The sequence below is a fragment of the Dama dama genome, chromosome 28, assembly GCF_033118175.1.
Source record: "Dama dama isolate Ldn47 chromosome 28, ASM3311817v1, whole genome shotgun sequence".
Lineage (NCBI taxonomy): Eukaryota > Metazoa > Chordata > Mammalia > Artiodactyla > Cervidae > Dama > Dama dama.
Window position 1 is genome coordinate 4,392,454 of NC_083708.1, and position 1,153,433 is coordinate 5,545,886.

The 1,153,433-nt window shown below is 36.8% G+C and overlaps 3 pseudogenes; 1 reads left to right on the forward strand and 2 right to left on the reverse strand.

Annotated features, from left to right (window-relative positions):
- Nucleotides 1-4,389: 4,389 nt before the first annotated feature.
- On the reverse strand, nucleotides 4,390-4,892 carry LOC133048007 (protein Abitram-like; annotated as a pseudogene).
- A 318,059-nt stretch (nucleotides 4,893-322,951) lies between these two features.
- On the forward strand, nucleotides 322,952-333,352 carry LOC133048054 (serine/arginine-rich splicing factor 3-like; annotated as a pseudogene).
- A 791,258-nt stretch (nucleotides 333,353-1,124,610) lies between these two features.
- On the reverse strand, nucleotides 1,124,611-1,126,042 carry LOC133048290 (eukaryotic translation initiation factor 3 subunit E-like; annotated as a pseudogene).
- Nucleotides 1,126,043-1,153,433: the final 27,391 nt, after the last annotated feature.

A 1,153,433-nucleotide genomic window follows, 5' to 3' on the forward strand; every position in this document is an offset into this window, starting at 1 on the left:
TTTTTGGGGCTCCAAAATCACTGCAGATGGTGATTGCAGCCATGAAGTTAATAGACGCTTAATCCTTGGAAGGAAAGTTATGAACAACCTAGTAGCATATTAAAAAATAGACATTACTTTGCCAACAAAGGTCCACCTAGTCAAGGCTATGGTTTTTCCAGTGGTCATGTATGGATGTGAGAGTTGAACTGTGAAGAAGGCTGAGCACAAAAGAATTGGTGCTTTTGAACTGTTGTGTTGGAGAAGACTTTTGAAAGTCACTTGGACTGCAAGGAGATCCAACCAGTCCATCCTAAAGGAGGTCAGTCCTTGGTGTTCATTGGAAGGACTGATGCTGAAGCTGAAACTCAACTACTTTGCCACCTGATGCCAAGAGTTGACTCATTGGAAAAGACCCTGATGTTAGGAGGGACTGGGGGCAGGAGGAGAAGGGGACGACAGAGGATGAGATGGCTGGATGGCATTACCTACTCGATGAACATGAGTTTGAGTAAACTCTGGGAGTTGGTGATGGACAGGGAGGCCTGGCGTGCTGTGATTCATGGGGTTGCAAAGAGTCAGACACGACTGAGTGACTGAACTGAAGTGAACTGAACTGAATCTTAAAGTATTGTCAGAAAATCTGCCTGATATATGCCCTAGAGTGAGAGGAATACAATACATTTATTATCCTTGTCTAGTGATGAACCTGTCCTCTGACACAGAAGGAAATTCTATCTCTATCTGCTAAGGCTGTTTTCTATCCCAACATGTACCTGATAGGCAATTTTATATAGAAGCAATAATGTGATGCATATCAACAACAGCTAATTCATTTGGTATACAATCATTTGAAAGTACTAAAATATATTCATTTTATATGAAAGTAATTTTACAATTTATTATTAAATCTACTTGTTTATTAAATATATCAAAATTTGATAGCCTAATATGTGTCATATACTCTGAATAAAAATTAAGAGATTAAAATACAGCGAGTTTATATTCTCCAGGAGCTCTGACATAGTAAATAGATAACTTATGAAGTATGTACCACATTTAAGGAAGTGAGTGACAGAGTGACAAAAACAGACCCAGGATTTAGAGGAATTATTTTAAGTTTGTCAGACAAAGAGGGGGAAAGGACATATCTATAGGAAAAAACAAAGGGAAAAAGAAATGTAGAATAACCTTGGTATGGAGTATTTGGCAGAACACCAAATACTATGTGGGAGTGGTTGTGTTTACCTGGAAAGTAATCAGGGTGATATCAGGAAGGGAAATTGGGGTTACCGTAAGAAATTTAGGGCTTTATTTGTAGATGATAGGATACCATTTAAGCATTTTAGGTAAGGGAGTACTATAGCCAGATTTTAATTTCAGAAAGCCTACACAACTGTGAGAAAGATCCACTGGAAAAGGAAACGGCAACCCACTGCAGTGTTCTTGCCTGGAAAAGTCCATGGACAGAGGAGCCTGGCAGGCTACCGTCCATATAGTCACAAAGAGTTGGACATGACTGAACACAGCACGGACACACTTAAGGATTGAAGAGTTTATTCCCTCAGCTGCTAGAAGTGTTGCAACAGGTAATTCTCAGTTGCTACTGAACTTTAGGAATTATTGCAACTGAAGACTGTTGCCTTGACAAAGACTGCTGCTTTCCCTGGCAGCAGCCTGCATCTAATGACAGGTGAATGTAGATGTAGGAAATATCCTGTTCTCCTCTACTCTACTTAACCAATCTGACATTTTGAGGGGTCATTATTCAAACTCTATCAGAGCTCATCTACTCTGTACAGTCAATTCGATTTCTTTACCTGACCTTCTACTGGTGTTGATCCCAACAGCCCTTAATTGGTACCAACATTCACTTCTGCCTCTTGAATCCAACCTGTGACAGAAAAGATTTATATTATATCCTCCTGTAAGATAAGTAGCAATTTATCACAATACTCTGTATTGAGTAGTAGTTATCATCTCTGTAGTTCTAATGGTCCTGTGATCAAACAGTAAGGAAGTGTATGTAATGGCGTCAATGTGGTTACATGATTGTATAGGTGCCTGTACACACACACACACACACACACACACACACAAATGGGAGGATAGCAGAACACATGTGTTTGTTAAAGAAACTAGAAAATATTATAATAGACGAATCTACATGATAAACTCTGTGTCATTCAAGGGATTTTAACTTATCCTTTAGGTAACACAGCATTTTTAAAGAATGAAAGTGTAACATCCAACATTCTTTAATAGGAATTTTGCAGCCTTGTAGTATATACATAAACAGGGTTAGTGTAGAGGTTATTTTAGTAGATGAAATAAAAGATGACTATCTGAAGTAGGATGTTGACACTGATAAACATGAGAGACCAATTTGAAACAGTTGCAAAGCTGAAATTGATAGGATTGGTGACAAAATGGAAAACTGAGAGAGATCTTTTATTAATGTCATAAACAGTTTAACATTTTAATAGAATCAATGATACTTTACATTTAAAGTATCAGAAGTATATTTATTTTATTGAAATAAAGGGGATAATTTATTTTTTAGTCACACATTTACACATTTATACTTAGGCCAGTAACATAGATGAGTGATAAATGATGCAGTAACTATATGAAATTTGTTCTTGTGTTTTTGAAGCCAAGAAATATTCAGATTTAAATTTACACATCTTTAAAGCATAAAATTTTCACCTGAATAATTCATGAGCAGTAGCACTGAGACTATTAAAAAAACAAAAAAAACTACAGTAAAATTTTAAAAAGTAACTTCCTAAAAAATTTGCAAGGTTATGTAGGCAAGGAAAAGATAAACTCAAGATAATATTTCAGGATTTATAAAACTAACAGTTCGTTTGAAAATGTCAAGCATGTGCTGAAATGAATCACAATGGGAAAATGTTAGTAACATAGGTAAGTATCAAGGTTAAAGGCTCCACAACTTTGAAACTTTTAAAAATTAATTGATAGATAACTTAATTAATCAATTAATGTATTAATCAATTTCCCAGCACTAAACAAACCTGTTTCTGGGAAAAATCTAAATGTATAAAGCTTTTTTAAGAAAATTAAGTGAAATTTAAAAGTAGGAAAGCAATCATCATATTTTTACTTTGGTTTGCTTTGATATATATACATATATGTATGCATATTATGTATATATATACACATATGCATGTGTATATCTTTTATTTATTTATTTATTTTTTTAACAAGTTTATTTTACAGGACATATAAAAATTGTGACTGTAATTGGCTCATATATCCTACCAAAGTACACATGGAACATTTATAAAAATTAGACACATAATAGATCATAAAACAACCTCAGGGCTTCCCTGGTTGCTCAGTGGTAAAGAATCTGCCTGCCAATGCAGGCGACATGGGTACAAGCTCTGGCATGGGAAGATCCCACATGCCACCAGACAACTAAGCCCAGACAATGCCAAACATGTGCCAGAAAACATGTGTTACAACTTCTGAGCCCATGTGCTGCAACTCCTGAAGCCTGTGCACCTAAAGCTGGTGCTCTGCAACAAGAGAAACCATTGCAGTGAGAGGTCTGTGCAACACAACTGGAGAAGTCCATATAGCAATGAAAAAATTCTAAAAATGGCATCTGTCAGATCGTTATCTCAGACCATAATGAAAAGTGTTATAAATCAAAACCAAAAAGATAAAAAGAAATTATAATATATCTGGAATTTTATAATCATGCTTCTAAACAGCATGTTATTCAGAAAAGAAATTATATTTAAAATATTATTCAAAACTATACTTGAATAAATTCTGCAAATTAAACTTGTGGAATATTGAAATGCCATCTTATAGAGTTGATTGCCTATAATTAAATTGCTAAAATTTAATGTTAAGCTTTCAACTAGTTTTTTTTTTTTTTTTTTTCCAGTGGGTTTTGTCATACATTGATATGAATGTATGTGTATATCTTTTAGTGATAACAAGTGTTTTATTATCTCATCCTGATTCCAACTTTTTGTTGTTGCTTTGTTCAAAAGGTAGTATTTACTAGTGGGTAAATTATCTACTAGTGGGTAAATTACTAGTGGATGATGGGTAAATTATTTTTACTTTCTGTCTTTTCAAATTTTCCTCAACATGCATTTTTTTTTTCCATTTATAATCAGAAAAACATCTTTCACTTGCCAGTTGTCAGAGTAAAGCAAGAGAACAGATCTGGGAGGTTGAAGACAAAATGGAATCAAGGCTTGTTATGTAAGACAAAGAAGGAAAACTAGGTTAGCTTTTAAGAGCGGGTCGCCCTGCAGATGGTCAGGTGTGAAGAATGCTTCACCCATGCTTGTTCTCCCTTAGCGCACTGACTGTTAGGCCAGGTTAGGATGCGGAGGCTTCTTACTCCATCTCAGTCCTCGCCCCTCATGAGGTAGATGCTGTGGCTTTGATGACTTCATACTGCTTTTGTGTCAGTAACCCTTCTGTTATGCTTTTACTGTCTTCAAATTTGGGCAACACAATTGAAAAGTAGCCTTCAGTGGGTGGCTTCTCTTGAAGAATAGGTGGTTTATGGAGAACATTTTCCCTCACTTCCACCAACTCTAACACAGCTAGGCATGGTATATTCTTCTTCATCTGAGCAGTAAATCTGACAAAGAGGTGCCAGTTCTGTTAGAAACTTGCCTCTGGCTTACATTTCCCAGACTTTGTTTTGAAGTTTGCACAGATTTGATAAGAAATGCTTTTCATTGTTTATCCACATTGAAGAACTGGGTGAGACCCTGCAACGTGATGACACGTATTCAGTTCCACTGCTGTTGTATGCAGTGGGCCTCCCCGGGCTTTCTTTGACATCCGCCTTGGACCAGCAAGTAAAGTGACAATCTTTAACACAGTGGCTCAACAGTCTGGGGCTCGGTTGTCATGGCGACCTGGGGTGCGGCAAACCCCGCCCTCCTGGACCTGACACTTCCTTCTCTTTCCAGGGGGGATTCCTGGTGGCTCAGACGGTAAAGCGTCTGCCTGCAATGCGGGAGACCTGGGTTTGATCCCTGGGTCAGGAAGATCCCCTGGAGAAGGAAACGGCAACCCACTCCAGTACTCTTGCCTGGAAAATTCCATGGATGGAGGTGCCTGGTGGGCTATAGTTCATGGGGCCGCAAAAAGTCGACATGACTGAGTGACTTCACTCTTTCTGTTTCCAACTTTACATAAACTGTTAATAATCTTTCTTCAGGAAATCAATTTCTAAAAATAATGAATATGGAAAAATTAAAAAAAAAATTATTCAGTGTGTATTAGAGGCACTTACTTTGTTAAGCAAAGATCCTATCAAACCTGTGTCCTACTTGCAAGTGAAAGTGGGTATTTTTTTTTTTTTTTGTCATATTGTTGTGAGATGTCAATGTAATGAGACATGTACAAACAAATGCATTCATTTCAATTACTCATAGGAATTTCATTACCCATAGGAATTTTCTTCCATACAGAACTACAAAAGAACTAAAAGCATTTGATTATTCATTGCTAACAAAACCTAGAATAAGTATAATCACGTAGAAATGTCCAGTTTTGGTGATACACAAAGCTTTTTCTTTAAAATAAGTCGGCAAACTGCTGCAAGCTTTTATTATTTTTTTTCCATTTATTTTTATTAGTTGGAGGCTAATTACTTTACAATATTGTAGTGGATTTTTGCCATACATTGACATGAATCAGCCATGGATTTACACGTGTTCCCCATCCCGATCCCCTCTCCCACCTCCCTTTCCATCCCATCCCTCTGGGTCTTCCCAGTGCACCAGCCCTGAGCACTTGTCTCATGCATCCAACATGGGCTGGTGATCTGTTTCACCCTTGATAGTATACTTGTTTCAATGCTGTTCTCTCAGAACATCCCACCCATGCCTTCTCCCACAGAGTCCAAAAGTCTGTTCTGTACATCTGTGTCTTTTTTTCTGTTTTGCATATAGGGTTATCATTACCATCTTTTTAAATTCCATATATATGTGTTAGTATACTGTATTAGTCTTTATCTTTCTGGCTTACTTCACTCTGTATAATGGGCTCCAGTTTCATCCACCTCATTAGAACTGGTTCAAATGCATTATTTTTAATAGCTGAGTAATATTCCATGGTGTATATGTACCACAGCTTCCTTATCCATTCGTCCACTGATGGGCATCTAGGTTGCTTCCATGTCCTGACTATTATAAATAGTGCTGCGATGAACATTGAGGTGCTACAAGCTTTTAAAAAATAAGTGGGGAAACTATTTTCAATTCTTTGCATGATGGTAAGTGTTTAAAAGCTATACAATCCAAACTAATATTCAACCACAGTCAAGAGTTTTATGTTTTACTTTTAGGATTTTAGATACATCATACTGTTGAAGGTAAGTTTTCCCTCCTTTTATCTGAGTCTCGACTTCTAAGATAATTAGAGTCTCAGCAAATCTATTAAATAATTGCAATGGAGACCAAGAGCGATTGTACATATTAGCAGAATAGATAGTTTTGTCAAATTATTTATTCCCTATGAGGAATACCATAGAAGAGAAGACCTCATTTTCCAACAGTAATAATTCAAAAAGTATGCTTACTTCCTCCATCCTTTTCTTCACTCTTTTCTTCCTCAACACTGCTTTCCTTTTTTTCCTTAATTATATTTCTATGATGGATATATGCTTGTGTAAGTTTGAGGTTTTATGTAACCCTTTAACGTTACGAAATTAAGGAAGATATGTTGGAATTGAAACTTTGTTTGAGGCATAGACCTCAAACATTAGCCCCTTTCTGATTTTCCTTCTCTTTCCTTCTTCTCCTTCCTCTCCTCCTCCTTTGACTTTACATCCTCCTCCTTCTTTCTCCTTCTTCCCCTTCTTCTCCTTCTTCCTTGTCATCTCTCTTAAGACTTGAGACATAGCTTAAAAAAAAAAAAAAAAAAAAAAAAAAAAACAGAACTGTAGCAGTTACGATTTACACAATGCTGAAGAAAACAGGTGATATGGCTTTTGAGGGGCATTTTTCCTAGTACCATTTTGATTTTTAAAATAAGGTTCTATAAAAATTATAGTAAAATCTGAAGTAACACGTGTGATAATTACTATTAGAGAAGTATTGAGATTGGGAAAAAATGTGGATTTTTAAGTACAAAGATAGAGATAAAATTAGGAAAGAATAATAGGGATTGTAAAAACTTGCTTTTCAGCATTTGAGTTTAGATTTCACTTTTAAAAAGTGGCACTAAATAAATGCAATGAGATTTGGGAGGATTCATGCATATGTAGTCACAACTCATGAGAAATTGCGTAAGGTGACCACTTAGCCCAGCTTACCCAGTGTAATGCTTGTTAATACCAGTTGTCCTACAAATTTGTCTTTGTTTTATTTGCTTTAGTGTTTATTGCTTTCAAGAATGTTCTTATATGGATGCTCTTGCCATGGACCAACATGGAACACCACCGGGAAGATAAAGAAAGAAGACAATATCTAAGATCAACACAAGGATTGCACCATTATTCTATAATAAAAAGGATTATCTAAAAAACATGGAAAATAAAACATTCAATTTGCATACATTGGAAGTTAAGCACTTTTAAATTTAGTAAACACTTTTGAAGTCTAACTACAGTGTGTTTGGCTCTTACAATTTATTTTTTCCTTTGAAGTTGTGATATAAATTTAATGTCTGGTTATTGTTCAAAGAAACCTACCTATTCAGGTATTTTTATTTTTTAAAGATAGATGTTTTCAGAGAAGCAGAGACTAGAATTGTCATTGCCAGGGGCTTGGGTACAAGGGAAAATGAGGAGGTAATAATCCAAAGATAGAGAGTTTTAGTCATGCAGGAAGAATAATTGCTAGAGATCTATTGTACATCACAGCCCCTGGAGTAAACAACCCTATACTATCTAACTAAAATTTTGCCAAGGATGCTGTATTCTTATCACCAAAATAACTGATTTAAAAAAGAGGTTAGAGGGGCCTTTTAAGGGTTTATGACATTGATTGCTTGATAGTTTTATCTCTGTACTTATCTCCAGACTCATCAAGTTTTATGGATGGGTTTTTGTGTGCTATTCAAACCTCAGTAAAGTAATTTTAAAAAGAGAGATAATATTTGCACTTAGACAAACTAAAGTATCCCTATCCCTACATAATCTTAATTTCTAGATTGAGAAGATTGCCTTTGAGTAATCAGCAGTGTTGAGACTCAGGTAACCTTAATTCTAAATATCATTGAGTTATACTCTGAAGTCAGCCTATCTGACTTGGAATCTCAGTTCCAATATTGACTTGTTTATTAAACTTCTGCAGATTGATGAACTTGTACAGAAAGATGTTAACTCAGTTAGATAAGTCGTTGGTTGCTATGAAATTTAAAAAAAAAAAACTGTGTAAAGCTTTTAGACATTAATCATTTATCTATATTTTGTCCTCTTATGTCAGTTTGGGAATATAAAGAATAAAATAAGCATACCCTCCTCTCAACGTATTTTTAATCTCGGAAAGAAATACTTACATGAGAAAATTGATAATGAAGCATAAAATTTGCTATAATGACTAGAATTCACTAAATTATATGACAGGAAAATTCCTCAAACTCCCTGGTAAACTCTGAGAAGATTTCAGATTGAAGGAGAATTAAAGGTGAAATCTGAAAGGTTAGAAGGAATTGAAATAGCAGACAAAATAATACGATCAAAATCTACACTTTAAAGAAAAGTTACTTTTCTTCAGTGATACTGGAGTGTTGCTGGAATAAGCATCCTCTTCAAAGGTAAAGGGGGCTTCACTGATGGCCCAGTGATAAAGAATTAGCCTGCAGTGCAGGAGTCACAGGAGACAGAAGTTCAGTCCCTGAGTTGGGAAGATTGGTGTGGCATGGCAGCCCACTCCAGTATTCATGCTGGGAATACCATGGACAGAGGGGCCTGGCAGGCTAGGGTCCATAGGGTCACAAAAAAACTGGGGCATGACTGAAACTACTTAGCATACATGTACACATGCAAAGGCAAAGGAGTGGGCCAGCTGCTTAGAAATAAGTGTATGTTCTGCTCCTTGGAAGATGGAACAACACTGAGGAGTTTTCATTGAAAGAGTTATGTGTGTATTTTTTAAATATCATCTTCATAAAAATGTTAAGTATAAATTGGAAAATGAGAAGATAAAACTCATGGTATTCACCATTTTTTTTGGTGAGATTTTGTGACAGATAATTTTAGAGTAGCATTAATTATATTTCCTGAAAATCTCAGAAGATATATAGCTAACAAGGAATGGTGTTAGACCACGATTCTGTACTTTTATTTTATTTATTTATTTATTTTATTATTTTTATTTTTTTTTTCCAGTGGGTTTTGTCATACATTGATATGAATATATAAAACTCCTAGAGGAGAACATAGGCAAAACACTCTCCGACATAAATCAAAGCAAGATCCTCTATGACCCACCTCCCAGAATATTGGAAATAAAAGCAAAACTAAACAAATGGGACCTAATGAAACTTAAAAGCTTTTGCACTACAAAGGAAACTATAAGCAAGCTGAAAAGACAGCCCTCAGATTGGGAGAAAATAATAGCAAATGAAGAAACAGACAAAGGATTAATCTCAAAAATATACAAGCAACTCCTGCAGCTCAATTCCAGAAAAATAAATGACCCAATCAAAAAATGGGGCAAAGAACTAAACAGACATTTCTCCAAAGAAGACATACAGATGGCTAACAAACACATGAAAAGATGCTCAACATCACTCATTATCAGAGAAATGCAGATCAAAACCACAATGAGGTACCATTACACGCCAGTCAGGATAGCTGCTATCCAAAAGTCTACAAGCAATAAATGCTGGAGAGGGTGTGGAGAAAAGGGAACCCTCTTACACTGTTGGTGGGAATGCAAACTAGTACAGCCGCTATGGAAAACAGTGTGGAGATTTCTTAAAAAACTGGAAATAGAACTGCCATATGACCCAGCAATCCCTCTTCTGGGCATACACACTGAGGAAACCAGATCTGAAAGAGACACGTGCACCCCAATGTTCATCGCAGCACTGTTTATAATAGCCAGGACATGGAAGCAACCTAGATGCCCATCAGCAGATGAATGGATAAGGAAGCTGTGGTACATATACACCATGGAATATTACTCAGCCATTAAAAAGATTCTGTACTTTTAAAGACAGTTCTCTTGTTACTTTTTTTTCTATCACTTCATAAAGTCACTTCAATTTAAATATTATAAGAAATATTATTTCATTTGCATGATATAATTCAGATCCAATGTATTATTTACATTTTTGTTCATGTATTGAGATAATAAACTTTTCAGTGTAAAAACAGGAAAGTGACAGAAGGCAGTGAGAAAGTTGAGTAATAATCATACTTCAGTTCAGTTCAGTTGAGTCACTCAGTCGTGTCCAAGTCTTTGTGACCCCATGAACCACAGCATGCCAAGCCTCCCTGCCCATCACCAACTCCAAGACTCCACCCAAATCCATTTCCATCGAGTCGGTGATGCCATCCAACCATATCACCCTCTGTCATCCCCTTCTCCTCCTGCCCCCAACCCCTCCCAGCATCAGGGTCTTTTAAATGAGTCAGCTCTTCGCATCAGGTGGTCAAAGTTTTAGAGCTTCAGATTCAACATCAGTCCTTCCAATGAACAACTAGGTCTGAACTTCTTTAGGATGGGCTGATTGGATCTCCTTGCAGTCCAAGGGACTCTCAAGAGTCTTCTCCAATACCACAGTTCAAAAGAAGCAATTCTTCGGTGCTCAGCTTTCTTTATAGTCCAACTCTCACATCCATACGTGACTACTGGAAAAACCATAGCCTTGACTAGATGGACCTTTGTTGGCAAAGTAATGTCTCTGATTTTTAATATGCTGTCTAGGTTGGTCATAACTTTCCTTCCAATGAGTAAGTGTCTTTTACTTTCATGGCGGCAATCACCATCTGCAGTGATTTTGGAGCCCAAAAAAATAAAGTCTGCCACTGTTTCCACTGTTTCCCCATCTATTTGCCATGAAGTGATGGGACCAGATGCCATGACCTTAGCTTTCTGAATGTTGAGCTTTAAGCCAACTTTTTCACTCTCCTCTTTCACTTTCATCAAGAGGCTCTTCAGTTCTTCTTCACTTTCTGCCATAAGGGTGGTGTCTCTTGACAAAATTCTGTTAGTGTTTGCCCTGCTTCATTCTATACTCTAAAGCTAAATTTGCCTGTTACTCCAGGTGTTTCTTGACTTCCTACGTTTGCGTTCCAGTCCCGTATAATGAAAAGAACATCTTTTTTGGGTGTTAGTTCTAAAAGGTCTTGTAGGTCATCATAAGGAGATAAGTCCTGGGTGTTCACTGGAAGGACTGATGCTGAAACTGAAACTCCAATACTTTGGCCACCTCATGTGAAGAGTTGACTCATTGGAAAAGACCTTGATGCTGGGAGGGATTGGGGGCAGGAGGAGAAGGGGAAGACAGAGGATGAGATGGCTGGATGACATCACCAACTCGATGGACCTGAGTTTGAGCAAACTCCGGGAGTTGGTGATGGACAGGGAGGCCTGGCGTGCTGCAATTCATGGGGTCGCAAAAAGTGAGACACGACTGAGTGACTGAACTGAACTGAACTGAATATACATGTTTCAATGCTATTCTGTCAAATCATCCCACCTTTGCCTTCTCCCACAGAGTCCAAAAGTCTGTTCTTTATACTTGTGTCTCTTTTGTTGGAAGACATATTTTAGATGTGACTACATTTAAATCCATAGATTCTGAATAAAGTGCTTTATCCCTGCCTAATGTTGATGGGTCACACACAATCATTTAAAAGCCTTAAGAGAAAAATCCTGAGATGCCTCACAGAAGGAGAAATCCTGCATTCAAACTGCTTGAAGACTCAGAGCTCCCTCATTACCTGTCCCATACATCTCCAGCCTGCTATATAGCAGCCAGCTATATACTGACCAAGATATACATGCATACACACACACACACACACACACACACATATATATATATATATATGTGCACACATATGTGAAAGTGTTAGTTGCTCAGCCGTGTCTGACTCTGTGACCCCATGGTCTGTAGTTCCTCAGGCTCCTCTGTCCGTGGAATTCTCCAAGCAAGTATACTAGAGTGGTAACCATTTCCTTTTCAAGGGGATCTTCCCAACCCAGTAATTGAATCTTGGTCTCCTGAATTGCAGGTATATTCTTTACCATCTGAGCCACTAGGAAAGCCTATATGTAAATATTTATATAAAAAATTATTATTATATTATTATTTACTTGTGGAAATTTTTACCAAATTAAATTATATTAGATGACTTCAAAATTTATATCTTAAAGTTTGAATGAAGCATTTCATAAATTGTTTTAATACTATCTATTAATAATTGTCAATACTGTCTATTTAATACTATCTACTAACATTTAAAGAAGTCATAGTAATATTAAATTTACACTACAAATATATCCCATTCAACAATTTGAAAAAGCAAAATGTATTGATTTCATATCTATTTATTTTCTCCAAATAAAAATTGAGTTTCTATTCATATTTAAAAGCAGGAAAATGATCCATTTATTGCATACATTCTATTTAACATATAATGCTAGGGATGCCAAATTATTACTTTAACAGTAATGAAAGAAAGTTCTTTGAGATCTGATAAATGTGCTGACCTAAAACTGTGAACTGGCATATTCTTGAGTAAAGTATATTATTGATATGTGGAAAGTGTAAATGATGTTCTACCCAAGGTTTGGGGAGAAACAAATGAATTGCCTTCTGAGCAGTTAGTATAAATGTATCATGTCCTAGGTTAGCATGGAGCTATGGGGTCACTTTAAAGATGCCTTCCTAGATGGTCAGATCCAGCTTTAATTTCATAAGGGCAAAGTGGTCGCATCTGGAGAAAGACTGAGTGGAGTGGAAATGGGGATCCTTGAGAAGGAAGTGGAAAAGAAGCCAGAAAGGCGAAAAGTAATTTGTTTAAAATTGCAAAGCTAATGAGTGACGAAGTAAGAGTTTCCATCCAGTTATGTCCGACTTCAGAGCACATACTCAACTACATGGTAAATTAATATTTCCCTTTTTTGCATTCTAAATTAAATAAGTACAGTTATGATCGCAATTCAGGTGTACATTTCTTTCTCACAGGAAGAGTATGTGTGTTATATGATGATGCCATTCTATTTCTTGTTTTTAAATAGGAAGATGACACAAATTTATAATTTACTCTTCAATTATATTTGATTTCTGGACAGCTTTCCAGAATAGGTTAAGTGTAAAGCCAAAAGATGGACACAGTCTGATTCTTTATCACAAATTTAGTAAGTACTTCTTTATTCCTCCATATCAGAAAATGTACTTCGTTAGAATGAGTATGACCTGGAAAATGGGATCCACCAAGGTATGAATTCAAATCAGTTTTCTGCGAGCACAAAGAAGCTGATCAACTCTTCAAGGTGATGATGCCATTCTTGCCTGGAAAATCCCATGGATAGAGGAGGCTGGTAGGCTACAGCTCATGGGGTTGCAAAGAGTCGGACACGACTGGGCGACTTCACTTTTTCTAAGTTCTCTTTAAGCCAAACTCAATATTATCGCCTGAATCATAATTAAATAATCCCTTTTTCTTTTGTTTATTCAAAGATAAGGATTGGTTCTTCAGCATTATTTTCAAGAAAACCTTCATAAATGTTTTTATTACATTTTAAGAATTTCCGTTGGGAACACATACATTTTTTGTGAAATGGTATGCTATTATTTTCACTTTTTGAATTTCATTACATAGAGATAGAATTTAAATAACACATGTACTTTTATCAGTTGGGAAAGAAAGTAGCCAAAATATTTAAATTTGATTAGATTGCCTCTTTCAAGGATTTATGGACACCAATGAAAATTTCATATATTCCAAGAAATGAAGTGCACATGCTTTTTATTGAAATTATTAAGTGATTAGCCTCCCACCAACTTAGAAAACACATGGAGAGCAATGAACACTTTGCATGCTGATTTTTACAGCAAGAACCTGGCAGAAATCTAAGCATGTGGGTCACATAATGTGAAAATGTAAGCCTGGAATTGCTGAGGGCAAGCCTAACTTGCTCAACAACACTCCTATGGGACTCTCCACCAGGAATATTTCCCTTCCTTTGTTGATTTCTTCTTCTCTCTCTCTTTTTTCTTTGCCTAATTAACTTAGTACTTCTTTAAATTGAAGTATATAAAAGAATGAAATAATGTCATTTGAAGCAACATAAATGCACCAGAGATTATCATTCTTAGATTCTAAGTGAAATAAGTCATAAAGAGAAAGACAAATGACATATAAAATCATTTAGATGTGGAATCTAAAACATGACATAAACGAACTTATCTATGAAGTAGAAACAGACTCACAGACAGAGACAGCTTACTTGGGATTGCTGAGGGAGGGGATGGGGGAAGCAGGGGAGGGAAGGATTGTGAGTTTGGGAATAGCAGATGCAAACTATCATATATAAATTGAATATACCACAGAGTCATAACTGAATAGTACAGAGAACTTTATTCAATGTCTTAAGATAAACTTAGTATTGTTTTAGAACAGCAGTAGAAGTGGAAATTGGAACCGAGTTTCTCAATATAGTTTTTTTTTTTAATATGATAACTCAATATTTCTTCAATCCCTCCAAATGACAGTTTTGGTGTCAAGTTGTGAGTTTTCACTGATAACAGGGGACCTGTGGTTGTTCTGTGGCCTCACAAACATTATTATCCAGTTGGTTATAATGCACAAAATCTTACAAATTTGCCCTTTTGTTTTATATATATATATATATATATATGTATATAGTTTATATATAATATAAATATTATATATATATTATAATATATACAGTTTATACTATATATATATATATAGTAAAGTTTATCATTACTAATTATAAAACAGTTTTACTGAAAATTATATCAAGACTGACTTTTTCATTTCTAAATAGACATAAAGTGATCTAAACATCTCTTTAGTTTACAGTTCAGCTCAGTTCAGTTGTTCAGTTGAGACTGACTCTTTGCAAACCCTTGGACTGCAGCACACTAGGCTTCCCTGTCCATCATCAACTCCCAGAGCTTGCTCAAACTCACGTCCATCGAGTCAGTGATGCCATCCAACTATCTCATACTCTGTCTTCCTCTTCTCCTCCTGCCTTCCATCTTTCCCAGCATCAGGGTCTTCTCAAATGAGTCAGTTCTTCACATCAGGTGGCCAAAGTGTTGGAGTTTCAGCTTCAACATCAGTTCTTCCAAAGAACACCCAGGACTGATCTCATTTAGGATGGACTGGTTGGATCTCCTTGCAGTCCAAGGGACTCTCAAGAGTCTTCTCCAACATCACAGTTCAAAAGCATCAATTCTTTGGTGCTCAGCTTTCTTTATAGTCCAGCTCTCACATACACACATGACTACTGGAAAAATCATAGCTTTTAATAGATGGAATTTTATTAGCAAAGTAATGTCTCTGCTTTTTAATATGCTGTCTAGGATGGTCATAACGTTTCTTCCAAGGAGCAAGTGTCTTTTAATTTCGTGGCTGCACTCATCATCTGCAGTGATTTTGGAGCCCCCCAAAAGTAAAGTCTCTCACTGTTTCCATTGTTTCCCCACCTATTTGCCATGAAGTGATGGGACCAGATGCCATGATCTTTGTTTTCTGAATGTTGAGTATTAAGCCAACTTTTTAACTCTCCTTTTTCACTTTTGTCAAGAGGCTCTTTAATTCTTCTTTGGTTTCTGCCATAAGGGTGGTTATTGATATTTCTGCATACCTGGAGTTATTGATATTTCTCCCAGCAATCTTGATTCCAGCTTGTGCTTCATCCAGCCCAGCATTTCACATGATGTACTCTGCATATAAGTTAAATAAGCAGGGTGATGATATACTGCCTTGATGTACTCCCTTCCCAATTTGGAACCAGTCTGTTGTTTCATGAACAGTTCTAACTTTTGCTTCTTCACCTGCATACAGATTTCTCAGGAGGCATATCAGGTGGTCTGGCATTACCATCTCCTTAAGAATTTTCCACAGTTGGTTTTGATCAACACAGCCAAAGGCTCTGGCATAGTCAATAAAAAGAAGTAGATTTTTTTCTGGAACTCTCTTGCTTTTTTGATGATCCAACAGATGCTGACAATTTAACCTCTGGTTCCTCTGCCTTTTCTAAATCCATCTTGAAAATTTAGAAGTTCATGGTTCACATACTGTTGAAGCCTGGCTTGGAGAATTTTGAACATTACTTTGCTAGTATGTAAGATGGGTATAATTGTGCAGTAGTTTGAATATTCCTTGGTAAGATCACAAAGAAAGGCAATGCCAAAGAATACTCAAACCACTGCACAATTGCACTCATCTGACACGCTAGTAAAGTAATGCTCAAAATTCTCCAATCTGGGCTTCAGCAATACATGAACCATGAACTTCCAGATGTTCAAGCTGGTTTTAGAAAAGGCAGAGGAACCAGAGATAAAATTGCCAACATCTGCTGGATCACCGAAAAAGCAAGAGAGTTCCAGAAAAACATCTATTTCTGCTTTATTGACTATGCCAAAGCCTTTGACTGTGTGGATCACAACAAACTGTGGAAAATTCTGAAAGAAATGGGAATACCGACCACCTGACCTGCCTCTTCAGAAACATATATGCAGGTCAGGAAGCAACAGTTAGAACTGGACATAGAACAACAGACTGGTTCCAAATAGGAAAAGGAGTACATCAAGGCTGTATATTGTCAACCTGCTTATTTGACTTATATACAGAGTACATCATGAGAAACACTGGGCTGGAAGAAGCACAAGCTGGAATCAAGATTGCTGGGAGAAATATCAATAACCCCAAATATGCAGATGACATCACCGTTATGGCAGAAAGTGAAGAGGAACTAAAAAGCCTCTTGATGACAGTGAAAGAGGAGAGTGAAAAACTTGGCTTAAAGCTCAACATTCAGAAAACTAAGATCATGGTATCTGGTCCCATCACCTCATGGCAAATAAAAGGGGAAACAGTTGAAACAGTGTCTGACTTTATTTTTTGGACTCCAAAATCACTGCAGACGGTGATCGCAGCCATGAAATTAAAAGACAGTTACTCCTTAGAAGGAATGTTATGACCAACCTAGATAGCATATTAAAAAGCAGAGAAATTACTTTGCCAACAAAAGTTCCTCTATTCAAGGCTATGGTTTTTCCAGTGGTCATATATGTATGTGAGAGTTGAACTGTGAAGAAAGCTGAGTGCCGAAAAATTGATGCTTTTGAACTGCGGTGTTGAAGACTCTTGAGAGTCCGTTGGACTGCAAGGAGATCCAACCAGTCCATCCTAAAAGAGATCAGTCCTGAATGTTCATTGGAAGGACTGATGCTGAAACTGAAACTCCAATACTTTGGCCACCTCATGTGAAGAGTTGACTCATTGGAAAAGACCCTGATGCTGGGAGGCATTGGGGGCAGGAGGAGAAGGGAAAGACAGAGGATGAGAAGGCTGGATGGCATCACTGACTCGATGAACTTGAGTTTGAGTAAACTCCGGGACTTGGTGATGGACAGGGAGGCCTGGCGTGCTGCGATTCATGGGGTTGCAAAGAGTCAGACATGACTGAGTGACTGAACCGAAGGTCCATTTTAAACCAATTAGAATTATAATTGTAAATTCGCATCCCAGAAAGGTAAAGTCTGGAATAATCTGTTAATAATTTCCAAACATCTGCGTTATTAACAACCGCATTTTTTCTTGCGAACATAAAGATACTTAATCCACTAGTAATATTGTATTACCTGAATCTTATTAATAATATAAAGTGACATTATCATTATCTGAATATTAAATGTTAAATAATATCTATTAGAGATGATAACATAGAACAGCACTACATTACAAGATTTATATGCATATATAAATAGTTAGCATCATGTATATCTTATGAAGTTCAACATATAGTCAACTTTAAGCAGAATAATGGATGATATTTAAATGAATCCCTGTGACAATATTTTATAATTTGATTAATTTGTAAAATAAAATTCACACTTATTTTAAGAAGCAGTGTTGTCCTTTTAATATCATATGTGAAGTCATTATTAATGGGTCAAAATACATGATTTCTTGAATGTTTCAATTATTAAGCAAAAATTTTAAGTTAATTAAATTCTTGAGTTTATTAAAGCTGATGATTCCTATTGAACCACAAATCACTTAAATAATAAAATGAGATCAGTAGAGTATTAATAAAGTAAGAGTGTTTGACATTTGGTATGTTTTTGCATTTTCTTTTTAAAAATAAATATTTGATCCTTTATGGGAAAGTTAAATTAATAACAGCATCAAAAAGAAAAACTATCTCTAGAGTATCATCAAGGAAGGAAAACTAGAGAGCATTAACATGAGAATTAAAGGCACTTACTAAACACTGGTTTAAGTATTTCAAGTTTTATAATTAACATTGTAATCAAGGTCTGAAAACTATACAATTTATTTTGAAATTGACATTTTACAGTACTATGTATGCTGGTAGACAATGGGAGACATCTTTAAAAAATTCAAGCAATCATAAGCACTTTAAAGACTCTCTGGCAATCCCCCAGATTCCATTCCTCAGAGGAGATGAGAATTATACTCTTTGTTTGCAGACTTAAAAAATACAAAGCAAAAAAAAAAAAAAAAAAAAGAATACAAAGCATTTTTTTTTCTTGACTTAAATAGAATGAATATCCTTAAGCATATGACAAAGAAGATTTTACAAAAAAGTTTTGTAGATAACAGGTGAAAATAGTTGGTTTAAGAAAAAAAACTTTTAATGACTATTAGAGATCTTTCTGGTTCTATTTAGCTAAGCAGTTTTGCTATCTTGTAATAGGATAGTAATTTCTAGGTGGACTCAAATACAACTTATCCTTGATTTTCAACCATTAACAAAGGAAATTTGCCACCCTGGGATTCTTCTGATTATCGTTAATGTCTGCACATGCCCAGGCTGTATCACTTTGTTTCTCAGCACCCTAATCAAATAAGGTTTCTATATGTGGCTTCTGAACTGGAGCACTAAAAGCTCTATCCTGTAGCAGTATAAGGGTAAACTCATTAAAACTATGTGCAGTATGACATAAGACTTGGCCTTTATTTAGCTAATCTGAAGATGAATACAGAAAGCCACCATCTGGAGCTTTCTGTAAATCCATAAGCAAAATATTCCTCTACAATTTAATTATTTCTAATTGCATTTGTAACTCACTATTTTCATTGCAGACTTCATATGTCTGACTGAATGTTTTCTTGTGTTTTTAAGGATTATTACAAATTGAATTTTTTTCTTAATTCAGATAGAGACAATGAGAGAAAGAAAAAGGTCTTGTGTTACTAGGGAAACCTGATGCTGAAGGTTTAGTGACAACCTCAGGTGGTGTTGTACAGCAAAGTCTGTCAGGATGAGAGAATAGAAAGGGAGCCTGCTAATGCAAAGAATAAATTTAGAATGTTACTTATTGATTCTCCAATGATCTTTATAAAATAAGTAATGCAGACTCTATCTCTTTTTAAAGAAGAATTATGGAACTATAATAAAGAAGGTCTCAAGGAATTTATATCCTTGTAAGACAGAATGAATGGGATCTCACCACTATCTATGAGCTTACAGAAAGAACAGGAAATACTGGATGCTTTAGAATTTTGTCAAATTAAAGTTGCATTTGTATAGCTGAACTTGCAGTGCTGTTTGCATACTTGCTTCACTTTTCTTTTTATATTTTAAAATTACTGAATTCAGCATGAATCATTTTATATTGATCCTACAGTATGTGAAAAATATATTTTTACTTGTCTTCTAATGAAAGTAATTCAATTTTAAATAGGAAAACTGGCTATTATAAACAATGCTGCGATGAACATTCCTGCAACTCTATATACAAGACAGAAAAAGAGACACAGATGTATAGAACAGACTTTTGGACTCTATGGGAGAAGACGAGGGTGGGATGATCTGAGAGAACAGCATCGAAACATGTATATTATCAAGTGTGAAACAGATCGCCAGTCCAGGTTGGATGCATGAGACAAGTGCTCAGGGCTGGTGCACTGGGATGAACCAGAGAAATGGAATGTGGAGGGAGGTGGGAGGAGGGTTCAGGATGGGAAGCACATGTAAATCCATGGCTGATTCATGTCAATGTATGGCAAAAACCACTACAATATTGTAAAGTAATTAGCCTCCAACTAATAAAAATAAATGAAAAAATAAATAAATAAAATTATATCTTTAAAAAATAGGCAAACTATACTTTAGAAGAAAGTTTATTTCTGTTTGCAGCAATAAATCAAAGTATAGCTATATTTGTGTTTTTTTTTTTTTTGAAGGACTAGGTGTATTTTTTAAATTTTTTTAAATTAATTTACTTATTTTAACTGGAGCCTAATTACTTTACAATATTGTAGTGGTTTTTATTCTTTATATAGCTTTTATATTGTTATATTCATGCATTTTTGATGAATTAAGGGACTATTAAAATTTTACAATCCAAAGAACAAAACTGTTAGGTGTTGACTCAGGAAATTGAGTTACTCATAACTGCATGGAGGTCTCCCTAGACACTGAGCCATTTATAAATATCACATAATATTATGATGCACATATCCATTAATACCCATGTTAGGTAGTTAGAATAGAAAACAGGAGTCCAGAATGGCAGTGGTTAAAAGAAAAGGAAGGGAAAAGCCTGCAAAAATAAAATAAAGGAAGGTCTGAGGACCAGAGTGAGGACCTCAGGTAGAACAAACAGCACTCCTGGCTAGCCCAATTTACATATACCAGGCCCAGGAGGAGGAAAAACATATAGAAAGAGGAGCCAAAGGGCTCTCTCTCTCTCTCCTGTGTGCTGGCATGCTCTCCCACTCTCTTCTCTCCACGTCTTTGGATCAGCATGCCCACACACCTCGAGGATGGATTCTCCTGCTATTTTCTAAATAAACCAGAGCTGTAACATGGAGCTGTAACACTGATTTGTCTAAGAGCTATTACACGATCTGTTCAAGAGCAGAAGAGCTGTGACACACTGAGGGCTTTAATGTCTGTCACTCCAAATCTTTGTTGTGATGAGACAGAACCGAGGAGAATACATTTGCCTGACATCTAGAAGAATTTTCAGCTGTAAATCTTACTTTTAATATGTAGAAAACATTTCAGTAAATCTCACTTTTCATAAAGCTAGTAGTAATTTAGTTCAAATTCCCTTGATAAAGAAGTGTGCCTTTTACTCTTTTATTTTTCCTTCTTCCCCTTTTCCCTTCCTCTTTCTTTCTCCCTCTCCCTCTTTTCTTTCTCCCCCTCTTCCTGCTCCCTTCCTTCTCCTTTGCTCCCTTTCTTTTAGATGACTTGTTAAGTCTTCTCTGATAAGATGATATCGGATCAAAAATAAAGGGGAACATGAGAAGAATTCAGCCATACAGACATCTATGGATGAGATACCTAAGCCGAAGGATTAGTGAGTACACATATCTTAGAGTGGGCTAGAGAAGAATGAAGAAGAAACAATTGGGAGAGAAACAAAGAGACAAAGGAGATTTGCCTAAATATGTTAAGCCTAAATGGTTAAGGTGGTTAAACATGGTTAAGCCTAAATGGTTAAGGTGGTTAAACATTGTTAAGCCTAAATATGTTTTTTTCTTGAGCATTTTGTGGATGTCAGCTTTTATTCTAAATATAAAGGAAAGCTCCTGGAAATTTTTAAAAGAAGCCATGACTGACTTATATGTTAAGGAATCACTGCAATTTTTGCATGGTGACTGGAGTGAAGGGTGTGTGGGAAGGACTAGAGCCATGTAAGAGGCACAAGTTAAACATGATCTTTGATGAAGAAGGTGGTAGAGAAAATGATGAACAAAAAAATCAACTCTGGATATGATTTAATACAGAATTGACAGATGATTTGAAAGGGTTTTCTATGGGTCATGAGAGAAATGTATTCCAAATCTAGCCACTTCATATCACTTCTACCACCACCACCCTGGTCAGAACCATCTTCACCAAAGCTGTTCCAGGTTTATTCTCAGGAGAGTACACAGAGTGATCCTTTTAAACTTAAGACATAAGGGTCAGACATCTACTCAAATTTTATATTACTTTCCATTTCACCTAAACAGCCCTGGTAGTTGCAATGATCCTCAAAGGCCTTTCAGAGTCTGTCTGCTGCATTGCCAACTTTCTTTTCTTGATGACTCTATGTTAGACACAATGCCTTCCTTCTATTTTTCAAAAATGTCAAGCATGTCATTTCCTTAGTTTTCTTCTCATCATCCCTTTTCTTAGAATACTCCTCTCCCCAGTTATCGTAATCACTTTGGGTGAACTGTCTCACCACCAAGTATTTGAGTAACTCTCACCTTTTCAATGAGGGCTATTAACCTTCCATTTAATATTACAACAAATTTTCCTCCTCCAAATCTACCTCAACCTACTCTACTTTTTTTTTTTATATATATATTTTTTTCTTGTACTCATTATCTTTTGAGATACTGTATTATCTGCTTATTATTATGTGTGCTGTTTGTTGTCATCCTGGGTTGTGTTAGCCTGAAACAAATAGACTGCCAGATATTTCCCCGGAGAAGATGAGTGTATTCAGTATCAGCAGAGAATTGCAACTGAGGAGAATGGTTAATGGAGATGAAGATGAAATTGAGGGGCTGTGGTAAGCAAACAGTCCATGGCTTTCTATTGTATAAGTCTTTACCAGGAAAGAAATCTCCCTTCTGCATGTTAGGTTTTGCAAAGTTTGAAGTCTATGAAAGCTTGCCATGCTGGTATCCCAACTATTTAATTGAGGCTTCTATTTTAATTGTTTTTACATTTTTTTCCCTTTTGATCAATCTCTTTCTCTGAAAGTCTCAGTGATAAAAAGCCAGGTTTTCTAGTTTCATCAGCTTTTACTTCCTCTGTATCAGGAGGAACCTTTACTAGGTATACTGTCTCCCATCAGATAAACAGTTCACATATTAGAAATATCTTTAGGTCACATTTGAGTAAGGAGAAGGGGTAGGATGGAGACTTCTGAGACACTTTTTATCTAAAGTCTGTGAAGGACATGCATTCATCTTCTCCTGTGAGAACACCAAAATCACAACTAGCTGCTGAACAAACATGGACAAGAGAGTGTTGGATCTCACCAAAAAAGATACCCTATGTTCATGGGCAAAGGAGAAGCATCAAAAAGATGGTAGGAGGAGTGCAATCACATTTAGAATCAAATCTCCTATCATGAGAGATGCTCAGGGTCACAAACAAAAATCGTGCACACCAGGACCCGAGGAAAGGAGCAGTAACCTCCACAAGAGACTGAGTCAGACCTGCCTTGAGTGTTTGAGTGTCTCCTACAGAGGCATGGATCAGCAGTGGCCTGCCATGGAGTCAGGTGCTCTGACTGCAGCAGACCTGGGAGGTGCAATGTGTAGCATAAGTCCTCTTAGAGGAGGTTGCCACTAGCCCCACCATAGAACCGCTGAGCAAACGACCCACAAGCTGGAGAAGAGTTATACCAAAGAAGTTCTCACACTGTTGCAAAAGCTCTAGAGCCCACAACAGAGTCCCCAACCTAGAGATCTGGCAAAGGGACTGAGAACCTCCAGAGAACTTGACTTTGAAGGACAGTGGAATTGGATCATAGAACTTCCACAGGACTGGGGTAACAGACTTGGAGGGCACAATCAAAACCCTATACACACCAAGACACAGGAGAAAGAGGCAGTGACCCCATATGACACTGAACCAGACTTGCCTATGAGTGACAGGAGTCTCTGGAGGAGACGTGGGTCAACAGTGGCCTGCCACAGGGTCAGGGATACTGACTACACCAGCCCTGGGAGCTGCAACTTGCTGGTATAAGTTCTTTTGAAGGAGGTCACCATTACCATTACCACAGTTTATCCTCAGGACAAATTACAGGGAGTGAATATATCCCCACTCATCAGCAGAAAAATGGATTAAAGATTTACTAAGCATGGCCTTGCCCAATAGAGCAAGACCCAGTTTTCCCTACAGCCAGTCCCTCTCATCAGGAAGTTTCCACAAGCCTCTTATTCTTATCCATCAGAGGGCAGAGAGAATGAAAACCACAGTCACAGGAAGCTAACCAAACCAATCACATGGATCACAGCTTTGTCTTATTCAATGAAATTATGAGCCATGCTGTATAGGGCCACCCAAGACAGACAGGTTATGGTGAAGAGTTCTGACAAAAACTGGTCCAACTGGAGAAGAGTGACAAAGCACTTCAGCATTCTTCCCTTGAGAACCCTATGAGCAGCATGAAAAGGCAAAAATATAAGACACTGAAAGATGAACTCCCAGATCTGTAGGTGGCCAATATGCTACTGGAGAAGAGTGGAGAAATAGCTTCACAAGGAATGAAGAGACTGAGCCAAAGTGGAAACAAAAGCCCAGCTGTGAATCTGTCTGGTGGTGAAAGAAAAGTCCAGTGCTATATAGAACAACGTTTTATAGGAATCTTGTATGTTCAGTCCATGAATCAAGGAAAATTAGAAGTGGTCAAACCGGAGATGACAAAAGTGAGCATCAACGTTTTAAGAATCAGTGAAATAAAATGGACTTGACTGTGTGAATTTAATTCAGATGACCATTATAGCTGCTACTGTGGGCAATAATCCCTTAGGAGAAATGGCATAGATCATAGTCAACAAAAGAGTCAAAATTGCAGTACTTGGTGGCAGCCTCAAAAAGGACAGAATGATCTCTGTTCATTTCCAAGACAAACCATTCAATATCACCAAGTAAGCCAAGTCTAAGTCCCAACCACTAATGACAAAGAAGCTGAAGTTGAATGGTTCTATGATGACCTACAAGCCTTCTAGAACTAACATTAAAAAAAAAAAAAAAAAAATGTCCTTTTCATCACAGAGGACTGGCTTGCAAAAGTATGAAGTCAAGAGATACCTGGGTTAGCAGGCAAGTTTGTCCTTGGTGTACAAAATGCAGCAGGGAAAAAGCTAACAGAGTTTTGCCAAGAGAATACAATGGTTGTAGCAAATACCCTCTTCCTACAACACAAAAGACAACTCTACACATGGATATCACCAGATGGTTAATATTGAAATAAGATTTATTATACTCTTTGCATCTGAAGATGAAGAAGCTCTATATAGTCAGCAAAAAAAAAAAAAAAAAAAAAAACAGGAGCTGGCTGTGGCTCAGATCATCATTTCCTTATTGCAAAATTCAGACATAAATTGAAGAAAGTAGGGAAAACCACTATATCATTCAACTATGACCTAAATGAAATCCCTTATGATTACACAGTGGAAAGTGACAAAGAGATTCAAGAGATTAGATCTGATAGATACAGTGACTGAGGAATAATGGACAGAATTTCATAACATTGTACAGGAGTCGGTGACCAAAATCATCCTTAGAAGAAGAAATGCAAAAAGGCAAAAAGGTTGTCTGAGGAGGCCTTACAAATAGCTGAGAAAAGAAGAGAAGCAAAAGGCAAAGGAGAAAAATGAAAGCTATACCCATCTGAATGCAAGTTTCAAAGAATAACAAAGAGAGATAAGAAAGCCTTCCTAAGAGAACAGTGCAAAGAAATAGAGGAAAATTAGAGAATGAGAAAGACTAGAGATTTCTGCAAAAATTAGAGATATCAAGGGAATATTTCATGCAAAGATGGTCACAATAAAGGACATAAACAGTATGGACCTAATAGGAACAAAATATATCAAGAAAATGTAGCAAGAATACACAGAAGAACTATACAAAAAAGACTTCAATGACCTAGATAACCATGATGGTGTGATCACCCATCTAGAGCCAGACATCCAAATTTGACTTGGAATGTAAAGTCAAGTGGGCCTTAAGAAGTATTACTATGGATAAAGCTAGTGAAGGTGATGGAATTCCAGTTGAGCTATTTTAAGTTCTAAAAGATTATCCTGTTAAAGGGCTGCTGCCTGCAATGCAGGAGACCTGGATTTGATCCCTGGGTCAGGAAAATCCTCTGGAGAAGGAAATGGCAACCCACTCCAGTACTCTTGCCTGGAAAATTCCATGGATGGAGCAACCTGGTAGGCTACAGTCCATGGGATGACAAAGAGTCAGACATGACTGAGGAACTTCACTGGTTAAAGGGCTGCACTCAATATGCCTGCAAATTTGGAAAGCTCAGCAGTTGCTATAAGACTGAAAAAGGTCAGATTGCATTCCCATCCCAAAGAAGGGCAATACCAAAAAATGTTCAAACCACCACATGATTGCACTCATTTTACATGATAGGAAAGTAATGCTCAAAATTCTTCAAGCTAGTGAGAGAGTCAATTCCTAAGTAGCTTGGTAAGAAGTCTCGGGTCCCCAAGGAGGATAAAGTGGTCTGGAGCTCTCAAGGAAGAGATAGGGGCCTGGGGTTCTGAAGGAACAGAAAAGGACAAAGGTTTTGTTTGTTTGTTTGGTTTTCTACATTGCTTTGTTTTAGTCAATATTACAACGTATCTTGCCCAAGGACATGTTTCTCCTTAACAAGAACCTTCTGACTAATCTTGTTATCTTGTTCTGTTGTGGGAGTGGGTCTGGTAAAAGCATATAAGGCTTTGATAAGACTAACAAGTGGGGCACTCTTCATCCTCCTTCTGATATCTATGTCAGAAGCTTTCTCTCTCCCTTTTTATACTTTAATAAAATACTGCTACACACAAGCTCTTGTGTGATCAAGCCTGGTCCCTGGTCCCAAATCTAAATCTTTGGAGATCACGAATCCAACATCCCTCACCATAAGCTATCACTAGGCTTCAGCAGTACATGAACTGAAAGATTCTAGATGTTCAAGCTGAATTTAGAAAAGGTAGGGGAATCAGAGATCAAATTGCCAACATCTATTGGATCATAGAAAAAGGAAGAGAATTCCAGAAGAACGTCTATTTCTGCTTCATTGACTACACTAAAGCCTTTGAGTATGTGGAACACAACAACGTGTGGAAAATTCTTCAAGAGATGGGAATATCAGACTGCCTTACCCACCTCCTGAGGAATCTGTATGCAGGTCAAGAAGCAACAGTTAGAACCAGGAATGAAACAATGGACTGGTTCAAGTTGGGAAAGGAGAATGTCAAGGCTGTAAATTGTCATCCTGTGTATTTAACTTTTATGAAGAGTACATCATGTGAAATGCTGGGCTTGATGAAGCACAAGCTGGAATCAAGATTGCTGGGAGAATTATCAATAACTTCAGATATGCAGATGTACTACCTTTATGGCGGAAAATGAAAAGGATCTAAAGACCCTTTTGATGAAGCTGAAAGAGAAGAATGAAAAAGCTGGCCTAAAACTCAATATTTAAAAAAATCTAAGATCATGGTATCTGTTCCCATCACTTCATGACAAACAGATTGGGAAACAGTGAAAGACTTTATTTTCTTGGGCTCAAAAATCACTGCAGATGGTGACTGCAGCTGTAAAATTAAAAGATGCTTACTCCTTGTAAGAAAAGCTATGACAAACTTAGTGTATTAAAAAGCAGGGATATTACTTTCTCAATAAAGGTAAAAAAAAAAAAAAAAAAAATCAGAGCTATTGTTTTTCCAGTAGTCATGTATGGATATGAGATTTGGACCATTAAGAAGGCTGACCACTGAAGAATCGATGCTTTTGAACTGTGGTGTTGGAGAAGACTTTTGAGAGTCCCTTGGACTGCAAGGAGATCAAACCAGTCAATCTTAAAGGGAATAAACTCTTTCTTTGGAAGGACTAATGCTGAAGCTTAAGCTCCAATACTTTGCCCACCTGATGAGAAAAGCTGACTCATTAGAAGAAACCCTGATGCTGGGAAAGATTGAAGGCAGGAGGAGAAGGGAAAAACAGAGGACTAGATGGTTGGATGGCATCACTGACTCAATGGAATGAGTTTGGGCAAGCTCCAGGAGATGGTAAAGGACAGGACATCTGTCATGCTGTAGTCCATGGGGTCACAAAGAGTCAGGCATGACTAAGTGACTGGACAACATCAACAATGTTTCTAAAATCACAGACATTAGTGATTATCTGCTATATAATCATGCAAGGTTTGGAACCAAAATTCCAACAGACCTCTTTCAGATATCTTGGAAAATCTGTCTCATTAAATGACATCTAATTCAGGGAATCTTTATTTTCAAGCCATCAGGTGAAGTGTTGGTCCAGTCAGAGCTGCATACTTTCTTTACATGTGTCACATGAATCTATGAATGTATTTCTTGGAGTATAGTGGCACAGGCATTGGTTAGAAGAACTTGATAGGAGGTTTTCTGATAAGAATGAAAAAGCATTTTCTAGAGATGTCTAATTCAAAAGACAAATCTCCAGGTTATATGGTGCTTATGTAAGGTCTTTATCTCCCAAGAGGATACTGTGAAAAGATACCTCTACTAAACTATGATTATTTTTAATAGAAGGAGTTAAAACTTTGCAATAGTGGAACATCTCTCCTTTTATCAGTTGTAGATCAAAAGAGGCATGAACCAAGGGCATTGAGTGTCTTGTGACTATCTCATAGGGTGAAGTTTTATGAGGTCCAGGAGTTTTATATCTGAAATTGAGAAGGACCAACGGCAACATTTTGGCCAAAGTAGGTCCTCTTTCACTTTTGCCAATTGAGTCTCAACAATGTTGCTACTGTGTTTAGTGAAAATAGGGGATTCAGGCTGCGAAGCTCAGATAAAGTATAGTAAAACAAGCCAAATAGAAGAGACTTATCAAAGCACTTAGCCAGTTAGATGGTTTCCTCCATCATCATGAAGTTCAAGAGGCCTTCTCCAACTTAAGGTAGTGTTTTCCAAAAGGAATTTATTCACAGATGAAGCAGTAGCCTGGCTACAAGGAAAGGCTTTAGCCCTACGAAAAAACACAGATTATGACTAAAATATATGTATGTCCACTAGGAAGAGGATATTATATAAAATTTATTTCCCAGGCCTCAATCGGCCCGTTCAGTAGTTTAAAATATCTGGAGCAATATGAGTTTACATGGATTGTATTTGGAGAAGTGGGACAAGTGAAGGAAGTGCTTTTTATGGCCTGGTTACTTTTTCCCACCTATATTGATTGATGGAGGTTATACTTTTCTCAATAAGCCAGTAGTTTAATGCATGTATAATGTTGAGGAGTGGGAGTTTTAGAGTCTCTGGTATTTGGTCAGAGTGGTTATTTGGTCCAGGCCAGAGCTTTCTCTCTTTTTTAATCACACCAAGAGTTGAAAATCTTATTTTTTCTTTTTCTGTGGCAAACTGTTGGACTTTTCTAACCAGTTTTCCTAAATTATTATTTGAAGAAAAAGCCCTTTGCACCACAATAGAAGTTTGGCTGCAGTTTGTCTCTGTAAGGGCAGCATTCCCTGTAGATATATCAGTAATTTTCCTTAGCTTTCAGAAAATCAAGTTTAGTGTGTCTAGAATCTTAATAGCTAAAGTGTCTGGTAAAAGTACCACCTTTGGTAATTTCTGAGCATAGGAGCCATTCAACATTTTATTTTCACTGGAAGTTAAAATTCAAGTTGCTTCCACAAATTCTGAAATTATGAGCTACTCTGAAAGTTTATCTACCATCAGCATAAATATTTGTAGCTTTGTTCTTGTCTAAAGAACAAACTCATGTAAAAGTGTGTGCTTTAGACTGGTTGGCTGAGGAATCCATTACTAAAGATGCTGTCCTGACAAAATCAAAAGAATATTTTAATAGCACATCCAGCATGGCATCTGCTATTGTTGCCTTTTAAATAAGAATCCCCAGTGAGCCATGAGAAGTTAGTGTTACCCAGTGGACTTTCCTGTAGATCCCCACAAGGAGTCAGGAGGTGGTTCATTAGCACGAAGAAGTCATGAAAGGACTTTGTGTGTAATGGAAGAGAGAAGAGTAGCCACATGAAGGTGCTTGTAATACAAAATAATTATGTGAAAAGCAATCAGCAGAACTTCACAGGAGGTGAGGCAGCTGGCTGAGAAGCATTGAGTGTTATGTGAATTCAGGAGGGCTCTGCTTTGTTAGGTACAGGAATGATTAAAAAGGCTACCACAACAATATTCTTGGTGACCTTAACCAAAAAAGCAGTGGCTGTAATGACTCTAAGGCAAGACAGTGCCCCTGTGCCACATAATCCAGCTACTGGCTAAAGGCTCTTTTGGATAAGGAAACATATTCCTTGTATAAGGGAATACACTTATTCATTCCCCTGTTATGAATAAGCAGCCCAATGGCATTCCCTTCCTTTTTATTTACAAAAAAGAAAAAGGGAATCTGATAATTAGGAAGGCCAATAACAGGTAGGTTCATTAAACTCTTCTTTAAGACCATGAATTTTGTGCTATCCAGCTTTTCTCATTAAATTGGGTTGGATTTTATATTGTTGAGTAAAACACAGAGAGGTTTTTCATAAGAAAGAGTTTTGAAACACATTTTAGGCAATAACCAGATAACAAAAGAAAACTTCTCAGTTGGCACTTAATTTTGGGTTTTGGAAAACTTAAGACAGTGTATAATCTACATGGACCTAGGGGTAGTCTTTGTTTTGGTATAAGATATCCTAAATTTAAAACCAGGGTTTGGGCAATTGCAATTTTCTTTGCCAACCTTATGTCCCTTTAAGGCTAAAAATTTTTAGCAAGTGAATGCTGTCTTCATGTGAAGGGGCTTGAGAATGGGAGCAAAGAAGCAAATCATCCATCCACACATTGGTAATTACCATCTACACAGAGGTGGCAAAGAACCTTTAGGGAATTTTATGTCATCCAGATCAAACCTCAAGATTTGGGAGAAATAAGAATTCTCAGTATAACTCTGAGGTGTTTCCACATGAACTGTTTTTCTTCCCAAGTGAAGGCAAAAAACAGTTGAATATCTTCATCAACTGCAATACTAAAGAGCACACACCAAAAATCAATTACAGTGAAGAATTTGCTTCTTCAAATGGGAATAGAGGTAATATATGAGGTTAGAAACAACTAGGTGTCAAAGGAGGACAATGTTGTTTCTTTCTCAGAGCTCTTGGACAAATCTTCAGGCTTGGCTCTTAGATCTCCTAGCAAGCATAATGGGAGTATTGCACAGGCTAGTACCGGAGATGGAGCCTTGTGATCTCCTGTTATGGGTTTCATGCACTGAAGGACATCTTTAGCTATGGGAATTGATTAATTCTGGAAAGATGCTTTGTCATGCCCACTTGAATCGTAATGGGAGATGCACTGTGAATTTTCTCAAATCAATTTGAGATTTTGTTCAAGAAAATTGAAAGCTGAGTCAATAAGGCCAAAGATCAGTGCTTCCAGAAGCAGTTCTAGTCCTGTCAGAGATAGAATAAAAGGTGTGAAAGAGTCATTTAATTCATCTGGTGAGTTATGTTGATGACTACTATAAAATTCTAGGATTAATTACCTCTTTTGAGAGAAGGAGATGCAAGCATGGTTGTTCTCTAAGAAGTTCTAGCCTGATAAAAGTTTATGGTTGATAAACTAGAAAGAATGTGTCTCTCACAAGAACTTGGAAAAAAAAAAAAAAGAGAGAGAGAGAGACAAAATAGATTCAGAAACAGGAACCTCTTGAGGTTCATTAAAGATCAATCCCCATGATTTGAGCAGTTTTAATAATCTGAGGCGAAGCTCTTTCATAGTAGTGAGATTAAGCACTGTGTGTGGCTTCAGTCAGTTAGGACTGGAAGAGAATTACCCTGAAATGTTTCTCCAAGCTGTCTAAGGGTAAATATTGGGAAAAGCACCTAGATTACCTCCAAGTCCCATCATTGGCAGTTGAGAAGACTTTAATAGCCTGGCTAGAAGGCTGAAGGTGTCCAAACCATTTAAATTTGTTAAAAATCACTTTTGCAGTGACCTGGCTCTTTGTAACCATAGCAGAAACATAGCAGAAACAAGAAGGGTTCTTGTTTCACTTAGGAGACTTCATCTGATGGTGTTGAATATTAAGAAGTTTGATGGCTTTCAGTGGAGGTGGCTTATCTAGAGTGTGAGAGAAATCTGGAGTGGACAGTTTCCCATTCTGCTCTGGTTTTGTTTACCAAAAGGGGGAAGGCCATAGTTCAGCCCATTAATAAACATAGAGTTAAAAGCTACATAAACAGAATCGACATCTAAAGGAAGACAAGGAAGACCAGAATTTTCTTTCTCTCTCTTTTTTTTTTTTTTAATTTGGTTTGGTCTTGCCATGTTTGACTTGTTCCCTGACCAGCGACTGAATGCACACCTTGGCAGTGAAAGTGTGGGGCCCTAACCTCTGGACCACCAAGGAATTCCCCCCAAATTTTCTTTCAAAACAATCTGAAGTCAATTTTAATAGTTGTGAACTAGTTTATCAAATTTTTGTGTGAAAGCTTGAATCAAAATAATTTGGAAGAGCCCTAGATATCAGCCTGATAATATCCTTGTTGACCATTGCTCAAGCCTTATTATACAATAAATTAGTAGACTGATTCTAGAGACTATCCCAGTTAGTAGTTTTTATTTAATGTTGTGTCTGGCCTTCACTGATAACTTCTGTGGCTCAGTCGCTCAGTTTTGTCCTAACTTTGCAACCCCATGGACTGTAGCCCCAGGCTCATCTGTTCATGGCATTCTCCAGGCCAGAATACTGGAGTGGGTAGCCGTTCCCTTCTCCAGGGGATCTTCCCAATCCAGGGATTGAACCCAGGTCTCCCTCATTGCAGGCAGATTCTTTACCATCTAAGTCACCAGGGAGGCCCAGAGAATCAGCATGGGGTTGGGGGGAGGGGGGTTGCTAAGGCTATATTGCAAGTGTCTGTAATGCAGAAAGGAAGGAAGAGTATATGGTTCCAGAGGTGAGTCTGACCATAAGGATCCTGGGGAGAGGAAGATGGTGCCAGATGGGAAGCCTGAGATGAAAATCCAAAGAAGAAGAGCCCGAGACTTTGGGAACCATTTCATCTTTTGCTAATTACTTGTCTGCCTTCGTTAGTCTTAAAATCTTGTTTTTCAGAAAGGCAACGTTAGACTCCTGATAATTTTGGGAAGGTTCAAAGTATCAATTAAAATAAGCATTCCACTCAGTTCTGGAAATTTTTCATCTATTTTAGTCCATTTCAGTTTTAAGAGAATTAAATTTGAAGATTTCAAAAGTTTCCCATGGTGGCCACTGATATTCTAAATTGCTTTTGCTCAGGTCAGTCTAACTAAAGTTAGAAATGTGAATAAAAACAAATGCAATTTTAAGCTTAAAATCAAACAGAGTTCCTGTGTGGGGTGGGGGATTGAGGGCTTCAAAATATTTAGATAACTGGGATTCCACTTCTTAGAGTCTTTTCCTCCAGAGTAAAGAAGAATTTTCAAACAGCCTACAGAACACATGGTTTAATTCAAACAGCTGGCAAGCAAATCCCCCCAAGTCCAAAGGAAAGATCTTGGTCCCAGTGGAGTCAGGCTGAAAGCTTTCCTTTTCTTTCCTTCCTTTTTTTTTGGCCAGTCTCCAGAAGACAGCCTTTCCAAAAGAATCAGCTGAAAGCTGAAAAAACCGGCACTGTTTCAGAGAAACAACATCTTCCCACAGGAATCTGTTGAAGGCTAGCCAGTTTCGGGATAAGCAGCTCGTGTTCTGAAGGAAATGGGATGAAGGTTAGCCAGCTTCAGTGAAACAGTCTGGTCTCAAATCAGACCAAAGTGCCAAATGAGTACTCACATGGAGAACAAGGTTTTAACCAAAAAGAAGGAACTCTTAAATAGATCTTGAATAAAACTTGGAGAGCTTCAAAAAGCAAAGGGAATGTGAGCTTGGTTGTATTAGACATATTCAAGCTCCAGGGTTGACAAGAAAAGCAGTAAATAACAATGGGCTCCATTGTGGAGATCACACCCGTTTGCTCACCAAAGCAGGAGATGTCCAGGCTCCTCTCTGGTCCTAGTGCAGGCCAGAAAAATACTGACCTGAAATGAACAGACTGACACATTTCTCCAGCAAGATGGACTTATTCAGAATCAGCAGAGAGTGGCAAGTTGAGATCTGGAATCATGGTGAACCACATGTTAAGTCTCAAATGGCAAAGGGAAGGAGAAGGCTTTATGGAGAGAAAAGGAAGGTGGTGTGAGAGTTCTAGTACACAAAGAATCTGTGGTTTGTCCCTGGCTGACTCCTCGCCAGGAATGCTTTTCATTGACTTAGCTATCATCACAAGGCATGAGAGCTCCCCTTGCTGGTCTCTCAACTCTACTTAACTGATATTTCTGTTTTGTTTTTTTTTTTAATTATAATCATCAAGAAGATAAGGATCTTTGTTTTCTTCACTGTTGTGCGATTGTTTAGCACAGTGTGTGGAACTTAGTAGGTGCTCGATATATATATTTCTGTGGAGACGGACATGGCAACCCACTCCAGTATTCTTGCTTGGAGAATCACATGGGCAGAGGAGCCTGGCGGGCTACAGTCCATGGGGTTGCAAGAATAGGATACGACTTCGTGACTAAATGACCACCACCATATATTACTGAATAAGTAAATGAAAGAATGATGATTGTAAGTTTTATAAACTGAAATATGGAGAAATTGAGTTATTTATTGGTGGGGAAGAACATGGGAAAATCAATTTTGAGATGCAGAAGGAAAAGGGCTCAAACATTAGTTCTTGGCATTTTAAGTTTGATAAAACTTGCTAAACTGTCAAGTGATGAAGCTGTGAAAACAAATATTCTCGTTTGGAGGTCAGAGAATGGATTCAAGCTAGTGATATAAATTTAGGAGTTATTTTAATGGAGATCATCTATGAAGCTCTGAGAATAAGTGAAATTTTAATTTATACATTATGGCAACATTTTAAGGTGATGAAAATAAAGAATCAGAAAATGAAAATACAAAGAAGTGGGAGGGAGAAGGAGTGGAGTCCCAGAAGGCAGGATAAGAAGGTGTTTTAAGAAGGAGAATTTGTGACATATGCTGCAAATAGATGTGACAACACTGGACAACAGTCATTGTGACCATCCCACAGAGCTGCAGAAATGGGACAGAATCCTATCCTGGCCCAGCAGTCCAAGGAAGCGCAATTCAGTACTTCAAGGCTGCTCCATTCCTTATATCCATGGGACTCTCTCTACTTTATGCATATGTGGTAAAGTGTGGTAAGGAAGACAAGTCTTAAAATTCTTATTTATTTATCTGGTTGTGCCAGGTCTAGTTGAGGTATGAGGAATCTTCAGTCTTTATTGTGGCATATGGGATCTTTAGTTGCAGCATAAAATTTTTGATGAGAGTAAGATCAGAGTGGCTTTCTATTCTCTGTCCCCTAAGTTTGAAAAGGAAACTATTTTCTTTCTCATCTCTTTCAGTCTGAAAGTCAGGGAAAATATTCTTCCTCAATATAACTCTTTCCAAGTATTATTCATAAGTTGGGCTTTTTGAACTCAAAAGCCCAAGGTAACTCCATTAATTACTTAGTTTCCCTGGATATTCCATGTAAGAGAGATTGGGACTGGTACTGTCACATTTTTACATCTTGTTAATATATTATCTGCGAAACCTAAACCATCTTGCCACAATCATGTGGTTCACAGAGCTGTCATTTGGAAGGCAGATCCAAAACCTATTTTTTTCACCCCAATGTTATCCTCTTCCCAGATCATCCTGAATAATCATATCTGAAAAAAATCTCTCACACATTGGGAGTTTTCATGGCTGCCCAGAATAATAATCATCAGATTGTGACTTCTCCTCACAGTGTCTGTTTTACAAAAGCAATAGGGCAGAGTCATTAAGAACTTGGCTTTGGAGCTGTAAGTCCAAAAGTCAAGCCTGGCTCTTGCAAATACTATTTTGTGATCTCAGGCAAATTATAGATTTTTCATTTCTGCAAATTTGATATCATAATAATACCTAGATTTGAGGACTGTGAAGAGGATTAAACATGCAAAAGCATAGAAAAGGCACTTAGCACATAGCCAGGATTTGATGTATGTTAACTGGGATACAAGTCAGATAATTTTATGGTTTCTTGACAGTGTGAGATGAAGGAACGTCTCTATGGTCTCTATGGTTTTTTGTGTCCTCATCTACTCTTTCAGCCTGTATTTCTGCAAATATTGCCTGAAAAAAGCAAAGCGCAGCCCCCCCGCCCCCCACAACATACACACACATTTATTTATTTTTTTTTTTTTTTATTTATTTTTTTTTTGATTTTTTTTTTTATTATTATTATTTTTTTTTTCCCAGTGGGTTTTGTCATACATTGATATGAATCAGCCATGGATTTACATGTATTCCCAATCCCGATCCCCCCTCCCACCTCCCTCTCCACCCGATTCCTCTGGGTCTTCCCAGTGCACCAGGCCGGAGCACTTGTCTCGTGCATCCCACCTGGGCTGGTGATCTGTTTCACCATAGATAGTATACATGCTGTTCTTTTGAAATATCCCACCCTCACATTCTCCCACAAAGTTCAAAAGTCTGTTCTGTATTTCTGTGTCTCTTTTTCTGTTCTGCATATAGGGTTATCGTTATCACCTTTCTAAATTCCATATACATGTGTCAGTATGCTGTAATGTTCTTTATCTTTCTGGCTTACTTCACTCTGTATAAGGGGCTCCAGCTTCATCCATCTCATTAGGACTGGTTCAAATGAATTCTTTTTAATGGCTGAGTAATATTCCATGGTGTATATGTACCACAGCTTCCTTATCCATTCATCTGCTGATGGGCATCTAGGTTGCTTCCATGTCCTGGCTATTATAAACAGTGCTGCGATGAACATTGGGGTGCACGTGTCTCTTTCAGATCTGGTTTCCTCAGTGTGTATGCCCAGAAGTGGGATTGCTGGGTCATATGGCAGTTCTATGTCCAGTTTTTTAAGAAATCTCCACACTGTTTTCCAAAGCGGCTGTACTAGTTTGCATTCCCACCAACAGTGTAAGAGGGTTCCCTTTTCTCCACACCCTCTCCAGCATTTATTGCTTGTAGACTTTTGGATAGCAGCCATCCTGGCTGGCGTGTAATGGTACCTCATTGTGGTTTTGATTTGCATTTCTCTAATAATGAGTGATGTTGAGCATCTTTTCATGTGTTTGTTAGCCATCTGTATGTCTTCTTTGGAGAAATGTCTGTTTAGTTCTTTGGCCCATTTTTTGATTGGGTCATTTATTTTTCTGGAATTGAGCTTCAGGAGTTGCTTGTATATTTTTGAGATTAATCCTTTGTCTGTTTCTTCATTTGCTATTATTTTCTCCCAATCTGAGGGCTGTCTTTTCACCTTACTTATAGTTTCCTTTGTAGTGCAAAAGCTTTTAAGTTTCATTAGGTCCCATTTGTTTAGTTTTGCTTTTATTTCCAATATTCTGGGAGGTGGGTCATAGAGGATCTTGCTGTGATTTATGTCGGAGAGGGTTTTGCCTATGTTCTCCTCTAGGAGTTTTATAGTTTCTGGTCTTACATTTAGATCTTTAATCCATTTTGAGTTTATTTTTGTGTATGGTGTTAGACAGTGTTCTAGTTTCATTCTTTTACAAGTGGTTGACCAGTTTTCCCAGCACCACTTGTTAAAGAGGTTGTCTTTTTTCCATTGTATATCCTTGCCTCCTTTGTCAAAGATAAGGTGTCCATAGGTTCGTGGATTTATCTCTGGGCTTTCTATTCTGTTCCATTGATCTATATTTCTGTCTTTGTGCCAGTACCATACTGTCTTGATGACTGTGGCTTTGTAGTAGAGTCTGAAGTCAGGCAGGTTGATTCCTCCAGTTCCATTCTTCTTTCTCAAGATTACTTTGGCTATTCGAGGTTTTTTGTATTTCCATACAAATTGTGAAATTCTTTGGTCTAGTTCTGTGAAAAATACCGTTGGTAGCTTGATAGGGATTGCATTGAATCTATAGACTGCTTTGGGGAGAATAGCCATTTTGACAATATTAATTCTTCCAATCCATGAACACGGTATGTTTCTCCATCTGTTTGTGTCCTCTTTGATTTCTTTCATCAGTGTTTTATAGTTTTCTATGTATAGGTCCTTTGTTTCTTTAGGTAGATATACTCCTAAGTATTTTATTCTTTTTGTTGCAATGGTGAATGGTATTGTTTCCTTAATTTCTCTGTCTGTTTTTTCATTGTTAGTATATAGAAATGCAAGGGATTTCTGTGTGTTAATTTTATATCCTGCAACTTTACTATATTCATTGATTAGCTCTAGTAATTTTCTGGTAGAATCTTTAGGGTTTTCTATGTAGAGGATCATGTCATCTGCAAACAGTGAGAGTTTTACTTCTTCTTTTCCTATCTGGATTCCTTTTACTTCTTTTTCTGCTCTGATTGCTGTGGCCAGCACTTCCAACACTATGTTGAATAGTAGTGGTGAGAGTGGGCACCCTTGTCTTGTTCCTGATTTCAGGGGAAATGCCTTCAATTTTTCACCATTGAGGGTGATGCTTGCTGTGGGTTTGTCATATATAGCTTTTATTATGTTGAGGTATGTTCCTTCTATTCCTGCTTTTTGGAGAGTTTTAATCATAAATGAGTGTTGAATTTTGTCAAAGGCTTTCTCTGCATCTATTGAGATAATCATATGGTTTTTATCTTTCAATTTGTTAATGTGGCATACACACACATTTAAAATACAGGCAAACATTTGTCAAACAGACACAGGGGAAACACAAGAAATAGGACTCCACCCACAACAAAATAAGTGTTTTACAACATTAGGGATCCCTTTCCTTTCTTATGGGGCTTCCCAAATGGTTCAGTGGTTAAAAATTCCTCCTGTCAGTGCAAGAGATGCAAAAGCTATGGTTTTGATCTGTGGGTCAGGAAGATGCCCTGGAGTAGGAAATAATATCCTACTTCTGTATTTTTGCCTGGAAAATTTCATGGACTGGGGAGCCCGGTGTGCTATAGCCCATGGGGTGGCAGAGTTGGACATGACTGAGTGACTGAGCAAACATAGCTCTTTCTTATATGTGTCAAACAATGCTAAGAGCTAAAACAATAGAGCTTCCCCTTGTTTAAAGGTCTCAAAAACATTTAAATACGTATATTTCAATTATCACCCATAGAAATGCATTTCAGAAAGTGATGATATTTGATTGCTCTGAAAGTTTTATTCTCTGAAACCTTTTGACTAGCAATTATAATTCGATCTACCCCTGGAGATCTCCCCTTTGACACTGTTAATCCCTTGATTTAACTATTTTGGTCTCCTCTTTTTTAACACTCAAAAGATCATTTTCTCACTATCTGTTCACTTTTTACTTTTTTTTAAATCTGCCTTATGCTTCCACACTCCTCCTAAAATGACTTTTTAAAAGATATCCAGCATTCTCCTTATGACCACTTCAAAAGGCCCTATATGTCTCTCTTTCTCTAATATCTAGGATTGAATTTCAGTTCTCCATTTTATTAGTTGTATGACTTTGGTCAACCTATTACAATTTTGTGAATCTCAGATTTTTACTTCTCAGAATTGTTTCAAAATATATCTGAAAACACCCAATATAATAAAACACCAATAAAAATGATATTCCTTTTTCAATATGTTCATCCTGCCTTCCTTCCTTTGACTCAAATCTTCTGGCTCTGAATCCCTCCTTGAAAATCTATTCCTTTGGCTTCTCAGACTCTACACCCTCCAACTACCTCCCTTGTCTTTCACTGCTCCGGCCTTGTTTTTGTATCTAAAGTGAAGTGAATTCATATTTAATGGCACCATGTGACTAACCATCAGTTCTTCCCAGTCTCTCTCCCATTGACCTATTCCACTGTATTAAGAATCTAGGTTTGTAATTTCAAATTGTATCTGGCTCAAATGAATATCTTCATCTTGTTAAAAAATTAACTCTTCATTTTTATTTCCATACAAGCCTTAATCAAGTCTCTTTCGGCTCCTCTCTTGCCATGAATCCAAGCATAACTATGACAAAGCATGTCATTATTTGATCAGTATTAAATATTGAAGAACGTTTTTGAACTGGTTATTGTTCCAATATCTTAGCATCAAATTAATTTTACATTAAAGAATAGCTCTGATCAGGTCACTTTCCACATCAAAAACATTAATTGTCTCATACAATCTAACACTGCCTGTGGTATTACTTAATCATCTTCTTAATATTTTCTATTCTATTAAACAATTAAAGTGAAAGTGAAGTCTCTCAGTTGTGTCTGACTCTTTGCGACCTCATGGACTGTAGCCTACCATGTTCCTGCATTGCAGACAGACTCTTTACATCTGAGCCACTATAGTACTTCCTATTAAACAATAGATAGATGCTATCTTGCTTATAGATTATGACAGTCTAGTGAAGTGAGTGTTGGTCCTTTATTGGACCGGAACCTGAGAGAGAGAAAGACATGGGGACCCAAGCTCTGATGGAGCAAAGGTGCTTTATTGAATTCTGTAAGAGTATATATACCAGTAGCTTCTTTAGATAAACATCAAGAGACCAGACTTTACAAGTTTACTAAGGAAGCAAGGAGCAATAGAGGTCATAAGTCCAAGAGGCGATCCATATGAAAAGAGGGGTCATAAATAACCCCTTTTACCAAATGGAAAAGATAATGAAGGATGCAAGCATCCCATCTCTTTGATCTCCGTCCTGGGATAGGCTTGCCTGCTCCTCTTACACCTGACAGGGACTGATAAGGAACAGAGGGCTCAAGAGAGACAGGAAAGAGCACACAGGAATCTTACAGTTAAATGCTTCCTGACAAGTGAGGATTTCCTCTCATTTCTGAAATGAATGTCAGGAAGATTAAGCAGACTATGTAAGAATATAGGATTTTTCAGTCATTCTTTGGAATTACATGCTTTAAAATCTGTGCTCTCTCTATAGTATTATACCACTTCAAAGACAAAATTGGCCTCTGCTTCCAGGGTCCATAAATTGTAACTACCTTGTCATCCATCTTTGAATCTTGTTTCAGTTATATTGTCCACTCATCCTCAAATATTATTACTATACCAACCTGTGTAAACAACTTTTTGGAAAAAGAAAAAAAAAAAAAAAAACTTGTAGAGGCAGACACAGAAACAAAGACATGCACAGGAATGCATGTCTCTTTTGTAGACTTGGGAATTTATGGATGTAAATTATAACTTGATAAATATGGCTTTTCAAAAACTACCTAAAACATCATTTTATAAGTGAGGTTCTCCAGAGAAACAGAATCACTAAGAGATCATATTTTTTTGTTGTTCAGTCATTAAGTCATGTCTGACTCTTGTGACCCCATGGGCTGTAGCCTGCCAGGCTCCTCTGTCCATGATCATATACATATATGATTCTGATTTAGTATAAGGAATTGGTTCCTTCCACTTATAGATGGTGACAAATTCCAGGATGTGCACAGTAAATTGGCAAGCTGGAAATCAGGAAGCTGAGAGCGTACGTCCATTCAGAATCCAAAGGCCTAAGCAGCAGGAGAGCTGATGGAGTGGTTTCAGTCTGAAGAATGGCAGACGATAGACCCAGAAGAGCAATTATTTCAGTTTGGGTCCAAATTCAGGAGAAAGTCATTGGCCCAATTCAGAGGCAGTCAGGCAGAATTCTTTTACTCAGCAGAGGGTAGGCCTTTTGGTTTATTCAGGCCATCAGATGATTGGATTATCCCCAACCTCATTGGGGAGAACAAATCTGCTTTACTCAGTCTACCTGTTTAAATGTTAATCTCACCTGAAAACATCAAGAACAATGTTTGACTAAAGATATGGGCATTCTGTGGCCCAATCAAGTTGACACATAAAATTAACCATCACAACCTTTCACACTTATATCCCTTAATATTTGTGTTCCTGACTTCAACATGTAAAAATACAATACTTATCCATATATCAATAATCATGTCATTCAGGAAGAAAATTTCAATGAAGATATGATTATTTAAACATTCTCATTAATATTAGAAAGAGGTTTGGAAACATTTGTGTATTTTAAAATAAAAAAAAAGCAAATTGCTGGAAGAAGAACAAATAAAAATGAATAATTTCAAATATGTGATTTTTATCATGCTTGATGCTAACATTTTTACAAGATATACCATTTTATCCTCAAAACAACCTTACAAAGTAAGTATTAATAATAGCATTATAAATTAATAATCAGGTAATTGACACTAAATAATTTGACATAGTTAAAATTGTAACTACTCATTGGACAATAATAACCCAGCTTCATAATATGAGTTGTATCTAATTCTCTTGTTGGTAATAACAATGTTATTTGGAGGAGGTTAAACATTGAAGAGTCACTCAGATATTTTTCCCTATATTCCAACATATATTTAGTGAGATTTACTGGTTATCATGACTCATATTTGTCAGTTTTTTAATAGAATATTCAAGCTTTATTAGTATTATTAGTAACACACTAATTATTAGATTATTAGTAACACAAATAACAGACATATGTGTGTTTTAGCTTAGAGATAAATACAATTCAGCTAAAAAAGGGTTGTCTATACAATAAGTAGATACTGTTTAGAGATTACAGATTTTTAAAATTACTTTTGTTCAGGAAATTGGTGACTGTAATGGTAATTACTGCATTCTTTGCTTTTTTAGTAGAAGGATTATGAAACCTTGATAACCTGAGTGTTCCTCCATGGAAAGTGAATGCCAGAGACAAATCTATGTATGCTGCCAGGTAAGAAACCTGTTTTATTAATTTTAAAAATGCCAACACAAAAGAAACAAGTATGAAAAATTAAAGAAAAATATATCTGATATTATTCTTTGATCACATGGACACACCAATGCCTGAAGTTAGCTTTATTTTTTTATAAAGTGATAAATATCCTTTTTGGCTTAAAACAAGCAAGCAAAAAAATAAAATGCCAATTGTGATTTAAGGCAGACTTTGAAGGTTAGTTAATTGGAAATAAACTGTAAAATGATATGTATAAACAATTATTTAAATTGGAATTGAGCCAGAGTCAAAGGATTAGCAAATATAGTTAAAAAATGGTTGACCAGTGTTTTTTAACTGCAAATTGCCACTTAATTTTATATTACTATTGTGTTCCATTTAAAAATTTCACACACACTGAAATGTATATTACAATGTGTAAAATAGCCAGTTGGTCAGAAGCTGATACATAGCACAGGGAGTTGATGGGGGCATGGGGGTGGGAAGGAAGTTCAAGTGGGAGGGGATATGTGTATATTTTATGGCTGGTTCACATTGTTGTACTGAAGAAACCAACACAATATTGTAAAGAAATCATTCTCCAATTAAAAATAATAAATTAGATTTTAAAAATCCATAATAAAATACCAATATCATTCTTATAAAGAAGTTGATAGTTGATTATATTCATTTCCTACAAAATGTGAAGATTATATTTTTATTATATTTAGGGAAAGTATATAGGCATATCTATATTTTTTAAAACAGATGATATTCAACACTTAAAATGACTCTAACACTGAGTATTATTCATTTAAATATTATCTTATTAATTTATTGTTTTGTACGTAACAAATAAGTATTATGATCTTGGAATAGCAAGAACTAATTTTTAACAATCTGTAATATTTTCAATAAGTCCGTGCTATTGTAGCAATCTCTGTACATATGAATAATGAATACCATAATCTTTTCTGCTGATTTAGAATTCATCTGTTTTTGTGATATGTAAATTTACACTAAGCCTTTGAAATACTTTTTATTTCAAAACCAAATGCTAAAATCAAGGTTATTTGCATTTTTAATATGAAAGTGTGAATTAATTGCTTAGTTAAAAAAGCAGTAAAAAAAAAAGTTTGGAAAATTTTTCTCACAGCATGTAATATAAATGTTGGCATAAAAGTGAGTATTTAAGCAGACAGATGACTATTTCAAGTGAAATCATTAAAGTTTTAAATAAACAATTGATATTTGAAAAGATCCTTATAAGTTTCACTGGGATAAACATATAAAATGATTTCCAAGTTTAATTCCTTGTATATTTTAATTGATAAATTTAGAAAGATTAGCTTATTTTTAGAAAAATTTTCTTTCTATAAGGATATTGTTATTCTCCAACTCTCCATCTCTACATAGGAAGAGCTGTGGCTAATAACCATTGGATAATGACTAGGCTTCAGTAAAACTTTTAAGTTTATATTCTTGACCTAGATATTGAGCAGTCACTCATTCTTCCTATTGTAATAGGTTACGGGTGCTTGCCAAGTCACTTCAGTCATGTCTGACTCTTTGTGACCCTTTGGACTGTAACCTGCCAGGCTCCTGTGTCTTTGGGATTCTCCAGGCAAGAATACTGGGTTGCCATGCCCTCCTCCAGTGGATTTACCTGACCCAGGGATCAAGCTCATTTGACATTTCATGTTTTGGGAAAGCAAGAATATTGCATAAAGCTTTTCTTGGATTGTTGAGAATGGGAATTATTATGTTTCCTGATGTTTTACCCTTGAGACTCCCCCCAGCTCTGTTTTCTGTTTGTTCATTTGCTTTTACTTCCACTAAATTCTCCATCCATGTCTTGATCCTTATTGTTGCTAGGTTTTCATACCAAGTTGATCACCAGTGGACATTATTTTCAATCCTAACTTTTCAAAATATCTTTGAAACAAGACTGTGGACCGACATTTCACTGAAGATTTTAGGAAAATGATGAAAATTAACAGCATAGTGCTGTATAAGCACCAATTAAAAACTGAATGTAAGCCTTATACTGCATTTTACTGACCATTTGTCACTTAGAAGTTTTCCTCTTGGCTCTCTTCCACAGTCTGAATTTGATGTAACTGCTCATATCTCATGCTTTGTCATTTTACCACCTTTTTCCAGTTGTCAAGAGAAGCCACATTTTTTATTATGTTACTATGAAAAATAATTATCTTATTTGGTTTTATTTATTCTCATCTAGATTAAGCCCCTTACTATCTATTAAATTTACCAACAAGCAGGGTTTTTCTTTTTAATTAAAAGGTAATTTAATAGTCTAATTATGCCACTTCCCTTGATAATACGGGCTGTGTTTTTCTTAAATAGCATATTTCCTCATATATTTGTGTAATAAAAACTTTATGAACTATATGAAATGTACTTCACTATGAATGAGCTAGCCTTTCTAGGATATATTTTGAAGAGTCAACATTCAAGGCAATGATATTAAATGTTTGATCTTATTAACCCAGAATCTTAAAAAAAAAATAAAAGAATTACTCAACTGAGTGAATCATGTTTTCTCATTCAGGTAATGGAAAGTGAAGAAAAAAGTAATAACATGAGCTTTACTGATATAACAGCATTGACAAGGATAAACAACTTAGGAAAAATTAAATAAGGAGGTGAAAGAACTATCTGATGAAAGCTATGAGACATTGATGAAAGAAATTGAAAATGCCAATAAATGAGAAGATATCCTGTATTCATGGATTAGAAGATTTAATAATATTAAAATATCCATACTGCCCATAGAAACCTAAAGAGTCATTGCAATCTGCAACCCCTATCAAAATTCCAGTAGCATTTTTGACAGAAATAGATAAAATAATCCCAAAATATGTTTGGATATGCAAAGGCCCCAAATGGCTTAAGATATCCTGGGGAAGGAGAACAAAACTGGAGGCATCATGCTTCTTGATTTCAAATTACATTGCAAAGTTATGGTAACCAAAACAGTATGATACTAGCTAAGAAAGTGGTACGTAAATCAATGAAACAGAACAGTGGGACTATATCAACCTAAAGAGCTCTGCACAGCAAAGGAAGCAATCAACAAAGCAATAATACAGACCACGGATTGGGAGAAACTATTTGCTAGCCATATATCTCATTCAGCGATAACATACAAAATATACAAGGAATTCATATAATTCAAGAGCAAAAAACAAAACAAAACAATTAAAATATGAACAAGAACCTGAATAGACATTGTTCCAAAGAAGAAATAAGAATGCCCAACTGGTATGTAAAAAGGTGTTCATTATCATTAATAATTCAAGAAATGCAAATCAAAACCTCAATGAGATATCACTTCACGCTTGATAGAATGGCTACCATCAAAGATAAAAGAGATATATGTTGTTGAAGATAAGAAGAAAAGGGCAAATTTTTATACTGTTGGTAGGAATGTACATTGGTATAGTCACTGTTAAAGATATTTAGTGGATTCTCAAAAACAATTAAAAATAGAGCTACCATATGAACCAGCAAACCCACACCTTTGTATATATCCAAAGGAAAAGAAATCACTATCTCAAAGAGCTAACTGTATTCCCATGTTCACTGAAGCATTAGGCATAATAGTCAAGCTATGGACACAAATGTCCAATGACAAATTCAGCCGTAAAAAGAAAAGAAAATCCTTCCATTTGCAACATTATAGGTGAATATAGAGGAAATTATTCTAACTGAAATAAACTAGACAAAGAAAGACAAATTGATGTCACTTTATTAGTAGAATCTAAAAAGGTGTAACTCATAGTAACAGGGAGAAGGCAATGGCACCGCACTCCAGTACTCTTGCCTGGAGAATCCCATGGATGGAGGAGCCCGGTAGGCTGCAGTCCATGGGGTCGCTGGGTCAGACCTGACTGAGCGGCTTCCCTTTGGCTTTTCACTTTCATGCATTGGAGAAGGAAATGGCAACCCACTCCAGTGTTCTTGCCTGGAGAATCCCAGGGACAGCGGAGCCTGGTGGGCTGCCGTCTATGGGGTCACACCGAGTTGGACACGACTGAAGAGACTTAGCAGCAGCAGCAGCATAATAACAGAGAGTAGAATGGTGACTTCTAAGGGCTTGGTGGGAGGGGTTAGGGTGAATTGGGAGATGCTTATCAAAGTGGCTGATCAGCATCTCCTAATTGGAGATGAAAGTTATGACCAACCTAGACAGCATATTAAGACACAGAGACATCACTTTGTCAACAAAGGTCTGTCTAGTCAAGGCTATGGTTTTACCAGTAGTCATGTATGGATGTGAGAGTTGGACTGTAAAGAAAGCTGATAAAAGTCCAGCTATACAAAGCTTGTGTTTTTGTTTTCTTTTCCTTTCTCTTTTGTAAAAACCTCTAGCTGCTTTTTAAAACAAAAAGCCTCAAACTAAAACTGCCCTGCTGCCAGACCAAGGTGCCCCGGGGACCGGAGGCAGGGAGGGGAGGAAGCGGGGGAGGGCGGGGTTAGTCTGCACGGCCTGACGCTCAGTCACTCCACGCTCGGTCACTCCGCAGTCATGGTGGAAAGGAGATGGGAATGGAGTCGTTTGCTTGTTCGTTTCGTATTAAAGCGAGCAGGTCAATGCCAGAGATCCACAGGTGCAAGCCGGTTGGATAACGGAGCTTTCGGGAATGGAGGAGAGAAGGGAGACCTCGAAGTCCGGGCCAGGTGAGTGGATGGGGGATTCCTGGGCGAGACTCCCCGGCGACGGGCAGCAGCGAGGCCAAGGGCAGAGTCCTCCCGGGTAGGCCGGGCCCAGCCCCTCAGGCCTTGCTCTCCTCCAGCTTGACCGCCCGGGGCTTGATCGCTCCGGTTCGCTTCAGCGGGGAAGCGGCTGAGGGTGGCTCCTGCAGCTTCACGACTCCCAGGCCGGGCTTTGCATCCACTCGCTGCTTTGCCTGTTGAACGTAGTGTCCCTGCACAGAGCCCATGTTAACTGCTGATCCAGAGGGCTTCCCACTGGGGCTAGCAGAGCTAGGCCTGTAGGTCTGCGGCGACGGCACAGAGCCTCCTGAAGGAACATTCTGTTTACTGTCGGCAAAGTGGAAGCCCTTCATCTCCATCTGAGAGGACTCTCTGCTGGTGTTGAGGACCGAAGGCTGGGACCCAGGGGCGAGGATCCTGCGGGGGGCCCCCACCGAGAGGCTCTGCGCCTGGGGCAGCTGGATGGACTGTGGAAGGAGCAGGGGCTGCTGCCCGGAGCCAGGCAGGGGCATCGTCAGCTGCGGGAGCTGGGAGTTCAACATCTGGGAGGCGCCGAGCCCAGCCGCCTGGCTGAGCGGGTCCTCATAGACCAGGGCCTGGCTTCCACTCATGGGCTGGTAGGGCGAGCCGGACTGGGGCTTCACCATCTCCAGGGGCTGCATGCCTGGGAACGCCGAGTAGGGGGCCTTCAAGGCTGTGCCTCCGGAGAGGATCATGGTGCTGGGCGGTGACAGGCTGGGGTGCATGTACACTTGAGACCTGAAGGGCTGTAAGGAGCTGAAGATCTCCTGAGACTGGGAGACGGGCAGCCCGCCCCGCAGTCCCAGCTGGGCTTGAGCTTGCAGAGATGTGTGAAGGGAAATTGGGATCTGCTGGGCAGCGGCAGCCTGTTGGTAACTCTGCTGCTGAGGTATGGTCTGAGGAACCAGCCGGGGTTGACTTGCAAACACATGGCCATCCAGGTAGAGAGGTGGCAGGTGACTGCCTGGAAGGGATGCAGAAGGTGCGACTGAGGCCACAGGCACGGGGGGCATGGAAGCGCCGCCAAAGGAGCTATAGCTGACCCCTCTGGAGGCCCCCCCGGAGGATGGGGGCTGCAGGCCTGAGCCGGCGCCTCCTGGCGAGCTCTGCTCCGGCAAGCTGGGTGAGTTTTCCCAAGCCTTGCGTGCAGACTCCATCTTCAGAGTGAGGTCGGCGGTGGGGAAGGACATGTGGGAGAGACCGATGGCCCTCTGCATGTGGTGGTCCCGCTGTAGGATGGGGATGCTGGGGGCCAGCCCGGTGTTACTGGCCAACGCGTCCTGAAGTTTGACAACTGGGTTCCCCACGGGGCCAGAGGCAGAGCCGGGCTGCAAGCTGAAATCAGAGTCCTTCGGATTGACTCTAAATTCAATGATGCTTGGGAGCACGCCTCTCCTGCTCTCTCTCTGCTGGTTACTTGCAGAAAGAAGTGGTTTCAGACACTGCTCCTGAGCTTGGGAAGCGGTGACTTGTGGGGGTGGGGAGTGGGCAGGTGGACTGGCATTTCAATGGCTTCCAGCCTCTGGGCTGATGACCACAGGGAGCTTATGGTCAGTCCATTGACGGTGATGATGTTTTTAGCCTAAGAATGACACAGAACTTCTGTCTCAGACTCTCCCTAAAGCTGGTGGGGACACTGCTGGGAACGTGAGGTGAATCATGGAAATAAAAGGCAGTGGTGTGTTCCCATCTTGACCGGGGCGGTGCAAGCTGACAGCACCAACACCACCCCCCACCCCCCCATCAGTGCCGGCTGCACCCACAGGGCCTGATGTTTTCTCATGCTCCCTCTTCTCCGAGCTGCCTTGTCTCTCTGGGTCCTCTGGTCCATCCACCTCTCCTGCAGCTCGGCACTGGAAACCCTGCTGTCCTCTGGCGACAGGCGCCTGGACCATTGTCACTAGAGATGACGGGTGTGGTCGGGTCTGTTGCTGCGGCCCGAGCTCTGGGAGGAGGCAGGAGGGCTTGCTTCTCTCCCTTTCTCCCCTCCCAGCTACAGGCCCAGGCTGTGGGGCCAGAGAGGCCTGAGCGGGGCAGTGGGGTCTCTGGTCTTTCCAGAGGCCAGAGCAGGGCCCAAGGGGAGGTGGGCGACTGCAGGGCTGGCAATGCTGCCAAAACAGCCTGCCTAGCCTTTTAACGTGTGCAGAGCTATTGCTGTCCAAATGTGGGGGCATTTATGCTAAGTCTCTGTTTGCTTTTAAAATAAGTACTAGAAGGAAATCATCCTAAACTCCAAGGAAAGGCGAGGGGAAATGTGAAGTTTTGCCTATGCTCTTGAGAGAACTAAGCTGCCATCAACCTGCTGTTGCTGGCAGATCTGGGGGAGACTTGGCTCGAAGGATGGGAGGCAGGGAGACGGCACGGCCCACAGAGTCCACCTGCAGTGTCGCCCCAGGTGGTGACAGCTACTCGGGCTGGGACTTTAGGCTCTGGCTAGTGTGGAACACGGAAAGAAGGGCCTTAGTCACTCGTTGCTCTTCGCTGCTTTAAGGAAGCATGGGAACAACAGCCTCTGGCAAAAGGTGCAGGGTTTCAATGTTTAATCAGTGGTGTCCAGCACTCCCCTCCTTGCCTCCACCCTCAGACCTTACTTCTCACTGGCGTGTGTTTTTGCTTTTTCTTCTCTTTCATCCCCTGGATCTTTACTCTGAAGCCCTTTCTTGCAGGGCTGCCACTGGACAGAGCTCTCTGCGTGCTCACCTGCCCTTGTCCCCCTCCCGCTGTGAGCGCCTGGCTACTGTCCCCACTGACGGGGCTCCCTTCCCCTCCGGTGGCCCCTTCAGGGCCTCACACTCTCAGATAGAAACGTGGCCAGACCCCTCACACCTGATTCCAGTGCATATTATCAAAAGGAAAAAAGGCTTTCTCGTTTTGAAATTCAGCAGGACAGGCCTGGATGCTGTTACAAACTCTTATAAGATGTGTCCCTTCAGGTGAACCTGCCCTCAGAGTGACAGTACTTCCTGTTGGAGAAAAAACAAAAAATGAAAGGATCACCTGTTCTTCCTTTTCTCTACCTACCCCTGTATTCCCCCCACCCCCAATAAAAACAGAAAACACTAGAATTTATTTATATGTATTGATGTCATAGGTCTAGGTGGAAAAAGAAGTAAATGTTTCACTGCTCTATTTATATATAATGTCTGAATTATTCTGTGCAGGAAAGCCCAGGAAAATTGCATGTGAAGTTCAGTGCATTTACCACCTTCGTGTGCCCAGACTGCAGTCTCTTTCCGGATAAGACAGGTTTTACAATGAACTCTGGAGGCAGAGGGTGGGCCCTGGGCCCACCCAGCACCCCATCCCTTCCTTGGTCTGATGAAATGCAGTAATTACTGCAGAGATGTCTTGGGGGGCAGTCTCTCTCCTTTCATGTGGTTTTGGAGCCAATCTCCAGGTAATAGGACTTGGGGACATATTTTGCCTTCATATCCCCATCCTCAGAGTGCAAATCCACACAGAGGCCTCTGCCAGAAAGCCTTGGGTCAACCAGTGGGAGGGAACACGTAAAGACTAGCACTCAACAATTTTCTGCTCCTGGGCAGGGGCAGGGGTCAGAGCCCTCTCACTTTGCCTTCAGCTACTCAGCTTACCCTTCTTTGCCATGCTGGCTGCTCCACCCTGGCCGTTGATGATGCATCCTGTTCCTCGGCAGCCAGTGACCCTGTAGTTACTGTGTGTCATCCAGCATCAATTCCTCTGTGGGGTAAAACCCAAGAGTGTGAGCTCATGTACCCGTGAGGCCTCGTCCACCCCCTGAAGGCTTCTTTGCCAGCTGTATTTGGTCTGGTTTTGGTTTCCTGTTTTGAATTAATGTTACTGTTTTCAAACTTGGAATTCCTACACTTTGGGCTCCAGGTTCCTTCATGGAGAAAACTAAAGAATGACTGTTACCCAGAAAAATCGGTCGGTCCGGTCCAAAGCCATGGTCATTGCAGCGACTTTTGGGGACACGGGTATCTTGTTACATACTGACATCAGTTCTCTCCAGCTCTGCCCTCACCCTCCTGTCTTGTAGATCTTCCTTCTGGATGGTTGATGAGGTTTGTCAAGGGCTGTGGAGGCTCAGAGTGTGCACTCACAGGCATGGTCTCACTCAGAACTGGCCCGCTGAGGCAGCGTGGGGTCAGCAGCTGAAGCCCCCTCCCTCCTGTGTGGTTCCCCTCCGCTGAGTAGCTGCATGTTACCTCTCAAATCTGTATTTGTCCCATTTTTCTTGCAGAGCTAGCCTGGGTTAGAAGGTCTGTTGGAAATGGCCTTTGAGCACCAAGGACACTAGGGTACTTGAATTTAGTACTATTCTGTGATGACTGGGAGATGCAGACTTCAGAAAGCTGGCTCTTCCAGTTTGAAAAGTGAACCGGGCCTAAGACATCACCAGGACAGGAGCAGCTCAGTGTTGGGGTCGGACACTGTTGTCCAGCCATGTCCTCCACCGGGATCACCAGTGCATATCTGGCCAGTGATCTTCCAGGCATATCCAACCTGCAGTTCACCATTTCTCCCCCCCAGTTAGGTGACCTCCAAGAGGGAGCAGTGTCCCCGAGGCCCTGCCTTCAGCATGTTACAATGCCTCAGTGCGGAACTTTCTGTTGAGGCTTTCTGTGGACAACCTTCTGTTGTGAAAAGGGGGTCCTGCACACCAAGCTTTTGACCTCATGCCTCGCATAGTAAAAAGCGTTCGGGTTTTTGTTGAGAGGGTTGTGGTTTTTGGGTTTTTTTAATCTTATTTTGGCCTTTCCTCTCTTTGTCTTTTCATGTAGACCAGATATTTGAAAGGGCAGACGATGGCTAAAAGGTGTAACGTGCAGCTTGTTTCTACGTTGTTTGGGGTAGCTTTTACCTTAGATGGGAAAATGGAACCCTGGATTCACCAGGCCATGGTGGCACCCTCCTCCTTCACCCTTCCCTCCGGTTCAGTACCTGTTGTTTCTCCTTTCATATATGTGATTGTACTAGCTCTTTCCATATGAAAGAATTCTCCTTATTTAAATATAAAAAAAGTTTAAAAAAAAAGACCCACTGAAACCAAAAAAAAAAAAGAAAGCTGAGCGCCAAAGAATTGATGCTTTTGAACTGTGGTGTTGGAGAAGACTCTTGAGAGTTCCTTGGACTGCAAGGAGATCCAACCATTCCATCTTAAAGGAGATCAGTCCTGGGTGTTCACTGGAAGGACTGATGTTGAAGCCGAAACTCCAATACTTTGGCCACCTGATGCAAAGAACTGACTCATTTGAAAAGACCCTGACATGTTTTCATGTGCCTCTTTGGCATCTGTATGTCTTCTTTGGAGAGATATTTAGTTCTTCTTTCCAGTTTTAGATTGGATTGCTTGGTTTTTTGATATTGAGTTCCATGAGCTATTTGTGTATTTCGAAGTTTAATCTTTTGTCCGTTGCTTCATTTGCAAATATCTTCATGAAAACATACTCGGGCTCACTAATTATTAGAGAAATGCAAATAAAGTCTACAATGAAGTATCCCCTTACACTGGTGAGAAAGACCATCATCATAAAATTTAGAAACAATAAGTGCTGTAGAGAATGTGGAATAAAGAGTACCTTCTTGTACTGTTGGAGGGATTATAAATTGATATAGCCACTGTGGAGAACAATATGGAGTTCCCTTAAAAAGCTAAAAACTACCATATGACCTGGAAATCCCTCTACTGGACGTACACCTGAGAAAAATATAATTCAAAAAGTCACATGCACCCCAGTGTTGATTGAGGCACAATTTACATTACCCAGGACATGGAAACAACCCAAATGTACAATGACAGATGAATGGAATAAAATGTTTGTGTGTGCTCAAAAAAAAAAAAAAAAGGAAAAGACCCGGACACTGGGAGGAGAAGGGGATGACAGAGGATGAGATGGTTGGATGGCATCACTAACTGAATGGACATGGGTTTGCGTGGACTCTGGGAGTTTTTGATGGACAGGGAGGCCTGGCATGCTGTGGTTCATGGGGTTGCAAAGAGTCAGACATGACTGAGCAACTGAACTGAACTGAACTGACTGATCAAAATGTACATCTTTCAGTTATAAGATGTTCATGAGATACATTGCCCAGCATGGTGAATAAACTTAATAATATTGTACTGTACACTTGAAGTGTGCTAAAAGTGTAAATGTAAAATTTCCTCACCATACATTAAGAAAAAGATAAGTATATGAGGTGATGGATGTAATAATTAACTTGATTGTGGTAACCATTTTACACTGTATATGTATATTAAATTATCATGTTGGAGAAGGAAGCGGCAGCCCACTCCAGTATTCTTGCCTGGAGAAGCCCATGGACAATGGAGCCTGGTGGGCTACAGTCCATGTGGTCACAAAGAGTCGGACATGACTGAGCAACTAACACACACATTCCTTTAAAATGTATATATGTATATCTCACAACAGAGTGCCGTTTCTTTAACTATGTTTTTACTTATGCAATTTTAGGAAAATGATCAGAGTTAACTATTTTTATTAGAACAGCTTATACATTTTAAATGAGAAGTGTTTTATGTGATTTTATCTATGTTTGAAATCTCTCAAGAATGCATCTATCTGGGATTTCCTAGCCATGCAGATAATGATCACAATATTTACAAGCTCCTGGGGAAGACAATTTTATCCTAATACTGCCTTTATTTAAAAAATGAAGGGAACTTCTAACCTTCTGGAAAAGGAAATGGCAACTCACTCCAGTATTCTTGCCTGGAGAATCCCATGGACAAAGGAGCCTGGTGGGCCACAGTCCATGGGATCACAAAGAGTCGGATACGACTGAGTGACTTCATTTTCACTTTCTTTCTTTCTAACCTTCGTGTTAATGATTATGGAATTTATATTTTTCCCATTGTATCAGAAAGGCACAAATTACACAGCCAGGTATTCTTAATCTGTTTGATAAACTATATATTCTTTCCCAAGACAAATGCACAAACATAAAGAAAAACGTTAAAAATTATTTAGCTAGATACTAATCTTGGGAAAATGATTAAGCATTTTTAGTGAATCATGTTCATCTGTAAAGCCCTCCTTCACCATCCACCCCACCAAGAGTCAATTCCATTTTCCCAAACCATCTCCCCCTTCTGTTCTGCCCCCTACAACTAGGTTGTTCCCACAGAAGCACATGCATCCACAGTGACTCTCCATGCTATATACCTGTCCTCCTCTCTTCCACATTGAAAGCAAGGTGGCGAACACTAGATCAGCTAACAATGTCTAGCTTGTGAGCTTCTTATGTCTAGGAAATTTTTTTTTTGAATAATGCAATTCAGAGCCAATTTTATGGTTATGGATTAATATTTGAGGGAGATGTTTTGATAGTTTTAAAAAGTATTGTAGACAATGCACAATGGAAGATCTTTATGACTGGTCTCCTTCTTAGTAGATTTTAATTTAAACGAAACATACAACAAATAGACAAACTCTAGCAAAATACCAATATTAAGAAATGTAATGCAGCAATGGAACATCACTAATAAGCTCTAATTTTCACATCTACACATATTTAGTTTTGCCTCATCATGAGAAGATCTGTTAAAATTTATTTTTAGTTTGCTTTGATGATTTATTTAGGATATCATGAATACTTTCTTCCCTTTAATAAGTGTCCAATCTGATTTTGATGTACATTTAAATGCTATTTAAACACCAGGTTACAAAATATTTAAGATACAAACATTTGAACAACATTTTGCGAATACAATTTAATTCAAAGAATTCCTCAGAAAAGAACCCAGTTGAATTAATATGCCACATTTATGGACATATTCATGTAAATAAGTGTCTAATTTTAGTTTCCACCAGATCTTTCTACTCTTGTTATAGATGCAGAAATTGAATTGTAGTTATCACTGTCATGCAGATATAATGTTTATTTACTTTTCCACTCCTCAGTGATAGATGAGATAAATCACTAGCACTACAGAAATATCTGTTAGGTATTAAATCACTAATGTCACCTGCCAAGTCATCTCACTTAGAAGGAGGAAAACTTAGTTCCTTGATCTTTCTGTATATGTTTGCTTATTTAACTAATTCCAACTGAATCTGAACAACCTAACCTGGTTGTGCAAGACAATGGATAATATTTCATGGTTTGGATTCTTTTTCATGTAACACTGAAGTTTATTTACCCATTATCATTCATGCTATAATTTATGGATGTGCATTTATTTATTTATTTTTTCTTTTTCAACTTAAAAAGTTATATCCTGAAATTCTCTTCCAAAGCACAAATTAATGTACCTTTTGTCTACCATGTGAACAGGGTCTAATATATATGGAAATTTGACTCAGAGTACTACATAGACTTCATTTTAAGATATGATAATAAGCATGAATTTAATTGTGATTAAATTTCCCCATTGGCTACTTGTTGGACAAATGCATTGATTTAAAATTACTCTCATTACCTGGAGATATTTTATCCCCATGCTAGCATAATCTAGATAGCACACTTTCAGGATGCTTTGATGTACATTGACATCTGGAGACATAATTTAAAAAAAATAAAAAAGTCCTCATAAATAGCAACTTATCTTTATATATACATTTTTCTTAGTTTTCATTTTTGACAGATATTATCAAGTGAAGTTTTAAATAATTCTTGGAATTTTTTCATCTTATTTTAAGCAATAAAGACTCCTTTTAATTTTGATTAAACTTTAATTTTTCTCCAGAAAATTCAGATATCAACTAATTATTTCTCCTATCAATGCACCTTGATCATGTTTTACACACTCACATATCCCCGCACACACATAAATATATACACACGTTTTCCCCAGATCCCATGTTTAGTTAATTGCATTAACTTCAACAAAATTGCATTTCCTCTTTCATCTGTAAATTGTGCTAAAGCTTTATGTAAGTATGTCAAGGCAAAAGTTGCACCAGATAAATTTAAATTGGTAAGCAAGTCTTTATAAGGCTACAGAAATATAGAAGAGAGAGCAGAACCCCTATCAATCCACCTCAGTTGGGGCAAAAGTAGAAAGGTTTAATTGCTGGGAACTAGTGATAAAATTCTTGAAAGAAGTTGATTAATGATATGTATATCTCACATTGATACATTCCTGCACTTGCAAACACTCTTCTCTGTGCTAAGACCACCAGTGTTTGCTGGTCAAAATCAAGGCTCCCACCCTTCACACAGTGTCACAGTCTTCCTTGATGATTACATTTCAAAGAAAAGGCTTCTAGGTTCAAGAGAGAGAGGCATACATGGGTCAAAAAATTATCAAAATGGCTCTTAAGATTTGCATCTAAAAGGGGCAGAGAAGAATATTAAATTTACAAGTTTTCTAAAGGAAATGTCTTAAGAAAAGAGAGTTCAGTGTTCAGACTCAGGAAAAAGTCCATCTAAATTTTATCAAGATGAGTGAAATATTAATACTGCACTAAATAAAAGTAATATTTATACATTGAGCTACTATCTCTCAGGTATTGAATTTTCAACTATGTCAGCTCACTGCTTTGCTTGCCAAAGATAATATAAAGTTCATAAGGCAGACTTGTGTTTGCTCAACATTCTAAACACCTAGAAGATTGTCTGACATATTTAATATAATTAGTTTTCAATAAATATATGCTGAATAAATGAATTAATTAGGAGTGATTTTGCTCCCAATATTTTCATTTTAATAAAACAAATACTAGTCTGTACAGTCATTCTTATAGAGCTGACAAAGCCATTCAAAATATTTTTGTCACTACATTATTTCTATGACATTATCAAATATTCAAGCAAATTAAAAGTATTTAAAGAGTAAGAGGAAAAAAGGGAGACTGTGAACTAGAGTATATTGTATAATTATTGAATGACATTTGATGTCAAAACACTTTATTAAGACACTGCAATCATATTTTTACCCTTTTCATGTCAATTCTTCATTTTCCTATCCATTATCACTCAACAAGCAAGGTTCTGCCTTTAAAACACAACTCTGATCCTATCACTCGCCTCATTAAAACCTTTGAGTCTCTGTCTCTCCTTCTCTCTCTCTCTCAGAAACACACACACACACACACACACACACACACGGAATGAAAAACACACTAATCTAAGCATTTTGCATTTATTAACTCAAATTTTGCTCAAATCAACTCTATGAAGTAGTTGCTATTGTTACTAAAAGTTTATGTGTCATAGGTCTGGGTCCTCACCACTCAAAAGCCAGTAAACAGGCCAGAAGGTGGAAAGGAAAGTTTCCTTCATTTTAGATAATGGCAACTGGTGGGGGGGCAGTAGCAGATATCCATCCAAAGGCTGCCTCCCACCCCCCGCCCCACTTTCCCCACCCTGCCCAACAAGCAGGGGCAAGAGCATTTATGGACAGAATCAGGGGACAGGAGGCACTACATGCCAAAACATAGTCATCTCTAACAGTCGTCTTCAAACTGGCATCGGTGGTCTGACCAGAATCATCTTAACAGCTAATCTTCAGTTCCGTGGTGCACCCATTTCTTTGTGGTCAGTTCTCGGAATTACGGCAGCTTATCTCCTGGGAACAGTCTGGTCCTCATGTAGATAACTTCTCTACCTGGTGTTTTGGTAGCTATAAGACAGCTCACATAACATGGCTCAGAATATTATCTATAGCACTTGAGAAAGAACTAAAGGTCCTTGACTATGTTTAATGACCACAGTATTATTATTTAGTCTCCTTAAACTTATTTTCCTTTGTTTCAGCATTTCTCATTTCTCTGATTAAAGTTATTCTTTGATTGAAGCTTTCCACAGGCAAAAGACAGGAAGACATGAAGGGGGAAGGGGTGATGAGTGGTGGCAAGGATCACAGAGTCCTGCTTCATTTCACTCTTACTATTCTCACATTTAAAAGTGAAAAATCTGAAGTACAGAAAAGTTAAGTAACTTTCTACAAGTTACACAGCTAATCAGTGGTGGGCTCTCCTTGCAATGTCTGGTGTCAGCGTGTGCCCTCAGCTCCTTCCCCGCTGAATCTAGCATCCTTATTCTGGCCCTCTGGGCCCTGCGTCACCCAGCGCCACTTGCGCTCCATCCTCACCTCCTTGGGCTCTTCTCCCTGCAAGCATCCTTCCTCTCCTCAGAGGCACAATGCCCCATCCTGCCCCAGCCCCTTCATTTAACCTAGTCCTGCCTAGGATGCTTGACTCCAAAGCCACCATTCTCAGCCTAAAGGCCACATCCTTATGTCCATATTCAAGTACCTCCTACCTTCTCTCTTCATCACTGCTCCCGCTTCTCCTACTGAGGTCTTCACGTCATCTTATCACAATTTGTGATTATATTTCGCCTTGTGTATGTACTTACACTGATCGTTTTCTAGACTTTAAGCTCAATAAAAACAGGAAACATGTAACTACTGTGTACCTAGTTATTGCATGGTAGGACTTCAATAAATGCTTTCTGAGCAAATAAATGAAATATGGTTATGACTTCCACAAAATTTACAAAACACATAAATGGATGCATAAATGCATTCAGAATGTGCATGAACTTCATTAGCAGCAATAACAAGGATTTTTGTTTGCTTGTTTTCTATCAGCCTCTGCCAGGTAGAAGGTGAAACTGAGGTGGAAAATTGTAACAAAATGCATTTTTCTACCATAGCACAGTATCAGCTAGACCCAGTCTCGTCCAAATCCAGAATCCTTGGCATCCCCAGAGTCTCTGCCTGGAGCTCCAGGTTACCTGGAGGCCTCCCGCCCCGATGCTGCCACCGCTGAGGACGGTGTTGCCCTGCAGAGACACTGGACCTCCATACTGATTCTGCTCTCAGGCTGCTGTTCTCATAAGTGCTGCTGATTCACTATCGCTGTCTTTGTGTACTGGCCCAGGTCCTGGGGTTTCACTTTCATTCCTTTTGTACCCTGGACTCTACAGAAAACCTTGACCAAACTGTCTTGACCACTGAAAAAATTCAGGCTGGGCAGTATCTCACTGCAGTCTAAGGTTGCTTCTGGAGCTTCTTTTTTACCTGGCTTCTTTTATCCCAGTGGGATTGACAGGAAGCAGACTGCTCCTCTTACTTTTGTTTCCCAGTCGCGGGGGTGGGGGTGCAAGTGGGGGTGGGGGTGTATTCCCAGCGGCTTAGCAGGTCTGCAGGTAAAGAATCCTCCTGCCACTGAGGGAGCCTGCAGTGCAGGAGACCTGGGTTTGATCCCTGGGTTGGGAAGATAGATCCCCTGGAGGAGGGCATGGCAACCCACTCCACTAGGCTTGCTTAGAGAGTACCATGGACAGAGGAGCCTGGGAGGTCACAGTCCATCGGGTCCCAAAGAGTCAGCACGGAGGACCACAGAGGGAGCTCTGAGGCAGGAGCAGGGATGGGGCAGCGCTCCCCTGCTGGAAGTCTGTCTTCCTACCTCTTTCTTCTGATTGGCTCCTTGATGCTGCATTTGATTGCACATTAAAATGATTGCTTTCTGTCATCTCTTTAAATATTTTCCTTCACAACCATAAGGTAAATGTTCTGGGATTTTGAAAATAGTGAGAACCTGGAATTTTTAAAACTTCCAAAAGAGATAAGATTTAAGAGGGAGAAAGGTAAAAAAAAAAAAAAAAAAAAAAAGAAGAAGAAGAAGAAAAAAGTATGTGATTTAGAGTGTTTTTCAATTAAAAAAGCAAAACACAACAATGAGCAAATGTGAGTGCCTGTTATATTCACATTATTAGAGCTGTGGTGGAAAAACAATGAGATAAGCATCATGGGAGAAAATGAAGCAGGTGCATTTACAGGAAATAGTAAGAAGTTTGAATTTATAGATACAGTTTCATGAAAGTTAAAGGTAGACTTTTTGTGTCAAACAACTTGAGTTTGAATTTTGGCTCAGTGCTTAACTAGATTTGTGATTTTGGCAAGAAATACTCAGTAAGGTTCTGTATGCTCATGTCAGAAATTTATTTTTTCGTATTAATGGAAATCCATATACATACATGCCAAAGCACTTGAGTTTCTCACCATTGCTGTCTTTTTTAGTGTTATTTTATCCAAAAGTTGACTGAATAGGACAGATGCTCATGATGAAGTCTCCAGGTATTTGTTATGTCATGTCATGAATAGTATAACAGGTATTCACTAAGCAAGAAAGGTTGCAACATATAGACTACTGGAGGGATATTTTGTTAAGACAGCTATCACATAATACACAGTGTTTTTTAAAAATGCACAGGATGTTATGTGCATTACATAACATAGCAATGAGATTAAATAGACATTTATAAGACTGCCCATTTTATCCCTTCAATGGAGGAGAGAGGGACTAAGATTTGAAAATGACTGGAAACAGTCATTGCTGGCTGTTTATTGTTCCCATGTTGTCCAAAAGATGTAAAAAAAAGAGTTTAATGTTAAAGCATTGTCCTAAGAAGCCAAAAAAAATTACCATCATCTCACATACAACAAGCCAGTATTTTCAGTAAGATAACTGAATCATTTTTTAAATGAAGAAAAACCTTATGGGATTCACATTTCCCAGAGTCAGCGTGAAGGAACTAAAGGATACTTCTCTTAAATTTTAAGGTTTGAAAATCACTGAGAAGGGCTTCCTTTGTTCTTTGATTTCAATTAAACTGTAGAGGAAATAGCCTCTGACACTGAAAGGGATGTTCTGTAGCACTTAGGCTAGTGATGATTGGTCTCTTCCTCAGCTCTGCCACAGCCAGGGATCTTTAGCTGGAAGTCTGACACGTGGAGTGGCAAGGACCTTTGAACTATCCCAGAGCATCCCAGTCTCACTGTTTTTAGAGCCCTTTGACTCTCTATAAGCAGGTAATTTTGCCGGTTTCTGCCTAGGGGATAAGATTCACAGATGTTATTAGGCTTTGTGACCTGCAATAAAGTTTCTTTGAATGAACATAAGAATTACCTGACACAAAGAGTATGACTTTTACCTTTTTTTTTTCTTTTTTTAAACTCTAAACTGAATATGAATTTTCTGACCTCTATATTTTGCCTTTTGGTTCCTAGGAAGTTGGAGTGTTTTATATCAGGTAGCAGAAAATGTCTGTTGAAAGAGGGAAAAGTAATTTTTTTTCCCCTAAAGGAGATCAAGTTCCTAGAAACTCAAAGGAATCCCTGTGTAAAATTGATTTAAAACCATAATAACTTTCATAATGAAAAGATTACACTGGATCTGGGATACTGTAGGGAGAATACCCATACATGCCAATATATAATGCAAGCCTGGTCTCCCATGCCTAAGACTTTTCAGAGCTACTTTTAAATTCCCTCGGACCACCTGCTTTCCCATCCGCCTCTTTTTTTTTTTTAAATCACTGAACCTTCCAGACTTGTATCTTCTTGTCCTGGATTCCCCTCATGCATATCTTATAACAGCTTATGCTAGATAACATGCTGCTTTAACAATAATGAAATGTAAGAATATTATTGAAATGCCAACTCTGTTGGGATGCTGCCTCTGAATAACCATTTGAACCCTTAATGCTTGTTGTTAGACACTCACCACCTGATACTATTATCGCAAATTCAGGTTAAATATTACCATTGCTCTATCTTAATGTGAAGTTATTGCTCTATTTTTCAGTATTACTCTTGAGATACAGATATGAATTGCTTGATCTAGGTTTATCACTCATTTTGAACTCTAAGTAAGTGTATAAAAGTACTATGTCTGTATGTTCAGTCACTCAGTCATATTTGACTATTTGTGACCTCATGGACTGTAGCCCACCAGATTCCTCTGTCCACGGGATTATCCTGGCAGAAATACTGCAATGTGTTGCCATTCCTTCCTCCAGAGGATCTTCCTGACCCAGGGATCGAACTCACATCTCCTTCACTAGGAGGCAGATTCTTTACCACTGAGCTGCTTGGGAAATCCCAAAACAAATAGATTTTCTTTTAATCTCTCTCCAGAAAGTTGAAAGTGAAAGTCCAACATGTGAGAATAGGTTAGGGGTTGAAAACAGTATTGGATTAGGCTCAGATTTTGAAATCAGTCTCCATCACTTCTTAACTCTGTGTTCCCTAGTTCTCTCAGCTGAGACAGTAGGCATAATAAAGATAAATATTTTTCAGAGATAATTCAAGTGAAAAAATTAGAACATCCTGTCTAATATTAGATAGTAGATACTCGAGAACTATTAACTATTTAATATTAGCCATCAAATTATCTTCCCCGGCGACTCAGTGGTAAAGAGTTTGCCTGGAATGCAAGAGACCCAGGCTTGATCCCTGGGTCAGCCATTCCAGTCCATTTAGTTCACTGATCCTTAAAATGTCAATGTTCACTCTTGCCATCTCCTGTTTGATCACTTCCAATTTGCCTTGATTCATGGACCTAACATTCCAGGTTCCTATGCAGTATTGCTCTTTACAGCATTGGACCTTGCTTCCATCACCAGTCCACAACTGGATGTCATTTTTGCTTTGGCTCCATCTCTTCATTCTTTCCAGAGTTATTTCTCTACTGATCTACAGTAGCATATTGGGTACCTACTGACCTGGGTAGTTCATCTTTCAGTGTCCTGTCTTTTTGCCTTTTCATACTGTCCATCAGGTTCTCAAGGCAGGGATACTGAAGTGGTTTGCCATTCCCTTCTCCAGTGGACCACATTTTGTCAGAACTCTCCACCATGACCTGTCCTTCTTGGGTGGCCCTGCAGGGCATGGCTCATAGTTTCATTGAGTTTGACAAGGCTGTGGTCTATGTGATCAGATTTGTTAGTTTTCTGTGATTGTGGTTTTCAGTCTGTCTGCCCTCTGATAAGGATAAGGGGCTTAAGAAAGCTTCCTGCTGGGATAGACTGACTGTGGGGGATACTGGGTCTTATTCTGATGGACGGGGCCATGTTCCCTCCCTTCTGTTTACCTGGGAGCAAACTATGGTGGGCTTCCCTTGTAGCTCAGTTGGTAAAGAATCTGCCTGCAATTCATGAAACCCAGGTTCGATTCCTGGGTTGGGAAAATTGTCTGGAGAAGGAAATGTCAACCCACTTAAGTATTCTTGCCTGGAGAATTCCATGGGAAGAGGAGCCTGGCAGGCTATAGTCCATGGGGGCCACAAGAGTCAGACACAACTTAGCAACCAAACCACCACCAAACTGTGGTGGAGGTAATGAAGATAATGGTGACCTCCCTCAAAAGATCCCAGGCATGTACTACTACAGTCTGTGCCCCCCAATCCTTCAGCAGGCCACCAGTGACCCATGCCTATGCCAGAGACTCCCAGACACCCCACAGGCATGTCTCCTGTGGGGTCAAAATTCCTTTCTCCTGGGTCCTGGTGCAAAGGTTCTGTTGTGCCCTCCAAGAATCTATTTCCCAGTCCTATGTAAGTTCTGGCAGCTCTATGGTGGGCTTAATGGTGATCTCCTCCAAGAGGACTTATGCCATGCCCACACCCAGAGCCCCTGTCCCTATTCAACCTCAAAAACTGTAAGATGATTTTTGTATTCTGTTATATTTTCTACTATATTTAGAGCATTTTCTCTGAATAAAATTGTCTGTGGGTGTTGGTGTGGGTGAGAGGCAGAGTGAAAGAGAGGAGAGATATAAAGAGGCTCTGAGAATGACTTCTTGTTTCTAGGTAGTTTATTCTCACAGTCTTCAGAAATCAAGTCTTAGAAATATAAATGTCACCTGATGAAATAATTTTCACTTTACCTTAGAGGAGAGATTGTGAAGACAAAGAATTGTGTGGTTGGGAGAGGAAAATGATTGATGTTATAACTGACCACACATTTTATGAGCATTTTAAAGCTGGAATGCATATGTGCACACACAAACAAAAATATATATCAGTTCAGTTCAGTTCAGTCACTCAGTCATGTTCGACTCTTTGTGACCCCATGGACTGCAGCACGTCAGGCCTCCCTGTCCATCACCCAACTCCCGGAGTTTACTCAAACTCATGTCCATTGAGTCGGTGATACCATCCAATCATCTTATCCTCCGTCATCCCCTTCTCCAATACATATACGATAGGAAATATATATATATATATATATATATATACACACATGTATGTGTATATATACACTCTTCAAGGTATGTGCACACACACAGCTACACACCCAGCACCATAAGTACATGGGCAGTGAAATGGGGTTTGTTTTCACTAACTGTATCTTCAAAGTAAAATAAGAAGTGAAAGTTTGTTTCTTAAGTGTATATTTGTTGTTGTTGTTGTTTGTTTTTTAATGGGTTATAGTTGCTTTAAAATGTTGAGTTAGTTTCTGCAGTATAAAATGAATCAGATATATATACACACACATATATGCACACAGATATCTCCTCTCTTAGATTCCCCTCTCACTTTTTCCTATCCCTTCCAATAATGGCATTGCAGAGCAGTGAGTTGAGCTCCCTGTGCTACACAGCAGGTTCCCACTAGCAATTTATTTTACACATGACAATGTACACCTGTCAATCCCAATCTCCCAATTCATCCTTCTTCCCCTTCAGCCCACCCTCTGTGTCCACGCATCTGTTCTCTATAGTTCAGTTCAGTTCAGTCACTCAGTCATGTCCAACTCTTTGCGACCCCATGAAATGCAGCACGCCAAGCCTCCCTGTCCACACCAACTTCTGGAGTCCACCCAAACCCATGTCCATTGAGTCAATGATACAATCCAACCATCTCATCCTTTGTTGTACCCTTCTCCTCCTGCCCTCAATCTTTCTCATCATCAGGGTCTTTCAAATGAGTCAGCTCTTCGCATCAGGTAGCCAAAGTATTGGAGTTTCATCTTCAACATCAGTCCTTCCAATGAACACCCAGGACTGATCTCCTTTAGGATGGCCTGGTTGAATCTCCTTGCAGTCCAAGAGACTCTCAAGAGTCTTCTCCAACACCACAGTTCAAAAGCATCAATTCTTTTGCTTTCTTTATAGTCCAACTCTCACATCCATACATGACCACTGGAAAAACCATAGCCGTGACTAGACGGACCTTTGTGGACAAAGTTCTCTATATCTGCTTCTCTATTCCTGCCCTGAACATAGGTTCATCTGTACCATTTTTCTAGATTCCATATATATGTGTTAATAAACAATATTTGTTTTTTATAACATAATCTTGATATACACATCATATGTGTCAGTTTTATGTTGGTCTTCAAGGACTGAGCAAGATCTAATCAAGTTAAAGGCCGTACCAAGCCTCTCATTATGTTATGATAACCTGAAAACATGAGGAAGTATAAGCTGTGTGAGGCAGGACAGGCAAACAGGCAGCACTATGGATTTAAGGAGAGGAGAGTAAGAATGTACTGAGGGATTTATTGGCTGAAGAAAAAGGAGAGTAGTGTGGGAGATGCTATAGGCCCAGGACTAGAGGTGGTGCATATATTTTCTCCTCAACCACTATTAGTCAAATTTTATTCAAATGACCCTATCCAGATGCAAAGTTTAGAGATACAACCAATGTTCAACAAGCATTTCTCAGTACCACTCTATACTATGGGAAAAGCTACTTTTCTACCATAGTATGGACACATCCTGGGATCCCACAGGGTAGAAGGGGACTTCAGAGATGTAAATGTTAGGTTATGTACTGTTTGCCCAACAGTCAAATTTTCCAGAAGCATTTGCTGTTCATTATTTGCTAACATTCAATAAGCGGTTCACTCAGCCTGATGTCAGAAGTGGTTTGGGGATTTTGATGGAAGTTGCCCCTTGTTCAAGAGTGCTCAGTGAAGTAGAGCATGCCTACCTAATCAGCATTGCAATCAAAACATTAATTAGTTAATGATGGCAAAATAGGAGAATTTTGATGCGCCATAGACCAAGCTCCAGCTCCTTCTTCCTATACTGAGACCATGTTTGTTTATAAAATGTATCTTAAATGACCTAGTGTTCAAAAATATTTAACAGAAAGTGGCTATATATTCTCACACAATGATTTTTGTTACTAAATTTAGAAAAATACATGAGGGAATATTTGGACTATAAAACAAATCATGATATACATTTTTAGTCCAGTATTACACATGTTTTATTATTATTATTAGAATCTTAATATTAATGAAGTGGATATTCTACATTGACTCCAAAAGTTAGAAAAGTAAATAGATATGTAAGTAAAGAAAATAATTGCCTACTCAAAGGTCATGGAAAAATGTCTCTTAATGACTTTCTCTTCATTTTTAAACAGTGTTGCACAAATCACTGACCATATTAAAGAGGTTTCTGAATTCCCGTTTTCAATTAAAGCTAATAGGTTTTCATTTTCCCTTTTACAAATAATTTAAAAGTTTCTTGCCTAGTTTTATTTTTTTAAATAAACTGCAGAAACAGTCATATTTAAACAGAATGCAGTCTACTTGGATACAGATTAAAGAATATTTATCTTTAATATTGGGTTTTAAAAATATTACAGGAGTCAAGATGATGGAATAAGAGGACACAGAATCCATCCTTCCTCACAACTACATCAAGAATACATCTGCAAATGGACCAATTCTCACAGAGCACCTGCTGAACATTAACTGAAGTCTTTGGACACCTAAAAGGACAAGAAAAATCCCCTTGCAGCCAGGTAGGATGAAAGAAAGAAAGAAAAAAAAAAATCAGAAAAAGCAAGGTGTGTAACTGTGGGTAAGAAGGGGAAAAATGCCCTCACAGTGGGGTAATCAGCTGGAGCAGAAAGAGACCTTTGGAAATTCAAAGGAGACCTTCTGCAGAAGGTCTGCAGAAGGTAGGACAGAGTAAGTGCTGTGTGCATGGTCTGTGCTACAGCCCAGTGCACCCCAGCCTGAGTCACGGCTCTCCTATTGTGGAAGGGGGCTAGGTGCTAGAAAGTGGCTTTGGAGCACAGACCCAGGGAGGGGACAGCTGTTGGCTGTGAAAAGACAGCCTGAGGGGTCAGGAGTAAGGAACTTCACAACTGGGAAAGTTTGCAGAAAAAGTCAGGATACCACAGCAGCATGATGTTATTGTTGATCTGTATGCAAGGGATGAGGCCAGCCACCACTCTAATGCCCTTCCCCATTCACTGACTTCTGCCTCCAAGAGCATTGTGAGGGGCACCCATCTGACAAGGCTCACCTGTTCCTCAAGGCAAGGCCTCTCCCACCTATGTAGTCTCTGGGGTCTTATGCACTGCCCATCCCAAAGCCTCTTTGGGAATCAGCCTTCTTGGGAATCCTGCCTGTGGACAGGAATGCCAGTTGTGGCAGAGGCTGAGTGTTAAAGCATGGGGTTGAGAGAGCAGATTTGGGGAGAAAGCCACTGTTGGCTGCTCAGATAAAACAGAAGGAACAGGAGTGAGGGGCTCCACCAGGCCTGAAATACCCTTGGAGGCAGTGTGGTCTGCCTGGGAAACAAGGTGTCAGTATTGAGTGGTGTGCAGGGGTTGAGGCCACCACCACTCCCACACCCAAGTCCCTGTCTCTACAAGCACTGTGAGGAAATCCCACCAGAACAAGCAAACCCCAGACTATTGCAACTGCCTACCAGTTTACACTGCTGCAGAAGCCTCCCACACACTCCAGCTGTGACCACCATAATCCTCCCCAGCCTGAGTGAGGCCCAATCAGCTGTTACTTTTCTTCTCTCTTGCCTGGGTGGGGAACAGATATCTGAGGGTGACCCAAATGCAGAGATGGGACAAAAAACCAAATCTGAGCCCCACTGGCAATACAATTAAGGAAAGGAACAGAAATTTCTTCATGCAGCTGCACAAGCCATGGATTAAGTTCCACCTACCAGATTGCTAAATCCTGCATCTGTGGGATATCTAAATAGAAAATAAGTGTTCCCACAACTGAGACCAGTCTAGGTTTAGCAGCAGTGGATTTTGGGAGCAAATACATGTGGGAGTTAGGCCAAGTCAGAGTGCCAGCTGATGCCACAGAGCCCACAGCAGGTCCAGAGACCTCTATAGAGGAAATGGAGAGCCGGGGAGATAGGGATTGGATGTGGGTCACTATGGGAGTTAGGACACTGATAGATGAGAGAGCAGGAAAATCTTATCAGTATCATACTTTTCCTATTTGTTTCATTTTGCTCAGTTGTTGATGTTGTTGCATTTTTAAAATTTTTATTAAATATAGATATCAATTTATATGTTGCTGCTGTTGTTTTGCATTTTTCCTTAATTTTCATTCTTTATCATATTTATGTTTTTTTTTTTAAATTTTTGCTTTCTCTTTTTTAAAGTTTGCTTTCTGCTTTTGTTCCTTTTTTTCATTTTTTTGTTTTTATAAGTATAGTATTTATTGATTGTTTTCATTTGTAGTTTCTTTGGTTTGTTTCCTTGTTTGTTTTATTTATTTATTTTTCTGTCTGCTTCTTTGTTTCTGCTTGACCTTTTTTCATTTGTCTAGGGGTTGGTTTGTCTGTTTGGTGTGTGTGTGTGTGTGTGTTGCTATTGTTGCTGTTTGTTTTGGTTTTGAATTTTGTTTATATGTTTCATTTCTTTTCTTTTATTTATTATCTTTTTCTTTTTAAAAAAGAATTTTTCTTTTCATTTCTCTTTTCTCTGACCTTGTTACATGACTCTTTGTTCCCCAGTCAGGAGTCAGACCTTGGCCTCTGAGGTGGGACTGCCAGGTACAGGATGCAAGACTGCCAGGGGATCCATGTGCCCAGGGAATATTAATTGAAGTGTGCTTTTCTGGAGGTATGCATCTCAACACCAAGGCCCTAATTGTGTGCAGGTTTCAGCACTGGACATCTCATGACAAACCCAGAAAAATAAGAATATGGCCCCATGCATCAACAGACAGGGAGCCTAAAGTCATACTAAGCTCATGGAAACCCTAAACAAAACACCTGATGTGGCCCTACCCATCAGAGGGAAAAGACTTAGCCCCACCTACGAGAGCACAGCACTGTTCCCACTCATCAGAAAGTCTACACCAGCCTCTTGACCAAACTCACCCACCAAGGGGCAGGCAGCAAACACAAGAAGAACTATGACCCTGTAGCCTGCAGAGAGAAAAGCATGAATACAGTAAGTAAGACAAAATGAAGTGACAGAGAAATATGTTACAGATGAAGAAGCAAGATAAAAATTCACAAGACCAAATAAATGAAGAGGAAATAGGCAATCTACTCAAAAAAAAATATGGAGTGCTAATAATAAAGATGATCCAAGATCTTGGAAGTAAAATGGAAGCGTGGATTAGAAGATATAAGAAATGTTTAACAAGGACAGAAGAATTAAAGAACAAAACAATCAGTGGTGACTGCACAGTAACTGAAATGAAAAGTTTACTAGGAGGAATTGAGAGGAGAATAACTGAAGCAGATGAATAGATAAGTGAGCTAGAATGGTGGAAATAACTGCCACAGAATAAAATTAAAAGAAAAAAAAAAAAAGAAAGAAAGAAAGAAATGAGGACAGTCTCAGAAGCCTCTGAGACAACACTAAAAGCACCAGTACTCAAGTTTTAGGAATCTCAGAAGAAGAAGAGAAAGAGAAAGTGTCTGAGAAAATATGCAAAGAGATTATAGTTGAAAATTCCCTAACATAAGAAAGAAAATAGCCATCAAGTACACAAAGCACAGAAAGTCCCACTCAAGATAAACCCAGAGAAACACCTGAGACAAATATTAATCAAACTAACAAAAATTAAAAATAAAAACTATTAAAAGAAGAAAAGTAAAAGCAACAAATAATATCCAAAGAAACTCCCATCCTGTTATCAGTTGATATTTCAGCAGAAACTCTGCAGGCCAGAGAGGAATGGTAGGGTATATTTAAAGTTAAGAAAGGAAAAACCCACAATCAAGATTACTCTAACCAGCAAGAATCTCATTCAAATTCAGTGGAGAAACCAAAAGCTTCACAGAAAACCAAAAGCAAAGAGAAGTCAACAGCACCAAACAAGCTGCACAACAGATTCTAAAGGAACTTCTTTAGATGAGAAAGAAGAGAAGAGAAAAGACCTGCAAAAACAAACCCCAAACAATTGAGAGAATGCTAATAGGAACATACATATTAATAATCAACTTACAGGTAAAGGTATTAAATGCTCCAATCTAAAGGCACAAACTGGCTGAATGGATACAAAAACATGACTCATATATATGCTGTCTTATCACAGACGTATTTCAGACTTAGGGACACATATAGACTGAAAGTGAGCAGATGGGGAAAATATTTCATGAAATGGAAATTAAAAGAAAGCTGAAGTAACAATATTTATATCAGACAAAATAGACTTTAAAGACTTTTACAAGAGACAGAGAAAGACACTGTCTAATAATCAAAGTAACAATCCAAAAAGAAGATATATAACAATTGAAAATATTAACACACCAGAATAGGAGCATCTCAATATATAAGGCAAATGTTAAAAGTCATAAAAGGGGAAATCAACATTAACACAATAATAGTAAAGGGCTTAAACACTTCACATAAACCAATGAGTAGACTATAGAGACAAAAATTAATAAGGAAACATAAGCATTAAAAGATACATTAGATCCAATAGACTTAATATTTATAGGATATTTCATCTAAAAGCAGCAGAATACACTTTCTTCTCAAGTTCATATGCAACATTCTCCAGGGTTGATCACACATTTGGTCAAAAATCATGCCTTGGTAAATTTAAGAAAATTGACATTATATCAAGCATCTTTTCTGAGCACAATGCTAAGGGATTAGATATCAATTGCAGAGAAGAAAAGCAGTAAAAACACAAGCACCTGAAGGCTAAACAATATGCTACTAAATAGCTAAGAGATCCCTGAATAAATCAAAGAAGAACCCAAAGCATACCAAGAAACAAATGACAATGAAAATTCGGCAATGGAAAACCTATGGGACACCACAAAAGCAGATCTAAAAGTAACATTTGTAGGAATACAATCTTATCTCAAGAAACAAGAAAAAGCTCAAATAAACTAACATCACACCCAAAGCAACTAGAGAAACAATTTTAAAAAAATACTAATAGAAGAAAAGAAATCATAAAGATCAAAGCAGAAATAAATGCAATAGAGATGAAGAAAAAATTAGCAAATACTGGTGAAAATAAAAGCATGGTTAAGAAGATAAACAAAATAGACAAACCTTTAGATGGACTCATCAAGAAAAATAGGGAGACAATTCAAATAAATAAAATTAGGAATAAAAAAGAAGTCACAACTGACACCACAGAAATACAAAAGATCATTAAAAACTACTACAAACATCTTTATTCCAATACAATGGACAACCTGGAAGAAATGGACAAATTCTTAAAGAGGTACAATCTTCCAAGACTGAACCAGGAAGACATAGAAAATATGGAAATACCAATCACAATTACTGAAATTGAAATGTGATTAAAAATATTCCAACAAGGAAAAACCCAGCACCAGAGGGCTTCACAGGTGAATTCTGCAAACATTTAGAGAGGAGCTAACCCCTGTATTTCTGAAAATCTTCCCTAAAATTGAAGAGGAAACTTCATTTCTTTAGGAAGGAAAGCTCCCAAGCTCATTCTATGATATCACCATCAATCTGATACCAAAACCAGAAGAAGATATCACAAAAAAAGAAAATTTAAGACTGATATCACAGATGAACATAGACACAAAAATTCTCAACAAAATACTTGCAAGCAGAATCTGACAACACATTGAAAGGATCATACACCAGATTTATCCCAAGAATGCAAGGATTCCTCAATAGATGCAAATCAATAAATCTGATGCACCATATTACAAAGTAGAGAATAAAAAGCACATGGTTATTCCAATAGATGTATGAAAAACATCAGTTAACACTGACAAAATTTAACATCCGTTTATCATTAAAAAAAAAAAAAAAATAGTTGACAATGGCTATAGAGGAAAACTACCTCAACTTAATAAAGGCCACACACGACAAATCCAGAACAAACATTATTCTCAATGGTGAAAAACTGAAGCATTTCCTCTAAGATCAGAAACAATACAAAGGTGTCCAGTCTAGTCATTATTATTCAACATAGATTTGGAAGTCCTAGCAATGATAATCAGAGAAGAAAATTAAATTAAAGGAATATAAATTAGAAAAGAAGAAAAACTGCCACTGTTTGCAGATGACCCTATCAGGTTTCCCTGTTCATGGGACTTTTTAGGCAAGAATACTGGAGTAGGTTGCCATTTCCTCCTCCAGGGTATCTTTTGGACCCAGTAATCAAACCAGCATGTCCTACATATCCTGCTTTTCAGGTGGAATCTTTACCTGTTTAGCCATTAGGGAAGCCCCCTAAATTGGAAAAGAGAAGTAAAATTGCCACTGTTTACAGATGTCATGATGCATAAAAAATCCAAACATGTCACCAGAAAGCTATCAGAGTTAATCAGTTAATTTAGCAAAGTTGCAGGATACAAAAATAATACACAGAAATCTATCATTTCTATATAGTAACAAGGAAATATCACAAAGAGAAATTAATAAAATAGGAATTTTAAACAGTCACATTTACCACTGTCACGAAAAGAGTAAAGTTCCTAGGTGTAAGCCTACCTAAGAAGGCAAAAGACATCTACTCAGAAAGCTATAATATACTGATCAGAGACAATGGAAATGGAAGTATATACCATGTTCTTGGATTGGAAGAATCAATCTACAGATTCAATGCAATCTCTTTAAAATTACTGATGGCATTTTTCACAGAATTAGAACCAAATATTTTACAATTTGTATGGAACCACAAAAGACGCTGAATAGCCAAAACAGTCTTATGATAAACAATAACAACAGTTGGAGGAATCGGACTCCCTGACCTCAGACTATTCTATAAAGCTACAGTAATAAAGAGAGTATTATACTGACACAAAAAGAGAAATATCAATAAATGAAACAGGATACAAAGATCAGAGAGAGACCCACACACCTATGGTCACCTAATCTATGAAAAAGGAGGCAAGGTAGCTCAGTGGAGAAAAGACACACTCCTCAATAACTGGTGCTGTGAAAACTGGACAGCTACATGTAAAAGTATGAAATTAGAACACTCCTTAACACCATACACAAAAATAAACTCAAAACACGTTGAACACTGAGATGTGGTGCCAGACACTATTAAGCCCTTGGAAGAAAACATGAGCAGCACACTCCTTGATAAGTGTTCTGTGAGATATTTTTTATGTCTCAAAAATAGCTAGAATGAGATATTTTTGATCCACCTCCTAGAGCAATGAAAATAAAAACTAAAATAAACAAATGGGACCTAATTAAACTTAAAAGCTTTTGCATAACAAAGGAAACCATAAACAAGGTGGAAAATAACCCTCTGAATCAGATAAAATATTTGCAAATGGAGCAACTGAAAAAAGATTAATATCCAAAGTATATAAACAGCTCCTGGAGCTCAATATCAAAACATAAACAATCCAATTAAAAAGTGGGTAGAAGACCTAACATTTCTTTGAAAAAGATGTACAAATAGTCAACAAACACATGGAAGGATGCTAAACATCACTATATTATTGGAATTGCAAATCAAAACTATAATGAAGCATCACTTCACACTGGTCAGAATGACTATCATCAAAAAATCTAGAAACAATAAAAGCTGGAAAGGGTGTGGAGAAAAGAGAATCCTCCTACATTGGTGGGAATGTAAATTGTAAATTGATACAGCTACTATGAAGAACAATATGGAGGTTAATAAAACTAAAAATGAAACGTTATGACCCAGAAATCTAACTCTTGGGCATATACCAAGAGAAAATTATAGTAAAAATTATACATGCACCCTAAGGTTAATTTTAACACTATTTAATATAACCAGAACATGGAAGCAACCTAAATGTTCAAATATAGTAAAGTTGCAGGATATAAAATCAACACACAGGAATCCCTTTAATTGCTATACACTAACAATTAGAAAATAGAAATATAAATTAAGTAAATAGTTCCATTCACCATTGCAACAAAAAGAGTAAAATACTTAGGAATATATCTACCTAAAGAAACAAAAGACCTATGTATAGAAAACTATAAAACACTGATGAAAGAAATCAAAGAGGACACAAATAGATGGAAAAATATACACTGTTCATTGGCACAAAATATACACTGGCACAAAGACAGAAATATAGATCAATGGAACAGAATAGAAAGCCCATAGATAAATCCACGCACCCATGGACACCTTATCTTCGAGAAAGGAACCAAGAATGTACAATGGAGAAAAGACAATCTCTTTACCAAGTGGTGCTGGGAAAAGTGGTCAGTCAGTCAGTCAGTTCAGTCATGCAGTTGTGTCTGACTCTTTGCGACCCCATGAATCGCAGCACGCCAGGCCTTCCTGTCAATCACCAACTCCCAGAGTTTACTCAAACCAATGTCCATTGAGTCGGTGATGCCATCCAGCCATCTCATCCTCTGTTGTCCCCTTCTCCTAACCCCCAATCCGTCCCAGCATCAGGGTCTTTTCCATGAGTCAACACTTTGCATGAGGTGGCCAAGGTATTGGAGTTTCAGCTTCAGCATCAGTCCTTCCAATGAATACCCAGGACTGATCTCCTTTAGGATGGACTGGTTGGATCTACTTGCAGTCAAAGAGACTCTCAAGAGTCTTCTCCAACACCATAATTCAAAAGCATCAATTTTTCGGCACTCAGCTTTCTTCATAGTCCAACTCTTACATCCATACATGACCACTGGAAAAACCATAGCCTTGACCAGACAGCCCTTTGTTGGCAAAGTAATGTCTTTCCTTTCTAACATGCTATCTAGGTTGGTCATAACTTTCCTTCCAAGGAGTAACTGTCTTTCAATTTCATGGCTGCAATCATCATCTCTAGTGATTTTGGAGCCCAAAAAATTAAAGTCTGACACTGTTTCCACTGTCTCCCTATCTATTTCCCATGAAGTGATTGGACCAGATGCCATGATCTTAGTTTTCTGAATGTTGAGCTTTAAGCCAAGTTTTTCACTCTCCTCTTTCACTTTCATCAAGAGGCTCTTTAGTTCCTCTTCACTTTCTGCTATAAGGGTGGTGTCATCTGCATATCTGAGGTTATTGATATTTCTTCCGGCAATCTTAATTCCAGCTTGTGCTTCTTCCAGCCCAGCGTTTCTCATGACGAATGCTGCATATAAGTTAAATAACCAGGGTGACAATATATAGACTTGATGTACTCCCTTTCCTATTGGGAACCAGTCTGTTGTTCCAAGTGCAGTTCTAACTGTTGCTTCCTGACCTGCATAAGAGGCAGGCCAGGTGACGTGGTATTCCCATCTCTTGAAGAATTTTCCACAGTTTATTGTGATCCACACAGTCGAAGGCTTTGGCACAGTCAATAAAACAGAAATAGATGTTTTTCTGGAACTCTCTTGCTTTTTTGATGATCCAGCAGATGTTGGCAATTTGCTCTCTGGTTCCTCTGCCTTTTCTAAAACCACCTTGAACATCTGGAGTTTCACGGTTCACATATTGCTGAAGCCTGTCTTGGAGAATTTTGAGCATTTCTTTACTAGCATGTGAGATGAGCACAATTGTGTGGTAGTTTGAGAATTCTTTGGCATTGCCTTTCTTAGGGATTGGAATGAAAACTGACCTTTTCCAGTCCTGTGGCCACTGCTTAGTTTTCCAAATTTGCTGGCATATTGTGTGCAGCACTTTCACAGCATCGTCTTTCAGGATTTGAAATAGCTCAACTGGAATTCCATCACATCCACTAGCTTTGTTCATAGTGATGCTTTCTAAGGCCCACTTGACTTCACATTCCAGGATGTCTGGCTCCAGGTGAGTGATCACACCATTGTGATTATCTGGGTCATGAAGATCTTTTTTGTACAGTTGTTCTGTGTATTCTTGCCACCTCTTCTTAATATCTTCTGCTTCTGTTAGATCCACACCATTTCTCTCCTTTATCGATCCCATCGTTGCATGAAATGTTATCTTGGTACCACTAGTTTTCTTGAGGAGATCTCTAGTCTTTCCCATTCTGTTGTTTTCCTCTATTTCTTTGCATTGATCGCTGAGGAAGGCTTTCTTATCTCTCCTGACTATTCTTTGGAAATTTGCATTCAAATGGGAATATCTTTCCTTTTCTCCTTTGCTTTTTGATTCTCTTCGTTTCACAGCTATTTTTAAGGCCTCCTCAGACAACCATTTTGCCTTTTTGCATTTCTCTTCCATGGGGATGGTCTTGATCCCTGTCTCCTGTACAATGTCATGAACCTCCGTCCATAGTTCATCAAGCTCTCTGTCTATCAGATCTAGTCCCTTAAATCTACTTCTCACTTCCACTGTATAGTCATAAGGGATTTGATTTAGGTCATACCTGAATGATCTAGTGGTTATCCCTACTTTCTTCAGTTTAAGTCTGAATTTGGCAATAAGGAGTTCATGATCTGAGCCACAGTCAGCTCCCAGTCTTGTTTTTGCTGACTGTATAGAGCTTCTCCATCTTTGGTTGCAAACAATATAATCAGTCTGATTTTAGTGTTGACCATCTGGTGATGTCCATTTGTAGAATCTTCTCTTGTGTTGTTGGAAGAGGGTTTTTGTTATGACCAGTGTGTTCTCCTGGCAAAACTCTATTAGCATTTGCCCTGCTTCATTCTGTATGCCAAGGCCAAATTTGCCTGTTACTCCAGGTGTTTTTTGAGTTCGTACTTTTGCATTCCAATCCCCTAAAATGAAAAGGACAGCTTTTTTGGGGTGTTAGTTCTAAAAGGTCTTGTAGGTCTTCATAGAACCATTAAACTTCAGTTTCTTCAGCATTACTGGTTGGGGCATGCGCTTGGATTACCATGATATTGAATGGTTTGCCTTCGAAATGAACAAAGATCATTCTGTCATTTTTGAGATTGCATCCGAGTACTTCATTTCGGACTCTTTTGTTGACCGTGATGTCTGCTCCACCTCTTCTAAGGGATTCCTGCCCACACTAGTAGATATAATGGTCACCTGAATTAAATTCATCCATTCCAGTCCATTTTAGTTCGTTGACTCCTAGAATGTCAATGTTCACTCTTGTCATCTCCTGTTTGACCACTTCCAATTTGCCTTGATTCATGGACCTAACATTCCAGGTTCCTATGCAATATTGCTCTTTACAGCATCGGACCTTGCTTCTATCACCAGTCCCATCCACAATTGGGTGTTGTTTTTGCTTTCGCTCCATCCCTTCATTCTTTCTGGAGTTATTTCTCCACTGATCTCCAGTAGCATATTGGGCACCTACAGACCTGGGGAGTTCCTCTTTCAGTATCCTATCATTTTGCCTTTTCATACTGTTCATGGGTTTCTCAAGGCAAGAATACTGAAGTGATTTGCCATTCTCTTCTCCAGTGGACCACATTCTGTCAGGCCTCTCCACCATAACCCGACCGTCTTGGGTGGCCCTACACGGCATGGCTTAATTTCATTGAGTTAGACAAGACTGTGGTCCTGTGATCAGATTGGCTAGTTTTCTGTGATTATGGTTTTATTTTGTCTTCCCTCTGATGACCTCTCACAACACCTACTGTCTTACTTGGGTTTCTCTTACCTTGGACGTGGGATATTTCTTCACGGCTGCTCTAGCAAAGTGCAGCTGCTGCTCTTTACCTTGGACGAGGAGATATCTTCTTATGGCCAACCAGTTGTAAAAGAATGAAATAGAAAACTTTCTAACAACATACTCAAAAATAAACTCAAAATAGATTAAAGATCTAAACGTAAGACCAGAAACTATAAAACTCTTAGAGGAAAACATGGGTAAAACACTCTCTGACATAAATCACAGCAGAATCCTCTATGACCCACCTCCCAGAATATTGGAAATAAAAGCAAACATAAATAAATGGAACCTAATTAAAATTAAAACTTTTGCAGGACAAAGGAAACTATAAGCAAGGTGTAAAGACATCCTTCAGAATGGGAGAAAATAATAGCAAATGAAGCAACTGACAAAGAATTAATCTCAAAAATATATAAGTGACATCTGCAGCTCAATTCCAGAAAAATAAATCACCCAATCAAAAAATGGGCCAAAGAACTAAACAGACATTTCTCCAAAGAAGACATACGGATGGCTAACAAACACATGAAAAGACGTTCAACATCACTCAGAGAAATGCAAATCAAAACCACAATGAGGTACCATTTCACGCCAGTCAGAATGGCTGCTATCCCAAAATTTACAAGCAATAAATGCTGCAGAGGGTACGGAGAAAACAGAACTCTCTTACACTGCTGGTGGGAATGCAAACTAGTACAGCCGCTATGGGGAACAACGTGGAGACTCCTTAAAAAACTGGAAATAGAACTGCCATATGACCCAGCAATCCCACTGCTGGCATACACACCTAGGAAACCAGAATTGAAAGAGACACATGTACCCAAATGTTCATCACAGCACTGTTTATAATAGCCAGGACATGGAAGCAACCTAGATGCCCATCAGCAGATGAATGGATAAGTAAGCTGTGGTACATATACACAATGGAATATTACGAATCTGTTCTAATGAGGTGGATGAAACTGGAGATTATTTTATAGAGTGAATTAAACCAGAAAGAAAAACACCAATACAGTATACTAACGCATATATATGAAATTTAGAAAGATGGTAACGATAACCTTGTATGTGAGAGAGCAAAAGAGACACAAATGTATAAAACAGTCTTTTGGACTCTGTGGGAGAGGATGAGGGTGGGATGATTTGGGAGAATGGCATTGAAACATGTATATTATCATGTGTGAAACAAATCTCCAGTCCAGGTTCGATCCATGAGACAGGGTGCTCAGTGCTGGTGCATTGGGATGACCCAGAGGGGTAGGATGGGGAGGGAGCTGCGAAGGGGGTTCAGGATGGGGAACACATGTACACCTGGGGGGATTCATGTCAATGTATGGCAAAACCAATACAATACTGTAAAGTAATTAGCCTCCAATTAAAATAAATAAATTTATATTAAAATAAACAAAGGAACAGATAAATATGTACATATATACAACAGAATATTACTTAGCCAAATGGAATAAAATTGTGCCATTTGAAGAAACATGGATGGATCTAGAGACTGTCAAAAAGAGTGAAGTAAGTCAGAAAGAGAAAGAACAATATCGTGTATTAAGGCATGTATGTGGAAATCTAGAAAAAGATGAAGATGATACTATTTGCAAATAAGAAACAGAGATAGAGACATAGAGAACAAATGTATGAATACCAATGGAAAAAGGGGGGGGTGAAATTCATTGGGAGACTGGGATTGATATATATCAATATATATATATATGTATATATATCTCCCAGGTTACACTAGTGATAAACGACCTGCCTGCCAATGCAGAAGACATGAGATGTGGGTTCAGTCTCTGGGTGGGAAAGATCCCCCTGGAGTAGGAAATAGCAACCCATTCCAGTATTCTTGCCTGGAGAATCCATGGACAGAGGAGCCTGCCAGGTTACAGCCCATAGGGTCGCACAGAGTCAGACATGGCTGAAGTGAACCAGCATGCACAATATTCTGTATAAATTATGTAACTAATAAGAACCTACTGTATAGCACAGGGATCTTTACTCGGTGCTCTGTAGTGATCTAAATGGGAAGGGAATCCGAAAAGAGGGGAGATGTGTATATGTATGGCTGATTCACTTTGCTGTATAGCAGAAATTAACACAAGAGTGTAAAACAGCTATATTCTGATAAACAAAAATTAATACAAAATAAAGGTTCTGAGAAGTCCTGCCTGAAAACAGCCCTTTTAAATTCATATTTATTTTCATGCTATACTTAAGTACATCCTTACAAACATAATGTTACATGGAATAAATCTTGGTACTGCTAAATGAAAAACATTTTTTAAAAATACAGGAATACCAGAAGCATCCCATAGCATAGTTCCGTATGGAACACAGACAGTGTTGCATGGTGTTTAATATTTCTGTAGGTATTTGTAGCTTCCATACATTTTAAATCAGTCAAGAGAACTCACACAGAAAAAAAAAAAAAAAAAAAAAAGGAAGCAGAAAATGATACAATTCAAGACAAGAGAGAGCACAAATATCACATTGCAAGTTTGGCTTTGAAAATCTGTCAGCTATTTCCTCATAGTGTGTTAACTGAAGGAGAAAAATGGAGCTCCAGGACATTTGGCCATGCAACACTTCAGCTGGAGTTTTCAATTTGTAAAGGTTGAAAAGTCATTTTTCCTTTCCAGCTCATAAAAAGTGAAGCTTTATGGCCAGAAGGCATTTTTCTCAGATCTCAGATCCCAGTCTTCTTTGCCTCATGTGTGATTACATTACCCTGGTTTCACAGTTGCTTCTAATTTCTATTTATCTGGAAGAATAAAGTAACAATTTTTTCTCAACAATGAATGTTTCAAAATATGAATATTTGTAGCAATTCTTCTTATAGTTTTTATTTTACTTAACTTTTTTTTTTTTTTTTTTTTAATTCTGTGTAACTAGAGATATATATCTGAAGATTTCATATAGGCAGTACCAGAGAGGTTGGAAATACGGTACTTATTTGACTCAGGTAAATTAAAACTATGCAATAAATTTAAATTTTCTGGTAAATTAAATGCTAAAGAAAGGAGTAGGGAAAGCAATTTAAGGTTTCAAAATGATTTGTGTATAATAATGATAACTATCATGACAAATATTTGAATATTTATTTTAATATTTCAAAATTCAAATAGAATATGAGTATTGTAAGAATTACTTTCTAAAAGACTGAAATATATTTGGTATTGCAAATAAGTGGGATAAACTAATCAAGCGAACATTTCCAAAAAAACATATATCCTTAATTTTTTTTTTAACATTTTAGCACTTAGGCCTTTTATTTTAGTTTAGTTTTATATTTTGCATCATTCCTAAAGGATATTAACCCTGAATATTCATTGGAAGGACTGATGCTGAAGCTGAAGCTCAAATACTTTGGCCGCCTGATGCAAAGAACCTACCATGATTCTGGAAAGATTGAGGGCAAGAAGAGAAGAGGGCAACAAGGGCTAAGATGGTTGGATGGCATCACTGATTCAATGGACATGAGTTTGAGTAAACTTGAGACAGTGAGGGACAGAGAAGCCTGGTATGCTGCAGTTCATGGGGGTCTCAGAGACTCTGACATGACTTGGCGACTGAAGAGTAAAAGTTTTGGATCATAAATTGTATTCAAATTTTCTAGAAGAAGCTGAAATATTCTACAAATTTTGTCATATACTTTTAATTTCTGCTGTGAATAAGATGTAACTGAAAACATATAAAATGTTTTGGGTGTTTTTGCTATAGAGATGACTCATTCAATGTTTTTACAAAGAACCAAAGAAGGTATGTGTCCATGTTCTGAATCACATACAGTTTTAGACTTAAATTTGTTTAATGCACTGAAAATTATTCTGGAAACAATTGCTGCTAAAGATGTATAACTGTTATATAAAAATATAACTGTTTTAAATCTTGCAACGTTTATCAATTTTGTTGGCTTTTCAAAGAACCACTTTTTTTTTGTTTTATTTTACTCATTTTCTCTGTTTTCCATTTTTATTAATGATTTGTGCTCTTATCTTTATGATTTCCTTCCTTCTTTCTTTCTTGTAGATATATCTTGCTTTACTATTACTAGTTTCTAGTTTCCTGAAGTATTTATTTGAAATATCTCCTCATTCCTAGTATAAGCATTTTAATACTATACATTTCCTTCTCAGTACTACTTTAGCTGTACTCTGTATCTGTTGATATGTTTTATTTTAATCTTCTTTCTATTTTTATTGTTGCTGTTCAGTCTCTCAGTCATGTCTAAATCTTAGCAACACTATGGACTACAGGACACCAGGCTCCTCTGTCCTTCACTATCTCCCAGAGTTTGCTCAAATTCATGTCCCTTGAGTCAGTGATGCTATCTAACCATCTCATCCTCTGCCGCCCCCTTCTCCTTTTGAATTCAGGTTTTCCTATCATTGAAGATTTTTCCAATGAGTTTGCTGTTCCCATCAGGTGGCCAAAGTCTTGGAGCTTCAGCTTCAGTAACAGTCTTTCCAATGAACATCCAAGGTTGATTTCCTTTAGTAATGGCTGGTTTGATCTCCTTGCAGTCCAAGGGACTCTCAAGAGTCATCTCAGGTACCATAATTTAAAAGCATAAGTTCTCAAGGGTGAAACAGATCACCAGCCCAGGTTGGATGCATGAGACAAGTGCTCAGGGCTGATGCACTGGAAAGACCCAGAGGGATGGGATGGGGAGGGAGGCGGGAGGGGGGATCAGGATGGGGAACACATGTAAATCCATGGCTGATTCATGTCAATGTATGGCAAAAAACACTACAATATTGTAAAGTAATTAGCCTCCAACTAATAAAAATAAATGAAAAAAATTAAAATTAAAAAAATAAAAAATAAAAATAAATTAAAAATTAAAAATAAATAAATAAATAAAACATAAGTTCTTCAGCATTCAGTCTTTTTTATGAACCAGCTCTCACATCAGTACCATAGCTTTGACCTTTATTGGCATATTGGTCCATAGCTATTGGCATATTGGTCCATATTGGTCCATATTGGCTATTGGTCCATAGCATGGACCTTTATTGGCAATGAGATGTCTTTGCTTTAATGCACTGTCTAGTTTTCTGATAGCTTTTCTTCCAAGGAGCAAGTGTATTTTAATTTCATGGCTGCAGTCAGCATCCACAGTGATTTTAGAGCACAAGACAAGAATATCACTGCTTCCACTTTTCCCCTTCTTTTTGCCATGAAGTGATATAACCAGATGCCATGATCTTAGTTGTTTTTTGTTTTTGTTTTAATTTAACGTTGAGTTTCAAGCCAGCTTTTTTATTCTCCTTTTTCACTCTAATCAAGAGGCCCTTTAGTTCCTCACACTGTCTGCCATTAGAGTGGTATCATCTGCATATCTGAGGTTGTTGATATTTCTCCCAGCAGTCTTGATTCTAACCTGTGATTCATCCATCCTGGCATTTCAGATGACATACTCTGCATAGAAATTAAATAACCTGGGTGAAAATATACAATCTTGGCATACTTCTTTTGCAATTTGTAATCAGTCAGTTGATCTATGTCCATTTCTAACTGTTCTTCAAGACCTGAATGCAGTTTTCTCAGGAGACAGATAATGTAGTTTGATCCTCCCATCACTTTAAGAATTTTCCACAATTTGTTGTTATCCATACAGTCAAAGGGAATAGCATATTCAATGAAGCAGAAGAAGATATTTTTCTGGAATTCCCTTGCTTTCTCCATGATCTGACAAATATTGGCAACTGGTCTCTGGTTCCTCCGCCTCTGTGAAATGCAGTTTGTATAACTGGAAGTTCTCAGTTCAAATACTGATGAAGCCTAGTTTGAAGGATTTTGAGCATAATTGTATTAGCATGCAAAATGAGTGTAATAGTTGAAACATTCTTTGGAATTGCCTTTTTGGGATTGGAAAGAAAACTGACATTTTCCAGTTCTGTGGCCACTGCTGAGTTTTTCAAATTTGCTGACATATTGAGTGTCACACTTTCACAGCATCATCTTTTAGAATTTGAAATATCTCAGCTGCAATTCCATCATCTTCCCTAGCTTTGTTCATAGTAATGCTTCCTAAGGCCTACTCGACTTCACACTCCAGGATGTCTGTCTCTAGGTGAGTGATCACACTGTCATGGTTATCTGGGTTATTAAGACCTTTCTTGTATAGTTTTCCTGTGTATTTTTGCTACCATTTCTTAATTTCTTCTATTTCTTTTCTTTGCATAAAATGTTCCCTGGGTATCTTCAATTTTCTTGAAGTGATCTGTAGTCTTTCCTATTGCATCAGTTATCTCTATTTCTTTGCACTATACATTTAAGAAGTCTTTCTTCTCTCTCCTTGCTCATTTCTGGAAGTCTGCATTCAGCTGGATTTCCCTTTCCCCTTCCCCCTTGCTCTTCTCTTCTCATCAGTCCTCAACTATTTGTTAAGACTCCTAAGAGAACCACTTTACCTTCTCGCATTTCTTTTTCTTTTGGATGGTTTTGGTCGCTGCCTCTTGAACAATGCTACAGACCTCTGTCCATTGTTTTTCAAACACTCTGTCTACCAGATCTAATCCCTTGACTCTGTTTGTCACCTCAGTGTACAATCATAATGGACTTAGTTTAGATCATGCCTGAATGGCAGGAATTCAGACACAGACTCAATTACATCAATTCTCTTTTTCTTCAGAGAACTCTGACTGACCAATACACAGACTCCCAGAGTTCTCTTGTGGTTGTCTCTTTTGATAGTTTCAGACTTTATTGTTATAGTTAGTGTAAAAGAGAACAAAGGGACCAGTCTAAATCATCTTGTCCTAAAATATATATTTTGGTAAAGCTCATGATCATAAGAAAATTGTTTCAAGCACTTTCTTATATGAATCTCTAGAAAACCTCTTTCATTCTCTCCTTTATTTTAGATACTGTGACTTTCAGGGGATAACTTGTCACAGCATCAAAGACACTCAGTACAAACAAGTCATCTCTGAGGACTCACTGCTAACAGTCATTAGTCAACTGTAATGGCCTCTGTGTTGCATTTGCCACATCTGTTACCTAAGATCTTCCTTCTTTTCTCAGATATGTAATCATACCCCTGAAGCTGACACTCTTATCTGTAGAAGGTAGCTCTTTTTATTATGAAATTTCAAGTCATTTGATCTAAAATCCCAGTGTAGTCTTCTTCTTTTATCCAAAATCTACCCTTTCCCTTAGAAGCTGTAGATACCTAATATAATAAAGTATTGCAAGAACTAAAGGGAAACTGTCTTGAAATGAAGAGCTGGAGAGTAGAGGTAGCATATTATTGTGTCTTCAAACCTTTGATCTTGTTTCAAAGGAAAGAGGAAGAAGACATTTTCTATATTTTCCAAAGGACAATGTCAGGACTCACTGAAAAAGCTCTAAAAAGAGCCAGATATTGGCACTATGGGAGTAAAAGTAAATAAAAAGTAATAAAAAGTGCATACACACACACACACACACACACACACACACACACACATATTTAAATTCAGCAATGTTAAAAGATGAAGTAAGTTCTTTCAGGGAGTTTTGAGTTACTAACTCATCAGTGGAGTTACTCTTATGATTTGAGTCCATAACAAGACTGGGCAATATTCCTACAAAGATAGTGAAAAAGGATTATAATATCAAAGGAACTTTAGATCTGATGTCCTCTAATGCCCTTTCCAAGCTTGGGACTATAAAATCTAAACTTTACCATTTCTCAAGAAGAGAATGGACCATTTACACTTAAAACCAAAGGGTCTTAAGCACTATACTTAAGTACTGGAAATATCTAGTACTCATAAAAAACATTGGAAGAAATGTTTTAAAATAATTTACAGAACTACAGATAGATAATAAATATAAAACAAATATATATGATTTATTATTACCGAACTACTAAAATAGAAAGTTTTTATTCTACACATATTTTATCATCTTTGTGTGAATATAATAAGCATTTTTATAGTCTAGTGGTCTAATTTAACCACTTTGCACTTTCCAAAGGAATCAGATTGAATTTGACATTAATTTCTATCTCTTTCTACAAGTCAACTTTTCCTTCATTAAAGGTACAATTATTTGCCTTACCTACACTATTTAAAGATATGCATAACATTTCTTTTAAAGTTAATAAGATATAGACCTATGTTTAGTGAAGTTTTCTGATTTTAGACTTTCATGTGAAGGAATGTTGGGTTTCCCTGGTGGCTCAGATGATGGGGAATTGGCCTGCAATGCGGGAGAACTGGGTTCGATTCCTGCCTTGGGAAGATCTCTTGGAAGAGGGAATGGCAACCCACTCCAGTATTTTTGTCTAGAGAATTTCTGTGGACAGAGGAACCTGGAAGGCTACAGTCCATGGGGTCACAAAGAGTCGAACATGACTGAGTGACTAAGCACACACACAAAAAGGAATGTTAAAGAAGGTCATTTATAGCTTTGCTAGCAAGGTTAGTTAATTCAGAAATATTTTAAAAACTTTATTTGCTAACAAATAAAACCACTAGCAGATTTCTTTAATTGTGGTTTTTCATTTTCAACCTTTTTAGTAAGAAAATTCAGTCTTAATAATAGCAATTTCATAATACCTTCAGGAAAAAGATGATCATCAATTTCAGTGGTGTGGAAAAAAAAAAAAAAAAGACAGCAAACTATTGTATAACTGGTGGAAAGGGCACTGTAATATTCCTACCTATGACTGTCAGTAAAATGATCAGGATTTCAGTATACTTTAAAGTGTGTTACTTAAATTAGCCACTTCAAGAATTATGTAGGAAACCTGTTAATGAACACAGTACTAGGCTTTTAGAATCAAACTTCTGAGAACCGACTTGAAGATTTGTATATATCATAAAGACACATTTAAGTCTCATGACAGCAACAATTAAATAAATAGATAATAAAATAATGACTAAAATAAAATAAAACTCTTAATGAAGTAAGAAAACTAATTTTTAATGATTTTGAAGAGCTATGAACTTATGTATAAAACTTAATACTTTGCCTTGCTTTAAAGAACACCTTTATCTCCATCAGATTAATTCTCTCATGGGCTATTTAGTCGATGGAAACTACTTTAAAATTTTTTATTATTTGTACAAGTAAAGCAGGCTGGAACATATGTAGCACTAAATATTTGGGAATAGTATTTTCACAAATTGAAAAGTTGTAAGGATTTAGCTCTGACAGTTAGTTCCTAAGTGTCATCCAAAAAGGAAGAAAAGGCTTTGTTCTCAGTGTTTTAATCTGTTTGAGGAATTACTGAGCAAATAACAAGGTGGGAAGACTCCAGGTAGAATGGATGAAGGAGCATCCACCAAACTGGCCACAAGAAGTGCAGTTCATCAGGCAGAGGTTCTGTGGTGATGTTGTTGTGTCCATAGTTGGATCTTTTCTCCTGGTTTTTGTACTCTTCTGTCTGAAGGTTGTCGCAGATTTTATGTGTGTGTCATCCAGACCCAAAGTTGGTTTTCTCTTTGGTTTTCATAACAACAAATCTGCACACATAGAAACCTTTCTTGACTTCTGTACGTTATTCTGTCTTGAAGGAGTTCTAAGAATAATAAAGCAGACAGACTTCTGCAAAAACCTGTTTCCCTCATTTCTTCCTTTCTGTTCACAAAACTTGTATATATATATATATATATATATGCAATAAATCTTCTACTCTAAAAGAATCTTCAAAGATACTTTTTAAAATATAAATAATTCTATTTGTGAAAGAACTCCTGAAGACATGTCTACTCACATGAGAATGAAAAATTTTTTATCAGATGTGAACTGTTGTTTATTTATTTTTGTTGCTTTTTATCAAATCCCCAGGGACTTTGTCAAGTGCCTGGAACATAGTTCCAGACTCTCAACAACTAATTTCTGTTGGCTAAATAAGTGAGATGCTTTGTCTACTGATAATTTTCTTTTCTTATTTTTTTTCAGTTGGAATATAATTGTTTTTCAATTGCTTTGTGTTAGTTTCTGCTGTACGACAAATTGAATCAGCTATAGCATGTATATGTGTGTGTGTGTGTGTGTGTGTGTGTGTGCATATATATATAGCAAGAACCCACTTGCCAATGCAGGAGACATGAGAGATGCAGGTTCAACCTCTGGGTCTGGGAGATCCCCTGGGGAAGGTCATGGGAATCCACTCCAGTATTCTTGCCTGAAGAATCCCATGGACCAGTAGCCTGGTGGACTATAGTACATAGGGTTTCCAAGAGTCGGACCCGACTGAAGTGACTTAGCACACACACACACACACACACACACACACACACACACACACACACACAATTATATATTTATCCCCTCCATCACAGAGCTCACTCCCATTCCACTCCCATCCTATCCCTCTAGGTCATCAATGAGCACCAAATTGAGCTTCCTGTGCTATACAGCACATTACCGCTATCTATTTTACACATAGTTGTGTATATATGGGCTTCCCTGGTAGTGCTGATGGTGAAGAGTCTGCCTGCAGTTTGGGAGACCTGGTTTGATCCCTGGGTCAGGAAGATCCACTGGAGAAAGTAATGACAACCCACTCCAGTATTCTTGTCTGGAAAATACCATGGACAGAAGAGCCTGCCTGGCTACGGTCTATGGGGTTACAAAGAGTCAGGCAAGACTGAGTGACTAACATTTAGTTTATATATGTCAATCCCAATTTCTCAGTTCATCTCACTCTCCTCTTCTGCCCCTGTGTCCATGTATCCATTTTCTATGTCTGAGTCTCTCTTCCTGACAAATGAGATCATCATTGGCTTTTCTTTTTTTTTATTCCAAATATATGTATTCATATACTATATTTATATTTCTCTTTCTGTCTTCACTTTGTATGACAGACCCTAGGTTCATCCACATCTCTACAAATGATCCAATTTTGATTTCCTATGGCTGAGCAATACTTTATATATATATATCCCACATCTTTTTTGTCCACTGCTCCTTTAATGGACATCTAGGTTGCTTCCATATCCAGGTTATTGTAAGTAGTGCTGCAATGAACACTGGAGTGCATGTGTCTTTTTGAATTAGGATTTTCTAAGGGTATATGGTTTTCTCAAAATATATTTCTAGGGATTGCTGGGTAAAATGGTAGTTATATTTTTACTCTTTTATAAAACCTCCATACTGTTCTCCATAGTGACTATATCAATTTACATATCTACCAGCAGGGCTAGAGGGTTCCCCTTTCTCCACATTCTCTCCACCATTTGTGATTTCTAGATTTTCTGATGATGGCTATTCTGACCAGTGTGAGGTGATACCTCATTGTAGTTTTGATTGCATGTCTCTAATAATTGGCAATGTTGAGTGTCTTTCCACTTGTTTATTGGTCATCTGTTTAACTTCTTTGGAAAAATGTCTATTTAGGTATTCTGCTCATTTTTTTTTAATTGGATTGTTTATTTATTTACATTTATATTGAACTCCATGAGTTGTTTGTATACTCATGATATTAATCCTTTGTCAGTTGCTTGAATTGCAAATATTTTCTCCCATTCTGAATGTTGCCTTTCATTTTGTTTATGGTTTCCTTTGCTATGCAAAAACTTTGTAAAATTAGGTCTCATTTGTTTAGTTGTATTTTTACTACTCTAGGAGGTGAGTCAAAAAAGATCTTGCTCTAACTTATTTATGTCAAAGAATGTTCTGCCTATGTTTTCCTCTAAACATTTAATAGTGCCTGGCCTTACATTTAAGTCTTTAATGCATTTTGAGTTTATGTTTGTGTATGGTGTTTGGGAATGTTCTAATTTCATTCTTTTACATGTAGCTGTCCAGTTTTCCCAGAACCACTTATTGAAAAGGCTGTCTTTTCTCTATTGTGTAGTCTTGCCTCCTTTTTCACAGATTACAATCTATGAACCTCCATACATAGGTGCATGGGTTTACTTCTGGGTTTTCTATCCTGTACCATTGATCTTTCTTTTTGTGCCAGTACAATATTGTAGTGATTAGTGTAGTAATCAATTGTAGTGATTACTATAGCTTTGTAGCATAATCTGAAGATGCAGAACCTGATTCCTTCAGCTGTTTTTCTGTCTCAAGATTGTGGTATTTGGGGTCTTTGATGTTTCCACACAAATTGGAAAATATTGGGCTCTAATTCTGTGGAAAAAAATGGTAATTTGAAAGGATTTTCACTGAATCTATAGATTGCTTTGGGTAATAAAATAATTTTCACCATATTGATTCTTCCAATTCAAGGACATGGTATATCTGACTGTGTTGTCTTCAATCATTATCTTACAGTTTTCTGAGTAGAGGTCTTTTGCCTACTTAGGTAGGTTTATTCCTAGGAATTTTATTCATTTTTTTGCAATGGCAAATGGGATTGCTTTATTAATTTCTCTTTGTGATCTTTCCTTGTTAGGGTATAGGAATGCAAAATTATGTATTAATATTGTATCCTATAACTTTACTAAATTAAGTGATTAGCTCTAGTATTTTTCTGGGTGTATGTTAGGATTCTCTATGTATCATGGCATCTGTAAATAGTGACAGTTTAACTTCATTTCCAATTTAGATTCTTTTACTTCATTTTATTCTCTCATTACCATTGCTAGGACTTCCAAAACTATTTTGAACAAGAGTAGCTAGAGTGGACATCCTTATTTTATTCCTGATTTCAGAGGAAATGCTTTCAGTTTTTCAGTGTTGAGAGCGATGTTTATTGCTTTTATTACGTTGAAGTAAGTTTCCTCTATATCCACTTTCTAGAGAGTTTTTTTCATAAATGGGTGTTGAACATTATCAAAAGCTATGCCTGCATCTACTGAGATGAGCTTTTATTTTATTTTATTTATTTTATTTTTCATTTATTTTTATTAGTTAGAGGCTAATTATGTTACAATCTTGTAGTGGTTTTTGTCATACATTGACATGAATCAGCCATGGATTTACATGTGTTCCCCACCCTAATCCCCTCTCACACCTCCCTCCCCATCCCATCCCTCTGGGTCTTCCCAGTGCACCAGGCCTGAGCACTTGTCTCATGCATCCAACCTGGACTGGTGATCTGTTTCACCCTTGTTAAGTATACTTGTTTCAATGCTATTCTCTCAGAACATCCCACCCTCACCTTCTCCCACAGAGTCCCAAAGTCTGTTCTATACATCTGTGTCTCTTTTTCTGTTTTGCATATAGGGTTATCATTACCATCTTTTTTAAATTCCATATATATGCGTAAGTATACTGTATTGGTCTTTAACTTTCTGGCTTACTTCACTCTGTATAATGGGCTCCAGTTTCATCCATCTCATTAGAACTGATTCAAATGAATTCATTTTAATGACTGAGTAATATTACATTGTGTATATGTACCTTATCTTCCTTATCCATTCGTCTGCTGATGGGCATCTAGGTTGCTTTCATGCCCTGGCAATTATAAACAGTGCTGTGATGAACATTGGGGTGCACGTGTCTCTTTCAGATCTAGTTTCCTCAGTGTGTATGCCCAGGAGTGGGATTGCTAAGTCATATGGAAGTTCTATTTTCAGCTTTTTAAGGAATCTTCACACTGTTCTCCATAGTGGCTGTACTAGTTTGCATTCCCACCAACAGTGTAAGAGGGTTTCCTTTTCTCCACACCTTCTCCAGCATTTATTGCTTGTAGACTTTTGGATAGCAGCCATCCTGACTGGCATGTAGCAGTACCTCATTGTGGTTTTGATTTGCATTTCTCTGAGAATGAGTGATGATGAGCATCTTTTCATGTGTTTGTTAGCCATCCGTATGTCTTCTTTGGAGAAATGTCTGTTTAGTTCTTTGCGCCATTTTTTGATTGGGTCATTTATTTTTCTGAAGTTGAGCTGCAGGAGTTGCTTGTATATTTTTGAGATCAATCCTTTGTTTCTTCTTTTGCTATTATTTTCTCCCATTCTGAGGGCTGTCGTTTCACCTTGTTTATAGTTTCCTTCGCTCTGCAAAAGCTTTTAAGTTTCATTAGGTCCCATTTGTTTATTTTTGCTTTTATTTCCAATATTCTGGGAGGTGGGTCAGAGAGGATCCTGCTGTGATTCATGTCGGAGAGTGTTTTGCCTATGTTCTCCTCTAGGAGTTTTATAGTTTCTGGTCTTACGTTTAGATCTTTAATCCATTTTGAGTTTATTTTTGTGTATGATGTTAGAAAGTGTTTCAGTTTCATTCTTTTATAAGTGGTTGACCAGTTTTCCCAGCACCACTTGTTAAAGAGTTTGTCTTTTTTCCATTGTATATCCTTGCCTCCTTTGTCAAAGATAAGGTGTCCATAGGTATGTGGATTTATCTCTGGGCTTTCTATTCTGTTCCATTGATCTATATTCCTGTCTTTGTGCCAGTACCATACTGTCTTGATGACTGTGGCTTTGTAGTAGAGACTGAAGTCAGGCAGGTTGATTCATCCATTCCTCAATTGAAAGAAGAGTTCCATTCTTCTTTTTCAAGATTGCTTTGGCTATTTGAGTTTTTTTGTAGCTCCATACAAATTGTGAAATTATTTGTTCTAGTTTTGTGAAAAATACCATTGGTAGCTTGATAGGGATTGCATTGAATCTATAGATTGCTTTGGGTAGTATAGCCATTTTCACCATATTGATTTTTCCAATCCATGAACATGGTATATTTCTCCATCTATTTTTGTCCTCTTTGATTTCTTTCATCAGTGTTTTATAGTTTTCTATATGTAGGTCTTTCGTTTCTTTGGGTAGATATACTTCTAAGTATTTTATTCTTTTTGTTGAAATGGTGAATGGAATTGTTTCCTTAATTTCTCTTTCTGTTTTCTCCTTGTTAGTGTATAGGAATGCAAGGGATTTCTGTGTGTTAATTTTATATCCTGCAACATTACTGTATTCTTTGATTAGCTCTAGTAATTTCCTAGTAGAATCTTTAGGGTTTTCTATGTAGAGGATCATGTCATCTGAAAACAGTCAGAGTTTTACTTCTTCTTTTCCTATCTGGATTCCTTTTATTTCTTTTCCTGCTCTGATTGCTGTGACCAACACTTCCAAAACTATGTTGAATAGTAGTGGTGAGAGTGGGCACCCTTGTCTTGTTCCTGACTTTAAGGGAAATACTTTCAATTTTTCACCATTGAGGATAATGGTTGCTGTGGGTTTGTCATATATAGCTTTTACTATATTGAGGTATGTTCCTTCTATGCCTGCTTTCTGGAGAGATGTTATCATAAATGGATGTTGAATTTTATCAAAGGCTTTTTCTGTGTCTATTGAGATAATCATATGGTTTTACTCTTTCAATTTGTTAATGTGGTGTATTCCATTGTTTGATTTGTGAATATTAAAGAATCCTTGCATTCCTGGGATAAAGCCCACTTGGTCATGATGTATGATCTTTTTAGTATGTTGTTGGATCCTGCTTGCTAGAATTTTGTTAAGAATTTTTGCATCTAGTTTCATCAGTGATATTGGCCTGTAGTTTTCTTTCTTTTTCTTCTTTTTTTTTTTTTTTTTTTTTGTGGCATCTTTGTCTGGTTTTGGTATTAGGGTGATGGTGGCCTTGTAGAATGAGTTTGGAAGTTTGCCTTCTTCTGCAATTTTCTGGAAGAGTTTGAGTAAGATAGGTGTTTGCTCTTCTCTAAATTTTTGGTAGAATTCAGCTGTGAATCTATCTGGTTCTGGGCTTTTGTTTGCTGGAAGATTTCTGATTGCAGTTTCGATTTCCGTACTTGTGATGGGTCTGTTAAGATCTTCTATTTCTTCCTGTTTCAGTTTTGGAAAGTTATACGTTTCTAAGAATTTGTCCATTTCTTCCCAAGTTGTCCATTTTATTGGCATAGAGCTGCTGGTAGTAGCCTCTTATGATCCTTTGTAGTTCAATGTTGTCTGTTGTGATCTCTCCATTTTCATTTCTAATTTTGTTAATTTGGTTCTTCTCTCTTTGTTTCTTAATGAGTCTTGCTAATGTTTTGTCAATTTTGTTTATTTTTTCAAAAAAACAGCTTTTAGTTTTGTTGATTTTTGCTATGGTCTCTTTAGTTTCTTTTGCATTTATTTCTGCCCTAATTTTTAAGATTTCTTTCCTTCTACTAACCCTGGGTTTCTTCATTTCTTCCTTCTCTAATTGCTTTAGGTGTAGAGTTAGGTTATTTATTTGGCTTTTTTCTTGTTTCTTGATGTAAACCTATAACGCTATGAACCTTCCCCTTAGCACTGCTTTTACAGTGTCCCATAGGTTTTGGGTTGTTGTGTTTATGTCCCTGCTTTTTAATATACTAAGTTTATCATAGCTTTTCTTCCAAAGAACAAGGGTCTTTTAATTTTATGGCTGCAGTCACCATCTGCAGTGATTTTGGAGCCCAAGAAAATAAAGTCTGTCACTGTTTCCACTGTTTTCCCCTCTATTTGCCATGAAGTGATGGAACTGTATGCCATGATCTTACTTTTTTGAATGTTGAGTTTTAAGCCAGCTTTTTCACCCTCCTCTTTCACATTCATTAAGAGCCTCTTTATTTCTTCACTTTCTGCCATTAAACTGGTATCATCTGTATGTCTGAGGTTGTTGATATTTCTCCCAGCAATTTTGATTCCAGCTTGTCCTTCATCCAGACTGGCATTCCATATGATGTATTCTGCATATAAGTTAAATAAGCAGGGTGACAATATGCGGCCTTGACACACTCCTTTCCCAATTTTGAACCAGTCTGTTGTTCCATGTCTGGTTCAGTTGTTGCTTCTTGTCCTGCATACAAGTTTCTCAGAAGGCAAATAAGGTAGTCAGCTATCCTCATCTCTTTAAGAATTTTCCACAGTTTGTTGCGATCCACACAAAGCTTTTAGCATAGTCAATGAAGCAGATATTTTTTTCTTTAATTTCCTTGATTTTTCTATGATCCAGAAGATGCTAAAAATTTAATCTCTGGTTCCTCTGCCTTTTCTAAATCTAGCTTCTACTTCTGGAAGTTCTTGATTCACATAGTGCTGAAGTGTGGTTTGAAGGATTTTGAGCATAATCTTGCTAGCATGTGAAATGAGTGCAGTTGTGTAGTAGTTTGAACACTGTTTGGCATTCCCTTTCCTTGGGATTGGAATGAAAACTGACCTTTTCTAGACCTGTGGCCATTGCTAAGCTTTCCAGATTTGATGGCATATTAAGTGTAGCACTTTAACAGCATCATATTTTGGTTCAGCTGGAATTCCATCTCCTCCATTAGCTTTGTTTGTAGTGATGCTTTCTAAGGCCCATTTGACTTCACAGTCTAGGATGTTTGACTCCAGGTGAGTGACCAGACTATCATGGTTATCAGGGTCATTAAGAATTGTTTTGTATATTTCTGTGTAATTGTGCCACCTCTTCTTAAGTTCTTCTGCTTCTGTTAGGTCCTTGCTATTTCTGTCCTTTATTATGGCCATCTTTGAATGAAATGTTCTTTTGGTATTCTAATTTTCCTGATGCCATCTTTAGTTTCCCCCCTTCTATTGTTTTCCTCTATTTCTTTGTATTGTTCACCTAAGAAAGCTTTATTATCTCTCCTTGCTATTCTAGGGAACTCTGCATTCAGTCAGGTATACCTTTCCCTTTTCCTTTAGCTTTCACTTCTCTTCTTTTCTCAGCTATTTGTAAAGGCCCCCTCAGACAACCACTTTGCCTTATTGTATTTCATTTCTAAGTGATGGTTTCAGTCACTGTATAATGTTCTGAACTTCCATCCATAATTCTTCAGACATTCTGTCAGCCAGATCTAATCCCTTGAGTCTATTCATCACCTTCACTGTAAATTAATAAAAGGATTTTATTTAGATCTTACCTGAATGGCCTAGTGGTTTTTCCTACTTTCTTCAATTTGAGCCTGAAATTTGCAATACAGAGCTGATGGTCTGAACCAGGGAGCTCCAGACTTTGTTTTTTCTGACTATATAGAGCTTCTCCATCTTTGGCTGCAAGGAATATAATCAACCTAATTTTGGTATTGACCATCTGGTGATATCCATGTATAGAGTTGTCTCTCGTGTTGTTGGAAGAGGATGTTTTCTATGACCAGTGTGTTCTCTTGGCAAAACTCTATTAGCTTTTTCCCTGCTTCATTCTGTACTCCAAGGCCAAACTTTCCTGTTACTCCAGTTATCTCTTGCCTTCCTACTTTTGCATTACAGTCTTCTTTGATGAAAAGGACACCTTTTATGGTTTTAGTTCTAGAAGGTCTTGTAGGTTTTCATAGAATCATTCACGCTCATCTTCTTTGGCATTAATAATTGGTGCACAGACTTGAATTATTTTGATGTCGAATGGTTTGCCTAGGAATGAACTGATATCATTCTGTCATTTTTGAGATTGTAGCTAAGTACTGTATTTTAGAGTCCTTTGTTGATTATGAGGGCTACTCCATTTCACCTAAGGGATTCTTTTCCAAGGTAGTAAATACAATGGTTATCTGAATTCAATTCACCCATGCCCATCCACTTTAGTTCACTGATTTCTAAAATGGCAATGTTCACTTTCGGCAACCCCTGTTTGACCACATCAAATTTGCCTTGATTCATGGACCTAACATTTCAGGTTCCTATGCAATATTGTTCTTCATAGCTTCAAAGTTTACTTTCACCACCAGAGACATCACTGGGTGTCCTTTCCGCTTTGGTTCAGCTTCTTCATTCTTTCTAGAACTATTTCTCTGATCTTCCCCAGTAATTTATTGGACCACTACCGAACTGGGAGGCTCACCTTTCAGTGTCATATATTTTTGTCTTTTCATATTGTTCATGGGGTTTTCAAGGCAGGAATACTGATCTGGCTTGCCATTCCCTTCTCCACTGAACCACATTTTATCAGGCCCTGACCAGCAGGGACATGCCCTTCAGCTGCTTCTTGTATCCAGAGGACATGCCTGGTGCCCTAGTTGTCCCACAGCTGGTCCTCTTGAGTGTATAAACCTTCACTGGCCACTGTGTCTTGGTCAATGTGCTGCCTGGAGGCCTGGGCAAAGGTCCTGCTGGGGTTGTTGGCTGCTGCCAATTGAGGTTGGAGAATGCCCAGGAGGGGAGTGCTTTCTGGCCTAACCGTTGCCATTGGCCACCCTGGGGCAATGTAAGAGGCTGAAATTTACAGTGTTTTGTTCCCAGGAGATGAGAAAGAAGTGTATGCATTTAGTTGGGAGGTTACCCCAACCCCAATAAGTCTCATTATGAGAATCGGTGTCCAGCACATTGGCATTACTTTGTCAATCTGATGTACTTTTTAATTAAAAAAAAAAAAAGTGCTGTCTTAAACTGTCTTTCATTTGTAAGTTTTAGACAACTTCTTAAAATTTATGCCCAAGGTGAGTAAGTCACGTGTCTCCCTATAATCCTTCCTTCTGAGTGTCAAAGATGAGTTGTATTCATTTGAATTGTTATCAGTGGCCAGCCCTGGATCACTGTGCTGACGAAATCCTTTTCCAAGTCTTCTTCTTCTTGTGCCTCAGGACTCCTTGACTCCAAAGAATCAAGCGGTTAGCCACTAGTTATAGACCCAGTTAAATCAATAGATACATATCTTGCATTTTGTTATTTTTTTAGTAACATCATTTTTATGTGAAATGTGTTTAAAGTTTCAAGTAATTATTTTTAATAATTTTGTTTTGGAGAATATGAAAGGGAGAGATTGATGCTTAAAGCACACACATTCTACCAGACTCTCCCCTAAAGAACCAAAAGTAGTTTTGTTTAATTTTGCAGAAAGCTTCAAATGCATGGTCTACAAGGTGATGTTCCCTCAAGTATTTCACATGAGGATGCCTAATCTGGGCCCATCTCTTTCTGTCTGTAATGTTCATCTCAGTTAGATTAAGGAAAATAATGATTAATTCTGGTCAAAGTTGTTTAGTTAAAGATGGTAGACCCAGCAACCTGTTAAATTTAAAGATCTTGCAGTGATTTGGGAGGGCTGCACAAGGGTATTCTCCTTTATAGGATGATTGCAAAAGACAAAGGTTATCAATACTTCCTCACTCTCCTGTAACTCCAGGAGGTATTCCATCTCCAGGAATCAGAACTGTTGCTTTTCTTCTATTGACCACAAATCCTCAAGCCCCAATAGCTTCAATCTGCATTTACTGGAAATGAGTTCTTTTATACAAAACCATCTCTGGAAGGGAAAAATGCTTTTTATAACATGAAAAATATCTGCTTGTCCCTTTTCTGTGCGGGCCACTTTTTGAGGGGGTAGCAATCATTGTACATGATCAAGTGTTCCTTTTCCTTTTGCTCTATTATTACATCAAGTCATCATGAGAATCCAGGTGGCTTAATCAACATTTTTGCCACTGTCTAGCTGAGCTGTCTGTTGGAACAGTTACAAACCAGTTCGACCTAGGGATGCAATTGAGGGAGAGAAAGAATCTGCCCAAAATTGAGCAGAGAAAAATCCCAGACTTTCAAAATATGTATATATGAAATCCCACACCTTTCATTCTTACCGTTGTCTAGAAAGTCACTGAGCAGAGATGGCCCTTCTCTGAGGACAGTTCCATTCTTGACCAAACTGCCCTACTAAGGCATGTAGACTAGGAGCAAGTGAGGGAGACATAGTCATAAATCATTATGAATTTTGAAGAAGATGCTTCAATAATCAATGATGTCAGTGCTATTAGGGTATATGAAAAGTTTATTGACAACGTTGATTACCAGACCATTGCTCATAAGTTTCTGTGAAAAAGTGTGATTCATTAGCACATGAGATTGTTAGGAAACTGAAAACATAAACGTTTCAAAAGCGGTGATCATATGGCCAAAGTCAGCTGATCACATAGGAACAGCAGTGCCATGACTTGAATAAGTGCCCTTTTTGGTGTGACCTCACCAGTCATGAGGGTGATCAGATTCTGGTAGTTAGGAGTGAGCAGGGCCACAATCTACCAATAAGGAGCCACACATCTGGCAGGAGCCACACGTCTGGCAGGCAGTGCTGGCCTCTGCATCAGACACATAGATCTGTTTACTTTGTGCCTAGTCTTGAAGAGCAGTTTTGTTGCCATATCTGGCACAATTATGAGCATAAGGCAATAGTGGCAACAATCTGAATTTTAAATCTTTTGATCAGGAGCTTGACTCCATTTGGCCTCTTCAGTTAAGCAGCCCTTAGTGTGGCCATTCTGTGATGATCCAGAAACTCTGACATTTATCTCAGATGTGGAATTTCATCTTTTGGAAGATGGCCAGGTGCATCTTCCAAAAGTGGTGTCTTTAATCCCCCAATCTGTAGTTTTCTGAGTGTGAGACTAAACTGGAGCCCAACCTCTTAGGAAATAGCTCAAGCACACTGAACATGTAATAGTCTAATCAAGGGTAGAATTGGCCAGATAAATAAGAACAGCCTTAGGCTGTGCCCATTAAATAGAGATCATGCCTTTCTCAACTGTGTAGCATAAAAGAGTGCAGCAGCCTAGTGGATGCCATCAAGTTCTGCCTTGGCCAAAACACAATGAAGCTCTGTGAGTTAAGAGCTTTGTTGAGGACCAGCTTTGCGTCAGTAAATGGAATGGGGATGAACTTTTTCTTCATGAGATAGTTGCCACTTTTTTACAAAAATATTGAGGAGTCACTGGGGCCAAATAAACAGTGTTTTTGAATATAACTTTTCTGTTTGACTAGCTAAGTTCTTGGCCCTATTTTCTTTGTTAGTCATTGAGCCTGAGTTGATCTACCCTGAGAAAGGAATATCATCTAAGCAGTCGCAAGACCATGGTACATGTGCTCAGGTTACTCTGTGCTGTGCTCAGTAACTTGGCTGTGTACAACTCTTTGAGACCTCAGGGACTGGAGACCATCAGGTTGCTCTGCACATGGAATTTCTCAGGCAAGAATACTGGAGCAGGTTGCCATTTCCTACTCCAGAAGATCTTCCAGACCCAGGGATTGAACCAGCATCTCTTGCATCTACTGGATTGGCAGGTGGATTCTTTACCAATGCACCACCTGGGAAGCATGCTCCATTTATACAAAAGTTTAATAATAAGCTAACGGGTGCCTTTGAAAATACATGTGTCCATTTGTCATGCCAGGGATATAATGAGCTCAAATCCTCAAGGCAGGGGCTCCTTCCCATTCCTTGAGGTACCTATTATCAACATCATCAAGCACAGAGACTCAACAGCTCTAAGGATTGTTAGAGCGGTGGGACCAAAAGAAGACATCTATTGTCTTCATTTAATGATGTAAATCCCAAAGTTCCCAGCAATTGTCTATATGTGCCTTTTTTTTTTTTTTTCATTTGGGGAATTCCTCTGATACTAATGGGAAGCAGAAACAAAAACATTTAACATGTTAATTCAGATGTAGAATCAACAACCACATGCATAGTATTGACTATAGAGGCTTCAGATCATCTTCCACAGTAGGGCGTACACTTTCTAAGATGGGGTAGATAGGGTGGGGGCCAATCAAGGCACTCTAAAAGGGGATGGACTCAGAGCACTGTCTTTTCCCCAAATCCACAGATGGGTCCTGCTATGATCCTTGCTCCCCACCATCAAATTCATATGTGAAAAACCTACTTTCCAAGATAATAGTCTTAGGAGGTGGGGCCTTTAGAAGGTGATTAGGTCATGAGAGGAACCCTTCATGAATAGGGTTTCCTTATTGTCTTGTTCAGTCGCCAAGTCATATCCAACTCTGTGACCCCATGGACAGTTACTTTCATTTCTAATGTTTTTTAAAGTGCTTTTTTTTCTTTTCCAATGTGTTCTTCTCTTTTCTATTTACTGCAGTAAGAAATCTTGGCCTGCCAAGACATAATCCATTACATTTCCATTCTGTTTTAAGGTGAATATCCCTTTTGCTCCCTGTAGCCATTTCAAACTTGATTTTTCCTTTACTTCTGTCACTATTTAAGACAACACACACACATATAATACCCTGATAATATCCACAATACTGATGAATAAGTATCTAGGATTTTTGAATTGAAAATAGTAATAGACATTTCATTTCTTCTTTTGAATGATAGATACTTTATGTTTTATTTTTTTCTAAAAATTCCATAGGCATGGCTTTGAGGGTGGTGATGCTGGTACTGAAATGAGTCAGGGACTCCAGGTCCAAGCAAGGTCTCTGTCCAACCAGGCCTCCTCGGGATGCAGCATTTTGGGGTCCACCATGCAGGTGCAGGATGAGTGGACAGTGATGGGAGGAACTTGAAGAACTTAATTTAAGCAATAGTTTCAGAACCTTATAAACACAAGTTTTTGGATTCAGAGAGAGTAAATTATAAATATGAAAGTGGTACTTGCAGCAAGATTATTGATAATGAGACTATAGTCAGGGCTTAGAGTTCATCTTGGCAGCCTTCATTTCAAGATATTTCAGGATTCTTCAAAGAATTCAATATTGTCAAAGGAAGGGCAACAAGTTAAAATCCCAGGGTTAAAGGAGTAGAGATGTTCTAGCTAGATGTTTGAGTGAAGAGTTCAGAGACCTGGCATTGCACAGCCATAGATATTATGTGGGGTGATGAGTTTACAATAGGGTTTATGATACAAGCAGGTGAAGAATTTCTTGAAGAAATACTTCAATTTCCCTTGCAGGGAAAGTGAAGTCATTGCCTGCATGTGGGGCTCCCTCCCATGGACACACCTGAGAAAGGAAAGCAAGTCCTGATCACTGGAGAGAAGGATTGCATCCTGTTTTTTACCTACCCAGATGGCAGGCCAGCAGGGGAAGCTTGTATCTTCTTTGCTGAGCCCAGAACACATTGAGGAGGCACAAGGACTTGTTAGATAAAAGATACATTGAGCTTCTCAGGAGCACAGAAGCTAACCTTAAGAAAGTGGGTTGGGCTGCCACCCTCCTGGCACATGGATGTCTTCAATAACCCTGAAGTTCTCTGAACCTCATACTATTGGGATTTTATTGAGGCTTCATAACAGAGGCATGACCAATTACTATTTTCATGTATAATCCCTCTCCTCTCTTTAGGGAGTGAAAGATGTGGCTGAAAGTCCCAAATTTTTAATTATAGCTTGGTCTTTCTGTTGACCATCCCCCATCCAGAAACCCAGGAAGAGTCACTTCATTACAACAAAAGACAGTCCAGGAAGCTCCAAGGGGTTTAGGAGCATGGTGTCAGATGTTCTTATCACTAAGGAAATCTCAAGAGTGTCATGAGTTCTGTACCAGCAATTGGGATCAAGGACTTTTGTTAGAACAAAAGATTCTCCTGTCAGCCTTCTTTACAAGGAGTTTAAGAGCTCTGTATCAAGAACCATGTCAAGAGACCAATACATACACATATATTTTGTTTGTTTGTTTTTATTTCACACCAGAGTAACTAGCCTGGTTTTCTGTTTTGTTTTTTTTTTTCTCCTTATACCTCACCTTCACTCCCTCCCCTGCCACATGGTTTATCTGGTTGAACCAAAATCCTAGACCATTGAAATTTTCTTAGATGAAGCCATAGCTGGAATGTTAAGAGACAATTTGTATTAGTTTCAATTACTGCCTAACACATTATCAACAACTTGGTGTCTTAAACACCCATTCTGTAGGTCAGAAACTGGGTGGGCTTGATATGCTCCCTGTATATGGCCTCATGAGATCAAAATTAAATGTTGGCCAGGCTGAGCTCTTACACAGACGTTCTGGAAAAGAATCCAAACTTCCAGGCTTATTCAGGTTGTTGGTAGATTTTGATCGGTGTGGTTGCCGACTGAGGTTCTGTCTTCTTGCCTTGGGCTGAGGATCAGTCTCAGTACCCAGAGACCACCCTCTTTTTTCATGTGGCCTCCTCCTTCTTCAAGCCGGAAATGGCTTATGGGCATCCACACACATCCATTACTGGGCTCCAGCATCTCACTGTGCATCCAGTCAGGAGAGGGGGCTCTCTAAAGTGCAGCCTCTTTTCCCAAATTGTCAAAGCCACTGGATCCTGGCAGCTTCCTGACAGCTCTCTTGACAGTTTTGGGACCCCCCTGCTGAGGTTCCCTGGACAAGAGGGAAATTTACCATCAGGGGCCTTGTCTGGTCCACCCATTTGAGGATGGCCAATATTTTTTTAAGCTATAAATCTCAATATTTACAAGAATAATTCCATTCTTGTTTCTAAGAATACTGGCCACATAAGGAACTGTTTACTTCTGATAACAAGAGAAGCCTAGGCATGTGCCTTCTATTTAAAAAATAGAATAGCAAATACAATTTAAAACTAAAAAAAAAAAAAAATGCATCCCTTATTGCATAATGCTTTTTCTCCTTTTAGAAACAGCATGTAAATTTTGTCAGGGGGCCTTCCTGCCAACTACTCTGACCCCCAGCTATGACTCAGTGCCTTTAAACCTGCCTGAGGTTGTCATTATCACACTGGTCAAAGAAAGGCAGAATGTGGGCCTGGTGAATCCCCAGACCAAAACTGCTTACAGCCTTCTCATCCCTCTTTGGGAGAGGTAAGTCCTGAAGTAAGTGCATAAGGGTTTAGGAGTCTGGCAGGCTGTAGTTCATGGGGTTACAAAGAGCTGGGTGTGGCTGAACATGCACATACACACCTCAAAAGAAAAATACGGGAGCAAAAAATGATTTGCTAAATGTCAATTTTAAAGAAGGAACTAGATTTAAAGATTGGATTTTAACATAAAAAGATATTCTCAGTCTTCATAATATACTGCATAGTTCTGTGGGGTCATAATTGAAAAAAATAAAATAAAAGAGCTTAAATTGTATTTTTGTATTTGTTTCATCCAATGTAGTCTATTGTGCCCTGTATATTTAGTGAACTGTCTTTCCTAAACAAGATTATGCCACACTGAGTAAAGGCTGTGGAGTGATTGCGGTGGTATAATTCTGATATCATCTAAACTTTTAAGAGTTCCTAGAACAAGAAAAAAAAGAAAAAAAAGAGCAATGGAAAAACACATTTTGCCTATTTGGGGCAGCACTGTGTGGATGTTATTTTAAACAATGCTCCCTTGTTTTGCCCAAGTTCAGTTGACCCATCCAGCCCAGAGTTCATACTTGAGCATCGACTGAGTGAGAGAAGAGGGTCAAGGAGAGCTTAAATTCTTCCATGCATCACGCAGACTCTGGGACAGGAGTGGTGAGGAATGTCTATTCTTCTTCTGTATGCTTTCCTTTCCCGTTCATTGTGAAAACTAACACCCCGCACCTTCAAAAAAAAGAAAAAATAAATAAAATAAAAGCACCTACACTGGACGTGTTCCCTTCTGAGACAGGATCACGGGTTTCTTTGTCACATCTGTGTTGGGGCTTGATATGGCATGGTGGTAGTGGTTTACTAGGTAAATTATATCCAGTTCTTATGACCCCATGAACTGTAGCTTGCCAGACTCCTCTGCCCATGGAATTTTATATGGAATCTAGAAAGATGGTACTGATGATCCTATGTGTAGGGCAGCAATGAAGATGTAGCTATAAAGACAGATTCTGGACACAGCAGGTGAAGGAAAGGGTGAGATGATTTGAGAGAGTAGCTGTGAAACATATACATTACCATATGTCAAATAGATAGCCAGTGGGAATTTGATGTATAATGTAGGAAATCCAAAACTGGTGCTCTGTGACAACTTAGAGAGGTGGGACGTGGAGGTTCAAGAAGGAAGGGGCATATGTATGCCTATGGCTGATTGATGTTGATGTATGGCAGAAACGATAACAATATTGAAAAGTAATCATACTCCAATTGCAAGCAAAATAAATTTTGAAAAAAGGATAATGGAGTGGGTTACCATGTCCTTCTCCAGGGGATCTTCCCAAACCAGGTCTCCTGCATTGCTGGCTGTCTTCTGTATCACTTGTGGTCTCCTGCCTTTCTTTTCCAACTGAGCCAGTAAGGGAGGCCCAATGTGGTGTAGACATAGTTGTAAAATAAAGTAGATGGTTGTCTATATAAAAAAGGTCACATTATATTATAAGGGTCCTAATATACCCTTTGCTTGGGACAAGAAAATTGTTAACCCCAAGTAATTGCTAGTAATTTTAAACTTGAATTTCATGAATATATTATGTAGCTTTGCCCTTAATTGGGAAAATTAACAAGTGTAAGTGCTTAGTTTTCTAAGTTCTTTAATCTAAGGATTATTGATATTTGTAGCTATGCTAAAAATGTTTATACCCAGAATAGTGCTAACATTAAAAGAATTTTAACCCAGATTTCTCACTGCCAGAGAATGAAATTAAAAATAAACAAGGGAGGAGTGCTGGAAGGAAGTTATGGTGTTGAATCAAACATAGGTAGATAGATAAATAGAAAGATACACACAGAAATGAAATCCAGATGAGCATTTATACCTGGGAAAGCTTTCTGTATTCAGCTCTTCTTGGGTCACTTTTTAAGTGACTGATGCTGCAATAATGTTCTGGTTGTTCATTATGCTGTAAGAAGAACAAAGTTATATTTTTTATACTTGTGCCTCTTGATATCACTAGAAACATATGTATCTCAAAAATTATATATATCTATATATGCATATCAGAACCTTAACTTATGATTTTGGAACATATGTAGTGCCAAAAAGTGGGGAGTTCTTTAAGAAAGGATGGAGGCTTGTCTACAGAAAATAAGATCCAAACTCAAAGTGCTTCTAAAGGTCTTAAATGTAACTGTCTAAGTGGTAGTAGCAATAGTAGTCATGATAATAATAATGATAATGAAAATGATATAATATTACCACTGGATTATAACTTTATTCAAGTGATTAAGATTGCCAGTAATATGACTTGTTATCTTACGCTCATGAACTCTATGGCATTCTTGGCCAAAATGGAAAGCTTCAATCTAATTTCAAGGAAACATCAGACAAAATCAAATTGAGGCACCTTCTGTAAAAGAACTGACTAAAGTTTTTTTCAAAAGTATTAAGTTCTTAAAAGTCAAAGACTAACAGAGTGTAAAAAACTGTGGGATATCCATTCCCCCAAACCCCCCTCCCATACACACTGCTACATAATGTTTAACAGAGATGTATATGCACAGCTGGGTCCCTTTGCTGTTCACCCAAAACTATCACAACATTACTTGTTACAAACAATATAAAATAGAAGTTTAGAAAAAATTATAGCAGACCAAAACACATAGCAACTTAATGCAATGTTGGATTCTTAGGTTCAGCAATAGAAAAAAGGCATTAGTGGAAAAACTGGTGAAATTAGAATAAAATTTAGAACTATGGTTATATAAAATTTTTACATTACATAATTTGAGTAGGGGTATACAGGAGCTCTGTATTATTTTTACAAATATGCTGCAATTTAAAAATTATTTTAAAGTTAAAATTTATGCAAATGACTAGGAAACAGCATTATAAGTTAATAAACTAAAAATATGTTTCTTATACATATTATTCGGAATAACCAATAATTTCTATAATTGATATTTATTAGCATTTTTATAACTCAAAAGTTTAAGTGAATATATATGATGACATGATAACAAAAATATTTGAAATATAAACAAGGAGAAAAACTGGATTGAATATGCAAAAGCATTAGCAGTCATCATGTGTTCAGCTATACTTCAAAAACTAGTGAGAATTGGGACTTCCCTGGTAGTTCAGTGGTCAAGACTCCAGCCTTTGCTGCAGGGGTCACAGGTTCAATCACTGTTCTGGGAACTAAGATTCAGGTCCTGCATACCATGAGATGTGGCCAAAAAAACAAATAAATAAATAAACAAAGCAAACAAAAAATCTAGTGAGCATCTACAGAGTGAATAAGACAGAAACAATCTTTGCTTTCAGGGAACTTACATTATATTTTGGGAGACATACTAAAATAATCATATAATGTAGTATTTAGTAATTAAAGGAAAAATGCTACAAAGGAAACAAAACATGAGCAATTCAGAATGTGTATTTGGTCTTTATTTCTGGAGCTAAATGGGAAGATACTTTAAGTGTAGGCAGGGAAATACAGTTTTATATGAAGGAGATGAGAGGTGCAGACTCCTGGAAGGGGTTTCCTTTCCAAGTTCAGGTATGAGATTCTGTTTTCCTGGGCTAGGGGCTTGCACTGGGAGTGTGGAAAACCAGACAGCTTGATCTAAGTTTGGGAGAGAGAATAAACAGGAGTTATGGTGACCTGGATAAGGAAGGTGAAGAGAAGGAAGACATGGAGACTGACTCTGAGATTCTTGTATTGAATAATATTGTGAGAAGGAGAAAACAGACAAACAAACAAACAAACAAACAAACAAAAAGAGGTTTACTCTTTGAGGACGTGGGGGCTCACTCTCTAAGAATTGTTTTGGGTTAGGTGGAGATGGACAGTTTGGGGTCAAGAATGAGCAAGACTCAGCAGGAGACAGAATTTTGAAACTTGGATGTTCTGCCTCTAATTGCTGAAACACAGCACCGTTTCACTATGGCAATGCTGATACAACTTAAGTAGCTGTTAGTGTGGCAAACTTTCTGGTTAAGAGGTAGGGAAGAGGAGAAGATTATTTCTGGGAAGCTAAGTTAGTTTTTTTCTACTTAGGTTTTTTTTCCATCCTAATTTAAAATCTTTCATAAAGTAATCATGTTAATTTACAACTTAAAGTAATAGTAGTTATAATGTCTAAAGAAGGTGTTTCAAAGTGTATTGGTTTGATGGAAAGAATAAACTATGCTTGGTGGTTATAGTTTATTAACCAGTTGAATACTGATTGATTTCAGAATCAAATATAGACATTTTTTTCTTTGCAAGGAAATTAGTGCGTTAAATATGAAAGCAAATGGATATTAGCACTCACAAGAATTATAGACAGAAATTTTGTTTTGAATTGTCATTTTTTGAAGTAAGATGTTTTCAGTAATTCAAAAAAGTCACATTTTATAAAAACTATTATTCTTCTATATTGTTGAAGTACATATAAATCTTAGAATTTTTCTGTTTTACTTATTAAATAACGATAAATCTTTAAATGTAGTTACTGTAAAACTGAACTTTGTGTGTGTGTGTATACTCTGAGTGTACATGGTATAGATAATTCACATCAGTGGTTGGTGTTGATTTGGCTTAAAGGAGCCACATGAAACATTTGTACTTAAAAAAAAAAAAATCTGTTGAGAAGAATTCCAAGCTCTTAAAGTGTTTTGAATTATATATTAATGATATCTAAATTTCAAAATCATATGATTCATTTTTGTAGTCACTTCTCCCTAAAACATGAAAAAACAATATATCCTAATGATGGTAGTGATTTAGTCACTTTTACAAACCATGGACTGCAGTCCACCAGACTCTTCTGTCTGTAGGAATTTCCCAGCAAGAATACTGGAGTGGGTTGTCATTCCCTTCTCCAGGTTATCTTCCCAGTCTAGGGATAGAATCTGATTCTCCCACATTGAAGGCAAATTCTTTACCACTTGAGCTACCAGGAAAGTTCATGGATACAGATAGGGTTCCTTTATCACCATTTCTTTCAAGCACCCCTATAAATCTGATGATAATGGAATAATATCATACTTTGGAAGTAGTGCTTTTTTTAACAAACTTTCTGTTCTCCCTAGAGCTCTGAGAATGCTAATCAACTAGGTGGTTCACTGAAAATATATGATATAGATAATTATTCAGACTGCTTATACAACCCCAGGCATGGAATACTTTTGATGTCCTACAGTCTTTGGTGATTCAATGAGTCATTTCATTTATCTGTTGATTCCACCACAAGACCTGGTCCTATCTTTTGGGATGAATCCAAGTAATTCTAATCACTTTCCTACAAGGAGTTCTCCTCTATTCTCGTTCCCAAGTGTCTCCTTCCTTGAAAATGTCCCAAAATGGGCAGTTTAAATCCCTCTTCCATCTGAGTGGTCCAGTGGTTTGTTAATAACCCTCAGGTTTAAGCAGTTTCCCATGTGCTTTGAGGTATGGAAAGAGCAGTTTGATTTTATTTCATCATTCAACTACTTTATATCCATTAATGTAGTGATTCAGAAAAATCCTAGAAAGATTGCTATATAAATGGTGGTTAAACACATGAAAGTTGGTAGGAGACAGAAACAGATTTGGATTTTGGCTCTGTTATTTAATATTCAAAATTTCACAAGATTGTTACATATGCAAGAGTGGTAGATAATTTTTAATTCATATTCTTTTCACAATGATAAAAATAATAGAAAATGTGTTAATATGATACTTGAATTAAAAAAAAAATAGTTTGTATACTCTAAGTCATTTTCCCTGGAGGAAAATTTCAAAAAGGAAAACAAATGAGAAATATAATTGTGACTGTTTGGTAAATTGGTAGCTGTACAGATTCTATGATTAGATCCTTATTCCAAATTGAACTACGCACAGTTAACACTGCAGACATAATCTTTTCTGGAGCCAGTGATCCCATTGCCAAAATGTCCTGCTTGCTCAGATCTATCAACAAGCTGGCACCCCTGCTGGGTCACTGACGTTGCCTCTGGCCAGCCTCCTGACATTCAGAGCCTGGGCTCCACACCAAGTGACCCAGTCTCCCTCACCCCATCCTGCAGGCTCAATTTTTTTATTTTCCCCTTAGCATCTATTCTGAATTGTCTAATTACTGTCCTTAATCCTTAGGACAGAAACTGAATTTTCCTATTCTTTATCGATTCTCATCTTCTTCCTCACCAACAGAAAGTTAATTTTGTTGGGGTTAGAATATGTCTGGCAAAAGAAACTTCATTTACTAGTCTCCCATACAAATAGGGCTGACCTGGATGTAACTAAGTCCTGGCTGATGAGATTTATCAATAGTTTCTGGTCATGTACATTGGGAATTCAAAAGAGGAGGAGATTTAAGTCAACTCTCATATGTCTCTTTGTGTTTCCTCTTTCTTACTGCCTGAAAAGCAAATGGGATGATGAGAATACTGGTTTACATCCTGTAAGCCCAAGGTTACTTTGAGAATGGGACTTGAGGATGCACTCACATAGAAGCAAGCAAAACATTGTTGAGTTGACTTAACAGCCCAACTGTATGTTTCATTATTTGTGAGATTTATGAGCCCCTATTTTAAGAATCAGTTTTTGTCTTCTCTTACTCCAAGTCTAGCAAATTGATGCATCATCATTCTGAAAGAGGTGACACAGGTAAAAAATGGTTATAATAATCATTTTATAAAAAAAACAAACAAACTGTAATTTTCCAAAGGAACCAATCTGAAATGTAATTTATTTTTTCATTTCAACTACAGAAGGGTTATTAGGAAAGAAGGTGTTGCCAGTTATTTCAGTTTCCAAAAGTTTAGAGGAAATTAAATCCTAAACCAAATGTTTATTACTTGTTTATGAAAAGTGTTAGTGAATAATAAATAGCTATAAAATTTTTGAAGAACCCAGTAAGCAAGCATGTATGGCAAAATGCATGCAAAATACAAGCATGGCACAATACATTCTATACAAGTTCTAATCCATGAAATAGTCACACTGTTTAAAATTTGTTATAAAAAATATATATATTGGCTTTGAAGTATTATTGGGACTTTGGGGAGACAGTAATTTGCAGTTAGGAGTTACCTATGGGCTTCCCAGGTGGTGATAGTGGTAAAGAATCTACCTGTCAAAGCAGCAGACATGAGAGACATAGGTTCGATCCCTGGGTTGTAAAGATCCCTTGCAGTAGGAAATGGAAACACATCGTAGTATTTTTGCTTGGAAAACTCCAAGGAAAAAGGAGCCTGGCAGGCTACAGTTCATGGGGCTGCAAAGAGTCAGCCATGACTGAGCAACCAAGCAAAGAAGAAGGGGTGCAAAGCTGCCTATACATTGCAGAAAATTTCATTTCTAGGCTCCACTCACTAAAATAACATTTTACCCTCATTCTTTGCTAAGGTTAAATAATTCATTCTGAGAAGATTTCACCTTTTGTATTTCCTGCTCTCACCTCTTCCTTCATCACCTCCTGGTTAAAAACTGCTGGAATCTGATAGAATCTAGTAAATCCTGCCTTGAGAGCATATTTCATTTATCCCTCTACTTATTTCACCCATTCCACATTTAAATCTGTATTTATCTCTGTTGATTTAAAATATTGAAGTCAGGTAAGCTTTATTTTTCTCTATTAATGAAATTATGTTCACACAACCTCTCTTGATTACCATGAAGTATGCTGGAAGATAGTAATTAGGATAAATGTTAAAAAGTATAAGCTATTTAGGGATCTATAATGGAAAAGACAGGGGATTTTAGTCTAGATCTACTGCTAACATGGTGCAAGTCTCTTTTGTGTCTCTTTATTCATCAATAAAGCATGGTTAATGATAACTTTAATTACTATCACATGATAATGCTATTAGAATCATATGGAATAATGTGTGTATAGTAATCATTTTACATGAAACACTGGGATAATGATATTTACTTGAAATGTGAAACACTTTTTTCTTGTTTTTAAATGTATTTATTTTTAATTGAAGGATAATTGCGTTATAGTACTGTGTTGGTTTCTGCCAAACGTCAACATGATTCGGCCACAGGTGTATTCTACATACATCTGGTCCCTCTTGAAACCCCTCCAGCCTCCCTTTTCCTTCCCACCCCTCTAGGTTTTTGCAGAGCCCTCATTTGAATTCTCTGAGACATACAGCAAATTCACATTCACTATCTATTTTACATATGGTAGTGTATGTTTCCATGTTACTCTCTCGACAGAGCCCACCCTTTCCTCCCCCACACCACACTGTGAACTTAACTCTGTCCTCTCTGTCTGGATCTCCATCGCGGCCCTGCAAATATTTTCATCAGTACCCTCTTTCCAGATTCCATATATATGCATTAGTATATGATTTTTTTTTTCTTTTTTTGACTAACTTCACTCTGTATAATAGGTCTAAGTCCATCCACCTCATTAGAACTGACACAAATGTGTTCCATTTTGTGGCTGAATAATATTCCATTTTATTGTACCACATTATTGTACCACAGTTTCTTTAGCCATTCTTCTGTCGATGGACATCTAGATTGCTTCAATGTCCTAGCTATTGCAAATAGTGGTGCAATGAACATTGGGATACATGTGTCTTTTCCAATTTTGGTTTCCTCAGAGTATATGCCTAGTAGTGGGATTTCTGAGCCACGTGGTGATTTTATTTCTATTTTTAAGGAATCTCCATACTGTCTTCCATAGTGGCTGCATCAATTTACATTATCCCACCAACAGTGCAAGAGGGTTCCATTTTCTCCATACTCTCTCCAGCATTTTTTGTTTGTAGACTTTTTGTTGATGGCCATTCTGAAAGATGTAGGTGATATCTCATGGTAGTTTTGATTTGCATTTTTCTAATAATCAGTGATGTTTAGCATCTTTACATGTGTTTATTAGCCATCTGTATGTCTTCTTTACCAGCTGAGCCACATCCTGAAAGATGATGCTGTGAAGGTGCTACACTCAATATGCCAGCAAATTTGGAAAACTCAGCTGTGGCCACAGGACTGGAAAATGTCAGTTTTCATTCTAATCCCTAAGAAAGGCAATCCCAAAGAATGCTCAAACAACGACACAATTGCACTCATCTCGCCCGCTAGTAAAGTAATGCTCAAAATTCTCCAAGCCAGGCTTCAGCAATACATGAACCATGAACTTCCAGATGTTCAAGCTGGTTTTAGAAAAGGCAGAGGAACCAGAGATCAAATTGCCAACATCCACTGCATCATCGAAAAAGCAAGAGAGTTCCAGGAAAAAACATACATCTCTGCTTTATTAACTATGCCAAAGCCTTTGACTGTGTGGATCAGTCAGAGATGGGAATACCAGACCACCTGACCTGCCTCTTGAGAAACCTGTATGCAGGTCAGGAAGCAATAGTTAGAACTGGACATGGAACAGCAGACTGGTTCCAAATAAGCAAAGGAGTATGTCAAGGCAGTATATTATCACCCTGCTTGTTTAACTTATATGCAGAGTACATCATGAGAAACGCTGGGCTGGAAGAAACACAAGCTTGAATCAAGATTGCCAGGAGAAATATCAATTACCTCAGATATGCAGATGACACCACCCTTATGTCAGAAAGTAAAGAAAAACTAAAGAGCCTCTTGATGAAAGTGAAAGAAAAAATTGAAAACGTTGGTTTAAAGCTCAACATTCAGAAAACTAAGATCATGGCATCTGGTCCCATCACTTCATGGGAAATAGATGGGGAGACAGTGGAAACAGTGTCAGAGTTTATTTTTGGGGGCTCCAAAATCACTGCAGATGGTGATTGCAGCCATGAAATTAAAAGACACTTACTCCTTGGAAGGAAAGTTATGACCAACCTAGATAGCATATTAAAAATCAGAGACATTACTTTGCTAACAAAGATCCATCTGGTCAAGGCTATGGTTTTTCCAGTGGTCATGTATGGATGTGAGAGTTGGACTGTGAAGAAAGCTGAGCACCAAAGAATTGATGCTTTTGAACTGTGGTGTTGGAGAAGACTCTTGAGAGTCCCTTGGAATGCAAGGATATCCAATCAGTTCATCCTAAAGGACATCAGTCCTGGGTGTTCATTGGAAGGACTGATGCTGAACCTGATACTCCAATACTTTGATCACCTCATTCGAAGAGTTGACTCACTGGAAAAGACCCTGATGCTGGGGGGTGGGGGAGTTGGGGGCAGGAGGAGAAGGGGACGACAGAGGATGAGATGGCTGGATGGCATCACCGACTCGATGGACCTGAGTTTGAGCAAACTCCGGGAGTTGGTGATGGACAGGGAGGCCTGGTATGCTGTTATTCATGGGATTGCAAAGAGTCGGACACGACTGAGCGACTGAATTGAACTGATGTCTTCTTTGGAGGAACGTCTGTTTAGGTTTTGACTAAAAACAACCCACTTTTTGACTGGGTTGTTTGTTTTTCTGGTATTGGCTTATTTTTCTGGTATTTGCTGCTTATAAATTTTGGAAATTAAACCTTTGTCACTTGTTTCATTTTGCTATTGTTTTCTCAGAATCTCTGGGTTGTCTTTTTGTGTTGCTTTACTATGCAAAAGCTTTTAAGTTTAATTAGCTTTCACTTGTTTATTTTGCTTTTATTTCCATTACTCTAGTAAGTGGATCATAGAGAATCATGTGATTTATGTTGCAGACTGTTTTGCTGATATTTTCTTCTAAGGGTTTTATAGTGTGTAGTCTTACATTTAGGTCTTTAATACATTTTGAGTTTATCTTTGTGTATGGTGCTAGGAAGTGTTCTAATTTCATTCTTTTGTACATAACTGTCCAGTTATTCCAGCACCACTTATTGAAGACAGTATCTTTGCTCTATTGTATATTCTTGCCTCCTTGGTTAAAAATAAGGAACCCATGGGTGTGTGTGTTTATCTCTGGAATTTCTATCTTGCTCCATTGGTCTATATTTCTGTTTTTGATCCAGTACCATACTGTCTTGATGACTGTAGCTTTGTAGCATAATCCGAAGTCAGGGAAGGTTGATTCCCCAGGTCCAAGATTTCTTGGCTATTCAGAATCTTTTTTTTCTGTTTCTATAAGAATTGTGAGATTTTTTGTTGTTGTTGTTCTAATTTTGTAAAAATGCCATTGGTAATTTGATAGGGATCACAGTGAATCTGTAGATTGCATTTGGTAGTATATTTATTTTTACAATATTGATTCTTCTAATCAGGAACATGGAGTATCTCTCTATCTGTTTAGTTTGTCTTTGATCTTTTGTCATCAGTGTCTTATACTTTTCTATACACAGCACTTTTGTCTTCTTAGACAGGTTTATTCCTAGGAATTTTTTTTGCTTTGTTGCAATGGTGAATGGGATTGATTCCTTAATTTCTCATGATTCTTCATTGTTAGTGTATATGAATGCAAGTGTTTTCTGTGTACTGAGTTTTCTAAATTCACTGATTAGCCCTAGTAATTTTCTGATAGTATCTTTAGGGTGTTCTGTGTATAGCATGTCATCTGCAAACAGTGAGAGTCTTATGCCTTCTTTTCAAAAAGAATTCCTTTTATTTATTTATTTTTCTTCTCTGATTGCCATAGCTAGGATTTCCAAAATTATGCTGAACAATACTGGTGAGAGTGGGCACCCTTTTCTTACTCCTGATCTTAGAGGGAATGCTTTCAGTTTTTCACCATTGAGATGAATGTTTGCTGTAGGTTTATCATATATACTGATTACTGTGTTTAGTTTGGTTCCTCCTGTGCCCATTTTTGATGTGTTTTTTTATCATAAATGTGTTCTGAATTTTGTCAAAGACATTTTCTGTATCTATTTAGATTATCATATTTTATATTTAATATTTTAATTTGGTAATATAATCTATCACATTGATTTGTGTATATTGAAGAATCCTTGCATTCCTGGGATAAATCCAATTTAATCATGGTGTATGATCTTTTTATTGTGTTGTTGAATTCTGTTTGCTAGAATTTTGTTGTTTCCTTCATTTATTTTTCATTTATGTATGCTCTGTATTTTTTATCTCCTTTTGCTAGCTTTGGGTGCTTTGTTGTCATTATTCTTCACTTTTTTCCAGTTGTTCCAGGTATAAAGTTCGATTGTATATTTTATGCTTGTCTTGTTTCTTGAGGTAGGACTTTATTGCTATACACTTCCCTCTGAGTACTGCTTTTGCTGCATTCATTTTTTGAGTTGTCTTGTCATTTGTTTCTAGGATTTTTTTTTTTTTTAATTTCTTCTGTAACCTGTTTGTTATTTAGAAACATACTATTTAATCTTTATGTGTTTGTGTTTCTTTGCAGTGTTTTCCTGCCATTGATATCTAGTCTCATAGTGTTGTAGTCAGGAAAGATGCTTGGTATGATTTCAGCTTTATTAAATTTACTGAGGTTTGATTTGTGATCCAAGATGTGGCTTTTCCTAGACAATGTTCTATGTGCACTTGAGAAGAAAGTGTATTCTTCTGTATTTAGATGTAATGTTCTGAAATGTCAATGAGATCCATCTAATCTAGTGTATCATTTAATGCTTATGTTTCTTTATTAACTTTCTCTTTTAATGATCTGTCCAAAGTTTGTTAAAATCCCTTACTATTATTGTGTTACTGTCGATTTCTCTTCTTAACGTCTGTTAGTATTTGTCTTATGTGTTAAGATGTTCCTATGTTGGGGACATAGATATTCACAATTATTATCTCTTCCTGTTGGATTTATCCCTTGATCATTGTGTAGTGTCCTTCCTTATCTCTTGAAACATTCTTTATTTTAGAGATTATTTTGTCTGATATAAAGTTTTTCTTTTGATTTTCATTTGCATGGAATATCTTTTCCATCCTCTCACTTTCAGTCTGTATGTGTCTCTAGGTCTGAAATGGGTCTATTTTAGACAGCATTTATGTGGATATTGTTTTTGTATGCATTCAGCCAGTCTGTGTCTTTTGGTTGGAACATTTAACCCATTTACATTTAAAGTAATTATTGATATATGTTCTTATTGCCATTTTCTTAATTGAGGTTTATTTCTTTAGCTCTTTTTCTTCTCCTGTGTTTCCTATCTATATAAGTCCCTTTAACACTTTTTGTAAAGCTGGTTTGGTGGTACTAAATTCTCTTAACTAATGCTTGTCTGTAAAGCTTTTGATTTTGCCATCAATTTTCAATGAGATCCTTGCTGGGTACAGTAATCTTGGTTGTGGGTTTCTGCTTTTCAGTAGTATAAATATAGTCTGTCATTCTCTTGTGGGTTGCAAAGTTTTTACTAAAATATCAGCTGTGGTTCAGTGGGTGAAGAATCTGCCTGCAGTGCAGGAGATACAGGTGATACAGGTTTAATCCCTGGTTTGGGAAGATCCCCTGGAAGAGGGCATGGCAACCCACTCCAGTATTTTGCCTGGATAATTCAATGGACTGTGGACCCTGGCAAGCTACAGCCCATAGGGTCACAAAGAGTTAGACATGGCTGAAACAAATGAACATGCACATCTATATTTATATTTATGGCTGGAAGAGTCATAGCTTTTTTATTCCCATTCTTCATGACTCTCAACGACTGAATTGATACAGCTGAAGTATATTGTGCATGGTTTCAATTTTCCAAAATAATAATACATATATTTAACAAACACTTCTTAAATAGCCTATACTTTGTGCCAAACTTTGTTTACCAGTTTTAAATAAATTAATCCACTTAACAAATTTAAAAGATAGATAGTATTGCTATTTCCTTTTAAAGATGAAAAAAACTAAGGCATAGAGAGTCTAAAGGACGTGCAAAATGTCATGTGGCACAGAAAAGACACAAGTTGAAACAACAAACAGAAATACAACCATATTGCACAAATTTACAAAATATCAGCCCTGGTATTTCACATTATTGTTGTTGTACAGTCACCCAGTCTCCCAGTCATGTCCAACTCTCCACAACTCCATAGATTGCATCATGCCAGGCCTCCCTATCCCTCACCATCTTCCAGAGTTTGCCCAAGTTCATGTCCATTGTATTGGTGATGCCATCCAACCAACTCATCCTCTGTTACTCTCTTCTCTTTCTGCCTTCAATCTTTCCCAGCATCTGGGTCTTTTCCAATGAGTCAGCTGTTTGCATCAGGTGACCAGAGTATCAGAGCTTTAGCTTCAGTCTCAGTCCTTCTAATGAGTATTTAAGGTTGATTTCCTTTATGTTTAACTGGTTTGATTTCCTTGCTGTCCAAGGGACACTCAAGAGACTTCTCCAGCACCACCATCAAAACCATTGATTCTATGGTGCTCTGCCTTCTTTTCCATCCAGCTCTCACTACCATACATGATTACTGGGAAGACCATAGTCTTGACTATGCAGGCCTTCCTTGGCAAAGTGATGTTTGCTTTTTAACTCACTGTCTAGTTTTGTCATCACTTTCCTGCCAAGAAGCAATTGTTTTCTAATTTCATGGCTGCAGTCACAATCCACAATGATTTAGAGTCCAAGAAGAGGAATTCTGTCACTGCTTGCACCTTTCCCCTTCTATTTGCCATGAAGTAATGGGGCCGGATGCCAGATCTTAGCTTTTTTAATGTTTAGTTTTAAGCTGGCTTTTTTCACTCTCTTCCGTCACCCTCATCAAGAGGTTCCTTAGTTTTTCTCTGCTTTCTGCCATCATCCACATATCTGAGGTTATTGATGTTTCTCCTACCTATCTTGATTCCAGCTTGTAACTCAATCAGCCAGGCATTTCTCATGATGTCCACAGCGTATAAGTTAAATAAACGCGTTGAGAACAGACAGCCTTGTTGTACTTCTTTCTTAGCCCTGAACTAGTCATTTGTTCCATACAGGGGTCTAAGGTTGCTTCTTGATCCACATACAGGTTTCTAGGGAGATAGGTAAGATGGTCTGGTATTCCCATCTCTTTAACAATTTTTCAGTTTGTTATGATCCACACACTCAAAGAATGAAACAATGAAACAGAGTCAAGTGCTTCCCCTCACCCATCCCCCTGCCCCTGAAATCCCCTTGCTTTCTCTATGATCCAGCAGATGTTGGCAATTTTATCTTTGCCTTTACTAAACCCAGTTTGGACATCTGAAATTTCTCAGTTAATGTAATGCTGAAGCCTAGCATGCAAGATATTGAATATAACTTTACCAGCATGGAAGATGAATGCAATTGTCTGATGGTTTGAACATTCTTTAGTACTGCTCTTCTTGGAAATTGGGATGAGGATTGACCTCTTCTAATGCTGTGGTCACTTCTGGGTTTTCCAGATTTCCTGATATATTGATTGAAACATTTTTACAGCATCATCTTTTAGTATTTTAAATAGCTCTACTGGAGTTCCACTGCTTCCACTAGCTTTATTGACATATGTGCTTCCTAAAGCCCACTTAACTTCACACCTAGAATATCTGGCTCTGGGTGAATGACCACACCATCATGGTTATCCGGGTCACTAAGAACTTTTTGGTACAGCTCTTCTGTACAAAATACACAGTTCTTCTGTGTGTTCTTTACATCTTTTCTTGAAGTCTTCCACTTCCTGTAGGTCTTTATCATTTCTGTCCTTATTGTGCCTATCTTTAGAAGAAACGTTCATTTGATATTTCCAATTTTTTTGAAGAAACCTTTAGTCTTTCCCCTTCTGCTGTTTTCCTCCATATATTTGCATTGTTTGTTGAAGAAGGCCTTTTTGTCTCTCCTTGCCATTCTCTGGAACACTGTGTTCATTTAAGTTTACCTTTCCCTTTCTCCCTTGCTTTTCAGTTCTTCTTCTTCTTCTTTTTTTTTTTTTTTCCAGCTATTTGTAAAGCTTCCTCAGATAACTACTCTGCCTTCTTGCTTTTCTTTTGCTTTGAAGTGGATTTGTTCATTGCCTCCTGTACAATATCACAGACCTCTGTCCATAGCTTTACAGACAGTTTACTAGATCTAATCTCTTGAATCTATTTGTCACCTCCAATGTATATTAATAGGGGATTTGATTTAAGTCATAGCTAGCTGGGCTAGTGGTTTCCCCATTTTATTTAGTTTAAGCCTGACTGTTGCTATGATAAACTGTCAGCCCCAGGTCTTGTTTCTGATGATTGTACACAACTGCTCCATTGTCAGATACAAAGAATGTAGTTAATCCGACTTTGTTATTGACCATTTGGTAATGTCCATGTGTAAAGTCATCTGCTGTGTTGTTGAAAAATGGTGTTTTCTAGGACCAGTTCATTCTCTTGGAAGAATTCTGTTAGCCTTTGCCCTGCTTCATTTTACACTCTAACGCCAAACTTGCCTATTACTCCAGGTATCTCTTGACTTCCTACTTTGCATTCCAATACCCAGGGATGAATAGAACATCTTTTATGGGCGTTAGTTCTAGGAGGTTTTCTAGGTCTTCATAGAACTGATCAACTTCAGCTTCTTCGACTCTGGTGGTTGGGACATAGACTTGAATTACTCTGATGTTGAATGGGTTGCCTTAGAAACTGAGATCATTCTGTCATTTCTGAGGTTGCACCCAAGTACTGCATTTCAGACTCATTTGTTGATTATGAGAACTATTTCATTTCTTCTATGGGATCCTTGCTCACAGTAGTAGATATAATGGTCAGATTAATTACATTCACTGATTCTTGTCCATTTTAGTTCACTGATTTAACATTTCAGCTTACTAATTAACATTTTTTTTGCACTTGTCCTTTGCTCTCTGGACCATTCTTCTTTTGGATGTCCAAATGATTTACACCCTGACCTTTTTTTTTTTTTTTTTAATCTGTTCAAATAGCACATTCAAGGCGAGCATTACTTGGCCACTTTATTTAAAATTGCATACACACTCCCTAGTACTCTTGTCCTACCTAATTTTTCTCTACACGCTATTACTTATTCGTAAGTAAGATTCTATTGGCACATAGCAACGTTTACTTATTTATGTATTGTTTCTAGTTGCTTTGCCCTTACAGTGACAGGTTTGTGTAGTTAAAAGACATGCCATATGACCAACGAAGTGTTTACTATTTGGCCCTTTACAGAAAAGATGAGTGCCAGCTTAGGCCCTAAACAATTCACTTATTTCTTGTGTATCACATATTGCTACAGATTATAAATGTGGAGGAAACAGAGACTTTTTTTTTCTTTAGTTTTATTTTTTCCACTTTATTACTTCTATAGCCTCAAATCCTCTGATAGCATGTAGAACATAGAATGCACTTATTAAATATTGATATATAAAGAGTGAATAAATTTTAAAAATTAGTCAAAAGTTGATCATTTTATTAATGTGTTTATACACATTAATAAGTAAATATTTATTAATATAAAACACATTTATATGTGTTTGTTCTTCATTAATCCTTCAATGCTTTTTAAGACAGTTTTGCACTTCAAAAAAAAAAATAGCAGTCATGTATAAACTTGAGGGATTGAAATGAAACCAAATATAAAATTATTTATAGCAAGTTTTACATATATAGCAAATTGACTACAGCAAGAATGAAAATAATAAATTATCAAATTATTTATTACATGGCTTTTTTAAAGTATAAATAACTTGTCTATTTAAATTTTTGTTAACCAGGCAAAATCCATCGTCAGAGAGTAAGACAGAAATACTGTCATCTCTTTGAAAGTAGAAGTGACAATAATGTTGCTCTTTTGGTTTTAATAAGACCAAATATGAAAAACAAGCTTATGATATGAAAGAAGCTTAAAAGGAACAAGCTGCTTCATTTTAGTGTTTATAATAAACAATGAAAGTAATGTGAAGAACCTTCATAATTGAACAAAAGATATTAGGAAAGGAGATTTTAAAAAAAGATCATGAGAAATAAAATATACAATTTCAACAGCCTGTAGCTGTTACCATAGCTTAAAATTAATGGAAAAAATGTGTTAAAAGAATTTCTGATGAAACAGTATGAGGCAATATCAATGAGGAAGAAAAGGAAGAAATACTTAGGAAATCTGAGTAGTTGCTTAAGATATTGCTATGCTGAAAGCTTATGTACATAAAATTAACATTTTTAATTAGGTAATCCTGATTGAAGCTGAGCTGGGACTTAAAAAGGATAAAGAACAGAAAAATGCATTATTTCTAAGACTCACTTTATGAAAAGGAAAGAATTGTGCCCACTGATGGGAGAAAATAGCTTAATGTTCTACAATGAAAATGAGAAAAAAATAATTCCTCACCTGACTGGAAAGTTGGGTTCCCAGGTACTAGAAAACAGATTCTGAAACAGAGATTAGCCTGAAGAATATTTATTCTTAAGTTCTCGTGAGACCAATGCCCATGAAAGGGAGAGAAATAAAAACTGGGCAGAGGGAGGAGATGAGTTACACTCTCAACAAAAAAAGGAGTCTCGGGTGCTGTGTGGTATGATGGCCCCCCAGAATTGCCCCAAGTTAGAAACAGAATGAGGTCATGTTGATCAGCTACTGTGTGAGGCAGCCACTAGAAGGATTAATAATGTGGGTCTGGCAAATTTTTCCAAAGTAGCAATTTTCAAATAGAACTTAAATGTCTTCCAATGGACCTTTCTTGCTGAGATATTTAGAAAATGAAGGTTAGTGGAATAACTGTGGGTCCTTGCTTCTGCAGCTAATATCAGGACCACAGCAAGACAGTCATCATCTTCATCCTCTGCTACCCATTCTAAATCCCCCTTGCCTTCTTGGGATTTATTTCATCTTATAAACCACATCTTATGCCTGAGGGTTTTAAGACATCAGTTGCCATGTCCTTCTCAGGCTGGAGTTGCTTCACTAGTTCATTTCTTCTACATCTTTGTTGAATTTCAGTCTAGTAAATTTATCCATCTTTGATATCTCTAACCATTACCATTGCTTTGATTATTTCTCCCTTCAACTCCCTTAATATCTGCTCTCTATATTTTGAGCTTTGCATTTGCTTTTATGTGTATTTACAATTTCTGTATCTTCATAATAATGAACACTTTTGTTTTTATAAAATATATCTCTTTGTATCTAGCAGCATGTTTTGTTTAAAGACCCACTTTAATGAGATTAATTTAATCATTTCAACTCTTTTATGCTTTCTTCTTACATAATATTTTTCTCTTTTCTCCTTTATTTGCATTCCAGTCCACTATAATGAAATGGACATCTTTTTGTGGTGTTAGTACTAGAAGGTCTTATAAGTCTTCATAGAACCATTCAACTTCAGCCTCTTCAGCATTACTGGTCGGGGTATAGATTTGGATTCCATGATATTGAATGGTTTGCCTTGGAAACAAACAGAGATCATTCTGTCATTTTTGAGATTGTATCCAAGTACTGCATTTTGGACTCTTGTTAAAGATGATGGCTACTCCATTTCTTCTAAGGGATTCCTGCCCACAGTAGTAAATATAATAGTCATCTGAGTTAAATTCATCCATTCCAGTGCATCTTAGTTCGTTGATTCCTAGAATGTCGAAGTTGACTCTTGCCATCTACTACTTGACCACTTCCAATCTGCCTTGATTTATGGACCCATCATCCCAGGTTCCTATACAGTATTGTTCTTTACAGCATCGAACCTTGCTTCTATCACCAGTCACATCCAAATCTGGGTGTTGTTTTTGTTTTGGCTCCAACCCTTCATTCTTTCTGAAGTTATTTCTCCACTGATCCCTAGTAGCATATTGGGCACCTACCAACCTGAGGAGTTCATCTTTCAGTGTCCTATCTTTTTGCCTTTTCATATTGTTCCTTGCAGCCAAAGATGGAGAAGCTCTATACAGTCAGCAAATAAAGACCAGGAGCTGACTGTGGCTCAGATAATGAACTCCATATTGCCAAATTCAGACTTAAATTGAAGAAAGTGGGGAAAACCACTAGACCATTCAGGTATGACCTAGATCAAATCCCTTATGACTATACAGTGGAAGTGAGAAATCAATTTAAGGGACTAGATCTGATAGACAGAGTGCCTGATGAACTATGGACGGAGGTTCATGACATTGTACAGCAGACAGAAATCAAGACCATCCCCAAGAAAAAGAAATGCATAAAAGCAAAATGACTGTCTGAGGAGGCCTTAAAAATAGCTGTGGAAGGAAGAGAAGTGAAAAGCAAAGGAGAAAAGGAAAGATATACCCATTTGAATGCAGAGTTCCAAAGAATAGCCAGGAGAGATAAGAAAGCACTCCTCAGGGATCATTGCAAACAAATAGAGGAAAACAATAGAATGGGAAAGACCAGAGATCTCTTCAAGAAAATTAGAGATACCAAGGGAAAGTTTCATGCAAAATGGGCTCAATAAAAGACAGAAATGGTATGGACCTAACAGAAGCAGGTATTAAGAGGTGGCAAGAATACACAGAAGAACTGTACAAAAAAGATCTTCACGACCCAGATAATCACGATGATGTGATCACTCACCTAGAGCCAGATATCCTGGAATGTGAACTCAAGTGGGCCTTAGAAAACATCATTACGAACAAAGCTAGTGGAGCTGATGGAATTCCGGTTGAGCTATTTCATATCCTGAAAGATGATGCTGTGAAACTGCTGCACTCAATATGTTAGTAAATTTGGAAAACTAAGCAGTGGCCACAGGACTGGGAAATGTCAGTTTTCATTCCAATCCCAAAGAAAAGCAATGCCAAAGAATGCTCAAACTACCACACAATTACACTCATCTCACACACTAGAAAAGTAATGCTCAAAAGTCTCCAAGCCAGGCTTCAGCAATACGTGAACCATGAACTTCCAGATATTCAAGCTGGTTTTAGAAAAGGCAGAGGAGCCAGAGGTCAAATTGCCAACATCTGATGGATCATTGAAAAAGCAAAGGAGTTTCAGAAAAACATATATTTCCGCTTTATTGACTATGCCAAAGCCTTTGGCTTTGGATCACAATAAACTGGAAAATTCTGAAAGAGATGGGAATACCAGACCACCTGGCCTGCCTCTTGAGAAACATGTATGCAGATTGGGAAGCAACAGTTGGAACTGAACGTGGATCAACAGACTGTTTCCAAATAGGGAAAGGAGTACATCAAGGCTGTATATTGTCACCCTGCTTATTTAGCTTCTATGCAGAATACATCATGAAAAATGGTGAGCTGAATGAAGCACAAGCTGGAATCAAGATTGCCAGGAGAAACATCAGTAACCTCAGATATTCAGATGACACCACCCTTATGGCAGAAAGTGAAGAAGAACCAAAGAGCTTCTTGATGAAACTGAAAGAAGAGAGTGAAAAAGTTGGCTTTAAGCTCAACATTCAGAAAACTAAGATCATGGCATCCAGTCCCATCAGTTCATGGCAAATAGATGGGGAAACAATGGAAACAGTGGCTTACTTTATTTTTTGGGGCTCCAAAAATCACTGCAGATGGTGACTGCAGCCATGTAATTAAAATATGTTTACTCCTTAGAAGGAAAGTGATGACCAGCCTAGACAGCATAATAAAAAGCAGAGACATTATTTTGTTACAAACGTCCATCTAGTCAAGGCTATGGTGTTTCTAGTAGTCATGTATGGATGTGAGAGTTGGACTGTGATGAAAGCTGAGCACCAAAGAATTGATGCTTTGGAACTGTGGGGTTGGAGAAGACTCTTGAGAGTCCCTTGGACTGTAAGGAGATCCAATCAGTCCATTCTAAAGAAGATCAGTCCTGGGTGTTCATTGGAATGTCTGATGTTGAAGCTAAAACTCCAATACTTTAGCCACCTGATGTGGAGAGCTGACTCCTTTGAAAAGACCTTGATGCTGGCAAAGATTGAGGGCAAGAGGAGGAGAAGGAGATGACAGAGGATGAGATGATTGGATGGCATCACCGACTCAGTGGAAATGGTTTGGATAGACTCTGGCAGCTGGTCATGAATAGGGAGGCCTGGTGTGCTGCACTTCATGGGGTCTCAACGAGTCAGACATGACTGAGCCACTGAACTTAACTGATCCTTTATTGTCAGCACATTTCTGTGTAGATGATGATAGAATTTGGGGCTATGGCTTTAAAGACTGTATTCCCCTTTTATCAATTTATTGATATTATTGTCCTCTCACTTGGGCAGTTTCACTCTAGATGCCTTTTAATTTCTTATTTTTTCCTCTATGTATAGTGTTTCTTTTTGTTGGTTTCCTTCAAGAATTTCCTTCATCTTGTATAGATTTCCTTATCTTTGAATATGATATATCTAGATGATATTTCTCCTTCTGGGGATATATTCTGCCTGTGTTAGTTTACTCTGATATATATATATATTTAAATCTATGGCTTGCTCTTTGTCATTAATTTTGGAATATCTTATAGTATTATGTTTTGAAATAAGGTTTATTTTCCTTTTGATATTCAAACATGTATATTACAATATGTGACATTGATTTATAGCTATTTTTGATTTTTTTTAATTGTCTTTCCTCTTCCTCCTTTTATCCCCAGTGAGTCTCACAGTAATGTTTCAGGATAATTTTTAATGACTTATTTTCAGGTTCATTGGTTATTTCCTTGGATATAATCAGCCTACTAATGTGCATACCAAAAAGATTTGTTTTGTGGTTTAAAAAAAAATGCCATTTTCATTTGATTTTTTCTTTTGATTGTCATCTTAACAACAACAACAAAAAAAAGTCCTATCTGACCTGACACCTCTTTCATTAACACTGCTAAAATATTAATTACAGTTATTGTACATTCTGTTAGATAATTGATCATCAGTGTCATGCCTTTGTGTGATTCTTTTATCTTTGGGTGACCTTTTTCTTGTCATTCATTGTGTGTCTTTGTTGTTGTTGCTAGGCATCTTGTGCACAAGCATCTTGTGCAGGTCATTAGAGACAGAGGTTAAGAGGTGTCTGCCTGGAAACAGACACTGCTTTTCTTCTGCTGAGCATTTAAAGCAAGATATTAAATTAATATAATCAGAGTAGGATTGAATTTGTTTGTTTGTTTGTTTTTTCCTCTCTCCTCTCTGTTTTACTTTTTGGCTGCTATAACTTGAACAACTGGGTTCAGATTTCTATAGATATATCTAGTGTTTAAGGTGTAAATTGATTCTTCATAGCCATTGGGTTGAAATGTGAAATTCAGGCTTCCCTTTGTGCTACGCTTCACAGAAGTTTTCTCGTATTCTCTCCTTCCTTTCCTGTCCTTCCAGGAGTCCTCTGGTATTGCTTATTAGTCCAATTTTGATAGTTGGACAGTGAGAAGGGCGGTTGGAGGAATTAATTTTCTGGTTTTCTAACTAGATCTCACCCTTAAGTATCCACTGCATTTCTAGGTCTCAAGAATGCATCCTTATCTCTCCTCACCCTCCAGGGACTGTATTTTTGGGTTGATTTGTATTCTTTCCCTTCCCTTAGGAGAAATTTTGTTTCCACTTTTCTCATTCCACCAGGTGCAATGAGTTTGCAAGAGCAGCAATACCTAGTGTCTGTAAAACCAGAGTAAAGCTTTGTTTCACGGCAGAGGATGAGGAGAAAGATCTAGGTGAAATTCTTTGCCTTTCTGTACAGCTACTATTCCCACATCTTAGGTTTACACCTTAGTGAACCCTTCTTAGATCTCTTTCTGATCTTTCTGACAGTGCCTGGTAGAGTTTACAGAGAAATAGCCTTCAAAATAATAGACTTAGTTTCTGTAGCCCCAGGCCACAGAATTATTCTTTCTATATATAAATATTTAAAAGTCACAGTCAGCCTTTATCTATTTTCAACCACTCTATTGAAGCTCTTCTTACTGATATTCACTTGCTTCCACTCCCATTGAGCAAGTATTCACATCTTTTCTTTCCTAAAAGAAATCATCTATCCTTAGATTTTGGTTAGTTTGTTGTTTGTTTTCCTTCAAATTCAGCTATGAAATGATTTGGAAAAGACATCCTGAATTTGAAATTAATTGGACTCTTCATTCATCAGTAAGTAATTATCTTCAGCTTTTTATTCTTTTTCCATATTGTATTAACAATAAATACAGTTATGGCCACTGTTTTTGCTGCCACTGTTTCTCTTTAATTATACTTCTCATTTACATATTTCATATTGTGTGTTAATGAATATGTTCCCTCTACAATATGTTGCATTTATTTATCACCACTGAAAGTTTTATAAATTGCATAGTTACTTTTTGTCAGGTACTATTTATGCTTCAACTATCTCCAATGACAGACTTCTCATTGTTGTCACTATAGTAAGTGTTTTGGCTGCAAAATTCCCTCATAAAATTACTTTTTGACCATTTCTTCCTCCACACATTCAAGTAGGATTCCACAGGAGGAGGAATCCAAGCTACCACCTGTGAATGACACTTATGGGGTAGTGCTCTTGGAATCAGGATTCCCAGGTGGCTCAGAGGCTAAAAATAATAATAATAATCTGCCTGCTAATACAGGAGATGCAGAATGTACAAAGTAGGCCCCTGAATTTGGAACATCCCCTGGAGGAGGAAATGACAACCCACTCCAGTATTCTTGCCTGGAAAATTCCATGGACAGGGGAGCCTGGTGGGCTACAGTCCATAGGATCATGAAGAGTTGGACACAACTGAACTTGCAGGTGGATGCTCTTGGGATCAACATCCTTAGAAGGGAAGAAAAGGAAGGAAGTTGGGATGTATGGAAAAGTTGAGCCAATGCATCCCCAATAAAGGTTTCATCTGACATCACAGATATTTCTGGAATAAAAATGGCACACGAGAGTAGTCCCGAGTTGAGAGGAGAGCCTTTATATTTCTTTACGATGTGTCATTGGAGGGGGCTTCCCATAGAAAGAAGGTGATATTGAGAAAAGTAATTTCCCTCTGTATAGGCTCATAGACAGGATTTGCCAGTTGTTAGCACTCAGTAGGTGGGGGAATATTATCTTCATTCCAGAACAGAGATGTGTGTTGCACATCACACAACCCATTATATTTACCACTTACTTATCCTTTTTTTTTCTATCAAATAAACCTGTGGGTTGGTCAAAAAGTTCATGTGGGTTTTTCTGTAACATCCTATGGAAAAACCTGAAGGAACTTTTTAGCCAATCCAATATCTTAAACAACCATAATTATCAGGGATCTGAAAATATTCACATTTTTGTTTCCACAGAGTCCATTGACTAGTTGAGAAGGTGAAGATCTGTGTCCTTAATTAGCACTTTTTTTTTTTTTTTTCTCTGAAATATTCACTTGCCTCCTGCTACTTCAAAAATAGGAGACTCATGTCAGTGTAACTTGAATATTTGCTTGAAGAAATCCTCACCCAGGAAGTTGAGACTGAAAACCAATAAATAATTTCATTGTTTGTTTCAGGAAATTGCTGCAACAGAAGTGTTTGAGTAAACAGTTCTATCATCTGAGAAAACAGCTGTCATAAACTTTTCATACCTGGAGAAGCAGCTCATTTATCATGACAGCAGTTGTTTCAAAACTTACCTCAAAATTTTCACCACAAGGGTCTACTGATCCTACACTATATGTGTATACTATGTGTGTATACACGTATATATGTGTGTGTGTGTATATATATATATATGTTCAGTGTTAAAAAGTTCCCCACATGAAAAGACACAATTTAAATCTCTTGAACTGAGTTTTAATTCAATAAATAATCTTCCCTGACTTGGTCTTTTGGTGATACTGCTACCAATGGGTCAAGGCAGCATTATCTGTTCTTGCAACAAAGAAAAACACATTAGGTTGACTTAGTCAATAGCCTTTTTTTGGGCGTTTTGGTGTGTGTGTTTAGTCACTCAGTCGTGTCTGACATTTTGTGACCCCATGGACTGTAGCCTGACAGGCTCCTCTGTTCTTGTGATTCTCCAGGCAAGAATACTGGAGTGGGTAGACATTCCCTTCTCCAGGGCATCTCCCTGACCCAGGGATCGAACCCAGGTCTCCTCCACTGCAAGGGGATTCTTTACTATCTGAGCTACCAAGGAAGCCCCTCTGATTTGTGGGGTATAGTAGAATTGTCCATTCTGAAGATCACCGCAAGGACCTCCTAATATCTTCTTGCTGGCATGATTTAAGTCTCTCTACTTTGAAACAAGATCTTCTGCTCAGGCCTTATAACTACCCTGTCTACAGATCTCTCTGCAAAAGGGTAAATCACGCCCTATATTTAGTCTGAGTTCCGATCTCTGTTTGTCTAGATTAGAAACTGTCAAACTATGACCTGCAGGTGGTAATTTTTTGTATCTATCTGTGAGGTCGTCCATGAAACACAGCAGAGTTTGATAAAGGAACTGAGAAAGTAGGATCCACATAATCTAGAATATTTGCTGTCTTATCTTTCATAGAAAAGTTCTCTGACTTTTGCTTAGATCCTCAATACTGGGTTCATTTTGTCTTCTAAGAATGGGGATCCCTTGTTTCAGTTCAGTTCAGTTCAGTTCAGTCGCTCAGTCGTGTCTGACTCTTTGCGACCCCATGAATTGTAGCACTCCAGGCCTCCCTGTCCATCACCAACTCCCGGAGTTTACTAAAACTCATGTCCATGGAGTCGGTGATGCCATCCAGCCATTTCATCTTCTGTTGTCCCCTTCTCCTCCTGCCCCCAATCCCTCCCAGCATCAGGGTCTTTTCCAATGAGTCAACTCTTTACATCAGGTGGCCAAAGTATTGGAGTTTCAGCTTCAGCATCAGTCCTTCCAATGAATACCCAGGACTGGTCTCCTTTAGGATGGACTGACTGGACCTCCTTGCAGTCCAAGGAACTCTCAAGAGTCTTCTCCAACACCGCAGTTCAAAAGCATCAATTCTTTGGCTCTCAGTTTTCATCACAGTTCAACTCTCACATCCATATATGACCACTGGAAAAGCCATAGCCTTGAATAGACGGACCTTTGTTGGCAACTAATGTCTCTACTTTTTAATATGCAATCTAGGTTGGTCATAACTTTCCTTCCAAGGAGTAAGTGTCTTTTAATTTCATGGCTGCAATCACCATCTGCAGTGATTTTGGAGCCCAAACAAATAAAGTCTGACACTATTTCCACTGTCTCCCCATCTATTTCCCATGAAGTGATGGGACCAGATGCCATGATCTTAGTTTTCTGAATGTTGAGCTTTATGCCAACTTTTTCACTCTCTTCTTTCACTTTCATCAAGAGGCTATTTAGTTCTTCTTCACTTTCTGCCATAAGGATGGCGTCATCTGAATATCTGAGGTTATTGATATTTCTTCCCAAATATGGAAATAATTTTAAAACTCTACTTTTAGTTTATTTAAAGGAAGGCAGTCTTCAATGGCTAATTTTCAATGCAATAATTTCTTTGTAAAGATATCTGACCTCTGGGTTTATTTTATGCTTAGCAAAGGAGTTAAGGATTCAGTTAGCTCAGTCACTCAACCCTGTCTGACATTTTGCCACCCCATGGACTGCAGAACACCATACTTCCCTGTCCTTTACCAACTCTCAATTAAGGACTGGCAGCCCCAAATACACCACTTTGGCATATTGATTATTTTGAGCTAAAGATATTTGAGAAACAGTAAGTGTAAGAAGGACACTGTGACCTCCTCTTTTCTTTGTGAATGTAGGAAATGAAACTCCCATGTGTAAGATGCCTTCTCTATGCCAGGAGGAAAAAAATATTTTTTATCACCAGAGAAAGGGGTGCAGAGAATGAGAACTCTGTAGAAACAGACTTTTGCAAGTGGTTCTCACCTTCTTGAGATTGCCCTGCACCTTTCAGTTACATTTCCACAGTTGCCACTTCGCTTACCCTGGCATTTGGGGCCCTTGCCTTAGCCTCCTTTCAGTCCTCATTTTCCTGTGGTAACTCCTATGTGTATGTAGGATTTGTTAAATAAAATGGGTGTGCTTTTCTCACATTAATTATCGTATTGTAACAGGTAGTTCATTTACCATGTTAGTTCAGACACAGAACTCAGGAGGTAGAAGGAATTATTTTTCCTTTCCTACATCACTTTTGACATTGTTTTCTTATGGGGAGTTCCCAGATGCTGTATCCTGAAACATCTTCCGTTAGAATACATGGATGACTCTTTAGAAATTTATGGAAGTATTTTTCTCTTAAAATATTTGTTTCAAAATTTTTCATGTTTTTAAAAGTTTGTGTGAATGGTCAAAACTTAGGTCAAAAATTTTAGTGACCCACAAATCTATGAAATATGGTGCTATTTAATTTATAATGTTCATACATACTGTTAAAAAAGAATTGTCTTATAGTTCTGAAAGAAATCTAGAAAAAAAAAATTATACATTATACTGTTATAACCCAAGTCTGGGGTCTCTCTGTATTAACTTAATAAGAAAGAATTATGTCTCATAAAAATATTTCATTAAATTCCTCCTGTCCAATCCTAAATTTACTTAGACAATGGTCTCTGCAGAATTTATGACAGGATAGTCTGAATATCAAGGCTGCCTTGTACCATGCTAATTTCAAAAGATATATAGTTCAAATATAAGGATCCTATTGTATTCCAGATGAAAATTGGCAGGAAAGTGCAGAGATATTTAATAAGCTGTATAAACCTCCAGTACAACTCACTGCAACCATAAAAATGGAAAAGAATGTTTTACTGCTGTTTGCCTACTCTTTTCATCCTACAAATGTCCAACCATCCAAGACCATTAAAAATGAAGGGGGAGGGGGGAGCTTTTATGGATTCCTAACCTCTGAAAATTAAATATATATCTAAGGTTTTGCATTCTTTTGAGCATCTTACCTATTCCTTTATTGAATTATGAGGCCACCATTTCAGCTAACATTTAACATAGTTGGAAGATAGATTTGTGATATTTCATTTTGTCTATTTCACTGACTGACCCTACTGCCATATCCAGACCCATTAATCTTGCTTGCCTCAAGAATGAGTTTGTTTGTTTTTTTTCCTTTCTGAGTTTATGAATGAGGATGATCCAGAGATACATAGGGAATTTTCTGTAACATTTGAAACACTCACAGAAATCTATCACTTACTAGACCTCAAATGTATCTTTAAACAATTCTAAAGAATTAAAATTGTACTGTACAATTTATCTTATACATACCCAAAATATACAAAATTATAAATGAATGTCCAAAAGAATACAATTTTAAATCACTTATGTCTTTAAACGAATAAAGTACTTGAAGATAGAAAGTTCCTGTATAAAGAAGATAAAGAGTAAATGATAAAATACTTAGAGTTAAGTGACAATGAAACAATGCATAATGTGTGAGAAATACATTTTTTAAAACCCATAGATAAGAAAAAAAGACCAAAAACATGAGCTAAACATCCAACATAAAATCTAGAAATAAAGAGCACAAAGTCACATGCTTCCAGCACTATGACAGCCCGGATAAATAGCTCATTTGCCTTAAAATGCACAAATTCTAGATAATTGATAACAAATTTATTTCAAATACGTTTCTGAATGTACACGACAGTACAGGAAACTCCCAAGGGCTAAGAATGGCAAAGGGTCTGAGATCACAGGGGCAGCTGCATGAGAAGTTGCAAATCCATATTTCACTAGAATCTAAATCAGCATTCAGAAGTCAGAATTTGGGGTATTATTCCATCTTAAAATAATAAGACTCAAATCTTTAGGTCCTGTCAGTGTGTTTGTTAGATGCTGACCCCCAAATAAGGATCCTTGTGCAGGAAAATGAGGAAGTACTGTTAGAAGGAGCCAGTAAAGTTTGGAGAAAATAAAAGAAGAAAGAGAAGGAAGCCAAGCAAAGGTATAATCTGAGGCAAAGTCCTGTTAAGGTAACTTCAACCTGATCTCACAGAATAATTCTAATATTATTATTTATTTACTGTACATTATTATTTGTATTTTTATATAATATATAACTTATTGCTATAATTAATATTATCATAATATTGAGATTAATTACCATTATCATAAAAATAATATTATGTTAAATAATTTATTTTGACCTGAGGAAAGAATACTGGATTTTCAAAATCCTGTGCCTATCTGTAATTAGCTAGGGGCTTGTGGGGGAAAGTTAAGGAGATAACACCTAGGAGCTTCTAGTTCTGTGGGAAGACTCAATACATTGGATTTGGAAGTTCAAAACTTGTCCTCTTGAGAGGGTAAAAAGCAGGAAGGCCAGAGGTCCCCAAATGGAAGAAATAGGCTGTAAGTGTGGGCTATTTTTTATCTCTCTCTTTAGCTGCAGAGGAAACAAACTCCAAGTTTCAGATTTTCTTTTTCCCCTTCTCTATACAAAATGAAAAGGAGGTTTCCTTTAAAATTCTGAGTTGCCATAACAACACGTGGTTCCATCTGAACTAAACTTTTCTCAAACCCTGAGCTAACCCCTGCATTTTTCTTATGGAAATGTTTTTCTTAAGCTATGTTAATGAACTATGTATTTACCTTAGACTGTCTTTCTTCAAGTCAGTTTGCCTAAGACTCAAAAATGACTTGACAAGCCAGTATGTTTTACTTGACAAACCAGTTTGTTTTACTCAACAAACCAGTAAGTTTTACTCATGTAAATGTTCTGTTAAACTATGTTAATGAGATTATGCATTTGCTTGGAAATCTGCCTTTCTTCAAGATTCGTGTCAATCATTTTATGGCCTGGGGTGATGCGCCTTGTGCCAATGTTATCTCAGAATGCATGTTGTGGGTGAGGGGCCTGGTGCCACTCTCTGTTTTAAGACAACTCCTTTGTCTAATTAGCAACCTGCTGGTAGGTATATATATTTCCTGCTAAAGATTAGCTGGTGGGCACTCTTTCTGCCCACTTCTGATGTCTATGTCAGAAGGTTTCTCTATCTCATTTATACTTTAATAAACTTTATTACACAAAAGTTCTGAGTGATCAAGCCTCATCACTGGCCCTGGATTGAATTAATCTCCTCTGTAGACCAAGAATCCCAGTATCTTTCACAGTTCAGCAACAACCTTTCACTCTGAAGATCCTCTTTAAGTTACAATGGATTGGAAGGAATCTGAGCACATCACTAACATTGTCTGCTAGAGAGAGGGAACAGAAATGGAGAGACCTAATATCCCTGGACACTCAAAAAAGGACAATTCCCATGAAAATGTGGTCAACGGGATACCATTCTACTTAGAAACTGAAGCAATGAAAGAGACAACTTATTTCTGCCTCTGTAACATGGGAATACTTTTAACAAAAGTCAGCAATGGTTCTTTAAAATTTCTGGCTATAGGTTATGTTCTCATACACAACTTCTGTAAACTATCCTCAGGACCAGTCACAATAAGACCCAATGCAAAATAAAAATGTGAGATCTTTTGCTTAGAAAATACTATGGATTTTAAGATGATGACAACAGAGCATTAAGCCAAGTATTATGGTCTTCCCAGTGCAGGGCTCTTTGTGGCTGCACAGGTCACACACCATGAAGTTGACCTTAACTATCTTCTTAATAAAGTAGTCACTTTGTCAACATACGTACATACACACAAGAATGAATTTTGTTTCATGTTGCTAGTATTTGAAACATGCCATAGAAACAAATCAAAATTTTATCTTCATTAAAACATGCACAATCTTTGTCCCTTAGGATTTCCACAGAATAAATATTTAAAAAACACATTGGAAACATCTCCAAGAGAGAAAGCAACAGAAATTGCATACAGAAGAGTTATACACCCAAAAACATCAGATACTAGAATTATCATATAGAGAGTAAAATAAATAAAAAATTATAATTCAAAATGTATAAGAATTAAGAGGCTATAAAAAGTAAGCAGAACTGTTTTGTTTTGTTTTTAAGTAGCAACACAGGAATTCTATCCCTGGGTCTAGAAGATCCCCAGGAAAATGAAAAGACAACCTACTCCAGTATTCTTGCCTGGGAAATCCCATGGACAGAGGAGCCTGGCAGTCTACAGCCCATGGGGTCACAAGAACAGAACATGACTTATTGATTAAACCATGGGAATTCTAAAAATGAAAGATATAATTATTGGAATACAAATCACTATAGACGAGTTTTGATTTCACGTATGAATAACAAATATATATCCAATTCAGGATTTTGCTTCTGGGTATATATAAACCTTGGAGAAATTCCACACAGGAACATACAGGCACATGCACAGGAGTATAATTTCAGCACTGTTTTTTCACAAAGAACTGAAATGTCCTCAGGGGAAAAATTTAAGTGAACTATAATCCATGGTCAGGTGGGGGTACTGTGTAATGGCCAGATTAAATGAGCTATATCTGCAAGGAGAGTATTCTAGAGTAATGATATTTAAAAAGGGAAAACAGAATGTAATTTAAAGCTTAATAATATTTACTCAAATTTTAAACATGAACTTTCATGCATAATTCAATTCATAAAACATGAACTTCACATATTAATAGATCTGTCAGGGAAGTGTATACTTTTCTTGGTTCTGTCTCGCCACAGCAAAGATTTGAAACAGCAGACCAGTTTTACAACTCGGTTACAGATCAGAGTTTCATTCAGCAAGCAAAGAAAAGTACACCTTCGAGGAGTGAGGGTTGACTGGCCCCAAAGGAGAGACACAATCTTGGCTCCCCTTTCTGTGTACTTTGTCTCCTCTCCCTGAGCCTGCCCTGTGTAAATCTGGCTATCCAGGAGGGCTGCTTGTTTCATCTGAAGTTCTCACTAAGGTTCTTGGATTTTCTTTTGTTCCATTTGTGTGGGCTTTTTTTCTTCTTTGTCTTTTAGCCACTGCCATTTTGGACTCCTTTTTCCTATTCTAAGTATCTAATATTCCTCTCTCAAGAGGTGGCAGGCCCAACTGTTTGGAAATAGGGGCATTGAGGTCTCTGGATACTTCCTGCTGAGCTGAGATGACAAAGGGCATTGGGTTCCCTCCTCTTGCTAGTCTCAAGCCTCAGAGTCCTTATAGCGATGTCCATCTAAGGGTGAGTGATATTTTCCATGGTCAGTTGCAGTTTTTTATATCCTTGTTGAACTGGCACTGCGTGTTATAGCTTGTTGACCTGGGCAAAGACAAAATGGGTTAAACAATTGATAACATATGGAGCAATCACAAGCAATATCAATACAATGGTAACAGGGATTAGTAGGGGCATTAGCCAACTCCAAACTCCCCCACACCAGGAGAAGGATCCCTCAAAGAGAGATTGTCACTATCCTTAGAACTCTCCAGTTCATTCTTAGAGATCCCATAAAATCTGAATGTTTTTCCTGAAGACTATGAAACTTTCTTTAACTTAGCTGGAGGTATTTAGAAGCAACATGTCTCATTCAAGATGGCTCAAGTCTGCTTGTTCAGGGATCAGGAGATCCATCTCCTGTCTATTTTGGAGTGCAACACTTGCCAAGCTGTACTGACTCTTTAGAGCTACCCTGAGAAATCTTATCTCCAGAAACTTAATTTTCAGGGTGTTCATTAGAATGGCACTCATTTGTAGTCCTAAATAGGTATCTGAGATCTCCAAGGCGCTCACAGGTGTACTGAGTGTCCTCCTCTGTTTTCTTCTACAGCTTGACTCGTGAATCCAGGAGCAGTGCCCTGTTACCTTGACTGCTTTGAGGGTAGAAAGTCCTACAGGGTGGGGGCCCTTCCATGTGGGCTGGAGTTGAACCTTTGGAGACCCATCTTTCCAGAATTTAGTTAAGACTTGAGTCCCTGGAGCATATAGTGGTGGCTCGTTAGAATCTTGTGGGTCCTGGTCCTGGTTCACACCCCACAAGTGTATATCTTGTTGGAACTGCCCAGCAGCCATGGTACAAGGCTGGAGGGTCTGAGTCCTCGGATCTAGGAAGAGGTCATTGACATAAACAAAAGGTCTCCCATATAGCATCTCATAAGAACTAAGACCAAGCTGCTCCTTAGAGGCAATATGGGTGTAGAGGACAGGTATTGGTAAAGTCTCCTTCCATCCCAGGGAGGTCTCCTGAGTTATCTTTTTTATCAGTGATTTTAAGAATTGGTTGACTCTTTCTACTTTTCCTGAAGACTGAGGCCTCCAGGCACAATGAAGGTAATAAGTAAGGCTGAAAGTTTTAGATACCCCTTGGGTGACCTTAGGAGTAAATGATATCCCATTCTCACTTTGTAATGGCCTGGGCAAGCCAAATCTCACAATGATTTGATGGTGCAGATTTTTACCACCTCCTCAGCCTTCTCAGTCTGGGTGGGAAAACTTTTAATCCATCCTGTGAATGTATCCATCATGACTGGTAGGTATTTATACCCTCGAGAAGCTGGCATCTGGGTGAAATCCATCTGCCAGTCCTCTCCTGGTTGGGTCCCAGGCTGTTGGGCCCTCTGGGCCAGCTGGGGACTTTGAGAGCCTTGGGGGTTGTTTAACTGGCAAGTGGGACAAGAGGAGACCACTTACCTTGTAGTTGTTTGGAGACCTGTTCCTCTGAAGGACCTTTCTAGTAATCTTTGGAGGTCTTCTCCCCTAAATGAGTGGTGGCCTGTAAGGAGTTAACCAACTTTCACGGGAAGTTCCAAGGCAGAAAAGGGAGCCCCTCCTTTTGGAAGCACCCCATATGATCTTCTTGAAAGCCCTTACTCTTAGCTTTAAGAGTCTCACTTTCAGTATATGAAGGAGTTTCTGATAAATTAGTCTGCGGAACTAAGGTGACAGCCCCTATTAGGTCATTGCTCTGTAATGCTGCTCTCTTAGCTTCCTGATCAGCTGCTTGGCTCCCTCGTGCCACTTTCGTGCTCTCTGTTGGTATCCTTTACAATGGGAGACTGAAACCTTAGGGGGAAGATGATCTGCCTCCAAGAGCCTAAGGATTTGATCCCCATATTTGATTGGGGACTCTCGGGTGGTCAAGTGGCTTCTTTCTTTCCAAATGGCAGCATGTGCAACTAGCACCAAAAAGGCATACTTCGAGTCAGTGTAAATGGTACTCTTTTTCCTTTTCCCAGCTCTAAAGCTCAAGTCAGAGCTATGAGCTCAGTCAATTGGGATGAAGTACCTGGTGGCAAAGGTTTAGCTTCTATGGTCTTGAAATTGGAGACTACTGCATATCCGCCTCCACTTTTTCCATCTAAGACAAAGCTGCTCCCTTCAGTGTACCAGATTTCCTCAGGATTCATCCGAGGCTTTTCTGACAATCCCTCTTGGAGTTTTACCCAATGGTCCAAGTTTCTAAACAAGAGTGAAAGGAGAGAGATCCCTTGGGGGTAGCCTTGAGGGTAGCTGATGTAGGAACTTCACAAGGGGATATAGTCAGGCCTGGATTTTCCATCAGCACTCTGCTTGATATCTGAGGATCCTTTGATCAAATATCCATAAATGGCCTCTCCCATTCAGGAGTTGTTTCATTGGTGACTGGTAAAAACAGTTAGTTTGCCCCCCCATGAAAGAATTTTAAAGCATCTTCTCTCAGGACTGAAACAGTTGCAAAGCAGGGAAATATCCCATCACAATAAGGGAATAGGATACTAAGGGACCACCAGAAACTGGTGGGAAAATATTTGTCCATCCCGGCAACAAAGCACTCAGGTGAATCTTTTTGTAATTGTTTTCCCTGTAGCACCCAAAATGGTACAGTTTTGGGAGGAGAAAGCTCTAGAATAGGTGGTCAGGACAGAGGAGGTAGCCCCTGTGTCAACCAAGAAATTCTTGGACCTATCTTCCAAATCCAGGGGCACCCTTGGCTCCTGCCCCATGATGGTTATCTGTGACAGGTGGGCTGACAGTGACTGGAGCAGGCTACTTCAGTCCTGTTGAACCATTATGATGGAAGGCTTGGTGCTTGACCTTGAGGCTAGTGGACCCTGAGGGCAGAGTGCTACCCAATGTCAAAGTTGATGGGATTTGTATCAAGCCATTTTAGGAGACTTGCCACAGTTTGGAAATTCTTTGGTTCAATATCCTGCCTGTCTACAGGTTAGGATTGCCTCGTGCCTTGTCCTTCAAGGACTCGGGGTTTGCCATAGGGCTTCCCTGAAGGGCAGCCAGCATCTGGGCATGCCTTGTCTCTTTCCTTTTCTTCCTTTCCTGTGCCTTGGCCTCCCTCTCCTGTTCTCTATTAGAAAAGATATCCTTGGCTGTCTGGACCGTCTCGTCTAAAGAGGCAACAGAGTCCTGCTGCTGTAGCTATTTTAACTTTATCCTGATGTCTGGTTTACATTGGGACAGGAATTTGTCCTTTAAAAATCACCTACCCCTTGTAAGAGTCTAAATCCAGATCGGTAAACATTTGGAGGGCCTCTTTTAGACTTTCTGGAAAGGCAATGTGTTTCTCGTCGGGCTCCTGAGTTGTTGCTGAGACTGGGCACAGTGCCACAACTAATAGGCATCCTTCTATTTCCATGTGTGGACTTCCTTAGATGGGCTTTCTGAAGATTATCCTACCCATTAGAGTTGCAACCTAACAGCCAGGCATCCCCGGGTCAGGGTGCAGATCCCCAGGCAGGTTGAGGTGTGACAGCCCCTTGGGGATCAGATCCCTAGGTAGGTCGAGGCAGGTTGATCTCCTGGGATGCCCAGACTGGAGTCAGATGTCCCCAAGATCTCCAGCGTGACTAGTTCTGGGTAGGATTAAGGGGTTATAATCTTAACTCATTGCTGGTTTGCTCACTGCAGAGGCGAATAGATACCATGATGTAAAGCAATCCAAGCCTGTGAACTCACACTGTGAACCTGGAGAAATAGTCATAAGCCTTATCCTCTTATTGTTCTGAGAGAATGTAAGTCACTGATTTCTTCCCCTAGTCCTCCATAAGAGCAGGTTAGGGTGTTTCCAATGGTAAGCATTTCATTGTCAAAAATCCATTTTAGGTAATAACAGAAGTAATGACAAAGGAGTGGGCTATCTGGTCCCGTTAGGGGCATTAAGAGTACTTTAATAATAAACTGAGTGGAGAGATGTTGCCTACAAGGGGGCAGATTCCTGGTTGTAAGAGTTAGTAAATGGCTTATGAACAAATTGATAAGAGGCAACAGACCAGATGTTCCACATAAGTGGAGTGGAGATATGATTTGATTTGGGTGTATGTTTGTAACTTTAGGAAAAGTGTGGTAAGGGTTTGGTGGTAAGGGTTTGCAGGCCCAAATGGCCTGCAGGGCTAACTCTCAAAGTGGCAAACATTGTTCCTGGAAGCCCAGTTGCCCTTGAAGGGATGCCACCATCAGATGGATTTTAGAAGGCACTGTGTGCCTGTGCCCTGCTCTAGTGGGTTCACTGAGGGATCCTGTTGCTGCCCATATTGTAGGAAATATGGAAGGTGAAGGCCTGAATCTCTAGAGGGATTGGATGTTATACAGTATTCCCCTCCCAAGGGCTAGATATTTTCTGGTTGTCCCCCCATAATATTGTACAGGCAACATTGTGGGACTGGATGGGGCTCAGGAAAAGAGCATGAAATAGGAGGGAAGGGGGCAGGGCTCAACTTTTGAAAGAATGACATAGCCCAATGGTACAACATAAACATAAACACATTAAAATCGAATGGGCCCGATATGGCAGACAAGTCAAATTCAACTAAACCTTGATCCTCAATTTGCAAGCTAAATGACACACCCAGAGGTGTGTCATGACAGTTCCGAGGAACTATCAAAAGACCAAGGAGTGGGTGGCTCCCCAATTGTTGGAATGATTCTCCCACTAATTAGCATACTAGATCACCCAGCTCGGTAATGAATGAAACCCCACGTTTCATGGCCGCCACACTCACTCTCTGTGAGGGCACACACTCTGTAGACTGTACTTCTCTCTGAATCAGAACAAATCTATCTCTCACCTATTGCTATGTCTCTCACTGAATTCTTTTTGCAATGAGATACCAAGAGCCTGAGTTTCACTAGGTCCTGAAACCAGGCACCTTGGGTTTTGGCTGGGCTCAAGTCTCAGTTGGACAAGACTGAGTGATTAAGCATAGCACAGAGTCCCTGCCATGTGGGTTTAAGTTACAATCTTAGGTAAGCAGTTTCAAGCACAACTTTTAGAAATGGAAAGATGATGACCTGCCCAATCAAACAGTGGCATAGATGGAGACAGGAGCTGAAGGATGGCAGGAAAAAACAGTGGGCAGAATGTGCCAAGGAACCCCTTTCACAACTTGCTGGGAAATCTGTTAAATGCCTGATCTGTGCCCGATTTCCATTGTTCTGATCCTTGGCACAAAAGAGGTTAAGGACAGAAGAACCCTTACCGGCTTGGGCAACAGTTACCAGGGCGCAGTAGACAGTGGAGCCTTCAGGACACATTGGGGGTAGCCTCTGCCAGAGTCCCTCAATTGCATCCACTGCCACTCTCTTGTTCACTGGGGGTTCAAGGAAGCAAGAAACAAAAGATTGTAAAGGAATTAAGATTTTGTTAGCCATATGTCCTTCCATCCACACGGGCGAGGACCTCCTACCTTAACTGGAGGTTTTCTGGAATCTGAGACTGAGTGGTGTGCTTTCTGCAGAGTTCGTTTTTGCTAACCTGGTTTCCAGCACGATGGGCTTTTCATCACGTCCACTGCACTGGGTTTCCACCTCATTCAGCTTTCACCAGGAGAGCTTTCACCAAATTGGACTTCTGCTATGCTTGGTCTCCACCTCACTGGGGCTGAGCTGAGGTTGTTTCAGCCAGGTTAAATCTGAATCACGGCTCCCGATGTTAAGGGAGTGTGTAATTTCCTCATGTCTGTCTCACTGCAGCAAAGGTTTGAAACAGCGGACCGGTGTTAAAATTCGGTTACAGCTCAGGGTTTTATTTGGCAAGCAAAGGAAAGTACACCTTCAAGGTGTGAGGGCAGGCTGACCCCAAAGGAGAGGCTCAATCTTGGCCCCTCTTTTTACATGTTTTTCCTGCTCCTCCTCGGCCTGCTCTATGTAAATTGGGCTAGCCAGGAGGGCTGTTTGTTTCACCTGAGGTTCTCACTCAAGTCCTCAGATTTTCTTTTCTTCCATTTACACCGTCCCCACCCCCCCTTCTTTGTCTTTTAGCCACCTCCATTTAGGTCTCTTTTTTTCCTATTTGGTTTCAATACCTAGGTTGGGAAGATCCCCTGGAGAAAGGAAAGGCTACCCACTCCAGTATTCTGACCTGGAAAACTTCATGGACTGTACAGTCCATGGGGTCGCAAAGAGTCAGACATGAGTGAGCTACTTTCACTTTTGCTATTCTAACTACCTAACAGATATAGTTATACCATATATGTATTATATGTATATAAACATATATGGGAAAGATACATTCTTATACAAGATTATGTGTTCATAAAAGTGTGAACTGAGTTTGGGTTATAGGCATTAGGGTTGCTAGATTCAGCGAACTACAGAGCATATGGTTATATTTAACTTTCAAATAAAACATAAATAAATAATTTTTAATTATACATACTTAAAATTGTATTGAAAAGATATATCCATCCTTAGTAATTTCAAGCTGAGGGATCTACATGGAAAAGTGGAAGTAGTAGAGATGCTGTACAACTTCTTCCCCATAATCTCTATTTAAATGTGTCTTTTTGAAAACAATCTGAACTATTTCAAAGCTGGACTTTTGTGTTACTACAGTAACACATGGGAAAACGAGGGCTTTGGTAATGTGATCATAGTTAAATGTTTATCTTCAAAATAAAAGTAAATGACATTATAAAGCATGGAAGGCAATGAATAAATTGCAAGTAATTAAGAAATGGACTTCCCTGGTGGCTCAGTTGGTAAAGAATCTGCCTTCAATGCAAGAGACCTGGGTTCAGTCCCTGGGTTGGGAAGATCTCCTGGAGGAGGGCATAGCAACCCACTCTAGTATTCTTGCCTGGAGAATCCCCATGAACAAGGGAGCCTGGTGGGCTATAGTCCATGAGGTCGCAAAGAGTTGGACACGACAGAGTGACTAAGCACAAATTAAGAAATACAGTCTGCCCTGGGGAACAAAATAAGGTGATATAGTAAAAAACTATATTTAAATTAAAATTATAGTAGCAAAATTTTGAAACATTGCATCAGTCAGTGTGCAATTAGTTAACAAGTGAAAATCACCGGACAGTGATAACTTGCTGAGTTCAATGGAGATAGATAGCTCTAGGCACTAAATAGTTTTGGAATGAATTCATAGAAAATGGTGAGAATTGACTTAGGCCTGGAAAGATCTACAGGGTTTGAAGGATGAAAGTGAATGTTTGCAACATGATATTCAAAAGGGAGTCAAAGAGCAGAATGGAAAAGTTAAAGTGTGCAATATATGTTGAGGGTTCCAAAAAAAGAGATTTACTAAATCAGATATTTTGTAGGAGAGCCGTAGAGGATATTTTTAAAAGATAAGTTGGGAGAAAATTGCATTGCTTTGAATAATTAACTCATTTAGACATAGTATTAGACACACAGTGGGGGGTGGGAATCTTAAATTTTGCTTTGTTTTTAAACTTTTTATTTTATATTGGAATATAGCTTACTAGCAAAGTTTCAGGTGAATAGCGAATGGATTCAGCCATACATATACATGTAAACTTGAAGGTTTTTTTTGTGTGTGTGTAGATGAGTGGATGATTAAAATATATATAAATATATATTGCTTTAATGAGCAAGCCAACCTGATAAAGTTTTTTCTAGTGATCATTGTCACACTATCATCTTGGGGGGAATTCTACTAAAAACAAAGTGAGAGAGTTTGCATTTGCTATTGTACATAAAGCCTGTTTCATATACTTTACACATATACATACACAAAAAAAATAAATAAAATCAAATATATATATATATATATATAGCTTTAGGAGGATTACCTAAAAATCAGTTGCATAGGAAGAATTTAGTATTGAAATCATCATGTGCTGTTTTTCTATATATTATATTCTACCATATTTATCATTACACTCCAGAGATGTGGCTAAATATTTATTTTTGAATATCATGTACAAACCAAAGTTGGTATGTTTCATATCCTAAGAATATGAAACTTGGCAAAAATCTGACATGATTAATTAGTTAACTTCATAGTTTTCACTCCATCTTATTCTAAAAATTTTTTGAAAGTACAAAAATGAACTTGGGGTGAAATTCTCAGTCCCTCAGCTGTATGGAGAACAGAGTGACATTGACTGGAGAAATGTGGAAGCAACTCAATGTAGGGATAAATATAGTGTTCATTAGCTTCATGGTAGGAATAGATGAAGAGTAAATAACTGAAATATATTTTGGTGACAAAAAGGACAGAGTTTGAATTAAATTAAATGGGTGTGAGAAGAAAGGGAGAAAAATGAGTGAGCTTTAAGCCCAAGTATTCCAGCTTGAGCAGTAGATTGAAAGGCTGTACCATCAAATGAGGGGTCAACTATGGAAAGACTAGTAATTTTAGGAGAAATAAATATTTTTTGAATGTCAGGTTTGGAAAGAATTATATTGAGAAGAAAGTGCTGGGAACCCTCAACTGTTAGGAGATGATTAGAATAAATCATGAGGAAGATGGAAGAGCAAAGGTCAGATGATGTGAGGAGAAGCAAGGCCAAGATGTCATATAAGCTGAAAGAGGGGGGTTTTGAAGAGGAAAAATGTGGGTCAGAGATGCCCCATAACATAACACTTGCTAAGATAATGAAACATTCAAGTCAAATAATAGCCTAATGAGGCCCTCAGGTACAACTTATAAGAAATTAGTGACTGTTTTTCTTTGAGAGAGAAAAAAAAAAAAGAAAAGAAAAAAAAAATCCTTGATTTATATTCACTACAATGCACTGCAAGGAAAATGATGCTCTATTTATTGCAATAAATTGTCCCTAGAGCACATTGAATTTCCCCATTAATTAAATGATGCCATAATTTACTTCTACTTGTGTCTTATTATTTTTCCCTGATGGAATCTAAAATAGTCTTAATAATTTCAGTCAGAATATATAGTACATTTTTTGTAGCTACAGTAACTCTTTCCTCTTCATTCAGTGGATTGAAGACAAGATTGTACTGGGTATTCCCATGCCATGTAGGCAAATTGGCTTCATTCATCTCTGTGATGAGGGAATGTTTCATATTTATCCTGGAAATGATCTCATAGTGTAGTCAGTTCTCTGAAGCATAAATTAATTCCTGTGAGAACTGAATAATTTTTGAGTCAACACTAATGTTTGCAGGTCATGATTTGTTACTGACATAGGCCAAGTTTACATAACAGCCACAAAGAAGAATTTTGAAAAGGAAAAAATTCTGGATCTTTAATTTATGCAGACACATAAACATATATAAGTCCACATTCACATAGATGGAATCAGAATATAAGATAACAACTTTCTAATTTGTATCATTATTTTTTTCTCAAGAAGTACATTTGCTCATCAGCTGATTGAGTATTAAATAAATTAATTTTATGAATATTCACTGATTGTGTAATTTGAGCCAAAACTATTCTAGGGATAGCTAGAGATATAGTAAGAAACATAGTATATATATTCCTTTTTGTAATGAGCCTTAAAATTAATAGAGGTGCAAAAGATAAAATAAATCATGCATAAAGATACTATTAATAAAGAAATTTGAAAGAAAGTGACAAGTTAGGGGTGTCTAATGTAAATTGGATGATAGTTTTTGGTTGCCCATCCAACATTCATTCTTCTCTCATTCCATCTCATTGTTGCTTGGTTACCCAGTTGTGTTCAACTCGTTGCGACCCCATGGATAGCACACCAGGCTTCTCTGTCCCTCATCACCTCCCGAAGTTTGCCCAAATTCATGGCATTGCATCGGTGAAAGCTAAATGGTATCTTCTTTAACACTCATTAGGAATTTACTTGGCACAGTGTCCCTGGTGTTCCATGTTCTCTGATGATTTATTTTGGTTATAAGAGTAACTATGGTTAGGGTGACTTTCCAGATGGTGCTAGTGGTAAAGAACCAGCCTGCCAATGCAGGATATGTGAGAGACATGGGGTTTTGATCCCTGGGTCGAGAAGATCCCCTGAAGGAGGGCATGGCAACCCATTCTAGTATCCCGTGGATAAAGTAACCTGGCGGGTCACAGTCCATATGGTCACAAAGAGTCAGACAGGACTGTAGCGACTTAGCAGGCATGGCTAGGGTGATGTACCCCTGATATCTGGGAAGGTGGTTATAAGTTGGTCCAATTTGAAGGAACAGTCTCTCCAGTCTCACCGTGACTAAGGCAAGTTTGCACCCACATGCCTGAGGGTTGTGCCCATATATGCTGCAATTAAGGGAATGTAACTTCAGGTGCTATTTATGTGAAGGATTTCCAAGCTGCTGAGCTCCTGGCAGCTGCTCAAGCAGGAATACTCGTACTTGGGAAGGAACAGTAGCTCTTGGTAAGCTCAGGACCTATAGTTGGGAACTTTAACACTTTGTAATCTGACTGTTGGCTCTCACAACCTCAGGCAAATGGTTGCCTGCCCCTTGTAACTGAAAAGGACACAGGGGCATGAGACACATGCAGTATTTATTTAGCATAAGTGCTTGATGAAGTTCTGCATTGCCATCTAAGATACCAAAGGGTATCATCAGATACCATTTCATCTCAACCACAATCATTATGTGTCCAACCATGAGGCAAAAAGTGATCACAGGGAAGATGATTCCATTCAGAGCTCCAGCATGAGTCTTACTTCACCATAGTCAATTAGCAAATATTCCTCTGGTGACTTTGCAGGTCCCGTAGTGGTTACATGACCTATGTTTGTCCAATTAGAAAGAAAGGAAGGATTTTGTTTCATGGATGAGTGAAAGATTAATAGGTTCTTTGTCTCAAACATATTGATGTGAACAGAAAAACATATTACTTGGAGCCATTCTATAACAACAAATTAAAGAAGTCAGGAACAAGTTAATTGCTTGATGTAGTGCAGAGGAAGATTAAATGTAGATTTCTCCTATACCATTAAGCCACTCCATCAATCAATTCTGAAATTTTATCTGTACCTGCAGATTTCCTTTTATATAAAATAAAATTTAAATTATTTAAAATAATCTGGTTTGAAGTGACTGCTACTTGATCCCACGCATACTAACACTAACTAATACATGTTAACATACTAACCACCAATATTACGATACATATCCCTTCTGAGAAAGATATATTTAATTTGAACACTAAGCTCTGCAAGAAGACAGTTATGCAAGTATCAGCTGAAAGAATATTCCAGGTAGTGATAGCAGTACAAAGTCTTTTGAAAAAATGAATGCAAAATGTTTGAATGCAACAGAAAAATGGGTGGAATTAATCTAATGTGGCTAACAGAACTTCAAAGATGTTGTGAAAGTAAATAGGGCCAGACAAGTAGAATCTTATATGGGAATCGTGGATATGCATACTGGCAACCCTCTCCAGTATTCTTGCCTGGAGAATTCTGTGGACAGACAAGCCTGGCAGGGCTCCACAGGGTCACAAGAGTTGGACATGACTTAGCAACTAAACCACCACCACCACTACCCAGAGTATTGAATAGTATACATTTTATATAAAATTCTCAGGCAAGAGGAACAAAGCCTCAAGCATCCTGTGAGAGTTTGCTTTATTTTCCTTTTAACTAAAAAGCATTATATAAAAAATGAAACCACTGGCTTCCAGTTCAAGGTGGTGGAGTAGAAGGACATGCACTCACCTCCTCCCATGAGAGCACCAAAATCATAACTAACCATTGAACAACCATCAACAGGAGCATACTGCAACCCACAAAAAAGACACCCCACATCCAAAAACAAAGGAGAAGCCACAACAAGGTGGTAAGAGGGGCACAAACACAGTAAAATCAAATCCTATACTCTCTGGGTGGGCGACCCACAATCTGGAGAACAATAATACCAAAAAGGTTCCCCCAGTGTTGTGAAGGTTCTGATCTTCATGTCAGGCTTCCCATTTTGGGGATTCAGCAAAGGGACTGGGAATCCCCAGGGAATTTGACTTTTAAGTCCAGTAGTATTTGATTACAGGACTTCCACAAGACTGGAGGAAACAGAGAGTACACTCTTAGAGGGAACAGAATCTTGTGCATGCCAAGAGCCAGGGGGAAGGAGCAGTGACACCACAGGAGACTGAACCAGACCTCCTTACTAGTGCTAGAGGATCTTCTGTGAAGGTGTGAGGAAGCAGTGGCCTGCTGTGGGTACGGGGACACTGGCGGCAGCAGTCCTGGAAGGGGCTCCTTGGCTTAAGTCCTCTTGAAGTTCCTTGAAGGTCGCCATTGCCCCTACCATAGAGCCCACAGACCCCAAGGCTGGGTCGCCTCTGTGGGAAAACTAACAGGGAGGGAGAGCAACCCCGCCCATCAGTGGATAATTGGATTAAAGTTTTACTGAGCAAGTTCCTGCCCCCTAGAGCAAGACTGTTTTTCTAACCATCGGCCTCTCTTGTACCAGGAAACTTACACAAGCCTCTTAGCCTCATCCACCAGAGAGCAGACAGAAGGAGAACCGTAATCCTTCAGCAGCTGGAAGGAAAACCACATCACAGAAAATTAATCTCCAATTAAAAAGCAGAGGGTTTTGTCTCAAATGAAGGGACAAGGTAAAACCCCAGAAAAACAACCAAAATGAAATGGAGATAGGCAATCTTCCAGGAAAAGAATTCAGAATAATAATAGCGAAGATTATTTAGGATCTTGGAAAAAATAATAGAGGCAAATATTGTGAAGATAAAAGAAATGTTTACCAAAGACTTAAAAGAACTAAAGAACAAACAGTGATGAAAAATACACCAGGAGGAATCATTAGCAAAATAACTGATGCAAAAGAATACATAAGTGACCTGCAGGACAGAACAGTGAAAATTACTGTCACAGAACAAAATATGGGAAAAAAAGAATGGAAAATAAAAAAATGAAGACAGCTTAAAAGTCCTCTGGGACAACATTAAATGCACCAACATTCACATTATAGGGTTACTAGGAAGAGAGAAAGGACCCAAGAAAATATTTGAAGAAATAATAGCTGAAAACTTCCCTAACATCTGAAGAAAATAGTTGACAAAGTCCAGGAAGTGTGGAGAGTGCCATATAGAACAAACCTAAGGAGGAATGCACCAAGATACATAGTAATCAAAATGACAAAATACAAAAATAAAACGTTAAAAGCAACAATGGAAAATAACATACAAGGGAACCCCTATAAGGCTGTTGTTGTATGTACTTCCACTTACCACATCATTCTACTTAACTTTCAAATTGTATGTAATTATTTATATCATTAAGTTACTCATGTTTCTATTATGACTGGAAATTGTAATTGTCTTTTATTTTTTAATCTCGCTATTGATTGTGAAAACTGATAAACATCTTTTACTATTGTATTTATGTAACTATTACTTGTTTAATACCTCTGTATCATGATTAATCAAAACAAAACAATAGAATTCTATATCACTAAAACTACCATTTAATAGAAAAGTTTGTAATCACTTTTAAAATCCAGATGCATTACAGAATTATCTTGGAATTCTTTGAAAAATACAAATGCTATGTTTACAAAAACTGGACTACATGATGATCTTTTCTATAGCTTGTTTCACTTTTTCTATTTAATATTCAGTGCTCCCATTTCATTTAGCTTATGTTTTCCAATTTCTCAATCTCTTTTTTGTTGTTGTATTGTTGCAGTTCTTTATCAAGCATTTATCAAGCATCATAGAAAAGCTTTTGTATACCTATATTATATTTATAATATAATATATATATATATTTTAGAAAATTATGAATTTCTGCCTAGCTAAAAAAATTATGACATTTTGCTTCCACTTCTTTGACTTAGTATGAATATAATAGTAGATTTCTAATTTATATTTACTCAAAACCTTGATATAGTTCTGTGTATTTTGACATCAAATATTATTTTTAAAAGTCTAGAAAATTTATCTTAGTGATTTGAAAAAATAAAGAAGGCTTAAAATTTCTAATTCAATTCTGAGAATATAAAGAAATACTATCTTGCAAAAAGAAAAAAAAACCACAAAAACAGAAATTTAACAAGTGATACAGTATAAACCGAAGTAAAGATTGTGTTCAAATTTCACAAAATTTTATGCTAGTGTCCAGTATTTATTTTCTCTTTTTTTTTTCAGTATTTATTTTCATTCATCATTCACATTGTATTTAATTGCATTAAACAGTTTCAGCTGCATGCAACAAATTCGGGCAAATTCTTCATTCATTTTTATCCTACTACAGATATTCTCTAATTTTCCTTGTTATGGTTTCTTAGATACACCCATCATTTAAAAGTGGACATTCAAGTGCCACTGGGTAAGCCCAACTTGTAAGATAATAAAACTTGTAAGTAATTGTTTTATTTAATGAATGAGACCACTTTTGCCGTTTTTAGTTTTGAATCATTGAAAGCCATTGAGCTATTTGCATAGGAAAAATTGTATGCAATCCTACAAAGAGAGGAAAAGTCCTGATTATGTCATCTTTACTATATGCTTCATTTATAAATTCATAAACGCATAGTAGGAAATTATCACTAAGAGCCTTTTACAATTGATTACATATCTTTCTGAGAATAAGCTATGTACAACTTTTTGTTTTTTTCCTGCAAAATAGGGGTTAACTTTTTTTTCCCTCTCTTTGCTTCACTTTCAATATGAAAATTCATATTAATAATAATAATGCTTAATTGTTTCTATCGTTTATTTTAATGTATCAGATACTTTCCAAGCTCCATCTTAAATGCTTTGCCCTCACAGAAATCCTGTGGATAGATACCCTCATTATCTATACATATGACAAATGAGACACTAAATCACAAAGAAATTATATAGCTTATGTGCTTCTACAAAGTGAGTAAGTGTTAGAAGAGTGAAATGAACCAGGCTGCCCAGCTCTAGAGTTCCTACTGTTAACTAGCATTTTATTTCTGACTGGGCTATTGATAACAATACATTTATTAATAGTCTATAATAATTTAGCAACAATAATTGAAGGGGTTCCTTTGCTTTTGGTATCACAAAATATAACAAACTAATTGCGTATTTAAAACTAATGATAACCCTATATGCAAAACAGAAAAAGAGACACAGATGTACAGAACAGACTTTTGGACTCTGTGGGAGAAGGCGAGGGTGGGATATTTTAAGAGAACAGCATCAAAACATGTATATTATCTATAGTGAAACAGATCACCAGTCCAGGTTGGATGCATGAGACAAGTGCTCGGGCCTGGTGCACTGGGAAGACCCAGAGGGATCGGGTAGAGGGAGGTGGGAGGGGAGATCGGGATGGGGAATACGTGTAAATCCATGGCTGATTCATGTCAATGTGTGACAAAACCCACTACAAGATTGTAAAGTAATTAGCCTCCAACTAATAAAAATAAATGGAAAAAAAAAAAAAAAGAAATCCTAAAAAAAGAATAAATAAATAAAACTAATGAGAACTGTAAACTTTTTATGATCATGTTCCTTAAGAATATATATAGATGTATGTATATTTGAAAGGCAGGATTATACAATAGGAGCTGAAGTTAAGGCTGACTCCTGTAAGTTGACAAACTCTAGGACTTATTTCTCTGTATACTCTCAATGGTTTATTGATACCTGTATGTTCATCCCACTCTTCTGTCCTCTTACATTTCTGTTTTAGGTTCATTTCCCTGTGTCAAGCCTTTACTATTACCATTTTAAGAATATTCTCTCTGCTTTCTGTATTTTTTGAGTAAATATTTATTGAGTCCTATTTTCCACCTATAGAAATAATGAGGTCACAATTGATTAAAATTCATTCTATCGAATTGTTACATGGAGTTTTTCTGCCTGTTAAAGGATGGTAAAAGTACAATTAATGGCTAAGGAATAGCGCTTTTCTCCCTTTGGGGGATTGGACAGCTTCCACCTATTTTCTTATTCATCTGTATTCTCTGCAAGCCCTGCAGCAGAAGAATAGTTTATGCTACTCTTCTTTCAGTGAGAAAAGTCACTTCCAGTTTGAATTAGCTGGATAGATATATGAACCTTCGGGCACTTTCTGGGTAATGTATTTAGTATTCTCTCTGCCTGCAGCAGACTGTGTGCCTGTTGTTTACTCATTTCTAATACCACAGAGTATACTCTAAGCTCAAGGAAAAAGGGGGAAACTTGAGAGCTGGCACTTGCGGACCTCTGCACATGTAATCAGTGAAAGTATGTCTCTTTAAATAGTTCATATGTCTGTTCTTAAAGCCGTCTACAAAAGTAACAGTCTTTCTTTTATGTTTAAACACATGATCTGGTATAATACTAATACCAATTAATATTATCTCTCCAAGTTCTCCTTCTTTCTATCTTCTGATAACAGACTCTACTCCCAAGACCACAGGCATGAGCACAGATCTCAGTGGAAACAGTTATTTTATTCCGTGGTTGATGGCATTGCTAGCTCCAGCTTTCCACTCCTCCCTAATCTGTACTGTTTGCTTTGTGATCTATGGTACCTCTGCAAGAGAAATCTTGAAGAATCTCTTGACACTGGGCTTGGCTATATGAATTGCTGTAAGCAATAAGATAGGACAGAAGGGAACTTGTACTAGATCTAAGCCCAGACTCAAGGAAACCCTGCATATTTCTTCCTGTCATCCTGTGCCTCTGCCAGGATCATGAAAAGAGCCTGCCTAGACTGAAAGGAAAACAAGAGATGCAGGGAGCAGAGTTAACCTGACCAACAAGATGGGTGGGCTTTCAGACTTGCAGGCTAAATACAAGGTTATGGTTTACTAAGATTTTGTGTTTTTATTTATGCAGGACTATTTGGGCTACAGTTAATTTAGATATAGGTGGAGTTAATAGGTATAAGTATAGATCTAGCTTTCATGTACCAGATCTCAATGATAAATTAAGGTATGAACAAATTGAGTTCTTTCCAGGCAATTTATATATGCAAGACATGGAAAAATATTCTCTTATCATCTAAGATCACTACAATATATTAATAAAATTCAGAACTGCTTGTTTGCTGGGGTGAAAATAAGGGTACCCACAGTAGGAGGAAATGACGCTGACATGGTCAATGATGCTGCTAAATGGTTAAGCAGCATTAAAGGAAGAGAAAAAAGAGAGTGTTAACAATGGGCTTCCCTGGTAGCGCAACTGGTCAAAAATCTGCCTGCAATGCAGGAGGCCCCAGTTTGATTCCTGAATCAGGAAGTTTCCTTGGAGAAGGGAAAGGCTACACATTCCAGTATTCTTGGACTTCCCTGGTGGCACAGATGGTAAAGAATCAGCTCACAATACAGGAAACCTGGATTCTATCCCTGGGTTGGGAAGATCTCCTGGAGAAGGCCGTGTAACCCACCCCACTATTCTTGCCTGGAGAATCCCCATGGACAGAAAAGCCTAGCAGGCTACAGTCCATGCAGTTGCAAAGTCGGACACCACTGAGCTACTAAGCGTAGCACAACATAGCACAACGCTGCTTCATTAACAGGAGCTTTTTATTCTTAATATCATCTCCACCCTTTCTTAAACTGGTGCAAAAGCCTGTGCAGTATTGTAAGAGACAGACTCTGAAAAGTGAAACTGGTTGACTTGAGGCACTAAGAGGGGCAAGATCCTGAGTTAGAAAGTTTCCTTGCTATGCACTAGCAAGTGTTTTGGTTTTTTCTAAGGGGCTCGAACTAATGAGTACACAGGATTAACACTTGTCCCATTCTTTTATATGATTTTAAATAAGGGCTTCCTTTGTGGCTCAGTTGTAAAGAATCCTCCTGCAATGCAGGAGACCTGGGTTTGATCTCTAAGTAGGGCAGATCCCCTGGAGGAGGGCAAGGCAACCCACTCTAGTAGTCCTGCCTGCAGCAAACATATTTATGTCTTTTGTTTGTTTGTTTAGCTTCTTTTTATTTATCTCTTTGCCTTGCCTTCAAATAATGACAACTGTTTTAATTACTGTGTATTTTAATTTGATATATATGCTTATGCTGCTGCTGCTGCTGCTAAGTCGCTTCATTTGTGTCCGACTCTGTGCGATCCTATAGATGGCTCCCCCATCCCTGGGATTCTCCAGGCAAGAACACTGGAGTGGGTTGCCATTTCCTTCTCCAATGTATGAAAGTGAAAAGTGAAAGTGAAGTCACTCAATCATGCCTGACTCTTCGCGGCCCCATGGACTGCAGTCTACCAGACTCCTCCATCCATGGGATTTTCCAAGCAAGAGTACTGGAGTGGGTTGTCATTGCCTTCTCAGATATATGCTTATACATGTTACATACATATTCATGTGTATGTGTTAATCATTCAGTCGTGTTGGACTTCACCAAGATTGAACCTGGGTCTCCTGCATTGCAGGTGGCCTCTTTACCATCTGAGCCACAAGGGAAGCCTAAACAGGTATTTCCCTGACCGGGAATCAAACCCAGGTCATGGCGGTGAGAGTGCTGAATCTTAATCTCTAGACCACCAGGGAACTTAAATATTCATACCTGGTATAATTCTTTCTCACCATTCTTTTTCATGGCTTTTTGGATACTTGTAGTGTTTTATCTTTCAGTTGAATTTTGGAGTTAGTTTGACAATTTCCTTAAAATTTGTTAAATTTATAAATTACTTTGGGGAAAATAGGTAACATTATATCTTCTCATCCAGGAATACAGCTTTTCTTTCTATCTCTTTAGTTCATCTTTTATTTCCTTTGGTAGAATTTTATAGATTTATTTGCATCATTATTACACAGTTTTTAAAGGATATGTGCCTAAAAGAGATAGTAGGAAAAGATCTGGTTATTGAATTTTGTTTGCTACTTTTTGTGAGCTGCAGTACTACAGGAATACAACAGACTACAACAAAAGGAAGTCATCTGAAAACAAAAATAAGAGAGTTACATAGTTTTCTAATAAGGATTCTTTATGCCTCTGGTCAATGCTTCCAGACAGCTGACAAGTAGATGAGGAACAGTGATATTTGAGAAAGCTGCAGGGATGGAGGGCCTTCCAGAATAATTTTTAAACCTTCTCCTTGTAAATTTCTCTCCCAATAAGGAAAATCCATGTACAGGTGTCCTGGTGTCAGAAAGCCAAGTAGTTCTGCTTCTTAAGGGAGTATGTTATTTCATGTTGATCCAGGGAAGGGACTAACTAAGGTGGAAGCCACAGATTGGAGGTCTGATGATTGGTTGGAAATAGGAAACCACAAGTCTGACATGCAGATTCAACTATCACTTCCTTGACAAGAAATCTAACACTGACTGTGAGGCAATGGAGTCCTTCAGACTGAAATGACAAATGGCCACATAAGGTGTTAAGGGTCTGTTACTGTGAAATTCTCAATTCTGGCAAGAAAGAAGCACAATATTTCTCAACATTTAAAGCACCTCCTAAATGCCTATAACCAGTCCAACAGGAAATAGGCTTCCAAATAGTATCACTTTCAAAATAAGAATCTGCTGCTGTATTTAATGTCCTTTGGTCACTGCATAAAAAAGCACTCTAGATAGAAAGGGCAAGGTAAATCAGCATACGGGTTCTCTCTACCTCCACAAAAACAACAACAAAATGTACTCTTGTTGCCAATAATAAGTTTCTTGCTAGTGACCATTGTTTATTGCTTTCTATTTCTACATTTTATATATATAGAAATTTTTTTGTGGTTGCATTTGGTGGTGAGGTAGACAATTTTGCAATTTACTAAATAGTCAGCTATGTCAAAAGAAAGTAAAGACTGAAGGGATAAAGATAGAATGCTGAGAAAAAGTTTCACTATCAGGCAGAAAATATTATGCTATGTAAAATAAGGGTTATGCTATGTAAAATAAGGGAGAGGCTTGGAAAAGGCAGGTTTGTTGTTGTTGTTGTTGTTTGTTTGTTTTTAAGCAGAAAAAGGAAATTTCGGTCCCATGTTTAGAAAGCAAAGTCTAAGTGATGTTGACTGGTTGGTGATATCTGGATCAAATTCTAAGCATTCGATATATTCTTACTTGATTGTGAAAGTTCCAGGAAGTGGGCTTCACTGCTTACACGAAGCAAACAATCCTGGTTTATGTAACTGAGCTCACACAGAGTCAGACATGACTGAAGCAACTTGGCATCCATACAGCTGCCATTTTAGCAGAAGTCAGGGTTGTACTGTTGTCAGCAGATTAGACAGCCAGGTCAAGGTTCACTGAATATATGACAAGGTGACACATCTAAATCTCACTACATGCTAGGTTCTTCATCCAGAGGGTTTCTCTTCAGATTTACACAGTTACTGTGTACGTGTGTGTGTGTGTGTGTGTGTGTGTGTGTGTGTGTGTGTGTGTGTGTGTGTGTGTGTGTGTGTGTGTGTGTGTGCATGCTTAGTCCATCAGTCATGTTCAATCTTTGAGACCCCATGGTCTGGAGCCCACTAGGCGCCTCTGTCTATGGGATTTTCAGGCAAGAATACTGGAACAGTATCCCCTGCTCCAGGGGATCTTCCAGACCCAGGGAATGGATCTGCTGCTCTTGTGTCGCCTGCATTGGTAGGTGGATTCTTTAACAAAAGTGCCACCTGGGAAACCCCAACACACCATATCTAGACATGAGCATATCCTTTGGGGAGAGCAGGGAAATATTTGCAGTTTTATATGGAGCTATTATTTTACATGAGATACTGATGTATTTTTTTGAAATATATAAAAATTCTATTTATGACATTCATTAATTAGAGGGGCTTTCCTGGTAGCTCAGTTGGTAAAGAATCTGTCTGCAATACAAGAGACCTGGTTTGGTTCCTGGGTTGGGAAGGTCCCCTGGAGAAGAGATAGGCTACTCCCATCCCTATCACTCCAGTACTCATGGGTTTTCTGGTGGCTCAGATGGTAAAGAATCTGCCTGTAATGTGGGAGACCTGGGTTCAATCCCTGGGTTAGGAAGATCCCCTAGAGGAGGGCATGGCAACCCACTCCAGTATTCTTGCCTGGAAAATCCCATGGACGGAGAGGCCTGGTAGGCTACAGTCCACGGGGTCTCCAAGAGTCGGACACAACTGAGCGACTTCACTTTCACTTTCACATTTTAAAAATAATTTAATTATATAATTAAATACATAACTGTTCAGTGTAAGTCTTACTACTTTCATCACAATTTAGGTGATCTCAAATTCTACAGAAAAAGCAACTTCACATTATAGTCAACTCTCTTTAGGTACATTAATTTAATAAATAGTATCTTTCTTATATTGTCCAAATAGGAACAATCTAACATATTTTCTTTTAATTTTTAACAGACCTTGGTTATGATATTAAGGAACACTTAAAATATCAAATGGGAGTAGAGTGAAACTGAATTCTTCAAAGCCAATTATATCCTGATTTTCATATAGAAGGTTCATGGACATCATTATAAGGGGCTTTGCTAAACACATATATTGTACAATTCTAGCCAAACTACCTGGTTTAAAATCTAAACTGTGAAATTTACTGCCTTATGGACTGAGACAGTTCATTTAACTTCTCTGTTCCTCTATTTCTGATATATGATATTATCTTCTTCCAGTGGCTGGCTGCTCTAGGGAATACAAGAGTGGTTTTTGTCTGTTTGTTTTCCATAAGTCAGAGAAGAACTTGGCACACGGAAATGATGTAACAAGTTAGAGCTGTAATTCTCATATTTATTCCCATCTCCTTGTGACCACATGCATTTATCTATAAGATGGTTGGCTGCAGTTATGTTACAGTGAACGGGTGTTGTAAGCTTACTCTGGGAATAGCTAAGTAGCCCATATGGAAATCAAACACACATTCATTTTATTTGAACCAGGCTCAAACCAGATGAGCAAATTGGCCTGGATACAGAGTTGGCTGCAGTGATTAGGTCATAAAATAAGGGAATTCATTTAGAAACTGCAGTTTCATATATTATAGAACTCAAAGTAAACCATGAGTAGAGCTCTGTGTCATTGTCCTACATCAGGTGTTTCTATGTGGAATTATTAATATTCTAGGGAGGCCTTTTCTGTGTGGAAACATTTACATCACAGAGATAATGGGCCTATGATGAGAAGAGTGATGTAGATCTGTGCTGAGGGCACGGGGTTGTGGTTCTGGTGGCTTGTTAAAATCAGTGGGTGCACACAGAGACAACAGCACAAAGAAAATGATGAGATGATTATTATGTTTTTTTAAATTATTTTTTGATTATTTTATGATTATTAATTACACAAATTATGCATATTGAGTGAACAAGAATTAACCACTCATTTTGTATATGCCTATTTGTAACAAAGGTGGCCTGATGGATATAAGAAAACAAGAAATTAGAAGAATATTCATTCTCTCCAAAATATCACATGAACCAGAACAATATTGTTTGCTCCAGTTTCACTGTAAAAATGGAAGAAAAAAAAAAAAGTTGCATATAAAACACAACAAGCTAAAAATTAGTTAATATAAAGTGTCACACACACATATACACACAGTAGTTCTTTTTCAAGTATTATTAAGTCTCAGAACTTAATACTATACTGAGTGAATCATTCTCACATTTGTAAATGCTAATAAAACATTTCTAGAAGTTAAATTCTGAACTCTACAGCCTATTGATACCAAGAGTTAAAGTACTGAAAAAATAATGAAAAGTTTCAAAATCTGAATAAGAATATATAGGGAGATAAGTAAAAAGAATTTTGACTTCTTAGCCAGGAGATAAAAAAGGATTTGTTAACACATTTCAATGATGTAAACTATTATTTTCCATGCACCTTTTCTGTACCTAATGGCATACACATTTTTTTAAGATGTTAGACTAACTACCATTTTTGGTAATTATTATTATTATTATTATTTTTATTATTTTTAATTTGGAATCACCTGTCACATGTGTACTAGGTAGACACTCTAATAATAGATACTGTGCAGCCATTTTTTAAATTTCAAAAGTTTCTTATACCTTGTGAATCAGCAAACTTTTTTCATGGATTCCATGAGAATAAGACCTTGGACTCAAGAAAGCTAGAGATTGTCCACAAATGAGCGCCATGGAGATATAATCCTAGGATTTTCAAGAGGGTGATTGTGCATTAACTTAATTGACCTGTACTTTAAGACTAATTTTCTCTGTGTCCTGGGTTAGAGACTCTTTCCGTTTGGGTTGAGCGGGGCTGTGTGTCTCTCCCTCAGCTATGCCAGTCATCTCTTCCAAGATGGCGCCATGGAGGAAATAGTTATCCTTTCAAAGGATAAAGCAGGTCTTGTCTTGACTCTACTCAAAATCATCCAGTCTTCTCATTTAGGTCTATGGGGAGGTTGCAGTTTTGAATTATCTCTGAGGACCTGTGTAGTCAGGTGCAATTATACTTCTGAGCCCAGCTTTCAGTAACCCAATTCTCAGTGCTCTCACGCCAGAGGTTTTCTCGCTATTCTGAAAACAAGCCTAGCTCATCTTTGCACATTCTTCTCAATACCTAGAATGCTGCTCCCTCCCAAGTCCACTTAGTTCCTTTTTCCTCATTTCCTTCTTTTGGCTCCTGCTCAACGTCCCCCTTAGTGAGACCTTCCCAGACCAGCCCACAGAATGTAAGAAGCTTTTCTCTGCATGTTCTATCACTTTACCTGTTACACATTTCTCCATGGCACTTATCACCATTTGAGTTATGTATTTATTTTCTGTTTTTCTCTGCTGCAAGATAAGTCACAGTAAGACAGATATTTTGTATGTTTTGTTTACCAGCACTTAGAACAATGCTGGACACAGGGCATGCCTTCAATATTTATCTGTTTCATGAATGAAAAACTGGAAGCATGAATAAATGGTATTGTCATTTTTATGTACTTGCCCCATTTCCCTTACTAAAATTTAACTCCGAGAGGGCAATTCCTTCTGAAGTTAGCTCAACTAGATAATCACTGTACAAGCAGTGACTAAAATGTGTTTGTTGACATTTGAATAGGAAATGGTGACAATTTATTAAGGAACAGCATGAAAGAAGAAATGGTTTAATTGTAATTCAAGTTGTTTCAGATGAGAATTGCTCTGGTTCTAATAAATTAACCAAAGGGCACAATGATTAAGATTGTTGGGGGTCAGTGTTTGCAACATAATATAACCATTTGATAATTAGCAAATAATTATTGTGTGTCCATATTATGCTAGAAACTGTGTCAAGGCCTGAGGATACAATGGGAAGAAAGAAACTGTTTCTATACTTCATGGGTTTGAAATCAACTGGGGACAAGAAAGGTATAACCAGGTGGCTGATACAGTCTGATAAAGATATCAGGTAGCAGGAGAACTGATTCAGTTATAGGAATGAGAGGATGTTCCCAAAAAACATTATATGCATTACCACATAATTTAAGAATGGATAGCATGACTATAAAGATATATATGTATATACATACATAGCATTACTAAGATGAAGTTTAGAGTAAATCAATGTGATGGGAGGACACAGTCAAAAGAATGTCGAACAATTACACAGCTAGACAAGGGGAAATTAACTAAACAGATTAGAAAAACCTAAACATTAAGGTGGAAGTTGAGAGAAATTCTCAGACAGACTAACTTCAGCAACAGAACCCCGTAAAGAATCAGGTATTAAAAGCAACAAGCATCTCTCAAAGTAACAGTGCAGTTAAGGTGGAAAACAGTAGTAGAAGTTTCTATACAACTGCAGTTAGTATGACTCATTCTCATTCCAGCCTGAAAAGGTAGAAAACTTCATCTCCCCAACTCAAAAGAATGAGATATGTTTGGAACTCAGGAAAACTAAGCTTAGCTGAAGAAGTAGAAGTACTATACTAAAATTAGGTATTCAGTGAAATTCTATTTAATAAGTGGTGAGACTAACCTTTTCCTCAATTTGACACTGAGAACACTAGCAACTTGCCCTATACATCCTATGCAGGAATTTGGGAGATTTTTCTTTGGGAAGAATCTATGTGGCAAAAGGAAAAAAGAAAAAAAAAACATATAGAGTATAGATATGACATAAAGTTATGAAGTGACCAACAGTAAAGCCATTGGCTTAGAAAGGCTTTCCTAAAAACAAGATGACAACTGTGAGAATGACCTAAAAATTTAAAGTAGAACTATTTTCACATAAAAATATACCAGGATAAACCATTACTCATGGGTGAGATTAGAAAGGCCTCTTCAGGCAGGGCTGTAAGAAACTGATAGGACGTGAGACTACGGGTGTGTTGCACCAAAGTGAGAGTCTGATGACAAGGAAGACCCATCACCCGCCAGAAAACAGGACATAGGCTGCAGTTGTCTTTAATCAGTAGGAGGCACCAGAAAAGACAGGCTGCAGAAGAGGCATTCAGCTGAGCCTAATCAACTCAAAGATTGTAAAAGAAAATAAAGGTGCTTTAGCCTTAAAATTATGTTTGTTTATTGCACAGTAATATACATCTGAAACCACTCCAACTGTTCTGTTGGGGACATTCTAAAGCCTTTTCTGCATTATTTCTCAGTTTCCCAGGAGGATTAAGCTCCAACTACTTTCAAGGGCAATGAATCTGTTAACATAACCATTGTTATGTTTACCTCACTTCCTTGTCTTTACTCTCCAGCCCCTTTCATCTATTTCTTGGGATAATCTCCCAAATAAGCTATTGGCATATAAATTCTTGTTTCAGGTTGTGCTTTTGGAGGAATCTAAAGTAAGGCTTGGGCTTCCCAGGTGGCTCAAGTGGTAAAGAATCCACCCACCAATGCAGAGGATACAGAACACTCAGGGTTTAATGTCTGGGTCAGGAAGGTCCCCTGGAGTAGAAAATGGCAACCCACTCCGGTATTCTTACCTGGGAAATTCCATGGACAGACAAGCCTGGCAGGCCACAGTCCATAGGGTCGCATAAAGTTGGACACAACTAAGCACGCATGCAAAGCAAAAGTAAGGCATAGAGAGCTATTGAAACATTATGTTAGGACAGAATCAGAATTTGTTTTATAAAAGGCACTCTCTAATATGGGAAAAAAAAATGTTTGAAAGAGATGTTTGGAGGTGGCAACCAAATAGAAAGCTGTTTTAATATCCAAATGAGAAAGTAAACTGTGTTGAAATAAAATAATGACATCATGCAAGGAGGCAGGTAGATGAATAGGAAAGCTAAGTCAGAGGTACAATCTGAAGAAATTAACATTTGTTTTGGATGTTAGGGGTAAAAAAAAAAAAGTGAGAAAAAAAGGGATTCTTTCTGCCTTAGGCAACTGGATGGATGGGTAGGGAAAACAAAAAAAAAAGGTCAGATTTAGGGAGTTATTTCATAAACCTTTTTTCAGAATTGAATATGCTCAGTTGAACTACTTGTGTGATGCCTAGTAGGTAGACGTAAACAAGTGATATTTGGGATTGGAGTTACAGAATGTGATCTTAATGGGTTAGAAATTTAAAAATAAAATGAAATTGCCAGTACTTAAATGATAATTAGATACTTATTTTGTATAAGAAATATCAGTGTAGTAATAATGATTCATATCATATAGTGATTTATACATAGTATTTTCACACATCAATTTTGATTGCAAATCACTGAATATAAAGCAAATAAATAGAACTAGAATTCCCTTTAGATTGTACGGTAAAATGTCAACAAGTAACCTTATTAGACTACAGAAACATCCCATGATAAGCCTGAATTATCTCAATAACCCTGCTGCTTCTGGTTCGGTTCAAAGTGACATTTTGTTGTTGTTGTTGTTTGTTTGTTTTGCTTTTTAATAAAGCTGAGAAAACAAAGGCTATATATTAGTTCATGGGAAAATATGCAAATTAAAAAAAATCACAGGAGTAGATAACTAAATTGTAACTTCAGAAATACCTGAGATGCCCCAGGGTTATGAATTTGAAAACTGAAGCCTTAAGTGTTATATTTATGGCTGTTTGGTGATCTGGTTTAGGTGTGCTGTTTCAATTTGGAGGTAGCTAGAAACTATCTAAGGAAATTCACATTCTTTTGGAAAACTGATTAGGGTTCGTGTTATACCACTTTCAACTATGAATCCCTCTAAAAGAAGCCTTTACTGAGGATGAAAGTCACCCATGGAAGCAGAGATCCCTGAACTGCCATCCTCCACTCCTGTATCCTAAATCAGCAAATCAGGACACTTCTCTGGAGCAGGTGTAGCCAGCTCAAATTAATTCAGATAGAGACTGATTCTGTAGATCATGACCCTAATTTGTGTAGTCACTTTGAGAATGATGGACACTCTCTGAATTTGACTGAGCAGCTTCTTTTCCTTGAGCTGCTTTGGAAGCTACTTCTGTATATCACACATTTTCCAAAGTAGAAATTCAAGGATCTTCTCTATCTCAGTACTGGCAGCTCAAATGAGTTCAAGCAGTTGTAGTTCTGCCATCTGTAAGAGATGAATTTGTTCAATCAAGTTAAATCACTCTGCCAGTTCTGTCACTGCACCGAAAAACACTCTAGTTTTATCTGACTGTTCTTATTTTAAGGTTCAATTAATGTCTGTACTTCCACATTTTGCCCAAACTCATTACTTACATTTTTATAATGTTTGTGAGAAATCATTTAACTAGTTTAAGAAGTGACATGGAATAAAATCAGTGTTTGTGGTTGTTGTTTGGTTGCTAAGTCATATCTCTTTTGTGACCCCATGGACTGGAGCCCACCAGACTCCTCCATCTATGAGATTCCCAGGCAAAAATATTGGAGTGGTTTGCCATTTCCTTCTCCAAGGGATCTTCTGGACTCAGGGATTGAACCCATGTCTCCTTCATTGCAGGTGGATTCTTTACCACTGAGCCACCAGGGAAGCCCCCATATCAGTGTTTGAGTTCTACTAAAAACATGTTTTAAGATTAATTTGTAATTAAGAGAATACTTTCCGCATTGTATTAGCTGAATTTCAGCCAACATTCCTTATATGTTTAGATATAAGTTAAGTACTCTAGATGCAAACCTTCACATTGCAAACTTTCGAATGTGTGAACATGCATGCATTCATGTAAGTTAGTTCACTTGTCTGAGGCACATTGTCATGTGTGTGCATCCGCTATACAAGTGATTGAGCTTTTGTGTAGTTTGATGTATAGTACTGTACTCTATAGAGTACAATAGTACAGTATCTTTATTTCAAGCTCAGGTTGGGTTTTCTGCAAGGAAGTATAAAAGCAGCAGTATACAGCTGCTTCTGTTAACTGAGCACCTAGGCTAAATTTGGGGCTTCCCTGGTGGCTCAGATGGTAAAGAGTCTGCCTGCAATGCAGGAGACCCGGGTTCTATCCCTGGAAAGATTCCCTGGAGAAGGAAATGGCAACCCACTCCAGTATTCTTGCCTGAAAAACCCCATGGATGGAGGAGCATGGCAGGCTACAGTTCATGGGGTTGCAAAGAGGCTGGTACAACTGAGTGATTTCACTTTCTTTCTTTCTCTTGGCTAACTTTGTTGGAGTTATGAATGTACTCCTGGAATGAAAATCTTTTGTCTGTGGGGAAGTTACTGTAGTGTATTTTACATTCTTAACCTGTGTATACACATATATAAGCACACCTTATAGAAGCCTCCAGTTCAGCTGACATTTAAAATTTCTGATCTTCTGACCATTTTACATCAAATCTTTACACATCCAACTTTCTTCATCTTCATTTTCTTTACTCACCTACAACTACCACCTACAACTAAGAGTGCTGTCTGAACTCTTAACTAAAGATAGGAGCTCATTTCTCTTTCCTTATTTGATCTTTCTAAACATTTTCTCAGGAAGGCTACCATAATTTCTTCCCCAAGGACTGATAGGAAGCCATATTCTAAAATTGGAGGACAAAGTATTTAAAGTGGCTACTAGGAATGTGTGTGTGTGTGTGTGTGTGTGTGTGTGTGTGTGTGCACGCGTCCCTAGGTATGCATGCACACTGGCTTTTCCTAGGCCCTCACTTCTGGTCCAGCTCATCCTCATGCTCTCCTTTTCCTTCAGTCCTCTGCATGTGCTCCTCCCACCCAGCTGCTGTCAGTCTTCTTTATTCTCCCTCCATTCCCTGACTTACTTCTAAATAGGCTTCTGTTCTCAGTTTGGAAATTGCTTTCTTTTTCTTAGAATATCTAAGCTGGTTAAATGGCAACATTGTGGGATTTCATAGCATCCTTATCACAGAACTAGGGATAAATGACAACTTCAGTTTTTCTCATGCTTCTTCTTGAATATTTTGCCATAATTCTTATTACTTTCTTTCATTATTTTTAAATATTATAATTTTAATTTATTTTAATTATAAGAGTAAAATACATTCATTGTACAAAGTTTGGAACGTTATGGAAAGGAACATAACCTACTTCTAGAAAAATTTGTTTTTTTAGACTCAATGAACTTGTGATCAGTATGCACTGATATATATATATATAGATAGATAGATAGATAGATATAGAGATAACCGAAACAATTTTGAAAGGTTAATTTGTCTAACATTTCAAAATTACAAAATATGTTCCCAGGTACTACCTGCTTTGGACTTCAGAGATCTCCAGTGGGGTGACCAGGGTAGACAGTGTAAAATGTAAATCCAGGTGGTATAGTGGTAAAGAATCTGCCTGATAAAAAAGGAGACTCAAGAGACCTAGGTTCTATCCCTGATTTAGAAAGATTCCCTGAAGTAGGTAATGGCAACCCTCTCTAGTGTTCTTGCCTGGAAAATTCCAAGGGCAGAGGAGACTGCTAGGCTCAATCTGTGGGGTCTCAAAGAGTCTGACACTACTAAGTGACTGAGAACTCACACATGCACAAACTCTGATACAAGAACAAAGTAATTTGCCTCAGTCATCATATTGTCTATGGGAATTTTAGCTAATCCCAATGAATTTCCCAGCTAAAGCTGCCCACTTGAGAAAAAAATAACACAAGTTTGACCAGTCTGTGAAAAGTTTTGTTCCCATTTTACATATGAGGGAATTATGATGGAGACACATTCAATATTTCACAGTTAATGAGATTCAGTAATACAACTCCAGTTTTCACATTCAGATTCCTAAATTATTTAGTTTAATTGCTAAGTGTTATAATAAATGGAAAACAGAACCCGTATCTGGTAGCAAGTGTTCATTTACTGTTAGCACTGTTATTAGTTGTCCATATTTTAAAAAGTGAAAGAGGCTTTGTACTGTTCCTAAAATTTCTCTGTAAGATGGATATTATATTAAAATAAAAGTTTACCCAAAATATCCTTACTTAAAAATATTTGTAAGCATAAAATAAGTAAAATGTTATAATGTCTGTATTTGCTTTAAGATACTCCAGAGAAATAATGCAACCACAACAGCAACAAAAGAGGGGGTTAGAGAAAACAAAAAATGACAAGATTTGATTAAGTATCAGGCTGAGGAATGGTTACTTGGAGGTACCTTATACTTTCTACTATGTGTATGTTAGAAATTTCCAAAATAAAACTTGAAGATTAAATATAGGTACATATGTATGTGAGAATCGCCTATGCATATTGTCAAGTTACAGAATAAAAATATATGTGCTAACATGTGAAAATAGAAGAAGAAAATGCAGGTACTAACAAACATCTGCATGTAAATATGTAGAATATCTATAATGCAACTACCAGAAACCAATAATAAAAGTTGTCTCCTGATAGGAAAACTGAGTGGCTGAGGACCTGGCATGAGCTATTCATTGTGACAAATAAAATATTTGCAACAATGTAAAAATGGATAAATTTTTCCTGGGGATGGTCTTGATCACTGCAATTTTTGCACTTTTACCTGCAAAAAGGTAAAATGGTTGTCTGGAGAGGCCTTACAAATAGCTATGGAAAGAAGAGAAGTGAAAGGCAAAGGAGAAAAGGAAAGATACCCATTTAAATTCAGAGTTCCAAAGAATAGCAAGGAGAGACAAGTAAGCCTTACTCAGGGATCAATGCAAAGAAACAGAGGAAAACACCAGAATGGGAAAGACTAGTGATTTCTTCAAGAAAATTAGACATATCAAGGGAAATTTTCATACAAAGATGGGCACAATAAAGGACAGAAATGGTATGGACCTAACAGAAGCAGAGGATATTAAGAAGTAGTGGCAAGAATACACAGAAGAACTGACAAAAAAGATCTTCATGGCCCAGATCATCACAATGGTGTGATCACTCACCTAGAGCCAGACATCCTGGTATGCGAAGTCAAGTGGACCTTAGGAAGCATCACTATGAACAAAGCTAGTGGATGTGATAGAATTCCAGTTGAGCTATTTCAAATCCTACAAATGATGCTGTGAAAGTGCTGCACACAATATGCCAGCAAATTTGGAAAACTCAGCAGTGGCCACAGGACTGGAAAAAGTCAGTTTTCATTCCAATTCCAAAGAAAGGCAATGCCAAAGAATGTTCAAACTAGTGCACAATTGCACTCATCTCACACACAACAAAGTAATGCTCAAAAGTCTCCAAGCCAGGTTTCAGCAGTACCTGAAACATGAATTTCCAGATGTTCAAGCTGAATTTAGAAAAGGCAGAGGAACCAGAGATCAAATTGCCAACATCTTTTGGATCATCCAAAAAGCAAGAGAGCTCCATAAAAACATCTATTTCTGCTTTATTGACTCCACCAAAGCCTTTGACTATGTGGATCACAACAAACTGTGGAAAATTCTTTAAGAGATGGGAATACCAGAACACCTGACCTGCCTCCTGAGAAATCTGTATGCAGGTCAAGAAACAGTTAGAGCTGGATATGGAACAACAGATTAGTTCCAAATTGGGAAAGGAGTACTTCAAGGCTGGATATTGTCACCCTACTTATTTATCTTATATGCAGTATACATCATGTGAAATGCTGGACTGGTTGAAGCACAAGCTGGAATCAAGATTGCCAGGAGAAATGAGAAATATCTACAGCATCAGATATGCAGATGACAAACTTTGTTTCCAACAAGCAAGCATCTTATAATTTCATGACTGCAGTGATTTTGGAGCCCCAAAAATAAAGTCTGTCATTGTTTCCACTGTTTCCCCATCTATTTGTCATGAAGTGATGGGACCAGATGCCATGATCTTATTTTTGGGCTCCAAAATCACTGCAGCCATGAAATTATAAGATGCTTGCTCATTGGAAGCAAAGTTATGACCAACCTAGACAGTATATTAAAAAGTAGAGTCATTACTTTGCCAACAAAGTCTGTCTAGTCAAAGCTATGTTTTTGTTTTTTTTTTCCCAGTAGTCATATATGCATCTGAAATTTGGACTATAAAGAAAGCTGAGCACCAAAGAATTGATGCTTTTGAACTGTGGTGTTGGAGAAGACTCTTGAGAGTCCCTTGGACATCAAGTAAGTCCAACCAGTCCATCCTAAAGGAAATCAGTCCTGAATATTCATTGGAAGGACTGATGTTGAAGCTGAAACTCCAATACTTTGGCCACCTGATGCAAAGACTGACCAATTTGAAAGAACCATGAAACTGAGGAGGAGAAGGGGACGACAGAGGATAAGATGGTTAGATGGCATTACTGACTCAATGGACATGAGTTTGAGTAAACCCCGGGAGGTGGTGATGGACATGGAGGCCTGGCATGTGGCAGTCCATGGTGTCCCAAAGAGTCAGACATGACTGAGCCACTGAACTGAACTGAACTGAAATGGATAACTTATTGCAAAAAAAACATTAAAATAGAAAGTTACTTGTAAAGCAAGTGTAGAGAATTTTTTAATTGAGTGACGCATTCATGAAAGTCTGTTCCTTAAAGTACTGAGGATATTGAGCTTAAATAGAAATCTTAGGTATAAAGTTATAGATTGGACTGGGGCCTTTATTTGATTGTAGTTGTACAACACTAAACAAAACACTTGAAAAGTTTTGGCTCATTTACACAATAAATGCTTTCCTTGTTTCTTGGATATATTGTAGATACACAGTTTTTAATTAATAACATACTTTCCCTGTCTACATTGGTCTTATTATCTATTTGTGAGTAAAGGTGTTTAATCATTAAAACAGAAAATTAAGTCCATAATTATTAAATCTTAGTACTTACTATATCACTTAAAAATGTGATTCTGAAGGAAAATTATAATAAAAGAGTGTGAACTGGCAAAGATCCCATTGGGGAAATTGCATTTGGTTTCAAAAGGATTAGACAAAGAGAGTGGTAAAGAGTGTTCAATAACCAATAGAAGAGGCAAGCATGGAAATGCAGGTGAAAGCTAATGATTCAGGATCTGGTAAATTAGGCTATAGATTATCTGCTGTCTATTTTCTTAAAGGCAGAAGAAATCCCTACAGGTGTTTCAGTAGCCAACTAATATAGACAGATATCCACTTAAATAACCCCCCCCCCCCCCGACAGCCCAGCAGTAAGAAAATTCAGCTCTCTTCAAGATGTATTAAGACAGTTATCTAAGATCTATATTAGAGGGCAGAAACGAGACAGAACAAGGTTTGAATGATAGAGAGGTAAAATCTGAAGGGCTAGTAATTAACTGATTTAACAGGATGTTAAAAGAGTAGAGTTGGGTGGCTAGGCAGTGACTCAGCTTCGTGGCCTGAGCAGCGGGTTATTATTAGGAGCAGAGAAAATTTGAAGAGGATCAGCTTTTGGGAGAGGGAAAGCTCAAATTATAAGACGTTTTTAAGAGTGTTGTCATCAGTTTGGGTGTTTTGGTATCAGAAAAGCAGCCTATGTTTAACTCCAGGAACCAGTCCAAGAGCAAAAGATGTTCCTGTTCTCCTTCCCTCCTGCAGGAGCAGTAGATCTCTGTTTCATTACTGTCTGGCACAGACCTCTCTCATCATTTAGAGTTATCTGACATGAAAATGAGCTTAGTGCACTGAAGGACAGATTCAGACTAGGAAAACTGCCTCCCATATGGCAGGGTAGTGAATACTGTTAAAGAAAAAATGAGGAATATTATCACCTTTATCAGAAAATGACACAAAATGTCTCGAACTCCCAACGTCAATTAACCTGTTTGTTCAATGTCATTAGCAAGGATCATTTACTCAGCCATTCTCATTGTTCATTTGAAACATTTCTTTATTTAGTCAATTTTGAATTGGCATGTCACTTTGCCCCAGTAGACACCATGGAAACCAGGAGAGTCTGGCTACAAGATTATTTAAAAAATACCTCTAAACATAATTCTGTTTTATAAAATTGTGTATATATTTTTCTCCTTTACGAAGCTGCTGGCTCTTTTCTAAATTAGCCTATGAAAATAGCTTTTTTTTTTTATTTCAAATGACTTTAACACTTAAATAAAGTCACTTAAGAAATTTGTGGTAATGATAGCGCATTAATATTTAAATAGGTTTTAGCTCACATCAATTTCTGGCTCATGCTTTTTTTTTTAATGATATAAACTTTAACTTATTCTCATAGTTTTTATTTCAATTTATCTTTAGATCCTCTGTTTCAAAAACCACTCAAAGAGGGGAGAGACATTTCAATGTCACCAAGTCTTGAGCTAAATGGCAGGATTTTAACAGCACTGTTTGCATGTCTCAGACATCAATAAATGAATCATCCCAGGGCTAAGTTGCTGCACAGAGACGATTCCCTTCACACATCACCAGGTGGTGTTAGTAGGATCCAACCACTATCTATAGAGATATCACCAGCTTTTATAAATGCTGGGTTTATCTGCAGAATAAAGCTTGTTATGAATAACCATTGACATGAATGCTGAGACAGTTCTTCAGATTTGGAAAATGTGTTGTGTTACATAGTGGCAAATGAGTTGTCTGGATCAAAGCTTTGTTCATCAAATTGAAATACTCAAATCATTCTGTTATTTCCATATGTCTCCACCTATACATATTTCATTAATACAAATATAAACCACTTTTTAACGAGATATGTACTGTGTGATATGTGTTTCTCCTTTTCCATTAAAGGATGGAGATAGTGGATGTTAAGGCCAGATGTTCCAGTCCAACTGTGGGATACTTTAGAACAATGTGTTATTAATTTAGGTAAGTCTCTCACACTTTGCTTCTCCAGGCTGATAGGTGGTGATCCTGTGTATCTCATTTTAGCTGCCTCTTTTTATAAGAAAATCTCCTTAAGTACACACTGAATTGGAATGCATACTTACAGTGGGTACAAAACTTACTGTTGTTACTATTACTTTGTATTATAGCTGCCTGTTTTTTTTTTGTTGTTGTTGTTCACTCTTTCATTCCCATTAAGACTATTATAATTTTGAAACCAAGAAGCATATCTCCTTTCCATTCAAAACACTCACAGTGCTATGGAGGCAACAATACTTACTCTATATTCACTTCCTTGACACACAAATGATATAGTTCTTATGTTGTAAAATGCAGCCAAATGTCTATTTCTGGACAAAGATATCTCAGTATCTCAATAATCTGTGTTGAATCAGCAAATGCTTCTCTTCCTTCCTGGAAGGTCTACCATGGGGTAGACATGTATTGAGGTGCTTGAGGTTCAATTTGTTTACCAGAGCTCATTTTTATCTACTTTGAGTATTATAGTGTTCTAAGAGCCTAGGCGCTTGCTTGGCTTACAATGTGTCAAAAATATGAATTGTGTAAAAGAATGAACATATATCTCCTCCTCAGTTGAAACTTTAAATGTCACTAATTTTGAAGATAGATATTTATGTTGCTGTGTTCCTGTGACAAAGGAAGCAGCTTTTTAATTCATATTCTTTATGATTTACTACACTGTTATTATTGATGTCAAGAACCTTGAGGATCTGGGATGTTACCCTGTCAACAAGGTAATGTCTTAGATTGATACAGTTTCATGGATGCCTACAGAAGACAGGAAACTCCTGGGTTCAGAGACAAATGACTTCACCAATGACATCAAGCAGGGCATTCTTCATACTTGCCTTGGTCTACTTACTGGCCAAATACCACAGAGGAATGCAAAGTGGTTCAGTGAATGCTGCACAAGCAGTGAATTTACTTCACAGTTGAGGAACCCTGATCTAACAGTGAATAACAACCTAATCTTTTAAAGTGACTGTAAGCATATCTGCTTGAGCATTGCCCTGGTCAGTAAATAAAGCTCTCCTCTGTTTTGAAGGGAGACACTGTATCTATCTTCCAAGGATACATGTTATACAAGAATCCTTGCAAACATAGCTTGGAACAAGAGTTATTAAAATCCACAGAAAACATATGTAAACATAAGGTATCCCTAGAAATAATCTCCCAGGAGTTGAGAAAACAGGTATTTAGGGAGTTGACCTTTTCTAAGGATTGTTGGGCTATGAATTCCCACCAAAAAATATTTCACATTCTTATTTTCTAATTGAACAATTTTTTATTGAGATACCTTTACAGAATAAGAATGGAGCTTGGTGCTTCACACGTTTAACTGCTCGAAGTATGTATTACTTTCATAGATGATATCCATAGAAGAAACTTTGAGAATTCCAAATGTGCAAGATATAGAACAGGCAAGATTGAGAAAGTGATAAAAAGAATAGCAAAAACAATAGTAATACCTAATATTTTTTGATACTTTTGGCCCCATATGTATTTAAATAGAGGATGACATTTGAAAACAGCAGTTTATTTGAGAAGAGTTTAAGTGTGTGACTTGAAGCTTAATTTAAGATGAGATGAGTGAGGCAGGGTCAGCAAGAACAGGTCTGGATTCTGTCTATAATTTTAAAACTTGATATTTTGTTCATCTTGGGTGCTTGATGTTGGTGCTATTTTGTCATGGGTCAGAGAAACATATTTGGTTGAGACTTACAATTACTTATTTGGATTCTGATAGAGGAGGTATCTGACCAACACTCTACCAATATCCATTGTATTCTAAGCTTATGTAATGTATAGTAATATACATAATTGGGTTTTGCCAATGACAAAATAAAATGTGTTTGAGAATGTTTACTGTATTTAAATTTCTACTAAATATTTAATTTCCAATCTCCCCTATGTTGGTGTATATATATATATATATATATTTTTTTTTTTTTTTTTTTTTCACAAGAAGAGTTGAGGATATTTTCTTTGCTAAGCAAGAAATTGCTGCAGAAAAAAAGCAGCCAGATGCTTTAGACAGCTACCTGGAAGACAATAGAATCATGCTAGTATTCAGGATTTATTGTATATTTTATTATATTCCTTTGTTAAGGAAATACCCTATTTTCTTAATTTTACAAAATACTTAACATCCCAACTGCTGCCAAAGTGTACCAAAGTGGACCTCTCTCCCAAGATGTAGGGAAACACCTATTTCTAATGCCAATTAGTGCTTAGGTTTGAGGAGTTAAGTGTCAGGTTTATGCAGCTTCTGATTCTATGAAGTAAGAAAATGAGGGAATCTTGGAGAAAAGCTCATACCATTTTACATATTCTCTATTTCTCCAGGCTACTCACACCCCTAGCAAGTTTTTCTATTCTGATCCAGTTCTAGGTCAATTATTAAAGATGAGAGGCAGGAGTAGAAACACAGAGCAAGAGAAAGGCCGGGGCTTGGGAGATGCTGAAGAACAAGCAGAGGTCAGTACAAGGGCAGAAATAAAGCAAGAGCTTAAGAAAACAAAAACAATTGTAGTGTTCTTTGTTCACTTATAATTTTATTTGAGTACTCTTTTTCTTGGTAAGTCTAGCAAAACATTTTCAATGTTCTCTTTTTAAAAATTAACTCAGTTTCATTCATATTTTCTATTGGTTTTCTACTGCCTCTTTAATTTACTTCTGCTCCTTTTTGTTTGTTTGTTTTGTTTTGTTATCTCCTCTCTCTTGTTACTTTGGGCTTAGTTGTTTATTTTACTTTACTTTTTACCTTCTTGAAATTTAAAGCTAAATTGTTAAACAAGGGGGACCTAATTAAGCTTAAAAGGTTTTGCACAGCATGAGAAACCATGAACAAAACAAAATAAAACAAACAAACCATAAAAATAACCCTCAGGATGGTAGGAAATATTTGCAAATGATGCAAACAACAAGGGATTAATCTCCAAAATATACAAATTGATCATTATATATATATATATATATATATATATATACACACAGACATATATATTTTATATATATATATATGATTTCAGTTTGTTTAATTTTTGAAAGATTTGTTTTTTGACCTAACATATGTTTTGTCCTGGAAAATATTTGTATGCTTTGAGAAGGCTGTATATTCTACTGTATTGGATGTAGAGTTCTGTATAACTCTACTAGGTTTGTTAGGTCCATTGGGTCTGAAGTCTAGGTCAAATCTAATATTTTAAAACTGATACCACTTAAATATAAAAGACCATAAGAGATTACTATGAACAACTATATGCCAACACGCTGGACTATATAGAAGAGGCTATATTCCAAGGAACAGAAAATTTACCAAGACTACTCATGAAGAAATAATAATAGAAAATAACAACAAAAGTGATTAAGCAGTAATCAAAAATCTCCCAGCAAAGAAAATCCCATCAACCGATGGCTTCACAGGTGATTTCTATCAAATATTTAAAGAAAAATTAATACCAATCCTTTTCAAGCTCTTCTAAAAAATTTGCAACTATCTCCAAATCATTTTATGAGGCCTGCATTGCTCTGATCCCAAAACCAGATAAGGGCACTAAAAGAAAAGAAAATTATAGGTAAATATCTCTAATGTATATAGATGAAAAACTCTTAAAATTAATAAAATACTAGTAGACCAAATTCAACATCATTTTAGAATGATCATACACCTGATCAAGTGGAATTTATCCCTGGGATGCAAAGATGGTTCAGCATATGCAACTCAATAAATGTGATATACTGTACTAATTGAATAAAAGAGAAAAAGTTAGGTGACCATCTCAATACATGCAGACAAAGCAATTGACAAAATTCAGCATTCCTTCATGATAAAAACACTCCATAAATGTGTATTAAAGGAACATACCTCTACATAATAGAAGATATATGTATGTATATATACATACATACATATATATACACATATGTGATAGATACCCCATAGTTAACATCATACCCAAAGCTGAAAACTTGTAAACTTTTCCTCTAAGATCAGAAAAAAGACAAAGCCATCCATTCTCACCATTTATATTCAATATAATACTGCAAATCCTAGTCATAGAAATCCATCAAGAAAAAGAAAAAAATATTAACATTGGAAATTAAAATTGTCTCTGAATGTCACTGTCATGATCTTGTAAATGGAAAATCACAAAGAGTGCACAAAAAAATGGTTAGAACTAGTCAGCAAATTCAGTAAAGTTGCATTATACAAAATTAACATACAAAAATTGAGGTATAAATGACATATAACTTCATATTAATCTTCTGGTATGCAATATAATAATATAGGGAATTTCTCCATATGATATTCTTTTACTATTTTACTGCCAGTGACAGTTTGTGTTTCTATTTATTTTTGTTTGTTTTTATTTCTCTGGATTTACTGTGACTTTGTTTTTAGCAGTACTTTATTGTGTTTATTAGGCAGTGTCCCTTTTTATTTTTGAACAATGTGACTTAGTATGGAGTTGATAAAATTTTAAAAAAAGGCTTGAATGAGAAAATACTACTTAAGTATTATTTCTTGTGTATTTTACTATGCTATGCGTTTTTAAAAACTTTTGTTTATTTTTTGGCTGCAAAGGGTCTTTGTTGCTGTGCATGGGCTTTCTCTAGGTGTGGTGAGCAGAGGTTACTCTCTCGTTGTAGTTCTCATTGTGGTGAGCTCCTCGTTGTGACTTCTCATTAGGGTGGCTTCTCTTGCTGTAGAGCATGGGCTCTAGGGCACATGAGTTTCAGTAATTGTGGCACGCGGGCTCAGTAGTTGCAGCTCTTGGGCTTTAGATAGAAGTCTCAGTGATTGTGGCACACAGGCTTAATCGTTCCATGGCATGTGCAATCTTCCCTGAGCAGGGATAGAACCTGTGTCCTCTGCATTACAAGCAGGATTCTTAACCACTGGACCAGCAGGGAAACCTTATGATTTATCTTTTCATGGGAAAATATCAACATTATATATATATTATATATATATATAATATATATATATATATATAAGAAAACTTTAGCAATACAAAAACTGAGATAATCAAAAGATACATACAAGATACTTAATGCTGACAGTAAGTCAATTCAAAAAATGATTAAGTAGCATTTATTTGCCCCATGTCCTGTCTTTGTGACTATATTGTTTACTATTTTAGTATTTGGTGAGAATTTTTTTAGTCAACTTTATCATTTCTTTTTAATAAGTTATTCCTATGTGATGTTAAGACTTTAGTTTGACTTCACATTGTCTCAGTGAATTATCCAGAAAATATGACTCCCTTCTAAAGTAGTGGGCTGTCCATTTCTTTCCACATTTTTTTTTTCCAGGGTATAATATTTAGTTGAAATTTTATTAAAGAGAGGATTTCATTGTTCTCAAAACCCTAAGAAACTCATGTTTTCTGTGGATATGCTGCTCCAAATATCAGTGTTAAAACATTTTTTTTCTACTTTCATATTTCACTATCTATATTTTGTTGTTTATATTTCATCACAACAAGATGACCTAACATAGAAGTTAAGAAAATCTATGAGTCCATATGTGCAATTTAAAGGGTAAATTAATCATTAACATTTTGCAGTGTTTCTGTGCATGTATATGTTGGTAAGAACATATCTTTTTTTTTTTTTTCCTCTGCTTGGGGAAGCATCTAATGGCCTGTGCTAGTTCTAGGAGTATGCAACTGAATGACAGTTTAAGAAAACATTCAGATTTAAAAGTATTTCAGAAATATTTAGGTTAATTACCAGTTGGGCACATCAGTTATGTCATCTAAAATTTCATGTAAAGTGAACTTTTCATTTTGTCCCATTCTTGAAGGGTTTTCTTCTTTTTTTCTTTCTTGCCACAGTATTTGCAAATACCATGAAATGACATAAAATACTGCTGACCAGGTTAACATTCAAGCAAATACAAGGCAAGCTCAATTTCCAATGATATCTACTTGAACTTGGCTGACCTTTCATGTAAGTTTGGTTCCATATTTATTTATTTATTTTTACTTTGGTTTGTACTTAATGGAAGTATTTACAGTATTATTCATGTAAACTTAAAACAAACCATTGTTATTGTTCAGTTGCTTAGTCGTGTCTGACTTTTTGCAGTCCATGGACTGCAGACTGTCAGGTTTCCCGGTCCTTAACCATCTCCAAGAGTTTGCTCAGACTCATGCCATTCAACCATCTTATTCCTTGTCATCATCTTCTTCTCCTGCCTTCAATCTTTCCCAGCATCAGGGTCTTTTCCAGTGAGTTGTTTCTTTGTCTCTGGTGGCCAAAATACTGGGACTTCAGCATCAGTCCTTCCAATGAATATTCAAGGTTAATTTCTTTCAGGATTTACTGGTTGGATCTCCTTTCTGTCCAAGGAACTCTCAAGAGTCTCTCCAGTACCACAGTATAAAGGCCTCAATTATTCAATGCTCAGCTTTTTTGTTGTCCAGCTCCCACATCCATACGTGACTACTGGAAAAACTATAGCTTTGACTATACAGACAATTGTAGGAAAAGTAATGTCTCCGCTTTTTAGTATGCTGTCTTGGTTTGTCATAGCTTTTCTTCCAGGGAGTAAGTGTCTTTTATTTTCATGGCTGCAGTCATCACCCACAGTGATTTCAGAGCCCAAGAAAATAGCCTGTCATTGTTTCCATTCTTTCCCCTTGCATTTACCATGAAGTGATAGAGCAGAATGGCATGATCTTCATTTATTGAATGTTGAGTTTTCAGCCAGTTTTTTTCCACTCTCATCTTTCGCTTTGATCAGGAGGCTCTTTAGTTCCTCTTTGCTTTCTTCCATAAGGGTGATGTCATCTGCATATCTGAGGTTATTGATGTTTCTTCCATCAATCTTGAATCCAACTTGTGACTCATCCATTCTTGCATTTCACATGATATACTCTGCCTATAAGTTAAATAAGCAAGGTGACAATATACAGCCTTGACATATTCTTTTCCCAAGTTTGAACCAGTCTGTTGTTCCATGTCTGGTTCTGTTGCTTCTTGACTTGCATATAGGTTTAGCAGGAGGGAGATAGGTGATCTGGTATTCCCATCTCTTTAAGAATTTTCTAAAGAACAAATGATTACAAAAATGTAATTGTCATAACTATGGACATATTAAGGCCAAGAAAGAGCAGTATATGTTTCTATGAAAACATTTTACTCTAAAAGTAGGCACAATTTACAAAAGTAATTATATTTCCCATTTAACTTAATTGACAATAAAACTGGTAAATTGAAGCTCATACTGGGCCATTCTCCATTCTCTCCAACTCTGGATAACAAAGGACTTCTCTCTGAGCACTTGAGTCAGAATAGGTGTCCATCTTTCATACAGAATAATAGCTCTTTAAAAAAATAACTTGTTATATTATATTCTTTATATTCATTAAGAATGTGATAGTTTCTTGGGCTTCAAAATCACTATCAATTGTGACAGTAGCTACCAAATTAAAAGACACTTGCTCCTTGGAAGAAAAGCTTTGACAAACCAAGACATTGCATTAAAAAGCAAAGATGTCACTTTGCTGACAAAGTTCCCTATGGTCAAAACTTTGACTTTTCCAGTATTCATGTATGGATGTAAGAGTTGGATTGTAAAGAAGGCTAAGTACTGAAGAATTGATGCTTTTGAATTGTGGTTCTGGAGTAGACTCTTGAGGGTCTCTTGGACAGCAGGGACATCAAATAAATCAGTCTTAAAAAAATCAACCATGAATATTCATTGGAAGGACTGATGCTGAAACTGAAGCTCCAATACTTTGGTCACTTGGCATGAAGAGCCAACTCATTGGAAAAGACCCTGAAACTGGGAAAGATTGAAGGCAGGAAGAGAAGAGGGTGGCAGGGTATGAGATGGTTAGATAGCTTCATGGACTCAATGGACATGAACTTGAGTAAACTCCAGGAGATAGTGAAGGACAGGAAAGCCTGGTATGCTTCAGTCCATGGGGTTCAGACTGCATGAAAGATGCTTGCAGTTCAAAGAATTGACACAACCTAGTGACTGAAGAACAATTGTTTCCTTTTCTGTGCAAAGGCTTTTGAATTTAAGTGGGTTCCATTTGTTTATTTATGTTTATCATTTCCATTATTCCGAGTGGTGGAACAGAAAAAAATATTGTTGCAATTTATGGCAGAGTGTGTTCCACGTTTTCCTCTCAGAGTTTTATAGTATTTGGTATCACATTTAGGTCTTTAATCCATTTTGAGCTTCTTTTGTGTATGGTGCTAAAAAATGATCTAATTTCATTTTTTTTTTTTAACATATAGCTGCCCAGTTTTCCCAGCACTGTTTGTTAGAAACTGTACAATAACAACTCTTGGCCAATAAAATCTAAGGCAGAAAGGATAATATAAAAACTCCTAGTCCAAATAATTGAAAACCTTACAAAGACATTTTAAGAGATAACTTGCCAGAAGAAGGGGATGACAGCCTTATTCATTGTCTATTATTTTTTAAAGTAGTTCAAATTTTTCTGTAGGACAAACAGATTAAACAGTGCACATATTAATTTTATAGTTCCTTGTGTTTGATAATATGAAATTGATAAAATTCTATCCTCTGTGGGCTTCTCTGCCCCAAATTAGTTTAATCTGTAATTGCAAAAACATTTTCATGCTTACAAGAGAAATACATATTTGCTAGATTACTTCAAAATGCTATCAGCTTCTACTCCTTAAAATTTGTTCCAAATCTTATCTTTTAAATTGTTAGATATAACATTTTATAGAATTTGGAAAAGGAAATGTACAGTCCTTTGTCCACTTTTTATTTGCCTGTCTCTATATAGTGAAACTAGAGAGTGAAGAATTCTAAGGGCAACTGGATGCAGGATGCTCTGACAGTGGATGCCACTCTGCATTTCAGGGCACATGCTCCTTATTTGGAGTTTATTATCTAGTTTATGTTTTTTCTCTTTAATCTGCATCTATTTAACCATCCATGTTGCATTACAAGTGCATCATTTAATATATTACACAAAACAGCCATTTAAAAATATGATTTTTATCAGCAAATATAAAAAACTATTTTACAGAGAATAATTTCCCATTTTTTAGATTGATAAATGATCAATATAAAGCTATTGTATCATATGATTTTATTAACTTAAATTTCTATTACTGAAATTATTAAAGGAGAAAGAAACTGAAAAATTTTAAAGGAAATAGCTTGACTAGTATTTGATTATTTGGTTAAGGATGTTTTTAAATATTTTATTATACATATCAACTATAATGAATATAATACAAATGTTAGTTATATATTTACAGTAGATTTTAAAGTTATTAAAATTTATCTCAATATTTGTTACTAGTCAGATAATAGAAATAAGCTAAAATAAATAGATCTTCAAGAAATAATGTTGAATTGTAAACAATTCTTGTTCCAAGTGAATAATAACAGGTATAAAGTAATATAAAATTTTATAAAAAGATATTTTAAGAGTAACAGTCATTGTATCCTTCCAAATAAAATAAATATTCATGATACGAATACATTGTACACATTGACACAAATGAATAATGATTTTATATATATATATATGTATATATATATATATATATATATATATAAATGGTGGTAAGTACAACCATTATTTATAGAAAATTTCCAACAAATGAATATATAAGTAAGGAGAAAAATGGATCACCATTAAAAAACTAATGCTGCAATAATTGCTATAGGCAAGATCCACTGATGAATGTTAAAAATCAGTGGACACACTTTAGTGAGAAGCAAGATATTTGCATAATCTAAAGCATCAGGCCCCAAAACATTTATTAAATTCAGAGGATATTTTAATATGCCTCAAGAATTCCATAGACAGAGGACCCTGGCAGGCTATAGTCCATCAGATTGCAAAGAGCCAGACATGACTGAGTGACTGAACTGAAATGAACATGAGGTGAAGCTGAATTTCCTTCTCCTTGTTTCAGTGTACCAGCTTGCCTCTAAGGAATGAAGTGTGGAAAAGAAAAAGTGGCAAATTTGCACTGCAGCAGTGATAGACACTAATTTAAGTGATCAAAATCAGCATCGCCTGCAACAAGATGTATTGATATCATATAGCCTCACATATGATGTCATGAAAAGGGCATATCACGTCACTGTTATTTTTTTCCAAAATCTATAACTTCATTATAACAATGAAAAGTTTTAAAAAAATATTGAGATACATTGTTAAAAAAATATCTGACCAGTATTCTTTGATAGTGTTCTGATGATGATGTGCAAGGAAAGACTCCCAATCTTTCTCACAGATTGAAGGAAACTAAAGTGACGTGACAGCTCAATGCAGTGTGGGCTCCTGGATTAGATCCTGGAGATAAATTGATTATGAAAGCTAGAGAGGTCCTGGAGCCCTGTTGCTTAACAAAGCACACATAGCTAATGATGCTTTATTATACTTAGTCTTGGACAAGAGGGTGGATCTCATGTTCAGTCATTTTACCAAACATATGAATAGTAATAATAATACAGGAGAATACTTTAAAAGTTAATAGATAGGTTTATAGCCTCATGGTGGGGTGGTGATGGTTCCATGAATGTATATTATGTGTGAACTCTTGAACTGTATGCAGTAAGGATGTACAGTTTTTACATGTCAATCTAGCTCAATAAGGTGGTTTGTAAAAGAAAAAAAAATCTGAAGAAATCTGAATAAAGTATGTAATTTAGTTGATAGTACTGTGCCAATATGAATCTCCTCATTTTGTTTACTGTTGTTCAGTCACCCAGTTGTGTCTGACTCTTTGAGATCCCGAGGAGCACACCAGAACTCCTTGTCCCTCACCATCTCCTGGAAATTACCCAAGTTCATGTCCTTTGCATCAGTGATTCCATCCAGCCATCTCATCCTCTGAGGCTCTCTTCTCCTTCTGCCCTCAATCTTTCTGAACATCAGGGACTTTTCCATTGAGTTGGCTGTTTGCATTGGATGACCAAAATACTGGAGTTTCAGATTCAGCATTAGTCCTTCCAATGAATATTCAGGGTTTATTTCCTTTATGGTTGACTGGTTTGATCTTTTTCACTTTCCAAGTGACTCTCAGAAGTCTTCTCCAGCACCCTGGTTCAAAGGCATCAGTTCTTTAGCACTGTGCTTCCTTTCCAGTCCAGCTGTCACAACCATTCATGACAACTGGGAAGATCATAGCCTTGACTATAGGGACCTTTGTTGGCAGAGTGATGTCTCTGCTTTTCAAAACACTGTCTAGGATTGTCATCACTTTCCTATCAAGAAGCAATCATCTTCTAATTTCATGGCTGCAGCCACCATCTGCAGTGATTTTGAAACCCAAGAGGAGGAAATCTGTTATTAATTCCACTTTTTCCCCTTCTATTTGCTGTGAAATAATGGGGCCAGATGCTGGGATCTGAGTTTTTTTTTTTTTTTTTTTTAACATTTACTTTTAAGTCGGCTTTTTCACTCTCTTCTTTCACCCTCATCAAGTGGTTCTTTAGTTCCTCTTCACTTCCTGCAATTAGAGTGGTATCATATATCATTCGCATATCTGAGGTTGTTGATTTTTCTCCCACATATCTTGATTTCAGCCTGTCACTAATCCAGCCCAGCATTTCTGATGATGAGCTCAGCATATAAGTTAAATAAACAGGGTGACAGCAGACAGCCCTGTGGTACTCCTTTCTCAATCCTGAACCAATATGCTGTTCCATACAGGTTTCTAACTATTGTTTCTTGACTGACATACAGGTTTCTCAGGAGACAAGTAAGATGGTCTGATATTCCCATCTCTTTAAGAGATTTCCACAGTTTGTTATGATCCACACAGCCAAAGACTTAGTTGATGAAAAATAAATAGAATTTTTTCCCCTAAAATTCCCTTGCTTTCTCTGTGATTCAGTTAATGTTGGCAATTTGATCTCTGGTTCCTCTACCTTTTCTAAACCCAGATTGGGCACCTGGAAATTCTTGATTTGTGTACTGCTGAAACCTAGCATTCAAGATTTTAAGTGTGACCTTACTAGAATGGGAGATGAGTGCAATTATCTGATAGTTTGAACTTTTTTTAGTACTGACCTTCTTGATTATTGGGATGAATATTAACCTTTTCCAGGCCTGTGGCCATTTTGTTTGTTAACCATGGTTATGTAAAACTTTAACATTAGGGGAATCTGAATGTAGAATACCTGTAACTCTGTTGCTACTAATGCTAGTCTTCTGTAAGATTAACATTATTTCACTGATGATTTCACTGACTCCCTCTTCTCATCTTACACCTGGGAGAGATCCCCTACTGTATGTCTCTGGTCCTATCTGTTTCCTTCATCACAGTATTCATGATTGTTTGTTATATGTCTTCTTCATGGTGGTATGTAGTATCCGCACAATTCTTGATTCATGAAGCTGCACAAATTTATATAATAAATTTATATATGAATATCTGAAACCCATTTCTAAGTACTTAGAAAGAGCATGTATTAGACTTTGAGTTTCCTATGGCATGCTCAATATCCAAATCCTTCTTATTTTGTTCAAATAAATATAAGAATTATGTCAAAATCAAAATGACTCCTTTAGATTACTAAATAGGCTCAGATCAATCCTTCACACAGTAATTTACATACAAAACAATTTGAGAAAGATTTTTCTTGTAAGACCTGCATTCTTCACTATCTCCAGTAATTTTATTGAAGAATTTCATTACACAATTTACATATTAAACTTGTTCAGTCTTGTTTCAACAATACAGTAAACTTTTATACGTATATCTTTTTCCCCCAGTTTCAGGAAAATAATCACAGTCTTTTAATATGAATCCTGAATATTCTAAGCATTTCTAACTCATTATATTGTAACATAGAAATAATGGAATAATTTAAATTATTTTTGAATCTACTAAGTATTATTGCAATTACTTTTAAATAAGTCACATTCCAGTGTAACAGTCATCCTGAGAAATGGAGGCTCATTGGTTTGAGTGAATAAAATCGTTTAACAGTGGATTCATTTTTACCTCACACAAATCTCAGGAAGTAACTACAGAAATATACATAGGTTCCAGTAGTAGTCATAGAAATTTATGTGATTATACTAAAATATTGAAGCATGCTTTGTAAATATTAAATAATAAACATCACCACACTCTAGAGATTTAGTTTATATATTTCTAAGTACAAATAATTTCCTCATAATTTCTTCTAGATATTTTGATGTTTAGGAAATAGAGTTCAGTCATGCATTTTTGTGTTAATTATATTTATTCTTTATGATATATATCTTGCTTATTTATAGTAGAAATAGTCTTCCACATAATGTAAAGTATCTAATATGAAAACAATGTTTCATTTTAAGTTGTAGGAAATACAGAGAAGAAAATTTACTAGAAACAAAGTGATAAGAATTTTTCAGTATTTATAAAACACACTTTAAGTTGCTAGTGATGAAAATGACAATGTTCTTGAAGAAGATGATAATGAGTGTTTTATATAACACCTCATTTTGGATAATTTTCCATCCTAGTAATGTGATGTACTCCTCTAGTACAGAATGTGTATACAATAAACATTTGCTGTTGAATTAATAATATAGTGACTATTGAGCAGAGAAGTGCAATTTTGAATTTTCAAATTAATATTAGTTTTATGGAATTATTTTTCTTATGCTAATTGGATCAAATTCTAGAAGAGGTTTTTAAGAAATGATGCCTTTTTTAAATGGTTTTTTGTTGTTGAAGTACAATTGGTTTAAAATGTGTTAGTTTCATATGTATATCCATATATATAAATATGTATTCAGATCCATTACCCTTACAGGTCATCAGAAAATATTGAGTATAATTCCCTGTGCTTTACAGTAGGCCCTAGAGTGTTACTTATTATATATATAGGGTGTATATGTTAATCTCAACCTTCTGAAAGATGGTTCTTGATGACAGACACAAATTTCAATGTTGGAATCTGTTTTTAAGACTGCAGATGAGAATCTAGATTTGACTTTCATCATCCCATGGCAGAGGAATGTATTTAATAATATCTTCATTCTGGAAAGAATTATCTGTGTAACAAAAACAATAAACAAAATAAAAGCAGGAGAGTGTTCTGAACAGAATTTTTTTTTTTAACCAGATTTAATTACTGTTTTATTATGCTCAGGACTTTACTTTCTTCCTAATTAAATCAAATATTAATTAAGTACCTATTTTTTTATGAGGAATTACATAAGGAATTTTAGATGCTTTATCTTTAGGTCAAGAAAGAGATTTTGTTTATATCAAACACTCATGACCTAGTGAAGCCATGTCAGCACTATGCCCTGTCCCAGGTTGGCTACCTCCATATTTTCTAAAGATCTCGAGACTTTTTGTTAACTTTTTCACTTTTGGTAAGACGTTCTTGGTAAATATCCTAAAAAGTATATTTAGTAAATTTTCAGAAATTAGGATCATTGTACTTACCTGTCTATTCCTTTAAAAAGTTTCCCCAGCATATTTCCTACTTTGACTTTAACATAATGTAGCAACTTAAAAAAAAAGCTTGTGTAATTTTAAAACATGAGAATACTAATTAAACGAAGTTTAATAAATGTGATGAAGAAGAGAAAGTGTATGACAGTAGAATTGTTAGAAATCAAATGTTTTTTTAAAAAGATTATGTAAAAACAAATTCGTAGGAACAAGATTATAAATTCTGACCCATCGTTTCTTTATTACATATTGCAGACAATTTCTCTGACACAAGAGTCTCCTGTAATTCTGTCTTCTTGTCCTCTCTTCAGGAGCAGTGAGCCCAGGAGAAACAGAGGAGAGAAGAGTAAGTTCAGTTCCCTTTTGTCTCCTTCAGTGTGAAGAGGCAGTAGGATTCAATGCAAAGAGCACATGCTCTGGAATCAGATACACTTGTCTCTGAATCTCAAGTTATTTCCTTAAACAAGATTCTTAACCATAAGCTCCAGAATGATATTTCAAACTATTCTAATTATGCAAGCAAACATTGAGGGTAAATTCATGGAAAGGACACTGAAGTACCAAAAACTGCTAAAACCTGCAGATCATGAGGAGGTAATAATTTTTTGTGTTTGAACTTGCTTAGTATTAGGGTGCTTTTTGTATAGTGTAAGTCGACTGATTGAAAAATTAGAAGTTTGATTTTGCACAACAAAATTCTCTAAAATAAGAGTCATTCCATAGCAATGGGGTATTTGGATGAACATATCCATGTATCACATATATATAATATATAATGTATATGCCTATATATGTATATAAAATATATACAAAATGTATATAAAATATGTATATAAAATATATAATGTATATGTATATAAAGTATATGTATAATATATAATGTATTATCTATACATGTAATATGTAACATATGTAATGTGTAATATATACATGTAATATGAATTATATAGAGGAAAGAGAAAAGATAGATGATAGGCAAGATAGATGATAGAAGGTTAGATGACGCAGCTATAAAGATTCTCACTTTATTTTTTAAATTAATTTATTTATTTTAATTGGAGAATAATTACTTTATGATACTGAGATGGTTTTGTAATAAATCATCATAAATGAATCACAGGTGCACATGTGTTCCCCCATCCTGAACTCCCCTCCCACCTCATTCCTCTGGGTTGTCCCAGAGCACCAACTTTGAGGGCCCTGCTTCATGCATCAAACTTGCACTGGTCATCTATTTTACATATGGTAATATACATGTTTCAATGCTATTCTCTCAAACCACCCCACTCTTGTCTCCTCCTATACAGTCCAAAAGTCTGTTCTTTACATCTGTGTCTCTTTTTCTGCCTTGCATATAAGAACATTGTTACTGTCTTTCTAAATTCCATATATATGTGTTAATATATAGTATTGGTGTTTCTCTTTCTGACTTACTTCACTCTGTATAATACACCCCAGTTTCATCCACCTCATTAAAACTGATTCAAATGTGTTCTTTTTATAGCTGAGTACTATTCCATCATGTATATGTACTACAACTTCCTCATCCATTTGTCTGCTGATGGACATCTAGGTTGCTTCCACATCATAGTCATTGTAAACAATGTTGCAACAAACATTGAGGTATATGTGTCTCTTTCAATTCTTATTTCCTTGGTGTGTATGCCCAACAGTAGGATTTCTGAGTCGTATAGAAAACTATAAAACACTAATGAAAGAGATCAAAGATGACACAAATAGATGGAGAAATATACTACGTATATGGATTGGAAGAATCAATATAGTGAAAATGAATATACTACTCAAAGCAATGTATAGATTTAACACACTCCGTATCAAGCTATCAACAGTGTTTTTCAAAGAACTAGAACAAATGATTTCACAATTTGTATGGAAACACACACAAAAACAAACCTTGAATAGCCAAAGAAATATTAAGAAAGAAGAGTGGAACTGGAGGAATCAAGCTTCCTGACTTTAGACTATATTACAAAGCTACAGTCATCAAGACAGTATGGTACAGGTACAAAGACAGATATATAGATCAGTGGAACAAAATAGAAAGCTCAGAGATAAATCCATGCACCTGTGTACACCTTATCTTTGACAAAGGAAGAAATAATATCCAGTGGAGAAAAGACAGTCTCTTTAACAAGTGGTGCTGGGAAAACTGGTCAACCAGGTGTAAAAGAATGAAAATAGGGCACTTTCTAACATCATAAACAAAAATAAACTCAAAATGGATAAAAGATCCAAATGTTAGACCAGAAACTATAAAACTCTTAGAGGAAAACATAGGCAGAACACTCTCTGACATAAATCACAGCAAGATTTTCACGTTTATAGGAAGGAAAGTAAAATGGAAAAATGATAATGATTAAAACCTAGGATAACTCTAGAGGAATTATTAAATACAGAGCATATATCAGCTATATTTTGCTAGCTAGCAAATTACTCTAAAATCTAGAAATTTAAAACAATCATTTCATTTAGATCAGCATTCTGTGGAACAGAGTTCTTATTTAGAGTCCCACACAGTTAAACCCAGATGTCAGCTGTGATATAAATTCAGCATGGTCTGGACATCCATGGTGGAACTCACATTCACAGTTCACTATGACTTTCATAAGGGATCAGCCAGAGTTGTTAGCTGAAGCACCTACATGCAACTCGTCCAATATGGCAGGTTCAGGGGCATTAGACATGTTACATAGACATTCAATAATTTGAAATGCACTGCTAGAAAAGAAGTAGGGAGAATATGAAAGACTTTTTGTGGCCCATTCTCATTAGAAAGTACTTTACTGTCACAACATGAGTTCTTGTGCTATGGGGCAGCTAATAATGATCAGGTAAGAATGAGATGACTGGATGGCATCACCGACTCGATGGACATGAGTTTGAGTAAACTCCAGAAGTTGGTGATGGACAGGGATGCCTGGCGTGCTGTGATTCATGGGGTCTCAAAGAGTCAGACACGACTGAGTGACTGAACTGAACTGAACTGAAGGAAAAAGTGTCCAGGTCAGAGGTACTATTCTTGTGTATCCTCTGGGAGTGATTGACCACATATATGTCAATTCCAGGACTCTATTGCACTCCAGTGACCATTAACTAAATTTTTACACAATATCACATTGTCTTGAGTAATTTAGTCTTATTGAAATTGATTTTTCTTAAATTCAGAAAGTGCAAGTCATGTAATTTTGTTGTTTTCACAATTGTTTTAGTATTTCTGTATAGATATTTAAATCAACATGTCAATATCTACCAAAAAAAAAAAAAAAAAAAGCCATTTCAAATTTTATTGAGGTTGTGTCAGATTCATAGGCTACTTTTCAGAGGACCAAAAAATTTTCCCCTCATTTTTCAATGTTTTATTTCCTCCCAAAAGTATTCCATAGTATTTACTTTTTACAATTTTTATGGGAGTTTGGTTGATTTATGATGTTATGCTAATTTATGCTGTGCAACAAAGTGAATTAGCCATACATGTACACACATCCACTCTCTTCTAGACTCCATTCCCATACAGGTCATTAAAGAGCTGAGTTATTTACAAGATTGAGTCTAATTAATGAATAGAGTATTTCTTCATTTACTTAGATCTTCCTAAAAATTTGTCTCAACAATAATTGTGTGCTAAAGCACACAGATAGTGCATATATTGAGTCTGTTTATCTGTAAGTATTTCATATTTTAAATAGTTTCTAAATATTTTCATTCTGAGTATTTATTGCTGGCAAGTAAAAATACAATTGAATTTTTATCCTGGCCTAATTTATTGCAGGTCTTCCCTGGTGGCTCCGTGGTAAAGAATCTGCCTGCCAGTGCAGCAAACACTGGTTTGATCCCTGGGTCAGGAAGATCCCCTGTATCTTGCCTTAGAAATCCCATGGACAGTAGAGCCTGGCAGACTAGAGTCCATGGGGTCATATAAGAGTCAGAAACAACCTAGCAACTAAATAAAAAATAACAATATACTTCCACTTTGCTAAATGCAGATTTATTAGTTTTAATAACTGTTTTGTAGATTCTGTGTAGGATTTTCTTCATAAATTATCCCCACAGAAACAATTTTAATTTTTCATTTTTACTCTAGATATTTTTGTTTCTTTTCTTTAACATATTGCACTAGCTAGACCCCCTAGGATAATGCTAAATAGAAGCAGTGGAAGGAGATATTTCACACCTAATATTAGACAGAAGTGTTTAGTCTTTCACCATTAAGTATCTTGCTAGTTATTTATATTACATAAATGCACATGAAAATGAAAGAATTCTGTTCTATTCCTAATTTGCTAAGGTTTTAGTATTATATAAAATATTTCTACATTTTTGGTAGGATATTTTTTGTCTTCTGGTTGTTTGTGTAGTGAATTATATTTATTGGATTTTGAATACTAAAATGATTTTGCATTTTAGGGGTGCAAAACATTTAGGGATGTAACTCCACTTAGTTACAATTTATTATTCTTTTTCTATATTGTTAGGTTTGATTAGCATGAATTTTGTTGAAAAATTTATATTTCTACTCATGATGGATTTTTCTTTCCTCTTTTTTTTTCCTTTTCTTGTCATATCATTTTATTATTTTGATATTAGGGTAATTCTGCTTTGTAAAATGAGGGTGAATTATTTTCCCTTCTTTAAACTTCTGGAAGTGTTTGTGCACAATTAGCATTAGTTTATCCTTGTGGATTTGATTGTGTTTATCCTGGAAGCCATCTGGCCCTGACATTTTTTAAGTGGGAGAAGTTTAACTAAGAATTCTATTTCTTTAATATGTGTATTTCTATTTAGGTCATCTTTTCTTATTGAGTTGGCTTTGGTAGTTTTAGTCTTTTGAAGTATTTCCTTATCTTATCTAAGTTGTTGAATTTATTGGCAGAAAATTGGGCATAATATTTTCATTATCTATTTCGTATCCACAGACTTTTTTTTTTAAAGCCCTCTTTCTTACAACTGGTAATCTATGAATCATTATTTGTTTTATTATTTTTTATAGAAGCATAGTGGATACATGATTTTGTGCTGATTGTGCAGTGTACAGCAAAGTTATTCAGATATACATCATATATATATATATATATATATATATATATATATATATATACACACATATATAGTTGTTGTTCAGTCACCCAGTCGTGTCCAACCCTTTGCAATCCCATGGATTGCAGTTTGCCAGGCTTCCCTGTCCCTCATCATCTCCCAGAGTTTGCCCAATTCATGTTCATTGCATTGGTGATTCCATCCAGTCATCTGATCCTCTGATGCCTTCTTCTCCTCCTGCCCTCAATCTTTCTGAGGATCAGGGACTTTTCCGGTGAGTCATCTGTTTGCATGAGATGACCAAAATACCAGAGCTTCAGCTTTAGTATTAGTCCTTCCAGTGAATATTCAGGGTTTATCTCCCTTAAGATTACTGGTTTAATCTCCTTGCTGTCCAAGGGATTCTCAGAAGTCTTCTCCAGCAACACAGTTTGTAGTCATCCATTCTTTGGCATTCTGCCTTCTTTATGGTCCAGCTCTCAAAACTGAATGTGACCACTGGGAAGACCATAGCCTTGACCATACACACCTTTGTCAGCAGAGAAATGTCTCTTCTTTTCAATACACTGTCTAGGTTTGTCATCACTTTCCTGACAGGAAGCAAATGTCTTCTGATTTCATGGCTGAAGTCACCATCTGCAGTGATTTTGGAGCCCAAGAAGAGTAAATCTGTCCCTGCTTCCACCTTTTACCCTACTATTTACAGTAATGGGGCTGGATGCCATGATATTAGCTTTTTTCTATAATATTTAGTCTTAAGCCAGCTCTTTCATTCCCCTCCACCCTCATGAAGAGACTCTTTAGTTTCTCTTCCTTTTCTGCCATTAGAGTGGTATCATCCACATATCTGAGATTGTTGATATTTTTCCCACTTATCTTAATTCCAGGCTGTAACTCATCCAGCCCAGTGTTTCTCATGATGTACTCTGCATAGAAGTTAAATAAGCAGGGTGACAATATACAGCCTTGATGTACTCTTTTTCCTATTTGGAACCAGTCTGCTGTTCCCAGTCCAGTTCTAACTGTTGCTTCCTGACCTGTATACAGATTTCTCAAAAGGCAGGTCAGGTGGTCTGGTATTCCCAACTCTTTCAGAATTTTCCACTGTTTATTGTGATCCACACAGTCAAAGGTTTTGGCATAGTCAATAAAGCAAAAAATATATATATATTTTTTTAATCTGGAACTCTCTTGACTTTTTGATGATCCAGCTGATGTTGGCAATTTGTTCTCTTGTTCCTCTGCCTTTTCTAAAACCAACTTGAACATCTGAAGTTCACAGTTCACGTATTACTGAAGTCTGGCTTGGAGAATTTTGAGCATTACTTTACCAGCCTGTGAGATGAGTGCAACTGTGCGGTAGTTTGAGCATTATTTGGCATTGCCTTCTTTGGGATTGGAATGAAAACTGGAGGGGTGTTTGTATATGTATCCAATGGACTGTAGTTTGCCAAGCTCCTCTATCTATGGGGATTCTCCAGGCAAGGATACTGGAATGGGTTGCTCCAGGGGATCTTGCCAACCCAGGGATTGAACCCAGGTCTCCTGCATTGCAGGTGGGCCCTTTACCACTTGAACCACCAGGGAAGCCCTTTCCCTTATAGGTTATTGTAAAACTACAATTCCATGTGCTATACAGTATAGTTCCTTGTGCTATGTAGTAGATTATTGTTGTTTATCTATTCTGTACACAGTAGTGTGTATAGGCTAATCTCAACCTCTGGAAAGATCGTATTCTTTGACACATGGGAATGTATTCAGGTATTATTACCACAAAGCAGAGGAACATGAGATACCACCATCCTCCTAGCTATTGTTATACTGAGGTCGGTAGCCCATTCCAGCCATTTTTTTCTTGAAAATCCTCCTCCTTGTTAGACTTGACTACAAGTCTAATGGTCATTCTTTTTTTCTTTTTTACATTGGCAGATAATTGTTATGTTGGTTTCTGCTGTACAGTAATGTGAATCAGCTATAAGTATACATATATTCCCTCCCTCATAAACCTCCCTCTCACCCCCCACACCTACCATCCCACCCTTCTAGGTCATCACAGAGCACTGTGTTGAGATCCTTTTGTTATACAGAAACTTCCCAATAACAATGTATTTTACATATGATAGTGTATATATTTAAAGGCTACTCTCTAAACTCCTCTCACCATCTGCTTCCCTCCTTATGTCCACAAGTCTGTTCTTTATGTCTGTGTGTCTATTCCTGCCCTGAAAATACATTCATCAGTACCATTTTTCTAGATTTGATACATATGCATTAATATACGATATTTGTTTTTCTCTTTCTGGCTTACCTCACCCCTATAACAGGTTAACAGGCTCTGTGTTTATCCACCTCAGTTAAACTGACTCAAATGTGTTCCTTTTTATGGCTGAGTAATATTCTATTGGGTATTTTATGCACCCACCCACACACACACTCACACACATACACAACTTCATTATCCATTTATCTGTCAGGGCATCTAGGTTGCTCCCATGTTCTGGCTATTGCAAACAGTGCTGAATTGAACATTGCAGTACATGTGTCTTTTAGAATTATGGTTTTCTCAGGGTACTTCTCAATGGAGGTAACAAAATGGTGGAGTAGAAGGATGTGAGCTCATCTTCTGTGTGAACTCCAAAATTACAACTCACTGCTGAACAACCATCGAAATGAGAATGTTGGGTCCCACCAAAAAAAAAAAAAAAAAAAAATACACTACATCCAAGAGCAAAGGAGAAGCCCCAGCAAGATGGTTGGAAGGGCAAAATCACATTTAGAATCAAACTCCATGCCCTCCAGAGATGCTCGGAGGGCTCAAACAAACCTCATGTGCACCAGGACCCAGAGAACCCACAGAGACTGAGCCAGAACTGTTTTTGAATGTCTCCTCTGGAGGTATGGGTCAACAGTGGCCTGCTACAGGGGCAGGAGTTCTGGGTGCTGCAGACCTGGGTTTGGCATAAGCCCTCTTGGAGGAGGTCACCATTAACCCTATCACACAACTGCCAGAACTTACACAAGACTGGGGAAATGGGCTCTTGGGGGGCACAAGGACCTTGTGCACACCAAGACACAGGAGAAAGGAGCAGTGAACAAACAGGAGACTGACCCAGACTTGCTCGTGAGGGTCCAGGATTGTCTGGGTGAGGTGTGGGTTGGCGGTGGCCTGCCTCACAAGCTGGGACACTGAGTCCACCAGTGCATGTTTGGGACCTTTTGAAGGAGTTTGCCATTATCTTCATTGCCTCCACCATAGTTCGGACTTAGGTCACACAACAGAGAAGGAACACAGCCCTGCCCATCAACAGAAAATTGAATTAAAGATTTACTGAGCATCAAAACAAGACCCAGTTTCCCCCTCAGTCAGTTTCTCCCATCAGGAAGCTTCCATAAGCCTCTTACCCTATTCATCAGAGGGCAGACAGAATGAAAACCACAGTCACAAAAAACAAACCAAACTGATCACATGGACCACAGCCTTGTCTAACTCAATGAAAGTATGAGCCATGCTGTGCAGGGCCACCCAAGATGGACAGGTCATGGTGGAAAGTTCTGACAAAACGTGGTCCACTGGAGAAGGGAATGGCAAACCACTTCAGTATTCTTGCCTTGAGAACCCCATGAGCAGCATGAAAAGGCAAAAAGATAGGACACTGAGAGATGAATTCCTCAAGTTAGTAGGTGCCCAATATGCTACGGGAGATTAGTGGAGAAATAATCTCGAAAGAATAAAGAGATGGAGCCAAAGCAGAAACAACTCCCAATTGTAGATGTGACTGGTGATAGAAGTCAAGTCCAATGCTGTAAGAGCAATATTGCATAGGAACCTGGAATGTCAGGTCCATGAATCAAGGCAAATTGGAAGTGGTAGAACAGGAGATGGCAAGAGTGAACATTGACATTTTAGGTACCAGTGAACTAAAACAGACTGGAATGGGTGAATTTACCTTAGATGACTATTGTATCTACTACTGTGGGCAATAATCCCTTAGAAGAAATGGAGTAACCATCATAGTAAATGAAAGAGTTGCTCCTTGGTAGAAAAGCTATGAGCAACCTAGACAGCATATTAAAAAGCAGAGACATTGCTTTGTCAACAAAGGTCCGTCTAGTCAAAGCTATGGTTTATCCAGCAATCATGTATGGATGTGACAGTTGGACCTTAAAGAAAGTTGAGAGCAAAAGAATTGATACTTTTGAACTGTGGTGTTGGAGAAGACTCTTGAGAGTCCCTTGAACTACGAGGAGATCCAACCAGTTCATCCTAAAGGAAATTAGTCCTGCACATTCATTGGAAAGACTGATGCTGAAACTGGAAGTCCAATACTTTGGCCACCTGATGCGAAGAACTGACTCATCTGAAAAGACCCTGATGCTGGGAAAGATTGAAGGTGGGAGGAGAAGGGGATGACAGAGGCTGAGATGGTTGGATGGCATCACCAACTCAATTGACATGAATTTGAGTATGTTCTGGGAGTTGGTGATGGGACAGGGAAGCATGGCATGCTGCAATCCATGCGGTTGCAAACAATCAGACACGACTTAAGTGACTGAATTGACTGACCTAACTGAAGGGCATATACCCAGTAGTGGGATTGTTGGGTCATATAGTTTTATTCCTTGTATTTTTTAAAGTAATCTCCAAACTGTTCTCCATAGTAACTGTGTCAATTTACATTCCCACCAACAGTACAAGTGGGTTCCCTTTTCTCCATATCTTCTCCAGCATTTGTCATCTGCACACTTTTTTTATGATGACCAGTCTGACCCGTGTGAGGTGATATTTCGTTGTAGTTTTGATTTGCATTTATCTAATAAGAAGCGATGTTGAGCATCTTGTGTGTGTGTGTGTGTGTGTGTGTGTGTGTGTGTGTGTTTTCTCATCTGTATGTCTTCTTTTGAGAAATGTCTGTGTAGGTGTTCTACTCATTTCTAAAGAGCTTCCCTGGTGGCTCAGCTGGTAAAGAATCGGTGTGCAATAAGGGAGATCTGGGCTCGATGACTGAGTTTGGAAGATCCCTTGGAGGAGCGCATGGCAACCCACTCCCGTTTTCTTGCTTGGAGAATATCCATGGACAGAGGAGCCTGGCAGGCTACATTCCATGGGGTCTCAAAGAGTCAGAAACAACTGAGTGACTAAGCATAGCACTCATTTCTAAAAAATTATTCTTATTGAAAGATACAAATCTCAATGCTGGAATCTGTTGTTGAGACTGGAAAAATTAATCTAGAACCAAATTTCATCATACCGTGACAGGGGAATGTATTCAATAATATCTTCATATATATTCTCATTGAGTATAGTTTCCTGTGCCTGTACGGTAGGTCCTTGTTTATGATCTATTCTGTATATAGTGTGTATATGTTAAGCATTCTTTCTCAATCTCTCCAGCTAGAGGTTTGTCAGACTTCTTGTTCTCTAGAAACTATCTTTTGACTTCTTTGATTATCTACTTGTTTGATTTCTGCTCTCATATTCATCATTTCTTGTCTTCTTACTTTGATATTTTAAGATGTTTCTTTATTTTCTGATTTGGTTTCCTGAGACCAAAATGCTTGAAAATCATGGCTCCAGACAACCCTTCCAAACCAACACTAAGTCAGTTTAGAAAGTAATACATGTCTTATTAACAAAATCTCTTTTCCAACTTCTTTGTCCCTAATGTTGTAGAAACATATAGAGCACAAGTGTGCATCATTTTGATTCTGCCTCAGAACTACATATATCAAATTGATTACATACTGGGAAAGTTCTCACTAAAATTACAGCTCTTTCAATAATATTTTTGACTATTTAATTCTTGATAAAAAAGAGCATAAATATTTCATATCCATATCACTTCTTAAAAATAGGAAAATGTATTTTGTTGAATATTTTTACAGAATATGAAGATACTATTTTATTTGTTCTAGCACAACAGTATGCACCCAGTACAAGCTTTATGTTAGTGTGGCAGAGTGCTTTAGGAGAGAACTATCCACTATAAGTTAAGAACAATGAGTTTTATTTTTTGATCATCAGCCACCTAGATACTTGAACAAATAAACTTTTAGTAGCTGAATGATTTAACCTATCTATATTCTCCTACTGAAAAGGTATATTATTTGTTTAACTTAATTATAACAATTATACAAATGCTTAATTGTGTAATAATAATTATTATTACAATTAATTGTGTAAATAATATAATATTGAATATATTAATTAATACTATCCAAATTTCAGGGTTATTTTAAACAAATGAGTAAATTATGTTATAGAAAAACACTCCGAAAAAATTTTAAAAAATAACACATTATATATATATAACATTTTAAAAATACAGTGGAAAAGTAGAAATTATGTAAATGTAAATTATGTAAATGTATCTTTAGGGAACTATCACATCAGTATTATTCAAAACACTTCATTAATGCATAAAAATTTATTGTTTTATAAATATAAGATTTACTTAGTAGCATGAAACTCTTCTTTTTCTTTGAAACAAAAGTAAAAATATTATTAATATTTTCTACTTCATTAAAAAAGCACTAAAATGTAAGTGATTACATAGCCCTCTGTATTTACAGATGTTTATAAAATTAACTTACAGACATGTACATATTTCTAAATATATTCTTAGTTTGAATTTTTTTCATTACTAAAGTAGAGTTAGGATACAATTGAAATCAGATTGTCCTTATTATGTATGCTAATACATAATTTTAAAATATTTTTAAGTTTAGACATATAGACTAGAATTTGAAATGTTCTTTGAAACTAATAAATTTGTATTTTCAGAAGCTATCACAGTGATGGGAAATTGTAGATTCAGTAAATATTTGTCCAACTTAGGAATGAATCTAATTATACTCCTGTATTATCATTTTTAAAGTGAGTATTTTGAAGCATAGAAATTTTATATTTTGAGGATGCCAAATGCACATGTATTTTTAAATGGCAAGCTAAGGTTTACAACACTTTCCCTAATAAAACTAATTTTTCACAGGATGGCAGGGGAGGAAATTGAAATCCTCTTCTCATTTTATAGGTGAGCAAACTTCTCAGAGGCAAACATATTCACTTGTTTCACATGATTTCCTTTGTAAATAACTTGTTTAGAATCCATGGGATTTAGCAATCTGCATCAATGAACATGCATCACTTATGAAGTGAAATATATTTATTGTGACCCACTTACATATTTCTTAACTTTAAAATCTGCTTCCTGTTTCAGCCCACCACTTTTCTATTATAGCTCATTTAGTTTATTTTCTTAGAAACTGTAGATATTTATACCTAGAGAAAACTTAAAAATACCATCAAAAGTATTGCTCCAAATATAAATTATCAAACATGAGATACAAAACCTATCTTCAATTGCATTATAAATGTATCCCAGTGGAAAAAACAATGTACATTGATAATCTTTGTACTCTAATCCTTTATCTTTGGCATTTATTTTCCTATGATAATGAATTTAATTTGCAAAATATTGCAATTAAAATATATATGGATTTCCCATTTTTGTAAGTCAAAATAACGCTTTAGAAACAATTCAACTTAATCATGTGTGTGTGTTACTTACCACACACTTTTGAAAGTGTATTATTTCAAAAAGTTGCCAGGGAAGCCAATAAAAATGTATATTCCTACACATATGTATATACAAATACACATATAGTACAAATTTGTACTAAAATTATAAAAAAAAACCCACTATAGTTGTTTACTTGCATTTCATTGCAAATTATAAAAATGATAGATTTCCCAAATCAGGCATTAATATAAGATGTTAGCAATATTATGTTTTATTGATAATATTTAAATTATTAAGAATCATTGATTATAATAAAACAAATAATGCAAAGAGTGTGAAAATAATGCAAAGAAATAGAGGAAAACAATGAAATGGAAAAGACTAGAAATCTTGTCAAGAAAATTAGAGATGCCAAGGAACTATTTCATGTAAAGATGGGTTCAATAAAGGGAAAAAATGGTATGGACCTAACAAAAGCACAAGATATTAAGAAGAGGTGGCAAGAATATACAAAAGTACTATACAAAAAAGATCTTCATGACCCAGATAATCACATTAGTGTGATCACTCACCTAGAGTCAGACATCCTGGAGTCCAAAGTCAAGCAAGCCTTAGGAAGCATTGCTACAAAAAAATCTAGTGAAGGTGATGGAATTCCAGTTGAGCTATTTCAAATCTTAAAAGCTGATGCTGTGAAAGTGCTGCACTCAATTGCCAGAAAATTTGGAAAACTCAGCAGTGGCCACAGAACTGGAAAAGGTCAGTTTTCATTCCAATCCCAAAGAAAGACAATGCCAAAGAATATTTGAACTACCACACCATTGCACTCATCTCACATGCTAATAAAGTAAAGCTCAAAATTCTCCAAGTCAGGCTTCAACAGTATGTAAAGAGTAAACTTCCAGATATTCAAGATGGATTTAGAAAAGGCAGAGGGAGCAGAGATCAAATTGCCAACATCTGTTGGCTCACTGAAAAAGCAAGAGAGTTCCAGAAAAGCATCTACTTCTGCTTTATTATCTATGCAAAAGTCTTTGTGTGGATTACAACAAACTGTGGAAAATTCTTAAAGAGATGGGAATACCAGACCATCTGACCTGCCTCCTGAGAAATCTGTATGCAGGTCAAGAAGCAATAGTTAGAACAGTACATGGAACAACAGACTGTTTCCAAATTGAGAAAGGAGTATGTCAAGGCTGTATATTGTCACCCTGCTTATTTAACTTATATGCAGAATGCATTATGCAAAATGTTGGGCTGAATGAAGAACAAGCTGGAATCGAGACTGCTGGGAGAAATATCAATAGCATCATATACAGAGATGGCTCCACCTTTATGGCACAAAGTGAAGAACTAAAGAGCCTCTTGTTGAAAGTGAAAGAGGAGAGTGAAAAAGTTGGCTTAAAACTCAGTATTCAAAAAACTAAGACCATGGCATCCAGCCCCATCACTTCATGGCAAATAGATGGGGAAACAACAGATTTTATTTTCTTGGGCTCCAGAATCACTGTAGATGGTGACTGCAGCCCTGAAATTAAATGACACTTGATTCTTGAAAGGAAAGCTATGACCAACCTAGACAGCATGTAAAAATGCAGAGGCATTACTTTGCTAACAAAGGTCCATCCAGTCAAAGCTATGGTTTTTTCAGTAGTCATGTATGGATGTGAGAGTTGGACCATAAAGAAAGCTAATAAGTAAGTAAGTAAAGTCACTCAGTTGTGTCCAACTCTTTGTGACCCCATGGACCGTAGCCTACCAGGCTCCTCCAATGGGATTTTCCAGGCAATAATGAATACTGGAGTGGGTTGCCATTTCCTTCTCCAGAGGATCTTCCCCATCCAGGGATCGAACCTGGGTCTCCCTCATTGTAGGCAGACGCTTTACCGTCTGAGCCACTAGGGAAGTCTAAAGAAAGCTAAGCACTGTATGAAGAAAGCTGAGCACTGAATAATTGATACTTTTGAACTGTGGTGTTGGAGAAGACTCTTTAGAGTCTCATAGACTGCAAGGAGATCAAACCAGTCAATCCTGAAAGAAATCAGTCCTGAATATTCATTGGAAGGACTAATGCTGCAGTTGCTACCTCAATACTTTGGCCACCTGAAGTGAAGAACTGACTCTGTAAAAGATCATGATGCTGGGAAAGTTTAAGACAGGAGAAGCAGGAGACAGCAGAGGATGAGATGGTTGGATGACATCACCGACTCAATGGACCTGAGTTTGAGCAAGCTCTGGGAGTTGGTGATGGACAGGGAAGCCTGGCATGCTGTGGAGTTGCAAATAGTCAGACAAGAACTGAGTGACTGAAATGAACTGATAATAACAAATGAACTACAACTTTTCACAAGTGGTCTACATTTTACTGCCCATATTATTAATTGAATCAGACTTTCAAAAATAATTATTGTAATAGTCAAAAGATTTTCTTGAAAGCGTCCAGCTGTGCTTGCCCCTCTGCATTCTTGTTATTTTATCAGAGTTTTATAGTTATTATTGTTTATCCTACTTAATTGAAACCTCCATCCTGCAACATTGGTGTTGTCAGTTATGCCTGCACTTCAGTTTACTCATTAGTCTGATCAACCCATCTATCTCCCCTTCACCCTTCTATTCAGTGCTATTCTGTGGAGTGCATGTAAGTAATCTTTCCACTTTATAGACTGTATATCATAATGTTACTTTCTGTTGTTCTTAATGATTCAGCTGAGTAAATGGAGTGAAACAAATCTATTAAAATTACTGAGCATAGATTTATCTGATTTTTCTAAGCTCAAATAATACAAAACACCAGTAATTCTACCTTTGAGTTTATGTTTCAGTATTTTCCAAGTGTATGAAATGTGCAGATCTTATAGAATTTTTTTTTTTTAAGTATGCGTTCAGATCTAGACTTGTTCAATTTCTTAGTGTCTGGTCCTGGACAAATTAAGCTCTATAAAGCAGAGTATGTGTGTGACTGTACCCCTTTCTAACATTTGGATTCAATAATGTCATTTATTTCCCATTGCTGTTGTTCAGGCGCCAAGTCATGTCTGACTTTTTGTGATTCCATGGACTTCAAAACACTAGACTTCCCTGTCCTTCACTATCTCCTGGAGTTTGCCCGAAATCATGTCCATTGAGTCAGTGATGTCATCCAGCTGCCTCATCCCTTATCCTCCTGCCCTCAGTCATTCCCAGCATCAGGGTCTTTTCCAACGAGTCAGCTCTTCTAATCAGGTGGCCTAAGTATTGGAGATTTAGCTTCAGCATCAGTACTTCCATTGTATATTCATGGTCAAATTCCTTTAGGATTGACTGGCTTGATCTTCTTGAAGTCCAAGAGACTCTTAAGAGTCTTCTCCAACACCACACTTCAAAAACATTAATTCTTCTGTGCTCAGCCTTCTTTATGGTCCATTTTTCACATCCTTACATGAGTACTGGAAAAACCACAGCTTTGACTACATGAATCTTTGTCAGCAAACTGATGTCTCTGCTTTTTAATATGCTGTCTAGGTTTATCATAGCTTTTCTTCCAAGGAGCAAGTGTCTTTTTATTTCATGGCTGCAGTCACCTTTTGCAGTGATTTTAAATCCCAAGAAAATAAAATCTGCCATGCCCCCCATCCCTGCCATCTATTTGCCATGAAATGATGGGAGCAAATGTCGTAATCTTTTTTTTGAATGTTGAGTTTTAAGCCAGCTTTTTCACTCTCCTCTTTCAGTTTAATCAAGAGGAGCTTTAGTTCCTTTCAGTTTCTGCCATTAGGGTAGTATCTGCATATATGAGTTTGTTACTTCTCCCAGCAGTCTTTATTACAACTTGTGATTTATCCAGTCTGGCATTCTGCATGATGTACTCTGCATAGAAGTCAAATAATTAGCATGATGATATACCTATTTCCCTGTTTTGAACCAGTTCACTATTCCATGTCCTATTCTAACTGTTGCTTCTTAACCAGCATATATGTTTTTCAGGAGGCAGTTAAGGTGGTCTGGCATTCTGATCTCTTTAAGAATTTTCCCACAGTTTGTTGTGATCCAGATAGCCAAAGGCTTTTGGGTAGTCAATGAAACAGAAGTAGATGCTTTTCTGAATTCCCTTGCTTTTTCCATGATCCAATGAATTTCACTGTATTTAATTCAAGGTGTAGAACTGGATGTGGAACAATAGACTGTTTCCAAATCAGGAAAGGAATACATCAAGGCTGTACATTGTCACCCTGCTTATTTAACTTATATGCAGAGTACATCATGAGAAATGCTGGGCTGGATGAAGCACTAGCTGAAATCAAGATTGCAGGGAGAAATATCAATAACCTCAGATATACAAATGACACCACACTTATGGCAGAAAGCGAAGAAGAACTAAAGAATCTCTTGATGAAGGTGAAAAAGGAGAGTGAAAAGGTTGGCTTAAAACTCAGCGTTCAGAAAACTAAGATCATGGCATCTGATCCCATCACTTCATGGCAAGTAGATGCGGAAACAGTGGAAAGAATGGCTGATTTTATTTTCTTGGGCTCCAAAATCACTGCAATGGTGACTGTAGTCATGAAATTAAAAGGTGCTTGCTCCTTGGGAGAAAGGGTATGACCAACTCAGACAGCGTATTAGAAAACGTAGTCATTACTTTGTCAACAAAAATCTGTCTAATCAAAGCTATGGTTTTTCCAGTGGTCTTGAATGATTGTCAGAGCAGGACTATAAAGAAAGCTGAGCACCAAAGAATTGATACTTTTGAACTGTGGTGTTGGAGAAGGCTCTTGAGAGTCCCAGGGACTACAAGGAGATTCAACCAGTCCATCTTAAAGGAAATCAGTCCTGAATATTCATTGGAAGGACTGATGTTGAAGCTGAAACGCCAATACTCTGGCCACCTGATGTGAAGAACTGACTCATTTGAAAAGACCCTGATGCTGGGCAAGATTGAGGGTGGAAGGACAAGGGGAAGACAGAGGATGAGATGGTTGGATGGCATTACCGATTCTGTGGACATGAGTTTGAGTAAGCACTGGGAGTTGGTGATGGACAGGGAAGCCTGGCGTGCTGCAGTCCATGTGGTCGCAAAAAGTGGGACACAACTGAGCCACTGACCTGAACTGAATTTATTAAAAACTTTACTCTCTAGAGTGGCAAAATTCATTTTGAAAACATGGTATTATTTATTTTTACTAAAAATGTAGTATTAAAAAAAAAAACACAAGTTTCAAAACCTATGTAATAAAATGCAATACCTTTAGCTCTTTTTATATGATTTGACATGCCTGCATGGCTAACACACATGATTCAATAAGTTATTTGATAAAATGTCTAAAGAAAATTTCTTTCCTAGATTAGAAATTTAAAATGTCTTTACTAAATTAGAAAATCAAATAAATGAAGTAACAGTGAACCTAATCTTTATGCATTGATTAACTTATTAATTTTAAAAATAGTTACTGATTTCCTACCATTTGTCAGATGTTACACTTGCACAGATGAAGACTGAAAAATGTTTTTGAGCTTAACGTCAACTGGAGCATTTATTATATAGCGAGATAACACATTCCTTCTCATAAAAATTTTCTGTATAAATCAGAATTGACTATTAATGCAATGAGAGTGTTTGCCACCTAGAACAATAAGAATCATCTGTAGATATTCCCTTTTTCTTACACATCAACTTTTTGTACAAATGAAATTATTTATGGAAGTAAAAAATATGTAAAACATTATTATGCTATGATTGGTTTTACATCTGAGGAAATGTGTACTGGAAATGTGTACTAGAAATGGTTCTCACATATCATCACTTAAATTTTTTCGCTGTTATACAGTAACAAATAAATTCTGCACTAACATCCTGTTAATAATTTCACACTTAAAATATCTTGTTTTTATTTTGCAAATAGTTATATTCAATATAACCACCCTGAAATATATGTGAAGTAAGTTAGAAAATAACACAATGTATTGTCCTCTATACACTAGTGAACTTCACATGAGCTATATCATTCAGATGCTCTCATTTATTTATTTTACAAATGAGAACATTGAGGTAAATAGAGTAAGAAAGGAAAAAAGAAATGTAATGAAACAAGAAAGAATGTGATTCTGAGGTATGTTGCAAGGAAAATTTTTAACTCAGCTTTGAGAGTCCAGGACTAGAAAGAGAAATGAGACAATTAAACATTTTTGACACCACAAAAGAAACTTCTGGGATTTCAGTCATGAGAAACAGTCCTTTTCAAAAAGATATTTACAAATTAGTATGGATAAGAGACATTGAAAATCTATTTAAACAGTAAGATTTAAATGTGTCATATAGAATATACACAAATATTTTGAAGGAAGATGGCAAAGAAAGAAGCAATTAAATATAAATATTAGTTCAAAGGAAAGCACGCATGGTAACTGTCCTGTTTTCCTTTGTGTGGGCAATTACATATTTATTTTTCTCTCGTCTCTCTTCTCAGGTGATCAGTTTGACATTCTCAGAGACTTGAAATTGTCCAACTAGCAAGACAAAAATGAAAATACTTTTATGTTTTATTTCCGTAATTTTAGTAATAGAGAGACACTGTGTATTTCTCTTCTTTCTTATATCTAATACTCTTCATTGTCTTTTTTTTCACCCCTTAGGAACCTGGGGGGAAATTCACAGCAGCTAACAGCAACAATATTCCATCTTTATAAAAGACATGCTTTGGCTCTTATGCCCTTTGGGCTTGAGGAGACAGGTCAGTGCTATTCTACATACCACGTGGCATTCTTGTAATGAAATTTGAATATGGGAACCCATAAAACATTTTTTTCCAGCCACATATAAATTAACTTATTTTCATTTTAAGTTTATTTTAATAATTTTAAAGGTAACTTATCATTTGCAGTTATTACAAAATATTATCTATATTCCTCATGCTGTACAATAGATCCTAGAGCCTATCTATAACCTCAGATACATATCACATCTTCTTTTCCCATTCATTTGTTGGTGGACACTTAACTTGTTTCCGTATCTTGGAGATTATAAATAATGCTGCTATGAACAGGGTGCATGTAACTTTTTGAATTAGTGTTTCTTTCAGATATATATCCAAAAGTGGAGTCGCTGGGTTATATGATATTTCTATTTTTTTGTTTGTTTGTTTTTTAGAAACTCCCATACTGTTTTCCACAGTGGCAACACCAATTTGCACTCCCACCAATAGTGTAGGAGTTTCCATTTTCCCCACATCTTCACTTCATTCGAGTTCTTTTTGATAATAGCCATTCTGACAGTTGTAAGGTGATGTCTCATTGTGGTTTTTATTTGCATTTCCCTGATATTTAACAATGTTGAGCATTTTTTCATGTGCTTTTTGGCCATCTGCATTTCCCCTTTGAAAAAGTGTTTATTCAGTTCTACTCATTTGATGATAGTAGAAAGAAAATTTAGTAGTAAGAAAAACTTCCATTGATTTACTAACATTTTAAATAAATGATCACATAAACAGCATTGTCATGCACCTAAAAAAGAAACAGCCAAAAAACAGCATTGGTACTTAAAACGAAAGATATCAGTGTCTGACAAGCATATACACAGCAACCATCTAGTAGTAGCTACACAGAACTCCAAAACATTTCTGACAAAGGTAGACCTCAGACCCATTTCTTTCCAAGTGGGAGTGGAAGGAAATGCATACTTATTTATAACACTAGGGCTGTTTTAAGTGCACAAAGTACATACTATGTTGTATGGAGTTTTATTATTATTAATTTTCTAACTTCAATAAATAAGTTCATTGAAGTCAGATTTAAGGAGCATTGGACTTGCCTTGTAACCTTGCAGTTCAGTCGCTTGTCTGTGTCTGACCCTTTGTGACCCCATGGACTGCAGCATCCAAGGCCTTTCTGTCCATCACCAACTCCCAGAGCTTGCTCAAACTCATGTCCATCAAGTTGGTGATGCCATCCAACTATCTTATCCTCTGGCATTCCATTCTCCTCCTGCCTTCAATCTTTCCCAGCATCAGGGTTTTTTTTTTCCAGTGAGTCAGTTCTGCGCATCAGGTGGCCAAAGAATTGGAGTTTCAGCTTCAGCATTAGTCCTTTCAATGAATATTCAGAACTGATTTCCTTTAGGATTGACTGATTCGATCTGCTTGCAATCCATGGGACTCTCAAGAGTCATCAACATCACAGTTCAAAAGTATCAGTGTAATCTTTAGTGCCTTTTATTTAGTATATGGCTCTATGTGTCCTAGGTCTAGTGGCTCTGAGTTAATAATGCATAGACAGTTATGGTGTTAGTGAGCAAGAAATAACATTTGTGAACATAACATGGAGAGCAGCTTAATTTCAGTTTTTTGAACAGACGGAAGTTTGTATCTCTAAGAAAATGGCAGAGGGACATGTAAACCCTTTCTCCATAGCACACAGATCAAGGCATAAATCTGGAGTCCCTGAGTAACCAGAAAAGCACAGAAGAAAAGTTATTCTAAATAAAATAGAACTTGTCAGGCACACATACAAAAAAAAGAATAAAAATGCATATGTTCCAAGAGTTAGATGGATCTCTGTATTAGTAAATTGGGAACAAGAGTTGTACAGATAAAAAAATTGTATTCCTTAAGTATGAAATCAGATTCAAAAAGCACTCCGAGGGATATATTTTATTGCACACTGCATGAAACATAGAAAAATATTGAATATGAAAAACAAAACATAGTGAGAGAAGACTAATTTTATAATTATATTTCCTCCTAAAAAGTCTTCAGAAAGGTATCTGTAATTACCTAGTAAAATCTGGAAGTTAGTGGCTGATTGAAACTTATAGTATTTATGCTCAGGTGGTAAAGAACCTGCCTCCTATGCAGGGGACCCAGGTTCAGTCCCTGGGTTGGGAAGATACCCTGGAGAGGGGAATGGCAACCCAGTGCAGCATTCTTGCCTGGAAAAGTTAATGGACAGAGGAGCCTGGTGCTCTATGGAGTCCATGGAGTCTCAAAGAATCAGACACAACTAAATGACTAACACACATGTATGTGTTTACACACCCCACATACACAGGGATAATTTACTGTTTTAAAATTCACACTTAAATAACAATATTTTATATTTACATTTCACTTTGGAAAATAAGTTTGCCTAAAATCAACTCAAATGTGATTCTGGGAAATGTAAAAGATGATTTCTTAAAAAGAGTTATTACTAGCTGAGTATTCTACATATATACTTTGTTTTAAAGTCATGGCAAAATATATTTAATCAAGTAAACAATGAAAAGTGTTTGATGAGTTGACAGTTAAATAAATGAAAAAAAAACTTATTTTGACATAACAAAAATCACTGTATTGATTTAATTTATTATTTCCTTGTATTGCTTACATTCATTATACTTTTATATACTTTTAAAAAGTATATTTAAAAACAGTTTATTTTTATATACTTTTAGAAAATCAACCTCAATGTTTTTGTTAAAGGTAAAGTGAACATTTTAATAATGAATGTAAAAGTAATAATTGTTCAAAGGAAACTCTGGCTAAAGAGAAAATTTTTAAAAAGAGATGCTTGGGACACCTCTCTGCTGATACCTGATTTTATAAACATATTTCCACATATAAAAACATCACTGGAGACAAAATTTTAGCTCTTTAAAAAATGTGTACTGATTGATAATTTATAATGTATTTATTAAAAAAATGTGAGCATACTATATCTTTCTTTAAACAAGGTTAATTTTTAAATGGATGGAAACTTGCCAGCTAAATTACAGCATAACTTTTCCATTATTGGTACATATAATTGTAAATGTTTATTATGACATTTACAGGTAACAAACTCTTTTGCATGCCCTATATGACGTTTTCAATCATAGCATCCATTAAAATTATATATTTAGATCAACTTAATAAAATTATTGTTCTTTCTGTAATTATTATTTCAGCTACAAATATTTGTTTCTATGAGCGAAAACAGAAATCTTGAATTATAAAAATATTTTGAAAATGCATTTATTATTTATCCTTTATCTTCATTTAGTTTTTAGATATGTTGTACAGTGTACATTATATTTGTGTATATTTACATATATAAAAATTAAGTCAATAAATGTATTTTGGTTTTGTGTTAGGAAATTAACTTACTGAATGTAATTAGGAAACAAATTTGGAGACTACTGGACTAATATGAAACCCATGTTGTAAACTGTATATTAATTTATACCATGAAAAAGTGGAATGATTTGACAAGTAAATATTCTATGTTTCTATGATAAACTAATTGAGGAAATGGACTAAGAAGGCTAAATTAAATGAATGCTTCAAGAAGAATTTGTCAGCCAACCTGAAGCCTTGAGATATCAGAGTAACTGACAGGACTGGCTGGCACTTAACAACAAGGAAAATAAGGCTTTACACATTTTAAGGAACAAACGAACTGAAAGTATTATCACAGAGAGCAAAGGAAAGGCATGTAAGGCAAGGTTTGACCTTTAATGATGGCTCACTGAGTAATGTTAGTACACAAAACACAGTGAAACATTACAAATTGCACAGCTTCAGTTTTTGCGTTTTAAACTCAGTTTAAAGAAGAACCTATGATATATAACTATTGTTTTAATTTACTTGCAGTAGGAGAGAAGTTGTTAATAGTTTCTTATAAATAATATTAAACTATAAATAAAATGTAGTTTAAATAAAAGTTTCCTTTGTTTACTTTTCATGAAAGTAGAGATCAATTTCCCATAGTTGTTACATTCAATATAGCTTATAGAAATCCATTTTGATTAAAAATCAGTAACCACAAAACCACATGAACAAATATTTCCATCTTCTTTATCTTATGTAGTGTGGTATGTTGAGAAAATATTTCAGATGTTTCCTTAATCTAGGATATGGATTACCTAAAACTAAACAAATGCAAACATATGATAATCTGATGTAATAAAAGCAGTTCAGTTCAAATCAGTCAACTCAGTTATGTCCGACTCTTTGCAACCCCATGGACTGCAGCACTGCAGGCCTCCCTGTCCATCACCAACTCTTAGAGTTTATCCAAACTCATGTCCATGGGTTGGTGATGCCATCCAACCATCTCATCCTCTGTTATCCCCTTCTCCTCCTGCCTTCAATCTTTCCCATCATCAGGGTCTTGTCAAACGAGTCAGTTCTTCCTATCAGGTGACCAAAGTACTGGAGATTCAGCTTCAACATCAGTCCTTCCAATGAATATTCAGGACTGATTTCCTTTGGGATGGACTGGTTGGATCTTTTTGCAGTCCAAGGGATTCTCAAGTGTCTTCTCCAACACCACAGTTCAAAAGCACCGATTCTTCAGTGCTCAGCTTTCTTTATAGTCCAACTTTCATATCCATGCATGACTACTGGAAAAACCATAGCTTTAATTAGATGGACCTTTGTTGACAAAGTAATGTTTCTGCTGTCTAGGTTGATAGAAGTAGTGCTAGATGCTAAACTCTGTGATCTCAATAGATTAAAACAATAAAGTTTCTGTCCATGCACAGGAGAGTCCACCCTGGACATTCCTGTTTGCTGGTTCCCCTGAAAGTTGGGGGACTAGGAACCCAGGCAGCAGACATCCTGGACTTCCAGTCTTCAACATACATCTACAAATATTATTCCAAGAAGGGTGACCCAGAGTGAGTCAGATAGAAGTGAAAAAAATGGAGAATTGTGTTCTGGAATGCCTCTGGACCATCTTGAAGTGAAGCTCATTCCTTCCACTCATATTTCTTTGACTAGGAATTGATCATCTGCCCTAACTAAACTGTGGGTGACTGAAAAATACTTCCTTTATGCACAGGGGAAAATGAGCTTGTCAATCAGTTAACTCTCTTTCTTTCAAGTTTTTAGAATTTTCTCCTTAAAACAGGTTTTGTTTTTTTTTTTGTTTTTTTTTCATTTATTTTTATTAGTTGGAGGCTAATTACTTTACAATATTGTAGTGGTTTTTGTCATACATATATTTTGATTCTTCAGTTCAGTCAGTTCAGTCACTCAGTCGTGTCCGACTCTTTGCGACCCCATGAATCGCAGCACGCCAGGCCTCCCTGTCTATCACCAACTCCCGGAGTTCACTCAAACTCATGTCCATTGAGTCGGTGATGCCATCCAGCCATCTGATCCTCTGTCGTCCCCTTCTCCTCCTGTCCCCAATCCCTCCCAGCATCAGGGTCTTTTCCAATGAGTTAACTCTTCGCATGAGGTGGCCAAAGTACTGGAGTTTCAACTTCAGCATCAGTCCTTCCAGTGAACACCCAGGGCTGATCTCCTTTAGGATGGACTGGTTGGATCTCTTTGCAGTCCAAGGGACTCTCAAGAGTCTCTTCCAACACCACAGTTCAAAAGCATCAATTTTTCAGCGCTCAACTTTCTTAACAGTCCAACTCTCACATCCATACATGACCACTGGAAAAATCATAGCCTTGACCAGACAGACCTTTGTTGGCAAAGTAATGTCTCTGCTTTTTAATATGCTATGCTTGATTCTTACTAACAATCAAATCTACTATAAGACTGAAAATTCTTGGTTTTCTTACCAAGTTAGTCTTAACTTAAAATTTTTGAATTGATGTACTCTATTATCAGAACTACAGATTCATCTAATTTTTTCACTCAATGAACTTCTTTTTTAATTTACATAATATATATATTTTAATCACCTCTGAATGTTTGCTTCTGCATAATTTTTATACTAAAATAGTGTATGTGACCTTGACTCCTACAAAACTCAGAAGTCTTTGTATAAATCTGCTTGTGTTGCCATATCAAAATACCACGGACTGAGTGGCTTAAATGTCAGAAATTTATTTTATCACAGTTCTGATCAAATTTCTGGTCAGTTTGGTCTCTGAGATAGGGTTCTTGTGAACTTGTAGACAGCTGCTTTCTGTCCTTATTTGACCTTTCTTGGTGCACAGAGGTCAGTGAGACAGAGACAGAGTGGGCATTTACACTCTGACATGTCTTCCTGTTGGATCCAGGTCCCACCTTCATGACCTCATTTAACATTAATTACTCCCTCACACCAAATTCAGCCACACTAGGAGTTAAGGAGTCAAAATATGAATTTTGGGAAGAAATAAATATTCAGCCCATAACAGTCCTGAATTCATATAAAAAAAAACTTGAAATATCTATGGATATTCTTCTTTCTTTCCTTTAATGTAATTTATTTTTCTGTTCACACTTATAACACCAATCTACATTCCCATCCCACAGAAACATATCTTAATTTAATATATTTTTATATTTGAATGTGTTTTAGGGGCTTTTTATGTTCGTTGTTGTTTTTTTTTTTTTTCTTTTTAATTGGCATATAGTTGAAGCATGTTATATAAGTTACAGATGTGCAATACAGCAATTTTCAATTTTTATGTTATATTCCATTTACGGTTATAATAAAACATTGCCTCTCTTCCCTGTGTTGAATAATATATCCTCATAGCTTATTTATTTTATACATAGTATATTTTATGTCTTAATCCCCTACCCTTTTGTGCCTCTCCTCACCCCCCTTTCCCCACTGGTAACAACTAGTTTGTGCTCTATATCTTTTTTGTTGTATTCACTAGTTTGTTATATTTTTTAGATTCCACACATAAGTGATACCATACAGTACTTGTTTTTCTCAATTTGATTTATTTCACTTAGCACGATACTCTCCAAGTCCATCCATGCTTTTACAAATGGCAGTATTTCTTTCTCTTTTTTTTAATGGCTAAGTAATGTGTACCATGACATTTTATCCATTCATCTGTTAATGGATACTTAAGATGCTTACATATTGTGAGTACATGCATGTGTGTGTGTGTGTGCATGTGCACGTATTTGTGCTTAATAGTGTCTGAAACTGAGACTCCATGGACTGTAGCCCTCCAGGCTCCTCTGTCTATGGAATTTTCCAGGCAGGAATACTGGAGTGGGTTGTCATTACCATATCCAGGGTATCTTCCTGACACAGGGATCGAACTCTCATCTCTTGCATCTTCTCCACTGGCAGGCAGATTCTTTAAAATTTACCACAAGCGCTGCCTAGGAAGCCCCTTACATACCTTGGCTATCGTAAATAGTGATGCTATGAACATTGAGGTGCATATATCTTTTTGGATTAATGTCTTTGTCTCTTTTGAATATATACCCAGGAATTAAATTGCTGGGTAATATGATAGTTCTATTTTTAGTTTTTTGAGAAGCCTCTATACTGTTTCCAAAGTGGCTGCACCAGTTTATGTCCCCTGTTGCTCTCAGGACAGGGCCTGGCCTGCATTGGGAAGGCTGGGTCCACAGATTGCAGAATTGTGATTTTCTAGAGTGTTGTCTGCCCCTTTGCAGGTGAGGTTAGTCCAGTGGCCACAGCAGGCTTCCTGGAGGGCAGGGCTGTGGCACAGGAGATTCTGGAACTTGTGCAAGCTGTGTATGGTCACTCTGGTGTTTAGGACCTTATCTAGAATGTGTTTAGAGTTAGCTGTGAGCTCAAAAAGTTTTTAGACAGCCTGTCCATTGATGGGTGGAACTATGCCCTGACCAGTTGGATGCTTGGCCTAAGAAGTCCAAATACTGGCACCTACAAGCTGTTGAGTGGGGCCAGGTCACGGCACTATGAATCTGTAGGGATGAACCCACGATGGTGCCCACCACCACCAGCATCCTCATAGTAGAATGAAACCCTAAGAATCGTTGCCATCAGTGTATCTGTCCCTAGGGTGAGCTACAGCCACCAATACTTCTCCAGGAGGTGCTCCAAGACCAGTAGATAGGTCTGGCCCAGGCTCCTATCAAATTATTGCATTTGCACTGGGTTTCGGTGTGTGTGAAATTTTGTATGCATTTTTTTTAAGGGCAAAGTCTCTATTTCTCCCAGTCCTCTGAGGTCCCTCAAATTAAATTACACTGACCCTCAAAGCCAAATGATCTGGGGCTTATCTCCCTGGTACAAGGCCCCCTAGGCTGGTAAGCACAGAGTGGGACTCAAAACTCTCACTCCTGTTGGAGAACCTCTGTAATATAATTATCCTCCAGTTTGTGGGTTGCCCACCTAGAAGGGAGCAAGGGTTATATCAGACTTGTTGCTATCCAAAGTTCCTTCTTTGCATCTTTATGATTTTAGTTAGAGAAGATATTTCTTGGTAGTCTTTATCATTGATTGTTGTTTCGCAGATAGCTGTGATTTGTGTGTGCTCCTGAGAGGAGGTGAACTCAGGGTCTTTCTACTTTGCCATCTTGGCCAATTTCTCCTTAATCTTCTTATATGGAGACAACACTGAGAAACAATTCTGGATCTCACTCATAGTGTGAATTACTGGACATTTTAAAATGAGCAAAGTACATTTTTTTCTAGATACCTTCATATCATTTACCTTAATATGTGTCATTATTTTCACTACAGCCTAATAATTCCCTGCATATAAAGATGTATAAAGGACCTCCATTTCTCTAGAAATTTTGTTGCTGTTGTTGTTGTTCAGTCGTCAAGTTGTGTCTGACTCTTTGCAATTCCACGGATCGCAGCACGCCACACCCTGACCCTCACCATCTCCCTGAGTTTGCTCAAGTTCATGTCCATCTCATCCTCTGTTGGCCTCTTCTCCTTTGGCCTTCAATCTTTCCCAGCATTAAGGTCTTTTCCAATGAGTTGATTGTTCACATCAGGTGGCCAAAGTATTGGAGCTTCAGCATCAGCCCTTCCAACGGCTATTCAGGGTTGATTTCCTTTAAGATTGACTGGTTTTATATCCTTACTGTCCAAGGGACTCTCAAGAGTCTTCTCCAGCACCACAGTTAGAAAGCATCAATTCTTCAGCACTCTGCCTTCTTTATGGTCCAGCTCTCACAATCATACATAACTACTGGAAAGACCATAGACTTGATTAACAGACCTTTGTGAGCAAAGTGATGTCTTTGCTTTTTAACACACTGTTTAGGATTGTCATAGATTCCCTGCCAAGAACTATTCATCTTCTAATTTCGTGGCTGAAGTCACCATCCACAGTGATTTTAGAGCTAGTACCTATGTGCTATTGAATAGTCGTTAAAGGGATTTTTAAAAGAACAGCAAATATTCACTCATTGATTCTACTATTATCATTACTAAACCTTATTTAATTGTCCAGGCCTGCCTTGTATTTTATTATTCTAAAATCGGGACATTGACTACAATGTCTCCATTGCTACCCCAGGTCAAAAAATTCTTAAGAGCCCTGCTCTTTGCAATCAATATTAAATCAATATTAGAATTAAAATTAAAATGAGCATTTTATCAGCAAAGTACTTAAAAGATATGCAAAGAGAGACAGAAACTTTCAAAATAATTCATTTTACTATTTAGCTTCTAAATAAAATTTTGAAAGATTAGATTAGAGACTAGTATTAATGTATTGGCCAGAATAATTTTTTCTCAATGCAGGGAATATGCATCTTTCCAAACAGGAGAGAGGCAGACTTGATAAAAGGGTCTGGGTATGCTTGTGTGGTATTCTTCAAGGATATCTTCTCAGACTTTCTAGCAGACTGTGATCACCACAAAAATCCATTGTTCATCTCTCAATATTAAAGTATGGTATCAGAGTTTTTGTTTTCTTTTTGTCACCTGTACCTAGCCATCCCCCTAAAAGTGATACCTGTGTCATTCTCTATAGAAATTAAAAGTAATACAAGTATTTTGTTTAAAATTAACTTTCTTTTATAATGAATAAATTCCAAGGTAAAATAAGAAACATCAAAACTTATAAGCAATCAAAAAAAAAAAAAAAAAAAAGCTTTAATGCAAAATAATAGAGAATTTAAACTAATGGCAACAAAACTGCAAACAATGGCCAGAAATATACCACATAGGAAAATATGTTTAGCTTTTCAGTATGACTGAAAAATCAAGTGAAGAAAGTTTAAAATAATTGCTTTGTGACATGATGTCTAGTTTACTTAGAATCATTTAATCACTAAAACCAAAGCTTTGATCAATAACAAGACTTTTACCATGAATTTACTCAACTCTTCATTTCACTTGTTTATGAAAACTAAAAAAAATGAATGATAATTTTGTGTATATATATATATATATTGATGTCAAATTTGGTTGCATGGGGAGGAAGTATACAGGGCCACATTGTTCTCAACTGAACTGTCTTTCTGTCTATTTTTAGGCAATTTTAGATTCAGAGTGAAAGCTTATTCAATATGAGCATTTCAGGCAAAAATGATATTATGTGTGAGCATTTTGGTGAGCTTTGCTAATTGATCTTCAAGAGACTTAGCAACTCTGGCTGATAGCAGTCCTGGCTCTTATGATAGTGATAAAAAGCACATGGATCTTTAGAGAACTGTTAGCAAAGCAGAATCCACAAAACAGTATCTGTGCCTGTTAATTAAGTCTTCAGGGATATCAAGGTGCCGGTACTTGCTAACTATATGCATGAAGGCATGCACCTACTTTGGTAGTTTTGTCCAGGATATGTGCTGCTATCTTGTGATACTTAAAACAAGAAGAAAGATAAAAAATACACAAAGCTTAAAATTAAATGCAGATTAGACCAAATAAATATCTAAGTTATTTAATGATGGGGCTCTATCAACAGGCAAATGACAAAAATACTTGAACAAACAGGTATACTTATTTTAGAATCTGGTGTGTAACTATGTGGATTCTGGTTCCTAAATCTAAATATTGCCACATAGTTTCACTATCAAGCTGAAAAGGAAATTGTCACATCTTCATCTCTCTACCACATCCAAGGACGAAATTTTTTCTTATAGCAAGTTCTAATTCACTATCTCATACACCTATATATATATATATATATATATATATATATACTGCTCTTTAGACATATTATCATTTGATTTTTTTAAGATGCTTATTAGCTTCAAGCTTATAAATCATGGTCTTTCATCCAACTAAAGGCTTTCTTTTCCAAATGTAAATAATAAGACTGAACTAGAGACAAAGGGTCATTGCAATAATATAAAAATTGTAATCATGTGCAAAATATTTAATAGAGGTTAAAGTTTAATTTAAAAAAATAATTAATCACCTGAGCTTAGAGAAATATTCTATTCTGTTTGGAATAGTGTGATTTACTTTGTATTTATTTGTTGTTATTGTTATTTTCATCATTGACATCTTCATCATCATGCTAACCATCAAATATTTTACTTTGCCCTTCCTATGCAATCATCACTAAGCCAAGTACTTTGTGTACAGTGAGTCATGAATCTTTCCAACCACAGGTAAATGGTATTATTGTTCCCATGGTGCTGTGCTGTACTTAGTCACTCAGTTGTGTCTGACTCTGAAAACCCATGGACTATAGATCACCAGGCTCCTCTGTCCATGGGCACTCTCCAGGCAAGGATACTTGATCGGATTGCCATGCCTTCCTCCAGGGGATCTTCCCAACCCAGGAATCAAATCCAGGTTTCCTGCATTGTAGGTGGATTCTTAACCATCTGAGCCACCAGCGAAACCCTAAAGGCCAGGTTTGCAAAATAATACTCATTAAATATGGGTAATATGATAATTCAAGGATGATCTTGTATTTAAACTATTCTTTTAAATCCAATGCCAAATTACTTTCTTCTGCATCATGCTGTAAGTAAAGGATGATACTGATCTCTATTACTATTCAGAATTCTAAAAGCATGTTGCCTGTTGAAAACTAAACTCAATGCATTTGTTTATGTAATTTTTAATCTCTATCAATGCTATTGACATCTTCTTCATCTTTTGATTCTATTTCATGCCATAATGTACTTTTCAATCCTATTTGCCATACATATTATCTGACTTAATTGTTGATAGGCAGGAAGATAGACGGGGGTAACCCTACTGGTAAATAAGCCACCTGCCAGTGCAGGAGACATGAGAGACACAGGTTCAATCCCTGGGTCAGGAAGATCCCCTACAGGAGGGCACATCAACCCACTCCAGTATTTTTGCCTGGAGAATCCCATGGACTGAAGAGCCTGGAAGACTCTAGTCCATAGGCTTGCAAAGACTCGAATGTGACTGAACACATACACAGACAAGAAGGTCTAAAGTTAAGCATCTTCTGCACACTAATAATAGAAAAGTTCCCAGGTGCCATTAAGAAAATCATTGAGGATAAATGATATCTACCTGAACAGATTTGAAATGCAAACAGTTCTCTAGTCTGGAAAAAAAAATGTTACAAAAGACATCTATTAATAAGAAATAGAAGTGATGAGTTAATACAAAAAGCATAGACTAACTCTACTGTTTTGTGAAAATGCAGTCAGGTTCATGGTCAGGAATGCCCTTATCTATAAAACTGCTAACCCTCAGTACTGAAGGGACAAGACAACCAGTAACTGTCAGTCTTTTGGTTGTACAACCGTAAGGCCTGGAAATGAGAACATTTTTCCTGGATTTATTCCACTGATGCTTTGTCCTTGAAGACAGAAAGTACCTTGCCAGTAAGGGACTGTCTTTTCAAGCCCTTTCAATATTGAACAGTGATTCTGGACACTCAGTACCCCTCATGAGTTCAAACACGAAGGTATTGGGGGACTACTTACTTCTAAACACCATGTCTCTAATTCAGCCTCTAGATCAAGAGGTCATAGGAAACTTTAAGGCTCATTATACATGGTCCTTATAGAAAGGATTACTAATGTTGTGGAAGAGAACTCCAACAGAAAGAACATGAAAGTCTGGGAGGGTTACATCATTGAAGATGCCATCACTGTGACAGAAAAAGCAGTGAAAGCTGCCAGGACCCCAGTATAAATTTCTGCCGGAGGAAACTGTCCAGATGTTTTGTATGACTTCACAGGATTTACAAAAGAGCCAATCAAAGAAATAGGATGGAGATTGTGGATAAGGGACAAAAAAAAAAAATAGGTGGTGGGTGAAGTGCTTCAAGATATAAATATTTGAGAAAGTCAAGAATTACATCACACCAGAGGAATTAATAGAATATTACTTTAAAGAGATAAGTGATTCTAAACCAAGGCAAAAAGATGAGGAAGAAGACGTAGAAGAAGCAGTGCCAGAACATGAATGACATCAGACAATCCGGCAGAAGGCTTCTGAATATTCAGGACTGCTTTTGATTTATTTTATGATGTGGACCCTTCACTGATATGGACATCTAAACCAAAGTAAACAGTGGAAGAAGTATGGCACTGTATGGAAACATCTTTAGAGAAAGGTAAAAGTGAAAAAGCCAGATGGATACCTGTAATTGCTTTTCAGTAAAGCTATGCTGAGTGTATCTGCCTCCCTGCCTCCCTCCCCACCTCCTCCACCTCTGTCACCCCTGAGACAAGAGGACCAAACCCTCCTCCCTCCTTTTCCTCAACTTACTCAGCATGAAGACAAGGGTGAAGACTTTATGATGATCCATTTCCATTTAAAGATTATTGAGTAAATAATCATCATGCTGCACAGTTAATAAAGTCATCTGTGGGTATGTGTATGTCTGTGTTCTGTGAAAATCTAATAACTGTACAGTGAGGACTAAATGAGATGCTTTTGCATCACCATCATTATCGTTGATTTGTAGCACATAATATGCAGGACTTGTGTTGAAGTGGATAGCCTATTCTTACATAGGCATAAGAGGAGTATAACTTATTATAAAAGTAATAATGTGCTAGTTTTCTGACTCTTTTAATAATTCTGCTTTCAAAGAATCTCATTACATTACAGTATGCCCCCATCCTCTCTAATAATTCAAGAAACTCCATATCAGCATATCAACACAAGTAGGTGTTTTCTCTAAAGTTTCCAATACTGTGTTATGAATATGACAGTAAGTCTTTATGGCATAGAATTTTATAATGACTTATTCATTAGTGAATAGGCTAGGCTATTGTGAAGCAATCATATCGATTTCACTAGGCTATCATAAAGCAGTAGTATTGCTGCTTCCTCATTATCATTGCATGAATTGCTGTGCCTGTTAATAAATATGAATTTATTTTTTACATTATCTTTTCACTTTATGATACCAGTGTTAGCAATGCTTATAGCACTTATAATGTTGTGTTTCAGAGAACAAAATATTGATGTAAGCACTGACAGATGACTCTTTTTAAGCAGGTGATATAAACATGGTATTTATACAATACAGTACAACAAACATGTTTTTCTCTTGCTATTTGCTTAACATTTTCTTTCTTCTTGTTCACTTTATTGCAAGAACACCATATATAATGCATGCATATGTACTTGCTCGGTCATTCAGTCATGTCTGACTCTTTGTGACTCTATGGACTGTAGCCCACCAGGCTCCTTTGTCCATAGGATTTTATAGGCAAGAATACTGGAATGCATTGCCATTTCCTTCTCCAGGGGATCTTCCTGACCCAGGGATTGAACTTGTGTCCCTGCATTTCCTGCATTAGTAGGTGAATTGTTTGCCAATGAGTCACTTGCTTATTTATCATAAGAATGCCATATATAATATTAATACCAATAACATACAAAACATGTGTTAATCTACTATTTATTTTATCGTTAAGGCTTCCAGTCAATAGTAGGCTATTAACAGTTATGTTTTGGGATAATCAGAAGTTATACATGAAGTTTCTACTTTACAAGTGGTTGACATTCCAACCTCAATATTATTCAAGTTTTAACTGTTGTTGTTCAATTGTAAAGTCGTATCTGACTCTGCATCTCCGTGGACTATAGCACACCAGGCTCCTCTGTCCTTCACTATCTCCCAGAGTTTGCTCAAATTCATGTCCATTGAGTCAGTAATGTTATCTAACCATCTCATCCTCTGCCTTCTTCACTTTTTGCCTTCAATCTTTCCCAGCATCAGGAGTCAGCTCTTCCAATGAGTCGGCTCTTCTCATCAGGTTGCCAAAGTATTGAAGCTTCAGCTTCAACATCTTTCCTGCCAATGAACATTCAGTGTTGATCTCCTTTAGGACTGACCAGTTTGATCTCCTTGTGGCCCAAGGGACTCTAAGGAGCCTTCTCCAGCACCCCAAGTCAAAAGCATCAATTCTTCAGCACTCAGCCTTCTTTATGTTCCAGCTTTCATTCATACATGACTACTGGAAAAGGCATAGCTTTGACAATACAAACCTTGTTGGCAAAGTGATGTCTCTGCTTTTTAATATGCTGTCTAGGTTTTTTACAACTTTCCTTCCAAGGAACAAGCCCAAGAAAATAGAATCTGTGAGTGCTTCCACTTTTTACCCTTCTTTTTGCCATGAACTGATGGAACCAGATGCCTATAATATGTACTATTATATATTAAAATAATCAGTATTATATAATGCATTATATTATATAATATAGATTATATATTATCAGTTATATATTTTGATTTATCTTTAATATATATAATATTTAATTTTCATAACATTCCTTTTTAATTTTTATTTTTTAAATTATTTATTTATTTTACTTTACAACATTGTATTGGTTTTGCCATACATTGACTTGAATCTGCCATGGGTGTACATATGTTCCCCATCCTGAATCCCCCTCCCAACTCCCTCCCCATCCCATCCTTCTGGGTCATCCCAGTGCACTGGCCCCGAGCATCCTGTATCATGCATCAAGCCTGGACTGGTGATTCATTTCACATATGATAATTTACATGTTTCAAATCCATTCTCCCATATCATCCCGCCCTCGATCTCTCCCACAGAGTCCAAAAGACTGTTCAATACATCTGTGTCTTTCTTGCTGTCTCGCATACCGGGTTATCATTACCATCTTTCTAAATTCTATACATATGCATTAGCATTCTGTATTGGTGTTTTTCTTTCTGGCTTACTTACTCCTTATCACACACAGTTAATAGTACTATGTCTTTACTGTACTAGAACTTGGAAGATATACATTCCTTAGCTGGGTTTGGAGATGATACACTAAAATTTTCATCAGTCCAATTCCACTGTGGTAAATTATTTTTTCAAATGTGCCACAATTATAAATTGTTTTAAAATAAAATGTAAAACATATATTTTAAAAAATAGTTCAAGACTATAATGTACATCAACCAAAAATTCAGACATTTAGAGAAGTCTGGGGGAAAAAGAAAATTAAATTAAAGTGTGGTATAGGTTTAGAATTTATTGATAAGGACCCCAGGCACAAAATCGGCTAATGGCTTTACGTGCATGCCCTGTCCATCTTGTAAATGGACTAGACACTTATATTTATAATGTTTTTCATAGTGGTCCCAATATTTTACATTCTCACCAACAGTGCACAGAGGTCTAGTTTCTTTGTTTCCTTATCAACACTTGTCATATTTTAAATTTAATTAATTAATTTATTTTACAATACACACACTAGTACATTTGAGATAATATTTCATTGTGGTTTTCATTTGAATTTCTTTGATGATTAATGACATAGAGCATCTTTCCACACACCTCTTTGCCTCTGGTATGTCTTTTTTTGGGGGGAAGCACCTATTTGAATTCTTTGTTCATTTTTAATTGAATTATTCTTTTCCTTGATGTTGATTTTTGGAATTTCTTTGCATATTGTGATGTATTCCTGTCCTAGTCCATTTGGGTTGCTGTAACAGAATAGCATAGACTGGGTGGATTACAAACCACATAAACTTATTTCTCACAGATCTAAAGGCTAGACATTTAAGATCAGGATGACAGTATTGTATAGTTCTGGTGAAGGCCCTCTTCAACTTTGGCAGAGAATAGGGAGAAGCAGCAAACTCTCTCTGAACATATACAAGGACATTAATCCCATTTATAAGGGCCCTATCTTCATCAGCTCATCTAATCCTCATTGCTTACTAAAGACTCTGTCTTCTAATACCATCGTACTGAGGGTAGAATATGACTCTTAAGTGACACTTAAAAGTGTCAGCATTTCTGCAACATGAATCCCATCTTCAGTTTTAGAGAGAGTACAACTTCAGCATATGACTTTTATGGAGACACACTCAGTCCATACACATTTTCTTAGCAGATACATACTTGTAATATATTCTCTCATTCTATAGGTTGTTTTTAACCTCAGTTGATTGTTTTCTTTGCTGTGCAGAATATTTCCAGTTTAACAAAGTTCTATTTTCTTCTAATTTTGCTTTTGCTGCATGTATTTTCAGTATAGAATCTAAAAATTCATTGCTAAGTCCAGTGTCATGAAAATTTTCCCTGTCTTTTCCTCTATCCTCTAGAATTTTAACAGTTTCAGCCTTATATTTTAGTATTTAATCCATCTTAAATTGACTTTTGCATATGGTATATGTTAGATATCTAATTTTTATTATTTTGCATGTGGATATCCAGTTTTCCAACACCATGTGTTGAAGAGACTGTCCTTTCCCTATTGTGTTTTATTGGTGCTTTTGTCAACAATCCATTGAATGTATATATGTGTGTGTGTTTTTTTTTTTTTTTTTTAATGTTCTCTGTTCTATTCTATTGGCCTATATATCCAGTTTTGTGGCAGATTGCATTGACCCTAGATTGCTTTGGGGAGTATGTGCATTTTAACAATATTGTCTTCCAATCCATGAACATGAGATGCCTTTCAATTCATTTGTTTATTTTTTAAATTTTCGTTATTGATTTATAGCTTTCAGTGTGCAAGTCTTTCATCTCCTTGTTTAAATTTTTTCTTAGGTGTTTTATTTTTCTGACGTTGCCATAAATGAGATTGCTTTCTTATTTTCTTTTTAAATAGTCCATTGTTAGTGTATAGAAATTTAGCTGATTTTTGAGTCCTGTAACTTTACAATATTCCTTTATTAATTTTAATAGCTTTGTGTGTGTGTATTTGCAAGGTAATCTTGCATTGTAAAAACTTCCTGGATGAAATGGATTTGGTTTCATCCAATTGTGTTTTTCAAGTTGATTTCCTTGTGAAAGAAAAGGATGTTTCCATGTCTTCTAAACTGCATCATTTTCTAAAGTCAATTTTTTGTTTTGCTTTGTTGACTGATTAACACAACTGGGCTTTCACTACAGTGATCCAGTTGAATTTCAGGTCTAAATCATAGCCATTCAATTCAAAGTTGGAGCTCATTTTCTTAGAGTGTTAATTTATGAACTCAGCCTCCCAGGTGGTTCAGTGCTAAAGAGTCTGTCTACCAAAGCCACAGATGCAAGAAATTTGGGTTCAATCTCGGGATGGGAAAATCCCTTGCAGTAGAAAATGGCAACCCATTCCAGTAATTTTGCATGGAAATCCTATGGACAGAAGAGCCCGGTTGACTACAGTCCACAGGGTCACAAGATGTCAAACATGACTGAAGGACTGAACACACACACACAAAATTTATGTGCTAGACCTTTACAATACCCCCTTCACTGACTTCAGTCTTGTTCTATATGGATAAGTGTTACACAAACAATATCTGGTGATCTGTCTGCAGTGAATACCCATCATTGTCTGGAAGTTCCTTTTTGGGAACTCCATCTATTGAACATGAAATTTGTGCTTGAACACTGACATTGGGTCTGTTCCTCCTCCATTGTACACACTTAAGTGTCAGCATTTCTGCAACATGAATCCCATCTTCAGTTTCCTTGCCCACTCATGTTTTGCTGCATCACAATTTATTTCGTGTTTGAGTGTGAACACTCTAGCTGCATATGTACAAAATAATTATCTTTTCATATTATATTCATTCTCATACTATACTCATACTATGTATCTCATTTATGAGAATATATAAAAGAGATCAACACAATTTTAATATAACACTGAAATACTTCTATTTTGGTTTTTATTGAACATATTTAGAGATAGCACAAATATTACTTTATCTAATTTTGAATATTTTAAAACAATTTTTTAATGGGCATCACGAGCAATAATTTCCTATAAGAGAACCACAGCAATTTGAGCAAGTTATGTGTCCCTTATGGTATGAATAATTTTTATCCTTGTTCTGAGAAGCCAACTATTAAGATTGGGAAATGCTGCTGCTGCTGCTAATTTGCTTCAGTCATATCTGACTCTGTGTGACCTCATAGACGGCAGCCCACCAGGCTCCCCCATCCATAGGATTCTCCAGGCAAGAACACTGGAGTGGGTTGCCATTTCCTTCTCCAGTGCATGAAAGTGAAAAGTGAAAGTGAAGTCGCTCAGTCGTGTCCGACTCTTCGTGACCCCATGGACTGCAGCCCACCAGGCTCCTCCATCCGTGGGATTCTCCAGGCAAGAGGACTGAGGTGGATTGCATTGCCTTCTCTGAGATTAGGAAATAGTAGCTACAATTTGGGCTTACATCTTGCCAATAAATATTTCACTTGAGTAACATCAAATTGAAGTCACTATTTTATTATGCCTATTCTGTCAAGCTTTTTCTCCCGCAAAGACTATTCTATGTAAAACATTAGGCTAGGCAATACTGGAAACAAAGGCACAAAAGGGATAAACACATCAGACTTGTTTAACTAAGTTCGTGCATGATACAGCATAAAACTACAAGTTCAAAACTGAAACATGGAAAAAGTGCATTAGGAAATAGGCATTCAAAGAAGGGTCAGTTCCTTGAAGACATACTGAGAAGCATTCTGAGAAGCAGATGGGGTCTGATTGGACGATGGCACAGGCAATTTCCTCATAAAGAACAGACAAGCAAAGAGAACCTGTAAGGTGTAAGATAAGTGTATAGAAAACAATTCATTCCAGCAGAAGGATGATATGAAAAGTAATTCTGTTGTAGTATTTTGTATTATTTTAGTAGGTAAAATAATTTGAAGCCATAATATAGAGAACTTTTGATGTGAGCCTCTACAGATTATATTTTGTATGAGCAATCATAGATATAAAGGATTTGTGACTAATTCTGCTTTTTAGTCATAGTGTACAAATGGTAGGTTATTACAATTTTTGGATATATTCTTTTGCTTACACCTTTTTAGCTTCTCCCTTCAGTGCTACCCCACTCCTGACAGCCCAGTTCTACTTTCTAGTTTGCTCATTTCCTGGTCTCAGTGGCTGAGCCAGGGTCTGTCAAAGCTTTTGTGCGATTCCCTGGTGGAGGCAAGTGCATCTCCGTCAGCTGTGAACGTGGCAAGAAAAGAGCAACAGTGAAGAAAATAAGATGTGATAAAAGTAACCATCTGCAACTGGTGTGTATTCTTAGGGCAAGGCAGTAAAGGAGAGGGTAATTTTCCAGGAGCACTTTGTGGGGCAGCAAGGGCATGTGCTTGTGTCAGCAAAGCTTCAGATGTGGTTTCCTAATCCCTCCTCATGCAAAGAGGGAAAGCTTGAGAGCAATCACTCTAAAGTTAAGAGCCTATGTGTTACAGCCTGCGCACAAACTTGAGGACATTTGCAAGGGATACGGTACATACAGTTGTACATGCAATTTTAGGACACAAGGGGGACCCAGTGGTGGGAAGAACAGTCATGTGAAAGAAGATAAGGGTGATGTCATATAAACAAACGCAGAGACAGCAGCATATAGAAGCCGTGGGGTGCGACGTATGTACCGTAATTCTTCTAAACACATAAGCATAAGACAATGCATAAAGCAAAGAGAAAGCCCAATAAGAACTTAGAAGTCTTAAATGAATTTATTATCAGAGAAATATAAATCCAGCCATGGAACATAATAACTAAACATTGAATGTATACAATAATCATGTGGCCCACTTAAACACAGTTTGTCTATGTTTATCCATCTATCATCTGCCTATCATCTATCTATCTAATAATGTGGGTAAGGACTGGAAATTAAAGAAGTATTACACAATTCTCTGATTCCTGCTTTCTTTTTGTTTCTTGAAATATTAATTGGGATCAATACTAAAATCAAATACACATGGGTCTTAGTTACATTTAACGTAGTAAATATAGTTTAAAGTAATAATTATATTAGAAGATGAGACTGGGAGTGGTCCTACCTTACATTTCTGTAGTAGATACCAATTTATTGCCTTCCAGATTTCTAAGTTCTATAATAATTATTTACACAATATATTTGTTTTCACAGGTACATAATGTAAACAAAGAGTCATTATCATTCCCATTGTTCAGATGAAATTCAAGGGTAGCATCCAAATGTATGCACTTAGTATTCCTATGCTGACAGTATACTTAAAATTTATGATTAGATTTTTCTTTTAAAAAATCAATATATTTTGATTCTGTTAAAACTCTAAGTCCTCTGAGTCATTTGACAAGGAACCTAGTCAGAAACGGATAATTCCATGGCGATCTACCTGGACTTCCTTTGGAAGAGCTTATAGAGAGAAAAATACTTTGGAATCAATGGATAATGTCTGAGCTGCTTTATTTTATTGGTAGTTATTATCAGTGCATAAAAGTAACTGATGCAATTTGGATCTTTTGCCAGTTTTATGAGACAAATTAAAGGTAAAAGAAAATGGGACTATTAGTTAACAAAAGGATTCAGATGTGTAATCAAAATTTTAAATTTAAATGAAATATATTTTTAATTTTAATGTCAGCAATAGTTACACAAATTGTCAGAAGAATAGAAAACATATCAAAATATTTCTCTACTTCTAATTTTTTTCAGGTGGAATAATTTGTTTCTGATTTTAAAGTTGGTAATAAAATTAAACTGTGTATTAGACAAAATTATTTGAAAATATTTTTCAGTACAATTATAATTGTTGTTGTTCAGTACCTAAGTCATGTCAGACTCTTTCACTCTCCTCTTTCACCATCACTAAGAGGCTCTTTAATTCCCTTTTCCTTTCTGCCATCAGGGTGGTATCATCTGCATATATGAAGTTGTTGATATATCTCCTAGCAATCTTGATTCCACCTTTTTATTCATCCAGTCTGGCATTTCACATGACATGCGCTGCATATAAATTAAACAAGCAGAGTGACAATATACAGCCTTGATATATTATTTTTCCCAATTTTAAACCAGTCTGTTGTTCCATGTCCATTTCTAACTTGCTGCTGGACCTGCATACAGATTTCTCAGGAGACAGGTAAGGTGGTCTGGTATTCCCATCTCCTCAGAAAAATTTCCATAGTTTGTATGTAATCCACACAGTCAAAGGCTTTAGCATAGTCAATGAACCAGAAATAGAGGTATGGAATGGAATAGAGGAATGGAATTATCTTGCTTTTTTGATGATCCAGAGATGTTGGCAATTTGATTTCATGTTCCTCTGCCTTTTCTAAATCCAGCTTATACATCCAGAAGTTCTCTGTTCATGTACTGTTGAAACCTAACTTGAAGGATTTTTAATATTACCTCACTATCATGGGAAATGAGTGCAATTGCATGGTAGTTTGATTACTAATTCTTTAGTATTCTCTTTCTTTGGGATTGGAATGAAAACTGACCTTTTCTAGTCCTTTGGCCACTGTTGAGTTTACAAATTTGCTGACATATTGAGTGCATCACTTTCATAGCATCATATTTTAGGATTTGAAATAAGTCAGCTAGAATTCTATCACCTCCAATAGCTTTGTTTGAAGTAATGCTTCATAAGACCCACTTGATTTCACACACCAGGATGTCTGGCTCTAGGTGAATGACCACATTACTGTGGTTATCCAGATCATTAAGACCTGTTTTGTACAGATCTTCTGTGTGTTCTTGCCATGTCTTCTAAATTTCTCTGCTTCTGTTAGGACCTTACAATTACTGTCCTTTATTGTGCCCATTTTGCCTGAAATGTTCCTTTGATATCTCTAATTTTCTTGAAGAGATTTCTAGTTTTCCTCATTCTACTTTTTACCTCTATTTCTTTACACTGTTCACTTAAGGTTTTCTTATCTCTCTTATCTTTCTTATCTTATCTTTCTTATCTCTTATTCTTTGGAACTTTGCATTCAGTTGGATATATCTTTCTTTTAGCTTTTGTTTTTTGCTTATTTTCTTTTCTCAGCAATTTGTAAGTCTTCCTCAGACAACCATTTTGCCTTTTTGCATTTCTTTTCTTGGGGATGGTTTTGGTCACTGCCTCCTGTACAATGTTATGAACCTCTGTCCATGATTCTTCAAGCACTCTGTCTATCAGATCTAATCCCTTGAATCTATATACTACTTCTACTGCATAATAAGTGATTCTATACAGATCATACCTGAATGGGATGGTGGTTTTCCCTACTTTCTTTTTTCAGTTTATGTCTGAATCTTGCAAAAAGGAGCTCATGATCTGAGCCACTGTCAGCTCCAGGTATTGATTTTGCTGACCACATAGAGCTTTTTCATCTTCAACTGTAAAGAATATAATCAATCTGATTTTGGTATTTTCCATTTAGTGATGTCCATGTGTAGAGTCGTCTCTTGTGTTGTTGGGAAAAGGTGTTTATTATGACCAGTGTGTTCTATTGGCAAAACTCTGTCAGCCTTTGCCCTGCATTATTTTGTACTAAAAGGCCAAATTCGCCTGTTATTTTGTGTATCTCTTGACGTCCTATTTTGCATTCCAACTTCCTATGATGAAAAGGACATTTTTGCTATTAGAAGGTCTTGGGGGTCTTCATGGAACCAGACAACTTCAATTTCTTTGGCATTAGTATTTGGGGAATAGGCATGGATTACTCTGATGTTGAATTACTTGCCTTGGAAAAAGATCAAGATTATTCTACTGTTTTTGAGGTTGCACCAAAGCATTGCATTTCACACTTTTTGTTGACTGTGAGGGCTACTTGATTTCTTGGGGATTCTTGCCCACAGTAGTAGATATATCAGTCATCTGAACTAAATTCACCCATTCCTGTCAACTTTAGTTCATTGATTTAGTTCATTCATCATTCCTAAAGTATCACTCTCGCCATATCCTATTTGATCATGTCCAGTTTACCATCCCCTTAGGATTATACAGTAGAACTGAAAAATAGATTCAGGGATTTGATCTGATAGACAGAGTGCCTAAAGAACTATGGATGGAAGTTCGTGACATTGTACAGGAAGCAGTGATCAAGATCATCCCCAAGAAAAACAAATGCAAAAAGGCAAAATGGTGGTCTGAGGAAGCCTTACAAATAGCTGTGAAAAGAAGAGAAGCTAAGGAAAAGGAGAAAAGGAAAGATATACACATTTGAATGCAGAGTTCCAAAGAATAGAAAGGAGAGATAAGAAAGCCTTCCTCAGGGACCAATGCAAAGAAATAGAGGAAAACAATAGAATGGGAAAGACTAGAGATCTGTTCAAGAAAATTAAAGATACCAAGGGAACATTTCATGCAAAGATGGGCACAATAAAGGACAGAAATGGTATAGATGTAACAGAAGCAGAAGATATTAAGAAGAGGTGGCAAGAATACACAAAAGAGCTGTACAAAAAAGATATTCATGACCCAACTAAACACGATGGTATAATCACTCACCTAGAGCCACACATCCTGGAGTGGGAAGTCAATTGGGCCTTAGGAATCATCATTATGAACAAAGATAGTGGAGGTGATGGAATTCCAGTTAAGCTATTTCATGTCATAAAAGATGGTGCTGTTAAAGTGCTGCACTCAATATGCCAGCAAATTTGGAAAACTCAGCAGTGGCCACAAGACTGGGAAAGGTCAGTTTTCATTCCAATCTTAAAGAAAGTCAATGCCAAAAAATGTTCAAACTACCACACAATTGCACCCATCTCAAATGCTAGCCTAGTAATGATTAAAATTCTCCAAGTAAGGCTTCAACAGTACATGAAGCATGAACTTCCAGATGTTCAAGCTGGATCTAGAAGAGGCAGATGAACCAGAGATCAAATACCCAACATCCACTGGATCATCAAAAAAGCAAGAGATTCCAGAAAAACCTCTACTTCTGCTTTATTGACTGTGCCAGATACTTTGACTGTGTGGATCACAACAAACTGTGGAAATTCTTAAAGAGATGGGAATACCAGACCACCTGACCTGCCTCTTGAGAAATCTGTGTGCAAGTCAGGAATCAACAGTTAGAAGTGGACATGGAACAACAGACTGCTTCCAAATAGGGAAAGGTATACGTCAAGGCTGTATACTGTCACCCTGCATGCATTAACTTATATGCAGAGTACATCATGTGAAATGCACAGCTGAATGAAGCACAAGTTGGAATCAAGATTGCTGGGAGAAATATCAATAACCTCAGATGTGCAGATGACACCACCCTTATGGCAGAAAGCAAAGAAGAACTAAATAACCTCTTTATGAAAGTGAAAGGGGAGAGTGAGTCTCTTGATGAATGTGAAAGAGGAGAGTGAAAAATTTGGCTTAAAACTCAACATTCAGAAAACTAAAATCATGGCATCCAGTACCATCACTTCATGGCAAATACATGGGGAAACAATGGAAACAGTGGCAGACTTTATTTTAGGGGACTCCAAAATCACTGCAGATGGTGACTGCAACCATGAAATTAAAAGACTTTTGCTCCTTGGAAGAAAAGCTATAACCAAACTAAACAGCATATTAAAAAGCAGAGACATAATTTTGCAAGTAAAGTTTTACCTAGTCAAAGCTCTGATTTTTCCAGTAGTCATGTATGGATGTGAGAGTTGGACTATAAAGAAAGCTAAGCGTCCAAGAAATAATGCTTTTGAACTGTGGTGTTGGAGAAGTCTCTTCAGAATCCCTTGGCCACAGGGAAATCAAACCAGTCAATCCTAAAGCAAGTCAGTCCTAAATATCCATTGGAAAGATTGATGCTGAAGCTGCAGCTGCAATACTTTGGCCACCTAATGGGAAGAACTGACTCAATGGGAAGGACCCTGACACTGGGAAAAGTAGAAGGCAGGAGGAGAAGGGGACGGCAGAGGATTAGGTGGTTGTATGGCATCACAAACTCGATAGACACGAGTTTGAGCAAACTCCGAGAGTTGGTGAAGGACAGGGAAGCCTGGTGTGCTGCAGTCCACGAGGTCACAAAGAGTCAGATACGACTGAGTGACTGAACTGAACTGAGTTGAATTTACCTTGATTCATGAACTTCCCATTCTAGATTACTATTGTTCTCCATAGCATCAGACTTAATTTTCACCATCGTTAAGAGTTGGGCATCATTTTGGCCTTGACTCAGCCTCCTCATTCTTTCTGGAGCTATTTATCTGCTCTTTCCCAGTAGCATATTGTACACCTACTGAGCTGGGTGGGGGTGCTCATCTTCCAGTCTCATATTTTTTTGCCTTCTCATACTTTTCATGGAGTTCTCAAGTCAGGAATACTGAAGTGATTTGCCATTCCCATCTCTAGTGGACCATATTTTATCATAACTGTCCTGTTTAACCTGCCTGTCTTGGGTGGCCCTGCATAGCATGGCTCATTGTTTCATTGAGTTACACAAGGCTAGTTGATTCTATTTAACCAATTGGAGAAATAAGTTTTCATAGGTTCTTAATTGTAAAATGTAAACTAGTGTCAGATGTACTTCAAATTTGATTTAGCTCTTCAATAAGAGAAAAGCTACATTAAATGCACATATCCACTTTAAATACATATAGTGATTTAAGAAATGCTAAAATGTGAACAAGTTGGCATCTAATATTGGAAGAAATAATTTCCTAAAATGACTTCTTTTAAAAAATTCAAATTAATGAGACTACATAGTTTTGTTTGATTTTGTTAAGAATTTGGACTCTGAATATAGGCTTCTCTGTTTTAATATTCACTTTTACCACTTCTTGTTTTGAAGCCCTTGAGGTTACTTAATCACTCTCTACCTTAGATTCTTTATATATCAAGTGAAAATGATATTTCTTTCAAATAATTGGGGAAGAATTGAATTAATACCTATTAAGTTATGAAAAAAGGCTTAACATATAATAAGAATTCAATTGGTGCTAATCAGCTTCCATGTTTATTATGTTTGTTATGATTTTATATTTTTCAATTACTGTATTTTAAAATAAAATAAAATATTAATTGAAATTGTAAGCAGTTTCTTAATTTAATCTAATATTCTAAATTTGAAAAGAACAGATGTGTTGTAAAAAAAAAAAATCTTCCTATATGGTTAAATTTTCAAATTTGGATTTTTACCAATCTTGCTGTCTTTGAACTGAATTTTACTGCTTAAGAAACTTGTTTTTCTCCTAATATTCTATTACTTTTCTTTAAGGTCATTTCAGCCTAAGGCTTTACTTGTGACTGGAAAAATGAGACCTTGCTCTTGAAAACTATTCTTCCTTTGCTCAAAAAAAAGAAAAAAAAAAGTCATGTAAGTTTGCTATTTCTTTTCTTCTTTCTCAGTTCTCTATTAAAAAAAAAAAAAGAAGAAGAAAGAAAGAAAGAAAGAAAAAGAAATGATACATTTCTATTTTTGGAAACTATTTTCTTAACCATTAATAAGAAACAATTTTTAATCTCATAATGAATACTTTGTACTTATTTTAAGAAATGTTATTGCAAAAAGATGTGAACTTTAGGTTTGGTGCAAAAAAAAAAAATCTTATTTTACTTACAAGTAACGTTTAATCCACAGCTAAATCTTAAAAATTCTAACTCTGACATGTAGTAGAAGCCAGACCTTCCTTTTCTCCTCTGCACCACTTTTATGTACATCTTATGCTTCATGTTTCATCCTAGCTACTTCAGTAACACTCCTTGGTTTTCTCCCCTTCTCTTTTTTTCTCATTTACTTAACTCTTTATACTGCTGTCAAATTGTGTATTTTAAAATGCAAATCAATCATGACATTACACTTGTTAAATTATTCCAATAAAATCTTATTACAAGAACAAACTTTTAAAAATTATGAAATCAAACATCTTTTAGGAAGTTATACAAAAGAAAGAAAATTGTAGTAAAACTGATCATCATACAGCATGTCAGCTAATTATTAGAATGTTAAATAATATTGAAACAAAAATATTGGTTATAGAGTTAGCAGACTCAAGGGAAAGATTGAAACAGCATTTTGATTCAAGAAGCATGTGTGGAAGGAGATCTTGGGGCACAGAAACAAGGTGACAGGAAGAGTGAATAAGAAAGGAGAAAAAGCCAGAGTGATTGCTTCTGTGAAAAAAATCACAATTTCCATTCCGGAATGGTTTCTGTAGTTATCTTTTGCAAAGATGGAGGTGGTTTTCATCCCATCATTGGATAATTACTAGAGAAGAATGAAGATTCCTACTGGTAACAGAAGGCTTTTGCCTTCAAGAATTACTGAAATCTTTGGAGAACACTGAACTGAGGCATTCCCAGTTTTGGTTCCTGCTCACATGCATTGAAATGCATTGAAGGACAGTTAGTAGTAGTCAAAGTAAGTGATTCTGGGCAGCCAAAATCATTAACTACAATGCATCCCTTTTGTCACTCAGATTTTCTTGTGCCCCAAGTTAAATCCACAATGCAGGAAATTTTGAAGCATTGAGCCACAATTCCTGCTAATTATTCAGGAGGTTTATTGAAACAGTGTCCTTGGATAAAAACTGTTTTTATTATCTCTTTTATTTACTGCCTTCACCAGCTCCCTTCACCTGATGGAGAATGCTCATCACTGGGTGCCCCAGCCCCTCTTTCCTGAGCAATTGAAGGCTTTGGCAGCAGGGTACCTTTGTCTGTCTTGTTGTTACAGATGTATATTCCATATTTATCACTGAAGGTTCATCTTTGATGCTGTTAGCAGGCACATACTGCTGAGGGCATTCAATACATTACTCCATTTCTTATCCTCCAGCAATGAGTAACATTGTATCATCAATTAGGAACAATGAAAAAGTCTAAGGAATACTACTATCAACATGCCTGGGACTGTATTATGTCAGAGAACAGAGAAGTCACCACGGTCTTCAGTGCGCACTGCAGTTTATTCCACATAAAAGTGAATTGTTCTTAATTTTCTTTAATGATAAAGATTGAAAAAAAAATACATTTTCTGTTTCAATAGCTGCATACTAAATGCTAGAACACTTGATCTGTTTCACTGAGGATGACTCACAGGCACAAGTTTAAGGAGCACATCTCATTCCTCACAATGCATTGGATTGTACAGAGATTATGCATTTGAATTAACTGTGGGAATGACGGAATCATATCTCCTGTGTCCTTTATCTTTGAAGAAAATGTTTATGTATATAATTCTAAACAGGGATGTTGTACTGTTTGCAATTTATAATCTTGGCTGCGGACAGAGAAGGGCTTTTACTTGACCTTTTCCACATAATGCAAATTATTTACAGGTCAAAGAGCCATTGTGTGGGCTCTGCCAGCTGCCTCTGCCAGCTGCCACGCATCTCATTCCAACTGAGGTTCAGGGAACTGACAAAGAGTACAACCACAAATAGACCAGGGCCAGGATTTAGTCTCACTAAGCTTATATACTAACCAAGTGGCCACGTGGAAATATCAGGTAAGCAAAGCTATGTATTTTACAGTCCTCAGAATGCCTGGGTGTAGCTTTTTCTCTAGAGTACAATGAATTTGGTAAATAACTGTTATTTTAAAATAGTTGGGTGCATATCTCCTGTATTCTTTGAGACAGTTTTGCAGTGTCCGTTCTCAATGAGATCAATCTCCGTTTCAATGGAAAGATTCTGGGTCTCAGAAGTTCTTAAACACAGAAAATGTGAGAAAACACCATTTCAAATTACAGAAACTGATGTAAGGCTTCTATTTCTATTTGGCTGCTTTACAGGTCCTTGAAAAAAAAAAATATATATATATACCTATTTGACTTGCTCTTATACTAAGAATCCAATTTCTTTGCTGAACAAGCAAGTCAATTAATTATATAAATTTGATAGAACAAGTTAGTTGAAACCTGAATGAGATCTATAAATTAAGCTATGTAGGAAAATTCTGTAATTCATAAGGAGCACTTAATATAGATTCAAGGTCATGCTAAGCACCCATACAAATGTATGTTATCCTCATCTAAGTTTCTGGTAGGATTAGATTTGATAAAAATTAAGCATAATTTTAAGATATATAAGACATTTATTCAAGTAGTATTATAGAATTATGCAATACTTGTCAGCCTAACCTTAAAGAGATAAATAGGATAAAGTATCAGCATTCTCCCTTATTAGATTTTGCAGAGTTCAGTCTCTCTCTAATGTACTCATAGGGATTGACAACAGTATGAATTAATATTTCACTAGTCTGGGTTTTCTCAAGTAAGGATTGAGAAAAACCAAGCATATCTGAGTTTAGACACTCCATCCTTGTATGCACATGGACACACATAAGACCCATTACGAATTACTCTACAATCCACTTACTTTCATGACTAATATATCAACTCTACCCGGAATGCATTTTCCCTTATTGTTCTACAAATTTTCAACTTAAATTGAAATTTATCTCCTCTTACACATTATTTTCTGAAATCTCATCAGAGTACTCAATTTATTCCAGTTTCTCTTATAGCTTATTATTTGCAAATATTTTAGTTCTATTATGCTTCACCTTTCTGGTATTAACTTTGTGTTCACAGTTCTTAGCACAGGGTTTTATTCATAACATATATCTGGTGATAGCCCTCAAATTACTGCCAGGAATGGCATATGGTAAGTGAAACAATATTGCTTGATTTTGACTCACTAACTTGCAAAATTACATATTTCTGTCAACATAAAATTTGATAGTGAAGAATAATAAAATGATCTAGTCAGATTTTAAGAAACTCTATCCTTTTTTCAGAACTAAGACAAAAATCTTAGACACCATTTTTATTACAGTGCAAGTTATATATTAGAATTCCAACATATGCTTCTTGAGTAAATGAATGTTAATATAATAAAGGAAGCAGAGGGACACACTGTGATCTTATTTAACATTTGCATAGTCCCTATAATAAGATGTGGGTAGAGACAGAGGCTTAGGAATCCTTTATTCTTCTACATAAATTGAAAAATGGAATTGTATTGAGAATATTTTACTATATATGTATAAAAGTCAGATTCCAGTATCTAAGGATGTGTCTATCTACATATGTAAATCTGTAGAAGAATATATGAAAATCTGTATCGTAGCATCAAACCTTTTTAATTTTATATGAGGCTGTATTTCTCATTCTATACCACTTATAAGTTCAACAGTAATGCCTAAAAAAATGTTTCACACAAAGAAGTCACCCTTAGATGTTTGGTATTTTAATTATTTCCTTTTTATACTATACTTGTAAGTGCAAAATCACTGTTTTTTCATGCTTGTGATATTTAGAATAAAAGTTACTATCCAGGTAACATTTTAGGTGGCTTTATAGCAAAGTAGACTTTATTTCAGTTATAAAATAAGAACAGGTGCTATCAAAACATTTTATATCTTAGCATGAGAGGAAAGCTAGATTCTGAATAAAACCATAGATTTTCTTTAAATAGTCAAATGTTGGAGAACTGTTAGAATGATATTTTCAAGGTTTAAAGGGACATGACACTTTACTAGAAAATTGGAGGTGAAACTTACCATCAGTGCTACATGGGACATTACAATTAGGGAATCACTTCAGTAAGTTGACTATCTTGAAATATATACTAAAATATATATTATTAATTAATATGTATATTAATATATATTGATATATATTAAAAGCTATTCCAAGGATGACATCAACAGGATACCACACTGAGTTTCATAATTACAGTTAAAATGCCACTCTGAGGTCTAAAATTAGCTTAGAAAAAACTAACATATATCATATATATTATACAATTTGAGCTAAACTCTGATATATCCCTTTCCTTAAGCTTGGCTATTAGATTCCTGCTTTAATAAAGGATTTGTGAGAGTCATGTGATTAAGCACCTAGTATGAATTCAAATTACCAAACATATTTCTTTCAAACTCTGACTAGATTGTAAGGATGATGTGGTTTACGTTTGACTACAAGTAGTGTTCACCATTACAAAGAACACTATTGATTAATTAAATAGTTTATAACCTAAAAATAGCTATATAAATGAGCAACTATTGCTGATGGTAAATTTCCTTTGAGAATTTTCATTTCAAATTTGGGACACTTTATAATAGAATACTATTTTAAGAGTTCTAGAACTTTTTTTAAAAATATGAAAACAATCAAGCAAATAAAACACAATCAGTCCATAGAAATATATAGCCAAATAGTGGCTTAGTTGAAGGCAGGGGGCAGCTTCGCCCCTATAGTATCAACCTTGTATCTTTGCTAAGCTTCAATCTAATCTAGCTATTGTCATACTGGAGATCCCTCAGTTTTATTTACTATTTCCAAAATTTAAACAGCTTCTGTCATCCTTTGCATTCCATTTACAGCCCTCTACTTCTCAAGGCATGTGTTTAAGGGGTTAGGATCTTATGGTAAAGAGAAACTGTTCAAAGACAAGTGCTTTACTGTACAGCAGAAGTAACCATGGGCAGAAGCTCACAAGGTTCATTTCATATCTGGGTCATTTTAACTTTAAACATCTGAGGAACAGAAATCTCTTTACACAGAGGTCTTTGTGTCGAAACGTCTATATTCTCAAGCCTGCAGGATTTTCTCCTAATGGAGTTGAAATTACAGCTCTGCAAACCATTTTGAGTTTGCATTATATGGAAACTACTTTTTTTGTTTGTTAGTTTGTGTTCTGCAACAAAGAAACGGGTGAGAAATATAAACAAATGGCACCCCACTCCAGTATTCTTGCCTGGAAAATCCCATGGAAGGAGGAGCCTGGTAGGCTACAGTCCACGAGGTCGCAAAGAGCTGGACACAACTAAGCGACTTCACTTCCATTCCTTTCTGTTTCTTTCTCTTAAGAATTGGGCTGTATGATTCAGCTAGGCACACATACTCAGAGTGTATTATCAACAATAACAAAGGGTGACATTCACCCTTGAATAAGAAAACCACTCAGTTCAGTTCAGTTCAGTCTCTCAGTCGTGTCTGACTCTTTGCGACCCCATGAATCGCAGCACGCCAGGCCTCCCTGTCCATCACCAACTCCCGGAGTTTACTCAAACTCATGTCCATCGAGTCGGTGATGCCATCCAGCCATCTCATCCTCTGTGGTCCCCTTCTCCTCCTGCCTCCAATCCCTTCCAGCATCAGGGTCTTTTCCAATGAGTCAACTCTTCGCATGAGGTGGCTAAAGTGTTGGAGTTTCAGCTTCAGCATCAGTCCTTCCAATGAACACCCAGGACTGATCTCCTTTAGGATGGACTGGTTGGATCTCCCTGCAGAAAACCATTATTAAATGACCAAATAGAATTGTGAGTTTACTGACTTGGAATTTTAATTCCATAAGAGTCCACAATAAATTTGCAAGCTCTGAAATAAATAAATAAAAGTAAAAATGAAGTACAATATATCTTCCCTATTACAAAATTGATTGTAGGTAGCTTAAATCATAAAAAAAGATTCATTTGAGATCCAACAAAATTAAAAATCAGCTAAAATAGTGAGAAAGAAAGACATGAAAAAAAAAAAAAAGAAAAACATGCGCAAAAGCAGGATGTGTCTACCAAAATCAAACTAATTCAAATACATGCTTTCAAGCACTTTATAATATTTATTTATGTTTGGGAAGGTTTTGTTTTGTTTTCATTATGCTTACTGTTAACCTTCTAAGGAGGGAAATAAAATTGCAGATTTCATAAGTCTCATAAGACAACAAAACAGATGCTCAAGAGAATAATTATTCCCAAAATTGAGGCAAAGTGATATTTCATTTGAATGTCCTAAACATGAAGATACTATATAATGTAATAAATAGATCTCCTCAAAATAACTCTTCTAGAAAATACGAGGAGATCTCTTGTTATAATGAATATGATTTGACCTCCAGTATATGGGGTGAATACTCCTCAAGAGTTTAGGTTATTTTTAGTTTGTTTGGGGTTAAGTATCTGTTAGAACAGTGTTTCTCACCTCTCTTTTTGATTATTAACACTTTAAGGAGGGAATTGCATATTTTTCTAAATTTTTTTAATTGGCCCTTCTATGAATTTTTAATAACACAGATATAGTGTGTATCTATTTATGTACTATATACATTGACTTTCCAGTTGGTGCTGGAGGTTAAAGAACCCCCCAGCCAATGCAGGAGAATTAAGAGACACAGGTTTGATCCCCGGGTTGGGAAGAACTCCTGGAGGAGGAAATGGCAACCCAGTCTAATATTGTTGCCTAGAAAATCCAATGGACAGAGGAGCTTGACAGTCTATGATTTATAGGGTCTCAAAGAGTCAGATACAACTCAAGTGACCTAGGGCACTGTGTGTATAATTTCTGATTTATGTATATAGTAGCAAGTTTTGTTTTCCCTCTTCTCTTCAAGAAACAATCAATGTTCAACACTTTTGGGGACAATGCCACTTTTATTGAATAATTGTGTATTAGAGAAATAGACTTTTTTTCTTGCCAATATTAATCATTTCAGTCATTATAATTTCCACACTTTATTAGTTCCATCCAGCAAATCTCTTTGCCCAAAGTGTAAAGAAGGAAGGAGGCAAAAACACTGCTTTTCCCGTATCTGAGGCAACTTTCTAAAACATAGTTTGGTAAAGATCATCTAGCATCCAACCAATAAAGTACAGATTTTTCACATATGCAGTTCTCTGATTTAGTCCAGAGGAAATTTTAGAATATGCAAAGAAACTCTATTTTCTTCTCAGATGACTTTTGCAACATATTAGCAATTGTAAATTCATTATTATGCTAGCAAGTTATTAGTGTGCTGCTATACTTCACTACAGTAAAATGCAAAAGATGGACTGTGAAGAAAGCTGAGCGCCGAAAAATTGATGCTTTGGAACTGTGGTGTTGAAGGCTTCTGAGAGTCCTTTGGACTGCAAGGAGATCCAACCAGTCCATCCTAAAGGAAATAAGTCCTGGGTGTTCATTGGAAGGACTGATGCTGAAGCTGAAATTCCAATACTTTGGCCACCTCATGTGAAGAGTTGACTCGTTGGAAAAGACCCTGATGCTGGGAAGAATTGGGGGCAGGAGGAGAAGGGGATGACAGAGGATGAGATGGCTGGATGGCATCACCAACTCGATGGGCATGAGTTTGAGTAAACTCCGGGAGGCCTGGCATGCTGTGATTCATGGGGTCTCAAAGAGTCAGACATGACTAAGCAACTGAACTGAACTAAAGGCAAGGCAGCACCTGTTTTTTTGTTTGTTTGTTTGTTTTTAGTAAAACCTTAGAGTGTGGGTAGATAGTGATTACAATCTAATGGAAACTAAAAAAGTTATGTGTATAAATATCACACATTGGTTTCTTTGATATAAATCTGTATTTTTATTATAAAACTACTAAGAGCTAGCATTTATTGAGTGCTTACTTAATACCCCAGATAAATTCCAAGTGCAATCTGTGTATAAATTTTATTTAATTCTCCACCATCTTGCAGTAGGTATTGTGTCCTTCACTTTACTGATGACATTGCTGAGGCTTAAAGAGCTTCAGACTGTCTCTCCCCAAAGTCCGTATTCTACACTCAACAAATGGCAGCAGTATTTATTGTTATTTTCTAATAATGAGATTACTGTTGATTTCAATTTCTTCTTTGTATCTTTCTAAGTTTTCTACAATGGAAAAAAAAAAAAAAAAGAAACCTTAGAGTATAACAGTGGACTCATGGAAGGAACTCAGAGACCCTGGCCAAACCTTCTTGCATCCTGAGTTGTGAAACATCTGAAAGTGAAAGTTTTACTGAAGTCAATCATTTCTTGCACAATGAAGTGAAGTGAAGTCGCTCAGTGTCTGACTCTTCGCAACCCCATGGACTGTAGCCTATCAGGCTCCTCCATCCATCGGATTTTGCAGGCAAGAGTACTGGAGTGGGGTGCCATTTTCTTCTCCAGGGATCTTCCTGACCCAGGGATTGAACCCAGGTCTCCCGCATTGTGGGTAGACGCTTTACCGTCTGAGCCACCAGGGAAGTTCTTGCACAATGAATGTACTCTTAAAATGAAACAGTGGGGCAGTCCATTTTATACTCTCCAATATCCCATATAAATGTTTCTTTGAAATAAAGGACAAACACTAAGACATACCTGGCATACAGACATATAGCTCTGCATATTTTCTCTTTTATTGCTTAATTCTGTATATATTGAATTCAAAGAGACAATGCAAACCAATTTTTTTTCAAAATTAATTTTGTGTCAGACTTCCACTTCTGTAAATTTTGTATTTTACTGCTTAATTCTGTGGGCTAAAGTCTAGCCCTCATAAAGTCAACTTTAGGGTAACTACCTGTTCTTGATGATGGGCATGAGGAAGATGGCCATTTGCTCATCTAAGTTCTTCCATAAATTTTCAATATATGAAAAGTTCCAGGAACTGAATTCGATGAGAAATTTGCAGGAAGTAAACTGATATGTTCCAAAAATTCAAAAAATTAGTATTTCTCTGGGTAATTGCATTTTGCCCAATGGTGCGGGGGGGGGGGGGGGGAGGGAAGGGGGGAAGTTCTAACTTTGTTTGTTTAACTTTTCCTCTAGGAAGAAAAAAGTTCAACAAGATTTAGAGATGGAGAAATGCATTGCACTATGTGATTTGGTCTACAAAAGTCTCTGACAACAGAGTGGTCAAAACAAATTTGAAGCTGTTATGAGATTTTTAACTGTTTGAAGTGAAGTGAAAGTCACTCAGTTGTGTCCAACTCTTTGCGACTGCATGGACTATACAGTCCATGAAGTTCTCTAGGCCAGGATACTGGAGTAGGTAACCTTTCCTGTCTCCAGGGGATCTTCCCAACCCATGTCTCTTGCATTGCAGGCAGGTTCTTTACCAGCTGAGCCACAAGGGAAGCCCTTAAGCTGTTTGAATTGGTTTAAATGTTAGCTATCTCCATTTCACCCATGTCATGAAGTTTGTCAGATATTCAAAGCTGTTTAGTGGTCTGAATTTCAAACCCATGAGATGATTCATAAATTGAAATCATTTAATCAAAATGAAAACTGAAAATCAGAGATGGGCAAGGTAAATTGATCTTCTTCAATACTCAAAAGCATTGGACTAGAAGTTTGTGTTATCTTGAAAGTGAAAGTGAAGTCCCTTAGTCGTGTCTGACCCTTTGCAACCCCATGGATTGTAGCCCATGGAATTTTCCAGGCAAGAGTACTGGAGTGGGTTGACATTTCCTTCTCTATGTGTTATCTTGCTATCCTAAATAGCAAGGTGAGACATAGTTTAGCGTATGCACTAAATATAAATAAAGAGTCATATATCTGATAAAATCCATCAAGAGTTCTTTTTGGTGCTACCTCAAAACTTTCTCAGTTATATTCCCATTTCTTTATCCAACCATTTATCTCCAACCACCATCCACTCTCACTGAATGGTTACTGTAACCACCTTCCATCTTATAATTATTTTTCTAAAATCTAAAAGATCATACCAATTGCTTTGCAGGAAATCATCCAATTGTTTTTCACAGAATTTAGAATAAAATCTAAGCACTATGACCCTGCACACTACGATGCTTGCCTGTATCTCTGACCCATCTTCCATTTACATGAACTTTTCTTATTTTCAGGGTTCTAACTATACTGCTGTCCAATCCTACTAAGCTGGTTTCTGCTCTGTTCTTTCTTTTGGAAAGAAGGGGCTTCCTCAAGGATATTCTAGCCAGTTGTCTATCTTCTCTTAGCTTCTTGCCCAGATCTACTCTAAACCATTTGGTGCTCATTAGTTACTGTAGGTACCTGTAGTTACTACTCTTAGTACTACCACTATTACTCATTAGTTACTACTCTTTCAATTTTATTTTTCTTTACTCTATGTTTTACATTTCTGTATGTAAGTTTATTCTATCCCCACCTTCTGAAGCACATGAATCTTCACTGTCCTATTTGACATCCTATTCTATGACTTAGGAATTTTTTGGCTCCTACAGGCCATTAAGATAAAAATAATTAATCAATAAAAAAAGATATTTCTGGTAATATAGATTCTATGTAAGAATATTTTTGTTCTAGTCTACTTGTATCAAAGCTGTAATTCTTGGAGAGCATGCATCTAAATTTAAGTTCATAGCATTGATTCTTTATGGAGACCTGTTTCTGATTTTTTAAAAAGGCAAATGTATCTGATGAACTCTAGAATTTATAAGACAACTGAGTGTAAAATCGAGAGTCAAAGAAATTTTATTTGTCTCATAATTCTAACCCTAAAAAAAACCAGAAAATATTTGGTATATCATTTTTCTTCTTAGACTTTTATTTTTCTACCTGGAAATAAGATGATACGATTTCATGAGTTATTTCTCAAACATGTTTTTAAGTATTAAAGTTTGTTTTCCTCCCAAATCATATCTGTGAACCTCTTCAAAACGTAGGATTGGGTTCTCTTATGTTGAAGCAGTGGTGAGGAACAAAGTCAGCTCTGCTTGTTTCATTCTTCAGATTTGACAAACCCAGACACACACAGATTAAAATGACTGAATTTAGACATCAGAAGGAGCCTTTCTACATTACTATTTTTCCATTTAAGTTTTGATTTAAGTAAGTTTTGCCAAAAGGCAGAGGGGTGCTTGGATGAATTTTACAAATCCAAGGAGCATGTATAGCTCATTTTTCACATACATATAAAATTATTTGTGTTGTGTTCATTAAATTTTGAAAGGTGGGAATGTTGATATGTAGCTTACTTGATAAAAGTAGAGATACAGCTGAATTACTTCTTCATTTGTTACATGATGATCTGAAAATGTAATGATGTGTTTTACTAATGTAAATGTCTCACAGTAAACACCTCACATAGTTTTCAAGGACCAGTAGGTCTGACTCCTTCAGCAAATCTAATATTAAACATATCATGTTGACAAGCCATCACTGCAAATTCATTCTATGAGCATATAATCCATGATTAAGTATATGATGGACCTGAAGGAAAAAAAGAAAAAACTTTTTTTTAAAAATTTGTATCTAGGGAGCAACTTATCTCAGTTTACAGCTATATCTCAAAGTATAACAAATGCATCATTCCTACGACTCTATAAATACTGAGGAGAAAGAGGGAAATTGTTTTATTATATTAAAATACAAACTAAGAAAACAGTGTTTAAATATTTTAGATTCATGGGAAGTTAGGTGAATGTGTGAAGTATATTTGCACTTTTAATTTTGACATAGCTTGTTTTACAAGAACTGAAAAAAAACTGGGCTATTATCACTCCTTAAGCTTGTTTTGTGTGTGCCTGCATTCACTAATAAATGTAAAGTTCAATTCTATATATGTATGCTCCTATCCCTGCTTTGTCTGTTTGCTCTAGGCCTTCTAGTTTATTCTTTCTTTCTTCTTGCCTCCTCCCTTCCTTCTGTCCTTCATTTCTTTTTTCATCTTGCATACTCTGATACAATTATCATAACTAACAATTAATATCCCATCCCTGGGTTGGGAAGTTACCTTGGATGAAGGCATGATGACCCACTGCAGTATTCTTGCCTGGAGAATCCCCGTGGACAGAGGAGCCTGGTGGGCTACAGTCCATGGGGTCACAACGTGTCAGACAGGACAGAACAACAAAGCACAGAACAGCACATGATGCTACTAACTACATTATAAATTATATTTGGATATTTCCAAATATTTTTTTTTTCTTTTTTATTCTAGTATCCATTAGAGGTTACCACATTGAATTTAGTTATTATATCTCTTTAGTCTCCTTCAATCTGTGACAATTTCACAGTCTTTCCTTGTTTTTCATAACCTTCATACTTTGGAAGAATATCCATCAAATGTTGAACAGAATGTCTCTACAAGGCAGGCTTAGCTGATGTGTCCTTCTGATTAGATTATAATTTTGTCAGGAAAAGAAGAAGAAAAAAAGAAGAAGAAAAAGTGATCAACCCATTTATTTGTGCATATTATTGGGAGTACAAATAAGACATATCAACATAACTTATTATCTAACTACTAATAGATATTATTGAGTAAGAGAGTTACTCTAGTAACATTGTTACAAGTTGTAATCTTGTAACATTGTTAACATGATATTATCCTGTTGCAGACTTGTTTAATGTAAAATGATTCAGTTCAGTTCAGGTCAGTTCAGTCACTCTGTTGTGTCCGACTCTGCGACCCCATGAATCGCAGCACGCCAGGCCTCCTTGTCCATCACCAACTCCCGGAGTTTATTCAAACTCATGTTCATCGAGTCGGTGATGCCATCCAGCCATCTCATCCTCTGTCATCCCCTTCTCCTCCTTCCCCCAATCCCTCCAAGCATCAGGGTCTTTTCCAATGAGTCAACTCTTCACATGAGGTGGCCAAAGTATTGGAGTTTCAGCATCAGCATCAGTCCTTCCAATGAACACCCAGGACTGATCTCCTTTAGGATGGACTGGTTGGATCTCCTTGCAGTCCAAGGGACTCTCAAGAGTGTTCTCCAACATCATAATTCAAAAGCATCAATTTTTTGGCACTTAGCTTTCTTCACAGTCCAACTCTCACATCTATCCATGACCACTGGAAAAACCATAGCCTTGACTAAATGGAGCTTTGTTGACAAAGTAATGTCTCTGCTTTTTAATGTGCTATCTAGGTTGGTCATAACTTTCCTTCCAAGGAGTAAGTGTCTTTTAATTTCATGGCTGAAGTCAGAATCTGCAGTGATTTTGGAGCCCCCCAAAATAATGTCTGACACTGTTTCCACTGTTTCCCCATCTATTTGCCATGAAGTGATGGGACCAGATGCCATGATCTTAGCTTTCTGAGTTTCAAGCCAACTTTTTCACTCTCCTCTTTCACTTTCATCAAGAGGCTTTTTAGTTCCTCTTCACTTTCTGCCATAAGGGTGGTGTCATCTGCATAGCTGAGGTTATTGATATTTCTCCTGGCAATCTTGATTCAAGCTTGTGCTTCTTTCAGCCCAACGTTTCTCACGATGTATTCTGCTTCTAAGTTAAATAAGCAGGGTGACAATATACAGCCTTGACATACTCCTTTTCCTATTTGGAACCAGTCTGCTGTTCCATGTCCAGTTCTAACTGTTGCTTCCTGACCTGCATACAGGTTTCTCAAGAGGCAGGTCAGGTGGTCTGGTGTGTCCATCTCTTTCAGAATTTTCCACAGTTTATTGTGATCTACACAGTCAAAGGCTTTGGCATAGTCAATAAAGCAGAAATATATGTTTTCCTGGAATTCTCTTGCTTTTTCGATGATGCAGCGGATGTTGGCAATTTGATCTCTGGTTCCTCTGCTTTTTCTAAAACCAGCTTGAATATCTGGAAGTTCACAGTTCACGTATTGCTGAAGCCTGGCTTGGAGAATTTTGAGCATTACTTTACTAGCGGGTGAGATGAGTGCAATCGTGCAGTAGTTTGAACATTTTTGGCATTGCCTTTCTTTGGGATTGGAATGAAAAATGACCTTTTCCAATATATTATTTTACGTGAATTTCTTAATAATAAAAGTTTTAGTATATTACTAGCAAACTATTTTTTTTTTTTTGTAGCTTCTTAATAACCCAACTTAAACTGAGTTGTACACCCAGACTGTCAAGGCCTTTCCTGATTTTAAGAATATAGTTTTGGTGGTTAAATTTTCTGAAACTGTTGAATATGTGTTCACTTTATAATTCACTTAACACATAAATAAAAATCAACTAAATTGCCATCATCCTAATACAGACCATAGAAATACACTGATTTTAAAATAATGCTAGATAAATAATGGATTCATATAGAATCATTTTTTATCTCATTATAATTCATCATCACTATGGACTGCATCTTTGTTTTTTGACCCATTACAAAAGTACTTAAAAACCAAATTTTTTTTTTTTTTTTTTTTTCCAGTGGGTTTTGTCATACATTGATATGAATCAGCCATGGATTTACATGTATTCCCAATCCCGATCCCCCCTCCCACCTCCCTCTCCACCCGATTCCTCTGGGTCTTCCCAGTGCACCAGGCCGGAGCACTTGTCTCGTGCATCCCACCTGGGCTGGTGATCTGTTTCACCATAGATAGTATACATGCTGTTCTTTTGAAATATCCCACCCTCACATTCTCCCACAAAGTTCAAAAGTCTGTTCTGTATTTCTGTGTCTCTTTTTCTGTTCTGCATATAGGGTTATCGTTATCACCTTTCTAAATTCCATATACATGTGTCAGTATGCTGTAATGTTCTTTATCTTTCTGGCTTACTTCACTCTGTAAAATGGGCTCCAGCTTCATCCATCTCATTAGGACTGGTTCAAATGAATTCTTTTTAATGGCTGAGTAATATTCCATGGTGTATATGTACCACAGCTTCCTTATCCATTCATCTGCTGATGGGCATCTAGGTTGCTTCCATGTCCTGGCTATTATAAACAGTGCTGCGATGAACATTGGGGTGCACGTGTCTCTTTCAGATCTGGTTTCCTCAGTGTGTATGCCCAGAAGTGGGATTGCTGGGTCATATGGCAGTTCTATTTCCAGTTTTTTAAGAAATCTCCACACTGTTTTCCATAGTGGCTGTACTAGTTTGCATTGCCACCAACAGTGTAAGAGGGTTCCCTTTTCTCCACACCCTCTCCTGCATTTATTGCTTATAGACTTTTGGATAGCAGCTATCCTGACTGGCGTGTAATGGTACCTCATTGTGGTTTTGATTTGCATTTCTCTAATAATGAGTGATGTTGAGCATCTTTTCATGTGTTTGTTAGCCATCTGTATGTCTTCTTTGGAGAAATGTCTGTTTAGTTCTTTGGCCCATTTTTTGATTGGGTCATTTATTTTTCTGGCATTGAGCTGCAGGAGTTGCTTGTATATTTTTGAGATTAATCCTTTGTCTGTTTCTTCATTTGCTATTATTTTCTCCCAATCTGAGGGCTGTCTTTTCACCTTACTTATAGTTTCCTTTGTAGTGCAAAAGCTTTTAAGTTTCATTAGGTCCCATTTGTTTAGTTTTGCTTTTATTTCCAATATTCTGGGAGGTGGGTCATAGAGGATCTTGCTGTGATTTATGTCAGAGAGTGTTTTGCCTATGTTCTCCTCTAGGAGTTTTATAGTTTCTGGTCTTACATTTAGATCTTTAATCCATTTTGAGTTTATTTTGGTGTATGGTGTTAGAAAGTGTTCTAGTTTCATTCTTTTACAAGTGGTTGACCAGTTTTCCCAGCACCACTTGTTAAAGAGGTTGTCTTTTTTCCATTGTATATCCTTGCCTCCTTTGTCAAAGATAAGGTGTCCATAGGTTCGTGGATTTATCTCTGGGCTTTCTATTCTGTTCCATTGATCTATATTTCTGTCTTTGTGCCAGTACCATACTGTCTTGATGACTGTGGCTTTGTAGTAGAGTCTGAAGTCAGGCAGGTTGATTCCTCCAGCTCCATTCTTCTTTCTCAAGATTACTTTGGCTATTCGAGGTTTTTTGTATTTCCATACAAATTGTGAAATTCTTTGGTCTAGTTCTGTGAAAAATACCGTTGGTAGCTTGATAGGGATTGCATTGAATCTATAGACAGCTTTGGGTAGAATAGCCATTTTGACAATATTAATTCTTCCAATTCATGAACACGGTATGTTTCTCCATCTGTTTGTGTCCTCTTTGATTTCTTTCATCAGTGTTTTATAGTTTTCTATGTATAGGTCCTCTGTTTCTTTAGGTAGATATACTCCTAAGTATTTTATTCTTTTTGTTGCAATGGTAATGGTATTGTTTCCTTAATTTCTCTGTCTGTTTTTTCATTGTTAGTATATAGGAATGCAAGGGATTTCTGTGTGTTAATTTTATATCCTGCAACTTTACTATATTCATTGATTAGCTCTAGCAATTTTCTGGTAGAGTCTTTAGGGTTTTCTATGTAGAGGATCATGTCATCTGCAAACAGTGAGAGTTTTACTTCTTCTTTTCCTATCTGGATTCCTTTTACTTCTTTTTCTGCTCTGATTGCTGTGGCCAGAACTTCCAACACTATGTTGAATAGTAGTGGTGAGAGTGGGCACCCTTGTCTTGTTCCTGATTTCAGGGGAAATGTCTTCAATTTTTCACCATTGAGGGTGATGCTTGCTGTGGGTTTGTCATATATAGCTTTTATTATGTTGAGGTATGTTCCTTCTATTCCTGCTTTTTGGAGAGTTTTAATCATAAATGAGTGTTGAATTTTGTCAAAGGCTTTCTCTGCATGTATTGAGATAATCATATGGTTTTTTTTCTTTCAATTTGTTAATGTGGTGTATTACATTGATTGATTTGCGGATATTAAAGAATCCTTGCATTCCTGGGATAAAGCCCACTTGGTCATGGTGTATGATTTTTTTAATATGTTGTTGGATTCTGTTTGCTAGAATTTTGTTAAGGATTTTTGCATCTATGTTCATCAGTGATATTGGCCTGTACAATTATAAATATATATGCACCCAACATAGGAGCACCGCAATATGTACGGCAAATGCTAACGAGTATGAAAGAGGAAATTAATAGTAACACAATAATAGTGGGAGACTTTAATACCCCACTCACAACTATGGATAGATCAACTAAACAGAAAATTAACAAGGAAACACAAACCTTAAATGACACAATGGACCAGCTAGACCTAATTGATATCTATAGGACATTTCACCCCAAAACAATCAACTTCACCTTTTTCTCAAGTGCACACGGAACATTCTCCAGAATAGATCACATCCTGGGCCATAAATCTGGTCTTGGAAAATTCAAAAAAATTGAAATCATTCCAGTCATCTTTTCTGACCACAGTGCAGTAAGATTAGATCTCAATTACAGGGAAAAAATTGTTAAAACTTCAAACATATGGAGGCTAAATAACACGCTTCTGAATAACCAACAAATCATAGAAGAAATCAAAAAAGAAATCAAAATATGTATAGAAATGAATGAAAATGAAAACACAACAACCCAAAACCTATGGGACACTGTAAAAGCAGTGCTAAGGGGAAGGTTCATAGCATTACAGGCTTACATCAAGAAACAGGAAAAAAACCAATTAAATAACCTAACTCTACACCTAAAGCAATTAGAGAAGGAAGAAATGAAGAACCCCAGGGTAGGCAGAAGGAAAGAAATCTTAAAAATCAGGGCAGAAATAAATGCAAAAGAAACTAAAGAGACCATAGCAAAAATCAACAAAGCTAAAAGCTGGTTTTTTGAAAAAATAAACAAAATTGACAAACCATTAGCAAGACTCATTAAGAAGCAAAGAGAGAAAAACCAAATTAACAAAATTAGAAATGAAAATGGAGAGATCACAACAGACAACACTGAAATACAAAGGATCATAAGAGACTACTACCAGCAGCTCTATGCCAATAAAATGGACAACTTGGATGAAATGGACAAATTCTTAGAAAAGTATAACTTTCCAAAACTGAACCAGGAAGAAATAGAAGATCTTAACAGACCCATCACAAGCAAGGAAATCGAAACTGTCATCAAAAATCTTCCAGCAAACAAAAGCCCAGGACCAGATGGCTTCACAGCTGAATTCTACCAAAAATTTAGAGAAGAGCTAACACCTATCTTACTCAAACTCTTCCAGAAAATTGCAGATGAAGGTAAGCTTCCAAACTCATTCTATGAGGCCACCATCACCCTAATTCCAAAACCAGACAAAGATGCCACCAAAAAAGAAAACTACAGGCCAATATCACTGATGAACATAGATGCAAAAATCCTTAAAATCCAAATTTTAACATAGCTTGCTTTATAGTCACTGCTACATAAATATCAAAAACCCTTAGCAATGGAAACTGCTTCAGATTTCAAATCAGGAAATTTTGAAAGAAATTGTACATATTTTTCAACTACACTTGTTTTAGTTGCTTGTTGGGGAGTATTTATTTACTTTTTGCCTATTAAAATTAATCAAAATTGCTTGCAGACCGAACAATTCCACATATAGAAATTTAGTTATTTGTTGTAATGGAATATATCACTGAAGAGAATGCACTAGCATCTGAAAAAGTAAGCTTACCTGAAAACATGAAGTGGACATTGGGACTAACAGGAAGCAGAGATAAATTACATATTTGCTCTTTGAGTGGAAGAGGAAAACTTTATAATTTTCATAAATTGGGAATAAAGTATTTTCTGCTCTTTAACAATATTACATTCTTTGCAGCCAAAGGTGGTAAAGCTATATACTGTCAGCAAAAACAAGACCAGGAGCTGGCTGTGGCTCAGATCATGAACTTCTTATTGCCAAACTGAGACTTAAATTGAAGAAAGTGGGGAAAACCACTAGACCATACAGGTATTACCTAAATCAAATCCCTTAAAATTATACAGTTGAAGTGAGAAATAGATTAAGGGAATAGATCTGATAGACAGAGTGCCCGATGAACTATGGATGGAGGTTTGTGACACTGTACAGGAGAAAGGGATCAAGACCATCCCTAAGCAAAGGAAATGCAGAAAACCAAAAAGACTGTCTGAGGAGGCCTTAAAAATAGCTGTAAAAGAAGAGAAGCAAAAACTAAAGAAGAAAAGGAAATGTATACCCATTTGAATGCAGGGATCGAAAGAATAGCAAGGAGAGATAAGAAAACCTTCCTCAGTGATCGGTGCAAAGAAATAGAGGGAAACAAAGAATGGGAAAGACTAGAAATCTTGTTAAGAAAATTAGAGGTATCAAGGGAACATTTCATGCAAAGATGGGCTCAATAAAGGAAAGAAATGGTATGGACCTAACAGAAGCAGAAGATATTAAGAAGAGGTGGCAAGAATATACAGAACTGTACGAAAAAAGATCTTCATGACCCAGATAATCACGATGGTGTGATCACTCACTTAGAGCCAGACATCCTGGAATGTGAAGTCAAGTGGACTTTAGGAAGCATCACTATGAGCAAAACTAGTGGAGGTGATGGAGTTCCAGTTGAGTTATTTCAAATTCTAAAAGATGATGCTGTGAACGTGCTGCACTCAATATGCCACCAAAAATGGAAAACTCAGCAGTGGCCACAGGACTGAAAAAGGTCAGTTTTCATTCCAGTCCCAAAGAAAGGCAATGCCAAAGAATGCTCAAACTACTGCACAATTGCACTTATCTCACATGCTAGTAAAGTAATGCTCAAAAGTCTCCAAAGCAGGCTTCAACAATACATGAACCGTGAACTTCAAGATATTCAAGCTGGTTTTAGAAAAGGAAGAGGAACCAGAGGTCAATTTGCCAACATCTCCTGGATCACTGAAAAAGTAAGAGTGCCAGAAAAACATCTACTTTTGCTTTATTGACTATGTCAAATACTTTGACTGTGTGGATCACAATAAACTGTGGAGAATTCTGAAAGATATGGAAATACCAGATCACCTGCCCTGCCTCTTGAGAAATCTATATGTAGGTCAGGAAGCAACAGTTAGAATTGGACATGGAACAACAGACTGGTTCCAAATAGGCAGAGGAGTATGTCAAGGCTGTATATTATCATCCTGCTTATTTAACTTATCTGCAGAATACATCATGAGAAACGTTGGGCTGGATGAAGCACAAGCTGGAATCAAGATTGCTGGGAGAAATATCGATAACCTCAGATATGCAGATGACACCAACCTTATGGCAGAAAGTGAAGAAGAACCAAAGAGCCTTTTGATGCAAGTGAAAGAGGAGAGTGAAAAAGTTGGCTTGAAACTCAACATTCAGAAAACTAAGATCATGGCTTCTGGTCCTATCGCTTCATGGCAAATAGATGGGAAAACAGTGGAAACAGTGGCTGAAATTTTTCTGGGCTCCAAAATCACTGCCGATGGTGACTGCAGCCATGAAATTAAAAGACACTTATTCCTTGGAAGGAAAGTTATGACCAACCCAGACAATGTATTAAAAAGCAGAGATATTACTTTACCAACAAAGGTCCATTTGGTCAAGGCTATGGTTTTTCCAGTAGTCATGTATGGATGTAAGAGTTGGACTATAAAGAAAACTTAGTGCCAAAGAATTGATGTTTTTGAACTGTGGTGTTGGACAAGGCTCTTGAGAGTCCCTTGGACTGCAAGGAGATCCAACCAGTCCATCCTAAAGGAGATCAGTCCTGAGTGTTCATTGGAAGGACTGCTGTTGAAGCTGAAACTCCAATACTGTGGCCACCTGATGAGACGAGCTGACTCATTTGAAAAGACCCTGATGCTGGGAAAGATTGAAGGCAGGAGAAGAAGGGGAATACAGAGGATGAGATGGTTTTATGGTATCACTGACTTAATGAGTTTGAGTAAACTCTGGGAGTTGGTGATGGACAGGGAGGTCTGGCATGCTGCAGTCCATGGAGTCAGAAGGAGTCGGATGTAACTGAATGACTAATCTAAACTGAAATGAACTGCACAACATGGGCAATGCTATGAGAAACCTGAAGTATGAAAAATCCTCACTGACTTTTATGCAGGGAATGGTCAGAACTGGAGTCCACCAACAGATGTAATGCTCATCAGCCTAGCTCCCTTTCAATACAGTTGAGAATGACTTCAGTTCTGCCCATGCTGTGATATGGAAACACTGCAATATTGACTGGAATACATTAAAATTATTCTAAGTGAATTATGAGCCCCCTATTCTACATATGAGCTCCCTATTCTGATTCTACATGATCAGAAATGTGAAGGCTTCCAATGTTGAATTTAATCCACTAATTCAAATATAGTAATTCCCCTATATACGAACCTTAAATTGTGGACATACATTCACACTTCTAGTCGCTTAAGTCAAATCGTATGTCTGGTGTACATTTTCAGGTGAGTTCACCCTCTATAAGTGATTGTGCTTTTTTGTATAAGCTGGAGCTAGATTTGCAAGAGACAACTTCACTGACTTATACCTATGCCACACAAGGAACTTACTAATGAAGACCTGTTGGAATTTGAAGTCCAGAGAATGGATCAATAGAGACAAGAGGCTAGAAGTAATTGAAGAACTGAAGAGATTCACAATATAGGAAATGACAACGGGATTTTCTTTCTTTGAAGAGGCACTGTTAGTTTTTCAGGCACAGGATCCAAACATAGAATGGTACGTGAAGATTGCAGTAGCCATTTAGAATGCAACCCAGTGCTACATGTCATCTAAGATGAGGAAAAAAAAAAAAAAAAAAAAGCTGCGACCTAGAAATCACTGGATCATTTTCCCAAGACGGCAGATAGAATTGAATTTGGCAAGGAACCAGACCCTGTGCCACCAATGTTAGATGTGAGTGAAATCGCAGCTCGCCCTCCTTTTCATATTGCTGATGATCCTTCCGCTCTACCATCTTCTACCTCCTCTGGCTCTTCCAGGCAGTAATTCTTGCCTGTTCACTTGATGCCAGACCCTGTATGTGAGTTGCTGTGTCATTGTTATTGCTCTTTCATTGCTAAGCTGCGTCGGACTCTTTTGCAACCCCACAGACTGCAGCCCCTGCCAGACTCCTAAGTACATGGGATGTCCCAGTCAATAATACCACAGTGGGTTGCCATTACCTTCTCCAGGAGATCTTCTTGACCCACAGATCAAACCTGCATCTCCTGCATTGCAGGCAGATTCTTTACCCCTGAGCAACCAGGGAATATCCTGTTGTACTGTATTACTGTACTTTTCAAGGCATGGTACTGTAAGATTAAAAATGTATTCTTTATTTTTTGTGTTTGTTTTTTTATGTCTTATTTGGGTGAAAACTGCCATAAATCTGTGACAATACAGCACTAGGCTATTGTGTTAGGTACCTAAGCTAACTTTTTTGATTTACAAATTGGACTCATAAATGTACTCTCAGAAAAGAACTCATTCATATTTAGAAGACATACGGTAATATATATATATATATATATATATATATATATATATATATATATATATATTGCTTTTTGAAAGAAACATAAATTCCATCTATATCCTCTAACAGATCCCAATCACGCTACCAAGAATCATACACATTTTGGTATATGGGTGGGAAATAGAGTTAGAGAAATATGATATAATTGAAGAGAAAAAAATGAAGATACAAAATTAATATTAGAAATTCTCCAAAGGAGATTGAAATGACATTTTGTCCATCTTGATAACAAAAAAGTATTAAAACTATTAGTAAAAAATTCAGTGTACTCTGAATTTGAATTAATTCAAAGCCTCAAATCAATTTGTCCATTCACTTCCTTTAATAATGTGTTTATGTATTAATTCACTGTTTAATTATCTCTCTCATTCTTACTCAATAGTGAGTTATGAAATTCCTGATTTTTAATGGGTCATAAGAAGCCCATACCCCTGAACATGAAGGCTGTCATGCAAGGACCTGGTCACAAATGCCAGTGGAACAGCCAGGGCTGATCTTACAAGATATGTTAAAGAACTTCTCTTAGCAGAAAAGAAAAGGACAAACTTAGAAATCAGAACATTATGAAAAGAAAAATCTTACTGATTAAAGGCAGATATATAGGATCAGTAGAAGGTCAACCGTATATAAAGCTAGCAGGAACATTAAAGATAGAAATAAAATATATTCATCAAAAGCAATTAAAGAATACATAAAACAAGATGATGCCAAAATTAAGTCAAGGTCATATTGTTAGGAATAGTAGCACCATTACTGAGTATACCTTGTCATAGTAATTAAAGTAGAAAACTTGGGTTTATTGCAGTCATTCCGGATAATGAATTAAAGATATACTAGTTTGGAGACACTCAAGATGGTGGAGGAATGAGACAAGGAGATCACTCTCCACCCCCCCACCCCCACCACAAATACATCAAGAACTCAATTCCATGTGGAAAACTCCCACAGAACATCTTCTGAACACTGGCAGAGTACTCCAGACTTCCAAAAGGTAAACCAATCTCCTCAGAATGAGGTAGGGCAAAAGATAATGATAAAGATGGAAACAAAGAATTTGGGGATGGGGACCTTGACCCTAGGAAGGCAGTCATGAAGGGGGAAAGTTTCCACACACTAGGAAACTCCCTCACAGGTAAGGTGAGGAGTGAGCTTCAGGATTTCAGAGGGAAGTGTAGTGGCAGGTGCTCTGAAAACAAAATGGAGAACATTCCCCACAGAGATCTTGTCAAATGGCAAATCCCAGTGGAGAAGTGATTCACACACTTGTGTCCACCACACTGACTGGGGGCGGGGTGCTGAGACTCAGGCTTTGGGGGTCGAACCTCAGGGAGAGGACTGTGAAGATAATCTGAGGGGGCTAGTGCGACACAGTGGAGAGAGTCCAAGGAAAAGCATGGGCCCGCCAGGGGGCAGATTATTCCCACAGAAAAGCTCTAATGACGTGTGCTCACAGAACAAAAGACTGCACCTTAGCAAATACAAAAGCAGAGCAAGCCAGCCACTGCCTGTGGCTCCAGAGATGTAGAGGCCAGCTCAAGTGACAGAGGTGGAATGCAGGGGGCTGCTATGGTCTTAGTCCTGGGGATTATATTTACCACCAAGCTGTGAGCAGCCACGGGTGATTGCCCATATCTTCCTGTGAGCCTGAGTGAATTAGCTCTGCCAATGGTGCCACAAAACTTGGAGCTTACTCCCCTGTGGTAGTGCACAATCCCCCTCAGACTGTGGTGACTTCTCACAGGTTCCAGACATGGTGGGAACTCCCCATACACACCAGCTGTGACTGCTGTACCCCAGTCTCTCCCCAGTCCAACTTAGCAAATGAACCCATAATAAGCAGCTAGTTTTGCACCCCCCCCCCCACCCCATGTCTATACAGAGAACAGGAAAGCAACAACAAGTAGAGGTGGGCCCAAAACCAAAGTGGGAACACTAGGGGTTTCATGAAGAAAGGAAAGAAGGGTAAGTCACCCATGCAGTTGAAGGTTGTTGTCATTCAGTCACTAAGTTGTTTCCAACTCTTTGCAACTCCATGAACTGAAGCACACCAGGCTTCCCTGTCCTTCATTATATCCCAAACTTTGCTTAAAGTCATATCAACTGAGTTAGTGATACCATCCAATCATCTCATCCTCTGTTGCTCCCTTCTCCTCCTGCCCTCAATCTTTCCTAGCATCAGAGTCTTTTCCAATTAGTTGTCTCTTCACATCTGGTGGCCAAAATACTGGAGTTTCAGCTTCAGCATCAGTACTTCTAATGAATATTCAGGGTTCATTTCCTTTAAGATTGACTGGTTTTCACTAAAATATTGTAAAGTAATTAGCCTCCAACTAATAAAAATAAATGGAAAAAAATAATAATAAATCCTAAAAAAAAAAAAAAAAAGATTGACTGGTTTTCTCTCCTTGCTGCCCAAGTGACTCTCAAGAGTCTTCTCTAACACCACAATTCGAAAGCATCAATTCTTCAGTGTTCAGCCTTCTTTATGATCTAACTTTCACATTCATACATGACTGCTAGAAAAGTCGTGTGTTTGTGTTGCAAGTACAGTAGCTTAAATCCAGCAATTAGCCTAAAGCTGTGGACTTTAGAGGCAACTATAGAGTTTTAGAGCAAGTAAAGATGGATCAAGGCAAGATCTGAGTCTGAGCTGACCCCACACTGCCCACAACAGGCCTAGAGATCATCCTAGAAATATTGGAAGACTTTCTGAGGAAGCAAATCGACTGGGGTAGGAAAATAGAGGAATCACATGGACAATTTTCTCACTACCATTCTAGATGTATATATATATATATATATATATATATATATATATACACCCCTTTTTTCATATTGGTCTAAAATTGTTCCTTATTACTCCTTTAACTTTTATTTTTATATTCTATGTTTTCCTTTTTTAAAACATCTTATTTTTACATAAATTTATTTTATTTTCTCCTATTTTTTCTGCATAGTATTGCTCAGTTATATTGGAATTTTTTTCATGTTTTTTATTTTTATTTTTGATGGTTGTTTTTTATTTTGCATTTTTGAAAGTCTAATTTTTAGTATCAATTTTCACTTAGAGGTTTGTTTATTGGGTTGATTGTGGGCTCCTATTTTGACTCTTGTTTTTACCCTTTTTGAAAATTCTTCTCCCTTCTTTTCTGTTTGTAAGTTTATGACTCTCTTTGGATGTACTTGGCTATTGAGTGCTATATCATCATTTGTCTTGGGGTTCTTTCTTCTGTGCTATGTGGCCTATGGTGTCCTGGGTTTACAGTAAGGGATTGGGACTGAAAACCAGAGGTGGGAGACCAGAATCCAGGACTTTGAACCACCACAGAATTCCCAACCCCATGGATTGTTAACAGGTGAGAGGCCTACCAAAGGCCTCCATCAGAAAACAAAGGCCAGGCCCCATCCAAAAGCCTGCAAGCTCCAATGACAGATACCTTATGCCAAACTGTTAGCAAAACAGGAAGACAAATCTTCCTATTAACATAAATGTTTCCCAAAGCCACAACAAACCCTTAAACACCCAAAAACACTACTACTGTCTGCCTTTCAGAGAGAAAAAATCCAGCTCCATTCACCAGAAAACAGGCACAAACATCCCAGTGAGGAAATCTTCACTAGGTACTGGTTCAACCCCACCCACAGGGGATAGACACCAAAATTAATAGGAGCAATGACCTTCCAGCCTGCAGAAAGGAGACCACAAACAGAGTAAATTAAACAAACAACAACAAAAACAGAGAAACATGCAGCAGAGAAGGAACAAGATAAAAACCCACAAGACCAAACAAATGAAGAGGCATTAAGCAGTCTGCCTGAAAAACAATTTAGAGTAATTATAGTAAAGATGATTCAAAATCTTGAAATTAAAGTGGAGGCACAGATAAATAGACGAGTCATGGATCGAGAGGACACAAAAAATGTTTACCAAGGGCTTAGAAACACTAAGTAATTACCAATTAATAATGAACAACAAGATAATTGAGATTAAAAATAAATCAGAGGAAAACAACTGCAGAATAACTGAAGCAAAAGAATGGATAAGTGTATCGGAATATAAAATGATGTAAATAACCAAAGCAGAGCAGAATAAAGAAAAAAAGGAATGAAAAGTAATGAGGTCAGTCTCTGAGACTTCTGAGGCAACATTAAGCACCCCTAAAATTCTAATCATAGAGGTCCCAGAAGAAGCAGACCAAAAGAAAGGGTATGAGAAAATATTTAAGGATATTATAATCAAAAACTTTCTCAAAATGAGAAAGGAAATAACCACTAATCTCAGAAGCCCAGAGAGTCTCATACATGATAAACCCAAGGAGAAACATGTCAAGACACATATTAATAGAACTAACAAAACTTAAACACATAGAACAGATATTAAACACAGCAAGGGAAAAGCAATAAATAACACACAAGGGAATCCCCATAAGGCTAACAGCTTATTTTTCAACAGAAACTCCACTGGCCAGAATGGAGTGGACTGATATACTTAAAATGATAAAAGGAAAAAAAAAAAATACTACAATCAAGATTATTCAGCAAGGATCTCATTCACATTCAAAGGAGAAATCAAAACCTTTACAGATAAGCAAAATTTAAGAGAATTCAACACCACAAAACCAATTTTACAACAAATACTAAAGGCACTTCTCTAGATAGAAACACAAGTCAAAGAAATGGCCTATAAAAACAAGCCCAAAACAAAGTAAATGCAATAGGATCATATATATTAATAATTACCTTATATGTAAATGGACTAAATGCTCCAACCAAAAGACACAGATTGGCTAAAAGGATATAAATATAAGGCTCCTATATATGCTATCTACATGAGACCCACCTCAAACCTAGGGGCATATACAGACTGAAAATGAGGAACTGGAAAATGATATTCTATGCAAACATAAATCAAAAGAAATCAGGAATAGAAATAGTCATATCACACAAAATAGACTTTCAAATAAAGATTTTAACAAAAGATAAGGAAGGATACCATATAATGATGAAGGGATCAATCCAAAAAGAACTATAAATATATATGTACCTAACACTGGATTACCTCAATACATAAGGAAAATGCTAACAGCTATGAAGGGGAAATAGATAGCAACAAAGTAGTAGAAGGGGATTTTAATACTCCACTGACACTAATGGAGAGATAATCCAGACAGGAAATTAACAAGGAAACACAGCTTTAAGCAATGCATTGAACCAGCTGGACTTACTTGATACCTACTGGGCATTTCATTCAAAAATAATAGATTTCACCATTTTTCTCAAGTGCATATGGAATAATCTCCAGGTTTGTCACATCTTAGGTCACAAATCAAGTCTTGGTAAGTTAAAAAAAAAAAAAGAAAGCATTTCAAGCAATCCTTTCTGACAGTAGTGATGTAAGTTTAGATAATGACTGCAGAAAAAAAAAAATTTAAACTAAAAAAACTAGATAAATATATGGAGGCTAAACAATATACTTCTGAATAAGCAAAAGATCCCTAAAAAATCAAATAGGAAATTAAAATATGCTTAGAAACAAATGATATTGAAAACGTGACAACTCGACCTTCCAATTCAAGATGGTGAAGTAGAAGGACGTGTGGTCATCACCTCCTATGAGTTTGCAACTAGCTGTTGAAAAACCCTTGACAGGAGGACACTGCAACCCACCAAAAAGATACCCCGTCTCCAAAGACAAAGAAGAAGCCACAGCAAGATGGTAGGAGGGGCACAGTTCTGATAAAATGAAATCCCATACCCGCTCAGTGAGTGACCCACAAACTGGAGGACAATAATACTGAAGAAACTCTCCCACTATTGTGATGTTTCTGAACCCCACATCAGGCTTCCCAGTCTGGAGACTGAACAAAGGAACTAGGAATCCCCAGGAACTTTGACCTGGAAGGCCAGCAGGATTTGATTGTAGGACTTCCATAGTCCTGAGGGATACAGAGACTACAGACACGGAGGGCACAAACAAAATCTTGCAAGCACCAAGATCCAGAGGGAATGGCTTAATATGCTTAAAGTGATGAAAGGGAAGAGCCCACAACCAAGAATATTCTACCCAGCAAGACTCTCCTTCAGATTTGATGGAGAAATCAAAAGCTTTCCAGACAAGCAAAAGTTAAGATAATTCAGCACCACCAAACCAGCTTTACAAATGCTAAATGAAATACTCCAGGCAGGAAGCACAAGACAAACTAGAGATGGACAGAAAATAAACCTAAAGCAATTAAGAAAACCTTAATAGGATCATACATACGGATGATTACTTTAAATGTAAATGGATTAAATGTACCAAACAAAAGAAATAGACTGGCAGGGAAGGTGAAAACAAATGCATATATCTACTTCTAATTACCACATCACTCTGTTTAACACTAAGAAACTATATGCAGTTATTTTATATTATTAGATTAATCATGTTATCATTTGGGCTTGCAACTGTAATTATCTTTTATTTTTTGTCTGAGGATTGATTATGAAAACTGATAAACACCTTTTTCTATTGTTATTGTGTAACTATTACTTAATATCATGATCAATCAACTGAAATAAAATAGAATTCTTTATCACCAAAACTACAATTTAATAGAAAAGTCTGTAACAACTTTTCAAAATTCAGATGCATATCAGAATTATCTTGAAATTTTCTGAAAAATATCAATTTTCTAATATTGTTTTTTTTGTTTTTTTTTTTTCCTGCAAAGCTGCAGATATGTTTCTAAAGAGCAGCCATGTTTAGAAATAACTGGACTGTACAATAATCTTTTATCTAGTTTATTTTGCTTTTTCTATTTCATATTCAGCACTAACATTTCATTTCAATGTATGTTTTCCAATTTCTCCATCTCTTCATTTTTTTTTTTTTTTGTTTATGATGTTATTTCTCAACAGTTTATCAAGCATAGTAGAAAGTCATTTGTGTGTGTGTGTGTGTGTGTGTGTGTATATAAAATCTTAGAAAACTTATGAATCTTTGCATAAGTAAAATTTTATAACATTTGACCCCACTTGTTTGACTTAGTATGAAGAGAATGCTAGATTTCTAACTATAAAAAAAAAAAAAAATATGCTTCATTAGAACTGACTCATTGGAAAAGACCTTGATGTTGAGAAAGATTGAAGGCAGGAGGAGGAGGGAATGACAGAGCATGAGATGGTTGGATGGCATCACCTACTCAATGGACATGAGTTTGAGCAAGCTCCGGGGGTTGGTGATGAACAGGGAAGCCTGGCCTGCTGCAGTCCATGGGGTCACAAAGAGTTGGACATGACTGAGTGACTGAAATGACTGACTAGATATGCCTCAAGGCACAAAGATTTAATTATAGCACAGGGAACTATAGCCACTATCTTGCAATAACCTATAATGGAAAATCATCTGAAAAATAATACGTGTATATGTACAACTGAATCACCTTGTTGTACACCTGAAACTTTGTAAGGTGATGATGTCTGACTTACACACACACATACAAACACACACATGCACAGATTATACATATATATATATATATATATGTATATATACATATATATATACACAAATGTATACAGATACATATACAAATATATATACAATGTGTATATATATATAATGTAATACAATGTAATATATATATATATATATACAAGTGAAAAAACAAAACAAAACACAACACAAAACCTATGGGATGCAGTAGAAGCAGTGCTAAGAGGGAAGTCTATGGCAATACAACCTACCTCAAGAAAGAAGATAAGCAACAGATAAACACCTAACCTTACAGTTAAAGCTACTAGAGAAGAAAAATAGGCACATTTAAAAAAAAAAGTTAGTAGAAGGGAAGTCATAAAGATCAGAGTAGAAGTATGTGATAGAGAAATGAAGGAGACAATAGCAAAGATGAGTGAAACTAAAAGTTGGTTCTTTGAGAAGATAAACAAAATTGACAAATTGTTAACCAGGCTAATCAAGGAAAAAAGAGAGAAGACTCAATAAAATTAGAAATGAAAAAGGAGAAGTCACAATAGACAATTCAGAAATACAAAAGATCATAAAGGACTACTGTCAGCAACTATATGCTAATAAAATGGACAATCTTGAAGAAACAGATAAATTCTAGAAAAGCATAACCATCAAAAACTGAACGAGGAAGAAACAGAAAACGTGAGCAAACCAATCAAAAACAGAAATATAAACCGTAATAAAAAAAAAAATCTTCCAATGAACAAAACCGCAAGGCTAGATTGCTTCACAAGTGAATTCTACCAAAAGTTTAGAGAAAATCTAACACCTATCCTGTTCAAATTCCTCCAGGAAATTGCAGAGGAAGGAAGACTCCCAAAATCATTCTATGAGTCCATCATCACTCTGATACCAAAACCAGAGAAAGCTGCCACAAAAAGAGAAAATTAAAGGTCAATAACATTGATTAACATAGATGCAAAATTCCTCATTATGATCCTATGAAACAACACATTAAAAAGACCATACATCATGGCCAAGTGGGCTTTATCCCAGAGATGTAAATCTTCTTCAATATATGTAAGTCAATCTGTGTGATATACTATATTAAGAAATTGAAAGAAAAAAGCATATCTCAATAGATGCAGAGAAAACTTTGACAAAATTCATACCCACTATGATAAAAATGTCTCCAGAAAGTAAGCATATAAGCAATATGCCTCTATGTAATAATGGCCATATATGACAAAGTCACAGCAAACATTGTCCTCAGTGGTGGAAATCAATCAGGAACAAGACAAGGGTACCTATATATTCCTATACACTAACGATGAACACTCAGAAAGAGAAGTTAAGGAAACAATTCCATTAGCCACTAAAGAAAAAAAAAAGAGAGAGAGAGAGAAAAGAAAATAAAAAAAGAATAAAATATTAGGAATAAATATGCCCAAAGAAACAAAAGATCTGTATGCAGAAAACTATGACACTGATGAAAAAAGTCAAATATGACACAAACAGATGTAGAGAAATATCATGTTTTTGAATTGGAACAATCAATATTGTGAAAATTATATGAGCCAAAGAAATCTATGAATAAAATGAAATTTTCATCAACCTATCAATTGTATTTTTCACAGATTAGAAAAAAAAAAAAAACTTGTATGGAAACACAAACGACCCCACATAGCCAAAACAACCTTGAGAAAGAAGAATGGAGCTGGAGGAATCAACCTTCCTGACTTGAAATGATATTACAAAGCTACGGTCATCAAGATGTTATGATACTGGCACAAAACACAGAAATGTAGAAAAATTGAATAAGGTAAAAAACCTAGCGATAAATCCAAACACATATGGGCACCTCATTTTTGACCAAGGAGGCAAGAATATAAAAAAGAGAAAAGATTTTCCCTTCAATAAGTGGAGCTGGGAAAACTGGCCAGCTATATGTAAAAGAAGGAAACCAGAACATTTCTTAGCACTATACACAACAATAGGCAAAGTGGATAAAAGACCTAAATTTAAGACCAGAGTCTTAAAACAGAGGCAGAACACTCTCTGTCATAAAGTACATAAAGATCATCTATGACCAACTTCCTACAGTAATGGAAGTAAAAACAAACAAACAAACAAACAAAAATACAAATGGGACTTAACTTATAATCTTGCGCACAATAAAAGTGAAAGTGAATTTGCTCAGTCATGTCCGACTCTTTGCGACCCCATGGACTGTAGCCTAACACGCTCCTCCATTCATGGGATTTTCCAGGCAAGAGTACTGGAGTGGGTTGCCATTTCCTTCTCCAGAGGATCTTCCTGACTCAGGGCTTAACTCTTGTCTCCCGCATTGTAGGCAGATGCTTTATCATCTGAGCCACCTGGGAAGTCCCTTGCCCAATAAAGGAAGCTATAAACAGGGTGAAGAGACATCTCTCAAAATGGGTAAAATAATGGCAGATGAAACAAAAGGATTAGTTTCCAAAATGTGCAAGCAGTTCATGAAGCTCAATACCAGAAAAACAAAGAAACCAATCAAAAAGGTGGCAGAACATCTAAACAGACATTTTTCTTTTCTTTTTTTTTTTTTCAAAGAAGACACATATATAACTAAACACATGAAAAGATGCTCAACAGCACTAAGTGTTCAGTTCAGTCTCTTAGTTGTGTCCAACTGTTTGTGACCCCATGGACTGCAGCTTGCTAGACTTCTCTGTCCATCACCAACTCCTGAAGCTTACTCAAACTCATGTCCATCGAGTAGGTGATGCCATCCAACCATCTCATCCTCTGTCATCCCCTTCTCCTCCCACCGTCAACCTCTCCCAGCATCAGGGTCTTTTCTAGTGAGTCAGTTCTTCACATCAGTTGGTCAAAGTATTGGAGTTTCAGCCTCAGCATCAATCCTTCCAATGAATATCTAGGACTGATTTCCTTTAGGATTGACTGGTTGGATCTCATTGCAGTCCAAGGGACTCTAAAGAGTCTTCTCCAACACAACAGTTCAAAAGCATCAATTTTTCTGTGCTCAGCTTTCTTTATAGTCCAACTTTCACACCCATATATGACTACCGGAAAAACCATATCTTTGACGAGACAGACCTTTGTGAGCAAAATAATGTCTCTGCTTTTTAATATGCTGTCTAGGTTGAACATAGCTTTTCTTCCAAAGAGCAAGCATCTTTTAATTTCATGGCTGCAGTCACCATCTGCAGTGATTTTGTAGCCCCCCAAAATAAAGTCAGCCACTGTTTCCTTTGTTTCCCCATCTATTTGCCATGGAGTGTTGGGAACAGATGCCATGATTTTAGTTTTCTTAACGTTGAGCTTTAAGCCAATTTTTTCACTTTCCTATTTCACTGTCATCAAGAGGCTCTTTAGTTCCTCTTCACTTTCTGCCATAAGGGTGGTGTCATCTGCTTATCTGAGGTTATTGATGTTTCTCCCAGCAAACTTGATTCCAGCTTGTGCTTCATCCAGCCCAGCATTTTGCATGATGTACTCTACATATAAGTTAAATAAGCACGGTGACAATATACAGCCTTGACATACTCCTTTCCTGATTTATAGTGGAGAGTTCTGACCAAACATGGTCCACTGGAGAAGGAATGGCAAACCACTTTAATATTCTTGCCCTGAGAACCCTATGAACAGTATGAAAAGGCAAAAAGATAGGACAGTGAAAGATGAACTCCCCAGATTGGTAGGTGCCCAGTATGCTACTGGAGATCAATGGCAAAATAATTCCAGAAAGAATGAAGAGAGGGACCCAAAGCAAAAACAACACCCAGTTGTGAATGTGACTGGTAATGGAAGCAAAGTCCGATGCTGTAAAGAACAATATTGCATAGGAACCTGGAATGTTGGGTCCATGAATCCAGGTAAATTGGAATTTGTCAAACAGGAGATGGGAAGTGTGGACATAGACATTTTAGGAATTAGTGAACTGAAATGTACTGTGATGGGTGAATTTAACTCAGATAACTGTTATATCTACTATTGTGGACAAGAATTCCTTAGAAGAAATGGAGTAACCATCATAGTGAACAGAAATCCGTATATGACTACTGGAAGAAAACCATAGCTTTGACTAGACAGTCCTTTGTTGGCTAAGTAATGTCTCTGCTTTTTAATATGCAGTCTAGGTTGATCATAGCTTTTCTTCCAAGGAGCAAGTGTCTTTTAATTTCGCCGCTGCAGTCACCATCTGCAGTGATTTTGGAGCCCCCCAAAATAAAGTCACTCACTGTTTCCATTGTTTCTCCATCCATTTGGATGGGCCCATCCAAATGGATGCAGTCTCACAAACGACAGAATGATCTGTTTGTTTCCAAGGCAAAACATTCAATATCACAGTAATCCAAGTCTATGCCCCGACCAGCAATGCTGAAGAAGCTGAAGTTGAACAATTCTGTACAGACTATAAAACTTTCTAGAACTAACACCCAAAAAATGTCCTTTTCATTATAAGGGTCTGGGATGTAAAAGTAGGAATTCAAGGGATACCTGGAGTAACAGGGAGATTTGACCTCAGAGTACAAAATGAAGCAGGGCAGAGGCTAACAGACTTTTGCCAAGAGAACATTCAGTGTTAGAGAATTAAAAATCAAAACTACAATGAAGTATCACCTCACACCAGTCAGAATGGCCATCATTAAAAATGTACAAATAATAAATCCTGGAGAAGGTATGGAGACTAGGGAACACTTTTGCACTTTTGGTGGGTATATAAATTGATACAACCACTATGAAGAACAGTATGGAGATTCCTTAAAAAAAAAAATAGGAATAAACTACCATGTGACCCAGTAATTCAACCTCTATGCATATACCCCTTGGAAACCATAACTGAAGAGGACATGTTTACCCTAATATTCATCGTATCACTATTTGCAACAGCCAGAACATGGAAGCAACCTAGACGTCCAGTGACAGATGAGTGGAAAAAGATGCTGTACATATATACCATGGAATATTACTCAGATATTAAAAAAGTACAAATTTGAGTCAGTTCTAGTGAGGTGGATGAACCTACAATCTATTGTATAGAGTGGAGTAATTCAGAAAGAGAAAAACTTATATTGTCTATTATTGCATATATATGGAATCTAGAAAATAGTACTGATGAATCAATTTTCAGAGCAGCAAAGGAGATGTAAACATAAAGAACAGACTTTTGGACAGGGTGGAGGAAGCAGAAGGTGGGATAATTTGAGAGAGTATCATGAAGCATATACATTGCCATAGTAAAATAGATAGGCAGTGGGAATTTGCTTTGTGATGCAGGGAACCTAAATCTGGTGCTCTGTGAAAACCTAGAGAAATGGGATGGGGTAGGAGGTGGCAGGGAGGTTCAACATGGTGTGGGCTTAGGTATACTTATGGCTGATTCATGTTGATGTATTACAGAAACTAATATAATATTGTAAATTAATTATCATCTTATTAAAAATAAAATAATTTTAAAAAACATACTTATCTGATTAGAATAAAGTTGGTAAAAACAGTGAATGTATTATTAGGAATACTCTTTGAAGCTAGCAGGTAAAAATACTTCAGAGATATCAGAAACTAGTGCTTAAGTATTTGTTTATGATCATATTGATAGAAAGCTAGTGATTTATTTTAATCAATCAATAATATAAAGAAATATTTTACAAAGTTTGAAATATCTTAAACTTTGTAAATAGATGTTGCAATGTACCAATGGAGATGAGACCATTGAATTCCAGAAAGAAAAAAAAAAAAAAAAGAAAGAAATACTAATTAAAAGAAAACATTCCAGTAAAATCAAAAATAAAGAAAGAAAAGAAACTGAAAAATAAATAATAGAACACAACCATAGAACTTTCAATCCAACTTAATAAAAATGCATGTAGTTTTTAAAAGAACACTATCCATTTATTATCTTAATGAACTGGAAGTTACTGTGTCAATATTTACCTTTCTGAATATTTTTATTTTTTATAAAGTGAACATTTCTCTCAACTAATATTACATTTTAACATTGTATTCTGATCTTATGTATATATTCATGTATTTTATGCAGATATGTATTTGCTATCTAAATTAAATAATTGTTCAACATTAAAGGATTGTTCAACATTAATCCATTATCACATTAATGTTCAACATTAAAACATTATCACATCAGCAATTAAAAAAGTAATATCACATTTTCATATAAATAGATACAAGATATATTTGAACAAAGTCCAATACTCATTCATGGTCAAAGGATTTCAAGTAGCAGTACAGAGAGGAACATCTTCAAAGTGATAAATAATAACTACAAAAATTCCTACAGGTAACATGATACTTAACGGTGATAAACTCAAACCTTTGAAACTAATGTCAAGTACAAGGCAAGGATTTCCCCTCTCACCACTCCTTTTCAATATTGTACTAGAAGTACTAACTAATTAGATATGACAAGAAAGGGAAATAAAATATTTACAGATTGGAAATGAGAAAAAAATAAAATAAAAGGTCTGCAGAGATGGTATCAGTTCAGTTCAATCACTCAGTTGTGTCCAGCTCTTTGGGACCCCATGGACTGCAGCACCCCAGGCTCCCCTGTCTGTCACCAACTCCAGAGATTGCTCAAACTCATGTCCATCGAGTCGATGATGCCATCCAACCATTTGATCCTCTGTCGTCCCCTTCTCATATTTCTCTAAATACAAAATCCAGAAGAATAGACAAACTCCCAGAACTAATAAGCAATTTTAGCAAGGTTTCAGAATGCAAAGTTAATATGCAAGTGCCACTTTCTTATGTAACAATTATGAACTAGTGAGACTTGATATTAAAAACACTGTCATTTACATTATCACCTATTTAACAAAATATGTATAGGATCTACTTGTGGAAAGCTACAGAATTCTGAAGAATGGCATTAAAGAACTTAATAAGTGGAGAGAAATTTTGTATCCATGGGGAAGAAAACTCAACATTGTGAAGATATCAGTTCTTCTCAAATTAGCCTATAGAGTCAAAGAAATTCCAATAAAAATTACTGCAAGATTATTTCATGGATCTCAACAAACTGATTCTACAGTTTATATGAAGAACCCCCAAATCCAGAAGAGTCAACACATTACTGAAGGAGAAGAACAAATTTAGAGGACTAATGCTACCCAGCTTCAAAACAGACATGCTATAAAGATATAGTAACCAAGACACTGTGTTATTGACAAATTAATAAATGAAACAGAACAAAGAGCCCAGAAATGAGCCTTCTTGCTGTTGTTGCTCAGTCACCAAGTCATATCTGACTCTTTGTGACCCCATGAAATGCAACAGGTCAGGCTTCCTTGTTCTTCACCATCTTCTTGAGTTTGCTGAAACTCATGTCCATTGAGTCATTGTTGCCATCCAACCATCTTATCGTCTGTTGTCCCCTTCTCCTTTTGCCCTCAATGTTTCCCAGCCCAGCATCAGGATATTTTCCAGTGAATTGACTCTTCACACTCAGCTGGCCAAAGTATTGGAGTTTCCGTTTCAGCATCAGCCCTTCCACTGAGTATTCAGAGTTGATATCCTTTAAGATTGACTGGTTTGATCCCCTTGCTGTCCAAGAGACTTCTAAGAGTCTTCTCCAGTACCACAGTTTGAAAACATCAATTCTTTGTGGCTCAGTTTTCTTTATGGTCCAGCTCCCACATCCATACCTGACTGCCGGAGCCTGCCGGCAAACGAACTGATCAAGAATGCAATTACCAGAGTACCTAGGAAAAGAAGACTCGGAAAGATGGGGTTGAGAGGGACGGAGTCCGCTTGCGTCTGACTCCACCAACTTTATTGAAGAATACCACGCCTATACATACGCTAACAGGAGTTACTAAGAATAGATCGAGGGTTTTGCATACGTGCAGAGCTACAGATGTTTTAAATTCCCACACTTAAGATCAGTAAAGCATTAATTACCCTAGTGCCCAACATGATTAAGATCAATAGAACTAGATAGAAAACAGGCTTCATCAATAGAACATTAACTAGATAGAAAACAGGTTTCGAGCATGATGAGTTTATCAGCACCAGAAAAACAGGCAAAAGGTCACCGGTGTGTTTTTTCCCTGAAGGAGACAAATGCCAGTCTATACTTTAACAAGAAGGGGTGCAGGACAAAGAGAGACCTTTTGTTCTCCCTTAGGGCCGTAAGGGGCCTGTATGTTCAGGCCGGCTCCCTGCACCTGACTACTGGAAAAACTATAGCTTTGACTATATGGACCTTTGATGTTAAAGTGATGTCTCTGCTTTTTAATATGCTGTCTAAGTTTGTCATAGCTTTTTCCTCCAAGGAGCAAACATATTTTAATTTCATGGTTGTTGTTACCATCCACAGTGATTTTGGAGCCCAAGAAAATAAAATCTGTCACTGTTTCCACTTTTTCTCCATCTATTTGTCATGAAATGATGAACCAGATGCCATAATCTTAGTTTTCTGAATGAGTTTTAAGCCAGCTTTTCCATTCTCTTTTTTCACCTTCTTCAAGATGCTCTTTCTTTCCTCTTTGCTTTCTGCCATTGAAGTGGTATCATCTGCATATCTGAGGTTGTTGATATTTCTCCTGGCAGTCTTGATTCCAGATTGTGATTCATCCAGCCTGGCATTTCACATGACATACCCTGCATATAAGTTAAATAAGCAAGATGACAATACACAATCTTGATATACTCCTTTCCCAATTTTGAATCAGTCCATTGTTCCATGTCCAGAAGTAACGGCTGCTTCTTGTCCTGCATACAGGTTTCTCAGGGGGCAGGTAAGGTGGCTGGGTGTTCCCAACTCTTTAAGAATTTTCCCAATTTGCTGTGATCCACAGTCAAAGGTTTAGTGTTGTCAATGAAGCTGAGGCATATATGTATATATATTTAATTCCCTTTCTTTTCCTATGATGCAGCAGATGTTGGCAATTAATGATCTTTGACAAAAGAGCAAAGAAAATTCATGAAGTAAACATACTCTTTTCAAACTGATCATGCAGTATCTGACATCCAAAAAAAAAAAAAAGAGAGAGAGAGAGAGAATTACACACTTCACAACAATTAACTAAAAATGTAGATTTAAATATAAAACACAAAGCTATAAAACTCCTAAACATAACATAAAGTTGACAAGGCCTTGGGTATGGGGGTTATTTTTATCAAAGGTCTGATACAAGAAACAAATGTGGATAAACTAGAGTTAATCAAATTTCAAAACTTCTGTTCTGTGAAAGAGAATATCAAGAGAATTAGGAAACAGTCTACAGACTTGGTGAAAATATTCATAAAAGAAACATCTAATAAAAGGCTCCTGTCCAAAATATACAAATAAGTCTTAACCATCAACAATAAGGAAACAAATAAAAATATCAAAAATGGGTCAGGTAATTCCCTGGTTGCTCAATGGTTAGGGAGCCATGTTTTCACTGCAAAGGGCACAGGTTCAATCTCTGCTCAGGGAACTAAAATCCTGCATGCCACACCATGTGGGGGAAAAAGGTCAAAAATCTTAAGAGACTCTTTGTAAAAAAAAAAAAAAAAAAGAAGATAAAAAAGTAGAAAGTAAACACATGAAAAGGTGTTCCACATTCTATGTCATCTGTGAAAAACAAAATTTTAACAATGAGACACCATTACATACCTATTAGAATGGCCAAAATCTGGAACACTGACAGTACCAAGTGCTGTTGAGGATGTGAAGCAACAGAGATTTATAGATTAAAGTGATCTATACACCAATGATAGGAAGCAAAATTGCATGGCCATTCCAGAGGACAATTTGTTGTTACTTACAAAATGAAAAGCACTCTTAACTACGTAATCCAGCAATGATGTTCCTGATATTTACCCAAAAAGGATTGAAATCTTATATCCATGTAAAAACCTGCATTCTGATGTTTACTGCAGTTTTATCCATATTTACCAAACTTGGAAGCAACCAAGATGTCCATAAATAGATAAATAAATAATGTGATTTATATTGACATTTGACAACTGTTTAGTATAAAAAAGAAGTTAGCTATCTAGCCATTTAAAGGACATGGAGGTATATTAAATTCATATTACCACGTGAAAAATAAAGTCAATATGGAAAGCCTATATACTGTATGGCTTGAACAATACGACCTTCTGCAAAAGCCAAAAGTATGGAGACAGATATATGGTTGTCAGAGGTGATCATGGGAAATAAAAAGGCAGAACACTGAAGACTTCTAGGTCAGTGAAAATATTCTGTATGATATTATAATGATGGATATGTCAGTATGTATTTGCCAAACTCATGGAATACAATAACAAGAGGGAGCCCTAAGATTGCTATTGTTGTTTAGTTGCTCAGTCATGTCCAACTCTTTGAGACCCTCTTGCAGCACCGTTTACAATAGCTAGGACATGGAAGCAACCTAGATAGCCACCAGCAGATGAATGTATAAGGAAGCTGTCTTACATATACACAATGGAATATTATTCAGCTATAAAAAGAACGCATTTGAGTCAGTTCTAATAAGATGGATGAAACTGGAGCCTATTATGCAGAGTGAAGTAAGTCAGACAGAGAAACACCAATACAGTATATTAACACACATATATAGAATTTAGGAAGATGGTAATGATGACCCTATATACAAGACAGCAAAAGAGACACAGATGTAAAGAACAGACCTTTGGTCTCTGTGGGAGAAGGTGAGGGTGAGATGATTTGAGAGAATAGCATTGAGACATGTATATTACCGTGTGTAAAATAGATGACCAGTGCAAGTTCAATGCATGAAGCAGGGCACTCAAAGCGGGTGTTCTGGGACAGCCCAGAGGGATGGGGTGGGGAGGGAGGAGAAAGGGGGTTTAGCATGGGGGGACACATGTACACCCATGGCTGTTCATGTAGATATGGCAAAACCACCACAATATTGTAAAGTGATTAATCTCCAATTAAAATAAATTAATAATTTAAAAAAATCACTCACCAGATTGTATATTATTTTAGTGAAAATAGACCTACGTTGATGCATCATAAACATGTACTTTGGGTAATTATGTTGCATCAATGCAGGTTTCTTTTCAGTGAAAATTATACAATCTGGTGAATAATTTTTATAATGGGGGTGGGTATGTAGTTTTGGAGGCACTGGGTATTCAGGAAGACTATTTCTTCTTATTTTTATTATAAAACTAAAACTCATTTAAAAATCTATTGATATATGTAAGTGATTAAATAATGAGGAAAAATATAAATAGTATTTTATATATAAAGGCAAATCTCTAAACATAAAGAAAATACTTCAGAAAATGTGACGAATCTGTGTTTTCCATAACGCTATTTTAGACTCTTTTATTTGAAGTTTTATAAATATTCTGATCTAACACATCATTTGTAAAAGAGGAGTAGCAATCGTGAGTGAACTGAGGTGAGTGAGAAGCCAGGATCTGAGCCTTATTCCCTGAACAAAAATTCTGAGCCAGTTTTGCTTCCAATTTTCTGTGAATTAAATGAAGTAGAAAGAGCAAAAAGAGAATTTAAAATTTTTAGAATTGCATCTGCTTTTAGTTCTCTAGTTAATCCATCAGTAATAAAATTAAAAATAAAAAGTGTATCTCACAGGCTTTCAGAACTGCCTGGAGCAATAATTGTTGTGTGCCTTCCATTCTCCCTGTTTTGAATGGAAGTATTTATTATGGTTATGCTATCTCTTTAGAGGTAAGAATATTTGTATTTTTAGTTCAAAAATCTATGAATTAAGACAATCTGAATTTTAGGTTTTGCTCAACCAGATATTTTACCAGAATCTAGGACTTTAAGCATTATGGCAACCTTACTCGAGTCCTTCAGGCTCCTCAGTGTAGCTGAGAGTATTTTGCATATAGAAGTAATAAGACTAATTGTGGCAGACTGAAGACTCCTGTAGACTTTGTATAAATGACTTGAACATTTCCTCTCTACATATAGGTAACTATATATAACTATATATATATATATATATATATAGTTTAGTCTCCCAGTCATTGTGACTCTCCCACTCTTTGTGACTTCATGGACTGCAGCATGTCAGGCCTCCCTTTCTCTTACCATCTCCTGGAGTTTGCCCAAGTTCATGTCCATTGCATCAGTGATGCCATCCAATTGTCTCATTCTCTGAATGCCCTCTTCTCCTGCCCTCAATCTTACCTAGAATTAGGGACTTTTCCAATGAATTGGCTCTTCACATGAGGTGACCAAATTACTGGAACTTTAGCTTCAGTCCTTTCAACGAGTATTCAGGGTTGATTTTGCTTAAGATTGACTGGTTTTATCTCCTTGCTGTCCAAACGACTTTCAAGAGTCTTCTCTAGCACCACGGTTTGAAGCCATCAATTCTTTGGTGCTCTGTAGATGGTCCAGCTTTCTCAACCATATGTGACTACTGGGAAGACCATTGCCTTGACTGTATGGCCCTTTATTGGCAGAGTAATGTCTCTGTTTTTCAACACACTGCCTGGGTTTGTCATCACTTTTCTATCAAGAAGCAATCATCTTCTGACTTCATGACTGCGGTCATCATCCACAGTGATTTTAGATTCCAAGAAGAGGAAATCTGTCACTGCTTCTACCTTTTCACCTTATATTTGCCATAAAGTAATGGGGCCGGTTGCCATGATTTTAGTTTTTTATAACATTTAGCCTTAAGCCAGTACTTTCATTCCCCTTCTTCACTGTCATCTAGAGGTTCTTTAGTTCCTCTTCATTGTCTGCCATTAGAATGATATCATCCAAATATCTGAGGTTGTTGACTTTGATTCCAGCATGTAACTCATCCATCCTGGAATTTCTCATGTTGGGCTCAGCATTTGGTTAAACAAATAGGGTGAGAGCAGATAGTCCTGTGGTACTCCTTTCTCAACCTTGAACCAATCAGTTCTATACAGGATTCTAACTGTTGCTTCTTGATATGCATCAAGGTTTATCAGGAGACAGGTAAGATGGTCTGGTATTCCTATCTCTTTAAGAACTTTCCACAGTTGGTTAGTCAAAGGATTTAGCTTAGCTGATGAAACAGAGGTAGATTTTTTTTCTGGCATTCCCTGGCTTTCTCTATGATCCAGGAATGTTGACAATTTTATCTCTGGTTCTTCTGCCTTTTCTAAACTGAACTTGGACATCCGAAGGTGCTTGATTCTCATAATGCTGAAGCCTAGCATGCAAGATTTTAAGCATGACCTTACTGGCAAGGGAGATGAATGCAATTGTCCGATGGCTAGAACATTCTTTAGTACTATCTTTCTTGTAAAATTGGCTGATAATAGATCTTGTCCCACCTTGTAGCCACTGCTGGGTCTTCCAGATTCGCTGACATAGTGAATGCAACACCTGATAGCATCATCGTTTATGTTTTGATTAGCTTTACTGGAATTCCATCACATCCACTAGCTTTATTAACAGTAGTTATTCCTAAGGCCAGCTTCCCTGATAGATCAGTTGGTAAAGAATCTGAATGCAAAGCAGGAGACCCCAGTTCGATTCCTGGGTCAGTAAGAGCTGCTGGAGAAGGAATAGGCTACCCACTCCAGTATTCTTGGGCTTCCCTGGTTGCTCAGCTGATAAAGAATCTGCCTGCAATGTGGGAGACTTGAGTTTGATCACTGGGTTGGGAAGATCCCCTGGAGAAGGGAAAGGCTACCCACTCCAGTATTCTGGCCTGGAGAATTCAGGGCTGTATAGTCCATGGGGCTGCAAAGAGTTGGACACAGCTGAATGACTTTTACTTTCACTTTCACTTCCTAAGGCCCACTTGACTTCACACTCCAGAATGTCTGGTTCTGGGTGGCTGACACATAATTTCAACATAACTTTGTAGCTCCTTTCATCATCAAAAGATGATGATCTGGGGCCTTCTGATACACTTTGATCAATAAATTTATGTGGATATGACCTTTAGCCCACTTCCAAATCAAAGCCTCAAATACCTTGATTTTTTCCACTGTGGCTTTTGAAAACCTTCTTAGATAACACTCACAGAAGCTCAGACTGACCTACTGGTAGATGAAAGATACATAGTTCAGTAATTTTCTTCATCCCAGACGTTAGCCAGAGTATCTGAATAAGGAGAAAATTACTGTTTTGCTGCTGACTGAAGACTATGAAGGGACAGAGCTGAGAACAGAAGATTCTAGCTGAGCCTTGCCTAAATTTAAATCCTACATAGTCTTAAAATAACAAAATGATAATTTTAAGTCACTGAAGTTTTAGTTGATTTTGTTTGTAGCAATATTATCTTATGCTGACCATTTTTTCCTTATTTGTAAAATGAGCACAGTAAGGTGTTCAACTCTTATTTTCCATCTACAGATTTTCTTTGATGAGATGTATGTTAGGATCTTTGGCTCATATTTTAAGGTAGTCTGTTTCTCCTTGAATTCTTATTTAAGAGTTCTTTGTATATTCTGGATAATATATTTTTTTATTAGATTTTTCACAAATACTTTTTTCCCCCCCAATCTGGGGCTTGTGTTATCATTCTCTTTACACTGAATTTAGTTTAAAAGAAGTTTTTAATTGTGATGAAATACAACTTATCTATTATTTTTTATTTGGATCATGGCTTTGGTGTTGTAGCTAGAAAATCATTGCAGTACCCAAGGTCATCAACGTTTTCCTCTTACGTTGTGTTCTAGAAGTCTTGTAGTCTTGCAGTTTATTGATATGTTTAGGTCTATAGCCCATTTTCAGATAATTTTTTGTGACACATATGAGATCCATTTGCATTAGAAAGAGAAACAAGCCTAACCTGCATTAGAACCAGGTTTTCAATGCCAGTAATCTGATTCCACAAACTACACTCTTAGGCTCATCTATTCTATGAAATGCAATACCAAAAATTAAAAAAAAAAAAAAATCTGCAAAGAAAAAACACACACCTTAGATGATTATTCAGTGTTTTGAGTATCAAATGTGTAGACGCCATCTGACTGACAAAGCAGGGTATTCGTGTGCTCAGTTTCCTTGTACAGGTGACTTTTACACACAATATCGTCTAAGATTTTAGGACCAAAATATCACTTGCAACTGAGTCGTTTTGCTATGTTTTTACCAATTTGTTTTAAAAGACATTTCTGAAAATTGCACATTCAAAGCTGTGATCCTTCCAAAACCACTTAACATATCTACACTAAATTTTACCAATGAGTAAAGCCTAAAAATCAAATAGTTTCATTCATGACAAAAAGCATCACTTCACTTTGGTTGCTCAGTTGTGTCTTACTCTTTGCGACCCCATGGACAGCAGCACGCCAGGCTTCCGTGTCCATCACCAAATCGCGAGATTGCTCAAACTCATGTCAATTGAGGCAGTGATGCCATTAAATCATCCCATCCTCTGTCGTACCCTTCTCCTCCTGCCTGCAATCATCCCCATAATCAGAGTCTTTTCTAATGAGTCAGTTCTTCGCATCAGGTGGCCAAAGTATTGGAGCTTCAGCTTCAGCATCATTTCTGTCAAATGAATATTCAGAACTGATTTCCTTTAGGATTCACTGGTTTTACCTCCTTGCAGTCCAAGGGACACTCAAGAGTCTTCTTCAACACCACACTTCAAAAGCATCAATTTTTTGGTGCTCAGCTTTCTTTATGGTCCAACTCTCACATCCATACATGACTACTGGAAACACCATAGCTTTTAAGATATGGACCTTTGTTGGCAAAGTAATGTCTCTGTTTTTAAAATGCTATCTAGGTTGGTCATAACTTTTCATCCAAGGAGCAAGTGTTTTAATTTTATGGCTGCAGTCATCATCTGAAGTGATTTTGGAGCTCAAGAAAATATAGTCTCTGACTGTTTCCATTGTTTCCCCATCTATTTTCCATGAAATGATTGGCCCAAATGCCATGATCTTAGTTTTATGAATGTTGAGTTTTAAGCCAACTTTTTCACTCTCTTCTTTCACTTTCATCAAGAGGCCCTTTAGTTTCTCTTTGCTTTCTGCAATTAGAGTGGTGTCATCTGTATATCTGAGGTTATTGATATTTCTCCCGGCAGTCTTGATTCCAGCTTGTGTTTCATCCAGACTGGCACTTTTTCATGATGTAGTATTAGTTCAGTTCAGTTCAGTCTCCCAGTCGTGTCCAACACTTTGCTACCCCATGAATCACAGCACACCAGGCCTCCCTCTCCATCACCAACTCCTGGAGTTTACACAAACTCATGTCCATCGAGTAGGTGATGCCATCCTGCCATCTCATCCTCTGTCGTGCCCTTCTCCTCCTGCCTGCAATCCCTCCCACCATCAGGGTCTTTTCCAATGAGTCAGCTCTTCACATGAGGTGGCCAAACTGTTGGAGTTTCAGCTTCAGTATCAGTCCTTCCAATGAACACCCAGGACTGATCTCCTTCAGGATGGACTGGTTGGATCTCCTTGCAGTCCAAGGGACTCTCAAAAGTCTTCTCCAACACCACAGTTCAAAAGCATCAATTCTTCGACGCTCAGCTTTCTTCATAGTCCAACTCTCACATGCATACACGACCACTGAAAAAACCATAGCCTTGACTAGACGAAACTTTGTTGGCAGAGTAATGTCTCTGCTTTTTAATATGCTATCTAGGTTGGTCATAGCTTTCCTTCCAAGGAGTAAGCATCTTTTAATTTCATTGCTGCAATCACCATCTGCCTTGAATTTGGAGCCCCCCCAAAATAAAATCTGACACTGTTTCCACTGTCTCCCCATCTATTTCCCATGAAGTGATGGGACCAGATGCCATGATCTTAGTTTTCTGAATGTTGAGCTTTAAGCCAACTTTTTCACTCTCCTCTTTCACTTTCATCAAGAGGCTTTTTTTTTTTTTTTTTTTTTCAGTTCCTCTTCATTTTCTGCCATAAGGTTGGTTTCATCTGCATATCCGAGGTTATTGCTATTTCTCCTGGTAATCTTGATTCCAGCTTGTGCTTCTTCCAACACGTTTCTCATGATGTACTTTGCATATAAGTTAAATAAGCAGGGTGACAATATACAGCCTTGACATACTCCTTTTCCTATTTGGAACCAGTCTGTTGTTCCATGTCCAGTTCTAACTGTTGCTTTCTGCCCTGCCTGTAGGTTTCTCAAGAGGCAGGTCAGGTGATCCATTATTCCTATCTCTTTCAGAATTTTCCACAGTTTATTGTGATCCACACAGTCAAAGGCTTTGGCATAGTCAGTAAAGCAGAAATAGATGTTTTTCTGGAACTCCCTTGCTTTTTTGATGATCCACCAGATGTTAGCAATTTGATCTCTGGTTTCTCTGACTTTTCTAAATCCAACTTAACATCCGGAAGTTCATGGTTCACATATTGCTAAAGCTTGGCTTGGAGAATTTTGAGCATTACTTTACTAGCAAGTGAGATGAGTGTAATTGTGCTGTAGTTTGAACATTCTTTGGCATTGCCTTTCTTTGGGATTAGAATGAAAACTGACCTTTTCCAGTCCTGTGGCCACTGCTGTTTTCCAAATTTGCTGGCAGATTGAGTGCAGCACTTTCATAGCATCGTCTTTCAGGATTTGAAATAGCTCAACTGGAGTTCCATCACCTCCACTAGCTTTGTTCGTAGTGATGCTTTCTAAGGCCCACTTGACTTCATATTCCAGAATGTCTGGCTCTAGGTGAATGATCACCCCATTGTGATTATCTAGGTCATGAAGAACTTTTTTGTACAGTTCTTCTGTGTATTCTTGCCACTTCTTCTTAATATCCTCTTCTTAATGGAGTAGCCATGATGATCAACAGAAGAGTCTGAAATGCAGTCCTTGGATACAACCTCAAAAATGACAAAATGATCTCTGTTCATTTCCAAGGCAAACCTTTCAATATCATGATAATCCAAGCCTATGCCCCAACTAGTAACACTGAAGAAGTTGAAGTTTAATGGTTCTATGAAGATCTGCAAGACCTTTTTTAGAACTAACACAAAAAAAAAAAAAAAAAATGACGTAATATGCATATAAGCTAAATAAGTAGTGTTACCATATACAGCCTCGATGTACTCCTTTTCCAATTTGGAATCATTCCACTGTTCCATGTTGGGTTCTAACTGTTGCTTCTTGACCTGCATGCAGATTCCTCAGGAGGCAGGTAAGGTGGTCTGATATTCCCATCTCTTTCAGAATTTTCCAGTTTGTTGTGACCCACACAGTCAATGGCTTTCACATAGTCAATGAAACAGAAGTAATCCCCCCCACGACCCCCACCCTCTGGAATTCTATTTTTTATATGATCAAATGGATGTTGACAATTTGATTTCTGGTTCTTCTACCTTTTCAAAATCCAGCTTGAACATCTGGAATTTTTCATTTCACATACTGTTTAAGCAATGCTTGGAGAATTCTTAGCATGACTTGCTAGTGTGAAATGAGTGCAGTTGTGCATTTTTTCACATTGCCTTTCTTTCAAATTGGAATGAAAACTGACCTTTTCCAGTTCTGTGTCCACTTCTGAGTTTTCCAACTTTGATGGCATATTGAGTGCAGCATTTAAAGTGGAATTCCATCACCTCCACTTGCTTTGTTTGTAGTGGTGCTTCCTAAGGCCCACTTGATTTTGTATCAAGGATGTCTGCTCTAGGTGAGTGATCACAATACCATGGTTAATCTGGGTCATTAAGATCATTTTTGTATAGTTCTTCTGTGTATTCTTTCCACCTCTTCTTAATATTGTCTGCTTCTTCTATATCCATACCTTTCTGTCCTTGATTATGCCCACCTTTGCATGAAATACCCCCTTGGTATCTCTAATTTTCTGTAAGAGATCTCTTGTCTTTCCTATTCTGTTGTTCTATTGTCCAAAAAAATGTACCTACAATCAAATGGACTTTCATTTACTGAATATTGCTGCAGTAGTAACAGAAGCCAGGAATAAAGTATACTTTAACAAACAGCCCTATTGCTTTAGAAGGGCTATTTAATGTGATGATTCTTGTGTTTTATTTTACTGTTTATTTATTTGGATGTGTCAGGTCTTCACTGAAGCACACAGGGTCTTCATTGTGCTTTGAGAGATCTTTTGTTACAGTAGACACACTCACTAGTTAGGGCATTCGGGTTCAGTAGTCGTGGCATGTGGGCTTAGTTGTTCCGTAGCACACAGGATCTTAGTTCCCCCTTGTTGTTGTTCAGCTGCCCAGTCATGTCTGAATCTTTCTGACCCCATGGACTGCAGCACCCCAAGCCTTGCTGTCCCTTACCATCTTCCGAAGTTTGCTTAAATTGATGTCCATGGCATCAATGATGCCATCCAGCCATCTCATCCTCTGATGCCCCCTTTTTTTCTGCTCTCAATCTTTCATAGCATCAGGGACATTTCCAATGAGTCAGCTGTTTGCTTCAGGTGACCAAAATACTGGAGCTTCAGCTTCAGCATCAGTCCCTCCAATGAGTATTCAGGGGTCATTTCCCTTAAGATTGATTGGTTTGATGTCTTTGCTGTCCAGGGGAGTTTCAGGAGTCTTTTCCAGCACCTCAGTTCAAAAGCATCAGTTCTTTGATGCTCTGCCTTCTTTATGGTCCAATTCTCACAATCTAATGTGACCATTGGGAAGACCATAGCCTTGACTATTTCTTCTACCAGGGATGAAACTCACGTCCCCTGCATTGCAAGGTGGATTCTTAACCGTTGAACCACCAGAGGAGTTCACAATGACAATTTTTGTTTAGATAAACCTTTGAAATTAGACAATAAAATTCTTCCAACATTTTTATCAATTAAAAAAAATGCTGTCATTTCACATTTACATATATATTTTTAAAAACAAATTGTCAGTTTCTACAAAATTATTTTTATTTATAATTTGATTAACCTTAATATCATATTGGATTTATAGTCAATCTGGGGAAAACTGAAATATCAATACAAGCATTCCAATTCACAAAATAGTGTCATAACAGTTTTAAATTGCTCTCAGCAATGTCTTCTGATTTTTTATTTTAGAGGTTTAGCATGTTTTTTGATAAATGCCATCTAGGAGTTTTGGTGTTCTATATGGTGTTTTAATTGCATTTTTCCCCAAAATTTTTGCTCATCCTACAGAAGGATAATTTGACTCTCTAGGCAGCTTCCAGGAAACCAGTCTTTGGGTTCAGGTGTGGGGTTGATGGTGGTGGTAAGTTTGCAAAGCTGAAACTTAAAGGAATCGACAGAAGGGCATCATCAGGAGTGGAGCCTGTGGCTTAATTTGCTGATAATATATAGAAATACAATGAAATTTTATATATTTATCTTATTTCCTGCCTGCAGTAATTATTTATCTTACTCACTAAAGGTTACTCTTGCAAATTTTTTAAAGTATTTCTAAATGCATAATCATGTCACCTACAAATAAATACAGTTCTTCTCTTTCTCTCCAACTATGTTCTTTGTTACTTATTTTTATTACCTATTGTAGAGGTCAAGACCTCTAGTGAACTGGTAAATAGAAAGGAGGAAAAACACTCTTGCTTTGCTGTGAATCTTTGGGATAAAGTTTAGTATTTTATGATTCAGTTCAGTTCAGTTCAGTTGTTCAGTCATGTCCGACTCTTTGCGACCCCATGGACCGCAGCAAAACAGGCCTCCCAGTCCATCACCAACTCCCGGAATTTACCCAAACTCATGTCCCTTGAGTCGGTGATGCCATCCAGCCATCTTATCCTCTGTCATCCCCTTTCAGAATAATGTTAATTAGAGGACGATATGTTGTTATTTTTGTTGTTTAATTACTAAGCCATGTCTGACTCTTTTGCAGTCTCATGGAATGTAGCCTGCCAGGGCCCTCTGTCCAGTAGGACTCCCCAGGCAAGAATACTATAGTAGGTTGTCATTTTCTTCTCCAGTGTATCTTCCCAACCCAGGGATTTTACACAAGTCTCTTGCATTTAAAGGTGGATTCTTTACCACTGAGCCGCCAGGGAAGTCCAGAGGATGATTTACAACTCATTCAGGAGATTCAATAAGTTCTCTTCTATAAATTAGTTGTTATAATTGCTTCTCATGAATATATGTTGTTTTAATGTTTTATTCTGGTGGCGCTTGTCATGGTGGTGTATGTGTGAATGCTTACCTCTAATGAGATGATCATATTGTTAGAACAGGGTGATAGCTAGATATGTGCAAAGGAGAGGACACAGACCAGGTAGCAGGAAAATACACATTTTGTGAATAACAAGGGACCTTGGTTAGACAAGCCTCTAGGCTGACAGAAAATAATGCATACCATGTATCTTATAGCAACAGGGGTCCTGAGACAGATCAAAAACAAACAAAACAAAAAAGCAAGAAAAAGCAGGATTCTCCAGCACTCAAATGTAACATCTTTCTCATTATGCCCTCATTACAATAAAATTAGCCTTGCAAGATGGAAGTACCCACCATGCACCAATGCCATGACACTTCCAATAAAGTGCAAAAATCCCTCCTTCTTTCAGGAAGCTGAATCTAGGATGAAAACTAGGACATATGACCCCAAACTCCTCCTTCCTCAGTGACTAATCTGCCCAATCATTTTCACATAACCAGCTTGCCAGGAGGAACTCAGCGCAACTGCTCATCTGAGCCTGCCAAATCTCCCTCCTGAGAAAATACTGTCAAATAATTTTCTCTCTCATCCTCTGTGTCTCATTTCGGAATACTTTCTGCAATGAGGCAAGAACCTACTCTCCAGTAATATCATTGGTGAGCCAACCAGGAGAGTTCCAGTAAGCCTCAGCTTCTCACCTCGCTTGTACTTGAGAGGTGTTGCCTGACTTCCTACCACTACTCTCTCTTTCTTTCTTTGTTCATCTTTTGGACATATTTACACGTAAAAACCACTAGAGACTTGCCCTTAGAAGACTCCTGTATGAGGGTAAGTGGGTCATGGAACAAACTAGTTAGATTCTTGATCTGTTTGCTCACTTTAAGACAACTTCCACTCACCATCTCTAGGCACACAGTTTAAAGCATACCAGCACCTTCCCTGTGGATACTCTTACAGACTTATTGTTGCTCCACCTGTGTCTGACTATTCTTGTCTCATTTCTGCAACCCTGTCTCACTCATACTTTCTTGTCTTACTCTGTTGGAAATGGCGGAAACAAATTTGCCAGGCATCTTCCAACCTTGCCACTAGATCTTGCACAGCTCATTGTCATATATGTGCAGAACATCATGTCAGGAAAAGTTTCCAGCCATTCTCACAGACAGCTAGCGTCTCAAACCATAGGATCTTTGTCCTTGGTTTGCTTTATTTACCAGTTGATTAACTGCTATCAAGTTCAACTTTGTGGAAATATAAAATTCTTGAATAGACAGTAATCTGAAGTAAATTGAAACTTTCTTGGATAATAGAGTTTTAACACAACTCCACACAAAAATTCCCTTAGTGACCAGTGCCTCTCTTCAGATACTCGCCACGTTTTTAGAGAAATGGAAATGAGACCCAAATAGGTCCTGGAACTATGAAGATGTCCATTACAGGGGAATGTTCCCTAGAACACAGAGATTAATCATTCATCATAAAATCTATAGAGGAGATCAGAAGAATGTCACTCATCCTGGGTACTGTGGATGCCAGGATAGGACACAGGTCAGAGGATGCTGGGGCCCTCGGGGTTGCCATTTATCAGAATTGCTATACCCAGACTGACCAAGGTAGGCTGGACTAGGTGGTGGTGGATAGGTGTGAAGTCTAGGTCTAATAGCCACGATATTTACTTTTTTATTTTTCTATTTGGTCTTCATATTTTTAATTGCCTAGTTAAATTTTTATCATCTAGAATGCAACAACTCCAACTTCCAATGGTGTTCCAACAAGGATTTCAGTTCATCTCACCTGAAGATGAAGATTATTTATATCCATTGGGCAAGGCTGCATACTCCTTCTCCCAGTCTTCAGACCCACGACTGTAAACAATCCTGAGAACCCTATCTCGAATAGATGTCAAGGGGATCTGGAACCCCCAGGGGCAATGCCCCTGCTCACATTGAAGCAGCCACAGAATAGAGACTGTCAAAATTTTAAGGGCCCAACTCCTTAAAGGAGAATGTTAGAGAAGGCAATTAGCTAAATATGAGCAGAGAAATGGGGTGGAACATGGGATGAATGATAGGAAATTGTATATCTTGTGAATTCTGCAATCCTTGGGCAAAGAAAAGCAGAAACCTCCACACTAACAGAAAACCATACTTATAATACATCTTGCAGCAACTGGGGTCCTAGAGGCAGACAAAGAAAGATAAAAAGAGGTGATAATCTCCATCATCCCAAAGTGCCTCATTGCAATGAAATGAGTCTTGCAAATAAGAAATACTCATCTATACCGATGCCATACCACTTCCTATAAAGACAAAAATAAGGACAGAAATCTCTCTCCTCTTTGGGAAGGTGGAGCTGGGATAAAAATCAGGAAATACAATTTTGAACCCCTCCCTCCTCAAAGAAATAGTTAATAGAAAATCAAAAGTTAGTTCTCGGAAAATGCTACAGAAAAGAGAGCCCTTTTGCACCGTTGGTGGGAATGTAATGGATACAGCCACTCTGGATAACATTATGGAGGTTCTTCAAAAGGCTAAAAATAGAACTACTGTATGATTCAAAAATCCCAATATTGGGCATATACCCTGATAAAACCATAATTCAAAAAGATTCATGTACTCCAATGTTTGTTACAGCACTATTTACAATTGTCAGGATATGGAAACAACCTAAATGTTCATCAAGAGATGAATGGATAAAAAATACATAGTACCTATAAACAATGGAATATTATGCAGCCATGAAAAGCAATGAAATTGGGTCATTTGTAGTGATGTGGATGAACCCTTAGTCTGTCATATCAAGTAAAGTAACTCAGAAAGAGAAAAACAAATATCATATATCAATGCATATATATTTAGAATCTGGAAAAATGGTACCGATTAACTTATTTGTATGGCAGGGATAGAGATACAGATATAGAGAATGGACTTGTGGACACAGAGGGGAAAGAGGAGGGTTGGATGAGTTGAAAGAGTAGCAATGACATATATGCACTCAGTCCAGTTCAGTTCAGTTGCTTGGTCGTGTCCGACTTTGTGACACCATGAATCGCAGCACGCCAGGCCTCCCTGTCCATCACCAACTCCCAGAGTTTACTCAAACTCATGCCCATCGAGTCGGTGATGCCATCCAGCCACCTCATCCTCTGTCGTGCCCTTCTCCTCCTGCCCCCAATCTCTCCAAGCATCAGGGTCTTTTCCAACGAGTCAACTTTTTGCATGAGGTGGCCAAAGTACTGGAGTTTCAGTATCAGCATCAGTCCTTCCAATGAACACTCAGGACTGATCTCCTTTAGGATGGACTGGTTGGATCTCCTTGCAGTCCAAGGGACTCTCAAGAGTCTTCTTCAACACCGCAGTTCAAAAGCATCAATTTTTCTACACTCAGCTTTCTTCACAGTCCAACTCTCACATCCACACATGACCACTGGAAAAACCATAGCCTTAACCAGATGGACCTTTGTTGGCAAAGTAATGTCTTTCCTTACTAATATGCTATCTAGGCTGATCATAACTTTCCTTCCAAGGAGTAAGCGTCTTTTAATTTCATGGCTACAATCATCATCTCTAGTGATTTTGGAGCCCAAAATAATAAAATCTGACACTTTTCCCACTGTCTCCCCATCTATTTCCCATGAAACAATGGGACCAGAAGCCATGATCTTAGTTTTCTGAATGTTGAGCTTTAAGCCAACTTTTTCACTCTCCTCTTTCACTTTCATCAAGAGGTTTTTTAGTTCCTCTTCACTTTCTACCACAAGGGTGGTGTCATCTGCATATCTGAGGTTATTGCTATTTCTCCCGGCAATCTTAATTCCAGCTTGTGCTTCTTCCAGCCCAATGTTTCTCATGATGTACTCTGCATAGAAGTTAAATAAGCAGGGTGACAATATACAGCCTTGACATACTCCTTTTCCTATTGGGAACCAGTCTGTTGTTCCATGTCTAGTTCTAACTGTTGCTTTCTGCCCTGCATACAGGTTTCTCAAGAGGCAGGTCAGATGGTCTGGTATTCCCATCTCCTTCAGAATTTTCCACAGTTTATTGTGATCCACACAGTCGAAGGCTTTGGCATAGTCAATAAAGCAGAAATAGATGTTTTTCTGGAACTGTGTTGCTTTTTCAATGATCCAGTGGATATTGGCAAGTTGATCTCTGGTTCCTCTGACTTTTTTAAAACCAGCTTGAACATCTGGAAGTTCTCGGTTCACATATTGCTGAAGCCTGGCTTGGAGAATTTTGAGCATTACTTTACTAGCGTGTGAGATGAGTGCAATTGTGCAATAGTTTGATCATTCTCTGGCATTGACTTTCTTAGGGATTGGAATGAAAACAGACCTTTTCCAGTCCTGTGGCCACTGCTGAGTTTTCCAAATTTGCTGGCAGATTGAGTGCAGCACTTTCACAGCATCATCTTTCAGGATTTGAAATAGCTCAACTTGAATTCCATCACATCCACTAGCTTTGTTCATAGTGACGCTTTCTAAGGCCCACTTGACTTCACATTCCAGGATGTCTGGCTCTAGGTGAGTGATCACACCATTGTGATTATCTGGGTCATGAAGTTCTTTTTTGTACAGTTCTTCTGCGTATTCTTTCCACCTCTTCTTAATATCTTCTGCTTCTGTTAGGTCCATACCATTTCTGTCCTTTATTGAGCCCATTTTTGCATGAAATATTCCCTTGGTATCTCTAATTTTCTTGAAGAGATCTCTAGTCTTTCCCATTCTGTTGTTTTCCTCTATTTCTTTGCATTGATCACTGAGGAAGGCTTTCTTATCTCTCCTGGCTATATACACTACTATGTGTAAAATAATAATAGATATCTAGTGGTAGTGGGGTGGAAAAAGCAGTGGCACCCCACTCCAGTACTCTTGCCTGGAAAGTCCCATGGATGGAGGAGTCTGATGGGCTATGGTCCATGGGGTTGCTGTGAGTCAGGCATGACTGAGTGACTTCACTTTCACACATTGGAGAAGGAAATGGCAACCCACTCCAGTGTTCTTGCCTGGAGAATCCCGGGGACGGGGGAGTCTGGTAGGCTGCCGTCTGTGGGGTTGCACAGAGACAGACACGACTGAAGTGACTTAGCAGCAGTAGCAGTGGTAGTGGGAAGCCTCTGTATAGCACAGGGAACTCAGCTCAGCACTCTGTGGTGACCTAGAGGTGTGGGGTGGGAGGGAGGCTCACGAGGGAGGGGATGCACGTATGCATAAAGCTGATTCACTTTGTTGTACAGAGAAAAACTAGCACACCATTGTAAATCAATTATACTCGAAAAGAAAAGAAAAAGCTGGTTCTTCAAAGATCAATAAAACTAACAAACCCTTATCTACACTGTTAAAGAAAAATACAAAGAACACAGATGATTCATTCAAATGTAAGTGCCTAACATTAAGCTTTGGATAGCCAAGTCAAGCATTTCAAAGACATCCATTCTAAACAAACATATTGCCAGTTGCATGACACAGTTACTATTAAGACAATCAGATAAGAAACGAGGCTACCCCACCCTTGATATTTTCCTTTTAAGATGCCCTGGATAACTTTAGTAAGTGACCACCTGAGCGACCAACTTTTCCCTTCCTTTGCTCTAATGCTCACTCTCATGTTTTAAATTCCTAGGCACCTGGCCCTGCCCTAATGAAGGTAGTCCCTTGTTCACTCTCCTTCCCTCTCTCGACCTGGAGATTTCCCTAAATGTCTTTTGGGCTAATCCTCCAGAATCTGTGAATAGTAAGTCTTGTTTTGTTTTTGTTTTTGTTTTCAAATTTCCCTAATGGATGTTGCTGAGGTACATCATGAAACCATACTATAAGCCACAAAAGCTGATCTAGACACAGAAAGGGCTCTCATTTGGGAGATATCTGTTGGGGGTAACCACAGGTGGGATGGGTCCAAGTGGATTCCTTGGGCATTTATTGCTGATAGCATCACTGTCAATAGACTGAGACTAACATTATACCCATGTGCACACACATGTGTCAAAAATAAGGAATAAAATAGGTGGAATGACTTCTGAAATTGCAGATGAAAAAACAGATTATAAGCAGAGACTATGCACAATTGTATGCCAATAAATTAGGTAGCCTTTTTAGAAGAAAAAGACAGATTACTATTGTCATTTGTTACCAAGACTCAGTTCAAAAGGACATGTGTGTATGTTAATCACTCAGTCATGTCTAATTCTTTGTGACCTCCTGGACCATAGCCCAACAGGCTCCTCAGTCCATGGGATTTTCCAGGCAAGAATACTGGAGTAGGTTGTCATTTTCTTCTCCCTCAAGAGGACATAGTAAGTCTGAATAAATCTAAACAAGTAAAAAGATTGAATTAATATATATTTTTAATTCTTCAAATAAAAGTCTAACATTAGGTGGCTTTACTGGTAAATTCTACCAAATACTTAAAGAAAAATTACAGCAATCCTTCAAAAACTCTTCCAGTCAAAAGATGAAGAAATATTTCTTAACTTACTCTATTAAGACAGGCTTACTCTGTCACCAAAACCAGACAGACATTACACACACACATAAATTATCTATTTATCTATCTACCTATCATCTATATGTCTACCCATGTATCATTATCTCTTTGGAATATAGATGCCAAAAATTCTCAAAATATGCTACTTTGGAAAACATGATTATATATCAATTAATGATCCATGTGAAAAACAATGAAATTACTCATAGTTCACATCAAACATGGGAATAAATTTCAGGGAATTGAAGATTTAAATGTGAAAAGTATAACAATAATATAGGGGAATATCTTCCTGAATTTGTGGTGGTATATATATATATATATATATATACCACACACACACATATATATATATATGTTCAACATGACTGAAAATCAGAGCATAAAGGAAATTGTTAATAGATCATACTGTATAAAATTAAGTGCTCCTTTTCAACAAAAGGAACTTCCCAGGTGGTTCAGTGGTAAAGAATCCACATGCCAATGCAGGTGATGCAAAAAACACAGGTTTTATCCCTGGATAGGGAAGATTCCCTTGAGGAAGAAATGGCAACCCACTTTTGTATTCTTGCCAGGATAATCCCATGGACAGAGGAGCCAGGTGGGCTACATTCTGTGGGGTCACAGAGTTGGACATGACTGAGAGACAGAGCCCGCATGCATGTTCAACAAAAACACTACTAAGAAGGTCAAATATAAAGCGGCAGTGTGCAAGAATATATTTGCAACAAAAACTGATAAACATATTTCATCCAGAATACATAAAGAATTTTTAGTAAGTGCACATACCAACAAGGCCCTATGTGAGTTTTGGGGTCATAGATGGAAAAAAGAAAAACAAAAACATAAATGTGGTCCAAATCTTGAAAGAGCTTAATTCAAGCGGGAAGATAAACGCAACCGTTTATTGAATCATTTTAAAACATGTTCATTATTTGTAGAGATTAAGAGGACTTTGTTCCTCACCTAAACAGAAGAATCTTTGTTTTCTTGAAGGGCTCTTGTTTGTCAACATGTGAATCATCATGTAATTTATGCTTTCACCAACTACTTATTGAGTACCTTTTGTATGCCAGCACTGTGCTAGGAATTTGGGGTACATGATGACTAAAAGACACTTCAATCCTTTTCCTATAAAAGACTCAACATTTCATAAGCACATGAATGCATGCATGCCTACAGATATGCTTAAAATTAAAAATAATGTTCTATGAGAGAAAAAAAAAAACACTTTCATGTATTTTTTAATAACCTTTTCAACTGGCACTTTTGGATTCCCATTCTTCTGTTAATCTATATCTTCCACCTTCTTAGTAAATCCCTGAATTTAGATGGGATGTTACCCTAACCACAGGCTTCAATAGCATTGACACTATCTCAAATCTGAAGGTAAAATCCTAATAAATATAATTTAATCAATACAATCATTTAAATTCCATTCTCTTGTCAGTGAATGATATATACATGACTTCTCAACATGATTCTGTTCATTAAGATGATTATAGAAATTTTCAAGTTTATTTATTGGCTTTGGGGAAATGTTTTTGTTTGTTGGTTGGTTTGATTAGTCTCTTCTGTTTATAAAAATATTAACATAAAGAAAATACCTCTTTCCTTTTGTGAACTTTGTATCTCTGGGTGACTCTCAAAAGTGAGTAAATTTCCGGGGAGATAGGAGGGGTAAGATGGGGAAGATATAGGAATTGAGGAATCAACCATTGTGTTGCTGGACTTAGCAACTCTGATAAATGCTGAAGTCAGTTTCTTTTTAAAGAAATAATGTTTTTTCTTTAATGTTTATGTTGATTCAGTTGATTTCTTACAATATTTTCAAACAAAAGGATCTACAATGATACACAGTCAAATAAAAATATGAATGGTATCATTTTATTAAATGAAGGTGATTATTCTTAAACAGTTCATCCACAAGTATAAACTCTCAAATTAATTTTTGTGGAATAAAAATTTATGGCAAATATTACAATAATTTAGTAAAGATAAATTTAGTAGTAAAAATTAGAGTGCTGCTAGAAATGAAAAAGTGGCAAAAAAAACCCAATATTTTGTTCACTTTTTAAAAAATACAAACATTTGTAAAAAACAACAGATAGACAAGCAGCACTTGCAATGCATTTAATATGCCAAATATTTTAATAAGTTCAGAATGCCATCATATGAATTAAGATATACAACAGTTTCATTACTCTGAAACTTCACTCATTTCTCTTTACAATCAATATGTCAATTAAGACCCCAACAGCTAAGTCAACAAAGCCAAATGGCTGCCAATTACATCACTGTGTTTAAAAAAAAGGAGGCCCAGGGAGCTCTTCCCAGTCTCATGTGGCAGGCTGGATGGGAGAGGAGCTCCATGGAGAATGGATACATGCATACAAATACCTGAGTCATTTTGCAGTGCACCTGAAAATATCACGACTTTGTTAATCTGCTAATCTCCAATATAAAATAAAAAGTCAAAAACAAAATTTAGGAGGGCATTTAAACCTAATATCATTATAAATGCCAGGTGAAAACATGGATGTCCATTTTTTGTTAATTTTGATTAAGTACTCAGGTGTGTGGAGACAACTTCACATACAAACATAATGTGGGGAAAAAATACATAGGCTTGAAATTCATAGACACTTGGATGGTCTCCAGTTTGGTGCTGCCATGAATAAAGTCTCTATGAATATTTTTGAGCTAGTATTTTTTCCATGAATCATTTTGTTTTGTTTGTTTGTTGTCTTTGGATGTATTACAGATGTATATTTAATTTTACAAAAAAGCTGACAATTCCAAAATGATTCTGCCTTTACTTTGAAAACCTCTACAACTTCTCAAATACTTGCTTGCAGCATTGTCAAATTTGACAATTCTTGTGAGCATGTAGTACTTTTTATTTGCATATTCCTGAAGAATAAAAGTATTTCATATCTTTTTGTATGCTCATAGTCATTCTAACATCTATGCAGTATCGAAGTCCTATGTTCCTTGTCCAATTATATTTTTTATCCTACTGTTGTTAATTAAAGTATTTTATAAATGCTAATTAAGTTAAATAGATTCAAAGTATTGCTTAAGCCTTCACAGAGAGGAGAGTGGTAAAATTTCTAAATATAATTTCCAAATATTTCTTTCCATATTTCTGTCAAATTGAAGCTTTGTTATAAAATGTGTATACACTTAGAACTTTTACATCTTCTTGATGAATTGAAACTTTTTATTATAAAAAGTTAATAGTGTTCTAGCTTTCAAGAAATGTCTTTAAAATCTCCTTTTTGATTTGAACATACCAACTCACCTTTCCATGTATTATTCTTTTCTTAAAATATATTTTTCCATCTTAGGTTTATCTATACACTTAAAGTGTATTAAAGCATATCTGTTTTAAACAGCAGATGTTTGAACCTTGCTTTTCTATTCAATCTGATTGTTTCTGCCTTTTAAAAATAATCAAATCATATTTAATTGATTTATTGATAATAATAGATTTAATTCCATCTCCTCATGTTTTCTAATTTTCCCATGTGTTGTTTTGCCTTTCTCTTATTAAACCATTTCTTTTCTTTTTTTGTTTTTCTTGCTTATTTATATATAAAAAATATTTTATCTTCACTACTATTCTTATTTTTAAATATGTATATATGTTTAAGTTTTTGATTATTGTGATAGGACTATAAGAAACTTTCTAATATTATTGCTCTTCATTTCTTCCTAAAGTTTGCATACTTATTTAGCTTAAGAAAATTAAAGCATTTTCTTGTAATGGAAATCTGCTCTTGATAAATTCAATCATTCTAATTTATGATTCATTTATTTAATTCATTATTGAAGTACACTGCTTTAGGAAGAAGCTTCTAGGTTGTTGGTTTGGTGGTTTTCCAGTTCACTGATATTTGCTTCACTGTGTTCATTCTGTTTATAAGTTTTATGTTTGTATTTTTTTAAATTATAGCATCTCCATTTGATTCTTATAAATCCTGTTTCTCTGGCAAAATTCATTATTTTCTAAAGATATTTTTCTTAAAAATTTAGCACAGTAGTTTTCACTTTTGTCAAAAATCTGAATTACTTATAATAGTTTTATTTCTGTTGTAATATTTTATGATTCCAACAGTTGGTTTAATATTCTGATAAGTTTAGTAATTTATTTTTAATATATGTAAGACTTTGTGTGTGATAAATTATAAAAAATACTTTGGATAAAGTCACTTTCCTTTAGAAAAGATTTAATTCCATTAGCAGGGAGTTAAAACAGTATGAGAAGATTACTTTGAGGCTATTATTAATTTTTCCTTTACTTATAGGGCACCTTTCATTACTCAGACATCTCAAATTAAAGCCTGAAGTATTTACTTCAGCCCTTGCTACTTGAAAAGCTTGAGATCAAATTGTTGTCTTCTCAGTACTGTATGCTGAAATCTGTGCTTATGTTATATCTGACTAGCAAATGAATTCTGCTTGTTTTCTCGTAGGCTAGTCCCTTTGTGTGTAACATATTATTTGCCATATGCCTCAGGAAAAAAAAAAAATTATTGAAGAATGTTGGGTTCATTTCTCAGTGGCCTTTTTCCACCCTGAGATTCTTCTTTCTGGAATTTTTGCTGCCTTAAAAAATTCAAACTTCAGTTTTTTTCACCCCAAGTCCACTGAAAGTGTAGAAAATATTAGGCAGATTTTTTTTTTTCCCCCTGTTACATCTCTTTGTCCCTAGGTGTGAACCAGCAAATACTCTGAGGACAAAGAGATTCAGAGAAGTTTGCCTTGGATGAATATACTACCCTTATTCCCAAGATCTTTGCCCCTTAAGTTCTGACTGCTCTTGAAGTGTATTTGAAGTTTTCAAACATTGTTTTATGTTTTTTTCCCAAATTTTTTATATGTTTTTTGTGGAGAGATCTAAGCACTAGTGATGGAGTTCTACATACAGACCTATGTATAAATAAATTCATTCTTCCAAGAAACAGCAAAGACATTTACCTTATTTACATTTTTTGTCTTCTCTAAAAATAACAGAAAAATTTATCTGCACAGAATTTATACAGTTTATAAAATGTCACTTTTCTATGAGATCTATGTGTTCTATAAATTTATTGAAGATGGAATTATAAATATATTTTCTTTTAAAGCTATATTTTAAAAATGTTTTCATGAAACACTTTCAACTAATGCTTTGCTGTATATCTATTATCATTGCTTGTTCCTCAATCCAGGAGAGGGCTTTTCAGGGGGCTCAGTGATAAGGGATCCACTTGACAGTGCAGGAGATGCAAGAGACCTGGGGTGATCCATAGGTCAGGAAGATCCCACTCCAGTAGGAGTAGGAAACGGCAACCTACTTCAGTATTCCTGCCTGGGAAATTCCATGGACTGAGAACCCTGGCAGGCTATAGTCCATGGGGTCCCACATAACTGAACAAGCACACTCCAGGGGAATATTGATATTTGTATTTTCAGGAATGATGCTGGCTTCCTTTTTATATTTAACTTTTAATCCACTGGAATACATATTGACATTTGGCATAAAGAAGGGGGTGACCTTTACTTTTTCCAAATTAATTTTTTCTTGCATATTTTTTTCTTTAGATGATATTAAAATTACACCTGTGGATAAGTTAAAGAAAATTACATAGCAAATATTTAGAGTTTTATTTAATGAGTTATATCCCTTGGTGTCATATTTATTCATAGCTATGTGTTTATTCTTATGGGTGATTTAATAGTTTGTAACTAGATGTTAGGGGTTTAAAAAACCTTTAACAATTTTTTTATTTTGTACCGTGTAATACAGTACAATATGCTTACTTCCAATAGTGGTCTGCATTTTTGGCACAATAAATGCCTCATTGGTTCTTTTTTTTTTTTTTTTTTAAGATATTTAATGCTAGACGTTTAGCACATTCAGTTTTACTACTCTTTTATTGTCATTTTGTTTCAGGAAGGGGGACCCCTTCTAGGGCCTGAAACTGGGCTCTTGTCTAACACTTGGAAGTGAATTGTCCGAGGAGACACGTGCTGACAAAGTAAGAGACTTTATTGGGAAAGGGCACCCGGGTGGAGAGCAGGAGGGTGAGGGAACCCAGGAGAGCTGCTCTGCCACGTGGCTCACAGTCTCAGGTTTTATGGTGATGGGATTAGTTTCCGGGTGGTCTTTGGCCAATCATTCTAATTCAGAGTCTTTCCTGGTGGCGCACGCATCGCTCAGCCAAGATGGATGCTAGCGAGAGGGATTCTGGGAAGTGGACGGACAGGTAGTGTCTCCTCTCGATCTTTCCCGAACTCTTCTGGCTAGTGGTGGCTTATTTGCTCCGTATTCCTTATCAGGATCTCCTGTCATAAAACAACTCATGCAAATGGTTGCTATGGTGCCTGGCCAGGGTGGGCGGTTTCAATCAGTCTGCTTCCCTTAACACTTTGGGTTGTGTTTAGCAATAGAAAAGTACAGTTAATTTTCTATTCTGTTTTCTTGCTTTGTTTTTCTACATTTGTTTCTCCTTTCCCTGATGATACTGTCACAAACCTTTTTTTTTTTTTTTTTTTTTTTTTTTTTACTTTTTTCTTGATACATAATTTCTCATCATTTCTATTTATTTTTGTGTACATGATTGCTTATTCATGGTATTTTGAGCATGTTGTTTGCAAACAATATTTGTTATAAGTCAAATATGTACATCATATAGACTGTCAGGAAGCATTTAACAGGAGGGGTTCCTGTGTGCTGTTTTGGATCTGTCAGAAATCCTTTGGTCCTTATTAATTCCTGAATATTCAGAAATTAAGAGGAGAGGCATGCCTTTCCTGGGGCTGAGGAATCCAGGCATTTCCTTTGTTAGTTTCTCATTATGGTGCTAAGTACCCTCTTCTCTCTTTAACAGGCATCGCCTTGTGTTTTGTAAGTCTGGAATTTTAATCTTTATCTTTGTTGAGAATAACTACCTTGTAAAACTGTATATATGCCCACACCATGTTGATTAAAACACCTTTGCTCCATCAGAGCTTGGGTCCCCATGTCTTTCTTTCTTTCCTTCTCTCTCTATCTCTATCTATCTATTTCTGGCTGATTCCCTGGAGCGCAAAAGCCGGCTGCCTAACCCAGGGAATATTAGCCTCTGTCCTTCTTTCACTCTCTCATCGTTGACTCCGGACCACCAGGCTCCAGTAAGTAATTAGCCTCCAACTATTTTTATTAATAAAAATAAATGGGGAAAAAAAAATGCTTCCTGGGGGGAGGGGGAGAAAGGACCAACAATACACTTGAAGTTTAACCCAGGTCCTACCGAATAAACTTAATTGTGCATGGTCAATTGTTTCATCACTTTCTTTATTTAATGTTTCATTGTTGTTTTCCTTAGTTTCCATATCTTACAATAAGCAGAAAAATGTATGTTTTTAAAATGCATGTAGTATAATTTAAAGGTCAAAAAGAAAGTGATGAGCAGATACTGTAAAGAAAATGAAACATTTTTAGTGTTTAAAACTAAAATAAAAACACTTTTATTTGCACATTAATAAATTCCATAAGGGAAGTCTACATTTTTACATTTTAGATTATAACTCATTAACTGAAAAGTAATTAATATCTCTTATAAACATATTTACATGGAAAATATACCTTAAATTTTTCTTGTCAGGGAAACTGGTATTTTTCATGGCACTAATACTTATTTCTTGGCTTAATATGACTTAATTGAAAGGAGGACTTTAATAAGTTTTCATATTGTACAAAGCCTTAGTTATAATGTTGAGGAAGATAAAACTAATGGATCATATCCTTAAATGTATAATAAAATTATTGGGAAAAATAATGTTTAAAATAAGACTTTAACACTTTAAAGCAGTTTGCATCAGATTGGGGATACAGACTAGGCATAAAGTTAGATTTCAGAGAAGAAAGAACATAACCATAAGGAGTAAATTCAACTAAGGTCAGACTTTGAAGTATCAGAGTAGGAGCTTATTTTAGAATGTCATTAAGCTATTTCATCCACTCTTGAAGGAACAGCTTGTTCTTACCTCCATGAGCTCCTTTGATGCCATAAAGGACAATCTATTACCCTTGCATGCTATGAAGACACAATAATGTTGAAAGAACAAATGTATCAATACTAAATATTAAGTACTAAAAAAATATTAAGCATTAAATATTTTCTATAATATATTTGTAACCACCAAGAACTATGACATTAAGACTATGCCCAAGCCTTTGACTGGGTGGACCACAACAAACTCTGGAAAATTCTGAAAGAGATGGAAATACCAGACCACGTGACCTGCCTCTTGAGAAACCTGTATGAAGGTCAGGAAGCAACAGTTAGAACTGGACATGGAACAACAGACTGGTTCCAAATAGGGAAAGGAGTATGTCAAGGCTGTATATTGTCACCTTGCTTATTTAACTTATATGCAGAGTACATCATGAGAAACGATGGGCTGAATGAAACACAAGCTGGAATCAAGATTGCCGGGGGAGAAATAGCAATAACCTCAGATATGTAGATGACACCACTCTTATGGAGGAAAGTGAAGAAGAACTAAAGAGCCTTTTAATGAAAGTGAAAGAAGAGAGTGAAAAAGTTGGCTTAAAGCTCAACATTCAGAAAACTAAGATCATGGCCTCTTGTCCCATCACTTCATGGCAAATAGATGGAGAAACAGTGGAAATGGTGTTTCCAAAATCACTGCAGATGATGACTGCAGCCATGAAATTAAAAGACGCTTGCTCCTTGGAAGAAAAGTTATGACCAGCCTAACCAGCATACTAAAAACCGAGACATTACTTTGCCAGTGTAGGTCCGTCTAGTCAAAGTTATGATTTTTCCAGTAGTCATGTATGGATGTGAGAGTTGGGCTATAAAGAAAGCTGAGGGTCAAAGAATTGATGCCTTTGAACTGTGGTGCTGGAGAAGACTCTTGAGAGTCCCTTGGACTGCAAGAAGATCCAACCAGTCCATTCTAAAGGAAAACAGTCCTTAATATTCTTTGTAAGTATCAATGCTGAAGCTGAAGCTCCAATATTTTGTCCACCTGATGCAAAGAACTGACTCACTGAAAAGACCTGATGCTGGGAAAGATTGAAGGCAGGAGGAGAAGGGGATGACAGAGGACGAGGTGATTGGTTGGCATCACTAACTCAATGGACATGAGTAAATTCCAGGAGTTGGTGATGGATAGGGGGGCCTGGTGTGTTGCAGTCCATGGGGTTGCAAACAGTCAGACATGACTGAGTGACTGGACTGAATTGAACTGAGCCACCAAGAATATTATACTCTAAAATGCCACAAAAAGAGTTGCCAGTAACATATCTTGACCTTTTTTATATTAATAGTCATTTCCTTCAGTAAAAGTATACCCATCTTGATGAGAAACTGTTTCTTGACATTGTTATAAAAATTCACACATATCATAGTTTAAAATATCACAGCAATATACTCTGCTTATTGGCCGTATGGTTGTGGGGAAGTCAGATGAACATGATCATCTGTTACCCTTTCAAAAATATGAAAACAGTAAAGCACACATCTGATGTGGAAGGGAAAAAATGCATTTTCAATCAGTGTCTTGTGAAAGTAATTAGATGTTCTGTCAGAGAAAGCAAATCAATGAAAGCTGCATGTTATATCCTGTTTACAACACCTGCTTCTCTGAGAATTTATCTCTATTTTTGCATCAGCAGAAAATTTGGAAATAATAAATACAATTCTAAGAGGAAAGGCACTGATTTGTTTCTTAAATTTAAATACTCTTCAAAGTAAATTTTACATAGAACAAAAAATGTATCATGATGTTTCAACTTGCATGGGTTACTTTTATCTTCCCATACTTTTCTGTGTTTCGGATTTGTTGCTCATTAGCAGTCTTTAAAATTTTACTGAACTGAGAATAAATACATATTAGCAATAATCTATTAAAATATTCCCATTTTGTAACTAAATTGCTATAATTCCTGGACAACCAGATGATATTATTATAGAACTGAAATGAGTGAAACCTGATAATTGAACAGTTTTATCTCCTTGGTTTTTCATTCATAATCTGACTTAATTCAATTTCAGTGACAGTAACTTACAGAAAATATAGCTAAAAAATAGAAATAAATATGCTACCAAGATTGTGGGAGTACAAGTATAGGAGAAACTCATTTCAAGACTTAGCGTACTATTGTCCATAGTATTATTTTAATTAAAACTTAAAGAAATCTACTTGTTTTTCTCTATATCATTGATTGATGAATAAATACTTATGCACTAATTTTATCTGCAACATGGAACTCTCTAACCAATGATTGCTGTTATGTATCACTAAATATTTTCAAATTCTATTTTGTAGTATGCTACCACAAAACCTGAAACTTCAAACTCAATTTGGACCTATTAACTAGATCCATGAAAGTTTAACAATATAGTTTATTTTTATGTGTATTTATCAAATTTTGAAATAATGAAGAAAATGGAGAGTACACTACCAAAAAAATGAGAGAATGATCTGAAAGTCTCATACTTAGTAATCAATTGATTTACATAGAAACAGACCCTTAATTTTAATTATAAATTCTCTAATTTTTCAGTACCTAATTAGTTCTATAAGAATATGGAAAATATTCCTGCAAGCAGACTAAGTGTCAATGAAAAAGATGTAATATGGGGGAAATATGAGGATTTATAATTAAAATTAAGAATTTGTTTCTGTGGAAATCAATTGGTTACTAAATATGAACCTTTCAGATCATTTTTTGAGAGTTGGGCTATAAAGAAAGCTGAGCACTGAAGAATTGATTCTTTTGAACTGTGGTGTTGGAGAAGACTCTTGAGAGTCCCTTGGACCACAAGGAGATTCAACCAGTCAATTTGAAAGGAAATCAGTCCTGAATATTCATTGGAAGGACTGAGGTTGAAGCTGAAGCTCCAATACCTTGGCCACCTGATGCAAAGAATTGACTCATTGGAAAAGATCTTGATGCTGGGAAAGATTGAAGGCAGGAGAAGGGGATGACAGAGGGTGAGATGGTTGGATGGCATCACCAGCTCAATGAACATGAATTTGAGCAAGCTCCAGGAGTTTGTGATGGACAAGGAAGCCTGGCATGCTGCAGTCCATGGGGTTACAAAGAGTTGGACACAACTGAGTGACTGAACTGAGCTGAAGATTTGGTGATGTAATCTTAAGCATATATTTTAATATGAGAGAAGAAACCTTATATAATCTGATATATTTGAAATTCTATATTTTTAAATAGAATTTATCTTTCAGAAAAGTTTTAAATTCATAACAAAATTGAGGGGAATACCAAAATTACTCTAATAGCCCTTGCTCCCACATATGCACATATTCCCCCCATCAAAATCCTGCACTAGAGTGGTACATGGGCTATAATCAATTAATTAAAATCAAAATAAGCCTACATTGATATGTCATTATCACCCAAAGCCCAGAGATTACTTTAGAGTTTGCTTGAATTTGTACATGTTATGTTCTGTGCTTAGTCGTTCAGCCCTGTCTGATTCTTTGCAACCCCATGGACTGTAGCCCACCAATCTTGTCTGTCCATGGGGATTCTCCAAGGTCAGAATATTGGAGTGGGCTGCCAAGCTCTCCTCCAGGGGATCTTCCCAACCCTGGGATCAAACCCAGGTCTCCTGCACTGCAAGTGCATTCTTTACCAGATGAAGCCTCTGTACATCTTACGGATTTTGATAATAATGATATTTGTCCTTCTTTATAGTACCATACATAGTAGTTTCACTGCCCCAAAATTCCTCTGCGCTCTGCTTATGTATAACTTCCTCCAATCCAACCTCTGACAAAAACTAATCCATTCACTTTCTCCACAGTTTTGCCTTTTCCAGAAGTCATATAGTTTGAATCACACAGTGTATAACATTTTCAGACTTGCTTCCTTTACTTACTAATAGACATTTGTGTTCCGTCCATGTCTTTTCATGGCTTGATAACTCATTTCTTTTTTGCACTGGATAATATTCTAAGGTCTGGCTGTTCTATCATTTATTTGTTCATTTACTGATTAAAAGACATCATAATTGCTTCCAGGTTTTGCCAATTGTTTATAAGGATATTATAAATATTTTTGTGCAGAATTTTGTGGAGACATAATTTTTCAATTCCCTTGTGTAAATACCAATAATGCACAAGAGTTGTATTATATGATAAGAGTATGTTTATTTTTTAGGAAACCTCCACACTGTCTTCTGACATGACTGTGCCACTCTACATTCTCACCAGGAATGAAGAGAGTTCCCGTTGCTCCACCTTCTCATCACCATTTGGTTTGTCAAGTGTTCCAGAATTTGGCTACTAATGGTCTGTAGTGTTATTTCATTGTTTTAATTTGAATTATCCTCATGGAATAGGATGTAGAGTATCTTTCCAAATGGCTATGTGTCACCTATATATCTTCTTTGGTGACGTGTATCTCCAGATTGTTGGCCTAGTTTTTAATGAGGTTATTTGTTTTCTTCATTTAAGTTTTAAGATATTTTTGCATATTTTGAATAATAATTATTTGTCACATGTCTTTTTCAAATGTTTTCCCCCAGTTTGTGGCTTGTATTCTCATTCACTTGATATTGTCTTTTACAGAGTAGAAACTTTTAATTTTAATGGAATACAGGTTATCCATTATTTCTTTTATGCATTGTGTCTTTGGTGTTTTATTGATCATATATTTATACGTAATTCACATATATGAAAGCAAAAGTCACTCAGTCGTGTCTGACTCTCCAGAATACCAGAGTGGATAGCTGTTCCCTTCCCCAGGGGATCTTCCCAAACCAGGATTGAGCCCAGGTCTCCCACATTGCAGGCAGACTCTTTACCAGCTGAGCCACCCAGAGAAGGTAAAAACTATAAGAGTGGGTAGACTATCCCTTCTCCAGTGGATCTTTCTTTCCCAGAAATTGAATTGGGGGCTTCTGCATTGCAGACAGATTCTTTACCAGGTAAACTACCCATATATTTTACATTTATAAAATCTCTTTTACATTTATGTTTTATAGAATACTAAAGGCACAATAATATATACTAATATAAAGCATAATTTAGGATGCATTATGAATAGAAAAAAATATACAAAAGTGTATATTACATACATTCTATGTAATTTACTATAGAACACAAAATGTGTTATGTAATGAATAGAAGTATAGTAAAATGATGCAAGTCAAAAAATATATAAATGTAAGATGATGTAAAATTAAATACATTGTTTAAAATGTAATCAACATACTGTCAATTAACATAAACACTGTAATGTAATTAATCAACAGTTAATTTATAAGACATAAAATATCTAACAAAGTTTCCACAGAATTAAAGCTTGGCACAAATCTAAAGGACATAGTACATAGTATCCTGATAATCCACTTTACCCAGCCATCATTATTTAAAATTGGCTGACTATGACATAGAGTACCTATCTGCTCTAGAAAGACTTTCCGTATGTTTCCATAGATTGCTTAAACACATACTTTCCTATGTTTAAGTTTCTATATTCCTAAGCACTGGTAAAATTTTTTTCCATGTGTCATTATAGGATTAATAATAGTACAAAATATTAAAATAGTGCTGTAAAAGTTTAACACTTCATTATTTAGTAATAAAATCAGTTGCAAATTTTTCATACCGATTTGAGTATTGAGTAAAAGATGCCTTGCTCACTTTAAGATTCCCACCAATAAGAGGAATGCTTGACTTTGAAAAGGTGCTGAATAATGAATCAATACATTACATTTGCCTTAATGAATTAATATATTATTTTTTGTGTGAAGTAGTTGTAAGTAATTAACTGTCATGTTGCACATGCAGTTGTTCTGTTCCATTTCTTATCTCCTATTCTTATACCTATGGCCAGTTTCTTCTCTTCCTTAATATTCTCTCTCTCACTCAAAACATATAATATTCTTATACCTCAATTAATAATTATTAACTAAGCTTCTTGGTTTAAAACCACTTTCTATGGAGAAGTATGCTGTCTGTATGAATTCCTTTATACCAACTACTTATTGATGGAAGATCTCAGTGGATCTTCTGACTATGGAAAAACCTGGAAAAAGATTTGTTGCTGATAAAACTATAAAGTAATATTTGTAACAGAAAAAAGGACATGAAAAAGAAAAAGAGAGTAAGCTGTAGTGATATAATTATTCAGGCCCTCAAGCATCTCTATTTTAGAAGGAACACTTGCTATCACATTTTTAGAGTGTACATTTTAAGAAAATGATAAGCAACATCTAAGAACAATGTTTACTATGTCACTAATTGTTTGATTTGTATCCTGCTCTCTGTGGTAGGCATATTTTGGGAAGCATGCCAAAATGTCAGTACGCTAATTTTAGAAACAAACAAAAAAATATGTGGTTTTGATTATTAATGTGAATATTTACACTCTTTCCCTTCAGTTTTAAAAGCATTCATTTAGCTCCACAAAATATCTCCACCACAAAATGGTACCTTCAATCTTCCAAACAAAAGCTTCTATTTTCTGTCTCAGCACTGTTCCTTGATTTCATGGTGATCTAGGATTCATTCCAACTCTCTTTTCCATAACTCTGCTAGCCTCACACAACTGCTATTTTCCAATAAGTTCCCAATATTAATCACTTTTACTCTCTTGAGATATGTATGTCATAAGCCCTCTTAGAGGAGGAAGCATCACTAAGAACAAGCTAGTGGAGGAGATGGAATTCCAGTTGAGATATTTCAAATCCTAAAAGATAAGGCTGTTAAAGTGATGAACTCAGTAAGCCAAAAATTTTGGAAAACTCATCAGGGGCCACAGACTGAAAAGTTCAGTTTTCATCCTAATCCCAAAGAAAGGCAATGCAAAAGAATGTTCAAATTACCATACAATTGCACTCAGCCCACATACTAGCAAAGTAATGCTCAACATTCTCCAAGCCAGGCTTCAGCAATATGTGAACCATGAAATTCCAGATGTTCAAGCTGCATTTAGAAAAGAAAGAGGAACCAGAGACCAAATTGCCGACATCCACTAGCTCAATGAAAAAGCAAGAGATTCCAGAAAAACATCTACTTCTGCTTTATTGACTATGCCAAAGCCTTTGACTGTGTGGATCACAGCAAACTGTGGAAAATTCTTAAAGAGATGGGAATACCAGACCTGCCTCCTGAGAAATCTGTATGCAGTTCAAGAAGCAACAGTTGGAAATGGAAATGGAACAACAAACTGGTTCCAAATCAAGAAAAGAGTACGTCAAGGCTGTATATTGTTACCCTGCTTATTTAACTTATACGCAGAGTACATCATGAGAAACGCTGGGCTGGAAGAAGCACAAGCTGCAATCAAGATTGTTGGGAGAAATATCAATAACCTCAGATATGCAGATGACACCACCCTTATGGCAGAAAGTGAAGAAGAACTAAAGAGCCTCTTGATGAAAGTGAAAGAAGAGAGTGAAAAAAATGGCTTAAAGCTCAGCATTCAGAAAAGTTAAGATCATGGCATCTGGTCCCATCACTATATGGCAAATAGATGGAGAAACAAAGAGTGACTTTTTTTTAACTTTTTGAGCTCCAAAATCACTGCAGATGGTGACTTCAGCCATGAAATTAAAAGGCCTTTGCTCCTTGGATAAAAGCTATGGCCAACCTAGGCAGCATATTAAAAAGCAGAGATCACTTTACCAACAAATTTCTGTCTAGTCAAGGCTTTGGTTTTTCCAATAGTCATGTATGGATGTGAAAGTTGGACTATAAGGAAAGCTGAACGCCACGGAATTGATGCTTTTGAACTGTGGTGTTGGAGAAGACTCTCGAGAATCCCTTGGACTGCAAGGAGATCCCAATAGTCCATCATAAAGGAAACCAGTCCTGAATATCCATTGGAAAGACTGGTGCTGAAACTGAAGCTCCAATACTTTGGCCACCCAATGCGAAGCACTGACTCATTTGAAAAGACCCTGATGCTGGGAAAGATTGAAGGTGGAAGGAGATGGGGCCACAAAGGATGGTTGGATGGCATCACTGACTCGATGAACATGAATTTGAGTAAGCTTCATGAATTGGTGATGGACATGAGTTTGAGTAAGCTTCGTGAGTTGGCTGATGGACTGTTGGTGATGGACTGGCATGCTGCAGTCCATGGGGTTGCAAGGAGTAGGACATGACTGTGAGACTGAACTGAACTCTCTTGAGACAATTTCCCTTTTTCTGGCTTTTTGACACCAGTCAAACAAAGGCATAACCCTGATTTAATCCTCTCCCACACTCAAAACTGGCACTGTAAAGCCATTTGTTTTCTCATGATCTGTGCCTATGTAAATCGATCTTCTTCTATAATTTCTAAGTGCTTCAGAAAATTTCTATGTGTCTTTTTTGCTTCCTTGCTTATTATCCACAGAAGAACATGTGAAGATTGGCCATATCTTCCTCATATATTCTCTGCTATTTGTTACCGCTCATCCAGAAAATATCTTGTAATGGGATACATTGTAGAATCATAAACATTAAAAAAATATATCTATATTAAGGGAGTAGAAACAGAAACAAAATATCCAAGTACCCCTTAGGTCCACTTGGGCTTTAGTTATGACTATCCACAATATTTATTATATTTAATATTTTGTTACATTGTGATACATAAAAAATAACAAATTTAGATTATCAAATTGAGGAAGATATTATGTAAGGCCTGAATTTAATTCTTGTAAATATTTTAAGTGAAGTAGCCACAAGTAATGATCTATGGCAATTTTACAGTTAAGAATTACATATGGAACTGCATGAGATAAGTGCTCGGGGCTGGTGCACTGGGAAGACCCAGAGAGATCGGGTGGAGAGGGAGGTGGGAAGGGGGATTGGGATGGGGAATACATGTAAATCCATGGCTGATTCATGTCAATGTATGGCAAAAAACACTACAATATTCTAAAATAATTATTCTCCAACTAATAGAAATAAATGGGAAAAAAAAGAAAAATTAAGGCAAATAATTACATATGGAACCAATTTTATTAAAAATATTTAATATATAATTCTTGTTTTCATAAAGCTTACTCTGAAGTTACCTCAGATTTCCTGTGATAAATTGAATTTGACTATTTTACATAAGTAGAGAATTTGAAGCGTTTATTGACACAAAGATGTTAGCTATTCAAAAATACCATATGTAAAATTGATAGCCAATGGGAATTTCCTGTATGGCTCAGAAAACTCAAACAGGGGCACTTCAATCAATCTAGAAGGGTAGGATGGGGAGGGAGATAGGAGGGAGTTTCAAAAAGGAGGGGATATATGTATACCTGTGGCTGATTCATGTTGAGGTTTAACAGAAAACAGCAAAATTTTGTAAAACAATTATTCTTCAATACAAGATGAATAAATTAAAAACAAATACAGTTGACTTGATCATAATAAGACTCCAAAGAAATTTATGATAGCTTAAGATGGACAGGGGGGCCTGGCGTGCTGTGATTCATGGTGTTGCAAAGAGTCGGACACAACTGAGCAACTGAACTGAACTGAATTTTAAAAATGTGCAGCTGTATCAAAAGTAAAAGAAGAAGAAACCAATACATAAGGTGTTGAACTGGAACATTGGTAAGTGTGATATTTTCTAATAGAAATGCTGTAATTTTGTAAATGTTGAGTGTTAAAGGAAATTCATGGAGATGGTTTTGATGTGTAAGCATTTTGTAAATGTGGTCCAAATCAGTGCTCTATAAAATTTTTTGATTTTCCAGCTTGATAGGAAAGTAAAAAGGTGTCAGTTGAGTTCAGTCACCCAGTAGTGTCCGACTCTTTGTGACCCCATGGACTGCAGCATACCAGGCTTCCCTGTCCATCACCAACTCCCGGGGCTTGCTCAAACTCATGTCAATCACGTCAGTGATGCCATCCAACCATTTTATCCTCTGCCGTCCCCTTCTCCTCCCACCTTCAATCTTTCCCAGCATCATTGGTCTTTTCCAATGAGTCAGTTCTTCACATCAGGTGTCCAAAGTATTGGAGCTTCAGCTTCAGAACTAGTCCTTCCAACGATTATTCAGGACTGATTTCCTTTAGGATGGACTGGTGGGATCTCCTTGCAGTCCAAGGGATTCTCAAGAGTCTCCTCTAATACCACAGTTCAAAAGCATCACTTCTTCAGTGCTCTACTTTCTTTATGGTCAAACTCTCACATCCATGCATGACTGCATGACTACTGGAAAAACCATAGATTTGACTAGATGGACCTTTGTTGGTAAAGTGATAGCTCTGATTTTTAATATGCTGTCTAGGTTGGTCATAGCTTTTCTTCCAAGGAACGAGTGTCCTTTAATTTCATGGTTGTGGTCACCATCTGCAGTGATTTTGGAGACCAATAAATAAATAAATAAACAAATAAATAAAAAGTCTCTCACTGTTTCCATTGTTCCCCTATCTGTCTTCCATGAAGTGATTGGAACAGATGCCATGATCTTAGTTTTTTGAATGTTGAGTTTTAAGCCATCTTTTTCACTCTCCTCTTTCACTTTCATCAAGAAATTCTTTAGTTCTCCTTCACTTTCTCCCATAAGGGTGGTGTCATCTAGGTATATGAGGTTATTGATATTTTTCCCAACGAACTTAATTCCAACTTGTGCTTCATCCAGTCCAGCATTTTGCATTATGTATTCTGCATATAAGTTAAATAACCAGGGTGACAATATATATACCCTTGACATACCCTTTCCTAATTTGGAACCAGTCCATTGTTCCATGCCCGGTTCTAACTGTTCCTTCTTGACCTGCATACAGATTTCTCAGGAGGCAGGTAAGGTGGTCTGGTGTTCCCATCTCTTGAAGAATTTTCCACCATTTGTTGTGATCCACATAGTCACAGGCTTTGGCGAAATCAATAAAGCAGAAGTGGATGTTTTTCTTGAACTCTCTTGCTTTTTCTGTGATCCAATGGGACATTTTGATTTTCCAGTTTCATGGGAGAGTAAAAGGGTTTATTGCTATTCAAAAAACTACTACTATTCAACTTTACCAAGAATTGTGCATAATGGAAATGAAATTTAAACAAATCTTGGAGGCACCATAATTCTTGTCTGCTTCATTTGTTTGGGCAAAATCTTTCAATATTTTTGTGATTACTTTTCATGATCAATAAAATAAGAACAGAATGATGTTATCTGGATCTTCTTGAATGTCTCATGATACTGACATGCAAAATACTGAAGATGATTTGAGCTTTAGGAAAACCAAGAGTTTGCTTTCTTTCCATAGTTTAAACTTTTTGGAAAATTTGTTACATTGAAATATTGAAAATATGATAGTATTCTCAATGCACATACATCAAAATTTGTTTTATTTCAATACACCTTAAATCTTTTCTTTGTCACATCGAAGTTTTGGGGAATTTCTTTAGAAACTGTCAATAACAGATACTAAAATTGCTAAAAGATCTGTGAACATCATCACAATGCTTGTGGAAAAGTGAAGTTTTTTTTTTTTTTTGTTTTTAACTACAAAATTCTTCTCATCTCCCATCTGGTGGTGTAACTTGTTTATGCAAAGTATCATCAGTGCCACAATTGGCATAGCCTAAAATTATTCTGAAATCATTCTTGAATGAAAAGACAAGGTCAGTAAGTGAGTAAACAGAGGGAGAGAGCAAGAAAGAGAGCAAGCTAGCCAGCTATTGCTGAATAACAAATAATTTCCAAACTTACCAACTTAAAAGGCAAGCATCTTGCTCACAGGTCTTCAAATCAAAGGGGCTTGTCATACGCAGGCTTTCCTTGTATGAGCTCAGCGTGTCTTTGTCCTTCTTCTGAGGAATTTTTCCACTAGTTCTTAACTACTAGCTAAAGTGTGAACTAGATATATCCTTCCCCCAGATTCAGGTAAACAGTAGTTTATTAAGCTATGTATTCAGTCAGTTCAGTTCAGTTCAGTCACTCAGTCATGTCCGACTCTTTGCGACCCCATGGATTGCAGCACGCCAGGCTTCCCTGTCCATCATCAGCTCCCGGAATTTACTCAAAATCATGTCCACTGAGTCGGTGATGCCATCCAACCATCTCATCCTCAGTCATCCCCTTCTTCTCCCAACTTCAATCTTTCCCTGCATCAGGGTCTTTTCTAATGAGTCAGTTCTTCACATCAGATGGCCAAAGTATTGCAGTTTCAGCTTCAGTATTAGTCCTACCAGTGAACATTCAGGACTGATTTCCTTTAGGATGGACTGCTTGGATCTCCTTGCAGTCCAAGGGACTCTCAAGAGTCTTCTCCAACACCACATAAGTTTAGTATTAAAATGGAAAACCAAGAAAATCTTGGCACACTTTCTGCAGCTACTGATCATCCATCTAGATTTTTACGCTCTTCAAGGTTCAATACTATATAGATCCCCTTCTCTTCTGTGACATACTACATTATATATTCAAAGGTTATTTCATTTTCTATTAAATTTTTCTTGTTTTTTTTTTTTTTTTGAAATAACTAAATGTTTAAATTGTTTGTGCTTATTCAGATGAACAGATATGCTGTTACTTATGTAGTAGGTATATTTTACTTGGATAAACATAAATGAATGCACTTTAAATGAATAGACTTATTAAATGAATAGACTGTTACTTATAAAGAAAGCATCTCATTGGATAACTTCTCCTTCAATTCCCTGAAACTATTCTTATCTAAGTGATTATCTGCATGAAGCTAAGCTGGGACTGTTTAATGCCAATAGACTGTTTTGTTCCACATATCTACCTAGATTTAATTCTTCCTATGAACAAGTCCCCTTCACAATCACAGCCTTGTCTGGCAAAGGTTTTATAACTCAATGAAGTTATGATACATGATATGCAAGGCCATGAATGAGACATGGTGAAGAGTTCTGATAAAACATGGTACTCAGGAGAAGAAAAGACAATTCACTTCAGTGTTCTTGTCTCAAGAACCCCACGAACAGTATGAAAAGGCAAAAAGATATGATACTAGAAGATAAAACCTCCTGGCTGGAATATGCCCAATAAGCTACTGAGGAAGAATGAAAGACAATTACTAACAGCTCCAGAAAGAATGAAGTGGCTGGGCCAAAGCAAAAATGATGCTCAGTTGTGGATGTGTGTGGTGGTGAAAGTAAAGTCTGATGCTATAAAGAACAATGTTGCATTGAAACATGGAAAGTTAGGTGCATGAGTTAAGGTAAATAGTAACGGGCAAACAGGAGATGGTGAAATTGAATTTCATTATAGAAATCAGTAAATTAAAATAGATTGGGATAGGAAAATTTAATTAATATGACCATTTTATCTATTACTGTGAGTAAGAGTCCCTTAGAAAGAATGGAATAGCTCTCAAAGTCAGCAAGAGTCCAAAATGCAGTACTTGGGTGCTCTCTCAAAAATGATAGTGTTATCTCTGCTGATTTCCAGGGCAAACCATTAAACATCACAGTAATCCAAGTCTGTGCCCCAACAACTGATGCCCAAGGAGCTGAAGCTGACTGATTCTATGAAGACGTACAACACCTTATAGACTAACACCAAAAACAGATGCCCTTTTCATCAAAGGGGATTGGAATGCAAAAGCAGGAATTCAAGAGTCACCCAGAATAGCAGTCAAGTTTGTCCTTGGAGAGGACTAATTGAAGCAGGCCAAATGCTAACAGATTTATGTCAAGAGAACAAGCTGATCATAGCAAACACAATTTTACAGCAACCAAATAGATGACTCTACACATGAACATCATAGATGGTTAATATTGAAATCACATTGATTATGTTCTTTGAAGACAAAGATGGAAAAGCTCTATACAGTTAATACAAACAATACCTGGCACTGACTGTGGCTTAGGTCATGAACTCCCTATTGCAAAATTCAGGCTGCAATTGAAGACAGTATGGAAAACCACTAGGCCATTCAGATATGACCTAAAGCAAATCCTTTATAATTATATGGTGGAAGTGACAAATAGATTCAAGGGATTAGATCTGGTAGACAGAGTACATGAAGAACTATGGACAGCAATTTATAACATTGTTCAGCAGACCAAAACCATTCCCAAGAAAAAGAAATGCAAGAAGGCAAAGTGACTGTCTAAGGAGGCATTACAAAAAGCTGACATAAGAAAAGACATGAAAGGCAAAGGAGAAGGGAAAGATACATTCAGCTGAATTAAGAATTCCAGAGAATAGCAAGGAGAAATAAGAAGGCCTTCTTAAATGAACAGTGCAAAGAAACAGGCTAGTGATAAAGAAACTGCTTGTCAATGTAGGGGACTCAGGGATGTGGGTTCAATCCCTGGGTCGGGAAGATCCCCTGGAGTAGGAAATGGTAACCCACTGAAGTATTGTTGCCTGGAAAATTCCATGGACAGAAAGGATCCTGGCAAGATGCAGTCCATCGGGTCTCAAGAACTGGACATGACTGAGTGACTGAGTGCACACACACACACATACACACACATACACACGTAAAGAAATAGAGGAAAACAATAGAATGAGAAGGACTAGAGTTCTCTTCAAGAAAACTGGAGATACCAAGGGAAAACTTCATTCAAGAATGGGGATGATATAGGATAGAACCAGTAAGAAGGTAAAAATGCAGAAGAGGTTAGTTAAGAAGAGGTGGGTAGAATACACAGAAGAACTATACAGAAAAGGTCTTAAAGACCTGGATAACCACAATGGTATGGTCATTCACCCAGAGCTCAACATCCTGGAATGTGCAGTTAAGTGGGCCTTAGGAATTATTGCTATGAACAAAGCTAGTGGAGGTGATGGGATTCCAGCTGAATTATAAAATCCTAAAAGATGATGCTGTTAAAGTGATGCACTCAAAATGTCAGCAAATATAAAAAATTCAGCAGTGGCCACAGAACTGAAAAAGGTCAGTTTTCATTCCAGTCCCAGATAAGGATAATGCCAAAGAATGTTCAAACTATGGCACAATCGCACTCATTTAACATGCCAGAAAAATTATGATCAAAATCTTTCAATCTATCTTCAGAAGTATGTGAACTGAGAAATTCCAGATTTACAAGCTGAGTTTAGAAAAGACAGAGGAGCCAGAGATGAAATTGCCAACAATTGTCAATCATGGAGAAAGCAAGGGAATTCCAGAAAAAAAAAAAAAAAAATCTACTTCTGTTTCATTGACTATGTTAAAGTCTTTGTCTGTGTTGATCACAGCAAACTATGGAAAATTCTTAAGTTGGAAATATCAGGCCATCTTACCTTTCTCCTGAGCAACCTATATGAACCTGCTTCTTGCAGTCAAGAAGCAACAGTTAGAACCAGACATGGAACAGTAGACTGATTCAAAATTGGGGAAAACATAATGACAAGGCTGTTTATTATGACCCTGCTTATTTAACTTCTATGCAGGGTACATCATACAAAACGCTGCGCTGGATGAATCGCAAGCTGTACTCCAGATTGCAGGGAGAAATATTAACCTCAGATATGCAGATTATACTACTCTAATGCAGAAAGCAAAGAGGTACTAAAGACCCTCTTGAGGGTAGAAGAGGAGAGTGAAAAAGCTGGCTTGAAAGTCAGCATTCAAAAAACTAAGATCATGATACGAAGTCCCATAAGCTTCATAGCAAATCAATGGGGAAAAAGTGGAAACAGTGACAGACTTTATTTTCTTGATCCCCAAAATCAGTGTGGATCATGACTGTAGCCATAAAATTAAAAGATGCTTGATTTTTTAAAGGAAACCTATGGCAAAACTAGACAGCATGTTAAAAGTAGGGGCATCACTTTGCTGACAAGGGTCTGTGTTTTCAAAGCTACAGTTTTCCAGTAGTCATGTACAGATGTGAGAGTTAGACCATAATGAAGACTGAGCGCCGAAGAACTGATGCTTCTGAGCACTGAAGAATTGATGTTTTTGAATTGCGGTGCTGGAGAAGACTCTCTACAGTCCCTTGGACAGGAAGGAGATCAAAACAGTCTATCCCAAAGGAAATGATCCCTGAATATTCATTGGAAGGACTGATGTTGAAGTGGAAGCGCCAATATTTTGGCCACTTGATGCAAAGAATTGACTCACTGGAAAAGATCATGATGCTGGGAATGATTGAAGGCAAAAGCAAAAGGGGGCAGCAGCGTATTGGATGGTTTGATATCATCACCAATTCAGTGGAGATAAATTGTTCTAACTCCAGGAGAAAGTGGAGAACAGAGGAGCCTGGCATGTTGCAGTCCATGGGGTCACAACAAGTTGGATACAACTTAGAGACTGAACAACCACCACAACAGCAATTGAACAATTGTTGATAAAGCAGCTTTTGCCCTTTGAATACCTTGTCTACTGGATTCAAAAGCTACGTTGATCTAATAAACAGTAAGTGGGCAATACCCAGCAACATTTGCCATATTTATGCCTGCTCATAGAACACCTGTAACAAAATAGTGGCATGAACATCTAATATTTGAATTAGCCATGTTCTTCTGGAGCATCCCTATCTTAATTTATCCCTAGATAAATTCAACACACAGCAAAAATACTTCCTATTCTTTTTCAGGAAAAAAAAAAAAATTAGTGTATTTCTTCAGAGCACATTTAATCATTTCCTCTGCATCAATGTAGTAAGTCCAAAATAAACAAAATATTCAAATTCTAGTTAAATTAAGTGATTATTAGGATTTTGGAGGAGGAAAACTCAGTGTTGTTTTTCCTCACTGTATGAACTGCTTAGACTAATAAGTTTGATTGATAATGCAAGTGTGAAGTTATATCTTTCAAGTTATTTTAGCAAAGAAACAAAAGAGAGCTCACTTTTTAAAGAGGGGTAGAAATTGTGGCAGATTTTCCCCTGTGGCTCTTAGTTCTTACTTTGAAGTAATACTGCCTCTATTTAAGATTCTAAGTTTTTTGAAGAATAATAACTTTACTCTCAAAAATAATATTTGTATAAGGGGATAGTCAAAACAAATTTGATATTTTTTATCTTTCTTTGGCAATTGGCCTGAACTGCAATCATTCATTTCAAAATAGAGATAGTAGAGATAGTAGGTAATATTTGATGCTTTATTTTGGAAAAATAAAAGCTTAAGGAATTGAGTCCTGTGTTCAAATCATAATTCATTTCACATATTAGTTGAAACCTATGCAGCTTGTGGTGGGAACCCTATTATATCTTGCCTGCCTCCCACCAACCACTGGAATAAAGTAATCATGTTCCATGGCCACACATGAATAATATTTAGGAAACCTACTGAAGCATAGTTTCAAACTACATATAGTAGAGATTAATTCATTTGGCACCTACCTACAAGAGCATACATTTGTTCTTTAAATGTTCTTATCAGAAAAATCAAAACAGAAACGCCTGAGAAAAAACTGAGCATGGCAGGAATTTTTTAATAACAGTCCTGACTGACTTAACTATCACGTTAACTACTGAATTAAATTGCAAATCTTGACTAGTTAGCAAGTCAAAGCACTATTTCAAACACAAGGATATACAGAAAATCCATTTTGCTACATATTAAGTCACAGCAGAGGAAAAAAAGACACTTAATAATGTTAAAAATTCCAATTATAAGCCAAAAAGACAAATTTCATACTATATTCTGACACTGAGTACATAATCATTATGTGCCTGCAAGCTTAGTCATGTCTGACTCCTTGCAAAATTTTAGACTGTAGCCTGCCAGGCTCCTCTGTCCATGGGAATTTCCAGATAAGAAGACTGGAGTGGGTTGCCATTTCCTTCTGCAGTAGAGCTTCCTGACCCAGTGGTTGAACTTGCATCTCCTGTGTCTCTTGCATTGTGGGCAGATTCTTTACCCACTGAGTCATCAGGGAAGCCAATGATTATTGTAAGATAATGAAAATAAAAGGCATGAAGGGACCATTTGCTGAGTTCAATCCATTGACTCATTAAAAAAAATCTAAAAGTGGATCAAATATACTCAACTATTCAAATATGATTTACATATATGTCATCTATCATCAGATTATCAGTACTGCTAGTTATATGACTTAGAGGTAGAGAGAGGTGGGGGGGGGGGTGCTATATATCCATACCTGGTCTATAATTGCTTTAAGTATAATTTCAAGTTAATCTGTTTCATAAGCAAGTATGTTTATTTGCAAAAGCCTTCATAGAATTCAAAAGAATTTAGTGTTATATTTGAAAAATATTCTTAAATTAACTTCCAAAGATTAAACCTAGTTTGCTGTTGTTGTTGTTCACTTGCTAAGTTGTGCCCGACTTTTTGTGACCGTATGAACAGCAGCACACCAGGTTTCCCTGTCCTTCACTGTCTCCTGGAGTTTGCTCAGACTGATGTCCATTGAGTCAGTGATGCCATCCAACCCTCTCATCCTCTGTTGCCCCTTCTCCTCTTCCCCTCAGTCTTTCCCAGTATCAGGGTATTTTCAAACAAGTAAGCTCTTCCCATTAGGTGGCCTAATATTGAGTCTTCCTTATAAGCACCAGTTCTTCCAATGAATAATCAGGGTTACTTTCCTTTAGGATTGGTTGATTTGATTTTCTTGCTATCCAAAGGATTCCCAAGAGTCCTCTTCAGCACCACAGTTCAAAAGCAAAAATTCTTCAAGGCTCAGCCTTCTTTATGGTCCAACTCTCATATCTGTACATGACTACTGGAAAAACCATTGCTTTGACTATATGGACCTCTGTTGGCAGTGATGTCTTTTTTAATACACTATGTTTGTCATTGGCCTTCCTTCCAAGCAGCAAGCGTCTTTTAATTTTGTGGCTCCAGTCACCATCCACAGTGATTCTGGAGCCCAGGAAAATAAAAACCTATTTTAGATAATCCTAATAATATATCTTTGCACACATAATGTACATATGTATAGCTCTCTTCTTCTTTGGTAATTACTGTACTATTTTTCATATTATGTTATTAAGGATTGAGTTTAATCTCTAATAACACAAAACCTATCTCAAATGACTTTAAAAAAATTGATCATGAATCTCAGGAAATGAAAAAATTCAGAGTTTTAAAGTCCAGTGTTATTATCATAAAAACAAGCCATTCACATAACTCTTTCTATTTACCAGGTATTATTTTAAAATTTCTTTACATGTTAATTCTCAGTACCAACCAAATACTTACTAACATTATCTCCATTTTGTCAATGAAAATATACAAACAAACAAAAAAAAAGAGTGTTAGTATCTTGCTTAACTTCCTACAACTAGTTAGCACTGGGGTTTGGTCTTGAGTACAGGCATCCCTGTGCTGGGATCTGCGGTCTTGACAACTATAGTTAATAGTGGTATCAAGACTTCAGGATCCCACCAGCCTCTGGCGTCTTCCCCTTTTGTAGATGACTTTCCTCTTCACGGTCTTAAGACCACCATGCAAGACATTGCACACCTGAACACCAGACCTGTGTTCCAGGCAGGAAGTAGAGAGCAGAGACGAGCACAAACTAGTCAAGACGGCTTGATAGGGCTCTCTTGGCTCCGCGGCCTCTTTCTCTCGTCCCACGTTTAAAAAAAAAAAAAGTTTGTGTGACAGCTGAGATCACTCACAGCACTGCGCATGCGCTGTCATGAGTTACTTGCTTGGTCATGGTTTGTGTGTGGTATTCATATGTGAGCGCCACCTAGAGAGCAGCGGCAGTACTGCGGCATCTTGGCTGTATCTATCGGCTCAGACATGAGAAGAGAGGATATAGCACTTCTGCTAGGGATGCTGTGTCAGCCAGGAGGTAATATTCTTATGGCCATAAGCCAGCCAGGAGACAGGTTGTGTTGTATTAGGTTATGCTACGGCTCTTGACAGGGAAAAACAACAACAAAAAACAAACGTGACTGCACTTCCTATAGCTCCTCCAGTCTTCTCCCAGCCTCTTAGCTCGCACCTTGCCTACCCTGGGTTCAGCGAACAGTGCAGACCGTGAGCTACAGTGAGACAATTGATGCTGTGAACAGGATCAGTGATACAGTTGTGATGCTATCAAGTGTTCCAAATTCTCCCTTATTCCAGGGGCTCTCTGTCAATGAAAGGGGGTCAGCTCTGTCATAATAACGTAGTTAGATCTCTGTTCACCTGAACTAGACATTTTTTTCCCCAGTTTTATAAATCAAGTATGAATTTGGTAGACATCAATTCTTTTTATCTGAGAAACCTCAGTATTTATTAGCCACCATTAAGGATTCCTCCAAGTCCTTGAAGGAATGATTATCACTCTCATCTTGTTTTTTATTAGGATATCAATGTTCATTCAGCCAAGCAACAATGCTTTTCTTATCTTTTGCTTCTAATTAGCTACATTGAAAAAGAAAAGAGTTTTACTGAAGTAACAGCTACTCTAGGTCTCTTCTGCTTATGGATAATAGAAGTCGGCATTTTCTCTGATGCTTATGCTCCTCTTATTAATGATTTTCAACACCTTGAAGAAATGAATATTTCTGGCAAGTCCTGAGGGATGTAGTTTGGTGTAGATAATCAAGGACATATGATGCAACTGCCCCCAAATTACTTTCTTCATAATTCTTAGGATTCAAACTCTTTCAGAATGACAACTTTGGTGCCTCTCCACACAATCTTAAAAAATTTCATGATGCAGAGAATGGGCATCAGTCATTCTTTTTTTTTTCCTCCAAATAGCACTTAAAATGACTTTTTTGCTCATCTAAATTTTTGAGAGTGTGACAACATTGTACCCATTGCAACTATTTTGTAGGGTCAATAACCACATCTACTTCATATCTTCTAGAATTAGTGAAAGTGAAATTCACTTAGTCATGCCCAACTCTTTGTGACCCCATGAACTATACAGTACATAGAATTCTTCAGGCCAGAATACTCAAGTGAGTAGCCTTTCCCTTCTCCAGTGGATCTTCCCAACTCAGGGATCAAACCTAGGTCTCCCACAATGCAGGTAAATTTTTATCAGCTGAGCCACAGGAACCTTTATTCAAAACCATCTGTTGAGAGTGGATAATATACTACTCTTTACTATTCTTAGGATATATTACCAATAAAAAGCCATAATGTGGAAGTTTGCAGAGGCAATCCAGAATTCCTGATAATTGAACATTAGAGAGAAACTCAGCTATTCTAATTTTTTTTTTTTTCCTATATTCTTGGTTTAGGATCCTTGAAACCATTTCCACAACTCTTTCCTGTTTTCATCCTTTATAACTGAGCAATCTCCTAGTTCATTTGGTAGGAAGTTCTAAGATGTGCTGGGTATTTACAACAGGTGTATATGTGGAGACTTTCCATTACAGTGTGGTGAATGGAGTGAAAGCTGGCTATTCCTTGTGGGAAAATGAGCTCAATCAGGACCCTGTGGTAATTTAAGAGCTGAAAACAATTAAGTCATATTCTAGTTTGATAATTATCTTTTCTGTCACTGTCATTGCATGTGTGGTTTTTAAAACATACCTGTAGATTTTTAAAAATCTTTCTTTGCCTTTGTCTGAGAAATTAGGGATTTTTTGTTGTTGCTGGATTGTTTATTGGTTGGTTTTGTTATTATTTTTCCTTTCATGCTCAGGGCACTCAGAATCAATCAAGCTGACCTCAAAATCCTTGATTACCTCTTGCTATTCATTTTGTTCTGTGCCAAATGTTCATTAGTTTGCAAAATACTTAGACATTACTTTTTTGATCACAACAGAAAATGTATCCATTTCCCCACCATAGGCTATGAGTTGGCAAGAGTTCTATTATTAATTTTGAAGATTTCACATCTGTCATCCTCAACTAGGCCACATAACCAATTTTAGAATATTTCAATTTCTGTCAAGTTTTTTGGTTGACAGCCTATTTTAGAACAAATTTCTATCTTAATTAGGGTTTTTAGTTGCATACAGAAGAAATTAACTCTTGCTGACTAAGCAGGTTAAAAAAAAAATGTAAAGGATATTGAGGATAGATATGTTTAGAGTTGAAAAACCAAGCTCAAAACTAAGCTACCAGAAAAAGTCTAAAAATGTAATTCTATAGCACTGGCCAAAAAATTCTCAAACTGCTACAGATGTCCTGTTGTCTGGACTTGGAATTGTTGTCTGAACTTGGATTTACTAATTATGCTAGCAAAAATGCCTCCTCTGTCCCTGAAACTTGGCTTTGTCACCATTAATAACCTTAGATTTGAAAATCTTTTGCTACAAACACCAGTCACATGGAATCCATAAGAAATCTCCTTCCTAGTTGGATCCTTCTACTTTACAGCTTGAGCAAGTGATAGAGATTTAAATTATCTAGCTTACACGACCCAACTAGCTTCGGTTACAGCTAGTAAAAATCCCCCATTTTTTGTGGCTTCCTTTTTAAGAAATAGGATTCATAACTATGGAAACATGACAAACAGAGAAAGAATGTTTTAAAATGAATAATGTAGGTCCTCTGCACCTCTGAAGACTTGGATTAGTGACAACTTTCCTGAAATCTCTAGAAAAGAAAACTGCGACCTTGCATGGTCTTCACACAGCTACCTGCCTGGGCTCCTACACCAAGAGTCCACCACACTGCATGCTCTGAAGGTCTCCTGTCTGCTGACACTGGGCCTCCCACTCACACACATTACTAGAGCATGAACTGCTGCATGCGGGCAACATGAGACAAGCTCCAACCTGACAGGATCGATTATATTGTCTGCTATCATGTGGGTCAAACCAAATCTTCTCCCCTGAATCTCTTCTAAGTTTCTCTTTCCATGTAGACTCCTTTATATCTTATGGTTGCTTTTTAATTATAATTTGTACTTTTTATATTACTTTTTCAGATTAAATTCTGTGATTTCTATGTCCCAATTATTATCAGTCTGGAAGAGTAGGAGTCCAGCAGGAGATTGGGCTGAAGTCATAAACATTGCACACAAGAATGTACATTTGGTTCATTTATTCATTCATTACCAAAAAACAACCTCCATGGGATTTAAAAAATACAAATTACAAAACAATTTCCTGTTTTGAATCTCTCTTTGCTGTCCAATACAGTTACAACTAGCCACATGTAGCTATTAAAATTTGAATTAATATTAAATAAAATTTAAAATTCAGTTCCTAGCTCACTCTAGTAGCATTTCAAGTGTTCAGCAGCCACATGTAGTCATATATTGGATTTAAAATATTTCCATCTTTGTAGATATCTCTATGGAAAGTAGCTGACTTATAGCTGGCAGATTTTTTTTTTTTAAATTAGAGGATAATTACTTTACAATATTGTGATTGTTTCAGCCACACATCAACATGAATTAGCCATAGATATACATATATATTTATATATACCCCCTCCCTCCTGAACCTCCGTCCCAACTCCTACTCTATCCCATCCCCTTTAGGTTGTCATTGAGCACCAGATTTGGGTTCCCTGCGTCATACAACAAGTTTCCACTGACTATCTATTTTACATATAGTAACGTAAAGTTTTCAATACTATTCTCTCAAATCATCCCATCTTCTGCTTACCCCACTATGTCCTAAAGTCTGTTCTTTATGTCTGTGTCTCCTTTGCTTCCCTGCAATATCAGTACTATCTTTCTAGATTCCATGTATATGCATTAATATATGGTTTTTGTCTGTATCTTTCTGACTTACCTCACTCTGTATAATAAGCTCTAGGTTCATCCACCTTATTAGAACTGACCCAAATGTGTTTCTTTTTATAGCTGAGTAATAAAATTCTGAAAGAGATGGGAATACCAGACCACCTGACCTGCCTCTTGAGAAACCTGTATGCAGGTCAGGAAGCAACAGTTTGAACTGGACATGGAACAACAGACTGGTTCCCAATAGGCAAAGGAGTATGTCAAGGCTATATATTGTCACCCTGCTTATTTAACTTCTAAGCAGAGTACATCATGAGAAATGCTGGGCTGGAGGAAGCACAAACTGGAATCAAGATTGCCAGGAGAAATATCAATAACCTCAGCTATGCAGATGACACCACTCTTATGGCAGAAAGTGAAGAGGAACTAAAAAGTCTCTTGATGAAAGTGAAAAAGGAGAGTGAAAAAGTTGGCTTAAAGCTCAACATTCAGAAAACTAAGATCATGGCATCTGGTCCCCTCACTTCATGGGAAATAGATGGAGAAACAGTGTCAGAGTTCATTTTTTGGAGGCTCCAAAATCACCACAGCTGGTGATTGCAGCCATGAAACTAATGGACACTTACCCCTTGGAAGGAAAATGATGACCAACCTAGACAGCATATTAAAAAGCAGAGACATCACTTTGCCAAGAAAGGTCCATCTAATCAAGGCTATGGTTTTTCCAGTGGTCATGTATGGACTGTGAAGAAGGCTGCGGGCTGAAAAATTGATGGTTTTGAACTGTGGTGTTGGAGAAGACTCTTGAGAGTCCCTTGGACTGCAATGAGATCCAACCAGTCCATCCTAAAGGAGGTCAGTCCTGGGTGTTCATAGGAAGGACTGATGCTGAAGCTGAAACTCCAATACTTTGGCCACCTCATGCGAAGAGTTGACTCATTGGAAAAGACCCTGATGCTGGGAGAGATTAGGGACAGAAGGAGAAGGGGATGACAGAGGATGAGATGGCTGGATGGCATCACCGATTCAATGGACATGAGTTTGGATAAACTCCAGGAATTGGTGATGGACAGGGAGGCCTGGCAGGCTGCGATTCATGGGGTCACAGAGTCGGACACGACTGAGCAACTGAACTGAACTGAACTGATTTCTTTCATTAATGTCTTATGCTTTTTCTGCAAACAGATATTTGTGTCTCTTTAGGGAAAAGTTTTCCTTATTCCTAAGTATTTTATTCTTTTTGTTGCAATGATGAATGGGATTGTTTTCTTAATTTCTCTTATTGATTTGTTTTGTTATTGTATAGGGATGCAAAGGCTTCTGTATATTAATTTTCCATGCTGTGACTTTACTATATTCACTGATTAGTTCTACTAATTTTTTGATGCCATCTGTATGGATTTCTATATAGATTACCATGCCATCTCTCAACAGTGAGAGTTCTACTTCTTTTCCAATTAGGATTCCTTTTATTTCTTATTCTTCTCTGACTGCTTTGGCTAGGACTTCCAAAACTATGTTGAACTATAGTGGCACAAGTGGACACCCTTGTCATATTCCTAATTGTAGAGGTAACACTTTCAGTTTTTCACCACTGAGGATAATATTTGTTGTGGGTTTTTCATATATGGCCTCTATTCTGTAGAGTTATGTAGAGTTATGTTCCTACTTTCTGGAGAGTTTTTGTCATAACTGTGTATTGAATCTTGCCACAGGCATTCTCTGCATGTATGAAATGATTATATGATTTTTATCTTTCAACTAGTGAGTTTGGTGTATCACACTGATTTGATATTGAAGAATCCTTGCATCCCTGGGATAAAGACCACTTGATCTTGATGCATGATCTTTTTAATGTTTTGTTGGATTCAGTTTGCTAAATTTTTCTTGAGGATTTTTGCATCTAAATTGGTCAGTGATATTGGCCTATACTTTTATTTATTTTTGTGGCATCTTTATCTAGTTTTGGTATCAGGATGATGATGGTCTCATAGATGAGTTTGGAAATTTTCCTTCCTTGCTAAACAATTTTGTAGAAGAGTTTGAGCATGATAGATGTTAGCTCATTTCTTGTGGACTCTAAAGTTTTCTGTAGAATTTGCCTGTGAAGTCATTTGGCCCTTGGCTTTCCTTTGAGGGAAGATTTTTGATTATAGTGTCCCAACTGCATATGAAACATTCTCTAGGATAGATTACATCTTGGGCCCACAATATAAGCCTCAGTAATTTTTTTTTAATTGAAATAATTTTAAGAATATTTTCTGAACACAGCACTGCAAGATTAGATAACAACTATATGAATTAAAAAACTATTTAAAAAAAAAGAATACAAACACATGGAGACTAAATAACATGATTCTGAATAACCAACAGGTCATTAAGGAAATTAAAATATGCCTAGGAACAAATGACAGTGAAGGGATGACAACTCAAAACCTACGGGATCCGCCATTTTGTGGACGCCAGTTATGCGAGAGCATCTGGGGGTGTCAGGAGGGAGAGGACCAGGAAGACCTAGCCTTGGTTCTATGGATTTGAACCTCCACATTTCTAACCCAAGATTTCAAAATGCATCTTGATTCCTGTCCTTCGGACTGTAAAGTTTATGTAGGTAATCTTGGAAACAATGGTAACAAAGGCCAAATTAGAATGAGATTTTGGCTATTCTGGACCACTCTGAAGTGTGTGCATTGCTAGACACCCTCCCAGGTTTGCTTTTGTTGAATTTGAAGATCCCTGAGATGTAGCTGATACTGTCCGAGAGCTAAATGGCAGAATCCTAGGTGGCTGCCAAGTAAGAGTGGAACTGTCGAATGGTGAAAAGAGAAGTCAAAGTTGTGGCCTACCTCCTTCTTGGGGCCATCGCCCTCCATTGGAGGAGGAGTCCCCAACCTCCATGCAGATCTCTGAGTTAGAGAGCAGGAGTAGGTCTCTTTCTAGAGATAGGAGAAGAGAGAGATCACTGTCTCAGGAGAGAAATCACAAGCCCTCCTGATCTTTCTCTAGGTCTCGGTAGGTCAAAGGAAAGGTAATAGAAGACCAGTATGCAAGAGGAGTGGTGTATAGGGAATAAATTCATTTGACAGAAGTATGTACTGAAAATTCAATTTTTCTTTTTTTTCTTGAGACTTCATAAGCTTGATACATTTTCAAAATGTTTTAGCTGTTCACATTTGTTTGTTGGAACAGTGACACATAAAGGTATAATTCTCTATGGCTTGAAATGGATCATATGAAGCATGTAATATCAAAAATTGTTACTTTACAATGTTCCCTCAAGTAAAACTGAATTTGTTTTGACTTTTAGTCTTGCATAGACTAATAATAAACCTCTAACTCCTGACCAGTTACAATTGATGTTTAACATTATGGAAACAAAAACTGGCAAAAATTGGAAGATTTTTTCAACATAGCTGGGATATGGTATGTAGCTGTAGTTAAGCAATTTTTAAAGGCTGCCGTGAACACAAAGCCAGCCAGAAAAATTAAAGCTGCACACTTAAGCTAGATTAGAGGTTTTAAAGTTCCACTAGTCTTCACACAAGACAAAAGATTGTATAGTTTGTGTAGAATGTAAGAAGTTTAAAGGAAGTTAGTTTACCTTTGCTTTAGATTTTAAGCTCCTTTTGTGATTGCTGTATATGAATGCATAGCTCTTTGTAACATTCTTTATTTGGAAATTTGAAACTACTTAAGATACCAAATGTCCTTCCATTTTAAGGGTGCATTGTAGAGCTGGACTGAGTTACTGTGCAAGATTATTTTTTCATGCTGTCATTTGTAATATATTTTGTGAGAATCCTTGGTATTAAAGTTTTGGTTACAAATTGTTGTTTAACCTGAAAGCCTGTTTTTCCTTGCAAAACTAAAATCTGAGCTTGATACCAAGTCCAGGTGTAACTTTCCTATTGGAAGTCACACTTATATTTTCATTTAAAGTGCTTTTGAAAGTAAAATATAAGCATAATTTGAATAACTGAACCCACTATTATCATAGTTCTTGTCCCATAGAAGGCAGCTGGTTACACAAATCTTATTTTTTTAAGAAACATATTTGAGACTTTTAAAGTGAAGGAACTCTCTGCTGTCCATCTAAGTGATGATATGCTTTTAGAATCCAAAGCCAGTTTAAAGTCCATGATATTCAGTGACCAACATTTTATAGTATAGCCACCTGATATATTATAATCCAAAGTTGCCAGTAAAAAAAAAAAAAAAAAAAGAAAAGAAAAAGAAAGAAGAAAAAGAAAAGTTTTATCATTAGCATGAAAATATTTCACAGAATTTTAAAACTTGGTTCTATTTTATATAATTTGAGGTGTTGCATGGAGATTCTAAATTGATCCATCATTATGTGAAATTCACTATATCAGTTCAAATGTAACAGTGCAGAATTGAAATATGGAGGCATGCATAATCTTCCTCTTAGATATTTAGAGGAGCTGCAATTTCAAATTTCTGTGCAATTGGATTAAATCACAAGGCTACATCAAAAAAAAAAAAAAAGAAAGCAAAACAACAAACAATGGAATACCATAAAAGCAGTGCTAAGAAGGAAGTTTATAGCAATACAAGCCTACCTCAAGAAACAAGACAGACGTCAAATAAACCACCTAACCTTACACTTAAAGCAACTAGAAAAAAAGAACAAAAAATAGCCAAAGTTTGTAGAAGGAAAGTAAGCATGAAGATCAGAGAAGAAATAAATGAAAAAGAAATGAAGGAGAAACTAGCAAAGATAAATAAAACTAAAAGCTGGTTCTTTGAGAAGATAAACAAAATTGACAAACTGTTAGCCAGACTCATCAAGAAACAAGGGAGAAAAGAGAAGTTGAAACAGACAACACAGAAATACAAAGGATTATAAAAGCCTATGAGCAACTATATGCCAATACATTGAGCAACATGGAAGAAATGGATAAATTTTTAGAAAAATATAACCTTCCAAAACTGAACCAGGAAGAAACAGAAAATATGAACAGACCAATCACAAGCATGGCAGTTATTTATTTATTTTTTAAGTATTATTTCCACTGTTAGATTAAGGCTGTTGTTCTTTAGTTGCTATGTTACATCCAACTCTTTTGTGATCCCATTGTCTGTAGCCCACCAGGCTCCTCTCTCCATGGGTTTTCCCAAGCAAGAATCCTAGGTTAGTTTGTCATTTTCTTCTCCAGGGCATCTTCTGGACTCAGTAATCGAACCTGTGTCTCCTACAGTGGCCAGCGGGTTCTTAACCACTGAGCCACCAGGGAAACCCTAGAGGACATTTTATTTTAAAATTCTACTTTAAAAATATTCATATATTTTAATTCAATTTTTCCACTACCATGAAAAAGAGAACATTTTTGAATTGTGCATGGAAATATGTTTTCAAATATATATTATTTTATAATATATACAAACATAATGTAAAAATCTAAATGAATCTGAATGGAAGACTGCTTTAAAAAATTATGGTCAAATAGAGTTGGTTAAGTTATGAAGTTATTAATCAGTTTAATTACATATTTGATTATAATATGGATTATACTTATGGCATATAAATATGAAAAGTACATGTGGTTAAATAGTATTATAAAAATTAATATACAGAAACCTCAACTTAATGGAATCTGGAGACCAGCATGGGGAGTTCTCACACTGTGATGATAACAGAGACCCAGTAGGAAGAAGAAAGATGCCTCTCCTTTCCTGGCAAACTTTCAGCCAATGAAAACCATGGACTCTTTGTTACTATGACTTCCCATCTCACTTTTCCCTGATAAAATAATTTTCTTTCTCTTGCCATGCAGGAACTTGTATGTGGCTTACCATGGTTGCAGACCCCAAAATGAAAGTCTCTGCTCATCCCAAATAAACCTACCTTTGCTGGAGAAATATCTGAGAGCCTCTTTGTTTTTAGTCAACATTTTAGTGGTCTGTACAGGGACCAGAAAGGACTTTCAAAGGATCCAAGGCTGGTGTGTAAACAGATGTAGTACCCACAACTGAGTCTATTAAGCTTATTGCTTTTCTCACAGATCCTGGAGTTTGGAATTGCATCTTTCTCTAGGATCCAAGCTCACAACTTCTGCATTTGAAATTCTCCAGTCTTTATTCAAGATTTTTCTTAAGGTTTTGTCTTTCAGGTTAAAATCTTCTCTGTATGTGCTACTCATTTGGCACACTGGTCTGATTTTGAAACTAGATTATTTTACTCGAAACTGACTGAGGTGCCCTGTTCCTATGGGGACAGGAGTTGCTTCAGTAAAACTGTGCTGCTTTTGCAGACTATTTATTCCCTAGGAGTCCTGAGGAAAATGGCTGGGAAGCCTTTGGACAGGCTCCTTCATGACCAAACTATTTCCTTAGAACTGATCGGCATGAGGTGTGCAGGCTGAGTTGCAAGCTGTTTGAATTGAGCACTTTGCATTGTAAGCTATTTGAGCTGAAAAAATAATGTTTTACTCTACTTAAAAAAAAAAAATCTCTTAGAAATGGAGTTCCAGTCATCTAAATATTTTGAAGGTGGTGCACATACATATACAGATACTCCAACATCTTTTGCATTTAAAAACCATGGTTCTTCCTCATGTGCCCTTCTAACTAAATGGAGCCATCTGACCAAAAGTAATTTATAATGTAAATGACCATTATGAGGAACTTTTAAAATTCCCAAACTTAATTTTCTTAAAACCAAATTCAACTACAACAGCTCAAAAATTTCAAGAACTGAGTGGAATGCTTACTTACATTGGCATTTTTGAAACTTTCGAATGCAGTCAGGCGTTTAAAATCATTTATCTATGAAATGCAATTTTAAGATTAACTGAGCCAAATGAGCAATTGAGAAAGATAAAATGAGTCTAAAGGCCCCAGCTACCCTTCCTTGGCTTCTACGTGTCATTTCCTGGCTCTCACACCATTTCCTCCTTCCCTTCTGTTCTGCCTGCACGTCCTCTACACCCTTAGCACCCGTTGTCCTTGCTGGATCTTTTTCCTCTGAAACTCTCTCCATTCCCTTTTCCTCTGAGTTTATCACAATCTGTCCATTTAAAAATTAAGCCTTCTGAGGAACTAGAGATAAACACTTAATTTCTTATCTTCCCTGGACTAAAGCTGAACTGGGAACCATAGTCAATGATTTTCTGCAAGTAACCGACAATAGCCATAGATTTGCTGGGAAATGAAACATAGCCATTCAAATATATCAATCATAATTCTCTGGCATATATCAGAAAATTCACATGCTTGTCAGTGAAAACCAGGCTCAACAGTGGAAAAGAGACATTAATTGGGAAAATCCTGAAAGATCTGTGGAACTATAACTTGGAAATAAGCCTGTTAACTACTTACCACATGATCAGACTCAAACAACTGGTAGGTGATTTCATAGGGCAATTCTTAGGCTTTTTCCAAAGCCTGTCTATTTTAACAAAATTCAGGCTTGCCAATGAAGATCTGATGAACTTGTTCATAAATATTACAATCAGCTTCAGATTGTTTTTAAGAAAAATTCCCATTTTTCTTCAGAAATTCCTTTCACTCAAGTGGCTTTGAACTCTTATGTTTAGTAATGGTTGAATCAGGACATTTCCCTTCTAGCAAAAAGGATTTGGATAAAGTGAGAAACTACTTTTACTTCAGATTTAGTTTGGCAAATCGTATTTCTCCACCTCCAAGGAAAACTTCCAAAATCCTGATCTTCAACTCCAGCAAATCAAAGTTCTTAAACAAAATCTAAACTGTCCTAGTCTCTGCTATGATTGTAAGGAGTCAGGACATTGAAAAGAGATTGTTACAAATTCAAGCATTATAGGCACCTTCAGCCCTTTAACAAGCCTTTCTAGTGTTCTTCCAATTCTCAGTTATGAGCTTCAAAGAGATACAGGGGGTCTTCCCAACCTTCCCTCTTAATCAGCTTGGAGAAACATTTCTCCAGACTGGGGATGAATGTCTAATTGACAGTAAAGCTACAGTCTTGGTGTTCAACCCTACTGCTATAAAACAGCCCCCGCCTCAAAGTTCAAATAGTATGGATCTCTAATTAACCCAAGAGGATTCTGTCTCTGAAACTATCCCATTTTGATTAGACCCTTTAGAACTATACATACTTTTCTTCTTAGTTCTTCCATTCCTACCCTCTTACTAGACTGAGATTTCTTAGAGAAATATCATGTTTGAATTTCTTTCTACCAAAAATGGAAATGATTCTAGAATTTGAAAGTAATCATCAGAATAAGCAACCAGGTGGATTAAATGATCTTTTGACAACTTTCATTTGTTCCATCTCTGACTATATTAGAACAAATTCTGGAAACATTGATCTTTTGTTCCTACTGAATCAGCTACTGCCCTCCTTACAGGAAAAATCTCCAGCTGATATTGGCAAAATTCACAATATACCTCCCATCAAGATTCAACTAGATCTGTCAAAATCTCTTGCCAGAATTAATCAATATTTTAGAACTAAAGAAGCCCTTCAAGTCATAAAGCCCACAATAGAAGATCACAAGGCTCAAAGCCTCATTATATCCCATACACTTCCTTGAAATACTTCTATTTTACCAGTGAGAAAAAAAAATAATAAAAAAATAAGGGCCAAAGGTGGAGGTTTGTCCAGAATCTCTGAGAAATTAACATTGATAATCCTCAAAGCCCTATTGTTCCTAAGCATAATGCATTCCTAACATCCATTACTGTCTGAAGCAAATTCCTTACTGTAATTAATTTATGCATTTATTATTACTATTATTTCAGTTGATAAACCTGACTTTCTCTTGGAAAGAAAAACAATTCATCTGGACCTCCCAAATACTGAAGGCTGATCTCTAAGTTATAAAGTTCCCTCATTTTTATAATTTGTTGTGATATGTAGAGAATTTGGTTCTTTGCTTTCATTCTCACAAGAAAAATCCTCCTCACAGGAAGATAGTATACACTTGACAAAGTTTTTAGTCTTAAAGGGACAGAGGTTGAGAAAAGAAGATTGCACTTTGGCCAAAAACAGATTTGATATCTAGGGCATCTGATATTAGAACAAGGACTACTCCTAGATCTGGATAGATAGCATAGTCCCTAGGTTTCCCAAAACCCAAAACTAAGTGTCAACCACAAAGTTTTCTTGGGCTAATTGGCCCCTGCCAAAATTGGATTCCAGATTTTTCTTTTATGGCCAAATCTTTGTATGTTTTACTAAAAAATGCCCAACAACTCCAACCCAATTTTAAGGGACTAATTGAACGACAAAATCTTAGGGGAAACTTTGATGAAACCATCTGCCCTCAGACATCCCATGGTCAGGTTCGCTTTTCGGCTTAGTTATACCAAAGGAGAGAATGTCCTTGGGGGTAGTCACCCAAAAATACACATGGACTACCATCAACCCATAGGATACTATAGCCAGCAGCTGAACCCTGTGGCATGGGGATTCTCCTTTACCTTAGAACCATTATGACCACTGACCTTACTGTTAGGCTATCAAAAAAAAAAAAAAAAAAAAAGAAAGAAAAAGAAAATCATTGTGGGAACCTCTTTAAATATCTTTGTACCTTATGTAGCAGAAGTTCCTGAATTCTCATTGCACTGAACATTTCTCATCCACCTGCCTTTCCTCCTATGATGCCATTTTGCTAACTGCTCCTTGAATAACCCTTTTATATTATAAAAACCTTAACCTTACTACTTGTCTCTATTCAGCCACCAACAAAGTTTGCCATAACTGCTGAATGCAGATGGATCACCTCCTGACTTCTGATGATGATATACAGGAAATTCCTCTTGTTAGCAGTGACTTCTTGTGGATCACTGATGTCTCTTATTTAAAAGCTGCTAATGGTAAATATTGTGCTAGGTATGTCATTGCAGCTCCTTTTGGTGTTGTTGAGAAAGCACCTTTACCTATGGCTATTTCATCCCAATAGACTGAATTTTATATTCTTACTTGGGACTTGTACTTTAGCCAAGGACAAAACTACCAGTATTTATGCTGATAGTAGATATGCTTTTGGAGTAGTTCATGTAATGTTGTATTAATTAAAGCAACATAGCTGTTTTTCCTTCCAGAGGAAATAATATTTAAAATGTCTGCTATGTTCAGGAATTATTGAATACAGTACTTTTATTTGCCACTTTCACTGTTAATAACATTCTGATACATTTTAGACTCTTGACCCTGGAAGCTAAGACTACTGAGCTTGCTGACACTTCCACAGATAGAGGCCTTAAAGAGACAAACAGTAGATCAACTTCTATCATAGTCCAAAGGGCTGATTCCCCAAACTGTAATTAAGAAAAACTCTCTAGAGAAACCCAATAATTGGCCTCAGGAAAGAGAAAACAAGATTGAAAATTCAAAAATTGTTGATTTGATAAAAAGTGAAAGCTGTAGCTTGAATCAAATAACAACCCATTTATACCAGAAACTCCAAAATTACCACTCTTCACAATTGTACATGCATTAAACTGCTGTTCTACTGACAAACAATAGCTTTCATAGATCAATGTTGGTAGGGAAACATTAACAAAGTGCCTACCTCTTTGTTCTGTTTGTCTAAATTACAGCCCAGGGAAGCTTGTTCACACTGCTTCTGGAAAGTTTAAACAGTCTAATGGGCAATTTGAGGTCTGCCAAGTGGATTTCATACAATTTCCTTTTCATGTGGATATAAATATGTTTAGTCATCATCTGTACGTTTTCACATTGGACTGAAGCTTCTGCTTGCAGACAAACTCCTTCCTCTTCTGTAGATAAAGCCCTTTTACCAAATATTATCCATCCTTGGGGAACTCCTCTTGAACTTCATAGTGATGAAGGAAGTCATTTTTTTGGCCAGATGCTTTAACAAATCTGTGCTGTTTAGCTAGTTTTACACAATTTTGCTGATCTTCCCATCCTCAAACCTCTGGCTTTTTTGAACACATTAACAGCATTATTAAAGACTCAATTGACAAAAAGTGTAGAGATCTTCCTAATACTTTGGCCAAAAGCATGGCCATATAATCTCTCTTATAATCTTATAAGAGAATTTGTAATCTCTCACTCTTTGAGCTAGTCACAGAACACAAAATGACCTTGGCTTCTGCTTCTGTTGATCCACAACTGATAAAAGGAAACCTACTTCATTACTGCAAAGGGCTAAATGGTTCTATTATAAATAACCATGCTTTAGTAGAGCTATCTTTTCAGGGTACACCCTCAGGAAAGGAAGATCTTAACCATCACACTTGGCAACCTGGAGATTTCTCCTATTAGAAAAGACACTCCCAGAAAAAGTTTCTTCAGTATTGCTGGAAAGGCTCTGATTAGGTACTGCTAGCTAATCCCTGTGACATGAGATCCAGGGAATAGACTTTTGGATTCTCAAGACTCACCTAAAGAAAGTGCAAAACCCCATCTGAACCTGCACATCATCTGTTGATCTGAAAGTAAAGGTTTCCTGGAACTGAATCAGATGCATCTGATTATAGTTTCCCCAGGGCCGTTCAAAGTTTGTCACCAAATTTTCATGGTGCTGTAATGCTTCAGTGATCTCCAGGGTCTATGCACTGGATAACATATCAATTTAAGATGAAAAGTGCTGAGAGCTCTCCCTCTATACTTGCTACTCCCATGTGACTTCAATAGGTTTCCAATATTTGCGCTTCCTACATGAAACACTACATGAAGGATAAAAAGTGTCTGAAATCAAAAAAGATGGCTCTTGATCAGTGATGTTTTCAGAGAAACATCTCAATCAAAAGGGGAAAATGTAAAATATTTAATAAAAATCTCAAATACAACCAGAAGACTAGCAGGGGTAGCTTTCATGCCCTCATGTTCTTTCAACTGTAAGAACTCTCCTCTTTTTTTTTTTTTTTTTTCATTTATTTTTATTAGTTGGAGGTTAATTACTTTACAATATTGTAGTGGTTTTTTGCCATACATTGACATGAATCAGCTATGGAGTTACATATATTCCCCATCCCGATCCCCCCTCCACCTCCCTCTCCACCTGATCCCTCTGGGTCTTCCCAGTGCACCAGTCCCAAGCACTTGTCTGATGCATCCAACCTGGGCTGGTGATCTGTTTCACCCTTGATAATATACATGTTTCGATGCTGTTCTGGCGAGGGTGGGATGTTTAGAGAGAACAGCATCGAAAGAACTCTCCTCTTTGCAAAGATTCGGTCAAAGAAAAGTATTCAGTGCTGTTTACTGAAGCCCTCCTCTAAAAGTGTTCTGAACCCACCACATAGGAACTTGTAGGTGGCTTAGTATGGTTGAAGATCCTGAATGATGATGCTCTGGTGACACCAGATAAAGCCATCTTTCCAGGATAACTATCTGGCTGTCTCTTTGTCTTACATCAGCAGTACGGACATGACACTATATGTATGTACTAGTGCTGGGGCTCAGTCGCTGTAGTCTTATCCAGCTCTTTACGACCCCATTGACTGTAGCCAACCAGTCTCCCCTGTCCATGGGATTTTCCAGGCAAGAATCCTGGAGTGGGTTGCCATGTCTGCATTCAGGGGATCTTCTTGATCCAGGACTTGAACCCTTGTCTGCTATATCTCCTGCATCACAGGCAGATTCTTTACTGCTGAGCCATGGGGGAAACCCATATGTACACACTAGAGTATATGTTACAAAATATTGTGCTGAACATAATAATAATTTTAACTAAGTATCTATCTATCTCCTTAGATGAGAGGCCAGAAGGATAAGCATTACAATATTTAGAATGCCTCTATGGTTGAATTAAGTATAATTTTTAAAGGTTTTTTAATTGCACATTTAAAGTGTTTTCCCATTAAACATGCACTACTTCTGAAATAATTATATATTTTTCTAAAATACAGTTATTCTAATGGAATTGACTTTTAAATTATAAACTCTAAATGCTTGTTTTCCCACTGAGGAGAAATGCTCATGAACTATTTTATTTGTTTGCACTTATTCCAGTTAATTTTAGCTTCAGAAGTAAATCCTCCTCACAAAGGTAGGTGTCACCTACAGAGAGTCCCCTGGGTAAAATAGTAACTTGTAAATTACAATAAAATTTAGTGAAGAGAAACTTATTACAGTTTATTAACTCACAAATCACAAACAAAACATAGTGCTTTATGGACTATTGTAATGTATTTTATGATATTTTAGGCATAACCTTGGATTAATAGCTGTTCCTTTTTCTTAAGAGATGTGAGTTTACCCTTCTGGGTTGAATTTCTCTTGCAATACATCCTTTGAAAACTCTCTAGACCAGTCTGACCACTTCTTTCATTTAAGCTGCCTTGTCTTCTTATATCCACACAATTAAACTCTTTGTTCCTTTTATCCTTTCCATTATTGTCATTAATAACACTGGAAACTCCCATTTTCATTTTCTCAGATAATTGAATTGGTGAATTATTTTCACATTAATCTCAATTCTTTTAATGACCCTTCCCTTTAATGCAGCTTTCAACCTCAATGCCTTTTATCTCTTTCCACAATTAAAGTGGACATGATTTCTTAGAATCTTGAGAGTGGAGGTTTGGAAAAGTACCATTGCCTCCCACGAGGTCAGTGAAGCTTAGTGCACTTTATTTTTGCTAGTAAATTTCTAATTGTTTTATACTTTCTTAAGAGCCTGAAATTAACAAATAAAAAGATATTTTTTTCAGCTCTTTCTTTGCACACTTATGTCATCCTGCAGCAATCTGTGGTAAATTAACATATAACTGAAAAAAAAATAAATAAATGAGACTATGTGATTCAGAAAATTGTACATTTTATAAGAGTTTTAAAATGATTAAGTTGCTGTAGGTATTTTTGAATTTTCTTAATATGCAAATATATTAACTTCAAATTATTGTATTTTATTCCCTACACATTCATCAATATTTTCATTTTACATGCATGCCTCTGATATATTTCTGTTTCTGTTAAGACCACTGCATGAAAGCAAATATCACAATTATTATTATTATTATTTCCCAGTGCATATAATATTTCCTCTTCATAAATCACAGCCTTGTCGTATTGAAGGGACTTGTGCAACTCAATGAAGCTATGAGCCATGCCGTGCAGAGCAACCCAAGATGGACAGGTCATAGTGAAGAGTTCTGAAAAATCATGGTCGCTGGAGGAGGAAATGGGAACCCACTCCAACATTCTTTCCAGGAAAACACCATGAACAGTATGAAAAGTCAAAAATACATGACATCGGAAGATAACCTCCCCCCCACCCCCAAGTTAGAATATGTCCAATATACTACTGGGGAAGAGTAGAGGGCAATGACTAGTAGCTCCAGAAAGAATAAAGTCGCTGGGCCAAAGAAGAAATGATGCTAGATTGTGTATGTCTTGTGGTGAAAGCAAAGTCTGATGCTGTAAAGAGCAATATTGCACAGGATAGTTAGATAGCATTACTGACTCAATGATCATGAATCTAAGCAAACTCCAGGAGACAGTGAAGGACAGGGGAGCCTAGCATGCAGTAGCCCATGGAGTCACAAAGAGTTGGACACAACTGAAAAACAGCAACATAAAAAGTTTTCTTCGTACTAAACTGTAGTCAACGGAGTGTGCACTAACATCATGCCCAAAAAGGAGGCGGGGGAGGGGGGGGAGTGCTGAAAGCAATTCACTTACCTTAATGAAATAATGTTTTATTGCTAAAACTTTCTAACCATCACCTGCAACTTCAGCAAGCTGTAATCTTTTTGCTGATAAATGGTTTTGCCTCAATATGTTGGCTTTTGACTGATCAGGATGGTGATTTCTGAAGGTTGAGGTGGCTTTGGTATTTCTTATAATAAGCAACAATGAAGTTTTTTGCATGCATTGACTATTTCTACTGTGAACAATTTCTCTATATTGCTGCTTGCTAGCACTTTACCCACAGTACAACTTCTTTTGTAATTGAAGTCAATCCCCTTAAACCCTGTTTTATCAACTAAGTATATGTAATATGGGCTTCCCAGATGACACTAGTGATAGAGAACTCACCCACCAATGAAGAAGATTAAGGGGTGCAAGTTAAATGGAGAAGGGCATGGCAACCCACTCCAGCATTCTTGCCTGGAGAATTCCATGGACAAAGGAGCCTGGCCTGCTATGGTCCATTGGGTTGCAAACAGTCGGACACAACTGAAGTGACTTAGCATACATATGTAATATTGTCAATCTTTTGTTGTCATTTCAACAATCTTCACAGCATCTTCACTAGAATTAGATTCCAACTCAAGAACCACTTTTTTTTTTTTTTTAGTTCATCTGAATAAAGCAATTCTTGATCCATTCAAATTTTGTCATGATGTATACTAATTCAGTCACGTTTTCAGGCTCCACTTTTAATTCTAGTTCTTTTGCTATTTCCACCTCACTTATAATTATTTCTTCCACTGAAGTATTGAACTCTTCAAAGTCTTCCAGGAGAGTTGTAGTCAACTTTGTCCAAATTCCTTTTAATGTTGATATTTTGACTTCTTCTCAAGAATCAAGAATGTTTTTAATGGTGTCTAGAATAATGAATCCTTTTTGGAAAAATTTCAATAGACTTTGCCTAGATCTATCATAGGGGTCACTATCTATGGCAGCTATAACCTTATAAAATATATCCTTCAAATAATGACTTGAAATTACTTTGTGTCCTATGGCCTGCAGTATGGATTTATGCAAACAGGCATGAAAACAATCAAAATTTTGTTATGCATCTCCATCAGAGCTCTATGGTGACCAGGCACATTGACAAATGAGCAGTATTATTTAAAAATAAATCATTTTTTTCTATTAACAGTATATTTAAACTATTCAGTAAAATAAGTTGCAAATAGATAAACTGTCATCCAAGCTTTCCTGTTACATTTATAGAGCATAGGCAGAGTAGATTATCATAATTCTTATGAGTCCTGGGATTTTCAGATGGTAAATGAGCACTGGCTTCAACTTATTATTACTAGCTGCATTAACTCCTAACAAGAGACTCAACTTGTCCCTTGAAGCTTTGAAACCAGGCACTGACCTCTTCTTTAGCTCTGAATATCCTAGATGATATCTTCTAATTTAAGGTTGCTTTATCTACATTGAAAATCTGTTGTTTAGTGTAGCCACCTTCGAGATTTATTTTATCTGGATCTTTACAGTATGCTGTCTCTTTTACATCAGCACTTCTGCTTCACCTTGCACTCCTATGTTATGGAGATGATGATTTTTCTTAAATCTCATGAACCAAAATCTGCTGGCTTCAAACTTTTCTTCTGCAACTTCCTCACTTTTCTCAGCCTTCATAGAATGGAAGAAAATTAAGGTCTTGCTCTGAATTGGTCTTTGGTCTAAGGGAATGTTGTGATTGGTCTGATCGCTCAAGACACATGAATCTTTCTCCATATCAACAATAAGCCTATTTCACTTTCTTACCATTTGTATGTTCGCTGAAGTTACACTTTTAACTTCCTTCAAGAACTTTTCATTTGCATTTATAATGTGTCTGTTTGGTACAAGTGTCCTAATCTTTCAGCCAACTCAGCTTTTGACATGTCATCCTCACAAAGCTTAATCATTTCTAACATTTGATTTAAATGAAGAGATGTGTAACTCTTTCTTTCTCTTGGACACTTAGAGGTCTTTGTAGGGTCATTAACTAGCTTAATTTCAGTGTTGTGTCTCAGTGGGTAGGGAGGTCCAAGGAGAAGGAGACAGACCGGGGAACAGCCAGGAGATGGAACAATCAGAATGCATGCTTAATTTATTCTTTGCCATCTTACAGGGATATGTTTTGTAGTGTCCCAAAATATTGACAATAATAACATTAAAGATCACTGATTGCAGACCACATAACAAGTATAATAGTGATAAAACTTTGAAATATGCTAAGAATTATCAAAATGTGACACAGACACTGGAAGTGAACAATTGGTGGTGGTAAAAGGTTGCCAATAGACTTTATCAAGGCAGGATTGCCATATACCTTCAATGTGTAAAATATGTAGTTCATTCAAAGTGTAATAAAGAGCAGCACACACACACACACACACACACACACACACACAACAAGATCTGCCTGAATATAAATGCTAATTTGAATAATTCTCAGTAAATAGTTGGCTTTCAACATGTAGATTTCAGGTATTGGGTCATTAAGCATTAGGTTTGTTTAAGGCAGTTTTTGGTGCAGCTACTGCTTTCAACCTCTGTCTGCCACATATATCCTAGTTTGAGCAGTTGATTCAAAATAAATAATGATAGCTCATCATGTGAAAATAAAAAATAAAAATACGGAACTCAAGTTACTTTCATTATACATGAGCATTTAAAATTTTTAAATATGTTTGCAAACTAGATTATTGAAAAAGAACACAAAATGTGATTTGTAATTTTTAAAATAAATGCAAATTATGCTAATACAATAAGTATCTAGTTCTATTTGAGCAAAATCTATCATTGAAATACATTTTATTTTAAATTCTAATTGCTTAAAATAAAGGAATATTGCAATAGAATAATGATTATCCATAGTTATTATGTATTTTAAATTATCATATAAAAGAGACAGGTATTAAAAATGATTTGCTCAAGCTGTCATGTTTACTAGGGAGGCACTAAGGCATAGCTCATTCAGAAGTTTGATGTAAGTAATGTAAGTAAAATGGTGTGGCTGAAATGTGGGATGAATATCCCAGTTTAGTAGGAAATGAGATTGTTAAAGTAGACAGAGGGTATAAATTGATATTGCATCCAGCCCATAACTTAGCAAGTCTTTTCATTGACTGATTGGCTGTTTCATTTACTTATTCATTCCTTCAGTGGTTATTTACTGAGTCTGTATTATAGTTCTAGGCTTTTGCCTCAGAACTGAGAATATAGATATGAGCAAAAAATAGGCAGGGCCTAGGTGCACAATTCATGAAGCTTAATTTTCAAAATTATACATAAGAGAATTTGATAAACCACATAGTTGAAACTACTAACTACATAGATATCCAGTGCAACTGATAAAAGCACCACTATTGATCCACAAGTAAGCTTAAAGCATATATATAGAGATTGCATTGAATCTATAGACTGCTTTGGGTAGAATAGCCATTTTGACAATATTAATTCTTCCAATCCATGAACACGGTATGTTTCTCCATCTGTTTGTGTCCTCTTTGATTTCTTTCATCAGTGTTTTATAGTTTTCTATGTATAGGTCCTTTGTTTCTTTAGGTAGATATACTCCTAAGTATTTTATTCTTTTTGTTGCAATGGTGAATGGTATTGTTTCCTTAATTTCTCTGTCTGTTTTTTCATTGTTAGTATATAGGAATGCAAGGGATTTCTGTGTGTTAATTTTATATCCTGCAACTTTACTATATTCATTGATTAGCTCTAGTAATTTTCTGGTAGAGTCTTTAGGGTTTTCTATGTAGAGGATCATGTCATCTGCAAACAGTGAGAGTTTTACTTCTTCTTTTCCTATCTGGATTCCTTTTACTTCTTTTTCTGCTCTGATTGCTGTGGCCAGAACTTCCAACACTATGTTGAATAGTAGTGGTGAGAGTGGGCACCCTTGTCTTGTTACCAAGCTACCAACGGTATTTTTCACAGAACTAGACCAAAGAATTTCACAATTTGTATGGAAATACAAAAAACCTCGAATAGCCAAAGTAATCTTGAGAAAGAAGAATGGAGCTGGAGGAATCAACCTGCCTGACTTCAGACTCTACTACAAAGCCACAGTCATCAAGACAGTATGGTACTGGCACAAAGACAGACATATAGATCAATGGAACAGAATAGAAAGCCCAGAGATAAATCCACGAACCTATGGACACCTTATCTTTGACAAAGGAGGCAAGGATATACAATGGAAAAAAGACAACCTCTTTAACAAGTGGTGCTGGGAAAACTGGTCAACCACTTGTAAAAGAATGAAACTAGAACACTTTCTAACACCATACACAAAAATAAACTCAAAATGGATTAAAGATCTAAATGTAAGACCAGAAACTATAAAACTCCTAGAGGAGAACATAGGCAAAACACTCTCAGACATAAATCACAGCAAGATCCTCTATGACCCACCTCCCAGAATATTGGAAATAAAAGCAAAACTAAACAAATGGGACCTAATGAAACTTAAAAGCTTTTGCACTACAAAGGAAACTATAAGTAAGGTGAAAAGACAGCGCTCAGATTGGGAGAAAATAATAGCAAATGAAGAAACAGACAAAGGATTAATCTCAAAAATATACAAGCAACTCCTGCAGCTCAATGCCAGAAAAATAAATGACCCAATCAAAAAATGGGCCAAAGAACTAAACAGACATTTCTCCAAAGAAGACATACAAATGGCTAACAAACACATGAAAAGATGCTCAACATCACTCATTATTAGAGAAATGCAAATCAAAACCACAGTGAGGTACCATTACACAGCAGTCAGGATGGCTGCTATCCAAAAGTCTACAAGCAATAAATGCTGGAGAGGGTGTGGAGAAAAGGGAACCCTCTTACACTGTTGGTGGGAATGCAAACTAGTACAGCCGCTATGGAAAACAGTGTGGAGATTTCTTAAAAAACTGGAAATAGAACTGCCATATGACCCAGCAATCCCACTTCTGGGCATACACATCGAGGAAACCAGATCTGAAAGAGACACGTGCACCCCAATGTTCATCGCAGCACTGTTTATAATAGCCAGGACATGGAAGCAACCTAGATGCCCATCAGCAGATGAATGGATAAGGAAGCTGTGGTACATATACACCATGGAATATTACTCAGCCATTAAAAAGAATTCATTTGAACCAGTCCTAATGAGATGGATGAAGCTGGAGCCCCTTATACAGAGTGAAGTAAGCCAGAAAGATAAAGAACATTACAGCATACTGACACATGTATATGGAATTTAGAAAGGTGATAACGATAACCCTATATGCAAAACAGAAAAAGAGACACAGAAATACAGAACAGACTTTTGAACTTTGTGGGAGAATGTGAGGGTGGGATATTTCAAAAGAACAGCATGTATACTATCTATGGTGAAACAGATCACCAGCCCAGGTGGGATGCACGAGACAAGTGCTCGGGCCTGGTGCACTGGGAAGACCCAGAGGAATCGGGTGGAGAGGGAGGTGGGAGGGGGGATCGGGATGGGGAATACATGTAAATCCATGGCTGACTCATATCAATGTATGACAAAACCCACTGGAAAAAAAAATAATAATAATAATAAAAAAAAATTAAAAAAAAATAAAATTCATTTAATAACTTTGCTACTCAAAAAAATAAATAAATAAATAAAGTCAACTGAAACATAAAAAAAAAAAAAGCATATATATACATTTTAAGCTTAAAAAGTATATATATGTAACTTTTTGTAAAATATGGCTCCATGTAAGATCAAGACAACATAGGTAACTTTTAGTAATCACAGAGTAGCAGCACATCTACCGTAAGTATATGGTTAGTAGTTTTTACCCCAGGTCAATTGTTCAAAGGCAAAACACAATGAATTAAGTTCTCAGTTCAGTTCAGTCCCTCAGTTGTGTCCGAGTCTTTGAGACCCAATGGGCTGCGTTGTCTAAATTAGAATATTTTTCACATCTAAATATCTAGGTTGACTATGCCCTCTGACTTGTCCTTAGTGAAACTGGTTTGTAACTTTACTTGTCAAATCACCTCAGTGATATAATTAAATTTGGGACATTGTTTCTGTCTCATTAAGCTTTCTCATAGCTATGGTATTGAAACATTGAATCATTTATACACAAATTTTCTAAAATGATGTCACATTAAATTGTGTGACTCTGTTTTTTAAAGTTTATATAAAATATTTCAAACTTGAAATTTCTGGGCAAAGTAATTATTTTCATTTTCACTGAATTGCCATAACTAACCTTAAATATTAAGTCTTAATTGAGATAAAGTTTGGGCAACTACCTGGGTCACCACTCTATTATGATGACTTCTGTGCTCAGTCACTTCAGTCATATCCAACTCTCTGCGATCCCATGGCCTGCAGACCACCAGGCTTCCCTGTCCATGGAATTCTCCAGGCAATTGAAGTGGGCTTCCGTTTCCTTCTCCATGATGACTTCTAGAGAACAGCTTTTCCTAGTCATAATTTATTTCATCATTTCTGTAAACTGATCCTGAACCCTTACACAGTCTTCCCAGTAAAACAATATCTTCTGTAACTATTCTGACACTAATAGAGAAAGCACATCATGATTGTGCATAATGGGAAAAGGGCAAGCACATTTTTAAATTTATGTGACTACTTATGAGAAAAATTGATTTTTTTTTTTTTTTTTTTTTTTTTTTTTGCCAAATAATGATGTGCGCATAACACAAATTGTCTAAACTTAGATTATCTGACTATGGATTTCTTCAGATTCATGTGTCCCTAGCTGTACCTTCATATGGACTAATGTCTTTCATATATAGGAACATTGTCTGTTCCAATAAAGGACAGAAACAGTAAAGAGCTAATAGAAACAGAAGAGATCAAGAAGATATGAAAAGCATACACAGAAGAACTGTTCAAAAAATATCTTATTTACCCAGATAACAATGATGATGTGGTCACTCACCCAGAGCAAAACTCTCTGGAGTGTGAAGTCAAGTGGGCCTTAGGAAGCACCACTGTCAATAAGGCTAGTGGAAGTGATGGGATTCCAGTAGAGCTATTTAAAATTCCAAAAGATGATGCTATCAAAGTTCTGCTCTCATTGTGTCAGCGAATCTGGAAAATACAGCAGTGCCCACAGGACTAGAAAAGATCAAACCTCAACTGAATTGCCAAGAAGGGATGTACTAAAGAATGTTCAAACCACTGGACAATTGCCCTCGTCCCCCATGCTAGTAAAGTTATGCTTAAAATCCTGCATGCTAGGCTTCAGCATTATGTGAACCAAGAATTTCCCAATGTCCGAGCTGGGTTTAGAAAAGGCTGAGGAACCAGAGATCAAATTGTCAACTTCCGTTGGACCATAGAGAAAGCAAAGGAATTCCAGAAAAAAACAAACAAAACATTTATCTCTATTTCACTGACTACGCTAAAGCCTTTGACAGTGTGGGTCATAACAAACTGTGGAAAACTCTTAAAGAAGTTGGAAAACTCTTAAAGAAGTGGGTATACCAGATTATCTTACCTGTCTCCTGAGAAATCTATATGCAGGTCAAGAAGCAACAGTTAGAACCCTGCATGGAACAACTGACTCGTTCAGGATTGAGAAAGGAGTACAACAAGGCTATTTATCATCACCTTATTTATTTGACTTATCCACTGGGCACATCATGAGAAATGCCAGGCTTGATACAAGCTGGAATAAAGATTGGCAGGAGAAATATCAACAACCTCAAATCTGTGGATGATACCACTCTAATGAGAGAAAGTGAAGAGGAACTAAAGAACCTCTTGATGAGGGTAAAGGAGGAGAGTGAAAAAGTCAGTTTAAAAATAATATATTAAAAAAAAAAAAATCAAGGTGTCTGGCCTCATCACTTCATGACAAACAGAAGGAGAAAAGGTGGAAGCAGTGACAGATTTCCTCTTCATGGACTCTAAAATTACTGCAGATGGTGACTACAGCCACGTAATAAGAAGACGATTGCTTCTTGGCAGGAAAGTTGTGATGAACTTAGACATTGTGTTAAACAGCAGACATCACTTTTCAGACAAAGGTCCTTATAGTAAAGGCTGTGGTCTTTCCAGTAGTCATGTATGGCTGAGAGAGATGGACTGTAAAGAAGGCACAGTGCTGAAGCACTGATGCTTTCAAACTGTGGTGTTGGAGAAGTCTCATGAAATTTCCTTGGACAGCAAGGAGTCAAAACCAGTTAATCTTAAAGGAAATCAACCCTGAATACTCATTGGAAGAACTGATGTTGAATCTGAAGTTCCAATACTTTGATCACCTGATGTGAACAGACTACTCATTGGAAATGACCCTGATGCTGGGAAAGATTGAAGGCAGAAGAAGGGGATGACAGAGAATGATGATTGGATGCCATCACCAATGCAAAGGATGTGAATTTGGGCAAAGTTTGCTACATGGTGATGGACAGGAAGACCTGCAGCCCATGGGGTCGCAAAGAGTCAGGCAAAACTGGGTGACTGAACAACAACTGCTCCAACACCTAGCTTATTTGAAATTTCAGACCAAGCCCTGTACACATTAAATTTAGGAACATCTCTGTGAAACTAAGACTAAAAGCAGTCTCCAAAGTTCTCTAAGTATTCCCTAATGATTCCCATTAGAGACATGAGTAAGAAGCAGTCAAGTTGATTCTCCTCTTTCTCAATCAAGTCAGCTTCGTTTGGTAAATGAATTTCCCAGACTGACTTTGTATGATGGCTTGAGGTGGGGATAGGGCTTTATTGTTGAATTTAATCTTTGAGAAAAGCAGTAATTGACTTACTGTGTGTCAGACACTTTAGCCAAACCTGGAATTAAAGAAACTTCAATCCAAAGTACTCTCAAGCATCTGTTTTCTTACTCCCTCCATGATATGAGCCTGAATAAACACTCAATTTGTAGTTGAAGTCCACTACATACCTTTGCACCATCTGAACTACACATTATGAAATTGCTGGAGAAATTAAGAAAAATGAACTGACAATTTGTGAATTAAAATCCATAAAAGTCAGCTGCACAAACAAACTACCCAGAAACCCTGCTACTATGGCCCAGTAAGTTGCTTTCTTATTTTATTTCATGGTGCATATCTTCCCTCCAAATCTTCCAAATCTTACTTTCCCTTATTCTCACTGAAGACTTTATCTTTTTACTGAGAGAATAGACGCACTTGACTGGAAATCATCACTCTTCCCGTGAAAATAATCTTTCAAATCATCTGTTTGTAAATTGCATTTCTGTCTGTGACCCTGTGAAAAATGGCCAGCTCCTTACAAAGTCCCCAAGCAAGTGATGCCAAGACAAATTAAATGTCTGATGAAATATTTGTTTCTAAAATGCTTGTTTTAGGATAACTGTTTTTGGCATGAAGCTTATGTATTGCTTTCTTTGTCTAACTCATTTTTAGATGTTGGACTCTGTATAATTACTGAGAAAGATAAGCTAACAATTTGTTTTAATATGAATTTGAATGAATTTTGCCTAAACTTTAAAAAACAATTGACTGAAAAAGGAGGGACAAAATCTAAAATTTTAGTGCCTTGTTTCTGCTGTTGTTTAGTTGCTAAGTCATGTCAGACTCTTTGGGTGTCCCATGGACTGTAGTCTACCAAGGCTCCTCTGTCCATAGTATTTCCCAGGCAAGAATTGAGTAGGTTGCCATTTCCTTCTCGAGCAGATCTTTCTGACCCAGGGATTGAACCTGCCTCTCCTCCTTGACAGGTGGAGTCTTTACCATTGAGCCACCAGGGAAATATAAATTTTAGGGCATAACCTTGCACTTTTAGGAAAGTACATCATATATGTCACATTGAACATTAGATTATCCAATTCAAAAATGTTCACTTTAGAAGTTTATGTTAATATTCATGCTGTTTAATTGGTAATAATGATATGAAAGGTTGAGCATTGTTCATTTTACCACAAGTCATCTATTTTAGTTAAGATTAAATTAATGCTTAAGAGTAAGGAGTTTCTCAAAGTGAATTTATAATGTTCCTTTGTCAGTTATAAACTGAAAGTTTTCTAGTCTTGGGTTGCTACTTTAAGGTATGTTCCTTTGGAATTTTCGCTTATAAAATTGCATCTCTTCCACACTCTGAATTTTGTGTGTATATATTTGCTTATTGGCATATATGAATATATACATACACAGGTATTTTTATAAAATAAACCAAAACAATTAACTTACAGACTTGCTCTAAGGCTTTGGTCTTAAAAGAAATTAAGCCAGAGACCCAAAATAAGTGCTATTAACTCTATTAAAGAATTTGGTAAACCACAGTGTGGGGACCAGTGGAGGGACTGAGAACCCCCCGGGGAATTTGACTTGAAAGCCAGTGGGATTTGATTACAGAACTTCACAGGACTGGGGAAACAGATTCTTGAAGGGCACAACAAAACCGTGTGTGCACCAGGACCCAGGAAAGGAAAAAGGATCTCACAGCAGATTGAGTCAGACTTGCTGGTGAGTGTCCCCGAGTTTCCCACAGAGCCATAGGTTGACAGTGGCCTGCGGCAGGGTCATGGGCACTGACTATTACAGCTCTGGAAGCCACAGAGTGCTGACATAAGTTCTTTTGAAGGAGGTTGTCTTTACTGCCCATTCCAGTCCATTTCAGTTCGTTGATTCCTAGAATGTCAACATTCACTCTTGCCATCTCCTGTTTGACCACTTCCAATTTGCCTTGATTCATGGACCTAACATTCCAGGTTCCTATGCAATATTGCCCTTTACAGCATCGGACCTCGCTTCTATCACCAGTCACATCCACAACTGAGTATTGTTTTTGCTTTTGCTCCATAGCTTCATTCTTTCTGGAATTATTTCTCCATGATCTCCAGCAGCATACGGGGCACCTACCGACCTGGGAAGTTCCTCTTTCAGTATCCTATCATTTTGCCTTTTCATACTGTTCATGGGGTTCTCAAGGCAAAAACACTGTAGTGGTTTGCCATTCCCTTCTCCAGTGGACCAGTGATTTTTAACTCAGATGACCATTATATCTATGACTGTGGGCAGGGATCCCTTAGAAGAAAAGGAGTAGCCATCATGGTCAACAAAAGAGTCTGAAATGGAGTACTTGGACACAATCTCAAAAATGACAGAATGATCTCTGTTCATTTCCAAGGCAAACCATTCAATATCATGGTAATCCAATCCTATGCCCCAAACAGTAACGCTGAAGAAGCTGAAGTTGAATGGTTCTATGAAGACCTACAAGATCTTTTAGAACTAACACCCCCAAAAGATGTCCTTTTCATTATAGGGGACTGGAATGCAAAAGTAGGAAGTCAAGAAACACCTGGAGTAAAAGGCAAATTTGGCCTTGAAGTACGGAATGAAGCAGGGCAAAGGCTAATAGGTTTTACCAAGAGAACACACTGGTCATAGCAAACACCCTCTTCCAACAACACAAGAGAAGACTTCTACACATAGACATCACCAGATGGTCAACACTGAAATCAGATTGATTATATTATTTGCCGCCAAAGATGGAGAAGCTCTATACCATCAGTAAAAATAAGACCAGGAGCTGACTGTGGCTCAGATCATGAACTCCTTATTGCCAAATTCAGACTTAAACTGAAGAAGTAGGGAAAACCACTAGACCACTTAGGTATGACCTAAATCAAATCCCTTATGACTATACAGTGGAAGTGAGAAATAGATTTAAGGGACTGGATCTGATAGACAGAGAACCTGATGAACTATGGATAGAGGTTCATGACATTGTACAGGAGACAGGGATCAAGACCATCCCCATGGAAAAGAAAGGCAAAAAGGCAAAACGGTTGCCTGAGGAGGCCTTACAAATAGCTGTGAAAAGAAGAGAAGTGAAAAGCAAATGAGAAAAGGAAAGATATTCTCATTTGAATGCAGAGTTCCAAAGAATAGCAAGGAAAAATAAGAAAGCCTTCCTCAGTGATCAATGCAAAGAAATACAGAAAAACAATAGAATGGGAAAGACTAGAGATCTCTCAAGAAAATTAGAGATACCAAGTGAACATTTCATGCAAAGATGGGTTTGATAAAAGACAGAAATGATATGGACCTAACAGAAGCAGATTATATTAAGAAGAGGTGGCAAGAATACACAGAAGAACTGTACAAAAAAGATCTTCACGACCCAGATAATCACGATGGTGTGATCACTCACCTAGAGTCAGACACCCTGGAATGTGAACTCAAGTGGGCCTTAGAAAGCATCACTACAAACAAAGCTAGTGGAGGTGATGGAATTCCAGTTGAGCTATTTCAAATCCTGAAAGATGATGTTGTGAAAGTGCTGCACTCAATATGCTAGCAAATTTGGAAAACTCATCAGTGGCCACAGGACTGGAAAGTTCAGTTTCCATTCCAATCTCTGAGAAAGGCAATCCCAAAGAATGCTCAAACTACCGCACAACTGCACTCATCTCACATGGTAGTGAGATGAACTCACAAAGTTCTCCAAGCCAGGCTTCAGCAATACGTGAATCGTGAACTTTCAGATGGTCAAGCAGGTTTTAGAAAAGGCAGAGGAACCAGAGATCAAGTTGCCAACATCTGCTGGATCATTGGTAAAGCAAGAGAGTTCCAGAAAAACATCTATCTCTGCTTTATTGACTATGACAATGCCTTCGACTGTGTGGATCACAATAAACTGTGGAAAATTCTGAAAGAGATGGGAATACCAGACCACCTGACCTGCCTCTTGAGAAACCTGTATGCAGGTCAGGAAGCAACAGTTAGAACTGGACATGGAACAACAGACTGGTTCCCTATAGGAAAAGGAGTACATCAAGGCTGTATATTGTCACTCTGCTTATTTAACTTATATGCAGTGTACATCATCAGAAACTCTAGGCTGGGTGAAGCACTAGCTGAAATCAAGATTGCTGGGAGAAATATCAATAACCTCAGCTATGCAGATGACACCACCCTTATGGCAGAAAGTGAAGATGAACTAAAAAGTCTCTTGATGAAAGTGAAAGAGGAGAGTGAAAAAGTTGGCTTTAAGCTTAATCTTCAGACAACTAAGATGGCATCTGGTCCCATCACCTCATGGGAAATAGATGGGGAGAGAGTGGAAACTGTGACAGACTTTATTTTTTTGGGCTCCAAAATCACTGCAGGTGGTGACTGCAGCCATGACTGCAGAAATTAAAAGATGCTTACTCCTTGGAAGGAAAGTTATGACCAACTGAGATAGCCTATTAAAAAGCAGAGACATTACTTTGCCATCAAAGGTCTGTCTGGTCAAGGCTATGGTTTTTCCAGTGGTCATGTATGGATGTGAGTGTTGGACCGTGAAGAAAGCTGAGCACCGAAAAATTGATGCTTATGAACTACGGTGTTGGAGAAGACTCTTGAGAGTCCCTTGGACTGCAAGGAGATCCAACCAGTCCATCCTAAAGGGGATCAGTCCTGGGTGTTCTTTGGAAGGACTGACGCTGAAGCTGAAACTCTAGTACTTGGGCCACCTGATGCGAAAGTTGACTCATTGGAAAAGACCCTGATGCTTGGAGGGATTGGGGGCAGGCAGAGAAGGGGACGACAGAGGATGAGATGGTTGGATGGCATCACTGACTCGATTGACATGGTTTGAGTAAACTCTGGGAGTTGATGATGGACAGGAAGGCCTGGCGTGCTGCAATTCATGGGGTAGCAAAGAGTCAGACTCGATGAGCAACTGAACTGACTGCCTTTACTGACATTACCCCTGCTATAGTTAGGCCTCAGGTCAAACTACAGGGAGGGAACACGGTCCTACCCATCAGCAGAAAATTGGATTAAAGACTTACTGAGCATGGCCTTGGCACCCCACTCCAGTACTCTTGCCTGGAAAATCCCATGGACGGAGGAGCCTGGTGGGCTGCAGTCCATGGGGTCGTGAAGAGTCAGACACGACTGAGCGACTTCACTTTCACTTTTCCATTCCATGCATTGGAGAAGGAAATGGCATCCCACTCTATTATTCTTGCCTGGAGAATCCCAGGGATGGCAGAGCCTGGTGGGCTGCCGTCTATGGGGTCACATAGAGTCGGACACGACTGAAGTGACCTAGCAGCAGCAGAGCGTGGCCTAGTTTTCTGCACAGTCAGTCCCTCCCATCAGGAAGCTTCTTTGTGGAAGCTTCTTATCCTCATCCATCAAAGGGCAGTCAGTTCAGTTGTTCACCCGTGTCTGACTTTGCATTTCCATGGATTACAGCACACCAGGCTTCACTGTCCATCACCAGCTCCTGGAGCTTGCTCAAACTCATGTCCATCGAGTCGGTGATGCCATCCAACCATCTCATCCTCTGTCGCCCCCTTTTCCTTCTGCCTTCAATCTTTCCTAGCATCAGGGTCTTTTCCAACGACTCAGGTCTTCACATTAGGTGGCCAAAGAATTGGAATTTCAGCTTCAGCATCAGTCCTCCCAATGAATATTTAGGACTGATTTCCTTTAGGATTGACTGGTTGGATCTCCTTGCAGTCCAAGGGACTCTCAAGAGTCTTCTGCAACACCACAGTTCAAAAGCATCAATTCTTTGGCACTCAGCTTTCTTTATGGTCCAACTCTCACATCCATTTATGACTACTGGAAAAAATATAGCCTTGACAAGATGGATCTTTGTTGGCAAAGTAACGTCTCTGCTTTTTAATATGCTGTCTAGTGGTCATAGCTTTTCTTCCAAGAAGCAAGTATGTTTTAATTTCATGGCTGCAGTCACCATCTGCAGTGATTTTGGAGCCCCCCAAAATAAAATTTGTCACTGTTTTCCCATCTATTTGCCATGAAGTGATGGGACTGGATGCCATGATCTTCATTTTTTGAATGTTGAGTTTTAAGCCAGCTTTTTCATGCTCCTCTTTCACTTTCATCAAGAGTTCTTGACTTTCTACCATAAGGGTGGTGTCATCTTCATATCTGAGGTTATTGGCATTTCTCCCTACAATCTTGATCCCAGCTTGTACTTCATCCAGCCTGGCATTTCCCATTATGTACTCCACATATAAGTTAAATAAGCAGGATGACAATATACAGCTTTGATGTACTCCTTTCTCAATTTGGTACTAGTCTGTTGTTCCATGTCTGGTTCTAACTTTTGATTCTTGATCTGCGTACAGATTTCTCAGGAGGCAAGTAAAATGCGGTCCACTGGAGAAGGGAATGGGCAACCACTTCAGATTTCTTGCCTTGAGAGCTCCATGAACAGTATGAAAACGCATCAGAGTGCAGCTGGAATGAAAACCACAGTCACAGAAAACTAACCAAAGTGATCACATGGATCACAGCCTTGTTTAACTCAATGAAACTCTGAGCCATGCCATGCCATGTAGCCACACCCAAGACAAAGGGGTAATGGATGAAAGTTCTGAACAAACGTGGTCCACGGAAAAAGGGAATGGCAAACCACTTAGTATTCTTGTCTTGAGAACCCACGAACAGTACTGCGTCACAATTGTTAAAATGTTTATCCTTGAGACTTCAGTTTCCAATAGATAGAGATCATGTATCCCTAAGCCATAAATCCAATTTAGCAAAAAATAATTGATGGTCACTGAAAGACTTCAAATTTGATTTATTGGTCATATTTCTCAAGCTCAATTCCCTTCTTATGTACTTTATGTAAAATGCTTTAGTTGTTTTATTATAATCATATAATAATCAATAAGGAAATATATAACAGTGAAACCTTTAAAAAGTAATGAATTTGGTTTTATACTAATAAAAATTAGAATTTGTGATTTTGAACAATGTAGGGTCAAGAACTTTTCATTAGAAGTGCATTAGAAATAGGGTTACCTCAAAATTTATTTGATGAATATGACAATATTTATCATATTTCATCATGAAAACTGGTAAATATAGAAAACCAACTGAAATATACCACATTTATTTTGAATTGGCCATCATAATGATGAATAACAAATGAATAAACACTTGTTAATGTATATATTTTTTATACAGCGGATTTTAAGAATTATGTTTGACATTGTCTCATTAAAAAGAAAAAAAAGGAAACATTTTATAATGAATTTGATCAAAAAATACTAGAAATTAGAAGTGGTCAGTGTTATTAACAGTATATACCATAGGGCTATGCATTAAATGCCTGGGCTATGCATTTTATGTTTTCTCATTAGTTAAGTAATTTTAAATCAGTAAAAGTAATGTCTGAAGTAGTAAATTTCCACAGTGTGTTATGATAATCCAGCAGGAAAGAGTTCTGAGTGCAACCCTGACTGCCCATACAAGCATCTGGATGCTTTACTTAAGTCTTTGCCAGGTAGAGACAAGAGAGACTGTCTACTTTAAAACCTGCTGATGCTGTTACATCCTGGATGGAGGAGTAATGTCTTTGATCATGTTTTCTGGCAGAGGAATAAGGGTAAATTTGAAGGAGCCACCCTAATGAGTCAAGGACCTTGTGGTGATGCCAAATTGAAAGCTTTGGCAAGGTTTTTCTCATAATATGTCAGAGCAAAGATCCATAAAACAAACAAACAACAACAACAAAAACAGGAAAATTACACAAACGTGGCAACATATAATTCTATGTATAATTTTAGAATCAGCCAGAGAAATGGCACTGAAGTAAAGTACTATTTGGATTGAACAATTTCTCCAAAAACCTTGTAACTGGATTAAATATATATATATATATATATATATATATATATATATATATCATACATGGTTCCAGTGTTATATTTTAATCTCTTTCTTAAGGAATGCTTACTGGCTTTGAAATAATTTTTCTTCAACTATATAACACTAAAGCATGCTAATTTTAAGAATTCATATGTTTTCATGAAAGATATTAAAATCTGGGTTGTCCTGTGAAAGCATTTCATGTTTTTGTTTGTTTGTTTTAATTACATGGAGTGAGATGAGAGGAAACAATTTTGTTTAGGAAAAGACAAAATGTACATTTTTTATATAGATATCATTGACATACAATTTTGCATTTAGAACATATATGATGGCAAAGCAGCTATTAGTTTTCTGAGATAGGATTATTTATTTAAGGTAAAGAAATCCCTAGCTATTTAAGCACTATTTATAGTAACAGGAATTGTATAAATCACAGTAGATTAGCGATAAGTGGGCTACCAGGGTATAAAAACATTAACACTATAAGTAACATTGTCTCCAATCTCCAATAACATATTAAAGCACATTTGGAAAGTGGATGATTATGTTTGGCAATATATCTCCCTTTAAGATTTTGTGACAAATTCAATCATATACTTCCAACTCTGAAAATTTTAATGGCATATAAAATTATGAACCGTAACCTAAAGATTTTAGTTAAGAATCAGAATATACCAAAGTAAAACTCAATTGTACACTTGTGTCAGATCATTTATTTCATGACCTGCTTCTGTGCCAGTAAACAATGTAAATATTAGCCTGAAACATAAAAATAATGATAGCTATGGGACAACAACTCTATTTTCTAAGTGAGGAAATTGTAGTTATATGATGAGAACATCATGTTTTTAGAGGTATAAGAATACAGCCTAAAGCTATTGTTTATGTCATATCAGAAAACAACAATTCTATCACAAATATGATTAAGGTCTTTATTCTTCACATGGGATCCTGAGGCCCAGTGACTCAGAGAGTCAAACCCATCATCTGCAATTGATTTAACAAGGACAATATCAATAAAGGACTTACATTCATACTGCTCACTTTAAATACATGTCTCCAGAGGAACTCACAGGCAGAACTGGGTTGATAAATATTTCAAATAGCCTTTATCTAGCAGTTCTGAGAGTTTCTTATTGACAATATCAAAGGCTTTAGAGAGGTGCTCTGAATAATATATGTGCAAATACAGTTATAGAAAGGTCTTTGAAGGATAATGCTTTTTAATTTAATAGATGGGTTATAGGACCAAGTAGTGAGCAGTTTGCCAGGGAATCTAACTCTGATGAAAGAGTGCCAACTCTGACTCAGAATGTTATTTAATAAGTTATTCAGAATATTCTGAGAAGTGATCCAAACATAGAAATACCTGAAACATCAACGTTGAATTCATTTACATAAATCATATGCCAGGAGTCTCCAGATCTTAATGCATACTCCGGCAACACATATGCTGAGACCATCTGGAGGGGATAGACACTAGCATCTGATTAAAAGGATATAATTTCACATAGTTGGATGCTCATTTTAACAAAACTTGATGCATTGGCCCTGAAAGGCTTTACGAAAAGCAGGAGAAAATATAATAAAATCGAATTAACTTACAACGCTTATTAGCAACATATTGCAAAATAGTGGTATAAGTTTGGGGAAAAAAATCCCTCTCATTACTTAATCTTCCAACTTTATTTAATCAGCCAACTGTCAATTCAAACCGGCTTATGGAATTCTTCATGACAAGGCTCTGTGTTTGGAAATGAATGAAGAGTTTGGTGATGACCAGCTACTGAAGACAAATGGGAAGATTTCAGGCTACCACCTAAGTTTTGCAAATAAAAAAAGCTGCTTTACTTGATAAAGCCACATTCTGTGCTTTCCTTTGAAATGTGTGCTTGAATGTGTGTTTCACCAGCTTTTTTTAACAGGAAACATTTTATGAGATAAATACAGTTGAACTTTGAACAACTCACTGATCTCTGCACAGTAAAAAATCCACATGTAATGTGTAGTTGGTCCTTCATATCTGTGTCTCTGTATTTGAGTATTCAAACAATTGTGGACCATTAATATCTATTAATGAAATAATAATATAAATATGAATAATAAATATAATATAAATGTAATTGCTTTAATCAAGGCAAGACTGGAAACTTATTCTCTTAACATAAAACAGATCAAATTACATCTACAAGCAGGCTGGGCATTTTTATTTGGGAAAAAAATCTGCTATCATTCTAAAAGGCAATGGACCATTTCCAATGTAGTCTCTAGTCCTTTCCAATGTACTCTAGTCCATCAGCTCTACTGATAGTTATATGGGGCTAGTCTCCTAACAATTCCAATATACCTCAGGTCTTGAAAAATCCACACTTGCTAATTTTTAATGTTAATGAATGTCAATATTAATCATGCATTTTGTTGACTAATCCATTCTCGAGACATTATTTTCTCAGTCATTGTCTAAAGTACTTGGGGACACAGGATAATGGTTTTGAGCAAGACCTTAAATGGTTTTGAGCAAGACCTTAGTTCTCCCAAGGGGCACCGACTGAGTTTTCCAATACCCAATACTTCCAGGACTCAAGTGCCATCAAACCCATGTTGAAACCTTGATCAATCAAAATGGCATCAGAGTTCTGAGCTCCTGAATGACAAGTACTTGTGTACTGAGGTTAAGATGATGACTAACACACCTCTGTATCCACATTTGTTGCTTGAACCTCAAAGTGATGTTAGTTGTGCCCACAAAGGTGCAAGCAAAATTCTTAGCTATTTCATTCTCTCTCTCTCTCTCTCTCTGTATATATATGTCATATATATATGACTAATAGAGTTTTGCCAAGAGAACACACTGGTCATAGCAAACACCCTCTTCCAATAACACAAGAGAAGACTCTAACATGGACATCACCAGATGGCTAACAACAAAATCAGATTGATTATATTCTTTGCAGGCAAAGAGGGAGAGGCTCTATACAGTCAGCAACAACAAGACTGGGAGAGAACTGTGGCTCAGACCATGAATTCCTTATTGCCAAATTCAGACTTAAATTGAAGAAAGTAAGGAAAACCACTAGACCATTTAGGTATGACCTAAATCAAATTCCTTATAGATTATACAGTGGAAGTGAGAAATAGATTTAAGGGACTAGACCTGATAGACAGTACCTGATGAACTATGGACAGAGGCTCATGAATTGTATAGGAGACAGGGGTCAAGACCATCCCCAAGAAGAACTGCAAAAAAGCAAAATGGCTGTCTGAGGAGGCCTTACAAACAGCTGTGAAAAGAAGAGAAGCAAAAAGCAAAGGAGAAAAGGAAAGATATACCCATTTGAATGCAGAGTTCCAAAGAATAGCTAGGAGAGATAAGAAAGCCTTCCTCAGTGATCGGTGCAAACAAATAGACTAAAACAATAGAATGGGAAAAACTAGAGATCTCTTCAAGAAAATTAGAGATACCAGGGAAACATTTCATGCAAAGATGAGTTCAATAAAGGACAAAAATGGTATGGACCTAACAGAAGCAGAAGACATAAAGAAGAGGTGGCAAGAATACACAGAAGAACTGTAGAAAAAAATCTTCACGACCCAGATAATCACGAAGGTGTGATCACTCACCTAGAGCCAGACATCCTGGAATGTGAAGTCAAGTGGGCCTTAGGAAGCATCACTATGAACAAAGCTAGTGGAGGTGATGGAATTCCAGTTGAGTTATTTCAAATCCTGAAACAGGATGTGAAAATGCTGCACTCAATATGCCAGCAAATTTGGAAAACTCAGCAGTGGCCACAGGACTGGAAAAGGTCAGTTTCCATTCCAGTCCCAAAGAAAGGCAATGCCAAAGAATGCTCAAACTACTGCACAATTGCACTCATCTCACACACTAGTAAAGTAATGTTTCAAATTCTCCAAACCAGGCTTCAGCAGTATATGAATCGTGAACTTCCAGATGTTCAAGCTGGTTTTAGAAAAGGCAGAGGAACCAGAGGTCAAATTGCCTATATCCGCTGGATCATCAGTAAAGCAAGAGAGTTCCAGAAAAACATCTGTTTCTTCTTTATTGACTATGCCGAAGCCAAAACAAACTTATTGTTACCAAAGAGGAAAAATGGAGGGAGAGGGATAAATTAGCAGTTTGGAATTAATATGCACACTAGTATATATAATATAGGTAATTAATAAGGATTTATTATGCAACATAGTGAATTCTATTCAATATTCTATGATAATCTAAATGGGAAGATATCTGATAAAGAATAGGTACATGTATATGTATAACTGAATCACTTTGTTGTACACCTGAAACTAAACAACATTGTAAATCAACTCACAATACTGTGTGGCTATACACCATTGTATATATATATATATATATATATATATATATATATATATATATATAGCCTAAGGGAAAAAAAGAAAGAATGCTCAGTTGACCTTTATAATCACATCTCTCTCTAGGCCATGAGACAAGTGGGTCAGGGACCCCTATTATAGACAATCACAATTCAGTTCAGTTCAGTTGCTCAGTCGTGTCCAACTCTTTGCAACCCCATGGTCTGCAGCATGCCAGGCCTCCCTGTCCATCTCCAACTCCTGGAGTTTACTCAAACTAATGTCCATTGAGTCAGTGATGCCATCCAACCATCTCATCCTCTGTCGTCCCCTTCTCCTGCCCTCAATCTTTCCCAGCATCAGGGTCTTTTCAAATGAGTCAGTTCTTCACATCAGGTGGCCAAAGTATTGGAGTGTCAGCTTCAGCATTAGTCCTTCCAATGAATATTCAGGACTGATTTCCTGTAGTATGGACTGGTTGGATCTCCTTGCAGTCCAAGGGACTCTCAAGAATTTTCTCCAACACCACAGTTCAAAAGCATCAATTTTTCATCACTCAGCTTTCTTCAGGGTCGAACTCACATCCATACATGATCACTGGAAAAACCATAGCTTTGACTATCTAAAACTTTGTTGGCAAATTAATGTCTCTGCTTTTTAGTATGCTGTCTAGGTTGGTCACAACTTTTTTTCCAAGGAGTAAGCATCTCTTAATTTTATGGCTGCAGTCACCATCTGCAGTGATTTTGGAGACAAATAAATAAATAAGTCTATCACTGTTTCCCCATCTATTTGCCATGAAGTGATGGGACCAGATGCCGTGATCTTAGTTTTCTGAATGTTGACAAACAAACTCCAAGTACTCAATTCACATATCTGGGCAACAAGAACATGCATCTCTCTTACACAAAAGCTTTCTGAAAATTAACTTGTTTCAAAACCTACCGTCTCCCAGAATAGTAAACAGGAATAACCATATTTGAATCCCAGCCAAGTATTTGACTGAAGTTGGACATTATTTCTCCCAGTATATTGCTACTTGGAGCATAAGAATGTATGTCTTAATATTGGAAATGTAGTTCATCATTCAGTGAAATAATAGTTCACACATCAACCAAACACACTGTAATTGTATAGTAGTTCAGTGCTTTAGGTCAGAGCCCTTACATTTGATTCCCAGTAAAGTAACTTTGGGGAAGTTATTTAAACTTTCTTGCTTTCAGTTTCTTTATCCTGAGAATGACGTTAATAATCAAAACATAACTTAGAGAAATTTTTGTTAGTAGAAACAGCTCAAGGTAAATACTCAGTAAGCTATAATTATTATTTAAAAAGTTGTAACAAAATCATTTTGTTGCATTATTAACAAATTTCTGTCCTCTAAAAACTGCATGCATTTTAAGGCAGTTTGCAATTTTAACTCACCTGTCTTAAAAGATAGACAGTAAATCATAAATTACATAAACAAATACACTCGTAAGCTACGGCACATAATTCATAATTTTTTTTGTGACTTAGTAGAATAGTGCATACATGTATTAACCCACAAATATATCCATATTGATATTAAATCAGACAAATTACTTTGTCTTTCAAAGACAAATTACTTAAGAACAAATGTTTTTTTAATTTGATTTTGTAGCAGTAAAAAAGCATATATGTGTCTATAAATATTCTCTCTCTCTCTCTCTCTCTCTCTCTCTCTCTATATATATATATATATATATAAAATTATATAGCAGTGGTAGCATCTGCTAAAAGGGTTTCTTGATTGTTTTTATTTTCTAGCCTCTCTTTATTGACAGAATTCTTCAGTCAATGATTCAGGTAATTAAAAATAATAAAGCTATTATAAAAAACTTTATTTTATTATAAAAAGATATCTAACAATATTTTAGAGCTGAAAAAATTTTGTATTAGCTTTTTCATTTTAATTTTTAAATGCGTGTGAAGAAAGAAATCATTTTTTTATAGTTAACATTTCAGTCAAATAGGAATAAAGTTATTTAAATAGCAAATTTACATTTTACATTAAATATGGTAATATAGGCTGCACCTGTAGTTTGAGTTTTTTAAAAGTGAGATGTTGAGTTATTTTTAAATGTATAAAGTGAAAATGTAAGCTCTCATAAATGTATTTATGGTTTTGTAATTCACATTTACAGTAATTTGTTATGCTTTTAAATAGCAGGACCTCTTATTTTTTTGTATTTCATATGTTTCATATTAAGTGATTTATGCCTTCTCTAAACATATATGAGTGGGGGTAATTTTTAACCTACAACTAAACTTACTTATTACTAAATATCCTTTTTAAAAAATGATAATGATTATCTTCTTAGATCTTTAAGAAGCTCTCAAAAATACCAACACTTATTGAGAAACAATTTAGGGTAATGTTTTTAATTTTGAGAGGATAAACATATTGTTTGATTTCCTCTGGATCATAAAATAAAGAGCCTGACTTTCACACTGAAGTGTTTGACAATTTCTATAGTCATCTTTTAATAGATTTTTAAACACGTACAAAAGGGGTATAAGATCATAAAAATACAACACTCACTACTTTTATTCTTAGTTGAAATGAGAGCAATAGTAAAGAATGATTGCAGATTTACTTTGCAATAATGTCTTTGAAAAGATTTTATAAGAACTACCAAGAGAAATAACTTATATCATAGTGCACTACTGTTTGTGGGGATAGTTTTCTACCATTGTTTCATATGTGACTCATTTCCAGAATCAGGTCTTCATATTTTCAATAATTATCCTCTTCAAATAAGGGATGAGAAATGGCCCTGAAATATCATCTGAAATAGCCCTCTACTTCCTTTCTGTGATTATTTTATTCTTTTATTTTAATCTAAATTTATTTAAATTAAACAGTAACTCATTTATCCCACCCTCCATTCCCTACCTCTGGCAACCACCAATCTACTCTCTGTATCCATGAGCTGGGTTATCTATTCATTTATTTTCAAGATTTCACATATAACGAGATCATTTCATTTAGCATAATGCCTACATGGTCCCCCGCTACTGTTGTTGTTTCTTTATAATTTGTTCCCAGGATGACATTCTCAAATGTTCAAGAAATCATACAATCTCCTTGCTTAAAATCCTTCAATAGCTCACTCTGAGCAATCACATTTAGAATAAAATCTAAACCACAGTCATCTCTTTTATGTCCCTCCTCTCTCTAGCCCATTGCTCTCTGCCTCTGAAAAGTTGGAATTTGTAGTTCCTATTACTCAGATCAGTCTGTCAGGTTGATTTATTTCTTTTCCTCAGTTCTTGTTTCATCACAACAAAATTTTGGAGCGATGGACTAAACAGTGTCGAACAATAGACAAATTACAGCTCAGTTCAGCTCAAGTAGACAGATAGATCTTTTAATAGTCAGATACTACCAAAGGAGTCCTCCTCATACTTCCTATCCATCCCTCTTGGCTTCCCCCATTTATACTTTCAGTCTCCTCCTTTTGGTTATGCCCAGTGCACTGACTCTTTGGGATCCCATGGACTGTAGCCTGCCAGGCTCCTCTGTGCATGGAATTTTCCAGGCAAGATTACTGGAGTGGGTTGCCACTTCCTCCTCCAGGGTATCTTCCCAACCCAGGGTTCAAACCTGAGTCTCCTGCTTGGCAGGCAGATTCTTTACCACTGAGCCACCAGGAAAGCCCAATACATACATATCCCAACTCTTGAAACATCCATCCTCAGCTATAGTGGACTGATGGCCCATCTTAACTAGCCACCCTGATCCTGTGCCTTCTTTTTTTTTCCTTCACCAACCAGGAAATTGTCAGCCCAGATTATCTTCAGCATTTTTGTCATCCTTAAGCAGGAGAAAAATTCAGAAACAAGACAGACACCATTTTTGTATTTTCACCAGTCCACTGTGGTCTCTCCTTACTTGCTATTTAAATTTCTATGGTTTTAGTTATCCTTAGCCAACTGCAGTCTGAAAAATATTAAATTGAAAATTCTAGAAATAAGCAATTCATGAACTTTGAATTGTGCACCATTCTAAGTAATGTGATGACATCTCATGCTATTCCACTCTGTCTTTCCTGGGGTCCTCAACCATCAGCAATGTCCCGGCTCAATGATCCAGGATCCCATGAAGCAGATGGTTCTTCTGGTGTGTGATCAGAAGGCCAGTAGTAGCCTAATGCTACCTCATAATGCCTGCATCGTTCACCTAACTTCATCTCATCATATGTTTTACCACCTCACACCATCACAAGTAGGGTGAATTAAGTACAACAAAATATTTTAAGAGAGAGAGAGAAAGAGACCACATTCACAAAGCTTTAATTACAGTATATTGCTAGAATTGCTCTAATTTATTATTTATTTTTGTTGTTCATCTCTTACTGTTCTTAATTTATAAATTAAACTTTATCATATTTATATACGTATAGAAAAAAAAAACTATATATAAATTTCCATACTAAATGTGGTTTCAGGTATCCACTAGCATCTTGAAACTTCATGGAAAAAGGGATCAACTGTATATGCCAAATGCTTCAGTCAGTCAGTTGGTTGCTCAGTTGTGTCCGACTCTTTGCCACCCCATGGACTGCGGCACGCCAGGCTTCCCTGTCATCACCAGCTCTCGGAGTTTGCTCAAACTCATGTCCATCAAGTCGGTGATGCCATCCAACCATCTCATCCCCTATCATCCCCTTCTCCTCCTGCCCTCAATCTTTCCCGGCATCAGGGTCTTTTCCAATGAGTCAGTTCTTCATATCAGGTGACCAAAGTATTGTAGTTTCAGCTTCAGCATCAGTCCTTTCAATCCATATTCAGGACTGATTTCCTTTAGGATTGACTAGTTTGATCTTGAAGTCCAAGGGCCTCTCAAGAGTCTTCTTCAACACCACAATTCAAAAGTATCAATCTTTGGTGCTCAGTTTTCGTTATTGCCCAACTCTCACATCCATACATGACTACTGGAAAAACTATAGGGGAAAAAAAAAAAAAAAAACTAGACGGACTTTAGTCAGCAAAGTAATGTCTCTGCTTTTTAATATGCTGTCTAGGTTGGTCACAGCTTTTCTTCCAAGAAGCAAGTGTGCTTTAACTTCATGGCTAGCACATGACTAACACATGTGCTATGTGATGCTGTGTGATGTACTACCTGGATCTGTGGACCATGAGCAGACATTTAAGGGCTGGTGAATACAGAAGACCCAAGTGCAGTTCTCATGATCAAAAACTAGATTTCAAACATAATGGATCTTTAATTTTCCAAAAAAATCCAAAGTGGATTTAAAATTTAAGAAGCCCTCTTTTTTTTTTAATGATGTTTTACACAAAAAGTGCTATATCTTGTAAATAGTTTTAATTCAATTATTTGAAGTCATTAATGAGTAACTTTTTACATGATGGATCAAATGTTGCTCATCAAGAAAAGGAAAAATTTTAGTACTAAGGGCAGGATACTACATTTTCCTTTGGGTTGATTATTTATATTTATATTTTATCAGTATACACACTAAGACATGCAGAATGTGTGTAACATAGTTTTACAGAGTCTACTTTAACATATCTGGGGAGAACATTTTGTCTTTAATAAGAGAAGAATTATTGTTAATGAGATTTAGAGCAAAAAAAATTATTGTAAGTAGAGAGTGCTATCAAACTTTAACCCTCCATCCATATCCTTTAGAAAACTGCAATATTATCCCTAAAACCACCCTCCACTCCTTTCTGCTGCACATTTTCATCTGTGTCTCCTTATTGTTTTAACCTTAAGAAATAATTACCCTTAGGTTTGTTAAATATTTCACTCCACTACTATATTTTGTTTTGTTATACTTTTATATCTTCTAGAGCCAAAAGATTATATATTTTAAATTTACTTATATTGTGTTCTAATCTTATATTCCACAGATTTTTCTAACCTAACACTAATATTGTGGCTTATTTCTATTGAATTTCTAAAATTACCAAGATGTGGAGATTTGGGGTGGAGTATAATTTAATTATCATTTATCTCATTATATATTGCATTTTTATGTAGTATGAGAATATGTAAAACATTTTATGTATCTACTGGTTAAAACGACATTCTGTCTTGAGTTGGATTCTTCTTAATGCCTGATTATAAGACAATTGCTAAATATGTTCTACTGACATTTGAAAAACATGTACATATTTTGATGACAATAAAGTTATCAATATCCATACATATATATTTTAAATAGATTTGTACTATATGTACCTAAGTATATCCATATTATTTGTCATATCAAATATGGAATATTCAGTTTTGCTATTGTAGAATATATAGTGCTGTTGCACAGGTCTTATGTGGAGCGTTACCCATTAATTTTCTTTGCTGGACTTAAGTAAGACTCACAAACCATGATTCTCTTGCCTCACTTCTCTTGTCCACTGAGTGTGTATCAACAAAAAAGATGCTGGGCACTTAGAAGATGCATAGTTTGGGTCACACACTGTAGTCATTCCCAGTGCAGTGAACTGCACCTGGCTTTACTCTGGAGTTACAGGCAGGCATCAGCTCTTTCAAGAGAACTGAGCCTTTATTGGCCTTTAATCATCATTCTTCCATCCACCTTTAACTAAAACTAAACTAACAAAGCAAAAATCTCCTTGTCTTTTCTGAGATCTTTTCTTTTGCTGAGGGAGCTTATGCATTTCTTGTTATTAACTGTTTTCAGAGTCAAGTTGATTGCATCTATTGCATATTTTCCAAAATTTCTGTATGACTAAAGTGTTGTTTTGGTCCTTTTCTAGTGCTAGTGCTTCTCCAGGGACTTTGTAGTATGTGCATTCCTTCTTTCATTCTAATAGAATGTTGATTTAGAAATGAGGTAGCTGTATGCTTTCCATCAGCCAATCAGACCTGCATCAAAGGTGTCAAATCCTATGGGGAAATTTTGGTTACAAGATAATCTATCTCCTCATGTCATTCTCCAAGTCCTTACAAGAAATGTCCTCTTTGACATCATCCACCACTAATCTTGGGGTTCCCTGGGACCTCAGCAATAAAGAATCCACCTGCCAATACAGGGGTTACAGGAGACGCACGTTTGATCCCTGGGTCTGGAAGATCCCCTGGAAGAGGGTGCGGCAACCCACTCTAGTATTCTTGCCTGGAAGAATCCCATGGACAGAGGAACCTGACAGGTACAGTCCATAGGGTCGCAGAGAGTCGGACACACCTGAAGTTACTCAGCACGAGCACCCAGGAGTGCACCAATAATCTCATTGCTGCTTCACCCTGCTCTTCCAATGATAATGACACTGGCCTTCCACTAGCTCCCAGAAAGCAGTTCTCTACTTTGTTTCAAGGCTTTGCATTGGCTACCCTCCACACGAAATGCTGTTAACTGCTATCTGCATTGTTTATCTTCAACTTTCTGTAGACTTATCATTTCTTAGTTTCACAGTAAGGCTTACACTGAACCCACAATCCATCTCCACCAATAGTCTGGCTCATTCACGGTCAATATGGGACACAAATGCCAGAAACTTAGAGTTTTCAGGAGGAAATTTCCTGGAGATAGGCTTTAGTAAGCTGAAAAATAATGAAAATAATATAGTTCTAAAAAAATCTGATAATATTTCCAAAAATTCTTATCTGAAATAAAATTGTTCAATTAGAACTACAAGGTTTTAAGTGTAAAGAAATGATCAGACTATACATAAAATATAGTGATTTTTTTTTAATTTGAAAATACCAGAAAGAGAAGGAAAGTGTTAAATATGGTAGAAAATAAAATACATATTCCACTTGTTTGAACACATTTACATGATAAGACAAAGATGCAACATGTATGTGAAGAGAGCAGGATTTATATAAATGCAGCAAATTATATTGCTAACTATCACACATAGACAGAGTCTATCATATTTCCAAGTTGAAGAAGCAAACCCAAGTTCATATTATGCAGGGAAGCATCCTTATTTTTAACTTTATTAATAAATTATATTGATTTAAATTATCTCATTTCAGACAAAAGATCTCCAGTTATAACAGAAACATGGACTTTAAGGAAAATAAGACATATTTTTCAATCTAGTTTTCAAGCAAGGACATAACTGTATTTTATATTCTAAATGATTCCAACTTCTTCTTCATGAAATACCAGTTTATTTGACAAAAGGTGCAGATAAAATGATTTCATCAGATTTCTAGACTTCCAAAGAGAGTTAGTACTGTAAGAAAGCTATAAACTCTGCGTTGCGTGTTAGCAGTTCAAATATTACTTTGGATTACAACATTTTCAAAAGCTGACAAAAATCTAATACAGTTTCTTTGAACTAGAGTCACTCTAGTTATTCTCACCAATATTTCCTGGAGGGCAGATGATGTAGTGTGGTTAAAAATTTTGGACCAAGGACATAATGATTCCTCCCTGGCATTCAGGTATTAAACATTAATTATAGAAAGTGATTATCCTTGTCACCTTGCCTGAAGTAATGATCTTCTGCTCTTTACAGAGCTATCAAAAACCTGCTGTGTCAGAAATGAGTATGATTTCAAGTTATCAAGCATACAAATGTAAGGTCTTGATTCAAATCATACACTTTGAAGATTACTGAAAACATGCAAAGCTAATTTACAAATTTTATACCACATGCTTTACATTTGACATAAAAATAAGCCTTTATCTTTTAGATGTTTTATATAATCTAGGGTTATTTTAGACAATACCCAAGCAAGTAAAACCACTGGTGTGAGCCTAAGAAAAAAAAAAAAAAAAAAAAGGAAAACTATCTTAACTAAATTACTTAAATCATTCAAGCAATAGAAAAAAGAATCCTTCAGGTTATTTAAGAAGGTTCATGATAAACAGATGTAGGAAATATAACAAAACCCAGATATACTATATTTTATAAATTTATTTCCCTGTTTCTGAGCAATTGACTAATGAAAGTAGTGTGTGCATATAGTAGCATTTAACAGTTTTAAAGCAAGTCTATAAAGGTTTGTGACTTGCTAATAAAACTGCTTCAAACTATTTTTGAACATGCAATTGGTATGGCATTTCAAATTTTTATCTTATCTTACTTTCAACATTTAATTATTTTGCAATATTATTTGGATATTTTATTGTATGATTCTGTTAAAATTATATTCAAATATGTTTCAAAATATTCTCTGGGAGAAAAAAGGCAAATATAATTTTAATAAAATCAATAAATATGTGATCATTTCTTTCTATGAAGAAGTAACTTTGCCTTCACCCTCAGAAAAAAATATTTTATAAAATGTCACAGTTAAGATTGTAATATATGGTTGAACACAAGAATTCAGTGATCTAGATGTAATACATTGCTGAGTTGTGGAATGATGAGGGACTATCAAGGGAAAAAATAAACATGCAATGATTCCAAAATCTTTCATTTTTTTTTAATCTTTCAAATGGAAATACAATTTAAGATATGAAAATTTAGAGTCATTGCCAGGTATTTTCTTTCTTCCCTCTTTTTTTTTTTTTTTTCACCTTTGAGAAACTAGTTGTTTTTATGGTTCAAATGAAAGTTCAAGAGAGTTAGTACAAACAAGAAATGTTCCTTTTGAAACAGGACAATTAATCAGGAAAATGTTTCTTTTTGATAAAGGATTCCATTTAATTGAAAGCCCATCTTTTGAAGTGAATATTGCCTTATATTCTACACAAATGATGCTATAAAGTTAAAACTCTTTAGGGAAAGAGGTTATCCTGGATTATCTAGGTGGGCACTTAATATATTCATATGTGTCCTTATAAGAGAGAGGCACAAGGAATTGTAGAAATATTACATAAAAGAGAAGACATGGATGTCCCCACCAGTACAGTAGATAAAACTGCCTGCCAGTGTAGGGGACATGGGTTCAATCCCTGATCTGGGAAGATTCCACATGCCTCAGGGCAACAAAGCCCATGTCCCATGACTACTGAACCCTCACACCTAGAACCTCTGCTCTGCAAAAAGAGAAGCCACAGCAGTGAGAAGCCCATACACCATAGTGAAGAGTAGCCCCTTCTTACCACAACCAGAGAAAGTCCAACCACAGCAACAAGGACCCGGCTCAATCAAAAGGCAAATATTTTCCTGCAATTAAAAAAAAAAAAAAAAAAGGTGAGGGAAGAACAAGAAAGGTCAGGATATAATAAATACAAAATGTAATCTTTAAACTAATTTACTTTTTGTTGCACCAGCTAAAGTCAATGAAAATAAACATGTATTCCATTATGTCAAAGAAAGAAAAGACACATAGAAGACAAGATTACAGAGGGACCAGGAAAACAGAGGACCTGAGGTCAACAGAAAGTGGAAGAAGTGAGGAATGAAACCTCCCCTAGAGCCTGATGACAGAGTGCAGGCCTGCTAACATGGTGATTTTGCACTTCTGGTCTTCAGAACTTAGAGAGAGCATATTTCTATTATGTTAAGCTGCTCAATGGTAGTGATTTTTTTTTTTTTTTTTTTTAAGGGCAGGTCTGGAAAACTGATTCAGATTTTGGTACAAGAAGTGGGTTGCTACTGTATGACAAATACCTGAAAATATGGAAGTGGTTTTGGAATTAGATAAGAGGTCAGGGATCAAAAAGAAGTGAAGAGTATTGTCCATTAATGTCTATCATCTGAGGGAATGTTTGTATAGTCATAAACAAAATGTTGCTAAAAATAGAAATGGAAAGTCTCTTTGGTATTTGGTAGAAGCTCAAAAGGAAATGAGAAACATGCTATTGGAAATGGAAGGAAAGGTGATCCTTGTCATGTGGAGGTAGAAAACTTACCTGAATTGTGTTTCTACTTGTAGGGAAAGCAGAACTTATAGTGATGAACTTAGATGTTTAACTGAGACAGTTTCTAGTCAACAATTAAGATGCAGCTTGGTTTATTATTGCTGTGTATGGTGAAATGTGGGCTCTCCTGGGGCCTCAGATAAATCTGCCTGCAATGCAGGAAACTCAGGTTCAATCCCTGGGAGTGAAGAGTCTCTGGAGAGGGGATACCTACTCCAGTATCCTTGCCTGGAAAATTTCATGGACAGAGGAGCCTGGCAGGCCACAGTCCGGTGGGTCACAAGGAGACATGACCGAGTGACTAAGCACAGCAGAGCACTACACTGCCACCCCAAAGGCAGTATGAAAGACGCTAAGGACAGAACACTGGGTCTAGAGAGGTGAGCTACAGGCTGAGAGAATCAAGTCATAGGACCAGAGGGCAGAGCCACAAGACACACAGGACTATTTCTAGGCCTGGAAGCCTAGTGGATTTGTCTGCTGCATTTTGAAACAGGTTGGAACTTGTAACTCCTCTCTGCCTTTCATTTTTGCTTTTGAAACAGAAATGTCTGTTTATAACAGGTCTATTCACCATTGTATCTCAAGAATACATAATTTATTTTCTAGTTTCATGGGTCCAGAAAAGGAGAGAACTTTTCCTACAAGATGAAAAATAAGCAGAGTCTCACTCATACCTGCTTTAAATGATTTAGATGTTGAGATTTGAGACATTTAAATAGATGATGCTTAGATGGCATGATAAGATGAAATATATATTGTGTTCATTTGAGACTTTGGGTACTTGGGGTGGAGTAAATACATTTTGCATGTGTGATAGATGTGAATCTTATGGAGTCAAAGGACAGACTGTGGTAGGCAACATGTTCTGCCCCTCCTAATTTTGCATTCTAATTTCCAGAAACTGAATATTACCTTATATAGAAAAATAGTGAATATTAACTTACATGTCAAGGGGTGTGATATTGTTAAAGATATTTAGCAGAGGAGCTTATCCTGGATTATCCCCACCCCATGGGCAGTATATTCAATCAAAGGTGTTTTTACAAGAGGGAAGCAGAGGGGATTTTGAGATGACACACACAGAAGACAGGGGAGAGGAGCAGACAGTGGAATGATAGAGGCAGAGAATGGGCTAATGTGGCCACAAGCCAAAGGGCACCTGCAGCCATCAGAGCTGGAGGGGAATAGGAACAGCCTCTGAAGGGATAGCCATCCCTTTGACATCTTGATCTCTGGCCTTTAAACTATGAAAGGACACATTTCTGTTGTCATGAGCCACAATTTTATCATAATTTGTTAAGGCACTCCCAGAAAACTGACACAGATTTGGTTGCTTTAAGTGCCTATGGGCCCAGCTAGGCAAGTGTGAATTTTTTAGGGTAGGCCGTTGGGAAGTGTGAACTGGAAATTTAAGGGCATAAGTGGATGCTGGAGTCAACAAGTGGATTTCTTTCTCCCAGAAACCTCAACTCTGCTCATAAGGCCTTTCAGAAGATTGGATCAGATCTACAAGATTATTGAGGATACTCTCTATTACTTAAATTCACTTGATTGTAGATATTAATCACATTTGCAAAGTATCTTTATGACAACTCCTAGGTAAGTTTTTATTTGTTTAACTGGGTGCTATGGGTACTATGCTGTTGGTCCTTTAATGGACTGGAACCTGGTGATCCGGAGTCGACGATACGAAAATAAGAGAGAGAAAGAGGCTGATAGCACTTGTTGGTCCTTTAATGGGCCGGAACCTGGTGGTCCGGAGAGTAAGAGAGAGAAAGAGGCTGATGTCCCCTGATTTACGCGGAAAGCCAATAGAGCCCTGTTCTTGGGGCTCGCGCTGCTGCACGGAGGCACCGGGCGCCCTCTCGAGTGGGTGAAGGCACGGTGCACCTTCTCGAGAGGGTCTTAGAAGCCTGGGCAAGAGAGTGAGCTCAGCGGGCCTCCACGCTCCAAGGAATTAGCCAGAAATAGAGAGATAGAGAGAGAAAGACAGAAGAATAGAAAGAAAGAAAGACACGGGGGCCAAAGCTCTGATGGAGCAAAGATGTCTTAATCAACATGGCGTGGGCATGTATACTGTCTTACAAGATGGTTATTCTCAGCAAAGATAAAGATTAAAATTCCAGACTTACAAAACATAAGACAATCCCTATCAAAGAGAGAATTGCAAACAATCACCTTTTACCATATGGCTCATAAAAAGGAAGAGGGTACTTATCACCATAATGAGAAATGCCTGGATTCCTCAGCCCCAGGAAATGCATGCCTCTCCTCTTAATTCCTGAATATTCAGGAATTAATAAGGGCCAGAGGGTTCCTGACAGATCCAAAACAGCACACAGGAAGCCTTTTGTTAAATGCTTCTTTTCACTATGCCAAGCTAAGAACCATCAAACTGACCATCACACTGACAGAACAGGTATAAGCAGAAAGAGGATATTACAGATGGACAATGTTCCAGAATTTAGTAATGCTGGAAATATAAATGAAAGTGTTTCTTCCTAAAACTCAAGGGAAAAGGAGTAATGTTATTCTGTAAGAGGTAACAGAAGAAGCATACTGTAGAAAGGTTGCCTAAAGTATATTTTGATGGCTTTCTCCATTTCTATCTCAAGCTTTGGTGGCCTCCTACAAAGAAGTACATAGTTTGAGTGTGTGAGAGAGAAATTATAGTGGTGGTCTGCAGGAAGTATATGCAAAAATATTTACTTCTTTCACTTTCACAGAAGGAAAGTATGCAAATGGGACCTAGAAAAAGCATGGAAAAATGAGAGTTTACACAAAGTTCTGACTTACTATATAGAATGGTAAAAATGAAGAATGAATAAGGATGCACTTATTACTAGAGAAGTGTTATTTCCAGCTGTTTTTTAAACATGGATAAAGCAAAGAGTCTATGAGCCTCTTCAGTGTTTATTTGCAGTGTTCCATCCATTGCTATCATGGGGCTCTCTTACAAGTGTTATATTCTTAATAAATGGTTGACGGGTAGAAGAGGAATGTTTTCCTTTACTTTTGCTGCACCATTTTGCAATATACCTGAAACACAAATATCCAGAAACAAGTGAGGATAGTTCATTTATAGTGTCATATTTTGCCCTTAACACAAAATGTATAAAACAGGAAAAGGCAAGAAATCCTAAAAATAAGCTCAGATGCCTTGATTAATAAGGACTCACCAACAGAATATTTCAGTTTTGTACTCTGCCTTTGTTTAATACCATGAGATTTTATTAACAACCCAGAGCAACACACAATAGTGAGACTTAGGATGAATAGAAACAAGATTTCTGTTGTAGAATATGAGAAGTGTGATTATGAAAGAGCAAGGGGGAAAAAAAAGAATCTGCATGATGGCCTGACAACAGGAAAATGCTGAAACAGTTCAAGTTCAGGAGAGACTACAAATGAAAACTAGAAATGAAAGCTGAGGATCTAGAGATTTATTTTCTTAAAGTTCTGTTTCCCAGTATGTCTCTTGAAATTACCCTAAAGTGTATGTACACTCAGTTCAAGCTACTGTCACAGAGGATAGCAGGCGCAGAATTCAAGCAAAATGCAAAGAAGGAACAAATTAAATAGACCCATTTAGACAAGAGGCAGAAAGATGGGCAGATTTCTGAGTTAAGGAGGCAATTGCAAATGAGCCTAGCAAAAGAGTTTGGATGGAACAGGGCTTTGCCATAATTCCCTCCTTTTTTAGGAGGGAGCCAAAGTCATCTAGAGGAAGGAGATCTGACAAAGTTCTGAAGACAACATAATTTTCTACAACTTGGTATCTACCTTTCTCCCTAACCCCCTTTATTTTTAAAGTGAGTGGTAGACTAGAGTCCTTGAGGAGGAACAAGGATGATTCCTGATGGTTCGCAGGATACTTTCTTGCCTTTCTCTCTCTCTATATATATGCACCATAATCACTGACCTCAAGGAAGGGAGACAGCTACCCCTTTGCTTTGATTGAAACCCACTCTGACCCTTCATAAGTTAACTAGGCACACCAAGAAAAAGCAGAGGCTTTCCAAATTTCTGTCTGACTCCTCCACCCTCAATAGGATCCAGGATTCTGTACTGCTCTTTCTGAAACTATTTCCCAAGGGAATTAGTCAGACTTAAGTAAAATGTACTAAGTAAGCAGATAGAATAGCTACCTATGCTACTTTAGAGATACATAGATATTACCTGTGATGGATAGGTACACTGCGAAAAGGTGCTTTGAAGATGCAGCTCAGGAAAATAAACATTAAAATAACCTGAAAGTACAGTTTTCCAGCAGAAATTTGACACTCCAACTTACACTTAATGAAATGAGCTCCATGAAGGCAGATATAAAGAAATACCAGAGGCATAAACCCTTTTGATACTAGAAGCACTGAAAGGAATGCATGCATTGTCTTGCCTAGAACTTGCTTGCCACTCCTGGTATGATTTTAATGGGTAAATATGACACTTTGTGGGCTACAGATCTAGCTAAAATCCAGATCTGTCTGGTGTAACTTTGTTAGTCTGTAACTATCTCATGTCATTAAATGCTTCCACAGAAGATGACCATAACCCTTTAAAAACTTAGAATGCATTTCACAGGCATTGTTGTTAACTGACAACTAACAAGATTCTTGACTAGGTTACACACGTGAGTAACTAGCCACAGATCAAGAGCAAGTTCAGGACACATTAACAATTGTCAAAATTAATGCCAGCACATCCTGAACATTCTTCAAAACAGACCACTTCTCACCTGCAGAATTCAAGAAAAGCTAGTGTCTGATCATAAACTCTGAAACATTATACCGAGGTGAGAAGCAAAATAACTTTGAAGAGGTTCTTTTCTGTTCTTCATGCTCACTCTCCCTTTTCTTTGACACATTTGACACAAAGTGTCTACCTTGTTCCAGATTTTGGTCTAGAGCCTGGCAACGTAGCAATTAAGAAAAGACAAAAATCCTTCATCTAAAGAAGGTTATATTCTATTTCATGTGTGATAATGTACAAAATAAATGTTATATTTTATAGCAGATGATGATACTTGTTACATGCTATACAGAGCACAACCAAGCAAGGAAGTGGGTAAAAATTGCATTTCAAAAGATTGCAATATAAAGTATGTTCAGTGCCTCAAATTTTTTAAACAAAATTTAATGTTTGGATGGATAGTTCTTCACTATATTGAAATTGAGCCTTATATTTGTTGTCTAAGCTATCACATTGATTTAAAGAACATCAAACCATGAAGGCATCCTGTGTAGACAGGAAGCTATTTGGGCCATGGACTAACTTGTCTATGAGAATTCTTATATAATTCTAATATTAGACTCAAAACGTGAACAGATCTGTGCAAAGAAAACCTTAGGTCTGCCTTAAGTACCAATTGAAAATCTTGTTCGTAGATAGTCAGCTAGTTTTAGGTCATCTGACACTAAAAGTAAAGAATCTTAGAGATAAATGTCATCTATTGAAGACTAATTGTTGTTCCAGGATAAATGGGGTTTTGCTCAATTTTTTTACTGTGTCTTAGCACATTTTTTTGTTTGTTTGTTTATTTTGTTCTGTTCTGTTTATGTGCAGCTTGTACAATTTCTTACTCTATAGGTTAGGTTAGATTAACCTACTCTGTAGGTTAACCCTACTGTATAGGTTAAAAGTATTTCAGGAAACTTACATCCTTATAATAGTAATTTTTTCTGCTATATGCCATATGATTTCCATTTTACACATAAGTCCTCCCAATGTCAAAGCTGTCCTTGAAATGTAGGGCATCTTATTATTAGAGACACAACCGGCTAACTTCAGTGTTGGAGAGTAATTATACCATGTCTCTCCTTAACTATTCTATGTCCAAATCATCTTTTCCTGGAAGAACACAGTTTAAATGAACATTGTTGGCCACTCTGAAAATAATGCTTCATAAAAATAGTGTCAAAAGTACCACCTCTTTTGTTTCAGATGTAGTGTCTTAGGAATAGTGTCATGAAACAGAAATATTTTCAATCTGTGTTTGATTTCAAGTGGGTTTTGTATTATTATTGTTTGCTTTTTAAGTTAATTTTTTCTCCAAAAATGTAAGTAAAACTTTCCTTATGCTTGAAGTACCTCTCTTCAAGATGGAGAGCAACTATATCAATAGATAAGCTAAAGGTCATAATTTTGGGAACCTGATCTTTAAAATCATTGCCTTACCTTCTCTATTTCAACCCTCAATAGCAACAAACTGATGAAAATAAAATTGATTAAGAACTGTACTGATATTGAGAGAACTTTCATGCATTTATACTATTCTAATTTTTAGTTTACAACACAAATTTAAAGTTATAATCATTGCAATTTCTAGCACATTAATTTAAAAGTGCACTAAAGACTAAATGTTTTAAAAATGCCATTCAGTTTAGTTCAGCCGCACAGTCATGTCTGACTATTTGCGACCCCTTGGACTGCAACACGCCAGTATTTCCTGTCCATCACCAACTCCCAGAGTTTACTCAAACTCATGTCTATCACATCGGTGATGCCATCCAACCATCTTATCCTCTGTCATCCCCTTCTACTCCTGCCTTCAATCTTTCCCAGCATCAGGGTCTTTTCTAGTGAGTCAGTTCTTCTCATCAGGTGGCCAAAGTATTGGAGTGTCAGCTTCAGCATCAGTCCACCCAATGAATATTCAGGACTGATTTCCTTTAGGATGGACTGATTGGATCTCCTTGCAGTCCAAGGGACTCTCAAGAGTCTTCTCCAACACCACAGTTCAAAAGCATCAATTCTTTGGTGCTCAGCTTTCTTTATAGTCCAACTCTCACATCCATACATGACTACTGGAACAACCATAGCTTTGACTAGATGGACCTTTCTTAGTAAAATAATGTCTCTGCTTTTTAATATGCTGTCTAGGTTGGTCACAACATTAGATTAGTTTTAAGTATATGTAGATATTGTCTATTGGTTAAAATAGTTTGTTAGAAATAAAACACTGAATGATGTAAAGCATATATTGTTTTACACTAAGGCTTGAGATAAGATATCATAGTGAATATTCAGTTTAGACAAGCAGAGCTTCCATTTATTTCTTGACTGTAATTGCATATCATAATAAGTTGTATTATCACAAGAATTGTTTAAAAATATAATGAAACTATTTTCTCCTTTGTTTCAAAAACAGGGAATTAAATGCTACACAGTGGTTAGATGTAGATAGCTGAGGTTACATCTGAGTAGTAGAATCTTGGCTTATGATTAATTGAGAAAAATATGGGGTGCTATTGAGGAAGAAATGATTATTCCAGAAAAATCTCTATGAATCACAATTTTAGAGTGTAAAGTAAGGAGAATTTAACTTGTATCACATTTTTGCCTTTCAAAGCTTGATAAAATCATACAAAATCAATTCTATGTGAATATAAATGTATTTCAAAAGATTGGGGGATTTTCTTTAAAATTCTGTGTGGATGCTTATTTTTGTGCAGATAAAACTTTGAGAGCAGATTTACTCAAGTAGTTGTTTACTCTTTTAAACAAGCAAAATTCATCTCAAATATATTTGATCATTGCCAGATGTTTGAATAGTTTATGTATTAAGAAATACTGTAAATACCACCTCTAGGTCCTCTCTGGCTATTAGGATATATCCAATTTCCTTGGTCCAGTGTTTTTAGAGATTTGTATTGCTTACAAATTCAGCATAAAAAAAATTACTTCAGCCATATGCCTTTGGAATCATACATTTTTTGTCTCTGGGGAACTGAAACACAGTCTAATTATTTTTGTCTCCACAACTAAAAGTAAAAGTAAAAAGAAGATATATATGTTTGTATATATGTTTGTATATATGTATGTTTGTTTCCTATCTCAAAAGATTGTGATCTTCCTTGTTCCACATTAGTGATGATGCTTAACTGGTAAACTGTACATTCAAATTGTAGAGAATAAACAATTATCTGGATAACAGAAGCAATGGGTTTTCTTTATCTCGATTTCATGAACATACAAATGAAAGCAAGTTTCTATGATATGAGTTATCCACTCTAGAGGTCACATTCTCCAATTATCTCTGCTCATCATTTAGTTGGTATTATGTTAATTAGTAGCCTCATGATAATGTTTTGGTGAATTCTAATGATATCGCTTCACCAAATGCAGGGAGTTTCTTTAATTCTTTTCTGTCTCATCAGGTTCTTTTCTGTTTGCACAGCCCTTTCACTAGCTCTTTAGTGTTGAGTGAGAATCTCCCCTGGTAGAATTATTCCCCGAGGGGCAATTTAATCCCTGACTATTTCTGTTGAGCAGGACACTTTCTGGCTCATTTCTATTCGAGAGAGAACTTCCTGGATGGAAGTGTTCATGGTTCTTTTAACTGGAGATTTACTCCCTGACTGAAGCAGAAGTATTCCATTCTTTTGTGAGTTTTTTTCTAATTTTTCTTCCTCCTTATCCACGGATTGCTCTGAGCGAGTCCTGCAGCTTCTCAACATGAACTGGTGAGAGACAGAGAGAGACATCTTTTTCCTTCCTGGCTCCTTTCCCTACCTGATGCTGCTCTCTCATAGGTAACTCTCAGGGACTGAATGCCTTTCTTCCACCTTTCAGAAGACAATATGTCACCACCACGGTGCTAATTCTGTTCCAAACCTTCAAAATAGCAAGGATAATTTAAAGTTGCAAAGGTCACTTTTGGACTTTTGCGATCTCCCAAAGCTTCCATGTTTCAAGAGCCCTTGAATTTCAGGGGCCCAGAAACCCCTGCAAATAAAAGCCTGCTTTTTTTTTTTTTTTTTTTTTTTACTTGATATGATGAAACAAGCAAACAAAAAATTGTTCTCCCTATCAAATATCAAATATCAAGCAGGCCCTTCCGCAACCTCCACAAACCTTATCTGAAGTTGCCTAGTCACTTAAAGGCCACATCTGTCTTCCTCCACTGCTCTTTAACCCTCAAATCTGACATTTGGACCCACAATATTTTCCCTCTAGCTCCTGCAAATGGGACTCTGTCTCCCCCACCTTTTGTACCTAATGAGCTTTACATTGTCTCAATACTATTTTTTTTTTTTTTCCTTCCCCTCACACAAGCTGTTCCTCCTTTAATAATTCCCCCATCCCTTCAAAAGCCCTGGACACTATGGCATCTCTTCACTTAAGTTATAGCACAATCTCACAGCCCTGATTTAATTGCTGATTATGTGCTCACTTTCTTTTAGAAGTACCAGGCTTACCCCAAATTCATGATTCTTTGTTTATCACTAGAGAATCATTTCAGACTTCTCTACTGACTCAGATGGTAGAATTTGCCTGCAGTTCAGGAGACTTGGATTCAGTCCCTTAGTCAAGAAGATCCCCTGAAGAAGGAAATGGCAACCCACTCCAGTATTCTTGCCTGGAGAGTTTCATGGACAGAGGAGCCTGGAGGCTGCAGTCCATGGGACACAACTGAGCAACTCACATTTTCACTTCACTTACTTTTTCATAGAGGTCCACCAGAACATAAATGAGGGCTGTTTCATAGGCCTCATATTTGCATTCACATGTACTTTCCACCAATGCAAATACCTATCCTCTTATCATGGACACACAAGTACCTATCTCTTGCCTTATTATATGAATCTAACAAACCAAATGATTCCAAACAGAATTTTGACTAGTACACTTGGGATTGGCATCCTATAAGCAATAATTGATCATTTTCCTCTTCCTGACTGAATAGGGCATCTCTATCAAAATAGTCCATATGAATACCACTATGCAAATTCATGAAACAATTATTTCTGTGACCATGGAGAGCCCCAAATGAGACATACTTTATTTGTGGCAGCTATGCCTATTTATATCTATTGTCTGATTTGACTGGACCTTGTTGTCTAGCTAATTTAATTAACCCTCACTAAATTTTTAGCCAGATTGCTTTCTATTCTCACCTTAAACACTCTATTACCTCTGATTTAATTTTTCAGGCACCAGATGAACCCAAAAGTCAACTAAAACATGTTATAACAAGCTTAGGCACAGAATCTAGCTCTGGACCTTCCATTGTCACCAGTTTTTCAAGATGAGAGTGGAAATAAGGGAGGATAATGACTACGTAGGCAAAAGCCGAAATAAAATGAATGAAACAGTGTTTAGATGTTTAGAAATATTAAAATTAAGAAAATATCACTCCTTATATCATTAATAAACCTATTTTAAAGGGACATAGAATAACAATATGCAAAAGTCACTTCCTTCCATAAAATAGTAGTACATCTTTGTACTTTAAAGGAAGCAAAAGTTTTAGTTGAAATTAAGATAATATTTTGCTTTGATCTTCCATAACTGAAGTATTACTAACTCATGAAGAGAATTTTAAAGTTTCTTACATTTTTAAATTTAATGTTTTATTTCTCTAAAATGTTTATGATTATTTTTAGAATGCTTTACTCTTGTTAAGGGGACTTCAATTATATTTGAGTGACTTTTATTTGAAGGATACATCTTAAGTTTTATAGTGAGAATTAATAAACTTAAGAGATTTCATATAAAATATTTGAATTTCCAGTAAAATGACTAGTATAAAGCATTTGGTGCTTTAAAAGAAGCTGCTCTACTTCAATCTATTGATATTCTGCCATGTTTTCATATATGGGAATTGCTATCTTTTTTTTTTTTTTCCCAAATATCTTTTTCTTATGTACCAGCAGACAGCATAAAATGAGAGCAAGCTTCTCTGGAGAGTTACTAAGCTGAGAACATTACTTTCTTCACTTTATGATGAACTGCAGAGTTCACAGTAAGAGGCAAATCCTTCATTTTAAAACATTAGCCCATATAGTACTTAATAATTGAAGCCTATGTGATTTAGAGTTCAGAAATGAATTAAGCATAAAAATAGATTCTGTCTCTACTTCCTTTGGTGATGCCCTGGATTGATTGTTCTTCATTTTAGAATCTTGCCTTTTAGGACTTTTTTTCCAAGAGAGCCAAAGAAATATCAATAATTACTGAATCCAATAGCATCTTCTTGCTACTTAAATTGCTATTTGTCAATTAATATGTTACTAATATGTTTGCATTTTACATCTATTAGAAAATGTTAGTGACTATTTTTATTCCTATTCTATAATGAAGACAATTAAAATATGTTCATAAATCTATACCAAAAACATGCAATATAATTCCATAGTGGAGCCTGGATTTGGACCCAGGGAGTCAGGTTCCACAGTTAATGCCCTTAGATATTGGTCTAGAAACTTTGCTACTGAAGCAAGGCAGAAGAAACAGTAAATTAGAGACATATTGGAAATGTCAATATAAACCCATGATATTTAATTTCAGAAAAAGATAATTTCTGTTACTTTTAGAAAAAGTGCTGCTCCTACAATAATTAACAATCTTTCACCTCTCTTATCACCCTGCTAATCTCCAGTCATCACAGGAGGCAGGTATGGTGCAGCCTTTTCTACCCAATTTTGTTTTCTTATACTATTATTTCCCAGATAAGATCCTTGGTAAGGCATTTTATTTCATTACCTGTCCAGGTAAAACTCAGGATGAGTCTAGGAACCCTTGTTAAAGAAAGCAAGGGTGTTTTTAGAATTTATAGGGACAAAGAAAGGAAAGAATATTGCATAACCCAGAAATTCCATCATAAGTATATTCCCTGGTAAATATTATGCATTATTACTCTTAATAGCTCCACACTAGTAATATCAAATATCTATCCATGATAAGTCCATAATTATCAGTGTACAGTAATTGTAATGAATAAATTGTATCTCTAAACAAAATCAAAAGAGTTAAAGAAGGAAAACATGAGACAATGGATATATTTTTATAAAAATCAAAATAAACAATGGTATTGCTTAGGAATGCATACATGAAGTTCAATAATAAATTAAAGAAGTTATTCCCATAAAATGGGATGACTGATTTTAAAGGTTAGAGTGAAATCTGTGACTAGGTTAGCACATACCAGGGGATCCAAGGTCCTGGAAATTTTTTTTATATTAACTTGGGTTGTTTTAATGTATATTTGTTTACAGTTAATTATTAAACTACAGTTTCACATTTTTTGCTGCTTTCTATATGTGATTTTTCTGACAAAGAAAAATTATATGTTCAAAATGTGCCTATTTTCAAAAGTACATTGAAATTTAGCAAAACTAAAATTGACAACGCAATGTGGTAATAGAAGCAAAAAATTTAAATATCCAAAAAGGAAGAAGATTTTCCTGTTAGATAAGGGCAAAGGCTTATCTCTCATTTTAAAGCAAGCAAATTACAGGGATAAAGACAGATAGGGTAGTTTAACATGATCTGAAAAAAGGAAAAAAAAAAAAAAGAGAGAGAGATTTATCTTTCTAAATTACAGTATCTTTACTTTCAGATGAAGGTTTAAACAGCTAGTTTATTCTGAGCATTTATTTGCTAATTAAATTTGAGATTGTGTCTACTTTGCTGCACAGGATATAGCTTCTGTATTAGTTTGCTAGAGCTATCAGAACAAAACACCACAAAATGAGTGTCTTAAAAGATATAAAGTATTGCCACATGCTTCTGAATTCTCGAAGACCAAGATAAAGGTGTTAGCAGGTTCTCTGAGAGCTGTGAGGAATATTCTAACTATGCCTCTCCTCCAGACTCTAATATGAAAGATCCTTGGTTTGTGAAAACATCACCTTGATCTCTGCCTTCATCTGCATTTTTCCTTCCCTCCAAACCTGTGTGTATCTCCAAATTACCCTTTTTTATCGACACTAGTCACATTGGAGTAGGACCCACCCTAATGACATCATTTTAATTCATGACCTATCTCCAAGTAAGAATCATATTCTGAGGTCCAGAGGACTTAGACTCCAACATATAAATTTTGAGCAGAAACAGTTAAACTAATAGCACTGTCCTTTATTTTCTTCTACTACTTTCCATCTAGAAATCTCTCATTTGTTCCCAACTCAAACATTTGCAAAGATCTTTTTTTTTTTTTTTTTTTTTCATTATTTTTCCTGATACCCATTTGTATAATCATTGACCTAATGTACTTGGGTAAATTTTGTGTGTATTGAACCAAAATAAGAAGCTTTTTTTTTTTTTTTTTTTTTTTTTTTTAAGTTCAGCTCAGTCACTCAGTCATATCCAATTCTTTGCGACTTCATGGACTGCAGCACACCAGGCTTCCCTGGCCATCACTAACTCCTGGAGTTTGCTCAATTTCATGTCCATCAAGTTGGTGATGCCATCCAACCATCTCATCCTCTGCTGTCCCTTTCTCCTCCTGCCTTCAATCTTTTCCATGGTCTTTTCTGATGACTCACTTCTTCACATCAAGTGGCCAAATTATTGGAGTTTCAACTTCAGCATCAGACCTTCCAATGACTATTCAGGACTGATTTCATTTAAGATTGACTGGTTGGATCTCCTTGTAGTCGGAGGGACTCTCAAGGGTCTTCCCCAACACTACAGTTCAAAAGCATCAATTCTTTGGTGCTCATCTTTCTTTATAGTCCAACTCTTACATCCATACATGACTACTGGAAAAACCATAGCTTTAACTAGACAGACTTTGTTGGCAAAGTAATGTCTCTGCTTTTTAATATGCTGTGTAGTTTTCCCATAGCTTTTCTTCCAAGTTTTTTTTTTTTCTTTTTTTTAAATTTCATGACTGTAGCCACCCTCTGCATCTTTTAATTTTATGGCTGCAGTCACAGTCTGCAATGAATTTGGAGCCCCCCAAAATAAAGTCTGTAACTGTTTCCACTGTTTCCCCATCTATTTGCCATGAAGTGATGGGACCGGATGCCATGATCTTAATTATTTGAATGTTCAGTTTTAAACCAGCTTTTTCACTCTTCTCTTTCACTTTCATCAAGAGGCTCTTCAGTTCCTCTTCACTTTCTGCCATACGGGTAGTGTCATCTGTGTATCTGAGGTTATTGATATTTCCATCTTATGCTTCATTCAGGCCAATATTTCACATATCATGTACTCTGCATGTAAGTTAAATAAGCAGGGTGACAATATGTCAATACACAGCCTTGACGTTCTCCTTTCCTGATTTGGAATCAGTTTGCTGTTCCATGTCAATTTCTAACTGTTGATTCTTGACCTGCATACAGATTTCCCAGGAGGCAGGTCCGGTGTTCTGGTATTCCCATCTCTTTACGAATTTTCCACAGTTTGTTGTGATCCACACAGTCTAAGGCTTTGGTGTAATCAATAAAGCAGAAGTAGATGTTTTGCTGGAATTCTCTTGCTTTTCCTATGACCCCATGGATGTTGGCTATTTGATCTCTGGATCCCCTGCCTTTTCTAGATCCAGCATGAATATCTGGAAGTTCCCAGTTCACATACTGTTGAAGCCTGGCTTGGAAAATTTTGAGAATTATTTTGGTAGACTGTGAGATGAGTGCAGTCGTGCAGTAGTTTGTACATTCTTTGGCATTTCCCATCTTTGGGATTGGAATGAAAACTGACCTTTTCCAGTTCTGTGGCCACTGCTGAGTTTTCCAAACATTCTAGATCATTGAGTCTAGCACTTTAAGAGCATCACCTTTTAGGATTTGAAATAGCTCAACTGGAATTCCATCACCTTCACTAGCTTTGTTCATAGTGATGCTTCCTAAGGCCCATTTGACTTCGAATTCTAAGATGTCTGGCTCTAGGTGAGTGATCACACCATCATGGTTATCTGGGTCATGAAGATCTTTTTGTGTACTTCTTTTGTGTATTCTTGCCACCTCTTCTTAGTATCTTCTGCTTCTGTTAGATACATACCATTTCTGTCTTTTATTGAGCCCATTTTTGTATGAAATATTCCCTTGGTATCTAATTTTCTTGAAGAGATCACTAGTCTTTCCCAATCTATTGCTTTCCTCTATTTCTTTACATTAATCACTGAGGAAGTCTTATCTCTCTGCTCTTCTTTGGAACTCTGCATTCAAAAGGGTATACCTTTTCTTTTCTCCTTTGTCTTTCACTTTTCTTCTTTCACAGCTATTTGTAAGGCCTCCTCAGACAACCATTTTGCCTTTTTGGATTTATTTTTTGAGAAATGGTTTTGATCACTGCCTCCTGTATAGTGTCACAAACCTCCATCCATAGTGCTTCAGCCACTTTGTCCATCAGATCTAATCCTTTGTATCTATATGTCACTTCCACTGGATTTGGTTTAGGTCATACCTAAATTGCTGATTGGTTTTCCCTACTTTCCTCAATTTAAGTCTTAATTTTGACAATAAGGAGTTCATGATCTGAGCCACAGTCAGCTCCCAGTCTTGATTTTACTGACTGTAGAGAGCTTCTTCATCTTTGGATGCAAAGAACTTAATCTGATTTTGGTATTGACCATTTGGTGATGTCCATGTGTAGAGTTTTCTCTTGTTTTGGTAGAAGAAGGTGTTTGCTATGACTGGTGTGTTCTCTTTGTAAAACACTGTAGCCTCTGCCCTGCTACATTCTGTACTCCAAAGCCAAATTTCCTTGTTTTCCAGATATCTCTTGACTTCCTACTGTTGCATTCCAGTCCCCTATGATGCAAAGGACATCTTTATCGGGTGTTTTAGAAGGTTTTGTAGGTCTTCATAGAACCATTTAACTTCAGCTTTTTCAGCATTACTGGTTGGGGCATGGACTTGTATTACTGTGATATTGATTGGTTTGCCTTGGAAATGGACAGCAATCTTTCTGTTGTTTTGAGATTGCACCCTAGTACTGAATTTAGGACTCTTGTGTTGACTATGAATGCTCTTCCATTTCTTCTAAGGTATTCTTGTCTACAATGGTAGATATAATGGTCATCTGAGTCAAATTCACCCATTCTGGTTCATTTTAGTTCACTGATTCTTAAAATGTTGATGTTCACTCTTGCCATTTCCTGTTTGACCACTTCTAATTTACCTTGATTCATGGGCCTAACATTCCAGATTAATATGCAATATTGCCCTTTGTAGCATCAGACTTTACTTCTGTCACTAGTCACATCCACAACCGGGCATTGTTTTCACTGTCTCTCTGTCTCTTCATTCTTTCTGGAATTATTTCTCCTCTCTTCTACAGTAGCATATTTGGCACCTACCGACCTGGGGAGTTCATCTCAATGTCATATCTTTTTGCCTTTTCTTACTTTTGTTTTTTCACTTATCACTAAATATATTTTGTAATGTACTACTGTTGGTTGGAATTGATTAAGAGATTTCTCAAATTTCTGAAAGATGGTGATATGGTAGATCAAAATCCACACAGTGACTTTGCAGCTAATGAGCACTGTAAGGCTGTGTATGCATGTGGGTATGCATGTTGAGTCACTTCACTTAGCTCCAACTCTTTGTGACCCTATGAACTGTAGCATGCCAGGCTCCTCTGTCCTTGGGATTCTCTAGGCAAGAATACCGCAGTGAGTTTCCATGCCCTCTCCCAGGAGATCTTCCCAATCCAGGGATGGAACTCATGTCTCTTACATATCCTGCATGGGTAGGTGGGTTCTTTACCACTCGTGCCACTTGGGAAGCCCATATAAAGCTGAGTCCCTGGTTTTTCATGATAATTTTATTCTCACTATGGTACATATTTTTTTAAAGTGCTTATTTGTTTTACAATGCTGTGCTAATTTCAGGTATACAACAAATTGATTCTGTTATAAATATATATATATATGTCTGTTTTTTGGCAAATTCTTTTCCCATTTAGGTTATCACAGAATATTAAGTAGAGTTTCCAGGGCTATACAGTGGGTCCTTGTTAGTTATATATTTTATATATAGTAGTGTGTGTGTATGTTAATGACAAACTCCTATCCATCTTCCCTACCTTTCCTTTTTGGTAAGAGTAAGTTTGTTTTTTAAGTCTGAGTCTGTTTCTGCTTTGTAAGTAAGTTCATTTGTATTATGTATATATTTTTTGTATTCCACAAATAAATGATATCAAATAATGTTTATGTTTTGTCTAATTATGGTACACTTTTAAATGACTATATGTATACTTTCTGACATCACTGACCAAATGGACATGAGTTTGAGCAAATTCTGGGTGATAGTGAAGGACAGGGAAGCCTGGTGTGCTGTAGTTCATGGGGCTGCAAAGATTTGAACACAACTTAGTCACTGAACAACAAAAATGCCTTATAATTGAAATAGATTCCCTCATCTCAAATTTTTAGGGCTCATGAATTTAGCTATTACCTATTATTTTTGTTATTATTCTTACTTATAATCTCAAGGTAACAGCCTACTTCTTTTACTATAAGCACTGTGATTTCTTTAGAACAACATGTTTATTAACAGAGATTCATCTATTGAATCTCTTTATCTAGTGTTTGTTTATGAAAAAAGAAGGGATCTGTTTTGTTGTTTTTATTGTTGTTGTTATGTGTTTTTGCTACTTTTTTGAAGAATGTTCATAGGACCTAGAGATTTACCTTGAAAACACCACCACTAAAAAGGTAAGGTTAGTTACAAAGATCAATACATTGTTATTAGAAACTGCTCTTGACAAATTCTTCTGGACAAGGCTTTATATTCATATTAACTGACAATAATAGGCCTCCACCATTCCACAAGATACTGCTATGCACTGCCAGGTCCACTTAGGACTCTTTCCATAATCTTTATAAGAAAATAAATAGATTTTAATCACACTGACAAACTTGATCACTATTCCCACCATATCCCCACAACAAACACTATGATCTCTTCATCTTCAAGGACTGGGATTTCATTTTGGTTTGTTAGATAAAACTAATTATCCCTTATGATACTGAAAACTCTACCAGAGTTAAAATCCTGGCCTTATTCAAACTAATACAGGCTTAAAGGTGACATAGTTTGACAACCTTCCATATTTTAAATTCTATGCAAAGGTCCATTTTCTCTTAGGGTGTTTATGCAATATGTTTAAACTTATGTTAATACAGGAATTATGAATTTTATCTAAAGGGTGAAATTACATTGTCTTTGGTGAGAAAAGTCATGTAAAAAAGATTTATTAGTGTGGGGTTACTTATTGCATAGAAACCCTTGCAAATATATTATATGAAAGCAAAAATTTATAATGCATTTTGAATCCTGCAGAGATAAGGTTTAAGTCCTTCATGGAAGTACCCTAGTATACTGTATTATTTCCTTCATTTATCAAAATATTTCTTGAGTTAACCAGTTGATCAAAGATCTGTGGAATAGTGGCTGGTTTAAAAAAAATTGAATTATTTAACAAAATTCTGTGATTTCTGGGTGACATTTATTACATATCTGACAGGATATATTTCTTTCTCCAATTATATTTCCAAATAAAAATAAGATAGCGTTCTCTTCAGCTCACACACTCTATTATTACATGCCCTTAAGACATAATGATGTGCTAAATGTGTGTCACTGCCTGTTTAAAATGAAATTGAAAGTCATTTTTATATCTTATGTAAAAAGTAATGAAATGCCTGTCCCCCATTTTCTCATTGTGCTCATTATGTTTTTGAATGGTTGACAAATGATGTAGCTACTATTTTCTTAACTATAATTTTCTTAATGTGTTTCTTAAAGTAAAATCTTTTTAGCATAAACTGTGATGTGCAAGATTTATTCTACTCAATCCTTAGAAAATATCATCAAAAGTATAAGTTTCTTTACCATGTTTTCTGGGAGGACTTCTATGAACTTATTTTTATTAATATATGATACTATATAATACGAATCATCAGCTCTAATATGTTTCTAATGTCACTGAAATAAACAAGTTCTACTAAAGTTGTTTTTGTGGATTCTTTTGAATTTTTATTCAGCAATAATTTTCATTATGTACTGTGAGTCTATATTACGTTTCTTAACACAAGATAGGATCTAAACACTGATATGAGGATGGTAAACATGAAGCTTACTTGTGATAAAACTTAACTTTATTATAAGATTCTATTAACCTTTTATACGATAGGTTCATTATAATAAGTTGATAAAGGCAGCATAGCATTATTCACTAATTTTATCACATCTTATCTTGACCTTGTTCTTCTGTAAAAATGAAGGACACCCAGCCTTTACTGCAGCCTTCACTACCCACTGGTTGTATGACACTAAGCAGCCTTTCAAATTCCTCTCACATCAATACCAATTGAAAAAGGTGGACTGATAATACCTTCTACATTGTAATATTAGTGCATCAAGTAAGATTACATATGTATGTATGAAAATTACATATCAAAATATGCAAATTTACTTAATAAAGACTGGTTGAAAGTTAAAGTATTGGTCACTCAGTTGTTCCAACTCTTTGGAATCCCACGGACTGTAGCCTGCCAGGCTCCACTGTCTAAGGAATTTTCCAGGCAAGAATACTGAGTGGGTTGCCATTCCCTTCTCTAGGGATCCTCCCAACCCAGGGATTGAACCTGGGTTTCCTGCATTTCAGTCAGATTCTTCACTGTCGCTAACAGGGAAGACTAGTTGGTATGTGAATTCAACATAGGTGTGTTCTTTGGTCTGTCAGTTTACTATGCATTTCGACATGTAACAGTTAGTTGTTGGCTTCTTACTATGCATCAGCTGATCTAGGCAGCAGGGATTCAAGAGTCCACAAGTCAGACACAGCCCAGCCCATTGGAAAAGGTAAAAATGAAGGCATCAGGGGTGGAATACATAAGAATATGGGTCCGAGTTTATTTCACGGTTTAAGATGTTGAAAGCATTCAGTGTACGTATCTCATGACAAAGAACTATATATATATATATATATATATATCTCCTACATGGGATTTCAAAGTAACTCAAAGAAAATCTGCTGAGAACATGAAGCAACAGAGACGTAGGCCTACTCTCCTCATTACAGCTACCTTACTCCATAATTTTAAATTCCATTGCCTAATTAGATACTTGAATTAGAAATATGAGTCTTTGTAAAATAATTGAGGTAAATCTTTATGGTTGCTAGAATATATTGATTTTAAACCATACTTAAGCAATTACATAGGAGTTGTAGACATTAGATTTTAGCAGACGGAAAAAGCATATTAACTCGATGACTTTGGGGAAACTGTTTAATTTACTGCAATCCATATGCATTAAATTGACTTGAAGAAATAAGGGTCCAGCAAGAGTGTTAGTAATTAATACTTGAACATAGAACATTTTATTTTAATAAATATCTTTCAAACTGGTGAACTTTGATCAGGTTATATACTCTCTGATTGCTTCACTTTTCTTAATATTTCCTCACTGCTGAAAGGGCCAATATAAATTTAAAAAAATGTTTTATAAAATCTAACTTCTAGAGACAAAATAGCTATTATAATTATCTGATGAATTTTGAAGCTTATATCAGGTAAACTATAATATAGCATATTATTATGATATAGTGAAAATCTAATATGGTATATAGAATATAATATGATTCAATCAATATCCAGAATTTCATGTCTTTCCCCCTGTGTTTTGATTCTATAAGACTTAGGCCAAAATTATCTTATTCAACATATTATTTATAGCTTTTGTTATATAAACCTATGAGTCACTCTGATGATATCTTTTTTCCTGTACTTATCTAAATCAATATTATCTTTCTTACTGTGATCTGTGCTAATGCTTAGTTTCTTCCTAAAATTATTGTTTAAATTCTTATTTTTCACCCCAATTATGTTTCTGAGCAATATTGTCTCAGACTTATTAAGATCCAATTTTTTTATTCTGCTTGTGGTCAGTGAAAAGATATCATGGGCATGTCTTTTTCTTTCTTTCTTTTTTTTTTTTTTCCTCAGCTATTATGAAACAAAGAAGCCTACTAGAGAATGTCTAGTATTGTGTCTTTTGGGGTCGCAGAGTTGGACACGACCGAGCAACTGAACTGAACTGAACTGCTATGTATGGCAAGGAGATCCAACCAGTCCATCCTAAAGGAGATCAGTCCTGGGTGTTCATTGGAAGGACTGATGCTGAAGCTGAAACTCCAATACTTTGGCCACCTCATGTGAAGAGTTGACTCATTGGAAAAGACCCTGATGCTGGGAGAGATTAGGGACAGAAGGAGAAGGGGATGACAGAGGATGAGATGGCTGGATGGCATCACCGACTCGATGGGCATGAGTTTGAATAAACTCTGGGAGCTGGTGATGGACAGGGAGGCCTGGCGTGCTGCGATTCATGGGGTCGCAAAGAGTCGGACACGACTGAGCGATTGAACTGAGCTGAACTGAACTGAACTGCTATGTGTTTTCAAATGTTCCCTCCACACTTAGGATTTCCTTTCCAACCTATGTCTAGTCATCCTTTGTTCAGTTTTCCCACTCATTTCACATCCTAAGGTCACTAGATTTGCAGTTAACATACTTAATTTATGACCTCTAGCAGTTTCTAACATTCTGGAAAGGTAATTTTGTATTAAGTGAATAAAGGAAGAAGTGTTTCTATTTGGCAGTAAAGAATAAACATTTGTCAACACATGGGCTTCCTAGGTGTCACAGTGGTGAAGAATTCCCCTGCCAATAAAGGAGATGCAGCTTTGATCCCTGGATCAGGAAGATTCCCTGAAGAAGGAAGTGACAACCCATTCAAGTATTCTTGCCTAGGAAATCTTGTGGACAGAGGAGCCTGCTGGGTTACAGTCCATGGGGTTGCAAAGTTGAACACAACTGAACAACTGATCACTGAGCACACAACATATGGAACATTTTGATGAATAGTGAGTTGGGCTACAATTTGGCGGGCATACAATAGACATTTCAAAACAAAACAGAAAACAATATTTAACTAAAAAAAAAAAAATCACCAATTGGCTTACAGGATGCTAACATATCTAAATAGCATATACCAAAAACTGAATTAAATTTTAGTTTCCCAAATGTTGTTTCCTGGTATGAGAAAGATGATTCTCTTTTCATTTTGGATAACACCGGAATAAATGCTGTCAGGTTAAAACAAAGCTTAAAAAAGGACAGTACAGAGGGACATCAGCAATCTGGGAGCATAAGACATCTCTCATCTTGTCCCCAGTTTGACAGCTAAAATTTGACATCCATCCAGGAACAAAAGTGTCTCTGTGGGTTTCATGGGAGCCAGAAACATAATCTAAGAAATCTGGGATTAACCATATCCAGCTGTGCACGAAGTAACAGGAAGACAGAATATGGTATAGGTCGTGAAACTGCCAGCAATTTCCCAGTTACTATTCAGGATTCCCACCCTGGCACTGACTCCTGAGAGGTGTCTGCCAGGAAGCCTCTGTTCATGTGGGCACAACCCCTGTATTCACCTGTCTATCTCTCCTTGCCCTGTCTCCTCCCGTCTTCAGTGGATCCAAGAAGAGTTGTTGGTTTTTCAATCTGCTCAGCTTTTTATTCATTCTTAGGCTGGATTGGTGATTTACAAGCTGTTTATAAACAAGTCCAGAGAACTCTCTGGATGTTAATTAGATGTAAATATATGCAACAAATAGCTTTTATCTCATAAAAAATATCAAATCACTTCATTTTATATTCATGTATAAAGTTTAAGCAGGCTATGTGTGCATGTGCAGCAACTTTCAATTCTAATTTAAAAGGAAGCTTAAGGTAAGCTATCCTTTTATTTAATGATTAATATAATGCCATGAGATAGATAATCTTAGTTTGAATAGTAAAATTACTTTAACCAGGGTTGCAGGTTAAACAAAAATACATTATTTAAACTTTCCAGACTTCAGATAAAATCAGGGCCTATGGAAAGAACAATAAATGGATAGACAGACAGGTAGAAAGAGGATAGAGTAGGTAAACAGGTGGAAATTAAAAGAGTATCAATTACAAAGGAAAACAACATTACATAGTCTCAGGAAAAAATAACTAGAATAGTATTTCTTTGTACATTTTTATCTTCATACAATATTATGTAGGCCAATATATTCAATTCTTTCCAGTGTTTTAACATTTGAATAAAACTATTTGTTCTGCATAAAAACAATTTCTTCATTAATATATATTTTTTACATGATTAATTGTTTAAGTTGCTCATACACATATTTTTAAGAAAATATTTTATCGAAGCCATCAGTTTATTTTATCTAAACTCCAAAACACTGTGGACTACAAATACAACAAAAATAACAGTATGCATAATTTCAAAATAAATGAATGACAGTTTCTTTGTCATTTATTATTCAGGACAACCAATTAAAAATTAAATAAGGGCTTCAGGGGCTAAACAGGCTATTATGCAGAAAATAGCCATAATCTTGAGAGATTTACTTATGACAAGTGCATTATAAAATTTCACATATTATGGTAATAGAAAACATAAAATTATAGATACAAATTATAAGTATTCATACAACTCCCCACTTTAGACAAAAATGTGGGAATGGTATTTTTTGGAAAGATTATTTTCTTATCCTAAAATTTTTTTTATTGTTACTATTGAGAATTCAACCTTGATTTGCATTAACATCAACACTTGCTTTATCTTTTTTTTTCATAACTTTATTGAATTTGTTACAAAATTGCTTATGTTTTGGCTTTTTGAGGCATGTAGGATGTAAGTTCCCTGACCAAGAATGGATTTCCCACCACCTGCATTGGAGAGTGAAGTCTTAACCATTGGACAGCCAGGGAAATTCCCCTTATTTCATCTTATTCATCCATATTTATTTCAAAAAGAACCACTATTGAAAGAAGGTCTAAATAATGTGAATACCAGACCACCTTAGCTGTCTCCTGAAAAATCTTTATGCAGGCCAGGAAGCAATGGTTGGAACCAGACATGGAACAATGGATTGGTTCAAAATTGGGAAAGGGTTACAACAGGCTATATATTGTCATCCTGCTTACCTAATTTATATGCACAGTACCTCATGCAAAATATCAGGCTGGATGACTCATAAGCTAGAATCAAGATTTAGGGGAGAAATATCAACAACCTCAGATATGCAGATGATGCCACCCTAATAACAGAAAGTGAAGAGGAACTAAAAAGTCTTTTGACAAGGGTGAAAGATGAGAATACAAAAACTGACTTAAAACTCAACATTCAAAAAACTAAAATGATGGCATCTGACCCCATCACTTCATGGAGAAAAGAAGGGTAGAAGTAGAAACCATGACTTTCTTGGGCTCCAAAATCACTGGGGATGGAGGTTGCAACCGTAAAATTAAAAAATGCTTCTCCTTGGAAGAGATGCTATGACAAACTTAGACAGTGTGTTAAAAAGCAGAGATATCAGATTGCCAACAAAGGTCCGTATAGCCAAAACTGTTGTTTTCCCAGTAGTATGTACGGATGTGATGAGTGTTGGACTATAAAGAATGCTGAGCACTGGATAATTTATGCTTTTGAAATGTGGTGTTGGAGAAGATGCCTAGAATGACTTGGACAACAAGAAGATCAAATCAGTCAACCCTAAAGGAAATCAACCTTGAACATTCACTGGAAGGACTGATGCTGAAGCTGAAGCTCCCATGCTTTTGCCACAAGATGCTAAAAGCCGACTCATTGGAAAAGACTTGATGCTGGGAAAGATTGAGGGCAGAGGAGAAAGAGTTGACAGAGGATGAGATGGTTAGATAGCATCACCGACTCAATGGATATGAGTTTGAGTGAACTCTGGGAGATAGTCAAGGACAGGGAAGCCTGGTGGGCTGCAGCCCATGGGGTTGCAGAGAGTCGGACACGACTTAATGGCTAAACAACAACAAAAATAATGTGACCGATAAGGATTTAATTTCCCAAATATACAAGCAGTTCATATAATTCAATAACAACAACAAAAACAACTCAATTGAAAAATATGTAGAAGAGCTAGAGAAGCTAGAGACATTTCTCCGTTTGTCGCTCAGTTGTGTCCAACTCTTTGCAACCCCATGAGCTGTAGCCTGTCAGGCTTTTCTGTCCATGGGACTTCTCAGGCAAGAATACTGGAGTGGGTTGCCTTTTCCTTCTCTCTCTCTCTCTCTCTATACACACACACACACACACACACACACACACACACACACACACATATATATGCAGCATTGCTAATCATCAGAGATATGCAATTCAAAAATACAATGAGGTAGCATTGAACACCTGTCAGAATAGCCATTATTAAAAAATCTACAAATAGTAAATGCAAGAGAGAATGTGAATAAGGTGAACTCTTACACTTTTGGTTGGAATATAAATTGGTATAGCCACTGTGGAAACAATAGGGAGGTTCCTCACAAAACTAAAAATGGAATGACTATATGATCCAGCATTCCCATTCCTGGTTATATACCCCAACAAACTATAATTCAAAGAGATATATGCACTCCTACATTTGCATATATATCATATATATATTTGGAATGAAGTATAATGGAATATTACTCAGCCATAAAAAAGAATGAAATAATACCATTTGCAGCAGTGTAGAATGACCTAGAGATGATCATACTAAGCAGTCAGAAAGACTTCACATGATGTGACTTCACATCATGTCACTTACATGTGGAATCTAAGATATGACACAAATGAACATATTGCTAAAATGGAAACAGACTCACAGACAAAGATAATATAGGTGTAGTTTATAAGGAAGGGGAAGGGGAGATAGGGAAGTATTGGAATTTTAGGAATAGCAGATGCAACCTATTATATACAGGATAGATAAACAACAAGGTCCTACTGTATAGTGCAGGGAACTATACTGAATATCCTATGATAAAGCACAATGGAAATGAGTATATATATACACATATATATGTGTATATATATATAATCTTCCATCATGGTTTATCTATATGTGTATGCATATATATTCATATACATGTAGATGTGTGTGTGTTTTATAACTGAGTCACTTTGATTCACAGGATCAATTAACACAACACTGTAAAACAACTATGATTCAGTAACATTGAAAGAAATTTTAAAAATACTTGTTTAAAGAAGGGTTACATAGGAATTCTATTTTTAGCTATACTTCTGAAAAAAGCATATCTGAGATTTAAAATATGAAATGGAGACCTGAGTTTCAATCAATACCATAAAGGTTGTAAATCTCTACTTCTATATTTAAATATCTGCTATGCAGCAGGCAGAATGCAGTGTCCTGAAAGATAAAGATAAATTGGACTTTGAGGAACTGAGTTTTTATCAGGGCATTAGAAACATAAATAAGGATATGATGAAATATGTGACATAAGAGTAGAATGAGCTAATTGCTACCAGTGGAAGATAATAAAAATACTACTGAGTAATACCTACAGGGTTTTCTTATTTTCAAGGAAAGGTGATTTTTGCACTAGTCCAGGGACCACTATGTAGAGAAGATGGAAACCAATCCAGGCAATAGATTAGCCATGTTGAAAGCAAAACTATCCCAGTGAACTGCATATGCTTGCATAGGTTTTTCAATGGTGCCTTAGTGGTTATTCTCAAATTTGACCTAGCAATTCTTTCTTACTTAAGTAAATAAAGTCTTCTAGTAGCTTAATTAAATTAAATTGCACAAGATTTGCATTCTAAATCTGCAGTTCATATCCTTGAGATGTGACTTTCTGAGATTCACTAATTATTATGAAAGATTATACTAATAATTGTGTGTGCAAATATTTTTGGGCACATACACACACAAAATGGCTATAAGTGTAGTGGTATGATGATGTTGTTTAGTCACTAAGTCTTCTCCCACTCTTTGCCACCCCATGGACTGCAAAATGCCAGGCTTCACTGTCCTTCACAATATCCTGGCATTTTCTTACATTCATGTCCCCATTAAATTAGTTTTGCTATCAAACCGTCTATTCCTCTGCTGCACTCTTCTACTTTTGCCCTCAATCTTTTCCAATATCAGGGTCTCTTACCATGAGTTAGCTCTTCATATAAGGTGGCCAAAATAGTGGAGCTTCAGCTTCAGCATCGGTCCTTCCAATGAATATTCAGGGTTGATTTCATTTAGGATTGACTAGTTCGATCTCCTTGCAGTCCAAGGAACACTCAAACATCTTCTCTAGAACCACAATTCAAAAGCATCAAATTTTTTAGCATTCAGCCTTCTTTATGATCCAACTATCATGTACGTACAAGACTATGGGAAAACCATAGCTTGGACTATATGGATCTTTGTTGGCAAGTGATGTCTTTGGTTTTTAATACACTGCCTAGGTTTGTCACAGAGTCCCTTCCAAGGAGCAAGCATCTTTTAATTTCATGATGGCTGTCACCATCCCAGTGATTTTGGAGCTCAAGAAAATAAAATCTGTCAGTGGTTCTATTTTCTCCCCTTCTATTTATTCCATAAACCTTACATGGAACAGTTGACTGTTTCAAAATTGAGAAAGAAGTAGGGAAGACTATATTGTCACCCTGCTTATTAAATTTATATGCCGAGTGCATCATGAGAAATACAGGTTGAATCACAAACTGAAATCAAGTTTGCTAGGAAAAATAACAACCTCAGATATGCAGATGATACCACTCTAATGGTAGAAAGTGAAGAGGAACAAAACAGCCTCTTGTTGAGGATGAAAGAAGAGAGTGAAAAAGCTAGCTTAAAACTCAACATTCAAAAATGTAAGATCATGGCATCTGGTCATGATCTCAGTGACAGCTGTTCCCATGACTTCATGGCTAGTAGACGGGAGAAAAGTTAGTGGCATAAATTAAGTCACCCCTACCATGAAGCATTAATGCAAAATTTAAAAAAAATGTTCATAATTCTATAGAAGATACAGTCATACAAAATATCTATGTGTATATGTATAGTGCTTTCAACTAAATTCTAAAACAATCTTACCCTGGTATGGATGTGGACAGGAAATAGTAAGAGTTAGTAAGTTTTGCAAGAACCTTAAAAGTTACTCCATTTGAGAAGGTATTTTACATTTTTTCTCCTTTCCCCCCATGCAGGTCATTTCCTCTTTCTCCTCCTCCTCACCCTCCTCCTCCTCCTTCTTCTTTTGTCATTCTCAGTGGCTTTCCTACCTTCTATATAATGTCTTAAATTTTTAAAAAAATGCTGAAATCAGCTAATAGAAGTTTATTTATTTTGTGTTAGAAGCCACTTTAAATATTTTGTTAGCTGTAATTTAACTCTCACAACACATGAGGTAATTTGTTCTTCCCATTTTGTATTTGAAAAATGGAGGTGCAGAGAATTCACACTCCATCTTATTTATTGATTGGTCACAATTGTCATTAACTTCCAGACTCACTACGCTGATTGCTTGATTTTTAGGTATAATATCAAACTTCTGATTGTGATAATATCTCATATAATCAATAATAATTTGCAGTTATTTTCAGTGGTAAAGACACCAGCTGCAATTCAGGAGACATGGAGACACAGGCTTGACCCCTTAGTTAGGAAGATCCCCTGGAGTAGGAAATAATAATCTGTTCCAAATCTTGCCAAATAAATACCATGAACAGAGGTGTGCTACAGTCCATAGGGTCATAAAGAGACAAGACTGAGCAACTAAACCACAGCAACAGCAAAAGCAAAGACATTTTTGTGTTATAGTGAATTTGATAAGATTACATCTATCTAATGTATGGGAATAAAGAGCTTCAACTTTGCACAAATTTCAAATTATAAAGGAAATGTAGAATTTAAAAGGAGAACAAAATAGCTTGCAGTAAATATAAAACACACTAAACCATTCAGTTATGACTTAAATGAAACCCCTTATGATTAAACAGTGAAGGTGATAAACATATTCAAAAGATCAGATCTGGAATACAGCCTGAAGAATTATGGAGAGAGGTTCACAACATTGTACAGGAAGCAGTGAGCAAAACCATCCCAAAGAAAAAGAAATGCAAGAAGGCAAAGTGGCCATCTGGGGAAGTCATATAAATAGTTGAGAAAAGAAGTGATAGGCAAAGGGGAAAGGGAAAGATACACCCAACTGAATGCAGAATTCTAGAGAATAGCTACAAGAGATAAGAAAGTCTTCTTATGTGAACAATGGAAAATAAAAATAGAGAAAAACAATAGAATTAGAAAGACTAGAGATATCCTCAAGAACATTAGAGATATCAAGGGAATATTTTGTGCAAAGATAGGCAATAAAGAACAGAAACAGCAAGGACCTAACAGATGTAGAAGAGATTAAGAAGAGGTGGCAAGAATACACAGAAGAACTATACAAAAAAGATCTTAATGACCCAGAAAACCATGATGTTTTGATCACTCACCTAGAACCAGACATCCTGAAGTGTGAAGACAAGTGGTCCTAAGGAAGCATCACTGCAAACAAAGCTAGTGGAGGTGATGGAATTTCAGCTGAATTATTTCAAATCTTAAAACAAGACACTAAAGTGTTGCACTCAACATTCCAGCAAATTTGGAAAACTCATCAATGACCACAAGACTGGAAAAGGTCAATTTGAATCCTGTCCCCAAAAAAGGCAATACCAAAGGATGCTCAACTTATGGGAAATTTTTTCTCATTTCACATTTTAGCAAGATTATGCTCAAAATCCTTCAAGCTAGACTTCAACAGTACATGAACAAAGAACTTCTAGATATAGAAACTGGATGTAGCAAAGGCAGAGGAAACAAAGATAAAATTCCCAACATCCATTGGATCACGGAAAAACCAAGGGAGTTCTAGAAAAAAATATTTACTTCTGCTTCATTGATTATACTAAAACTTGGATTGTCTGTATCTCATGAAACTGTGTAAAATTATTAAAGAGATGAGAATACCAGACCACCTTACCTGTCTCTGAAGAAACCCATGTGCAAGACAAGAAGCAACAGTTAGAACAAGATTTGAAACAACAGGCTGATTCAAAATGGGGAAAGGTGTATGTCAAGGGTGTATATTGTCATGCAGCTTATTTAAATTTATGCAGAGGACATCACGCACAATGCTGTGCTGGAAGAAGCTCAAGCTGAATTCAAGATTACTGGGAGAAATATCAATAACCTCAGATATGCAGATAGATGATACCACTGTTATATCAGAAAGCAAAAAGGAACTAAAGAGCCTCTTGATGAAGGTGAAAGAGGAGAGTGAAAGCTGACTTAAAACTCAACATTAAAATAACTAAGATCATGGCATCCAGGCCTATCACTTGATACCAGAAAGATGGGGAAACAGTGAAAATAGTGACAGACTTTATTTTCATGGACTCCAAAATCACTGGGAATGGTGACTGCAGCCATGAAATTAAAAGACACTTGCTCATTGGAAGGAAAGCTATGACAAACCTAGACAGTGTATTGAAAAGTAGAGACGTTACTTTGCCCACAAAAGTCCATCTAGTCAATGCTATGTTTTTCCAGTAGTCTTGTATGGATGTGAGAGTTGGACCATAAAGAAGGCTGAACACTGAAGAATTGCTGCTTTTGAACAGTGGTGTTGGAGAAGACTCTTGAGTTCCTTGGATTGCAAGGAGACCAAATCATCTGATTCAGTCAGACCAAGACCACAGACCAAACCGTCCCTAAAGGAAATCAGTCCTAAATATTCATTGGAAGGACTGATGCTGAAGCTGAAGTTCCAAATACTTTGGCCATCTGATGTGAAGAGCTGACTCATTGGAAAAGACCCTGATGCTGAGAACAATTGAAGACAGGAAGAGAAGGGGACAAGAGAGGATGAGACGGTTGGATGGCATCACTGACTCAATGGACACAAGTTTGAGCAAACTGCCGGAGATGGTGAAGGGCTGAAGTCCATGGGGTTTCAAAGAGTTGGACACGACAGAGTGACTGAACAGCAGCAACACACAGATTGCATCATGCAGAATGTTGGGCTGTACGAATCACAAGCTAGAATTAAGATCGCCAGGAGAAATATCAATAACCTCAAATATGCAGATGATTCCGCTCTAATGACAGAAAGCAAAGAGGAACTGAAGAGCCTCTTGATGAAGGTGAAAGAGGAAGGTGGAAAGTCTGGCTTAAAAGTCAATATTCAAAAAACAGATCATGGCCTTTGGTCCCATCACTTCAAGACAAATAGATGGGGAAACAATGGAAACACCGACAGACTTTATATTCTTGGGCTCCAAAATCACTGGGGTTGGTGAGTGCAGCCACACTATTAAAAGACACTTGCTCACTGGAAGAAAAGCTATTACAAATCTAGACAGCATATTAAAAATCAGAGACATCACTTTGTTGACAAACATCCATGCAGTTAAAGCTATGGTTTTTCCAGTAGTCATGTATAGATAGATGTAAGAGTTGGGCCATAAAGAAGGTTGAACAGTGAGGAATCAATGCTTTTGAACTGTGGTGTTGGAAAAGACTCTTGAGAGTCACTTGGACTGCAAGATCATTAATTCCTAAAGGAAATTAACACTTGATATTCTTTGAAAGGGCTGATGTTGAAGCTTCAATTCTTTCACCACCTGATGCAAAGAACCGATTCACTGGTAAAGATCCTGATGCTGGGAGAGATTGAGGGCAGGAGAAGGGGATGACAGAGGATTAGATGGTTGGATGGAATCACTGCCTCAATGTACAAGAATTTGAGCAAACTCCAGGAGATAGTGAAGGACAAGGAAGCCTGGGTACTGTAACCATGGGATTGTAGAGTTGAACATGACTTAGAGACTCAACAACAACACGCAGAATACATCACACAATGTACTCTGCATGTGAATGTCATACATTTTCATTACTAAGCATTAACAAAGAATGTAGCTAAAGTATGACAGAATGTCAGAACCATGAGAATCTTTAACTTTTATCTACTCAAATCCTGCATATATATTTGAATCTACATACAAACATATACCGTATGTGTGTGTGTGTATATATATGTGTGTGTGTGTGTATATTTACTAAGAACTGCAGCAAGTAATTTTTTGACAGCTTTTCAGGGAATTTGATAATTTGTGTTTCCTAAGGTTGACTCAGGTTTTTGTTGCATGCTTTTAATCTTTTGAAGGAGACCAATCTCTTCCTTTCCAATCACAAGCATTATATATAAGAACTTCAGTATTCTTGGTTGTGACCCCAGATCTCTTATGCACATCTCATTCTGCTACTACTAAGGAGAATCTTCTATAGTCAAAAAACTGAATCCACTCTGAAGTAAGTTTAAGAATAGAAATAAAATGACATGGATGAATTAGAAAATGATTTTAAAAAGTTATCAGTGATGAAGATATATGACAAGTATAAAAGCAGAAAATAAGAGGATTAGAAGGATTACTAACCAAAGCTGAGTTTATAAAAGGCTAAAGTGAAAACAAGCAAAAAATATTCATTGTACAAAATGGTAAAGAATGCTAAAATATATATAGGGATCAGTAGCAATACATTATATTCATCTGTGTGTATCTATATCAGTTCTTTTACTATTAGCTAGTTAGCTATCAGTTAATTGTTATTTTTCTACCAGCTTTTAATTCTATTTCCAATTTTTATGTCATTGCTCTTTATATAAAGTTTTTTTAACTTTTAAACTAAGACTTTATATAATTTTTATAAAATGCATGAATTACAATGCCTATTTCAATTACCTTGGTATGTTGATAAGAATCTTGATTTATGATTTCAACTCTTGTTAATTTATTGCTTAATGATCAGATTATGTTAGTATTTAGTTTGATTTTTGTCTTCCAGTTCTCTTTAGACATAGCCTGGTATAGCAGTTCATTCATGTTAAGTCAATGTCTGCATGGCTACGCAGAACATACTTATCAGGACTTGTGAAATATTCTGGAGATGGTTGTGACCTCAATAAAGTTAATGTAGACATTTAAAAAAAATAATAAAATAAAATGTATACATCCAAAATTTGAGTCTAGCCTAAAAGTAGAATCTTCATTTTGAAATGTGTATTTTTGGTGTGTGTTTTTATTCTGGAGAATAAGCTTTTATAAACAGACTCAGTGATTATTTTCCAGATATCCAAAAACTGTTTTGTTTGTTTGTTTGTTTGTTTTTTTAACTGCTGAGCGTATTCTTGAAACATTTTTCTTGGTGTCTCTTTGAGTGGGTCTTAGTGTATGGTTTACAGAGTAAACATTATGCCATTGATGAAAGAATTTTCTCAAAGCAAACTAAACATTTATTCCTTGTTTTATTTTTGAAAGAGTTTATAAAATTATACAATATTTAACTACCTAAAATTATCTCAAAATACTATCTTATAGGTACAGCTATTTTCATTCAAAAATGTAAAACATATGAGTTCTTATTTTGGAAGTAAGGCATTATCTAGCTGATTATTTCTCAATGCAACTATGTGAGCCAACCGTGGTATGGGATCAGGTGTATCAGTTATGACATCCAGTTTTTAATTTTAAGTACTTTAAGAAAAGGACAGGCTAAGGGCCTCTGCAGAGAGAATCTCCAGTATTATTCCTAGTGACTAGAAAAAGAAATGTGAGGATGCATAATTACTTTAGGGTGACCACTGAGATTCACCTGATATGGAGATGAAAACTAATAAAAGACAAACTATAGTAGTGTTTGGAAGCTCAGGCTACAACTCCTGTTTGGGTATCTCCTACCTGAAGAGTAGAAAGTGAGTAATCAAGCAGCATGTGAACATTCAAGGTCCCTCATATGCAGCTAAGTAGATTTTTTATTTAAAGCTTGTTAGTAATAAGCCAGCATGGTATAAGAACACTTATACCACTCAGGTCTTGATTTTTGGAAGATTTGCTGTGTGTCTGCTACACACCAATTGCTCACTGGTGACCACTGTTCAGATCAGGGCATATAGGAAGACAAAAACAAAATAAATTAACTCTTCCACTGCCACTTTATCCTAAACGGACTTTATTTGATCTGCGTAGATCATAGTGAAAGTGACAAGTGAAAGTGAAAGGGACTCAGTCGTGTCAGTCTCTTTGTGACCCCATGGACTACACAGTCCATGGAATTCTCCAGGCCAGAATACTGGAGTGGATAGCCTTTCCCTTCCCGAGGGGATCTTCTCAACCCAGGAATAGAACTGGGGTCTCCTGCATTGCAGGCAGATTCTTTACCATCTGAGCTATCAGGGAAGCCCACAGATCATAGTATTAACACTAAAATTCAAATCATATTTTTGAGTTATGATACAGTTGTGACTATAATCCAAATTTATATCTTATAAAAAGAATACCATCATTGAAAATAAAGAATACTTCATGTGTCAGTTTTCTTTTTTTTTCACATTTTATTTTGGAATAATTTTATATTTGTAAAAAAAAAAGTTGTAAATTTAATATACAAATTCTTATATATCCTTCAACTTAGTTTCCTAAATGTTAGCATCTTACATTTCATGGTATATTGCCAATATCAAGGAATTCACTTTAGCCTAATATTATTAACTAAACTAGAGACTTTATTTAGATTTCACTAGTTTTTCCATTAATGCCATTTTTCCTGTCCTTGTATGTAATACAGGGTGTCACACTATATTTAGATATATCAGTAATTTTAAGTTCCTTTTGACTCCTGTGGAGTTCTAGTTAAATTTTGTAGTCTGATTTTGTGAGCTACGTCTTCTCCAGGCCAAAGTGAATTTTAGTTCCATGGTACCTGACAATCTTGTCAACTGAAAAGGTACATTTTACCAAGGTTTGTAGAAGCCAATGAGATATGAAGATGATTTTTCTATGTCATGGGTAAAAACATATTTCATGTCTTTTAAGACATGCTTCTGCAGTTTTCCTATGGATTTATTATTTTTAAGATGTTCTTATATAAGAATCCAGATATCATTTTCCCTACTCCCTATTTCCCAGTTCTCTGGAAATAAATAATAACTTAGTGATGCTAAATAGTTTATCTTATCTAGGGAAAATACACCTTCCTTGTTCCTAATTTGTAGCACAAACTTCTACACTCCCTCATCATCTGAAAATTATTTTTCTCAAATCCTCATTTGCTATTGCTGAAATCATCATTAATATGTTCTCTGCAATACAAACATATTAAATCATCCCAGTTAACTTGGACTCCTACTTCCATCATCGGTTTTCATATAATGTCTGGAGTCAGATATATGTAATTTCAGTTAAAAGTTTTCCTACACTAAGCCCTTATCTCCAGGAGAGTTTATGTGGACTCTTTATTGCCTCAGTTCAGTCTTTCTCAAATTTTCCCTAATTGAGCTCCACAACTTCCATCTCTGATTTCCTGGTATTAAAATCCTTAACTCAGGTTCCTTTCATACTTTAAAGAATTAGGTTATTTCACAAAGAAAAGTAGAGACATTTGGAGAGATAGTAAAATGGGGGGTGGTATTTTACCAGCATAATCAATACAGACTTATCTGATGAAATAACCTTTGACCAAAGATCTGAACAAAAGAATGTGAGTGAAATTTATAGATTTCCTGAGGGAATTGCCTTCCAGACCTCTGATTCATAATTTTACAAAGACTGTAGGGGTCTACCAGACTTTGAGAAAATTGAAGAGACCAGTGTGTCTACAATAGGCTGAGCAAGAAGAGTGGTAGGAAATGAAATCAGATAAGACAGGACCTGGAAGGGACAAGTCATCAAAATAGTGAAGAGATGGTCATTTTGTGGTTTTACTTTTGCTGAAATGGAAAGCCACAATAGGGAATTCAACAGAAGATGGCACAATACAAATTACATAGTAATACAATCACTGCAGTTGTTATATAGGTTGATGTTGGGTGAGAGTAGAAAAGGTAATTATGAGAAATGTTTCTTCTTTCAATCTACAACATCTTTGGTGGGAAAGAAAAGCATGTGTAGTGATGTCCTATGAGTTATCTCACAGCTTTTTTATGTGTAAAATTTATCAAAGGAGAAAAATGGTCAGAGATATGCCAGAGTTTTGTTAGAACAACATGCAGCATATGTTATCTAAAGTCAGAAGACTTGAGATCTCCAAAGAGAATGAAGAACAATCTAAAGATGGAACTGAAAGGTTGCTGCTGCAAGCCGTGTGCTATGCTGGGATTTGTGACCTCTGGAGGAGAGGATTTCAATCTGGGGTCATACACCAGACTTGACCACTTTGAGTTTTTTGTGTAACGGAATTTTATTAAAATATGAAAGAGATAGAGAAAATGTCTGACATAGACATCAGAAGGGGTCAGAAAGACCCCTAGTTTTGGCAAGGTGTTTTATGTCTGTTAACAAGCTATTAATCAGATAAGGCAAACCCCTCAAGGCTGAGGTAGTTTCACCAGGCCCCTCTCCCACAATATGCATTTTTGAGATAGAATAACATGAAGTGAATCATCCCCTCCATAAAACAATTGGCATGAATATAGGTTCGTTGAGCCATTATCAGACCAAGGTTTGAGAAAAGGCGGGGGGGGGGGGGGGGGAGGGGGGAGACAAGGTTAGTTTTAGGCAAAATCAGTTTCCTTAACAAAGAAGGGGGAAAAAAATAAAGTCTGCCAATTGCAATCTATTTCCTCTTGTTGTTTGGGGATGTCTGGCCTCCCTACCTGTTACCCTCTCAGAACGATTTGTGGGATAAGAGTTTAGATGATGAAAGCTAACCTGGCAGTATAGCAGTTCCTAAAATGACATTGTGAACAGAGAATAAGGTTGATAATGTCATTGGTGCCTAATGCAAATGATGAATTTGAGCTTGTGAGTTGTGAGGTAGCAGGAAAAAAAGAAGGCATTTTCCAAAAGCACACAGAATTGGATGTATCCCATGAGTTTGCTGAAGAATAGGTAGAGATTACAGTGGGAGCAGCTTCATGTGAGCAGGAGGGTTTTTTGTGGATATTCAGGTGAATCACTCAATGGCAATATGAAGACTGGTGAAGCCACTGACTTAACTCTCTACTCAACCTGACTTGGCATTTCTTAGTTGACTTAGTAGTAGGCTCTGTTTCTATTTTCTTTTCTCTGTTCCCAGTTGTTCCTACTTTTTTCTTTTTCTTTTTTTTTTTTTTTTTTTTGGTTTTACTCTTTATGTTACCCTTATGATATGATATCTATTCCCATGGTGTTATTTTTATTGTGCCCATCTTTGCATGAAATGTTCCCTTGGTATCTCTAATTTTCTTAAAGAGATTTCTAATCTTTCCCATTCTATTATTTTTCTCTATTTCTTTGCAATGATAACTGAGGAAAGTTTTCTTATCTCTCCTTGCTATTCTTTGCAACTTCACATTCAGATGGATATATCTTTCCATTTCTCCTTTACCTTTGGCTTTTCTTTTTTTCTCAGATATTTGCAAGGCCTCCTCAGACAACCATGTTACCTTTTTCCATTTCTTTTGAAGTTGGTATTGATCACTGCTTCCTGTACAATGTCACAAACCTCATTCTATAGTTCTTCAGGCACTCTATCAGAAAGAATCCCTTGAATTTATTTGTCACTTCCACTGTATATTCTTAAGGAATTTGATTTAAGTCATACCTGAACTGTCTAGTGTTTTTTTTTTCCCCCTGCTTTATTCAATTTAAGTCTGAATTTTGCAAAAAGGACTTCATGATCTGAGTCACAATCATCTTCCAGTCTTGTGTTTTGCTGACACTATAGAGATTCTCCATTTTTGGCTGGAAAGAATATAATCAATCTGATTTTGGAATTGACCGTCTGGTGATGTCCATGTATATATAGAATGTTCAAACTACCACACAACTGGGCTCATCTAACATGCTAGCAAAGTAATGTTCAAAATTCTCCAAGCCAGGCTTCAACAGTACATGAATTGTGAACTTCCAGATGTTCAACCTGGATTTAGAAAAGGAAGAGGAACCAGAGATAAAATTGTCAACATCCATTGGATCATAGAAAAAGCAAAATAATGTCAGAAAAATATCTACTTCTGCTTTATTGACTACAACTTACTGACTATGCCAAAACCTTTGACTGTGTGGATCACAACAAACAGTGGAAAATTCTTAAAAAGATGGGAATATCAGACTACCTTAAATGCATCCTGAGAAATCTGTTAGCAGGTCAAGAGGCAACAGTTACAACTGGACAGGGCAAAACAGGCTGGTTCAAAATTGAGAAAGGAGTATGTCAAGGCTGTACATTGTCACCCTGCTTATTTAACTTAGATGCAAAGTACATCATAGGAAATGCCAGACTGGATGAAGCACAAACTGGAATTAAGATTGTCTGGAGAAATATCAATAAGCTTAGAGATGCAGATGACACCATCCTTATGGAAAAGTAAAGAGGAACTAAAGTGTCTCTTGATGAAAGTGAAAGAGTAGTGAAAAATCTGGCTTAAAACTCAACTTTCAAAAAATGAAGATCATGCCTTCTGGCCCCATCACTTCAAGGCGAATAGAAGGGGAAACAATGGAAACAGTGACAAACTTTATTTTTTTGAGCTCCAAAATCACTGCAGATGGTGACTGCAGCCATGAAATTAAAAGACTCTTGCTCCTTGAAAGAAAAGTTATGACAAACCTAGATAGTATATTAAAAAGAAGAGACATTACTTTGCCCCCAAATTTCTGTCTAGTCAGACCTGTGGTTTTTCCAGTAGACATGTATGGATGTGAAATTTGGACCATAATAAAAGCTGAGTGCTGAAAAATTGATGTTTTTGAACTGTAGTGTTGGAGAAGACTCTTGAGGGCCCCTTGGACTGCAAGGAGATCAAACCAGTCCATCCTAAAGGAGATCAGTCCTGGGTGTTCATTGGAAGGACTGAAGCTGAAGCTGACACTCCAGTACTTTGGCCACCTGATGTGAAGAACTGACTCACTGGAAAAGACCCTGATGTCGGGATGGATTGAAGGCAGGATGAGAAGGGGACAACAGAGGATGAGATGGTTGGATGGCATCACCGACGTGACGGACATGAGACACATAAATACTCATGTGTCTATATGAGTAGACGTCTCTACTGATCTTGACCTGACATTTAACAATTGACTACACACAACAATGTTGGGTAAATGAGTTTAAAATGAACTGCTTCATACACATTATTAAACAAAAAACAGAACATACACTTTGGAAATGAATAAAATATTTGAGCACATACACATTATAAAAGAGCACCCAAATATATTAATTTTGTAAAAAGAATACCCAACTTCATTCACTTAGGAAAATGCAAACTAAAACCATATTTGATTAACCATTATTAATACAAATTCTCAAAATGGCTAAAAGTAAACGATAAAAAATTACAAATGATTACAAGGATGTAGAGCAACTTATATCCTCATATGTTCCTGAGAGGACTTAATTTATTCTTGCAGTGAAGAAACAAACTCTAAACAAAAGCATATTAAGAGGGAATGGGAGATTCAGAGGACAAAATGCCTACTAGGTGAATTTTTCAGTTGATTTACTTGTTTGTCTTTACACTCAGTGTTGAATCTTATTCAGAAAACAGCAATTACTATGATAGGTGCCCATGGAATTAAGCAAAACATTTACAAATTTATGCACCACTCTCAAGTCATTGTGATTTATATTAATTCTAAAACTTTGAGAGTAAGCCATGATACATTGACTTTAAAAAGATAATAATAATAATAAAAATAGGAGGCTGTGAGGACTAGGTTCCTCCCAGCCCCTTTCCCTCCAGTGACAGATTTATTACTACAGACTTTAAGACACTCACTATAGGTGCTTCAGAGTTTTACATATGAGACCAAGACAAGGGCAGCCTTTTACAGTTATATTATTATTATTATTATTGCTATTACACCATTTTAGAAGTTAGAAAGATGATTTAGAATAGCTTAAATGAGTACTCTTTGATTACAAGAAGTTCTTAGGAACGGTAGAAAAGCATCTGGACTTTTTTCATATACACTATAAAGTGTTTATAATATCATCCTAATAGGATGTATTTTAGAGAGCTGGTAGAAATGTCACAGACTCATATGGCTGGTGGAGATTACTAAAGGTCATCTGGCCCATATTCTCCTTTCTTTAGGAAAACTTACACCTAAATCTTCCCAGATGACTCTTATTTCTAAAAACACCCTGAGGTTCTATGACTTCAGCATAATTATATGTGCAGCTTTTCCCTCAGTGAGAATTGTCTTCTTCATACCTACACTGAATCCTAACACAACTATTTAAATTTTTTAAAACTTTGACATGGACTGGAATGAAATTAATTAATGTGATTATGTTGAAGAATATGTTGAAGAATAATGCTATGTTCTTCATATAAATCACCTGTAGATAGAATTCTACTGCAGTAAATAATTTCACATTTTTGGTGTTGGGATGGTGGTCAGGAGAACTGCAGCATATGTGACAAAGACTAGCTAGATAGTCACCAAGCCTGATTCCTCCTGCTTTGGTTATAATTATCAGTCACTTTTGCTCTTAGATCAGGACTATGTAACTAGATAAACCTATGGGTGATTCAAATTGATGTTTGGTAGAAACCATGAAATACTATAAAATAATTATCCTTCAATTAAAAATATTTTTTTAAGTAAAAAGAGAGAAATAATAGAAACAAACTTCACGGCATCATTACATTCAATTATTCTTAAAAGGAGAAATTGGAGACTCAGAATCTCTAGATGTATAACTTTAATCACACATTTAATAAATGGCAAAGCAAGTACGTGGGATTAGATCTTAGGTTTTCTAAATATGCAGTACTTTTACCAGCATTCCACAGTGTTTTTATATGTCTCATCAGCTCCATTTTAGATTAAGCTTAAAAACAAGTTTCAGAAACAGTACTGAAAAAACAACTCTGAACACAAAAGAACATCAAAGAAGGAGAAATATGAAAGAATGGAATCCTTTGAGAAAAACAAAAACTGTGCAACAAATGTATTCCTTATTAAAAAAAAAAGTTACACACTAAAACAGATTGGGTCCATCATCACCCAGCAACTGTTCAAAATGAATGAAATCCTTAATTTTTAAATAAGCAGAGGTTTTCAAACACCTTCAAATCCAGAGGGAATCTCAACACAAGAAATATTTAAAAATCATCTTTGGAAGTAAACTACATGCTGAATAAATCATAAACTTGTTTATATAGAAAGCAAAAAACAAAAACAAAACAAACAGTGGATACAGTTTCCTTTAGGCATGAGGTATCTTTGAAGTTAACCATAGTTTAACAGGCTGAGTGGGAAATAAACATCAGGGTATTGCATTCTCAGTAAAGAAACATAATCTGAAACTGAGGTTACAAAAAAATTGAGGAAAACAATTCTCTTTTAAATATTTGAGTGTGTGAAATGCATTGGAAAATAACAATATCTATAGTCTGCCTAAGGTGTGTCCAAATGATAGCACTCAGTCTGAGTAAGAGGACTCTGGCTATCTAAAAATATAGTTTGCCTCAAAGGCAAGCTTTTGAGTAGCTTCTCTTTGTATTCTTTATTTTCTCCCTGCTTATTGTTATCAATATCGTGGATTTTCATGCTCTCTCTTCACCAATAAACTTTGAAGTTTATGCTTAAGCTTAGGTATCTCCAAACATACAGCTAGCTGCTTTTTCATCATAACCACTCAGATGTCTAGCAGGCATCTCAAACTAGTGTGAAAAACAAATTCCCATTTTTCCTTTTCACCTTCAACTTTATCTCAGAAAAAAAGAGCTTACATTTCTTACTTCTTTGAGTAAAATGGCCTCACCTCATGTCATTCCTGACCCCTCTCTCATAAGATACATTTATTGTCAAAAGTATCCTTTGCCTCTGCCTTCAGAATATGAGGTATCAGTCAAATCTGACTGCCTCTTAAACCAGCTCTATTGCTAACAATCTGATTCAATCACTACTGTTTCTCACCTGGGCTATTTCAGTAGCCTTTCAGACTAATTTCACTATGTCTAAATTTGCCCCCATTTAATGTATTTGCAAAGGTGAAGCTATGATAATCCTCTTAGTAATTCATGCTGTGCCACTCTTGTGTTTAGAATATTTCCCTGGTTTCCCTTTTCCATGAAGAATAAGAGCCAAATCATTTCCTTACATTGGCCCACAAAGCATTCCATGATGTGGCATCTCTCACTTCTCTTGTTTTTTAATGCTTATTACTTCTCCTTTCATTCACTCCACCTTGGATCTATAGATTTTATTTTTTTAAATCATTTATTGAGTATGCAAGGCATACTGCATCTACTCAGCTTCCATGATATTCTTCAGAATGCTCTTTTGCTGGATATATACATTCACTAGTCAGAGCTCAAAAGGATTCTGAGGGCACACTAAAATGAAGGAGTCACGGTTTCTTCTTTCCTAAAGAGGAGCCAGTTACCAAGGTTTGGTCAAAGTACAGGGGGACCCTTAAAAAAAAAAAAAGGAAATAAATCAGATTTCCTTATCACTCCCCTAGCAAGAAAAAAAAAAAAAGCAACATTTAAAAAAAAAATCAAATTACGGATAGTAGTACTTAACTTTCTCCTCTGTCTATTTTTCTACATCCAGCATTTTGTACAATGCGATCCATAATCATCATGGTTGTAGTCATGGCTATGGTAGCTGTAAATGTAATACTTAAAATGTGCCAGACATTGTTGTGTCAAGTGCTTTATGTACTGATTTTCTTAATCTTCACTGCAACTTATGAAATAGGAATATTTATTCTCCTCACTTTAGAGAGTAAGAAACCGAGGTTCAGAGAAGAAAAATCACCCAGCCAGAACCTGGCGAGGCCAGATGGCAAGTCAGGTAAACTGAGTGCAAGTCCATAATGCCTTCCTGATGCACTTGCTGTTCCTTAATTGCAACTAGTTGACTTTCTCTCCCTCTGCAAAGTAAGAATCTTGCTTTCACGTCTATAGTGTTAGGCAGTGATCTTGCTAATGTATGTACCAAGTACTACAAACACTTTGCATTCATTCCCAGGGCTGCTATAGCAAATACCACAGACATGGTAGACAAAACAACAGAAATAGTCTCTCTCACAGTACAGTTCTGGAAATCAGAGACCAAAGTCTCTGTTGACAAGGGCCATGGTCTCTCAAAGTCTTCCGGGAAGAAAGCCTGTGGCTCCAACTTCCTTTGGTTAGTGGCAGAACAAGAGGAAATCTCCAACTTTATCTTCAGATGGCTTTTTCTCCTCTGCCTCTGAAGGTCATTTTCTGTCTGTTCTAAAGATATTCTCATTAGATTTAGGATCCACTCTAAACCTATTATGATCTCAGCTTGATTCTTATCTTAACAGCATTGCAAATACCCTGTTTCGAAATAAAGTCACATTCTGAACTGCTGAGTGGAGAGGAATTTGGGGGAACAATTTTTCAGCACATTAAGTCTTCCTTTCTAGACCTGAACCTTCGACATTTTAACTTGGTCTCCTTGCCAGTCAGTGAGGACTGAGCGCCTTGAGAAGAGAGAGCCAAAAGCTCATCCTCTTTGGGTAATTACAGTATCACCTAAATTCCCAAGCTGTCTCCTACTAGGTATAGTCCTTTCTGTTCTCTCTAGGTTTAAGACTGACAATCCTCTTCTCAGAAGCAAATCACTGTGTCAAGGTCCTAAATGAGAGCCTATATATAATAATATACATTTTATACTTGACACTTCCATTTTTTAACAAAAAGGATGTTCTGATATCTTTAAAATCCTTCAGCTGTAAGTTCTATAAAATGTTGGAATTTTTTTAAACCTATGGCTTACCTGATATAAGAAAGAAAGCTTTTCAAAGACCAAAAACAAAACTGAGTCATAAATCTCGAAAGACAGCAAACTGTAAAACTGGGTCATGCTCTGAGGGCATGCTGATCCTAGGTAAAACAGAAACTTTAGAGAATATAAGAAGCAAATGCCAGGGAAGGGTAGGAAGAAAATTTAGTGAAGTCTGAGGAAAAATTGCCCCTCAAATTTCTACACTTCTAAGAATGAACTAACAATATCTATGCCAAAAAGGATTATGGATAAAAAAATCAACAATTTGAAAATGTATAATTATAAACTAGTCTTTATACATACATCAGATTTTCATATTAAAAGTAACCAATTTCAATATATTTCATGGGTGTTTAGCTTATGAGAAACAACCATAGAATCTAAGAGCATTAAAAAGTAAATTAGCCTCTAACTAATAAAAAAATAAATAAATAAAATAAAAAAGTATCAACTAACAATGTATCTGCAAAATGTTTATGGCCAAATAAATATCTAAAAATCAAAAGTCAATCAAGTCAAATGCTTTTCAGTTGGCTTGCTAGTTGGTTGAATGAATTTAATATGAAGTGGGATATTAAGAGGATATTTGAGAATGTGTTGCAGAAAAAGAAATGAGATTGCAGTTTTCACTTTCCAGACAGAATATTGGTACAGGATGATCAAAAGACATAGATCCTATCATGGTTCCCAAAGTTGAAGAAAGCGGATCTGCATCTGTACAGTTCTGTTACAGAGTTGGCAAAATTTCTGGAAAATACAAATCAATAGTTGATGTGTCCAAGCCAAATGGGAAAATGGATAGTCTCAAAACAAATGTCTATGGCCAAGTGTGCCCAAAAAGCAAAACAGAACTTGGTAAGCCAAGGAATAGGGATGATGGGTAGTTGATGCTCACCTATATGGCTGGTGACTGAAGGTAAGTCAGATTTCCGCTGTTAGCTAAGACCCTCAAAAAGTGGTATGAGCTTAACATAGGAGAAGGATAAGCTAGAAGTCTTGGAGAGATTTCAAGAATAATACATGTTAAGCTTGAAATAAATAAGAAAGTATTTCATTATATATATGCTTATATGCATAATATATATATATACACATACATACACATATACACATGCATGCATATATAAAATATATTTTATATATTTAAGAGTTATATTCCTTCATAAAGATATAGGTATACTGACAACATTCAGACATGCCTTAGTGACAGAAAAATAATAATGTACATCTAAAGTTGCAGATTGAGATTGACATTTAGTAGGAGTTTTGATTCAGAAAATTTCCTTCAAACAAAAAGAGACAAAAAATTGAGTTCAGGTAGATTACATGGGAGGTGATTCTTGGAAACAGAAATGAAGATTTAGGAGCAGTGAAACAGAGAAGGGAGAGAAGTCCATGAATACTGTGTGGTCCATTAGTGATTCTGTTACATAGGAGAAGACTACTGGCCTAAAAACTGTTGGAGACTCTCTGATATTGTCTGAAGTGTGCCTCATGAGGTCCCACCGGAGGACAAGGAGAGAAAGGTGTTTATTCTAAATATCTTTCCCCTCCTTGTGTGCAAACCCTATCCCCACACTGCCCAGCATTGTCAACTTGTCTTGGAGATGCACACTTCTACGACACTAGCACAAGCTGTTAAGCCCAAGAGATGAGAGACTCAAGCAGCTGAGGTAAGAAGTTGTCCAAATGAGTGTTAAGTGCTGCAGCAGCTTCTCATGAATGCAGCTTTCCATTGACTACAGGGACCACTGATCATCAAAGCACATGCTATAGCGAAGGATGAAGGGATAAAAATGTCCACATGTTAACTGGATTTGAAAACCTTTTCATGAACATAGAGACTTATCAAGAAGAAGGATACATTTGAAATTTTATCCTGTCCTTTGGAGATTAGAAAATTTGAAGCTTTCTTCTTCTTCTTTTGCATTGTTTGATTTGTTGCTGTAGACATATATTATTTTTTATATTAAATATGATAGCCATCTACCCTATGGTATTTTATCCATTAAATAACAAATTAATAGATTTTTTTTGATTTCTGAAATTCATTTAGTTTTTTTCAGAATAAGAGGTGATTTAATAAGGAAATTTAATGAGGCATTCTTTGTCTAATGATTCCATTGCAGAGATAGAGATAGTGATGAGTAACCGAAATCTTATTTCCATTTTTGGAATGTTTTCTGGTTACTTTATCTCTACTCATGTGTTCTGTTGTTAAAATAATATTGCTTAAGATACACTAAGGCTTGTGACTGAGACAGATGAGGAAAGAAAACCACTCCAGGCCATAGGATTAAGCAGTCTTCATCTACCCTCAAAAAACAAGGTGAACTTTGCTGAGCACAAGACTTTGTGTATGAGTCAACCAAAAGATCTTTTGATAAATGACGACTACATTAACTAATATTTGGTTGACTGACTGAACAAAGAAATGATTCAGTCAATTTTTTTCTGGAAATAACTATTTCATGATGAACTCTCAAATGTTAAACCATTAATTTTTGACATAATGAAAATCTGCACTCTTATGATAGGTAAATTTGCTTAAACCTCAGATCTCAGTGCCCTCCCGCAAGGTATTGTACCTCTTCACGTCAAAGATGAAGATCAAGCATTCCTCCCTGACACAGTCCTACAATCTGTGACTCCTTCCAAGGTGTTACTTTACCACTTATAAAATATATATATATATGTATATATATATATATATAAGTATTGATGATTATCAATATTGTGTTAGATTCAGGTATATAGTAAAATATTCCCTTTTTCCCACCATATATATTTGTTTTCATTGAAAAATAATTGCTTTACAGAATTTTGTGGTGTTCTGTCAAGCATCAACAAGTATCAGCCATAGGTACATCCATGACCTCTCCCTCCGGAAACTCCCTCCCATCTCCCTCCCCATCCCACCTTTGAAATCCCTTGTTTCCAGTCAAGCAGAAAAGGAGAAAGAGAGTATGGAAGATTGCTCAGATTTCCCATCTGTCAAGCCTGGAAGAGATTTTTTTATCACTTCTGCATAGATTTTATTAGCCAGGATCTTGCTATTAATATATAGCCCCTAGCCAAGAGCAAGAGAGGCTGATAATTGTAACCAAAACAAAAGGAATCAGGCTTGACGAACATCCAGTTAGTCTTTGTCACAGCTATTACAGTTCCCCTGACCACCATCCCGAAACTAAATATATATTTAATGATTTACTGTAGGCAGAATTCTCTCTATATGTGATATAAACATGGAACAGAACATAAGCATACAATTAATTTTGTTCCAGTTCATGCCAAAGGCTTTTTTTTAAATTGAGGTATAATTTACAACCTTGTAAATTAGTTTGTAGTTTGAGGTGAAACATGGAATGCTTTGGTTTGCATATATAGACATGGACACATACACATGGACACATATATGTGTGTGCATACTTTTTCAGATTCCTTTACATTATAGGTTATTATGCAATATTAAATATAGTTCGTAGTGCTATACAGTAAGTCCTTGATATTTCTATATTTTGTCTATAATAGTGTGTATATATTAATCCCAAACTCCTAATTTATCTCTTCCCCCACCTCTTCCCTTTAATAAACATGTTTGTTTTCTATGCCTCTCAGTCTATTTCTGTTTTATAAATAATTTAATTTGTGTCATGCTTTTAGATTCCACATATAAGTAATATTATATGATATTTGTCTTACTGCTTTCACTTAATATGAAAATCTCTAGGTCCATCCATGGAGAAGGCCATGGCACCCCACTCCAGTACTCTTGCCTGGAAAATCCCATGGACAGAGGAGCCAGATAGGCTACAGTCCATGGGGTCGATAAGAGTCAGACACAATTGAGCGACTTCACCTTCACTTTTCACTTTCTTGCATTGGAGAAGGAAATGGCAACCCACTCCAGTGCTCTTGCCTGGAGAATCCCAGGGATGGTGGAGCCTGGTGGGCTGCCGTCTATGGGGTCGCACAGAGTCGGACTCTACTGAAGCGACTTAACAGCAGCAGCAGCAGCGTGTCCAACCATGTTGCTTCAAATGGCATCACTTCATTTTCTTATATATCTACAATATTCCACTGTGCTAGAATAGAGAATGTACCATGTATTTTTACCCATTCATCTATTGATGGACACTTAGGCTCTATACCTTGACCATTGTAAATAGTGATGCAATAAACATGGGGGTACTTGCATTTTTGATTTAGAGCTTTCTCTAGATATATGCCAAGGAGTGGGATTGCTGAATCATATGGTAACTCTATGTTTAGCTTTTTCAAGAACCTCCATATTGTTCTCAATAGTGGTTGCACCAATTTATATTCTCACTAATTGGTTCAGTTCAGTTCAGTTGCTCAGTTGTGTCCCACTTTTTTGTGACCACATGAAACACAGCTTGCCAGACTTCCCTGTCCTTCTTCTCCTGGAGATTGCTCAAACTCATGTCCATTGATTCGGTGATGCCATCCAACCATCTCATCCTCTGTTGTCCCCTTCTCCTCCTGCCCTCAATCTTTCCCAGCATCAGGGTCTTTTCAAATGAGTCAGTTCTTCACATCAGGTGGCCAAAGTATTGAAGCTTTGGCTTCAGTATCAGTCCTTCCAATGAATATTCAGGACGGATTTCCTTTAGGATTGACTGGTTTGATCTCCTTGCGGTACAAGGGACTCTTAAGAATATTCTCCAAAACCACAGTTTAAAAGCATCAATTCTTTGGCGCTCAGCTTTCTTTAAGTTTCAACTCTCAGATCCATACATGACTACTAGAAAAATCATAGCTTTGACTAAACAGACCTTTGTTGGCAAAGTAATGTCTCTGCTTTTTAATGCACTGTCTAGATTTGTCATAACTTTTCTTCCAAGAAACAAGCTTCTTTTAATTTCACGGCTGCAGTCACCATCTGCAGTGATTTTGAAGTCCAAGAAAATAAAGTCTGTCACTGTTTCCATTGTTTCCCCATTTATTTGCCATAAAATGATGGGACAGGATGCCATGATCTTAGTTTTGTGACTACTGAGTTTTATACCAACTTTTTCATTCACTGGAAGTGTAGGAGAATTCCCTTTTTTCCATACCCTCTCCATCATTATTATTCTTAGACTTTCTTATGATGGCCATTCTGGTCAGTGTAAGGTTGTACCTTTTTGTAGTTTTGATTTACATTTCTCTGATAATTAGTGACATTGATCATCTTTTCATATGCCTACTGGTCATTTGTATTTCTTTGTAGAGATGTCACTTTAGGTCTTCTGCCCATTTTTGTTACTGAATTTATTTCTTTTTTTAAAATATTAGACTGTATGAACTGTTTGGATCAAATTTAAATAGGTGTGAGGTGACTTGGAGCAGCTATGAAGAGGAAATTTCTCACAGAGGGAAAATCTGCATGTATATTTATGCTGAGGTCATAGAACTTTAGGGTGTTTTTAGAAATAACAGTCATCTGGGAAGATTTAGGTGTAAGTTTTCCTAAAGGAAGGACAATATAGTCCAGATGACCTTTAGTAATCTCCACCAGCAGTATACATCTGTGACAATTCTACTAGCTCACTAAGCCATACTCGATTAAGATATTATAAACACTTTACAGTGTGTGTGAATAAAATCCAGAGGATTTTTCTATTATTTCTGAGAATTGAAGAATATTAAATTGTAGCTATTCTAAGTTATTTTTTCAATTGCTCAAGTGGTATCATCATCATCATTACCCAACTGTGGAATATTGTCTCTGCCTTGGCCTCTTCATAAAAAAAAGTAAAATAAAATAAAGAATGTATAATGTATGTTCTAAAAGCTGTGTTAATGAATCTGCCACTGTAAGTGAAATATTTTGGGTGAACCTAGGCTTCACATCCCACTGTTTTTATTAAAGTAAGAAAAAAAATGTTAATCTTAGCTTATTCTCAAAGTGTCAGAATTTATGTAAACCACAATGATTTTGAAGGTGAGCATATATATATACACACACACACACATATATATACACATATATGTGCATGTACACACACACACACACACACACACACACACACATATGGCCATAAGTGATTCCTGTTTTCAGGATAAGACTCAACTTTTAGTGTGAAAACAAATAAGTCAAAAGAAAAACTCACCTGGTGGCCAACATATTATACTCAGAATTTCCCCTTTCCTTTTCAGATTAATGCTTTATTTTAGGTCACTATCTTAGTTTGTTTTTCATCCCACAGGAAAGAAAAAAAAAAAAATCCCATTTTCATCCTGAGGGTTTCATGCCCTCTTCAACTCAGCCTCCGTACATCAATTTGAAAGATATTCACACAAATGTGGCAACTCTTTCTACATTATAATATGCTTAATGTGTATTAATTTTTATTGCTGCAAACTATGACACATTTTGTAGCTTAAAAGAACAAAAATGCACTATGCCACGTTCTCCTTGGATCAGGAGTCAGGCGTGAGTTAACTAAGTCCTCCTCTCAGGCATCCACCAGGCTGAAGTCAGGGTAATGTGTAGGGCTGCAGGCTCTGAGGTCCTCTTCCACATTCAGGCTTTTGGCAGAGTTCCCTTTCTTGGAGCAGGGTGATGGCAGTCTCCATTTCCTTGCTGAATGCTGGTCAATTCTCAGCTTGTCCTTAGGTTCCCTCTCAGCACAGTGGCTTACTTCTTTATGGCTGTAGGAGATACTTTCTCTAGTCATCTGGTCTGAGTCTGCTGTGACATAATTATGAGAGCCAACCAACATCTCTGCCTTGCAGTAATCAAGGAAGCACCAAATCATTTCCACAGATTTGGCTCACATTCAGACAAAATAATTTTGTAAGGTGTGTGATAACTAGCAGGAATCTTGAGCGCCAGATTAGAATTCTGCCTACCACATAATCCCTTTAAATATGAGGGAACATTTATCAGTTATTTTAAAATTATAATAACTAAACTATCTTCTCTTGATTTAAATTACTGCTGATAAACATTTTAAGGTTTTAGTCTTAGTCAAGAGTGACATTAATTGACTCATGAATGACATTTCAACAAAGATTTAAATTGTCTTACAAAGATGCATAAAATACAGAAAAAATATATTTTAAATAAGTAAGAAAATTAAAGAAAGAACATTATTACTACATAAAGATTCTATTTTGACATTTTTATGTGGACTTAGGCAAATCTGTAAGACAAAGCTCCCACCTCCCACCTCCTTTCCACCACAATGTTAATAAACTTTTGTTTTAACATTGGACTGGCTTTTTGAGAAAATCATTCAGATGATACCATCATTTGTAAAACAACATAGTGTAGCTAATAGGAAATTCTTGAGATCATGTTTTGGAAAAATAATAGTCATAACCCTAGTTTCCCAAAAAACTTTGCCACTTCAAAAGTGAACATGAACAGATACTATTCATTATATCCACTATTTTCTGAGCTCCTACTCTGTGGTTTGGTAGCATTTTATATGAATTATGTTACATATTATACAGTATATAACTGTTGTTTTTCATAATTATATTGTCAATAATAATTATTGTGGCCATTTTTTCAGATGGGGACATACTTTCATTAAACATTTTGCTCAAAATTCATACAGCTAGTAAATAGTTAACTCAGGATTTATAGCTGAGATTTTTAAAATGCTAAACCCACTTTTTATAGACACTAAACAGTAAATTTTAACATCTACAGATCCAAACTCTTCTGTTTTTGCTATTTACAGGCAAATGCAAGATACTAAAGTAGGTCATGTTGGTTATTTTAGAGTGGTTTGTAAAAAAAAAAAAAAGAATGGTTTGTAATAATCATCAAAGCAATTGTGGCTGAGCTTTGCAATTAGCAGGAGATAAACCAAGTGCAAGTGTAGAATCTTAATAGGTGTTTTTAATCTACTTGACAATATTTAGATGGACCCTTATTGTATTTTTTATTTTGTTAAAAATACTCAACAATTTAAACCAACAATTAGTTGTGAAACAGGTGTTGTTTAAACACTAAAAGGAAATATTGGATATATTAGTAAGTATGTGGACTCTGATTTATTCTGCAAATGTTCTACCATACAAACCACCTGGAAAAAAGAATAAAACCATCCATGATTCAGTTCAAACAAGTGCTCCAGCCTCTGCAAATGTATACACAAAGTGAAAATACCAGTAAAATTGATAGTTATACTGCAAGCCTATGCAAAATAATCACAAGTGTATTTTTGGAAAATTTTATTTAGGAATCTTTTGGAGGAGTTGTAGAATTTTGAAAACCTTAGAAGGAAAAAAAATTTTTTTTCAAGGTAAGGATATCATTCTACCTGGAAAGAGTGGTCTCAGTTGTTAATACTGGTAGAATTAAAAGATACACTACTGTTTTCAAACCCAGACTTTCTTGTATAATGACATCAAGTATATTTAAATGACTGAAATTAAAGAGATATCATCCTGCATCCATTAGAGTAATCTTCCTTTGTAAAGAAAGAAGTAGAGATCATTTCAACAAAGTCAAGTGTATAGCTAACATTTTAAATGTTAACTTTGAAACCTTTATAAATGTTAATGCATATCTATGGATAGGCAATGCTTCAATAGTGTCTGATAGATCAATGTGTAAATAGTTAATAATTATAGAGAAGAAAGGGCAAAAATCAGCAAAGATTTTTTTTATACACAACTTTTAATAAGTAATGTAAAATGAATAAAACAGAATAGGGCCTTGCCTGGTGGTCGAGTGGTTAAGAATCCAATAGAGGCTTCTGTTGCAAGGGGTATAGGTTCAATCCCTGGTTAAATCTAAACATTCAGGGAAAAAAAAAAAATCATGGCATACAGTCCCATCACTTCATGGACAAATAGATGTGGAAAGATGGGGAAACAGTGACAGAGTTTTTTTTTTTGGACAGGGTGGTGGGGGGTGGGGCTGGCTCCAAAATCACTGCAGATGGTGACAGCAGCCATGAAATAAAAAGATGCTTACTCCTTGAAGAAAAGTTATGACCAACCTAGACAGCAGTTTGTTTGTTTGTTTGTTTTGACAGCATATTAAAAAGCAGAGGCATTACTTTGCCAAAAAAGGTCCATCTAGTCAAGGCTATGGTTTTTCCAGTGGCCATGTATGGATGTGAAATTTGGACCATAATTGGACCATAAAGAAAGATGAGCTCTGAATAATTGATAATTTTGAATTGTGGTGTTGGAGAAGACTCTTGAGAAGCCCTTGGACGACGCGGAGATCCAACAAGTCCATCCAAAAGGAGATCAGTCCTGAATATTCACTGGAAGGACTGATGTTGAAGCTGAAACTACAATACTTTGGCCATCTGATGTGAAGAATTGACTCATTTGAAAAGACCCTGATGCTGGGGAAGACTGAAGGCGGGAGGAGAAGGGGACAACGGAGGATGAGATGTTTGGATGGCATCACCGACTCAATGGACATGAGTTTGAGTAAACTCCGAGAGTTGGTGATGGACAGGGAGGCCTGGTGTACTGCAGTCCGTGGAGTTGCAAAGAGTCGGATACGACTGAGGGACTGAACTGAACTGAACTGCTTATGTCATCTACAAATAATGACAGCATCACACCTTCTCTTCCAATTAGGATGCTTTTTATTTTTCTTGTCTTATTTCTGTGAGGCTAGGACTTCCAATACTATGATAAGTAAAAGTGGTGAGGGTGGGAAATCTTAGTTTGTTCTTGATTTTAGAGGAAGTGCTTTTAGCTTTTCACCATGACTGAATATGATATTAATGGTGGGTTTGTCATAAATGACCTCTAAAATGTTGAAATATGTTCTCTATATACCAAACTTGATGAATGTTTTTCATGAATGGATGTTGATTTTGTCAAATATTTTTTCTGTGTATATTGATGTGTATAGTCATGTGATTTTTTTCTTCCTTTTGCTAATGTGGAGTATCACAGTGATTGAGTTGCAGATACTAAACCATCCTTACATTAATGGAATAAATTCCATTTGCTCATAGTGTATGAAAATTTTTCATATTGTTGAATTTGACTAATATTTTTTGAGAATTTTGCATCTATATTTATCCAAGAGATTGGTTTGCCTTTTAATTTTTTGTTTTTAATAGTGTTTTTGTATGATTTTGTTTTCATGGTAATGATAACTTCATACAATTAATTAAGATGTGTTCAATCCTCTTCATTTTTTTTTTTAATAGTTTGAGAATATAGGTGTTAGTCTTCTCATATGTTTGGTATAATTTCCCAGAGGAATCATCAGGTTCTTGAATTTTGTTTCTTAAATTTTTTTTTATTGCAAAATCAGTTTTGCTACTAATGATTCATTTATTCAGAGGATCTGTTCCTTCCTGATTCAGTCTTGTAAGATTATGTTTCCAGAAACTTGTACATTTCTTCTAGGTTGTCATACTTGTTGGTATATAACAGTTTTTAGTATTCTCTTGTGATTATTGTAGCTTTCTGATATATGTTGTCATGTCATCCTTCTCATTTTTCATATTATTTATTTGGGTCCTCTTTCTTTATTTCTTGATGAGCCTGGCTAAAGGTTTGTTAATATGTTGATCTTTTAATTAAAAAAAAAAAACAACCTTTTGTCTCTATTTTATTTATTTCCTCTCTGAGCTTTTTTCTTTCCTTCCTTCTGTTGACTTCAGGCTTTTTCACCATTTTACTATTCCATTAGGGTGTAGGTTGGGTGGTTTATATGAGATTTTTCTTTTTTCTTGTGGTAGACATACATCAATTTCTCCCACTATGTCTGTTGATAGTTTTTATAGTTTATCTTTTGCTATAAATTTTGTTTTAAAGTTTACTTTGCCTGCTGGGAGTATGGCTACCCACAATTTTCTTTTACTTTTTTTTTTTTTTTATCATTTCCACTGACTTTCATTTTCTGTTCCCTCATTTTCAGTCTACGCGTGTCTTTATCTTTGAAGTGATTCCCTTACAAGCAGCAAATAGATGATTCATATTGTTTATCCAATCAGTTAACTTATGTTCTTTGACTAGAGCATTTAATCTATTGAAATGAACATGAATATTAATAAGTAAGTACTTGCTGTCATTTTGTTACTTGTTTTCTAATGTTTTTGTAGTTCTTCTCTGTTCTTCTTGTAGTTTCTTCCCTGGTGGTTTGATAATTTTCTTTAGTGTTATATATATATGTATTTATATATATTTGTGCTTATTTTGTGTATCTATTGTAGGCTTTTAATTTATAGTTACCATGGGATTTATATATGTTGACCTGTAATTATATCTACTTGATTCTGACTGATGGTGTTTTAAGTTCAAACATATTCTAAAATATCTACATTTTTCTTCCCTACTCTGAATTTTGTGTTATTGATATCATATTTTACATCTCTATGTTTTGCCCTTTAATGAATATTGTAATTTTATTTGATTTTACAATTGCTTTATTTTTATCTCTGTACTAGCTTATTTAAATGATTGATCCTTAGCCTTTTCTATATACTTATATTTACTAGTGAAATTTTTCCTATACTTACACTTACTTCTTATTGTTGCATTTTATTTTTCACTTAGAGAAGACCATTGAATATTTCTTTTAGGATAAGATTAGTATTGGTGAACTCTTGTAGCTTTTGCTTGTCTAAATTTTCTCTATCGTCCCTACAATTCTAAATGATAATCATGCCAAGTGGAGTATACTAGTTGCAGGTTGTTTTTTTTTTTTTTTTTTTTCAACACTTTGAATATATCATCTCATTCTCTTCCCCAAAGTTTCTACAAAACCATCAGTTGATGGCCTTATGGTAGTGCCTTGAATATGACTTTGTGGGTTTTTTTTTTTTTTGCTGCATTTAGAACTTTCTTTTTGTATTTAACATTTGCCAATTTAATTATGAAATGTTTTTGTATGGGCCTGTTTTGATTCATCTTGTTTGAGACTCTCTGTATTTCCTGTACTGGGATATCTGTTTCCTAGTTCAAGTTCAGGAAATTTTCAGCCATAATTACACCAAACACATTTTTTATGTTTTTCTCTTTCTTCTCATTCTTGGACTCTTATAATGCAAACATTAGTATAATTGCTGTTAAGATAGCTCTAATTTTTTTTTAATGCATTTTTCTTTTTGCTCTTCTGATTGAGTGGTTTCCATTATTCTATCTTCCAGCTCATTTATGTGCTATTCTGTATCATCTAGTCTGCTGTACTTTTCTTCTAACATATTCTTCATTGTACATACTGTTTTCTTCTGTTCTGTTTTATTATTTTTGTATGTTCTAACTTCTTGTTAAAATCCTTAATGTGGGGGGACAGGATATAAACAATGCTATAAGTAAAATAGGTAATTGTTAAGAATCTGTTGTAAAGCACAGAGAATTCTACTCAAGACTTTGAAATGGCTTAAATGGGAAAAAATCTAAAAAAAGAATGACTGGATATATGTATAACTGATTTACTTTGCTATATACTTAAAACTATATTCTAATAAAATAAAAATAAATTCTGACTGTGTTCGTCTATTCTTTTCCTTAATTCAGTTAGCATTCTTATTACTAATGTTTTGAAATCTTTATCTGGTAAATAGTTTATTTCTCTTTCAATTGTTTATTTTTTCAGGAGTTTTCTCTTGTTCATTCAATTAAAACAAACAAACAAACAAACAAACAAACTTCTCTCTTCAAATTTACTCTATGAAATTAGGTAAGCAGGTAACTCTTGCACTCTTGAAGAGGGTCCTTGTGTGAAAGCATCCCTATACCATCTGCATTCCATCACCTCTGTTTAGTTTGTTTGTAGTGTTTCTTCTAAAGGCCCATTTGACTTCACATTCCAAGATGTGTGGCTCTGGGGACTGACCACACCATTGTGGTTACCAGGCTCATTTAGACCTTTTCTTTTATATATATATATAATGTATATATTCTTATATACATATAAGAATATGTATATATGTATATATTCTTGCCACATCTTCTTAATCTCGTCTTCATTAGGTCGTTAACATTTATGTCCCTAATTGTGCCCATGCTTGCATGAAATGTTCCCTTTATATCTCCAGTTTTCCTGAGGAGATCTCTAGTTTCTCCCATTCTATTGTTTTCCTCTATTTCTTACATTGTTCATTTAAGAAGGCTTTCTTATCTCTCCTTGCTATTCTCTGTAACTCTGCATTCAGCTGGGTATCTTTCCCTTTCTCCTTTGTCTTTTACTTTTTTTCTTTCCTCAGATATTTGTAAGGCCTGCTTGTTTCAGGGAAGGATTAATTTTGAGTCCATACTGGATCTATTTCTGTTACTTTAATACTTTACTTCTTGTGTTTTTTTTTTTTTTTTAATTTTTATTATAACATATGTAATGGCTTGCCTCAGGGAACACTGCCACCCTGCCCCCCACCCAGTGTGACCCTTAAACTGCCTTTGTTTAACTGATGGGGAGATAAGCTAACTCTGCACACCTGTGAAGGACAGTGACATTCAAAATTCGTTTTGTGAAGAATGGCATAATTCATACTGATTGCCAGCATAGCTCAAAAATTCACATTTGTGGTGTGGCATCCTTGTTTACTGATATGGCAGGAGATATTCCATTTCACACCACCTGTAAAATGACTATAAGAAAGTAAAATGAACACATCCCCCTGTCTGGGGTTTGCCATTCTAGGAGATATTTGCAAGAATTAAATGGTCTTTTTAACCCTGTTTCCTCACCTCCTCTCATCTCTGATCCATAAAGAACCTGGCATCCAGCCCCCGACAAGACAATTGAGACATTAGTCTGTCATCTTCTTGGTCAGTCAGTTCTTTGAATAAAGTTGTGTTCCTTGCTTCAACGTCTCATCTCTGTGATTTATTGGCCTATTGTGCAGCTAGAAGAGTGAGCTTAGACTAGATAACATCCTCAGACAAGCACTTTGCCTTCTTGAAATTCTTTTTCTTGGGAATGGTCTTGGTCATTCTCACCTATACAATGTCATGAACCTCCATAATTCTCTGTTCTAATTCTGTAAAAAATGTTATTGAGTATTTTTGATAGAGACTACATTGACTCTGTAGGTTGCCTTGGGTAGTATAGCCACTTTAGCAGCATCATTATTTTCTACTGCTATTCTAGGACTTTTTGTGAGCAAGCTTATAGATGATAATTCCCCTCCCCACTGTAAGTCATTTACTCTCCATTCAGTGAACTGCTTCCAAAATATTATATCATAATCACATTTGCTTGATTACATTTTTACAAATTGACTCTCCTGTTAGTAAAACCTGGGAGTTCTCACTTCACATAGTGCTGAAGCCTAGTTTGAAGGATTTTGAGCATAACCTTACTAGAATGTAAAATGAGCCCTCATTTTGCTTACCTAAGTAATATGTCAAGTTTATATATTGTACTTAATAAACCATTTTTCCAGATAAGATTTATTATGAAGGACAGTGTCCATTACACATGGAGACATGAAAAGAATACTGCTATAGGTATTATTGTTCAATGGTGAAAAGTTCATATTTTCATATACAAAAGAGTAGGAGATCAAGGAATAATTTGCTTTCCAGAGTCATCCAAGTGATTAATGGCTTCCTCATTCTAATGTTCTACAATCAACTTTAAGATAAACTTCGTTTCAGTTCTAGATAGAAGTCTCCAAAGAATATATGCTCATATAGTATACTTGTTTTCTTTCACCCTGTTTCTTCATTGGTTCACCTAGAGAATTAAACAGTTCACACATTTCAGTACTTTTATGTAAAAAGAATATTACTAATGAAAAATCTGCCAAAATAACATTATAAAGTCATTGTCATTCCTAATACTTTACACTAACACTTTATACTACCTTTTAATTCCAAATCTAACTACTCATTTTCATCTTAGATAAGTACTGATTAAGCAAAGACTCATTGCCAAAATCATTTTAAGAGTAACTGGCTTAATCAGGGATACCTAAAAAGAGGTTCTACACTCAAATATTTTATTTAAAATAGAATAAAACCCCATATTATTTTAATTTCTAAAGTAATTGCTGATTTCATTTTAGTTAGTTTAAAGTATAGGCTTTTAATATGATGCTATATACAATAGTAAAATTCATTTGCTCTTCTCTTTAAAATGTGAATAATATTGATAATTGACAAAATAAATGGCCTAATGTTTAGCTATACAAAGTGAATACTACATTTTTTTTTTCTGGTAGATGCTTTAGTGGTTTCTGAAATCATTTGAATAAACATTTTCTTTTTCTCTTTTTCTTTAAGCCACCATTCTAATATATTTTTCTTGTTACTCATTAAAAGAAAATGAAGAGCAACATACTCTGTGTCTGTGTGTATATATATGTATACATATGTATTTATATATATATATATATATACATGTATATTTTTTCAAATGTGCTTTAGAAGTTTAACTTGCCATTTTAAATAAATACTGTCAAATATATATATAACAACCTAAAAGTTGAGTTAGATCTTATTTTGTGGTAATATTTGGGCTTGAGCCCAGGAGACAGTATCTCAGGTGATCCAAGAAAGCAGACTCTGAAGAGAAAGGGGAAAAGCCAGTCTATATACAAGTTTGCACCAAGGAGCAGGTAATCTGAATATTAAAAGATTATTGTTAAGTAAGATAAAACTAAATTTCTCACCCAAAGAGATTTATTGATCTTCTAGGCATAGAAAAGTTATGAGGAACTAAAGAGCCTCTTGATGAAGGTGAAAGAGGAGAGTGAAAAAGCTGGCTTAAAACCCAACATTCAAAAAACAAAGATCATGGCATCCAGTCCCATCACTTCATGACAAATAGATGGAGAAATAATGGAAACAGTGACAGACTTTATTTTCTTGGGCTACAAAATCACTGTGGACAGTAACCATAGCCTTGAAATGAAAAGATATTTGCTCCTTGGAAGAAAAGCTATGACAAATATAGACAGTGTACTAAAAAGTGGAGACATTACTTTGCTGACAAAGGGTTCCTATAGTCAAAGCTATGTTTTTCTCAGTAGTCATGTACAGATGGGAGACTTGGACCATAAAGAAGACTGAGTGACAAAGAATTGATGCTTTCAAATTGTGGTGTTGGAGATGACTCTTGAGAGTCCCTTGGACTGCAAGGAGATCAAACCAGTCAACACTAAAGGAAATTAACCCTGAAATTCATTGGAAAGACTGATGCTGAAGCTGAGGCTCCAATATTTTGGTCTTCTGATGTGAAGAGCTGACTCATTGGAAAGACTCTGATGCTGGGAAAGATTGAAGGCAGGAAGAGAAGGGAACAGCAGAGGATTAAATAGTTGGGTGGCATAACCAACTCAAAGGAGATGAATTTCACCAAACTGGGAGATGGTGAAGGACAGGGAAGCCCAGCGTACTCACAGTCCATGAGGTCACAAAGAGTTGGACATTACTGAATGATGTATAGGAAAATGCCAGAGTCTTGGCTTGCTGACATCATTTCCTTCATATGCACCTAGCTATCTGGGGCCAATCCTGTTTTCTTTGTTTTCCAAATACTAATTCCTTGTTTACAGCAAGAGATGGCCAGTGTGGTGGATGGCCACAACTCAGATCCCTCCAGCTCCTCAGTGCTTACTGGAGAGGAAGTAGCTGACATTGTCCAAATAGATGGCTTTGTTTCACCTGGGCTCAGAAATTTGCAATTGGAAAAGACTTGTTTACTGGTAGAAGGTAGAGCAGAAAATATTTCTTTTCACAATATCAATTATGAGCATAATATAAATTGCACATATTCTGATGTTAGTATATTTTGTTTCTTAATTTTCCTGTGTCTCCAAAATTGCTGAAATTGTTCAAATTTATTTATTTATTCCTTTTTTTTTCCAGGTTAAGTTTGAGTAATATATCTCTTTTAAATGCAATTAAAAGGAGAATGTATTAATTTACATCTGTCCGTAACATAAAAATATTATTACAAAGAAATTAAACATACATTTTAGCAATGGTAAAAGAAGCATATATTTCTTAATATTTATTTTACTTGGAAGTGTATTAGTTAAACAAAGACACATTAAAAAACATCTCTCATGCTTTCACACTCTATCAATATTTTATTCAGAGTTGACTATTAGAAATATTTTGTTATGTATTTACATTCAGAAAACAAAGATAATGGCATCTGATCCCACCACTTCATGGGAAATAGATGGGGAAACAGTGTCAGACTTTATTTTTGGGGGCTCCAAAATCACTGCAGATGGTGACTGCAGCCATGAAATTAAAAGACGCTTACTCCTTGGAAGGAAAGTTATGACCCACCTAGACAGCATATTAAAAAGCAGAGACATTACTTTGCCAACAAAGGTCCATCTAGTCAAGGCTATGGTTTATCCAGTGGTCATGCATGGATGTGAGAATTGGACTGTGAAGAAAGCTGAGCACTGAAGAATTGATGCTTTTGAACTGTGGTGTTGGAGAAGACTCTTGAGAGTCCCTTGGACTGCAAGGAGATCCAACCAGTCCATCCTAAAGAAGATCAATCCTGGATGTTCACTGGAAGGTCTGATGCTGAAGCTAAAACTCCAGTACTTTGGCCACCTCATGCGAGGAGTTGACTCATTTGAAAAGACCCTGATGCTGGGAGGGATTGGCGGCAGGAGGAAAAGGGGACGACAGAAGATGAGATGGCTGGATAGCATCACTGACTCGATGGACATGAGTTTGAGTAACTCCGGGAGTTGGTGATGGACAGGGAGGCCTGGTATGCTGCGATTCATGGGGTTGCAAAGATTTGGGTACAACTGAGCGACTGAACTGAACTGAGAAGAAAATCGTGTTTAATAAAATGTAAATGCAAAGACAGAAATACAGAAATATATATCTTTGGCTGTAAATTGTGGTCATTTGTATCTCTAATTCTCTATGTAATAACATTTTGCATATTTTCATAGCTGACATTATTAACATAATTTCAGTTTATGATTATTCCTTTTTAATATTACTTTATTTATCTGGCAATATCTATTGATTGTGTTATAAATTATATTTAAAATACTTTAATGTGATCTTTGCTTTGTTCCATTGCATATGCTTTCAGGATCATCATGTCTAAATCTTTGTTCCTATCTTTGATTATATTCTTAGACTAACTTCCTAGAAAGATACTTCCTAGAGAACTAGCAAGCATATATATATATATAGCTTTTGATAATGCAGTCAAATAGCCCTTCAAAATGGTTGTACCATTTCACACTTTTAAAAGCAATGTTATAGCAGGAGTGATAATTTATAAAATTAGAAATATATGTATATATATTTCAATTTGGTTCATTAATCAGTATTTAATTTTTATCCTAATGTTTCAGTCATTTTTTATTAGTAATTTTTTTATGTAGATATTTTGGCATACCTATTTCAGTACTGTATTTTAATTTTTGCCAAATTTTTTCAGCACTAGCTGTGGCCTCTTGAATTTAAAATATTAAATTCATGTAAGTGTCAAAATACATGTTTGATTACTGTTAATAAGATTAACATTGCATAGCACTGGAAAACCATAACCATATTCCCAAGTGAAGTGAGATTTTTTTTTTTTTTTTTGCTCATGGTTACATTTTCACTTAAAATAGAACAGTCTTTTAGAATAGTACACTAAAATTAAAAATTATGTGGCTATTTCTATTCAGAGCAAAGTTATATCAACAAGCAATAAAAATAACTGTGTGTTGTGAAATGAATATCTCCTGCAATATTAGTAAAAAATGTCACAGCCATCATCGATTTCTGCCCTCCAAATGTGATTGAGGGCTCCGAAAACTGCAGTTTAGCCAGTGCTGCTAAAATGGGAATTCAAGTTCTTGTTCGCAGATCCAAAGAATGAACTTCACGAACACACACTCACAGAAGCAGGCAAGCAGTGTTTACTTTAGAGCAAGAGGGTGTAAAGCTCTCAATATAGATGTTGAGTCGAGGTGGAGTGCCTGAAAAGGTGGGAATTAGAGCAGTTTATTTCTTTACTAGTATTCATCTGTACATTTTTGATTGGCTCCCATTTTAACATATGTAATTTTTAATCAATTCATTTAAAGACCACCACATCCAGTTTGACATCTTTATGACTCCCTTTGATCCCCAGTTTTTCAGTTTCCCCAGACACTGAGTTGCCATCCCTCGACCCTTTCTCATGACTCCAGACCATTATTTAGGAATCAGATGTATGAGCTAAGAGTTAATGATTCACTTCGTATTCTTCTTGATAAGGTGGACAGCAGTTAATGATTGTCTTGTCCTGTGTCTCAATGTTTTCTTATTTACCAGACCAGGGAAGCATTGCTCTGAAAACCTGGACGTTGGGACAACGAATATAGTTTTAAGTTAATAAAGTGAGTTGTTTACTTGAGGAGAAAACCACTGAAATTAAAGAGAACCAAGGTCTCAGAGTCCTACACTGTTTAGCAATTTCTGCCTCACTGCCACTCTCCATGGTGACTGCTGAGGAGCTGGGGGAATGTAAGAAGCAAGGTAATTGAAGAAATAGGATTGGCCCCAGATAGCTGAGCTGCACATGAAAGGAATGAATTCAGTGAACCCAGAGGCTTGTATCTTCCCATACATAAAATGCTAAATTCCTTAAATTTATATATAACCTGCTTAACATTAATGCCTCTTTGGAGCACTTTTCTCAGAGCTACCGAGATGCTGTCTCCCAGACTGTCATAAACTTTCCCACCAAATAAAATAACTCTCTACTTTTAGGCTGTGACTGTATTTTTTAGTCAACAGTATAAATAACTGTGTTGTTAATGGTACAGGATAACCAAGTAGATTGACCCACTCTCCTTCATCTGTAAGGAAAATGCAATCTCAACATTTATCCTTTTTGAAGAGCAACAATAAATCTTATAAAGGTTCACAAACCCACTGCTCTGTCAGTTCAGTTCAATCATTCAATTGTGTCTGACAACTTGTGATCCCATGGACTGCAGCACACCAGAATTTCCTGTCCATCACCAATGCCCAGAGCTTGCTCAAACTCATGTCCATCAAGTCTGTGATGCCATCGAACCATCTCAACCTCTGTCATCCACTTCTCTTCCTACCTTCAGACTTTCCCAGGTCTCTTTCAGTGAGTCAGCTTTTAGCATCAGGTGGCCAAAATATTGGAGCTTCAGCTTCAGCATCAGTTCTTCCAATGAATGTTCAGAACTGATTTCCTTTAGGAGTGAATGGTTGGCTCTCCTTGCGGTCCAAGGGACTCTCAAGAGTCTTCTCAAATATCATAGTACAAAAGCATCAGTTCTTCAGTGCTCAGCTTTCTTTAGGGTCAAACTCTCACATCCATACATGACTACTGGAAAAACCCTGGCTTTGCCTAGACCGACAATTGCCGGCAAAGTAATGTCTCTGCTTTTTAATATGCTGTTTCATTTTGTCATGGCTTTACTTCCAAGGAGCAAGCATCTTTTAATTTCATGGCTGCAGTCATCATTTGGAGTGATTTTGGAGCCCAACAACAACAAAACTATCTCTCATTCTTTCCATTGCTATGTCATTTATTTGCCACGAAGTGATAGGACCAGATGGATGATTTTTGTATTTTGAAAGTTGAGTTTTAAGCGAGCTTTTTCTCTCTCCTCTATCAATTTCTTTTTTTTTTAATAATCTTTATCTTTTTTTTCCTATTTATTTTTATTAGTTGGAGGCTAATTACTTCACAATATTGTAGCAGCTTTTGCCATACATTGATCAAAAGTTTCCTTAGTTCCTCTTCACTTACTTCCATAAGGGTGGTGTCATCTGCATCTCTCAAGTTATTGATATTTCTCCTGGCAATCTTGGTTTCAGCTTGTGCTTCATCCAGTCCAGCACTTTGCTTGATGTACACTGCATATAACTGAAATAAGAAGTGCAAAGGTATAAGGCTTTAATGTACACATTTCCCAATTTGCAACCAGTCCATTGTTCCATGTCCGTTTTTAAATGTTGCTTCTTGACCTGCATTCAGATTTCTCAGGAGGCAGGTAAGGTGGTCTGGTATTCCCTTCCCTTTAAGAATTTTCTACTGTTTATTGTGATCCACACAGTTAATGGCTTTGGTGTAGTTAATAAAGCAGAGATAGATATATTTTTCTTTTTTTGTGTGGAATTCTCTTTGTTTTTCTATGATGCAATGGAAGTTGATCTCTGGTTCCTCTGTCTTTTCTAAATTCAGCTTGAATTTCTGGAAGTTCTCTTGAATTCAAGTTCAGCTTGAATTCTCTGGAAGTTGGAGCCTAGGTTGGGGGAATTTTGAGCATTACTTTGCCAGCGTGTGAGATGACTGCAATTTTGTGGTAGTTTGAACATTCTTTGGCATTGCTTTATTTGGAATGGGAATGAAAACTCACCTTGTGCAGTCCTGTGGCCAATGCTGGGTTTTCCAAATTTGTTGGCATATTGAGTGCAGCACTTTCACAGCATCATATTTTTGGATTTGAAATAACTCAGCTGAAATTCCATCACCTCCACTAGCTTTGTTTGTAGTGATGCTTCCTAAAACCCACTTGACTTCATACTCCAGTATGTCTGGCTCTCTAGTTGAATGATTACACCATCATGGTTATTAAGGTTATTAAGGTTTTTTTTTTTTTCTTTGTATAGTTCTTCTGTGTATTCTTGCCACCTCTTCTTAACCTCTTCTGTTTCTGTTAGGTCCACGCCATTTCTGTCCTTTATTGTGCCCATCTTTGCATAAAATGTTCCCTTGGTACCTCAAAGTTTCATGAGGAGATCTCTAGTGTCAGAAAGCATTTAATAAGAGGCTTCCTGTGTGCTGTTTTGGATCTGTCAGGAACCCTCTGGCCCTTATTAATTCTTGAATATTCAGGAATTAAGAGGAGAGGCACGCCTTTCCCAGGGTTGAGGAATCCAGTCATTCCTCATTATGGTGATAAGTACCCTCTTCCTTTTTATGAACCATACGATAAAAGGTGATTGTTTGCAACTCTCTCTTTGATAGGGATTGTCTTATGTTTTGTAAGTCTGGAATTTTAATCTTTATCTGCTGAGAATAACTACCTTTTAAGACAGTATGCATGCCCACACCATGTTGATTAAAACACCTTGGCTCCATCAGAGCTTGGGTCCCTGTGTCTTTCTTTCTTTCTTTCTTTCTGTCTTTCTCTCTCTCTCTCTTTCTCTCTTCCTTTCTTTCTTTCTCTCTTCCTTTCTCTCTTTCTTTCTTTCCCTCTCTCTCTCTTTCAGGCTAATTCCTTGGAGCACGGAGGCCCGCTGAGCTCACTTTCTTGCCCAGGCTTCTAAGACCTTCTCGAGAAGGCGCCCTGTGCTTTCACCCACTCTAGAGGGCACCCAGTGCCTACGTGCAGCAATGTAAGCTCTAAGAACAGGACTTTTTTGGCTTTCCGCATAAACCAGGGAATATCAGCCTCTTTTTCTCTCTCTTACTTTCTTGCCTTTGACTCCGGACCACCAGGTTCCAGTCCATTAAAGGACCAACACTCTAGTCTTTCCCATTCTATTGTTTTCCTCTATTTCTTTGTACTGATCGCTTAGGAAAACTTTATTATCTCTCCTTGCTATTCTTTGGAACTCTGCATTCAGATTGATATATCTTTCCTTTTCCTGTTTGTCTTTTGTTTCTCTTCTTTTATCAGGTACTTGTAAGGCTTCATCTGACAAGCATTTTGCATTTTTGAATCGTATCTTTTTCTTGGGGATGGTTTTGTTCACCACCTCACGTACAATGTTATAAATCTTCATCACCTCTTCAGGCACTCCATCTTCAGATTTAATCCCTTGAATCTGTTTGTCATTTACACTGTGTAATCATAAGGGATTTGATTTAGGTCATACCCGAATGGTCTAGTGATTTTCCCTACTTTCTTCAATATAAGTCTGAATTTTGCAGTAAAGAGTTCCTGATCTGAGACAGTCAGCTCCCAGTCTTGTTTTTGCTGCTTGTATAGAGCTTCTCCATTTTTGGCTACACATAATATAATCAATCTGATTTTGATATTGCCCATCTGGTGATGCACATATGTAGAGTCTTTTTTTTTGTGTTGTTGGGAGAGGGATTTTGCTATGACCAGTACGTTCTCTTGTCCAAACTTTGTTAGCCTTTCCCCTGCTTCAGTTTGTACTCCAAGGCCAAATTTGCCTGTTACTCCAGATATTTCTTGACTTCTTACTTTTGCATTTCGGTTCCTTATGATGAAAAGGACATTATATTTGTGTTTTAGTTGTAGAAGGTCTTGTAAGTCTTCATAGACTTGTTCAACTTCAGCTTATTTGGCACTGCTGGTGGGGGCATAGACTTGGATTATTGTTACATTAAATGGTTTGCCTTGGAAACAAACAGAGATCATTCTGTCATTTTTGAGATTGCACACAAGTATGCATTTCAGACTCTTTTGTTGACAACGAGGTCTACTCCATTTCTTCTAAGGGTTTCTTGCCCACAGTAGTAGATACAGTGGCCATCCGAATTAAATTTGTCCATTCCACTCCATTTTAGTTCACGTACTCCTAAAATGTTGATGTTTTCTTTTGCCATCTCCTGTTTGACCACTTCTAATTTACCTTGATTCATGGACCTAGCATTCCAGCTTTTCCTGTGCAATATTGCTCTTTACAGCATTGGACATTACTTCCATCACCAGTCACATCCACAGCTGGATGCTGTTTTTGCTTTGGTTCAACCTCTTCATTCTTACTAGAGCTATTTTTCCACTCTTTTAAAGTAGCATACTGGGCACCTGCCGACCTGGGGAGTTTAACTTTCAGTGTCATACCTTTTTTGCTTTTTCATATTGTTCATGGGTTTCTCAAGGCAAGAACACTGAAGTGGTTTGCCATTCCCTTCCCCATGAACCACATTTTGTCAGAACTCTCCACCATGACCATCTGTCTTGTGGCATGGCTTATAGTTTTATTGAGTTATAGACAGGCTGTGATCCATGTGATCAATTTGCTTAGTTTTCTGTAATTATGGTTTTCATTCTCTCTACCTTCTCCATAAGGGTAAGAGGCTTGTGGTAGGGACTGGCTGTGGGGGAATCTGGGTCTTGCTCTGATGGGTGGGCCATGTTCAGTAAATCTTTAATCCAATTTTCTTTTAATGGGTGGGGCTCTGTTCCCTCCCTGTAGTTTGGTATTTGGCCAAATGGTGGTAATGGGGACCTCCTTGAAAAGAATTTATGCCAGTATGTCCCAAGGCCCCCAGGACTGTTGTATTCAGTGCCCAGTACCCTGTGGCATGCCACTGTTGACCCATGTCTCCTCTGGAGACTCCTGGACATTCACAGGCAAGTCTATCTTAGTCTCTTGCAGAGTCACTTCTCCTTTCTCCTGGATCCTGGTGTTAAGTTGTTAGAGAAGAAAGAGCCCAAAACGCTGGTGACTAAAAGACAAAAAAAGGGAAAATCCTGCCAAAATGGAACAAAAGAAAATCCAAGAACCAGAGAGAGAACTTCAGTTGAAACAAACATGTCCCCTTCTTGGCTAGCCCATAGGGCAGGCTCACGGGTGTAGGAGACAAAACATATAAAAAGAGGAAGCCAAGATGTGTTGAGGCATTTCCTTTGAGGTCAGCCTGCCCTCAAGCATCGAGTCTGTACTATCCTTTGTTAGCCAAATAAAACTATGAGCTGTAACTGAGCTGTAACACTGCCATTTCAAATCTTTTTTTGCAGTGAGACAGAACCAAGGGAGTTGCACACTCTACCGACATATCTGTTCCTGTGACCTGGATGTAACCTGACTGAAGCAACCTCAGCTTGGCCCCCACGAGGTGGAGGCCAAGCACAACAGAAACCCAACTCGGTGAAAGCTCTTGCTGTGGAAACTGAACACAAAGGAAACCCAGCAAAGTGGAAACGACAATATGCACAGCATGCTGGAAACTGGGACAGCAAAAACAAACCTGGCAGAAAATTTGTGTAGCCCAGTCTCAGATTCCAGAAGACCTCTGGTTAGGGTTGGAAGTCCTCATCCTTATGGCTGGAAAGACATATAACTAACAAAATCTTAATTCCTTTATGATCTTTCATTTCTTGTCTCCTCAAATCCACTGTGAACAGGCAAAGTGGCAGTGGGTTCAGTTGAAAGACTCTGACAGGCGCTACTCCGCAGTGTGTCCCAAAGGCTACCGTATCTGTTGGGCCCTAGTAGCTGTTGCCCAAGCGGGTGATGGTTCTTCTATCCTTAATCCCCGTCGTGCCAAGGATCAGGGCAATGAAACCTGTGAGCACAGGTCAGTCATTTATCAGCTTTCTGGTAGATTATGAAAGGGATTCCTTGGCACCCTCTTCCCACTGCTTTTTCCTCCCATCCTTCAGCTCCTCTCTCCATCTATGCCACTGTTTACAAAGTATTGGGCAGGTCATCCACTTTCTATTTCTGAAAATTGTGCTTGAAACTATTTACCTAAGATTGGAACATGAACCCACATGACAGAGACTCAAATCCAGCCAAAATCCATGGTGCCTGGTTCCAGGACCTAATGAATCTCAGGCTCTTGTTGTCTCATTGTTGAAAGAATTCAGTGAGAGACACAACCATAAGTAAGAGGTGGATTTGTTCAGATTCAGAAAGAAATACACCCCAGAGTGTGGGCCATCACAGAAGGTGACTGTGGCAGCCATGAAATGTGGTATGGTTAGTTTTTACGGGCTGAGTCATTTCATATGGTAATGAGTGGGAAGATCATTCCAACAGCTGAGGGACCAACCACTCCTTGGTCTTTTGATAGTGCCTTGGAACTGTCATGGAGCCTCTGGGTGTATCATTTAGTTTGCAGACTGAGGATCAAGGTTTAGTTGAAGCCCACTTGTCAGCCATTTTGGACCTATTTGATTTTAATCAGTTTATGCTATGTCCTTGGGCTATGTCATTCTTTCAAAAGTTGTGCCCTGCCCCTTTCCCTCCTGTTTCATGCTCTTTTCTTGAGCCCCATCTAGGCCCACAAGGTTGAATCTACAATCTTCTGGAGGGACAACCAGAAAATAGCTGACCCTTGGGAAGAAAATACTGTATAATATCCAATCCTTCTAGAGGCCTTCATCTTCCATGTTTCCTACAACATGTGTGACAACACCATCTCTCAGTGAACTTGCTAGGGTGGGTGACAGGCACACAGTGCCCGCTAGAAGTCCATATGCTGGTGGCATCCCTGCAAGGGCAATTGGGCTTCCAGGGACAATGTTTGCCACTCTGGGGGTTAACCCTGTAGGCCTTTTGGGCTCAAACCCTTACCACCCTTCTCCTAAAGTCGCAAACATCAGTTCAGTTCAGTTCAGTCACTCAGTCATGTCTGACTCTTTGCGACCCCATGAATCGCAGCACGGCAGGCCTCCCTGTCCGTCACCAACTCCCAGAGTTTACTCAAACTCATGAAAACATACCCCGGGGTCAAATCTCCACTCTATTTTTATGGAATATCTTGTCTGCTGCCTCTTATCAATTTATCTTTAAGCCACTTACTAACTCCTACAACCACGACTCTGCTTCCTCTGTAGGCAACATCTCTTCACCCAGCTTATTATCAAAATACTCTTAACACCTCTAACACGACCAGATAACCCACTTCTTTGTCATTGCTTCTGTTATGACCTAGACTGGGTCTATGACAATGAAATGTTTACCATTGGAGAAACCCTAAGTTCTAATGGAGGACTAAGGGAGGAAATCAGTGAATTATATTACTTCTGAGCAATAAGAGGATAAGGTGTATGGCTATTTCTGCAGGTTCCCAGTCTGAGTGCATACGCTTGGATTGCTTTAGATCATGGTATCTATTTCCACTCGCGGTGGACAAACCAGCAATGGGTTAAGATTACAACCCCTTAATCCTACCTAGCACTAGTCATGCTAGAAATTTTGGGGATGCCCAACTCCAGCCTGGGGTCCCAGGAGGTCGACTTGCCTCTACCTGCCTGGGGATTTGATCTCCAGGAGGTTGTCAAACCTCAACCTGCCTGGGGATCTGCACCCTGACATGGGTTTTTCTGGCTCTCAGTTTTCACCAGTACTGGGTAGGATAAGCTTCAGAAAGAGTCACCCTTAAGGAATTCCACCCATGAAAATAGAAGGAGGCCTATTAGTTCTGGTGCCATGCCCAGTCTCAGCAATAAATCAGGAGCCCAGTGAGAACACCATTGCCTTTCTGCAAAAGATAAAAGAGGCCCTCCAAAAGTTTACCAATCTAGACTTAGACTCTTATGAGGGACAGGTGATTTTAAAGGACAAATTCTTGTCCCAGTGTGCATCAGACATCAGGACAAAGTTACAACAACTACAGAAGCAGGACCCTGTTGCCTCTCTTTAGATGAGATGGTCCAGACAGCCACCAATATCTTTTATAACAGAGAACAGGAAAGGGAGGCCAAGGCCCAGGAAAGGAAGAGAAGGAACGAGACAATGCATGCCCAGATGCTGGCCACCCTCCAGGGAACCCTTATGACAAACCCTGAGTCCTTGGAGAACAAGGCATGAGGCAAATGCCTAATCTGTAGACAGATGGGACTTTGGACCAAAGAGTGTCCAAACCATGGCATGTCACCCAAAACATGGCTTACTACAAATTCCATCAATTGGGACGTTGGGTGGCACTCTGCCCTTGGAATCCAAGAGCCTCAAGGTCAAGTGAAAAGCCTTCCCTCACGATGATTCAACAGGACCAAAGTGGCCCATTCCAGCCTGCCTGCCTGTCACAGATAACCATCACGGGGCTGGAGCCAAGGGTGCAACTGGTTGTGGCAGGTACGTCTGAGAATTTATTGGTTCACACAAGGACTACCTACTCTATCCTGACCTCTTACTCTGGAGCCTTCTCCTCCCAAACCTGTACCATTTGGGGTGCTACAGGAAAAACAGTTACAATCAAGATTTACCAGAACACTTCTTTGTTGATGGGATGGACAAATATTACACACACACACACACACACACACACACACACACACCCCATTTCTGGTGGTCCCTGAGTGTCCTACTCCCTTATTGGGAAGAGATATACTCACTAAGCTTGGGACCACCTTTGTGATGGGAAGCTTTTCAGCCCCTAGAGCCCTACAGGTCTGGTTACTACTGAGAAACCCATTACACCCTCTCCAAAAGGGAGGGACCAAAAACTATGGGAGGGCAAAATTAACCCCCAGATATGGGACCAGGAGATTTTTGGGAATCCTGGGTGAGCCCACCAAGCTGAACTGGTCATCATTGTCCTCCAAGATCCCACTTGGTTTCCAAAATGAAAACAACACACCCTCAGAAGAAAAGCTTGTGAAATACTACAGCCTCTAATAAATAAACTCCTTGCCTGTGGACTATTGGTCTGCACCAATTCGTCAAGTAACACCCCAGTCCACCCTGTAAAGAAAAAGAATGGGACCTGGTGAAGTGTTAAAAGTCTCCAAATCATAAATGAAGCTGCAGTTCCCCTCCATCTCACAGTACCCAATCCCTATGTACTCTTGGCAGAAATCCCACCCAGTGCCAGGTGGTTTACAGTCCTGGATCTTAAGGATGCATTCTTTTGCATACCACTGGTTAAAGAATCCCAATATCTTTTTGCCTTCAAGTGGGAGGCTCCAGGAGAAAAACACCACCAGTGATGTAAACAGTATTACCTCAGGGGTTCAGAGATAGCCCTCACTTGTCTGGACAGGCTCTTGGCTAGGATATGCTAGATCTGGACCTGGGACCTAATGGAAAAACATTACAATATGTAGATGACCTACTGATCTGCTCTCCAGATGAGGAAAATGCCCAAAAGCATGCAATTGAGGCTCTATTTTTTTTTTTTTTTTTTTTTTTTTGGCAGAGGGGATATAGTCTCCCATTCTAAGGCAAAGAGACAGATGTCACTTACCTGGGAGTTCAGACTATGCATGGGTACAGGAGGCTGTCCTCTGACCTAGTACAAGGAATCTTCCCCCATGACTTGAAAACAAGTGTGAGCTTTCCTGGGGCCAACCGAATATTGTAGAATCTGGATACCCAACTATGGTCTAATTGCTCAGCCCTAATATGAAAACTTGAAGGGACAGGATGCTTCAATCTCATTAATGTGGGGAACTCCTCAAAAGGAGGCAGAGGCTACATTAAAAGAAGTCTTAGCTCAAGCACCCATCTTGAGGTTGCCAGACCCAAAAAAACCATTCCAACTATATGTCCACGAAAAGGAAGAGATAGCCTTGGGAATGTTAACTCAAAGATTGGGACCTGAGCCCCAGCCTGTAGCTTTCTTATCCAAAAGGCTCAACCCAATTGCCCAAGACTGGCCTTCCCTGCCTTTGAAAGCTTGCCACTTGACCACCCGAGAGTCCCCAATCAAATATGGGGATCAAATCCTTAGGCTCTTGGAGGCAGTCCATTTGCCCTCTGAGGTTTCAGTTTTCCACAGTAAAGGACACCAAAAAGGGAGCACAGAAGTGGCACAAGGGAACCAAGCAGCAGATCAGGCAGCTAAGAGAGCAGAATTACAGAACCATGACCTAATAGGGATTGCCACTTTAGTCCCACAGACTAATCTGCCAGAAACTCCTTCATATACTGAAGGTGAGACTCTTAAAGCTAAGAGTGAGGGCTTTCAAGAGGATCATATGAGGTGTTCCAAAATACATGCTACCACGAATATAAGGAACAAGGCCCTCCAAAAATTACTAGAAATGTCCTTCAGAGGAACAGGCCTCCAAACAACTACAAGGCAAGTGGTCTCCTCTTGTCCCACTTGTCAATTAAACAACCCCCAAGGAGCTCAAAGACCCCAGCGGGCCCAACAGCATGGGACCTACCCAGGAGAGGATTGGCAGATGGACTTCACCCAGATGCCAGTTTCTAAAGAGTATAAATACCTACTAGTCATGATAGATACATTCACAGAATGGAATGAAATTTTTCCCACCTGGACTGAGAAGGCCAAGCAGATGGTAAAAAAACAAACAACAACAACAAAAAAAAAACAAACACAGTTCCATGAAATCATTGTGAGATTTGGCCTCCCCAGGTCATTACAAAGTGACAATGGGACATCATTTACTTCTAAGGTCACCCAAGGAGTCTCTAAAATATTTGGGCATTAGTTATTACCTCCATTCTGTCTCGAAGCCTCAGTCTTAAGGAAAAGTAGAAAGAGCCAACCAATTCTTAAAATCAACAATAAAAAAGGTAACCCAGGAGACCTCCCCAGATGGAAGGAGGCTTTACCAATGGCTTTCCTCCGCACACGTATTGCTCCTAAGGAACAGGTTGGTCTTAGCCCTTGGTGATGGTGGTTTCGTCGCTAAGTTGTGTCTGACTCTTGTGACCCCATGGACTCTAGACTGGCAGACTCCTCTGTTCATGAGATTCCAGGCAAGAATACTGGAGTGGGTTTCCATTTCCTTCTCCAGGGGGTTCTTAGCCCTTATGAGATGCTATATGGGAGACATTTTGCTTATATCAAAGACCTCTTCCTAGATCCAGAGGCTCAGGCCCTCTGGTCTTGTACCGTGGTCACTGGGCAATTCCAACAAGAAATACACTTATGGGGTGCCAACCAGGATCCAAAGGATTCTAAGGAGCCACCACTGTATGTTCCAGGAACCCAAGCCCTAATTAAAATCTGGGAAGATGGGTCCCCAAAGGCTCAACTCCAGCTGACATGGAAAGGCTCTTATTCTGTAATACTTTCTACACCCACAACAGTCAAAGTACTAGGACACCATTCCTGGATTCACTACTCATGAGTAAAGCCATGGAAGAAAATAGAAGAGGACATTCAATACACCTGTGAGCCCCTGGGAGATCTCAGATACCCATTCAGGATTACAAATGAGTACCATTCTAATGATAACCCCCAAACTTAACTTTCTGGGGATAAGCTTTCTCAGGATAGCTTAAAAGAGCCAACACAGCTTGACAGGGGTTGGACTCCAAAATAGACAGGAGATAGATCTGATCCCTCAACAAGGACAGACTTGAGCCATCTTGAATGAGACATATTGCTTCTGAGTAAATACCTCCAGCCAAGTTAAAGAAAGTCCCACAGTCTTCAAGAAAAACAGTCAGATCCTACAGGATCTCAAAGAATGAGATGGAGAGCCCCCAGTGTGGCTACAAACTCTCTTTGGAGGATCCTATTCCTGGTGAAGGGGGGTTTTAAGTAGGCTAATGCCCCTACTAATCCCTGTTATTACCATACTGATACTTCTTTTGATTGCTCCTTGTGTCATCAATTGTTTAAGCCATTTTGTCTCTGCCCAGGTCAACAAGCTACAAAAATGCAGTTCTAGTTCAACAAGGATACATACAACATGACCTGACCACAGAAAATATCTATCACTCACCTTTAGATAGACACCACTCTAAGGACTCTGAGACCTCGATGTCCTTATCCCAAAGAGTTGGTCCTCCCACCTCTTGATGGGAGGATGTTAGGTAGTTAGGACAGGAAAAAGGACTCCAAAATGGTGGTGGCTAAAAGACAAAGAAAGGGAAAAGCCTATAAAAATGGAGCAAAATAAAATCCATGGATTGGAGTGAGAACTTCAGATTGAACAAACACACCCCTTTCTTGGCTAGCCCAATTTGCATATGGCAGTCTCAGGCAGTTGGGAGTTGGGGAGGGGAGACAAAATGTATAAAAAGAGGAAGCCAAGATGGATTGAGGCTTCTCCTTTGGGGTTGGCCTGTCCTCAAGCATCAAGGGTGTATTATCCTTTGTTTGCCGAATAAAACTCTGAGCTGTAACCAAGCTGTAACATCAGTCCACTGTTTCAAATCTTTGTTGCAGTGAGGCAGAACCAAGGAAATTACACACTCTCTCGACACTGGTATGCACAAGGCTTCAGCTGTGCCCTCCAAGATCCTGTTTCCCCAATTCTGTGGAAATTCTGTAACCAAACCCCACTGGTCTTCAAAGTCAAATTCCCTGGGGGTTCTCAGTCCTTTCCCAGGTCTCCAAGATGGGGAATCTATCATGGGGCCTAGAACATTTGCAACAGTGCAAGGATTTCCTTGATATAGTTGTTCTTCAGTTTGTGGGTTGTCTGCTTGGTGGCTCCATGGTGGGTGTAATGGCAACCTCCTCCAAGAGGATTTGTGCCGCACGCTGACTTCTCACGTCTGCTACAGCCAGAGCCCCTGTCCCCATGGCAGGCCGCCACTGACCTGTGCCTCCACGGGAGACACTCATACACTCAAAGACATGTCTGGCTCAGTCTCCTGTAGAATCTCTGGGTCCTGGTGTGCATAATGCTTTGTTTGATACCACTGAGCATCTCTGGCAGGTATGGGGTTTGATTCTTAATGCTATTTCACTCCTCCTATTGTCTTGTTGGGGCTTCTCCTTTGCCCTTAATGTGTGTGTGTGTGTGTGTGTGTGTGTGTGTGTGTGTGTTTTGATGGGATCCAATATACTCCTGTTGATGGTTGTTCATCAGTGAGTTGCAATTCTGGATTTCCTGTAGGAGAAGGTGAGGGCATGTCCTTCTATTCTGCTGTCTTGAGTTGGAAAAGTCACTGCTTTCTAGGCGACTTGTTTATTTATTTTTTTTTAATTTTTTTATTATTATTATTATTTTTTTTTTCCAGTGGGTTTTGTCATACATTGATATGAATCAGCCATGGATTTACATGTATTCCCAATCCCGATCCCCCCTCCCACCTCCCTCTCCACCCGATTCCTCTGGGTCTTCCCAGTGCACCAGGCCCGAGCACTTGTCTCGTGCATCCCACCTGGGCTGGTGATCTGTTTTACCATAGATAGTATACATGCTGTTCTTTTGAAATATCCCACCCTCACATTCTCCCACAGAGTTCAAAAGTCTGTTCTGTATTTCTGTGTCTCTTTTTCTGTTCTGCATATAGGGTTATCGTTATCACCTTTCTAAATTTCATATACATGTGTCAGTATGCTATAATGTTCTTTATCTTTCTGGCTTACTTCACTCTGTATAAGGGGCTCCAGCTTCATCCATCTCATTAGGACTGGTTCAAATGAATTCTTTTTAATGGCTGAGTAATATTCCATGGTGTATATGTACCACAGCTTCCTTATCCATTCATCTGCTGATGGGCATCTAGGTTGCTTCCATGTCCTGGCTATTATAAACAGTGCTGCGATGAACATTGGGGTGCACCTGTCTCTTTCAGATCTGGTTTCCTCAGTGTGTATGCCCAGAAGTGGGATTGCTGGGTCGTATGGCAGTTCTATTTCCAGTTTTTTAAGAAATCTCCACACTGTTTTCCATAGCGGCTGTACTAGTTTGCATTCCCACCAACAGTGTAAGAGGGTTCCCTTTTCTCCACACCCTCTCCAGCATTTATTGCTTGTAGACTTTTGGATAGCAGCCATCCTGACTGGCGTGTAATGGTACCTCATTGTGGTTTTGATTTGCATTTCTCTAATAATGAGTGATGTTGAGCATCTTTTCATGTGTTTGTTAGCCATCTGTATGTCTTCTTTGGAGAAATATCTGTTTAGTTCTTTGGCCCATTTTTTGATTGGGTCATTTATTTTTCTGGAATTGAGCTGCAGGAGTTGCTTGTATATTTTTGAGATTAATCCTTTGTCTGTTTCTTCATTTGCTATTATTTTCTCCCAATCTAAGGGCTGTCTTTTCACCTTACTTATAGTTTCCTTTGTAGTGCAAAAGCTTTTAAGTTTCATTAGGTCCCATTTGTTTAGTTTTGCTTGTATTTCCAATATTCTGGGAGGTGGGTCATAGAGGATCTTGCTGTGATTTATGTCGGAGAGTGTTTTGCCTATGTTCTCCTCTAGGAGTTTTATAGTTTCTGGTCTTACATTTAGATCTTTAATCCATTTTGAGTTTATTTTTGTGTATGGTGTTAGAAAGTGTTCTAGTTTCATTCTTTTACAAGTGGTTGACCAGTTTTCCCAGCACCACTTGTTAAAGAGGTTGTCTTTTTTCCATTGTATATCCTTGCCTCCTTTGTCAAAGATAAGGTGTCCATAGGTTCATGGATTTATCTCTGGGCTTTCTATTTTGTTCCATTGATCTATATTTCTGTCTTTGTGCCAGTACCATACTGTCTTGATGACTGTGGCTTTGTAGTAGAGTCTGAAGTCAGGCAGGTTGATTCCTCCAGTTCCATTCTTCTTTCTCAAGATTACTTTGGCTATTCGAGGTTTTTTGTATTTCCATACAAATTGTGAAATTCTTTGGTCTAGTTCTGTGAAAAATACCGTTGGTAGCTTGATAGGGATTGCATTGAATCTATAGACTGCTTTGGGTAGAATAGCCATTTTGACAATATTAATTCTTCCAATCCATGAACACGGTATGTTTCTCCATCTGTTTGTGTCCTCTTTGATTTCTTTCATCAGTGTTTTATAGTTTTCTATGTATAGGTCCTTTGTTTCTTTAGGTAGATATACTCCTAAGTATTTTATTCTTTTTGTTGCAATGGTGAATGGTATTGTTTCCTTAATTTCTCTGTCTGTTTTTTTCATAGACTTTCAAATAAAGGAAGTGAAAAGAGACAAAGAAGGACACTACATAATGATCAAAGGATCAATCAAAAAAGAAGATATAACAATTATAAATATATATGCACCCAACATAGGAGCACCGCAATATGTACGGCAAACGCTAACGAGTATGAAAGAGGAAATTAATAGTAACACAATAATAGTGGGAGACTTTAATACCCCACTCACAACTATGGATAGATCAACTAAACAGAAAATTAACAAGGAAACACAAACCTTAAATGACACAATGGACCAGCTAGACCTAATTGATATCTATAGAACATTTCACCCCAAAATAATCAACTTCACCTTTTTCTCAAGTGCACACGGAACCTTCTCCAGAATAGATCACATCCTGGGCCATAAATCTGGTCTTGGAAAATTCAAAAAAATTGAAATCATTCCAGTTATCTTTTCTGACCACAGTGCAGTAAGATTAGATCTCAATTACAGGGAAAAAAATGTTAAAACTTCAAACATATGGAGGCTAAATAATACGCTTCTGAATAACCAACAAATCATAGAAGAAATCAAAAAAGAAATCAAAATATGTATAGAAATGAATGAAAATGAAAACACAACAACCCAAAACCTATGGGACACTGTAAAAGCAGTGCTAAGGGGAAGGTTCATAGCATTACAGGCTTACATCAAGAAACAGGAAAAAAACCAATTAAATAACCTAACTCTACACCTAAAGCAATTAGAGAAGGAAGAAATGAAGAACCCCAGAGTTAGCAGAAGGAAAGAAATCTTAAAAATCAGGGCAGAAATAAATGCAAAAGAAACTAAAGAGACCATAGCAAAAATCAACAAAGCTAAAAGCTGGTTTTTTGAAAAAATAAACAAAATTGACAAACCATTAGCAAGACTCATTAAGAAACAAAGAGAGAAAAACCAAATTAACAAAATTAGAAATGAAAATGGAGAGATCACAACAGACAACATTGAAATACAAAGGATCATAAGAGACTACTACCAGCAGCTCTATGCCAATAAAATGGACAACTTGGATGAAATGGACAAATTCTTAGAAAAGTATAACTTTCCAAAACTGAACCAGGAAGAAATAGAAGATCTTAACAGACCCATCACAAGCAAGGAAATCGAAACTGTCATCAAAAATCTTCCAGCAAACAAAAGCCCAGGACCAGATGGCTTCACAGCTGAATTCTACCAAAAATTTAGAGAAGAGCTAACACCTATCTTACTCAAACTCTTCCAGAAAATTGCAGAAGAAGGTAAGCTTCCAAACTCATTCTATGAGGCCACCATCACCCTAATTCCAAAACCAGACAAAGATGCCACCAAAAAAGAAAACTACAGGCCAATATCACTGATGAACATAGATGCAAAAATCCTTAACAAAATTCTAGCAAACAGAATCCAACAACATATTAAAAAAATCATACACCATGACCAAGTGGGCTTTATCCCAGGAATGCAAGGATTCTTTAATATCCGCAAATTAATCAATGTAATACACCACATTAACAAATTGAAAGATAAAAACCATATGATTATCTCAATAGATGCAGAGAAAGCCTTTGACAAAATTCAACACTCATTTATGATTAAAACTCTCCAAAAAGCAGGAATAGAAGGAACATACCTCAACATAATAAAAGCTATATATGACAAACCCACAGCAAGCATCACCCTCAATGGTGAAAAATTGAAGGCATTTCCCCTGAAATCAGGAACAAGACAAGGGTGCCCACTCTCACCACTACTATTCAACATAGTGTTGGAAGTTCTGGCCACAGCAATCAGAGCAGAAAAAGAAGTAAAAGGAATCCAGATAGGAAAAGAAGAAGTGAAACTCTCACTGTTTGCAGATGACATGATCCTCTACATAGAAAACCCTAAAGACTCTACCAGAAAATTACTAGAGCTAATCAATGAATATAGTAAAGTTGCAGGATATAAAATTAACACACAGAAATCCCTTGCATTCCTAGGCGACTTGTTTAATTCTGTTCTAGTGAGCAACATAGTATCAGACCCGAATAGTTCAGAATTGTACTACTTACTAAAAATTCTAAGGATGATTCCTTGTGCAATGCTGATCAATTTCATTCTGTGATCACCCCTTATCTCTCCTTCACAGCAGGAAATAGCCAAGAGCGGTAGTTGCCCCATATCCTACAGGATGGTGGAATAGACATGACAGTGGGGAATTGTGACAGTGAAGGGGCAAATCTGACCTCAGGCTGGATCTGTTCCTTTTACTTTAACCTTTGGTTTTCATTGCTTTACTTATTGTAATTGCTAAAAGAATACTGTCTATATCTGCTATATCTATATACTGCTATAATCATACCTAATGCCCTGCCTCAGTAAAACCTGCCCATCTGTGATGACTGCAGAAAAAAAAAACAAATTAACAGTTCTCCCCTCTTATGTGGACCACAAGCAAGGATATATTTCACAAGATAAATTTCCCTTTTACTCTACTTCCTCACTGCCTGCCTCTCTTTCTCTGTCCAGTAAATGAAACTGACATCTAGACCCCTATAAGATGATTTTTTGGAAACACTAGTTTGCAATCTTCTCACTCTATTGGCTTTCTGAATAGTTACTATTCTTTACCTCAAAAAAAAAAAAAAATACAAAATATTGTGAAGTTGCCTCCACCTAAATAAATGAACTTATAAAGATTATTATTTTTGCAAATGTAGGTGGAAGAAAGAAGTATGTATGAAAATATGAATACCTGAAAACTGGCTTTAATTGAAATTCAAGTTGTTCACCCCTATTCCTAGACTCTGAAAAAACACCACTGGCATCAGTGACTCTATTACAAGGAATTTATAAAACCACATGAAATATCAAGGAGTTATCTTGCTTAGAGAAAAATCAGATGAGATGCATGCAATAGGAAGTGACTTAATCAAGAGGTATGGTCAGTTCCAGTTACATCAATGTAACCACTGATTTAAAAACTATGAGTGACATCAAAGAATATGTGTATCAAATATATGAGGGCTAAGGTCATTTTTGGCTCTTTTTAGCAGGGAAAATTCACACTGCAAATGAGTTAAGTGCTTCAGATTTGAGTTTTGGATCATAGGCTGAAAAGATGCTTTGGGAAATGTTGAAATATGAAAGAAAAGCTACTGTTCTATCAATAGAATTCATTGTTTCCCATGCCAAACCTTAGAATAAATGTATTCTTATTGAGTTCAAGCTTGCTCTGCTCGCCACAAGATAGGTCAATAAATCCAAGATGAAGAGTTGGGACAAGGAAAAGACTTTATTCAGAAACTGGCTGACTGAGAAGATGGCAGTCTAGCACCCCAAAGTAACCATCTTGTTGGGGTCTGGATGTTAGATTATTTTATGGATCATAGATGGGGGGAGGTGCAGAAACAAAGTAAAAAAGGCCATTTAATTTCTGTAAATAGATTCTAGAATGGCAAGTCTCAGGTAGGGGGTGTGTTAGTTTCATTTCCTTATAGTCATTTCATGGGTGGTATGAAATGGAATATCTCCTCTCACATCAACAAAGATGTCACATTTGTGATTCCAGCCTCAAGATGAGTTTCTAGGCCAAACAGACAGGGGTCGCCAGGCACTGAGTCATTTGCCCCACAAATAATTCAAGAATGTCACAGTTTTTCACAGGTGGACTAGGTCAGGGGCAGGCCATTATGCATGCCTATACAAAAACAGCAAGATAAGGGTTAAATTCACAGAAGCAGATCCAGTGTAGATTCAAAATTAGCCCTTCCTGGTTACATTATTTCACAAGAAACAACTGAGAGGCAATCCTGACTCTTGATCTGGGTTAGACAATATTGACTACTACCTATCATCCAATCCTTGTCACTCAGTTTGTATCCTTTCCAGACTCTGAGGAGAACTGTGTGGTGAATAAAACCTTCTCCCATTGCTATGTGCTTCTGGGGAGGAGTAAAGATAACTATATGAGTTTCTGAGTTGAGAAATTAAATTACAAAGTATATATTTCATGATGTGACAAAGAAATTAAATCATTAGGTCTATGATTTCAAATCATCTCCTGGAGGAATCTTGGTTCTTATCAAAGCATCATGTTTCTTGAACAGTCAAAAACATTGTTCCAGAGCATTAAATTTCTGACTTAATATTTGGGGTGATGTATAAAGATGCTTTAAAATGTTCTAATAAGAAACAATTTCCTAACCTTTGATTATTTGCTTTAATCTTCAAAAGATAAATAAAACTATATTAGTATGCATATTTTATTATATATTCAAAGGTATTAATAGAATTGGAAGCCAAATGTAAGAGTAGACTCAAAATCTATTCAGTGTTTTCTTTAAGTTGAAATAGTCAATATTTCAGTTTCTGGATATATTATTTTGGATGTTTGTGGAGTAGAGAGTAGAATATGGCCTTCAGTGGGGAACTTTCAATTGATAGTCAATTGAAATGTCCATTTAACTACTTTAAAAGCTCAAACCATGTCAAGTTAGAAATAGCAGTAATATCATTTCAATTCTATTTCACAACACATTCAGTGAAGAGTACTAAAACTAATGTACATTAGGTGGAATTAAGATTGTTTGCTCATTACAGCATTTCTTTTAGTCAAAGGAATCACATTTCTTCTGCTTTGTGATGGTAATTCATCATTTTGCTTTCAGTATAAATTCAAGATTGACCTGAAAACACTGTAACAATTATCTTCATTGATACTATCACTGTTGTTGTCATTCCTGTGTTATTGAACATTTTAATGGTCACTGCCCTGTGTCCTGAAACACATTATCTTATCTAATAAAACGAGCAAAAGAAAGGGGCCCAATCCTATTCTATTTCATCAAGGATGTTTTTATTCTTCAATTAAAGAAAGTCTCAAAGCAAATAATTAGTGGAAGAAGTTGAATTTAATAACTTTGGGGAAAACTGCTTCAATTGGGGAAATACAATATTGCAATCCAAATCTTCATTAATTGTTGTATTCAGAAATCATTCATCTTTGCTGAACATATTTAACTTGCTATATCAAATTAACTGTGAATTTTTAATATGCAATACTTTCATAGTAAATAAAATAACATGGATTTATTATCTAAAGTTTCTGAAATAAATGACTTTTTTTTCTTCTCTAACCTCTTTATCTTTATGATAAGTACATTTATAGAAGATTTATGTTTCCTTGTGAAATATGTAGGATATGAGTCCCTTTCAGATAGCTCAATTGCATTTTGCAAAAAGTTAGGGCCCATGAATATTTTATTTAAAAATTGAAAGTGGTCTCAGATGGGATTTCAAAGATGATCTAGCAATTTCCCTGCACACCAAACTCCTGAATAGCTAATATCAGCATCTAATGGGACAGAATGGAAAAGTTTAACAGTCAACTGAAAATAACCTTATTCTTTTTTCTCCATCACTTTTCAACTTGTTCTGTTCAAATTATCCCTCTTTGTGCTGCATGAAATAGTAGGCAAGTCCTATTGCTTTGTTGATTCCTTGGACAACCAATCCAAAATCAAAACAAGACAAACAAAACACTAGCAATTACGAGAAAACCACTCACTAAGATACACTGAGGTTCTACACTCAAATGCTTCTGATCTGAAAGGTTATGTGAAAAAACAACTGATTGTGAGAAACCTTATTAAAGAAAACCTGTTATTTGTTCCATATATTGCATTTGCTAGGGCCTATGAATAACAATTAACATAAAAAGCTGAAAGAATGTGATCTTTCATAATAGCAATTTTAAAAGTGATTTCCAGCATAAGATGTATTTCCCTATTTGTGAGTCAGTAGTTTTAAAATTGCAATGTGTATAAAAATAACATGAACATATCTTGTTAAAAGAACACAATAAATTTTTTAAAGGGGGTTTTTCTTGTGTGGATTTTGTCACCCCAAGTCCTAACCTAATATTCTGTAAACATGTAATAATCTGTAAACACAGCATATCATGCAGCCCACAGTGAGATGGGGAAACAAATTAGCAAGGCCATGTTACCCTATAAGGCAAGGCTCTATAAGAACAGAGTTGCCAAAAAAAAAAAATGTGGCAAGAACTCCTTTAAAGAGTGCAGTCCATCTCCACTCAGGAAAAAGTAAAGAATCTTTTCCTATTAGAGTGAGCGAGGGTGCTCCAAAGCAGGGTTCTCCAACCTTCAATCTGTAGACCGGTACCTCCTGTGAGATCAGCAGTGGCGTTAGATTACAAATAAGGTGCACGATAAATGTGATGTGTCGGAATCATCCCCAAACCAGCCTCTCCACTGCTGCCCCTGAGGAAAAAAATATGTTTCATGAAACTGGTCCCTGGTGCCAAAATTTGTGGGCACTGCTGCTCAAAGGGACCACTCACAGCTTTGTGTCCTCATTGTGGATAAAGCAGCTGTGCACAGCTGAAAGGTCCAGTGAGGGCTGGATGTGTGCTGAGGAGAGCAGAGGTAGATGGAACCAGGAACCAGATGGAACCACAGCAGAGGTAGATGGGGCTGGGTTTGGAACCAGCTGCGCTTCCACTGATGGTGCAGCTCACATGTGGTTCTAGGAATGAGACAAGAACTCAAGGAAGGGTCATCTCAAAAGAAATAAGACCTTGAAAGAAGGGAGAACAACAGGAGGTGAGAAAGACACCTCAAGTAGCCAGATGGTAGAAACAAGCTGCCCACATCAAGAAAATCCCCTCAGAGGTGACCCCTGCCAGGCTCTGGATACTCTGCAAAGAACTCAACCCCACACCATGTGATGATGGCTGGATGCATGCAGATATGCACCCTGACTTTGGGGGGCTTGAAGCTTATATAATTTTGGAAATCATCTTAAAGGAAAAGTTCACAGAATTCTTAATATAAAATCAGATATAAAATAAATACCTGTTTAGAATGAGTTAAAAAAATCACAATAAATTACATTTCTCCAAGTTGGTTCTCATTTTAACCACCTGTAGTGTTTTTTAACAAAATTCTTCAGAGATCTTTACATGAACTGATATTTTTACATTGCTGACTCAGAATAACAAAATACAGCTTAAACTGAAAACAAAACAAAACAAACAAACAAAAAAACTTTTTCCTCTGCGTTTCCTAAATTCAGCTTGTACATCTGGAAATTCTAGGTTTAAATACTGCTGAAGCCTAACGTGAAAAAAATGAACCATAACCTTACTAATATGTAAAATAAGCTCAGTTATATTGTAGCTTGAACATTCTTCGGCATTGCCCTTCTTTCGGATTGAAACGAAAACTTACCTTGTCCAGTCCTATGGTCACTGATGAGTTTTCCTAATTTGCTAGCATACTGAGTAGAGCACTTAAACATTATCATCTTTTAGGATTTTAAATAGCTCAGCTGGAACCCCATCATTTCCACTAGCTTTGTTGATAATAATACTTCCTCAGGTCCACTTGACCTCACACTCCAGGATATCTAGCTCTACGCGAGTGACCACACCATCATGGTTATTTGGGTCATTTAGATGTTTTGTATACTTATTCTGTGCAGTCTTGCTGGTTATTTGGGTCATTTAGATGTTTTGTATACTTATTCTGTGCAGTCTTGCTACCTCTTTTTAACCTCTTCTGCTTCTGTTAGGTCCTTACAGTTTCTGTCCTTTATCATGCCCATCCGTGCATGAAATATTCATTGATATCTTCAGTTTTCTTGAAAAAGTCTCTAGTTTTTTACATTCTATTGTTTTTCTCCATTTCTTTGCATTCACTGTTCATTTAAGACCGTACCTCTCTTTGCTATTCTCTGGAACTCTGCACTCATTTTGGTATATCTTTCCCTTCATCCCTTGCCTTTCACTTCTCTTCTTTCCTCAGCTATTTCTAAACCCTCTTCAGACAATCACTTTGCTTTCTTACATTTATTTTTCTTTGTGATGATTTTCATCTCTGCCTCCTGTACAATGTTACAAACCATCATCCATAGTTCTTCATGAATTATGTCTACCAGATCTAATCCATTGAATTTGTCACCTCCACTGAATAATCATAAGGGATATGATTTAGGTCATATCTGAATGACTGGCTGGTTTTTCCTAATTTCTTCAATTTAAGCCTGAATTTTGCAAAAAGGGAGCTCATGATCTGAGCCACATTCAGCTCCAGGTCTTGTTTTTATTTACTGTATAGAACTTCTCCACCTTTGACTTCAAAGAACATAATCAGTCTGATTTTCTATTGACCATTGGGTAATGTCCATGTGTAGAGTCATCTCGGGTTGTTGAAAAAAGGTGTTTGCTCTTACCAGCATGCTCTTTTGACAAAACTCTGTTAGCCTTTGCCCTGCTTCATTTTCTATTCAAGGCCAAACTTGCCTGTTATTCCAGGTATATCTTGGCTTTCTACTTTTGCATTCCAATCCTCTACAATGAAAAGGACAACTTTTTTTTTTTTTTTTTTTTTTGGTGATAGTTCTAGAAGGTGTTGTAGGTCTATATAGAACTGCTGATCACTTAAGTTCCTTTGGTATCAGTGGTTGGGGCATAGACTTGGATTACTGTGATGTTGACTGGTTTGCATTGGAAGTGAACTGAGATCATTCTGTCATTTTTCGAGACTGCACCTAAATCTGTATTTCAGATTATTTTTCTGGCCATGAAGGCTACTCTATTTCTTCTAAGAAATACTTGCCCACAATAGTCAATATAATGCTCATCTGAGTTAAATTTGCCCATTCTCCCATTTTAGTTCACTGATTCCTAAGATATCAGTGTTCACTCTTGCCATCTCCAATTTGACCACATCCAATTTACCTTGACTCATGACCTAAAATTCCAGGTTCCTATGCAATATTGTTCTTTATGGCATCAAACTTTACTTTCACTATCACATGCACAGCTGAGTGTCCTTTACACTTTGGCCCAGTCACTTCATTATTTCTTCAGCTATTAATAATTGCCCTCTGCTCTTCCCATTTAGTATATTGGACACCTACTGCCCTGGAGGGCCTCATCTTCTGGTGTCATTTTTTTTTTTTTTCCTTTTCATACTGTCCATGGGGTTTACCAGGCAATAAAACTGGAGTGAATTGCCATTTCCTTCTCCATGGGCAACATTTTTCAGAACTCTTCACTATGACCTATCAGTCTTGGGTGGCCCTGCACAGCATGTTTGATAGCTTCACTGAGTTACGCAAGCACCTTAAGCATGACAAGGCTATGATCCATGAAGGGAACATTGCATTTACTATTTTTTAAAAATAATTATGCACCATTTCATCCCTTGGAGTACACTTGGTCATTGTACATAATTGTACTATGTATTGCTAAATTTCACTTGCTGATTCTGTCAAAGATTTTTCATTTATATTCATGAGGAATGAGGATCTCTACTGTTGTTTGTTTATACTTGTCTCATTTTGCTATCAGCTAATACTGTCTTCATAAAATGAACTGGGAATATTGCCTCCTTTTATATTTTTTTGGGAAAGATTGTATAGAACTCTTTATTTAATAATTGGAAGAATTCTTCCATGAAACTATCTGCACTTGGAAACTTCTATTTTGGGAATCTTTCATTTACAAATTTAAATTATGGAGATTGCTACAAATGGTACATGAAGATGTCTATGTCACTGCATCCTGAGAATATTTATTATGATAATATTTTCTTATTTGACAGCAATTGTTGTTGTTCGGTCACTAAATCGTGTCTGACTCTTTGTGAGGTCATAAACTGCAGCACGCCAGGTCTCCCTATCAATAACAGCAATTGTTGTTCAGTCACTAAGTCGTGTCTGACTCTTTGTGAGGTCATAAACTGCAGCACACCAGGTCTCACTATCGCCTTGAGCTTGCCCATGTTCACGTCCATTGAGTTGGTGATGCTATTCAACCAGCTCATCCTCTGTTACCCTCTTCTCCTTTTGCCTTCAATCTTTCCCAGCATCAGAGTCTTTTCCAATGAATCAGTTCTTCACATCAGTTGGCCAAAGTACTGGAGCTTCAGCCTCCAATGAGTATTCAGGGTTGATTTCCTTTAAGACTGGTTGGTTTGATCTCCTTGCTGTCCAAGGGGCACTCAAGAGTCTTCTCCAGCACAAGAATTCAAATGCATCAATTCTTACAGCACTCAGACACATCCATCCAATATTCACATCCATACATGACTACTGTAAAGACCATAGCTTTGACTATATGGATATTTGTCAGCAAAGTGATGTGTTTGCTTTTTAATACACTGTCTAGCTTTCTTTTCAAGAAATAAGTGCCTTCTAATTTCATGGTAGCAGTCAACATCCACAGTGATTTGGAATTGAAGAAGAGAAAATTTACCACTGTTCCCACTTTCCCCACATCTGTTTGCATGAAGTGATGGAACCAAATGGCATGATCTTCATTTTCTAAATGTTGAGTGTTACAGCAGCTTTTTTGCTCTCCTCTTTCACCCTCATTAAAAGGCTCTTCAGTTTGTCTTCCCTTTCTGCTATTAGAGTGTTATCATCTGAATATCTGAGTTTGTTGATATTTCTTTCTGCAGTCTTGATTATAGCTTGTAACTTATCCAGCCAGGCATTTCACATGATGTACTCTGCATAGAAGTTAAATAAGCGGGTGACAATATACTGCCTTGTCCTAGTCCTTTCCCAATTTTGAACAAATGAGTTGTTCCATGTAACACTCTAACTGTTGTTTCTTGACCCACATGCAGTTTCCTTAGGAGACAGGTAAGATGGTCTGATGTTTCCATCTCTTTAAGAACTTTTCACAGTTTGTTGTGATCCACACAGTCAAAGCTTTAGTGCAGTCAATGAAGCAAAAGTAAACTTTTTTCTGGAATTCCTTTGCTTTCTCTTTGATCCAACAAATATTGACAATTTGATTTCTGATTTCTCTGTCATTTTTAAAGCCAGCTTATACATCTGAAAACTCTCGATTCAAGTACTGCTGAAGCCTAGCATGAAGGGCTTGGAGTATAATTTTACTAGCATGAGAAATGAATACAATTGTCCAATAACTTTAACACTCTTTAGCACTGCCCTTTTTTGGGATTGGGATGAAAACTGACTTTTTCCAGTCCTGTGGCCATTGATGAGTATTCTATTTTGCTGACATATTGAGAACAGCATTTAAACGGCATCATCTTTTAGGATATGAAATAGCTCAGCTGGAATTCCATTGCCTCCACTAACTTTGTTCACAGTGATGCTTTCTAAGGCCCACTTGACTTCACACTCCAGGGTGTCTGGCTCTAGGTTAGTGACCACACCATTGTGTTTTTTTTCTATAGTTTTCCTGTGTATTCTTGCCATCTCTCCTTAATCTCTTCTGCCTCTGTTAGGTCCTTATCATTCCTGTTCTTTATTGTGCCCATCCTTGTATGAAATGTCCCTTTGATATCTCCAGTTTCCTTGAAGAGATCTCTAGTCTTTCCCATTCTACTGTTTTCCTCTATTTCTTTCCACTAATTATGTTACAGTAAAAATTAAATATCCCTTTACTTTCATTTTTACACCTTTTAATATTAAGATCTTGGGTATTTTATATATTAGTAGTTCATATTTATTATTTTCTATAAATTCCCTTTATCCATTGTATTAATTAATGCTAAATATAACCTAGGAATTTATATATACCAGAAATTATAATAGTTTGTTTAATCTATAGAAAACATTTATCTATTTTTATGTGCCTTTTAATTTATATTAACTCATTCTGACATAAAGAAATACATTTTTATCATTGTAACTAAATCTATTGTTTTTATCATACTTTTAAAAATTGATTTTATTTTTTAAATAATCATTAACTCCTGATATGCAAAATGTTGTGGAAATATCTCAAAAATGTGTTGACTGAAAGGAGCCAGACACAAAAGAGTATAAGAGTCCAATTACATGAAGTTCTAAAAGAGAGAAAAAAAAAAAAAGCTAATGCTAAGTGATGAAAAGACCAATGGCTACTTGATTTTGAGTTGGGTCAGGGAAGATTGACTGTGAATATCATGAGTAATATTTGCCTGGGTGCAAATTGGTTATATGTGCCCATTTACACAGATATGTTAATTTGATAGACTGATCCATTTTTGAGTATTTTATTTCATGCCAAATATTGTGCATAACATTAATTTTTTTTCAATGTCATTTTGTAATTTAATTGACTTTATTCTACTTGTTTTATTAATGTCAGGGATGTTGTTTATGTAAAAATGACCTTGTTACCAGTTTATTATTTTGGCAAAAGTGCTTTTCACACATTTAAATGGTCCTTTCACTAACAACGAAATACATATAAATTGTAAAATGTTGCTGGTTGCTAAGTTTTCCCTTTATTTTTACAGTCTTGAGAACCCAGCCCCACATGAGTAAATGTTCTAAATATGTTTGTTTTTCCACTCAAGTTTTCTAAGCCTGTAAACTCTCAGTTTTTCAACTTCTCATGCTTTGAATTTATCATATTTGTGGAAAGTTTTCAATTTTGTCTGAATTTGGTATAAATTTTTCAGACCAGAGAAATTCTGTACCTTTTCACAATTCTCCATTTTTCAAAACTCTTCTCATGCTACAAGTAGCAAGACACAAATGGTATACTAGATCAGTTTCTACATTAGCATAAGAAAAAAATACAGTACAAAGTAAAATATTACTGTGAAGAAAATCTGCAACAATAGAGTTTCTTAACAGAGTAACAACTTAAAAAAAAAAAAGAAAGAAAGAAAAAGAAATAGTCTTCTTTCCCAGTAAGTAGAGACTACCCTGACCTTTTCAGTCACTCTAGGGGAAATCAAACCATTAACATATGCTCAGCCCCAGGAAGCATTGGATAAGCTGTGTCTTACTGCCTCCTATTTCTTCTCATATAGTCTAGACATCACAGTGTGACTTAGACCTCAAACTCCCTTACAGTGTGGCCCCTAAAATTATAGAGAAAAGAACAGGAAACATTTTCTCCCACATTCTCCATTACTTTCTGTACACATATTACCCAACACCCACTAACCCATAAAGGCAGGAAAATAAATATAAAATGTGGAATAGGCATTAAGGTGTTGTCGCTTCTGTCTGCCATCTTTAATGTGCTGGGATGGCTGATATTAGGCCCAGAAAACTGAGACGTGCTTCTCTTTCTTTGAAGTTTTCTATTTCCTCTTGGTAGGGATACCCATCAATAAGCATATATTATCAGTTTAGCTCAGAGAGACCTAGACTGGACCCTTCATCACACAAGCTTTCTCACCAGTGTGTTTCTATTAATGTGTTCTTTCTTCTCATCAATCCCACCTGAAGAAACTTCTTCCTCTCTACTACCACCCACCTGCCTTCAGTGACAAAAGTGCCCTTATTTCTCAAGACTCTCTCCCAACCACCTACTTGGGCAGGAATACTAGGGACTTTGAACCAAGTTCAAAGAAACTTGGTCCTGCTGTAAAAAATTCAGCAAGAAAGAGTAAAGCAGGAAGTGTGACCAGTCCACTAACACCGAGGCTTGGGTTTCTGCCAAGTGTAGTTAGAGCCGGTCTTGCAAGTTCTGATGGCAGGAAATGTGTTCACTGTTACCACAATACTTCTATTTATTAGCTCTTTTCTTCTCATCACTCCACCAGTATCTCCCTGAGCACTGAGGATGCATCTCTTTTAGATCATACTCACATGCTCAGACATTTTCCCCTAATGCTTAGCACAGTGCTAGGTGGGCCATGCTGCAGAAGAACACAGCCCTGCCTTCTGAGGTGCTGGAATAAGTCCCCATGGAGCCTGATCTGCTCCCCCTACATGAGACCACCTCAGCATAGCCCAAGAAGGGATCTCCCTGTTGCACATGAAGGGGAAAAGCAACGTCGCTAAGCAACAATCACGCACTCAATGTTCATACCTATACATACACACAAATTCACACTGGTTAGGAGTTAGCAAGCTCTGGGGGGTGGAGAAGGATAGGGAAGCCTGACTGCTGCAATCTGTGGGGTCACAAAGAGTCAGACATGACCGAGTGACTGAACAACAACAGGAAGGATTGACAATTTGCTTTAAATTTTCATAACTTAGAGGATCTTTTAAATCCTTCTCTACAAAGAAGCAATGTCTTCCAAGGGAATGTTATTGGCTATATAACAGAAGTGACATATCATTCCAATATTAAGTTTTCATAAAGAAAAATGTGCTCCTCAAGAGTATAGTTATTGAGTGAGACAAGTAATCTTTATTCAGGGCTTTAATGCTCATGGGGAGGAGAGTTAACCAGCCTCTTGCATCTCTCCTATTATCTGGTGATTTCACCCGGCATTAGAATTTTTCTTTTTATTTATAGCACTCACATGTAACTCACACGTAACTTTATATATCACATGATATATAAAGGATATCAACAGTCAGAAAGAAACACTGTAGTAGAAAAACAAATATTTCACACAAAGGAAATTTAAATAAACAGTAAGCCTCATTTGGAAATTTGGAAATTCATATGAAAACTATAAGATATATTCCACATCCACTAAATGATTTTGCTGTTTTTTAGTCACCAAGTCATGTCTGACTCATAAGACCCCATGGACTGCAACCCACCATATTCCTCTGTCCATGGAATTTCCCAGGCAAGAATACTGAAGTGGGCTGCCATTTCCTTCTTCAGGGGATCTTCCTGACCTGGGATCAAACCAAAGTAAATAGGTGAAGAATAGAAAGTGGACAGAACCAAGTGCTGATGGGATGTGGGGGAATGGAGATTCTGGTGGGAGAGCCAGTCACCTCAAATCCTTAGGGAGACAGTGGTGCTCACTGGCCACCTCGCTGTCCAAATATCCCTGCATGTTGGTGGGTCTGTGAGTTGTGGGTTGTCCCTCCAACCGGTGTCTGCAGCACTGGACAAGTAGGCCTTTCCAGGACTGGCCAGTGTGAACAGCTCATTAGCCTGAAGGAGGCCCAGTGCCACTAACACCAACAAATCTCAAAAACCTTCCCAGGCCTCATGCATCAGGGAAGTGGGTTTGGGGAGAATCTAGTGCTTCCTCAACTGTAATGGTCTTGTCTGCAGCTTCATGTAGGCCCCAGTGATCCTGCCCATTGGCAGTCACAGCCCCAGTGACCCCTCACAATCTGAGTGGGGTCAACATGTATAATGACATATATGACTTTGGAGGTTCTGGGACTTTCTCCTGACTCTCTTGGACCACCTGCTGTGGGGCCCAGCTGCATGTTGTAAGGACAGTTGAGTTGTCCCAAATGGTGAAGAGGCCCCATGTTAAGGAAGGCCCCATGGCCTTGGGCCATGTCAATACTAATGCCAGGCAGAGGAGCAGGCCCTTGTGCCCCAGGCGAGCCTTGTCTAAATCTGCCTGCAACCTTAGGAAGGACTGAGCTGGAGCCATCCGGCGAGGCTTCTCCTTGACCCTCAGATGGTATGAGATCATAAAACTTTACTGAGTTAGCAGCTGTGTTTTGGAGATATTTGTTACAGTTGTAGATCACTGAGAAACCTTGTCAAATGCAGATTCTTTAACAATCCACTGCCTAAGTCCTAGAATCTGTCACTTTCACAAGATCCAGGTTATGCCAGTGGGTTGCACCTGCTCCTTGATGAAGAGGATTCATCTTTGTCCCCACTCCAATGAGAGATATCACACAAAACAGGGCAGTGTCAGCAGTCCCCATGCTGCAGGAGGGGTTAGAGAATCCAGATTGGGAGGACAGGTGAGGCCAGTCCAGCACAGCAGTAGTGATCAGCACTGAGCCTGATGGGGAAGGATGCATGATGGACTCCTCAAGGTTCTGCAAGCCCGGAGCCTCCTACTGAATTCTGGTTCTGCTTAATTCAGTTTACTTCAAATACTCTAAAGTTCTGTAAGCTCTGGTTCTGTTTAATTCTGAGTTTGCTTTGTTAATTCTGGACATGTAAATTTTTAAAATGTGGAAAAATAATCTTTAAACAGCTAGAGATCCTAATGTAAATGTAACATGTATTCTATTTTTTGAATATGACTTTTACTCTATCACGGGACTTTATTTGATTTAAGGTTTAGAATTAAGATATAATTTCTCTTTTCCCCCAAAGAGCTCAGTTTCTGATCAATGCTTATTGAATAATCAGTTACATTATTATGGATATTGTTTTTAATATATAAACAATCATAAATTGTATGTGAAAGTGAAAAATCACTCAGTTGTGTCCGACTGTTTGTGACCAAAGTCCATGGAATTCTCCAGGCCAGAATACTGGAGTGGGTAGCTATTCCCTTCTCCAAGGGATCCTCCCAACTCAGGGATTGAACCCAGGTCTCCCACATTGCAGGTGGATTCTTTACCAGTTGAATCCGCTTGCAATGCAGGAGACACTGGTTCGATTCCTGGGTCGGGAAGATGTCCTAGAGAAGGGATAGGCTACGTACTCCAGTATTCTTGTGCTTCTCTTGTGGCTCAGCTGGTAAAGAATCCGCCTGCAATGTGGGACACCTGGGTTCATTCCCTGGGTTGGAGATCCACTGGAGCAGGTAAAGACTACACACTCCAGTATTCTGGCCTGGAGAATTCCATGGACTGTAGAATCTATGGAGTCCCAAAGAGCTGGACATGACTGAACGACTTTCACTATAAATTGTATTCATAAAAGCCAAATTAAATTCTACAGTGTCTATGGATTTTCTTACATGGAATGAAAGATTTGGTGTATACAAGTTTCTTTTGTTTTGTTTTGTTTTTTGTTTTGTTTTTTTCTGAGGGAGAAGGAGTGGGTGGTGGTTATATGTCTTTCTTCAGATTCTTAATCAACTTCAGGGTATAAAAAGATTAATAACAACTATCTATAGGTAGTATGTGCTTCCCAGGTGGCTCAGTGGGCAAAGAATCCACCTGTAATGCCAGAGACACAGGAGATGCAGATTTGATACCTGGGTTGGGACGATCCCCTGGAGGAGGGCATGGCAAACCACTCCGATATTTTTGCCTGGAGAATCCCACTGACAGAGGAGCCCAGCAGGCATAGTCCATAGAGTCACAAAGAGTCGGACGCAACTAAGCATGCATGTACACACACATGGTTTGTCAATGGCATATAATGCTTTGTGGACATTGCTTTTCTGTAGAATTTGCATCATAATCACCATTTTATTTATACATATAGCTCATACAGAAGTTAATGAACATCTACATATTACTTGAAAGTGTATCTTTCAATAAAATATAGGATAAGGAAATTAAACAGAAACTACTATAATGAATAGATATTGTCTATCAGACAGAATTCTGGGTTGTTATGCTCATACAAATAGCTTACTTGTGTTTCGTAGATTAATCAACAAAGGTGTCCTTTGAGGGTATCAATAATGGTGAATTTTATTTCATAGGAATATTTTCTACACAAATTATTCTACAATAGATAATATATTTTTATAAACAGAACGTCACTGTTTAGAAACCTCTCAGCATTAATATCAAGTTAGGAGGAAGTTATGTTCCTTAATATATGAGATTCAATTTTAAAAATAAATTCGATCTTCCACTAAATATTTGTAAACCATTACAATAAATAAATGTATGTGAACATGCATTCAACTTTCCTTCTGTAGAAGCTCTTTTACACATCTGATATTGTTTAACTTATAATTCATCATATGTTATTCCAACATACAAGATATATATAAATATTTTACAAAAAAGCTACATAAATCTTTGAGAGTATTTTGAGTCTTTTCAATGGAAAATAAAGTGATAGTCACGTGTTCAAGGATCCAGTGAGAAAATCTTGGTGGCTTAAACCTTTGTAATGTTTTATACAAGGAGGACAATTTCCTTTCTAGTCTACCTTCTCTCTCCACCCTCCTCCTTAATTATCAACAAATATGATGAAGATTAGATGCTACATGAGTCACTCATCCTGAAATAGATCCTATGAGAATCTGCCTAATGATTTTACTATGCTGAGCTCCATGTGAACCTTCTTTTAATCACTCGAGAGGTATTTAGAGACTACTTCATGAAATAGATTAAGGTTTGCCAAAGTTTATTTTATACTTTAAATTTGCCAAATTGATAAAATAATGTAGATAGAACCTGAAATTGGGTATACTATTGAGGAAAGTAACTTATGGTGAAGGTACACTGGGCTTGACCATTGGAGGCCCTGTCTTTATTCTGTTATTTACGTTAGTGTACTTGGTAGGAACATGTGCTAAATGCTCTTCATGAGCATCTATAACCTGGCAACCAGTGTGTGGGGCACTGAAAAACCATGTACTATCAGATCAAAAACCATGACTTCAGAGGAAAGATGCAGTTCTATATCAGGATCTTAATCTTTAAAAATTCAATTTTTCATCTATAAAAGTGAAAACAACAAGTGAATAACAAAAACAAATAACAAATAAATGACTGTCCAATAAATCATGCACAGGACTGCTTTCTTCATGTTTCCATCCTTAAGAACTTTGAGGAATTAATCAATATAAATTTTATTATTGTTTCTTTGGGAAAATGTCATTACTTAAAAGGCACATTTTTGAAACTTAAGAGAAGGGGAGAAGTTTTAACTTTTTGCCTATTTTTAAAATGGGATGTTAGATAATCATACCATCCACACTCTTTCATATTCCTACTGACTGACTACAGCATGAAAGATGAATGCATATTTAGATAAGATCTGGTATAATTTATGTAAGTTTCTGGTATATTTTACATCATTACATAGTTTATATAAAGCTAATAAGTGTTGGTTTAATATACATACTTGAAGGTAGCTTCCCTGGTAGCTCAACTGGTGAAGAATTCACCTGCAATGCAGGAGACTCTAGTTTGATTCCTGAGTCAGGAAAAGCCCCTGGAGAAGGGGTAGGTTACACACTCCAGTATTCTTGGCTTCCCTGATACCTCAGATGGCAAAGAATCCATCTGCAATGTGGAGGACCTACGCTCGATCCCTGGGTTGGCAAGATCCCCTGGAGGAGGACATGGTTTGCCATGTCCCACTGGCAACCCACTCCAGTGCCAACCCACTCCAGTTGTCTTGCCTGGAGAATCCCCACGGACAGAGAAGCCTGGCGGGCTGCTCTTCATGGAGTCACAGAGAGTCAGAAAAGAGTAACCAGACTAACCACGTGGAAGCGACTAACCACGAAGGTAGCAAATTTTATGAGACAAAAATTGTGAGTCCATAAATTTTTCTAGAATTAAAACATCCTTCAACACTTAATGGCATTAGGGGAATTCACTAAGTTATAACTGAAGTTTCCAAAGTATAATACTATGTATTATACCCTTATCATTAACAATTAGTTATGAAATATTACATTTTAAGTGGTCTAATAAAATACTACTTTGGATTCTTCTTTATGTCTTATGAATTTGTTTTTATATAATTATTACTCTAAAAGTACTCAATTTTTAATTGGATAGGGTAGAAATATCTGTTAATTTTTCCAGACTATATATATGAAATTTGTCAGAAATTATTACCACATATTTAGATAAATTTGTCTTGGCTAAAGGCTTCCTTGTTAGCTCAGCGGTAAAGAATCTGCATGCAATACAGGAGCTGCAAAGACAGGGTTTCAATACCTGAGTTAGGACAATCCCCTGGAGGAGAGCATGGCAACACGTTCCAGTTCTTGCCCAGAGAATCCCATGGACAGAGGAGCCTGGCAGGCTACAGTCCATAGGTTCTCAAAGAGTCTGATATGACTGAAGTGACTTAGCATGCATGCTTTCATGTCTTGTCTAAAACTCATTCTTGAATTTTATCTTTAATTTCTGTTTGTTCATATTATTTTGGTACTTTATTTTGGTAGCTAATATCATCTTTTTCACTCTTAGGACAACATTGACTAGCACAATATTTTAAAAAATAATACATGTACCTAAGAAATATTTATTGAAAAAATAAATAAGAAAATACTAAAATGATTAGATAGGGTGATACATCTTCTTTAAAGTTTAGAAAAATATTGTTGGATTATCTACCAACGTAAAGTTTAAACTCCTGGGTAAAGTCGAACATTACAAGCACAGATTCTCTCTCTCTGTTGTTCCACATTACTAAGGAAGATAAATTGGAACTGCACTTTCTCTTTTTGCCTCTGTCCTATTTCTGACCACAAAAACTGTCACAGTGATCAGTTAAAATTGTGAATTTCTTTCTTCAGTCCAAATGACAAAATTACTATTTTTGAAATAAGTTCTATCCTTCTGTTATAAGCACAATGAATGATTAAAAGTAACAGCCCTGAAAATTATTAAATCTTTGTCTAAGAATGTCGGCGATCTTAAAGTTGACTTACTGTGATAAAAAGAAAAAAGTAGAAATCTCACCTCATCTGTCTACTCAGATTGTGCAGGGTATGCTATGATGGATCATAATAAAGGCAGAAGTTATTTATTTATTTTTACCTTCAGTGGAAATTTATTTTATGGAACAGAGAGGTACATTATCCCAATGCTTAAAAAGTAAGAGGATGAATCTTGTGAACGATTATAATTCCTCCAGTCTTGTCTTATACGAAACTTCTAAATATGTCTATTTTTCCTTCCCTTTGCCTTGCTTTAAAATTGAAGTTAAACAAAAATCACTTTCTTAATAACACATGAATTCTTCTCTTTATAAAACAAGTTTTACATTGTTTTAACCTTTTGGGGAGAATGTATAAGACCATAGAATTTCCTGAAAGATGTGCTATATGCATTTGACACTTTAACAACTTGTGGAGGGCGCCAACCACCATCAACCTACAATTGAAATCCAACTAAAAGTTCACAGCCAGTCTTCTGTGTCCCCAGTTCTGCAACCCAGAACTCAATCAACTACAGTATTGCAAAGAGTACTGTAGCAAGCATGTAGTGAAAAAAACACTTGCATACATGTGGACCTGTGGAGTTTGTGTTGTTCAAGAGTCAGCTGAATTCTTATTGAAGCTCAAGAACAATGTCAAATTGTTATATGCAACAAGCATACAATCTGATTCTGTTATAAATAATTTCTTAATCCTAAATTTTTCTATGTAGATTTAGGTGGCCTCATATCTTTGTATGAACTGTCATCCCTGGAACTGTGAACTTAACTTGAATATAAGAGATTTGAACATCCAGTTTACTGTTTTTTTCCTAAAACATAGAATCCCAAAATGCTAAAATGTGATTAATTACATAAGCTAATATAAAATACAAAAAGTTCTTTAAAATAATTTTAACAACAGGATTCTGTTTTCCAAATGAAATATTGTCCAGATGCTTACCATGTGAGACAGATAAAGTTGGTGGAAATAGGAAGCAGGAGTTCATATGGGATCTGAGGGTTAACTTCATCTGTTTGTCCCTGATGTCCCTCTCCCTTCTTTAGATCAAGAGACTTCTGAAAGGTAATTTAAAAATAATAGAAAAAATATATTCAGAGGATTATATATAAACTGTTGTTCTAAAATAACATCTCTAAACTTGTCTACCAGGTATGTTATAACTCAAAAAGGGATTCCTTTTATTCAAGTATTCATTATCAGAGCCCTGCTCAGATGGTAAAAAGTCTCACCTGTATGTGAGAGATCTAGATTCAATCCCTGAGTTGGAAAATCCCCTGGAGGGGGAATGGCTACCCACTCTAGTATTCTGGCCTAGAGAATTCCACAGACTGTACAGTCCATGGGGATACAAAGAGTCAGACATGACTGAGTGACTCTCATTTCATTTGTCAGAGCCCCTACTCTATAATTACAGTTTAATTTTCAAGGAAAAATAAATCAAATCCAAGCTTATTTCTACTCCCCTTGAATTTGGATTGGCCTGTGATTCACTTGACAAGTAAAATGCAGGGGAATTAATGTCATGAGGTTTAGAAAGCTTGGCCTTTAGGCCATCTGGAAGCATCTATGTTAACACTTTTAGATTATTTCCCTGTGGCTATAGCAGCATGAGAGAACTTAGAATGAATTTAAAATGAAAGGTCACTTGCAGCAAGAGGACAACACTGTTCCAGCTGAGCCAAGATCCTAGTTCACCCAGCAGCTAAGTGCAATAGCATGGAAGTCTAAGCAGGGTGGCCAGCTTCCTGTTGGCTTTATGACTGAGCAGTTTTCTGAGATGTGGGTTGGCAGATGCACAGGGACCCTTTGGCTCCTGAACCTGTGTGACCATCAGGAGAAGTCAATGGGATGAAGGTTGGCAGTGTGTTTGCTTTTGTGGGTCCAGATTCAGCAATCAGTATATCCAAAGTACCATAATTTCTAAAGGCATTAAGATCTCAGATGGCCTATGAAACCAACAGGTAATTATAGCTGATCGTATTTCTATGTCTGCACTTCTCAGTTTAACCAAACTGTCAGCATATCAGTACAAAACATTTGTCAGCAAGAAAACAGAAGCTTTACCTAGTACTGGCTTAAATAAAAGTGTGTTTGTAAAAGTGTGAATACATAAAATTGTGAATACCAAGTTAAGACAGACATCAGGATCAGTGAATCCAGCCACTAAAAAATATTCTAGAAGTCTCTGTTCTTCTTTCCAAATCACCACTTGAATGTTACTTTATTCTATGGATGATTGCTTCATGATATAAAGAGACTGCCAGGAGAAACTGGGGCTAAGATTTCCTCATTTACAGGAAGTGGAAATAAGCTATTTCTGGGGAAAAATATGGTTAGGAACTTTTCTAAAATCCTCCAAGTAATACTTTGTTTCATTCACCCTAGTGAATTTTAACCAGTCCCCAAGGAAGTAGGTGGCTTTATTTTGAACTATAGTCTCTGTCAGGGTTACCCCAGGATTCAGATGGGGTCAGTTTACCTGGAATCACACAGGTAGTCTGAACAGAACAGAGGGTGTAGGCAGGTGTCTAAGGAGGAGAAGGACATGAATCCCAGGCAGTAAAACGATATTCACAGTAGTCTTTTCATTCTGGTTCATAAAAGTCTACAGTGGTCTGTATTTCAAGCATGCCAGTCTATGTAGAATGTCCTGTCTATCTAGTTCATCTTTATGCCTAGATTGCTTTTTCTGGGCCTGAATTTCTTTCACATATATATATGTATATGTATATATGTATACATATATGTATATGTATATATGTATTCCTATATATATATGTATATGTATATATATAACATAATGATTCAATATGTGTATATACTGTTAAATGATCACAGTAAGTCGAGCAAACATTCATCATTACCCACAGTACAATTTTTCTTTTTGATGAGACCTCTCAAGATCTCTCTTAGAGGGTTTAGTGGTAAAGAATCCATCTGTCAATGCAGGAGATGAAAGAGATGCAGGTTCCGTCTCTGGGTCAGTAAGATCCCCTAGAAAAGGAAATGGCAACCCACTTCAGTATTCTTGCCCCCAAAATTTCATGGACAGAGGAGCCTGGTGGGCTACAGTCCATGGGGTCACAAAGAGTTGGACATGCCTGAGCACAGGCACAAACAAGTCACCAGGAGATACACTACATTCCCATGACATATTATAACTGGAAGTTTGTACCTTTTCATGTATTCTAGATCATGGATAAAGTCTTATAAATTTGATTGGAGGAGTGTTTAAAGGTATTTAAAGATAATAAGAAATATTTTGGAATTATTTTAGAACATAGGTTTTATAAACTAGAATTTTCATTCCATCCAGGGAACTTATCCCTTTTAGTGGTCAACATGCATACAGGTTATAAAGGAGTGGTGAGTTGTCACAGCCGCAGATCATGAATTAAACACTCCTCTTCCAGCACCAGCCGTCATATCCAGTGCTTCAGCTATCTGAATGTAGGGCTTTTCTTGCAGGTGACCACTCCCTTCCTTCTAACTTTGCACAGTGACCCATGGCCTAAGGATCCCAGATTCTGTGGTCTGCATAGCCAGTCTCCCCAGTCACTCCAAGTTTGGATAGCGAAGGACAATATCATAGGCCTTGAAGTCAGATTGGCTTGAAATGAGCCACTGAGCCTTCAGATAACTGGCCCTCTGATCTTGGGAAACCCATCTGACCTCACTAAGCCTCACCAACATCTTACTGTGCTGTGCTGTGCTTAGTCACTCAGTCGTGTTCAATTCTTTGCAACCTCATGAACTGTAGCCCACCAGGCTCCTCTGTCCATGGGAATTCTCCAGGCAAGAAAACTGGAGTGAGTTTGTACATGTCCTCCTCCAGGGGATCTACTCAATCCAGAGATTAAACTCAGGTATTCCACAAAGCAGGCAGATTCTTTACTATTTGAGCCACCAAGGAACCCAAATGAACTTTTTGGCCAACCCAATACTATTGTGCTCACTCTCTGATTGTTCTTCTCTCTCACAACACACACACACAGACACACACACGGCATTACACATATATAGAATGTTTGGACGTGACCTCCTAAGGTTCCAGGTTTACATTGTTTCCACCTATGACTATTGATTAGATTGACTGAAAACCCAACTCAATAAATCTGGAGAAATATAATAACAAATTGTTAACAGCTGAGCCTCAGAGAAACATGGCTGAGCCCTTCATGTGGAGAGAGAACATCACAGATTTGAAACCTCAGAGTAATTGTTTACCACTCCCCCTTCTCTACAACCAATTAATTCCTAAATCCCACAGATTTTCATTTGGTAAACTATCCCATCTGTCCCCGCTCTTTGATTTCCAAGACAATCATTCTGGTACTGATCTGTGCTAATTATTTCCCTGTGTAGCTTATGGCCTCTACTTATGGTTTTATTTTAATTTCAACTCATTGTTCAGAACATCAAAAATGCTATTGCCTCTTTTCATTCAACATAGGCTGTATGTAGCTGGGATAATAAATTTTTTTAGACACCTAAGGTTAGGTTGATTTGCTGAGCCATAGTAGTTCTTTCTATTGAGATATAATCAATCTACATCAACATGCTGGTTTCAAGTGCGCAACACAGTGACCAGATATTTCTGTGCATCACAAAATAATCACCACGACATGTCCAGTCACCATCTCTCACCATATGAAGATACTAGAATATTACTATGTTCCCCCAAACTGTATATTTCATTCTTGTGACCCATTTATTTTGCTACAGAAAGTTTGTATCTCTTAATCTCCCTCATCTATTTCACTCCTCCCCAATACCTATCCCCTCTGGAAACCACCTGATTATTCACTGTATCTATAATCCTACTGTGTTTTGCTGTGTTTGCTCATCACTTTTATTTTTAGATTCCATGTATATGTGACATACAAGTATTTGTCTTTGATATACTTATCTAAGACTAATATCGTCTAGTTTTACCCATGTTATGACGGCCAGATTTCATTCTTTATAATAGATGAGTAGTATTCCATTGTGTATACACATATCTTTATCCACTCATCTATTGACAGACACGTTGCTTCCATATCTTGGCTATTGTAAATAATGCTACAGTGAACAGAGGATTGCATATATATTTTCAAATTAATGTTTTTGTATTCTTTGGAAAATACCTAGAAGTGAAATTTTATATGGCACTTCTATTTTTAATTTTTTTTCAGCAATTTTAATAATTTTATTACAAAGTGACTACACAAATTTTCATTCCCTCCACAAGTGAACCGGGGTTGTCTCTTTTCCCATCCTCACCAATGCTTATTTGTTGTCTTTTTGATAGTAGCCTTTCTGAAAAGAGTGAAGAGATATCTCATTATTGTTTGATTTGCATTTCCTTAATATTTAGGGATTTTGAACATCTTCTCACATGTTTGTTGGCAGTTTGTATGTTTTCTGTGGAAAAATGTCTATTTTTTAAAATCAGTTTTTTTTTTTTTTTTTAAGATATTGAGTTATATGAGTGGTTTATATATTTTAGATAATTAACCCCTATCACACATATTATTTGCAAACATGTTATCTCTTTCAGTAAATTGTCTTTTCATTTCTTGATGATTTCCTTTGCTGTGCCAAAGCATTTAAGTTTAGTTAGGTACATTCACTTATTTGTGTTTTTATTTCTTTCACATTAAGAGAAACATCCTAGTAAAAGCCTTGCTACAGCTTATGTTAAAGAATACTCTGTGTAGGTTCTCTTTCAGGAGTTTTATGGTTTCTGGTTTTAGGCCTATAATCCATTTTGAGTTTTCTTTTGTATACATTGTCAGAAAGTGTTTTCTGTACATTAAAAGCAAACTATAACAGAAAGACAAAGCAAGACAATGATACCGTTTTAAATGGTATCAAAAAGAAAAACATGCACAAATATTTAACTAAATGAAAGGTCTACACTCTGAAAAAAATTGATCAAGGAAATTGAATATGAAATAAATAAATGGAAATGTAATGGATGGGAAAAATTGACATTGCTAAAACATACATACTACTCAAATAAACTGCTGATTTCATGAATTCCTCACCAAAACACCCATGGCATTTTTCATGGAAAAATAAAGCTAAAATTCATATGGAAACACAAAAGACCCCAAGTAGCCAAAGCAGTCTTGAGAAACAAGAACAAAGCTGGACATATCACACTTCCTGCTTACAGACTATACAACAAAATTACAGTCATCAAAACTGTACAGTACTGGCACCAAAAGAGACACAGAGATCAATGAAAAAAAAATGAAGAGCCCAGAAATAAACCTATGTACCTATGGTCAATTTATCTATGACAAAGAAATAAAAAAATATGCAATGGAGAAAAGAGTCTGTGCACCAAGTGATAATGGGGAAACTGGACAGCAGCCTACAGACAAACAGCTTAAAACATTTTCTTTTATCATATACAAAAAAGTCATTATATCATAAGGCAAGAAAATAACCCTCATTGATCAAAATGTAGTACTTGGGTGCAATCTCAAAAATGACAGAATGTTCTCTGTTTGTTTCCAAGGCAAACCATTCAATATCAGAGTAATCCAGATCTATGCCCCAACTACAAATGCTGAAGAATCTGATGTTGAATGGTCCTATGATGACCTACAAGACCTTCAGGAAATAATTACAAAAAAAAGATGTCCTTTACATCATAGGGGACTGGAATACAAACTAGAAAGTCAAGAGACACCTGGACTAACAGTCAATTTGGCCTTGGTGTACAAAATGAAGTAGGGGAAAGGCTAACATAGTTTTGCGAAGAGAACACACTGGTCATAGAAAGCACCCTCTTCCAACACTACAATAGATGACTCTACACATGGACATCACCCGATGGTCAATACCAAAATCAGATTGACTATATTCTTTGCAGCCAAAGATGGAGAAACTTTATACAGTCAGCAAAAACAAGACTGGGAGCTGACTGAGACTCAGATCATAAACTACTTATTGGCAAATTCAGACTTAAATTGAGTAAAGTAGGAAAAACCACTAGACCATACAGGTATGACCTAAATCATACACCTTATGATTACAACATGGAAGTGAAAAATTGACTCAAGGGATTAGATCTAATAGACAGACTTCCTGAAGAATTATGGATGGAAGTTCATTACATTGTACAGGAGGCAGTGATCAAGACTATTCCCAAGAAAAAGAAATGTAAAAACACAAAATGCTTGTCTGAGAGGGATTGCAAATAGCTGAGAAAATAAGAGAAGCAAAAGGCTAAGGAGAAAAGGAAAGATATACCCATCTGAATGCAGAGTTCCAAAGAATATTGAGGAGAGAAAAGAAAAACTTCCTCAGAGATCAATGCAAAGAAATAGAGGAAAGAAGAATAGAAGAAAATAAGGGAAAATAAAATAGAGTGGGAAAGACTAGAGATCGCTTTGAGAAAATTAGAGATACTAAGGGAACATTTCATGCAAAGATGGGCACAAAAAAGCAGAGAAATGGTATGGATCTACAGAAACAGAAGATGCTACGAAGAAGTGGCAAGAATACACAGAAGAACTATGAAAAAAGATCTTAATGATGCAAATAACCACAATGGTGTGAATTCTCAGCTAGAGCCAGACATCCTGGAGTCTGAAGTCAAGTGAGACTTAGGAAGAAATGCTACGAACAAATCTAGTGAAGGCGATGGAATTCCAGTTGAGCTATTTCAATTTCTTAAAGATGATGCTGTTAAGTGCTGCACTCAATAAACCAGCAAATTTGGAAAACTCAGCAGTGGCCACAGGAATGGAAAAGGTCAATTTTCATTCCAATCCCAAAGAAATACAAAGGCAAACAATTTTCAAGCCACTGTACAATAGCACTCACCTCACAAACTAGCAAAATAATGCTCAAATTTCTCCAAGCGAGGCATCAATAGTATTCAGTTCAGTTCAGTTCAGTTCAGTCACTCAGTCATGTCTGACTCTTTGCAACGCCATGAATTCAGCACCCCAGGCCTCCGTGTCCATCACAAACTGTCAGAGTTTACCCAAACACATGTCCTTCGAGTCGGTGATGCCATCCAGACATCTCATCCTCTGTGGTCCCCTCCTCCTCCTGCCCCCAATCCCTCCAAGCATCAGGGTCTTTCCCAATGAGTCAACTCTTCCCATGAGGTGGCCAAAGTATTGGAGTTTCAGCTTCAGCATCAGTCCTTCCAATGAGCACCCAGAACTGATCTCCTTCAGGATGGACTGGTTGGCTTTCCTTGCAGTCCAAGGGACTCTCAAGAGTCTTCTCCAACACCACATTTCAAAAGCATCAATTTTTTAGCGCTCAGCTCTCTTCACAGTCCAACTCTCACATCCATACATGACCACTGGAAAAATCATAGCCTTGCCTAGACAGACTTTTGTTGGCAAAGTAATGTCTCTGCTTTTTAATATGCTATCTAGGTTGGTCATAACTTTCCTTCCAAGAAGTAACTGTCTTTTAATTTCATGCTGCAGTCACCATCTGCAGTGACTTTGGAGCCCCGAAAAATAAAGTTTGACACTGTTTCCACTGTTTCCCCATCTATTTGCCATGCAGTGATAGGACCAGATGCCATGATCTTAGTTTTCCGAATGTTGAGCTTTAAGCCAATTTTTTCACTCTCCTCTTTCACTTTCATCAAGAGGCTCTTTAGTTCCTCTTCACTTTCTGCCATAAGGGTGGTATCATCTGCATATCTGAGATTATTGATATTTCTCCTGGAAATCTTGATTCCAGCTTGTGCTTCATCTAGCCCTGCGTTTCTCATTATGTACTCTGCATATAAGTTAAATAAGCAGGTGACAATATTCAGTCTTGACCCATTCCTTTTACTATCTGGAACCAGTCTGTTGTTCCATGTCCAGTTCTAACTGTCGCTTCCTGACCTGCCTATAGGTTTCTCAAGAGGCAGGTCAGGTGGTCTGGTATTCCCATATCTTTCAGAATTTTCCATAGTTTATTTTGATCTAGACAGTCAAAGGCTTTGACATAGTCATTATAGCAAAATAGATGTTTTTCTGGAATTCTCTTGCTTTTTCGATGATCTAGCAGATGTTGGCAATTTGATCTCTGGTTCCTCTGTCTTTTCTGAAACCAGTTTGGACTTCTAGGAGTTCATACTTCATGTATAGCTGAATCCTGGCGTGGAGAATTTTGAGCATTACTTTACTAGCATCTAAGATATGTGCAATTGTGCAGTAGCTTGAGCATTCTTTGGCATTCTCTTTCTTTGGGATTGGAATGAAAACTGACCCTGACTGTGTGGATCACAACAAACTGGAAAATTCTTAAATATATGGTAATACCAGATGACCTGACTTGCCTCCTGAGAAATCTGTATGCAGATCAAGAAACAACAGTTAGAAACATACATGGAACAAGAGACTGGATTCAAATTTAGAAAGGAGTATGTCAAGGCTGTCCGTTGTCACCTTGCTTATTTAATTTATATGCAGTGTACATCATGGGAAATGATGGGCTGGATGAAGCACAAGCTGGAGTCAAAGTTGCCAGGAAAAATACCAGTAACCTCGGTTATGCTGATGACACCACCATTATGGCTGAAAACGACGAGAAACTGAAGAGTCTGTTCATGAAAGTGAAAGAGGAGAGAAGAAAACCTGGCTTAAAACTCAACATTTAAAAACAAAGATCATGGCATCTGATCCCATCACTTCATTGCGAACAGTTGCGAAACAGTGACAGACTTTATTTTCTTGGACTCTGAAATCACTGAGAACTGGAAAAAAAAAATGCTATTGCAAACTGTAATAGACATTATTATATCCATAAAATTTTCCCAGTCATTATTGTAATATTGCACAGTGCAATTGCTTAATGACAAACTAGGAGAGCATAGAAGTAAAAGCAAAAACAAACCAAGGAAAGAAAGGCAGAAGTCTAAAATGGTTAAACAGTTCCAAATTCAGTAATCAAATATATGTCACTGGGTTCTTCAAACAAATCTTCCAACAAATTGCAGTATATGATTAAGCATTCACTTAACAGAAATCACCTTCAAAATTAGTAGGGGAGATTTTTAGATTTAAAAAATATGTTTGCTAATGCAGTAACATAGCTACAACATAGCTAAACACCCAATGAAAAGAAACAAAATATCAGGATATTTGATTTGAGAATAATTTGTAAATTAAAATAGTGTGCAAATATATAACTTGGAACTGATACAGTGTTTTGTTTAAAAAAAATTAAAATAAAATAAATTTGGTAAAAAATGGTTTTAAAGAGGATGTAAGTCCAGATTACTTTATCAATATGCTAAATTTAGACAATAACATAATTTTAGATCTTTTGTTTTGTCACCTACAAAGACCATGATTAGAATCACTTAAGAGCAGCATACTTGAGTACACCTTTATCAAAAAGAAATGTTATATTATGAAAACAAAGAAATTTATCATTCACTGTCAAAGTAACAAGATATCTCAGTCTTGGAACTGAAATACAGAACATATGATGTTTCAGGGTAATATACATAGCCCTGAACAAAAAGAAATACGTGCCATTTTTTTACCTAGTACAAACATAAGTCAATCTTTTACACTTGGTGATTTTGCAACATCCACTGCCAGCACTGATTTTTCTCCAAGTGAACAGATAGCAGTGAACTTCTGGTTCAGATAAATAAAATTAGAAGGTTGTGGGGAACCGTAAGTTTACTTAAATAGTTACTCCATAAATTTGCCATTTGTCAGTAGTCTTTTGAGTTAATCTTAGGCTACTCATTTTTTGTGTAATATGTATTTCTATTTATTTAAATGCATAGAATGGATTGCTAAAATCTCTGAAACATGGGGAAATTTAGGTCCTTCATTTTCAGTGTGACTAAAAACAATATAGGAATTACTAGGGAAACTATTTTATAACATATATGCTTAAAAGGTCCTTCTCAATTTGATGATTCAAAGCATATTCACAATTTTTCACATTTTTTTCAGAATTTTAATTGTTAGATGCATTTTGTATTAATCATTTTGGATGAGGTCATGCCCTGGCAACAATTTTTGAAATATCACCACCTTAATAAAATCCTGCTCCTCAGTTTTCATAAGTTTTTCTTTAACTCCCAAACCTTTACAAGATCTATCTTTTACAAGCAGAAAACAAGAAAGTTGGAGGATTTTGCACTAGCTCTGAAATGCTTCAATTGGAAGAGATATACTATACCACCAGCAAACAATGTTGAAAATATAGATGCTCTGTAGTAAGTCAATTTGCCACATTTTTTCTGATTATTAAAGAGCACCTAAATCATAATATTTTTGAATTATGGAAGGCAAAATGTGAATAAAACACTTTAAAACCAGTACCTTTATTTTTCCAGCTGACTACATATGATACAATTTCAGTCAATTGTCCTCAAATACCATTAATTATGATTAACAGCAACAACATTTTATTGGTTTATATTCATAATATATGCATATTTATATTGCATTCTATAAGTTACATACTAGTAGGACATTATACAACTGTAAAACATAGACCAAATGGAAGTTCAGAATAATCAACATATTATTGAATAGAAATTCTAATATGAGTTTCTCCTCTCCCACTAAACATATCCAAGATTGCAGACAGCTCCAATAAGGGACATAATTTTTATGAAGAATCAAATGTGAGAAGACAAATCCCTTTTCAGTTCTAGCTGAACTTTCTAGAGACTCTGTCTCTCAGGGTTCAAAGGAGAGAATTGTCACTGATCAAGGGAGGGAAGTTACTCTGATGCCCCACATACCAAATGAGGGAAATGCTGGATACTTTTTCTGACGTTTGCAACTCACACCCCAAAGGTATTAGCAAGCAGTGGAGTGGAGCAACCAGTCATTAAACTTCTTTCCAGAAGAAGTCAGAGAGACATGCATGTGCTATGTAAGTCAATAATTTGGTTGCAAATCTGTAGGACTTTTTGAGATTCATGCCCAGGCTATTTTGTTTCTGCAAATGAAAGCATCAGTGGTGGTCTCCCCACCTTTCTCTTCCCTATTAATGTTAGTGTTTGAAATGAAGCCAGTGGTTCTGAAAAACTCACTGTGAAGTTCTGGTAAGCTGAACATTTGTTCACATCTGCCTGTGACTGTCTCCAGAGAATAGTCCTTTGTCTTTCTTTTCCACCTTCCAAATATCTTGAGAGCACTTTCATTATTAGTTTCTAAACCAGAACCTGTGTCCCCCAAAATCCTGGAAAAAGCAGAAGACTGCTTATAGTGGTGAGTGACAACAACCATGATAACTCAGAACCCATATCAGAGACAGCGGGCCACCTGCATTGTTCTACGTGAGTTTACTGACACTGTCCAGTAGTGTTTCTGACTCTAGTGTGGTTATCTCTGTGGATGGTGGTTGATTGAACAAGAAGTCCACCAAGCAAGCTGCTTATTTTAGAAACCATTGCCCTTCTTGTGTGTCTGGGTTGTTTACTTCACTTGACCAAGCTACATGCTTCTGCTTTGATTGGTAGTGAAGGAAGCAGGCAAACTTCATAAGACGTGATTTTTAAAACATATGAATTTATTTTCTAAGAATGAATTTTGAAAATAGATATCTTACTGCTGCTGCTGCTTCTAAGTTGCTTCAGTTGTGTCCGAGTCTGTGCGACCCCATAGATGGCAGCCCACCAGGCTCCCCCATCCCTGGGATTCTCCAGGCAAGAACACTGGAGTGTGTTGCCATTTCCTTCTCTAATGCATGAAAGTGAAAAGTAAAAGTAAAGTCGCTAAGTCGTGTCAGACTCTTCACAACCCCATGGACTGCAGCTTACCAGGCTCCTCCGTCCATGGGATTCAAGAAGGATAAATAGATAAATTGTTTACATCTCCCCAAAATAAAATTTTATAAGTTCATTATTCAGAAAAGAGCAAATTTTGTGTAGACTGAATGATTACATCTTGAAATGCAAGAAAATTAGCTTTAATACTCATCTCAATAGGAGGGCTACTAAGTTTCTCAATTCAAATTCATGACTGCCTTTAATTTCAACTTGACTCTTCATTATAAAAAAAAAAAAAAAAAAACATTGCTGTGAATCCTTATTACCAAAAGCAACTGAACACCACAAAATGGCCAAAATGTAAATAGGTATTATTAAAGAGAAAAATATAGGCCACTCAAAATACACACACATGCTATAAGAGTAATATTAAAATTAATCTTCTCCCCAGGAGCTTAATAAAATACACTATTTAAAGCATGAAGTAATTGGGAAAGGAATGTACCCCCTGTTTATAGTCAGCACTGTCATTATGCAAAATGCAAACATACTTCAAGGATATATTGATGGGAAAATAAATCAATATATTATTCCCAGTATGGTGTAATTAATTTATGCAACAGGTAGGACATATACAAACCTCATGGCATTACTTTATAAGAATTCATTTGCAGACACTGCCTATTAAGTTTACCAGAGTAAACAATGCTGTAGTAAAGCATACTTAAATTCTCTCTTAAATTTATGCAAACATTTTAAAAAAGTATTGTTTATGTGCCAGCTTTATTATGCAAATATCTCCTAAAATTCCGATAAGATCTTACTTGTTCTAGTAAAGTATCTATAATCCACATCAATGATCTAGAATTCAATTCAGACCAAAAAAAAAAAAAAAAAGTTATTGAAAGCATCTTAGAATATACTTTACATTAAATATATATTTATATATATATATATAAAGTGTATATATATATATATATATATATATACTTTCCTTCTCCTTTGCCACTCTGCTAGTTCAGTTGTAAATTGCTCATGAAAAACTGAGAGAATATATAACTGCAAAAATATCACAAGAAATATTTGTAAAGTTCATATAAATAGCTAACTTAAGTGGTAACCACAAAAGTTAGCAGTCTATCATTATCTAATTCCTCTAAAGCACAACCTTTAGCTCCTTTTCCTAAGCCCCATACATCCGATATTTGCACTGCAACATGTACTCCAAGTACATTCTTACTAAGCCCTGACCCCAGGAGCGAAAACATCCAGGAGAAAACTTCCACAAATCACCGTTCACCATGTTCAAGTCTCTCAACCTCTTTAATCACAGTTGTTGCCCTCTCTCCTGTGTCTCTAACTAAACTACACTAAGTCTCATCCTTGTCAACCCTCTGTAAGTCTATACCTCAGCAATTGCACAGTCTCACATCCACAAGCTTTCCTTCTTTCCTAGATCATTGTGATAAGCATACACACATGTTGTATTACTCTCATCTTGTCACCCTCAGTGGTCCTGTTCCATTTTTTCCCTGCTGGAATCTTTCACTCCTCCTCAGCAACATTTCTCAGTTGGTTTAGTGAAATATATTTCATTTTTTTAAATTAATTAGTTATTTTGATTGGAGGCTAATTACTTTACAATATTGTGGTTGCTTTGCCATATATCAGCTGATTCATGTGCATATGATCCCCATTCTGAACTCCCTTCCCACCTCCCTCCTCACCCCATCCTTCTGGGTTGTGCCAGAACAATGGCTTTGACTGCCCTGTTACATGCATTGAACTTGCACTGGTCATCTATTTTACATACAATAATGTACATATTTCATTGCTATCCCTTCAAATCATCTTACTGAGAGGGCCTCCAAATGGAGGAAATATGCTGCAAGTGTCAGACATTTTTATCTCTCTTAAGTGGCAGGAGGAAACAAACTAGTGATATTTTTTTCCTTCTCTATACAGATTTAAAAGGAGGTTTCTCTTAAAATACTGTGTTGTCATAATGACACCTGGTTTCACTTGAAGCTAACTGTTCTCAAACCTTGAGTTAACCAATGCATTTTTCTTATGGAAACATTTGTCTTAAGCTATGTTAATGTACTATGCATTTACCCCAGACTCTGTCCTCAAATCAGTTCCACCTAATGGCTCAGAACCTACTTGACAAACCGGTATGTTATACTCAGATATAGTTCCCCTAAGTGAAGAGGAACTAAAAGCCTCTTGATTAAAGTGAAAGAGAAGAGTGAAAAAATTGGCTTAAAGCTCAACATTAAGAAAAATAAGATCATGGCATCTGGTCCCATCACTTCATGGGAAATAGATGGGGAAACAGTGGAAGCAGTGTCAGACTTTATTTTTTTGGGCTCCAAAATCACTGCAGATTGTGACTGCAGCCATGAAATTAAAAGACACTTACTCCTTGGAAGGAAAGTTATGACCAACCTAGATAGCATATTCAAAAGCAGAGACATTACTTTGCCATCAAAGGTCCGTCTAGTCAAGGCTATGGTTTTTCCAGTGGTCATGTATGGATGTGAGAGTTGGATTGTGAAGAAAGCTGAGCACCAAAAAATTGATGCTTTTGAACTGTGGTATTGGAGAAGACTCTTGAGAGTCCCTTGGCCTGCAAGGAGATCCAACCAGTCCATCCTAAAGCAGATCAGTACTGGGTGTTCATTGGAAGGACTGATGCTGAAGTTGAAACTCCAATACTTTGGCCACCTGATGCGAAGAGTTGACTCATTGGAAAAGACCTTGATGCTGGGAGAGATTGGGGGGCAGGAGGAGAAGGGGACGACAGAGGATGAGATGGCTGGATGGCATCAGCGAATCGATGGACATGCCTTTGAGTAAACTCTGGGAGTTGGTGATGGACAGGGAGGCCTGGGGTGCTACAATTCATGGGGTCACAAAGAGTCAGACACGACTGAGCAGCTGAACTGAACTTAACTGAATCTAGTAAATGAAACTATTTGTATGGTAATCTGCCCTTCTACAAGATTCAAGTCAATCATTTTATGGCCTGGGATGAATCATCTGGTGCCAAGATTATCCCAAAATGCATTTTATGGATGAGGGGCCTGGTTCCATTCTGAGTTTTAAGATATTCCTTTCTTTTCATTAACAGACTGTTAGTGACTATATAACATCCAGCAGGGTGGGGGGGGGGGGGTAGTCTTTCTGCCCACTTCTGATGCCTATATCAGAAGTTTTCTCTATCTCCTTTATATGTTAATAAAACTTTATTTCACAAAATTTCTGAGTGATCTAGCCTCGTTTCTGGCCCCAGATTGAATTCCTCTCCTCTGGAGGCCAAGAATTCTGGCATCTTATCATTCAGCAACAACATTTCATTACCCTCACCTTCTCTCACATAGTCCAAAAATCTGTTTTTCACATCTGTTTCTCTTTTGCTGTCTTGCATATAGGGTCATTTTTACCATCTTTCTAAATTCCATACATATGTGTTAATATACTGTATTGGTGTTTTTCTTTCTGACTTCACTCTGTATAATAGGCTCCTGTTTCATCCACCTCATTAGAACTGACTCAAATGCGTTCTTTTTATAGCTGAGCAATTTCCCATTGTGTATATGTACCACAACTTCTTTATCCATTTGTCTGCTAATGGACATTTAGGTTGTTTCCATGTCCTAGCTATTGTAAACAGTGCTGCAATGAACATTGGGGTATGTGTGTCTCTTTCAATTCTGGTTTCCTCAGTGTATATGCCCAGTAGTGGGATTTCTGGGTCATATGGCAGTACATTTTCAGTTTTTAAGGCATCTTCACACTGTTCTCCATAGTGGCTGTACTAGTTCACATTCCCACCAACAGTGGAAGAGGGTTACCTTTTCTCCACACCCTCTCCAGAATTTATTGTTGTTAAGTTTTTGATGGCAGCCATTCTGACCAACGTGAGATGGTACCTCATGGTGGTTTTGATTTGCATTTATTTGATAATGGCTGATGTTGAGCATCTTATCATGTGTTTGTTAGCCATCTGTATGTCTTTTTTGGAGAAATGCCTGTTTAAGTTTCAAAATACTCTTTTTAGGCTCCAAAATCACTGCAGATGGTGACTGCAACCATGAAATTAAAAGATGCTTGCTCCTTGGAAGAAAAGTTATGACCAACATAGACAGCATGTTAAAAAGCAGAGACATTACTTTGCTATCAAAAGTTCATCTAGTCAAGACTGTGGTTTTTCTAATAGTCGTGTATGGATGTGAGAGTTGGAGTATAAAGAAGGCTGAGCGCCAAAGAATTGTTGCTTTTGAACAGTGGTGTTGGAGAAGACTCTTGAGAGTCCCTTGGACTGCAAGAAGATCCAACCAGTCCATCCTAAAGGAGATTAATCCAGAGTGTACACTGGGAGGACTGATGTTGTAGCTGAAACTCCAATACTTTGGCCACCTGTTGTGGAGAGCTGCCTCATTTGAAAAGACCCTAATGCTAGGAAAGATTGAGGGCAAGAGGAGAAGGGGAAGACAGAGGAATGACAGAGGATGAGATGGTTGGATGGCATCACCGACTCAATGGACATGAGTTTGGGGTAACTCTGAGAGTTGGAGATGGATAGGGAAGCCTGGTATGCTGCAGTCCATGGGGTTGCAAAGAGTTGGACAAACTGAGCCACTGAACTGTTTAGTTCTTTGGCCTACTTTTTGATTGAATCATTTATTTTTCTGATACTGAGCTGCATGAGCTGCTTGTAAATTTTGGAGATTAATTCTTTGTCAGATATTACATTTGCTATTATTTTCTCCCATTCTGAAGGCTGCCTTTTCATTTTACTTATAATTTTTTTCATTCTTCTAAAGTTTTTAAGTTTCATTAGGTGCCAGTAGTTTATTTTTGCTTTTATTTCCATTAATCTAGGAGGTGGGTCATAGAGGATCTTGTGATTTATGTCAGAGAGTGTTCTGCCAATATTTTCCTCTAAGAGTTTTAAATTTTCTGGCCTTGCATTTAGATCTTTAAACCATTTGGAGTTTGTTTTCATGTATGGTGTTAAAAAGTGTTCTAATTTTTTTTTTTTTTTTCACATGTGGTTGACCAATTTTCCCAGCAACACTTGTTAAAGAGATTTCTCCATTGTTCATTTTTGCCTCCTTTGTCAAAGATAAGGTGTCCATAGTTGTTTGGACTTCTTCTTGGGCTTTCTATTTTGTTCCATTGATCTATATTTCTGTCTTGTGACAGTACCATAATGTCTTGATGACTGTACCTTTGTAGTATAGTCTGAAGTTCCTCCAGTTCCATTCTTCTTTCTTAAGATTGCTTTGGCTATTCAAGTTTGTGTGTGTGTGTGTGTGTGTGTTTACATACAAATTCTGAAGCTATTTGTTCTAGTTCTGTGAAAAATACCTCTGGTAACTAGATAGGGCTTGCACAGAATCTAAAGATTGCTTTGGGTAGTATACTCATTTTCACTAAATTGATTCTTCCAATCCATGAACATGGTATATTTCTCCATCTATTTGTGTCATCTTTGGTGTTTTTCATCAGTGTTTTATAGTTTTCTATGCATTGGTCTTTTGTTTCTTTAGGTAAATTTATTCCTACGTAATTTTGTGGTGGTGTCTTTAGGGATTTCTATGTAGAGGATCATGTCATCTGCAAACTGAGTTTTACTTCTTCTTTTTCAATCTGGATTGCTTTTATTTATTTATTTTTTTTTTTTTTCTTCTGATTGCTGTGACTAGGACTTCCAAAACTGTGTTGAATAGTAGTGATGAGAGTGGGCACCCTTGTCTTGCTTTGATTTTAGAGGGAATGCTTTCAGTTTTTCACTATTGAGGATAATGTTTGCTCTGGGTTTGTTTATGTCTTTTAGTATGTTGAGTCATGTTCCTTCTATGCCTGCTTTCTGGAGGGTTTTTGTCATAAATGGGGGTTGAATTTTGTCAAACACTTTCTCTGCCTCTATTGAGATAATCATATGGCTTTTATCTTTCAATTTTTTAATATGGTGTATCACATTGATTGATTTGTAAATAGTCAAAAATACCTGCATCTCTAGGATAAAACATACTGGGTCATTATGTATGATATTTTTAATATGGTATTGGATTCTGTTTGCTAGAAATTTGCTGAGGACTTTTGCCATCTATGTTCATCAGCAATATTGACCTGCAGTTTTCTTTTTGTGTGGCATCTTTGTCTGGTTTTCATATTAGGGTGGTGGTGGCCTCATAGCAATAGTTTGGGAGTTTACTTTCCTCTGCAATTTTCTGAAAGAGTTTGAGTAGGATAGGTGTTAGTTCTTGTAAAATTTTTTCATAGAATTCACCTGTGAAGCCATCTGGTCCTGGGCTTTTTTGTTGGAAGATTTTTTATTACAGTTTTGATTTTGGTGCTTGTGATGGGTCTGCTAAGTATTTCTATTTCTTCCTGGTTCAGTTTTGGAAGGTTATACTTTTCAAAGAATTTGTCCATTTCTTCCAAGTTGTCCATTTTATTAGCATATAGATGCTGATAGTAGAGTCTTATGATCCTTTGTATTTCTGTGCTGTCTGTTGTGATTTCTCCAATTTCATTTATAATTTTATTGATTTGATTCTTCTCCCTTTTTTTCTTGATGCATCTGGCTAGCAGTTTGTCTCTCTCATTAATCTTAAAGAGCTAGCTTTTAGTGTTGTTGATTTTTACTAGCCTCTCCTTTGTTTCTTTTTAAATTAATTCCTGCTCTGATTTTTATGATTATTTTTTTCCCCTTCTACTAACCCTGGGATTCTTCTGTTCTTCTTTATCTAGTTGCTTTAGGTGTAAAGTTAGGTTGTTTAGTTGATATTTGTCTTGGTTCTTGAGGTAGGCTTGTATTGCTGTGAACCTTCCTCTTAGCACTGTTTTTACTGAATCCTGTTGGTTTGGGGTTGTATCTCCATTTTCATTTGTTTCTATGCATATTTTTATTTCCTTTGTGTTTGTTTTTTTTTTTTTTTTTTTTTTTTTGTGGTGTGATCTGTTGGTTATTTGACAGCATGTTGTTTAGTGTCCATATGTTGGCATGTTTAATACTTTTTTCCCCCCTGTATTTGACATCTAATCTTACCTCATTCAAGAAAAGATTATTGAAATATATATTTTTTTTAATTTATCAAAGTTATATTTATGTTCCAGGATGTGATCTTCCCTGGAGAATGTTCCGTGTGCACTAGAGAAAAAGGTGAAATTCATTGCTTTGGGGTGAAATGCCTTATGGATAGCAATTAGATCTAATTGCTCTATTGTATCATTTAAAGTTTGTGCTTCCTTGCTAATTTTCTGTTCTAATGGAGGTGGTGACATTTCAACTGAGCTATTTCAAATCCTAAAAGATAATACTGTTAAAGTGCTGCACTCAATATATAAGCAAATTTTGAAGACTCAGCAGTGGTCACAAGATTGGAAAAAGTTAGTTTTTATTCCTATCCCAAAGAATTGCAATGCCAAGCAACATTCAAAGTGCTGTACAATTTTGTTCATTTCACATGCTAGCAAGGTTATGCTCAAAATCCTTCAAGCTAGGCCTCAGCAGTATGTTAACTGAGAACTTCCAGATTTGTAAGCTGGGTTTTGAAGAGGCTGAGGAACCAAAAATCAAAATGCCAACATTTCGTGGATCATGAGGAAGCAAAGGAGCAGTTTGAGTGGGATAGATGTTAGATCTTCCATAAAAGTTTAATAGAATTCACCTGTGATGTCATCTGGGCCTGGATGCTGTTGGTAGATTTTTGATCAGAGTTTCAGTTTCAGTGCTGGTGATTGGTCTGTTTGTATTTTCTAATTTTCCCAGTTCAGTCTTCAAAATTTGTACTTTTCTAAGAATTATTCCATTTCTTTCAGGTTGTCCAATTATTGGCATATAGTTGCTCACTGCAATCTCACGATCCTTTGTATTTCAGCTTTGTCTGTTATAATATCTCCTTTTTCAATTATATTGATTTGAGTCTTGTCCTCCCCTCCTTCCCCCCCCAACCCTTTTTTTTTTTCGTGAGGAGTCTGGCTAATAATGGCTTGTCAATTCTGTTTAACTTCTCAAAGAACCATCTTTTAGTTTTATTGATCTTTGTTACTGTTTCCTTCATTTCTTTTAAGTTTATTTCCACTCTGATCTTTATGATTTCTTTCCTTCTACTAACTTTGGGGTTTTTGCTCTTTTTTTTTTTTTCCTAGTTGTTTAAGGTGTACTATACTTAGTTGCTCAGTTGTGTACAACTCTTTGCAATCCCATGGACTGTAACCCACCAGGCTCCTCTGTCCATGGGTATTCTCCAGGCAAGAATACTGGAGTGGGTAGCCATGTCCTCCTCCAGGGGATCTTTACAACACAGGGATTGAACCCAGGTATCCCACATTGACTCTTTACCAACTGAGATTCTTTACCAACTGAGCCTATGTTGTTTATTTGATGCTTTCTCGCTTCTTGAGTTAGGCTTCTCTTGAAATAAACTTGCCTCTTAGCACTGCTTTTACGACATCCTAAAGGCTTTGAAACTCCAATATTTGGCCACCTGATGCAAAGAACTGACTCTTTGAAAAGACCCTGATGCTGGGAAAGATTGAAGGCAGGAGGAGAAGGGAACAACAGAAGATGTGGTGGTTGGATGGCATCATCGACTCAATGGACATGAGTTTGAGTAAACTCTGGGAGTTCGTGGTGGACAGGGAAGCCTGGTGTGCTGCATTCCATGGAGTCACAAAGAGTTGGACACGACTGAGTGACTAAACTGAACTGACTGAAAGGTTTTGTATTGTTGCTTTTTTGTTATAATTTGTTTTTAGGTATTTTGTTTTTAATTTACTCTTTTACTTCTTCAATGACCTCTTGGCTATTTAGAATTGTATTGCTTAGCCTCCATGCATTTGTGTGCGTGTGTGTGTGTGTTTTCCTGTAATTGATATTTAGTCTTATAGGTTTGTAGTCAGAAAAAAAAAAAAAAAAAAAATCTTGACATTAATTCAGTTACTTAAATTTAACAGAACTTGATTTGTGGTCCAAGACATGATCTATCCTGAAGAATGTCTCATGTGCACTTGAGAAAAAATAGTATTCTGCTGTTTGAGTGGAATGACCTATAGATATCAGTTAGGTCTAACTTTCCTAATGTGCATTTTAAGGCTTGCATTTCCTTATTATTATTATTTGTCCATATGATCTCTCTTTTGGTGTGAGTGAGGTATTAAATTCTCCCACTATTATTGTGTCACTGTCAATTTCCCCTTTTATAGTTGTCAGCATTTGCCTTATATATTGAGATACTCCTATATTGGGTGTATATATATTTATAATTTTATATCTTCTTAGATTGTTTATTTGATCATTATGTGACATCTTTCTTTGTCTCGTGTAGTGGAGCTTAAAGTTTTTTTTGTATCTGATACGAGTATTGCTATTCTAGCTTTCTTTTGATTTCCATTTGCAGGAAATATCTTTTCCCAGATCCTGACTTAAAAGAAAAGAGTGCCCACTCTCACCACTATTATTCAATAAGCCTTTAAATGTCCTAGCTACAGAAATCAAAGAAAAAAGAAATAATAGGAATTTAGATTGGAAAAGAAGTAAAACACATTATTTGCAGATATCATGATACTACACATAAAAACCCTATAATGCCACCAAAGAACTACTAGAACTATTAATCAGTGAATTTAGTAAATTTACAGGATATAAAATTAGTACTCAGAAATTGCTTGCATCCAATGCAGTAACAATGAAAATTCAGAAAGAAAAATTAGGGGGGAAATTCCATTCATCATTGCAACAAAAATAATAAAATAGCTGAAATAAACTTACCTAAAGAGAAAAGAGATGGGAAATAGCAACTAAGTCCAGCATTCTTGCCTGAAAAATCCCATGGACAGTGGAGCCTGGTGGGTCCCAGTCCATGGGGTTGCAAAAGAGTCAGACATGACATAGCGACTAAACAATAACAAGATAGAGACTGAATACCTATATGCAGAAAACTATAAGACACTGATGAAAGAAGTCAAAGATGACAGAAACAGATGGAGAGATATACCATGTTCTTGGATATGAAGAATCATTATTTTCAAAATGACTATACTACCCAAAGCAAGCTCATAGTCAATGCAATACCTATTGAACTACCAATGCGTTTGTCACAGAAGTATAACAACAGCAACAACAACAAAAAACCACAGTTTGTATGTAAATACAAAAGACTCTGAATAGCCAAAGCAATCTTAAGAAACAAAAACACAGCTGGAGAAATTAACCTCGCTGACATTAAATTATACTACAAAGCTACAGTCATCAAGCTAGTATGATACTGGCACAAAACCAGAAACACAGACTAATGGAACAGCATAGAAAGCCCAGAGATATACTCACATACCTATGATCAACTTATCGTTGACAAAAGAGACAAGAATACGCAATAGAAAAAAGACAGCCTCTCCAGTAAGTGGTCTGGGAAAACTGGACAGCTACATGCAAAAGAATACAATTATAATACTTCCTAACACAATCAACCAAAATAAACTCAAAATGGATTAAATAACTAAATTGAAGGTCAGAAATTATAAAGCTCTTAGAGGAAAACATAGGCAGGACACTCTTTGATACAAACTGCAACAAGATTCTCTCTGACCCACCTCCTAGATTAATGGAAATAAAAACAAAAATAAACAAATAGGACCTAATTAAACATAAAAGCTTTTGCACAACAAAGTAAACTATAAACAAGATGAAAAGACAACCCTCAGAATGAGAGAAAATAATTGCAATCAAAGCAACTGACAAGGAATGTTCCTCTCCAAAATATATAAGCAGCTCATATAACTCAATATCAGAAAAACAAAAAATCCAACCAAAAAGTGGGAAGAAGGTATAAGCATATATTTATTCAAAGAAGACACACAGGTTGCTAATAAACACATGAAAAAAAATGCTCCACGTTGCTCATTATTAGAGGAATGCAAATCAAAAGTACAATGAGGTATCACCTCACACCAGGCAGAATGGCCATCATCAAAAATCTACAAATAGTAAATTCTGGACAGAATACAGAGAAAAGGAAACCTTCTGTACTGTTGGTGAGAATCTAAACTAATATAGTCATTAAAATAGTGTGGAGATTCCTTAAAAAAAAAAAAAAACCTAGGAATATCTGTCATAAAGTGAAGTTGCTCAGTCGTGTCCAATTCTTTGTGACCCCATGGACTATAGCTCACCAGGCTTCTTCCTCCATGAGATTCTCCAGGAAAGAATACTGGAGTGGGTTGCCATTTCCTTCTCCAGGGGAGCATCCCAACCCAGGGATCGAACCTGGGTCTCCCACATTGCAGGCAGACTTGTTACCATCTGAGCGACCAGGGAATATCTGTCATATAACCCAACAATATCACTACTGGGTACATACTTTGAGAAAACCATAATTCTAAAAGACGTATATACCCCAATTTTAATTGCAGCACTATTTATAATAGCCAGGACATGGAAACATGTTTGATGTCCATCAACAAATTAATGGATAAAGAACTTGTGGTACATATATGCAGTGGAATATTACTAAGTCATAGAAAGGAGTAAATTTGAGACAACTGAAGTGAATTAAGTCAGAAAGAGAAAAACAGTTATCATATAGTAATGCATATATATGGAATCCAGAAAAATGGTACTGGTGAACTTAGTAGAGAATGAATTTTGGGACACAGTGGACAAAGGTGAAATTCATCCTAATGAATTGAAAAAACAGCATTGACATAAACACACTATCATGTGTAAATTAGATAATGGGGTGTTTATGTATAACACAGAGCTACCACCTGGTGCTCTATGATGATCTAGAAAGGTGGGATGGGGGAGGGGAGGCAGGCTCAAAAGGAAGGGGATATATGTATATAATTATGATCAATACATCTTGTTCCATGGCAGAAACCAACACAAAAATGTAAAGCAATTTTCCACCAATTTAAAAAAGAAAAGCAAAGACAAAAAAACTAAGATCATAGTAACCATTCCCATCTCTTCATGGCAAATAAATGGAGAAAAAAGAGGAAGTAGTGACAGATTTTATTTTCTTGGGCTCCAAAATCACTGTGGATGGTGACTGAAGCTATGAAATTAACAGATGCTTAATCCTTAAAGAAAAACCATGAGAAACCTAGACAGTGTGTTAAACAGAATAGGCATCACATTTCCGACAAAAGTCTGCATAGTCAAAGCCACGCATGTTCCAGTCATGTATGGATATTAGAGTTGAACCATGAAGAAGGCAGAGCGCCAAAGAATTGATGCTTTTGAATTGTGATGATGGAGAAGATTCTTGAGAGTCTCTTGGATTGTAAAATTAAACCAGTCAATCCTAAATAAATCAACCCTGAATATTCATTGGAGGAACTGATGTTAAAGCTGAAGCTCTAATGTTTTGTCCACCTGATGTGAAGCGTGTACTCATTGGAATGAACCTTGATGCTGGGAAAGGTTGAAAACAAAAGGAAAAGAGGGTGGGAGAGGGTGAAATGATTAGATAACACCATCCATTCAATGGACATGAATTTTGAGGAAACTCTACCAGATAGTGGAGGACAGAGGAGCCTGGCATGCCACAGTGCATGGGGTCACAAAGAATTGGACATGACTTAGTGAATAAACTGACATACTATTTTAGTTTAGTTTCAGATATACAACATATTGATCCATCAATTAAATACTTAGAAAATAATCTCCACTATAAACCTAGTAACCATCTGTCCTCATACAAAGTTATTACAGTATTAATTAACATATTTGTTATTCTGCATGTTAAAACACTCAAATAATTTATTTTATAGATACAAGTTTGTACCTTTAACTCTATTTCCTTATTTCAGACATCCCCTCAACCCTCTACCCTTTGGCAATCACCTTTGTTTTCTCCGTACCTAAGAGTCATGCTTACTTCTATTTTGTTTTTTGTTTAATCATTTTGTGTGAACTTTTAAGTGAAATTACATGGTATTTGTCTTTCTCTAACTAATTTTACATAGTTTAATACACTCAAGATCCATCCCTGTTATCACAAATTGTGAGATTTTATAACTTTTATGTTTGAGTATTATTGCAGTGTGTGGGGGGTGATAAAGTTCCCAAGCTTTATGTTACTGTCAATTTCTCTCTTTATGTCTTTTTTTTTTTTTTCTTTAACTTTGGCCATGCCATGTGGCAGGTGAGACCTTTATTCCCTGACTAGAGATCGAAGTCGTGTTCCCTGAAGTGGAATCACGGAGACCTAACTGCTGAATTACAGGGAAATCCCTTTGACTTTATGTGTGTTAACATTTGCTTTATGTATCTAAATACACAGAGTACCTCTGTAGTGTGCACATATATTTACAAACACTATATCTTCTCCCTGACTATGTCCCTTTACCACTGTGTAATGTCTTTCTTTGCCTTTTTTAAAATGCAATCTCTTTTTTAAAGTGTCTATTGTCTGACATAAGTATTGGTACCTCAGCTTTCTTTTTATTTTTGTTTTCATGGAATCATTGTTTGTATCCCCTCACTTTCAGTGTCTTTAGCTCTGAAGTTATCTCTTTTAGGCAGCATATATGTGAGTCTCATTTTCATTACCAATTCAACCATTCTGTGTCTTTTGATACGAGTATTTTTTAATTTACATTTAGAGTAATTATTGATAAGTACGTACTTAATATTTTGTTAATTGTCTTTCAGTTATTGTGATAGTTCTTTTCTGTTTCTTTCTCTTATTATTTTGCTTGTGATTTGATGGCTATCAATGTTATGTTTGGATTTTTCTTTTTTGTGTGTATCAATTATAGGTTTATGGTTTGTGTTTACAATGAGACATATATATCCATATATGTAGATATCTATTTTAAGTGATGATCTCTTAAACTGACATATATTTTAACAATCCTACATTTTCATTCCTTTATCACATTTTTTGATATCATATTTTCATTTTTTTGGTATAATCCATAATTACTCAGTATAGACATAGGTTAATTTTACTACCTGTATTTTGTTTAAACTTTCTATTGGCTTTATAATTGTTTGATACACTACCTTTACTGTATGTGACTTTACCAGTGAAATATTTCTTTTCATAGTTTTTGTATTTCCAGTAGTTACCTCTTCTTTTGTTTTCTGCTTAGAGATATCCCTTAACATTTCTTACCCAGCCAGCTTAGTGATGATGAACTCTTTTATCTTTTGCTTGTCTATTGAATTTCTACCTTCCATGCAATTTTGAATGTGGTAACTTTTCTAGGTAGAACATTCTTATTTGTGGATTTCCTTTTTTTCCTTTCAGTACTTTGAATATATGTGAATTCCTATCTGGCCTGCAAATTTCTACTGAATATTCAGTTGATATTCTATAAGACTTCTCTTGTATGTTATGCTATTACTTTTTTCCTGTTGCCTATAGGTATATCTGTGCTTGATTTTGACATTTAAATGATAATGTATCTTGGTGTATCTCTTTGGGTTCATCTTGTTTGGGAATTTCTGTGCTTCCTGGAACTGTATGTGTTTTCTTCTCCAGATGAAGGACATTTTCAGCCATTATTCTTTAAATAAGTTCAATTCAACCCTGTTCTCTCTTCTCCTGCTGGTACCTCTGTGACGCAAAATTTAGTATGTTTGATGTTTTCTTAGACGTCTTTTAAACTATCTTAATTTTTTAAAAATTTATTTTCTGTTCAGTTTTGATTATTTGCACTTCTCTGTCTTCCAAATCAGTGATCCATTCTATATCACCTAATGTACTGTTGATTTGTTTATTTTATTTTAATTTTTAATTAGCAAAAGAAGTGCAATATATGTATGCAGAAATGACAAACATTGTTGAAATAAACTGAAAATTTAAATACCTGGGAAGACATTCTTTGATCAAAGACTGGGAATCTTAATCTTGTTATGATGTCAATTCTCACCAAATTAATCTACAGATTCAATACCTATTAAAATGTTAGCTCTCTTTTGGGTAGAAAAGACAAGGTGATTCTAAAACTCATACAAAAATGGAAGAGACCCAGAGTAGAAAATAAACAATCTTGAAAAAGAAGAACAAAGCTGGACGACTTACACCTTCTGATTTGAAAGCTTGTTAAAAATATGTGGTAATCAAATCAGTGTGTTACTGGCACAAAGATAGACATATAGATCAATGGAAAATGATTGAGAGTCCAGAAATAAAACTTTATGTGTATGTCAACTGATTGTTTGCTTGTTTGTTTCCTCACACTCTCTTCCCCTCTCTCCATGTCCATAATTCTTTTCTGTAGCTCTGTTTCTCCATTGTGGCCCTGCAAACAAATTCTTTGGTACCATCTTTCTAGATTCTGTATATATGTGTTAGTATATGATACTTACCTTTCTCTTTCTGAATTATTTCACTCTGTATAATAGGCCAAAGATTCATCCACCTCATTCAGTTCAGTTCAGTCACTCAGTCATGTCTGACTCTTTGTGACCCCATGGACTGAAGCACACCAGGCCTCCCTGTCCATCACAAACTCCCAGAGTTTACCCAAACTCATGTCCATTGAGTCGGTGATGCCATCCAACCATCTCATCTTCTGCCGTCCCCTTCTCCTCCTGCCCTCAATCTTTCCTAGCATTAGGGTCTTTTCAAATGAGCGAGCTCTTCACATCAAGTGGCCAAAGTATTGGAGTTTCAGCTTCAACATCAGTCCTTCCAATGAACACCCAGGACTGATCTCTTTAGGATGGACTGGTTGGATCTCCTTGCAGTTAAGGGACTTTCAAGAGTCTTCTCCAACACCACACCGCAAAACCATTAATTCTTCAGTGCTCAGCTTTCTTTACAATCCAAATCTCACATCCATACATGACCACTGGAAAAACCATAGCTTTGACTAGACGGACCTTTGCTGGCAAAGTAATGTCACTGCTTTTTAATATGCTGTCTATCTTGGCCATAACTTTCCTTCCAAGGAGTAAGCATCTTTTAATTCCACCTCGTTAGCACTGACTCAAATGTGTTCCTTTTTATGGGAAAGTAATATTCCATTGTGTATATGTTCCACAACTAATTTATCCATTCATCAGTGGATGGACTTCTACATTGTTCCATATTCTATCTGTTATAGATAGTGCTGCCATGAAAAATGGAATACATGTGTATTTTTCAATTTTGATTTCCTTAGGGTATTTGCCTTGGAGTAGGATTTCTGTGTCACACAGTGGTTTTATTCCTAGTTTTTTAAGGAATCTGCATACCATCTTCCATAGTGGTTGTATCAATTTACATTCCCACCAACAATGCAAGAGATTTCCCTTTTCTCCACACCCTCTCCAGCATATATTGTTTGTAGACATTTTGTTAAGGAACATTCTGACCGGTGTGATGTGATATATCATTGTAGTTTTGATTTTCATTTCTCTAATAACGAGCAATGTTGAGCACCTTTTCATGTGTTTGTTAGCCATCTGTACATCTTCTTTGGAAAGAGTTCCTTTTAGGTCTTTTCCCTACTTTTTGACTGGCTTGTTTGTTTTTCTGTTATTGAGTTGTATGAGTTGCTTGTATATTTTGGACATTAATCCTTTGTCATTTGTTTCATTTGCTATTATTTTCTCCCATTCTGAGAGTTGTCTTTTCACTTTGCTTATAGTTTCCTTTATTGTGCAAAATCTTTACTTCTATTTCAATCTGAATTCTTTTAATTTCTTTTTCTTCTCTTATTCCTGTAGCTAGGGCTTCCAAAACTATGCTGAATAATAGTGGTGAGAGTGGATGCCCTTGTCTTGTTCCTGAATTTAGGTGGGATGTTTTCAGTTTTTCACCATTGAGAATAATGTTTGCTGTGGACTTCTATCTTGAGGCAGGATCCTTCTATTCCCATTTTTTGAAGAGTTTTAATCATAAATGGGTGTTGAATTTTGACGAAGGCTTTTTCTGTATCTATTGAGATTATTATGTGATTTTTATCTTTCAGTTTGTTAATATGGTGTGTCACATTGATTGATTTGTGTATATTGAAGAATCTTTGCAACCCTGGAATAAACCCAAATTGATCATGGTGTATGAGTTTTTTAATGTGTTGTTGAATTCTGTGTGCTAAAATTTTCTTGGGGATTTTTGCATCTATGCCCATCAGTGATATTGGCCTGTAGTTTTCTTTTTTGATGTTGTTTTTGTCTGATTTTGGTAGTCAGGGTGATGGTGGTCTTGTCAAGAGTTTGGAAGTGTTCCTTCCTCTGCAATTTTTTTTAGAGTTTTAGAAGGATAGGCATTAGTTTGTCCCTAAATGTTTGATAGACTTCATTTGTGTGGTCATCTGATCCTGTGCTTTTGTTTCCTAACTAGAGTAATCTTGGTTGTAAGTTTTTCCTTTCAGTACTTTAAATATATCCTGCCATTCCCTTCTGGCTTGCAGAGTTTGTGCTGAAAGCTCAGCTGTTAAACATATGAGTGTTACCTTGTATATTACTTGTTGCTTGGCCCTTACTGCTTTTAATATTCTTTCTTTGTGTTTAATATTTGTTAGTTTGATTAGTATGTGTCTTGGCATATTTCTCCTTGGGTTTATACTGTATGGGATTCTTTGTGTCTCTTGAACTTAATTGACTCTTTCCTTTTCCACCTTGGGGAAATTTTCAACTATAATCTCTTCAGAAATTTCTCATACCCTTTGTTTTTCTCTCAAGAGGCTCTTTAGTTCTTCTTCGCTTTCTGCCATAAGGGTGATGTCATCTGCATATCTGAGATTATTGATATTTCTCCCAGAAATCTTGATTCCAACTTATGTTTCATCCAGTCCAGTGTTTCCCATGATGTACTCAGCATATAATTTTAAAAAAGCAGGGTAACAATATACAACCTTGACATACTCCTTTCCCAATTTAGAACCAGTCAGTTGTTCTATGTCCAGTATATATGTGTGTATATATACATATATATATGTATATGTATAGTAGGTGGGTGGGTCAGAGAGAAACTTGCTGTAACTTATGTCAGAGTGTCCTTTCTAAATTTTCCTCTAAAGGTTTCATAATTTCTGGGCTTCCATTTAAATCTTTAATCCATTTTGAGTTTATTTTTGTGGATGGTGTTAGGAAGTGTTCTAATTTCATTATTTTTATATTTAGCTCTCAAGATTTCCTTGTACTACTTATTGAAGAGTCTGTCCCTTCTGCATTGTATGGTTTTACCTCTTCTATCAAAGATTAGTTGCCCATAAGTGTGCAGGTTTATCTCTGCACTTTCTATCTTGTTCCATTTGTCTATGTTTCCTTCTCTTTTTTTTTGCCAGTACCATACTGTCTTGATGACTATAGCTTTGCATTATAATTTGAAGCAATGTGCATTTATTTCTCCAGCTGTTTTTGCTTATCAAGATTGTTTTGACCATTCCAGTCTTCTGTGTTTCCATACAAATTGTTATATTTTTGTTGTAGATCTGTGAAAAATGTCATTGATAATTCGATAGGGATTACATTGACTTTGTACATTGCTTTGGGTAGTATCGTCATTTTGATAATATTGACTCTTCATATCCAAGAAGAGGATATAATCTGATTTTTCATCGTTAGAATATAGGAATGCAGAATATTTCTGTATATTAATTTTATAACTGGTGACTTTGACTTTACTAAATTCATTGATTAGCTCTAGTAGTTTCTTGGTAGAATTTATAATTTTTTTTTTTTTTATGTATAGTATCACATAATCTGCAAACACTAAGAGTTTCATTTCTCCTTTGTCAATCGGTATTCCTTTTATTTATTTTTCTCCTCTGATTGACCTGATTAAGACTTCCAAAACTGTATTGAATAAGCACCCTTGTCTTGTTTCTGATCTTAGAGGAAAGGGTTTCAGTTTTTTGATGCTAAGAATGATACTTGCTTCAGGTGTGTCATGAAAATGAAATTGTTGATGGTTCAATCATATCTGACTCTTTGCAACCCCATGGATTATAGCCCACTAGGCGCCTCTGTTCATGGAATTCTCCAAGCAAGCATAGTGGAGTGGGTTGCCATTCCCTTCTCCAGAGGATCTTCCTGGCTCAGGGATTAAACACAGGTCTCCTGCATTGCAGGCAGATTCTTTACCATCTGAGCCACATAGCCTTTATTGTGTTGAGGTCAGTTTCTGATTTGCTATTTTTTTAATCATAAAAGGCTATTGAATTTTTTTGAAGCTTTCTCTGAATCTATTGAGATGATCGTGTTTCTTTTTAAACTTTTTTTTTATTAAATCAGTTTATTTATTTTAGTTGGAGGCTACTTTACAATATTTTGGTGGTTTTTGCCATACATTGACATGAATAAGCCATGGATGTACATGTGTCCCCCACATCCCAAATCCCCCTCCCCACCTCCCTCCTCATCCCATTCCTCTGGGTTGTCCCAGTGCACTGGCTTTGAGGGTCCTGTTTTATGAATCAAACTTGGACTGGTCATCTATTTTACTTTTGGTAATCTACATATTTCAATGCTATTCTCTCAAATCATCCCACCCTTCCCTTCTCCCACAGAGTTCAAAAGTCTGTTCTTTATATCTGTGTCTCTTTTGCTGTCATGCATATTGGGTCACTGTTACCATCTTTCTAAATTCCATATATATGCCTTAATATAACATATTGATGTTTTTCGTTCTGACATATGGCTTTTATTTTTCAATTTGTTAATACAGTGTATTGCATTGACTGCTTTGTGTTTACCGAATAATCCTTGCATCCCTGGGATAAACCCCTGTTTATCAAGGTATATGAGACTTTTAATATGTTATTGGATTCTGCTTGATAGGTCTTTGTTATGGATTTGGCATCTATGTTCATCAGTGATATTGGCCTATAATTTTCTGTTTTTGTGACTTTTTTTTTTTCTGGTTTTGGTATCAGGGTAATAGTGGTCTCATAGAATGAGTTTGGGAGTTTCCCTGCAGCAATTTCGTGAACAGTTTGAGACTATAGATGTTAGATTTTCTCTGAATTTTTTATAGAATTCACCTGTGAAGACAACCGGCCTTGGGCTTTTGTTTGTTGGAAGATTTTTTATCACAGTTTCAAGTTCAGTGCTTCTGATTGGTCTGTTAATATTTTCTGTTTATTTTTTTTCCATCTGTAAGGTTTTATTATTTTACTAAAATGTCCATTTTATCCATATTGTCCATTTTATTGGCATATAGTTGCTGGTAACAAGATAAGCCTAACTGCTGTCTGTAGGACATTTCACCCTCAAACAGCAAAATACACTTTTCTCAAGTGCACAAGAAACATTCTCCAGGGTAGATCATATTTTGGGTCAAAAATCAAGCCTTGGTAAATTTAAGAAAACTGAAATTGTCCAATGTGTCAGTAGTCTTATAATTCTTTGTGTTTCTGTGATCTCTGTTGTAGCTTACACTTTTTCATTTATAATTTTATTTTATTAGCTTGAATATTATCTTTATTTATTTATTTCTTTTTGCTTGATGAGTCTGGCTAATAGCTTGTGAGTTTTGTTTATCTTCTCAAAGAATAACTCCAATTTTCATTGTACATTGTTATTGTTTCTTTATTTTATTAAAAAAATATTTCTTTTCTGATCTTTATTATTTGTTTCCTTCTATTTACTTTGGCTTTTTTGTTGTTCTTTTCTAGTTGTTTTAGGTTTAAGATAAAGTTGCCTGCTTGCTGCTTCTCTTGTTTCTTGAGATATGCTTATAGTCATATAAAAAATTCCCTTTTAGCACTGAATTTACTGCATCCTAAAGATTTTGTATTGTCTTTTTTTTTTTTTTTTTTTTTCACTTTTTGCTGTCGTTTGTTTCTAGATATTTTTTGATTCCCATTTTGATTTATTCAGTGACTTCTTGGCTATTTAGAAGCATATTGTTTAGGCTCACCATTTTTTTTTTCACTTTTTCCCCATGTAATTAATATTTGATCTTGCAGCATTGTTGTCAGATACAATGTTTAATACAATTTCAGTTTTCTTAAATTTACCAAGGCTTGATTTTTGACCCAAAATATGATCTACCCTGGAGAATGTTTCTTGTGCACTTGAGAAAAGTGTATTTTGCTGTTTGAGGGTGAAATGTCCTACAGACAGCAGTTAGGCTTATCTTGTCCAATGTGTCAGTTAAGTATTGTGTTTCCTGTTAATTTTCTGTCTGGATGACCTGCCTATTTGTTTGAATGTGGTGTTAAAATCTCTCACTATTTTGTGTTATAATTGGTTTCCCCTTTTATAATTGTTAGCATATAGGGAATTTACCTTCCCTGTCTCTTGTAACAGTGTTTATTTTGAAGTCTGTTTTATTGGATATGAGTGTTGCTATTCCCACAATCTTTTTTTTTTTTTTTTTTTAAGTAGTGGGACTGCAGGGATTGCTTTTATTCTTCTCTCTGCTAATTTTCTCTAAATTTTACATTAAGTTAAATTATTTCCTTAATGAAAAAAGGGAATGCACTAAAAAAGAAAAAAAGGCTTGGCAGAATTCTTCTGCCGAATTCTTCCCCGGAATCGACACTGGAGAAGCAACTCTGATGCAAATTTTCTGACTAATGCGGATGGGTGTCCAGGCTAGAATTCACTGCACAAGCTGTTCCAGGTCCCGGCAATCCTCTTCTGGATGAGAACATTTCCTCTGTCAAATTCAGACCGTGTGTGAATCTCCCTGGCCCTGCTTTTCTGAGAATCGAAGAGATGTTTTCAGCGGCACTGGCTCTTTGGCGCCACAGTCTTGGTGTAACCAGTCCCTACCAAACTCAGTGGAACCTCCTCCTAGTTATGTTTCTTTCCCCAGTATTCTGGTTTTCAGACTTTTTTGGAAAATAACACTATCATGTTAAATGGATTTCTTATTTCACAAAGTCATGGGACCGTGGGTTTTGTAGTAGGTATCCAGGAGGAGATGACTGAATGACCTCACTCTTACTAAGGAGACAGATGTGGGAGAGTTGGCAGCAAACTCTTTGTTTCATTAAGGTTTTTAATTAACGAAGAGGCTCTGACAGCCAAAAATAAAAGCCATACTTCCTTCTACAAATGTTTGGGTGTTAAAACAGAAAATCTTCAGGGACCCTCTGAATACTCATTCTTTTTTTTTTTTTTAATCTTTATATTTGCAATTTACATGGGATATCTTTTTCCAGTGCCTCACTTTCAGTCTGTATGTGTCACTATATCTGAGGTTGGTCTCTTGTAAATGGTATGTACAGTGGTCACACTTTTGAATAAAGTTATCCAGTCTTTTACTTTCAGATGGAGCATATAATCAATTTATATTTAAGGTAATTATTGATATATATGATCTTATTTTCATTTACTTTATGATTTGAGTTTGCTTTTATAAGTCTTTTCTTTCTCCTGTGTTTCCTGTCTAGAGAAGTCCCTTTAGCATTTATTGTTGAGTTGGTTTGGTCTTGATGAAATCCCTTAGCTTATGATTATTTATAAAACTTTTGATTTCTCTGTCAAATCTGAATGAGATCCTTGCTGTCTGGTGTAATCTTGGTTGTAGTATTTTTTTTTTTCTTTCATCACTCTAAATTTATCCTGCCACTCCCTTCTGGCCTACAGAGTTTCTGCTGAAAAATCACCTGTTAACCTTATTGGGATTCCCTTGTAAGTTACTTGTTGCTTTGTCCTTGCTTCTTTTAATGTTTTTATTTGTGGTTGATTTTTTTTTTTTTTTAGTTTGATTAATATATGTTTTGATGTGTTTCTTTTTCAGTTTATCCTGTTTGGGATTCTCTGGGCTTCCTAGATTCTGGTGGCTCTTTCCTTTCCCATGGTAGGGAAGTTTTCAAGTATATTCTCCTCAAATATTTTCTTATACACTTTCCTTTTCTCTTCTTCTTCTGAGACTCTTATCATTTGAATGCTGGTGTACTTAAATTGTCCCAGAGGTCTCTGAGACTGTCCTCATTTATTTTCATTCTTTTCTGCTTCAGTTATATCCACCATTCTATCCTGCATCTCACTTTTCCCTTACCCTTTCTTCCGTCTCAGTTATTCTACTGTTGGTTCCTCTAAAGTATCTTTTATTTCAGTACTGTGCTGTTCATTGTAGATTATCTGTTCTTTATTTCATCTTGGTCCTAGTTAAATGTTTATTTTATCTTCTCAATCTGTGCCTGTTTTCTACATATCTGTGTCTGCACTGTATTTCTGAGGTTTGGATCATCTTTATTATCATTACTATGAATTATTTTTCAGGTAGACTATCAATTTCCTTTTCATTTTTTTCATCTGGTGGATTTTTACTAAGCTCCTTCATCTGCTCAGGTTTCTGTCTTTTTATTTCATTTGTTTCACAGTGTTTGAGGTTTCCTTTCCACAGGCTGCAAGGTCATAGTTCCTCTTATTTGTGGAATCTTCTTCCAGTGTGTGGGGTTGGGCCAAAGGTAAAAAAAAAAAAAAAAAAAAAAGAAATACAGGCAAAACCTCAAGAAAAATGGTAAACACAGCATTAATTAGACAGGAAGCCACAAAGAGGCTCACAAACTCACACTCACATAAAGAAAAAAAAAAGAAAGACAAAGAAATATTTAAGCAAGGGACCATAAAAGAAGAAAAGTAATCAAACCAGTAAAGGCACCCATAAATGAATACAAACATTAAAACCTAGAGTAGCAAAAATACAAAAACTAAAACGTGGGGAAAAATGTGATATAATGAAAAGTTGTTGTAGAAATTGGAAAAAAAATAAGTATAACATATTTATTTAAAAATGGAAAACTAACAAAGAAAAAAAAAAGTGAGTACAAAATAAAAATTAAAGTGTTAATAAAAGGGACAGCAACGGAACGAGACAAAAAATTAAAGAAATAAAAAAGCATATACAGATAGGCTTTCCTGATGGCTCAGATGGTAAAGAGTCTGCCTGCAATGCAGGAGACTCAGGTGTGATACCTGGGTCAGGAAGCGTCCCTGGAGAAGGGAATGTCAACCCACTGCAGTGTTCTTGCCTGGAGAATTCCATGGGCAGAGGAACTTGGTGGGCTTAACTCCATGTGGTCATAGAGTCGGACATGACTAAGTGACTAACACTTTCCCTTTTATATGTAGAATGTTAATAAGAACAATATTATCCAGTGACATCAGCTGTCCATGTCACACAGTGTACCCCTGTAAATCTGCCTACTCAGAAATCCCTGCAATATTACTCAGAGGGTCTCTGTGCCTGCTGTGGGCATTGTGGGATCAGCTCCTCCTCAGATCTGGCCTTACTCCACCTTGTTCTTGCTTCCAATTCCACAGTTTCCCCCAAAGTCCACAGTCTTAAGCTGATTGCAGAGATTTAATCCCCTGCACCTGCTGCTGTGGGAGTGAGTTCTCTTCATCCTCTTTGGGCCCACAGCCCCTGGTGTTCTGCTTTGGTTGTGGTCCAGCCTCTGCTTTATAGGCCACACTCCAGCATCTGTTCCTCACTGGACAGAGAGGATGGATGACGAGGTTTATTAGGGCTCACTTACTCAGTGGGGCTGGGGAGAGAGAGTTATATGACATCCACCAGCTGCGATGTGCAAGGAGTACCTACAGCAGTAGAGACTCGCTGGATGTTGCTACAGTCGGAGGCTGGTTGTGCACTCTCCCAGAGGAATTGACCCCCCAGTCCTGGCTCTCTAAGAAAAGCCAATCTGCATAGGCTCCCAGGAAGGTGTGGGCAGTAATCTGTGACTGTTCACAGCTTGGTAGCTGCTGCAGTGGCCATCATGCCCAACTCTGTGGTTGCAGACCCCAGCCCCACCTCGTCCCCACCTCCTGGGGCCAGCCTTGACAAAGGCGGGTTTTCAGGTATACCCACCTCTAGGGTTTTAGACCGCAGCCAGCTTGTCCCACCTATGGCACTCGTGAAGACAAGGTCTTGTGGTCTCAGAGGACCACTCAGAAGCACTCAGAATTAGAGGGTCTATGGCATTAGGGGGTCTCCACAGCAGGGGTTTTTGGCAGGCCCAGGTTTTTCAATGGGCTCCCTTGGCTATGTTCGACTAGCTCCTTCAGAGTATCTTCACAGTAGCCTGCCCCGGTCTTCTTCCACGGGGTCCAATCCCAGAAGCCTGGGCCTCAGCATCCAGCCTTCACTCTCCACAGTGGGCATGCAATTTCTCGGCTGGGAAGAACTGATTGGCACTGATCTCTGTGCCGAATTCTCTCCACCTTGTTTCCCACACATTTGTTGTGCTCCCCTCTGAGGTCCTAAACCTTCCTCCTTTCCCTGCTGATGCAGGGGTTTCTGAGTGTGCAGAAGCTTTTGCTTGTCACAGCTCCCTCCCTGATTGCAAGACTCACTCCATTTTCTTTGTTTCTTTATTGTCTTATCGCCTTTTCCCTAACACTTTTTGTGCTATTTGGTTTGCCTTTTTCAAACTCTGAGGGCTTCTGCCAGTGTTCAGCAGATGTTCTGTAGGAGATGTTCCACATGCAGATGCATTTTTGATGTACTTTGGAGAAAAATGATGTTCATGTCTTACTCCTCCACCATCTTCAGCCCCTCCGGAACCTACAATTATAATACCCCTCCTGTTTGCTCCACCATGTAAGTGGATCTGGATTCATCCAACTTTCATGTTTTAGACTAGCAATTTGCCTACCAATATGGTTTTATTGACGAGTGCAAGAAAATAAGTCATTTTCAGTTAGTGTAGGTTTTTCTTATCCTAATGATCAGTGTGATTACATTAAGACTTTTCTCATGCTGTATCTGAAACCAAGTCACAATAATGCTTTTTTAATACTTCCCCTTAAACTGTATAAATATTTTATTAGTGGTTTGTGTCTATTAGGGATGTGCCTTCCATTTAAGGAAAATCTATTATAATGTGCCAATAAAAATATTATGACAATGGTTTTCTTTTATTGAGAAATAAAAATTTCAGCAACCTTAATTGTTGGTAGCTTCCTATAATATTAAGTTTTCACTTTTATTATTATTTTTCCATTATGGATATTCTCTTGCATTTATATTTATTCATACCCTTATGTGTCTTAGCATATTTCTATTTTATTCAAATTACAGGTGACTAAATAATAAATTTCAAGAAGATTCTATTCTGAAAAATCTATGGAGCAATAGATTAGGAGCATTAAGTAGAGTGAAGAGAATCATGTCCTTTTCCAGTGGGAGATTTTTACCCTTCAGCAGCATATTAGAAATGCATGTTTTAGAAAAGGAAGCAAACTATACTGTACTTTCCTCCCAAAAGACACATTTCTCAGCCATGGGCAAAGTTTTTTTCTTGGCAAAAATGTTTTTTTGCAAATGGAAAGCTCATGAGTTTAATTTATTTAGTATTATTCCTGATACAAATAAAAATTGGTACCCAGAACTTTAAACTGCATTGCAAGAATAAGCCACTTACTTCATAGGAAGATGCTATTTAGTCAGGAGAGGTCATATTTTTCCACAACATTTTCCAATATGTTTTATTAGAATTTAAAATGAGCTGAAAACATTGCTGAAATTATCTAAAAGTATATATGAAGTAGAAATGCCCAGTATAAAGGTTTTGCCAGTCCAGGCTGAAAGTTTTGTTAAAAATCAGTACAAAATTTTTCTATTTTTGACCTATAACAATGAAATATTAATATCTACTTCTCATTTCTGGAATATGCAGTTATTCTTCACCTAACAAAATAAGGCATACTTTTATTTAATAAGGAAAGACAATATATTTCAAGAAGTATAAGAAAACTTTATGGTTGATTAATCATTGTGAGACTTGGGACACAAGAGCTTTTAACAATCTTTTTTTCCTTTTTTTTTTTTTTTGTTTTGTTTCAGACACCTGCCATGTTAAAAAAAATACATATAGGTAACTATATTTAATTAATTTAATTATATAATAAACATACACATTAAGTATATATATTTTGCTAACTTACTCTATTCCTCTACTCATTGTTTATGTATTCAAACTTTAATAAAGTACTTAAAACTATCAAAACTGTAATATCTCTGCATGGATTATTCTTTTGAGATTTTTACCACTAGATGAAAACAGGACCAGAGAAGTTTCCTGAAAATGAGTCTTAGGCTTTCCTTAATATCATGAAGAAATGTAAATTTATAGAGCTGCAGTGACAACACCTTAGCTCTCCAGAGCTTAAGAACTGACAAGCTATACATCAAGAAAGAACCATCAGCCATTAAACCCCAGAGAAGTCACTATAAAGCTCACACTTGCAGTCCACATTTATCACCAAAGAAATCAATTGGAAAATGCTTAAATAACTCAGAGTCAGAGTTTTTCAATATAACAGCACTAGTGGAAATGGGATGAAGCACAGATAAAACTTTGAAGAATTTAAACAATCTAATGTGAACACAAGAGTCTCTTGAGGTGAACCAAATACCAAGAATGCCCTGGCACTTGGGACTAAGAAAAAGTTCATATTAAATAAATAAGTCTTCAAGTAATGGAAATTTAAATATTATTAGTTTTTAACTCTTATTTCATAAAAGCACAAGGATATTTTTTCTATTTTAATTTTCCAATGTTAATAAAATTATTTACTTAAAAAGAGAATTATTATTTTCAGTGTGTAAGCTTATTCCCATTCATAAAAAAAATTGCAAATAAAAATTAGAAAGTTTCAGTGATTTTACAAAGAAAGCATATTCAAAAGTGAAAATACTGCTTTTAATCTATTTTAAAAATGTCAATTATATGGTGGAGCTAATTCCATCAGATTAAGTATTTTTTAAGTCACTAAGGTAATAAACTTTCTAGACTTTTAGAGTAAAATTAGATATCAAAATAAATGGAACTATATCAAGGTTTTGAGTTAATATAAATTAGAAATCTAGCATTCTATTCACACTTCATCAAACAAGTGACCAAAATGTTGTAAATTTTTTAGCTAGGCAAAAATTTCATGTTTTAAAGAATATATTGTATTTGCATATGTATGTATACACAAGATTTTCTGCTACACCTGATAAAGGCATAAGAGAGTATAACAACAACAACAAAAAGAGATGAGAAAATTGGAAAACATAACCTAAATTACATGTGATCAATGAATATGAAATGTTTAACAAACTAGATAGAAGTAAAAGTTAAAATAAAAGATCATCATAAAGTCCAGCTTTTTCTTTTAACATAACTGCTTGCTCAGAATCATATCTGGATCTTTGGAGGGAAAAAAAAAAACCTGGGCATTTGTATTTTCAAAAAATTGCAAGGTAATTCTAATGTGCATATGGATTTTAGAAAAGTGATTATAGGTTTTTCTATTACGTGATAATTTTAGTGATGTGTGGGAAGATCCCCTGGAGAAGGGAAAGGCTACCCACTCCAGTATTCTGGTCTGGAGAATTCCATGGACTGTATGGTCCATGGGGTCGCAAAGAGTCGGACACAACTGAGCGACTTTCACTTTCACTTTAGTGACATGTGTGTACTGTGTACTAAGTTGCTTCAGTTCTGTCTGACTCTTTGTGACCCAGTGGATGGGAGCCAGCCAGGCTCCTCTGTCCATGGGATTCACCAGGCAAGAATACTGGTGAAGGCTGTCATGCCCTCCTCCAGGGGATCTTCCCAATGCAGGGATCCAATCAGCATCTCTTGCGGCTCCTGCATTGGCAGGAGAGTTTTTTTATCACTAGTTCCACCTAGGAAGCCCTATTCTATCATTTTCTGTTGACCAATCATGATACAGTGGTATTAGAATGAATGATAGTTACATAATTATAATAGCAAAAGATGTTTATCAGTTTTTACAATCAATAGCCAGACAAAAAAATAAGCGATAATTACAGTTGCAAACCATAATGGAAACATGCTTAACAATATAAAAATATTACATACAATTTGGGGGCCTAAGTAGAGTGATGTGATAAGTACACACATAGTGTGTTATGCCTAGAAACTGGACCCAGTGGCCCAGTGTAATGGCCTTAGAGCCATGATAGCCTCTGCCCTTTGGGTTAATAAATTCTCATCACACTCAACATTTCTCAGTCAGTGACCTCAGCTTTCAGGAATTTATTTTGTTGGCCAGTCCTCACATAACTGGTTTAACATTGTAATAATCTTAATATGTTATCCTTCTTGCCTGTGCCCACCAGCGAAGTCCCTTCTGACTCTCCATGGTTGCCTACAGAAACCTTCCCTGAGTAGTACTGACTTAGAGTTCACTGATGGTTCTCATTTAAAAGATTACCACACAAATATTGTGCTGGGTATACTATTGCAACTCCCTCTGATGTTGTTGTGGCAGCATCTTTACCTATGTTTACTTTAGTCAAACAGGCTGAATTAGGTCTTACATGGGCTTTCTCTTTAGCTAAGTGCAAAACTACCAATTTATACATACAATATAATGCATACATAATAGTATACATATAGTAGATATGCCTTTGGGGCAGTTCATGACTTTCAAATGTTTCAGAAGAAAGATGACTGTCTTACTTCTAGTGGAAGTAAAATTTGAAATGGTCCCTACGTTTAGAAATTATTACATGCAATACTTTTATCTACCACTTAAGCTATTATTAAGATTCCAGGATATTATAAATGTCACTCTGTGGAAGCTAAGGATAATAACACTACTGACATTTCCATAAAATACGATGCTCTAAATAAACTAACAGCAGCTGAACATTTATCATGGCCCAATGGGTTAGTTACCCAAGTGATAATTTAGAAAAACTGTCCAGAGATGCCCAAGAATTGGGCCCAGGAAAAGAAAAACAAGATTGGAAATTCAACAATTGTTAGTTTGATAAAAAGAGAAAGCTCTAGTTTAGATCAAATGACCCATACTGGAAACTAAATTTCCATGCCTCACCTTTTAACATGCATTAAACTATTAATCTTTTGACAAAATGATGGCCTTCACAAATCTATATTGTTAAGAAAACATTAAAAATCACAAAGCTGCCTAACTCACTTGTCCCAGTTTTCTGAAGTACAACTAAAGAAAGTCTATTTTTACTGCTCCTCAACATTTTAATCTGATTAATGAACAATTCAAGGTCTGGCAAATGGATTTCATACAACTTTATCTATCTAATGGATATATATATACCATACAGTCCAGTTTGAAAACATATATATATATATATGTTTTCCATATATATGGACCATATGACTGTATGGTCATGGTCTGTATGTTTTCAAACTGGACTGAAGTATTCCCTTGTAATCCATTCAAAAAAAGAAAAAAAAAAATTCCTACTTGGGAAAGTCCTCTATACTTCATTGTGATGGAGAGACCTATTTTATTGATTGGGTACAATTTTTGTATAGACTATTTAACCTCATCTAGTCTTGCAACACTTTTACTGTGCTTTCTATGCTCAATCTTCCAATTTAGTCAAATGCACTAGTTTTGCTAATTTTTAATTGTTAATAATTGTTCATTTTCAATTGGCAACATTTTAAAAGCTCTCTGAATACATTAGCAAAAACATTGCAGTTGGTCTTTCTAAATCTCAGAGCCAACCCTTTTGGAATTCATAAACCCACCTTTTGAAATAGTCACAGAATGACCAGTGCACTTGGCTCCTGCTTCTTTTGACCAACAACCAATGGAAGGAAAGATATTCCAATATGTTAAATGTACTAATAACATCTATTAAAAATATCCATGTTTTTCTGAGCAATTTTTCCCAGTGCACTGTTGGGAGATGAAGGCCTTAAGCTTGACACCTTGCTACTGGGAGATTTTATTTATTAGAAAGGCACCTCCAGAAGGATCCTCTTTAAACTTTCTGGAAAGGCCCCTATCAGATTCTGCTAACTTAACTCTGTGCTGCCACACTCCAAGGAACTGGATTTTGAACTCATGTGACACACCAAAAGAACATAGAAAACCCCGACTAGATCCGCACATCATCTATTGCCTGAAACTAAAGATTTCCTGGAGATGAGACAGATAACATATGCTGACAGTTTTCCCAAGATATACAGATAGGCTTGTTGCAAGTTTGTCACCAAATTTCTGATGATAACAAAACACATCAGGTGATCTTCAGTGATTATAACCTTCATAACATATGGACTTCAGATAAAAAAGTTCTGAGAGTTTTCCCTCTTACTATCCCCCCACCATGTGCTCACATGTGACTTCAACAGAATTCAACTGTGCATTTTCCTTTGGATGTCAGGAAGGTCTTTCCTGGCATTGCTGCTGCTGTTGCTGCTGCTAAGTAGCTCAGTCATGTCCCACTCTGAGACCCCATAGACAGTCTCCCCCGTCCCTGGGATTCTCCAGGCAAGAATACTGGAGTGGGTTGTTCCTGACATTGGGGAACAAAAAATAACTGAAAATAGAAAGCATGACTCTTTTTTTTTTTTTTTTTTAATTCTTTATATATATATTTGAAGGATAATTGCTTTAAAGAATTTTGTTGTTTTCTGTCAAACACCAACATGAATCAGCCATTGGTATACATATAGTCCCTCCCTTTTGAGCCTCCCTCCCATCTCCCTCCACATTCCACCCCTTGAGGTTGATACAGAGCCCCTGTATGAATTTCCGGAGACATAGAGCAAATTCCCCTTGGTTATCGATTCTACACAGGGTAATGTAAATTTCCATGTTACTCTCTCCATACATCTCACCCTCTCCTCCCCTCTCCCCATGTCCATAAGTCTATTCTTTATGTCTGTTTTCCCAATGCTGCCCTGAAAATAAATTCTTCAGTATCATTTCTCTAGATTCTGTACATATGCATTGGAATATCATATTTATCTTTCTCTTTCTGGCTTACTTCACTCTGTATAATAGTCTGTAGATTCACCCGTCTCATTAGAACTGACTCAAATGTGTTCTTTTTATGGCTGAGTAATATTCCGCTGTGTATATGTACCACAGCTTCTTCATCCATTCATCTGTCAGTGGACATCTAGGTTGCTTCCATGTTCTAGCTATTGTAAATAGTGCTGCAACGAAAATGGGATACATGTGTATTTTTCAATTTTGGTTTCCTCAAGGTATATGCCTAGGAGTGGGAATGCTGGGTCATATGGTGATTTTATTCCTAGTTCTTTAAGGAATCTGCATACTATCTTCCACAGTGGCTGTATCAATTTACATCCCACCAACAGTGCAAGAGCATTCCCTTTTCTCCACACCCTCTCCAGCATTTATTGTGTGTAGACATTTTGGTGGTGGCCATTCCGACTCATGTGAGGTGATATCTTATTGTAGATTTGATCTGCATTTCTCTTTTTTTAATTAATTAATTTATTTTAATTGGAGGCTAATTACTTTACATTATTGTAGTGGTTTTTGCCACACACTGGCATGAATCAACCATGGGTGTATATATGTTCCCCATCCTGAACCCCCCTCCCACCTCCCTCCCCATCACATCCCTCAGGGTCATCCCAGTGCACCATCCCTGAGGACCCTGTCTCGTGCATCAAACCTGGATTGGCAATTCATTTCACATATGATAATTTACATGTTTCAATGCCATTCTCCCATATCATCCTGCCCTCACCCTCTCCCACAGAGTACAAAAGACTGTTCAATACCTCTGTGCCTCTCTCGCTGTTTCTCATACAGGGCTATCATTACCATCTTTCTAAATTCCATATATATGTATTAATATACTGTACTGGTGTTTTTCTTTCTGCCTTACTTCACTCTGTGTCATAGGCTCCAGTTTCATCCACCTCATTAGAACTGATTCAAATGTATTATTTTTAGTGGCTGAGTAATATTCCACTGTGTATATGCACCTCAGCTTTCTTATCCATTCATCTGCTGATGAACATCTAAGTTGCTTCCATGTCCTGGCTATTATAAACAGTGCTGCGATGAATATTGGGGTACTTGTGTCTCTTTCAGATCTGGTTTCCGAGGTGTGTATGCCCAGCAGCAGGATTGCTGGGTCACATGGCTCTTCTATTTCCAGTTTTTTTAAGGAATCTCCACACTGTTCTTCATAGTGGCTGTACTAGTTTGCATTCCCACCAACAGTGTAAGAGGGTTCCCTTTTCTCCACACCCTCTCCAGAATTTATTGCTTGTAGACTTTTGGATAGCAGCCATTCTGACTGGCGTGAAATGGTACCTCATTGTGGTTTTGATTTGCATTCCTCTGATAAATGAGTGATGTTGAGCATCTTTTCGTATGTTTGTTAGCCATCTGTATGTCTTCTTTGGAGAAATTTCTGTTTAGTTTTTTGGCCCACTTTTTGATTGGGTCTTTTATTTTTCTGGAATTGAGCTGCAGGAGTTACTTGTATATTTTTTAGATTAATTGTTTGTCCATCGCTTCATTAATGTAAGAAAATAGAAAACCCAGAGATAAATCCAAGCACCTATGGGCACCTTATCTTTGACAAAGGAGGCAATAATATACAATGAAGAAAAGACAATCTCTTTAACAAGTGGTGCTGGGAAAACTGGTCAACCACTTGTAAAAGAATGAAACTAGAGCACTTTCTAACACCACACACAAAAATAAATTCAAAATAGATTACAGATCTAAAAGTAAGACCAGAAACTATAAAACTCCTAGAGGAAAACATAGGCAAAACACTCTCTAACATAAACCACAACAGGATCCTCTATGACCCACCTCCCAGAATATTGGAAATAAAAGCAAAAATAAACAAATGGTACCTAATTAAAATTAAAAGCTTCTGCACAATAAAGGGAACTATCAGCAAGGTGAAAAGACAGACTTCAGAATGGTATTGAGTTTTATGAGCCACTTTTGTATTTTGGAAATTAAGCTTTCATCACTTGCTTCATTTGCTATTGTTTTCTCCTATTCTAAAGGTGATCATCTCACCTTATTTATAGTTTCCTTGCTGCACAAAAGTTTTTCAGTTTAATCAGGTCCAACTTTTTTGCTTTTGTTTTTTTATTTCCAATTACTCTAGGAGGTGGGTCATTATGATCTTGCTTTGATTTATATCATTGAGTGTTTTGCCTATGTTTTCCTCTAAGTTTTCTATAGTTTCTGGCCTTATATTTAGGTCTTTAATCCATTTTGAGTTTATCTTTGTGTACAGTGTTAGGAAGTGTTCTAATATCATTCTTTTACATGTAGCTGTCCAGTTTTCCTAGCACCATTTATTGAAGAGGCTGTCTTTTACCCATTGTATGTTCTTGCCTCCTTTGTCAAAAATAATGTACCTATAGGTGCATGAATTTATTTTGGGGCTTTCTATATTGTTCCATTGGTATATATTTTTGTTTTTGTAACAGCACCATATTGTCTTGATGACTGTAGCTTTCTAGTGTAATCTGAAGTATGAAGGTTGATTCCTCCAGCTCCATTCTTCTTTCTCAAGACTGCTTTGGCTATTCAGGGTCTTTAGTGTTTCCATATGAATTGTGAAATTTTTGTTCTAGTTCTGAGAAAATTGCCATTAGTGATTCGATAGGGATTGCATTGAATCTGTAGATTGTGTTTGGTAGTATAGTTATTTTCACAATATTGATTCTTCCTACCCAGGAACATGGAATATCTGTCCATCTGTTTATGTCATCTTTGATTTCTTTCATCACAGTCTTAAAATTTTCTGTGTACAGTTCTTTTTGTCTCCTTATCTAAATTTATTCCTAGATATTTTATTCTTTTTTTTTTTTTTCAATGGTGAATGGGATTGATCCTTAATTTCTGTTTCTGATTTTTCATTGTTAGTATATAGAAATGCAAGTGATTTCTGTGTATTTATCTTGTATCTCGCAAATTTGCTAAATTTACTGATTAGCCCTAGTAATTTTCTGATACTATCTTTAGGGTTTTCTATGTACCGTATCATGTCATCTGCAAACAGTGAGGGCTTTACTCTTTTCCAATCTGATTTCCTTTTCTTTCTCTTTCTTCTCTGATTGCTGTAGTTACAACTTCCAAAATCATGTTGAGTAATAGTGGTGATGCTGGACACCCTTGTCTTCTTCCTGAATTGGGGGGAATGTTTTTGGTATTTCACCATTGATGATAATGTTTGCTGTAGGCTTATCATACATGGTCTTTACTTTATTGAGGTAGGTTCCTTCTGTGCCCATTTTCTGAAGAGTTTTAATCATAAATGGGTGCTGAATTTTGTCAAAATCCTTTTCTGCATCTATTGAGACAATCATATGGTTTTTATCTTTCAATTTGTTAATATAATGTATCACATTGATTTGTGCATATTGAAGAATCCTTGCATCCCTAGAATAAACCCAACCTAATCATGGTGTATGAGCTTTTTGATGTGCTGCTGAATTCTGTTTGCTCTAGTTGTGTTCATCAGTGATATTGGACTGTAGTTTTCTTTTGTTCTTGTGTTGTCTTTGTATTGTTTTGGCATCAAGGTGATGGTGTCCTCATAGAATGAGTTTGGAAGTGTTCCTTCCTCTGCAATTTTTTGAAATAGTTTTAGAAAGATAGGCATCATTCTTCCATAATGTTTGATAGAATTCTCCTGTGAAGTCATCTGGTCCTGGGCTTTTGTTTTTTGGGGGAGATTTTTCAACACAGCTTCAATTTCAGTGCTTGTTATTGTGTTGTTCTTAATTTTTCTTTCTTCCTATTTCAGTCTTGGAAGACGTAAGTTTTCTAAGAATCTGTCCATTTCTTCCAGGTCATCCATTTTATTGCCATATAGTTGATCATAATAATCTCTTATAATCATTTTTCATTTCTGCATTTTCTGTTGTAACCTCTCCTTTTTCATTTCTAATTTTGTGGATTTTATTCTTTATCTTGATAAGTCTGGCTAAAGGTTTTTCAATTTTGTTTACAGTCTCAAGGAATCAGCTTTTAATTTTATTAATCTTTTCTATTGTTTCTTTCATTTTTTCCCATTTATTTCTGCTCAGATATTTATGATTTATTTCCTTCTGCTATTTTTTTAATTTTGTTCCTCTTTTTCCAATTGTTTTAGATGTAAAATTAAGTTGTGTATTTGATGTTTTTTTCTTGTTTCTTGAGGTAGAAGTGTATTGCTATAAACTTTCCTCTTAGAAAGGCTTTCACTGAATCCCATAAGGTTTTGAGTTGTCATGTTTTCATTGTCATTTGTTTCTAGAACATATTTTTTTAAATTTCCCTTTTGATTTTGTCAGTAACCTGTTGGCTGTGTAAAAACGTATTGTTTAATCTGCATGTGTTTGTGGTTTTTACAATATTTTTTTTTCTTGTAGTTGATATTTAGTTTCATAGCATTGTGGTTGGAGAAGATGCTTGATATGATTTAAATTTTCTTAAATTTACTGAGATTTGATTTGTGACCCAAGATGTGGTCTATCCTGGAAAATATTCCATGTGCACTTGACAAAAAGGTTCATTAATCTGTATTTGGACGGAATGTCTTGAAAATACCAATGAGATCCATCTCATCTAATGTATCATTTAAGACTTATGTTTCCTTATTAATTTTTCATTTTGATGATCTGTCCATCGCTGTGAGTGGGTTGTTGAAGTCTCCTGCTATTATTGTGTTAGTATCAATTTCTCCTTTTTTGTCTGTTAGTGTTTGTCTTACATATTGAAGTGCTCCTAAGTTGGGTGCGTAGATATTTACAATTGTTAGGTATTCTTGAATTGATCCCATGATCTTTATTTAGTGTCCTTTCTTATCTCTTGTAACTATCTTTATTTTAAGGTCTATTCTCTCTGATATGAGGATTGCTACTCCAGTTTTCTTTTGCTTCCCATTTTCATGGAATGTATTTTTCCATCCTCTCACTTTCAATATATATGTTTATTTATGTCTGAAGTGGATTTCTTTAGACAACATACATTTGGGCCTTGTTTTTGTATCCATTCAGCCAGTCTGTGTCTTTTGGTTGGAGCATTTAATCCATTTACTTTTAAACTAATTGTTGAGACATATGTTCCTAATGCCATTTTCTTAGCTGCTTGGGATTTGATTTTGTAGATCGTTTCCTTCTCTTATATATCTTGACTATATCAGTCCTTTTAACATTTGCTCTAACACTGGTTTGGTGGTACTGAATTCTTTTAACTTTGGCTTGTCTGAAAAAGCTTTTGATTTTTTCCATCAATTTTGACTGAGATCCTTGCCGGGTACAGTAATCTTGGTTATAGATTTCCCCCTTTCAATATTTTAAATACATCCTGACATTCCCTTCTGGCCTGCAGAATTTTTGCTGGAAGATCAGCTATTAAGCATATGAGGTTTCCATTGTATGTTATTTATTGCTTTTCCCTTGATGCTTTTAATATTCTTTCTGTGGTTTTATTCTTTGTTAGTTTGATTAGTATGTGTCTTGGCATGTTTCTTCTTGGGTCTATCCTGTATGGGACTCTCTGTGCCTCTTCGATTTGATTGACTATTTCCTTTTCCATGTTGGGGAAATTTTCAACTATAATCTCTTAAAATTTTTTCTCATACCCTATATTTTCTCTTTTCTTCTGGGGCACCTTTAATTCGAATGTTGGTGTATTTGATATTGTCCCAGAGGTCTCTGAGATTGTCTTCAGTTCTTTCATTCTTTTTACTTTATTCTGCTCTTCAGAAGTTATTTTCACCATTTTATCTTCCAGCTCCCTGATACTTCCTTCTGCTTCAGATATTCTGCTATTGATTCCTTCTAGAGTATTTTTAATTTCAGTAATTGTGTTGTTTGTCTCTATGTGTTTATTCTTTATTTCTTCAAGGCCGTTGTTAACTGATACTTGCATTTACTGCATTATATTTTCAAGTTTTTGATCATCTATACTATCATTACTCTGAATTCTTTTCAGGTAGATTGACTGTTTTCTCTTTGCTTATTTGGACTTCTGTGTTTCTAGTTTGTTCCTTCATTTGTGTAGTATTTCTCTGCTTTTTCATTATTTTATTTTATTTTTACTTATTGTGTTTGAGGTCCTCCTTCCCAGACTTCAAGGTTGAATTATCTCTTCCTTTTGGTCTCTGCCCTCCTACGGTTGGTACAGTAGTTTTTGTAAGCTTCATATAGGGTGAGATTTGTGCTGAGGTTTTGTTGTTGTTGTTTCTCCTGTTTTTCCTTGGGCGGGCAAGGCTAGTCACGTGCTAATCCTGTCTGCTGATGATCGGATTTGTATGTTTGTTTTGATGAGGCATGTATGTATGTTGTTTTAGATGAAGCATCCTGCACAGGGGCTACTAGTGGTTGGGTGATGCCAGGTCTTGTATTCAGGTGGTTTCCTTTGTGTGAGTTCTCACTACCTGATACTCCTTAGAGGTACTTCTCTGGTAGTCTAAGGTACTGGAGTCAGTGCTCCCACTCCAAAGTCTCAGGGCTTGATCTCTGGTCAAGAACCCAGATTCCACAAGTGGTTTGTTATGGCCTTAGGTGAGACTAAAACTCATACTCAAAAGTGAGAAGCCAAAGATGAACCCCAGAAAACTGGCAGTTACAAAATCAGGCAAATAATAATTAAAATAATGGAATATACACACACATATATATATACACAAATAAGCAATATCAAAACGGTCCAGCAAAAATTAAGTACAACAGACTGACTTGGTGAACAAAGGAAACCAAAAATTATATCTGCCATTTAAGAACAAAACTAACTAAAGCACAAACTGGAAAGCAAAGCTATGGAAATGAACTGGGAATAAATCAATGGAAACAAAACTAACAAATATGTTGAGAGGAAAGAAAAGGAAGAAAAAAATAGATATGCAAAGTTAAATAGACATAGATAAAGAAAATTTATATACATTTAAGATTAACTGCAAGGAGAAAAGCAAACAAAGGAATAAATTTAGAAAAAAAAATGTAACAGGATTAAAAAAATAAAAAGAGAAAAAAGAAAAAGAAAGAAAAAAATTAAAAAAAAAAAAAAAAAAAGGAAACTCCACAGAACTACGAAAACTTAATGTAGAGGCAGAGGTTTATAAATATAAAAATTGTGACTGAGAAAAAACAAAACAAACAACAACAACAAAAAACACACACACAACATTAATTTAATTTCATAATGCAAATTAAATCGACGACTACAATGGGTGGGGGAGGAGAGGATAAAAAGGAAAAGAAGAAAAATATCCAAAAGAATCTAGAGAACAAGTGAAAAATAATAATAAATGTTTTTCTCGAGTCACTGCTGTCAGAGTCCTTTCCCTCTGGGAGTCACAGTACCCCTCATCTCCCTAGGATGTCCTCCAGCACTGTGCTAGTCTCTGGATCTGCTGTGGGGGCAGCTCAGATTCTAGTCTGGTCCTATTCCTGTGTATTCTTGCCTCCAATGTCCACAGCTATCAGCTAGTGTGTTTTATTTTGTGGGAGTTTTAGTGTCCTTTTATATATTCCATAGACACAGAGTGCCTAATTGATCGTGTGGATTTAATCTGCAATTGTACAGCTGGTTAGGAAGGTTTTGGGTCTTCTTCTCTAAACACACTGCCCCTGGGTTTCAATTGTGGTTTTATTTCTATCTCTGCATGTGGGTCGTCCATTGGGATTCACTCCTGAGTCTGCCCTGGAGGACTTGTGTCTCCCCAGTGAGGACCAGGTGCAGAGGTGGTGCAGCTGCTTAGGTCACAGGGTTCTGGCAGTACCAGGTACTCAGGGGAGTTGGCAGCTAGGCAGCAGAAAATATAATGCTCTAGAAGGGTATGGCAACCAGTATTGGCCAGTACACTCCAGTATTCTTGCCTGGAGAACCCCTGTGACAGAGAGGCCTGGCAAGCCACAATCTATGGACTATGACAAAGAGTGACAAAGAGTTGGGCATGACTAAAGTGATCCTGCATGCATAGACACAAGACATTTTCTTGCCTGTGGCAGCTCTGCCCAAGAGAGGGTTGAGCATGAAGGTGGTGCAGCTGCATGGGTTGCGCTGACCCTGGCTGCTCCAAGTATGCGCAACATGGACTGCCTGAGCCTCAGGAGTTATGACCCTATCAAAATATTTGTTTGAGCCTCTTGTTGCTGGCAATCAAAAGACCTCTTCAGTCCTTCTTCTCCCTAGCTCTGCTGCCTGTTCAGTCACTTAGAGGGCTCCCTTTCCTGGGGTCCTTCTCCATTGTTCAGTGCATCAGGCACATAGAGGGGTCCCTTGGCTGGAGTCCTACTCTGTAGTCAGCACATAAGTTACCTAAAGGAGCACCCCAGGTGAAGTCCCACTGTGTGGTTTTGTGTGTCAGGTGTTTGATGGTCCAGCCTCTCTATTGTTCAGCTGCAGATGCTGGCATATGGGGAGAGAGGCTATGGTGATGGCTCTACCACCTATTCATTACTCAGCAGTATTGCCTTGCTTCCTTGGCTGCAAAAATGGGCTCAATAAAGGACAGAAATGGTATGGACCTAACAGAAGCAGAAGATATTAAGAAGAGGTGACAAGAATACACAGAAGAATTGCACAAAAAAGATCTTCACAACCCAGATAATCACAATGGTGTGATCACTCACTTAGAGCCAGACATCCTGGAATGTGAAGTCAAGTGGGCATTAGAAAGCATCACTATGAACAAAGTTAGTGGATGTGATGGAATTCCAGTTGAGTTATTTCAAATCCTGAAAGATGATGCTGTGAAAGTGCTGCACTCAATATGCCAGCAAATTTGGAAAAGTCAGCAGTGGCCACAGGACTGGAAAAGGTCAGTTTTCATTCCAATGCCTAAGAAGGGCAATGCCAAAGAATGCTCAAACTACCGCACAATTGCACTCATCTCACACGCTAGTAAGGTAATCCTCAAAATTCTCCAAGCCAGGCTTCAGCATTACATGAAACGTGAACTTCCAGATGTTCAAGCTGGTTTTAGAAAAGGCAGAGGAACCAGAGATCAAATTGCCAATATCCACTGGATCATCAGAAAAGCAAGAGAGTTCCAGAAAAACATATATTTCTGCTTTATTGACTATGCCAAAACCTTCGACTGTGTGGATCACAATAAACTGTGGAAAATTCTTAAGGAGATGGGAATACCAGACCACCTGACCTGCCTCTTGAGAAACCTATAGGCAGGTCAGGAAGCAACAGTTAGAACTGGACATGGAACAACAGACTGGTTCCAAACAGGAAAAGGAGTACGTCAAGGCTGTATATTGTCACCCTGCTTATTTAACTTCTATGCAGAGTACAACATGAGAAACGCTGGGCTGGAAGAAGCACAAGCTGGAATCAAGATTTCCGGGAGAAATATCAATAACCTCAAATATGCAGATGACACCACCCTTATGGCAGAAAGTGAAGAGGAACTAAAAAGCCTCTTGATGAAAGTGAAAGAGGAGAATGAAAAAGTTGGCTTAAAGCTTAACATTCAGAAAACTAAGATCATGGCATCTGGTCCCATCACCTCATGGGAAATAGATGGGGAGACAGTGGAAACAGTGTCAGGCTTTATTCTTCTGGGCTCCAAAACCACTGCAGATGGTGACTTCAGCCATGAAATTAAAAGATGCTTACTCCTTGGAAGGAAAGTTATGACCAACCTAGATAGCATATTAAAAAGCAGAGACATTACTTTGCCAACAAAGGTCCATCTGGTCAAGGCTATTGTTTTTCCAGCGGTCATGTATGGGTGTGAGATTTGGACTGTGAAGAAAGCTGAGCACCAAAAAATTGATGCTTTTGAACTGTGGTGTTGGAGAAGACTCTTGAGAGTCCCTTGGACTGCAAGGAGATCCAACCAGTCCATCCTGAAGGAGATCAGTCATGGGTGTTCTTTGGAAAGGCTGATGCTGAAGCTGAAACTCCAATACTTTGGCCACCTCATGGGAAGAGTTGACACGGAAAAGACCCTGATGCTGGGAGGGATTGGGGGCAGGAGGAGGAGGGGACCACAGAGGATGAGATGACTGGATGGCATCACTGACTCGATGGACATGGGTTTGGGTAGACTCTGGGAGTTGGTGATGGACAGGGAGGCCTGGCGTGCTGTGATTCATGGGGTCGCAAAGAGTTGGACACGACTGAGTGACTGAACTGAACTTGGCTGCCTGGTTTTCCCCCTCAGGCACTTCCAACCGCAATCTCCTCCTTCAAATCTCCTCAACTTGTGTCTCTCCACAGGCAACAACAGACTTCACAGTGGGATTACTCCACAGTCCTTAAACTCCGGTTCCCAACCACTGTGCCTTCTAGGCGACCCACGTCCCCGTCTAGGGTATGTGTGGCTCTGGCAAGGACTGTCTGATTCTCATTCCATTTAGGCTGCTGCAGATCAGCTTTTTCACCCTCAACCTTAAATGTTTCTCCTGTGACTCAGACAATTGCCCTGATGTGAGGATTGTACCCCTGCTTCGGTTCCCCTACATGACAAGGGCAGGTCCAGTTCTACTAACACTCCTGTTTGTCCCCCTAGTTCCTTCATCCTACTGAGTTTTGTGTGGTTCTATATATTCTTTTCGTGGTCAGGTACTTCTGCTCTCAGCTGGTGTTCTGCATGCACTTCTGTGTCTGAAGGTGTATTACTGTTGTATCCATGGAGAGAGATTTTCTCCATATCCACCTACTCCTCCACTATCTTGTTCTCTCTCAAGCCTGACTCTAGGCCAGCAGTACTTTCAGAGAAACATTTTATGAAGAGGAAATGATTAAAACAAAACAAAACTGATAAATAAAAACCTCAGTTAGAGTCAGGAAACCAAAAGGGGGAATTTTCATGCCCTGTAATGATACCAAGTCCAACAGGAAGAAGGAAAAATTATCTTTTTTTCTGTCAAGGACTCAAGCATTGAAATGCCATAGATTATTTGTTCTTAAAGAGGATAGGAATAATACTGCTGTGTTACAAGGTGGAGAAGGTCTATTACAAAGATAACTAGGAGCTGACCAATGGACATGACCTCAAGTAGGTATTTGTGACTTCCACAAGGGTGATTTTATTGAAATTGTAGGATAAAGATTATTTACATACATCTTCTATAACATTAAACTTTAAAGCCCTTGATGGCAGTATTAGTCTTCTTTATCATGGTGTTATCCAACGTAAATTGCATAGCAGTTTCCAAATAAATAATGAATGTTTTATAAAAATGTATTGAGTCATGCCAAGAAGAAGGAATGGCTCTGAGTTTTCAGACTGCTTGATTAACTAAGTCGCCCTTGTTGTGGTGGTTCAGTCTTTAAGGAGTGTCGAGTCTGAGACCCAAAGGACTACTGTATGGCAGGCTTCCCTGTCCTTCATTATCTCCCAGAGTTTGCTCAAACTTATGCTCACTGAGTCAGTGATCTTATCTAACTATATCATTCACTGCTGCCCCCTTTTCCTTTTGCCCTCAATCTTTAGAAACACCACGGTCTTTTGAGTGAATCGACCCTTCACATCAGGAGGCCAAATTATTGGATCATCAGACTTTCAACAGATATTCAGGGTTGATTTCCTTTAGGACTGACTAGTTTGATCTCCCTGCTGTCCAAGGGAATCTCGAGGGTTTTCTCTGGCACCACAATCCAAAAGCGTCAATTCTTTAGTGCTCAGCCTTCTTGATAGTTCAACTCTCGTATTCATGCATGACTATGGGAAAAATCATACCTTTGACTATGTGAATTTTTGTCAGCAAACTGAAGTCTCTGCTTTTTAATATGCTGTCTAGGTATGCCATAGCTTTTCTTACAAGGAGAAAGTGTCTTTTAATTTCATGTCTGCAGTGATTGGTTCAGAGGGTAAAACATCTGCCTGCAATGCGGGAGACCCAGGTTCTATCCCTGGGTTGGGAAGATCCCCTGGAGAAGGAAATGGCAACCCACTCTGGTACTCTTGCCTGGAAAATCCCATGGATGGAGAAACCTATAGGCTACAATCAATGGTAAGCTACAGTCTGTGGTAGGCTACAGTCTAGGGGGTCACAAAGAGTCAGACACGACTGAGTGACTTCACTCACTTTAGTGATTTTGGAGCTCAAGAAAATAAAAACTGTGACTGCTTCCACTTTCCCTGATTGATTTGCCATGAAGTGATGGGGCCAGATGCCATGATTTTCATATTTTGAATGTTGAGCTTTAAATCACATTTTTCATTCTCCTCCTTCACCCTTATCAAGAGGCTCTTTTGTTCCTCTTCCCTTTCTGCCATTACAATTTTATCATCTACATATCTGTGGCTGTTGATATTTCTCCCAGAAATCTTGATTCCAGTCCAGCATTTCACATGGAGTGCCCTGTATAGAATGTAAATAAGCAAAACGCAGCCTTGACATACTCCTTTCCCAATTTTGAACCAGTCCATTTTTCCATGTCTGGTTCTAACCGTTGCTTCTTAACCTGCATACAGGTTTCATATAAGACAGACAAGGTGGCCTGGTTTTCCTATCTCTTTAAGAACTTTCCACATTTTGTTGTTATCCACACAGTTAAAGGTTTTTGCACAGTCAATGAAACAGAATTAGATGTAATTTTTGGAATCCCCTTGCTTTCTCTATGATACAATGGATGTTGTCATTTTGATCTCTGGTTTCTCTGCTTTTTCTAAATCCAGCTTGTACATCTGAAAGTTCTTGGTTCACATGCTGTCGAAGCCTAGCTTGGAGAATTGTGAGCTTTATTTTGCTAGTATGTGAAATGAGTTAAATTGTATTACACTTTGAACATTCTTTGGCATAGTTCTTCTTTGGAACTGGAATGAAAACGGAACTTTTCCAGTCCTGTGACCATGGCTGAGTTTTCCAAATTTGCTGGCATATTGAGTGCAGCAGTTTATTAGCATCTTCTTTAGGATTTTAAATAGCTCAACTGGAATTCCATCACCTCCACTAGCTTTGTTCATAGTAAGGTTTCCTAAGGCCCACTTGACTTAGCTCTCCAGGATGCCTGGCTCTAGGTGAGTGATCACACTATTGTGGTTTCTGGGTCATTATTATTATTATTTTTATTATTATTTGTATAGTTCATGTATGTAATCTTGTCACTTCTTAATCTCTTCTGCTTCTGTTTGGTCCTTGCCATTTTTGTCCTTTATTGTACCCATCTTTGCATGAAATGTTACTCTGGTATTGCTAATTTTTTGGGATAGGTCTCTAGTCTTTCCCATTCTATCATTTCCTCCATTTCTTTACATTGTTTAATTAAGATGATTTTCTAATGTGTCTTTTGTATTCTCTGGAAATCTGCATTCAGTTGGGTATATCTTGCCTATGTTAAGTTGGTCTAAATTTTTTTGAAGAATTAAGGGTTGCCCAAATCATTCACTTTTGTTTCTTTATTTTTAAATTATTTAATTAAATGATCATGCTTCTTAACAAGGACAAACATGAGAACTCACTTAACACTGATATATACAATTGTGGTGACCTTTGGAGCTATTTTCAAATATTTATTTATTTTCTTTTAGGCAATTTCTTTGATTTGTATGAAACCACTGGGTTGACTTGAATTGGCCAGATACTTTTATTTCTAGGCCAGTATATGTAATCAACAATTCAAGACTATTTTCTCTTCCCTGTGTTACAACAATATCACTTTCCAGATAGCAGCTATTCCAACACAACAATGAGGCCAGAGAGTGAGACCTACAGTGACATAGGAAAGACTTACTAGGTGACCTGCAGAAACGTAATTGAGAACAACTGAACAAAACTAAAATGGTTATTGCTTGAAGCATGAAATTTAGGGAGAATTTGCTACCTCAGCATAATCTAACTATTCTGATTGATACAAACACAAAGCAAATTTTCTCAATGTGGTTGCGTATTTAAACCATTTGTCTATATAATTTAATGAGTAACATACACTGTTTATCCTAGTACATTTACCTTTCCCTTGCTTGCTTCCATGTTGTTAGAAGGTTATATTCTTTATCAGTGCATAGAAAGTACATAGTAAGGAAGAACTGAGAGGTAATGTAAAAGCATTCTACTATGTACACTAAAAACCTAATCCCTTGGGACAGCATAACATTAATAATAATGATAATAATAATAAAAAGTGGAGGAGGAAATTTGGAATCATATAAATGCCACTTTGGAGAAGTATCTCTATGATGATAATTTTTCCTCCAAGACAAGAATAATAGCTCTCTGGAACACTAGAGCATAGTTTTCACTCACATTGGCAGTGTGAGAGGAAGATTGATTGCATAAGTAGCTCTAATAGATAAGGTAAGAAATTTTAAAAAGTATCTTAAGAGGACATGCAAACAAGTTAAACTCATGAAAATCTTCAAGACAGGGATGAGAGATAGGTTTTCAATAACACATGTTGTCTGGGTTTTGGCTTTACCCATTCCCTTTAATCCTTTAGTTGTCTTAACAGACAGAACTAGGACACAATTGCTTCTACACAGTTGGGGTTGTATGTTTGGGGTGAAGACTATCTGCCATTTCAATGAAGGAGAACACTAGAGGATGAGCTCTTAAAAATACATTTTAATTATTTTTATTGGAGTATAATTGCAAGGAAAAAGAGGAAAGCCTTCTTAAATGATCAATGCAAGGAGCTAGAGGAAAACAATAAAATGTGAAAGACTAGAGATCTCTTCAAGAAAATTAGAGATACCAGGGAGCATATCATGCAAAGATGGACATAATAAAGGAAAGAAATGACATGGATCTAATAGAAGCAGAAGATATTAGGAAGAAGTGGCAAGAACACACAGAAGATCAACATAGAAAAGATCTTCATGACCCAGATAACCACGATGACATGATCACTCACCTAGAGCCAGACATCTTGGAGTGTGAAGTCAAGTGGGTCTTAGGAAGCAACACTATGAACAAAGCTAGTAGAAGTGATGGAATTCCAGCTGAGTCATTTCAAATCCTAAAAGATGATGCTGTGAAAGTGCTGCACTCAATATGCCAACAAATTTGGAAAACTCAGCAGTGGTCACGGGACTGGATAAGATCAGATTTCATTCTAATTCTAAAGAAAGGCAATATCAAGGAATGCTCAAACTACTCCAAAGTTTGAATACTGCTACTGAAACTATTGCACTCATCTCACACGCTAATAAAATAATGCTCAAAATTCTCCAAGGTACACTTCAACAGTACGTGAACTGAGAACTTCCAGAGGTTCAAACTGGATTTAGGAAAGGCACAGGTACCAGATATCAAATTGCCAATATCAGTTGTATCATGGGAAAAGCAAGAGAATTTCAGGAAAAAAAAAAAAAAAAGTACCTCTGCTTCATTGACTATGCTAGAACCTTTAACTCTGTGGATCACAACAAACTGTGGAAATTTCTTCAAGTGGTGGGAATACCACATCACCTTACTTGCCTCCTGAGAAATCTGTATGTAGGTCAAGAAGCAACAGTTAGTACATCAAGACTGTATATTTTCATCCTGCTTATTTAACTTATATGCAGAGTACATCATGCAAAATGCCAGGCTGGATGAAACACAAGCTGAAATAATGATTGCCAGGAGAAATATCAATAACCTCAGATATGCAGATGACACCACCCTTATGGCAGAAAGTGAGAGGAAGTAAAGAGCCTCTTGATGAAAGTGAAAGAGGAGATTGAAAAAGCTGCCTTGAAACTCAGCATTCAAAAAATGAAGATCATGGCATCTGATCCCATCACTTCATGGCAAATAGATAGAGAAACAATGGAAACAGTGACTGACTATTTTCTTGGGCTCTAAAATCACTGCAGCCATAAAATTAAAAGATACTTTTGCTGGAAGAAAAGCTATGAGAAACCGAGACAGCATTTTAAAAAGCAGAGACATTACTTTGCTGACAAAGGTCCGTACAGTCAAATCTATGGTTTTTCCAGTACTTATATATGGATGTGAGAGTTGGACCATAAAGAAGGCTGAACACTGAAATATGGATGCTTTTGAATTGTGGTGTTGGGGAAGACTCTTGGGAGTCTCTTGGACTTCAAGGAGATTAAATTATTCAATCCTAAAGAAAATCAACCCTGAATGTTCATTGGAAGGACCGATGCTTAAGCCAAAGTTCCAGTATTTTGGCCACCTGATGCAAAGGACTGACTCGTTTGAAAAGACTCTGATGCTGGGAAGGGTTGAAGGCAGGAGGAGAAGGGGACAACAGAGGATGAGATGGTTGGATGGCATCACTGACTCCTTGGACATGAGTTTGAGCAAGCTTCAGGTTTTGGTGATGGACAGGGAGGTCTGGCTTTCATGGAGTAACAAAGAGTCAGACACTACTGAGCGAATGAACTGAACTGAGTTGCTTCACAAAGTTCCATTAGCTTCTGTTATACAAAAAAGTGCATCAGCCATATGTAGACAAATATCCCCTTCCTCTTAAGCCCATCCCACCACTCTAGGTCATCACAGAGCACCAAACTGAGCCCCCTCTGCTATATAGTTGCTTCAAATTAGCTGTCTATTTTGCATATGATAGTACAAATATGTAAATATGCTACTCTCTTGTCTCACTCTCTCCCCCTACCTGCTGTGTCCTCAAGACTGTTCTCTACATTTGTCCTGCAAATAAGTTCATCTATTCCATTTCTCTAGATTCCATATATATATGTTAATACCATAAAATAAATTTAAATTATTAAATGCCTAAGTAGTTAATTCTTACTTAAATATGAGCATTGTATTCATAATTCCATATTTATTTATAAAATAAACATATATACATTTGACCCCTATTTACTTTACTGTAAAAAAAAGTAATGTCAGCTAAAATTTATTTGCCTTTAGAGTTCATAAAACTTTTGTACAAACACTAATATGCACACTGTACTTCTAACACTACGTCTAATTTAATAATTAACAAACTAGATGTACACCTCTTTTCAAGTAGAGAAAAGAAAAAAATCTAATGAATAGTAATTCTTTCCAATTAAATTTTATTCAGCATTACAATAGAATCTTTAAAATCAAAAGTCATCTGTTTGAAGAAACAGTTTTGTAATAGAGAACTAATATGATCAATAATAACCTGCAAGATATGTTGAAGCAATTTAATTCTCATAAGAAATCTGAATTGAGGGTGTTCCTTAACTTATCCTTGAAAGCTTATGAATAGAGATTTAAGTAAACTGAAGAAGTCACTGTGCAGAAAGAATGTCCAGGGCTTTCCCTATATGTTTTTCTCTGCTTATTCCACATTCACCTGTATATTATAAGGTTAAAAAAAATGCTATTCCAATAGTTCAGAATACAGGATGCCCAGGACCCAGGACTCTGTGCTGAAGTCAGGACACATGACTGGCTTTCGCTATGCATCTCTTCATCCAAGGTCAGAGACAGGTAAGGCATCTCTCCTCCTCTCAAAAGTTTGCAACCATTCATTAAACCTGAATCTCAAAGATGAATCACTGTACTATATTCAAGTGCGGAGAGAAAACCTCACTTAAGCTTAATTTTGTTCTCCAAATATTTAAGATGCTATGCACTTGAGTAGACTATATGCATGTTTAACTGTTAAAATTGTACTGGTTTCTTGAATCAGTGATGAGTCCTTTGTGTATAACTGAAGAAGTTTAGAACTCCAAAGGAAGCTGGGGTAAAGATAAAATTTGCCTTCCAGTTGTAAAGAATCTGCCCAACAATGCAGGAGACCTGGTTTGATCCCTGGGTCAGGGAGATCCCCTGGAGGAGCAACCCACTCCAGTATTCTTGCCTGGGAAATTCCATGGACAGAGGAGACTGACAGGCTACAATTCATGGGGTTGCAAAGGAATCAGACACAACTTAGTGACTAAACCTCAACAATAACCTCAACCATAGACTGTGATTGTATTATCTTTTATGTACTTTATCAGTGAGAAAATTCTAAGTCCTGTTCTTATAATTGAACCATTATACACTATATTGGAGTTTGGTTGAAATAGTGAAAATAACACAGTAAACACAAAAAAGAGATGTATTTTCCCCAAGAATTAACTTGAGAAAACTAACACTTTCACTCCTTCTAACAAGTATTTTTCTAAATCCATTTCATGGGATTGATCAAATGGATCCTGCTTCAGCAGGTTATAATTCCACTTGAATTTCTAGTTACCATAGAAACAACTGATTCCCAAAACACATTTTAAAATGAGATTATATTTAAGGGGAAATGATTTCACTAATTGACTCTTTTTTTAACATTGGAAACTAAAAGCTTTAAAATATTTTACATCTATGATTATTCCCAGAAAAGAATGCATTTTTGGAATTAATTCACATAAGAAAAAGAACAAAGTGCTGGTTTATCTTTGTTCAATGACATATGATTTTACATGGAAAATGCACACATTATGTTTCTAAAATTAGATTGTGTTAAATTGTCATATACAAAAAACATATATGATAGGAATAAGATAAAACACTAAGAATATTGAAAATAATGTTATTTATTATTATATAGTAAGGTAAAGAATTACAAAGCAAGAGGCAGTTTCTTTGGGGAAAAATCTATAAAAGCCACATTGATACTGATGCATCTTCTAGCATTTTTCTCATAGGTAATTTATTACATGAATAGCCATGTTTCTTCAAATATGAAGACACCAATTTTAAGAAGTAAGGGCATTAAAAAAATCTACTTTGAAATAAATGCTCCTCTCATAAAGGTACTGTGAAAGAAATATGACCTGTATAGAGGCAAAAAGGCAGTTTACTTTGCATTCTTAAAATTAAGACACAAGATCACAGATTGTGGAGTAACCCAGAAAAGTGCCCCCCTGGAGGAATATCATCAGGTGTTTCTGTGAAAAGGGGAAAAGTTAATGCAGGCTTTCCTATGTTGTTTACTGAGAATTTGGATTGGGAAGTAATCACTTAATACATATGATTATGTTATAAAATGCATCTCATTTGTTAGTAGGGAAAGCTATGTATTCTCAGCAATTCAGTGACTAGTCCACAGTTTTAATATGGAGTTCTGCTGAAGTACAGCATGGACTGCAAACACAAAGGTCTTCAGTCTCATTTCAGTCATTCCTGACATAGCTTCTTTCATGGCATTCATGCATTAACTTCTGGAAGACAGCACATGATTTTCTCAGATTTGTTTTAACCAAAGATATCAAACATTCTGAAAGGAAGTAATTTTGGAAAATTATGGCAATTTTTAAATAAATTAAGGTACAACCCCCTTATTGGACAGCATATGACCATTAAACAGATTCTTTCAGCATTTCTATAATAGATATATAGTGGGTAATAATTCAAAAATCAATGTGTACTTTCTACTGCTTGTTTGAATATATGACTTTTACTCAGCCTCAATAAATTTATCCTTCTACCTGGTGGGCAATTAGGAATAGACATTAAAATGTGAAGTTGTAGGATAATATTTAGTTGATGACATTCATAATCTTGCTGAAAAACCCACAAAGATATTTTCTGGAGAAACAGTGTTAAATTATGCTGTCTTCCTCCTTGACCTTGGTGGATTAGGCTGTGGAGTTACATGTTGTGAAATCATTCAGACTAGATGAAGGAGAGGGCAATTTCCCTTACCCCAGCAAATTTATAGCAGAAAGATGGAGAGAAATGTAGGTGAATCAAATGTTTAGATGTGTTCTCATTTCTCATCTCTGAATTTCAAATGGGTGCAGGTATTTCCTAGGGTGAAGTCACCACAGAAAGCCACACTGCTGTATCAAATTGAGGAAGTCAAAGCCTAATCAAGGGACAAAGTTGCTTTAACATAGGGAGAGAGCATGTTTTCCCAAGCCCCTCTTTCTTTCAGGGTGGGGTGCTCACACTGATCTGGGAGTCAGCCAGTTGACCACTGGCTCAGTAATGATGAAACATTAACTACAAGGCCAAGGCTAAAAGTGGACACCCTGGGCTAGACAGCTGAATGGAGTATGCAGCAGACACAAGGCCTATAGGTGGAAATGTCTGAGAAGAAGTTAAATGTGCAGAGGAAAGCTGACCATTACATCTAGGATCTTGGCTGAGCTAAATAACAAGATGGAGTTTACCAGTGGCCAATGTCAGTATCAGAGGCCAGAAGAGATCCTGTGACTAAATTGTGCTTCTAACATTTATTTGGCTTGAATATTTATTTAACCATCTCTCATGATTATTTGAGCTTCCCAGGTGGCACTAGTGATAAAGAACCCACCTGCCAAGGCAGGAGATGTAATAGATGTGAGTTCAGTCCCTGAGTCAGGAAGATCTCCTAGAGGAGGGAATGGCAACCCACTCCAGTATTCATGCCTGGAAAATCCCATGGACAGAGGAGCCTGGTGGGTCACCGTCCATAGAGTCACAAAGAATCAGACACAACTGAAGCCACTTCGCACGCATCCTTATTTAATTATACCTTCTGACGGCCCTCTTTTTGTTACTAAATTTCACCATTTTAAAAATCAAAAGTTAAAATGAATATAACGTCCTTTTAAGTTTTCCTTCTGGTAGAGACAAATGTTCTAAATTGAAAGTAAGGGAAGTGGGGGAAAAAGAATGGGACTTTAATGAATCTTTTAAAACAAGTTTGCAACCTTCAGCGTGTTGACATTTCTTCCATCTACTTTCTAACCTGATCTTTGAAAAAAAGTAAAAGTATACACCAAACACTAATAGTGTTATATACATTCATTGCAGGCTTAATATAGAATTGTCTTCACACTCACTATATATTTTTCTTTTAATTCCTCTTTTAAAAACAATTTAATTCTTTAAAATTATTTTCTAGAAATGATCTTATAATTAATTCTATTTATCTTTTTAATCTTTGTGCTATATTTTCTTTCTTTCTTTCTTTCTTTTTTTTTCTTTTTTGATAATACTACCTATTTCTGATTTTAAGACTGCATGGGGCTTCCCTGGTGACTCAGCAATTAAGAGTCTGCCTTGCTATACAGGGAATACCATGTCCAACCCTGGCCCTGAAAGATTCTACATGCTGTGGAGCAACTAAGCCCATATGCCACAGCTATTGAGTCCACATGCTGCAACTACTGAAGTCCACATGCGTAGAGCCCGCTCTGCACAACAAGAGAAACCACAGCAAGGAGAAGCCCCTGTACTGCAACTAGAGAGCAGCGCTCTCACCACACCGAAGGAAAGCCCATGTGCAACAACAAAGAACCCCACAGCCAATATATAAGAAAAAAAGTAATAATAAAATAAGAAAAAATAAAATATACAAGTTAAGTGTTTAAAAAATTTCATATTTGTTTTAGAAAAGTTAGGAAGTATCAACACATTATATATACATATATATAAAAGAGAAATAAAATTACCAGATACAATGGTTGCTATTTTAATATGCCTCCTATTGGTTCTTATATTTGTACAACTTTCTAAACATAAGCAGTACTATATACATTTTATATTTATATCTAATATTTCATCATATTCTTGTGTAATTTTAGGTAAATTCTGAAGATAAAATTTATTGAGAAATATTGAATAAGTTAAAGTTTTCAAAAAAATTAAGTGATGGCAATTCTTGAATTCTTATGATTGTTTTAGGAAAAGTGGATTGCAGAGAGCATTGATTCTCTTGACTTAGTCTAAAGATCATTTTATATCTTATTAATTTAAAAGCTGAATACATTTTAAGGTTTCTAGATAATGGCACATTATGTGTTAATTAACCCAGGTACTTCCTTGTATGAAAGAGAATTTTAGTAAGTCCCCCCCACCACCCCTTATTTCCCATCTGTCCCAACTCTTCCTCCTCTAAAAGGATAAGCACTGAGAATTCTATTTTTCATATGAGGAAAATGTAATCCCCATGCTTTTTTACATTGTCAAACATATGATCCATAGCTGATCACTTTGTTTCCCTGCCTCTGTAATGTGACAAAGAAAAATGAGTGTTAGATTAAAGAAATCCCCTGGTAATAGAGTGGTCTGTTTGTTTAGCTGATTAGAAGCATTAAAAATAGACAAACTAAGACAGTAGGAAGGCAAAAAGGAACATTTATAACAGGCTGAGATAAACACTGAGGAAAGAGCAGAGAGACAATTTCAACTGAATATAAATGAAACAAAAGGCTGGTGACAAGGGAGACAAAACATGACCCAGAAAAATTGGCCCATGATAGGTTAAGTAAACAATTATAATTACCATCAGTTATTGAGTAATTACTATAAGCCAAGTACTAACTGTATCTCATATATTAGCTCATTATTTCATCTCTGCAACAGCCCCATGATTCAAGCACTGTTAATCCAAACTTATGTGAGAAATGAAGCCTGACAGTAAATTGTCCAAGATCAGTTAGCATTTAGCAGAAGAGGGTTGAAATGTGAGTTTAATTGTGTTAGAAGACAGGTCTCCTAAACACACTATTCTATTTCCCTTCAAAGGAGCAATAAGAGTTGGTATTCCGGGAAAATTAAACAACAACAACAACAAAAACAAGGAGTGATATTAGTAAAAATTGTACCTGAAATATTAACTGTTGTTCAAAAACATTTAAATATAGTTCTGTTTAATATATATTTTAACTGTTTTCCTAAGTTGAAAAATAGCTTTTAAAAAAATATTTATTCTTCTGAAAAACGAGTCATATTGCTTATTTCACAGCATTATAATAAAAATAAAACATGGAAATGGTGGCAAAGTGCTAAGTCGAAGTTCTAATCCACACTAAGCACTTATGGTCATTGCTGTAAGGACGTTACTTATAATTACATTGATTATGGGCTTTCCAATTGGTGTAGTTGGTAAAGAATCCATCTTCCAATGCTGGAGATGCAAGAGACAGATTTAATTCCTGAATCAGGAAGATCCCCTGGGTAGGAAATAGCAACTCACTCCAGTATTCTTGCTTGGAATATCTCATGGACATAGGAGCATGGCAGACTGCTGTCCATGGGAGCCTCAAAGAGCCAGACATGACTGAGCTGGCTTGTGGTGGCGGTGTGGTCACTTTGATACATTAATGACTTTTGCTGACATTTTATACAAGTTTGCCTTGAATATATAAGTTCTTGAAATCTGAATGGTTCATGAACAAATATGCATTCTATTCTGCAAATGTTCCTAGTAAATTTATATATATATATATATATACACATTTCATTTTTTTGAAATTTGTCCACTTTATTATATCTTTTTCTGTATTTTAACTTAAATATAAAGTTAATTTTTAAGCTAGTCCTCCCCTTTGAAAAAAACATATATAGAGTTCTGTTTTTTATATATATTAATAATTATACTTGTGAAACTAAATGCCTCTCATGCATCTACTACAGGATATTTACATTGAATTTTTTACTGACAAAAGCAGTCATTGATTCAACATTGTACATTATCAAGATGTCATTAAAATCTTCCATAATGTGGTCAATCAATAAAGCATTAATCTATTTTAAGTGTAACATATGGTTGATTTACGACTACTCTTCAGGAAAAATATATAAGAAGAAAGCAACTGAAAATTCAAAATAAATTAAGAAAAATACATTGAAATAAAGTTAATTAAAAGTAGGAAACACTTATGAAAAAACTTAAAAAGAGCTTAAAATGACAGAGTAATAATGACAGGCAGGAACACATGTTATGATAGTAAAAATCCGTCAAAAAGAAATTACATAATTATTTTAAGAGCTCAATTAGAGGAAAAGGTTTAGATAAGTTCAACTAAAAAAGTGCTATAATTTTGAAAGTATTTCTGTGAAATAAATTATTCACTAGAAATAGCATTCACTATTTAATAATAATGCTAAACAAAACTTTTTTCTACAAACCCATAGTGGTTTTCTATTCTTATGAATTTTAACTATAAAAATAAATTCCTCATTTTTAGCATAGATAATGTATATTACTGTAGTTGCCACATGAAATGCAAGGTTCTCAGTTAAATGTGCATTTCAGATAAACAAAGAATACTACTTTAGTATGCGTAAATATGTGAATGCATTTTTGAAACATAGGTTAACAGAGTATACTGAATTTTTTGCTATATCCAACAATCCCATACAGGAGTCAAGTTTCATAATAGTGAGTTATTTATGAGTACATATTCAAAGTTCTACTAATGGTCAAGAACCATATTGCATTATGTTTTGTTCCTTTTTCACATACCATCATCTGAAAGTGAAATAAAGCACCATATTTAAACACCATAAAAAAGCAACACATTTAAGACTATCAGAGTTTCCTCTTTACCAGAAAACCTAACCTATAGTATTAGGAACAAGATCTATAATATAACTTAGAGAAACATAAATACCAGAGACTGAGGCAAAATTAAATAAGGCAAAATCAACACTGCTATGGATATTAAAATTTAAGTCAAAAAGACCCATATTACAGTCTTATCAAATAAGGATGTCAAATATCTGAGTGCCAAATACCCATAAATTTCCAAGGGTATGATGAGAAAACCAACTTCACTGGAATGAAACTCCAGAGCTTGGGAAATCAAAGCAGGCCAGCAAAGTGATCAATGGAATGAAATAGAGGAAAACAATAGAATGGGAAAGACTAGAGATCTCTTCAAGAAAATTAGAGACACCAAGGGGACATTTCATGCAAATGTGGGCATAATAAAGGAAAGAAATGACATGGACCTAAAAAAACAGTAGATATTAAGTAGAGGTGATAAAAATACACAGAAGCACTATACAAAAAAGATCTACATGACCCAGATAATCACAATGGTGTGATCACTCACCTAGAGCCAGACATCATGGAGTGGGAAGTCAAGTGGGCCTTAGGAAGCATCACTAAGAACAAAGCTAGTGGAGGTGATGGAATTCCAGCTGAGCTTTTTCAAATCCTAAAATATGATGCTGTTAAAGTGCTGCACTCAATATGCCAGCAAATTTGGAAAACTCAGCAGTCTCCACAAGACTGGAAAATGTTCAGTTTTCATTCCAATCCCAAAGAAAGGTAATGTGAAAGAATGCTCAAATGGCTGCACAATTGCATTCATCTCCCATGCTAGCAAAGTAATGCTCAAAATTCTCCAAGCAAGACTTCAACAGTACGTGAACTATGAAACTCATGATGTTCAAGCTGGATTTAGAAAAGGTAGAGGGACCAGAGATCAAATTGCCAACACCCTCCAGATCATCAACAAAAGCAAGAGAATACCAGAAAAATATCTACTTCTGCTTTATTGACTATACCAAAGCCTTTGACCTTGTGGATCACAACAAACTGTGGAAAATTCTTCAAGAGATGGGAATACTGGATGACCATACCTGCCTCCTAGGAAATCTGTGTACATGTCAGGAAGCAATAGTTAGAACTGGACATGGAACAATAGACTGGTTTCAAATCAGGAAAGGACTACTTCAAGGCTGTCTATTGCCACCCTGCTTATTTAAATTATATGCAAAGGACATCATGAGAAATGCCTGGCTGGATGAAGCACAAGCTGGAGTCAACATTGCTGAGAGAAATATTAATAAACTCAGATATGCAGATGACACACACTTAAGACAGAAAACAAAGAAGAACTAAAAATTCTCTTGATGAAAGTAAAACAGGGGAGTGAAAATGTTGGCTTAAAGCTTAATAGTCAAAAAAACTAAGATCATGGCATCTGGTCCCATTACTTTGTAGCAAATAGATGGGGAAACTATAGAAACAGTCACAGACTTTATATTTTGGGGCTCCAAAATCACTGCAGATGGTGACTGCAGCTATGAAATCAAAAGATACTTGCTCCTTGGAAGAAAAGTTATGATGAACCTAAACAGCATATTAAAAAGCAGAGATATTACTTTACCAACAAAGTTCCATGCAGTCAAAGCTATGGTTTCTCTAGTAGTCATGTATGGATGTGAGAATTGGACTATAAAGAAAGCAGAGTGCTGAAGAATTGACGCTTTTGAACTGTGGTTTTGGAGAAGACTCTTGAGAGTATCTTGGACTGCAAGGAGGTCCAACCAGTCCAAACTAAAGGAAATCAATCCTGAATATTCATTTGTAGGCCTAAAACTGAAACTTAAACTCCAACACTTTGGCCACCTGATGGGAAGAACTGACTCATTGGAAAAGACCCTGATGCTGGGAAAGATTGAAGGTGGGAGAAGAAGGGGACAACAGAGGATGAGATGGTTGGATGGCCTCACCAACTCAATGGACATGAGTTTGACTAAGCTCCAGGAGTTGGTGATGAACAGGGAGCCTGGCCTGCTGCAGTCCATGGGGACGAGAAGAGTCAGACACAACTGAGTGACTGAACTGGACTGAATTGAACTGAACTCTTACTTAGCTAACTTTTAAGACTGAGTTTGTTGTATGCCTTTAATCATAATCACCTCTCTCTTAAAGAACTATCTTGTCATTGAGAACATAGGACACTTCTGAGAAGTGATGTTTTTGATATCTGAGGAAAAGTGAGTACTGAGAAGAAATATTTTAATGTCAGAATGGTCTGTGGATATTTCTGTATCTAGATCCAATATGCTACTCCCTAGACTTGATTTTTACGTTAATAAATTTATATAACATGCAATCATACAAAAAGTTAGAAGGAAAATCTAGTAAAACATATACAAGATAAGTTGAATTGATTACCTTGATTACTGTGTTCTCCAAAATTCTATAATTTAGAAGCAAACATCAAATAAAATAAATCACCAAAGATTATTTTCTCCATTATATGAAACAAGATGAATAGTCAATGAAAATAGATTTCTTATTTCTGTGTGAGGTTTTCCTATATATATAATGTTCTCATTCCTTCTTGCATGGACCAGGTGTTCTGTAGAAGTTTCTCAGGGCTAATGATTTAATAGGTCACCTCCTCTTCTGCCAGATGCTTTTACATGATTAGTAGTTATAAAGTGCTGTTTTGGTTCTCCCCAAATTTACATTTCTCCTATGGTGCATATTTTGGGATGCCAAGTTTCACACAAATGTGTTCCAGTTTTATTTTTGAAGACAATCCTCCCACTACATTGATTGTGTAGCTTTTGTTCAAAGATACACATTTTAACAGGTATAGCAGATAGAAAAAATAAAATTAAAAGATGAAATTATGCAAATAACTTGGGAGTCAAAATGGCATTTATTTTTAAAATGTATGTTGAGCTTCTGAATATCATATTTGACTACTTACTTCTCTTAGTCCCCCTCATTCTAGGATAAGTAGTTCAATTTGCACTGTCACTTTGCCTACATAGTTAAAGCCTAAAATCTACTGTGAAGTATGATTTTGTTCCTAATGTGTATAAACTGACTCTAAGGTTTAGGAATTTGTATGTTAAGTTCTTTTAACTCTTACATTCATTAGATTCTTTTTATCAGTGCTGCTCAGAGATGCTTTTGCTTTCAAAACAGCTTAAATTAAATCCTCAGCACTTAAGCAGTGAGACAGTAGCATAAACGCTGTGTCTATTGGACTTCAGAGCAAGTCCCCTTCAAGTTGCAAACCTTCAAGTCAACCTTCAAGTTGCAAACCTTCCAAGATGCTAATGTGAGTGAGATTGTGGCTGTCACCATGAATGGGGTTTGGAGGAACCTGTGCCTGCAGTTTACTCATAATTTCTGTGAACTAAAGAGCATGGGTGAGGAGTCCAAATAGGTCTTCAACACTTAGTGACTTAGTAAGAAGCTAGAGTTAGACCCACTGGGCAACTTCACTGATCCTTGCTGTGTTACATGGGGCACTTACTAATGAACACTTGATTAATATGCAGGCCCAGAGAAAGGATGAAAGAGACAAGAGAAAGAAGAAGTAACTTAAAATCAAAGAGATTTGTGACATAGTAAATGGCAAGGGGATTTTCTTTATTTGACAAAGCACTGTTAGTTTTTGAGGCACAAGATCCAAACATAGAATGGTATATAGAGAGTGCAGAAGCTGTTCAGAACGTAATCTGGTGCTACTGTGTCATCTATGAAGAGAAAAAATGAGCTACTACCCAGACATCACTGGATTGTTTTTTCAAGAGAGGAGACAGAATTGAATCAAGCAAGGAATCAGAACCTGTGCCATCAATGTGAGGCATGAATGAAATTGCAGCTTTCCCTCCATATCCTATTTCTGATGGTCCTTCAACTCTACCATCTTCCAGCTCATCTCCCTCCTTCAGTCAGTGACTCTTCTTGTGTGTTCCCTTGATGCCAGTCCCTATAGGCCAGCTATTATAATGCAGGACTATACTTTTTTCCAAGGTACTGTATGTACTGTCAGGTTAAAATTTAATTCTTGTGTCTATGTCTTTTTTGCATTATTTGTGTGAAAATTATTATAAATCTATTATGAATACATTACAGTATTATATTGCTGACTATGTTAGTTTTATAACTTGGTTGGACTTATGAAAAAAATGGACTTACAAATGTGCTTTTGGAACAGAATTTTCTTGTATGTAGGGGCCATACTGTATTATGTCTCTCTCAAAGGTACAAAGGAGTATTGTAAGGGAGGGTTAGAAGTATCCCCTAATGAAATACTTTCAGAATTTGAGAGCATATATATAGTTATGCTATATCCTTGAATTAGCATAGCTTAATGTTAAGGCTTCATTAATCTATTTTCCTTTTATCATACAAGAGTTAAGTTATACCTTTACAATTAACACAGTGAAGTAGGTTAAATTATTTCATTTTTGTCTTTTTCTAGCTTTTTTTTAAAGAATAATGATATAGACAGTGATGTTAATGTCTAAACAAATATAAATACCTAACTGAATACTTAAATTATAATTTTACACAAGTTTGTAAAAAAAGGGGGGAATAAAATTGCTTGTATAAGGTTCTAAATGCCACATGATTGTCAATATTAGATTATCTTCAAACAAGTCAATTTTACAATGAGCCATTGTAATCATCTTTGTTATATGTTAGATCCTTTATTTTTGAATTTTCTTTATATATCCGATAGAAACTTCACAATGTAACAAAGTAGGTTTTACACAAAAACAGGGTTATGGTTTCTCATTACTTTCTGGTTTACTTTTTGAAAATGTTAGTGTTTCTATGGTACTCTTCATAGCAAAGCATTAGGTGTACTGTCTTCTGGAAACACACACTCAACTTATACTTCAGTCCAGAGTCCCATATACTAAATGTAAAAGCTAAGATTTGACTTAACTGCATTAAGGAGTATTTTCCTATTTGAAACTAAGAGTCCTACTTAAAAAAAAAAAAAATGTCAAATACTCTAGTTTCTTACTTCTATTTGTCTTTGGAAATGGACATTTTAGTATAATATATGATTTTACAGTTTTAATTGCACTAAATTCCTTCAAGTTCTGAGGAAATTCAATATTTTATAACCCAGTAATGTTTATTACCACATTATATCATTGTTCTTAAACAACCTGCACTTGAAACAGCAATTGTATAATTACAGCAAAGTCTTTTTCTTGACCATTTAAATGTTTAGTAGTGCTATTTCATAAACTAAATCATTTCCAGACATTTAGTTTAACACCATGAAATTTTGTTTTCAAACTAGAAGTATTTTAAAAGCATATTAATAATTGCACTCGTTTCACATGCTAGCAATGTAATAGTCAAAATCCTTCAAGCTAGGTTTCAACAGCATGTGAACCATGAACTTCCAGATGTACAAGCTGGATTTAGAAAAGGCAGAGGAATCAGAGATCAAATTGCCAACATCTGTTGAGTCATAGAAAAAGCAAGATAATGCCAGATAAACACCTATTTCTGCTTCATTGGATATACTAAAGCCTTTGACTGTGTGGATCACAACAAACTGGAAAATTGTTAAAGAGATGGGAAAACCAGACAACCTTACCTACCTCCTGAGAAACCTGAATGCAGGTCAGGAAGCAACAGTTAGAACCAGACATGGAACAATGGACTGGTTCAAAATTGGGAAAAGAGTAGGTCAAGGTTGTATAGTGTCACCCTGCTTATTTAACTTATATGCAAAGTATATGATGTGAAATACCAGACTGGATGAAACACAAGATGGACTCAAGATTGCTGGGAGAAATATAAAAAACCTGAGATATGCAGATGACACCACAGTAATGGCAGAAAGAGAAGAGGAACTAAAGGGACTCTTGATGAAAGTGAAAAAGGAGAATGAAAAATTTGACTTAAAACTCAACATTTAGAAAACTAAGATCATGGTATCTGGTCCCATAACTTCATGGCAAATAGATGGGGAAACAGTGGAAGCAGTGACAGATTTTATTTTGGGGGGTTTCAAAAATCACTGCAGATGGTGACTACAGCCATGAAATTAAAAGACGCTTGCTCCTTGGAAGAAAAGCTATGACCAACCTAGACAGCATATTAAAAAGCAGAGATATTACTTTGCCCACAAAGATCCATTTAGTCAAAGGTATGGTTTTTCTAGTAATCATGTATTGATGTGAAAGTTGGATTATAAAGAAAGCTGAGTGCTAAAGAATTGATGCTTTTGAATTGTGGTGTTAAAGAAGACTCTTGAGAATCCCTTGGACTTCAAGGATATCAAACCAGTCAATCCTAAAGTTAATCAGTCCTGAATATCCATTGGAAGGACTGATGCTGAAGCTCCAATACTATGGCCACCTGATGTGAAGAACTGATTCATTGGAAAAGACCCTGATGCTGGGAAAGTTTGAAGGTGGGAGGAAAAGGGGACAACAGAGGATGAGGTGGTTGATGGCATCACCAACTTGATGGACATGAGTTTGAGCAAGCTCTGGGAATTGATTATAGATAGGGGAACCTGGCGAGCTGCAGTCCATGGGGTTATAAAGAGTCGAACATGACTGAGTGACTGAACTGAAACCTAGACAGTGTGTTAAAAAACAGAGACATTACATTGGCCACAAAAGTTTGTATAGTCAAAGCTAAGATGTTTCCAGTAGTAAGGTACAGATCTGAGAAATGGACCATAAACACTGAAGAATTGATGCTTTTGAACTGCTGTGGTGAAGGAGACCCTTGACAGTTCCTTGGACAGCAAGATCAAGCCAGTCAAAGCTAGTGAAACCAATCAAATCAGGAAATCAACTCTGAATGTTCATTGGAAGGACTGATCCTGAAGCTGAAGTTCCAATATTTTGGCCACCTAATGCAAAGAGCCAACTCATTGGAAAAGACCCTGATGCTGGGAAAGATTCAGTACAGGAGGAGAAGTGGATGACAGAGGATGAGATCATTTGATGGCATCATTGACTCAAGAGACATGAGTCTGAGCAAACTCCAGAAGATAATGAAGGACAGGGCAGCCTGGAAGGCTGCAGTCAGTGGGGTTGCAAAGAGTCAGACATGACTTAACAGCAATTAATAATTTGATGTTATCGATTGGAATTGGAGTGAATAGATTAATGGAGGAAAAAGGATTTATGAGAATGAGAGGAGAAAGAATACGTAAAAGCACACAGAACAAAAAGGTGACATGAAACAAAGTGTAATAGTGACCAGCAATTACGTATTTCTTTGTGCCACTGTGATTGTAGTTATCTTGCCCTATTTCTCACAAAATTTCCAAATATCTATAATATATGCATAAACAAACTGTGGTCTGTCAAGAAAATAAAAGCTTTCAATTATGTTAGTCAGTGTTTTCAGAATAAACAAAACCTAAAAGATAGATACATAGAGATGAATACACAGAGATGCATATATACATATATATATATATATATATAAATTTATGATAAGGGATGGGTTTTTGTGCTTAGAGAGGGTAAGACTTCCCACCATCTGTAAGCTGGAAGCCCAGGAAATCCAGTGATATAGAGAACCAGAGAATGTAATGCTATGTGTCCCAGTCCAAGATTATGGCCCAGGATTAAGGGGTTATTGGGGCAAGACCCAGTCTGAGTCTGCAGGCCTATGGATGAGGTGCATCGACATCAGAGGGCCAGAGAAAATAGATATTCCATCTTAAGCAGAGAGCACAGTCACCCTTCTACTCTTGTGTTCTATTCAGATCCATAACAGATTAGGTGATGCCAACTAGAGTTAGTGAGGGCAGTTTTTATGTAGTCTCATGATTCAAGCACTAGACTCTTCTAGAAATACCTGACACACAGAGACCTGATATATCCAAACTTACTGCTTTACCAGCTATCTGTAATCCATTAGACTAGATAATATTAAAATTTATAAAACACAGCAGTTGTCCAAATTTATATGCTTTATATTACTTATGCCTTGTATAATCTTTTCCAATTTCTCAACATTATTTTCCTGAAGATATAAAGCAGAATTCTTAATAATATTTCTCAATTAACGAATCTATTCATGGATATTGAATGAGACATAAAAGTATGTCCTATAAATATAAGCCCAAAATAGTAATAGCACTCGAGAAACAGAGAGGAATAGATTTTAGCCTACTGTAGACAGTATGGAAAAGGGAAACATTATTGAAAAGAAAAACAGAAAAATGTGTGTCCACTTCCATCCCCAGTCAGATACTCTAGTAGTAAACCTATCCAAATCTGTCCTACACTGAACTGTAGGAGCTCAACTCAGTGCAGAAAAAGGAGCTGAGAGCTGTGAATTATATCCTGGAATGTGTAAGCTGCTTTGGGAAAAATGATGTCAATGACAAAAAGAGCCTATCAAGAAGTGTGGCCAAGAGGGTAACAATAATTTTAAATTCACAATAGCAAGACACAGAAAAGAATAAGAGCTGATCTCATATGCTTCAATATAAATAATCGATGTCTGAAAAGGAAGACAATCCAAATATATTCACAAAATGAAAACTAAATAAATGGCCATCTGACAGTAAATATTGATTAAAAGTTGTTTGCGAGTACTTTTACAGACTTACATATAAGGAATTATTCCTTCAGAAAGCCTGTGTACTGTGTATACAAAGGAATGATAACAGCTGTGCCTAGAAAAGTATCTAAACCTATTTCTCTTCATTCAAGGGTGAGTAAACGGTAAACAAAACTACACCTGATAAAATCTGCAAAATCTCAGAAAAGCCTACAAAGGCCAAGGCAAAGTAGATATCTGGAAATAGTTGTCTTACAAAGTGGAAGCAATTATGTTTAACTAAATTTTATTGAGTAACTAATAAGCACTGGATATTGTAGGACACAGTGAGGAAGATCCACTAAGTCTCAGTTCTCAGGGACTCACTATACAGGATCTCATCAAGCTCTCAAAAGACAAATATTCCCACAGAATACAGGGAAATTCACGGTGATGAGATGCTGCATTAAAAGGATGGAGATAAAGTAATGTCTGGTTTAGAGAGGAAAAGAGAACAGTGAGTTAACATCAGCAAGATGGTAGAATTGGAGGATCTAGCCCTCATCCCCCATCCCACACCCTGTTAAAAACACCGATTTTAATAACTGCCTATGAACAAGAATTACCTTCAAGGAAGCCTGGAGATCCCAGCACTTGAAGAGCAAACCATTGAGAATAGACACTCTGAAGGGGTAAGAAGTTTCACTTTACCTGTGTAACAGTTTCACTTTACCTGTAAGACCCCATCACCCAAAAGCCAAGAAAGGTACTCTTTGTCGGCACTCTTTCCCGCTGAGAAAATGAAGAATGAAGTGACCACCCACATTTCCCAGTACTGTGGATTTTGCCCCAGTAACCCAATTCTGTGTCACCCCACCTAGACTACTAAGGGGATCAGCATAACTGAAGAGTCTGGGGACAACCAGGAGCAGAGAAAATGCGCAAAAGCTCACAACAAATAGTTTGTGGGTCTCAACAGTCATAGATCCTATGACTTACTCATGGGGATCCCTCAAGAACAGTGCACAAAAGGGGCCTCCCATCTGAGGATGCCGGCATCCAGCTATCAGTACGCCCAGCACCCTGAGCTACCTGCAGTGGGAGGCAGGTGCCCACAGAAAGGCAGTCTGTGCAGAGGCTTGCATGAGCTCCTCCAGACAGCCACAGATAGCAGCAGCTGGGCTTTGCTTCCCTGGGTGAAGATTTACAATCGGGGCCCTTCAGGGCATTGACCTAGAGAAAGTAAACCAGAGGCTCTCAGTGCCAGTCCTGACTTTGTGGGACAGAGAGAAGACACAGAGTCCTAGAACTTCCTTTCCAATATGAAGCAAGAGAAGTAGAGCTGCCACAGCTGAAGCAAAAGTCTGAGAGACCAAAAACTGGATTTATAATTATGAGTTACCAAATACTAGGAACTTATGGAGCTTGTGTACTTAGTCGCTCAGTCAAGACCAACTCTTTGCGACCCCACGGACAGTAGTCTACTAGGCTCCTCCGTCCATGGGATTCTCCAGGCAAGAATACTGGAGTGGGTTACCATTTCCTTCTCTGGGAGATCTTCCCGACCCAGACATCGAACCCAGGTCTCCCGCATTGCCGGCAGACGCTTTACCATCTGAGCCACCAGGGAAGCCCAAATGGAGCTTACACTCTGCTAAATATATTCATTACACCAGTAAGTCTTATCAATAATCTTGTCAAAGTGGTATAACCTTTTCCATCTAGTAGATGAACAAAATGAGACTCATAAAAGTGGCATTACTAAGTAAGTCCATAGGTTAAAAGGGACAGCAAGGAAATCTGAAGGCAAAACATTTTAGATTTAAACTCAAAACCTTTACTTTCAACTTCGGTGGCATATATTCTCAAATAATAGCAAATCGGTGTTTGACGGAAGTAGCGAAGAAGAAGAAACAATTCTGATTAGGACCAGATATTGGAGTCTCCTATGATGGAATAGTTCGGAATCTGTGATTCAAACAAGGCAGAGTCATTGGAATTTAAAGCAGGGAGCAAATATAATTAAACACATTAATTAAATAAAATTATATTACATCACATCTTCATGTTTTGTTACATGTATCATACTGGAAGGTATTAGAATCATAAACCAGAATACTGAGAGAAGGAAAGGACAGAGGAGAGTCTTGAGAGTGGCAGCAGAGACGGGGAAAGCCCTGGATAGCCCGAGCAGGGGGGAAGTTGTCTGCTGTCCCGGAGAGGACTGTGCTTTCTGTCATATAAGCAGCTGATTTTTACAGGACTCCCCTGAGTGATGAAAAATGAAGCTAGTTATTTCAAACTATGGTGTAGGTAAATTACAGTTTTTAAATTCCAAACTGGTAGAATTTAGGTCAGAAAAAAAAGAATATAAAAGAAAAATATTACTTCTGGAATTTACTTGTATATTTTTTATAGATAAGTCTATTCCCTGATATTTTCCATGACATTTTAAAGTTCTCAAATTCAATGTTTGGGGAATTGGCAATATTATATTATATACACAAATTTGCTTCCAGATTCAGTTTCTTGGTTACAATCCTCATTCAACCACTTGCTAGCTGTATTGCTTTGAGAAGGTTACAGGATATTTCTAACTTTCAGTGAAGCTGCAGGTGGTTGTTGTGAAGGTTAAATTAAATAGTGTGGAGCAAGCAATAAACATATAGCTGGCATAATCACAGCCAAAAAATGCTGTAAGTAGTCTTTTCAATATGCTATATACAGTCAATCCACTTTTCTTGAGATTTAACTCATATTTACTTTCATTTTGTCAACAAAAAAGTTAATAAATTAATTTGTTCAACAAATATTTATTGAGTCCCCTTATATGTGGCAGTCACTAGGAATCAAGGAAAATAAGTTTTCAGTTCAGTTCAGTTCAGTTCAATTGCTCAGTCATGTAAAGCTCTTTGCGATCCCATGAATCGCAGCACACCAGGCCTCCCTGTCCCTTACCAACTCCCGGAGTTTACTCAAACTCATGTCCATCGAGTCGGTGATGCCATCAAGCCATCTCATATTCTGTCCTTCCCTTCTCCTCCTGCCCCCAATCCCTCCCAGCATCAGGGTCTTTTTCAATGAGTCAACTCTTCCCATGAGGTGGCCAAAGTATTGGAGTTTCAGCTTCAGCATCAGTCCTTCCAATGAACACCCAGGACTGATCTCCTTCAGGATGGACTGGTTGGATCTCCTTGCAGTCCAAGGGACTCTCAAGAGTCTTCTCCAACACCACAGTTCAAAAGCATCAATTTTTTGGTGCTCAGCTTTCTTCACAGTCCAACTCTCACATCCATACATGATCACTGGAAAAACCATAGCCTTGACCAGATGGACCTTTGTTGGCAAAGTAATGTCTCTGCTTTTTAATATGCTATCTAGGCTGATCATAACTTTCCTTCCAAGGAGTAAGCATCTTTTAATTTCATGGCTTCAGTCACCATCTGCAGTGGTTTTGGAGCCCAGAAGAATAAAGCCTGACACTGTTTCCACTGTCTCCCCATCTATTTCTCATGAGGTGATGGGACCAGATGCCATGATCTTAGTTTTCTGAATGTTGAGCTTTAAGCCAACTTTTTCACTCTCCTCTTTCACTTTCATCAAGAGGATTTTTAGTTCCCCTTCACTTTCTGCCATAAGGGTGGTGTCATCTGCATATCTGAGGTTATAGATATTTCTCCCGGCAATCTTGATTCCAGCTTGTGCTTCTTCCAGCCCAGCGTTTCTCATGTTGTACTCTGCATATAAGTTAAATAAGTAGGGTGACAATATACAGCGTTGACATACTCCTTTTCCTATATGGAACAAGTCTGTTGTTCCATGTTCAGTTCTAACTGTTGCTTCCTGACCTGCATATAGGTTTCTCAAGAGGTGGGTCAGGTGGTCTGGTATTCCCATATCTTTAAGAATTTTCCAGTTTATCGTGATCCACACAGTCAAAGGCTTTGGCATAGTCAATAAAGCAGAAATAGATGTTTTCCTAAAACTCATTGTTTTTCAGTGATCCAGCAGATGTTGGCAATTTGATCTCTGGTTCCTCTGCCTTTTCTAAAACCAGCTTGAACATCTGGAATTTCACGGTTCACGTATGCTGAAGCCTGGCTTGGAGAATTTGAAGCATTACTTTACTAGTGTGTGAGATTAGTGCAATTGTGTGGTAGTTTGAGCATTGTTTGGGACTGCTTTTCTTAGGGATTAGAATGAAAACTGACCTTTTCCAGTCCTGTGGCCACTGCTGAGTTTTCCAAATTTGCTGGCATATTGAGTGCAGCACTTTCCCAGAATCACCTTTCAGGATTTGAAGTAGCTCAACTGGAATTCCATCACCTCCACTAGCTTTGTTCGCAGCGATGTTTTCTAAGGCCCACCTGACTTTACATTCCAGGATGTCTCGCTCTAGGTGAGTGATCACACCTTTGTGATTATCTGGGTTGTGAAGATCTTTTTTCTACAGGTCTTCTGTGTATTCTTGCCACTTCTTAATATATCTTCTGCTTCTGTTAGGTCCCTACCATTTCTGTCCTTTTTTGAACCCATGTTTGCACGAAATGTTCCCTTGGTTTCTTTAATTTCCTTGAAGATCTCTAGTCTTTCCCATTCTGTTGCTGTCCTCTATTTCTTTTCATTGATCGCTGAGGAAGGCTTTCCTATCTCTCTTGGCTATCTTTGGAACTCTGCATTCAAATGGAAATATCTTTCCTTTTCTCGTTTGCTTTTCACTTCTCTTCTTTTCACAGCTATTTGTAAGGCCTCCTCAGACAACCATTTTGCCTTTTTGCATTTCTTTCCATGGGGATGATCTTGATCCCTGTCTCCTGTACAATGTCACGAACCTCTGTCCATAGCTCATCAGGCTCTCTGTCTATCAGATCTAGTCCCTTAAATCTATTTCTTACTTCAACTGTATAGTCATAAAGGATTTGATCTAGGTCATACCTGAATGGTCTACTGGTTTTCCCTACTTTCTTCAATTTAAGTCTGAATTTAGCAATAAAGAGTTCATGATCTGAGTTTTAAAAAGAGAAAAATATTGTCCTCAGTGTACCATATTTATTTATGAAGTGTATTAAAATTTAGTCACTGGGAAGAACTTCTAGAAGGGCATATGAGCACCTACAAAAGTCTACTCCTCTTTAAAAGCATTGAGAAATTGGCAGAAAACTATCAAAATCAACTTTCAGTACTCTGGGAATTAGCCAAAGGTTTGCAGTAATCCAAGAAACATTTATTAAAGAAAAAGAACTGCAAAAGAAATAGCAAGTGTTACAACATTTTTAATTGTCCTATTCTCATTATTCCATTACCAGCATCATGGTAGTCTCAAAAACAAACAACAGCAAAAATAAACTAGCCTCACAATCACAATAGCTGTGAAAACCAATAGCCAAGCATCCTTATATAAAACAGAACAGGTTAAGAGCTCCACCGAAGTCCCAGTCCCAAGGGATTGTCAGCACTTTTCCTGTAGGGCAATTCATTGAAAGTCCTAATTATTGGGTGCATCTTAATTGATCTGACAAAGGTTTTGTTCACTGTGAGTAAACAGTCTTTTGCTTGTATACATCTTATTAATAAAATAACCAGCACTTATCCCACATCACAGATGACTGAGGAGGAGTACTCAAAAATAAAGCCAAAGACAGATGTACATATGAGATTCTGAAATCTGAGATTTGTACTGGGAATCTGAAAGTCTTCAGACATGTGCAAGGCTATATATGCCAGGAATAACCTGACAAGGCCTGAATATCTCATCTCTGGCTGTTACTGAGGCTCCGCTCAAGCAGGAAGTGAACACAAAGGCCAAGAAGGAAATTACATGATAGAGTCTTAAAGTCAGACTCCAAACACATACCCAGTCCTTCCAAATAAAAACTAGAAGACAGTAGATTAAGACAAGGAAACATCTGTCCAGTTATGACCTGACAATTTAACCAACTGAACTGAGGCCACAGATGACACAGAATATAGACTTTACAGACGGTAGGAAAGCTTCCAAATAAACAAGAAGCAGGAGCAGCAAAAACAACAAGCAGCAGCAAGAGCAAATAAACTGGAGAATAAACTGGAGAATGTGACTTCAAAAATTTCTAAATTGCACTATTTAGCATGTCTAGATTTAACAAAAAAGAAAAAAAAGGTCATATAAAATATAGGAAAGCATGGTCTAAAACACAATAATTAAATTAATAAAACTGTCCTTGAGTTGCCCAGATGTTGGACTTACTAGTAAAAGACATTTGAAGCATTGCTTTACTAGCCTGTGAGATGAGTGCAATTGTGTGGTAGTTTGGCCACTGCTGAGTTTTCCAAATTTGCTGGCATATTGAATGTAGCACTTTCACAGCATCATCTTTCAGGATTTGAAATAGCTCAACTGGAATTCCATCACCTCCACTAGCTTTGTTCATAGTGATGCTTCCTAAGGCCCACTTGACTTCCCATTCCAGGATGTCTGGCTCTAGGTAAGTGATCACACCATCCATATTACCTGGATCGTGAAGATCTTTTCTGTATAGTTCTTCTGTGAATTCTTTCCACCTTTTCTTAATATCTTCTGCTTCTGTTAGGTACCTACCATTTCTGTCCTTTATTGAGCCCATCTTTGCATGAAATGTTCCCTTGATATCTTTAATTTTCCTGAAAAGATCTCTAGTCTTTCCCATTCTGTTGTTTTCCTCTATTTCTTTACGTTGATCACTGAGAAAGTCTTTCTTATCTGTCCTGGCTATTTTTTGGAACTCTGCATTCAAATGGCGATATCTTTCCTTTTCTCCTTTGATTTTTGCTTCTCATCTTTCCACAGCTATTTGTTAGGTCTTTAATCCACTTGAGTTTATCTTTGTGTATGGTGATAGGATGTGTACTAATTTCATTATTTTACATGCAGCTGCCCATCTTCCCCAGCATCGATTACTGAAGAGACTTTCTTTGCTCCATTGTATATTTTTGCCTCCTTTGTCAAAGATAAGGTGCACTTAAGTGAATGGGCTTATCTCTGGGCTTTCTATCTTGTTCCATTGATCTATATTTCTGTTTTTGTGCCAGTGCCATACTGTCTTGACTGGAGTCTTTTGTGTTTCCACTACAAATTGGGAAATTTTTGTTGTTGTTGTTGTTCTAGTTCTGTGAAAAATGTTTCGGTAATCTGATAGGGATCCCATTGAATATGTAGATTGGATCTGGTAGTATAGTCATTTTCACAAAATTGATTCTTCCAACCCGGGAACCATGGAATGTTTCTCCAACTTAAACGTTTTTGCACAGCAAAGAAAACTATAAACAAGGTGAAAAGACAACCCTCATGATGGGAGAAAATAATAGCAAATGAAACAATTGATAAAGGATTAATTTCCAAAATATACAAGCAGCTCAATATCAAAAATAAGTAAACAAATAAATAAATAAACAACCCAATCAAAAAGTGGGCAAAATATATAAACAGACATTTCTCAAAAAAAAAAGGAAAAAAATCATACAGATGACTAATAAACACTTGAAAAGATGATCAACATAGCTCATTATTAGAGAAATGCAAATCAAAACTGCGATGAGATATCACTTCACACCTGTCAGAATGGGCACCATCAAAATATCTACAAACAATAAATGTTGGAAAAGATGTGGAGAAAAGGAAACCCTCCTGCACTCTTGGTGGGAATGCAAACTGATACAGCCAGTATGGAAGACATTATAAAGATTCCTTAAAAACTAGTAAGTCTACCATATGATGCACCAATCCCTCTACTGGGCATATACTCTGTGAAAACCTTAACTGAAAAACACACATGCACCCCAGTGTTCATTGCAACACTGTTTACAATAGCTAGGACATGGAAGCAACCTAGATATCCATTGACAAATGAAAGGATAAAGAAACAGCAGTGCATATATTACTCAGCCACAAAAATAAATGCATTTGAGTCAGTGCTAATGAGTTAAAGAACCTAGAGCCTACTATACCAAGTGAAGTAAGTCAGAAACAGAAAAACAAATAGTGTATATTAACACATAAGTGTGGAGTCTAGAAAAGATGGTGCTGATGAACCTATTTGCAGGACAGCAGTGGAGACGCAGACACAGAGAACAGACATATGGACATGGGGCGGGGGGCAGGAAGGAGAGGATGGATGAACAGAGAGAGTAGAATAGAAACATGTACACTACCATATGTAAAACAGATAGCCAGTGGGAATTTACTGCATGACTCAGGGGACACAAACCAGAAATCTGTGTCAACCTGGAGGGGTGGGTTTGGGTGGGAGGTGGGAGGGAGGTTCAAGAGGTAAGGGACATATCTATACCTATGGCTGATTGATGGTGATGTATGGCAGACACCAACACAATTTTGTAAAGCAATTATCTTTCAATTCAAAGCATATATATATGTATATTTTCACATAATTAATTGTTCCTTTGCAAATTGAAATCTCCTGCCAGTCCAGTTGTTAGGACTCAGTGCTCTCATTTATGAGAGCTGGGGTTCAATTCCTGATCGGGGAACTAAGATCCCACAAGTCTTATGGTATAGCAGGGGGAGGGGGTGGGACATGTCTTTGGGACTTGTCTGGCCACCCAGTGGTTAAGACTCAGCCTTCCAGTGCAAGAAGGCATGGGTTTGATCCCTGGCCAGGGAACTAAGATCTCATGTGCCACATGGCCTAAATAAATAAACAGGATTTTTAAAAAATCTTTCAGATAAATCTTACACTCATAAATGGAACTGTAAACATGCTTTGTCTCTATGAAGTTAACATTGCATGTTTTTATTTACAAGTTTTTTCTCCGATTATTGCCAGTGTTTTCTCTCCATATCAGGTAACTGACTTACTTTGCAGCAGTGTATTTACTTCACAGTTACTCTTCATTGAACACTTTTTAAATGTATTCCATTTTTCTCTTATTAGAATTTGTCAAATTATCCTGTTAAGCATTATTTCAAACTGATTTTTAAAGGCCTCTAGTATATCAATTTCTTCACTCTATTGATTTCATTATGTATTAATTCAACCTATCAATGTAAACCCATCAAAATGCTGTTTTTTCCTAGCTTTGCAGCATCACTTTTGGTATAATTAACAGAAGTATTTGCAACCTTAGAGTTTGCTCCAATTGCTAAAGTTTTCAGTATAACAAGCAATTGCTTCTTGGATCTGTTACTTGTTTTCTATTGAGAGTTTATTTTCTAAGTTAATGATTTGGCTGACCTCCTTTAAACACAGGAAGAAATAAAGCTGTGTTTGTAAAAATTGTATTTTGTTTCTTTGTTTCTATCTGGTCTTAAATATTGAAATATAATTGTTAGAATTGAATTATCTTGTAATCAGAAGCACAGATTTCTTTTTCCTATTCTATAAAAATATTTTTACAAGCAAGTGAATGAAAACATCTCAAAAGACAAAATGACATCATATGTGACTAGAGATATTATCTACAAAATATTAGTGATGTTGATAAATTTAGAAAATATTCAGAGAAAGAAAAAATGTAAAAATAAGACACTGCTTATAATATCATCATTTATTAAAAGTAAGAAAGACATTAATAATCAGGATCAGGAAATATAAAGACATGTGGATTTTTACACACTACTAATGTGAATTAAAATTATATTGTGTTTGTAGATAATATACATGCTAATATGTATATGAATATAATACCTATGTGTATTTAAATACATATACATATACTTTTGTAGCTGCATAGAATTCAAATTCACATGAATAGTGTATAGTAGTATATAGATATACTTTATACATAGATAGATAGATAGGTAGATAGATAGATAATATCTATAGATAAATATATAGATATATTTATTGGATTGGCCAAAAAGTTCATCTCGGATTTTTGTACTTGAATGACCTTTTTGACCAACTCAATAAGAGTATAAATATAAATTGAAAATTATCTCACAAAATATCCCTCAAATACAGGGAATTCTTTAATCTCAGCCCATCTCCCTCAAGTATTTTATTTTCACAAACTAATAAGACACCTATGTGCTGAGCACAGTCGTGTCCAATTCTTTGCAGTCCATTGGACTATAGCCTGCCAGGCTCCTATATACACGGGGTTTTTCAGGCAGTAATGCTGGAGTGGTTGCCATTTCCTTCTCCAGGGGATCTTCCCTATCCAGGGACTGAACCCATGTTTCCTGTATCTCCTGCATTGCAGGTGGATTCTTTATATGCTGAGCCTTTATATTCTGAGGGAAGCCCATCGGGAAGATATCCATGGGTGGAGGCAGTGGTTTAGTCGCTAACTCGTGTCCGGCTCTTGCGACCCTGTGGACTGCAGCCTGTCAGGCTCCTCTGTCCGTGGGATTCTCCAGGCAAGAGTGCTGGAGTGGGCTGCCTTTTCCTTCTCCAGGGGATCTTCCCGACCCAGGAATTGAACCCGGGTCTCCTGCAATGCAGGCAGATGATTTACCAACTGAGCTATGAGGGAAGACCTATACATAGATATATTTCCACAAATGAAAACAGTTTCAATGTCCAATGATGAAAATTTGGTTAAGTAATGCAGAGTCAATAGCTATATTATAATCTGATATGAAAATATTAAGCATCATCTTGTAAAGAGTATATAAAATATAGTGATGGATAAAATATTATATTTTTTGAGCCTCATGGCTCAGTGGTAAAGAATTCTCCTGCCAATACAGGAGACATGGATTTGATCCATGGGTTGGGAAGATTCACTGGAGAAGGAAATATTCTCCAGGAAATCCCTGGAGAAGGAAATGGCAACCCTCTCCAGTATTCTTGCCTGGGAAATTCCATGGACAGAGGAGCCTGGTGGGCTACAGTCCAAGGGGTCGCAAAAGAGTTGTACAAATGTAGTGACTAAACAACAACCAAATATGAAAAAAAAAAAATACATGTACATGATATGATCTATTAAACACTATTATAATCACACCTATATAAATTTAGCTAGGAATTATAATTCTTTCCAGATTATTTTTAATTTCATTTTCCATAGCTTATACTTGACCATAGGTGTTTAATAAAAATTTTTTAAAACAGTTCTAATATATATATATAGCATATATATATTGTATATATTGTACATATACAATATTGTGTATATATATATATAGTATATATATAATGTGTATATATATATATATGTAAATAAAAAATGCAAGAGAGTTTAATCTTTTTTCTTGTTCACATGATTCTACTCAATTTTATCTATTGTTTGGTTGGTTAAGTTTAAGGAAAAAAATATTCTTAGGTTGTGAAAATCATTTGCTTTCTTTTAATAAGCAGAACCTATATTTTTCCATCTATCTACTTCTGCTTCATTGACTATGTTAAAATCTTTGATTGTGTGGATCATAACAAACTGTGAAAAATTTTTAAAGAGATGTGGATATCAGACTATCTTACCCACCACCTGAGAAAACTGTGTGCAGGTCAAGAAGCAGCAGTTAGAACTGGACATGGAACAATGGACTGGTTCCAAATTGGGAAAGATGTATGTCAAGGCTATATATTGTCACCCTGCTTATTAACTTATATGCAGAATACATCATGTGAAATGCCAGGCTGGATGAAGCAAAAGCTTGGATCAAGATTGCTGGGAGAAATATCAATAACCTCAGAGATGCAGATGACCCCACGCTTATGACAGAAAGTGAAGAAGAACTAAGAGCCTCTTGATGAAAGTGAAAGAGGAGGGTGAAAAACTTGGCTTAAAGCTCAACTTTCAGAAATCTAAGATCACAGCGACCGGTCCTATCACTTCATGGCAAAAAGAGAAACAATGGAAACAGTAACAGGCTTTATAGTCTTGGACTCCACAATCATGGCAGATGGTGACTGTAGCCATGAAATTGAAGGATGATTGTTCCTTGGAAGAGAAGCTATGACCAACTTTGACTGCATATTAAAAAGCAGACATTACTTTGCAGACAAAAGTCCGTGTAGTCAAAGCTATGGTTTTTCCAGTACTCATGTATGGATGTGAGAGTTGGACCATAAAGAAGGCTGAGTGCTGAAGAATTGATGCTTTTGAAATGTGGTTTGGAGAAGACTCTTGAGAGTCGCTTGGACTGCAACGAGATCAAACCAGTCAATTCTAAAAGAAATCAATCCTGAATATTCATTGGAAGGATTGATGCTGAACTGCCAATACTTTGGCTACCTGATGCGAAGGGCTGTCTCACTGGAAAAGACCCTGATGCTGGAAATGATTGAAGGCGGGAGGAGAAGGGGATGACAGAGGATGAGATGTTTGGATGGCATCACTGAGTCAGTTGCCATGAGTTTGAGCACGCTCCAGGAGATGGTGAAGGACAAGGTAGACTGCAGTCCAAGGGATCACAAAGAGTCAGACATGACTGAGTGACTGAACAACAAAAATACCTCTCCAGCTAGAAGAAATCTTCCTCGAAGAAAATTTTCCCTAATTGTATATTGATACTGTATTGAGTTTCTGAACCCCCATGATTATACCAGTTATATAAAGCAGTGCTAGAAATGTTAAAATTGTGTCCCTTTAAGACTGAAGATGCAAAGTGGTGGGGCTTTCCTTGTGGCTCAGTGGGAAAGAATCTGCCTACAATGCAGGAGATGCTTGTTCTATTCCTGAATGTGGAAGATCCCCTGGAGGAGGGTACAAAAACCCTCTCCAGTACTTTTGCCTCAGGAATTCCATGGACAGCGGAGCCTGACAACACAGTCTATAGGGTCTCAAAGAGTTGAACACGACTGAAACAACTTAGCAAGAATACATACAATGTGTTGGGCTTCCCTGTTGGCTCAGTGGTAAAGAATCCAATTTGACCCCTGGGTCACAGAGATAAAGAAAATGGGAAACCACTCCAGAATTCTTTCCTGGTAAATCCTACAGACAGAGGAGTCTCAAAGTCTACAGTCCATAGGGTCGCAAAAGAAGCCGGACAGGACTTAGCAACTAAACAAAAAGAATATGCGAGGTGGTTAAATGCATATTTGTCTTTTCTTCTATTTAGAATAGCAATACTTTAGTATAACAGGAATTTTGCATTTGAGGGGCTTGACTGAGTGTGAATTAGTGATATAAAAGAAGTGAAAGAGTTTTAGAGACAAAATCACATTATATTACTCAGAGCTGGAGGACTTCAGTAGAAAATTTGTTAATGCAAAAGCCAAAGATGATGTCTCCATTTTGAAGCTGTCACCAGATGAAAATACAAATTTGTTCATAAATTCTGATAACTCATTCAGGGCAGTCAAAGTGCATGTAATAGTCTGTGCTGTCTCATTTAGTAGTTTGCACCTTGAAAACACCCAAGGAATCGTGCATATATTAATCATTATATAACATAAAAATGAGATATAAGAATCCTATATATATCATATATAAATATAATGTAAAATGTATGTAAATGCAAATAAATATATTCCTGAAAATTAAACATTGAATCCTAAAAATCTTAAATTTTTGTGGTCAGGTAATTTAAGACATCTTTGAAACAGGGGTAAGGTAGCAATATGTTTATAAAGTAAAACTGTCTTTCTTTTAAGATAGAAAGAAGGAATGGTCTTTTAGTATTGGAATTAACATCAGTTTAAAATTCATATTTTTATTTTATATTTCATCAAAATGTAAAATATATGCATTGATATATAGTAATAAATATATTATTAGAAATATAATGATTAAAAATAATAAAGCTATTTGTGAATCAAATTTCAAAATTATTATCCCTAAAACTATTATCCATTTTGGAGTACAGAGGGGTCAGAAGGATATTAAGCATGAAATCCTCATATTGATATATACATATATATATAATATATGAATATAAAACTCATCATTATTTAATCATCCATAGATTTACACTTAGGTTGCTTCTTTATCTTGGCTATTGTGAATAAGGCTGAAATAAAAATGGACATGCAGATATATCTTTGATATCCAGTTTTCATATTCTTTGCCTATATACCCAGAAGTGGAATTGCTAGATCATATGGTGCTTCTATTTTTTGTTTGTTTGTTTATGTGTTTGTTTTTTAAATAAAACATATGTTTAATCAAGTAATACATGAAAAATTATTTGCTGTTGTTCAGTCTCTCACTTGTGTCCAACACTTTGTGACCCATAAACTGCAGCACTCCGAGGTTCCCTGTCCCTCACTATCTCCCAGAGCTTGCTCAAAATCATGGCCACTATGTCTATGACACCATCCAACCATCTCATCCCCTGTCGCCCCTCCTCCTCCTGCCCTCAATCTTTCCCAGCATCAAGGTCTTTTCCAATGATTTGGTTCTTCGCATCAGGTGGCCAAAGTATTGGCAGTTCAGCATCAGTCCTTTCAAAGAATATTCAGGATTGATTTCCTTTAGGATTGACAGGTTTGATCTTCCTGTCCAAGGGACTTTATTTTTATGTTCTCTATTGTAGCTGTACCAATTTACATTCCCACCAATAGTGCACAAAGAATCCTTTTTCTCCATACCCTTACCAACACTTATCTCCTAAATTTTTGATGATAGCCATTGAAATAGGTGTGAATAGCTCATTTGGTTTTGTAATGTATTTCCCTGATATGCATTGCATATCATGATTAGTGATATTGAGCACATTTTCATATATGTATTGGCCAATTTGATATCTTCATTGGAAAAATGTCCATGTGATTCCTCTATTCAATTTGTAGTCTTTTTTTTTTTTTGTCAATGAGTTGTATATATTTTCTGTATTTTTTTTTTTTTTTTCAGATATATGGCTTGCAATTTTTTCATTCCACAGGTTGCCTTTGCATTTTGTTGATGCTTTTGCTTCCTGCTCAGAAACATTTTTTAAGTAAAAAGCACTGTTTTTAAACAAAAGATGGTTAATAATCACACTAAAGTGTGTACTTTCCCTATATCTATATACATACATATTCATGTATTTTTAATTTTTATTTAAAATATGCCTAAGTTATCATAGTTTATCCTTAGTCTACAGTTTACATTTATTTTATAAACTTTAATTTCAAATATTTTTATATTACAGATTGATCATGAAGATATTGAAGAGTATCTATGTAAACTGCTGCCAGTTTCCCCTATTATTCATACCTTACATTAACCTGATTCATTTGTTACAATTAATGAACCACTACTGATGCTAATTTCTCTATGGTAGTGCTAGCAAAAGCACCAGTACTAGCAGCAGTAGTAATGAAATCCATCATTTATTGAGATTTCCTTAGCTTCCAGCCACTATCTTTTTGCTATTCTGGGATCCTATTCAGAATGCATTTATTCATGTTGCATTTATTCATCATGTTTCCCTGGATTTCTCTTGTCTGTGACAATTTCTCTGACTGTCCATAATATTTATTAATTTGACTTTTTGAGAACTGGTCAAGTACTCTATTGAATGTCCTTCAATAGCTATTTTAACTTTTTTTACTCAGGATATTTTCTCTTCTCCACCATTCATTCATTTATATAACTATCAATTTATGGATATTCGTTTAACACATTGTATTATAATCAATTAATTCTGCGTTTAGTTGCTAAAATTACTGGCTATTAGGAGGCTTTCAGTTCACTCCTGTGTGACTTTGACATGCCCTCATCATGTAAGTGAGAGGGTAACAGATAGAAAGGCTGGAAGTCCCCAAGCAGCAGAAGGAAATAAGCTACAAGTCGCATATTTTCTTTTCTTCCCCCTCTTCTCTGTTGACAAAACTGTTTCTGCCTAAGACTAACTTTTTTTTTTCCCCCCTCAAACCTTGGACTGATAATGGCTCAACAAATCAGTATTCAAGTCAATTGTTTTATGGCTGGGGGATGGCACACCTCATGCCATCCTATCTCAAAAATGTGAGTGAAACTCCCTCAGCCTTCAATCTGATTGAAAGTGAAAGCGAAAGTCACTCTCAGTCTTGTCTGACACTTTGCAACCCCATGGACTGTCCATGGAATTCTGGCCAAAATACTGGAGTGGGTAGCCTATTCCTTCTCCAGGGAATCTCCCCAACTCAGGGATCAAACCCAGGTCTCCCACATTGAAGGTGGATTCTTTACCAGCTGAGCCACAAGAGAAGCCCAAGAATACTGGAATGTGTAGCCTATCCCTTCTGCAATAGATTTTCCCAAGCCAGGAATTGAACTGGGGTCTGCTGCATTGCAGGCAGATTCATTACCAACTGAAATCAAAAGATGCTTACTCTTTGGAAGGAAGGTTATGACCAACCTAGACAGCATATTTAAAAGCAGAGACATCACTTTGCCATCAAAGGTCCATCTAGTCAAGGCTATGGTTTTTCCAGTGGTCATGTATGGATGTAAGAGTTGGACTGTGAAGAAAACTGAGCACCAAAGAATTGATGCTTTTCAGTTGTGGTGTTGGAGAAGACTCTTGAGAGTCCCTTGGACTGCAAGGAGATCCAATCAACCCATCCTAAAGGGGATCAGTCCTGGGTGTTCATTGGAAGGACTGATGCTGAAGCTGAAACTCCAATATTTTGGCCACCTCATGTGAAGAGTTGACTCATTGGAAAAGACCCTAATGCTGGGAAGGACTGGGGGCAGGAGGAGAAGGGGACGACAGAGGATGAGATGGCTGGATGGCATCACCGACTCGATGGACATGGGTTTGGGTAGACTCCGGGAGTTGGTGATGGACAGGGAGGCCTGGCGTGCTGCGATTCATGGGGTCGCAAAGAGTCGTACACGACTGAGCAACTGAACTATACTAAACTATCAGGGAAGACCCAGCAGCTCACTAATAGACATAAAACACCTTGCTAAAAGCTAGCAAGCAGGCAGTCTTTCTGTCCCCTTCTGATGTCTATGGCAGAAGCTTTCCCTGTCTCTGTTATACTTTAATAAAACTTCGCTACACAAAAAGTAACAAGTAGTTAAGCCTCATCTCTGAACCCGGATCGAAATCCTTTCCTCTAGAGGTCATGAATCCCGGCATAACACATGGCTTGCAGCAGCAACCTTTCATAAATTGCTATTTTTAGTTGAGCCTTTTTTTTTACTTTCTGGCACCTTAAGATGATCTGACTAATTTGAATATTTTCTGTCCCAGTCATTACTTTAAGCACTTCTGGTTCCTTTAATTGGAGAATGGTACCAGAAGCCAATATTAGGCTCTTGGTGTGCTTATTATTCCCAGGATATTATTGGATCCAGATCCTCTCATTTGAGAAAGAAAAAAACTATGTGTATACTGCTTTATGTATATATCCATACCTATAAATATTTCTGTATGTAACCACTTATATTTATATAAAGCTAAACTTGAGTTCATCCTAATAACTCCAAATCTAATCTAAGCCCTTAGAAAATGGATTAATCTACACTCTTCCCCTTGTAACCTTAACTCAGTAGTAGGAAACTTGGCCCCCCACAGTAATTAGTTGTTTAGTTTCAATGTACATACACTGTAGTTTCAGAATTGTTAACCCATGTCTCCAAAAAAGAGCTTTATCAACTAGAGTACAAAGTTACATAAAATTTATTTTAGTCCTACAATTTTTGTGTTTTAATCCTCTGGATTTCAATCACTTCCAAAATAAGTTAGGCCAGCAACTTTTTCTCCCATCACCTTTCATGGGGTTGTTTCATGATTTTGTGCAACAGTTAGGTTGCATTAATTACAATCACACATTCTACATTCTATCTTGGAATCCTGGCCCACCAAAATAATTTTCTAAGATTCATTTCATTAAGTTCCATCTTTGTGCTTTGAAGCTTTGTGCATTTAGACAGATGAATAGTGTCATGTATCCTTCTTTACAACCCTAGAATACAACCCTAGAATAGAATTTTACAACCCTAGAAAGTATATTTACTATATGTACAGTTTTGCATTTTCAGAGTGCTGTGTAATGGAAACTACACAGTATGTAACCTATTCATACCAGTTTCTCTCACTTAGAAATATGCTTTTAAAATTTGTCCTTATCTTCTCATGGCTTGATAGCTTTTTTAATCATTGATTAGAATTCCTGTGTGAATGCACCACACAGTTTGTTTATTCATTCATCAACTGAAGGGCATATTAGTTTTATCTAGACTTTGGCAATATCAAGTCAGTTGTATAAATAGCTATGTGTGAAATTGCTGGAGTGTGTTTATAATTTTGTATGAAATTGCTAAACTGTCTTCCAAAGTAATTGTGACATTTTACTTTCTCACCATCAATTAGTGACCGAGTTTCTCTGCATGCCTATTAATGTGGTAGGTGCTACATTGATTCAACTTTGAATATGGGACCAGACTTTCAGACCTTTAATACATTCCACTTTTTTTTTGTACTATAATTCAATTTATACATTTTATCTGATTTATTAATAGTTTGTTGAGGATTTCTAATATATACATTTAATACTCTAAATTACAAAATGATAGCTGGAAAAACCTCAAATAGTTGGTCATTAAACAACAGACTTATAATAATACCTAAATATAAGAATAAATTTCAAAAGAAATTTTTAAATATTTCAGACTAAATGAAGATTAACCCACAATTTATCAAAAGTGATAGAGAAAAGCAATGAAAAAAAAAAGTTGAAACTTTGAAAGATAAATAAAATTGATTAACCTTTGGTTAGACTAACCAAGAAAAAAGAGAAGGCACATATAACCAGAAATGAAGAAGGAGTCATTAATGTTGGCCTTACAAACCATTAAATTGATAACAAAGGAAAATATGCTCAGTTGCTAACCCATGTCCAACTTTTTGCAGCCCTACGGACTGCAGCAAGCCAGGCTTCCTTGTCCTTCACTATCTCCTGGAGTTTGCTCAGATTCATGTCCATTGAGTTAGCGATGCTATCTAACCATCTCATTCTCTGCCACCCTCTTCTCTTCAATCTTACCCAACATCAGTGTCTTTTCCAATGAGTCTGCTCTTCATATCAGGTGGCCAAAGTATTAGAGCTTCAGCTTCAGCATCAGTCCTTCCAATGAATATTCAGGGTTGATTTCCTTTAGGATTGAGTTGTTTGATCTCTTTACATTCCAAGGGACTCTCAAGAGTCTTCTCTAGTACCACTATTTGGAAAGCATCAATTCCTTGGCATGCAGACTTCTTTATAGTCCAACACTTACATATACATGACTACTGGAAAAACCATAGCTTTGACTATACAGACCTTTGTCAGGAAAGTGATGTTTCTGCTTTTTAATATGCTGTCTACGTTTGTCATAGCTTTCTGCTTGTTTCCAAGGAACAAGTGTCTTTTGATTTCATGGCTGCAGTCAACGTCCACAGGGATTTTGGAGCCCAAGAAAATAAAATCTGCCACTGTTTCCACTTTTCCCCTTCTATTTGCCATGAAGTGATGGGACAAGATGCCGTGATCTTAGTTTTTTGAATGTTGCTTCTCAAACCAGTTTTTTCACTCTCCTCTTTACTCTCATCAAGAGGCTCTTTAGTTCCTCTTCTCTTCCTGCCACTACAGTGGTATCATTTGAATATCTGAGGTCATTGATATTTCTCCTGGCAATCCTTATTCCAGCTTGTGATTCATCTAGCCCAACATTTCACATGATGTACTCTGCATATAATTTAAATAAATAGGGTGACAATATGCAACCTTGTTGTACTCTTTTCTCAATTTTGAACCAGTTGTTTATTCCTTGTAAGATTCTAAGTGTTGCTTATGAATTTGCCTACAAGTTTTTCAGAAGACAGATGAGGTGGTCTGGTATTTTCATTTCTTTAAGACTTTCCCACAGTTTGTTTTTATCCACACAATCAAAGGCTTTAGTGTAGTCTATCAGAGCCTTGTAATTGTTGAGGGGCTTGCATATCTCAATGAAGCTATGAGCCATGCCATGCAGAGGCCAACCAAGATGCATCTGTCATAGTGGAGAGTTCTGACAAAACATGGTCCATTGGAGGAGGGAATGGCAAACTACTCTAGTTTCCTTGTCATAAGTATCCCATGAACAGTATGAAGAGGAAAGTATGAATGGCTCTGTTTCCAACTTTGTTGTCTTATATGTAATGAGCCTGGCTTCCTGGTGGCTCAATGGTAAGGAATCAGCCTGCCAATATAGGACATGTGAGTTTGATCCCTCGTTTGGAAAGGTGCCCTGGACAAAGAAATGGCAATCCACTCCAGTATTCTTGCCTGGGAAATTCCATGGACAGAGGATTCTGGGCTATAGTCCAAGGAGTTGCAAAAAGAGTTGGACATGACTCAGCAACTGAAACGATAAACATCAATGTACTGGGCCTATTCCCTAAATAACACATACTACAAAAACTCACAAAAGGAGAAGAAATAAGTTGAGTAGGATTATGTCTATTAAACAAGTTGAATTACTAATAACTTTACATAAAAGAAAATACCCAGCCTAGATGGTTTCACTAGTATGTTTTCCATTGAATATCCAAAACAGAAATCATAGCCTTTCTCCCCAGTCCCTTTCAGAAAACAGAAGTAGAGGGAATGGAATGCTTCCTAGTTCATTTTATGAGATCATTTCTATGCTAATACCAAAACTAGGTAAAGACCTTGCAAAAAAAAGGAGAACTGCAGACCAATATTTCTCATAAGCAAAAACACTCAGGAAAACTTTAGCAGATTTAATCCAACCATGTATGAATTTTTTAATACTAAATTCATTTCAGTGTTTTAAAATCCCTTGCTTATATTTGCCTGTTTACTCAAAGAATTTTAATTCCTCCAGGAAACAAATGACTCTTCCTTGAACTATTGTGGCTATGATTCTGCTCACATGTACCCATATTTCTAAGGAACTTGATACTTTGGTTTGTAAAAGTAGTCCTGAAGACTTAGACTTGTTGGAAACAATTGTATGGAAACATATAACCATGCTTAATATTTTAGAAATTAACAAAATACTTTAATTTTAAAATTTTTGACACTGGCATCTATTTTTTGATATTTGTTATTTCTCCATTATTTTTTCTTTGTCATGCCTACCGCTGAAGTTCTGATACTTCTTGAAGCCTTGGCCTTAAATATGACGTCATCACATTTCATACATTTTCTGAAAGATTATCCAAAACAGTACTATAACTTGCTTCTAGAATTTTCCCTTTATTATAATTACTACTAGGGGTTTAGCAGCCTGCTGCTGTCTAAAATCATGTTTACGCCATTTTTTAAAAAGCTCTTACTTTTAGCTTTCTGGCATTTATCCTTTTTTCCTGCAATCTCAAATATTTCTGTTTTGGTGATCATGCCAGAAAGTCTGCTTTTGGTCTTTTGAGTTAACTGTTCTCATGAAAGCTTTCTTGTTACAATATACAATCAACATAGACATTTTTATTTCTACATTTTGCAACATTTCAAATACATTCAATACTATCTGGGAATTCCCTGGTGGTCCACTGGTTAAGATTAGGTGCTTCCATTCAAGAAGTTGCAGATTCAATCCCTGGTCATTGAACAAAGATGCTACAGGCAATGCTGATCAGCAAAAACTAAATAAATAAATAATAAAATAAAAATAAAAATAAAAAAATACTACTCTTATAGATTTACATCATAAGTGTCCATTAAATCTTTGGCAAGTTATCTTTGAAGCCATAATTTTATTCTCTAGGTTAAGTTTTCCTTGGTCTTTCATGCAATATTGACTCAATTTTATTTTTTCTTCTTTTTTCAAGCTATACCACATGCATGTATGTACAGACAACACCACCAATCTGATCTGGATGACCTTTTAAAGTTTGAATTTGGTAGCATATCTGAAGAAATTTAAAGAATCCTCTTAAACAAAACATATTTCCCCCCCAGTTAGTCACTATTAATAGCTTATTTTTAGTTTTCTAAAGATTTTGATTGTTGCCTATTTAATAAATCCAGCTTCTAACACTTTTAACATTAAAGGTATCATGTTCTCCCACAGAGTCCAAAAGTCTGTTCTGTACATCTGTGTCTCTTGTATGGCAAAAACCACTACAATATTGTAAAGTAATTAGCCTCCAACTAATAAAAATAAATGGAAAAAAAAAAAAAAATAAAGGTATCATGTTGTTGTCCAAATACTAAAGGCCTGCTGGCTCATGAACACATTGCTGCCTTGAAACAGGCTAGCAAACATTTATTTTCAAGTGACAATAGGCACATCCCTCCTGCAGAGTTTGCCCAAAGCTTTTTCAATTCTTTTGACATTCAACCTACAAAATATAGAATTAGAAAGCAAATTAACAATTAAGAATTATTCTCCTTCCTAATCTCTCCAAAATTATTCCAAAAGAAATACACAAACAATTTTCTGTCTTACTATTTATAATTTCAAATCCTTTAGTGTTGGGAAATTATTCCTGGGAGGTACAGTGTGTAAGCTATTTACATGAGCTGAATGGATCTATGAATTTATAAGTACATGCTCCATTACACTCAAAGTGTATTGCTTCTTAATTTACATCTTGCTTTGGGCCATACAGAAGATTATCCTGCCAGTTTTTAAAGAGCTGTTCCAAAATCTGTAGATTTGTCTTTCAAGGCTTTTTTTCTTTTTCTTTTTTTTTTTTAATTCTGTGATGTGAAAATCATTTGGTAGATTTCACCAAGCATTTGTCAGATAAACTTTTCACTGATCATATTTGGCTTAAGACAGTTGATGCTTTTAGAAGATTAAGAAGAAAACACACAACCCATGACTTACTCTAGTGGGACAGGAAAATGTAGAGCTAGAAGAGAAAGAATATTACCACATTTTTATGAGCAATCATGTAAATATATTGCTATCAATGTTTTTTTAAATAGCCTTGTCAAATGGAGAAAGAAGAAAAAACACCAGAAGCTATATTTAAAAAATCATTTAGTGATATTTTAGCAGATCTTCCAGATTGCTTTATCAAACAAGTTGAAAACATCAACTTTCTTTGTCAACCTAAAATGGACCCTGTTTAACTAAGGATATCATTAACCAAGATCTTCCTAGGGAAAAAAAATAAATAAAACTTGTGAAACTTGAGAAATAAATGTTGCTTCTAAAAAAATACTTTATTTTAGAAGCAAATGAGGTTTAATATAACAAAAGTAAAATATTTGTCACCAAAGTCAAAATTTTAAATAATTCAGAATAATCACCAGTTTCGGTGAGAGAATGAGAGAAATATGGGAGTTAAAATTCTCCCCTTACTTATAGTAAAGTGATTAATTTGATCTAAATTTAAGCAATGTTTGAATGAAATTTGGAAAATGACGGTAGAAAAACTATCTTTTTCACAAATTAGTTGTGTATCTTCGGGAAATCTTTTTATGCTTCCTGTAAATTAAGATAGTATTGCCAAAAATCTGGCCTCTGTTCAATGGCGCTAAATAGAAATGTAGAGAAAGAGCTTTGCAGGAGTAGAAGAGAGTAAGTCATTTTATTACTTTGCCAGGCAAAGGGGGGCACAGTAGGCTAATGCCTCCAAGACTGTGCTCCACTATTTGGGGAAATAGAAAGAGCTCTTATAGTTTCAGGGTGGAAAATAGGGCTATAGATAAGGATGGGGCCGATGTGGTGTTATTCTTCTTTCCTCCCGGGGACATTGAGATCTTTAAGACTAGCATCAGGTGGGTCCAGAACAGGTAGTGGTTGTCCTAGAGGTTATCGTCCCATGGCCTTCTTTCTGGAATAAAGAATGCTGAAAAAGGAAAAGAGTGTTAGGGAGTATTGTCTTAGAGAAGTAAGAATCAGATGCATATTATAACCTTAGCTAGAGGGCAATCACTATCAGAGTGCAATTAAGCAAGAAAGAGGAGTGAAAATAAAATATAGGAGACCAGTTAGATGGATGGAGTGAATAAGAGGTGAATAAGAACAAATACAGAGGGACAAAGTGGCAGAGGAGTAGGTGGACATGGAGTGCATCTCTCTCCACGGATACATCAGGAATACACCTTCAGACACAGAAGTGCTTGCAGAACACCAGCTGAGAGCAGACAGGAGTACCTGACCACCGGAAAAGAATACATAGAACCACGCAAAACTCAGTAGGATGAAGGAACTGGGGGGAAACAAGAGTGTTAGTAGGACTGGACCTGCCCTTGGCAGGTGGGGGAACTGAAGCAGGGGTCTGATCCCCACATCGGGGCAATTGTCTGGGTCAGAGGAGAAACATGTAAGGCTTAGAGTGAAGCAGCTGATTTGTGGCAGCCTAAATGGAATGAGAATCATGCAGTCCTTGTCATAGCCATATGTACCCAAGACAGGGATGCAGGTCCCCTAGAAGGTGCAGCTGCAGGGGCTGGAACATAGGGATTGTGGAGCAATCCCAGGGCAAGAGCTGCTGTTGACTGCAGAGAGATGGGCCAAGGGGATGTGAGGGAGGAGACTGTGCTGGGAAGTGACTGTAAAGGAAAGCCAGGCAGCCATGGAAGAAGATGATACTGCAGAATCATGTGTAGAGGGTGGAGCCATCACCATAGCTTCTCTCTCCCCACACGCCAGCATCAGCAGCTGAAACAAAAGAGAGGGTGGACCGTCAAACACTTGAAATGTGGAGCAACAGAGTAGGACCTGACCCAGGGTGCACCTTTAAGTGCCTGATGCGCCGAACTACAGAGTAAAACCCCAGCTAAGGCGGGGGGGGGGGGGGGGGGTGTGGGGTGGGGGGGGGGGGTTGGGAGGGCTTTTTGTGCCTGACGTGCTGAACAACAGGGAAGGACCACAGACAAGGGAGCCCTCTAAATGCCTGAATTGGGGGTGGGGGCTGCAAATAAAGACTGGCCAACTTCTTATCACCAACTACCAGAGGTTTGAAAAAAGACTCCTGCACTGAGGAACTCTGTGTCCCTGCACACTTGTCGCCATCAGAGTCCCTGTGACCAAGGGGCTCAAATCTCACTGGCGCAGAGGTGCCACAGCCAAAATAAGTCTTGCACCTATGCACTCAGGATTGCTTTGGTCTTGTCCAAATCTTTGCAACTCTGTGGACTGTGGCCTGCCAGGCTTCTCTGTCAGTGGGGTTCTCCAGGCAAGAATGCTGGAGTGAGTTTCCATACCATTTTGAGCATTATATTTCCTGCTGCCCTAGCTAACTTCCCTGAGTACCTGGTGCTGCCAGAAACCCTGCAACCCAAGCAGCTTCATCACCTCCGCACTTGGCCCTCACTAGTGCAAACACAAATCCGCCAGGAGAGCCTCAGGAGCAAACCCCAGTGAACGACCCACATGCAGAGGGGAAATGAAACCAAAATTGAAACCCAAGGGCAGTGTGACAAGGGAAGAAGATCCAAAACCTTCCCATCAGCTATACAAGTTACAGATTAAATCCACATGACCAACTAGGCAGACTCTTTGTCTATGGGATGTGTAAAAGGACATCGAGAGGTCCTGCAAAAGAAAATACACTAGTTCTGATAGCTGTGGACATTGGAGGCAAGAACACACAGGAGTAGGACCAGATTAGAGCCTGAACTGCCCCCACAGCAGGTCCAGAGACCTGTGTTGAAGGGCATCCTAGGGAGGTGAGGTGGACTGTGACTCCCAGGGAGGGAACGGATGCTGACAGCAGAGACTCAGGAAAGCAATTATTATTCTTACATTTTGACTTGTTCTGTAGTTCCTTTTGAATTTTTTTTTTCTTTTCTCTTTTATTTCCTCTGTTGTAGTTGTCGGTTTTATTAGCACTATGGACTCAAATTAAGCTTTTGAGCTGTTTTTAATCACACTTTCTATTGCTGTCATAAACCTCCGTTTCTGCAGTGGCCTTTTGCAGTCCTGTGGAGTTTTCATTTTTTATTCTTTTTTTTTTTTAAACTTTGAAACATTATTATTTTTCTACATTTATTCCTTTGTTTGATTGTCCTACTGTTCTTTTCCCCTTGCAGTTAATCTTTAATATATGTAAGTCTTTTTTACCTACCTCGATTTAGCTTTTTTTTTTTTACATTACTATTCTTTCTTTCTTTCTTCTCTATCTTTCCTTTTTCTCACCATATTGTTAGTTTTGCTTTCATTGCTTTATTCCCCAGTTGACACCTTGCTTTAAGTTTTGTATTCTAGTTTGTGCTTTAGGTAGTTTTGTTCTTAACTGGTGGATATCATTTTTGGTTTCCTTTGTTTGCTGGCTCAGTTTATTGTAGTTTATATTTGTTGCACTGTTTTGATTTTGCTTATGGGTATATGTGTATATGTGCATATTCCATTATTTTAATTATTATTTCCTGATTTTCTAGCTGCCCTTTGTCTGAGGTTCATCTTTGGTTTCTCATTTCTGAATTCTTGTTTTAATCACATTTGATGCCACAACACACCACCTGTGGAATTTTGGTTACTGGCCAGAGATCAAGCCCTTGAGCCTTTGGAGTGGGACTGCTGACTCCAACACCCTAGACTACCAGAGAACTCCTAACCCTAGGTAGTATCAATTAGTGAGAGCTCCCACAAGCACAACCACTTGTATACATGTCCCAGCATCACCCAAATGCCAGTAGAATACTATGCAAGACACATCATCAAAAAAAAAAAAAAAAGACAAAAGTACAATACAATCATCAACAGACAGGATTACCGCATCATTCAGCCCTTGCTCATCAGAGGGAAACAAAAAACAACTCACCGCAAATCTCACCCTACACTAAGCTTACATAAACCTTCAGTTTGTGGATGAAACCTTTAGTTCAGTTCAGTTGCTCTGTCGTGTCCGGCTATTTGCGAGCCCATAGATTACAGCACGCCAGGCCTCCCTGTCCATCACCAACTCCCGGAGCTAACACAAATTCATGTCCATCGAGTTGGTGATGCCATCCAACCATCTCATTCTCTGTTGTCCCCTTCTCCTCCTGCCTTCAATCCTTACCAGCATCAGAATCCTTTCCAATGAGTCAATTCTTTGCATCAGTCAATTGCATGAGTCAATTATTTGCAAAGTGTTCGAGTCTCAGCTTCAGCATCAGTCCTTCCAATGAATATTCAGGGCTGATTTTCTTTAGGATTGACTGGTTTGTTTTCCTGGCAGTCCAAGGGACACTCGTCTTCTCCAAAACCACAGTTGAAAAGCATCAATTCTTCGGCTCTCAGCTTTCTTTATAGTCCAACTGTTACATCAATACAAGACTACTGGAAAAACCATAACTTTGACTAGACGGAACTTTGTTGGCAAAATAATGTCTCTGCTTTTTAATATGCTGCCACTGTTAGTCATATCTTTTCTTCCAAGGGACAAGCGTGTTTTAATTTCACTGCTGCAGTCACCATCTGCAATGATTTTGGAGACCAAAATAATAAAATAAAATAAAGTCTCTCACTGTTCCCATTATTCCCCATCTATTTGTCATGAAGTGATGAGACTGGATGCCATGATCTTTGCTTTTTGAATGTTGAGTTTCAAGCCGGCTTTCACTTTCAAGCCAGTTTCACTCCTCTTTCACTTTCATCAAGTGGCTCTTTAATTCTTCACTTTCTGCGATAAGGGTGGTGTCATCTGCATACCTGAAGTTATTGACATTTCTCCCAGCAATCTTGATATCAGTTTGTGCTTCATCCACCTGGGCATTTTGCATGATGTACTCTACGTGTAAGTTAAATAAGCAGGGTGACAATATACAGCCTTGACATACTCCTTTCCCAATTTGGAACCATTCTGTTGCTCCATGTCTGGTTCTAACTGTTGCTTCTTGACCTGCATACAGATTTCTCAGGAGGCAGGTAAGGTCATCTGGTATTCCCATCTCTTTAAGAGTTTTCCAGAGTTTGTTGTGACCTACATGGTCAAATGCTTTGGTTTAGTCAATAAAGCAGAAGTACATGTTTTTTTTTTTTTTTTTTTTTTTTTTTCTGGCATTCTCTTGCTTTTTTGATAATCCAATGGATGTTGGCAATTTAATCTCTGCTTCCTCTGCCTTTTCTAAATCCAATTTGAACAGTTGGAAGTCCCCAGTTCATATACTGTTGAAGCCTGATTTGGAATATTTTGAGCATTACTTAGCTAGCATGTGAGATGAATGCAACTATTCGGTAGTTTGAACATTATTTGACATTCCTTTTCTTTGGGATTGAAGTGAAAACTGACCTTTTCCAGTCCTGTGTCCACTGCTGAGTTTTTCATATTTGCTGGCATATTGAGAGTAGCACAACACTTTAAGAGCATCACCTTTTAGGATTTGAAATAGCTTAACTGGAATTCCATCACCTCCACTAGTTTTGTTCATAGTGATGCTTCCTAAGACCCACTTGACTTTGCACTCCAGGATGTCTGGCTCTGGGTGAGTGATCATACCACCGTGGTTATCTGGGTCTTGAAGATCTTTTTTGTATAGTTCTTCTGTGTAGTCTTGCCACCACTTCTTAGTATCTTCTGCTTCTGTTAGGTTCATACCATTTATGTTTTATTGTATCCATCTTTTCATGAAATATTCTCTTGGTATCTCTAATTTTCATGAAAAGATCTCTAGTTTTTCCCATTCTATTCTTTTCCCTATATTTCCTTGCATTGATCAGTGAGGAAGACTTTCTTTTCTCTCCTTGTTATTTTTTGGAACTCTCTATTCAAATGGGTACATCTTTTCTTTTCTCCTTTGCCTTTAGCTTCTCTTCTTTTTTCAGCTATTTATAAGCCCTTCTCAGACAACCATTTTGCCTTTTTGCATTTCTTTTTCTTGGGGATGGTCTTGATCAATGCCTCCTGCAAAATGTCAGGAACTTCCTCCACAGTTCTTCATGCACTTCTATCAGATCTAATCCCTTGAATCTATTTGTCATTTCCACTGTGACATTGAACCAGGGTCTCCTGCATTGCAGGTGGATTATTTACCAACTGAGCTATCAGGGAAGCCCCATGCACCTTATTTTTGACAGAAAAAGTAAGAAAATACAATGGGACTAGAACAGTTTCTTCAATTAATGGTGCTGGGAAAACTGGACAGCAACATATAAGAGAATGAAAATAAAACACTTCCTAACACCATATACAAGAATAAACTCAAAATAGATTAAAGGCCTAAATATAAGGCCAGAAACTATAAAAGTCTTAGAAGAAAACAAAGACAAAACCTTTGATGACATAAGTCAAAAAACATCTGTTATGATCTAGAATAATGGAAATAAAAACGAAAGTAAACAAGTGAGACCTAATTAAACTTAAAAGCTGCTTTTGCACAGCAAAGGAAACTATAAATAAGGTAAAAAGATCACACTTAGAATGGGAGAAAATAGTAGCAAATGAAACAAGTGACAAAAGGTTCGTTTCCAAAATACACAAGCAGCTCATACAATGTAATAACATAAAAACAAAGAACCAATCAAAAAATGGGAAAAAACACCTTAAACAGACATTTATCCAAAGAAGACTGGCAGATGGCTAACAGATAAGTGAAAAGATGCTCATTATTAGGGAAATGCAAATCAAAACTACAATGAGATATCACATTACACTGGTCAGAATGGTTATCATCAGAAAGTATACAAACAATAAATGCTGGAGAGTGTGTGGAAAATAGGTAACTCTCTTGCACTGTTGATGGAATGTAATTAACCTCCAATTAAAATAAATTAATTAATAAAAAATTGATACAGCCACTATAGAAGATGGTATGGGGATTCTTTTAAAAAATTAGGAAATAAACCACCATATGACCCAGCAATCCCACTCCTAGGCACATACCTTGAGGAAACCATAATTGAAAAAAACACATGTACCCCAATGTTCACTGCAACACTGTTTACAATAGTTAGAACGTGATAGCAACATAGATGTCCATCAACAGATGAATGGATAGAGAAGTTGTGGTACATATACATAATGGAAAGTTACTTAGATATAAAAAGGAACACATATGAACCAATTCTAATGAGGTGGATGAACCTAGAACCTATTGTAGAGAGTGAAGTCAGAAATAGAAAGACAAATATCATATACTAACAAATATGAGAAATGCTGGGTTGGAGGAAACACAACCTGGAATCAATATTACCAGGAGAAATATCAATAACATCAGATATGCAGATGACACCACTCTTATGGCAGAGAGTGAAGAAGAACTAAAGAGCCTCTTGATGAAAGTCAAAGAGGAGAGTGACAAAGTTGGCTTAAAGCTCAACATTCAGAAAACTAAGATCATGGCATCTGGTGCCATCACTTCATGACAAATAGATGGGGAAACAGTGGAAACAGTGGCTGACTTTATTTTTCTGGGCTCCAAAATCACTTCAGATAGTGATTGCAGCCATGAAATTAAAAGATGCATACTCCTTGGAGGGAAAGTTATGACCAACCTAGACAGCATATTTAAAAGCAGAGACATTACTTTGTCAACAAAGGTCCATCTAGTCAAGGCTATTGTTTTTCCAGTGGGCATGTATGGATGTAAGTGTTGGACTATAAAGAAAGCTGAGTGCGGAAGAATTGATGCTTTTGAAGTGTGGTGTTGGAGAAGTCTCTTAAGAGTCCCTTGGACTGCACGGAGATCCATCCAGTCCATCCTAAAGGAGATCAGTCCTGGGTGTTCACTGGAAGGACTGATGTTGAAGCTGAAACTCCAATACTTTGGCCACCTCATGCGAAGAGTTGACACATTTGAAAAGACCCTGATGCTGGGAAAGATTGAGGGAAGGAGGAGAAGGAGATGTCAGAGGATGAGATGGTTGGATGTCATCACCGACTCAATAGACATGGGTTTGGGTAGACTCCGGGAGTTGGTGGTGGACAGGGAGGTCTGGCGTGTTGTGGTTCATGGGGTCGCAAAGAGTCAGACATGACTGAGCATCTGAACTGAACTGAACTGAACTGAACACATACATATGGGATCTGGAAAGATGGTACAGAAGAACCTATTTACAGGGCAGCAATGGATAAACAGACATAGAAATCAGGCTTATGCACACTGGGAGAGGGTGAGATATATGTAGAGAGTAACATGGAAACATCCATTATCATTTGTAAAATAGGTGCTGCTAAATTACTTCAGTCATGTCTTATCCCATGGACTGTAGCTCATCAGGCTTCTCTGTCCATGAGATTCCCCAGGCAACAATACTGGAGTGAGTTGCCATTTCCTTTTCCTGAAAATATTTTGCTTTTTAATGTTAGTTACTTTAAGACATGTCTACATTAGTTAGATCAACAACAACAACAACAAAAAACAATAATATCAGGTATTTAATACTGAATATTTCCCAGTTCACATGAGCCTGGAATTCATTGTTTAATTTAGAACTATTTGATTTGTAAGCACTTACTTTTCTTTAAGCCAATTAAATAGAGATCATTTACAAATTAATCTCAAAAATATTATCCAGAGACAAAGACATACCAAGACATATTCAGACAGACACAAAGCAAGGTCTAGCTTCATTTTCTGAATTTAGTCATGAATTAGATATTACAATATAAAATTCACTAGTTTATAATTATCAGTTGGAATAAATAAAATTTAAAAGGCTTTTTCCCATTTTTTTCTTTTTTTTTTTTTTCCTCAGTCCCAGGAGTTAGAGATGGTCTAGATAAGTGTTCTTGAGAGCCCTGGTCTCAAGGTACAAGGAGAGAAAATCAAGTTCTAACAAAATGTCGGCAGGTCGAAACCAAATGGTTGCCATATAAAGCAAAATGACCATCAAAAATCACAACACAGAAGCCAGAGTATAAAACACACACAGAGACCACATAGACCTGACAGTCCTCTTCAGATACTCCCTTAAAGACAAGATTACAGACTCTCAGAAAACTGCTTAAAGAGACACAGAACTTCAGATCCAAGTACTAACAGAATCAATTAAAATATCCCAGGTCTTCAAAGATTTCAAAGGGAGGAAAGGAAGCCAGGTTGAAAGAAGAGGGGGAAGAGGTGGGAAAGGGGGGCAAAAGGGGTGGCCTTACAGACGTCTCCTGACACTTGCAGATACCCAGGCATTACGGGACTTTACCCTGGGCCTCCAGACTGGAACTTGGCCCTACCAGAAACAGGATCAGACCAGAACAGAACCAAAATTCTAGCTCTCCTAGAAGAGGAGGTGATCAGTCTCCAATCCTCAGCCCAGACTGAGGCCTTTTGACCAGATTCCTGAGTCCAGGACCAGGGGACTAGAGAAAAGGGGTAGGATAGGAAGGGTTAAGGAGAGGGAAGTGAGAGGGAAAGGGAGAGAGGTCGATAAAGTCTCTTTGTCCTTACCCAATCAGGGCACTCTGGCATCAGAAGGCGACCAGGGACAAAAGGGTCACAGTTGGGGCCACTGGGTCTGGTCCATTGGTGGGCAAGGTTGTCCCTGAGTACCCCAAGAGGTCAGGATGTCAATCACAGTGAAGAAGAATCCCTGCCATGGTCACCATTTGTTGCAGGAAGGGGGACAGCTTCCAGGGCCCGAAAGTGGGCTCTTGTCTAACACTCGGAAATGAATTGTCTGAGGAGACACATGTGCTGATAAAGCAAGAGATTTTATTGGGAAAGAGTGCCCAGGCAGAAAGCAGTATGGTAAGGGAACCCAGGAGAACTGCTCTCATAAAATAGGGAGACAATGGGGATTTGTTGTATGTCTCAGGGAACTCAAACAAGGGCCCTGTACCAACCTAGAGGGGTCGGACATGGAGGGAGATGGGAGGGAGGCTCATGAGGGAGGGGACTTGTGTATAACTATGGCTGATTCATGTTAAGGTTTGACAGAAAACAGCCAAATTCTGTAAAGCAATTATCCTTATATCAAAAAATAAAAACATTTAAAAAAAAAAGAAAGAAAAGAAAAGGAACTAATATACAGGGAGTGTCTCACCTATTATCTTCTAGAGTAGTAGCTAGAATAAAAGTTGTCAGAAGACCATTCTTGGAACTTTGAGATTTTGTTTCTTATCTGCTATCAAGTGTATTCCCTGTAATTTTTTTCTGTAATAAAAACAGAAAAGGAAGAGAGTTTTCTTTCCAGTTACCAGACTTTGAAAAGTGAAAGTGAAAGTGTTAATCGCTCTGTCGTGTCTGACTCTTTGCAACACCTTGGGCTGCAGTGCTCCAGGCTCCTCTGTCCATGGAATTATCCAGGCAAGAATACGGCAGTGGGTTGTCATGCCCTTATCCAGGGGATCTTCCTGACCTTGGATCGCACCTGGGTCTCGTGCATTGAGGATAGATTCTTTACTGCCTGAGCCACCAGAAACTTTTAAGTTAATGCATTATATAGAAAATAAGTATTTGAATGCTTACTATTTGATCATTAAATCAATAGGTTTCCACCCAAGAACAATGTCTCTGAGTGTCTGAGGGAATATTTCCCAAGTTAAGATGCTCCCTGGCCTTTTCCATATGTGAGAATCCCAGAGAGCCTCTTGAGATGAGGAGGTTGTGTCAAGTGAAGCAGGCGAAGCAGTTGGTGGCCGTGTATATTTTGAAAAGGCCATAAGGTGTCTAATATGATCTCTTCCTAATCCAGTTGAATAATTCTTGTTTAGATTGATTTAACATTTTTAAATTATTTTTCTCAATTTGCATTTTTACATTCACATTATTTCTCATATCCTTCCCCTGTATAGTTTATTATATGATATTGAAGACAGTTCCCTGTGCTATACAACCTTCCTCTTTGGTAATTGTATATTTCATTTATGTGTCTGTGAGTCTATTTTTGTTTTGTAAATAGGTTCATTTGTATCATGTTTCAGATTCCACATATAAGTGATATCATTTATTGTCTTATGCTTTTTATATTTTATAAAATTCTTAAAGATTGCTTTCCATTTAGTTATTAAAATATTAATAATATTCTTCATGTTGTATAGTACATCTTTGAGCTAATCTTACACCACTTAGTTTGTACCTCCCACTTCACCACTTCTATGTTGCCCCGCCCCCTCAGAGAAAGCCAAATACTGTATGATATCACTTGTGTGGAATCTAAAAAATTACCACCAACTAGTAATATAACAAAAAGAAGCAGACTCACTCACAGATATAGAGAATACATCAGTGATTTGACATTTTTTTGAGAGGACATGTAACTGTGTGGACAGTTTCCTTGATCTTCCTAAATCAAGAATATCAGCTGTATGTACATGGCATTTTTGAAATTCAATCACTTTTAATTATGGCTTTAGTGAATCACCACTTGAATGTGAAAAAATACTATACAGTTAAGGTTAACTTAAACTGTTTGCTCACCATAATTACAGATATGCCATATATCTACATTATACAGGATAATTTCATATCATAAACACTGATTAAATATTTAGAATTTGTTAAACACATAGAACCACATATTGCATACACTTGTCTTCTCTCCCTCTCCATATGTGCACATATAAATCACATGAGGAAGATATCCTCTAAGGAAATGTTCACTGAGGTTGTGGAAGATTTATTGCAGAGAAGCAAAGTGGGATAGTCCAGAGCTTTTGTGAAGGCCAAGATGTTTATCCTTATCAGGGCCTTAATTGGATCTACTGATAACTGAAACACAGGACTGAACTATCTTGTGTGTCTATAATCAACACCTTTTTCTTCCTTTAGCCAAAGTACATGAACTTGCATGTGCATGCTAGGTCTCTTCAGTTGTGTCCTATTACTTGCGACCCTATGGACTATAGCCTTCCAGGCTCCACTGTCCATGGAATTCTCCAGGCAAGAATGTTGGGGTGGACTGCCATGCCTTTCTCCAAGGGATTCCCCCAACCAAGGGCTTGAACCCGCATCTCATGTCTCCTGCATTAGCAGTCAGGTTCTTTACCACTAGTGCCATCTGGCGTGCTCTGTAGCCAAAGCACATGGGCAATCAAATCACAACCACAGTTGTTTGTGAGTATGGAATGACAACAAGGCCAGTTTAATGACTTAAATATCCAACCACTTCAAGCTTATGACAATATCACTGATTGTGTTCCAACATAGCTACACAGCATACATCTCTTCAGGTTCCCATAGAAATTTTAATCAGAAGGAATTCATTTATATTAAATATTTGGATATAAAAATATAGCTCTAAAGATATAAATATGGATAAACAAAGCACATGGGATTTTTATAATACAAACAATGCAGTGTAAGGTGTCCCCATTTTTTTTTAATAAGACAGATGCATAAAAGATTTTGCAAATGTAAAGTTCAAAGGAATTAAAGAGAAAAAAAATCAGACCAATTGGAAGAAAAATACTCTTTCATAATTCCTGGCAGCTGTACACCAAAGACCTTTCCCGAGGGGCATGGACATACTTTTTAATAAATAAATGTATTTATTTTTAACTTGAGGATGACTGCCTTACAACATTGTATTAGTATCTACCATATTTCAACATGCATCAGTCCTAGATATACATCCGTCCCATCCCTCTTAAATCTCCTTTCCACCTCCCACTACATTCTATCGCTCTAGGTTGTTAAAGAGCTCCGAGTTTGAGCTCCCCACATCACACAGCAAGTTCCCACTCACTATCTATTTTACATATGGTAGTGTATATGTTTCAATATCACTCTCTCATTTTTCCCTCCCTCGGTTTTTCCAGTAGTCATGTATAGATGTGAGAGTTGGACCATTAAGAAGGCTGAACCTTGAAGAATTGACACTTTCAAACTGTGGTGCTAGAGAAGACTCTTGAGGGTCCCTTAGACAGCAAGGAGATCAAGTCAGTCAATCCTAAAGGAAATCAGCCCTGAATACTCATTGGAAGGTCTGATGCTGAAGATGAATCTCCAATACTATGGCCATCTAATGCAAAGAGCTGAATCATTGGAAAAGACCCTGATGCTGGGAAACACTGAGGGCAGGAGAAGTGGGTGACAGAGGATGAGATGGTTGGGTGGCATCATCCACACAATGGACATGAGTTTGAGCAAGCTCTGGGAGATAGTGAAGGACGTGGAAGCTTGGCATGCTGCAGTCCATGGAGTCACAAAGAGTTGGACTGACTGACTGAACAACTTTTTCTTCAATTGTGTCCAAAAGTTTGTCCTTTATATCTGCATTTCCTTTGCTGCCCTGCAGATAGGATCATCTGTACCATCTTTGATGAAATTCCCTGTAGATATCAATTAGGTCCAACTGGCCCAATGTCATTTAGAGCTCATGTTTCCTTAAAAATTTTCTATCAGGGTGATCTGTCTATTGGTGTGAGTGGAGGGTTGAAGTCCCCCACTATTGGTATATTAGTTGATTTCCCCTTTATTTGTTGTTAGCACTTGCCTTGCATATTGAGGTTTTCTTATGTTGGGTATAAAATACATTTATAATGTTTATATCATCTCCTAGATTATCATGTAGTGTTCTCCTTATCTTTTCTAATGGTCTGTATTTCAAAATCTATTTTATCTGATTTGAGTATTGCTATTCCTGCTTTCTTTTGATTTCCATGTGCATGGAATATCTTTTTGCAGCCGATTACTTTCAAACTGCATATGTCTCTAGGTCTGAGGTGGGTCTCTGGTAGAAAGTATATATATATAGGGGTCTTGTTTTTGGATCCATTCAGCAGATCTGTGTCTTTTGTTCTGAGCATTTAATCCATTTACATGTAAGGTTGTTATTGATATGTGAGATCCTATTATCATTCCTTTCATTGTTTCGAGTTTGTTTTTTGTTTTTGTTTTTGAGGCTCTTTCTTTCTCTTGTGTTTCCTATCTAGAGAAGTTCCTTTACTATTTGTTGTAAATCTGGTTTGGTGTTTCTGAATTCTCTTACTTTTTGCTTGTCTGTAAAACTTTTGTTTTCTCCTTTGAATCTGAATGGCATCCTTCTTGGATAGAGCAATCTTGGTTCTAGATTTCTTCCTTTCATCACTTTAAGCATATCCTGCCAGTTCCTTCAGGCTTTCAGTGTTTCTGATGAAAGATCAGCTGTTAGCCTCATGGGGATCCCCTTGTATGTTATTTGTTGCTTTTCCTTTGTTGCTTCTGATATTTGCTCTTTGTATTTAATTTTTTATAGATTGATTGATATGTGTCTTAGAATGTCTCTCCTTGGATTTATCCTATATGAGATTCTCTGGGCTTCCTGGACTTTATGGCTATTTCTTCTCCCATTTTCGCAAAGTTTTTGGCTGCAATCTTTTCAAATATTTTCTCATGCTCTTTCTGCTCTTCTGCCTCACTTGTTCTGCTATTTGTCTCCTTTAGTATGTTTTTAATCCCAGCTTTGGTGTTGTTCATTGTAGATTGTCTATTTTTTACTTCATCCAGATCCTTGTTAAACATTTCTTGTATCTTCTCGATCTGTGTCTCCAGTCTGTCTGTGCCTCCATTTCATTTTCAAAATGCTGGATCATCTTTACTATCATTACTCTGAATTCTTTCTTTTTCAGGTAGACTGCCTATTTCCTCATTTGTTTGGCCTTGTGTATTTTTACCATGTTCCTTTATCTGCTGCATGTTTGTCTTTCATTTTGTTTAATTTACTGTGTTTGGGGGTCTTCTTTCTGTAGGCTGGAAGGTTGTAGCTCCTCTTCACTGTGCATGTGCTCCCTGTGAGTGGAGCTGGACCTCGTGAAGTTTTTCTGGTTAGGGGGACTTGTGCCTGTTTTCTGGTGGATGGAGCTGGATTCTGTGTCTCTGAAAGACAGTGCCATACCCAGTAGTGGTTGTTTTGTTTTGTTTTGGGGTGTCATTGGGTTTTCTATATCTTTGGGCAGCCTGTTTGCTAATGTGCAGAGCTGTGTTCTTGTTTTGTTGTTTGGCATTGGGTGTCTGGTGCTGCAGCTTGCTAGCCTTTGACTGGGGTTTGGTCTTAGTGTTGAGATAGAGGCCTTTGGGAGAGCTTCACCAATTCACATTCCATGAATTTAGGAGTTCTCTGGTGGCCCAAAGTCCTGGACTTGGTCCTCTGATCTCAGGCGTTCAGGCCTGATCTCTTACTGTAGCATCAAAAGCTCACAGTCCATGCAGAATGAAAATCAAAGCTCCAAGACTGTTAGTGAAAGCAACACTCAGTAGTCCAGAACACCCAAAGAAACTCATACCCTTACAAAGAAAAAAGAAGTGAGAGAAAAGGGAGACAGATTAAAAAAAAAAAAAAGACAAAAACAGGAGTGGGGGGAAAAAAAAGACAGCAATTCAGTCAATAAAGAAACCTATAAGTGAAAATGAGTAGTAAAAACTAGACTAGCAAGAATACAAAATCAAAACATGAAAAAAAAAAAAAAGAAATATAAATATAGGGTACTGTAAAAATAGGGAAACAAATGAATTTACTTTAAAAAATAAGATGTTTAACAAAGGAAAAGTAGTTTTAAAAAATTAAAGAAATAATATAGAAAATAACATTGGGACAACATTAAGAAGAAAATAAAAAGACAATTTTATATAGAGTGGTATTAAGAGGAGTGTCCTCATTATTCTTCTGTTTTCCACTCCACACAGTGTGTTCCAGTCAATCTGCCTACACAGAAAGTCCTCCAGTATTCCTATGAAGGTCTCTGACATCAAACTGACACCAGTTTGATGTCAGTGCAGACTCAGATCTGGCCTTATTTCACCTTGTACTCACTCCCAAAGTCCACAGTCACCTCTAAAGTTCACAGTCTCCAACTAATTGTGAGGATTTAGTCTGCTGCACCTGTGGTTGCAGGAGCTAATTCCCTTCCTCTTTGGTCACACAGCCCCCTGGTGTTCTGCTTTGGTTTAGGCCCAGCTCTGCTTATAGGCTGCCCTCCTAGTGTCTGTTCCCCACCCAGAAGATAGAGGGCAAAGGTTGACGCTTGTTAGGTCTCTCTTGCTCTATGAGCTGGGGCAGAGGGAGGGATCCAGTGGCCACAGCTGAGATTTACCAGGGAGTGCCTGTGGCAGTGGACATTGTTAAAGTCTGAGGAGGGTTGTGCTCACTCTCAGAGGAATTGGTCCTGGTTCGTGGGTCCCTTGGAAGAACTAAGCTGCTTATGCTCCCACCAAGGGTATTTACTAAAGTTCCAAGTTAATAATCACAGAAAACACAGAATACAGTTTTAAAAACCTGAACTTTATAGGAATGGTACAGTTTCAGCCTTATTGTTGTATATTATCTAGGGTGAAACAGATCACCAGCCCAGGCTGGATGCATGAGACAAGTGCTCGGGCCTGGTGCACTGGGAAGACCCAGAGGAATCGGGTGGAGAGGGAGGTGGGAGGGGGGATCGGGATGGGGAATACGTGTAAATCTATGGCTGATTCATATCAATGTATGACAAAAACCACTACAGTATTGTAAAGTAATTAGCCTCCAACTAATAAAAATAAATGGAAAAAAAAAAATGTTTTATGGAATTCACCAGTGGGGGGGGGCAAGAAAGTAATGACTTAAATATAAAAGATATTTTTTTCAAATATTTTCTAAATGCCATTTAATAATTTTTTATAAGAAAACTTATATTTGCTAACTCTTTAAAGTTCATCCTCCCCAATATGTGCTTCTACCTATTTATTGGTAGAGGGAAATATACATGTACATATACATTTTTTTCCTATACCTGATGATACAAAATAAATGTGAATCTTTAATCCAACTTTTAATCCAGGAACTACAAATTATGTTTTTAAAGTAGCTTTTTCTCTCCAGAATTTAGAGAGATACAGGATAGTAAAATCCCAGAATCGTGGTCTTCAATTTTACTATTTTTTGACATCTAAATAGTTTCCAATAGTTGGAACTAAAGATGTATACCCTAACATGATGATTACAGACATGGGTCATTTTTATGTGGATAGGCCCTCTGTTTAAATATGTAAGCAAATAAATATATTAAAAATCAGGTATATGTTAGTTTTATTTAGTTGTTCTTGATAGAATACAAATAAATCAAACAGCAAAAAAAATCATCAAATAAAAATATAGCTTTAAGGCATTAACCAAACTGAAAATGTACAGAAAATAAGTTGAAAAAGGTGAAATCCTTGTTTTGAATTATGGTTTGGGCTAGTACTTTTAGATATTTACCTAAGTATAAATTTAGATGAACACAAAATACTTGCTCCTCCTGTGGGACATCTAGTGAAGCCAAGATTCAACTGTTTCGTGTATTTGAAACACAAGGAACTCTAACAAATAAACAAAGCCATACATCTGTCATGCATTTTCAACCACATTAAAATCCTGTTTTCTAATATTTGGATGGCAGTTTTTAAAGACATGGTCTTAACATAATTCTTCAACTTGAAACTTAATGAAAGTACTGGTGTTTATCAAGATAGATAATACTTGCTTTAATCCTGTTCAAGGTCCTGAAAAGCTGACAACTTTGAAATGACTGATGACTTTTTTCTTTTTATGGTCAAAGAAAAGCTGAGCAGGAAGAAAATCCTTAGTATTCGAATTACTTGTGGGACTGTTTTGATTCTTAACAACTTATAGATTTTTATGAATTTTGTGAAGAAAAAATATCACACATTGTGATGTCCCATTTTGTCCTGCAATGCTTGTTCAGAATGTGATTCTGAATTTTTTTTCAAGTGCCATGAAGCTGGATCTCTATGAGCTAAACCTTGAATCATCATCTTTTCAAGTGAATTGTAAAAAATAAGGTAATAATACAAAGATTCCAAAGCATATAACATGTATTGATTTAATTGATAATGCATGAAATAATGTACTAAATTCAGCAGAAGTTTCACTCTTTTAGAAATAAGAAATGGCCACTCTAAAAACAATTTAAAAATTAAGAGTAAATCCATACTGTGGTTCATTTGGTGGAGTTCTATGGATATATGACTGAATCAAAACCTTTAAAATTCAAAGTCCTGCAAGTTCACAGTTATGAAGACTGCTTTGGTTAAGCTAGCACTCAATAGTAAGTTACTTGAGGAAAAATCTATGTAAATTCTCCCATTTAATTTATCTGCAGGTACATATCTTCAGAAACCTGGAAACCCTGAAGAAAATTGTTGAATATTATTTTCACTCAGATGACCTTAAAATTGAAACATGGATTTGTAATCCTTTCCTTACTGACATGGACAGCAAATCAATGAAGCAAACCTTGCCAAAAATGACCTCACTGACATTAAGGACAAACTGAATGATGCTTCATAAATTTTACTCAACAAGTCTTAGAGAATTTTGTTGTTCCTTGACACAAACTCATCCTCTTTTGTCAAAGTGAGCTATGGGAGTTTTTTTATTCTTTTTCTATATGCTCTTTTGATTCAGGGTTTCAGCACTTATTGTCATAAAAATGACAAGTGAAAAATTGACTGGAAATCAAATATAGCATTTTGCCTTGCAAAAGACCACTCAATAATTTAAATATATTTTTGAGACAAAACATTTTAATAGAAATATGTAAGCAGGAATAAATTTGACTTTTTATTTATACGCATAGTTTCCCTTTTTCTTTGAAGTAGGAGGTATTTATTGGGCTGCCTCAACAGTCTCAAACTCTTTTATGAATGTTCCTTTATTACACCTATCTTTAAATAATAAAAAATGCTTCATAAGATTTGCTTTCTTGAACTACTCCTAAAGTGGAATTTGGTTATTTAATCAAAATCTATATATAGTCATATATGTGGGAAGTGTAAGTTTTATCTTCACTTCCCTAAGCAGTGTCTTTTTAAGACCATTGTCCCTTAATTGTCTTGATTTAAAAAAAAAAAAACTACAGAAAAATAAAAGAAAGTCCTTGCCCTTTAAGTTTTCTGTAATTTGTTTATAAATTCTGTACCCTTACTCCTTTTCTCTTGACTTTGGCAATGGCTTCAAGCCTGATAGGGCTTCCTTCATAGGTTAGTAGGCATAGAATCTGCCTGCAATGCAGGAGACCCCAGTTTGACTCCTGGGGTGGGAAGATCCCTGGAAAAGGGATAGGCTACCCACTCCAGTATTCTTGGGCTCATCTGCTGAAGAATCCACCTGCAGTGCTAGAGACCTGGGTTCAACCCCTGGGTTACCCACTCCAATATTCTGATCTGGAGAATTCCATGGACTGTATAGTCCACGGGGTCATGAAGAGTCGGACATGACTGAGTAAGTTTCACTTTCATGACTAAATTTTAAATAACATTCTGTATTTGTAAATAATCCATCTGAAAGCCTGTCCTCTTGCTTTCTTTGCCTCTACTTTCCAATGACCTTAGAGTTCATTATTTTAAGAACATTTTTCTGTGGCCACACCATACACTTTATAATTAGCCTAAATTCTTCTACCTTTGTGGTTCAGTTGGTAAAGAATCCCCCTGCAATGTGGGAGGCCTGGGTTCTGTCCATGCATTGGAAAGATCTCCTGGGGAAGGGAAAGGCTAGCCACTCCAGTATTCTGGCCTAGAAAATTCCATGGACAATATAGTATAGTCCATGGGGTCACAAAGAGTCAGACATGACTAAATGACTTTCACTTCACTTCTACCTTTAAATCAGAATTTCGTATACGTAATTTCTGACCATTCCTAAACCTCCAAATTTCCAATTATTTAACACTTAGAAAACAAGCATTGAATTAAGCTAATTTAAAAACCAAACAAGTTAAGCATAAACATACTTCATTATATAGCACTAAATAGTGTATCTCAAGAAAGCAATTTATAATAAATCAAAATAGATATTTTTTTCTTAATTGAGTTTAAGTGATTTTTGAAGAATTCTGTGATCTGCAAAAGTTTAAGAATTACAGTCATGATTATTGCATATATATGTGTCTATAGATATATAGGTGTATGTGCATACATTAATACATATATAGGTGTATATGCACATACATATACCATTATTCATCAATTTATGGAGATTGCTCATTGAAAGAAAGAGGCATATTAGCTATTTACTCAGCATAATCTTTCCTCTAAATTTTTAATATCCAGAAGAGCAGGAGTGGTGTGTTGTGTTTCCTCATATCCAACAATATCTATAACAAACTCTGTATATGCTTTGTACTTCATAAAACCCCCAATTTTAAAATAATGTATATTATTTGAGTATCTATTTAGGTTTGAGAATGAGACATAATAAGCATTATCAGGGTAATAAACATTATCAGAACAAGGAAGAAACTTAATGAACACATAGTTATTGCAAGCAAAAGAAGCCTGACTGGAAATGAGTTGATTAAAAAAAAAAAGAAACAACCAACTAGATTGAATAAAAATAAAGAGCAAAAAAATAAGAAAGTATGCAATTGTCACAACTAAATCTTTAACAGGAAAAGCAAGTCTATAAAATTTCATGAAAAGTATATTTGCATACCAGTAAAAAAAAAAAAAAAAAAGGTAAGCAAACCTAAGTCTGTTTAAACCAGACTTTCTTAACTTCAGGCAACGGTCCTATTGAGATGGCTAATCCTTTGATTTGGCATCTGCTCTGTACCTTAAAAGATTCTTAGCAGCATCTTTGTCTCTACCACTTGTTTTCAGGGACAATCTCCTCCTGCAGTTGTGACAAACTGCAATGTCTCTAGATATTTCAGAATATCCCCTAGGAGGTAGAAACACTCTGGTTGAGACCCACCAATTTACGGAAAGGCACAATAAAGGATCTCTCAATCCTTGATGGAGTCCAACTTCCTTTGCTTTTGTGGAGGAAAGTGAATTTCCATCTCCTTAGCTCATGAGGCAGATGTTGGGGGACTTATAGAAAGATATACCCCTCAACAGACAATTAGGAAAATAAGAAGCATAAAAACAGAAGAAGAAAAAAAAGAGAGATTTTTATGAGGGAGGGTGAAAGTACAGCTAATATAAAAGAGCAAAATTAAAATAAAAAATATGCCAGTGGTGTAACGTGCACCTCCATAAACTCTAGAAGTGTGTTTGTTTTTCTTCTTTCCTTTTTTCAAGCATCTAGTGTATATAATTTCAGCTGCTCTTTTTTGAAGGAAAAAGTTTACTATTTTATAAAATGTAAAGATTTATGGAAGGCATTACACAGCAAGCCCTAAAATTTGCATTACAATATCTGATTGAGAATCACTGTATTACTTGGCTACAGCTGTTTTGTATTGATTGTACACTGTTTCATTAGACTACCTTCAAAAACTTTATTCCAAATGTTTTATAGATTTTCTAATTTTAATAACTGCCCTGAGACTGTGACTGTATATGTGACTAAAAATGTGTCCTGCAGGACAGCAATGGTAGTCAGTGATTTAGCCATCACAGCAGCTGAAATGTGAAGACTCCGCATGACTTTCATAATTCATATTGATTAGGACTGCTCTGTGACTGGAACAATTTGAATGGATATTTGGTTTAAAGGTACGTTGATTTATTTCGTTTTCTTTTCTTTTTTTTTCTTTTCCCAGAATGTGATATGCATTCCCAGAAATATGGTAAATTTGGTTTTATTTTTCAACTTTATCTATGGCAATTGCAATAAAGCTAGAATCCTCTGAGTGAATAGTAAAATTAGGCTTTTGAGTAGAATAGGTCAAATTCTGTTTAGCCCCTATCCTAGGATTTATGCTGATATAATTCCATTATACATTGTTCTCCCCTTTAAAGAAGCCTTCCCTTGTTGGCTCAGATGGTAAAGAGCCCACCTGCCAATGTGAGAGGCTTGGCTTTGGTCCCTGGTTCAGGAAGATTCCCGAGAAGGGAATGACTACCTACTCCAGTATTCTGGCCTGGAGAATCCCATGGACAGAGGAGCCTTTGCTGATATAATTCCATTATACCTTGTTCTCCCCTTTAAAGAGGCCCTGAATATAACCAAATATAACACTCAGGTATCCGCATGGGAGCATTTTTTTCCCACAGCAAAGTGACATAAATCTCTGTCTTAATTAGCAAGTTAACTCATATTCTATTCAACTTACTATTAATTCTGCTTCACATTTATGCATAATAAAACTCTACTGCATAAACAAGTGTTTTAATTATTCTTATTCTTAATATTATATAAATTATTCATTATTACTTAGTATTAGTTATTATTTCACAACATAATATCATTTCCAAGTTATAACATTTATGCAGACTGATAATTTATAGTCTAAATATTATATTTTCAGTGATTTCCATTCTTTAATATCATACTTCACCCGCTTAAAGCTGTGACTAGATCAAAATACGTTTATTACCTGCTGTACTTTAAAACTTGCCAAATGACATATTTAACTTCTGCTAAAAAGGAGAGGACAATTTTCTGACTACCAAATAATGAATGTGGCATATAAACTCAGAAATTATTTTTGGGATAATACTGAAAGAAGAAAAGAATTATTTTTAAAGAATTCTTTGAATTAGTAACAATAAAATTCATTAACTAAATAGCAATAAAATATCAAAACACCTCAATTAATATTCCACAATTCTTTTTCCATATAGGTAAAACTAAAAGAAAAAAAAACTAAGATTACATTAGAAAATATTTTTTCTATTTGATAATTATATTTGGTTATCCATGTAATTGAGAAATTGTTGGAATAATAATCTTAAATATTATAGACAATATACAAATATAAAATATTAGCCAATAAGTTGATGCACTTACTCAATCTTTTTCCAATTAGTTTCATACATTATTTGAAATAGCATATAATATGCAATTAGAAAAACATTATAGGAAAGAATGGATTTTTAAATTTTCTGGCCATTTTTCCTTTAATATCAGTTTAGTTTTCAAATAAGTTTAGTTGAGAAGATAGAAAGGTATGGAAATTCCTCTTATGACAACTTTTATAGGATCAGGTTCCTTGACTGAGTAGTCCTATGTCTTTATGTGATCACATGGTGGAGAAAGGTAGATCAATAATGTTCTTTTATGAAATTGATACAATCTAGAAGTCATAGCTTTACTGAAGCTCTTGGTACTTTTACTCTAAAGCTAAAATTAGCTGCAAGACTAAGGATGCTATGGGTGATTATAGGATCACAACTCAAGCTCCATTGGTGTGGCCTGTGATAATGCTCAAGAAAGCAAGCAGGGACAGCTATCCGAAACTTTACAATAGTTTGAATTAAGCCTTACAATTCATACTTGCATTCTGAAATTACACAAAATTATGTATTTTTTTATGGTATGTCCTACCATAAGGGCTTCCCTGGTAGCTCAGATGGTAAAGAAGCCATCTGCAATGCAGGAGACCCCGGGGTGATTCCTGGGCCGGGAAGATCCACCGGAGAAGGGATAGGCTACCAACTCCAGAATTCTTGGGCTTCCCTGGTAACTCAGAAAGGTAAATAATCTGCTGGCAATGTGGGAGTCCTAGGTGTGATCCCTAGGTTGGGAAGGTCCCCTGGAGAAGGGAATAGCTACCCACTCCAGTATTCTGACCTGGAGAATTCCATGGACAGAGGAGCCTGGCAGGCTACAGTCCATGGGGTCACAAATAGTCGGACACGACTGAGCAACTTTCACACACACCTTCCATAAAGTGCTAATTGTTAAATATGTCCTATTTGAGCTGTTTTCTTTCCCTTTTTCTGTTTGATTGCTTTGCTGCTGCTAAGTCGTTTCAGTTGTGTCCGACTCTATGTGACCGCATAGACGGCAGCCTACCAGGCTCTGCCGTCCCTGGGATTCTCCAGGCAAGAACACTGGAGTGGGTTGCCATTTCCTTCTCCAATGCATGAAAGTGAAAAGTGAAAGTGAAGTTGCACATTTCTGCCCTATAAATAAACATTTCAGTACCATTTTCTAGATTCCGTATATAGAAGACATGCAGATGACTAACAAACACATGAGGAGATGCCTTTGCCCATTTTTAATTGTGTTTCTTGTTTTTGGATTGAGTGGTAAGATTCCTTTATATATTATGGATACTTGTCCCTTATTATGTATATGATTTGCAAAAATTTTCTCCCATATTACATGTTGTCTTTTCACTCTTTTGTCGGTCATAATTCTTTGCTTATGATCTCTAAATCTGTCAATTTAAGTGCCTAAAGTGTGAAAAGCAAGATTATATGCAGAATTTCTCAAAATAAGTACAATGGAATGAGTTCTTAAGCATAAATGTTTTATAATAATGAGAAACATTTATTAATATAAAACAGAACTGAGTTATCATTTACACATTCAACAAATATGTCATGTTCATGCTAAATTTTCATAGGTCTTCCACTGTATTAATGGATTTCTAGCTATGTTAAGTCATAAACTATTGGGGGAGGTTTAATGAAGGATTATGGGAACCAAATAAGCTATTTCTTAACTATTCTGTAAATCTAATAGTAGTAAAAAATTTGAATAACTGAAAAGAGCATGAAGGTTAAAATTTTTGGCCTATAAATATGATAATTATTTGCCTAAACAAATATTTCTAAAATAAAGAAGAGTTTTGTTTTATAAACACATTAGTCTGCTCAGCGGCCATAACAAATACTAGAAAATACTACTGAGTGGCTTAAAAATAAACATTTATCTTCTCATAGTTCTAGAAGCTAGAATTCCTGATCAAGGTGCCAGCAAATTTGGTATTTGATGAGGGTTCTTTTCTTGGCTTGCGCCCAGCCACCTCCTCACTGTGCCACATGTGACTTGTACTTTGTGGTAGTTCCTGAGAGGGCTTGATCATTCTGGTGTCTCTTCCTCCTCTTAAAAGGATATTAGCTCCATAGGACCAAAGTCCTACCCTTATGACTTGTTTAACCTGAACTGCTTTTGCCAATATAATATATTTTGTCAATATAATAACACTGACAATTGGGGCTCCAACATGCGAATTTTAGAAGGACATAATTTGTCTATAATAACATATATACATGTATATAAATTGGTGAATAATTGGTGGCACATTCCATTGAAAGGTGAATAATTCCATCTCAGACAGATCGGAGCTTTTCCTTCTGGTTGAGAAAGGGCTTTAGACATACACTGTTCTAACCCTTCAAGCAGTATTGTTCACGGGTGTGTTTTCAATATGCTGGATTCTGTGCAGCCACATGACCTCCTCAGTTCAAGATCAGTGAGTTCTAGACCACATCTGGGACAAGGGAACTTTAGAGGGGGCATGCTTTTATTTTATTTTCACTGTTATCTGTATTTCTTTCTGGAGCTCTGGATTTAGGCAAGCAACTGGCAGAAAGAAAACTCTCTGTTTTTTTTGTTGTTGTTGTTTGTTTGTTTTTGTTTTTTTTTTTTTTGCTCCAAGAAAAGAAAGTGGAGTAAAAAAGAGAGCATAGAAAGACTGAGGTCAGCAGCTTTCTTGGATCATCCTTCACAAATAAGAGCAAAATAAGAAAATAGAAAGACCTGTCATAGTCTCATTTTAAGAAAGCTTGTGGGAAAAAAAAATACATCCAAATTTCCCAATTAGTATTTTTAAAACCTTTTAGAACAATATTTTTAAGACCTTAACCATGTAACTGTTTGTTTTACAAAAGCCACCATGTAACTGTTTTACAAAAGCTAGATGCCGGGAGCCGGCACACAAGATCCCACCCATGACAAGTTCATGAGGAGAAGATCTGCCGGGCAAGGCGGATCAGGTTTTCAGGGATTCTGAAAAGTTGCCCCCAGCGCTCACCTTAAAGATGATATCTGTCTTTCTGATGCTTGCTTCAATAGACTACTCCCTAATTTCTGTGACACAGGCAGAAGGCCTTCCCCAATCTCTTTCCAAATAAGAATCAGTTTAGAACTTTAATCAATAAGTTTCCCAGGTGGTATGTTATGAGATTATCCAGGGTGAAAGGAGTGTTTTAATTTAAACTCTTTTGCTGGTATTTTAGTTTGTTTGGCAAATGCGTTTATGCCTGGTACTAATATGCATGATTACTTATAATACCCTAATCATAAAACAACGTAAAGAACCTGATCACATAAAGGCCCTAATAGGCACAGAGCCCTTCAGGGGTAAGGAAGCCCTATTAGAGAACATAAAAATATTATTTTAAAAGTGGTTATAGTTAAAGATTTAGAAAAATAAGAGTTTAAAATTGTTCATTTTAACCAGGAATGCTAAACAGGGGCTGCCTCATTGGAGCTGCAGAGTCTTTGTGTGGTAAACCTTTTAGATAAATTTAACTGATAACTTCTGCAAAAGGACTGACCTTTGTGTTCATTAAAGAATAGATTATGGAAAACAGCTTTGCATTCACCTAGGTCATAAAATTTCAATAGGCCCCAAGGCCAGAAGATAATGTATAAGACCCTCATAAACAAAGAAGAATGCAGAAAACACCCTGGTTTCATGGAGAACAAGCTGATATAATGTTAAACTATCTTCCCCTTAGAAATGTACTAATTTAGGGTATAAAAGCCATGGTAAAAACTAAAGCATTGCCAGACTCTGCCAGACCCTGCAAACACCCCCGTCTGGTCATTCTCTCTCTCTCTCTCTCTCTCTCTATCTCTCTCTTTCTCTCTCTCTCTCTCCCTCGCAGACTTGGCCTATCAAAGCTGGTCTCACGTGTCTTCTCTCTCTCTCTCCTTCTCTCTCTTTCTCTCTCACCGATGTCATTCATCCTGAGGGTACCCCCTGGATCCTGCCGAGGCTGGACCCTGGCAGCTAGATGATTTCTAACTTTGCATGAAGATAGCAGTGATAAAGTTACACCTAATCTTTGTCACTGAAGGCAGCTGTTGCACATTATTCTGAACCATCTAGATTTATGTTAGTGGTTACCTCCACAATAATATCCAAAATAAATGATATTTTTTTTAAGTAATTAGGGGGCAATTCTCTTAATTTTCTATATCCCATCCCACATATTTCAAAAAAGATGCTTCAATAGTAAATGTACATGTATATACATAGGTATTTGCGTTTACATCCCAGTTGCTTTGTTTCTCCCAGTGAGCACCATAAATAATGGTATTTAGTAAGGATCCTAGATGGCATCATTTTCTCACTATTTTATGTCTAATGTTCAGATAATGCTGTGTTGAAATCTTCAAATACAATTGTGTATTTTGTATATATCAGTGAAATTTTAACATTTTCTGCTTAATATACTTTAATGCTCTGTTATTTGGCTCATAAAACTTTATGATTATGGTTTTTCACTGTATATAGTATCTTATATCAATATACTATGACATTCCCAATTCCATTGGATGTGATTTGCCTTAATTACACCTTTCTTTGAATTAATACTGCAAACTTAAATTTTTCCTATTCTGTTTTTATATATTCTCCCATGTTTACATCTTCAAATCTCCTTTTTCACATTGTTTTAGAAATGCATTTAGGGTGCAGTAAATACTTGGAAAAAGCTGGCTTAAAATTCAAACAAACTAGGTTCGGGGTGTCTGGCCCCATTGCTTCATGGCAAATAGATGGGAAAACAACGGAAACAGTGACAGACCTTATTTTCTTGTGCTACAAAATCACTGTGGACAGTGACTGCAGCCATGAAATTAAAAGATGGTTCCTCTTTGGAAGAAAAGCTATGACTTACCTAGACAGCATATTAGAAAGCAGAGACATTACTTGGCCGACAAACATCTGTCTAGTCAAAGCTATGTTTTTTCCAGTCATACCTGGATGTGAGAGTTGGACCGTAAAGAAGGTTGAATGCCGAAGAATCAATGCTTTTGAACTGTGGTGTTGGAGAAGACTCTTGAGAGTCCCTTGGACTGCAAGGAGATCCAACCAGTCCATCCTAAAGGAGATCAGTCCTGGGTGTTCATTGGAAGGACTGATGCTGAAGCTGAAACTCCAATACTTTGGCCACCTGATGTGGAGAACTGACTACTTGGAAAAGACCCTGATGCTGGGAAAGATTGAGGACAGGAGCATAAGGAGATGACAGGATGAGGTGGTTGGATAGCATCACCAACTCAATGGACATGAATTTAAGCAAACTCTGGGAGATGAAAAGGACAGGGAAGCCTGGCATGCTGCAGTCCAGGGGGTGGCAGAGTCTGACACGACTGAGTGACTGAATGATGATGAAGTACTCGGTATTATTTTACCATTATTATTAATCATTTTTACACAATCTTATTTTCATTTCAGCTGGGGAATACATCATTGGCATGTATTGTTGCACATGGTTTCTCTTCATTTTGCATATCTGCTGTGTATGCATTTAAGCTTCTTGTGATTGTTTTTGCTCATAACCAAGAAATGTATACCCTAGTTACAGAGAAAGTGGACATGTTGTTTTAATTCCCTATACTTTCTACTCATTGACATTTCCTTAGTGTGTTTTCTCATATATTTACTTAATGCTTTTCAATGCCCTGACATAGCTTGGAAAGGATATACATGCACATTTTTCAAGCTATTCTCACAATCTCTACTCTGTAACTTGGGAAAAGAACCCATATGCCTTGTTTGTAAACACTAACACATTTGAATTCATTTCTACCATTATAATCTCTGCTTTCTATTTACCTTGTTTCTTCCATTTTTCAGTCTTTCTACTTTATTGCTTTATTTTGCATTGTGTATATTTTTACACCCTTTCCTCTTAAGAGCTTAGAAATTATTCCCTTTTTATTTCTTTCTTTTTTTTGTTTGTTTTTTAGTAAATACTATGAACACTTTATTAAAAAGACTAAGTTAAAAAAAATCAATGTTAAGAAGTATCACTTTCCTACTCCCTAACATTAGAAAAATCTAAGCTTGACATTGTCATTTCACATGAGTTTATATTGTTTGACATAGTTTTTAAAGAAAGTTATTTTAAAATTCTGAATTAGTTAGAAATGTAATCATTTAGCTTTTTGGAAATTAACCCATATGTTTATTACTGTTTCTATCAATATTTCTTCTGAAATATTTTTCCTCTAAAGGTTTGCCTTTTCCAGTGTTAAAACTATGTTTTTACTTATCCTAAAATAATATTACAATTTACCTTATGTGGAAATCAAAGTGTTTATGAGTGCAAAGGTACAGTTTGATATTATTTATTTGCATAGTATTTCCGAGGTATTATAATACTATCTCCTCATTCTTGAGTACATGTTTTAAGTATAATTAATATTTAGTAAATTGGTTCCTCATATCTGCTTGATTTTTATATTCAAATACATATTGTTTTTTCTTCAAAGAGGGCCCAACATTATTGCTGATAGATCAAAATCAATATCACTTATCAAGTTTTAGCCCTTCAGTTTGTTTTGATGATCGTGGACACACTATAACAACCACATCAAAAACATAGAGTGTCATCACAATTTCATTGACATGTTGAGTGAAAGAAAATGAACCCAATACAATATACTACATAATTGATTTATATATGATTCTAGAACAATATAAGCTGATCTATGATTGCAGATCCCCTGTAGGAAGAAACAGAAACTCACTCTAGAATTCTTGCCTGGAAAATTCCAAGGACAGCGGAGCCTGGTGGGCTCTGGTCAATAGGATTGCAAAGAGTTGGACATGACTTAGCTACAGAACACACACATGCATGGTTGCAGAAACAAAAGAATGTGTCTGATGTCTGAATGAACTAGAAAAAGGTCCAATGGATGTATTTTAGATAAAAGTAACTTTCCCTTGTTCTGTGTGCTGGTTATACTGCATATACAATTATTAGAAATCACTGAATTGAGCACATAATTTTTTATTGCTGTTGTTCAGTCACTAAGTTGTGTCTGACCATTTGCAACCCTATCAACTGCAGCATGCCAGGCTTCCCTGTCCTTCAATATCTCCCAGAGCTTGGTCAAACTCATGTCCTTTGAGTCAGTGATGCCATTCAACCATCTCATCCTCTGTTGCTCCCTTCTCTTCCTGCCCTCAATCTTTCCCAGTATCTGCATCTTTTCCAATGAGTCAACTTTTTGCATTAGGTGAAAAAAGTATTGGAGCTTTAGCATCAATCCTTCCAATGAACATACAGAATTGATTTCCTTTAGTATTAATGTGTTTGATCTTACTGTCCAAGGGGCTCTCAAGAGTATTCTCCAGCACCACAATTAAAAAGCATCAGTTCTTAGGAGCTTAGCCTTCTTTATGGTTCCACACATGACTACTGGAAAAACTATAGTATATTTTATTGTATTTAGATTATATTTTCAACTGTATTTATATTATACTCCCAACCAAATAAAAATATGTTAGTAAAATGAAAAGCAAAGAACAGAATGTGAAAAAATAACTGCACTATGTGTATGGCAAATCTTGCATACACACTGTATAAAGAATATATACAAGTCAATAATAAAATCAAATAACATCTATAAAATGTAGGCACACAATTTGAAGAAATACTTCACAAAGAAGATACATAAAAGGTATTTAAAAATAATTAGCCATCTGATAAATGCAAATAAAAATACAAAGAGATAAACCATTTCCCACTCACAACAATGGTCACAATTAGTCTGACAACACAACACTAGCCAGTAGACAGAACAACTGAAATTTATATATATTACTGGAGAGACTGTAAAACTGTACAAATTTGGAATGCGATTTGTCCCTTTGAAAGAAAATTGTGCATTTAATCTTTGTTCCAGCACTCATAGTTCTTTGCGTTTATCGAAAAAAATGAAAAGTTATGTTTGTCAACCAACTGGTAAATGGATGCCTATAGTAACTTCATTCATAACTACTCCAGACTGTAAGTCACCCAAATGTCCATCAACAGAATAATGGTCTAGCAAGTTGTTTAACATTCATGCAAATTAAATGTTAGTAAACAAAAGGAAAAAGTCTGCTGATGTACTCAACAACTTGGTTCAAATCTCATTATATTGAGCAAAAAGAACAGGTGCCAAAGAGTATTTTTTGTATGATTTCACTCATACAAAATTCGATAACAGCCAAAACACCTATCATGATTGAAAATCTATCAGAGTTGTAAGCTTGATTCTGAAGTGGACCTGACATTGTATTCATCTGGTAGGTAGGCCTTTGTTTCACTGACTCTCATAATTCTATTCTACTATTAAAGACTCCAAACTATGTATGTTCCAAATCAACACACTGTAATTGGGTTATTTATTGTCCCTCTTTAAAGACTTACTAAAAGACCAAGGAATTTTCAGAGCAAATCATTCTATTTACTGCAATTTTTAGTAAACTCCCAACTAAATTCAATAAGAATTTTCTTCTGAATGTTTTTATTGCAGCATGAATATAAATGATTTCACTTTTTATTAATGAGTGCATCACTAAGAAATATAACCATTGTTAATTAACTCATACATAATTATAGGAAGTGATTCCAAAATTGTTCAAAGAGAGAAAAACACTTTGGTGTGAAGAGATGTTAAGTTCAATGTGTAATGAAATATGTATATTGTTCTGGGAACCGTAATAGACAGGTCAGCTTCATGTGCAGATATAAAGAACAGAGTGGCAACTACTTTTGAGTCTATATGTATGCATATACTTGGACCTATGCACATGAGTCTATATTATTTGTGTGTGAACCCTGAAAGTATCATTGTGTTTACTAGCTGAAGTTACAGAAAATGTTATCATTCATTATGGCGTTTTAAAAATATAAAAAGTAATTTGTTATAATGGCAGAGCAGGTCATTTGCAGAGTACAAAAAATAGGTGCTAAACTAACTTTTGGGCTTTCTTTGTGCCTCAGCAGGTAAAGAATCCGCCTTCAATGTGGGAGACCTGGGTTCAATCCCTGGATTTGGAAGATCCCTGGAGAAGAGAAAGGCTACCCACTCCAGTATTCTGGCCTGGAGAATTCCATGTACTGTGTAGTCCATGGGGTTGCAAAGAGTCGGACAAGACTGAGTGACTTTCACCTTCAAACTAGCTTTTAATTATTCCAGTTCCAGTTCCATTTCAGTCTCTCAGTTGTGTCCAACTCCTTGCAACCCCATGAATCACAGCACGCCAGGCCTCCCTGTCCATCACAAACTCCCTGAGTTTACTCAAACTCATGTCCATCCAGTCAGTGATGCCATCCAGCCATCTCACCTCTGTCATCCCCTTTTTCCTCCTGCCCCTTATCCCTCCCAGCATCAGGGTCTTTTCCAATGAGTCAACTCTTCACATGAGGTGGCCCAAGTATTGGAGTTTCAGCTTCAGCATCAGTCCTTCCAATGAACACCCAGGACGATTTTCTTCAGGATGGACTGGTTGGATCACTTTGCAGTCCAAGGGACTCTCAAGAGTCTTCTCCAACACCACAGTTCAAAAGCATCAATTCTTCGGCACCCAGTTTTCTTCACAGTCCAACTCTCACATCCATACATGACCACTGGAAAAACCATAGCCTTGACTAGATGGACCTTTGTTGGCAAAGTAATGTCTCTGCTTTTTAATATGCTACCTAGGTTGGTCATAACTTTCCTTCTAAGGAGTAAGTGTCTTTTAATTTCATGGCAGCAATCACCATCTGCAGTGATTTTGGAGGCCAACAAGTAAAGTCTGACACTGTTTCCACTGTCTCCCCATCTATTTCCCATGAAGTGATGGGACCAGATGCCATGATCTTAGTTTTCTGAATGTTGAGCTTTAAGCCAACTTTTTCACTTTCCTCTTTCATTTTCAACAAGAGGCTTTTTAGCTCCTCTTCACTTTCTGCCATAAGGGTAGTGTCATCTGCATATCTGAGGTTATTGATATTTCTCTCGGCAATCTTGTCCCATTTTTCCAAAGCATATTTTCTAATGAGTGTATTTAAGAATGATAACCACACTACAAGTACACCCATCAATGGGTATTTACTGATGTCAGTGGGATCAGATTCAGGGGCTGCCCATAAGATCCACAAATAGAAGTTTAATGTGTGAATTGCTGCATTTCACATGAACCCACTATCTGCTCCCTGCATTTATTTTCAAAGTTGGAGGGAAAAAAATGTCATTAATGCATTATTTTATCCTGATTAACAAGAAAATACTGTAATAAACTTTTTTTTGTTTTGTTTTTGAAAATATGTTTAATGATTAATAATGTTCCCTCATCTGTGTACATCTGAAGAAAAGCCTTTTGTTGTGTAGTAATGTATGTCTCCTTAGAAAATTCTTCTGAGGAATATTGACATGGATTTATCAAATAAAAAAGTCTCCCAATTTGATGTAATTTTGGGTGGAAAGAGGGGCAGAATTCCTACAAAGCAAAGCTAGTGCAAATAGAAAAAGGGAGTCTTAGTGTCAAAAACACATTTTTATTTCAAATTTGGAGTAGAATGATTAATAAAATACATTTTTAGCATTTATAGGATTTCTTTGCATGTGTAACATCAAATTAAAGAGAAAACTTCTTATTGAAATACCCTGATTCTTCTTTTGGAAATATCCTGACAGTAGGAGAGAGGGTTAGAGATTTTGAACTTCACTGATCTTTAAACTTTCTCTCTGTTTGTCTGAGTCACAGAAACTGTACAAATGTATAACCAGACATTTTTCCTTTTCAAATTATCCAGATATGCTTTTGGCATCTTACTATTTTTGTCAGAACAACTCTCAATTCCAAAATATGAAATGCAGCAAAAATACCAGTTAAAATGCTTATATTTTTAAGTAACTTTCAGCTAATAACAATGTCCTCTTTCTGACTGCACTTGGTCCCTGAGGAAGCAAGAAGTGCTGGTGAATGTTTTTCTGAAGTACAGAATAGTGTGTTAAGTGCTGACCACTGTGGATGAGGAAAGAGAGTAAAACTGCACTTAAAAATAAACCTCAGTATGTGATAAGTGAAAGAAAATGCTGAGTAAAGGACATCAGTGAATTGCCATTTATGCTACTCTGTGATAAAGGAAATCCTGCACTCAAAACAAGGAAAGCAAAGTAATTTTAATGTTCTTAATAGGATGCCAGAAATTAGAAGCCAGTTAAGAACTTTAGTTATTCCAAATGTGACTTACTCAAAATTTCTAAATTATAAGCTACTAATCTATTCAAGTTCAATGAACAGACCTTAGAGATAATTCAATCACAAGTCATGCACATATTTCAAAATGAGAGAACAAGTGATCTGAATTTTCAAGGATTAATTTATTTCAGGAGACAAGATGCATTTAAAGAAAGAATATTTAAGCTAATCTTAGATTTTGTATTACATCAGTTAATTTAAACCTGATTTAGATGATGCCATTCAAGTTATTCCCAGATGATAGGTTTTCATATTTTAAAAGTTGTCTGCCAGCATTTACATTATTTTTCTTTCTTGATCATTGACTGTGTCAACTGTTTCAAATCACATTCACCATCTCTGCAAACTTAGCTGCTAACAAAATTTTATAACATCTGTATTTATGATTTGAAGTGTTCTCTGTTAATCTGGGCTATTGCCTTCAAAAGAAATGACTCTGGTGTATTAGTCATTCAGTGCAGTTAGTAAAAAGACAACATAAATATTTCTGAGGTCCTTAATAGCTTCTCATCCTTCAAAATTCTTACAAGCAGTTGAAACATATTTCTCATTAAATTCAATGGGAAATCATAAGAGTATATCTTCAAAATGCATTAAACTGAAAGTTGATGTAGAATTTTATAATGGAAGAATTGAAACAAAGCTATGGGAAAGCCACTGACCAATCTATTAAAAGTAGGTGAGGAGACAGTATGTGTCTCTGGATATGATGCCTTAGGAAGTACAAAATAACACTTAATTGAATCTGAATTGACTTTAAACCTCTGGATCTAATGACTAGTTTACAGGAACTGCATAAGATAGAGGAAAAAATCATTAGCAAAAGGATGCAATCAACTGAAACCAGAGTGTGGAAAATTCTGGAGGACAAATGACTGGATTTCTTATTCATTATATAAACAAATAGGGGCTTGTGGAGTAATGCTTATAGATTTAAAAGACTTAAGAAACATACCAACTAAATGCTGTGTGTAGATATTGTTAGAATCCTGATTCTTACTAGACAGCTTTAAAATATACACTTTTTGGACAATCAAAGAGATTCAGAAAATATTATCTGATATTAAATAAGTGCTGCTAATTTTATTGTTGCAGTAATTGCATAGTTCATGTGTATAAAAAGTAAAATTCCTTGGTTACGGTTGCATTTTCTTTAAAATGCTCTAGCCAAAAATAGGCAAAATATAGGGTAAAAGAAAGTAAAGGGGAGGGATGGAGGGAAAGACAGAGAAATAGAGAGACAGAGGGTAAGAAAGCATACAAAGTGGATGATACATGATTATAAATGAAAATAATAATTGAAAACACATCAACCACAAATTGGCTCTTCCTGTGGGTGCTTCCCATCTATCTCTACAAGGATTAAATCATATGCTGCTGCAGCTGCTGGCCTCCAACACCCCTCAAAGGAGTTCAGTGTGGACAGCAGAAATGAAGCACTCTGCGCTCCCAGAAAACTGACAGGACAGGTCTTCAGATAGTTGGATATACACAGAAGCTGATTTTATGAGCTCAATTCCTGTATCTCCTCATACCTAGAAAAACCGCTAAAATCCTTCATGATGATGACTGTGTCTCATACTAGCAGAAGCTTCACAAGACCGGCAGAAACTTTCTAAAAAATAAACATGCTTGATTGCATGTACTCTTCCTTTACTAAAATCACATATATACTATCCTTCTCCCCTACATTTTTGGAACAGTTTTGCAGAGCTATCTGAGGTGCTGTCTCCCCGGGCTGCAATCCTCATGTTACCCCCAGATAAAACTAACTCTCAACTCTCACATTATGCATCAGAAGTTGACACACACTCAAAATATGTATGGTGTAATATTGAAAGTGAAAGTCACTCAGTCCATGTCAAACTCTTTCTGACCCCATGAACTATACAGTCCATGGAATTCTCCAGGCCAGAATACTGGAGTGGGTAGCTGTTCCTTTCTTCAGGGGATCTTCCCAACCCAAGGATTGAACCCAGGTCTCCCACATTGCAGGTGGATTCTTTATTAGCTGAGCCACCAGGGAAACCCAAGAATACTGGAGTGGGTAGCCAATCCCTTCTCTAGCGGATCTTCCCAACCTAGGAATCAAACTGGAGTCTCCTGCATTTCAGGTGGATTCTTTACCAACTGAGTTACCAAGGAAACCTTAATAGTTTAAAAACATATCTTAAAAAAAATGCAGAAATGAAATTAATTTCAAAGTTTATAATTTTCTCTACTATACATAATAGATGAGCACCTAAAATAAACAACTGTTTGTACCTCATTTTTTATAGTCATATTTTTGTAGATGACAGAGTTCTGAATTTTATGTAAACTTTTACAAACACCTTAATAAATATGATTACACAAATTTAATTTTTTTTTTCAATAGTGTCACACTCCAGTTTGATAAAGTTAGCTTTCAGAGTAGGATCAGGGACTTGACAATTACACCACATTCGGAAACTCATCTCTTGCCTACCAAGTCTAATTTTACTATGAAGTCTGGGGGGAAAAAAAGCAATTATAGTTTCTCATCTTTGCATTATATGAAGGGTTAAATCACAACCCACTGCAATGCCTCACTAACAGGGTGCCTTGAGGGAAATTTAGGATGAGGTATTCCATGCTTCCGATAAACAGGCCCTTAAATAAATAAATGCATACCTTAGGAAGAATGTCAGTGACCCTAGATTCTTGTATGTTCCTATAAATAGAAAGGCATTAAAATCATTACCTTGTGGAGTCTGTCCTTTGCGACTATAGTAATCACCAACCTAATGCGTGCTAAGTCCCTTCAGTAATGTATCTGACTCTGTGTGGCCCCACGGACTGTAGCATGCCAGACTCTTCTGTCCATGGGATTCTCCAGGCAAGAATATTGGAGTAGGTTGCCATGACAGCCTCCAGGAGATCTCCCCAACCCAGGGATCCAAACCAAATCTTTGACATCTCCTGCACTGGCAATTATATTCTTTACCCCTAGCACCATCTGGGAAGCCCATCCTGAATCAATTACCTATATTCATGCTTTGTCTAGGGTTTCCCAAGTGACTCAGTAGTAAAGAATCTGCCTGATAATGTGGGAAGTGCAGGGAACAATGGGTTCAATCTCTGAGTTGGGAAGATCCCCTGGAGGAGGCAATGGCAACCCATTCCAGTATTCTTGCCGGGAAAGTCCCAAGGACAGAGGAACCTGGTGGGCTGTAGCAAAGAGTAGGACACAGCTGAGCATACACCTAGACAAACAGATGCTTTGTCTAGCTCTTCTAAAGGACTTATTGAAATAGTCAGATTTGTTCAGGGTTTACAGCATCTCACATGTTGGTATGGCTTGAATCATGACTGTCATCTAGAAAATCATGCATTTTTCCCACCACTCAAAAACAAGTCTGTATGGATTTTATTCTATGTTGCATTTGCTCAATGTGAATGCCTGAATTTCAGTTCCTGCTTGAACACACTTCATGCAAACTTGGGGCTGAATTTCATGTAAATTTGGAAATAGGATTTGTCCACTTAAAGAAAAATGCATGATGTGATAGCTTCAGGCTTGTTCTATTCAGGGACATTACTGAAAACTGTAGATCCCAAAACAGACTCTCGATAGTTCTGAGGAACTGCTTCAAAGAGCTTGGGGAGGAGCCAAAATATGTGAATTTTTCTGGTTGGGAAATGCATGTAGTTAAGCCTAATCTACCTAGGCAGGTATTTCCTTGATATTGAGCAAATGCCACATAGCATTACGATATATGAGAAAGAATGGCTCAGTTGAACTTCTCCAGCAAATTTAACAAGTCTTAGGAAAAACTTAGTTCTATGGCTGTCTCACAGAGGGACTCATTTTCTGTGGGCCCAGCTCTAACCTCCCTGCCTTTCACTGCCCAGTCCTCTGGAGTCAGTTGTCCATGGCTGATTCCTTTGTAGGAAGGGAGCTGGGGTCTTTCTCCTGCCCTTGCTTGACTATTTGTGGGGTTGCTTCCAAGCAGTGAAGTTAAGACAATGTAAGATACATGAGCCTTATAAGTCAGTGAGGCTGAGAGCACCTAATTTACATACATCACATACTCATGTCTTCATTCATAGCCTATGACACAACCTTCCCCAGATCCCTCTCACAAAAAAGTTCTTTCATTTTTGTATAATGTGACTGCATCCTAGTATTCCTGTTTGTGGTAATGAGTTACTTTGCCTCTACTTTTTTATATTACCACTCTCCCAAGGCCTTTTCCCAGTGTAAGAGCCAGGACATTCATACCAGTTTATGTTGTGGCAGATAATAGTCACCAATGTCAACCGCAGTGCAGCAGAGGCCTAGCTATTGATCCTTAGTGCCATAATTGATCCTTGTGCTAGTCACAGGCCTATAAAACAGTGCTCTTCACAGTGACCGAGGGACATCCGCTGATGGAGTGGCTACCAACCCCAAAAATTCCTGTCACCATCACCGAAAGAAAAGAGATGTCATCCTGGAAGGCCTCACAATGGCCACTATATCCTTAGGCTGGAAGTGACACACTATATCTCACTGGTCAGAACCAATCAGGAAGTACAGTCCTACAAGGTATCCTGACTGGGGATTGGGGTGAGGGGGATCTGACTACTCAGTGACAGTCACAAATGATCACCAACACTTATCTCTATACACACACACAAATTTCATTGGGACAATGAAATTGGGAAATTTCATTGGGACAATGAAATTGGGAAATTTCATTGGGAACAAATTTATGAATTTTAAATTTATGTCACTGCATTCATTTTTTAATTAGCATTAGGCAATATCATACAAAGTAAAACACTTTCATAAGAAAGTAAGTAACCATCATTATATTGATTGAATTTTTATACACTTAAAATCATTTAGTAACTATTGGGCAATATATTTTAAAAAAGTATGATTATGTGTCATGGAATGAGTGCTGAGATCAAACTGTGAAAGCTATTACAATTTTTAAGTGCCTTAGGTATCATTTCAGGCCCTATGTAAAAAGGGTTTTGATTAGTACTGGTGAGTACATAATTGCAATTTGAGTTAATTATTACCTGTCATTCACTCTACACAAAAAGGCTATAGCTCCACTGGTAGCTTGGAGAGCCTGAAATCAGCTTCACAGGCTCTGTTACTCTGGCTATTTTAACTAGAAGGTTCTTGTATAATAACTGATAGAGCTAATTTTTCTATGATTACTTTGATATGGATAGCCATTCATGATAAAAATTTCTTTTTAAGCTTAGGGATTTTTAATAGGTCCAGAAGCAGAAGAGATTAAGAAGAATGGCAAGAATACACAGAATAACAATACAAATAGAGTTCTTAATAACCCAGATAATCACAATGGTGTGATCACTCATCTAGAGCCAGACATCCTAGAGTATGAAGTCAAGTGGGCAGGAAGTGTTACTACAGACAAAGCTAGTGGAGCTGACGGAATTCCAGTTGAGCTATTTAAAATCTCAAAAGATGATGTTGTTAAAGTGTTGCACTCAATAAGTCCACAAATTTGAAAAAATGCAGCAGTGACCGCAGGACTGGAAAATGTGTTTTCATTCCAATCCCACAGAAGGACAAAGCAAAAGGATGTTCAAAGTACAGTACAATTGCACTCATGTCACATGCTAGCAAGATAATGCTCAAAATCTTTCAAGGTAGCCCTGCAAAGTATGTGAACTGATAACTTCAAGATGTACAAGCTGGATTTAGAAAAGGCAGAGGAACCAGAAATCAAATTGCCAACATTTGCTGAATCATAGAGGAAGCAAAGAAATTCCAGAAAAACCATCTACTTCTGCTTCATTGATTATACTAAAGTCTTTAACTGTGTGGATCACAACAAACTGTGGAAAATTCTTAAGGAAATGGGAGTACCACAGCATCTTTCCTGCCTTCTGAAAAATTTGCAGGTCAAGAAGTTAGAACCAGTCATGGAATAACTGATTGGTTCAAAACTGAGAAAGAGTATAACAAGGAAAAATATTTTCACTGTTTTATTTAACTTATATGTAGAATGCATCATGTGAAAGACTGGGCTGGATCAATTACAAGCTGGAATCAGAATTGCTGGGATAAATATCAACAATCTCACGTATGTAGATGATACCATTTTAATAGCAGAAAGTGAAGAGGAACTTAAGAGTCTTCTGATGAGGATGAAAGAGGAGAGTGAAAAAGCTGACTTGAAACTCAACATTCAGAAAATTCAGGTTGCGGCATCCGGTCCCAAACTTCATGTAAATAGAAGGGGAAAATGTGGAAATAGTTACATTTTTATTTTCTTGGGCTCCAAAATCACTGCAGATGGTGACCACAGTCAGGAAATTAAAAGATGGTTGATACATGGAAGGAAAACTATGACAAGCCTAGAGAGCTCATAAAAAAGCTGAGACATCACTTTTCCAACAAAGGTTCATATAATCAAAGATGTGGTTTTTCCAGTAGCCCTTCATGGATGTGAGAGTTGGACCATAAAGAAGATTGAGCACTGAAAAATTTACTGTTTCAAATTGTGGTGCTGGAGAAAACTCTTAAGAGTCCCTTGGACTGCAAGAAGATCAATCTTAAAGGAAATCATCCCTGGATATTCATTGGCAGGAAAGATGATGAAGCTGAAGCTCCAATACTTTTGTCAACTAAGGTGAAGAGCCAATTCATTGGAAAATACCTTGATACTGGAAAAGATTGAAAGTAAAAGGAGAAGGGGACAGTAGAAGATGGGGTAGTTAGATAGCATCACTAATTTAATTGACAGTAATTTGAGCAAACTCCAGGAGATAGTGAAGGACAGAGGAGCCCGTCATGCTACATGAGATTGCAAAGAGTTGGGTACGACTAAGCAACTGAACAACAAAAACAATGATAATCCTAGAATGACAGAAATTTATTGGCCACTTTAACAAAACTTAATTAAACTATCTAGAAACCCCAGAAAAGAGAAAATATGTGGCAGATATATGCCTTATTTTAAAACCCAAAAATAAAACAGATGGGCCATTTAAATGGAGAAAATCTCCTTTGAGCTATTACAGATAATCTTTTGGGCTTGGGCCTATCTCTACCACAAATAAGTTATAATAAGCATAGCAGTAAGAAAATGGCTAAAATAAAGTCACAGGATATAAAATTAATATACAGAAGACTCTTGTATTTTTATACACTAACAATGAAAAATCAGAAAGAGAACTTAAGGAAAACATCCTACTCCCCACTACAAGAAAAATAATCAAATACTTAAGAATAAATTTACCTAAAGAGACCAAAGAACTATATGCATAAAACTATAAGGCACTGACGAAAAAACTGAAAGATGACACAAATAGATGGAGAGACACACAATATTATTGAATACAAAGAATCAATATTGTGAAAATGAGTATGCTACCCTAAACAATCTACAAATTCAATGAATCCCTGTCAAACTACCTAGGATATTTTTCACAGAATTAGAACAAAAAGTTCATAATTTGTATGGAAACACAAAAGACTTTAAATAGCCAGAGTAATCATGAGAAAGAAAAATGAAGCTGGGAGAAGAACTCTTGCTGACTTTATACTATACATAATATACTACAAAACTACAGTCATCAAGAGAGTATGATACTGGCAAAAATATAGAAATATAGACCAATGGAACAAGGTAGAAACTCCAGAGTTAAACCCAAGCACCTTTGGGCATCTTATCATTGACAAAAGAGGCAGGGATATACAATGGAGAAAAGACTGCCTCTTCAATAACTGGTGCTGGGAAAATGGACAGATACATATGATAGAACAAAACTAGAACACTTCCTAACACCATACACAAAAATAAACTCAAAATGGGTTCTAGACTTAAATGTAAGGCCAGAAACTATAAATTTCTTAGAGGAAAACACAGGCTCTGCACTCCTTGACAATCACAGCAAGATCATCTTTTACCCACCTCCTAGAGTAATAGAAATAAAAACAAAAAATGAACAAATGGGACCTAAGTAAGCTTTTATGCCTTTGCACAGCATAGGAAACAATCAATAAAATTCAAAGACAACCGTCAGAATGGGAGAAAATAATTGCAAATGAAGCAAGTAACAAATGATTTTTCTCCAAAATATATAATTATCTCATACAACTCAATATCAGAAAAACAAACAGTCCAATCAAAAATATACAGAAGACCTAAACAGACATTTCTCCAAAGAAAACATACAGATAGCCAGTAAACACATGAAAAGATGCTCAACATTACCAGTTATTAGAGAAATGCAAATCAAAACTACATAAGTTATCACCTTATACCAGTCAGAGTGGCCACTATCAAAAAATCCACAAATAATAAATGCTGGTGACTATGTGGAAAAATGGGAACACTCCTACACTGTTGGTAGAAATGTAAATTGATAGAGCCAATATGGAGAACAGCATGGTGATTCCTTTAAAAGCTAGGAATAAATCTGCCATATAATTCAGCAATCCCACTGCTGGCTTTATACCCTTAGAAAAACACAACTCATGTACCCCAGTGTTCACTGCAGCACTACTTACAAAAGCTAGGACATGAAAACAAACTTTAAGTCCATTAACAAATGAATAAAAACTTAAGATATAGTATATAGATGGTGTATATATATATATATATATATATATTATATATATATATATAATGGAATATTACTCTACCATAAAAATGAACAAAGTTGAGTCAGTGGCAGTGAGGTACATTAATCTAGAGCCTGTGATACAGAGTGAAGTAAGTCAGAAAGAGAAAAACAAATATTGTATATTAATACACATATGCAATCTAGAAACATGATTTAATGAACTTATTTGCAGGGAAGGAATGGAGACACAGATGAACTTGTGGAGGCACAGTGGGTGAGGGAGAGAATGGACAAATTGAAAAAGTAGCTTTGACATATATACACTATCAGGTGCAAAATAGATAGCTGGTGGGAAGTCCAGCCTGACACTCTATAATGCCCTAGAAGGGTGGGGTGGGGGTGGGGTGGGAAGGAGGTTCGGAGGTAGGGAATGTAGTTATAATTATGGCTAATTCACATTGTTTTATGACAGAAACCAACACAAACTTGTAAAAGAATTTTCATTCAGTTAAATAATAAATTTAAAAAAAGGGGAAAATGCAATAACTTTTCCTCACCCAATTTCATAAATAAATATATGTGAATTAAAAAAACAAACAAACAAGCAAAAAAACTAGTGAATGTTACATAAAGTAGCCTGGTTTATAGCTTTAATAGATTAAGTGCAAAAGAAAATGAGAAATGTTTGGATAAATCATCTCTTAATATGACATTTTGCCTTTGTTGGGAGCACAGAAATGAGTCATTTTCAACTTCATTTCCTTTTAGTGGTATTTGTATAAACTTTAGCTCCATCATGCTTTGCAGGAAACTTTATTTAATTTTCTATGATCATTTTGAAATATGTCTTTCTATCTTAAAATAACCCCATCAGTGAATATGACCATTTATTCCAATATTAAGTTAGAAGGATGAATTTCTGCCTGTTAATGTTTTCATTGTCATTGTGCTTTATGCCACATGCCACATACATACTCCTGCAAGCACATCAGTACACGTACTTTTTGGAAAACATTTTATGCATCATATTTATAAGAAAGTAGGGATTCCCTGATAGCTCAGTTGGTAAAGAATCTGCCTGCAATGCAGGAGACCCCAGTTTGATTCCTGAGTCTGAAAGATCCACTGGAGAAGGAACATGCTACCCATTCCAATATTCTTGGGCTTCTCTTGTGGCCCAGCTGGTAAAGAATTAGTCTGCAAATTGGGATACCTGGGTTGGGAAGATCCCCTGGAGAAGGGAAAGTCTACCCAGTCCAGTATTCTGGCCTGGAAAATTCCATGGACTGTACAGTCCCTGGGGTCACACAAAGTCACACACAACTGAGTGACTTTCACTTTCACAAGAAAGTATAACATAATCATTATTGTATTAGTATAATTAAGGGAAAATAATGAAAGAATGACCCAATAACTGATCCTAAATATAGTCTAATAATGGCTTCAAAAGATATTAGTAAATATTCTGTTTAATTATGAGGGATAAACAATAGATAATAGCAATGAGAAGTGATCCAATTTTGCTACTTCAAGAATAGAAATCAGGAGATAATTCAATTGTGTCTTATCTCTTTCTTCTACTCTCTGTGCATAAAGTCCTCTGGGAACCATACTTCTGAAAGTACAGAAGGTTCCAGGTTTGTCATCCCTAAATTTTTCTCTCCCTAAGTCTATCTCTCCATGTTGGCAGGTAAGAGAGATTTTTTTTTTTTTTTTTTCTCGGAAGTTCAATTTCCTCCTGACATAGAATTTCTATAGACTCAGCGATGTCTTATGCAACTTGCTACTTGAATGTTAATATTTTGGTGAAGTTGAATAGTCAAAGCTTTCCAGCCAAATGTTCCTGATCTAAAAACTGGGCTTTTCCATTTCTACAAACCTTTGCTACTTTATATATAGAGAGAAAATTAATGTCTATCTCTCAGACTTGTTATGTTGATTAATGGTGAGTAATAAATGGAAGTCATATTTGGGATATACTAGAAAATTACGATTTATTTTCCCACATAGTTCCTTCTTTGCTTCTGGTTTGATTTACCAGCCCAGAAATGCTGAAATAATTCTGTTGCCAGTTATTTCTATTTGCACTACTTTTAAATGTCTATAATATTCTCTTTTCTCCTGCCTCTTCTTCCATAATCATGAAGGAAATCAAAAATAGAGAAGATATATGAGTGCCTAAACAACTGCTTCACAAAGAACATACTTCATAACAGAGTCTCTGACATAACAAAACTTATTTGATTATATTCATGGACTCAGGGGTCCAACTATCATAGAGGGTGTGGTAGATATGTTCATCTTTGTTTCCCTACTTGGATGTGGTCATTCTTGTTCATTTGCTCCTTGGAAGAAAAACTATGACAAACCTAAACAGCGTATTAAAAAGCAGAGACATTACTTTGCCAACATAAGTCCATATAGTCAAAGCTATGATTTTTTCCAGTAGTCATGTATGAATGTGAGAGTTGGACTATAAAGGAGGCTGAGCACCAAAGAATTGATGCTTTTGAACTGTGGTGTTGGAGAAGACTCTTTAAGAGTTCCTTGGACTGCAAGGAGATCAAACCAGTTAACCCTAAAGGAAAACAACCCTAAATATTCATTAGAAGGACTGATGCTGAAGCTGAAGCTCCAATACTTTGTCCATCTGATATGAAGAACTGACTCATTAGAAAAGACCCTGATGCTGGGAAAGTTTGAAGGCAGGAGGAGAAGGGGATGATAGAGATGAGATTGTTGGATGGCATCACCAACTCAATGGATATGAGTTTGAGCAAGCTCCAGGAGACAGTGAAGGGCAAGTGAAGCCTGGTGTGTTGCAGTCCAGACATGACTGAGTGACTGAATAGCAACAATTCTTGTTCATATGAATGAAAGAGGGAAATTATCTGCTCCACTTGCATTCAATATAGGCTAGTTACCTGGCTAAGATAACTGTGACAGACATTATTTCTCCACCGATAAAATGGTGGCAGGAAAACAGACATTCAGTTACTAGTCCTTAGCAATTTGAAGATGCAGCTGGCTGTGTATGGGCAATTTCTTGATTACAGCCCAGTCCTTGACAATAATTCCATTTGGCTTCAAAGTCTACCTTCTGTGTTCTTTTTTCCCCTCTGATTCATACTTCTGCTTTCATCAAAATTAGTTTCTTTTAGGAACTATTTAATTAATAGAGAGTTTTCAGTGTGCAGAAATTTAAAGATTCAATGTTCTCTTTTCACTTTGACTTTTTTCTGTCCCTTTCCATTAAAACTGATAATATGCCTTTAAAAACTTGGGACATTTCTTGTCATATCATGTTTCATGCTATTGGACAGAATCTACACCTACTAATATTTTGAAGAAAAACATTTTCTACCATAGTGTCTCCTGTAAGGCAATGATGGAACAATGCTTTTAAGAGGTTAGAAGCATTGTTGTCCACGCAAGTGAGTCAGTGGGACATTTCCTTAGATTCTTGGTGGCTTTTTTGTTAAACTGAGAAAGCTTTTATAATTTGCTCTGAATCTTTCTGAGGATTTAACAAAGGACCTTTCAATCACACTCTGTATTCCCAGGAACCAAATTTTCTGGCACTACTTTGAATTTATTTGGCATGTGTTCTGAGATTATTTATTTGAAAATGTCTTCCTTGATGGAAAGACTGCTGTAGCCCTATATACTTCCTAACAATTCTAACTGAATATTAGGAGTTTTGTCCATAAATTATCTATCTCCTTCAAAAATTTATCATGAGCCATAAGCAGAAACCCTTCATAGCTAGATCATGGAGTTTATTTGGTACATTTTCTGTCTTCCACATTACCATCAATGATGCCATTGTTAGACTTTCTGCTACTACATAACAGTGGTAGCTCTAATCCTAGCTTCCAAAACTTTTTCTTTTCCATTATCCTTCAAAATTGTTTCCTTATTGAGACTCACCAGGTTTCTGTTCACTGCATGACTCTAAAGTCAGCATTACATGTTTCAAGTTTTTGTTGTGGCATCATCTCATTCATAGCACAATTTTTTTTCTGTTGCACTTTCTTTTGTTGAAAAGCAAACCAGGGTTTTCACTCCTTCTCTGTGAGATCATGACAAATCAGATGAAGAAAGGTATAGATATTCAGCAGATGCTGTTGGCTATACAAATTGCCCCACAAAAGATGCCAAGAGAGTGAGAGTCCAGTTCTTTTTAGTGAATGTAGCAGCTTCCTATGGTGGCAGTGGGGGTGCAGCTTTCAATTAGCAGCATCAGTACAGTGAGATGACTAGGGGAAGAGAGCAGAAAGGGGAAGATTTCCAAAACTGTGTACACTTAAACATAACGTACCCTCAGAAGGCCTAGAGTTTTTCCTTTTGTGTTACACACTTCCCTTCCTTCTCTCTGAGGTTTAGTTTTTTGCTGGTTTTTATGCAAAACTTTAAGCTGTCTAAAATAGACTTCAATTCTCTTTTTATTTATACATTGTTCTCCAAATAAAGGAAATGTATTGTCATTATTAGTTATATCAAAAAGTCATATCTTTCCCAGTAAAGAAAAAAAAAAAATCCCTTTAAATCTTAATTCCATCTGGGAGAGAATATTTTAGAAACTGACACACCAACATAATTAGAAAAGTATGCTGATGGGGAACACATGTAAATCCATGGCTGATTCATGTCAATGTATGGCAAAAGCCACTACAATATTGTAAAGCAATTAGCCTCCAACTAATAAAAATAAATGAAAAAAAAAGTAAAGGGCAATAAACAAAAAATTAAGTAAAAAGGAAGAGTTTTGAAGAAAGGTATAGTACTGGCATTATATCTGGTAGATTAAATAAGAGACATTAAGAAGGAGTGATTGAATTTTTAATTCAGAGCTTATTAAAGATTTAAAAGACCAGATTAAGTATATAGTTGGTAATATAATTCAATGAGTTAAGTACTAAATATTTTCAGAGGAGTTAGAAACTGTACTTGACAAAGAAAAATGCAAGATGAAAATTGATGGACATTTGTGTGCTGGAGAAGCAAGATTAAATGCAGTAATTTGCTTTTGTTTTTGTTTGTCTTTGGCTGGGTATTAAATCTGAAATACTAAAGATCCAAAGGGAAAAAGTCTGTAGGAAAATCAGAGGAAAGAAACAGGTTCAGCTTCTTCTTGGCTGGTGATATTCAAGTCAGGATAGGATGAGTTAAAGAAATAGTTTATCCTTTGTATGCTGAAGAAGCAAATACATTTAACACATTTGAAAATAGTTTCAGGGCATTTGGATTATGATCCTGTTTTATTCTGTTTAAAATGAGATTTTTACTCCTTAAGAATAAAAACTCCTTCCTTCTTGAATTATGGTAAAACTTTGTAAATAAAATAATAAATGTATGAAATACATATATATATATATATATATATAATATGATCTACCATATATTATATATCACAAAGAAGGTTCATAAATCACTACAGCTGTAGGAAAATCAGTGCACACAGTAAAAACTACATACCATTATTTGCTAATTGTAGTCATGCTCAATGAGCTTTAGCTAAACCTTGTTTGATCCTTATGCAATAAAATATTCTTCCTCAAGTTGCCAGTAGGACACCCAGCTGGTAGTAACCAACAGGAAACTGGAGATGCAGAATTAGCGAGGGAGTGTTTAGACTGGAGATGTAGATTTCAAAGACATTTTCATAGAGTTGAAAGCAGACACACTGGGAGCAAATGTTACTGCCACATAAAAGAGAAGTCTTGGCAAAAGGAAATGGAGAACGTGTACATTTTCTGAAGCATGAGAGTAAGAGAGTTTGTACTGAGGATATGAAGCAGAGGAAGTGTCTGAAATAAAATGTAATTTATTTTTTAAATTTTAAAGTTTTAGAAATCCATATGGACTACATCAAAAGCAATATATAACCAACATTAATAGTCATACCTTCTAGCATTATTATTTACATGAACATTTTCCTATATTTGTATATTAGCATAGATAAAAATGGGAACATTTTGCATAAGTTCCATTTATAGAAAAAATATTCTGCTCTCTATACTTGTTTACTCATTTATTTATTTTTCATAATAGTGCTGCAGTCCATGCAGTCACAAGGAGTCGGACATGAGTGGGTGACTGATCAACAACAATCATTATTTTCTTGGACTCACCCACATTGGTATATATAGAGAGAAGGTGTATTAAGTTTCAGTGCTGGCTAGTACTTCATTGCCTAAAATAAATAATTATCCTCATCAATGGACTTTAGATTCTTTCTTGTATTTTTACTAATACAAATTATGCTTCATGAACATTCTTTTGCAGGTGTAACTCGAGGATTATGGATAGAAACCATGGCTGGCACATGCGTCTTCATTTTCAACTTCATATCACAGTGTGAAATAACTCTCCCAATGTGATTTGCCAATATTCATCTCAGACAACTTGTTTACTCATTTATTTATGTATACATCATATTCATAGATCCTGAATATGAGGGCATCAGAGGATGAGATGGCTGGATGGCATCACCAATTCAGTGGACATGAAATTGGGTAAACTCTGGGAGATGGTAAGGGACTGGGAGGCCTAGCATGCTGCAGTCTATGAGGTCACAAAGAGTCAGATACGACTGAGCTACTAAACTGAACTGAACTGATCTCAGAGGACAGTGTTTAAGAGTTCCTGTTAGGCCTTATCTTCCCTGACAGTGTTGCCAGAAATTGTATATTTTTAGCAAATTCAATGGATGCAATTTCTATTTATCTGATGATTGCAAGCTTGAGCATTATTATTTTAAAAAATATTAACATTTGTTCAAATTCTTTAGTGAATAATATTTGGTTTGTTCATTTTAGTCTTTTTCTTTATATAAATGTTTGAATAATGATGTATTAGTCTACATAACAGATTTTTAATTGTTTATTATGCACCAAAGAGAATAATTTAATGTAATCAAGGATGTAAATTTCTTTATGCATTCACACTTGTGTTCTTGTGCATTATCACAATATATTATTTTTGGAGCAATTTTAGATTCATTGTAAAAGTGAGAGGGAAGTATAGAGATTTCCTACATGTCTTCTGCTCCTTCAAAGCCATTATCTGGATGTACTGCAGTTTATCTCTCCACCTAATGGAAAATATTGTGGTTGCTTCCAAGTTTTGGAAATTATTAATAAAACTGCTTAATATCCATGTTCAAGTTCTGTTCAGGCATACATTTTCAACTCCTTTTAGTAAACACCAAAGAGAGTGATTGCTGGATCATATGTTAGTAGTGTGTTTACTTTCTTAAGAAACTTCCAAAATGTCTTAAAAGTGGCTGTACAATTTTTGCCTTCTCACCTGCAATGGATGACAGTTCCTGTTGTTTCACATTCTTGCCAATATATGGTGTCAGTGTTCTGGATTTTGGTCATTAAAATAGGAGCATTATGGTATCATGTTGAATTTCCTTGATGACATATGATGTAGATATTTTTTAATATGCTTATTTGTCATTTGCATATCTTCTTTGGTGAGATAGCTATTAAGGTCTTTGGCTCATTTTAAAATCAGGTTGCTTGTTTACTTATTGTTCAGTTTTGAGTTCTTTGTTTTTGGAAAAGTCTCATATCAGATGCATGTTTGTTCCAATATTTTCTCCCAATCAGAGGCTTGCTTTGCTTTTTTCTTTGACATTGCCTTTTGCAGGGCAAACAGTCTTAATTTAAATGGATTCCTTTTTACCAATCTTTTATTTTACAGGTTGTGTTTTTTGTATTACACCTAAAAGTCATTGACAAACCTAAAGTCATCTACATTTTCTTCTACTTTACCTTGAGAAGTTTTATGTTTTTGCATTTTACATTTACATCCATGATTCATTTTGAGTTAACTTTTATGAAGGATATAGTATCTGTGTCTAGGTTCACAATTTTGCATAAGAATGTCTAGCTGTTCCAGGACCATTAGCTGATAATATTACCTTTGATTCATTGTATTTCTTTTGCTTCTCTGTGAAATATCAGTTGACTACATGTATATGGATCTACGTATGGTCTCTAGTCTGTGTTCCATTGATCTACTTTATTTTTTCACCATTACAATACTGTCTTGAAACTACAGATTTATAATAAATGTTAAAGATGCAGGTTTGATCCCTGGGTCAGGAAGATACCCTAGAGTAGGGAAAAGCAATCCACTCCAGTATTCTTGCCTGGAAAATCCCATTGACAGAGAAGCCTGGCAAGCTACAGTCCTTGAGGCTGCAAAGAGTCAGACACATCTGAGCACTGAACGCTCAAAGATGATTAGTGTCAGTTGTTCACATTTGTTGTTCTTTGATACTGTTGGAAATTCTTTTTCTTTTCCATATAAATTTTGGAATCAGTCTGTGGATGTCTACAAAATATTTTGCTGAGATTTTAATTGAGATAGCATTGAACTTACAGATAACTTAGGGAAAAATAACCTCTTGACAATATTGAGTCTTCCTATTTGTAAACATGGAATATCTCCCCCAAAGAAATATCCGTCCATTTATTTAGTTTTTCTTTGATTTCTTTCAACAGAATTTTGTAGTGTCCTCATACAGATTTTGTTAGGTTTATACCTAAGTATTTCATTTTTCCAGGGGTTAATGTAAACGACATTGTGTATTTAATTTTAAATTCCTCTTGCTTATTGCTTATTGGTTATATTGCTTATTGCTGCTGTTGTTTAGTTAATGAGTCATGTCCAACCCTTTGTGACCCCATGAACTCTAGTTTATCAGGGTCCTCTCACCATTGGATTTCCCAGGCAAGAATATTGAAGTGGATTGCCTTTTACTTCTCCAGGGGATCTTCCCGATCCAGCGGTCAAACCTAAGTTTCCTGCTTGGTGAGTTGATTCTTTACCTTGAACTTCCTGGGAAACTCATGTTGCTTATTATTGATTGATTTTGTATATTCCCCCTGTATTCTCCAAGCTTGTTATAAGTGTTTATTAGTAACAAATATTTCTTGTCAATTCTTTTAGATTTTCTATACAGTCGATCATGCCACCTGTGAAAAAAGACAATTTTATTTTTATTTTCAAACTAATGTATGATATATATATATATATATACATATATATATATATACATATATGCTGCTAAGTCACTTCAGTCGTGTCCGACTCTGTGCGACCCCACAGACGGCAGCCCACCAGGCTCCGCCGTCCCTGGGATTCTCCAGGCAAGAACACTGAAGTGGGCTGCCATCTCCTTCTCCAATGCATGAAAGTGAAAAGTGAAAGTGAAGTCGCTCAGTCCTGCCGACTCTTAGAGACCCCATGGACTGAAGCCCACCAGGCTCCTCTGCCCATGGGATTTTCCAGGCAAGAGTACTGGAATGGGTTGCCATTGCCTTCTCTGATATATATGTATATATACATATATATATATATATATGTATACATGGATACTTGGATATACATATGTATCTATATACATACATATACGTACACACATATATATATGTATGTATATATGTGTGTGTGTATACACACACACACACACACACACACACACACACACACACACACATACATTTGCATTAGCAAGGATTTCCAGTAAAATGTTAGATAGTAATCATGAGAGGGGGTGTACTAACTTTGTTCCTGGTCTTAGTGGGAAAGCTTTTAGTTTCTCATCATTAAATATGATGTTACCTGTAGGATTTTTGTAGATTTTTTTGTTATTCTTTTCAGGTGAGGGCCTTCCCCTCTATTGTTAGTTTACAGAGAGTCTTTATCAAGAATAGTTGTTGGATTTTTTCCTATATCCACTGATATGATCATGATATTTTTCTTCTGTAGTTTGTTCATATATTAGATTGCATTAATTGATTTTAAAATGAATAAGCCTATGTACCTGGAATCAATGCCACTCACTTGGTAATATTATACAATTATTTTATATATTCATGGATATGATTTAATATTCTCGAGGATTTTGTATCTGTTTATGAGACATAATCTGTAGTTGTTTTTCTTTTTTGTTTTTCCTTTAGTATCTTTGTCAGGTTTTGGTATCAGGGTGATGCTGGCCTCATAGAATGAATTAGGAAGTATTCTGCCTGCTTCTATCTTCTGAAAGAAACTTTAGAGAATTGCTAATAATTTATTACATATATGTTTGTTATAACTCACTGGTGATCCTGTTTTTGCCTGGTCCTTTCTGTTTTATAGGGTTATTAATAATTTATTCATTTTAAAAATAAAGATAGGAATAATTGGATTGTTTCTTCTAATGAGAGTTTAGCCATTATGTCTGCCATGAAATAAGACATGATGTTTGATCACTACTTGACCTAGATAATCAAATGTTGCGACTTTATATTGTTTACAGTATTCTTTTACGCTTTTAATTCATACTGAATGTATAGTGATATTTCATTTTTTATTTCTGATATTAATAAAATTTCTTCTCTCTTTGTTTTTAGTTAGTCTGACAAGAAGCTTATTAATTTGATTGATATTTTGACCTTTGCTTTATCAATTCTTTCTTCCTGTTTTTCAATTTCATTGCTATCTTCTCTGATATTATTTTTTATTTTTCCTACTTACTTTGATTTTACTTTGTCTAGTTTCCCAAGATGGGAGTCTTAGGATTTTAGTCTTGATTTTATATTTTTCTTCTTTTCTTTCATGTATATTCAGTCTATCAATTTCCCTCTAAGTACTGTTTTTGCTTTATACCACAAGTTTTGATAAGTTGTTTCTTTTTTGTTCTTTTTGCTTTCATTTAGCCAAAAATATTTTAAATTTCTCTCAAGATTTATTGGGCTCATATATTATTTAGAAATGCATTGCTTGATTTCCACATCTTTATAATTTTCTATGTTTCTTTGAGTTATTTATTTCTGGTTTATAATTTTATTGTTGCCTGAGAGATAGACGTTGCATGATTCTCTCTCTCTTAGTTTTTCAAGATTTGTTCATATTCCACAATGTGGTCTATCTTGATGAACATTTCAGTGAATTTAACAGATTGCATATTCTGCTGTTGTTGGATGAAGGCATCAATGTGTGTGTTAGTCACTCAGTTGTGTCCGACTCTTTTTGACCCCATGGATTGTAGCCCATCAGACTCCTCTGTCCATAGAATTCTCCAAGCAAGAATACTGGAGTGGCTTGCTAAGCCTTTCTCCTGGGAATCTTCCCAGTCCAGGGATCAAACCTGGGTATCCTGTATTACGCACAGACTCTTTACCAGTTGAACCACCAAGGAATCCCAAGGCATCTATAGATGTTGTTTATATCCATTTGGTGGTGTTGAGTTTAACTGTCATTTTTGATTTTTTGAGTCTGTTGGCTCTGACCACTTCTGGTAAAATGGTGCTGAAGCCTCCAACTAGAACAGTGGATTTTCTTTAAGCATGCTTTTTATTATCACACTTCATACATATGCATTTTTGTTTGTTTGTTTGTTTTGGCAAATTGAAGTCCCATGCAGCTCTGCACAGAGCCGGTCTATCAACACCATTTTTTAATCAAGATTTGCTCACTTCATTTCTCTGTGTCATATTTCCATGTAAGACTGTGAACTTAATTAACAAACATGTGTTCTGACTGTTCTACCAATGGACTCTATCTGGCTCCCCTCCCCATTTCCCCTCGGGCCTCCTCTATTCCCTGAGACAGAGCAATATCGAAATTAGGCCAATTAATAACCCTACAATAGCATCTAAGTATTCAAGAGAAAAGAACAGTTGCACATCCCTCACTTAAAATTAAAAGCTAAAAATGATTAAGCTCAGTGAGGAAGGCATGTTTAAGTCAAGTCTAGCCAAAAACTAGGCCTCTTGTGCCAAAGAGTTAGAAAAGTCGTGAATGCAAAGGAAAAATTATTGAAGAAAATTAAAAGTGCTATTCCAGTGAACACACAAGTATTGAGAAAGTGAAACAGTCTTATTATTAACACAGAGAAAGTTTTAGTGGTCTGGAGTGATCAAATGAGCCACATCACTCACTTATACCAAAATCTAATCCAGAGCATGAACCTAACTCTCTTCAGTTATATGAAGGAATTGTTTCATGCTAGTTTAGTTTCAAAATCTAATTGAGGCTTAAGAACAGAAGCCACCTCTATAACATCAAAGTGCAAGGTGAAGCAGCATGTGGTGATCTAGAGCCTGTAGCAAGTCAGACAATCTGAGATAATTCATGAGGATGGCTACAATAAGCAACAGATTTTCAGTGTAGATAAAACTGCCTTCTATTAGAAGAGGCCATCTAAGATGTTCATAGCTAGAGAGGAGAAGTCAATGCCTTGCTTCAAAGAACAGGCTAACAGACACTCTTGTTAGGGGCTAATGCATCCTGTAACTTCAAATTTCAGCCACTGTTCATTTACCATCCAAAAAATATTAGGATCATTAAGAAGTATGCTCTTAGTAACAAACTATTTTGACTGAAGGGGGAAAAAAAAAAGTCTAGTCTTCCTGTGCTGTATAAACAGAAGAGCAAAGCCTGGATCATAGCACATCTGCTTACATCATGGCTTGCTAAATATTTTAAGCCCACTATTGAGACCTAAAGCTTAGAAAGAAATTAAAAAAAAAAAAAAGACATTCAAAATATCACTGCTCATTGACAATGCAGCTGATCACACAAGAACTCAGATGGAGATGGACAATGAAATTAATGTTGTTTTCAAGCCTGGCAACACAACATCCTTTATCCAGCTCATGGATCAAGGAGTCACTTCAATTTTCAAGACTTTTGATTGAGGAAATGCAATTTATAAGTCTATAACTGTCATATATAGTGATTCCACTGATGGATCTGAGCAAAACCAATTTAAAACATACTTGAAATGATTCACCATTCTAGATGTTAGGAAGAACATTTGCAATTCTTGGGAGGAGGTGAAAATATCAACATTAGTATGAGTTTGAAAGAAATTGATTCCAACCCTCATGGATGACTTTAAGAGGTTCAAGGCTTCAGTGGAGAAAGTAACTACAGATGTGGCAGAAATAGCAAGAGAACTAGAATTAGAGTTGGACCCTGAATATGTGACTGAGTTTCTGGGATCTCAAGATAAAACTGATAAAGGGTTTCTTCTTATAGGTGAGCAAAGAAAGTAGTTTCTTGAGGTGAAATCTACTTCTGGTGAAGATACTGTGAAGATTGTCAAAATAACAACAGAAGACTTAGAATATTATATAGTTGATAAAGCAGAGGAAGAGTTTGAGAGGATAGACTTCAATTTTGAAAGGTTTTACTGTGGGTAAAATGCTTTCAAACAATTTTTTTTTTCTCTATAGGAAAATCATTCATGAAAGGAAGAGTCTTTGATGTAGCAAATTTCACTGTTGTCTTAATATAAGAAACTGACACAGCCGCCCCAAACTTCAGCGACCCTGATGGTGAGCAATGATCAATTCTGAAGCAAGACCCTCCACTAGCAAAGAGAGTGTGGCTTACTGAAGGCTCAGATGATGGATAGCAATTTCTAGCAATAAACTATTATTGACTAAGGTATGTACATTCTTAAGGTACACATTAAGGATTGCTATGTTTACTTAGTAAATTGATCACTTCATCATTACGTAATGTCCTTCTTTATCATGGATAACTTTCTTTGCTATAAAGTATGCTCTTTCTGAAATTGTATTTGCTGAAAGTAGCTATTCCTAGAGATTCCCCAGTGGCTCAGACAGTAAAGAATCTGCCTGCAATGCAGGAGACCTGGGTTGAATCACTGGGTTAGGAAAATCCCCTGGAAAAGGGCGTGGCAACCCACTCCAGTATTCTTGCTTGGAGAATCGCCTTGGGCAAAGGAGCCTAGTGGGCTACAGTCCATAGGGTCACAGAGTCAGACACAACTGAGCAACTAGGCACAGAACAGCTGTTTCTATGTTAAAAATTAATTTTTATTGAAGTATAGTTGATTTATAATGCCATGTAAGTTTCAGGTGTATAGCAAAGTGAATCAGTTACACATATACATGTGTCCACTTTTTTTTTAATTTTTTTAATTTTATTTTTTTTTTCTATTTTATTTTATTTTATTTTTTTTTTTTATTAGTTTGAGGCTAATTACTTCACAACATTTCAGTGGGTTTTGTCATACATTGATATGAATCAGCCATAGAGTTACACGTATTCCCCATCCCGATCCCCCCTCCCACCTCCCTCTCCACCCGATTCCTCTGGGTCTTCCCAGTGCCCCAGGCCCGAGCACTTGTCTCATGCATCCCACCTGGGCTGGTGATCTGTTTCACCATAGATAATATACATGCTGTTCTATCGAAACATCCCACCCTCACCTTCTCCCACAGAGTTCAAAAGTCTGTTCTGTACTTCTGTGTCTTTTTTTCTGTTTTGCATATAGAGTTATCATTACCATCTTTCTAAATTCCATATATATGTGTTAGAATGCTGTAATGTTCTTTATCTTTCTGGCTTACTTCACTCTGTATAATGGGCTCCAGTTTTATCCATCTCATTAGAACTGATTCAAACGAATTCTTTTTAATGGCTGAGTAATATTCCATGCTGTATATGTACCACAGCTTCCTTATCCATTCATCTGCTGATGGGCATCTAGGTTGCTTCCATGTCCTGGCTATTATAAACAGTGCTGCGATGAACATTGGGGTGCATGTGTCTCTTTCAGATCTGGTTTCCTTGGTGTGCATGCCCAGAAGTGGTATTGCTGGGTCATATGGCAGTTCTATTTCCAGTTTTTTAAGAAATCTCCACACTGTTTTCCATAGTGGCTGTACTAGTTTGCATTCCCACCAACAGTGTAAGAGGGTTCCCTTTTCTCCACACCCTCTCCAGCATTTATTGCTTGTAGACTTTTGGATAGCAGCCATCCTGACTGGTGTGTAATGGTACCTCACTGTGGTTTTGATTTGCATTTCTCTAATAATGAGTGATGTTGAGTATCTTTTCATGTGTTTGTTAGCCATCTGTTTGTCTTCTTTGGAGAAATGTCTGTTTAGTTCTTTGGCCCATTTTTCGATTGGGTCATTTATTTTTCTGGAATTGAGATTCAGGAGTTGCTTGTATATTTTTGAGATTAATCCTTTGTCTGTTTCTTCATTTGCTATTATTTTCTCCCAATCTGAGGGCTGTCTTTTCACCTTACTTATAGTTTCCTTTGTAGTGCAAAAGCTTTTAAGTTTCATTAGGTCCCATTTGTTTAGTTTTGCTTTTATTTCCAATATTCTGGGAGGTGGGTCATAGAGGATCTTGCTGTGATTTATGTCGGAGAGTGTTTTGCCTATGTTCTCCTCTAGGAGTTTTATAGTTTCTGGTCTTACATTTAGATCTTTAATCCATTTTGAGTTTATTTTTGTGTATGGTGTTAGAAAGTGTTCTAGTTTCATTCTTTTACAAGTGGTTGACCAGTTTTGCCAGCACCACTTGTTAAAGAGGTTGTCTTTTTTCCATTGTATATCCTAGCCTCCTTTGTCAAAGATAAGGTGTCCATAGGTTCGTGGATTTATCTCTGGGCTTTCTATTCTGTTCCATTGATCTATATTTCTGTCTTTGTGCCAGTACCATACTTATGTTTTGCTCAATCTTGATGGACAATTTTCAAGCTGCAGAATTCTAGGCTGATGTTGATTTTCTCTCAACTTCTAAATATTTTACTCAATTTTCTTTTTGCTTATGTGGTTTCTTTTTGAGGAGCTGTCAGATATAAAACTTATCTTGCTTTCTCTATAGGTAAGGTTCTTCTTTCCTCTGACTGGTTTAAGATTTTTTTTTTTTTTTAATTTTCTGCAGTCAAAAATTAGATGCTCACATGCAGTTGCTTTGGCGTTTATTTTGGATGGTATTCTCAGAGCTTGATGGATATGAGGTTTGGTTTCTGACACTAATTTGGATAGAATCTCAGTCATCATTGTTTTATATATTTCTTCAGGTTATTTCTTTCTTCTCCTTCTGATTTTCCCCTTACATGTATGTTACATCTTTTGTAGTTGTCCACAGTTCATAGATATTCTATTCTGTATTGCTTCTGTCCTCAGTATTTTTTCTCTTTGCTTTTTAGTTTCTATTGAGATATCCTCGAACTCCGAGATTCTTTTCTCAATTTTGTCCAGAAAAACATCTATTTCTGGCTCACTGACTATTCTAAAGCCTTTGACTGTGTGTATCACAACAAACTGCAGAAAATTACTCAAGAAATGGGCATACCAGATCACCTTACCTGTCTCCTGAGAAACCTGTATGCAGATCAAGAAGCAACAGTTAGAACCAGACATGGAATAATTGACTGGTTCCAAATTGGGAAAGGAGTAGTTAAGGCTATATATTGTCACTCTACTAAGTTAAAAACTTATATGCAGAGTACATCATGCAAAATGCCAGAGTGGATGAAGCTCAAGCTGAAATCAAGATTTCCTGGGGAACTATCAATAACTTCATATATGAAGATCACACCACTCTAATGGCAGAAAGTGAATAGAAACTAAAGAACCTCTTGATGAAAAGAGGAGAGTGAAAAAACAGGCTTAAAACTCAAGATTCAAAAAGCGAAGATCATGGCATCTGGTACCATTGCTTTATGGTAAATCAGTCTGTTCAGTTCAGTAGCTCAGTCATGTCTGACTCTTTGCGACCCCATGAATCACAGCATGCCAGGCCTCCCTGTCCATCACCAACTCCCGGAGTTTATTCAGGCTCATGTCCATCGAGTCGGTGATGTCATCCAGCCATCTCATCCTCTGTCGTTCCCTTCTCCTCATGCCCCCAACCCCTCCCAGCATCAGGGTCTTTTCCAATGAGTCAATTCTTCGCATGAGGTGACCAAAGTATTGGAGTTTCAGCTTCAGCATCAGTCCTTCCAATGAACACCCAGGACTGATCTCCCCTAGGATGAATTGGTTGCATCTCCTTGTAGTCCAAGGGGCTTTCAGATGGGGAAAAAATGGGATCAGTGACAAAATTATTTTCTTGGGCTCCAAAATCACTGCAGACAGTGACTATGCAGACACTGTAGCCATGAAGTTAAAAGATGCTTGTTCCTTGGAAGCAAAGCTACGACCAACCTAGACAGCATATTAAAAAACAGAAATATCACTACTTTGCCAACAAAGGTCTGTGTAGTCAAAGTTGTGGTTTTGCCACTAGTCATGTATGGATGTGAGAGTTGGACAATAAAGAAGGCTGAATACCTAAAAATTGATACATTCAAATTGTGACGCTGAAGACTCTTGAGATTCCCTTGGACAGCAATGAGATAAAATAACTCAGTCTTAAAGGAAATCAACTCTGAATGTTCACTGACAGGACTGAAGCTGAAGCTGAAGCTCCAATCCTTTGGCCATCTGATGCGAAAAGCTAACTCATTGGAAAAGACTGATGCTGGGAAAGATTTAGGGCAGGAGGAGAAGGGGACGACAGAGGAGGAAATGGTTGAAGGGTATCACCAATTCAATGGACATGAGTTTGAGTAAACTCTGGGAGATTGTGAAGGACAGGGAAGCCTGGAGTGCTGCAAATCATGGAGTCTCAAAGATTTTAATACAACTGAGCTACTAACTGAAAAACAACTAATAAGTGCTTAAAAGACATTCTCTGTTTCTATTAGACCATTTCAAAATCTAATATTTAACTTTTGATTCTTTCTTAGGATTCTCATTTATTTGCTTACAGCATTCATATGTTCTTTTTTTTTTTTTTTTCCATTTATTTTTATTAGTTGGAGGCTAATTACTTTACAATATTATAGTGGTTTTTGTCATACATTGATATGAATTAGCCATGGATTTACATGTATTCCCCATCCCGATCCCCCCTCCCACCTCCCTCTCCACCCGATTCCTCTGGGTCTTCCCAGTGCACCAGGCCCGAGCACTTGTCTCATGCATCCAGCCTGGGCTGGTGATCTGTTTCACCCTAGATAATATACATGTTTCAATGCTGTTCTCTCAAAACATCCCACCCTCGCCTTCTCCCACAGAGTCCAAAATTCTGTTCTGTACATCTGTGTCTCTTTTTCTGTTTTGCATATAGGGTTATCGTTATCAGCATTCATATGTTCTTATATGCTATCTACCTTATGTTAAGGGCTTCCCTGTTAGTTCAGATGGTAAAGAATGTGCCCTCAATGCAGGAGATCTGGTTTCAATCCCTGGGTTAGGAAGATCCCCTGGAGAAGGGAATGGCAATCCACTCCACTATTCTTGCCTGGAGAAACCCATGGACAGAGGAGCCTGGAAGGTTACAGTCCATGGGGTCTCAAAGAGTTAGACACGACTGAACAACTAACACTTTCACTTTTCTTATCATGTTAATTATAGATTTGCTCTGTTTTTGGCTGATGCTCTGAAAATTTCAAAATTTCTACCTTTTCAAGTTCTGATGCTTGCTCTACCTGTTTGAACTGTGTTTTTGCATTTCAGTATGCCTTATAATTTTTTTCCCCTTTATAGTCAAATATGATGCACTGGGTAAAATGAACTGTTGTAAAGAGTGATTTATTGATTTAGTGGTGAGGTATATGGAAATGTGCGGGCATAATGTTATGATTAGTTATAAGTTTTTGAGTGAGTCTATAACTTTGGATTGTGAACTTCACAATTGTTCATCAGTACACCCCCCCACACACACACACATACACACACACACATACCCTCAAGTGAGACAGGATCACCAAAATGGGGCAAGTTGGGTTTTTCCTTTCTCATTTAGAAAACTAAGATGACTGGAGTTGCATTATTGTTATCCTTTCAGTTCAGTTAGGGCTCTGATAAATTCCGTATGTTAAAATATGGTTAACTAGCTTCTTTTGAGGAGAGACCTTGTTAAGAGCAGAGTGTTTTAATGTACAGTTGACCCTTGAGCAACATCAACAAATAAATTGTGTTTGGATTTTCAACTGCACAGACTGCAGCACCCCTAGTCCCTTCATTAATTGAGGGTTAATTCAAACTGGTTCTTTTCTTTCTCTGTTATTTACTGTGAGAATTTGGTCAAACTCAATGAGGTGAAACCTACCAAAGTATAGGACTTCCCTAGTAATAAGTCCTCCCTGTAATCTTTAACTCTCAGAATTGTCCACATCCAGCCTCCAGGAATTCATCAATAAGTGTACAGGTTTTCCTGTACCAGGACTGAGTAGAGGTTTCTGCTCTGATAAAGTGTGATTCTCTGTATCTGTATACTTGTATCTCTACTTTGGGGCACAGCAGTTTACCCTATGATTTCACTTCCTTTGTGAATCTATAGTTATTGATTTCTCAGTTTTGTCAGTTTGTTTTTACTTATTGTTAGGAGACAGTGGCAGATTCTAAATTCTTTACTTGTGGAATCAAAGTCATTTTTTTGTGTTTTATTTTAAAAATATATCTCTAACTGATTGACTTAAATGTATTCCACTATGTTTGATTCTAAAATATTTAAAATTTTACTTTTCACACTGCATTTTTAGCTAGATTTTATCTCAAACATTTTATGTCAGCTGTAGTTTAAGTTTTACATTTTGTTTTCCACTACTGATCAGTTTCTACATTTGAATTAACTATCGATCTATTCACTATGCATCAATGATTTTCATAAAATGTTACCTCTGATGCAGACATGTGCAATATTTAAAAGTCTTTTATTGATCATTTATTTATCCCTTTCTAATCCTGTGTGCTATTATTTATTATAGATTTATAATAAGACTTGCTGTCTAGTAAAGCGATCCTTTTAACTTGCTCTTCTTTAAAAGTATCCTGATATTTTGGACATTTATTCTTCTGTGTTGGAATTAGAATAAAAATGTGAAGTTTTGTGAAGAACTCTATAGAGGTTTATATTTTAATTGAATCAAATTTAGAAATTAACTTGAAGGTTAATTCATCTTAATGATGTTTATTTTTCCAAATTGATAAGCACTTTACAACTGTCAATTTATTTAAGCCTCCTACAGTATGTCAGTGATGAAATTTAAGGTCTTTAACTAAACTCAATCTTTCTGTCTTCATGTATTTCATATATATATATACATATATATATATATACACACACATATATATATCCTATTTATACATAGACAAGTATAAAATATTTTCATATATGTGTATATATCACATCAATTGGCCTCATTTTCTCTCCTTTGTTTCAAAAAGTTTTGAGCTAGGAATAATTAGTCTAGGTAAAAATCATTCACGTTAGCATGGTGAAGATAATGAGGATAACTGATCAAAAGTTAAGACAAGAAACAAAAATTCTGAAGCCTCCTAGACCAAATCTTTAATAAAAGCTTCATTATAACCCCTACCCTTTCCTTCCTTATTTCTTTTCTTTTTTTTCCTTTTTAGTTCAAATGATATGTTATCAAATCCATAAGAAATTGGAGACATACACATTCATTTCAAGTAAAATATTATTTTAATCAAGTTTTTAATTTATAATTGCTAATAGCTCTGTCTTTCTCTATGAATATATCTGAAAGCTAATTATAATCTTTAAAATTTTCCATATTTATTTAGATATTTGTAAAAGCAAGCACAAATGTGAGATACTCACTTGATGATAAACCTTCTAATTATTTTAAAATGTTATCATTCCGAAGGAAATTAAGAGTTCTTTCAAACTCCACATATTTATAAGGTAAGTGGATTTTATTTTAAAAATTTTAGTCAACATTTGAAGTCATCACTAGTGTGACATTATATTTTATTTTATTTTTTTTCCATTTATTTTTATTAGTTGGAGGCTAATTACTTTACAATATTGTAGTGGTTTTTGCCATACATTGACATGAATCAGCCATAGATTTACATGTATTCCCCATCCCGATCCCCCCTCCCACCTCCCTCTCCACCCGATCCCTCTGGGTCTTCCCAGTGCACCAGGCCCGAGCACTTGTCTCATGCATCCAACCTGGGCTGGTGATCTGTTTCACCCTAGATAATATACATGTTTCGATGCTGTTCTCTCTAAACTACCCACCCTCGCCTTCTCCCACAGAGTCCAAAATTCTGTTCTGTACATCTGTGTCTCTTTTTCTGTTTTGCATATAGGGTTATTGTTATCATTTTTTAAATTCCATATATATGTGTTAGTATACTGTATTGGTCTTTTATCTTTCTGGCTCACTTCACTCTGTATAATGGGCTCCAGTTTCATCCATCTCATTAGAACTGATTCAAATGAATTCCTTTTAATGGCTGAGTAATATTCCATGGTGTATATGTACCACAGCTTCCTTATCCATTCGTCTGCTGTTGGACATCTAGGTTGCTTCCATGTCCTGGCTATTATAAACAAGGGTTGGCCAATTGTGGGCCACAGGGAAAATATCATCTTTTGCAAGGAAAATGCAGCTATGGTTACATATATATATATTCATCCTACACTGCAGGAATGAGTAATATCAATAGACTCTGTACAGCTCATAAAACCAAAATATTTACTGTCTATCCCTTCACAGAAATTATTTGTTAGCCTGTACAATCTAAGATAGATCATTACTCTACCGGATATATAATTTTGTAAAAGCAGAGTAGATTTAAGTACTTTAAACTAATTTTGAAAAATTGTAAACATGGACTGACCATGGTTTCACACATAAAATATTAGTCAACATTAATACATATCTGCATTGTAAAGAGGATTCATTGTGAATAATGCATATCAAAAATAATAATTAATAAAACATGCTGAACTATTTCTTGGCTTTTGATATACAAATGGTGGTTACAGGTTCTTTCTGAAAGTCCATGCTTCTCTGATCTCAGCTTCAATCAGGCATGCCAACTGAGTTTCCAGTTGGTTTGGGAGTGACCCAGGTCCCTGGCTTCAGGTGATAGCCACCTTTTTCTTTGCCCCCACCTTTGGATGGGGTCAGGGCAGAGCCTTCTTGCTTCACTCTGGTCTGCTTCGCTGCCCCATGTGGCTTCCCAGCTTTTCCATTCCTTGAATAACAGATTTGGTTTAAGAAAAATCTTTCTAATTTTTTTTTATTTTGAAAACTGGACTATGGCTGATATATTTTGGGAAAAAAAGAAAAAAAAAGCACTAGAAATTATTTTGAGCTAGTATCATGTGGTGTAGCTATGAATGCTAAGCAAAAGGTAGTGCGGGGTGGCAGTGAGTTACAGTTTAGTTGGTTATGTTGGTCTAGTTTAGCATTATTTTTTCTCATCCCCATGAAGATATCATTCTTCTGCCCTGGTCCTCGGAGGTCTACTGTTAGTCTTATTTACATTTTAAAAAATGTATTTTTGTCTTATCTTTCTTTTGAGTTCATTATTTTTCTTTAATGACCTACAGTTTCACTACAATGTTCATCAGCAAATTTCTTTTTGGTAAACCTAATTGAGGGAAATTGGGCTTTCTGAATCTAAATATTTATGTCATTAATTATTATGTAAATATGATTCAATCACATATTAGTCACACTAATTCATTCATTTATTGACATTCTTTACCCCAGCAAAGGGCAGAGAACTGAAATACTCATGTCCCTCAGTTTAACATTCAGTATTATTCTTTTGGATTCATGTAAGGCTTCTTTCTTGTTTTCTCTTGCTTTATTAATCCCTTTTATCTACATTTTTCTACTCCCATTCTCTTCTCTCTCTAAAAAGGAAAACTTGAATAAGTATGATAGTTTTTATATGTTTTTGCCACAATTACATAGATGTTATCTGTGTATGATATCTTCATTTGTATAAATAATATATATAGCCTTATTGTTTTTACTTTCATGAGACTCTCTGTTTTCTATTATTCATATGTGTGGTACAACTAAAATATGTCTTTCAGTTGCTTTTCAGTATTTTATGATATATACACTATCTTAAACATACTTGACTGCCATCAATTAATAATTCCCACAAATATTATTTCATTTGTTAATAATATCTATAATGCAATATCCTTATTGATATCTGGGAGATTTACTTTTAATCATGTACACCAGGGTGAAATTATTACCAGATTGCCCTCTAAAATGTCATGTCAAACAGCATTGCCACAAGAATGCACAAACCTTTCCATACCTATATCCCCACAAAAACTTGAAATTATCAGGTTTTTGAATGTTTGCAAGGGCAAAAGATGTAGAATATTATTTTACTGTTATTTCAACTTGCATTTCCATATGTATAAGTCTTTGGGGTTTCCTTTTCTACTCACTTCTAGCTTAAAATATTATTTGCCATTTTAGAGTGTTGCCTTTTTCTTGTTGATATGCTAAATTGCTCTTTTTATTAATATATATTATCAGTAATGCATGCTAAGTCACTTCAGTGGTGTCAAACTCTTTGCAAAACTATGAACTGTAGCTTGCCAGGCTTCTCTGTCCATGGAATTCTCCAGGCAAGAATACTGGAGTGTGTTGCCTTGCCCTCCCCTAGGGCATCTTCCTGACCCAGGGATCGAACCCACGTCTCTTATGTCTCCTGCATTAGCAGTTGGTTTCGTTACCACTAGTGCCACCTGGGAAGACACCATTATCAGGATAATTTATGCCTAAAGATAAAACTTATCTTTAGCCATATTATCTTTAGGCATAAAGACATCATCCCTATGGCAGAAAACAAAGAACTAAGGAGTCTCTTGCTGAAAGTGAGAGAGGAGAGTGAACAAGCTGGTTTAAAACTCAGCATTCAGAAAACTAAGATCGTGGCATCTGGTCCCATCACTTCATTGGAAATAGATGGGGAAACAATGGAAACAGTGACAAACTTTACTTTCTTGGGCTCCAAAATCACTGCAGATGGTGAGTGCAGTCATGAAATTAAAAGATGTTCCTTGGAAGAAAAGCTATAACCAAACTAGACAGCATATTAAAAAGCAGAGACATTACTTTGGCAACAAAGTCCATCTAGACGGAGCTATGGCTTTTCTAATAGCTGTGTATGGAAGTAAGAGTTGGACTAGAAAGAAATTATTAGCACACTCACTCATTTGTGCACATACAATATATATAAATCTATTTTTTTCTTTTTTTAATTGTTAAAGTTAGGATAATTTTTTGAAATTAAACAAAATGTAATTGCCATGATTGTTATGACTTTGGAGATGAGCATATGATGACAAATTCAACAACTATTTGTATATTTGCACTGAGGTATATTAAAGTTTTTCAGAGCAAAGTAATTTCCTATATATTTTAGATATAGCATGGATATATTTTAAAAGTTGATTTTTGTCTTTGTTTTCTTTATGAAACATTTTGGATGTTATATAGCTATCTTTAAAGTATATTCTATCTTTTTGATACTATTTTTTTCAACCTTATATAATTTGTGGAAATTTTCCTACATAAATGTGTATGATGAACAACTGATTCTCTGAGAATGATTTTATTAAACTAAACAACTGGCAAAGATAATGCTCCCATAAATGCTATTCCTGGGAGAAAGCAACATCTTGAGATAACCAGCACTGTTATACACTACAAAGTGGGTAAAATTTATGAATTTTGTGTGCTACAAATGTCAGCATTTTTAAGATATTCATCTACTAAAAGAATCAGTACTTTACTTAGTCTATATGGTTTTAGTAATAACTGTGAAAAAATTATGAGACTCACTCTTTAGTAAATTCCAAGTGCCATATCTATGGCATACACTCATTTTAGGTTGATTTTATTCTTCTCTTCAGCTTAAGGAAAGTTTGAAAGAAGGTAACTTATTATTCCACATTGAGTCATTAATAGAACATGGAAAATGTAATAGGATCATTTAGGCTAAGGTTAAGATGTGAAATCTGGATAATACTGATTGATTCCTAAGCAAATAATTGGATTTCACTGTTCTTTTTGGAACTGAATTCTTCATGTATCAGGGTTTCTCATACCAAATAGACATTCTCAGATTGATTCAAAGGCAAATATAAAATTTTAGAAACAATGTTACATAAAACCATTTATGTGTCACACTTAGTCACTCAGTCATGTCCGACTCTTTGCAACCTCATAGACTGAACCCTCCAAGTTCCTCTGTCCATGGGGATTCTCCAGGCAAGAATACTGGTGTGGTTGCCATGCACTCCTCCAGGGGATCTTCCTATCCCAGGGATCGAACCCAGGTCTCCTGCTTGCAGGCAGATTCTTTACCAACTCAGGCACCAGGGAAGCCCGTAGAATCACTTACAGATATACTTTACACATAGTATTGAGTATTTTTGAGGGTTGACCAAACTAGACAGCATATTAAAAAGCAGAGAGATTACTTTGCCAAAAAAGGTCCGTCTAGTCAAGGCTATGGTTTTTCCAGTGATCATGTATGGATGTGAGAGTTGGACTATAAAGAAAGCTGAACACCGAAGAATTGATGCTTTTGAACTGTGGTGTTGGAGAAGACTTTCGAGAGTCCCTTGGACTGCAAGGAGATCCAACCAGTCCATCCTAAAGGAGATCAGTCCTGGGTGTTCATTGAAAGGACTGATGTTGAAGCTGAAACTCCAATACTTTGGCCACCTGATGCCAAGAGCTGACTCATTTGAAAAGACCCTGATACTGGGAAAGATTGGGGGTAGGAGAAGACGGGGACAGCAGAGGATGAGATAGTTGGATGGCATCATTGACTCAATGGACGTGGGTTTGGGTGGACTCCAGGAGTTAGTGATGGACAGGGAAGCCTGGCATGCTGAGGTTCATGGGGTCGCAAAGAGTTGGACATGACTGAGCGACTCAACTGAACTGACCATAATTATATTTAAAATAAATTTCCAGGTACACTTAAATTATTTGCAATACATACTAAGAAAATGAGAAGCTAATTTGCTTTAAAATAGTTCATATATTTCATTGCTTCAAGTGCAAAAGACATTGCCATTTAAAAGTTATGAATAATTGAGCAATAAAAAATTGTTTTATCTTATTTTTCAAATACAGAAAAACACATAAGACATACTTTCATGTTCCATAACATATCAAACCTCCAAAATGTAAAATTTGTTTAACTGTGCTAATATCAACTAAATATTTCTGCCAGTATTGATATTTATGAGCAATAAAGTTGATCTGCATTTATAAGTATGAAGAAGTTGAACAAGTCAGATTCCTAAAGCTACCCCTCACTTACTGAGATAACATGGCTAATGTGGGTCAACACCCTGAGCCTCCCGGGTTCTATAGGAAGGAGGACACATGATCAACAAGCACCTCACTCACACTGAAAACATAAGGTTTGTTCCTCACATAAAACTGTATCTTAAAACCTGTCTAGTCATTTTAATAAGAGAGAGATGGAAGCAAGGAAAAGTGAGAATGAGAATGAGAGGGAGAAAGAAAACAGAGATAGACACATAGACAGAAAGTAGAGAGAAACAGACCAGAGAGACAGAGAGGAGTGAGAATATGAATGAAAACTAAGGAATAACTGAACAGTTAATAAATATGAATCATGTACCTAGAATCCAAGTACCCAAGCAGCTTTAGATGAATTGAGCAGGCCTGCCTCACCATGACCATTACTGGCAGAAGAAGAAAGAAGCCTATTACTAGAACAGAGTTGCTGTCCCAGCATCACATAGAAGCTGATCTATGACAAAATAGCTGAGTCACATGTTAAATAGATGTACATTTTACATTTTAAGAAACTGACACTTTACAGACAACTGGCACTATTTCCCACTCCCACATCAAAGGTAGTATAGAGGTCCAGTTGCTCCACATTCTCGTCAATCTTTTAAAATTTTTTTTCAATTTTAAATATTTTAATAGATAACGTATTTATAATTCGTTGTGGTTTTAATTTGCATTTTCCTAATGATCCTGAGATTCTTTCATGCATTTATTTGTCATTTGTATATATATTTTGATAAATGCTCACTGAATTCTGCCCACAATTTTCCTGTGTTTTGTTTGTTTGTTTTACTACTGATTTTTGAGAATTTATTATCATTCATGATAGAAGCACTTTTAAAGATATAAATGTCTCAGCCTGTGACTTTTATTTTCATTCTCTTAACAGTGCCTTTTGAAGAGCCTAAAGTCTTAATTTTAATAATTTATATATTTTTAAATTTTATGGATCATGCTTTTGAGGTTGGATTTAAATCTTTACCAAGGTCACAAAGATTTATTTTCTTTTTTTTTTTTTTTAATAGTTCAAATTTAGGTCTCTGATTTCTTTTCAAATAATTTTTATTTTGCTGTGACACATAGGTTAAGGGTCATTTTTATTCAGCATATGGATGTTTGTTCCAGGACCATTTGTTGAAAAGGTTATTTTTATCCACTGAATTTCTTTATATAATATATATATACATATATATGTATAATTTCTTTATATAAATATAAGTTGTTATATCTTTATCATAAATCAACCACTTATATACATGTGTGCATATTCTTGGACACTTCTAGGCTTTCCATTGATTTAGTTTTCTATCTTGGTTCCAGTAGCATACTCTATTGTTTACTGTAGCTTTGCAAAAATGTTTAAAATAAGGTAATACAAATCTTTCAACTTTATTCTTCATTATCAACTTTATTTTTGATATTTGTCTTTGCATTTTTTGATGAATTTTAAAATTAGTTTGCTAATTTCAACAGAAAAGGCTGTTGAGATTTTGATTGACATTTTGTCAAATATGTAATTGATTTTAGAAGTATTGACCTTAGTGATATTTTGAATGTGTATGGTCTGTATTTTATTTTCAATGTTTTAACTCAAAAAATGCTAGAATGATTATTTTCCCTACCTAAGTATTATTGACTATTACAGAACTTACTGATTTTCTACAAACAACTTCTAAAATACCTAGTATATTTTTTCTTATAAATGTTATTTTCTTACTTTGCTGTCTGACTACTGAATATACTGTATCTACATATGCTTAACCAAGTTTTGAAATATTGAGGTAGTCAATTAATCACAGACACTGAGCTACATCTTTTTTTTTTTTTTTTTAATATTATGTAATCACACTGGAAAAGGAAGTGGCAATTCACTACAATATTCTTGCCTGGGACAACTCATGGACAGAGGAGCCTAGTGGACTACAGTCCATGGAGTCACAAAAAGCTGGACACAACTTAGAGAATAAGCACACAATCATCACATTGTGGGATTATAGGAGGAACATAATTTCTAAAAATATACTGAACATCATTTTATATAATACCAGAAATAGTGACTGTAAATGATATTTTTAATACACACTTCACTCAAAACTATAATATATTTCTCTAATAAGTGAGGGAGAATCAATGATATATGGGGTTTTCCAGCAATGATTGATTTTTCTGTACTTTCAGAAATATTCTCCTGTCCTATGCATGAGTGATCGAAGTTTTTAAACATAAATATTCTGAAACATATCTGCATGTTATAAAAACTGACCAAAAATAAAGAAATAGAAAATAAATTACTCTCATATGCAAATTATTTAAGATTGCATGTTTGTCAATCTAAACTTTTAAATAGGAGAAAAATATATTTTTCAAGCCCAAAGTGATGTTTTCATTGCCGTTATTATTTTAAGTACTAATTTATTTATCAAATAAGTCTATTTAATATATTTGGCCTAATAAAGTTATAACCTTTTACTGGCCTGATATACTTGTCATATCATTGTACAGTTCAACAAGATAAAAGCTGATTTGTGTGTAAGTGAAGCTACTATTTTGACATGTAATGTGATATTACAAAGGTATATTTACTTGAAATGCCTTTATGTTCCTGTGCTGTGATACCTGCCTACCTACCTACCTACCTACATATATTTATATATATATATATAAAACCCCTAGCATCATTTTTGTATTTATATCTTAAGGCAGTTTGCAAGCCTCACCAGGCTGGTGAATGGATGACTGAATTTCCCAATTTTAAAGCCTTCTTGACTCTATAAACACAAAGTATTATGATTTGAAACTTTAGACTCAACCTCTGAAATAAAAGTATACAATGTAATTTCTTGATAGGGACCATTTGGTTTTTCCCATGCATCCCCTAATTCAGTAGTCCTACAGTTTTCAGTCAGAAAGCTATGATTTTATGTGAAAGGAAATATTAAAAGGGACAATTTCCAAATACACCAAAATCTGAAAGTGGTTTTCACCACTCATGTAGTAGTAATCTTTGAGTATTTATACTTACTGAACTGCTTATTCAATCATTCTTTTCAGGCTTATGCTAATTTGTCTTTAGATCATTTTATGAGAATCATCATAACATTTCAATATATTTGTTAGTTTTTTTTAAATTAAACTGGCAGTATGCCAAGCAAAGCAAATGGACACACAACACTAGAATTTTGTCAACACTGTGTTCCAGCAGAGATACTAATACCTTTAAGCCAATACCAACTGTGCTGTCATAAAAACAGTTGGCATTATGATGAATGAAAGAGAATACAAGATACTGATAAATCTGCGTTAAAGGTCACTTTGGATCTGGAACATGCACTTAGATCATTTAAATTATTTTTTGAAAGCAAAAGTAATGCCATCTGACTCATCTCTAAATGATGCTTTTCCTTTATGTCCAACTGGAAAAGGAAATGGCAACCCACCCCAGTGTTCTTGCCTGGAGAATTCCATGGACAGGGGAGCCTGGCAGGCTGCACTCCTTGGTCCCCCAAGGAGTCGGACACAACTGAAGCAACTTAGCATGCTTTATGTCCAATTCCACTAAATAAGTTAAGTAGGCAAAATAAGATATGCTTTATTTGAAATTAATAACTTACTTTTCTCCAGGGAATCTTCCTGACCCAGGGATCGAACCTGGGTCTCCCTCATTGCAGACAGATTCTTTACTATATGAGTCACCAGAGACGCCCTTCAAATCATTAAAAACTCCATTCCCATTTCAGTCATTAGATACTTCATTTTTATGACCCCAGTATAAAACTTCATTAATCAAGTTTTTACATAACATTCAAAATTAAACAAAAATTTAATCACAGTACTAGGCATCTTTAATTTATAATTGATATTGACATGATCTAGTGTTGGAACCTAGGAATCCAGATGGCTCTTCATTAACTAATACTTAAAACAGTTATGTATTAAGTCAACTGAATATATGCCTACTGTAAAGTCAAGCTTTTAAAGCAGTTTACCTTTTTGGGACATTTAAATATATGTACTCATATCAATAGTTAAAGCAGCATTTGACATGATAATATTATTTAAAATATATAGTATAAAACTCATCTTGGTTTCATATTATTTTAAAGCATAGGATCTTAAATTGCTATTATCATTGTACAATGGAAAAATAATAAAATACTAACAACCAATCCTTAAAAAGTATATATTTTCATGTTTATCATAGTCTTCATGCTTCCCCACTAGCTCAGTGGTAAATAATTGACCTGCAATGATTCCTGTATCAGGAAGATCTGCTGGAGAAGGGATAGGCTACCCACTCCAGTGGCTCTGACGGTAAAGCGTCTGCCTACAATGCGAGAGACCCGGGTTCAATCCCTGGGTCGGGAAGATCTCCTGGAGAAGGAAATGGCAACCCACTCCAGTATTCTTGCCTGGAAAATCACATGGATGGAGAAGCCTGGTAGGCTACAGTCCATGGGGTCACAAAGAGTCGGACACGACTGAGCCACTTCACTTTCACCCACTCCAGTATTCTTGGGCTTCCCTTGTTACTCAGGTTGTAAATGGACTGTATAGTCCATGGGATTGCAAAGAGTCAGATGCAATTGAGTGACTTTCACTTCACATCACAGTTTTCAATTCTCTTAATAACTCAGTGAAGATGAAAACTGGGTTTTTGAGATGAGGAAAACATATTAGAAAGCGCTTAATAACTTAACCAAGATCACACAACCTGTATGTGTTACTTCTTAGGAAAAATCTGGAAAATTTGACTCTATTTATTATTTTGTGTTTGGCTTTGCAACTGCCATCATCTTTTCTAACGTATTTGCCAGTATTCCATCATATGCTTTATTTGAGGACAAATTAAGTAATACATTTCAAAGTACTGTGTAACTTTACATAATAAATAGATGATGATGCCTAAAGTGTAATATTTCTATTATCAAAACTATTTTCTTAATACTTTATTTTATGCTGTATTGATATCTTAATCACTCTAGCTTTTTTTAAATACAAAGTTGTAAATCTAATTTTAAATTTCTAAAAATGATTCTAGATTTGTCTGCAAAAAAAAAAAAAAAATCTCAACTTTTGGCTAATTTGTGTTAAAATACAGAGAAAAACATATATTCCTGGATTTTCAAAATGTTAATGTTCAAACAGCTATCTCATAGACGTATATGGTGTAAATCATAAAACAGAGCTATGATGAAATGGAAAAGGGGAGTAGTTCTAGAGTTTTTAATCCAATTTGTATCAAAGAATAAGGAAAAAAAATTGCTTGAGGATTCTTGGGGAGAAGCTCTCTGTTTCTCTCAATCTCTCTTTCTCTCTGACTTGATGTGTTTTGTGAAAAGGAAAGAGGGAGGATAGACTTGATATTAAGTAGACATTATAGAAAATCTCCCAAGACCATGAAAAAGAACCAAAAGCTTCATCAAAGGACTGAACTTCTGAATCAAGCAAAACTGGAAACCTGCATTGACTTTGAATTTCCTCATTAATAAACAAATAAATCTTATTTCTTGTTTGAAAGAATTGGTTAAATGAAGTATTCTGCATAATAAAAAATACAGTATTATATATGAATAGGACTTAATTGTCCATTCAATCTTTCAGAAAATTTTTCTTTATAAGCACAGTTAACCCTTTTATTCAATGATCTTGTCCAAAAAAACTATCATCTGTGAATTAGTTTATTTTCTGTTTTACAAGAGTAAATGTGCTTTGTTTTGTTTTGTTTTGTTTTTTCTCTTCTAGAGCAAGTAAATATTTTCCTTCCTCGCCATTATATTCACCTATCACCAATTATGAGGTGAACCATGATGGCTATAGCATATACTTTGTCCTCTCTTAAATTTTAATTTTGTTCATTTTTTTCACCTTTTTCTTTGGTTGGATTTGGTTCTGAAGAGAATTGGCATTCTTTGCCAAAATGCGCTCAAAAGTTATCACTGTTTTGATGAATGAAAGATTAAAGTCTGGAAATTTCAGAGACTCAAGAGAGGAATATATACTCACATAGACTTCTGAGGGCAAAGAAAAAGAGGTTAAAAAAAGATAACCTCAGACATACTTGGAAGTCAAGAGGATGAGAATCTTCCTGCCAGTGCAAGGGACACAAGTTTGATCCCTGGTCTGGGAAGATTTCACATGCTGTGGGATAACTAACCCATGCACCTCAACTACTGAAGCCCATGTGTAGCAACTACTGAAGCTGGCATGCTTAGAATCTGTGTTCTTCAATAAGAGAAGCTATATCAATGAGAAGTCTTTGCACTGCAATGAAAAGTAGCCTCCAACTGCCACAACTAGAGAAAGCCTGCATGAAACAAAGAAGAGCCAACATAATAAAAATAAATAAATAAATAAAAATAAAAAAATAACTTTTCCTTATATTTCATCAAGTTGTGGGGAACAGAAAGAAAAACATTTTATTCACCTAATGATAGTACTTTCCAGTGCATTTGATTCAAAGACTAGAATTTGTCTTAGATCTCAGAATGGAGAGAAAGTGTGATTCAGATAAAGTAGAAAAATTATTGTCCTTTTATGGAACTTTAAACCTCTAACTGAGAGACATCTGTTTCCTGTATGACAGTATATGAAGTTCCACTGACACGTCTTCCAGTGAAGCTGCTGAAAATTAATAATAATAAATCTCCAAACTCATAAACTCTCTGGAAATAATCTTTAAACAGCAAATGAAAGAATATTTACTTAAGAAAATCTATGGAAATTTGGTAAGAAAGGCAAGAGTATGTGATATTTGATCAAAAACAACTCCCTCTTTTCCTCCTCCCAGCTCAGTGAGGAGAAGATTCCACTTCAAACTAGGATGCAACTAAGAACATTGACATTGACTCCCTACCCATTGACATCCCAGTCAGGGAGTTTCCTTCCTGGAAGGAATAAGACATTAGCATTTATCATTCAATCTTCAGTTACTTGTTGCTAAGGTTGTTCTGAGCATGTGGTCCAGAAATGAAGCTCTCATCTTCCTCCCAGCCCCGCCCGCCCATGGAATGGAGGCTCCACCTCGGGTACAGCATGCTAAGAACACTGAAGTTTTAATTGCTGTTGCTACAGATTGCAAAGTGATGGTCTTAGGAAAATAGAGGCAAGCTGAGTGGACTCAGGCTCTGTCTCTCTCCTTCAAGTGCTCAGCAATTAGAGTAGGGATATAACCTGGAGAGACGCTTGCTAATGTCCTCACCCCCAACTCTAGAGCTCTGTCTCAGATATTTTACCTGTAGGAAGAAGTGTGCCTTAAAATAGGTAGCTATTTATGTCTACCCAAAGGAATGGACTTCATTTTCAATGGAGAAACACAGTCCTAAGAGTGCTCCCTTGATAGCTGAAGGTTGTGGAGAAAAGCAACCGAGTGGAAATCAGTGGTTCAATGACATACAGTTTAGACTGATGGTTGGCTAGTTTGCAAGAGGAAATGGGGAATAAATTATCTGTAAGAAACACTCCTGGATTTAGGAAAAAACTGTTAAACACTGATCTCAGAAACTATTACTTTTAAGAACACAGACCTTAATTGGATTTAGTTTGTAGGGCAGTTTATGCTGCAGGGGATGTCAAAAACAATAGAGCAATCTCTTAGCTATTAGTAAAATTTAACAGCAGGTGGCAGTCAGTGAAGGTTTGCAAGGGAACTCTACTCAAAACAATGTCATTCCAGGGGTCTCTCTGTCTCTCTCTCCTTTTTTTTTTTTTAATTTAAACTTTTGAGTTTTTTATTTCTAATATTTTTTAATTAATTAATTTATTTTAATTGGAGGCTAATTACTTTACAATATTCTGGTGGTTTCATGAGCATACCCAATATTGAACCTCCTCAAAGGCCTAATTGAAGAAGGCAATGGCACCCCACTCCAGTACTCTTGCCTGGAAAATCCCATGGACGGAGGAGCCTGGTAGGCTGCAGTCCATGGGGTCACTAAGAGTCTGACACGACTCAGTGACTTCCCTTTCACTTTTCACTTTCATGCATTGGAGAAGGAAATGGCAACTCACTCCAGTGTTCTTGCCTGGAGAATCCCAGGGACCGGGGAGCCTGGTGGGCTGACGTCTATGGGGTCACACAGAGTTGGACACGACTGAAGTGACTTAGCAGTCAAAGGCTGAATAGTAAAAAGATGTCACCAAAATGATTCAGCCAGTCACTGAATCATTAAATCATATGAATCATTAAATCATATGAATTTTTTATATATAGATAAATAATATAACAAGTTCCCTGAGAGGTACTACTCCCAGAGAGAGAGATAAAATGATCAAATATATTATGCAAAATGCCTGGATTTCAATGAAAAATTGTAAAGCATCCACAGAAACAGAAAAGTATGAGTCATGTATTAAAAAAGAGCAGACAACAGACTGAATTTAACAAATGAAAACCTAAAAGAATATATGTTATAAACATGTTCACAGGATGAAGGGGTGATTTTAAAAGTAAAGAAAGGTATGATAACATCAGCACTCTAAACAGAATACCAACTAAGGAAAAAAGATATATATATATATATATATATATATATATATAAAACAATAAGTACAATAACCCCATTTTTAATATTCATTAAAGGGACTTAACAAGAGATTTCGACTTGTAGAATAAATACTTAATGAACATGAAGATAGATCAATGGAGATTGTGCAAGCTGAACAAAATGAAAAAGGAATGAAAGGAAATAAGTTTACTTCTGAAAAATATAGGATAATATTAAGCACAAATACAAATGCATTCATAATATAAGTACCAGAAAAAGAAAAGAGCAGGGGAAAAAAAATTCTGAATTTCCAAAGCAAAAAGAATATTCCGAAAGAAGTGCTAGAAAAATGACTCTCCACTTTAAAAATGAACCCCAAAACATCCCACCCTCGCCTTCTCCCACAGAATCCAAAAGTCAGTCCAGGTTGGATGCATGAGACAAGTGCTCGGGCCTGGTGCACTGGGAAGACTTAGAGGGATCAGATAGAGATGGAGGTGGGAGGGGGGATCAGGATGGGGAATACATGTAAATCCATGGCTGATTCATGTCAATGTATGACAAAACCCACTACAATATTGTAAAGTAATTAGCCTCCAACTAATAAAAATAAATGAAAAAAAAATAATAAACTTAAAAATGAACCCCAATATGGCTTTCCTTGTGGTTCTGCTGGTAAAGAAAATGCCTGCAATGTGGGAGACCTGGGTTCAATCCCTGGATTGGGAAGATCCCCTGGAGAAGGTAACAGCTACCCACTTCAGTGTTCTGGCCTGGATAATTCCATGGACTCTACAGTGCATGGGGTCCCAAAGAGTCGGACAGGACTGAGCAACTTTCACTTACACTTACTAATATGACTAACAGCAGACTTCTCAGGAGAAATAATGAAAGTCAAAAACAGAGTAATAACATATTCAAATGCTCAAAGGAAAATAAATAAAAACAATAGAACAACAAGCAAGAATCTTAAATTGAAAAATATTAGCTTTAAAAATGGGCATGAAATAAATTTTTCAAAGTAAACAAAATTGAAAAAATTTGCTGCTTGCAATCTCATCTCACAAGAAATACAATAGGAAGTATTTTAGGATAAAAGCAAGTGAATTCACACAGTAATTTAATTCTCTACACATACACACCCACAGCAAATATAAATGTATAACTATAAAAGTCAGTATGAAGGTATGTTTTTCTTCTCCTCACTAATCTAAAAACCACAAACTACAAAACACAGAAAATATGCAAGAAGTGTGCAAAATATATATATAAGGTGATGAACCAGTGTGCAATACACTTGTGCGTTACAGAATAGAGGAGTGGGTGGGAATAAAACTATGATGGGTTAAGTTCTATTGCTGTTGTTCTTTAGTCACTAAGTCATGTCTGACCCTTCTGTGACCCCAGCACTGTAGCCCACAAGGCTTCTCTATCCCATGGGATTTCCCAGACAAGAATAGGAGTGGGTTGCCACTTCCTTCTCTTGGGGCTCTTTCCGACCCAAGGATCAAAGCCATGTCTGCTGTATTGGCAGGCAGATTCTTTACCGCTGAGCCACAAAGGAAGCTAAGCTATGTTAGGCTAAGGAAAAGACCACAGATGGACAACTAATTACTCTAACAAAATATCAATTTGATTTGTAACACTAATAGTGCTATTTTATTTGCTTTTTAATTGAAGGATGATTACTTTACAGAACTTTGTTGTTTTCTGTCAAACCTCAACATGAATCAGCCATTAAAAATAAATAACTAAATAAATAAAAAGTGAAGTCACTCAGTCTTATCCAACTCTTTGCGGCCCCATGGGCTATAGCCTACCAGGCTCATCAGTCCATATAATTTTCCAGGCAAGAGTACTGGAGTGGGTTGCCGTTTCCTTCTCCGGGGGTCTTCCTGACCCAGGGATCAAACCCAGGTCTCCCACATAGCGGGCCGACACTTTACTATCTGAGCCACCTGGGAGATATACATATGTCCCCTCCCTTTTGAACGTCCCTCCCACCTCCCTCCCACCCCACCCCTCTACATTGGTACAGAGCCCCTGTTTGAGTCTCCTGAGACAGAGCAAATTCCTGTTGGCTATTTTATATATGGTAATGTGAGTTTCCATGTTACTCTTTTCATGCATCTCACCCGCTCCTCTCCTTTCCCCATGTCCATAAGTCGATTCTTTATGTCTGTTTCTCCATTGCTGCCCTGTAAATAAATTCTCCAGTACCATTTTTCTAGATTCCTTATTTATATGTTAGAATACTATATTTATCTTTCTCTTTCTGACTTACTTCACTCTGTATAACAGGTTTTAAGTACATCCACCTCATTAGAACTGACACAAATGTGTGTCTTTTTATGGCTGAGTAATATTCCATTGTGTATAGGTACCACCACTTCTTTATCTATTCATCTGTCGATGGACATCTAGGTTGCTCCCATGTTTTAGCTATTATAAACAGTGCTGCAATGAACAATTGTTTATATGTGTCTTTTCAATTTTGGTTTCCTCAGAGTATAAGCCTAGGAGTGGGTTGCTGGGTCATATGGTGGTTTTATTCCTAGAGTTTTCAGGAGTCTCCATATCATCTACCATACTTGCTATATCAATTTTCATTTCCACCAACACTGCGAGAGAATTTGCTTTTACCCACACCCTCTCCAGCAATCATTGTTTGTAGACTTTTTGATGATGGCCCTCTTGACTGGTGTGAGGTGATATCTCATTGTATTTTTAGTTTGCATTTCTCTAATAATGAGTGATGCTGAGCATCTTCTCATGTGTTTGTTAGCCATCTGTGTGTTTTCTTTAGAGAAATATCTGCTAAGGTATTTTCACCCTTTTGATTGGGTTGTTTGGTTTCCTGGTAATGAGTTGCATGAGCTCTTTGTATATTTTGGAAATTAATCCTTTGTCGGTTGTTTCACTTGCTATTATTTTCTCCCGTTCTCAGTGTTGTCTTTTCACCTTGCTGTGTAAAGTTCCCTTTGCTGTGCTAAAGCTTTTACGTTTAATCAGGTCCCACTTGTTTACTTTGTTTTTTCTTTCCATTACTCTAGGAGGTGGGTCATAGACAATCTTGCTTTGATTTATGTCATCGAATGTTCTCCTTATATTTTCCTGTAAGAGTTGTATAGATTCTGGCCTTACATTTAGGTCTTTAGTCCATTTTGAGTTTATCTTTGTATAAGGTGTTAGGGAGTGTTTTAATTTCATTCTTTTACATGTAGCTGTCCAGTTTTCCCAGCACCATTTATTGAAAAGGCTCTCTTTGCCTCATTGTATATTCTTGCCTCCTTTGTCAAAAAATAGGTACCCATAGGTGCATGAGTTTATTTCTGGGCTTTCTATCTTGTTCCATTGGTCTATATTTCTGTTTTTGTGCCAGTACCATACTGTTTTCATGACTATAGCTTTGTAGTATAATCTGAAGTCAGGAAGGTTGATTCCTCCAGCTCCATTCTTCTTTTTCAAGACTCCTCTGACTATTCAGGGCCATTTGTGTTTCCACATGAACTGTGAAATTTTTTGTTCTAGGTCTGTGAAAAATGCCACTGTTAATTTGACAGGGATCACACTGACTCTGTAGATTACATTTGGTAGTACACTCATTTTCAAAATATTGATTCTTTCTACCCAGGAACGTGGAATATCTCTTCATCTGCTTATGTCATCTTTGATTTCTTTCATCAATGTCTTATAATTTTCTGTGTACAGTTCTTTTGTCTCCTTAGGTAACTTTATTCCTAGATATTTTATTTTATTTTATTTTTTCTTTTTCCTTGCATTGGTGAATGGGATTGATTCCTTAATTTCTCTTTCTGATTTTTCATTTTTAGAATATAGAAATGCAAGTGATTTCTATTTATTGATTTTGTATCCTGGGACTTTGCTAAATTCACTGATTAGGTCTAGTAATTTTCTGATACTATTTTTAGGGTTTTCTATGTACAGTATCATGTCATCTGCAAATGGTGAGAGCTTTACTTCTTTTCTGATCTGTATTCTTTTATTTCTTTGTCTTCTCTGATTGTGATAGCTAGGACTTTCAAAACTATGTTGAATAATAGTGGTAAAAGTGTACACTGCTGTCTTGTTCCTGAGTTTAGATGGGATCTTTTCAGGTTTTCACCTTTGAGAATAATGTTTGCCATAGGCTTATCATATATGGCCTTTTCTATGTTAAGGTAGGTTCCTTCTATGCCCATTTGCAGAAAAGACAATAGATGGACAACTAATAACTATAAAATTATAATATTTGATTTGCAACTCTAATAGTCATTTTTTAATTTATTTTTTGGTGGAAGTACAAAGCTTTGCAGAATTGTGTTGGTATCTGCCAAGTATCAACATGAATCAGCCGTAGGTGTACATAGTTGTTTTATAGAAATAATACTATGAAAACAGGGGAAAGGATACTGAGCTATTTAGGAATAATAGTTCTGTATACCACTGGAATTAAACTAGTATAAATCTGAAGCAAATTCTGGATTAATTATCCAGAGTTAATAGTAACATTATTATTATTAAATAATAAATGATTTTATAATTTATTGTATTTATTTTTATTATTTTATTCTATTTTCTTTTTATTGATTTTATTTATTATCATTAATTTAATAATAATTGCTAGTAATATATTATCAACTATTATTAAGATATTACTTATTTTATTATTAATGAATAATAATTTATTATTGAAATAATAAACCAAAATTATTGATATTTATGGGGTGAGGGGGTGGTAAATACTAGAGAAACCACTAAAATATCTTAAAAAACAGTAAAAATTATTTTTTAAATATGTAGATGCTACATTAGAAAATATCTGTTTAATGCAAAGAAAAAAAGTACAGGAAGGAAGAGGAAGAGAAAAGAATGAGACAAATAGAAAATAAAAAATAACAGCAATCTCACCAAAAGACATAGATTGTTAGGCTCTTAACTATTATGGAGCTGTGAACCAATATCTAATCATGGTTTTGATAATCATTAATTTGAGGATTAATGATGCTGAACATCTTTTCATGTGCTTACTAATGATTTGTATGCATTCCTTGGAGAAATATCTATGTGAATATTTTGCCCATTTAAAAATTGTATTGTTATTTCATTATTGAATTGTAAAGCTTCTTTAAATGTTCCACACAGGTTCTTTATCAGATATTTGATTTGCAAATATTTTCTTCCATTTTCTCTGTGGTTTGTCTTTTTACTCCTATAATGATGTCTTTTAAAAATTTTGCTTTTGATGAAGTCCAATCTCTCTATTTTTTTTCTTTTGCTGTTTATGCTTTTGGTGTCACATCTAAGAATTATTTGCCAAATCCAAGGCCATGAAGTATTACCTAATATATTTAGGTAATGAGATGCCAAGTCAAAAAGTCAGATAACAGTAAGTGTTGGCAAAGACATGGAGAAACAAGAATGCATGCACTGCTGGTGGGAATTATAGCCATACCATCACTTTAGAAAACAGTGTGACAATTCTCTAAATATTGATCAAGTGTTACCTTAAGACTCATAAAATCTACTTCTAGGTATATACCCAAAAGAAATGAAAACATGTATACACAAAACCAAACACAAAATATTACATATGGTGATAGAAAAAATATAAACACAAATATTTATAGCAACAGTATTTACAATATATAAATAATGGAAACAACATAAAGTCCATGAGTTAGTAAATGGATCATGAAATGCTATCAATACCATGGCATATTTTTAGCCATAGAAAGGAACGTGAGAATATCAATTTACATAAGGCCACCTATTATATCTCATTCATATGAAATGTTCTGAATATGGAAATATATATAGTAGATTACTGGTTGTTTGAATCTGTGGAGTGGGGTTTGAAGATAGAGTGCCAATAGCTAATAGCTATGATTTTTGAAGAGGTATTAAAAACAAGATAATGGTTGCATATGTCTCTGAATATATTAAAAATCATTTAATTGTATGCTTTTCATGGATGAACTTCACAACATTTAAATTATATCTCAGTAATGTTGAAAAATATAAATCAATTAATTTCATCATATTGAAACAAATAATGACTACAGATTCTCTATCACCAAGTCTCATGAAAACATTCAGTTAATAAGAGGAAAGTGTCCTCCTGTACAGCTAGACTAAAACTCAATAATGGGAACTGGGTACTTTGAAGAAAACGAAAAAGAATGGGGACTCACAGGCAAATGTCTGACAAAGTAGGGCTTTGAACGGGATTCATACTATTTGTTACAATATAGTTAGCCTCTTTTCTATGATTTCTTAGTGGATTCTACAATTTTTGTTTCAGATAACTTTTTGGCAGAGGAGAGTTGAGTTTTAAGAGATGACATGGATTTGGATGATAAATTGGTGATATGGATTGTTTTCAGATCAGAATAGACTGAACTTGTTAATAATGTTGTGTTTATTTCTGAAAAGAAACTTGCTTTATTTTTCATTGTAACTCTATGAGATGATTTGATGCTGAAGAATTTATACTTTTGAATTGTGGTGCTGGAGAAGACTCTTGAGAATGCCTTGGACAATACAGAGATAAAACCACTCAATCCTAAAGGAAATCAGTCCTGAATATTCCTTGGAAAGACTGACGCTGAAGCTGAAGCTCCAATACTTTGGCAATCTGATGCAAAGAGCCAGCTCATTGGAAAAGACCCTGATGTAGGGAAAGATTGAGGGCAGGAAAATAAGGGGGTGACAGAGAATGAGATGGTTGGATGGCATCACTGACTCAAAGGACATTACTTTGAGGAAACTCCAGGAGACAGTGAAGGACAGGGATGCCTGGTATACTGCAGTTCTTGGGATCTCACAGAGTCAGACATGACTTAGTGACTGAACAACAACAATACAAGATGATGAATATGAATTAAATCATTTCAGTAATTATTTCACAATATATTTAAATAAAACTTTTGGCTGTATGCCTTAATCTTATGTATAGATGCAATTCTCAGTAAAACTGGGAAAAAAAGAATTTTGGGGGAAAATCAAGCAAAGTGTAACTTGTTTACAAGCATTAAAAAGTCAAATGTTCTTGTTTAAAACGAATAATGGTTAAACTAGAAAAAAAAAAAAAAAGCATATCTTTTCCTAGAGTGGTGGAAAATAGATTCCTGTAGGAAATGACTTATTGGAAAGAAATATAATCTAGTATAATACTTAAAAGCTCGGACCCCAAAGAACCATAGGGTGTATAAATATGCCTCCAAAATTTACTCATAATTAAAACTATGGACAACTTAGCCTCTCTATGCCTCCTTTTTTCTCTCCTAAAACAGTGTCTACTCCATAAGATAGAAATATTTGAATGGATTCAAATAAAGCCCTTAAAATTGATATTTAGTAAGTATTTAATACATATTATTAGGCAACATGTGATAGAGCTGTCCTGTGGAACAGGAAAGAGATGTCCTTGTTTGGCTGAAAAAAGAATAATATCCAAAAGAATATGGTAGAACTGCACTATTTTCCTAATACCCTAATACCTAATACTGTCAAACAGCTACAGATTAAAATTTATATAGAATACATATATAAGTATATACATATATAATACATATACATATGTATATGTACATAATATACATAATACATATATATATGTATATATACATATATAAATACATATATTCATATATATATATATATACACACACACACACATACACACACACACACACACACATATATATATATATGATTCTCCTGCGTGTATTGCTTTATATTCTATAGATGTTTGGCTAAAGATGTTTCATGCCAAATTGGCTGATTTAAGTGATTTACATATCCCAGTTTGACAAATGGAGGAAGAGCAGGAAACTTGACCTTTTATACGTATTCACAGTAAGTAAGAAATTCCTATGTTATAAAATATTTAATAGTAATTCATCTGTTACATCTGTAAAAGGTAACCTTTTGAGAGTGAATGTTCAGTTTAAAAGATGCTAATTAACTTGAAGGAATCCATTAAGTTTTTAGTTAATCTGTTTTAGAGTAAGGGAGGTCAATAAAAAGTCAAGATTTTAAATTCAAATTAAATTAACTATGCTTTGTGAAAACATTTCTATTCAAAACCTCCTACAAGATGTGACAAGGCTTAACCTTTCTGGAATTATTCCCCCACTGCTTGATACCTGTTTAAAGAAAAGTACATTTTTATTCTGATAACATTCTGACTACTACTATACGGCCTAAGCATCATAGAAAATGATGAAACACTACTAATTTCATTTTATAAAACTTTCACTTTCTGGATCATAAGCATGTGTACACACACACACATACACACCCCCATCTAATCCATTTACAACTATACACTTAAGGGTAGACAAAAAAAAAAAAAAAGGTTTGCTTGCTAAGAATTCAAGGTTGGTTATTATTATATTATATTTAATATAATTATTATCACAATTCAAGATTGGATTATTGTAACTTCATTTCTCTGCTCTTAAGTTTTGGTAGTATACGCTTTTATACTTCTTTTTTTTAAATTGTCTTAACTGAGAGTTTAAAACATGTAGAGTTATTACTTTTTAATAAAATAATTTTTACTATGTCTTTAATAATACTGAAATCTTAGGGCACTTCATCTATTTATAGTCTCTCTGTCTTTTGATTTATTTTGATCATATGTTTAAGTTTCACAAACATTTTGAAAAGCATACAGTAAAATAGAGTTAAGGGAAACTATGCTACCCTCAATGTGTTAAAATTAAAAGGTTTTTAAAAAAATAAGGACATTAAATTTTTCCTTGATAAGAAAATAAATATTTTGCTTTTTAAATTTTCCCTAGAGTGCACTTGTATTGATTTTATTTTCTCCTCAATGCAATGGGCTAATAACTACAAAGCAATTCTGTAACTCTTTGAACAATAAACTGGAGCAATTAGCAGAGAAGATCAATAAAACTGAAAAATAAATAAAGAGGATTATAGCTACCACCATCTGTTAGTTTGCCTGATGATGCTACCAGAATACCTCACCTATAGTACTGGTGATACTTACATCTGGTAGATTGTCCTGTATTTCCTTGAATGATACAGGTATTCATGGCTTCTACATCAACGATGGCAATAGCATGCACATACCCTAGATGTGACAATAAAAAAATACAACTAGTCGTTGCTAAATATCCCCTATGTGACTGTCACCTTGTACACACACACACACACACACATTTATAGACACCTACATTTGACTTTTTAAACCTTTTCATTTTACTTTTCAAGCATCTATAAAAGTGGGAAGAACAATAGCACTCATCACGCCTCCACTACCTTGTTTCAACTATTGTTAACAGATAGCCAGTCTTGTTTCATCCACTCTTCCATTGGTCTGTTTTATTTCCTTTTGTGAATTATTGTAAAAGCAAAGCCTAAACATTGTTAGTATTACTTCCACAAAAACCTTGGAGAATTCTACAGTAATATGTATTCACTGTGTCTCTTTTTAAACCTAATCAATTTAAGTTCATTCAAAATTGAAGCCTGATATCATGTCCTATGAGCAGGCCCTTTCTGATGTTTGCAAGGAAATGGTCACAGCATCAATAGATAAGGTGTGATTTGTGGGATTTGCAATGGTACACAAGAGGTTTATAAGAAAACTATTACTCTAAATATTCAAAACATCTTATTCCTTAACATCATGAAATGTTCCATTATTGTTCAAATTCCTCAGATTTTCTAAGGGAAGTAATTAATTGTTTTATCTATTTACCTACTTATCCATGTGTTCTCAGTCTCTAAGTTGTGTCCAACACTTTGTGACCCCACAGACTGTAGCTCGCCACACTCCTTTGTCTATGGGATTCTCCAGGCAAGAATACTGTAGTGAGTCATCATTTGCTTCTCCAGGATCTACCTGACCCAGGGATCAGACTCACATCTCCTGCATTGGGAGCCAGATTCTTTACTATTGAACAACCTGGGAAGCCCATCTATCTATTTACTTGTGTTAGAGGTTGTATGAATTAGAATCCAAACAAAGTCTAAAATTGATGGTTATGTCTATCAGGTCTCTCTTAATCTATAAACCTTTCTTTGTTGACCAAACTGAGACTCTATTCTGTAGAATTTAGGTTTTCTCTATGTCTTTTCTTGACTTGATAATGTTACATTGTCTGACTGTACCAAAATTTATTTATAAATCCATTATTTAAAGGATATTTTGATTGCTTCCAAATATAGACTCACAGACTTAGAGAAGAAACTTATGGTTGCTAGGGAGAAGGGTGGAGGGAAGGGATAGTTAGGGAATTTGGGATGGAGTTTCCTGGAGGCTCAGTAAGGGAATCTGGCAAAAACGGGAGGTTGGGTTCAGTCCCAGAGTGAAGATGATCCCCTTTAGAAAGGAATGGCTACACACTCCAGTATTCTTGCCTGGAGAATTCCATGAACAAAGGAACCTGAAGGGCTACCGTTCAAGGGGTCACAAAGAGTCAGACATGGCTGAGAGACTAATACTTTTGGGATGGACAGGTATGTACTGCTGTATTTTAAATGGATAACTAATAACAACCTCTCATAGAGTACCAGAAACTCTGCTCAATGTTATATGGAAGCCTGAGTGGGAGAAATTTGGGGGAGAATGGATACATATATATGTATGGATGAGTCCCTTTGCTGTCCACTTAAAGCTATCACAAAATTGTTACTCAGCTATACTCCAATATAAAATACAAGGTTTTTTTTTGTGTTTTTTTTTTTTTTTTTAAGAAAATAATAGAGCTGTTATAAGCATCTGTGTGTAGGTTTCTGTGTAGATATATGTTTTCAAATTTGGGGGTTAAATACTAAGAAGGACCATTACTTTATCATACTGTGAATGTATGTTTAGTTTTGTGAGAAATTGCCAAATTGTCTTCTAAACTAGCTGTAACATTTTAAGTTTCTATCAGAAATATGTAAGAGTCCCTGTTGTTCCATATTCTTGCCAACATTTGGTATTGTCAAGGTTTTGAATTTTGACCACTCAAACAAGTATGTCTCATTGCTTTAATTTGCATTTCCCTAACAACATATGATGTGGAGCATGCTTCATATGTTTGTTTGCTACCTATATATTTTATTTAGTAGCATTACTGTTCAGGTTTTTGGCTCATTTTTAAATCAGGCTATTTATTTCCTTATTGTTGAGTTTTAAGTGTTTTTCATATATATTGAGTAGAAGTCCTTTATTAAGTGTGTCTTTTGAAAACATTTTCTTCCTGTCTCTGGCTTATCTTTTTTCTTGATATGGTCTTTTGCAAATTATTAGTTTTTCATTTTAATGAGGTCTTGCTTATCAATTATATCTTTCATGAATTATGTAGCTGCTATTTTATTTAAAAATGGCATCAACATACTCTAGGTCATTTAGGATTTCTCCTATATTATCTTATAGCAGTTTTATAGCTTTGCATGTACACAGATATATGATCCATTTTGAATCAATCTGTATGAAGGTAGCAAGTTCTGGGTCTAGATTTTTTTTTTTTTTTTTTTTTTTGAAGACACAGACACCGCTATTTTCCTTGTCTGTCATAAGAGATAAGATATAGTCATAAATGTTTACATTAAGAAAAAAGGAAGATCTCAGATAAGCCACCTAAATAAACACCTCAGTAAACTAGAAGAGAGAGAGAGAGAAAAAAAAAGCAAAAAAACAAAAAACTAAGGCCAGATTAAGAGAAGAAAGGGAATAAGAAAGATTAAAGGAGAACTGAGTTAAATAGAGACAAAAATATAGCATAAAAGATTGATGAAATCAATATCTTTCTTAAAAAGATAGAAAAACTTTTATTTAAGCTTGAAAGAACAACAACAACAACAAAAGACCCAACTATATAAAATAATAAAAGAAAGAGGACATTATGACTGGTATCACAAAATACAAAGGATCACAACAGATTCCTTTGAAGAGATATATCAACAAATTGGATAACCTGGAAGAAATCTATAAATTCCTAGAAACATAAAATATACCAAGACTAAACCATGAAGAAACTGAAAATCTGATCAGATTGATTACTATCCAATAGATTGAATCACTAATCAAAATAAGAGATTAAATTACTAATCAAAATCCTCCAAGAAAGAAAAAAACAAGACATTTATAAAGAGGAATTCATAATCATTTTTCTGAGACACCCTTCTGAAAGGTGGAAGAGAAGAGAACACTTTAACCTCATTTTATGAAGGCAATTTTACTGTAACACCAAAACCACAAAGGGACATTACAAGAAGAGGAAATTATAGGACAACTTGCTTTATGAATATAGGTGTAAAAAGTCATCAAAAATATTAGCAAACACGTATCAATACCACATTAAAAGAATTATACACCGTGATCATTGTACAGGAGGCAGTGATCAAGGCTATCCCCAGGAAAAATACAAAAAGGCAAAATGGTGATCAGAGGAGGCCTTACAAATAGCTGAGAAAGAAGAGAAACTAAAGGCAAAGGAGAAAAGGAAAGATATACCCATCTGAATGCAGAGTTCCAAAGAATAGAAAGAAGAGATAAGAAAGCTTTTCTCAGTGATTAGTGCAAATAAATAGAGGAAAACAGTAGAATGGGGAAGACTAGAGGTCTCTTCAAGAAAATTAAACATGCCAATGAAACATTTCAGGCAAAAATGGGCACAATAAAGGACAAAAGTGGAATGGACCTAACAAAAGCAGAAGATAACTAAGAAAAATTGGAAAAATACACAGAAGAACTATTCAAAAAAGATATTAATGACTCAGATAACCACAATGATGCGATCACTCACCAAGAGCCGACATCCTGGAGTGAAAAGTCAAGTGGGCCTTAGGAAACATCACTAGGAACACAACCAGTGGAAGTGATGGAATTCCAGTTGAACTCTTTCAAATCTTAAAAGGTGATGCTGGTTAAAGTGCTGCACTCAATATGCCAGCAAATTTGGAAAGCTCAGCAGTGGCCACAGGACTGGAAAAGGTCAGTTTGCATTCCAATCCTAAAGAAAGGCAATGCCAAAGAATATTCAAACTACTGCAAAAATACACTCATTTCACATGCTAGCAAAATCTATTCAAATCTGTGGTTTTTCGAATTGTCATGTATGGATGTGAGAGTTCGACTATAAAGAAAGCTCAGTGCCAATAAAATGGCACTTTTGAATTGTGGTGCTGGGGAAGACTCTTGAGAGTCCTTTGGACTGCAAGGAGATCAAACCAGTCAGTCCTAAAGGAAATCAGTCCTGAATATTCATTGCAAGGACTGATGCTGAAGCTGAAGCTCCAATACTTTGGTCACCTTATGCGAACAACCAACTGATTGGGATAGACCCTGATGCTGGGAAAGATGGAATGCAAGAGGAGAAGGGGATGACAGAGGATGAGATGGTTAGATGGCATCACTGGCTCAATGGACATGAGTTTGAGTAAACTCCTGGAGTTGATGATGGACAGGGAGGCGTGGCGTGCTGTGGTCCATGGGGTCGCAAAGAGAGGGACAAGACTGAGCAACTGACCTTAATTTAACTGAAGATTCATTTATCATAAAACTCAACAAAGTAGGCATACTTGGAGTTTTTCTTAACATAAAGCTATATTTGACAAATCCACAGGTAGCATCAGATTCAATGTTGAAAATGTAAAAGCTTCTCCTTAAGATAATGAATAAGAGAAAAATTCCCATTCTTATCACTTCTGTTCCACATAGTACTGGAAGTCCTAGCCAGACAATTACACAATAAAAAATTAAAAAAGAATCCAAATTGGAAAGGTAGAAATAAAATTGTCTCTGTTTAGAGATAACATTTATTTTATATAGAAAAACCCAAAAGTATTTGCTAAAAAAACTTTTAGAATCAGCAAACTCAGTAAAGTTGCAGTATTCAAAATGTGAAAGTCACTTAGTCATGTCCCACTCTTTGCAACCCTATAGACTGCAGCCTGCCTGGCTCCTCTGTGCATGGAATTCTCCAGGTCAGAATATTGGAGTGGGTAGCCATTCCCTTCTTCAGGGCATCTTCCTAACCCAGGGATCAAACTCAGGTTTGCTGCATTGCAGGTGGATTCTTTACCATCTGAGCTACTGGGAAAGCCCCAGTATACAAAATCAATACACAAATGTAAGTTGCATTTTATATGCTAATAGCAAGCTATCAGAAAGAGAAATTAAAAAAAAAAAAGTATCCCATTTACAGTGGCATCAGAAAAATTTATATGTTAAGAATGGATTTAATTTATACTTAAGAATAGATAACCAAGGACATAAATGATCTCTACATTGAATAGTATAAAACATTGATAAAAGAAATTGAAGAAAACACAAATAAGCAGAAATATACTGCATGACTATGAATTGGAATAAACAATATCTTTAAAATGTCCATACTCCCCCAAACAACCTACAGATTTACTGAAATCCCTATCAAAATGCCTATGTCAAAAATAAAACACACAAAACTGAAATCTGAAATTGTCTGAAACCACAAAAGACACTAAAATGCTAAAGTAATCCTGAGAAAAAAGAACAAACCTGAGGCAACACGCTTGTTGATCTCAAACTATATTATATAGCTATCAATCAAAACAACATGGTATTTGACACAAGATCACAAACATAGATCAATGGAGCAGAAGGAAAAGCACAGAAATAAATTTGCGCATTTATTGTCAATTAATTTCTACAAAGGAGCTAACACTATAAAATGAGGATATGATAGTTTATTTAATAAATGATGTTTGGAAAACTGGAGAGTCACAGACAATAAACAGGGTCACTATTTCATGCCACTTACAAAAATCGACTCACAATGAACAAAAGTCTTTAATGCTAAAACTCACCTATAAATCTCCTAGAAGTAAACACAGTAAGTAAGCTCTTTGATACCAATCTTGACAATGATTTTTTTTTTTTTTTTGGCCTTGACACCAAAGGCCAAAAAGCAAAAGCAAAAATAAACAAGTTGGACAACATCAAACTAAAAAAAAAAAAAAAAAAAAGAGAGAGAGAGAGAAAGAAGAAAGAAAGAAAAACTTCTGTACAGCAAAGGAAAGCATTATCAAAATAAAAAGACAACAGAGTGGGATAAAATATGTGCAAATGGAGCTGATATCTAAAATTTACAAGGAACACAAATCCAGTTTAAAAATAGGCAGAGAATTTGAATCACCCTTTTCTCCAAAAAAGATATGCAAATGGCCACTAAGTATATGAAAGGGTGCTCAATTGTCACTTATCACCAGAGAAATGCAAATTTAAACCAAAATGAAATATCATCTTATACCTTTTGAGAGGATAACATGCAGGAAGGCCAGGGGTCTCCAAACGGAGGAAATAGGCTGCAAGTGTCAGACATTTTTATCTCTCTTAAGCGACAGGAGGAAAAAAATTAGCCATATTTTTTTCCTTCTCTATACAAATTTAAAAGGAGGTTTCTCTTAAAATACTGTGTTGCCATAATGACACCTGGTTTCACCTGAAGCTAACTACTCTCAAACCTTGAGTTAACCAATGCATTTTTCTTATGAAAATGTTTGTCTTAAGCTATGTTAATGTGCTATGCATTTACCCCAGACACTGTCTTCGTCAGTTCTGCCTAATGGCTCAGAACCTACTTGACAAACCAGTATGTTATACTCAGATATTGTTCCCCTAATCTATGTAAACAAAACTATTTGTATGGTAATCTGCCCTTCTACAAGATTCAAGTCAGTCATTTTATGACATGGGATGAATCATCTGGTGCCAGGATTATCCCAAAATGCATCTTATGGATGAGAGGTCTGGTGCCATTCTAAATTTTAAGACATTCCTTTCTTTTCATTAACAGACTGTTAGTGACTATATAACATCCAGCTGAAGACTAGTGGGGGCGGGGGGGGGGGGGGTACTCTTTCCGCCCCCTTCTGATGCCTATGTCAGAAGCTTTCTCTATCTGCTTTATACTTTAATAAAACTTTATTACACAAAAGCTCTGAGCGATCCAGGCTTGTCTCTGGCCCCAAATTGAATCTGTCTCCTCTGGAGGCCAAGAATCCCGGCGTCAACAACAACCTTTCACTTTTAAGGTGGTTATAGTGAAAAAGACAACACATAACACTTGGCAAGGTTTTGGTGATAAGTTAACCCTTGTGCACTGCTGATGAGAATGTAAATAGGGAAGTTATTAATTAACATGAAAGTTCTAGAAAAGATAATTCAAATAGAACCACCAGAGGATCCTGCAGTCCCACTTCTGTGTATATATCCAGATGAAATGCAAACAGTATCTCAGAGTGCTACCTGCACTTCCATGTCTACTGCAGCATTAATCACAGTAGCCAACATACAGAAATAAACCTGAATGGCCATCAACAGATGAATGAATAAAGACTAATGATGGATGTGATATCAATTGAATACAGTAAGATTCTATACATGTACTCAGTTCAATAACATTGTTCAATGTATATTGAAGACTGATATATACAAACATATCCATTTGAATATTATTTGGTTATGACAGAAAAAAGGACTTATGCCACTTGCTACAAGTTGGGTGGATTTTAGGTCATTGTATCAGGTGAAATAAGTATGCAGAGAAATGCAGTTACTACATGGTATCACTTATATGTGGAATCTAAAATAGAGTAAAACTTATGAAAAGGGAGAGTAGAAAAATGGTTTCTAGGGAGTGGGTGGTTGGGGAAATTGGAAGATGTTGAAGTGTAGAAACTTTCAGCTATAAGTTAAAAAAGGTAGAGGATTTAAGTATAAAATGGCAACTATATTTGACTATATTAAGAAACAAGACATTAAAATGTTCACAAACAAAATATATATATATGATTATGAATAGGCTAATTAAATATATGCTGAGTCACTTCAGTTGAGTCCAACTCTTTGTGACCCTATGGGATATGTAGCCTACCAGGTTCTTCTGTTCATGATATTCTCCAGGCAAAAATACTGGACTGGGTTGCTATTTCTTCCTCCCCAGGTTAATTATAGACAGGAGGAAACTTTTACAATGTGTATTTATATAAGAACATCACAATGTACACTTTAAATATCATGATTTATTTGCCAATTATATGCTAGCCTCCTAAGAAAACTGTATGCAGATCAAGAAGTAGCAGTTTGGATCATACATGTTTCAAATATATATAATATATTATTTTATATGTAGATAATTATTCTTCTATCAGAAAAATAAGCAAAACTACAAGAAATTTCCAGTTTAGTAATGGCAAATCACTACCCTAGATGCAAGGCCATTAGGGGGTGGCACACAACTCCCTCAAAATTGGGGCTATCACTGAAAATAAGAAGAATATACTTAGAGTAGCAGATGAGAGTATGTGCTACAAAATGTTTGATTTACATTTTCTGTAATATTTTTTGAAAATATTTATTTACTTAATCATACATTTCATCATAAAGCTGTAGATTTAAAATTACTCATTTAACTTTTAAAATTAAAATGCATGAAAGATTAAAACAAAGCAAATTATTAATAATATACTCTAGAAATATTGTCTTTGGACTCCCACACTATTTAAAGATTATATGCATAAATTACCAGATTGTTCAATGCTAGGTTACTAGAATTTATTAAATAAGTCTCAGATCAATAAAAACATGTAAATATTAAAACTCCAGTGGAAACAAGAACCAGTTTAAACTTTCTATACCCTTCAGTTATTTTCCCTAATTTTCTTGAGGGACAGACAATGTTAACTGTACTGGTAAGCATCAATTCTTCATTTTAACAGCAAATTAGCTTCCAAAGAAACAACAGCTTCAAAAAAGTTTGAATAAAATATTTCAGTTTGCTGACATGGATCATTTGTTAAGTGAATAAAATCACATATTCCACATCCTTCTTACTCTGTTTTTAATAGAATATATAGATGTCTATAAATTATTTCTCTACAAGCAACAAAATGCAGCTAAGTAAAATTAAGCCATTACATTTCTTACACTATCCTTTAGATCAGAATAACTGGCATTCAAACTTTTTATTTTCTTTAAATATAAAACATCTTTACATAGTAGTATTCAAATGAATTTCACTTCTTCACTTCTTATCTTCCCTGAAATGTGTAATACCAGAGAGGTCATGCTAGTTTGACTAATCCTGTCTGGGCTGTTTAAGCAACTTGAAAAATACTAGAGAAAAAAATTGATTTAAGAAAAAAAATTGAAGCACCTTTTGTTAAAATTTTATTACCATGTATTTGGAGCAAGCATGTCAAAAATCAACATTTCTGGGGAAAAACAAAACAACTCTCATTCATCCAAAATGTAATGCTGAATACCAGTGTTTCATTTTATTTTACAACATATTTATGGTCTATGTGTCTTTGTATGCCTATTTAATGTTAATCAAGAGCTAGAAAAATTTGTTTTTAAACAAAGCAGCTTTATTATTTCACTAAAATGATTTTTAAAGTATTTTCTTAAATGTGCTTTTATTCTAGTGAGTGACATTTGCTATTTTCCACAAAAAAAAAAAAAAGAAAGTTTTGTTTAATTTTTTAATTAACTGTTGGAGAAAATTTTCATTACCCTTTTTTTAGATATACTATTCTGAATTATATTCTGTTAATATTCATCTGACTATATAATTTCAGTTTAAATTGAGACTATCTCTATAGATTTCTATTTATATTTGTCTTGTATCATTTAAAAATAAAAACTGCATTGCATGTTTACCTACTAAGTCAAAAGAGAAAATAAAAAGTAAATTAGGGCCCTATATTGTGACATTACTTTGCCAACAAAGGTCTGTCTGGTCAAGGCTATGGTTTTTCCAGTGGTCATGTATGGATGTGAGAGTTGGACTGTGAAGAAAGCTGAGAGCCGAAAAATTGATGCTTTTGAACTGTGGTGTTGGATAAGACTCTTGAGAGTCCCTTGGACTGCAAGGAGATCCAACCAGTCCATCCTAAAGGAGATAAGTCCTGAGTGTTCATTGGAAGGACTGATGCTGAAGTTGAAACTCCAATACTTTGACCACCTCATGTGAAGAGTTGACTCATTGGAAAAGACCCTGATGCTGGGAGGGATTGGGGACAGAAGGAGAAGGGGACGACAGAGGATGAGATGGCTGGATGGCATCACCAACTCAATGGGCATGAGTTTGAGTCAACTCCGGGAGTTGGTGATGGACAGGGAGGCCTGGCGTGCTGCGATTCATGGGGTCGCAAAGAGTCGGACAGGACTGAGCGACTGAACTGAACTGATTGTCTTCAGTTGCTGACAAAAATTTCCCTTTTGATATATGACTTACATTATTTCCAGTTTCAACTCAAAGGAGAAAATAGTCACCAGAGTTTTCAATGTCATTTGGTGTCTGTCTTCTTGTAAAAGGAGTAAATTATGGAAAATGCTTCTATTTGCTTTTGTGATCTTCCCACTTTACAAGGCATAACAATTACAGTATTTCTAATGAAGCATAGTTGATTGACAATATCACATAAATTTCAGGTTTGTATCATAGTGAGTCAATATTTTTATAGATTATACTTCATTAAAGATTGTTACAAAATAATGGCTGTGTATTCTTGTGCTATACAGTGTATGCTTGTTATTCGTCTATTTTATATATATGCATATTCTGATCTTCCTCCCCTTCCCTACTTTCTTCACTCAATTGATATCCACTAGTTTGTTTTCTGTATTTGTGAATCTGTTTCTGTTTTGTTGGATAAATTTGTTTAGTTTTTAAAATCGTATAAGTGATAACATAAAGTATTTACCTTTGACTAATTTCACTAAGCATAATGTTCTCTAGGTATATCCACATTGTTGCAAATGGCAGAATGTTATTCATTTTTGTGGCTAATATTCTAATTTGTGTGTATTTATATATATACATAAATATATATAAAAAATATATATATATAAATATATATATAAATTGTGTCTTCTGGCCATTCATCTGTAGATGAACACTTGGGTTGTTTGCATATTCTGGCTATTGTAAATGATGCTGCTATGAACATTGGGATTCATGTAATTCGGTGCAGTCACTATGGAAATCAGTATGGCGTTTCCTCAGAAAGCTAAAATAGAACAGCAATCTGATCCAATAATTCTACTCATATTTTAGCTTTTTGAGGAAATGCCATATTGATTTCCATAGTGACTGCACTGAATTACATTCTCACCAAAAGGGCACAAGGATACCATTTCCTCTACATCCTTGCCATTGTAATTTTGATTTACTTTTTCTCTAATAATTAATGGTGTTGACCATCTTTTCATCTTCCTGTTACACATCTGTATGTCTTTGAAAAAATGGATGCTTAGGTCTTCTGGCATTTTTTTTTTTTTTTTAATATTGATTTGTATAAGCTGTTCATATATATTTTAGATTTCAATGCTTTGTCAGTATTAAATATATTTTCATTTAATACAGTATTAAATGCAGTATTAATACATTTGTAAGTACTCTCTCCGGTCCAGTATGTCATCTTTGCATTTTGTCAGTGTTTTCCTTTGCTGTGTACTATGCTTAGTCACTTAGCCATGTTCGATTCTTTGTGACCTCATGGACTGTAGCTCTCCAGGCTCCTCTTTTCATGAAATTCCCCAGGCAAGAATACTGGATTGGGTAGCCATTCCCTTGTCCAGGGGATCTTACCAACCCAGGGATGGAACCCAGGTCTCCTGCATTGCAGTGGATTTTTTATCATCTGAGCCACCAGGGAAACCCTTCCGTGCTGTGTAAAAGCTTTGAGTCTTAATTAGGTCCTATTTGTTTTTACTTTTATTTCCTTTGCTATGATTATGTCAAAGAGTGTTTTGCTTATGATCTCTTCTAGAAGTTTAAATTTTAAAGATTCTATATTTAGCTATTTAATCCATTTTGAGTTTATTTTAGTGTAAAATGTGGGGAAATGTTCTAATCTCATTATTCTATATGTGGTTGTCTAGTTTTTCTCAGCAGAAATAATAGAAGAGTCTGTCTTTTCTGCATTGTATATCCTTGCTTCCTTTGTTGGATATTGACTATAGGTGCCTGGGGTGGGGTGGAGGGGCAGCACTGATAGAAGAGTCTATCTTTTTTCCATCATATCTCCTTGCTTCCTTCATTGGAGATTGATTACAGGTGATGGGATTATATATGAGGTCTCTATTCTGCTTCATTGACCTATGTGTCTGTTTCTTGGGGCCAGTGCCATAGTATTTTGGTTACTATAGCTTTGTAGTGTAGTCTGACGTCAGGGAATGTGATACCTCCAGCTTTGTCATTGTTTTTTTCTTTTTTTTTTTTTTCCTTCATGACTGTTTTGGTAATTCTGGGTCTTTTGTGGCTCCATATTAATGTTAGTATTATTTCTTCTGTAAAAAAAAATCATGACTATTTTGATAGGAATTGTACTACAATAGAATGAAGATCAAAATTTAGTAGAAAACTTATAATACAAAATATAGACATGCAATTTATCTGGTTTAAATATAGTCCACTCAATATTTATCTCAACATTTTTGAAATATTGTGATTCCTCACTCTAGAATCATCTGGTCTTTTGTGAATCAGGAAACAATTTTATGTAGGAACAAATATAGCCATTTGACAAAGTGCCATCCAGAGTCTCCTTTTTCATTCCTGATAGGCCAGTTTGACGAAATAAAGCAGAAGAATCAGAAGCAAAACAAAAGAATGACTTTTTCTTTGGCGAGCAGAGACTGGAATTGAAGACATATCCTCCACAAAATCCCAATCTTCTGTATACTCCTTCAGACTTTCTACAAAAATGTCTGATCTCCTCATTTCACATGCTCATTCCCCAGTGAAAAACAGGGGCTTAAATTCGTGCCCCCTGGACCAGCTATTACCTTTGCCATCCTGAAATTTCAGCATCTATTTTAAGACTTCTAAAGGATTATCTCTTCACTCTTTCAATAAATACAACTTTTATTCTAGACTCAAAATCATTCTCAGGAAAATTAGTACGATAGAATATGGTTGTTTATCTGTAAGAAATAACCTTGTTAAAAAACAAAAGAAAACAAGGTTTTTAGTTTAATGAGGAAAAACCCTATTTGACTATATACTTATGTTTCAACACTCATTCTCTGCTTTTTTATCGGAAAGGTAATTTAAACAGTAAAGCCTAGAGAGTCTATTTGTCCATCACATAGTTATTCAAGCAAAACTTCTATATGCACACATTACACACATGGTTTGAGCCAGCATTTTTCAAAACCATTGTTGATCAGACTAACAAACTGAATTATTTAGTGTATAGATTGGTACCAAAAGAAGAAAAATAAGAAATATTGATCCTAAAAGTGCACTCCCATTTCCTTTATGCTTCAGTACATGGCAAGCTAAGGATTTGTCATTGTATTGAAGGGGATTCAATGTAACAAAATAGAAACATAGCTATAGATTCCAAGAACAAATAGATGGTTGTCAGACTGGAGGGGAAGTAGGAAAGACGAGAAATACATGAAGGAGATTAAGAGGTACAGACTTAACAAATGAGTCACAAATATTAAGTGTATAATGTGGGGAATTTGGTGAATAAATATGCAATATATCTGTATGGTGACGTGTTAACTAGACTTAACTTATCATTTTGAAATGTACAGAAATATTCAATTACAGTGTTGTGTACAAGGGACTAATACAATGTTGTAACTCAGCTACACTTCAATAAGAAGCAAAAACAAACAATGTCATAGGAAAAGAGATCAGATTTGTGGTTACCAAAAGCATGGATTGGACAAAGCCAGGATTGGATGAAGACAGTCAAAAAGTAAAAACTTCCAGTTACAACATAAATAGTACTATGGATGTAGTATACAACACAATAAATATAATTGTAATACTGATGTATGTTATATATAGTTACAACATAAATAGTACTATGGATGTAATGTACAACACAATAAATATAATTAATACTGATGTATGTTATAATTAAGAGCTAAGAGAGTAAATCCTGATTTCTCATCACAAAGAATTTTTTTTTCCATTTCTTTAATTTTGTATCTATATGACATGATGGATATTCACTAATCTTATTGTTATAATGATTTCATGATGTATGTAAGTCAAATTATTATGCTGTACACATTATACACATATAGTGCTATATAGCAGTTATATACTGATATGCAGTTATATACTGATATACAGTTATATAGCAGCTTAACTGCTATATAGCAGTTAAAACTGAAAGATAAACAAATGTATGTATAAATAATAGAAAACAAGTGCACACATAAATGAATAAACATCTATCTGCCTACATGGCTCAAGCTGAACACTGGAAATGTTTCATAAAAGTGGTAGGAGGACTGGGAAGTAGTCAAGGATATCTAAACACTTTCTGGGAGATTAACCAGTTCTGAAAAGACTGGACAACTTGGACATCATAGCAGAGAGGTAGATAGGTTTTGTGATATACGGGGAAAATCTAACCTATAGATATTGACATAGAAATAGAATTACATAATCACATATTAAATGATTTTTGGAAATGGAATTAGTCTTAGAAATCACATGACCTAATCCTTTTTATTTTATATTGATTTTTCACAACTTTATTGTGCAAAAATCTGGATATTTCATATATATGTATTTTGATAAGTTTGTATATATGAAAACACTTCATGAAACAAACCATCACCACAATCAAAGTAATAAGTATAGCACTCAACTCCAAAAATACAAAACTAAACAGAAGAGTGATTTAGGTTGATAACCATTTACTGTATCCAGAAGTTTGACATTATTGGAATAAAACATATCTTCATATTTTTATTTATTACTAGTATACTTCTGATTTTATTTTGAAATCCCTAATAAGAATCACAATCATAAATGAGTCCATCTCATTTTCTGACATCTTTGTCCTAACAAACAAAATAATGTTAATTTTTTTAGGTTATTAATAATTCTTGATACATGAATGTTGGTACTGGCTTGATAGATTCATAGCATAGGTAATCCCAATAACTATTCACTTACAATTGCCTAGGTTTATCTATAGCAAATTCACAATTAAGAAGGCTTGTCTTACCCAAAATATAAATCATATAATCTTTGTGATATGTCACATTGCATGTATCTCTTGTAATAAATCTTATTTTATTTGCATTTTTTCATCAGGTAGCACTTGCCCTCAGTGAGCTATTTAAAAATTTATTTAAAAATATTGTGTAACAAGAAAAAAAATATTATGTAACAAAGATTGCCCATAATATAGTACAGCAGAAGAAAAAGTGATATCTTTTTCAAATGCACCTATATTCTTCACTATTTTCCAGTTAATATAGAAATAATTTTGTGTTAACATGTTTTATACTTAAAGAATAAGCATAGAAATGTTAATGAATCCTCCTGCCAATTCAGGAGACACAAGATTTGCAGGTACAACCCCTGGGTTGGAAACATTTCCTGGAGTAGAAAAGGATATAAAATTAACACACAGAAATACCTTGCATTCCTATACACTAACAATGAGAAAACAGAAAGAGAAATTAAGGAAACAATACCATTCACCATTGCAACAAAAAGAATAAAATACTTTGGAGTATATCTACCTAAAGAAACAAAAGACCTATACTTAGAAAACTATAAAACACTGATGAAAGAAATCAAAGAGGACACAAACAGATGGAGAAACATACCGTGTTCATGGATTGGAAGAATCAATATTGTCAAAATGACCATACTACCCAAAGCAATCTATAGATTCAATGCAATCCCTATCAAGCTACCAACGGTATTTTTCACAAAACTAGAACAAATAATTTCACAATTTGTATGGAAATACAAAAAACCTCGAATAGCCAAAGTAATCTTGAGAAAGAAGAATGGAACTGGAGGAATCAACCTGCCTGATTTCAGGCTCTACTACAAAGCCACAGTCATCAGGACAGTATGGTACTGGCACAAAGACAGAAATATAGATCAATGGAACAGAAGAGAAAGCCCAGAGATAAATCCATGAACCTATGGACACCTTATCTTTAACAAAGGAGGCAAGGATATACAGTGGAAAAAAGACAACCTCTTTAATAAGTGGTGCTGGGAAAACTGGTCAACCACTTGTAAAAGAACGAAACTAGAACACGTTCTAACACCATACACAAAAAATAAACTCAAAATGGATTAAAGATCTAAATGTAAGACCAGAAACTATAAGCAAGGTGAAAAGACAGCCCTGAGATTGGGAGAAAATAATAGCAAACAAAGCAACAGACAAAGGATTAATCTCAAAAATATACAAACAACTCCTGCAGCTCAATTCCAGAAAAATAAATGACCCAATCAAAAAATGGGCCAAAGAACTAAACAGGCATTTCTCCAAAGAAGACATACAGATGGCTAACAAACACATGAAAAGATGCTCAACATCACTCATTATCAGAGAAATGCAAATCAAAACCTCAATGAGATACCATTACACACCAGTCAGGATGGCTGCTATCCAAAAGTCTACAAGCAATAAATGCTGGAGAGGGTGTGGAGAAAAGGGAACCCTCTTACACTGTTGGTGACAATGCAAGCTAGGACAGCCGCTATGGAGAACAGTGTGGAGATTCCTTAAAAAAAAACAACTGGAAATAGAACTGCCATATGACCCAGCAATCCCACTTCTGGGCATACACACTGAGGAAACTGGATCTGAAAGAGACACATGCACCCCAATGTGCATCGCAGCACTGTTTATAATAGCCAGGACATGGAAGCAACCTAGATGCCCATCCACAGACGAATGGATAAGGAAGCTGTGGTACATATACACCATGGAATATTACTCAGCCATTAAAAAGAATTCATTTGAATCAGTTCTAATGAGATGGATAAAACTGGAGCCCCTTATACAGAGTGAAGTAAGCCAGAAAGGTAAAGACCAATACAGTATACCAACACAAATATATGGAATTTAGAAAAATTATAATGATAACCCTATATGTAAAACATAAAAAGAGACACAGATGTACAGAACAGACTTTTGGACTCTGTGGGAGAAGGCGAGGGTGGGATGTTTTGAGAAAACAGCATTCAAACATGTATATTATCTAGGGTGAAACAGATCATCAGCCCAGGCTGGATGCAGGAGACAAGTGCTCGGGCCTGGTGTACTGGGAAGACCCAGAGTGATCGGGTGGAGAGGGAGGTGAGAGGGGGGATTGGGATGGGGAACACATGTAAATCCATGGCTGATTCATGTCAATGAATGACAAAAACCATTGCAATATTGTAAACTAATTAGCCTCCAACTAATAAAAATAAATGAAACAAACAAACAAACATTAAAAAAAAAAAAAAAAAAGAAAAGGGCAACCCACTCAAATATTCTTGCCTGAAAAACTTCATGGACAGAGGAGCCTGGCAGGCTACAGTCCTTGGGATCACAGAGTTGAACATGACTAAGTACACAGATCCAGACACTCACACACACACACACACACACACACACACACACACATGCACACACACAACATTAATTTATTCTTTCATTCATTCATAAGCCCTTAGGTAGTTTTCATGCCTTTGGAAAAATGTGCAGTAAATATGGGGGGATGCAGACATCCCTTCCTGAGAGTGATTTCATTCCTTTTAAATATTACCCAGAAGTGAAGTTCCTAGATCATACGGTAGTTCTAGTTTTAATTTTTGAGAAATATCCATACTGTTTTCCATAGTGGCTGTACAAACTTGATTCCTTCCAGTGTTCCTCAGAGTTCCAATTTTTTCCACATTCTCATCCACACTTGTCTCCTATTTCATCAGATAATAGCCATTCTCATAGGTGCAAAGTGGTATCTCATTTCGGCTTTAATTGTATTTTCCCAATGACTATTTATGCTAAACATCTATTCATGTATATGTTGGCCATTTGGAAAAATGTCTATTTAAATTATTTAACCACTTTTTAAATCGGATTGTCTTTTGTTTATTCGTTTATGATATTGGATAGTATTGGTTCCTTATACATTCTGTATGTTAGCACGTCAGAAAAATGGTGCACAAAACTTTCGTTCCATTTCATAGGTTGCCTTTTATTTAATTAAATGTCTCTTTGGATGTGCATACGTTTTATATTTGATGCCGTCCCAATGTTTATTTTTGCTTTTGATGTCATATCCAAAATTAGTTGCCAAATCAACATCAAGAACACATTTCCCCCTGATTTGTTCTAGTGGTTTTACAGTTTCAGTTATTACATTTAAGTCTTTAATCCATTCTGAGCTAGTGTGTGTGTGTGAGAGAGAGAGAGAGTTGTATAAGACAGGGCTCCGGTTTCAGTTTTCTGTTTATGATTACCCCATTTTCCCAACTCCATTGAGAATGTCCTCTCCCAAGGACATTGGAGGAGTATTCTTGTTTCCCTTCTCAGTCAGATATTAGTTGTCTGTAAAAACATGGGTTTATTCCTGGGCTCTTGATTCTCTTCCATTTGTTTATGTAAATTATTTTATGACAGGACTGTATTGTTTGATTGTTATAGCTTTGTCATAACGTTTGAAATCAGGAAGTGTGATGTTTGCAGTTTTGCTCTTCTTTCTCAGGATTGTGTTTTCTACTGGAGGTATTTTGTAATCACAAAATATATGAATTGTAGGATTGTGTGTGTGTGTGTGTGTTTATTTCTTTGAAAAATTCCATTGATTATCTTTGAAAGTCAATCTAATCCAGGGTTTGCTCTGAAATTTATAGATTTCTTTAGTAGTATGGACTTATAAAAATATGCATTCTTCTAATCCATAAACATGGGATGTCTTTTTAATTTGTATCTTCAACTTCTTTCATTAATATGTTGTAATTTTGAATGTACAGAACTTTCACCTCTTAAGTTAAATCTACCCCATTGTTTTGTTTATTTCTATTTCTGATTGTTTATTATTAGTATATAGAAATGCTGATTGGGAGCACTCCAAAGTCAGGGTAGAGAGCTGGGCATGATTTGAAGGGTGTGGGTTAAATGAGTCTGTTGAAAGCCATGTAAATCCACAGGAGTCAGTCAGGTGTTGGGACTGATCAGCCTGGCATCTGTGTTGACTTGGATCACTTACTTCATCCTCTTCTCCTAGGACAGTGTCTCTCTGTGTTGGGCTTCCCAGTGTTGGGATAAGGTATGATGGTGTATCTATATTTTTCCCTACTTTCTTCAGTGTGTCTATCCACATGCTATCCAGAAATATAAGCTTTCTAATAGTTATTTTATTTACTTTTATATATTCTCAAACTTCAGTATATGTCATTGTAAATTATAGAGATTGATAATTCCTTAGAATTTTTAAGAATATTAAGATTTTAAGATTAACCCATGATTCTGCTGCAGTAAAGAAGCACATAAATCTTTAAGATAAGTGCATATGTAAGAAACAATAAATAATAAAATTTCAAATTAATTGAGTAATTGTAAATATTTCTTCCTAAACAATATCTAAAAGTCTTCAATGAGTGACAAGTAACAGCTAAAACATGAATGAATGCTTAGTATTAGAAGTTAAACATGCATTTATCAAAAATGCATCATTTTTTCTTTCAACAATAATGAACATGGATTGGAACTATGATCTAGTTAAGCTACCCAAGGTCATATCATTAGTAGGTGAAAAAAATAGGACTTCAAACAAGGTTTCCAGCTTGAATATTTAAACTTGAAACAATAATACATTCTTTAAAATTACCTGAGTGCTTTATTTCTATTGAAAAATATTTTCACGGAGAAATATCTATTTATAGACACACTGATTGGATGATGTTTCCCCCAAATTCATGCCTTTCCCAAAACTTCACAATATGACCTTGTTTGGAAATATATCTTGATATTAATCAAATTAAGATGAGATCATTACACTGGGTCTCAAGTAAAAGACTTCTGTTGATATAAATGGACACAGACACTTAGGTATATAAAGAATGCTACATGAAGATGTAGGCAGAGATTGGCATAATACAGATACAAACCAAGGATTCTTGCCCATGCTAAGAGAATGCATGTGGCAGTTTCTTCTTTTGTTCTTCAGAGAGAACATGGCCCTGTAGAAACTTGATTTGAACGTCAAAGCCCCAGAACCTAAGATAAAAATGTTTTTAAGCTACTGAGTTTGCCACATGTTGTAATGGCAGCCCTCAGGAACTAGGAAAGACTTTGATACTGGGAAATAGAGAGCTATTGTAACAAATACTGAACATTGAAAAGTGACTTTGAAATTGGGTGATGGATTTTTGTTGTTGCTGATCAGTCAGTCATGTCCGATTTTTTGTGACCCCATGAACTGCAGCACGTCAAGCTTCCCTGTCTTTCACCATCTCCCAGAGCTTGTTCAAACTCATATCCATTGAGTCACTGATGCCATCCAACCATCTCATCCTCTGTCATCCCCGTCTTCTCCTGTCTTCAATCTTTCCCAGCATCAGGGTCTTTTCTGATGAGTCAGCTCCTCACATCAGGTGGTCAAAGTACTGGAGCTTCACCTTCAGAATCAGTCCTTCCAATGAATATTGAGTGTTGATTTCCTTTAGGATTGACTGGTTTGATCTCCTTGCAGTCCAAGGGACTCTCAAGAGTCTTCTCCAACACCACAGTTCAAAAGCATAAATTTTTCAGTGCTCAGCCTTCCTTATGGTCCAACTCTCACATCCATTCATGACTACTGGTAAAACCATAGCTTCACTATCCAGACGTTTGTCAGTGATGGGTAGAGACCAGAATAATTTTGAGGCCCTTGATTAAAAAAAAAAAAAAAAAGTCTAGATTGCCTTGTGATATTTCATGAACGCCATCTTGACCCTGTTTTAAGATCATAGGTAGATAATTCTCAGTTCCCTTAGTGGGCAGTTTTCTGAATTTGTGAATTCATGCCTCAGCTCTTTGCCTTATCAGATTCTATCAGTCTTGGGTTGCAAAGATACAGCTCAAGGGCAAGAGGCCCATATGCCAAACATCTAGAAATGACATTTTCCTCCTTGGGCTTGTGAAATCATTTAGAATACTGAGTCCACAAGAAGCCTGCAAAGCCTAGCTAACCAACCACACTAGCCACACTAACTAGCCTATGGTTGCATCTTGCTGTACTCATTCTAGTGCAACACCCTATGCCCATCCATGTATGTGGTAACCTTCTCCTTGGAATTGTAAATAATAAATGATTTTGCCTTCCCTCTGTATAGAGTCATTTTGTCATGCCAGCTATTATCAGAATCTAGCAAATGCCAAAATAATGCAATATTTCTTTAAGAGACTACTGGTAGGCATAGAGATGTTAAATGCAATTCTGGTGAGGACTCAGAAAGAACAGGGAAGAGCAGTAGTTGATGTTCTTATTATTTTGGAGAATACATATGTTATGAATAGAATGTCTGAATGAGGAGATTTCCAAGCAAAATATAGAAGGTTCAACCTTTACTCTTTGCTTCTTAGAGTAAAATGCAAAATAAATAGTAAATTGAGGAATTGATTATTAAAGAAGAGGGAAACAGCACCTGATGATTTGGAAAATCATTGACTTGTCCAGACAGAATGGTCTGGAATTAAGGCCAAGTGTGTGGCTGGAAAATCTTTTGTTCAAGTCTTTAGATGAATGACTCATTTGTATGATCAAACGTTTGAGAATAAGCCAAGGATAAAAACAGTAACACGTGAGAAGTCTGCAAGGACCTTCTTGTCTAATGGCATGGACTCCTAGGAATGGCGTGAGAGATGGACAGGGATAAACACTGGTAACTTGGACAGAAAGGGACAGAGTTAGAATGAAATAAAGGAAGACTGTAGAGGCAGAGCCACAGATTCAGAGGGCTGAACTGAGGGTACATTTCTGGGCTGAGAGTGTGGGCCAGTTCCCCAGTGAGCCCAGAGAAAAGACCATCAAGCCACAGAGGAATATTTTCAAGCATTAGAATATAATAATATGCCCTGCTGGATTTTGGACTTGCCTGGGATCTATGATACCTTTTATCCTTCCAATTTTTCACTTTGGAATGGGCATGTCTATTCTGTGCCTGTCCCACTGCTCTAATTTGGAAGCAGATAACTTGTTTTATGGTATGACAGGTTCACAAATGGATAAAAATTTTGCTTTAAGATGGATTATACCCTGAGTCTCACTCCATAATAACTATTGCATAAATAAATATATGTAATTATATGCTCTATTCTATGTAATATAAATATTCATATAATCAACTTTGTTGTTGTTTACCCTGGTGAGCTATAGTCCCTGGGGTCACAAAGAGTTGGACATGACTGAGTGACTAAACACACACACAGTCACCAAATTGTGTCTGACTCTTTTGTGACTCCATAGACTGTAGCCCATCAGGCTCCTCTGTCCATGGGACTTCCCAGGCTAGACTGTTGGAGCGGGTTACCATTTCCTCCTCCAGGGGATCTTTCTGACTTAAGGATCAAACTCATGTCTCCTTCATTGGCAGGCAAATTCTTTACCACTGAGCCACCAGGGGTATAAGATAATTATTCATATAATCAATTTATTAATATATACTATAAGTTCAAATAATTTTATCATCAATGTTTATGGCAAAGTGTGCATTCATTTTGGTATATACTTTTAGGTTGTTGGTACCTTGAAACAATGAAAAGTATAAGTCCACTACATATGAACATTCAAGTCGTGAACTTTCAAAGATGCATGTGTTTGCATACCCAATCATGTAAGTTTATTTATTGTCACAAGAGTTCATCCTCTGTAAATAATTGTACTCTACTGTAAAGTACTGTATAGAGTACTATAGTGTGGTTTCTTTATTTCAAGCCCAAGATTCCAGAAGCAAATATAAAAGCAATGGTAGTGTAGCTGGTACCATACTTCCCAGACAACACTGGTTCATTTTTTTCAAGAGTGTGGATAGCATTGAATCTAGCAAGGAACCAGAACCTGGGCCATCAATGTCAGACATGAATGAACTGCAGCTTGTCCTCCGTCTCCTATTGCTGATGATCCTTCAGCTTTATCATTTCCCACCTCTTCCGTTCAGTACCTATTCTTGTCTATTTACATGATGCCAGGCCAGCATCTGTATGACAGCTGTTGTACCATACTAATGTACTTTTCAAGGCACTGTACTATAACTTTAAAAATGGTTATTTTTAATGTTTTTGTTTGTTTTTAAATTTGATTTATTTATGTTAAATGGAGGATAATTACAATATTGTGATGGTTTTTGCCATACACCAGCATGAATCAGCCCTAGGCATATATGTGACCCCACCTCCTGAGCTCCCCCATCACTTCCTTCCTCCCCCCATCCCTCCAGTTTTTCACAGAGCACCTGCTTTGAGTTTCCTGTATCATACATCAAACGCCTACTAATGTTCATTTTTTATGTTTTATTTGTGGGAAAAGTATTATAAACCTACTGCAGTATAATATTATATAGCTGATTATGTTAGTTGGCTACCTAAGCTAATTTTGTTGGACTTACAAAAAAATTGGACTTATGAATGTGCTCTTGGAACAAAATCCATTCATGTATAGGGGACTTACAGGAATAGAAATAACACTGAGGCTAGAAGACCGCTGGTATCTGAATAAATTATATCTTACATCATTATTATTTTGGGTCTGCGGAGATAGAAAGCATTGTCTGCTTAATTTTGTAGATACCTACTCAGGAGATTCATGTCAGAGTTAATCAAACACTGCTTTTGATGTATGATTTGACTTTGCTAAATCAACAACCTATTCTCAAGCAAGTAACATAGTTCAATATCATTTGAGCCAGGAAATACAAGGTAGCTGTTTCATTACAGGTAATTTGCATTATTCATATAAGTGCTTAAAAAGGACGATCTCACCAATACACTCAGAGGCTTAACTTTTACCCCTTTGTTCACATCAAGTGCATAAAATTATGAGTTGTGTAAAGAAGAGAGTTCATAGAATTGATAACTAACTGAAATAATGGATCCCTTTTGGGAAGTGCCTAGCTTCATGCACCTCTTAGATAGCAGGCACCAATTTGCTAAAATTGAAATTAAATTGAATATATATATATATATATATATATATGTATGTGTGTGTATATGTATGTATGTATATATAAAGGTTGCCTAATTAGATCCACAGGGTGGTGCAGCGTCTGGATTTGAAGCCCAGCAGTTGTAAAGAGACTTTACAAGGAAAGACCTGGGTTCCTCTGCCAGTGTCTGGGGGCAGCTCTGAGGCTGCAACTTGAGCCCAGAACATAATTGCTCCCTCCACAGGAACGAGAGCCACTAGGAATGGGAGCATACACTATTCCTGAATCTTGAGCGGTGTCTATAAACTTTTCAGGCAGAAAGCATACTAAGCTGAGCTATTTTCCTATTTATGTCTATGAACCAGGAGAGAAAAAGATGGAACTAATGATCTGAATGCATATATTTGCTGCATATTTTAATTTTGCACTATTAAGAAAATTAAAAGCTACATTCTTTGTAAGTGTGCTGTGTAATACAGATTTCCTAGGTTGTGCTTGAGAGATTTTGTCTATTCAAAATGATCCGCCTGCCCAAAAGAAATTTTGATACTTCACAAACTCTTTTGTTATATTGAGCATTCACCATTCATTGAAACTTACCTTGACCTTATAATAACTTGGTGAAGATGCCAGCATGCATACTCTTAGTCTATACATATAAAAATAATAGATCTTGCTGGAAAGGCATGTTTTAACTCAGATCCATCTGTGACAGCTGCTATGATTACAAGTTATCCCCACTTAGATTCCCAAAATCTAACAAACTCCAAATAAAATTTAACAGCATTAAAATTCAAAGTCAAGATAAGGGCCAAGATGATAGTTCAATCACATAGCATTCATGTAGGAGACATAGTGAAAGTCGAAAATATGTGAACATCAAGTGCCTTTATTATTCTTTATAGATTTCATGAGGCACCGGAAGATGTGAAGATATGCTACCTTGGTTCATTTCCTCACCACCATGACTGAGCTGCCCCATTCTTGGCACTGTTAAGGAATTGGACTCCCTAATATTTTAAGGATAATATTGATGAGGATTCCCTGAATACACTTAAAATTTGCACACTTTAGTGACAAATCTCACTTTGTATATTATCAGCCATAAGAAAGTGAAATATAAATCATTCTATCTGAGGTCACATGCTCTCAAAAGATATGCTATGGTGTGCTTTACATCTGATACTTTTGCAGTTAACATAAATCAGCAAGAAAAAAGTGTCCTTAACAAATCTGGAAGTATATATTTTAAAATAGTTGTGATTTTAAAAATACATAAATACAGATTTTAGATAGATATATTTGTCAGAGGTTCTGTATATTTTCATGTCAAAATCAGCAATCTAAGAAGTTTGGCATATTGAGTTAGGCTACAAGCTCCAATTTGGGTAGCTTATCTTCCAAATAGTTTGAGAACAGAACTATCTTCAGTTTATGCTTCAGGTTTTAAAATAGATTATTATGATGTATTCAATCAAGTTGATATTGTATTGCTTATGTTAGAGATAATTGCTTAATGTGGCTTTGTTTTAATTTATATTTTTGTTTATCATACATTGATATCAAAAGCAAGTTCAGTACGTGGAGATTTTCTGAGAGGTTTTATTCAGTAGAACTTAATCCTGGGCAGAACATCATGCTAGGATGATGGGGACATGGATCACAGCAAAAATAAAATCCAGAGTGATGATGGGTTATTTTATTTGAATCACAGAAAATTTTCTCTTTGTATAGCATGTTAAAATTTCTTAACCAAAGCCTTCAAAGTTTTATCATATCAATGATATGGACAAGACTATCACAAAATTTAAGAAATGATTTAGTAAAATTAACAAACATACTGATTTGATAGAATGCATTATTACTTTCTTAAGAGGAAAAAAAAATGACCTTTTTCAGAGCTCTCATAGATGGTCTATACTATAAACATGGTATAAACAGGGAAACTTATTCATGAGAAGAAAGTTCAGTGAATTTAAAAGGTCTCATACTGACTGTGCTGCACTCTATGCTGAGTCGCTTCGGTTGTGTCCAACTCTTTGCAATCCTATGGATCATATTCTGCCAGACTCCTCCTCCCGTGGGATTCTCCAAGCAAGAATACTGGAGTGCATTATCATTTCCTTCTCCTGGGGATCTTCCCAAACCAGGGATGGAACCAGAATCTCTTATGTCTCCTGCATTGGCAGGCGTGTTCTTTACCACTAGCACCACCTGAGAAGCCCAAAGTTGATTAGTACAGACTTATACAAAAGCATGATTAAAAAAAAAAAAAATTCTATTTTCCTCCTATCACACAATTATATATTTTTCTTTCTGTATTTTGAACATATTTTACTTTGATACTTATTCTAAATTAAACCTACATATGTGTGTGTGTGTGCCTAGTCACTCAGTCATGTCTGACTGTTGGCTTCCCCATGGATGCATCCTGCCAGGCTCCTCTGATAATTGAGTTCTCCAGGCAAGAATACTGAAGTAGGTAGCTATTCCCTTCTCCAGGGGATCTTTGCAACCCAGAAACTGAACCCAAGTCTCCTGCATTGAAGGAGGATTCTTTACCAGCTAAGCCACCAGGGAAACCCCAAACCTACATATATGCACATAATTTATATTTATTCCAAAATGAAGTGTGTGTATATATATATATATATATATATATATATATATATATGAAGTATATATATATAATACACATATATAATAAACATATGTATACACACATATATAATTTATTAGTCATTCTCAACTGAGCAATTTATTGACCTAAATATCTACGATGTATCTGACAGTGAAGTTGTCACTTGTGGCATATGAGTAAGCATAGGAGGGCATCACAGAGCCTTTATTTTCTGATGTTGATGAGAAGAGTATAAAAAAGTTTCTAAAAGATTTTTTTTTTTTGCAATCAAGAAATATTCTGCAACAATTTCTATTGTTACAATTCTTATTATTACATAGTCAAATTTTTTCTACATTCAGTATATCATTATTTCATAGGCATATATGTAATAAATGCTAAAATAATTGGACAACATATAAAAATCTAAACCATTTAAGTTTAAGACTTGACCATTTGATTTGCACACACAAAATACTGAAAGTTTGTATAAGTGAACAGGTAGAGTTCTGACTTCAGAGGACATCCTTTAATGTTAAAGGGGAAATGACAAATGTATTCAAAACTTTTAATACCAGTCCAAAATTTATGTAACAATTCAAAAACATCATATGAGAAATTATTTTGACCATATGTATTGTAGGGATATAATAAATTCAGGACATAAGATAGTGTGGCTTTTGTGGAAGAACTTGACAATTACAATAGTGGTATTTATAAAGGTAGAGAGGAAGTTACTGGACATTATAGACAAGCAATCCATACAAGTTGGAAATGACATAATATGTTTCAAGTGTGGGGCAAGCTACAGAACGTATTTTTCTGTCGGCAATTTTCTAATAAGTATATTGGTTCTTTGCTTAAGTTTATCTTTAAATAATTATAAAGAAACTTATAAGAATCATGATAACCCACCTTACTCTATACCAGGCACTCTTATTGTTTTATTTAGATATCGAGTCATTGATCTAGATGTCTACAGACCTATCTTGCTTTATTCTCAAAAAGAACATGTGAGGCACAAAGAGATAAGTTGACTTGCCCCAGACTACCAGTTTACTAATTAATTACAGTAGATTATATTTTTAACCTGGGCTTTCCCAGATGGCTCAGTGGTAAAGAATTTGCTTGCCAAGGCATAGGATGTAGGAGACGCAGGTTCAATCTCTGGGTTGGGAAGATACCTTGGAGAAGGGAATGGCAACCCATTCCAGTATTCTTGCCTGGAGAATCGCATGGACAGAGGAGCCTGGAGCCTGGCAGGCTACAATCCCTGGAGTTGCAAAAAGTTGGAGATGACTGACTGACTGAACACATGCACACACACACATGCACACACACACACACATTTTAAAACCAGATATTTGATTTCAGTTACTTCATTCTGGATATTTCTATTTCACCCTAAATTCACTTTGAAAAATTGCAGGTCTTTTAAAGACAAAATAATATTTCCCTTACTATTATCTTTGTCAAATTCATATGTTAGTATAGCATATTAGTTTTGTAAGTTCACAAGTTTGTGTTTGCCTAGGTTCCTATAAAGGTAAGTGATCTAATATATTGAAAGTGCTTACCACAGTGCCAGACATGATATATTACAAACATTTGACAAATAAGAGTTAAATAAATTATAAAAATAGTGGAAATAGCAACAGGAAGGGAGAATAATATTGAGGTCATAAGATAATTTTGAACACTTCTACTTACTGTGTGCTAAGCATTATTTTAAACTGAGGCACAAGGAGGTTGAATATATTTCTCAACTTCATGCAGCTCTGATGTCCAAACTCATACACACTGCTATTCAGTAAATTTGCATTTATGGTGATGTGAGCCACTAATCTTCAGCCCGAGGAAGCCCCTTCTCCTAGGAATCAAGCCAGAGTGAGGTAAGTAGGCTCTATTCAAGTCACACCCATTCCTCCTTGTTCATTCAAGCTCACGGCTGTACGAAATTTTGCGAGTGACAGGTATGTTTATTTTAACAGGGAGGTTACATGTTAAACACAGTCAACATTTGATTATGTTGGATTTTCAAAAATAATTATGCTTATTCCAAACACTGGCAAAGAAAAGTAAATTTCAAAATGCTTCTGAAGTTGTATTTCTATTAATTTTGTCTTTAGATTCAGGCTTATTTATTGGGTTTGGAGGGGCTTCCCATGTGGCAGTAGTGGTAAAGAAACTGCCTGCCAGTACAGGAGACATAAGAGATGTGGGTTTGATCCCTGGATGAGGAAGATCTCCTGGAGGAGGGCCTGACAACGTCAAATATTCAACCCCAAGATTACCAAAGTATTCTTGCCTGAGGCATCCCAAAGACAGAGGAGTCTGATAAGCTACAGTCCATAGGGTCTCACAGAGTCAGACACAACTGAAGCAACCTTGCATGCACACACAATGGATTAGAATATCTCTGACTCATAACTACTCAAAAAAATGTTTTGCATGTCTTTGAAGGGGGTTAAAAGAAAGTTCCACAATGAAGCCTGAAAATTGTACTTTCACTCTCTAGTGTAGATAGATGATAGATGGATAGCTAGCTAGCTAGCTAGATATGTAAGTGTGTATTTGCAGAGTGTTCATATATTTACAGCATTTATATGTATGCACATATCTTAATTTATATTTATTGAAAATTTGCACAGACCTTTTTGCACAGCGTTCCCATATTCTCACAATTAATTTCTACTATTATTTTATTTTACATTAGTATAATACATTTATTACAGTTAATGAGTCAATGTTAACACATTATTATTAACTAAAGTCTATACTTCATTCAAAATGTGGCCCACTGGAGAAGGGAATGGCAAACCACTTTAGTATTCTTACCTTGAGAACCCCATGAACTGTATGAAAACGCAAAAAGATAGGACACTGAAAGATGAACTCCCCAGGTCAGTAGGTGTCCAATATGCTATTGGAGATCAGTGGAGAAATAACTCCATAAAGAATGAAGGGATGGAGCCAAAGCAAAAACAACACCCAGTTGTGGATGTGACTGGTGATGGAAGCAAAGTCCGATGCTGTAAAGAGCAATACTTCAAAGGAACCCGGAATGTTAGGTCCGTGAATCAAGGCAAATTGGAAGAGGTCAAACAGGAGATGGCAAGAGTCAGTCAGTCAGTACAGTTGCTCAGTAGTGTCCAGCTCTTTGAGACCCCATGGATTGGAGAATACCAGGGCTCCCTGTCTGTAACCAACTTCTGTAGTTTACCCAAACTAATGTCCATTGAGTCGGCGATGCTATCCAACTATTTCATCCTCTCTCGGCACCTTCTCCACCTCACTTCAGTCTTTTCCAATGAGTCAGTTCTTTGCATCAGGTGACCAAAGTATTGGAGTTTCAGCTTCAACATCAGTCCTTCCAAAGAAAACTCAGGACTGAAATCCTTTAAGGTGGACTGGTTGGATCTCCTTGCAGTCCAAGGGGCTCTCAAAAGTCTTCTCCAACACCACAGTTCAAAAGCATTAATTCTTTGGTGCACAGCTTTCTTTATAGTCCAACTCTCACTTCCATACATGGCTACTGGAAAAAACCATAGCCATGACTAGACAGACTTTTGCTGGAAAATTAATGTCTCTGCTTTTTAATATGTTGTCTATGTTAGCCATAGCTTTTCTTTCAAGGAGTAAGCATCTTTTAATTTCATGGCTGCAATCACCATCTGCAGTTATTTTGGGGCCCCCCAAAAATAAAGTCTGTGATTGTTTCCACTGTTTCCTCATATATTTGCCATTAAGTGATGGGACTGGATGCCATGATCTTAGTTTTCTGAATGTTGAGCTTTAAGCCAACTTTTTCAGTCTCCTCTTTCATGTCAACATTTTAGGAATCAGGGAATTAAAATGGACTGCAATGGGTGAATTTAATTCCGATGACCATTACATCTACTACTGTGGGCAAGAAAATCTTAAGAAATGGAGTAGCCATCATAGTCAACAATAAAATCAGAAACACAGTACTTGGATGCAATATAAAAAATGACAGAATGATCTGTTTGTTTCTGAGGCAAACCATTCAATATGACAGAAATCCAAGTCTATGCCCAGCCAGTAATGCTGAAGAAGCTGAAGTTGAATGGTTCTATGAAGACCTATAAGACCTTCTAGAACTAACACACTCAAACAATGTCCTTTTCATTATAGGGGACTGGAATGCAAAAGTAGGAAGTCACAAAACACCTGGAGTAACAGGCAAATTTGGCCTTGGAGTACATAATTAAGCAGGGCAAAGGCTAATAGAGTTTTGCCAAAAGAACACACTGGTCATAGTAAACACCCTCTTCCAACAACACAAGAGAAGACTCTCCACATGGACATCACCAGATGGTCAACGCCAAAATCAGATTGATTATATTCTTTGCAGCTGAAGATGGAGAAGCCCTATACAGTCAGCACAAACAAGACTGGGATCTGACTGTGGCTCAGATCATGAACTCCTTATTGCCAAAATTGGACTTAAATTGAAGAAAGTAGGGAAAACCACCAGATTATTCAGGTATGACCTAAATCAAATCCCTAATGATTATACAGTGGAAGTGAGAAATAGATTTATGGGACTAGATCTGACAGACAGAGTGCCTCAAGAACTATAGACAAAGATTTGTGACATTGTACAGGAGACAGGAGCAAGACCATCCGCAAGAAAAAGAAATACAAGAAGCAAAATGGCTGTCTTAGGAGGCCTTACAAATAGCTGTGAAAAGAAGAGAAGCAAAAAGCAAAAGACAAAAGGAAAGATATATCCATTTGACGGCAGAGTTCCAAAGAATAGCAAGGAGAGATAAGAAAGCCTTCCTCAGTGACCAAGGCAAAAAAGTAGAGGAAACAACAGAATGGGCAAAACTAAAGATCTCTTCAAGAAAACTAGAGATACCATGGGAATATTTCATGCAAAACTGGGTTCAGTAAAGGACAGAAATTGTATGAACCTAAGAGAAGCAGAAGATATTAAGAAGAGGTGACAGGAATACACAAAAGAACTATACAAAAATTGTCTTCATACCCAATTAATCATGATGGTGTGATCACTCACCTAGAGTCAGACATCCTGGAATGTGAAGTCAAAAAGGCCTTAGGAGGGATCACTATGAATAAAGCTAGTGGAGGTGCTGGAATTCCATTTGAGCTTTTTTCAAATCCTAAAAGATGAAGCTGTGAAAGTGCTGCACTCAATACGCCAGCAAATTTGCAAATGCAGCAGTGGCCACAGGACTGGAAAAAGTCAGTTTTCATTTCAATCCAAAAGAAAGGCAATGCCAAAGAATTATCAAACTAACACACACTTGCACTCATCTTACACACTAGTAAAATAATGCTCAAAATTCTCCAAGCCAGGCTTCAACAATATGTGAACCATGAACTTCCAGATGTTCAAGCTGGTTTTAGAAAAGACAGAGGAACCAGAAATCAAATTGCCAAAATCTGCTGGATCATCAAAAAGCAAGAGAGTTGCAGAAAAATATCTATTTCTGTTTTAGACTGTGTGGATCACAATAAATTATGGAAAATTTTGAAAGAGATGGGAATACCAGACCACCTAACCTACCTCTTGAGAAACCTGTATGCAGGCCAGGATGCAACAGTTAGAAATGGACATGGATAGCAGACTGGTTCCAAATAGAAAAAGGAGTAGGTCAATGCTGTATATTTTCACTGTGCTTATTTAACTTATATGCAGAGTACATCATGAGAAACTCTGGGCTGGATGAAGTTCAATGTGGGATCATGATTGCCAAGACAAATGTCAATAGCATCAGATATGCAGATGACACCACCCTTATGGCAGAAAGTGAAGAGGACCTAAAGAGCCTCTTAATGAATGTGAAAGAGGATAGTGAAATATTTGGATTAAAGCTCAACATTCAGAAAACTAAGATCATGGCATCTGGTCCCATCACTTCATGGGAAATAGATGGGGAAACAGTGGAAACAGTGTCAGACTTTACTTTTTGGCCTCCAAAATCACTGCAGATGGTGATTGCTGCCATGAAATTAAAAGACACTTACTCCTTAGAAGGAAAGTTATGACCAACCTAGGTAGCATATTAAAAAGCAGAGACATTACTTTGCCAACAAAGGTCCATCTAGTCAAGGCTATGGTTTTTCCAGTGGTCATGTATGGATGTGAGAGTTGGACTGTGAAGAAAACTGGATGCCGAAGAATTGATGCTTTTGAACTGTGGTGTTGGAGGAGACTCTTGAGAGTCCCTTGGACTGCAAGGAGATCCAACCAGTCCATCCTAAAGGAAATCGGTCTTGAATATTCATTGGAAGGACTGATGTTGAAGCTGAAACACCAATATTTTGGCCACCTGATGGGAAGAGCTGATTCATTTGAAAAAGCCCTGATGCTGGGAAAGAATGAGGATGAGAGGAGTAAGGGATGACAGAGGATGAGATCATTGGATGGCATCACTGACTCAATGGACATGAGGCTGAGTAAACTCTGGGAATTGGTGATGGACAGAGAGGCCTGAAGTGGGGCAGTCCATGGGGTCTCAAAGAGTAGGACATGACTGAGCGACTGAACTGACTGACTAACTGATACTTCATTGAAATTTACTTAGTTTTTATCTAATATTGATTTTGTGTTCCAGGATCTCGTACAAGATACCATGCTACAGTGAGTCTCTTGTCTGTGACAATTTCTAAGGTTTAATCTCCTTTTTTCTTTTGCAAATTTATTGACAGAAGATTGATACACAAACAGTTCAGTATATTTAATATATATAATTGAATTAGTTTAGAGAAAAGTATACTTCTGTTAAACAATCAACACAATCTTTTAAATTATATTTATCACCTCTAAAAATTTCCATTCATCATTTTTATTTTTACTATTATTATCAGTATTGTTACTCATGATGAAAACACAACATAGGATACATATTATGCTGTATTTGTCCTTTTGTATTTGGCTTATTTCAGTTAGCAAAATGACATCTTAGTTTATATTGTAACATATGGTAGGATTTTTCTTTTTATGACTGAATAATATTCCCCTGTATGTATATACAACATTTTCTTTATCCATTCATATTTTGACAGAAAGTTATGTTTCCTTATCCTGCCTATTGTGAATAATGTTGCAATGGATATGGGAGTACAGACATCACTTCAAATCTTGATTTCAGTTTCTTTGAATACATATCCAAATGTGGACTTACAAGAAATTTTTTGAGGAACGATTGTATGATTTTCCATATTGGCTGTACCAATAAACATACGTATCAATAGTGTATAAGGGTTCCAATTTCTTCATATCTTCATCAGTACAATGCTAATTTTTTTGTTTTGTTCTGATTTTGGTGCTAGCCACAATGACAGATGTGAAATAAATTCTGTGTGTGTGTTTTTAATTAATTATTTTTTATTGAAGCATAATTATTTAGATTTGCATTACCTTGACTATTAGTGATATTTAGAACCTTCTCATATGCTGGTTGCCCATATGTATGCTTTATTTGGAGTAATATCTACTCAGTCACTTTTCCTATTCTAACTGGGTTATTTGGTTGTTTACTTTGTTTACTATTTATTTGTGGGAAAACCTTATATATTTTGGATGTTGACTGTTTATCATAAGTATGGTTGCAGTTATCATCTCCCAATCCATAAGTTGTCATTTCAATTTGTTGATTGTTTTCTTTGTCAAGCAGAAACTTCTTAGATCAATGTAATCATACTTTTCTATTTTTGCTTTTTCTTGTTCTTTGGGTGTCATATCCAATAAATCATTGCCAAAGCCAATGTCAAAAAGGTTTTTCCCCATGTCTACTTCCAGGAGTTTTACAATTTTAAGACTTATGTTTATACCTTTAGTTCATTTTGAGTTAACTGTGTCTATAGTATAAGGATCCAATTTGATTATTTTGCATGTGCATATCTAGTTTTTCTGGTACCATTTATTCAAGAAACTATCTTTGCCCATTGTGTATCCTTGGCATTTTCATTGAGTATCATTTGACTGTATGTATATGAGGTCTTTTCAAGTCTATTTATTCTATTTCATTAGTCTATATATCTGTTTTTATGGTATTACTATACTGTTTCTATTATTATAACTTTGTAATGTACTTTGGAACCAGAAGAGTGATACCACCAGAAGAGTGATATTGTTTGTATTGCTTAAAATTGCTTTGTTATTTGGCTTTTTTTGTAATTACCTATGAAATTTGGAAGTGGTTCTTCTATTTATCTAAAAAAATGCCATTGAAACTTTGATATGGATGGAATTGAATCTGTAGATTGGTTTGGGTTGTGTGAACATTTTAAAAATACTAATTATCATTAATAACTAATACTTAACTTTTAAATTTTAACTATTAATAATTATGAGCATGTGATGTCTTTCCATTTATTTGTGTCTACTTTAATTTCTTTCATCAATATTTTATATTTTTCAGTGTAAAAGACATTATATCTTTGGTTGATTCCTAAATGTTTTATTATTTTTGATTCTATAGTAATTGGATTTGTTTCCTTAATTTTATTTGCTGATTGCTCATTGTCATTGTATGGAAAAAAACTGGTTTTATTAAATTGATTTGTACCCTGTACTATATTGAATAGGAGAGGTGAGTGAGGATATCTTTGTCTTGCTATAAACCTTAGAGAAAAGGCTTTTTTTTTTTTTCACCATTAAGTGTAATGTTAACTGTAGGTTTTCATATACAGCCTTTTGAGTGTTGTAGTTAAGTTCCTTCTATGCCTAATTTGTTAAGAGCTTTTATCGTGAAAGGGTGTTGAATTTTCGTCAAATGCTTCTTCTGTATCAACACAATCATGTAGCTTTTATCCTTCATTCTATTGTTGGTGTATCACACTGACTGATTTAGGGATTTTGACCCATCCGGCACATCCTGTGTCCCAGGAATAAATCCCAACTGGTCTATTAAATGACCCTTTTAATGTCTTATTGAATTTAGTTTTCTAAAATCTGTTGCAGAGTTTTTCACTCAGGTGTATCAAGGATATTGTATAGTAGTTATCTTTTGTGATGTTATCATTAAGCTTTGGTTTCCAGGTGACACAGGATTTATAATGTAAGTCTTGAAGTGTTCTTCTTCAACTATTTTTGGATAGATTTTAAAAAGGGTTGGCATCAATTCTTCTTTAAATGTTTGGTAAAATTCACCTGTGGAGTCATCTTGTCCTGGGCTTTTCATTGTTGGGAGATTTTGCTTAATGATTTGATCTCCTTTTTCATTCTTGATCTGTCCAGGCTTTCTATTTATTCTTGATTCAGTCTTGGTAGATTGTATGTTTCTATAAATTTATCTGTTTCATTCCAATTGTCTAATGTGCAGGTGTATAATTATTCATAATAGCCCTGCCATATGACCCAGCAATCCCACTTCTGGGCATATACACTGAGGAAACCAGATCTGAAAGAGACACATGCACCCCAATGTTCATCGCAGCACTGTTTATAATAGCCAGGACATGGAAGCAACCTAGATGCCCATCAGCAGATGAATGGATAAGGAAGCTGTGGTACATATACACCATGGAATATTACTCAGCCATGAAAAAGAATTCATTTGAACCAGTCCTAATGAGATGGATGAAGCTGGAGCCCATTATACAGAGTGAAGTAAGCCAGAAAGATAAAGAACATTATAGCATACTGACACATGTATATGGAATTTAGAAGGGTGATGACGATGACCCTATGTGCAGAACAGAGAAAGAGACACAGAAATACAGAACAGACTTTTGAACTTTGTGGGAGAATGTGAGGGTGGGATATTTCAAAAGAACAGCATGTATATTATCTATGGTGAAACAGATCACCAGCCCAGGTGGGATGCACGAGACAAGTGCTCCGGCCTGGTGCACTGGGAAGACCCAGAGGAATCGGGTGGAGAGGGAGGTGGGAGGGGGGATCGGGATTGGGAATACATGTAAATCCATGGCTGATTCATATCAATGTATGACAAAACCCACTGGAAAAAAAATATATATATAATAATAATAAAAATAAAAAAAGAAAAAAAAAAAGAAATTTGGATTGAAACTTGTGTAAAATAAAATCCATGTTGCCTAAAATTGAAAAAAAAAAAAAAAAAAACATAATAACCCTTATATGTATTTTTTTAAAGTTTGTTTTGTTTTGTGGTATCAGTTGTAATGTATCTGCTTTCATTTTTAATTTCATTTGTGTGAGTCTCTTCTCCTTTTTTCTTGGTCAGTCTTGCTAAGGTTTGTTGATTTGATCATCTTTTCAAAAACATAACTCAGTTTTTTGTTCTTGTCTATTGTCTATAAAGCTTCCTTTTATTTATTTCTGCTCCAGTTAAATAATTTCCTTTCTTCTGAATACTTTGGGCTTAGCTCAATCTTTTGCTACTTTCTTGAGATTGTTCAGTTAAGTTTCTTTCTTTTTTTTTAATGTAGGTGTTTATAGCTATAAACTTCCCTCTTAATATTGCTTCTGCTGTCCTATAAATGTTGGTATTTTGTGTCTTTATTTTTGTTTGTGTTGAGATTTTTAGATTTTTTTTACATTTACTTTTGATTTCTTCTTTGATCCAATGGTTATTTAAGAGTGTGTTGATTAATTTCCGTGTATTGCTGCTGTTGTTGTTTTCAATTTGTATGCTTTTTTTTTTTCATCCTAGTGTAGTCGAAAAAGATTCTTTGAATGATTTTAGTCTTAAATTTGTTAACAAGTTATTAGAAAATCACACTGAAGAAAGTATAAAGACACTATGTATCATGACGAAGTGGGTTTTACTCCAGGAATGCATGACTGGCTCAACATATGAAAAACATTTGTCAAAATACAACACCTGTATGTCCTAGAAACTCATAGAAAACTGGAAATACAAGGGGATTTGCTCAACTTGAACAAATAAAGCAAAACAAAAACTTTCAAGTACAATATCATTGCTTAGGAATATGTAGTTATATTTGTATACATGGATTATATCAATACACAGGTATGAAAACCTCAATGTGGTAATATAGATACATAAAATAAATGATAACATTAGATACTAGTAAAGACGTAGGATTAAAAAAATTCCTTTAATTTAAAAAAGTAATATAAGTTTATGATTGAGAAGGTCTGACCTCTAAAAATACATAAATAAAATGGGATATGGGAGGAGCTGGTCACAATTATCAAGAGAAACATGGCAGGAAGGCAGTAACAAAATAAGCAAGGAGAAAGAAATGGAAGAAGTCACTAATTTTGGTATATTCATGATGTGTCAAGCACCAAGACAGGTATTATGATTGCAACCTCTCATGTGAAGTTGGTTGGTGCACCTTCTGTTTTCTAGAGGACTCCAAATGACTTGCTGATCTTTTATGTCTTTCATTACTGAAAAAGTTTCACAATCAAGTCTGACTAAAATCACATCAATGTGCTTATCTCCATGAAACATACAATCATTGACTCTCATAAAAAAGTCACTGCCTCCCTATTCCCTCATCAATCATCAGTGTTGTTTAAATTCCTGTGTATGATGTTATCTATATGAGAGACACTAGGAATTATCATTTATCTAGAAAAAGTGAATTCACTTGGGGAGAAAAAGGCCTTAAAACTTTACCATGAATAGGTGAAAGAACTGAAGAGATATAGCCTGCAGGAGATAAAATTAAGAATGGATGTCTGGGATTGAATTGCATCATTTTAAAATTATAATTTTTGAAATTCTAATCCTCAGTTCATCAGAAACAACCATATTTGGAAACAAGGTATTTAAAGAAGTAAGTAAATTAATATGAGGGCCTTAGACTGGAGCCCTAATCCAATATGACAGGTGACCTTATAAGAAGAGAAAAGTCAGATACAGAAAAAGACACCAGCGAAGTGTCCTGCATAAACAATGGTCATGTGAGGACAAAGCAGTAAGGAAGCAGCTGTCTGCACAGAAAGGAGAGAGGACTCAGAGGAAACCAGCTCTGTTGTCACCTTGATTTATGAATTCTATCATCAAGAACTATGAGAAATTCCAATTATATGTGTTAATATAAGATTTTTTTTTTTCCTTTCTGACTACTTCACTATGTATGACACTCTCTAGGTCCATCCACATCTCTACAAATAATACTATATATATATAGCCATTGTATACATTCCATTGCATATATTAACACATGTTCTCTATTTATTCATCTGGCAATGGATAGGTTGTTTTCATGTACTGATTATTGTAAATAGTGCTGCAATGAATATTGGGATGCATGTATCTTTGAATTATGTTGTTCTCAGGGTATTTAGCCATGAGTGGGATTGTAGGGTCGTATAGCAGCTCTATGTTTAGATTATTATTTTTTTTTCCTAAGAAATTTCCAGCTGTTCTCTATGAGTGCTAAATTGATTCAATAGTATTCAATTCTTCGGGACCTTATGAACTGTAGCCTTCCAGGCTTCTCTGTCCATGGGATTTTCCAGGCAAAAATATTGGAGTGGATTACCATTTACTCCTCCATGGGATCTTACTCACCCAGGGATCAAACCTGCATCTCTTATGTCTCCTGCATTGACAGGTGTGTTCTTTACCACTAGTGCCACCTGAGAAGCCCTACTGTCCTCCATTGTCCTTTAACAATTTATATTTATATTTATCAATTTATATTCCTACTAACAGTGCAACAGGTTTCTCTTTTCTCCAAACCCTCGCCAGCATTTACTGTTTGCAAATTTTTTCAAGATGGGCATTCTGATCATTATGAGGTGATACCTCACGTAGTTTTGATCTGAATTTCTGTATTAGTGATGTTGAGCATCTTTTCATGTGCCTCTTGGCCATCTGTATGTCTTCTTTGGTGAAATGTCTATTAAGGTCTTCTGCCTTTTTTTTTTTTTTTTAATTAGGTTGTTTGTTTTCTTGATATTGAGTTTCATGGGCTGTATTTTAGAGATTAGACCCTTTACACTTGCTCAATTTCCAAATATTTTCTCCCATTCTGAGGGTTGTCCTTTTGTTTGGCTTTGAAGGAGAAGAGGACAAATCGGGAGGTGAGGATTGACATGTATACCGTATTGTGTGTAAAGCAGATAGCTAGTGGGAACCTGCTCTATAGCACAGGGAACTCAGTTCAGTGCTCTATGGTGACCTAGATAAATGGGATGGGGTGGGGGTGGAGGGAGGTCCAAGACAGAAATAATCTACATGTATTCAGTTCACTTCAGTTCAGTTCAGTTCAGTTCAGTCGCTCAGTCATGTCTGACTCTTTGCGACCCCATGAATCGCAGCACGCCAGGCCTCCCTGTCCATCACCAACTCCCGGAGTTTACTCAAACTTATGCCCATCGAGTCAATGATGCCATCTAGCCATCTCATCCTCTGGCGTCCCCTTCTCCTGCTGCCCCCAATCCCTCCCAGCATCAGGGTCTTTTCCAACGAGTCAATTCTTCGCATGAGGTGGCCAAAGTACTGGAGTTTCAGCTTCAGCATCAGTCCTTCCAATGAACACCCAGGACTGATCTCCTTTAGAATGGACTGATTGGATCTCTTTGCAGTCCAAGGGACTCTCAAAAGTCTTCTCCAACACCACAGTTCAAAAGCATCAGTTTTTGGGCTCAACTTTCTTCACAGTCTGACTCTCACATCCATACATGACCACTTGAAAAACCGTAGCCTTGACCAGACGAACCTTTACATACAGTTAATTCATTTTGTTGTAGAACAAAAATGAATGCAACATTGTAAAGCAATTATATCCAAACTAAGGGAAAAAATAGCTATGAGAAGATAGCTTTCTCTTTTTTAAGCAGCAGAGTCTTTGATTTTGTTATGGCACCCCTGGCCAAATAGCAAAGTAATACAGAGGAGATATGATAAAGCCAGTAAATATTTGAGATAGTATTGTCATATTTGTTCTGAGTTTTCCCACAAGGGGAAAAAAAATGAGAAGCAAATGCTTCCAACAATGAATATTATGAATATTATAATCTGGTTTTTAAAAATAAATTAGACTTTTTTTTTTATTAAATTAGTAGCTCTTCCTTTTTTGTTACTTTAAATGGGAACAAAAAGGAAAATGCAAAGAAAAGTAAGAGTAAAGAAAACAGTGAGGGAAGGAAAGAAAAAACTCACTTAAGTGGCATCCTTTGTAGCTCATTATGTGCTTCCATTATTGAATTAGGAATCTTTAAAAGTCATCATTTTCTTGGAAATGATTAAGTAAATATGTATTTGCCTTCATTTGCTGAACACTTGGAAGATGATTTGAAAAAAAAGCTAAAAATTATCTTCATGTTAATTCCAATCTTTTTTTTTTTTTTTTTTTGCTTTGTTTTCTTTAGATAAAATGGATGTTAAAGCTTTGTTAGTTCTAAAAAGCTGAGGTTATATCTAATTCTTAGAGCCCAGTTTGCACTCACCTAAAAAACTATCTCCCTCTCACCAGTAATTACACACTTTCATTGTGTGTGACTTTTTATTGTGTGTGACCATCTAGCCCAATAGATGGACTAGTCGGTGGATCCTTGGTTTTTAGTGTTCTGGATATTGGGTTGGTTGACCCTTGTGTGATTTGCTTGGATTAAACATGTGAATTTTATGCTGGTGTCTGACATTGAATTGTATCAATGGATTCTTCTGTGCCTGATGCTGAATTCTGGACAATGTGAGTTCTAATACTTGTCTTGTCTTTTTCAGTCCTTCTGAGATCCACTGATGATTGTCTCACCCATGTTGGACCTTCTTCAGCTCTTACTGATTCTGACATAATATGGATTATATCTTTTATTTGTTTTTTTTATTTATTCATTTGTTTTGTCTTCAGTGGTGAATTCAAGAGACTCAAGCTGCAGGATCACTAAGCTCACACCACAACTAGGTTTTATACTGAAATTTTCTCAACATGATTTCTCTGAACAGGTAGAAAATGTGAACATCTTTTATTTAAATCTCAAGCTCTTCCAGATCGCCTCTCTTTTGAGTAGTATCTCTCTCTCTTACACACACCACATCATATTGTACATAAATCTACTTGGCCCAAATTGTAGCAAGAAAAGGACAGCTTTCAGTAAAATTGCCTATCAGATAATCAAACAAAAATCCAGACAAAATCTCATCTGTTTTCCCTGATTTTCTCACTTCCTTCTCAGGATATCTTCCCTGGGTGTGAGGTGTGTACATCCTCTAGGCTCACTACAATGATCAACATTAGGTAAACAAATTTAAGCAAATTCAAAAATTTAAAACTAAATATAAGTCTTAAAGATCTGAAACATGGAAACAGTAGGGGAGATCTTTGATATTATGCCAAGTTAACATATAAGATCAGAGACCCAAGATTTCCGAACACCAAAATAATCACTGTATACAATAACATCTGTAATCACAAAAGTGGCTGACAGATGTAAAATGAAAACTTTGAAAATTTAGAAATTTTAGCCAATAAAATATACAAATGCTCAGAATAATTAACAACAACAACAACAACAACAAAAACTGATACAGAAGTGGGAAAATAATTATAAATAAATAAATGAAGGGATCTCAAGAGGACAGGTAGATGCAGTGCTGCTAGGTGCCTGGATTATTTTTTTATGCATAAGGCAAATTTCAAGAGAATGCTTCATCAATGTGTTTAATTTCTGGAAGAGACTTCAGGTTGATTAATGTATCATAGTTTGAAACCTGTCAATGAAATCACAGAAAAAACATTTTTTTAATATCCTATTCTTGACCTATTTTCACATTTCAAAGTATTCTTTATAATTCTTTGCATACAACCTTCTTGAACTTAATAGTACTTTTAAATGTAATGCTTCTCCTTAGCTGGGAAGCTGAATTTTTACAGCTCTTCCTTCAAGCTGGTGTCTTGAGTAGTTCAGCATAATAAAATACATATGGAGCAATGGAAATGAACAATTTTTCAAGTTACAGATTTAGTTTTAAACTGTGAACCTTTCTAAGATTATCTAGTTTTAAAAAATATTAGACAGCATTCTTTATATTCCAAATCATTTTTACTATTAAATAGAGTTTCTTCTCCAGATTTTACAGAAAATAAAAGAAACAGTTATAAACTACTTTAACATTAAATTAATAGTCTAGAAAAATATGTATTTGAAATATGTTGTTGATAATAAATTTATACTTAATTATAATATAAAATTAGGCTTCCCTGTTGACTTAGACAGTAAAACATTTGCTGGCAATGTGGGAGACCAGGTTCAATCCTTGCAGTGGGAGGAATCTCTGGGACCAGAAGAATCCCTGGAGAAGGACATGGCAACCACTCCAGTATTCTTGCCTGGAGAATCCCATGGACAGGTGGCACTGGTGGGCTATAGTCCTTGAGGTTGCAAAGAGGCAGACACGACTGAGCAATTAACACTTTCATAAAATAAAAAGACAATGCATTAAAACAAAGTAATTTTAACCTATTTATATCTTATTCACTAAAAATAACTAATATATTTTTAAAATTTAAATTGAGAATATTCTTAAAGATCTTTAATAAATAGTCAATATTATAATTTAACATTTTCTCAAATTAAACTCAGTTAAAGATTCATAATTTTGATAAATTCAATAAAAATATGTGTATATGTCTCTCTTTTATTTTTATTCTATGATTGATTTTTCTCTTGTATCATAAAGAGTCTTTTAGAAAAAATGCAATCAGATATGGCAAACTAATTTAATGTTCAAAACACTCATTTCTTTTAAATTATTGGGGTCAATCTGATTTTTCTATTCACTATCCTAGTGGGATTAATGTGTCAGTCAAATTTTGAGAGTTAATTTTATTATTGATATCAAACATGAAACACATACAATCAGGAGAGCTGGATCTGGGTTTTGTGGAACTAGCATATAATCTGTGGAAGTTCTTTTAAGATGAAATGATTCAAAATTAGAAATATGAGATTAGTACAAATGCAAATAATTATTTTATTCTGTGGAAATAGTTCACAAAAATAAGAATATTTAAACTTAGATAAAATCGCAAGTATTTTCTTTACATTTATATATTTTCTCCCAGTAAGATTCTTCTTTCTCTACCATATCAGAACTCTGAAAATAATTCTACATTCCAACAATTCTGATAAAAATGCAAAATTAATTCTAAATTAATTATAATCAGTTAAAACCAATTTTAGTGAATTTTAAGATTAAGCCATGTTGTATTAGGCTTAGGAGTAATTACAATACTTATATTGAATTCTTGCTGAATATATGTAGAAATTTTGTTAGTGGAATACTTGTTTCTTTGCATTATTTTGATACTTCAGAGGCAATTTGCATTGCTGTCTTTTGTTTAATGACTTTAAGAGATATACCTGGTGGCTCAGAGATAAAGAACCTCCCTGCCAATGCAGGATACATGGGTTTGATCCTTAAGTTGGAAACATCTCATGGAGAAGGAAATGGCACCCAGTCTAGTATTCTTGTCTGATGGACTACAGTTCATGGGGTCGCAAAGATGTTGGATAAGACTTAGCAACTGAACAACAACAACAAGAGATGTCAGATATTCTATAAAATAATCCTGATACTTAGGGTTGTATAAAATATGTGTGTTTACACACCAACTTATTTGTTGTATATAGAATGGTTTCAAATGTATCCTGGTATAATAGAAAACCTATCAATTTTACTTTAGGAAATTTCAATTAAAAGGCAAAGAAAAATATGTGGCATGTTTATGATTGTTTATTCCCCTTTGCTGAGTATCTTTCTGACAGGAGAGAACATTCAAGTTGACAAAATCTTCCTAGGAACCTAATCTTCTGCTTGCAATTTTACGTCTGAGGACTGGAAACAGTCCCGTGGGATATTTACTGTTTCCATACCTTTCAGACCTTATTTCTTTTTTTTTTTCTTTTTTTTTTGACCTTCATCAATTCCCTTTATTTTTATTTTTTTTTGTTTTTTTTTATTTGTTTTATCATTATTATTATTATTATTATTATTTGTCATACATTGATATGAGTCAGCCATAGATTTACACGTATTCTCCAATTCACAAATATGTATAGTGTAGTCTATGGCCTGTTCTCATCCCTGCACAATTTCATGTCCTCTGCTTTCCTATTATGATGCTCAGTGAGTCATCCCAGTGAGTGCCAAGGTGTCCTGGGAGCCGTCCCCTACCTGGACCTGGAGGGTTAGCAGTAACTATTTGCAAAATGGGAACTGCTAATGATATTTCACTGAAACGACACTAAATTTCCCTTTTCCATATCACACACACACACACACACACACACAAAGTCTTGACACATTTCAATTCTGAGGGAAAATGATATAGTGAATACATTGGGGGTAGAAAGAGACAATAATCCTGACCAACTGGAGCTTTAAGCCATAGTGGGCCCACCAAAGAGCACCCCAATGTCTTGGGAAGAGCTCTAAGCAAAGGAGTGTCCTGAACCTTCTCCTCAATAACTCTTGTAAATCCAACTCTGATAGAGAAAACTGCAGCTCAATTCCAGAAAAATAAATGACCCAATCAAAAAATGGGGCAAAGATCTAAGTAGACATTTCTCCAAAGAAGACATACAGATGGCTAACAAACACATGAAAAGATGCTCAACATCACTCATTATCAGAGAAATGTAAATCAAAACCTCAATGAGGTACCATTACACGCCAGTCAGGATGGCTGCTATCCAAAAGTCTACAAGCAATAAATGCTGGAGAGGGTGTGGAGAAAAGGGAACCCTCTTACACTGTTGGTGGGAATGCAAACTAGTACAGCCACTATGGAGAACAGTGTGGAGATTCCTTAAAAAACTGGAAATAGAACTGCCATATGACCCAACAATCCCACTCCTGGGCATACACACCAAGGAAACCAGAACTGAAAGAGACACGTGCACCCCAATGTTCATCACAGCACTGTTTATAATAGCCAGGACATGGAAGCAACCTAGATGCCCATCAGCAGATGAATGGATAAGGAAGCTGTGGTACATAGACACCATGGAATATTACTCAGCCATTAAAAAGAATTCATTTGAATCAGTTCTAATGAGGTGGATGAAACTGGAGCCCATTATACAGAGTGAAGTAAGCCAGAAAGATAAAGACTAATACAGTATACTAACACATATATATGGAATTTAGAAAGATGGTAATGATAACACAATATGCAAAACAGAAAAAGAGACACAGATGTACAGAACAGAGTTTTGGACTCTGTGGGAGAAGGCGAGGGTGGGATGTTCAGAGACAACAGCATTGAAACAAGTATACTATCAAGGGTGAAACAGGTCACAGCCCAGGTTGGATGCATGAGACGGGTGGTCAGGGCTGGTGCACTGGGAAGACCCAGAGGGATGGGATGGGGAGGGAGGCGGGAGAGGGGATCGGGATGGGGAACACATGTAAATCCATGGCTGATTCATGTCAATGTATGGCAAAAACCACTAAAATACTGTAAAGTAATCAGCCTCCAACTAATAAATATAAATGGGGGGGGGGGGGGGGAAGAAACTAACACACACACACACAAGTAAGAAAACACATTCAGCAGTTTCCAGTGACTCTCAAATGCTGAGTTTTACACAAAAGCAATGCAATGGAAGCACTACTTTCCTGTTATTAACACACTGGAACAGTAACAAAGGCACACAAGTCTGTTCTTAATATCATGTGTTTCAAGGCTACAGGAGACCCCCTGCTTCACTGCCCAAACTAATTTTTATATTTTCTTATTTAGAGTCTTCTTCCTCAGGCTTAAACACTGACTTTGAAAAAAACAATGTATCGATTCAAATCACCTGTGTGATGCATGATATTATACAGATTGCATTCACACATTGCATAATTTTCTAGAAAAACTAGAAAGTGATATGTGAAAAGAATAAGTAGGAACACTTACAAAAGAGCTCAGTTATTAAATATTTGGGGCAGTAATTGATACAGGAGCTTCCGTGTGTTTCCAACCCATCAGAAGGTGAGTGCAGCCAAGTGCTAACATATGTCAGAGGGTTATATGAAGTTAGGTCACAAGGAATCAACATAGGGAGAATGCTTGCTGAATTGATGACATAGGAGAAAGTGTCTAAAGTAGGTAATACTGGAAACAGAAATTATAAGCCAAACAAACTTCCCACAGATGAAAACACGGAGGGTCTGTTACCAATTTCCTTGCTTACCAAAACAGAACTATTGTTCAGTACTTAGCCCAAGAGTTAACTAGTCTGAGAAACTTTAAATGACAACTCTATTTAGGAATAATTTGTCACTGCACAGTTACCTCTATTATGGCAAGATCTCTGTCCTGTTCATTTTGCATCCTACAGTACTTGCCTTTTCCTCCAGAAAGATTTTTTCTTTTGTTTTCATGCCCCATATGTTTCTACATGATGGAAGTTATGGCTTTAAATGACAGCTGTGTTTAGGAATAACTTGTCACTGCACAGCTACCTCTGTTTTGGCAAGATTTCTGTCCTGTTCGTTTTGCATCCTACAGTACTTGCCACTTTGCATTTGATAAACGTCTGTTGGCTAAAGAATGAATATTGGCACATTACAACTAGCCAAAAGTTATGATAAAAAAAGCATGGTCCATATCTGATGAGCAGTAAGTTGATTTTGACTGGCGATTGTGAAATACACACTTAAAAATAAGTCCATGAATCTAGGATGTTGCAATATTGTAAATAGCTCTGAATGCCAGGAAGAGTAATTTATACCTAACCTGGTCAAAGCAGACAGACTTCAGAGATATTTTACGTGAAAGGTGGCATTCTTAAATCCCAACCAAAGATAGTGTTAGCTTAAGACCAGTCCACAGGCATTGATTTTATTTTAATATTTTAATGCAACTTATATTCAGATAACTATAATGTTACCTGTTGATATAATTCAGGATTGATAGTATTTAATTGCAGATTGTGAACATCAAAAAACAGGAGAAAAAAATGGAATTTGTACAGAGGAAACCTTAAGGAATTGGCTATGAAATGGAGAAGAATATTTTCTTAATCTTATGTGGTGAAATGTACAAATACTGACAAAAATTTTCACTGATGTGTAGGACTTTGAAGTCCTTCCTGATTTCCATTTGTCCATCAGAAAATAACAAAGTCATCTGTTCTTGGCTGGGCAGGCATGTTGAGAAAACTGTAGGTAGAATTTGATAAATCATAAATGTCTGTAGAGGGAGAAATGAGACCAGTGATAGTAAATAAGGTGATGAGGACCCAGTTAAGTTTAGAAACCACGCATTCCAGACAGAAATGATACTGCTCTAATTCTTTGCCCTCTGCCCGCCCCCCCGCCCCACCCCCGGGAAGTCAATAGCTACTGTGATATCAGGGCACAAAATAGAATACAGAATATGTGAACATTTGCATCTTGTCATGTTAGCTACATACACTACTTTTCCCAAAATGTCTTACCCTGAATAATTTCATGTTAATATGAAAAAGAGACATTTTGCACAAGATTTGAAAGAATGAATGAAGTGAAGCAATGAAGCAACAGATATATTTACAGATAGATATAATTATATACATAAATTACATATAGTTATTTCAGTCGCTCAGTCTTGTCTGACTCTTTGCCACCCCATGGACCGCAGCATGCCAGGCTTCCCTGTTCACCATCACCAACAGGGAAGCCTGGCGTGATGTGGTTCATGGGGTTGCAAAGAGTCAGACATGACTGAGTGACTGAACTAACTATACATAAAGCTCTGAAGGTCTGTGCAAGTCACGAGATCTTATTGCTTATCCACACACATAACCACTTACAAAGGCAACATCCAGGCCCACAACTTCCATAGATCCTGCCAAATCCTACTTCAGCATCTTCTACTCTTGAACCAGCTGTGCCTTGATGAGGATCACCCACTTCTGCCAGACATCCCCATCATCAAAGTTGGAGGCCTGGAGGCCTGGGTAGACCTATCCATCCTCACAAACTATAGCTCATCTTATAAGACCCAGGTTATGGTCACTTGTCTTGTTTCATCTGCATCTTTTCTTCCTGATCACTTCCTTTCAAGATTTAAGTTTCCTGTACCAGAGTCAGATGCAGCAAACTCATATGGACCCACATAACCAGCTCACACAAGTGGGTAGAGCCCAGTCACCCAATAAACCACACACTGCTCTGCTCTACTCCTTGACTAAAATAAGCCTCATGTAGTGTTGATAGTTTCCACAGCAGGCATAATTGCAAAGAAATTTCATAGTTCAGGTAGCAGAATGATGGAAGTGGCCTATGGACTGGGCAGAGAATGAACATGAACTACACTTCATGAAAGACTCCAGCAATAGTCAAAATGCATTGTTTTCTTCCTTAATTGTAACTCTCTTCAAAGTTATGCAAACTATAACTACTTTCATCTCAAATGTTTTACTTGTATATGTGCATATGCTCATATTTTAAGTTGATTTTTTTCTCTTTCCTTCTATATCACCTCTTCCTGTCCTGCCAGTGTACATAGATTAAAACTTCTACATGTGGAATGGCTCGCTATCTCACAAACATTAAATAAGCACTATGTTTGACCTACCACTATATATTTATGCAGTAGCAGTATGCTGTTCATATAGTAAAACAATGAACTTTAAAGAATTAACATTGTGTTATGTTAAAATTTTATGGAAATTTTAAGAAAATAAATAGAATATTACTCACATGTAGACAGTAGTTTATATGCCATTGCTGGTTTCAACTTCACCAGTTACAAAATAAATATAGGAAGAAAGCTTTTTAATAATTATTGTGTGTATATATATAGATACTGTGGTAAAATAGATCAACATATTTAGCTTTAAAACTATGTTACATGGAAGTATATGCAAAAAGTTTGTAAGTGTTGATGGCATTTTCCATCTAAATAATTAAAGAAATTGGCAAATACAAATCACAGTTATTAAATAGGGAGGAAAGTAAAAACTACCTAAGACATTTCATATGTATTTAACATAATTGCATTATATCAAGTAATGGGAAAAAAGGTAAATTGAGGCAGGTAGCATGGCCTAATCAATCTTCTCCCCAAACAAATGTTCTAATTTTAAGATTCTCTACACTATGAAGATATGAAATCTCTATGAAAATTATAGATACCAAGGGAAAGTTTAATGCAAACGTGGACACAATAAAGGAGATGAATGGAATGGACCTAAATGAAACAGAAGATAAGAAGAGGTTGCAAGAATTTACAGAAGAACTATACAAAAAAGATCTTCATGAACCAGATAACCATGATGGTCACTCACTTAGAGCCAGCCATCCTGGAATATGAAGTCAAGTGGGCCTGAGGAAGCATCACTAGGAACAAAGCTAGTGGAGGTGATGGAATTCCAGGTGAGCTATTTCAAATCCTAAAATATGATGCTGTGAAAGTGCTGCACTCAATGTGACAGCAAAATTGGAAAACTCAGCAGTGGCCACAGAACTGGAAAAGGTCAGTTTTTGTTCCAATCCCAAAGAAAGGCAATGCCAAAATGTGTTCAAACTACTGCAGAATCACACTCACCTCACATGCTGGCAACGTAGTGCTCAAAATTCTCCAAGCCAGGCTTTAGCAATACATGGACCATGAACTTCCAGATATTTGAGCTGGATTTAGAAAAGGTAGAGAAACCAGGGATCAAATTGCCAAAATTCAGTGGATCGTAGAAAAAGCAAGAGTTTCAGAAAAACATCTACTTCTGTTTTATTGACTATGTCAAGGCTTTTGACTGTGTGGATCACAATAAACTATGGAAAATTCTGAAAGAGATGGGAATACCAGACCATGTTATGTGCCCCCTGAGAAATCTGTATACAGGTCAAGAAGCAATAGAATGGGCATGGAACAACAGAATGGTTCCAAATTGGGAAAGGAGTACATGAAGGCTGTATATTGTCACCCTGATTATTTAACTTATATGCAGAGTACATCACATGAAATTCCAGGCTGGATGAAGCACAAACTCTAATCAAGATTCCCAGAGACATATCAATAATTTGAGATATGCAGATGACACCACCCTTATGGCGGAAAGAGAAAAACTAAAGAATCTCTTGATGAAAGTGAAAGAGGAGAGTGAAAAAGCTTGCTTAAAACTCAATATTCAAAAAGCAAAGATCATGTCATCTGGTACCATCACTTCATGGCAAATTGTTGGGGAAACAAAGGAAACAGTGAGAGACTTTATTTTTGGGAGCCTCAAAATCACTGCAGATAGTGACTTCAGCCATGAAATTAAAAGACACTGCTTCCTTGGAAGAAAAGCTATGACCAACCTAAACAGCATATTAAAAAGCAGAGGCATTACTTTGCTGACAAAGGTCTATCTAGTCAAAGCTCTGGTTTTTCCAGTAGTCATGTATGGATGTGAAAGTTGGACTGTAAAGAAATTGAGTGCTGAAGAATTGATGCTTCTGTGCTATGTTTATGGAGGAGACTCTCGAGAGTCCCTTGGATGCAAGGAGATCCAACCAGTCCATCCTAAAGGAAATCAGTCCTGAATATTCATTGGAAAGACTGATGCTGAAGCTGACACTCCAATACTTTGGCCACCTGATGTGAAGAACTGACTCACTGAAAAAGACCCTGATGCTGTGAAGGTTGAATGCAGAAGGAGAAGGGAATGACAGAGGATAAGATGGTTGGATGGTGTCACCGGCTCAATGGACATAAGTTTGAGTAAGCTTTGGGAATTGGTGATGGACAGGGAGTCCTGGCATGCTGCAGTCTATGCAGTCAGAAAGAGTTGGACACAACTGAGTGAGTGAACTGAAATGATGTTAAGAAGTTGAATGGTTACTAATCATGTATCATTCTACTTTGCAGACTATATTTGCTACACAAATACCAGAAAACTGTACCTCTGTTATTGTGAGAGCAGTCTAGCTGTGTTTCACAAGTTAAAATAAATAAATAAATAAATAAATGCAAGCCAAACATTAAAAATTTCTGTTTTCAGTCTTAATCATCTGCTGAGCAGGGCACACCTCTGCTGAAGATTGTGAGCTCTGAAGGACATCTTTCTAAAATATGAATGCCTTCTTAATCCTTCTGTTTGTTATGGAAATTAGAACTCCTAAGCTGAACATTAGGGTGGATATGAAACTGTCAACCACATCAGAAGGTGATTTTGTGTGATTTATTTCAAGGATGACCCCTTTCACAAGCTGAACTCTCCCACTACTGTCATAGAAACTTATGGGGACTTAAGATTCCTTATTTCATTTCACCATTAAGAAAGTACCACAAGTTATATTTTCCTGTGGTAACGAAGGAGACTATTCATAATTATCTGAAAAGTTATTAAGATAGTCTTTCTTTTTTCAACTACATGTTTTTTTGTGAGCCCAGATTTTCTTCATATACTTTGAACAAAACAATACACAACAACTGACAAATGCCAAATAGATACATGGATTTAGCTGCCTTCACTTAAGCTGTTCATTGTGTACTAAAAGCTTCAGTCATGTCCAACTCTTTGTGACCCTGTGAACCATAGCCTGCAAGTCTTCTCTGTCCATGGGATTCTCTAGGCCAGAATACTGGAGTGGGTTGCCATGCCCTCTTCCAGGGGATCTTCCCGACCCAGGGATGGAACCTGTGTGTCCTGCATTGGTAGGTGGATTCTTTACCCCTGAGCCACTTGGTAAGACCTCACTTAAAGTAGACATTGAATAGATTTGCAAAAATTTTTAAGTCTTTGTTTCTTTTGTTATGGAAAGCAGTTATTTTTTTAAGAATGCTATTGGTGACAATACATTTGGATACATACTGTCATCTATAAATGAATGAGTTTAGTTTTAATTTTTATCTATCTTAGTTTTGAATATAAAGACTATAGAGGGGAAAAAAAAGACTGTCTGACCTTTCAGTAATTTTCCAAGAATATAAACAGATCCTGGCATCAAAATGCTTATGATCCTTTCTTTTGTTCTGTTGGTTGATTGATCTGCCTTTACCTGTGTCACACCACCTTAAATATGGCAAATTTAAAGTATATGTTGATGTAGAGTTAGGCCAATCCTTTCAGTTTCTTTTTCTTCTTCATCAATTCCTTGTGGAGTTGGTAAGGAAGGTGAAATTTACCTTATATTTCAAATACTTGAGCATTACTTGAGTTTGCACTTCCATATGTACATGCATCATCAACATAATAAAATAAATGAAAATATATATGTAATTAAGAAATGCACACTAACAATATGATTGTATATTACAACTCGAATCATTTACAAATTCTAATTTCAGATTCTTTAGCTCATCAACAACAGGGTTTGATCATGACCTATGGAAAAGAAAAGAAGCTAAAACAAGATTACCAATATATAGAATATCACAAAGAAAAGATTATTAATCTAAGAAGCATAAAGGGTTCACATAAATGTTCATTAAAACACAGTATTTAAAAGCAAATAAAAGATTCCTTAATACTGTATTTAAGCATAACGGCAAGAATGCTAGCAGGAATGTAGGCTCAAAACTAAAGCATGCCAGAGAAAATTTGTATGCCAGAGATATGTATAAAATTGTCTATAACAAGATTATGTAAATACAGAAATATTATTCACACACATATATATATATATATATATATATATATATTCTTTCTTTGTCTCTGTCTCTCTCTCTCTCTCTATATATATATATATATATATATCTTTGTATTTCCCCAGTGGCTCAGTGGTAAGAAATGTACCTGCCAATGCAGTAGACATGGATTCAATCCCTGAGTCAGGAAGATCACCTGAAGAAGGAAACAGAAACCAACTACAGTACTATTGCCTGAGAAATACCTTGGACAGAGGAAGCTGGTGGGCTGCTGTCCATGGCATTGCAAAAGAGTTGGACATGACTTAGAAACTAAACAGCAGCAGTGTATCATTACATTAAGTAAACACGAATGAGAAATTCTCTCAAAATAAAATGTATAATTAAAAAGACACAGAGGAATAGAATATACTAATAAACATATACCAGATACTGAATTTAATACAATCTTAGTCTCCAAAACTCTTATGATTGCCTGTGTTTATCTGTACATCTACTTTTTCACAAAATCTTATATATAATCATATATATTATGGATAGAAGCATAATTTTTATTCCAAGATATTTTTGATTTGGAAAATATAACTAGCATGACTTTTGATTGACCTATTCACAATAAAAAAGAAACAATTATCTGTTTCATTTAAAAAATAACTTAAAAATAAGTATATCTTAGAATTTCATACCTGAAATGGAGCTTAATGTTTTTTAGCCCATTTATTTATTTATATATGTGTGTATTTATTCATTCATTTTCCATTCATTTATGGATGCCTACATTTATTAAAAATATAAAATATGTGTCAAGTACTGTTCTAATTTCTAGGGGTACTGCAGAGGACAAATAAGCAAAACTATTTTTAAAGGGGTTACGTTTTGTAGGGAGAGGCAGAGAACTTAAAGATAAGTAAAATCTATAGTATAAGTTCAATTCAGTTCAGTCACTCAGTCGTGTGCGAATCTTTGCAACACCATGGACCACAGCACGCCAGGCCTCCATGTCCATCACCAACTCCCGGAGTTCACTCTAACTCACGTTCATCGAGTCAGTGATGACATCCAACCATCTCATCCTCTCTCGTCCCCTTCTCCTCCTGCCCTCAATCTTTCCTAGCATCAGGGTCTTTTCAGATGAGTCAGCTCTTCACTTCAGGTGGCCAAAGTACTGAAGTTTAAGCTTCAATATTAGCACCTCCAATGAACACCCAGGACTATTCTCCTTTAGGACGGAATTGTTGGATCTCCTTGCAGTCCAAGGGACTCTCAAGAATTTTCTCCAACACCACAGTTCAAAAGCATCAATTCTTTGGTGCTCAGCTTTCTTTATAATCCAACTATCACATCCATACATGACCACTGGAAAAACCATAGCCTTGACTAGATGGACCTTTGTTGACAAAGTAATGTCTCGGCTTTTTAATACGCTATCTAGGTTGGTCATAACTTTCCTTCCAAGAAGCAAGTGTCTTTTAATTTCATGGCTGCAATCACCATCTTCAGTGATTTTGGAGCCCAGAAAAATAAGGTCAGCCACTGTGTCCACTTTTTCCCCATCTATTTGCCGTGAAGTGATGGGACTGGATGCCATGATCTTAGTTTTCTGAATGTTGAGCTTTAAGCCAGCTTTTTCACTCTCCTTTTTCACTTTCATCAAGAGGCTTTTCAGTTCTTCCTCACTTTCTACCATAAAGGTGGTGTTATCTGCATAGCTGAGGTTATTGATATTTCTCCTGGCAATCTTGATTCCAGCTTGTGCTTCCTGCACCCCAGCGTTTATCATTATGTACTCTGCATATAAGTTAAATAAGCAGGGCGAAAATATACAGCCTTAACATACTCCGTTTCCTATTTGGAAGCAGTCTGTTATTCCTTGTCCAGTTTTAACTATTGCTTCCTGACCTGCATACAGGATTCTCAAGAGGCAGGTCACTTGGTCTGGTATTCCCATCTCTTTGAGAGTTTTCCATAGTTTATTGTGATCCACACAGTCAAAGGCTTTGGCATAGTCAATAAAGCAGAAATAGATGTTTTTCTGGAACTCTCTTGCTTTTTCAATGATCCATCTATAGTATATAGATCAGTTATACATTCTATGAGGAAAAAGCAGGAGAAGAATATATAGAATGAAGAATAGAGTGAGGATTTTGTTTTGTTTTGTTTGTTTGTTTTTTTAGTAGAAAAATTAGGATGCTCTGTGACTAGTTAACCTTTGAAAAAACACCTGGAAGAGATGCATCCAGTTTCAGTTAAACTCTCCCTGATTATATCTTCTTCAACTGACTTTTCAGTTAACTTTAATAACAAGCGATATAGTATATTTCTGGATAGTTCATGTCAATTAATTTTTGAAATATCCATTTGTTAGTGTTGTCCTTCCTTATTGTAGGGTGAAAAGCCTGTTTGTTGTATGTCATCTCCGTTGATTCCAACCTACACTCCTGGGAATATGAAGAACAAATATAAAATGCATTTATGTGGTGGTTCTTCAAGTCCTGTTTCCTTGAATCTTCTTGAATTACTTTTCTATCCATTATTCCCCTTGCCATAGGATTTCAAGATGTATTTCTTTGGTTGGTCAGTTGATTGATTGCTGTCCCTTGACTTCTATTAAGTCTAAGTTCCAAAAATTATTGTACTGCTCTGGATAATAGTATAAGCTTGAAGACTAGAGTGGGATCAGTACTTCTCTTGCTCTAGATTAAGATTGCAGAAATTGCCTAATTTTTTAAGGACAACATAATATATATAGTGATTATTTTTTAGAATACTAAAGTATCTTAATTTTCTTCACATATATTGATATTTAATCATTTATTTTCTATTTTTAATATAGTATGGTGCTTCATGTGTTTTAATATTATTCTTATTAATTGTATCTTGTTTTTTAACTGATCATTGAAATATTTTAAGGTCTTTTGGGACCATGACATTATGTCCAATGAATTCATTATTTTTCCCACTCCTTTAATCAAATACAAGTATCCTAAATATTTTATCAAAATATTTGAAAACATCTTACCAAAAAGAGTAAATACAATCATGTGATACATCTGTGTGCTGGACTGATCTCTCTAGAAATAGCTTTCCATGAGAGTAGATCAGAACATTATAGATATCACTAGTTATAAAATAATTCTGGCATTTTTCTATCTTATCATCTATAGATTATTGACAGATACTAATATTTTTACACATATTCAAATGCTGTCTTCTGATGAATATATAGCTAGATTTTGCAGAAAATAAAACACATTAATTTCAATGAATATGATGTCCCATTAACATTCTGTTGGTTGCTTTTATCACATTTTTCCTCCTAAGTTATCCTAACCAGATTCTTAATAAGTGAATCTATAATCTTGCCTAGGATAAAAATCACTTTGGGAAGTATATTGCTTAAAATGCCCACATAAATAAATTAATGAAAATTTAAAATTGTATAGTTATTTAATGATAAATATTAATTCATATATGGTTATATGAATTTACACAGAAATGCTTTCATGTTTGGGATTTTATGAGATTATATTTCTACATTTTTCTGGAATAAGTGCCCAGGAGTGCCTTTATAATTTTATATGTGATATATATATATAATTTTATAAATATATATATGCATATATATATAATTTTATATGCATGTATAATTATATATATATGCATATATAATTTTATAAATCAAAACCAGATAACCAAAAAAAAAAAAAAATCACCAAATAATTTTCCAGAGTGAATGTGGCATATTCAATTCCTACCAACAATATATAAGTGATCCTGGTCACATACTCTCTTGTCAGTATATGGTTTTGTCACCATTTTTTCTTTTAGCCTTCCATTCTCATATCAGTCACGTGTATTGATATTTCCATTGCAGTTTGAATTTCCATTTTGCAGATGTCTCAGTTCAGTTCAGTTCAGTCACTCAGTCGTGTCTGACTCTTTGTGATCCTATGAATCACAGCATGCCAGGCTTCTATGTCCATCACCAACTCCCGGAGTTTACTCTAACTCATGTTCATCAAGTTGGTGATGCCATCCAACCATCTCATCCTCTGTCATCCCCTTCTCATCCTGCCCTCAATCTTTCCCAGCATCAGGGTCATTTCCAATGAGTCAACTCCTCACATGAGGTGGCCAAAGTTTTGGAGTTTCAGCTTTAGCATCAATCCTTCCAATGAACACCCAGGACTGATCTCCTTTAGGATGGACTGGTTGGATCTCCTTGCAGTCCAAGGGACTCTCAAGAGTCTTCTCCAACACCACAGTTCAAAAGCATCAATTCTTCAGCACTCAGCTTTCTTCACAGTCCAACTCTCACATCCATACATGACCACTGGAAAAACCATAGCTTTGATTAAACAGACCTTTGTTGACAAGGTAATGTATTTGCTTTTTAATATGCTATCTAGGTTGGTCATAACTTTCCTTCCAAGGAGTAAGCGTCTTTTAATTTCATGGCTGCAATCACCATCTGCCATGATTTTGGAGCACCCCCCCCAAATAAAATAAAATAAAGTCAGCCACTGTTTCCACTGTTTTCCCATCTATTTGCCATGAAGTGATGGGACCAGATGCCATGATCTTAGTTTTCTGAATGTTGAGCTTTAAGCCAACTTTTTCACTCTCCTCTTTCACTTTCATCAAGAGGCTTTTTTTGTTCCTCTTCACTTTCTGCCATAAGGGTGATGTCACCTGCATATCTGAGGTTATTGATATTTCTCCTGTAAATTTTGATTCCAGTTTGTGCTTCTTCCAGCCCAGCATTTCTCATGATGTACTCTGCATAAAAGTTAAATAAGCAGGGTGACAATATACAGCCTTGACATACTCCTTTTCTTATTTGGAACCAGTCTGTTGTTCCATGTCCAGTTCTAACTGTTGCTTCCTGGCCTGCATATAGGTTTCTCAAGAGGCAGGTCAGGTGGTCTGGTATGCCCGTCTCCTTCAGAATTTTTCACAGTTTATTGTGATCCACATGGTCAAAGGCTTTGGCGTAGTCAATAAAGCAGAAATAGATGTTGTTGGTTTTTTTTTCTGGAACTCTTGCTTTTTCGATGATCCAGTATATGTTGGCAATTTGATCTCTGGTTCCTCTGTCTTTTCTATAACCAGCTTGAGCATCTGGAAGTTCACAGTTCACGTATTGCTGAAGCCTGGCGTGGAGAATTTTGAGCATTACTTTACTAGCGTGTGAGATGAGTGCAACTGTGAGGTAGTTTGAGCATTCTTTTGGGATTGCCTTTCTTAGGGATTGGAATGAAAACTGACCTTTTCCAGTCCTGTGGCCACTGCTGACTTTTTCAAATTTGCTGACATACTGAGTGTAGCACTTTCCCAGCATCATCTTTCAGGATTTGAAATAACTCAACTGGAATTCCATCACCTCCACTAGCTTTGTTCATACTGATGCTTTCTAAGGCATTATCTGGGTTGTAAAGATCTTTTTTTGTACAGTTCTTCTGTGTATTTTTGCCACCTTTTCTTAATATCTTTTGCTTCTGTTAGGTCCATACCATTTCTGTCCTTTATCAAACCCATCTTTGCATGAAATGTTCCCTTGGTGTCTCTAATTTTCTTGAAGAGATCTCTAGTCTTCCCCATTCTGTTGTTTTCCTCTATGTCTTTGCATTGATCACTGAGGAAGGCTTTCTTATCTCTCCTTGCTATTCTTTGGAACTCTGCATTCAAATGGGAATATCTTTCCTTTTCTCCTTTGCTTTTCACTTCTCTTCTTTTCACAGCTATTTGTAAGGCCTCCTCAGACAGTCTTTTTTTTTTTTTTTGCTTTTCTTTTCCATGGGGATAGTCTTAATCCCTCTCTCCTGTACATTGTCATGAACTTCTGTCCATAGTGTATCAGGCACCCTGTCTATCAGATCTAGTCTCTCACTTCCACTGTATAATCATAAGGGATTTGATTTAGGTCATACCTGAATGGTCTAGTGGTTTTACCTTCTTTCTTCAATTTAAGTCTGAATTTTAGTGATATTTAATTTTGTTCATGCTCTTGTTTGTTATCTGCATCTTCTTTTCACTGAAATTTCTCTTTATGTTATTTCCCATTTGCTAATTGGATTTATTTCAGTTTACAGAGTTTAGGTTTCTTTAGTTTCAAGAGTTCTTTATATATTCAATAACAAGTCTTTTTTTTGGCTGTATGGTTTATAAACATCCTCTTCACTGTCTGTCCATTGACCCTTCCCCTATTTTTTTCCCCAGAATATTTTAAAGGTCAAATGTTTTTAACTTTGATGAAGTTCAACTTTTCATTTTTTTCTATGTTGGCTCATTCTAATGTTGGTATCTAATTTTCCTATCATCTAACTGTAGGTCCCAGAGATATGGTTTGATATATTTAGGTTAAAGATCCAAGACTTATGTCAAATATTGTTTGCTTTATTTTATTTATTTGTTTGCTAATGGATTTCCACTTATTTTAGCATAATTTGTGGAAAAGGACATCTTTTCTTCATTAAACTGCATTTGAGTCTTTGTAAAAATAATTCAGTGCAGGATATGCATGGATATACTTTCATGCTCTTGATTCTTTTCCACTGACATATAAAAGTACCTATACATTTATAATACCAGACAGTCGTAATTACTACACATTTAACATAAGGCTTGAAACTAGGTAGAGACCATTTTCTTCTAATTTACAGTTTATCTTTTAAAAATTGTTTTAGGTTTTGAACTTACATTGATTTTACGTAAATTTTAGAATAATCTTAACCATACCTAAAAATAATATAAGAATAATCCTACATAAGTACATAAAAACCCTGTATGCAGACAACTATAAGACACTAATGATAGAAATCAAAGATGACATACACAAATGGAGAGATATATCATGTTCTTGGATGGTGGTGCTAATGGTAAAGAACCTGCCTGCCAATGTAGCAGGCATAGAAATGCAATTTCAACCCCTGGGTCAGGAAGATCTCCTGGATGAGGACATGGCAACCCATCTCAGTATTCTTGCCTGGAAAATCCTATGGACAGAGGACCCTGGCAGGCTACAGTCAAGAAGGTTGCACAAAGTCGGACATGACTGAAACAACTTAGCATGGGCAAAGCAATCTACAGAGTCAATGCAATCCCTACTAAATGACCAGTGACATTTTTCAAAGAACTGGAACAAAACTTTTCTCAATTTGTATGGAAACATAGAAGACTCCAAATAGCAAAATCAATCTTGAGAAAGAAAAACAGAGTTGGACAAATCAACCTACCAGGATTCAGATTATACTACAAACTACAGTAATCAAAACAATATAGAACTGGAAACATAGATCAATGACACAAGATAGGAATCCCAGAGATAAACTCAGGCACCTATGGGCAAAGGAGGAACGAACATGCAATGGAGAATGAATAGTCTCTTCAATAAGTGGTGGTGGGAACATAGACAGCTACATGTAAAAGAATGAAATTAGAACACTTCCTAACACCATACACAAAAATAAACTAGAAATGGTTTGAAAGAAAGTGGAAGTAAAATTTGGTCAGTCATGTCCGACTCTATGTGACCCCATGGACTATATAGTCCATAGACTTCTCCAGGCCAGAATACTGGAGTGGGTAACTATTCCCTTCTCCAAGGGATCTTCCCAACCCAGGGATAAAACCCAGGTCTTGGGCATTGCAGGCAGATTATTTACCAGTTGAGCCACAAGGGAAGCCCAAGAATACTGGAGTGGGTAGCCCATCCCTTCTCCAGTGGATCTTCCTGACCCAGGGTTTCCTGCACTGCAGGCAGATTCTTTATCAAGTGAGCTATCAGGGAAGCTATAATTGGTTTAAAGACCTAAATGTAAGACCAGAAACTGTAAACTTTTAGAGGAAAACGTAAAACACTCATTGTCCGAAATTGCAGCAAGATCCTCTTTGACCCACCTGTTAGAGTAGTGGAAATAAAAACAAAATTATTAAATAAAGGGGACCTAATTAAAAACTTTTGCACAGCAAATGGCACTTTAAACAGATGAAAAGACGATAATGAGAATGGAAGAAAATATTTACCAATGAATCAACTGACAAAGGAGTAATGTCCAAAATACATGAACAGTTCATGCAATTCAATATCAGGAAAACAAACAACCCAATTAAAAATGAATAAATAAATAAATAAATAATGGGCAAAATACCTAAAGAAGACAAGCAGATGGTGAATAAACACATGAAAAAAAAAAAAATGCCCAACATTGCTCATTATTAGAGAAATCCAAATCAAAACTAAAATGATGTGTATAGCCTCATACCAGTAGAATGGCCATAACCAAAAATATTCACAAACAATAAATGCTGGTGAGGGTGTGGAGAAAATGAACTGTTCTTGCATTGTTGATGGGAATGTAAATTGATACAGCCCCCTTAGAGAACAAGGCAGAGATTCCTTAAAAAGAAAAAAAAAAAAATAGAACTACCATGTGACCTAACAATCCTGCTTCTGGGCATATGCCCTTAGAAAACCATTATTCAAAAAGACACGTGCACCCCAGTGTTTATTGCAGCACTATTTACCATATAGGATATAGAAGCAACCTAAATGGTTGCTAACCTAAATCAAAAGAGAAATAGAAAAAGAAGACATAGTGCATGTATACAAAGGAATATTACTTGGCAGTAAAAAGGAAAGATATGGGGTCATTTGGATAGACTTGTCATAGAGAATGAAACAAATCAGAAAGAGGAAAAACAAGTACCATACATTAATGCATATATATGGAACCTAGAAAAATGTTTCTGATGAACTTATTTGCAGGTCAGGAATAGAAATGTGGACACAGTTAACAGACTTGTGGCCAGAGCAGTGGAAGGAGAGGGTGGGACAAATTGAGAGAGTAGCATTGAGACATAGGTATTACCATATGTAAAATAGCTAGGGGGAAGTTGTTGTTTAACAGAGGGAGCTCAACATGGTGCTCTGTGACAACCTCGAGGGATGAGATGGGGTGGGAAGTGGGAGGGATATATGTACACTTATGGCTGATTCATGTTGTTGTATGGAAGAAACCAACACAACATTGTAAAGCAATTATTTTCCAATTAAAAATATATTAAAAAAATAATCTTGTGTAATTGTTCCAACTGGTTTTTTTCAATATTGAACCAGTCTTGCATTTCTGGAATAAAACCCATTTTCTTATAGTGAATAATTATTCTTATATATTTCATTCATTTTGCTGATATTATGGTAAGAATTTTTGTCCCTATTAGCTAGGACATTGATATCTTTCTTTTTAAATATTCTTTTATCTTCATTTTTGTGTACTTCTTTTACCTGGTTTTGATGTAATAATAGCTTCAGAAAATAAATTTAAAAATATCTCCCTTCTACTGTATCCTATTGTTGTTAATCCTTCAAACAGTTGATGGAATTTTCCAGTGAAATCATTGGGGTCTGTGATGTTCTTTCATGGGTATTTTAAAATCAGGAATCTAATTTTCTTAATAGTTACAGAGATATGCTGATTACCTAGTTCTTATTAAGTGGGATGTGATTGGTTTCATTTTTGTTGGTAATTTGTCTGTTTCATCATGACTGTCAAAGTGTACAGAGCTCTTTTTAGTATGCCCTAGTTATTCTTTTAACATCTATAAAGCTTGTCATGATATATCTTGTGTTGTTCCTCATATTTTGTAATTTCATACTCTCTCTTTTTAACTTTGTCAGTCTAGAAAGAAGTTGTTTTTTTTTTTCATTTTTTAAAAATATTAGTTATTTGTTCATATGATATTCACTATTATTTTCCTGTTTATAATTTTATTTATTTCTGCCTTTATTTTTATTATTTCCTTGATTTGCTTGGGGTTTGCTAGTTCTTCTTTTTCTAGGTTTTGAGGTTGAATGTTCAGAATATTGACTTGACCCTTTTCATCTATTTTCAATATATGTATTTAAAACTATAAATGATCCTTTCAACTTTAGCTATTTCCACAAATTTGATATATATATTTTTCCTTTCAAATACATCTATCTACCTATATACACTGTTTTTTTAACATTTGAAGTACAGTTAATTTACAATATGATATTATTTTCATAACATCTGAAAAATTCTTGTTTGACTTAGCATTTCTCAGAATTTGCTGTCGCCAATTATTTGGAGATTTCCTTATAAATGCTGATTAGATTCATTTGATTGATGGTGTTGCTGTTGTTTAATCATTAAATTGTGTCCAATATTTTTGTGACCCCATAGACTGTAACCCACCAAGATTTTCTGTCCATAGAATTTCCCAGGGAAGAATACTGGACTGGATTATTATTTCCTTCTTCCTGATCCAGTGACTGAACCTGTGTCTTCTATTGGTGATAAATTATATTTCTGAAAATATCTGGTTTTATTCTTTTTCTCAGAAGAATATTTTTTACTTGATATTTGTTTATGGATTGACATTTTTTTTTTTAATTAGGTAATTTAAAAATATTCTCCCACTTCCTTCTGGCTTCTGTTTTCTGCCATGAAGTTTGCTATCATTCAAATTGGTTTCCCCTATAGATAAGGTGTCATTTTCTCTTCTCCATGTATTTTATTTGTCTTTAGTTTTCAGGTAATATATGTAAGTAAGTAGCTATGAAGTGTCTTGATATGGATTTTCTTTTGGTTTGATATTCAACTAATTTTTGAATAAATTGGTTTATGTCTCTTGCTAAACATAGGAAGTGTACTTTTTTTTTCTCTTCTGTTTGTGGAGTTCAATAAAAATCATTTCATATCATTTGTTTTAGTTCCACAGGTTTTGAGGATCTGTACATTTTGTTTCTAGTCTACTTTCTTTTGTCATTCAGAATAGATGATCTCAAACTTTCTGCCAATTCATTTATTTTCCTCTATTGCTTATATTATATGCTGTTGAACCTACTTCAAATATCTCACATGTTTAGTTATAAAGTTTTCATCAAATTCTGCTTTATATATTTTATGTCCTTTTAGAGACTTTCCAATTCATTGCCAATATTGTATTTTTTTTTTTATTTGTTTCCAGTGTGTCTATAATTATTTGTTGAAGCTGCAAGTCAGAATCATGAAGCTGCCTTTTCTTATCACATATATTTTTAAATTAATTTTTTATTTAAAAATCATGCCATCCCAGTCATCATATACATAATATTAAAGGTCAAGTAGGACTTATATAGAAAAATTTAAAGTCTGTTACTATTTAACCTTGAGTTTCATGAGAGGAGTATAAAGCATGTGGCTATCAGTGACAATGTCAACTTAATCATTGTTTTTTCTTTGGATTATTTGTTTCTCTGAGATGCCAAAATAATTTTACATTAGTAAAAAAAAAAGTCAAGAAGTTAAAAAGTTCCTTCCATAAAACAAAGTTTTGAACAATTATGCAAATTTTATTAGATTATGCATAATTTTAGATAGATGTAGCACACAGTTATACATTTGATCAAATATTATAAAAAGACAAAAAATAAGTTTCTCACATTTTGAAGAATAATAGAGTATCCCTCTGAATTTTCTTCTAATTGCATGTTTTGTTACTTTTCATAATATAGAAAAGTTTTGAGTTTTAGAAAAAAAAACTAAAAAAATAATTTTAGTCAATTACTATGTACTGTTTTTATAATTGCAATCATGCCAAATTATGTAATTACCAAATATTACAAGTAGAAGCAATCATATACTGACAGCTTATATTTATGTAATTACCATGTGGACTTATAGAATTATGATACCTAAGGATGTCAAAAATATTTTAGTATGACTGTTAGCTCTTTCCAAGTATGAATCTAATTGAAGCATGTAATAAACATAGGAAAAGAAACAGAGACTCATCCTAGGATCTGCAGGTCAACTATTTAAATTTCTGTTTTGACACATCAGAATAAGAAAGAAAATTGAACCCAAATCAACGGAAGAATTAAATAATAAAAATAAGAACAGAAAATAATAAAAATATCAATAAAACATAAAATTAATGCATTTGATAAACTTCTAGCCAAACCATCTCCCTAATCACTACAAATACTATAGAATGCAAAATGATAATCAGAGAACAATGTGAACTATGTTTATGCCAATAAATTTTGTAGTATGCTTTTTTTTGCCGAAAAACACAGTATCCATTCAAAAAGAAAGACAGAAGAAAAGAGAGCATAAGAATGATACCTTATTGCAAAGTACAGACTTAAATTGTAGAAAGTAGAGAAAATCACTAGCCCATTCAGGTATGAACTAAATCAAATCCCTTATGATAATACAGTGGAAGTGGCAAATAGATTGAAGGGATTAGATCTGATGGAATGTACAAAGAACTATGGACCGTGGTTCATGACACTGTACAGGAGGCAGTGATCAAAACAATCCCCAAGAAAAAAGAAATGCACAAAGGCAACATGGTTGTCTGAGGAGGCCTTACAAATAGCTGAGAATAGAGGAGAAGCTAAAGGCAAAGGAGAAAAGGAAAGATACACCCATTTGAATGCAGAGTTTCAAAGAATAGCAAGGACAGATAAGAAAGGCTTCCTCAGTGATCAATGCAAAGAGATACAGGAAAACAATAGAATGGGAGAGATTAGAGATCTCTTTAATTAGAAATAACAGGGGAACATTTCATGCAAAGATGGACATAATAAAGGAAAGAAATATTACAGACCTAACAGAAGCAGAAGATATTAAGAAGAGGTGGCAAGAATACACAGAAGAACTGTGCAAAAAAGATCTTCATGACTCAGATAACCACAACGGTGTGATCACTCACCTAGAGCCAGACAGCCTGGAGCGCAAAGTCAAGTGGTCCTTAGGAAACATCATTATGAACAAAGCTAGTGGAGTTGATGGAATTCCAATTGAGCTATTTCAGATCCTAATGATGATGTTGTGAAAGTACTGCACTCAACATGCTAGCAAATTTGAAAAACTCAGCAGTGGCCACAGTACTGGAAAAGGTCAATTTTCATTCCTATCCTAAAGAAGGGCAATCCCAAGAATGTTCAAACTACCGCACAATTGCACTCATCTAACATGCAAGCAAAGTAATGGTCAAAATTCTCCAAGCCAGGCTTCAACAGTATATGAATCTTGAACATCCAGATGTTCAAACTGGATTTAGAAAGGAAGAGGAATCAAAGATCAAGTTGCCATCCTTCATTGGATCATAGAAAAAGCAAGAGAATTCCAGAAAAAAAAAAAAAGAAAAATCTACTTCTGCTTTATTGATTACTCCAAAGCCTTTGACAGTGTAGATCACAACAAACTGTAGAAAATTCTTCAAGATATGGGAATACCACACCACCTTTCATGCCTCCTGGGAAATCTATAGACTGGTCCTAAAGCAACAATTAGAACTGGACATGGAACAAAAGACTGGTTCCAAATGGGAAAGGAGTAGTCAAGGCTGTATATTGTCACCTTCTTTATTTAACTTACATATAGAGTACATCATGAGAAATGCCAGGCTGGATGAAGCACAAGCTGGAATCAAGATTGATGGGAGAAATATCAATAACCTCGGATATGCAGATGACACCACCCTTATGATAGAAAGTGAAGAGGAATTAAAGAGCCTCTTGATGAAAGTGAAAGAGGCGAGTGAAAAACCTGGTGTGAAACTCAAGATTCATAGAACTAAGATCATGACACCCAGTCCCATCACTTCATGGCAAATAGATGAGGAAACAATGGAAACAGTAAAAACTTTATTTCCTTGGCTCCAAAATCACTGCAGATTGTGGCTGCCACCATGAAATTAAAAGATGCTTGCCTCTTGGAAGAAAAGTCATGACCAACCTACACAGCAAATTAAAAAGCAGAGATATTACTTTGTCAACAAAGTTCCATTTAGTCAAAGCTATGGTTTGTCCAGTAGTCATGTATAGGTGTGAGAATTGGACCATATAGAAACCTGAGCACAGAAGAATTGATGCTTTGCAACTGTGTTGTTGGAGAAGACTCTTGAGAGTCCCTTGGACTGCAAGGAGATCCAACCAGTCCATCCTAAAGGAAATCAATTCTGAATAGTCATTGAGGACTGATGCTGAAGCTGAAAACTTCAGTGGTTCAGCCACCTGATGTGAAGAACTGAGTCATTGGAAAAGACCCTGATGATGGGAAAGATTGAAGGCAGGAGGAGACGGGGACAACAGAGGATGAGATGGTTGGATGGCATCACCGACCTGATGGACATGAGTTTGAGCAAGCTCTGGGTGTTGGTGATGAACAGGGAAGCCTGGCATTCTGCAGCCCATGGGATCAGTAAGAGTTGAATATGACTGAGCGACTGAACTGAATTGAAGAGTGAGACCTAAATAGAAAGCTTAAGTAGTTTTTCCTGTTGAAGAAATTTAATTCATAGATGGTGTTTAAATTTTTTTTTTGTGTGTGTGTATGTGTGGTCCAAATCACTTCATCTGAGAAGTCTATGAAATATTTGAAAGAGTATATCAATTCTATACAAATTTATTTTTTGAGCCCACTATATATTGATATGAAAATTTAAAAAATATTCTTAAAAGGTAGATCTATAAGATTAATAATCCTCATTAATTTAAATGCAAAAATCAACTAAGAATAGCAAATAGAATTCCAAAATTTATGAATAGATAATAAGAAAAAATGAGGATTATTCTGTGAATGCAAAGCTAATTCAACATTTAAAAATCTATCTAACATTGTATCAATAGACTAAAGAAAGTAAGTACATGAACATCTCAGTGGAGGAATATGAAATAGCTGACAAAACTGAACATCCAATCATAATAAAAACATTAAGGAAAATAGGAAAAAATTTTTTTTTAACATTATAAGAGACATGAACAATGAATTTTATGGCTAATATAAAAACTTGTGATGAATGATGGAATGTTTTTAAATTAGAAACCAGGAAATATGTCCATTAACACAAATATTTACAATGATGCTATTTATAACCATGAAAAACTTGAAACAGTCTAAAGGTCCTTAATCTTAATCTAGTAAATGGTTAAACAAATGGATACATCCATATGATGGAATATTATTCAACAATTGAAAGTGACAAATTATTGACACAAAAAATAACTTAAATGGATGAAAAGAGAGTAGTTTTACAAGTGAAAAAGCAAGCTGAGAAAAGGCTATATATATATGTACATGTATTTATACATGTTCATGTATGCTCTGTTGTTTCAGTTTTGTCTGACTCTTTGCGACCCCATGCACAGCAGCCTGCCAGTCTCCGCTGCCCATGGGCTTTTTCAGGCAATAACACTGTAATGGGTTGTCATGCCCTTCAGGGAATCTTCTAGACCCAGAGATCAAACCAATGTCTCCTGTATGACTTGTATATCAGGTTGATTCTTTACCCACTGAGCCACCTGGGAAGCCCATTTTTATACAAACATATGTACATATTAACTGCCTGTTGGGTCAGACAGTAAAGAATCTGCCTGCAATGTGGGAGACCGGGACTTGATCCCAGGGTTGGGAAGATCCCTTGGAGAATAGAATGTCAACCCACTCCAGTATTCTTACTCCAGCAAAGATTTGGACATGACTGAGTGATTCACACACACACAGACACACACACACACACAAACACATACACACACAAACATATATATACATATAATTTTCATAAATATAATATCAATATTCTGTTTATAAACATTTTGTATTATCAAAATTATGAAGGCAGAAAAAATATCAAATGTTGCCATAGGCTTTGTGTTTGGGAAGAGTGACTGCAAATTTACAAGAGGGAATATGTGCATTAATGGAACTATTGTATACATGTGATTACATTGATGATTCCATAGAGTATCCATTTGTCAAAAATTTATGCCAGAAATTTCTGTCAGAGTATGCAGTGTAAAAGTCAGCTCTGTGTGGAAGGCAATGGCAAATTTAACAGTTGTAATGTGAAGGCTAAAATCCATATTCTAACTTGATTCATATGTGAAAGTTATATGTAGATGTGAGCTTTCTAAGAAAATGAAAGCTTAAGGAATAAATGCTTTCATCATTTTTCTTTGGATCATTGCCAACTTGCAAATACTTGCACTTATTGTGTTGTTTGTTGGAAAAATACTTCTTAGAAATTAATATGACAGTGTCTTTGCCCACAAACATTCTGAAGAAATGATGAAGGCCAGAAATGAGTGGCATGATATAATTAAAGTGACAATGGGGGAAAAGTGCAATCAAGAATACTCCTGTGACAAGGCATTTATCCAGATTTTTAAAAGAGCAAAAAGTTTAATAGATAAGCAAAAACTAAGAGTTTAGCACAGTGAACCAACTTAACAAGGAATGTTGAAAGGACTTCTCAAAACAGTAAAGGCCACAACCAAAAATATAAAAGTTATAAAAGAAAAAAATATCATTGATAAAACAAATACACAGTATAGGCAAATACACATTAAAGGTACTAGATCAACCTCTTATAAAGTTTGTAGGAAGCCTAAAAGACAAAACCAATTAAATGATTTATATCCATAATAAGTAGCTAAAACACATATAAAGCATAAAATACGAAATAGAATGTGGAAAATAGTAAACATAGGGTAAGAATAAAATGTAGGGATGTTAAAGTATGTTTGAATTTAAGGGATTAGAAACTTAAAGGATTGCATACGTATATAGGTCGCTATATATGAATTCCACAGTTACCACAAAGTAAAAGTCTATTGCAAGTACGCATACAACAAACTAAGAAAGGGTTCCAAATTATGCTGAACGAAGAAATCAAGTTGAAAGGAAGACCGCAAAAGAAGAAAGTGTCAAAAAGAACTGCAAAATAATCCCCAAACTACAAAGTAACAGTAAGTACACACCTGTCAAGATTACTTTAAATATAATGGACTGCAAATAAAATTATTTTAAATATAATTACTATGTGTGTTCTTTGTCGCTCAGTCCTGTCTGACTCTTTGCAACCCCATGGATTATAGCCCACCAGGATCCTCTGTCCATGGGGATTCTCCAGGCAAGAATATTGGAGTGAGTAGACATGCCCTCCTGCAGGGGCCCTTCTCAACAAAGAAATGAACCAACATCTCCTGCATCGCAGACAGATTCTTTTCCAGCTGAGCTACCAGGGATGCCCTGTAAATATAATCAAAATACATCAAGTAGCTGACCGATTGCAAGAAGACCCATAAATATGCTGCTTACAAGAAAATCACTTCAGATTGAAATAAGCACAAGCACTGAAAATGAAGGGATAGAAACACGTATTCCATGAAAATAGAAGCAAAAATTTCTGGGGGAGCAATAATTATATCAGAAAAAGATATACTTGAAAACAGAGTGTATCAAGACAAAAAGAAGGACATTACATAACAATTAAAGGATAAATCTAAGAGGAGGATATAACAGATATATATATATATACACACATATGTGTGTATATGTAATGGAGTCAATAGCCTTTCCCTTCTCCAGGGGATCGTCCCAATCCAGGGATTGAACCCAGGTCTCCCACATTGCAGACAGATTCTTTACCAGCTGAGCCACAAGGGAAGACCATGTAAATATATATGCAAATAAGAGTACTTAAGTACATAGTTCAATTAAAAACAGACATGGGGGGCAGACAGAAACATAGTAATAGTAGGGGACAGTAAAATCAAAATTATGCTAATGGATGGGCCATGCATACAGAAAATCAATAATGAAAATTGGCCTTAAATGAAACATTATATGTGATAAATTAATAGCTATATGTATGTATATATATAAAACACTACAGCCCAAAGCAGCAGATTATATTCTGCCATACAGATTTCATGCTAGACCCCAAAACAAGACTCAGAAAATTTAAGAAAATTGAAAATTATATCAAGAATATTTTCTGATTACAACCCTATAAAACTAGAAATAAATTAAAATTTAAAAATACAAAAAATACAAATATGTTACGGCTACACAATATGCTTCTAAATTGCCAATGAGCCCTGTAAAAATCACAGAGGGAATAAAAAATATGGGGATACAAATGAAAATGAAACACAGCAGTCCAAAATATATATTACAAACTGAAAGTAATTATAAGATGAAAGTTTATAGTGATACAAACATACCCCAGGGAACAAGTAAAATCTAAAATAAACAACCTAATCTTGATGGAAAAGGAACTAGAAAAAGAAGAAAAAGCAAAATCCAAGCATAGTCAAGGAAGTTATAAAGATCATATCATAAGTAAATTAAAAATAGACTAAAGAAGCAACAAAATCATCATTGAAGCTAAGAGCTAATTCTTTGAAAAGATAAACAAAATTGATAAACATTAAGCCTTTTTTTATCAAGAAGAAAAGAGATAAAATTCAAATGAATAAAACTAGAAATAAGAGAAGAGTGGTTACAATTGACACCATAGAAATGCAAAGAATCATAAGCTATTACTACAGACAACTGTATACCAATAAAAATAACAACCTTGAAACAATGGACATTAAATACAAGCTCCTAAAACTGAATTAGGAAGAAATAGAAAATATGAACAGACCAACCACCAATAATAAAATATAATCAATAAAACTACCATCAAACAAAAGTCCAGGACTTGACAGCTTCACAGTAGAATTCCACCAAATATTTGGAGAATAGTTAACACCTATCTTTTTCAAAATATCTCCCCAAATTGCAGTGATAGGAACAATTTCAAACCCATTCTAAGAGTCCAGGATCAACCTGATACTAAAAGCAGACAAATATATCACGTAAAAGAAAATGTCAGACCAATATCACTCATGGACACAAATATAAATCCTTAACAAAATATTACCAATTAAAATACTATATTAATCACCATAGTATTGAAAATTCTGGGAACACCAATTGGGAAAGAAAAAGAAATAAATCTAATCCACATTAGAATAGAAGAAGTAAAATATTATTGTACAAATGACATAATAGTAATAGGACTCATTAAAAAAAAAAAGCAAAGGGCCTAAAGATACCAGCAAAAAGTCACTAGGATTCATCAGTGAATTTAATAAGGTTGTGAGATAAAAAATTAATATACAGAAGTCTGCTGTGTTTCTATGAAAGCAAAAGTTGCTTATTTGTGTCCAACCCTTTGTGACTCCATGGACTGTAGCCTGCCAGGCTCCTCTGTTCATGGAATTCTCCAGGCCAGAATATTGGAGTGGGTGTAGCCATTCTCTTCTCCAGCAGATCTTCCCAACCCAGAAATCAAACTGGGGTCTCCTGCATTGGAGGCATATTCTTCACCAGTTTATCTAACAGGGAAGCCTGTGTTTCTATACACTAAAAATACACTACCAGAAAAAGTATGTTTAATCTTATTTGCATTCCATCAAAATTAATAAAATATTTATGAATAAATTGAACTAAGGAAGTAAAAGATCTGTAATTAGACAATTAATAGATACTGTTGAATGAAGCTAAAGATGATATAAACAAGTGGAAAGATATACTATGTTCATGGTTTATAATAATTAAGATAGTTAAAATATACATATAACCAAAGGCAATTTACAAATTCAATTCTATGCTCATCAAAATACCAATGGCATTTTCAACAGAAGTGGAACAAATGATTCTAAAATTTGTATAAAAATACAGTAGACCCTTAATGACCAAAAACAATCTTCAGAAAGAACATAACTGTAGGTGACACATATTCTTATTTCAAAATATACTTCAAAGTTATTGTAACCAAAAGAGTATGGTATTGGCAAAAAAACAGTTATAAAGATTAGTGGAACAAAATAGAGAGCACAAAAAGAACCTAGACTTTTTGTTGTTGTTTAGTCAGTCAGTCATGTCTGACTGTTTGCGACCCCATGAATTGCAGCACACCAGGCTTCCCTATCCTTCACCATCTCCCAGAGCTTGCTCAAACTAATGTCCATTGAGTCGGTGATGCCAGTCAACCATCTCATCCTCTGTCATCCCCTTTTCCTCCTGCCTTCAATCTTTCCCAGCATTAGGGTATTATCTGAAGAGTCAGCTCTACACATCAGGTGCCCAAAGTATTGAGGCTCCAGCTTTAGCATCAGTCCTTCCAATGAACACCCAGAACTGATCTCCTTTAGGATGGACTGGTTGGATCTCCTTGCAGTCCAAGGGACTCTCAAGAGTCTTCTCCAACACCACAGTTCAAAACCATCAATTCTTGGCACTGAGCCTTCTTTATGGTCCAACTCTCACATCCATACATGACTACTGGAAAAACCATAGCTTTGACTATACAGACCTTTATTGGCCAAGTAATGTCTCTGCTTTTTATTATGCTATCTAGGTTTGTCATAGCTTTTCTTCCAAGGAGCAAGGATCTTTTAATTTTATGGCTGCAGTCACCATCTGCAGTAATAAAAAGTATTACTTTTTATTGTACTGTATATAGTATTGGCACAAAAACAGCTGCACAGTTCAATGGAAAAAAAAAATAGAGAGCACAGAAATGAACCCAAACTTATATATGTAATTAATATGTGATAAAGGAGCCAGGAATATATAATGAGAAATAAATAGTTTCTCCAAAATATGACACTGTGAAAACTGGACAGCTACATGAAAAGAAAGAAATTGAACTACTTTCTTGCCTCATACAGAAAAATAAACTCAAGTGGATTAAAGACTTACATGTAAGGCATGAAATCATAAAACTTTTAGGAAAAAATAATAGGTGTTAAACTCTTAGTCATAAGTCTTAATATCAGTCTTAACAATATTTGTTCTGATGCATCTATGGTGGAAAGAGAAACACAAGCAAAAATAAACAGATATGACTACATTAACTAAAATGACTTGCATAGCAAAGGAAATTATTTCTTTAAAGGCTAATTAATAAATGTCAGAAGATACTTGCAAGTTATATTTGAAAGGGGTTACTATCTCAATTATACAAGGAATTCATACAGTCAACATCAGAAAACAAACCAATTAAAAATGAGAGAGAACATGAATTGATATTTTTCAAAAGAATACACAGAGATGTTCAATAAGTACATGAAAAAAATTCTAAATATATCTCATCAAGAGTGAAATGCAGATCAAAATCACAGTTAAACATCACCTCATACCAATCAAACTGTCTATTATGAAAAAGACAACAAATAAAAAGTGCTGGTAAAGATGTAGGAAAAAGTCAACATGTGTACTTTTGATGGGAATATAAACTGGGACAGACACTATGGAAAACAGTATGGAATCTCCTCCAAAAATTAAAAATATGTATGACCACCACCAGGTACTGTAATGACACTCCTGGGTATTTATCTGAAAACAAACAAACAAAAAACAAACAAACAAACAAAACACTAAATCACCTAACTTGAAAATATATCTATACAATGGAATATTACTCATCTATAAAAAAATAACTTATTGCCATGCTAAGCCTAGCCCTAACCCTTATGGGAGAAAGTGAAGAAGAACTAAAGAGCCTCTCGATGAAAGTGAAAGAGGTGAGTGAAAAAGTTGGCTTAAATCTCAACATTCAGAAAACTAAGCTCATGGCATCCAGTCCCATCACTTCATGGCAAATAGATGGGGAAACAGTGGAAAAAGTGGCTGACTTTATCTTTTTAGGCTCCAAAATCACTGCAGATGGTGATTGCAGCCATGAAATTAGAAGACATTTTCTCCTTGGAAGGAAAGTTATGATCAACCTAGACAGCATATTAAAAAACAGAGGCATTACTTGGCCAATAAAGGTCTGTCTAGTCAAGGCTATGGTTTTTCCAGTAGTCATGTATGGATGTGAGAGTTGGACTATAAAGAAAGCTGAGCACTGAAGAATCAATGCTTTTGAACTGTGGTGTTGGAGAAGACTCTTGAGAGTCCCTTGGACTGCAAGGAGATCCAACCAGTCCATCCTGAAGATCAGTCCTGGGTGTTCATTGGAAGGACTGATGCTGAAGCTGAAACTCCAATACTTTGGCCACCTGATGTGAAGAGTTGACTCATTGGAAAAGACTCTGATGCTGGGAAGGATTGAGGGCCGAGAGAGGATGGGTATATCTATGTATACATCTGGAAGAATAAGTAAACGTTTATACTGGGTATTCCACAATAAGAAAATATACAGACCATAAAATTCTATACTATATACTTTTTGGAAATATTGATTAAAACATTTTAGCATGTTGAAAATAATACACCCAGAAAACAAAAAGTTTTGTTCCCATTAAGTGTGTGTTTGTCTGTGTGTTTTGTTCTGATTGCTGACAAATCCTAACAAATATTTTCATTTCTTATACTTGGTAGGTTAAGATGTGTAGGCAGATTCTTTCACAGTACTAGGAACAGACCACAGTTTCTGAAGCATGTATAATATTCTCACTCTAAAATCAATTCCCTTTTTCTGTTTGGCTTTATTTTGTTGTTGTTGCCACTCTAACCAGTCACCTAGTAATAAGTACTTTTCTCCACAATCCAAATTTAGATGAGAAATCAAGTTCTGGAATGATTCCAATTACTCAGTTTTATATCTGACAAATCTAAAATATTTATATATTCCTGAGAACTCCTAATTCAGAGCTCTTCATGGGAAATTTATCCACACTTTTTGGAAAACAAGGAACAATGTTATAGCCTAATGCTGTGAAGATCTCTCAGAATATATTTTAATCAAAGTTATTGTTGTTATTTTGTCACTAAGTCACATATGGATCTTTTGCAACCCCAAGTCTGTAGTCCACCAGGCTTCTCTGTCCATGGAACTTCCAAGACAAGAATACTGGAGTGGGTTGCCATTTCCTTCTCCAGGAGAACTTTCTGACCCAGGGCTCAAACCCACATTGTCTGCTCAGTGGATTCTTTACAACTGAGCCACCAGGGAAACCCTTTGTTCAAAGTGGTGGTAATGAGAAGGAGGCACATATCTTTAAATAATAATAATAATAATAATTTTATTGACAATCATCTTAGTAATTTGATGATGGTTAAACCCTTTTTATCTGCACTCTCCTCTTCTACTCTTTGCTTAAGGTTTTGCTCTTTTATTTTAGTTACATTTTCTGTACTTTGTTAATAATAGAAGTTGATAATTTAAAATGTAACCTGTTCTTGAATTAAGAATTACTGTACATGGATGGATGTAGATTTTAATCAAACTGGGAGCTTATATCTTCCTATGTCTTCTTATTTTTATCTTTTTATCCTGAAACATATCTTTCTCTGAGTTATTTCCTTTGACTCTAGAGAATTATTGACTTCAACATTTTCCTCTAAATATCTATCCTTTTTGCTTTGCTCTTTCCTTTCCTTTACTATTATTTTCTGTTCAGAATCATAAAAAGAAAAAGTTGAATTAGAGCATTAGATTTCTTCAGAAAGTGCTGTAATTCAATCATAATTATGTCATTCTTCAAAGTCTTTAGTTCTGTAAAATTAATTGCCCTGATTTGTTAAAGTTTACAAACAAAATTGTATGTAAAATGATGCACAATTGTTTAACAGGAGTATCATGCTTTTAAATGAGGCCTGAACAATATATTCTGGTTTTATGAAACTGAAATTCCACAGAAAGGTTTACAAATTCTGGAAGTGTTCCTTCTTTCTAGGTTTTCCCTTTGAATCAAGAATTTAGATAATGCATGAAAAAAATACATAGTCGTCTATATCCCTAGTGTCTATACTCGACTTCTGAAGATGAAAAATTAAGAAAAAAAAAAATTTCCCCAGGTAAATCTGACTTTCAGTACAACTCACAATTTCTTTATGGCAAGTCTTCCTTTATTATATAGAATAATTTTACTTATACTTTAAGATAATGCCTGGTTTTAAAAATGCAAAATTCAATTTTGAGATATATGTTTTTGGCATCTTCAAACAAATTTCAACATGATTTATAGTCCTCAATTTTTTTTTTCCCTACATAAAATTGTGTTTGGTTGGAGTAAATATTTTTTTGAAAGTGAAAGTGTTAGTCACTTTTTAAAAAATCAGTTATTTAATTTATTTACTTAATTGTAATTATATTCTTAAATAAGACTACCCTCTACCATAATTTATATATAACACAATGCAAACTGTCATACCAATATTTAAAACTATTTTTCTTAAAAAGCATGCAATACAAAAGATAACTGGAAGAAACACATTCTAGTATGCACACATATACACACACCTACATACACACAAGCACAATACTTGCCACTATATTACATATATTGATAAGAAAATATATCCTCCTTTCCCCCAAAGTGCCACAGATATAAAACTGATAAAAAGTAAAACTTTAACTATAAATGTGCAATTAGGCACAGGAAAATATTGCTTCATAAACTGCAAAATAATGTGTGGGAAATGAGTATATGGGTTTTGGCATTTGTGTTGATGCTGTGAATACTGGGGATTACAGAGTACCTCTGAGCAAAAGAGGAAAGAATGTGGAATAATACATCAATATATTTCATTCTCTAACAAATGGTAAGTGATATACTTCAGGACAGTCTTAGTAAAAATTGTATTGTGTTTTAAGAGTCACTTTAATAACTATCATGTCAAGTTCTTATTTTTCCTTTCCATGCCCTCTACCCTAGACATTCCTCGTCAAAGCTGATCATCACTCAGGTTCCCTTACATGTAGCAGACTTGGGATGGACCCATTCTGAGTGTCATTTCTTTCTTGGAATGATGTATGCTATAGTAGAGTGTATACTAGAATCTGAACTGGTTGATCTAGGCTTAGGCTTTACTTTCAATACTGTTATTAATTACTATGATTTGGAACAAGCTAATACATTTTTTCTAGAGTAGGATTTATTATTTGGTAAAATTCATAGTGTTCTAAAATTATGTTTTCAGTCTTGGAACTTGTATCTTAGCTCCAAATAGAGTACTGATGGATGATCCTGTGTCTTGAAGCATTTTTTCTTGATTTTTAATGTTAAGACACTTTTCAGACCCTAATATCAACTGATAAGCGTTTGCTTCCCTTGGCTTTGGTTTTAATTTTTGTCTTATGCTACAAATTTCTGGAGCCTGCTTTGTTCCATTGTAATTGAAGAAATTGTTTTTTTCCCAAGATAAATTTTAAAAGCACTATACTATATAAGTATTTATGGTGAATTAACCTCTATTGTTAGGTCAAATTTAATGATTAGAAAAAGTCATTAATCTTCAGTTTCATAATAATCAAATGTATGTTAGCCCAGTATATTCCATAGGTGTATAAACCATTTCAGTTCACAGTGGTTACTCTTGCAACCCAGGTTGAAAATTCTCTGGAAAGGTGACAATTTGCTTTAGGTTGATGTTTCTCTGACTCATTAATTCTTGCAATCTAATGAAGGTATAAAGGATATATTTATATCACAGGGGCACTGCTGCAATATTTTTCTACAACTAACAAACATTTAGACACATAATTTATGTGAAAAATAAATATATTATTTTGATTAAATATTATCTGTGATGAAAAAATTATGCTTAGTAAAGCTTAGTATTTTCTCCAAATTTTTATGGCTATTATAAACAATCAGAGAAGCACAATAAGCAGATATATTGATCTCTCCAAGGCTCCAAAACTGTTCTTCTCTATTTTAACTTAATGTGAGCAGAACAGCCATCTGCCAGGAGAAGAGCAGTTCTGTACCTAAGATATATGAATAATGGAATTAGAGAAAGGAAAGACCAAACTCACCATTTATAATATTTATCTGTGAGAGCAAAATCACTACCCACTTCTAGCCCTTGATGGATGGATATGGAACTACTATTTTTTTCTTCTGCCTAGATTGATAGGGCTACCTATCCTTCAATGGACCAGTATCAGATAACCAGTGTCTCTCTCAAGATAAGATTCTTGAGAAACAGAGTAAATTTATTGGTGTCACTTTCTTTGGCTGCTGGACCATTTTTAAGTTTAACATTTCAGTGAGTTCTGCAGCCACCATTTTCAGTACAGAAAGTGAAAGCCCATAAGGCATTCAGGAATCTTATATAACCCAGATGGACTTTTGTGTCAAAATGAAGAATGAACTTTGGAAGCAAAGTGACACAATTTATTCAAAAATATTTCATTACTATTAACTTGGAAAACTCATAAGGTGTTTCCTAGATATATTCCTAGTGATCTAAATACAAAGAAACATAAATTATGATCACTATAACATTTGTTAGTCCTTTTCTTTGAGGCAGCTAATTCTGTTCTAGTCAACCCCATGTAGATGGTACTTTGTGCAAAGGAAACATCATGACTGACTACTTAAGACTCTAGTTTTGAATAGGTCTTAGTGACAGACTTAATAATGGCTATATAAAATTTATTGATACTGATCAAATATGAAAAATAAAGAAAAAAGATTGGAGAAAAATTGCATAGGATCCAAATTCAAAACTTTATCTGTGCATCACTACCAGGATTATCCAGACTCAGGTGAATTCACAGGGGTATGTGGATACAACAAAGAATGTTTACCACATTTAATTCATTTTGCATTTCCATTTAAGGAATAACATATTTCTTAATGAGTATGATTAAATATGTACAAGAATACATAAGAAGCTATATAATAATATAAGCTATATTATTTATCTACTTGTAAGGATTTCTGCCTAGCGTGGTGGTTTAGTCACTAAGTCCTGTTTGACTCTTGCTATTCCATGGGTTGTAGCCTGCCAGGGTCCTCTGTCCATGGAATTCTCCAGGCAAGAATACTGGAAAGGAAAGCGAAGTTGCTCAGTTGAGTCCAACTCTTTGCGACCCCATGGACTGTAGCCTGCCGACTCCTCCATCCATGGGATTTTCCAGGCAAGAATACTGGAGTGGGTTGCCATTTCCTTCTCCAGGGGATCTTCCTGACCCAGGGAATGAAACCTGGTCTCCTGCATTGGAGGCAGGTTCTTTACCGACTGAGCTACAAGAGAATCACATGTGCCTGGAGGTTTGTATTTTAAATGTTTTCTTCATAGTGCTATTTTTCCTGATGTTGTGGAGGTCAAAGGAAAGTGTAGAAAGCATATGAACATGAAGATCATTATACTAAGCTTCTGTTAGGTGATAAAATAAGAGGAAACAAAGATGACAACCATGCAAAACATCTGGCATCCTGTCACCTGAATATTTTTATAACTAAACCGCTAAATGTGTCTTTTTTTTTTTTTTTTGGTACTGTGCCAGATGGACACTGCAATTATGTACCACACTGAATTACAACTCTCAGAGGGGCAAGTTTGCATGCTTTCACCCACAACATCTATGCAGTCAGGATAAGAAAGGGCTACAGAAAGGAAATCAAAGTGAATGCTGAAAAAAATTCTAGCTATCAGGTTCAATTTTAGTTTATCCGTGATTATTGATCACTTTATACCCTAATGGAAAATTCCTATTTGCTTAAATATGTATTTTTTCTTAATAATGTTGATTCCTGTCTTAAAATAGCAAGCATTTGATTCTCCACTGAGTATTTTCTCACAAGTGGAATTACTTTTAATTCAGACATAGAAGTATCATGTAAAAATAAAATTATTTCATAAAATTTTTTATTACTGATTTGCTTAGATTTCTTATTATTAACTTGAGAAACCGATGCCTGTATTACAATGAAGATACACATCATATACACACAACAGTTGTCACTCTCCTTCTTGGTACAAGTTTATATCATCTTCTCAGCAGCTGTTAGTTTCAACAACTAATTCCAAGGGCTTTGGGAACATTTTACTCTCTAGTACAAATACCTTACTTCCTAATTAATTTTTTGAAACAAACTCATAGGAAAATACAGCCATTAACAGGACCTAGAAAGTCAGTGAATGACAAATTTAATTATTAAATATATGCATGTATTCATAAAGTAAAAAGATAATACAGTGTTACTAGCTAAGAGCATATTTTTGAGCCTGACATTTTAAATACTTTATAAAACTTAACTCGCATAAAGATGGTTAAGGAAAGGTTATTTCAACTTCACCACAGGGAAACTCACCAGTGAGGAAGAAAATTTGAACAGGGGCAATCATTTTAAAACTGACAGAGCCCATTGTGGAAGAAAACTCTGATTAGCAACAAGATTCATGGAAGTTTTCACAGTACCACACTGATACACATATAATTAACCACAGTAACATGGCTCATTAAAATGAATCATTACTTCTGGGAATGATATGTCCATCCTTCACAGATATCTACATCAGGGCAGCCCTGTATTTGGTAAAGAAGCTCTTTTAAGTCTGGAATTTAGGATCAAAGTTGAATCACATAATCATGGTCTATAATCCAGAATGAACTATTACATTTTATGTAAATGTTTAGAGTATTATTATGTTGGCATTTTTAATATGTCTTTTGAGACGAAAATCCCAGTGGTCTGATTTTTCAGAGTGGGATAAGAAAGGTGTGAAATTGTCAGTATTTTAACATTTTTTGGCAGAAAAACTCTTCAATAACTAATTTCACTTGCAAATTTATTTTGCATTTGTTTGGTTTCTGTGGTGTTATCTACTATAAAAATGTGAGTAAGTGGGATGTTTCTTACTTAATATACATTGTTTTGTTTTCTTTTTTTTTAAATTAGAAGATAATTGCTTTATACTGCTGTGTTGGTTTCTGCTGAACAACATGAATCAGCTATACATATAAATATATCCTCTCCATCTTGAGCCTACCTCACACAATCCTACACTGTGTTGTTACTGAGTTGAAGTAAAAACAAACAAACAAACAAAAAAGTTTAAAAAAATTCAGTCAACTGGTAGTCACATTTCATTTCAGAGTCATCCATAGTTCCCCCCTTTCATAAATTTACTAACAAATGTCTAATATTATTTCCCATAAACATATAGTACATCCAAGCAACAAATAAAACTTTTGTTTATCCAACATTGTCAAAGATGATGATCAATCTTAATAAAATAATTACTTTGGTCATTCTAATGAACTTTGACTATAAGTAAAGATATCTAAACAGGTTGCTTCAACTTCATCAACACTCTAATAAGGGATTTATTTTGCAATTTGGTCAAGGATAGTCTGGAATCAAATATTGTTGTTGTTGTTCAGTCACTCAGTTGTGTCCGACTTTTTTTACAACCGCATGGACTGCAGCATGCCAGGCTTCCCTGTCCTTCACTATCTCCCAGAGCTTGCTCAAACTCATGTCCATTGAGTCAGCCAGCCAATCATCTCATCCTCTGTCATCCCTTTCTCCCCCTGTCTTCAATCTTTCCCAGTATCAGGGTCTTTTCTAAAGAGTCAGCTCTGTGCGTCAGGAGGCCAAAATACTGGGGTTTCAGCTTCAGCATCAGCCCTTCCAATGAATATTCAGGACTGATTTCCTTTAGGATTGACTGGTTTGATCTCTCTGCTGTCCAAGGGACTCTCAAGAGTCTTCCCCAATACCACAGTTCAAAAACATCAATTCTGGGCACTCAGCCTTTTATATGGTCCAACTCTCACATCCATGTATGACTATTGGAAAAGCCATAGCTTTGACTAAATGGACCTTTGTCAGCAAAGTAAGGTCTTTGTTTTTTAATATGCTGTCTAGGTTTGTCATAGATTTTCTTTCAAGCAGCAAGTGTCTTTGACTTCCATGGCTTTAATCATCATCTGCAGTGATTTTGGAGCCCAAGAAAATAAAGTCTGTCACTGTTTCCATTAAAAAATGTCTAATCTCAGATGGTAGAGTAGAAGGATGTATGCTCATATTCTCCTGTGAGAACACTAAAATTACAACTAGTTGCTGAACAACCATGACAAGATAATGTTAGATCCCACCAAAAAATGATACCCCATGTCCAAGGGCAAATGAGAAACCCAACAAAATGGTAGGAGGGTGCAATCGCATTTAAAATAAAATCTCAGACCCACCAGAGACACTCAGAGGATGCAAACAAAGCCTTGTGTGTACCAGGACCTGGAGAAAGAGCAGTGACCTCCACAAGAGACTGAGGAAGACCTGCTTTTGAGTGTTTGAGTGTCTCCTCTGGAGGCACGGGCCAGCAGTGAACCAGCCACAGGAAGAGGAGCTCTCGCTGCCGCACACCTAGGAAGTGTGGCATGTGGCATAAGTCCTCTTTGAGGAGGTCACCATGAGCTCCATTATAGAGCCATCAAGCAGACAGCCCACACACTGGAGAACAGTTATACCAAAGACGTTTCCACCATGTTCCAAAAGTTCTAGGGCCCGGCCTGGAGACCCAGCAAGGAACTGAGAACACCCAGTGGGATTTTAAGACCAGTGAAATTTGATTACAGAAATTACACATGATTGAGGAAACAGACTCTTGGAGGGAACAAAAAAAAGCTTGTGTGCAACAGGACCCAGGAAAAAGGAGCAGTGACCCCACAGGAGACTGAATCAGACTTGCCTTTGAGTGTCCAGGAATCTCCCTTGGGGGCGTAGGTCAACAGTAGCCTGCCATGAGGTCAGGACCCTGACTAAAACAGTCCTGGGAGCCGAGGTGTGATGGCATACGTCCTTTTGAAGAGTTTTATCACCATTACTGCCATTACCCCTACCGTATTTGGCCTTAGGCCAAACTATGAGAAGGAACTGCAGCCCCACTCATCAGCAGAAATTTGAAATGAAGATTTACTGAGCATGGCCTTGCCCACCAGAGCAAGACTCAGTTTTCCCCTCAGCCAGTCCCTTCCATCAGGAGGCTTCCTCAAGCCTCTTATCCTCATCCATCAGAGGGCAGACAGAATGAAAACCACAATCACAGAAAATTAAACAAATTGATCACATGGATCACAGTCTTGTCTAACTCAGTGAAGCTATAGAATCATATAGCTTGCAACTATATCCTGGGTATGGTGGCCCTTCAATGCAGTACATTTCTGCTCCTTCCTGAGTGGACCATACTAAAGGAGTTGGCACCAATGTATTACTGGCTGACTTTTCTCTTTAAAATATCCAGAGCTGGATGGAAGAGATTAAAAATCAGTTTGGATAAGTTTGAAGATGGAAGTTTGCTCAATAACATCAAGAATATTCCATAGTGTGATGATGGAAAGGACCCTGCTAAAAAGAAGGAAGACACTTGACTTCTCTCTCCATTAGGCAAAATTTCACAGATGTGTTTGGTTGTCATATCTCCACATAAGCCATTCTCTAGAAAAATTGAAAATAATTTTATTGAATTTTTATATTTATTAATATTTTAAAGCTGCAGATAGCTCAAAATGAACAAAATATACTTTAAATATACAGTCATAATCATATTGAAATATGCTCCACAATTATGACAAACATGTTTATAAATAAATCAAACATCACATTGCAAGCCTAGCAACAACAGAATCTTTTCTCTATGATGAAGAACTTTTTATAGAAATGGTAACTGATGCCGAGTAATAAAATGAAATATAGATTAAATGTATTTTGTGATTTTGTGATTGTTTCTAACAAAGGCAGCATCTTTCTGCTCCCACAAGAAACTTATTGGGAAAGGAGATTCAAACCAAAAGAATTACTGACACTTCTTGCTAGATTGCTACCATAAATCAATCATGAATGATAATCTGAGATAAACAGTGTTCACTATATTAGTTGCTAACTAAGATTAAAATAATTTACAGAGGGTTTTCTTTTTTCTGCTTTCCCTACTTAATGGAAATAATCACTCAGAATTCATGAGTGTCTGCATAAGTTAAGGAAATTATACTTATGTTTGTCTCTAATGTTTTTATGCAACTGTCCATGCATACTTTCTAATCAATTTATCATTTGAGAAAAAGAAAATAAAAGGAAAAAATATATACTTCTGCATAAGAAAAAAATGGAAAAAAATACCATCATGTTGGATGTGAGGGATAAGTGGTAAGAAAAGGTATTTAAATACTTAACAGCTATCATTAAAGCATAAAGTTGCTTTTCGTTTTTAAAAACTAATTATTTACTTACTTTTGGCTACACTGGGTCTTTGTTGCTGTGCGTGACTTTCCTCTAGTTGCGAAGAGCAGGGGCTAATCTTTGTTGTGGTGCACGGGCTTCTCATTGCGGTGGCTCCTCTTGCTGCAGAGAGCAGGCTCCAGGTGTCCATGGGCTTCAGTAGTTGCAGCATGTGAGCTCTGTAGTAGTGGCTTTAGGGTCCTAGGGTTCCTAGACTTCAATAGTTGCAGCATGCAGTCCTAGTTGCTCCATGGTATGTGGAATGAGAAATCTTCCCAAACCAGGGATTGAACCCATATCCACTGCTTTGGCAGGTGAATTCTAATTCACTATACCACCAGAGAATTCTTGTCTTTGTTTATTACTACAAAATTGTCAACGGTTGTGACCGAGTAATCCACCATGTTTATATTGCATTAAAACAGATCTGAATACAAATATATTTAAATTCATAAAGCAGATAAATAAAAAAGTGAAAATGAACACAATTTTAAAGAGATTTAAGTTAAACCTAAGAAATGAAGTTGATTAGCTTGTAACAATAAATGAACTCCTACTTATATTTTAAAAATTGGATCAAAATTAATGTACCTGCTTAATAGATAAAAATAAGTCCCCAAAATATTAATGATGAATTCTATCCTACTTGAAATTAATTTATTATATATGGAACAGCGGTGAGTAAAAATGGTAGAGGCATGATTAAGAGTATATTCTACATGCTGTGTAAAAATATGTAGAATAAAAACATATTCTACATATTATGTAAATAGTAAATGCTATATATATTTTGATAAAGCAAGGGCCCTGTGGAATGGAATGGTTTGAAACAATTTTATGGGCTGAATAGATGTATGGGGGGCTTCCTTGATGGCTCAGTGGTAAAGAATCTGCCTGCCAATGCAGGAGATGTGGGTTTGATCCCCGCATTGGTAAGATTCCCTGGAGAAGGAAATAGGAATCCACTCCAGTGCTCTTGCCTGGGAAATCCCATGGAGAGAGGAGCCTGGAAAAATGTAGCCCATAAAGTTGCAAAAGAATTGGACATTATTTAGTGATTAAACTAAAAGTTATGACCAATCTAGACAGCATATTAAAAATCAGAGACATTACTTTGCCAACAAAGGTCCATCTAGTCAAAGCTATGGTTTTTCTAATAGTCATGTATGGATGTGAGAGTTGGACTGTAAAGAAAGCTGAGCGCTGAAGAATGGATGCTTTTGAACTGTGGTGTTGGAGAAGACTCTTGAGAGTCCATTGGACTGCAAGGAGATCCAAACATTCCTAAAGGAAATCAGCCCTGAATATTCATTGGAAGGACTGATGCTGAAGCTGAAACTCCAATACACTGGCCAGCCGATGTGAAGAACTGACTCATTTGAAAAGACCCTGATGCTGCAAAAGATTGAGGGTGGGAGGAGAAGGGGATGACAGAGGATGAGATGACTGGATGACATCACTGACTCAATGGACATGAATTTGAGTATACTCTGGGAGTTGGTGATGGACAGGGAGGCCTGATGTGCTGCAGTCCATGAGGTTACACAGAGTGAGACACAACTCAGCGACTGAACTGAAGTGGACTCGTGACTAAAGAACAACAACAGATTTATAGGATGGAGCAGTCAGAGTGGAGAAATTGACTATATAAATTGAGTTAAGATCCATGGAAATTCACTTTTATCTGGCACTCAAATACTAGTACTTTCCAATTTTAACCTGACAATAAGAACTTCAGAGTTCTAGAGAACAGGATCTAATTCCATGGTATTTTGTCTTTGAAGGTCTGAATAAACCTCATCATCTGAATGTAATGGAAAGGAGATTTGAGATCCAACTCCTTGACTTTGTCTTTGAATAACATTGAGTAAATTAAATTCAGAGGATTTGCCCTACAGATATTCTGAAATTTACTGGTAAAGCTAAAAGTTGTAAGATCGATGTTTCGATTGGACAGGAGAAAAAGTGAAGGCAGAGAAAGGTAAAGTTAACTTTCTTAATAACTAGTATCGAAATTCATTATCTTCTGTCCTCAGCTTTTCTTCACAAAACAAGCATCTCTTTGTCATTGTTTAAATCTCTATCTATTTATTCATCTATCTATCTTTTTACTCTGGGCAAAGGACTTCTTATTTTCAACAAATTTTATCTTAAAATAGGCTTCTACTTCTTCATGACATCGTACATCCTGGGAGTGCCTGGAGCAGATGCTTCCTGTTTTTGTTTGACCTTATTTTATGCAGAAACCTGGGAAATCATACTACTACATTATTTTTCCAAAAATTGTGATCGATTTGAATTCCTTATATGAATTTTCACTTCTGCCAGATATTTTTAAATGATCTTTTCTTCATTTCTTATTTCAATAAATTCAATGTTATAATAAAAAAAACTGTATAATAAACTTGATCTATACATGTGCATCACCAGTGTGAGAAATGAATTTTTAATCCCTAAGTGCAAATGGCAATTCAAAGATTAATCAATGAAAGTTAACAACTAAAATGAAATATGAAGGGACATTTCATATTCTATAATCACTCCTTTTCCTTTGTTTATTGGTTCAGTGACATTTTCTGCCTGAGATGGTCATTTCTAGGACAGGTATCATTCTTGCTTTATTCAATACTCTACATCGAGCATCTGACATCATATTTATCTTCTGTGTAGGCATACTATCTTCATTGAATGATAGAAATGATATCATTGAATTTATCAGAATGTTAGATATTATTAAACATCTTAGGAAGATTACCTGAGTGACAGTTATTCTTAGAATTGATCACTTATACTTTCTTTTTCCTCACCTCTGTCTAAATATCCATGGGATACTCATAAATACTGCCTCATCCAGTAAGGGAACACTTTTATGGTCTGTACTCTAACTCTCAATTTTCTCTAATTTATTGTTTTCCCCAAATCTTGTCCAAGCCATCTACATATGCAGGTCAGTCAAATGCACAATTCCCATCTACTATGAACAGAAGATACTCTTTATCAGAACTATTTACAACATCAATTTTTCTCTCTTAGTTCAATTTACTCAGGATTTTTTAAAATAGCTTCAGAAGTTTTGAAAAATCATTAACAAATAGGAATCATGATCCTTCTCTTTCTTTCTCATTGTCCATTCTTGAACATGATCCCAGGCCTTACGATTTTAAAACACATTTTGTGGTGTATAAATATTGTACATAAAATTACATTCTATTAGATTTAATGGTCTGGGTTATAAGTGGGATAATATATACTTTTACTGCCCAAATGGGACACTTTTGAGAATGAAATAAGTTACCAGTTAAGGCAGCAAAAGTAAGCATAAACCGGAAGTATCCAAAGCAAAATTATAGTCTGAGTTATATAGTAATATATTATTAGACATTGCCATAATTAGATACTGCCATAATCTAATTGATGATTGTCTCTGTCTTCAAGAAATTCCAAACTTGGCATCATTTATTTTTCATTTATGACATCAGCATATAATGGATATATACCATACACTTCTACAGTACATATTTGTTAACTCTACACTATATATAAGAATGTAGTCTTGGAAAGACAGTACAACTTCGACATAATTTTTGCATATTGAGAGATACAAGGAAAAGCGAAGTATAGTTCTCTTCAAAGAGTCATTAAAATAGGCTTATACAAAACTAGCATGAATATGAGATTGTGTTAAGATGAACATAGGTGTTCATCTTAACACATAGATGAACAAAGTGCTAAGAGAGACTATTTTATTTTTAACAAAAAAATATTTAAGTTGGATTTTAGAGAATGGATAATATTCTTATGGAATAAAATATATATAACATTAGTCACAATCTAATGAGAAAATGGAAATGTAATTACTGAAATGATTATCCTTTAAAAAGAGTTGCTAATTCAACCCAGATAGTGAAGCAACTTTGAGATTAGTAGCAACAAGAAGTCATTGTCATCATCAGGCTGAAAAACCTAAGGAACCAGGCAGTGGTATCAAAGTCCAGGAGATCCAAGGTCACCTTAGGGGTGAGACAGGAACATTGAGTACAGCAAAAAGAGAAGGAGAGGAACCCTTAGTCTTCTTTCTTTCTTCTGCTTTCCTATTCCTTGTGAGTGCCTTGATTAAACTCTTTTCAAAGACAGCTGATAAAGAAGCCTGGAGGAGAGAGCTGCTTCTGGTGCCAAGTAACACAACCCAGGAGAGGGGTTGAGGCATATAAGGAAAAGGAATTTAACAAGACTGAAGAGCATGGGATGCATGGCTTTCTAAAAAGAACTCATCACTGATAGTGTATACCCACTGTCCATCAATCCCTCTATATTTTTGCTATCACTTCTCTTCATATCTGTTTCATTTTGAGAATTAATTTTTGCCAAAGCTATGTGGGTACCCAAGGAGAATCAATCATAGCAACCCTCTCCTGGAATTCTGATAATGGCACATGATATGGTCTGGGACAATTGTAATTTATTTCTGAGATATTCCTGTATGAAATTGCTTTCTGCTTGTTTGTTTTACTTTAGATGAAGAACTACAAAAGTAAGACTACAAAACTAGAGACAATTGTGCCTCTTCTCATAAAATCATAGAAGGAGACAAAGGTGTCCTCCCACAAATCACCATAAACCACACACACACATTCACACTAAATAAATAGGCAATGACTTAAAGGAAAACTGTTTTTAAAAGTCAAGCAGCATAGAGTTCCCTGATCCCAATCTTTATTCTAGATGGTCTAACCAAAAAGGATCAAAAAATGGAAATTCATGAACTGTCTTTCTGAGAAATTTGAATGGAATGGAAAGATAATATTGGAATATTTTAAAAATCTGAAGATAGATTAATATTATGTTATTTTTTTGCAATACATATTCTATCTAAGTCCTAGAATATTAAAAGTGGACATTAGTTGATAGCCTCTAGGTCATGTCTCTATTTTTTTTTTTTTTTTTCAGGAAAGTATGGAAAACCATTAGACCATTCAGGTATGACCTAAATCAAATCCCTCATGATTATGCAGTGGTGTTGATAAATAGATTCAAGGGATTAGATCTGGTAGACAGAGTCCCAAGAAATAGAAATGTAGGAAGTCAAAGTGGTTGTCTGAGTAAGCCTAAAAAGTAGTTGAGAAAGAAGAGAAGCAAAAGGCAAAGGAGAAAGAAAAAATGTACCAAACTGAATACAGGGTTCCAGAGACTAGCAAGGAGAGATAAGAAAGCTTTTTTAAGTGAACAATGCAAGAAATAGAGGGAAAAATGAAATGGGAAAGAGTAGAAATCTCTTCAAGGAAATTGGATTTATCCAGGGAATATTTTATGTAAAGATGGGCACAATAAAGGGCAGAAATGGTAAGCAACTAACAAAAGCAGAAGAGATTAAGAAGATGTGGCAAGAATACACAGATGAACTATACAAAAAAAAAAAAAAAAAAGGTGTTAATGACTCTGATAACCAAGATGGTGTGGTCACTCACCTAGAACCAGATAAATCCTGGATTGTGAAGTCAAGTCAAGCATTACTATGAACAAAGCTGGTGGAATTGATGGAATTCCAGTTGAGCTATTTAAAATCCTAAAAGACGATACTGTTAAAGTGCTTCACTCAGTATGCCAGCAAATTAGGAAAACTCAGAAGTGGCCACAGGACTGGAAAATGTCAGTTTTCATTCCAATTCTAAAGAAAGGCAATACCAAAGAATGTTCAGACTACCATACAATTGCACTCATTTCACATGCTAGCAAAGTAATTTTCAAAACACATCAAGCTAAGCTTCATTATATGTGAACCTGGAACTTTCATATGTATAAGCTGGATTTATGAAAAACAGGAATCAGAGATCAAAGTGCCAACATCTTTTGGGTCATAGAAAAAGCAAAGGGATTCCAGTAAGACATCTACTTCTTTGCTGACTATGTTAAAGGCTTTGACTGTGAGGATCACAACAAACTGTGGACAATTCTTAAAGAGATGGAAATACCAGACCACCTTATCTGGCTGCTGAGAAACCTGTGTGCAGGACCAGAGGCAACAGTTAGAACTGGACATGGAAGAATGGACTGGTTCCAAATTGGGAAAGGAGTACATGAAGGCTGTATATTGTCACCCTGCTTATTTAATTTGTATGTACAGTACAACATGGGGAATGCTAGGCTGGATGACTCACAAGCTGGAATCAAGATTTACAGAGAAATATCAACAGCTTCAGACATGCAGATTATACCACTATAATGAAAGAAAGTGAAGAGGAACTAAAGAGTCTCTTGATGAGAGTGGAAAAGAAGAGGTAAAAAAAAAAAAATGGCTTAAAATTCAGCATTCAAAAAATTAAGATCATGGCATCTGGTCTCATCACTTCATCACATCAGTCCTTCCAATGAAAATTCAGCGTTGATTTTCTTTAGGAATGACAGGTTTGATCTCCTTACTGTCCCAGGGACTCTCAAGAGTCTTCTCCAGAACCGTAGTTTGAAACCTCTTACTTTGTATTTTGTTTGAGACGTTCTCATTGTTAAGGTGGAAATAATATTCTCTCTTTTGGCTTTCAGATTCCCTAGCAGACTCAAACCTCTATGCATGTTTTTACCTTAGTCAGGAAGTTAATTATTTAAACCATTGTAACTTAAGAGTCAGCATGCCAAAAGTATAACATAACAATGATATTGTCATAATATGACATTGTCTTAACGATGACAAGATCCTACTCCATAGCACAAAGAACTATATACAATAACCTATGATAAACCATAATGGAGAAGAGTATTTGAAAAGAATGTATATACATATATAACTGAATCACTTTGTTATGCAACAGAAATTAACACAAAATTGTTAATCAACCATAGCACAATAAAATAAAGAAAAAAAAACAATTACAAAAATATAGCTTTGCCTATTGACTACATTATCTCTTTAAATAATTATCAACATTAATTTAAGGATCTAGCAATTTTTAAGACACTGAATTCTCTTGAAAATGTATTCTTAGTATTGTTTTTGATAATAAATAAATCAAAGCAATCACTGGAAATTCCTCTCATGTATTCAGAACACAATGAGCTGGACAGGGTGCCAATTCCCCTGTTATAAGAATGCTGAACATCATATATTTTTAGGAAAATAAAAATAATCCAAATAAGCACAAATAGATGCCAATTAAAATGAGTGAAACTAACCATACCAAGTACTTAAAAGGACATGAAGCAGCTGGAATTCTCCTACCTTGGGAGTGAGAATGCAAAATTGTACAGCAACTTGGGAAAATGGTTTTGTACTTTCTTACAAAATTAGACAAATACCTACCACATGACTCTATAATCTCATTCCAGAAATTCATTTGAAAAAAATATGAACAGATTTACAGAAAAAAAAAGAAAGAAAACTGTGCTTAAATGTTTATAGCAACTCTATTCATGGTTAACATAATCTGGAAACAAGACAGATGCCCTTTAACCACTGAATGGACAAGCTGTTGCAGGAAGGTGACCCCTTCTGGGGCCCAAAACTGGGCTCTTGTCTAACACTCAGAAATGAATTCTCTGAGGAGACGCATGTGCTGAAAAAGCAAGAGATTTTACTGGGAAAGGGTGCCCGGGTGGAGAGCAGGAGGGAAGGGAACCCAGGAGAACAGCTCTGCCACGTGGCTGGCAGTCTTGGGTTTTATGGTGATGGGATTAGTTTCTGGGTTGTCTTTAGCCCATCATTCTGACTCAGAGTGCTTCCTGGTGGTGCATGCCCTGGTCAGCCAAGATGGATGCCAGAGAGAAGGATTCTGGGGCGGGGGGGTGTGGTCAGACATGTGGTGTCTCCCTTTGACCTTTCTAGAACTCTTCTGGTTGGTGGAGGCTTATTAGTTCCCTGTTCCTTACCAGGACCTCCTGTCGTAAAGCAACTCATGCAAATCGTCACTATGGTGCCTGGTCAGAGTGGGCAGTTTCAGTCAGTGTGCTTCCCCTAACAAAACTATGATCCATCTATACATAGTAATAGTTTTTAGCAATAAAAAGGAAAAAAACTGCTAATGCATGCAACAATGTACATTTTGCTAAATGCAAGGAGCCAATGCAAAAAGACTCCAGATTGCCTGCTTCTATTTGTCCAGCATTTCAAAAATGTCAAAACTATGGGACAGAAACAGATTAATGGCTGCCAGGGGTAGGAAATATGATTGATGGTTGGTTAAAATGAGATGCACAGGGAAATTTTTGATGTGGTGAAACTATTCTGTATCATGCCTGTGGTGATGAACCTGTAAGTCTATATGTCAAACTCATAGAAATGAATGGCACAGAAATCAAATTTTAATGTATGTAAATGAATAACTAGTGATAAACATAACTTAAAAAAATAAATAAATAAACAAGGCAGTAGGGTAGGAGAGGAAATCTGTCTATTCAAGTAAAGAGTAAAACATGCATTAAAGCATCGTTAGCTAGTACCCCATATGATTACTGTTAGCTTGGCATTTCCTAAGCAACTTGTAATAACTTGCTATAACAAAATTGAAAATTTCACTCTGATTGAATAAAACTTAGCAAGAAACACTTGCAAAGAAAGAAAGGGGAAAAGCCTAGAGTGCGGCTATTTTATAAACACTGCTATTGTTCCTCTGCATCATGTAATTTCCCTGCATTTTTTGTGGTATCTTTCTGTGACTTTTGTAGTGTCTTGTGGTTTAGTTATTTTAAATAAAGCTATTGTATATTAAGGTCTACATGGAGATCGTTCTTTATTATAAAGACAATTTAATGTCAAAAGTGAAACCCAGCCACAACTTTTCCCTACACTGTCCTGGCATCTTGGTATGCTTAGCAAATGGACTCTATGGTTCAATATCCTGCTTACATCAGGAGAGAGGACATCAGTTAAGTGTTTTTGTTCAAGACAATACTTTCAATGAGAGATTTTTCTATGATTTTCTTTGACAAATTTGCAGTAATTGCTGCAAATGATTTCTAGAAAACTGAATACAACCACTTGCAAACTGCCTTTTTGATATTAAGTCATTTAGACTGAGTCTTTTGTCTATGTACAATGTATAGTGAGTTAAAATTTGAATCTCAAAATTGTGTCTTATGGTGTATGATTATACAAGTCTTTCACCCCTTTCCTCCCACTCTTCTTTAAAACACACACACACACACACACACACACCCCTCTCTCAAACTCAGTGGTAATTAGAGTGTATTTAATGAGATTATGTTTTATAATTTTACACAAATATTTACCTAATACTTTTTGAGCTTGTGGAAATAAGTAATGAAGAAAATAACATAAATATTGGCAAAAACTTTCCTTTAATAAATAATTTGATATATTTATTATTCATAATAAGAGGTATGTCATTAATAAAACCTCCTTGATTTGATTAAAAAATGTCTTTCAACCTTAAATTAGATTTAATCAAAATAATTTTTGGAAAGTTAACTCTATTGACAAAATGTGAAAAAAAAATTTCAAACTTCTTTATGTACAAGGCTCTTGAATTATTCAAATTAATAGTAATAATATAATGCTAAAACAAAAGAAAATGAACAGAGTTAGAGCAAAATGTGATAATTAGCTTTATGTATCTTTGGTCTACAGGAATCATGGACTTCCTATGTTTACATGTTATTAGATAAAATTTCTTCCAACCTTGTTTTCAGATTCAAGAAGCTCAGAATTGAACTTGACCATCTTTAAAATTGTGGAACCTATTGCAATATAATACATACACCCATCTCTTGTTTGTTTGGTTGCAGTCATTTACTTTAGAAGTGAACATTTTTTTAATAAGTACAATTTGTCTTGATTCAATTTATTCTAATTTCTGAACATAATTCTTCTTTCATTTTAAAACTACACATTCAGTACACTTTTTCATAACATGAGACCATGCATAAAGGGGGTAGGCTGTAATGCACATGCTCACAACAAATGGAAGATACTCTACATAAAAAGAGACTGTGAGGAGCAGCACTTTCTTTGTATTTTCACATGGAAAAGAAACATATCAAATACATTAGACACATCATTTTTTTTAATGTACTTAATTTATGTTTCTACAAACATAGCATATTTCCAAGAGATTTTTCTCTCAGCAGAACAAGAGATTGATAACTATTGTACTTATCTGTACCACTTTGCCAACTGGGAATGACATATCTCTTCTCCAAGGAATAATTCTGACTACAAATTTGTGCATATTTTAGATTCTTTCAATTTCTGGAGGAAATATCAGATGAAGTTATAATCAGTATATAGCACATTCGTGCCTAATTTATTTTTAGTGTGTTTTACTTTCAGGTAGTTTCCACACATTTTTCAGCACTGCCTGCTCTTCATTTTAGAAAATAATAGACTAACATAGATACCATTATGTAGAATGCTTACCCCCAATGACAATGTAAATTTCAAAAACAGTTTTATAGTAATTAAAACAATAATCCCTTACAACGTTTGAAGTTTTAAATTTGGATACATTTTATAAACATCTGTTATGCTTCAGTATTACTAAAATTGCTAAAAAATAAATTGCTAAAATATAAATTGCTTATCTATTAATGTTGAAGAAAAAAGTTAAATAGCACCTCGTGTCTTTTTTAAAATACACTTCACTAACAAAATAAAAATTATAATTTTAATGTATTACAATTTGATCAAAATTGATAATACATGATTGGCACCTTGACATAAAAGCAAAATCACTGGAAATTCAAGTGTATGTAACTATAATTATTTCCTGCCATACATTCATGAACTTAAGTTGGCAAATGTTAGTTGCTGTTATTATTGTAAAAACTGATTTTTGTTTTCCTATTCAATTTATTCTTAAAGGTGTAGCATCTTTATAGCATAATTGTGTGTGGTTCCTTTCTTTTAACTAAATGTATGCTTCTGTAAATGACTAGTCACATCCTTCTCTCCCCATTACATCTAAACATGGATTGATTTTTTCCTTGCAGCTGCAAGAATAGTGCTATTTATTATTTTGTCTATTTTCAAGTTTAAATATTTTATCTTAAACAAAATGTGACATATTTGCTCCAGGTCTTTGCCATATCCCAGATTGTAAAAACTGTATTAATCTAATTAGAATACCATAAAAGTGCCATTGACTGGGTGACTTCAAAAACAGAAATTTATTTTATCACAGTTCTAGAGGCCAGAAATCTGAGGTGAGGGTACCAGCATGATCAGGTTCTTTTGAGAATTTTCTCCCTGGTCAGCACATAGCTAACTTCTTGAGTCCTCACCTCTCAGAGAGAGAGAGAGAGAGAGAGAGAGAGAGAGAGAGAGAGAATGCTGTCTGGTGTCTCTTCCTATATGGGCCTGATAGCCTGTTGAAGGTCCCAGATACCAGACATCATCTAAATCTGTTTTTGCTGTTTTTTAGTCACTCAGTTGTATCCAACTCCTTTGTGGCCCTACGAACTATAGCCTGCCAGGCCTTCCTGTCCATTTCCCAGGCAAGAATGCTAGAGTGAGTTGCTGCTTCCTTCTCTAGGGATCTTCCTAGACCAAGATCAAACTCCTGTCTCCTGCATAGGCAGGCAGAGTCTTTACCACTGACCCACCTGGGAAGCCCCATCTAAATCTAATCACCTCTAAGTGTGTGTTAATCACTCAGTAATGCCTGAATCTTTGTAAGCCCATGGATTGTAGCCCATCAGGCTCCTCTGTCCATGGAATTTTCCAAGCAAGAATACTGGAGAGGGTTGCCATTTCTTTCTCCAGGGGATCTTCCTGACCCACGGATCAGATTTGTATCTCTTATGTCTCCTACACTGGCAGTCGGGTTCTCTATCATCTGAGTGATCAGGGAATCACCTCCAAAGGTGGGTAGAAATGGCTTGGGCTTCAGCTTATGAATTTTGTTGCTGCTCTTCAATCACTCAGTTGTGTCCGACTCTTTGCAACCTCATGGACTGCAGCATGCCAGGCTTCTCTGTCTATTACCAACTCTGGGAGTTTGCTCAAACTCAAGGCCATTGAGTTGGTGGTGCCATCCAACCATCTTAACCTCTATCACCCCATTCTCCTCCTGCCCTCAATGTTTCCCAGAAACAGTGTCTTTTCTGAAGAGTCATCTCTATGCACCAGGTGGCCAAGGGACTGATGCTGAAGCTATCAGCCCTTCCAATGAGTATTTAGGGTTTATTTCTTTTAGGATTGACTGGTTTGATCTCCTTGCTATTTAAAGGACTCTCAAGAATCTTCTCTAGCACCATAGGTTGAAAGCATAAATGTTTAGCACTTAGCCTTCTTTATGGCCCAACTTTCACATCTGTGCATGATTACTGGAAAAGCCATAGCTTTGACTATATAGACTTCTGCCTGGCTAGGTTCATCATAGCTTTTCTTCTAAGGAGCAAGTGTCTTTTTATTTCATAGCTGCAGTCACCATCTGCAGTGATTTTGAAGACCAAGAAAATAAAGTATGTCTCTGTTTCCATTTTTTTCCCATCTATTTGCCATGAAATAATGGGACTGGATTCCAAGATTTTAGTCGTTGAATGTCGAGTTTTAAGCCAGCTTTTTCACTCTCCTCTTTCACCTTCATCAAGAGTCTCTTTAGTTCCTTTTCATTTTCTGCCTTTAGGGTGGTGGCATCTGCATAACTGAGATTATAAGGACACACAATTCAGTCCATAGCAATACCTTCAGCTTCATGCCACTGTTGGAGGAAGGAGGACCCTTTTCAGGACCCAAGAATGAACTCTTACCTAACACTCAGAAATGAATTTTCCAAGGAGACTCACATGCTGAGAAAGCAAGAGACTATTAGGAAGGGATGCTCAGGCAGAGAACAGGATGAGGGAACTCAGGAGAAATACTCTGCCATATGGCTCACAGTCTTGGGCTTTATGGTAATAGGATTAGTTTCCTGGTTGTTTCTGATCATTCTGACTCAGCATCCTTTTCAGTGATGCATACTTCACTCAACCAAGATGAATTCCAGTGAGAAGGATGATGGGAGGTTGGTAAGACATATAAACTGTCTCTCCTCTCTCCTTTAAACGTTTCTCAAATTCTTCTGGTTGGTTGGTACCTTGTTATTTTCAAGTTCCTTAGCAGGACCTTATTGTAAGAAAACTCATGCATGTGGTTACTATTGTGTCTGGCCCAGGAGGGCGGTTTCAGTCAGTGGTTCCCCTAATAATTTTGATGCTTTTTCAGATTTCTTGAAATTGTGCTTCAGTGAAATCAAATAATTATTTCTTTTAACTTTTCTCCTGTGTTGTATTCAATATAATTATGCTGTCAAAAAGTTCTTTCTGAATTGACTTTTGAGCTGGCAGAGTGTGAAGCAATTGGTCCTGGTGTAGGAACATAGACTGCAACTTAGTATCTGCTACCAGTCATAATATACTCACTTGTTGCAGGTCCAAATGGTTATTTTTCAATACTGTCTGTCCTATCTAACCAAAACTTTTAGCATTATTAGCTTTCCCTTCAGCTGGAATTTATACCCTGGAATTTTTAAAACTATCTATCAAAAGTGACTTTGAACTAATTTATTTCATACATAAATAAAATGGAAGGCCTTATTGTGTATGAAAGTCTTAAAGTTTTGTGGTCCTAGTTTGAGCTTATTAATTAGATTAAAACTCTAACCTTCTTATGAAAACTAAAATATTGCCTAGCATATCAGTAATCAGAGAATGCTATGCCCATCAAGCCATTACATTATGGCTTCCCTGATTGTGAGTCCTAAAAGAACACGGGAAGGAAGGAAACCAACGATGCCTTCCATCTAGCAGTCATCAAGCTACACCATCCTCTATGGTGCACCTTGAGGAAACTCAGGATGAGAAAGCATAGGATACTGGCCCCAGACAGCTGAGGTGCATATCAAAAAAATGATGTCAGTGAGCCCAGACTTTTGAGTCTTCCCACATATAGAAAAGTACTACATTCCTTAACTTAAGATATCTGGTTTCCTTTAATTAACAGTAATTTTTGATGTTCCAACTACCTGCCATTTGTTGCAAAAAAAATCTGATATATCCTGGCTCCCCCACTTGCCTCCTCAGAGCAGATTTCTCAAGGTTATTTGAGATGTTGTCTCCAGGGCTTGGAGTCCTAAGAATTTCCACTAAATAAAACATAACTCTCAATTTCCAAGTTGTGCATTTTTCAGTTGTGTACATAATAAAACACCCACTACCCTTATTAAAAATACACATTTCCAGGAGTATAACTCAGAATGAAATTGATGATGGAAAATACTGCTCTAGTCAAGGATAGTCCATTTTAGCCTTTGTTGTAAGAGAATGGCAAGTTCAAGTTGTAGAATTTTAGTCCACCAGGGCCATAATCCTCCCAGTTTTAGCAAAAAGCTGCTGCACAATAGATGATCAGTGCATAAGTGTTGTATAAATGAACACATAAACTATTTTAAAAGATTAATCAGGAAGTGGCATAAAATACGAATTGAAATAGGAAAATAATGGAATTTTAGTGAATAGCTATGATACACTGGAATTACATAAGTGGATGCCAATAAAAAAGGAAAACATGAACAAACAGTTATAAAAATGAATATATGTCACTATTCCCAAGGATTTCTGACAATTTTTATTATTTATATTGTACGTTTTACTGGCTTTTACTCTGAAATGCCAACTATATATTTCTGGTATTTCCCCAAGACACAGTAGAAATGAAGAGGAGAAAACTTTCAAATGAATAGCATTAGATTTGCAGACGACTAAAATGTTGCTATTTGGATACGTTGATATGCTAGGCAGAATATGTGATTCAGTGTCATTTTATCATTTGTAAATGAGTCACCTTTGCCCTTCTTATTCCCTTTTTGTGAAGCAACCTTCATCTTCTCCTATTTTTAGCAAATGGAATTTTATTTTTCAAGCATAAATTGAAATTTTACACTATCAGTTTAAACATATTTTTCTCCATAGAGCTAAATCTAATCTCTAATAAGCATAGAGTTTAGTACTTGTATCTTTAAAACTTTGCATCATGATTTATAACATTTGTACATTGATGTCCAATATGTTACAAAGTTGTCTTTAATCTTTATATCTGCTATTGTTTTTATATCTAATACTTTGTGTGCAGTGATCCTTAGTTAATATGTATTCATTAAATGAATAAATTAAAAAAGAAAAACATGATGTTCTAATAACTCCTTAATCTTCTTCCATAATTAAAATAACTGAGGCAGAAATCTTAGTGTTATGGATTGTTAATCAGATATTGAAATTGCTTTAGAATTTATCTTTAATATGTGTATCATCTCTTTTACTTTTCAAATTTTATTTTCAATAATTTTATGCTAACTAAAAAGTTATGCTAGCTTAAAATATTATTATTATCTCAAATAAAACTCTTCATAGTCCACATATGCATCAATTCAAGAAGCATTTTTCAAGGCAGACTCAGTGCAACATTCGGAGATTCAGTGACAGTTTTGAATGGAAGCTCTAAAGCAATGCTAGCTTTATGTAATTGGTAGCATATGTAGTGGCAATCACTAATTAGATAATTGGAAGCATATGGCAGTAATTACTGTCAATCAAATTATACAATATTGCAGTAGGTAGAGTAATACCTTCAGTGCAGAACTGTCTGATATGTATGTTCTCCATTTGATCAAGGTACTAATGAGAGTTTGCCAAGCTATGACTTGAGTCACTAACAATGAATAATGCCTAGAAACAATCTATAACTTTAATTAAGGCCATGGCTATAGTATGTGACAGAAGCTAGAAATTGGCCCTTCCAATTTGCTGTGGCTCATTAAGACATCCTCTACTCAAGAAATGTGCAGACAGATCACAACAAATCATACCAAATGAATTGTTCAGTGAGGCAGAATTCTATTGTACAGACATGGCCTAAGGCCAGGTTTATGTATCATAAGAAAAATGCTCAGGATATAGTACATGCAGTGTGTCTAGGTCTTAGTTGGATTGTCAGATATATCATGTTCTCTAGGAGCAATAGTTCATTAAGATCTATATCCAGAGAATAATGGAACCCAATATGCAATAAGTCATGGTTTCTATGGATGTCTATAGATACACTTCCATCAATCTAGCATGAGAAGGAAATCCAGTTTTAAACTGGAAGTGAGAGAACTCTGCCTGCCCAGAAAATTTACCTGTATAGTTCATATGGCCATGTGAACTTCATGGCTGACATTTGATAAAAATCTGCCTTCCACAAGGCTTATTTGATATACTTAGACACATTCCAAGTCCACCTGAAAAGAAAAACTTAAATTCGGTATAAAGCTATCAAACATCAGAAGTCAAGGGATACTTGGTTTCTGTTCTATTTTTGACAACTGTATGTAATCTTATTATCAGTTTTCATGTTCCCAAATTTAGAATTTGCTTGCCTTGTTAGTGCTCTTTCTCCTTTTACCTTTGCCATTCTAATGCTTACATTAATAATTGGTTTACATATTTGTAATAAGCACTTACAGCAAGATAGCACACACATAAAACACATGAACAGACATAAACATGCATGCTTGGTCATAACATGAATCTGCTATCTTTGTTGGAATGAAGGAAAATCATAACTTTAATGAGGTGGCTCAGGTGGTAAAGAATCTGCCTGCAATGCAGGAGACCTGGGTTTGATCCCTGGGTTGGGTTCCCCCGGAGAAGGTAATGGTGCCCATTCCAGTATTCTTGCCTGGAGAATTCCATGGACATAGGAGCCTGGTGGGCTACAATTCATGGAATCAAATTTCAGAGTCTGAGATGACTGAGAAGCTAACACTTTCACTTTCACTAAGAAATCATCTTCCTTTGTATCAAAGTTTGTCTTTTTGCCCTGACATATCACCTATGACCGTGAGAGAAAACTGGTTCTAATGTTAGGCAGCACCTAATCATAATGATTAATGCTATTATATGCATGTTCATGTATACAGAAACGCTAACTATTGTATTACACATCAGCAAAATGATAATAATATAAATAGGCTTTCAATTAACATGGCATTTAAAGCTGCACATATACTGAGACTATTATCATCTTTCCCTTATACTATTGTTGACTGAAAAAAAAAATGCACAGCCTAGAAGTTGAGACATATTTCATTTAGCTGGCAAAGATGAGGACTTAAGCCCAAGATACCACGTTGCATCTCAGATAACTCTGAGAGACTGCTGTGACAAGGGAAGGCAGGGGAGCCAGGATATGTAAGTTTTTGCAACAAAGGACAGGCAGTCAGAACATCAACAGATTATTGTTAATTAAAGGAAACCAGATATCTCAAATTAAATAATTTAACACTTTTTTTTATGTATGGGAAGATTCAAGAGTCTGGGTTCACTGAAATCATTCCTTTGATATGCACCTCAGCTGTCTGGTCTAGAAATCTGCTTTTCTCCATCCGGTATTCCCTCGGAATCCACAGTTGAGTGTGTCTGCAGTGGTTGAGTGTCTGGCAGCTGGGCAGACCATTTGTCTCTATCCTGAGCTGGCACAGGGCTCACCATCAGAACAACTGCAATATGATGGCTTGATGTCCACTACATCCTGGGTTTACTGGCATGGCAGGCAATATTATTCATTCATGCTATATGTATTATATAAGTATGCTAAACACTATAATATGCTTTTAATTTCAAAAACTCCACTCAACAAACACTTAAATAGATTCCAGGCACACATAGAATCCTGCAACAGAAAGAAATGGTCTTTCCTCATGTAGATACAATATGATGCAGAAAAACAAAATAAATATATATGGAACAAGAAACATATACAAAGGCTAAGGAGGAGTGCAAATCAGTGAGAGATAAGGAGAGACCAGCTAGTAGAGTGGGGAAAACAATGAGCTATGATTTGAGAGGTAGAGTAGCCAGCCATGCATAAATCTGGAAGAACTTCTCATGTGTATTCCAGAAAAACAAAGAAGCCAGTGTGGCCGAAGGGCAGTGTGAGAGGGTAGAGGAGGGTTGGGGTTCAGGTCAGATTCTCCCTAAATATGCCTTAATGCCATATTTAATTATTTTGAATTAAACTTACTTGAGAAACAGCAGTGGAAAAAAATAATACTTGATAAAACACTCTGATTATCTCTTTCCCCCTGCAAGCGTGGAATAAATATCCCACATAAAGATACCCTTTTCACAGTAGGAGGCTTGAAAGCTTCCTGATCACCAGAATTAGGGAATTCAAGGCTAAGAAGGCACACTTGCATTACTTCTTCATTAGTCTACTACCCTAAGCACAAGCCGTGTTTTGCTAAACCTTCACAAGTAATTGTTTTTTAATCTAAGAATGGTATATAACAGACTTGTTTTGGCCATATCAGGTGTCCCATTTCTATGAAAGAAACATGCACATTACTTTTTTTTTTTCTTCTATCAATCTGATTTTAAAGTGAGTAATTTAATTATCATTAGACATCAAAAGAACTCAAGGTGGGGGGGGGGGCGTTGTTCACTCCTCAGCAATTGGTCTAGTCAGCAGGGTACTTGATGGATCCGCTTCTCCCTGCCCTAAAGCTCTGCAGCCAAAGACCTGGGGCCTCTGACAAAGGCCAGTTGAGGGTCGGAGTTCTCACCACATCAGCCTCCCAGATTTCTGCTTGCAAGGTCTGACAGAAGGAAAAAGTGATGTTGCAGCAGGCAGACAGCTAGGTATGAGCAGAGAGGAGTCTCTGGGTTGTTTACAGTGGTGGGAGTGGAGAGTGGGGAGTAGAGGACGTAGCAACATTGTCCAGCAGGTGTTGATAGTCTCCTTCTTCAGATGGGGTGGTTTGAAATCCCTGGCATGACATCATTTGAAGCTGGAGTTGTATTCTAGAGGATAGATATCTAGCTAGGCAGTTAAAAATACAAGGACCAGAGAGAAGGATGAGAATTACAGTTGTTACAGAACCCAGAAATGGGAGAAGCCAAGTATATCCTGGGAACCACCTCTCAACATCTTCATTCAATTCCTGTTTCCCTTGATTAAACCTGGGTAGCAAAGAAGGCTGTTGTAGAGTTCTTTAGGATTTGCTTCTACTTCTCCTGTGACATTAATACACGTGCAGCATGTTTTACTCATAACAGCACAAACCCCTCTTTGGCTTTCTAGGAGACAGTTTAGGGCTTGGTCATCAAAGAGTAACCCTGCCAAGAAATCTAGGTATTTTTGAACAATTTTGAGAGTGTTTTCAGTTTTCTTTAGTGTGCTGTCTAGGAAGGAGATTAGATCCCTCAAGGTTGCTTCATCCTAGGCAAATTCTCCCCAGGGGTCAGCTGCAGCTGTGGTTCCCATCATTCCTGCTAGCACCAGACCAGTCTGAGAAGAAAAAGAGGGAACATGACCTCAAGGAGGAATATGGCAGGCTTAGCTTTTGGCAGCTGTCTTGACAAGATCTGACTCACCTCTTGGTCACCCCGAAAGTACACCTAGAAGACTTCTCACACAGAATGGAGACTGTTTTAACTGTGGGAGCCCCTAACACTGGAGCAAGAAATGCTCAGAAAACAGGTCCCAGTCTTTACCCAAAATGCCATGCCCACTATGCAAAAAGGTAGAAGAGAAAATGCCCCCAGTTACAAAAGAAGTGAGGAAATCTCCCTACACCAGTCACGCCGGTGATTGATTGACATGACTTGGGACCTTCAGAGGCTTCTGAGGAGACAATCACCATCACACAGGAGGGACCACTGGTGACCACATGGCAAGTAAGCTTGTCCAATATCTAGTGGCCATGGGGCCACTTACTGTGTCCCGACTTCTTATGCTGGGCCCTTTGCCTCTGATACCTGCTCAATCATCAGGGTCCAAGAAAAGCTGTAACCTAAAAGATGGTCCAAGAAAAGCTGTAGCCCCTTTCTATTTCTGAAAGATGCCAGCGACCCTACCTCCACTCTTACTTGTCCTCATCTTCTCTATCAACCTCTTTGGTTCCAAGATTTAATGTGGAATGACAACATAATAGTCAAAAACTCCCAGATTATTACTAAACTAGAAAATCTCTCTTTCTGTTGGATTTACCATCCCCAACTCACCATCCTGGGAGACATATGTACCACCCTCAAAGCTTACCCAGTCAAAAACCAAGTCTTCTCATCTTTTAAAAAATCCTCTTTTAATTACTCTAGGCAAGATTTTCTTTTTTTAATTGCTATGTGGGAGAGGGCACCTCCATTCTGTCATCACAATGTGCCTCCTAATCCAAAGGCTATAAATATCGCCAAAATATCCCTAATCTTCAATCAAACCCTAAAATGCACCCCTTGCTACAAAAATACCCACTGGTGTAACATAGACTTCTTTTTAGACCCCGAGGCTCTCTCTAACAGAAACATAAGCCTGCCCCTAGATACATTTAAGCCTATAAATCAGAGTGACATAGTGAGTTGCTATTTACACATCACCCTGCACCCTTAACAACAAGCATATATGTTATGATAGATCAAAAACTAATGCCAAACAAACATCTGGTGCCAGCTATTATATAACACCCTTTGACTACAATTCTGTCTGAATATAGACTCCCCCCACCTTTTGACATTCCAAACCAGAGAATAAATCCAAAATATGGTTGAGATCCCTCCTCAGCTGTCTCTTACCTCCCAGAATTTTTCTACAGCTGTATAACCAAACCAATCACACTGTCCTACCAGCAGTGCCTGGATTATTATGGCTATATGGGACCTTAGACAACCACCTCATAATGACCTAAGCCATTGCTCTCTTACATCTAGACAACACATTTCATTATGGGAATTCACCTTGGGTTCTGTAGCTCCAGTCCAGTGTTACCATGTTACATTTACCATGTAAGGTAAAAAGAGGGAAGGCTTTGGTCTGGTGCTAACAGGGATTATGGAAACTACAGCTGCCCTCCAGGAAAAAATTTGCCTACCATGAGGAAAACTTGAAGGAACTAATCTCTTCCCTAGATAGAGCACTAAAGAAAACTGGAGACACTCTCAAAATTGTTCAAAAATACCTAGATTCCTTGGCAGGGGTGGCCTTTGACAACCATCAAGCCCTAGACTATCTCCTAGCAAGTCAAAGAGGGATTTACATTGTCTTAAATAAAACATGCTGCACATATAATGTCATAGGATAAGTAAAAGTAAATGTGAAAGAACTCTACAAACAGGCTTCTTTGCTACCCAGGTATAATCAAGGGAAACAAAAATGGACTGAAGATGTTAAGGGGGTGGTTCCCAGGATGTACTTGGCTTCTCCCATTTCTCGGTTCTGTAATAACTGTAATTCTCATCCTTCTCTCTGGCCCTTGTATTTTTAACTGCCTAGCTAGATACCCATCCTCTAGAATACAACTCTAGCTTCAAATGAAGTCGTATCAGAGATTTCAATCCTCCCTACCTGAAGAAGGAGACCATCAACACTCAGTGGACAAAGTTGCTGACTTCCTCCACTCCCCACTCTCCACCTCCACCACTGTAAACAATCCAGAGATACCTGCCTCTGCTTATACCTAGCTACTTGCCTGCCGTAACAATGAGAGTCCTCTTTCTCTTCTTCTAAACTTAGATTAGCAGGAGAAAATATTTGTGGAATTGGTTCCTTCAGATGTAGAACTCTGTTTTTTGGTAAACTAGTACGTTTGATTAATCCTTTTCTCCCAGAGATGATCACTGATTTTCTTCTTCACTTTTGTGCTCTTTGTTGTAAGGAAGGGGGTGATGTCCATGAGGAGGAACAGTAGGCAGAGGGCTTTTATTATGAGCTTGCTATTCAAGCCAGCCTCACAGACTAGTGTCTGTTTAGAAAGCCAGGCTTAGGGCCCCCTATGTGGAACTGGATGAGGTGTTTTTTTACATCTTATTCTATGTCTCAAGAGCTGGCTTTGTGACCAATGAGACTATTTTTTCCAGTCTCCACCATTCTAGGTGGAGTGCACTACCTAGTGTACCCTGGTGCACTACCAGGGTCTACTCAGTCAAATAGACTGAGATTTCAAGACACAAAGTCATAAGCGCACTGTGTCCAGTTGTGCCAGCTCTCTGGGTATTGGTCATATGGCATCATAGTCCATAAGGAAGGGCCTTTATCGTTTCAACCTTCGTTGCTTGTTAGTGCTGGACAAGTTAGTGTTAGACTCCTGTAAAATGCCCCTTGTGTGTTTGGTTAAGCTATAAAGAAAGCATATCAGATTAAGTTTCTATTTGAAATTGATATCAGTTTCTACTCATCAATAGACTGGTGGTAGATTCTTTAAATTTACTGTATTTGAAGAGAAAACAAACAAACAAACAAACCTGAGACTCTTACCCTAAATAGCTGTTTTACTGGTACTTATAGGAGGACCAGATTGAAAGTAGAACACACACACATACACACAGATATAAAGGCTAGCCTTACTGCTTAAACCTTTATTAAGTGGACAAAAAAAAAAAAAAAAAAAGAAAGAAAGAAAGATAGAAAGAAAACTTGCCTTAAAGATCCAATATAAATTCCTTTGAAAATTAAAAATAAAAATATTCCACCTCCTCATAATTCCCCAGGCCCTCCTACTCTCCTTCAAAAAATCAAGAAATATATTAGCAGAAGCCAGTATTCAACAACTAATAGAAGCAACTGTCTTTGTCTTGGAACTCTTTACAAAAACAGAAATGCAACTCCAGAAATAAGTCAAAATCCACCTATCTTTATCAATTCAAAGACCTCACCCATTTCCCTCAAAATGCTTATAGATATGAAAGATCGGGATATTGAAGCAAAATTGTTGCAGTGGAAAGGAAAAAAAGAGGAATGCACTCTTCTTTTATTTCCTGAGAACAAAGCAGATAAAGGAGAGTGAACAGTCCTGATCATAGTTTTTACTTTAATTGTTCCTAGTCTGTTCAGTTCAGTTCAGTTGCTCAGTCTGCAGTCTGTAACTAAGTTTGCTTTTTTGCCCCCATCTCTTTGTGAGCTACATTCTGCAATTATTATCCTTTAATTCTATGCTAATTACATCCTGTATCTGGTGCTCACCTTTACAGCACTCTCATTGAAGATTACTCCTTGTAGTTTTTCTCTTTCTGCAGAAAGAAGGCTCCAATACAATACACAAAAGACAATGGACTCAACTACCAGGCTACTGGACTGCCAGTCCCGATTATTGGACTACCTGATTCCAGCCTGTGATTGATTTTGAAGCAATGAAACAGGAAGAATATGAGATCCTTAAACCTTTGTTCCTCACTGACTACCCCTAACTTCAAGCCCTCAACTATATGACCCCCATATTCATCATGAGTTGTACATTGTGTATGATTCATGACTAAAGTTTTAAAATAAAAATGGGAGATATCTGTCCCTCATCTGTGTTTAAGTATGTCTATGTATGTACTTTATAGATAAGGCATTTTTTCTACTTTCAGATAGCATAGTCAAATTAACTTGTAAAAGAGCTTTATTTAAAGAGAATAAAAATCAATTATAAGTTATTTCTAATTGTCAGAGATATAATAAAAGTTAATCTAAATGCTTTTTTTTTTTTCTTTCCTATTTAAGTTCATGCCATCTATGATAATCTTTGGTAAATAAAAGCTAACTTTAAGTTTGTTGGTTTGATGAATATGGCTGTATCTTCAGATCATCAGTAGTAAATATAATTCAGTTAAACAATCTTTGTTCTACTTGAATTTACTAGTTAAATGGACTCATGTTTTTCTCTGCTGCAATGCTTTTCAAAAAAAAAAAACCTTAAGAAAATGACCAATTGCTTTAATATATTATGCAAATTTCACAAGTAGTCTAAGTATGATTGTTAAGAAATGAATTAAATAGATGGAACTGAGATAAGAGTTTTGGGGTGAATTTTTTAGCAGCGATTGTTTTATGGTATGTTTACTAATAGTTTCCCAAATCTCTTCAGTAACTTATCCCCTTAGATCCCTTCAAATTGTTGGTGAAGTGTGTAATTTCATTGGTTCTGTCTCACCACAGCAAAAAAATTGAAGTGGTGGACCAGTGTTACATATCAGTCACGGCTCACTTTTATTCAGCAAGCGATGGATAGTACACCCTGGAGGCATGTGGGTGGGCCAACCCAAAAGGGAGAGGCCTCAATTCATCTTGGCTTCCTCTTTTTATACCTTTTGTCTTCTCCCTGAACCTGCCCTATGTAAATTAGGCTAGGCAGGAAGGAATTATTTTTCACCTGAAGTTCTCATTTCCACTCCGGTCCTCAAATTTTCTTCCATTTTCACAGGCTTTTCCCTTCTTTGCCTTTTAGCCACAGCCATTTTGGATTCCTTTTTACTATTCTAACTACCTAACATAATTAAATTAAATGATGAAACGTCATTGAATGTTTAGACCATTTCCATGTAATATACTGAAACTTTGATTATTTAATAAACCTAATTTTATCTACTTTTGTTATCTACTTTTTTTTTTTTTTTTTTACTTTTGACATCTTAATAAAGAGGAACAAGTGGCGTATTGGCTTACTAATAAACACCACTCATACCACATTAAAAAATCTATGAGAAAATTTGTGCTACTAAAAATTATGAAACATGCCAATCTAAAGAATCCTTATGCAATGAACAGTTCACATTGGCTTACTTCTTAGTTTTTATTAGAAATTGAAATTTTTAATGGTTTGCTGCTATTGTTGCTTAGGCACTAAATCATATCCAATGCTTTTGTAAACCCATGGTCTATATTTTACTAGGTTCCTCTGTCCATGGAATTTCCAAGCAAGAATACTGGAGTGGGTTGCCATTTCCTCCTCTAGGTGATCTTCCCAACTCAAGGATTGAACCCACATCTCCTGCATTCAGTTCAGTTCAGTTGCTCAGTCATGTCTGACTTTTTGCGACCCCATGGACGGCAGCATGCCAGACCTCCCTGTCCCTCACCAACTCCTGGAGTTTACTCAAACTCATGTCCATTGTGTCAGTGATGCCATCCAACCATCTCATCTTCTGTTGTCCCCTTCTCCTCCTGTCTTCAATCTTTCCCAGCATGAAGGTCTTTTCAAATGAGTCAGTTCTTCACATCAGGTGGCCAAACTATTAGAGCTTCCTCTTCAGCATCAATCCTTCCAATAGTCAGGACTGATTTCCTTTAGGCCTGACTGGTTTGATCTCCTTGTTGTCCAAAGGACTCTCAAGAGTCTTCTCCAACACCACAGTTCAAAAGAATTAATTCTTCACTTCTCAGCTTTCTTTATAGTCCAGCTCTCACATCCATACATGACTACTGGAAAAACCATAGCTTTGACTAGATGGACCCTTGTCTGTAAAGTCATGTCTCTGCTTTTTAGTATGCTGTCTAGGTTGGTCATAGTTTTTCTTCCAAGGAGCAAGCATCTTAATTTCATATCTGCAGTCACCATCTTCAGTGATCTTGGAGCCCAAAGAAATGAAGTCTGTCATTGTTTCTATTGCTTCCCCATCTATTTGTCATGAAGTGATGGAACCAGATGCCATGATCTTAGTTTTCTGACTGTTGAGTTTTAAGCCACCTTTTCCACTCTCCTGTTTCAATTTAATCAAGTAGCTCTTTAGTTCCTTTTCACTTTCTGCCATAAGATTGGTGTCATCGGCACATCTAGGGTTATTAATATTTTTCCTGTCAATCTTGAGTCCAGCTTCATCCAGTCTGGCATTTCACATGATGTACTCTGCATATAAGTTAACTAAATATGATTTACTATTCATACAAAATGAATACAGTTTAAGACACTCAACCCCTCAAGGGAAGGTCTGGCTCAGTCTCTGTGGTGCCTCTGGGTCCTGGTGCACACAAGATTTTGTTTGAGCCCTCCAAGCATCTCTGTTGGGTATGGGGCTTGATTCTAAATGGACACCTTATCTGCAACAAAGGAGGCAAGAATATACAATGGAGAAAAGACAATCTCTTTAACAAGTGGTGCTCGGAAAACTGGACAATGACTTGGAAAAAATATGAAACTAGAACACTTTCTAACACCATACACAAAAATACAGTCAAAATGGATTAAATCTAAACTTAAGGCCAGAAGCTATAAAACTCCTAGAGGACAACATAGGCAAAACACTCTCCAACATAAATCCCAGCAGGATCCTCTATGACCCACCTCCCAGAATATTGGAAATAAAAGCAAAAATAAACAAATGAGACCTAATTAAACTTAAAAGCTTTTGCACAACAAAAGAAACAATTAGCAAGGTGAAAAGACAGCCTTCAGAATGGGAGAAAATAATAACAAACAAAGCAACTGACAAATAATTAATCTCAAAAATATACAAGGAACCCCTGCAGCTCAATTCCAGAAAAATAAATGATCTAATTTAAAAAAATGGGCCAAAGTACTAAACAGACATTTCTCCAAAGAAGACATACAGGTGGCTAACAAACACATGAAAAGATGCTCAACATCACTCATTATCGGAGAAATGCAAATCAAAACCACAATGAGGTACCATTTCACACCAGTCAGGATGGCTGCTATCCAAAAGTCTACAAGCAATAAATGCTGGAGAGGGTGTTGAGAAAAGGGAACCCTTTTACACTGTTGGTGGGAATGCAAACTAGTACAGCCACTATGGAGAACAGTGTGGAGATTCCTTATAAAACTGGAAATAGAACTGCCATATGACCTAGCAATGCCACTCCTGGGCATACATACCAAGGAAATCAGAATTGAAAGAGACAAGTATACCCCAATGTTCATCGCAGCACTGTTTATAATAGCCAGGACATGGAAGCAACCTAGATGTCCATTGGCAGACGAATGGATAAACAGCTGTGGTATATATACACAATGGAATATTACTTAACCATTAAAAAGTACATTTGAATTAGTTCTAGTGAGGTAGATGAAACTTGAGATTATTATACAGAGTGAAGTAAGTCAGAAAGAAACACACCAATACAGTATACTAATGCATATTTAGAAAGATATGCATTTAGAAAGATGGTAATGATAACCTTGTATGCGAGACAGCAAAAGAGACACAGATGTAAAGAACAGTCTTTTGGACTCTGTGGGAGAGGGCAAGGGTGGGATGGTTTGGGAGAATGGCATTGAAACATGTAAATTATCATATGTGAAACATATCGCTAGTCCAGGTTCAATGCATGATACAGGGTGCTCGAGGCTGGTGCACTGGAATGACCCAGAGGGATGGGATGGGGAGGGAGGAGGGAGGGGGGCTTAGGATGCAGAACACATGTATACCCATGGCAGATTTATGTCAATATACGACAAAACCAATACAATATTGTAAAGTAATTAGCCTCCCCCATAAATAAATAAATAAATAAAATATTCATAAAATAATAATCAGCCTAAAGCCACAAAAATATATTTAACTCTGCCAGGAATTTAGTAAATGTGAATCTGAAAACACAAATATAATTATTTGTATTCAAATAAGTAAAGATTAATATAATAAATAAATAAATAAATGCGATTTTGCCCCTCCTAATGTCTTGTTCTGGCTTCTTCTTTGCCCTAGGACATGGGGTGTCTATTTAGGGTGGGATGCAACATTCTCCTGTCAATGGTTATTCAGCAGCGAGTTGCAATTTTGGAGTTCTCACAGAAGAAAATGAGCACACAGACTGTCCTTCTACTCTGCCATCTTGTAGCATCTCCTGCATTAGCAATCAGATTCTTTATCACTGGGCCACCAGGGAAGTACTTCAAATGGTTACGAATTCTAGAACAAGCAATTAAATTTACTAAGTGTAAGCAAATCATTTCTGTCTACAGGGAAAATAAAGACTGTATGGTTCAACTTATATGCAGATATTTTTAGTCATAAATACTACAGTGCCACACAATCTGCATTTGGTTGAATCTGTGGACATGAAAAACTGCAGATACAGAGGAACTGCATGCATAGAGGTCCAACAGTTAGTTACATGTGGACTTTTTACAGGATCTTCACCCCCATGCTCTGTACTGCATGCTCTGTGTGCAGGATCTTCACCCCCATGCTCTGTATTGTTCAAGGGCTAACTGATATTTAACTTTCTATATTTGCCTGCAAAGTCCTTGTAACTTTGATTAAATAGATGACTATCTTTTTTCGCAGTTATTTATAATCATATTGGGCCAAGCATTTTTAAAAAATACTTTCTACAAAGTTCTCCAAAATAAAATACTAAATGAATCTTGGTTGATCTAGAAATAACTTTGGGATTTTCCAGACCACTTTCTGGAACACCTCAAAAGACTTTTTTTCTCTCTTTAAAAAAGTGAAATGTTAAACTAATTAGGCTTATTTTGTATGTTAAATTGCATGTAAAATATTATCAAAGTAGCATAAGTGTTCTAGAAATGTATATGAAATTCCTAACATGTGGACATGTCTTAATATGTTATCATTCATGGCGGTGGTTTAGTCACTTAGTTGTGTCCAACTCTTGCAACCCCATGGACTGTAGCTTTCCAGGTTCCTCTGTCCATGGGATTGTCCAGGCAAGAATACTGAAGTGGGTTGTCATTTCCTTCTCCATTCATAATTCTAGTTATTACTGTAAAGGGCTTGACACAGAAATAACCAAATTTTCTTGTTAATTCCATTATAATGTCAGATCTTTAATAATGTGCATGTGTGTCTTTTACAGTTTAAAGACCTTGTTTTATTCAGATGCTTTTGCAAAGTCTACCTGCAAGTGCTTCTGCTGCTGCCGCTGCAGCTGCTAAGTCACTTCAGTTGTGTCCGACTCTGAGCAACCCACCAGGCTCCACCATCCCTGGGATTCTCCAGGCAAGAACACTGAAGTGGATTGCCATTTCCTTCTTCAATGCATGAAAGTGAAAAGTGAAAGTGAAGTCTCTCAGTCGTGTCCGACTCTTAGTGACCCCATGGACTGCAGCTTACCAGGCTCCTCCGTCCATGGGATTTTCCAGGCAAGAGTACTGGAGTGGGGTGCCAATGCCTTCTCTGTGCAAGTGCTTCACCTTCAGAGAAATTCATGGAAGGAAGTTCCATAAGCACTCTACAGTACAAATTTCTGGTGAATACCAAATCATACTGTTAAACTGAGTAAAAAATTTGAGAATCCTAATAAAACATATTGCTTCATTAAACTTCTAGCAAAAGATCAAGGGAAACATCAGCTAATTACATGAAACTAGGCAAACAGAAGAAAATGATCATAATTTATTATGAATTTTTAAACTTGAAACATTGTTGACTTTTAAAATGTTTTGTTCCCCCAGATTTAAGGAAATCTTTGCTCCTTTACTGGAGAAGGAAATGGCAACCCACTCCAATACTCTTGCCTGGAAAATCCCATGGATGGAGGAGCCGGGTAGGCTACAGTCCATGGGGTCCTGAAGAGTCGGAAATGACTGAGCGACTTCACTTCACTTCACTTTTGCTCCTTTACTCTTTTATCTTTTTTGTTTGTTTGTTTAAATATTTACAGTGTTGTGACAGTTTCTGCTATACAATGTGAATCAGCCATAATTAAACACATATTCTCTCCCTCTTGAGCCTCCTCTTTACTCATTAAAAATTATTAGATCATTCAAAAGGAACACAAAGAGGTGTTGGGGAAACCATCCCCAGTTAAGAGTTAAGGTTAAAGAAGCTATGCTGGTAAATATCCCTATGACCCTAAAAGTCAGTTTAACTGCTCTGATTATTACTCTGAGTGATATGGGAGCTACAGAAGACTTCTGAGAAGGAAAGGGAAAATCTGATGATACTTAAAGAGAATCATCATAGCTGCAATAGTCATAATAGGCTGAAGGGGATACTGCAAATGTTCAGGCCAGATAAAAATTACAAACTGACTGAATTCTGGATTTGTTTTGAAGATAAACCTAATAGAATATGAGATTTGATTGAGTAGTGAGAGAAAGGGAGACATAAAGTGTCTCCAGTAAGGGAGGTAACTGGGCACATCTTTCTGAAGATCTTGAGACTCCTGATAGACATCTGAGGTAGCTGACCCACATCTTTCCATGTGGGTAGGTGCCAGCTAAGGCACAAGACATTCTTGTGAACCTGAAAGTTTATCTGGAAGCAAGCACAGTTCTTGGTGGGCATCACAACAGACAGCCGAGAATTCACTGGGGAGCCCTTTGGTGTAGATAAAGATGCGATGGCATCAGTGTATAGGTGAAGCTGGAAACCAGAAAAAGTTGAAGATTTCAAAGTAGAGCAGGCAAGTAGAGAAAGAAATGATGTCCAGGGAGTCAGGGCTAGAACATTTAACCTGTTGGGAGATAAATAGAAGCAAGAAACATTGTTGAGAAGAACCTGGTAAGATTTAACAATTCTGTGAACTAGAGACCAGGTGAGGAATGTTTCAAGGAGAAGGGGGTTAACAAGAAATTAATTTTGACAAATGTTTCTGCTACTTCACCAAGTAAGGTGAGAACTGGAATTGCATATTGGATTTAGCATCATACGGACACCTGCTGACCTACACTGGCACCTTCAGTGAATTTGTAAGAGTGAATTTCTGACTAGAGAAAGTTCAAGAAAAACTAGGTAGGGAGGAATTAAAACTGAAAGCTCAAGCACTTCTTTTTGTAAACAGAAAGAGAAGTGAGAACGTAGTCGGAGAATAAAGGGAGGACAAGAGAAAGGTTTGTCTTTCCCTTCTCTTATATGAGCTTTTATTTTATTTTTTCCCACAAGGATGTAAAACAGCCCACATGTATATTATCTGAATGGTCCCCTAGAAAAGAAAGGATAGTGATACATCAGGGGACAGAAATCAGTGGCTTTGTGTAGGTGAGGATGTTACAGTAAGCAGGTAGCTAAAAAAGCAGAGAAATGGAGGCAGGAGCCAGGTTTCAGAAAATCACTCATCTTGTGAACAACAGGCTTCCATGAGCAGACAAAGAAAAGCAGGAACCTCCAGACTGACAGGAAACCACACATTTTGGGTGATAAGGTCTTAGAGGTAGATAAAGAAAGGTGGGAGAGGGGGGAATCCCCTGCATCAGAATGTCACATGTCACCTTGTATGACAGTCTCTAAGTTCACCCACGTTTCTATAAATGATCCAATTTCATTCCTTTTATGGCAGAGTGATATTCCAGTGTGTGTGTGTGTGTGTGTGTGTGTGTGTGTGTGTGTGTGTGTGTGTGTACCACATCTTTATCCATTCCTCTGTTGGACAATTAGATAGCTTCTGTCTTGGCTATTGTAAATAGTGTTGCAATGAACATTGGGGGGCATATATCTCATTGAATTATGGTTTTCTCTGGCTATATACCCAGTAGTGGAACTTTACTCAATGCTCCATGATGACCTAAATGGGAAGAAAATCCTGTATATGCATGGCTGATTCACTTTGCTGTACAATAGAAAATTACACAACATTGTAAAGCAGATGTAGTCCAATAAAAATTAGGAAAAAAAAAAAAAAAAAGAGTAACCCATTGCTCATTATGCTCTCATTACAATAAAATTAGCCTTAAAGAAATTTCCAACATGCACCAACACCACGACACTTCCAATAAAAGCTAAATAAGGATAAGAGTCTCTCCTCCCCTTGGGAAGGTGGAGATGGGGTGAAAATGAAGGAGTACAACCTCCAAACCCCTCCTTCTCCAGTGAATATCCAGTCCTTCCATTTATGTGCTGTGATTAGTCACTCAGTCATGTCTGACTCTTTGTGACCCTATGGAGAGTAGCCTGCCAGATTCCTCTGTCCATGGGGAGTCTCCAGACAAGAATATTAAAGTGGGTTGCCATGCCCTCCTCTAGGGGATCTTCCCAACTCAGGAATCGAACTGGGGACTGTTGTGTTGCAGGCAGATTCTTTACCAATTGAACTACTGGGAAGCCCCCCTTCATTTATATACCCCTCATAACTGGCTTGTCAAAAACAAAACAAAACAAAACAAAAAACCTGGAGGACAGCTTCTCCTCACCTGTCTACTCACTCTTCCTCTGAGTGTATTCTTGCAAAAATAAATCCTCACTTTACTTTCTTGATCTCCCTGTATTGTCTCTGAATTCTTTTTACAGTAAGATAAAAACATTGCGTTCTTCCAAACAAAGAGACAGACACCAGTGGAGGGTGGGATTTAAATGACCACATAATGTATTTATCTGTAGTTATGTCTGCTCAGAAACGCTTGAGAGATACCTAAATAACTTCTCTCCTTTTCAATTCAACACAATGAGTCTGTTTATTTGTTCCTTTAGCATTTTTTTTTTTTTTTTAAGCAACTTCTATGCCTTAGAACTCTTTTTAACAGCTGGGAACACAGCAGCAAACAAAACAGGTTAAAAGCAATGCTACTCTCCTGATGTTTGCCTTTTAACAAAGCTATTGAATTGAAAAACAAATTGAAGAATAAGAAAAGGCTACACTGTTAGTCCAATATCTCCAAAGAAAGTCACTTCAGTGTAGTTCTACTTGTCTTTGTTGAAATTTCAGCATAACTACTTGCTGAAAAAAGAAGCTTGAAGGAAATATCTTGGGTAACGTTTCCTTTAAAAGAACTCTGTATTCAGCTGACAGAGATGATTGTGTGTAGCAATAACTGTTTCTGAAGAACTGACGAGATTGTGTCAGCAGAGGTTTGGGAAGGAACACTGAATACTCCAAATCTAGTCAGTGAGCTCCTTCCTGAGAATGGTCAGACAAAATCAATGTAAAGCCTCCATTGGTTTATTTTTATGTCCCACTGAAATGCAACTAATTTGGCAAGTGCTACATTCAGTTATATCTTTTCAACTTCAACATCTTTCGCAATGACAAGATATAGCTTCTAACTAAAGCTTTGTGTAAAAGACAATTCACTCTCTGTTACTTTAAATGTAGTCAAGAAAATCTTACCTTTCAAGATAACAGCCATCATTTCCCCCACAAAAACATTGTTCATTGTTTGTGCATGACTTGTATTTCTAAATCACCTCGTTTACTCCAGAGGAATAGAAGTAAAACATATTTATTGAGACTTCTTCATGCACAGGTTAAAAAACAAACAAACAAAACAAATCTTTCTACCCACTAAAGCAGGGCACTTCTTCTCTGAACCTCCACCCAATCCCACAGTTTATTGACTGCACTAATTTTTATCTCCAGTTTTAATAACTCATTCAATTTCTTAAACTTTCTATGAAGTAACTCATTTACACTATGATTCTATACATCCCATTATTTAAAAACAAATACTCTATTTGATAGACTCTATTGAAAAGCTATTGAATTGCAATTTCTTACAAATGGAAGTCCAAGCATCTTTATTTTAAACAAAAATCTAGATAAATTGTATGTACATGAAAGTTTCAAAACCCGGACCTTCAACCCTATAATTGGATCCGACTTTTGAAAAATGCTGTTGGTCAAGAAACCGTGGTGATTTTACCTTTAATTGATGTCCTCAGTTTGAAAACCCTTGGATTATGAAAGGCTTTGTTTGTTTGTTTGTTTTGCTGTTGTTATGTGTTTTAATGCCTAAAGTTGAGGTTCTCACCTGGAGGGCTGTAAGAGCTTGTCAGGGAACTTTTGTCAATATCTAGAGCCTATTTTGGTTGCCATCCAGGGGGTTAAGAAACACTGCTCTATCTAGTGGGTAGGGGTGAGTCTTTATAGCCTGTAATGTATAATTCAGGTCCTATAAAAAGCAATCATTTTGACAAAAGTGTTAATATGATAGAAACAGAGAAAACCTGCCCTAAGTCACATGCCAGAAACAGATGACAATTTCAAGATGCTTCTTTGTCCACTCAGTCCAGAGCTCAGGGGCCTCTTTCTTTGTTTCTCTTCTTCTTTTTTTTTTTTTAACAGGATGATTCTGCATATAACTCTGGAAATTCTATAAAGAAAGAGGCAGACCACTTTATAGTATTTTGATCACTCCATCCCTCAATACATTCAGCTTAGTATACAGACAACTAGAATTTCTAGAATTTTTATGGGGAAGGGTTGTGTGAAACAGTGTTCTAAAGAAGGTGACATAGTAAAATCTGAGTGCAAAATGACAGTTAACACATGGCATAAACTTTAAACATCCCTTTAAATCTATGTATGCCCTGGATATCAAAGAGATAATTTGGACAACACTGTATCTATATGAGTTACAAAATTATCTTGTAATTAACAAGAAATGATATTGTCAAGGCAATAAATAAAGCTTAAAATGTTCCTGCTGACCATATAATTAAAGTAAGAACTCTTTGTCAGTTTGTGTGAAGTTTCATTTGTTATGTAGCAGTGTTTCAGAGAACTAACAATGGGCCATTGTGCCACCTGGGGTTTTCTTCTAAGCAAAATAAAGACACCACAAGGTAATTACAGTAAAAATTCACAGTGCTTTATGTCTTCAAAATGCCCTAGTAAAGGTTTAGAAATCAATAATAACCTGACATTCCAGAAAGTATACTCAGGAGGGCAATTCCAAAGCTATAGAAAATCTTACCTCATGGCAAAAACAGAATTGTCTCCTTTGAGAAGCAAAACAAACAAACTAAAAACAAACAAAAAAAACAAAAGCAAAAACACAAGCATGGTAGGAATTGAATAAATACAGACAGAATTAAATTGCTTACTTTGAATATAGAAGAGCTCCATTAGAAATCAAATATCCCCTACACTGAGTAATAAAAGAATTTCCAATTTGAAAAAAAAAAAAAAAAGCCTAAGATATGGAATGACTGTTCAAAAGATTGTGTTTTATCAAACATACAGTTTTAGTAATTGCAGCATGAAAGAGTGTACTGAAAAATAATTTGTTAAAAAAAAAAACTCAGAAAGCTATAAAAAATAAAAGTTTATCACTCCCAAATTTATATCATGTTAATTTTTATCTAATCATTAGCATAACAATTCTTCCAATTCTTTCTACCAGATACCATGTTCTGTGTATCTACTAGGAATAAAGGAATAAACAGTAAAAATACTTTTCCTCATGAAACTTATATTTACCTGAGAAAAATATTTAAAATAAACAAAGAAACACTTTTTTTGTCATGATAAACTTAAATAGATGACAAAGCTGATTATAAGTGACTATTATATACTTTAGAGGGTTTCTTTGAGAAAATGGTATTGGACAATCTGGTTTATTTTCTTCACTATTGTACATATTTAATAAAAGTTTGTCTATCAAAAAACAAGATTTCTAAAGACCACATAATATTTTGGTCATGTTAATATTAAATATATATAGCAATGTCATATTTTAATACAGTGGTCCCCAAATATTTTGGCACCAGGGACTGGATTCATGGGAGATGATTTTTCCACCAACTGGGGTTGGAAGTTTCAGGTAGAAATGTGAGCGGTGAAGAGCAATGGGGAACTGCAGATTAAGCTTCACTAGCTTACCTGCCACTCACCTCCTGCAGTGTGGCCCAGTTCCTAACAGGTACTGCTACCAGTCTGGGCCTGAGGTTGGGGAACCAGTTTTAATACACAGTTTATTTCATATAATTAATGGGTCAAATAAAACAGTCTTCTTCTTCTTTTTTTTTTTTTTTTTTTTACAAATTTTGAACTGCCTATGGACGATTTCTCATTTTTAATCCCATACAAATTTGAAAGCCGAATTTTCACAAAGTTCTCAACATGTGTGTTTTCCTTGAGATACCTATATATGTATGAGCTATGTCAACAGCATATTTGTATGTATCAGTTCAGTTCAGTTCAGTCACTCAGCCATGTCCGACTCTTTGTGACCCCATGAACCGAAGCATGCCAGGGCTCCCTGTCCATCACCAACTCCTGGAGTTTACTCAAACTCATGTCCATTGTGTCAGTGATGGCATCCAACCATCTCATCCTCTATTGTCCCCTTCTCTTCCTGCCCTCAATCTTTCCCAGCATCAGGGCCTTTTCAAATGAGTCAGCTCTTTGCATCAGGTAGCCAAACTATTGGAGTTTCAGCTTCAACCCTAGTCCCTCGAATGAACAGCCAAGACTGATCTCCTTTAGGATGGACTGGTTGGATCTCCTTGCAGTCCAAGGGACTCTCAAGAGTCTTCTCCAACACCACAGTTTAAAACATCAATTCTTTGGTGCTCAGCTTTCTTTATAGTCCAACTCTCACATCCATACATGACCACTGGAAAATCCATAGCCTTGACTAGACAGGTCTTTGTTGGCAAAAAAGCGTCTCTGCTTTTTAATATGCTATCTAGTTTGGTCATAACTTTCCTTCCAAAAAGCAAGTGTCTTTTCATTTCATGGCTACAGTCACCATCCAAAGTGATTTTGGAGCCCAGAAAAATAAAGGTAGCCACTGTTTCCACTGTTTCCCCATCAATTTGCCATGAAGTGATGGGACTGGATGCCATGATCTTAGTCTTCTGAATGTTGAGCTTTAAACCAACTTTTTCACTCTCCTCTTTCACTTTCATCAAGAGGCTCTTTAGTTCTTCTTCACTTTCTGCCATAAGGATGGTGTCATCTGCATATCTGAGTTTATTGATATTTCTCCTGGCAATCTTGATTCCAGCTTCTGCTTCTTCCAGCCCAACATTTCTCATGATGTACTCTGCATATAAGTTAAATAAGCAGGGTGACAATATACAGCCTTGACGTACTCCTTTTCCTATTTGGAAACAGTCTGTTGCTCCATGTCCAGTTCTAACTGTTGTTTCCTGCCCTTCATACAGGTTTCTCAAGAGGCAGGTCAGGTAATCTGGTATTCCCATCTTTTTCAGAATTTTCCAGTTTATTTTGTTCCACACAGTTACATGCATATATATATATATATATGTGTGTGTGTGTGTGTGTGTACACCTCAATTTGGGCAATTTAAGAAAACTTATATATGTATTTAATTGGGAAATAATTAACATTTTTAGTGTAATAGTGGGTTAAGTATTATATATATTTAGTGGTAATTTTATTTTCATTCATTTTTATTCATACTTCAAAAATGTTGATATTGATGAATTTTGTGCTGTGCTGTGCTAAGGTGCCTCAGTTATGTCTGACTTTTTCCCACCCTATGGACTGTATCCTCCCATGCTCCTCTGTCCATGGGATTTCCCAGGCAAGAATACTGGAAAGGGTTGCCATGCCCTCCACCAGGGTAATCTTCCCAACCAGGGATTGAACTTGAGTCTCCTGCATTAGCACCATCTGGGAAGCACATAGATGACCTTTACAAATTGCATTATGCAATGAGAATATTAAAAGTTTTATAGTTGCTTATACTGCAACTATTTCATTACTTGCTTAGTTTAAGTACACAGTAGTGTAATAACTTTTTATTTGAACTACACACTTTTATCATTGGGCACTTCTCAAACTTGAAAGAATAACATTATTCATTACCAATGGTAACACTCAAGATTCAGAACCTAAATTAGAATTTTGCAAAACTTGTATCTAAAACTATGAGCTTGACATCTTCTTAACACTTCAAAGACTTTCTGATAAGTTTGATGGTGATATTAATGAACGTGAATTTTTGATACTGATAAAGGATGTCTGAACATCTGGAAAACTGCATTGAATAACTCACTGAATCTTATTTCCCAAGCGATCAAAGCATGGAGAAGGGATGTTAAAATGTGAGAAAGACCAAGTAATTTTTATTGTAACAGAGAATGAAACATAATTAATCAAATGTCACATTTCATATTGCAACTGAGTGTTAAAAAAAACTACCATAGTTTGCATTGTGATATAGTAACAAAGGAGAACAGAGATTCTCAAGTTCAATGTCTTGGTTAGGAAGATCCCCTAGAGGAAAAAATGGCAGCACACTCTAGTATCCTTGCAGGAAAATCCCATGGATAGAGGAGCCTGGCAGAATACAGTGCATAGGGTCACAAAGAGTAGGACAAAAACGAGTGAATGAGCATAAGCATGAACTGAGCATGAGCATGAAGAAAGGAGAATATCCAGAACTGTGCAAAAAGCTCATGAAAATATTATTCTTTTTTTCCAACTGCATATTTTTGAAAACAGATAAGATTTTTTCATGAACTTTAATTAAAACAAAATATGGCAGAAGATTCAATGCAGAAAGTGAGAGAAGAATCCAACTATGATCTATTAAGTCAGATATTTAAAATATTTACAACATTGTAAAATAATGCCAACCATATAACTAAATGTTACTGGAAAGTACAGTTAGTTTTTCATAAACATGTTATATATGTTTGCATGAAATGAGCTTATCATAATTTTAAAATTATTTTATTTTTTCCAAAATAGATTTTAATTTCTAATACAGTGAGTATACACACACACACACACACACACACACACACACACACACACTATAGTCCCCTTCACGGATCAAAGCCTTGTCGTAGTGAAGGGTCTTGTGTAACTCAATGAAGCTATGAGCCATACCATGCAGGGCCAGCTAAGATGGACAGGTCATAGTGAGGAGTTCTGACAAAAATGGGTCAAAGGTGGAGGGAATGGCAAACCACTCTGGTATTCTTGCTAAGAAAACAACATAAACAGTATGAAAAAGCAAAACTATATGACACAGGATGATGAGACCCCCAGTTCAGAAGTGTCCAATATGCTACTGGGGAAGAGTGGAAGTCAATTACTAATGGCTCCAGAAAGAATAAAGCAGCTAGGCCAAAGTGGAAATGACATGCAGTTGTGAATGTGTCTGGTGGTTAAAGTAAAATCTGCTGCTGTAAAGAGCAATATTGCATAGGAACAGGGAATGTTAAGTTCATGAATCAAGGTAAATTGGACATGGTCAAGCAGGAGATGACAAGAGTAAACACCAACATTTAGTTGAGAATGGGTGAATTTAATTCAGATGACCATTATATATTCTTCTGTGGGCAAGAACCTGTTAGAAGAAGTGGAATAGCTCTCATAGTCAACAAGAGTCTGACATGCAAACCATGCATGCATGCTAAGTTGCTTCAGTCATGTCTGACTCTGCGCAACCCCTGAACTGTAGCCTCCCAGGCTCCTCTGTCCATGGGATTCTCCAGGCAAGAATACTAGAGTGAGTTGCCATGCCCTCCTCCAAGGAATCTTTCTGACCCAGGGATTTAACAAACATCTCTTGCATCTCCTGTATTGGCAAGCAGCTTCTTTACCACTAGTGCCATTAGGGAAGCCCCTTAAGTGTAGTACTTGGGTGCAATCTTAAAAAAGACAGAAAGATGTCAATTTGTTTCCAAGCTAAAATGGTCAACATCACAGTAATCCAAGTCTATGTTCCAACCACTGATGCTGAAGAAACTGAAGTTGACTGGTTTTATGAAGACCTAAAAGACTTTCTAGAACTAACATCAAAAAAAAAAAAAAAAAAAAAATAGATGTCCTTTTCATCATGGGGGATTGGAACACAAAAGTAGGAAGTCAAGAGATATCTGGAGTAACAGGCAAATTTAGCCTGGAGTACTAAATGAAGCAGGGTAAAGGCTAACAGAGCTTTGTCAAGAGAACATACTGTTCATAGCAAACACTTTCTTCCAAAAACATGAGCTAATTCTACACAAGGACATCACCAGATGGTATATAACAAAATCAGATTGATTATATTCTTTTTTTTTGTTTGTTTGTTTTAATGCACCACATAGGAGTACCACAATATGCAAGGCAAATGCTAATGAGTATGAAAGGGGAAATTAACAGTAACACAATAATAGTGGGAGACTTTAATATCCCACTCACAACTATGGATAGATCAACTAAACAGAAAATTAACAAGGAAACACAAACCTTAAATGACACAATGGACTAGCTAGGCCTAATTGATATCTGTAGGACATTTCACCCCAAAATAATCAACTTCACCTTTTTCTCAAGTGCACATGAAACTTCTCCAGAATAGATCACATCCTGGGCCATAAATCCAACCTTGGGAAATTAAAAAAAAATGAAATCATCCCAGTCATCTTTTCTGACCACAGTGCAGTAAGATTAGATCTCAATTACAGGGGGAAAAAATATTAAAAATTCAAACATATGGAGGCTAAATAACATGCTTCTGAATAACCAACAAATCATAGAAGAAATCAAAAAAGAAATAAAAATATGCATAGAAACAAATGAAAATGAAAACACAACAACCCAAAACCTATGGGACACTGTAAAAGCAGTGCTAAGGGGAAGGTTCATAGCATTACAGGCTTACCTCAAGAAACAAGAAAAAAGTCAAATAAATAACCTAACTCTACACCTAAAGCAACTAGAGAAGGAGGAAATGAAGAACTCCAGGGTTAGTAGAAGGAAAGAAATCTTAAAAATTAGGGCAGAAATAAATGCAAAAGAAACTAAAGAGACCATAGCAAAAATCAACAAGGCTAAAAACTGGTTTTTTGAAAAAATAAACAAAATTGACAAGCCGTTAGCAAGACTCATTAAGAAACAAAGGAACCAAATCAACAAAATTAGAAATGAAAATGGAGAGACCACAGCAGACAACACTGAAATACAAAGGATCATGAGACTACTACCAGCAGCTCTATGCCAATAAAATGGAATACTTGGAAGAAATGGACAAATTCTTAGAAAAGTATAACTTTCCAAAACTGAACCAGGAAGAAATAGAAGATCTTAACAGACCCATCACAAGCATGGAAATCAAAACTGTAATCAGAAATCTTCCAGCAATCAAAAGCCCAGGACCAGATGGCTTCACAGCTGAATTCTACCAAAAATTTAGAGAAGAGCTAACACCTATCTTACTCAAACTCTTCCAGAAAATTGCAGAAGGCAAGCTTCCAAACTCATTCTATGAGGCCACCATCACCCTAATTCCAAAACCAGACAAAGATGCCACAAAAAAAGAAAGCTACAGGCCAATATCACTGATGAACATAGATGCAAAAATCCTTAACAAAATTCTAGCAAACAGAATCCAACAACATATTAAAAAGATCATACATCATGACCAAGTGGGCTTTATCCTAGGAATGCAAGGATTCTTTAATATCTGCAAATCAATCAATGTAATACACCACATTAACAAATTGGAAGATAAAAACCATATGAGTATCTCAATAGATGCAGAGAAAGCCTTTGACAAAATTCAACATCCATTTATGATTAAAACTCTCCAGAAAGCAGGAATAGAAGGAACATACCTCAACACAATAAAAGCTATATATGACAAACCCACAGCAAGCATTACCTTCAATGGTGAAAAATTGAAAGCATTTCCCCTGAAATCAGGAACAAGACAAGAGTACCCACTCTCACCACTACTATTCAACATAGTTTTGGAAGTGTTGGCCACAGCAATCAGAGCAGAAAAAGAAATAGAAAGAATCCAGATAGGAAAAGAAGAAGTGAAATTCTCACTGTTTGCAGATGACACAATCCTCTACATAGAAAACCCTAAAGACTCTACCAGAAAATTACTAGAGCTAATCAATGAATAGTAAAGTTGCAGGATATAAAATTAACACACAGAAATCCCTTGCATTCCTATACACTAACAATGAGATTATATTCTTTGCAGTTGAAGATGGAGAAGCTCTATACAGTCAGCAAAAACAACACATGATTTTGGCTCAGATCATGAACTCCTTATTGCATGAGGCTCACATTTAAGATGGAGAAGACAATGGCATGCCACTCCAGTACTCTTGCCTGGAAAATCCCATGAGGGGAGGAGCCTGGTAGGCTGCAGTCCATTGGGTCGCTAAGAGTTGGACACGACTAAGCGACTTCACTTTCAATTTTCACTTTCTTGCACTGGAGAAGGAAATGGCAACTCACTCCAGGGTTCTTGCCTGGAGAATCCCAGGGACGGGAGAGCCTGATGGGCTGCCATCTATGGGGTCGCACAGAGTCGGACACGACTGAAGTGACTTAGCAGCAGCACATTTAAGAAAGTAGCGAAAACCACTATACAATTCAGGTATGACCTAAATCAAATCCCTTATGATTATACAATGGATGTGATGAATAGATTCAAGGGTTTAGATCCGATAGAAAGAGTGCCTGAAGAACTATGGACAGAGATTCATAACACTGTACAGAGGGCAATGACCAAAATTATAACAGAGAAAAAGAAATGCAAAAAGGCAAAGTGGTTGTTTTAGGTTATTGTTGTTCAGTCACCAAGTCATGTCCAATTCTTTGACTACACGAATTGCAGCAAGCCAGGCTTCCTTGTCCTTCACTATCTCCCTGAAATTGCTCAAACTCACGTCCACTGAATCAGTCATGCATTCCAGCTGTCTCATCCTCTGTTGCCCCCTTCTCCTCTTTTCCCTCAGTCTTTCCGAGAATCAGTGTCTTTTCCAAAGAGTCAGCTCTTCACATCAGGTGGTCAAAGTTTTGGAGCTTGAGCTACAGCATCAGTCCTTTCAATGAATATTCAGGGTTAATTTTCTTTATGATTGACTCGTTTGATCTCTTTGCTCTCCAAGAGACTCTCAAGAGTCTTTTCCAGCACCACAGTTCAAAAGCATCAATTCTTTTCTTCTCTGACTTCTTTATGGTCCAACTCTCACATCTGTACATGACTACTGGACAAACCATAGCCTTGACTATGTGGAACTTTGCCTCAAAGTGATATCTTTGCTTTATAATACACTGCTTGTTTTGTCATAGTTTTCCTTCCAATAAGCAACGATTCTCCAATTTCATAGTTGCAGTTACCATCTGCAGTGATTTTTAGAGCCCAAGAAGAGGAAATCTGTCACTGCTTCCAACTTTCCCCTTTCCATTTGCAATGAAGTGATGGGACAGGGTTCCATGATTTTTTTTTTTTTTTTTAATATTGAATTTTAAGCCAGCTTCTCCACTGTCATCTTTCTCCCTTATCGAGAAACTCTTTAGTTCCTCTTCACTTTATGCCACTCAGTAAGTGTAGTTCAGTCACTCAGTCATGTCCGACTCTTTGTTGACCCCATGGACTGCAGAATGCCAGGCTTCCCTGTCAATCATCGAGTCCTGGAGCTTGCTCAAACTCATGTCCATCCAGTCATTGACACCATCCAACCATCTCATCCTCTGTCGTCCCCTTCTCCTCCCACCTTCAGTCTTTCCCAGAATCAGGGTCTTTTCCAATGGGTCAGTTCTTCACATCAGGTGGCCAAAGTATTGGAGTTTTAGCGTCAGCATCAGACCTTCCAAGGAATATTCAGGACTAATTTCCCTTAGGATTGACTGATTTGATCTCCCTACAATCCAATGACTCTCAAGAGTCTTCTTCAACACTACAGTTCAAAAGCATCAATTCTTAGGTACTCAGCTTTCTTTATGGTCCAACTCTCACATCCATACATGACTACTAGAAAAGCCATTGCTTTGACTAGATGGACCTTTGTCAGCAAAGGAATGTCTCTGCTTTTTAAGGTGTTGTCTAGGTTTGCCATAGTTTTTCTCCCAAGGAGCTAGTATCATTTAATTCCATGGCTAAAGTCACCATTTGCAGTGATTTTGGAGCCTGAGAAAATAAAGTCTGCCACTGTTTCCATTTTTTCCCCATTGATTTGCCATGAAGTGATGGGATGACATGCCATGATCTTAGTTTTTGAATGTTGAATTTTAAGCCAAAATTTTCACTCTCCTCTTTCATTTTCATCAAGAGGTTCTTTAGTTCTTCTTCACTTTCTGTGTATCTGAGGTTATTGGTGTTTCTCCCGGCATTCTTGATTCCAGCTTGTGCTTCATCCAGACCTGATTTCACATGGGAGTGCAATAGGGATGAACAAATCTCACTGTACATTGGGTTTGTTTCTTTTACTGTAACCTTTGTATTCTGTTGTTTTTGGTACAAGTTAAATGGATTCCTCCACCAAAATGTTTTCAGCAATGAGCTAAACCCCCTCTCATGTTAGTATTAAAGATGCCTGAATTCTACTGTGTCTTCTTCAGGTAAATTCCATGGTATTTGTGTTCAGAGTGGTCATGCTATTCAGAACAATAAAATGCTAAGGTTCATGTTGACTCACTCTTCTTTGAGAGGAAGAAGATATTATTTTGTTAGTAGTGTATGACACGTAAAAGCATGGCAGATTCAGTACTGACTTCAAGTATCCACTCAGTCACAAACTTTGTTTATTCCAACTTTAGGATTCATTTATCCTAACTTGTCATCAATTGTATTGTAAACAGTTCTGGAAGGGCAAGGGAAATGGCCATAATAAATATATAAAATGCATACAATAATCAAATGCAATGTATATCTGTAATTATTAATATTACCATGTGCAAATAACTGGTGTGAGCAAAGAGTAACTGCTGAAACTCAAACTCATGTCCATTGAGTCAGTGATGCCCTGCAACCATTTATCCCTCTGTCGTCCCCTTCTCCTGCCTTCAATCTCTTCCAGCATCAGAATCTTTTCAAATGAGTCAGTTCTTCGCATCAGGTGGCCAAAGTATTGGAATTTCAGTTTCAGCAACAGTCCTTCCAATGAATATTCCAATGAATAATCAATGAATTTTAGAGTTACTTCTTCATCAAAATAATTTCTCCTAACATATTACATTTACATATCTTTCTATAATATCATAGTCATCAAAATGTTTGTCAGTATTGATTATATCATATTTTTTTCGGAAATTCTTTTATATACAGAAATTAAGTCTCATAGAACACTTGAAGAATTATTTTTGAAATAGGATAATTTGTATGCTTTCATAGAAGAGAAAGATGAATAAAAATATTCTGGGAATCTTAATAGAGAAGGACTAGACTGAGATCTTACACTTTCTTTTTTTTTTTTTTTTTTTTTATTAGTTGGAGGCTAATTACTTCACAACATTTCAGTGGATTTTGTCATACATTGATATGAATCAGCCATGGATTTACACGTATTCCCCATCCCGATCCCCGCTCCCACCTCCCTCTCCACCCGATTCCTCTGGGTCTTCCCAGTGCACCAGGCCGGAGCACTTGTCTCATGCATCCCACCTGGGCTGGTGGAGATCTTACACTTTCATGGAAATACTCAATACTTTCTATCAAAAACTAAATATATCATAATGACAATATTTACATATTGTTATAATAAAAAAATCTGTTATTAAAAAACATAACTATTGGAGTATCTAGGTCTGAATGGAGCATGGTTAAGAAATGATGAACTTCCTTTGATGGAAATGTGATCACAAAGCACAATGGAAATGTCACCTTTTCCCTTAAATAAATTATTAGTTAAATTAAACACAAATAAACAAGCAAACTTAAAGCAGGCAAGAATCTACTGGTGTTGGAGAAGCCTCTTGGGAATCTGTTGAACAGCAAAATGATCAAAGCAGTCAATCATAAAGGAAATCAATCCTGAACATTCTTTGGAAGGACTGATGCTGAAGCTGAAGCCCCAATATTTTGGCCACCTGATGCAAAGAATTGGCTCATTAGAAAAGACTCTGAGCTGGGAAAGATTGAAGGCGGGAGAAGTGGGGACAACAGCGGATGAGCGGGTTGGATGGCATGTTCTTCTGGCATTCTCTTGCTTTTTCTATGATCCAGTGGATGTTGGCAATTTTATCTCCGGTTCCTCTGCCTTTTCTAAATCCTGCTTGAACATCTGAAAGTCTAGGTAGTCGCCACCTAGAGACTAATGCAAATAAAGCTGTTATCAATAATATAAATGTGTTTTCGTGCACTTATGCAAATTTTATTTGTCCATGCTTGGAGAATTCCATGGACAGAGGAGCGTGGCAGGTTCCATAATGTCACAAAGAGTTGGACATGACATAACTGACTTACCATACGTGCACATGATAACTAACACTAGTATGATGGGTGGGAATCATACTGTTAATTATAATAGAGACTCTTGCATTTATTGATTTTAAGAAAACACTCCATATGTGGCTTGAGTCTTCAAAGGCAGAGTCCCTCTACTCCAAAAATTTAAGAAAAAAAAATCTGCTATTCTTTTATGGTGGGTGAGTATTCTAACAACAATATGTATTGGAGAAAAAGGATCTGGGTTTCAAAAAGAAACTCTAATTCCAAAGTTTGTCATTCCACCCCAACTTTTAATGTTCCTGATTGTGCTAATTTTGTATACTTAGAGTCCCATAGGTAAGTGCTTTTTTGGTTTTCTTCTTGTGGCAATGAGATTCAGCCTTTTCCATGGAAAAAATAAAAATAATTCATTATTTAAATTTCTGCTGCTTTTCTCCTTTGTCGCAGACTTGATGGACATGACTCTGGGAGATGGTGATGGACAGGGAAGCCTGGCATGCTGCAGCCCATAGGGTCACAAAGAGTTGGACAAGACTTAGTGACTGAATTGAACTGAACTGATATATCAATGAGGATACACACTCTAGAATTATATACAAGAACATGAATGGAACTAGCATAAGTTTGAACAAAATAAGGCAGATGCAGAACGTTTTCAAGGGTGTTTTCAGGTTATATTTGTCTATCTGAGTTCTGGTTACATGAATGCTGCATATTTTCCTGTTGTTTTATGTCATTCTTCAGTAAAAATGTGCTATTTCTCTTTCTATCTAGATACCACGACTTATCCTGAAAGAAGCAGCTTCTGTGGGAGATTTAAAGGGAGATGTGAATGGAACATACCACATAAGCTTGAAATCTTCCTCCTGGAGCCATGCATAGCATCTTTGTTTAGAAGCTTTTCGGAAAGTTGGCCTGATTTCAGTATATTGATAGTTTCCTCACAAACACTGAAACTGAGGCACCAAATGAATCCCAGTTTAACAATTTAAATAGAAAAATCAACCTGAATTATTATATTCAGCTGCTTTTAAAGTGCCCCCCAAACCCAAGATTAATGAAATACATGGGAAGAAAAAGATTACCAGAGATGGCTATGACAATGCTTATATGTATAACGAATTTGGATACAAAAGGATCTTATCTTGTAAAATTATGTTTCTTGCTAGCTTTTTGGCCTTGAATGCTTAACTGACTTTTTCCATAATAGATATCTAATTTAATGCACGCCAAAAAGTCAGATTATACAAACACCCTGGCTATGCAAAGAGCCCCCAAACAAGGTCGATCATTCAGGGAGTTATCACATAATTAACTATCTGGGAATTAGCATGGGAAACTAGAGATGTCTTTGTTTCTATCCCTATCTTTTCTCATTATTTTGAAAAATGAAGCTGAACTTGCCCCTGTCAAAATACTTTGTAATCTAATTGTCATATAGAATATATTCTAAAGCTTTTAAAGTGAAAAATCTTTTCTAATGAAAGTATTCTTATTATTTATATTATTTTACTTAACAACACGTTATAAACACAACTAAACAGTTAAAATTTCAGTAAGGAATTCCAAGAAATTTGCAGTTCATTAAGCAATTATAAGTAAAATAAACCCGTCACCTTTAAAAGAAAAACATGAAATAAGTGTTTGCTTAAAATTTTTCCTAATGCAGGATCAATGATGCAGGGTATCCAAGGCTGAGCTGTATCAGTTTATTGATAGCCAGAAGACCTCTTCAGTAACAAGCTACATCCTTTCATGCTAGTCATTTGCATTTTCTAAACCTAAATTTATTTTTTGCCCTGAAATGAGGAAAAAATATAATAATCAGCTTTTCTACTTCATAAGATGCTATGTGTATGAGTTTCATAAACCCTAACATAATAGAAAAGTTCTAGTAGATTTCAGTATAATAAATTGAACATACATGTTCTTATAAAATTATTTTCATTATAAAAGTTGCTCAGAATCTTACACAAATTAGTAAGTGTGGTATACAAGCTTTAAGGTAGCCCCTGTAAATCTCAATCTCTTGTGTCTGTGATTTTTGTATGGTACCTCCCATTTGAGTGTATATGGAAAGACACATTTTGTTTCTAGCTAATGAAATGCAGTAAAAATTAAGGTTATGTGTGTAGTTAAATACACACAGTTACATAAGAGTAGAGTATTTCCCCTACTAGAACCTATTTCTCCCCTGATGACTTTGGAGAATCAAGGTAAACTGAACCCTGGAGTCCTAAGAAAATGAATTCTGTTGTTACCAAGTCCATGATCATACATAGCTCATAAACTGAGAGACAAAGTGCTAGGGCAAGGAAAGCCAGCAGACCAAGAAGATGGTGGACTAGTGCCCCAAAGACCACCTCAATATTAAAAGGGGAGGGAGTGCTGCTGGTTGTAGCAAACTTCTTGGTGCTGGGACCCTTTTTCTTACAGCTGTTCACACAGGTCAGGTCATGATGTTCCTATAAAACTCCAACAAAATCAGTGCCATCCTCTGTTTTGAAACATTTTGCCTCTATATGAATGGAAAAGTATTATACCTTTAAAGATCAGAAACTTGAGAATGGGCTATCACGGATAACTCAGGCTATAGGCAATATTCTTCTACAAAGGCTGAGAGCCAGCACAAAGAAGCACAGGCAACAGCCCACAAAAGCTAGAGCTAAAGGAATAGATCCAACAGAGAGCCAGGTTTGTTACACCAGGTTTATTTTCAAGCTCAGGTTTAATTAAATGTGATTTCAACTCATGATGCCTATTAAGATATATTTATTTAATTCATCATATGAATTTAATCAACCTTAGATTATTTTATATGTTACACTTTTAGTTATTTTGATCACATAAAATTGCTTTTATAAAGAAAAAACTTTAAAAAGATGCAACTGTTTACTTCAAAAATCTTGCTTGTTTACTAGATGTCTTCCTTGATAGTATGATCAACACTTTAACTTTTTAATCTTATATAAAACATCAAAACAGTTTATCTTTTATATGATCACTGAAAGAACAGCAATGAAATTACACCATTAAAACCAAGACTCAATAATAAATTCTGAGGTACTTAACTTGTCAAATCAAAGCAGCCATTTAACTTGTAAAAGCATAACTAACCAAAGATGAATTTACTGTTTAGTTAGTTTTGAGGAAGTTTCTTGGGGGTTGGAAAGTGATTATGATGCTACATCAGCATTTCAAATGTAAATGATTTATGGGAGTCTTCCTCAAAACAATAAAAAATAAGCCCATTCTCAAGAAAAATATGCAATTTAAAAAATGTTAATATAACATTTCATATTTAGTCCAAAATTGTTCCCTAGGGCAAGATTTTTTAAATTTCAGTGTCAGGTTCATGCTTAAAAGGAAATAAAAACAAACTGATTTTTCTCTTGTATTCTTTACTATTTAAAAATCCATGTATCCTTAGTATTATATCTAATATCTAAAAGTGTTAGACTTCCTGACTTTTATAGTAGAAGAACTCTTATTGGGTGGTTAGGAGTTAAACCTAATCTTATCTCATTTAAGCATAAAATAATCTAGAAAAATGCCTGGCAGATTTTTCATACTATATTTCTTTAATAAACGATCTTTGGGAAAAGTTTAAGCATAAACATCACAATTTTTAATTTGTTTAATTATTTATACCCTTGACTTGAAAATTGTATTCTTGAAGTGAGGTCATTTCTTTAAAAGAGATCACATAACTCTTTATACTGGTGAAAATAAATTTTATTTATCTTTTTATGATTAGATATTAGATTTGTTTGAAAAATGGAAGTTGTCAACCAAAAAGGAAGTTTTAATTATGTTAACTGCATTTTAGAAGAATATATTCAAATATTTACTTAAAACTGTATATCAATACATCAATATAACAGTTATTAAGCTAATATTTTTCATTAATAGATTTGTCTTCAAATTGTTTATCAAAGGGTAGAATTGTATGATTGTAATTTGTTTCTGAGAATGTACTTAAGTCAGAGCCATGAAAATTAGATTGAAAAACAAATTTTCTATTTTCTTGTTTTGCTTGAACATATTCTACAATTACACTGATCATTTTGTGCTAATTGTAAATGCTTAAATAAACTGTATACTATAGTAATAATTGCTACTTTCAAAAGAGAACATTTTGTGAAGTCACCAAGCTGATAGTACCATGTTTATAATGACCATGTTTAAAGTTTTTAAAATGAAAATTTAATAATAATAAACATGCTTAATTTTGAATTATGTAAGTTGTGTAATACTTTTATTCTCATTCATTTGATGTGTTAGTCAAAGAGAAGTGTAGTTTTGGATTTCGTTTTTTTCCATTAAGGAGGATTATGTTGAAAACCCATTTTCTTAAGATGGCTGTCATGCTTTATTTTAAATGTATTTATGATTTTCTATAGAAACAAGTGATAAATGTTAATATGATGTGATGATGTATGCATCATCAGTTTTTTACTTCTGTTCTTCCCTTATTAGATAACTCGATGCAAATAAATTTTAAAGTAAATTGTCTTCTAAAATGTTGGTATTTCAATAACTGCATTTTGAATCATGTTACGAATGTTAGCACTGTATCATTCACATGTGAGTCTTTCAATGGAAAAGAAATATCATGAATATTCAATTTTTATGTGCTTATCTGAAATTCAAGAAATAATCTTAGTTCTTTCAGATCTGTATTTAGTAGAACATGCACATTCTCCTGATCAGAAACAATCAAGGACACCAGTTTGTATATCTTTGAAGTCGTGAAATCTCTCAGAGAGAAATACCTTAAATAATTCAGTTATAATCTCTGGTATTCAACTGAGGTTCAAAGCTAACTTTAAATATCAGACTCATCATTTCTTTTGGTACTTGCATGTTTGAGAATTGAAAATTTTTACTAATTTTGTGAGTTAAAAATTAATAAAAGTTCTCATTGACTGTGACTTTTTAAATCTGTATTTTTAAATTATTCAACATACTCTTAGATATGCTGAATCTCTGACTCAAGCAAAAACAAATAAAAGAAAGTTGGATCACCATTTGCCTTCAACAATTGGCATTCTCTCAATAAGTAATGAATGAATAAAACAAAGAAACAAACAAACTTTAAAAGTTTACAAAACACTGTATTTCAGTAGGAAATCTCCGTGGTTCTGAAGAAATGAATAGAAATACAAAGTTTGATTCTGTGAAATATCAGTGCCTTAAAAAAATCATATTAGGAGCTGTCATCATGAATACCCTAGTTCAAATTCTCTGCACATTTGGACATCTCTCAGACATTAAGATATGAGCTTTCTAAGAGCTCTACATATTCGACTCCTCCTGTGGCTCTTTCAAAAAGTCATGTTTCGAAAGAACAGCATGTATATTATCTAGGGTGAAACAGATCACCAGCCCAGGTGGGATGCATGAGACAAGTGCTTGGGCCTGGTGCACTGGGAAGACCCAGAGGAATCGGGTGGAGAGGGAGGGGGGAGGGGGGATGGGGATGGGGAATACATGTAACTCCATGGCTGATTCATGTCAATGTATGACAAAACCCACTGAAATGTTGTGAAGTAATTAGCCTCCAACTAATAAAAAAAAAAAAATCAATTCATATTTCTCTACTGTGGTAGGCTTTGTGTGTGCAATTCTCTTCATGGAATTTCTTTTCCTTGATACTTTTTCTCTGACTGGGAAATTCTTACTTATCTTCACAGCTCATCTGACATAACTTCCCTGTCACTCCTTTCCAATAATACTTACGTGTAGTTAGTTTCTGTCAGTATTTTTCTTAGCTTTTTTTTTTTTTTTAAATAAACACTGCACTTAGCATGTTGAATAGTAGTGATCTGTTTTATAGGTCTCTTTCCAACTTATTTTGTTTGCATTGAAAATACAGATTGCAGTTTGTACTTTTTTTTTTAAATTTTCATATTCATACCATTTAGCACAGAGCCTATTGCACAACTAGTACTTGAAGTCTACTTACTGCAGAAGAAGTCAAATATTCACAGATTTCTCTGATACTCAGTTTGTGCTATTTCTATTTTATGTTGACTCCATCAAAGAGAATTTTTTAAAAATAAGTTTGATGACCATCTCCACAACTTTTCATTGAAAATCTGCAGAAAAAGTCAGTTGCAATGTAAATTGAATCTTCTTCCCAACAGCATCAGAAATCTAACTCTTCAATTTCTGAGAGTTAATAGTACAAAAAACAAAACAAAACAAAAACAAAAGCAAAACTTAATGAGGTGGTAACTAATAAACAACCCAAAGGAGAAGAGGTAGTATAAAAATGATAAGCAGGTATACATCATAATTTTCAAATAAATAGTGGAAAGACAATGGAGATAATCAGATTAATTCATAAATATGAATACCTTCAGGGGATAATCTTATCTCTTAATTAAAATGGAATGAAAATTTCAGAAAAAAAAAAAAAATGACTCGTATTCTGAATAGTTACAGCACCTTTCTTCTTAGGGTCATTAATACCCAGCCACCTGTAGGATGCTTATAAAAATGCAAGTCATCAGACTTGACTATTGCTAATATCCCATTACCATCTGTAATCTCATACATAAATATGCCATTGATGGCATTCATAAAGAGTTTCAACCTTCATATTAATCCTTACAATGGTAGTGTATATGTAGAATACAAAAATCTGATAAAAGCTGTATGGTTTGGGATCAATTTTAGGTCCTGAAGTTTCTAATTTCTTTGTTTAATTTGTTGTTGTTACACATCTAGGTAAATAACATTTGTGTTCCTTTAAAATGCTAGAGAGAGTGTGGAGAAAAGGGAACCCTCTTACACTGTTGGTGGGAATACAAATTAGTACAGCCACTATAGAGAACAGTGTGGAGATTCCTTAAAAAACTGGAAATAGAACTGCCGTATGACCCAGCAACCCCACTCCTGGGCATACACAATGAGGAAACCAGATCTGAAAGAGACACGTGCACCCCAATGTTCATCACAGCACTATTTATAATTGCCAGGACATGGACGCAACCTAGATGCCCATCAGCAGACAAATGGATAAGGAAGCTGTGGTACATATACACAATGGAATATTACTCAGCCATTAAAAAGAATGCATTTGAATCAGTTCTAATGAGATGGATGAATCTGGAGCCCATTATACAGAGTGAAGTAAGCCAGAAAGATTAAGACCAATACAGTATACTAATGCTTATATATGGAATTTAAAAAGATGGTAATGATAACCCTATATACAAAACAGAAAAGAAGACACAGATATACAGAACAGACTTTTGGACTCTGTGGGAGAAGGCGAGGGTGGGATGTTCTGAGAGAATAGTATTGAAACAAGTATACTATCAAGGGTGAAACAGATCACCAGCCCAGGTTGGATGCATGAGACAAGTGCTCAGGGCTGTTGCACTGGGAAGACCCAGAGGGATGGGATGGAGAGGGCGGTGGGAGGGAGGATCAGGATGGGGAACACATGTAAATCCATGGCTGATTCATGTCAATGTATGGCAAAAACCACTAGAATATTGTAAAGTAATTAGTCTCCAACTAATAAAAATAAATGAAAAATAAATAAATAAAATACATGACAATTTTTCAATCAATTCAGTCACCTCTGTGACTCTAATCAAAAGAAAAGTTAAGTTTCTGTAATTGGTGTGTGCAAAAGCTCCCTCAATTTTTTCCCTTTTTCTTCACTCCCTGTAAAGTGAGTGACCTCAAATCCGCTTTTTTCCTCAAAATGTGGAAGCACCCTGAATTTTGTGAATGGTTTACTTATAATCACAATCGTTAGGTAGGAAGTTAGGTATGAGTAATGAGGGGTTACCTGGCTGAAAAGGACGCAAGCTGATCTCTAAACCCCATCCAGACACACCCAGGAGAGCTTACAGATATGCTACAGAAATAACCAAAGAAACTTTTCCGGCTATTCCGCATGCACCCTAGGCATACAGTGGATACAAACTAATCACAGGGGCTACTCCAACTCCAGCACATGTGCCCTAAGCAAGCCCTAACTAACCTCAGGGTTTTTCTCAAGTAAACTTAAGGCAGCTGAGTCAAGTAAGTGCTCATACATATTCTATATGTGTATACATCTAGGCTTCCCTAATGGCTCAGATGGTAAAGAATCTGCCTGCAGTGTGGGAGACCTGGGTTTGATCCCTGGGTTGGGAAGATGCCCTGGAGGAGTGCATGGCAACCCATTCCAGCACTCTTGCCTGGAGAATCCTATGGACAGAGGAGCCTGGCGGGATACAGGCCATGGGGTAGCCTGGATTGGACATGACTGCGTTACACAAGGACACAATAACTTTACCAGACCATAGTTTGGCCTCAGACCAAACTGTAGTGAGGGAACACATCCCTACACATCAGCAGAAAACCGGACTCAAGATTTACTGAGCATAGCCTTGCCCACCAGACCAAGACCCAGTTTTCTCCAAAGCCAGCCCTCCCATCAGGAAGCTTCCACAAGCCTCTTATCCTCATCTCTCAGAGGGCATACAGAATGAAAACCACAGTCACAGGAAGCTAACCAAACTGATAACACAGATCACAGCTTTGTCTAACTCAGTGAAACTAGGAGCCAGACCATGTAGGGCCACCCAAGATGGACAGGTCATTGTGGAGCGTTCTGACAAACATGGTCCAATGGAGAGGGAATGGCAAACCATTTCATCATTCTTGTTTTGAGAACCCCATGAACAGTAGGAAAAGACTAAAATATATGACACTGAAAGATGAACACCTCACTCCAATATGCTACTAGAGAAGAGTGGAGAAATAGCTCCAAAAGAAATGAAGAGGTTGAGCCAAAGCAGAAAAAACATCCAGTTGTGGATGTGTCTGGTAGTGAAAGTGAGGTCTGATGTTGTAAAGAACAATATTGCAAAGGAACCTGGCGTGTTAGGTCCATGAATCAAGGTAAATTGGAAGTGATCAAATGGGCAATGACAAGAGTGAACATCTACATTTTAGGAAACAGTGAACTAAAGTGGACAAGAACAGGAGAATTTAATTCAGATGACCATTATATCTACTACTGTGGGCAAGAACCCCTTAGAAGAAATGGGGCAGTCCTCTTAGTCAACAAAACTGTCCAAAATGCAGTACTTGGGTCCAGTCTCAAAAATGACAAAATGATCTCTGTTTGTTTCCAAGACAAACCATTCAGTATCACAGTAACCCAAGACTATGTTCCAACCACTAATGTAGAAGAAATTGAAGTTGAATGGTTATATGAATACCTACAAGACCTTCTAGAACTAACACTGAGGGAAAAAAAAAAATGCCCTTTTCATCATAGGGGACAGGAATGCAAAAGTAGAAAGTCAAGAGATACCTGGAGTAACAGACAAATTTGGCCTTGGAACAAAATGATGCAAGGCAAAGGCTAACAGAATTTTGCCAAGAGAACACACTGCTTATAGCAAACACCATCTTCCAACAATACAGAAAATGACTCTACGCATGGACATCATCAGATGGTCAATATCCAAAGCAGATTCATTATATTATGTGTGGCAAAGATAGAGAAAATTTACACAGTCTGCAAAAACATGACCAGAAACTGGCTTTGGCTCTCACCATGAACTCTTTATTGACAAATTCAGACTTAAATTGAAGAAAGTAGGGAAAACCCCTAGGCCATTAATGTATGGCATAAACCAAATGCCTTAGGGCTATACAGTGGAAGTGACAAAGAGATGCCAGAGACTAGATCTGATACACAGAGTGTCTGAAGAACTATGGACAGAGGTTTGTAAAATGTACAGGAAGCAGTGATCAAAACCATCTCCAAGAAAAAGAAATTCAACAAGGCAAAAAGATTGTCTGAAGAGGTCTTACAAAGAGCTGAGAAAAGAAGAGAAACAAAGGGAAAATGAACTATGTACTCATCTAAATGAAGAGTTCCAAAGAATAGCAAGGAGAGATAAGAAAACCTGCCAAAGTGAACAAGCAAATAAACAGAAGAAAAAGATAGATTGGGAAACACTAGAGGTCTTTTCAAGAAAATCAGAGATACCAAGGGAACATTTCTTGCAAAGGTAGGCACAATAAAGGATAGAAATAGAGTGGACCTAACAGAAACAGAAGGTATTAAGAAGAAGTGTCAAGTATACAAAGAATAATTATACAAAAAAGATCTTAATGACCCAGATAACCACGATGGTGTGATCACTCACCTAGAGCCAGACTTCCTGGAGTGTGAAGTCAAGTGGGCCTTAGGAAGCATGACTATGAACAAAGTTAGTGGAAGTGATGGAATTCCAGCTGAGCTATTTCAAATCCTTAAAGATGATGCTGTGAAAGTGTTGCACTCAAAATGCCAGCAAATTTGGAAAACTCAGCAAATGGCCATAGGACTGGAGAAGGTCAGTTTTCATTCTTATCCCAAAGATGGGAAATCCCAAAGAACGTTCAAACTACCACACAGTTGCACTCATTTCACAAGCTAGCAGAGTAATGCTCAAAATTCTCTAAGTGAGGCTTCAACAGCACATGTACAGAGAACTTCCAGATGTTCAAGCTGGATTTAGAAAAGGCAGACGGACCAGAGATCAAATTGACATCTGTTGGATCATAGAAAAAACAGGAGAATTCCAGAAAAACATCCACTTCTGCCTCACTGACTATGCTAAAGGCTATGACTGTGTGGATATCAAGAAACTGTGGAAGATTCTTAAAGAGATGGATATACCAGACCATCTTACTTGCCTCCTGAGAAACCTGTATGCAGATCAAGAAGCAATAGTTTGAACTGGACATGGAACAATGGACTGGTTCCAAATTGGGAAAGGAGTATGCCAATGCTGTATATTATCACCCTGCTTAATTAACTTCCATGCAGAATGAATCATGTGAAATTTTGGGCTGGATGAAGCACAAGCTGGAATCAAGTTTTCTGGGAGAAATATCAATAACCTCAGATATACAGATGACACCACCCTTATGGCAGAAAGCAAAGAGGAGATAAAGAGCCTCTTGATGAAGATGAAAGAGGAGAGTGAAAAAAAGCCAACTTAAAACTCAATATTCAAAAAGGTAAGATCATGGTATCATGCCAGCTTCCACTGGATCATAGAGAAAGCATGAGAATTCCAGAGAAGCATACACTTCTGCTTCATTTACTACGCTAAAGCCTTTGACTGTGTAGATTGCAACAAACTGGAAAATTTGTGATCTGGTCCCATCACTTCATGGCAAATAGATGGAAACAGTGACAGACTCTACTTTTTTTCACTCCAAAATCACTGCAGATGGTGACTGCAGCCATGAACTTAAAAGACACTTGTTTCTTGGAGAAAAGTTATGACAAACCTACACCGCCTATTAAAAAGCAGAGACATTGCCAACAAAAGTTCATATAGTCAAACCTATGGTTTTTCCAGTAGTCATGCATGGATGTGAGAGTTGGACCATAAAGAAAGCTGAGAACCAAAGATTTGATGCTTTTGAATGGTGGTGTTGGAGAAGACTCTTGTGAGTCCCTTGGACTGCAAAGAGATGGAATCAGTCAATCCTAATGAATTTCAATCCTAAATATTAATTCTAAGGACTGATGCTGAAGCTGAAGCTCCAATACTTTGGCCACCTGATGAAAAGAACTGACTCATCAGAAAAGACCCTAATGCTGGGAAAGTTTGAAGGCAGGAAGAGAAGGGGATAACAGAGGATGAGATGGTTGGAAGGCATCACCAACTTTATGGTTATGAGTTTGAGCAAGCTTCAGGTGATGGTGAAGGATAGGGAAGGCCGGCTTACTGCCTGAGGTCAGAAATAGTTGGACACGACTGAGGGACTGAACAGCAATAATTAATAACTGAATTATGAGAAGACATCACAACAAACCTGTTGCTATGCAACTATCAATGTCTTTCAGCCTTGAATGTATGTCTATTTGCCTTCCCTTTCATGACTTGTAGTGGGCACAAGCCCCGTTTTGCACAGAGCACAGCCAAAAGGAGGAGAGGCAAGTATAAAAATGGGAAAACCAGGAGGGATGGTTATGACAACTCCTTTGGGTTTGACCTGCCGTCTTGTCTTGAGAAAGGCCATTTAATATGAGATCTGTTTGAACTGTAACTGAGTTGTAACTTGTCTGTTGTTTTAAACCCTTTAGTCTGTTGTTTCAAATTTTTCTTATAATGAGACAATAACCACGGGAGAGAAATAAACCAACCTGACAATTCTCCAACATTTGTAGTATCTTATTTTAGCAGCTACATAGTCGATAAGGACATAGTTCTTTTTAATTTCACTCCCTGCTTGTTTCCTGGTCCAATGCTTCCTGAATTTATATTATCTGCAAACTAAATGTATTGACAATTGGTACATGCTTACAGTAATTAAATTAGGAAGAGCAGATCATTTATCATATGAAAATGAATATTATTTAGTGTTTCTTTTTTGCAACATAATGTCTAATGTGTTCACTTTAAATATATTTTGTTGGATAATTTCATTCACTCAACAAGACTTACCAGTGATAGTGCAATGTGTAATTATCACCTGGAATATATGGTATAAAAGCTTCATTTGTTGATTTAATCTCTGGTTAATTTATTGACACTTTATATAATAATCTAATATAATGAGAATTATATTATCTCACTCTTAATGTGAAATGGGGAATGGTTTACTTTTCATCTACATTATGCTTAAAGATTTTGGAGTAATTTTTATTAGAGAGCTATCTATAGTAAATAATAGCTATATTTTTACTATTAATAATATACCAATTAATATATCAATCAAATAATATAATTGTATTATATAATTATAACATATTATTGCTATTCATTAACATTATTGCTATCAACAATAGTAAACCTTCTAGTTTGTTATTTTAATCCCAGTGGGATTTAATTGGGTAAGTGAGTTACTGAACAATATTTATGAAGGGTCCACTTTATATAGCAGTGTACTGACTGAAGAATAGTGCTCAATAAAGTAGAATATACAGAAATGAGTTGGAACAATCAGGCAGAAATATGAAAAAAAATCAAGAAATAGTTTACTTTGATGCATTTAAAACCTTTGGAATGATAGAAAATATTGAATATATAAAGACAAATAAATTGCCATCCACTTTCACTTCTTTTTAGAATGTTTTAGAATGTATGATATTTTGTGTTAACTTCATGGCCACTTTCATGCTAATTTTCATGCTTGTGAGTTCGTTCATGCCAAAGAGTAGTAAGCTGTGTTTTGTCTCTTATTGGTGAAGAAGAGTCTTCTATTGGCAGAATTGTTTTATCTCCTAGCATACACACATGCACACATGCACATATAAAATCACATTAAGAAAGATATAGGGCAAATTTTAAATCCAAGTATTACAAACTAACCAAGTAATTGCTAAAATAATACACATTCAGTCTACATAGACTTAAATGAGCAATTTTCAAATTGTGTGCCTTGGGATAGAGAGTTGAAGTATCTTCGTCATCAAATTATTTTGGGAACTACTTATTTTATTCCCTTCCATTTCAGTTTTCACTACATATACTAACATCTTAATACCTTTGTAATAATAATTAAAAATACTTGTTCAATTTTATATTTATAAATATATGTATAGAGACAACTTCCTTTGGAATACATTTTTGTGAAAAGTTGATCTTGCTAGATTAAACGAAGGAAAACAGGCCTTTTCAGGGAATGTTTGGAAAGTTTGAATATAGGAATAGATGTGATGACAACACATAGAGTGTGAAAGTGAATTGCAGGCAGACATAACACTCTTGCCATTGTGGAGAGAGTGCAGTAAACAATGTTCATGTCTATGTACAGAGTAGTTATTATAATATATTGCATATTATAACAAAAAGTAAGAAGAGGGAAACTCAAAGAATGCTGTGAAGAACCATCAAAATAATGTATATGCTGATGAATGTAAAAGAAAAAAATAATGAAATGAAATTCCAAGTAAACCAGCTCTGCTGATAGCAATTACATCAGTCACTTAAATAGAGAAATTCTGTGATAGGCTTAGATAGCATTCACATATAATGCATTTTATTAACAAATTCATGTTAAGCATGGTATCAATTTTTAATCATAGTGTAATTTTCATTTTTATCCATTTTTTAAGCGTTCTCAATCATAATTCTTAAAGTTTGTATTTTGAGTCGATATTTGTACGTGGTTTATTCTTCTGTATGTGGAATGCCATTTGTTAACAAAACTATCCTTTCCCCCTTGTGTATTCTTGCCACCTTGTCAAAGACCAGACGATTGTGTGTATGAGACGTGCTTAGTTGCTCAGTCATGTCTGATCCTTTGCAACTCCGTGAACTGTACCTTGCCAAGTTCCTCTGTCCATGGGGATTCTCCAGGCAAAAATACTGGAGTGGATTGGCATGCCCTTTTCCAGGGGATCTTCCCAACCCAGGGATCGAATCCAGGTCTCCTGTACTGCAGGTAGATTCTTCACCTTCTGAGCCACCAGGGAATCCCAAAATCATTATAGAGGGTAGTCTATCCCTTCTCAAGGTGATGTTCCTGACTAAGGAATCAAGCCAGGGTCTTATGCATTGCAGGAGGACTCTTTACCAGTTGAGCAACCAGGGAAGCCCTACTGAAGCCCTACTGTGTGTATGCATTGCTTTTTCCTAGGCTCTCAATTCTTTTCCAATGGTTTATATGTCTATTTTATGCCAATATCATATTGTTTTAATTAATAACTTTGCATTGTATTTTGAAATCAAGAAGTAAGATATCACTTCTTTTCCAAGTTTGCTTTGATTATCCAGAGTCTTTTGTGGTTTCATTTGTCTTTTAAGATTTTTTTCTATGCATTAATACATAAAAATGTCACTGGGATTTTGATAGAGATTGCACTGAACCTGTAGAATTATTTCTATGAATATTTTGACACTGTTATACCACCTGATCCAATAATATGAAATGTCTTTTCATTTATGTGTGTCTACTTTAATTTAAGCCATCAATGTCAAGTCATTTTAAGTATACAAGTCTTTTACCTCTTTGGTTTAGCCCCAATGTTTTATTCTTTTTTACAGTATGTCATTGAAATTATTTTTTGTTAATTTCCTTTCCAGATAGTTTGTTGTTAGTGTATAGAAATGCCATTGATTTTTATGTGTTTACTTTTTATTCTGAACCTTTATAACATTTTCTATGTATAGAATGAACTTATTTCAGTATAATAAAGTCTATAAATGAAAAGCCCACAACTGATTTTATAGTGGGTGGTTAAAGTATGATAAATATTTTTCTAAGATTAGAAACTAGACAACAATGCCCAATCTTGCTACTTCTAGTCAACATAGCTGGAGTTCTAGCTAGAGATATTATGCAAGAAAAATAAATAAAAGACACATGAACAGAAAATAATAAGTAAATTATCTCATTGGCTAGTGATATATATATCTAGAAAGCTTTACTGATTACACACACACACACACACACACACACACACTGTTAGAACGAATAACAGACATCTTATTCTGAGTACTTTGCTTCTTTGTGTATCTTCTGTTACACAAATAGGAAGGATATGTAATGTGGATGAATCAATTCAAAGAGCAGGTAAGTGACGAGTATTAGACTGGCTACTATGACAAAAATCTCTAATTTTTGTAGAGTTCTCTAAATTTTAAGTTACATAATGGTGACTACTAAAACAAATGAAATGGAAAGTAGGTCATCAAACAACACAAAAAAATGTAAGCAAGAAAGTTAACAAATTTAAAACTGGGGTTGGGGGTTCCCAAGACAGTGGAGAAATAGGATGGGGAGATCATTTTCTCCCTCACAAATTCATCAAAAGATCATTTGAATGTTGAGAAACTTCCACAAAACAACTTCTAAATGCTGGTGGAGAATACAGGCACCCAGAAAGGCCAATCTCTTCAAAAGTAGGTAGCACAAAATATAAAAGACAAACAGAGACAAAGATTTAGGGATGGAGACCCGCCCTGGGGAGGGAGTCCTGAAGTAGGACAAGTTTCCACACAGTAGGAAATCCTCTCATGGGCATGTCTGTGGGGAGTTTTGGAATCTCAGAGGGCAACATGACTAGGAAAAAGAGAACAACAACAACAACAAAAAAAACCACACACAATACACACCTAACTTCAACTGCCAGCAGAGAAGTGACCCAGATGCTTGTGTCATTCACAAGACAGTGAGGGCTGGGCAGGGAGGCGCGGGCTACATCCTCAGTCCTTAGGGTAAGGACCAGGCTTGAATGCCCTGAGGACAATCTGAGGGAGCTAATGTGAGATAGCAACCCAAACAGTGGGATCACCAGAGAGACAAAACAAAACAAAACAAAACAAAAAAGACCTTTCATGTGAAAGTCTTTAACGCATGCACTCACAGAAAAAAGGATTGGGAAAATAAAAGAGGAGAGAAAGCAGGCTGCCCTATAGGGCCTTCCCTCCCCAGAGGCAGAGAGGCAGAAGTGCGACAGCCAAAGCCGGAAGGCAAGGGGTTCCTGCAATGTCGCCCCCTGAGTCCACATCCTCCACCAAACTGTGAGCGGGATCCCAGCTGCTCACCACATCTTCCTGGGATCCTGGACAGTTGACATCTGCCAGGAGGGTTGCATTCTGCGATCAGGTCCCCAGAGGAGACACACACCACACCTGGGACTGTGCCCTCATGGCCTCATGGCACACCCAGGAAACAGCAGCTGGGATCAGGCAGGGAATAGACTCATGGCCCACCCAGGACAGTACACTCATAAAACACCTGGTCTCAGCTGCTTGTACCTGGAAAGGACACAAAACGCACAGCCCATCTGGGTCTCTGCCTCCGTAGAGCAACTGAGAACATGAGCAGCTTAGTGCTGGGAACTGCATGAAATGCAGGGCCCACTTGGAATGGTGTCCCTGCAGAGCACCCTAGAGATGCGGGAAGTACACACTGCCTTGGACTATGGCAAAACCATTGTGGTCCGTCCACTGTGAGCACTTCCAACGCATGCCAGCAGAGTCTGTTTGCAGTGTCCCTCCCTCCCCACAACAAAATTGAACAAGTGAGCCTAAATAACTGGCCACCTTTGTCCCCTTGTGTCAGGGCAGAAATAAGACACTAAAGAGACTTACAAACAGAGGAAGCCAAAATAAACAAAGAGGGAGAACTGCGCTGAAAGTGACAGATCCAATAGATTAAAACCCTGCATTTAATACTGGAGACTGTGCATTTGAGGGGCACCTATAAAACTTGAGAACAAGTACAAGCCTGAACAAGGAACTACCTGACACGAGCTGACACCACACTGCTCACAACAGCTCCAGAGAAATTCGTAGACATATTTTTGCTATTATCACTTTTTAATTTTTTAAGTTAGTTCTTTATTACTCCTTTAACTCTCATTTTTATAGCCTACTATTGCCTTTCTAAAAAAAAAAAAAAAACAAAAAACCAAAAAACTATTTTTAAAACAAATTCCTTATGTATATATTACTTTAATTTTTGTGACTAATTATGCTTTGCATTTTTATATTGCATTTTTGAGAGTCTAACTTCCATTCTAGGTTTTTAATCTTTGCTTTATGATATTTGTTATCAATTTTTGCACTGCTAAGAAACTAATCTTCAAGATCCATTTTTTTACTTAGGGATTTGATTGTCAACTTGATTGCTCTCTACCTTTTGGACTCTCCCTTTGCTCCTCCAGGTCACCTATATCTCCTTCCTCCCTCTTCTCTACATAACTCTGTGATGAACCTCTCTGGGTGTTGCAAGCTGTAGAGAGCACTTGAGATATGATTACTGGCTATATTGCTCTCTCCACATTTGACTCCCCCTTTTCTCCTCCTGGTCACCTCTAGCTACCTACTCCCTCTTATCTTCTTTCTCTCTCTCTCTAATGGCTGTTCCTGGTTGTGGAGAAATGTTTCACCAATAACCTAAGGGTTTCATCTTTTATGCTGTATGGATGGAGAAGTCATGAGGCTATGATAAGAGAAGGAATGAATTGCAGAGGCAGGAGGCCTAACTCCAAAACTTTAAAACATCAGAGAACTCCTGACACCAATGAAAATTAATAGACAAGTTCAGTTCAGTTCAGTTCAGTTCAATCACTCAGTCATGTCAGATTCTGTGTGACCCCATGGACTGTAGCACACCAGGGCTTCCTGTCCATCACCAACCCCTAGATTTTACTTAAACTCACTCCATTGAGTCAGGGATGTTATGAAACCTTCTCATCCTCTCTCGTCCCCTTCTCCTTCTGCCTTTCATCTTTCCCAGCTTCATGGTCTTTTCCAATGAGTCAGCTCTTTGCATCAGGTGGCCAAAGTATTGGAGTTTCAGCATCAACATCAGTCCTTCCAATGAACACTCACGACTGATTTCCTTTGGGTTGGACAAATTGGATATCCTTGCTGTTCAAGGGACTCTCAAGAGTCTTCTCCAACATCACAGTTGAAAAGCATCAATTCTTTGGTGCTCAGATATCTTTATAGTTCAACTCTCACATACATACATGGCTACTGGAAAAATCATAGCTTTGACTACATGGACTTTTGTTGGCAAAGTAATGTCATTGTTTTCTATTAAGCCATCTAGGTTGGTCATAACTTTTCTTCCAAGGAGGAAGTGTCTTTTAATTTCATGGCTGCAGTCACCATCTGCAGTGATTTTGGAGCCCCAAAATTAAAGACTCTCACTCTTTCTATCGTTTCTCTAACTATTTTCTAAGAAGTGATGGGACCAGATGCCATGATCTTGGTTTGCTGAATGCTGAGTTTTAAACCAACGTTTTTCACTCTCCTCTTTCAATTTCATCAAGAGACTCGAGTTCTTCATTTTCTGCCATAAGAGTGGTGTCATTGGCATATCTGAGTTTATTGATATTTCTCCCAGCAATTTTGATTCCAGATTGTGCTTTATCCAATCCAGCATTTCACATGATGTGCTCTACATATAAGTAAATAAGCAGAGTGACAATATACAGCCTTGACGTACTCCTTTCCCAATTTGAAACTAGTCTGCTGTTCCATGTCCAATTCTAGCTGTAGTTTCTTGACCTGCATACAGATTTCTCAGGAGGCAGGTCAGGTGGTCTAGTATTCCCATCTCTTTCAGAATTTTCCAGTTTGTTGTGATCCACAGAGTAAAAGGCTTTGGCATATTTAATAAAGCAGAAGTAGATGTTTTTCTGGAATACTCTTGCTTTTTTGATGATCCAACGGATGTTGGCAATTTGATCTCTGGTTCCTCTGTGTTTTCTAAAAGCAGCTTGGACATTTGGATGTTCATGATTTACATACTGCTGAAGCCTGTCTTGGAGACTGTTGAGCATTACTTTGCTGGCGTGTGAGATGAGTGAAGTTGTGTGGTAGTTTGAGCATTCGTTGGCATTGACTTTCTTTGGAATTGGAATGAAAACTGACCTTTTCCTGTCTTGTGGCCACTGCTGAGTTCTCCAAGGCGTATTGAGTACAGCACTTTCACAGCATCATCTTCTAGGATTTGAAAGAGTTCAACTGTAATTCCATCACCTCCACTAGCTTTGTTCATAGTGATGCTTCCTAAGGCCCACTTGAGTTCACCTTCCAGGATGTCTGACTTGAGGTGAGTGGTCACACCTTCATGATTATCTGGATCATGAAAGTTTTTTTTTTTTTTTTGTATAGTTCTTCTCTGTATTCTTACCACTTCTTAATATATTTTTCTTCTGTTAGGTCTATACCATTCCTGTCCTTTTTTGTGCCTATATTTGCATGAAATATTACCTTGGTATGTCTAATTTCCTTGAAGAGATCTCTAGTCTTTCCAAATCTATTGTTTTCCTCTATTTCTTTTCATTGATCACTGAGGAAGGCTTTCTTATCTCTCCTTGCTATTCTTTGGAACTCTGCATTCAAATGGGTATATCTTTCTTTTACTCCTTTGCCTTTCCCTTCTCTTCCTTTCATGCCTTTTGTAAGGCCTCCTCAGACAACCATTTTGCCTTTTTCATTTGTGTTTCTTGGGGATGGTCTTGATCACTGGCTACTGTACAAAGTCACGAACCTCCATCCGTAGTTGTTCAGGCACTCTGTCTACCAGGTTTAACCCCTTGAATCTATTTTTTCACTTCCACTGAGTAGTCGTAAGGGATTGGACTTAGGTCATACCTGAATGGTCTAGTGGTTTTCCCTACTTTTTTTAATTTAAGTCTGAAATTGGCAATAAGGAGTTTATGACCTGAGCCACAGTCAGGATCCTGTCTTGTTTTTCCTGACTGTATAGAACTTCTCGATTTTTGGCTGCAAAGAATATAATCAATCTGATTTTGGTGTTTACCAAAATCAGTATTTCAGTATAGATAAGAGTTCACCCAAATGTATCCACACCTACAATGAAACCAAGTTCCACTCAAAAGCCAGCGAGATTTAGTGCAAGACACTTCATGCCAATTGTACAGCAAAACAGTAACAAAGCCCTGGACATTCAACGACAGGCTGTCCAAAGCTACGTCAAACCCACAAACACCCCAAAACACATTACTGGATGCTTCATTGCACTCCAGAGAGAAGAGATCCAGCTCCACGCACTAGAACACAGACACAAGCTTCCCCAAACAGGAAACCTTAACAAGCCACTAGTTCCACCCCACCCACAGAGAGCAGACTACACAATTAAGAGGAGCTTCAAACTTCCAGCGTGCAGAAAGGGCACCCTCCAAAACAGTAACCTAAACAAAATAAAAGGCATAGACATATTCAGCAGGTTAAGGAACATGCTAAAAACCCATCAAACCAAGCAAAAAAGGAGGAAATAGGGAGTCTACCTGAAAAATATTTCAGAATAATGATAGTAAAAAAGATCCAAAATCCTGAAAAGAAACTGGAGTTACAGATAAATAGACTAGAGTTAAGGATTGAGAAGATGCAAGAAATGTTTAACAAGGACTTAGAAGAAATAAAGAAGAACCAACCAATAATAAATAATCCAATAACTGAGATCAAAAGCACTCTGGAGGGAACCAACAGTGGAATAACCAAGGCAGAAGAGAGGATAAGTGAGGTAGAAGATAGAATGATGGAAATAAATGAAGCAGAGAGGAAAAAAGAATTAAAGAAATGTAGACAATTTCAGAGACCTCTGGACAATGTTAAACACCCCAACATTTGAATCATAGGTGTCCCAGAAGAAGAAAATGAAAAGAAAGGACATAGGAAAATACTTGAGGAGATAAGTCAAAAACTTCCTTAGTATGTGGCAGGAAATAACCAACCAAGTGTAAGAAATCCAGAGGGTCCCAAACAGAATAAACGCAGGGCTAAACACCCCTAGACACGTATCAAGTAAACTAACAAAGATCAAACACAAAGAGCAAATATTGAAAACAGCAAGGGAAAAGCAACAAACACACAAGGGGATCCCCATAAAGATAACAGATGATCTTTCAATAGAAACTCTTCAGGCCAGAAGGGAATGGCAGGACGTACTTAAAGTGATGAAACAGAAAAAAAAACAAACAAACAAACAAACAAAAAACCTACAACCAAGATTACTCTACCCAACAAGGATCTAATTCAGATATGAAGGAGAAATCAAAAGCTTTACAGGCAAGCAAAAGTTGAGATAATTCAGCACCACAAAACCAACTCTTCAACAAATCATAAAGGATCTCCTCTAGACAGGAAATACAGTAAAGGTTTATAAAAATGAACCCAAACGGCAAAGTAAATGATAACAGGTTCATACTTATCAATAGTTACCTTAAATGTAAATGCATTAAATGTTTCAACCAAAAGACAGAGATGGGCTGATGGATACAAAAACAAGACCCTTATATAGTCTACAAGAAATTCACCTCAAATCTGGGGACACACACAGACTGAAAGTGAAAGGCTGGAAAAGACTTTTCATGCAAACAGGGACAAAAAGAAAGCAGGAGTAGCAATACTCATACCAGATAAAATAGACTTTGTAATAAAAGCTGTGATAAGAGACAAAGAAGGACACTACATAATGATCAAAGGATCAATACAAGGAGAAGTTATAGCAATTATAAATATATATGCACCCAACATAGGAGCACCTCAATACATAAGGCAAATGCTAACAAATATGAAAAGGGAAATTAACAGTAACACAATAATACCAGGGAACTTTAATACCCCACTAACACCTATGGATACATTAACCAAACAGAAAATTAGCAAGAAAACACAAGCTCTAAATGATGCAATGGACCAGTTATACCTAACTGATATTTATAGGGCATTTCACCCCAAAACAGTGGAATTCACCTTTTCCTCAAATGAACATGGAGCATTCTCCTGGAGAGAGCACATCCTGAGCTATAAATCTAGCCTTGACAATTTTTTTTTTAAATGAAATCATTTCAAGCATCTTTTCTGATCACAATGCAGTAAGATTAGATGTCAACTACAGGGGGAAAAACAAACAAACAACAACAACAACAAAAACAAACAAACAAACAGTGTATCCTAAAGGAAATCAGTCCTGAATATTCGTTGGAAGGACTAATGCTGAAATGCCAATGCTTTGGCCACCTGATGTAAAGACTTGACTCACTAGTAAAGACCCTGATATTGTGAAAGGTTGAGGGTAGGTGGAGAAGGGGATGACAGAGGATGAAATGGTTGGATGGCATCACTGACTCAATTGAAATGAGTTTGAGTAGGCTCCTGGAGGTGGTGATCGTCAGGGAAGCCTGGTGTGCTGCAGTCCATAGGGTTGCAAAGAGTCACAAAAGGATGAGTGACTGAACTGAACTGAAAAAAAAAAAAAAAAAAATCTATTAAAATGCAAATATATGGAGGCTAAATAACTCGCTTCTGAATAACCAACAGATCATGGAAGAAATCAAAATATGCATAGAAACAAATGAAAATGAAAACATGGAAACCCAAAACCTATGGGATTCAAAAAAGCAGTGCTAAGAAGAAGTTTCAGAGCAATACAAGTCTACCTCAAGTAACATGAGAAACATAAAATAAACAACCTAACTTTATACCTAAAGCAACTAAAGAAAGAAAGAAGAACCCCAAAGTTAGTGGAAGGAAAGAAGTAAAAATCAGAGCAGAAATAAATGAAAAATAAACTAAAAAGACTTTAGCAAAAATCAACAAAATTAAAATCTGGTTCTTTGAGAACATAAGTAAAATAGACAAACCATTAGCTAGACTTGTCAAGGAAAAAAGGGAGAAAAATGAAATGAATAAAATTAGAAATGAAAATGGAGAAATCACAACAGACAACACAGAAATACAAAGGATCATAAGAGATTACTATAAACCAATAAAATGGACAACTTGGAAGGAACGAACAAATTCTTAGAAAAGTATAAACTTCCAAATCTGAACCTGGAAGTAACAGAAAATCTTAACAGACCCATCAAAACCATAGAAATCAAAGTCATAATCAGAAATCTTCCAAGAAAAAAAAAGCCCAGGACCAGAAAGCTTCAAAGGTGAATTCTACCAAAAATTCAGAGAAGAGCTGACACCTATCCTACTCAAACTCTTCCAGAAAATTGCAGAGGAAGGTAAACTCCCAAACTTATTCTATGAGGCCACCATTACCCTAATACCAAATCCAGACAAAAATGTCACAAAAAAATACAACTACAGACCAATATCCCTGATGAAAATAGATGTAGATATCCTCAACAAAATTCTAGCAAACATAATTCGTAAAATAGATGACCAGTGCAATTTCAGTGCATGAAGCAGGGCACTCAAACCTGGTGCTCTGAGACAACCTAGAGGGATTGGGTGGGTAGGGAGTTGGGAGGGGCATTCAGGATGGGGGGACACATGTATACCTGTGGCTTATTCATGTCAAAGTATGGCAAAAACCACCACAATATTGTAAAGAGATTAGCCTCCAATTATAATTAGTTAGTTAATTAAAAAATTAATATCCAGTTATCAATACTTTTAGTTAGGTCACTTTTACCTTTTAATATTTTACTCACTAATACAAATAATAGCAAATATGGTTGTTTCTAACATATTACTTGCTTCTCAATATTATACAATAAATAATTTTCAAAATTAAAAAATGTATATCTCAAAACAATTGGCAATTTAAATTGACTTTCAGTTGGTAGTCACTATGTGACTGCAAGGAGATCCAACCAGTCCATCCTAAAGATCATTCCTGGGTGTTCATTGGAAGGACTGATGCTGAAGCTGAAACTCCAGTACTCTGGCCACCTCATGCAAAGAGTTGATTCAGTGGAAAAGACCCTGATGCTGGGAGGAATTGGAGGCAGGAGGAGAAGGGGACGACAGAGGATGAGGTGGCTGGATGGCATCACCAAATCGATGGACATGAGTTTGAGTAAACTCCAGGAGTTGGTGATGGACAGGGAGGCCTGGCGGGCTGTGATTCATGGGGTCACAAAGAGTCAGACACGACTGAGTGACTGAACTGAACTGAACTGAACTGATGTTTTACAAAAGTATGTTTTATCTAAATTTGATCTATTATACTTAAAATAGTTTAACTTCAGGTAACTATTAAATATTAACACATATCTTTCTTTTCTCATATACTCTTAAAAATTTCTATAATTGTAAAATTATATATCAAGTAAAATTATTTGTTATTTGAATTAAAGGAGGGATGATACAGTGCTTTTAATGCTTTCAATCAGTCTATCAGCATTCAGTAAATATTGAATGCTTTAAATTTCATTTATGCAAGGTAAATTATATTTGATTAACTTATTTGTTAGTATTAAAATGCTTTTCAATCTGTGTTTCAAACAATCACTCGATAATGGCTGTCATTATTCATTTGTAAAGATAACTTGGAGCAAAGTTTTTAAACAGGCAAAACTTTAATTCAATTTTCAAATATATTCATTTTGTAATTTACTGTCCTTGCCTCTTTTGCCCAGTTCATCAATGCTGCTCTTAATGCTTCCTGTCATACCAATTCATTCCATGTTGGATTGATATGCATTCTATTTTTCTAAAGATCAACTCTCCTTTAAAACCTGCCCAGCAGTGAGGTGGCCTGGAATAATTCAGGAGGTAAGAAGAAAAGACTTCTAAATGATTAAATTCAAAATATCAATGTCAGACTATTGAAAAGACTTTTGGATACATGTATCCTATGTCTATATGCATGTATGCATAGAATATAGAATATATATGCACATAGACATAAGATATATAGGATATATAGAGAGGAAAGATAGGATATATATATATATATATATATATATATAGAGAGAGAGAGAGAGAGAGAGAAGAAATTAGAAAGCCATATATATACATATATATGGCTTTCTAATTTCTTCTCAATTATTGGATGCAGGATACCACCAAATCTTCCAGGACTTATAAGTCCTTTTTTAGGATCTGGAGGAAAATGGAAAAGAATATATATATATATATACACACACATATATAATTAATCCCCTTTTAGGGGGCCTAATCCTCATGATGAAATGCTTAGAAATGTTTAGAAAGTTTCTACCTGCTAGAAATTTCCTTTCACACTAGTTATGCAACACTGCCTTTGATTATCTCTCCTAAAATTCTTTAATTAGAATAACTCCTCAGGGCTAAAGTATGGATACATATACCTACTTAGCTGTTAATAATACCCAAAAACAAATAAGGAGAAGAAGCAACTCTCATGCTAACAGCAGAGGAATTGTGCCAGAATTTTGTTAAATAATTCCCTGACTATAAGGATATGGACACAAATATTCCAAAACCAATATCTTTTTGTAAATGCCCTTAGGACTAATTCATATCAGGCAGACTGTCTCAATGTGAAATTCAATTAGAATTCAATTGAAATTCAATTAGAAATTGAATTTCTTCTTCATTTGCATTTTTCTACATATAAGTCATAGTAATTGTCTGAATCAATTAGTATAAGACTGTACTACAAACATATGTATTAAATTCTTGAAAACTATATGCAAGTTTTTTACAGAGAGTTCAGAATGATTAAAGGAACTAGCAGAAATACATTGACTGAGCTAATATCATTATTTTTAGGATGAAAATTTAAAGTTCTATATAAAAAAGTCATCATTTGAATGTGATACTAACTGCAGAAGACACTTCCTGCAGTTCTGGTGGAATGTCTAGCCTTTCAGAAAGTGTTTAGCTTTGATTCAAACTTTGAAAGCAAAAAAATGGAATAGTTCTTTATTTTCTCAAGAATGCTTCTTAACCATAGTTATTTTTTTAAGAATGATTTACTTTTATCACAGAACTCATTTTAGTAGCAAATTGATCGATCTGAAGAGATGTTTCCTCAATCTTACTACAAAGTGACTTATTCATTACTTCTGGAATATTTCAAGATTCAATTGATGAGAATATTCAGAATTTATATCTAAAGACTAGCTTAGAACCATGGAATATTAAAAACAGAGAGACAGGAACATAGGCATGTAAATTCTATTTGGAGAGGCAATAAATAAAATTAATGGAAACCCACAAAAGTAAACATAGACAAAACTCTTACTTTAAGACCTCTATAACATTAGTAAAATACTTGGAGATTAAAAACATCCCCTTCATAATCTCAGAGTAATGAATTGTATCCTTCTCTTTAAAACATAGATATGAAATATATTATATATAGTATTACTTATTGTTGTCTTCAAATGAATTGTACATATCCTGAAAAATGGAGGATTCCAATTTACAAATATTCAACAATCTTGAGGAGCAACTTCAAAATTACAGCTCCATTTATTTTTGGCCAAGTTTTTAAGATTACCTGAAGATACACATGGATTCAAACATGCTGTTTATATAAGATTATGAAAATGCAACTCTGAAGGACTATAAAATATTTCATTTTCTTTCTTTCCTTAGAAGAGTTAAAAAATAACTTGGAAAATAAAGTGCCTTGTCACTATGCACACACTCACATCCACATACTCAAAATTACACACACACACACACACAAACACACACACACACTTAACCTCTTCAAAACATCAGGATTTTTTTTGTTTGTTTGTTTTCCTTAAAAATAATTTGTACATTAATTTTTACAATAAGCTGAGTGCAAGTTTAACATAATGTATATTGCCTCTATATTCAGCTCAGCGGGTAAAGCGTCTGCCTGCAAGGTGGGAGACCTAAGGCTGGGTTTGATCCCTGGGTCAGAAAGATCCCCTGGAGAAGGAAATAGCAACCCACTCTGGTACTCTTGCTGGAAAATCCCATGGATGGAGAAGCCTGGTGCAGCCTACTGTCCATGGGGTTGCAAAGATTCACAAATGACTGAGCAACTTCACTTTCTTTCTTTCTATATTCCTAAGCATATCACCAGGAGAAATTTGATCAAATTGGATGGAATACTGATATTGTGCTAGCATCTGGTACCAGTGATGCCAACAAATAAGGCCAGAGGTGCATGTAATATGCTGTAAAATTAGGTTTGCTACAGAAAAATGTGTGCTGTTCCTCATGTAAATTGTCCCCAACTTGGAGCTGCAAGTTTCACTCTTGAAACATTTTTCTAAAGTGGAAATTTAGGGATCCCAGCACAGGAGAAAAGGGCAGAGTGTTGGCTTTTGCTAGGACCCTGCTAGAATCTGTATCATCCGGTCCACATAAATGAATCAAACCATGGGCAGGGTAATGGAAGAACGGGCCAATTGGAGAATAGGTAGGTTTTCTTTAGCAGTTATCTTAGCTTAAAACACCTGATACCAATATACTCTTACTGTTTATTAGTGTCACAGTGCTCAGCACAAGTTTGTAGATGAAAGTTTTGGGTGTACAAGAAAAAATTCTGTAAATTCCAATCAATGTTCATTTGATAACATTTTTTCTCATGTTGTGCTATAATTTATTCTCTGCTTTCCTCTCTGGGAAGATGCTATGCAGGTCTGGCATGCAAGAGGTTTGGATTCTCCAACGAGTCAACTCTTCGCATGAGGTGGCCAGAGTATTGGAGTTTCAGCTTCAGCATCAGTCCTTCCAATGAACACCCAGGACTTATCTCCTTCAGGATGGACTGGTTGGATCTCCTTGCAGTCCAAGGGACTCTCAATAGTCTTCTCCAACACCACAGTTCAAAAGCATCAATTTTTCGGTGCTCAGCTTTCTTCACAGTCCAACTCTCACATCCAAACATGACCACTGGAAAAACCACTTTAGTATGTTTCAAAATGCAGGTTTTCTTTCTAGGGTAGAATGAGTCAGAACCTGCTTGATCTCACTCCTGCAATTCCTGGAGCCCTGAGTTAAGAGATCTTCCAGTGTACGCCCCCTACTCCCCCAAAAATCTAGAGAACACACACATGCCTCACCCCCGGACACACACTCAGCTCATAAGAGATCAAGCAGAGTAAAGTGGAAATGGTATTTGTTACTTTAAAACTCCTTCCCAGGTTCCTGTGTTGTTGACTCTAACCAAATAACTCACATCTTATATGTGCAACTTGTATATGTATATACTACTGTGTATATCTGTTTCTACTATATATGTACTAAGTATGGACATATACAGGTAGTCTATCATCTATCTCTCATCTATCTATTGATGTTTATGTTTTGCTGGGTTGTTGAGTTTGATGAGGAATGTGTGGGAGAGATGGTTAGGGAAAAACCAATTGTGTGATTAAACTTAAATCTTGCATCTTTAAGCCAATTAGAGACGATCCTGTCTAACTGTATTTGTGAAGGTGTGTATTGACTTAGATGTGGTTTGATCTCAAAAAGATCTCTTTTGTCTTCGAGTCATTCTAGTCATGCTGAAGTGAAATATTTCTTCTTTTGATTATGTCCTTTCCTATGTAGAACTGAGAAAAGCCTTACATTCCCTTAAAAACTGATATTTTCTTCCAGAATTATATTCATTAACTTATCTTCTGGTTGTTTGTGTTAACCTCAAAAACAGGTATTTTGAAATGCCTGCATCACAAAAACTGACCTTGAAATTAAAAAGAAAAAAAAATTCATTGTTTATGCACATTTTCATGGCAACTAGTTAGCCCATTTTGTATTGAAATAAAACATATTAATTTAAAAGTGGCAAAATCTTTCAACTTTATCTAATTGGCCTCCCCTATAATCAGGCAAAACCTTGTGCTTGTTAGAGTATATTTGCCTCATAAAATACACAAAAAGTCAGTGTCACAGAAGAATACAAAGGCAAAAAGAAGGGGACAATAAAGGTAACAAGTCCAATGACCTCATATTTTATTCTGGTGTATACTATTTTTTTTTAATGAGAAAAGAAAAACTATTAAATACTTATGATAATTCATTTGTCTTAAAGTTGTTTGAGGGCATATCTGGGTAACTTTTGAGTTTAGCAAAATTACTCTTTTATATATCTTCAACATTATGATTTTTATATATCTTCAAAATTATTCTTTCATATGTCTTCAACATTATGCATTATAGAACAATGCAAATGTGTCAAAGTTTTCAAGTTACAGAATCTAAATTTTCTCAGGAAAATTATTAAAATGATTACTATTAAAACTGCAAACATGTATACAACTCATATGGATGAGGAATTGGTCACCCACTCCAGTACACTTGCCTGGAGAAGTCCATGGACAGAGGAGCCTGATGGGTGGCAGTCCACGGTGTTACAAATAATTGGACACACCTGAGTGACTAATGCATACACACACATAAGCAATAACTGCAGGAACAGAATTAAAACTCATATTCATGTTGAACTTTACATTTTTCTGTTTCTAATCTCTAGTTGGCTTAATCATTCTCTTGATTTTGATAGTAAAAACCCTCTTATATATTCAGTATAATTGACTACACAGGCTGAAATCATACTATTAAAGAAATATTATTATTCACTCTTAAAAATAAGCTGGGATATATACATTTTACACTGAGAATTTTGTTCATATATCAGCATATTTTCAACTGCACTGCAAAACAGGAGATGAAGAATAACTTGCAGAAAATAAACAACATCCAGTATAGTATTTATATTACTCAGTGACAGAGAAATTCAGGAGCAGTGGGAAATGTATGACACTAGAAAGGTTGGTAATTGCTATGGTATGTTGAATTCTGTATATTTCTTTCCTCAAATGCACCAAATAAAATATGATCAAACTATCAAAACAAAGGGCATACATTTTAAAGTGGTTTAAGTCAACATAAAAAGTTTTATGAAATTATCCTTATTTATTTTTGTAACAGATCTTCAAATTGTAATAGCCACAAAGCATGTCAAGACAAGATGGAAAGATATTTTTTTTTCTAGAATTTATCAACTAAAATGACTTCTACTCTTCAACCTGCCATCTGTTGTGCTATAAATCTAAGTTTAAACATCTTTCTTTTTTGTATAATAATGATTTCTTTGAAGTGTGGTTTCTGTTTCAATGTCAAAAAATACATTAAAGCAATGTTTTTGTTTATGATGTATTTCTGAGTAGTTAATGATAATTTTACAAAGATAAAAAATATCATCCTAAAACTGCTTTAGTATATTAAGGGATCCTGGAGAACCAAAACAATTTTGAAAAAGAAGATCAAAGTTGGAAGACTCACTTCCTGATTTTAGAACTTACTGCAAAGCCCAGAACCAGATCCTCTCATACACGGTCAAATGAATTTTGACAAAGGTGACAATGTGGGGATAAGATGGTCTTTTCAACCGTGTTGGGAAAGCTAGATATCTATGTGGAAAACAACGATCTTTAATTTTTATCTTTTTTTTTTCTTTGGTTATTATTAGAGAACCAGATTTCATAAATTTTTCTCAATTGTTTTTGGTTTTGTTTTTATAGATTCCTGCTCTGACCCTTAGTGTTTTCTTTGTTTTCCTTACAATTGGTTTCCCTTGCTTTTGTGTTTTGGTTTTTCAAGGTATAAATTGTTGCCAGTGACTTCTCTTCTTTCAAGATCGTTTTGGCTGTCCAGGTCATTTATCCTATACAATATTTATGTCTCTGTGTGTGTGTGCGTGTGTGTGTGTGTGACTCAATATTATAGCTCAGCTTAGCTGGTGAACTCTAACAAATATTTAGTGAAAAATAGCATTTATTCTTCGTTATCACTTTTTTTCCTTTGAATTTTATTGAGATGTAAATTTAAGGTTACAGCATGATGATTTGGTTTGTATATATCATGAAATGATTACTAAAATATTTTTATTTAGCATCTGTCATCTCATAAAGATACAAAATAAGTAAATTGAAAAATAATCACTTGTAAGGGGAACTTTTAAAATTCACTTTCTTTACAACTTTCTTATTTAACATGGAGCACTATTAATTATATTAATCATGTTACACATTAAATTCCTAGGACTTTATTTTATAACTAGAATTTTGATATTTCCTCTCATCCCATATCCTACTCTTGTAACTACAAATCTAATTCCCTTTTCTATGAATTTGTTGCTTGTTTGCTTGTTTTTGAAGTTTAACTGACTTATAAAACAACGTTAATTCCTGGTGCACAGCATACTGATTCCATATTTCTATACATTTTGCAATGATCAACACAATGTCTCGCTACAACCTGTAACTGTGCAAAGATATGACTTAATTATTGACTGTATTCTCCACACTATTATTTCATATCCATGACTCATTTATTTTGCAGCTGGAGGTCTGTACCTACTAATTTCTCTCAACCTATTTTTCTCATCTCACTCCCCATCTCCTCAGGCAGTCCCATGTCTAATCTCTGCATCTATGAGTCTGCTTCTGTTTTGCTGTGTTTGCTCATTTGTTTTTTGGTTTTGTTTTAGATATCCCATATAAGTGAAATTATGCAGTACTTTTCTTCCCTGTCTGATGCATTTAGTGTAGCATAATACTTTAGATCCATTCATGTTGTCAAAAGTGGCAAGATTTTATTTGCTTTAAAGTGAGAATTGGAACATAAAGAAGGCTGAGTGCTGAAGAATTGATGCTTTCGATCTGTGTTGCTTGAGGACTTTTGAGAGTCCCTTGAACTGCAAGGAGATCAAACCAGTCAATTATAAAGGAAATCAATCCTGAATATTCATTGGAAGAATTGATGATGAAGCTGAAGTTCCAAGATTTGGGCCACCTGAAGTGAAGAACCGACCCATTGGAAAAGACCCTGATGCTGGGAAAGATTGAAGGCAGGAGGAGAAAGGGGCAACAGAGGATGAGATGGTTGAATGACATCACTAACTCAATGGACTTGAGCTTGAGCAGACTCCAGGAGACAGTGAAGCACAGGAAATCCTGACATGTTACAGTCCATGGGATCTCAAAGGGTCAGATACAACTGAGTGACTGACCAATAACAAGGGCTCAATAATCTTCCACTCTTTGTGTGTGTATGTCTATGTGTGTGTGTGTGTGTGTATGTGTAGGCTTTGTATCCAATTATCTATGCCAAGTACTCTTGCCTGGAGAAATCCATGAACAGAGGAACTTAGTGGAGTAGAATCAATGGGGTTGCAAAAAGTCAGACACCACTAAGAAGCAAACACTTTCACTTTTTACACACAAATATTATATATATAGATAGATAGATACAGATATATATGTACTTTCAGTTCAGTTCAGTTCAGTCTCTCAGTCATGTCTGACTCTTTGTGACCCCCTGGACTGCAACAAGCCAGGCATCCCTGGCCATCACCAACTCCTGGAGTTTACTCAAATTCATGTCCATTGAGTCAGTGATGCCATCCAACTATCTCATCCTCTGTCATCCCTTTCTCCTCCCATCCTCAATCTTTCCCAGCATCAGGGCTTTTCCAAATGAGTCAGCTCTTTGCATCAGGTGGCCAAAGTATTATAATTTCACCTTAAACAGTCCTTCCAATGAATATTCAGGACTGATTTCCTTTCCGATGGAATGGTTGGATCTCCTTGCAGTCCAAGGGACTCCAAAGAGTCTTCTCCAACACCAAATTTCATAAACATTAATTCTTTGGTGCTCAGCTTTCTTTGCAGTCCAACTCTCACATCCATACATGACTACTGGAAATACCATAGCCTTGATGAGATGGACCTTTGTTGGTAAAGTAATGTCTCTGCTTCTTAACATGCTGTCTAGGTTGGTCAAAACTTTTCTTCCAAGGAGTAAGTGTTTTTTGTTTCTTTGTTTGTTTTGTTTTGTTTCTTTTTTTTAATTTCATGGCTGCAGTCACCATCTGCAGTGACTTTGGAGCCCCCCAAAATAAAGTCAGCCACTGTTTCCACTGTTTCTCCATTTACTTGCAAAGAAATGATGGGATAGGATGCCATGATGTTAGTTTTCTTAATATTAAGCTTTAAGCCAACTTTTTCACTCTCTTCTTTCACTTCCATCAAGAGGCTCTTTAGTTCTTCACTTTCTGCCATAAGGGTGGTGTCGTCTGTATATCTGAGGCTATTGATATTTCTCCCAGCGATCTTGATTCCAGCTTGTTCTTCATCCAGTTCAGTGTTTCTCATGATGTACTCTGCATATAAATTAAATAAGCACAGTGACAATATACAGCCTTAATATACTGATTTTCCTAATAGGAACCAGTGTATTGTTCCATGACCAGTTTTAACTGTTGCTTCCTGACATACATACACATTTCTCAAGAGGCAGTTCAGGTGGTCTGGTACTCCCATCTCTTTCAGAATTTTCCACAGTTTGTTGTGACCCACACAGTCAAAGGCTTTGACATAGTTGATAAAGCAGATATAGATGTTTTTCTGGAACTCTCTTGGTTTTTAGATGAATCAGCAGATGTTGGCAACTAAATCTCTGGTTCCTCTGCCTTTTCTAAAACGAGCTTGAAGTTCATGGTTCACGTAATGTTGAAGCTTGGCTTGGAGAATTTTGAGCATTACTTTTCTAGCTTGTGAGTTGAGTGCAATTGTGTGGTCGTTTGAGGATTCTTTGGCATTGCCTTTCTTAGGCATTGGAATGAAAACTGACCTTTTCCAGTCCTGTGGCCACTGCTGAGTTTTCCAAATTTGCTGGCATATTGAGTGCAGCACTTTCACAGCATCATCTTTCAGAATTTGAAATAACTCAAATAGAAATCCATCACTTCCACTAGCTTTGTTCGTAGTGATGTTTTCTAAGGCTGATTTGACTTCACATTCCAGGATGTCTGGTTCTAGGTGAGTGATCACACCATCATGATTATCTGGGTTGTGAACATGTTTTTTGTGCAGTTCTTCTGTATATTCTTGCCACCTCTTCTTAATATCTTCTGCTTCTGTTAGGTCCATACCATTTCTGTCCTTTATTGAACCCCCATCTTTGCATTAAATGTTCCCTTGGTATCTCTAATTTTCTTGAAGAGATCTCTAGTCTTTCCCATTCTATTGTTTTCCTCTATTTCTTTGCAGTGATCACAGAGGAAAGCTTTCTTATCTCTCCTTGCTATTCTTTGGAACTCTGCATTCAAATGGGTATCTCTTTCCTTTTCTCCTTTGCTTTTCACTTCTCTTCCTTCCACAGCTATTTGTAAGGCCCCCTCAGACAACCATTTTGCCTTTTTGCATTTCTTCTCCATGGGGATGGTCTTGGTCCCTGTCTCCTGTACAGTGTCACGAATCTCTGTCCATAGTTCATCAGGCACTCTGTTGATCAGATCTAGTCCTTGTGTCTACTTCTCACTTCCATTGTACCATCTTTAGGGATTAGATTTAGGTCATACCTGAATGGTCTAGTGGTTTTCCCTACTTTCTTCAACTTAAGTCTGAATTTGGCAATAAGGAATTCATGATCTGAACCATAGTCAGCTCCCAGTCTTGTTTTTGCTGACTGTATAGAGCTTCTCCATCTTTGGCTGCAAAGAATATAATCAATCTGATTTCAGTGTTGACCATTTGGTGATGTCCATGTGTAGAGTCTTCTCTTGTGTTGTTGGAAGAAGGTGTTTGCTATGACCAGTGCATTCTCTTGGTAGAACTTTATTAGCCTTTGTCCTGCTTCATTTTGTGCTCTGAGGCCAAATTTGCATGTTACTCCAGGTGTTTCTTGACTTCCTACTTTTGCATTCAAGTCCCCTATAATGAAAAGGACATCTTTTTTGGGTGTTAATTCTAGAAGATCTTGTAGGTCTTCATAGAACTGTTCAACTTCAGCTTCTTCAGCTTTACTTCGGGACATAGACTTGGATTACTATGATATTGAACGGTTTTCCTTTGAAACGAACAGAGATCATTCTGTCATTTTTGAGACTGCATCCAACTACTGCAGTTTGAACTCTTTTGTTGACTATGATGGCTACTCCATTTCTTCTAAGGGATTCTTGCCCAAAGTAGTAGATATAATGGTCATCTGAGTTAAATTCACCCATTCCAGTCCATTCTAGTTCACTGATACCTAAAATGTCGACGTTCACTCTTGCCAACTCCTGTTTGACCACATCCAATTTGCCTTGATTCATGGACCTAACCCAGTACTCTTGCCTGGAAAATCCCATGGCCAGAGGAACCTGGTGGACTGCAGTCCATGGAGTCGCAAAGAGTCAGACACGACTGAGTGGCTTCACTTTCACTTTTCACTTTCATGCATTGGAGAAGGAAATGGCAACCCACTCTGGTGTTCTTGCCTGGAGAATCCCAGGGACTGGGGAGCCTTGTGAGCTACCGTCTATGGGGTCGCACAGAGTTGGACACGACTGTAGCAACTTAGCTGCAGCAGCAGCATGGACCTAACATGCCAGGTTCCTATGCAATATTGCTCATTATAGCCTCAGACCTTGCTTCCATCACCTGTCACATGCACAACTGGGTGTTGTTTTTGCTTTGTCTCTGTGCCTTCATTCATTCTTGAGTTATTTCTCCACTGATCTCTAGTAGAATATTGGGCACCTACTGACCTGAGGATATCATCTTTCAGTGTCCTATGTTTTTGCCTTTTCATACTGTTCATGGGGTTCTCAAGGCAAGAATGTGAAGTGATTTGCCATTCCCTTCTCCAGTGGACCACATTTTGTCAGAACTCTCCACCATTTTCCATCCTTCTTGTGTGGTCTTACATGGCATGGCTCATAGTTTCACTGGCTTAGACAAGGCTGTGGTCCATGTGATTAGATTGGTTAGTTTTCTGGGATGGTGCTTTTCAGTCTATCTGCCCTCTGAGGGAGAAGGATAAGAGGCCTATGAAAGCTTCCTGATGGGATAGACTGACTGAGTGGGATCTTGTTCTGATGGGCGGGGCCATGCTCAGTAAATCTTTAATCCAATTTTCTGTTGATGGGTTGAGTTGTATCCCCTCCCTGCTATTTACCTGGGGCCAAACTATGGTGGAAGTAATGAAGATAATGGTGACCTCCCTCAATAGATCCCAGGTATGTACTGCTACAGTCCGTGCCCCCAACCCTGCAGCAGGCCACCACCAACCCATGCCTTTGCCAGAGACTCCCAGACACCCACAGGTAAGTCTCCTGTGGGGTCACTGTCCTTTTCTCCTTGGTTCTGGTGCACAAGGTTCTGTTGTCCCCTTCAAGAGTCTATTTTGATTTCCTATGTAAGTTCTGGTAGCTCTATAGTAGGGTTAATGTTGACCTCCTCCAAGAGGGCTTATGCCATACCCAGGTCTGCTGCACCCAGAGCCCCTGTCCCTGCGGCAGACCACTGCCCACCTGAACCTCCACAGGAGATGCTCAAATATAGTTCTATCTCAGTCTCTGTGGGGTTCCTGGGTCCTGCTGTGCACAAAGTTTCTCTGAGCCCTCTGAGCATCTCTGGCATGAATGGGGTTTGATTCTAAATGGGAATTTACCCCTCCTACCATCTTGCTGGGGCTTCTCCTTTGCCCTTGGATGTGAGGTATTGTCTCACAGCTGTTCCAGTGCCTACCTTCTTACTGGGGTTTTTCTGACCTTGGCCATGGGGTGTCTCCACAGAGCCGCTGCTCCTGACCTTGGAAGTGAGGTATCTCCTCCCCGCCGCTCACTGCTCCAGCACTGAGCAGTAGTGTACTTTTTCTGTATCCGATTTCTATCAGTGAGAACTTATGTGATTTCCATATCTTGGTTACTACAAATATGCTGCAATGAACATAGAGGTGGATATGTCTTTTTGAATTCAATTTTCTTTTTCTTAGGACAAATATTCAGGAGTGGAATTGGTAGACCATATGGTGGTTCTATTTTTAATTTTGAGAAGCCTCCATACTGTTTTCCAAAGCGATTGTGCCAATTTAAATTCTCACCAAGAGTGTGTGGAGCTTCCCTGGGGGCTCAGATGGTAAAGCGTCTACCTGCAATGTGGGAGACCTGAGTTCGATCCCTGGGTTGGGAAGATCCCCCGGAGAAGGAAATGGCAACCTGCTCCAGTACTGTTGCATGGGAAATCCCATTAACCGCGGAGCCTGGTAGACAGACTACAGTCCATGGGGTCTCAAAGAGCTGATAGGACTGAGAGACTTCAGTTTCAGTTTTCAACAGTGTGTGAGGGATCACCTTCTCTACATCCTTATCAGCATGTTATTTGTTTTCTCTTTGATAATGGCTATTCTGATGGGTGTAAGGTGATGTCTTTTTACGGTTTTGATTTGAATTTCTCTAACCTTAAAGGACATTGATCATCTTTTAATGCACTTATTTTCCATTTGTGTGTCTTATTTGGGAAATGTTTATTCAGGTTCTTTGCCCATTTTTAGTCAGGTTTTTGTTTTTTTGTTGTTGCTGTTGCTTTATTTTTCATGTTGAGTTCTATGAGTTTTTCAGATATTTTGGATATTAACACTTAGTCAGATGTATTATTTGCAAACATCTTATACAAACAATAAGGAAACTGCTTTTTGTTTTTTCTTTTGTTGATGATTTCCTTACCTGTGGTGAGGTTTTTGATTAGGTTACATTTGTTTATTTTTGCTTTTGATTATTTTGCCTGAAGGAAGTGATAAAAAAATTGCTAAAATCAATGCCAATTCTAGTTTTCTTCTAGGGTGGTATGGTTTCACATCTTACATTTAAGTCTTGGAAACTGGACAACTTTCTCACAACATAATCAAAAATTGTCTCAAAATGGATTAAAGACTCTGTTCAGTTTTTCTAACACCACTTATCAAACAGGCATTTTTTTCATATAGACACAGACACAGAAGGAAAATTTGCCATAAAGGGGAAATGGAAGGGGGAAAGGATAAATAAAAGCATGAGATTAACAGAAACAAACTACTGTACATAAGACAGATAAACAACAAGGATTAGCTGTAAAGAACAAGAGTATATGCTCAGTATTTTATAATAACCTATAATGGAAAATAATCCAAAAATATATAAATGAATCACTAACTGTGCACCATATACTTAAACATTATTATAAATCAACTATACATCAACTAAATAAAGAATTGAAAGAAACTAAAAAGAACAAAAGCTGTCTTAACAGAGAACTTGGTAATCTATAATAGAAAAGATTCTGTAATCTACTAAAATGTGCCTAGAACCAATTGATGTGTTTATCAAGGTTGCAGAATAAAAGATTGATATTAAAAAAAAAAAAAACACTTGTATTTTTTCTACTTACAACAGGCAGTTGGAAATTGTATTAATAAAGAATTGTCATTTTAAGATAGTATCTAAAATGTTAAATACCTAGTGATAAATCAAACTAATACATGTATCATCTTTATACCAAATATTATAAAATATGACTGAAATATATTACAGGAGAATTAATTAAATTGAGAGGTAAGGCATGTTCCAATACTTTGAAGCTCCAATAATTTGGCCACCTGATGTGAAGAATTGACTCATTGGAAAAGACCCTAATGCTGGGAAAGATTGAAGGCAGGAGGAGAAGGGGAAACCCAAGGATAAAATGGTTGGATGGCATCACTGACTCAGTGGACATGAGTTGGAGCAAGCTCCACGAGTTAGTGAAGGAGAGAGAAGCTTGGGTGCTGCAGTCCATGGAGTTGGACATGACTGAGAGACTGAACTGAACTGATGTTAAAAAAAAAATGAAAGCTAAAGAATCCCCTTAAGATATTGTTAAGAGGTGGAAAATGGATGACAGTGTTTTGAAGATGGCTGGTTGTAGTAAGTAGGTTTGCCTCTCCTGAATGTGTTTATAACCTCAAGGAAAAATTGTGAGTGTCTATCACAGGCAGCTATGTGGATCCATCCAAATTATTTCAACAGGACTTGTGTGGCATAGGCTATTTCTTATCATGACTTCTTGATGTGAGACAGTAATTATTTCATTGTGGTATTTCTAGACATCAAGCACTGTTAAGAGCACTGGTGTAAGTATGTATAAATGACTTGCAACCCCAAGTAGGAGTGGATTTTTTTTTTTTTTTTTAACAGAGAGGCCTTGATAGTTGGAGGGAATAATTATTTTCAAAAGCAAATGATTGTGATAACATTTAGATCTTGGCAATTTAGTTTTTTTCTCTGAATGCTAATTCTTTTATCCTACCTGTCTTTCTTCTTGTGTACTTTCAATTTCCATATTGATAATGTTTATCTTCTAGTTATTTTCAGACTTTCTTTTAATAACAATAGTAACTGTAACCATTTGCAGAGGGTTTGTTGTATTTCTTGAGCTATTAAATGCCTCAAATGCATTACCTCTAGGACTTGGTATTATTATCTCTCTCTCTCTTGTTTTTTTTGTTTTGTTTTGTTTTGTTTTGTTTTTTCTGAGAAGAAACAGATTCTCAGGTATTTTTATAAATTGTTCTGGATCTTACCACTAGTAAATGGAAGAACTGGGATTCAAACTAAAATCTGTTGAGTTTAAATTAAAACTCTCAGCCACAATATTGTGTTTATAGTAACAATATATGATGTATCATGCAAGCAAAAGAGATTTGCAAAGAGAAATCTTTCTATGATTATTTTGTTCTACCTTAAGTGATCAAAGTATTTTCAACTCATTATAAAGAAAGGAGATATATATTCTATAAAACACAAAATAGCAGATATATATTTATAAAATTGACTAATAAGGAGGGGTTCTTATTATCTAGTGACACATAGCCTTTAATAGGGCTCTTAAAATTTGCAAGGAAAAATCATCACAGATCCCCTTTGATGAATGTGTTCTATACAAATGTATAAAAGAATATAATACAGCACTTTTATATCCCAGACACTGTGGACTGTATACTGAAACTTGTGAACACCCTTGGTTTTATAGAAGTGGGATGAATTTCTTAGTATCATTGAGGCAGCAAAGTGAGGAGAAGAGACCTAGATTTTTGCATATCATTTACACTTTCCAGATAAGAGGATTTAATTGAGCACATTTGCCTCTATTTAATCTGTAGTGCTCTTACTAAGCAGATTAAATCTAAGATCTCTGGTCTTTTATATGGTGATCATTGTTCCTAGCAAATTAATTGCCAGTTTGCACTCAGTTATAGGTAGAATAATATGATCAGTTTCATTAAAAATGTATATGGCATGAAAAATTATTTTGGAGAGGAATTAACCACTATAGCTTGGGTTTTGGTATGTTTGTTTTTTGCTTTTTCAGATATGTGTGTGGCAGACATGGAGTATGCATATTCATGGATCTCTGCAACCTACACCAGACAACAAACTTATCTCAACCCCTAATTTACTAATAACAATGTGAAAATAAAAGTCGCTCAGTCGTGTCTGACTTTTTGCTACCCCATGGACTATACATGGAATTCTCCAGGCAAGAATACTGGAGTGGGTAGCTGTTCCCTTCTCCAGGGGATCGTCCCAACCCAGGGACTGAACCCAGGTCTCCTGCATTGCAGCCGGATTCTTTACCAGCTAAGCCACCTGGGAAGCCGAGTAATAATAATACCAGTCCCATGCAAATAAGTTACCAAAAAATTATTAAAATTTCATGTGTGTTTTTATAACATTCTGTTTTGTTAATGAATGTGTGTGTGTGTGTGTGTGTGTGTGTGTGTGTGTGTTAGTCTCTCAGTGTCCAACTCTTTGTGAACCCATAGACTGAAGACCACCAGATTCCTCTGTCTGTGGAATTCTTCAGGCCAGAATACTGGAGTGGGTAGCCATTCCGTTCTCCAGGGATCTTCCTGACCTAGGGATAAACCCATATCTCCTTCACTGTAGGAAGATTTTCTACCATCTGAGCCATCAGGAAAACCCTTAAAATCCTAAAATGATAGTGTGTGTCAGTCACTCAGTTGTGTTAATGAATAAATGATACTAAATTTCAAAATGGTCAAAGAATGAAAATGAGATAGAAAGATGAATGCAACTATTCCATTTGTAGTGATTGTATATGTTGAATGAAATATAGATTTTTTGTTTCAATTCAATAAAAACTTCTCAACTTCAAAATGTATAAAAGTGACTTTCTATTATTTTCTTTCCAGAAAAAATATGGGTATTGAAATTCATTCTTATATCTTTTGAACAAATACGAAAGGACATTTTCCAATTTCCTAAAATATTGCAGTTGATCCTTACCAAATGAGAAAAATAATAAAACCACCTTAGGAAATGTGTTCAAAGGAACTTGATGTGGAAAAAGATGAACTGACATAAAGAAAAAGGGTTTAAAGATGTGATTTCACACGTGTTCTGTAAATCATCCTTGATATTGATGGCATCTCACCGTATTTTTGAAGACTGCCTTGTCTAATACATTTCTTGAAATATTTTCTTTCTGTGTCCTTAACTACAGCTTTGATTTTCTATAACTCTTCTCTTTCTGCATTTCCTTATCTATAGAATTGCTGTGCTGTGAGCTGAACATCAGTGTAATAAAGTAAACCATTTTACCACTGTGATACTATTCCTTTTCACACTTTATAAAGATAATAGGTGACTTCAAAAAATGGAAAGAATGAGACTAGTCAATGATTTCTTTACTCTTCAAAGTTATGTATCATAAATAAATTAATTTCATTAACTTACTCGCAGTATCTGTTAGCAAGAAGGGAAATATAAAAACTTTTTTTTTTTTTTTTTTTGGTATCAAGACAAAAATATAACAAATCAATTCTTGTCTTATTCTACAATACTGAACCTTAGAAATTGTGGGCAAACATATAATATCATGGGTATCAAATCAGTCAATCCAAAAGGAAATCAGCCCTGAATATTCATTGAAAAAACTCATGCTGAAGCTGAAGCTCCAGTACTTTGGCCCCCTGATGTGAAGAGCTACTCACTGGAAAAGGCCCTGATGCTGGGAAAGATTGAAGGCAAAACAAGAGGGTGACAGGGGATGAGATGGTTTTATAGAATCACCAATTCAATGGATATGAATTTGAGCAAACTCTGGGAGATAGTGGAGGACAGGCAAACCTGGCATCAGTCCATGGGGTCTCAAACAATTGGACCCAACTTGGCAACTGAACAACAGATATAACATCTTGAAACTGGCATTATACGGCAAGTTGTGTAATTAAATAACCCAGTAGCATATACACTGCTTTTTAGACAGTTTTAAATTTTTCATTGGATTGAAATTTAAAACAAACAAACAAAATTCTACTAGAGAAATTGAGTAACACAAATAGATTGATTGGTTTAATATTATCATGCATGCATGCTCAGTTACTCAGTTGTGTCCGACTCTTTTGTGACCCCATGGACTGTAGCCCACCAAGCTCCTCTGTCCATGGGATTTTCCAAGCAAGAATAGTGGGATGGGTTGCCATTTCCTTCTCCAGGGGATCTTCCCAACCCAGGGATCAAACCTGGATCTCTTGCATCTCCTGCATTAGCAGGCGGATTCTTTATGACTGAGCCACCTGGGAAGACCTTAAATATCAATACACAGACTTCTTATTTCATTATACATTATGTATATGTATATATATTCTTATTGCAGTCATTTTTAACATTAATGTTTAAAATCAAAGAAAAATTTGATAAAACTGACTTGTTTTGTTTTGTTTCCTTTTTTTTTTTTCATATATTTTTATTAGTTGGAGGCTAATTACTTTACAATATTGTAGTGGGTTTTGTCATACATTGACATGAATCAGCCATGGATTTACATGTATTCCCCATCCCGATCCCCCCTCCCACCTCCCTCTCTACGCGATCCCTCTGGGTCTTCCCAGTGCACCAGGCCGGAGCACTTGTCTCATGCATCCAACCTGGGCTGGTGATCTGTTTCACCATAGATAATATGCATGTTTCGATGCTGTTCTCTCGAAACATCCCACCCTCGCCTTCTCCCACAGAGTCCAAAAGTCTGTTCTGTACATCTGCGTCTCTTTTTCTGTTTTGCATATAGGGTTATGGTTTCCATCTTTCTAAATTCCATATATATGTGTTAGTATGCTGTAATGTCCTTTATCTTTATAATAGCCAGGACATGGAAGCAACCTAGATGCCCATCAGCAGATGAATGGATAAGGAAGCTGTGTTACATATACACCATGTAATATTACTCAGCCATTAAAAAGAATACATTTGAATCAGTTCTAACGAGATGGATGAAACTGGAGCCCATTATACAGAGTGAAGTAAAACTACTTGTAATTCTATAACTATATCCAAAGTTAATGTGTAGTTATGGTTAAAGGAATGATATTTTTAAGTATTTGACAGCTATAGCATACTAAAGCACTACTGATCATAAATGGCTATGAAATGTTCTAGGACCTTAGCTTTCTAATTCAAAATATATATTGTTTGTCTAATAGTTTTGGGGAGTAATGTCATTTTTCTATAATACAGTGTCTGTTTTTCCTGTGTGCACTAAATTTCCCTTCTTCCACAAATCTTTTGTGAATCTGCATAACTGAAAATGTCTTATCTTTCACTTTATTTTTGTCATATTTTATCATTCTTTAATAAATTGTAGTATATAACATATAAATATAAAGGTTTTAATATTTCATTTTTTCAAATAAAGAAAAACATAAAGATATAATTCATTAAATCTGTAAATAGCCACAAATAGTAAATATAAATACATATTATATTAGCTTCAGAATTTTTTAATAAACAGGAAAAAAATAATAATGTCCTTTATTGCTTTCCTTGGCCCATTTTCACTACTCTCTTTACAAATATATGCTTAATAAATCTATAATTATATAGAATAGTTTGTTATTATTACATAATTCAGTTGTCTTATCTATCTTTATAAACATATTGATACAAAGGGACTTAACTTACTTATTTTAATTGCTGGATTATAATTTATTCTATTAGGATACCTCTCAATATATCTACATCCCATCAGACAAACTATTTTTTCTTCAAGTTGTCTTCTTTACAAAGGGTGATTCAATAAGTATCCCTATAAGGATTTTCTATGCATTTTTATAAACATGTATGTAGGTGATTTATCTAGAACTATAAGTTTATTCACATGTTTAAAACATTTTGAATTATCTTAGAAATTCCCTGACATAGTGTACAGTGTATGTACCAATTTACCCTTTTCCAACAGGGTGAGGGATCATCCATTTCTCCAAAACCTTTCCAATATGTTGATCACCTTTTAAATTAATTTTATATTTATGGAATATAAATTTGTATCTCAATGTGTTTCTCTCAATTCCTTGTTACTAGGTTGATGTGTATTGGGTCAGACAGCTCCAACTGAGGAGGTCAATGGAGACTGAGACCAGCAATCTTGGTCATTAACATAGCAAGAAAAAATTGCAAACTTCCACTTCAGGCTTAAGTGCAAAGCAACATTCATTAAAGCAAAAATACACTCTCAGAGGTAGAGTGGGTTGTTTCTGCGAGGTAAAAGCATCTCTTCTGTGTAGGCTTAACGGAGTTGTTCTTTGAGGGGACAGGTGCAATCAAGATTGAGTGACAAGGAATCACTATTGGATTGATTGTCTCCAGTTCTGTAACAAGTCCATTATTACACACGCCCTTACCCTTGGTTTTCTAAGAAAAGCCTACCCCAGGGAGCACAAAACCACATGCACATTTTATTATAACATTAGTTTAATGAGTTTAGGTTTAATAGAGTTCATATGCCTGCCTAACCTGGGCATGCATAGCCAGGGAAGTTCTCTCATCACTGTGCTCCCTTTTTTCAGGATAAGTTGTCTACCACCTGACTGTAGATTGAATATGACTTGATAATTTCCCTCTTTTGTTGTTATTGTTTGTTTGTTTTCTTGTTGTTTCTTTCTTTCTTTCTTTTTCCTGCCTCTGTCGCCTCCCTGCTGCTAATGTCTGCTTATCTAACAATAAGATTGGTTTCTTTTAATATGTTTGGTTTTTGTCTCTATTTAGTTCATATAATTTGATATTTGTTTATGGGTTGACTTGTTTCTGGTCATTTGTTGCAGTTCTTTATACATTGTGGTTATTAATTCTCTCCATCTCAGATGAGATAGCTATTTTAAAATTCAGCTACTTTTAACAAAATTTAAAATGGAATCTTCCTTAAGCATGTGTCAAATCTCTAGCTAGTGCTTTTCTTAATATCATTCTGCAGAGGTCTATGGAATGCAGAAGTGTTAGGCTTGCTCTTCAGGGGCGTTCATCAAAATTTCACTGACTTCTGGATGCGCAGGAATGGACTGTCCTTTGTGTGTTGACTCTTTGCTCTGAATCTTCTTTTTACCCAGCTCTGGGGCAGTGGTAGGAGGGATCTGAATCTAAGAGTTGTGGCAAGAAATAGCTTAGAGGTTAACTGAAAACAAGTCTTCCCTACTGAGCAGAAGAAATTGATTCTATGTCAGTTGCTTCATGACATTATAAGGTATGTCCCCTACCCAAAAAGCCTGGGATTTTGCTGCTTTTTCATGTCCACTATAATGGACTACACAAACGTTTTATGCAATGTTATTTTCTAAATATTTTAAATTCTTTTGTGAGTACTTAGGTTTTACAGAAGTAGATAAAATAGTACATTTAATAGAGAATTCTTTGTGAACTATTTGTCATGTTGGTATAGTCTTTAAACTCACATAACAAAAATGAGTTAAGAATATTTAAATCATTTTAATTTTGAAACTTGAGTCCTCTATATAATTGTGCAAGAGAAAAGGTAAAGACCCCTGTGTGGTTCCCTTTTACTACTAGCAAAGAATGCTCTTCTTGCTAACATTTCTATGTTAAAGAAAAAAGTAATTCAATGACACTTCTTAAAGATCATAAGGCAAACTTTATTTAGGCCTGTCATGGTAAATAGGGACCACTGCAGAGGGATATTAAAGTGGGACAAATTTAGGCTCAGTTCCAAAAAATAACACTAGCAAGTGTGAATTTACAACCAAGGAGCAGTGTGGGAAGCATTGAGTGGAAACTTATTAAGAGGAAACATCAGGGGTAAGAGGAAGGCTGTCTATACTGACTTAACAATTCTTGCTGAAGCCAGGCCTGGAGTATGATGGAGAATGAACTTGATCAGATGTAAAAGCTGGTCAGGTATTGAGAGTTGAGGGTTCTAGTTCAACTGTCTTGGAAGGGATCTTGTTAAAACCATATTTCACAAGGAAATAAGTGCACAGATAGGCCAAGGAGAAAGTTTGGGAGTGTTCCTAAGGTTTGGTCAAATGAAGAAGCTTTGTCACTGATAACCGAGTGTATGGAGGTTTGTCCCACACAAAGCAGTTCTCTGGGATATGGGATGGGTGTCCTGTGTCCTGTGCTTAGTCGCTCAGTTCCATTTGACTCTGGCTCCTCTGTCCATCGGGTTTCTCCAAGCAAGAATATTGGAGTGGATTGCCATGCCCTCCTCCAGGAGATCTTCCCAAACTAGGGATCAAACCCAGGTATCCTGCACTGCAGGTGATTCTTTACCATCTGAGCCACCAGGAAAGCCCAAGAATACAGGAATAGGTTGCCTATCTCTTCTTTAGGGGAACTTCCCTACCCAGGAATCAAACTGGGATCTCTTGCATCAAAGACAGATTCTTTACCAGTTGAGCTACCAGAGAAGCCCAAGTGTCCTGTACTTCAATACAATTTTGACACATAGTGCTTGCTTTGGCAGCACATATACTAAAAATCAATTTTGACACATCTTCATGAAGTCGGCATTATATCCGTGAGTTAAAGGCTCAGTCCCACAAGACTGCCCTTAATTTAATCCACTTAACATTTGATCTATTTCACTTCTATTTGACAAAGACTTTTTTTCAATTTGGCCAAGCAATATAATATTATAAATTTAAGGGCAATTTCACAAAAACCACTCTTATACATTTTTAAATAATAAAAAATATTACTTCTTAGCAATTGGAAGTTTCAGGTTGTCACCTGTATTTCTGACCTATTGGCTATAAATCAGAGTTCTCACAATCCCCTCCCTGGGTTCAATAATTTGTCACAATAGTTCACAGACTTCAGGAAACCATTCACTTATCTTTACTGGTTAATAAAGAGCCTCTTGATGAAAGTGAAAGAGAGTGAACAAGCGGACTTAAAACTCAACATTCAGAAAACTAAGATCATGGCATCCGGGCCCACCACCTCATAGCAAATAGATGGGGAAACAATGGAAACAGTGACAGACTTTATTTTCTTGGGCTTCAAAATCGCTGTGGGTAGAGACTGCAGCCATGAAATGAAAAGATGCTTGCTCCTAGGAAGAAAATCTATGGCAAACCTAGACAGCATAATAAAAAGCAGAGACATGACTTTGCCAACAAAATCCATCTAGTCAAAGCTATGGTTTTTTCAGTAGTCATGTATGGATATAAGAGTGGGACAATTAAAAAAGCTGAGCGCTGAAACATTGATTCTTTTGATACCTCTCTGGTGTTAGAGAGGATGCTTGAGAATTCCTTGGACTGCAAGGAGATCAAACCAGTCAATCCTAAAGGAAATTGACCTTGAATATTCATTGAAAGGACTGATGCTAAAGCTGAAGCTCCAATACTTTGGCCATATGATGAGAAGAACTGACTCATTAGAAAAGTCCCTAAAGATGGGAAACATTTGAAGTCAGGAGGAGAAGGGGATGACAGATAATGAGAGGGTTGGATGGCATTGCCGATTTGATGGACATGAGTTTGAGAAATCACTGGGAATTGGTGATGAACAGGGAAGCCTGGCATGCTGTAGTCCATGGGGTCACAGAGTCAGACACCACTGAGCAATTTAACTGAATGCTGTAAATGTTATGATAAAGGATACTGATGAAGAGCTCCATGAAGAGATGCATAGGACAGGGTTTGCAAGGGTTTTGAATGAAACAGCTTCTGTTCCTATGGAGTTGGGGTGCACAACCCTCCCGGTATGTAGGTATATTCACCAACCTGAAACTCCTCAAATCTGATACTATTGGGGTTTTTTGGAGGCTTCGGATCAATTATTAATTCCATTTTCAGCCCCTCTCCTCTCTCTGCAGAATGGGGGAAGTAGATGAAGTCTCGTTTCTATTAGTGGCTGGCCTTTCTGGTGACCAGCCCCCATTTAAGAGCCCCCAAGAGCTACCCTATATGACAAACAATATTCCTATCACCCAGGAATTACAAAGGTTTCAGGATCTCTGTGTCAAGACTGAGGTGAAGGACTAAATGTTAGAAAGGGAGATTCTCCTAACCATTTCATTTTTCAAGTGTTTTAGGAGTTCTTTGTCAGGAACCATAAATATATATATCATAATATGTATAAGCAGCTTTGTGACTTTGTTCTGGTATTTATAATATTATATTGTTTGGAAAATAAAATTCTTTGTAAAATAGAAGAAAAAGTCAAATATTAAATTTATAGAATACAATTTCTTAATTTTGTCTGTTCTCTGACATGCATATAATAATTGGAAAACAGCATTATAAAATGTTCTTTGAGAACAAACTCAAGTTATTTATCTGCCCGGGAGAAGAAAATCTAATGTACAATGCTTCTGGAGATACTGTTTTACTTCTCATGTGAGAAGCTATTTGCAAAGCCTGTTTCATCCTTAGTGTTGTGCTGGCCTTTAACCTTTCTAGGAGCCTCCTCATCATCATTGTCTTCTCTGTCCCAGAGTCCCTGCAAAAGTCACACTCAAACTGAATTACAGTTTTTGAATTGGTCAACCAAAACATGACAGAGTGGTTTCTCTGGCTTTAAACAAAAGAGATAAGATATTCTGCTGTGTGATTTGTGCTTTAGAATCCAAACCAAACATTTCAGGGAGTTAAAAATCCATAATGAAAATGTTGAAAAGATTCGCCCTCCAAGTGCTGCTTAGCAACCTTAAAGTACTTTGTTATTTCACTATCCACAATGTTGTATTATAGTTTATAGGGTTTTTATTCCAGAGCTTTCAAGATGAAATTTCTACCGTGCTTTGGTACATAAAAGACAAAATAAAAAGAGCATACCCTATTTCTTCTTTATTGTAGAACAACTCTATGTGCAGGCTTTCCAATAAAGCTGGAGGTGGACAAGGATGTCACAACCATAACTAGAAACATTCTTGCAATGAGTTTATACTAAATACTGCATACATCCAAATTTGGTTTCAACTTCATTGTATGAAGTTAAAAATATTTCCAACTCATTATCATAACAATTATTCATTTACTCCTGAACCTCAAAATAGAATATTGAATCTTAAAACAGCATGTGTTCTATTATTTTGTTATGTTTTTCACTTCCTGCATTGCTGACCAGGTTTCTCAGTGACTTTCAGTTAACGTTATTTCTCTATGCTTAAATCTGTTCATACGCAATGATATATCCCTCTATTGTCTCTCTTCAAAATCATCTTAACATTCTGAAAAGATAAGCAAATATGGTATCACACTGGGAATCTATCATCTGTGCAATTAATAATTTAAACAATGAGTCTAAACATTCTAGGTACTTTGCAGCTGATCTTCGGGACTTTTAGTTGGGAAAAATGAGAAAATTAATATTCTTAATGTAAAGAGATATTGCTCAGTATAGATTGGCATATAAAGATGGACATGTCTTCCTGCTTTATATCTATAATGTTGGATGCAAAACAATCAAATAAACAGCAACAGGATTGCAGAAGCCTTAACATAATAATTATTTAAAAGTTTACCTAACTTTTACAACTGTTTCAAATATTTAACTTGCTACTGAACAGGAAAACATAACATATGAATTTTTTTTAGAACCGTGGCTGATTCATGTCAATGTATGGCAAAAACCACTACAATATTGTAAAGTAATTAGCCTCTAACTAATAAAAATAGATGGAAAAAAAATATATATGTGTTTATATTTATTAACTGACCCTAGCTGTAGGTTATAGTTGTAAATAAAAGTATGACTTATTTGCTTAAGGAGAATTTTGTCATTATCTTTCTTACAAACAGATGTAACTTCAGTAAATGAAATCTACAACTTGAATTGCAATGTCTAAAAATGAACTAATACTTATAAAACATTGAATGTGGAATTCCTTTACTTTCTTTCATTAAAAAATACATTTATGTACTCATTCATTAATTTTTTTAATAACTCACTTTCATCACATTTGGGACATTTTTACATAAAAGTTATTTTTTTCCTCCTTGTAATTCATTAGTTTTAATGATTCATTTAAATTTTTAACAAATTCAACTGGCAAAATCACACTGGGGCATAAATACAAGTAAATCTTGGTAATCTTAATTTTATGTCTTAAGGCTGTATAACTACACAGAAAAACTGTAGAACTCTACTGGCTAAAAGCATGCAGATTCCTGTAGGCATTGTCTGAATGGGTGGGATATTAAGATATATGATAATTTGAGGGACTAGTTGGATGGAAGTTAGTAAGAATTCTTTGAGTATAATGTTCCAATTAAAAGAATGTATTAATAGTCTTATGAATTATAATTTTCTCCCAACCTTTAGTTTTTAATGGAATTAGCATTCCCCCTTCAAGTAATTTAAGTTTAATGATTGAATTTAGTAAATATTTCCACCATTCATCAGTCCCAGGAAGGTCATTAAAAAATGCTGCACTTTGCTCATAAATTAGAAGTTTCCATTTTCCTCTCAGCAATTGACTTTGACTGGATAACATGGTCCTCTAGTGAGCCACTGGAAGAATGCATGTTTGATCCAGTGGGACATTCGAAGACTGGGAGAGTAGCTCCCTAATCCTAAAAAGCCCAGAGTAACCAAGGTGCTACATTTCAGACGGTTGCCCTGGATCCCACACGAGCCTTTGCACTGTCGTGCTCCCCTGAGCTGTCCAACAATAGAGGAGTTCTCCAGGGTTGTAGGGTAAGGGGTGATGTTTCAGGACATACTATCACATAGGGTTAAGAATAATGAAGTGTTACATGACTCCAGTGATTGATACAGGAAGATATAAAGTGTTCCTTTGAAAATTAAAGTGTTAACAAATCAACTTTCCATAGTCTTTAACAGCCAAAGGATGAAATAGTGTCATTTTATCAATAATAACCTACATTTTATAGGTTGTTGCCCTAATTTGCTAATAACCTACATTTTATAGGTTGTTGCCCTAATTTGCTAATCTACGTTATCAAGGTAACACTCTCAAAGTATTTCCAAGGATACCAAGGAATTCCTCATGAAGGATTCTGGTCTGTCATCAGTGAAATTAGGTCAGCCTCAAGTGTGATATAGTCTGGGTGCAGCATCTTCCATGGCTGAACCACAATCTCCCACCAGATAACAGCACCCCATTACCCACTTCTGACACTTCTGAAAGCTGCCAATGCAGTTCTGAAAGCTCCCAACACAGTTGGCTTTGGGGGAAAGTCAGGGGAGATTTTTCATTCCTATTAATATATTCTCTTAGTTAAGCATCAGCTTAACTGGGTACATGTTCCAGGATCTTGCAAAGAGGGTTTAGGGAACAGGTCTTCTCTTTCAATTTTTACTTATAGTCTTCTATCTCATTAGGATGAAAACATGAATCAACTCAGAGGCTGAACATGGAGACAATCCAAATGGCATACAGCATGTCATGCTGATAGTTGGCTTTTTATAAATGGATTGGGCTAAAAACAAAATGAGCATCACAGAGGCAAAAGCTGGCACATTCAAGCCATCATACTAAGGGTATAACGGTCATATGGATAATATTGTTAGTGTGAAGATAAATTCTTCAGGCTCATTTATCTTGATGCTGTTAAACACTCACTTTACCTCTTGTGAATTTTGTATAAGATTATTTCAAAATAAAGTGTTAAAAAAGTAAAATCTATGTCATCACATACTTAGTCCTGACTATATATTTATAAAACAAGTTTGAAATTATAGTTGATTTTATATTGACCTACCAAAAAAAAAAAAAAAAAGTGGGGATTTTAGTATAAATGTTCTAATTAAATACATTTTAAATAGGTTCATTCTGTGTATGTCAAAGTATCTGGTTACAAACCCTGAGAGGCATTCGGGGTAGACTCGAAATTGTGCAAAACTGGCCAAAGACCAACACAAAAGCGTTCTTAACCAGTGCTCCTTTGTCAAATATCATGCAGTTGTTTTGCTCATATAACTATTTCGTTTAAAACCTTCCTTTCCTTTCAAACTGTGAACTTTGCATAAACCTACCTTGCTGGGCATTTAAAAGCCTTACTACCCATTTACCTATGTCCTTAATAGGATCACCCCTTATGTTTCCTTTCATTGGTTGTAAATACACATGGGTCTGTGAAGGGAAAAGCCTCTGCTAATTGCCACTTGTCTTTGTAAAGTTGATTGGTGACTGTGTTACTCCCTACTTGAAAAGTCCTGAGAATAGTCTCTAGGTCATTTAGGCAGACAAATTTCTAGATTATTGGATCTGCTTCCAATTGTTAAAACCCCTAGCTTCTCCTTTCTCACTTGATTAATTTCAAATTCTGAGCAAGAACCTACTTTCCATAAAAATTATAGCTCTAACTTACTGAATAAACTCACAATTTTTACACCAACAAGAAAATCATATTATAATAATTGTTCTTTATTTTAGCTAATTTAACCAAAGGCTAAAAGATAATTGCTACATTTGAAGTCATGAGACTAGAGTTTCAACTGTGATACTAGTAAAGTGTGTGATTCTAGAAAGTCAGTTAAACTCTTTAAAACTTAGGATATTCATCTATAATAAATAGGTTGGATAAGTATTTTTCAAATGGCTTCAGCAGGTAAAGAATCTGCCTACAACACAGGAGACCTAAGAGATGCAGGTTGGATCCCTGGTTCAGGAAGATTCCCAGGAGAATGAAATGGCAACCCATTCCAATATTCTTTCCTGAAAAATCAAATGAATAGAGGAGCCTGGCAAGCTACAGTCTAAAAGGTTGCAGAGTCAGACGTGAGTATGTGACTAAGTATGCATGCACAGTATTTTTCAAGTCAATTTTTATTTCAGAGTGGTAGAACTCTTAAATCATATAATACAGTACCTAGGAGTGAGGTGAAAAAATAAATGGAGAAAACGGAAGTACAATTTGCTTTCGTTGGTCCATAGACAATGGGTTGGATCATATGTTGAATGCAGTCTTGCGTATGTAAACTTGAATTCTATGCCAGTACTGACCCATTGTTAGTATACCATTCTTGATGCATACATGGACATTTATTGCTAGTTTATCCACATTCTTCTAGACAAAAGAAAGTTTTTTGGAAAAGAGCTTTTGAAGACACCAGTAATGAAGCTTGTAACTACACAGTAGAGTAAAGTTTGCATTGGTTTCAAATTCACAACCTTCTCCTAAACAATGTGCCTTAGATAAATGGGTTAATGAGGGCAAAACTACACTATTTGTATCATATTTCAAAGGCATTATTTAAATACCATTTATCACTTTTCATTTTGTTTTCAAGTTGTTAAATGCAGTACAAATTGGACACATTTATTAAAATTTAACTTAAACATACCAATAGTTTCCAAAGATACCATGGCACAGGCATACCAGTGATTTTGAGATAAAACTTAAACAAAAACTTGGAATCACATAGTCAGTTCAATAGACAATTATAGTGTTTCTGTTCTCCATCATGTACATTTATGATGCATATGATTACATATAATTATACATATACAATTGCATATACGGATATATACTATTTTATATATATAAGCATTTCTATTCTCTCTCAACTGAGTCATTGCAACCTGGGTATATTTATGCATATTACTTTAGCTCACAGGAGTACATTTAATTTCATGAATGCTTATTTATAATCTCTAGAACTCACTAATCTTTTTTCATCTTTTCTATGTGCATAAGTATACAATGAAGCAATGTAAGCTGTAATTTTGCTCTCAAAAGAACATATTTAGTCCACAGGTTATTGAAATTCTAAGTGATTGTTTCTCTGTGTATGCATTCTTTCTTGGTCAAATAGACATCCTTGGAAACACATCTTGAGGAAATAGTTGCATCACAGTATCCACGGGGCACTTCATTGATTAGGGCCTTTGCTAATTGGCAGTGGTGGGGATTTTGATTTTTTAATGAATCACTTTGAGTCCTTCTGTCACACAGTGTATACCTATAAACATCGTCAGTCAAAATAATGGAGCATAGCCCTACTCACAAAAGACTGGAAATGCACAAATGGAGAGATCAACATAAATCTATCTATGCTGTTAGAAAAGAGAATTCAAGGTATATAGATTTTCAGCACTGCGCAGGGTTTTAGAGATTAACCAGTACCTCATTTTACAGAGGAGAAAATTCAAATTCAAAGACACTGAGATGCTCTAGGTCAGATAGCTAGTGACAACAGCAAGATGGAAGCCCTGGTGTCCTGATTCTTAGTCTATTGCATTTTTCACTTCATCTGCTGCGCATTCTGACAGTGGGTCAAAAGTTAAGTCTTGCTGTGTGAAATAGCACCTTACTTTATGAGCATTTCTTTTCATTTCATTGTATTGCTTATAAACATCTTTAAAAACACAGAGCTTTGATATTGCTTACAAAGTGAATTTCATGGAAATATTGAAGCAGTTTTTTCTAATTATGTACGCTGCTAGTTGTCAATTAATTAACATATAATTGCCTATACAGCTAGTCAAATGTATTTCGGTGAAGCTGACACTATAGCTTAGCCCAGGACACACCTCTTTCCCCCTCCTGCTGCATTCTGCTCTTTGTTGAAACTGAGTCGCAGTGAAATCAAGAATAATGGGGTGTTTCCACTCTTGTCACATCGTCTTCTCTCCTGAACTTACCCCCCTAGCATTAAGCTTTCTCCCCACTTCCTAGCCTCATATTCAAGAGCAAGCATTGGAAGAGACTCACAGACAGTGAGTTTCCCAAAGCTCTTTCTATTGACTCTGCTGAAAACTTTGACATACACATAGATTGAGTTAGGTATCCTTTCCTGACCTCTTCCCTCTGAGGAAGCACTGTTCTCAGAAAGTACTTTGACCTGCTAGGTCCTTTGTTCATCACCTGGGGAATGAGCAGAAAGACCTCATGCTTGAAATCTGTGATAGTTTTCACTTTAGTTAGCACAAAATCATTTTTTGATTGAAAATTTCAACCAAATTATTTGGTAATTGTTTTCCTTAGGAAATAATCACTCTTGTTTACCTATTAAAATATATATATATATGTAAGCAACAAAGTTGTTTTAACTTTGTGAATCCAAGACACTGCATAAAAAGGTATTTCATGGCACTTTTAACTTATAAAAATAGAGCTAATAGGTAGTTGTTAAATCTATGGGGAGAACTCAGAAATATGAACTTTAAAATTTTTGTTTCCTTTCAGTTAGTCTCTGTTTTTGTTTTTTGTTTGTTTGTTGTTGTTTTTCTGAACCTTTTGATATCCATTCCAGTTTATTAGGTGGTAAATGCCCAGAAAGCTATCTGGAAGATTTAATACCAAGACGACTATGCATGCATGCTAAGTCACTTCAGTCATGTCTGACTCTTTGTGACTCCATGGACTGTAGTCCACCAGGCCCCTCTGTCCATGTGATTCTCCAGGCAAGAATACTGGAGTGGGTTGTCATGTCTTCCTTCAGGGGATCTTCCAGATCTGGGCATCAAACCCACATCACTTGCATCTCCTGCATTGGCTGGCAGATTCTTTACTACTAGTGCTACCTTGGAAGCCCAAGATAACTGTATTTTGAAGATATGGTGCTGCTTTTCCTTATACTTCTTTCAGATTATTGCCTTCATCTGTCACTGCATACCCTTCTCCCCGCCTCTGCTCTTCTTTCACCTTATTTCCTATCTTCTCTCTCCTCTACCACTTCCTTTACTTGCTTAGTTCTAGCAACTTTTTTCCCTAAAACTTGCAAACTTTGGATTAATGTAAGTGAAGGTGACAAAACCTATACTGAATGGGAAAACATTGTACAACCCTATCCATGAATGCCTCTTATGCAAATTTATTTCATAAGATGGATTTAGCAACAATGATTCAAAAGAAAAACTATTTCAATAAGTCTCAAAATGAAAAATGGATTTTTAAAATAAAATATTTTAAGTGATATATCAGTTGCTGATAAAATTGCAAATGGTGTTCCTATGGACACAAAACATGCTCTCCATGGGCTCTTCTAAGATGGCCAGGTAATAAAGTTTTCTTTTAGCAGAATGTACTGAAAACCTAACAATGTATCTACAAATCCATAATATGCAAACTTAAAGTAAAACTAGACCACAAATATCCATCTGATCTCAGATTTGTTTTCAGAAATAAGTAAATATGCTGCAGTCAGTACAGCGTAAAATATCTTTACTGATAAAAGAGACTTGCATGCATAAGTACACAGAGTTGAAAGAGAAGTCTCAGGGGCTTATCCTTGGGAAGTTAGAAGAATTCTATTTTCTATTCATTCATTGCTTGACTTATTATAACTGTTCTATAGAGCAGCACCCAGCAGGGGAACTATAGCTAAAGTCAGCTTATTTTTTTTCCATAATAAATCATCTCACTGAATGATTTATAACTTGGGTGTGTTTATTTGCTTTTCCTAAAACTTGCCATGGGTACTTAAACTTTGAATCATCATTTCTGTAAATTTAATTTAAATGTAGAGTCTTTTTTTTTTTTAATTGACAACAGAACCACAGAATATATCACAGGAGATATCACAAAGTCTGTGTCTAAAATAAGGTATCTGCCAACAGGAAGCAACTGATAACTATCATGTGAGCATCCTTTTAAAAATCCCCGCTAGACCAAATGAGTATGTGGAATGTTTGAGTTAATTTGGTATTCTTTTAAAAGACAGGTTTCTTATTTAAACAAATGGAAGATGTTTCTGAATAAAATTTATAGCAATGAAATCCTAATTGCAATTTGTCATCAAGAACTACAAAAAAAGCAAATTTAATATTAATTATATCTCACAAAAAAACTGAATGAATTGTGACTTTCTCAAAAATCCAAAACAAAAAACTATGAGTTGAATATCATTTTATTTTGAAAAAATGTTTTATTTTCCCTTTGAAAAATGATGTATTATATTTAGGGTCATGAAGAATCAAGATCATATTTGGTAATATGATTACAAATCTTATTTTAAGTAATGAATATTTTTGAAGAAGGTTCAATATTCCTGCAGATATTCATATACCATAAATATATAACTACAGAAGTTAGTTTTTATATAAATAAATATGTACAGTTAAAAACTTAAATTAGTATTTTTTAACTTTGGAAAGTATATGCAGTATACTTTTATGTATAAATAATGTGCTTTTGTACAATGTTTTGGAAGATATGCATTCCCCCTTTCCAATCATTCTCATCAATCTCTGTTGTCATCTCCACTTGTGTTCCATTCTTGAATTTCTCTTCTCAGGGTTATATTATGTACTCTTCTATTTTTTTTTTTTTTTTTTAGTATAGTTAATTTAAAATATTGTGCTAGTATCTGTTGTACAGAAGTATGATTCAGTTTATTAAACATTATTGTAACACATTGAGTATAGATTCTTGTGCTATACAGTAGGTCTTTGTTATCTATTTTATATATAGTAATGTCTCTATATTAAACTCCCAACTTATCTATGTGTTCTTCTGTTCTTAAAATAGCACATCTTATTGAACTAACTCATACTGACTCCTGATTTGACTTAATATCTGTGTTGATGACTTGACTTTATGACTCTCCCTTGAACTCCATACCAGTGTAACATGTGGCCTAGTGAACGTACTTACCTTAAGGTTTCATAGCACCTGAAACTCAACTGGACTACAGCTGAACCCTCTATCTTTGTCATCCCAAGTCTTTTCTCTCTTCCTGCAGCCCGCCCCCTTGCCCCACCTTCCTGCAGCAGTCTCAATGAAAACGACAATCCTGTATCTCAGCCCATTCACTTGGATACATTTATTTTTGAGCACACCATAATTGGAACTTCTATAAAAACATTTTTAGGAAAAAAAAGAAAAAGTACTCTGATCCTCTAGCACCTTGAATAAACCTTAGCATACTTCAAACTTCAATGAAGTGTCTTATAATTGAATCTTTAGTTGATTATGTTCCTTAAGTCTGAGAAAAATATTCTAGGTGCCTCTAAGTTACTCAGCTTGTAGAATACATTCAAAAAATGCTTTTTGGATGAAAATTTTTAATACAAAACATTCTATTAGGTAATTGCATGTTTAAAAATTAATCTTAGTTCCAACCATTTTACTAGACTTAATATTTATCTATATGTTTTATTAGAATCATTTTTATAGTTTGCTACATACCCATTATATTTATATTTTATTGAGCAATAAAAATATGATATGTAGGTTATGACTTAATTCATATTTATGAAATATTATGTTGTTTCCCACCAAAAATGATGATGTCTTATTTCCACTTTCCTATTAGCTTATTCAAACTCTGCAGATGATCTAAGTTGGGTTCCTTCCCTAGTTACTTCAACCAAAAATATGTTTCTCTTTCCTATGAAATTCATTTTGCAAATATTTGTGTGTTAGTCAGTTTAAATGTCTATTTCTGGTGTAAATGACTTATTTTCATAAATAGGTTACATGCTCACTGGAAACAAGATTCATGAAGTCTTAACTTTTCTATGTACTTGGTCAACTTTTCTTTTGTATACTTAACAATAAATAGATACAAAAGAACAAGTAATTAATTAATTGTTAAAATGTTAAAATTATGTGGTTACTATTAATATATTTGTAAAAATGTATTTTTAGTTTTAGTTTTGGATGTGGCTATCTGGTTCCAAGTTACTTAAAAGTAAGCTCAATTTAGTTAAATTAAATATTTGGATTTGGATAAAAATCAATTAAACATCTATTTTCTCATGTTGGTTCTTAAAATTTCAGTAAGTTTAAAGATAGAATATAAATTTAAATTTTATTGTTTTTGGAATAATAATAATGAAACATCATATGGCATTCCCAAGCTAATTATAGATTAGTCTACTATTTACGGAATTTTTTGTTAATGAAAGTCATATATATATATATGCTTTATTGTTCTGTCTTTTTAACTTCATTTGGTTTAATTACTCTGAGATTTGTCCTTCTCATTTGTATGCAAGTTTCAAACTGTTTTATAACTGAACAGTGTTCCATATGTATCACTCTACTAGAATTGTTTACCCACTCATATCTGGATGGACAATTTTGCTATTTTCAGTTTGACTCTCAAAAATAAAGCATAAAGATACATGTCTTCAGCACTTTACATTTCTTTGAGTGTCTGAGGGTGCCAACTGCTTGACATTCTCACATTTGGTAAATTATTTTATAATAAATAATATAATAGGTGTGTATTAGGATTTCATTATGGTTCAAATTATAATCATTAGTCTCTAAAGCTGTTGAACATCTCTTCATTTTCTAATTCACCTTCAATATGTTTTTTTTGATGAATTTTCATTTTTAAAACTGCTCATTTTTAGAAATGGTTTCCTGTTATTGAATTTTAAGAGTTGTTTTACATGTTCTATCAAAAGTTCTTTATTAGATATGTGATTTGCAAATCATGTATCTCAGTGTATGAACTGTATTATCATTATCTCACCAATATCTTTTGAAGATCTCACCTTTGATGAAGTTTATCAATGTCTCTTTTTTTTTCCATTTATTTTTATTAGTTGGAGGCTAATTACTTTCCAATATTATAGTGGTTTTTGTCATACATTGACATGAATCAGCCATGGATTTACATGTGTTCCCCATCCCAACACCCCCTCCCACCTCCCTCTCCACCCGATCCCTCTGGGTCTTTCCAGTGCATCTTTAACAAGGGGTGCTGGGAAAACTGGTCAACCACTTGTAAAAGAATGAAACTAGAACACTTTCTAACACCATACACAAAAATAAACTCAAAATGGATTAAAGATCTAAATGTAAGACCAGAAACTATAAAACTCCTAGAGGAGAACATAGGCAAAACACTCTCAGACATAAATCACAGTAGGATCCTCTATGACCCACCTCCCAGAATATTGGAAATAAAAGCAAAAATAAACAAATGGGACCTAATCAAACTTATCAATGTGTCTTTTAATGGATCTTGCTTTTGGAATTGTTTCTACAAAATCTTTGCCTAATGTAAGTTACAATATTTTCTTCTATGAAGATTGTTCAGCCATGACAAGAAGGATATCATGCTATTTGTAACAACATGGATGGACCTTGGGGATAGTATGTTAAATTATATGTCAGAGAAAAATGCCATATTATATCAGTTAATGTGGAGTCTTCAAACAAACAAAGCAATCACAAAAAATAAATTCGAAGATATAGAGGACAGATTGGGGATTGCCAGAGGTGTGGGGTGAAGGGTGGTCAAATGGAAGAAGATAGACAAAAGGAAAATCTTCTAGTTATAAAACAAATAAATCATGGATGGTGTAATGTATAGCTTGGTGACTGCAGTTAATAATATTACATCTAATAGTATTATTATTACTAATAATACTGTACCACATATTTGAAAGCTGCTATGAAAGCAGATCTTAAAAGTTCTTATCACAAGAAAAACATTTTTGTAATTGTGAACAATTACAGATTTTTAACTAAATTTATTGTGGTAATTATTCAAAATACATAGAAATACTGAATCATGTTGTACACCTAAAACTAATAAAATGTTATGTTAATTATATTTCAATAAAAATTTAAAAAAAACTTTCTCTTACATTTAATTATCAAAGTTTCATAGATTTAGTTTTTAAATTTATTTCTACACTCCATTTTAGGTTCAGTTTTTTATATGATGTAATATAAAAATCAAAAGGTTTTGGGGGGTTTTGTTGTTTTTTATTTATTTACTTTTTTTCCTATATGGATATGTATTTGCTGGACACCAGTTTTTTAAAAGACTATTTTTTGTGCACTGTAAAATCTTTGCACGTTTGTCAAAATTGATTGATTATGTACAAAGTCTTTTCTAGACTTTATATTTAATCCCACTGATATATTTATCTATTATATATTTCTGCCTATCTTATAGTCTTGATTATAGTACATTTATTTTATTTGTATGAAATAAGTATTGTTAACCCTCCAGAAGAGTGTGTTTGTTGATCAGCCATGTCTGACTCTCTGTGACCCCTTACACTAGAGTCCACAAGGTTCCTCTGTCCATGGAATTCCCCAGGCAAGAAACCAGAATGTATAGGCATTCCTATCTCCAGGGGGTCTTTCCAACTCAGAGATCAAACCAGGGTTTCCTGCATTGCAGGCGGATCATTTACCATCCGACCACCCAGAGAAGCCCTCCAACTTTGTTCTTTGCATTTCCATTTGTTTGTTAGAATCTTTTTGTCACTTCCTAGAAAATTCCTTGTTGGAAGATTGATTGAGAACATTGATGATATAGCTCTATTTTAGGAAAATGGACATACAACATATATCTTCCGACTCATGAACGTGGTTCATCTTTACACTTGTGGTTTAGCTTTTTAACTTTTCTTAGTACTGACTTTTAGTTTGCACTGGACAGATCTTTTGTGTCTGGTCATATTTTTGTACAATGTTTTATATAGTTTTTGCCATTATAAATGGTGTTTTTATAATTTCATTTTCAGATTGCTTCTTTAAATTCATCTTCTAACCTCCAACCTTTTAAAATTCACTTAGTTCCTGTTGATATTTCTTAGATGCATGCAGTTTTTCTATATACATACATAGAAGATCACATCTGCAAAGAAAAATTGATTTTCACAATCTATTATTTTAATCTACATGACTTTTGTCTGACATTCATCTTGTCTATTGTATTGTATGCCATGTACTAATTTCCCTTGTACTATGTTGGATGTCAGTGGAATGGACATCCTTCACTGTTTTTCAAAGTTCAAGAAGTATATGTCTTACCAGGTAAGACTGGTATTAAGTGAAAGGTTTTTATCAGGTCAAGGCAATTCTCTTAAATTCTTAAGTGAAACTAATTATCAGAGATAGGTTTGCTCTTTTCTAAAATGTTTTATCCTTATATATAGGGGTGGTCATAAAGTTATATATATATTTTTTTGTTGTGTAGCTAAACACTTAAAATGAATTGGTAAGTATTCATCTTTACCTTAATGAAAATTTGTGTATAATTTGCAATAATCCCTCTGTGAATATTCAGTTGAATTTTTAATAATGTCATCTGGCCATAGAATTTTCTTTCTGAAAAAGTTTTAAAGTACAAATTACTTTATCAGATGTGTGGCTATTCAGATTATCTTTATCTTTTTAAGTAAACTTTGTTGTCTTTGTACCTTTCAAGGTATTTCTCGATATATTTTGTCAAATGTCTTATCAATTTTTTCAAATATCATTTTATTATTTTTTAATGTATTATTTTATTAGATCTTAAGTTCTGTGAAGACCTACAAGGTCTTCTATAACTAACATCAACAAAAGATATATTTTCATCTTAGGAGACTGGACTACAAGGGTAAGAAGTCAAGAGATACCTGGAGTAACAGGCAAATATGGCCTTGGAGTACAAAATGAAGCAGGGCAAAGACTAACACAGTTTTGTGAAGAAAACACACTGATCATAGCAAACACCATCTTCCAACAACACAAGAGACAGCTCTGCACATGGATATCACCAGATCGTCAGCACTGAAATCAGAGTGATTATATTCTTTGTAGCTAAAGATGAAGAAGCTCCATACAGTCAACAAAAACAAGACCAGGAGCTGACTGTAGCTTAGATCGTAAATACCATATTGCCAAATTCAGACTTAAATTTAAGAAAGTAGGGAAAACCACTAGACCATTCAGGTATGACCAAAATCACATCCCTTATTACTATACAGTGGAAGTAACAAATAGACTTAAGGGATTACATCTGACAGAGTGCCTGAAGAAATATGGACAGAGGTTTGTAACATTGTACAAGAAGAATTATCAAAACCATCTCCAAGAAAAAGAAATACAAAAGGGCAAAAAAGTTGTTTGAGGAGGCTTTACAAATAGCAGAGAAAAGAAGAGAAGGAAAAGGCAAAGGAGAAAAGGAAAGATATGCACATCTGAATACAGAGTTCCAAAGGATAGCAGGAAAGATAAGAAACCCTTCCTAGATGAATAGTGTAAAGAAATAGAGGAAAACAATAGAATGGGAAAGACTAGAGATCTCTTCAAGAAAATTAGAGATACCAAGGTTACATTTCATGCAATGATGGGCACAATAAGGGACAGAAACAGTAGGGACTTAATAGAAGCAGAAGATATTAAGAAGAGGTGACAAAAATACACAGAAGACCTACATACACAAAAAAAGGATTTTAATAACTCAGATAACCACAATGGTGTGATGTATGACCTAGCTCCAGACATGTTGGAGTGCAAAATCAGGTGGGTCTTACAAATCATCACTGTGAACAAAACTAGTGGAGGTGATGGAATTCCAGTTATTTCAAATCCTAAAGATGATGCTGTGAAAGTGCTGCACTGAATATATCAGCAAATTTGGAAAACTCAGCAGTGGCCTCAGGAAAAGGTCAGTTTTCTTTCAAATTGCAAAGAAGGGTAATGCCAAAGAATATTCAAAATATGGCACAATTGCACACATTTCACATGCTATCAAAATAATGCTCAAATTTTCAAAGCTGGACTTCAACAGTATATGAATCAACAATGTCCAGAGGTTCAAGTTGAATTTAGAAAAGGCAGGGGAATCAAGCCAAAATTAAGTTTGTCCAGAAAAATATCAGTGACCTCAGATAGGCAGATGACACCACTCTTACAGCAGAAAGCAAAGAGGAACTGAAGAGCCTCTTGATAAAATTGAAAGTGGGAAGTGAAAAAGTTGGCTTAAAACTCAGCATTCAAAAAAATGAAGATCATGGCATCCATTCCCATCACTTCATGACAAATATACGGGAAAACAATGATAAACTTTATTTTCTTTAGCTTCAAAATCACTGAAAATGGCTGCAAGTAACTGCAGCCATGAAATTAAAAGACGTTTCTTGGAAGAAAATTAAGGTAAACCTAGATAGCATATTAAAAAGTAGTGGCATTACTTTGCCGACAAAGGTCCATATAGTCAAAGCTATGGTTATTCCAATAGTCATGTATGGATGTGAGAGTGGGGCCATAAAGAAGGCTGAAGGCCAAAGAATTGATGCTTTCAACCTGTGGTGTTGGAGAAGCCTCTTGAGAGTCCCTGGACTGAAAGGAGGTCAAACCAGTCAATCCTAAAGGAAATCAATCCTGAATACTCATTGGAAGGACTGATGCTAAAGCTGAAGCTCCAATACTTTGTCCATCTGATACAAAGAGCTAAGTCATTTGAAAATACCATGATACTGGTGAGGATTGAAGACAGGAGGAGATGGGGACGACAGAGGAAGCTCTAATTCCTTAGAGGATCCATGATAGTTTCACCTGTCTTAATTCCAAAATCTGTAATACATATTATCTTGCTCTCTGTCACCTCCCCTAGTCTGCTTCTCTAGAAGGGCATGGATTTTATGTATCTTCTCAAAGAACCTCTTGATTTTCTTTGAATTTTCTCAATTATTTTCTGTTTTTACTTCCAAAGATTTCTATCCTGATCCTAATTATCCTTTCATTCTCTTTATTCTGACTTTATTTTCTCTTATTTTTTCTACTTTCCTTAGGTTGAAGCTTCTTACATCATTGTTTTGGCACCTCTCTTATTTCCTCATGTGTTTCATGGTAGTTCAAGTTGTAAAAAAAAATCCACCCTCAGTGCAGGAGACCCTGGTTCAACTCCTGGGTTGAGAAATTCCCCTGGTGAAGGGATAAGCTACTCACTGCAGTATTCTTGGGTTTTCCTGGTGGTTCAGCTGGCAAAGAATCTGCCTTCAATATAAGAGACCTGCATTTGATCCCTTTGTTGGGAAGATCACCTGCAGAAGGAAGTAGCTAACCACTCCAGTATTCTGACCTGGAGAATTTCAAGGATGATGCAGTCCCTGTGGTCGCAAAGAGTCTGACATGAATGAGTGACATTTACTTTCTCTTATTTCCTCATAGAGGCACTAAATGCTATATATTTCCCCACAGTGACATGGAGTCGTTCAGTCATGTCTGACTCTGCGACCCCTGGACTGTAGTCTACCAGGCTCCTCCATCCAAGGAATTTTCCAAGCAAGAGTACTGGAGTGGGTTGCCATTCCCTTCTCCAGAGGATCTCCCCAATCCAGGGATCGAACCCATGTCTCCCGCATTACAGGCAAACACTTTACCGTCTGAGCCTTATTTCCCCACAAGCACTGCTTTAATGTGCATGTGCTCTAAGTTGTTTCTGTTCTGTCCAACTATTTGTGACCATGTGGACTGTAGCCCACCACTCTCCATCGTTCATGGGATTCTCCAGGCAAGAATACTGTAGTGGTTGCCATGTCCTCCTCAAGGGAACTTCCGGATGCAGGGATTGAACCCATGTCACTTATGTCTCCTGCATTGGCAGGCAGGTTCTGCACCACTAGTTCCAAGTGGGAAACTGCAGTATTCCACAAATTTTGATACACTACATTTCCCTTTTTATTAAATTTAACATATATATTAATTATCTTTTGAATTGATTTTTTTTCTCTAGGTTACTTAGAAAAGTGTTATTTTGTTTTAAAAATTGTGTCATTTTTATTAGAGATTTCTGAAATTGATTTGACTTTATTTTGATCAAAAAGAGTATTTATATAATTTGACTTCTTTTAAATTTATTGAGACTTGTTTTATGGCCAAATATATTTCATCAAGGTAAGCAAATTCTTGAAAGTCATGCACTTGTAAGGGATATCCCTTACATTAGTATTCTGAATTTGTGTGTGATGTTCTTTTGTTGTTTTTCAGTCACTCAGCTGTGTCTTACTCTTTGTGACTCCTTGGATTGCAGCATGCCAGGTTTTCCTATCCTTCACCATCTCCTGGAGTTGGTTCAAACTCATGCCTGTTGAGTTGGTGATGCCATCCAACCATTTCATCTTCTATGTCCCTTTCTCCTCCTGCCTTCAATCTTTTTCAGCATCAGGGTCTTTTCTAATGAGTTGGCTCTTTGCATCAGGTGGCCAAAGTACTGGAGCTTCAGCTTCAGTATCAGTCCTTCCAATGAATATTCAGGACTGATTTTCTTTAGGATTGACTGGTTTGATCTCTTTTCAACCAAAAGACTGTCAAAAGGTTTCTCCTAAGCCATAGTTCAAAAGAATAATTTCTTCAATTCTCAGCCTCCTTTATGATCCAACTTTCACATCTGTACATGACTATTGGAAAAATTATACACACTATACAGAACTTTGTCAGCAAAATAATGTCTCTGCTTTTAATATGCTCTCTAGATTCATCATAACTTTTCTTCCAAGGAGTAAGTGTCTTCTAATTTCATGGCTGAAGTCACCATCTGCAGGAATTTTGAAGCCCAAGAAAATAAAGTCTCTAACTGTTTCCATTATTCACCCATCTACTTGCCATGAAGTGATGGAACTGGATGCCATGTTCTTAGGTTTTTGTATGCTGCGTTTTAAGCCAGCTTCTTCACTCTTCTCTTTTACTTTCATCAAGAGGCTCTTTAGTTCCTCTTTGCTCTCTGACATAAGGATGGGGTCTCCCACACATCTGAGGTTACTGATATTTCTCCCAGCAATCTTGATTCCAGCTTGTGTTTCATCCAGCCCAGCATTTTGCATGATGTACTCTGCCATTAGGTTAAATAAGCAGGGTGACAATATATAACCTTGACATACTCCTTTCCCAATGGTGAGCCAGTCTATTGTTTCATGACCACTTCTAACTGTTGCTTCTTGACCTGTACATAGGTTTCACAAGAGGCAGGCAAGGTGGTCTGGTATTCCATCTCTTTCACAATTTTCTGCAGTTTGCTGATATCCACACAGTCAGATTTTAGTGTAGTCAATGAAGCAAAAGTAGATATCTTTCTGGAATTATCTAGCTTTATCTATGATCCAACGGATGTTGGCAATTTCATCTTTGGTCTCTCTTTCTTCTAAATCCAGTTTGAACATCTGGAAGTTCTCCCTTCATGTATTATTGCAAAGTAGCCTCGAGGATTTTGAGCATTACTTTGTTAAAGTGAAATGAGTAGAATTGTGTGGTAGTTTGAACATTCTTTGGCATTTCTTTTCTTTGGGATTGGAATGAAAACTGAGTTTTTCCAGTACATTACATTATTATTCTGTATTTGTGTGTGATGTTCTATATATATATCAGTTAAGTTAAGTTGGTCAATATTATTTTCAAAGTCATCTGTATCATACTTATTGATCTCATAATTACCTGTTCTACTAATTATTGGGGCTTCCCTGGTGGCTTAGATGGTAAAATATCTGCTTTAGTGTGGGAGACTAATTACTGAGGGAAATGTATTAACAGTAATCTCACAAAATTTTTTGAAAGTGTCTATTTCTCCTACTTATGTCTCAGGTGATGCTTCATATCACTTGAAGTTATATATTTGAGTTCTAAATTTTAGGATTGTTGTTCTTTCTTTAAAAATTGCTCCCTTAATCATCATGAAATAATTTTTTTAGAGTAGGTAACATTTTCACCTCTATTTACCAAGTAGTAGTTAAGATCTGTATTAATATTTACACGAGCATTTTAGCTTTTCTTTGTTTAGTGTTAAATGCTGTATTTTTCCCACTCTTTAACTTGCTTTAGTCTTTCTATTTAAACCACATATAAAGAACATGCTGTTGATTTTTGCTTTCTTGAGCAATATGATACCATCTACTGTTAATGGACTGTTTATACCAATTGCAATGCCAAAGAATGCTCAAACCACCGCACAAATGCGCTCATCTCACATGTTAGTAAAGTGATGCTTAAAATTCTCCAAGACAGGTTTCAGCAATACATGAACCTTGAGCTTCCAGATGTTCAAGCTGGTTTTAGAAAAGGCAGAGGAACCAGAGATCAAATTGCCAACAACCACTGGATCATTGAAAAAGCAAGAGAGTTCCAGAAGAACATCTATTTCTGCTTTATTGACTATGCCAAAGTCTTGGACTATGTGGATCACAATAAACTGTGGAAAATTCTGAAAGAGATGGGAATATCAGATCACCTGACCTGTCTCTTGAGAAACCTGCATGCAGGTAAGGAAGCAACAGTGAGAACTGGACATGGGACAACAGACTGGTTCCAAATAGGAAAAGGAGTATGTCAAGGCTGTATAGTGTCACCCTGCTTATTTAACTTATATGCAGAATACATCATGAGAAACGGCTGAAGGAAGCACAAGCTGGAATCAAGACTGCCGGGAGAAATATCAATAAGCTCAGAAATGCAGATGACACCACCCTTAATGCAGAAAGTGAAGAAGAACTAAAGAGCCTCTTGATGAAAGTGAAAGAGAAGAGTGAAAAAGTTGGCTTAAAGCTCAACATTCAGAAAACTAAGATCATGGCACCATCACTTCATGGCAAATTGATGAGGAAACAGTGGAAACAGTGGCTACCTTTATTTTTCTGGGCTCCAAAATCAATGCAGATGGTGATTGCAGCCATGAAATTAAAAGACACTTGCTTCTTGGAAAGAAAGTTATGACTAACCTAGAGAGCATATTAAAATGCAGAGACATTACTTTGTCAACAAAGGTCTGTCTCATCAAGGCTATAATTTTTCCAGTGGTCATGTATGGATGTGAGAGTTGGACTATAAAGAAAGCTGAGTGCCAAAGAATTGATGCTTTTGAACTGCTTTGTCAACAAAGGTCTGTCTCATCAAGGCTATAATTTTTCCTGTGGTCATGTATGGATGTGAGAGTTGGACTATAAAGAAAGCTGAGTGCCAAAGAATTGATGCTTTTGAACTGTGGTATTGGAGAAGACTCTTGAGAGTCCCTTGGACTGCAAGGAGATCCAACCAGTCTATCCCAAAGGAGATCAGTCCTGGGTGTACATTGGAAGGACTGATGTTGAAGCTGAAACTCCAATACTTTGGCCACCTGATGTGAAGAGCTGACTCATTTGAAAAGACCCTGATGCTGGGAACGGTTGAGGGCAGGAGGAGAAGGGATTACAGAGGATGAGATGGTTGGATGGCATCACCTACTCAATGGACATGGGTTTGGGTGGATTGAGGGAGTGGGTGTTGGACAGGGAGGCCTGGCGTTCTATGGTTCATGGGGTCACAAAGAATCAGACACGACTGAGTGACTGAACTGAAGACCAATTGCATTTAATGTGATTATTGATTAAGTTAGCTTAATTTTATCATTTTGCTGTTTTTAATTTGACCCACCTATGCTTTGGAAAGTGTCAGAGCCCATAGGGAAAAGAAAAAAAAAAAAAAAAGAATAACTTTCATAGTTACACCATCCAGTGAAAACTACTTTTGTAGCTTTGGTGCAATCATTTTGTTCCTTGAATATATCATATACAGAAATAATATATTTTACTTTTAGTACATTGCTAGTAGACTTCTATTTTTCACACAGCATTTAAATATTTCACAATATGCTAAAACACTTTGTATAAAATCATAAAGTCATGCTTTATATTTTAGCTCATACAAAATAGGTATAAAGCAATATATAGTCTTGTATTACTACTTAATTATTTAAATTATGGTCAAATTTTCATTAGCACAAATTATGTTACAAACTAATATTTATCCACATAATTTATATTTGACATAGTGTCTTATTTCTGTAGCATAAATTTTCAAATATTAACTAGTCAAACTTTAAGCTTTCTAAACTGCCCAGGGTTTTTATTTATTAAAACAAAGAAAGTAACCAGAATTCTTGGACATTTTGAGAGACAAAACATTTGAAATAACTATAAAAATTAGAGAAAGGAATTAGATAAGAAGGTCACTGCTCTGAATAAAACAAAGTGAAAAAGGAAACCTTTGAACTGTCACTTCCTGAAGCTTTCTTCACTGAACACTTGTTGACCCCTGATCAGCCTCAGAGTGGAATTGGGACCAGCAACCTTATGATATCCCATTGTCCCTTTCTCATTATCACTCCACTGCTCATTTTCAAAGTTCAGGTTTCTTTGAAATACATGTTTTCTGACTTTTCTTAAATTTGTAATTTAACACTAACCTGCTTATACATCGACATCCTCTGTAGAAATTGGACTTTGCCCTTGTGCATCTTCATTATTCAGCTCACCTCCTGGGTTATCATGAAGATGACCTATCTAAAATCTTGTCCTTATCTCCCACGTCTAATTTCCTACAGTCACATTTTACACATTTTTGAAACTTGAATTTAAATCTAGATTTGCAAAATAAATTGTACACTTCCATCTCCAAGCAATTTTCTTTTAAGTCACCTTTCTAGATTTATTGTAATTTTTAACATTTATTTCATGCTATGTTCTTCCATTATATTTCCCTCCCTTTTTACTCAGCCTACTTTCTACTATAACTTCTGAAATGAATCTGCCCTACACCAGTATCTTGAAATCACATTCTTTACTACTCCTCATTTCAGAAATACAGCAAAATTCTTACTCTCAAACCATACTAAATGCTGCCATTGGTCTCCCCTGTTCCTACGTGATGTAGAAATGCAATTAAATTGATAGATTGCTTCTTTCCTAAAGGTAAAGCAAGGTCTCAAATACCTGCAGAACCTTCAGTATTAACCTACAAAGTGGTTTCCCCATGATGATTATTTTAAACTTTAATGAATCTTCATAGGTGCCATACCCAATCTCCACTCTCTCATTCATAACAGACAACTGTGCTTCTTATTATATGGAGAAAATGAGAAATATTGATGTGTTATCTTTTAATGTTCCTCCTCCTACTCACAGAAAAGTATCAGTTCTTCAGGTCTGTTGCTAAACCTCCCTTACTCAGTCTGCTTTGTTTATAATATATGAGGAAATTGAAATCTTATTTCTGTGTAGGATATGAAATGGCATGCAGTTTATGTATTTGAATTGAAATATTGAAAATAAAGTATATAGAATACACTGCTAACAGTTATCTTACTCTCTCTGCCCTTACTTGTAGTTGGCCATATCTTTTAGGATTTCATGGTCATTATTCATTCTCGTTTCTTCTAAATGAATGCAAAACAGATATAATTTGGGAGATGGAGCAAGAAGGAGCAATAGTTGGCCACTCCACATAAGGGCTCAATCCCAGTCCTCTTATGGGTTAGCATTCAGTGGAAACAAAGAATTGTTCTCTTTCATAGTTCTGTGGGTGTACTTAGTCACTCAGTCATGTCTGACTCTTTGCAACCCCATGGACTGTAGCCTGTCAGGCTCCTCTATCCATGGGGATTCTCCAGACAAGAATACTGGAGTGGGTTGCCATGCCCTTCTCCAGGGGATCTTCCCAATCCAGGGAATGAACTCGGGTCTCTCAGATTGCAGGCAGATTGTTTACCCTCTGAGCCAACAGAGAAGCCTTTTCATAGGTCTATTGCTGGTTTATTAATAAACAGCTTTTTTCATATCTGGCTTTTATTAATTCTATTGAGCTAATTTCTACAAGAAAATAGTGAACATTTAATTATCACTCCACATTTGTATTATTTTTCTTCATTTTTTGCATATTTCTATATAATGGTGAACAAGAAAAATCACATCCAGATAATCAAAATCCAAGCTCAGAGGTTAGGAATTTTAAGTTCTGGTAAATGAAATTGGCTTCAAACTCAACACTAATAAAACAAGATTATGGCATCCAGTCCTATCACTTCATGGCAAATAAAAGAGGAAAAAAGGGGAAGCAGTGACATTTTATTTTCTTGCCCTTCAAAATCACCATGAACAGGGACTAGAGCCATGAAAAGAAAAGACTCTTGCTCCTTGGAAAGAAAGTTACGACAAACCTAGACAGTGTATTAAAAACTGAAGACATCACTTCGCCAACAGAAGTCTTTTAGTCAAAACTATTTTTTTTTTCAGTAGCCATGTATGGATATGAAGGTGGGGCAATAAAGAAGGCTGAGCACCAAAGAATCAATACTTTTGAACTGTGGTGCTGGAGAGGACTCTTGAGAGATCCTTAGACTGCCAGGAGATCAAACCAATCAATCCTAAAGGAAATCAAAGCCAAATACTCACTGGAAAAAAATGTCAAGGCTGAAGTTCCAATACTTTGGCTCCCTTATGTGGAAAGCTGACTCGTTAGAAAAAACCCTGATGTGGGAAAAGATTGAACGCAAAAGGAAAAGGGGGCAGGAGAGGATGAGATGGTTAGATATCATCACTGACTCAATGGACATGAATCTGAGCAAACTCCAGAAGTTAGTGAAGGACCCAGAAGTCTGGCATGCTGCAGTCCACGGGGTCTCTTTGTCAGACGTGACTGAACAACTGAACAGCAAAAACAAATGAAATTAGATTCCCAAAGAAAATGCAATTTCAGATTTATATTAACATTTACAGGAAGGTATTTGGATAACTTCACTTATGTGTTCTATATTTTATACCATCACACATTATTTATAAATAAAAACAGATTGTATTCTCCTTGACTAACAGAACCATAGCTATAGTTATAAGTATAAATAGATATTTATTTTTCTAATTTTTATGTGACTCTATTTTTAAGGTGATTAATTTATAAAATATATGACCACACACTTTTCATCCTATTTTCAAGATTAACTGAAACTAACCATAACTCTTGCTGCTGCTAAGTCACTTTAGTCGTGTCAGGCTCCTGTGTCCCTGGGATTCTCCAGGCAAGAACACTGGAGTGGGTTGCCATTCCCTTCTCCAATGCATGAAAGTGAAAAATGAGAGTGAAGTTGCTCAGTCGTATCCGACTCTTAGCGACCACATGGACTGCAGCCCACCAGGCTCCTCCGTCCATGGGATTTTCCAGGGAAGAGTACTGGAGAACCATAACTCTTATTTGAGGGGAAAATAATGTAGCACATTAACAGTAACCTTTGTCTATATTCTGGTCTCAGCTATATCACTAACTAGCTATTACCTTCCGTAAGTCAAATTATTTTTCAGTTCTTAGATTCCTCATGAACAATATAATAACTTAGGCCTCAATAATCACTGAGATTGTATTCAGGTCTATTTATTTAAAATATATATATATATATTTAAATATATATATTTTATATATATAATTTAATTTAATAATAATATATATTTAATATATTTAATAATAAATATATATTTATTTAAATAAATAAATATATTTATTTAGAAATCCTCTGTGTAACAGCATCATCAGTGCACAAAGGACACTGCTGTGAAAACAATAAGCCTATTTTTCCAGAAATATCAACCAAGTCTATGGTATAACTAGGATCATTGCAGAAATCTCAACTATGCATAAATCTTTTTTTTTTTTTTAATTGAGTCTAAAAGATCCTTTCTTCTTTTATGTTTGGTGCTCCTATTGTGACATCAGTTCAGTTCAGTTCAGTCACTCAGTCATGTCCGACTCTTTGCAACCCCGTGAAACCCAGCATGCCAAGCCTCCCTGTCCATAAGCTAGTCCTGGAGTCCACCCAAATCCATGTGCATCGAGTCGGTGATGCCATCCAGCCATCTCATCCTCTATCGTCCCCTTCTCCCCCTGCCCCCAATCCCTCCCAGCATCAGGGTCTTTTCCAATGAGTCAACTCTTCGCATGAGGTGGCCAAAGTATTGGAGTGTCAGCTTCAGCATCAGTCCTTTCAATGAATACCCAGGACTTATCTCCTTTAGGATGGACTGGTTGGATCTCCTTGCAGTCCAAGGGACTCTCAAGAATCTTCTCCAATACCACAGTTCAAAAGCATCAATTTTTCGGCACGCAGCTCTCTTCACAGTCCAACTCTCACATCCATGCATGCCCACTAGAAAAACCATAGCCTTGACTAGATGGACCTTTGTTGGCCAAGTAATGTCTCTGCTTTTTAATATGCTGTCTAGGTTGGTCATAAGTTTCCTTCCAAGGAGTAAGTGTATTTTAATTTCATGGCTGCAGTCACCATCTGCAGTAATTTTGGAGCCCCCAAAAAATAAAGTCTGACACTGTTTCCACTGTCTCCCCATCTATTTCCCATGAGGTAAATACCAGTAGGAAGTATGTAAAGACAAGTCACGCATACTCTACAGTTTTTGCTGAAAGTGAAAAGGTTAGTTGCTCAGTCGCATCAGACTCTGTGATACCTTGGACTGTAGCCTGCCAGGTCTCTTTGTTGACTGAATTTTCTACGTAAGAATACTGAACTGGGTTGCCGGTTCCTTCTCCAGTGAATCTTCCCACAGCAGGAATGGAACCCAGCTTTCCTGCATTACAAGCGGATTATTTACCCTCTGAACCACTATGGAAGCCCATTTTCATTAAAATAAACCTAATATAACCCTAAGATATAATTTTTCAGCATACTAATAACTTACCAAAATTCAATTAATAATCAAAGCTCTTAATTTTCCTACTACAAATGCTATATCCAGACTATTTGCATAACTAAATGGATATATAATTTCCAAATGGCAGTGCATGATGTTATAATATGCATGAGTAAAAGATGCATTCAAGATGTAAGATGGATAACTTTCTTTATAATTTTCTTTATAATTTTAATACATTAAGTATCTATATATATATATATAATACAAAAGCTCTTTGACATTTTAATTTTTTAATGATGTAAACATATCTTGAAACCAAAGAATTTCAGAACTACTTCCTTCAATATGAAAGGTTATTTTATATAACACAATAAAGTATTTAATATGCAGCATATGGAAAAAGGGACTTGACAGATACACTTGTGGCACAGTTGGTAAAGAATCTGCCTGCCATGTGGGAGATGGCAGATACACAAGAGCATCATGTATATTAGCTATAATTATGCACCAAGTATAAAAGGTATAAATAGAAATGCACTAAAACATTAATCTTTGCAAGAACTGACAAACAGGAATCTAAGCTACTTGCAGTGACACAAGTAATGAAGTCATCTCTGACCCAGCAGTTGTAGGGTCATGAAACTGGCAGTCTGAGTTTTAGCTTACAGATATGTTGCACACACAACCAACACCCCATCCCCATCCTGGGATCCGTCACAGGATCTCATGTGGATATCTGAAAACACATATGGTACTGAACCCATAAATGAAGTTGATCATTGAAGGACAGTGTGTAAATGGAGCCAACTCTCAGCCAGGGACTTTCCTGATAACTCAATTGGTAAAGAGTCGGCCTGCAAGGTAGATGATCCAGTTGGATTCCTGGATTGAGAAGATCCCCCCAGAGAAGGGATAGGCTACCCACTCCAATATTCTTGGGCTTCCCTTGTGGCACAGTTGGTAAAGAATCTGCCTGCCATGTGGGAGACCTGGGTTCAATCCCTGGGTCGGAAAGATCCCCTGGAGAAGGGAACAGCTACCCACTCCAGTATTCTGGTGTGGGTATTTCCATGGACCATATAGTTTATGGAGTCACAAAGAGTCGGACACGACTGAGTGACTTTCACTCATTTCAGCCAATCAATTTTTATTACAAAGGTATATTAATATAATGAATCTTAACCATAGAAATAAGAACATTCCATGAAAATCATTGGGAAAAAAAAATGAAGGAAAAACCACTGCAAACACTTAGGTTTTCGGTGTTCTGATCCATACTGGGAAGATGCTGTAGGCACTGATTAGCGATGCACAGAATGGTGTGGTACGTTCTAGCATAAATTATTTATATAAGATAATGTGGTTGGAGCATAGCACAGGGAATTGAAACCATGTTATTTCTCATGCCAATACTGTGGCTTAATCTACTAGAAACAAAGACAGTGTTACAGTGTTGTTTCTTCTTTGAAACCTTTTGGGATCAACCATAAAAAAATTATATTGCAAATTATTTAATGTTAATCATTTGCCAAAGGAGAGCTTTCCTCATTGTCTCCAATGTAGAAAGAAGGGTAAAGTACGGGACTTGAGGTTTTGGTAAAATATGTATCATTTATTTGCAAGCATATTAACTAATGCTGTTGTGAAATTAAATGGCACAATTCATTCTGAGTAGAAAAAAAGTCAAGAATGTTACATTTTTAAGATGTACAAAGAATGTCAGTAAAAAAAAAAGTAACACAAAGGGGAATATATTCATATACACTTTATTTTAATGTTATTATACAGATAGATTTTAAAAATCTACAAATATATTTTTAAAATCTATTATTAATTTTTTAAATTTATTAATAGAAACTAGAATGAAAGAGCAAGTGCAGTGTAAAAATCAGCTAAGTGGGGAGATGGAATTCCTCCAAGACAGATATGTACATTTTAATTTTTTACTTGATTTTTATTCTCATTAACAAATCATTTTATTTAATGCTGCATTTAAATTGACAAATAGATCCTGCATTTTAATTTAAAGTTTATTCAATTTTATTAATCTTTATTGAATAAACTTTACATCCAAATGTAAAACAGGAGTAAAATATAGGAATAACTAATACTCATGTTTTAGTTTTTCTACATTATTCTCCTTAGAAACATTTTTAAGTATGTCTTTCTGTGACATTTATTTTGTTTGTGTAATTCTTCACCTGGGCTTTTCATTAGTTATCAATTTATTTGCTCTAACTTAAGTCTTGGAAATTGGGTAATTGAATTTAAGCTTCATGTCTACATAAAATAAGATAAATCATTCAGATTCCACATATATATAGAAATTTGAATTTTCAAACCTCAATTCTTCTTTGATATGTGGTGAATTTTGAGTTCCCAAAATAATATTTTTTAAATATTTTATGTTATACAATTTTTAACTTTGTAAAGCTAAAATAATCTATTAATGTGCTTCAACAAACTAGACTGGCATTTGAGGAATTTATGTATTAAATAATCCATTTTCTTGATGATCCTACTAGCTAGATATCTGTCAAGTCTTTGCTTTACTTTGAATTTTTTAGACAGCAAAGCTGATTCATCTTTGCATGAAGAAAGATGTATTTTTCTTTCTGTTACAAAGCATTAGGATAATTAGGCCAATTATGTGCCATACAAATTAGTGCAAATAAAAATTACAGGATGTAAGTAACACTTTACTGATTTTATTTCAGTGTAGCTATGGAAGTAAAGCATTTCAATAAATTTTAGTTGCTTTTACTACATACACTCAGAATACTTAACAGAATAAGGCAGGATAGAAAAGGCACAGTATGAATTAGATGAAAGTTGTCTCTGATGTGCCTGTGGTCCCGTTGTGCCTGTGAGGACAGACAAACAGAGTGCTCAGGGGAACTAGAAGGCCGTTGATACAATAGACAAGGCGTCTGCTGCTTTCCCTTGATCTTCCCACATCTTTAGGTAATGACTGAAAGGAAGAAAAATGTATTGCTAATTAAGAGTTGAGGTAATAATCAAGACAAGAAAAAGAAAATCTTTTTGATGTTTAAAAAGACTGTATTGAGAGGTAAGCCAGATGTTACAGATTAAAAACACAGCTACACTGAATCAACAATTCTCTTTGTTAAAACACCTTTTCTGAGCCCATTTGGTAGTGATTGTCAAAAACTCCCTGATGCTGAAATTGCTGAATAAATAATTATTTTCTGATTTAGCAATTGTAATTTACTTAAGGGATGATGTCAGAGATGGAATGTTTAGAATTTGTACCAAGGCACCTTTTTGTTGATTATTAGAAACTCAATGTTTTCATTAGCTTTTTGCTTTTTTTATTTGGGGTCTTTTTTAATCCAAAGTAATGTCAAGACATTTAATCTTTCTCTGAGAAAGTGAAGATCATAGACAGCAGTAATTAAGATTCAGATCACACTTCCTTCTTGGCTTAGTTAAGGTCTTTAATTTCTGACGTATTTACTAAAAATTCTTCTGTCTTTTAGTTCACTAATTAGCAAGGACTGCTAGGCTGGCAGAGCTGAACTGTGATTGAAAGATTGCAATCCATGGCAAGAAACAAACCAAGCAAGAAAAAGCTGGAGTTTGCTGCAACAGACTGTTTAATTTAAATCTCTGGGGCTTCCAGAAAACCCTCTTCATTCTGGTCCATTGTAAAGATTATTTTTCCAGAAACAAGAGAGGGAAGGGCAGAAATTTCACATTTATTTATTTTGCTTTCCATACAAAAAGTAATCTGCACTTTCCTGTCATCTGCCTTTGTTTGATTATGGGGCTCTTAAGTTAGTGATTTGATCTAAGCTTCTTTGATCTGATGGCTTCATATTATTCATTACATTCAAGATACACCTGCAAGGGCTATGCGTTGCTTCATGTAGGGAGGGACAGAAGACAGAAATCACTTAACTTTTGTAAAACAATGTATAAGAAGAGATTTAAAAATGAGATAGATCTATATATAACCTGAGAAGCAGATGACAAGTGCTTTCTTTAAAGGGAAGGGAATATAGACAAAATTTTATATTTTCATAGTTATATCATTTTGCAGTTTTGAGTTCTTTGTGTGGAAAGCTAAGCAACCAACAGATACATATATATATATATATATAACTATAGTTTAAAAATGAAGAAAGAGGAACATAAACTTATTACATAGAATTGTAGGCATAATGATTAAATAGATAAAACCAGACATATTTAAAAGTTGTTGATAGAGAAATTGGGTCTGCTGCATTTGTAAATTTGTATAGTAACTTACTCTTTGATCTGCTTTTATTTTTTCCACAAATGCCAAGAGATTGTAATTACTATAGCTTTCTTAAAAGCCTTTTAATCAACCAGTGTGAATTCTTCTACTTTGCTATTTGTATTTAATATTCAGTTGATTATTCAAGGTTATCTTTGAATATAGAGAGTTAGTAGCAAGGTACGCTATAACACAGGGAACTCAACCCAGTGCTCTGTGACAACCTGAAAGGTGGAAAGAAGGGGTGGGACGGAGGTTCAAGAGTAGGGAAATATGTATACTTATGACTGATTCAAGCTTCCCAGGTGGTTCAGATGGTAAAAAATGGGCCCACAGTGCAGGAGACCTGGTTCAATCCCTGGGTGGGAAGATCCCCTAGGAGAAGAGAATGGCAACCCACTCCAGTACTCTTGCCTGAAGAATTCTATGGGCAGAGGAGCCTGGTGGGCTACAGTCCACGGTCACAGAGATTCGGATACAACTGACAGACTAACACACACACACAGCTGATTCACCCTGCTGCGTGGCAGAAACCACCACAACACTGTAAAGCAATTATCCTCTGATTGAAAATAAATTCTTAAGAATGTATTTTCATATAAACATTAGAACCATTTTGTCAACGTTTACAAAATGTCACCTTGGAATGTTGATGGAAATTGCATAGAATCTGATCAAATTGGGAAGAACTAACATTTTGTCAACATTGAATCTTCCAATCTATGAATGGAGGATTTATCTAGGTAGGATCCATAAATTTTTCATTTGTTTAGGTCTCCTTTGAGCTTTTTGTTTGTGTGTTTGCTTTTTATCAGAATTTTATAGTTTCCTGCATATAGATCCTGTACATGTTGAGTAGATTAATATCCAATTTTTTCATTTTCTTGGTGTTATTGTTGTTCAGTTGCTATGTCATGTCGAACTCTTGGTGCTGTTATTATCAAACAAGACTTTTTATGTTTCAATCCCAGTTGCCCATTGCTAACATATAGAAAAGACATTAACTTTTGTATACTGTTGAGCACTTGAACAACAAGGGTTTGAACTGTGTGTACTTGCTTATATGTGTGCTTTTGTTTTTGTTTTTCAGGAGCAAATATCATACTACTACCCAGTCTGAAGTTTGAATTCTCTGATATGGAGAAACTATAGATATGGAGGAATGAAAGATATCAAGTTTGCAGATACACAGGACCAACTATAAATTATAGACAAAATATTTTATTGCACAGTGGATCAGTGATCCTAACCCTTGTGTTGTTCAAGGACTCAACTGTACTAACCTAAATCCTAAAACTTTGCTCTCATCATTTTTTTTTAATTCTTTGCAATATATATCTATACACACACACACACACACACACACACACACACACACATGTATAAATCATGTCGTCTGTGCACAAAGACAGCTGTTTCTACTTCTCAATTTGTGTACCTTTATTGCCCTTTCTAATTACACTAAACTTCCTGTATGAAAAACAGTGGTGAGAGGGGACATTTTTGCCTTGTTCCTGATGTTAGAGGAAGACATCCAGTTTCTCACCATTAAACACAGTGTTAGCTGTAGGCTTTTCTTAGAGGCCCTTTATCAAGTTGAGAAGACTTCCCTCTATTCCTAGTTTGCTGAGGGTTTTTATTTTGCAGGCATGTTGGATCTTAGCAAGATTTTTCTATGTTGGCCTGTCTGTGTTGTGGATTGCACTGATTGGCTTTGAAATGTTGAAACAACCTATCTGGAATAAATCTGTTTTGGTCAGACAGTATACTTCTTAATGAATTTTTAAAATATTTATTTGATATTTTTAAAGATTTTTGCATTTATGAACATGGGAGATTTGCTTTTCCTTTCTTTGTGATGTCTTTATCTAGTGGCTGTATAAATGCATGAGTCTGACCTTATGGGTTCAATGTGAAAGTGCTTGCTCTGCATTAATTTTCTGGAAGTGATCATGTAGAATTATCATCACTCCTTTCTTAAACATGTGGTAAAACTCACCAGGAAAATCAGATAGACTTTTTTATTAAAATAACTAAAAAAAAAAAAGAAGTAGCTACCAATTATTGGTTTAATTTCCTTAATAGATATAGACCCATTTGGATTATCTATTTTTCCTTAATGAGTTTTGATAATTTCTGTCTTACAAGCCATTGGTTTGTTTCACTTATCAAGGTTATGAGCCTACTGTTGTTTTCAGTGTTCCTTTATTATCATATTATTGCCACTGAAATCACTAGAAATGTCACTTTCTTATTTATTTTTTTATGACAGTGATAGTTTGTATTTTCTTCTTTTACTTTAAGCTTACTGAAAGTAAATCAAGTTTATTGATTTTTACAAAAAAAAAAACAAAACAGTTTTTCCTTTTGTTATTTTTTTTTCTAGTATTTTTTTTCAATTTCATTTGTTTATGATCTAATATTTACTATTTCTATTCCTTGGATCATTTTTGTCTTAATTTCTTATGGTTTTCTAAGGGGAAGTCTTGGATGATTGATTCCAGACCTTACTTTTTTTTCCTCTTTACAATATGCATTTAATGCTATAACTCTTTGTCTAAGCATGGCTTTCACTAGATTCCATAAATTTTGATAAGTTGAATTTTCATTATCATTTAGTTCAAAATATTTTTTTTAAAATGTATCTAGAGACTTTCTATTTGACTGATGCATTATTTTTAAGTCGTGGTGCTTAATTTCTGAGTATTGGAAATTTATCAAATATCTTTATGTTTTTTATTTGTATTTCATTTGTGGTCTGATAATGCACTTTGGTAATTTCTATTACTATAAATTTGTTGAGATATGTTATACATTCCAGAATATGATCTAGATTGGTGAATGTTCCATATGAGCATAGGAAGAATGTATATTCTGCTGTTATGGATGTGCTAGTTCATAAATGCCAATTATGTCAGTTGACCAATAGTGCTATTCAGGGCAATTACATTCTCACTTGTTTTTTGACCACTTGATCTATTACTTACAAAAGGAGGGTGCTGAAGTCTTCATGTAAAGTAGTGATTTTTTTCTTTTCTCCTTGTAGTTATACAAGTTTTTGCATAATGTATTTTGATGTAGGTACACACTCATAAGGGATTTGATTTAGGTCATATCTGAATGGTCTAGTGGTTTTCCCCACTGTCTTCAATTTAAGTCTGAATCTGGCAATAAGGAGTTCATGATTTGAGCCACAGCCCGCTTCTGGTCTTGTTTTTGCTGACTGTACACAGCTTCTCCATCTTTGGCTGCAAAGGATATAATAAATCTGATTTGGTGTTGACCATCTGGTAATGTCCATGTGTAGAGTCTTGTGTTGTAAGAAGAGGGTGTTTGCTATGACCAGTGTGTTCTCTTGGCAGAACTCTGTTAACATTTGCCCTGCTTCATTTTGTACTCCAAGGCCAAATTTGCCTTTTATTCCAGGTGTTCCTTGACTTTCTACTTTTGCGTCCCAGTCCCCTAAAATGAAAAGGACATCGTTTTTGGGTGTTAGTTCTAGAAAGTCTTGCAGGTCTTCATAGAACTGTTCAACTTCAGCTTCTTCAGTTTTACTGGTTGGGGCATAGACTTGGATTACCATGATATTAAATGTTTTGCCCTGGAAACAAACAGAGATCATTCTGTCGTTTTTGAGATTGCATCTAAGTACTGCATTTTGGACTCTTTTGTTGACTATGATGGCTACTCCATTTCTTCTAAGGGATTCCTGCCCACAGTAGTAGATATAATGGTCATCTGAGTTAAATTCACCCATTCCAGACCATCTTAGTTCGCTGATTCCTAGAATGTCGATGTTCACTGTTGCCATCTCCTGTTTGACCACTTCCAATTTGCCTTGATTCATGGACCTAACATTCCAGTTTCCTATGCAGTGTTGCTCTTTACAGCATCAAATCTTGCTTCCATCACCAGTCCCATCCACAACTGGGTGTTGTTTTTGCTTTGGCTCCACCCCTTCATTCTTTCTGGAGTTATTTCTCCACTGATCTCCAGTAGCATATTGGGCACCTACTGACTGGGGGAGTTCATCTTTCAATGCCTGTAAGGTAATTACAGACTTTTTAAGGTCTTTGTAGGTCTGAGGATGCCTTACAAATAGCTGTAAAAAGAAGAGAAGCAAAAAGCAAAGGAGAAAAGGAACAGTATACCCATTTGAATACAGAGTTAGAGATAAGAAAGCTTTCTTCGGCGGTCAGTGAAAAGAAATAGAGGAAAACAATAGAATGGGAAAGACTAGAGATCTCTTCAAGAAAGTTAGAGATACCAAGGGAACATTTCATGCAAAGATGGGCTCGATAAAGAGTAGAAATGGTAGGGACCTGACAGAAGCAGAAGATATTAAGAAGAGGTGGCAAGAAAACACAGAACTGTACAAAAAAGATCATCATGACCCAGATGATCATGAAGATGTGACCACTCACCTAGAGCCAGACATCCTGGAATTTGAAGTCAGGTGGGCCTTAGGAAGCATCACTACGAATAAAGCTAGTGGAGGTGATGGAATTCCAGTTGAGATATTTCAAATCCTGTAAGATGATGCTGTGAAAATATTGCACTCAATATGTCAGCAATTTGGAAAACTCAGCAGTGGCCACAGGACTGGAGAATGTCAGTTTTCATTCTAATCCCAAAGAAAGGTAATCCCAAAGAATGCTCAGACTACCGAACAATTGCACTCATCTCACATGCTAGTAAAGGAATGCTCAAAATTTTCCAAGCCAGTCTTCAGCAATACGTGAACTGTGAACTTCCTGATGTTCATGATGGTTTTAGAAAAGGCAGAGGAACCAAAGATCAAATTGTCAATATCTGCTGAATCATTGAAAAAGCAAGATAGTTCCAGAAAAATATCTACTTCTGCTTTATTGACTGTGCCAAAGCCTTTGACCCTGTGGATCACAATAAACTGTGGAAAATTCTGAAAGAGATGGGAATACCAGACCACCTGACCTGCCTCTTGAGAAACCTGTATAGAGGTCAGGAAGCAACAGTTAGAACTGGACATGGAACAACAAAATGGTTCCAAATAGGAAAAGGAGTACGTCAAGGCTGTATATTGTCACCCTGCTTATTTAACTTCTATGCAGAGTATATCATGAGAAAGTTTGGGCTGGAGGAATCACAAGCCGGAATCAAGACTGCTGGGATAAATTCCAGTAACTTCAGATATGCAGATGACACCACACTTATAACAGAAAGTGAAGAACTAAAGAGCCTCTTGATGAAAGTGAAAGAGGAGAGTGAAAAAGTTGGCTTAAAGCTCAACATTCAGAAAACTAAGATCATGGCATCCAGTCCCATCACTTCATGGCAAATAGGTGGGAAAACAGTGGAAACAGTGGCTGCCTTTATTTTTCTGGGCTCCAAAATCACTTTGGATGATGATTGCAGGCATGAAATTAAAAGACACTAACTCCTTGGAAGGAAAGTTATGACCAACCTAGAGAGCATATTAAAAAGCAGAGACATTACTTTGCCAACAAAGGTCCCTCTAGTCAAGGCTATGGTTTTTTCCAGTGGTCATCTATGGATGTGAGAGTTGGACTATAAAGAAAGCTGAGTGCAGAAGAATTTATACTTTTGAACTGTGGTGTTGGAGAAGACTCTTGAGAGTCCCTTGGACTGCAAGGAGATCCAACAAGTCCATCCTAAGGAGATCAGTCCTGGGTGTTTATTGGAGGGACTGATGTTGAAGCTGAAACTCAAATACTTTGGCCACCTGATGCGAGAAGCTGACTCATTTGAAAAATGACCCTGATAGTGGCAAAGAGAAGGGGATGACAGAGAATGAGATGGTTGGATGACATCACTGACACAATACATTTGACTTTGGGTGAACTGAGGGAGTTGATGATGGACAGGGAGGCCTGGTGTGCTCTGGTTCATGGGGTCGCAAAGAGTTGGAAATGACTTAGTGAACTGAACTGAACTGAATACACCTATAAAGGATCGTTATCTCCTGTAAACTTCATTACATTTGACATTATATATTTTACTATTTTTCTTTCTTTTTTTTTTGTTTGTTTTGTTTTGTTTTAACAATGTTCTTCTTGATCCCTGATCAGTTCCTTGTTTTGAGATCTGTTATTTTCAGAAGTTATAAAAGCTATTCCACCTTTTTATTTAGGCTTACATGTTATATCATTCCAAATCTATTTATTTTAAACTTACTCAGCTTTATATTTAAGGATAATTTCTTTTAGACAATGCATAGTTGGATTTTGTTTATATTTTTGCTTCTATATAATCTACTCTGACAATTTCTTTTAATGGGTGTATTTATATCATTCTTATCTAAAGCTATTATTAAAATAGGCTGGACCAGTATCAATCATGTTTTTGCAGAAATGTCTTCTATTAGTTGCAGTTTTTCCAGGTGACTTGTAAAGAATCAGAATCCACTTGTCAATGCAGGAGCTACAGGAGAGGTGGGTTTTATCCCTGGGTTTGAAAGTTTTCCTGGGGGAGGCAATGGCAACCCACTCCAATATTCTTGCCTGGAGAATCCCCAAGACAGAGGAGGCTGGCAGGCTCCATAACATCACAAAGAGCTGCACATGACTGAGCATGCATGCCTTTTTCTGGTAGCTGCATTTGTTCTTTTTTTTTTTTTTTTCCTGTATTATCATTTTAATAGAATATTCATATGATTACTTTTCATCTCCTGTTATTTTTTAAATAAGGTTTTCCTAGAGTTTTCAATATATAATTGCAGCCAATCTAAGTCCTCTTTCAGATAATACTATACCACTTCTCACATACCAAAGTTACCTTATAACAAGATATTCTCAACTACTGTGTTCTATGTGGTGTGAAATAGTTTTCATTCATTTTACTTATCCATATAATTTCCCAATATCTTGTTTCTATTATTATTTTAAATAAACTGCACACCTATTTCTGTGACAGCATTATTTGCAATAGCCAAAAGTCAGAAGCACCGACAGATAAATGGATGAATAGAATGTGATATATAGATATGATGCAATATAATTCAACCTTAAAAATGAAATTAATTCAGACATATTCTACAATTTTAACAATAGGATACTAAGTGAAGTAAGCCACTCACAAAAAGACAAATACTGTACAATTCCATTTATTTAGGGAACTACCTAGATTATTTCAAATTCATAGAGACAGAAAGTAAAGTAGTGGATGCCTGGTTGTAAGGGCAATCAGATTGGGAAATCATTGCTTAATGGGGATAGAGTTTTAGTTTTGCAAGATAAAAAGAGTGAAAATTTGTTGTACAAAAATGTGAATATACTTACTGCTGGACTGTACACTTAAAATGTTAAGATAAGGAACTTTATGTTTTGTATATTTTGCCATTATTTAAAAATATTTTTTGAGAAAATTAAGAAAATATAATGTCATTTTTTCCTTCATTTAATTACTACTGTAATTTCACTGGATATAGAATTCTAGGTGTTTTTTTTTTTTTTTTTTTTTTCTTAATCTTATTTGAATGCTTCATTTTTTTTCTTTTTTTTCCCCATTCTGTTCTTATTGGTATGGTTTCAGATGAGAGTCCTTTGCAATTCTTATCCATTTTTTTTTACACACTTTTGGTTTCTTTCAAGACTTGTTTTTGGCCTTTTAATTTCTGCAGTTTAAATACTATATACCTAGGTATAGATTTTTAATTTTTATCTTGCATGATGTTCTCTGAAACTCATCACTCTAAGATTCGGTGTCTGTCATTAATTTTGAGTAAAAGTGGTCATTAATAATTCAAATGCATCTTCTATGTCCTTTTCTTTTCCTCTATCCCTCTGATATTTCAATTGTGTATATACTAAGCCTTTTGAAATACCCCAAAATTCTTGGCTATTCAATTCTTTTTCTTTTTCACCCTTGTTTCACTTTGCCTTTTTGTTTGTAAATTTTCTACTGGCACATGTTCGAGTTCACTGATTCTTTCATTTTCTGTGTTCCATCTATAGATGAACCCATCTAAGTCATTCCTCATGCATGTTAGCAGTTTTCTCATTTCTAATCTGATTGTTTTGAGAGTTTCCTCTCTGCTTACTTGTATTCATCTGTCCTTGCATGTCATTTATTTTTTTTTTATTAGAGCTCTTATCATATTAATCATTATCAGTTTAAATTTTCTCTAATATGTTGCCCAAATCTGGTTTTGATGCTTACTTTATCTCTTCAGACTGTGGTTTTACCTGTCTTTCAGCATGCCTTATATTTTTCTATTTTGTTTTTGAAAGTCAGACATGATGTAACAGATGGGAGTTGAAGTAAATACATCTTTAGTATAAGTCTTTTTGTTAGCTTATCCAGAATTTGAACTGTGTTTAATATTTGCTGTTTGAGTGACTTCACTTCTGGGCTTCCCTGTTGACTTGGAGGGTAAAATCTGCCTACAATGCCAGATATCCAGTCTCAATCCTTGGGTCAGAAAGATCCCCTGGAGAAGGAAATGGCAACCCATTCTAATATATTGCCTGGAAAATCCCATGGACACATGGAGGAGCCTAATGGGCTACAGTCCATGGGGTCCCAAAGAGTCGGACACAACTGAGCAACTTCACATAATATTTGTTGTAGTACAGATGGATTCTTTACCAGCTGAGCTCTCAGGGAAGCCCTCACAGGTGCTAGAGGATTCAAATCATTTTAATCTCCTTATTTTTGTCTCAAAATTTCCTTTGTGATTCCCTAAGAACTCCTCCTTAGAATGAATCTGTCTCACAGATCTTTCAGCTGTAACTCACTGTTAATACAAACAGATTTATTGATGTGGTGGTATGGTATGAGGAGGGAAAGTTATCCATCATTTTATGATTTTTTTTTCTTTTTTAAGTAGATTTCTGTTCCTGAGTTGTGTCCTTCAGAAATGTCTCTCAACTTGTTCCCACTTAGGTGAAACAGGAAGTTTGGAAGAGATTAGAATCTTGTAAGTGGCCCTCACCTGAGAGGTTAAGGGTTTGGTGAAGACTTTCCTAGAGTATGCCTCTGCTATTGCAAAATTCTCCAAGGATATTTCACAATGACCATCCCCTCCCCCACCTCCTCTGCTGAAGGTTTATTAGTACCTGTGGTGGCCCTGAATGTAAAACCCCAAATCCATGAATCTGCAGGGACCCCTATGATTACAGCCTCCACACATTTTATACTTTCTTGTTAGTATATACTGTCTCCTGCATGTTATCAAGATTATCACTTAAGTTCCTAGAAGCTAATGACTTCAGTGATTTCTGGTCCATATTCAGAAATGTTGATTATGACTCTGTACTCACCTGTCTTTCCAAATTTTGTAGTGATGGCCCACCATGCAATATCAGTTCTCTGTCCCATCCAAGTCAGTGATGTCAGTTTGCTAGCTTTGGTTGTATGAAGGGTAGTGACAACCTCCAAGTTCTTTACTAAGTGAAAACATGAAGACTTCATATAAGTTTTCATCCATTTGGAATACTGAATTTGTTATGATGTACTTTGTAAAAATAACTTTCAAAGAACAAATAAATGTGCATAATGGAGAAACAGATGATGTGGCTTTCTCTCTGTCATGTATCAATCATCTCTTCCATTTCCTCAGTCTTTCTGCATATCATGGGAAGTACACATTCTAGTGTTAATCCTTCTAGTGACTGTGTGAATGTCAGGAAGTTAGATAATATATGCTGGCCTCAGTTTTTTCATTTATAAAATGAACCAGATTAGATAACTCCAAGATGTGTTCTAGCCATAAGTCTTTTGGCAATTTAGTATATAAAAGAGTTATCATTTGAAACATGGATTTTTTTAACTCAATCATGCATTCAGTAAGCATTTATTAATTTTCAAATCTAAGCCAAGATGAATTTCATAGTTAAGTTTCCTATTTATTTTGTCATTAAGTCTCTAAGTTGCGTCTGACTCTTTGTGACCCTATGAACTGCAGCACACCAGGCTTCCCTGTCCTTCACTATTTCCCAGAGTTTGCTCAAACTCATATCCATTGAGTTGGTGATGACATCCAGCTATCAGATTCTCTGTTGTCCTCTTCTTCTCCTGACTTCAATCTTTCCCAGTAACAAGGTATTTTCCAAAGAGTTGGCTTTTTACATCAGGTGGCCAAAGAAGATTTAGAATATGTTATTTTGTTGTGAGGAGAAAGCACATAAAAAAGCAAACAAACAAACAAACAAACAAAAAAGCTTGTGAAAATGTGAGTTATATTCTTATTTAAATATTTAGAAAATAAATAGTTGAGCTTAATTGGATTGACGATATGAATTGTGGTTGGCAGTTTGAGCAGTAATGTCAGCTATCCTAGCAGAGGTCACATGTGGACTGACCACCGTACAGTTAGGAAAAAACAAAAACAAAAACAAAACAAAACAGTCAAGCAAATTTAGGAACAGGGCATCCCTGACAGAAAGATCACAAAAGCAAATACAGTAAGAACAAAAAACAAGCAAACAAACAAACACAGAAAACACACAAAAACTCAGATGGATGAGAGGGACAAAGAATGTGTCAAGAGCAATAAGCAATAATCAGTTTACCTACATATGTTCGTGTGTGTGTGTGTGTGTGTGTGTGTGTATATATATATGTAAAATACAAATTTGGATTTCAAGTACAATGGGAATCTATTAGAAGAGAAAAACCACCTAAATAACTGCATCTAGGCAAGAGAAGATAGAATGAACATGGAATAGAAATGGAGGCAGTAAAAGGTGTCTGGTGCCGAAACCTATTTTAGAAGTAGGGGGCACAGTGATTTGTGATGTCCATGGTAAGGAAAGAAGTTATAATTTATATATATACATGTATATAACTTATTCCAATAAACCATGGGAAAAGACATCCTTTTTGGTTAAATGTAAATATTTAACTTTAAAGAATAGCAGTTGAGGAAATGAGTCACTTACTATTTTTTATGTTACTAGAAATGTACTTAATAGGACTTATTTTCAAAAGTTCCTTGTTATGTATACTATTATTTTAGAATGAAGCATGTATTTTTCAAGTCACTTTTTTTTTAAGGGTAAGTAGTGAAATCAATCAATTAAGGGAGTACACTGCTGATCTCTACTTTGAGAAATCCTTCTTTTTGACAGACTGCTATTCTTTCTTCTAGATTTAATATTCCTCTATAGTTTGCAAAAAGATGTGTATATTATCAAAGGCCCCCAGGATGTGATGGATACAAGGCTTTTGTTGAAGCAAACATCAACCCCCTAAGAACAAAATGTTAACATGAGATAAATTTTTATCCTAGTCCTGCGAGGGCTAGAAGACAGTCCTTTCTCAGATATACTTCACCTCACCAGACCTACACAACACCATTTTCATGGCTAGCAATGTAAAGAATGATTCAACCTGCCAACCTAGAGTTATTTTCTAGAAAAGGCATGCTGACATCAGTTTGTCAAGTAATTGTGAGCATGCTTTGTAATGTCTGCCGTTCAATGCTCAATACAGTTTAGTTGGACTAATTAAATTTTCCTATTGCATAGGTTCTCTTCAGGCTCTGAGTCATGTTAATGTTTTTTGTTCATTAATGAGCCTTTCTCCTGGTAGATAGGACTTTGGTCATCTGGAGTGATTAAGATTGGCTAAGTTAAAGCTGAAATAGGGCTCCTCATGTTTTTAGGAAATCAGTTAGTAGTATGATTGTCCAAAATACTGAGATTGATAATACAGTTTCATATTTCACAAGTTTAAATGGTATTGGGGTAATAAATGATCCAGCACCAATAACATTATTTTAAAAAATTAAAGTCTTCAATTTTCTGTGGTGTTTATAGATCTGAGTCTATATCTATATTGTGTAAAGAAATTTATTAAATATGACAGCAACCAAAAGTTTTATTTTTATTAAACTGTATGTTTATTCTTTGATACTACTGTGATATCAACTTATTGCAAAAGGAGTCATTGAAGAAGTTCTTTAGAAAGGTACACAAAGACTGAGTAAGAAAACAAATTAGTGGTATATAGATAAAATGACAAGTATTGTACATTATCAATTAAGAGTATTTGTAGGTGTATTAGAGCTGCTAACACAAATGTCACAGAGCATTCTGTAGTTTTCAATGATATCTGACAAGTGATATTAAGCAACTAAGAAAGGAATATTTAACTAAGTGTCAGGAGACCAGATTTAAGTATTAGCCTACCATTAATTTAACTCTTCATCTACAAGATGAAAAATACAGAAAAATGGGCCAGCAGATGTCTTAGATCCATTTTTTTTAAACAAACTTTATAAATGTTACAATTTATATGTGAAGTTATTTTTAGAAAACACTCATTCCTTGAAAATAACATTTTTGTGTATGTGCATTCTGTACTGTGTGTATGTGTGTGTTAGTTGCTCAGTCATGTCTGACTCTTTGAGACCCCACAGACTGTAGCCCACAAGGCTTCTCGGCCCATGGGAATTTCCAGTGAAGAAAACTGGAGTGGATTGCCATTTCCTTCTCCAGAGGATCTCCCCGACTCAGGGATTGAATCCTGGTCTCCTGCATTGCTGTCAGATTATTTACCAATTGAGCTACAGGGAAGTCCATGCTGTATGTATAGTAGTTCTAAACAAGGACAAGGTCCCATCTCGAAGGTAGCTTATAGCCCGTAGTAGAAACAGCATGACAAAGGTAATCATCTGGTCATAAGTGTGAGCAGTGTTCCACATTTATTCTCATTCACCAAATGTATAGTCTGTTATGTGCCGGACTCTGTGGTAAGTGTTGGCAATATAGTAGTACCACACACACACACACACACACACACACACACACACCCATGTCATGGTTATTGCTCTCACTGAGTAAAATGATTCCTGGGTGAGGAATGCATTAGCTAGATCATTATACAAGTATATACAAAAAGGAAAATATAGACAAGTGTTCACAGTAAAAGGGACACAATTATTGATGTCCATGTTAGTGACAACAAAAATCAGACCAATGCTATTTGTGGTGCTAAGGAAGTTTTTCTGAAGGAAGTGACACAGGTGGTGAAGATACATTGAGACAAAGGATGGACAGTTATCAGAGAACTGAAAAGAACAGGAGCACAGGCCAGGTGATGAGCAGAGAGAGAATACACTGGAGAAATTGATAAAATGACTTGGGAATTAAAGACAGAGAATTTGAAAAAAATGAAATTAAAAAGACATCAGAGAGTGAAGCTAAGCAAGTGTACTGCATTGGGAGGAAGTGACATTAACTCAGTGGGAAAATCAGTAGCTGTACAGAAGAAGCATTTTAGGAAGAAGATAATAATTTTAAAAGATGTGAGGCTGAACAAGCATTGTTATATAAAACAACATGTATGTAGAGGAGTTCTCATTCAGGATGATGGTGAGCTCAGGGGGCATTTGGTAATGTCTGGGTATATTTGATTGTAGCTAAGCTGATGTTACTGGTTCCTAACAAATAGAGGACAGAGATGCTACTAAATATGATTCTAAGACAGTTCCTCACAACAGTCATTATCTGATACAAACATCAACACTCCAAGGTTGTCCTTCCAAGTTTGTCCATCTAAAATGCAAATCCAAACCACAATGAGGTACCATTATACGCCAGTCAGGATGGCTGCTATCCAAAAGTCTACAAGAAATAAATGCTGTAGAGGGTGTGGAGAAAAGGCAACCCTCTTACACTGTTGGTGGGAAAGCAAACTAATACAGCCACTATGGAGAACAGTGTGGAGATTCCTTAAAAAACTGGAAATAGAACTGACATATGACCCAGCAATACCACTTCTGGGCATACACACTGAGGAAACCAGATCTGAAAGAGACACGTGCACCCCAGTGTTCATCGCAGCACTGTTTATAATAGCCAGGACATGGAAGCAACCTAGATGCCTATCAGCAGACAAATGGATAAGGAAGCTGTGGTACATATACACCATGGAATATTACTCAGCCATTAAAAATAATTCATTTGAATCAGTTCTAATGAGATGGATGAATCTGGAGCCCATTATACAAAGTGAAGTAAGCCAGAAAGATAAAGACCAATATAGTATACTAACACATATATATGGAATTTAGAAAGATGGTAACAATAACCCTATATGCAAAGCAGAAAAAGAGACACAGATGTACAGAACAGACTTTTGGACTCTGTGGGAGAAGGTGAGGGTGGGATGTTTCGAGAGAACAGCTTTGAAACATATATATTATCTATGGTGAAACAGATCACCAGCCCAGGTGGGATGCATGAGAGAAGTGCTCAGGCCTGGTGCACTGGGAAGACCCAGAGGGATCGGGTAGAGAGGGAGGTGGGAGGGGGGATCGGGATGGGGAATACATGTAAATCAATGGCTGATTCGTGTCAGTGTATGACAAAACCCACTATAATATTGTAAAGTAATTAGCCTCCAACTAATAAAAATAAATGGAAAAAAAAATAAAAGGAAAGAAAAAAAATGCTGAAAACTAAAAGGACAGACATATGAAATATGGCTGGAGAGTTAGGTAGTAATCAAACCATTTTAGAATTTATACTAAAGGCAATGGAAAATTGTTGAAAACATTTGTGTAAAGGAGTTTGTTAGTGAGAATTACTTTTCTAAAAGATTACTTTGACTGATATGATCAGTGGTTTATAGCACGAGAAGATCGAGAAACAGAAATTATTACAGGGACCTCCTTTGGTGGTTTAGTGGCTAAGACTCCACATTCTCAGTGTAGAGGGCCCAGGTTCGACCCCTGGTCAGGAAATCAGATCCCACATGCCACGACTAAAAGATCCCTCATGCAGTAATGAATATTGAAGATCCCAGGTGCAACAACTAAGGCCAGTGCAGTCAATCAATTAATTAAAAAAGAAATTGTTATGGAGTGCTTCATTAATCCAAATGAAAAGAAAGAATAAATAGATCAAAATTACTTCCAGGTGGAGTAGAGGGAAGTGGGACATCTTATGTAGGGACATCTTAATGGGCTCTCTGATTGACTAGATACGTGTTTAAGGGATAGGGAATGACTTGGTCTGACTTAGGAAACAAGTCAGCAAGTGGTGGCATTCCCTGAAGAATTATTGGAGGCTTGTATAAATGTTTCAGCATAATTCTTCCTGCTTGTGTTGTCTCCCAGAACACTGCACTGGAAAGAAAGAAAATTCTGTAGAAACAGAATCAAGCCTAGAGCATAATTGAGACTTTAAACATCAATTCAGTTCAGTCTCTGAGTCATGTCTGACTCTTTGTGACCCCGTGGACCACAGCACACCAGGCCTCCCTGTCCATCCCCAACTCCCGGAGTTTACTCAAACTCATGTCCATTGAGTCAGTGATGCCATCCAACCATCTCATCCTCTGTAGTCTGCTTCTCCTCATGTGTTCAATCTTTTCCAGTATCAGGGTCTTTTCAAATGAGTCAGTTCTTTGCATCAGATAGTCATGTTCCAAATTTATTATATCAGTTGATGTCAAGAGACAGAAAATGATCAGTGTTAATAAGAGAGGAGAGTTAATCATATATTCAAAAATATATTAAAGAACTACTAAGCACCTTGCTTTTCTTGCTTCTATCCACACAAAATAATGGATTGCTTTCCCCACAACTCCCAAGTTTTCATGTCTATAGTTTAAATAATTACTATAGGGAAAGCATAATAAATAGCTCATGGGTCCTCACCTCAACAACTATAGCAAGAATGACTCAATAATGTAGATGGTATGTGTTTGCCTCCATTCATGTGTGTTTATGAGATGATAGGTCTTGTGAGGAAAGACTCCAATTTCAGTAGCTTGCACAGTTATCCAGTATAGTTGAATCACTGATTTCACAGTCAACATTTTTTGACAGTTAGAGATAATTTGAACTTAGTATGATCAAACTACCCCTTGCACAATGAAAATCAAGCTCTCTCTTCTCCAGTGTCACCTCCAGATAAGGTGTGTGGATTCACTGCATTGGAGACATGATATTCATATCATCAATTCATTCCAGTTCAGTTCAGTCACTCAGTCGTGTCCAACTCTTTACAACCCCACGGACTGCAGCACGCCAGGCTTCCCTGTTCATCGTCAACTCCCAGAGCTTACTCAAACTTATGTCCATCGAGTTGGTGATTGCATCCAACCATCTCATCCTCTGTCATCCCCTTCTCTCCCTGCCTTCAAACTTTCCCAGCTTGTGGGTCTTTTTCAATGTGGCCGTTGGAAAAAAGTGGTCAAAGTATTGGAGTGTTAGCTTCAGCATCAATTCTTCCAATGAATATTCAGGACTAATTTCCTTTAGGATGGACTGGTTGGATCCCCTTGCTGTCCAAGGGACTCTCAAGAGTCTTCTCAAACACCACAATTCAAAAGCATCAATTCTTTGGTGCTCAGCTTTCTTTATAGTCCAACTCACACATCTGTACATGACTACTGGAAAAAAAAAGCAACAACATAGCTTTGACTACACAGACCTTGGTTGGCAAAGTAATGTCTCTGCTTTTTAATATGCTGTCTAGGTTGGTCATAATTTTTCATCCAAGGAGCAAGCATCTTTTAATTTCATGGCTGCAGTCACTATCTGCTGTGATTCATATCATACCTTCCATAAATAACGTCCATTACTTCCCTAATTAATAAATATTTAAGACAAAGGTGGTTATCCAGCATTTCTGCATGCTTTGTGCTTCATCTTGCTCTTTTGCATCATTCTGGATTATCATGCCCTCACCTGTCTCTTATGCCATCTAGTGCTGATGAATAGTGAGCTGACCGCTTAACCAGTAGCAACAAGATACTCAAAGTTTATGACCCAACAGCAGTTCAGTTCAGTTGCTCAGTCATGTCTGAATTTTTGCGACCCCATTGACTGCAGCACGTCAGGCCTCCCTGTCCATCACCAACTCTCAGAGTTTACTCAAACTCATGTCCATTGTGTCAGTGATGCCATGCTCATTTCTTCCAAGTTGTCCTTCTTATTGGAAGACAGTTGCTTATAGTACTCTCTTGTGACTTTTTTTGTTGTTGTTCTGATTTGGAACCTGGGCCCCTGTTAATTATTTGTTTGTTTGTTTTTTCCACTTATTTTTATTAGTTGGAGGCTAATTACTGTACAATATTGTGGTGGTTTTTGCCACACATTGACATGAGTCAGCCATGGATTTACATGTGCTCCCCATCCTGAACCCCTCCCACTTCCCTCCCCATCCCATCTCTCTTTTTATTTCTGTGTTATCTGTTCTGATTTCTCCATTTTCAATTCTAATTTTATTGATTTCATCATTTTTTTCTTTATGACTTTGACTATGGTTTATCGATTTTATCTTCTCAAAGAGCCAGCTTTTAGTGTTGTTGATATTTGCTGTAGTCTCCCCTTATTTTTTTTTTTTTTTTCATTTATTTATGCTGAGTTTTATGATTGCTTTCCTTCTACTACCTTCACTTTTGTTGTTGATATCATTCTTCTTTCTCTAGTTGTTTTAAGTGGAAAGCTAGGTTGCTTGTTTGATTTTTCTCTTGCTTCTTGAAGTAGACTTGCGTTGCTATGAACAATTACCTCTTAGCATTGATTTTCTGAATCTCATAGGTTTTGGGTTGTCACGTTTTCATTGTCATTTGTTTCTATGTATATTTAGATTTCCTTTTTGATTTCTCACATTTCTTGCATATCAGTTATTCAGAAGCATGCTGTTTAGCCACCATTTGTTTGTGTTTTATATAGCTTTTTTTTTTTTTTTTTTTTCTTTTTCCCTGTTTAGCTCAGTTTCAGTTCAGTCATGTCTGACTCTTTGCGACCCCATGAATCGCAGCACGCCAGGCTTCCTTGTCCATCACTAACTCCTGGAGTTTACTCAAACTCATGCCCATCGAGTCAGTAATGTCATCTAGCCATCTCATCCTCTGTCTCCCCCTTCTCCTCCTGCCCCCAATCCCTCCCAGCATCAGGGTCTTTTCCAATGAGTCAACTCTTCGCATGAGGTGGCCAAAGTATTAGAGTTTCAGCTTCAGTATCAGTCCTTCCAATGAACACCCAGGACTGATCTCCTTTAAGATGGACTGGTTGGATCTCATTACAGTTCAAGGGACTCTCAAGAGTTTTCTCCAACACCACAGTCCAAAAATATCAGTTTTTCAGGGTTCAGCTTTCTTTATAGTCCAACTCTCACATCCATATAGGACTACTGGAAAAACCATAGCTTTTACTAGAAGGACACTCGTTGGCAAAGTAAAATCTCTGCTTTTTAATATGCTGTCAGCATTGGTCACAACTTTTCTTCCAAGGAGCAAGTGTCTTCTAATTTTATGACTGCAGTCACCATCTGCAGTGATTTGCGAGCCCAAAAAAATAGTCTCTCACTGTTTGCATTGCTTCCCCATCTATTTGCCATGAAGTGCTGAGACCAGATGCCATGATCTTAGTTTTCAAGATGTTGAGTTCTAAGCAAACTTTTTCACTCTCCTGTTTCACTTTCATCAAAAGGCTCTTTAGTTCTTCTTTGCTTTCTGCCATAAGGATGGTATCATCTGCATATCTGAGGTTACTGATATTTCTCTTGGCATTCTTGATTCCAGCTTGTGCTTCATCCAGCCCAGCATTTCTCATGATGTACTCTGCATAGAAGTTAAATAAGCAGGGTGACAATATACAGCCTTGACATACTCCTTTCCCTATTTGGAACCAGTCTATTGTTCCATGTCCAGTTCTAACTGTTGTTTCCTGACCTGCATATAGGTTTCTCAAGAGGCAGGTCAGGTGGTCTGGTATTCCCATCTCTGTCAGAATTTTCCATAGTTTATTGTGATTCACAGGGTCAAAGATTATGGCATAGTCAATAAAGCAGAAGTAGATATTTTTTCTGGAACTCTCTTGCTTTATTGATTATCTAATGGGTGTTGGCAATTTGATTTCATATTTCTCTGCTTTTTTTAAATCCAGTTTGAACATCTGGAAGTCAATGTTTCACGTACTGCTGAAGCTTGGCTTAGAGAATTTTGGGCATTACTTTGTTAGTGTGTGAGATGAGTGTAATTGTGCAGCAGTTTGAGCATTCCTTGGAATTGGTTTTCTTTGGATTGAAATGAAAATAGACTTTTGCAGTCCTGTGGCCACTGCTGAGTTTTCCAAATTTGTTGACATATTGAGTACAGCACTTTCACAGCATTGTCTTTTAGGATTTGAAAGAGCTCAACTGAAATCCCATTACCTCCACTAGTGTTGTCTGTAGTGATGTTTCCTAAGGTCCACTTGACTTTGCATTCCAGGATGTCTGGCTCTAGGTGAGTGATCACACCATCATACTTATCTTGGTTGTGAAAATCTTTTTTTGTATAGTTCTGTGTATTCTTGCCACCTCTTCTTAATATCTTCTGCTTCTGGTAGGTCCATACCATTTTTGTCCTTTATTGAGCCCATCTTTGGATGAAATGTTCCCTTGGTATCTCTAATTTTCTTGAAGAGATCTCTAGTCTTTCCCATTCTATTGTTTTCCTCTATTTATATTGATCACTGAGGAAGACTTTCTCATCTCTTCTTGCTATTCTTTGGAACTTTGCATTCAAATGGGTATATATTTCCTTTTCTCCTTTGCCTTTCACTTCTCTTCTTTTCATAGCTATTTGTAAGGCCTCTTCAGACACATATTTTTCCTTTTTGCATTTATTTTTCTTAGAGATGGTCTTGATCCCTGTCTCATGTACAATGTCGCAAACTTCCATCCATAGTTCTTCAGGCACTCTGTATATCAAATCTAGTCCCTTAAATCTATTTTTCACTTCCACTGTAAGGGATATGATTTAGGTCAAACCTGAATGGTATAGTCATCTTTCCTACTTTCTTCAATTTAATTCTGAATTTGGCAATAAGGAGTTCATGATCTGAGCCACAGTCAGCTCCCAGACTTGTTTTTGCTGACTCTATAGAGATTCTCTATCTTTGGCTGCAAAGAATATAATCAAACTGATTTTGGTATTGACCATCTGGTGATGTCCATGTCTAGAGTCTTCTCTTGTGTTACTGGAAGTGGAATTTTGCTATGACCAGAGCGTTCTCTTGGCAAAACTCTATTAGCTTTTGCCCTGCTTCATTCTGTACTCCAAGGCCAAATTTTCCTGTTACTCCAGGTATTTCTTGACTTCTTATTTTTGCATTCCAGTCCACTATAATGACTTCCCTGGTGGCTCAGACAGTAAGGCATCTGCCTACAATGTAGGAGACCTGGGTTCAATCCCTGGATCGGGAAGATCTCCTGAAGAAGGAAATGGCAACCCACTCCAGTAATCTTGCCTGGAAAGTCCCATGGATGGAGGAGCCTTGTAGGCTACAGTCCATGGGGTCTCAAAGAGTTGGACACAACTGAGCCACTTCTTTCACTCACTCCACTATAATGAAAAGACATCTTTTTTGGGGTGTTAATTTCATAAGGTCTTGTAGGTATTCATAGAAACGTTCAACTTCAGCTTCTTCAGGATTACTGGTAGGGGCATAGACTTGGATTACCATGATATTGAATGGTTTGCCTTGGAAATGAACAGATATCATTCTGTCGTTTTTGATATTGCATCCAAGTACTGCATTTCAGACTCTTCTGTTGACTATAATGGCTACTCCATTTCTTCTACAGTGATTATTGCCCACAGTAGTAGATATAATGGTCATCTGAGTTAAATTCACCCATTCCAGTTCATTTTAGTTTGCCTATTCCTAAAATGTCAATGTTCACTCTTGCCATCTCCTGTTTGACCACTTCCAATTTTCCTTGTTTCACGGACATAATATTCCAGGTTCCTATGCAATATCACTTTTTATAGCATCAGACTTTGCTTCCATCACCAGTCACATCCACAACTCTGTGTTGATGTTGCTTTGGCCCCATCTCTTCATTCTTTCTGGAGTTATTTCTCCACTGAACTCCAGTAGCATATTCAACACCTACCTAGCTTTTTGATGATGGCAGCAGTTGCACGATGCTGGAGTAATGGTTGCATGGTCCTGGAGCGGCTGTGAGGAGATACCTTATGTCCAAGGGCAGAGAAGATCCATAAGACAGTAGAAGGGGCAAAATCACCTTTAGAATCAAATTCCATATCCACCAGAGATGCTCAGAGAGCTCAAACAAACCTTGTGTGCACCAGGACCCAGAGACCCCACAGACGCAGAGAGATAACTGTGTTTGGGTGTCTCCTGTGGAGGTACAGGTGAGCAGTGGACTACTGAAGGACCAGGATCTCTGGGTGCAGCAGAGGCATAAGCCCTCTTGGAGGAGGTCACCATTAATCCCACCATAGAACCGCCAGAACATACACAGGACTGGGAAAACAGACTCTTGGAGGGCACAAATAGAACCTCGTTGCACCAGGACCCAGGAGAAAGGAGCAGTGACCCCACAAGAGACTGACCCAGATTTGCCAGTGAGTGTTCAGGAGTCTCTGGTGGAGGCTTGGGTCGGTGGTGGCTGTTGCAGGGTTGGGGACATTGAATATAGCAGTGCGTGCATGGTAACTCTTGAAGGAGGTCGCCATCATCTTTATTACCTCCACCATAGTTTGGCCCAGGTAAATAACATGGAGGGAACACAGCTCCACCCATCAACAGAAAATTGAACTAAAGATTTACTGAGCATGGCCCTGCCCATCAGAACAAGACCCAGTTTCCCCATCAGTCAGTCTCTCCCATCAGGAAGCTTCTGTGAGACTCTTAATGCTTCTCCATCAGAGGGCAGACAGACTGAAAACTACAGTCACAGAAAACTTACTAATCTGATCACATGGACCACAGCTTTGTCTAACTTAGTGAATCTATGAGCCATGCTCTGTAGGGCCATCCAAGATGGATGGGCCATGGTGGAGAGTTCTGACAAAACGTGGTCCACTGGAGAAGGGAATGGAAAACCACTTCAGTATTCTTGACTTGAGAACCACATGAACAGTATGACCTGACAGCAGATTCCCTCACAATCTCTTTCAGAATCAGCCAGCAGAAGACATGGAGCAGCATTTCTGCTTCCACAACCTTCAGAGGAAGAATCTCAGGCTTGGATCTGTTATCCTTGCCTGCTGGAGTCAACTATACCCTGGGTCCAGTAGCATAAAAGGACTTCTGAGTTGTCCACAGTTTTGGAAGCCTTGAGTAAGGAATGATAGGGACAACACACTTGTCAAAACAAAAAAACAAACAAACAAACAAACAAGAAAAAAAAAAAAAGTAATTTAGCTGAAAGGCAATGAAAATTGAATACTTGATACACCAGGATGTCAGAAATGCTATAACACTTTATTTTAAGTATTATGTTTATTATATCAAATATTAAAACAAGTTTGCTGTCAAATAAGTGAATGTTGACTAGCAGATGGAAAGTATTCTACTTTTTAAAGAAAAAGTTGAACTTGATTTAGGATATTTAGACAATTTTATACAATTATACTTATTTGACTCTTATTTGAATTTTTTTGTTGTTATTTGAAAAATTTTCCATGCTTGAGGATAAAAATAAAATCTATTATGTGTATCATCAATAATGTAGAGACAGTGGTATATTGATTAATCAAAAAGGATTTCTAAGTGTTATATACTTTAGTTGTTCTAAGAAAAATCTAGTGATGGATATCTTTAGTTTTCAAGAGGAACAGATGCATGCAAAAACTGAAAGTGTTTAATAGACTGGATCTTTGGCACTCTTTAACTCTCATTATTTTTATTTGCATTATTTTGATTGAACTTGTTGTTTTGTTTAGTAGTTAGTAGTTAAGTCGCTAAGTCATGTCCGACTCTTGAGACCCCATGGACTGTAGCCTGCCAGGCTCCTCTGTCCATGGGATTCTCCAGGCAAGAATACTGGAGTGGGTTGCCATTTCCTTCTCCAGGGGATCTTCCTCACATGGAATCGAACCCAGGTCTCCTGCATTGCAGGCAGATTCTTTACCGACTGAGCTATAAGGGAAGCTCAAGATTACATCAAATTTCTTAAAAACACAGATTTTACTTAATTGGCTTCTTCAGTCAGTCAAACTGATAATCTGAAATGTCAAATTAAATGTATATTATCAAAGCACAGTAAAAGCAACTTACTAAATTGCTTCTAGCTTTGGATATTTAATATAAATTTTCACACTGTATTGCTTCATCCAGAATTTTGTTTTGAACTGATAATACTGAGTTTTAGTTTTGTTCCTGGGGTCTTGTTACTGTTTTTTTTAACTGATTCATTTTAAACATCAGTTCAGTTCTGTTCAGCCACTCGGTTGTGTTCAACTGTTTGTGACCCCCATGGACAGCAACACCCCAGGCTTCCCTGTCCAGTACCTACTCCTGGAGCTTGATGCCATACAACCATCTCATCCTCTGCCATCCCCTTATCCTCCTGCCTTCAGTCTTTCCCAGCATCAGGGTCTTTTCCAATGAGTCAGTTCTTCACATCAGGTGACGAAAGTATTGGAATTTCAGCTTCAGCATCAGTCCTTCCAATGAATACTCAGGACTAAGTTCCTTTAGGATGGACTGGTTGGATCTTCTTGCAGTCCAAGGGACTCTCAATAGTCGTCTTCAATACCACAGTTCAAAATCATCAGTTCTTCATTGCTCAGCTTTCTTTATGGTCCAACTCTCACATCCATACATGACCACTGGAAAAAAACATAGTTTTGACTATATGGATCTTTGTTGGCAAAGTAATGCCTCTGCTTTTTAATATGCTGTCTTGGTTGGTCATAGCTTTTCTTCCAAGGGGTAATGCTATTTTAAGCATAACTGATTAATTTTAACTTTCATAAATATTAAAAGAAAAAGTAACAACAGTGCAGCAAGAATGAGTTGCCCTCTCTGCTGGACCAGAAAGTGTGTTGGACTTTCAGTTGTGTCTGACTCTTCAAACCCATGGACTGTAACCCTTCCAGGCTCTTCTGTCTATGGAATTTTCCAGGCAAAGATACTGGAGTGCATTGCCATTTCCATCTCTAGGGGAGAGTCTCAACCCAGGAATCAAACCTGGGATTCCTGCATTGTAGTCAGATTTTTTACCATCTGAGCCACCAGTGAAGCCCAGAGAGAATCAGCCCAAAAGATAACAATCATTGGAGTCAAGGATTTATACACTATTTTCTTTGTTTGTTTTATGGGCTTCCCTGGTGACTCAGAAGGTAAAAGAATCTACCTGCAATGGCTCGGGTTCTATCCTTGGGTCAGGAGAATTCTCTGGAGTAGGGAAGGGAAACCCACTCTAGTATTTTTGCCTGGTGAGTCCTATTGACAGAGGGGCCTGCTGTGTTTTATAAACCAATACAAATAGCAAGATTATCCATGATTTGACAACAGGACTAATACACATCACTACCTAGCAAATCACTGTGCCAATGTCAGATCCATGTGAGGCAGAAATTACTAACAACTTCTATGGAGCTTTGATGATTGCCACTCTGAAGGACCAGCTAGCTGTTTTCTCATGTCTTCCATGTACTGACAATGGGATGGCAAATTGTTTTCAATGCTTTTAAGAGAAGCCAGGAATTTAAAGTTTTATGTAACAATTCCAGATTGTTACATAAGAAAAAGAGAGGGAATGAAGATAGAGAAAAAAAGAGAGAAACTATCCATATACAGAGTACTTCTCCAAATTTGACCCCTCTGCAAATCTTTTGCTTTTGTTTAATTTTCATATTTGCCAAATAGTTATATTTTCTGTTTTTCCCAGAATTTCTGATTATGATAGTTAAGATAAGTTGGCTCTTGGGGCACATATCATCTCACCAGAAATAAAGCTGTGGTCCATTTAACATGATTCATAACTCCAAAACTTGTGTACCTCATGTCATTCAATTTCTTTTTAACAAACATGGGAGATTAGCCAAGCAAGAGTCAATATGAAGTTTAAGACATAGACAGACTAAAGTTCAGGCATTCTATCTCCCAAGTCTCTGCAACAGTTTCTGAACCTCAAATAATATGCCTTTCAGTTCCTATTAGAATAAATTATTTAAATTTAACATTTTAGTTTCATGCTAAGTGATATATGCCTAGTGGATCTATGAAATTGATGAGAGTTAAAAATATACAAATTACTAAATTTGGTAAAATTCTATCTATATCTTCACCTAAAATGGAATAGAAATATTTTATTCTCAAGATTTTTCATCTCATAGTTGTGTCCTCATCAAGCTCCTAGGGTATCATCACTGACATTTTAACAGCAAAATGAAATATATATATATATAATTTCCATTAATTTTCCATAAATTTCAATTGAAAAAAAAAAAAAAAACTAACAAGCAAAAGCAAACCAAAATACTTCCAAAATGGTTTTCAACTAAGACCTATACCTACCTCAAAATTAGGTAGATAGTCATTTCAGAAATCCTCATTTGCACCCACTTGAATATAAGAAAATATTATCTTTAATAGTATTCTTGAGTCAAATCTTTTTACATGTGTTGTTATAAATAAACGTGTAGAACATAGTTTCAGATTATGTGGTTCTAGGAAATTTTGTAAAATGATCCCAGTTCTGTCCTCCACAAAAATTTGACATGTATATTTTAAACTGAAGAAAATATTATTTGAATGATTACCAAGAGAGAATAAAGTTTCAAATATCATTATTTTAGTTTAAGTACAAAATAAAAATTACAGAATTGCTGTGTACCACTTTAACATTTTAATGCTGTTCATTGTTTATAATTTATTTGATTTTATGTTTTGTTTCAAAGTACTGAAAGTTTCATTATTTTTTGATGGAATTACTGATTGGGAATCTGTAAGTTTTTATATACAGCATCAAAGTAGGTAATTAAATTAAACTGTTTTAAAAAGTTATTTTTGCCCTTTGCCTTAAAATTCTACAGCTCTTAAGCATCATGATAGTGTGGAACCATTGAGAACGGGTTTTATGAACCACCCCCCCGCCCCGCCCCAGCTTTAAATGCTAGGAATGCTGCCTATTAGTGAAGTTGAGTCACTCATTTGCATGTTCTGAGACACAAACCTTATCTCTCCCTACATTGAAGATTTTTGAGAATGCAATGATTGTGTTTAAAATATTTAACATAGCAAAGGTAGCTGTTGGTAGATATGAAGATAGTGGTGGTTGTAGTAATGGTGGCTTTGTTACATGACTTGCTTACAATACTTTTCAAATCTATTAATACACTTTTCCAGTTGCAAAATCATTGCTAGTTACAATATTGTCAAAGGCATGTTACTCACGCACTGGACTTTAGTCAGCATCTTAATACTCAAAAGACAACAAGGTAGACAATGATAGGGAAGATCCTGTGCTTGTACAATTGTATCTGACTCTTTGTGACCCTTTGGACTATAGTCCCCCAGACTCCTCTGTCCATAGGGTTTTTCAGGCAAGAGTACTGGAGCAGGTTGCCATTTCCTCTTCCAAGGGACCTTCCTAACCCAGGGATGCAACCCATATCTCCTAATACTCCTTCAATGCAGGTGAATTCTTTACATGCTGAGCCACTGACGAAGCCCTAATGATAAGTAAGGTCAAGATCAAAACTTTTAATTAGCTAAATAAAGATTCTTGAGTGAAGTGAAAGTCACTCAGTTGTGTCTGACTCTATGACCCTCTGGACTGTCCTTGGAATTCTCCAGGCCAGAATAGCGGATTGGGTAGCCATTCCCTTCTCCAGGGGATCTTCCCAACCCAGGGATCAAACCCAGGTGTCCTGCATTGCAAGTTGATTCTTTACCAGCTGAGCCCAAAATACAATACAATTAAGTGTTGTCACACTTTAAGAAGAAAGTCACTTAGAACCAGAGTTAGAGATCATGGTGGGTTGAAATTCGTATTCTTGAAATAATCAGAATTTAGAAAATAAAGAATTGGGATAACAGTCTTCAGAATTTAAAATGCCAGAATAAGGTAGTAGAGAGACAATTTATTAGATATGTATTTATTATATGTCATCCAAAATATTTTAATTTACATGGGAAATACAGTGAGAAAAAAAGACAGGACACTTAGTTACAAGGATTTTTTTGCCATGATATAGGAGAAAGATTAGATTGATTTTTTAGACTCTAGTTTGAGAGATACAGAAACAAAGACTAATATAAACCATTTAAATGACAAAGTAAATTGAATAAAGGGGAAGAGAGCACCTGTGAACCCATGGAGCTTAGTACTGAGACAATGGCTCTCAAGCCCAAGACCATAAAGAGTTTTAAGTTAGGAGTACCTTAAAGTGAAGCAAAACGTAGGATAGATTCTAAAAATGACCTTTTTTTTTCCCCAGGAAATAATCATTTGCAGTATTTTTCATTTGTTTCTTCTGCACACACATATATAATAAACATATAAATATGTATAATATATATTTCTTATGTACACACACACACACACATATATATATACACCTAATATCCTGAAATAATTGGATTATTCATTCAAACTTAGATGTCAAAAGAGGTTTTCATATTTTCTTCTGAAATTTTACCAGAAACTTTAGAAGATAAAAGCCTCTCCAGTTAATTTTTGTGTTTAGATAGGCCATACTTTACAATAGATGTTCATATTGAATTAAGTGTGTATTAAGGTAATCAGCTTCTTATAGCTTTCACCATAAATTTCTTCCCCTGATCTAAATTTTCTTATTTATTCATTTCTACAGTGATTAGTCTCCACTCTGAAAATAATAGTTGTGTATTCCAAATGAATCAATTGAAACAAATAAAAAATAAATAAAATTTGAGTTAATAAACTTTGTTTTTCTTTCAAGGAAGCATTTTCTTTTTCCATTTAGTTTGTTACTATTTTTCAAAAATTTTCTGAAATATTAACTTTATTATATTCATTATATGCATTTGGGGACTTTTACATTGATATTCAAGTCTTTTATGAATTTTGTTAAAACATTTATATATATGTATATACATATGACTATATGCATGTATTTTTGCTTTGCCATGTTTAAGACAGAGGCTTCTGCCCTCTGAATTTTTAGTTTTCTGGGCTCCTGTCTAAGACACTAGGCAACTAGTGTCCTACATTTTTTCTTTTTAGTCGCAGTTAGAAGGTATTATCTTATAAACTTTTCCAGCAAATGTATCTCCTTAGATGTTACTCTAATAATTCTGTAAAGAGTTCAAATATAGTTTGAAATCTTACTCAAAGACTTACTTACTTTTTTTAAAAAATTTATTTTAAATGTAGACTAATTGCTTTACAATATTGTAGTGGTTTTTGCAATACACTGACATGAATCAGCCATGGGTGTACATGTGTTCCCCATCCTGAACCTCCCTCCCACCACCCACGCCATCCCATCCCTCTGGGTCATACCAGTGCACCAGCCCTGAGCACCCTGTCTCACGCATTGAACCTGGACTGGTGATCTGTTTCACATATGATAATATACATATTTCAGTGCTCTTCTCTCAAATCATCCTACCCTCAGCTACTCCAACAGAGTCCAAAAGACTGCTCTATACATGTGTCTCTTTTTCTGTCTCACATATAGTTATTGTTACCATCTTTCTAAATTCCATATATATGTGTTAGTATACTGTATTGATGTTTTTCTTTCTGATTTACTTCATTCCATATAATAGGCTTCAGTTTCATCCACCTCATTAGAACTGATTCAAATGGGTTCTTTTTAATGGCTACATAATATTCCATTGTGTATATGTACCACAGCTTTCTAATCCATTCCTCTGCTGATGGGCGTCTAGGTTGCTTCCATGTCCTGGCTATTATAAACAGTGCTGTGATGAACATTGAGGTACACATGTCTCTTTCAATTCTGGTTTCCTCAGTGTGTATATCCAGTAGTGGAATTTTTGGGTCATATGGCAGTTCTATTTCCAGTTTTTTTTTTAAGGAATCTCCACACTGTTCTCCATAGTGGCTGTACTAGCTTGCATTCCCACCAACAGTGTATGAGGGTTCCCTTTTCTCCACACCCTCTCCAGCATTTATTGCTTGTAGACTTTTGGATAGCAGCCATTCTGACTGGTGTGAGATGGTACCTCATTGGGGTTTTAATTTGCATTTCTCTGATAATGAGTGATGTAGAGCATCTTTTCATGTGTCAGTTAGCCATCTGTATGTCTTCTTTGGAGAAATGTCTGTTTAGTTCTTGGCCCATTTTTTTGATTAGGTCATTTGTTTTTCTGGAATTGAGCTTCAGGAGTTGCCTGTATATTATTGAGATTAATTATTTGTCAGTTGCTTCGTTTGCTATTATTTTCTCCCATTCTGAAGGCTGTTTTTCCACCTTGCTTATGGTTTCCTTTGTTGTGCAAAAACTTTTAAGTTTAATTAGGTCCCATTTGTTTATTTTTGCTTTTATTTCCATTACTGTGGGAGGTGGGTCATAGAGGATCCTGCTGTGATTTATGTCAGAGAGTGTTTTGCCTATGTTTTCCTCTAGGAGTTTTATAGTTCCTGGTCTTACATTTAGATCTTTAATTCATTTTGAGTATATTTTTGTGTATGGTGTTAGAAAGTGTTCTAGTTTCATTTTTTAACAAGCAATTGACCAGTTTTCACAGCACCACTTGTTAAAGAGATTGTCTTTTCCCCATTGTATATTCTTGCCTCCTTTGTCAAAGATAAGGTGTCCATAGGTGCCTGGGTTTATCTCTGGTCTTTCTGTTTTGTTCCATTGATCTATATTTCTGTCTTTGTGCCAGTACCATAAAGTCTTGATGACTGTAACTTTGTAGTAGAGCCTGAAGTCAGGCAGGTTGATTCCTCTTGTTTTATTCTTCTTTCTCAAGATTGCTTTGGCTATTTGAGGTTTTTTGTATTTCCATACAAATTGTGAAATTATTTGTTTTAGTTCTGTGAAAAATACCGTTGGTAGCTTGATAGGGATTGCATTGAATCTATAGATTGCTTTGAGCAGTATACTCATTTTCACTGTATTTATTCTTCCAACCCATGAACATGGTATATTTCTCCATCTATTTGTGTCATCTTGGATTTCTTTCATCAGTTTTTTTTTTTTATAGTTTTCTATATATAGATCTTTTGTTTCTGTATATAAACTTATTCCTAAGTATTTTGTTCTTTTCATTGCAATGGTGAATGCAATTGTCTCCTTAATTTCTCTGTTTTCTCATTGTTAGTGTATAGGAATGCAAAGGATTTCTGTGTGTTAATTTTATATCCTGCAACTTTACTATGTTCATTGATTACCTCTTGTAATTTTCTGGTGGAGTCTTTAGGGTTTTCTATGTAAAGGATCATGCCATCTGCAAACAGTGAGAGTTTTACTTCTTTTCCAATCTGTATTCCTTTTTTTTTTTTTTTTTTTTCTCCTTTTTCTTATCTGATTGCTGTGGCTAAAACTTCCAAAACTATGCTGAATAGTAGTGGTGAGAGTGGGCACCCTTGTCTTGTTCTTGACTTTAGAGGAAATGGTTTCAATTTTTCAACATTGAGGATAACGTTTGCTGTAGGTTTGTCATATATAGCTTTTATTATGTTGAGGTATGTTTCATCTATTCCTGTTTTCTGGAGTTTTTTTTTTTTTTTTTTTTTCATAAATGGATGCTGAATTTTGTCAAAGGTTTCCTCTGCTTCTATTGAGATAATCATATTTTTTCTTTCAATTTGTTAATGTGGTGTATTACATTGATTGATTTTCAGATATCAAAACCTTTCTATTCTGTTACAACTCTATGACTTTTGTTGAAATATTAATATATGATTATCATAGAAGCACTGACAAGCTGTGCTAACTTAAAGATTTTGGCGAACTCTGTTTAGCTGTAGATCAAGACTTTTGTTATAGTATCTGCCAACATGAAACCCTTTGGTTTGGTTTAAAGTTTCTATAACACCTTTAATATTAATATCATAAAAAATTACCAATACTAGCCAAATTTATTACTTTTTTTTTTTTACATTTTTGTCACAAATATATATGTTAAATACATAGAATCAGGTTGTTTTTTAAAATAAACAGTTCAGCTCAGTCTCTCAGTCATGTCTGACTCTTTGAGACCCCATGAACTGCAGTACAACAGGCCCCCTTGTCCATCACCAACACCTGGAGTTCACCCAAACCCATTTCCATTGAGTTAGTGATGCCATGCAACCATCTTAGTCTCTGTCGTCCCCTTCTCCTCCTGCTTTCAATCTTTCCCAGCATAAGGGTCTTTTCAAATGAGTCAGCTTCTCACATCAGGTGGCCAATTTATTGGAGTTTCAGCTTCAGCATCAATCCTTCCAATAAACACCCAGGGCTGATCTCCTTTAGGATGGACTGTTTGGACCTCCTTGCAGTTCAAGGGACTCTCGACAGTCTTCTCCAACACCACAGTTCAAAAGCATCAAATTTTTGGCACTCAGCTTTCTTCACAGTCCAACTCTCACATCCATACATGACTCCTGGAAAAACCATAGCCTTGACTAGATGGACCTTTGTTGACAAAGTAATGTTTCTGCTTTTTAATATGCTGTTTAGGTTGGTCATAACTTTCCTTCCAAGGAGTTAGTGTCTTTTAATTTCATGGCGGCAATCACCATCTGCAGTGATTTTGGAGCCCAGAAAAATAAAGGGAGCCATTGTTTCCACTGTTTCTCCATCTATTTGCCATGAAGTGATGGGACTGGATGCCATGATCTTAGTTTTCTGAATGTTGAGCTTTAAGCCAACTTTTTCACTCTCCTCTTTCACTTTCATCAAGAGGCTCTTTAGTTCTTCTTCACTTTCTGCCATAAGGGTGGTGTCATCTGCATATCTGAGCTTATTGATATTTCTCCCGGCAGTCTTGATTCCAACATGTGCTTCCTCCAGCCCAGCGTTTCTCGTGATGTACTTTGCATATAAGTTAAATAAGCAGGGTGACAATATACAGCCTTGATGTACTTCTTTTCCTATTTGGAACCAGTCTGTTGTCCCATGTCCAGTTCATTACATAAATTGCTCCAATCATAATCAACTTAAATTTAGTCTATTTAAACCCAATTTTAAATGCATGTGCAGACATCTCTATAAACAGACATATACCTACTAATCAAGCTGGATATATACGTTTAGTGTATCCACATTTCTGCTAGGGTGATATTTAATATAATTAGTCATATATGTTGTAAAGTTGAATGTGAAAACTTTACATCCAAATTTATCTTCTCTTGGTCATCAAAAATTTTTATAACATTCATTTACCCCAAAAAAGCTAATCAGCTGCAATCACTTTTTAGTGAAACAGTGGAGAAAATCAACATATGTTAGAAGAAGAAATAAAAAAGTCATCAGATCCTATACAATGAAGAATATTCTATTTATGAAGAAGATTAGAATTGGATTAATAGTTTGTGGAATCTGTCTGCCTTGAAATCTTTTAGAATATAATTTACATTTTTGTTATTAAAAAAAATTACCTACTGTCATGAGAAAAGCCACCACGTATAATTTTTGGCTTGGCATCTATCTATCTATCTATCTATCTATATATATATATATATATATATGTATAAATGATGACCACAGACATCATTTCATTGTGCCTCTCCACAGTGTTGTGAGGCAAGAAGCTCAGAGAGTATCTGGGGCATTTTTAAGATGCATTGAAATTCACTGAGGTTCTAACCTAAGAACATAAGCTGATGTTAAACCAGGATGGACCTAGAATTAATTTCTGTGTAATTGTTCAAATATCCTTCCTTTTCTTCAGTTCTTAAAAAGACAGATGAAAAGTGGAAACAACAAAATATTTTTTTTCTTGAATTGTTACAGATGACAAGCACTAATTAGATTTTTTTCTCTCTCCCTTTTAATCTGACCTCCTGAACGATTTCTGAATCTGTATACATCCATCCTCAATTTCACTCATTTGGTTACTGTAACAAGATTACTATATAGTCCTCCTAACTTGATCCTGACAGTGCTCCCCACATCTTCCTTTAATCTATTCACACTTCAGAAAGTTATTTTTCAAAATGTCAATCCAATAGATTTTCCTCAGTGCTGTTCAGAAAAATCCAACTGCTCCTCAAATTTCTGAAAACTTACTGATTTACTACTTTCATTTCCATTTGTTTTTTTTTTTTTTTTTTTTTTTTCGCTTTTTGCTTAATTGCTCTGACTAGGACTTCTAATATTATGCTGAGAGATGAGAATGGGACTCCTTGTCTTTATCCTGGTTTTAAAGATAAGGTTTCAACTTTCCACCACTGAATCTGATTTTAGCTGTGATTTTGCCATAGTGGCCCATGTTACTTGAGATACATTCTTCTGTGCCTGTTTTTCTGAGAGGTAGTTTTAAAAACATGAATGGGCATTGAATGCTGTCTTTTTTTTTAATTTCTGAATTTATTGAGAAGATCATGTGGATTTTATTTTGTTGATATGGTGAACGACATTGGCTGATTTATGAAATTTGAACTATTTTGGCATCTCTGAAATAAACCCCGATTGATCATGGCATACAACCTTTTCAATGCTCTCAGTTTGATCCTTTTAATATATGCAGTTTGCTAATATTTAATATATGCAGCTTGCTAATGCAGATGGCGATTGCAGCCATGAAATTAAAAGATGCTTACTCTTTGGAAGGAAAGTTATGACCAACCTAGACAGCATATTAAAAAGCAGAGACATTACTTTGCCAACAAAGGTCGATCTAGTCAAGACTATGGTTTTTCCAGTGGTCATGTATGGATGTGAGTGTTGGACTGGGAAGAACGCTGAGGTAAAAAAATTGATGCTTTTGAACTGTGGTGTTGGAGAAGACTCTTGAGAATCCCTTGGACTGCAAGAAGATCCAACCAGTCCATCCTAAAGGAGATCAGCCCTGGGTGTTCATTGGAAGGACTGATGCTGAGGCTGAAACTCCAATACTTTGGCCACCTCATGCGAAGAGTTGACTCATTGGAAAAGACCCTGATGCTGGAAAGGATTGGGGCAGGAGGAGAAGGGGACGATAGAGGATGAGATGGCTGGATGACATCACTGACTTGATGGACATGAGTTTGAGTAAACTCTGGGAGTTGGTGATGGACAGGGAAGCCTGTCGTGCTGCCATTCACGCGGTCGCAAAGAGTCGGACATGACTGAGCGACTGAACTGAACTTAACTGAATATATTCTCATCTTGATCCTTCTAATACATGCATTTTGCTTATATATATGAGAATTATATTCATTAGATTGTCCTGTAATATTCTTTCTGTGTGTTGTGTTTGATTTTGTTATCAGGGTAATGTTGATCTTGCAGAATGAGTTAGGAAGCATTTCCTCCTCTTAATTTTTTTTGGAAGAGTTTGAGAAGTATAGATTAATCTTTGAATGGTTGATAGAATTCTCCTGTGAAGGTTCTTGAGCTTGTGGTTTTGTGGAAGTTTTTACTACCGTTCTTTTAATATTTTTATGGATGTCCAGCTTATTTTCCATTTCTTCATGATTTGGCCTTGGAAAGCTGTATGATTCTTAGAATTAATCCATTTTTCTTAAACTGTGCAGTTAAATGTTGTCCATCTGTTCATAATATTCTCTTACATTCTTTTGCATCTATGGCTTATCCATTGCTACTTCTCCTCTTTGGTTTTCGATTTTATTTATCAGAGCCTTCTCCCATTTTGTCTTCGTAAGCCTAGCTGAAAGTTTGTCATTTTTCTTATTTTCAAATAAATAGAACATAGTTTTATTAATATCATTGTCTTTTTAGTGTCTGTTTCATTTATTTACACTCTGATCTGAAATATTTCCTTCCTTCTACTGATTTTAGTCTTTTCTTGTTCTTTCTTTTATTGACTTATTTTAATTGGAAGATAATTACTTTATAATATTGTGATGATTTTTGCCATAGAATGACATGAACCATCCATGGATACACATGTGTCCCCCCATTCTGAATCCCCCCACCCACCTCACTTCCCATCCCATCCCTCTGGGTTGTCCCAGAGCACTGGTCCTGATTCATGAATCAAAACTTGCCCTTGTTATCTATTTTACATATGGTAGTAAGTCTGTAGAATTCTCCAGGTAAGAATACCAAACTGGGTAGTCATTCCCTTCTCCAGAGAATCTTCCCAAACCAGGAATCAAACCCAGGTCTCCCACATTGCAGGCAGATTCTTTACCATCTGAGTCACCAGGGGAGACCAATATACATGTTTTGATGCTATTCTTCCAACTCATCCCCCCTTCCCTTCTCACAGTGCAAAAGTCTGTTCTTTACAACCATGTCTCTTTTGCTGCCTTGCATATAGGATCATCATTACCATCTTTCTAAATTCCCTATATATGCATTAATATACAATACTTATGTTTCTCTTTATGAATTACTTCACTCTATATAATGCACTCTGGTTTCATCCCCCTCATTAGAACTGATTCAAATGGGTTCTTTTTTATACCTAATATTCCATTGTGTATACGTACCACAACTCCCTTTTCTATTCATCTGTTGATGGATATCTAGATTGCTTCCATGTCCTAGCTACTGAAAATAGTGCAGAGATGAATGTTGAGGTACATGTGTCTCTTTAAATTATGGTTTCCTTGAGGTGTATGCCCAGCAATGGAATTGCTGGGTCATGCAGAGTTCTATTCCCAGTTTTTTTTTAAAGGAATCTCCACTCTCTTCTCCATAGTGGCTGTATCAGTTTTCATTTCCACCAACAGTGTAAGAGGGTTCCCTTTTCTCCACACCCTCCCTGGCATTTATTGTTATAGACTTTTTGATGACTCATTCTGACCTGCATGAGATGATACCTCATTGTGGTTTTGATTTGCATTTCTCTAATAATGAGTGACATTGAGAATCTTTTCATGTGTTTTATTCATCTGTATGTCTTCTTTGGAGAAAAGTCTATTTAGTCCTTTTGGGCACTTTTTGATTGGGTTGTTCATTTTTTGGTATTGAACTACATGAGATGCTTGTATATTTTGGAGATTAAATTATTTTTAGTTGTTATGTTTGTTATTTTCTCCCACTCTGAAAACTATCTTTTCACCTTGCATATAGTTTCCTATGATGTGCAAAATATTCTAAGTTTAAATAGATCCCATGTGTTTATTTTTGCTTATATTCTCATTACTCTTGGAGATGGGTCATAGAGGATCTTGTTGTGGTTTATGTCAGAGAGTGTTTTGTCTATGTTTTCATCTAAGAGTTTTATAGTTTCTGGTCTTACATTTAGATTTTTAATCCATTTGAGTTTATTTTTCTCTATGGTGTTAGAAAGTGTTCCAGTGTCATTCTTTTACACATGATTGACCAGTTTTCCCAGTACCAATTTTTAAAGAGACTGCCTTTTCTTCATTGGATATTTTTGCCTCCTTTGTCAAAATTAAGGTGTCCACAGGTGTGTGGATTTATCTCTGAATTTTCTATTTTATTCCACTGATCTGTATTTCTGTCTTTGTGCTAGTACCATACTGCCTTGGTGACTGTAGCTTTGTAGTATAGTCTAAAGTCAGGAAGGTTGATTCCTTCAATTCCATTCTTCTTTCTCAAGATTGTTTTGGCATTTAAAGTATTTTTTCTTTCCATACAAATTGTGAAATTATTTGTTCTAGTTCTGTAAAAAATAGCATTGGTAGCTTGATAGAGATTGCATCAAATTCATAGATTGCTTAGGGTAGTATACGCATTTTCACTATATTGATTCTTCCAATTCACAGACATGGTATATTTTTCCATTTCTTTGTGTCATCTTTGGTTTTTATTTTATCACTGTTTTATAGTTTTCTATATGCAGCTCTTTTGTTTCTTTATTCCAGGGATGCAAGGATTCTTCAGGATTTGAAAACCAATCACTATAATACACTATGTTAACAAACTGAAAAATAAAATCCATATGATTATTTCAATGGATGCAGAGAAAGCCTCTGGTAAAATTCAGCAAAGATTTATGATAAAAATTCTCCAGAAAGTAGGCAAAGAAAGAACATACTTCAACATAATAAAAGCCATAAGAATCAGAGAAGAAAAAGAATTAAAAGGAATCCAGATTGGAATAGAAGAAGTAAAACTCTCAGTATTTGTGGAAGATATGATCCTCTACATAGAAAGGATGTATTATGTAATTCCAGTTGAGCTATTTCAAATCCTAAAAGATGATGCTGTTAAAGTGCTGCATTCAATATACCAGCAAACTTGGGAAACCCAACAGTGGCCACAGTACTGGAAAAGATCAGTTTCCATTCCAATTGCAAAGAAAAACAATGCCAAAGAATGTTCAAACTACTGCACAATTGCACTTATCTCACACAGTAGCAAAATAATGCTCAACAATTTTCCAAGCCAGGCTTCAGCAGTACATGAGTGATGAACTTCCAGAAGTTCAACCTGGATTTATAAAAGCCAGAGGAACCAGAGATTAAATTACCAACATCCGATGGATCATTGAAAAAACAAGACAGTTCCAGAAAAACATCTACTTCTGCTTTATTTACTACACCAAAGCTTTTGACTGTGTGGTCCACAACAAACTGGAAAATTCTTCAACAGATGAGAAAACCAGACCACCTTACCTGCCTCCTGAGAAATCTGCATCCAGTTCAAGAAGCAATACTTAGAACTGGACACGGAATAACAGACTGGCCCCAAATCAGGAAGGAAGTATATCAAGGCTGTATGTAGTCACCCTGCTTATTTAACTTACATGCAGAGTACATTATGCAAAATTACAGGCTGGATGAAGCACAAACTGGAATCGAGCTTACTGGGAGAAATATAAATAACCTCAGATATGCAGATAACACAACCTTTATGGCAGAAAGCAAAGAAGAACTAAGGAATCTCTTGATGAAAGTGAAACAGGAGAATTAAAAAGTTGGCTTAAAACTCAACATTAAGAAAATTAAGGTCATGGCGTCCAGTCCCATCATTTCATGGTAACTAGATGGGGAAACTGGAGAAGGCAATGGCAACTCTTTCCGGTAATCTTGCCTGGGAAATCCCATGGACGGAGGAGCCTGGGAGGCTGCAGTCCATGGGGTCGTGAAGAGTCATACACGACTGAGCGACTTCACTTTCACTTTTCACTTTCATGCATTGGAGAAGGAAATGGCAACCCATTCCAGTGTTCTTGCCTGTAGAATCCCAGGGATGGGGGAGCCTGGTGGGCTGCAGTCTGCGGGGTCGCACAGAGTCAGACACGACTGAAGCGACTTAGCAGCAGTAGCAGCAGCAGATGGGGAAACAATGGAAACAGTGAGAGACTTTATTTTGGCACGGGGGGAGAGGGGGCTCCAAAATCACTGCAGATGGTGACGTCAGGCATGAAATTAAAAGATGCTTGGAAGAAGAGCTATGTCCAACCTAGATAGCATACTAAAAATCAAGGACATTACTTTGCCAAAAAGGTCCGTCTATACAAAGCAATGGTTTTTCCAGTCGTCATTTATGGATGTGAGAGTTGAACTATAAAGAAAGCTGAGTGCTGAAGAATTGATGGTTTTGAACTCTGGTGTTGGAGAAGACTCTTTAGATTCTTTTGAACTGTAAGGAGACCCAACCAATCCATCCTAAAGGAAATCAGTCCTGAATATTCATTGGAAGGACTGATGATGAAGCTGAAATTCCAGAACTTTGGCCACCTGATGTGAAGAACTGACTCATTGGAAAAGACCCTGATGCTAGGTAAGATTGAAGCTGGGAGGAGAAGGGGAGGACAGAGGATGAGACTGTTGGATGGCATTATCAACTTGATGGACATGAGTTTGAGTAAGCTCTGGAAGTTAGTGATGGACAGGAAAGCCTGACGTGCTGCAGTCCTTGAGGTTGCAAAGAGTCAGTGACTAAGCCACTGAACTGATGTTCCGTCTATGCTTACCTTCTAGAAAGGGGTTTTTTTTTTGTTGTTGTTTGTTTGTTTTTTTTTAATCATAAATTGACTTTGAATTATGTCAGATTTTTTCTATGTATTTACAGAGATAATTTTATGATTTTTATCATTTAATTTGTTAATATGTTGTATAACATTGATTAATTTGGGATTTTTTTTAATTTATTTAATTTAATTGGAGGCTAATTACTTTACAATATTGTAGTGGTTTTTACTGTACATTGACATGAATAAGCCATGGGTGTATATGTGTTCCCCATCCTGAACCCCCCTCCCACCCACCTCCCTCTCCATCCCATCCCTCAGGGTCATCCCAGTGGACCATCCCTGAGTACCCTGTTGAAGAATCCTTGCATTCCTGAAATAAAGCCCTCTTGGTCATGATGTATGATCTTTTTAACATGATGTTGGATTCTATTTGGTAGAATTTTGTTGAGGATTTTATCATCCATGTTCATTCGTGATGCTGACCTGTGGTTTTCTTCTTTTGTGGCTTCTTTGTCTGGTTTTCAAATCAGAGTGTTGGTGGCCTCGTAGAATGAGTTTGGAAGTTTAACATCCTCTGCAATTTTCTGGAAGAGGTTGAGTAGGATAGGTATCAGCTCTCTGTACATTTTTGGTAGAATTCACCTGTGAAGCCATCTGGTCTTGGACTTCTGTTTGTTGTAAGATTTTGATTACAGTTTCTATTTCCAAGCCTGTGGTTGCTCTGTTCATATTTTTTTTTTTTTTCCTGGTTCAGTTTTCAAAGGTTATACTTTTCTAAGAATATGTCCATTTCTTCCAAGTTGTCCTTCTTATTGGAATACAGTTGCTTATAGTACTCTCTTTTGACTTTTTTTTGTTGTTGTTCTGATTTGGAACCTGGGCCCCTGTTAATTATTTGTTTGTTTGTTTGTTTTTTCCACTTATTTTTATTAGTTGAAAGCGAATTACTTTACAATATTGTAGTGGTTTTTGTCATACATTGACATGAATCAGCCGTGGATTTACATGTGCTCCCCATCCTGAACCCCTCCCACTTCTCTCCCCATCCCATCTCTCTTTTTATTTCTGTGTTATCTGTTCTGATTTCTCCATTTTCAATTCTAATTTTATTGATTTCATCATTTTTTTCTTTATGACTTTGGCTATGGTTTATCTACTTTATCTTCTCAAAGAGCCAGCTTTTAGTGTTGTTGATATTTGCTGTAGTCTCCCCTTATTTTTTTTTTTTTTTCATTTATTTATGCTGAGTTTTATGATTGCTTTCCTTCTACTACCTTCACTTTTGTTGTTGTTATCGTTCTTCTTTCTCTAGTTATTTTAAGTGGAAAGCTAGGTTGCTCGTTTGATTTTTCTCTTGCTTCTTGAAGTAGACTTGTGTTGCTATGAACAATTACCTCTTAGCATTGATTTTCTGAATCTCATAGGTTTTGGGTTGTCACGTTTTCATTGTCATTTGTTTCTATGTATATTTAGATTTCCTTTTTGATTTCTCACACTTCTTGCATATCAGTTATTCAGAAGCATGCTGTTTAGCCACCATTTGTTTGTGTTTTATATAGCTTTTTTTTTTTTTCTTTTTCCCTGTTTAGCTCAGTTTCAGTTCAGTCACTCAGTCATGTCTGACTCTTTGCAACCCCATGAATCACAGCACACCAGGCCTCCCTGTCCATCATCAACTCCCAGAGTTTACTCAAACTCATGTCCATTGAGTCGGTGATGCCATCCAGCCATCTCATCCTCTGTCGTCCCCTTCTCCTCCTGCCCCCAATCCCTCCCAGCATCAGGGTCTTTTCCAATGAGTCAACTCTTCACATGAGGTGGCCAAAGTATTAGAGTTTCAGCTTCAGCATCAGTCCTTCCAATGAATACCCAGGACTGATCTCCTTTAGGATGGACTGGTTGGATCTCCTTACAGTAGTAGATATTTAATCATGCTATGTTGTCAACATAAAAGATGCTTGACGTGATTTCCGTTTTTAAAATTTATCCAAGCTAGATTTGTGGCCCAGGATGTGATCTATCCTGAAGAATGCTCTGTGTGCACTTGAGAAAAAGGTGAAATCCATTGTTTTTGGATGAAATGCCCTCTAGATATCAGTTAGGTCTAACTGGTCTAGTGTGCCATTTAAAGCTTGTGTTTCCTACTTAATTCTGTTTGGATGATCCATCCATAGTTGTGAGCTGGGTATTAAAGTTCACCACTATTATTGTGTTACAGTTAATTTCCCCTTTCATACTTGTTCATTTGCCTCATGTATTGAGGGGCTCCTATATTGGGGGCATATGTATTTATAATTGTAATATCTTCCTCTTGGGTTGATCCCTTGATCATAATTTTGTGTCCTTCTCTGTCTCTTATCACAGTCTTTATTTCAAAGTCTATTTTGTCTGATATGAGTATTGCTACTCCTGCTTTCTTTTGATCTCCTTTGGCATGAAATATCCTTTTCCACCCTTTCACTTTCAGTCTGTATATATCCCCAGGTTTGAGTGTCTCTTGTAGACAGCATGTATAGGGGTTTTGTTTTTGTATCCACTTGTCCTGTTTTTGTCTTTTGTTTGGAGCATTTAACCCATTTACATTTTATGTAAGTATTGATAAGTGTGATCCTGTTATTATTTACTTTTTGTTTGGGGTTTGTTTTTATTAACCTTTTCTGTGTTTCCTACCTAGTGAAAGTCCTTTTTAATTTGTTGAAGAACTGGTGTGGTGGTGCTGAATTCTCTCAGCTTTTGCTTATCTGTAAAGCTTTTGATTTCTCTTTCCAATCTGAGTAAGTTCCTTTCTGGATAGAGTAATCTTAGGTGTAGTTCCCCGCCCTCCCCCCCCCCCCCCCACACACACACACACACTTTCAACACTTTAAATATGTCCTTCCATTCTCTCTGGCCTGAAGAGTTTCTATTGAAAGATCAGCCATTATCCTTATGAAAATCCTCTTGTATGCTATTTGTTTCTTTTCCCGTGGTGCTTTTAATATTTGCTCCTTGTGTCTAATATTTATTAGTCTAATTACTATGTGTTTTGGTGTGTTTCATCTTGGGTTTATCCTATTTGGAACTCTGGGTTTCCTGAAATTGGGTAGCTATTCCCTTCTGGTTTTAGGGAAATTTTCAACTATTATCTCCTCAAGTTTTATCTCATGTTCTTTTTTTTTTTGGCTTCTTCTTCTGGGACACCTATAATTCGAATGATGGGGCATTTGACATTGTTCCAGAGGTCACTGTAGTTTTTCTCATTTCTTTTAACTCTTTTTTTTTTTCTTCTTCATCATGCTTCATTTATTTCCACCATTTTACATTCTACCTCACTTATCCTTTCTTCTGCCTCAGTTATGCTGCAGTTGGTTCCCTCCAGAGTGTTTTTAATCTTAGTCATTGCATTGTGTATTATTGATTGACTCCTCCTTACTTCTTCTAGGTCCTTGTTAAGCATATCTTGCATCTTCTCAATCTGTGCCACCAGTCTATTTATCTGTAAATCCATTCTTTTTCTAGATTTTGGCTTATCTTTACTATCATTATTCTGAATTATTTTTCAGAATTATTTTCACTTCTTTTTGTTGTTGGTGGTGGTGGTGTTGTTTTGGACTGATAGGTTTTTATCATATTTCTTCACCTGTTGTATATTTCTCTGTGCTTTCATTTTGTTTAGATTGCTGTGTTTGGGGTCCCCTTTCTACAGGCTGAGGGGGTCATGGTTCCTTTTTTTTGCGGAGTCTGCTCCCTGTGGGTGGGATTGGACCAGTGGCTTGTCAATTTTTTCTGGTTGGGGGAACTTGTGTCTATGTTCTGATGAGTGGATCTGGATCTCTTCTCTCTGGAGTGCAATGAAGCGTACAATAATGAGTTTTCAGGTGTCTTTCAGTTTGGTATGGCTTTGGTCAGCCCATCTTTTAATGTTCAGGGTTGTGTTCCTATTTTGTTGGAGAATCAGTGTGGGTGCATTTCACTGAAACTTGCTGGATCTTGGGCCATCGAGTTTGGATTCAGTGCAGGTATGGAGACTTTTGGGTTGGCTCTTGCCTATTTTTGTTCCCTGTGGTGAGGAGTTCTATGATTGTCTAACATTCTGGAATTGAGCTTCCTGCCTCAGAGTTTCAGTCCCCGTCTTACATTAATCTCAAAATTTCTCCATCTACACAGACAAGAAACCAAAGGTCCTAGGTTAATTCTGAAGCAACTCTCCACAGCCAAGAACACACAGAGTGATTCACAGAGTTGTATAGAGAAGAAAGAGGGAGGAGAGAGATAGAGATGACCAGGAAGAGAAATGAGAGAGTCAAAAGGGAGAGAGAAATCAAGCCGGTAGACAAATCCCTAAGTGAAAATGAATACTAAAGATTAGGTTTTTAAAGGTAAAAATTTGATAATAAATATCAAAAGGGGAAAATTAAAGACCTAGATTAGAAATTAGACTCTCAAAAATGCAATGTAAAGAGTGAAACAAAATCAATCCTATATATATATATAATTCTAAAAAAAAAACTACATTTTATAAACAAATTTGTTTATAAAAGGTAGGTTTTTTTGTTGTTGTTGTTGTTGTTGTTGTTGTTGTTGTTGAACAGTAATAATAGGCTATAAAAATGAAACCTAGAGAAATAAATATCTAAAATTTTAAAAATTAAAGAAAAAGTGATAATAGTAAAAATATATCTAGGAATTTATCTGAGGCTGCTGTGGGCAGTGTTGGGTCAGTTCACTTTCAGATAGTCCCTTGTCCTGGTTTGTACTTGTCCTTAATTTCTATATTTGTCCCTCAAATGCATATTCTCAGCATTAACTGCAGGATTTTAATCTGTTGCACCTGTCATTTGCTAGGTGGTTCTCCCTTCTTTGCTTATTTTGGCTTCCTCTGTTTACAAGTCTCTTCAGTGTCTAATTTCCCCCAGACACTCGGGGGCAAACATAGCCAATTACTCAGGCTTCACTTACTCAGTTGTGCTGTGGATAAAGAGGGACAGTGCAAACAAATTCTGCTGGCATGTACGAGGAGTGCTCCCCTTGGATGGAACTCACTGGGTTTGCCAGAGCCCGAGTCATCTTGTACTTCCTGGGTCCAGACTTTTCAAGCTCCTGCGTGCTTTGTGAGGGCACTGTCCGAAGTGGGCCCTGCCTTTAATGCACTTCCCAGATCTAAGACACTCAGGTTCTTGGGTGCTCCATAAGGTCACAGATGGGCTGTGTGTTTTGTGCACTTCTCAGGTCCAAGCCGCTCAGGTGACCAAGTTCTTGGTGAGTGCATTGTCCTAGTTGGGCCATACACCTTAGGAACCTCCCTGGTCCTGACCGCTCAGCTTCCTACAGTCCCTGGTATGCTGTGTGTCTCCTTTGGGGTACTGATCTCAGGCTATGACACTCTTGATTCTGGCTGACGTGAACATTCCAGGATCCCAGGAAGTCTTGGTTTACAACAGGCAACCTGCTCACAGTTTGGTGGAAAACTCGGCCTCTGGGGCAGAGATTGCAGCAGCCCCTTGCCTTCTGCCTCTAGCTGCTACACACCTCCCTTTCTGCCTCTGGGAGGGAGGGTGGTAGATAGCAGCCCGTTTGCTCTCCTTTTGTATTTGCCAGGGTGCAATACTTTGTTCTATGAGTGTGCCAAGTGTCACCATGCCTCCTTAAAGATTTTTCATGGGAATGATCCTTTTTTTCCCTCTCTGGCAATCCCATGGCTTGGATTGCTATGTCACATTAAGCCCTTCAGATTATCCTCAGGGCATTTAATCCCAGTACTTACCCTAAGGATGGATGATACATCTCATGCCTCCACAACAAGCCCCCACTCACTGATGGTGGACATGAGTTTCTAAGCCACTTCTCCACTGGTAGTTGAGGTTAAGTGCATATTTTGTGTGTTTTTGTTGTTGTTGCTGTTTGTTTGTTTCCAGTTATGTTGCCTCTGAGATTCCAAATCTCCCTACAGGTCTTACCTGTGAGAGGGTCCCCTATTGTGTGGAAACTTCTCCTTCATGATTCCTTCCCCAGGATGGGTCTCTGTCCCAAATCCTTTGTCTCTGTTTTCATCTTTTGTATTCTATCCTACTTCCTTTGAAGAATTGGGCTGCCTTTCTGGCTGTCTGGTGTCCTCCACCAGCATTCAGAAGTTGTTTTATAGAAGTCGCTCCACATTCAAATAATTTTTTGATGAATTTGTGAAAGAGAAAGTGTCTCCCCATCCTATTCCTCCACCATCTTGGGACTGCTCCTCATTGTTCTATTTTGTTGTTTTTCTAGTTCATTTAGAGGTAAGTTTAGTCTTGATATTTTTCTTTTGTCTGGTCTATTGAGATAGGACAGTATTGCTATAAACATTCCCCTTATGTTGCTTTTTTTTTTTTTACATCCCAAAGAGTTTGGTGTGCCAAACTTTGATTTGTTTTCAGGTAGTTTTTGATTTCTCCTTTTATTACTTCCTTGACTCTGTTGTTGTTCATTAACATGTTGTTCAGTCTCCATATACTTGTGATATTTTTGGCCTTCTTCTTTTAATTGATTTTTAGTTTCATTCCATTGTCATCAGAAACTATGCTTAAAATTATTTCAATCCTCTTAAATTTACCGAGACTTGTTATATATCCTACCATACAGTCTATCCTTGAGAACCTTCCATGAGCATTTGAGAAAAAATGTGCACTATGCTGCATTTGGATGGAATGTTCTACATAAACCTATCCAAATCCACTGGTCTAATGTTTCATTTAAAGTCATGGCTTTCTTATTGATTTTCTCTCAGTATAATTATTCTGCTGATATAAGTAGGGTGCTAATGTTGCCTAGTATTAGTGGATTGTGACAATTTTCCCTTTAAGTCTATTCATATTTGGTATATATATATATATATATATATATATATATATATATATATGTATGTATGTGTATATATATATGTATGTATGTATGTATATATATGTATGTGTGTATATGTATGTATGTATACATATACACACACACACACACGTGTATATATATATATATATATATATATATATATACTTCTATATTAGGTACCTATATATTAATGACTGTTACATCTTTTAATGCATTTTTCTCTTCATTGTTATATACCACTCATCTTTTCTGACTTGAAGCCTATTTTGTTTGACCTGAGTGTGGTTGCTGTGCTTTAGTTTGGCTTTCATTTTCTTGGAGTATCATCTTCAGTCATTCCACATTGAGGCTATGTTTGCCCTGAGAGCTCAGATGACACTCCTGGAGTCAGCATATGTTTGGGTATTGTTTTTAGATCAATTTAACCACTCTGTATCTTTTGATTAATGATCAATCCATTTATATTTATGGATAGATGAAGATTTAGTGTTGCCCTTTTATATTTATTTTCTGGTTGCTCCATACTTCCACTTCTTCTATTTTACTCATGCTTCTATCTGACATTTTTATTTGGTGGCTTTCTGTGGTGTTGTTCTCAGTTTCTTTGTGTGTGTGTGTGTTTTCATCTCTGTAATTTAGATTTATATTTTATGGTTATACTGTGGTTTTTCAAGGTATCTCAATATCTCAGTGTTTTTTTTTTTTTTTCTGCTGATAGCATCTTATCTTCATTTACCTTTAAATGTTTCATTCTTTTTCCCTTGCCCATGTTTGCTGTTGTTGTCTCAAATTATCCCTTTTTATGTTGTGAGTTTGTAACCAAATTGAAGTAGGTATTTTTTCTGCTTTTTTTTTTTCCTCTCTTTTAACTGTTATGCTGTAATAAAATGTTGAAAAACTTATTCTGATATATATTTACAATTTTCTATTTTTGTCTGTTCATCATTTTACTCAAAATGTCCTGTACTTTTGTGTTTTCACTTCAAGTACTAGAGCTCCTTTCAACATTTTGTGTGAAGCAGATCTAGTGGTGATGAACACCCTCAACTTTTGTTTGTCTGGAGAAGCCTTTATTTTTCCTTTATACATAAGGGATAACTTTGTTGGGTAGAATATTCTTGGGTGACAGCTTTTATTTTTCAGTATTTTGAGAATGACATTCAATTACCTAATGGTCTGTAGAATTTCTGCTGGGAAATATGGTGATTGTCTAAATAGGCATTAATGTGTAGGTTGGTATCCATTTTCACCTGGCTACCTTTAAAATTCTTCCTTTGTCATTAACTTTTGACAGTTTTAATATAATGTATCTTAGAAATGTTCTTTTTACATTGAAGTAACTAGGTGTTCTCTTAGCTTTTATATCTAGTTCATTCTCATTGTTGGGAACTTCTCAGCTACTAACTGTTTGAAATACACTTTCTGCTTCCTTCTCCTACTCTCCTCCTCCTGGGACACCATTGCCCTAAAGTTGTTCTTAAAAGATATAGCTCTCGTATAATTTCCTCATTTAAAAAAAATTTTTTTATCCTCTTTCCTCTTCTATTTGTGGCACATCTAGTCTTCTATCTACCTGCTCAGTAATTCTCTTTCCCATATGGTCTTCTGTGTTTCCAATGCTTTCTAATGTATTTTTCATCTTGTTTATTGAGTTCTTCAGTGCCAGAATTTGTTGTGTCCTTTTGCAGAGATTGAAACTCTTTGAGATTGAGGTCAAATTCAATCTCTTTGGTAAAATACTCCTTCTGTTTGTTAAATTTGTTTCTTAGCTCATTGAACTGTTTTTTGGTTGCTTGTTTGTTTTCCTGTGACTTGTTTACTGTCTTCATAACAGTTCTTTTGAGTTCTCTGTCAGTTGTATCACATGTTTCATAACTTTTAAGTCTGGTTTCTAGAGAGCAGTTATTTTCCTTTTGTGATGCTGTGTTGCTGTGGTTCTTCATGGTGCTTGATAAGTTGTTACTCTGTTGGAACTTTAGAAGTCTCAAACATCTTTCTACCTGATTCTAAGGATTCAACAGATTAGAAATCAGAGGGCTATCTTTTGTTTTCCAGTAGGAGGTGTGATAGTTCTTGCTTTATCTTATCTGAGCTTCCTCTGATTGTATCTGAGAGGTAGCACTTTACACCTTCTGCCACTCTGTCAAAGGGGTACCCTATGCCTCCAAGGTGCCACTCTTGTTGATTCACCACCTGAGGCACTGAGATGGTAGACTCTTCTGCCACACACGGGATCTCCTGAGTAGCACGCTTTACCACCATGAGGAGAGGTGGAGAGTTTGTGGGGTTAGCTGAGGTCACATGAGTACCCCTGCTGTGTCTGCTGTCATCAGGCTTGCAGGTTCTCTGCCACTGCAAATGGGGGCTGGAGTTGTGTTCACATGTCTGGAGGAACAGAACCCATGCTCTGCTGCCTTTGCCTGTAGGCAATTCCGAGGCTGGGAGGTCAGAGTCATGTAGCCACTGCGAGGTGCTGCTGTCAGGTTCTCTGGGGCTGAGGCTCTGCTTCCCACTGGGGTTTCAGGCACTGACTCTGTTGCTTCTTTGTTTCCATTCTCTATGTCCTTACCACACTCTTTCAGATGTAGAGATATGTGGAATTTCCTGGCATCCTGGTATGTTGGGCAGAGGCACCTTTGCAATTTACATTTGTGGGACCAGATATTTAGAAGGTGTTAGACTTTCTTATAATTCTCTCTTTCCTTCTCCTGGCTATGGAATAAGATGGAAAGGACCTACAGAAATGTGACAGCAATGTAGAACCACAAGATAAGAGTGGGGTTCCCTGAATCTCCGTGTGGATAAATGTAATCTGCAAACCAGAGACACTGTCATTGCATCATTTTGTGTGCTGGAAGCAGATCTTTTGTTGAAACTAAACCACTGCCAAGTTATTCTTTGTTGGTGATTGGTTCAGTAACAGTCATTATTCCAGTAAGGTTTAAAATCAGTTTATTTGAAAACAGTCACCTCTCAACTCCTACTTTCCTCTAGATCATATCATGAAAGATAGTCAAATATATAAAAGAAAGTCAATTCAATATTTATCAGTAAACTATCAAAATAAGGCTTTATTCTTTTATCTCTCATTTTCCATCATACTCTTTTCTTATTTTCTATTCATGACAAGCTCTGGAGACTTCTTGACTTGACTGTATCATTTCTAAAACATATAGCTATGCATACAATTTTATTATATATATATATGTGTGTGTGTGTGTGTGTATATATATGTTTAATTTAAATGGGGACTTCCCTGGTGGCTCAGATGGTAAAGATTCTGCCTGCATTGTAGGAGACCCAGGTTCAATTTCTCGATCAGGAAGATCCCCTGGAGAAGGAAATAGCAACTCACTCTTCTTGTCTGGAGAATCCCATGGACAGAGAAGACTGATGTGCTGCAGTCTATGGGGTCACAAAGAGTCAGACACAACTGAGCCACTAACACTTTCACTGGTATTTAAATTATTTCATAAATAATGTTCTACATCAACATATAAACAAATACATTATGATGAAATACTTATTTATACTTTTATTTTCTATTATTTATATTTAATACTTTATTAAATGTATTTTGAGAATGAATTTTCAGGCCATTTTTATTTTCCAGCTAAGATATATATAGTTTTGAGACTGTGTGTGAGTGCTTAGTTGCTTGCTCAGCTGTGTCCAATTCTTTGCAACCCCATTGGTAGGACTGTAGTCCACCAGGCTCCTCTGTCCATGGGGCTTCTCCAGGCAAGAATACTGGAGTGGGTTGCCATACCCTTCCCCAGGGGATCTCCCCGACACAGGGATCGAACCCTGCTCTCCCACGTGCAGTCAGGTTCTTTGCCATCTGAGCCAATGATTAAGTCTCTTGAACAGTTCTTAAGCAATGTTTGGTCATAGCTTGTCAGCAGGTTGAAAGTAATTTAAAAATTAGATAAATAACACAAATTTGATCTTACTTTGAATCAGCTAATTCAACCACATAGACATATTTCCATTAGATAAATTATCTTCCTTAAGTATCTCTAGTTTGTTTTTACCTGAGAGCACAGTTGCTTTTTAACAAATACTTTTAACTTAGGAAAATGATATGCAAAGCCATTCAATCCTTAAACATTTTTGACATATAGTCAGAGACAAGAAATTAGCCTATTTGCTTTAATCAGTGGATTTATTTTTTAATTAATGCATGCATTTATAGTATATGGAATGCCATTAATGATAAAGGATTTTAAGCAACTTACTGTATTGAAATATCTAAATAAATTATAAAATAGAAATTTACAACAAAATCAAACTTGTGAATCTAGCTTAGAAATAAATTAATAATTGTATAACTGCTAAAGTGTGCTAAAATTAATTTAAAATTAAATTTTTGTTTATTTTATTTAGGTAACCACAGGAAAATTACTGACAATTAATTTTTACTTTCATTAAAAAATAAAAAAAAAATGAGTCAGATTATCTAGAAAGACAATCCTCACTATCAAATTTAGTAAATGTTTTTATTTATAATTTTGTTCCTATATAAGAATCATTGAGAAACAGTAGAAAACTTCTGTTGCTCTGATATTATCCCAGGGGAAATATTCCTATTATGATGACTGTCCATAATCAATGCTGAAGTATATATAAAGCATTTCAACCAAATGTTTTTAAAATTCAAAGGGAGTTAGTACTCAAAGTCATATTGCAGCAAGTAATATAAAATGCCCTTTTGGGAATATCATTTGAGGAAAAGGACAAGGAATGGCTATCTTCTCACTTACATATTCTTTTGACCACAGGAGTGTATACTTTATTCAAAGATCATTCCCCTGGCTCATGAATAATGGAAATAAGCTACCTCAGAAGGGATAAAGATCATGAGCAGATTATTGAGTCCCAGCATCCCATTATTTTAAATATATCTGAAGTCACTTACATAAATTTGTGTGAAAATCCAAGTGAAAAAAAAATGAGAAAGAATTATGAATATTCATTTGTTTTAAAAAATAATTTTGGACTTTTTAAAACAACCAGAATTTTTGTTTTAAATGTTTTTAAAATATAGTACAATATAATTTTATATTATTTATTAGGTTGCCACTTAGAAAAAAAAGTCAAGTTAATATTAGCTTGTTTTCTAAGTTTTAAATGAAGTGAAAAATTAAGATTATAAGTATAAAATAAATATAAGTTACTATACATATAAATGTATAATAAAGGTACAAAACTCAAGGTGATAAATTATTAATCATTTAATTTAACATCAACAATGTAGAGTTATTGTGAAAAAAAAGAGCACAATCAAGATTCTCAGATGAAAATGTAGAGTATAAATACAGAACCCCATGTAAGGCAATTGCTGTTATCCCCTATCAAATATATATATATATACATATACATATATATGTATCCCCTACATATTCATGTGCTTCTGAGATTTTCCTATTAAAATCATGTAATGAATTAGCAGAGATAGCAATAAAAATGTATCAAGGTTTTCAAACAGCTGAGAAATAAAAGCAAGTAGAACACACTTAAATAATTCTGTTCTAACTCACTGAGGAAAAATGACTAAGAAGAAATTAAATATAAGATTTATTGATACAGTAGATTTGGTGAATATGAGTTAGAGAAATATTTTGATTTGCTGAGCTGTCTGCCTCTAAAAATAAAAACAATTGTCACTGGTTTTAACTAGCTCTTAGGTTTTAGAAATCATTTACTTCTTTCGACAATGAATATCAAATATACTAGATACGTTGAGGACAATAATTATTAGAATTGGCACCTACATATAAATGATTCTTATTCTAAGAAGAAATACAAAATTAAGCCTACAAATGAGAACCAAGAACTACACATATTTGAAAAGATAAGCATGAGACCTGCATGTAGCCTCCCTCCTCTCACTCTACTCCTATATGCCCCAATCTATTCTTCAGAATTACATTTTTAAAAGTTGATCACCTCATATGATCATTGAACTTCCCTGATGGCTCAGTCAGCAAAGAATCTGCAGGAGACACAGGAGATGCATAGCCCATTCTGGGTTGAGAATATCCCCTGGAGGAGTAAATGGCAACTCACTCCAGTATTCTTGTCTGTAAAATCCCCTACAGTCCAAAAGGTCACAAAAAGGAGGACACAACTGAGCAACTAAGCAGGAACACACCTCATATGATACCCTTTGCATTTCATTATCTAATTATTAATATCTCTCTGGTGTCTCAGACTGTAAAGAATTAATCTGCAATGCAGGAAACCCAGGTTCAATCCCTGTGTTGGGACGATCCCCTGGAGAAGGGAGTGGATGCCCATTCCAGTGTTCTTGCCTGAAGAATTCCATGGACAGAGAAGCCTGACAGGCTACAGTCCATGGGGTAGCATAGAGTCAGACATGACTGAGCAAGCAGCACTTTCACTTTTCGTTGATCTCTCGTTGGCTTGGAATCAATTCAATAGTTCTTTCTCTTCCTGACAACCTCATCAGACTAGCCCCCACTTACGTCTCCCTCCTTACCTAGTACTCCTCTTCCCCCTTGCCTTCTAGACACACTGTTTTGTTGTCGTTGTTGTTTGCTTTTGTTTTTGACTGTTTCCAAATACATTGGATACACTTTAGACCCCTTGGAATTTCCATTCCCTCTGTCTGGAACCTCCATTCTGCAGATATCCCCATGGCTGCCTCACACTAAGCACTCAGGTGTCAACTCCAATGGCACTGCACAGAAGACTTTATACAGATCTTCCTCTCCCAAAGGATCTTTTTCTCTAAAGTAGAGTAAAACTGCCCAGTCATGTCTGACTCTTTGTGACCTCCATGGATTGTAGCCTGCCATGCTCCTCTTTCCATGGAGTTCTCCAGGCAAAGATACTGGAGTGGGTAGCCTTTCCTTTCTCCAGGGATCTTCATAACCCAGGAATCAAGCTGGGGTCTCCTGCATTGCAGACAGATTCTTTAGCAACTGAGCTATTTTTATAGCTCAGTTATAAAAAACTGAGCCTTTTCATAAAAGCTCAGTTATATTTGTTACTTTTTGTATACATTTATTTTATATTTGTCATACATTGTGCACATTTATACAATTATAAATATTTGTATTTGTATACATTTATATTTGTATACATTTATTCACTTTTTCAGAATGGATAGCTTAGAATAAGATAGTTTAGACCTAGTATGCTTGATTCACTGTCTTATACCTATTAGAACAATTTTTGGTATGTATAATAAGAGTTTAGTAAAAGAAATGAGGGAGGGTGATGGATGAATGTTAAGTGGGTGAAATTTAAGTGAATGAATTCAAGATAAATAAGAACCCATATTAGGCATGAGCTAAGAATTGAAGGATAAGTAAAATTTAGCCAAAAACACAGTTCTTTTTAGTTAATATTCAGTTCAGTTAATATTAATAATGCATAAATAATATTTTGTTAAATGTCACAAGTGCATGATACCAACATAATATTAACAATAGGGGAAACAGTGTACAGGGCATATGGGAATTCTCTGTACCATTTCTGTCAATATTTCTGTATATCTTCAGTTCAGTTCAGTTTCTCAGTCATGTCCGACTCTTTGCGACCCCACAAGTTGCAGCACGCCAGGCCTCCCTGTCCATCATCAACTCCCAGAGTTTACCCAAACCCATGCCCATCGAGTCGGTGATGCCATCCAGCCATCTCATCTTCTGTCGTCCCCTTCTCCTCCTGCCCCCAATCCCTCCCAGCATCAGGGTCTTTTCAAATGAGTCAACTCCTCACGTGAGGTGGCCAAAGCATTGGAGTTTCAGCTTCAACATCACTCTTTACAATGAATACCCAGGACTGATCTCCTTTAGGATGGACTGGTTGGATCTCCTTGCAGCCCAAGGGACTCTCAAGAGTCTTCTCCAACACCACAGTTCAAAAGCATCAGTTCTTTGGTGCTCAGCTTTCTTCACAGTCCAACTCTCACATCCATACATGACCACTGGAAAAACCATAGCCTTGACTAGACGGACATTTGTTGGCACAGTAATGCCTCTGCTTTTTAATATGTCGTCTAGGTTGGTCATAACTTTCCTTCCAAGGAGTAAACGTCTTTTAATTTCATGGCTGCAATCACCATCTGCAGTATATCTTACATTGTTTAAAAAAAATAAAGTCTATTTAAAGCAAAGTGCCATAAAAACACAAAAACACTCATGCAAACAGCGTGTCATGACAAAAGATTAGATGATCTTTAATATAAAGCTGGTTTTTTGTTTGTTTTGTTTTGTCTTCAGAGAAATAGGGATTCCGTCTGCTTTAGGTTGGGTTCTCCACAAGTTGATGCTGAGATAAGGGTTCATGTGATAGAGAATAGGAATTATTCCTAGGCGAACTGGTGGAGAAGAGAGAAGTGGGAGTAGGAGAGAGAGAATGAATAATTCAGGAACAGGCCAGGGTGGAGGGGAGGTATTTTCAAGAAAAGTCTGGGGAAGAATCACTGGCTGGATCTCATCAGGGAAATCTGGAGACAGTGTAAATCATCTTTCAGAATGTCTTTAGGAAAAGCAAGAGAGCGGGAGCATTTACACACCCTAATTATTCATTAAACCTGCTCAAGGTAACATGGGTGCTCTCACTTTCCAAAAATGCCCAGCCAAGGTGAAACAGAGAAATTCTGTTAGCCTGAAGGCTACCTTCAAAGATCTAGTGCTGGCTGATGGAAGTACACATGTCCTGTCAGTCAGATATTGTAAAGGGTTTAAGATAACACTGATTCTGAGTCAGATCTTGAACTACCTACTACTACACAACAAGGATTATTTCAGAAGAAAGACTACTAGTAATAATGATTTATAGGTGCATTTGGTTTTGTTCCCTGAATTTCCTTTGGTCCACTGTGGTGGCACATTTTTCTTCTACATTTAGAGTACATCAGATTACTCTGTTTATTCCTAGAGTTTCTGATTCAGTGAGTCTTGACTGGGGCTTTGTTTTTCATTGTTCAGTAGCTCAGTCATGTCTGATGCTTAGTGATGTTGTGAACTGCAGCACGCCAAGCATCCCTGTCTTTCACTATGTCCCAGGTGCTTGCTCAAACTCATGTCCATTGAGTCAGTGATGCCATCCAACCATCTTATCCTCTGTCGACCCCTTCTCCTCCTCCCTTCAATCTTTCCCAGCATCAGGGTCTTTTCTAATGAGTCAGCTCTTCCCATGAGGTGGCCAAAGTACTGGAGCTTCAGTTTCAGCATCAGTTCTTCCAATGAATAGGCAGGGTTGATATCCTTTAGGCTTAACTGGTTTAATCTGCTTGCAGTCCAAGGGACTTTCAAGAGCCTTCTGCATGGGTTGGGACTAGAATTTGTATTTATAACAAATTTTCAGATGATGTATATATTGCTAATCTGGGGAATTATTGTTCTTCTGTTATAAATTACCAAAATATTAATGAGTATTTTTAAAGTTATGGATGTGCTTTCTTTGTGTAAGGAAGAATACGGATTTCAGTAATTATGAAGTCTATGTCCTATCATATTTGAAAAGTTCTCGTTTGTTTTAATGGTTGGAATTTATTTTGCAATTTTGTAATGCACCCTATTAATAGAAATGCTTGCATAGCTTTTCTGTTTGTTTTATTTTCACAAATATGGTCAGTATTTAATAAACATAAGCAATTGCAAATGCAGTAGCTAAATGTGTATTGAAATAAATCATATGTCCTACTGAACAAAGCTACCGACATTTGAGTTATAATTGGTTAAATTATACACATACAACACAATATAAATTCAATCAGAGAATATCACCAAAAGATGAAAGCTAAACCACTTAATATATATTCTTCAGTGATATTATAGCATCTCTATAGAAGATGAGTTTTTGATTGCTTTAGTAGAAGATGTATTTTCTGTAAATTGTTAAATCAGGAAAATTAGTGGATTAATTTAGTATTTTATTTTCACTTGAAATATTGGGTAAAGTTCCATTTCAGGTCAAATATAAATTAACTCAGTAAACTACTTTGTGTGTTAGAAAAAAGTGTCCATAAATCAAAGTGCCTAAAAATAACTTTCTGCTTCACATATCCTAGGCTTCAAAGATGAGACTCAAATTTCCTTACAAAAAATATGAAAAATTCTAGTTTCTTTCAAATGAAAGCTAAATGTGGTGAAGTTGTCCATACATACCTATGTAAAAATGTTGCCATTGGGCCAAGTCTTATAGATTGCCTTCCATGAATATAGGATTTTTATTTGGGTTTGGTTTAAGTATTAGAATTCTATATTTCTCATTTGAGAATGTGTTTGAGAACAGTGTTTATATATACATATATATATTTGTATATATGAATCCATATATATATACATTTATCTGTCTCTTTGTGACATTTCAGTCTTCAGCCAAAGTTCTGACTATGTGATGTTCACTTGGTTTGATGGAAGGCATTAGTTTTTTGTCTTTGCCAGAAGAAATTGAATATAGATACTTGTTCAATCATTCAAGAATATTTAATAAACATCAATGATATAGTATTAATTGTAATTATACCATATTAATATGTATTAGAATTGCTATATGGTTGCATTTTTAACAGGAAATCTTAGTTCATAATGCAAGTTTGAGTCCCTCTTAATTTGCAATATTGCCAAATAAACACTCATTTATTCTTAGGGGTCACTGCCAGTCATTCAATATTCTTCATAGGCAAAAAGAAATACAATTTAAGCAAAGTACCATGAACTACAAGGATATTAGAAAGTATAATTAAAATCAGAAACTTAGTCACCCTATAAAAATCAACTATTTAAAATATTCATTATCTACATGTCAATCCCCACATTCTCTTCAGCATTTAAAAAAGCTGAAGCTATGAAAAAAATAAAACAGAGATCTCGGATATTCAGCTCCACTGCACTGGAAATAAAAGGGTGAGTCTCAGGCACAGAAGCACATCTTGTTAAGAGCATCAGCTCACCTTTCTCAGGTGCACTCCTGACCCTGGCCCAGCACGTGGGCTGAGGGGCTGAAGTGTGTGTCAGTCAGCAGAGCATCTTGAGGAAACAAAAAACCCACTTAGGTGCCTGCAGTTGGCAGAGCTTTCTTGACTGGCTTGTGACGAGCAGAGTGGCTTGTCAAGGGCTCACTTCCCTACTCTAAAGAGTTTCCCATCACAGGATACTCTGTTTCCTGAAAGATGGGGATTACCTGTAACACAAAAACATATGCTTAGATATTTTCATACTAAGTGAAGTAAACCAGACAGAAAAATACAGGTATCACAGGAAAATGGGCATATATGGAATCTAAAAATAATTAAACAAATGAACTTATTTACAAAACAAAAATAGACTCACAGATAGAAAACAGACCTATGGTTACCAAAGGAGAATGAGGGAAGAGATAAATTAGGAATTTGGGATTATCAGATACGCAGTACTATACATGTTATAGGTAACCTACAGGAACATATTGTATAGCACAGGGGACTCTACTCAATATTTTATAATAACCCATATAGGAGAAGGATCTGAAAAATAGACATATGTATGTATAAATGAATCACTTTGCTTTACACCTGAAAGTAACACATATTTTAAATCAATTATACTATAATAAAAATATTAAAAATTAAATAATTTTTTTTAAAAAAGAAATATGTACATTAAGAATTCTGTCTAGGGGTTTGTGAAGAAAATCACTCTCATTCCACTTTGGAAAACACTTCTGAACACCTTGAATTTTCAGCAATATTCCATGATATTTTCCATCTAAAACTTTGAAATTAAGATATCATTTTCTTGCAATAACCATTGAGAATATCTTTTCTATATTGCATGTCCTCATTCATTTTGAGTCTCTCCTTTATACTTATTGTTGATTTAAACCCTCTAAGCTTTTTCAGATTACTCCTCTGTTGCTTATCCTTCCTGTTCCTCTTTTCAATATAAGTACCAAGATTAACATTGCTCTCTTGGACATCTAGGTTGTTCTCCAAGCCCAGCCCAACAACTGCTAACCAGCTGCAAACAGCTCACCATGAGCATTATTGACATAGTGCAAACTCCATCAAAGAAATACATGAGGACAGCCCATAAAGCTACTCCAGAGATGGAACTGTGTGAATGTGGGCTAAATAGGAAAATAAATGGATAAAAAGAAACAGCATATAGAGGGAAATACCAGTGCAAGTTGGATCTGTCCACATTGCATGGTTTTAATATTTCTCATTTAAAGTCATCTTTCTGGAATTACCTTAAAAACAAACTAGGTACATATTGGAAATTACCCAGAAGGCTTTCTAAGGAAGAGTAAAACTAAAGCTGTTTTTCTCATGGATAATCATCACTAATGGTTTCTTTAGTTTCCTTGAGAAATATTATATAGATAGAGTATGTATTCTTAAAACAAAAGTAATGAGATTATGACCACATACTATCAGATGACATTTTTCACACCTAAAGAATATTTTAAAGCATAAAAATATATGTTAATATATGAGCACATATAGATATATTTTTGTCTTGTTCAATGGTTACCATACCTTCTACTGGGACTTCCCTAGTAGATCAGATGGTAAAGAGTCTGGCAACAATGCAGGAGACCTGGGTTCAATCCCTGGGTTGGGAAGATCCCCTGTAGAAGGAAATAGCAACCCACTATTCTTGCCTGGGGAATCCCATGGATAGAGGCGCTTGGTGGGCTACAAGTACATGGGGTACCAAAGAGTCAGACACAACTTAGCAATTAAATATCATATTATATCATACCTCCCTCTACAGTGTGATTCTTAATTGTTTACCTAGTTTCATATTAACAACATTAAAGTATTTTTAGATTTATCACCTTCAGTAGGATGCAATTTCTTCTTTGAAGTTCCTTAGATTGAACATTTCCACAGAATAAGTGCCTAAACATTAATTTTCTGGGGCCCTACATTTTGTGCTTGTAAAGATCTTTATACTCACTCATCTCACTTACATTTCCTCTCAGTCACTTCTTTGACACTGAAGTCTCAGCTTGATACCATCCCCTCAGGCCTTCATGGACAAAATAGTAAGTTTCTTTCCTCTCATTGTTTTATTTTCATCCTTGCCAGTACACCAAGTGATTTAACCTCTAAATACATTTGTCATTGTTGGCTGACTGTTTTCTATGTTCTCTGCATGTACAGTACAAGTGTGATGAGAATAAAAAACCTTCCTAATTGGTTCACAATTGTGTCCTGGGCAGTCAACAAATAGTTGTTCAATAAATAAATGGATTACTACTGGTGTCATAATGACATATCATAACACTGTACTTGCCATTAAAGGATAATAAACAGGGCTAAGCATATGAAATGGTTCTGAGTCTGTCTTTAGGCTTCATACCTTCACTCACTATCTAGGTGAACTCATGTAGTTTCATGACTTTCTATATGATTTATACACAAATGACTCCTGAATGCATATTTCCAGTCCAAATACAAACTCCAGTGTCATGTAACATACTCTATAAAATAAGCCCATCTGGGCACTGAGTAGGTGCCTCAAAATTCATGTGACTAAAAGCAAATTTCTACTTGTACCCCCATCTATTCCTTTCGCGAACATTTCTAGTAAATGACTTTATTATTCAGGCTGCTCAGCATAAAATCCCAGATGTTCTTGTTCTTTGTTTACATAAGAAAATCTTTCCTGTATTCCTTCTAGGATTCATGAAGAGTTCCTTCGTGAATCTATGCTGCCACTTCTTAACATGCCCATTAGTAACATTCCTGTGGAAATTACATCTTTCACTTGGACTATTTGTAATAAATCAAAACAATCTAATAAAGCTTCCTAACTGATCTCTCTGCTATACTCCTGTTCCTCTACAGTCGGTTCTCAAACCAGCAGCCAGCAGAGCACTTTTAAACACAAGTCAGGTCACATCACTTTTCAACTAGAAATCAAGATGAACATTTACCAGCAATAACTCATGTTGATGGAAACTATGCTATGAGAAGGTCATGCCACCTCCCAGTGTGCCTACCCAAAGTCACAGCTTCAGTTTGATCATGAGGAAACATCAGAAAAATGTCAACTGAGTGGCATTGTACAAATCACACCAGACTAGTATTTTTCAAACATATCAAGGTCATGAAATAAAGTGAAGAATGGACAAATTATCACAGAAGATTTAACAAACAAATGCAGCATGGTGCACTGGAGAATTCTGAATAAAGTCTGTAGTTTAATTGATGGCATTGTACCAACAATATTTCTTTTTTAAAAAAAAACTTTGACACAAGTACCATGGTTATTTAAGAATTTAACATTTTAGGAAAGTGGCAAAAGATGTATGGAAACACTAAATTCTAACTTTAAAACTCTGCTGTATATCTAAATTTATTTTAAAATTAAAAGTTTAAAAATCCTTTGGGAATCTTGCACGTCACTTATTTTAAAAAGACCCAAGAGAAAACAAGATGGTGAAGGAGTAGGTAGATGTGGAATACATCTCTCTCCATGGATATATCAGGAATATACCTTAGACACAGAATTGCATGCAGAACACCAGCTGACAGTGGACAGGAGTACCTGACCAGTGGAATAGAATATACAGAACCATGCAAAACTCAGTAGGATGAAGGAACTAGGGGGAAAAATGCAAGTGTTAGTAGGACTGGACCTGCCCTTGACTGGTGGGGGGGCTGATCCCCACATCAGGGCAACTGTCTGAGTCAGAAAATAAACATTTAAGGCTGAGAGTGAAAGAGCTGATCTGTGGCAGCCTAAATGGAATGAGAATCAGACAGTCCTTGTTGCAGCCATACATACCCTGGATAGGGACACAGGTCCCCTGGCAGGCACAGTAGCTGGGAGCTGGGGTTTAGGGATTGTGGAGCAACCCCAGGAAAGGGCTGCTGTTGACTGTGGAGAGATGGACCGAGGCGGTGTGAGGGAGGAGATCGTGGTGGGAAATGGCTGTGGAGGAAAGCAGGGCAGCCACAGAAGCAAGGCAATACAGCTGAGTCATGCGTAGGGGGTGGAGCCGTCACCACAGCCTCTCTCTCCCCACAGACAAGCACTGGCAGCTGAACAATAGAGAGGCTGGCCCATCAAATGCCTGATGAACTGAGCTACAGAGGACGAACCCCCCACCCACCCCCCAGGGTGCCCCTTTAAGCACCTGATCTGCAGATCTACAGAGTAGGACCCCAGGCAAAGGAGCCTTTTAAGTGCCTGAACAGGCGGAGCTATGTAGAAAGACTGGCCAAAGAGGCCTTCTCATAGCCAGCTACAAGACTCTGATAGGGCCAGAACTCTTGTGGCGGAGACAGTTCATGTCCCTGCATGTTTGGGGCCACCAGGGTCCCTGCAAGCCAAGAAGTTGCATGACCTTCATGCTCAACTCTCACTGGGGTAGAGCTGCCACAGGCAATAAAAAACGTCTTGGACCTGTGAGCACAGGGTCACTTCGGTAGTGTCCAACTCTTTGTGCCCCTGTAAACTGTGGCCTGCCAGGCTTCTCTGTCAGAGAGGGGTTCTCCAGGCAAGAATACTGGTGCATATGGGCCAATACTGTTTTCCGTACCCTTCTAGAGCACTGTATTTCCTGCTGCCATAGCCACCAACTCCCCTGAATACCTGGTCTGCCAGAATCCCTGCAACTCAAGCAGTTGCACCACCTCCACACCTGGACCTCACAGGGCAGACCAAATTCTTCTAGGGCAGCCTCTGGAACAAACCCCAGTGGACGGCCCACATGCAGAGGTGGAAATAAAACCACAGCTGAAACCCAGGGGCAGTGTGGCTAAGGAAAAAGACCCAAAGCCTCCCCACAGCTGTACAAACTGCAGATTAAATCCACATGATCAACTAGGCAGATTCTATGTCTACAGAATATATAAAAGGTCACTGAACACTCCCACAAAATTAAATGCACTAGTTCTGATAGCTGTGGACATTGGAGGCAAGAACGCACAGGAATAGGACCAGATTAGAATCTGAGCTACCCCCACAGTAGGACCAAAGATCAGCAAAGTGTTGGAGGGCATCCTAGGGAGGTGAGGTAGACTGTGACTCCCAACAAGGCAAAGGACTCTGAAAGCAGTGACTCAAGAAAACCATGTGTTATGCTGATGTTTTGACTTGTTCTGTAGATTCTTTTGGATTTTGTTTTCTTTTTCTCTCTCCCATCACCCAATCGTAGTTGTCGATTTTATTGATGCTTTTGAGTTGTTTTTTCTCAGTCATATTTTTTATAGTTGTTATAAACCTCCGCTTTTATGTTGGACTTCTGCAGTTCTGTGGCACTTTCCTTTTTTTTTCTCTCTCTTTTAATTTTAATTTTCAATTATTTAAACCGATTATTATTTTTCTACATTTATTCCTTTGCTCTTCCTACTGTTCTTTTCCCCTTGCACTTAATATTTAATGTACATAAACCCTGTTCATCTATCTTTATTTAACTTTGTATATATATTCTTTCTTCCCTTTCTTTCTTTCCTTTCCTCTTAAAATATTTGTTAACTTTATTTTCATTGCTTTATTCCTCACTTGGTACCTTGCTTCATATTTGTTTTCCAGTTTGTGCTTTAGTTAGTTTTGTTCGGGGAGATATAATTTTTGGTTTCCTTTGTTCACTGGGTCAATCTATTGTACTTTGTTAGACTGATTTCATTTTGCTTATGGGTGTATATGTATATGTCATATGTATCAGTTCAGTTCAGTCACTCAGTCATGTCCGACTCTCGGCAACCCCATGAACCGCAGCACACCAGGCCTCCCTGTCCATCACCAACTTCCAGAGTCCACCCAAACCCATGTCCATTGAGTCAGTGATGCCATCCAACCATCTCATCCTCTGTCGCCCCCTTCTCCTCCTGCCCTCAATCTTTCCCAGCATCAGGATCTTTTCAAATGAGTCAGCTCCTCACATCAGGTGGCCAAAGTACTGGAGTTTCAGCTTCAAGATCAGTCCTTCCAATGAACACCCAGGACTCATCTCCTTTAGGGTGGACTGGTTGGATCTCCTTGTAGTCCAAGGGACTCTCAAGAGTCTTCTCCAACACCACAGTTCAAAAGCATCAATTCTTTGGCAATCAGCTTTCCTCACAGTCCAACTCTCACATCCATACATGACCACTGGAAAAACCATAGCCTTGACCAGATGGAAATTTGTTGGCAAAGTAATGTCTCTGCTTTTTAATATGCTATCTAGGTTGGTCATAACTTTCCTTCCAAGGAGAAAACATCTTTTAATTTCATTGCTGCAATCAGCATCTGCAGTGATTTTGGAGCCCAGAAAAATAAAGTCAGCCACTGTTTCCACGATTTCCCCATCTATCTGCCATGAAGTGATGTGACCAGATGATATGATCTTAGTTTTCTGAATGTTTAGTTTTAAGCCAAATTTTTCACTCTCCTTTTTCACTTTCATCAAGAATTTCTTTAGTTCTTCTTCACTTTCTGCCATAAGGGTGGTGTCATCTGCATATCTGAGGTTATTGATATTTCTCCCGGAAATCTTGATTCCAGCTTGTGCTTCCTCCAGCTCAGCGTTTCTCATGATGTACTCTGCATATAAGTTAAATAAGCAGGGTGACAATATACAGCCTTGACGTACTCCTTTTCCTATTTTTATATTCAGTCAAATTATTTTATTTTTGTTATAAACTTCTGTCTATACATTGGGCTTTTGTAGTTCTGTGGAGTTTTCTTTCTTTTTCTTTTCTTCCTTTTTTTTTTCTCTTTTTTATAATTTTAAGTTTTTTTTTTTCTAACCTATTATAATTTTTCTGCATTTATTCCTTTGTTTGCCTTTTGTACTGTTATTTTCCCCTTGAAGTTAAACCTTAATATATATATAAATCTTCTTCATCTACCTCTATTTAACTTTGAATATTTATTCTTTCTTTCTTTTCTTTCATCTCAACATATTTGTTAGTTGTGTTTTCATTACTTTATTTCCTACTTGGCACTTTGGTTTAGTTTTGTTTTCTAGTTTGTGGTTTAGTTGTTTTAGTTCTTAACTTGTAAATATAATTTTTTTATGTCCTTTGTTCACCAGGTGAATCTATTGTACTTTATTTTTGTTACACTGTTTTGACTTGCTCATTGGTGTATATGTATGTGTGTATATTCCATTATTTTAATTGTTATTTGCCTGATTTTGTAATTGTCATTACTCTAGGGTTCATCTTTGGTTTCTCCTTTATTGATAATGGATATTTGTTTTATTTTATTTATTTTATGTTTTTGGATATTTGTTTTAATCTCACTTAATGCCATTAAAAAAAAAAAAAAATGTGGAATTTTCATTTCTTACCAAAGATCAAGACCTGAGTATTTGGAGTGGGAGCATTGACTCCAGGACCCTAGACTACCAGAGAATTAACACTAGGGGTTATAAAATAGTGAGAACTCACACAATGGAAACCACCGGAATACAACACCTGGCATCACCCAACCACCAGTAGCACCCTGTGCAGGACACCTCGTCTAAACAACAAATAAAACAAAAATACTAATCCATCAGACAGGATTACCACCTCATTCAGCCTTGCCTACCAGAGGAAAAACAAACAAACGAAAACTCAGCACAAATCTCACTCTATATGAAGCTTACACAAACCAATGAGCCAACCTTAGGAGGGAAGAAAACAAAGGAGAAAGAATTCAACCTTGAAAACTGGGAAAAGGAGACCTCAAACATAGTAAGTTAAAAAAAAAAAAAAAAAAAAAAAAAGGCAGAGAAATACTACACAAATGAAGGAGCAAACTAGAAACATGGAAGTCCAAATAAATGAAGAGGAAATAGGCAAATTGCTTGATAAAGAATTCAGAATAATGATAGTAAAGATGATCAAAAACTTTGGCAACAGAATGGAGATAATGCAAGAATAAATTAACAAAGACCTAGAAGAATTAAAGAATAAACATATAGAGGCAAACAAAATAATGAGTTAAGTTAAAAATACTCTAGAAGGAATCAATAGTTGAATGTATGAAGCAGAAGAACAAATCTGCTTTGTGGAAATAAAATGGTGGAAATAATTTCTGAAGAGCAGAATAAAGTGAAAACAATCAAAAGAACTGAGGATAGTCTCAGAGACCTCAGGGACAATGTTAAACACACCAACATTCAAATTATAGGGAAGAGAAAGAAGAAGGAGAGATGAAGAAAGAGTATGAAAAACTATCTGAAGAGGTTATATTTGAAAATTTTCCCAACACGGAAAAGGAAATAGTCAATCACATCTAAGAGGCCCAAAGTGTCCCATACAGTCTAAACTTAAGGAGAAACACATCAAGGCACATACTAATCAAAGTAGCAGAGACTAAACACAAAGAAAGTGTATTAAAGGCAGCAGGGAAGAAGCAACAAGTAACATAAAAGGGAAACCCCAAACATTTATCAGCTGACATTTCAGCAGAAACTCTACAGGCCAGAAGGGAATGGTAGGATATATTTCAAGTACTGAAAGGGAAAAAAATCCACAAACAAGATCACTGTACCCGGCAAGGATGTCATTCAAAATTGATGAAGGAAAAAAAGCTTTTCATACAAGCAAAATTTAAGAGAATTCAGTACCACCAAACCAGCTTACCATAAAATGTTAAAGGAACTTATACAGTCAGTAAATATAAGAGAAGTAAAAAGACCTACAAAATCAATGCCAAACAATTAAGAAAATAACAATAGGAACATACATATTTTTAATTACTTTAAATGGTTTAAATGTTCCAATGAAAGACACAGACTGGCTGAATGGATAAAAAAATAAAACCCATATATAATACAGTCTACAAGAAACCGACTTCAGCCCTAAAGACACATATAGACTGAAAGTGAGAAGACAGAAAAATATATTCCATGAAAATGGCAAGCAAAATAAATCTGGAGTAGCAGTCCTCATATCAGATAAAATAGGTCTTAAAATAAAGAAGATTGCAAGAGATAAGGAAGGATGCTACATAATGATCAAGGAATCAATCCAAGAGGAAGATATAACAACTGTAAATATGTAGGCACCCAACATAGGAGCACATCAATATATAGGATAAATACTAACAGACATAAAAGAAGAAATTGACAGTAGCACAGTAATAGTGGGGGATGTTAACACCCCATTCACACCAATATACAGATCATCAAAACAGAAAATTCACAAGGAAACACAAGTTTTAAATGCTACATTAGATGAGATGGATCTCATTGATATCTTCAGGACATTCCATCCAAATACAGAGAATACACCTTCTCAAGTGCACATGAAACATTCTCCAGGATAAACCACATCTTGGGTCACAAATCATACCTCAGTAAATTAAAGAAAATTGAAATCATATCAAGCATCTTCTCTGACCACAACATTATGAAATAAGATAACAATTACAAGAAAAAAAAAAAATATTGTAATATACACAAACACATAGAGATTAAACAACATATTTCTAAATAACCAACTGGCTGCTGAAAAAGTTAAAAGGAAATAAAAAAATTTCTAGAAACAAATGACAATGAAAACATGACAACTTAAAACCTATGGGATGCAGCAAAAGCAGTTCTAAGAGGGAAGTTTATAGCAATGCTATCCTACGTCAGGAAACAAGAAAAACATCAAGTAGACAACCTAACTTATACCTAAAACAACTGCAAAAAGAAGGGAAAAAAAATAGCAGAAGAAAAGAAATCATAGAAATCTAAGCAGAAATAACTGAAAAAGAAACAAAAGAAACAATAGTGAAAATAAGAAAACTAAAAGCTTGTTCTTTGAGAAGATAAACAAAACTGGCAAACCGTTCATCAGACTCATCAAGAAAAAAAAAAAAATATAAAGAGAGAGAAGAATCAAATCAACAAGAGGGAGTGGTTATAACAGAAAATGGAGAAATACAAGGGATTATAAGAGATTATTTTGAACAACTATATGGCAATAAAATGGATAACCTGGAAGCAATGGACAGATTCTTAGAAAAGTTTAATCTTCTAAGACTGAACCAATAAACAGAAATTATGGACAACCCAATTGCAAGCACTGAAATTGAAGCTGTGATCCACAACCTCCCAAAAGACAAAAGTGAAGGACCATATAGCTTCAAAGGAGAATTCTATCAAACATTCAAAGAACTAATGCTTTGCCTTCTAAAACTCTTTCAAAAAATTTCAGAGGAAGGAAGACTCCCAAACTCATTCCACGAGGTGACCATCACCCTGATACCAAAACCAGTCACAGACAACACATAAAAAGAAAACTAGAGGCCAATATTACTGATGAACATAGATGCAAAAATCCTCAGCAAAATTTTAGCAAACGTAATTCAACAACACGTCAAAAAGCTCACAAAACATGATCAGATTAGGTTTATTCCAGAGATGCAAGAATTCTTCAACATATGCAAGTCAATTAATGTGATACACCATATTAACAAATTTAAAGATAAAAATTATATGATAATCTCAATATTTGTAGAAAAAAACCTTTAACAAAATTCAGCACCCATTTATGATTAAAATTCTTCAAAAAATGACCATAGAAGGAACCTACCTCAATGTAGTAAAGGCCATATATGATAAGACTACAGCAGACATTATTCTCGAGGAACAAGACAAGGGTGTAAACTTTCACCAATGTTACTCAACATAATTTTGGAAATCCTAGCTACAACAATCAGAAGAAAAAGGAAGAAAAGGAATCCATATCAGAAAAGAATAAGTAAAGCTTTCACTGTTTGTAAGATGACATGATACTGTACATAGAAAACCCTAAAGATAGTATCAGAAAATTACTGGAGCTGATCAGTGAATTTAGCAAAGTTGCAGGGTACAAAATCAATACATAGGAATCACTTGCATTTCTATATGTACTAACAATGAAAAATCAGAAAGAGAACTTAAGGAATCAGTCCCAATCACCATTGAAAGAAAATGAATGAAATATCTAGGAATAAGATTACCTAAGTAGACAAAAGACCCATACACAGAAAATTATAAGACACTAATTAAAGAAATCAAAGACTATTTAAACAGATGGAGGGATAGTCCGTGTTCCTGGGTAGGAAGAATCAATATTGTGGAAATGACTATATTACCAAATGCAATCTATGGTTTCAATATGATCTCTATCAAACTACCAATCACAGTTTTCACAGAACTAGAACAAAAAATTTTCACAACTCATATGGGAACACAAAAGATTCTGAATAGCAAAAGCAGTCTTGTGAAAGAAGAATGGAGCTGGAGGAATCAACCTTCCTGACTTCAGATTATACTACAAAGCTAGAGTCATCAAGATGGTATGGCACTGGCACAAAAACAGAATTGCAGACCAATGGAACAAGATAGAAAGCCCAGAAATAAACCCATGCACCTATGGGTAACTTATTTTTGACAAAGGAGGCAAGAATATACAATGGAGCAAAGATACCCTCTTCAATAAATGGTGCTGAGAAAACTGGACAACTATTTGTAAAAAACAAAGAAAAAAAGGAAGAAATTAGAGCACTTCTTAACACTATACACAAGAGAAACTCAAAATGGATAAAATATCTAAATATAAAACCAGAAACTACAAAATTCTTACAGGAAAACATAGGCAGAACACTCAATGATATAAATCAAAGCAATATCCTCTATGACCCACCTCCTAGAGTAACAGAAATTAAAAAAAAAAAAAAAAAAAGAAAGAAAGAAAGAAAAAGTAAACAAGTGGGACGTGATTCAATTTAAAAGCTTTTGCACAGCAAAGGAAACTATAAACAAGGTGAAAAGACAACCCTCAAGATGGGATAAACAAGGTGAAAAGACAATCCTCAAAATGGGATAAACAAGGTGAAAAGACAACCCTCAAAATAATAGCAGATGAAACAACTGACAAAGAATTCATTTCCAAAATAGACAAGCAGCTCATACAACTCAATGCCAGAAAAACAAACAAGCCAATCAAAAAGTGGGAAAAAGACCTTAACAAACATTTCTCCAAGAAGACATACAGATGGCTAACAAACACATGAAATGATGCTCAACATTGCTCATTATTAGAGAATTGCAAATCAAAAGTACAATGAGATCATCTCACACCAGTCAGAATGACCATCATCAAAAAGTCTACAAACAATAAATACTGCAGAAGATGTGAAGTAAAGGGAATACTCTTGCACTGTCAGTGGGAATGTAAATTGATACAGCCACTATGGAAGATGGTAAGGAGATTCCTTAAAGAACTAGAAATAAAAACATCATATGACCTAGCAATCTCACTCATAGGCATATACCCTGAAGAAAGTAAAATTGAAAAATACACATGTATCCCATTGTTTATTGTAGCACTATTTACAATAGCTAGAACATGGAAAAAAACTTAGATGTCCACTGACAGATGAATGGATAAAGAATTTGTGGTACATATACACAATGGAATATTACTCAGTCATAAATAGGAACACATTTGAGTCAGTTCTGATGAGGTGGATGAGCCTAGAACCTATCATTCAGAGTGAAGTGAGTCAGAAAGAGAAAGATAAATATAGTATTCTAACACACATATGGAATCTAAAAGAATGGTACTGAAGAACCTATTTCAGGGCAGTAATGGAGAAACAGACATAGATAATAGACTTATGGAAAATGGGAGAGGGGAGGGGAGGGTGAGATGTATGGAAAGAAGAACATGGAGATATACATTACTATATGTAAAACAGATAGCCACGTAAATTTGCCGTATGGCTCAAGAAATGCAAACAGGGGCTCTGTGTCAACCTAGAGGAGTGGGGTTAGAGGGGTGGCATTGGAAGGGTGATGGGAGAGACGTTCAAAAGGGAGAGGATATAAGTATACCTATAGCATGTTAAGGCTTGACAGAAAACAACAAAATTCTGTAAAGCAATTATCCTCAATCAAATAATAAATTTAAAAAAAAAAAAAAAAAAAAAAACCCAAAGCAAAATGTTTTAGTGCAGCTATACTCTCCGCTTCTCCACATTTGGCTTTCAGCAGTCCCTCTTACCACACCTTTAACTCATTTCTCCTCACTCATTTGATCACTCTGTTCAAATAGTATCTGGATAACAAACAAGGTTTCCTTGATGGCTTGGCACTAAAGAATCCACCTATCAATGCAGGAGACTCAGGTTCAATCCCTAGGTCATGAAGATCCCCTGGATGAAGAAATAGCAACTCAATCCAGTATTCCTGCCTGGAAAATCCCATGGACAGAGGAACTTGTCAGGCTACAGTCCATGAGGTGACAAATAGTTGGACATGACTTAGGGACTAAACAACAAACACAAAACACCAGGAAGCCCAGGTCACAGATCATTTCCACAAAATTTTCTTCCTCATAAGATTTAAACAGCTTTCTGTTTAAATGTAACCTTAAGAGTGAGGCCTTCCCTGACTAACTTTCAAAAAAGACCCGCATTCCAAAACCCCACTGTAGTCACTCTTATATTTACCCTCTCTTTATTTTTCTTCAAAGTGTTATTATCTTAGTCATGTCTGACTTTTTGCAACTCTATGGACTGCACCGTGTTAGCTCCTCTGTCCATGGAATTCTCCAAGCAAGGGTACTGCAATGGGTTGCCATTCCCTTCTCCAGGGAATCTTCCTGGCTCAGGGGTCAAACCTGGGTCTCCTGAATTGCAGGCAAATTCTTTACCATTTCAGCCACCAGGGAAGTCCTATTCCTCTTCAAACCATCAATAAATATCTAAATAGGAATTAACTTATGTGTCAGTTGACTTATGTGTCAATGTCCCCACTATTCTGTGAGACCAAGGAACTCTTTTATTCATTGCTTATCATTTTTTCTTCTGTGTAATAAATACTAATTATCTGTTGTTGCTGTATGATCTCACTTGTATGTAGAATTTTATGAAGTCAAACTCATAGAAACAGTAAGTTGGTTGTTGCCAGCTGCTGAGGGGTGGGGGAAGTGGGGAAATGTTAGTCAGAAGGTGCAAACTTACAGTTATGAAATGAATAAGTTCTGGGAATCTAATGTATAACATGGTGACTATAGTTTACAATACTGCATTATGTACCAGAAAGATACTAAGAGAATAGATCCTAAAAATTATCACCACAAAAGAAAAAAAAAAAAAGAAGAAGAAACTATGTGAGGTGATGGGTATGTTAACTAGCCTTAATATGGTAATAATTTTACATTATATACATGTATAAAATCATTATGTACAAGTAAAAGAACAAATAAATTGATATGGCTGAAAAATCATTAAGAAACAGAATAGATTAAAAACTTCAAGAAGCTCTATTTATTTATTAGATTTAGTTATTTTCCATTTCCACTTATATTTAACATTCTAGTTTATCAAGCAAATACATACTAGGAAATAAACATTTTCCCAAATAGTTAAGATATATAGTTATATTTATGCCATATTCTTTAAGATAAATACATCTGAAGGGACCAAGTGGTATCTATAGCATTGTATGCCTTTGAAAGTTATTTGTAGAACAAATGAGTAAATGACACATGAATGAGATGAATGGGTACAATATCTCTTCTCATACCAACTAGAGTTTAATTTCTGGTTGTTATTCATCCCCCAAAGAGTTCCAAATGACAGACACATTTCAAAAGGGAGTAATTAAATTCAGTAATAATATAAGAAAAATTATTCCTCATTAATCGATGTTTTACTTAGGTAATCATAGGATGCTTTCAAAAGAAAGCCTTTGAGAACGTTAGTAACATTTAAAACAATTATTTGCATGTATAAAGGAAATATGCATTTGCATGTTTCACTGAATTTTCTAGTTCTTGTTCAATGATTCTGTCAGGAATGTTTATGTTATCTTGAAAGAAAGTCATCAATCATGATTTAAATAGCATGATGTCACACTGTGAAAGAAAAGTGTATTGCATAAGTTTGAAGTTTTAGTACACTCTAGAGTTACCACAGAATCACAAAGCAATTAGACAGTAATGTTAAGAAAGTTATGACTAATTTAACCAATGGTTAATGGAGCCGAGTAAAACCATCAGTTGATGAGCCCACTGAGATTCTGTGCAGGAACACACATTAAAGTCAGAATCGTTTATATCCTCTTAGAGTTTAATGGAATTATAGACTCTTGTTATCATGATATTCCAAAAATATGATTTTTATTTTATTTTTTTTTATTTTTATCTTTTGAAAATGTAAGTGTGAATAGTAACAAGCAAGATAGGAAAGATTTGTCACTGAATATATTGCATAGGTTACAAAACTATGCTCAGGCAGTCCCCTAAGAAAGTGTACTTTACCATAACCAATACAAGACTTACTAGCTATAAAAAAGATCTTACTTTCTTTATAGCTTGAAAACACAGCACTGACTACATTGGTGATTTATTGAATGATAATGAAATGCAATTAAATAAACCAGTGGCTGAAACATGAAAGGGAATATGGAGGAGAGAATTTGCAGAACCAACTCTTTTTAAAAGGTTAGAAAAAAAATGAGAGTATATTCTAAACAACAGTTTTGAAGTCCCTTGCTAAAGGACAATGCACTTCTCTTTACCAGCTTCATGTTTTATTCATTAAATGATTCAAGCTTGTAGAGCTTATGTGTTTCCACAGAACTTATGTTATAGAATAGATCCTTTATTCCAGGAAAACTCAGCTTCCTACTGTGAGAAATTCACTTGTTTCCAGAGTAGCAAATTTAGGTAATGCATGAGAATACAGACTCATATACCAAAGAAAGAAGAAAATATTCTACTCAACAAAACAGAAAAAGATAGTTTTCAAAAGGAATTCACCAATTGGTTACAGTACTTTTTCATCAAATTTAGGGTGATTTTAGATTATTGCTAAAAGTTTCATATGTCCCTTGACTTCAATTAAAAATTTATTATTACAGATATGTGAACTAAAAATCATATGACAAATGTATTACAGTTAACAATACTGGAAATGATTGTGATAAATAGCACATTTGAAATAACAAAGGGATTGGCTTCATTCCCCATTTCCACCATAAATATACATTGTACTATAACTTCAATATCATATAAAAATGGAGGTGTTATCAATGAAAAATCAGAAATCAAATTATTAGTGGTAAATAAGAATTTATCCAAAGTCATAGTAAAGCCTTCCTAAATCTAGTAAAGTTAGCCAAAATAGTTTTCTAAAGAATTCAAAATATAAATGCAATATATTACTGATGCTTATGTGAAAATTATTCATGTATGTTGAATTTTGACAATTATGTATTATCCATAAACTTCTATGTCAAACATCGTGCATATGTAAACAAAAATGATTTTAATTTGCAATACAGATAAGTTTAAAAAAGTATATGTGTGTGTATATATATTATATATATATAAGATTGTAGTTAAGGAAAGGTTGATTCTAAAAAAGAATATCAATTATCTAAATACTTGTGTCCCTTCAAACCTCTTATGTTGATGTCTTCTCCCCAAAACATGATGGTAGGAGATGGGATGTGGCCTCTAGGAAATTGCTGGGTCATGAGGGTAAAGCCCTAATGCAAGGGTGTACTATGCATGCTGTTCTAATTTGCTTCAGTCATGTCCAGCTCTTTGCATCACTATGGACTGAAGCCCATTAGGCTCCTCTGTACACAGGATTCTCCAGTCAAGAGTGGGTTGCCATGCTCTCCTCCAGGGGATCTTCCTGACTCAAGGATTGAATCCACATCTTTTTATTTCTTCTTCATCAACAGGAAGACTCTTTGTCACTAGTACCACCAGGGAAGTCCATGCAAGGGATTCAGTTCAGTTCAGTCGCTCAGTCATGTCCGACTCTTTGCGACCCCATGAATCGCAGCACGCCAGGCCTCCCTGTCCATCACCAACTCCCGGAGTTTACCCAAATTCATGTCCATCGAGTCGGTGATGCCATCCAACCATCTCATCCTCTGTCGTCCCCTTCTGCTCCTGTCCTCAATCTTTCCCAGCATCAAGGTCTTTTCAAATGAGTCAGCTCTTCGCATCAGGTGGCCAAAGCATTGGAGTCTCAGCTTCAACATCAGTCCTTCCAATGAACACCCAGGACTGATCTCCTTTAGGATGGACTGGTTGGATCTCCTTGCAGTCCAAAGGACTCTCAAGAGTCTTCTCCAACACCACAGTTCAAAAGCATCAATTCTTCAGTGCTCAGCTTTCTTTACAGTACCGTTTTCACATCCATAAGTGACCACTGGAAAAACCATAGCCTTGACTAGACAGACCTTTGTTGGCAAAGTAATGTCTCTGCTTTTTAATATGCTATCTAGGTTGGTCATAACTTTCCTTCCAAGGATCAAGTGTCTTTTAATTTCATGGCTGCAATCACCATCAGAAGTGATTTTGGAGCTTAGAACAATAAAGTCAGTCACTGTTTCCCCATCTATTTGCCATGAAATTATGGGACCAGATGCCATGATCTTAGTTTTCTGAATGTTGAGATTTAAACAAACTTTTTCACTTTCCTCTTTCACTTTCATCAAGATGCTCTTTAGTTCTCATTCACTTTTTTTCCATAAGGGTGGTGTCATCTGCATATCTGAGGTTATTGATATTTCTCCTGGCAATCCTGATTCCAGCTTGTGCTTCCTCCAGCCCAGCGTTTCTCATGATGTACTCTGCATATTAGTTAAATAAGCAGGGTGACAATATACAGCCTTGACATACTCCTTTTCCTATTTGGAAACAGTCTGCTGTTCCATGTCCAGTTCTAACTGTTGCTTCCTGTCCTGTATACAGGTTTCTCAAGAGGCAGGTCAGAAGAACTCTAGAAGAGTTTATATTTCTTATCTCTATTTTTCATTATTTTCTATATATTTGTCTGTGTGAAAGTATTATAATATCCAAAAAAGAAAAATAACCTTTAATTTTTAAATGCAGCTCAGCTGTCTAACTGAACAAGGAAGAATTGGAATATTCACTGTAGCTAAAATCATAATAATAAAACTTCTTTCATCCATAAAAATATTTCAAAGAATGGTACACATTTAATTTTTTACTTATCACTTTCCTTCAATGCAGCTTACAAAAAAATGTAAGAAATCTCTCTCTCTTTCTTTTTTTTTCTTTACTCTGGAAATTATTAGCTTCGATATTCACTTATCCTCCCAGTTTAAGGTAGGCATTTTGTGTAGTAATAATGAGGTGGAAAGGAACCAGAACCTTTGGGTGAGGGCACTTTGGTCAGATGACCCAGCTACAGTGAAGGGGAGCTGGCCTCAGGACAGTCATGCAGGATTCGGTTCTACTTTCTGGATTCCTGCAGGCATTCAGTGGATTCCCAGGCAATCCAGCAACCCAGCTCCAGCAATGGCTTGTGGGCACATTGCTCCCGGGTTCTGAAACTCTATTAGCTGCTTTTGTGGGCTTAACAAGGATTTTCATTAAATGCAGCCTCGGTGCTAGAAACTTGAAATGTCTGCTAATTTGGGGGCTCCCTCCACTAGTATTACTATTTTACCAAATATTTAACTACCAAAATTAGTGTGACCAAAGTCTATTACATATCATAGCACTGGTATTTTGTGTTAGTGGAAAGGTTAGCTGTCTTGTGTAATGTGTGTTCTTGTTGGAAAAAGACTCCTAAGAAGCAGATACCAAGACCCAGATATTGCTTCCTGCTTGCCTACAAGTTACTTGTGGTCATATGACTGATTTGTAAGTCAACAGAATGCTAGTCTAATCTGTGTGGGCAAGTTGTAAAGTCCACACATTAAAATTTTACCCTCATATTTTCTCAGGAAAGCCTGGGGTAAAGAATACTGATGGGATACAGGAGAGTACCCTGGAAGTCTGCAGACCCCCAAACCACAAACTGTGAGCAAAGTCTTCCAAACAGACCATCACTCTAGTAGTCTGATGACTACTGGATGAGTCAGCAAGGTATTTCTATGTTATTGATAAACTGCAGCTTGGGAGCTTATTCCTGTAGCATGTATTCAGATAACTAATAGATGATCTGGAGGTGGGCTCTGTTCATAATAAAGCATTAATGTTTGTGGCCTTGGCTTGGAAGTTGGTGGTAGTCATTGAAGAAAAAATTTCTAACTAGCAGTAGGGAAACCTGAAAGAGCACCTTTGTGCCACACAAAATACACAGTAAAATTAATTCTGACAATAGCATGAGAGAGCAACTCTGCCTTATGTAGCTGTAGGGACATGGTTGGAAGACAACCTTAGTATATCTTAATTGTGTGTATGTTCACTTGTGTCTGACTCTTTGTGACCCCATAGACTGTAGCCCCCGAGGTTCCTCTGTCCATGGGATTTCCCAGGCAAGAATATGGAGTGGGTTGTCATTTCCTTCTACAGGGAGTCTTTTACTGTTTCCCATTGATTACAGGAGGAGACGGGCTAAGGTGAAATAGAAATAAGGCCATAAATTTTATTTTGAAAAATGAACTTCTTAAAACCAACTAGCAAGAAATGCAATGGTAAATATCTCAAACAAACAAACAAACAAAAAAAGCCCAAATAATTTTTAGTTAGTCAAAATATTAAATGCTACTTGCTTCCTAAAAGGCAGCTGCTTTAAGCTGAGTGAAAGGACTCAGGGTCTGGAGTAGCAATAAATAGTCCTGGCTCAGAAAAAGGATGCAAAGGAAATGGAATCTTAGCCTTTTTTTGTTTTAAGCAACCAAGACTCAAAAAATATTTCTTAGTGTAGTTTAACCTATCCATGTACACACTTTTATTCTAATAATAAAAGAATAAGAGATAACCTGGAGACAGTTTATGATGTTTAGTTGTAAGAAAATGAGGAAATTCTGTTTTTCACAATTTAAGTGAGGAAATCACCTGCTGAGAGTGAAGATCAACATTTTACATTGGAATATTTGAAGACACTAGAAGATAAGATGTAGACATTATTACTGTGTAGAAGAGACAATTAAGTAGAAATAATGAAACCATGGCTTTTACTAGTGAGTGATTGGGGCTACCATTGAGGCTAAAGATTCATGAAAATACCTTTATTTCAATGTGAGCATGTGAGTGTGTTGAGTATCATTCAGTAGAGCCTGTGAGAGCAAACATTGATTTGAATGAGTAGTGCTGTTTTCCCAGGTCAACATGAGGAAACGAAATGAGGTCAGAGACAGAAGGCAGGAGAGATTTCAAAATTGACACAAAAATGGTTCAACTGAAATAACCCTAAAATTGAAATTAGATGAGGATGAATGGAGAAATATGCAGGAATTCACAAGGAATCACAAATAAAAGCAATAAATTCTATAAAAGGTAAATCATATATTTCATATAATAAGAAAATTAAACAATGAGAAGTTGTGATCAGAAAATAAATTAGTATGCCTTTAGATAAGGAATTTCTCTGGAATGTTATTCAGAAGTATAAGTGTCTGGGTCTAAAAGGGGCTTTGAGCAACAGGAAGCTGATCCTTTCTGCCATCTCTAGTATATGTAGGGCATGGAAAATGGGCACCGTAAGAGCTAGCAAAGCTCGCATGCCTTCTTCTTCTCCATCCCAAGAATCCACTGACTGGACAGCATAGAATTAAGAAAGAATACTTTTATTCTAGCACAGACATGAATGAGACATTACATCAGGTGAGCGAAATTCATAAATTCATGAAATACAGAGACCTATGAGAGCTTCTTGATTGACAGAAGAGAAAGTGAGAAGGTCTGTAACAGAAGGTGTTGCAATGAAAGAGGGCACAATATCACTATTTCCTCAGTGGAGGTGGGGCCAAGCTCTCTGAGACCTCAGGCTTTACTCTGCTTTCAGGTGCATAAATTGGAAAAATTAAAATGCAGCTGTAAATAGGGGTATAAAATGGAGATGTCTGTCATCTATAAAATAACCACATGATTGAACTGAAAGCTATGCCTCAGAATAATCTGTCCCTTTCTCTGCCCATTCTCCTCAACATCTGAATATAGAGCGAAGGGCAGCTGAATATTTGCATGTAATCCTGTTAAAAACCTGAGGGCAATTTAAAAGAGCTGCCAAGATACAACTGGGCTTTCTAAAAAAGTGATCACTTCAACACAAAGACATCCTATAGGAATGTCATATCTTCATTGACATCCCAAATGCAATCTCCCTATTAGCACACCCAAAAGAAGGGGCAAGTTTTCAGCAATCTCACCAACATCCTTGTCAGCCTTGTTTTCAGTCAGAGATCCATTGAGGGGAAAAAAAATATAAATATGTAGCAGTAATGAAAATCCAATAATTAGCCATAGTAATCAACATAGTCTCTCATTTGCCATTTACAAAGTACTTTTAAGATAAAAGCAAACATTATTTATTGGCAATGTTTTAGAATCCAATTAGATTCAAAAAGATATTACCTCCAAAAATTCAGGAAAATATTAGTAAGAAAAATAATCCCTCACTGTGCAGCAGTTGAGAATCTGCTTTCCAAGGCAAGACTCAGGTTCAAATACCGGTTGGGGAATGAAGATCCCACATGCTGTGGGACAGCTACGCCCTGTGAACCTCAAGTAGAGAGGACTTGTGCCATAATAAAGATCCTGAGTATAGTAATCTAGATCCAGTGTAGCTGAAAATAAATCAATGAATAAATATTAGAAAAGGAAAAATAATGGTTTAAGTAGAAGGATGTAAACATTCTTAGAAATTTAAAATATTATTGCAAGAAATAAGTTAATCAAATGGTAGAGCCATTTTGCAGAAAAAATAGTTTATATAAAGAAGAAAAGGACCTTCACCATAAAAGTACTCTTGAAGTGCTACAGAGTAGGAAAAAAAAAAAGAAAAACACACCAAAAAACCATAAAAACTAGCAGCTTTATTTGGATACTTCAATGATACTTCAAGAAGATATAAAAGCTCCCTTATCTTCTATAATTAAAAAAAGCAGATCATATAGAAACAAATTATAATAGTATGCATTTATTTTATTAGAATAAATGTATGTTAGAGGACATCAGAAAATGACTTCAAGTATGGGAAAATGTTTATCCTAGAATTATGTATTGTTCTAAGCTATCAATACAAATATTCTTGTTTATTACCAATAAAAGTACAGATATTTTTCATATAGAAATAACATCCATTAAAAGAAAAATATGAGAGAAGAAATTATAGCTGCTATTATGTACGGGCTGGGCTGGGCTAACTCACTTTAGTCATGTCCGACTTTGCAATCCTATGGACTGTAGCTCTCCAGGCTCCTCTGTCCATGGGATTCTCGAGGAAAGAATACTGGAGTGAGTTGCCATGCCCTCCTCCGGGGGATCATCCCAACCCAGGGACTGAACCCACATCTCTTACATCTCCTGTATTGCAGGAGGATTCTTTACCACTAGCAAGCTGCTATGATATCTTTGTTCTAATTGATCAGAAAAGTATGACAGACCTGTAGTAGGCTGAGAATAACCATACGGGTTGTAACCGAAGATTGGAATTCTCTTGGAAGAATACCATTAGAAAGAAAGCAATTATAAATACTAAAACAAGCAAAAAAATTGATAGAAACACTAGTGAATTTTGAGGTTATATTGAAAGCTTATATTATAGCTTATTCATCTCAAAAATCAGGAATTGTAAAAGAATGCCATAATCTGAGTAGAAAGCAAATTAAAATGTTTTGTGCTTTTGAACAAATGCTGTAGTATCTAACTTTTCAGGGTTGGCTAACCTCTGCTGCAGTCCTGACACACACCTGATATCTCAGAGGTTTGCATATGATCAGAGTCTGTCCTGGGCTTCCCTGGTAGCTCAGCTGGTAAAGAACTCACCTGCAAGGCAGGAGACCCTGGTTCGATTTCTGGGTCAGGAAGAACCCCTGGAGAAGGGAACAGCTACCCACTCCAGTGTTCTGACCTGGAAAATTCCATGGAGAGGAGCCTGGCAAGTTACAGTCCATGGGGTTGCAAAGAGTCAGACATGACTGAGCAACTTTCGCTTTCACTGTCAGAGCCTGCCCTGGGCTCCAGGTCCAGAGGGTGGCAGCCTTTCATTTGGTGACTCAGGAATTCAGGTTGCTGACATCTCTTTATCACATCATCTGGAACACATGGGGTGCAGATCACTTCAACAGGAGAAAAATGTGCTAGAAGATCAAACAGCAGTGTTGGCCTATGGAAGACACCACTTCTGTTCACAGGTAGGATATGGTTCCATATTCCTGACTGTAAATGATCTGAAAAGTGAAGAGACCCTCAGTGAACTGTAAATGCCTCCATCACAGAGTGTGAAACATTAGAATCCATTTGACTTTGACACTAGAAAATTTCTTATCCAGATGTTACAGAGAATCTGGCTTTGGGTCTGTAGGGAAGAAAATTACTCTCAGCATATTTATTGGATTTTTCCATAGCCAGTACTGTTGAACCCATAAAAATTGAATGTTTCTTGTTTTTGCCCCTGTAGAAAATATAAACATAACTTATTTATAATTTCAAAAGAAAAAATGTGATATAAAAGAGATTTTATGATATAAAATAAAACCATAGTTGTCAATATGGAAATTAGTAGGAGGAAGGTAAAGTAAATAGAAAAAAAATCACTGTCTGTATCTTATACATCAGAGAATCAAGAAATACTGGCTAAATTACTGGAGCAAGAAATAAAGGTGTAAATCAGTTGCAAAATAACCAATTAAAAACTAATGAATAGAGATGACATGGGATGTGTTTAAAAGTCTTAGCTTTTTTTCATAGTGAGGGGCAATAGATGTTATTTAATTTGATTAAGAGAAACATAAACATAATATTTTATAATATCATGATAATAAGCTACAGAAGAATTCAAAATAATTTCAAATGAAAACATTTTAAAATAATTTTATAGCAATGCAGAGGAGTGGGTTTGAATTGTGACTGCTTCTATATTATTAAATTGAAACAAGATGACATATAGGAGTTCTGTTATTGTAGATGGATTTCTGAGGTCCCAAAGCTGAAGGTTCCCTGATAACTCAGTTGGTAAAGAATCCGCCTTCAATGCAGGAGACCCCAGTTCAATTCCTGGTTTGGGACGATCCCCTGGAGAAGGGATCAACTGCCCACTCCTGTATTCTTGGGCTTTCCTTGTGACTCAGCTGATGATGAATCCGACTGCAATGAGGGAGAACTGGTTCAATCCCTGGGTTGGGAAGATCCCCTGGAGAAGGGAAAGGCTACCCACTCCAGTGTTCTGGCCTGGAGAATCCCATGGACTGTAGAGTCCATGGTGTTGCAAAGACTTGGACATGACTGAGCAACTTCCACTTCAGAAAGCTAAAGACAGTGAGTTGATAAGGGCCTGTTCATTTTTATGAAAATTATTAGTGATCCATAGCATCCAGAGAATAATTATATAATTCTTAGCCCATTACCCACTTTTTGGTTAGAAGAAAAAAAAAATAGCATAGGAAGTTAAGAAGTTCGGGTTCAAATATTCTCCAGCACTGTCAATTCCCTAACAAATAACTTCCTTTTCCCAAAAGGTAAGTAGTTATGTTTCTCTTCATTCTCAAGACAAGTGAAGGAAGACTTCAAGAGAATAACTCAAAAAGATTGGATTTCTCTGACCAGAGGACTGGTTTCTTGGCTCTGCCTGGATGCTGCCAGAGCTGGGAGTTCCATAAATCATCATAAGCTGCTATTTTCCCAAGTCACTGAGAGAGGTTTCAGAATGCCATCTGCCTTATGGAGCTGGGAAGATATTTGTAAGTGATTCTCAGTAGCAAATGTTAAAGATAGGAAGCTGGCTGGAGCTCACAGGGATAATGGGTTAAAAGAGAAGTCAGAGAAAGGCTGAACCTTTCTTCTAGAATTTCTTTGGTTTTAGAGTGACCTCAATGGACACCACAGAGGGAAGCCACACCAAATCATCTGAAAAGGACACAGTAGAAGGGCTGCCTGATGCAGCGAGGCATCCCCAGAAGAGAAGGTTTTGCAGATTTGTATCATTGAAGGACTTAAGGGAAATCACACTAGTTTGTCCACTTGAGGGAATAGTGTAATTAATCACCCCACCTGGAAAGTCTCTGAGGCACTCATAATCACCCTGTAAGAAGAAGAGGCAGCATTGGTGTGTGTTACACAGTGAGAACCCCTCCAGCCTACAGCATCATCTGTCAAATGAGATCTTGTTCTTTTCCTTTTCTCTCTCTCCATCATGTCTCTGGGGGAACCAGAAGCAGCTTAAATGACAGAGAGCTAGAATTGTAAGAACAAGACAAAAGGACAGGTCTTATAATAGTCATTATGAGCACAAGAGGTCAGGACAAAGCAGAGGGGTGAGTATGAAAATTTGAGATGTGGATGTGAGATAAAAGTTTGATTTAGATTAAACTGGGTATTTCTTAACACCTGAACAAGATTTAAAATTCTTTGATGGGATCAGCTTCCTTTTCATACTTCCTGCCAAAGAGGAAAGCTCATATAAACAATGGATAAGATACCCTGTCATGTTCATTTCCTATCAAATAGATTTCTTTCGGATTTTAGGTTTCTTTAGGATTTTAGCTTTCCTTTGAAGATGAAGCAGTTTCTACAACTTTGAAAGTCTGGGAACTTGCATTTTGAGTTTGCACTAAATTGTTTTGACTTTTATATGTTATTTTTGAGCCTTCTGATCTCAAAGATATTACGTATTCTCTAGATGTTTTAAGGGAGTTTTTGTACATTGCATTATGCATAGTATTCCAATTTGCCATTCATTATTTTATTTTTAGTATTATTTTAACTAGCCAACTTCCAAGCATCATTACTTACCAGAGTTGAAATAATAGAACTGTCAAGGTCATATGTGTGTGTGTGTGTGTGTGTGTGTGTGTGTGTGTGTCTGTATTTGTGCCTAAGTTTGAAAATAACTCATATGTTGGAAGAGGCTTACCAAATTCAGTTATCCACTGACTGTATTAATAAAAACTGTAGAATCACAATTTCAACATAAATCTTTAGCTGTCACAGTTGTATATTTGGTTGCTATAACTTAGCAGAATAGGTATGTCCTCAAATCTACTTTTACCCATCCAGTCAACACAGACTGAACTCATCAGCAGGTACACAAGATACCAGGCAACCCAAGAGATACAGGTATTTCCTTCAGATAGATACAACCTAGGGGAGCTAGAGGTAGTAAACGATACTACTATCTGGCTGACTAAAGAGTTTATTCAGTTTTTTAAGTAAAACTAAAAGACACATTTTGCATTTTCACCAAGAACTTCACTGAATGACGTTATTCATCATTTTGTTCCACTACCTTCTGCCATTTTTCAGGCAATTTCATAATTTTATCTTCCCAAAACTTTTTATATTTTTGAGCAGACAACTCTTCTAGGTGTCTTTTATAGTCTTCCAGGGAAAGGAAATTTTTTCCATGAAGAGAATTTTGTAAAGACCAAAATAAATGGATATCTGAAGGTGCAATATCTGGTGAATAAGGTGAATGAATCAGAAGTTTCCAGTCATGCTGTAACAATTTTTGCCTGTGATCTTGGATTATCCTGATGGAATATTATGCATTTTCTTTAGATTAATTCCTAAAACTTCCCAGCTTTCAGCTGGTCTAATTGGGAGCAGTCCTTCTTGGAATTAATGTTTGGTTTCCTAGAAAAGGTTCATAAAAGAGGACTCTTTTTCAATCCCACCATATACACGCCATCACCTTCTTTGGATGAAGACCAGGCTTTGTTATGGTTGGTGTTGGTTCATTTCACTTGCCCCACAATCTCTTCCATCTGCATTGTTGTACTGTATCCACTTTTCATTGCCTGTCAAAGTTTATTTTAAAAATGAAATGTTTAATTACATTTAAGTAGACAATCACGTGTGGAAATGTCATCAAGAAGGCTTTTTTCTTCACTTAAGTTTAACCCGAATATAATAGTGATTAACATAGCCAAGCTGGTGCAAATGATTTTCAGTGTTTGATTTGGATATTTTAGGCATGTTAGCTATCATGGTACAGTGTTGATTGTTCTCAAGTCATTTCTCATTTTGATCACTATCAACTTCAACTGGTATACCTGACCAAGGAGCATTGTCCAGAGAGAAATTTTCAGCATGAAATTCCACAAACTACTTTTGACATACATAATCAGTCACAGCACCTTCTCTACACTACACAGATTTCTTTTCTTTTTTTTTTTTTTTTGCATTTCAGTTGTGTTTTCACCTTTCTTGAAATAATAAAGCATAATATGCCAAAAATGTTGCTTTTTCCTTCCACCTTCAATATTAAAATGGTTACATTAAAAATTCATCAATTTTGATATTTTTAATGCATACCGATATGACAATTATCACAATACTATATAACAAAATTATTTAGAATGAAGTTAAATACAACTAAGTGCTACTAGAGCCATCTTAAGAAAAAAAATGAACAAAACTTTTTGACAACCTGATAAATTATAGTAATTGGAAACATTTTTAAAGTAATACAAAGGAAAAGGACTGACTTAAACAGGAATAATCACAAGAAGAGGAGTGAAAGCATTAGAGGTTTGGCATGAATGTATTCATTCTCTGTGTAGCTATTCTGAGATTTAAAAAAAAAATGGATTTCATATTAGAGGAGTAGAGAAATTAGATTTTCTAGTGAAATGAAAGCCTCTCAGTCACGTTCAGCTCTGTGTGACCCCTGGACTGTATGTAGCCTGCCAACCTCCTCCATCCATGGAATTCTCCAGGCAAGAACAATGGAGTGCATTGACATCCCCTTCTCCAGGGGATCTTCCCAAACCAGGGATCAAACCCAGGTCTCTAACATTGCAGGCATTGCAGGCATTCTTTATCAGCTGAGCCACCAGGGAAGCCCAAAGATTTCATAACTCTCCACCAAAATTAAAATATGAAAACATCTTTTCCATCATGTCTTATACATAAACACCTTTGTGTATCTAGTTGGAATAAACAATATTCAGAGAGATTATTTCTGCTTCAGAAAGACAATGCCTCTGATTTTATCCAAGCTTTATTATCCTAGAAAATAAATCCCAAAGAAATGATTACATCATACTGAAGGCAGGACAAAAGTCTATATCAGAAATTGTGTGACTAGAGTCATCTTTGCTTCTGGACAACTTAAGTATTAGTCGCTCAGTCGTGTCTGACTCTTGGCGACCCCATGGTCGCCATAGTCCACAGGCTTCTCTGTCCATGGAATTCTTCAGGCAAGAATACTGCAGTGGGTTGCCAAGAACTTCTCCAGGGGATCTTCCCAACCTAGGGATTGAACCTTGGTCTCCTGCACTGCAGGCAGATTCTTTACCTGACATTCATTTATCTGACAACATAAGCAATGTCCATTTTCAACAAACACACATTGATGCCTCAGAATAATCCAGATCCAAGTACACAAAATAAGAATATGTTTTATCCTTATTTATGCTCTATTTGGTTGAATTTACTGGCTAAAGTAAAATTGCAAATATGCATTATTTACAACATTGTGGTAATTCTTCCCAAGGAGTATTAAATTCCTGACCTAAAACTCATATCAAACCAATTAATAGAGCAAAGAATAAAAGAGGAATAGCTTTTAAATAAAAATCTTGCTCTAAGTACAAAGGAGTATTTATACTTTAGAGCATTTAAAATTAAGAATTTTTTCAATTATCATGTTCTTGGCAGGTAAATCAGTGAACCAATTACCTATGATAACAGAAGCCTCCTCCACTATTCATTATTTACATTTACAAGATTTGATCATGTAGATATCAGTAAACACCTTCTGCATTCTTTGTTGAACTTGAAATTTTGTTTGCACATGTTTATGAAAACCTTAATGTACTTCTTACTGAGTTTATATTTTCAAAGTCCAGATAAGGAATAAAGGATCATTCCACATGTTTGAGAGAAGCATGTTTCTCTCAATCCATTGGAAAGTTTAAGTAACATGAGTAATTTTTCCAGATGTTGACTTTTAATTTTCATTTGTAATTTTTTTTTTAGTTTTTGAATTGCTATGTGATCTCTAATGGAATATCTTTTCTCTTGCCTAATCATATTATTTAATAGTTTATTATATATCAGTGTAACAATAAGTATAAAGGATACATAATTAAGCAAATGAAAACTTGGATTTATTACAATAATTTCAGCCATGAGTATGAGGTACATTTTCGTCTTCATTTAAGCAAAGTGTAAATTGTTATCTAAAAGTCATAAGTACTTTCATCTCAGTAGAACTGATTCAAATGAATTAGCCTCCAACTAATAAAAATAAATGAAAAAAAAAATAAATAAAAGTCATAAGTAGAAACACACACACATATACCAAATTCTATTCATTTCCATCACACTTTTTTAATGAAAAATTCAGAAATAAAGCTGCCGAATATTATCTGTTAAAATATAAAAACACATATATAGACATTTCCAATATTTCCATCCTGGTTTGAATTGATTTAAATTTTATAGTGAGAAAAACTCCCCCAATAATATACAGATTTCATGTTAAGTGTTTTAAAAAATAGCACATGCTCTATGGGAGCTTCCCTGAAGGATCAAACCATAAAGAATCTGCCTGCAATGCAGGAGACCTGGGTTGGGAAGATTCCCCTAGAGAAGGGAAGGCACCCCACTCCAGTATTCTTACCTGGAGAATTCTATGGACAGAAGAGCCTGGCGGGCTACAGTTCATGGGATTGCTTGAGAGCTGGACACGACTGAGCAGCTAACAGTTTTACTCTTTTGGTCTGCTTTTGATTGTACTATGCTGAATTGTATTAATAATGTGCAATGATGCTCATAAGCATAAACAAATCGTTGGTAGTGTTGACCAGAATTGGCATACAAGGAGGCTGTTTCTGACAGCCCTTACCTACAAATATATTTGTACTATGGCTTCCCAGGCGGTGCCAATGGTAAAGAAACTCGCCTGTTAACACAGGAGGTGTAAGAGAGACGGATTTAATCCCCAGATCCTGCAGATCCCCTGGAGGAGGACATGGCAACCCACTCTAGTATTCTTGCCCGGAGAATCCCATGGACAGAGGAGCCTGACGGGATACAGTCCATGAGGTCACAAAGAGTGGAGACGACTTAAGTTAGCACGTGTGCATGGCTAATATACCTGTTATAGAAAAACGAATGCCAAATCTATCATTGGAATGGATCGAACCTCCTAACTTGCCTCATTTTATTCTGTGCTTTGCCGTCCGTTTGTGTTATTCCCTAAAACCATGAAGGATGTAGATCTTATTAACTATGTCCCTCGCCCGTCACGCACCGCACCTTCGTGGGGAACCTGGTGCTAACCATTCGCAGACGACCTGCTTCTGGCTCGGGTTTCCTAGGTAGCAGAGCAGCTCCCTCCCTGCGACCGACTGCAAGGCGGCCGGACACACAAGGGTTCGTCGCTCCCGCCGGCGGCTGGGCATCGCTCTGTGGCTCCACCGGTTCGCGGGCGGTGTCCTCGGCCCCAGGAGGGGACGCCCCTCGCCGCGCCTCCAGGCCTCGGGGCACCGCGCCCTCCTCTGCTGCCCCACCGTGGGCCTCGCGGGCCCCTTGCGATCTTTCTCCAAAACAAAAAAAAAAAAAAAAAAAAAAAAAAGAGAGAGAGAGAGAAAGAGGAGGAAGGGGGAAAGAAATCCAAGAAGCAGTAGCTTAAAATCAGTGGAGTAATACCAAATATTAACGATATTTTGGAAAATAAAATAATTGCGCAGAGTAACAAATATGAAAGAAAAGTGAAAGTGAAGTCACTCAGTTGTGTCTGACTCTTTGAGACCCTGTGGACTGTAGCCTACCAGGCTCCTCTGCCCATTGGATTTTCCAGACAAGAGTACTGGAGTGGGTTGTCATTGCCTTCTCCAGGAGAGCTTCCCAACCCAGGGATTGAACCTGGGTCTCCCACATTGTAGGCAGACGTTTTATCATCTAAGTCAGCAGGGAAGTCCCAACTAACAAATATAAAACCACTCAAAACAAAATAAAATCATTTGATTCCAGGGCTCTTGATATTAGAGACTTCTGCCTACCTTCAAGCACAGACTTAGCCTTGAGTTCAATGAAAACTGAAAATTACTACGATGATATAAAGTATGTAGAACTATTCAGTTTCTATATTGTCATATATGTATTTTTTTGTATACATGTGTCACTAAGCAGTTAAGTAAGAAATTTCATGCAGCATATTCTGTATAATAATATTATGTTCAGTAATATTTCCTAGCATTCTATCTGCAAATTTCAATAATGCTAAATATGCATCGATTCTATGAATGAATTTGTTTAAATTGACAAAGAAAAGTTATCCATTTCTCTTCTAATGATGTACACTCTTTATCTACTTGTCTTCATCTACTTATTTTGTGATTACAAAGCTTAAGTTATCAAATTTTATTCAAGCAGTCAGGATCCAGCATATTTACCTACCTCATTCTTCTGCACTTTATTTTGCCAATTTTAAAATCATATATGTATCTTTATCTTAATTGATTATACATCTTCATTTTTCTTTCCTAAGTTGTATCACAGTAAACTCCATGACTTGAGATGACTTTGAAGTATTTGAATAAAATTGGAAGTAATAATAAATTGTCTTTTTATGATGGTAAGATGGAAATTGACACAATGAGAATGTAGTCTAAAAAATATAAATGGTAAGTGAAATGCAGCATAATTTATTATCACAGGCAATACATTTATATTAAGTATATATACATATATATAAATAAAGTGAAATCATAAGGAACACTTTCAAAGTTTGACAAAATAAGGTTAAGCTTTTAAACAACAGGTGTGAATAGCTGTTATTTAAAAAAATCCAAACTAAGGGATCTATAATTTTAGGTGAGCATAGAAGAAAAGACTAATGGCTAGCTATCAAATAAAAGCAAATTAAACTGCTTCATTGCAAAGGTAACACATTTTTATAATATTGTATAATTATTTCAATAATGTAAAATGATGTACTCTAAACTTTTAGAAGTGCAAACTGATAATTTTACTAAATTTACTAAATAAATTTTAATTTATTTTAAAATAAATAATAATTTTCGGAAGCAATTATAAATTTGTATATATACTTTGTAAATTTTCAACTTAGTCTGACAAAAAGTTGCACATTTTTTATAAAAACATTTTGTGGCTTTGGCATGCCTTTATGCTTTGACTCAGTAATTTCACTGTGTCAATATTTCCTTTTATGAAATAGAATAGTCAGCAGATACTCTAAATAAGCAAATGGTAATATGATTTAAAACAATTGAAATTTGGAACACAAAGATATATGATAAAATTTATTTTGCATTAATCCGATAAATAGTTTTTAAAACTACTCTGAAGACTACAGGAGAGGGATGGGATGGGGAGGGAGGCAGGAGGGGAGATCGGGATGGGGAACACATGCAAATCCATGGCTGATTCATGTCAATGTATGGCAAAAACCACTACGATATTGTTAAGTAATTAGCCCCCAACTAATAAAAATAAATAAAAAAACAGAAAAATTCTCATAATATTTTAAGTATAATCTTTTCACTAAAATGGCAATGTTATTATAATGAGCTATTTAAATATCCATAAACAGGTATGAATAAAGAAGAAAGGCAAAAATATTGACTTTTTTTTAATTTTTGCTTTCCTTTTCTCTATAATATTGTACTGCAAATGTCAAAGAGAAATTTTTTTGAGTGCTTGTATTTGACTAAGAGCTGTATTTATGTTATTTTATTAGTGAACAACTCAGGATACATATTAAAATTATAATTAAGAATGATATATCTACAATAACATACAAAACAGAAAATAAATTTATTTTTCAACAAATAAATTTGTTGAAAATTTAGATGAGAGGAAATATTTCCTGTGATTTGCTATTATTTTCCAGCAAAAAAATGGGAGATTTACTATTTTTTGAAGATCAAATTTCCAGTTACATGGCTGAAAAGATTTGTAAATCAAATCATATCTAATTTCAAAGCCTTCTCTTTTCCAACCAGAGGAAATTAGAAATAAATGTTTAATAGATACTAAAAGCTTTTCTGGAGGGAACCCATTCAGGGCCTGCCAACATGTATCTATATCTGGAACATCCACATATCAAAAGAGTTTTTCTCTGCTTGCACATATGCACACACACATTTGCACACACACACACACATATTCCATGTACCTTTGTGCAAACTTATATAAATATCTTAAAAGCAAATCAGGAGAGAACATGCCAACTGTGGTTAGCCTCATGTCACTTTAAAATGGTGTGATCCAAATTTATTTTATTCACTTTGAATCATACATGCCTAAACTTCTTTCTATTTATAAGTATTTTAATACTCCAATTATATTTCTAATAGCACGATATAATTTAAAAAAGATTGTTACTCCTTAACTGATGTATCTTCTTCAAGGCACTTAATCCATTTATGTTGTAAAAATCATTCTGTCCACCTGTGGTTTGTGTGAGTGTGTGTGTTTCTTTTCTTATCTTTCTTTTTTTTTTTCTTTTTGAAAAGGAAACAATGCTTACTCAATCTTTAAAAGAAAGCTACTCAAGAAATGCATAGAAAATGAAGTGATAAATTGATGCCATGTGTATATCTGAGTCACTTTGCTGTAAACCAGAAGCTGGAACAAGAGTAATTAAATACATACATATGCACATAAATACAAAAATAAAATCAATCATTAATTTTGTATCTTTGATGAAGTATCTTGAGGCAAGGAGGAAGGAGATAATACAGTCCAGCATACAGCAAACTTTCTAAAAATAGTATTTTGTTTTTCTCTAAATTCTCACATAGCAAGAAGAGTATTGATACTGCTAGATTTTCCTCTCAGGCTAACTTAGTCTTCCTTATTTTTCACCTATTTTGTGTCCTTTAAAAGCTCTGTGCTTTTTATGCTTTTTAAAATGTAACTTACTATAGCACGTCTGTGTTAATAATTTTACTACTCACCTATTACCATGAGCAGCACCTCAAAGGTTTAGATAACCAGCAGGCAAATAAAGACAAAACACACTCAGAAAGACCTTAGTGTAAACAACACAAAACAAAACCAAAAGTAATCAACTTTTCATTTTTCCCAAGTTACAGAATGAATAAATGTTGTTATACATGTTATTTTTTGAATTCCAGGTCCCATGTTTAGGGTTTCTTATGAGCTCATTAAAAACTCTGGAATATTTTTCTTTTCTCTAACATTTGGCCCAGGGAAGATTTTATTGTTTTGTCTATGGTGTTTTTGTTTGTTTCTTTGTTTTGTCAGTGGTGTTCTTTACAAAGGAGGAAATCAGATTAGTTTTGGAATTGATTTTGTTTTCGTAAAGTTACATTTTAGAAACAAGTATTGATCATTGCTTTTCAGTAGAGTAAATTGGGTTTACATACAGTTTCTCATGTTAATACATTAGAGACATGTTTCTTCCTAAACTGGTTTTGAATTAGACTATTGGTTTCCGCAATGTAAATGTAACTACATTTTGAAAATTTCAACCATCTAGCAATTCACTCTCAAATTTTATGGCCAGTTTATTTGAAATGTGGAGTTCAGACCACAGCATGTAACTAGATATAATAATTTCCACACATATATTTCTCCCTGCCTCCTGACCACCAGCACTGCCATTCCTGCAAGATGTTAGAACGGAGGACAAAAGGACTCTTTTCCTTCTGGAATGCAGATGCTACACAAACAGTCAAAGGGCCTGGAGATTTCTTCTGATGTGGAATAAGCTCACATAGAAGGACTTTATAGGAACTATTGCGATACATGAAACTCTTGGTGTATTAGACTCTTTCACTTTAATGGAACCACATTCTCCCAAATGTCCTTGACTTAATAGTTCTAGGTTAGAGTTACTGACCTCAAGAGAAATTTGTGTGAAGTTTGGAAGGCAGAAGAAGAGTATGGTTATTATCCAATGAAGGTCAACAATGTGACCCGTGCTCACAGGATGCCAGGAGAGGTTCACAGATGCTGTTTCTGATGTGCCAGCGTGCCTGGTTGGGCAAGCTCATTCCCATCATCTTCTCTAAGGCCTAACAGATTGCATGTTCAGCTGTGTGATCAAGGTCAGCAGCTTTTTCTGCAAATCACCTGTTCCTATCAACATTGGAGGCAGTGAGAAATAAATGTAGGTTCTACTGTGTCTTCACCAGTTCCACTGCATCCCTTTTCTCCCTGGATCACCTCCAGATTTTCTTCTCAGCTGAAGCTGAGATGGGCTGGGATCTGGAGGATGGGACCCTATGCTGCAGTGCTTGCACCTTAACAAATATCTCCTTGGGCAACAAAATGCAAAGAAACTATAAGGGACTGACTAAAAAACATGCACAAGTGGCACAGATTATGGATAACAATGTACAAAAAGATCAAAATCCCAACTGCCACTTCCAAAAAAGCAGAGAGCAAAAACAATATTTTGGGAGCAAAAACGGGATATTGCACATCTACCCTACACTCAGTACCACCAAAGGGCAAACCATCTAAGTCAACACTTCAGCCTCATTCCTGGACACACCTACCCTCACACCATATGAGGAGCCAGCTTGTCCCTCCCACCTCAGGGAGCAGGCGAGCAAAACAGTTACTTGTTCTCTCTCACCCCTGCTGCAGCAGAGGTTCTAATAAAATCTTGTCTGAATTTCTTATCTGGCCTCTTATCAAGTGCTATAGATTCAGGAGGCCAAGAGCCCTATGTGGTAACAGCTTTGCTGGCTTACAGCAATTTCAGAAGCAGCAACCTTCCATAAAATCCTTTACAACTCCTCGATTGTGCAAGGTGTAATCTCTAAAGCATATCCTTGTGCCTGTCACCAATGGTGGTTCAGCATTCCTGATGAAACTCTGACTCTGTGCTCGAAAGAGGCATGTACTAGTTACGCTGGCACTAGCTAGGCATGCTGGGCACTGTGTACCTTTCATTCTCTCTGAGATGACTGCAACTTTTAAAACATAGAACAAGATCATAATAACTTAAATGAGTTAGTAAAACCACTGGATTCATATCTAAAGTAAACAAGGGTAGAGAAAGCTAGCCTGTAATTAAATAATAAGAAGCTCTGACTGGTGGTGTCAGCTGGCGACATGAAGAGTATATGCAAATAGCAGTCAATAAGCAAACATGAAGATGAATTTGAAATGCCTATAGGTGCTTGTGTTAGTTCTCTATTGGTGTCATAAAAAACCAGGACAGCTCTAAGGGTGTCTGAAGGCTTAAGGGGGAAATCAGTGCCTCTGCATTTCTGAACTTATGGAGGACACCAGCTTCCTTGGCTATGCATCCCTCTTTATCGTCTTCAAAACTTGTAATTTTGCATCTTCCTCTGACCTCAGCCCACCTCAGTTATCCAGGACAATCTTCCCACATCAGGGTCTTTAACTTTAGTCACATCTGCAGTTCTTTTCCATGTGAGTTAATAAAGTCTCAGCTTCCAAGAATTAAAACTGGACATCTCTGGGGGCATTATTTTGCCTATCATAGTGTTTGAAACTGTCACAGAAATTAATTATGATTTGAAAATTCTAGGAAAAAGCTAGACTTCCTATCTTCTGAGGATGATTTATGGTTTGGCAAAGTTCTAGCTTGAATCTTAGCAATAATATGAGTTTATACATGAAATTGAAAGATGAAATTTAACAACAGTTTTTGGGGTTTTGCTTCAGGTATGCTTCCTTGAAGTGATGGCTGCACAGCACAGGAGTGGCTGAGAGGAGATACCCCACATCCAAGGTGAGGAGAGGTGGCCAAGAGGAGCTACCCCATGTCCAAGGTGAGGGAAACCTAAGTAAGATGGTAGGTGTTGTGAGAGGGCATCAGAAGGCAGACAGACTGAAACCACAATCACAGACAACTATCCAATCTGATCACACGGACCACAGCCTTCTCTAACTCAATGAAACTAAGCCATGCCATGCGGGGCCACACAAGACAGACCAGTCATGGTAGAGAGGTATGACAGAATGCAGTCCACTGGAGAAAGGAATGGCAAACCACTTCAGTATTCTTGCCTTGAGAACCCCATGACCAGCATGAAAAGGCAAAAAGATAGGACACTGAAAGATGAACTCCCCAGGTTGGTAGGTGCCCAATATGCTATTGGAGATAAGTGGAGAAATAACTCCAGAAAGAATGAAGAGATGGAGACAAAGCAAAAATGACACTCCGTTGTGAAATGACTGGTAATAGAAGCAAGGTCCGGTGCTATAAAGAGCAATATTTCATAGGGACATGGAATGTTAGGTCCATTATTCAAGGCAAATTGGAAGTGATCAAACAGTAGATGGCAAGAATGAACATCAACATTCTAGAATCAGCAAACTAAAATGGACTGGAATGGGTGAATTTAACTCAGATGACCATTACATCTACTACTGTGGGCAGGAATACATTAGAAGAAACGGAGTACCCATCATAGTCAACAAAAGAGTCCAAAATGCAGTACTTGGATGCAATCTCAAAAACGACAGAATGATCTCTGTTCGTATCCAAGGCAAACCATTCAATATTACGGTAATCCAAGCCTATGCCCTGACCAGTAACACTGAAGAAGCTGAAGTTGAATGGTTTTATGAAGACCTACAAGACCTTTTAGAACTAGCACCAAAAAAAGGTTGTCCTTTTCATTATAGGGGATCAGCATGAAAAAGTAGGGAATCAAGAAACCTGGAGTAACAGGCAAATTTGGCCTTGGAGTACAGAATGAAGCAGGGTAAAGGATAATATGGTTTTGTCAAGAGAACACACTGGTCATAGCAAACACCCTCTTCCAACAACACAAGAAAAGATTCTACACATGGACATCACCAGATGGTCAACCCTGAAATCAGATTGATTATATTTTTGCACCTAAAGATGGAGAAGCTCTATATAGTCAGCAAAAGCAAGACTGGGAGCTGCCTGTGGCTCAGATCATGAACTCCTTATTGCCAAATTCAGACTTAAATTGAAGAATGTGGGAAAACCAGTAGACCATTCAGGTATGACCTAAATCAAATCCCTTATGATTATACAGTCTATGAGAAATAGATTTAAGGGACTAAATCTGATAAACAGAGTGCCTGATGAACTATGGATGGAGGTTCATGACATTGTACAGGAGACAGGATCAAGACCATCCCTAAGAAAAAGAAATGCAAAAAAAGCAAAATGGTTATCTGAGGAGGCCTCACAAATAGCTGTGAAAAGAAGAGAAGTGAAAAGCAAAGAAAAAAAGGAAAAATATACCCATTTAAATGCAGAGTTCCAAAGAATAGCCAGGAGAGATAAGAAAGCCTTCCTCAGCGATCAATGCAAAGAACTAGAGGAAAACAATAGAATGGGAAATAATAGAGATCTCTTCAAGAAGATTAGAGATACCAAGGAAACATTTCATCCGATGGGCTGAATAAAGGAGAAAAATGGTATGGACCTGACAGAAGCAGAAGACATTAAGAAGAGGTGGTGAGAATACACAAAAGAACTGTATAGAAAAGATCTTCATGACCCAGATAATCATGATGGTGTAATCATTCACCTGGAGCCACACATTCTGGAATGTGAAGTCAACTGGGCCTTACGAGTCATCACTATGAACAAACCGAGAGGAGGTGGTGGAATTCTAGTTGAGTTATTTCAAATCCTAAAAGATGATGCTGTGAAAGTGCTGCATTCACTATGTCACTAAATTTGGAAAATTCAGCACTGGCCACAGGACTAGAAAACATCAGTTTTCATCCCAGTCCCAAAGAAAGGCAATGCCAAAGAATGCTCAAACTACTGCACAGTTGCACTCATCTCACAGGCTGGTAAAGTAATGCTAAAAATACTCCAAGCCAGGCTTAAGTAATATGTGAACCATGAAATTCCAGATGTTCAAGCTGGTTTTAGAAAAGGCAGAGGAACCAGAGATTAAATTGCCAACATCTGCTGGATAATCAAAAAAGCAAGAGAGTTCCAGAAAAACATCTGTTTCTGCTATCTTGACTACACCAAAGCCCTTTGACTGTGTGGATCACAATAAACTGTGGAAAATTCTGAAAGAGATAGAAATACCAGACCACCTGACCTGCCTCTTGAGAAACCTGTATGCAGTTTAGGAAGCAACAGTTAGAACTGGACATGGAACAACAGACTGGTTCCAAATAGGAAAAGGAGTACGTCAAGGCTGTATATTGTCACCCTGCTTATTTAACTTCTATGCAGAGTACATCATGAGGAACGCTGGGCTGGAAGAAGCACAAGCTGGAATCAAGATTCCAGGAGAAATATCAATAACCTCAGATATGCAGATGACACCACCCTTATGGCAGATAGTGAAGAAGAACTAAAGAAATTCTTGATGAAAGTGAAAAAGGAGAGTGAAAAAGTTGGCTTAAAAACTCAACATTCAGAAAACTAAGATCATGGCGTCTGGCCCCATCACCTCATGGCAAATAGATGGGGAAACAGTGGAAACAGTGGCTGACTTTATTTTTCTGGGCGCCAAAATCACTTCTGATGGTGATTGCAGCCATGAAATTAAAAGACACTTAATCCTTGGAAGGAAAGTTATGACCAACCTAGACAGCATATTAAAAAGCAGAGACATTGCTTTGTCAACAAAATTCCATCTAGTCAAGGCTATGGTTTTTCCAGTGGTCATGTATGGATGTGAGAGTTAAACTATAAAGAAAGCTGAGCGTCAAAGAATTGATGCTTTTGATCTATGATGTTGGAGAAAACTCTTGAGGGTACCTTGGACTGCAAGGAGATCTAACCAATTTATCCTAAAGGAGATCAGTCCTGAGTGTTTATTGGCAGGACTGATGTTGAAGCTGAAACTTTAAAACTTTGGCCACCTGATGCAAAGAACTGACTCATTGAAAAGACCCTGATGCTGGGAAAGTTTGAGGGCAGGAGGAGAAGGGGATGACAGAGGATGAGATGGTTGGATGGCATCACTGACTCGATGGACATGGGTTTGGGTGTATTCTGGGAGTTGGTGATGGACAGGGAGGCCTGGCATGCTGCGGTTCATGGGGTTGCAAAGACTCGGACATGACTGAGCAACTCAACTGAACTGAACTGTATCTTTGTATATATCTCAATTATTTCTACTTTTGTATACCTAGTCAATGGAAAGCTTCTTATTTTTTATTCTAAAGTCTAGAAAATCTATAGTTTTTTTTCTTTTAAACTTCTCAAGTGTTAGTTGTAACAAGATGATGTATTTATAATCAGTAGTTATCAGTCACAGTCTTTGGACAAACATAGTTTATCACCTTAACAGAATATACTCATTCTTCCACCATGGAAAATTTAGCATTTACATAATTTCAAACTCAACCATTTTTAGTTTACAACTCTCAAAACTAGTATATTTCCCTCTTTAGTAAACAAATAAGCTCCATGATATAATTTCAAAGTGAAGAAATATATAATAAACATGATTCTAATTTAAATGTTAAGGTCACAATTAAATACTGTGATACTCAAAATTTCACTACAAAGCTTGAGATTCAAACTAATATTTTATGAAAATCTAACACAATTCATTTGAAGCCTGTAATGTTTCTCTATATACAATCATCTCGCTTATTTTTACTGGAGTAGGTATTAAATGCAACACTGTATATACGAGATTTTTGATTTGAATACATTTTTTCAAAGCCTGTCTGCTAGTGACCCTGAATTTATACTTTATGTATTTCCTGACCTATTAGCAACTCTTAACTTTTCTAAGCTGGAGCTGTTATATGCTGTTGGCCTCTATTTCCTGCACCTGCATATTGATAGCCTGTTACTTCTTTACCCTAGTATTTCTCCTCGTCTCCCACATACTAATTGGCTGTCCCGGGGTTCTGTAACCATCCTTCAAAATGTACTTCCTAGTAGATTAATGTTTGCTTAATCTTAACAACCTTAATCAAAATATTTTAAATATTCTATTGGAACTTGAATGAGAAGCTAGCTATTCTTCCTTTCCAAGAGATGCACAATGACTTTCTATTATATTGCTAAAAAAGAGGTCTGAATACACTTTATAATACTCAAAGTCTATGAAGTTTTTAAGTTAATATCTGATTAAATTATTTGAATAAATTGTCAAGCATTAAATTATCTTAAATTTTACAGAAATGTAAAATTTTTATCTAAAATTTGTGTAAAAAGAAAAGAAAATATACATCGATAAGTTGTATTGCAGTAATTTATTTTATTTAACATTGCCACACCAATACTGTCTTGATTGTTGGGCAAAAATGGTCCTTCTTGAAATGTCCCAATTTATTTATTGTTCACTGTGATACTATAGTCAGATTACCTTGGTTAATATAAAAGGAAAAATTAAGTTTCTTTTGGCTTCCTTTGGCCTTATTATTTTACTTTATACTACTGTCAAAATATTGTTTTCCAAAGTTCAAAATATAGCATATAAATACAGAATAGCATATAAATGTGTCAGAATGGACGATCCAATAACAAGGAACATCAAAAGGGCTTCAGAAAAAGAGGTTTCATAATACAAATGTTGGCAAATTATGCTCCGTAAATCAAATCCAGCCACTTACTAGTTTCTTTTAAGTTAAGATTATTGGAGCACAGATACATTAATGGTGTATTAGTTCCATCTGCCTACAATAACTACAATGATAGAATATCTGAGAGACACGACCTACAAACAGAAAATATTTATTTTCTGAACATGCACAAGAAATGCTTTTTGACCCTGAAATAATATTTCATAAAGTCACTTACAAAAGAAAAGAACAAAAGAACATGACTCCAGGTGACATAGAAAACTGGTTCCTGCCTTATGAGATGACACGTGTAACCTTTGTGGTTGTCTTGTCTATTGGACTGCAGTCTACAAGTTAACATTTAACATCATACTACCTCACCAAATAACAAATTGCAACATGAAATATCATCCCTTCACCTGTATCATTAAACAGTTCCTCAGATGCACCTTAAGCATGTCCTCAGTATGCCATTGAAATAATATTCTGTATTATCTTTTGATTTCCAAGTGTGAGATAACTTTCCTTAATATCATTTCAGTTCAGTTCAGGTCTCAGTCGTGTCTGACTCTTTGCGACCCCATGAACCGCAGCACACCAGGCTTCCCTGTCCATCACCAACTCCCGGAGTTGACTCAAACTCATGCCCATCGAGTCGGTGATGCCATCTAGCCATCTCATCCTCTGTCTCCCGCTTCTCCTCCTGCCCCCAATCCCTCCCAGCATGAGTCTTTTCCAATGAGTCAACTCTTCGCATGAGGTGGGCAAAGTATTGGAGTTTCAGCTTCTGCATCAGTCCTTCCAATGAACACCCAGGATTGATCTCCTTTAGGGTGGACTGGTTGGATCTCCATGCAGTCCAAAGGACTCTCAAGAGTCTTCTCCAAGACCACAGTTTGAAAGCATCAGTTTTTCAGCACTCAGCTTTCTTCACAGTCCAACTCTCACATCCATACATGACCACTGGAAAAACCATAGCCTTGACCAGACGGACCTTTGTTGACAAAGTAATGTCTCTGCTTTTTAATATGCTATCTAGGTTGGTCATAACTTTCCTTCCAAGGAGTAAGCGTCTTTTAAGTTCATGGCTGCAGTCACCATCCACAGCGATTTTGGAGCCCCAAAAAATAAAGTCTGACAGTTTCCACTGTCTCCCCATCTATTTGCCATGAGGTGATGGGACCAGATGCCATGATCTTAGTTTTCTGAATGTTAAGCTTTAAGCCAACTTTTTCACTCTCCTTTTTCACTTTCATCAAGAGGCTTTGTAGTTCCTCTTCACTTTCTGCCATAAGGGTGGTGTCATCTGCATATCTGAGGTTATTGATATTTCTCTCGGCAATATTGATTCCAGCTTGTGCTTCTTCCAGCCCAGCGTTTCTCATGATGTACTCTGCATATAAGTTAAATAAGCAGGGTGACAATATACAGCCTTGACGTACTCCTTTTCCTATTTGGAACCAGTCTGTTGTTCCATGTCCAGTTCTAACTGTTGCTTCTGAATATCAGTGAAGTAAAAAAGAAAAAAAAGAAAGAAAGAAAAGAAAATGAATTCAAATTCAATCTTTTGGTTTCTTCTGTTATCTTCTTAGATAATCTCCTGGTATCTAAGCATACCTCTGTTCTAATTCATTATAATTGGTTATGAGGGCAGTTGCTAAGACACCTACAAAATGTGTAAAACAATGTCATAAAATTTTCCCTTTACAAGATTTGATTTTTCCATCCCTTAGACTATGATGTTACCTTTACACATTTGTCATTTATTTTTTTCTACATAATATTATACAGTTATTTACTACACACAAGGGTCTATTTTGGGGCTACATTATAGTTTGTATTATAGCAGCAATCACTTCTGCTATATATGAAAGACTATATATATATATTTATATAAAATAGTATATATATACATATGCATATATATATATAAAGTATATATACTATATTAAACTATATTTATTGTTAATGCAATCCTAATTTTATAGGATAATTTTAATTTTTGTAAATAGTTACATATCACATTCAACTATTTATATTGTTAACAAGTAACATAGATTCTCTAGTCTATGGCTTAGAATATCTTTAAAATCAGTGTTGCATTTATTTGGAAACCTTTAATATGCTTCCAAAATGTTCTCCTATATCAATTGTAAGAGCATTTCACTGTTTTCTTGCTGCCTACTGGGCTGGACACATTCTAAAAGTATCCTTTTATTATATCTTCTAAAGTAACAGAATTGTGTTTGACCCCATTTGAATTGCTGAAGCAAATGCTACACTGGCAATTTGCTTTTTTCAATTTGTTATTTAGCTTTTTCTGTGACATGTTTATGGATTCAATTATCTATTGCTACCCATAATATTATTTTGCTGATATATCAGTCATTGTTTCTACAAACTGTACTAACTTCAATAACATATTTAGGTAAAAAGACATTTGCTTTTATTAGAAAAAAAAAAAAAAGTTTTTTTTTTTCATATGTCTTCATGATATATATCCACATTTTAAACTATCAAAAGATGATTCCAAACACCATTAAATAAAGAATAAATATTGCATTTAGAATTCTAAGAATCTGTATAAGTATGTTACATTGATCATCGCATTTTATGTTCATAACAATTATATGGAAAGCTTTTCATCATGAAGATAATAGGAATCCACTTTTCAAAATATTGGGATTTGAAATTAAGAATGTGCCCAGGTGCAATCTGCATTGCACTAAGTGCTCTAGGGGAATGTATTGAAGTTTTCCTGACCTCAAATTGATAAAAAATGCTCTGAAATACCCTTTTGCACTGCTAGTATCTTTTAGAAAGTTTACAATACTGTATTAAAGAGCCTGACTGCAATGCAGGAGACCAGGGTTCAATCCCTGGGTTGAGAAGATCCCCTGGAGAAGTGAATGGCTACTCACTTCAGTTTTCTTGTCTGGAAAATTCCACGGATAGAGGAGCCTGGCTGGCTACCATCCATGGGGTTGCAAAATGTTGGACATGACTGAGCAACTTTCACTTTCGCTTTCATTTTTCATATACAGAATGCCTCTGCTGTTATATATATCTTTAATGTATAGAATTTATTTTTTTAATGGAAAGTTTTGTCATTTTATAGACTAGTCTATAAAAATATTTTGAGGTACCCAGATAGATGAGGCAGTGGATGTGTTAGTTGCTCAGTGGTGTACAACTCTGCAACTCTTTGCAACTCTGTACAACTCTTATGGACTAAAGCCCACCAGGTTCCTCTATCCATGCATTTCTCCAGGCAAGAATGCTGGAATGGGTTGCCATTTTTTTCTCCAGAAGATCTTCTCAACCCAGGGATTAAACCTGGGTCTCTTGCATGGCAGGCAGATTTTTGATCATCTATTATTCAGTGGCTTGTAAAAGAAAAGAATTACACCAGATTTCCTAAACAAAGTGAATACGCTCAAGAGAAATGAAGTGACATCTAAAGAACACTAAATGAAAAAGAAAGAAAAAAAGTTAAAACTCTCAAATTAGAGTTCTATACTCAAAAAAAACTATCTCAGAAATGATGCTATATGATTTTTCAGACAAACAGGCTCTGAGAGAATTCACTGGATGACGATGTGAACTAAATGAAATATCAAAGTGAGTTCTGCCAATAGAAAACCATTGGCATCCAACAAACTTGGATTACACACAGAATGGACAGTGCTTAATTTTTCTTTTAAATAAAATAATCACTAGGTTTTTCTCCCTATTTTAATTAATCTAATAATACTTGATATTGCAAAAAAATATATAGTGAACATACATCTGAGGATTTGCAACTTATTTAAAAATAAAATGCATGACTGCTCTGAATTGAAAATGTACTCTTCTGCTTATAAGTTGAAAAATTTTGGACAAATATTTTACTTTCTAAGCTTCATTTCTGTGTCTAAAATGGAATTAAAAATAGTACCTTACATCATAGGATTGTTATCAGGATAAAATGAGCTAAGAAATATAAATATCTTAGAGTACCCTCTGATACATAGTAAGGTTAACTAGAATAATTATTAATAATATAATTATTTTTATCATAGTGAATAAATATTAGATTGAGCTAAAGTTTATTGAAGACAATGTTATAGAAACTATAATCCTTAAAGAATAGAAACATTTTGCTAAAACAATGGTTCCATTACTGGCATGATTACTTTGCATTACTTTTTCAAAGCAGATTCCAAGGCTCCACTACTTATGACTCTTGAGTGAATAGATCCAAGAGAGGGCCCAATAATTTTAAAATATGTCTAGTTGATTATGATGTAGTTTGCTCCCCTTCGTCAGGAAAACACTACCTCTACAAGATAAGTATCTTGTCTATTTTATATCAAGTTTTCCCTAATTTCTACCGTAAGGCTCAGCATAGAACCAACACTCAAAACTACTTTTTTAAATTTTTTAAAAATATTGATAGTAATGGAGAAAAGGAGATTAAAGAGAAGCACTAAGAAAGATATATTTGCAAGCAAGATTAAATAGATGTGGAGAAAAAATCAGTATCATGATATCCACCCACATTTGCCTATACACACCAAACTACTAGCAAAAAAAACCCAAATATTTACATGAAAAATTAGATTGCTGAGTTCTGATATCATACTGTAGAGAGGTTAGACTCAATACCTAAATGATCTTAAATTAAATTTCTTATAAAAGTGTGCTGTACTTGTTAGTAAATAGTAAAATAAAATTCAGAATATTTCATTGAAATGCTCTAGTATGCTTATTTCTTCCTTGATTTTGCCAGAAGTTATTTTTGCTTATTTATTTGTTTTGAGAGAAATATAGAGGATAAGGAAAATCTGTTTATGGGAGTAGTTATGTTTTTAGACCTGCTGAGATTTAGTCAAAACTCACAGTATTTAAATTATTTTAATGTTGATCACACTGGGTTACCACATACATATATATAGAGAGAAATAAATCTCCAAGCCATGTTAGGTCTTTTCATCAGCACCTTGATTTTCTTTTTCAAATAATTCACTACACTTTAAAAATGCTTTAACAGATGCATTCTCTGACAAAATGCTAGTGAAATGTTTATAGCGTCTATGCGTTTTCACTCACTTCAGTCGTGTCCGACTCTTTGCGACACTATGGACTGAAGCCCACCAGGCTCCTCTGTCCACGGGATTCTCCAGACAAGAATCCTGGAGTGGGTCACCATGTCCTCCTCCAGGGGATTTCCCAACCCAAGGATTGAACCAGCGTCTCCTGCATCTTCTTCATCACTGGTGGATTCTTTACCGCCTAACTCCTGGGAAAGCCCGAAATGTTTATAGAACATATAAATGTTCCTTTCACAGTATGTCCACAGCAAACCCTCAATAAATACTTGTTGAGTGAATGACTGAATTAGTGAATGGCTGGTCTTTGTGATTACAGTTTTCAGTTTTTAAAAGCCAGGTCACAGAGCTTTCATGTGCTTCATGAAGATTTAATTCAATGAAAGGGTCTTTTAGAATATCCTAGAATTGTTTGGCTATATTGACTTCAGACTGGGCTTTAAAGGAGATCTTTATTGATGTTTAGAAACCTAATTAGGATTTAGAAATAAGTTGTAGCTATTGAAGTGTCTATAAATACATGGGAGAAATACTTTTGTCAGCATTATTAGTTGAGGACAAGAGAAATGAAGAAATAGGGTCCTCTGTTTATCTCAATCTTCTGTGAATACATTTAGTTCCTTAGGCATGAGACACAACGACAGCCTAGCCTTGGGAACTCTTTGGAGAGACTTGGAAATTTAGGTAATTTAACAAAAAAGTGAGGAAAACTGGTTCAACTCTCTGTGGAAAATTGAGCTAGTGTATCAAAAACCTGTTGATGAATGGCTACAGGGATCTGTGTAAGGAAAGGGACAAACCTTTGTTTCTGTGTAGGAGAGACTTGGTAACCACTAGCTTTAAGTATGCTCATGCCTTAAGCATGAGTCTCATTTGTTAATTAAGTTACTAGCTTTCAGATCATTTATTAATTAGGTGAAATCAAAAAAGACTACTGAGCTTTATTATGCCTAAGATGTTGAATTAAATATAAAACCTAATTGAATCAGGTATTATTTGAGGCATTTCAATTTTGTTGGGAAAATTATATGCATTCAAAAAGACACAATTCCAGGTAAAAATACATACCATAACAGCATTACACATGGACCTACAGAGATAAGAAGTAATGTAATTGTTGGTTTATTTCAATCCACATGCTGCTGGCAAGCCTCTGGGATGCATCTTTCCTGTTTCCTCCTCTCTTATTGCAGGCACTTGGTAATAACATTCAAGTACCAATTTAGAGATTCTTGAGATGCCCTGTACTGTAGCCTGCCAGGCTCCTCTGTCCATGGACTTTTCCATGCAAGGATACTGGAGTGGGTTGTGTTTCCCTGGAGAACAACACAACTGAGTAAACACACACACACACACACCCAAGTGTTATGGCAGAAATGAACCTTAGAAGCTGCCTGCTTCATCCTTTGGTCACAGATTTCTCTGATGTTGGATTCACACAAAGAAGCATGTCTGCTAGAAATGCCTTACAGCTGTTGTGTAATATGGATCTGGTAATTAAGGGACACATACATTCTGCCTTACCACTTTATGAGAGAGAGAATTTCAGCAAGGCAATGTAAATGATCCTAGACAGAATAAAAATTGAGGAGAAGGCAACGATTTAGTATTAGTAATCATACATTATTTTTCTTCCCCACACCAAAAGGAAGAATAACGGATATTTCTCACATCTAAATATGTATATTTCTGTATGGTACACATTTTCTAAACTAAAAATACTTTTCCAAAGATAAAAGTTTGCAGGGACTTCTGCTTAAATTTTTCCAAGCTTGGTGACATCAAATACTGATTGACTTGAAATAGTTAATGCAAGTGCATTGGTACTGTGCAATTTTTACCTTTGATTGTTAATAAGTGAAGATATTTTGCTATTTTGATTTTGTTTTAATTGAATTAAATTCTGAGAAATATAACAACTTTTTTTTAATATCATAATGAATATCTCAGATTTAAAATAGATGATTATTTTAATATCACTTCTCCATCTAGTCCCCTGGAAGCAAATCACCTTATTATCTACAAACTAACTTTCACGTTCTTGGTCACAGTCATATATCTAGGGAATATTCCACATGATCTTGTGCACGTAAACTGAGCACTTAAATCCCCATGTCTGTAATGTTTACCTCCTAGGATACTAGAGCAAAGCCTGAGAAAGAAGAGAAGAAGTAAGGTCTTGAAATTACTTTCTGGGATTCATATTCTGCCTTCTTTGGGGCATATAGCAAGAAAAATAACAGTTCTTGTTATTCTTTCAGTTCAACACCATCCAGGAATATCAAGAACAAACAGTTTAAAATGTGCCCTTTTCTTCTGTCCCATAACTAGCCTATTGTTAACTCTTCATTTACAACAACATAGGCTATATTAAAAAATAATAATAAGAGTACAGTTATTGGCTATGCAAATACAGATCGGCAGCTGAGGCTGATCCTAGTGATGAACTTGAGAATGAAATACATTGCAGTGATTTCTTCAGTGTTAATCTAAACATGTAAGTAAACACAGCTGTAATTTTTTTCTAGCAAACTTTAACCAGCATTTGTTTATTCATAATAAAAAGCCTCCCAGCAATCTGGAGTCCAAAACAATTTAGACCTAAAACCTCTAAAAAGCTATTGAGTAAAGACCAAAGAAATTCAAAGAGTCTTTTTAAAGCCAACATGAGAAGCGGTGATCACTTGTGCCTGTCTAGTGTACAATTTAGAATGAGCAATTGTTTTGGATCATGTAGATATAGACTCAACCATGAAAATGGCAGTTTCGGTCAATTGCCCTGAGAAAATGAAGAAATCCCTGGAAAAGATAAAAGATAAAGCCAGACTGCTACAAGCAAATTGTTAATAATTGCTATGGGACTTGATTGGCTCATAAACGCTTCACTCTATCATATCAACCAGTTCCTTCAGAGGAAGATACAGGCCCATAAAATAGTTTCCATTTTCTAGTAAAGAGCTAGGCTGGGAAGACAGAACATGCTTAATAAAACGATGAAGCTAATTTATTCACATTTTTCCAGCTATGCAGAACCCTTGTCCTCTTCTTTCATTGATTTCATTGAGGCCAATTCCAGTCTTGAGAATTCTTCTGATATTTGTGTTCTGACTCCCTGCATAGCTCCAACCACAGGTCTGAATATTCCTGGTAGTCTTCTCTGCAGAATGCTTCATGCTTGGGATTTTGAATGCCATTGACAAAGATAAACACCATAGTGGATATGATTGGTTGCTTCAAGCAAAACTACTTTGTGGGACCACTGTCTTCCCAGCATTCCCTCTGTTTTGGAATCTGGAGTTTTTTATGATCTTAAATAGCCTAAGTTGTAATCTAACTTCTGCTTTCCAAAATGTCTTTGAGAAAAACTCAAGAAATACTCTTTCCCATACAGATTTTCCTTTTATGTGTTTCCTAGTTCTATGAATGGTATAGATTGCTTAGGTACAGGAAAACCTGATGGACAGACATTTATTTTATCACTATTTGGATCCAGAAATCTCTCCTCATTCAATCTGAAGGCTAAAGGACTAATATGTTTTTTGAACTGCTTTGGACATTGATATTTAATGTCCAATGTCCAAGAAGACAGCAGATATGAAAAAAAAGAGATTAGACCAAGGAATATCATTTCATGCAGTCTCGAGTTGTAGATGTGAACCAGAAAAATGACTCCTCAAGGTATGTTTTTTGAAAAGTCTGTTATGGTTGAAATATACTTTTTGACATGAAGCAAATGCATTTCATGCTGCTCTAAGGATTTACTCATTTCCTTTCTTAAAAGATTGGTATTTGATGGTGTCTATAATAAACTCAGACTTGTCACACTGTAGCTTTGTATGACTAGCACCATAAAAATCATATTATAGCTTAGGGTAAATACTTCCTTAATAAGTCACATAATTGTCTTTAGGATTTTGAAACACATGCTGACCTACAAGTGAGCACTGCCTCTTCCTATCTCTATGTGCAGAGGAAACATATATATTCCTCCAGTTGTGTGTCCTTAACCTGCTCTTTTTATCCACTTGCCTTCCAAATGAGAGGGTAACAGGTAGGTAGGCTTGGGGACCTCCAAACAGGAAATAGGCTGCAAGTGTCAGACTTTTTTTTTTTTTTTTTTTTTAATCTCTCTCTTAAGGGGCAGGACAAAACAAACTACAAGGGTCAGATTTTTTTCCCTTCTCTATACAAAATTAAAAGGAGATTTCCTTTAAAATTCTGTGTTGCCATGATGATACCTGGTTCCACATGAACTGAAGTTTTCTCAAACCTTGAGCTAACCAATGCATTTTTCTTCTGGAAATGTTTTTCTTAAGCTATGTTAATGAACTATATATTTACCCTAGACTCAATCTTTGTACAAGTCAGTTCTGCCTAAAACTCAAAATCTACTTGACAAACCAGTATGTTTTAGTCATGTAAATGTTATCTTAAGCTGTGTTAATGAGCTATGTATTTGCTTGGAAATCTGCCTTTCTTCAAGATTCATGTCAATTGTTTTATGGCCCAGGATAACTCATTGTGTGTCATTGCTATTTCAAAATGCATGCTGTGGGTGAGGGGTCTGGTGCAACTCTCTCAGTTTTGAGGTGTTTCATTTCTATAATTAGCAAATTGCTAATAGGTACATAACTTCTTGCTAAAACCTAGCAAGGGGGATTTCCTTCTGTCCTCTTTTGATGTCTATGTCTGAAGCTTAAACCATCTCTTTTATACTTCAACAAAACTTTGCTACAGAAAAAACTGAGTGAACGAGTCTTGTCACTGGTTCCATATTGAATTCCTCTCCACTGGAGGCCAAGAACACTGGTGTCATTTATGGTTCAGCTGGTAGCAGCCATCTTTACTTCCAAATTAAGAAGTTATTCTATGGCATCCAGGAGTGACATGAGCACTTTCATGAGGTTAAGTGAGAAAAGCAAACATCAGTTCAGTTCAGTTCAGTCACTCAATCATGTCCAACTCTTTTTTCCCATGAATGGCAGCATGCCAGACCTCCCTGTCCATCACCAACTCCCAGAATTTACTCAAACTTATGTCCATCAAGTTGGTGATGTTATCCAACTATCTCATACTCTGCCATCTCCTTCTCTTCCTGCCTTCAATCTTTCCCAGTATCAGGGTCTTTTCAAATGAGTCAGTACTTCACATCAGGTGGCAAAAGTATTGGAGTTTCAGCTTCAGCATCAGTCCTTCCAATGAATATTTAGGACTGATATTCTTTAGAATGGGCTGGTTTGACCTGCTTGCTGTCCAAGGGACTCTCAAGAATCTTCTCCAAGACCACAGATCAAAAGCAGCAATTCTTCAGCACTCAACTTCATTATAGTCCAAATCTCACATCTATACATCACTACTGGAAAAACCACAGCTTTGTCTAGACAGACCATTGCTGGCAAAGTAGTTTCCACTTTTTAATATGCTGCTTAGGTTTGTCATAAGTTTTCTTCCAAGGAGCAAGTGTCTCTCAATTTCATGGATGCAGTCACCATTAGCAGTGATTTTGGAGGCCCCCCCCCCCCACAAATAAATAAATAAGTAAATAAAGTCTCTGACTCTTTCCATTGTTCCCCCATCTATTTTCCATGAAGTGATGGGACCAGGTGCCATTATCTTAGTTTTCTAAATGTTGAGTTTTAAGACAACTTTTTCACTCTCCTCTTTAACTTTCATCAAGAGGCTCTTTAGCTCTTCCTCACTTTCAGGCACAAATGCACTGTGATCTGCATCTCAGGTTATTGATATTTCTCCCAACAATGTTGATTCCAGCTTATATTTTATCCAGTCCAGCATTTACCATGATGTACACTGCATATAAGTTACATAAGCAGAGTGAGAATATACAGCCTTGATGCACTCCTTCTCCCAATTTGGAACCAGTCTGTTGTTCCATGCCCAGTTCTAACTGTTGCTTCTTGACCTACATACAGATTTCTCAGGAGGCAGGTCAGGTGGTCTGATATTCCCATCTCTTTCAGAATCGTCCACAGTTCGTTGGGATCCACACAGTTAGAGGCTTTGGCATAGTCAATAAAGCAGAAATAGATGTACTTCTAGAACTCTCTGGCTTTTTTGATAATCCAACAGATGTTGGCAATTTGACCTCTAGTTCCTCTGCCTTTTCTAAATCCAGCTTGAACATCTGGAATTTCACGGTTAACATACTGTTGAAACTTGACTTGGAGAATTTTGAACATTAAGATGAAGAAGCTCTATACAGTCAGCAAAAACAAGACCAGCAGCTGACTGTGGCTCTGATCATGAACTCCTTATAGCTAAATTCAGACTTAAATTGAAGAAAATAGGGAAAACCACTACACCATTCAAGTATGACCTAAATTAAATCCCTTACAGTTAGACAGTGGAAGTGACAAATAGATTCAAGGAATTTCAAGAAAAGGAAGTGAGTCAAGTCTTAGGTGAGTGCTGGGTCCAGAAAACTTTATTCTTTTACATCAGTGCTTATATACCCTAAAACCAATAATCCTTTAAAGAGGTTTAGGGAGGGGGGAATGATAAGATTGTACCAGGTGCATAATCACGGGTTACATCATAAGTAACTTTCCAGAACCTACCTCAATACCTACACATAACTTTTAAACAATTCAATGGCAGCAGCTAGTCAACTGTGAAAAGCCATCTACAAACCTTATCTTGGGAAGCTCAGCCCCAGGTGGACTTTGTGGCTTCATAGGTAGCATGATGTCTGACTTTTGACCTCTTCCCCCTACATCAGCAAAGTTAAAATTTACATTATGTTTATTTTGGTATCCATCTAAATCCCTTCGTATACTTCTTTTGTTATTTACTCTTATCTCTGTGTCTGCTTCTAGTATGCCCCCAGGCACATTATGGACAGGGGGCAGGGAGGTATGACAGCAAGCTCTGGTATGTAATCCTAAGGGTCAGAGGTCTCATGAATTCCCTCCTGATCACACCCTAAGGAATCTTTTCAATCTCGTAATGGACTCTTTATCTACTTTTGCTTATGGGATAGATAGGCCTGTTGCTAGCAGATTTGGTTTTATGTTAGAAGGGTTTTTGTGCAATCATGAGCATTCCAGATTCTAAACTGGCAATCATAATTCCAACAGAGCCAGAAGAGGCAGGATATTCTGTGTAATATTTTCCTTACCTCTGGCCTGTTTATTGGGACCCATGTGCCCCCAGGGACTGCGTTGCTGCCATGCAAAGGTTTCAAGGAGGGATTTTAGGTAAGAGTCAGACTAGTTTTTAGGGAACATAGAAGAACACCAAGCATCAGAAGATGAAAGGATGAAGGCCTGGGAGTGGATGGTGGGGCAGTCCCGCGAAACCCCCGGAGGTCCAGATGCCTTTGTATGCCAGCTTCTTGGACCCAGACCTTGTCACGGGCAGTGTTTCTCTCATTGGTGTCTGACAGGAATTAGATCTGATAGAGTATTGAAGAACTGTGGATGGAGGTGTGTGACATTGTACGAGGGGCAGGGATCAAATCATCCCCAAGGGAAAGAAAAGCAAAAAGGCAAAAAGGTTGTCTGAGGAGGCCTTACAAATACCTGTGAAAAGAAGAGAAGTGAAAAGAAAAGGAGAAAAGGAAAGATATTCCCATTTGAATGCAGAGTTGCAAAGAACAGCAAAGAGAGATAAAGCCTTCCTAAGTGATCAATGCAAAGAAATAGAGGGAAACAATAGAATGGGAGAGACTAGCAAATTCTTCAAGAAAATTAGATATATGAAGGAAAAATATCATGCAAAGTTGGGCACAATAAAGGACAGAAATGGCATGGACCTAACAGAAGCAGAAGATATTAAGAGAGATGACAAGAATAACAGAAGGACTATACAAAAAAGATCTTCAAGATCCAGATAATCATGGTGGTGTGATCACTCACCTAGAGCCAGACATCCTGGAATGCGAAGTCAAGCGGGCCTTAGGAAGCACCACTATATACAAACCTAGTGGAGATGATGGAATTCCAGTTGAGCTATTTCAAATCTTGAATGATGCTGCTGTGAAAGTGTTGCACTTAATATGTCAGCAAATTTGGACAACTCAGCAACGGCAACAGGACAAGAAATCATCACTTTTCATTCCAATCCTAAAGAAAGGCAATGCTAAAGAATGTTCAAACTACCTCAAAGTTGCAGTCACCTCTCACACAAAGTAAGGCTCAAAATAATGCTCAAAAACAAACATAGTTAGAAAGATAAATAATGGAAAGGTAGATAAATAGATAATGTGATAGGGAAGTAGGTAGGTAGGTCAATAGATATGTTAGGAGAGTATGTAATTTCCACAGTTTTGTCTGTGGGTTACAGATCAGAGCTTCACTCAGCAAACATTGATAGTACACTCTAAAGGCATGAGGGCTGTCTAACCCCAAAGGAGAGGCCTGAACCCACCTTGGCTCCCTGTTTTTACACACTTTGTCTGTTTCCCCAAAGCCTGTTCTGTGCAAATTAGGGCAAACCAGGAAGAGGGAGTGATCGTTCCACCTAAGGTTCTCACTCTGGTCCAAAGATTTTTCCTATGTTCCCTTTTTGCGGACTTTTCCCTTTCTGTCTCTTTTGCTACTGCTGCTGCTATGTTGCTTCAGTCATGTCCAACTCTATGCGACCCCATAGATGGCAGCCCACCAGGCTCCCTGGTCCCTGGGATTCTCCAGGCAAGAACACTGGAGTGGGTTGCCATTTCTTTCTCTGTAGCCACCACCATTTTGGACTCTTTTTCCTATTCTAACTATCTGACAATCCCCACTCAATATATGGAGAGTCCGATTCTTTGGGAATAGGGGAAGTGTGGTCTCTCTGGTTACTTCCTGCTGAGCTTGGAGGGGCATTGGGCCTCCCCTTCTTGCTAGTCTCAAGCCTCAGAGTCCTTAAGCCAGTGTCCACCCAAGGGTGAATGATAACTATTTTCCATGTTTGAGTATAGTTTTATATATCCTTGCTGAACTAGTACTGCATGCTGTAGTTTGTTGACTTGGGCAGAGACAGACTGTGTTAAACAATTGATAATATATGGAGAAGTCATAATCAGTAACAGTATGATGATAACAAGGGTTACTAGGGGCATTTGCCAACTCCAAATCCCCCATCAACAGGACAACGATCTCCTAAGGAGACATTGTGGCCACCCTGAGGACTTCCCAGCTCAGTCTTTGACATGTAGGATTTGAATGTTTTTTTGAGGACTGTGAGACTTTCTTCAACTTGATTGGTGATATTTACTCAGAAACAACATGTCTCATTCAAGATGGTTAAAGCCACTTCTTGTTCAGTGGTCAGAAGACCTGTGTCCTGTCTATTTTGTACTAGAAACCATGCCAAACCATGTTGTCTCTTTCTATTTTTCCTGAAGACTAATGCCTCCAGGCACAATGGAAATAACACGCAATGTCTAGTTATTTACAGACCACTTGGGCGACTTTAGAAGTAAATGATGTTCCGTTATCAATCTGTAATGGCCCCGGCAGGACAAATCTCAGAATGATTACATGGAGCAGATTTTTTTTTTTTTTTTTTTAAACCATCTCTTTGCCCTTCTCGGTCCAGAAGGGAAAGCCATCAACCCATCCTGTCAAGGTACCTATCATGACTAGTAAATGTTTATATCTTTGAGAAACTGTCATCTGGGTGAGGTTCATCTGCCAGCCCGCTCCTGGGTAGATCCCATGCTGTTGGATGTGCTGGGCCAGCTGGGTTCTTCAAGCTCCTTGGGGGTTCTTTAATTGGCAAGTGCAACAAGAGAAACCTCTTGCCTTATAGTCATTTAGACGCCTGTTCCTCTAAAGAACCTTTGCAGTAATATTTAGAGGAACTTGTAACCTAAATGAGTGGTGGCATGTTAACAAACTTCCACTAGGGTTTCCCAGGCAGAAAAAAAGGAGTCTCTCATTTTGGAATTATTCCATATTTTCTTCTTGAAAGCCCTCATTCTTAGCTTGAAGAATCTCACCTTCAATATATGAAGGAATTTCTGGCACATTATTCCGAGGAACTAAGGCAGCAAGTCCTATTAGGCCACTGTTCTGAAATGCTGCTCTCTTAGCTGCCTGGTTCCCTTGTGCCATTACCATATTCCCTTTATGGTGTCCTTTACAGTATGGGGCTTAAAACTCAGCAGGCAGACAGACTGCCTCCAGGAACCTTAGGATTTGATTACTGTACTTGACTGGGGAATCTCAGGTGGTCAAGTGGCCTCTTTCTTTCCAAATAGCAGCATGTGCATGTAGCACCACAAGGGCATACTTGGACTCAGTGTAAATGGCTACTCTTTTTCCTTTTCCTCTCTCTAAAGCTTTAAGCTCAGCTAGTTGGACTTAGTACCTGGTGGTACCTAAGGTATCGAAATTGGAAACCACAGCATCTTTTTCTTTTTCCATCTAAGACAAAGCTGCTCCCAACAGTGTACCAGATTTCCTCAGGACTGGTCAGAGGATCTTCTGACAATCCCTCTCAGGATTTTGTCCAATGCTTCAAACTTTCTAGGCAAGAGTGAAAGGTGAGAGAGTCCTCGGGGGTAGGCAGGAGGGTAGCTTGGGTAAGAATCTCACAAGGGAATATAGTCAGACCTGGATTTTCATTCAGCGCTACTTGATATCTGAGAATCCTTTAATTGGGACATCCATAAATGGCCACTCCCATTCAGGAGTTGTTTCACTTGGTGGCTGGTAAAAACAGTTTTCTCTCAAGAAAGAGTTTAAAGCATTTTCTATCAGGAGTGCAATAGCTGCAAACTTTCGAAGACAGGGAGGACAGCTATGATCAGCTGTCTTGAGCCTTCAGGATAATTACACTACTGGCTGGGACTCAGGTCCCAACTTTTAGTTAACACACCCAAGGCTATTCCTTCTTTTTCATGGACATATAAATGGAAAGCTTTCCCTGGGTTTGGCAACCTGAAGGCAGGTACTTGAGTTAAGGTTTGTTTAAAGTAGCCTCTACTTCCTTTAGAGGAGATCCCCAAATCAGTGGAATTTAATCACCCCGTCCCTTTAAGCTTTCATATAACGTCTGGGCAATTAGGCCATAGTCGGGTATCCAGATTCAACAATACCCGGTTATCCCCAGGAAAGCTAGCACCTGTTTATGAGTCGTGGGGGAAGGCAACTGGAGGAGTTCTTGTACTCATTCAGAGGACAGCCTCCTTGACCCGAGTGTAATCTCAGCTTCCAGGTAAATGAACTTTGTCTGGACAATCTGTGCCTTAGCAATGAAGACTTTATATCTGTTCTTGGCCAAAATGTTTAGAACCTGAGTCACATGTTGTTGGACATTTTCCTCATCTGGGGAACAGATTAGTAGGTCAAATATATATATTTCAGTATTTCCCATTAGGTAGACCCCAGTTCCAGATCTAGGAGATCCCACCTAAGAGCCTGTCCAGAAAAGTGCAGGCTATTTCTTAACCCCTGAGGTAATACTCTCCAGGGCATTTGTTGTTTTTCTCCTGGAGCCTCAGATAGTTTTTGGTCCCTCCCTATTGGAGAGGGCATAATGGGTCCCTAAGTTGTAAGCAGGGACTGTAGTCTCTAGGGACTGAAAAGGTTTCCATCACAAGGGTGGTTCCCAGCTTAGTGAGCATATCTTTGCCCAGTAAGGGGATAGGGCACTCAGGCACCACCAGAAATTGGTGGGTAAATATCTGTCCAACCCAGCAACAGAAAAGTGCTTTGATGAATCTTTTTTATAATTATTTATCCTGTAGTGCCCAAAATGGTACAGTTTTTGGGGTAGAAGGCTCCAGAGTAGGAGGTCAGGACAGAGTAGGTAGATTTTGTGTCAACCAAGAAATTCTTGGACCAGCCTGCCACATCCAGTTGCACCCTTGACTCCAACTCCGTGATGGTTATCTGTGACAGATGGACTGGATGAAGTGGGCCACTTCAGTCCTGTTAAAGGGAAGGCTTGGCAGTAGACCTTGAGGCTTTAGGGTCCCTGGGGACCCTAAAGCAGCCCAGTGTCCCAAATGATGACATTTGTATCCAGTCATTTAATAGGCCTACCTTGATTTGGACACTCTTTGGCCCAATATCCTGCTTGTTCTCACATTAGGCACTCTTCGCATTGCTTTTCCTTTAAGGACTTGGGATTTGTCAAAGGATTTCCCTGCAGAGCAGCCAGCATCTAGGCAGGCCTTGGCTCTCCTTCTCTCCCTTTCCTGGGCCTTGACCTCCCTCTCTTGTTCTCTGTTGCATAAAGTATTGGTGGCCCTCTGGACCATCACATTTAAAGAGGCAGCAGGGTTCTGCTGCTGTAACAGTTGTAACTTTATCCTCATGTCTGATGTACATTGGGACAGCAATTTGTCCTATAAAATCACCTGTTCCTCATAAGAGAGTAAGTCCAGATTGATAAACGTTGGAAGGGTCTCTTTTAGCCTTTCCAAAAAAGCAATGGGGTTTTCATTAGGCTTCTGAGCTATTATTGAGACTGAGCAAAGCACCACAACTAATAGGCTTCCTACTATTTCCATGGGTTAACTTCCTTAGAGGTGCATCTTCCTGAAACTTTTCGTACCCAGGACTGTTGCAACATGAAAGCTGGGCTTCTCTGAGTTAGGGTGCAGACTCCCATCAGGTTGAGGAGCATCAACAACCTAGAGATTGAATCCCCAGATAGGTTGAGGCATGTGTGTCTCCCAAGAATTTGGTCCCTGGGGAGATTGAGGCAGGTCAACCTCCTGGCAATCCTGGACTGGCAGATCCTCAAGCAAGCTGAGGCAAGATAGCTCCCAGGGACCAGATCCCTAGGCAGTCTGAAGCATGTTAACCTCCTGGGCCCCCCGAACTTGTGGATGCCCAAGGAAGCAGGCTGAGGCATGATAACCTCCTGGGGACCAGATCCCTGGGTAGGTTGAAGCAGGTTGACCTCCTGGGCACCTGGGTTGAATTTGGGCATCCCCAAGGTCGAGAGGAGCTACCCCACCTCTGAGGTCAGGGGCAGAGGCCGAGAGGGGCAACCCCACCTCCAAGGAGAGGCTGCTGCAGGGCACAGGAGGGGTGAGAGGAGCTACTCCATGTTCAAGGTCAAGAGGGGTGGCCGTGAGAAGATACCCCTCGTCCAAGGTAAGGAGCAGTGGCAGCAGCCGTGAAGAGATACCCCATGTCCAGGTAAGAGAAACCCAAGTAAGATGGTAGGTGTTGCAAGAGGGTATCAGAAGGCAGACACACTAAAACCATAACCACAGAAAACTAGCCAAGTTGATCACAGGACCAAGGTCATGTCTAACTCAATGAAACTAAGCCATACGCTGTGGGGCTATCCAAGATGGTCAGGTCATGGTGGAGAGGTCTGACAGAATGTGGTCCACTGGAGAAGGGAATGGCAAACCACTTCAGTATTCTTGCCTTGAGAACCCCATCAACAGTATGAAAAGGTAAAATGATAGGATACTGAAAGAGGAATTCCCCAGGTCGGTAGATGCCCAATATGCTAATGGAGATCAGTGGGGAAATAACTCCAAAAAGAATGAAAGGATGGAGCCAAAGCAAAAACAATACCCAGTTGTGGATGTGACTGGATATAGAAGCAAGGACTGATGCTGTAAAGAGCAATATTGCATAGGAACCTGGAATGTTAGGTCCATGGATCAAGGCAAATTGGAAGTGGTCAAACAGGATGGCAAGAGTGAACATCAACATTCTAGGAATCAGCGAACTAAAATGGACTGGAATGGGTGAATTTAACTCAGATGACCATAATATCTACTACTGTGTGCAGGAATCCCTTAGAAGAAATGGAGTAGCCATCATGGTCAACAAAAGAGTCCAAAATGCAGTGCTTGGATGCAATCTCAAAAACAACAGAATGATATGTGTTCATTTCCAAGGAAAACCAGTCAATATCACAGCAATCCAAGCCTATGCCCCAATCAGTAACACTGAAGAAGCTGAAGTTGAATGGTTCTATGAAGACCTACAAGACCTTTTAGAACTAACACCCCAAAAAGTTGTCCTTCTCATTATAGGGGACCGGAATGCAAAAGTAGGAAGTCAAGAAACACCTGGAGTAACAGGCAAATTTGGCCTTGGAGTATGGAATGAAGCAGGACAAAGGCTAATAGAGTTTTGCCAAGAGAACGCACTGGTCATAGCAAACACCCTCCTCCAACAACACAAGAGAAGACTCTATACGTGGACATCACCAGATGGTTGACACTGAAATCAGATTGATTATATTCTTTGCAGTCAAAGATGGAGAAGCTCTATACAGTCAGCAAAAACAAGACGGGGAGCTGACTGTGGCTCAGATCATGAACTCCTTATTGCCAAATTCAGACTTAAACTGAAGAAAGTAGGGATAACCACTAGACCATTCAGGTATGACCTAAATCAAATCCCTTATGACTGTACGGTGTAAGTGAGAAATAGATTTAAGGGACTAGATCTGATCGACAGAGTGCCTGATGAACTATGGACAAAGGTTCGTGACATTGTACAGGAGACAGGGATCAAGACCATCCCCATGGAAAAGAAATGCAAAAAGGCAAAATGGCTGTCTGAGGAGGCTTTACAAAAAGCTGTGAAACGAAGAGAAGCAAAAAGCAAAAGCAAAAAGGAAATATATTCCCATTTGAGTGCAGAGTTCCAAAGAATAGGCAGGAGAGAGAAGAAAGCCTTCCTCAGCGATCAATGCAAAGAAATAGAGGAAAACAACAGAATGGGAAAAACTAGAGATCTCTTCAAGAAAATTAGAGATACCAAGGGAACATTTCAGGCAAAGATGGGTTCAATAAAGGACAGAAATGGTATGGACCTAACAGAAGCAGAAGATATTAAGAAGAGGTGGCAAAAATACACAGAAGAATTGTACAAAAAAGATATTCATGACCCAGATAATCACAATGGTGTGATCACTCACCTAGAGCCAGACATCCTGGAATGTGAAGTCAAGTGGGCCTTAGAAAGTGTCACTACGAACAAAGCTAGTGGTGTGATGGAATTCCAGTTGAGCTACTTCAAATCCTGAAAGATGATGTTGTGAAAGTGCTGCACTCAATATGCCAGCAAATTTGGAAAACTCAGCAGTGGCCACAGGACAGGAAAAGGTCAGTTTTCATTCTAATCCCAAAGAAAGGCAATGCAAAAGAATGCTCAAACTACCACACAATTGCACTCATCTCACATGTTAGTAAAGTAATGCTCAAAATTTTCCAAGCCAGGCTTCAGCAATATGTGAACTGATAACTTCCAGATGTTCAAGCTGGTTTTAGAAAAGGCAGAGGAATCAGAGATCAAACTGCCAACATCCGCTGGATCATTGAAAAAGCAAGAGAGTTCCAGAAAAACATCTATTTCTGCTTTATTGACTATGCCAAAGCCTTCGACTGTGTGGATCACAATAAACTGTGGAAAATTCTGAAAGACCACCTGACCTGCCTCTTGAGAAACCTGTATGCAGGTCAGGAAGAAACAGTTAGAACTGGAAATGGAGCAACAGACTGGTTCCAAATAGGAAAAGGAGTACGTAAAGGCTGTATATCGTCACCCTGCTTATTTAAGTTATATGCAGAGTACATAATGAGAAACGCTGGGCTGGAAGAAGCAGAAGCTGGAATCAAGATTGACGGGAGAAATATCAGTAACCTCAGATATGCAGATGACACCACCCTTATGGCAGAAAGTGAAGAGGAACAAAAAAGCCTCTTGATGAAAGTGAAAGAGGAGAGTGAAAAAGTTGGCTTAAAGCTCAACATTCAGAAAACTAAGATCATAGCATCTGGTCCCATCACCTCATGGGAAATAGATGGGGAGACAGTGGAAACAGTGTCAGACTATTTTTTTGGGCTCCAAAATCACTGCAGATGGTGGTTGCAGCCATGACATTAAAAGATGTGTATTCCTTGGAAGGAAAGTTATGAGCAACCTAGATAGCATATTAAAAAGCAGAGACATTACTTTGCCAACAAAGGTCCGTCTGATCAAGACTATGGTTTTTCCAGTGGTCATGTATGGATGTGAGAGGTGGACTGTGAAGAAAGCTGAACACTGAAGAATTGATGCTTTTGAACTGTGGTGTTGGAGAAGACTCTTGAGAGTCCCTTGGACTGCAAGGAGATCCAAACAGTCCATCCTAAAGGAGATCAATCCTGGGTGTTCATTGGAAGGAGTGATGCTGAAGCTGAAACTCCAGTACTTTGGCCACCTCATGGGAAGAGTTGACTTATTTGAAAAGTCCCTGATGCTGGGAGGGATTGAGGGCAGGTGGAGAAGGGGACACCAGTGGATGAGATGGCTAGATGGCATCACCGACTCGATGGGCATGAGTTTGAGTCAACTCCGGGAGTTGGTGATGGACAGGGAGGCCTGGCGTGCTGCCATTCATGGGGTTGCAAAGAGTCGGACACGACTGAGTGACTGAACTGAATTGAACTGAAGTTCTCTAGCATGACTAGTGTTCCACAGGTTTAAGGGGTTGTAATCTTAACTCATTGGTGATTTGTCCACCTTGCATGGGATTAAGTACTATGATGTAAAGCAATCCAAGTCTGTGCCCTGAGACTGGGAACTTGTCAAAATAGCTGCAAACTTAATGCACTTATTGCTCTGAGGGAATGTAAGTCACTGATTCCTCCCCTAGTCTTCCTTAAGAGAAACATTTCATTGTCATAGACCCACACTAGGTAGCAATAAAAGTATTGATTAATGAGTGGATTATCTATGATGGGCTGGGCGGAGTGATGTTGCCTACAGGGAGGGCAGGGTTGTAGGAGTTGAGGCAAAGTGGCTTAGGACAAAATGATAAGAGGCAACAGACCAGATGTTTGATAAAAGTGGAGTGGGGATTTGATCTGGGGATAAGTTTGCAGCTTTAGGTGGTAAGGCTTTGGGCCCAAATGGCCTGTGGGGCTAAATCTCAAAGCAGGAAGATCAATTGCCAGTTGGAGGGATGCGACCAACAGATGGACTTCTGGCTGGTATTTGTGCCTGTCACCCGCCATAGCGGGTCCACTGAGAGATGCTGTTTTTTCGCATGTTTTAGGGAACATGGAAGATGAAGGCCTCTAGAGGGATTGGATATTATACAGTACTTCCCTCTCAAGGGCAAGCTATTTTCTGGTTGTCCCACCAGAAAATTGTAGAGGCAACATTGTGGGCCTAGACAGGGCTCAGGAAAAGAGCAGGAAACAGGAGGGAAGGGGGCAGGGCACAACATTTGAAAGGATGGCATAGCCCAAGGACATAGCATAAACTGATTCAAAAGTGTCCAAGATGGCAGGCAAGCGGACTTCAACTAAACCTTGTTCTTCAACCTGCAAGTTAAATGACACATCTAGAGACACCATCACAGTTCCAAGACACTGTCAAAAGACCAAGGAGTGGTCTTTTCCAATTCCTGGAAAACTCTACCCCTGCCCCAAATAGTTGGAATAACCTTCCATCTCATTAGCATATGAAGTTACCCAGCCCATGAAAACTAACCAAGTCACAGCTCATGGCTGCACTTGCCCTCTGCGATGCCCCACACTGTCTGTGGAGTATGCTTCTCTCTGAATTTGAATAAATAAATCCATTTCTTACCCATCTCTTTGTCTCTCACTGAAGTCTCTCTGTGAGGCATCAAGAATCTGAGCTTCACTAGGTCCTTTGGGTGTGAGTCGCTGCTGGACATGACTGAGTGACTAAGCACAGCACAGCACAGAGTCCTGGTCATGTGGGTTTGAGTCCCAGTCTTAGGTAAACAGTTTCAAACACAACTTTCAGAAGTATAAAGATGATGACCTCACCAAAACTTTCAAACAGTGTCACAGATGGAGGGAGGAGTCAAAGGATGGGAGAAAACGCAGTGGGAAAAATACGCCAAGGAACCCCCTTCATAAACTTCCAGAAAAACTGCTAAATGCCTGACCTGTGCCACAGTTTTCTTCAGCTTGTTCCTTGGCACAAAGGAGATTAAGGACTAAAGAACTCTCGCCTGCTTGGCCAATAGCTACTAGGGTGCAGAGGATAGTGGAGCTTTCGGAATACATAGGGAAGTAATCCCTGCCGGAGGCCCTCAGTTGCACCCACTGTCACTCACCTGTTCACAGGAGGGTTGAGGAGACAAGAAATGAGAGGTTGTGTAGGAATTAAGATTTTGTTAGTCTTATGTCCTTCCAGCCATAGGACCGAGGACTTCTTACCTACCCAGAGGTCTTCTGAAATCAGAGACTGTGTTGCATGAGCTTTCTCCTGAGTTCGGCTTTGCTGCCCTGGATTCCAGCATGCTGGGCTTCTCCTGACTTCTACTGCTCTGCGTTTCCTTTGTGTTCAACTTACACAAGGTGCACTTTCGCTGAGTTGGGCTTCTCCTGTGCTTGGCTTCCACCTTGCTGGGGCCCAGCCGAGGTTGCCTCAGTCACGTTACATCCAGGTTACAGCCCCACATATGTTGGGAGAGTGTGTAATTTCCTCAGTTCTGTCTTGCTGCAGCAAAGATTTGAAACGGTGGAGCAGTGTTACAGCTCAGTGTTATTTGGCAAACAAACGACAGCACACTCTTGAGGCATGAGGATGCGCCAACCCCAAAGCAGAGACGTCAACCCGTCTTGGCTCCCTCTTTTTATATGTTTTGTCTCCTCCTCCTGAACCTGATCTACGCAAATTAGGGCTAGCCAGGAAGGGGACTTGTTTGTTTCTCCTGACTTTCTCACTCTGGTCCTTGGATTTTTTCCTTTGCTTCCTTTTTCAGGCTTTACTGTTTCTTTGTCTTTCGCCACTGGTATTTTGGACTCATTTTTCCTATTCTTACTGCCTAACAGATAGAAACACACATATATACATACTTAATGTGAGTTTCCAAAATTTAGTTAATAAGTATAATTTAGGCAGTGGTTCCCCAGGTGGCTCACTGGTCAACTATCAACCTTCAAAGCAGGAGACAAGCGTTCAATCCCTGGGTCAGGAAGATGCCCCGGTGAGGAAAATGGATACAAACCTAGCACTCTTGCCTGGAGAATTCCATGGACAGAGGAGCCTGCAGGGCTACAGTTCATGGTGTCACAAACCAGTTAGACACAACTTAGCTAGTAAACAACATCACCACCATTTTTCATGCATAACTTTGATGAGGAAGAGTCTGAGAATATTGGAAGAATTTATTTTGCTACATTTCAATGTTTCTAACTGTAAGTTTTTATATTTCATGAATGTGAAGTTTCCTTCTTGATATATATGCCCAACTGTTAGAGTTGTTTGAGAATTAAATAAAAGTCAGTTGCAAAATACAAGTTAAAAATAAAATTAAAAATGTACCACTGTACATGCTTTTTTTCCTCTCTTTTTCCTTTTTTTTTTTTTTTTTTTGATTGCTTAATTAATTTCCTAAAACATGTACTATATTTCTCACAAATGTATAATATGACAGGAGTTTGGTGATTTCTTCAGAAACCTCACAATGGAAAGGCATTCAGATCTCAGAATTTTATTTATTCCTTCTTCTTCAGCACATAATGTGAGTTTCTATTTTTTGAAGCCTCTTAAAAACAAAATAAGAATAATAATAAAATCTCAAGCACATATAATTTAGGAGACTGCTAACTTACTTTACTTGAAATAGATATTCATCACAGTGAAGATATCAAACTGCTCTACCCATTGCTCCATAAGAGTTTAGTGTGTGTTTTCAGTGAATTTCTGAGTTTTCATCAGTTACCCCACCACTGGCCACCAGAGCAGAGTCCAGAGAAGGATATCAGAAATCAGTTCTTTCATACACACTAAAGGGACATAAAGGATTGTGATCTCTGAATTTTGGGAAAACAATAGACTTGATTGGTGTTGGCTTATAGATTTTCCAGAATTTCAAGATTCTTTGCCACTACTCATTGGTCATACTAAGAATATGCTATAATATTCTGCTGACTTCCATCAAGAGTGTGGGAGTGGTAAAATCACTCATAGGTTTAATATCAAGCATCCAGGAATATCTAATATTTACTGTGGCATTTGCAGTGTCTATAAACACTTCTCATTAAATGAGAAGTAGGGAGTTAAATAGACTGAGAAATAACAGGTTGAGGGTACTGTTCTCAAAATTTGATCCATGGACCACTCATATCAGAATCACTTGGCTTGCTTGTTTTATTTGCATATTCATTTGGTCCCGTGATTTCAGAGGGCTATGGTAAAGCCTAGTAATGTGCATTTTAACAACATATTTGTATGCTTGCCAAATTGTTTTCACTGAGTTATGAGAAACATTGGTTTCCAAACAGTTTGGACATCTCTGAAAATAATTATTTATTAAGGCATGGCTTTACATAATTTAGAGAGAGCCTCTCTAGCTTGGAAAGAGCTCAGCATAGAAATGCTATCAGAAGAGCCTTTCTCAGAAGATTTCTGTGTATTAATTTTATATCCTGCAATGTTATTATATTCACTGATTATCCCTTGTAATTTTCTGGTGTTATCTTTAGGGTTTTCTATGCAGAGGATCATGTCATCTGCAAACAGTGAGAGTTTTATTCTTCTTTTCCAACCTGAATTTTTTTATTTCTTTTTCTTCTCTGTTTGCTGTGGCTAGAACTTGCAAAATTGCTGACTAGTAGTGGTGAGAATGGGCACCCTTGTCTTATTCCTGTTTTTAGAGGGAATGCTTTCATTTATGATAATGTTTGCTGTGAGTTTGTCATATCTTGCTTTTATTATGTTGAGGTGTGTTCCTTCTATGCCTGCTTTCTGGAGAGTTCTTATCAGAAATGGGTGCTGAATTTTGTCAAAGGCTTTCTCTGTGTCTATCAAATGATTTTTATCTTTCAATTTTGTTGATATGGTCACATTGATTGACTAGCAAATATTGAAGAATCTTTGAATCACTGGAAAAAAGCCCACTTGGTCATAATGTATGATGTTTTTAATACATTATTGGATTCTGTTTGCTAGAATTTTGTTGAGTATTTTTGTGTCTATGTTCATCAGTGATATTGGCCTGTAGTTTTATTTTCTTTTCTTTCTTTTTTCTTTTTTTTTTGTGGCATCATTGTCTGGTTTTGGTATTAGGTTGATGGTGGCCTCATAGAATGAGTTTAGGAGTTTACTTTCCTCTGCAATTTTCTGAAAGAGTTTGAGTAGGATAGGTGTTAGCTCTTCTCTAAATTTTTGGTCGAATTCATCTGTGAAGCCATATGATCCTGGGCTTTTTGTTTTTTCTTGGAAGATCCGATTACAGTTTCAATTTATGTGGTTGTGATGGGTCTGGAAAGATGTTCTATTTCTTCCTGGTTCAATTTGGAAGGTTATAATTTTCTTGGAATTTGTCAGTTTCTTCCAAGTTGTACATTTTATTGGCATATAATTTCTTATCGTAGTCTCTTATGATCTTTTGCCTTTCTGTGTTATCTGTTGTGATTTCTCCATTTTCATTTCTATTTTTATTGATTTCAGTCTTCTCCCTTTTTTTCTTGATGAGTATAGCTAACAGTTTCTCTATTTTATTTAACTTCTCAAAGAACCAGCTTTTAGTTTTTTTTCTGATCTTTGCTATCATCTCCTTTCTTTCTTTTATATTTATTTATGCTCTGGTTTTTTATTATTTCTTTCCTTCTACTAACTTTGGGGTTCTTCTTTTTCTTCTTCTTCTTCTTCTTTTTTTTTTTTTTTTTTTTTTTGGTTGCTTTAGGTGTAAAGTTAGGCTGTTTATTTGATGTTTCTCTCATATCTTTAGGTAGGCTAATATTGCTATGAACCTCGCTCATACCATAGCTTTCACTGAATCCCATAGGCTTTGGGTTGTCATGTTTACATTTTCATTTGTTTGCATGCATATTTTGATTTCTTTTTCAATAGTGTCTGTGATTTGTTGGTTATTCAGTAGCTTGTTATTTAGCTTCCATATGTTTGTGCTTTTTATAGTGTTTTTTTTTTTTTTTTCTGTAGTTGATATATAATCTTACTGCATTATAATCAGAAAAGATGCATGAAATGATTTCAGGTTTTTTAAAGTTTGCCAAAGCTAGATTTATGGCCCAGAATATGATCTGTCCTGGAGAATGTTCCATATGTACTTGAAAAACTGGTGAAATCCATTATTTTGGGGTGAAATGCTCTATAGATATCAATTAGGTCTAGCTGGTCCATTGTTTCATTTAAAGCCTGTGTTTCCTTGCCAATTTTCTGTTTGGTTGAAATATTCATAGGTGTGAGTAGGGTATTAATGTCCACCACTATTATTGTGTTACTGTTAGTTTCCCCATTTATACTTGTTAGCTTTTGCCTTATGTATTGTATGCTCCTAGGTTGAGTGCATATACATTTATAATTATTATATCTTTTTCTTAGATTGAGCTCTTGATCATTATGTAGTGTCTTTATGTGTCTCTTCATGGTCATTATTTCAAAGTCTGTTTTTTCTGATATGAGTATTGCTACTCCTGCTTTCTTTTGGTCTGCATCTGCATGAACTATTTTTTACCAGCCCCCCACTTTCAGTCAGTATGTGTCCCTAGATTTGAGGTGGGTCTCTTTTAGACAACATATATAAGGATCTTGTTTTTGTACCCATTTGGCTAGTCCTTGTCTTTTGGTTGGCACACTTAACCTATTTATATTTAAGGTAATTATTGATAAGTGTGATCCCATTACCATTTACTTTGTTGTTTGTGTTCATTTTTATAAACCTTTTCTGTTTTTTGTGTCTGGAGATCCTTTAGCATTTGTTGAAGAACTGGTTTGGTGGTTCTGAATTCTCTCAGTTTTTGCTTGTCTGTAAAGCTTTTGATTTCTCCTTCATATCTGAATATAGTCCTTACTGGATAAAGTAATTTTGGTTGTAGGTTTATCTCTTTCATCACTTTAAGTATGTCCTGCCATTCCCTTCTGGCCTGAAGAGTTTCTATTAAAGATTAGCTGTTATCTTTATGGAGATCCCATTGTGTGTTATTTGTTGCTTTTCCCTTGCTGCTTTTATTATTTGTTCTTTGTGTTTAATATTTGTTAGTTTGATTAATATGTGTCTTTGTGTGTTTCACCTTGGGTTTATCCTGTTTGGGACTCTCTGGGTTTCTTGGACTTGGGTGACTATTTCCTTCCCCATTTTAGGGAAGTCATCTACTATTATCTTCTCAACTATTTTCTTATGCCCTTTCTTTTTGTCTTCTTCTTCTGGGACACCTATGATTCGAATGTTGGGGCATTTAACATTGTCCCAGAGGTCTCTGAGGCTGTCCTCATTTCTTTTATTTCTTTTTTTTTTTCTCCCCCTCTCTGCTTCATTTATTTCCACCATTCCATCTTCCTTCTGCCTCATTCTCTTCTGCCTCAATTATTCTACTGCTGCTTCTCTCCAGAGTGCCTTTCATCTCAGTCATTGCATTGTTCATTATTGTTTGATTCTTTATCATTTCATCTAGGTCCTTGTTAAACATTTCTTGCATCTTCTCAATCTTTATCTTTAGTCCATTTATCTGTAACTCCAGTTTGTTCTCAGTGTTTTATTGTCATTACTACCATTATTATAAATTCTTTTTCAGGTAGACACCCTATCTCCTCTTTTATCTTTCTTTTTTTTTTTTTTTAATTTTGTTTTGGTAGGTTTTGTTTTTTCTTTCTTTTTTTTTTAAAATCATATTTCTTCACCAGCTGCATGTCTCTGTGCCTTTTCATTTTGTTTAGATTACTGTGTCTGGGGTGCACTTTCTGCAGGCTGGAAGTTCATGTTTTCTCTTAACTGTGGAGTCTGCTCCTGGTGGACGGGGTTGGACCAGTGGCTTATCAAGTTTCCCTGATTGGAGGAACTTGTGTCTGTGTTCTGGTGGGTGAAGCTGGATCTTTTCTCTCTGGAGTGCAATTAAGTGTCCAGTAGTGAGTTTTGGGGTGTCTATGGATTTAGCATGGCTTTGGAAGCCCATCTTTTAGTGTTCAAGATTGTGTTCCATTTTTGCCTAAGAGTTATCATGGTGTGTCTTGCACTGAAATTTTCTGACTCTTGGGTGGAGATGGTTTCAGTGTAGGTACGGAGACATTTGGGTGAGTTCTTGTCTATTAATAGTCCTTATAATCAGGAGTTCTCTCATGTTCTAAAGTTCTGGAGTTAAATAATCTGCCTCTGGGTTTTAGCCCTTCTCTTACACTAACCTCAAGACTTCTCCATCCATAGAGCACTGAAGTTAATATCATAGGTTAATAGTGAAACAACTCTCCACAGCCAGGAATACCCAGACAGATTCACAGTTATATAGAGAAGAGAAGAGGGAAGGAGATAGAGGTGATCAAAGGAGAAAGGGGAGCGTCAAAAGAGGAGAGAGCAATCAAACCAGTAATCAAATCCCTAAATGAAATGTGAATACTGAAGATTAGATTCTTAAATATACAAAATTGATACCAAATTTCAAAAACAAAGGTTAAAAACCTGGAATAGAGGTTAGACTCTCAAAAATACAATATAAAAAATAAAAAAAAAAATTAATCTCCAAAATTTAAAAATACATATATATGAGATTTTTTTTTTGAAAAGTAATAGTAGGTTATAAAATTAAAGCTAAAAGAGTAATAAAGAAATAATTTTAAAAAATTAAAAACTGATAACAGTAAAAATATATCTAGGAATTTCTCTGGAGATACTGTGGGCAGAGTGGGGTCAGTTCATTGTCAGATAGTCCCTTTTTTTGGCTTGTACTTGTTCTTAAGGTCTATATTTGCCCCTCAAATGAACAGTCTCAGCATTAACTACAGGGTTTTAATATGTTATACCTGTCACTCCCTGAGCAGTTTTCCCTTCTTTGTTTATTTTGGCTTCCTCTGTTTGTTAGTCTCTTCATTGTCTAATTTCCACCCTGACACAAGGGGGTGAAGGTGGCCACTTCGTAAGCTCACTTGTTCAATTGTTCTGTGGAAAGAGAGGGTCACTGCTAACAAAGACTGCTGGTATATGTGGGGAGAGCTCCCAGTGGCTGGACCACATTGGGATTGCCATAGTCCAAGGTGGAGCCCATGCTGCTTAGGCTCCAGCATGTTCTGCAAGAGCACTGTCCTAAGTGGCTCCTGCATTTTTTGCACTTCTCAGGTTTAAGCCACTCAGGTTCTGGGGTGTTCCAAAAGGGCAAAGACCCAGATGGGCTGGGCGTTTTGTGCCCTTCCCAGGTCCAAGCCACTCAGATGACCGGGTTCTTGGTGAGCGTACTGTCCCAAATGGGCCGTGCATCTTATGCATCTCCCTTGTCCTGGACACTCAGTTTGCAAGATGCACCATGAGGCACAGTCCCTGGTGTGCCATGTGTCTGATCTCAGGGGAGCTGATCTTAGGTTGTGACACTCCTGGAAGTTGTGAACTATCCACGAACCCAGGAAGATGTGGTTAGCAACTGGCAGTCTGCTCAAAGTTTGGTGGAAGATGCAGACACTGGGGCCAAGATTGAAGCAGCCCCTTGCCTTCTGGCTCTGGCTGTTCCTTGTCTGCCTCTCTGCCTCCAGGAAAGGAGGGTACTGAATGGCAGCTGGCTTGCTGGCCTTCACTATTCACTAGGGCACGCTACTTCATTCTGTGGGTGCGCCAAGGGTCACCATGTAGCGTTAGAGTCTTTCTCAGGAAAGGTCCTTTTTTTTTTTTTTTTTTTTCTTTTTGTCTCTGGTGATCCCACAGTTTAGGTTGCTATGTCATATTAGCTCCCTCAGATTGTCCTCATGGCATTCAAAGCCAGTCCTTACCATAAGGGCTAATGATACAGCCCATGCCTCCTTGCCCAGGCCCCACTCGCAGGTGTCAGAAGTGAGCATCTGAGCCACTTATCTAATGGTAGTTGCTGTTATGTGAGTACTCAGTGTGTGTGTATATGTGTGTGTGTGTGTGTGTGTGTGTGCATGCACTTTCTTGTTCATTTTGTCCTCTGAAATTCCAAAGCTCCCCACAGACATGCCTGTGAGAGTGTTTCCTATTGTGTGGAAACTTCTCCTCCTTCATGACTCCCTCCCCAGGATGGGCCTCCTTCCCTAAATCTTTTGTCTCTGTTTTTGTCTTTTGTATCTTTCCTACCTCCTTTTGAAGAGATTGGGCTGCCTTTCTGGGTGCCTGGTATCCTCTGCCAGTGTTCAGAAGTTGTTTTGAGGAAGTTGCTCAACATTCAAATGATCTTTTGTTGAATTTGTTGGGGAGAAAGCAGTCTCCCCATCCTATCCTTCCACCATCTTGGGACTGCCCATATTAATTTTTAATCTCATATCATTCTCATTAGAAAATATTCTTGATATAATTTCAGTTTTCTTAAATTTAGCAAGGCTTATTTTGTTGCAAAACATGTGATCTACCCTGTGGAAAGGTCCATGTGCACTTGAAAATGGTGTATAATCTGCTATTTTATTATGGAATGTTTTCTATATAAGTTAATCTGAACTAATATACTTGGCTTTTTTTTTTCTTTTTTTATTTCCTGTTTGAACAATATTTTCATGATGTTGTAATACCTACATTATGTTGTGCTTGGTCACTTAGTTGTGTCCAACTCTTTGTGACCCCATGGACTGTATCTTGCCAGACTCCTTGGTCCATGGGGATTCTCAAGGCAAGAATATTGGAGTGGGTTGCCATGCCCTCCTCCAGGGAATTTACCAGCTGAGCCATCAGGGAAGCCATTAATACTGGGATGGGTAGCCTATCTCTTCTCCAGAGGATCTTCTCAAACCAGGGTCTCCTGCATTGCAGGCAAATTCTTTACCAGATGAGCTACCAGGGAAGCCCCATGGTGATACCTTCTATATTATCATGATGCAATACCTACTATTATGGCATTGCTGTCAATTTCTCCATTTATATCTGCTAATATTTTCTTTATGTATTTAGGTGGTTCTAATTGGGGGTATATATATTTACAAGTGTTGCATCTTCTTACTGGATTGATCCCTTTATAATTATGCAATGTCCTTCTTTGTCTTGTGTTACATGCTTTGTATTAAAATCTATTTTGTATGATATAAGTATTGCTCCTGTGCTTTTGTTTCATTTCTATTTGCATGGAATATCTTTTCCCACTCCACCCCTTTCAAGTTGTGTGTGTTTTTAGATATGAAATGAATCTCTTGTAAGCAACATATAGATGGGATCTTATTTGTATATCTGTTCAACCACTTTTTGTCATCTGCATGGAATATTTAATTCATCTATATTTAAAATATGTATTGGTAGCTGGCTACTTGTCATTTTGTTAATTGTTTCATAATTGTTTGTAGTACTTCTCTGTGTCTTTCTTCTACTCTTTCTCTTTCACCTTATGAAGTTATAACTGTTTCTAGTATTTATTTTTTTTTTTTTTGGGGTTTTGTCATACATTGATATGAATCAGCCATGGATTTACACGTATTCCCCATCCCGATCCCCGCTCCCACCTCCCTCTCCACCCAATTCCTCTGGGTCTTCCCAGTGCACCAGGCCGGAGCACTTGTCTCGTGCATCCCACCTGGGCTGGTGATCTGTTTCACCATAGATAGTATACATGCTGTTCTTTTGAAATATCCCTCCCTCACATTCTCCCACAGAGTTCAAAAGTCTGTTCTGTATTTCTGTGTCTCTTTTTCTGTTCTGCATATAGGGTTATCATTACCATCTTTCTACATTCCATATATATGTGTTAGTATGCTGTAATGTTCTTTATCTTTCTGGCTTACTTCATTCTGTATAAGGGGCTCCAGCTTCATCCATCTCATTAGGACTGGTTCAAATGAATTCTTTTTAATGGCTGAGTAATATTCCATGGTGTATATGTACCACAGCTTCCTTATCCATTCGTCTGCTGATGGGTATCTAGGTTGCTTCCATGTCCTGGCTATTATAAACAGTGCTGCGATGAACATTGGGGTGCACGTGTCTCTTTCAGATCTGGTTTCCTCAGTGTGTATGCCCAGAAGTGGGATTGCTGGGTCATATGGCAGTTCTATTTCCAGTTTTTTGAGAAATCTCCACACTGTTTTCCATAGCGGCTGTAATAGTTTGCATTCCCACCAACAGTGTAAGAGGGTTCCCTTTTCTCCACACCCTCTCCAGCATTTATTGCTTGTAGACTTTTGGATAGCAGCCATCCTGACTGGCGTGTAATGGTACCTCACTGTGGTTTTGATTTGCATTTCTCTAATACTGAGTGATGTTGAGCATCTTTTCATGTGTTTGTTAGCCATCTGTATGTCTTCTTTGGAGAAATGTCTGTTTAGTTCTTTGGCCCATTTTTTGATTGGGTCATTTATTTTTCTGGAATTGAGCTGCAGGAGTTGCTTGTATATTTTTGAGATTAATCCTTTGTCTGTTTCTTCATTTGCTATTATTTTCTCCCAATCGGAGGGCTGTCTTTTCACCTTACTTATAGTTTCCTTTGTAGTGCGAAAGCTTTTAAGTTTCATTAGGTCCCATTTGTTTAGTTTTGCTTGTATTTCCAATATTCTGGGAGGTGGGTCATAGAGGATCTTGCTGTGATTTATGTCGGAGAGTGTTTTGCCTATGTTCTCCTCTAGGAGTTTTATAGTTTCTGGTCTTACATTTAGATCTTTAATCCATTTTGAGTTTATTTTTGTGTATGGTGTTAGAAAGTGTTCTAGTTTCATTCTTTTACAAGTGATTGACCAGATTTCCCAGCACCACTTGTTAAAGAGGTTGTCTTTTTTCCATTGTATATCCTTGCCTCCTTTGTCAAACATAAGGTGTCCATAGGTTCGTGGATTTATCTCTGGGCTTTCTATTCTGTTCCATTGATCTATATTTCTGTCTTTGTGCCAGTACCATACTGTCTTGATGACTGTGGCTTTGTAGTAGAGTCTGAAGTCAGGCAGGTTGATTCCTCCAGCTCCATTCTTCTTTCTCAAGATTACTTTGGCTATTCGAGGTTTTTTGTATTTCCATACAAATTGTGAAATTCTTTGGTCTAGTTCTGTGAAAAATACCGTTGGTAGCTTGATAGGGATTGCATTGAATCTATAGATTGCTTTGGGTAGAATAGCCATTTTGACAATATTGATTCTTCCAATCCATGAACACGGTATGTTTCTCCATCTGTTTGTGTCCTCTTTGATTTCTTTCATCAGTGTTTTATAGTTTTTTTATGTATAGGTCTTTTGTTTTTTTAGGTAGATATACTCCTAAGTATTTTATTCTTTTTGTTGCAATGGTGAATGTTTCCTTAATTTCTCTTTCTGTTTTTTCATTGTTAGTATATAGGAATGCAAGGGATTTCTGTGTGTTAATTTTATATCCTGCAACTTTACTATATTCATTGATTAGCTCTAGTAATTTTCTGGTAGAGTCTTTAGGGTTTTCTATGTAGAGGCTCATGTCATCTGCAAACAGTGAGAGTTTCACTTCTTCTTTTCCTATCTGGATTCCTTTTACTTCTTTTTCTGCTCTGATTGCTGTGGCCAGAACTTCCAACACTATGGTGAATAGTAGTGGTGAGAGTGGGCACCCTTGTCTTGTTCCTGATTTCAGGGGAAATGCTTTCAATTTTTTACCATTGAGGGTGATGCTTGCTGTGGGTTTGTCATATATAGCTTTTATTATGTTGAGGTATGTTCCTTCTATTCCTGCTTTTTGGAGAGTTTTAATCATAAATGAGTGTTGAATTTTGTCAAAGGCTTTCTCTGCATCTATTGAGATAATCATATGGTTTTTATCTTTCAATTTGTTAATGTGGTGTATTACATTGATTGATTTGCGGATATTGAAGAATCCTTGCATTCCTGGGATAAAGCCCACTTGGTCGTGGTGTATGATTTTTTTAATATGTTGTTGGATTCTGTTTGCTAGAATTTTGTTAAGGATTTTTGCATCTATGTTCATCAGTGATATTTGGCCTGTAGTTTTCTTTTTTTGTGGCATCTTTGTCTGGTTTTGGAATTAGGGTGATGGTGGCCTCATAAAATGAGTTTGGAAGCTTACCTTCATCTGCAATTTTCTGGAAGAGTTTGAGTAAGATAGGTGTTAGCTCTTCTCTAAATTTTTGGTAGAATTCAGCTGTGAAGCCATCTGGTCCTGGGCTTTTGTTTGCTGGAAGATTTTTGATGACAGTTTCGATTTCCTTGCTTGTGATGGGTCTGTTAAGATCTTCTATTTCTTCCTGGTTCAGTTTTGGAAAGTTATACTTTTCTAAGAATTTGTCCATTTCATCCAAGTTGTCCATTTTATTGGCATAGAGCTGCTGGTAGTAGTCTCTTATGATCCTTTGTATTTCAGTGTTGTCTGTTGTGATCTCTCCATTTTCATTTCTAATTTTGTTAATTTGGTTCTTCTGTCTTTGTTTCTTACTGAGTCTTGCTAATGGTTTGTCAATTTTGTTTATTTTTTCAAAAAACAAGCTTTTAGCTTTGTTGATTTTTGCTATGGTCTCTTTAGTTTCTTTTGCGTTTATTTCTGCCCTGATTTTTAAGATTTCTTTCCTTCTGCCTACCCTGGGGTTCTTCATTTCTTCCTTCTCTAATTGCTTTAGGTGTAGAGTTAGGTTATTTATTTGGTTTTTTTCTTGTTTCTTGATGTAAGCCTGTAATGCTATGAACCTTCCCCTTAGCACTGCTTTTACAGTGTCCCATAGGTTTTGGGTTGTTGTGTTTTCATTTTCATTCATTTCTATACATATTTTGATTTCTTTTTTGATTTCTTCTATGATTTGTTGGTTATTCAGAAGCGTGTTATTTAGCCTCCATATGTTTGAAGTTTTAACAATTTTTTTCCTGTAATTGAGATCTAATCTTACTGCACTGTGGTCAGAAAAGATGACTGGAATTATTTCAATTTTTTTGAATTTTCCAAGACCAGATTTATGGCCCAGGATGTGATCTATTCTGGAGAAGGTTCCGTGTGCACTTGAGAAAAAGGTGAAGTTGATTGTTTTGGAGTGAAATGTCCTATAGATATCAATTAGGTCTAGCTGGTCCATTGTGTCATTTAAGGTTTGTGTTTCCTTGTTAATTTTCTGTTTAGTTGATCTATCCATAGTTGTGAGTAGGGTATTAAAGTCTCCCACTATTATTGTGTTACTATTAATTTCCTCTTTCATACTCGTTAGTGTTTGCCACACATATTGCGGTGCTCCTATGTTGGGTGCATATATATTTATAATTGTTATATCTTCTTCTTTGATTGATCCTTTGATCATTATGTAGTCTTCTTTGTCTCTTTTCACATCCTTTATTTGAAAGTCTATTTTATCTGATATGAGTATTGCGACTCCTGCTTTCTTTTGGTCTCCGTTTGCATGAAATATTTTTTTCCAGCCCTTCACTTTTAGTCTGTATGTGTCTCTTGTTTTGAGGTGGGTCTCTTGTAGACAGCATATATAGGGGTCTTTTTTTTTGTATCCATTCAGCCAATCTTTGTCTTTTGGTTGGGGCATTCAACCCCTTTACATTTAGGGTAATTATTGATAGGTGTGGTCCCGTTGCCATTTACTTTGTTGTTTTGGGTTCACGTTTATACAGCCTTTCTGCATTTCCTGTCTAGAGAAGATCCTTTAGCATTTGTTGAAGAGCTGGTTTGGTGGTGCTGAATTCTCTCAGCTTTTGCTTATCTGTAAAGCTTTTGAATTCTCCTTCATATCTGAATGAGATCCTTGCTGGATACAGTAATCTAGGTTGTAGGTTATTCTCTTTCATTACTTTCAGTACGTCCTGCCATTCCCTTCTGGCCTGGAGAGTTTCTATTTTTAGGTCAGCTGTTATCCTTATGGGAATCCCTTTGTGTGTTATTTGTTGCTTTTCCCTTGCTGCTTTTAATATTTGTTCTTTGTGTTTGATCTTTGTTAATTTGATTAATATGTGTCTTGGGGTGTTTTGCCTTGGGTTTATCCTGTTTGGGAATCTCTGGGTTTCTTGGACTTGGGTGGCTATTTCCTTCCCCATTTTAGGGAAGTTTTCAGCTATTATCTCCTCGAGTATTTTCTCATTGCCTTTCTTTTTGTCTTCTTCTTCTGGAACTCCTATGATTCGAATGTTGGGGCATTTCACAGTGTCCCAGAGGTCCCTGAGGTTGTCCTCATTTCTTTTGATCCTTTTTTCTTTTTTCCTCTCTGCTTCATTTATTTCCACCATTTTATCTTCTACCTCACTTATCCTATCTTCTGCCTTATGGTTGGATTCTTTCTTCTTTTTGTATGTATATCTATGATAGGTTTTGGTTTCCATGAAGTTCATATATAACTATATATAGACATGTGCTTAGTTGTGTCCAACTCTTTGCAACACCATGGACTGCAGTCCTCCATGATCGTCTGTCCTTGCGAATTCTCCAATCAAGAATACTGAACTGAATTGTCCTGCCCTCCTCTAGGGGATCTTGCCAATCCAGGGATCGAGCCCAAGTCTCCCACATTGCAGGTGAATTCTTTACTGACTGAGCCACCAGGGAAAACCTATATGTAGACATAGATGTAAAATTATATATTCATATATTTTTGTTGTTTTTCAGTCAATCAGTTGTGTCTGAGGCTTTGTGATCCCATGGACTGTAGCACAGTAGCCATGGGGCAGGCTTCCCTTTCCTTAACCATCTCCAAGAGTTTCCTCAATCTCTTGTCCATTATGTTGATGATGCCATCCAACCATGTAATCCTCTGTAGCCCCTTTCTCCTCCTGCTCCCAACCTTTCCCAGAATCAGAGTCTTCTCCAGTGAGTCATCTCTTCACATCAGGCAGCCAAAATATTGGAGCTTCAGCTTTAGCATCAGTCCTGAATGATAGATTAACTGTACAAAGTATTTTTGGTTGCAGTTTTTTTGTTTTGTTATTTTTCCTTTCAGCACTTCGAATACACCATGCCACTTCCTCTGGTTTCAAAGTTTCTGCTGAAGAGTCAGCTTATTTATTTTTACTGGAGTTCCCTTTTGTATAGGTTTCTTTCCTCTTTCTTCTTTTAAGATTCTCTCTTTATCACTAATGTTTTACATTTTAGTTTTACTATGTCTTGATGTAGCTCAATTTGGGCTTATCTTCTTTGGCATTCTCTGCATTTTCTGAACCTGGATATATTTCTTCCCCTTATTTTAAGGAAGTTTTCAGCTATTATATCTTCAAATAGTCTATCTGCCCCTTTTTCTCTCTTCTCATAGTATCACTGTAATGTGAATGTCAGGATACTTGATGTTGTCTCAGAGGCCACTTAAGCTATTTTATCTTTAATTTTGTTCCCCTTTTTTTCTGTTCAGCTTATTTAACTTCCACTTCTCTGTCTTCCCGATTTCTGATATGTTCTTTGGTATTATCTAATCAACTCTTGATTCTTTCTAGTGTGCTTTTCCATTTCAGTTATTGATTCTTCAGCTTTGATTCATTCATTTTATATTTTCTTATTTGATCATGTTCTGAGTGTGTTCATCCATTTTTCTTCTAAGATCATCATTTTTATAATCATTACCTTAATTCTAACAGACAGATTGTTTGTAACCATTTTTTTAGTTGTTTTCTAAACAACTGCAAAGATTTTTATCTTGTACATTTGTTATATATTTCTCTGTCATCTCATTTTGCTTAATTTTCTGTGTGTATATCTATGTATTAATATTAAGTAGATCTGTTTCATTTCTCAGTATTGGAGAAGTAGCTCTTTATAGAAGGCAACCTGTGGATCCCAGCAGTGGGCTTCCTCTGGCTAGCACAGCTAGATGCTCCAGGAGTACCATCTATGTAGTCTCTGTGTGTCCTTCTGTGTGGCAAGGCTGACTACTGTGGCCATACTGGTTGGCAGGGATGGCCCCAGCTGGGCTGACTCTGTAACCCAGTGATGCCTATCTGCTGCAACCGACTGATGAATGGTCAGGCCCCAGTGGAATAAATTCCAAAGCAGCACTTGCTAGCACCAGTATTGGCACAATAGAACAGTATCCACAAAGTGATTCCTGTAAGCATTTCAGACCCCACAGGAACTGTAAGTGCCTCCTGCCTGAGCCCAATTCAGGCTCCACAGCCGGGGACCCTGCACAAAGACAAACCCTCAGAAATTAAGGTTTTGAAAAACTGAAGGGCTGATATTCAGAAAAGCAGGAGAAATATAGGAAACAGAGACTGCTCTTAAAGCAAACATGCAAAATCTTACACACTCTGAGTCACAGTGCAGAGGCAGAATACTGACAGACACCTAGGTCCCTGGTGTAGATGCAGAAGACTGACAGAAACGTGGATCAGACACACTTGCTGACCTTGAAGATCCTCTTGCAAGGGAGGAGCACTGCATTTGTGATTCCCTGCCACTTGTGAGTCATCCACCCAGGGGAGTGGATCCTGACTGGACTATGGCTCTGCCTCTCCTAGTCCTTTGTTTAAATATGAAGTTGTGGGAATTTTTTTACTGATTGCCCTCAGGCCACTCTCATGTACAATGGCTCTGTAAGTAGTTGTAATTTTTGTATGTCCCTGGGAGGAAGTGAGTTCAGGGTTCTCATACTCCTCCATCTTAAACTGCCCTATCCTACTTCATTTTATTGTTAGGGTTTACAGTGGAAACAGTGTCAGACTTCATTTTTGGGGGCTCCAAAATCAGTGCAGATGGTGATTGCAGCCATGGAATTAAAAGACACTTTCTCTTTGGAAGGAAAGTTATGACCAACCTAGATAGCACATTAAAAAGTAGAGATATTACTTTGACAACAAAGATCCGTCTAGTCAAGGCTATGGTTTTTCCAGTGATCATGTATGGATGTGAGAGGTGGACTGTGAAGAAAGCTGAACACTGAAGAATTGATGCTTTTGAACTGTGATGTTGGAGAAGACTCTTGAGAGTCCCTTGGACTGCAAGGAGATCCAACCAGTCCATCCTAAAGGAGATCAGTCCTGGGTGTTCATTGGAAGGCGTGATGCTGAAGCTGAAACTCCAGTACTTTGGCCACCTCATGGGAAGAGTTGACTCATTGGAAAAGACCCTGAGGCTGGGAGGGATTGGTGGCAGGAGGAGAAGCGGACGACAGAGGATGAGATGGCTGGATGGCATCACCGACTTGATAGGCGTGAGTTTGAGTCAACTCCTGGAGTTGGTGATGGACAGGGAGGCCTGGCATGCTGCGGTTCATGGGGTTGCAAAGAGTCAGACGCGACTGAGCAACTGAACTGAACTGAACTGTTGGAGAAGACTCTTGAGAGTCCCTTGGGCTGCAAGGAGATCCAAACAGTCCATCCTAAAGGAGATCAGTCCTGGGTGTTCATTAGGAGGACTGATGTTGAAGCTGAAACTCCAATACTTTGGCCACCTCGTGCAAAGAGTTGACTCATTGGAAAAGACCCTGGGGCTGGGAAAGATTGAGGGCAGGAGGAGAAGGGGATGACAGAGGATGAGATGGTTGGATGGCATCACCAACTCCATGGACATATGTTTGTGTGGAGTCTGGGAGTTGGTGATGGTCAGGGATGCCTGGCGTGCTGTTGTTCATGGGATCGCAAACAGTGAGACATCACTGAGCAACTGAACTGAACTGAACTGAATGACAAAATACCAACTTTATTTTAAATATATCAAATTAAGTGCAAATACTAAACTATAAACTTTCTACTTAAGTTAGCACAAGAAAATCTTTGATCAAATCTTTCAATAAATATTTAGAAATATATATATAAGCATCCCTTTTTGGAAGGGTAAAGTAGAAAATAATAGCTTCATTGCTTTCCTAAGCAAAGAGGACCACAGCAGGTAAATGCCCTCAAAACTGTGTCCCAACCCCAAGGAATTTGTGAGGGGTTTTATAGTCAAGGGACAGAGTTGCTGATAAGAATTAGGATGGCCACGGAGCCTGTATTCCTTTAATCTTCTGGCATCAGGCAGTCTCTTGTTCACAGAGTTATTACACTGTTACCCTCTCTCTGGAACACTTTCTATTTGGTGGGAATTTTAGTTCTGCAGTCGAGCTCAAATGTATTGTTATGTATATATCCCTTGAGAAGGAAGGAGGACTCTACTTTAAGGCTTCACTATTGTTTTTTGACTGTTCCTCCCTCTTCTTTGTATCCCCTCCCTTCTCCAATTAGCACTTGCTTAAGCCTACCCTTTGGAACTCAGGGAACTGAACAAGCTTGTTCTCACAAGCTCCCCAGAGTCCTGCTCAGTTTCAATTCTTGATGTGTATCTTTCTATTTTAAAATATATCTGGATTTGATCATGTAATTGGAATGCAATGTGTAACAAAGTATTGGATATTATGGTTATTATTAAGAGATATCTTTTTGAACACAAACTTGTATATCTGTAGAGATAATAAGGTATTTCAATTCCTTTTCATTCAAAATGTGAATTCCATTCTATCACTCAGTTATTCCTTTTCAGAACCAAATATACAGTGGTTAAGAATATAGACTCAGCTGACAGTTTCTGCCTCTTCCTCAGATGGTAGAGTCTGACTGCAATGCAGGAGACCAGGGTTCAATTCCTTGGTTGGGAAAATCCCCTGGAAAAGGGAATAGCAACATACTCCAGTATTCTTGCCTGGATAATTTCAAGGACAGAGGAGCCTACAGGCTACAGTCTATCGGGTCGCAAAGAGTCAGGCACGACTGAGCGACTAATACTATCTTTCTTCAACTTCTTCATGCCTCAAGTTTCCCACATCTTTACAATTAAGGAAATGGTGGTACTTACACCAGGTCTTGGTTACATAAATTACTACATTTAAAGTAGTGGATGATTTCCTGCCCCATAGTAGATGATACATCAATATTAGTAGTTATTAGTGGTTGCATATTTTTTTAGGTTATACTTTGTGATTTTTTTCTGAATTTAAAGAGTACATGCTCCTTTGTAAACAATAAATGTGTAAATGATAAAATGAATAGTGCATTCATATTGCACACTATCACCAAGAAAATAAATGTGTTGCAAGTGGTTTCATTTCATCCTGTTTCTCAGAAATTGTGCAAATCTTCTCGTGTAATATCTAATAAATGAAATAAATGTGAAAACACTTTCTTCATATGGTACTGATATGGAACGAATTCTAAGAGGAGGTTTGCTTAGTAAGAATACAGATGTTTCAATATTCATTTCCATGAGATGCCAAGATAAGTCTGCCAGGAACAAAACTAGGGTGTAATTTGTGTAAATCATAGTATGTTAAGTGTATTATATACTAAGAGTTTGTTGATTAGTGCTAGAACAATATTTTTTTTAAACTTATGCATCCTGTTGTCTACCCCATAGCAAGATAACTGGATATCACTAATAAGAGATTAATTAGTAACTTCAATTCTATTCTACACATCACCAAGATGTTTTGTGAAATAAACATTATTTGGCATTTAGTTTTCCCTGAGAAGCAAATAATTTGTCTGTTTCTTCCTCTATGAGAGATTGCATAATATGTGCTGCTTCTGCAGTTTAAAACAACCACATTTTCTTCAATCCTTGCCACACAGGCTACATTTAGATGGTGGCATTTGGCTATCAATTTAGATTAAATATTAAAATACACAGAGTAACATTCCAATCAAACCTCCATCCCTTCATGAATTACCATATCAGCAAGTCCTTAGCAGCATGAACACTGCATCAGGGCATTGTGACTGCTAGATGTATTTGTTCTTTAGGGCAGTGCAGCAGGATCACCATCTATCTTCTTAATTCTTTTATGCCCGCCCAAAGGCTGAGCATGTATTACTCATTACAGCAAAATGCTCTTTGGTATTTTGAGGTTATTACTCATATGTGTCCAATTCAACTGTTCACTTTGTCATTCCATTAGTTATATGAAAATGTGTTTATTATATAATGTGTCCTGTAGCAACTACTCAATAGATATACTACACTGCTCCAAATTTAGGTATTTGTTGCTGCATTTGTTTTCTCCCTGGCTTCCTTTTCTGATTTCTAGTCTAAATAATGGAGTCTGTCATTCATTACTAGAGTCAGTTGCTTAAAGAAATTGCATCTCTTTACTCTGATGTTTTTTAATTAACAAACATGTAAGATGTCATTCTGGAGAGGCTTTTCTTTCTCATATTTCTTACTTGATGGCATAGTTTCAACTTAGCATATCAGGTGTGTTTTTAATCCACTTGATTTATTTATGGTATTTTATTAAACTTTACTTAAGAAAATACCTTAGTATGCAAAGTGATCAATAAAAAAATTGCCATTTCCTGGTAAAACATGAAAGCTTCACTGTATCTCTAAACTCCTTTATTAAATGAAAACTTCCAGCATTTTGAGTGGAAAAAGTACACATAACAAAGTACTAGATTGCTTTGTTGAAATGCTTATTTTCTTAATATTTTCCCTAAACCTTTTGGAAGTAAGATCCATATTGGACTCATTGGAATTCTCAGACCCAAAAGGTCACTTATTCTGATCCTCTGAGGGTCACTCCTCAGATGTCCTTGTCTACAGCATTAATGCAGGGTTATTTTAACCTGTTCCACAAACAAAGGGGAGAAGAAAAGTGAAATGGATTTTTTATATTTTAAATAAATCTGCTCAAGTATCACAAGATAAAAATGCCTTGTTAGTGTATATGCCCAGTAGTGGGATTGTTGGGTTATATGGTAGTTCTAGTACTAGGTTTTTAAGGAATCTCCATACTCAATAGTGTTCTCAATAGTGGCTGTATCAGTTTACATTCCCACCAACAGTGCAAGAGGGTTTCCTTTTTTCCACATTCTCTTTAGCATTTATTGTTTGTAATTTTTTTTTTTTTTTTTAATGATGGCCTTTCTGACCAGTATGAGTTGATATCACATTGTAGTTTTGACTTGTATTTCTCAAAGAGTGAGCAATGTTGAGCATCTTTTCAAGTGTTTGTTGGCCATCTATATGTCTTCTTTGAAGAAATGTCTATTTAGGTCTTCCACCCATTTTTTTGATGGAGCTGTTTGTTTCTCTGGTATTGAGTTGCTTCAGCTGCTTTATATTTTGGAGAATAATCCTTTGTCAGTATTTAATTTATTGTTACTTTCTCCCATTCTGAGGATTGTCTTTTAATCTTGTTTATTGATTTCTTTGCTGTGAAACCCTAAGAAAACCATAATTGAAAGAGAAACATGTACTCCAATGTTTATTGTAACAGTTTTTGCAATAGCTAGGACATGGAAGCAACTTATATTGTCCATCAACAGATGAATGGATACAAAAATATAGTACATATATAAAATGAAATATTACTCAGTTATAAAGCACATTTGATTCAGTCCTAATGAGATGAATTAACCTAGATCTTATTATACAGAGTTGCTTAAGTCAGAAACAGAATGACAAACATTGTATATTAACACATGCACATGGAATCTAGCGAGATGGTACTGATGAACCTATTTGCAAGGCAGCAATGGAGACACAGACATAGAGAACAGACAGTGGGGGAAGAAAAATGTGGGATAAATTGAGAGAATAGCATGGAAACATGAACATTACCGTATGTAAAATAGATAGCAAGTGAGAATTTTCTGTGTGACACAGGGAGCTCAACCCAAGACTCTGTGGCAACCTAGAGGGGTGAAATGGAGAGGGAGGTGAGATTGGAGTTCAAGAGGGAAGAGTTGCATGTATACCTGTGGTTTATTGGCATTAATTTATGGCAGGAACCAATACAATGTTGTAAAGCAATTATTTTCCAATAAAATTTTTAATGCCTTTTTATTTTAGTCTCACATCATAAATGATTATCAACATCCAAGCACTTCCAGTCACTTTATTGCATTCAGTTCAGTTCAGTTCAGTCGCTCAGTCATGTCCAACTCTTTGCGACCCCATGAATCGCAGCACGCCAGGCCTCCCTGTCCATCACCAACTCCCGGAGTTGACTCAAACTCATATCCATCGAGTCGGTGATGCCATCCAGCCATATCATCCACTGGTGCCCCCTTCTCCTCCTGCCCTCAATCCCTCCCCCCATCAGGGACTTTTCCAATGAGTCAACAGTTTGCATGAGGTGGCCAAAGTACTGGAGTTTCAGCTTCAGCATCACGCCTTCCAATGAACACCCAGGACTGATCTCTTTTAGGATGGACTGGTTGGATCTCCTTGCAGTCCAAGAGACTCTCAAGAGTCTTCTCCAACACCACAGTTCAAAACATCAATTCTTTGGTGCTCAGCTTTCTTTATAGTCCAACTCTCACATCCATACATGACCACTGGAAAAACCATAGTCTTGATCAGACGGATCTTTGTTGGCAAAGTAATATCTCTGCTTTTTAATATGCTATCTAGGTTGGCCATGACTTTCCTTCCAAGGAATAAGCATCTTTTAATTTCATGGCTGCAGTCACCATCTGCATTATGTATATTTAAATGTTAACTTCAGGGTTAATTTCTAACATGATGTTATTGTGTTTAGAAAACTTACTTTTTCTTCTTGTGCAGGCCCTCAGTTGTGTCCAACTCTTTACAACTCATGAACTGCAGCACAAAAGGCTTCCCTATACCTCACCAACTTCCAGAGCTTCCTTAAACTCATGTTCATTGAGTCAGTGATGCCATCCAACCATCTCATCCTCTGTCATGCCCTTCTCCTCCTGCCTTTAATCTTTCCCAGCTTCAGGTTCTTTTCTAATGAGTCAGCTCTTCACATCAGGTGGCCAAAGTACTGGAGGTTCAGCTTCAGTATTAGTCCTTCCAATGCATATTCAGGACTGATTTCCTTTAGGATAGAATGCTTTGATCTCCTTGCAGTCCAAGGGACTCTCAAGCGTGTTCTCTAACACCACAGCTCAAAAACATTAATGTGTCAGTGCTCAGTCTTCTTTGTGGTCCAACTTTCACATGAATACATTACTACTGGAAAAGCCATAACTTTGACTAGACAGAAGTTTTTGGCAAAATAATGTCTCTGTTTTTTTGTTTTTTTGTTTTTTTAATATGCTGTATAGGTTGGTCATAGCTTTTCTTCCAAGAATCAAGCGTCTTTTAATGTCATGGCTACAGTTACCATCTGCAGTGATTTTGGAGCCCAAGAAAATAAAGTCTGGCTCTGTTTCCATTGTTTTCCCATCTTTTTGCCATGAAGTGATGGGACTGGGTGCCATGATCTTAGCTTTGTGGATGTTGTATTTTAAGCCAGCTTTTTCACTCTTCTCTTTCATCTTCATCAAAGCTCTGTAGTTCCTTTTCACTTTCTGCCATAAAGGTGGTGTTATCTGCATATCTGAGGTTACTGGTATTTCTCCTCGGAATCTTGAATCTGGCTTCTGCTTCATCCAGCTTGGCATTTCTCTTGATGTACACTGCATATACATTAAATAAGCAGGGTGAAAATATATAGCCTTAATGCATTCCTTCCGCAATTTTGAACACGTCCATTGTTCAGCTGAATATCAGCTCAGCTGGAATTCCATCACCTCCATTATCTTTGTTCAGAGTGATGATTCATAAGGCCCACTTGACTTCACACTTCAAGATGTCTGACTCTAGGTGAGTGATCCCACTATCATGGTTACCTGGGTCATAAAGATATTTTCCTGTATAGTTCTTCTGTGAATTCTTGCCACCTCTTCTTAATATCTCTGCTTCTGTTAGGTCCATACCATTTCCAGCCTTTATTGTGTCCATCTTTACATGAAATGTCCCATTGGTATCTCTAATTTTCTTGAAGAGATCTCTAGTCTTTCCCATTCTATTGCTTTCCTCTATTTATTTGCACTGTTCACTTAGGAAGGTTTTCTTTTCTCTCCCTGCTATTCTTTGGAACTAGAAAACTCATATTTATGTGATTTTAAGGTTTGTTTCCTTTCTTTTTTTAACTCATTCTTGGAAATATATAAAGGGAGAATTTATTTAAATTTCTTATTTTATTTATCTAAGTGCTGTTCTCCAATATCCATACTTTATATCACCACTCAAATGCTGAATAAAATAATAGATAAATTGCACAGTAATTTTTGACTTTACTTATTTTCTGGCAATTTTAATTTTCATGCTTAAATTGTATAATTCAATGTCAAAATACGTCTTTGACCTGCATATATGTGTTTTTCTATTTCTAAGTAAGTGCAAATGAATTATAATGAAAAAAAAAATTGTGATTCATTCATCTATTCATTGTGTAATACTCTTAGTTTAAATATTTCCTTGAGCAATAATGGATATCATGCTTTGAAACATGAACAAAAAACCTGAAATTGTTCTAATCATGATACTTCATAAGAATTTCAGTAATATACTAGGTGATGGATATAAGATAATGAGTAGTGATTAAAGGTACCACCAGTTTCAAGTTAATCAAAGAAAAAAGAATACTGAAGTCAGAAAATGAGTATGGATTATAAGAGGATGAAAATTCATCTATTCTTCTTATCCTTGAGTCTCTTTATAAATTGTCTCTAATTCAGAGGCTAATATTTTGGAAAACTTAGATTGACAGATTAGTGCCAGGTTTAAAATTTAAAATAAATATCAAACCCAAATCAAAGGATCTTTTTTATACTGAACACATATTTTTTGAGCAAACAGAATTAAATATTCAAAAATAGCTAACATGTGACAATTGAAAATATCAGATGTGATAACATTTAAACAATGAAAATATTACACAAATAGAAGTAAATATTGCTTATGTAAAAGAATTAACTACAAGAATTAAAATACAAGAGAAGCAGGATGGGCATGAGTCAAAAAAAAAAAAAAAAAAAAAAACTGGAAGAAGTCAATGTAATAAAGTGAAAAGAAGATTTAGCAGCCAGGTAATACTGGCAGATTCAGTCACTACTAACCATAGTAGTATTAGAGATGATGATATTGCAAAATAGAAAAAAACAGAGAACTACTTTTGAGAAATAAGGTGCAAATTTCATACCCTTGAAGTGTGGGGATGCAACCTGTTATGTAGCTAGAATAGGAAAAATGAGTCCAGAATGTCGGTGGCCAAAAGACAAAGAAGGGAAAAGCCTGCAAAAATAGAACAAAAGAAGGTCCAAGGATCAGAGTTAGGGCCACAGGTAAAAGAAACAGCCCTCCTGGCTAGTACAATTTACACAAGAAAGCCTCAGGGGAGGAGAAAAATCATAAAAAGAGGAGCCAAAACTGAGCCGGGGCTTCTCTTCTCTTCGGCTCTTTTGGGTCGGCTCATGCTCATGCTTTTAGAATGTATTCTCCTTTGTTTGCCAAATAAAAATGAGCTGTGAAATGGAGCTCTAACACTGGTCCATCCATTGCTTCAAATTTTTACTATGGCACAAGGGAAACAGGGAAGTTACAAACTACCTTGACAAACCTACGATGTTTTATGTCATAGAATATCACTACATGAGCTTGTGAAAATTTGTTGCTTTCCAGAGTGAGAATCTCGGTGAAAGAAACAGGCTCCCTACTTGGCTAGCCCTGACTTGCATAGAGCAGGTTCAGGGGGAGGAAACAAAACATATAAAAAGAGGGAGCCAAGACGGGTTGAGGTTCCTGCTTTGGGACTGACACGTCCTCATGCCTCAAGCGTGTGCTATTCTTTGTTTGCCAAATAAAACTCTGAGCTGTAACACTGCTCAGCTGTTTCAAACTTTCACTGCAGCCAGACAGAACTGAGGAAATTACACACTCCACCAAAAATATCTGGGGCTGTGACCTGGGTGTAACATAGCTGAAGCAACCTCAGCTGGGCCCCAGCGAGATGGAAGCCAAGCACAGGAGAAGCCCAACTTGGTGAAAGCTCACCCTGTGTAAGCTGAACACAAAGGAAACCCAGAGCAGTAGAAGTCAGGAGAAGCCCAGCATGCTGGAAACCAGGACAGCAAAACCGAACTCAGGGGAAAGCTCATATAACACAGTCTCTGATTTCAGAAGACCTCCGGGGAAGGTAAAAAGTCCTCAGTCCTGTGGCTGGAAGGACAAATGACTAACAAAATCTTAATTCCTATGCAACCTCTCAGTTCTTGTCTCCCCAAATGCCCTGTGAACAGGTGAGTGACAGTGGGTGCAACTGAGGGTCTCTGGCAGGGATTACTTCCCAATGTATCCCGAAAGCTCCACTATCCCCTACACCCTAGTAGCTATTGGCAAAGAAGGTGAGGGTTCTTTTGTCCTTAATCTCCTTTGTGCCAAGGATCAAGCTGTCAGGCGAGTGCTCCTCGGTTCTGTCTCATCACAACAAAGATTTGGATTAACGGACATTAAAGCCCTCAGCGCATCGCAGCTCTCGGGTCTTGGACAAACCATGTTATAGGTCTTAGACAAATCAGTGTTACAGCTCTATTTTAGTTAGAAGATAGCAGGAAAATCCATCCTCGAGGCATGAGGGCATGCCGACCCAAAGACGTGGAGAGAAGAGAGTGGGGGAGCGCACCAGCACCCGGGAAAGAGAGAGAGAGGGAGACAGAGAGAGAGAGCACACGGGAGGGGGGGGAGAAAGAGAGAGATGGAGAGAGAGAGAGAGAGAAAGAGATGCAGAGAGAGAAAGAGCCCACGTATGCGGGAGAGAGAGAGAGAGAGGGAGAGAGAGAGAGAGAGCACACGGGGGGGGGGGGCGGGGGGGGGAGAAAGAGAGAGATGGAGAGAGAGAGAGAGAGAAAGAGATGCAGAGAGAGAAAGAGCCCACGTATGTGGGAGAGAGAGAGAGAGAGGGAGAGAGAGAGAGAGAGCACACGGGGGGGGGGGGGAGAAAGAGAGAGATGCAGAGACAGAGAGAGAGAAAGAGATGCAGAGAGAGAAAGAGCCCACGTATGCGGGAGAGAGAGAGAGGGAGAGAGAGAGAGAGAGCACACGGGGGGGGGGGGGGAGAAAGAGAGAGATGCAGAGACAGAGAGAGAGAAAGAGATGCAGAGAGAGAACGAGCCCACGTATGCGGGAGAGAGAGAGAGGGAGAGAGAGAGAGAGAGCACACGGGAGGGGGGGGGGAGAAAGAGAGAGATGGAGAGAGAGAGAGAGAGAAAGAGATGCAGAGAGAGAAAGAGCCCACGTATGCGGGAGAGAGAGAGAGAGAGGGAGAGAGAGAGAGAGAGCACACGGGGGGGGGGGCGGGGGGGGGAGAAAGAGAGAGATGGAGAGAGAGAGAGAGAGAAAGAGATGCAGAGAGAGAAAGAGCCCACGTATGTGGGAGAGAGAGAGAGAGAGAGAGAGAGAGAGAGAGAGCACACGGTGGGGGGGGGAGAAAGAGAGAGATGCAGAGACAGAGAGAGAGAAAGAGATGCAGAGAGAGAAAGAGCCCACGTATGCGGGAGAGAGAGAGAGGGAGAGAGAGAGAGAGAGCACACGGGGGGGGGGGGGGAGAAAGAGAGAGATGCAGAGACAGAGAGAGAGAAAGAGATGCAGAGAGAGAAAGAGCCCACGTATGCGGGAGAGAGAGAGAGGGAGAGAGAGAGAGAGAGCACACGGGAGGGGGGGGGGAGAAAGAGAGAGATGGAGAGAGAGAGAGAGAGAAAGAGATGCAGAGAGAGAAAGAGCCCACGTATGCGGGAGAGAGAGAGAGAGAGGGAGAGAGAGAGAGAGAGCACACGGGAGGGGGGGGGAGAAAGAGAGAGATGCAGAGACAGAGAGAGAGAAAGAGATGCAGAGAGAGAAAGAGCCCACGTATGCGGGAGAGAGAGAGAGAGAGGGAGAGAGAGAGAGAGAGCACACGGGGGGGGGGGGGGAGAAAGAGAGAGATGGAGAGACAGAGAGAGAGAAAGAGATGCAGAGAGAGAAAGAGCCCACGTATGCGGGAGAGAGAGAGAGAGGGAGAGAGAGAGAGAGAGCACACGGGGTGGGGGGGGGGGGAGAAAGAGAGAGATGCAGAGAGAGAGAGAAAGAGATGCAGAGAGAGAACGAGCCCACGTATGCGGGAGAGAGAGAGAGAGAGAGGGAGAGAGAGAGAGAGAGCACACGGGAGGGGGGGGGGAGAAAGAGAGAGATGGAGAGAGAGAGAGAGAGAAAGAGATGCAGAGAGAGAAAGAGCCCACGTATGCGGGAGAGAGAGAGAGAGAGAGGGAGAGAGAGAGAGAGAGCACACGGGAGGGGGGGGGAGAAAGAGAGAGATGCAGAGACAGAGAGAGAGAAAGAGATGCAGAGAGAGAAAGAGCCCACGTATGCGGGAGAGAGAGAGAGAGAGGGAGAGAGAGAGAGAGAGCACACGGGGTGGGGGGGGGGGGAGAAAGAGAGAGATGCAGAGAGAGAGAGAAAGAGATGCAGAGAGAGAACGAGCCCACGTATGCGGGAGAGAGAGAGAGAGAGAGGGAGAGAGAGAGAGAGAGCACACGGGGTGGGGGGGGGGGGAGAAAGAGAGAGATGCAGAGAGAGAGAGAAAGAGATGCAGAGAGAGAACGAGCCCACGTATGCGGGAGAGAGAGACAGGGAGAGAGAGAGAGAGAGAGAGCACACGGGGGGGGGGGGGGAGAAAGAGAGAGATGGAGAGAGAGAGAGAAAGAGATGCAGAGAGAGAAAGAGCCCACGTATGCGGGAGAGAGAGAGAGAGAGAGGGAGAGAGAGAAAGAGTGCATGCATGTGGGGGAGAGAGAGAGAAAGAGAAACAGTGCATGCCCGTGGGGCAGAGAGAGAGAGAAAGAGAAAGAGAAACAGCGCATACACATGGGAGAGAGAGAGAAAGTGCTTCGGCTCCTCCTTTTATGTTTTTTCCTCCCCCTGGGCCTGCCCTATGCAAATTCTGCTTAGCCAGGAGTTCTGTTTTTTCTGAGGTCTTCACTTCAGTCCTCAGACATTCCTTTGACCTTTCTTTGGTCTATTTTCACAGGCTTTTCCCTTCCTTGTCTTTTAGCCACCATTTTGGACTCTGGTTTCCTATTCTAATTTCCTAACATTCCCCCCTCAAGAGGTGGGAGGCCCAATTCTTTGGGAATAGGTACATCAAAGCCTTTCTGGCTACTTCCTGCTGAATTGGGATGGCAAGGGGTATTGGGCCTCCCCCTCTTGCTAGTTTCAGGCCTCAAGAGTCCTCATAGTGGTGTCTATCTAAGGGTAAGTGATATTTTCCATTGTCAGTTGTAGTTTTGTGTCTTTGTTGAACTGGCATCACATGCTGTAGCTTGTTGACCTGAGCAGAGACAAAACAGGTTAGACAATTGATAATGTATAGAACAATCATAAACAGTATCAGTATGGTGTAACAAGGACTTGTAGGAACATTAGCCAATTCTAAATTCCCATCACCGGGATGGCTCAAGTCCCTCCTTGTTCAGGGATCAGAAGATTTATCTCCTGCCTGTTTTGGAGTACAATCTCTACCATGCTGTGTTGGCTCTTTAGAGCTATCCTGAGAAATCTTGTTCCCAGAAAACAGATTTTGGGGGTGTTCATTAGAATGACACTCATTTGTTCTGAATAGGTATCTGAGATCTCCAAGGGGCTCACAGGTGTATTTAGTGTCCTCTTCTGTTTTCTTCCATGGCTTGACTCATGAGTAGTGAATCAGGAGTCATGTCCTGGTATCTTGACTGCTGTGAGGGTAGAAAGTATTACAGGGTAGGGGCCCTTCCATATGGGCTGGAGTTGAGCCTTTGGGGACCCATCTTTCCAGACCTTAATTAGGACTTGTGTCCCTGGAGCATATAGTGGTGACTCCTTAGAATCTTTAGGGTCCTGGTTCATACCCCACAAGCATATATCCTGTTGGAACTGTCCAATGGCCATCGTATAAGACTGGAGGGTCTGAACCTCTGGATCTAGGAAGACGTCATTGACATAAATTAAAGGGCTCCCATATAGCATCTCATAAGGTCTAAGACCAACCTATTCTTTAGGGGCAATATGGGTGCGGAGGAGAGCTATTGGTAAAGCCTCCTTCCATCTCAGGGAGGTCTCTTGGGTTATCTTTTCTATTGCTGATTTTAAGAATTGGTGTCTCTTTCTACTTTTCTTGAAGACTGAGGTCTCCAGGCACAATGGAGATAATAAGTAATGCCCAATGCTTTAGAGACTCCTTGGGTGACCTTAGAAGTAAATGATGTCCCATTGTGACTTTGTAATGACCTGGGAAGACCAAATCTTTGAATGATTTCATGGAGCAGTTTCTTTTTTTTCCCACCTCCTCAGCTTTCTCAGTCTGGGTGGGAAAGTCTTCAATCCATCCTGTGAATGTATCTACCATGACTAATAGGTATTTATACCCTTGAGAAACTGGCATCTGGGTGAAGTCCATCTGCCAGTCCTCTTCTGGATAGGTCCCACATCATTGGATGTGCTAGGCCAGCTGGGGTCTTCGAGCTCCTTGAGGGTTGTTCATTTGGCAAGTGGGACAAGAGGAGACCACTTGCCTTATAGTTGTTTGGAGGCCTACTCCTTTGAAGAACCTTTCTAGTAATCTTTGGATGGCCTTTTCCCCTAAATGAGTGCTGGCATGTAAGGAGTTAATCAACTTCCATTGGAGGTTCCCAGGCAGAAAAAGGAGTTCCTCCTTTTGCAACCACATTGTATGATCTTCTTGAAAGCCCTCACTCTTAGCTTTAAGAGTCTCACATTCAGTATATGAAGGAGTTTCTGGCAAATTAGTCTGTGGAACTAAGGTGGCAACCCCTATTAGGTCATTGTTCTGTAATGTTGCTCTCTTAGCTGCCTGATCAGCTGCTTGGTTCCCTCATGCCACTTCCATGCTCCCTTTTTGGTGTCCTTTACAGTGGGTGACTGAAACCTCAGTGGACAGATGAGGTGGACTCCAAGAGTCTAAGAATTTGATCACCATATTTGACTGGGGACCCTTGGGTGGTCAAGTGGCCCTTTTCTTTGCAAATAGCAGCATGTGCATGTAGCACCAGAAAGGCATACTTGGAGTCAGTGTAAATGACTATTATTTTTCCTTTTCCCAGCTCTAAAGCTCGAGTCAGGGCTATGAGCTCTGCTAATTGGGCTGAAGTACCTGGTGGCAGAGGCTTAGCCTCTATGGTCTCAAAATTGGAGACTACTGCATATCCGGCTCTTCTTTTTCCATCTAAGACAAAGCTGCTTCCATCAGTGTACCAAATTTCCTCAGGATTGGTCAGAGGATCTTCTAACAATCCCTCTCGGGGTTTTGTCCAGTGGTCCAAGGTTTCTAAACAAGAGTGAAAAGGGAGAGAGCCCCCGGGGGTAGGCAGGAGGGTGGCTGGGTTAAGAACCTCACAAAGGGATATAGTGAGGCCTGGGATTTCCATCAGCATTACTTGATATCCGAGGATTCTTTGATCAGACATCCATAAATGGCCTTTCCCATTTTGGAGTTGTTTTATTTGGTAGCTGGTAAAAATAGTAAGTTTTCCCCCAAAGGAGAGTTTTAAAACATCTTCTATCATGATTGCAGTAGCTGCAAGATTTCGAAGGCACGGGGGCCAGCCTCAGGTGGTTGGATCGAATCTCTTGGATAAGTAAGCTACAGGCTGGGGCTCAGGTCCCAACCTTTGAGTTAACACTCCCAAGGCTATTCCCTCTCTTTCATGGACATAAAGTTGGAATGCTTTTTCTGGGTCTGACAACCTCAAGGCTTGAGTTAAGGCTTGTTTTAATGTAGCCTCTGCATTCTTTTGAGGAGTTCCCCACATCGGTGGGATTGAATCATCCCGTCCTTTTAAGCTTTCATATAAGGGCTGGGCAATTAGACCATAGTCGGGTATCCAGATTCTACAATACCCAGGTAGCCCCAGGAAAGCTCATAATTGTTTTTGAGTCATGGAGGAGGACAACTGGAGGGTTACTTGTACCCGATCAGAGGACAGCCTCCTAGACACACGTGTGATCTGAACTTCCAGGTAAGTGACCTTTGTCTCGACCGTCTGTGCCTTAGCATGGGAGACTTTATATCTCCTTTCTGTCAAAAAGTTTAGAACCTGAATTCCATGTTGTCAGGAATTTTCCTCATCTGGAGAGCAAATTAGTAGGTTATCTATGTATTATAATATTTTCCCATTAGGTCCCGGGTCCAGATCTAGGAGATCCCAGCTAAGGGCCTGTCCAAACAAATTGGGGCTATCTCTGAACCCCTGAGGTAATACTATCCAAGTCATCTGTTGGTGTTTTTCTCCTGTGGCCTCCCACTCAAAGGCAAAAATATATTGGGATTCTTTAGCCAGTGGTATGCAAAAAAATGCATCTTTGAGATCCAAGACTGTAAACCACTTGGCACTGGGTGGGATTTCTCCCAAGATTACATAGGGATTGGGTACTGTGTGATGGAGGGGGACTACAGCTTCATTTATGATCCAGAGATCTTGAACCATTCACCACGTTCCAGCCTTTTTCTTTACTGGGAGGATTGGGGTGTTACATGGCTAACTGGAGGGGACCAATAGCCCACAAGCAAGGAATTTATTTATTAAAGACTGTAGTCCCTCCCAAGTCTCTCTTTTGAGAGGATATTGTTTCCGGTTAGGAAACCGAGTGGGATCTCAGAGGACAATGATGACAGGTTCAGCTTGGTGGGCTTGTCCAGGAATTTCCTGGTCCCACACCTGGGGGTTAATTTTGCCCTCTCATAGTTTTTGGTCCCTCTCTATTGGAGAAAGTGTAATGGGTTCTTCAGTAGTAACCAGAAGCTGTAGGTTCCTAGGGACTGAAAAGCTTCCCATCCCAAGGGTGGTCTCCAGTTTAGTAAGTATATCTCTTCCCAATAAGGGAGCAAGACACCCAGGGACCACCAGAAACTGGTCGGAAAATATTTGTCCATCCCAGCAACAAAGAAGTGCTTAGGTGAATCTTCTTGTAGTTGCTTTTCCTGTAGAACCCAAAATGGTACAGGTTTGGGAGGAGAAGGCTCTGGAGTAGGAGATCAAGACAGAGTAGGCAGCCCCTGTGTCAACCAAGAAATTCTGACCTACCTGCCACATACATTTGCACTCTTGGCTCCAGCCCCGTTATAGTTATCTGTGACAGGTGGGCTGGCTGGAGTCAGACACTTTAGTTCTGTTGAACCATCATGGGAGAAGGCTTGGTGCTTGACCTTGAGGCTCTTGTGTCCCCAGGGCAGAGTGCCGCCCAGTGTCCCAGTTGATGGCATTTGTAGGAGACTTGTCACGGTTTGGACACTCTTTGGCACAATGCCCCGCCTGTCTATAGATTAGGCATTTGCTTTGTGCCTTGTCCTTCAAGGACGGGGGTGTGCCATAGGGCTTCCCTGGAGAGCGGCCAGAATCTGGGCATGTCTTGTCTCTTTCCTTCTCTCCCTCTCCTGGGCCTTGGCCTCCTCCTGTTCTCTGTTATAAAAGGTATTGGTGGCTGTCTGGATCATCTCCTCTAAAGAGGAAGCAGGGTCCTGCGGCTGTAGCTGCTGTAACTAAATTCTGATATTTGATGCACATTGGGACAGGAATTTGTCCTTTAAAATCACCTGTCCCTTGTAAGAGTCTAAGTCCAGATTGGTAAAAGGGAGGGCCTCTTTTAGCCTTTCCAGAAAGTCAATGGGGTTCTTGTTGGGCTCCTGAGTTATTGTTGAGACTGGGAACAGTCCGACAAGTAATAGGCTTCCTTCTATTTCCATGAGCGAGTTTTTCTGAAGCTTATCCTACCCAGTACTGTTGCAACCTGAGAGCCAGGCATCTCTGGGTCAGGGTGCAGATCCCCAGGCAGGCTGAGGCATGACAACCTCCTAGAGATCGAGTCCCGGGGCAGGTCGAGGCATGACAGCCTCCCGAGAATTGGGTCCCTGGACAGGTCGAAGTGTGACAACCTCCTGAGACCCCTGGGACTGGCGGATCTCCGAGCAGGTTGAGGCGTGACAACCTTTCAAGGACCAGATCCTTAGGCAGGTCAAGGTAGGTTGACCTCCTGGAACCCCTGGACTGGAGTTGACCAGTGCTGGGTAGGATTAAGAGGTTTGATATTATACAGTATTTCCCTCCCAAGGCCAGCTATTTTCTGCCTCTACAGAAGATTGTAGAGGCAACATTGTGGGCCCAAATGGGGCTCAGGAAAGGAGCATGAAACAGGAAGGAAGGAGGCAGAGCACAACCTTTGAAAGAATGACATAGCACAAGGGCATAAAGTAAACCAATTAGAATCAATTGGGTCCAAGATGACAAGGCAAATTCAAGTAAACCTTAATCCCCAACCTATAAGCCAACAGACACACCCAGAGATGGCAGGACAGCTCCAAGTCACTGTCAAAAGAGGGAGTACTGGGTGGTTGCCCAATGGTTGGGATGATCCTCCCACTCATTATCATATTAATTCACCCCACTCTCAAAACCTAACAAGCTGCATTCCATTGCCCTAGGCAATGGCCCACACCCTGAAAAGTGACTTCTCTCTAAATCCTAACAAAGCCACCTCTTACTTATCGCTTTGTTTCTCAATGAAATTTTGCAATGAAACATCAGAGCCTGAGCTTCATTAGGTCTTGAAGCCAGGCATCCTGGGTTTTGGCTGGGCTCGAGGCCCAGGAGATAGCTGAAGGTCAGGAGGAAAAAGCAGTGGGAAAAACATGCCAAGGAATCCCCTTCATAGCCTGCCGGAAAATCTGCTAAATTCCTGACCTGTGCTCACAGTTTTCATTGGCCTGATTCTTGGCACAGAGAGGAGTAAGGACAGAAGAACCCCCATGGGCTTGGGTAACAGCTACTGGGGCCCAGCAGATAGTCCCTTTGGGACATACCAAAGAGTAGCCTCTCCAGAGTCCTTCGATTTCGCCCACTGCCACCCGCCTCTTTGCGGGGGGTTCAAGGAAACAAGAGATTGTAAAGGAATTAAGATTTTGTTAGGGATGTCCCTCCAGCCATAGGAGCATGGACCTCCTACCTTAACCGGAGGTCTTCTGGAATCTGAGGCTGAGCCACGTGAGCTTTCTGCTGAGTTCGTTTTTCACTCTCCTGGTCTCCAGCACGATGGGCCTCTTGTCAGTTCCCTTGCTCTGGGTTTTCTTCGCCTTCCACTTCTACCGCAGGAGCTTTCACTGAGTTGGGCTCCTGCTGTGCGTGGCCTCCTCCTTGTCGGGGCCTCACCGAGGTTGTTCCAGCCAGGTTAAACCCAAGTCATGGAACCATAGATGTCAGATGAGTGTATGCTCCTCAGTTCTGTCTCGTCACAACAAAGATTTGGAGTGACGGACATTAAAGCCCTTGGTACGTCACAGCTCTCAGGTCTTGGGCAAACTGTGTTATAGCTCCTAGACAAATCAGTGTTACAGCTCTATTTTATTTAGAAGATAGCAGGAAAATCCATCCTCGAGGTGTGAGGGCATGCTGACCTAAAGACGCAAAGAGAAGAGAGTGGGGGAGTGCACCAGAGTGCAGGAGAGGGAGAGACAGTGAGAGAAAGAGAAAGAGCACACACACATGGAGGAGAGAGAGAAAGAGAAACAGCACATGCACATGAGGCAGAGAGAGAGAGGTAGAGCAACAGAGAGAGAGAGAGAAACAGTGCACGCATGTGGGGGAGAGAGAAAGAGAAAGAACATATGCACGCGGGGGAGAGAGAGAGAGAAAGTGCTTCCGTTCCTCCTTTTATATATATATATATATATAATTTTTTTTTTTTTTTCTCCCCATGGGCCTGCCCTATGCAAATTGTGCTTAGCCAGGAGTGCTATTTGTTCTGCTGTCTTCACTCGAGTCCTCGGACCTTCCTTTGATCTTTCTTTGTTCTATTTTCACAGGCTTTTCCCTTCCTTGTCTTTTAGCCAATGCTGTTTTGGACTCGATTTCCTATTCTAACTACCTAACAAAGCCGAAGAAAACTCTGGGCACAGGTCAGGTATTTAGCAGTTTTTCTGGAAGGCTATGAAGGGGGTACCTTGGCACATTTTTCCCACTGCTTTTTCTCCCATCCTTCAGCTCCTCCCTCCATCTGTGCTGCTATTTAAAAGTATTGGTGAGGTCATCATCTTTCCACTTCTGAAAGTTGTGTTTGAAACTGTTTACCAAAGACTGGGACTCGAACCCACATGACCAGGACTCTGTGCTGTGCTGTACTTAGTCACTCAGTCATGTCCAGCAGCGACTCACACCCTCAGGACATAATGAAGTTCAGATTCTTGATGTGTCATCACAGAGAGAATTCAGCAAGAGGCAAAGAGATGGGTAAGAAATGGATTTACTTATTCAAATTCTGTGAGAATTCAGTGAGAGAATCAGTGAGAGAATTCAGTGAGAGACAAAGAGATGGGTAAGAAATGGATTTATTTATTCAAATTCAGAGAGAAGCATACTCCACAGACAGTGTGGGGCATCGCAGAGGGCAAGTGAGGCACAAGCTGTGACGGTTAGTTTTCATGGGCTGGGTAACTTCATATGCTAATGAGATGGAAGGTTATTTCAACTATTTGGGGCAGGGGTAGAGTTTTCCAGGAATTGGAAAAGACCACTCCTTGGTCTTTCGACAGTGTCTTGGAACTGTGATGGTGTCTCTAGATGTGTCATTTAACTTGCAGATTAAAGATCAAGGTTTAGTTGAAGTCTTCTTGCCTGCCATCTTGGACCCATTTGATTTTAATCAGTTTAACTATGCCCTTGGGCTGTATCATTCTTTCAAAAGTTGTGCCTTGCCCCCTTCCCTCCTGTTTCCTGCTCTTTTCCTGAGCCCTGTCTAGGCCCAAAATGTTGCCTCTAAAACCTTCTGGTAGGACCAGCAGAAAATAGCTTGCCCTTGGGAGGGAAATACTGTATAATATCCAATCCCTCTAGAGATTCAGGCCTTCATCTTCCATGTTTCCTACAACATGTGCAAAAAACAGCACCTCTCAGCGGACCTGCTAGGGCGGGTGACAGGCACAAATGTCTTCTAGAAGTCCATCTGTTTGTGGCATCCCTTTAAGGGCAATTGGTCTTTCCCCTTTGGGAGTTAGCCCCGCAGGCCATTTGGGCCCAAAGCCAATCTATAACAGGCTGAATGGAGTGATGTTGCCTACAGAGGGAGCAGGGTCCTGGTTGTAGGAGTTGAGGTAAAATGGCTTAAGGACAAAATGATAAGAGGCAACAGACCAGATGTTTGATAAAAGTGGAGTGAGGATTTGATCTGGGGATATGTTCATTACTTTTATTATTACTCACTGTGGGTATATGACAATGAAATATTTCTCTTAAGGAAAACTAGGGGAGGAATCAGTGACTTACATTTCCTCAGAGCAGTAAGAGTATTAGGTTTGCAGCTATTTTGACAGGTTCCCAGTCTCAGGGCAGAGGCTTGGATTGCTTTACATTATAGCACCTATTTCCATCCAAAGTGGATTAACCAGCACTGATTTAAGATTACAATCCCTTAAACCCATGGAGCACTAGTCATGCTGGAAACCTTGGAGATGCCCAACTTTAACCCAGATGTCCAGGAGGTCTACCTGCCTCGCCCTGCTGAGGTATCTGGTCCCAAGGAGGTTGTTATGCCTCAGTCTGCTTACTAGGGGATCCACCAGTTCTGGGGACCCAGGAGGTTAACATGACTCAGGCTGCCTAGGGATCTGGTCCCTGGGAGCTATCATGCCTCAGCTTTCTTGGGGATCTGTCAGTCCAGGGTTGCCAGGAGGTCGACATGCCTCAACCTTCCCAGGGACCCAATTCTTAGGACACTGACATGCCTCGACCTGTCTGGGGATTCAGTCTCCAGGTGGTTGATGCTCCTCAACCTGATGGGAGTCTACACCCTGAGCTGGGAACTCCCGTCTTTCAGGTTGCAACCATCCTGGGTAGGATAAGATTCAGGAAGATGCACCTCTAAGTAAGTTAACTCATGGAAATAGTAGGAAGCCTATTAGTTTTGATGCTGTGCTTGGTCTCAATAATAGTTCAAGAGCCTAACGAAAACCCCATTGTTTTTTCGGAAAGGCTAAAAGAGACCCTCCCAAAGTTTACCAATCTGGACTTATTCTCTTATGAGGGACAGGGGATTTTATATGACAAATTTCTGTTCCAATGTACATCAGACATAAGGATAAAGTTACAACCATTATAGAAGCAGAACCCTGCTGCTTCTTTAAATGTGATGGTCCAGACGACCACCAAAACCTTATATAACAGAGAACAAGAGAGGGAGGTCAAGGCCCAGGAAAGGGAGAGAAGGAGAGACAAACCCTGTCAAGATGCTGGCTGCCCTCCAGGGAAGTCCTGTGACAACCCCCAAGTCCTTGAAGGAAAAGGCACGAGAAGAGTGCCTAATCTGTAGACAGGCAGGACATTGAGTCAAAGAGTGTCCAAATCGTGGCAAGCCTCCTGAAATGGCTTGATAGAAATGCCATCAATTGGGACACTGGACTGCACTCTGACCTCAGGACCTTAAAGCCTTAAGGTCAACTGTCTAGCCTTCCCTTTAACAGGACTGAAGTGGCCCTCTTTAGCCAGTACATCTGCCACATATAACCATCACGGGGCTGGAGTCAAGGGTGCAACTGGATGTGGCAGGCTGGTCCAAGAATTTCTTGGTTGACACAAAGGCTACCTACTCTGTCCTGACCTCCTAACCTCTCCCCCCACCCAAACCTGTACCATTTTGGGCACTACAGGAAAAAACAATCACAAAAAGATACACCCAAGCACTTTTTTGTTGCTGGGATGGATATTTACCCACCAATTTCTGGTGGTCCCTGAGTGACCTATCCCCTTATTCAGAAGAAATAAACTCACTAAGCTGGGGACCACCCTTGGGATGGGAACTCTTTCAGCCCCTAGAGACTACAGTCCCTGCTTACAACTGAAGAACCCATTATGCCCTCTCCAATAGGGAGGGACCAAAAACTATGGGAGGCTCCAGGAAAAAACAACAAATGACTTGGGAAGTATTACCTCAGGGATTCAGAAATAGCTTACACTTGTCTGGACAGGCTCTTAGTTAGGGTCTCCAAGATCGGGGACCTAATGGGGAAATTCTGCAATATATATATCTGACCTACTAATCTGTTCCCCAGATGAGGAAAATTCTCAAAAACATGTGATTCAGGTTCTAAACATTTTGGCAGGGAAGGGATATAAATCTTCCATGCTAAGGTACAGATGGTCCAGGAAAAGTTCATTTACCTGGGATCTGATATTACACTTGGGTCCAGGAGACTGTTCTCTGAATGAGTGCAAAGACTCCTCCAGTTGCCTTCCCCCACGACTCATAAACAATTGCTAGATTTCCCGGGGCTAACCGGGTATTGTAGAATCTGGATACTCGACTATGGCCTAATTGCCCAGACCTTATATGAAAGTTTAAAGGGACAGAATAATTCAATCCCACTGAAACAGGGACCTCCTGAAAAGGAGACAGAGGCTACACTAAACAAATCTTAACTCAAGCACCTGCCTTCAGGTTGCTAAACCCAGGAAAAACTTCCTATCTATCTGTCCATGAAAAAGAAGGGATAGCCTTGGAAGTGTTACCTTAAAACTTGGGACCTGAGTCCCAGCCAGTAGCGTAATTATCCAGGAGGCTCAAGACAGCTGACCGAGGTTGTCCTCCCTGTCTTCGAAAGCTTGCAGCTACTGCACTTCTGATAGAAGATGCTTTAAAACACTCTCTTGAATGCAAACTAACAATTTTTACCAGCCACCAAGTGAAACAACTCCTGAATGAGAGAGGCCATTTATGGAGATCCCAATCAAAGGATTCTCAGATGTCAAGTAGTGCTGATGGAAAATCCAGGCCTGACTATGTCCCTTTGTGAGATTCTTAACACAGCTACCCTCCTGCCTACCCTGAGGGCTCTCTCACCTTTCACTCTTGCCTAGAAAGTTTGAAGCATTGAACAAAACCCTGAGAGGGATTGTTAGAAGATCCTCTGAATAGTCCTGAGGAAATCTGGTACACTGTTGGGAGCAGCTTTGTCTTAGATGGAAAAAGAAAGGCCAGATATGCTGTGGTTTCCAATTTCGATAGCTTAGAGGCTAAACTTTCACCACCAGGTACTTCGGCCCAATTGGCTGAGCTTAAAGCTTTGACTTGAGCTCTACAGAGAGGAAAAGGAAAAAGAGTAGCCATTTACACTGAGTCCAAGTATGCCCTTGTGGTGCTACATACACATGCTGCTATTTGGAAAGAAAGAGGCCACTTGACCACCTGAGATTACCCAGTCAAGTACGGTAATCAAATCCTAAGGTTCCTGGAGGCAGTCTGTCTGCCTGCTGAGTTTTAAGCCCCATACTGTAAAGAACACCATTAAGGGAATATGGAAATGGCACAAGCGAACCAGGCAGCTGATCAGGCAGCTAAGAGAGCAGCATTTCAGAACAGTGGCCTAATAGGAATTGTTGCCTTAGTTCCACAAAATAATATGCCAGGAATTCCTTCATATACTGAAGGTGAGACTCTTCAAGCTAAGAGTGAGGGCTTTCAAGAAGAACAAATGGGATAATTCCAAAATGAGAGACTCCTGTTTTTCTGCCTAGGAATCTCCCGTGGAAGTTTGTTAACATATCACCATTTATTTAGGTGACAAGATCCTTCAAATATTACTGCAAAGGTTCTCTAGAGGAACCAGCATCTAAATGACTATAAGGCAAGTGGTCTCTCTTGTTGCATTTGCCAATTAAAGAACCCCCAAGGAGCTAGAAGACCCCAGCTGGCCCAACACATCCATCAGTGTGGGATCTACCCAGGAGTGGGCTGGCAGATGGACTTCACCCAGATGACAGTTTCTCAAAGATACAAATATCTACTAGTCATGATAGATACCTTGGCAGGATAGATTGAAGGCTTTCCCTTGTGGACCAAGAAGCGCAAGGAGATGGTTAAAAAAAAAACAAAATAAAACAAAACAAAAATCTGCTCCATGTAATCATTTCTGAGATTTGTTCTGCCCTGGCCATTACAGATTGATAACAGAACATCATTTATTTCTAAGGTCAACCAAGTGGTCTCTAAAGAATTAGATATTGCTTGTTACCTCCATTGTGCCTGGAGGCCTCAGTCTTCAGGAAAAATAGAGAGACAACCCATTTGGCATGGCTTCTACTACAAAATAGATAGGACATAGGTCTCCTTGACCACAAGAAGTGACTTGAACCATCTTGAATGTGACATGTTGTTTCTGGGTAAATACCACCAATCAAGTTGAAGAAAGTTTCACAGTCCTTAAGAAAAGCATTCAGATCCTACAGCATCTCAACAAACGAGCTTGGGAGTCCACGGCGTGGCCACAATCTCTCTTTGGGAGATCCTTCTCCTGATTAGGGGCTATTTGGAGTTGGCAAATACTCCTACTAGCCCCTGTTATCATCATACTGATACTAATTATGATTTCTCCATATATTATCAATTGTTCAACGCAGTTTATCTCTGCCCAATTCAACAAGCTACAGCATGCAGTACTATTTCAGCAAAGGTATATAAACTACATTCACCAATGGGAATTATCTATCATTCACCCTTAGATGGACACTGGTATAAGGGCTTCTGAGACTTGAGACTAGCAAGAAGTGGAGGCCCAATACCCTTCACCATCCAAGCTCAGCAGGAAGTAACCAGAGAGACCACGATTTCCTTATTCCCAAAGAATCAGATCTCCCATCTATTGAGCAGGGATTTTTAGGCAGTTAGAATAGGAAAAAGAATCCAAAATGGTGGTGGCTAAAAGACAAAGAAAGGGAAAGCCCACAAAAAGGGAACATAGGAAAAATCTACGCACCAGAGTGAGAACCTCAGGTGAAACAATTACTCCCTCTTCCTGGCTTGCCCTAACTTGCACAGAGCAGGCTTGAGGGGAGTAGACAAAGTGTATAAAAACATGGAGCCTAGACAGGTTATGACCTCTCCTTGGGTTTGGTTCATCCTCATGCCTCGAGGGTATACTGTCTTTTGTTTACTGAATAAAACTCTGACCTGAAACCGAGCTGTAACACTGGTTACAGACAGAACCATGGAAATTACACACTCTTCTGATAAATCTATTTGCCTACTTACCTACTTGCCTGTCATATATATCTATTTATCTACCTTTCCACCATTTATCTTCCTACTTATGTTTGTTTTTCTCACTTAACCTAATGAAAGTGCTCATGTCACTCCTGGATGCTATAGAATAATTTCCTAATTTGGAAGTAAATGGTGGCTTTTACCAGCTGAACCACAATGACACCAGGATTCTTGGCCTCCAGAGGAGAGGAACTCAACATGAGGCCAGTGACAAGGCTTGATTACTAAGTTTTTTGTGTAGCAAAATTTTATTAAAGTGTAAAAGAGATGGTTTAAGCTTCAGACATAGACATCAGAAGGGGACAGAAAGAGTTTCCCCGTCTACGTTTTAGTAAGGAGTTACATACTTATTAGTGATTTGCTAATTATAGAAAGTAAACACCTCAGAACTGAGAGAGTTGCACCAGGCCCCTCACCCACAAAATGCATTTTGAAATAAAATTGTCAGAAGGTGTGTCATCCTGGGCTATAAAATAATTGTCATGAATTTTAAAGAAAGGTAGATTTCCAAGCAATATGTATCTTATTAACATACCTTAAGAAAACATTTCCATAAGAAAAACACGTTGGTTAGCTCCAGGTTTGAGAAAAAGTTAAGTTCATGTGGAACTGGGTGTTGCTATGGCAACATAGTACTAGAAGAGAAAAGAATTAAAAAAAAAAAAAAATTCCTGCCACTTGCAGTTTATTTCCTCCTGCCACTTGGAGAATTCTGGCCTCCCTATGGAGGCTATTAACAATCTCATTCCCCCCTTTTCTTTTAGGAGTTATATTGCCAAGGGAAAGGGGTTGCATTTTCATTTCCTAATTGCTTCTAAGCTGGTAAGGGGTGAATTCCTTAAATTGTTGAGGCCACTTGAGGACTTCCAGGAGAGGAGTAGCTGATGGACCTATTCTCCTAACCCTAAAATTGGGGGTCTCTGATCCATGGGCCACAAGTCATAGTTGGAGGAGACTGTGGCACTGGTTGGAGTTTGAACAATGATTTGTAAGTTAAAAGCTTTCATGTGGCTAAAAACAAATTCATCTACACAGTTACAGATGTGGGGAGCAAACAGTAAAACAGAAAAATCAGCAAAGTTAAACATCACATTATGTCCATAGTTAAGGTACAAAGTGTTACATCAAACAATTTTAGGACTGTTAGATGTTATCAGATTAAGAGGAGACATCACACGTGATTGTTGTTGGTGATAGTAGTCACAGACTTGGAGAAGCCCTTTCCCTGAAGTGGAAACACCCACCACGGAAAACCTACCACTGATGTGGGGTGTGTGTGTGGGGGTGGGTAGGCACTCCACAGACAGAGCATTTTGACCTTTTGTGGAATGTGGAGTAGGAATGAGCCCAGGACAGAACGGCACTTTCTTACGGGTCAAACAACAGATTCAGGAGTTTTGGAATCAGCAAAAGCAGGCCCATATAGATTACTAGGCCCATCTAGAAAGTGAAAACTAAAAGCATACAGAAAAGACACAAAAATAACATCATTTACTCTGGGTCAGGAAGTGAAAGCTAAAGTCACTCAGTTGTGTCTGACTCATTGCATCCCCATGGACTGTACAGTCCATGGAATGCTCCAGGCCAGAAAACTGGAGTGGGTAACCTTTCCCTCCTCCAGGGATCTTCCCAACCCAGAGATAGAACCCAGGCCTCCAGTATTGCTAGAGCATTAAATACCAGCTGAGCCATCAGGGAATCCCCAGGTCAGGATGCACCCACAAATCTATTCCTGGCACCTTGACAGCTGTGGAAGAAAGAATAACCTGGTAAGAGCCTCCCCAGAGGGGCTCAAGAAATTGCCCCCAGATCCCAATGTCCTTATCAGGGCCTCAGTTCCTAGCTTGAACAGTGTCTTGTTTGACTCAGAGGCTGGGTCAGATGTCACTTCCCAGAGTTCCTGTAATGTCTGTTGAAAAGCTGATAGTTGAATTACATACTTAGTTAATTCCAAGGCCTTAGGGAAACTCTGGTGTAAGCCTTTAGGAATTTTTCATTGAGCATTTTCAGGAATTATTAATCATCTGTCCTCAGACTCTAACCATCCTTTATCAGTAATCTTTGTTCCTCTTTTTCATATCTTTCTAATTCTTCCTCAGTATATTGCAGTTTTTACTGTTCAACAGGACATGTCCAGATCAAAGTCATCTGTAGTGAAGGGATTTGTAAAGTGTCTCTTTTCTGGCTTGGCAGCCAGCCAGCTGATTACCCTGGGCTACTTTACTCCCACCCAATTATGCCCCTTGTAATGTACAACAACTACTATTTTTAGGGAAATACATAGTCATCAAGTTTTTCACTCTCTTTGAAATGTTTACTAGGCTTTTCCGTTGCAATTTTAGACTGTCTTTCCATATTGCAGCATGAGCATATGAAGGCAAATAAGCATATTTAGAATCAGTGTACATATTTACTCATTGGCCTTTGCTTAACTCTAGAGCTCAAGTCAGAGGTACGAGCTCTGCTAGTTGAACATTGGTTCCCAGGGTGGAGAGACTTTGTTTTGAAACCTGTCCAACCATCACCACAGCATAATATGCTTTCAGCTTCCCATCCCGAACAAAAGAACCACTGTCTGTAAATATTTCCATGTCAGAATTGTCTAATGGAGTATCCATTAAATCTTTTTGAGCTATAAAGTTTAAGTCTAAAGTTAGAAATTTGGAATGAGTGTGATCTGGTGTTTCACTTTTCTTCTCAAGAAGGAAAGTGGCAGGATTTAAGTTTCCACAAACTTTAAGTTTTGTTTTTGGTACTTCTAACAATGATGACTGATATTTAAGAAGCTGATTGTCTGCCATCCAAATATTAACCTTATAGTCTATGAATCTACTCATATCATGAGAAGTTAGTACAATAAGAGTGTGCCCATTAGTAAACTTAAGAGCTTCAGGCACTAGCAAAATAATAGTAGCAATTACCCTTAAGCAATGTGGCCCAACTTGAGTCACTAAATGTCATAATTCCCAAGGCCATGCCCTTTTTTCAGTAACAGTTTAAACTGATCCTGTGGAAAAGCTCATAGTGGGAGCTTGCAGGGGACCAGGTTGAAGAGCCTTAAAAGTGTTTAATTCTCTGGAGGCCAAACCATCTTGACGGTTTGGGCTTGTTAAGTTTTAGTTATAAGTTTATATAAAGGCTGGGCAAGTTCCCCATAACCCTGAATCCAAATGTGGCAGTAGCCTGTAATGCCAAAAATTCCTCTCATTGTCTTAAAGTCATAGGTAGGTGATGATTTAGTATAAGCTTAAGTCTCTTGGGGCCTATGGCCTTCATGCCTTCTAGAAAAGAAAGCATCTTTCAAATCAATGACTGAAACATATTTAGCTCATTCAGGAATTTCAGACAATAAAGCATAAGGATTAGGCACCATGGGGTGTAAAGGAGCCACAGCCTCATTTATTATTCATAAATCTTAACTAGTCTCTATTTATTATTTGGCTTTTTCACACCCAAAATAGGAGTGTTGTATGGACTGTTACAGGGAATTAATAGCCCCTGCTCCTTTAAATTATCAGTGGTGGGTTTAAACCCTTTCTTAACCTTGGGTTTCAGTGGATACTGCTTTTGAAGTAGAAATATATGTGGGTCTTTGAGCCTGATAATGATAGGAATAGCATTCTGTGATTGACCCACAGTTTTTTTTCATCAGCCCACATTCCAGGATTTACGTTTTGTTCATTTAATGGAGACAAAGAGTGGGCTCCATATTCATGAAAACAAGCATGGGCCTTATTCAGTATATCCCTCCCAAAAGGGTGAGGGGGACTCTGGCACAATCAGAAACTCATGTGAAAATAGTAGAGTCCCAGTTGCAACTTAGAGCATAACTGAAATAATAGCATTTGTTTCATCCAGGCAGTTCCATCATGGAAGTCGATTGGGGTGAAAGTGGGCCAGGAGCTTCAGGAAGCATAGAGTAAATTTCCCTGGTGTCTAAAAGCAAATCAACTGATTGGCCCCCAGAATTGTCAATATCCAGGATTCCTCAGGTGTGATTAGGACAGAGCTTTTGTGGGGACCCCCAGGCATCTTTAGTCCTGATTGTCTTGAGAGTCTGACCCCTAGGGCTTACACCTCTGAGGGCAGCCTCTTCTCCAGTGTGGTCCTTTGCAGACTGGACATGGAGCTGGGGGCGCTTAGATGCCTGAGAACAATCCTGCTTGAGGTGTCCCCACTTTCCATGGTAATAGCAAGTTTGCCCCTTTTCACCTGAGTCACTCTGGGCATTTTTTTCTCCAGCCATTTCAGAGAGGATCTGAAATCCATGACTGGAGCTTCAGTCTTTCCTGGTCTTTTTCTGCCTCTTCTCCTCCCTCTGCCTTAATAAACTGGCTGAGTCATTTACAACAGGTTATTTAAGACTGATTTGGTCCAAACACCTGTTTCAGTCACTTATGGCAGATATCAGAAAGTGACTGAGTGAGAAATCTATATTTTAATATGATCCCTCCTTCTGCACATTCAGGATCAATTTTGGTTAATCTGTGAAGGGCTTCTCACAGTCTATCTAGGAATTTACCAGGAGCTTCCTTTTCCCCCTATTTTATGTTTGTCAACTTGGCATATTTTAAAGTCTTGTCATGCCATCCGCTTGAATCCTAACAGAGTGACTCTGATCCTGTCTTCCTTTAGCCATGTTATAGTTCCAGTCTGACTCTGTTGTGGGGACTGTCTGATTCCCAGTAGGGAAGGTGGCCATCTTGCCCTCCCCCTTTTCTATTGATTCATTACCAAGCCATTCATATCCACAGGGAAGTTTTTCCCCAAAACTTGAGTTTTTGAGTCAGGAGTTAGTGGCTGTCACAGGATACATTCTATATCTCTCTAAATAAGGTTAAACTCTAGGGACTGAATTTATCCAAGTTTCTCAAAATACAGTTTTTTTTTCTCCAAAATACATATTGAAGAGGTGATTCTGGAACTACTAACTCTCAACTTTAAGAAAAAAAAAAAAAAAGTGACGTCCAGTGCCATTTTCTACCAGAGGCGGCCCTCCCTGCTCTAAATGGGGGTGGGGACAGGTTTTCAATGGACTGTTTCCTTCCTTGGCCAGACTTAGTCTGTCCCTTATCAACAAAGGCACCTACTCATCCCTCCCTGTTCTACCACCCACTGAGGTGGGGTAGAGATGCACCAGGGGTAGACCTGACGGCATCCCAGAGTGATGTCTAATTCCTCACCATTACAACCTTGGCTTGATTTTTCCTCCTGCTCTGATGTCACCTGGAGTGAAGGAGGGTAGCCTTCTGGAATGCCTCCCACGCTAAGACTACTGGGGAAGCATCTGTCTTCCATGTGCCTCTGTACATTCTGAGCACAGGACTGACCACAGTAGAAATGGTAAGTCATAAAGGGATGAACAACAACAAAGATGTCATTTCTGAGTGTCACCACATCAGCATACATGATAGCGAAAGAGGTGAAGAAGGTCCCACCAGCAAGGAAAAAGTGATTTTTGTCCTTGAGCTATTAGGGCCAATTCTTCCAGTTCGTTCCCATAGGTTCCATGGAAAGAATATCCAAGGAGTTGAGACAAAACCAAAACCAAAACAAAACAAAACAAAACAAACAAAAAAAAAAAACGCCAGAGAGATTCCTCTGGCTCGCTAAAAGCTAAGGTTACCAGAGGAAGAAACCTGTTGCACTTCCAATCTGACTAGATCCTGAAATTACCAATCTACATCCTCAGAAACCTCCTGGTCACCAGCAGTGATTTTATCCACATAGATCAGAGGGACAGCCATGACAAAGAATCACTTTCAGGTCGCTGATCCCTGAGGAAGGCAGCCAAGAGAGCAACCTCTAGCCTGAGAGACGTTCCTAGAACTAGAGCTCCACTCGCTCCTGAATGTGCTTTTGTAACTTTTGGCTCCTAGAAAAGCTAGGCACTTCCAGACTTGGGGTCTCAGTAAAAGTACATAGTAGCAGCATGGATTCTAAGTACCTTGAAAGTTTATGATTCAACAGATTGGGTTAGTGATTCTAATTCCCCAGGCAGTTATGCAATGGTCAAAGAGAGTGGAAAGTTTGACCAAGAAAGGAGAGTTTGGTCTAAAAGCTTTGTCGATCTCTAGTCGCTCCCCTGGAGGAGACATTGGGTGCCTTTAACATCAGCAGGTCGGTATAATCCCTTGACAAGGTTTCTGCTATAAGCTGTGTGAGGTCACCATGGAACCATAGAAAAAGGACACAACACTTGCTTTGCACTTTTCGAACTTTCAATCTATCACTCACACAGACACACTGTAGAGTTAATAAAAGAAAAAAGAAAGAAAGAAAGTGAAGCTGCTCAGTCATGTCCAACTCTTTGTGACCCCATGGACTGTAGCCTACCAGATTCCTCTGTCCATGGGATTTTCTAGGGAAGAATACCGGAGTGTTTGCCATTTCCTTCTCCAGGAGATCTTCCCAATCCAGGGATTGAACCCGGGTCTCCCACATAGTAGGCAGACACTTTACCATCTGAGCCACCAGGGAAGAGAAGACAGAGTTAATCAAGTAAAGCAGAAAATGTGTTTACTAGGAGAACAAAAGAAGTAGACCTCTGAAGAAGTAGACCTCTTTAGGCCTTGTCCTAAAGAATCCTGTATGAGACCCAAAGCTGAAAGGTTGCTGCTAAGAGCCATGAACAAAGATTCATGACTTGTGGAGGAGAGGAGTTCAATCCAGGGCCAGTGACAGGCTTGATCACTTAGAACTTTTTGTGTAGCAAAGTTTTATTAAAGTATAAAAGAAACAGTGAAAGCTTCAGACATAGACATCAGAAGGTGACAGAGAGAGTGCCCCATTGTTAGTTTTTAGCAAGGAGTTATACACCTATTAGAAAGCTTCTAATTAGAGAAAGGAGACATCTCAAAACTGAGAGAGAGTTGCACCAGGCTGCTCACCCACAACATGCATTTGAGATAGCAATGGCAGAAGGTGAGTCATCCCGGGCCATAAAACAACTGACATGAATCTTAAAGGAAGGCATATTTCCAAACAAATGCATAATTCATTGACATAACTCAAGAAAATGTTTCCTTAAAAAAGAAAAATATTTAGCTCCAGGTTTGAGATAAAGTTAAGTTCAGGTGGAACCAGGTGTTACCATGACAACACAGGATTAGAAGAGGGGGGAGAAAAGTGTCTACCACTTTCAGTTTATTTTCTCTTGCCACTTGGGGATTTCTGGCCTGCCTACTGACACTATTAACACTCTTAAAAGGGAGTTGGTCTTCCATAAGTCCTCTTTAATTTCAACGTGCTTTGAGTTAAGGACACTTTCTCATTCATTAAAAAAAAAAAATCATTTTGGGTCTGTAAGAGTATCAGTTAAACAGAGTGGATCAGTTAAGTACAATTGAGCACAGTACAGTTTCTGTAACTTTCCAATTTCGTGCTCACTATTCAACAATAAACATGACCGGAAATAAGTCATTCTCTCTCTCTCTCTCCCCACCACATCTTTGATTTTTATGGTAAACCATACTAAATGCATTTCATGATATAAAATATTTTATGTATTTAATTCACAAAACATTTGCAAACAGATAAAGATGAATTTACCTTTAGCAAGCTTCTTCTTAGAGTTTTTTTGTTTGTTTGTTTGTTTTCCTTCATAAAATTAGTATCAGAGGAGTTCTCAGCACTCTGGGATTTCTCCACTTCATGGCTAGAGATTGTCTTAGAATAAAATTATCTGTTGCAGAAACATGAGCCTATAGTCAAGTGTTAACCTGTTGCTGTTATTGTTGTTGTTGTTGTTGTTTGCCAGCACACAGGTGTCTTTCAATTAGATTAAAGAAAAATTGTGTCCGTCATAGAACTGTTGCAGAAATGGTTTCTTCACTGAAGTACATTTTATTTATGCTATATCTTCGTAAGCAAAACCTAGATTCATTCTGTTAGAGTTGTATGCATATTCATGTAGACACCGAGAAAATGTCATACACTCAGCCACACTGATATATGAGTTTTTTTGTGAACTTGATATATTGAAAGTATATCTGTGAATTTAGAATTTTTTTTTTTTTTTTTCCAGGAGTGGGATGTAGGGTAGTAGTAGATCTAGTTTACAGTAAAATAACCCAGTCTGTGAGGGTCAGTTCAGTTCAGTCGCTCAGACATTTCAGGCTTTTTCTGACCACATGAACTGTGCATGTGGCTTCCTTGTCCATCACCAATACCTAGAGCCCATTCAAACACATGTCCATCAAGTCAGTAATGCCATCTGACCATCTCATCCTCTGTCATCCCCTTCTCCTCTTGCCTTCAATCTTTCCCAGCATCAGGGTCTTTTCTAATGAGTCAGTTCTTCACATCAGGTGATCAAAGTTTTGGGCTTCAGCTTCAGCATCAGTCCTTCCAATGAATATTCAGGGTTGATTTTCTTTACGATTGACTGTTTTATCTCCTTTCAGTCTAAGAGACTCTCAAGAGTCTCCTCCAACACCACAGTTCAAAAGCATCAGTTCTTCAGTGCTCAGCTTTCTTTGTGGTATAACACTCATATCCATATATGACTACTAGAAAAACCACAGCTTTGACTAGATGGACATTTGGTGGCAAAGTAATACATCTGCTTTTTAATATGCTGTCTAGGTTGGTCATAACTTTTCTTCCAAGGAGCAAGTGTCTTTTAATTTCATGGCTGCACTCACCATCTGCAGTGATTTTGGAGCCCAAGAAAAAAAAGTGTGCCACCACTGTTTCTATTGTTTCCCCATCTAGTTGCCATGAAGTGATGGGACTAAATGCCATGATCTTCATTTTTTGAATGCTGAATTTTAAGCCAGCTTTCTCACTCTCTTCTTTCACTTTAATCAGGAGGCTCTTTAATCCCTCTTCAGATTTTGCCATAAGGATGGTATTATCTGTATATATGAGGTCATTGATATTTCTTCTGGCAATCTTAAATCCAGCCTGTACTTCATCCAGCCTGGCATTTCACATGGTGTACTCTGCATATAAATTAAATAAGTAGGTTGACAATATACAGCCTTGACATACTCTTTTCCCAATTTTGAACGAGTTCACTGTTCCATGTCCAGTTCTAACTGTTGCTTCTTGACCTGCATACAGATGTCTCAGGAGGAAGGTAAGGTCATCTGGTATTCCCATCTCTAAGAATTTTCCAGTTTGTTGTGATATATACAAAGGCTTTAGCATACTCAATGAAGCAGAAGTAGATTTTTTTTTCTGAAATTTTCTTGTTTTTTCTATGACCCAATGGATGATGGCTATTTGATCTCTATTTCTTCTGCTTTTTCTAAATTCAGCTCGAACATCTGTAAGTTCTTGGTTCACATACTGTTGAAGCCTAGCTTGGAGAATTTTGAGATTTTCTTTGCTAGTGTGTGTTCAGTTCAGTCACTCAGTCGTGTCCAACTCTTTGTGACCCCATGAACCATAGCACGCCATGTCTACCTGTCCATCACCAATTCCCACAGTCCACCCAAACCCATATCCATTGAGTTGGTGATGCTATCCAACCATCTCATCCTATCATCCCCTTCTCCTCCTGCCCTCAATCGTTCCCTGCATCAGAGTATTTTCCAATGAGTCAGCTCTTCACATCAGGTGGCCAAAGTATTGGAGTTTCGACTTCAACATCAGTCCTTCTAATGAACACCCAGGACTGATCTCCTTTAAGATGGACTGTTTGGATATCCGTGCAGTCCAAGGGACTCTCAAGAGTCTCCTCCAACACCACAGTACAAAAGCATCAATTCTTCGGTGTTCAGCTTTCTTTATAGTCCAACTCTCACATCCATACATGACCACTGGAAAAACCATAGCTTGGACTAGACGGACCTTTGCTGGCAAAGTAATGTCTCTGCTTTTTAATATGCTGTCTAGGTTGATCATAATTCTCCTTCCAAGGAGTAAGTGCCTTTTAATTTAATGGCTGCAATCACCATCTGCAGTGATTTTGGCTAGTGTGTTAAATGAGTGCAATTGTGCATTAGTTTGAACATTCTTTGGCATTGCATTGCTTTGGAATTGGAATAAAAACTAATCTTTTTCAGTACTCTGACCATTGCTGAGTTTTCCAAACTTGCTGGCATATTCAGCTCAGCACTTTCAAAGCATCACCTTTTAGGATTTGAAATAGCTCAGCTGCAAATCCTTCACCTCCAATCTCTTTGCTCATAGTGTTCCTTCCTAAGGCCCACTTGACTTTTCACTCCAAGATGTCTGCTTCTACGTGAGTGATCACACCATCGTGGTTAACTGGGTTTGCCACCTAAGTTCCACAGGCTAATTTGCCAGAAACTACTTCATATACTGAAGGTGAGACTTTAAAGATAAGGATGAGAACTTTCAAGAAGATCGTATGGGATGGTTCCAAAAAGAGGGACTCCTTTTTCTGCCTGGGAACCTCCAGTGGAAGTTGGTTAACTCCTTACATGTCACCACTCATTTAGGGAAGAAGGCCCTCCAAAAATTACTAGAAAGGTCCTTCAGAGGAACAGGCCTCTAAACAACTATAAGGCAAGTGGTCTCTCTTGTCCCACTTGCCAATTAAACAATCCCCAAGGAGCTCAAAGACCCCAAATGGCCCAGCACATCCAACACTATGGGACCTACCCAGGAGAGGATTGGCAGATGGACTTCACCCAGATGCCAGTTTCTCATAGGTATAAATATCTACTAATCATGATAGATACGTTCACAGGATGGATTGAAAGCTTTCCCACCCAGACTGAGAAAGCTGAGGAGGTGGCAAAAAAAAAAAAAAAAAAAAAAAAAAAAAAAAACAAAAAACAAAACATGTTCCATTAAATCATTCCATGTTTTGGTCTGCCCAGGTCATTACAAAATGACAATGGGTCATCATTTTCTTCTAAGGTTACCATTGGGTATCCAAGGTTTCTAAAGCATTGGTCATTACTACTTACCTCTATTATGCCTGGAGTCCTCAGTCTTCAGGAAAAGTAGAAATAGCCAACATATTCTTAAAATCAGTGATAAAAAGATAACCCAGAAACCTCCCTTGGATGGAAGGAGGCTTTTCAAGTAGCTCTCCTCCATATTGGCCCTAAGGAACAGACTGGTCTTAGTCCTTATGAGACACTATATGGGAAACCTTTTGTTTATGTCAAGGACCTCTTCCTAGATGCAGCGGCCCAGATCCTCTGGTCTTATACCATGGTCATTGGGCAGTTCCAACGAGACATACACTTGTCAGTGTGAACCAGGACCCAAAAGATTCTGAAGAGCCACCACTATATCCTTCATGGACTCAAGTCCTAATTCAAATCTGGAAAGATGGGTCCCCAAAGACTCAACTCCAGCCCACATGGAAGGACCCCTACCCTCTAATACTTTCTATCCTCACAGCAGTCAAGGTACCAGGGCACCACTCTTGGATTTACTACTCAGAAGTCAAGTAGTGGAAGAAAACAAAAGAGGACACTCAATACACCTTTGGGCCCCTGGGAGATCTCAGATACCTATTCCTGGCTACAAATGAGTGCCATTCTAGTGAATACCCCCAAAATTAAGATTCTGGGGATAGGATTTCTCAGGATAGCTCTAAAAAGAGCCAACACAACTTGGCAGAGGTAGTACCCCAAAATAGACAGGAGATAGATCTCCTGATCCCTGAACAAGGAGGGACTTGAGCCATCTTGAATGAGGCATGTTGTTTCTGGGTAAATACCTCCAGCTAAGTTAAAGAAAGTCTCACAGTCCTCAAGAAAAACATTCAAATCCTACAGGATCTCAAAGAATAAACTGGAGAGTTACTGGAGTGGCAACAGTCTCTCTTTGGGGGATCCTTCTCCTGATGACGGGGGATTTGGAGTTGGCTAAAGCCCCAACTAATCCCTGTTATCACCATATTGATACTGCTTATTATTGTTCAATGTATTATCAATTGTCTAACCCATTTTGTCTCTGCCCATGTCAACAAGCTACAACATGCAGTACTAGTTCAACAGGGTTATATAAAACTACACCCAAGTATGTAAAATTTCACTCACCCTTAGATGGATACCACTATAAGGACTCTGAGGCTTGAGACTAGCAAGAGGTGGAAGCCCAATGTCCCTCTCCATCTCAGCTCAGCAGGAAGTAGCCAGAGAGACCTTGACGCCCCTACTCCCAAAGAATCGGGCCTTCCATCTCTTTAGTGAGGAATGTTAGGTAGTTAAAATAGGAAAAAGGAGTCCAAAATGACAGTGGCTAAAAGACAAAGAAAGGAAAAAACACATGAAAATGGAACAAAAGAAAATCTGAGGACTGGTGAAACAAACCGTCCTGCTGGCTAGCCAAATTTGCATAGGGCAGGCTCAGGGGGAGGAGACAAAACATATAAAAAAGATGAGCCAAGACTGAGCCTCTCTCCTTTGGGGTCGGCCCGCCCTCACACCTCAAGAATGTACTATCCTTTGCTTGCCTAATAAAACTTTGAATTGTAACTGAGCTGTAACACTGCTCCACCATTTCAAATATTTGCTGCAGTGAGACAGAACCAAGGAAATTACACACTCACCCGACAAAATCATCAATATATATTGTCATTGTTTTGGAAGGATTTGAAGGTCAATTCCACCTTTGTCTCTAAGAAAAGTGATTTTTAAAAAGTTATGTGCTATTTTTATCTACATCCTTGCCAATATTTTAGGCTGCAGTTTTGATAGCTTAAGTATATGAAGAGAAAAACAATAATAAGAAAAGTTATTTCTGGTGTAAATAATGAAGTTATGAATATTGAATTATGGGAAATGAGTGTGAGGCATGTAATAAGGGACCCATAGACTTAGGTGATGTGGGGAAAGGTCTACTAAAGGTTTGTTATGGGAAAGATATGGTTATACTGGAGGCTACTGAGAATTCATAGTAGATACTAGAGAGTAGTGATCTAGAAGTTGTTAAGCCTTCTCTTTAGAGAGTCCTATTTCTTGTCTACAGCTTGTATTAGTTGACCCCCTCCTCTCTCTTGGGTAGAAAGTTCATTTCTTATAGCATATAGTCCTTTAATTGTGTGTTACCAAGGGTAAAATATTCTTCCTCCTTAAATATCATTGCATTCTGAAATATACATATTTTTTGCCCATACTTTGGATGAACACAGTGAATTTAAGGTTACATTTTTAGGTAGGTAGAATAGAGAAAAGGTTCCAAAAATGTCGTGAAAAAAGCAGCAGCTAAAAGGAAGACAGAGGGTAAAATCTATACAAGAGAGCAAAGTAAAAATTTAAGGACCAGAGTGGGAACCTCCAGTGGGATAAAAAAAAAAATGCACTTGTCCCCTTCCTGGCTGATGGTAAGTACAAGCCCTAATTTGCATAAGGTAGGCTCCAGGGGAGGAGACAAAAATTATGAAAAGGGGAAGCCAAGATGAGTTGGTAGGACTCTTCCAAGGTTGCACTGCCCTCATCTCTTGAAGTGTATTATTTGCTGTCTGCTTAATACAATTTTGAGCTGTAAGTGGGCTGTAGCTCTGGCTCCTTGTTTCAAACCTTTGTTGTGAGGAGAGCAAAAGGAGGGAGAGAATGCACTCACTTGACACATTGATTTGAAATAACAGTTCTAAGTTCTGATTGCAGATTCATTTGACTTTAACCTGCTGTCATTCAACCACAGTAGTACGGAAGGGGGCTTCCCAGGTTGCACTAGTAGTAAAGAACACATCTGCCAATATAGGAGACACAAGAGATGCAGGTTCAACTGCTGGGTCAAGAAGATCCCCTGGAGAGGTGAATGGCAACCCACTCCAGTATTCTTGCCTAGAGAATCCTGTGGACAGAGGAGCCTGGTGGTCTACAATCCATAGGGTCACAAAGAGTTGGACATAACAGAAGTGACTTATCATGCACACTCAAAACTCAAATAATCTCAATTGTGTGATGTTAGTACGTTTGGGGGAGATTTTGTACTTAAAATGCCTGAAAAATTGTGCCTGTCATCACACCGTTTTAGAAATTCACAATGCATAGAATAGCTGGGACAAAATCCACAGTGAAAGGCTTTCTTAACTTTGTTTGCACATCAGTTTCCAAACTTTGTTGACCAGATGCATCTTTTTACATAATGTTCAGTCACACTGGTAAAAATCAGTTTTGGAAATTCTGCCTTTTGCAAGCCTCCTTAAGGAAAAAGTGTTTCCTCAAACTCCCCACTTCTTAAACAGAATGTTGATCAAATCCCCCACCACAATAGACAGTCTATCTATTTTCTATTTCCTGAACTGTGATCCAACCATCCACTGTGTTAGATCCACAAGTCACCCCATCTTGCATGCATGGACGCTGTTTATCTCCATTTAACCCCTGCCATCTTCTTTCCCAGTAATGTCAACACTTGACCTCTGTGCACTGGTGCTGAAATGAATCTCAGAGAGCGAGTTTTGGGTGAAGTAGAAAACAATAACTTTATTGCTTCATCTGGCAAAGGGGAATACAGAGGGCCAATACCCTCAAAACTGTGTGTCCTATTCTGGGGGAAGGGAGTAGATTTGGTGAGGAGTTTTATAGCAACGGTTCAAGGACAGAGTTTCTGGTAAAGGTCAGGGAGTGTGCTGGGTCTGCATTCCTTTAATCTGGCCTTAGATAATTTCTTAATGAGCTTCTGTGTATCTCAAGGTTATCAAACTGTTACCTTCTCTCTGAAGAATGCTTCATCAAGTAGTTAGCATCTTCCACTTGTTGGGGGCTTTAGTTCTTCAAAAGAACTCAAAGATACTGTTTTGCATACTGCTTAGGTGGAACCAGGACCCTGCTCCAAGTCTGCAAGTCAAATTATCTTTTGACTGATCCTCCCTTATCTCTTCATCCTCTTTCTTCCCTGACTAGCACTTGTTTAACCCTACCCTTTAGAACTAAGGGAAATTCAATAAACAGGGGACACAGAAAGGTCCTCATGCTCAGGAGCCCCACAGATTTCTTCTTGGTTTCACCAGTGATTCTTGCCCACCATGAAGAGCCATAAGATGTTTCTATTTAGGGATTTTCACCTGATTATTGCTATAACTCATTCATTTGTTCACTACCATTCCAGACTCTGAAAGACACTTGAGATGAAATAAAAAATCACAATTCCTAACTTATATGAAATGGAGGAGGTAGAGTGGAAGAAACATACCCACTAAAAAGCAATAAGGGGGCAGAACATCAATTCTGACTAAGATTAGGAAACTCAGGGGGATGGGAAACTCAGTTGGAAATTTGGGGGAGGTTTCATAGAGGAAATAGTGACTCGAACTGAACTTTGACATATAAGGTAGAGTTCTGAGTTATGGATATGAAGGATTCAGGAAGAGGAAAGAGAACAGAGAAAGGAGATGAGCAATAGGAGAATAAGATAAGTAGACTTCATTTTAATTTAAATAAATGAAGCATGGAAGTATGTGATGTATTAATATCAATGAAAGGGAATAGGAAACATGGGATAAACTATGAGGAATTCTATTGCCTTATAAAGGGCACCTCTGAAATTTCTGTCTGTCCTACATTTTTTCCTTTTTCTCATATCAGTATCCATCTTTTAGAACTTTCCTCCTCTCTATGTACTAAGGCAGTTTGTTGTAGAGTTCCACTCCTGCCCAGAAAACTCAAATTATGCAAAACTAGGACAAAAAATTACTTCCTCCTCAGTTCTTAAGCAACCCTCTTTGCTAGTTCTCTTGCTGCCTGTGAAAAACCTGCAAGGTAACTAAATAGTAGTTTTCCCCTTTCCCATTATTCCACAACCACTTTAATTAAAATAACTAGTTTAGAAATGATCTAACAGTTTCTTGACTTTTTAACCTCCTTTAAAAATTGTTAAAAATAAGCAAAAAAGTTTGGACATACCATTTGTTGGCAAATATCAATTGATGATGATTATTTTTCTCAGCAAAAGGAAGGATCAAGAGAGAAGCAAATACATTGATTCTCCTTTTGTATGAGCCTCAATATCTACATCAGATAAAACGCTAACGTCACTGTCTTATTCAAGATTTTAAAATTCCTTGAAAACTAGGAAGAACTATAATTGTATTTCTAGGATTAGATAACATATAATAACACAGAAAGTAAGTTAAGGTTAAAAAGAGCATTTTATTTATTTAAGAATCCTTTGAAGTGACTTAGCAGCAGCAGCAATGTTTAGTGTACAGCAGAAAACACATAGGTTGTTCAATATAAATTTATTGAATGCTTTTTATTTCAATGTTAGGCATCAACCTCATTATGCATTATTTGTATTGTTCCAAGGCCTTGTGATGTGAATGGGATTTCTTCACTATTTGTTCCAGTGGGACTGAGTTTAACAATGATACCCAATTCAGTTTCCTATTATGTCGATGCCTCAAAATTTGGTTTGCTCCCAGCTGTGCAGTTATTATATTAGAATTTTAAAACTCAGAATCCAGTCATCTTTAAATTAAATTTATACTACACAGTATTATAAAACAGTATAGAACAATCACATTTAAAAATTAAAAATGTATCCTAAGGCCCCAAGAAGACATACAATTCTAGAAAGGAGCAGCAAACATGCTCCTGAAATTGCAAATTATGGCAAATAATCTGTTTCAGTAACATTCATAGTTAAAACAGCATTATTTCTAAAGTAAACCAAAAGCAATTAAGTAATAGTCCATAATGAATAGTTTTCAATTAAATATTAACTAAGAACTGAAGTGATATGATTGAATAAAATGTATAATTCAAGTGGATAGCTATAATTACCGTCAGACTGTTTGCTTTCACAAAAATATTTTCTGTGTTCTATAACATTGTTTCAATTATGATATTACTTCAATTAATATTCAGTACAATAATACTCAAGAAAAACATCAGACTGGCTATACCAAATTAGAGGACTAGTGTTCAAAATGTGTGGCATTAAATTGATAAATTATAAACTTAAATTATAAATTCTAAGATACAAGACTAATTCCTGTTTTCATTCTTAATTAGACTTGGGTTCCATATCTATGGCACAAAAATTGTGCAAAATTTCACCTCATTTTCATCAATTTTATGAACTTTTAATATTTATGTTATAGTATATGTAAATTATACAAAAACAGGTTTATTATGGACTTCCCAAATGACTCAATGGTAAAGAATCTGCTTACCAATGAAGGAAATGCAGGAGATGTGGGTTCAATCCCGGGGTTGGAAAGATCCCTTGAAGGAGGAAATGGCAACCTGCTCCAGTAAAACATTCCTTGAAAAATCCCATGGACAGAGGAGTCTGGCAGGCTTGGGGTCCCAAAGAGTCAGAGATGGCTCTGACTGGGCACACACACAAGTTTATTACATTTATCCATAGTCTATTTAGATAAAACTATAAAGAACTATATAAAAAGTGAAAATGAACTAAAAAACCTCTTGATGAAAGTGAAAGAGGAGAGTGAAAAAGTTGGCTTAAAGCTCAACAACATTCAGAAAACTAAGATCATGGCATCTGGTCCCATCACTTCATGGGAAATAGATGGGGAGACAGTGGAAACTGTGTCAGACTTTATTTTGGGGGGCTCTAAAATCACTGCATATGGTGACTGCAGCCATGAATTTAAAAGACGCTTACTCCTTGGAAGGAAAGTTATGACCAACCTAGATAGCACATTAAAAAGCAGAGACATTACTTCGCCAACAAAGGTCCATCTGGTCAAGGCTGTGGTTTTTCCAGTGGTCATATATGGATGTGAGAGTTGGACTGTGAAGAAAGCTGAGCGTGGAAAAATTGATGCTTTTGAACTGTGGTGTTGTAGAAGACTCTTGAGAGTCCCTTGGACTGCAAGGAGATCCAACCAGTCCATCCTGAAGGAGATCAGTCCTGGGTGTTCATTGGAAGGACTGATGTTGAAGCTGAAACTCCAATACTTTGACCACCTCATGGGAAGAGTTGACTCATTGGAAAAGACCCTGATGCTGGGAGGGATTGGTGGCAGGAGGAGAAGGGGACGACAGAGGATGAGATGGCTGGATGGCATCACCGACCCAATGGGCATGAGTTTGAGTAAACTCCGGGTGTTGGTGATGGACAGGAAGGCCTCGCGTGCTGCGATTCATGGGGTCGCAAAGAGTCGGACATGACTGAGCGACTGAACTGAACTGATAAAGAAATATTCTATTTTACCAAATTGTCATGCTACAGCAGGTCACTTTCTTAAAAGGCTGTTATTTTTACATACGAAGGATAGTCACCATTTGATGAACAACAGTAGCATCAAAGGAAGGAATTTCACCAATCATCAGAGTGAAAGGAGGAAATATATTAGTTCTATGTGTCAAGTAAATGCTCAACAATCACAAAGATTAAGAGAAAATGTGGAGTTAATAATAGTTCACAGTTTGTGATGCTTTGATTAGACTTGGACATACTGCCTTAGCTTATGGTTTCCAAGTATTTTATTCCCTGAATTCTTCTACCTTTACTTATTGAGGACCCCAAACAGCTTTTAATTTAATGTAATTATACCCATCAATAGTTATAAAAATGGAAATTAAAACTGAGAAACTTTATCATACTGACAAATTTATTCATTTACAAATAGAAGCAATAACTTCATTATATATTACATAAATGATATGTCTTTATTAAAAATAATATTTTTTAAAGCTAAAAAATTAGTGAGAGTCATTATTTTTCATTTTTATAAATCTAGTGATGGTTTGGTAGTTTTTTTTGTTTGTTTGTTTCCTTTTTTTTTTTCCTTTCTTTTTTTTTTTTTTTTTTTAGCCTGCTTCTGTGTCCAATTTCTTGTGATATGGTATGTGATTTAATCTCTGGAAAAATTCACCCTATAATGAAAATGAATAAGAGTAAAAATCAATATTAACATATAGTAGTTTTGACCTATGTAACAATGCAAGATGCAGGGGATTCCTAGACTGACTGTAAGAATGAGGATAATTAATGCCTAAAACTTACTGCCATGACAATCGCTCATGAAAGAGAAGTCACTCAGTCATGCCCAACTCTTTGCGACCCCATGGACAGTAGCCTGCACCAGGCTCCTCCATCCATGGGGTTTTCTAGGCAAGAGTACTGGAATGGGTTGCCATCAGTCAGTCAGTCAGTCAGCTCAGTCACTCAGTCATGTCCGACTCTTTGTGACCCCATGAATCGCAGCACGCCAGGCCTCCCCGTCCATCACCAACTCCCAGAGTTTACTCAAACCCATGTCCATCGAGTCTGTGATGCCATCCAACCATCTCATCCTCTGTTGTCCCCTTCTCCTCCTGCCCCTAGTCCCTCCCAGCATCAGGGTCTTTTCCAATGAGTCAGCTCTTCGCATCAGGTGACCAAAGTATTGGAGGTCCAACTTCAACATCAGTCCTTCCAATGAACACCCAGGACACCCAATGAACAACATCCTTTAGGATGGACTGGTTAGATCTCCTTGCAGTCCAAGGGACTCTCAAGAGTCTTCTACAACACCACAGTTCAAAAGCATCAATTTTTCCACGCTCAGCTTTCCTCACAGTCCAACTCTCACATCCATACATGACCACTGGAAAAACCATAGCCTTGATCAGACAGACCTTTGTTGGCGAAGTAATGTCTCTGCTTTTTACTATGCTCTCTAGGTTGGTCATAACTTTCCTTCCAAGGAGTAAGCATCTTTTAATTTCATGGCTGCAGTCACCATCTGCAGTGATTTTGGAGCCCCAAAAATTAAAGTCTGACACAGTTTCCCCTGTCTCCCCATCTATTTCCCATGAAGTGATGGGACCAGATGCCATGATCTTAGTTTTCTGAATGTTAAGCTTTAAGCCAACTTCTTCACTCTCCTCTTTCACTTTCATCAAGAGGCTTTGTAGTTCCTCTTTACTTTCTGCCATAAGGGTGGTGTTATCTGCATATCTGAGGTTATTGATGGGTTGCCATTTAGATGCCCAAACCAGTTCTTCATAGACTCTGATCTAATTAGTTCACAGAAAGATCTGGATCTCAGTACTTGTTAAGTCTCCCAGGTGGTTCTAATATGCTGCCAGTGTTAAGAGCAACTGAATTTGATAAGTTGTGTAATGAGACATGTCTTCATCTTAATGTTTTATATCTTTATAAATTTACATCATCCTCACTGTCTCCTTTGAGATTCACTATGTGTGGAATTACAGACATTCAAAATTTTATTTAATATAATCAGATATTATGACAAACACAGTATCAAAATATTGCTCCCATGACACTATTCTTCTCAGCAAAATAGGAAAAACTATAAATTAGAACTTTTTTACAGGAATATAGACTGCCAAATAGTCATATAAAATCTAAATTTTTATTCAGCATACCCAGAAAAACATAAGTCAGGCAAAGGTATCATTTTTTTTTTTTTTTTTTACTTGTGATTTAAATTATAACACTGTTTTTATGTCAGGGAAATAATGTGTAGTCAATAAGGACAATTGTGCGCTAGCAGAATGACTCATACCAGAGATAGGGAAGGGATAATATTAAATCCACAAATCTTTGCTGTCCATCAAGGCCCATATTTTTGTAGATATATTCATTCTAGCTTAAGAAAGAACATGTCTTCTGAATGACCAGATGCAAATAAAATATAATGCATCCATGATTTCTTATTTTCTAAATTTATTATAACTGCTTAAGTTACTAAGAAGGGTTACAAGTATATGCATAAAAAACAAGCATGCATATCCTTGGTTCTGAAACTCAAAAATTGTGTTATTTCTAAAATGCATCATTGCTGGCTTGTATTTTTCATTGCCTATTCAGGTAGTCCTGCTTTGGAAAACCAATTTCTTTGCCTCTGTAACTTGAGTCTTTTTAAGTATATCAGGTCACTGGATCTCAACTGGGATTGATCTTTCCCTCCAGGGGCTATTTGCTACAGATTGAGGGCATTTTTGTTGTCACAACTGGGAGAGAAAGTTGCTACTAGTTTGTAGTAGATGGAAGTCAGGGAACTGCTGAATATCCCACGATGCACTGAGATATCCCCCTCCAACATGTAACCAGTTCAGTTCAGTTCAGTTGCTCTGTCATGTCCGACTCTTTATGGACTGCAGCACACCAAGCTTCCCTGTCCATCACCAACTCCCGGGTCTTGCTCAAACTCATGTCCATCGAGTCAGTGATGCCATCCAACCATCTCATCCTCTGTCATTCCCTTCTCCTCCCACCTTCAATCTTTCCCAGCATCAAGAGCTTTTCCAAAAAGTCAGTTCTATGTATCTGGTGGCCAAAGTATTAGAGTTTCAGCTTCAGCATCAGTCCTTCCAATGAATATTCTGGATTGATTTCCTTTAGGATTGACTGGTTGTGACTCTTTGCAGTCCAAGGGACTCTCAAGAGTCTTCTCCAATACCAACAGTTCAAAAGCATCCATTCTTTGACACTCAGCTTTCTTTATAGTCCAAATCTCACATCCATACATGACTACTGGAAAAAACAAACAAACAAACAAACATAGTTTTGACTAGATGTAACTTTAAAACATGTAATCATCTGGCCCTAAATGGCAATGGTACCAAGACTGAGCAAATTGCATTAGATGATATAATAGTAATTCCTGTCTCATTAGCAGTCCATTATGAACTTATAAAATCTAAGGTGTTTCATTGAGTAATACCATGTACAATTCAGTTTTATTCATATCTATGCACTGAGCCTGAAGGGAACTGACTAATTTATAAATAATTATTCAAAGAACCTCTTCCTCATCTTATGATTTTAACACTTGAGTGTTATTTAACAACAAATCTTTCCCTTTTTATGGTATAGCTGAATACTTTTATGCTATTAACTATTTCATAAAAGTATTATTCTTGACCCACACACAGGTTTCTAAGGAGACACGTAAAGTGGTCTGGTTCTTCTATCTCTTTCAGAATTCTCCACAGTTTGTTGTCATACACACAATCAAAGGCTATTGCATAGTCAATGAAGCAGATTTTTTTCTGGCATTCCCTTGTTTTCCCTATAATCCAATGAATGTTGGCAATTTGATCTCTGGTTCCTCTGCCTTTCTAAATCCAGTTTTAAAGTCTGGAGATTTTTGGTTCATGTACTGTTGAAGCCTATCTTGGAGGATTTTGAGCAAAATCTTATTAGCCTGTGAAATGAGGACAATTGTATGGTAGTTTGAACATTCTTCAGCATTGCCCTTCTTTGGGATTGTGGCTACTGCTGAATTTTCCAAACTTGCTGACATATTGAGTGCAGCATTTTAACAGCATCATATCTTAGAATTTGCAATAGTTCAGCTGGATTTCCATCACTTCCACTAGCTTTGTTTGTAGTAATGCTTCCAAAGGCCCATTTGAATTCATACTCCAGGATGTCTGACTTAATGTGAGTGATTACACCATCGTGGTTATCTGGGTCATTAAGATATTTTTTGTATAGGTCTTCTGTGTATTCTTGCCACCTCTTCCTAATCTCTTATGCTTCTGTTAGGTCCTTACCATTTATCTCTTTTATTATGCCCATCCTCACATGAAATATTCTCTTCAGTGTTTTTCTCTTATCACTCATAACTTTCTAATCAGCACTTTCATTAACCAGTCATAAATTTTATTTTCTCTACTATAAGTGAGGTTTTCAAAATGTTCAACTATGTTTTTATGGAAAAACCTCTATTTCCCAGTTATATTTTAAGAAGGTAGCTAGTGATTATATTTAATTATAATAAGTAGAACAATATAAATAACCTTGGAGATCTACTGCTTGATTCACTGAAACCAAGTGCTCAAGTGATCTTTGCATGATTCAGATATTTTAGGAAATGAAGTATTTGTATTACCTTGCAAATGAGTTAAAAATAGGTTAATTATACCATTTATACAACAATTCTTAGAATACAGAATGGAATGTTTATTATTAATTTTTGTATATTTTTTATAAACAAGTATAAAATTAACACTATTTTTTATAGTTTTCCTTTTCAAATATGTCAACATATTTACACAGGATTTTGATCAATCTTCTGACACCACTTGTAAAACTTTGTAACTCCATTTGACCTTGACACTGATATGTATTGCATGCTAGGTAATCATGTTTGTAAATAAACTAGAGATTCAAAATTTGAGATGATAGACAGAAATAGATACATGACTGATTCTTGGGAGAGAATACTGTGGATAAGAAAATAAGGTCACACTCACAGGATAAAAAGAAATAATAGTTTCCTATCTTTTATAGGAAGCAGACAATGTGAAGACTAAATGGATTTTTCAAGCTTACCACTCAATAGGACTGCATATTCTAATATCTTCAGTTCTTATTTTTCTGCCTTGGCTATAAGAAAAGACTAGTACTCAACAAAGGATGAAACAATGTTTTTGGAACTCTGATGTTTGAGGTGAAAAAAAGCCTTTTTATCAAAGTTGGGATAGAGAGATTCAAGAAACTCACAGGTAGAATGTCTATTGGAATGAAGGATGTTTTGTTACCCTCTTAGATTGTCATTAAGTATATATTCTGCCAGTCTGCCTTGGTGCTGCCATTCAAATGAAGCCAACCCTCATAACAAAGTTTTTGAAGAAATTGACAAGTTCTTTGAAGTTGAGAACCTAAACATGAAGAGGTGTATTGTCCTCTTGAGTAGAGTTTCTTGAAGTGAGAAGACTTTTGAGAGTGGTTAACAGTCAATGAAAAAAGAAGGCACTGTAGTAGTGTGCCTGGAAAAGGGGCTAGGCAACCCTGTGCCTTCAAACACTTGAAACGTCCAGGAGATTACCTGAATATTCCCCTGTGCCCAGGTCAGGGGCCACAGTGATTGTCTAATAAGACAGGAACAAGAGAAAGGCCCACGTATTTTCCACATGTGGGATTACTCCTTCCAGAAGAGGGGTTGAGGTAATGAGCCATGTCTGGGATTAAAGGGATGCAACTGAGTTTTTCTGAAAAGGCTCTAAACAGGGATAGGGAAGAACTGAACACCAGTCCCCTAGAAAACAGTGCTAGACCTTCTAAGTAGGGACACATTTTGGTAGATGACATTATTCATGAGTGGATCTAAGAAAAACAGAGTAATGTCAAGTATGATATTCTATCACTACTGCAGTTAGCAAGAGACTCAAGATTTATCTCATCTTTCTCTCATTTCCCCAGAGAAGTCTCCAAATAGCTGATGCCAGGGGGAGGCACGGAAACACAGAATAAGAGATTTCAACCCAACTGTACAGGACTAGATTTTTCATCATTAAAATTGACTGAGAAGCTATGCAAACTGTATAACTTGTTGAGCAGGAATGACGAGGGTAATTTAATGCACTACAGTTAAAACCAATAATTGCTGGAGAACAACATCCATATTAGGTTACTTTCACCACTGAGATGAGATTGCTTAATTATGGAGGTGAGGGTTAAGAGAAGAGGGGATTTTAGTGGGGACATATTTATAAGTTTTCAGCTTTTTACTGAATGTTTTGTGTTGTGGTGACCTTGATTTCACTCTGTGATCTCGTAACTGTGGGTTCTTTGTTAATAAACACTTGCATAATATGAACCTCTTGGATATTTTGGGCTACTGCGCTCTGCTTTTCTCCTGTTGAACCAAATGTTAATTAACATAATTATTTAAACTCCCATTAAACTGCTAAATTAATTAAAAAATTAATGAAGATTACAGGTGTAGAAGTCTTGATATATAACAAAGAGAAAAAACAAGCAAACAAACAAAAAAACACCTCTATGCTTTTGGAAAGGATGATGCTTTTGATATATTACAAACAGAGAATGAAAAAAAAAACTCGATGCTTTTGGAAACTGATTACTTAAAATTAAGAAATAGTATTAAATTAATAAGGCTAAGGACTGTTCCAAATATGATACTTTACTTTCTCTAAATCACTACATTGGTCTGTAGGATATCGATTTACAGTTTTGTTTTGTTTTTTTCTTAAGAGAAACTTTCACTAGAAAATTTTGTTCATAATTTTAAAAGTTCTTTGGGATTCATCCATCCTTCTGCTGTAAACATGAAATTATCATTAATTACCAACTATTTATTGAAAACCTACTATGTGTCAAATATTGTTTCAAATAATGTTGATATTATTGCCATCATAGTGTTCATTAGTTTGGGGAGTCAGCAAATCAACAGACTATAGTTAAGCAAATGCTATGAAAAAGGTATGCTTAGAAAAGACAGAAAAGTGACACCTTGGAAATTTAGGCTTTGAGGAAGAAATTTTGATTTAGTTGAGGTTGGAATGAGAAAAGATAAATCAGTCTGGATAAGGATTTTCTCAGGAGCATGCACAAAGTTAGAAAGAGAGATACCTTTATGTATGTGAAAACATATACTTGGGGAAACGGATAACTCATAAGGAATCCTATCAGATAATGCTCGGCCTTTTCTAGTATGAAAACAATATATCCCATATAGATCTTTATGGAAACTTTTAGAAAAGCTTCCTGTACTTCTATGAGAACAAGAGGAGGATATATGATTGGCACAGAGGGGCAGGGCTGGGAGCCCATATTCTCCTCATCAAGAGGTGGAACAGTTTTCAACATATGAGAATATTTTATACAGGATATTTTCTCTATTAAACCTTGAAGTTTGGTCATATTTTGCTTTAAGAAATAACCTGACATGTAAGAGTTACCACTGCATAACATGTATTTTGATTCCAAAATGGGTAACAGCACCAGTGGACCTATTTAGATCAGAGTTTAACCATCCAGTTGTTTCATTTCAATGCAGCAGTACAATAGAAAAGCCCTTGTTATACCCTCTATTGCTTACACATTCAATAGAATATCAAATATAAATATGCAATATCTGTCAATCACAATAATAAATGTTGGAGAAATAAGTAATATTATTAAATGTGTGTGTTTATGGATGGTTTCCCACGTGGTTCAGTGGTAAAGAATTCACCTGCCAATGCCAGAGCCACAGGAGATGCTGGTTTGATTGCTGGGTCAGGTAGATCCTCTGGAGGAGGAAATGGGAGACCATTACAGCATTCTTGCTGGAATAATTCCATGGACAGAGGAGTCTGGTGGGCTACAGTCCATGGGGATACAAAGAGTCAGACATGATCGAATTACTAACCCTTTCACTTCCATAACAAAGATGGGATTGATTAATACAGGTTGTCAAATTTAGAAAAGAAAATACAGTATAAATATGATCACATACTATTTGGGACATATATACACTAAAAGCAAGTACTTATTGTTTTTAAAATTAAAACTTAGGACCCATCTTTTTAGTTTTTGTTTTTATTTTCATTACTGCAAGATGTGCATCCTCCTAGAGTTTGAGCAAACTCTGGGAGAGAGTGAAGGACAGGGAAACCTGTTGTGCTGGAGTCCATGGGGTCACAAAGAGTCAGACATGATTTAGTTACTGAACAATAGCAGGAGGTGGATCAAAAAGAATCTTGCTGCAATTTATGTCAGAGAATGTCTGCCTATGTTTTCCTCTAAGAGTTTTATGGTATCTGGCATTTCATTTAGATCTTTAACCCATTTTGAGTTTATTTATGTGTATAGTGTTAGGGAGTGTTCTAATTTTACTATTTTACATGTAGCTACCCAGTTTTTCCAGCACACTACTTATGACAGAGACCATCTTTTCTACATTGTGTATTATTGCCTCCTTTGCCATAGATTGAGTGGCCATAGGTGCTTGGGTTTATATCTGGGCTTTCTATTCTGTTCTATTGATCTAAATTTCTGTTTTTGTGCCAGTAAAATGTCATTTTGATTATAGCAGCTTTGCAATATAGTCTGAAGTCAGGGACCCTGTTTCCTCTAGTTCCATTTTTGTATCTCAAGATTGCTTTGGTTATTTGGTGTCTGTTATGTTTCCACACAAATTGCAAAGTGTTTTATTCTAAGTCTATGAAAAATGCCATTGTTAATTTGATAGGGATTGTGCACTAAATGTGTAGATTGTTTGGGTAGTATAGTTATTTTGACCATATTGATTCTTTCAGTTCAAGAACATTGTCTATCTTTTCATCTCTTTGTGTCATCTTTGATTTCTCTCATCAGAGTTTTATAGTATTTTGAGTACAGTACTTTTGCCTCTTTATGCATGTTTATTCCTAAGTATATTATTATTTTTAATGCCACAGTAAATAAGATTGTTTCCTTAATTTCTCTTTCTTTTTTTCTTTTTTAAAATTTAACTAATTAATTTATTTTACTTTACAGGAATGCAAGAGATTTCTATGTATTAGTTTTGTATCCTGCAACTTTACCAAATTAATTGATAGGCTCTAGTAGTTTTCTGGTAATTTAAAAGTTTTACACAGAAAATGAAACCATAAACAATAAGAAAAGACAATCCTTCATAAAGGATGAAAACTTTGGAAATGAAGTAACTGACAAGGGATTAATCTCCAAAATATTAAAAAAAAAAAAAAAAAAAAAAGCTCACACAGCTCAATATTAAAAATAAATAAATAAATAAAAATAGTGGAAGATCTAAATGGATATTTCTCTGAAGAAGATATACACATGGTGGACAAAAATCACATGAAAATATGCTCAATGTCACTAATTATTAAAGAAATGTAAATCAAAACTGCAATGAAGATATCATCTCAAGCCAACCAGAGTGGTTATTATCAAAAATCCACAAACAATAAATGCTGGAGGGAGACTGAGAAAAGAGAAACCTACACTGTTGGTGGGAATGTAAATTATTATAGCCACTAAGGAAAATAGTATAGAGTTTCCTTAAAATATTAAAAATAGATCTACCTTGTGACTCATCACTTCCACTCTTGCATATGTATCTGGAGAAAGTCATAGTTTGAAAAGATACATGTATCTAATGCTCATTGCAGCACTATTCACAATAGCCAGGGCATGGAAACAATATAAATATCCATCAACAAATAAATAAAGGAAATGTGGTAAATATATACAACAAACTATTACTCAGTCACAAAAAAGAATGAAATGATGTCATTCGCAGCAACACGGATGGACCTCGAGATTGTCATACTGAGTGAAGTAAGTCGGACAGAGAAAGACAAATATCATATGATACTGCTTATATGTGGTATTGAAAACAATGGTACAAATGAACGTATTTACAAACCAGAAACAGACTCACAGATGTAGAAAACAAATTAATGGCTATGGGGGAGGAAGGACAGGGTAAATTGTGAGACTGGGATTGATATATACACACTAGTATATATATATATATATATATTATATAAGAGATAACTAATAAGAACCTACTGTATAGCACAAGGAATTCTACTCATTACTCTGTAATGACCTACATGGGAAAATAATCTAAAAATGTGTCTATATGTATATGTATAACTGATTACTTTGAGTAACCTGAAACTAACATAAAATTGTAAAGCAGCTATATATTAATACTTTTTTAAAACTAAAGTAATAAAATGTAATAAAAAGTAATGAAAAAATAAAAATAATAAATTAATTAAATTTTAACTGGTCATTCTGTGTTTTATCTGACAGCACAAGAATAATAACCTCTGCTAAAAAGAGAAATATATCAGTCTTTTTTTTTTTTCATCATTGAGACAAATGTACTTTGAGTGATAAACCAGCTTCTAACCTTTATCTTTCACTGCTAAGTGTACTCTTTTTAATAAATAACTGTTGAATTCCCAGTTTATCCTTGTAAGCAGAATTAATACTAAATCATTTAATTGTTGATTTAATTGTTAGGCCATATTAAATATATAAAGCTATTTATATATCAGCAAAGCAAATATTCAAAAAGAAGCATTTGCTAAACTAATATACATTTTCATATTTTATATATTCTATATTTAGGAATTTTAGTAAATTTGGAAGGCAGATGGTTAAAAACAAATAGCATAAATTAATTGGCTTCCCGGGTGGCTCAGAAAGTAAAGTATCTTCCTGCAGTATGGGAGACTTGGGTTTGATCCCTGGGTCAGAAAGATCCTCTGGAGAAGGGGATGGCAACCCACTCTAGTATTCTTTCCTAGAGAATCCCATGGACAGAGGAGCCTGACAGGCTACAGCCCATGGGATCGCAAAGAGTTGGATACGTCTGAGTAACTAGCACATAACACACAATTGGTGAAGTTTTAAGTATCATTTTATTGATAACTTTTTTGGAGATTATTTTTTTTGCAAACATATCAGTGTTGGATCCTAACAATATCCTTTAAACATTCTCAGCTGTTAAAATCCTAATTCCAATAACTATAAGAACACCCGATTATCTACTATCAGTTTTGATGACCTCCAAAATGAATCAAGGAGGAAATTTTCCTTGCAGTTTTTTTTTTTTTTTTCTTTTTCTTTTCATTTTTAACTCTGTGTATATTTTAATCCTAAACTCCTAAATTATCACTCTTTTGGTAACCATAGGTTTGTTCTCTATGTCAGTGAGTCTATTTCCATTTTGTAAATAAGTTCATTTGTATCATTTTTTTTTTCTTTTTTTTAGATTCCACACATAAGTGAAAAAAGTCTCCTGTTAGAAGGTGACGTCAAGGTGCACTAAGAATTGGATTTACAAATATACATGTATATATAGGAAAAAATGATAGTAAATTTGCATGTATTTTTTAAAACTATTGGCTTGTATGTGAAAACAAACACACCAAAGTAATGACAAATGTGTCATTTAAAGTTTAGAAATTTTAAATGCAAAAAAAAATGCAATTATAACAAAAACGAACAAACAAAAAACCCTTGATTTTAGTTAGAATTTGTGACTCAGTATTTCAAGTTCTTTGTCTTACCAAAGTATACACATTCTTAGACCTGTCCTTAGCAACTTTCCTCCATTTTTCTCTTATATCAGCTACAGTTTATTACTTTCTATAAGCCAAACTTGTTTACCAAAAATGCTTTTTCTTTCTCCAAAATTCTTTAGAACCATATGTTCAAAGCCTTCATTGTAAGCACCATTCCTTTAAACTTAGATTTTTTTTTTTTTAATTTTCTGTTTGTTGTAAACTTAATGCCCATCAGTGCTACCAAGAGTAATCAAAAGAAGTGTTTGGGAGCTTTCCAGTACTTTTTCAGGGTTCATAAAGCTTAAATTTTATTGAGGCCATGCAGGCTGCCCATCATTTAAGGCCCTTACCAATAAAAGGTGGATTTCCCCCAAGTGCATGGTTCAACTCAGCTTAGAGATAAAAGTGTGAAGGGGCCATTATTGCATTCCTACTACATAAAAATTAAATAAATTGACTTTTAGGACTCAAGTTATTTGAGGATAAATTAAGTTACTAAGCAATTCTTATGATGAAATAAACCAAGTTTTGATGGATTATTATATTAAAAAATAGTTGTAAAAACATCCCATGTCAAACAACAGATGGCCCCAAATTGTTACTAAAAGCAAAAAAAAAAAAAAAAAAAAAAGACATTTTAGTGTTGTAATTATAAAATGAAATAGTATGCGTTTAAGTAACACCACTGGATGTGTTCTCATGGCAAAACTCTGTTAGCCGTTGCCCTGCCTCATTTTGTACTCAAAAACCAAACTTGCCTTTTACTCTAGATATCTCTCGACTATCAGTTTTCTCATTCCAGTCCTCTACAATGAAAAGAACTTTTGATGCTGTAAAAGTAAATTTTGATGCTGTAAAGAACAATATTGCATAGGAACCTGGAATGTAGGTCCATGAATCAAGGTAAATTGGAAGTGGTCAAACAGGAGATGGCAAGTGTGAACATTGACATTTTAGGAATCAGTGAAATAAAATGGAAGGGTATGGTCGAATTTAATTTTGATGACCATTATATCTTTTACTGTGAGCAAGAGCCCCTTAGACCCTTAAACAAAATGAAGTCCTCAGAGTCAACAAAAAGCTCTGAAGTGCAGTACTTGAGTACAATCTCAAAAACAACAGAATAATTTTGGTTAGTTTCCAAGGGAAAACATTCAGCATCACAGTAATCCAGTCTATGCCCCAAACACTAGTGCTAGAGAAGAAGAATTTGAACAGCGCTATGAAGGCCTACTGGAGAAGGCAATGGCACCCCACTCCAGTCCTCTTGCCTGGAAAATCCCATGGACGGAGGAGCCTGGTGGGCTGCAGTCCATGGGGTCGCTAAGAGTTGGACACGACTGAGAGACTTCACTTTCGCTTTTCACTTTCATGCATTGGAAAAGGAAATGACAACCCACTCCAGTGTTCTTGCCTGGAGAATCCCAGGGACGGGGGAGCCTGGTGGGCTGCCGTCTATGGGGTCGCACAGACTGAACACAACTGAAGCGACTTAGCGGCAGCAGCAGCATGAAAACCTACAATACCTTTTAAAATGAACACCAAAAAAAAAAAAAAAAAGTTCTTTTCATTGTAGAGGACTGGAATGAGAAAACTGATAGTCGAGAGATATCTAGAGTAAAAGGCAAGTTTGGTCTTTGAGTACAAAATGAGGCAGGGCAAGGGCTAACAGAGTTTTGCCATGAGAACACCCTAGTTGTAGCAAAAAAAACTTCAAACAACACAACACAACAGATGACTCTACACATGGACATCACCAGATTGATTATGTTGTTTGTAGCCAAAGATGGAGATACACTATAAATTCAGCAAACACAAGACTTGGAGCTGGCTGTAGCTCAGATCATGAACTCCTTATTGCAAAATTCAGATTTAAATTGGAGAAAGTAGGGGAAAACACTAGGCCGTCAGGTATGACTTATATCAAATCGCTTATGATTATATAGCAGAAGTAACAAATAGATTCAAAGGACTAGATCTGGTAGATTGCCATAAGAACTACGGATGGAGGTTCCTAACATTAAACAGGAGGCGATGATCAAAACCGTCCCCAAGGAAAAGAAATGAAACAGGGCAAAATGGTTGTCTGAAGAGGCCTCAAAAATAGCTGAGAAAAGAAGAGAGGAAAAAGCAAAGGAGAAAATAAAAGATATACCCATCTGAATTCAAAGTTCCAAAGACTAGCAAGAAGAGATAAGAAAGTATTCTTAAGTGAACAATGCAAAGAAACCAAGAAAAACAATAGAATGGGAAGGACTAGAGATCTCTTCAAGGAAATTAGAGATATTAAGGGAACATTTCATGCAAAGATAGGCACAATAAGGGACAGAAAATAAAGGACTTTTAATAGGAGACAATAGTAAAAAGAGGTGGCAAGAATACACACAAAAACTGTACTAAAAAAGGTCTCAATGATCTGGACAGCCAGTATGGAGTGGCCACTCACCTAGAGCAAGACATCCTGGAGTATGCAGTCAAGTGGGCCTTAAGGAAGCATTACTATGAACAAACCTAGTGAAGCTGATGGAATTCCAGCTGAGCTCTTTCAAGTCTTGAAAGATGATGCTGTGAAAGTGCAACACTCAATATGCCGGCGATTTTGGAAAACTCAGCAGTGGTCACAGAACTGGAAAAAAAATCAGTTTTCATTGCAATCCCAAAGAAGGGCAATGCTAAAGAATGTGCAAACTGCTGCACAATTGCACTCATCTTACATGCTAGCAATGTAATGCTCAAAATCCTTCAAGCTAGGCTTCAGCAGTATATGAATCAAGAACATCCAGATGTATAAGCTGGATTTATAAAAGAAAGAGGAATCAGAGATCAAATTGCCAACATCCTCTGGATCATAGAAAAAGCAAGGGAATTCCAGATCAACATAAACTTCTGCTTCATTAATTATCTTAAAGCCACTGACTATGTGTATCACAATAAACTGTGGAAAACTCTTAAAGAGAGGGAATACCTGCTTCCTGAGAAACCTGCATATTGGTCAAGAAGTAACAATTTGAACTGGACATGGAAAAAGGGACTGGTTCAAAACTGGGAAAAGAGTACTTCAAGGATGTATACAGTCACCCCATTTATTTAACTTATATGCAGAGCACATCACATAAAATATAGGGCTGAATGAAGCACAAGCTGGGAACTAAAGAGCCTCTTGGTGAAGATGAATGAGAAGAATGAAAAACATGGCTTAAAACTCAACATTCAAAAAACTAAAATCATGGCAACCAGACTCATCACTTCATGGTAAATAGATGGGGAAACAATGAAACAGTGACAGAATTTATTTCCTTGAGCTTCAAAATCACTGTGGACGGTGACTGCAGCCATGAAATTAAAAGATGATTGCTCCCTGGAAGAAAAGCTCTGAGGACCCTAGACAGCACAGTAAAAAGCAGAGACATCACATTGCCAACAAAGGTCCATATAGTCAAAGCTATGGTTTTTCTAATAGTGACCTGTGGATGTGGGAGTTGGAACACATGTGAGAGAAAGCTGAATGCCAAAGAAGTGATGCTTTTGAACTGTGATGCTAAAGAAAATCAATGACACAAGAAAATAATTCAAGTTGGTATAAACTATTTGTAAATTAAAATTATTTAGATTCCATTTCTGTCTTTTCCACTATAATATGTACTTATTCAGAATAACCAATATTATTAATTCATTTCTTATTCCCCATTTATATTTTGCTTTAATATTCAGCAATTTAATACTTCCATTTTAATTTTCCCTTAGCAAACATAGTAATGGGAATATTAAAAATTTTGGATCATAAAGTTGAAATTGTGTTAATTTTTCTGAATTATTTGAACTTAATATTACATTATAGAAGTGTTGTTGTATAAGTTATTACAGTTTGAACAGTTATGTTTTGTGTAATCAGTTATTTCATATTTTATAGAAATGATTGTATTCTTAATACATTCCTACTTGATCTATTTTAATATATATGATCAAAATCAGTTAAATTCTATTTTTAGAACAAGTCTTATATAAAAATATATGTCATACACAGTAGGAAATACATAACCACTTAGACATTGATGTAATTTTGCATTTAATTAATTTATATTTCTAACATGTACATTATTATTTGCTTCTTTAAAAAAATATTGAAATGTACTTAATTTAAGATGCTGTATTAATTTAACTGTATAGCAAAGTGACTCAGTTTTACACATATATTCTTTATATTCTTTTTCATTATAGTTTATCTCAGGATCTTAAATATAGTTTCTTGTTTATAGGACCTTGTTTATTGACCCTATAAATACTAGTTTGCATCTGCTAATCCCAAACTCCCAATACTGCCTAACCCCACCACTTTCCCCTTCAGCAACCACAGGTCTGTTCTCTACATCTGTCTGTTTCTGTTTCATAGATATGCTTATTTGTGCCATATTTTAGATTCCACCTATACGTATCATCTGAGTTAAATTCACCCATTCCAGTCCATCTTAGTCTGTTGATTCCTAGAATGTCGATGTTCACTCTTGCCATCTCCTGTTTGACCACTTCCAATTTGCCTTGATTCATGGACCTAACATTCCAGGTTCCTATGCAATATTGCTCTTTATAGCATCAAACCTTGCTTCTATCACCAGTCCAATCCACAACTGGGTGTGGTTTTTGCTTTGGCTTCATCCCTTCATTCTTTCTGGAGTTATGTCTCCACTGATGCCCAGTAGCATATTGGGCACCTACCAACCTGGGGAGTTCATCTGTCAGTGTCCTATTTTTTACCTTTTCATGCTATTCATGAAGTTTTCAAGGCAAGAATACTGAAGTGATTTGCCATTCCCTTCTCCAGTGGACCACATTCTGTCAGACCTCGCCACCATGACCCGTCTGTCTTGGGTGGCCCCACACAGCATGGCTTAGTTTCATTGAATTAGACAAGCTATGGTGTGTGTGATCAGATTGGCTAGTTTTCTGTGACTGTGGTTTCCGTCTGCCCTCTGATGCCCTCTCTCAGTGCCTACCATCTTACTTGGATTTCTTACCTTGGATGTGAGGTGTCTCTTCATGGCTGCTCCAGCAAAGCGAAGGCGCTTCTCCTTACCTTGGACGTGGGGTAGGTCCTCTCAGCCGCGCTTCTGCGCCCTCTGTCACAGCTGACGCACTTCAGCAATACGTGAACCATGAACTTCCAGATGTTCAAGCTGGTTTTAGAAAAGGCAGAGGAATCAGAGATCAAATTGTCAACATTCGCTTGATCATCGAAAAAGCAAGAGAGTTCCAGAAAAACATCTATTTCGGCTTTATTGACTATGCCAAAGTCTTCGACTGTGTGGATCACAATAAACTGTGGAAAATTCTGAAAGAGATGGGAATACCAGACCACCTGACTTGTCTCTTGAGAAACCTGTATGCAGGTCCGGAAACAACAGTTAGAACTGGACATGGAACAACAGACTGATTCCAAATAGTAAAAGGAATACATCAAGGCTGTATATTGTCACTCTGTTTATTTAACTTCCCTGGTGGGCTTCTCTGCTGGCTCAGACGGTAAAGCGTCTGCCTGTAGTGCAGGAGATCAGAGTTTGATCCCTGGGTCGGGAAGATCTCTTGGAGAAGGAAATGGCGACCCACTTCAGTATTCTTGCTTGGAAAATTCCATGGACTGAGGAGCCTGGTAGGGTACAGTCCATGGGGTCGCAAAGAGTCGGACATGACTGAGCAACTTCAGTTTCTTTCTTTCTTATTTAATTTGTATGCAGAGTACATCATGAGAAACGCTGGGCTGGAAGAAGCACACTCTGGAATCAAGATTGCCAGGAGAAATATCAATCACCTCAGATATGCAGATGACACCACCCTTATGGCAAAAAGTGAAGAGGAACTGAAGAGCCACTTGATGAAGGTGAAAGAGGAGAGTGAAAAAGTTGGCTTAAAGCTCAACATTCAGAAAACTAAGATTATGGCATCCAGCCCCATCACTTCATGGTAGATAGATGGGGAAACAGTGGAAACAGTGTCTGACTTTATTTTTTTTCTGGGCTCCAAAATCACTGCAGATGCTGATTGCAGGCATGAAATTAAAAGACAATTCCTCTTTGGAAGGAAAGTTATGGCCAACCTAGAGAGCATATTATAAAACAGAGATATTTGTCAACAAAGGTCTCTCTAGTCAAGGCTATGGTTTTTCCAGTGGTCATGTATGCATGTGAGAGTTGGACTATAAAGAAAGCTGACCACTGAAGAATTGATGCCTTTGAACTGTGGTGTTGGAGAAGACTCTTGAGAGTCCCTTGGACTGCAAGGAGATCCAACCAGTCCAACCTAAAGGAGATCAGTCCTGGGTGTTCCTTGGAAGGACTGATTATGAAGCTGAAACTCCGATACTTTGGCCACCTGATGCCAAGAGCTGACTCATTGGAAAATACCCTGATGCTAGGAACGATTGAGGGCAGGAGGAGAAGGGGATGACAGAGGATGAGATGGTTGGATGACATCACTGACTCAATGGACATGGGTTGGGTGGGCTCCGGGAGTTGGTGATGGGCAGGGAGGCCTGGCGTGCTGTGGTTCATGGGGTCGCAAATAGTCAGAAACGACTGAGCAACTGAACTGGACTGAGTACTTATCAAAAGCCATTTGTCTTTCTCTTTCTGACTTGCTTCACTTAGTATGATAATCTCTAGGTCAGTCTATGTTCCTGTAAATATCATTATCTCACTCTTTTTTTGTGACTGAAAAATATTCCATTTTATATATGTACTACATTTTCTTTATCCATTCATCTATCAGTGGACATTTAGGCTGTCTCTATATGCTGGCTATTATAAATATAACATGCAAATCATTAAAATGTTCTTTTTATACTATGTATTTAAACAGATTAGAAGAAATTTAACAATTGATTTATGTTAATTTAATATGAAACTAGAGATGTGACAATTGATTGGTGCTAATACAATAGGAAACAATGTATAATAGGCATTTTTTATCATTTTTATTAAATTTTTGCCAAATGAATTTGAGGAAATACATAATTCAAAGATATTCCATTTTTATAATGCAATATGCATAGAAAAACAAAAATTCTTTCTGCATATCCTGAGAATTAACTTCTATTGAAATCATTTTTTGAAAATATAATATACTTTTCTTCCACTAAATAACTAAACTCCAATTTATGATAAAGCATAACCAGCAGAAAAAATAAATATATTTTAATTTAAATGAAAAATATAAATATCTAGACTAATATTATACTACAAAATGAATGCATGTGCTCTGAAACAGTCTGTATACCAGATCTAACTTAAGAGAGGCTCAGTACTGAGAGTCAGGCATGGTCCAGTGAACTGCCCAAACCAACACACCTGGGGCAAAGAGGCACTTTCCACTGTACAGAAAGTGTCCAATGCAGTATAATAATGTCTAAATTGTTACAGAGATGAAAAACTACAGGTAAAATCTGATAACTGGAGAGGAGCATAGCCCTTGTATGGACTCTTCTAAACCCAAGTTTAATGGCAGTAGGGGCTCTACAGTATAACACTAAACACGTCTGTGAGACTAGAATAATTGTGTAGCACTGGGATGTTTGAGTTTTCAACCTCATTGTGGAAGACAGATACAAATGAATATTTATTTTGCACAAAGAAGAGTCACACATATGTGCACACACGTACACAAGGGCAACATGATGAAGTTTTGCCTTAAATGGTCTGTAGCCATCTGCATCCAGCAACAGTAGTGACTCCATTCTGCTGGTGTCAGTGAGAGGCCAGGCCTGGGGTTGCCAGTCATGGTCGCCAGTCGCCACATATGGGCTTGTTGTACGGGCTTGTTGTGGCAAGTGTCTCCTGTGTCTTCATTGGCTGGAAAAGGTACTGAAGGCAGATATACACTAAAGTAATGACAGCAAAATTGGAAGGAAAGAAAGCATATGGTAGTTGAGAATATTTCCTTCTGTAGAAACATCTATGGACTCCTGAAAATAATTCTAAGACTTAGAGTTTGCCCAATAGATAATAGATTTTAAAAAAAAAAAAAGTATGAAAATTATAGCTGTAACTGTGAATATATGAGCTGATGAGAGGTTGGTAATGGTGTATCAATGTGAATTATTTCTAATTAATGAAGTAATTGAATTAATTATATAAATGGTTATATCATTACATATATAATTGTATAATATCTATTATCCACTGGCTTTACTAATTAATGTCAAATATTCTATGTTTTGATGTACAAACAGGGACAAGAATGTATATATCAGTTTAACATTGAAAATTTGACCTTTGCAATAACTAAATGCCTTGAAATGTTGCAACCTTATTAAGGTCAGAGAAACAATTATTCTCATACATATAGTAGAAGAGGAGGAAATTTTTATATCTCTCCCTGAGATCTGAATGAAAAAAATAAATCATCTGACAATTCGTAAGTAAAGAAATAACTCATATAGATTTACCATACTCCCATGACATAGAAACTATAATTTAAAATTATCCCTATAGAAGCGATAATTCTATGTAGAAAAGAAAGAAAACTCACCATAGAGGAAAAAGCACTCAAAAAAAATTATATAGGATTTTCAGTAATAGCACACTTGTAAATCAGATTCAGCTTAACATTAAAGATATAATAGGAATGATTTATATGAGTAAGATTTGAAGGTTAAACATACTGTAAGGTTTAGATAATAAAATAGACTAATAGAGTCTCTGAAATATATATGTATAAAAAAGTCTACAATAGAAACAGACATTATGAAAGATAAATGGAAAAAATGGAGAAGTTACCAACTGACACCAACTAGAAATTTCCTGAAGGACACAGTAAAAGAAGCACACAAATGAAAATCCAAACCATTCTTCTATCAGAGAGTCAATAGCTTAACAATGTTAGTTTTCCCTGAGTTAATTTACAAACATAGTATATTCCCAGCAAAATGTTGAAATATCTTTTCTAAACAGATACACTCTCATATTCATATGAAAAACAGACCAAAAAAAAAAAAAAAAAAGACAAAATTCTTAGTAAAGAGAACTGAGTGTAACCAGAAGCTGTATCTGATATTTAAAAAGAGTATAAATTCTCAATAAATTAAACTCTTAGTTTATGAATAGATAGACGTATGAAAGAAAAGGAAAATTCAGATAAAACTCACACATCTCTGGTCATTTAGTGTTTTAATGAAATCAGCATCTAAATACTGGTCCGTAGCCATCTGCATCCAGCAACAATAGTGCTTGGCCTAAGTACATAGCTCCTAAGTACATCCAAGTACATCCTAAGTACATAGCTCCTAAATTTCATGGCTACTGAAATCAGCATCTAAATACATTTAAATACTGTAGAATAAAGTGGACTATTAATCTTTAAGATATGGTATTGGAGAATAATATGCATGAAATAATGTCTGTTATGAAGCTTTATAACATTGTTAGTGACTTCTGGTTGTGTAAATGACTTTATGAATAAAACTACTGTAGATTGACTAAAATACAAATCGTTTAAATATGTTTTTCTATTGCTGTGTTAATTGTAAGTCAACAGGCAATGGGGCCAAATTAAAAAAAAAAAAAAAAAAAACTTTCTTAAAAAACTGGTAGCAAAACACAGATAATGTTTTATACTTCCAATATACTTAATGAGGAAATACAATATTTTGTAGTCTGTTTTTTTACACTACTTCTGCTAACACTGAAAACTAATGATGAAAACTGCAATATCAATTCACAATGTAAGCTGAATATAGAATTTGTCAATCATCAATGTTAAAAGTATTCCACTGTCCTAGATTTATGAGGTTAGTGTTTTAGTAAGCAAGTGTTCATTTATGTACACAGTTATAATAATAATAATATTATAAGTAACTAAACTTTGTATTAACTTGGTGTTGATTTTAACTGAATTTCAGTATGTTTTCTAATGAAAGATTTACAAAACCATGTTTTATGATAATAAAATTTATGTGAATAATTTAAGTATCTATTTTATCTGTTTTTTCCTTGTATCAATCATCCCTATCTTTCTTGTACTACTTATACTTTATATCATTTCTCTAATGTATTTTCAATTTTAATCTCTGAGTTCATTTTTTTTCCATTTAACTTGTGAAAATCAAGCTTTGTTCATTGAAAAAAATTACTTTGATGAATATAACAAAAATATGTTTAAAATAATTTACTGTATCATCAAATAACTTGTAAATAGTGTCCGCAAAAACGCCAGGAATTAGAAAGAAAGTCAATGATTTGAATTTTTTTATTTACTGAAACATCAGGAAGTGAATGAGAGTTGTGACCTGCGCAATAACCTATTCAATACCATGACTGGAAGAACAAGTAAACACTTCAACATATTTGTTATTTCAACTTTTACTAAGGTTTATAAATTAAATATTAAACATTCTAAGAGAATAAATCCAAATAGTCTATCATTTAGTAAGTGTAGTGCTAATGTTTTTATTTTATAATTAGCAATTACTTGAAGCTTTGAGTCTTCAGAAAAATGTCTTAGACGCCACAAAGCTTTAAGAAAAAAATATGTTCAAATCTCTGTTGTCACAATTTGGAACCCTCTTTAAAAGAAATGACATTGACTGAGGATGCCCTTTAAAGCATTGTCCTTGTTCCCTAATTTATTTATTTTCAATGTCTGTAAAGTTGTACTTGCAAAATTCCTGCCCCACAAAGCATGTTAGAATATCTGTACATGAAGTTATATCAGGCATGTTAATGAAAGAAAGAGGGGGAAAAATCAAACAATGTGATTATTGTCGTGAGGATTGTTTTTAAATCACCTTGAAATTCAAACATTATTTGAAGTCTGTTTCAAAATTAACTCCTTAGATCTTTATTTTTGTAGTAAAGTGCTATGAAAACCTGAGGGATTGTAAGCCAACTCTTGGAGAGCTCTTTGCACCTGGTTTACTAATGGCATTGGTGTAAAGTTATACTTTAGGTTTGTAGTTTCAATTATTAAAATAATTATAGATTCAACTCAAAGTGCTTCTTGTGTTTTCTACCTTCTCCCATCCTTCAGGTCCCAGCACTAGTTCATTTCCACTGGTCACTTTACTTGAATGTGGCCAACACATGTGAGGCCCTGAATTAGCCTGTATTAACATGTGTGCAGTTGTGTTCAACTCTTTGCAACCCAATGGACTGTAACCCTCTAGGCTCCTCTGTCCATAGGATTCTCCAGACAAGAATACTGGAATGGGTTACCAAGCTCTCTTCCAGGGGATCTTCTTGACCCAGTGATCAAACCTGCATCTCTTACCTCTCCTGCCCTGGCAGGCAGGTTCTTCACCATTAGTGCCACCTGGAAGCACAGCTTGCATTAGCCCCATATGCAATTATCTTACCAAGAGAGTTACCCAAGCAAGGGCTTGTCCTTTGAAAATATAATGATTACAAAAACTAGACTGTTGGGATTATGTCCTCATAGAAATATGGAGGGAACTTTGGAAAAAACAATCAAAATGGTAAACACTTTGTAAAATTGTAGAAAGGGTTATTTAAAAATAAATAAATAAATATTTAAATATTAATTTATTTACTTTAATTGGAGACTAATTACTTTATAATATTGTAGTGGTTTTTGCCACATATGCACATGAATCAGTCATGGGTGTACTTGTGTCCACCATTCTGAACCCCACTTCCCACCTCCCTCCCCATCCCATCCCTCATGATCATCCCAGTGCACCAGCCCTGAGTGCCCTGTCTCATGCATCCAGCCTGGAATGGTGATCTATTTTACATTTGTTAATATACATGTTTCAATGTTATTCTCTCAAATAATCCCACCCTCGTCTTCTCCCACAGAGTACAGAAGTCTGTTCTTTACATCTGTGTCTGTTTTAATGTCTCACACATAGGGTCATCATTACCATCTTTCTAAACTCCATATATATGTGTTAATATATTGGTGTTAATGTATGGGTGTTTTTCTTTCTGACTTACATTACTCTGTATAATAGGCTCCAGTTTCACCCACCTCATTAGAACTGATTCAAATGCATTCTTTTTAATAGCTGAGTAATATTCCATTGTGTATATGTACCACAGCTTTCTTACCATTCGGCTGCTGCTGGACATCTTGGTTGCTTCCACATCCTGGCTATTGTAAACAGTGCTGCGATGAACATTGGGGTACCCTTGTCTCTTTCAATTCTGGTTTCCTCGGTGTGTATGCCCAGGAGTAGGATTGCTGGGTCATATGGTAGTTCTATTTCCAGGTTTTTAAGGAATCTCCACACTGTTCTCCATAGTGGCTGTACTCGTTTGCAGTCCCTCCAACAGTGTAAGAGGGTTCCCTTTTCTCCACATCCTCTCCACCATTTATTGTTTGTAGATTTTTTTAATAGCAGCCATTCTGACCAGCGTTAGTTGGTACCTCATTGTGGTTTTAATTTGCATTAATTTGCATTTTTCTGATAATGAGTGATGTTGAGCATCTTTTCATGTATTTGTTAACCATCTGTATGTCTTCTTTGGAGAAATGTCTGTTTAGTACTTTGGCCCATTTTTTGAGTGGGTCCTTTATTTATTTATTTATTTTTTTTCTGGAATTGAGCTGCATGAACTGCTTGTATATTTTTGAGATTAATTATTTTTCAGTTGCTTCATTTGTTAATATTTTCTCCCATTCTGAAGGCTGTCTTTTCACTTTCTTTATAGTTTCCTTCATTGTGCAAAAGCTTTTAAATTTAATTAGGTCCCATTTGTTTATTTTTGCTTTTATTTCTTTTACTCTGGGAGGTGGATCATAGAGGATCCTGCTGTGATTTATGTCAGAGAGTGTTTTGCCTATGTTTCCTCTAGGAGTTTTATAGTTTCTGGTCTTGCATTTAGATCTTTAATCCATTTTGAGTTTATTTTTGTGTATGGTGTTAGAAAGTGTTCTAGTTTCATTCTTTTTCAAGTGGTTACCAGTTTTCCCAGCACCACTTGTTAAAGAGATTGTCTTTGCTCCATTATATATTTTTGCCTCCTTTGTCAAAGATAAGGTGTCCATAGGTGAATGGATTTATCTCTGGGCTTTCTATTTTGATCCATTGATCTATATTTCTGTTTCTGTGCCAGTACCATACTGTCTTAATGACTGTAGCCTTGTAGTATAGTCTGAAGTCAGGTAGGTTGATATCTCCAATTCCATTCTTCTTTCTCAAGATTGCTTTGGCTATTCGAGGTTTTTTTTTTTTTTTTTTTTTTTGTTTTGTTTCATTTTGTTTTGTTTTTTAATTTCTGCCGGGAGCCAACACATGAGACCCTACCCATGACAAGGCCATGAGGGAGAAAACCTGACGGGAAAGGCGGATCAGGTTTTCAGGGGTTTCAAAAAGCTGTCCCTGGCGCTCACCTTAAAGATGATATTTGTCTTTCTGATGCCTGCCTCAATAGACTACTCCCTAATTTCTGTGACACAGGCAGAAGGCCTTCCCTGATCTCTTCCCAAATAAGAATCAATTTAGAAATTTAATCAATAAGTTTCCCAGGTGGTGGTATTTTATGAGATTATCCAGGGTGAAAGGAGTGTTTTAATTTAAACTCCTTTGCTGGTAGTTTGTTAGCCAAATGCATTTATACCCTTGCATATTATGTACATTATGCCATGCATGCATGTATGCCATGCATATTATGTACTAATATGCATGATTGCTTATAATATCCTAATCATAAAATAGCATAAAGAACCTGATTATATAAAAGCCCTAATAGACATAAAGCCTTTTTAAGGGGTAAAGGAGTCTTATTAGAAAACATAAGAAAAATTATTCTATAGGTGGCTATTGGGTTGAGATTTGCTTGCTGTGTTTTGCTTGCTGTGCTTTTGCTTTTAATGTGCTAAGGCTGTGTTATAGAAACCATTGTTAGTTAATATAGTCAAAGATCTAAAGAAATAAGAACTTAGCCCTATTGTGGTAACAATGAGATGGTTGTTAATTGTCAGCCAGGAGTGCTAGGCAGAAGCTGCCTCACCAAAGTCACAGAATCAGTATGGGGTAAACTTCTTAGATAAATGCAACTGATAACTTTTTCAGAAGGATTAACTTTTGTATTAACAAAGATATAATTCTACTCTGTACTATTGCCCTATGAGACTGCTACCTTTCAGTTAAGGTCACCATAAAAACATAAAATAGGTTTACATTCACCTGACCTGCATAAAATATTAATAGCCCCAAGGCCAGAAGATCATGTGCTAAGAATTACTAGAGAATTAGAAAGCAAAAATCATCCTGCTTTTCCTGAAAAACAAAATGATGTAATACTAATCCTGTGTAATTATGAGTAAGCATCTTGTACCTTGAAAACGTTCTGTGAAAGGGTATAAAACCGGTTGTCAAAAAGTAAAACACAGACTTGGCCCTATCAAGGCTGGTCTCACATGTCTTCTCTCTCTCTCTCTCTCTCTCTCTCTTTCTCTGACACCATTCATCCTGAGGGTATCCCCTGGATCCTGCCGAGGCTGGACCCCGGCAAATTTCCATACAAATTGTGAAATTATTTGTTCTAATTCTCTGAAAAATACCTTTGTTAGTTTGATAGGTATTGCATTGAATCTATAGATTGCTTTGGGTAGTATACTCACGTTCTACTATATTGATTCTTCAGATCCATGAACATGGTATATTTCTCCATCTTTTTGTGTCATCTTTGATTTTTTTCATAAGTGTTTTATAGTTTTCTATATATAGGACTTTTATTTCTTTGGGTAGATTCATTCCTGAATATTTTATTCTTTTCATTGCAAAGGTGAATAGAATTGTTTCCTTAATTTCTATTTATGTTTTCTCATTGTTAGTGTATAGGAATGCAAGGGATTTCTGTGTGTTAATTTTATATCCTGCACCTTCACTATATTCAATGATTAGCTTTCATAATTTTCTGGTAGAGTCTTTAGGGTTTTCTATGTAGAGGATCATGTCATCTGCAAACAGTGAGAGTTTCACTTCTTCTTTTCCAATCTGGATTCCTTTTACTTCTTTTTCTGCTCTGATTGCTGTGGCCAAAACTTCCAAAACTATGTTCCATAGTAGTGGTAACAGTGGGCACCCTTATCTTGTTCCTGACTTTAGGGGAAATGTTTCCAATTTTTCACCACTGAGGATAATGTTTGTTGTGGTTTTAACATACATGGCTTTTATTATGTTGAGCTATGTTCCTTCTATGCCTGCTTTCTGGAGGGTTTTTATCTTAAATGAATATTGAAATTTGTCAAAGGTTTTCTTTGCATCTATTGAGAAAATAATATGGTTTTTATCTTTCAATTTGTTAATGCAGTGTATAACATTGATTGATTTGAAAGTATTGAAGAATCCTTCTATCCCTGGGATAAAGTCCACTTGGTCATGATGTATGATCTCTTTACTATGTTGTTGGATTCTGTTTGCTAGGATTTTGTTTAGGATTTTTGTATCTATGTCCATCAGTGATATTGACCTGTAGTTGTTTTTTTTTTTTTTCTTTCTTTCTTTCTTTTTTGGTAGTGTCTTTATCTGGTTTTGGTATAAGGATGATGGTGGCCTTATAGAATGAGTTTGGCAGTTTATCTTCCTCTGCAATTTTCTAGAAGAAATTGAGTAAGATAGGTGGTAGCTCTTCTCTAAATTTTTGGTATAATTTGGCTGTGAAGCCATCTGGTCCTGGGCTTTTGTTTCTTGGAAGATTTTTTATTACAGTTTCCATTTCCCTGCTTGTGATGGGTCAGTTAAGATTTTATATTTCTTCCTGGTTTAGTTTTTGAAGGTTATAGTTTTCTAAGAATTCATCCATTTCTTCCAAGTTGTCCATTTTATTGTCATATAGTTGTGATAGTAGTATCTTATGATTATTTGTATTTCTGTGTTGTCTGTTGTGATTTCTCCATTTTCATTTCTAATTTTGTTGATTTGATTCCTCTCCCCTTTTTTCTTGATGAGTCTGGCTAATGGTTTGTCTATTTTATTTATCTTCTCAAAGAAGCAGCTTTTAGTTTTGTTCATTTTTGCTATAGTCTCCTTTGTTTCTTCTTCATTTATCTCTGCCCTAATTTTTATGATTTCTTTCCCTCTACTAGCCCTGGGGTTCTTCATTTCTTCTTTTTCTAGTTGCTTTAGGTGTAAAGTTAGGTTGTTTATTTAACTTTTCTCTTGTTTCTTGAGATAAGCTTGTATTGCTATGAAAGGGTTACTTCTTAATGAAGGCAGATTTGTTAGCATTAGCTTTCTCAATCATCTTCAGTCATGGCTGACACTGCTTCAATATATTCATCTGCTAGAGCAGATCATTTTATGTAGAACAAAACTTAAAAGTGTTTTCTAACTTGCCCTAACTGGCTTGATTTTTAATGTGTTTTCTAATTAAATATTCTCATGTTTCAATTACCAGAGGCTCTGCAAATTACTTGTGAAACTCCCTTCCCTGGTGGCACAGCGGTAAATAATCCACCTGCCAATGTAGGAGTCACAAGAGACTTGGGTTCTATTTCAATCCCTGGTTTGGGAAGATCGCCTGGAGTAAGAAATGACAAACTGCTCCCATATTTTTACTTGAAAAATTCCATGGACAGAGGAGCCTCTTGGGCTACAGTTCAAGGGGTCACAAAGAGTTGAATATGACTGAGCACCCACAGTCTGTACTTTCTGTTTTGATCTTCTAGATGTTCTTTTATTGAGAATATGGAACATTCACATGTATTTAGTTCTATATATGTATGTGCTGCCCTGTGCTGTTTCTAGTCACTCATTTGTGTCTGACTCTTTGGGAACCCATGGGCTGTAGCCCATCAGGCTCCTCTGCCCATGGGGAGTCCCCAGGCAAGAATACCCAAGTGGGTAGTCATGCCCTCCTCATATAATATTTAAAAAAATAGAACATAATTATTTCTCTATTAACAAGCAACCATTCACTGAGCATCGCCTATGCAAAGCTCCTGCTCTAGGCTCTAATCACTTAGTTTTGAACACAGAAAACTCATTGCCTCCTCTCATGGCTCTTACAGTCTAGTGACAGAAGCAGATATGAAGCAAACAAACAAGTGTATAACACAATGTCCTGTAGAGTGAAATTTTATGAGGAAAAATAGCTTGATAGAAATGATAGATTTAGTCAATAATAATACAGGACACTCATTTAAAATTGAATTTCAGAAGAAACTATGATTTATTATTATTATTATTATTTTACTATAAACAGAACCCATGCCATACAAATCCATTAAAAAAAAATCTAGGCATACTTTCACAAAAATGCATTATTTATTGTATTTCAAATTAAACTAGGCATCTTCTTTTATCTGCCAGTCCTAATGCAGTCATAGAACCAGAAATTTCTATTTAAGAAGGATCTCAGAAGACTCTTTAAGGAGATGTGTCATCTGAACAAAAATGAAGTAAGAGACATCTTAAATGAAGTGAGGGACTATATGCAAATATTTCTAGAAGAATAACCCAAGCAGAAGGAAAAATATATGTTGTTGTTTTTCAGTTGCTCAGTCATATCCGACCCTTTGTGACCTAATGGACTGCAGCACTCCAGGCCTCCCTGTCCTTCAACAACTCCCAGAACTTCCTCAAACTCATGTCCATTGAATCAGTGATGCCATCCAACCATCACATCCTCTGTTGTCCCCTCTCCTCCTGCCTTCAGTCTTTCCCAGCATCAGAGTCTTTTCTAATGAGTCAGCTCTTCACATCAGGTGACCAAGTTATCGACACTTCAGCTTCAGCATCAGTCCTTCCAATGTATATTCTGGATTGACTTCTTTAGGATTAACTGGTTTGATCTCCTTGCAGTCCAAGGGACTCTCAAGAGTCTTCTCCAACACCACTGTTCAAAATAATCAATTTTTTAAAATTTATTTTATTTATTTATTTTTTTATGCTCAGCTTTCTTTATGGTCAAACACTTACATCTGTACATGACTACTGGAAAAACCATAGCTTTGACTAGATGGACCTGTTGGCAAAGTAATGTCTCTGCTTTTTAATATGCTGTCTAGGTTGCTCATAGCTTTTCTTCCAAGGAACAAACATCTTTTAATTTCATGGCTGCAGTCACCATCTGTAGTGATTTTTGAGCCCAAGAAAATAGTCTGTCACTGTTTACAATGTTTTCTCATTCATATATCATGAAGTGATGGGACCAGATGCCATGATCCTCGTTTATTGAATGTTGAGTTTTAAGTTGTTTTTTTCACTCTCCTCTTTCATGTTCATCAAGAGGCTCTTTAATATACAATGGGAAAACATAGCTGCTTTGATAAGTGGTGCTGGGAAACCTGAACAGCCACATGAAAAGAATGAAATTAGAACATGTCCTAACACTATAGGCAAAGATAAACTCCAAATGGATTAAAGACCTCAATGTAAGACAAGAAACTGTAAAACTCTTGAGGAATTCATAGACAGAACACTTGATGATATAAATCAAAGCAAAATCTTCCATGACCCACCTCCTACAGTAATGGAAATAAAAATTAACAAGTGGGGGCTAATTAAGTTTTAAAGCTTTTGCACATCAAAGGAAACTACAAACAAGGCAACTGATAAAGGATTGATTTCCAAAATATACAAGCAACACATACAACTCAATCTGCAGGAGACCCAGGTTCAATCCCTGGATAGGGAAGATCCTCTGGAGAAGGAAATGGCAACCCATTCTGGTATTCTTGCCTGGGAAATCCCATGGACAGAGGGGCATGTTGGGCTACAGTCCATGTGTTCACAAAGAGTCGGACATAACTGAGTGACTAAGCTTACCTATCAATCTACCTACGAATAACTCATACCACTCAATACCAGAAAAACAAACAGCCCAATCAAAAACTGGGAAAAAATCCTAAACAGACATTTCTTCAAAGAAGACATAACAAGCACATGCAAAGATATTCAACCTTGCTCATTCCTAGAGAAACACAAATCAAAACTACAATGAGATATCACCTCACACCAGTCAGAATGGCCATCATCAAAACGTATAGAAATAATAAACGCTGGAGAGGGTGTGGAGAAAAGGAAACCCTCTTGCATTGCTTGTGGGAATGTATATTGATACAGCCACTACATACAACGGTATGGAGATTCCCTAAAGAAACTAAGAATAAAATGTCCATATGACCCAGCAATCCCACTATTAGGCATATACACTGAGGAAACCAAAATTGAAAAAGACACATGTACTCCAGTATTCATTGCAGCACTATTTATAATAGCTAGAACATGGAAGCAACCTAGATGTCCATCAACAATTGAATGGATAAAGAAGCTTTGGTATGTATGTACAAGGAATACTACCTAGCCATAAAAAGGAACACATTTGAGTCAGTTCTAATGAGATGGATGAAACTAGAGTCCATTTTACAGAGTGAAGTAAGTCAGAAAGAGAAATATGAATATTGTATACTGGTGTATGTATATGGAATCTAGGAAGATGGTATTGATTAATTTATTTGCAGGGCAGCAATGGAGGAACAGACATAGAGAACAGACCTATGGACATAGAGGGAGGGCAAGAGGGAGAGGGTGAGATGTATATAGAGAGTAACATGGAAAATAGATAGCCAATGGGAATTTGCTATATGACAATTGCTCTGTGACAATCTAGAAGGGGGGGACGGGGAGGCAGATGGGAGGGAGGTTTGCGAGGGAGGGGACATGGATGTACCTACGGATGAATCTTGCTGATGTTTGACAGAAAACAACAAAATTCTGTAAAACAATTATCCTTCAATTAAAAAAAAAAAAAAAGGAGAGAGACTCTTGCCATAAAGGTGGTGTTATATGCATATCTGAGATTATTAATATTTCTCCCAGCAATCTTGATTCCTGCTTGTGCTTCATCCAGCCTGGCTTTTTGCATGATGTACTTTGTATAAAATTTAAATAAGCAGGGTGAGGAAAACACAGCCTTGAAGTATTCTTCTCCCAATTTGGAACCAGCCTGTTGTTCCATATCTGGTTCTAACTGTTTCTTCTTGACCTTCATACAGATTTCTCAGGAGGCAGGCAAAGCAGTCTGGTATTCCCATCCTTTAAGAATTTTCCACAGTTTGTTGTGATCCACACAAAGATTTTAGTGTAGTAAACGAAGCAGAAGTAGCTTTTTTTCTGAAATTCTCTTGCTTTTTCTATGATCCAACAGATGTTGGCAATTTGTTTTCTGGTTCCTCTGCCTTTTCTAAATGCAGATTGTACATCTGGAAGTTCTTGGTTCACATACTGTAGAAGCCTCATTTGGAGAATTTTGAGCATTTCTTTGTTAGCATGTGTACATTCACTGAAAAGGACAGTCACTGCTGTATTTGAGAAGAAACAAGGAAGCCAGCAAGGAAATGCAGGAAAGGAGAGGGAGGTGGCATTAAGTAAAGTCTAGTAACTCTTGAACAATTGTTCTATGTTTTAGAAGAAACTACTAGATTATTAAGGACCAAGGAAGTGGTATCATTACCCTGCTATGTAGTATTATCACTGGCTATTATATGAAGACTAAATTGCAGAATTGCAAAAGTGGGGACACAGGGATGAATTAGGAAGGTATTGAAATAATCCAATAAAAATTTTGTTGCCAGCCCAGGTTGGATGCATGAGACAAGTGCTCAGTGCTGGTGAACTGGAAAGATGCAGAGGGATGGTATGGGGAGGGAGGTGGGATGGGGGATTGGGATGGGGAACACATGTAAATCCATGGCTGATTCATGCCAATGTATGGCAAAAACCACTACAATGTTGTAAACTAATTAGCCTCCAACTAATAAAAATAAATGAAAAAAAAAAAAAGTTTTGTTGCCTTTTGGTGCTAATGGATTGAATGAGCTATTGTATCCAGAATGTTTTGATGGTAGATTTAACAGGGTTGAATGATTTGGGGTCTGGCAAAAAAAAAAAAAAAAAAACAAGAATGAGTCCATGTATAGCCATCAGCAATGCAGAAGGAAGATGGTTCCATTTATGAGATGGCAAATATCAATGAGAGAAACATCTCTTTCCACTACCCCAAAAGCAATACAACCTGGTCCTGAAGGATGCAGCATTAATTGGCATTTTTCTCTGTATAAGAATATGGAGCAGAAGTTTGGGTAAAGTGGATTTTGAAATCTGGCATTTGAGTGAAAATTTCATTATCTCCAAGTCCTCTTTGGTTTTCCCTCTTCTCAGAGTAATAGAGTAGTTTGCAGTAGTCACTGAAATTGATTTATGTTTTTATTGCACCTCTAAATTATGAGTTTCAGGAAGTTATGCTTTTCTGGCTGAGCATCCCCATTACTTAGCAGAGTTCCTGGCATATTTTATTAGTTTGTACAAGAAGAAACTGCAATTTCTATCTGTCAAAAACTATGAAAGAATATAAGACCTTTCTTGAGGTTAACTTAAAATGAACTCAATATATATTTGTTCAGTAAATAAGTATTGTGACTGAAAGAGTTTGACTGAAAGCAAACCAGTGTTTACTGCAATCTTCAAATTTACATACAGAAATTGCCATGTAACTAAACAATATTTTTTTTTTCTGTTTGCACTTGTAAAATAGTATAATGAAATTAATATATCTCATCACACTGATTTATTTGATGATAAAAACTGGAGTATATATACTTCAGATTATAAATGAAAAAAGCAAGAAGATATATTTCCAGTCTTTGATGATGGCTGTCTACTAGAAACTTCCTTCTATGAAAGGTCACTAAGTGTGGACCTCAGTTCACTTCAGTCACTCAGTCGTGACCAACTCTTTGCGACCCCATTAATGCCAGAACACCAGGCCTCCCTGTCCAACACAAACTCCTGGAGTTTACTCAAACTCATGCCCATCGAGTTGGTGATGCCATCCAGTCATCACATCCTCTGTCATCCCCTTCTCCTCCTGTCCCCAGTCCCTCCCAGCATCAGGGTCTTTTCCAATGAGTCAACTCTTCGCATGAGGTGGCCAAAGTATTGGAGTTTCAGCTTCAGCATCAGTCCTTCTAATGAACACCCAGGACTGATCTTCTTTAGGATGGACTGGTTGGAGCTCCTTGCAGTCCAAGGGACTCTCAAGAGTCTTCTCCAATACCATAGATCAAAAGCATCAATTTTTCAGCACTCACCTTTCTTCACAGTCCAACTCTCACATCCATACATGACCACTGGAAAAACCATAACCTTGACCAGATGGACCTTTTGTTGGCAAAGTAATGTCTCTGCTTTTTAATATGCTATCTAGGCTGGTCATAACTTTCCTTCCAAGGAGTAAGCGTCTTTTAAGTTCATGGCTGCAGTCACCATCTGCAGTGATTTTGGAACCCCCGAAAATAAAGTCTGACACTGTTTCCACTGTCTCTCCATCTATTTCCCATGAGGGGATGGGGCCAGATGCCATGATCTTAGTTTTCTGAATGCTAAGCTTTAAAGCCAAAATTTTCACTCTCCTCTTTCACTTTTATCAACAGGCTTTTTAGTTTCTCTTCACTTTCTGCCATAAGGGTGGTGTCATCTGCATATCTGAGGTTATTGATATTTGTCCCGGCAATCTTGATTCCAGCTTGGGCTTCTTCCAGCCCAGCATTTCTCATTACGTACTCTGCATATAACTTAAATAAGCAGGGTGACAATATACAGGCTTGACATACTCCTTTTCCTATTTGGAACCAGTCTGTTGTTCCATGTCTAGTTCTAACTGTTGCTTCCTGACCTGAATACAGGTTTCTCAAGAGGGAGGTCAGGTGGTCTGGTATTCTCATCTCTTTCAGAATTTCCCACAGTTTATTGTGATCCACACAGTCAAAGGCTTTGACGTAGTTAATAAAGCAGAAATATATGTTTTTTTTTTTTTTTTCCTCTGGAACTCTCTTGTTTTTTTCGATGATCCAGCAGATATTGGCAATTTGATCTCTGGTTCCTCTGCCTTTTCTAAACTCAGCTTGAACATCTGGAAGTTCTCAGTTCATGTATTGCTGAAACCTGGCTTGGAGAATTTTGAGCATTACTTTACTAGCGTGTGAGATGAGTGCAATTGTGCGGTAGTTTGAGCATTATTTGGCATTGCCTTTCTTAGGGATTGGGATGAAAACTGAACTTTTCCATTCCTGTGGCTTCTGCTGAGTTTTCCAAATGTGCTGGCATATTGAGTGCAGCACTTTCACAGCATCATCTTTCAGGATTTAAAATAGCTCAACTGGAATTCCATCACATCCACTAGCTTTGTTCGTAGTGATGCTTTCTAAGGCCCATTTGACTTCACATTCCAGGATGTCTGGCTCTAGGTAATTGATCACACCATTGTGATTATCTGGGTCACGGAGATCTTTTTTTTTGTACAGTTCTTCTGTATATTCTTGCTATCTCTTCTTAATATCTTCTGCTTCTGTTAGGTCCATACCATTTCTGTCCTTTATTGAGCCCATTTTTGCATGAAATGTTCCTTCGGTATCTCTAATTTTCTTGAAGAGATCTCTAGTCTTTCCCATTCTGTTGTTTTCCTCTAGTTCTTTGCATTGATCGCTGAGGAAGGCTTTCTTATCTCTCCTGGCTCTTCTTTGGAACTCTGCATTTAAATGGGAATATGTTTCCTTTTCTCCTTTGCTTTTTGCTTCTGTTCGTTTCACAGCTATTTGTAAGGCCTCCTCAGACAACCATTTTGCCTTTTTGTATTTCTTTTCCATGGGGATAGTCTTGATCCTTGTCTCCTGTATAATGTCACGAACCTCCGTCCATAGTTCATCAGGCTCTCTGTCTATCAGATCTAGTCCCTTCAATCTATTTCTCACTTCCACTGTATAGTCATAAGGGATTTGATTTAGGTCACGCCTGAATGGTCTAGTGGTTATCCCTACTTTCTTCAGTTTAAGTCTGAATTTTTGTCCAAGGTAAGGGTCAGCAGCTGTGCTTTGCTGGAGCAGCCGTGAAGAGATACCACACGTCCAAATCAAGAGAAACCCAAGTAAGACGGTAGGTGTTGTGAGAGGGCATCAGAGGGCAGACACACTAAAACCATAATCACAGAAAACTAGCCAATCTGATCACTGTGCCACAGTCATGTCTAACTCAATGAATCTAAGTCATGCTATGTGGGGCCACCCAAGACGGCCAGGTCATGGCGGAGAGGTCTGACAGAATGTGGTCCACTGGAGAAGGGAATGGCAAACCACTTCAGTATTCTTGCCTTGAGAACCCCATGAACAGTGTGAGAAGGCAAAATGAGAGGATACTGAAAGAGGAACTCCCGAGGTCATTAGGTGCCCAATATGCTAATGGGCTCAGTGGAGAAATAACTCCAGAAAGAATGAAAGGATGGAGCCAAAGCAAAAACAACACCCAGTTGTGGATGGGACTGGTGATAGAAGAAAGGTCTAATGCTGTAAAGAGCAATATTGCATAGGAACCTGGAATGTTAGGTCCATGAATCAAGGCAAATTGGAAGTGGTCAAACAGGAGATGGCAAGAGTGAATGTCGACATGCTAGGAATCAGTGAACTAATATGGACTGGAATCAGTGAATTTAACTCAGATGACCATTATATCTACTACTGTGGGCAGGAATCCCTTAGAAGAAATGGAGTAACCATCATTGTTAACAAAAGAGTCTGAAATGCAGTACTTGGATGCAATCTCCAAAACGACAGAATGATCTCTGTTCATTTTCAAGGCAAACCATTCAATATCACAGTAATCCAAGCCTATGCATCAACCAGTAACGCTGAAGAAGCTGAAATTGAATGGTTCTATGAAGACCTACAAGACCTTCTAGAACTAACAACCAAAAAAGGTGTCCTTTTCATTATAGGGGACTGGAATGCAAAAGTAGGAATTCAAGAAACACCTGGAGTAACAGGCAAATTGGCCTTGGATTACATAATGAAGCACAGCAAAGGTTAAGAGAGTTTTGCCAAGAGAATGCACTGGTCATAGCAAACCCCTTCTTCCAACAACACAAGAGAAGACTCTACACATGGACGTCACCATATGGTCAACACCGAAATCAGATTGATTATATTCTTTGCAGCCAGTGATGGAGAAGCTCTATACAGTCAGCAAAAACAAGACCAGGAGTTGACTGTGGCTCAGATCATCAACTCCTTATTTCCAAATTCATTCTTAAACTGAAGTGTGGACCTAGATTCACATAAATCAAAGAAGATCTTCAGTAAAAACTTACCATAGTTTTTTCATGACATGTTTCCAGTACATTTTTCCAAAAGTAGAGAACAATACTGTACTGGAAGTTTACATCATGTATTTTGGACAAAGCAGGTAAATCACATGCTAAGATATAGAATTCAGGCTTATACTAGCATATTTTGCATCTATACCCAAATTTCAAATGATTCCATTTGACCTCATCTCTGGATCCTGTAATTTAACTTGTTTAAATATTTACTTCCAGTATGAGCATTTTGAAAATTCCAATCTTTAACAACTGAAATACAAACCCTAGCTTTCTCTCCTCTGTCATATGATGCCAGCCTTCTATGATACGCACAATAATAGGTATACAGAATGCATTCCAGGTATCTAATGCAAATGTAGGTTATATTGTGAAGCACCCAGTAACAGAAGTTATGTCTTCAACATTCTAGATATTTATTTCATAAATATCAATGTGATATCTGTGCATATTTACTCTTTCTACTACGCAGATATATTCATATCTTAAGACCACTGGAAATGAGACAATGGAAATCTTTTTATCTTAGACTAGTCACTAATCCTTATTATTGTTATTTTTTTTTAACTTCTATATTTCTAAACACTGAAACCAAAGAGAATTCACATTTCTTACACTGTTAAACATAGGTAGCTCAATTCAGTTCAGTTCACTCTCTTAGTTGTATCCAACTCTTTTCAACTCCTTGGACTGCAGCATGTCAGGCTTCTCTGTCCATCACCAACACTTTGGGCTTACTCAAACTCATGCCCATCCAGTCGGTGATACCATCCAGTCATCTCATCCTTTGTCATCCCCTTCTCCTCCTGCCTTCAATCTTCCCCAGAATCAGGGTCTTTTCCAAAGAGTCGGTTCTTTCCATCAGGTGGCCAAAGTATTGGAGTTTCAGCTTCAGCATCAGTGCTTCCAATGAATATTTCGAACTGATTTCCTTCAGGATTGACTGCTTTGATCTCCTTGCAATCCACGGGATTTTCAAAAGTCTTCTCCAACACCACAGTTCAAATGTATCAATTCTTCAGTGCTCAGCTTTCTTTATGGTCCAACTCTCACATCCATACACAACTAATGGAAAAACCATAGGTCTGACTATATGAACTTTTGTTGGCAATGTCTCTGCTTTACAATAACTTTGAGTAGATGGACCTTTGTTGGCAAAATAATATTTCTGTTTTTTAATATGTTGTCTAGATTTTTCATAACTTTTTCTTCCAAAGAGCAAGCATCTTTAAATTTCATGGCTGCAGTCACCGTCTTCAGTGATTTTGGAGATGAAGAAAATAAAGTCTGTCACTGTTACAATTGTTTCCCCATCTATTTGCCATGAAGTGACCATTAAAGTTGAACTTTAAACCAGCTTTTTCACTCTCCTCTTTCACCTTGATCAAGAGGCTTTTAGTTACTCTTTACTTTCTGCCATAAGGGTGGTGTCATCTGCATATCTGAGGTTACTGATATTTCTCTTGGCAATCTTGATTCCAGCTTGTGCTTCATCCAGCCACCATCTTGCATGATTTACTCTGCATATAATTTAAATAAGCAAGGTGACAATATACAGCCTACACATACTTCTTTCCCAACTTGGAACCAGTCTATTGTTGCATGTCCAATTCTAACTGTTGTTTCTTGAGCTGAATAAAGATTTCTCAGTAGGCAGGTATTCCCATCTCTTGAAGAATTTTACACAGCTTTTTGTGATTCACGCAGTCAAAGGTTTTGACATAGTCAATAAAGCAAAAGAAGATGCGTTTTTGGAGCTCATTTGCTTTTTCTATGAGTCAGGAGAAGTTAGTAATTTGATCTCTAGTTCCTGTGCCTTTTCTAAGTCCAGCTGGAACATCTGGAAGTTCCTGGTTTATGTACTGTTGAAACATGGCTTGGGGAATTACTTTGCTAGCATGTAAGATGAGTTCAACTGTGCAATAGTTTGAATATTCTTTGTCATTGTCTTTCTTTGGGATTGGAATGAAAACTGAACTTTTCCAGTCCTGTGGCCACTGCTGAGTTTTTCAAATTTGCTGCCATATTGAGTGTGGCACTGTATCAGCATCATCTTTTAGGATTTGAAATAGCTCAGCTGGAATTCCATCACTCTCACTAGCTTTGTTTGTAGTGATGTTTCCTAAGGCCCACTTGACTTCACATTCCAGGATGTCAGGCTCTAGGTGAGTGACCACACCATCATGGCTATCTGGGTCATACAGATCTTTGTTGTATAATTCTTCTGTGTATTCTAGTCACCTGTTCTTAATATCTTCTGATTCTGTTAGGTCCATCCTGTTTTTGTGCTTTATTGTGCTCATCTTTGCATGAACTGTGCCATTGGTATCTCTAATTTTCTTGAAGAGGTCTCTAGTCTTTCCCTTTCTATTGTTTTCCTCTAGTTCTTTGCATTGATCATTGAAGAAGGCTTTCTTATCTCTCCTTACTATTCTTAGAAACTCTGCATTCAAGTTGGTATATCTTTCCTTTGCCTTTAGCATCTCTTGTTTTCTCAGCTATTTATAAAGTTTCCTCTGAGAACAATTTTTCTTTTTCTGCATTTCTTTTGCTTTCAGATGGTCTTGATCACTGCTTCCTGTACAATGTCATGAACCTCTTTCTACAGTTTTTTTCTGGCACTCTATCAGATCTAATGCCTTGAATCTATTCATCACTTCCATTGTATAATTGTAAGGGATTTGATTTAGGTCATTCCTGAATATTCTAATGGTTTTCCATACTTTATCCAATTTAAGTCTGAATTTTGCAATAAGTACTTCATGATTTGAGCTACAGGCAGCACCCAGCTTTGTTTTTGCTGACCGTATAGAGCTTCTAAATCTTCAGCTGAAAAGAATATAATCAATCTGAAAGCAAGATGGTGGAGTATAGGGATGTGCACTCATCTTCTCCTGTGAGAACTCCAAAAGTGCAACTTGCTGCTGAACAAACATTGACAGGAGAATGTTTGATCCCACCAAAATGAATACCCCACCTTCAAGGGCAAAGGAGAAGCCCCAACAAGTCGGTAGCAGAGGCCAACACCATGCTCGCCAGAGATGCTTGGAGGGCTGAAACAAAACCTTGTGTGCAAGACCCAGAGGCCCCACAGAGAGTGAACAAGACCTGCCTTTGAGTGTTTGCCTACAGAGGCACAGGTCACTGGCCTGCCATGGGGACAGGGGCTCTGTTTGCAACAGACCTGGGTCTTACAACATGTGACATAAACCCTCTTTGAGGAGGTTGCTGTTAACCCCACTGTAAAGCACCGAGAGGATGACCACAAACAGGAGGACAAGTGTACTAAAGAAATTCTTGCACTGTTAAGAAATCTCTAGGATGCACAACAGATTCCCCAACCTGATGATCCCATAATGGGACTTAGAACACCCAAGTTATTTGAATTTGAAGGACAATGAGAGACTGAGCCAAACTTACCTGTGAGTGTTCAGGAGTCTCCAGTGGGTTGACAGTTTGGCCAAATAACAGGGAGGGAACACAGCCCCACCCATCGACAGAAAATTGGATTAAAGATTTACTGAGCATGGCCTTGCCTATCAAAACAAGACCCAGTTTCCCCCACAGTCAGTCTCTCCCATCAGGGATCTTCCATAAGTTTCTTATCATTATTTATTAGAGCAGACAGAATGAAAACCACAATCACAGAAAACTAACCAAACTGATGGAGAAAGTAATGAAAAACCACTTTGGTATTATTGCTTTGAGAACCACATGAATAGTATGAAAAGTTAAAAAGAAATGACACTGAAAGATGAACTCCTAAGGTCAGTAGGTGCCCAATACACTACTGGAGATCAGTGGAGAAATAACTCCAGAAAGAATGAAGTGATAGAGCCAAAGCAAAACAACACCCAGGTGTGGCTGTGACTGGTGATGGAAGTAAAGTCTGATGCTGTAAAGAACAATATTGCATAGGAACATGGAATGTTGGGTCTATGAATTAAAGTAAATTGGAAGTGGTCAAACAGGAGATGGCAAATGTGAACATTGACATTTTAGGAATCAGTGAATTAAAATGGACTGGAATGGATAAATTTAATTCAGATGACTGCTATATCTACTACTGAGGGCAAGAATCCCTGAGAAGAAATGGAGTAGCCCTCGTAGTAAAAAAAAAAAAAAAAGAGTCCAGAGTGCAGTATTTAGATGCAATGTCAAAAATGACAGAATAATCTCTGTTCCTTTCCAAGGCAATCATCCAATGCCACAGTAATCCAAGTCTATGCCTCAATCAATAATGCTTAAGAAGCTGAAGCTGAATGGTTCTATGACGACCTACAAGACCTTCTGAACTAACACCAAAAAAAAAAAAAAAAAACAAAAAAATGTAATTTTCATCATAGGGGACTGGAATGAAAATGTCAGAAGTCAAGAGATACCTAGAGTAACAGGCAAGTTTCTTCTTGGAATAAAAAATAAAGCAGGACAAAGTCTAACAGTTTTTAAACATAAATAGTAGGTACTACACTCTATTTTTCATTTAATTTTAATTTGACAACATTTTAGACTTACATTTTTCAGTAAAACATCATATGTAGGGATTCCTTGTACACTTTCACTCTGTTTTCTCTAATGTTATGAAGTGAAAGTCACTCAGTCGTGTCCGACTCTTTGCGGCCCCATGGATTCCATGAAATTCTCCACCCCCAGGATATTGGAGTGGGTAGCCTTTTCTTTCTCCAGGGAATCTTCCCAACCAAGGGATCAAACCCATGTCTCCCGCATTGCAGGCAGATTCTTCACCAGCTGAGACACAAAGGAAAGCCAAGAATACTGGAGTGAGTAGCCTATCCCTTCTCCAGGGGATCTTCCCGACCCTGAAATTGATCTGGGGTTTCTTGCAATGCAGTTGGATTCTTCACCAACTGAGCTATCAGGGATGTTAATGTCTGACAAAACTATAGATGATTAGCACAAACATTAGCATAAACCTTCAGTATATTCAGATTTCATCAATTTTATATGTACTAATTTGAGTGTGTTTATGAGTATTAGTCTGTGGCGTCTTATCATTGCGTAAATCCATTTAATTACTACCACGGTCGGCATACAGAAGGGTTCCCTCACCACAAGGAGCCTTCCTATTTGCCTTTAATAACCACACCCACCCCCTCCCACCTCTGTGACCCCATCTCAGCACAGTTTTGGCTACCACTAATCTTTTCTCCATCTGTATAATTTTATCATTTCTGGAATGTTGTATAAGTGAAAACACACAGCATGGAATATTTAGGGATAGATTTTTCTTCACACAATATGATTTCTTTACATTTTATCCAAGTTGTTGCCTGTATCATGGTTCATCCCTTGCTACTGTTGAGTGGTGTTGTATGGTATGAAAATAACCCAGTTTACTCAACCATTTACCCACCAAAGGACATCTGGGCTGTTTCTGATTTTTTACTATTATGAATATCATGTGCAAAATTTTGAGTGGACAATTTTCATTCCTCTGGCATAAATGACTAAGTGTAATTGCTCCATAGTGTAGTAATGACGTGTTTATTAATATAAGAAACTACCAAATACTTTACTACTTTATTTTTTCAGATATATTAAGATATAATAAACAGTATTTTTATACTGTTTACTATACTGTTACTATAATAAATAGTATTTGTTAAGGTTACAATGTGATGATTTAATACACATATATTGCAAAGTGACTATATCAGTGGCTTAAGTAAAAACCTCTATTACCTCAAATAATTACCTTTTATTTTGGTGAGAACATTTAAAATTTAATATACTATCAACTTTCAAGTACATAGTGCAGTATTGTTAAGTACAGTCACCATACAGTACATTAGATTCCTGGAATTTATTCATCTTTTAGGCAGAAGTTTGTATTCTTAGACCCATATCTCCCCAATATCCTCCCACACCTAACTCCAGATAACTATCATCTTCATCCCTGTCTCCACACATTTAACTTTTTAAGATTCTACATTTAAGGGATACCATGTAGTATCTTTCTCTATTTCACTTAGCAAATTTCCCTCAGGTTTCAACCATGTTGCATTAACTGACAAGGTTTCTCTCCTTCTTGGTGTTGAATATTATTCTATTGTGTGAGTATATATGCATACATATACATACATCTTCTTTCCCATTCATCTATTGATGGGTGACTAGGCGTTACTTTTATATTCTGAATAATACATTAATGATGATAGAGGTTCATTTATTTCTTCAAGATCTTATTGTCTTATTGATGTCTTATGCTGTTATCATCATCAAATTTCATTTTTGGAGTGGCTGCACCATTTTACCCTCTCTTGAATAATAGGTGAATGATGAAATTTCTCTGCATCTTTGTATTTAGTTTTCTGTATTTTAAAAGTTTGTATCCATTTTTATAGATGTGCACTGGTACCTTATTGTGGTTTTTATTTTATTCCCATGGTTAATGATGTTGAACTTCTTTTCATGTGCTTATTGATCATTTTGTACATCCTCTTCCATGAAATATCTATTTATGATTTTTGCCCATTTTATAATTGAACTGTTTGCTGTTTGAGAACGCTTCATATAGATACTAATTCTTTTTCAGTTGTGTGGTTTGCAAGCATTTTCTCTCAGTCTTCAGCTTATCTTTTCATCATTATATCAGGGCTTATCACAGAGCACAATTTTAATTTTGATAAAGTCTAAGTTATCAGTTTGTTATACTGATTGTGCTTTTGTTGTCAAATTTAAAGATACTTTGCCTAGCCTCAGACCCTGAATATTTTATCCTATGTGTTTTTTCTAAAGGAAATATTGCTTTGCCTTTGATATTTACAACTGATTCATTTTTAATCAATACTTGTTAAGAGTTGTGGGATTTAAACTGAAGTTCAGTTTTTTACCTATATTCAATTCCTCCAGCTTCAGTCATTGAAAAGCCTATCATTTCTCCATTCAATTGTTTTTGCACTTCAGTAAAAAGACATTTGGGTATATTTTTGCGGGTCTGTATTTGTTTCTTTTATTCTTTTTAACAGGTCTAAGTACCTATCCTTCCCTCATTACCATACTGCTGAATTTTAAGCCTTAATATTGAGTAGAACAATTCATTTCACGTTTATCTCTCCCTCCACCAGCACTCCCCCGCCCCCGACCTGGGTAGTCTTAACCATTTTAGTTTTTTTTTGCTTTTCAGTATACATTTTCAGATGAGCTTATCTAATTATACCAAAAAAAAAAAAAGAGAAGAAGAAGAAGATAGAATTTTTATAAGCATTGCATTAAATATGTAGATACATTTGGGAAAATTAAAATCTTTAGCATGTTTTTCAATCCATGAAAATAATATTACTTGATTTAGGTCTTTATTAGGTCTTTTTCATAGTATTTTATAATTTTCAGGATACAGATCCTGTACATATTTTGATAAAATTATACTAAAATATTTCATTTTCTTTGGAGAAACTGTAGATAATGGTTTTGATTTTAGTTTTGATGTGTTTTTTCTTAGTATATATAATTTTTATTGCTATTTTATTGATCCTATATATGGTGACTTTGATCAATGACTTGTCACTTTCCAAGAGATATTTTTGCCCCCCACAGAGGTAACCACTGGACCACCAGGGAAGTCTAGTCTCTTGTCTTCTTAGTTAAGTCAATTCTTTCACTCAAATTATATGTGACAAGGCTCCCTGCATGCATAGATTATGATATGAGTAAATAAGAAGTAAAAATAAATGAAACCCTGGGAATTTAAAGCATATCAAGAGATAAATAAGTTTGTCTTTAAAAAATAGCTTCCTTTCATTTGAAAATTTTTGCTTCCATTATCGAATTTCAGACTGTCAGCAGAATGACCCAGGGAGAGTCAATGAATATAAGAGTAAATATATGAAAAGAGATAGAAAGATGTAAAGACATTAGTAGGCCAGAAATAAAACATCCTTTGCTCTCAGTTCCACATGGGTTACAGTCAGTCTCCTTTAACTTAGGATCTAGACAAAAGGTACAGAAATTTTCAGTCTTTCTCTTAAAGTGTCTCCACTTGCCCTGAGAGATTCTGGCAACAATTCTTCACACTAAATATGTGCCAAGTGTGAACTTTAAAAACAAAACTACCTTTCAACTTCCAGTGTTTTAAAGCTGTCTGAACAATTTCTTAAAGTTCACCCTTAAATAACTCAAAATGACTTAATGGAATTTTACTAACCTTTCCAAATATTGTACCTTGAAACTGAGTGTAACATTGAGAAATTTTGGCTTAAAGGTAAAATGAAGAATAGTGTAAATGCTTGAAACAAAGAGCTGTAAAATGTGTTTTCTTTTTCAAACCTAGCTACAGACTTCTTTCCAGTTTTAGTTGTTGTTTGAATAAAAAAATTTACCATTAAATATTTTTATTCTTAAACATTTTGTGTTTTTTATAAATGACTTATTAAATGCTATCCCCCAACAGAAGATTGACAGCTGTCCTACATAGGGACTTATAGTAACTATATCTGTCAGATATAATAGAATACTTAAGAATATTAGTCAATTAGTTCATGAGAGCAACACAAATCTGATGAAATGATTTTATATCATTTTGCTAATAACTAAATCAATATGCAGTCATTGTAAAATTTAAATACTCAAAAAATCATGATAAAATTTTTAGTAATCTCATATTTACATTTACTTGAAAATAAATATGATGTAATTAAATTTTATTCTATTTGGGTCATAATTTTTGCTCATCCACTATTAACTTTAGATATAAAAATGGAAGATATTCATTTCAGCATAGATATTTCCTTTGGCTCATTATGGTTGTCAAGCACTTCTGCAAGTTTGTACTTTATTTGTTAAAGCTTTTTCTTCCAATGTATTTTGAAAAAGATATAAATAGATAGAACATTAAATGAAAATCTAGAAATATGAAATAATACAGTAAACACTGGGATAGCACCTGTGGGGAAATTAACAAGAGGGCGCCAGTCAGGCTCTCTCGCCACGCTGTCATGCCATCTTGCCCCATATTCTGTAAACAATGCCTTTTCACTTTTGTATAACAGCTGAGATTGCCTATGGCACTGTGCATGCGCATCAGGAGGTAGTCTCTTGACCATGGGCTGCTTTTGTTATAGAAGTACATATAAGTTTCACCTGGAAAAGCCCTGAAGGGTTGTGTGTGGTTATTTTGTGTTATGTTATGTCTGCTGCTATGACTGCTGGGCCCCCAGGAGAGAATAAATGCATCTGCAGTTCCTACAGCCTCTTGCATTTTCTTCCAGCTTCTTAACTCGTGCCTTGCTTACCATGGGTTCAGCAAACAGTATGAACAATATGATAGAGCAAGACAACTGACGCTGTGAACAGGATCAGCAATACAGAATCAAAACTTAAAACCCAAGAAATATGATAAACAATAACAAGAATTAGGGAATTAAGACATACATTATTTTTGCTTATACAGAAATAAATGAGCATTTTAAATTTATGGTCATATTCTCAAAAATTTGCTTAAAAAAAGGAATGAAGTAAATGCTAGGTCTAACGTTGTTTGAATATTACAACTTCATTAGTAAAGTGTTACTCAAATGTTTTATTTAATGAAATCTATAAATTTGATAAAACATCTAGATTCATCTGTGTAATTTCCTGAAGTTCCTTCCTATATTGTGTTCAACTTTTCCATTTTGATTCGCATAGTATTTGAATAAAATACTTTTATCTAGTCATAAAAATATGCCAAATTATTACCTAGCATATGTTGGTTTCAAAACCCATATCCTTTTCTCTATTCCTCTAATAATCAAAAGTACAGTATGTCAATCTTCCAACTAACATGAAAGATACAAGTAGAAAAATGTCAGCTTTCTGAGGATTTCTTTTCAAATTTATACAAACCTTTTCCAATCTTTGGCACATTATTTTTCACCATCCAGCTTTTGGTCATGTTAACAAAAATTCTTCCTGTTTTCAGTCTTTACTGTCCCCATACTGCAAAAGCAGGAAATATTTTGAAGGAGGAAGCAGAGCCTTGAAAGCAGGACTCCATCTTGGGCCAGACTATGCACTTTGAGCTTTATGCCCAGTATCTATGGAAACGACTTACAACCTGGAAAACCAGGCCCCCAGAAGGAAGAGCCCCAGGGCTCTCCATTGCCTAAAAGAATACCCTAATTATCTGTGTGACCGAATAGAATCATACATTCCATTATGCTTATTGGGGAATGACCACAAGCCTATTGATAATTGTCCACTGTTAACTACCTAGGTTTAAGGCATGTGAATCATGGGTTGACTTTGATTGTATCTTTCTTTTTCCTTTGTTCAGACTAGTTTCAGGGAATTTGGGGGAGGTGGATTTGGGCATGTATGCCTAGGGCATATAAGGTTTTCACAAAAACTGGTTGAGGTCCTTGGCTAAGAGGAGACTCTGCCTTGGGCCCGCTTGTGCAATAAACTGCACTCCACTATCTGCATTGTCCTTTGAGTGGGTTTGTTTTCCAGAACGTGTGGCTACAGCAATATTACTTCCAGTAACCCAACTCAAAAGAGGAAATAAGTGAGAGCAACTTGTCATGATTGTGAACATAGGAAACTGGAAGTGATAATTAACAAATATCATTGTCCAGATACACATGTGCACTTCTAAAGACATACACTAACAAGAAATCTTGTGTAGAATGCATACATCATGTTGTGATCAGTTCTTCAAAACTGTTACTGTGTTATAGATTTAGACCAACATTGCCATCAACTCAATAATTCAGAGCATTTTCATACATAAAAATCTCAGTTTTTTGTTTATTTGTTTGTTTGTTTGTTTCACAATCTCTCTGCAGAAAATAGAATCATTCTTCTTATAAGAAAAGAGAAATGATCCTTATCAGAGCTTAAGGGTAGGAACAAGATACAAACTAAATTTATCCTCTCTTTTCCTTGATATTTATTTTAAAAATGTAGGTTCTGAATGTATAATTGATCTCTATTTCTTTCCTCAAAGATAGTTTTGATCTGTATAAAGAGTCAATTCAAATTCTACAAACATAGTAGCATCAATCGCTAATGGATATTTTCTGTATACCCTTGGCAGAATGACAATTTAATTTTCACAGAGGCAAGAAAACACCTAAACGTGTCATCCTGGCTTCTACTCAGCTGGTTATTTGGGGTTGGAATATATTAGAGAAAGAACATTTGAACTTACATACCAAATGTTGTCTCCTACAGAAATATGACAGCATCATTTCTTAAACTCAAGTGACAGGTCAAGGTTCCAAAATATTATCTGGGCTCTCTGTTACCTTTAGTACATGTTTGCCTTTTTACTGTAGAACCTTAAATGATTAATTAATCTCTAGGTGATGACATTGGAATGCTGACACCTGACATACATGATAGGTCATAGCTAAGTGAGGAAAGGGGGGAATTATATGTAGAATATTTCCACTGAGGACATATTTATCTGAGCTGCATCCTCTGCCCACAATGTGCTGTTTGCCTCTCTTGTTATGTTGATTTTGATAACATAAAACAATGGGTTTGAATGATACAACTGAATGATGAAGAATCTTTATTTTATTTTATTTATTTATTTATTTTTTCCTTTTTTGGAGGTGGAGTTAGTTTAAATGGAGGTGCAAATATGTTCAGTAGAATTGGACTCTCTGTGAACCTATGGACTGTAGCCTTCCAGGCTCCTCTGTGTAAGGTATAGTTTGGGCCGAAGCAGAAATAAGAAAGACGACCTCAACAGAAGTAGGTTACCTTTATTCAGGCAAGGAGGGGTGACAGTTGGCCTAACAACCAGGCTGAGCACCGAGAGGGATCAGGGAGTCTCCATATTTATAGGGAGGTTTGTGGAAGTGATAAGGGAAATGTTAATCAGGTGGGATGTTTTGGGTATTTAGCTGAGATGGCATTTGTAGTTGGGCAGGGGGTGATAAGTCTTCTGGGAAGGTGTAGGGGGTGGAAGGTTTCTGGACAGGGGGGTGATAAGTCCCAGATAGATGCAACTGGCCTGGAGCATCAGGGTGAGAACTAAAGTTCTGTTTTGTTTTCGTCAAAGTTAGATGATTCAGCAAGAGCCTTTGAGACTCTTGTTTTCTTTTCTAGGCCCAAAAGACTCCTTCACTCTGGTCCATTTCCCAGGCAAGAATCCTGGAGTGGGTTGCTAATTCCTTCTCCAGGGATCTTCCCTGGAACAGGTTCAGCCGACCTCTTCAGCAGTGGCAGGCAGATTATTTACCACTTGAAACACCTGGGATGATGTTACTTTAAACAGGATGATCAAATGTCTCTGAGTAAGATTTTAAGCCTGAATATCCCCTGAGTGATGAAAGTGAAAGAGGAGAGTGAAAAAGTTGGCTTAAAGCTTAGCATTCAGGAAACTAAGATCATGGTCTCTGGTCCCATCACTTCATGGGAAATAGATAGGGAAACAGTGGAAACAGTGTCAGACTTGATTTTGGGGGGCTCCAAAATCACTGCAGATGGTGATTGCAGCCATGAAATTAAAAGACACTTACTCCTTGGAAGGAAAGTTATGACCAACCTAGATAGCATATTAAAAAGCAGAGACATTACTTTGCCAACAAATGTCCATCTGGTCAAGGCTATAGTTTTTCCAGTGGTCATGTATGGATGTGAGAGTTGGACTGTGAAGAAAGGTGAGTGCTGAAAAATTGATGCTTTTGATCTATGGTGTTGGAGAAGACTCTTGAGAGTCCCTTGGACTTCAAGGAGATCCAACCAGTTCATCTTAAAGGAAATCAGTCCTGGGTGTACATTGGAAGGATTGATGCTGAAGCTGAAACTCCAATACTTTGGCCACCTCATGCAAAGAGTTGACTCACTGGAAAAGACCCTGATGCTGGGAGGGATTGGCGGCAGGAGGAGAAGGGGACAACAGAGGATGAGATGACTGGATGGCATCACCAACTCGATGGACAGGAGTTTGAGTAAACTCTGGGAGTTGGTGATGGACAGGGAGGCCTGGCGTGCTGCGATTCATGGGGTCGCAAAGAGTTGGACACGACTGAGCGACAGAATTGAACTGATCCCCTGAGGCAAAATCATATTTGACTGAACATTCAAATGTCATGCTGCCTGTAACTCAGGTGAAAGAGTCTATTGTGGAAACTTTGTTAGCAGATAAAATTGTTCCAGGCTGTCTTAATCTTGGGGGGAAAAATTGGAGAGTGGGGAATCTCCTTATTTCACTTTCTTTTATATATTTATTTATATCACTAAAAAGAAAAATATTTGAAGTAAACTGAGATATGCCACTAAGTTCCTAATTCAGGTTAATTTTCCACAGAAAGCACAAATATTTGGGGCTACATAATATGGACTTAGCTAAATAGATAAACTGAGGCAAGCTCAACATTGTCAAAAAGATTTTATTTGGTAATAGCAAGGGAATTGCTACTCAGGATATGCAAACTGGCAAATCCCTTCAGGGTTTGGGGTAGACTATGGGCAAGAAATGTAAAGGATGGAAGGGGGGGATGGTGTGGTTCACGGGGGAGTTCAGTGAAAGTCTATTAAAAGTAAAACAAAAGGAGGCTAGCTTTTAAAATTCCCTGAGTATACAAAACTAGGCAGTTATACACACAATACTCAATTCAGCTCCTTATGTGAGACCAATAGACCTGGTTCATTCTTTTTTGTTCATGTCTGTGCAAACCATAAGCAAAGTTTCCAAAGTTGATATTGGACAACCCATGGCCAACTCCCTATCATTTAAGAAAATTTCAGTATTATCAGTTTTCTGTAAGTCAGTCATTTACAGGAAAGCAGTGTCTCAGTCCTTAGATTTTCTTTTTCTGAGGGCACAAGTATGAGATTTTCCATTTTATTTCTTCCAGTTCCATTTTTTATTGAATTTCTTTCACAATAATATTCTGAAATATGGTTGGAAAAGTGTTTTTGCTGAACTCTTTTGTGAGAAAAGAAATTAGCTTCCAAATGAAAACTTTAAACAAATACTTTGACTAACCATTGATTGTTGTCTAAGTTTAGAAAGTGTTTTGGATTACAAATGTTGCTTCTATTAATAAAACTAGAAAAGCTTAATGTAAACTCTGGGACAATTTTCAACTCTATATAGAAACATAAAACACAGAATAGTATGTTTCTAGACATGTCTCAAGATGGCCATCTATTTATTTTGCCTTGTTTATTGAATTTTGACAATTTGTCCATCACCACACTGAACTGAGTACAGATTATGTAGTTGGGAAAATGGTGTTTATGCCCTCTTCTAGCTTGCTTTCTGTTGGAGGGATAGATAAGTAAGCAATATATATATATAATATGATTAGTGATAAATGCTATGGAGTAAAACAAGATAGGTTAATAGAGCCTAAAGTACCAGGTTAGACTATAATTTATATAGGGTGATCAGAGAATGAAGTACTGATAAGAAAACATTCAGTGAACTTAAAATAAGGGTTCAGTTGTGGGGGGAGTCTTGTGGATATCTGGCTAGAACACACACAAGACAAAGGAACTCTAAATAAGCCAACACATGGGGGGATTTTGTATATGTTTAAGAGGTCCTAAGAAAGCCAGATGTAGTTGAAATGTTGCTGCAGTGAGCTAAACCAGGATCTGTGACCTCCAGAGGAGAGGATTTTGATCCAGGGCCAGAGACCAGGCTTGACCACTTGGAGCTTTTTGTGTAAAATACTTTTTTTTTTTAAGTGTAAGTGAGATAGAGAAAATTTCTGACATAGACAACAGAAGGGGGCAGAAAGAATGCCCCCTTACTAATGTTTAGCAAGGTGTTTTATCTCTATTAAGGAAAAGAAAGAAAGAAAGTGAAGTCGCTCAGTTGTGTCTGACTCTTTGCAACCCTGTGGACTGTAGCCTACCAGGCTCCTCTGTCCATGGGATTCTCCAGGCAAGATAGTGAGCTTCTAATCAGATAAAAGAAACACTTCAAGGCTGAGGGAGTTTCACCAGGCCCCTCTCCCACAATATGAATTTTTGAGATAGGATGTCACAAGGTGTGAAATCCCTAGCCATAAAACAATTGACATGAATACTGGCTTATTGAGCCATTATCAGTCCAAGGTTTGAGAAAAGAAGAAAAGTTAGTCTTTTGAAGAAAGGCAGATTCCAAAGCAAATATATAGTTTCATTAGTACTGCTTAAGAAAAACATTGCCATAAGAAAATCTCATTGGTTTGCTCAAGGCAGAACCAGGTGTAGTCAACACAGATTTAAAAGAAGTCTCTTAAATTTGTGTAGAGAAGGGGAAAAAAAAAAGAAGTGTCTGCCACTTGAAATAAACCTCCTTCCTCTTAGGGCCCTCTAGTCTTCCTACCTGTTACCCTCTCATAACTTCAGGGAGGACATGGAAAAATGTGGTTGTGGATGAGATCAGTGAAATAGATAGCAGAGTCTACACCCTTTGTCCAAGGGAGTATGTTCAAAGGCTCCCAGTGGGTGCCCAAAACCATGTATACTACAAAGTCTATACATACTATGTCTTTTCTTATACATGCATACATGTGAAAATGTTTGGGGCTTCCCCGGTGGCTCAGACAGTAAGGAATCTGCCTGCAATGCGAGAGATCCAGGTTCAATCCCTGGGTGGGGAAAATCCCCTAAAGAAGTGAATGACTACCCACTCCAGTATTCTTGCCTGGAGAATTGCATGTAAAGTTTAACTTATATTAGGCACAATTGGATAATATCTGAATTACCAACATCTCCATCTTTGCTCTGAGGGGCCCTTATTAAGTAAAAGAAGCGTCACTTGAACACAAGCACATACCATGACAGGCAATCTGATCAGGGAGAAGGCTGCAGAATGACTAACAGGCAGGTAGCATATACAGAGTGAACATGCTGGACAAAAGAATGAGCCACGTTCTGGGGTTGACAGAGCAGGATGGTGGAAGGGTTCAAAACACTACTCAGAACAGCTTGCAATTTAAGATTTATTATTTCTGGAATTCTCCATTTAATATCTTTAGACTGCAGCTGGCCATGGTACCTGAAACTTGGGAAACAGAACCGAGAATGAGGTGGGGTTGTTGCCTTGTGAATTATACTCCATGATAAGGTTGTGGATCAGAGGTGATAGAAACGAGAGTGGGTGACACTCAGTGTCAGTAACTGGGGCTTTTATTTCAGGTCCAAATCAGCAACAAAAAGAAGACTGCAGGTAAAGATCCAGGCCCCCCTTTGGAGAATGACATTAAACAACTATCATCCTTGATGTGAGAACTGCCCCTTATTTGGTGGGGTATGAAATGGTTCATACTAACACACAGGCCAGCCCCATCGCAGAAGCAGTGGCAGAGTTGGCAGCACCAGCACCCAGTGGCAAGAATCGCTGAGGACCTGGGGGCAGCAGAGCCCTATTCTGTCTTAGGCAGTGTCTTTACAAGCTGTGCTATAGAAAGCAGCAGGACCTCATTAATTTTATCACCATTGTAAATGTCATTCAACTTTGCTTTTCTATTAATTGGAGCTTGGACTAAGACATCATTTAATGTCTAGTGGTAATTTTTCATGGATAGCTAGCCTTGATATGAGAATTAATGCCAGCTATGGACTGGACACAAAATCAAGGTAGCCATACAAGAAATAAATCTGTAGGGTTCCAAGTCCTAAGACATGGGGAGGAAAAAGGAATACAGATCCTGACTGCGATGTCAAAGGCATAGGGCCCTCTGACACCTGATAGGGTCAACATTAATGATAGGGTTCTCATTACTCGGTCTATTTGCGGAGAATGCTGTTTCTGTGATTTGGTGCCTCCCATCACCTTAGAATTATGTTTTTATGGTGTCCTTCTATTTAGTTGTGATTTTAATTGCAATTCTGCTTGTGTATAATTCCTGCTGTTAGGCACTTCTGGCATAACCTCTGCTTCTCTCATGAATGTGTCCGTTTTCATCCAGGAAACTACATTAAATTTAGCAGTGGTATTTTGGTAGTTTTCAAATATGAATTAACACTGTTGATGCCCTCAAGCTCTCTTCTACAACTAGGTTCAATTGGTCCAAGTATAATCTGAGAAACTTAACCAATGTGACTTTGTAAATAGAGAATACTGTGGCTGATATTATGATAAATATCTTTAATAAGTTATTCATCCAAAGTTATGCACAGTTTCTGAGCTAATATTTTCATCATGAAACCAAATTGTAATAACTGCCCTATGGATAAATGAAGTTTAAAATTACAACTACATTGTCTCTTTTTGTTTTTAATGTGCATATAATCTTTAACTTCAATATGATATTCTTGTAAAGTTTACATGCCTCCTTTTCCCATTTTGTTCCTATTATTTACTAAAGTCAGTGCAGATGTGACAAAAATAAGCCTTAGCTGCTAAATTTTTCAAATATTTATTTTATTCAATTTGTTTATGTAAAAGTAGAGTAAGGACTAACATCTCTCAAGATAGGGAAAGCATGACTACAAACATAGCGCAGTGTGTTAAGTTGAATCATATTATTCAACCATCTTTGATCTACAAACTCTGTTTAACGTACTTCAACTAAAATAAAATAGGCTTCTCTCGTGGATCAGATGGTGAAGAATACACCTGCAATGTGAGAGACCTGCGTTAGATCCCTGGGTGGGGAAGATCCCCTGGACTGAAACCCACTCCAGTATTCTTGCCTGGAGAATCCCCATGGACAGAGGAGCCTGACAGGCTACAGTCCATGGGGTTGCAAACAAAGAGTTGGACATGACTGAGCAGCTAAGCACAACACAACTAAAAGAGAATATGAAGTGATGTCATAACATTAATCTCATGCATTTCAATCTGAAGTTCTATTTAGAATAAGAAAATACTTTAATTAACTGCTAATCCAGGGATTTTCAGTTGTAGCTCATAGTCAAAATGATCTTTCTAAGCAATCTTACATCCAAGACCTATATATACAGCAGGTAAATGAAGTCTCCTGTGACTCACACCGGGAGCAATCCTGTATTCTTGACTCCCAGGATTTCCTTCCTCTCTCTACCTAGTGATCCCTAAGATGGTTGAGAAGCCAATGTGAAACAACTCCTCTAGTAAATTGAAACCATTTCCAAATAATAAGTTTGACTAGACCAAATTTGTAAGACATGCCTGTGGCAGATTAATGACTAAAATGCAAGCCTTGCAATTTCTGCACTGAACAGATGGAAATGGTATAAATAAAATTTAAATTTCTCAAAAGCATTCATCTCATTGGCATTTAGAATTTTTAGTTTGTTTATATACTTACATATCAGTGTATTGAGATGTAACAATAGTCTTAATAAGCCATGCAGCCGGTTATGGTTTGCATAGCACATTCCCATGTTGTCACTTATTAAAATGTTTGAATCCACTACATGCTAATTTTTATTATTTTTTAACCTATCAGTGACCAGACAGTAGATAGTTTGGGAAGATGTGTTATGACTATAGAGAATGCCATTTCATGAAGAGGTGTAGTTAATCACTGCAGAAGCATGCCACCAAATTTTTTTTCGAAAGAATTGGCTTAAACCACTAGATATTACTGCCCAAGATTTTGGTAATTCAGTTAGAGTAAGGCTTCAGCACATTTCCCAGTGAACTCCTTTAGGACTGAGCAATTTAAAAGACAGCAATGGATATCATCCAAACTCAGTCTGCATTGCAGCAATTAACTTGGAAGAGATACTTGTAATATAGCTTGAAAGAGGTTCAAAGAAAAAGAAACTGACCTGGCTTCTGATCAAATGAGCTATCTTCTGAACTCTTAGATATCCACAGTTGACTATATTAAAATTCTGCTTGTATTACATGAAAATGGCAAAATTTTCTAGGGCCTTTTTAGTGCTAGCAACCTTAGATCTGGAAGACATCCACATTGTTTGATCAACTTTATTTCAAATCCTTCTCTGTCTTTAGATAGTTTCCAAAATTTGGACTTGTCTTTAAAAATCTTTTGGGATGTGGGCCATTTTTAAAGTCTTTAATTTGCTACAATGCTTCTGTTATTCTAATTGTGTGTTTTTTTTGTTGTTTTTTTTTTTTTTCTTTCTTTCTTTCTTTTTGGTTTTCTGGTCCTGAGGCATGTGGAATCTTAACTCACTAACCAGGGATCAAACCCGCATCCCCTGCATTGGAAGACAAACTCTCAAAAACTGGATTATCAAGGAAGTACCTAAACTATAGCCTTTGGGCAAAGTAGCAGAATATATGCCTGAGCCATATTCTCAAACTCATTTTTATTGCAATAAATCTGATTCTTATGTTACTACTACTTTGAGTTTGAATTTCTTTAAAGCTGTTGGGGTGAATGTGAGTGACTATATTACTAAATTCTCAGAATAACAAATGATCTGTACTATATTCTTTTTTTTTCACTTTTTTTTTAGTGCTTAATAACTAGCAATTCTTGCCTGTTGTATGCAACACAATGTCTTTTTGTGACGTTGTTGACAAGGTTTCCTGGTAGTCTCTAGGGAAGGCCCTACTTTATTTATATATATTTTTTTCATTTATTTTTATTAGTTGGATGCTAATTACTTTACAATATTGTAGTGGTTTTTGTCATACATTGACATGAATCAGCCATGGATTTACATGTATTCCCAAGCCCGGGCTGGATGCATGAGACAAGTGCTTGGGCCTGGTGCAAAGGTAAGACCCAGAGGAATCGGGTGGAGAGGGAGGTGGGAGGGGGGATTGGGATGGGGAATACATGTACTATATTCTTAAGTTTAACATCCATTTCCCCTCTACAACATCAGCTCCATGAGGATAGACTTAGTATATGTAATTCCCTAACAATATTTTGTCTTTCAAGAGTATATTCTAAAATATTTGGTTAATTATATATATATATATATTTACTGGGAAATATGCTATCAGGACCTGTTGCTGACTTTTTCTGTACTAATGATTTTTTAACCAAGATTATGAAAAAAAAAAAAAAAATCAACCAGGAAGTCTGTGATGATCCAAGCTAAGCATCAGTTTTTATGAGGCCTAAAGCATAAGCACCTGTTATTTGAAATTCATTAGTTATGCTCTGCACAGTCCCCTGCAGACAGTGATGCCCTCTGTGGCAACTGCCTCCTTGTGACCAAACCCTGCCAATTCTGTTGGGTCCAGGAGAAACAGGCTGTGTTTACAAAAATTAAAACACAGAGAAAAAGCATGCATTAATATAAGTCAGATTCTTTATTGCTATTGGATACAAGAATTCCTCGAGAAGGAAATGGTAACCCACTTTGGTATTACTGCCAGGAAAACCCCACGGACAGGGAAGCCTAGCAGGACACAGTCCATAGAGTCACAAAGAGTTGGACACAACTGAGCAACTAAGAACTGTACCACACAACAGACATTGTCAAACTGCCAAAATTTATGATTAACTTTTTATTATTTATCCATTCTAAATAGTTCACAGACCACACTTGGAATAGATGACTCTGGGAGACAAACATCAGGTTTTCCCACAAACTCTTTAAATTCCTGAATTCAAGGGTGTGCTTACAGAACTCTGAAGGGTAGAAACCATCACACTTGAAGGTGAGATGACAATGTCCCTTTTTGCCCTCTTTCTCTATGGATGCTTTTATATCCCAAGCTCCCCACTCCATGACAGCACATCCTTCTGAGTGGAAAGCTTTGTACTTTTGTGACTCTTCAAGTCCCTCTTAACAGTTCTGGTATTTTATGAGCTAGAAGTGGGTGATGGGGTGTGTTGTGTAGCTATCTTTTAGATAATTTGACATACATAGTCCTAGCAGACTTTTATAAAGTGGTACACCTCAACAATTTTCTCCAATTTTCAACATTCACAGTAACCACAAAATTATAATCACTTTCTCTTTTCTGTTACACTAGCATAAAATTAAAACATTTTAAAAGTCTTTTCATATCTCTTATTTGATATAATTGGTTAATCCACAAATTTGTTTACTTAACTAAACCTTAGTTAAAGAAGACAATTATAATAGATGACAACCATATGCATAAGCCTTTAATTTAAATCTGAGACCCGGATTCATTAATTCAGCGCTCTTTATACATGTGGCCATGATCCATATTGTTGATCACATTCCACAGCTACTTCTTGTCTTTACTTTTAACATGAAACACAGCCCTATTATTTCAGGAATTTTCAAAACTTACTTTTTTTTTTTTTTTTCTTTAGAGCAGGGAGATCATCTAATAGCATATAAAAATAATACCCATCCAAATATTCCACTGTTTACAAAATTCCTCATCTTTTCCCCAAATATTATCGTTTTTTCCATTCCAAAATTTGTAGCATTTTTGAATGCTTCCGAAGATTTCACTGAAATAATTTTGTTATTCTTTTCTCATAAGCGTACTTAATGTAAATACTTATTTAACTATAAAGATTTCTATGGTAATTACAAGATTTGGAAGCCAAATTTATTCTCAGATTAATACTTTTTTGTGCATGCATGTTAAGTTGTTTCAGTCATCTCTGACTCTCTGTGACCCTATGAGCTATAGCCTGACAGGCTCCTCTGTTCATGGGATTCTCCAGGCAAGAATACTGTAGTAGGTTGCCATGCCCTTCTCCAAGGGATCTTTCCAGCCCAGGGATTAAACCCACATCTCTTATGTCTCCTGCATTGGCAGGTGGGTTCTTTACTACTAGTGCTACCTGGGAAGTCCTAATACTCCTCCAGTAGGAGCTAAAGTCAACTGGCATCTACAGAAATGTCTAGTTGTCAAAAGGCTTCAGTGTTCTATAGCATAGTCATTTTAGTATTGGGTATTGAGATTGAAGAATCGTTGTTAATCTTCCTAATCAATTAAACGGAGACTAGTTCAATTAACTTATCCAATTAGAATAAACCACTATTGTTAGTGTTTTTAGAAAGGCAAAGGTGGTTCACTACAGGAAAAATATAAATATATTCTACTGTTTAAATATTCACAAATATATCTATGTAGTCTACCATATCTTTGTATCTATATATATATATATATATATATATATATATATATATATAAATACCCAAATTCCACTTCAGAAAATGTATATTAAGAGCTTTTACCCCTTCCTGGATCACTGCCTTGTCTAACAAAGGGGCTTGCCTAACTCAATGAAGGTATGAGCCATACCATGCAGGGCCACCCAAGATGGATGTTCCTACTAGAGAGTTTTGACAAAACATGATCCACTGGAGAGAAAATGGGAAACCACTCCAGTATACTTACCATGAGAACCCCGTGAACTGTATGAAAAGGCAAAATTATATGACACCAAAAGATGAGCTCCCCAAATCAGAAGGTGTCCAATATGCTAATGGAAAAGAGAGGAAGACAACTACTAGTAGCTCCAGAAAGAATTAAGTGACTGGGACAAAGCAGAAGTGATGCTTAGTTGTTTATCTGTCTGGGGATGAAAGTCAAATCTGATGCTGCAAAGAACAGTACTGCACAGGAACCTGGAATGCTAAGTCCATGAATCAAGGTAAATAAAACAGTCAAACAGGAGATAGTTAAACATCAACATCTTAGGAATCAGTGAACTAAAATGGATGGGAATGGGCGAATTTAATTCAGGTGACCATTACATCTACTACTGTGAGAAAGAAACCTATAGAAGAAATGGAGTAGCCCTTATAATCAATAAGAGTCTGAAATTCAGTAATTGGGTACAACCTCAAGAATGACAGAATGACCTACATTCATTTCAAGGCAAACCAATCAATATCACAGTAATTCAAGTGTACGCCCAAGCCAACGATGCCAAAGAAGCTGAAGTTGATCAGTTCTATGAATACCTACAAGAACTCTTAAAACCAACATAAAAAAGATGCCCTATTCATCATAGCAAAAGTAGTAAGTCAAGAGATACCTAGAGTAACAGGCAAGTTAGGCCTTAGAGTACAAAATGAAGCAGGGCAAAGGCTAACAGAATTCTGCCAACAGCTCACTGGTCATAGCAAACAAACTTTTTCAACAACACAGGAGACACTGTTTTACACATGGACATCACCAAATGGTCAATATCAAAATCAGATTGATTACATTCTTTGTAGCTGAAAATGGAGAAGCTATATACAGTCAGCAAAATAAAGATACGGAGCTGACTGTGGCTCAGATCATTGGCTCCTTGTAGCAAAATTCAAGCTTCAACTAAACAAAGTGGGGAAAACCACTAGGTCATTCAGCTAAAATGTAAGTCAAATCTCCTATGAATACACAGTGGAGGTGATGAATAGATTCAAGGGATTAGATCTAGTAAAGACAGTACCTGAGGGACTATGGACAGAGGTTCATTATATTATATGGGAGGTGGCAAAAAAAAAAAAAAAAATCTGAAAGAAACAGAAATTCAAGTAGACAAAGTGGTTGTCTGAGAAGATTTTACAAATAGCTGAGGAAAGAAGAGATGCAGCAAGCAAGGGGGAAATGGTAAGGTATATTCAACTGAATGCAGAGTTCCAGAGTATAGCAAGGAGAGAAAAGAAGTCCTCCTTCAATGAACAGCAGAAAGAAATTGATGAAAACAACAGAAGGGAAAAGACTAGAGATCTCTTTAAGAAAATTGGAAATAGCAAAGCAATATTTCATTCAAAGATGGGCCCAATAAAGGACAGAAATAGTAAAGACCTAATAGAAGCAGAAGATATCAAGAGAGAAGTCAAGTTCAGAAGTACTGTACAAAAAACAAACAACTTAACAATCCAGATAACCAGGATAGTGCTTTGTAAGGCCCACTTGAGAGGCAGAAATTCTGGAGTCTGAACTCAAGTGGGCCTTACAAAGCACTACTGCCAATAAAACTAATGTAGATGATGGAGTTCCAGCAGAGCTATTTAAAATTCTAAAAGATGATGCTACCAGACCACCTTATCTGCCTTCTGAGAAATCTCTATGCAGGTCAAGAAGCAAAAGTTAGAACTGGACATGGAAAAAGGGAATGATTCCAAATTGGGAAAGGAAGTATGTCAAAGTTGTATTTTGTCACCCTGCTTATTTAACTTCTAGGCAGAGTATCCCAGTCCCTTTAGAGATCTAAGAAGCAGATCCTTCCTTGGTCAAGCTTCAGATGAGGACCAGAATGTAGTCAACACCTTGGTTGCAGCCTTGTAATACTCCAAGCAGAGGACCCAGCTAAACCTGGGTAAGGTATATTCAACTGAATTCAGAGTTCCAGAGTATAGCAAGGAGAGACAAGAAGTCCTTCAATGAACAACAGAAAGAAATTGATGAAAACAACAGAAACCAGTAGTACACTAATATGCATAGAGTTCTCCAACAGGGAAATTTATAATATTCAGTACTTTGTGAAATTATCTGATCAAGAGAGTCCCTCAAAGCATCTATGAAGAGCTCATGTGACACTGCTGCTTAGAACAGTTTAAGAAACATAGGTCCAGACTTTCTGTTGATCACCATATCAAAGCAAGTGATGAATGGTATTGTTACAGGGACAACAAATCTAACTCCATGTGGGTTATTTTCCTTTAACCTTTGTATTTTATTCCTTTTGCTACAAATCAAGAATGTTGTCAACCACCTGAAATGTATAGGATGGCCCATCCTTAAGACTCTGACTTTTAAGGATACAATATTTTACCATTCATATAGAGATAAAAAGTTGCAGAACAAACAGTAACATTTGTCTTGGTGGAGGTTTACAGGAATGTTGTTCTTGTTGCTGCAACTACCTCGACAGATGCAAGAACAAAGGATTCCTACAGCAAGAAGTGTGCAATCAAAACCATGCCCCTCCCTCACCTTGCATTTAAAAATGCTTTACTGAAACCCTTCAATTTAGAGTTTGGGGGGCACAAGCCACCTATCTCCTTGCATGGACCTGCGACAAACATTTCTCTGCTCCAAACTCCAATGGTTCAACTTGTTTGGGCTCACTGTCAGACACATGAACTTGAATTTGGTAAAAATGTGAAATATGAAATGATGTTTATTCTTCTTCCAGAGATTAACCATATGTGAGAAAAATCAGACTAACTTTTACTGAAATTCTATTATGGGCCAGACATTGTGCTAGGCTGACTTCATTGATTAGATGTCTTCTATGATACAATACTGTAAGGAAATAGTCCCAATTTACCAATTTTAGACTTAAAGATCAGTGGAATGAAAGATTTGCCCCAGGTCCGCAACTCCCAAGTGTTAAGATTCAGACTCAAACCCTTCTAGTTCTGGATTCCAAGTTCATAATTGTCACTAGATAGCTCTTATTACATTTCAAACAGCTTGGTCAAGCACCTCTACTTTGTCTGTGAAAAGGAGCACTTAATCAAGAAATCCTGTAAATATTGAGTCTCATATTGACAAATATTGAAAATATTTACAAGTGAATATTGTTTCATGCAAATAATTAGATGATAATTAAAAATTCACAGAATTTCATAGCATAGTTCAAGTGAAAAAATCAGTATTTCCTTGATGACTTTTGAGAAACAAGACATCACTTACTGATAATTATATTTTTTGCCTTTTGCACTATTTAACTAGGTTTTTTAATCCCTCACTAAAGTTTCATTGCATAGTAAAAGACTAGCAAATCAATATTAAGAGAACATTTTTAAATGTCCACCTGCCGTATGTCAAACATAAACAGGTAGAAAAATAGCCCCATGTAGCACATAATTGCTCAAGTGTCATCTTGGTGCCTTTTCCCAATAGTAAATTTGAGGAATTTGTTGAAGAATATCCATCTTAAGCTCAAGATTCAACAAAACATGTGATATTATCTCTAAATTTCATGTGAATTTTTAATTTATTCATACCGGTTTCAATGCAAAAAAAAAAAAAACAACAAAAAACAACAACAAAAAAACCCAAAACTATCTTAAGAACAAACACTGTTGCAATTAGTCTATTGATTTGAAAATTAAGGATGAGTCAAAGCGAAGAGAATTGAAAACACATCTCAAGATAAACATTCTGTTAATTTCTCTACTCTGTCTTCAGATCACATTTTTTTTTTTTTTTTTTTTTTTCAGATAAGAGATTCGCACAAATACAGGAAGATACAAAGCTAACATTTCCTTCCACTACTTTCTGAGCTGTGTCAGTATAGCCTAGGAAAGCTGTTGACACCTACCATTAATTTAAAATAAATAAATAAATAAATAAAATAAGATATTGTTAGCAAAATGTTTGCAAAACAAATGCATTGTCTTTTGGAAAAATGGGTCACTAATTTCATACTGTGGAGTAAAAGAATCTCTGATTCATTGATTAGTCTGTTTCCTCTCCCAGGGGAAAATGAACCACAAACTTTTTTTCTTTTTATTTTTTCTTTGAGGTAGATGAGTAATGATCTTTATTTTAGCACCAGTTTTCCTTCCATGGAAATAAATTGAGGGTTTTGGATGACTCATAGATCTCAGGAGAAGCTGTTAGCCAAGTATCAAACATCATTCCCATTAAAGAAGTCTATCCACAATTCATTTTATTCTGAGCTATCTCACATTTGGTGACTTGTGTTACACTACTGCAGACATATTTCCTAAAGAAGTTGAATTTGAAATACATTCCCAATAAATAAATAAAAATATGTATCATTTATCTGATTTTAAAACGTATGTCTTAAGAGTTGAACACTCTAAAGAAAAATCAGGGACTTTGTGAACAATAGAGTATATATATTCCCTCATAAATCTCTGCCAAATACATGGAAAATATGAAAATGATGTTGGGCTTCCCTGGTGACACAGACAGTAAAGAATCTACCTACAGTGCAGGAGACCTGGTCATGAAAATACCCTGGAGAAGGGAATAGCAATCCCCTCCAGTAATCTTGCGTGAAGAATTCCACGAGCAGAAGAGTCTCACAAGCTACAGTCCAAAGGGTCACAGAGTCAAACACGATTGAATGACTGACACTATCACTTTCACTTTGAAACGAAAATGAAAATGACGAGAAAAAAAAAAAAAAAAAAAACCTGAAATATTAAAAAAAAAAAAAATTATTGGGACTTATCAAAGCAAAAGTAGAAGTGGACAAAGTTAAATGAGCAAGGGAAACTATTCTTGGCTAGGGAAAAAAATCAGAATGTTGTCTGAACTCAACTCTACTGAAACAATTGTCTAGACAAATCTCACTGGGGACGGCATGGGTGCACTCTGGGCCATTTGTGGTCTCAAACTTGCCTGATCCAAAGGAAAAATAATCTTTTTTGTATCTTCAGGACAGAAGATAGTTTTACAACTTGGAGTTAAGAGTACATCAAATGCATAACTCCACCTCCCACACAGACTGGGAGATGGGGCTGTCTTCCTTCGTGGTTGCATTTCAAGAACTTGGCTACCAGCTACTTGAGAAAAGTAGTACTTGACTGGAAATTTTTCAAAAGTCTTTTAAAAATATTCACATTTCAAAGGGACAAATAAAGAATTTACAAGAACACATTTTATGAAGCAAATACTTTTAAGAAAAAGGAGAAAAGACCGTTTATATTAAGCCATCTGGATTCTGTAAGGGTCAATATAAGAGGGAATCAAGGACCTAGAGGCTGGAAGAAGTAAGTCTAAAACTACTCAAGCTTAGGAGAGAAAGAAGTCCTATGGAATCAGCCTAAAAAGGAAGGAGGGATTGATCTTGAGTCCAGGGGCCACATGGGTGCAGATTTAAGTGACAAAGAAAGGTTTTATTTCTGAAGGAAAATGAGGCTACAAGAGATCCATGTGAGATGTGGTCTGAGCCAGCACAATTGATTTATACTGGGGCTATAAAACAACTCCCCTTCATATGATCTGAGCTTGAATAAAACATATATATATATATATATATTTTTTTTTTTCATCATTACTGTTCCTGGGTCTAGGAAGGACAAAAGACAGGGAAAAATTAAATCCAGGAAGCGAAGAAAGTCATCTATGAGTCTCTAACTAGATAAATAGTATATCCAAGATCATGTTAGGGTAGGAAGCTTGATTGACCTTTATAAAATCACATTCTGAATAGTGATTAGGGGACTAGTTGGATACAATAACAATAAACCATAAAGGAAGCAAACAACAAAAAGATCACTGTAAATCAGGGGAAAATGATAAGAAGGAAAAAAAAAATTCATTCATTGTTTCTCAGGCAATATGAAAATGCAGTAGAGAGAAAAAGACAAGATTAAAGAGAGCTTCCCAAAGCTGATTGGCATATAATGCAGAGAATTAGGTTTAAAATTGCTTCAGAGGGAATTTGTGATTCAGAGGAAGTTGTGATTCATTAATTCAAATAGGGTAACTGAAGATTCATCAGGGAAGTAAGAATATAGCATTTGAGGAAAGATATGAAGTAGGTTGAGAAGCTAATCCTACTGTTTTCTGGGGGTGAGGAGAGAAGGATCACAAGGCAGAAGAAAGAAGTACAGAGGTCTTAGGAGCAACAAGAAGACCTATATAGAATTTGGAAGGAGATGGAGTCAGACCTATGATTTAATTTGTATAGGGCTTGTAAAGATTCTGGCTTAAGGAAACTATTGAGCAGAGGAGTTCCATGATATGATTTGCCATATAAAGTGATAATTCTGGGATTTGGTTTAGGTCATACCTGAATTGCCTAGTGCTTTTTCTTACTTTCTTCAATTTAAACATTAGTTTTGCAATTAAGAGCCCATGATCTGAGCCACAGTCAGCTCCAGGTTTTGTTTTTGTTGACTGTATAGAATTACTCCATCTTTGTTTTGCAACTAATATAATCAACCTGGTTTCAGCTTTGACCGTCTGGTGATGTCTGTGTGTAGAGATGTCTCTTGTATTATTGGAAAACTGTGTTTGCTATGACCAGCATGTTCTCTTCACAAAATTGTTAGCCTTTGTGCTGCCTCATTTTGTAATCCAAGGCCAAACTTGCAGTTACTCCAAGTATCTCTTGACTTCCTACTTTTGCATTCCAGTTCTCTATAGTGAAAATAAAATCTCTTTTTTGTTGTTGTTGTTGACTTTTTTTTAATAGTTCTAAAAGGTCTTGTGAATGCTCATAGACCTGGTCAACTTCAGCTTTTTCAGCATTAGTGGTTGGCACATAGAATTGGATTACTGTGAATTTGAATATTTGCATTGGATATGGACTGAAATTATTCTTACCATTTTTGAGATTCCACTCAAGTACTACATTTCAGATTCTTTGGATGAGTGTGAGGGTTACTCCATTTTTTCTAAGGGATTCCTGCCCACAGTAGTAGATATGATGGTCATCTGAATTAAATCCCTCCATTGCTTTCCAATTTAGTTCACTGATTATTAAGATGCCAATATTTAATCTTGCCATCTCCTGTTTGAACACATACAATTTATGTTGATTCATGGACCTAAACTTCCTTGCTCCTATGTGTTGTTCTGTACAGCACTGAACTTGATTTTAACCACCAGACTCATCCACAGCAGAACATCATTTCCACTTTGGCCTAGCTGCTTCATTCTTTCAGCAGCTGTTGGTAATTGCTCTCTGCTCTTCCCAGTAGCATATTTGAAACCTTCTGACTGGAGGATCATCTCCCAGTGTCATATATTTTTGCCTTTTCATACTTATTCATGGGGTTCTTGTGGCAATACTTTAGTGGTTGACCATTTCTTCCTCCAGTCGATCACATTTTGCCAGTATTCTTCACTATGAGCCATCCATCTTCTGTGACCCTGCACAGCATGGCTCAGAGCTTCATTGAGTTATGTGAGCCTCTTTGCCATGATAAGGCTTTGATCAGTGAAGAGGATTCTGATACGATGCTAAGTCTAAATGGAAGGCAAGCCAAGTTCAAAGTAGGTGGGGGTGAAGAGCCAACCTCATTAATTCAGATGAGCGATGATGGTGACTTAAACCAGAGTACTGCTTATTGTGTGTGATCATGGTTTCAAATAATACATCAGTTCAGTTCAGTTCAGTCGCTCAGTGTGTCCAACTCTTTGCGACCCCATGGGCTGCAGCACGCCAGGCCTCCCGTCCATCACCAACTCCCGGAGATTACTCTAACTCATGTCCATTGATGGTGATACCATCCAACCATCTCGTCCTCTATCATCCCCTTTTCCTCCTACCTTCAATCTTTCCCAGCACCAGGGTTTTTTCCTATAAGTCAGTTTTTCACATCAGGTGACCAAAGTATTAGAGTTTCAGATTTAGCATCAGTCTTTCCAATGAATATCCAGGACTGATTTCTTTTAGGATGGACTGGTTGGATCTCCTTGCAGTCCAAGGGACTCTCAAGAGGCTTCTCCAACACCACAGTTCAAAAGCATCAATTCTTTAGTGCTCAGCTTTCTTTATAGCCTAACTCTCACATCCATACATGACTACTGGGAAAACCATAGCTTTGACTAGATAGACCCTTGTTGACAAAGTAATGTCTCTGCTTTTTAATATGCTGTCTGGGTTGGTCACAGATTTTCTTCCAATGAGCAAATGCCTTTTAATTTCATGGCTGCAGTCACCATCTGCAGAGATTTTGGAGCCCCCCAAAATAAGGTTTGCAACTGTTTCCCCTGTTTCCCCATCTATTTGCCATGAAGTGATGGAACCAGATGTCATGATCTTAGTTTTCTGAATATTGAGTTTTAAGCCAACTTTTTCGCTCTCTTCTTTCACTTTCATCAAGAGGCTCTTTAGTTCTTCTTTGCTTTCTGCCATGTGGGTGATGTCATCTGCATATCTGAGGTTATTGATATTTCTCCCTGTAATCTTGATTCCAGCTTGTGCTTCATCCAGCCCAGCATTTTCATGATGTACTCTGCATAGAAGTTAAATAAGCAGGGTGACAATATGCAGCCTTGATGTACTCCTTTCCCGATTTGGAACCAGTCTGTTGTTCCATGTCCAGTTCTAACTGTTGCTTCTTAACCTGCATACAGATTTCTCAGGAGGCAGGTCAGGTAGTCTGGTATTCCCATCTGTTTAAGAATTTTCCATAGTGTGTTGTGAAACACACAGTCAAAGGCTTTGGCATAGTCAATAAAGCAAAAGTAGATGTTTTTCTGGAACTCTCTCGCTTTCTCGATGATCAAGCGAATGTTGGCAATTCGATCTCTGGTTCCTCTGCCTTTTCAAAATCCAGCTTGAACATCTGGAAGTTCACAGGTCACGTATTGCTGAAGCCTGGCTTGGAGAATTTTGAGTATTACTTTGCTAACGTGTTAGATGAGTGCAATTGTGCAGTAGTTTAAGTATTCTTTGGCGTTGCCTTTCTTTGGGATTGGAATGAAAACTGACCTTTTCTAGTCCTATAGCCACTGCTGAGTTTTCCAAATTTGCTGGCATATTGAGTAAAGCACTTTCACAGCATCATCTTTTCAGATGTGAAACAGCTTAGCTGGAATTCCATCACCTCCACTAGCTTTGTTCATAGTGATACTTCCTAAAGGCCCACTTGACTTCATATTCTAGGATGTCTGGCTCTAGGTTAATGATCACACCATCATGATTATATGGGTCATGAAGATCTTTCTTGTATAGTTCTTCTGTGTATTCTTGCCACCTCTTCTTCCCAAATAATACATATTACACACACACACACACACACACACACACACACACACATATATATATATGGAATTCTTCCCAAATTATATATAGGGAGTGAATAATTATGCTATCATTACAGGATAATAAGATACAGGGGAATGGTCACATCCCACGAGGTGAGTCTCTAGGACAGCCTGCCAAATGAGGATTCTTGGCTTCATGCAAGAAAGAGCTCAAGAAAAATCCATAGGGAAGTGAAAATAGGCTTATTTGGAGAAGTACATATCCCATAGGCAGAATATTGTCTGTCTCAAAAGGCAAGAGTATCTCTGAGAGAAATACCTTCCATAAGTCAGAGTGTGGGCCATCTCATGAGGAAAGAGGCCTTGTATCACGACATGGTTAGTTTGTATGGGCTGTTCAATTTAATAGACTAATAACAAGAAGGATTATTTCAACTATTGTGAGAAAGGGGTGGAGATTTCCAAAAACTGAGCCACTGCCCACTTTTGGTCTTCTATGGTTGCCCTCAGAGCTGTAGTGGAACCTGTGGGTGTGTCATTTATCAGATGTTTTACCATGAAGGTATACTGAGGTTTGATCCACTTGAAGTCAAATCTTCTCCCATCTTGGTCCTAATCAGTTCTAACCACCAGCTTCTGTTATGTTCTGTTCCTCCTGTTCTTCTTAATGGTTGTCATTCTTTTAACGGTTGTGATTTTCCCACTTCCCTCCTGCTTCACTATTTCATCAATTATCATATGTTTTCAAATCCAGCTATAAGAATCAGGGTAAATCAGCACCCTCTCAATTTTCCATCATGAAGAAAAGTAAACCTTTAAGGTTACATTTTAAATGTAAACATTTTCTTACTAAATCATCCAATAATTTCCTTTCATTGTTTAGCTAAATTTTCTTTTTAATTTGCTTAAAAAAAAATAATATTTTCAGAAGGTAAAACGGTGATTCACAGAAAGATAAAATGAACATGCTTTAATAGATTTTAATTCATTATTAATTAGGAAATAAGTGAGATATTTCAAGTACTAAGGAGGAATCAAAAGGGAAAATATCTACTATGCAATATAGAAATAATTAATAAACATCAAACTTACTTTTTTAGAGGTGATAAAGTCAATTGAAATTCCACTGTTTGAAACTGTGTTTGCACATTATAGAAAATACTATAATTATCTACAGTTTACAAGATTTAAAGTAGCTCAAAGGCACAAAAAACCCAGGATCAGTAAAACTAGAATAATATGCTCTAAAAATGCATATATAGTTTTCCTCTAAAGGCATTCAATGGTTTTATTTAATTTCTAAATCCCTGTAAAATTTCAGAGTTATATAGCTTAAAAGCAATTCACATAATCATGGTTAGAGACTGTAATCCAGAGAATCAAGTTAGGAATAAAATATATGAAACAGAACAACCACAACACTAGATCAGTATAAAAGGACAAATTTCTACAACCCATAGCTTCTGCAACTGTACCTATATTTTGTTACCCCCTGTAAATAATCAAAGTTCCTTATGGTGGTTTATAATTGTATATGGTAAAAGTGAGTGAACTCTGACTTCAGATTATAGTGGTATCTTTATTAGTGACAAGCAATTATTCTTGACATTACCAAGCTTGTATCCAATATAGTGAAAGGCAATAAGAAAGTCCGCAGAAAGAGCACACCAAAAAGTTGTTTCCTTTAAATTCAACAGTTAAACTGTTATTAGTACATTTTGCTTCCCCACCACCTGAATTATCACTTACCTACATCTAGAGTGTTTTTCTAAAACATAAAATCAACATTTCTCTTCATTGAAAAAAATCTCACTTTTTTTCCTGTAGATATGACTATACTTCTCTGTTTTCCTGAAAAACGAAAGTAAACTCTTATTTTTTATCTACAGAGATTCTTTACTATAAAATCTTGACCATCGTCTCTCATGTTCTACTTCTTACTCACTTCTAGATAACCAAACATCCACTTATGCTTATGTTTTTCTCCCAAACTGGCATTTTTATAAGGGAGAATGACATTAAAACTTGTTAATTATCATATGTGAAACAAATCACCAGTCCAGGTTTGATGTATGATACAGGATGCTCGGGGCTGGTGCACTGGGATGACCCAGAGGGATGGGATGGGGAGGGGTTTGGGAGGGGGGTTCAGGATGGGAAACACATGTACACCCATGGTGGATTCAAGTTAATGTATGGCAAAACCAATACAATGTTGTAAAGTAAAATAAATAAATAATTTAAAAAATAAAACAAAATCTTGACCATCTTCTCTCACGTTCTACTTCTTACTCACTTCTAGATAACCAAACTACCATTTCTGCTTATGTTTTTCTCCCAAACTGGCATTTTTATGTAATTTTCAGTTCTATGACCCTATCAAAAATCATAACTTAAAGGTATTGTGCTAAATATATTTCTTTGAAAACTGCATCAATTTCCCCCCCCCCCCCCATTTTGAGTTTTCTTTAGAAGATAAACTCTTTATCTTCTTTAAAGTAGTAGTAAGAGATACCAGGCTTTGGATAAGAATTTCAGTAGAAGTTTAGAAATGAAACTTAAAGGTTCACTGCCATCATTGACATGTGATTCTTGATTCAGGGTCACGAGAAAAAATATGTAACTAAAAGGTTTACAGTTCCTGAATCACAGAACAATGTGAATTCGGACTATTTACCAGCCAAGTGACCTCTCTAAGTCTTCCTAGCTTTAGTAACTCTCATTTATAAAATGAAATAGCTTGCCAAACTGACACTGTGTGGAGTAAAGAGATATAATTGCTATTTGCTATTATACAATCTCCTTGAATAATTCTGGTCAAGAGACTCTCCCTGCCAACAAAATGCCCTAAAACAACATTGGTTAGCCATCTTTATAAACAATCAAATATTATTTGCTTATGACTTCAACTCATTGGGTGATATTTCACCACACAAAATGAGTCTTCAGACTGTCTGATAAGATGTATCCCTTTAAGGAGAAAGAAACTAAGATTTAAAGAAATTAGGAACAGCTCTTAAAGCATAGAATGTATGGTGATGATATGGAATAAACTGGATGATAAATGTACAGTGTTATATGTAGGTTATCTAAATTGGCTCCACATTATAAATACATATGTATGTATATATGTAGGTATGTATCACATACATGATGGTAAATGTCAAGTTCTATGTATATAATTAAATGTGAAATTGCCTACAAATAATACAAAATCCATCTGAATAATCCAAATAGTTATTTCAGTTGTTTTTATTTTAAATTCTCTCAATATAAAAATCACATATTTCATAGGTTTTTGATTTGCTACATTTGAATTCCTCAATATGTTTATGTTTTCACAAATTAATTTGATATTTTACTCATTAGAAACAGACAAAACTTACTAGAAAAAAGTTATATATATATATATATATATTTATATCATACTGTTATAGCATAAACCTGAAAAGTCCCTTGATTTATGTGATTTGAAATATTTCAGGATCCATGAATAACTATCTATAAGTAAACATGCCACCCAAACAAAATATTTTTTTTCACATTCATATAAGTTATATTTGGAAAAATTTTAGCCAAGATAATATTTCATATGACAACTAGTATTGGATATTGAGGAAGTGAATGGTTTTCAAATAAGAAAATTAAGCTCAATACTTTGTGTGCTGAGAAAGAGATTGGGGGAAAAAAACACATATTAAACTCGCTGGTTGGTACCTGGAAAATTTTTCTTCTTTTTTGAGATATGTGCCCACATAACATTTAAAAATGATGTTTTGTTCACTATTCTGCACTGGATGGTATTTCCATGGCTGCCCTAGCACCTGGGAGCTAGAAAGGGCTCAAAGATAGATGAGGGGAAATCAAGTGGTGAAACTGAAAAGGCACATGTGCTGAGAGCAAAAATAATATTTTAACTGCCAAATAAATGAAGTAATTCATTTTCAGAATGTTCAATACACTGTTTATGTCTTAAATTCTTTGGTTTTTAAAATAGTTGTACAAGATGGAAATGTAAAATATTACAAAATAGGAACATACATTAAAATGTTATAAACAAATGAATAAAATATGTTTGTGTTTTAAATTATGTGTTTGTGCTTTTTTTTTCTTTCCAGTACATAGCATGGCCTCCAAAAAATTTAAATTGATTTGCACCTTTACTGTAAATAAATATATATATATATTTACATATAAACATATATTTACATATATATTTTACAAATATACAAATTAACAAATATATTTACTAATATATTACATATATATTTACATACTATACATATATATACACACATATATATATGGGGGAGCAAGATGTTTCCTTTCAATTGTTTTGAGGGCAATAGGGAATGCTAATTTTTACTGTTCTTCATGCAAGTTTGTACATATTAAAATGCTAAGAGTTTCTAACCGTTTCTTGGCTAGCTAAAAATGAAAGCATTAAATTGTAAATAAATGAATGCTAAATCTATAGTATTTCTATAATAATCTAAATTTAGTAAATCTAAATCTATAGTATTATATATTTCAATTGTACAGTTTTGGATGAAAGAACAGAACAACAATAGTTTGAGGTGGTTTCATGTCTGTACTTAGTTCAAAGTTTTATGTAAATGTAATACATGTAGAAAAAGGTCAGTTTTCACCCCAATCCCAAAGAAAGGCAATGCCAAAGAATGCTTAAACGACTGCACAATTGCACACATCTCACATGATAGCAAAGTAATTCTCAAAATTCTCCAAGCCAGGCTTCAATAGTACACGAACCATGAACTTCCAGATGTTCAAGCTGGATTTAAAAAAGGCAGAGGAACCAGAGATTTAATTGCCAACATCCACTGAATCACTGTGTAAAAGCAAGAGAGTTCCAGAGAAACATCTACTTCTGTTTTATTGACTATGCCAAAGCCTTTGACTGTGGATCACAACAAACTGTGGAAAATTCTTAAAGAGATGGGAACACCAGACCACCTGACCTGCCTCATGAGAAATCTGCATGCAAGTTAAGAAGCAACAGTTAGAACTGGACATGGAAAAACAGACTGTTCCAAATCAGGGAAGGAGTACATCAAGGCTGTATATTGTCACCCTGCTTATTTAACTTCTATGCAGAGTACATCATGAGAAATGCCAAGCTGGATGAAGCTGAAATCAAGATTGCCAGGAGAAATATCAATAACCTCAGATATGCAGATGACACCACCCTTATGGCAGAAAGCAAAGAAGAACTAACTAGCCTCTTGATGAAAGTGAAAGAAGAGAGTGAAAAAGTTGGCTTAAAGTTCAACATTCAGAAATCTAAGATCATGTCATCTGGTCCCATCACTTCATGGCAAATAGATGGGGAAACAATGGAAACAGTGGCTGACTTTATTTTGGGGAGCTCCAGAATTACTGCAGATGGTGACTGCAGTCCAGAAATTAAAAGACACTTGCTCCTTGAAAGAAAAGCTTTGACCAACCCAGACAGCATATTAAAAACCAGAGACATCACTTTGTCTACAAATGTCCATCTAGTCAAAGCTATGGTCTTTCCAATAGCCATGTATGGATTTGAGAGTTGGACTATAAAGAAAGCCGAGCACCGAAGCATTGATGCATTTGAACTGTGGTGTTGGAGAAGCCTCTTGAGAGTCCCTTGGACTGCAAGGAGATCCAACCAGTCAATCATAAATGAAAGCATTCCTGAATATCCATTGGAATATTCTTTGAAAGTCTGGCGTGCTACAGTGTACTGGGTCGCAAAAGTCAGGCACGACTGAGCGACTGAACTGAACTGAACTGATGTCATTACATTGGAAGCGAATTGCTAAGAGACAGAATGCTGTATGGCAATACTTTATTTTTGATTCGTTTGGTTTCAGTCATTCTTAAAATCGTTGTCTTTCAATTAGTGTTCTTCCTATATATATGTTTAATGTACTTATTGATATATTTCATTTGATATAGATGTACCATTTTATTATCTGTCTTTTGTTGTTTCCTCTATTTTTTTGTTCCTATATTTACACTTTTGCCTTATTTTGGAATATTTGAGATATTTTAGTATTTCAGCTTATTTTATTACATCTTTTTGTATTAGTTCCATTGTTTCCTGTAGACCCACATAAGGAAAACTAATTTTCAAAGTTAGAATACTTAGAATCATTCATTTAGCACTTAAAGTAGAATTTTTAAAATTTACTTCCATATATACAGCTCAGTTGGTAAAAATCTGCCTGCAGTGCAGGAGATTGGGGTTCGATCCCTGGGTTGGGAAAATCCCCTGGAGAAGGAAATGGCAACCCGTTCCAGTATTCTTGCCTGGAAAATCTCATGGACAGAGGAGCCTGGTGGGCTGCAGTCCATGGGGTCACAAAGAGTGGGGCATGACTGAGCGACTAACACTTATACCCCTTCAATCTTTTTTGTAATATTATAGTTTTCTTATATATTACATCTGTACATATTAAAAGCTACATTAGTTATAGATTTTGATTACAATCAATAAGTATAATTTAAGATGTTTAAAGTAGAATCATCTTTGTTATACGCCTTGAGAGCTACTATCTTCGCTGATCACCTTTCATTCTGATGTATCATGATGCTTCTTTTCTATCATTTAACTCCTGTCTGAGCAATTTACTTTAGCAGTTTTTACAGCATGTCTACTGGCAAAAAATAATTTTAGTTTCCCTTCACCTGATAATTTCTTTATTTCAGGTTCTTTCTTAAAAAGTTATTTTCACTGGATATGTAATTTTGCATTAATGATTCTCTTATTTCTGTTCATTAACAATTATTTCCACTTCTTTGTGGCCTATGTATAGTCACATTGTTTCCCTACAAATAAAGCTTTATTTTCTCTGATTATGTTCTATATAGTTTTATCCTGTTTAAACTTTTTGATTGTGATGTGACAAGGAGTGGACTTCTTTGTGCTTATATTGTTTAAAGTTTTCTGGATTCCTTGAATCTGCTGGTGTATGTTTTGCCCAAACTTAGGAATTTTCTACTATTATTTCTTCAATTATTATTGAAGCCTTTCCCCTCTCTTGTAATTGATCTGATTAGCATCAGGCTGCAAATTTCAACTCAAATTCTTTCAACTATAGTTACAATGTCCATTTAATTTTCAAAGAACTTGTGGTTCCATTTGGTTCTATCCTTTGCATGTATTGCCAATTATCCTGAGACCCAAGTAATTTGCTTAGTTCAGTTCTTAATCTCTGGCATGTTAGTTAGGATCAGATTCACACATGCATAGTTTGGGAATGACTTCTAAGATCTCATGAGAACTTTCATGGGGTTGTATTCCAAATACCACCTCTTTGTGTGGTTTTCAGTTATCTGCAGCTCCTCTTATTTCTCAAGCCAGAAAGCTAAGGCTTTAATTATTCCATTTTGTTACATACTTCTGTAATTCTCCCTTCATTCAAGATCAAGTGATGGAATACAGAGAGAGAGACAAACAAAAATTAAGGGATGCATCATATGCACCTGTATAAGAGTACCACTTGTGGGAGGAGAAGATTCTATGGCTGAGGGTCTCAATCCTACAGATTTCATTTGCACCTAAACTTATGCCAACATTGCCTTGAAAGACCATAGAAAAGAAAAACATGGTGGTAATGATATGTCTACACTGTCTCCATATCCTACTATTCAGTCAAAACTGGCCAGCCACTCCTGGAGCTTTCTCTGTTCATGATCATATCCACATCAGGATTTCAGATTATTTTGCATTCTAGCTTGGGAATGACAGCAGGCAAAAATGGTAAAATTTACTGCTGGTTCTGTAGCATTTAGAATTTTCATCTTTTTCTCCAGCCTTCCTTCTATTATTTATTTTTCAGAGCCCTCAGATAATTGATTCATGCATTCTGTCCATGTTTTATAGTTACCTTCAGTGGAAGATCAAGGAGGTTTGTGCTTATTTTATTCTGCCTTGAACTGGGTCAGCATTACAAATTTAGATATCCAGTTTTGCCTTTTAATAACAATTGTTATGTTCTATCTGATATATTATGTCGAGGTTCATATGCATTGTAATGGCCATATTGTTCTTCTAATTAGCATCAGTGAACACACGTATTTCTACATTTGCCTCTGGGATTCTTAGTCGAACCCATAGCTCTCTGATAAACTCTCAGTCAGGATCCTTATCTTCTGATGAGTTTTTGTTAAATTTTGTGTACACAGATGTCTTTTTTTCTGAGTCCTTCAAGAATCATAAACCTTTTCATTTTCCTGTGTGTCTGTTATCTGGTTTGGGGAACTGCCTAATTGATAATCTACTACTACATGTTATGTTGCTCCTAAGATGGTAGAGTAGAAGGATATGTGCTCATTTTCTCCTGCAATAACACCAAAATCACAACTAGATGCAAAACAACCAATGACAGGAGAATGCTGGATCCCACTAAAAACAGATATCACACATCCAAGGGCAAAAAAGAAGCCCCAATAAGATGGGAGGAGGGGCAAAATCACATTTAGAATCAAACATCATACACACCAGAGACACTTAAAGGGTGCAAACAAAACCCTTGTGCACATCAGAACACAGGGAAAGGAGCAGTGACCACCCGCCCCCCACCCCCCCACACACACGCAAGAGACTGAGTCAGATCTGCCTGTGAGTGTTTGAGTATCTCCTGTGGAGGCATGGGTCAGCAGTTTCCTGCCATGGGGACAGGGGCTTTGGCTACAGCAGATCTAGGAGGTGAAGCACAGAGCATAAGTCCTCTTGGGGGAGGTCGCCAGTAGCCCCACCACAGAGCGACCAAGTAAACAATTCACAAACCGGAGAACAATTATACCACAGAAGTTTCACAAGCAGATTTCCCAACCTGCGAATCTGGCAAAAAGTCTGAGAACCTCCAGGGAATTTGATTTTGGAGGCCAGTGAGATTTGATTACAGAACTTTCACAGGACTGGAGAAATAGACTCTTGGAGGGCACAAACAAAACCTTGTGTGCCCCAGGGCCCAGGAGAAAGGATCAATGACCCCACAAGAGATTGAGCCAGACTTGCCTATGACTGTAAAGGACACTCCAGCGGATGTGTGAGTCAATAGTCAGGGGCACTGAACACAGAAGTCCTGGGAGTTGCTGGCGTAAGTCGTTTTGAAGGAGGTTGCCATTACTGCCATTACCCTCTACCACAGTTTGCCCTCAGGCCAATCTATAGGGAGGGAACAGAGCACCACACATCAGTAGAAAATTGGATTAAAGATTTACTGAGCATGCCCCAACCAAAGCAAGACCCATTTTTCCCACAGCCAGTCCCTCCCATTAGGAGGCTTCACAAGCCTCCTATCCTCATTCATCAGAGGGAGAGACAGAATGAAAACCACAGTCACAGGGAGCTAACCAAACTGATCACATGGATCACAGCCCCATGTAACTCAAAGAAACTATGAGCCATGCTGTGTAGGGCCACCCAAGATGGACAGGTCATGGTGGAGAGTTATGACAAAATGTGGTCCACTGGAGAAGGGAAGGGCAAACTACTTCTACATTCTTGTTTTGAGAACAACATGAACAGTATTAAAAGACTAAAAGACATGACCCTGAAAGATGAACTCCGCAAGTGGGTAGGTGCCTAATATCGTACTGGAAAAGAGTGGAGAGATAGCTCCAGAAGGAATGAAGAGAGAGAGCCAAAGTGAAAATAACACTCGGGGTGGATGAGTCTGGTGGTGAAAGTAAAGCCCGATGCTGCAAAGAACAATACTGCATATGAACCTGCAATATCAGTTTCATGCAGCAGGGTAAATTGGAAGTGGTCAAACAGGAGATGGCAAGAGTGAACATTGACATTTTAAGAATCAGTAAACTAAAATGGACTGGCATGGACAAATTTAATTATGGTGACCATTTTATCTACTATGGTGGGCAAGACACCCTTACAAGAAATGGAGAAGGCCTCATAGCCAACAAAAAGAATCCAAAATGCAGTATTTTGGTGCAATCTCAAAAACTAGAGAATAATCTCCATTTGTATCCAAGGCAAACCATTCAATATTACAGTAATCCAAGTCTATGTTCCAACAACTAATGCTGAAGAATTTGAAGCTGAACTTACATGAAAACTGATCTTTTCCAGTCTTGTGGCCACTGGTGAGTTTTCCAAATTTGTTGGCATATTGAGTGAAGACTTTTATGAACTTCAAAAACTAACACCCCCTCACACACACACACACAAAAAGTGTCATTTTCATCATAGGGGACTGCAATGCAAAAGAAGGGATTTAAGAGATACCTGGGAAACAGATATGTTTGGCCTCAGAACGCAAAACAGTTTTGCCAAGAGAAGACACTGGTCATAGCAAATATTCTCTTCCAACAACACCAGAGACTACTCTACACGTGGAAATTACCAGATGGTCAATACCAAAATCAGATTGATTATATTCCTTGAAGGTGAAGATGGAGAAGTCTAGACAAGTAGCAAAAATAAGACTGAGAACTGAGTGTGGCTCACATTATGAATTCTTTATTCCAAAATTCAGACTTAAATTGAAGAAAGTAGTGAAAACCACTAGACTATTTAGGTACAACCTAAATCAAATCACTTAGGATTTTACAGTGGAAGTGACAAATCGATTCAAGGGATTAGATCTGACAGAGTGCCTGAAGAACTATGGATGAGGGCTTGTAACACTGTACAGGAGGTGGTGATCAAAGTCATCCCCAAGAAAAATAAATGGAAAAAGGAAAAATGATTGGCTGAGGAGGCCTTACAAATAGCTGAGAAAAGAAAGGTAAGGAGAAAATGAAAGATACATCCATCAAAAGGCAGAGTTCCAAACAGTAACAAGGAGAGATAAGAAAGCCTTTCTAAGTGATCAGTGAACACAAACAAAAGAAAACACTAGAATGGGAAAGACTAGAGATCTCTTAAAGAGAATTAGAGACACCAAGGGAATATTTCATTCCAAGATGGGCACAATAAAGGACAGAAATGGTATGGCCTAAGAGAAGCAGAAGATATTAAGAAGAGATGGCAGGAATATACAGAAGAACTATACAAAAGAGATCTTAATGACCCAGATAACTATGATGGTGTGATCACTCACCTAGCGCCAGACATCCTGGAATGTGAAGTCAAGTGGGCCTTAGGAAGCATCACTATGAACAAAGCTAGTGGAGGTGATGGAATTCCAGCTGAGCTGTTTCAAATATGAAAAGATGATTCTGTGAAAGTGCTGCACTCAATATGTCAGCACATTTGGAAAACTCAGCAGTGGTCACAGGACTGGGAAGGGTCAGTTTTCATTCCAATCCCAAAAAAGGCAGTGCCAAAAAATGTTCAAACTAATGTACAATTGCACTCATTGCTAGCTAAATAATGCTCAAAATTCTCCAAGCTAGACTTCAATAGTGCTTGAACCAATAAGTTCCAGATATTCAAGTTAGATTTAGAAAAGGCTAAGGAACTAAATCAAATTGCAAACATCCATTGCATCATAAAAAAAAACAAGAGAATTTCAGAAGAACATCTACTTCTGCTTCATTGGCTGCGCTAAAGGCTTTGAATGTGTGGATCACAACAAACTCTGAAAAATTCTCAAAGAGATTGGAATACCAGACCACCTTACCTGCCTCCTGAGATCCCTGTTGTCAGGAAGCAACAGTTAGAACTGGACATGGAACAGCAGACAGACTTCAAATTGGGAAAGGAATATGTCAAGGTTGTATATTGTCACTCTGCTCATTTAACTTATATGCAGAGTACATCATGTGAAATGCTGGCCTGGATGAAGCACAAGCTGAAATCAAGATTGCCAGGAGAAACATCAATAAATCTCAGATATGCGTATGACACCACCCTTATGGCAGAAAGTGAAGATAAACCACAGAGCCTCTTGAAGAAGGTGAAAGAGCAGAGTGAAAAAGCTGGCTTAAAACTCAACATTCAAAAAATTAATATCATGGCATCTGATCCCATCACCTCATGGCAAATAGATGTGGAAGCAATGGAAACAGTGACTGACTTTATTTTTTGGAGCTCCAAAATCACTGCATTTGGTGACTGCAGCTATAAATTTAAAAGATGCTTACTCCTTGGAAGAAAAGTTATAATCAACCTAGACAGCATATTAAAAATGCAGAGATATTACTTTGCCAGCAAAGGTCCATATAGTTAAAGCTATGGTTTTTCCAGTAGTCATGTATGAATGTGAGAGTTGGACTCTAAAGAAAGCTGAATGACAAAGAACTGATGCTTTTGAACTGTGGTATTGGAGAAGACTCTTGAGAGTCCCTTGGACAGCAAGCAGATCCAACCAGTCCATCCTAAAGGAAATGAGTCCTGAATATTCATTGGAAGGACTGATGCTAAAGCAGAAACTCCAAGACTTTGGCCACCTGATGCGAAAAACTGACTTATTTGAAAAGACCCTAATGCTGGGAAAGATTGAAGGCAGGAGTAGAAGGCAATGAGAGAGGATAGGATGGTTGGATGGCATCACTGACTCAATCGGCATGAGTTTCAGTAAAATCTGGGAGCTGGTGATGGACAAGGAGGTCTGGTGTGCTGCTGTCCATGGGGTCTCAAAGAGTTGGACGCGACTGAGCAACTTAACTTAACTGAACTGATGCAAATAGCTGACCTATTGGAAAAAGACCCTGATGGTGGGCAATATTGAAGGCAAGAGGAGAAGGGGAAGACAGAGGACAAGATGTTTGGATGGCATCACTGACTCAATGGACATGAGTTTGAGCAAGCTACAGGAGATGGTGAAGGACAGGGAAGTGTAGTGTGCTTTAGTCCATGGGGTCAGAAAGTATCAGAAACATGACTGAGTGGCTGAACAACAGCAATAACTATTTTAAATATTTCCCAGTCAATAGCCTGTATACTCAATCCTATGACATTTATACTCTAGGGGAACAGCTCGCCAGATAGATACTGTTGATATGATTCTTCTGACTTTAGAGATGAAGTTAATTTGGTTCAGTCACTCAGTGTTGTTCGACTCTTTGTGACCCCATGGACAGCAGCACACCAGGCTTCCCTGTCCATCTCCAACTCCCGGAAGCTACTCAAACTCATGTCCATTAATTCGATGAGTCCATCCAACCATCTCATCCTCTGTCATCCCTTTCTACTACTGCTTTCGATCATTCCCAGCATTACGGTCTTTTCAAATGAGCTAGTTCTTCTCTTCAGGTGGCCAAAGTATTGGAGTTTCAGCTTTAGCATCACTCTTTCCAATGAATATTCAGGACTCATTTCCTTTAGGATGGACTGGTTGGATCTGCTTGCTGTCCAAGGGACTCTTGGAGTCTTCTCCAACACCACAGTTCAAAAGCACCAATCCTTCGGTGCTCAGGTTCCTTTATAGTCCAACTCTCACATCCATACATGACTACTGGAAAAACCATAGCTTTGCCTTGATGGACATTTTTTGGCAAAATAATATCTGTGCTTTTTAATATGCTGTCTAGGTTCGTCATAGCTTTTCTTCCAATGAGCAAGAGTCTTTTAATTTCATGGCTGCAGTCACCATCTGGGGTGATTCTGTTTAATGAGCCATAAGCCAGGTTGACATAGCTGTGAATGGTAGAGTCAGGCAGTATGATGACTCTAACCTCCCTGTTCTCTGTTACTGGATTAGGTGTTCTTCAATCTCTCATGTTTCTTTGTCTGAGATTATTATTCCTCTTTGTATATCTGCTCAGTTTTACCAAATACTTTACTTGATCTTTGCATTGATCTCTGAGGAAGGCTTTCTTATCTCTTCTGGCTATTCTTTGAAACTCTGCATTCAAATGGGAATATCTTTCCTCTTCTTCTTTGCTTTTCGCTGCTCTTCTTTTCAGAGCTATTTGTAAGGTCTCCTCAGGTAACCATTTTGCCTTTTTGCATTTCTTTTCCAAGGGGATGGTCTTGATCCCTGTCTCCTGTACAAGACCACAAACCTCCATCTATAGTTCATCAGGCTCTCTGTCTGTCAGATCTAGTACCTTAAATCTATTTCTCACTTCCACTGTATAGTCATACGGGATTTGATTTAGGTCATACCTGGATGGTCTAGTGGTTATCCCTACTCTCTGCAGTTTAACTCTGAATTTGGCAATAAGGAGTTCATGATCTGAGCCACAGTCAGCTCCTGGTCTTGTTTTTGCTGTCTGTATAGAGTGTCTCCATCTTTGGCTGCAAAGAAGACAATCAATCTGATTTTGGTGTTAACCATCTGGTGATGTCCATGTGTAGAGTCTTCTCTTGTGTTGTCGGAAGAGGGTGTTTGCTATGACCAGTGTGTTCTCTTGGCAAAACTCTATTAGCCTTTGCCCTTCTTCATTCCATACTCCAAGGCCAAATTTGCCTGTTACTCCAGGTGTTTCTTGACTTCCTACTTTTGCATTCCAGTCCCCTATAATGAAAATGATATCTTTTTTTGGATGTTAGTTCTAAAAGGTCTTGTAGGTCTTCATAGAACCGTTCAACTTCAACTTCATCATTTCTAGTTGGGGCATAGGCTTGAATTACTGCAATATTGGATGGTTTGCCTTGGAAACGAACAGAGATCATTCTGCCGTTTTTGAGATTTCATTCAAGTACCGCATTTCAGACTCTTTTGTTGACCATGATGGCTACTCCATTTCTTCTAAGGGATTCCTGCCCACAGTAGTAGATATAATGGTCATCTGAGTTAAATTAACCCATTCCAGTCCATTTTAGTTCCCTGATTCCTAGAATGTTGACATTCAGTCTTGCCATCTCCTGTTTGACCACTTCCAATTTGCCTTGATTCATGGACCTAATATTCCAGGTTCCTATGCAATATTGCTCTTTACAGCATTGGACCTTGCTTCTATCACCAGTCACATCCATAACTGGGTATTGTTTTTGCCTTGGCTCCATCCCTTCATTCTTTCTGGACTTATTTCTCCATTGATCTCCATTAGCATATTGGGCACCCACGGACCTGGGGAGTTCCTCTTTCAGTTTCCTATCATTTTGCTTTCTCATTTCAGGCAAAGATGGGTTTGATAAAGGACACAAATGGTATGGACTTAACAGAAGCAGAAGATATTAAGAAGAGGTGGCAAGAATACACAGAAGAACTGTACAAAAACGATCTTCACAAACCAGATAATCACAATGGTGTGATTAATGACCTAGAGCCAGACATCCTGGAATGTGAAGTCAAGTGGGCCTGAGAAAGTATCACTACGAACAAAGCTAGTGGATGTGATAGAATTCCAGTTGAGATATTTCAAATCCTGAAAGATGATGCTGTGAAAGTGCTGCACTCAATATGCCAGCAAATTTGGAAGACTCATCAGTGGCCACAGGACTAGAAAAGGCCAGTTTTCATTCCAATCCCTAAGAAAGGCAATCCCAGAGAATGCTCAAACTACCGCACAATTGCACTCATCTCACATGCTAGTAAAGTAATGCTCAAAATTCTCCAAGCCAGGCTTCAGCAATACGTAAACAGAGAACTTCCAGATTTTCAGGTTGGTTTTGGAAAAGGCAGAGGAACCAGAGATCAAATTGCCAATATCCGCTAGATCATCGAAAAAGCAAGAGAGTTCCAGAAAAACATCTATTTCTGCTTTATTGACTATGCCAAAGCCTTCGACTTTATTGTGGATCACAATAAACTGTGGAAAATTCTGAAAGAGATGGGAATACCAGACCACCTGACCTGCTTCTTGAGAAACCTCTTTGCAGGTCAGGAAGAAACAGTTAGAACTGGACATGGAACAACAGACTGGTTTCAAATAGGAAAAGGAGTATGTCAAGGCTGTATATCATCACCCTGCTTATTTAACTTATATGCAGAGTACATCATGAGAAACACTGGGCTGAAAGAAGCACAAGCTGGAATCAAGATTCCCGGGAGAAATATCAATAACCTCAGATATGCAGATGGCACCACCCTTATGGCAGAGAGTGAAAAGGAACTAAAAAGCCTGTTGATGAAAGGAAAGAGGAGACTGAAAAAGTTGGGTTAAAGCTTAACATTCAGAAAACTAAGATCATGGCATCTGGCCCCATCCCCTCATGGGAAATAGATGGGGAAACATTGGAAACAGTGTCAGACTTTATTTTTTTGGGCTCCAAAATCACTGCAGATGGTGACTGCAGCCATGAAATTAAAAGACGCTTACTCCTTGGAAGGAAAGTTATGACCAGCCTAGATAGCATATTAAAAAGCAGAGACATTACTTTGCCAACAAAGGTCCATCTGGTCAAGGTTATGGTTTTTCCAGTGGTCATGTATGGATGTAAGAGTTGGACTGTGAAGAAAGCTGAGTAGCGAAAAATTGATGCTTTTGAACTGTGGTGTTGGAGAAGACTCTTGAGAGTCCCTTGGACTGCAAGGAGTTCCAACCAGTCCATCCTGAAGGAGATCAGTCCAAGGTGTTCATTGGAGGGACTGATGCTGAAGCTCAAACTCCAGCACTTTGGCCACCTCATGCAAAGAGTTGACTCATTGGAAAAATCCCTGATGCTTGGAAGGGTTGGGGGCAGGAGGAGGAGGGAATGACTGAGGATGAGATGTCTGGATGGCATCACCAACTCGATGGGCATTAGTTTGAGTAAACTCCAGGAGTTGGTGATGGACAGGGAGGCCTGGCATGCTGCAATTCATGGGGTCGCAAAGAGTCAGACACGACTGAGCGACTGAACTGACTGACTGACTTACTTGATCTTATTTTTCATCATTAGTAACCTGTTAATTATCATAAATTATTATTACTTTTTCAATTTTAATCTGGTTTTTAGTTCTGGGACATATTATGAAAATCCTTCAATAGCAACTCCTTGATGATTGTCACTTTTATTATCAGTGTCCCTATCTCTATCTATTTGGTACTCTTTCAGTGTTGAGGAGTGCAACATTGCAGGGACTGGTAACTATTTGTCTCTGTGCTGAGATACATAAGAAGAGCCCCTTGTTAACAGCCCTCTCTGTATATAAGAGTCCACCTGCTTCATTTCTCATTGACTGAATAATTCCATTTATTAATGCCCGAGTCCCCCTGGATCCCAATTATTGCAGGATTGAAGATTGACTCCCTGGCCCATTCAAGTGGGTCCACTTGTACAGATGGGCCCCCCTGAGTTTTTCATGAAATTTATAAATTTCACTTCATTATTTATGGGGGGGGACCTTTCCTTTTGTTGTTTTCCAGCTCTCTTTATACTCTAAATATAAGGTTCATCCTTAGAGTTTATCAATATAAAAGAGACATTCAGAGTATTATCTAAGCTAAGCAAGCATGCTTACTTCCTCGGCATATTATTCCAAAGAAGAAGATACAGTATGAGGAGGATTTGGTAATTATGTTCTGGCTGTGTATTCCCAGAATCCTCCATACTCACATTACTTTTAATTAATTTATTTATTTTTTATTTTTTTTAAATGAAACGGTCAATTTTATTCAAATCCTTCAAAATTTATACTAAATACATTGTTTCTAAAAGGATTCACCTTTATATAATGGTTTTATTATTTCACCTTTCCTTTAAAGGTTTTTCAATTTTCCTGTACAGTTCTTCAACAGAAGCCAGAGTCCTGAGCTGCCCAGTTAGGAGCCTCTGACCTACTATTCTGATTAAGTTTCTTCTCAATATTCATGGCCAACATCTGGCTTCTAAATGAAAGGCTTTTGGTCTTTTCAATCACTTGCTGATAGGGTGAGACTGCATTGTTACCCGTAACCACATGACCTAATTTAGAATCAATCTTGGCATCCAGCCTTGCATTTCTAATCAAATTTACAATCCACCTTTCAGCTTCTTCTGGAGTCATGTTCAATTTTTCTGCCAACAAGTTAATACTGATGTACTGATGGATGCGACAAAAAGTCTCATATATGAAGAGAAGGGCATTTTCAATGAAATCCTCAAGACAAGCGACCAAGAAGAAATCATTCACTAGTACTGATTCACATTCCCTTAGCTTTTTCTGAGCCCCATCAAAGTCAAAATTAACATATAAGCACTCAACAAATTTTGTAATTGGATCTTTATATGTGTAAGACTCCTGCTGAATAACTTTGACCAGATCTTTTGTCACCTGCCGGCGTTTTCGAACATCTGCTTGTTATGACTGCTGTGGTCAAACAGCCAAGAATATGTGGACACATCGTTTGAATTGCATTAAGATACTGTGGCTGGTAAAGGAAGAGATCAGTAATGTTATCACGCCCTTTGGGGGTGATTGAAGAAAACAAACAGAGACCAATGAATGAGCCATGTCCGCTGCTGAAGAGACTGAAGTGGAGAACTCACAGAATTATTATCTATGGTCTCTTTTAGCCGTGTCAGGTCTTCCATGGCTGCATCCCAATTCTGCATTAAGATTTCAGAGGCCAGTTTTCCCCAGAGTGAACTCAAAGCATTTCTATCCGTTGCTGGAACCAATACTCTAAAGAAGTAAAGATATTCTGCTGCTCCAGAGCAATTTCCACATTCAGACTGGAATTTTGCATACCTGTACAGTGTATCTAAATATTCCTGCCTGAAACCATTTTTGTCTGCCAAGTAGTCAAACAGCATCCGACCATCCCTGGTTGACTGCATTTGTCTTGTAGTTTCTGGATCTTCAAACATCTTCACAATTGGTTCAGTTTCTTCTTGAAGCTGTTTCAGCTGTGCAACAACAGTTGTTCTTTTTTTCTCTCAAAGCATGAGGAATATCATCAGAATAAAGGTTTTTGTACACATCCATAGTCTACCATGTTGGTATCACTAAGAAGATCCAATTTCCCTTGTAACAACTCCTTTTCATTATATATCTCTTTTACGGAGAGAGACTCAAGCAACGAAAGACTAAATGCCGATCTAAAAAATGCTCCATGCGAGTGATCAAGTTGTACTGCGCCATCTTGTCAAGGAAAAGCCTCACATTACTTTTTAAAATATACTTTTCTAACCCTCTCACTGCACACTTACTATATTTAAAAAAAATAAATGAAAGTTGCTCCTTAGGCTTTCCATTACACCTTTTACATTTTGAAATGCAAAATGAATTGCATTTTTTTAAAAAGTTTATGCTGTGAAACATTTGCACATTGACTTATGAACTATACATGAATTTGCTCTTCAGTGTTAACATGTAAAGCTAAAGAAATACACTGTAAAGCAAAATTATGTTTTACAACATTATGGGGCAAATTTAAATGCTACTGCATAATAATTGAGAATAACACCAATTAATAAGTCAAGATAGTTTTTCATGAAAGAGTTCATCAAAAAATACAGTTACTAGAAATGACAGCGGTATGGAATTTATACAAAAGAATTGAACTTATATAACTGCAAGGTGCTAGTAACAGTTTATCATTATTATTTTTGCCTTTGGCTTTGGGTCTGGAGAGCAGGGCAGATTTTCAGAAAGGAAAGTTGGGTGCAACATGGAGGACAAAAAGGGAAACCTGGAGCCCATGGAGGTCAGCTAGGTCTGCACTGGTCTCAGTTTTGATGATCAGGTGACACGGTAGAGAAACTGGTGCCCAGGAGTTGCAGAAAGTGAAGGTCTGGTGGAAGCTGAAGGAGCTATGGTTGGGCCTGGCTGTGTCCCAAGCTAACAGGGTCAGTCAGCAGCAAATCGGCAATGATATTCGTGAACTACAACACCACCTGCTCGTTCACTGCCCTCTGAGCCTGAAAACAACCTGGCTGCTACTTCCCTTTTGTCTTCCAGACACCATACACAATGTACCTTGTGGCCCATGAGACCTAGAAAAATGGAGCTGAAAACCTAGCTCCAGTTCTGCTCAGCTAACTCAGAGTAGGTATTTCTAAAATGAATAAGGAATATATGTTGCTCAATGGAATTTTAAAAAGAAGTTACTATAAAAGTCTATATTTGCTTTAAAAAGAACCATGAAATATCAAATCCTGAGACTAACTATATCAGTCTACTAATGTGAGGTATTGTATTACTTAAAAAACTATATTACATTAACAGATCATATTCAGGGAAAGAAAAACATGCTGCTGAATACACTTCTGAACTATTGATATATTAGCATCTGAGTACTCTGTGTTCACTTTGATTTTCTGTCAATATCTGGCTTTGTTTTCTTGATAACCCCTTAATGTCTTTACAGGATAATCTGAGTAAAGACATGTATACACCATAACATTGCTACAATATTTTTAGTAGAAGTAATCATGAACTGTGTAGGTGGATCATAAAATACATATTTGTCCAAAGAAAAATGATTTTGTTCTATGACAGAAAACAATGGTTCAAACTTTAATCAAAATTACACACGTAATGTGGTGTGAGAGTACTTTTCAAAACCCAAGTGCAAGAAACAGAATCCAAAGCTTATCTTACATTTTTTCACACCTATTTAATGCCCATTAAGGATTATGAAAGATAAAGCTAAATTGATTCAGCAATAAAATTCTATGGTGCTTTTCAAACTAATATAATGATAATGTATTATTCAGATTTTCAGTATCATTAACACTGAAACAAAACGAGAGTAGAAGTTATATATTTTCTTCCTTGAAATATTAAAATGCTATATAATTCCACAAAGCATGACAGTACTGGAATAGTAAAAAAAAAAATTAAGCCAAAATTAAGATATTATTGTAGGTAGTGTGACATTTTATTAATATATAAAGCTTTGACCTACCTTATGAACTAGCCTAAAAAGCACCAAATATAAGCAAAAAAGGACTTCCCTGGTAGATCAGTGGTAAAAAATCCACCTGCCAATGCAAAAGACACTGATTTGATCCCTGAGTTAAGAAGGAAATGGCAACCCACTCCAGTATTCTTGCCTGAGCAAAGCCATGGAAAGAGGAGTCTGGCGGGCTATAGTCCATGGGGTCACAAAAGAGTTGGGCACAACTCAGAGATTAAACACCACCAACAACAAACCTGTGTTTGTTTTAAGTAGTAAGGAGCATTTGGTCAATCATTGTTTGTCTCTAAATTTCTGTGTGTTTTGTCCAATCTCACCTTCCTTTAGCTTTGTTAACTAGGCCAGGGGTCAGCAAACTAGAAAAACAAAGCCAAACCCTTCTCACACATTTTTGGTATGAATTTCAAGCGAAGAATACATTTTACATTTTTAAAGGTTGCAAAAAATAAACAACATATCATAAAACAAAAAAAGATGCAACAAAGTTCACATGTGGCCTACAGAGCCTAAAATATTTATCACCTGTTCATTCAAGCAAGTTTGTCATTCCCTGGACTGGACTATAAGTTTCTGGGCATCATTTTATATATATAATGTGCATATATATATGCACACACCATGGTATACTTAGCCTAATACATGTTTTATATACATACATGGGCTTCCCAGATTGTTCAGTGGTAAAAAATCCACCTGCCATGCAGGAGATGCAAATTTATCCCTGGGTTAGGAAGAGCCACTGGAGAAGGAAATGGCACTCCCCATTCCAGTATTCTTGCCTGAAAAGGCCATGTACAGAGGAGTCCAGTAAGCTACAGTCCATGGGGTCACAGAGTCTAACACAACTTAACAACTGAACAATGAAAACAGACAGTAAAGAATCTGTCTGCAATGCATACATGACACGCAATGAATATTCAATGGATTTGTTGAATTTATGAAAACTTACCTTATGATAACTAGTATAGGAAGGCACTTCACATCTGGAGCTAATGGTATAATGGTAAACATTGAAGAAAGAGTTTTTGATATGGATGGTGTAGCAATATAGCTATTGTATGAGCTTTGTTGGTGGCTCAGAAGACTGAGTGCCTAATTGACAATTTTGAACTGTGGTGCTGGAGAAGACTCTTGAGAGTCCCTTGGACACCAAAAAGATCAAACCAGTTAATCCTAAAGGAAATCAACCCTGAATATTCATTGGAAAGACTGTGCTGAAACTGAAACTCCAGTTCTTTGGCCACCTGATGTGAAGAGTTGACTCATTGGAAAGGATCCTGATGCTGGAAAAGATTGAGGGCAAGAGGAGAAGGGGACGACAGAGGATGAGATGGTTGGATGGCATCACCAACTCGGACATGAGTTTGAGCAAACTCAGAGAGACAGTGAAGGACAGAGAAGCCTGGTGTGCTGCAGTTCATGGGGTCACAAAGAGTTGAACATGACTTAGTGACTGCAAAACATCAACAGATGGTTGCCGGGAGCCATTATGGGAGGTTCCGCCTGTGACGAGGTCATGAAGAAAATACCGGGCGGGTAAGGCCGTCTAGGATAAGGGACCCTCCAGGTTGGCCTCGGCCTCTACCCCACCCTGTATCCTCCGCCCTTTTCTGCGGTTGTTCTTGTTTGCCCTGTTACAGATCCTTGTGTTGCCTGCCAAGAGTTCTCCTGCTCCTCTTTTATTGAATGAGGACCAACTTAAAACCCTAATTAATAAATGTCCTACATGCTGGTACCCTATGAAAGGGCCAGGGATGAAGGAAATGCTTCAATTCAAACCCTTTTGCTGGCATTCTGGCTTGTTTGATAAATGTGTGCTCTCATCGCAAAAAATGCTCATGATTGTTCTAAACATCTTAAGCACAGTACGCTAACAAAAGAAACTATTAAGCATAGGTCCCTCCGCGGGGTGAGAAAAGCCCCACAAATATTATAGCCACAAATGTGTCTAATAGAAAATAGTTTAGATAGAGATTAGCTGGTGACTTCTTGCAGGTAATTAACTTTTAGACTAAGAGCCTGTTTTGTGCCATATCTGCTGATTTTGCAGTCCTTTGCATTTCTGTTCTATAAAAATGTAATCATATCTAGTTCTCATGGAGATGACACCTAATAGAAAGAAAATAGATTAATCACAAAAAAGACAGGGTCGGCTACTGAAGTTGCTTAAAGTTGCACCAGGTGCAAGCCATAAATTGTCAACAGGCCTGAAAGCCAAAAGATATTATACATAGAGATTAACCATTAAAAAGGCCCTAATAGGCACAGAGCCCTTTGGGGGGTGAGGAAGCCCTATTAGAAAATACAAAACATATTGTTTTAAAAGTGGTTATTGAATCAACGTTTGATTGATGTTAATGTGCTGAGGTTGTGCAGTGGAAACTATTGTTAATATAGTTAGAGATCTAGAAAAATGAGAGGTTAGCCCTAGTGTAAAAACAATAAGATAATTGTTAATTTTAACCAGGAGTGCTAAACAGGGTCTGCCTCACCAGAGGCGCAGTCTTTGTGTGTTAAACTTTTTAGATAAATTTAGCTGAAAATTTCTGCAAATAGACTGACTTTTATGTTAACAGGATTGTATTTCTATTATGTTGCAACTTGCTGTACCATGAGACTGCCACTTTTCTGTTTTCTGTTAACCTCAAGGCCAGAAGATAATGTACAAAAAATCTATGGAAAAAGACTCTCATAAACAAAAAAAATATACAGAGCACACCTGGTTTTGTGAAGGACAAGCTGATGTAATGTTAAACTAAGTCTGTGTGCTTATCTGCCCCTTAGAAATGTACCAACTTAGGGTATAAAGGCGATGGTGAAAAATAAAGCAACTGCCAGACTCTGCTGCATATCCTGGTCTGATCTCTGTCTCTCTCTCTCTCTCTCTCTATTCCTCGCAGACTTGGCCCTATCAAGGCCGGTCCTACGTGTCTTCTCTCGCCGACGCCATTCATCCTGAGGGTTCCCCTGGATCCTGCGGGGGCTGGACCCCGGGAGATGGTAAAGAATCTGTCTGAAATGCAGGGGACTTGGGTTTGATCCCTGGGTCTGGAAGATCCCCTGGAGAAGGAAATAACAAACCACTCTAGAATCTTGCCTGGGAAAGTCCATGGACAGAGGAGTCTGGCGGGCTACAGTCCATGAGGTTGCAAAGTGTCAGAAATGACTGAGTGACTAACACACACACACACACACACACACACACACACACACACACACACATGGCTATTGTACTAACAAAACTCATACATATTTTTCTTTAATGTGAAGCTGTTCTGGAAAGTGACCTCCTAGCTACAGACTCTATATCTTACCCAAGCTGAGATGTAGATATGGACTTGTGACCAGCTCTTGAATGAGCCAGATATTTCTCTTTTTCTTTCAGCAACCAGAAAACAACATACACACAGTGCATACGTCATGATATTATGGCATGAGTGTTTGCATGCAGCAAATTGCATCTCAAAACTATACCTTTAAACATATCATTTGACTGATAGTGCCATAAGTATATATGTATTCAGTTGAAACAAAAATAAACTGTACACACAGATACTGCCTCTGGCAGAATCCCCAAGGATTTGTAGGATACAAGTTGAGAGCTGCTGCCGTGTAGCTTCTAACTTCCTGCCACCTACTTGACCCCAGAGTACTTCATTATTTTCATGCAATTATAATATTTATGGTTGAGGCTATTTCTTAGAGTGAAAGTTTAACTTGACCCAAATATATAGAAAATCTAACACTCTATATAATTAAGAAAAGCAAGTAAAATGAGTGACAGTCTTTACCCCATTTACTTTCTCTCTCATTTTTTTTTTTTTTTTCTTTTGTTTTTCCCGACTATGCTTCTATGAGGCATTGTTTTCATACCAAATTCAGGAAACCCATTACAATTTAAAATAATGGGCATTATTTTTACACTAAAAGATTATCCTCTTAAAATTATTCCCGCCAGTGTTGCCACAGTAAAAAGAAGTTTTTCATTATATATGAGCTTAAAAAAATGATGAGCCTGGGACTTCCCTGGTGGTTGAGCAGTTAAGAATCTGCCTTCCAAAGCAGAGCATGTGGGTTTGATCTCTGTTCGGGGAACGGAGATCCCACATGCTGCAGGGCAACTAAGCCTGCATGCAGCAACTAGAGAAGCCCATGTACCACAACGAAGACCCAGAGCAACCAAAATAAAAAATAAAAAAAAAAGAAAGAAAGAAAAGAATGATGGGTCCATACTAAGTACAGTAGTGAAGGCAAAAACTTGCAAGTCAGCATACAGATGTGGTGGATGTTACTTGTTACCCGGTGAACATTTCTTTTTCTTTCCTGCTTAAAAAAAAAAAAAGTTTGGATTTTGTTTAAGGAATAGTTCAGAATCTCTTGATATTAAGGATGTTAAATTACTTTCATGTGTGCATGCTCAGTGGTGTCTGACTCTTTGTGACCCTATGGACTGTAGCTTATCAGGTTCCCCTATCCATTGGGTTCTTCAGGCAAGAATACTGGACCACCATGCTGTTTCCTCCTCCAGGGGATCTTCCCAACCCAGGGATGGAAGCTGTGTCTCCTGCATTGGCAGGCAGATTCTTTACCCTCAGCCACCTGGGAAGCCCCAGTTTCTAGGTAGATTTCCTTTCCTATTAATAAAGAGTGGCTGAAAGAAGGCTGTATTTTTGTGGTGCTACTTTCTGTTTGGATATACACACTTCCTGTGTGTGTGTTCTGATGCCTTTTTGTCAGCACGTATTGAAAGACTTGGGCTTCCCTGGTGCCTCAGTGGTGAAAAATCAACCTGCCAGTGCAGGAAATATGGGCTCTATCCCTCAGTCAGAAAGATCCCCTGGAGAAGGGAATGGCAACCCACTCCAATATTCTTGCTTGCAAAATCCTATGGATGAAGGAGCTGGTGGGCTACAGTCCATGGGGTCACAAAGAGTTGGACGTGACTGAGCAACTAAACAACAATTGAGGGATGTGGGCTCTGAAAAGCAAAATTATTGCATCCAGTAGTTCCTGACAGAGGATGAGACAGTTGGATGGCATCACCAACTTGATGGATATGAGTTTGACCAATCTCCAGAAGTTGATGATGGACAGGGAAGCCTGGCATGCTGCAGTCCATGGGGTCGCAAAAAGTCAGACACGACTGAGAGACTGAATTGGACTGAATAGTTCCTGAACATAAGGGCCAGTTTACATTTTATTTTTGCTGGAAGCAAGAAAGCCTGGTTGTTGCTACAACATTCCAAAATCACGAGCTACTTAAAAAATATATATACTACCAATATAAATAGTGGCAGATTTGCCCCTGACTAAAGTACAAGCCAGTGTAACAGAGTATAATTCAGCCTGTTAGGTCAAAATAACAATCATAGTTAAAGATGTCACATGATTAACATCGAAAGGAGTTGTATTAGCATACACAGCACAATATTTTTAATTGTCAACTTTTAAAAAAGAATCATCAGTGAAATTAAAGTGTTACGTGAAGAACAGTTAACAAAAGGACTTCCTAGGAGGTAAGACTGCTAGCTAAGAAATATTGAGCATGATGAGGATTCAGTAGGGTCCAAGTTGATGGCAATCTCCATGGTTTTGAGTGAGTAACCCCAAGGGCATTCCCTTCCTTTTCATATACAGAAAGGAAAAAGGAATCAATCATTGGGATGCCCAAGAGCAAGTGGGCTCACAAATTCTACTTCAAATCCTTAAAGTCTATGTCATCAGGTTCTTCACATAAAATTGGGTCAGATTGCTTTTCTTTAGCAAAATATACAGAGGTTTGGTTGTAAGATTGCAATTTGGGGTTCTGTTTCAGCAATAATTAACAGCCAGAGAGACCCTTGCAGTTGGGGCTTAGTTTTGGGTTTGGTGTAACTTAGGACACCAAGAAGTCTATCCAGATCTAGGGGTAGCCTTTATTCTCATACCTGATACTCTAAATATTAAAAATGGGTTTGGGCAATTATTCTTTGCCAACTTCATGTCCCTTTATGGTTAAAAGTTTTAGCAAGTGAAGAGGCTTGAGAAGAAGAGCAAAAAAAGTCATTCATATACCTCAAGAAAGTAGAACCCCTAGGGAATTTTGTATTATCCAGATCAAACATCAGGATTTGCAAGAAATAAGGACTCTCAGTAAAACCCTGGGGCATTATTATCCAGGTAAATTGTTTTTCTTCTGATATAAAGTCAAAAAATGCATTGACTAGCTTCAACTGGAATACTAAAGAATGCACTGCATAAATCAATTATAATAGAGAATATGCTTCTGGTGGGATGATGTTAGTTGCACCGACAAGGCTTAGCACAACATGGTGTTGAGGGATAATAGTGTTGGTTATTGCTCAGGGTCCTGGACAAGTGTCCTTCCTAAGCCCTTAGGTTTTCTTACTGATAAAATGGGAATATTACATGGAGTAGTATAGGGATAATGACAGCTTGAACCCTGCAATTTTCTATCATAGTCTTTGTGCCTCAAAGGACTTCTTTACTTATAGGATATTGATCAATTGTTAGAAGAAGTTTAGAGGGATCTATTTGAATCTTGGTGGGAGATGTGCCATGAATTTTGTTAATATCAGGTGGAAATTTTGCCCATAAGGCGTTTGGTAGCTGATTCAATAGAAACAAGTGATCATTGTTCCCAAATCAGATCTAGTACCATCAGAGGTGGGCAGAAGGGATAATGAACTTCAAAGAGTCTTTTAACTCATCTAGTTGATTACTTCATTACTGTCAAGTTCTATAATTATCTCTGTCTTTTTGTAAAAGGACATTTCTACATGATACTTCCTTTAAAAGTCTTGGCCTAGATGTATAGGTTGTTGGGGTTAAGGTAAAAAGAATGTGTATTTATCAAAGGACTTAAACAGAATGGAGTAGGTTGAGAGATCCCCACTATTTGAACTCTGAGGCAAGGGCTTTTTATAACAGTGTAGTTAAGTACCCAGTTTATGGTTCTGGTGTCAGTTACAACTAGAAGAAATTCATCCTCAATCTGGAGAAATGTTACTCCAAGTCATTTATGAAGGAGCATTGGGAAGAGCCACTGCAATTCCTTTAAGCCCTATCACAGAATTGGGAGGTCATTGGAAAGTCTTCCCCGATGGCTCAGCAGGTAAAGAATCTGCCTGCAAATGCAGGAGACACTGGAGACAAGAGTTAGACCCCTGGGTTGGGAAGATAACCCTGGAGTAGGAAATGGAAACCCACTCCAGTATCCTTGCCTGGAAAATTCTATGGACAGAGAATTCCATGGACAGAGAAGCCTGGTGGGCTACAGTCCATGGGGTCACAGAGAGTCGGACACTACTGAGTGACTGTGTCTGTTTTTTGAATGGCTTGTTAGAGGAATAACAGTGTCTAAAGCACTTGAATTTGTAAAAATCTCATCTCCAATGCTCTTGCTCTTTGCAATAATAGCAGAAAAGGAAGTGTTTTGGTTTCATTTAGTAGCCTCCATTTACTGGAGTTGGAGATTAAGAATTTTGGTGGGCTCCCTTTGTGGTGGCTCACCTAGAGTCTGGTTCACCAGATTAACTAAATTTAGAGCAGACACTTTTTTCTGATTCCATTTTACTAGAAGGGAAAGGTCCCTGTTCAACACATTAGTAAACATAGACTTAAAAGCTACCTAAGTGGAGTCAACATTGAAAGGAAGACTATAATTTTCTTTAAAAACAAATTGAAGTCAGTTGGAATAGTCATGAACAGGTTTATAAGATCTTTGTGTCCAAGCCTGACTTGTTCTAATCAACAGGCTTTGGAAAAGCCCTAGGAATTCTCAGTGACATCTTTATGTTATTGCCTTCCAGTTGTCATTGTAGAGCTTTCAAGATTTTCCCACTTAGCAATTGTCATCCAATGGTGGTTATGGCTTTCACTGAGAAGTACATGAACTTGCTGATATAAGTCAGAGAAACCAGGCTGATATGTGTGGATTACATCCCCAAGCAAATCTGTGGGAATCATCAGATACTTTGGGAAAATCTTTGGCTATGGCTCCAAGTTCAGCTTTGGTTCAGAGAGACCAATTTGGTTCAGAGGACAAGTTCAGCCTCTGGTCCTCAAGTCCTGCTGGGTTCAGAGATGTGTGTGGGGAGAATTTCAGAGAAAGATTGAAGTTCGGTGCAAGAATTATTATGTGAGAACTGAAGGTCCAGAGGAGGTGTAGGCAGCATGGCGGGTTGTGGGGGGGGTGGGGGGGGGAAGGTGGCAAAGAGATGGGGATTGAGTCACAGAAGTGAGAGAGGATGAGACTCAGGCTTCAGAGACATTTTCATTCTTTGATTGTTAACTATTTGCCTCAGTTAATCTTAAAGATTTCATTTTTTAGAGACACAATGTTAGATTTCTGATATTTGGAGACCTCAAAATGCCAATTGAAATAGGCATTCTATTCAGTTTTGGATATTTTAGAGCTATGATTGTCCAATTTGGTTGTAATAAAATTAAGTTCCCCACAAGAGCTATTTATATTTTCCAAATTGCCTTTGTTCAGGTCAGTCTATTTGGTTAGAAATGCACCATAATTTTCAAACAAAAGAGGTTGGGGTCTCTGTAAGGGACATGCCCTCAAAACATTTAATTTACTGAGATCCGTCTCAGGATTTTCTCTAATGTATAAGAATACTTTTCAGTTTAAACAACTGAAACAGCTCAAATAGCCTGCAGGCCTAATAGCAGCCAGTTCTAAGACAACCATCTGACCCCAAAACTGCCAGGTGAAAGGCATCATCAGAGTTCCAGTAGAACAGCCACTGTTCCAAAGGGACGGTCTGAAGGCTGAACCAGCACATTTCCAATTAAATAGCCCTTAGTTTCAAAAGGAACAGGCCAAAGCCAAGTTAGATGCAGATGGAACAGCCTAATTTCAAAAACCATGCTAAAATGCCAAACAAATTCTTGTACACAGAACAAGGTCTTAACCAGAAAGAACAAAACCTTAAAAAAGATTCCAAATAAAACATGGAGAACTTCTATATGAAAAAAAACAAAAATGGCAGAATGTCAGATTCAGGGGGAAAACTCACCCTCAAGTCCCAATATCAGTGAGAAAAGGAGTGAGCACAGTGAACTCAGTATAGGCACTATACCTGTTTGCTCATTAGTCTCGGATTTCTTGGTTGGCTTCCCTGGGGGCTCAAGGGGTAAATAACTTGCCCGCAATGCAGAAGACCTGGGTTTGATCTCTGGAGAAGGGAATGGCAACCCACTCCAGTATTCTTGCCTGGAGAATTCTGTGGACAGAGGAGCCTGGTGGGCTACAGTCCATAGGGTCACAGACAGTCAGACATGATAACACCCTCAGTTGTCTTGGGCAGGGGGAAGTCTTCTCCGGTCCCCATATAGGCCACAAAAATGTTGATCTAAAACATACTACCAGTTCTTTCTCCAGCAAATATTGGATTATTCTATATCAGCAAATAATTGTAATTCAGGCTTATGGCCATGGTGAGTTAAGTGCAAATCTCTTTCAAAAATGTAGAGGAGAACTCCTTTATAGAGGGGAAAGGAAGTGGGAGGACTACAGCAAACATAGAGCCCATGGCTTTTCATTGGCTGAATGGTGCCCATCATTTATTGGTTGAGCCCTTGCCAGGAAACAAGAGGGAGTCTCTTCTTCCTGCTGGACTCTGCTATCATTGTAGAGAATAACTCCCTCTTCTGACCTCCTGATTGTATATTTTTTCCTACAAGTTTTATTCAGATATAATTGGTACACAGCACTGTATAAGTTTAAGGTGTAATAATGGCTTGGCTTATGTACATCATGGAATGCTTATCACAAAAAGTTTATTGAACATACATCATCTCATATAGATATGAAATTAAAGAAACAGAAAAGAAATGTTTGTCTTGTGATGAAAACTCTTAAGGATTTACTCTCTTAACAACTTGCATATGTAACATAGAGCAGTGTTACAGTTATGATATAGTACAGTACATTCTAGTACTTATTGTCATATAACTGGAAACTTATACCTTTTGACAATTTTCATTCAATTACTATCCCTCCTCCCCTGTCTTTGATAACCTCAAACCTTATCTCTTTATCTGTGAGACACTTTGATTGTTGTTTTTGAAGTAAAACTGGCCTACAACACTATGTAAATTCCTCTTTTATAACATGGTGATTTGGTATTTTTATACAGTTCAAAATAATAACATAAGTATGATTATTATGTTTCTGGATACAATATGTCATAATACAAAAATATTACATAGTTATTGACTATATTTCTCACACTGAACATTTTGTACTCATGACTCATTTGTTTTGTAGCTGGAAGTTTGTGTCTCTGAATCTCTCTCATCAATTTCATTCATCTGCCCATCACCCTCCTCTCTGGCAAACATCTGATTCTTCTCTGAATTTATAACTCTTTTTCCGGTTTTCTGAATTTGTTCATTTGTTTTTAGAGTCCACATATATGTGAAATCCCTCAGTATTTGCCTTTCTCTGTCTTACTTATTACACTAAGCACAACATAATATAGGCCCAACTAGGTCCAACCATATTGTTGCAAATGTCAGAATTTCATTCCTTTTTATAGATGATTAATATTGCTCTGTAAATATATGCAACAGGCTTCCCAAGTGGCTCAATTGCAAATAATCTAATCTACCTGACAATGTAGGAGATGTGGGTTCAATCCTTGGACTGAGAAGAGCCTTTGGAGAAAGAAATGGCAACCCACTCCAGTATTCTTGCCTTGGAAATCCCGAGGAGAGAGGTGGGTTACAGTCCATAGGTTTGCAAAATAGCTGGACACAACTTAGTGACTAAACAATAAATATATGCCACATCTTATTATCCACTCATCTGTTTATTGGCCCTTAGGTTACTTCCATATTTTGACTATTATATTAATAAATAATGCTGGAACAAGTATCAGGACATCTATCTTTTTGAATTAGTGTTTTTGTTTTCTTCAGATATACACCCAAGGATGGAATTGCTGGAGCATATGGTAGTTCAGTTTTTAATTTTTCTGAGGAAACTCCATACTGTTTTCCATAGTGATACCAATATAATACATCCAACCAGTCCATCCTAAAGGATATCAGTCCTGAATATTTATTGGAAGGACTGATACTGAAGCTGAAATTCCAATACTTTGGCCACCTGATGTAAAGAACTGACTCATTGGAAAAGACCCTGATGATGGGAAAGACTGAAGGCAGGAGGAGAAGAGGACGGCAGAGGATGAGATGGTTGGATGGTATCACCAACTCAATGGACATGAGTTTGAGTAAACTCTGGCAGCTGGTGATGGACAGGGAGGCCTGGCATGATGCAGTCCATGGGGTCGCAAAGAGTTTGACACGACTGAGTGACTGAACTGAACTGAACCAATACTTCATGAGGGAGCCTTTCTCCACATTCTCTCCAATACTTGTTTCTTGTTGCCTATTTGATGATAACCATTGAGAGAGCTATGAATTGATATCTCATTAAGGTTTTGATTTGCATTTCCCTGATGATTAGTGAGGTTGAGCATCCTTTTATTTACCTGTTGGTCGTCTGTCTTGAAAAAAAAAAAGTCTATTTAGATCTGCTGCCCATTTTTAATCAGGTTATTTGTTGTCTTGATTTTGAGTTGTGAGTTCTTTTTGTATTTTGGATATTAACCTCTTATCAGATACATTGTTTGCAAGTATCTTTGCCCATTCAGTAGGCAGCCCTTTTGTTCTTGTTGCTGTTGTTGATAGCATCATTCACTGCTCAAATGCTTTTAGATTCGATTCAGCTCAGTTCAGTTCAGTCGCTCAGTCGTATCTGACTCTGCGACCCCTTGAATCACAGCATGCCAGCCTCCCTCCCTGTCCATCACCAACTCCCGGAGTTTACTCAAACTCATGTCCATCGAGTCAGTGATGTCATCCAGACATCTCATCCTCTGTCGTCCCCTTCACCTCCTGCCCCCACTCCCTCCAAGCATCAGGGTCTTTTCCAATGAGTCAGCTCTTTGCATGAGGTGGCCAAAGTATTGGAGTTTGAGTTTCAGCATCAGTCCTTCCAATGAACAGCCAGGACTGATCTCCTTCAGGATGGACTGGTTGGATCTCCTTGAAGTCCAAGGGACTCTCAAGAGTCTTCTCCAACACCACAGTTCAAAAGCATCAATTTTTCGGCACTCAGCTTTCCTCACAGTCCAACTCTCACATCCTACATGACCACTAGAAAAGCCATAACCTTGACCAGATGGAACTTTGTTGGCAAAATAATGTCTCTGCTTTTTAATATGCTATCTAGGTTGGTCATAACTTTCCTTCCAAGGAATAAGTGTCTTTTAATTTCATGGCTGCAATCACCATCTGCAGTGATTTTGGAGCCCAGAAAAATAAAGTATGACACTGTTTCCACTGTCTCCCCATCTATTTCCCATTAAGTGATGGGACCAGATGACATGATCTTAGTTTTCTGAATGTTGAGCTTTAAGCCAACTTTTTCACTCTCCTCTTTCACTTTCATCAAGAGGCTTTTTAGTTCCTCTTCACTTTCTGCCATAAGGGTGGTGTCATCTGCATATCTGAGTTTATTGATATTTCTCCTGGCAATCTTGCTTCCAGCTTGTGCTTCTTCCAGCCCAGCGTTTCTCATGATGTACTCTGCATAAAAGTTAAATAAGCAGGGTGACAATATACAGCCTTGACATACTCCTTTTCCTATTTGGAACCAGTCTGTTGTTCCATGTCCAGTTCTAATCGTTGCTTCCTGACCTGCATATAGGTTTCTCAAGAGGCGGGTCAGTTGGTCTGGTATTCCCATCTCTTTCAGAATTTTCCACAGTTTATTGTGATCCACACAGTCAAAGACTTTGGCATAGTAAATAAAGCAGAAATAGATGTTTTTCTGGAACTCTCTTGCTTTTTTGATGATTCAGCAGATGTTGGCAATTTGATCTCTGGTTCCTCTGCCTTTCCTAAAATCAGCTTGGACATCTGGATGTTCACAGTTCATGTATTACTGAAGCCTGGCTTGGAGAATTTTGAGCATTACTTTACTAGCATGTGAGATGAGTGCAATTGTGCGGTAGTTTGAGCATTCTTTCGGATTGATTAGGTATCATTTATTTTTGCTCTTGCCTGAGGAAGTATGCCCCCTACCCCAAAAAATAAAGTTACTAAGACCAATAGTGGAAAGCCTACTGCATAGTTTTCTTTCTAGAAATTTTATGGTTTTAGGTCTTACATTTAGTTCTTTAAGCTATTTTGACTTTATTTTGTGGATGGTGTGATTTCATAGTCCAGTTTGATTCTTTTGAAGGCAGCTGTTCAACTTTTCCAATACCTTTTATTTGAGACCATCTTTTCCTTATTTCATATTTTTGCCTCCTTTTTCATATTAATTACCCATATAAGAGTAGGTTTACTTCTGGAATCTTTATTATGTTTTGTTGATCTGTGTCTACTTTTGTGCCAATTTCATAATGTTTTGATTACTGTAGTTTTGTAGTATAGTTTGAAAGCAGGGAGCAGGATACCTTCAAATTTGCTCTTTTTCAAGACAGTTTTGATCTTTTCTGTTACCTTAGAAATTTTAGAATTACTTTTTTCCAGTTGAGTGGAAAACACCATTGGCATCTTGATAGAACTTGCAGAGAATATGTAAATTGCCTTGGGTAGTATGGTCACTATAGTAATATTAATTCTTCCCATTATTTAAATTCTCTCCATTTGTATGGTCTTCAGTTTCTTTCATTGATGTTTTATAGTTTTGCAAGTACAAGTCTTTTACCTCCTAAGTTAAATTTACTCCTAGATATTTTCTGTATTTTGATATGACTTTGATGATTTTCTCAGTCTAGCTTTCTGATAGTTGTTTTCTAGTGTACAGAAATATAGCTGATCTCTGTATATTAATTTTGTATCCTACAGCATTACAAAACTCACTGATGAATTTTAGTAGTTTTTTGGTGATATCTTTGAATTATTCATCTTTGGGTGAATTTTCTGGGTTTAGTATCACTGCAAATAGTGACAGTTTCACATCTTCCTTTCCAATTTGGATTACTTTACTTCCTTTTTATGTTTGACTGCTGTAGCTAGGGCTTCCAACATTATGTTGAACAGAAGTGGTGAGAATGGACATCCTTGTCCTGTTTCTGATCTTAGAGGAAATGATTTCAACTTTTCACAGTTGAATATGGCATTAGCTGTGTATGGCATTGCTTTGCATAGTTCTGTGTTATGTTGAAGTATGTATGCTCCAATTTGTTGAGAGTTTTAATCATAAATGGATGCCAATTTTTTAAAAAAGTTTTTTTTTTTTATTATTTTTTGGTTTTTTGTATCTATTGATACAATCATATAGTTTTTAGCCTTTAATTTTTAATTTTTTAAAAATTTTTTTCATTTATTTTCCTTAATGTGATATGGCATATTGATTGATTTGTGTATATTGAACCATGGTTGCATCCTTGGGGTATATCCCACTCCATTATGCTGTATTATGTCTCGAATATATTGTTGGATTTGGTTCATTAATATTTTGCTGAGGATTTTTGCATGTATGTTCATCAATGATTCTGTCTGTAATATTCTTTACTGTGTGTGTGATATCCGTGCCTAGTTTACATATCAGGGTAAGCCTTACATCATAGAATTAGTTCAGACGTATTTCTTCTCAGCTATTATGTCTTTAATTATGTTCTCTGCTCATTTTTATTTTTTTCCTACTGTGACTCCTATAATGAGAATGTTAGTTTTCTTAACATCATCTCAGAGGTCTCCAAAGCTATTCTCATTTTTTTTTTTTTTTTCTTCTCTCTTTTCCTTTTTTCCCCCTCTTCAACTTCATTGATTCCCAGTACTCAGTCCCCCAGCTTCCTCATCAATTTATCTGTATCATTTGATCTGCTGATTCCTCCTAGTAGATTTTTGCATTTTACTTATTATTTTCTTCGTCATTTTTTTGGATCATCTTTATACTTTCTAACTCTATTAAGAACATTTAACTTGTCACTATGCTCATCCAACCTTCTCCCAAGTTTTTCTAAAATTTCATAGTCATTACTTTGAACTATTTTTTGGGTGGTTTTCCTATCTCCAACTCATTTAATTATTTTTTCAGAGTTTTACCTTTTTTTTTTTTTTTTTTTTAATTGTTTGGCTCTCAGTGTCTTGTCTCTGGCTGCAGGGCCCTGGGGTTTCTGGGGCTAGTGCCAGAGCACTGGTGTGAAAGACCATGTCCTGGGACTTCTGGTAAATAGGGCTCTGAATGGGGCGGTGGTAGGCTCAACAGATCTTAAGGGAGCTGACTTGCTGACTGGAAAAGTTATGTCTCCACCTCGCCTGCTAGTTGTTTGGCCTGGGGCATCTCAGCCTATAGGCTGGTGGATGGGATCGGGCTGGGCCCCTGTGGTAATAAGCAAGAGGGAGGAGTCCAAATTTGTGTTTGCAAACACCAGTGTCTTCATTGCAGATCAAGCTTCCAAACATGGCTGCCACCAGTGCCCGTGTCCCAAAGGTGAGCCCCAGTTTCCTCCTGTTTCTTCAGAATGTTCCCCAAGATCAGCACATAGGTCTGACCCAGAATCCTCTCGAATTCCTATTTTTTGTCCTAGGTCCTGGGACATGTGAGATATTGGTATGCACACCTTAAGAATGGAATCTTTATGTCCGACAACCCCCTGACTCTCCCAAAAGCAAGCTTCACTGGCCTTCAAAGCAAAGTGTCTTAAGAGCTCATTGTCTCAATGCAAGACCCCTGGTCTTTGGAGCCTGATGTAGGTCTAGGACTGCTCACTCATTGGGAGACTCACCACAGTTGTTATTACCCTCCTTTTTGTGGGTCAATTACCCAGGGGTACAGAACTTGGCTATACTGCATCTCTGCCCCTCCTAACTGTCTCCTTGTGGTTCCTTCCATATATTTTTAGTTGTGGAAGATATTTTCTCCTAGACTTCCAATATTTCTCATCAACAGTTATTTTGTTCAGTTCAGTTCAGTCACTCAGTCACATCTGACTCTATGCAACCCCATGGACTGGAACACACCAGGCTTCCCTGTCCATCACCAGCTCCTGGAACTTGTTTAAACTCATGTCCATCCAGTCAGTGATGCCATCCAACTGTCTCATCCTCTGTTGTCCCCTTCTTCTCCTGCCTTCAATCTTTCCCAGCATCATAGCCTTTTCTAATGAGTCAGCTCTTTGCATCATGTGTCCAAAGTATTGGAGCTTTGATTTCAGCATCAGTCTTCCCAAGGAATATTCAGGACTGATTCCCTTTAGGTTTGACTGGGTTAATCTCCTTGCAGTCCAAGGGACTCTCAAGAGTCTGCTCCAACACCACAGTTCAAAAGCATCAATTTGAGAGGGTAACAAGCAGGAAGGCCAGGGGTTTCCAAACAGAGGAAATAGGCTGCAAGTGTCAGACATTTTTTATCTCTCTTAAGCAGCAGGAGGAAACAAAAAATGTTAGGTTCCCCCCCTTCTCTATACACATTTAAAAGGAGATTTCTCTTAAAATTCTGTGTTGCCTTGATAAAACCCAGCTCCACCTGAACTGAACTTTTCTCAAACTTTGAGCGAAGAAATGCGTTTTCCTTATGGAAATGTTTTTCTTAAGCTATGTTAATGAAGTATGTATTTACCCCAGATTCTGTCCGTTCAGATTAAGACTCAGAGCTGTTAAGGAATCAACAAGCCTGTATGCTTTACTCATACACTGTTCTCCTAATGTATGATAATGAAACCATATATTTACTTGGAAACCTGCCTTTCTACAAGATTCATGTAGTCGTTTTATGGCCCGGGATAACTCACCTGGTGCCAAAGTTATCTCAAAATCTATGTTGTGAGTGAGGGGCCTGGTGCCACTCTGAGTTTTGATGCATCTCTTTTCTCTAATTAATAGCTGCTAAAGGCTAGTGGGGGGGGGGGGCAATCTTTCTGCCCCCATCTGATGTATATTTCAGAAGCTTTCTCTATCTCTTTTATACTTTAATAAAACTTTCTTACACATAAGTTTTGAGCGATCAAGCCTTGTCACAGGCCCCAGATTGAATTCCTCTCCTCTGGAGGCCAAGAATCTTGGTGTCTTTCATGGCTCAGCAACAACATTTCAAATTCTTCAGCGTTCAGCTTTCTTTATGGCCCAACTCTCACATCCATACATGACTACTGGAGAAAACATAGCTTTGACTAGATAGACCTCTGTCAGCAAAGTAAAGTCTCTGCTTTTTAATGTGCTCTCTAGGTTGGTCATAGCTTTTCTTCCAAGGAGCAAGTGTCTTTTAATTTCATGGCTGCAGTCACCATCTGCTGTGATTTTGGAGCCCAAGAAAATAAAGACTGTCACTGTTTCCATTGTTTCCCCATTTATTTGACATGAAGTGATGGCATGGACGGATGCCATGATCTTTGTTTTTTGAATGTTGAGCTTTAAGCCAGCTTTTTCACTCTCCTTTTCACCTTCATCAAGAGGCTCTTTAGTTCCTCTTCACTTTCTGCCATAAAGGTGGTGTCGTGTGCATATCTGAGGTTACTGATATTTCTCCCAGCAATCTTGATTTTAGTGTGTGCTTCATGCAGCCCGGCATTTTGCTTGAGGTACTCTGCATAGATGTGCTATGCAAGGTGGTCCATTGTTCCATGTTTTGTTTAACTCTTGCTTCTTGACCTGCATGCAGATTTCTTAGGAGGTAGGTAAGCTGGACTGGTTTTCTTGTCTCTGAGAATTTTCTACTATTTTTTTTTTTTTTTTTTTTTTTTATGATCCACACAATGAAAGGCTTTGGTGTAGTCAATGAAGCAGAAGTAATTGTTTTTCTGAAATTATCTTACTTCTTCTATGATCCAACAGATGTTGCCAATTTGATTTCTTGTTCCCTTGCTTTTTCTAAATCCAGCTTGAACATCTGGAAGTTCACGGTTCATGTGTTTCTGAAGCCTGTCTTGGAAAATTTTGAGCATTACTTTGCTAGAGTGTGAGATGAATATAACTGTGAGGTAGTTTGAACAATCTTTGGTGTTGCCTTTCCTTGGGATTGGAATGAAAACTGAACTTTTCAAGTCTTGTGACCACTGCTGAGTTTTCCAACTTGCTGGCACATTGAGTGCAGCACTTTCACAGCATCATCTTTTAGAATAGTTGCAATTTTGGTTTCTTTTTGGTAAGAGGCTAGCCATCTCAGCCACACCTTCCTGATACTATTTTAACTTTGGTTTCTATTTATTAAATTTTACAATTGCTGAGAAAAGACTGAAGTATATGTCAGCACATCTGCATTCTCAGTCCACTGAATTTTTATATTTTACTCACTGGAAGAAGAGATAAAATGAATGACTATTATAGCAAAAATGGTATGTAGTCTTTACCTAGGTTGCTGCATGTTCCCATTATTGGAAATATAATAGTTCCTGAAAAAATTACAAAATAGTGTTGATTCCAATAACATAGTCACCTATAATTATACAAGTTGGTATGATATGAATGATATTTCGTATGTTATTTTCTTATGAAACAACTTGAATGAAATGACCTGAAACTGACTTAAAATTATTCATTAAATACTTTCACAAGCAGACACCCTTTGTAATCCTTCTTGCTGTGGTCTCACATTCCAGGCTTTCATCTCATGACTGCCTCAGTCTGCCCTCTGTGTGCATTGTAAATTGAATTATGTGTTTCACTTTGATATATCAAACTTGCTTCTGAACTTTTTCTTCTTTAGAATTAACCTATTCTTTATGCTCATCAAGCTCCCTATATAAAGAGAGACTTTTTCCTGAATTCAGTTTGATCCTGAGTACTGTCCATTCAGTGTCCAAGCACTGATTTGACTTGGTGAAAGAAATACAGGACCAGCACAGTAGTGGCAGAATCTGATAGAACAAAATATCAGGCCTTTCTACCAGGCCTTATTCATCCTATAAGTATCTGCAATGTATATTGTCAGACATATTTTAGACTCTTTTAGTGCAGAGCATAGATTTTGCATGGAATTGTTACTTTTTTTAACAAACAAGAAGGGAGAGAATACTGCATTATGTGAAATGAATTATATTGACTAAATTTCCTATTCAGTTGTCATGACAACCATCATATTTTCTATAATGTGTAGACTGTTAAGTGTTGAACCAGATGCACTTGAATAAAGGATATAATATTCTGGAAGACATCTTTCATCATAAATCTTTGAAGGGACCACAGGATTATTACACTTCAACAAAACAACCTGTCATCTTTATGTTATTCCTTTAGATCACAAAACAGGTGAGAAAATCATGAAAAACAACCTATAATATCAGAGTTCAATAATATATTTTTAAATATCAGTTTAACCATCAACAGATGCTTGAGTCGTGTCTGTGGATTCTGTGACTGCTGCTGTCCAGCTAATGTTAAATATCTCCAATAACTGAATCCACAATTTCCTCAGTGTAAATACAGTGTGAAAATCAGAGCACTTTTCTAAAACCATCTCTGTTTGTCTTTCAGCTATTTTTCTTTCTTTTGAACCTTGAATGACTTACTCAAGAATTTAAGTTTATCTAGCTTAATAATCCACTAATAAGTTTTAATAGCACTGGTGATAATGATCTATGCTGTCTTCTGGTAAAGATCTATATTGTTTCTTTCATTATCTGAAAACAATATTTGAAGGTAAGGCCTTACATCTAACATGTTATTATAATATATAGCATGGTTTTATTGAAAATTTAAGTAAAATATTAACCTGACTTTATATGATTAAATATTTTGTTTTAAAAGTCATCTGTTGTAGTTTTCAAAGATTATGATCAGTCACCTCTTCTGTTCTCAGATTCTAGTCATTTTTTATGTTAAATAAATCCCAAAGACAGGCAAGTAGTTTCTCCATCGACCATCTTAACTTCTTTTATTGGAAAGGATTTTGGATTCCACAACTGGGAAAGTTTTGGATTCTTCAGTACATCTGTAAGATAGCTTGACATCTGCCTCATAATATGCAAATTGTTTAAAATACCAGTTGAAGATAAAATCTTTTAAAACCATACTTCTGTCTGAGCAATCATTTGCAGAACTTCAACCTTAAAGCAAACAGCTTCTAGTAAGTTCAGTGTGTTGACTCATTTTATGTATCTGGGAACTAATTCACATCTGCATGGAATTATGGAATCATTATTCTTTTGTGACAATTCACACTCCAGAAGATAAAGCTATGTCCTGGCACAAGGTGAATGAAATTTCTGCCTAGCCAAAGCAAGCGAGAGCACATGGGAGAAAACAGACATCACTCATGAGCAATAAATCACAGTGCATTCTTCCTACTAAATCCTAAAAGAAATTATTTTATAGTGCTGTTTAATAGCTCTGTTAGACACACAGAAGATAGAAATGAATTTTAGCACATAAATTTATGGTAAAATTTGTTGCCAGAAAGCGTAAGCAATCAAAAGAAGCTACCAAGACCAACATTCTGTCTTAACTCTGTTCCAAGCAGGTGACGTTAGAGAGATTATCTATTATCTTAGTTTTGATGATCTATGTTTCCATGTACGTAAAATGTTGTAGGAGGTACATCGCAATCAGTCAAAATATTAACTGTTCTGTGTACAGATTTCTTTTCCAAATACCATACTTTTAATAAATAATATGATAGCTAATGTTTGCATACTGAAACTGGCTAATTTTATTGATTTGTGTGCAGAGTTAATGAGGTCAAAGTTTTTATTTCAATCTCTACAGGAGACTAGTAAGCTTCACACAGTGTTCTAACATGATAAGCTGCATTTAGCCATAATCCTGAGCAGTTATATCTCAAATATCTGCTGTGGATCATAATAGAAACTACAAAAATTTCAAAATATCCTCACTCATTAAAAAAAAAAAAAAAGATCCAGTTTCCTATCTAGGCCAGGTTATTTACATAATTTTGAAAGTGTCTTTATCAAGAATTTTCTAAAAATAATTTTATTATTTTTATTGTATTGTATTGATTTTCCAGTTTATCTTAAAGAATAATAAATATGTACTTATGTTGCACATATATTATAACTTCTTAGTATATTATTTATAATCCACATGGTATTTAAACTATATTTCCTAATTTAAAACATTACCATTTTATTAAATTCTTAGGTAAATATCTGTGAGTGTTCTTGGATTACCTATATAGACACAGTGAAACATTTGTCATGTGCTCAGGCATCTTTACTCTCACACATAGTCAATCGTTTTCATCTTCAAAAAACAGATCCATTGTATATAACTTTTGAGTCAAGAAGCATCATCCAAAGAAACTAAATATTAAATATCCCTAACTGATAGTCTTTCTTCAACCTTCTTATTTAAAATATTCATTCCCTAAATTTTTTAAGAACAATAAATATGGAATTTTACATTTATATTATCCCATGAAAAGATATTGATGTGTGTCCTGGCCACCAAATCTTCCATTTGAAGACGATCAGAGTGCTTACATTTCTTTGTTAAAATTATTGTGTTTCTCATTAGTATTAAATATTATACATAATATTATTTGTAAGTGTTACATTAAATAGATTATTAGACTATGCTTAATGAGGCAAAATAGAATGAAAACTTCAACTCTTTTTATTTTTCAAATTGTATAAAAACTATAATCTCCACATGCTATCCCAGTGAATCACTATTAAATTTTGTATAGGAAACTATAAGCAAGGTGAAAAGACAACCCTCAGAATGGGAGAAAATAATAGCAAATGAAACAACTGACAAAGGAATCATTTCCAAAATATACAAGCAGCTCATACAACTCAATGCCAGAAAAACAAATAACCCAATCAAAAAGTGGGAAAAAGACCTAAACAGACATTTCTCCAAAGAAGACATACAGATGGCTAACAAACACACACACAAAAAAAATGCTCAACATCACTCATTATCAGAGAAATGCAAATCAAAACTACAGTGAGACCTCACACCAGTCAGAAAGGCCACAATTATCTAAAAGTAACCATACTACTCCCCCAGATGGAGACCCTCACACTAAGGCCCTTGTTCAGCAAACCAAAATGTAACTTAAGTTTCTTTGATTTGCTCTTCCTGAAAAGGAAAGCTTAGGTCCACTTGCTCAATACAAGTTACCTAACAGGGTCCTAAGAATCCCCTTTGATCCATGTAAGGAAAGTGACCTTGCCTTAACCAACTGCAGGTGCCTAGTATAACTTCCTGCTTACTTTGGTCTATGGAAATCTCTCACCTTGTACAAGTCTCTGGAACTCCTTTCTATCTAATAGGTTGCATGACACCCAATTCATGAATCTTTGAATAAAAGCCTACTAGGTCAGTAAACTGTGGAACTTTTTCTTCTAACAATTATTATGGCACAGGCAATTGGGCTCTTTAACAATGGTGAATTTCATCCAAGCCCTGAGAGCCTATTATAGAAAACATCTACAGTCAAAGAAAGCCCCTATACCTTGTTCCAGAAAACAGCTTATTGGAAAGAAATATGCTTATAACATGGACTCTCCAAATCCCCATTGTTCATCTCATAAATGAATGGCTGAAATGGTTGTCCCTATTCATCAACTGGAAAGAAATACTTATCAACCAAACTTTAGATAAAATTCTCCCTTTCCTCCAGGCTCCTGAACTTGACCCATTCTCAGCTTGAAAAAGGATTCGGCCCTCCTTAAATTCATAGGGAAAGGAAGCTAGCCTCAGGGTAAAGCATTCACTGGGCTATCTCACCTGGGCCTTGTCATCGATCCTACCTCCCCACACTGCCTTCCTGTTTACTCTTACCTATGAAACAAACAATTTATTTATTTATTTTTGCCTAACCCTTGAGATATTTGCATCTTTTAGGATCCAAATGTTCTCCCTGTTTTAATAATTCCCCTTTTCCTACTGCCATGGCCCCTTCTGCCTCCTTGCATAATCCTTTCTTAAGTCTCTCCTTACTGAATCTTGCTTTTTTATTTGACAGTTTCTATTAAGAAATGACATATTTCAATTCTGCTCATGTTTCATTGGGCAAAGCAATTCACATGACCATACTTGATCTCAAGGTCAGGCAGACGCCATTCCCAATGGCCCAATGGTTACTTTCTTTATGGCTTTCACAACAAAATGTGTGAACAAATCTTCCATTTAAGAATAGATGAAATATCCTCATTGTGACTCTCATAAAACTTTAATAATTTATAAAGCAAAAAATTAAACTTGGTTTTGGTCTCAAGACTTCTGTTATAATATCATGGTGTTATTTTAAGCTTTATTTAGAGCTGCCTCAGTTTTCTCTCAAGTTTGACAGGTCTTGTTATGTTACTCAACATCACATCATGGTACTCTAAAAAAAAAAAAAAAACTGAAAGAAAAAAAAAGTCTTGATGAATGTAATTTAAAAATTGTCTTCCATAAGGTCATTGACTACTCTTCATCCCAACAGTGATTTTTCCAGACAATAACTAAATGAAAGATTAAGACTATGTCATTTTATCACTATTTGTTTAAAGAATCATAAAAATTCTTATATTCAAAATATAATTAATTTATATCATAATTAGCAAAATATAGCTTGGGGACAAAATCTGGTCCACTGTCTGTCTTTTATAATCTAAGACCTAAAACTTAAAAAAAAAAAAAAAAAGTATATCTATTTTAAAGTGTTATAAAACAACAATCAAAGGAAAATATAAGTAGTATACCTTATGGAACACAAATAAGTTACTGTTCATAAAATAGTTTTACTGACCCCTGATTTAGATAATTAAATATAAGAGTCATGGACATGATTAAGATGGTAATTAATTTAAATGTATTTTTATATTTTGTAGAAAATGTAGTTTATAAAAAGGTAGATATATGGCAAATATTATAAATTACTTGCCATTCCTAAAATGTTTGGATTAATTCATTCATCCTTAGATTTTAATTCTACATAAATTCCCCTGACAGTTATAATTACCCACTATCTTGATAATGAGTTATTTAAACTGCTAGTAGAAATATATGTTGCTCTTCTTAAAAACATTAAATACATATATAGTTCAAATGTTAGAATATTTTAAGTAAAATATCAAGTGAAGGTAGATATATTTTGAAGCTGCTTTCTGCTTCTGAGCACTTTTGTCTCAACAATAAATGTCACTGATATCAGGAGGTAAACAAACTTACTTTATTTCAAGTGTAATACATTTTGGCAGGGCTCAATTATGCCACTAGATGGAGCATTCAGCACTAGAGAGAGCTCTTGAATTAAATTCATGGGTTTGTTCTGGTTTGGTTTGTTTTTTTAAATAGATTTTAAAGGGGATAGATATAAAAACTGTGACAAAGAACATTTTCCTTCACTTTTATTGACAAAATCATATCAATAATATATGATTATTTTACTGTAAAACATCATTTTTAGGCTATCCAAATTGATATGCAAGGTAAAGATTAGAATTTAATCAAAGAAAAAACAGCAATGATGTTGTAAAATGACTTTTCAGTGGCATTCTTTAACTCCTCTGATTTAATACACTTTCCAACATCACTGTGCATTTGTGAGATTTTGAGAATGAAGAAATACTGCAACTATTAACATTAGAAAATGACAACTTTTAACAATGATAATAGAGTCTGCATGAGTTGGCATTCGTGAAAAGGAAAAAAAAGAAAGACAAAAAAGAGGGACAGTTGCACATCAATGGAAAGGAAGCAGCAGTGGATGCTCTCTGTCACTGCATGGCTCTGAAAATAAGAATAGGGTAGCATCGAGCTCTTTCAAGTGCCTGTCCCTCCAGAGGTCAGCGCAATGGCTGAGAGCCCATATAGGTCCAAGTCACACGGTCAGACAAAAGCGTCTTGCACATGATTCATGAGTCTCCATTTTTAACCCACTGTCCTCATCCTGGGAAACAATATACATATATACATACATACATACATACATACATACGTACATTTAGGAAGACAAAAAGGGATCACATTTCTGAAAGTTGGCTTGTGTCCAGGTTAATTTATACACCTCTAAACTTATGCTTCACTAACTGACTAAAGCCCATCATTTAGTCCTTTTCCAATGTGCAGCTGTTTAAATGAGGTTGAAAGCAATTTTGCCACACGATGTTGATGTCAGTTAAAAGCTGAGTCATAGCAGGCTGGAAAAACATCAGATGAGTATATCTGCTGTGTTGATCAGCACTCCCCAAATTCTAATGGATCTGATGGATAAAGGCTCAGCTCATTGGCCTAGGAGGTGAAATTCATACCTATTGACTATTGCAAACATGCATGTACATTAGGGGAAGCAGTTAAAGTAAAAACAAAAAGTAGATTTTTTTTCTCCTTTTATAAAATCCAGGAAAACTATGAATGAAGACTTTCAGCAAGGCAGCATACAAAACTCCCAAGTGTGCAAATAGTTACAAATGGCAGATTATGTGGAAAATCACTAACCAGAAAGGATTTCCCAGTTTCAGAACTGTATTTTACAATAACATGGCTACCCAAATCAAGTAATATCCCAAACCAAAGGATGGTTATTGCTTCAATATTTTTGAATGAAAAAAAAAAAAAAAAAGCATTCAAAAAGAATATTCCTGACACAAATATTTGCTTTCAAGGGTTCATTGAAAAATATTACTTTAACAGAAACTAGTATAAGGCCGGCCTTTAAAAATGACAAATACTTATTTTGGGAAT